Source organism: Giraffa tippelskirchi, chromosome 7 (assembly GCF_054371585.1).
Source record: "Giraffa tippelskirchi isolate mGirTip1 chromosome 7, T2T-mGirTip1v1.2.pri, whole genome shotgun sequence".
In the NCBI taxonomy this organism is placed as follows: Eukaryota; Metazoa; Chordata; class Mammalia; order Artiodactyla; family Giraffidae; genus Giraffa; species Giraffa tippelskirchi.
In genome coordinates, this window is record NC_137281.1 from 143,382,852 (window position 1) to 144,489,126 (window position 1,106,275).

At 43.7% G+C, this 1,106,275-nt stretch overlaps 2 protein-coding genes, 5 long non-coding RNA genes and 1 other non-coding gene across 24 annotated transcripts; 4 read left to right on the forward strand and 4 right to left on the reverse strand.

Annotated features, from left to right (window-relative positions):
* Nucleotides 1-145,100: 145,100 nt before the first annotated feature.
* RGS6 (regulator of G protein signaling 6) lies at nucleotides 145,101-733,774 on the forward strand. Of its 8 annotated transcripts, XM_081508920.1 has the most exons (19): nucleotides 146,089-146,793; nucleotides 171,177-171,280; nucleotides 546,849-546,948; nucleotides 631,110-631,160; nucleotides 634,834-634,940; nucleotides 636,240-636,291; nucleotides 644,778-644,842; nucleotides 649,209-649,285; nucleotides 651,888-651,969; nucleotides 653,533-653,607; nucleotides 655,539-655,637; nucleotides 657,393-657,454; nucleotides 669,041-669,151; nucleotides 681,353-681,478; nucleotides 689,822-690,008; nucleotides 706,941-707,030; nucleotides 711,142-711,195; nucleotides 723,772-723,838; nucleotides 732,984-733,774. In XM_081508920.1, the coding sequence occupies exons 2-19, from the start codon at nucleotides 171,197-171,199 to the stop codon at nucleotides 733,148-733,150; spliced, it is 1,656 nt and encodes a 551-aa protein (XP_081365046.1). In that variant the 5' UTR covers nucleotides 146,089-146,793; nucleotides 171,177-171,196; the 3' UTR covers nucleotides 733,151-733,774. The 8 variants fall into 8 exon arrangements, 7 of the variants coding, with proteins under 7 accessions (XP_081365051.1, XP_081365050.1, XP_081365046.1 ...); XR_014059230.1 differs by lacking the exons at nucleotides 711,142-711,195; nucleotides 723,772-723,838 and having other exon boundaries at nucleotides 145,839-146,096; nucleotides 732,984-733,176; nucleotides 733,269-733,774; XM_081508922.1 differs by lacking the exon at nucleotides 723,772-723,838.
* LOC145513243 (uncharacterized) lies at nucleotides 229,231-289,493 on the forward strand. The gene is made up of 5 exons (XR_014059232.1): nucleotides 229,231-232,431; nucleotides 257,757-257,910; nucleotides 283,225-283,542; nucleotides 284,412-285,168; nucleotides 289,247-289,493. It is a non-coding gene; the product is annotated as an uncharacterized LOC145513243 (long non-coding RNA).
* Nucleotides 252,096-273,709, reverse strand: LOC145513244 (uncharacterized). The gene is made up of 5 exons (XR_014059233.1): nucleotides 273,464-273,709; nucleotides 270,746-270,807; nucleotides 265,761-265,891; nucleotides 253,187-253,231; nucleotides 252,096-253,091 (listed from the first exon to the last, which is right to left on the reverse strand). It is a non-coding gene; the product is annotated as an uncharacterized LOC145513244 (long non-coding RNA).
* LOC145513242 (uncharacterized) lies at nucleotides 513,755-520,885 on the reverse strand. Its single transcript, XR_014059231.1, has 3 exons — nucleotides 519,817-520,885; nucleotides 514,389-514,606; nucleotides 513,755-514,201 (listed from the first exon to the last, which is right to left on the reverse strand). It is a non-coding gene; the product is annotated as an uncharacterized LOC145513242 (long non-coding RNA).
* On the reverse strand, nucleotides 549,629-554,790 carry LOC145513245 (uncharacterized). Its single transcript, XR_014059234.1, has 2 exons — nucleotides 552,409-554,790; nucleotides 549,629-552,092 (listed from the first exon to the last, which is right to left on the reverse strand). It is a non-coding gene; the product is annotated as an uncharacterized LOC145513245 (long non-coding RNA).
* Nucleotides 614,856-614,927, forward strand: TRNAE-UUC (transfer RNA glutamic acid (anticodon UUC)). The gene has a single exon. It is a non-coding gene; the product is annotated as a tRNA-Glu (tRNA).
* A 55,614-nt stretch (nucleotides 733,775-789,388) lies between the features above and the next one.
* DPF3 (double PHD fingers 3) lies at nucleotides 789,389-1,068,972 on the reverse strand. Of its 10 annotated transcripts, XM_081508942.1 has the most exons (13): nucleotides 1,016,917-1,017,326; nucleotides 995,963-996,093; nucleotides 948,559-948,719; nucleotides 928,874-928,981; nucleotides 909,801-909,928; nucleotides 902,664-902,759; nucleotides 893,125-893,203; nucleotides 892,761-892,802; nucleotides 867,672-867,809; nucleotides 847,641-847,769; nucleotides 799,733-799,845; nucleotides 792,670-792,751; nucleotides 789,389-792,129 (listed from the first exon to the last, which is right to left on the reverse strand). In XM_081508942.1, the coding sequence occupies exons 1-13, from the start codon at nucleotides 1,017,085-1,017,087 to the stop codon at nucleotides 792,059-792,061; spliced, it is 1,449 nt and encodes a 482-aa protein (XP_081365068.1). In that variant the 5' UTR covers nucleotides 1,017,088-1,017,326; the 3' UTR covers nucleotides 789,389-792,058. The 10 variants fall into 10 exon arrangements, 4 of the variants coding, with proteins under 4 accessions (XP_081365068.1, XP_081365072.1, XP_081365071.1 ...); XR_014059241.1 differs by lacking the exons at nucleotides 892,761-892,802; nucleotides 995,963-996,093; nucleotides 1,016,917-1,017,326 and adding exons at nucleotides 792,368-792,511; nucleotides 1,068,913-1,068,972 and having other exon boundaries at nucleotides 789,921-792,129; XM_081508945.1 differs by lacking the exons at nucleotides 892,761-892,802; nucleotides 995,963-996,093; nucleotides 1,016,917-1,017,326 and adding exons at nucleotides 792,419-792,511; nucleotides 1,068,913-1,068,972 and having other exon boundaries at nucleotides 790,942-792,129.
* Nucleotides 803,848-810,641, forward strand: LOC145513249 (uncharacterized). Its single transcript, XR_014059244.1, has 3 exons — nucleotides 803,848-804,084; nucleotides 804,351-804,459; nucleotides 810,378-810,641. It is a non-coding gene; the product is annotated as an uncharacterized LOC145513249 (long non-coding RNA).
* Nucleotides 1,068,973-1,106,275: the final 37,303 nt, after the last annotated feature.

Sequence of the window (1,106,275 nt, forward strand, 5' to 3'; positions counted from 1 at the left end):
TTGGGTATTGATTCAAAGGAATTGAAAACAACTCACTTGAAAAGATACACATCCACTGCAGCATTATTTACAATAGCCAAGATGCAGAAACAACCCAAGTGTCCATGGATGGATGAATGGACGAACAAAAAGCGGTATGTGTGCGTGCACACACATGGGGATATTACTAGGCCATAAAAAGGAAGGAAATCTTACCATTTGAGATGAAATGGATGGACTTCTGAAGATATTATGCTGAGTGAAATAAGTCACAAAGAGAAGGAAAAAGTAAGATCTACTGATATGTAGAACCTAAAAAGCAACAAAAAGCCCCCTCCCCCTAAACCTGAACATACAGATACAGAGAACGATTGATGGTTGTCAGATGTGGAGGCTTGTGGGTGGATGAAATGGGTGAAGGAGTCAACAGAAATTCCCACTTTCAGTTATATAATAAATAAGTCATGGGGATGTAGTGTACAGCATGACAACAGTTAATAATACTGCCTTACCTATCTGAAGGTTGCTATGAGTAGACCTTAAAAGTTCTCATCACGAGAAAAAAAATGTTTAACCCTGTGCAGTGATGCTTGTTAACTGGACTTATTGGTGGTGATCATTTTGTAATATACAAATATTGGATCATTATAGTGTATACCTGAAATTAATATAGTGTTATATGGTCACTTATTTCTCAACTTAAAAGACTAGAAGTTTCATTAGGAGCTGTAAAACAACAACAACAACAACAACAACAAAAACCCACGAATACGGATTTCACCTGTGGACAATTCCTTCCCTCCTGATGTGGTCACAGGGACAAAGGCAGGCCTTTTTCAGGGCCTTTGCTGGACAGAGAGGCCCCATTGCTCCTCACCGCTCTCTCACCACCCCCATCCACGTGTCTCAGGTTCACCAGTTGATAAACACTGCTTTTTATTTTTCATCCCCAGCTTGGTCCAAGTGCCATGGTGTGCCATCAGAAGAGACTGGCAGAAGACGAGGCTGTCAACCATCACCTCAGCCCCCTTCCCACTAAGTCCAAGAATCTTCACCCAAACACCCCAGCAAAGTTGGACACCTTGTTGCAGGTCCTGGACTCTGAAGGACCGAGAAAGAGCAGGCTTCCTCGGTCATCCTCACATTCCGAGAACGCAGGATTTGCTGTATATTGTGGCAGCCCGTCCTTCCAAAGGATTTCCCACGTGGCTCAGGGGTAAAGAATCCGCCTGCCAAGGCAGGAGAGGCAGGAGACTTGGGTTCGACCCCTGGGTCGGGAAGATCCCCTGCAGAAGGAAATGGCCACCCATTCCCGTATTCTTGCCTGGAAAATTCCAGGGACAGAGGAGCCTGCAGTCCATGGGGCTGCAAAGAGTCAGACACGACGGAGCATGCACGCACGCACAAGGATTCAACCTCGAAAAGGCCATCTGAGGGCTACCAGAAGGACAAGAATAAGCAGGGCAGTCAGGAGGTGGCTGGCAGGGAGGTAGTACAGTACGGTAACCCCCAGCCAGCAGGCAGCCTGTCTGCCGAGGCAGCGAGCCAGTGCCCAGGGCTCTAGGGGAAGTCCCCTAGCTGCCTCTGCAGCACCCGTGACAGCCTCCCTTCTGTTGCCAGGGAAGCAATGCGCCAGAATTCCAGTTTGCAGGGCTGCTACACCCTCTGCCTGCCGTCTAGAGGTATGGGAGGCAGCCTGGAGGCCCTGCCCCCTGCACTTCAAGCCCGGTGAATTTTGTGTGGGAGATTTGTCAGCTTAATCCCCTAAGTGGTTTCCTCCTGCAAGTCACACGGCCTGCCTGCTGGTCCCCAGTGCTTAACTTGCCAGAGAACTGCCCAGAAGCAGCAGCAGCAGGAAGTGGCATCGAGGAAAGTCCTCAGCTGGGGTGCAGTGAGCCCCCTACCCCAGCCACACACCCCCCAACACGTGACTCTTTATGAAAGAGGCCCTCAGAGGGCACATCCAGGGACATCCACCTCCCCCTGATACCTACAACCCTTTCAACTTCCCAGCCATGTCCACGGTCTCTACCTTCACGCCCTTTAAGCCTTCCTTAGTGGGGGTACCAGGAACCACTGCCCTAAGTTGGGGACAGCTTTCCAGGTCCAGCCGTGGGGACATCTCCAGCCATCCCCTGTGACTGGCTGTTCTGCAGCGCAGTGGCAGGAGGGACCAAGCACAGTTCTTCTCTCAAAGGCAGGGCTAAATTGTCGCTTGAGGCCAAGAGCGAGACTTGGCATCAGTCTCGCCGGGGCGGCAAAGTACCCAAGAGCATTCCATTCTCAGTACTATAAGCTGCCTGAATGTCCATAACCTGCCAAAACTGCACTCTGTAGAAGGGACGCTCCCAGGGCTAGAAGATTGTTTTGCACGAAACCCCAAATTGTCCCCCTCTAACTACTACCTAATAGTAAACAAGAAGTACACTCTTTGCAGCCCTTACCATGCTTCTGGGGCTCTGCTGAGCACTTTGTGGCTGTACTTCGATTCTGGGGGCAGTTCTGGAGCAGACAGACCAGCGTCCCTGCTGTACAGCTGAGGTTCAAGGTTCAGAGGGCTAAGGTGATTGCCGGGTCGCTCAGCTGGGTTTGCACACAGGTCTGTGGGATGCCCTGGACTGACGCTCCTGCCAGCCTGTTGGGCCTGGCTCTGTCCTCTGAAGCCCCAACGAAAAGCATCACCCCTCTTTCTCTAGGTCTCTCCACATCCCAGTCTTTTCTCCTGGACCAAGCATCTTTGGGCTTCTCACTGCCAGTTACCAACCTGGGCCTCAGTCCCCTCAACCATCCCCGTCTCTTGTTTGCCTGGGCTCCCTTCCAAGGGCAATAGGCAGAAATGGACACAGTGTTCCAGCGCTGGTAACCACTTCTTCACTTCTGGATCCCAAATGCCCTGTGATGCAACCTGTGCTATGTACTCAGACACTCAGTTGTGTCTGACTCTTTGGGGCGCCCTGGATTGTAGCCTGCCAGGCTCCTCTGTCCATGGGATTCTCCCAGGAAGAATACTGAAGTGGGGTACCATTTCCTCCTCCAAGGGGTCTTCCCGTCCCAAGGACTGAACCCGTTTCTCTTATGTCTCCTGCTTTGGCAGGCAGGTTCTTTACACTAGCTTCACCTGGGAAGCCCAATGATACAACCTAAGATTACTTTTTTTTTTTGGTCTCTCTCCCACGTGAGCACAGAGGCAACTCCAACATCTGATACTTATTCACAAGCAGTATTTTAGGGTATTCCTGCTTCATTCAAAATTTTACATTTATCTCAATCAAATTTCATCTTGTTAGATTTGATTGTTTCAGTCTGTTGAAAACTTTTACAATGCTGATTCTGTTACTTAGCACAAACGCTATCCCTCAAAGTGTTACCACTCAGTGTGGCCTCACGGAGGACAGTGACGACAATGCTGACTGGCTGAGGACAGAGCCTTGGCCACCACATACTGTATTCAGACTGGAATCCATTGCTTTTCAACAGGGTCCCTTGGGAAGCACCGTTTAGCCACATGAATCCATCATTCTATTCCAGCCGAGTACTCACCCCTCTCCTTCCAGGCTTCCTCCTGGTCCCCGCTGCCGGCTCTGGTTTCTTTGTTAAATATCATTGAGGTCTGCCCCACGTCATGAAGCTGTGTGTTTTTTTGTTTGTTTTTTTCCTGCCGAGTCTCCCAACAGGAGTTGAAAGTTGTGGAGCAAAGACCTCTGTAATGCCCTGGAGAAGATCAGGGTGCAGGTGACTGAGACCTTGAAAAACAGCCAAGTTTTTCATCCACCACAGTGGCTGAAGCAGAGGAAGGGGAGGGAGCTGTCTTGGAAGGTGAAAGCAGAGGCGCTTCTGAAACCCAGAGTCGAACTGCAAGTCCTGATCTCAAAAACTTACAGCACCCTCTGGGAGAGGTCTGTGGGGACCCTGAGTGGGAGATGCAAGAAATTCTCAGCGGAGGGAAGGAAGGGAGGCATCCTGGCCTGGCGGAGCCCACGGGCTTCTGGTGGAGAGGGGGGTGGACGGACACCGCCTCTGCTTCTTTTCTTTACATTTCCCTGCAGAGGCGTTTCACCTGGGCTTTGCCGATTGGGTTCAGCCCCTCTTTGAAATGATGTTACTGCATCACAAAGCACAGGGGTCTCACCTGAAGAGCATCTTATGTTGCTCAGTATTCTGTAACAGCCTAACTGGGAAAAGAATTTGAAAAAGAATAGATACACGTGGATGTGTAACTGAATCGCTTTGCTGTACCCCTGAAATGAATACAACATTGTTAATCCACTATACTCCAATGGAAAATAAAAGGTAAAAAAGTCAGATAGTTGGCTAAGGAGTTGATTGGCTTCATTACCACAAGGTGAGTCTTCTGGATGATTCAGGGTCCTTAGAGAGAGCAAGTTCCCCTGACGCTTTTCCAGGTATCCATACAGGTTAGCCATTCAAAGAGGACCAGGGGGAAAGAGCAAAATGTTTAAGTTCCAGGGGGAGGGAAGGGATTGCCTAATGCAAGAGAGTCATAAACGAAGGTAAGTTCCCTCTGTAAATCTGAGGGAAAACGAGCCTTAATAGACAAAAGCTGTATTTCTACCTGCTAATAACACAGCGACTGTGAAAAGATGGGTTGAGGTGGGAGAGTGACACAGGTGATGAATTTGGAAGGAAACCAGAGTGGGCCCGTGGGAGGCATTCACTTAAGTCAGCGTGTATTTTCCCGGTGCTCTGGTTCCCAGAGAAAGAGCCAACAAACCCTTGGAATAGTTAGCACTCTTCAGAAGCCAGGCCTGAATGCCAACAGCAGGCTGCTGACTCCCTCTGCTGGACAATTTGGAGTTTTGCTTCCAGGGAAGGAGAGAGGTGCCAGGAGAAAATCTGAAGGCATGGCGACTTGGCCTGGACCCTGGGGCTCTCCCAGGGCTGGTATAGCCCCCGTTCTGGATTTGAGCAGGACCCACAGTCCTGTCAGTGTCTGGACTCATGGGCAGGTCTGGGAGAGGACCACTCATTGACCAGGTGACCCCCAGAGCACAATTTCTTTCAAGGACTTTTCTGGGTACCTGGGGTGGCAGTGAAGAGGCCGTCTCTGAAAGCAAAGATATCCACAGAGCACTGAGCAAATGATAAAGACATCACTTCAACCTGAATAGACGTTTATTTTTATAAAGAAGACATCTGGATGGCTGACATGCAAGTGAAAAGATGCTCAACATCATTAATCATTGGAGAAATGCAAATTAAAACCACAATGAGAGGTCACATCATACCTCTCAGAACGGCCATCATCAAAAAGTCTACAACTAACACACGCTGGCAAGGATGTCAAGAAAAGGGAACCCTTGTACACTGTTGGTGGGAATATAAGCTGGTGCAGCCACTGTGGAGAACAGTAATGGAGGTTTCTCAAAAAACTGAAAATAAAACTACCATAGGACCTAGAAATACCACTCCTGGATATACCCCAAATGACCAAAAACACTAAGTAAAAAAGATACATGCTCCCCAATGTTCACAGCAGCATTATTTACAATTGCCAAGATATGGAAGAAACCTAAGTGTCCCTCAACAGATTAATAAAGAAGATATGGTACACACACACACACACACAGGAATACTACTCAGCCATAAAAAATAAAATTTTACCATTTGCAACAACATGGATAGACTTGGAAGGTATTATGCTAAGTGAAATAAGTCAGACAAAGACAAAGACTGTATTTGTATTGTATCATTTGTATGTGGTATCTAAATTTTTTTTAATGAACCTAACATACAACGAAAAAGAAGCTGACTCACAGGTGTAGAGAATAAACTAGTGGTTACTGGAGGGGAGAGGAGAGGTAAGACAGGGGTGGAGGATTAAGGCATACAGACTACTATGTATAAAATAAATAAGCTGCAAGGATATATTATACAACACAGGGAATATAGTCAATATTTTATAATAACTATAAACGGAGTATAAGCTTTAAAATTTTTGAATCACTATGTTGTATGCCTGAAACTTATTTAATATTGTACATCAACTGTACCTCAATTTAAAAGAAGACATTGCTGCAACCCAGAAAGTATTCAGAAGACAGAGGACTTCTGTTGATGGCTTCACATAGTTTCCTGCCCAGAGTCTCCATTTTCCTCCCTTTTCCCTAGTGGGAAAGCCTGCCTCTCTCCACCAACATCTGCAAGGTCGGGGGGAGCCAGAGCAACTCTGGGAAGAACAAGGGGACTCCTGTCCCCTGCATCTCTGGGGCAGGGATGAGTGGCCGTGGCACTGATTTCTCTGACCAGGAATTCTCCACAAAGTGGTCTGCTAAGTACCCAGACGCAAAAACACAGATTGCTTTCCCCCTAAAGTAAGTTCCAGAAACATCAAGGATAGTCCAGCAGCGAAGGCCCTGGAATCCACCCTTCCCCAGACTATGAGGTCCCCCAACTTCAAGAGAGAAAAGGATGTGAAGAGCGTCAGGATTCACCAAACTTATTCACGATTTTATTGAACAAAACGATGTGTAAGAAATGTCACATTTCTTTCCTTCCTTCCTGATCCAAATCTAGCCTCTCTGCTCTAATCTGGTTAGGTTGAAATGGAATTTCAGCTTGGTAATGATCAAGTGTCTCTCCTGCCCTCCCAGCGTCATATAAGGTCCTGGGGGCGTTCTACCAGGGAGGTCCCAGGTCTTCTGGTCACCATATCACATTTTTTTTAGTAATTTTATTTATGTATTTTTGGCTGTGCTATAAATAGCTTCTAGTCAAAGCTATGGTTTTTCCAGTAGTCATGAATGGATGTGAGAGTTGGAATATAAAGAAAGCTGAGCACTGAAGAATTAATGTTTTTAAACTGTGGTTTTGGAGAAGACTCTTGAGAGTCCCTTGGACTGCAAGGAGATCCAACCAGTCCATCCTAAAGGAGATCAGTCCTGGGTGTTCATTGGAAGGACTGATGTTGAGGCTGAAACTCCAATACTTCGGCCACCTCATGCGAACAGCTGACTCATTGGAAAAGACACTGATGCTGGGAAGGATTGGGGACAGGAGGAGAAGGGGACGACAGAGGATGAGATGGACGACAGAGGATGAGATGACAGAGGATGGTATCACCGACTTGATGGACATGAGTAGGCTCCGGGAGTTGGTGATGGACAGGGAGGCCTGGTGTGCTGCAGTCCATGGGGTTGCAGAGTCGGACACGACTGAGCAACTGAACTGAACTGATGGCTGTGCTGGGTCTTTGTTGTTGCATGGATTTCTTTCTGCAGTGAGCTGGGGCTACTCTTCGTTGCAGTGTGCAGGCTTCTCATCGCAGTGGCTTCTCTTGCTGCGGAGCATGGGCTCTAGGGTGCACGGCCTTCAGTAGTTGTGTCACGTGGGTTCGGTAGTTTCAGCTCCCAGGCTCTAGAGGACAAGCTCAGTAGTTGTGGTGCACGGGCTTAGTTGCTCTGCGACATGTGGGATCTTCCTGTATCAGGGATTGAACCCATGTCTCCTGCATTGGCAGGCGGATTCTTTACCACTGACCCATCAGGGAATCCCCATATCCTGGTTTGATATGCTCCCTGTTGTCACCTGCTGAGCCAGGGCCTGGAGTATCCCCAGCCAGCAGATACTTCCCCTCAAGGTCCTGCCACATCCCTAGGATGCTCTGCTCAGAGCCTGAGGACTCCTGTCCCACTCTGAGCATGGGGGAATTTCTCAGAATTTCATTCTAGTCTTCCTGTTTCTTCATGCTCAGCATAGCTTGAGGCAGGGGCACCCCCCAAATGGTCCCTCACTCTCAGCACCACCCTTTAAACCTGGGCAAGAAGGGCATCGTGCTATATAGGGCCCACAAATCTTGCATGTATGCATACTACACACACACTCACATACACACACTCACACACACATACTCTCGGTTCGCAATCCCCAATGCTGGCGCAGAGTCGCCTGTAAACCCTAAACACTCACCTTGCTAAAACCCATCAGGCCTCAAAGAAATGCCTGCCCTTGTCTTTTGCTCTATGGCTTCAAAACAAAAGGTGGTGGTGGCAGAATGCTTGAAGGGAGCTGGATGCGTCTGTGAAACGTCGGAAGGAGTTGAGCACTGGGAGTCTAGGGTGGAAAGACACATTGGACTTGCCAAATGTGTCCTCTATAGCGGCATCAAAGGAATAGCGTGCACAGCAAAGAGTTACTTCTTGATAGTGCAAAGTGTCCATCTTCTAGCTTCTCTTCATGATCCAGTTCATGGCTCCAATTCTGTGACATTCACAACAGGGTGTGTATGGCAGCTGAGGACCATTTTGCACTATTAAACAATTCATCTTACTCTTCAGTGTGTGTATATAAAGGTCTAGGGGTAACACGTTTGAAGTAATATACCAAATTCTTTTCATCTTTACATTCATGGTACTTTAAATTTTTGATAGATATTAAAATTGTGCACATTTGGGGTTTAATTCCTTTTAATTTTTCTAGATCCTTGAAAATAGGAGAATGAATCAGGATGATGAAAAAGTAGAAAATATGACAGAGGAACTCAGGAAAAAAAGGCTGAAAAGAGAAAGGAAATAGAAAATCTTTAGAGAAATGGACAGGTTAAATTTTAAAAAAAACTGGAAACATTGAAGATGAGTAGATTTGCAGGTCAAGATGTACTCAGGCCATTATGAAAACAGACAAAGACTGGATAAGCAGTCAATAGTCAAGATATTCAACAATGACAAGGAAACAGGTGTCAAGGCTTGAAATATAGTCCAATATTTAGGCAAATTGAATGATGCTTTTGATGGCAGCAACAGTGCAATATTTATAGAAAACAATGGGTAATTTTTAAGTTTAATAGAGATGATTTTGAAATGTGATGCTAGAATGGCCAATACATGTATGTTGAACAAAAATTAAAGAAAAAATCCCTCCCTAGGATCAAGAATTCAAAATGGGATTATTAATTTATGAGTAATAAAATGAAAAAGACACACGCATGCATGCTAAGTCACTTCAGTCGTGTCTGACTCTTTGCGACCCTATGGATGGTAGCTGGCCAGGCTCATCTGTCCATGGAATTCTCTAGGCAAGAATACTGGAGTGGGTTGCCATGCCCTCCTCCAGGGGAATTTTCCTGACCCAGGGATTGAACCCGCATCTCTTACGACTGCCTGAATTGGCAGGTGGGTTCTTTACCACTAGCACCACCTGGGAAGCCCAAAAAAGACCCATACATACATCCAGTTCAACTAGATTGAACTGGGGAGGGACAAAATCATGATGCATAACATTTTATACATATCATTGAACCACCAGAAGAGAGGGGCTTCCCAAGTGGCGCTAGTGGTAAAGAATCCACCTGCCAATGCTGGCAGATGTAAGAGATGTGGGTTTGATCCCTGGGTCAGGAAGATCCCCTTGAGGAGGGCATGGCAACCCACTCCAGTATTCATGCCTGGAGATTCCCATGGACAGAGGAGCCTGGTGGGCTACAGTTCATAGGGTCACAAAGAGTCGGACACAACCGAAGTGACTTAAGCATGCATCAGAAGAAAAAAAGGAAGCTGAAGTTAACACTTTTCATTGATTTTGCAAACATTGTAAAAGATAATACTCTTATTCTAAGAGAAGAGCTAAAAAAGTTTAAATTTTAGGCGCCCATTGAAAGCATAGTTCCACAAACTTTTGATGTAAAGGGCTAGATTGTAAATATTTTAGTCTCTCTAGGCTAGATTGTGCTTCCAATCCTTCCAACTCTTTCAAGCATAAAGCAAAGGTTCCAGTATAAAACTGGGGTCAGCCAGTCCCAGAGGAAAAGCTGTAGGAAATGCTGAAAGAGATCACAGAGTTGCTAACCCAGGATGCCTGGCACGGTTCCTGTTTACAAATGAGCCCTGCTAAGGGACTCCTGCAGACTCAGAGACCCCAATCTCAATTTCTCAACATCCTGTTTACCATCTGCCACTGGAAGGACAAAATTAGACATGTCTGTGGTACATAATATTTAATAATTTCTTACTAATGCTGCATATTTTCTTTGTGACTATTTTAGGACTTTTATCATTTAACTGGATTCACAGATCTTCTAAGGAATCCCAAGTTATTTGATCGATGAAGTTGTCTTTACATTGCAAATTCAATGTAGAAGAGTTTCCTAGTTCTTTTATATTTTTTAGGTTTCTTTAGGTGGTCCAACCCAGCACCTTCATATTTCTAGAAGAAGGAACATGAAAAAGAAAAAAGCTCGTACAACTTCATAGAGATTTCTAGCAGCACAGTATGCCTAAAGAAAGAAGATAGCAGAGTTTCAGGTAAAACTTTAAAAGTTTAGACCATATTTCACTCTATGTTAATAAACAATTTTGTTATTTCTCTAATAATATATGCAAAATCTCCTTTGAAGTTATGGAAGGGAGTGAGTGTGTGTGTGTGTGTGTGTTTGCCATTTTTATTTTTCTTGAAGTTCTGATAGGCTGGCCTGGGCTGGGATTGGATAGAGAACTTCAGAAAGAGTAGAAACCACTGTCTCTTGAAGTTTGCCTGCTGGCCTCCTAGCAGTTGCCTTCTTGTTTGAGGTGCAGTTGAGCTGTGTGGGGACTTGGAAGGCTGTGAAGGGGCTCAGGTTTGCTGTTCTACTGTATAATAACACTGTTTGCAATTAATACAAACATTCCATTTAAGAAGTCATGAAGGAAAGAGGGAGAGTTTTCAGAATGAGTCTTCTCTTTCTTTCTTTAAATTCTTTTCTATTATGGTTTATTACAAGATAGAGTTCCTTGCACTATACAATAGGTCCTTATATTTATTTTATACCCAGTAGTGTGTATGCTGCTGCTGCTGCTAAGTCGCTTCAGTCGTGTCCGACTCTGTGCGACCCCATAGACGGCAGCCCACCAGGCTCCGCCGTCCCTGGGATTCTCCAGGCAAGAACACTGGAGTGGGTTGCCATTTCCTTCTCCAGTGCATGAAAGGGAAAAGTGAAAGTGAAGTCGCTCAGTTGTGTCCGACTCTTAGCGACCCCATGGACTGCAGCCCACCAGGCTCCTCCGTCCATGGGATTTTCCAGGCAAGAGTACTGGAGTGGGGTGCCATTGCCTTCTCCGAGTAGTGTGTATATGATACTCCTAATTTATCCCTCCCCCTTTCCTCTTTGGTAACCATAAGTTTGTCTTCTATGTTTGTGTTTGTTTTGTAAATAAGTTCATTTGTTCCATATTTTAGATTCCACATACAAGTGATATCATATGGATATTTGTCTTTCTCTGACTTTTTTTCAAAAAGGCATATTTATTTACAAAGAAATATGAGTATACTAAGGAACAAAGGAAATAAAATGATAGGTGTATATATTTACATAGCAAATGGAGGCAAAACTTATCAAGAAGCTTCTTTAAATACTTCTACAATATAGCATTTAATGGTCAAAATCAGCTTCTAAAAATAATTCTTGATCACTTCAAGAAGCTTTATTAGGAGGTTCAGTTTATGATTCACAGTATTACTATCTTAGTGAAAAAAATGTAGTTTTATATTCTTCGGAAATCTCCAAGTTGCTGGAGACCAAGTAAACAAGATTAGTACCAGTTTTTAAGAGATTCAAAGGCTCTTAAATTCAGAAGTCATAATTGCTTTAAGAAATTGTTTTTTACAACCCAAATGTACTATCATCAGCTGAGCAGTATAATACAGACTTGGTATGATAAGGTCCATCCGTGCCCTCCCTCTGAAGTCTTTATGGAACTGAAGAGTCCAGTGAGGACAGACTGCAGAGGAAGGGCGTATTGAGGGTTTTCACTGGGAGGGGGAGGCGGGCAGAGTGAGCAGTGGTTTAGCCAAGGGCACAAGCAGACTTGTAAAGCTGAGTTCTGCTTCTGAGTGGGCTAGCGCAGGTGATGGTACACCAACTCACTTACTGACAAAGAGCAGAAAAAACGGGATGAATAACAAAAGTTCTACTTTTAATGGCCTCAGAGAGTTGAGGAAGCTACAAGGATAAATGGACTAAAATTTCAGAAAGGGGAGAACTGTCTGGAGGTGAGTGGATAACTGGCCGCCCTTTGTGTTCCTGGGTCATTTTCTGATTCTGGGCTGGGCTGAGCTCCATGCCAGGGAGGGAACAATGAAACTCAATGGCCCTGTGGGGCTGCACTGCTCAAAGCAGGGGTTTTAGGAGTCTCGAACTCACGGCTACCGAAAGCTTTTCTGAATCTGAGGTTGTGGAAGTGATAAATGAGTCAGGTGACATGTTTTAAAAGACAGAGTGAAGTATCCTATGGTCTGGAGGTCCTGAAGAAACTAAAATGGTCAGGTGGAAACGAACAGAAAACAAAAAGGCCACAGGTGAAAGCTATAGGGAGAGGGGTATGCTGACACTCCATAGGTCCTTTTAACCCGGGGTCACTGATGAATTCTGGAAGCTACTAGAGCCTGTGAGTCAAGACTTGTCCCTAAGTCTGCTGCTGGAGAGCAGAGAGTGTATGATATTCATGAGAAACTGGTGGGGGGTGGGGGTGGAGGTGATACAACTGAAGACCAGAGGAACCTCACAAAGATGGCTGGGCTCTCTCTCAGGAAATGTACTAAACTTTGAATTTGTACGATAAAAGATGCTACAAAGCTAAGCTGAAAACCTGTGAAGGGCAGAGTTGAATCTCCTGTGGTCTCTAGGCTTGATAGATGGGCTCCAGGCTGGGGATTTACAACTAGCCTCCCGTTTGCATTTGGAAATAGAAATAACAACAGAAACAGTAAATAGCCAGTCTTTGTCTCCTGAGGACACTTTAAGATAACAGTCATGGCAAAAACACAGAGGGGCTAAACCTTGTTTGAGTAAAAGATCAAGAGGTCATATATTTCCCATCCTTGGGGAAAGGGAGGCATTGCACATGTGCAGAAAGGCTCCTGGGGGGTCAAAAGTACCGGGCACCACCCCATAATATGTGATGCCAAGGCCAACCCATCGGCCTCTGGGCTGGAGTCCATCTTGGAAAACTTTGCACGCGTATATCCGGAAGGGTCCTAGGGTAGGTCAGGTATGGAAAAAGAAACAAGATAATTGGCCACAGGTAAATAAAGGCCTGGAAGAACTGTCCTCCATGAATTATTTAGCCACCTCTTTACCATGCTCAAAATTCTCCAAGCCAGGCTTCAGCAATATGTGGCCAGCTCATGCGAAGAGTTGACTCATTGGAAAAGACCCTAATGCTGGGAAGAACTGGGGGCAGGAGGAGAAGGGGACGACAGAGGATGAAATAATTGGATGCCATCACCGACTAGATGGACATGGGTTTGGGTGGACTCCGGGAGTTGGTGATGGACAGAGAGGCCTGGCGTGCTGCCGTTCATGGGGTTACAAAGAGTCGGACACAACTGAGCGACTGAACTGAACTTAACTGTGTTTCTAATAACAAACTTTGTACCTGTTTTTATAGTTTTTGCCTCCTTGGGAAATGCAGTTTTCATTGAGAGCAAAGATCCAGGGAAAATTTGCTTCTAGCCTTTAGGCCTTGTTGCTCTGGTGGTTAGGACTCTTGGTTTTCATCCAGGCTACCCAGGTTCAGTTCCTCAGGAGGAAACTAGGATCCTGGCTCATGCCACTGCTCACTGGTGGCTCTCCAAGAACACAGGCTCTAATTGAGAACTTTTCAGAGTTACACCCTTGGCACAGGGGAAAGCTAGAGGTAGACTGAGTCTAACCAAAACAGTTTCCAAAATCACATCCAAGCCCTGATTCAGCTCAATCTATGATAGACAATCTCCTGCCTGGTACCTAGCGGAGGAAAAGGGGAAGCTAACATCATCTGGTGTCTTTCATCAAAATGTCTGGCATAGGATAAAAAATTACCAAATATGTGAAAACCAAGATCGTATCTCAGGTAAGATATTAAAAACTTAGACAATAGAAATAAGCCCATAGATGGTTCAGATATTAACAAATAAGAATTTTAAAATACCTATGATGAACATATTCAAGAAAGTAGAAGAAAGAGATGACAATTTCACCAGATATTTGGAACACAATCTATAAAAAGAAGAATCAAATGGATATTCTATAACAGAAAAATACAATAGCTAAAAATAAGAACTCAATGAATCAGTTTAATGGCAGATTGTGAACATAATTTGCTAACTAGTTGGAAGACAGGCTGTTAAAAATGTTTAGTACAAATTATCAGAAGGAAAAATATGAAAAACATCAACCAGCGTGACATGTGGGGTCACTGGAGTCTCAGAAGGAGCAGAGAGAGGGAATGGAGAGAAGCAATAGTTAAAGGGGTTATGCTGGAAAATTTCCCAAACTGATGAAAGACAGATTCCCAGAGATTCAGAAAGCTTAGCAAACCCCAAGCAAGATAAATGCAAACTTGTGGAGCATTTCTGTGCTGTTTTTAGATCCCTGACTGAGTACAATAAGAAATAAGGACTTTGACTTAGAGAAAGAGATTTATTCCAGACCATAGACCATCTTTGGTTAGAAAACTGACATATTTCATAAACTTAAATGATTGCTCTCTATTTCCTGTGGCGCTTTGAACACTGAAATCTCCCTGCTTTGCTGTTGCTTTGGTCTCTACTTGGAATGGGCTTCCCTAATAGCTCAGTTGGTAAAGAATCGGCAGGAGATCCCGGTTTGATTCCTGGGTTGGGAAGATCTGCTCGGAGAAGGGAAAGGCTACACACTCCAGTATTCTGGCCTGGAGAACTCCATGGACTGTATAGTCCAGGGGGTCACACGGAGTCGGACACGACTGAGTGACTCTCACTTTTCTACTTGGAATGCTCCCTCTCACCCGCCTGTTGAACCTCTGACCTTCAAGCCCTGTGGCATGTGATGCTCATCCCTGCGGATCATTTTGGGTTCAGGGGAGGGCACTCCTGTGGCCTTTGCCAGAAGGAAACTGTGTTGCAGGAAGGCAGCTCGCCCTTCTCTTTCCCTCCTGCCTGTATCTCCTTATAGAAGGAGGCATGATCCATTTGACTGGAGAAATTGGACACCCTCCTCCACAGTTATATTTCTCTATTTGGTGAGGCAAACAGGTTAAAATGGTCCCCACCCATGGCCTTTCTCTTTCTTCTGCACTCAACTTGTTAGCCGCAGTTCACCAGCCAGCCTGCTGCTGGCTCGGTCTGCCCTGCTCACCTGGTTTTGTCGTGAACTCCCTGTGTACAGGTCCCAAAGTCTACACTATGAGAGAAATGTGAAGGTTTTTTTCACCCAAAGGCCCACACCTCATTCTCAAATCCAGTTTTACATGCAACATTTCACTCCCTATTCTATTTCTTAATTGGTTCAAACTCCAAGGGGATGAATAAGGTTTATTATCACCCTTAAACCCCCAATAAAACACATCTCAAAAGTTACACCTTATTTTAAGCCTTTCTCATCTTTTCTAAGCAGAACACACTGCTCCCTTTATGGCTCTGAGGCACTTATCTAGAGCACCATATTGCATGGTAATTACTTCTTAATCTAGGTGTCCTCCTCACTGGGCCCAGCCTCTGATTTCTGTATCTGATTTCCTCATATCACCTAACTCAGCATCTGGCACACCCCAGGTATTCCACATTTGTTTAAAGAATGCAAGTCTGCAACTTCACCAAAGATTCCTATGTGAGAATCGCTATCATTAGAACTTTGTTCTGCAGTTGTTTTCTGTATTAGGTTCATTTCATTAATTCAGAGTAACCAGTAATAGGCTGTTTTAAAAGGCTAACTCTTAAACACAATATTTTCTTCTCTAAATGCCAATGTTTAAATTTCTTTTTTACCTGTTTGAATGAAATTTTTTCATATATACATAAATATATAATTATTATATTATTTCTCTGCTCTTTGAAATAGAATATCCTAAGGATAGCATACTCTTTCCAAGTCTCAGGACCATGATTTGGAATAGGAATTCTGTTTCTGTAGAACAATAAACTCCCAAGTGCCTATTGAGATAGGTTTCTTTGCATCTGCATTTAGTGATAGCTATGATTTTCAAGTTTAGGTTTTCCCACCTTCTCCCTTTCTGTTACCAGATGCTTGTAATCTCTGATGGGAATTTACCTCCAACAATGAGTTAGCTACTTCTAGTATTGTGGTGGTGAGAAAACTACAGAACTCTGTGTTAAAAAAAGAGTAAAAGACTTTGATTGATTGAGAAGCTCTTTTAAAGAATCAAGAGTCTGCCTTTAGGGCACAGACATGATAGCCACGCACACACAGTGATCTTCTCTGCAGGGTGACTCCAGTCTCTGTTACCTGCCCTCCCCCCAAACCACCCCCCACCACTCGCTTGGAAGGTGAAACTCCTGGCTCTGGAGGAGGCTGATTTCTTAAAGAGATAACAAGTGTGGGGGAAGGGGAGCAGGGAGGGTGAAAAGACAGCTGTTGAAACCACTTCCAGGAGAAAAATTGGATTTGTTTTGCTTTTATTGACGAGCTCCCACTTAGCAGCGACTCTGAATTAATTTACCTTAAACATTTTAAATACAGCACGACAATATAGTTTAGCACCATGAACTGAGCAATCAGCCTTTCCAGACTGAGCTGGCTTGGGAATTAAGATAGAGTCCTCTAGGGCATTTAACACAGAAGAAATTTGTCTTATGTTGTAAAGCAACACAATTTTTAAATAGCACTTCTTACTAATTACTAGGGAAATGAAGTATCAGCTTTGGAATCACTTAGGTCGTTTGGGCCAACATCAAATATATACAGATGCTAACTCCATTCCCACTCTGGATTATATATGTTTTGGGAAAGATGTATACTGGCACTTCCTATCAACAGTGTTAATATACAAAGCAGGGAAATTCGGGAATGATATACAAGATTTATTTCACCTTTGTACTTATATCAAAAATGTTTTTTTTTGTTTGTTTCATATAAAACTCTTATAGTTTTCTTTGGATTTTTATTGACAGTGTATTGACAAGTGTAGCTTGGTATGTTTTCATTTGATTGAGAGAAATCATTCTCTTGTGAGTCCTTCTTTGTTATTAAATTATAAAGAAGGTTGGCCTCATGAATTTAGGTTTAAGGACAAGATTCCTGAGTTTTTTGAAAGTCCTAGAAAAAGCTACCTTATCCCATGTTATTCAGAATGGATTTCCAAGGAGAAAATGAACTGATGTAATCATCCTTGTGTTTACCTTCTTTCTTCTTTTTTGAAAAATCTATGTTGCGATAAAATCACATGCCATGTGTTAGTCTGCTTGGGATGTTATAACAAGATAGATGGGTGGCTTAAATAGCAGATATTTATTTCTCACAATTCTTGAAGCTAGGAAGAATAATATCAAGGTGCTGAAAGATTTAACTCTTGGTGAAGGCCTCCTCCTGGCTATTAGACAGCACCTTCTCACCATGTACGCACAAGTCCTCTCCTGAGTGAACGCGTTTGTAGAGAGGACCTCTCGGTCTTCCTTATAAGTGCACCAGTCCCATCACAAGGGTCCACTCTCATAACCCAACAGAAACCTAATTTTTTCCCAAAGGCCCCACCTCCAAACACCATTATGTTGGGGCTAGAAGAACTTCAACATATGAATTTGGGGGGGATATGAGCATTCAGCCCATAACACCATACAATTCACCCATCTAAAGTATACAACTGGAGAAAGAAATGGCAAGCCACTCTGGTATTCTTGCCTGGGAAATCCCATGGATGGAGGAGCCTGGTGGCCTATAGTCCATGGGGTCACAAAAGAGTCAGATATGCCTTAGCGACTAAACAACAACAAAGTATACTGTACAACTCAATGAATTCTCAAATGTGCACTGATACACACAACCTTCACTGCAGTCAACTTTGGAACATTTGCCTTATCTCAAAAAGAAACCCAAGGACTTACCTGGTGGTCCTGTGGGAAAGAATCACCTGCTGATGCAGGGGACACAGGTTCAATCCCTGGTCTGAGAAGATTCCACATGCCATGGGGGAAACTAAGCCCATGCACCACAACCATTGAGCCCACACTCTAGAGCCCAAGTGCCGCAACTACCGAAGCCCATGCACCCTAGAGCTCATGCCCCACAAGAGAAGCCCCCGCAATGAGAAGCCCATGTACCACAACTAGAGAGTAACCCCTGGTTGCTGCTACTAGAGAAAGCCTTCTAAAAGCAAAGAGCCAGCACAGCCAAAAACAAAATAAATACATTGTATACTATCAACAAAGGAAAGCTTCTTTTTAAAAAGATAAAATAGAGACCCCTTCTCTTTAGTTTTCACCTCATTCTCTTCCAATCCCCAATCCTAAGCAACTTTCTGCCTCCATGAAAAGTGAAAGTGAAAATTGCTCAGTCATGTTCAATTCTTTGGGACCCCATGGACCCACTGAATTCTCTAGGCCAGAAAACTGTAGTGGGTAGCCTTTCCCTTCTCCAGGGGATCTTCCCAGCCCAGGGATCCAACCCATGTCTCCCATACTGCAGGTGGATTCTTTACCAACTGAGCTATCAGGGAAGCCCATAAGTTTACCTTTTATATGAATGGACTCCTATAATACGTGATCACTGGTGACTTAGATAAATGATCTGGTTGAGGGTCTCTCATGAAAGTACAGTCAGGATATTGTTGGTCATAACTATTGTCATAACTATTGTCTATAGTTATGTGAAGACTTGTCTGTACCTGTCTTGTAGGACGGCTCACTCAAGTGACCACTGGCAGAGGGCCTCAGTTCCTCTTCATGCAGACCTCTCCAGAGCCTGCTGGAGTGTCCTCATGGTATGGTAAGTTGGGTCCTCCTACAGCAAATGACCTGAAAGAAAACAGAGGAAACTGAATTCCATTTTATGACTAAGTCTCAGAAGTCACAGGCCATCACTTTCACCACATTCTATTTGTTAAACATGGGTCATTAAATCTACACTCAAGGGGAGAGGAATAGGCTGTAATTCTTGAAAGAAGCAGGATTAAGGAGTGTGTGTCTGCTAGTCATTCAGTCGTCTCCGACTATTTGTGACCCCATGAACTGCAGCCCATCAGGCTCCTCTGTCCATGAGATTCTCCAGGCAAGAATACTGGAGTGGACTGCCATTTCCTCCTCCAGGAGGATCAAGAAATATGTAGACATATTTATAAATCACCACAGATATATTACTGTATTAAAAAAAACTACCATTTTTTATACCAGCAATTAACTAGAAAGAACAAAACACACTATTTAGCATATATGAAAAATAAAAAGCTTCTAAAAATTAATCAAGAATACCAAGTCTGCAATAAGAGTTATAGAGAAAGATCTGATAAATGGAGAGATATTCTATGTTCTAGGATGAAAGTGGTTAATGTAAGCTCCCCTGATGCCAAATGGATTGTCTGGAACCTGTCTAATTCCTGAATTAGTTGCCAGGGGACTCAGCTCCACAAACCTGCACAAAGGAGACTCTCTCTGAGACCTTCCATGTGATGTGGAATCCTACTGATGTAGCCTTGGCCATCTGAGATAGTTTGCAATCTGCCAGATGAGTTAACATAGAGGTTTCCAAGGAGAAGACATCCCTAACCTTGTTCCATGCCTGGATCGGGGTGGTGTGGGCAGGTATGATGAGAGGTAGGATAAGGATTTTAGCTGCTGATATACACCATATACCGTCTACCATGTCTCAAGGGAAAAGATGGAGCTAAGGGGCTATGTCTGGCAGCTATGGAAAGAAACAGGGTAGGAGAGAAATTAAATGGGTGTTAGTCAATCAGTGGTGTCCAATTCTTTGTGATCCCATGGATTGTAGCCGGTCAGCCTCCTCTGTCCATGGGATTCCCCATGCAAGAATAATGGAGTGTGTAGCCATTCCCTTCTCCAGGAGATATTCCTAACCCAGGTATTGAACCTGGGTCTCCTGCATTCCAGGTGGATTCTTTACTGTTTGAGCCATCAGGGAAGCCTGGGGTGGGAGAAGAGGTGAGCAAAAAGAAGAGAAAACCTAAAGGCCAAACTTCTGAAGAGAATATGGTTATTGACCAAATGGGTTGTTACTGGAGAAGCTGACTAACTGGCCACCTAATCCTAGCCCATGAAAAATGGAGATAGGCAGGTTTCAGAGGTTTGAGGTATGTGGCTCAGGAATTCCCCCTTCCTTCCTGGGTCAGGGGCCTAGGAGGTTCCTAAGGGACTGTGTGAGTCTCCAGGGTGACCCTGGAACAAGTGACCTCTGGCCCCAAGGCCTCTCTTGATTCTGGGCCCCACCTAGAGGAAGAGAGAAGATGGAGGCCACAGGCACAGTTGTAGGGTTTGGGGGAGGCAGCCAGAGAGACATCCTGTCCCAAACATGTTGCAAATAGGTTTTCTGAAGGATAAAGCCTTGGGTCTGGGGGTCGTCTAGGGGGTGCTGGTTTCTTGAGCTCCTGTATTACTTCTTTTTCTATCTTCATTCCCAGGATGCCTGTCATAGCTGGAGTGATCTTCATGATGGACAAGTTCTGATTTATACTGGGAAGGTGTTCCAGCATGGGCTTCGTTACGTTGGGAAATGACAACAGTGATAACGACAACAGTAATAGCTAAGCTTGACTGAGTACTCTCTAGACGTGAGGCCCTGTTCTAAGGACTAACTCATTAATCCCCCCAGTCCCTCCATGATTATCTCTGAATATCTCCGCTTTACACAGGAGGAAACAGACACAGAGAAGACAGTAACTAGTCCAGGGCAACACAGCTAGTGAGGAGCCTTGGGTTATGTGGATGGACAAACACCTGAAGGACACACAGACTTCAGATTACAGCACCTGTGCTGCTTCCACAGCAACCACCTCTGCTGGTTATTAGAAAGGCTGGGCCATTGAGCAGTGTAGTGTGGGGTAAATGAAAGTAAACCATGGAGTCAGATGGCCCGAGTTCCAGTCCTGGATCTACCACTTATGAGTTGGTCTACAACAAGTTATGTCCACAACAACTTAGGCTCTTTAAGCCTCAGCTTCTTTGTCCCTAAAAAGCAGCTGGTTATACTAGTACCTATCTCATAGGTTGTTATCAGTATTAAATGAGATAATGTGTTAGTTATGACTGGGCTGGATACTGGAGCTATAACTCACATGTTGTTTGACTATATTCTATCCATATATCCCTTTATATCCAGACAGCAGGAAGAAGGAAGGTGGGAAGGACTAAAGATGCCTTCTTTCTTTAAAGGAACCCTCCAGGAAGTCCTACACAACTTTCCTGCTTACATCTCCTAGGGCAGAACTTAGCCCCATGGCCACTCTAGGCGCAAAGATTGGGAAATACCTCGTGGCCCTGAATCCAGGTTCTGAGTCCCAGGAGGAGGGGATAATGGACGGTGAGTAGGCAGATAGCAATCTCTGCCACACTCTTCCAGACACGTGTAAGTTCTCAGACGAGAATTCATCATGGAAGTGGGTGATACATTTGATCTTACATTCATAGTAGAAACTTCTAGTTGCTTACTCAATGCTCATTCTCACTGTCTCCCTTTCTAGCAGAATCCCATTTTGGGGGGAGAGGGAGGCATTTGTGAATAAACAAGGTTATTTTCTTTACTTCCCTTGTATACAGTGGAGCCATATGACTCAATCTGATCTATGAGGCATAAGCCAACATCTTCTTGGTATTTCTGGGAAACACTTTGTTTCTTAGATAGAGATTCTGGAGCTTCCTTTCCTTCTTCCTGCTCAGAATATGGATTTGATGGCTAAAGGCAAAGCACAACCTTGAGACCGAAAGGGAAAGGTCCAGTGAAGAGAGGAGGCCCTAGTTCTAAAATTCTGAAGCCTCTCAACTAAGGTGGGTGACCATGCACCCAGACTCCGTGTGTAAGAAAAGAAACCTAAGCCACTGCTGGCTGGCTTTCCATTTCATGCAGGTCATAATACCCTCATAGACACACTTTGTCTAGGAAAGAACCAGCCATTGTCAGTTTCATCCATGGGACCAGAACCCTCTCCAATAGACACCAAGGCACAAATTCATTCCAACTGCTGCTGCCCTGCCAGTATTGGGTGGAGGGGTAAAAATAAGACTGAGGTGCAAATATTTGCAAGGCACAGAAAGGACTGATAAGATCAAAATGGATGATTTTGGTAGGGAGTCTTGATTTTTGGAAGAAAGAGGGAAAAGGTCAGGGAAGAAGACAACACAGGTAAAGCACTGTAGAGAGATTCATTCTCTGTCTCCTCCTTTCTTTCTACCTTTTTGTCGTCTCTGTTTTCCATACCTCCAACCTCTTTCTAGCTGCCATTCTCCTAGTACAGAATTCCTGTAACTTTCTCAAGCCGAGCGTTTTAAATTCTTCATCCCTTAGCCCATTTTTATAAATGGTTTACATTGCTGTAATATACAAAGGACCAAATAGTCCAGGTGATTAAGGCAAAGTGCGAAGGAATACATTTAAGAGGACATATATATATAAGACTTGAACAAATGGAAAAGACAAAATATTTCCATAGAAGAAAATTAAGGACATCAATTTTATCTAAAGTCATTTATACCACCATCCTTAGTTTCAAAAGAAATGTTAACTGGATATTATTGAGAAATAGGCAAGCTGGTGACAAAATTCATGTGGAAAAATAAAAGGGTTATGGAGTCGGACTATCTCCATCCCAATTCCCTGATGGAAATGGAAGAAATCAAACAAAGAGAAAAGTTCTGGTAAGACGTGGCCTGTGCTTGACTCATATCCACAGCACTTCATTCAGCTAGCAGGAATGAGTCACCTGGCCAGAGTTGGATGCTGAGGGGCTGGTACACTGTGACCTCCCAGTGGCACTGTGCTATGAAAGGGGAATTGCCTTCTTTACTTCTTATGGTAACTTACAGAATACTCAGGCAGTAAAGAATCTACCTAATGCAGAAGACATGGGTTTGTTCCCTGGGTTGAGAAGATCCCCTGGAGGAGAGCATGGCAACCCACTCCAGCATCCTTGCCTGGAGAATCTCATGCACAGAGGAGCCTGGTAGGCTACAGCCCATAGGGTCCCAAAGAGTTGGGCACGACTGAGCGTCTACGATTTTTTCATAGACTCCTCCCTGAGGTTTAAGCAGGTTAAGTAACTTTCCCCAATTCATATTAGTTACTGTCAGGGCTGGGAATCAAACTAGGCAGCAAGGCATCCCAAGCCTAAGCTCTTTTCTCCACAGCAAATTACATAATAGAGCTGGGAGGGAACTTAGACCTGACCTAGTTTTACCCTCGGCTGTGAAAGCCTTGCAGCTTCTCCTAGACCAGGCATTGGTCTCTACTCAATTACATGTATTGCCTCCCTGACAAGTGGACTGGCTGGTTGTCCTCCATATGAGCAAACTGAGGTCCCAGCCCTCTGAACGACATGCCCGAGCTCTTCTCCTAGTTAACTGCAGAAGTGGAAAGGGCCTGTGTCCATTTATCGCTGTCTCCTAGGCCACCCTGCCATGATCCTCTTCTCTCCTCGATGTGAACTCATACCAAGCCATGAAATCCTTCTTGTCAGAGGGTAAGTCCTTTACCCTTCACTGTGAGGGTTAAATATGACCCATGGGCAGGTTTTTTTTTTTTTTTTTTTTTTTTATAAATTTATTTATTTTAGTTGGGGGCTAATTACTTTACAATATTGTAATAGTTTTACAAGTAGTGATAACTTCACAGAAAAGTCTGGCTTCTTATCGGAAGTCGTCACTTCTGAAGCTACACTTTCTTCTTTGTCTCCCCCACACACACACAACATAGACACGTTTTGAAAAAAAAATTTATTTTTGGCCACAAGGCACGTGGGATCTTAGTTCCCCTACCAGGGGTCAAACCTGCACCCTCCCACCCCTGCCTTGGAAGCACAGAGTCTTAACCCCTGGACCACCAGGGACCTCCTATACTTCCTTCTTGATTACCCCCACTCTAGACAAGAACGAAGTTTTCTCTGGCTTTCCTTCCTCCTGGAATTCAGTTTGGAAACTGCCCTTTCCTCCCAACTCCTCACATCTGGAACTGGTTTTTCTCTCAGCTACTTCTCTCCAAATCTGCACCTTCTCACTTAAAAAAAATTTTTTTTAATTTATTTACTTATTTCTATTTTTGACTGCACTGGGTCTTCGTGGCTGCATGTGGGATGTCTCTGGTTGCAGTGAGCAGGGGCTACTCTTTGTTTCTGTGCATGGGCTTCTCATTGCAGTGGCTTCTCTTATTGTGGCTCCCAAGCTCTAGGTTTGTGGGCTCAGTAGCTGGGGCACAAGGGCTTAGTTGCCCCGTGGCATGTGGAATCTCCCAGACCGAGGATTGAACCCACATCCCCTTCATTGACAGGTGGATTCTTAATCACTGGACCACCAGGGAAGTCCTGGACCCTCTTAAATGGTCATTTCCTTGCACTTCTAATCTGAGGCCAGAACCACTTTTGGATTAATTCCAAATACCTTCTGCCTAGTCACTAGCCCTTGCCCTCCCTGGCAGTCATGGGGACAATCTGACATTGGGCCAACTGTATCCCCAGATGTCTGCCCTGGGTTGCTTCTGCTCCAGCCCACAGGGATGATACATGAGCTTTCCTGCAGGGCTTCGCCTCCTACGAGTAAACTCTCACCTATTGCTAATTTGCAGTTGCAGAACACCTGCAAACACACCTTACAGACCCTCTACCTCCTTCCTATTTACGTGGGTTTGTTCTTGCCTGTCCCTGAAGACAGATACTTTTATAACACCCCCAGAACCAGAGGGTTCTTCATCACAGCGAACTGGAGCTGGCTTCACTTCGCCTGTTGGGAATGATTCTCCTGAGGGACAGGACGGAATAGGCTGGTATCAATCATTTAGATACAAGAACCAAACCAAAACAACTCATAACCGGAGGCACTGGAAAGCTCTTATTAAAACCTCTTTAAAGAGAGTTTTGAGAGGTAATAATTATCTCGCTAAGTAACCCCTATTTAAGGTGGCCTCCAGAGTAGGAAAGTTTTTGTCTGAGTAAGCCAACAGCCTTTAAATTTTATATGGATGAAAAAAAGTTTTAAGATAGAAATGAATGAAAATGGTTTCTCCCACTCATATATTTGACTCTGAAAATAATATCTTTCATTGCAAGTAATATTTTGTGATGTCTTAAGCCTCTGGAGTTGGACATTTGGTAATATAATTATCGATGTGTATCGGCATTCACCTTTGTGCACTCAAATCTTATTTTTGAGAAAAATCATGTTAATCCAATTAATCACAATGTAATTAGGCCATAAAAAAATCTCAATAAACCAACAACCAACACCGTAACACTTACTACCCAGGATCACATCTTTAGTTAAGCCCTGAAAACAAATCGTGGGACTGAAAGGACTAACCCCTGCCAAAGACTGCAGCTCTCTTTCTACCAGAGGAATGATCAGGGGCCACATAGCAGCCTTGAAGCCAAATCGAGCATCTCTGAGTTTCTCCTCGTTCCCATCCCAAGCCCTCTGATTATTCCTCTTCCCAGGAAGGAAAGGAAAGTCAGATGTCCTCTTGACAGGAAGTTGGAATGTGAAATTCATCCAAGGTGAGCTGTCAGGGAGGAAGCTCTGTGGTGGGCAGAGGAGGTGGAGGAGGCAGAAATCAAAGGAGCTCACTGGACTTGTGAGCAGGGCAAGGTGGCCATGCCAACAACCTGTCGTCTGTCTGGAGGCCACTCTCCAGGTGTGAGGGACCAAGGAGAAGAGGTAGAAATGCAGGACATATGGAGGGTGTGTGGCACCTGGCTTGGGAACAGCAGTTGAGGGATAGATCACGGGTATGGGGCCAGCAAAATGAGGATACGCTCTACTGGAGAAAGAGGCAGGGGTAGAGGCCGAGCGAGTGCCGGCCGCAGGGAGAAACATCCTAGTTGCAATAAAACAGCAAGTGGAGAAGCCTTTTATAAAAAGGTAGTGTAGTCGTGTTTGCAGATTTCCAGAAGCTCCTTGGACAAACAAGCGCAGTGAGGTGATGGTTTTCATTTCCATAACTCCTCTTGGTCCTTAACCCTCCTGTTAGCATTGATCAGACTTTGTTCTCAGGATAGAGTTGTTAGAGTGATGGGCGAAGGAAAAACCCACATATTTCTTGGGTTTTGAATCCAAAGGGACATTTACATTTCCACTTGGGAGCGAACCCAGCTTTTGAGTACCAAAGCCAGTGTTGGTACCATACACCATAAGCCTGAGAATGTGGCCTGATGTTGTAACAACCAGTCCTCCTGTCCTAGGTCTGAGTTGGGGAGAAAGATGAGAGCCAAGGTGCTGGGGTATGGCCCTGTACCCTTGCCCCATCTCTGCCCTCCAGCGGTTGAGTCCAGGGGAAAGACCACTTGGAGATCAGGCATCTAGGAAGAGAGAGGATGTATGTCTTGCTATCCATCTGGTGTTCTACTCACCTCACAAATGTGTGTGGGGAGGCCACAGGAGGGCTGGATCCTGGCCAACCCTGACAACCCTTCAGACAGCTCAGAAGTGAGTTTCCTTGTGCGGAGACAAAGGGATGGACTCAGAGTGTTAGCAAGAGAAATGGCAATGGAAAGATGCCTAAGGATGTTCATCTATGCAGGAGTCTGAGTGTGGGTGACAAAAGATGAAATCCCTTTGGGGATTTACGGTTTTCATGTCTTCCTGGGACCAGGAATTCCACAAGTTCATCCATTCATTGGTGTGTTAGTTTGCCTGTTATTATTTCAATTCTTCACTTGTTCTCATAGGTTTTAGCATCTACTATATTTCTCGAATTTAAATCTTGTATTAACTCCCGAACCAGCTCTTTCCAGCTTTAAGGAATGTTCCCTTATCTCATCCTGGGAATGATCAGTTCTGAATGGCCCTGCCCAGACTCTTCATTGGGTTTGGATACTATGAGCAGACTGTCTTTCAGCCTGAAAGGTCAAGTTTCAGAAATCTTAAATGATGGAACAAGAACCTTTGCGTGGGCACACTGAAGAGAAGGAAAACACACATTCGCTCTCTTGAGAGTTTTCTACAGCTCTGGAGTGACTTCACTTACAAAAAATTGGAAGGAACATCTAATTTTCAGAAGTCAAAGACATTTAAACTCTTACCTATCAGGAAGGCAAACATTTAACGTCTTTGTGCATCTCAAGGTCATACAGGCTCAGAGAAAATCCAAACTTCCTTTTAACTCCAAGCCCCCTGACTTGCTATTAATCCCTTGGTCCTGAGATTTTGAAGCAAATAAGGTGATGGCTATGTTCCAAGCATATCTGAGGAATAAAGTTTCCGCAAATGTTGGCGATGCAGTCAGTAAGCTATAGAAATGTAAGTAATCTAGGGACAAAAGTGTAACCGTTCCCGGAGGCTGTCAAGAGCTGTTTTCTTCAAGTTCCCTTTATTCTTAGGATTCTCTGGGGGAAGAATGGGTGGCAAGTGTATTTATGGACCATACCTTGGGTGGATCCTCAACCTTGATATTTCCAGAAGAATCCATTAAAATGGCACTACACACTGCAAATATCCTGCCTCCTGTGTGTAGAATAGAAGGCTATTTTCTACACATTTCCAAAGGAGAGTTTGTAGTTTTCAATACCTATTTCCTTATTGTAAAGGGAAAGAAAAATAGGGACTTCCCCGGTGGTTCAGTGGTTAAGACTTTGCCTTCCAATGCAGGGGTGTGTGAATGTGATCCCTGGTTGGGGAGCTAAGATCTCACATGCCTCAGGGCCCTAAACCCCCCCCCCGCCCCAAAACCATAAGCATTATTGTAACAAATTCAATAAAGATTTAAAAAATGGTCCACGTAAAAAATATCTTAAAAAAAGAAAAAGAAGAGTGACTGAGGTTTTTTGTCTGTGAGAGTCCATGGATGTCCAGGCTAGTTACTGCAGTCATTGAAACAGCAGGAATGAAACCAGTGGTTTGGTCCATACTTAATCTGTTAGTTTGAACATCTGACCACAAATCATTCTCCTCACATGATCTGCAAATGCCTCATACTGGTCATGAGAACTGATTAAGAAGTACAGATGCCTCAGTGTGTATCCATCACCCCCAGTGGGAAAGTAATGCCAAGTGCATGCTGTTAGCTCATTCCAGGCAGCAACAAATGGCTTCCTTTCCGGTACTGAAAGCCAAAGGTTTTTCTTATTATAAAACAATGCTATTTAAATTATTGTTTGCTTTTGCTCTGATGTGATGAGAGAGAGAAAAAAAAGTGTGGGATTGCAAAGACCCTTTTCCTGCTGAGATGAAATGGAGAGGGATAGGCTGCAAGCTGAGAGGGCATATGTGGTCTCTGTTTGCCTCTAGATCCTGGGGTAGCAGAAAGACACCTTCATTCCATTGGAGGGGTGATGCAGATTCAGAAGGGAAGTGCAAAAACCTCCAAGGTCATGGGCTTTCTCTGAAAGGAAAGAAGAGCTAATGAAGGAAGCCACAAAGAGATGGCAAGGGAACTGAGAAGGAATGAATCTGTCAATAGTAATTTGCCATCTGCTTTTGTTATACACAATACAATTAGATGACATCTAAGGCTGAGTTCTTCAAGGGCAGTCATAAACAAACAGAGCTTCTTCAAGCATCTGTAGTAGGCACATAAATTAACTTGGGCAGTGATTTATTTGCCACTCAGCTGGTGATCGATGGTCTGGCAGCTGGCTCTCTGGGCTTTGAGGAATTCTTGAAGATATTTGGTAAGTTGAAGAATGATGTTCAGAGAATAGTTGGTGTCAGCTGAGGCAGGGCCCCTCGGCGGAATCTGAGTCTTACCCTGAGCAAATGCACACATTTGATTTTGGTGTGTATGTTCCAAAGTGAGCTGACCTAAGGGACTGACTTATATTAACCAAATGCATAAGAGGCAAATGCAAAAGCCAAGCTGATAATTCATTAATCTTTAGCAGAAACATAACAGTTGACATATTGTGCCAATTGGTCAGCATATTGGCTCTCTGGAGGGATGGGAAACTCCAATGCCCAGGGGACCAGGCAGGTAAAGAAATGAATTGACCAGGTGTGAGGTAAAAAGGGGGCACGGGAATTGTGCTGAACAGGGGACCCTATTCCTCTTCTAAACGATGCAGCCAGTATGATCTCCACCCAAAGGTTGCTGTTCAAGGGGTGGTGTGTACAGAACTTCTGATTTTTTTTAGAAGTTAAGATCCAGAGTTATATAAGAAATTTCCTGATTTATAAATATTAGTAATCAATTTTTAAAAGTTTTAAAACCCACTGTATAAGCCAAAAATGCCTACATGCTTCTCATTTGCAACTGCTCATCCAATTGTAACCAGAAGTCTGCTTTGAGAGCCAGTTCAGGTCAAGGGAGTTAGTTGGTTGAGCCCGGTGTTGAACATCATCAAACTGTAAAAGCCTGGTGTGTCTGTTTCTACTCAACACTCTTGCCAAGAAGGGTTTAAGTCTCCTCTGGTCCAGAAACACAGTCACATGTGTCTCAACTTCACAGGTTTCATTAAAACCATCAACGCCTATGCTAGCAACACTTGCTTTATTTACACTGTGGTGTTTGCCAAGTAAGACTCCACATTTCGGGACATCTTCTGGGAGTGCATTCTCACTCTCCAGTTAGAGTTTACCAAGCCCTGCTTTTACCTAAGGATTCAGGAGCACTTTTTCCAAGAGGATACACAATCCTATCCACTAGGAATTGATTTTTCCTGTTTAATTTTCCATAGGAAACAATAATAGTAATAATAGTATTGTTTCATTCAACAAGTGTTTACTGAACTCCTGCACTGAACCAAACACTGAGCTGGATACTAGGGAGGGTTGCATGAGCATACAAAAGAGAACTCAAGGAGCTTATATTCTAATCATTGCCAACATTTATCAAGACCTCTCAATGTACCAGGCTCTGTGGGAGACGCTTAATGTAATTATCTCATTCAATCTTCAGGTCAACTCAAAAACCTGTATTATAAACATTTCTGTTTTATGGTTAAGAAATTGTGGCTAATCAAGATCTAATGACCCCACCTCCACTATCCAGAGAGGTAATGTGGGTCCCCATTTGTCAACCTCAGTGTCTTCCTAGACACTCAACTTCCCCGCCATGCTGTCTTGGGACTAGCCTTGGTAGATGCGAAGTGGGCGAGGTTTTCTGATGAGAATTCCATGTTATGTGTTAAAGGTCTTTCCAATTCAGGAGTTCTTAATACTCTTTATTAGAAGAGATACCATTTTCTAGGTGCTTACTTTGTGCTAGGCTCCATGCTAAGTATTTTACATATATTCTTTAAATGCTCAAAGATATCCACAAAGTAGGTGTTATTGTACCTTTTTTACAGATGAAGAAATGGGAGCTCAGAGAAGTCAATAACCTGTCCAAGGTTACACGGAGGGTAGCTGCACATTGCTGGGCACTGACATTGTAGACTGTGGACTTAGGCAGTACATGACCTAGTCAGTTGTTCACAGAGCTCACAAATGATGGTGATGAGAACTGACCCAGAACAAACACAGTCAGACTGGAACACAGGTGAAGGGACAAGTGGAGAGGAAAGAGAATTCCAGGGGGGATTTGAGAGAAACCCCCAAAAGAAGTGGGAGATGCCACCCACATGTGAGAACAACTTCTCCAACTTCACAATTTTGCTCATGGTCAATCCAACCTATTAGAAAAATTGGCTTAGCTAATTGGCTAAAAAGACAAGCAACTGGTTTCTTCACTTATAAGACGGTCTTGTAAAACTGTTGGACTTGTTCGGTTTCTTTGATCTCACCAATCTGGGAATGGAATTGACTTCCTTGACAGATATTTTGGCATTATGTGAACAAGGTGGAATAAACAATCAACCTAAGATCCAAAATATCTACGTCAAGATACAGTTAAGAAGAGTCAGAATGTTTGTAGATCATGAAGCTTTCCCTGTTTATGGTTTGTCCTATTGTCCTAGCTGGGTTGAGGAAGGAAACATTTTCCTAAGGTTTAAAAATAAATAAGTAGGAGGCTATCAAGTCATAAACTAAAAGAATCCTTGGAGAACAGCCAAACAGGACTGTTATCAAACGGGGCAGCCTTCCTGAGCAACCTGTCAGATCCTTGGCATGTCAAAATGGATTGCAAATGGAACCAGTAGTCTTGGAATTCTAGAACATTAGATCTGGAAGAGGCTTTAGGGGTCAGCTAGGCCATCACTCTCATTTTCTAAATGAGGAAAAACTTAAGGACCACAGAGACAGAATGGCTTACTCAAGGTCACACAGCCAATGATGGAGGAGTATTAGGGTGAAGGCTTCCTGAAGCTCCAGGATATCCAGGTCAACAATTCTGCCTCTTTGAGGACTGTTTAGGGCTATTTAGGGAGGGGTCTTTAAATAAATAGATGATTTATTAATGTCACAAATTCAAAAGCCTCTCAATTTTATATTCAATTTATGTCATATATTTTTATTTATCAAATAGCCTTATTTAATCCAGTTAAAATTCTTTTAAATCTATTCAACATTAATGTAAAGGAAAGATTTTTCATTTTTAAAGGTTTTTAAGTGCCTGAACTATATATATATGTATATATATGTGTATATATATATGAAGATATATGTATATATATATGAATATATATGTATATATATGAACATATATATATGAACATATATATATATTTCATGCAAAGATGGGCTCGATAAGGACAGAAATGGTATGGACCTAACGGAAGCAGAAGATATTAAGAAGCGGTGGCAAGAATACACAGAAGAACTGTACAAAAAAGATCTTCATGACCCAGATAATCACGATGGTGTGATCACTTACCTAGAGCCAGACATCCTGGAATGTGAAGTCAAGTGGGCCTTAGAAAGCATCACTATGAACAAAGCTAGTGGAGGTGATGGAATTCCAGTTGAGCTATTTCAAATCCTCAAAGATGATGCTGTGAAAGTGCTGCACTCGATATGCCAGCAAATCTGGAAAACTCAGCAGTGGCCACAGGACTGGAACAGGTCAGTTTTCATTCCAATCCCAAAGAAAGGCAATGCCAAAGAGTGCTCAAACTACTGCACAATTGCACTCATCTCACATGCTAGTAAAGTAATGCTCAAAATTCTCCAAGCCAGGCTTCAGCAATACGTGAACCGTGAACTTCCAGATATTCAAGCTGGTTTTAGAAAAGGCAGAGGAACCAGAGATCAAATTGCCAACATCCGATGGATCATCGTAAAAGCAAGAGAGTTCCAGAAAAACATCTATTTCTGCTTTATTGACTATGCCAAAGCCTTTGACTGTATGGATCACAATAAACTGTGGAAAATTCTGAAAGAGATGGGAATACCAGACCACCTGACCTGCTTCCTGAGAAATTAGCATGCAGGTTAAGAAGCAACAGTTAGAACTGGACATGGAATAACAGACTGTTTCCAAATTGGGAAAAGAGTACATCAAGGCTGTATATTGTCACTGTGCTTATTTAACTTATGTGCAGAGTACACCATGTGAAATGCTGGGCTGGATTAAGCACAAGCCGGAACCAAGATTGCTGGGAGAAATATCAATAACCTCAGATATGCAGATTACACCACCCTAATGGCAGAAAATGAAGAAGAACCAAAGAGCCTTTTGGTGAAAGTGAAAGAGAGGAGTGAAAAAGTTGGCTTAAAGCTCAACATTCAGAAAACTAAGATCATGGCATCTGGTGCCATCTCTTTGTGGCAAATAGATGGGGAAACAATGAAAACAGTGACTTTATTTTCTTGAGCTCCAAAATCACTGCAGATGGTGATAGCGGCCATGAAATTAAAAGACGCTTACTCCTTGGAAGTAAAGCTATGACCAACCTAGACAGCATATTAAAAAGCAGAGACATTACTTTGTTGACAAAGGTCCATCTAGTCAAAGCTATGGTTTTTCCAGTAGTCATGTATTAATGTGAGTTGGACTATAAAGAAAGCTGAGCACTGGAGAATTGATGCTTTTCAGTTGTGGTGTTGGAGAAGACTCTTGAGAGTCCCTTGGACTACAAGGAGATCCAACCAGTCCATCCTAAAGGAAATCAGTCCTGAATGTTCATTGGAAGGACTGATGTTGAAGCTGAAACTCCAATTCTTTGGCCACCTGATACAAACAAGTGACTCATTGGAAAAGACCCTGATGCTGGGAAAGATTGAAGGTGGGAGAAGGGGACGACAGAGGATGGGATGGTTGGATGGATCACTGACTCGGTGGACATGAGTTGGAGTAAGCTCCGGGAGTTGGTGATGGACAGGGAGGCCTGGCATGCTGTAGTCCATGAGGTCGCAAAGAGTCGGACATGACTGAGTGACTGAACTTAACTGGAAAAATCTTATAAATCTAGTAGAATCATCAGTGATTATGAATCTTAAATGCTCCAGTAAACTTATAAAATTCTCTTAACAACTATGAACTTAAAAAATCACAACTAAAATTAACTACTCCATCATCATCTTATTATTATTTTTTGGCTGCACCATACGCCGTCCAGTGATCGAAACTGTGCTTCCTGCAGTGGAAGCTCAGAGTCCTATCCACTGGACCCCCAGGGAATTCCCATTCCACCTTACTTTTTAAACCAGAATCCCAATGCAGTGTCTTATTCCTTAATGTTCCAAATTCTCTTAAACATTTTAGATACTTTTATCATCAAATATACAAGTTTTTCCAATGTTCACAAAATCTACTCTTAAACTGAATAGAAAAGTATTGATTCTATGAAATGGATGGAGTTCACCACCTCCTTAAGACTAAATCTTTTCCAGGCTATGGTTAGCATTTCAATGAACTGAGGTTGATAACCGAGGGCCATGAAGGATTCGGCTGTGATGAGCAGTCTAGACCAGCCGGTATGCAGGGGAGTCATCCCTGGATATGCACTATGTTTTGAACCCTTTTAAAACTGTTGCACCAATAATGTGGTCTTGTAGCCCAAGGTTCTCTGATTTGAAATAATTCTTTCTTTTCACTTACATCTTCATTCCCTTTCTACCGCGCAAGCGCGCTTTGCAGCTTGATTGGATTCTGTTCATCTGTTTACTGCCTTATTGTGTTCTGAAGCTTGTTTCCCTTTGTTCCTGTTCCTCCTTGCCTAGGCCACAACTCTTAGAGATGCTTAATGACATCTGTTTGGATTCTGTACGGATTTCTCAAAGCTTTGTCAGGTTCTGTAGTCACTTAATCCAGCGACAACCCAGAGGTCTTTCCATCACTTGGCTTTCTCCGGTAACATGGAGGCCAGCCTCTAGGCAGGATGTGGGAGTGGCTTCAGTTTCTCCTTCCTCTCTTCCAGGAAAAATACCCCCACTATATGCTAAGTGCCATATAGACCTCTGAGGCAGCGCTTGATTCTCCCCAGGGAGCTGGTTCTCAGTTGGATACAGCCAAACTTATTACGGCAGTATTCTTCTGTGGGAGAGATTTCAATACAGAACTTTTTAAGATAATGAGATTTCAAGTGTCTCCTAATACTTCATTTGAATATAAAATTTAGTGGGTATGCTTGAGTGACTTTAAAATAAAATAAAAGGGGAATGGTGGGAGGGATGGATAAATTAGGAGTTTCGGATTAACACATATACACACTGCTGCTACTGCTGCTAAGTTGCTTTAGTTGTGGCCGACTCTGTGTGACCCCATAGATGGCAGCCCACCAGGCTCCCCCGTCCCTGGGATTCTCCAGGCAAGAACACTGGAGTGGGTTGCCATTTTCTTCTCCAATACGTGAAAGTGAAAAGTGAACGTGAAGTCACTCAGTCGTGTCCGACTCTTAGCGACCCCCTGGACTGCAGCCCACCAGGCCCCTCCATCCATGGGATTTTCCAGGCAAGAGTACTGGAGTGGGGTGCCATTGCCTTCTCTGTTATACACACTACTATATATAAAATAGATAATCACCAAAGGCCTACTGTAAAGCACAGAGAACTCTACTGAATATTCTGTAATAACCCATATGGGAAAGAATCTGAAAGAGAATGGGTATATGTATAACCCATTGCTGTATACCTGAAACACAACACTGTAAATCACCTATATTTCAATATAAGATAAAAATTAAATTTTAAAAATAAAAGTTATGTGATTTGTTCCAGTTTTACTTTGGAAGGTCTGGGGATGTCCAAAGTGAATGGAAATCAGACTTCAGAGAAGCAGAAACTCAGATATTACTGGAAGCCCAAATAGGTTTCTGGTCAGGAGTAATCTATGTATTAAGATTCTGTAAACAGAGAAAACAAGCAAGGATTTAAATATCAAAATTCATCTTGAATGACAGGTGTCAATTTGCAATGAGCTGCTTTTCTCCTGAGCATATGCCTGGGTACATGACAGCTGGAGAGAGGAAAGATTAAATATGGCTTTACTAATTCTCCAGCATGATACTGGGTTAGCCTGAATTTATTTTCTGTATATGTGATACATGTATATACACGTCACAGGTATATGTATATATCTTTCAAATTAAAGAAAAGAATTAAACAGAAGTTCCTTAAGTTTTTATTTATTTACAAAATATTTAGCTGAGTTTGACAAAACTTCTGAGTGTGTGCAACAGATGTTGTCAAATTGTTCTACTCTGGCAAAATCCAGCCTATAGATGAGATTCGTTCAGCCTATCAGCAAGAGCCCATGTGGTGTAAGAAAAAAATAATCAACATGTAGGAGTAGGAAGGCAGCAAATACATATCTGGATTTCTTGACAGTAGGAATGCCTGGATACACAGCCAGGCTTCCCACATGGTGACAGAGCTCTCCCCACTAGCTGGGGCGTGTAATTTCCTGGCCACGGTCGCCATCTACCCCTATGTCTACTTGACACTGAGTGTCAGTTGCTATTTATCCTCACACCTGCCTTGTTATTTTTCTAAGAGTAGCATTAAGAAGCAGCAGCACCCTTCCAGCAAAAATGGAAAAAGAAAAGACCAAGAGAGTAGCATGTTTGAAGAAAGAAAAGCAGGCCTATTTCTATGCAGAAATAAAGGCTTTTCCTATGTTTTTTAACATGCAGGATTTTCTTAGATCTGGACAGCATGAGACATTGACTTGGCCTCTGTGGTTCCTACTGGCTTGTGAATATGCAACCCCTGAGTCAACTGTGCTTGTGAGTCCCTGACAACAAGTGTCACCGTGCTGTAACCCACTGAAATACTCATGGCTGGGAGGGTGGGTGAACTTTACACACTTTAGCAGTTCTCTCTTTAGCTTCTTCCCTAAGGACCTCCTTTCTCACCAAACTTTCAAGCCCGTCACACTAACTCCACTTCACACAAACATAATTGTCTTCACTGGTACCTTTTCCCTTTTCAATCTCCCTTGAAATAATTGGGTTATAGCACTAGAAGTGTTTATGGCCACGAGAGACTTAAAAGCTAATAGAGATATGTAACACAGAAGACTCAGCTCTCCCTTAGGAAATTATTGTGAAGTATAGTTGAAAGGAGAAGATATTAAAATCAAGATTATGTTGAATAAGATTGAAAACGAAACACTGTAATTGGGGAGAGGGGAAAAGAGGGTAGTTGAAGGGATTTCTTGATTTTCAAATTCATTCTATTAAAAAGGTATTGTCAGTTTAGAATAGGCCCTACACTTAGCATTTGATTAAAAGGTCGGGAGCAGAAATGAATATTTCAAACTTTCATATGGACAGAAATAGCATTACGGATCACTCATCTCAAAGGGGAAAGAAGAATGAATGTTTTCTTGCAGTGGTCCAATGAACGCTAGAAAAGAGGCAAGCCTTTCAGATAACGAATCTGATCTTCTTAAATTCAGGGTCTAGAGAAGCGTGAAAACATAGAAGTCACTCTCATCATGCCCTCCTCTCTTTCCTATACAAGACTTCTATAGGGAATGACAACCTTCCATAACCAATGAGATGAATACAAAGGATTGACCTCTTAAGTTGCAGCCCCAAATAACTTTAGTGGTGCCCCCATCTCCAGGTCCTGGCTCAGATCTGCTCTGTGCAGCTTCTTTCCCTGACTTCAGGATGAGATCTAGGGTGGGCCAGACTGTCTTGGTCACCCAAAGATAAGGAAAAATCTTCTGGTCACCTGAAGTCACAAAATCAGGCTCATCTCAGTAATTAGGATATTCGATTCCACGAAGTAGTTAAAACTCCAAGTACATTTTGAGTTACAAGTTCTTTTCTCCTTGAAGTCAGGCCTGTGCTGTGCTATGTGTTGTGCTTAATTGCTCAGTCCTGTCCAATTCTCTGCGACCCCATGGACTGTAGCCCACCAGGCTCCTCTGTCCATGGGGATTCTCCAGGCAAGACTACTGGAGTGGGTTGCCATGCCCTTCTCCAGGAGATCTTCCTAACCCAGGGATCAAACCCAGGTCTTCCGCATTGCAGGCGCATTCTTTAACATCTGAGCCACCAGGGAAGTCAGGCCGGCCCCAGGAAAAGCAGACCTGATTGGATTCTTCAAGATTCCCCAGTCTAGCACCTGTACCATCCTCCTTTCTCAGTGTGCTGACCACAGAGTTTCTAATCATTCCAGGAAGTAGAGGAGAAGGGGAGAAGTGAGATGTCAGGAGAGGTCTTACCTGACATGTATAGACATGGCTGTCATGAGGGCTGGAATTAGGACATAAAATTAAATAGGCTCCCCAAATGAGAAATCGAGATAAATAACATTTTAATCCAACATGCCAAAGAACTAAATGCAAAAACCCCTCGTGAACAAAATGTCAATGTTTTAAATGCAGAATAAGATTAATTTTAAAATTATTTCAAATAGTCACACAAGAGAAATTGTCAAACACAGCAATTCTCTCAAGTGAAAATAAGTTTAAAAAAAAAAAGCTGATTTTGAGAATATTATTGATGAGTTTGTATCCATTAAAGCCAGGAAATTAAAATAATAGCAAATCTGTTGGGGGTATAAATAAAATATTTGAATTTAAAGTAATGTGGTTTCAAAACACTTTTCCATTTCTCAATATTTTTTTTCAACTATGCTAATGTTCTGGGAAAAAATTAACCATTAAAAAGATATATTAAAAATGTATGTATAGGACACACATCTTTCCTTTCACCTCTGGCTCTAATATGGCTTGCTGCAACACTGTTACCAATCCTGCCTTTATTTAAAATATTAATACTGTGTTCATCATGAATGTTTTACCATTAATTTTGATTTTAAAAAATATTATGTCATTGGGGAATGTAAATTAAATCAACAATGATGTACCACTACATCTTTTTACATGCTTATTTGCCATCTGTATTTCTTCTTTGATGACATATCTGTCAAGTATGACTTCTGGCCCACTTTTTAAGTGGATAGATTATTTTCCTATTGTTGAGTTTAAAAGTTTTTGGCATGGTTTGGGTAACAGTCCTTTATCAGACGTGTCTTCGAAAATATTTTCTCCCACTCTGTGATTTGCCTTCTTGTTCTCTTGACCTAATGTCCCTTTTCTGTTCTAGGATCCCATCTAGGTTACTACATTGTATTTGTCAGTTTTCCTTAAGCTCCTCTTGGCTATCACAGTTTCTCAGACTTTCCTTCTGGTGATCTTGACCGTTTTGAGGCATGCTGATCAGGCGTATTGTAGGATGTCCCACTACTGGAACTCGTGTTATGTTTTGGTCATGATCACACTGGGGCTATGAATTTTTAGGAGGAAAGTAAAAGAGGTAAAATGTCATTTTTATCACAGCATATTAAGGGTATAGACTACCAACATGATTTATGACTGTTGATTTTGAACTTGAACACCTGACTGAAGCAGTGTTTGGCAGGTTTCTCTACTGTAAAATTACTCTTGCCTATCTCCTTCCCATACTGTACTCTTTGGAATGCAGTTGTTACATGCAGCCCATACTTAAGGAACAGGGAGTTATGCTTTCCCCACCACTGCTCCACTTTAGAGTGAAGTATCTACATAATTTATTTTAAATTTTTCTACATAGAATATCTGTGATTCATTAATCTATTCAATAATTTAATTGTATCAGTAGGACTCATGTATATTTATTTATTGTTACCTTTTTTTTTAACTTTTTATTTTATATTGGAGTATAGCCGATTAACAATATTATAATAATTTCGGGTGCACAGCAGAGCGACTCAGCCATACATATACATGTACCCATTTTTCTCTAAAATCCCCTCCCATCCAGGCTGCCACATGACATTGAGCAGAGTTCCCTGTGCTATATAGCAGGTCCTTGTTAGTTATATGTTTTAAATATAGCAGTGTGTTCATGTATATAATATTTATTTTTCTTTTGTAATATAGACGTTTATAGCCATGGATTTCCTTTAAGCACTACTTAACTGCATTCCATAAGTGCAAAATTAGTTTTTAACCAACTCCTGAGCAAGTCCTTTAGAGTAACTATTTGCTAGCCATGTCTTGGGGCTAAGCTAAAACTGGACTGAGTGTCTTTTTAACATCCTGGTACACTATGACAAGGTTCTTTGGCACTTTACCAACAAACTCTCTCTTTTTGAAGTCCATAATAGATTTACATCTATTTTACATTTCTATGATATTGAGCAAAGTCCTAAGGCAAGAAGAATTGTGGGGGTGGGGATTGCCATAGCGGGAAGTTAGATTTCTAATATTCACAATGGTTTCCCTCAGGATGATTTGGGCATATCCTTAGACCAACTGCACAGCTGCAGTTGAAAGTTAAGCAGAGTAAACAGACATATTTCTTCTAGATTATCTAGTTAACTTAGACCAGCTTGTGTGTTTACATGTGGAGGAAATATGCATAGAGGGATGGGGAGGTGGAGAAACAGAGAAAGTAAATATTTGCAATCACTGAGGTCTGGCTCATAACTCAGAAAGGAGCCCAGACTACAACCAAGAGGCAAAACTCTCAGGCAGTCATAGTGACTTCAGGAGCATGATTGCTTGAAAACTCTTACTGGTACCAAACCAAAAGAGCAGCTTATTTGAAATAGGATTATCCTGGTCCACTTCCTTGTGCCTTGGCTCTGAAATAATCCAAGGTTACCTTTGGGTCTTAGAAGACTGACTTTCCAGGAGTAACTCCTGAGAAAGCTGGTATCCTATGGGGAGGGTGTTGCCTTTGAGGCTTCCCTGGGCTGTGATACTATCACGCCATCCCTGGCTGCTCTATAACTTGCTGTGTGACCTTGGGCAAGCCCCCTTAACATCTCTGAGCCTCACCTTCCTTACATAGAAAAATGAGACTGGAAAGATAGAGAAAATGATTATCTAGAGTTCCTTCCAGCTCTAACATTCTATGTCAGATTTCCTGGCTGGTGTTGGCCCATCTTCCATGATAAAAGGACCCCCAGAAAAACAGAGAGCTAGTCCATATCTTCTTCCCTCCCTTTTTTCTCTCCTCACCCTTGCCCATACTATTCTTCCCTGTATTTTTCCAAACGCCAAAATTTCCCTTGAACTTGAAACTGGGATGGAATTGACAAAGATGTGATGTTTCCCATATATGTTTAATAAGCTAGAATGACTGCTTCAGTTAGGGAGGTAAGACCTCGGCAAGCCCAGCACCAGAAACACAGTTCCTAAAGGGCACGCCCTTATTATGTTTTCATTCAGGGCTTTTTCAATGAACGAAAGATAGTTAACAATAAAACAGAAGCAAAGCAAATCCATTTGTGCCCATCTGCATTCTCTTCCCAGGACAATGTCTAATTCTGGAAGCAATGGTAAAAAACTACAACAAAGAATGCTGACTGTGATTCAACAGAAGAAACAGCACAAGTTCGTTTCTTTCAATATGCAAAAGGTTGAGGAAGGGGTCAAATATGATTAGGTTGCAAGAGGTTCGTTCTGCAAAAGCTCAGTGAACTTTCCATCCATGTTGTAGCTGGGGTCCTTGAAATTCCCTGAAGTATCTATTCTGCTAAAAAAACGTTTCAGAGAATGTTTTGGGGGGCACCGGGGAGGGGGAGAAGGCAAAAGAGCAAAAAGCGTCAGGGAGGTTCAACAACCTGGTTTATGCCAGAGAAGGCTCGAATTAGATGTTTCTCAAGGATGACAGTACAGTGTAGTGAGAAGCGCATTGGATCCGGAGTCCAAGTCAGAACCTGAGCCGCCTCACTCGCACAGAACTCCACCTAACACTTGCTCACGTGTCTGTTGTGAAGGTCAACAAGAGATCTGTTTAAGAGCTTGGAAAACAGTAGCTACTCACGTTGGCCATTGTCATGAAGAGGTCATGCTCTTTGGAAAGAGAAATGCATTTTTTAAACTAAGCAGGGATTGTTGTAAAGGAGGCTGTCTTGGGGGATGAAGAGGGCTTCAGGGATCTGTACCTGCTCTTTTCCACAGGTGTCTCTTCCTACAGGGACAGTTTGCTTGTGGCTGGTGAGGCAGGGCCCTGCGGGGAATTGTGCTGGGAGGGCAGGGGAAGCAGCCTTGGGGACTCAGGCTGGGGAGTTATCTGGGGACCTTGAGAGTGCTTGAGAGAAGGGCTAGTGCACCACAGGGAACGGCTGCAGCCCACCTGCTGAGGGCCAGCTCACCCCTCCTTCTAGCTACACCTGTTAGATGGATAATTATCATAATGTGATTTCTTTTGTGCTATGATTCCTACTCATCTTATGTGAAGCTTGCACGATTTCAACTATGTTAATATATGTTAAGTAGTTAAAAATGGAGTCCCAGTGGCCAATGTGAACTTCCATATTTGTTATTTTGAAACATTTGCTCTAGGACTGCACATTTCTTAGGGTGTAAATAAGAGAATTATTTTAAATAAAAAGTACGATGGGCAATGTACGTCCCTGGAACAGAAAGAGGGACTGATAGCCAAGACCCCTTCCCTAGAGTAATAGTTACTCCTTAAAAAGAAACCACTAAGCTGAGGCACTTGATGGCTCTTTGCTGGGGGACCTGACTCCACACTGCTGAGAGCTGTTGCGGGCAAAGTCACCCAGGGACCTGCTTAGAAGGCGACTTGCAACTCACACATCACAAGACCCACTGCCACAGCAGAGACTGATGGTCCTGTGGAGATGCCTCCTTCCAGACTCTCCTTGGGGTGGTTTGTTACCCTCTTTTCCCTACTTTAACTAACCTGTGTTGTGGGCTAATTGTCTACAATGAACCAAGTGATTCATGAGTGGAACAATGGCTACTGTTTCATCGATCTCCAATTCCGGTGATTCTTACCTGCTCTTGCTGGCAGGCCCTGCAACGAGCATTAAACCTTCCCTCTCTGAAGGGTTCAAGCAAACATCCCACGGAACTACAGACTCAGAGGTCTAGGGGTTGCTGTTCCTCTCAGTTAACTCATTTCCTTCCACCATCTGATGATCTTGTCTCTTAGCCTTCCAGTGTGCTTAACTCCTCCCAAATTCATTGCCCTCTGTCTCTTTCCTGTTTAGGTCCTTCCTGTAGTTTCTCTGTCTCTCATACACATATACACACACACACATACTGCCATTCCCTAGTCCTTCCTCTCGGGCAATCTTCCAACCCTTCTAGAGAGCTTCATTCCTTCCTACATAATAAAGAAATCCTGACCCCATATTCTTGTGTCCTGCAAACTTTGACCACTTGGATTTCAACAGGAGGCTAGTGGTTAAGTATCCACTACCTTGCCTGTGTTGACCCTACGTGTGTGTGTGGTAGGTGGGGCAGCAGAGGGGCCAACTGGATATGGAAAGAAAACATTACATGGTTATGGGATATGATGTGGTTTTCTAATCCAGTTCTGCTTAGATGCTACACCAAAGATGAACTAGTCCCCTCCTAAATCAACCCACAAGGAAACACATACCTTGGTATTTCCAGACAAGAGTATGGAAAATTGTGAGCATATGTGTTTGTGTGTGTGTGTAAGAGAGAGAGTGGGGGAGAGAGGGAGAAGGAGAGAGAGAAGGCGAGGGATTTTAATGACATTCTATTTTTAAGTGGAATACTTGTAAAATTTAATTTTCAAATTTTCAACTTGGAGCCTGGATAGATGGTTAAAAACCATTTAAGATCTTGTAAGCTTTAATGTCCACATGATAATGAAGGACAGTCAGAGCAAACTGAAGTAAATGATAATTACAGCAGATTTGATATGATCTTGAGGCTCCATAATGACTAGCAAAGACAGCACTACCAAGTATCTATAGCAAGTATTCCACATATCTCATTAAAAATTTCTTTAACTTGACCAAAAAGAGTTTGCAAAACAACACGTTTTTATCCACACATCATTTAAAATGGAGCAAAACAAGTACACTAAAATGTTAGATTCATTAATGGCTTTAGTTTAATAAGAAGTAAAAATGGTGTTGACTTTATTTTAGTCTTTCAGTCAGAGTTCAGGTACGTCTTTTGAACATATAAAAATGCATCATTTTAGCTTGGCCGTTTCTTCTTGAGCCTAAACCCAGATTCACAATCCACGTCTCTAACAAGTTTTCTCCTATTCAGTGATTCTGAAACTTTGAAAGAAGCTTCGAGCAATTTTATTTGTTCCCATCATCTTATTTTTAGCCCAGATGTGTTTTTTGTTAGCCACAAGAATTCTTGAGACTCATTCAAAATTGCATAATTGATTTTTCAATGTTACTACAACAATAGTTCTTTATTGATCAGTTTTATGTGTGATAAAAACTCCTGTGTAGGAGTTTTATTATATAAAAGTTTGTGGTCATTAGCATCTCTACAAGTATAAAGCCTAGGTTTAACATAAGCATCTAAGTACCTCCTACACTTTAAAAATTGTCCACAGCTTACTTGTTATGGTTTTGGAAGCACTATCTTCTTTTTTTATAAGATTGTACCTAGGAGGTAGTAAGCATGCATTCAACTAGCATATATGTCTACTCATGGCCACATGCAGGCAACACTCAGGAGAATCAGCCCATGCTGAAGCCACTACCATGCACCAACAGTTACACCGCAGTGGTTTAGATCATCTTTCCTCAAAGGATCTGTTAAAGAGTTCGCCAGATAAAAGACCAATAGGAAATACACAGATACGTAGAATGAGATTTATTGTTAGGAATTAGCTCAGGCAATTATGGAGGCTGAGAAGTTCATCTGCTGCCTGCAAGCTGAAGTCCTAGGAAAGCCCGTGGTATATAGTTCTAGACTGAACCTGAAGATCTGAGAACCAACAGAGCTGATGTAAGTCCCCATCAGAGTCCAAAAGCCTGAGAGTGAGGAATGCTGATGTCTAAGGGCAGATATCCTGGTCTAGGCAGAGAGCAAATTCACCTTTCCTCTGTCTTTTCCTTCTATTCAGACCCTCAACAGATTGGATGACACCCACCTGTGTGGGTGAGGATGCTCTTTCTTATTCAGTCTACTGATAAATACTGGATTCCGTCCAATGCTAATCTCTCCTGGAAACATCCTCACAGGCACACCCAGAAATAGTGTTTTACCAGACATCTGGGCATCCCTTACCCCAGTCAAGGTGACACAGAAAACTAATCATCTCAAGGTCTGAGTCTTGATCTTCTCAGTGGTGTCTGTGTTCCCAGTTTACTCACTGGTAAAAATAGTATGTAAACTCTGTAGAGATTGGTGGTTTGGATACTGACTTTTCCAGAGAAAGTTGAAAGCTAATACCTTCATATAGATATAGCACATATCTATATGTCATTTCAGCTGGGAGAAGGCACTCTTTAAAATTTTCAGGCAAAGAATTAAATGGTTGTTTGTATTTGTGGCGAAAACGTGACCTTGAGGCAAAGGTAACAGTGTGAACAGGTGAATGACTTTGTCTTTGACCTTGACAATGAAAAGTAACTCGCAAAGTTGCCTTTTTGGGGCAGATACTCTTTTTCATGGCTGACTGAGCATGCTCATTCAACACAAAGGCAAAAATAAATATTTTAAATTGCACTTGATTTGATCACAAGTAAAAATGTAGTTTGAGAGTTGGATAAAGGCAGTTGATCGTAAGGACTATGAATCATTTAAGACTGTTTACCCAGCATCAAAAATCACAGCCCTGTTGGTAAAATAGAGAACAACACTGGTAGTGATTCTTTTATAAAAAGCCACTTAATGATTATTTCCTGGGATTGTTAAGCCTGATAGAGGCTTCTTCAGAACAAAATGTGACATGAGCGACTTGACCGCTTAAAGATACATTTAAGTTTGCATCAGCTGAGTTTCAGTATCCTGAAAACATTGTCCTGTGTACCTCTCAGTACAATAACATCTTTCCTCAGCAGTTACTGTGATGTTTAAGTTGTAAAAAAAAAATTGTATCCATTCTGTTTATGTAAATCTGTATTTATAAATATTATGATACGAAGACAGAGAGGAGAAATTGCATTGATGGTGAATTTGCTATATGTCACCCTCTTGCACCCCAGCCCCCTGTCCTGCCCAGGCAGCCCGTGGTTTTCACTGCTAAGCTCCATTTCCCCTCTGTTTCCTCTTTCTTTCAAACCCCTGGGTAAGCAGGTCACGTGATGATCACTTCCTCTTTGTGCTGTACTCAAAGGAGTTCTTGACCCAGGAGATCTTTGCAAAGTGCCTGTTAAAATCTTTGGGCTCAATTACCAGTTTATCTGATAGGTACTGTTGAACATTTGCTGTTGAATGTTGTTCAGCTGTGTTTTGTGGGCTTTCCTGTTCGGGGTACTTGGCTCTCACACCAATGTTTCAAAGTGTTCTTTTCATTATGGCACCCTCTTTGACTTTGCTGGTTTTGAGTGCCTGGTACTTTTGGTCTTTGGCTCACTCTTTATCCTGCGTTTCTAATAAGCAGCTTTTTAAATAGTCTCTAGGCTTCCTGTGGGTTTGCTTGCCTGATTTTTTTTTTTTAATCTTGTCTTGTAATTTTTCCTTTACAGTTTTTTCCCTAACTAGCATCCACTACTGTCAAATTTCCCCTTTCTAACACTGGATATCTATGCAATGGATATGCTTTATTTTCTCTCTCCCTATGGATAGTAGGAGAGGGTTAGGGTTGGAAATGAAAAGAGAGGACATTTATTATATACACAGTATATGTAATTACATGTAATTTTATTTAATCCTCACAAATGCTTATGCCCAAGATTATTTATAATAACAGCCAATATTTACTGAGGATTTAGCACCTTACTAGACATCAAGTTTTTGTTAAATTGTGTGTATTATCTTACATGATTCTCATGACAACAATATGGGGTAGATTATATTATTCTCACCATTTTAAATGTAAGGAAGCTGAGGATCAGAAAGTACAAGTGACCTGCCCAAGGTTACACAGCTAGTAAGGGGCAGAAGTGGGCTTCACATTCAGTCCACAGCTTAGGCAGCTGTGCACCTGGGCATTCTGTTAACAGGTGTTGTAGCTGGGGTTCACCACCAGGGTTCACAACCAGGTAGGACTGGTCATGATGGCCTTGTTCCTTCCAGTACAGCACCCCTGCCTCCTTTGGTATTACACGCTATTAAATTTAACTCCAGAGTGTGTAATTTAATAGCCTCATGATTTCTAGCCCGTTGTGGAAGGTAATATCCCAACATTGCCTCTAAAGATGTTTAAAACTATGATAAGGCTAAAGCTATGACAAAACTAGAGAGCATATTAAAAAGCAGAGACATCACTTTGCCCACAAAGGTCCATCTAGTCAAAGCTATGGTTTTTCCAGTAGTCACATACAGATGTAAGAGTTGGACTCTAAAGAAGGCTGAGTGCTGAAGAATTGATGCTTTCGAACAGTGGTGTTAGAGAAAACTCTCGAGAGTCCCTTGTACTGCAAGGAGATCAAACCAGTCAATCCTAAAGGAAATCAGTCCTGAATATTCATTGCAAGGACTGATGCTGAAGCTGAAGCTCCAATACTTTGGCCACCTGATGCAAACAGGGGACCCACTGGAAAAGACCCTGATGCTGGGAAAGATTGAGGGCAGGAGGAAAAGGGGGCTATAGAGGATGAGATGGTTGGATGGCATCACCTATTCAATGTACATAAGTTTGAGCAAACTCCAGGAGACAGTGAAGGACGGGGAAGCCTGGCATGCTGCTGTCCATGGGGTCACAAAGAGTCAGACATGACTGAATGACTGAATAACAAAAATGTGCTATATTATTCTCCATGTCCTCCTGCCTATGTCTGTGGTGTGATAATAGTAATAGTCAATACTCCTCTTGAGTCAGGAGCTGGGAACACTTCTAAGCACTTTACTATCTCATCTCATCAACCCTTATAACAATCCCTCTGCACTGGGTCTTCAGTCACATCCTGGTCCAGGTAAGCTGAGGCCCACTTCTGTGCTGGACCTCTGAAGCACCCCAGGCAATCCTCTGTGAGTTTTCACTGAACAAGCTGTGAGAGGAAGTTCAAAATCATGACAGGAGAAAGCCTCCCACTTCCTTGAACCACTTAGATCATATCACCTGGGTACATCAGTGCCAAACACTTCCCCGTGGACCCTCCTGTTTCTGCTTTACTTGATCACGTCTCCTTTTGGGTATTTTAGTATCTTTATTTTATAACATTTTAAAAAATCGAAGTTAAGTTGATTTACAATGTGCTAATTTCTGCTGCACAGCAAAGTGACTCAGTTATGTACATATATACATTTTTTTTTTATATTCTTTTCCATTATGGTTTATCCCAGGATATTGACTCTAGCTCCCAGTGCTATACGGCAGGAACTTGTTTATCCATCCTATATGCAGTCTTTTAGTAACTTTTAAACATTTTCTTCATATGTCTTTGTATACTTTTGGACCAGAATATTGCTTGTACTATTTCTACTATTTGAAATTTATTGAGGTTTCCTTTGTGGATTTAATATATGATCAATTATTGTGAAAGTTCTATAGGTACTTGAAAAGAAGGTATATTTTAAATTATTTTTAGGATACACAGTTTGATATATATCAATTTAGACATATCTTATTAATTATTTAGGTACTTTATAGCTTATTTATTCTTTGCTTTACTTAGGGCTTTTTGGCTTAAATTTTTGCTTACCTTGTGTTTAAGACCACAGCCTCTGCTTTGTTTGGTTTGCTTGTGTTTGCCTAATGTGTCTTAGCGTAAACTTCCATTTCCTTGCTGCATAACTCTTTTTTCAGGTGTGTACTTTGTGTGCTGCATAGAGGTAGTTTTTGCTCTGTGATCCAATCTGAAAATCTGTTTATCTTAATAGATAAATTAAGTCATTTGTATTAATTGATGTGTCAAATATATTTGGTTTCGGTTCTATTATTTCAATTTATATTATGTTTCCTGAATTTGGAAAAGTTTTAAAAAACTTAAAGCCATTTTTCTTTGTGTGTGGTTCCCGGGTAGTACTTCTGATGTATAGAAAGGAATCTATTTTTTGTTTTTTTTTTAATAAATAACAACATATAATTTCCTTTAATGCCCATAGTTCTTTGTTTCTTTAGAAAATATCCATTAATTTCTTGATGAGAGAAGTGATAAAGTTAACACCCTTCCTTTTACTTCCTCTGTCCTTCTTTTCCTCCATTACCTGATTTTTGCCACTATTTCTCAGCTTCTGAATCATTATATGTACTTACACTTTGATTACTTCTTATTTTAAATGATATCTTTGGCTCTTGATTTTATAAATGAGACCATCTCTGAACTTATTCTATTCCCTAACAACTTTCCCCTTTTCTCTCCCATTTTTTATTGCATACTTTTTACACTATCGAGAATAAAATCAGAGTTTCCCTGACATACACTGTCTCATTTTTACATGCAGATTTAAGAAAGATCTATTTCTTGAATTTTATCTTTGAATGTTCTTCTCGTTCATTGTCTTGGTTTTCTTCCTTCTTTCAACTAAAGGTATATTGGTTTTTTTCAACCATTCTCCATGTTTATCACTGTTCTCTCTAATCCTTTTTAGCTATTCTTTTGTTGCTATTTCATTTCAGTCTTTGTTTTTATTTCTACCTTGTGTCTCTTATTATGTTTTTCTGAAATGTCTATGTTCTCTGTGCTCCTTCCAAATTTTGTTGCTTTTTTCTTTTATATTTTCTTGAGTTTTTCTTTTTTAAAAAATGGAAGTAAAATTGATTTACAATGTCGGGTTAGTTTTCCTGAGTTTTTATAGTTCATGGTGCTTTTTTTAATTGAAGTATGGTTGATGTACATTATTTTTTTTTTATGGAGGTATTCTAGTTCAAGTTTTATCCCCTCTTAAAGTTTGCTAGCTCTTCCTTGATTTCTTCCACCTGTGCTCTGTGGATTTTCCTTTGTAGAAGCAATTACCTCATTAAGTTGTTTTAATTGTTAGCAAATATTTGCTCACAATTTCCATCCATTCCATTGTAATAGTTTTTCTGGTAGCAATTATATCTGTTGATAGGTTTTACTGCTCTTTTCTACCATTTTTTTTTCTTATGGTATCTTTGTATCAATTTTGTGTCAGCTTCTTTAAGATTACTCACCTTGGAGTGAGAAGTATTTGGAGGAAGCTCTTTGCAGGAGGGAGAAGGCAATGGCACCCCACTCCAGTACTCTTGCCTGGAAAATCCCATGGATGGAGGAGCCTGGTAGGCTACAGCCCATGGGGTCGCTAAGAGTCGGACATGACTGAGCGACTTCACTTTCACTTTTCCCTTTCATGCACTGGAGAAGGAAATGGCAACCCACTCCAGTGTTCTTGCCTGGAGAATCCCAGGGACGGCGGAGCCTGGTGGGCTGCCATCTATGGGGTCGCACAGAGTCGGACACGACTGAAGCGACTCAGCAGCAGCAGCAGCAGCTTTGCAGGAGATTTCTTTCGGGGTAGGGCCAAAGTAACTTTTAAGGCTTCATAATTCAAAGGTTCTCTGCTATCACCTGCAGATTTCTGCAAATGTGGCTCATCTGGTGATTCTTTGAACAGTCCATCTCCACTGCTTCTCTGATGCAGCCAGACCAAGGAGGTCACCTGTCACCAGCGCTGCTCATCTAAGTTCCATACTTCTAAAGAAGACAGAGTTTTGCACCTTGGGTGAACCCACCACTTTCAGGAAGAGTATTTTATGACATTTTCAGAGATATGATACCACTGAACCCTCTTGCAATTCTCTATATTTCCTGTCTTCACCTTCTACTATTAGGTGCTTTGGGGGCATCTTTTAGCATATTTTGAAGGTTGTAAATTGTATTTGTCTCCTAGTATAACTGAAAATGAATTTCTGGGTTTTCTTTTTCATATTCTTTTTGCTTCTGTATATTTTTCAGGAGAAACAAAGATATACTGATTTGCATAACTTTGTTTATATCAGTTCTGAATAATTACTTTTTTTTTTTTAATTGAAGTATGTGTTAGTTCCTCAGTCATGTCTGACTCTTTGTGACCCCATGGATTGTAGCCCATCAGGCTCCTCTGTCGATGGAATTCTCCAGGCAAGAGTACTAGAGTGGGTAGCCATTCTTTTCTCCAGGGGGTCTTCCCAACCCAGGGTTTGTACCTGGGTCTCCTGCATTGCAGGAATATTCTTTACCAATCAAAAGTTGATTTATAATGTTGTGTTATTATCAGCTGTACTACAAAGTGATTCAATTATGTATATCTTCTTTAGATTCTTTTCCATTATAGGTTGTTACGTGATAGTGAATACAGTTGCCTGTTTTATAGAGTAGGTCCTTGTTGTTTATCTGTTTTATACACAATAGTGTTTAAGGAATGAACTTCTTAGAATAAAAACCAGAACCTGTCATTCCCAGCTTAAAAATTTTTGGTGGTTTCACATTTCACATAGAATAGAATCCAAATTCGTCTGTATTGATAAGTCTCGGGTGATGGTCTAGTCTCTGTTTATCTTTCCAGTCTCACCTGAAGTCTCTCTCCTGCACACCATGCTGTAGTCATGCTGATTTTTTTGGGCTCCTGAGAACATGCCAGGTTCTTGCTCACTAAGGGTTTTGTCCACTAAACACTCCCTTTGCCCTGCCCTCTCTGGCCTCAGCATTCTTTACTTTATTAACAACCTTCTCATTTCATAGGTCTGAACTTAAATAACACATTTTCAGAGATGCCTTGGTCAGCCATCCTATTCCAGCCCCTTGCTTGTGAAGGGGAGCAGAACACGCCATGCCAAAACAGACCACTTGGCTCTGTTGGTTATGTTGAGCTTTAAACTCCCGAAAAGCAGCCAATGCAGGGAGACGCTTTCTTAGAATTCCCCTTACTGTCAAATGACAGATCCTCCAAAAGGGACTCATTTGTCCTAGATCACCTCCCTGGGGTGGGAATGGGGCTTCATGAACTGGGGAAGAGTGACTCTTACCACAGAGGGGAGACTAGAGATGGACTGCACACCCAGACAGACTTTGTCACAAACGATCACACCCCACATCTACCCTGCTAAGGGCCCTTCACCTTTCCTGAAAACCATTCACTCTCCCCTAAGAGGCCTACCTACTCCCTCTCCATCTTAAGATGCTATTTAATCCTGAATTTGAAGTCATTTTGGGGAGTTACTCGGTTCTCCTGGGGTATCACCCTTGTCTACATAGAGGTATACCTGATAATAAACTTCTGATTGTTTCTCTTTTTTTTTAGTTTTTATTTCATTTTTTAAAAGTTTATTTGACTTCTCCAGGTCTTAGTTGCAGCATGCAGGTTCTTCAGGTGCAGCATGCAACCTCTTAGTTGCAGCATGTGGAATCTAGTTCCCTGACCAGGGAGCGAACCCAGGCCGCTTGCATTGGGAGCGTGGAATCTTAGCCATTGGAGCACCAGGGAAGTCCCTATTTTTCTCTTCTGAATCTATCTTTTACTACAGGAGTCTCAGCTAAGAACTCAGAAGAGTAGAGGGAAAATTATTTTTCCTTCCCTATACTTTTTCCTTTCATAGTACCTCATATATTTTGTATTTTGTCTCTTTCCTTTTGATGAAATAAAATTCATAATTTATGGCAAGACAAGAAAAATTTAAATGCACAGTGTTTCTCTGCTTGTTTGGGCCTCCTCCCTCCCCTTCAGTATGTATGATGCATCTGCATTAACCAGATCTCTTTAGGAGATACCTTCCTTCATAATCTTTGACATACAGACTCGATTATGAAAACTGTCAATACATCATCTGATGTATAACCCTTTGTCTCAAAGACGTATATAACTGTACTTTGCTGTCGAATGGGTGGAATAGCCTTCAGAGCTTTCCGAAAGACTGTCTCCCAGGTTACCATCCTCAGGTTGACTCGAATAAAATTTTCCAATTCTTTCTTAGATTGGCTATTGATCAATTTTTCATTGACACCTTTTTCCCTTCTCTCTCTCTTTCCTTTCTTCCTTCTTTCCCTTATTTCTTCCTCCTTCCTTTCCTTTATCCTTCTCTCTCTTACTATAAACTTTAGGAATACAGTAAAGAAGCTGTGATTATCTTATTCTTTATATTCACCACAGCGCCTGTCATTAACAGGCGCTCAACAAATATTTGTCAAGAGAGTAAATACATTAGTCAGTGAAGATTGTTTTCGCACATGCTGTCATATTTGAATAGGGAAATCAATAGGGTCCGTTGTTTGCCCTGGAGAACAAACGGCTTGGGTGGCGGTCTGGAGAATGATTCTTAGAAGGTTTGGTTATAGGAATAAAGGATATTTCATTTTGGAAAAGAGAAAATGAGACAGAAATTAACAGCCTTCAAATTTAGGCAGCTTAATCTTGTAGAAAAGTGTTTTTCATCAAAAGAATCACCCGAGGAGATTGTTGAGAACATGGAACCCCAGGCTCTTTTCTGACCTTTGATACCTGGGGTATGGAGTAACGCTAGAAAATCTGGTTTTGTTGTTGTTGTTTTGTTTTTCTTTCATTTTTAGGACAAGCACCTCAGGAAGTTCTTTATATCAGAAAATGTTGGGAAACGCTACTTTATAAGAGACAGCATTGTTACTGCGGGAAAAACTAGGACTTATGGGCTAAGTTATAGAAAAGCAGACTTTGACTCAACATATGGAAATTGTTTCAAGCTAGAAGGGCACCCAAATGGATGAGGCTGCCTCTCTGGATGAATCCAGTAGAGACTGTCAACCCTCCAGGGGCTAGCCTTGCCGTGGGTCTTGCAGGAGATGAGTTAGATACATGCTGAAGTGACTGAAATCTAGGGTTCAAGGAAATGCAAAGTGCTTTAAATACTCAGGGCTAGCAGTTATTCTAAAAGTGAGGAAGGAGGAAACAAAAATGACACACACACACACAAAACCATGGGAGATTTCAAAGAAGGAAAAAGGAAGCAAAAGAGTGGATATAATTAAAACCTCAAAGGTCTGAAGACCAGAGGAAATCTGACATGTTTATATATATTTAGACCCACAGTACAAACAATGAGAATGAAGTGAACTGTGTCTTGGTTATTAACTAGATTATCTCCAAGTGCAAGGCCCTCAGCAATGACCATGCTGAATCATCACACTTTTGCAAATGAAAAATTAGGAGGAAATGGACTGTGGAGCAGTGGGTTCCAGGCTGCAGAAAGATTAACTTGCTAGAAATTGTTAATCTGTGGTCAGTAATTCCCAGGTAGCCCTGGAGCAGGAGGAAGGTATGTGGCCACTGACTTCCAAGCAGTGACAAATCAGAAGCCAGAAGCCACCTGATATGTTTCTGGGTGGTGGTGGAGACTGTTATAGAAACAGGCACCAGTTCTAGAAACTCACTCTCAACTGGCCTGATGGAGACTCAGAAAGGCAGAGGTGAGCATCTTCACTGTTTTTTTAAAAAAAATATTTACTGTTTCTCATATATTGTTATTGTATATCATTTAATTCTCATAAAAATTGACAAACGTACTCATCTCCATTTTATGATGAGGAAGTGAAGGCTCTGAGAATTGTGTAACTTGCCCAAAGGAACATAGCTATTCCTTTAACAAAAGCTTGTTGAGTATTTTCTAGGGGTAAGTGGAGGAGATTCTAGATTTTTAACTCCTCTAACTCCAAAGCCTACACTTTCTGTCCTTTATAACAAAGGACCAGTTTTAATAACAAAGTGCTATTACAAACCTATAAGTAAAATCCCAATAATTCAAAAGAAAAATTGGCAAACCATCCAAAAAAATGAACTGTTCATGACCCATGAACTGTCAGGTCACCAAAAAATTAATACCAGTAAATTTAAAGGACATGAATGAGGTGTAAAATTTTAAGGACATCACAATGAAATGAATGCAGGGAAGAAGCATGGGCATATTTATTGGGCGGTGGGGTGTAAACTGGTGAAGCTTTTTAAGAGGACAGCTTGGCCATAACCATGAGGATTTTAAATGTACATTCCCTTTGGTCCAGCAGTTCCATTCTAGGATTTTATTGTATATATATGAATTTATATATGTATATAACATTATATATATATTTAAAATGTACATATATATAATTATCTATATATAAGTATATATATTTATACATATATGCATATACATATAAACACACACATGCACACATAAAGACATGTCTGAAGACACTTAGTGTTGTTTGTAAGACCAAAAGACCAGAAGCAACTCAAATAACCTTTAGTTGAGGATGTGTTAAATACATCATGATAAAACCTAAAATCAAGTTTACAAAGCCCACACTTAATTACTGGGTGATTCAGCTCCTTGATAATGACTGGGAGACTCAGAGATAGTCACCGCACCTTCTAGAGAGATGTTAAATTTTGTGATCCTTATAGATCACTTGCAAATAGACTTTATTTTGAGCCTTTCAGCAACCCCAAGAAGCACACACAGCAGGTACTATCCCATCCTGTAGATGGACAAGCAGACAGAGGCTCTGTGGGGTTAGTTGTTCAAAATACTGGTGAGAAATAGCAGAGGCCTGGAAGGCAGATTTTCAGACTCTTTGCTGGGTGCTCTTCACAACACCTAGTATGTAGACAGTAGGAACAGCCCTGTAGAGGAACAGCCACCATCCTCTAGAAGGGACAAGATGAGTTATGTTTTGAGGTGATGTGGAGAGGGCCCCCTTGGAATAGAGCATGTTTTGCTCTGCTAACAGAATAGTCTCTCCAGTTCCTGGTGAAGCATGCCCTCCTGTCCCAACCAGGGGCACGGAGAGCTCTGAACACTCTTACCTCTGGGCTGAATGTCCAAAATAGGGGCCCTTTTGGGACAGATACCCTCGAATGTGGAACTTGCCCCTCTGCATATCCATAGAGGCTTTTCTAGCTTAAAAGCAAACACAAGGAGGCAAGGGAAGTAAAGCTGAGTCAGCTCAGAGCAACAGAATCATGTCCCATTTTCCTCTATGTTAGGGCTTCCAACTCTGGCAGCGTATTGGACCCATGTGGGAGAGGTGATGCTTTGGAGATGCTGTATATTAGCTCACAAAAACCAATTCAGAAAATTTCAGAAATTTTGTGAGCCACTTGTTGAATACACCCGTTATTAAAAATTAATTATATGAGGAACTTCCCTGGTGGTCCAGTGGTTAATAATCTGTCTGCCAATGCAGAAGACACAAATTCAATCCTTGGTCTGGGAAGATCTCACATGTTCCGGAGCAACTAAGTCTGCACACTGCAACGACTGAGCCTGCACACTGCAACTACTGAAGCCCGCGTGCCTAGAACCTGGCTCAGCAACAAGAGAAGCCACCACAATGAGAAGCCCATGCACTGCAACTGGAGAGTAGCCCCTGCTTGCCACAACTAGAGAAAGCCCATGCGATGCGATAGACTCAGTGCAGCCAAAAATAAACCAATAAATTTGAAACATTAATTACATGAAAGCATAATTAATGAGATTATATTGAAAATAAAGCCCATCACTTCCTAATTATTTTACTCTTCTCTACGCTCTTATGGTTATTTGTATCTATTGTACCTATTGTATGGTACCTACTGAGCCTATCTGTAGGTTGGAAGTACTACATAAATTGTTTGCAACCACTCATTGCTTCCCAACTCCTGTGCTCAGTGACGTCACACTGTTACCTTAAAAGTGACCATGAAGGGAGTATTCACACCACGAAAATTGGCAAATACTATAATCAGTGCTTGATCTACTTTCGTGTTGATTGTCTAGACTTAAGGAAATGATAGAAAAAAGTGTCAATAATGCAGATTAAACGTATGTCCTGTTCATATCTGTTACATTCTGAATAATACAAAAAATTGTACATTCCTCCAACATTCCAAATTATTATCTGATTAAAGAAGTTATTCATATTATTGACAATTGAGGAAAATTGACCTATATCTACGTGTTTCATTTTCCTCATTAGCGTGAATGAAAATATCAATCAACATTCATGTCCGAATGACACTCACTTGTCAATTGTAGCAAACACAATTTGCTGAATACAAGAGTTCAATAAAAATAAATACAAGGGTTCAATAAAAATAAAGCATTTTGTGAGAACAGGCTAAGTAAAATGGAGTATTATGTTTTATTTTTATATGTAAGTTGTGTGCTAGACAGGTTTATGTCACTAAAATTTACAATAAGCTTTCCAGGCAGTGCAGTTAGTAAAGAATCTGCATGCCAATGCAGCAGACACAAGAGATGTAGGTTCTATCCCTGGGTTGGGAAGATCCTCTGGAGGTGGAAATGGTAACCCACTCCAGTATTCTTGCCTGGAAAATTCCATGGACAGAGGAACCTGGCAGGCTGTAGTCCATGGGGTCACAAAGAGTCAGACATGACTAAGCGCGCGCACACACATAGGTAACTTTTCTATTGGATAGTGACTTTTTTTCTATTGGAGAGCTGGTTGTTAAACATTACCACCATACCACTATTGCCTGGGAGCTTTAAAAAGTCACTATTACCTAGAAAGGTGTCATTAACAAGATGGTGGAGTAGAAGATATCAGCCTTCGGTCCTCCTATATAAAACCACAGTTAGACAGATATCCATGAACAAAAATAGCTCTGGGAGGGCTCAAGTGCAATTAAGAACATGCGGCAACACAATGGAACATCAGTAACATCACACCATCATCAACAACAACACAGGAAGAATAGCTGCACATAAAGGATTGTTGGGGAGATTTGCATAGTTGAGATGTCTGGAGATGGTCAAGAACGAAGAAGCAGCCTGGAGGCTATTAGTGCTACTCACTGACATGGTGGTTCCTAGTGGCCTGCTCCACTCTGTGATGGACCTCAGCATCCTTTGCTGCTAGAGGCTTCAACAGCCCCAGCAACAGCCACAGACTCCCTGTAGCTTTCACAGCAGAGGAAGGACCCTGCAGTGTCTGTTGGCACAGACCCCAGTGGCCTGTTCCACAGAGGACTCTTTACTGTAACCTCCACTTTTCTAGGTAACTGACAGTCATCGCAGGCATGGACCCCCCCCCCCCCCCGGAGAGGGAGTTGCTACTGTGCTCTTGTCACAAGAAGGAGCCACTGTTGTCCATCCTGGGATCAGGGCTGACACCCACCTTCCCAATCTCACACATGCCCTGAACTCAGGAGCCATGGCTGCTCTGTGTACACCTGTGCTCAGTCACCAGAGCTGCTGTCACTGTGGACTGGCCCGTGCCCTGCACTAGTTCTGGACCCCAACTCATGGCCCCTCTGTGAGCACTATGGAAACTATGGGCACCACTGCAACAGGTGTGTCTGCACCATGGCCCACAGAGCCGTGGTCACTCTGCTCACATCTGGATTCTGTCTTCATAGCCACTCTGTGGGTACCTGATGCCACCACCACTGGGAGTACATCCAAAAGCCAGGCTTCGTACCAAGATGCATTCCTTGGCCATAACTTCCTTCCCTTGTGGGAGAGAAGAGATTCAGAAAAGCCCAGAAGCCTTTGCCATGAAAGACCCCAACAGCCCTCACTACTGCTGTGACCACTTACCACATTGACTGCAGAGGATCCCTGTAATCTTTGCAAAGGCTGACCTCAGCTGATGGACAAGCACAGAGACTACAGCCCTGTGCCCTCCCTGGAGTAGCAGCTGCCACATCCCACCCCGCCAGTGCCCATGCCCATACCCATCAGCAAAGTCTTTCCCCATTGAAACTAGTCCACAGAGTCTAGTAGAAGTAAGTGCTACATTCAATGCATACATTAACACAACGATACAAGAAATCTGAAAAATCAATGTAATATGACACCACCAAAGAAACAATAATATTCCAGTAAATCACTCCAAAGAAATGAAGATATACATATTTCTAGACAAATAATTCAAAAGAATTATTTTCAGGAAACTCAGTGAACTATAAGACAACATAGACAACTCAATGAAATCAAGAAAACAATATAAGGACAAAATAAAAAGTTCAGCAGAGACAGAATCACGAAGAAGAAACAAACAGAAATTCTGGAGTTGAGGGATACAATGAATGAAATAAAAAGTACAAAAGAGAATCAGTAGCATATTTGATCAAGCAAAAGAAACAATCTGCCAAATAAATGGTCGGTCATTTGAAATTACCCAATTAAGAGGAACAAAAAGACCAAAAAAATGAAAAAGAGAGGGGAAAGCCCACGGAATGTGGGGTACCAGGAAACACCCAACAAAATGAAAAGGCAACTTATAGAATGGGAGGAAGTATTTGCAAACCATATATCTGATAAGGAATTAATATCCAAAACACGTGGTTTGCAAATACTTTCTCTCATTCTGTAAGTTGCCTCTGGTTTTAAATTATTCTTCCTTTACACTCTATTTTTTTCCCTATCAGTTCCTTTCTTTGATTTTATATGACATCTTACTCATTATTGTGGAAAAGAATCAGAGTAACAACATGTTCTTCCCAAGTCTCCTTTAGGGCCAGCAGAATGTCAACAAGCTGGCCAATTATCTCATGTTGAGGATCTTAGCCAGGTAGGAAACCAGAGCTATAAGTTTCAAGGAAACAGAAGGGAAAAAAAAGTGTTAAAGGGCCAGCCTATGCCAACATCTTCTTATAATCAAACTCAAGTGAAATCCAAAGAGATCTGCAGATTGACTAAAGCCTGTGGGAGATGGGTGGGAGGGGTATTGAAAAAAGACCTGTTCTTTGACTCACAAACCTCAGGGTACTGCAGAGAGCCTAGCAGAAAAATGCAGAGCAGCCTGGATTATTCAACAATAATCCTCCATCTTCTATAATTCAATTAGACTTGACTTCAGTTCTATGTATATTTTAGACATATTTAAGAGATGAGGATTAGAAGAGATAATTGGAAAGAGCTAAAACCAGTTGCTTCAGACAGAGACTGCTACTTATTCCCCAATTTATTAATTCTTAATTCCTTTTTAATACAGACACCATTTCTCATGTAAGCAAATGGCTACCTAAAACAAAACTCCTTCTGTAGTTTGTTGAGAACTTAATGGCAAAATTCTAAGGTTACCTGAGATTCTAGGGAGAGGGGAGGCGTTCTTTGTCTCTTCCTCCTTCACGCTGGCTGGACTGAAAACTGGAATGTTGGTAGCCATCTTGGACTTCTGAGGAAGGTGAGGAGGAAGAAGGAAGGGGCCGGAGTTCCAGTTCCTGGTAAGATGGAGGAGACACTGTATCTTGTCTCTCCCCCTGAATGCAGCTACACAACCTGGGAAGAATCCTTAGAACTGATATCTGAGGACTCTAAAAAGTAAATGATACCAGGAAGACAGGAAGAAGACAAGCATTCAAATAATCACCAAATCAGTGATGAACCCCTCCCCGCTTTTCCTGTATTATCCCCCAGCCTAGACTCAAGGCAGCCTGAAACCAGTAAGTAAGCACCGAGGCAGGAGGAGCCCTCTAGTTCTGCCTTGAAGAGTGGGAAAGGGGATTCCTAACATATTAAGAAATCCCCCATTTCTCTCTGTTTTCTCAGTTCTCTTGCGCCCTAGCCCCGACAGTCCTGTCAGGGTGGTGGCAATTGCAATGACAGTGGCAGCAGAGGGACCTGCAGGTCCCCCAAAACAGAGGGATGGGAGGGTTCCTCTTTGATCATAGGTGCTGTGATCCAAGAGGGTAAGATACATCTCTATGTTGGTTTGTTTCTCTTTCTGCCATTTGTGGCCTCTGTGATAGGTGCAGTTGTGGGAAATATACAACAGGGACCAATGAAAAAGTCCCAATTTTCTGGCCAAACGACCATAAAGGCCCTAGAGAATTAGAAAGTACCAGAAATATAACAGAGAGGAAGTCAGTGGAGGAAAAAACAATCTATAAGTCTACTGGGTTCACCTGCATTTTGTGTATACATAGACCTGACTCTATGGAGAAGGCAATGGCACCCCACTCCAGTACTCTTGCCTGGAAAATCCCACGGACGGAGGAGCCTGGTGGGCTGCCGTCTATGGGGTCGCACAGAGTCGGACACAACTGAAGCGACTTAGCAGACTCTGCAGCACACTATAAACTTGAAAAGGAAGTACTGGATAGACGACCACCTGAGTCTCAGACTGGCCACTGGGTGGCGCACGTGACAGACGATATGAATAGCATAGGAAAGGCTTTGAAAACAGAGCTGACACTGGAATTACATTCTACAGAAGACTGGTCAGAACTCAATGCCTGAACCCAAACAGGTCTCTATCCTGGCAAAACAGAAATGTCAACATTCTCTATAGGATTTAAGCAAGACTTGGAGTCTCATGACATCATATCCAGAATGTCCAGGACACAATCTAAAATAATTTGACATATTAACAACAAGAAAAATCTCAATTTGTTATAGAAAAAGACGATCAACAAATACCAACTGTTGAAATGACACAGATGTGGAGATTATCTGATTAGAATTTTAAAGTAGCTGTTACAAATTGCTTCAAGAAGTAAGGGTGAATATTCTTGGAAAGATAGAAAATTTCAGCAAAAACAAAAACCCAGAAGATATAAGGAAAATACAAATGGAAATTTTAGAACTAAAAAATAGAAAATGCGAAATAAAAATTTCAAGGGATGGATTCAACAGCTGAATGATAATGACAAAGGCAAGAGTCAGTAAACTTGCAGATAAAGTAATAGAAATTATCCAGCATAGACTAGAGAGAGAGAAAGATTGGGAGAAAAATTAACAGCACCTCAGGGACCTAGAGGACAATGCCAAAAGTCTAACATTTGTGGCATCAGAATCCTAGAACATGCAGAGAACAAATGTGGTACAGAAAAAAAAATAAGTGAAGAAATAGTGGCTAAAAATGTATCACATTTCTCAGAAGACATAAACCTACAGATTCAAGAAGCTCAGTGAACCTCAAAAAAGATATAGGAAAGAAATCTATGTCCAAAGAGGTCATAATTAAACTGCTGAAAAGCGAAGACAAGGAGAAAAGATCTTAAAAGCAGCCTGAAAAAAACAACACATACTTTAGTGGGAAACAAGTGGCTATGGATTTTTCAACAGAAATCATGGGCAGGAGTAAGAAGTGAAACTGCTTTTCAAAGTGCTGAAAGAAAATGTGTCAACCCAAAACTGTACTCCTGGAGTAAACCTGACTTGTTTATGAAGTGGTCTCGATTTTAGGCTTTGCTGGATTTGGTTTGGGAATATTGGATTTTTTTTCCATTTGTTCATGAGAAAGATTGGCTTGTAATTTTCCTTTCTTGTATTTTTCATGTCAGGTTTGGGTTTTAAGATTCTTTTTTCTATACTTGGCAACAGCTTGCATAAGATTGTTATTTTATTCATATTTAAATATCCTTAGTAGAACTAGCTAGGAAGCCATCTGGGACTCAAGTTTTTTTTTTTATGGGATTCAAAATTGATTAATTTTCAAAATGGTTTTAGAATATTCAGATTTTCTATTTCTTCTTGAGTCAATTTTGGTAAGTTATTTTTTTTCTAAATGTTTACTCATCTGAAGTTTCATATGTATTAACACAGTCGTTTATAATACCTTGCTATCTTTCAAATGACTGCATCATCTAGAGTTGATGTCTCCCTCTTTATTCCTAATATTGTTGATTTTGCCTTTTCTTTCTTTTCTCAGGAATCTTTCTAGAAAATTTTTTTCAATGAGTTTTCAAGAAATCAGCTTCTGATTTTGATCCTATTTGCTATTTCATCAATTTCTGTTTCTTTTTTTTTTTTTTGTCCTTCTTTTGGCCACACCACATGGCATGGGGAATCTTATTCACCCAACCAGGGACTGAGCTCACATCCCCTGAAGTGGAAGCTTGGTGTCTTAACCACAGGGCCACCAGGGAAGTACCAATTCTTGTTTTTTTTTATTTTTATTATTTTCTATGTTCCATTTCCTTTGAAATGCTAACCTTTTTCTAAATCTTTATCTCATTTTCTAACTTATATGCATGTAAAGTTAAATATCCCTGTAAGTTCTGTTCTTCCCTACACCTTAAGTTTTAATATGTAGTGTTATTTTTATGATTATCCAACTTTAAATAGCTCTAGTTTCTTTTATGATGAGAAACTATAGAATTTTGATTGTTGGTGGAATCTAGGGATTTCCTGATTGACTCCAGCACTCCTGGTTGTATGAACTTGGGTAAATCACTTCACTCCTTGGGAGTATTGATTTCTTTGTAGAAATGAGAGAAAAGAATGTCTACCTCAGGTGGATTTTTGTGCAGATTAAATAGAACCTGGCACACAGTAGGAGCAATGTATGTGTAAGCTGTTATGTGTTAGCTGTTATTATTTCTTTGAATCATTTGTTATCATTGCTTAATTTCCAAATGTTTTTCTTAGCTATCCTTTATAATTTATTTCCAGTTTTATTGCATTGTGATTAGAGAACATTTTCTGTATGATTTCAACTACTGTATGACCCAGTAAATGGTCAATGCCAGAAAAGCATGTGCTTGAAAATAAAATGCATTCTGCAGTGTTGAGTGCAATGTTTTTGTTTTGTCAGTTAGTATCCTCTCAAGGAGATGGAAACCATGTTAGGTATTTTAAACAAAGAAAATTTAATACAGTGAATTGGTCACAAATCAGTTAGAAGTGCTAGAAGAGCAAAAAATAAATAAAATAAAGGGGGTGGGGGTGGGAACAGGGAGCTTAGCAAATACAGAAAGCAATTAGCAAAGTTAGAATGACTTTGTCCACAGCCAGGATCCCTGCACAACTCAGGGTGCTAAAGCACCACTATTGCCATTAGAACCATTGCTGTTCTTTTGTGCAAACCACAGTGACAGATGTTGTAGGAACCCACCAGTCAGAAGTCACATGGATTGCTGCTGCTGTTGCTGATGGTGCCATCAGAAACAAAAGAAAAAGGGGCTTCTTTTCTTCTTCTGCCTTATCATCTCTGTCAAGTGCCTCTCACTGGAAGCATATAAATTGAAGCAACTGACCAAGCAGTATGAAGAGTGTACTTTGTAGGATTCAAGCCTGTTTTGAGACAAAGCAGTGCTTAGAGCAACTGGAATGAGGCAAGAACAGAACCTGAATGACTGACCAACTGAAGCGTGTTGTTCAAATCTTCTGTATCTTTAGGGATTTTTTTTTGGTACTGCTGTTTACTATCAATTATTGAGATAGTGGATCAGTATATGTCTCCTTACTGTCCATTTTTTCCTTAATTATTTTGAGGCAGTATTATTGGACGCATACAAATTTAATATTTTCAGAGCTTCCTGGTAAATTGGATCTTTTAAAAAATGATGAACTGACCCTCTTTATCTCAAGTAAGCATTTTTGTCTAAAAGTCCATTAATGTGATACTATTATAGTTTATCTTAGGTTGGGTTCTCTAAGAGCAGAGCAGAGCAGCGATAGGGATTCTGGTGCAAATTTTACCATTTGCATACAGTCCACTGGCATTAATATCCACATTGTTGTGTAACCATCATTGCTATAGATTTTTGTAGATGCCCACTGTAACACTAAGGAACTTCACATTTTTTCTTGGCTTGCTGAGAGTTGTTATCATAAATGGGTTTTCCTGATGGCTCAGCAGGTAAAGAATCTGCCTGCAAGGCAGGAGACACAGGAGATGTGAGTTTGATTCCTGGGCTGGGAAGGTTCCCCTGGAGAAGGAAAGGGCAACCCACTCCAGTATTCATGCCTGAAAAAAATCCCATGGACAGAGGAGCATGGTGGGCTACAGTCCAAAGGGTCACAAAGAGTCGGACACAACTGAATATGGTAAGTAACAGTAGGTTATCATAAATGCATGCAGAATTTTGTCAAATGTTATTTTTTCTGCATCTGTGAGATACTTATGTTATTCTGTTAGTCTATTAATTTGATAACTCATACTGCTTTGTTTTAAAATGTTCCATTAAACTATTTTGGTTAACACCCACTTGTTCATGGAGGATTACCATTTCATTCTATTAATGTTCATGAGTGGTATTGCTCTGTGGTTTCTCTTTCTTTTAACATCTTTGTTAGTTTTGCTGTAGCAATGTTGGTCTCAAAAAACAAGTTGGGGAATATTTCTTCTATTATTTGAGAACTTTTTGTAATTAAAAACCTTTTCATAAAAATATACTAGGCTTACATGGATTTACTGATGCACTCTTTCAAACATTTAAAGAAAAAATATTTCTAATCTTATTAAGAACCAACTTTCGACTTTAAAATTTTTCATTGCTGTTTTTTATTCTCCATTTTAAAATTATTGCTCTTTATCATATTCTTCCTGTTGCTTGATTTGGGCTTAACTTTTTCTTCTACATCTAACTGTTAATCTTAGATCATTATATTAAATCTTCCTTTTCTTTTAAAAATCTGCATTTATAAATTTTCCTCTAAGCAGTGCTTTAGCTGCATCTTACAAATTTTGTTGTATTTTCAGTATTCTTCCACTTAAAATATTTTCTGGTTTAAGACTCCTTCTTTGACTCACGGGTCATTAAGAAGTACATTGTATAATTTTTTTAAATGTGGAGCTTTTATAGTAGTTTATTGATTTCTAATTGAACTCCATGTGTTTAGAACACATACTCTGTATGATTTCAATATTATGAATATTTTGATTATTTTATGGCCCAGAAGGTAGTCTATTTGGGAGGATGTTTCATGCACACTTCAAAGCATATTCTACCACTTTTGATCATTGTGATCTATAAATATTAATTAGGTTGCACTGTTGATTGTATTTATGTTTTCTGTACTCTTACTGATTTTTAAAAATCTACTTGGCCTATCTCTGAAAGATAGTGCTAACATTTTCAGCCACGATTGCAAATTTGACTATTTCTACTTTTAGTTATGTCAAATTTTGCATCCTCTGTTTTGAAACTCTATTATGAGGTACAAAATAATTTAGGATTATTATGTCTTCCTGACAAACTAATCCGTTTGTCTTTACAAAGTGTCCCTGGTCATAGTCCTTGTGATCTTTCCCTGCTCCAAGACAGTTGATTTTCCTTATGGTCTCCTCATTGGGGCAGGATGGCTTAATCTTATGCTAACAATGTAGTTACCTGGGGTTCTGGCTCTACAAATGGTGTAATAGATGTCACTTCTTTTGAGAGGAAAAAAGTTAAAAGAGAAAAATAGCATTTTGGTGGGAGCAGGGAACAGAACTCAGACGTAGACATTTTGTGTTTGAATTTTCTAAGAGCTATACATATACAAGCAGAGATAATTTTTGAACCTTTTCTATATGACAAGCACAATCATAATCTTACTTTACATATATTAAGAGATTTAATATTTGTAGCAGCCCTGTGAGGAGGATAACATTGTTATTCTCTTTTTATAGATGGGAAAATGAGGCTCAGAGAATTTAAACTGCTTGCAGAGCTAATATAGAAGAAAGACATAGACCGTGAACTCAGGCAGCGACGTGCAGGAACCCACCTCTGAACCATGATGGCCATGGGTTCCTTTGTTGTTCAGTTGTTCAGTCATGTCCAACTCTTTGCAACCCCACGGACTGCAACACACCAGGCTTCTCTGTCCTTCACCATCTCCCAGAGCCTGATCAAATTCATGTCCATTGAGTCAGTGATGCCATCCAACCATCTCGCCCCGTCATCCCTTTCTCCTCCTGCCTTCAATCTTTCCCAACATCAGGGTCTTTTCTAAAGAGTCAACTCTTCGCATTAGGTGGCCAAAGTATTGGAGCTTCAGCATCAGTGGGTTCCTATTGCTCAACAAAAGGCTTTACACATAATGTGCTGGCGCTCACTCAGTTGTGTCTGACTCTTTGTGACCCCATGGACTGTAGCCCACTAGACTCCTCTGTCCATGAGATTTTCCAGGCAAGAATACTGGAGTGGGTTGCCATTTCCTTCTGCAGGAGATCTTCCTGACCCAGGGACTGAAACTGAGTCTCCTGCATCTCTTGCAATGGCAGGTAAATTCTTTACCACTGAGCCACCTGGGAAGCCCTTGACATATAATAGTCCTACAATAAATATTTTTCAACTATTTCAGTCCCAGAAGGAAAACCGGCATCTTAGAGACATAGTTCTCTCTCTAGGCACAGGGTCTCTGAGAATTTGGAATAGCTTATAAACACTTCAGGCACTGTGTAGGGCTCACATCCATTATTTAATTCACTGTCTGAAAGTTAGATTAGTGTTCTCCTGGGACCAAGCCTCTGAAGAGGAGATTTCTGGAACTTCTTGCTTTATGAAGTTAGGAAAGCATTTCTTGTGGTATTTTGACCTCATAGATTCCAGTAACATCTGGAAACAACAAATGCAAAGTCATGTATATTTATGAGAGAGAAAAATGGCCAAAGCTATGAAATAATCCTTTTTACAGATTCTAAATAAATTTGTTTTAACCAATGAGAAGAGGGCATAGGGAATATTATTTATACAGAGATTGACTTAAAGTATGAAACAGATGCCAGCAAATCCCTGGTACCCCAAAGTATCTCCTTGTTGCTGCCTCAAATTCCACTTACAGCGTTTTGTGTAAAGGCAATTGCCTCTTTTGAAATGCAGATATCATCAGGGGTTGAGGGAGGCAGAGCTAAAGGAGATAGCATGATGAGCTGCTTTTAATGTTCATTTGTTCAATTTTCTTTTCATCATTTTCTGTGAATTAGTAAATCATCTCCTTCCCAAACTGACAGATAAGTTGCGAATAGGCTCCAGGAGGAGTAAAAGAGAGAAAAAGACAAGAGAAGGAGTTACTGCAGTGCGATCCCTTTTGGGAGTGGGATGGAGAATCCTGAGTACCAAGCAAGCAGGGAATACCATAGAATGCCAGGGAAGGAGAAAGACAGCCCTGTAGAGGCAGGAAGGAAAGCTTCAAAGAAGTTGCATCTAGTTCACTATATTTCCAGGGACAAGTTTATCAATTTCATTCAGCTTTGTTTAATGACCTGCACATACCCCTATCTATCTTATGTGTATTAACTTGAAAAAAGGAATTTTTTTTTAAAGAGACAGGTTTATTGAAGTATAATTAGCATATGATCAACTGTACATGTGAACTTTAAATTTTATTAAAATAAAATTTGATATACAAATACACCTATGAAATTATCACCACAATCAAGATGCTGAACATAACCACCACCCACTAAAGTTACTTCACTCCTCTGCCTAAATCCTTCCTCTTGCCCCTTGCCCCTCTGCTGCTGCTGCTGCTAAGTCACTTCAGTCGTGTCCGACCATGTGCGAGCCCATAGACGGCAGCCCACCAGGTTCCTTTGTCCCTGGGATTCTCCAGGCAAGAATACTGGAGTGGGCTGCCATTGCCCCTCTAGAAAACTGATTTGTCTTCTTTTTGGAGGGTGTTTATCTTTTTTAAAAAATTTTTATATTGAAGTATAGTTGATTTGCCAACAAAGGTCCGTCTAGTCAAAGCAATGGCTTTTCCATTAGTCATGTATGGATGTGAGAGTTGGGCTATAAAAAGAACTGACTCCCGAAGAACTGATGCTTTTGAACTGTGGTGTTGGAGAAGACTCTAGAGACTCCCTTGGACTGCAAGGAGATCAAATCAGTCGGTCCTAAAGGAAATCAGTCCTGAATATTCATCGGAAGGACTGATGTTGAAGCTGAAACTCCAATACTTTGGCCACCTGATACGAAGAAATGACTCACTGGAAAAGACCCTGATGCTGGGAAAGATTGAGGGCAGGAGGAGCAGGGGACTACAGAGAATGTGATGGTTGGATGGTATCACCGACTTGATGGACATGAGTTTGAGCAAGCTCCAGGAGTTGGTGATGGACAGGGAGGCCTGGCATGGCTGCAGTCCATGGTGCCTCAAAGAGTTGGACATGACTGAGCCACTGGGCTGAACTGAACTGATAGTTGATTTACAATATTGTGTTTGATGATTTGCTTTCTATCACTATTTCTTGAATTTTTCTATAAATAGAATTATACTGTGTGTATTGCTTTCATTTGGCATAATTGAGAGTCATCCGTGTTGTCTATATTAATACTTTATTGCTTTTTTCATTTTATAGATGTGCTACAATTTGTTTATTCATTTACCTGTTGATGTACGTTTGTATTCCTTCCCATTTTGATCTATTACAAATAAAGCTGCTATGGACATTCATGGATAATTTTGTATAAGTCTCATGTGGATGTATGCTTTTAGTTCTTTTGGGTAAATACAAAGAACTAAAATGACTGAGTCATACAGTAGGTATATTTTAACTTTTTTAAAGAAACTGCCAAATTCTTTCCAAAGTGATTGTATGATTTTAATTTCCCATCAGGAGTGTAGGAGAGTTCCAGTTTCTCTGCATCCTTGTCACATTTGGTATGGTCACACTTTTTAATTTCAGCCATTCTAACAGTGAGCAGTAGTATTTCCTTGAGGTTTTAATTTGTATTTCCTTAAAGACTGATGATGTTGAGCATCTTTTCATGAGCTTACTTGCCATCTGTATATCTTCTCTGGTGATGTGTCTATTCGAATTCTTTTCTCATAAAAACTGGATTGTTTTCTTGAGTTTTGAGAGTCCTTTACGTATCCTGGGTATAAGCCTTTTATAAAATACACTCTCTGCAAATATTTTCTCAGTCTTTCAGTAGTCTTTCTGTTCTCTTAACAATGTCTTCCAGAGAACAGAAGTTTTAAACTCTGATGAAGGGCAATTTACACTTTTTGCTATTATGGACTATTCTTGGGGTATCATGTCTATGAAAGCTTTGTCTGAACCAAAGTCACAAAGGTTTTCTATGTTTTCTTCTAGAAATGTTATAATTTGTTTTTGTATTTGGGTCTGTAATCCATTTTGAGTTAATTTTTCTATATGGTAGAGGACTGGACAGGAGTTCTATATTTTCATTATGGATATCCAGTGGTTCCAGTACCGTTTGTTGAAAAGATTAGCCATTCTCCTCCATATTTTCTTAGCAATTTTGTCAAAACATAGCTGTCCATATATGTGTGGGCCTATTTCTGAACTCTATTCTCTGCCGTTCATTTATTTTCCCAGTATTTATGCTAACAGCTTATTGTCTTGATTACTGAAGCTTTATCATGTCTTGACATCAGGTAGTATTAGCCTTCCAAACTTGTCTTTTTCAGTTATTTTTGGCTAGTCTAGGACCTTTGTATTACCATGTCAAGTTTAAAATCAGCTTGTGAATTTCAACAACAAAAAAAACCCTGCCAGGATTTGAATAGGAATTGCATTGAATCTATAGAACAATCTGGGGAAGGCTGAAATCTTAACAATTTTGAGTCTTTCAACCTATGAACAAAGCATATTTCTTTATTCATTTATGACAAATTTTCCTCACCTGATTTTATAGCTTCCAATGTACATGCTTTTAACATCTTTTGTCAGATTTAGTCCCAGATATTTCACATGTTTGATACTATTATAAATGATAATTTTTAAAATTTCAGTTTTTGAATGTTCATTTCTAGGGAATAGAAACATTATTATTTTTAATATGGATCTTATATACTGCAATCTTGCTAAATTCACTTATTAATTCTAGTAGTTTTTAAAAATAGATTCCAACAGATTTTCTAAACAATTGTACCGAATGTTGTCTATAAATAAAGATAATTTTATTTCTCTTTTTTCAGCCTGGATGCCTTTTATTTCCTATTCCTCCCCTGCTGTACTGACTTGAATAAACTTACACAATAGTACAATATTGAATAGACTTTACAAGAGCAGATATCTTTGTTTGTTCTAGATCTTAGGAGAGAAACATTCAGTCTTTCATCATTAAGAATACTATTAGCAGTGAGTTCTACTGGATTACTAATATCTGGCTGAGAAATTTCCATTTTCAATTTGCTGAGGATTTTTTTTTATAATAGAAATGAATGTTTGACTTTGTCAACACTTTTTCTGCATCTATTAAAATGATCATGTAGTTTGTCTTTTTAAATAACTTTTAAAAGTTTGCTAATAGGCTGAATTACATCAATTAATTTTCCGATGTTAAGCCAATCTTTCATTCATGGAATGAATTCTATTTGGTCATGATGTATTGTACTTTTCCTGTATTGTTGGCTTCAGTTTGATAACATTCTTTTTAGAATATTTGCAAGCAAGTTCATGAGAGATTTTGATCTGTAGATTTTTCTTTTTTAAATTGTAATCTGAGTTTTGGTGTCAGAGTAATGCTGACCTTGTAGAGTGAGTTGGGATATATTCCTTCCTCTTCTTTTATGGAAGGAAGAGTTTGTGTAGAATTGATGTTATTTCTTCCTCAAATATTAAGTAGAACTTCCTTAAATATTCAGTGAAGCCACCTGGGCCTTGGAGTTTTCTTTGTGGGAAGGTATTTAATTACAAAGTCAAGTGGGTTGTTGTTTTTTTTTTAATAGATAAACAGCTCTTCAGTTTGTCTATGTCTTTTTGAGTAGGTTTCATGTTGGTCCATTTTATCTAAATTACCAAATTTATTATCACAAAGATGTTTATTTCCTTATTAGTTGTTTACTTTCTGTAGAATGTTTAATGAAGTAGCTACTCTCATTCTTGACATTGGTAATCTGTGTTTTCTTTTGCTGATCAGTCTTGCTAGAGGTTTATCAATTTTATTGATCATCTCATAGAATTAGCTTTTAGCTTTACAGATTTTCTCTGTTGTGTTTTTGTTATGTATTTCACTGATTTTGTTTTAATATTTTTTTCTAGTTTCTTAAGCTGAAAATAGGTCATTGGTATGATACCTTTATTCTTTTCTAACTTAGGCATTTAAAGCTATAAATTTCCCCTAAGTGACACCTTTGTGACAGTTCCCAAATTTAGATATGCTGTATTTTCATTTTTGTTCAGTCCAAACTACTTTTTAGGTTTTTTAAAATTTCTTCTCTGACTCATGGATTATTTAGAAGTATTAAACTTTCAAATAATTGAAGATTTTCCAGAGATCTTGGTAATTTATTCTACTGTTGTCAAAGAGCATCTTTATATGACTTGGATGCTTTTAAATTTATTGCGACATATTTTATGGCCAAGAATTTTGTCTAGCATGGTAAATTTTCCTTGTGCACTTGAAAAGGATGTGAATTCTGCTATTGTTGGGGGAGTGTCAATTAGGTCAATTTGGGGATTGTGTTATTCAAGTCTTTTCTATTTTTACTGATTTTTATCTGTATTTATTCTACTAGTTATTGACAAAGGGGCTCTAAGATCTCTGACTATAGTTATGGATTTGTCTATTTATCCTTGAAGTTCTAACAATTAAAAACATCATTTACTTATTTATTTAGGCTGAGCCACGCGGTTCATGGGATTTTAGTTTCCCAGTCAGGGATTGAATCTGGGCCCTTGGCAGTGCGAGTGCAGAGTCCTAACCACTGGAGTTCCAGGGAATTCCCTCTACAAATATTTCATGTATTTTGAAGCTCTGTTATTATATTATGATGCCCTTTTGATGAAATGATCCTTTCAGCACTATGAACTGACCTTCTTTACCACTGGTAATATGCTTTGCTCTGAATATTACTGATACTAATCTAGTCACTCAGCTTTCTTTTGATTAGTTCAGTTCAGTTCAGTCACTCAGTCATGTCCGACTCTTTGTGACCCCATGAACTGCAGCATGCCAGGCCTCCCTGTCCATCACCAACTCCCAAACCCATGTCCATCGAGTCAGTGATGCCATCCAACGATCGCATCCTCTGTCATCCCCTTCTCCTCCTGCCCTCAATCTTTCCCAGCATCAGGATCTTTTCAAATGAGGCAGCTCTTCGCATCAGGTGGCCAAAGTATTGGAGTTTCAGCTTCAGCATCAGTCCTTCCAATGAACTTTCAGGACTGATTTTCTTTAGGATGGACTGGTTGGATCTCCTTGTAGTCCAAGGGACTCTCGAGAGTCTTCCCCAACACCACAGTTCAAAAGCATCAATTCTTCAGCGCTCAGCTTTCTTTATAGTCCAGCTCTCACATCCATACATGACTAGTGGAAAAACCATAGCCTTGACTAGATGGACCTTTGTTGGCAAAGTAATGTCTCTGCTTTTCAATATGCTATCTAGGTTGGTCATAACCTTCCTTCCAAGGAGTAAGCGTCTTTTAATTTCATGGCTGCAATCACCATCAGCAGTGATTTTGGAGCCCAGAAAAATAAAGTCTGACACTGTTTCCACTGTTTCCGCATCTATTTCCCATGAAGTGATGGGACCGGATGCCATGATCTTAGTTTTCTGAATGGTGAGCTTTAAGCCAACTTTTTCACTCTCCTCTTTCACTTTCATCAAGAGGCTCTTTAGTTCTGCTTCACTTTCTGCCATAAGGGTGGTGTCATCTGCATATCTGAGGTTATTGATATTTCTCCCGGCAATCTTGATTCCAGGTTGTGCTTCCTCCAGCCCAGCGTTTCTCATGATGTACTCTGCATAGAAGTTAAATTAGCAGGGTGACAATATACAGCCTTGATGTACTCCTTTCCCAATTTGGAACCAGTCTGTTGTTCCATGTCCAGTTCTAACTGTTGCTTCCTGACCTGCATACAGGATTTTCAAGAGGCAGGTCAGGTGGTCTGGTATTCCCATCTCTTCCAGAATTTTCCACAGTTTATTGTGATCTATACAGTCAAAGGCTTTGGCATAGTCAATAAAGCAGAAATAGATGTTTTTCTGGAACTCTCTTGCTTTTTCAATGATCCAGCGGGTGTTGGCAATTTGATCTCTGGTTCCTCTGCCTTTTCTAAAACCAGCTTAAACATCTGGAAGTTCACGGTTCATGTATTACTGAAGCCTGGTTTTTGATTAGTACAACATGCTAAACATTTTCCATCTTTTTACTTTTAACTTTATAGTGAATATTTTTATAAGTAGCATATATGCACCTTACTTTTTCCAATCCATCTGACAATTTCTACCTTTGACTTGAGTTGCATGGTGGTTAGTTTACTCAAGGCTTTCTCACAGCTCATTTTTAAAAATTCACTTTTTCTATTTCATTGGTAGCTTCTACTGTTATGCTCAAGTTCAGTCTTTTCTTCTGAAATGTCTAATATGTCATCAATTTCATCCAGCTTTTTTTTCACCTTAGACATTACAGGTTTTTTTGTATAATAGTTCAGTTTGGGCCATTTTACTTCTTCCATAGGTCTACCAAACTCTTTGAACATATGAGATGTAATTATGGCTGTTTTAATATACTTATTGGCTAATTCTTACTTCTGTGTCAGTTTGGGGTCAGTTTTGATTAACTGATGATTCTTCTTATTATTGATCCTATTTCCTGCTTCTTTGTAAACCTGTTAATTTTTGACTGGATGTTAGACAGTGTGAATTTTACATTGAGTGTGGGATATTTTTGTCTTTCTAAAAATATCCTTGAACTTAGTTTTTAGATGCAGATTACTTGGAAACAGTTTGATCCTTCAAAGTTTAGCTTTTAAAATTCTTTAAGTGGTATCAGAGGGGCCCAAGATCCTTCTGAGTAATCAGTCTATTTCCTTATCAATGCTGAAGTTCTTCACTCTTTCATTTAAGCAGTTCTTTCCTTGACCTTCAATAATTTGCTCACATGAATATGCTGAGTTCTGAAGGCAGACCCTCTGAAAAGCTCCAGGGTTCTATCTCTCTATAGCTCTCTCCTTTTTGGTTTTGGTACTGTCCTGCCAGCTCTAATTGATTTGGTCTCATCAGATGATCAGCTCCATCTCCTCAATTCAGGAGTCTGCCAGGCTCTGTTTGGGTTCCCTCTCACTGAGCCACAGCTTGGAAACTCTTTTAGGACAATAATCTGGGGTGACTATAGGGCTCAGCATCTCTTGGGATGACTGTCATCTTCTGATGTACAGTGCCTTGAATATATATATTTTTTGTCCACTTTTCTGGTTGTTTTAGGTTGGAGGATTATTCTAGTCCCTGCTACTCTATCTTGTCTGGAAGTGAAAGTCCAAGGGAATTCCTTTTTTACCTATAACATTAGGTCTTCATACTTGCCTCCTCACTGCGATCCTAGAGAACAGACTCAAGAGAGTCAAATTTAATCATAAGGAGGTCCTTACATAGGATTGTTTCAAGACCTCAACTCCTTCATTGTCAAACCTTAGATTTCTGATGGAGATTAATATTTAGAGTCACAAAACAGATTTCTCTACAAGGGCAGGGAAATGCTTTATTTAAATAGGAGTTTTGACATGAGATGTCAGGGTTATTCCTCAGATTAAGAATAGGAATAATTTTTTTTTTTTTTACTGTTATCCATTTATTATAAAGGCTGTAACTCAGGAACAGCCAAATGGAAGAGATGTGTAAGGAAGGGGATAGGGATGGATGGGGTGTTAGGAGGGCTTCCTGCCCTCTCTGGACACATCACCCTCCTGTTCCTGGTGAAATTGAGGTTCTTGATGTCTCACTGCAGAAATAATTCAATGAGAGAGAAAGTGATAGTTAAGAAGTGGATTTATTTAGATCACAATTAAAGGTTTCTCTCAGTTCTTCTCTGCCAGGCTATTATCTATCTCATACATGTTTTTCTCCTTTCACTTGCCATTCCCTGTGTTTATCTCTAATTCTTTCTCTTTCTTATGACCTTTGGACACAAGACATGTACATTCTATTCCTAGAATTATTACTCTGTCCATGAAACATGGGCTAAGTCACTTCAACCCACTGGCTAATTTTTAAACATTCATTTATTTATTTGGCCATGTGGGATCCAGGGTCTTAGTTCTCTGACCAGAGATCCAACATGTGCCCCCTGCAGTGGAAGCACAGAGTCTTAACCACTGGATCGCCAGGGAAGTCCCTTAATCCATTGGCTGTTACAAAATAATAAAGGTTAAATTAGTTGCCACCCCTCTGTCTGTAGGAATCCTGGTGCTAGGTGATGCAGATAGAGTTTCTCAAGTTTAACAGATTTTATCTGTTTACTCCTTCCATGTAACTGTCTCTTATTAAAAATGCTGACAGAGGCTTAGGGCTGGGTAAGGTGCTACTGGGGTAGTTTTGGGTGGTTGAGGGGAAGAAAGAACTACCAAGGGAAAGGAACCTCGAGGTAGTTTTTGATCTTATAGTGTTATTCTCTTAAAGGCTGATTTTGCTTTGGGCTCTTAGAAGAGTTACCAGGGCCCGTTATAACTGAGTAGTATTTATTACAAAGAAGGCGCTTTTGTGTGTTTGTGTATATGTGCAACTGACCTAACATATTTGCATGTAAACACTGAGGAGGTTTTGAATTTTTAGCCAGTCCCTTTGTAGCCATTATACAGAGATGACCCAGGCTGTCCCAAATGGGCCCAGGATAAATATCTTTGACTGGCATTCTGCAGCCACCATTTTCAATTGTTTCTTTAAAATGTAGCAGTCAGATTACATTGGTTTGCCGGTACTTTACACTTGGGCAGGACAGGAACCCCTAAGCCTTTGTTTCTTCACCTGAAATGTGAGAACATTCTATCTCCTACATAGGGTTGTTATGGGAATTAAATGAGATGCTCCATGTAAAGCATTTAGGACAATGCCTGGCATATGGCAAGCTCTCAGCTACTGTCAGCTACTACTGTTATCTGTTATTCATGACTGAACAACTACCTGTTGAGTAACAAGTAAGTATGAAGCCCTGGACTGGGTTCTGAGATGTTCGAGTGAAAAAACCATCAGCCCTGCACTACAGTCTAGAGCAAGGTCAGGAAATTTTTCCATGAAGGGCCAGAAGGTAAGTATTTTAGGCTTTGTGGGACATACGGTCTCTTTCACAACTCCTCGAGTTTACTGTTATATCTTGAAAGCAGCCATATACAAGATATAAACAAAACGGCATGGTTGTATCCCAAAATCTCCAGTAGTTTGCCCACCCCCTGGTCTAGAGGGAACACAGATATTCAAAGAGGCCATTACTATACAGTGTGATAAGCGCTCTGACAGAGGAAGTGGGGAATAATGTAGTCTCTTACTACTCAAAGAACGGTCCTTAGACCAGCAACATTGCTATTAGAATAGCGGTTAGAAATGCAAAATCTCAGGACTTCCCCACTGGTCAAGTGGTTAGGACTCCACACTTCCACTGCAGCGGGCACAGGTTCAATTCCTGTTTGGGGAACTAAGATCCCACATACCGTATGGCACAGCCAAAAAGAAAAAAAACAAAGGAAAAAAAAAAGGAAATTCAGGATCTCGTACCCTGCCCCAGAAGTGTTAAATCAGAGTCTGCATTTAATAAGAGAAGCTCTGGTAGGGGCCCACTACATAGAAAGAAGAACATCTGAAAGCTGGACCAGTAGGAGACTATGAGGTGATGTATAGGGTTGGGGACATATTTTAGGCAGAAAGCATTGTAAATGCAAAAGCTTGGAAACGAGAGAGAACATGTTTGAGGAGCTAAAGAAGTTGAAGTCAAACCTTGCTGACGTTGTTTAGATGTTAACATTACTCTTGGTTAGAAGAGATTTAAGCAACATAACAGCCAAAAGCAGTGACTCAATTTTGTTTAGATCCTGTTTTGAAGAAACCAATGATTAAAAGATTTTTGAGACAATTGGAAATTTGAATATAGAGTGGGTGGTAATACCACTGCTTGTGAAAACGATTTTGTGTTTATCAAAGAAAATGCCTACTTATTAGGCATACATATAGAAAGATTTAGGGGCAAAATGACCTGATCAGGGGAATCGGTTAGAAAAATATTCACAAAAAAGGAAGACAGATAAAAAGAAATGGATGCAGCAAGTGGCACAAAAAGTGAATAACTGTTGAGTCAGAGGATGAGTACATGGATTCATTATATTATTCTCTCTTCTTTTGTGTACTTTTGACAACTTTTATAATAAAATGTTAAAAAAAAGAATTTTGGACTTTACCAAATCTCTTATCTTTGCTTTTATGTGCAGTTCATGACTAAACTACCCCAAGAGCTGTGCACAAAGCACTATTTTCTTTCTTTGAAGACAATTCAGAGGCCCTTGACAGAAGGTCACTTTGAGCCCCAGTAGATCTACATGCATTTTCTTTTATTGGAAAGATCAGAAAAACAATCACTTTATAGAGGTTTTGACTCCCTTTCATTAAGCAGATGCGCCTGGGCACAGGGGCCTTTGCCCAGAGGTAGCACAGACCTTGACCCAGAGGGTGCCTGTGGTGTTGACAGACCAGAAGCCTGGTATGCAACATTCTGCAATGGCCACAAGAATAATGTGCACTTGTATGTTCCTGGGTTTGGAATCATGTGTATATAATAGAGGTTTTCGATGGTAAGGATTATAGATTTTTCAATGAGGGACATTTATTGTATCTCAGAGCAGATCACTAATAAGGAAATGAGAGCAGCTAAAGGGGATGGCTTTGGAGCCACCATTTATCAGCTCTGTAGCCTTGAGACAGCTATTAGGCTTCTCAAGGTCTCATTTCATCATCTGTAAAATTATTTCACCAACTCAATTGGGTTGCTGTGAAGATTTAATGAGATAATTTGTATAAAGGCCTGGTCTCATTTGGAGCTGTAAGAAGTAATCAATAAAAGCATTTTTTTTTTTCGGAGTTGGACTTCTTGGTACTCTCCCTTGTTTCTTATGTGGTTTTGAAAGCCTATTTTTGGACGCCAAATTTTACTGTTCTCTGGTACCGTCTTCATCTCTAATGCTGAAAGTGGCCCATTAGCATGCATCCCTTTACCTGGATCTTCTTCCTGCCTGAATGTTGACATGATTCCTAGAGGTACGGCACCCATCTTGCCATCTGGAGGATTAGCTTACAACCTAGGGATGTCAGAGCAGAAGGATCGAAACCGGGGTCCTCAAGGGCAACGTGGGACTGTACCAGGGTGGGACTATCCACAGAATCTCACCTCTAGAGCACATGTCCTGGAATTTTAAACTCCAGTTGTCTCTAACATAAGAAAGAAAGAAAATAGGTGTAGGCAAGGAAGTGTGGCAGAATATTGATAAATGATGAATTCGGAGAATAGATACATGTGTTCAGCATGTTTTTCTCTTTACTTTCTGTGTGTGTGTGCATGCACAATTGTGAAAATCTTCATAATAAAAACGTTTTTTAAAAATTTGAACTTCAAGAAAATTGTCATCTTATTTTGTGAAGCTCCAGCTCATAGTTAAGCTCTTCCAAGAGCAGAGTGCAATGGTCTCCTGTTGGTAGTTTTCACTGGCCTCATCCTCTCCACGCCCACCTCCATATTCCTGCCACACTGCTGTCCTCTGCAGGCCCTTGCCATCATGTGTGACTGAGGTTAAGCTTTCCACCATGTCCCAGAGGGTCCTGGTTGTAAGCTCTCTCTGCTGAACGTTTTCAGGGAGCGATCAGTCTCTTGATTTCAGATGACACTTAATAAGTGAGTGTTCCTTCTATTCTAAAATTCTAAATGCCTGCTTTTTGCAAGGCAACATGAGTCCCCCAAAATGGCATGTAGGAAGATAGAAGAGACATAAAACCCTGCCTTTGAGGTTCATGTTATGGGGACGAGGATTCATAAGCTTCCCCCTGGAGCTGATGCTCTCCTTTTCATTCTCACTTCTCTGACTTCTTCAATTTTCTACTCATGGAGATGCTCTGGGATATATTTCTGAAATCCCACCCTTTTTATTTACTCTTAGATTACATGAATGTGATAGTGGTGAAATATTTGAGAACAAAATGGCTATTTAAGATGGACCAGGTCAAGAAGCAACAGTTAGAACTGGACATGGAACAACAGACTGGTTCTGAATTGGGAAAGGAGTACATCAAAGCTGTATATTATCACCCTGCTTATTTAACTTATATGCAGAGTACATCATGTGAAATGCTGGGCTAGATGAAGCACAGCTGGAATCAAAATTGCTGGGGAAAATATCAATAACCTCAGATACCCTTATGGCAGAAAGTGAAGAATTAAAGAGCCTCTTGATGAAAGTGAAAGAGGAGAGTGAAAAAGCTGTCTTAAAAATCAACATTCAGAAAACTAAGATCATGGCATCTGGTTCCATCACTTCATGGCAAATAGATGGGAAAACAATGGAAACAGTGAGAGACTTTATTTTTTTGGGCTCCAAAATCACTGCAGATGGTGACTGCAGCCATGAAATTAAAAGATGCTTGCTTCTTGGAAGAAAAGCTATGACAGACTTAGCGTATTAAAAAGCAAAGACATTACTTTACTGACAAAGATCCGTATAGTCATAGCTATGGTTTTTCCAGTAGTCATGTATGGATGCAAGTTGGACCATAAAGAAAGCTGAGTGCCAAAGAATTGATGCTTTTGAACTGTGGTGTTGGAGAAGACTCTTAAGAGTCCCTTGGATTGCAAAGAGATCCAACCAATCAATCCTAAAGGAAATCAGTCCTGAATATTCATTGGAAGGACTGATGCTGAAGCTCCAATACTTCGGCCACCTGAAGTGAAGAGACAACTCATTTGAAAAGACCCTGATGCTGGGAAAGATTGAAGGCAGGAGGACAAGGGGGTGACAGAGGATGAGATGGTTCGATGGTATCACCGACTCAATGGACATGAGTTTGAGCAAGCTCTGGGAGTTGGTGATGGACAGGGAAGCCTGGTGTGCTGCAGTCCTTGGGGTCACAGTATCGGCCATGACTGAGTGACTGAGCTGAACTGAAGATGGACCAGGAAGAGATAAATGGCTGGGTATAGGTTGCTTCACAAGGAGGTAATGGAATCATTTCTGTGATTTCAGAACAGAATAGAAATTGTACCACTAGGTTGACTGGCAAGAGACAGAGGAAGCTGCACTTTCTAGATGAAGAATAAATGGACAAATTCATATCCCCTTACCTAACGTTGTTAAGGTTGTGGAAATTGCCTTGTAGAAAGGAATTTTTGATATGCACTTCTTCGAATTTCCCATGGCTTCTGGGTAACTAAAGACAGGGCTTCATAAGCAGGCTGTATTTTCTATGTCCATTCATTCAGGAGCAGATAAAAATACAATTGTTCTGTTACTTATGGCAGATGGAAGCTGTCTAATTCCTGTTTACTTATGGAAGTAGGGAGGTACATATTAAAGATAGAGGGGAACTTTCAGAGATGATCTAATTTACTCTTCTCATTTTATAGACATGAAAACAGAGGGCCTTGTCAGAGGGGGAATTTATCAGATGGCCCATTGCTAATTCAGTGGTAGGCAGGCATTGGAGTTTAGCTATCTTTATAAGTACACTTGAAACATTTTCCAGGATAGACTATGTTCTGGATCATAAAAGATACCCTAAACAGATTAAAAGAACTGAAATCGTACAAGTACATTCTCTAATCACAATGGTTTTAAAATAGAAATCAATAACAACAACAACAAAAAATCCCCAAACATTTGAAAAATAAAACCCTTCTAAATAATCCAGATATCAAAGAATGTCTCAAAGTAGGAAATATTTTAAACTGAATAAAAATGAAAATATAATATATTGAGATTTCTTTCATGCCACTAAGGCAGGACTTAGAGGGAAATTTATAGCATTAAATGCTTGTACTAGAAAATAAGTGTTTCAGATGAATAATCTCAGGTCCAATCTTAAGGAACTAGAAGAACAAGAGCAAAATAAACCCAAAGCAAGCATAAGGAAAGAAAGAAAGATAAAAGTAGAAGTTACCTGAAAACAGGACAAAATGAAAAAAAAAAATCAATAAAATAAAAAACCTGGTGTTGATAAACATTCATAAACGTGTCGACAAAGAATGTCACCTGCCATATCAGTAAACAAAAGATGCCGAGGCCATCAAGCCATCAGCCACTGCAGCCACCCCTACTCGTGCAGCCTGAGGGTACTCAGGATGGAAGAACACAGGATACTGACCCCATATAAAGATGCATATCAAGGGAATAATTTCAATAATCCCAGACTCTTGCATCTTCCCATAAAAAGACATTGCGTTCACTAATGTGAAATTAATGTCTGATTTTCTTTAATTAATAGTAAATGTTTGGACTACTTGGTTTCTGTGCAAAAGCTTCTATATATCCTGGCACTTCCCTGCCCACTTTGGAACAACACCTCAGAGCTACCTGAGAGGCTGTCACCCTGATTTAAGGCCTCAGTAAGTCCATTGAGTAACATATGAATTTTCAAATTTCAGGCTGCATTTTTTTTTTCCCCAGTCGACAATCTTACAGCAAGACTGCCAAAAGTGACAGGGGAAAAAAAAAGGAAAGTAACTGCTGCCTTTCAGTTTTAGCACTGAAAGTCCTGCATCCCAGGAAATTCCCCATTCATGAGCAATTTGGGATGGTTGGTCACCCAAAACAAATCACCTAGGGATGAAAAAGGTATTACTACAGACCCCGCAAAGAATAAGGGAATACTAAAACAACTCTAGACATAGAAACTCAACCAATTCAGATGAAATGGACTTGTAATAGTTCTTTGAAAATCACAAATTATAAAAACTCACCCAAAATAAAACAACTTGAATAGCCTGATAAGTATTAAATAGATTGAATTTATAGATAATGAATGACCTTCTGTAAAAGAAATCTCCAGGCCTAAATAGTTTCACTGGCAAATTTTATCAATCAATTAAAGAAAAAATAGCACCAATTCCATACTCTCTCTTCCGAAAAAAAAACCATAGGAAGGAATATTTCCCATCTATTGTATGATAACTTAATTACTCTGATTCAAAAACCAGAAAAGCAATTAGAAGAAAGCCACAGACCAATATCCCTTATGAACATAGGTGCAAAATTTTCCAATGAGGTATTACAGAATTAAATCCAGCACATTCTATTTATCCACCACCCATCTACCTATTTATCTGTCTCATGACCAAGTGGATTTTATCCTGGTAATGCAAGAAGACTGATTCAATTTTCAAATAGCAATCAATGTAATCCACCATACTAGAAATATAAAGAAGAAAAATCATATGATCATACAGTCTTTTTTCTTATTGCACTAGCTGAATTTCAGAATCATGTTGACTAGGAATGAGGAGAGTAGATAACCCAGTCTTATTTCTAATCTTAGAAGAAAAACATTCATTTTTTTCACCAGTAAGTATGATGTTAGCAGTACATTTTTTGGTAGCTTTTTCTTATCAGATTGAAAATATTACCTTCTATTTCTAGTTGATCAAAAATTTGTATCATGATTGAATGCTGCATTTTGTTAAAGTTTTTTTCTTCACCAGTTGGTATGATTGTGACTCTTTGTGAGCTCATGGACTGTCGCCTGCCAGGCTCTTCTGTCCATGGAATTTTCCAGGCAAGCATATGGGAGTAGATTGCCATGAGTAGGTTGTCATTTCATACTCCAGGGGATCTTCCTGGTCTGGGGATCAAACCCAACATCTCTTGTGCCTCCTACACTGGTAGGCAGATTCTTTACCACTGTGCCATGATTCCCCCCAAAAAAGAGACAGAAAGAAGTATTGGTGTACAAATCTAACAAAACATGTAGAGATTTTGTACACTGAAAAACTACAAAACTCATGAAAGAAAAGACCTAAAAATACGCAGATATAAACCTTGTTTGCCTTGGAAGTCTCAACATAGTAAAAATGTTAAATCTCCACAAATTAATGTACAAATATAATTCTGACACAAATTTCATATGAACTTTTTGTAGATATGGACAGCTTATTCTAAAACTTATATAGAATGCAAAAAAACTAGTCTAACAAAACAATTTTGCAAAAGAAATAGTTCAACCCTAAAGACTTCACACAAGAACTACTAGAACTGATCAATGATTTCAGCAAGGTTGCAGGATACAAGATTTTTATAAATCTGTTACATTTCTTAACACTAACAATGAAGTATCAGAAAGGGAAAGTTAAAAAAAATCCCTTTAAAATCACAACCAAAAAAATATTTAGGAATAAGCCTAACCTAAGAGGTAACAGACTTATACAGGCATAACTATAAAACACTGATAAAGGAAACTGAAGATTATTCAAAGAGGGAAAGATATTTCATGCTTTTGGATTGGAAAAATATTGTTAAAATGGCCATACTACATACAGCTTTAATGCAATCCTCATCAAGTTATCCACGAAATTTTTCACAGAACTAGAACAAATAATCTTAAAATTTATATGGAACCACAAAAGACCCAGAATTGCCAAAGAAATGCTGAGGAAAATGAACAAACCTGGCGGCATACCCTCCCAGACTTCAGGCAATACCACAAAACTTCTGTAACCAAAAGAGCATAGTACCGGCACAATAACAGACATGAATCAATGGAAGAGAATAGAGAGTCTGGAAATAAACCCATACACCTACAGTCAGTTAGTCTTCAACATAAGAGGCAAGAATATACAATGAAGAAAGACAGTCTCTTCAGCAAATTTTGTTGGGAAAGCTGGACAGCTGCATGTAAATCATTGAAGTTAGAACACTCCCTCATACCATATACAAAAATAAACTCAAAATGACTTTAAAGACTTAAATATAAGACTTGCTACCATAAAACTCCTAGAAAAGAACTTAGGCAAAACATTCTCTGACATGAATCATAGTAATGTTTTCTTATGTCAGTCTCCCAAGGCAATAAAAAGAAAAGCAAAAATAAATGAATGGAACCTAAGCAAACTTATAAACAAAGGAAACCACAAATAAAAAAACAACCTACGGACTGAGAGAAAATACTTGCAAGTATATTTTCTGACAAGGGCTTAATTTCCAAAATATACAAACAGCTCATACGGCTCAATAACCAAAAATAAATAAATAAATAAAATAAACAATCAAAACATGGGCAGAAGAAATAGATATTTAGGTCTCCAAAGACATCCAGATGACCAAAAGTCACATGAAAAGATGTTCAACATCGCTAATTAGAGAAATGCAAATCAAAACTACAATAAGATACCACCTCAGATGGGTCAGAATGGTGATCATCAAAATGTCTATAAATAACAAATCCTAGAGAGGGTGTGGAGAAAAGGGAACCTTCCTACACTGTTGGTGGGAATGTAAATTGGTGCAGCCACTGGAAAACAGTATAGAGGTTACTCAAAAAAAAACTAAAAATAGAGTTATCATATGATCCAGCAGTCTCACTCCTGGGCATATATCCAGAGAAAACTCTAATTTGAAAATACATGCACCTCAGTGTTCACAGCTACACTATTTACAACAGCCGAGACATGGAGACAAACTAAGTGTCCACAAACAGATGATAAGGAAGATGTGGTATACATACGCAATGAACTATCACTCTCCCATAAAAAAAGAGTACCATAACGCCATTTGAAACAACATGAATGAACCTAGAGATTATCATGCTAAGTAAGTCAAACAGAGAAAAAAAAAATATGATTATCACTTACATGTGGAATCTAAAAGAATGTTACAAATGAACTTATATACAAAATAGAAACAGACTCACAGACATAGAAATAAATGTATGGTTACTGAAGGGGAAAGGTTAAGGGAAGGGATAAATTAGTAGTTTCAGATTAGCAGAAGCAAAATACTACATATAAAATGAGAAAAACAACAAGGTCCTACTATATAACATGGGGAACTAGTATATAATATTATAAACTATAGTGGAAAAGAATCTGAAAAATAATATATCTCTCTAACTGAATCAACTTTGTTCTACACCAGATACTACACAACATTGTAAATAAACTACAGTAAAAGTAAATAAAGTTTGAGGAATCACACTACATTATTCTAAGACTTACTATTCAGCTATAGAAATGAAGATAGTGTAGTACAGGTGAAGAGGCACATAACAGGGCAGAGAGACACCAGGAACAGATTTACGCAAATATGACCAATTGATGTTTGACAGAGGTTCAAAGGCAATACTAAGGAGAAAGCATCACCTTTTCAACAAATAGTGTTGGAACAACTGGATGTCTATGTGCCAAAAAAAAAAAAAATTTCAACCTAACCTTCACACTTGTGTGTGTGCGCTCAGTCGTTCGTCGTGTCCGACTCTTTGTGACCCCATGGATTGTAGCCCGTCAGGCTCCTCTCTCCATGGGATTTTTCCAGGCAAGAATACTGGAGTGGGTTGCCATTTCCTACTCCAGGGGGGTGTTCCTGACCCTGGGATCGAACCCAACTCTTACATCTCCTGCATTGGCAGATGGATTCTTTACCACCGCACCACATGGGAAGCCCCATAACCTTCACACCTACGCAACAACTAAGTCAAATTGATCATGGGTCTAAGTGTGAGACATAAAACCATAGAACTTTTATAGGAAAATATTGGAGAAAGTCTTCACCACCTGGGATAGGCAAAGAATCCTGGATATAACACCCAAAGCATGATACACAATAGAAAATAATGATAGATTAGACTTCAACCAAAATTAAAAAGTTTTGCTCTAATGTTAACAGAATGAAAATACACACCACACACTAGGGTAAAATATTTGTAAATCACATATAAAGGTCTTGTATGCACAGTGTATAAAAACAGTCACCCTCCTAGGTATTTTCCCTGGAGAAATAAAAACTTTTGTTCATGCAGCTCTATTGAAAGTTGACCAAAGCTGGAAATAACCCATTAGCAGATGAATCACTAACAAACTACGGTATGTCCACACAATTGAATTTTACTCAGCAACAAAAAAGAACTGAATCTACTGATACGTGTAACAACCTGCATATTCTTCAAGCCATCGTGTTAAACCAAAAAAAACACTATGAAAAGATTACCCACCGTATTATTCCATTATATGATATTCTTGAAAGGACTAAAGCATGGTGACAGAGAACAGATTACAGCTGGTGTGAAGGTGTGATTACAAACATAACAGAAGCCACTGTTTTGAGAGTGAGAGAACTATTCTGTACCTAGACTGTGGTAGCAGTTACTGAAATCAATATATATGTTAAAATCCATAGAACTGTACATACATCATGTTAATTTAAAAGAACAAACATTTGAACCTTTAATAATAATAGACATTATTTAATTGCTTCCAATATATAAATCTGGGTAAAACTCAATCTCAAATGCTGAGAAGATGATAGGATTATTAGAGAGGAAAGTGAAGATTATTATATTATTATTATAGGATTATTAGAGAGGATCATGGCATCCAGTCCCATCACTTCATGGCAAATAGATAGGGAAATAATGGAAACAGTGACAGACTTTATTTTTCTGGGCTCCAAAATCACTGCAGATGGTGACTGTAGCCATAAAATTAAAAGACGCTTGCTCCTTGGAAGGAAAGCTATGATCAACCTAGACAGCATATTAAAAAGCAGAGATATTACTTTGCCAACAAAGGGCCATCTAATCAAAGCTATGGTTTTTCCAGTAGTCATGTATGGATGTGAGAGTTGGACTATAAAGAAAGCCGAGCACCGATGAAATGATGCTTTTGACCTGTGAGGTGTTGAGGACTCTTGAGAGTCCCTTGGACTACAAGGACATCAATCCAGTCAATCCTAAAGGAAATCAGCCCTGAATATTCATTGGAAGGACTGATGCTGAAGCTGAAACTCTAATACTTTGCCCACCTGATGCGAAGAACTGACTCATTTGAAAAGTCCCTGATGCTAAGACTAAAGGCAGGAGAAGAAGGGGTGACAGAGGATGAGATGGTTGGATGGCATCACCAACTCCATGGACATGAGTTTGAGCAAGCTCTGGGAGTTGCTGATGGACAGAGAGGCCTGGCGTGCTGCAGTCCATGGGATCGCAAAGAGCTGGACACGACTGAGCGACTGAACTGAGAGAGGAAAGTAGGTGTTAATCACTGAAACAGCCATTTTCTTTAACACAGGACACAAGAAAAAGGTGGAAAAAGAGGAAAGCTCATTCTAACCTTATTAGAACTCATTTGCATTTCAGTCAGGAGCTGTTTTGACCACAGCCATTTAAACACAATAGGGACCTCAACCTTCTGTTTTTCTACTTCTTCATCCTTAGCATACAGTCTACATCCTCAGGGTCACCTCCAGGGTCTTAGCTGATGGACTTCCAGCCAGTCTGTTTACCTTCTGATGGAACAAGAAGGATAAGAGGAGGATTTGCAAAAACCTTTCAACTGGGTCAAGTCCTTTTAAGGAGCTTTCTTTGGGTGGGGGTGCATATATGCTTCTTCTCATTGGCCAGACCTTAGTCACATGGGGAGCCCAATCTGCAAGGAAAGTTGGGAAATGTAGTTTTTTTTATCTGGGCCCAATGCAGCCCAGGATAAGATCAGAGATGTCACTAGTGAAGGAGGGGAATGGATGTTGGGTGTTCAGCTAGTAGTCTCTGCCATGGTGTAGCAGTAGGTTCTCCCCACGGGAGTGAGGGTTAATTTGATCATGAGGAAGGGTGGGCAGAAAGGCAGTTTGCAATAGCCCAGAGAAGGATTTGTCTTTCAGGGCAATTATCTGTTTGAACATGCTGCAGAGAACAATGGTGCCTCAGTAAAAATCCCTTTACTGGGAGGCCTATCAATATGACCAAGAGAAGATCTGTCAGGATTGTAGAATAAGAACAGTCTTCTGTTTCTGGAAGCTTCCAGGAAGAATTACAAGTTGTAGCCCCATGTGACTAGGTCTTGCTTGAGTCGAGGACACATGTAGTCACCTCCTGCCTCACAAACGAGGTGGGACAACCTAGCAGTCGGGACTAAAGGCTGGGTGGTCACTCAGGATTCGCACACACCGGGGCGAGCATGGGCTTCCAGTAGCTCTTCACTGACCCACTTCTGTGGAATTTGGAACTTCTCTATCATTTCTTCTCCTCTGTGGCGACGTGGCTGGCCTTGGGGAGGGACACAGGCATTTTCAGTACTGAACTTTGTTGCTGCCTTTCAGAACTCCATTCTTGGGAGTCTGTTAATGCTGTTTCCTGGAAAAACTGTGTCTCCTGTTTGCACTCTCTTCTCTTCACCAACTCAGCCTCTCCTTTTCAGTTGTGTCTTTACTTCTCATCTTTTCCCTCCCACTATGTTGTTGTGATGGCAAGTAAAATATGGAAAAATACATGTGTATTAGGCAGGGTTGTCCAGAGAAACAGAACCAATAGGATATTTATAAATAAATACAATAAATACATATAAATAAATAAGTATATTTAACTGTATATAAAATTGGACTTCCCTGGTGGTCAGTGGTTAAGAATCCACCTACCAAGGCAGGGGACATGGGTTCAAGCCCTGGTCCGGAAGATTCCACATGCTTTGGGGCACTAAGCCGTGTGCTACAACTACTGAACCTGAGCTCCAGAGCCTGTGCTCCACAACAAGAGAAGCCACCGCGATGAGAAGCCCACACGCCGCAACTAGACAGTGGCCTCCGCTTGCCACAACTAGAGAAAGCCTGTGCACAGCAACAAAGACCCAGTGCAGCCAAAATAAACATTTAAAAAGCATATATATAAAATAGAAATTGACTCACGTGATTATGGAGGCAAGGAGTCCCATGGCTTGCCATCTGGAAGCTGGGGGACAAGGGAAGCCAGTGGCGGAGGTCAATCCAAGTCTGAAGGCCTGAGAACCAGGAACATTGACCTCCAAAAGCGGGAAGAAAGAACTATCTGGGCTTAGGTAGAGAGGGAACTCACCCCTCCTCCACCTTTTGGTCTTTTTCAGGTCCTTAAGAGAATTGATGATGCCCAGCTGCTCTGATGAGGCTACCAGTCTGCCAATTCAGATGCTAATCTCTTTCAGAAACATCCTTAAGGATGCACCTAGAAACAGTGTTTTCCCAGCACTCATGGTTATTGCTGTCCATAGAAGATGACAGCCATTAGTTTAGGACAAACAGCACTACACATTTCAGGTGGCCCCGGTGCATCAGTGTTTACAAAATTGTAGACGAACTGTTCTAACTTCTAGATCTTTCTTCTTGATCTGATCTGCTAATCCACTGCCCACCACTGTTGCCCAGGTGTAAACCCTTACTTCTTGCTTTTGGATCATCTGCAACCACTTATCAGGCCTCTTTAGCACCAGGTTTATTCTCCCTAGTTCGTCCCCACTGCTGTTGCCAGAGAGATTATTTTAACATGTGGCCAAATTACGCTTAAAATCGTTCAGTAGCAGTATTTCCCAACCAAGGAATGTTGCAAATGTCCTAGGGAGTTATGCCCTTAAAGATTTTTTATTTCCTGTTTCGGATTCTGTTTTTCTGAACTTGAAATATGAATGTTAGAATTACTGTATTATTCCCACCTGTGAAAGTAGAAGCATTTGCTTTCCTCTGAGTGGGCGTGCACTATGGTTAATGAGATGGGAAGAAGGAAAACTCCTTGAAGCAATTATTCTCCAGGATATCAGGGGACTACTGATAGCTACAGTGGGAGTTTTAGCTGGTACACTATTTTAAGTTGTTTGCATTTTTGGTTATATATTTTAAAATTTATACCCATTATGGATTAATGGCTAAAGATGGGACACATTTAGGATCTCAGGTCAAAATGCAACAAACGAATGAAAAGAAAAAAACATAAAAAGAGCATTCTCTAAATCTCAAGATGATTTCATCAGACTTAGAAGTTTCAGTAATATAACAACACTTGTTTGTTTGTTTGTTTTTTTTATAAATTTATTTATTTTAGTTGGGGACTAATTACTTTACAATATTGTAATAGTTTTTGCCATACATTGACATGAATCAGCCATGGGTTTACATGTGTTCCCCTTCCTGGACCCCCCACCCACCTCCCTCCCCATCCCATCCCTCTGGGTCATCCCATTGCCCCGGCCCTGAGCCCTTGTCTCATGCATCGAACATGGAATGGTGTTCTCTTTCACATATGATAATATACATGTTTCAATGCTATTCCCCCAGAACATCCCACCCTCACCTTCTCCCTCAGAGTCCATAAAATTGTTCTATGCATCTGTGTCTCTTATTCTGTCTCGCATATAGGGTTATCGTTACCATCTTTCAAATTCCATATATATGCATTAGTATACTGTATTGTTGTTTTTCTTTCTGGCTTACTTCACTCTGTATAATGGGCTCCAGTTTCATCCATCTCAGTAGAACCGATTCAAATGTATTTTTTTTAATGGCTGAGTAATATTCCATTGTGTATATGTACCACAGCTTCCTTATCCATTCGTCTGCTGATGGGCATCTAGGTTGCTTCCATGTCCTGGCTATTGTAAACAGTGCTGCGATGAACATTGGGGTACACGCGTCTCTTTCAATTCTGGTTTCCTCAGTGTATATGCCCAGCAGTGGGATTGCTGGGTCATATGGCAGTTCTATTCCCAGTTTTTTAAGGAATCTCCACACTGTTCTCCATAGTGGCTTACTGTACCCAGCAAGGATCTCATCATCAAGAAACAAAGGGAGAAGAATCAGATCAACAAAATTAGAAATGAAAATGGAGAGATCACAACAGACTCCACAGAAATACAAAGGATCATAAGAGACTACTACCAACAGCTATATGCCAATAAAATGGACAACTTGGAAGAAATGGACAAATTCTTAGAAAAGTGTAACTTTCCAAAACTGAACCAGGAAGAAATAGAAGATCTTAACAGACCCATCACAAGCACGGAAATCGAAACTGTAATCAGAAATCTTCCAGCAAACAAAAGCCCAGGACCAGAGGGCTTCACAGCGGAATTCTACCAAAAATTTAGAGAAGAGCTAACACCTATCCTACTCAAACTCTTCCAGAAAATTGCAGAAGATGGTAAACTTCCAAACTCATTCTATGAGGCCACCATCACCCTAATTCCAAAACCAGACGAAGATGTCACAAAAAAGGAAAACTACAGGCCAATATCACTGATGAACATAGATGCAAAAATCCTTAATAAAATTCTAGCAAACAGAATCCAACATCATATTAAAAAGATCATACATCATGACCAAGTGGGCTTTATCCCAGGAATGCAAGGTTTTTTTAACATCAACAACACTTGTTATATAGCATATCAAGGGATTTCTGATACTCGTGACTGTTACATGTAATCTCGTGTCTAGTTTACTTGGTATAAAGATCGTTAATACCTAAAAAGTGTTCTTGGTTAGAAGACCTGGGAAAGGGCAGCCTGAAGCCCTTTCCTAATTTCACCATTTAGAAACAAACATGAACATTTCAAAAATAAACCAGTTGATATTTTTTTTCATAGCAAAAGCAAGCATTCCAACATTAGGTCATGAAAGCAGTTTTAATCTATTTTTGCTACTGTAAAATGTAGTCAAATCTCTCTATATTAGGTGTACTCAATCTCAAAATACACCCACAATACAAGATGTTAATGGTAAATGTACTGGTCAAGAAATTGTGCTTTTACTTACATAATTAACAAGGTAAATTAAGAAGTACGTGTTGCCTATTAGTGGAACAAAGAAAAAATTTGTCTTCTTAAATATTATTAGACAGTTATTCAAAGTGAATATTGTAATACAGTCTGTAATCTACTGACCTAAAACTAACTCAAAAATATTTATTTATCTTATGCCACATGTAAAGGACATTAGATTTTTAAAATCCTCTAATAGAATTACAAGCTTATCTATTTTATCTCTTTGAGAGGCATTCAAGGGTCATAACTAGACCTTTTAGCACAACACACTAGCCTTCTGAGACTTGGTCGACGACATCCCTGTCACTCACCAGTGCATACTACCTCTTGGCTATCTCAAACCATTGGAAGTTCCCCCAAACATGTCCTCAAACTCTGGGTTTTTGCATGTGGTTCTTTCTGCCTGAAATGTTTTTCCATCATTGTTGAACCATTTTTGAACCAAAAGAAGCATTTCTTACTTAATCCTTGAGATCAATTTATCTCTAAACATTTCCCTTTCTGAAAGTCAGAAAGAGTTAGATGTCACTTTTTGTGTTTCCAAACCATCCTTTTCATAATCTATTTAATTATCAGGAAGTTTTGTAAGTAGTTGAGTAATTCTCTGTCTCTCCCACTAGACTATGAGTTCTTGGTGGTGGGGTTTTTGTCTTATTCATGTTTGCATCCCCTGGGCACAAAATTTGACTCCCAATAAGTGTTTAAAATGATGTTCCATAAGGGGACCCCCATCAAGCAAAGGCTTAATTATATTTTTTAAATTCTGTTTAGAAAACTGAAAAGTATAAACTGTATTTTGAAAAAAAAAATCTCGACTGAAACAGAAACAAAAATGTTGATATTTACAAAGGTGCCCTCTCACATCTTCAGGGCATGGAGCTTTTTACAGAACTCAGTCCCTAAGGGATCCTGGGTACACAGGCTGTGCTCAGAATCACTCCCCCTTTTTTTTCCGCATGAGCTCAGCTGTGTCTATCTGATGGATGTTTCCCAGATTGGTCCTTTTATCCCTCTCACTGGCTTTTACTTTCTTTTGGAGAGGTCCCTATTGCTGGGATGAATGAGGTAAAGGCAGAAAAGGACAAAGAAGCGGGCTGTTATTGTCATAAGATGTTATTTTAGTGTCTCGCAAGGAAAGAGGCCCTCAGAGGAGTGAATCCATGTATGTAAGCACGAGAGGAGGAGGAGGTTTAATCGCTAAGTTGTGTCTGTCTCTTGAGACCCCATGGACTGTAGCCTGCCAGGCTCCTCTGTCTATGGGATTCTCCAGGCAAGAATACTGGAGTGGGTTGCCATTTCCTTCTCCAGGGGATCTTCCTGACCCAGGAATTGAACCCAGGTCTCGTGCATTGCAGGCAGATTCTTTTACCAACTGAGCTACAAGGGAAGCCCCCAAAGCACGAGAGGTAACATTTCATTTCATTTCAGAAAAATCCTGAGAAAAACTGCAGGAAAGCAGTGGTGTATTCTCTCTTCCTCGGAGAAGGCAATGGCACCCCACTCCTGTACTCTTGCCTGGAAAATCCCATGGATGGAGGAGCCTGGTAGGCTGCAGTCCATGGGGTCGCTAAGAGTCGGACGTGACTGAGCGACTTCACTTTCACTTTTTACTTTCATGCATTGGAGAAGGAAATGGCACCCCACTCCAGTGTTCTTGCCTGGAGAATCCCAGGGACAGGAGAGGCTGGTGGGCTGCTGTCTATGGGGTTGCACAGAGTCGGACACGACTACAGCGACTTAGCAGCAGCAGCAGCATTCTCTCTTCCTAGCCCAAGAATCAAAAGGATGCACGTGAAAGCCTCCTCATGTCTCATAAATCAGGGCCAGGTGGGTCTGCTGGGTGTCCTCTCTTTATACCTGAAGACTGTCAGGACATCTCTAATTAATATTCTGAAGATGCTCTAATTCTTTTTTGGAATCTTGTTTGAGCAAAACCCGAAGGATGAGGAAATAGAAAAGTCTGAAAGGTCTACCTTCTCGTTTCTGTTTGAAACGGCACTAGTGCATTCTGCCAGCTTCACTCTAACACTTCCCTAAAGGAGTGCAAGTTAAGTGGGGTGCCCTTGTACCTTCCAAGAGAGTTCAATTATTTAACCAAGGTGCAGGTAATTTGGCTTTAGGCAGTTGGAACAAAAGCAATCTGATCGAATGTAATTTGGCCAGTAAGATAACTTTGGTAAAAAAAGAACGCTTCTTGACCATTGGTTTTTCATGTATTAATCATTTTGGCAGACTAGGAGGGAGGTCGTGTAACCCTTAATATATTGTTGGAGCATTTTTTTGGTCTCCTCTCCCTGTCTTTTTTAAGTGCAGTAAGTTTTTTTTTTATTCATTGGATATTTTAACTTTGGAATTAATTTTCAAAAATTTATCCTAGCTTTGCACTGTATATGACAATGAAAAATTAGAAACATTTTAAATGCCTAGTGAAAGAAAATTAGTTGAAATAAACTCCATGTCCAACAATAGGTGGATTGCTTAAACATGTTATAGTATATTTCAAAGAAGTATGAAAATCCCCAATGATCCCCCAAATTAGCTATTTTTCAGGACTCAGACCTAAGGGATGTAGATGTATAACCCATTCTTATAAAAAAGACATATGGACACACACAGGAAAAAATCTGGAAGTTGTATGCTTTGGTGATTGCTTTTAATAGGTGGATTTATATGGGACTACTTTACAGTTGCCTTTCTCTTTTTTATTTTTAATGAACAGCCGTTGCCTTTTTAATATGAAAAATAATTTGAGAAACTTTCTTAATAAAATAAACTATAAGGATGATCTGGAACTTTTGCGCTTTGGGGGTGTGGTGGAGACTTGCAGCTGCCTACATGGTCATCAGGTTATTTGAGGCAGCAGTGTGCTTGGCCAGCGGGCTGCCTCTCCCAGCCTCCCCTGTAGCTGCACGGGCCTTGGGACTGGGTTTTGACCTCAGCAGAAGGCCTATGTGATCCTTCCAGAACATCTCCTTAAAAGGGGTGGAGCGGGCCCTTGGCCTTCCCATTTTCTGTCCTCTGCCTGAACTTGAATATGATGGTTGACACTCCAACAGTTAAGGCCAGGGATAATGGACTGAAAAGGAACTAAACAACTAAGGAAAAAACAGCAAACTTCCCTCACCAAAACATGAAAATATTTAGAAAAACAGAAATTCACAGAGGCTACAAAATCACCCCCCCCCAAAAGCACTAGAATTGTTAATATTTTTTTTAAAAAATTTAGCAACTGGAGATACTTATGTAACAGGATGAAGATAGGTGCCAAGTGGGAGTGTTTTCTCATATTAGTTGGAACTGATAACTAACTTTACTGCTGAAAACAAAACCTCAAGTTTCCCCACAATATAAGAGCAGAGAATGGCCAGCCACTGGGGATGGCAACTTTCCCGAATGACTGGCTAAGAGGCAATACTTTCAGAAGGTCCCATACCACCACCAACTCCAACCTCCCAGCATCCCTCTGACCCCATCCTAGATGCCCACACCATCTCCTTGTATAGGACTTTAAGGGAAGGAGAAGGTGTTTTAAGTAGGAAAATATTATGAAGAACAGTGATGTCTCATTTTTCTTATGCCCCTCGTGGGGACTGGGAGTAAGCTCCAAGACAAGTGGAAGGGGCAGGAACTGGAGAGATTCATTTGTACAACTTGGGAGTGTCTTCAAGAAAGGCAGACTGACATCTCCTCTTCTGATTAGGAAGAAAGAGCTCTGGGAGAAATGATGAGAAGAGACAACAGGACCAAGTGGGAACAAGGGCCATCCCTTTAAATGTCCCACTCCTAGAAGTATAGAAAGTAGATTCTACTTGTGTCTGCAGATTCAAGGGTTATGAGTCTCCTTGAAATGATGAGGTGGGGATAGGGCTCACTGGGGAACATCAGAGCAAATAGCAAAAGCCTCGGCCTCACATGAGTATAGTTCAGGTTGCCCATGGGGGTCATCCTGAGGATGGGGTCACTCCTCTTTAGGGATCCTAGACACCCTGAGAAACTGTCGCACATTATTAAAGCCTATTGAGATGGTCACCCAATCACCCATCTGTACCCAGACCATAGAAAACTCCTTATAATAAACCAGGGCAGATGCATACGTCCACTAGGCCTTTCTGGAAATAGTGTCATTTTCCTATTCTCTCCTCCCACCCCAGAACTGGAAGGAAGAAAGGAGTGGGTGTGTCAGGGAGAATTGACCATACCCCCATTGTTTTTCAACTAGCCTGGGCTTGGTGGGGGATGGGGAGGATGGGGAGCTTTGAATTCAGTGTGAAATGGAATCGCTAAGTTGTGTCCAAATCTTTTGTGACCCCATGAATTGTAGCCCGCCAGGCGCCTCTGTCCATGAGACTTCAGGTAAGAATACTGGAGTGGGTTGTCATTTCCTTCTCCAGGGGATCTTCTCAACCCAGGGATTGAACCTGGGTCTCCTGCATTGCAGGCAGATTCTTTACCACTGAGCCACCAGGGAAGCCCCATGAAATGGAAAATTTCAAATAAACAAGACTGAACTTCAAGAATTAAAAGGAGATGACTTTGAGAATTGAAAGTGATTGAATAGCTAGAGGCTTTAAAGGCAATATCAGTAAGGAAGTTCACTCCTCCGGTGGGAAGGGGTGTTCCGTAGAGCCAGGTAGAGAGCAGGCATGGAAAAGTAGGCCTATTTCATGTTTCCACTCCAATGTGGGATTTCCCCTCATTAAACCAATTATACTCCTTTTCAAAAAAAAATGTCCGATTGACTATATTGTTTCATGCCAAATGGTATGCCGTCCTGAAGGCTAGACAGGATATTGTAATGAGGTGGTCACACAGCACAGGTATGGAAGAAAGTTCTGGAAAGCCACCATGTGGTATGATATGCTAGATACACTTTTTGAACCATTTTGGATCCTCTTGATCTCACCTGTCCCAGGGACCCTTGACCACTTGACTGTTCCAGGAAACATTTTCTCAGGGCCTCGGTCACCTTCTGGAGAGCCCAAGCCCATAACCTCGTGGCCTTTTGCTCTACTGGACTCCTAACTTCTGTCGTGGGGCATCCCTGCTGCTGGGGAGCCCAACTCTGCCCTGAGGTTTGCTGGGATGCCAAGGAATGACCCACGAGTGGTCACCTAACAGGAGATGGACACATTCTCCTTTCCTCTAGGGATAGGCTGCCTCGAGCTGCAGTTTACAGTACCCCTTGGAGGGGGAAACTTTGTGATTAAGCAGTCGAATCTGACACCAACAACTGCCCCCCCTTCCATGCCTCACCCCTCTTCTCCCCACTCCCACTTTCTTTGGATCATATTCTTTAATAAGGAGCAGTATATGAGCCTTTGCCTGAGGGCCTGCTTCTAGGTAACTCAGACAGGGATAGGTGTGCAAACCTGCCTGGATTTTCAAAGTATTACTCCTCTGGTTCCTGTGCCACATTTGCCTTGAGAATCGGCTTGAACATTGTATTAGCGCCAAAGATGCTGACAGCTAGAGGCAGGAGATGGACCAAGTGCCCACTGTCTGCCAGGAGAAAGTGGAATCAGACACTCTCAGATACCAACTCCAGTGTGCTGACCACAACTGGACTGCGGTTCCAGGGGAACTTCCCAAACCAAGGAAAAAAGCATCCTTCACTTTGCAAATGGAGTGAGATGAAGATGACAGCCATGGGGGAAACAAACGTGCCCTCTTAGACATTGTAGCTATCTATGGCCCCTGCAGAGACAAAAACTGAACCTGACAGGCTTTCCCAACAAAGGAAAATGACTTATCTTTCAACATGCTAAATTAAAAGCAAAGTATCCACTTTGAAAGACAGAACAGTGTTTCAGCTACAGAATGCCTCTCAAGGAAATGAGGTAAACCTTTGGCTAAAACCCCCCAAACTATTGGGTGGTCTATCAAAACTTGACACAGTGTGGTTTACCATAAGAATGAGCTGCTCAACTGCAGGCCAGGGTCTTCAGAGCATCACCCGGTCAGTTGCTTGTGCAAGCACACCAGACCACTCCTGTGTGACAAAAGGCAAAACTATCTCTACTGATTTTTAGCTTTTTTTTTTTTTCCTTCAACTATTTGCCCCTTTGCAAACCAAGCCAAAGAAAGCTGAGTAAGAATCAGGATAACGATGACACGAGTCTGATTCACCTCCAGTGTGGGAGGAAAATAGAATGGAGAGTCTTCAGTGTTAGTAAGGGGCAAGTTAACATCCTCCCTAGGAGATGGCCAAGGCTGCTGGGGAGCAGGGGTAGGGGGTGATGCTTGCTGATGACCCTTGAGCACTATCAGGGTAACCAAAGAAGTAGTTTAAGGGGTTGATGCTAGACATCAGGGGAGTCTGAGAATTCACCCAGAGTGGGGGGCTTCATGCCTTCCTCACTGAGTGAGGAGTCAGATATCTCTGTGCATGAGACTGGCATGGTGTTCAGAAAGGACCCCAAGGCTGCCGAGAGTCCCCAGAAAAATTCCAAGATGGGGGCTTGGCTGCCTGCAGTCCCCTGGGCCCTGGCACAGAACATCTGGAGGGAGGCCACTTGCAGGCAGCAATGCCACCCAGCAGCCCAGGGGAGTGGCAGCCAGGGTCCTGCCCCCTCCAGTATGATCCCAGGACACCAGGACTGTCCCTGCAGATTGCACAGCTAAGGGCTGCACAAAGGAAGAAGTGAGCCTCATTTAGTGGCCTCAGGCCTCCCACCTGGGTTACTGTGTAAGGTGGATGTAGTTTGATGCTTGTACCTCTGTGAGGTGGTACAGGTTGTTTACAAGTCCTCCTGGGAAGAGGGACAATGCCAGCAGTGAAGTGGGAGCATGGAAGAAGTCAAATCATCTGCCCACCGGTTCTGCTAGCTTTCCCATCCCCCAGGGCGCCTGCTGACCTCTGGATGGGAAAAGAACGGTGGAGGGAAAGCTTTCTCCACTGAGACCCGGTTCCTGAGAAACGTGCTTCCTCTGGGGTGAGGAGCTGGTTGGTGAGTGAGTCCGGGGTAACCTGAATGGTTGAACCAGACAACATGCTCTCAAAACATTGATGGGGAAAGGGAATGGAGGGAAAATCCCAAACCAAACCATTTCCCCCAGAATCGTCCACTCCTACAAGAGGAGGCCAACACAAGCTATAGGAGTGGCTGGTGGGATGCCTGCCTAAGGCTGCAAATTCCTTGTCTGTTAGTCCCTGATGACTCCATGTTCTTCCTCTTGTTTGCACCCAGTGACCACCCTCCTTCACACCACACGCTGTGTATACCCAAGGTTTACTCCTTAGCTCTTGGCTCTGATGTTTTTCTCTCTGAGAGCGAATTCTCAAGAAGCTCACTCCTCCAACATCACCTTTGTGGACTCCTCGAAACCATCTCTAACTCCTGACCACCTACGACCATTCCCCCTTGGATGCTCCTGAGACCAACAAACTCAGAACCTGGATGTGCTGCCCTCTGAACACCATCTCCTCCACCCACTACGTTCAGCTGGCCATCAAGGTCAGGTGACTTCCTTCTTCCCCTTTCTCTTTGCTCTTCCTACATCTATTGCCCTGACCCAGGTCTCCATCCTCTCACACCTGAGTTGCAGTCAGGGGACTTGGCCGGCAGCATTCTTTCCTCTCCAGCTCATTTCTCAGCTCGCCGTTGGATGAATCTTCTGGAGCATCTTTTCCCCTGTCCTCTCAGCCACTTAACAGCCAAACGTCCAACCACCACCATTTCCCCGGGCAGCAGATCAGGTCTGACCTGTTGGGAGCGGAGGGGGTGGGCAGATGAGCAGGGAGGTGAGGGAGCAAGAAGGCAAGCATTCTTCCTCGATAAGCTTTCCCTGGAGCTGCCTGGAGCTGCCCGTGGGCAGCTCCCAGTAGGGCTCTGGCTCTGGTTTCAGCTGAGGTTTATTCGGTTCTAATTACCAGCGAACACAATACCACCCCCATTCCTTAGCCGCTAGCTCCTGTACTCTCGCTCAGGGGAGCTGAAAAACGAGCAGTTTGATTCCCGCCCACAGGATCGGATAAAAGAAGAATCGATTCGGTGACTCAGGGCTTCCTTCTCCCACTGACAGCCCCACCCTCTTGCCCGGGATGCGCACAATTTTCCGGGATTAGGTTTCCGTGATCTGAGTGGCACGGCTGGATTCTCTGATCGGGAGGAGCGAGGAATGATCCCCTTTCTGTCCTGCGCTCTGAAATGCGTCCTTTTCTCCTGGAGTCTAATCTGGTTTAAGGTGTGCTCCCGTTAAGGGGTGCTCCGCGACAGGCTGTCACGGACCCCGGGGTCTCAAATCACTTCTTTTGTGTGCAAGTCCCAGGGCTTTCTTGGTTTTAAAGGGAGTTTTTAATCTCATGTGGTAGAACCTAGCAAAACCGAAGAGAAAGTATGTGTAAATGTAGATAATATATTCCAAAACCTAATAGAAATGAGTTAAAAAAAAAAAAATTCAGCAGCTTGTTTTATCCTAGCCACAGCTCCCTTCCTTGAGTGATGCTGATTCAGAATTCTATTTATTAGAGTCCTACTAAAACTTTGCTTCTGTCTGGGTTTTGTACCATTTAATCAGACATTTTGGGCACAGCTGTTCATTTTCTGTGAAGTGGATGTCGTCCACTTCACGGTTTATTCTCTTTTCTGCCCTCCAAAGATGCCTTGTCTGGGTTCTTAATTCTTCAATGAGCCCGAGGCTTAAGAAAAGGGAGCAAAAGCTCACTGAGAGCAGGGGGCTTCAAAGCTGTAGGAGCCACAGGGCAAAAATTCACTGTGGATTTATGGGAGAATGCTACTTTCATCCCCCCTTTTTGAAAGCACAAAATGAAAGAGCTTGGAGATGTAACAGGTAATTCTAAAAATTACTTCATCATTCACAAGTGAAAGATTTGTGGGGAAAGAAGAGGCAGTAGAGAGGAGTGGTTATGAGTATAGCCTTTGAATGGAGACAGAACTGGCTCTTTGTTACTTAAGGAAACCGATTTAACCTGTCTGAGTCACCATAGCTCATCTATAAAATAAGCAGATAACCCCTCACAGTGCTGTGAAGATTAAATGAGTTGCTTAACACAGAGCCTAGTACATAGTAGCAGAAAAAAAATCACAAACCCCCAAATTAAAGGTGAGTCCAATAATTAAATAGCACTTTTTTCCTTTCTTTTCTCCCTTCCTGCCTTTTTTATTATGGTAAAATAATACATACCATAAAATTGCCCATTTAACCATTTTTAAATGTACGTTTTAGTGGTATTAAGTACATTCACATTGTTGTGCAACTGTCACCACTATCCATCTCCAGAACTTTTCATCATCTCATACAAACTCTGTACCCATTATATTAGCTCCCCACTCCTTTCTCCCCCTAGCCTCTGGTAACCACTATTCCACTTTCTGTCTCCATGAATTTGATTATTCTAAGTACCTTATATAAGTGGAATCAGACAGTATTTGTCCTTTGTGTCTGGCTTGTTTCAGTTAGCATATTGTCCTCAAGTTTCATCATGTTGCAGCATGCATCAAAATTTCATTCCTTTTAATGGCTGAGTAATATTCCATCATATGGATATACCACATTTGTTTATTCATTCATCTATCAGTGAACATTTGGATCTACCTTTTGACTATTATGAGTAAAGCTTCTGTGAATATCAGTGTACAAATATCTGAGTCCCTGTTTTCTGGACAGCACTTTTAAAAGGTGTGGATTGTTATTAAAAATTATTCCAAACTTAGAAACAGGCAAAAGGGACTACTGGATGTCCTTTCAGTGCAGTACTGTGTGCTGTTTAATAGTCTAACCTCTGTGGGGATAATCTGATTTTCTAGGGATGTTTACCTGTGTTTGATTTCCTATTTATGATTGATTCAGGAGATCCAACCAGTCCATCCTAAAGGAGATCAGTCCTGGGTGTTCATTGGAAGGACTGATGTTGAAGCTGAAACTCCAATACTTTGGCCACCTCATGCGAAGAGCTGACTCATTGGAAAAGACCCTGATGCTGGGAAAGATTGAGGGCGGGAGGAGAAGGGGATGACAGAAGATGAGATGGCTGGATGGCATCATCAACTCGATGGACATGGATTTGGGTGGACTCAGGGAGTTGGTGAGGGACAGGGAGGCCTGGCGTGCTGCAGTTCATGGGGTTGCAAAGAGTCGAACATGACTGAGCGACTGAACTGAACTGAAGGGTAGAGGTTAGTATGTTGAGATCAGCAGAATTACAACTTTTGTTTTGTTTTGTTTTTTTGGTTCAATTGCAATGCAAATGATTTCTGCCCAGGAAGAAAGAAAGTGAACTCTAAGGTTACAGGTCATGCCTTGTGGAATATTTTAGCAGATTTAACAGGTAGTAAAAGAGATAGAAAATCTGTACAATTTTAATAAGGATGGTTTTGGCTTCTTGGTCTGTCTTGCTCAGCTTCCCAAAGAGTCTCCAACAGTGTTTGTTTTCTAGACTTGTTCAGCGCTTCATCTGCCTCCCTAGAAGTGTATTTGAGGTTAGGACTTTTTTCCAGCCTCTCACTACTTTTTTGGTCAAGAACTCTTATCCTTGATTGGAACCTTAATTTCTTATGGAGAATCCTGCTTTCTCTTTGAACAGTAGAGATGTATTTCCCTATTCTAGTTCATTTTATGACTTGTGCTTGTTTCTTACTTTAGTTTGGCAACAGGCAGGGTTGTGGGTCAAAATGACAGGTTGGGTATTTGTATCCAGCACTTTTTCTTGCTTTGGGGAAGTGTCCTTCTCTCTCTTCTAAGCCAAGACACACTTTATTCTTCTCAACCAGAGAATGAGGTCTCTACTTTTTTTTTTAATTTTAATTTTTCTTTCAGTTTTATTGAGGTATAACTGACGTATACCTCTCTCTCTCTCTCTCTGTGTACACACACACACACACACACACACACACACACATATCTATATATATAGCACTGAATAGTTTATGGTGTAGAGCATAATGATTAGACCTACCTACATCATGAATTACTATCACAATGAGTTTAGTAAATGTCCAGAACTGTACAGTTAAATATGGTTAAAATGTATGTTTTATATTTTGTGACTTTTCAGTTCAGTTCAGTCGCTCATCATGTCTGAATCTTTGCGACCCCAGGGACTGCAGGACGCCAGGCTTGCCTGTCCATCACCAACTCCCAGAGCTTACTCAAACTCATGTCCATTGAGTCAGTGATGCCATCCAACCATCTCACCCTCTGTCGTCCCCTTCTCCTGCCTTCAATCTTTCCCAGCATCAGGGTCTTTTCCAATGAGTCAGTTCTTCACATCAGGTGGCCAAAGTATTGGAGTATGTGACTTTTACCACAATAAAAATGTTTAAAATAATTTTTCAGTTGCAAAATAGAGTCACTGGTATGTGTGTGGGGAATAGTCAGTAACTGTGTAATATCTTTATAGTGACATATTATAACTAGATTTATCCTGGTGGTCATTTTCAAGTGTATGCGTGCTAAGTCACTTCAGTCATGTCTGACTCTTTGCAACCCGATGGACTGCAGCCCACCTGGCTCCTCTGTCTGTGGGATTCTCCAGGCAAGAATACTGGAGTGGGTTGCCATGTCCTCCTCCAGGGGATCTTCCTGACCCAGGGCTCAAACCCATGTCTCTTATATCTACCTGCATTGGCAGATGGATTCTTTACAAGCCCTTTTGCATTCCCATTTGTCAATTGAGGGAATTTATGTCTGGACCCCCTCACTTTCTTGTAGCCCTAACAGAGCTCGGTTCCCCAGGGTCAGAACTAGGAAGCAGATGCAGGGAGTAGGTACCTGGATGCAAAATGCAAGGAGGCCTCCCTCTCAGCATTGTCACCCAAGAGTGATGGCCTGGTCATAATTTGATCTGTAGATCTTACCTCACCTTAGCCATCCCCATCCTATGGAAGTGACAGCACTGCCAATCAAGAAGCTTCCTCTCTGATACCATCTTCCTCCCTCAATAGAACCTTCATCTGCTTGCAGATGGCTCTCCTCTTCCGTAGCCATTCTTCTAACTTCCTATTGAAAGAGACAATTGTATTCAAATTGTTAACCAATCATTTAACCAGCACGAAGGCAAGCAAGCATTTCTTTTTTAAAAATAATTTTATTTGCTTATTTTTGGCTGTGTTGGGTCTTCATCGCTATGTGCAGGCTTTCTCCAGTTAACGGCAAGTGGGGGTTACTTGCTAGTTGCAGCGTGAGTGCTTCTCATTGTGGCGGCTTCTCTTGTTGCAGAGCGCAGGTTCTAGGGCATGCAGGCTTCAGTAGTTGCAGCTCCTGGGCTCTAGAGCACAGGCTCAGCAGTTGCCTGAGACATGTGGGATCTTCCCAGATCAGGAATTGAACCGTGTCTCCTGCATTTACAGGCAGATTCTTAACCACTGAGCCACCAGGGAAGCCCAGGCATTTCTAACTAACATTACCAAGTTAATTTTATTTCCTTCATAAAGTTGCCAAACTAACTCAATATATAAAGACATGCGATATTAGTTTCCAGGATGCCTGAGCTAGGTAATATTATAGCCATCTCTGGATTTTAGAAATTAAAGGTATTCTTCACTTCATTTCTTACAAGGGTACATATTCTTTAAGAAGCAGCTTGCTCTGTTCTTGAAGCTCACACAGTGGAAAGAAGGCAGAGCCATGGGGAAAGTCTTAGTGGTTCTCCTAGGATTCAGGAGAGGTCACTTAGGGAGTCAGTAACCACATCAGAGAACCAGAGGGGATTTGAGGGGTAACAATGATTGAGGCTGTTGGAGGGTTTAAAACACACACATGTGCTGCAAAATTCATACAGTACATTCTTTGGAGCATAGGAGAGCTCAGAGGCTGTTCTCATGGGATATTAGCAGTTCTTTCCAGCACCGTCTACTTTCATAAAAGACCCTCCCACTTGGCCTTGTTTCTCTCCTGTGTAGCATCTCTGTTCGGCCAGGGAAGAGGAAGGCTATTTAACAGGGGGATAAAATTCCTTCTTCTTGCTCTCTCCCTCCCTCCCTTTCTTTGTCTGCCTTTATTTTCTTCAGAAATGCATGTAATCCTCAGACATAGAGAACAGACTTGTGGACACCACCAGGGAAGAAGAGGGTGGGACGAATTAAAAAATAGCTTTGACATATATACACTGCCATGTGTAAAATAGATAGCTAGTGGGAAGCTGCTATATAACACAGGTAGCCCAGCCTGGAGCCTAAAGGGGCAGGAATGGGGTGGGGAGAGAGGTTCAAGAGGGAGAGGGTATATATATATATGTGTGTGTGTATGTATATATAATATATATGTATACATATGTACATATATGTGTATGGGTGTGTGTGTGTTAGTCACTCAGTTGTGTCTGACTCTTTGTGACCCCATGGACTGTAGCCCACCAGGCTCCTCTGTCCGTGGAATTCTCCGGGTAAGAATACTGAAATGGGTTGCCATTTCCTTCTCCAGGGAATTTTTCCAACCCAGGGATCGAACCCGGGTCTCCTGCATTGCAGGCAGATTCTTTACCATCTGAGCCACCAGGGAAGTCCACATATGTGTATAGTTACAACTAATTCATGATGTTATAGGACAGAAACCAACACAACATTGTAAAGCAATTATCCTCCAATTAAAAATTAAGAAAAAAAATGCATGTAATCCTAAATTCAAAAAAGGAAATTGACCATCTCATTCTTGCTCGTCTTTAGAAAACAGTTAGTTCTCAGAATGTGGACTGTTTAGATTGATGTGATTATGTTGATATACTGTTGATATACTGATATACTGCTGATATACATGTTGATATACTGACAATAAACTATATTTATATATGGTCTTCCAGGCTTACCAGATGGCTCAGATGGTAAAGAATTTGCCTACAATTCAGGAAACCCAGGTTCGATACCTGGGTCAGGAAGATCCCCTGGAGAAGGGAATGTCAACCCACTCCAGTATTTTTGCCTGGAGAATTCCATGAACACAGGAGCCTGGTGGTCTACAGTCCATGGAATTGTAAAGAGCTGGACACAACTGAGTGACTAACACACAGACACATATGGTCTTCCAGGAATCCCCCAGGTGAAGAAGCTTCTTTGCCTATTATACTTAGCACTATCTGAATCTCTTATTTTTTGTTTAAGAGTTGATTGTTCCTCCCACTAGAAGTTAAGTTCACTGAGGGCAGTAACTGCCTTATGTGTGGAATAAAGATCCTCAGTTCCTATCACTATGCCTATTCCAGAGTAGGCCATTAATATTGGTTAAACGAATGAATAAAATAAGTGTATGAATGAGTTGCATACCAATAGTGAGTCATCTAAGTAAGTAGATAGTAATGTGTTTTCATTCTCTCATTTAGTCATCATTCTCTCCAGGATGCATTTGGAGACATAGGCCAGGCAGTGCTGGGCGCTGAGGTTAAGGCAGTGAGGAAGACCCCCATGGATCCTGCCTTCATGGAGTTTAGAGTCTAGCGGGAAACACAAGCAGTAAACATGGGCCTCCCTGGTGGCTCAGCTGGTAAAGAATCTGCCTGAAAATGTGGGACACCTGAGTTCAATCCCTGGCTTGGGAAGATGCCCTAGAGACGGGAACGGCTACCCACTCCAGTATTCTGGCCTGGAGAATTCCATGGATTGTATAGTCCATGGGGTCACAAAGAATCGGACACAACAGAGTGATTTTTCACTCACTCACTCACTCAAGTAAGTAATTTCGTTGTACTGCACTTTTTGTAAGGTAGAACTTTAGTTTTGTTTGTTTAGGAGAAAAACAATTGAAGTATGACTTGAAGGCTGTTGGGTACATTTTGACAAAATGCGTGAGAGAAACCCAGGGCTTCTGGTGGGGCATATCCATTAGAGATGGCTTTTGCCTGCACATGATAGAGTCCTGAGTATGGAAACTTAACCAAATTGGGGTCTATTTTTCTTCATATAGCAAACAAGTGGCTCCATGATGTGGTCAGTGTTTCAGGAGGTTTCTATCCTCCTGCTCTACTATCTCAAGCACCTCTCCTCCTCAAGGTTGCAGGATGGCTGTTCCACCTTCAGTCTGATGCTCGCTCTCCATTTACTAAGAAGGAGAAGGAAGCGACATGGTACCAAGGGAGGTGCCTATATTGGAAATGAAAATCTTCCTTGAAGTCACTTCTTTCAAGCCTGTGTCATGTGGGCAGCTTCAGACCCAAGGAATTGGGGAACTATAGCTTTTTATTGAACCTTGGGCAAAAGCTGTATTGGGTGGGAGGATGGCAAATGCTACTCCATTAAAAAAGCAGGTTTCCATTAGTAAGGAAATGAGGGAGAAAAATATTGGGAAACAATTGGCAATGAGCAATCTTGCATAGACGACTGATTTCCCCTTGAACTTGTTCAGGTAGACTGAGCTGGCCTCGCTATGGGTTCGTGACTGGAAACAAGAGCTTTGTTAGTCACACAGGAGAATACATCTTCAGAATGCTGACATTTCAGCAGGTGGTGACAACAGACTTCAGCACCAGCCGCAAAAGCAGTGACATGGTCCACAGAGACATCTCTCAGTATGGTGACAGCAGCATTTCAGAGCAGTCAGAGAAAACAAGGAACAGATTAGGTTATATAATAAAAGAGACTTTAAAACGCAGAGGCTTGAGCAAGGTGGAAAAATTACCCCTCATATGTAGGCCTTATTCCGGAGATAAGTTGTCCAGGACTATCTGAACAACTCTGTCATTTCCAACTTGTGGTTTCTATCTCAAGACGAGGAAGCTACCACAGTTTTCTTCAGCTCTTAGCCAGAATGAAGGAGAAAAGGACAAAAGATGCATAAACCAATCCTTTTAAATGCAAGACCTGGAAGTCTTCCAGCCTCCAAGAGCTATCCTGATTTCATTAGTGATTCAGGAATATGCAGATCTGGCTCTCTGTAAATTACTAAGCTTTGGAGTCGATGAGAGGAGAAAGAGTCCAGAAAGACTGGCAGACTTTCTATAAACTGGGAAATGGGAGTTCAAGTCTTGCACTTAGTGATACTCCTGGAAAGCTGTTATTTGTACTCCATTCTGTGAAATGGGACTCCAGGTCTCAATAAAATAGGATGATTATAAAGGGAACTATCTTAGCCTGAGCACTGCAGAGCCTGAGGCAAGGATTAAGATGCTAACCCCCTTTATAGGGAGACGCAAGCACAAAGCAGGGAGAGGAAAAGAAAAAGAGACTTGATTCAGGAAGAGAGGAAGTGATGTGATGCAAAGCATTACACATTGGTCACCATCTCACAATGAGCCACAAAGAGACAAGGGACACAGCAGTTGTGTTCACTCAGTACATGCAGCATTTTGCCCATGTGGATGACAAAGAAGGAACTCCACCTGGAGTAGCTAAAAAGTGAAAGAGGAGGAAGAATCGATCAGCTTTGTTCCTACCATTTCCTGTTTCTCATTGACGGAGGTTCACCCCCAGAAAGCAAATGCTCCCTCTCTTCCAGGATCACCAGCTAGCCCCTCAGCTGCTCAGACTAGCTCTTAAACAGCCAGATCCCTGGGCTTCCTTGTTGGTTCAGTGGTAAAGAATCTGCCTGCCAATGCAGGAGACGCAGGTTCGATCCCTAGTCCGGGAAGATCCTATATGCTGTGGAGCAACCAAGCCCGTGTACCACAACTACTGAACCTGTGCCCTAGAGCCCAGGAGCCACAGCTACTGGAGCCTGCACATCCTAAAGCCCATACTCTGCAACAAAGAAGCCACCACAATGAGAAGCCTGTGTATTGCAATGAAGAGTAGCTAAAGAAAAGCCCCTGCAGCAATGAAGACCCAGCACAGACCCTCCTCCCACAAAAAAAAGCAGATCACCTGCTCTACAACTGGATGTTTTAAGTCCTCAAGTAGAGGGGTGACTTGGCACAGGGAGGACACCCATCAGGACAAAAAAGGAAGGAGGTGGGCAAGGGAATTTGAGAGAGTGTGCAGGTGTCTAACCTAATTACAAGGGCATACAGGCTGTGATGGGAAAGCAAATGTTGAAGAAGATTTACTTTGGTGTAAAAGGTCAGCTGAGCTGCCTCGATATCTGCTCAATTTGGCTCCTGAGGAGCTATATATATATATATATATATATATACACACTTATATCTTTACATTTATCCCTGAGAGTTACTGCATTTTTGGAAGCAATGAAAGAAAAAAACCAACACCAAACTAAATACCTGATACAAACTATATACTACCTACTTGATAGTCTTCCCAAACCTCCCTGGGAAGAGTACCAAGTCACGAGTTTGTGCTGTAGATTTTCTCTTGACAGCATGTATGTTGTCTGATGTAAGTTGAGTGTAGAGCCAGGTGTATCAGAGGTACCAAAGAGACACAATGCTGTCACTGCCCCACATCGAGAAAGAGGAACATAAACAAATGAGTAGCATTGGGACACCTCATGTACTAAGGGCCAAGTGAGTGATAAAGAATTCAGAGGTGGACACTATCACCAGGGCTTGGGTTGGGGGAGAAGTCTTCATAGAGATGGTCCGATTTGATCTGAGTCTTAAAAGAAAGCTGGACTTGAGTATGTTTGGAGTGGGAGGAGGGCATTCTGGGTTGGAGGCAAGGAACAGACAAAAATATGGTATTTTGGGGAAAGTACGTGGTGAACAGCAACCAGAAGATAAAGAAGTGATTAATAATAACTACCTTTGTCTGGAGAAGAAAAGCATGAGAAACATAGCTATCAAGAGAGGTTGGATCTTATAAACTGTGGTTACTCTTAAATACCAAGATACGGAGTTTGAATTTTTTTCCCCAAAGACCTTGGAGGTGCCAGAGAGGGATTTTAGAATTCAGAGAATGGGAAATTGGAGGGACAACTTTTGGAGGGGGAAGGGGAGTTGGAAAAGTCCCAATGTGAAAATTTTCCCTTATCAAGGACAGTCAGTCAAATAGGTCAAATGTACTTGCTCAGAGAAGGGATAGAGAAGTGGATAGGTCAATGGGGTAGTGTGCTTCAGGGGGTGTAAAGTAAGAAAGGAAAAGCAGGAGGGTAATGAATGTAATTTTTCTATGTTGTGGTTTTGCCAAGTTTTGGCTGTGAGCTGACCAAGACATTTGGTCAGCCTGATTCATGTTGGGTCCTTTTAATGTTATGTGGGAGGCAAAATCAGTGCAGGAGGGTCTCCATGAAGAACTATAGTAAATAGAAGTCTGACTCTATGGCTCTAAGAGAATTTTCCAAGGGAAAATTGTGTGTGTGTGTGTGAATGAGAGAGAGATCTTATTTTGAGACTGAACTAGAGTCTTCATGCTTCCTTCCAATGCCTTATAATTTCAGGGCACCCATCTTCCTGTTGGGCCAATCATCAGATGTTTTTCAGTGAGCATATACCTTTGTTCGACCCTATTCTTTAAAATGTCATTTTCCAGATTATTCCATTTCTAACCATGTACCTGCTGCTAATCCTCCATGCAGTTAATTCTAGGGCTGCCTGCAGATCCTGCCATGGATGTTTTATAACTGTTACAATGTATTTTTCAAAAGCATTTGGGATGTTTTCCCTGGAGTAACTTACCCTTCCAGAAAGTCTTTAGCTGCTACCCACACACCACATGAGTCACAACAGTTCTTGATTCAGAGCTAGTGAAACCTTTAAGAATAAAGGTGTTATTAGTGAAAAAGGCTTAGTTCAGGAGCAACTAAGAAGGATTTGATTCAGTTGGATCTTAAAAACAACAAAATACTTCAAAATTTTTTGTTTTTGTATCTCAAAAATATATGTTTTGAGAAAATATTTTGGTACTCAGTGGGATTTCTGGTGAAATCACATATGAGAGAATGGCTTCTGGAGTGAAGGGTAATTTATTTGAGTTTTATTTAATATCTGGAGAAGAGGGGCACTTTTCTAGATCTGGAAAGAAAAGAAGGCGCTACAGTTATTTGGACAGTTTGCCAGAAAAGCCACTTTGACTTTTTTTTTTCGTTTGCCTAATGCAGTCCCAGAGTATTCTGTCTGTAAAATTTACACTCAGATCTCCTGTAGGTCAAGGAATCAGTCTTTGCTTTGGTTACCAATGCTATAAGTTAGGTTGCCCCAGGGCCAGAAATTCTGAAGGGCTTAGCTGGGAAGTTCTCACTTAGTTCCTGCATGTAATTGCCGTCAGATGTACACTGGGCTACAAACAACCAAAGGTTCGACTGGGCTGGACGTGCAAGATGGACCATCCCGTGGCTGGCAGCTGATACTCCCTGGTGGCTGATAAGGGTCCACATATGGTATCTCCATTAGTTTTAGAATCAGACTCTTACATGGTGGCTGGCTTGCAACATAGAAGACACATTGCAACAAAACCAGGGGTAAGTTATATGGCCATTTCCAACCCAGCCTCAAAAGTCACGTGGTGACTGTACCGGGTGATGCAGTCATAGGCCCACTACACTCATAGGAAAGAGGCAAAGACCCACTTTTAATGAGAGGAATATTGGATATTTTGCTGCCGTTTTAAAAAAGCAAAGTGTTACAGTCCTTTATACCCAGCATTAAAATGTCTCTGAGGATCTTTCTAGGGATTCTTACTAAGTTCATGTCTAATTCTGTTAGCATCCTGATATCCTGCAGACTGTCTTCTCCAGCTTTTCCCCAGCACCTCCTTGTCATACTTTTTTTCCTTTTCTGTCTGTCTACTTGGGCAAATCACTGTAGGTATCTCATCTTCAATTTTAAGGACTTTCTAACTGAATTGTTCTGATCAGTTAATGGATTCCTAACTTGCATGTAAAATGCCTGTCATAAAATTTATTTTTATATTAATAGCAAAGCAGAGATTTTAATATAATAGCTCATTTTTTGAACTATCTTTCACATGATTACAGTACACATGAATCATTGTAAGACACGTCATTTCAGTGAAGAGTGTTTTTCATCTTAACAGCATCTAATTGGCCTTCTATCTCAAACAACACAATGGAATTTCTTTATGATAAATTACTGTGGACAGTCCTTTGGAAATAATTATAATGAGTTGGACCCATGTTAGAAAAGGAAAGCTTCTGGGAGCTGGTTGAATGCCTGGGAAATTGTATTCTGTTGAATATTTTCAAGCAATTAGCCACCAATAAGCCTCATAAAAATAGATTCTTCCCTGCCTAAGAAAACTGGATAATTGCCAGTAATCTTCAGCCAGATGGGTACAGCCTTCCTACGATCACCTTAAATTTTCCTTTTCAGTCTTCCCAGGTCAGCCTCAGAATTATGCTCACATTAGCTGTTTAATAATGAATGAACTGAGATTGACAGGATGGAGCTCACCCACTTCTCCTACTTGAGTAAAGGAAGGATGAGTGGCTCCTTCTACTGTAGGAGGAAGTTCTGAAGAAGGATAGTGCCAGTGAAGAGGAAGTGTCACAGTGTAACCTGAGTATGTCACACTGAACCTGTCCAAGGGTGTGAACATGGATTTGCAAACTATTTAAACTGTTCCCAGAGCAAAAGGAAATGGTCAATTTAGAAGGAAGAACATGCCCCTCAGATGGCAGTTCAGTTCAGTTCAGTCGCTCAGTTGTGTCCAACTCTTTGCGACCCCATAGACTGCAGCATGCCAGGCCTCCCTGTCCATCACCAACTCCCGGAGTTTACCCAAACTCATGTCCATTGAGTTGGTGATGCCATCCAACAATTTCATCCTCTGTCATCCCCTTCTCCTCCTGCCTTCAATCTTTCCCAGCATCAGGGTCTTTTCCAAGGAGTCAGTTCTTTGCATTAGGTGGCCAAAGTATTGGAGTTTCAGCCTCAACATCAGCCCTTCTAGTGAATATTCAGGATTGATTTCCTTTAGGATGGGGTGGTTGGATCTCCTTGCAGTCCAAGGGACTCTCAAGAGTCTTCTCCAACACCATAGTTCAAAAGCAGTAGGGTTATTCAATAAACTATGAAGGCCTTCTTAGAAATTAAGAAGTTTATCTAAGACAGTGGATTATTAGGGATTTTAAAATATAATATGGTTTCTGCCATACAATGGCATTTTTATGGCTTTTCATGATGATTTTGTATCAATGTTGAATATGCAGGTTTATGTTATAGAAATAGTGTAACAAGACAGTAATAATGTGCTCTATGTACAGATGAATAAGTGACCTAAGCAAGCCTCATGGGATGGCAGTGTTCTGTCCAAGGGCGTTTATCTGTCATATTGTTTGTACTTTTAAAACATTTCTGTGTAGACACTGTAAAATCTCTATTAGTTGCTTTTTATCTACACTTCAGAGGCTGTTAGTTAATATTTGAAGTACTCTAATCAGAAATTATACACTAAAGGGATAGCTAGTTAGCATTTGCAAGTTCTAAAAAAGTCTATACTCCTGAGACAGATGATAATGGAGTAACTCAGCATTCCTTGTCTGTGATTCACACTAGAAGCTTTGATGAATATAGCAGATCTTAGAATTCTGTCACCAATGAAATGAGTAGTCTTCAAATGTGTGGATGTGCTAGAAATATTGTGTGGGTGCTCCTACCTTTATATAAACAGGGATCTAGCAAGGCCAATACATCTTGCTAGGATTTGATTACAAACTTGCCTTGGTCTCAGATGCTGATTAGAGAATTTTTGTCATCATGCTTTGACTTGGCAATTAAATATGCTGCTGCAATATTATGACACTGGCTTTAAGAAAAATTGTCATGGAAATTCCTTTCCCGGTACCCCAAAGGACAGAAAACTGAGGCTTCATCATTTATGAAATAGAATGTGTGACTCTTTGTGTGTTTATGTGTTAAAGTAACTTGTCAGGCAAACTAATTGCAAGTATATCTCAGAGGTATTTTTCAAACCCATTGCCCCAGAAGAGGCTTATGAGCACACTAACTTCAGTATTTCTTAATTGATTAGTATGTTTAGGGAAAAATAGTTTAGATAATCACTACTAGGCTGTATTTTTTTTAAATGTTTGTACATGTACCCCAATGTTGATTATAGCACTTTTTACAATAGCCAGGACATGGAAGTAACCTAAATGTTCATCGATGGAGGAATGGGTAAAGAAGATGTGGTATATGTTTACAATAGAATATCACTCAGCCATAAAAAGGAACAAAATAATGTCATTTGCAGCAACATGGACAGACCTAGAGATTGTCATACTGAGTGAAGTAAGTCAGACAGAAAAAGACAAATATCATATGATATCACTTATATGTGGAGTCTTAAATGAACTTATCTCCAAAACAGAAATACAGCCCTAGGTGTAGAAAACAAACTTACGATTACCAAGGGGGGGAAAAGGGCAAAGTGGGGAGATAAATTCGGAAATTGGAATTGATATATACACATTACTGTATATAAAATAGATAACTAATAAGGACGTATTGTATAGCACAGGGAACTCTACTCAATGCTCTCTGATGGCCTATATGGGAAAAGAATCTAAAACAGAGTAGATATATGATTTGTATAACTAATTCACTTTGCTGTACAGCAGAAACTAACACAGCTTTGTAAATCACCTGTGTTGTTGCTGTTGTTCATTTGCTAAGTCATGTCCTACTCTTTGTGACTCCATGAACTGTAGCCTGCCAGGCTCCTCCGTCCTCCGGTATCACCCGGAATTTGCTAAAATACATGTCCATTGAGTCGATGATGCTATCAACATCTCATCCTTTGTCACCCCATTCTCCTCGTGCCCTCAATCTTTCCTATCCTCAGAGCCTTTTCCGCTGAGCCAGATGGTCAAAATACTGAAGCTTCAGCTTTAGTAACAGTTGCTGTCTATGTTTGTCATAGCTTTTCTTCCAAGGAGCAAGTGTCTTTTAAGTTCATGGCTACAGTCACTGTCTGCGGCGATGCCAGTAAAAATTAATTTAAAAAATAAAAAGAATGTTTAAAGATCATTAGACACTCCAGGAGACTGGTCATAGGTTGCTAGACAACTCATGAAGTTGATAGTGGTTGTGTTAGTTTAGATCTTGGTAGAAAGCAAATGGCTCACTCAAAACAGGTGATGTGAAGACAGTTGGAGAGAGGTTGTTTGTTACAGTATGTGTGGGGTTTGGGGATAGTCACAAGGGGTATGCCCCTCAGGGCTGGCAACTGTGGGAGCCTTTGGTACTCATACTTGAAGGGACAAGGCAAGGGAGCTGGCACTAGAGCAGAAGAAGGGAGCTTTATAGAAGGTGCCATCTCCCAGAAGCAGAGGTCTTCATCAGAGGGGTCTAGCCAACCCATGGCATCTCTACAGGGAGAGAGAGCCAGAGTGTGGATATCCAGGCTCACTCTCCTTCTGCCCTTTGCCCTCCAGTCTCCTGCTGATGCTTCTCACTGGCCAAACCCATTCCAAGCTGGAAAGCCAGGGAGCCCAGGAGTGCAGTTCATACAGGCTAGCTTCTGGGCTCATGAGTGTGGTTAAAGGTGCAGAGTGGAGCTGGAGGGGCAAACAGAAGACGCTGTGCACAAAATTTTCTGGGCAGGACACTTGAGCTCACTGAAGTGCATCAGAAATAGCTTATGTGATTTATCAGAAATGGTAATTACCTCTCCAGAGGAGCTGCTAACTTACATCAGACTACAGAGTTCTGCCTCCTTCAGGAAGAATTTTTCTTTCTCAGTATGTGTAGCAAAAATTTGTTATCACTTCATCTACTTATAAGCAGGGGCAGCTATCAGGCAGAGATTAGCGTCTTGATACTGCATGCCTGTGAAGGGCTGGATTGCATTATGTAAACTCAGTTCAGTTCAGTCACTCAATCATGTCCAACTCTTTGTGACCCCGTGGACTGCAGTGCGCCAGGTTTCCCTGTCCATCACCAACTCCTGGAGCTTATTCAAACTCAGGTCCATCGAGTCGGTGATGCCATCCAACCATGTCATCCTCTGTTGTCCCCTTCTCCTCCTGCCTTCAGTCTTTCCCGGCATCAGGGTCTTTTCTAATGAGTCAGCTCTTTGCATCAGGTGGGCAAAGTATTGGAGCTTCAGCTTCAGCATCAGTCCTTCCAATGAATATTTAGGCAAATTCCCTACATCTCTATACTCTGCAGCCTGTTCTTTTCCCTTATTGTACTTGTTGCTATTCAGATTATACATTTATTAGTTTATTCATTTGTTTGTTGTCTCTCTGTTATCTCACTTCGATCTATGAAGGCCAACGAATATGTGTCTCTACACTGTCTATCATGATACCAGACACAGGGTAGGTCCTAAATAATTATGAATTGAACGAATGAATACTCTGGTGATCTGCTAGTAGGACAGCATTAGTGAAGAGGATGTGGGTCCTGGAATAAGGAAAAACTGACTTTGAATCTTGGTCTAGTTAAGAGTTGAGAGGTTTTAGCAAATTGCTTAATCTCTCAAAGCTCCAATTCCTTCCTCTATAATGTGGTGATTATAAAATTTACTCACCTGGTTAATATCTGAATCAGATACACTGTTAAGTGCCTGCAAGGACTGGGAACATGACGGAAATGGACAAATAGAGTGATACGTGCTTCTGGTCTCATCTAACTATTGTTGCTGCTGCTGCTGCTGCTAAGTCGCTTCAGTCGTGTCCGACTCTGTGCGACCCCATAGACGGCAGCTCATCAGGCTCCGCCGTCCCTACGATTCTCCAGGCAAGAATACTGGAGTGGGTTGCCATTTCCTTCTCCAGTGCATGAAAGGGAAAAGTGAAAGTGAAGTCGCTCAGTCGTGTTCGACTCTTAGCAACCCCATGGACTGTAGCCTACCAGGCTCCTCCATCCATGGGATTTTCCAGGCAAGAGTACTGGAGTGGGGTGCCATTGCCTTCTCCGCTACCTATTGTTAGGGTTTGTTAAAGAATGTTTACAGCAGGAGAGGACTCATTTCAAGTGAGTAATGCTCATTAAAACAATTTTTTTCTTGAAGGAAAAACCAGGGGCTTAGGATATAATATAAACGCTTTATCTTTTTGAGGGTTTTGGAAATTTCTTTTAAAATAGTGATAGGTCACTGGGGTTTAGTACAATTTAGTGGACATACTGGGGTTTCCCAGGTGGCGCTAGTGGTAAGGAATCTGCCTGCTAATGCAGGAGCCGCAGGAGAAACAGGTTCAATACCTGGATTGGGAAGATCCCCTGGAGGAGGTTCATGGCAGTCTAGTCTAATATTCTTGCCTGGAGAATCCCATGGACTGAGGAGACTGGCGGGCTATAGTCCATAGGGTGGCAAAGAGTCAGACACAATTGAAGCAACTTAGCATGCATGCACAGTGGATATATTGGGTTGGCCAAAAAGTTTGTTTGGGTTTTTCCATAACATCGTCCAAAAAAACCCAGATGAACTTTTTGGCCAATCCAATACTTTCAGCTGAGTCTGAAGCCGTTAGCATCTGTGAGACAGGGTGTCCTATGGAATTAGCATGGGATAAATGCAATAAAAATGTTCCCCAAAATATGTAAGCACACTTTTATGAATGATGTCATATTTAAATGCATTAGGAATATTTACCATGTGGAGAATTCTCTTCTAATTCTAAGAGTGGCTCTAATAGTCTTTTTAAAATCCAATTTTCTTGAAGTAATGCTGATGTGGGAAAACCCATATGCTGATGATGTCCTCTAGGCTGACTTTCCAAGTACTTCTCAATAAGGCCCCCTTTTTAAGGTGGTCTTTAAAAAAGTGATTGGTTCAAGCAACAGAGGCCTCAAACAATCAAACTGTGATATTCCCTTAGCCACAAAAGTTGACTTGTGGGGGAATCCAATCAGCTTGTATCTTGAGGCTTTTGCTGGGAATTCTGCAATATAAAGTTTTCTTTCCTGGATATGGAATGTGGGTGTATAATACATTCTAGCCAATGCAATATGAGGAAAGCCTTTTTTTTTTTTTTGCAGGGCTTCTGGAAAAGAAAACTTTTCTCTTAAAAGGCAAACAGGAACAGAACATTTTGCCCTCTAGCTTTGGGGTGTTCATATATGAACACAGGTGTCTCAGTGGTAAAGAATCCACCTGCCAGTGCAGGAGATGTGGGTTTAATCCCTGGGTCGGGAAGATCCCCTGGAGAAGGAAATGATAACCTACTACAGTATTCTTGCCTGGAAAATCCCATGGACAGAGGAGCCTGGCAGGCTATAGTCCATGAGGTTGCAAAAGAGTTGGACACAGCTTAGTGTCTAAACAACAACAATGCTTGAAGTTGCTGTACTCATTCTTCTATTGTAATGTGTCAAGTCCGAGATGAGAATCAGTGTTCTAAGGAGAAAAGCATCTGGTTTTTGATGGCATTATTGATCTACTGGAAACCAGCCTGCCTCAGATGGCTTGCTGTACAGTTAAGATTAAATCCCTTTATTTTTCAAGCCACTTAGAGTTGAGTGGTCTGTTGCTTACATCAATGATTCAACTATAGAATATGAATAACCTATTTTCTCTTTGTAGATGTTTTTCTTTTTGTTTGGAGAGAAGGAGGCTGTGGAAAAACATGAATAGCTCCACTCATTTTGTAGACAAAAAAATTACCAAAGGTTCTTTTGGCAACTATTTTCATATTTTTGAGTGACATCAAGTCTTATTAGGCCTAAAGAAAATGTAAAACCTTTGTTTCCTGTTAGATATGGAGATTTGGGTACCTCAAAGAGAACTTTGGGTATCTCTTGGGATGTTTTACTTTACTGGAGCAGTTGCAAAAAGTCTGAGTGCTCATGAACAATAGTTTTCTTTTGAGGTATGTTCCTCAGAGAGGAATAAAATTGTTTGGAAATACAAGATTCGGACAGAGAAAAATCCTCTTCTTAGGGACAGAAAGGAAAGTTCTTGAAACTACAACTTCTGGCAAAGTCAATATAGTCAGAGAAATAGAAATAATACGTGTTGTTTCTGGACCATATTATGACAAAGGAAATAAATCAAATATATAAACTTATTTGCCTTTTGAAAGGAAAGGATTGTGTGGTATTCAGTTAAAGGCAGATCAATCCCTCTCCCAGACTAAATGAGGAAGAGATTAATTGAAATCCTAATGAAACATAAAATTGGGCATTGGTGATATTGCCTGCAACCATTGTAGACTGATAAATAATGCAGCCAGTCTGTTTACCTTTTTGGAATGAGCCCTGGGGAGTCCATAGATCTGACTCCTAATCTAAGAATCAAATCTTTACTCCTTATTTTCTGTTGACAGGCTAATTTCCTTTCTCACTGGATAAATCAGGTACATTTCCAGCTTCCTTTGTTTCAGCCTAGGGAAGATTTAATGACATTTGTCTACACAAGGGGAGGTAAAGTCCAACACTATGTTAAAAAGAACTGGGGTGCAGGAAAACCTTGCCCTATTAACAGCAGTGCTTCCTTTAAAACAGCAGAAGGGGAATGATGCCTTTTGAATAAAGCCCATGTTATCACCATCCTCTGCTGTCTACACCAGTCATCTTACAGTTACATTGTTGAGCTCTATGAGGGTGAGACTCTTCCCTTGTGAAGCTCCTTATCTCCCTCTTCCTGTCATGGCGCTCTGGACATCGTAGATGTTTGATAAATCCTAGTTGGCTGATAACTGAGCCAACCTGTCCTCCAATCCACAATGTGAAGGGTTGGGTACATTACTACTGAGCCTCTAAATAAAGATGGCTAGGGGTTAACAGATTGTACTGATAGTGCCTGACATCTTGGGGTGAAAAAGAAAGTGGGTCTCCCACTTGGATGAGGGCAGTTCCTGAGTGAGAAGTCTTGTATCAGATAGTCATAGCCTCAGATAGTGAATCTAAAGAGTACTGAGTGGGAACAAGAGATGGAACAAAGAATAGGAGGCCAGGAGCCAGAGGAGCAAATGACCAAGTGGAGGTCACACTCTTCTCTTGAGACCCCTATTACCATTACCATGGAGGTCTGACTTCTGAACCTAGCGAGGATGTCATTGCCGATCTGAATATCAATACACAAAATGTTAATAAAGCTTCCTTTTATCCTAAAAAATTAGATAAGAAAAATAACTAAAAAATCTACTATTATCTTAATGCACCACACCTTTTTACACATCCCACTTTGGAGATGGCTTGTCCACATGGATAAATAAGATAAACATAGTCTCTGCCCTCATAGGGGTTATAATCCACTGGGGAATATTAATAACAAAACAAATCATTATAATAATAATATAATATCCATATTCAAATACACACTTCCATATTTTATACAGAGTAATAAGTAAGTGAATATTAGTTGATAGTAACATTTTTGTATAGTTAAACAGATGACAATATTTCTCAGCTGCTGTAGCAGACAACTGGCTTCTGCTCCCCAACCTCTATTCCCACTTTTTCTGGGAAGAACATCCTAGAGTTTTTTGTTAGGATAACATCTCCCCTTCCCCATGTACTTAGTCTACCAGCCCCTCCCCAGATCTAGGGGTGGGGAAATTATCCAGATCTTGGCAATATGATATTTTAATCCCTGACCAGAAAGCTTGTTTCAGAAGTAGTCGTGAGACCCATGTAGGCTAGTCCAATCAGAAAATGTTCTGGGATTTTTTTTTTTTTTTTTCGAGTAACTTAGAATGAGTAGTTCCTTTTTCTAGACTTGGAATCAAGTATGAAAGTTTGGGACTCCAGGCAGATATCTTCTCCACAAGAAGAGATATGGAAAGAGAATTAAGACAAAGGAAATGTAACATTCAAGAGGCAAAGGCAGAGAGACTGAGTTCTGATGACATTTGAGCCCTGAATCCCTGAAGCCCAGATCTATTTCTATACCTTCCATTGATGTGGACCAATAGATTCTTGATTTTCTTTTTGCTTAATCCAGTTTGAGTTGGGCCTTCTCTCTCTTAACCAAGATTTTACACCAAATTTACTAATGTGCAGCTACTTTCAATGACTGCTAAGCTAACCTTGGTCTTATTTGAACGGAGCTCACCTTTTTAACATCCTAATTTTTTCCTGGATTTATACTTTAGCTAATATTTGTCTTTTATCTCTGAGTTTTAACAATGATAATGGCTTCTGAATATCATTATCCTTCCTGGCACCCTCCACTGTGATTTTAGCTGCCTTAGCACAGTTTTTGTTCGGGCTGCTTTGGAATCATGAGATGCCCATTGAAAAGGCAGATACTGTGAAGGGTCTGACAGTCTGCATTCTTAAAATGCTCCAAGGTGGATCCATTATGCACTAGCCTTTGAAAACTGAGTTCTGTCTAATACTGGATCCTCATCTATAATTGCTTTCTGCTCTCCCTTCCAAACTCTAAGGTCACTCTTTCCCCTTGATCAGTTTCTTTCTCCATCCACAGATAGAAAGTGAACAAGAAGCAGAAGAGCTCCTTGGACTTCCCATGGGTTAGTGGGACCCTGCTCTTTCTCAGTTGTTCATGTAACTGGGAAAAATTTCCCAGATGAACCATCTCAAAACTCAGCTCTTTGTCCTTTGGAAATCTGAACTTATGTTTCCTAACAAGTGTACTGATGTCTTCTGTATTTTTTGCAGCTGTAATTTTTACAAGGGGCACAGAATTCCTAAAAGTCAACCCACATCAGAAATGGGAAAACATGTACATAAATAGAACCTAACAAGATATTTACATTTTTCCATTTTCTTCCCCCTTCTATGAGAGGCAAAAGAGATCTGAGGCTGAAACCGTCCTCTCTTCTGTAAAATGAGCCCACTTAACTTATGGACTTGTTCAGCAGTACCATAACAGGGTCTTTAAACAAAAATATCCAGTGATTTCCTCAAACTTGATGGGACTGTTGATTGTGAAACATGAGGCTGAAGGAAAAGTTATGGGACAGTCATAGAAACCAGCTTTGAACTGGAAGCCTTTCCCATGACCTGTGCCCCCAAAATAGTAGCTCCCTGCCGGTGACCATCTGCAGCCCTGATCTGACCCTGCCCCAAACTTCTGGCATGTGGAAGCTGGCCCAGCTGTCACAGAGCAGGCAGATACATTTCCCAGTGTTTACAGACTTCTCTTGGCCTTGTGCATATTCTCGCAGTAATTGCTGTTTAAAAACACCCAATAAAACTCAAGAATGTGCCAATAATAACTCTCTCATCACAGGCTGGGCTGAATTTGCAGTGCACCAGATGCTGAATGCTGCTCCTCCAGGAAAGGCCGGGCAGGGGGCTAGTGGTGATCTCACCCTGGCCGCCAGGTCCATCTTACTCTAAACCACAGGCCTGGTCCTCTTCAGGTCAGAGAGATGTGGGAGTGGGCAGAGTGGGTGAGGAAGGAAGTCTCACCTTGTAAACCAGCTTTTCTTACCCTACAGGTCCTGTTGCTCATCTCACCATCCCCGTCTCTCCACCTCTCACTTTCTACGACGGAAACAGATGCTTTAAAATCTTCATGTGAATCCCTTCTCCCAACCCCATAAAATCTCCCTTTCTGCCCTTCTTCCCTAAATCTCCTCTACAAGTGAGTGCCCAAGACTTTGTCTGCAGTGAGATGTTAAAAACATGTATTTTTTACTTATGGAGGAAAATGATATGTGAGCTCTACCATTTGAACTGAGAAATTGAGAGAGGCGATGTAAACCACGTTTAGGGACCCTTCCTTCAGAAGACCCAGGCAGAAGTCAGCACTGGCGGAAATTCAGGGACCACCTCCTTCCCCGTGTATTGTATACAGGAGGTTTCCTGTCAAAAGGACTAAGGTGAGGACAGCAAGGGATAGGAAACCAGGGAGTTCATGGGGGTGGGATTGAGGTAAAGGTATAGTTAGATGGGGTGATCCTTTTATTTCTCTTGGGAAGGACCTCTGCAAGAGAGGAAGGCTTGGACCTGCCAGGGTGGACATTTCTATCTTTCAACAGGTATTGATTGTCCCATACTGTGCCAGACAGGGTATTGCATGTGGAGGATACAAGGATGAGTAAAGAGATGTAGTTCCCGCCTTCACAGAGCTAATGTTGGGAGAGGTAATGCTAGTAATCAATTAATCATTAAATAAACTTGCACATGAAGCAGTGGTAAGTGCTGCTAAGGAGAGGTCTGTTGGGCTAGGAGAGGCAATTTGAGAGAGGATTTGGCCTCTTCTGAGGGGTCAGGGAAAGCTTTCCTAAGAAAGTGCTGACCTGATTGAGAGCTGAATGATGAATAAGAATAAGGTAGCTAAAGAAGGAAGGACAGGGCTATAGCTGGGGCCTCTTGGGGTCCTGACAGGCAGAAGGCACTGAAGTAAGGACAGTGGCTTGGAGTTAGGAGAGCAGACGAGGTCGGGCTGAGGCTGGAGAGGTTCTCAGGCACCAGTTAGGGAGTACCTCTATTGTAAACCATGTTGAAGATTCTTGCCTTTGTCATATAAGCAATGAAAAGCCATTGAACCATTTTTATTGGTCGTGGTGGTGGTGCTAGTCATGGTGTTCATGGTCTTGGCGGGGGATGTGTTCAGATTTTCTGTGGGAAAAGGTGGTTTTGGTTACAGTGTGGTGGGTTAGGGGAGAGGGGACAGATTCAAGGTAGAAAGAAGAGGCAGTAGCCGAGGCAAGAGATGACGGTAACTTGGGCTAAGTTGGTGACAGTGATGGGAAGAGAGATTAGAGGCAAGATCAACAGGACTTGGTATGTGTGTGCCCTTATCACCTTCAAGCTTCCTTGAGTGTAAGTTTGACAGGAGCCTGAAGGTAGCATGCCCGCTGGTGCACAAGAGAGCAGGTCACAGCTAAATTAGATTTATCTGAACAAACAGCTCCGGTGCTGGATCCCAAGGAGCACTTTTCAGCCCTCCTGCATCTTCAGCATGAGCAGGCACTGAAAATGAAGTGCTAGCAAAGGAAGCAGGCTCCCGGGTTATTTTTAGCAAGCTCTAGGAAATAGCCAACATTCTAATTTGAATCCTTCTCATTAAAATCCAGAGCCTCACCCCACACAGTTCTTGTTGCTAATGTCTGCAAACTTCTCTTTTTTCCAGATAATTGACAATAGGCCCCCATGGAAGTCTTCTCAGCATTTCTGAAAAAATTTAGGAAACATTACGTTTGACACCATCATCATGTTTGCCAAGACAGCAAAAATCCCAGCCTGCAAAACTCTAAGCGTGATGAAGCGGAAGTACAGGGACAGCACAGAATGACTGATCATCTCAGGATGTCTTCTAGCAAGCATTTCCAGTGTTGGCATTTTCCCTTGTCTTTGGAGCAGGAGGCAATGGTGGCTTTGGGGACATGCCGTGGTGATGTAGGTAGGGTTTACTCTTCTTCATTTTCTGCCTTTCCTCTCTGCCCTCAAGCAATTCCTGGATTTTAAGTTATTTTTTTTCCCCAGATCTGTTTTTTATTAATTGATTTATTTTTTATTTACTGGAGGATAATTGCTTTACAATATTTTGTTGGTTTCTGCCATACATCAACACCTCTTCACATCTCACTGACTTTTTCTATGCGATTTCAACAGCGCGCACGCAAAGTCACTTCAGTCATGTCCAATTCTTTGCAATCCTATGGACTGTAGCCCGTCAGACTCCTCTGTCCATGGGGATTCTCCAGGCAAGAATACTGGAGTGGGTTGCCATGCCCTTCTCCAGGGGATCTTCCCAAACCAGAGATCAAACCTTCCTCTCTTATGTCTCTTGCACTGACAGGCGGGATCTTTACCACTAGCGCCACCTGGGAAGCCCATATTGAATTTTAAAACTTTTACTGTAGTGAAATAAAACTACTAAAATAACCTTAAGTTATTTTAGAATACTTTATTTAAGTTTACTTTAGAATAGTCGGTGCCTGATTCTTATGTTTGCATTCCAGGCCCTCCATGGGCTTGACCTGTGTTATTTAGCTTCTGTGGGTCTTAATTCCCTTGCTGGAGATGTGAAGAGGTGCTGCTCCAGGTCGGCATTGCTCCACCTTCAGTCATTCAAGCATCATCCTCATCACATTTGCATGTTGACTTTTCACTTACATTGTTACTTCATTAACATTTTTCCTCTAAATTGACATTTTTTGTTTATGTCAATAACTTCTTTTTTTTTAAGTCTTGGCTATCATGTATGTAAACTGTATGAATGATCTGATAATGATTTTTTAAAAACACACATAAATAAGCACATAATTAAAATAAAAATGTTTATCTATCTGAAACAGCATTTCACCATGATGGTATTTAGACCCCACTCTGGGAAGTTCTGGGCAAGCTGACTTCTAAGCTCTCTTGCAGTACTAATGTATTATTGTTCACATCTGGCCTTACTTACCCAGCTTTATTTCCCATGGCTTCCTGAAAGAAAACATCGAGTTTGGCCAAATCAGTGTTCTTGGTGCTCCTTGTAGACAGTGTAAGCATGCTGTTCCCTTCATCTAGAATCAATAATTTACTAAGGAAAGAGAAACCTTCGCTTAAGAAGAAAGAACAAGTTAAGAAAGCTCATGGTTGCATGGACAAGCTACGCTTGACCAGTTGGTCAAGAAAATCCCTTGGGTTGGCTGTTTTTGATGAAGGTCAAGTATAAAGAGTTGAAGGATTTGTCATCTGTGGGTTATTTTTTTCCTTTTAAAAAGAGGGTTACCATTCACTGGGCAAATTTACTGGCATTCAAATTTTTGAATGCCCCCTAGGGTTCTTCAACTTCATGTTGGCATTTTCCAACCCTTCTCTAACAGAGAAGAGGAGATCTTATTTGACTATTAGTGTGAGCAATCATTATTTGCTATAGAAGTTAATTAGTTCACTTATTTACAATGCATGGTGTTTTATTCCATGCTAGTCACTGGATATACAAAGATCATTAAGACATTTATCTACCCCCAGGAGCTCCAGTTTAGGAGGAGACAGAAACTAAATAGGGGAACATGATAATGCATGTTCAGGCCCCAAAGCAGAAATGTGTCCAGGGGACAGCGTGGCCATAGGAGACAGAGTGTCAGCTTCATGGAGGCAAAACTTCCTAGAGGTTGTAAAATGATTTATAAGTTGGGTCTTGACTTATTAGCCACTGTTGGTTAGCTGAATGGGTAGTGTAGGACAGAATGCCCTCCCAGGGAGAATAAACACTGTTATAAGCTTATCTGGCATAGTCAGTAAAGCTGAAACGTGTATGCAATTTAATGGGGGTGGAATGTATATTAACCTCTATGTGTGTGTGTGTGTGAGTGAGTGAGAGAGAGAGAGAGAGAAAGAGAGAGAGAGAGAGAAGTTGAACTATAGTCTCTATTCAAGAAGGAGCTATTGAAGATTTTTTAGCAAGAGGGTGATGCGTTCAGAGCTATATACTGAAAGCTCACTCAGGCAGTTGGGTAGTGAATAATTGGGTTGGTGCTCTGCGACAATCCAGAGGGATGGGATGGGGTGGCAAGTGGGAGAGAAGTTCAGGAGGGAGGAAACATGTGTATACTTGTGGCTAATTCATGTTAATGTATGTACACAACATTATAAAGCGATTATCCTCCAATTAAAAACAAATTAATTTTAAAAACCTCTATTACCAGGTTCCAGGTAAGAGAGGATGACAGCAGTAACAGTGTGTAAAGAGGGAGGGAAGTGATGATGAGAGATCGGGTGATGTATATGAAGATGCCAAAATTTCCAGCTTGGGCGATTGGGTTGTGGTGCCACTCAAACCCAGGAGAAAAGATGCAATTTGTGGAAACATGAATTTCCTTTCTTTAAACTTTTAATTTTATACTGGAGTGTTTGCATGCGTGTGTGCTAAATCACTTCAGTCGCGTCTGACTCTTTGCAACGCAATGGACTGTAGCCTGCCAGGCTCCTCTGTCCACGGCATTCTCCAGGCAAGAATACTGGAGTGGGTTGCCATGTGCTCCCCCAGGGGATCTTCCCGACTCAGGGATCGAACCCACGTCTCCTGTGGCTGCTGCATTGCTGGTGGATTCTTTACCGCTGAGCCACCAGGGAAGCCCATACTGCCATATAGTTGATTAACAATATTGTGATAGTTTCAGATAGAAAGCAGAGGGACTTAGGCATATATACACATGTATCCATTCTCCCCCAAACTTCCCTCCCATCCAGGCTGCCGCATTAACTCTGTGCTATCTAGTAGGACCTTGTTGGTTTTCCACTTTAAATATGTTAATAGCAGTGTGTATGAGTCGATCTGAAAGTCGGTTCTCTAAGACAACATGAGTTTCTTTTGGAATTATATTCCCTGGAGCTTGCATGAACCAAGTGACAGAGTATGGACGAATTACACCTAAGTCCCCCCCCCCCCCCCCCCCCCCCCGTCTCTGTTGGTATGACTGTGTCTGACTTCCCAAGGTCTCTTTGTCCATAAAATGCACTACCTGCCCTGGCTTGATCTGAAGTCTCAAAGAAAAGACATATGCAAAAGTGCTCTGTAAATGGCTTCACAAATGTAAATATTTATGTCTTCAGGGAAGGGCAAGGTGTAAAAGGCAGAGTCACCAGCATATTTAACTTATAAATGGGCCCAGTGCAGGGCTGCTTTCCATTGTGATCCAGTATCCAGCAGAGATTTCTCTGTGAAATTGCCAATATCACTGCTTGTTCTCCTGACCACGATGGCTTAATTCCTATGAGACTAAAAAGTATTACTTTGCCCTGCAACAGTCCAATTCAAGGAACATCACGCATTTTTATTTTTCTAAACCTTATTAAATTGCTTTTCCATTCCTACTTGCTAGGGTGGCCTAAACATCTATCTTCAGTCAGAATTGAGAGTCATATTGGATTACATAAAATCCTATTTTTCATTAGTGAAATGAGTAGGGTTCAGGGTATGTAGGTAGACTAAGAAATATTGCGTAGGAAGCCCCCATCCCGTTCCTTGCATGAACAGGGTAAACTAGTTGTCATAGGTTTAGATAAACGCCTGACACCTGTTAATTCAGGCCCAGGTCTTTGAGATCCATTGCCTGTAGAGCTGAGAAGAAAAGCCTGAGGTACCCACATCCAAGACATACCCAAGACAGCTCAGCAGCTTTATCATCCAGACCCCAAACCCGAGCATTTATTTTTGGTTGCTTCTGTGTTCACAGTTTGGTTTGAAATAATCATACTTCTTATACATGAAGAGAGTTGTAATGTCAATGGGGTGAGGAGGGCCAAGCTGGTGGAGGAACCCCAAAAGTGAATCACTGAAGGTGGACACTGCTGAGGAGGGCTGAAGGTTGAGTGTATATGATAGAGCTGAGTTTATTAAAGACAAAGAGGTAGGAAATAACGACTTTATCTGAAAAGAGTCCAGAAAGGAAAAAAATAGGAATAAGAAAGCATTTTGTGTTCAGTTTGTGTTCATTGAAAATGTTTCTTATAATTCTTGCAAATTGTGAAACTATCAACCTAGGGACACTACCCTTAGAATAAACATTTTTGATCAGAGTATTTTAAATGCTAACTTAACTCCTGGGAAGAGAGAAACCGTCTCCCCACTCTTAGAACAGTGTTTCTAGAGTTGGATACATGGACCACTGGTCACCTATGAGATGATTGTTGGAATTACACATGGGAATATTCCCTGATAGCTCAGTTGGTAAAGAATCCACCTGCAATGCAGAAGACCCTGGTTCAATTCCTGAGTTGAGAAGATCCCCTGGAGAAGGGATAGGCTACCCACTACAGTATTCTTGGGCTTCCCTTGTGGCTCAGCTGGTAAAGAATCTGTCTGCAATGTGGGAGACCTGGGTTCAATCCCTGGGTTGGGAAGATCCCCTGGAAAAGGGAAAAGCTACCCACTCCAGTATTCTGGCCTGGAGAATTCCATGGACTGTACAATTCTCGGGGTCACAAAGAGTCAGACATGACTGAGTGACTTTCACTTTCACTTTCATTCTTCCGTATAATAGTTGTATATTTATTTTGATTGTCATATCTTTGATGACTCATGATAGTTTTTTATTTAAAGCAGTGACACTTTTTAAAAAGTTTTATTTTATATTGAAGGGAATGGCAACCCACTCCAGGATTCTTGCCTGGAGAATCCCATGAACAGAGGAGCCTGGCAGGCTACAGTCCATAGGGTCACAGAGAGTCCGACATAACTGAGCAACTAAGCACGCACGCGCACATAGCTGATTTACAATGTATTAGTTTCAAGTGTGTAGCAAAGTGATTTAGTTATACATATACATATATAGTCCATAGGGTCGCAAAGAGTCAGACATGACTGAGCGACTGCACTTCTTTCTTCTATACATATGGTGGTGCTAGCGGTAAAGAACCCACCTAGCAATGCAGGAGACATAAGAGAGGTGAGTTTGATACCTGGGTTGGGAAGATACCCTAGACGAGGGCATGGCAACCCACTCCAGTATTCCTGCCCTGAGAATCCTATGGAAGAGGAGCCTGGCAGGCTACAGTCCATAAGCAAAGAGTTGGACACGACTGAAATGACAGCAAGCAGGCATGCATGCATATATCCATTCTTTTTCAGATTCTTTCCCCATAGAGGTTATTATGGAATATTGAGTAGAGTTCCCTGTGCTAAATTATAGCTCCTTGTTGATTATTTTACATAGTGTGTATACATTAATTCTAAACTCATAATCTATCCCCCTCCCACCTTTTGACACTTTCTTTTCAAATAAATTTAAGGGAAAAAAGTGAACTGATTTACAGAAAAAAATATAAGTATTTATTAAAATAAACAGGTGATAGTATGGAAAAAAGAGAAAGTAGTACTAGAATGACCACAGTTTGGGAAATGTCAAAAGTTGTGCTACATTTGGGTGGGGAAGCAGGAAGGAAGTAGCTTACACTGTTTGTGATGACCACAGATAATTTCTCACCAGGTTACCTCATTGCATCAGCTTTTGTCTCCTGAAGATTGTTGTCTACAAATGCAAATACTCTGAGAGTGTCAGATTATAACATGTAATAAGCACATTCCTTATTTACTTATTTTTTGGATGCCTCGCTTGGATTGTGGGAAATCAGTTCCCTAACTAGGAATTGAACCCAGGCCAGCCATGGCAGTGAAAGCACTGAATCTTTACGACTGGACGACCAGGGAACTCTATAAGCGTATTTATTAATACTCCACTTTTACACTCTGGCTGGGACAAATCTGGAGGGAGAAAGGCTGGGCTGCAGCAGGGATGGTGTGGAGCGGACTCCAAGGCAGTTTACCAACCTCATGATTGTGTCCGCAACTTGAACAGAGGATGTTCAAGTTGGATGCCTTGGATACAGGCATTTACCTTGAGCAGTGGCTGACTAGTAGATTGAATTCAAATAACATGAAGTTTAATTTCAAAGTGATGATGAGCACCCCTTGAGGGTAGACTTGAGGCATTGTGACTTTTTTTTTTGTATATAGATCCTGCAGTCTCTAGAAGAGTGCTTGGCACATACTACATAGATGCTTAATAAATAATCGCTAAATGAAAGAGAATGGCAGTGAAAAATGCACAATAGTTTATATTCATACCTGCGAATGAGTAGAAAAATGAGTAGAAAGGTTTGCAATGATAAAGACCTGAGTTCACATCTCATTTCTGTCTTTTACTTGCTGTGTAACTGTGGGCCAGTTACTCTGAATCTCATCTATCAGATGGAACTAATCAGTGATACACTGGCAAATGTTTCACAACTGGCTCTCCAAGAAGAAGAAAAGCTCTGCTTTGTAGTGCTTGGTGATTTCTGGGACATAAATATTCCCATCAAGCTAACAACTGTTAAGCAGCTAGCTTGCAAAATCCCCACAAATCTAAAAATCAACTCTCATAAGTGACAGGATACAGTTCACCACTGGAGGTAAACTCATAGGGGTGTCAATCATTTTTGGAGCACATACTACCTGCTAGCCCATGCTTAGATTATTTAGTTCTCATAACAATGCTATGAGGTAGAAACTATTATCCCTATTTTAGGGATAGAGAATACTGTTGGAGTAATTAAGGGATCTTCTTGCCTGGAGAATCCCAGGGACGGGAGAGCCTGGTGGGCTGCTGTCTATGGGGTCGCACAGAGTTGGACACGACTGAAGTGACTTAGCAGCAGCAATTAAGGGATCTGTGTATGGACACACAGCCTGCATCCTCTCTACTAGACTGTCCCTCTGTTCAGTGAATTGAATCCAAAAAGGACAAGCACCACAAGTACCACAAGGCATATAATAGATGCTTAATTAATGTTACTTTCCCTTCCTTCTTTACCATTTCTATGAAAAATATATTGGTAGGAAATGTCCCAGACCAGATCCCAGACATCCCTGGGAAGGTCTGGTCATAGAACAACCGCAGAAATATTTTTTAAAAATTTATTTTCGAGAATATACACTAGATATTGGGGAAGAAAAAAAAAAACAACATAAAAAATTGTGACGATACAATAAAGTGCAGGTGTAGTTTCAAGTACTTCAAGCATCACATTGTTGTCTAATGACCCATTTAACATCCTTCCCCGATGGTTCAGCAGATAAAGAATCTGCCTGCAACGCAGGAGACACAGGAGATGTGGGTTCAATCCTTGGGTCAGGAAAATCCCCTGGAGAAGGGAAATGGCAACCCACTCCAGTGTTCTTGCCTGGAAAATCCCATAGACAGAGGAGCCTAGCACGCTACAGTCCACGGGGTCGCAAAGAGTTGGACACAACTGAGTGACTGAGCACGCGTGACCCATTTAACAAGACGAGGGTTTTAAACATGAATGCTTCCTCCCTAGGAGGCACAGGCTACCTTCACTAACTTCCTGCCCAGTAAGAGGGCTTTGTAATAATTTACCAGCTAAATGAGAGCCTCTTCCTTCCTGGCTGTTGGCGCATCAGGCAATGTGAAATTCACAGGTGTTTCTAAGAGTTTGATATACAACTATCATCAAATATTTGGATCTAAGCGGATGTATTATTATACGTTTCTGCCAAAAGAATATGAACATTTTTCATCCTATGGAAAACTATGAGCATAACTTGGGTTGGAGGAAACTTGGTTGGGAAGATTTAGCTAAGGGGATTGGGTCTCCAACCCACTGGTCACTCCCCTCCCACGTTCTGCTTGACAGAGTCATCTCCATGAGATGCTGGAAAGACCAGGAACTTGCTTGAAAGGAAGATGGCCATGTAACCTACTCAGTTCTGACCAATGAGACTTAAGGGGAAATGTGTGAAGCGCTTCTAGGAACAATTTTCTTTGGTGAGAAAGTTGGAAGCAAGCATGAGTCAATTCCATATCTCCTTAGTTGCTTGTTGACTTTGTCATCTGAGGGTGACAGATTTGGAGCCTAACTAGGTGGATAGCCTGGAAATATCTTCCTCCCTATTTCTTGTTAGGCAAGATAAAGAAATATCCTTATTGTTTAAAGCCTTTTGTCATGTATTTTCTACTTTGCAGCCCAAAGCATCCTATACCAATTAAATGGATTATCAAGTTTACCCACTAGAATTTTAGTGTTAGAACCCATGGTCACCAAAATCCTTTGTGTAAGAAAGCTTTCTGCTGCAAGTAGTTCAAAGTCCTGGCTCCAACAGCTTCATATAGGGAAGTTTATCACTTCATGTGGCAGGAAGCACAGAGTCAGGACAGGCTTTAGGCAGCAGCCATGCCCCGGTTTTACTTCTCTGAGACTCTTCTATTCTGCCCTCCCTGGTGGCTTTGGTCCTCAGACCAGCTGACTGCCAAGTTCCAGGCACCATATCCCAACAAGACAATTCCTGGTTGAAGAGGAAGACTTGTCCATTCCTGTGTCTTTTCAGAGCAGTCAGGACAGTTTCTCTGTCAATAATGGTTCATTTTCCATCCTTTCCTAAGTCATTCTCTGGCAATGGGAACATAAGATCTCCATGGGCTACATCTAGGGTGGCATGGATTTAGAGGAACCCACACCAAAGACCAAATGTCACTTCTCTTCCCTCTGCTTGGAGATCTTTCATGGACCCTGGGGAGCTTGTTTTCTACTTAGAATCTCTGCAAGTCCCAATTGATCTTTTTTTTTTCCCCTCTTCTAACTTAGTTTTGAGCTTTAGCTTACTCACATTGCTCCTAACTGACAAGTGGTTTCTCTTAAAAAAAAATTGGATCCTTTCTATTTCTGGGTCCTGAATCTATGCCTGCAAATGGTAAAATGGGTACAGTTTAAAAAACAAGTGGAAACCAATTTTTTCAAAGGAAAAAAACCTCGATATACAAACTACTGTTTCCATGGATAAAAATGTTTTACCTTGATTTGTTTTTCTGAAACTCACCAGGACCCTGTGGTCCTTGCCCCCCCAGGCCCATGTCCTCTGCCTGTCTTTTGTCTGTGGAAAAACTTTACCCAATGAGTAAATTTAATCAGAGGAGTGAGAGAATGCAGAAATAAAGGAAAACAGAGGAGACTGAATAATAACAATTTAGTCATTAAGCATAGTCAAGGACCTTTAGTTCCCTCTTAAGGGCTATAGATCATATTCTGAGCCATATCCTGTGAGCTGTCATATAGATACTGAAACCCTCACCAAGTGGAGACGTTAACTGCATGATGACCAGACTGTGACCATGACATAAGCTGCCGCAATTTCAAGAACTGGCTTCAAAGAAATGGAAACAAACTGACCCTGGAACTGAAGATTAACTGTACCTAAAACAACTAAGAAGACACTGGTCAGACGACCGACGACCAATCCAAAGATGTCAGAGCTAACTGTGCTGTTTCTGCATGGAGTGCCCTGCCTCTGTCTATAAAAGCTCTTATCCCTTCATTGTTGGGGTTGGGGTGAGTGGCAGTTGGCCCTTAGATAGACATTCCCCTCTCCCCCGGGCTGGTAGCCAGCATCCAAAATAAAGCAAACTTTCTTTTCCACCCACCTGGCCTCTGTATTGGCTTTCGAGCACCGAGCAGGCAGTCCATGCTTTCTGTAACACTTCTTGAGCATATTTTTATACTTACCAAGAAAATAGGCACTGTGCCTTTAAGAGGAGCTATCTGTCAGATTTCTTAAGTGATATAAAGTTACTTAAGGAATAAGAAGAATTGGATGTGAAGTGACTTTTATCCGGGGAAAACTTCAAGATTGAATTTGGAGGCAAGAGTGAGTAGAGGAGAGAAACTTGTGCGTCAGGTGAACCCTTTCCTCATTGGATGAAAGCCCTGCTGTTTCCATTACCCCTCACATCTCCACCTGTGTTCACATGTAGCTGATTAATCACCGAAGACTTATTTTGTGCCTGATTTCTACTGCTTTTAACCAGAGGATCCCCTGGGTGAATTTAGGGCCAGCACTAGCTGTTTCGGCTGTTGTAAGACTGCCCTGTACCCTGTTCCTCCCTCCCCCCATCCTAAAGGACCCAGGGTCCACCCCACCCCATACAGCCTATGTTATTGGGGGACCCCCATGCCCGTCACCCCAGCTTTGTGGTCAGGGTAAGTCAACTAGGAGTCTGCAGTCATTGGCTCAGAGGAAGCCTGTGATAAACATAGCCTCGTCAAGAGGAAGCCAGGATTATTTTACTTGGAATGTTACGGCAGACACAGTCTCTCTCCCTCTGTGATATGTGGATATGGAGTTGGGTGTTGCTTACACCCTGCAAGGCAAAGAGAGATGGAAAACAAAACAAAACAAAAACAGATGGAAAGAAACCAAATCAAGACAGGGTGAGGACTGCCCTGGCTCTGGACCTTGCAGTGACCCGGCTCAAGAAATCTCTTTATTGTTGATTGAATTTTCCATTAGCACCCACCCAAAGGGCCACACGGACAGAATGGCTGATGCCATGGGCTGAAGGAGAAGCTGCTTTCAAGACGTTCTAGTAAGTAGGACTATGTGTTTCATAAGTCTAGGTTCCTCAAGGCAAATAAGTTTATTGCCCAAGAAAGGGAGGAAAGTGAATCCTTTGTGTTTTCGAGGGCTGAAAAGAGAATTAGCCTGATTTCAAGCCTACCGCCATCGGTCTGGGAGATAAAAATGGTTTAGGAATTCTTCAGAGGCGGAGCCCACCCCCATTCAGAGGCATCCAAGGTGTGGGGGTCTCCGACGGGACCAGCTGAGCAGGCGCCTGAAAGGACCAGGCAGTTAGGGCATCCAGGGCTGGGGTGAGCCTTGCAGAGTGGCCATGGAGGGGCCTGTTGCCTAATTAGTAGGCTTGTCTGTGTCCTGATTCAGCATGCAGGGCAAAGGGTGGAGGATCAGTGATCCTCAATCACGCTGTTTGTTAAAATGCAGATTCCCAAGACACTCACTAAAGCCACTGAATCAGAACCCCTGGGAGCACAGCCTGGAAACAGGCATTTCAAAAGGTATCCCAGCTGATTTGGGGATGAGCACCATTTGAGAAAGGCTTCCCAGGTGGCTTGGTGGGTAAAGAATCTGCCTGCAGCACTGGAGATGCAGGAGATGCGGGTTCAATCCCTGGGTCTGGAAGATCCCCATGGAGGAGGGCATGGCGACCCACTCCAGCATTCTTGCCTGGGAAATCCCATGGACAGAGGAAACTGGTGGGCTACAGTCTGTGGGGTCACAAAGAGCCGGACACGTCTGAAGCAACTGAGCACATACCATTTGAGAACCTATCTTAGAGTGTGCAGAGGGTTAAGCTGAAGAAACTCAGCCCAGTTGTCACCAGCCAGCCAGGAGAATGGCTGAAAAGAGGTGCCAGGAAGCCCAGAGTCAGGGTTCTAGCTGACCAGGAATAGAATGCCATCAGTTACCATCTGGGTCAGATCCTGGGACGGGAGAGGTCTTAAAATCCCTTAGAGTTAATTATCTACACTTCTGTTATTAGGACTGCCTTTTGTGTCACCAGTGACCTTAGACGCTTGTCCTGACTGAATCACCCTCCCAGCTTTGAGTGTGGAGATGCGGGTGATGGGCATACTGGCTCTGAGCCTGTCAGAGCTCCCTGACTGGTGTCAGGGTCACATGGTCCCGGTGACAGACTTCATTGCAGACTGGCTACAGCGTTGACATCATGCAGCCTCTTCTGCTGCTATTTTAAAAGTATACATAGGGCAGTTTGACAGGGCAAAGATTTTTACCGCCACTGTTTACAAAGGAAGAGAGAAGCATGGAATTATTAGATTTGTCCAAGGTCAAGCAACAGGGAGTCTGGAGGAATTGGGAACCAGAGTGGTGTCTACCTGTGACCTGATGAGCCCTCGAGGTCAGAAGAGGTCACAGCCTAGGCAGCAGACCCCCATGTGGGCCAGCTGCTCCCTCTGTCATTCTTTGAGTTCTGAGTGTTCTTCAGTTAAACAAGCAACACAAATACAAACAACAGGGAAAACTTTTTAACAAGCACCATTAAGAAGAATGCAGGGCTGCAATCAGGAGAACGGAGTTCTGCTCCCAGCTGTAATCCTTCGGCATTTCATGATCCTTTCTGGGCCTCTTCTTTCATCGGCAGAGTAAGTAGCAGGAATTCATGGCAAAATTATCATCTAGGACTTCTAATGGTAGGTGTTTGCTTGTCAATTTAAGCCTATCTAATGGAGTAACTGACTTAGAAGAATGCTCTGTGTACATTTTATTCTGGTGGTTTTTAGATTTTTCAGCTTCAGTTAATCTCATTTGGACCATACTTCTCATATTCATCAACACAGTGAAATTAAATAAGGCTTCATTCACCATTCACAGGCTTGTTTCCACTTGCTACATGAAATCAGTTACTAAACACTTGATCCCATGAAGGGATTAGCTAATAGACCCCTTCTCTTAATGTTGCATAATTTTAGAGACCTCCCAAGGGAATGATGGAGAAGGCAATGGCAACCCACTCCAGCACTCTGGCCTAGAAAATCCCATGGACGGAGGAGCCTGGTAGGCTGCAGTCCAAGGGGTCGTGAAGAGTCGGACACGACTGAGCGACTTCATTTTCACTTTTCACTTTCATGCATTGGAGAAGGAAACGGCAACCCACTCCAGTGTTCTTGCCTGGAGAATCCCAGGGACAGTGGAGCCTGGTGGGCTGCCGTCTATGGGGTCGCACAGAGTCAGACACGAACGACTGAAGTGACTTAGCAGCAGCAGCAGCAGCCCAAGGGAATGAAAATGCACAGTTTATTAGGATTGGAATTTTATTGCTGAAATTCTTCATTAATTGAGAGGAAAGAGATACAAACAGAGATCTAGTTTACCACCAAATAATTTTGTGTTTCCTCTTGATTGGATTCAATAGTTTAAAAAAAAAGAAGCTTCCTACTTAAAAAAATTCCCTCAGTGTAAATATTTATGTGTGTGTATTTTCTTAAACCTCGATCTTTTTCCATTACATGAGATAGTTTTCATTCTTGGTATGTAATTCTGTTAACCTATCGTCCTCAAAACGAAGCACTCTAATAATTTCCTTGGGGATTGGTAGTTTTCCTTTGCAAGAAATATATAAATACTTATTGATTCAGAGTCACATCAAATTTACTTTCTTGACCAATGATTGTGCTATTTTTGGTATCAATCAGTGCCTAAAGACACTACCTCTACAATAAACTGATTTGTGAAGTTGTTGAATTCCTGTGTGAATAAATTCCATTTGGTCATGTTAAACTTATTAGTATCATTACTACTGATACATAATAATACTTGAAAAAATTTTATTGAAATACATTTGATGTATAATATTTTATGTTTCAGGTGTACAACATAGTGATTCACAATTTTTTAAAGTTATACTCTATATTTATTGTAAAATATTGGTTATCCTTCCTATGCTGTACAATGTATCCTTGGTAGTTTATTTATTTTATACACAGTAACTTTTTTGCCTCTAATCCCTTAGCCTATCTTGCCCCTCTTCTCTCCCCACCGGTAATCACTAATTCTCTGTATCTGTGAGTCTGCTTCTTTGTTATATTCACTAGTTTGTTTTATTTTTTAGATTCCACATGTAAGTGATATGTCTTTCTCTGACTCACTTCACTAAGCACAATACCTTCCAAGTCCATCCATGTTATTGCAAATGGTAAAATTTCATTCTTTTTATGACTGATTAGTCTGTGTGCATATATATATGCAAATATATATGTATATATATATAAAAATACATATGTACACCTTATCTTTTTTATCCATTCATCTGTTGTTGGATACTCTCTGGAGATTAGTTTTTAATCTTCATCTTAGTCAGTTGTTCTATTTTTTAGGAATAGTATAATTTTACTGTATTATAAGATTATATATTTAAAATATAAAATTTTAAATATATAATCTGAGGTATAGAATGGGCTTTCCAGTGGCACTAGTGGTAAAGAATCCACCTGCCAATGCAGAAGTCCTAAGACAAGCGGGTTCAATCCCTGAGTTGAGAAGATCCCCTGGAGAAGGGAATGGCAACCCACCCCACTATTCTTGCCTGGAGAATGGTCTATAGGGTCGCAAAAGAGTTGGACATGACTGAATCGATATAGCACGAGGTACAGTACAACCATGGTTTCTAGGCAGTTGCATTTAAAACATTTAATTCTTCTCCTCTTCTTGGTTGAAGAATACTTTTTCATTTTCCCAGAAAGAGATACTCCTGATCAAGTCCTATATGACCCGCCCTCAGGCTGATGTAAACAGGAAGGAGACCCAGGGCCCATTTCCTTTATGGTCACGTGCTTGGAGAATCCTGGGAAACTCTGGATAAGAAGTGGGTTGTGCCATCTGCAGCTCATACATCCTCCGGAGTTGTTCCGCTTCTCCATGGCTACTTGTATTAATGCAGTCTCAGTCTCTGAAGGGAGGAAGAAAGAGGGTGGGCTCCTCCCTTGGCTCAGTTTCCCAGAGCATGTGGAGGTGGGGGCCAGGGCAGCGCCCCCTCCCTTCTCTCTGCCGCAGGAATCCTCAAACTCTAGGGTGCATCAGAACCACTCCAGTTACCCACAGCGCTTGGTAAATGGCTGATTTTCAGTCCCCATTGCCGGAGTTTCTGATTCAACAGAACTCTGAGGATGCTGCTGCTGCTGCTGCTAAGTTGCTTCAGTCGTGTCCAACTCTGTGCGACCCCATAGATGGCAGCCCACCAGGCTCCTCTGTTCCTGGCATTCTCCAGGCAAGAATACTGGAGTGGGTTGCCATTGCCTTCTCCAGTGCATGAATGGGAAAAGTTAAAGTGAAGTCGCTCAGTCATGTCCGACTCTTAGCGACTCCATGGACTGCAGCCTACCAGGCTTCTCCGTCCATGGGATTTTCCAGGCAAGAGTACTGGAGTAGGGTGCCATTGCCTTCTCCGTCTGAGGATGAGGAACCTGCCTTTTAACCCACCCGACAGCAAGATTTTTATGTATTAGTTAGATGTATAGGTGGACAGAGAAGCAGACAGTTACTGTTTGAAATACCCTAGAGGAATGCCTATTCTGGGAGTAGTGAATTCTCAGAGACTGTCATTTAAAGCCCACGTGTGTATGTGTGTGTATGGGGGGGCAGTATTGTGTGGGCTTACTAAACACAGCTTCAATTATCTTTATCGCCCATCGCAGAGGGTTTGTAAATTAGCACAATGCACACTAGAAATATTTATTTCATTGTGTAATGAGAGGTGTTCAAAATATGTAGATAGGCTTAGAAACACAGAGCCTCCCCTTGCATGAACTGATTGTCATAGTTTTAGGCAAACCCGTGTGTGTATGTGCGTGCGTGCGTGCACATGTGTGTGCCCAGTCACCTCTGATTCTTTGCAACCCCATGGACTGAGGCCCACCAGAGTCCTATGTCCATGGAATACTGGAGGTGGTTGCCATTTCCTTCTCCAGGGGATCTTCCAGGGCTCAAACCTGTGTCTCTTGCATCTCCTGCCTTGGCAGTTAGTTTCTTTACCAGCTGGGCCACCAGGGACCCCAAACAAACCCATAACACCTATTAATTCAGACCCAGGTCTTTGCGATCCGTTGCCCATAGAGCTGAGAAGAAGACCAGCCTAAGCTACCCGTACCCAAGATAGTTCAGCAGCCTTATCATCTGGATCCCAAAATTGAGGATTTATTTTTGATTGCTGTTGGGTTCACAGTTGCTGTGGAATAATCATGTTTCTTATAAATGAGGAGAGTTATAATGTAACAGTGCAGGGAGGGTCAAGATGACAGAGGAGCCCCAAAAGTGATTCACTGAGGGTGGACACTGCTGAGGAGGGTGAGGGTTGTGTGTACATGATGGAGCTGAATTTACTAAAGAGAAAGAGGTAGGAAATAAAGACTTTATCTGAAAAAGAGACCAGAATGGAGAAAAATAGGAATAAGAAAGTATTTGGGGTTGATTAAAATGAACTCAAAAACTTTCTTATAACTCTTCCTTGCAAATTGTGAAAAGATCAACATGGGGCAATAAGCCTTAGAATAGCATTTCTGATTAGGGTGTTTTAAATGCTAATTGCCTGCTTTTGTGTATATTAAGCCTAATGGACACACTTATGTCTTGCTGAAATGCATGTTAAAATGCATTAGTTTCTGATGCCCCAGTTGGATGCCTCATAAGAGAGACAAAACAGTGATTTTTAGTGGGAAAGGAAGGCCCGTAGGCCTGTATATGTGTATGTGTGTGGGGGTAAGTGTAATTAACACAAATTATGAAGTGAAAGAGGAGAGTGAAAAAGTTGGCTTTAAAGCTCAACATTCAGAAAACAAAGATCATGGCATCCGGTCCCATCACTTCATGGCAAATAGATGGAGAAACAGTGGAAACAGTGAGAGACATTAATTTTTTGGGCTCCAAAATCACCGCAGATGGTGATTGCAGACATGAAATTAAAAGACGCTTACTCCTTGGAAGGAAAGTTATGACCAACCTAGATAGCATATTAAAAAGCAGAGACATTACTTTGCCAACAGAGGTCCATCTAGTCAAGGCTATGGTTTTTCCAGTGGTCATATATGGATGTGAGAGTTGGACTAAAAGAAAGCTGAGCGCTGAAGAATTGATGCTTCTGAACTGTGGTGTTGGAGAAGACTCTTGAAGAGTCTTGGACTGCAAGGAGATCCAACTAGTCCATCCTAAAGGAGATCAGTCCTGAGTGTTCATTGGAAGGACTGATGTTGAAGCTGAAACTCCAATACTTTGGCCACCTGATGCGAAGAGCTGACTCATTTGAAAAGACCCTGATGCTGGGAAAGATTGAGGGCAGGAGGAGAAGGGGACGACAGAGGATGAGATGGTTGGATGGCATTACTGACTCAATGGACACAGGCTTGGGGGGACTCTAGGAGTCGGTGATGGACAGGGAGGCCTGGTGTGCTGTGATTCATGGGGTCTCAAAGAGTCGGACACGACTGAGCGACTGAACTGAACTGAACTGAACTACAAGGTAAGTGCTATGAGGACAGGCTTTATGTCTGTTTTGTACATGATATATTCCTAGCACCTAAATTGTGCCTGATGTTTAGTAAGAACTCAATAAATATTTGTTGAATGAATTAATAAATTCTCAAAGCCATCCTAAACAAATTGAGGTGATACCTTTTAAGCCATAAACCACAAAAACCTTATAACTTTCAAAATATTCTATGGTCTTAAAATTTTTGGGGGGAATAATTTTAGCATTACAGAAAAGTTACAATAATGGCACAGAGTATTTCCATAAATGTTTCACCCTAATGTAATATTTCCATATACATCTTCCCCTAATGCTAACATCTTACATAACCATGGTACACTTATCAAAGCTAGGAAACTAACACAGGAGCAGAACTGTTAACGGAACTATTAACTTGATTCAAGTATCATAAGTTTTTCCACTGTTGTCCCTTCTGCGTTCCACATGCAATCCAGAATGGTACATTGCAGTTAGTCATCACGTGTCTCCTCTAATTTGTATCAGTTTCTCATTATTCCTTTGTTTATCATGATCGTGATAGTTTTGAACAGCACTGGTCAGGTATTTTGGAGAATGTACCATGTTCTTTTTGTTTGCCACAGAAGCTAATGTAATAGGAAGCCAACAAAGGGGAACCCCAACACCCATTGAAAATTTTGCTCTAGCTTACTTCTTGAGGGCTCCTGTGAGAGCAGGAACTCATTCACACATGTAGGAGATTGTGGGGGCTAGGGAGATCAGGGGAACAGGGAATAAAGGCGAAGAAGCTTTTTAATAGAAGCTCCCAGTAGATATTCCATCAGGTCCCTTTCGTCATGTGACATGGCCACAGAAATGGAATCACCATGACTAGCTTAGTTTAATGAAGATCCACTCTGGATCTAGATCATCCCTGACTCATGTTGCTAAAAGGGGGAGAAGCCAGCAAAGATGAAGGAGGAAGTTGAGGAGCCTCAGGGATTGGGACGGGGCAAGGAATGGGTTTGGTAGACAACAAACTTTCTGTTACAGAGTCAATTTATATATTCTGTGTACCCATAAGGCTCAGATAGGTTATGGCCTCCTAGGAAAAGAACATATCACAAGCGTCGTGCTTATCAACAGATGGCTTGGTGTGAACAAACAAACTAGGGTATAATCGTACAAGGAAACACTACTCAGCACTAAAACTGAATGGACTGCTCGTACGTGGAACATCATGGATGAATCGCAAAGGCATTATGCCAACCAAAAGAAGCCTGACAGACAAATGTGTACTGTATACTTTCAATGATATAACATTCCAGAAAAGGCAGAACCATAGGACAGAAAACATCAGTGGCTGCCCAGTCAAGGAGAAGGGAGGTGATTGGATGCAAAGGGGTATGAGGGAACTTTTGGAGGCTCATGAGAATGTTCTGCAGATTAAAGAGAAAACGGCTTTTGGGTCTTGAGTGATGGCATGAAAAGGGACAAAAGAACATTGCAGAAAAGTTCATTTTGAGCATAGGGTACAGTTCTGTTGTCTTGAGAAACAGTCTTCAACCTAGGCTTTGGTTTGGGCAAATGGTGCAAATTTCATTTCTGTGTTCTTTGGAACATCAATTAGGAGTTGGCAAACACAAGACTGCAGAGGGGTGAGGATATCCCATGAGCCGAGCTCTGGTTCTTAAATATTTGCAAAAGATCTTAAATTAATTAAAATACAGTTCTATTAAGGAGAAAACTTTGCCACGTCTTACAGGAGGGTTTCACAGAGGGTTTTACAGAGGATGTTATGTGTTCAGTTGAGGGGGGTGGGGCTAACTGCTTGTGTGTGTGCATGCATGCTAAGTCGCTTCAGTTGTGTCCAACTCTTTGCTACCCCATAGACTGTAGCCTGTCAGGCTCCTCTGTCCATGGGATTCTCCAGGCAAGAATACTGGAGTGGGTTTCCATGCCTTCCTCCAGGGGATCTTCCCAACCCAGGGATCGAACCCATTTCTCTTATGTCTCCTGCGTTGGCAGGTGGGTTCTTTATTGCTAGCACCACCTGGGAAGCCCAGCTGTTTGTAACTGATGGATTTTGCCTCAATAAAGGATCTTTCTAATTGAAGTACATCACTATTTACCAAGGCCCTAACCAGATATACCTGTAACTGGTTATCAAAAACTGTGGGAATCCTATAATCTAGCAGCAGGGGGACAGAGTTGAGGTTAGGGACAGATATTTTTGGCTGAGGTGACCAGTGCAATATTTCAGATCATATCACACAAACAGCTGCCTGTTCTGTGATGATTCTGGCCACAAGATCCCAGATGGTGGTGCCTGAAATCATGTCTAGGAGGTGATCTGATGAAGAAGCTTGGTCCAAACAACTGATGTGAAGAGAATCCCATGGTTTGTTTGGGGCTGGTGTAGGTTTTCAAAAACTTGTTATTGTTGATGTAAATTCTCTCCTCTGTGCATTGGTTGTATACATACATATCCTGACATCTTGATTATTAAGCACTGGGACTTTGTAAATATACATTCCAATCTGACATAACATTACTTCTGAGTTTCAGAACATTACCATTCCAGCCCCATGATATAAACACATTCCCAGACACACGACTTTCAAAGCCACAGATCAAGTACTAAACTGTGTAACTGTACTGGAAAGAGAAAAAAAAATCCCCTTCATATCATAATTAGCTTGCTTGCCAGAGACCCCTCCTGAGAAGGAGATTATGCTGTTAGTAGTAACAGGAATGCTGGGCATTCTATGAACGAAGCGACTCACAGGTTGTGGGTTGGTCACAAGTTGTTGGGGGAGGTCATGGTGAGGATGTGAACTTTGGTTGACTTGTGAGCTGAACCTGGGTGATCAGAGGCTCCTCACCATCTCCCCATCCTTGGAATGAACATCCTGCCCACATTATCACAGTGTTCCAAGAACTGTCACCTTGACAGAGTAAGGTATTGTTGAGGCCATTTGGATGGTATAGACTAAACCCAGGTAAGACTTCTAGGTAAGATTTCAAGATTCTGGCAGGGTGTAGAAATCTATTTGCCTTACAGACAAGCCTCTCATGTAAATTTCCTTGCTTGTGAAAACTGCCACCTGCCAATCTGGAATGGTCTGCCTCTTTCTTCAGTCTCTTCCTGTCCTCTAGGGTCAGTTTTCAAACCAACACAAATGTTTGTTCAGTGGCAGAACCGCAGGAACCCATCACTAGAAATTTCTATTTAGCAGGTGTGAGGAGGTACTCCAGAATCTTTACTGCTAAGCTGTAGTACCACAGGTGATACGGATACTGTAGTCTTCGAGAAAGACTCTTTTGAGAAAGACCTCTTTTTAAAATATCTAACCAGGAACTTTATTTTCTTTCAGGGTTTAACAGGGGGCAAAATTTAACTCAGAATCTTTTTTTCCTTTTATTGCCAAAGTGCAAAGAAAATATTCAAAGTGTTCAATATCTTACAATTTAAAGGAAAACAAATCCATTACATAAATTTCAGTAAGGCCCACAACTACCTATAAAAATTGTACAGGAAGATTATGATCCAAAAGAAAACAGCTCTTAATTCTCAGACAAGAAGACTACACTAAAGAGGTGGGAAAAAGATGAGCACGTGAGGAAAAGCAGCATCAGCTGTCAAGTGTCACAAAATCACAGCCCACGGAAATAGGCCACGTGGTACTGGACTCATTATCCTCCCAAGTCCATGCCATAAACACATGTGCCAAATGCACTGATCCCGTTATTTTCTACCTTCGCCTGCCAATGCAGAGACTAAACTGTCAACTCATTTTCATTCTTCTGTGCAATTTATCACCCCGTTTGAGGGCTATGCCACTGTCAATTCTATTACATACTTTCCAGCAACTCCTTACTTGTTAATAAAATAATCAAAGGATTCAGGATTTTACCTATACATGTATTTTACTTTATACTTGAGTTTGGGGAAAGACCATTATGTGCAGTATGCCCTTAAAAAAATAATTGCTGAGTGAGTGAATGAAATGTTGAGCTGAATCACATTATTGTATATATTCCCAAAGTAGTAAATCAAACTATATTTTCAGTACAGTGAACAGTGGGTTGATTCTTAAAACTCATTGTGAACATTTTTGAAGAGATGATTCTGGGTGGGGGGTGTATCTTTTTTGAAAATCTTTTGTTTTGCAATCATTTTAAATTACAAAAAGTTGCAAAAACAGTTCAAAGAGCTTCCTTATACCCTTTAAGTTGTAAACATTGCTGAACCATCTGAGGGTAAGTTGCAGTTGTGATGTCCCCTTTATTCCCTCATAATTCAGAGTGTGTTTTCTAAAAACAAGAAAACTCTCCTAAATAAATGCAGTACAATCTCAACATCAGTAAAATAACATTGACCCAATTTAATTCAACAGAATGTATTGAAGTTTCGCTGTTAATATCATTTACAGGTCTTGGATGCGATTCAAGATCATCTCTTGCATTTAGTTGTCCCTTTAGTGTCCTTCAATCTGAAACAATCTTTAAAGATTATACATTATATCAGGAGACAACGCAGGTTGATTTTTCCCATTACTGTTTTTTGTGTAAACTTTTGCCGGCTGATTAAGATGCTATCTCCCAAGTATTATAGCTATAATGTTAGTAAGTATTTCATGCTTGTTAATTAATAATGAATATATTTTAATGATAATTAATGAATTTTTTAGGAACATGCTTTGAGATTATAAATATCCTCTTACTTATCAAAAGTTTATCCACTATTTCTAGTATCCATTGATGATTCTGGCCTGCATCAATTATTATGATGATGATTGCAAAGTGGTGATTTTTTAATACTGTCTTTCCTGCTTCATCTATTAATTGTATTCTGCTGGTGGAACTTCCTTTCTCTCTTTCTATTGGCATGGACGCATTGATTCCTATTTTGCACAAAGGGTGCAACCTGTTCCTGTCATTATTTATTTTGATGCTTAAATGATCCTGGATCAGGCTAGCAGAAACCCCTTCAAACTGCTCCTATATTCTTTCATTAATTTTCTTTTTTTACAGTAGGATCTTGCTGGTTATCTATTTTAAATATAGCCGGGTGTACATGTCAATCTCAAACTCCCAATCTATCCCTCCCCCATACTTCCCCCCTATTCTTTTGACATATCTTCATAACTCTTTATGGAGAAAGAAATGGCAACCCACTCCAGTATTCTTGCGGGAAGAACCCCATGGACAGTGGAGTCTAGCTGGCTGCAGTCCATGGGGTCACAGAGAGTCAGACATGACTTAGAGACTGAACAGCATATCTCTTTAAGTAACTTATTTTATTGCTCAACAAAGTATTCCAGTTTCATTCCCTACACATGGAGCCATAGTTCCTCTTGGTGGAGCATGGCATTTAGAAAGGAAGTCTGAGTTCGAGGCGTGTTCACCGTAGTAGGGGTGCTATTGCTCTCTCAGTGGACAGAGCTAGGAAATATATATGTGCTCCGTTGATCTGTCATGTCCGACTCTTTGCGATCCCCTGCGAACCTGGCAAAAATACTAGAGTGGGTTACCACTTCCTACACCAGGGGATCTTCCTGACCCAGGGATTGAAGCCGCCCCCTCCCTCTTCTGGTGTCTCCTGCATTGCAGGCAGATTCTTTACCCACCGAGGAAGCTCCTGATAACATCGTTATTGCACACCAACACCATGGTTACCGTGCAGAACAAACAATCTTGTTTTATTTCCACCTGCAGCTTCCTGAATCCTTAACTTAGCATCAAATTTCAAAGCTCCCACATTAAAGAAGGCCCTCAGTTAACCTTTCACATTTTCTATCTCCAGCGTTTTCCTTCTTTCTCCAAGATATTTGCAGAGTTAAGTTTCCTTAAAAGTTCTTTCGTGGCGTACTCGAGAAGACTCATAAAACGCTCCAAATGCAGCCTGTGGTGTAAATGGTGAATCAATAAAAATGACGAGGTGAGTAAAACACTATTCCTGACGATCGCGGCGGCCCATTTTAATTTAGAGGGCGCCAGCTACACGTCAGCGAGGGATTCAAAAGCTACCGGGCAAGCCGCTCCGGACCAGGAGTCCCTAAGAGAATCCTGGCGCCACCAAAGTTTCCAGTGGTGGCCAGCTCTCGGAATGGCCGGAAGGAGCCTCCGCCTCTCTGAGCCGCTCCGCCAGTGTTCTCGCCGGCGCTCGTGTCAGAAATTTCCAGGGTTTTTTTGTTGTTGTTGTTCCCCTCCTTCCTCGGGCAAATCTCCGTCTGGACCTTCCGCAGCGCTGGGAACAGGTGAGCCGGGCGGCGGCGCGCTGGGGACACACCCAGGTGCCTCGGCCCCGCCCCGGCCGCCGCCGCGCCCCGCGCCTGTCGGGGCCCAGGTGCCGGCGCCCAGGTGCGCGCGGTGCGGGCTGCAGCTCCGCCCGACACCCGACAGCGGGCGCCGCTGCAGCAGCTCCTGAGCGGCGGAGCTGAGCGCCTTAGCGACTTGGGGCAGCTCCTGCGCTCGGCCCTCCTCGGCAGCGAGAGCTCCGCCCGGGCGCCGGGTTCCCGGAGCTGCGGGAGCGGGCGGGCGGGCGCCGAGGAGGCGGACCGAGCTCCGCGGACCTCGCCGGCCTGGAGCGAGAGAGGCGGGCGATCCGGGAGCGCCCGGGAGCGCGGAGAGCGGGACCAGCCCCCAGCGCGCTGGAGACACCCGAGCGCCCCGCGCCTTGGCACGATGCGACCCGCCGCGTTTCCGCGCCGGCCCCGGGCTTCGCTTTCTGCTCGCTAAGCCCCGGCGCTCGCCACCGCGGAAACTCGGAAAAACCGGGCGAGACGTGGGACAGCCGCGTGGAGACGCACCCAGACATCCCCTCTGCCCCCAAGAGGCTGCCGACCCCTCGATCCCTGGGCTTCTCTAGCTTTACCATGAACCTGGCGCACGCTTGGCGTTAGGAGAAATTTCTGAAGCCGGAGGGGGAGTCAAGGAAATTCTTTGGTTGCTAAGGTAATTGTAGTTGTGACAAAAAAGGGGCAAGACACAAACGGGGGGAAAAGATGTTTTCCAACGCGGTGCCCTCCACCCCTCCGGTTCCTGTGTGTGGATTTCATTTCATCTCCCGAGTGTGGATGCTTGTCCATTTCAGATACGTGACAGGTGCTGGTGTGTGTGTGTGCAGTTTGGGACTGTAGAGGCACGAGCTTACATAAGTGGTTAGGCAAGCTGGCGTGTGGAGTTGTGTGGGGTGGGTGCAGGTCTGCACAGAAATCATGTTCCTGGGTTTCTGGGTGTGAGGCACTCACCGACCGGGGCGAGCTTGCAGAAGGTACGTGCTTTTAGGGACCTCCAGTCTTCTGATTCCGGGATCTCAGGTGGGGCAGCTTTACCTCAAAAATAGTCGTTCATTAACTTTTTCTCTGGATAAGATCGCCCATTTGAGGGCTGGAAGAAAAGAAAGCGGGCGGCGAGGTGTGGAGGAGGGATGGGCGGTGAGGTTTGCTGGTTTGGGGACTGCGGCAGGAGGGGACGCCTGGATAATTTTCTCCGAGGATGGCAACTCGGGTTGCGTGACGAGACCGTGTTTACAGTCACTGTCAGGCTGCGTAAGAAGTGGCCCAGCCAGACAGGAAAGGAAAGTGACCCAGAACATTTAATTTTGTTCAGAATGGAAGCTGCTGAATTTTATTATTATTATTCTTTAATTTGATGGAATAGGGACGTTGTTTCTTTGTCTCTTGTTGAGAGGAGTGGCATTTCTGCGCTACAAACTGAAGGTATTTGGGGTCTTGTTCTTGGCCTGAAATTGTTCCCTCAGCATTTATCAATGCTCAGCAGCTGGATCTGCAGGTAGTTTCTCATCAATACCTTTTAGCAGTCCCAAAGTAAAACTGCAAAAATAAGCACTCCTAGGTAAAACTTAACATTGGACCTTTTTCTTAGCAGAGGGTGGTGAGAGATGGAAGAATAAGAACTGGGCTTGTAAGTGTCGGGATGGAGTTAGAGACTGAGCTACAAGTTTGTGTGTGTTGTCAAAAAAAAAAAAAAAAGCTAGCCTGAAAGGAAATGGTCAGATCTGACTTAATAGGTAAGGCTTTTCTAGATCACTTTTCACAGGCAGATAAGCAATTACATGGAGTTAGCACTGGGGAGGTTGGTGGGAAACTTTCTCTGAGTGGTACAGTCATTTTAGTCTTGCTTCTTCTTTATTAATTTGTTGTTTTTGCAATGGGTGGGACTACCCTGTGAGAGAAAGCAAGCTGAGGACTGAGGGAAACGGGAGATTCTTCAGAGGGTCCTTGTAAGCAAAGGCTCACATGCTGAACAGCGAAAACCGAGATGGTAAATTCGTTCTGAGTTCTCCGATGCTAAGCAGAACTGTTGTGTAGATGTGGTGATCTTATGTACTGTAAATGTTGGCATATTACTACATCTATGTATATATATAGCCTAAATAATTTGTCGTTTCCTGAAAGTGTAAGTTCCAGATATGTCAGCTGTGGTGAGGTATTTGGATGAACTAGGTAGCCACTGGTGTTTCCTTTTCCATGATAATTACATTTGTTCTTAACTTCACTTCCCTGTCTCCTTTAAGAAACTTTAATTAACATGCACTGAATTTATATTGCTGAGAGTTTCAGTGAAACAATGCTAGGTTTTCTTCCAGCAACAAATTTGTCTTATCAAGTGAAACTTTACAACAACGCTTTTGTGACAGAAATGCCTCTTTAAATGAGAGTCCTTATTTATTTGTTAATTTATGATTTATGGAATGAGATAGCCAACATAGTTTTTTTTTTTTTTTAACTGAGCAAACATTTCTTGAGAAAGAAAAAATTTAAAGGATATTTTGGGCAATGAAATTTGCCAGTAATTTTGAATGTCTTACTGTCCACAAGGACAGAATTTTATGTGACAGTAGGATCATTCTCTTTCTTATTTCTCTGATATTCTTCCATGCATTTTATCCCCTGAACTCCTAAGACTTTGCCAGGAATTGCCAGCCCTTCTGTTTTGTGCCAGGGGTTAAATATCAGGGAGATATGAATAAGGAGCTATGTGTCACATCAACATTTTTCAAAAGAGATGCTCTCAGAGATCTCAGTACTGGGATTAGTTTTTCCTTCAGCTGTACAGTTAGCTTGTCTTAATTCATAGTGCTTTGAACCTAGGGAAGCATTTAACCTCTTCATTTTCAGTGCCAGCTGGAAGGAATATATTTACAGAATTTCATCTTCATTGTAACATATGGCATGATATAAATAATTACTACACACACACTATCCTGCTGTATGGAAAGAAATAGAATTACAAAATAAACCTGCATGTTGAGTAATATGGATGTAACATTTCAAAAAAAAAAAAACACTTTTACTTTTTTCTTGAATACAAAAGAAATAACCATTGGGAAAAATTCAGGAAAATACACACCCAAAAAAGATCACTTGTAATTCTCCCACAGAAGGTGAACCACTGTTGAGATTTCTGCATACTGTTGTGTTCCTGTAGGCTATAGTCTGATCATATTCTGATCACATTATTCCTTGAATTTTTACCTTTCTTCCTATTCTCCCACCCGCATTTTTAAATTGTAAATGAAACTTGGATGTGGGTTAAAGGTTTGGGAAATGACTGCTAGTTTGATAGATGGCTTTGATAGATCAGGTTTTAATTTTTGTTACTGTCTTTATTTTAAAAAAGAGTAGTTTCTCTTTTTTCTATTGTCTTTGAAAACCAAGGTTTGCATTTTGGATTGGCAATACTTCCTATGAGATTTAGGGTTTGAAGTATCAGAAAAGAAATAGAGCATTGGCCATGCAGAGTGGGGTAGGGTTGGTGGTGGGAGACCTGAGTTCTGGTTTCAACTCCTCCACCAACTCCTTAAGTGACTTTTGGCCTCTGGGCCTGTTTCCTTAGAGGACAAATGACACTTTCAGATTTAGCTCAATAAGCTAACCATGTATTTGTCAGTTTGACATTTGATGAGGGTGATCTTTGTTTGAAGCAGGCTTTTTTTTTTTTTATATAAATTTATTTAGTTGGGGGCTAATTACTTTACAATATTGTAATAGTTTTTGCCATACATTGACATGAAGCAGGCTTTTTCAAATGCAGATGGCTAGGATCACCCCTGGAGTTTTGGACTTGGCTGGGCTGGGGTGAGGCCTGAGAATTTACATCTCTAACAGGATGATCTGCAGATGATGCTGATTCTGCTGGACCACCCTGAGAATCAGCTGGTAAGCTCCTTGGGGGCAGAAACACTGTTGCAGTTGTCTTTGCATCCATCTGCCCCATGCCTAGGAATGTACCTGCAGGTGGGTGCCTAGTAAACATTGTTGAATCTCTTATCAGTTTTCTCCTTGGGGAAACAACTCTCCGAAGCAGTCAAGATAAAAGAGCTCATCACCCATCATTTGGAACCATTAAATCTGTAATAAGAGTAATAATAAGTCATGAAACCCAGTTCTTCCAAGTGCAGGGAGAGCAAAAACTGCTCACAAGTAGGCAATTACAATGCACATTAAACCTAATGAGTTACATTAAGTAACAACTCAGAGTACCTGCTTGAGAAACCACAAAGCTCCCCCAGTGCTTCATGGCTGCCTCCCTGAGACCTGTAAAAGGCAATTCATTTTCTAGCACATACACATTCCAATAAGGGGAAGGAAATTCACTATTAATTATCCTAAGTACCAAAGCAGTGGCTAAAGCAAGCAGTGGTCCAGACTCCACCCCTCACCCCGCAAAAGGCAGACCTCTGCTCCTTAGCTCATCTTGACCAGTCTCCGACCAAGTAGTTGTCCCTCTTATGACCTTATGACCGAGGAAAGGAGAAAAGGGTGGTGAATGAGGGCCTTTGTTAGCTAGGCAGTTCCTGCTGGCTGAAACATCCTGGTCAGAACTTGTTGATCTTCCTTGTGTGGCTACTTTGTGGGTAAAAAAATGTATCCTTTTCTTCCACTTCATGTTAGAAACATAGGGTGCAGAGGACACTCATTTTTAAGGATGGAAATGGAAAAATGTGTCAATAGTTAAATCTGAACAGGGCAGGTGCTCCTGTGAGTGAGGCTTTTCAAGTGAGTTGTGGTGGAGACAGCTCTTGAAGCTTTTTGAAATACTTGGGTAAAACCATCAAAGGAAAAAAATCACTTTTGGCACATAGAACTCCCTTGTCCACTACTATCTGCCCTACCCTGGAGGCTATTTTCTTGCACAGGGGGACGCACACATCCAGGAGAGCACCCTGAGATGACAATGTCCTGTGTGAACCTGGACCGGCGGTGGCAGCCCTTAGAGGTGCCCAGGTGCCTGTGTTGCACTCGATATAGGCCAGCCCTGAGCTCACACAGAGCTACGATCCATAGCTCTTCAGGTAGCATGACACCCTGTTCATTGTGTCCTCATCTGTAAAATAAAGAATATACCCTTTGAATATGTGTGGTTGTGATGAGAAAATAGCATCCTGGGCAGAGGAGGCCCAGTAGCTGGAGAAGATGGGCCCTGTTACGTCATAGTTGTTGTTTTCTGATAATTTTGATAATGAGTTATTCACAACCCTGGTTGTTCCCTGGGCGAAATCTGAAACCAGCCCCCAGACGCAGAGGACACGGAGATGGAAGAGGGAAACGCAGCAGATTGGTAGGCGGCAAATGTAATAAGCAAGGGAACTTACATAAGAGGCTTGTCTTAGACACTGCAAGAGGGGTAGCTCCTTGCACCCACCCGCCAGTACCTTACAAAATTATGTTTTTTTCAGGCCTGTGTTTCTGTTTTGAGGCTCTAACTGGGATCAGTCACATCTTCAGTCCAGACGGTCTCAGCAACTTACCGTGTCAAGGCTACTGTCCTTGCAAATGGCTCCCTGGGGGAGGGTGGGCAGAGTGTACATTCCAACATTCCAGGCACGAGGGTCCATTCAGGAAGGTCAGCTGGAAGCCACGGCCTCTACATGACCTCCTCCAGCGTGAGTCTGGTGGGAAATTGGTATTTCAGGGCAATGGTTTCCAACTCTTTTCTGTTTCTGTGGACCTGCTCTATCAGCCGAGCATTGGAGGAACTTCTGAGTTCTTTGGAGCAGCGGTCCCCAACTTTTTTTGGCATCAGGGACCAGTTTCATGGAAGACAATTTTTCCACAGACTGGAGGTAGGGAGATGGTTCGGGGATGATTCAAGCTTGTTACATTTATTGTGCACTTTTTCTATTATTATTAAATCAGTTCCACTGCAGATCATCAGGCATTAGATCCTGGAGGTTCTGGAACCCTGCCTCGGAGAATGCTGCTCCGTGATGCTGACCCTGGAGGATGTGGCCCAAACATTTAGTGGAAATGGTAGAGTGGAGGATGACCTTCCTTTCTGGCAGCCAAAGATTTCCTTGAGCCTAAAGGTCACTGGTCACCAGCAGGAAGAGAAATGAAAAACAGGGGCTGCAGCTGCGTTGGTATCTTTTGTGCCAGATTGTGACCCACACCGGACTAGGCCCTGTGCTGTTTTCCTCTATTTCCTTGGTATCTCTCACAGTGCCTGTGCATGGTAGGGGTTTGGTAAATATTTGCTGAGTTGTTGACCTACAGAGTGACAGCTCTAGGGGCGGGGCAGTGAAAATGGAAGGCAGGATGGACTAATAGTAGTGCAATGTAGACTGGACTGGGTGTGGGTGCATACACCTTTTCAAAGGTGGATGGATGGACTGATTTGGGTGCAGGTTGCATGGGCAGTTACACAGAGGATGCAAGGTACACGTGGTTATAATCCTAATTCTTATTGCTTGCTTGATTCTGCCTGGCTAGATCCACCTGAGAGCCACAATGTAGTGAGGTCCTCCAACCTAGTTTGCAGTTGTACATCCATGTTTGTCTCTCCCACTGGGCCGTGTTCTGTTGTTTTTTTTTTTAACTGTGGTTTTATCTTGCCCCACTGCAAGGCAAGACACAGTGTATGCTTGAGAGAAATTGGATTCCTAAGCCCAAGCCCAAAGTTGCCCAGCCTACAAAGCTGTGGAACTGTCATATGGCAGGGGACTGACCTTATAACTATCAGTACATGTAAAGAAGGGGACAACAGAGGATGAGATGGTTGGATGGCATCATTGACTCAGTGGAGATGAGTTTGAGTAAACTCTGGGAGTTGGTGATGGACAGGGAGGCCTGGCGTGCTGTGGTCCATGGGGTCGCAAAGAGTTGGACACGACTGAGCAACTGAACTGAACATGTAAAGCTATTGGAGAACAAAGTTTTTAATAAGAATTAGGTGATATTCCCATTTTATAGATGAAGAAACTGAAGTTGAAGAAGCAGTTCAGCCACTTGCCCTTGGTCAGGTAGTTATTGAGTTATTAAAACCAAGATTTAAATCCAGATCTTTCTGACCAAAAATCCTGAGTCTCACCGATATATCACTAGGTCCAGGATAAACAGAAACCCTTCCCTTGAGATCAATTCAGTTTTTTTGGAGAGAAATAGAAATGAATAGAAAATAAACAATAAAGGATGTTAAGTGATGGTTTAGGAGCATAATGCATGGAATTTTATGTCAGATTATGTAGCAAGTAGATGATGAAGACAGTAAATACCGTCTAGTTCAGAGAAAGCATCATATAATCAGACCTGGAAGAGACGCTTCGGGAGTGAGGCAAAAATGTCATAGGTGAACAGAGGGGATAACAGCAAGCTTTTTAGATAAGACGTATTAATAATAATAAACCAATTGTTAAGCCAATTATTGTTTGCTTTCAGAGTAAGAGCTGATATTGTAAAATCTTCCTCATCATGTCCTCCCAGACCATCGTAGCTAAAATAAAACTCCTGCTTCTATGTGGTGCTCTTTATTGCCTTATCTGTTCTAGTTTTCTTCAGCTTTATCACTATGACGTTGCACTATATGTTTTTCATTTGTATATTGTCTGTCTCCATCTACTGTCTGTCCACTCCCTGAGAGCAAGAACTCTGTTTTATTCCCTCTTGTTGCTTCACCATTTGTCAGATTCTCGTTTATAGTAATTGCTTAAGAGCTGATTGTGGAATGAACGAAGGGAGGAAAAAGCCTTAGAAAATGGGTTGCAAACTCAAACACAGAACCAGTTAGGTAAAGCAGATGAATGAAACAAGTGGGGTTTCTTTCACAACATTAGCTTAAGTTGCATTTTTTTTTCCCCATCCAAATTGTGCTTTGTGTGCCAAACATGTAGAAAGTTTTTACTCCCAGGAAGAAATGTACGTATCCTCAGTTTTCTTGAAATTGGGGGCCCTCTGCTGCATTTTTGAAAGAGAGATGTGAGCCAAAAAACAATTTCCTTTTTTTAAAAAAGCCCAATAGCCATCCGTGTGTGATGATGAATGGCATCTGGTGCTAGACCTCAGGGTCGAGAAGCATTAGGGGTAGGTGAGGACTGTGTTAAAGCAAAGGGTATTTGCTGCTCAGAACACTGTTGTCATCCACTTTTTCCATCCATTTTTGGTCATTAGCAACTAATTCCAATTAGAAAAATATACGGATCTACACTGCCCAATCCAAACAGAACACTTGTTTGAGATGGCGTTTTTTTTTTTTCCTTCTGCATATTATGACCTCTGTAGAAGAAAGACAACAACTTAAATATCCTGTATATCTTTCCCTGAAGCCACTATGTAAGTGTTACAGTATTTAGATTCCAAACCGAGCAGGAAGCTGCCATTATATTATTTTGCTGACCATACATCCTAAAACAAAGACTGATTCAGCAGCTGGTCAAAATAGAAAAGATGCATTCACAAAGAATACATCTATTGATTATATTTGAGTTTTTTTTTTTAAGGGGAAGGTACTTTAACTTTCAGAATGGCAGGTAGTTCAGGGGCTTGACTGCTGGTGACGTTAGACAAAACCACTTAACGCTACTGATCTGTGTTCTCCCCAGGTGCAGAGCAGGGCTGAGAAATTATGATTGCTTTGAGGGCATTCCTGAAAGGGAGAGTATTCCTGGAAATCTGAGGTTTAGTCAATTCTTAGTTGGGGGGTGGGGGAGGATACAGGAATGGATACAGGTCCCCATCCCAAGTCACTGTTGGTCTGAGGTCTCCAGTGCTCTTCTCTGCTCCTTGTCCTGCTTGTTCATCATGTCAGCGGTCCCACTACTGAAGGCCCTTTTGTAGATGATGATTAATTAGATGTGGCTCTTGTGTTTAGGAAGTTTTAAATTCTGTTGAGGGAGAGAAAGATGGATTAACAGGATGTGGTAGGACAGGCATGCATACATGGAATGGGGAAGGGAGACTTCTCTGAAGAGGCTGAGTGGGTGAGTTGGGTGTTGGAGGACCAAGGGGTTGGGGGCCTGCAGGGATGGGGCAGGGGACACAGGTGGTCAAAATGTGCTTGAGGCACTTCAGTGTAAGTAAAAGGATAGAAGTGACAGAAGGTGCAAAGGATTTTTAATACCTCTCTATTGAGTCAGGTACTTTCATTCTGGGTAGATGAGCTTAGAACTTAAGGGGAAGCAGGGAAGGGTAATCTAGGTTGTAAGGAAAACTGTTGACTAAATATTTATGTTTACTGCAGGTAAAATGAGAAAACAAGGTAGACTGAGTGACATTTTGCTCACCTAATGTTGGTAATGGATTTCTAGTTACTTCTCAAGGAGTTTGCTCCCCTGCAGTGAAATGAGAGAAAGTGGATTTGCTTTATTACAGTCAATGCACAGTTCCCATGCAATTGGGCATTTCTACCCACTGTGTCAGGCTCACTGTCCAAATGTTCAATGCCCTTTTGACTTTCAGACTGAGAGAGTGACCACTGACTCCCGGATCATCCTTTGGCTCAAGGGGGAAGTGGATACATCTTGGGATAAACTTAATTTAACTTGCTTGGCATGACCAGTTAGGAAGTTCTCAGATGTCTCACCCTAACACATAGGGTATTTAACTTTATGCCAAAGCATATGCTGTCAATTCTAGGTTTTCCTTTCTTTGGCTTCCTTTAGCTTTCAAAAGCTTCTCTGCAAAAACCACTTACCCAGCCTGCCATCTGCCATACTCCCCCACTTAAAAAAATCCATTTCTAATCCCTAGTTTCTTATATTTTCTAATTATCCTTAACAGGAATGACCAGTTGACTATCAGAAGTGTATTTGGAAGTAGGTTTTTTTAAGTTTATCTTTGCTTATTGGGAATTCTTGGTTGAGGAAAGTTTCCTGTGATTGAAATTATTCATGTTGTTGGTTATACATGGATAAATAGTGACTGACAAGACTAGAAGTGAAAATTGGGGCCAGTCTATTGAAGGAATTGAATGCCACATATATGTAATAAAGGTAATAGTGATAATAGTGATTCAGAGTTCTCGCATGTAGACAAAAAACAACTCTCCTGAAACAAAATCCAAACCAACTGAAGCAAAAAGGAATTAGTCTGACTAGTAAATCTGGGAATTCAGGCATGGCTGGATCCAGGGACTTAAATGATATCATTAGTATTCTTACTGACACCTCATCATCTTGATATCCTCCTTCTGGGCCACTAGACAAAAAGAAGATAGTCATTAATCTCCTTCCCTTCGTAGGATTTCAGACCAATCCCTCATGGGGAAGGGGCCTTCTTTTTTCCAGTGTTCTCATCTCACCCCTCAGAGAAGGATCCTGATTGGTCCTGATTAGACTCACATGTCTGTCTTGGTCCAATCAGTGTGTCCTGTGGTATGGCATACTTTGCTGAAGACAGTTCACAAGCCCATCTTTCTCTGTCGGAAGTAAACTTAACATATATACATACATATATATATATTTATATATACACACATACATATATACTGGGCAAAAAGATACAGTAACTACCTCAAACTTCTAAACTAGCTGAAAGAGTTTGGATATATTTGCTGGGGAGTAGTGGGCTTCCCTGATAGCTCAGTTGGTAAAGGATCTGCCTGCAATGCAGGAGACCCCGGTTCGATTCCTGGGTCAGGAAGATCCACTGGGGAAGGGATAGGCTACCCACTCCAGTGTTCTTGGGCTTCCCTTGTGGCTCAGCTGGTAAAAAATCTGCCTGCAATGCAGGAGACCTGGGTTCGATCCCTGGGTTGGGAAGATCCCCTGGAGAAGGGAAAGGCTATACCCAACTCCAGTATTCTGGCCTGGGCAATTCCATGGACAGTATAGTCCATGGGGTCGCAAAGAGTAGGACATGACTGAGTGACTTTCACTTTCAGAAAGTTATTAAGAACCAATGCAGAGTATTTCAACCACTCTTTGGAAGTTCTGAGATATTTTGTAAGAGTTGAAAGACTTTCATTATCCAAAATAAAGTCTTCGGGTAATGTGAAGCATTCCTTAAGTAGTGTGTTTCCGATCTTGCTTCATTTCTGTACCAGCTCTCTAGTTCTGTGGTTATTGCTCCTGGTCTATGCCTACACACAAAGTAACTGAGTATGTATGTAGTGGTGACAGATACAACCTCTAGCTCCTCCAGCATCCCTACAACCATGTCTCTGGAATTTCATCACTTTTTGCGTTGCTTTAGATGATGTGAGTGCTACCTTGAGAATCAGAGATGCTAAATCCTTTTCCCAGAATATTTGCATTCTTCCTGGAAAAGCACACAACTCATTGCTCAGTGAGTTTTCAAAGAGGAAATACATCCATATTATCACTCCCAGATTAGGAGAGAGAATATTACCGTTGCCCCCCAAACTACCTCATGCACCCTCCCAGTAGAACGACATATCCTCTTTCCCCAGTGGTGACCGCTAACCTGATTTCTAACACCATCTCTTTCTCATATTTGAAATATGTGAAATATATATGGAATTATATGTATATACTCTTTTTTTGTTTCTTCTTAGGCACAATACTGTTTTGAGAGATTCATCCATGATGTGGTATGTAGCAATAGTTTATTTTTACTGCTGTATGGCAACCCACTCAGTAACATTTCACAGTTTATTCATCTGTTGATGTGTATTTGGGACATTTCCAGTTTAGGGTTACTGTGAATAATGCTGCTATAATGTTTTGTATGTGTTTTTTGGCACACATATGAATGGGTTTCTGTTTGTTACACACCTAAGACTGGATCTCTGGGACATATATTCAAATTTAGGAGTGCCTTGCAAAGAGATTTCCTAAGTATACCAGTTTATGCTGCCATCATCAGTTTATGAGTGTTTTGGTTTCTCCAAATACTTGTCAACACTTGAAACTGTCAAACTTTTTAATTGTAGCCATTATGGTGGGTGGTTAGTTGTATCTCATTGTGGTCTCAGTTTGCCTTTGTGACTAATGATGGGCCTTGTTAGTATTTTTCTTTTATCACTTTTGTTTAATCTTTTGTAGTCCCTCTTCAAGTTTATTGCCTATTTTTCAGCTGGATTATCTGTTTTATCAATTTTGGTTTTTAAAACAAATTCTGGTTTGTTTTAAATGGTATCTTTTAAAAACATCATTTTCTGATTATTTGTTGTGTGTATATAGAAATACAGTTGATTTTTACATATTGACCTTATATCCAGTGACTTTGTTAAATTCACCTGTAAATCCTAGTAAGTCTGATTGGTAGATTATTATGACTTTTCCATATACATGATTAAATTACATACAAAAAGTTTTTACTTTTTGTTTTGCAGTCATTGTTGGTGTCCCAGGTGGCTCAGTGGTAAAGAATCTGCCTGCAGTGCAGGAGACACAGATCTCTGGGTGGGGAAGATCCCCTGGAGAAGGAAATGGCATCCCACTCCAGTATTCTTGCTTGGGAAATCCCATGGACAGAGGAGCCTGGTGGACTACAGTTCATGGGATTGCAAAAGAGTTGGATATGACTGAGTGACTAAAGAAACAAAATTGCAGTCTTTGTGCCTTTTATTTCTTTTTCTTGCCTGTTGCATTGGCTGAGACCTCTAATATAATGGTGAATAGGAGTAATCATAGTGGGCATCCTTGTCTCATTCCTAATCTCAGTGGGAAATTTTTTGAAGAGTCACTATATGTGTTTTTAAAATATCCTTTATCAAATTAAGCAAATTTCCTTGCATTTAATTTTTGCTCCGAGTATTTTCATGAATGGATGTTGGACTTGACAAGATACATTATAGCACTGGTGCAGAAATGTCTGCTGCCTTCTAAACTTCCTTCTTCTCCATATGACCTCATTGCATTGGGAGCTCTCTTTTCAAAATTCTATCCAACTTTTCTAGTTGTTCTGAGGGTGTATGTGTGTTCTGCTATAAGACAGACCTCTAGTGTAGGATATGGTACATTCTAATTGTACTATTTTTGTCTTTCATCTACATAATATGAATAAAATCATACCCTTAGGAATCTATTTTCTTATTTCTTTGACCTATATTTCTTCTGCCTGATGAGCCTTATGAATAGATCTTTCTTTTGTCAAGTCTTGCTGTCTCCAGAAGGGAAAACGTCAGTACACTCCACGTGTGTGCACTGCAGAGTCATGAAAGAGATGGATCCCTTATTTTTCAAAAAAAAGGAATTTATTTTATTTATTTATTTTTGTCTGTGCTAGGTCTTTGTTACTATGCTTGGGCTTTCTCTAGTTGTGGTACACAAGCTTCTCGTTGTGGTGGCTTCCCTTGTTGTGGACCATGGACTCGATGGTGCTAGAGCTTCTGTAGTTGTGGCGCCTGGGCTTAGTTGCTCTGTGGCATAGGGAATCTTCCCAGACCAGGGATTGAACCCATGTCCCCTGCAATGGCAGGCGGACTCTTAACCACTGGACTATCAGCGAAGTCCTGGACTCCATATTTAACTGCCTAGTTTTAGAGTATAAAGATACTGATTTTTACCTGTTCTAAAAATTAAGAAAAGAAGAAAGGAAAAAACAAAATCCCAAGGAATAAAACTGACATTCTCTAAAAAGAGAAGCCAATTGGAGTGCTTTTCTTCTTGGTCCCCTAGGGACCTGTCATCCTCTTCATCTCTTAGTCATCCCCTTCTTGTGCATGGAAACTGGCAAAGCTTCTCTGTCACCCCTGTTTCTCCTCCAGCCGTCACACTATCTTTATTGTGAAATAAGAGAATAATAAAATGTTACTTTTGCAGTCCCCAGAGTCAGTAGTATTAGTCAGTAGTATTAGACACTACGATCTGAAAATCTGTACTTACAAAATGTAAGTCCTCTCGGGCACTTGGATGCGAAGACTTGCATTTTCACACTGGCTCTGTTACTGACCAGGAAAGTGACGTTCGAGTGTAATTCTGTCTCCCAGGCCTTGCTTTCAGCCTCTGAAAAATGAAGTGATCAGGCCTGTTCAGGGACAGAAAAGAATTTATGTGAAGGATCAAAGAGTAAATACTTTGGGCTCCGTGGGCCCCATCAACTCTGCTATAACTTCTCAGCCCTGCCCTTACAGTACAAAAGCAGCCAAGGCAATAAGTAAACAAATGGATGTTGGTAAAACTTTGTTTATGTCACAGAATATTGATTTTGTACAGTTTTTATGTGTCATAAAGTATTATTCTTCTTTTAATTTTTTTCTACCATCTGAAAAGGTAAAAACCATTCTTACTTAGCTCACAGACCATATGAAAACAGCCAGCAGGCTAGGTTTGTCCCAGGGGCCTTAGTTGGCTGACCCTTGAACTAGTTGATTGTCTAGAGAGGGGGCTATTCCTGAGCTCTGTGTCAGGCACTGATATGCTAATCTTTAAAATTATTTTTTCTGGCCAAACTGAATAAAAACCTCATGTGGAAGCCCAGGTTACCTCAGTTCCTATTACCTGATGCATTGTATTTGGCTTTCAACAAAAAATCACGAGCCATGCCAAGAGTCAATGAAAAACACAGTCTAGAAAGTCTTATTCTTTTCTTGTAGGTCAATTAAGAAAAATGAAATACAAGATTTTATTTCCCTTTATTTCTTCCCTGATGCTTGCTCTTTAATTTGGTAGACCCAAGTTTCCGATCAACAAAATTTTCCTCTGCCTGAAGAACTTTTAGCATTTTTTGCTGGCAAGTCTGCTGGAGATGAACTCACTCAATATTTATTGTCTGATAAAAGTTTATTTTTCCTTCACTTCTGAAGGATCATTTCACTAGATGTAGACTTCCAAGTTGGTGGGGTTTTTTTCCTCTCAATATTTTTAGTATTCAGTTGCACTCATGTTTGTGTGATTTCTGGTGAGAGGCCCCCTGTAATTCTTATCCTTGTTCTTCCATAGCTAAGGTTTTTCTTGTTTCTCTCAAGATTTTTCCTCTGTCTTTCATCTTCTGCAGTGTGAATATGGTATGTCTCAGGGTACTGTTCTATTTTAATGTACGCTGATTGGTCTCTTATCTTCCTGGATCTGTGTTTTGTGTATATCATTAACTTTGGAAAATTCTGTCACTATTCCTTTAAATATGTCTTCTTTCTCTCTTTTTTTTTTTTTCCTCCTGGTACTGCAATTATACTTATATCTTTTGATATGTACCATAGTTTTTGGATATTCTGTTGCATTAAAATTTTTTCTTCCCCCCTTTTTTTTTTCACTTTTGGAAGTTTCTATTGACCTCAAGCTCACTGAACCTTTCTCTGACATATAGATCCACCCATGAGCCCATTGCAGGCATTTTTCATTTGTTGCAGTGTTTTTGACTTTTAGCATTTCCTTTTTAAGGATTTTTTTGAAGCATTTCTACCTCTCTGCTTTCATTATCATCTGTTTTTCTATTAGAACCTTTAGCATATTTGATCATAGTGATTTTAAATTTCTTGTCTGATAATATCAACTTCTGTGTCATATCTGGTTTTCACAACTGCTTGTCTTTCTAGATTGTGTATTTTCATTGCCTCTTGGTGTGGATCATGATTTTTTTTTCTTGAAAGCCAAATGTGATGAATCAGGTAATAGAAACTGAGGTAACCAGGCCTTCCCCATGAGGTTTTATTTAATTTGGCCAGGAGTTGGGCTGTGCTTAATGTTTTTTGTAGTTGTAGCTGCTAGAAGCTTCAAATTCCCCTGGTCTTCTTTTTGCTTTCTCTCTTTGACTTAACATCTTCCTAGGTACTCCTTATCCACTTATGTAGCATCACTGACTCAATGGACATGAGTTTGAGCAAACTCCAGGAGATAGCGAAGGACAGGGAAGCCTAGCGTGCTGCAATTCGTGGGGTCGCAAAGAGTTGGACACAACTTAGCAACTGAATAACAACAGCAATGTTGTTGTCTTACACTTCAGAGAGGAAGTGTCTTGAAGGTCTTTGAGGTGTAATCCGCCTTTATCATACTGGAGCCTGTCGGTGTGGTGAGAGGGTGTAGTTGAGAAGCAATGTGCTATCTATCACCTTCCACTTCAGAGCAAAAGCAGAGAAACTTCCCTTTAGTAAATGCAGCAACACTTCCATTGCAATGAAAAGAAGACCAAGAACGTGGTGGTTTAGGTGAGGCTGTCTCAAGATGAGAGACTTGCCTTCTCATTGTTGTTTAGTCACTAAGTCATGTCCGACTCTTTGCGACCCCATGGACTGTGGGATACCAGACTTCCCTGTCCTTCACTGTCTCCCAGAGTTTGTTCAAACTCATGTCCGCTGAGTCAGTGATGTCATCCAACCATCTTATCACCTGTCATCCCCTTCTCCTCCGGTCTTCAATCTTTCCCAGCATCAGGGTCTTTTCATAGTGAATCGGCTCTTCCCATCAGGTGGCCAGAGTATTGGAACTTCAGCTTCAGTATCAGTGCTTCCAATGAATATTCAGGATTGATTTCCTTTAGGATTGACTGGTTTGATCTCCTTGTTGTCCAAGAGACTCTCAAGAGTCTTCTCCAGCAGCACAGTCTGAAAGCATCAATTCTTTGGCTCTCAGCCTTCTTGACAGTCCAAATCTCACATCCGTACGTGACTACTGGAGAAACCATAGCTTTGACTATATGGACCTTTGTTGGCAAAGTGCCTTGCCTTCTGCTGGCTTCCATTTCTTCAATGGATTTCAAAATGAGGCCTATCAACTGAGACCATGTGTGAAGCTTGAACAAGGAGAAGTTATAAGATGGCCGATTCAGAAAGCAAGTTTGGCAGGAAAAGCTTTTAGGTTTGGTGAGTAGAATTGACTAGCTTTCTTGTCCTTTTTTCTTTCCTTCTTTCTTCCTTCTTTCCTTTCTTCTCATTTAAATTTTGTGCTCTTGAATTTAAACTGCAGCTTGTCAGCCTGGTTGTGTGATTTCCTCCCCATCCTACAGTGTTCACCTGCTCAATGTGAGCTTGGATATTCGGATATTGTGTGGCGGAGAGTTGGGTTCCATCAGTGTTGGAGTTTTGTCAGCAAATATGACATAGAAAGGGGAAGGTGAGGAAGTGGAGGCCATTTGTATGAGAGTGATGGTGAGTGATTGAAATAATGGAGCCAGGGAGAGAAGAATGTGAAGGCAGAGTGAGGAGTAGTAAGGGATGGTACCAAAGCTGTGGTTGAAATGGATAGAATGTCTAAGGATGAGGGATGTTTGTTGGGAAGGTAGAGTAGGTGATCTGGAAAGAGGGGTAGTGGGAAGAGGGTGCCCTCTCAGTTAGTACTGGGACTTGAAGTGGTACAGTCACCAGAGCTGGCATGATTCAGCGTGTGGCCATGTGTGATGGTCGCTGAGGAGGAGGAAGGGAAAGAGTTCAGATGAGGGAAGAGAAGAGCAGACAAACCAGCTTTGGCTCTAACATTAAAGTTGCTGAGTTGACCAAGGGATGGAGAAAACCTCTGAGACCTGCAAGCTGGAATCTTCAGGAAATGAAAAGGCTTAACAGGAGAGGATGGGTACACAGTGGCGTGGCCGATGGTCTGAGTGTTGCAAGAGCAGTTTGGGTAGAGCGACGGGAGGGAGATCACTGAAGCAACAACGGAGAACCAGGAGGATGCTTGCCTTCCTTCCTGGTCTTGGGGTAGGTAGGGTGAGGACAACTACGTGCAGGGCAGGGGATGTCTTTGGGGGGAGCCAGGTTGCCATGAAGGTCGCAGAAGGTTCGAGTTCAGAAAGGAGGTGGAAGGACATAGAGGGTATGCTGCTAACGGAAGAAAAGTTCGAAAGGCAGGAGGAGTCAGCGAAGAGTTGGCAGGGTCTGTGCTGTCCAGAGCTGTGTGGGGTTCACGGCCCCTGGTAAGAGGCGACGCCCTGAACTTCAAGCACAGATTGTAGTAACAGAACCAGAGGCATTTCACATGGCCAAGCACTTGGAGGAACTTTCCACTTCTCCTTCCCAGCTTTTTAGGACTTGTGTTTAATATAAGGAATGCAAAAATATTTTTCTTTAGAAGCAGCTTTGGTTGATTAGTTTGTTTAGGCTGTCAGGCAGCTGAGCAACTTAGGGAGGATTGTATTTATTTATATGCCTTCAGGTAGGGTTGATAGGGGGACATCTGCTTCCCTGATGTCTTTAGGAAGGGAACCACTAATTAGGTGAGAACCTACTATGTGCCAGTTGTATTATGTACCAGAAGTACCTGCTACTGAGTATGCCATAATTAGTCTGTAGGTGTTAAATACTGGATATTTAAGTATATACTGAAATTTTGTATATTTACAAAATTTTGTTTTCATTATTTCGTATCAGTGATTTCACTGGAGACCAAGCTGACCTGTTGGAAAGTCGCTGGGCCCTGAAGTCTATGGGATTTGAATTCTAGATTCTTGACTGACAGGCTGTTTTACCTTTGGGCAAGTGGCCTATGTTCTTGAGCTTCACTGTTCTCATCTGTAGTGTGGGAGTGATAACATCCATGTGTTAGAGTTGCCGTGAGGCATCGCCCAGGTGATTCTAATGAGCAGGCAAAATGGAGACCCACTGGTACAGGTGATGAGTATTGTTCCATTTTATGGAAGAGGAAACCAAGGCTCAACGAAGCTAAATAAGCATAGAAATAAATGTTGTTCATGGTCACACGGCTCTTAAGTAGTGTGGCCAGGACTGAGAGCCAGTTCTTTGACTCCAGGACCCTGGTTTTATCCAACACAGTGAGTTTCTGGCAGAATTCAAGGGAAGTTAAAGAAGCCCCACCTTAGTCAGCATGACTGCCCAGTCAGTTGGCAATGTGGGGCAGGATGGGAGTGATCAGGTGAAGAGAAGGCAGACTCCATGGAATCTAAGTCACTAGTTCCCAAGCCTGACTGTACTTCCAAATCACCAGGGGGCTGTTCTCATTTATGTCTCCAGGGACATCCTTTGAGTTGTAGTGCTGGAGAAGACTCTCGAGAGTCCCTTGGACTGCAAGAAGCTCAAACCAGTCAATTCTAAAGGAAATCAACACTGAATATTCATTGGAAGGACTGAAACTGAAGCTCCAATGCTTTGGCCACCTGATTTGAAGAGCTGACTCATTGGAAAGGACCTTGATACTGGGGAACAATTGAAGGCTAAAGGAAAAGCAGGCAGCAGAGGATGAGATGGTTAGATAGCATCACTAACTCAATAAACTCTGGGAGACAGTGAAGAACAGGGAAGCCTGGTGTGCTGCAGTCCATGGGGTCAGAGAGAGGTGGACACAACTTAGTGACTGAACAATGACAAGGGGCAGGATTAGGCCTACAGGATTAGAATTTCTGGAGCATGGGAACCAGGAACATGTATCTTTATCACTGCCCACCCCGCCCCCACCCCCCCAGCCTGGTGATTCTGAGGCTGCTAGTCTTGTTCAGGTCCTTGAATCAGCTCTTGGGAATCCCTAAGTTCTAACTGAAGTCCTAAAATGACTTCCTTAAAATGAAGTCCCAAGTGACTACAGCCTAGTGAAATCCTGGGTACCTGGCATGCCAGCAACATTGACCTCTAAGGGCTGAACTATAGCCCCTTGTTTTCAGACCTTTGGTGCATTATTTGAAACAGACACTCGAGCCGTCATGGAGTATCTGAACTCTGAGTATATAGGAGACATCAAGTTGGCAGACTCTGCAGTATCAGAAAGCATTGTTTGTTCTTAAGAGCTGTTGCTCTTCCTTCTTCCCCCTTGAGGTTCCTGCCCACTCAGTCAGATTAGAGCTGTATAAACAAGATCGTACTACCGAGCTAGCATACATCTTGTAATTTCTTTTTTTTTAAGTGCTCAACATTGCTGATGTCAGAAAAGAAATCCATTGGATTTTAATGGGCCGAGGCAAACAATATGAATTGGATATAATATGGGGGAGAGGAAATAACATCAACAGAAGTTCTTATTTGGCAGCATAAATATTTAGACTATATCACAAGCAGGGTTTGATTACCTCTCCTACAAGGTATTTCCCTGAATAGGGCTTTGAGGGCTGGGCATTTATGGGTGGCGGGCACAATGTTTTGGGCTTCTTGCTGCTTGTGATGCTGGTTTTAGTGGTAATGTAGTATAACTGTAGTGATCTGCTGTTTAGTTGAGCATCAGGATCACCAGAGAAGCTTGGGAGACTGCTGGTGGCTCCATCTCAGATACTCCGAAGACCTGAGGTGGGGGAAGGCTTTCTCCAGTGATTCTGATGTCATTAGTCTGGCAGTTTCACTTGGCCAAGCACTGGTCAAAAGCAAGACTGCTGGTCAGTTGCTACGATTCATTCTTTGCCAGGGAAATTTGTGTGGCTTGTTTTATTCCTTCTTCAATAGCAACCCCTGCAAAGTAGAGGATTCTCTGCTTCCAGATGAAGAGCTGAAAGTATAGGGTGAAGGAATCAATTGCCAAAGGCCACACAACAGCCTTGATGTGGCCAGAGCTGAGATGCAATTCCTGGTGTGACTTTAAAGCCCCTCCCTTTCCCACATCATCGAGGTCCTTCCTACCTGCCTTGCTCAGCATCATTGTCTGCTGGACCTTAGGCCATGCTTGCTCTAGAGAGGCCAGCATACAATGGGAAACAGCTGGCACTGGTTGTAACTGAAGCTACAAATGCAATGTATGTTTGGAGTGAATTGCAGTCCTGACTTTCAGAAGATTTACTAACTAGAGTTTGAGTCACATATGTTCAGTTATTTTATTATTTATAGGGTCTCTCCTCATATACTTTCTACCCTCCCACATACTCCCTCTGATCTAAATTGCTCATGGATTCCAAAAGTGTATTCCTGAGTTAGGGTGGGCCCATATCAATAAACCTTGGGGAAAGTCTTCATGTGTGATTCCATCCATGGGTCTTTGTGGATAAAGAGCCTTCTTTGCTGAGCAGTTTTAATGGCTTGTTAACCAGATGAGTGTTCTAGATGGGATATACTGCATCTTAGTGAAATCTTACCAATTCTGTCATTCATTAAAAATATTCGAGTACCTTCTAGATGTCAACCTTCTAGATGTCTAGAGGGGTCAACTCCACTGACAAAGACTCTGCTCAGGCAGAACTGGCTTTCTAGCAGTGGAGATTCCTGATAGACAAGTGAGCAAAGTCATATGAATTCAGATAGTTGCAAATCCCTGTGATTTCAGTCTCCACGTTTGACCGACTCCCACTTAATCTCCTTGACATCAGATCACCGTTATGGTTTTTTTCCCTCTCGAGTGTCTGTCACTTCTGTGGCTTCAGATGTCCATACCTGTGTTGTGACCCAGGCTGGAAGGACCTCTTCTGCCTCCCCCACACTCCTGTTTATCCTTTTTCTGATTGTAGCTGTCACCTCTTCCTGGTCTGTGCTGTCATAACTGAGCACCCACACATTACAATTTCCTACATTTCTGGACATGTCACCCCTCCTGGACTCTGAACATTTTAAGGAGAGACCATTTGTGTCTGATTTATCTTTATGTCTCCAGCAGGAAGCATGAAGTTTTGTGCCATTGGATGCTCAGTGTTTGCGCCAAGATTGAATGTTGAGTCCTACGGCACCTAGTGGCGGATGCTGGTATTACAGGAATTGCTTCGTGGGGAGGGGTGCCGAGTTTGGGAGGCGACGCGCTAGCCTATCAGTTCGGTGATTTTTTGAGAAGTTCAGCATGAATATGGCCATAATTAGAGGCGACGAGCTAGTATATAGGCAGTGATGATGGAAGAGAGGCAGCATGGGACATTCTGTGAGTCTCTGAAGAAAAGTTAGAAATTTGAAGTTCTGAGGTTCTAAGGTGGAACTGGAATCCTAAGGATGTGTAGCTGATGTCCAGTTAGGGCTGTGGTTTGACCTGGTTCCAGCAGCTAGGTAGTTGCAGATCCGGTGAGGCGTCCAGGCTTCTCGGTTTAGAGGGCTTTCAACTAGGCCGGGACTGTGGTTTGTGACAGATAAGAAAACAAAGGCACAGAGAGGTAAAGTAACTTGCCCAGATCACTCAGCTAGGTGTGGAGCCTGGATTCAGACTTAGATCTGTCACCCAGTGACAGAGGCCAGCTGTCACCACTAAGCTATCATGTCTCTCCTTGGAGATGGTGAAATGCGTGGTGGTAACTCGTTTGCCCTTTTCCTCTTTTATTAGTTGAAAGTGAGGAGAAAAATATTATTATTGACATGTTTTGTTTCTATTGAATGTAGTTGGGTTTTTTCAGAAAAACATTCACGAATGTTACAAGTTCCTAAATTATTTGCTGTGTTTATATATGTGTGTATTTAAGTAACATAAAGAAGGTTTTGTTTTTCTCCACCACTAAATTTAAAAGACTCTTACTTCATTTTTATTGTAGTTCATTTGAAAGTAAAAATTTATGCTATATTATAATAAATGAGAACCTAATTCTTTAATTTTAGGAACTCCAGCTCTATAGTCAGTGATTTAATTAGAACATCCTTACCTACACCTTTCACATCTAGTACTCTCTAACATCTGTTGACATATAGACTAGAACGTGCTTGCATCACTATTTTAGAAATGATTCTTTTCTAGACATAGGAAAGTTAAATGACTTGTCTGAATTTTAAAATGAGTTGATAGGGAAACCGAAAATAGAAGCTTTTCTACTACATATTAGACTCACTAAAGTTCTAAACTAGAAGCTATTTGCATTCACTGAGCAGTCTGAAGTCCAGAGCCTGGTTCACCAGCCTGTTTTAATACATAGGAATGTTGCTGTTGAGTGTAAGGAATGGCCAGGGAAAGGCAGAAGGAGGGCTGACACCTTTGTTTCCAGGTCATTTCCAATCTTGCTATTATTGCACAGTTTTGGGGGGCAGAGAAGGAGGGAGGGAGATAATATGTTCATTAAAGTGAAAGTGTTCATTTTGAAGTAAAGCAATAGACACCCAAGATGGCTCTGTTACATGGGTAAATGAGATACATAAATAGACTCAGTTTTATTTTAAATGCTCAGTCATGTTCTGTGTTCAGGTAAAAGGTAAGTAAGTAGTTGTTTAAAAATGAAACCACGTGTTGTTCATTTAACTGTTAGAGCAACTGATTAGAATAATAATGGTGTTTCCATGTAGTACAATATTCATAGAAATACTGACATTATAGTGGGTAGAGATAATAGAATGATGTTCTTTATCTCTGCTTGTAATCTAGCTGTTAAAATGAAGCCTAATTCACAAATGATGAAGAAAACAAACATTATTCAAATGGGATACTTGGGCAATTAAATTCTTAGCATAAATTGCAAATTCCTGTCCCTTTCCCACCGTCTGCCAAAATTTGTTTTTATGGGATGACCTTTGGTACCAACTTATTTTTCTACTAAAATGTTTCCTGAGTTTATATTTTAAATTGAAATGGCCTTTTCTGTCAAGTATGGTATTTATAAAAGTTTTCTTTGATGAAAAGCCTATGAATTTTGTGCAAACAACCCAGGCAGTCTCTTAGATTAGTGATAACATTTGTATAGGACTTTTATGGCTTGATACGATACTTTACACTCATTTATTTGACCCTTACCTGTGAGTACTCAGTGAAATTCACATTTTACTGATGAGAGCAATGTAGGGAAAGGTGACTTGGCATGGTTCTGGGCACTAGTGGGCATTCAGCATGTTTGCTTTAAAAGGAAGTTAGCAAAGGAAACCAGCAGGTTATTTAACTTGTTCAAAGTCACCCAGTAAATAGTGCATCATACCGAGAACTGAATTTGCTTCTTTAACTAAAAAATTCCATATGCTCTCATTGTCTATTGCTGTCTTTTCAGGCTGTTTGTAAAAAAAAAGGTCAAATTAAAAATATTCATTTTTCTTAATTGAGATGAAATTTGCATAACTTAAAATTAATTTTAAGGTGTACATTTCAGTGGCATTTAGTGCATTCACAGTGTTCTGCAGCCTTTGCCTCCATCTAGTTCAAAAATGTTTCCATCATCCCCAAAGGAGACCCCATATCCATTAAGCATCCAGTCCATTCCCTCCTCCCCTCGAATGCTGGTAACTACGAATCTGCTGTCTTTGTGGATTTCCCTATGTTAGATATTTCATGTAAATGGAATATGGACTGTCTTAGTCCCTTCAGGCTGCTATAATAGAGTACCATAGACCCGGTGACCTATGAACAACAGAAATTTATTTTTCACAGTTCTAGAGACTGGGAAGTCCAAGATCAAGGCTTAAGTAGATTTGGTGTGTGATGAGAACTCAATTCCCTCTTCATGGATGACTTTCTTCTCACTGGGTCCTCACTTGGTGGAAAGGAGCACTCTGGGATCTCTTTCATCAGGACACAAATCCCATCACACCCTCTGCCTCTCAATTCTACCAGCTTTGGGGTTAGGATTTCAGCGTATAAATTTTAGAGGGACATAAATATTCAGTCCATCGCAATGACCTTTTGTGTCTGGTTTCTTTTACTTAGCATAATGTTTTCAAGGCTGATCTATGTTGTAGTGTGGATCAGTACTTTATTACTTTGGGTGGCTGAACTGTATTCCATTGTAGAGATAGACCATATTTTGTTTAGCCATTGGTCGGTTGAGGGACACTGAGTTGTTTCTATTTTTCAATGAATAGTGCTGTTCTGAACATATGTGTTCAAATATTGGTTTGAATGCCTGCTTTTAGTTCTTATAAGTAGAATTGCCAGGTTATATGGTAAATTCTATGTTTGACTTTTTGAGGAACTAACAAACTGTTTTCAATAGTGACCGAACTATTTTACATTCCTATCAACACTGTACAAGGGTTCTGATTTCCCTACATCCTTGCCAATGCTTGTTTGAGTTAAAAAATTATCATAACCATCCTGGTGTGTGTAAGTGGTATCTCCTAGTGGTGTTGATTTGCATTTTCTTTATAAAATATTCATATTTTAATACATAGAATTAATCATGAGATTTGATAAGACAAAATCAACATCAAAATGATTGACTTCATCTGTCTCCAGGAGATTTTTTTAAGATTGCCATCTGATCAGCCCTAGCGTGCATGATTCTGAGCTGAAAACAAAGCGAACAAACCACATTGCTTTGGAATGAGAAGCATGTATTTGGATAATCAGACTACAATTACCCCTGACTTAAAAAAAATACCACTTAAACTAATGAGGAACAAAAAGCAATGACATCATGTTTCATTTCCATGCCAGATACTTAGTTCTTTGCGTGGCAAAGCTTTCTTTATGTAATTCTTTCCTGTCTTAATGGTCTATTCATTTATTTTTGCAGTGTGAGTGAAGACACCCAGCATGGCTCAGGGATCCGGGGATCAGAGAGCAGTGGGGATCGCGGACCCAGAGGAGAGTTCTCCAAATATGATAGTCTACCGCAAAGTAAGGCATCTGGTTGAACGCTGGGGGCGCTGCTGCACGGCTGTAATCTGTAGGGGTTGATGGTTGATGGGTGGCTTGACAAATGTTTTCTGCCTAAATGCCCTTGACTGATAACTGAACATAATTTTTCTTCTCAGATCCTCTGATTCCTCAAGTTTAAAATTCAAGGAAGCTAGGCTGGTATCGAACATTTGAAAAACATTATGTGGCTTAGTTTTCTTTAAACCCAAGATTGCCTAAAAGTGCAGATGGACATGTATTGTCCTTCCATGTAAAGGCCTTTGTGTAACATTAATTAATCAAATGTTCTTCAAACCCATAGTACTCATAAGATCTGTTCTGGATGCTGTTGGAAGGACACAGAGGTATGTGCGTGTGTTAGATGCTTTATCAGCTGGTAGGAGACATAAGATGTATGCAGATTACTTTTATAGAGTCCAAGTGTTAATTTCTGAAAGAGAAGTGCAGGTAGAGTATTCCATAATCTCAGAGGAGGTGGGCAGTTACTTCCAGCCTCAGAGATCTGGCAGGGGCTGTGGAGGAGAGGCCTTTGAACTCAGTTTTAAAGGAGCCACAGGATTGCTTTACATGGAAAGCAGAAGGGTAGAGCAATATTCCAGGCAGTGAGATGCTTTCTGCAAAGGCAAAGAGCAGGAGTAAGTGAAGTGAAGGGCAACCAGAACCAGTTAGCTTGGGCAAAGGATGACTTAGAAGTAATTGGAGTAAATGGAGGTAAGATTTAGAGCAGAGTCTGGATGGAGCTAAAGTTTAGAATGTTGAGTCACAGGCAATTTGATCATAACAACTTTAGTGCCAGGAGTTGTAAAACAACATTTTTTTTTTTTTTGCATTATGAGCCTTGCCTCGGTGTGGCTTTTATCCTCAAGTGGACTATTATCAAGGGTGGATTGGAGGCTTTGACAGGGGTTGGGGGGGGGGTGTGCTTCTGTATCCCTCCTCGGAAATGAGCAGGACTGAGCAGAAGGTTTAAAGAGTCTGAATTAACAACAACTTGGAAACAGAATGAATATAAAATCAGAAGGTGAATGGAGAGTCAAAGATGACTGGGTTTTTGCCCTTGGGTGATAGAAGGACATTGGTGCTGTTAATTCAAATAGAAATATTTGGAAGCATATGTTTTAAAGGAAGGAAATGTGGCACAATGGTTTTACTTGTGCATTGCTGAATTTGAGAAAATAGTTGCTGTTTCTCATATACCTTTTTAATGTTTGCACGTTTGTGCAAATGGAGCCAAACTACGTCATATAGATTATTAAAAATAAGGAAAATAAGATCATACTCATTCGTTTCGCTAAATATTTGAGCTGTCTGCTGGGTTCTGTGTATTCTGCAAGACTCTGTGTTCTATCTATGTTAATCATATGAACAGTGTTGAACTAGATATTCCTGGATGATCAGTATGGTGAATTTTTCTCTTCTCTTTGTAAAAATAGAACTCTCAGAGTACTCTTGCTTTTAATACTAAATTCCTTAATCCTTTGCTTTACAAAAGAATGCTTAGATAACCCATCTCTAAGAGAGATGCTTATTAAGTTGTAGTAAAGAAAAAAGATTAGTGGGGCTAACCAAGTTGTGAGACATGTAAAATTACATAAAGACATTTATTCATTACCTTCTTAACCCACCTCAGATGAGGAGACCCTGTGCCAAACCTGTAGGAACGTGGGGTTTGCAGTCAGACCTGGGTTAAAATGGCAACTCCGCCACTTCCAAGCTGTGTGACCTGGATGGAGTCAGTTAAATAACTTCTGTGAGTCTCTGTTTTTTTATCTGTAAAAGCAGGGGGAAAGGTGGGAGGAAAGATGGTACCTCATGAAGTTATTGTGAAGATTCATTTGGATAAAGTCAATAAAGCATCTCACACCATGCTTGGCATAGAGGTGGTCCATGATGAAAGCTTCTTTTCCTTTTATCTTTTTTCTTCTAGAGACACTGACACTTGGAGAGGAAATAAATTATGAAATTGTATAAATGTTGGTGCTGTTAAAAAGGTGCATTCATACAGCGAGTTGCCTTTTAAGACACAGGAAAACAATGCAAATATTCTTATATTATTCAGGAGATTGCAAATCAATGGATTATAAAGGTTAATAGGAGATGTAAAGGTCATGCAATCCAAATACCTTTCCACAAGAACGTTTGGTATTATGTGGAAGGGGATAACTCCCTAAAGGTTTGTGGGAACTTGATTTTCACTTTTTGGGTGGTAACAGGGGCCTCTTAATTTTTTAGTGTAATTTAGCGATAAAGTTGTAAAATGCTGTAATTCTTCAGAGAAATGACTACTAGTTATTTGGTTTCTACACTGGAAATCTATCTTGCTTCCTCACAACAAATCTGTGGTGGGTATATATGTATTCATGTTATTTGCTATGGTAGTTAATTGATATAAAAGAGACATTGGATCTATTCAATCTATTAGAAAGAAAGCAGGGACTCTTATCGCCCAGTATGGGTCCAGGACCTGGAATCATTTAAATCTAGTTAATTGGACTAACTTAAGCCCTAGTTGTGCCTGAAACATGGGCTATCCACCTAGTTCTCTGCTGTAGACTGGCCATTGGCTGTGACCAAGACTTACCTAATGTAGGACACTATCCTCAAGGTGTAGGTAAAGACTGAATTGTGAAACCAAGGTCAATTAAAAATATTTTCTATGGAAGTCCTCTTATGTAATGATTTATTCAAGATGAGAGCTATAAAATCAAACCTTTTCTCAGAGGTCTATAACAGAAATTTACATTACAAATGTGCAAATAATGCTTTCATTTTAATTTTTGTTCTCTTGTTTGTTTCTTTCTCTTGTCAGATGTTTTCAGTGTGAAATTTTTGCTTGGACTGTGTTGTGTTGATTCAGATGCTGACATTTAAAAAGCTAAATCTAGAGAAATGGAGCTTTTGAGTAAACCTCCGATTAATAAGTGGGGTGATTATGTCCGTAGTGTTGTTGTGACTTTTAAATGCCATTTAGGAGGGTAACCTTCTGACATATGAGTAATGATGGGTGGGTTTCTTAAGCCTACACTTTTCAGAATACTCTTCATTTTCTTTTCATGTTTTCTATGTCATTAACTGTGAGAAGTTGTACTTTCCCAAGGCATGGTTTATTTATTGACTTGAGCAGGCTTTCTGATTTAGTTTTTTTATCCTTCGTATTCACATTTTGGATAGGAGGTGTTGCATGAAAAATGTATTGGTCACATTAAAAATCTATTTAAAAGAAAATATTAGTTATTTATTAAGTTGCCTAGACCTGTTAACTTTTTTTTTTTTAACTGTTCCTGGATCCAAAGATCCTGGGGGTCATTGAACCTGGCTGTATATCAGATCATTTAGGGGTACTTTATAAAAATGCTGGTCCTCAAAGGACCCTTGGGCTTCCCTAGTAGCTCAGCTGGTAAAGAATCTGCCTGCAGTGTGGGAGACCTGGGTTCGATCTCTGGGTTGGGAAGATCCCCTGGAGAAGGGAATGGCTACCTACTCCAGTATTCTGGCCTGAAGAATTCCATGGACTGTATAGTCCATGGGATCACAAAAAGTTGGACACAACTGAGTGACTTTCACTTTCACTTTCAAAGGACCCTGAAGTTGTTTTTGTTTAATAGGTCTGAGCTGGATCCTAGGAATCTGAGTTTTAAAGTGTTTTCAAGAGAATGTGATGCCTGGCTAAGTTTGAAACACATTTATTTAGTGTCTTTTAATATAGGCAGGTGGAGTATGCATTATAAAGTCATGGAGAAGTTGGTGTCTTGAAGGGGGTTTTTGATTTTGTAATTATTTGCAGATTTTACAAGATGTAGAAAAAGAAGCCTCTTACTGAGTTAGATTATACTGTGGAAGTGAGAAATAGATTTAAGGGACTAGATCTGATAGAGTGTCTGATGAACTATGGACAGAGGTTTGTGACATTGTACAGGAGACAGGGATCAAGACCATCCCCATGGAAAAGAAATGCAAAAAAGCAAAATGGCTGTCTGAGGAGGCCTTACGAATAGCTGTGAAAAGAAGAGAAGTGAAAAGCAAAGGAGAAAAGGAAAGATATTCCCATCTGAATGCAGAGTTCCAAAGAATAGCAAGGAGAGATAAGAAAGCCTTCCTCAGTGATCAATGCAAAGAAATAGAGGAAAACAACAGAATGGGAAAGACTAGAGACCTCTTCAAGAAAATTAGAGATACCAAGGGAACATTTCATGCAAAGATGGGCTCGATAAAGGACAGAAATGGTATGGACCTAACAGAAGCAGAAGATATTAAGAAGAGGTGGCAAGAATACACAGAAGAACTGTACAAAAAAGATCTTCATGACCCAGATAATCACAATGGTGTGATCACTCACCTAGAGCCAGACATCCTGGAATGTGAAGTCAAGTGGTCTTTAGGAAGCATCACTACAAACAAAGCTAGTGGAGGTGATGGAATTCCATTTGAGCTATTTCAAATCCTGAAAGATGATGCTGTGAAAGTGCTGCACTCGATATCCCAGCAAATTTGGAAAACTCAGCAGTGGCCACAGGACTGGGAAGGTCAGTTTTCATTCCAATCCCAAAGAAAGACAATGCCAAAGAGTGCTCAAACTACTGCACAATTGCACTCATCTCACACGCTAGTAAAGTAATGCTCAAAATTCTCCAAGCCAGGCTTCAACAGTACATGAAACGTGAACTTCCAGATGTTCAAGCTGGTTTTAGAAAAGGCAGAGGAATCAGAGATCAAATTGCCAACATCTGTTGGATCATCGAAAAAGCAAGAGAGTTCCAGAAAAACATCTATTTCTGCTTTATTGACTATGCCAAAGCCTTTGACTGTGTGGATCACTATAAACTGTGGAAAATTCTTAAAGAGATGGGAATACCAGACCACTTGACCTGTCTCTTGAGAAACCTCTATGCAGGTCAGGAAACAATAGTTAGAACTGGACATGGAACAACAGACTGGTTCCAAATAGGAAAAGGAATACGTCAAGGCTGTATATTGTCACCCTGCTTATTTAACTTATATGCAGAGTACATCATGAGAAACGCTGGGCTGGAGGAAGCACAATCTGGAATCAAGATTGCCGGGAGAAATATCAATAACCTCAGATATGCGGATGACACCACCCTTATGGCTGAAAGTGAAGAGGAACTAAAAAGAGTGGCTGACTTTATTTTTCTGGGCTCCAAAATCACTGCAGATGGTGATTGCAGCCATGAAATTAAAAGATGCTTACTCCTTGGAAGGAAAGTTGTGACCAACCTAGATAGCGTATTAAAAAGCAGAGATATTACTTTGCCAACAAAGGTCCGTCTAGCCAAGGCTATGGTTTTTCCAGTGGTAATGTATGGATGTGAGAGTTGGATGGTGAAGAAACTGAGCGCCGAAGAATTGATGCTTTTGAACTGTGGTGTTGGAGAAGACTCTTGAGAGTCCCTTGGACTGCAAGGAGATCCAACCAGTCCATCCTAAAGGAAACCATTCTGGTTGTTCATTGGAAGGACTGATGTTGAAGCTGAAACTCCAGTACTCTGGCCACCTGATGCGGAGTTGACTCGTTGGAATAGACCCTAATGCTGGGAAGGATTGGGGGCAGGAGGAGAAGGGGACGACAGAGGATGGGTGGCTGGATGGCATCACCGACTCGATGGACATGAGTTTGGGTAAACTCCGGCAGTTGGTGACGGACAGGGAGGCCTGGCGTGCTGCGGTTTGTGGGGTCACAAAGAGTTGGACATGACTGAGCTACTGAACTGAACTGATCAAGTTAGAATTAAGGAATTTTAGTGACTTCATCTTAAGAGATTTTCTAGTCAATATTCTCATTTTATAGATGGGAAAACTGAAATATAGGAAAGATATATAACTTGCTGAAGGTTACTTGGCAATTTCCCAGTGAACCCGTGATGGGGTCCTGGTGACTCTACAGGCCCAGTTGGTATCCTCTCTCCCATCGACTTATCAACCACAAACTACCATTTCTACATTGTTGAGGCTGAAAGCCATTAGATAAACTAATGAAAATATCATGTGGCAGATCTTTGATGTTCGAGGTTATTTCCATGGTGTGACTTGGGGTAGGTACCTTTGAACATCTGTAATGCTCAAGCTGCATTCTGCTTGCTAGTGCTCTTGTTTTTTGGGTGAAGATATTCTGAAATGTTTGCTTTCTTTTATAACTAGTAATTCTTTGAGTGAGAGTAGGTTGCTTTCTTGGAGAAGGCAATGGCACCCACTCCAGTAACCTTGCCTGGAAAATCCCATGGACGGAGGAGCCTGGTAGGCTGCAGTCCATGGGGTCGCTAAGAGTCGGACATGACTGAGCGACTTCACTTTCACTTTTTACTTTCATGCATTGGAGAAGGAACTGGAAACCCACCCCAGTGTTCTTGCCTGGAGAATCCCAGGGACAGGGGAGCCTGGTGGGCTGCCGTCTATGGGGTCACACAGAGTCGGACACGACTAAAGCGACTTAGCAGCAGCAGCAGCAGCAGGTTGCTTTCTGATTTTATTTGGTTCCGAGTGGTGTTGATAATGTCTCTTGACAAATTTCCATGTGGGTTGGTCATTTGATTTGGTAGAACTCTGGGAAATTAAATGGTAGGTGGTGGTTGTTTAGTTGCTAAGTTGTGTCTGACTCTTTTTGCAACCCCATGGACTGTAGCCCACCAGGCTCCCCTGTCCATGGGGTTTCCCAGGCAAGAATACTGGAGTGGGTTGCCATTTCCTTCTCCAAGGGAACTTCCCGACTCAGAGATTAAACCCACGTCTTCTGCCCTAGTGGGCAGATTCTTTATCGCTGAGCCAACCAGGGAAGCCCCCAGATGGTAGGTACACAGAGGAAATTGTAGCTTCCTGTGACCCAGGTTGGGAAGGTCAGGAGTTGGTAGATTATGTCAGAAGATGCCAAACAGGGAGCTGAGAGCTCTGGCTCACTTACTGCTTTGGTTCTCCTGATGAGGAACTTTATCTTCTTGGCTCTGTTTCTTATTTTGCCTTCCCCCTTCCCAACTAAGAAACACTTCTTATAAAAAAAAAAGAAAAAAAATTAGTCTACATAAAATAGAAAAAGCTTGATAAAATTAACCCTGTTTACCCACAGGGTAAACTTAATAAGTAAACTCAATAAATAAGATACGGTTTGGCTTCATTTCCGCTTATGCAGAGTGATGGGGTTGGACTAAATAATGTGCATAGAAAGTTTCAGCAGTGATTTCCAGAAAGCTAGCAACAGGACATTGCTTCAGAATTCACTGAAGGCAGTTGTAGAGGCTGTACAACTGCAAGTCAGAACCTGCAGACCCTGGTGACCAAGGTGTGATGAGGATTTTAAACTATTTAGTTCGCAAATATGTATTGAGTGTCATTTGTGTGCCAGACACAGATGCTAGGAAGGTAGGATGAATGCTGTTCCCTGAAAGAACCCATTGGCCAGTGGGGCAGCGGTGGGTAACTAGACAATTGCAGTGCACAGAGAGGTAAGCTGAGGGGTCCGGGAGGAGATAGAAGGGTCAGGAGGCCCATATCAGAAGAGGGGATGATGATGTCATAGAAGGCATCCAGAGGGTTGGGTTTCTGCCTTAATTCTTGAAAGATAAGTAAGAATTAACCTTGCAGACAATGGGAGAAGAAATGTGGAGGCAGAAGGGCTAACACATGCAAAGGGACAGAGTTGGGATCTTGTATACTGAGTTCTGGAAGCTACAAGTGCCTGTTTTCTTGGTGCTAGGTTTCTATAATGGAGAGTTGAGAAATAAAGCTGTCTAGTTAAATTAGGGCCAGATCATAAAAGAGCATATGCATCAGACAAGGAGTGTGGATGCTATGTAGGTATCTTCTCTTTGTGTCTCTACACCCATGCTCCACTCCTCTATGTGCTGCCCACTGTACCACTTGGACTACACCTACAGGGCTCCCAGAACCTCTGACTTTCAACTGAATTTGGTCAATAGGGGCCTGGGAAGACATGGGAGCTGGGAAGAAGAGGAAGGTCAAGGTATTTCTTCCCTTGACTGCCTCTTGGCAAAGTTTGTCATGGACTGTGTCCCATGACTGAAAGTCACTGCTTCCTTCTAGACAGACTGCTCTCCTCCTCTGGGTCCTGACACCTTTTTCTTCTGCTCATCCTTTCGGGCCTTGAGATCGTTCCAGTTTGTATTAGTAATCTACTGCTGTATAACAGGTTACCCCAAACTCGATGGCTTAAACAGAACATTTATTGCTACAGTTTCTATGGGTCCATAATCCCAGGTGCAGGTTAGGTGGGTCCTCTGGCTCAGGATATCTCACAAGCTACAGTCAAGATGTAGCAGGTTCATCTGAAGGCTCAACTGGAGAAAGACCCACATCCAAGCTCACTTATATGGTTTTGGTGGGATTCAGTTCCTCAAGGGCTATTGAATGATGGCCTCAGTTCCTCACTGTGTGTTGTCTGGAGGTGACTCTCAGTTCCTTGCCATCTGTGTCTCTTCATAGGATGAGTCACAACATGGAAGCCTTTTTCATCAGAGCAAGCAAACGAAAAGGTGGAAGGGGGTGGGTGGCAGTGGGAGTCACACTATTTTATAACCAAATCTTGGACGTGATGCTCCATCTCTTTCATTAGGAACAAGTCACGAGGTCTAGCCCTCAATCAAGGTGAGGGGTTTGGGCAGGGGCACAAATACCCAGAAGTGGAGATCCTCAGGGGTCACTTTCGAAGCCATTTACCACACGGTTCTACTTCCACAAGTCAGAGGTTTCTGAATGTGCCCTTATGGTTCCCCTATGCCCTGTCACTTGGTCCTTTTGGAAATAAACCTTGCATGAATTGCCTTATATTTTATGTGCCATCTGTTTACAGATAAGCCTCTGACTCATACAGGTCTAATCCCCAAAGTGAAAGAACCAACTGAGATCCTGTTTTTCTTCATAAGGAAATTCTCCATGAAGTTAAATCAGGGAAGTTGTATGTTCAGTGTGCAGAATGGGATTGTGGAGGGAGGCTGTAAGAGAAATGGTGGGATTAGTAGGCAGAGGAATAGTTTAGTGATTTTACAGGAGTTCATGGGAAGAAACAAAAAATGATGTCCAAATCAGTGGCAGTGATAATGCAGATGAAGGGAAATGCTTGAGAGCTGTTTAGGAGGTAGAATCTGCAGGACTTGGTGATGGATAAGATCCAGGGCGGATTTGAGGGTAATGAGGGGGAATGAGAGGGGTTTTTCATTAGGTTACACCTGAGAGTTGTCAGAAGATCTGGGACCAATAGAATTTTGAACCAAGTAACTGTGGTTCAAAAGCAACTGGTTTGCCTTCCCCTCTCCTTATATGTGAATAAATCAAGAGTGTCATAGAAAGAGATTGTAACTGGACCAGCTTATCTGGCTCTTTACTGTCACTGCCCCACTGGTTCACTTTTGTCCGTGCATAAGTTGCTTCTATGTTTTATTAAGTTCAGTTTTGTCATTTGTGAAGTGCAAGGTTAACTGGGCTGAGTGATCTCAAACGTACTTTCAGTTCTAACATTCCAGGGCTTTGATAATCCATATGACAGAAATCCACATTTTATTATGTTTATCCTTTCATAGCCCCCTTTGCTTTCTTTTTTAATTTTCTTTAAAAAGTTAACCCAAGTTAAATTTTAAAAACAAGGAAGTCAGTATGTTTAAAACAAATACTTTTGGGCCTCAAACATAGGGCTATCTTTTGTCTATTCTTTTTTTTTTTTTTTTTTAGCATTAAATTAAATTCCCAAGGGCGAACTACAGAGAGTGTTCTGGGTAACTAATTTAATTGTTCAATCTGCATTTTAAGATTCCTTTCATTAAATATTTTGAAGGGTCTTAATTGCCTTAGGAAAAAACTGTTCTGTTTTCCTTTTCCCCTAGGATTAAACTTGTGAGGGGAGAAGCTTCCCATCACATTATCTTGGTTGGCAGGAGACAGGAGTGCAGGCAAGTCCCAGACCAGTGGTATCAGTGTCCACAGATGAAAGGGATGGTATTTTTAGTCTGGAGAATAGCTCAGTGTGGTTTAATATGATGTATTTTCCTGAGTATAACTTTCTAATTTGAAAGCCTTTGGTGTATTTAAGACTTCATTTCATTTTTTCAAAAATTTCCCCTCATTTCAAAGAGCCTAAGATTTTACACTTTGGCAGACAGCTTATTACTCTATTGATATTTCTGTATCCTTAGACTATGGAGAACCTTAGTGGTCACAGAATAGATTCTCCATTTACAAGATTTTGAACAAGAAAAACTAAAAGCTAATAAATACCTGTGAAAGGAAAATGTATGTATGTGTTAGTTGCTCAGTTGTGTCCGACTCTGTGACCCCATGGACTGTAGCCCACTAGGCTCCTCTGTCCATGGGATTTTCCAAGCAAGAATACTGGAGTGGGTTGCTGTTTCCTTCTCCAGGGGATCTTCCTGACCCAGGGATCAAACTCGGGTTTCCCGCATTGTAGGCAGATTCTTTATTGTCTGATCCATCAGTGTGTTTAAATCACTGGGGTTAGGAAGGCTATTTTTTAAAAGTCTGTTAGCTTGCCATTACAAATCAAAACTGAAAATGGACAATGAAAGAATGGAAAAAACATACAAATCTATAAATATAGATATTGACATATAGTCACTCCAAAAGAATATCCATACCTCTTTGGTGAATAATAACTAAATTTGTAAATAAATCAAATGTCTCTTGAAAGGGGGTTTGTTAAATAATTATTCATATTTGGGATGACCCCACAGTTAGGTTACTGGACTGCTGTTCTGGTAGACCTAATAATTGCCTTGAAAGAGAGATGGTTACTGACATCCTGGGATATGGTCAGATTGACTGTTCTTTATTTTTAAAACCTTAAAAGACTTCACCATTTTTATTCTATTTGCTAAATATAATAGTTATGTAGATGTACTAAAATTATTGTTTCCAATGTTTTAATTATTTTCTGCATCTCTGTGCTTACATCTGAAGTCTGTTTTCTTTTGGCTGAAGAACTACCTTTAGTATTTTCTTTAGTACAGGTCTGCTGGACATAAATTCTAGGTTTCTGCTTGTCTAAAAATAACTTTCATCTTTTATTTTTGGAGGATGTTTTTCCTAGATATGGAGTTCTAGATTGTCAGTTATTTTCTTTCTACACTTTGATAATTTTCATTGATTCTTGACTTCTATAATTTTTGTTCAAAAGTTGGGTTTTGTTCATAAGTTATCTTGTCAGTTTTATTGTTACTTTGTTGTCTGTAATCTCTTTTGAAATCTTTGACTGCTTTCAAGATTTCTTTCACTTTGGTTTCTAGCAGTTTTACTATGAGGTATTATTTTCTTTTTATTATTCTTAAAGTTAATAGCAATTCATTATATTTGATCGGTGTTTGGAAAATTCCCAGCCATTAAATTGTCAAATATTGTTTATGTCTAGTTTCTCTTTTTACTCTTCTTGAGATTTTGTTCATATATTATGACTTTCTCTTTGTGTTTCATGTTCCTTATGCTCCTTTCTGTATTTTTTATTCCTCTTTATTTCAACATTGATATTTTCTAGTGACTTATTCTCCAGTTTTACAAATTCTTTCCTTAACTGTATCTAATCTGTGGTTAAATCCATTCAGTGGAATTTATAACTTTAACTATTGCTATTTAAATTCTAAAATTTCCATTGAATTACTGTTGATAGTTTCCAGTTTCCTGCTAAAATTCTCTGTTTTGTCATTTAATTCCATAAATGTATTAATCATAGTTATTGAGTATCTGATACTTCAAAATGTATATCACTTGCTGGATTGTTTATATTGTCTTTAAATGTTTTCTAGTTAATTTTTATTAAGTTCAAAACATGTACAACTGACATTGGAGAGATAATTTTTAAGGCTCTGGGGGAATATTATCTTATTTCCCCAGTCAGGGATTGAACTGGCACCCCCAACAGTGGAAACACAGAGTCTTAACCACTGGACTGCCAGGGAAGTCTTAGAGAGGACTTAGTTCTGTTTTTGTTTTTTTCCATTACTGTCAGTTAGGCAAGTGGCAGATTACCTTAATCTAACTCAATATAGAGATTGTATATAGCTGGATTTTAGTTCTTGTTAGAACTAGTATATTTCTAGATCACCTTTTCTCTTGTGAGTGAGCTCTTCTGGTCCCAATAAACACCCAGGATGTTTGCTCAATTCCTCATCCTTGACTCTGACCTTAATCGGTGTCCCTTAAGCTCCATGAGACTGCTGAAAGCACTGATCAGCTTCTTGGTCATGCCTTTTGCTTAAGAAATTGGCAGCGTCCTGAGAGGAAAAAGAAACTCTAATTGCCAGCCTCATCTTCTTGGCTCTCTTCTTGCAGATCTTGGTTTAAAGTTCTTATTGCCTTGGTAGTGCTCCAATACCTTCAAACAAATTTAACAAAACAGTTTTCAGTCTTTCTGGTTGCTCTCAGCAGGAGGGTTATTCCGAAACATTGGGCCATTGACAGAAGTAGAACCTCAGAACATTGACTTTGAACATTGTCTCTGATAGCCTTGGTTTGCTCTTAAAATGTTTTAGAAAAGACATTTCCTAAGTGGTTTATTGGTTGAGGGTGGCAGTGGTAGAGATGAGAAAAATTTTGGTATGTTTAGGAAGTAGAATTGACTTGGAGGGTGAGAGAGAAGATTGGAGGCGGATGACTCGGATATGGGCCTGGGTGTCTGGTGGCACCAGTCACTGGGGTAGGTAGGAGGAGGAAGAGGATTAGGCTAAAGTATAATACCACCACAGTACCCAAATGGCATTTATTCACCCCAACCCGATTCTGCAGAACTCTAGGAAGGGGGACTGTGCTAGGCAAGTAACTCTAATATGAAGTGGTCCTGAAAAGAACCTTTATCTCAAGGAAAGCTTGTTGTTGTTTAGTCACTAAATGATGTCCTACTTTTTTGCACTGTGAGCCCACCATGGGCCCGCCAGGCTCCTCTGCCCATGGGATTTGCCAGGCAAGAATACTGGAATGGCTTGCCATTTCCTTCTCCAGAGGATCTTCATGACCCAGAGATCAAATCTGTGTTTTTTGCTTGGCAGGCAGATTCTTTACCACTCAGCTACCAGGGAAACCAAAGGAAATCCTGCCTGGCTCCTAAGACCTTTTTGGTCTAGAAAACAGGACATAGCTTATATCTGTCAGTATGACACTTCTGAATATTTTTGTATTCATTTCCTAGGGCTGCTCTAACGAATTACCACAAACTGTGTGGCTTAAAGTAATAGAAACTTATGCTGTCGCAGTTCAGAAGGCTAGATGTATAAAGTCAAGTTGTCAGCAGAGTCACACCTCCTCTGAATGCTCTAAGGAAGAAGCCTTCCTTGCCTCTTCCTAGATTCTGGTGGCTGCCAGTAATCCTGGGTGTTCCTTGGATTGTAGCTGCATCAATCCAATTTTGTTTCCATCTTCACAAGGCCTTCTGCTTCTGTGTCTTCACATGGCCTACTTATGAGGACCCACCCTAATCCAGTCCAATTCAGATCTGATGTTCACTTGACTAATTACACCTGCAAAGGCCCCATTCCCAAATAAGGTCACATACACAGGCACCAGGGCTTAAGATTTCAACTTATCTTTTTTGGGGACACAATTCAACCCATAACAGTTTCTATTTTTTTCTCTCCCTGAAGCTTAGTGCTCCTTGCAAAAAGAAAAAAACCTGATCAACAAGTAGTATATATATTGAACATCTGCTTCTGGTAAGGCACTGTGCTTTATTCCCCCACACACTTTTGTAGGAGAACAAAAAGTAGGATACCACATGCTCCCTGTCCTAAACAATTGTACAGTCCATTTGGAGAGCCCAGGAGTGGTGCAAGATTAAGGAAGAAACTAAGCATTTACTGGCTCCCCACTGTATACAACATGCGATCCTGGGTGTGGTACATACACTGAATCATTTACTCATTAGAATAGCTGGTTAGGTAGGTGGTGGTTACCCTTTACTACAGATAAGGAAACCAAGTTTCAGAAAGTGAAGTCGTTCAGTCGTGTCTGGGTCTTTGCAACCCCATGGACTGTAACCTATCAGGCTCCAATGTCTATGGGATTTTCCAGGCAAGAGTACTGGAGTGGGTTGCCATTTCATTCTCCAGGGAATCTTCCCGACCCAGCAATCAAACCCGGGTCTCCCACATTGCAGGCAGATGCTTTACTCTCTGAGCCACTAGGGAAGTCACCCCTTCAGAAGGATTAAATAACTCATATGGGTATTTGTATCTGGGCTTGCTTTATTTTAAAGCTTTTTTTTCTTTTTTTACAAATAAACTGAATTATGTAGAAAAAGAAAAAAGGGAAATCTCAAGGCATTTGTAATTATTTACAGGACAGTTGGCATGCACAAGATGGGCATACAGAGGAAAAGACATTTGGAGAGGATGAGTTGACTTACATCTTTAAGAAAGGGAGGATTTGGTCTGGTAGAAAAAGAGCCAAGAAATGATTCTAGGTGATGGGTGCTGTGTGAGATGATAAGAAACCATAAGATGTATTTAGGAGATAGTATATTTTATAATACTAAATCCAGGAGTTGCACCTGATGTAATAATAGCCTCATTCTTCATATGGAGACCCTGAAGCAAGAAATCATAAAACATTTTTAGTTCTGAAACCCACATGGCAAGATATCGGTACAGCTGAGCTTTCCGCCAACTGATTTTCTTTCTCCTCTCCCTCTTAAAAAACAACTTGTTTTCCATTTTAAAAGTAATAACTCAATTTGAAAGAATCCAAGCACTAACTATAGAAAAACATCTACCATGCAAATATGACTACAGTTAATATTTTGGTCTGTTTCCTCCCAGCTTTTAAAATTTGTAACAGCAGCATATATATTATATGTTAACCTAATGGATAATCATAGCACATTAACTATTTTATGTTTCCCTACCATATCTTACGCATTAATCTGTGCTACAATATGTTATCATAATTTCAAAGGTTGCTTAATATTCCAAGCAGATAATGTCCCATAATTTAATTACTTAGTCTCTTGTAATTAATAGCAAAAGTTAGAATTGCGCGGTCAAAAGGCATAAACTGTATTATAACTCCTGATCCACAGATACACACACATATTTTTTTCTAGAAGAGCAATCTTGGTGTTTGCATGGATAGACTGGGTTTCCCTGGGCTGTTATCACAGGTCTGTTTCAGCAGACTACGGAAGAGAGTGGAGGGATGTCTAATAATCAGGGTCAGTGTTTTCTTCACTCTCAACCTCTAAGCCAGATTCTCCTAGTCCTGGTGCCCGACACGCTTTGCAGCCCCACCCTTGTCTTGAGAGCCCCAATGCTAGGGGATTCAGAAACTTTCAACCTGGAACCTTTCCAAACCATTTGCTATTTTGTCCTCTATTTGTTTTTCTTAAGCAACTAACTAAATAAGAATAACATCTCAGCCTCTTTCCACTCCCCACGGCATTTTCCCTGCCTGCGCCACCCCTGCCTACAGTTTAGCCATGGGGTTGCTTCTTATATTTTAAAGCTCAATACAAAAGCACAGTCCTGAGAAGCAGCCAAGTTCTGCAGCCAAGTTTGAAGAATAAAACTTTAAAACAGCTCTTCTGTCACACACTGGAGAGGGGAGGCAGGCTTTGCTATAAATAAGTCACATTCCATTTCTATCTCATCCTTTGCAGTCCTCTTGGGTAATGCTTTTCGTATATAACTACAGTGTTCTCAAACTGCCCACTCAGCCTTTCAACTTGCCATCTTATATCTCATTTTATTTAAATGTTCGGTAGTTCTGGAGTTTAAGGACCCTGCATAAGAGGGGATAGAACTTGTCATCCTCCAGGGTTAGGTGTCATGAGATGAATTGGCCAACTTGTTAGAAACTATAGTTTACCTGGAACATTTTTTAGCAGCTTCCCGTGCCAGCTTTCTACTGCTGCTATAACACATTATCACAAAACTAGCAGCTTGAAGGGGCTTCCCAGGTGGCTTGGTGGTAAAGAATCTGCCTGCAATGCAGGAGATGTGGGTTTGATCCCTGGTCAGGAAGATCCCCTGGAGAAGAAAATGGCAGTTTTCTAGGCTGGGAAACCCATGAACAGAGGAGTCTGAAGGACCACAGTCCGTGGGGTTGCAAAGAGCCAGACAGGACTTAGTGACTGAACAATAACAACAAAAGCCAAGCAGCTTGAAACAAAACAGATTTATTCTCTTCGAGTTCTGGAGGTCAGAAGGCAAAAATGATTTGGCCGGGCTTCATTCTCCCTGGAGGCTTTGGGGGAGAATCCATTTCTTTCCTTTCTCTGGAGGCTGCCCACATGCCTCTCCTCAGGACCCTTCATCACTCTGACCTCTGCTTCGGTCACTTCTCTGACTGACCCTCCTGCCTCCCTCTCATAGGAACCCCTGATTACATGAAACCCACTCAGATATCCCAAGTTGACCTCCCCATCTCAAACCCTTAACTTTGTCATATTTGCAAAGTCCCTTGTCCCATGGAAGGTAGTGTATTCACAGGTTTTGAGGATTAGGACGTGGATATCTTTGGAAGGGGCATTTATTCGGCTGGTCACACTGTCTATCTGAGGAAAGGGAAGGAAAAAAAATTTTGGAATTTTGTACTTTTTTCATAGGTAGGGAGCAGACGTGCTAGGAAGGAAGGATTGTTATCCCTTTCAGTGTTTAGTAGACATGTGGTGAGTTAATTAAGTCTGGGATATCCATTTTTATTGGGTCAGGTCCATCTGAGGGTGGATAAGCTAAGTCTTTCAGCAATTAGCAGTGAGGATGGGTGGGTGTTTCAGTCAAAGATCTTCCTTCCTCTTCACTGGGTATTCAGGACACCAACAAGCTCTTACTGGTGAAGGGATATGAATGGAACTTCCCTGGTGGTCCAGTGGTTAAGAATCCACCTTGTAATGCAGGAGACATGGATTTGATTCCTGGTCGGGGAACTAAGAGCCCGCATGCCATGGGGTAACTAAGACCTTGTGTCTAAGTTACTGAGCCTGTGCATTCTGGAGCTGGTGTGCCTCAATAAAAGATCCTGCGTGTGGCAACTAAGACCCAATGCAGCCAAATAAATAGAATTTTTTTTTAAAGGGAAATGACGAAGTAGGTGCATTCAAAATCAATGAGGGAAACCTCCTTTATTGTAGCCCCAGATGGCGTGACCTCCTTAGAGGACTGTTTGTCTCCAGGTATTTTCTACTTTAGAATCTATAAAAATTAGGGTACTGAGCAATATAATGAATAAACACTTTCTTCGTGGCTGACCAGCCAGGAAAGTCTGAAGACCATGACCTCACTTTAAAAAAAAAAAAAAAAAAAAAAGGAGTGCTGGCAAAATGCACTTGCCTTAGCCTGAGAGGAATGTCAGTCTGCTGGTGGACTTCCCTGAGGCCTCTCTTTCCACCTTTATCTTGTGCTGGCGAGGAGCTGTGACATGTCATGGCCAACAACAGGCGCACAAGTGCTCACGCTGGCAGTGAAACTGCGCACGGAGAGCATGACCCTGATGCTAGAAGGATTCATGGCAGATGAGCCCCTCCAAGGAGCTAGTCCAAGAAGGGGCTGATAGAACCTAACTGTCAGCAAGGGACTGGAGTGAGTGAACTTTTTCTTCCTGAAAGAAATAATGAATATCATTAACTTCACTGCCTTCCTGGGAAGGAGAGGTCAATAGCTGGGGGGGGGGGGGGAAGCTACTGCAACTGATAAGATGTTACAACTTTAGGACAGTGGTCAGCAAACTACTTGCCCTGGGGCCTAATCCAGGCCACTTTTAATTTTTTTTAAAGCTGTGTCAGGGTCTTAGTTGTGGCATGTGGGATCTAGTTCCCTGACCAGGGATCAAACCAAGGCCCCCTGCTTTGGGAGCATGGAGTCCCAACCACTGGACTACTAGGGGATGTCTTGCCAGGCCAGTTTTTGTGTAGCACTTGAGCTAAGGATGGTTTTTACATTTTGAAATGGGTGGGAGGAAACAAAACAGGAACAATACGTGATGTGTGAAAATTATGCAAAATTCCTATTTCAGTGTTCATAAATCGCATTTTATGGAAACCAAGCCCTGCCATTGCTCTGCCAATTGTCTGTGGCCATTTCTGTGCCACGGGGGAGGAGTTGAGTGGTTATGACAAGAGACTGACCATATGACTGGTGGAGCCTAAAATATTTACAAACTGGTCCTTTACGGAGCATTTGCAGCCTCTGTTTGGGGGATCTGGAAGAGACTGAAGAAGCATCTGCCAGCGTCCTTGTTGGGACAATATTTCCATAGGAACCAAGACCCAGCGACGCCGCAGAGTGTTGGCTCGTTGCCAGGAACCCACGGCGAGTCGAACTGCAGGATGGACACAGGCGAGAACTCGGGGACCAGGGTGCATTCATGTGTCTCAGGAACACACAGGTGCTGCCTTTTCCCCAAGAATTGTATCCTGCACTTTCCTGAGGGGTCACAGACTTTAAACCAGTAATTTATTAAAGAGATTTTGTTTGCCTGGTTGTTTGTTTTTTAAATGAAGAAGAGCATATTGAGCTGTTGGAAGTGTTGGGCGATGTGTTCTGAAGTGTCCTGGTAGGAAAAGCGTTAGCTCCCTACGTTTCAGATGCAGCATCCAAATGGCTCTCATTCCTCCAAGATGCACCGTGTCTGGGTGTCTGGCCAGGGCTTTGGCATGTGATTGCTCACAGTGATAGCACCTCAGAAAGTGCACTGTTGTTGTTCCCACTCTGCCTGTGAGGAGAGGGGCTTCAGGTAGGTAAGCTCATGCCCGGCGTTCCACTCAAGGTAGGAAGCCAGTTCTTCACAGGCCAGGCTCTTTTCACAAGACCTGGAAGAAACAGGCCAACCACCTAGGGAGCTGGGTAATTCTGGCCTTTTCTCGAGGATAGCAGAGCTACCACAGGTCATAAGCGAAATGTCCTAATCCCCGAGTTATAGTCTTCAGGGATAATAGTAACTTCCGTTAACAGTCACTTGGACTTCCCAGGTGGCTCACTGGGAAAGAATCTGCCTGCCAATGCAGGAGGTGTGGGTTCAGTCTCTGGGTTGAGAAGATCCCCTGGAGAAGGAAATGGCAACCCACTCCAGGATTCTCGCCCGGAGAAGCCAATGGACAGAGGAGCCTGGTGGGCTACAGTCCCTGGGGTTACAAGAGTCAGACACCACTCGGTGACTGAACAGCAACAGTATCAGCAGACACTTTGGTGGTGTCCGTGTTTTGGCTGTTGTGAAGAGTGCTGCTGAGATCTTGATTCTGTTTTGTTTGTATATATACCTAGAAGCGGGCTTGCTGGATCATATGGTAGTTCTATTTTTAATTTTTTGAGGAACCTCCATACTACTTTTTCAAATTAGCCGTATCTACTTATATTCACCAGCAACGAGCAATGGTTCCTTTTCTCCTCTTTCTCCCCATTTTTGCCAACACTTGTTGTCTCTTGTCTTTTTGATAATGGCCATCCTAACAGATGTGAGCTGACATTTCATCGTGTGTGTGTGTGTGTTTTTTTAGTAAGATGACTTGTACTTATTTATGGACAGAGGTCCATAATATTGTACAGGAGGTGGTGAACAAAACCATTCCAGAGAAAAACAAAAGCAAGATGGCAAAATGGTTATTTGAGAAGGGCTTTGTGAATAGTGGAAGAACAAAGAGAAGTGAAAAGCAAGGGAGAGAGGGAAAGGTACACCCAATTAAATGCAGAATTTCAAAGAATAGCTAGAAGAGACAAGGCCTTCTTCAATGAACAGTGTTTAATAATAGAAGAAAACAATAAAAGGGGAAAGACTAGAGATCTCTTCAGGAAAATTGGAAACATCAAGGGAGCTTTCTGCCCAAAGATGGGCACAATAAAAGATAAAAATGGTAGAGACCTAGTAGACGCTGAAGAGATCAGGAAGAGATGGAAAGAATACATGGAAGAACTGTATAAAAAAGATCTTAACGAACATTATGTTTCTGACACTCCTGAGGTATTATTTATCTCTACTTTATAAATGAGGAAACTGAGGCTCAGAGAAGTTAAGAGACTTCTCTAGTATCAACCAGCTTTTAGTTGGAAGAGCCAGACCTTCTGACCCAGGGTCTGGTGTCCTATACACTAATTCCCATGGCTTCTCTGTGAAGCAGGGCCTGGCCTGACCATGTCACTGAAACTGATCTTAGCCGAGGACCATGCTAACCATCTAGCTCAACCTCAATGGTGGTCACCAACCGACCTCCAAAGACAGATTTCATATCCTAGGTATTTTTGGACATTACTTTAAAATTGTGGCTCTGTGGAATACAGTGTGCTGCTGAATCCCATTTTTTTTCCCCTCATCACCAACATCTGTTGCTTGTGTTTTAGCCTAAACAAAACAGAATAAAACCGAAAATGGACTCCCATTCACGTGATCCTTACCACATGGCATAATATACACGTTCTGCTCAGAAGAAGGCTGAAAAATCAAAGGGGAATGCAGCTTCAAAGAAGATTTGTGTTCTTTAAGACACAAGGATATATCATTAATCAGAACTGCAACTTAACAGCAAAAACATCTCATCTGAAGCGAGTTATAAATACTGGCACACATGACAAGCACTCTGTCCTGGTTTTGCCCCAGTCTCGTGCATTCCTCTCAGTAACTTCCTCCACCCATCCCAGGACTCCTCAGTCCCCTTCTTTCCTGCATGTGGTCTGGGGGCAACCTCCTGTACTCGGTATACTGATCTGGGGATCCCCAAATTGCTGTCCCCTCTCCAACTCCAATAACCCTACCTCCAGCTACCAAAAGGACACCTCTGAATTTTCCTTGTTTACTGCAGACTCAACAGATAGAACATAAATATGTATTTGTTTGGCCTCCTGAAACTTCTCTCTCTTGGGTTTAGTGTAACGTCATTCATCAATTAATATCTGAGTAAAAACTCGAACCTGATTCTTTAACAAGACCCATCACTCACCCCTCTGTGCCATGTAAACATTTTAATTTTTGTGTGTGTTACATTGTGTCTTTCTCCCTTTGATAGTATAAAAGCTTGGCATCAAGTAGGCACTAAAAGGATTGGTGAACAGACCTGTTGGTTAAACTTTCCTCAATCATATCCCGTTATCTTTCCCAGATGAGACTGAAGGCCCCATGACTTCTTTTACTGGGTGGATCCTGTAACTCAATCTTTGGTTCTAAGATCAGTAGTATCTCTCCAAGCTTTGCAAACTTATTTCTTAGGAATTATGGGGTCTGGCTGCTCTCCATGTCATGTAACTATTCTGCTCTCACATTTCCCTCCTTGCTTGCTTTCTTCCCTCCCCCTGATCTTTTACATTCCAGTCTGTGAGAGAGAATAAGAAGAAATGAAGACGGAAATGCAAATCCATATTTTGCTAACCAGTTAAAAATATCTTTCCAGCTTGTTTTACCATTAAATATGTTGTCTTCTCTGTGTGTGATAAAACAGCTTAGTTTCTTCTTACTTTTAAAAAATGTTTTATTATTGCAGAAATAGTTGCAGTTTATTGTAAAAAAATAAAAAAATTATAGATAAAAACACAAGAAGAAAATAAAATGTGTAAACCCCCATCTCTTACTCAGAGAGCTATAGTTAACTTCTGAAGTACCTACTGCTATACCTTTTTTCTTTATGCATACTTGAACAAAAATGGAGACTTGCCATTCTTGCTTTTGAGAAACTTCTCACTCAATAGATTGAGAACATTTCCCCATGATTTAAATACTCTTCTAGATCAGGGTCAGCAAACTTTTTCTGTAAAGAGTGAATATTTTAGGCTTTGTGGGATATAGTGCTTCTGTTTAAACTACTCAACTCTGCTGTTGTAGTGCAAAAGCATAGATAATGTGTAAATAAGTAAGTACAACTATCACTAGTGGTAAAGAACCTGGCTGCCAGTTCAGGAGATGTAAGAGACACCAGTTTGATCCTGGGTGGGGAAGACCTGGAGGAGGGCATGGCAACCCACTCCTGTATTCTTGCCTGGGGAATCCCATGGACAGAGGAGCCTGGTGGGCTACAGTCTATAGGGTGGCGAAGAGTTGAACACAACTGAGCGCACACACACGTGTTCCAGTAAAACTTTATTTACAGACCAGGCGATGGGCCAAGTTTGGCGCATAGGTTGGACTGTAATTTGCCCATGTTAGGTCTAGAATATCACTTTGAATAGCTAAATAGTATTCTACTGTATCAATATGTCATGATTTATTTAACCAGTCAGAATAATAGCAACTGTTGTTTGAGGCCTTTTGCTGACCTTGGCACATTGCCGGGCTTGCTGTATGTACTTTCTAACTTTTCCTGCCTATAACCCTGTGAAGTGTAGGTATCATCCTTTTTATTTGACAGATGAGGAAACTTGGCCTCACCTTAGATGGCTAGTAGATTGAAAAGACAGAATTTAAATTCATTTGATTTTGAGAGGTCAAGCTCTTAGCCACTCACTATGTTTCTATGCATATTGGTGGTTATTTCCTTAGGATAAATTCCTAGAATGAAAATAGCAAGTGCATTTTAAGGCTTTTGATCTATGTTGCTGGGTTGATGTGTAGGCCATTTCCCAGGTTATGTATAACAGGGCTGTGTTCTTTACAACCCTTGCCTATAGTGGGGATTCTTAAACTTTTCTGCCAATAGGTAAATCAAACCTCATTGTTTTAAATCACATTAAAAATTATAAACAAAGATAAATACTAATCTTATGCTTATTCATCATCTATATATTTTTAATTGAAGTATAGTTGATTTACAATATTGTAAGAGTTTCAGGTGTACAGCAAAGTGATTTGGTTTTTTATATATATATATATATATATACACACAGAGTATTTCCCCTTATAAGTTATTATCAAATATTGAGTATAGTTCCCTGTGCTATATACTAGGTCCTTGTTGGTTATCTGTTTAATACATGAAGTGAAGTGAAAGTTCTGCAGTCATGTCCGACTCTTTGCGACCCCATGGTCTGTGCCGTCCATGGAATTCTCCAGGCCAGAATACTGGAGTGGGTAGCCTTTCCCTTCTCCAGGGGATCTTCCCAACCCAGGAATTGAACTCAGGTCTCCCTCATTGAAGGCGGATTCTTTACCAGCGGAGCCACAAGGGAAGCCCAAGAATATTGGAGTGGGTAGCCTATCCCTTCTCCAGTGGATCTTCATGACCCGGGAATCAAACCAGGGTCTCCTGCATTGCAGGCAGATTTTTTTTACTAACTGAACTATCAGGGAAGCCCGCGTTTTAGTGTGTATATGTTAATGTGTGTGTGTGTGTGTGTGTGTGTGTGTGCGTGTGCGTGTGCTCAGTCACTAAGTTGTGTCCAATTCTTTGCAACCTCATTGACCATAGCCCGCCAGGCTCTTCTCTCCTTGGGATTTCCCAGGCAAGAATACTGGAGTGAGTTGCCATTTCCTTCTTCAGGGCATCTTCCCAACCCAGAGATCAAACCCATGTCTCCTGCATTGGCAGGTGGATTTTTTACCACTGAGTCACCTGGGAAGTAGCATATGTTAACCCCAAACTCCTAATTTATCCCTCCCCTCTATATGTCTTTTCCTCATTATTTTTTATGATTGTTTGTCTCTTCTATTGATTTGTTGAAGCCTTTCAAATAAGGGACTCCTTTGGTGGTCAAGTTAATGTTACATTGCTTGGTATGAAAATAGCCTGTTTACTTTGAGGACATATTGCCTTTACAATTGAAAAGAATTAATGAGAAAAGAATCCTGTTTTTAACATGATAGCACCAGTCAGACTTCTGGAATTAAAAAACAAACAAACAAAAAATCTGTAAGTTAAGAGATAGCTTATTTTTTCTGGGGAATTTTTCTTTAGTTTCTAGCTCTTAAGTCAATAGGGTTTGTATTCTTTAATTGGAACTATTACTTTTCTGTGGCCATGGCAACACATCTTAGCTGCCATGAACAGCACACACCTTGACAAAATATTTTTTTAGAGAGTGGTTTTCATTATGCAGTGTATTCATGGAGAGTCTAGATGAATTAATGGGTGTAGACCCATCATTGTATAAAAATAACAGTCATAAAAATAGTAAAATTAACAGTTACTATCTACTGATCACTTACTGTATTCCAACCACAATGCTAAATGCTTTGTATTGCTTAATCTGATCTTCACAGTAATCCTAGGTTGTAGCTCTTGTTATTTTATACACGAAGAAATTAAGACACCAAAAAGTTAAGTGGTTTGTCCTGGGTTATACAGATGGTAAGTGCTGGAGCTTAACTTCGACTCCGATGCTATACTGTTCTGAGACTTTTAGGTTATTCCAAAAGGATGTTGTTGGGGTATATGTTTATTTAAACAGTGTGAGCATGCATGGCAAATATCTTGATTGTAAAAGCTGGAGTTAACACTACTAGCCTCTAAGACAACAGTAGGTAGGGTCACTGGTCACAGTGACTCTACCAGGATTTCAGAACCTATGCTCTTATAAAAATCCAGAGTTTTGATGCTTCATTAGATTTAAAGAGCTCAAAGGGTAGCTGCTCCAATATATTCTATCATCAATTTATAAGAGGGTCTCTGATGGGGAAAAAATAGACTTGTAAGGCATCCTAGGCAGTAGGACACAAGAACCACTTTTCTTCTTCCAGTTCTATTGAGGTATAATTGACGAAATTGTTTATGTGTATAAAAAACTCAACATGATCATTTGATTTGGGTGTACAGTGTGAAATACTTGCCACAACAAAATTAATTAAGCATCTGTCACCTAACATGGTTACTTTTCTGTGTGTGACGAGAATGCTTGAGATGTATTCTGTGAGCAAATCTTAGGCGTATAGTATAGTATTATTAACTATAGTCATTATGCCATATATAACTCTCCAGAACTTAGTTATTTTATAACAGAAAGTTTGTACCCTTTGACCAATATCTCTTCATGTTCCCCCTGGCAGCCACTGTTCTGTTTTTTGTTCTGAGTTCAGATTTCACATGTAAGTGATGTCATACAATATTTGTCTTTCAGTGTCGGGCTTATTTCACCTAGTGAAATGTCCTCTAGTTCATTTATGTTGTCACCAATGGCAGGATTTCCTTCTTTTAACGGCTGGATAATATTCTGTTTTCTATTTATTTATTTACATTCCTACTAATAATGAACAAAGGTTTCCTTTTCTCCACATCCTCTTCAGTGTTTGTTATCTCTTACTGTTTTTTGAAGAGGGCCATTCTGACAGGTGTTAATTGATACCTCATTGCGATTTTGATTTGCCTTTCCCTGATGATTCGTGATGTCCAGCATCTTTTCATGTATCCATTGCCCATGTGAATGTCTTCTTCTAAAAATGTCTATTTAGGCTCCTTGTCCATTTTTAAATTGGATTATTATTATTGCTATTAAGTTGTATGGGTTCCTTGTATATTTTAGATATTAATCCCTTGTAAGATACAGTTTGTAAATAATTTCTTTTGTTCTGTGGGTTACTTTTTCATTTTATTGACTCTTTCCCTGTTGTAGAGAGGATTTTTAGTTCGTGGTAGTCTCACTTATTTATTTTTGCTCCTATTGACTGTGTTTTTGGTGTCATATCCAAAAAAATAAAAATCATTGCCCAGAACAATGTCAAAGAGCATTTTCCCTATATTTTCTTCTGGGGTTTTTACGCTTTCAGGTTTTACATTTGTCTTTAACCCATTTCCGTTTACTGTTTGTGAGTGGTGTAAGAGAGGGACCCAGTTTCATTCTTCGGATGTAGATCCCGGTTTTCCCAATGCCAGTTATTGAAGAGATTGATTATTCTTTACCCACTGTGTGTTCCTGGTGCCCTTGTCAATGATCAGTTGACCATATATGTGTGGGTTTGTTTCTGGGCTCTCTGTTTTGTTCCATTAGTCTGTGTGTTTGTTTTTTGTGCCAGTACCTGTTCTGGTTACTATCGTTTTCTAATACAGGGTAAAATCAAGAATTGTGATGCCTGCAGCTTTTTCTTCTTTCTCAAGATTGCTTTGAGTCTCCTAGATCTTTTCTGCTTCCATATGAATTTTAGGATTGTTCTTTCCTAATTCTGTGAAAAATACCGTTGGTGTTTTGATAAGGATTGCATTGACTCTAAATCATTTTGGGTAGTTGTATATTTTCCAATCAATGAACTTGGAATCTTTTCTTTTCCATTTATTCATGTTTTCCTCCATTTCTTTCATTGATTTCTTATAGTCTTCAGTGTTCAGGTCTTTTACTTCTTTTGTTAAATTTATTCCTAGATATTTTATTATTGTTGATGCTATCATAAATGGGTTTGTTTTCTTATTTCTCTTTCAAATAACTTATTTTTAGTGTATGCAAATTGTAACTGATTTTTGTGTGTTGATTTTATATTCAGCAACTTTTCTGAATGTTTTTATTCTTAAGAGTTTTTTGGTGGAGTCTTTAGAGTCTTCTATATATAAGATTGTGTCAACTACAAACAGTGACAGTTTTACTTTTTCCTCCCCATTGTGAGTTCCTTTTTATTTATTTGTTTATTTTGCTAATCGTTCTGGTTAGGACCTCAAGTACTATGTTGAATAGACATTTTTTTTCCTTGACTTTGGAAGGAGTCTTTTCAGCTTTTCACTGGTGAGTATGATGTTAGTTGTGGGCTTGTCATATATGTCTTTTATTATGTTGAGATACATTCCTTTTATACCTACTTTGTTGAGTTTTTTTTTAAATCATGAATGAATGTTGAATTTTGTTGAATGCGTCTTCTGCATCTATTGAAATGACCCTATGATTTTATCCTTTATTCTGTTAATGTGTTGTATCATATTTGTTGATTTGCATGTGTTTAACCATCCTTGCATCCAGTGATAAATCCCACTTGATTGTGGTGTGTGAGTCTTTAAATGTGCTTTTGAATTCAGTTTGCTAGTATTATGTTGAGGATTTTTGCATCTATGTTTATGAGGAATATTGGCTTGCAATTTTCTTTCCTTGCAGTGTCCTTGTCTGCCTTTGATACCAGAGTAATGATGCCCTTGTAAAATAATTTTGGGAGGGTCCCCTCTTTAATTTTTTAGAAGAGTTTAAGAAGCATTGATATAAATTCTTCAAGTGTTTGGTAGAATTCACCAGTGAAACCATCTGATTGTGGGCTTTTCTTGTTGGGAGATTTTGGATTACTAACTCAATACCCTGACTCATTATTGGTCTGTTCAGATTTTCTGTTGTTTTCATGACTCAGTCTTAGAAGGTTGTATGTTTCTATGAATTTATCCTTTTTGGTTATTCAACTTGTTGGTATATAACTGTTCACAGTAGTCTCTTATGATCCTTTTGTTTTTGTAGTATCAGTTGTGATGTTTCCTCTTTCATTTCTGATTTTACTTGTTTGTGCCCTCTCCTTTTTTTTTCTTTCTTAGTCTAGCTATTTTGTTTATCTTTTCAAAACACCAGCGTTTCATTTTGTTTATCTTTTCTATTAATGCAGTCTCTGTTTCATTTACTTCCATTCTGATCATTGTTATTCCCTTTCTTCTTATTTTGGGCTTAGTTGTTCTTTTTCTGTTTTCTTGAGGTATAAAGTTAGGTTGTTTATTTTAAATCTTTCTTGTTTCTTAATACAGTGTTTGTTACTATAACCTTCTCTCTTAGAACTGCTTTTGCTACATCCCATAGGTTTTGGTATGTAGTATTTCCATTTTTGTTTGTTGCAAGATTTTTTTTTTTTGATTCCCCTTTTGATTTCTTCCATGACTCACTGGCAATTCAGAAATGTGTTAATTTCCACATATTCATGAATTTTCCAGCTTTACTCCTGTTATTGATTTCTAGTTTCATAGCATTGCTTTTGGAAGAGATACTAGGTATGATACTAATCTTCCTAAATTTCTTAAGGCCTGTTTGTTGCCTAAGATATGATTTGCCTTGGATAATGTCCTATGTGCACTTGAGAAGGTTGTGTATTCTGCTGCTGTTGGCTAGAATGTATATGTATTTTAGGTCTATTTTATTAGGTGTAGTTTAAGTTCAGTGTTTCCTTATTGATTTCCTGTCTGTATGATCTATCCGTTGTTGAAAGTGGAATATTGAAGTCCCCTACTGTTACTGTATTGTTGTCTATTACTCCCTTCATATTTCTTAGTGTTAGCTTAATATATTCATGCACTTTATGTTGGGTGCATATGTACTTACAGTTATTATATACCCTTGATGAATTGATCCCTTTGTTATTAGCTAATGACCTTCTTTGTCTCTGTTACAGTCTTAAAGTCCATTTTGTCTGTTAAGTGCAGCTTAACAAAACCTGCTCCCTTTTGGTTTCCATTTTTGTGGAATATCTTTTTCCTCCCTTCACTTTCAGCCTATGTGCATTCTTAAAGCTGACATGAGTCCCTGGTAGGCAGCATATAGTTGGGTGTTCTTTATTTTTTCTTTTTTTAACCCATTCAGCTACTCTATGTCTTTTGATTGGAGAATTTAATCTATTTACATATAAAGGAATCATTAATTCTTAAGACTTACTGGGCTTCCCCAGTGGCATTAGTGGTAAAGAACTCACCTGCCATTGCAGGAGACTTAAGAGATGTGAGTTTGATCCATGGGTCAGGAAGATTCTCTGGAGGAGGGCATGGCAACCCATGTCAGTATTCTTGCCTGGAGGATCCATGGACAGAGGAGCCTGGCAGAGGATCCACAGTCCATAGAATCACAAAGAGTTGGATACAACCGAAGTGACTTAGCAGGCAGGCACACATGCAAGGACTTACTATTGCCATCCTGTTACTGTTTTCTGAGCACTTAGTATTTCCTTTGTTCCTCTCTTGCTGTCTTCGCTTGTGATTTAATGATTTTTTTTAGTGGTGTGTTTAGATTTCTGTTTCTATTTTGTGTATCTATAATAGGAACCTGGAATGTTAGGCCCATGAATCAGGGTAAATTGGAAGTGGTCAAACAAGAGATGGCAAGAGTGAGCATCGACATTTTAGGAATCAGTGAACTAAAATGGACTGGAATGGGCAAATTTAACTCAGATGACCATTATATCTACTACTGTGGGCAAGAATCCCTTAGAAGAAATGCAGTAACCCTCATAGTCAGTAAAAGAGTCCAAAATGCAGTACTTGGGTGCAATCTCAAAAATGACAGAATGATCTCTGTTTGTTTCCAAGGCAAACCATTCAGTATAACAGTAATCCAAGTCTATGCCCCGACCTAATGTTGAAGAAGCTAAAGTTGAACAGTTCTATGAAGCTCTACAAGACCTTCTAGAACTAACACCCCAAAAAGATGTCCTTTTGGTCATAGGGGACTGGAATGCAAAAGTAGGAAGTCAAGAGATACCTGGAGTAACAGGCAAATTTGGCCTTGGAGTACAAAATGAAACAGGGCAAAGGCTAACAGAGTTTTGCCAAGAGAACACACTGGTCATAGCAGACACCCTCTTCCAACAACACAAGAGAAGACTCTACACATGGACATCACCAGATGGTAAATACCAAAATCAGATTGATTATATTCTTTGCAGCCAAAGATGAGGAAGCTCTATACAGTCAACAAAAACAAGACTAGGAGCTGACTTTGGCTCAGATCATGAATTCCTGACTGCCAAATTCAGACTTAAATTGAAGAAAGTAGGGAAAACCACTAGACCATTTTGGTATGACCTAAATCACATCCCTTACAATTATACAGTGGAAGTGACAAATGGATTCAAGGGGTTAGATCTGATAGACAGAGTGCCTGAAGAACTATGGATGGAGGTTCATGATATCATACAGGAAGCAGTGATCAAGATCATCCCCAAGAAAAAGAAATGCAAAAAGGCAAAATGGTTGTCTGAGGAGGCCTTACAAATAGCTGACAAAAGAAGAGAGGTGAAAGGCAAAGGAGAAAAGGAAAGATATACCCATTTGAATGCAGAGTTCCAAAGAATAGCAAGGAGAGATAAGAAAGCCTTCCTCAGTGACCAGTGCAAAGAAATAGAGGAAGACATTAGGATGGGAAAGACTAGCGATCTCTTCAAGAAAATTAGAGATACCAAGGGAACATTTCATGCAAAGATGGGCACAGTAAAGGACAGAGATCGTATGGACCTAACAGAAGCAGAAGATATTAAGAAGAGGTGGTAAGAATACACTGAAGAACTATACAAAAAACATCTTTGTGACCCAGATAACCATGATGGTGTGATCACTCATCTAGAGCCAGACATCCTGGAATGCAAAGTCAAGTGGGCCTTAGAAAGCATGACTACAAACAAAGCTAGTGGGGGTGATGGAATTCCAGTTGAGCTATTTCAAATCCTGAAAGATGATGCTGTGAAAGTGCTGCACTCAATATCCCAGAAAATTTGGATAACTCAGCCGTGGCCACAGGGCTAGGAAGGTCAGTTTTCATCCCAATCCCAAAGAAAGGCAATGCCAAAGCATCTCAAACTACCGAACAATTGCACTCATCTCACACGCTAGTAAAGTAATGCTCAAAATTCTCCAAGCCAGGCTTCAACAGTACATGAAACGTGAACTTCCAGATGTTCAAGCTGGATTTAGAAGAGGCAGAGGAACCAGAGATCAAATTACCAACATCTGTTGGATTATCAAAAAAGCAAGAGAGTTCCAGAAAAACATCTACTTCTGCTTTATTGACTATGGCAAAGCCTTTGACAACGTGGATCACAACAAACTGTAAAAAATTCTGAAAGTGATGGGAATACCAGACCACCTGACCGGCCTCCTGAGAAATCTGTATGCGGATAAAGAAGCAACAGTTAGAACTGGACATGGAACAGAAGGCTGGTTCCAAATCAGGAAAGGAGTACATCAAGGTTGTATATTGTCACTCTGCTTATTTAACTTACATGCAGAGTACATCATGTGAAATGCCAGGCTGGATGAAACACAAGCTGGAATCAAGATTGCCAGGAGAAACATCAATAACCTCAGATACACAGATGACACCACCCTTACGGCAGATAGCAAAGAAGAACTAAAGAGCCTCTTGATGAACGTGAAAGAGGAGTGTGAAAAAGTTGGCTTAAAACTCAACATTCATGAGACTAAGATCATGGCATCTGGTCCCATCACTTCATGGCAAATAGATGTAGAAAGAGTGAAAACAGTGACAGATTTTATTTTTTTGGGCTCCAAAATCACTGCAGCTGGTGACTGCAGCCATGAAATTAAAAGATGCTTACTCCTTGGAAGGAAAGCTATGACCAACCTAGATAGCATATTAAAAAGCAGAGACATTACTTTGCCAACAAAGGTCTGTCTAGTCAAAGCTATGGTTTTTCCATTAGCCATGTATGGATGTGAGAGCTGGACTATAAAGAAAGCTGAGTGCCGAGGAATTGATGCTTTTGAACTGTGGTGTTGGAGAAGACTCTTGAGAGTCCCTCGGACTGCAAGGAGATCCAACCAGCCCATCCTGAAGGAGATCAGTCCTGAATATTCATTGGATGGACTGATGCTGAAGCTGAAACTCCAATACTTTGGCCATCTGATGCGAAGAACGGACTCCTTGGAAAAGACCCTGATGCTTGGAAAGACTGAAGGCAGGAGGAGAAGGGGACGACGGAGGATGAGAAGGTTGGATGGCATCACCGACTGGATGCAAATCAGTTTGAGCAAACTCCAAGAGCTGGTGATAGAGAAGCCTGGCATGCTGCAGTCCGTGGGGTTGCAAAGAATCGGATATGACTGAGTGAAATGAACTGATCATGTTTTTTTTTTGCCTTGAGGTTACCATAAAACTTACATAAAACATTTTATAACAGGCTTTTTTTTAAATGATCACATACAAAATCTCTACCCTTTTACTACCCCCCCATTTTATGTTTTTGATGTCACAATTTACATCTTCTTACTTTACAGTGGATCCATGTGTATCCATTAAATCATTGTACCTATGGTTGTTTTAAATCATTTAAAACATTTTTATACTAGAATTAAGTAATTTACCTATCACCTTTACAGTATTAGAGTATTTTGAATTTTACTATATAATTTCTTGTACCAGGGAATTACATACTTTCATATGCTTTTATGCTATTAACTAACATCTTTTCGTTTCTGCTTGAGAACTCTCTTTAGCATTTATCTTAAGGTATTCCCAGTGGTGACCTTATTTGGAAATAGAGTCATTGGTAAATATAATCAGTTAAGAGGAGGTTAGTGGAGGAAAGTGGGCCCCTAATCCAATACCACTGGTGTTCTTATAAAAAGGAACACTTGGACATAGACACACACAGAGAGAGCACCATGTAAAGATTGGATTTATGCTGCCACAAACCAGGGAGCTAGGAGAAGTTAGGAGAATAGCCTGGAGCTGATGGTTCCCTAGAGCATTCAGAGGAAGCAGACGCCTGCTGACACCTTGATCTCAGAGTTCTAGTCTCTAGAACTGTCTGTCAGTTTGTGGCACTTTGTTACAGCAGCCTCAGGAAACTAACACCAACCTGGTGTTTTCTCCATCCTCAGAACAAACGACTTGGGGTGTTTAAAAGTGTTTTTCCTCCTTTTCTATGTGGAATTGAGGACTGGGGTGGGGGTGGCCAGATAACAAAGTAACCAGAGCTTTCTCTGTTATCTGCATCTCGGGTCCACAGCTCCAGCCTCAGAGATCTTACTGTCTCCTTGGCAGCTTGAACATCAGAAACTCGAAACTAGATATGCAGGGTTTCCCTTCCAAATCTCTTCCTCCGTCTTAAGCCCATCTCAGTTATCATTATTGTACTCTTCTCAGTTCCCTGGCTAAGGCATCCTGTGATCCCTCCCTTTTCTCATCCCCAATTAAAAAAAAAAAATCTAGATTTCCACCTTCTTTTGACAAATATGAAGATTTGGGAACACGTCATTACTGCCTGGTGATAATTGGCCAGACTGAGGGGCTTCCCCTTAACAGGGGGAGTGTGTTTTTGGTCCTGCCCCTAAACTCCCCTCTTTCTGGAGAAGTCAGGGCAGAGCTGCTCACCCTGGGCTCAGAGTCAGCACACACCTTTGCCTCTTGCTGTGTCCCTCACTGACTGGGAGTGGTGGTGGTGGGGGCTCCCAAGGGAGGCTTCTTACTCTCACTGGACCTTTGGACACTAATCTGGAGATGAGATAATGATCCTCACCTCCTAGAAACCTTGAGAAGGTTTAATGAATTTAAATGATTTAATGCATATCAAGAGGTTAGACCCGGGCCCCAAGCAGGCATTCCATAATTGTTCATTTGTATTTTATAAATTCAGGAAAATCTTATTGGCGCTTATCCAACCTGCTTTATTACTTTTCATGAAGGAGGGTTTGTTTTTTATTTGGTTTTTCTTTGGTTTTCTCCCCATCCTCCACCTGTTTCACACAGTAACATGGTTCCCAACATTTTTGGCACCAGGGACTGGTTTTGTGGAAGACAGCTTTTCCACGGGCGGGGGGTCGGGGGTAGAGGGGATGATTCAAGTGCATTGCATTTACTGGGCAATGTGTTTCTATTATGATGACATCAGCTCCACCTCAGATCATCAGGCATTAGATCCCAGAGGTTGGGGACCCCTGCAGTAAGAGAGGTGGGGGTCGTTATGCAGGAAGAAGCAGGGGACTTGGAGTAAAGCTCCCAGGCCTCTCCTGGCAGCTGAGTTCCCTGGTGCTTACCTGTCTTCTGTGTTGTTCAGCTTCCAGCGACCACAGGCACAGGTTGGTGACTGGCCTCCTGAGGCCCCCAGAGTCACAGGGATGGGGGGAGGTGCCTCTAATTAGGTTCACAGTTGAGCACACTGGTATTTACCCTGGAGGCAGGACAGACTGCTGGGAATAGCTGCTTAACACAAAATGCAGCCAGCAAGTCTGGTGTTAGTTAGAAGCCTGTTACTTATGAATTGAAGAGTTGGCAGAGCCCAGACAAGCAAAAGGTGAGGAATCTCTGCCCCCCCAACACACACTCCAGTTGTTTCCATTCTGTTCACCTTATAGGGCCCCTCCTAAGCAGAACTGACTTTTTCAGCTGATATTCATTGACTGAATCTTCATTAATCAATGGAGATTTACTATGGCAGTGGTCTCCAACCTTTTTGGCACCAGGAACTAGTTCCGTGGAAGACAATTTTTCCATCCATGGACTAGGGGTTGGGGAGGATGGTTTAGGGATGATTCAAGTGCATTATATGTATTCTGCATTTTGTTTCTACCTTGATTACATGAGCCCCACCTCAGATCATCAGGTGTTAGATCCTGGAGGTTGGGCACCCCGAAACAATTCCTGGATGCCAGATACAGTGCCAGCTGTCAATAATTAACAAAGACAGGTAAGACACAGTCCTGCCTATGAAGAATTTATAGGCAGAGACAGGGAAGACAGATGACACAAAGGCTGGGGGAGCACAGGTGTGGGTTTTGGGTCCCAGGGAGATCCTACAAGCCTGGGATTGGGACTGCAAGCAGTTGGGAGATCATCATGCTGGTCATTGTTGATCTAATGTCCCAATAAGATTAGCTTTGTCAGGACAAGAATAGTGGCTGTCTTTTTATTGCTCTGTCTCTAGGGCTAGCCCTGAGACATATAGTAGAGGCTCAGTAAACATTTGATGAATAAGGGAATTAAATGACATCTAAGCTGAGAATGGAAGGATGAGGGACTCACCAAGCTGGAGTGAGTGAGTGAGTGTGTGTGTGTGTGTGTGTGTGTGTGTGTGTGTGTGTAGAGGCAGGAAGAGATGGAGTAGAGGGAGTGGCAGTAGGAAATAAAAAGGTGAGGAAGGACATTATGAGGAGGGAGTAGCATGAACTCTTTGGAGGAGGGACAAAAACTGAAAATCTGGAAACTGTGGCTCATGTGGTGGGGTGGAATAGAGACCTTTCAGGGAGGCATGGGGCAGGCTGATGGTGAGGTTTTAAATTTTCTGTGCATGTCTTAATGGGTTGAAGAGGGCAGAGCAGAAGCAGAGAGGCCAATTCAATGCCTTCTGCAACAATCTTGATTAGAGATGGGGGTGGCTGGACAAATTGCTGATAACTGAGATGGGAATGCAGATAGATTCAAAAGCAATGAGGGATGTATTAGAATTGTCAGAACCTGGCATTTTTCTATGGAGAAGGAAGGAAAGGTGTCTGAATGATGCCCACACCTTTGGGAGATCTAACATCATTTACTTACATGTAAATAACAGAAAGAAGAGCAGCGGAGAGATAAAAGCACAAGGGGACTGGTTGAGTGTTGGTTGCCAGTAGGAAGTGCATACATTAGTCTTAACCTGACAAGAACGATCTGACTTGAGATACAGGTTTGGACATTCATTGGCATATGAGATCAAAACCTGGCAGTCCAGATATACAATTCAACAGGCCCATAAGTCTCAGAAATTTCTTTGAAAATTTAGTGCATGAACATTACTCTGGAGAGTTTGCTTTGTATCAACTTTCCAAAGGTCCATATCTCCTAATAAGTTATCCCTTGATCTGTATGGTTATTGATGCTGGAAGGGGAGATGAAGTTTCTCAAGCACAGTGGGAAGGGAAGAGAGATGACAGTGGTGCTGCAGGGCTGGAAGGCCCTGTGCTAGGTTGGAAGTGAGTGGGGGCAGAATATGGGGAAGGAGATGAAGACTCCCAGAAAACATTAGCTTGACTGTTTATAAAGCATGCTCACAGAAATGTTATTTCATGCCTCAGTAACTCAACTAGATATTTATCATTTAGCTCTGGGTCAGTTAGAGGGCAGTAGAAGACACAGAAACTTGGCCGTAAGTTTTAAACAAGAATTGATTTAATACAGAGTTAGGTGCTTAAAAAAAAAAACCACTGAGAAGGCCAGCCACTTGGAAAGATTTCCAGAACAGTATGGAACAATGCTCAGAGTGCACCCCTGCAGCTGCCATCCCAGCATGGGGAAACTGGGACCAGAAAGCCACTATGCTGCCACCACTTCTGCTTCTGGACCTTCAGAAAGCTGGAGAAGGGGTGCTGGGATGCTGCTGAGGATAAAAGGTCTCATGTTTCCATGACCTTCCTTGACAGCAGTGAGCAGTCAAGAAAGAGTCAGAAATGATCCCTGTCTTACTTTTACCTTCTAGAACATCTTCCATGAAAATATATAATTAGTGGAACCTAATTAACTCCCTCCCCTCTCCCCCATCCCATCAATTCAGGGAAATCTGGGAAACATTTCTAACTGTTGTTGTTCAGTTGCTAAGTTGTGTCTGACTCTTGGACCCCATGGACCAGAGGCACACCAGGCCTCCCTGTCTCTCACTGTCTCTATTCCACCTTAAGAAAGAGCTCAATGGAGGTAGAGGTGGGGGTCTTTGTTTCTAAGGCACTAGATTGTAAATAATTTGGTCTTAGCGGGCCATGTGATATCTGTTGTAGCTACTCATCTTTATCTTCCTAAGGCAAATCAGCTATTGAAAGTACATATTAATAAATAGGTGAACATGGTTCTGTTCCAATAAAACTTTATTTCTGAAAACAAGTGGTGGGTCGATTTTGGCCTGGGGGTCATAATTTGGCCACCCTTGAGGTAAGCAAGCCAATTCACAGTAATTATCAGAGCTTTTTTTTTTTTTTTTACAGATGATGGAACTAAAATTGGAGTGATTCAGGGTCATTTAGCCAGTGCAAGTGTACACACACCCCAGTTATTTTAGTTTCAAAGTTCATGCTCTTTTCAGCAAACCGTGATGCTGAGTCTCCCTTTGGGACACTCGTGATCTAAAATAGGAGAGAAAAGTGCACTTCATTGTTCCAGACCATGGTAAAAGCCCCAGGGATGGTGGAGAATATTTTTTGCATGTGAGACTTTTTTAACAACAAGAGGATTCAGGACACATTTCATTGTGAAGTAGTTTAAGCTAGGTGCTGGAGAAAGCTGTGACTTTGACAGATGGAGATGCTGTGAGGGTAGAGAGGTAGGGATCGGAGAGCAGCATTTTAGATGGAGGGAGAAACTTCAAGGCAAGTTTAGGAAAACAGGAATCCAAACTCATCTGAACACTGTGACTATAGAGGGTTTTAGCAGAGATAAGGCTAGATTATAGAGAAGCTTAGATGTTAGGGTTAGGAATCTAGGCGTGGAATGCAGAAGCAGTGGCAGTTTTTGAGCAAGGCTGTGATGACACACGTGGTGTTCAGTCGTCCAGTCGCGTCCAACCCTTTGTGCCCCATAGTTTGCAACACGCCAGGCCTCCCTGTCCTTCACCGTCTCCCGAAGTTTGCCCAAGTTCATGTCATTTGCATCGGTGATGCCATCCAGCCATCTCATCCTCTGACGCCTTCTTCTCCTTCTGCCCTCAGTCTTTTCCAGCATCAGGGACTTTTCCAATGAGTTGGCTGTTCTCATCAGATGACCAAAATACTGGAACTTTAGCTTCAGCATCAGTCCTTCCAATGAGTATTCAGGGTTGATTTCCCTTAGGATTGACTGGTTTGATCTCCTTGCTGTCCAGTGGACTTTTCAGGAGTCTTCTCCAGCACCACAGTTGGAAGGCATCAATTCTTTGGCTTTCTGTCTTCTTTAGGGTCCAGCTCTCACAACCGCCAAGGGGTCACGTAACACACATTACTTCAGGAAGAATTATCTGGTACTGTGATGCAGAATTTTTTGACAGTCAGAAGATCGTGGTAACAAGAATCCACATAAGTTACTGCAACATCTTTGCAAAAGTGTAGATACAAAGGAAGCAGTGGATATGAGGAACATCTTGAGCCATTTCTGGGACTTGGAAACCTTTAAGTGTGGTAGGAGTAAAAGGATGGCTTTTATGCAAATGAGAAGAATAATAATAACAATAATAATAATTCTAAGAAGAATAACTTAAAAATCTGGGGCCAGGAGTCTGTTTTTGTAGGAAAGGTGTTAGGTTCTACCTCGGATATAAAGGGTGGAAGAGATAAATGGGAATATAGAGCAGGCAACTGAAAATATGGGCTTGATCTTCACAAGAGAGGTGGTGGGGAATTGTCACATACAGCTGGACAGAGAGCCACAGAAGAGCTCAGATGTCTAAGGGCATGTGGATAGTGGATGATACACAAAGCAGAATTCAGGGGACTTGGGTCCTCGAGACCCAGAAGAGGGAGTGCTAAGTTGCTTCAGTCACGTCTGACTCTTTGCAACTCTATGGACTGTAGCCCGCCAGGCTCCTCTGTCCATGGGATTCTTCAGGCAGGAATACTGGAGTGGGTTGCCATGCCCTTCTCCAAGTGATCTTCCCTGTCTCCTACATTGGCAGACAGGTTCTTTACTACTAGTGCCGCCTGGGAAGCCCAGGAGAGGGATGAGGAGATGGAGTAGGAGGGTAGGTGGAATACCAGGATGCATGCTGCATCAGAGGAGTCGAGAGGAGGGGCTGTCTCCAGGGAAAGGACCAGCCAGCAGTGTGGCATGCCATAGTGGCTGGAGAAATCTTCACAAGGGGCCACTGGAGGTGGCCCCTGGGAGAGCTGGGTAGAGTAGGGTGAGTAAATGGAGACAGAAGGCTGGGGACTATTCTCATAAAGAATCTGATACAGAAGGAAAAGAGAAAAGCTGGTAGATTGAAATTTTCGTTTTAAAGTTGATTAATTCTTCACTGCCTATACACCACACATGATTTAGCGTGTCAGAATGTCTCCTGACTTCTCCACTCCCCCACCGAAGTGGGTGGAACGAGGAATATCATCTAGATCTGGATTCCAGGCTTCATTCTTGGGTCCTTGTTTGTGTCTGACTTTACTATGCCTTTGGCTCTGCTGGTGGTCTCCCTTGACAGCCTGTGAGGTCAGACACAAATGTGGGCAGTTGTTCGGCCTCTGCTCAGAGCCGTGAGACACGGCTAATACATTTGGAACACGTACTAGTTCCTTTCTCAGTCTCCACTCAGTGGGAAGAAATCAGTCCCTGACTTTGAAATTTCGGAGGTTATACATTTGCGGAATACTAAATCAGTGTGTTGATGATTTTTGCCTTACCTCACAGGATTCCTTTAAATTCCACTAGAGAATGGCTATGCCTGGCTATGAAAATTGAGTCTCCCCGGGGTTTTGTGTTTTTTTTCCCGAGAAAAATATAGGTATGCCCAAACCCCAAAAGGAACTAAATATTTTACATCAGTGCTTTCTGTGATAATAAACAAAAGCAACATACTCAACAAAAACAACAAGCCAGACAAACTCTGTAGAGTGTCACATGGAAATGATTTCATCAGTCTAAATCAAGGACATTTTCTCTTATTTCCTTTCACACCTCCGTCTTTGGCTTCTACAGCATAATCAGCTTGGTCTCAAATGAGTTATGAAATGGATGTAAGGAGAGGTGACTTGGATTAATATTTTTCCCTCAGTGGAATTCACTTCCTCGCTGTCATATTTAAACAGCTGTGTTATACTTAAATGGCCCTGAGCAATGTTTCTCCAGAGCTCTTTAGAGATTAGAAGTGTTATAGTACTCTTTCACATGTTTATAGAACTTCAGTTGTTGAAGTGTTTAGACAGCCATTAATCTCATTTGACCTGACAACAATTTATGAGATAGGCAGTGCAAGTATGACCATGAAGCCCATTATTGCAGATAAAGGAACTGAGATTCAGAGTGGTTAATTAACTAGCCCAGGGTCACACAGGTTGGGGGCAGCAGATTCAAGACTGAAGGTCAAGTTTCCCACCTCCCAATTCATTATTTTTTCCTTTATGCTTTGGGTGGCATTTTTCACATTAGCATTTTCTTTCATTCTTAAGCACTTCAGTATATAAGGTTTGTATAACATCAAGTTGGTTTCTGGTAGTACATTGATTGTGGAGGGCCAGGAGCAAGAAACTACAGACTTTAAATGACGGGTACTCTTATTGGAGATTTGGCCTTTATTGAATGGAGGGCTCTTGTTAAGGGAAGGTATGCATTGATATAAGACGCTTGCCAATCTTTCAAAAAATGGAAACTTCTGGGCTCCTTAGGGATGGCTAATGATGATTATGGAGGAATCTGCCAGTGTGAAGTACTTTATAAACCCTGGAGGAGTGGCAGAGGACTGTGTACTTCTGGGGAGATAGATTTTTACATCTCTTATTCTCTGGGCACTGCTGCCTTTGGCGTGCACTTGTTCTTATAAATAAGCCTGTTTTGCTTCTCTTTTAGAAATGATCTGTTATCTAGCTTCATGGTGGTTTTCTGTATATGTGAGCTTGTGCTTCAGTTAAATTGAACACTTGTGCTACCGCAAAACTGAATTCAGTGACATTACAAATATCTTAGCCCTCGAGTAGTCTTTAAATATTCTTAACCCTGGGAGCTGGCCCAAGCAACAGCTTATTTTTTTTTCCTGTACCACTCAGCATGAATTACTGCTGACCAAAGATAGGTAAAGTACAAATCAATGAGCATTTTGATGCTGTTTTTTAGGGAATAAGATAGTGAGTGAAAGAAAGCCCCTGGATGAGGGCTTAAAAATATTGTCATTGTTCTATGGACTCATGAAGCTGAGGCTGCTGTTTTACTCATTTGTTGACCACCTTGTCTTTACATTGCTCTGAAAAGATTTTTTTAACAGCTTTATTGAGATATAATTCACATATCAACAATTCACTCATTTTTTTTTTTTAATTTTTAAATTTTTAAAATTTTAAAAGAGATGGGGTCATGTGATATTGCCCAGGCTGGAATGCAGTGGCTATTGACAGGCACTATCCCACTACTGATCATCACGGGAGTTTTTCCTGCTCCATTTCTGACCTGGGCAATTTGCTCCTCCTTAGGCAACCTGGCGGTCCCCAGCTCCCAGGAGGTCATCATATAGAGGCCAAACTTAGTGCGAACACCCAATTGGCATAGTACACTACAGGTCAGAACTCCTAGGCTCAAGTGATCCTCCAGTCTCAGCTACCTGAGCAGCTAGGACTACAGACGCACATCACTGTTCCTAGCCATTCATTTATTTTTTAATTCTATTTTTTTGTGTGTGTGGAGAACAAGTAGTTTACCTTATTATTATTTTTTTATTGAAGTAAAATTGGTTTGCAATACAGTATTAGTTTCACATATACAACATAGTGATTTTGTATTTTTGTACATTATGAAATGATCACCATTATAGGCCTAGTTACTGTCACCATATGAGATTATTTTAATACTATTGACTGTAGTCCATTTGTTGTGCATTATGTCCCCATGAATTATTTATTTTATAACTGGAATTTTTGTATTTCTTAACCCCCTTCATATTTCACCCAGCTCTCCCCACCCCTTTCCCCCTCTGGCAAACTCCAGTTTTTTCTCTTAATCTATGAGTCTGATTCTGTCTTGATTTATTTGTTCATTTTTTAAAATTTCACATATAAGTGAAATCATATGTCTTTCTTTGACTTATTTCATTTAGCACAATACCTTCTAGGTCCCGCCATGGTGTCACAAATGGCAAGATTTCATTCTTTTTTAATGACTGAGTAATATTCCATTATATATTTACACGTGTACATACGTGTGTGTATCTGTGTCTGTGTGTGTGTATATGTGTGCTTAGGTTGCTTGCATATCTTGGCTGCTATAAATAATGCTGTAATGAATGTTGGGGTGCATGTATCTTTTTGAATTAGTGTTTTCATTTTCTTTGGATTAATACCCAGAAGTGGAATTACTGAATGATATGGCCTCCTAGGTGGCACAGTGGTTAGGAATCTGCCTGCCAGTGCAGAAGTTGCAAGTTTGATCCCTGGGTTGGGAAGACCCCCTGGAGGAGGAAATGGCAACCCACTCCAGTACTCTTGTCTGGAAAATTCCATGGACAGAGGAGCCTGTTGGGCTACAGTACCTAGGGTCGCAGAGTCGAACGTGACTGACCACACACCTTAGGAAGATTTCAACATGGCTCAATGTTTTATCAACTCTGAGTTCTTACTTATGTTCTGCTGGTAACATTTTGCTGCCAGGGTGTTAGAAATGTAAATGGGTGTGCATCTAGTTGGGAGGGCACTTATAAACCAATAGAAAAACAGTGAACACTTCCGTGAAAATTTGGCAAAAAGCGTGGATATGTAATCACAAAGAAGAAGTTCAAATGATCTTTAAACATTTTTAAGGGCATTATCTTAATGTATTGTTTGTTTGATGTTTGATGATATGAAAATTAAGACTGCATTTGCTTATGGTACTCAGAGATGGTGAACGTGATGACTGGAGACATTTGTACCCTCTTGGTTCCGGTGTTGGTATAACCCTCTGTTATTAGGGTATTGGTATTACATTTATGGTAGAACATGCAGCAATCTGCATAGAAGTTCTTCAAAAGTGAATTTCTTTTGATATAACACACATAATTCTATAGGTTTCTCTTGATGAAGTAACTGCTAAGTATGTAAAGATGTATGCATAAAGGTATCAACACTGAGGTTTGTTGACAATGATGGAAAATTGGGAGCAGCATAAATGCTCATTAGTAGGGATTGGTTACATAAGTTATGCTACATACCTATTCTGAAACCCTGTAGTCATTCAGAATATTGCAGGCGTACACGTGTTCACAGAGGAAGATAGCCACCATGTACTTTTAAATGAGAGAAGCAGTTAAACCAACGTGAGCCATTTTTGCATTAAAATCATATTTGCATTTAATATGCCTATAAGAAAGAGACTTTGTTGCTGGGAAAGAGTGAAGGCAGGAGGAGAAAGGGGCAGCAGATAGATGGTTGGATGGCATCACTGACCGAATGGACATGAGTTTGAGCAAACTCCAGGAGACAGTAAAGGACAGGGAAGCCTAGGCTGCTGTAGTTCATGAGGTCGCAAAGAGTCAGACATAACTTAGCGACTGATCAACAACAGTCAGCAGTGTATTTTTTTCCGACTGGGCTTCCCAGATGGCTCAGTGGTAAAGAATCTGCCTGCCAGTGCAGGAGATACAGGAGATGTGGGTTTTGATCCTGAGTTGGAAAGATCCCCTGGAGGAGGAAATGGCAACTCGCTCCAGTATTCTTGCTTGGAGAATCCCATGGACAGAGGAACCTGGTGGGCTGCAATCCATAAGATCACAAAGAGTCAGACATGACTTAGCTAACTGAGCATAAAAGAATTACGGGTGAATTCTGCTTTCTACCTCACACCTTTCTACCTCACACCTTTCTACCTCATACCTCTCTATAATATTTAGACTTTAAAATGTACTACCTGGACATAAATTTAATATTTGTGTGTTAATTTTATATTTATGAAAAACATAGAGCAATTTCCAAAATGACATATTTCCAAAATTACACACACACATATACATACATATATGCACATTTATACATACATATATGTGTGTGTGGTATATATATATGTCTTTCTACCTGTCTATCCAGCAGTCTAAAAGGTTACAATCTATAATCCAATTAGTGGTTATCACTAGAGCTTAGTTGGTAAAGAATCAGTTCCTGGGCTGGGAAGATCCACTGGAGAAGGGATAGGCTACCCACTCCAGTATTCTTGGGCTTCCCTTGTGGCTTAGCTGGTAAAAAATCTGCCTGCAATGCAGGAGACCTAGGTTCAATCCCTGGGTTGAGAACATCCCCTGGAGAAGGGAAAGGCTACCTACTCCAGTATTCTGGGTCTGGAGAATTCCAAGGACTGTGCAGTCCATGAGGTACCAAAGAATTGGACATGACTGAGCGACTTTCACTTTCACTAGACTTTAAGGTCATGTGTGACTTTCGTATGCTTATTTACAGATTTTTGTAATAAGAGTGTATCACTTATAATGATAAATGAAAAAGTAACTTTGCAAAGAGTTGGATACAACTGAGCGACTGAACTGAACTGAACTGATGCTTGCCTGACCTCGTTTTCCATCCACTGTTTAAACCATGCTTTGCATCTGTTTCATGTGTAGAGTCCTTTGGTTAGCATTTCTTTCTTCATCTCTGTATTTTTTCTTGCCTTCTTATTTAAATAATCACAATTAGGTGTTGAAAAGTCGTGTAGTTTACCAAACTAGGGGCATTTATTCCGGCTTTCACATTTGTTATCAAATGGTGTACTTTCCCTTTATTCACCATATTTCCTCCTTAAGTTTGACCTTTACAAGAGGCAGTTCCAAGCACAGCATTTGTCATCTACATCTACCATTATGCTTTTGATTGATCTGTTAAATGATAATGTGTCCTCCAAAAATATTGATATTAAAGTAAGTTGTTCTATAGCTGCTCTTAGGAAGAGCTTTGGGGTTATTGAATTTACCAAGCAGGTAGGATATGCAGAAAGAGAAACACATAGGAAGCTTCCAGCAGGCCGAGGCTCTTGTGTCTGGCAGATCTCAGTCATCCCTTTCAAGCCCTAAATTACATCCACATCACCTCCTCTCTGTCACATCAGCTTGACTCCTCAGGGTAAGCTGGTGGTAACTTCTCCCATGTGCTTTTTAAACGGCCCTTATTAAATTTTCTTTGTAAGTAGTTGTTGATGGCTGTCACCCCTTAGACTTCCAGAAGGGCAATGTGGTGGCCATCCACCAAGATGGCCCCATTGAGCCTCACCTCCTGGTATTCATGTATTTGAAAAATAGATTATGACAGAAGTGATGGTTTGTCATGTCCACTATTAGGTTATAAGTGACTGAGGTTTCCACCTTGGGCTTTTTCTTTTGGACCACTCACTCTATGGAAAGCCAGCTTCCGTGTTGAGAAGACAGGCAGGCAATGGATGGAGACAGACTCAGTCACGTGGCAGCAGCTAATAAGAAACAGGGGCTGCAACAACCACCTGAGTGAGTTTAGAAGCAGATCTTCTCCTTGTTGAGCCTTTAAATGTCACATACCCTGCCCATCAGCTTGACTGGAACTCACGAAGGACCCTGAGCTGAAACCATCTGTCTAAATTTAGGCTTCCAAGTTCTGACTCTCAGAAAGCATGTGAAACTATAGAGGCTTATTGTTTTAATCGAGGTGGCTTATTACACAGCTATAGGTAACTAGTAAGATTTTGGTAGTAAAAGTGGGGTGCTGCTGTAACAAAACACTAAAATGTGGTAGTGGCCTTGAATCTCGGCGGAGTGCAGTGTAAAAAGCTGTAAGGACTTTGAGGAACAGGTTAATAAAAGCTTAATGTGTCTTGAATACATTGTCTATAGAACTTTGGGCTTTGAAGAGGCTGCTGGTGAAGGCTTACAGGAAAATCATACCAGGAACAGGAAAAGGGAGAGCCTCTGTTATGTGATGGCAAAAAATTTAGCAGTACTGGTGCCTGCAGTAATGTGGAAAGTAGAAAATGTACCTAATGAACTAGGTGATACGGTTAAGGAGATTTCTAACCGAATGTTGAAAGTGCCTTCTTATTTCCTGTTGCTTATAGTAAAATTGCAAGAAGAGAGAAGCTGAAGGCAGAAGCAGTCAGCAAAAAAGAGCCAGGACTAGCTGTTTTTGAAGATTAACAGTAAGAATTGGCTTCTAAGCAAAGATGAAATTTGGGCCACTTTTAGGAAAAACAAGTTCCAAAAGTAAAGCCAAGGGTGTGACTGTAAAATCTTTTCTGAAGATCTGAGGAATCAAAGATGATGTCTCACAGTACTAAGCAGCCAGCCAAAAAGCCCTCCAAAGAGATTAAGGGTTTGCCCTCACAGATCCTCTAGATCAAACAACAGCGTTTCTTGTGGCCTCAAGGACATGGTACCCCAGCAAAATCCCAAGGTGAGGAAGGACCCAATGCGAAGTGATTGGTGGGTGGGGCTTCGGTCTAATGGAATAAAGCCTAAAAGGAATTACAAAAGACCTTCTAAGTTTTTGAGTCATACTTGGAGAGGTGCCATCAGATTGCAATGAAAGAAGCATAGAGGGAACAAAATGGAGAGGTCTTTGGACCCCCAGGGATCACCAAGTAGGAGTGAAGCTGAGCAAACTACCCAGCTGCAAACGTGTTTACCCTTCGTGAAAGCAGAAGGATGCCAGAGAGGCCAAAACCGAAAGTCCAGAGGGTGGAGTTAAGGGTCATAGAAAACTATTCTCAGACCTTAATTCTAGACCTAATCAAGGAACTCAAAACATTTGCTGAGGATTCAGAATTGCTACCCCTGCGTGTTCCCCATTCCCCACTTTGTGAGCAGAAGTGTTTATAGGGGATGCCTTCTGCTTGTCCCACCATTGCACGTTGAGTGTGTTCCTATCGTGACTCATGTCTGCAGATTGAGCAGAACCGTATGTTAGGGGCTACCGTGAAGGAGTCTCATCTGTACCTAGACCTGATTAATATGACAAGGGTCTGGACTTGGAACTGATGCTGTGATGGGATGAGTCTTTTAGGGACCATGGGAGGGATTAGTGTATTTTGCAGGCAAGAGGGATATGAATCATTGGGAGCCAGAAGCTGGGCTGCAGTAGGCAGCTTCCAATTCAGCCCAGCATGACCCCTGACTGTTGGCACCCCTCTTCCCACATTGTACTAGACTTGGTCTTTGTGACCAACAGTGGAAGTGATGCTATGTCACTTTGAGATAAGTTCATTGAGACTAGGGCTTCCATTTGGGTTAGATACTTGCTCTCTTGGATGACTCACCATGGGGAATGCCAGCTGCCATATTTTGAGGATGTGCAGGCAGCCTTGTGGATCCCACAGAGGGGAGAACTTCTAGCCTGTAGCCATATATGAGAACTTTCTTATGAGCATACCTCTAGCTCCAGTCAATACTTCAGATGAGGGTGCCCTAGCTGGCACCTTGACTGCAACCTCATGGGATACTGCGTATAAAAGAATTCACATGGCAGACCTGACACTGCTATCCTTAGAAAGCTCTGTCTGCAAGACTGGCTCTTGGCTGGCATCTGAGAGCTTGGATTTAGGGAGGGTTTCCGCCATTCTCTGGGGCTTCCCTGGTGGCTCAGCAGTAAAGTATCTGCCTGTAATGGAGGGGACATAGGTTCGATCCTTGGGTCGGGAAGATCCCCTGGAGAAGGAAATGGCAACACACTCCAGTATTCTTGGCAGAATGATCCCAAGGACAAAGGAGCCTGGTGGGCTCCAGACCATGGGGTTGCAACAGTGAGACATGACTTAGTGACTACACCACCACCACCAACCACCCACCATTTTCTAATTGACGGTGAGAATGGTTTATTGTGCCTAAACTGTGCAAGCACTATTTTTTGTTGTAGATACCTGCTTCTATTAATATCTGGGAGCTTGGAATTTTCTGTGCTAGACAGACGGTGGGTATGAGAATAGCCACCAATACAAACCTCAGGCACCAAGTCTCTAATGAGCTTGAGTGGTAGACAGTATTTCACAAATTGTAGTCACGTTACGATGCTGGGGAATTAAGCTCGTTGGTGGAGAGAAGACTCTCAGAAGCTTGTGCCTGGTTTCCTATGGACTTGACTCCAGACCTTTTTGCTGATTAGCTCTAATAAATCAGAGCTGAGAATAATACTTTATGAGTCCTGTGCATCCGGCTAGTGATCACTGACCTGGGGGCTGTTTTGGAGACCCCCAACACAGGGCCCTGAGCCAGAGCCACCTCCTCCGAAACTGTGAGATAACAGTTGTTATTTTTAAGCCACTGAGTTTGAGTAGTTTTAATCCACACAGCCACAGATAAACTAACACAGGAAGCCAGTCATTTCCCTCCCCCAGCATTTAGCTTAGTGTCTGGGACATAGGTGTTAAAGAAATATTTGTCGAGTGAATTGATATTTCTACCTTTGAAGAAATTTATAGCCCATCTGGCTGCTTTGTGGGAGAAATCGCAATCCTGGCATGGTATAAGGAAGCAGGCTTCCCTTCATTTTCCTTTGTCTGGAAGACCCAGTCTCAGGGGCAGTCATCCGCCTTACAGCTGTCACTTCTGACATCTTCCCTTTTGGAGAAGACCCATACGTATGAGAATTAGTGTGTGGTCATCAGTCCATGTTTCTTCTCAGTAACTTCTTAGATCCCCTGAATTTTTTCTCTCTCTCCTGTGCCTTGGTGATGGTAACTATCTTACCATTGAAATAAAACCTTCTTCCTTCTAAAAACTTAATCACCAACTGTCTCAGGGCCTTATAAGATATTAACATTTCTCTATTCAGTCTTGCCCCTTCATCATACTATTGCCTCGACAGATGTTGAGACATACGAACTTTTCTTGTTTTACATTGTTCCCTCCTCTGCACACTATTTCAAAATAGAGTTATATACGAAGAAGCAACCCTTTAGGCTAAGATAGGTTTAATGTGGGAGAGAAACCTAAAATATATACTAGAAGTAGACTTCCTTGAGTTATTTATGGTTTCTTAGAGAAGTATTTTAATCAGAGGGTGTGTGTGTGCTCATGTGTGGGTACATGCGGGTGCACACACACACACACATACACACACCGTGTATTGATTCCTGTGGTCATCATCAGAACCTTTTCCTCTCTTCAAATCTCCTGCAGTCTTGGCAGATGACCTTGATTCCTATTTCCCTGATAATCTCAAGGTGATCAAATAGGATCTCTCATTTGATCTCCTTCCTACCTAATTAAAAAATTCCCCCCTCTTTTATTAAAACATCATCTATCCTTCTTTTAAAGGGTCCCCTCTCTAGCCTTTCCTCTTTCTTCTAGAACATTATTTTCTGCTTTTCATACTTGCATTTCTTCCTCTCTCTACCAGTTTCTATAAGGATGTTCAGATTTCTCCAACACTAAATAGAAGAACTGTTGTTTTCCCTAGACTTGCTTTCTCTTGGAGCTGGAATTCTATGTGTTTCCTTTATTTTCCTGCTAAGCTTAAAGTTAGTCCCTTCTGCTGGCTACCTCTACTTCCTCATCACCCATCCACTGCTTCCCACAGAAAACCCGCTGCTACCCTTGCCACTCTGAAATTCCCCTCCAACGTATTTTAATGACCAAGTCTGTTAATCCTCCACCTACCCCCTCCCCCCGCCATCATCCCATGCAGATTGTTTACCTTCCTAAAGCATTCATTGCTTTCCAGTTGTCAGCTTCTGCCATCTCCCTTTCTGGATGAGGTTCATGTGTATAAGGATTTGAGTGTGGTCATCAGATTTTACATCTGTCTCTTTTGTCCCTAAGGCAGTTTTATATGTGATGAAGAGCTTGGACCAGAATTTGCTTGATTAATTTTTACTGGAGTATAGTTGCTTTATACTGCTGTGTTAGTTTCTGCTGTACAGCAAAGTACATCAGTTATATGTTTATATATATACCCTCTTTTTGGGATTTTCTTCCCATTTAGGTCGCCACAGAGTATTGAGTAGAGTTTTCTGTGCTATACCACAGGTTTTCATTATTTATTTTATGCATGCGTGCTAAGTCACTTCAGTCAAGTCTAACTCTTTGTGACCCTGTGAACTGTAGCCCCCTAGGCTCCTATGTCCATGGGATTCTCCAGGCAAGAGTACTGGAATGGGTTGCTAGGCCCTCCTCCAGGGGATCTTCCCAACCCAGGGATCAAACCTGTGTCTCTTATGTCTCCTGCCTGCATTGGCAGGCAGGTTCTTTACCACTAGTGCCATCTGGGAAGCTCCTTTTTATTTTGTATATAGTAGCAACATCAATAGTGTATATATTGTCAATCCCAACCTTTCAATTCATCCCACCTTCACTCCCCTCTTGGTATCCATATGTTTGTTCTCTATGTTGGACTAGAATTTGAATTGTGACTTAAATTCACAATTTAGCTGTGTAAGTTTGAGCAGGTTCAAAGCACAATTTATCGTCTGTAAACTGGGGATAAAATCAATACCCACATGGCTGTATCTTGTGAAACAAAATGAGTAATTATGTAGAAATACTTAATAGTGCTTGGCATAGAGCAAGTAAATAAGAAACTGTAGCATTCTTGTCAGCCTCTGTCCCTTGTGGAGTAAGACAAGTTAATCATCCAATAGCTCCTGTAAAATTAAGTGTGGTTACATTCTTCAGTAAGGTAAGTTATATATTAAAGACTCGGTTTCCCAGGTCTAATGCCCAGGAACCGTGAACATGGCAATCTCAACATGTGGTTGTTTATAGCAATATTGTGTAATCTTGCAGATTTAAAATGTTAGTTAGAGCCCTTGTGTAGGTAGGCCTCTATCATGACAAAGGAGGGGAGAATTAAAGCATTCTTAGAAGAAATTTGTCATTGGTTTTGTGAACAGCATAGTTAATTTACCCCTACACTTGATGAGGGTAGGGACTTGGCTGTTTCAGGTCACCATTAGTATATCAGCCTAGCACTCAGCATAGTAGGCAGTCAATAAATGTGGGACTTCCTTGGTTAGTCCAGTGGCTAAGAATCCACCTTGCAATGCGGGGGATGAGGGTTCCATCCCTGGTTGGGGAACTAAGATCCCACATGCTGGGGCAACTAAGCCTTTGTGCCCCAGAGCCCAGGCAACACCACTAGAAAGTCTGTGTGCCACACTGAAGGGTCCACATGATATAACAAGGATCCTGCGTGTGGCAACTAAGACCTGGCAGATCTAAGTATATTAAATATTGAAAAAAAATACTCGTAAGCTAAATATTTCATGAACAAACATATCTCTGCTTTGTTGAATGTACTGCAATGTATGTTTTCAACAGAATGCAAGGTTTATGCTGAACTAGTGATGGAGAAGGGAACTCTTGTCCGCAGAGTGGGATGGGGGCTTGCAGGCTTTTCTCTTGATTTTTACTGGACTTGAGAGTGAACAGCTTCAGAAATCATGCAGTTGCTCTTCATGCATGCCTCCCTCTAAGCCGATCAAGTTCTCTGATTCCTCTGACGTTCCCTCGTTTCCTCGTGGTGTCTTGTCCCTATTGCAGCTGCTGGATCTGATCTCACTGTGAAAATAGTGTTTCCTTTCTACTGACCCATGGGGTTCAGTGTTTGATTAACAACTTTTCCATTTTCTGTGCAAAATGCGTAAGTAAATCCCCCCTCTGGATGCTGCGAGGATCTGCAATAATTCACAACCACTGCGTGAGCTCTGTATTGAATGGCACACTCTTTGCAAGGATGCGGTGTCGTTTATAATGCTGGCTCCAACGTTGCTTCTAGCTGTGTGGTGTGTTGACTCCCATGTTAGGTGATATTGACAGTCAGGAGAGGAGTGACATTAGTTGCTGCTGCTGAGTTTTTAAAAAAATCAGATTTACAGTATAAATGGATTTTACTCTCTTCAAAGTAGTGACCTTGGGATAGATGTAATCCTTTGATGCTTCCATTGATGTGGCTATTGCCCCAAACATTTCCGGAATCCTTCTTTTTAAAGTTGTCGTCTGAGCCCGTGGCACATTCTTGGGAATATTTTCAAGCCTGACAAATAGTCATCCTTTGTAGGAGGCTTTGATTTTTGGAAAAATGACAGCGTCGTTGGCCTTGAGTCTAGCAGCTACAGTGGGTGATGGGGCCAAGGAGCACTGGTTCTGTCCAAAGCAACATAGGGTTTGAGATGTCTTTTCATCATGTCTTAAGACTGGTATGTTTTTGTTTCACACAGTGTTTCTTTTATTATTTCTATTGATAAACATATCAAGCCTGTAAAACAGGATGGGACTCTGTATGACAGACAGGTATGTTCCCAGCACTGATGTTGAATGAATGCTAACTATTTTTTTCCCCAAGCCAATTAGTAGTGTGAGCTTAAGCTTCAATGATGCAGGTTAACCATTAACCAGCTCAGACCACAAATCAGATGTGAAGATGATCCCAGTTGTGCCTGGGTCAGTGTTGCACTGGAAGAAAGGAATCCAAGTGGCTGAGTTTGCATTCTCTGGCTTGGCAGGGAGTTTTCTTAAAGACTTGTATGCCTCCCAAACAAGCTGGGCATGAATTTAATTCTTCATTAAAATAAGGGCAAAACATTTCAATTTTCCCCAATTATGTAGATATTCCTTTATGTGATCAGATGCTTATATTTTGCTCTAATTTTTGTGTTCTTTCTTATTTCTCTGAAAAAAAAATGTATTTTAGGCATTCTTAAAACCCTCCCCTGCCCCCCATGCCCATATGTCACCTACTCTCCCTCTGTGGTCACGCCCTGCCAAATGCAGGGTGTGTTTAGGTTTTGTGGAGGTAGTATTTTAAAATTGACATGAATTGTATTTATTATACTGTATGTGGTTTCCCTCTGACTTTTTTTCTTTTTTTGGAGGCTTATCCACGTTGATTGGTTTAACTGCTCTGTGGTATTCCACCTTCAGAATTGTTTTGTCATACCAGGTTCTTTCAAATATATTTGAAATATATTTCAGGAATGTGGAAGCCTTGTTTTGCTTTGTTGAAATTACTCAGATGTTTTACAGATACATTATGAAAATTTGTCCTGTTATGATAATGTCTTCTCACCTACAAACATGTTATAGCTGTGTTTATTTAGTTGTTTCTTAATGTCCTTCAGTAGAATTTTGTAATTTTTGGTGTGCTTTTCTTATATATCTTTATTAAATGAATTTTTAAGTATCCTATACTCTGTATTGCTATTGTTAATGGCATCTTTTTATTATGTTTTCCTGTTGTTGTTGGTGTATAGGAACATTATTTGTTTTTGTATATCTCACTAAACTCTCATTTATTTTCATGGTTTATCTGTAGATACTCTTGCATTTCCTATGCATTCAGATATGTTAACTTTTGATAAAGATATATATATTATATATATGTATTTTTATTACATATATAAGTATTTTATACGTTTATATGATATATATATATATATATATATATATATGAAGTTTCTGTGATGAAAGGAAAACTGTCTCTCTACTGACAACATGTGTGGATTTTCCACATATTTCAATTCTCTGATTTTCTGTGGCCCAACTGGATGTCCTACAATTTAGTTCAGTTCTGGCATTAACTACCTGGAGTTAGCACAGACCCCTCAGAACTGCCCCCTCTTCAGATGCCAATTACAAGTCTGGGCCTCCCATACTTTTGACCGGTAGTTTTCAGTGACCCCCTTCTGAGTTCGATAATTTGCTAGAATGGTGCTGTTTACTTAAAAAATAATGCACAATGTGAGAGTTGTGAGTTAAGTTTTATTTGGGGCACAATGAGGACTATAGCCTGGGAGACAGCTCCTCAGATACCTCTGAGAAACTGCTTCAAAGAGGCAGGGGAGAAGGTCAGTATGTATGTGATTTTGATGAAGGGTGAATACATGCAATCAAGCACATATTTTTTGCAGAAGATTTCTGCTAGTCATGAGGAGCAGTCATTGTCATAAAGGATTTCAGTGCTTTTCTAGATATGAGGATATATAAGAATTGGGCTCATAAAATTGGCTCCTGAAAATATCTAACTATCTGAAGACTGTTCTGCCAGTTTCTCCCAGAGCACAGAGTGCCTCATTTCTGCTTCCCTCCCTGAACTCCTTTCAGGGAAATATTGAAAATCAGAGTTATAGCAGCACATGATTTAATTCTTGTAGAGGTAGATGGCTAGTGACAATGATAAGTGTCAGTTTGTACTTGGCAAAATGCAAATCTCAGGAAAGCACTGTACTTACTATCACCGGTTTATCATAGAGATCCAACTTAGGAAGAGCCAAATGAAAGAGATATAAGGGCAAGGCATGGGGGGAGGGTGAACATGGGGCTTCCGGGCTCTCCTTAGGCATACCACCCTCCCAGCACGTCCACATGGTCACCTGCCCAGAATCTCTCCAAACCCCATTCTTTGTGGTTTGTGACTCCATGCCACCAGGCTCCTCTGTCCATGGGATTCTCCAGGCAAGAACACTGGAGTAGGTCACCATTCCCTTCTCCAGGGGATCTTTCCAACCCAGGGATCAAACCCAAGTCTCCCGCATTGCAGGCATTTTTTTTTTTTTTTTTAACTATCTGAGCCATCAGGGAAGCCCATGTTGAACATCAGGAGTGATATTAACCTTTATTGTCTCATTACTGACTTTACATGGAGAGCTTGTAATGCTGTGCCATTAAGAGTGATGTTATTGAGACTTCCTTGGTGCTCCAATGGTTAAGACTTCACCTTCCAATGCGTGGAGTGAAGGTTTGATCCTGGTCAAGGAGCTAGGATCCCACATGCCACTCGGCCAAAAAACCACAACATAAAACAGAAGCAATAGTGTAACAAATTCAGTGAAAGCCTTTAAAAATGGTCCACATTAAAAAAAAAATCTTAAAAGAATGATGCTATCCATAAGCTGGTTAGCATGTACCCTTTATTGGGTTAAGAAAATGTCCTTCTAGTCTTAGATTTGTGAGAAATATTTTCTTGCTTGCTAAATTCTGTTTTCTTTAAGAAATCATAAATGAATGTTGAATTTTATCAAACATGTGTTTGATGTCTGCAATGTTTTTTTTTTTTCCTCCTTTTAAACATACCTAATTATATTCTCTCAGATTTTTCTATTATTTCCCGTTCTTGGAGCCACAATCCTCCTATTCAGTGTGGTTTTATCACTGTGAGTCTCCTGAGTCTGACTTTTCTTTGGGAATAGTCTGCAGCATGGGTTGTGGGTGTTTTGCTCTCATTTTTCCCTTGCCCATCATTGGCCCAGGACCAATTTTTATGCCTGTTTCTTAGGTTGGGAACTTCCAAACTGTAGCCTAAATTTATACTCCAGATTTCCAGAGGAGAGATATAAGGTTCAAATTTTGCAGGAAGCTTTTAGTTTCCCTCTCCTGAAGCCAGAGTTAGACAAATGAGCTGAGCTGTTAGGGAAATTTTTTTCAGCCCCCTTTTCCTGTGATCGAAGTTCTTTGCAGGGCCTTATTTTAGGCAGAATCTCTTCTCTTGGGGCAGGACTCTTGGGCTTTGCCTCCTGTTCCCAGGTGTGACTTGACATCTACACCTTTACTTCCCCTGGTTCAATGCTTTTCTTTTCCTTCCTCTGCCTTGTGGTCCCCCTCAATCCCAGGAGTGGTTGCCCAGTTGATTGCTCTGCTTATTTCTGGTTTTCAGTTATTGTTTTATTTCTGGCACCTGGTTAATTACTCCTGTTTATTGCAGGCTCAAGTATGCATTAAAAATATCATATCTGATATTTCTAGGTGCTTATAGCAGGAATGTTGGAATGTGTACATCATCTTAGCTCAGCATCTTGGTGAAATGCTGCTGCTGCTGCTGCTGCTAAGTCGCTTTAGTCGTGTCTGACTCTGTGTGACCCCATAGACGGCAGCGCGCCAGGCTCCGCAGTCCCTGGGATTCTCCAGGCAAGAACACCGGAGTGGGTTGCCATTTCCTTCTCTAACGCATGAAAGTGAAAAGTTAAAGTGAAGTCGCTCAGTCGCATCTGACTCTTCGCAACCCCATGGACTGCAGCCTACCAGGCTCCTCCGTCCATGGGATTTTCCAGGCAAGAGTACTGGAGTGGGTCTCCATTGCCTTCTCCGTTGGTGAAATGAGAGATTGTCGAATGAGAGATTGCCATATAAATGCAGTTTCAGCATTCAACACCCAAAAGCAAAACAAAACCCAGTGAAACAAAAATCAAAACTCCCAAATCAGATTGCCATATAAATGCAGTTTCAGCATTCAACACCCAAAAGCAAAACAAAACCCAGTGAAACAAAAATCAAAACTCCCAAATCAGATCCCTAAAGGAAGTAATCATGAACTAGGCAGCCTGCAAAGTCTTCTGATCTTAGCTCATGTAATTCTTACAAAGACCCCGTAACTCTTTGCAAATGGAGAAGTTGAGTAACTGGCCTAGCAGCCTGTCAGGGGGCAGAGCCAGGTAAGGAACTTGGCTTTCCCTGACATTCCCTCCTCTTCAGTGGTCTGAACATCAGTAACACTAAATATGAATTGTGCCCCTTCTCAAGGTGACTAATGAGAAGATCAACACTCTTTCCCATCTCATATTCCTAATATATTTACACAATCATCTCACCTGGTTATTCTAGAATAGACTCATGATTGTGTTTGTCTATGAGAATTTGCAATTTAGGGTGCGTTTAAATTAAAGAAAAATCTGAAAATCAGTTGCATAAGGGCTTTTAACAGTTGCAAAGCGGAACATGTATACACTTCCTTCTGAGCACAGTAAAGCGCCAGGGAATTAACAGGGGCCCATTGTTTTCCATGTTGACTTTGGAGAAATGTACCTTACTCTCTAGCCTGTTAAAACATTTTTTAAGGATGTATTATCATGCCTGTGGTTTCTGGAAGGCCACATACAGGTGAATTTTTATATCCCTTTTTGGTTCATTTACTCATCCTCTGAAATCAAGGCCTCAGCAAAGATGGAGTCAGTGGTCATCATATTTTGTGATTAGGGGTTGTTGGTGGCTGACGTTTTAGTCTCGGTTAATGGCTGAGGACTCCAGGGCACTTCAGCCTGTTCACAATCTAATTTAACAGCATCTTAATTTGAGTTGAAAAATCACCTTAGGAATTTGTGCTTGGTGCTTGTATGAGCATTTTGGAACACTACATGTTACCTGATGCTGCCCGAGAGGAGGGACTTGGGCAATCATGGCTCATCTGAGCCTTGATCTCTTGGAGGAGGTTGAGAAGTGGTAGAAGTTCTATTCTACCAGCAGCATAGATCCATATCACTATGAAATTGTGTTAATGACTTTGCCAATAGTTTTCTCAATGCACAGTAGGCATATTTGCTGGAGGAGCTGATCTTGCAATCCCCGTATATCTGGAGCAGTCAATTATGAATCTGTTAATTAGCTTGATGTTTGGTCCCCCAGCTGAGTGAGCTCTTGTGAACTCTGCCAGAACCCGAATTTACAAATGATCTGACAAGAGAAAAGGGCAAGACTGGGCCAGAGAGGCCATTATAGGTTAACTTCCTATAATCAGAAGTTTACTCAGCACAAGTGCCAGCCTTTTCTTGTTGCCACAAGATACCCGTTCTTCTCCTTTCATAGCTGCTAACCTGTCCCTGGATGAACTGGTTTTGCCTCCCGTTTTTTTGGTTGTTGTTCTCAGTATCAACACTTAAAAAAACCTATGGCCACATGGTCCAAGGCCTCCCCAGGGGCACTTCTCTTCCCTGCCTTAAAAGGCGGCCCAAATTTCTAACCTTGGAGAGTCTGTTAATTCTGCCTCTTCTTGGTAAGAAAACTGGCAGGACTCTTCCAAGGTTCAACACTTTCCATCTGCCTTTCTCTTTACAACTTTTCAGATGTTCACCAATAAATGCTAGTATTTACTGAACATGTTTTATGTGCCAGACACTTTTGAAAGCACTTTAATAACAACGCTCATATTACTCAAAGAGTCGGACACGACTGAGCGACTTCACTTTCACATTACTGAGCATCTGTTGTGTGCCAGGCACTGCTCTAGGCACCAAGGATGTGGAACAAACAAAACAAAGGTCATCCCTCTGGGAGCTTGCATTTTATTGGGCAGACAGCCAGACAGTACAACTCATCAGTAAACAAACACATATTATATCAGACAGTTACACACAGGCCCTGAAGGAGAAACAGAGGCAAGTGACAGTGTGTGTAGGGCTGGCTAGGGAAAGCTTCTTGGGTGGGGAGAGAGCAGAGTCTCCGAGGAAATGAAAGACCAAGCCAGCTGGGCTTCAGGTCTCCTCCCTGAGTCTTGCTGACTCAGAGCCAGTGGGATTGGGAGTCCTTCCCTTCTCTCTCTGCTCACCGCATCACTTACTTTCCAGATCCTAGTCTCTAGGCTTGAGCCCCAGCCCTTCCCTCCTCTTTCCTTATTCAGTCACCAAACCTTTTTGACTTTCCTTGGAAGTCTTTGTGGCATCCTTTCCACTGCCTTTGTGGAAAGGAAACCACTGCCTGGCTGAGAGCCTTGCTGGTCCATTTTAGAATGACTGTGGAAGTAGAAGTTGCTCAGTCATATCCCACTCTTTGCGACCCCATGGACTGAAGCCCGCCAAGCTCCTCTGTCTATGGGATTCTCCAGGCAAGAATACTGGAGTGGGTTGCCATTTCCTTCTCTAGGGGATCTTCCCGACCCAGGGATTGAACCTGGGTCTTCTGCATTGCAGGCGGATTCTTTACTGTCTGAGCCACCAGGGAAGCCCTGAATGACTGTAACTGATTCTTAAGCATTCTCTCTGGGCTTCTAGGCTCTCTTCTCACCAATCTGTTATCACTCAAATGCTGGAATATACATGCCATTGTTTGTTTATTCAGGGCACTGGATCCCCACAGGAAATTATTATGATTATATTATTATCCCCATTTTACAGATAAGGAAACAGACTCCTTCAGAGTCACTCACTGATCCAGTAAACAGTTCAATCAGAATTGACCTCAGGTCCAGCTGAATCCACAGGAGTCTTCTAGCCAGGAGCCCAGGCTGCTTCTCTCCTACTCTGGTGTGTGATCAAGACCCTGCTTTGATCTCTCCTTTGCTTAGAATCTTTCGTGCTTCCCATCATCTGTGGGGGAAAGTTCAAACGTTTTGAAATAGTTTTCAAAGTCTTTCACCACCGGGCCAGGCTTCACCTGTCACCCAGTTTTATCTCTGAATTCTTTCCTATTGACAACTTCTGCCAGACACACACTAGTGTGTCCCATTGGCAAGCACAGCTACACCTGTGCTCACACAGTGGGCACATTTTCAATTTCTTTGTGTTAACTCACCCACCACGCACCAGCTCAGACTGCCTCCTCTCTTGCCTTCATCTGTGTCCGTCTTTATCTCCAGCCTCAGAAGGAGTGTCCTGTTTTAAGCCAATCCTAACATCCGAGCATGCTCTGGGCCATCCTTTGACCACTGGTAGTCTTAGTTCTGATCACCAACTGGCCATTCCCATTGATTTCCGTAGTACTTTTCTGTGTGTGATCCTAAAATATTGAGAAAACTTATATGTCCAAAATGAGCATAACTTTCTAAGGAAAGGTCTTGGGAGATACATACTTATTTCACTCAACATTTTCAGAGCTCAGAACACATTTGGAGGAGCCCCCTTTGCTAAATTGCCTTCTAGCTACCCAAGAAAGTCAATTTCCTTCTTTTAATAGCTGCAACTCATTTTTGGACCCATGATGACATGAATCCAGTTAACTCACCCATCTGAATCATCAGTAGGGACTCCATTTAAAATCTGACAATTTCCCTAAATCAGATCCTTCCTCCCGAGATTAAAAGTAGATATTCACTAGAATGTGCCCCAGGAAATTCTGAAATAAGGGTTCTGAAAATGTTGGTTTAAAATGCCAGGGGCTGAAACTAGGAGAAAGGCAGGACTGGAATCTTCCTCTCATTCCTTGATTCACTGTCCCTCACTTACCTGCCTCTTAGCAGAAGGCAGAAAAGGAAACATGGAGGGAAAAGGGGAGCTAAGCAAGAGACAGTTTGAATCATGGGGACCAGTTAAAACTCACAAAAAAGAAAATGAACAAAATTTTCTGCTGAATCCAAGCCTTCCTCAGGGGAGGAGGGAGCAGGAAATTTAATTTTGAAAATGGAATGAGGACCTGTCCATTGCAATTGGAAAGATGAATGATAGGGACAGGAGAAATGAGATGGAAAGGCCCTGGGACAGAGGAGTGCCATTTATTTGCAAATAATTTTCTACAGATGAACGAGAGGATTGCCCAAAGAGGGAGGCTAAGGAATAGAGAGCTTGGTCCAGTTTGGATCAAGAGCTTGGTCTCGTTTACTCTCCTGGTTATAAGCAACACCACTACTCCATACTTTTCTCTACAATGAACTCGCTGAGAGCTGCCACTGAATTTTATTCTACTGTATACATCCAGTACTTAGTGCTTGTCTGGGCCCTACTAAGGACTCAGTGCATATTTGCTGAGTGAATAAATACAAAATACTTGGTTACTGGAAGAGGTTGAGAGAATCCTTCTGCGTTATAGTTTCTGATAGTGGCCACCAGGCGGTGCCTTCCTAAGTAAAAGTGGCTCAGTTAAATCCGATTCCGCGACCCCTGGCCGACTCCGCGAGCCTGTAGTCTGCCGGGCTCCTCTGTCCGTGGAATTCTCCAGGCAAGAATACTGGAGTGGGTCACCGTTCCCTTCTGCACAGGATCTTCCCAACCCAGGGACTGAACCCAGGTCTCCTGCATTGCAGGTGGATTCTTTTTGTCTGAGCCACCAGGGAAGCCCTTCTAAGAGCAGGAGCAAATGAGACCTTGAATCTCAGGTGGAAATTTTGAGAGAAGTCTTAGGTCTCGCCTGGAACTTGTGTGGAGTGTGTGCCCTCTGGCAATTCATCACACTCTCTTACTCCTCTTGTCAGATGTGCCTGCAGAGTTCAGACAAATGGCTAGCCCTGACTTTCTTCACTTGGGTCCGTGTCACAGGAGGCCCGCAAGAATCCTTCAGGAAGGTTTCATTTATGGCTAACCTTTGGGATGTGAGACCCATCCCACCCCAGGCCACTGTGTCCCGTGGGTTCCTGTTGTTTCCTGTTACCCTCCCTGCTCACCCAGAGAACATGTACTCCCATGGAGGCTGTATTTTCTCTGACCTCTTCCCCCAAAGTCATTTATGGCCTTACACCCAGCTCTGACAGCCTGTGGGTTGAAGCACTAGGTACCTCTGCCTACTTTAAGCTGCTGCCTGGTGGATCTCTGCCCTGTGCCTGTGGTTTATATGTTTACAGTCTCAGAACAGTTCCACAAGACAGGCAGAGAGCAGAGTGGCAGCTCAGCAGGCTCGCAAAGTGACATGGCCAGTCCTTGGGAGAGGAGATTCAAGCCCAGGGCCAGCTGCCCATGGGCCTTGGTGCATTTCACATGGAGTGAATGCAGTTCATGTATGGGTATCTGCATGTATCAATCCATGCAGATCCAGGGCCAATAATGACGTAACAACATCCACATCCCGTGAAGCTAAGTCTTCTAGGAGAATAAGTGTATCAGCAGACACCCTCAGCTCTGGTCAGTGCCTCTCAAACAGTGCCAAAGGCGTAAATTCTCAGCCTCCTTTGTGCCCTTATACCTAACTAAAGGTCCTAGAGGTTTTGACTGACAAGAGCTGGGGATGGGATGCTGAGCGAGATTGTATGTGTTTTTGTGTGTGAGTATGTGTGTGTGTGTGTGAGAGAGAGAATGTTAAATTTTATGACCACCTAGAAAATGATAATTTTTGTCCAGATTTGATTTGGGCAAAGCCATAGAGTACATGGACTTTATCTTGAATCTCCAGCCCCACAGAGCCCTTTGCCTGCAAAGAGCCAATTTGGTGTCTGAGTGCCCCCATCAAAACTTAACCTGTCCTGTGTCTCATTGTCTCTGGTTTCTGCTACATAAATTGCAATAAATTGTACAAGGTTAATCAAAGAAATAGATCAACATATGTGTGCATGCACTCTCAGTCGTTTCAATTCTTTGTGACCCCAGGGACTGTAGCCCGCCAGGCTCCTCTGTCCATGCGATTTCCCAGACAAGAATACTGGAGTGGGTGGCCATTTCTTTCTCCAGGAGATCTTCCTGACCCAGGGATCGAACCTGGCTCTCCTACATTGGCAGGTGGGTTCTTTCCCAGCTGAGCTACGGTGGAAACCTGGATCAACATAAAGCACTTGCTAAATAGTGTTTCTTTTGGGAGAAAATGATTTAGCTTAAACTATCTCCAGGCAGAGGGGATGCCACTGTTGGGAATATCAGGAGTGATGGGTCTGTGAGGTGACGGGGCAGTGGGGTGAGGAGGAAGAAGAAAGGCAGAAACCCTAGGGTCATGATGGAGGCCGAGGTGAAGGGCAGACCGGAGGAAGGGGGATGGGAGGAGATGGGGTCAGGAGTGCCTCTTGGAGTCTTTTATTTCAGACCTTACTCTATGCCTTTTACTGGGCCCAGCATGATCCTTCTGGGCTTTTATGGGCTTCAGTATCTACTTTGAGCCTTTCAGGAACTCTCCACATAGTAATATATGTGATTTATGCCTTTGAACACTTAATGTGCTAGAAACTGGGCATTATTTCCACAATCCTCAGAGAAGCCTTGGGGGAGGTACTGTTATTCTTTCCTCCTACCCTTCTTTCAGTGAATGAAATGGAGATTCAGGAAGTCCATAAGCTAGTAGTAAATGTTAGAGCCAAAATTCAAAGCCAGGACTATGTGATTATAAAGCCATGCACTCAACAGCTATATTGTGCTGTGAGAAAAACGTGGCAAATCTTAAAATAGCAATCATTATGAGTAATCTTGCAACCCCCCACCCCAACTGATTTATTCATTCAATATGAATGTGCCAGGTGTAGTAGGTACAGGGGGTATAAGATGAATGAAACAGGCAAACCTAACTGCTTGGAGTTTATTCTCAGAGAATAATAAAAGTTCCCACAAACTTAGGAAAAGTCTGATTGTTCTGTGACCATGGTAACAAGTATCCAGCAGAACCAATTTTCAGTCTGTTCATTTGGTCAACAACAACACTTGTCTTTGTGAAAGCTGGTTTTAAAACCAACTGGTGTCAGTCCACCACTTCTGAAAGTCAGCTAATCAGAGACAGATGCTGTCCAGAAAACTTGCCAATCAACATGAACCTTACCTGAATACCCACCTGATGTCAACCCAGCCTCTGAGCATCTGTGAATCACACTGTTCCATGCTTTCCAAAGCCCTCTGTGACATTAGTCACCTGTTCTGCTTGAAGAGACCTTTTGGCCAGCACAGCTCTTGTTATCTGAGCAATAAATTCAGCCTTATGGTTCGATTTCAGATCCTGAGTAGTGTTCTCATTGTCCTGTGACAAAACAGATAGGTACACACATGTCAGGAGGTCTGACTGCAGAGAAAACAGCACTGGAAGAGGTTGGAGTATGACAGGACAGGAGGCTCTGGAGAGCCTATTTGGTGGTAGAAGATTTGCAGAGAGTCCAGAATGAATTAAGAAGGGTCCGTGCGTGCGTGTCTGGTCACTCAGTCGTGTCCGACTCCTTGCAACCCCATGGACTGCAGCTCACCAAGCTCCTCTGTCCATGGAGATTCTCCAGGCAAGAATACTGGAGTGGGTTGCCATGCTCTCCTCCAGGGGATCTTTCCAACCCAGAGATTGAACCCAGGTCTCCTACATTACAGGCAGATTCTTCACCAGCTGAGCTACCAGGGAAGCCCCAAGAAGGGTCCCAGCATGTGCAGATCTAGACCTAGAGCTTTTAGAGAGAGGCAAGGGCCCCAGAGGAAGAGAGGATGCCCTGGGCATTGGGAAGAAGGAGAAGAGGCTGGAGTGGAAATGGGTGGAGGCCGATTCTCCAGGGCTTTAGGAGTTTGGACTTTGCTCCAGATATAACGGGAAGGCAGGAAACTACCCGAGAATGGACTGTGCCCTCTGCTTTTAAAAGAATGTGCACATATTTGCGCATGTGTCACACACACACACGTTCGGAACTGGAAGATCCTTTAAGTCTGTCATAGTGGTTAAGCCCTGGCACGTGTGAGTCAGGAGGTCCTCTGCTGTGCTGCCTCTGCCCACACCCTCCCCTTCGAGTCCCAGAAATGGGGTGATTTCTCTACCACCGATGGGGTCCAGTGACAGCTGATCAGTGATATAAAAACTATGCGTCTGAGAGATGGTCGACTTCATTGTAAGGCTGCCGTGTTGTGTCAGCTAAGTGGTCGGAGGCCACAGTAAGGCCCCAAACTACTGAAGCCTGCTCAAGTCCCAAGCTGAGGTTGGTCTGCTGCTAAATACATTAGCCAGTTGTTTTTCTTAGTCATTACATGAAAAGCCTGATGTCTGTTTCTCAATCAGGATTTATCCAGATGACCATTGTTATGGAGGGTCCTTAGAAGACTGAAATAGGCTCTGTTTTTATTCCTGTTACATAGTTGTTCTTCAGAAGATTGTCACCTGACCATCCTTTGTGGGGCTTGTCTTTTGTTACTTCGTGAAGCCTCATGTCAGTTGCTGTAGCATGTGAGTGTCACATGCTCATTGTTTTCGTCTGGGGACTGCTGCTGCCCTGGAGGACTGCTTGCAGGTGCTGCGGCTTCTGCTGAGGTTGCCATTGGGTTTATGCTGCTGTGTGGTGACAAGGCCAACCTGGCAGTTCTGTGGGGATGATGGGTAGGCTACTCTTTCATTCCTGGCTGCTTTGCTCTTCCAAAAGCATTAACTCCAATTCAGCTGGAAATCATTCTCCTTTTCATCAGCCCCAACTTCTGAACCCATTCCTCCAGCCACGCCTCCAGACTGCTCTGGATACTTTGCGGGCGGGGGGTGGGGTGGTGGTGGTGGTGGTGTGTTGCTTATTCTTGCTTGAATTGCAGCCTGGTTTGTAGACACTCTCTCCCTAGATTGGCAGTTGTTGGCAGAATTCCCAAGTACCCGTTACATCATTGAGTGGAAGGAAATAAAAAGACAAGCAAGGAACTAGTAGAGCTGAGAGCAGAGCCCTTTATCATTCTTCCTTCTTAGCTAATACGTCTGTTATCTTGGAAAGGACAATTTATTTAAACATATTAAAGACTGTGGATAGTGACTTTTATGTTTGTCATAGTAATAGCACTGCTAATGCTACACTTCAAGGTACAGTGAATAAACCTTTGAAGAAATATCCTCATAATATGGTTTCAGAGGACATGCATCCTTCTGGAACACATTGCTAAAGTAGAGTTGTTGTTTTTAAAATTAGCACGGAGAGACCCTGTTCCAAGGCTGTATCTGTGCTCCACTGTAATTTGTCTGTAATGGGTATGAAGTCTTGTGTGATTCAGCATGGATAGCTGAAATAGCTAGAGAAAACTTAATGCTTGTTTGTTTTTGTGGTTCTGGTGAATTTCTCAGAAGATGAGTTGAAAAATCGACAAGGGTTGACTCTTCTCATTGTTGCTTCTGGTTGTATGATGAGTCAAAAAGCATGTACTCTTCTTGAAGTCTTTCTGCCAGTTCCTTATTTATAGATCATGTTATAATTGAAAAGAATCTGCCTGCAATGCAGGAGCCCCAGGTTTGATCCCTGGGTTGGGAAGATCTCCTGGAGAAGGAAATGGCAACCCACTCCAGTATTCTTCCCTGAAAAATCCAATGGACAGAGGAGCATGGTGGGCAACAGTCTGTGGGGTTGCAAAGAGTTGGACACAACTGAGCGACTAACACCACTTTCCACTAACACTCAAATAGTTGGTGTCATAAAAAGTAGAATTCCTATGACATATGAGCCAGTTTCTAGCATCATACTGATTCTTTAAAAAAAAAAAAATTTTATTTATTTGTTAATCAGGTCCCAGTGGGGCACTTAGGATCTTCCTTGCATCATGGGGGATCCTCTTTTGGGGTGCATAGACTCAGGTTGTGGTACAGGCTTAGTTGCTCCATGGCATGTGGGATCTTAGTTCCCTGACCAGGAACTGAACCCGTGTCCCTTGCACTGCAAGGTGAACTCTGAACCACTGGACCACCAGGAAAGTCCCATACTGGCTGTTGATGTTGGGATTCCATTGCTAAGTTGGGCAGAATTATATTTTGTTAAGAATCTCGTATCACTTGGGTGGATAATGTGTTGGATATAGATGTTGCTTAAAGTCACACAGCACTTGTAAACATTTTTGAGTGTTATATATAGCAGGAACCAATTTTTCATGCTCCCTCTTGCAGAGATTACTAGCTGGGTCTCCATCATGGAGGCCTACAGTATAGTTTCAAACAAAGCAGCACCTGCATAATCCTTGTCACCCAAAGCTGGCAAGTCTTGCCAGAAGCTGTATAATAGTGGTTTTGCTGATAACTGATACACATTCATCTGGTCATATGGCCATGTGAAAAAACTGAAGCCATCATTGTGTTTTGCTGTCTCAGACTCTTGTGTCTTCTGAATGTCATTCAACTCCTGGGTTTCTTGGTCGCAGAGGTCACCTGATGAAAGTTCCCAGGCTTATTCTGCTGGTTTCTCAAGTTTCATCCTTACAGAGATCCCTTCCTCTTGGGCAGTCTATGTACAGCATCCATAAGTGCTGTCTTTTGCTGCAGGCTCAGGGACTGAACCGAACTGCAATTGTGGTGGGGAATGGTGTCCTAATTCCTGCTAACTAGTGATATGATGTGATAAATAAGCTCCAATGCAATGCCTCGTGGAAGGTCCCCCAAACTCATGTGATGAAAAACATTTCTCTCTTTTTCTTTGGATAGAGAGAGGCGCTTTGGATAACAAAAGACCTGCAGTTCCTGGGACTGCAGATGGGAAGAAGAAGGTCAAGTGTTTTATTTTTTCTGTGATGAAAACTCATTACAAAAACTGAAAGTGAATGGTGGATATCAAATTTAAGCTAATGCTTGTGTTGAAGTTTAAGTAATGATGGAATTTTTTTTTCCTTGAAGAGGCCAGCAGTGTGATCGCAATGATAAAGCTACAGACAAAATATCTAGCCTTTTCTTGTCCTTTAATTCTTCATTTTGCCTGTTGTTCCCTCAGTCATTCTAGAGGGTTAAAAATAAGGAGTTTCAAGGTCCTTTGCATTATCTGGGAAGAAATAGAAATATCAATCAATATTAGTCTTTGATAAGCTAATGACACATGTTGTATTGTTAGAATAACTCAGAAAGAGTAGTAAGAGTGTATAATTTCCATGCCAATAGGTTGAAAACAAAATAATCAAAAATAAGCCAATGGGAATGAAGGAGAAAGAAAATTTGAACATTGGGACAAAAGCACTGCACACAATGGTAGATAAAATCCTAATATTTCAGTAATTATATTACATGTAGTGGACTGAATGTTGCAATTGAAAGACAATGACCATCAGAGTTTAAATTTAAGTTTTGAAAAATAAAAAGATGGCAAAATATATCATGCAAGGAGAGCAGGTATCCATGTTGATCATATCATGGACATGGTTGATGATGGTATGGATTTGTGCTTTATGTTGTATGAGTTTCTTGTAGGTAGAAAAAAGGATGAATTTTATGATTAACAGAAAACATTTCATAATTGTAGCTGATTTCTTTTTGTTTTTGATAAAGATATAGGTTTTGTTTTGTATCTGAAGAGGTCTTTCAACCATTATGTAAACTATGTACCATTATGTAAGATAAGTGGAACATAATATGTGTTTAAGCCATTGTAATTTAATTGGAAACATCTTGTGTTAACAATATCATTATCTTAATGGTGAAGGGGCAGGGAGAATGCAGTAGAAATCAGATTCCCTGGGGAATAGGCTCTACAGCCAAAGTAGAGTCATTTTTTTCCTGACCAGTGACTTAACTTATTTTTTAGTAAAACAAGTCAATGGTGTTTTCTAAATAAAGTAAGATTTAATTGGGTTTCTTTATAGCTGATGTGGATTTGGGTGCCTGAATAGGACTTGGGTATTGAGTTAGGAATCTTGAAAGGATAAGAAATAAGACCTTTAGCAACAAAAAATATCTAGGGTTTGAGATTAGTTAACATAGGGTACAAGATACACAGAGTTAGGTTGTAAATTTGTGGATAAGCATAAATAAATATATACTCCATAAATTAAAACATTGGCCCAATAGCTCCCACTTTTCATGGGGGCATGTTGATATGAAGTGATAATCTCTTCCTTCTGGAAGACTTTTAGTTCGCGAATTTTAAATGATAAGAGTTCCATTCTGAACTTTTTATGTCTGACTTCTATGCTTTTTAAGGAATGTTATTTTACCCATAGAGATAATCTATGAATGTATGCTATTTAAAAAACAAAGAGGTAGGAAAATTTCCTACCTATCCACCAAAAGATAATCATTATTAATATTTGGGGGTGTATGCTTTTAGTCTTTTCTCTAGGAATAAAATATAACAGAGATATACTCGTAGCATATATAATTTTATTGTATTCTTTTATACTAACCATTTAATGTAATTGGCATTTTTCTTATGGAGTGGAGATACTATATCAGTGTAGATACTATGGTGACACAACACCTGAAATCTTTGTTAACAAAGATTTCGTTTTTGCTCTTGTTACGTATCTAGTGTGGATCAGCAGGGAGACTTTGCTCACTCAAATTCAGGAATCTATGATGAGCTCAGGGATCCATGATGACTCTGATGGAGGCTCCGTTTGGACACAAGCATTCACAATCACCAAAGCAAAATAAGAGAATAGAGTCACTCTTGCACTGGATTTTAAAATCTTCCTAGAAAGGAAACACCACTTACATTCCATTGATCAAAGCAAGTAACATGGTCATATACTCATTTCTTATGAATTGAATAATAACATTTTAATGCTAACTTCAGAGAAAGTGAACTAGTGCAGTCCTGCTATGTGTCCAGGAGGAAGAGAACTGAAACATTTGGGAGCAGCTCTAATGAAAACCCCAAATGGCCATTGAAAACACTTTTTTAAAAGTGATTGGGATAATACTCCTGTGAACACTTGCGCTGTAGTTTACCGAGTTAACCCTTCTATTTACATTTCCATCTCATACTTTATTAATATTGCTGAAATGAACATATTGGTATGTCATCATACCTCCATCCTGCCCCCTTTTTGGGGTACTTGAATTAATCCTTATGGATTACAAACTAGATTAATTTCCATCTTACAGAGTTTAATGGCCAGTAGTATACCTACTTTGTAGCACTTAATTTCTGCCTCCACACTGTAAGTCTCATATAGGGATCATGACTCTTTTTTCTGTGCCATGTCCTCTCATTGGAACATAATAAATATAGATATTCATTGATGAAGGAAGAAATAAATTAGGAGAGAGGATGAAACTGTATCCTCAAAACATAAAATAGTAAAGCTATTTTAAAGGTTTTTTTCTGGGTATTAAGTTGCTTTCCAAAAAATTAAAGCAATGAATGTGTCAGTCAGCCAGGATTAGTCAACTCACTGCCTGTTGCTGTCATTGGTAATTTTTCTTTGCTAGATGGAAAGGCAAAAAAATAGTATTTAAGCATGTTTTTGACATTTTAATGGTCATGTCTTTGATTACCAATAAGACTATTTTTCATACTTTTTTCCTTTTGGTAAAAATCACATAACACAAAATTTACCATCTTAATGATATACAGTACAATAGTGTTAACTGTATGTACATTGTTGTGCAACAGATCTCTGGAACTTTTTCATCTTGCAGGATTAAAACTCTATATCCATTGAACACTTTCCCTCGCTCTTCCAAGCCCCAGACAACCACCATTTTGCTTTCTGTTTCTAAGAGTTTGACTACTTTAGATACCTCACAGAAAGAGAATCATTCAGTAATTGTCTTTTTATGACTGGCTTATTTCACTTAGCATAATGTCTTCAAGGTTCACCTATATGGTAGCATATGATAGTATTTTCTTCTCTCTTGAAGCTGAATAATATTCCATTGTATATATATATATATTTTTTTTTCTTTATCAATTCATCCATTGATAGACATTTACTTTGCTTTTACCTCTAGGCTATTGTGAATAATCTGTAATGAATACAAGTGTGCAGATATCTCTTTAAGATTCTGTTTTCAATTCATTTGAATATATAGGCAAAATATATAGATGTGTGATTGCTGACTCATATGGTAATTCTATTTTTAATTTTTTGAGGAATCTCCATAGCAGCTGTACCATTTTGCATTCCCACCAACAATGAACAAGAGTTCCAATGTCTCTACATCCTTGCCAACACTTGTAATTTTGTTGTTGTTTTTATAGTGATTAACCTAATGGATTGAGGGGTGGTAATATATCACTGTGGTTTTGATTCCCTGATGATTAGTAATAGTGAGCATCTTTTCATGTTTGTTGGCTATTTTAATATTTCTGGAAAAATGTATATTCAAGTCCTTTGCCCATTTTTATTTTTAATTTTTAAAAAATATTTATTTATTTGTCTGTGCCAGGTCTTAGCTGCGGGCATGTCGGATCTTTTAGTTGTGGTATGTGGGATCTATTATATTATAGTTCTCTGACCAGGAATCAAACCCAGGCCCCCTGCACTGGGAGTGCAGTCTTAGCCACTGGACTACCAGGGAAGACCCCTTTTGCTCATTTTAAAGATCAAGTTATTTGTTGTTGATTTTTAGGAATTATTTATATATTCTGGGTATTCTAGATAACCCCTTATCAGGTACATGGTTTGCAAATATTTTCTCCCATTTGGCAGGTTGCCTTTGATTCTGTTGTTCATTTCCTTTGCTGCACAGAGTTTTATAGTTTGATGTAGTCTTATTTGTCTATTTTAGCTTTGATGATCTGTGATTTTGGTGTCATATCCAAGAAATCATTGTCAAATCCAATGTCATATAGCTTTCCCTTATGTCTCCTAGGAATTTTATAGCTTCAGGTCTTACATTTAGGTCTTTAATTTACTTTGAATAAATTATTATATGGGCTTCCCTGATAGCTCAGTTGGTAAAGAATCCACCTGCAATGAAGGAGTCCCCGGTTTGATTCCTGGGTCGGGAAGATTCCCTGGAGAAGGGCTGGGCTACCCACGCCAGCATTCTTGGACTTCTCTTGTGGCTCAGCTGGTAAAGAATCCACCTGCAATATGAGAGAGCTGGGTTTGATTCCTGGGTTGGGAAGATCCCCTGGAGAAGGGAAAGGCTACCCACTCCAGTATTCTGGCCTGGAGAATTCCATGGACTGTATCATCCATGGGTTCGCAAAGAGTCGGACACAACTGAGCGAATTTCACTTTCAATTATTATATATGGTATAAGGTAATGGCTCAATTTTATTCTTTTGCACGTGGATATACAGTTTTCCTAGCACAATTTGTTGAAAACACTACTCTTTACCGTTTGTGTAGTCATGTAACCCATGCTGGAAATCATTTGAGCCTGTACCATAGGGTTTGTTTCTGGCTTGTCTGTTCTCCTACGTCACTCTATATGTCTGTGTTTATGTGAGTACCATATTGCTTTGATTACTGTAGCTATGTAAAATGGTTTTGAATTCAGGATGTATGAAGCCTCCAGCTTTGTTTTTCTTTCTCAAGAATGTTTTGGCTATATCAGTTCCTTTGAAAGTCCATATGAATTTTAGATTGTTTTTTCTACATCTGCAAAAATAGCCATTGGAATTTTGCTAGAGATTGCTTTGAATCCCTGTAGATCTCTTTGGGTCTTACAGGCATTTTAACAATACTTTTTTGTTGTTTAGTCACCAAGTCATGTCTGACTCTTTTGTGACCCCATGGGCTGTAGCTGCCCAGGCTCCTCTGTCTATGGTATTTCCCAGGCAAGAATACTGGAGTGGGTTGCCATTTCCTTCTCCAGGGGATCTTTCTGACCCAAAGATTGAACCCACATCTCCTGTACTGGCAGGCAGATTCTTTACCACTGAACCACTAGGGAATCCCTTTAACAATATTAAGTCTTCCAGTTCATGAATATGGAATGTCTTCCCATTATTTTCATTGTCTTTAATTTCTTTCAGCAATCTTCTTATAGCTTTCAGTGTATACATTTTTTTTTTTGCCCCCTTGGCAAAATATTTTATTCCTAAATAAAATGTTCCTAAGTATTTTATTGCTCTTAATGCTCTTGTAATTGGGATTTCTCTTTTAATTTCCTTTTTAAATTGTTTATTGTTAATGTATAGACTCACAACTGATTTTTTGTATATTGATTTTGGTATCCTGCAACTTTGCTTAATTTGTTTATTCTAATACATTACAGTATTATAGCATTCTGTATTTGTTAACATATTTAGAGAATTTTATATCTCAATAGACAACTTCATATTTTTATATGCTTTCATGTTGCTGTTTAGTGTCCTTTCATTTCAACTTGAATTAGCATTTTTTTGTATGGCAGGTCTAGCAGTAATAAATTTCCTCAGCTTTGTTTACCTGGGAAAGTTTTTGTTTCTTTTTTATTTTTGAACAACAGTTCTGCCAGATACAGTATTCTTGGTTGGCAGTTTATTTTAGCACTTTCAATATATCACCCCATTCTCTTCTGGCCTATAATGTTTCTGCTTAGTCACTGATAATCTTTTAGGAGCTTCCTGGTACATAATGAGTCACTTCTCATTTGCTGTCTTCATGTCTTCTCTGTTTGTTTGTTTGTTTTTTATTTTTGATAGTTTGATTATAATGTGTCTCAGTGTAGGCTCTTTAGGCTTATTCTTGTTGGAGTCCATTAAGCTTATTGAATTTGGATGTCTATTTTCTTCCTAATGTGGGAAGTTTTTGGCCATTATTTCTTCAAATAATCTCTCTGTCCCTTTCTATTAGCTTCTTCTGGGACTCTTATAATGTGTTTATTGGTACATCTGACATTATTCCATAAGTTCCTTAAATTCTCTTCCCTTTTCTTCTTTTTAAAAATTTTTATCATTTTGCTCCTCTGATTGGACACTTACAAATGACCTGTTTTCAAGTTCACTGATTCTTTCTTGTACTTGACTGAATCTGCTATTGAACTTACTCTAGTGAAGTTTTCAATTCAGTTACTGTATTTTCATCTTCAGAATTTCTGTTTACTTCTTTTTTTATGGTTTGCATTGTTAAAAATTTTAATTGGAACCTTATTACAGTATTGTGGTTTTTGCCATACATTGACATGAATCAGCCATGGGTGTACATGTGTTCCCCATCCTGAACCCCCCTCCCACCTCCCTCCCCATCCCACAACTCAGGGTCATCCCAGTGCACCAGCCCTGAGCATTTGTCTCATGCATCGAACCTGGACTGGTGATCTGTTTCACATATGATAATATACATGTTTCAATGCTATTCTCTCAAATCATCCCACCCTCGCCTTCTCCCACAGAGTCTAAAAGTCTGTTCTTTACATCTGTGTCTCTTTTGCTGTCTCGTGTATAGGGTCATTGTTATGATCTTTCTAAATAGTTTCTACGTCTTTGCTAGTATTCTCATTTTGTTCATTCATTATTTTCCTATTTCATTTGCTTGTCTATCTGTGTTCTCTTTTAGCTTATTGAACTTTTTTTTTTTTTACCATGCTAAGTTTTGAATTCCTTTTTTAGGTAGTCGATATATCTCTATTTCTTAAGATCAGTTCTGGAGATTTATTTTGCACCTTTGATTGAGCTATGTTTCCCTGCTTCTTCCTATGCTTTGTTGTTTTTGCTGGGATTTGGTCATTAAAAAATAAATACAAAAACAAACCCACCTATCCTAGTCTCTACAGACTGGCTCCATATAGGATATCTTCCCCCATCTCCCTGTCTAGAGAATCTGGAGACCCTTCCAACATTTTCTGGGATGCATCTTCTCTGGATTGGTGTATATAATTTCCCTATTAGAGCTGTTGTTTAGTTGTTCTGTCTGACTCTTTTGCGACCCTATGGACTGTAGCCCACCAGGCTCCTCTGTCCATGGGATTTCCCAGGCAAGAATACTGGGGACTTTCCAGGTGGTGCTGGTGGTAAAGAACCAGTCTGCCAGTGCAGGAGACATAAGAGATGTGGGTTCAGTCTCTGGGTTGGGAAGATCCCCTGGAGAAGGAAATGGCAACCCACTCCAGCATTCTTGCCTGGAGAATCCCATGGACAGAGGAGCCTGGTGAGGTAACAACCCATAGGGTTGCAAAGAGTTGGACACCACTGAAGTGATTTAGCAATAGCAAATACTAGAGTGGTTTGCCATGCCCTTCTCCAGGGGATCTTCCTGACCCAGGGACTGAACCCACCTCTCCTGCTTGGTAGACAGATTCTTTACCACTGAACCACCCAGGAAGCCCCCCAGTTAGAGAGATTTGCTTATTTATTTTTCTAAAGCTCATTATCTCTTGCTCTGTGTGGTGTTTCTTTGAAGTACTGCAGGTTCTTTGTTGCAGTGAGAAGCCACCAAGCTCTCCATTGTTCTTGGTAGCCCCCAGGCATCCTATTTATGCCAGTTCCCCATTAGTGCTCTGAGTTAGGCCCTCAGGTAGCCCCCTGAAAAGTCAGAATGTTGACTCTACATTTTACTTTCCTCTTTCCCTCTTGAACCACAAGTTGTGTATTTTCTCCTGACCACACTAAGCTATGCCAGGGAAAACCTGTTGAGGATGAAATACAACGGCTTTTTCTTACCCATTTTGATGAGACTGTTCCCAGTTTTGTGCTTTCTTGGAGTACTATGGCTTCTTAACTGGTTTCTGGAGATCTGATAAAGGTTCCTGAATCATTGATAAGTCATTATCTCATGGAGAAATAATACCTGGGGCTTCCTTTTCTGCCATCTTGCTGACATCATCTCTCAAGAAGATAAAATTTTATACCTATCAATGTAGGGCAGTGAAAAGGTTGTTTGTATTGAAAGTTTCCATGTTTCTTTCTGTAACTAATGGTAGAATTGCTGCTATCTTATAAGAATTTTAAATGGTGCTAGGATAGAATATCATTTTGTTGAAAGTAAAATCTGAAGGATTTTATGGCTTATTTTTGTCTATTCTCAAGAGTTTTAATAGGAAAAAAAATTCCTTTGATAATTTTAGTATTTGGGGGACCTCCTCAGTGATCCAGTCATCAAGACACAGCACTTCCACTGCAGGAGGCATGAGCTCAATCCCTGGTCAGTGAAATAAGGTGTGGCATATATATATATATATATAAATTTATATATACAAATTTTTTTAGCCATGCCCCATGGCATGTGAGATCTTATTATTTTATCTTATATTTTAAGTTGTGTTTATTCATGGTGTTTTTGCCTTCGTTTTCCACTAGGTTTTTATGTAACATAGTGGACCCAAGAGTATCTGTATTTGAGATAAGAAGTGAGGAAAATAAACATATACATTATCGTATGTAAAACAGATAGCCAGTGGGAATTTTCTGTATGACCCAGGGAGCTCAAATCTGGTGCTCTGTGACAATCTAGAGGGGTGGGATGGGATGGGAGGTGGGAGGGAGGTTCAAGGCAGGGGGACGTATGTATACCTATGGCTGACTCATGTTGATATATGGCAGAAATCAACACAACATTGTCAAACAATTACAATGCTTTACTTCCAATTAAAAATTAATAAATTAAAAAAAAAAAACAAAGCAAGAAGTGAGGAAGAGAAGTGAATCCGAGCAACTATATGAATAGTGCCCCACAGAGGTGTGCAACATGACAGCCTTGATTGGAATCCATAGTAATGAAAGAAGAAAAGAATCTCAATATACTTTAAGAGAAAGTCTAAGGGCTAAGATACAGAAGTCCAGGCAGATATGACCTGGTGAGTCCAGATTTTTTAGAATCAAAGCCTAGGATACACTGGCTTGGCCATGAGCACCAAATTCCATCCTGAAAAGTTTTCTACTTGACATTCCTGCACACTCCCCTGTGCCTGCCGCTTGAAGCTTCCTGTGGTGCGGGTAGGACACATATCTCTATATCTTGTGCAGACAGCACTCTCTACCTAGAATTCACTTCCTCATTGAGATCCTGGACTTCTTTCAATTCAGTCCATAAGTCTTCTCCTATAGAAAGACCTTTCTTATTTATTTCCTTCACCCATAGCAAACTAACTTGCCATTTTTGGGTCCCTGTGGTACACATTCCCACCATCTACTGCACATGCATGTATGACTGTGTAGAACTGTGGAAAATTCTTCAAGAGATGGGAATACCAGACCACTTTACTTGCCTCCTGAGAAATCTGTATGCAGGTCAAGAAGCAACAGTTAGAAGTGGACATGGAACAACAGACTGGTTCAAAATTGGGAAAGGAATATGTCAAGGCTGTATATTGTCACCTTGCTTATTTAACTTATATGCAGAGTACATCATGTGAAATGCCGGGCTGCATGAAGCACAAGCTGGAATCAAGATTGCTGGGAGAAATATCAATAACCTCAGATATGCAGATGACACCACCCTTATGGCAGAAAGTGAAGAAGAACTTAAGAGCCTCTTGATGAAAGTGAAAGACGAGAGTGAAAAAGCTGGCTTAAAACTCAACGTTCAAAAAACTAAGATCATGACATCTGGTCCCATCACTTCATGGCAAATAGATGGGGAAACAATGGAAACAGTCTCAGACTTTATTTTAGGGGACTCCAAAATCACTGCAGATGGTGACTGCAGTCATGAAATTAAAAGACACTTTCTCCTTGGAAGAGAAGTTATGACCAACCTAGACAGCATATTAAAAAGCAGAGACATTACTTTGCTGACGAAGTTCCATCTAGTCAAAGCTATGGTTTTTCCAGTAGTCAGGTATGGATGTGAAAATTGGACTATAAAGAAAGCTGAGTGCTGAAGAATTGATGCTTTTGAACTGTGGTGTTGGAGAAGACTCTTGAGAGTCCCTTGGACTGCAAGGAGATCCAACCAGCCCATCCTAAAGGAAATCAGTCCTGAATATTTTTGGAAGGACTGATGTTGAAGCTGAAACTCTAACACTTTGGCTACCTGATATGAAGAACTGACTCATTGGAAAAGATCCTGATGCTGGGATAGATTGAAGACAGGAGGAGAAGGGAACAACAGGATGAGATGGTTGGATGGTATCACTGACTCAATGGACATGAGTTTGAGCAAGCTCTGGGAGTTGGTGATGGACAGGGAAGCCTGGCGTGCTGCAGTCCATGGGGTTGCAAAGAGTCGGACACGACTGAGTGACTGAACTGAACTGAACTGCACATGTGTGTCTGTCTCTCTTTCCATACTAAATCATGAACTCTCTGATGGTCTAGCTCATTACTATGTTACATGAGCCCAATACAATGGACTTTCAAATAATCAGCATTTGACAATTTATTTATTGAGACCTACAGTGTTTTGACACTCTTTTAGCCTCTAGGGAGTCACTGTGAATCAGGCAAAGGTCTTGCCTCACGGGGCAATAACCACACACATAAAATAGCATCAGAGAGTAATAAGCACCTTGAGGAAAAATAAATCCAGATATGGAGATTGAAGGTGATGAGGGCAGGAGAGGGGGTAGTTAGTGGGGAGGAAGGAAGCTTTGGGGTAGGGTGGTCAGCAAAAGCCTCTCTTAGGACATGATGTTTGGATACTTGCTGGAGAAACATGGAAGGAAAGTTCAGAAAAAAATGAGGAGAAAAATGTTAACTATGAGATTTCTTCTTAGAGAGATTTAATCTATTTGTTTGGAAAAAAATGTGTTGGTCGGCCAGTTTGAAGTAGCAGATGGGGCCTCCATAGCGCTGACTCAGAAAGATGAAGAGGAGCTGGTTTGGCCTGGAAGCACAGTGGGAGGAGCAGACACAGGGGAAAGAGGGAGGCCTAGCAGGGGGCATATGGCCCTCTGTGTGGCCCCCACCCCTAGTCTTCAGTGAAGTCTCTGGACCTATGAACTGCTTGGTGGGCACTCAGAGAAACAGAAACAGCACGTGAAGTTGTAGGAGCCCAGAGTCAGACAGACCTTGGCTGAGACTCAGGCAGGCAGGTTGAGACATAGGCAACCCAGAAGCAGATCTAGAGAGTTAAATGGAAGACCAAAAAGTAGCAGTGGAAGCTGGGAGGAGGGTCCATGGAAAGTCAGCACTGCCCAGCAGCTCCTGTAAGGATAATTTCTAAATTTAAACCAAGCCACTCTATCTACTTAAAAGTCTGTAACATTAGTACTCAACCCCAATGTGAACTGCCAGCTTGCTTCTGTCTTGGCTTCTCCTTAACCACATAGCATCTTGACATGTTCTCAGAGATCTTGCTGCTCTAGGGAGTGAAAGCAAATGCTGCTGTCTTAATCTGTGGTGACCGTGGTTCTGGGCAAATCCTAGAATGTGTGCTGTGTGTGCCTTTGTGAGTGTGTGTCTGTGTGTCTGTGTGTTGGTGGGTGAGTACTGGGAAATTCAAACTGTCCTCCAAAGAGTCTGGTGGCAGTGAAGTGCTTGGACGTCTTAGGTCTCTCTCTCTTTTTTTAAATTAATTTATTTATTTTAGTTGGAGGCTAATTACTTTACAATATTGTGGTGGTTTTTGCCATACATTGACATGAAGCAGCCATAGGTTTACATGTGTTCCCCATCCTGAACCCCCCTCCCACCTCCCTCCCCATCCCATCCCTGTGGGTCATCGCATTGCACCAGCCCTGAGCATTTGTCTCATGCATTGAACCTGGACTGGCATTCTGTTTCACATATGATAATATACATGTTTCAATGCTATTCTCTAAGATCGTCCCACCCTCACCTTCTCCCACAGAGTCCATAAGACTGTTCTTTGCATCTGTGTCTCTTTTTCTGTCTCGCATATATGTGAGATAGGTCTCTCTTTTTATGCCTCAGAATCTCAATGACATCATCCATTCTTGGTAACACAGATCAAAATGTTAGTTGACGTTTTCTCTGCAGAGTATCTATTTTTTTTTTTTTCAAATTGCTACGCTAGTATGAGAGACAGATTTATCCCTTGAAAATTTTTTTTTCACATGATTATGGCTGTAATGATGAAATTTCAGCTTTTGACTTTTAGGTATGGACATATGCACATCTCTCATTTTCTTTAATTGCTTTTTTAAATTCCCATGTCCACTGCCTAGTTTTCATCTTATATTTGGTAACCTGAAACATTTTATTTCTAAAATTGCTCCTCTTAATTATATAGCATTTACATGGCTTATGATAAAGACATTAATTAGGAAGAGTCTAGGATCCAATTCCTAGTGTTTAAAGAGTAAGTGACTTATTTTGGCTGATGTGGGTAGAGGAGGTTGACAAGCTTCAGTATGCACCGCGTGAGTGTGTGTCTATGAACAGTTCCTCCATCCCCCTACATCTTTCTCCTCTTCCTACTTCTATTCCTTATACCCCCCTCCTCCTCCAAGGAGTTACACTGGCATTAGAAATACCCCTTAATGACTATACTTTTCAGATATTATCTCAGAACTTGCTACCTAATTGCAGAGAGATTCTAGGACAAATGTCATATGGAATCAGACCCTGAGCTCGGATGTGGAAGAAATATATTTCCCTCTATTGAAATCATACTAACTTTCAGCCATGCTGAGCAACTCATGACTCCTGATATTAACAAATAATAAAAATTGGCTGTACATAATAACATCTTTATTCACCTAGTCTCATGGCCATCTGATTTTGTTAGATGATCCAGTTGCTGAAAAATGCACCAGGATTAATGTTCAAGTAAGTAAATCCCTGTTTTCTTTACAGTAGATGCTTTCTATCCCAAATACCAGCTCTAGTAGTCATTTGGATAGGCACTTGTTCCTATGACCTTATGTTATAATGTAAAACTAGTGCTGTGGCTGCCCCAGATAATACTCTACTTTGGCAAACTCTGATATCTGGAATTTATTCGTAGCTGCTTTCGATTGTTAAGCCAGAGACGTCCATGATTAAACTGTGTTGTTTCTGGAAAGAGTGATGGAATCAACAGAAATGGCTGTTACTCAGTGAATACTTACCATGTGCAAGGTCCTGACCAAGAGCTTCATGTGCCTTTTTTTTTTTTAATCCTCACAACAGACTTGGGAGGTATTATCCCCCCTCTGCACATGAAGACACAAAGATCAAACAGCTTAATAAGTGGAGCTGGTAATAAGTCCTGTTATGGCACTAGCATTTATTAACTCCATCCTATAGACCCTTTTGTTTAAGTTGTTTAGCCAAGTCACATGACTACTGTTGGAATGAGGCAAAGGAGAGGTAAGTGATGACTGAGGACACAGAACAGAGAAAGAGTCTTTTTTTTAATTTATTAAAAAACTTTTTTTTAATAAGAGACACAGATGCATAGAACAGTCTTATGGACTCTGAGGGAGAAGGTGAGGGTGGGACATTCTGGGAGAATAGCATTGAAACATGTATATTATCATATGTGAAACAGAACACCATTCCATGTTCGATGCGTGAGACAAATGCTCAGGGCTGGGGCAATGGGATGACCCAGAGGGATGGGATGGGGAGGGAGGTGGGAGGGGGGTCCAGGAAGGGGAACACATGTAAACCCATGGATGATTCATGTCAATGTATGGCAAAAACTACTACAATATTTTAAAGTAATTAGCCCCCAACTAAAATAAATAAATTTATTTAAAAAAAAAACTTTTTTTTAATGTGGACCATTTTTAAAATCTTTTTTGAATTTGTTACAGTATTGCTTCTGTTTTATATTTTGGTTTTTTGGCCAAGAGGCATGTGGGATGGATCTTAGCTCCCTGACCAGGGATCGAGCCCACACCCCCTGCGTTGGAAAACAAAGTCTTAACCACTGTGCAGCCAGGGAATTCCCAGAGAAACACGCATTCCTATAGGAGTGTGAATCTGGAGCTAGTTGAGGTAATACCTAACAGATGTGGCAGCGGCAGTGGTTAAAAGGCTTGTTCCAAATGTAATATATGACCTTTGCCTTTCCATCATGGTCTGAGTCTGCAGGCTTCAGATGGGGAGGGTATCGCCTCGTATGTGTAAAGCCCACCATTGAATTAAGCTGACACACAGTACCTGGAAAAGAATCTCAAATGTTTCTGAACCAGGAGTTCTCCAGGCAAAGTGATTTGAACTGAGAAAATGTTGATTCAGATTTTTTCCTGTAGTCACACTTCCAAACAGGTCATCATGGCGTGTCCTAGGGTAAATGATAGCTAAATTATCCCCCAGCTTTAAATGTTTTCACTTTAATGGGGCTACCAGGTGGCACTTTAGCCCTGATTTTCCATCACGCTTCAGAACTAGACTTTTTTCTTAGTCTCTGTCTTAGGATTATCTAAGTTAGTGAGGCCCTCAAAACATTTCTTCAGTTATCACAACTCCTGTAGTCTTTTCTTGGCCATAAATGAGTCCATACTACCTTCTCCTCATACCTTTTTAGTGCCTTCAGTTGCTCAGTTGGTAAACAATCTGCCTGCAATGTAGGAGACCCGGGTTCAGTCCTTGGGTTGAGAAGATCCCCTGGAGAAGGAAATGGCAACCCACTCCAGTATTCTTGCCTGGGAAATCCCATGGACAGAGGAGCCTGGTGGGTTACAGTCCGTGGGGTTGCAAAGAGTTGGACACGACTTGGTGACTAGACGAGCACCACCCATTTTCCTGAGTTCCCTGCTGCCCGCTGTCGCCCCTGCAATGCTATAGAAAGAGAGGTAATCATATGGCAGTATGCACGGGGGACTTCTCTGGGCTAATTGTCCTTTTGAATCAAAATGGAGATTTATGATCATCCTACTTCCGATCAGGTATTTACAAGTTTTTAGGCAATTGGTGCTTGTATCACTGGTTCTCACAGGTAATATTCAGTTAGACTGATCTCCATATAGACTGTCCCTTGTTACAGGGACACTTCTTCTTTTCTTAAGCAGAAGAAATAGAGATGCAAAATAGTTTCCTCTGTCATTAAAATAATAGACCAAACCATTATCATTCCTATTTTATTTGCTTAAGTTTTTATTTAATTTCACCAACAATACAGGGAAATTATAGACATTTAAAAAATTAGAGAAGAGCTAAAAAAGAAATAAAACCCTCTATAATTCCACTACCCAGGGATAAGTACTGACCTTATTCATCTCATAAGTTCTGTGCAACTATTGTATTCTGTGTAGCCTACTCATTAAATATTGAGAGACTAATATTATTTTTATTATAATGGTGATTTGTAAATAATTGCCCAGAGTTAATTCACAGAGATTTGAAATTATGGCCACAATAGTAAGTTAGGATTTTGTTTTCTCAATTGAAAACTAGATAAGAAAAACATGTAACCATGAATTGTTTCCCAGCAAACCCCCAAGGGTTTGCATAAACCCCCAAGGAGAGTGCCACTGCGATAGCAGGAGGAATGGAAAATAGCAAGTTGAAGGATGTTAATTTGGAAACTGCCATCGTTTGGAACACAGAAGAACTGGCCATGGCATTGGACTCAGGTTTTACCTGTCTTTACCAAGGTCACTAGGTTCAAAATCAAGGAGGAGCTTCAAACCACAGGTTAGGATGTTGGGAAAGTTCAGCAAAATTGTGTCAAGTCCTTTATGATACCTAAGTATGATACCTACAACCTTCCTTTGGTAAAAGCATATCTAGTCTATTGCAAACCTCTTAAGTTTCCACCAGTAGAAAATGATGAAGTTGATGACTCAGGAGCAGTCAGCCAGAAGCAAACAAATGGGTTTGAATGTGACACTCCAACAGCTGACATAGAGTGGCCTGCTACTACACTTGCCCTTAGAATGTCCTTGGTGATTGCATTTAAATATAGTCAGAGCTTTGTCTTGCCTTCGTCTGCCTCATTTGCTGATGGGTTTCTCTTCTTGAAATTCTAAAAGGGAATTCTGTTGACCAATCCTTAGTTTTCAGACAGAAAAGGACTTGAAATTTTACGTACTATGCCTTGTTTCTGAAAATGTCTTTGAAGACTTCCTGTATCAAAAAAAAAAAAAAAAACAATTTAAGAAAGTGGAATATATAGCAAACAAAAAAGTGACACGAATTAAGAAAAAAAAAAGGAAACTCACACAGCTGAACTGTAGTCTTGTCTAAAACTGACCAGCTAGATGATCCTGGTGATGGAGTAAAGGCATGTTTAGCTTGTCAAAAAGAGAAAAGAAAGGCAACTAGAAATTCTTGGAAAAACAAAAATTTGCAAAGGAAATCCTGATTTAACTATGAAGTAAACTAAACTGTGACAGAATTCTGAGTAATTGATGATGTATAAAGAGAAAATAATACATTTGAACTTGATGCTTGGAACTGGTATAGAGACAAAGGATTGTGTCTCCATGTACCCCAATGTTCATCGCAGCACTGTTTACAGTAGCCAGGACATGGAAGCAACCTAGATGTCCATCAGCAGACGAATGGATAAGGAAGCTGTGGTACATATACACAATGGAATATTACTCAGCCATTAAAAAAAATACATTTGAATTGGTTCTATTGAGATGGATGAAACTGGAGCCCATAATACAGAGTGAAGTAAGCCAGAAAGAAAAACACCAATACAGTATACTAATGCATATATATGGAATTTGAAAAATGGTAACGATAACCCTATATGCGAGACAGAATAAGAGACACAGATGCATAGAACAATCTTATGGACTCTGAGGGAGAAGGTGAGGGTAGAACGTTCTGGGAAAATAGCACTGAAACATGTATATTATCATATGTGAAACAGAACACCATTCCATGTTCGATGCATGAGACAAATGCTCAGGGCTGGGGCAATGGGATGACCCAGAGGGATGGGATGGGGAGGGAGGTGGGAGGGGGGTCCAGGATGGGGAACACATGTAAACCCATGGCTGATTCATGTCAATGTATGGCAAAAACTACTACAATATTGTAAAGTAAAAAAAAATAAAAAAATAAAAAAAAAAAAGGATTGTGTCTCATTTAACTGGTCTAGTTTTGATATCTGCATCTGTACTGAATAAAAGTACTTACCTAATTGTAATATTAGAAACATTTTATTTTCAATTTTCACAATTAACCTATTTGTAGAACATGAAAAATAAATTATATTTTCTGAATAAAATGGAAATGCTGTAAAGCTTGACATTGTGAAATAATGATATAGGTGATAAAATATAAGAAATAGAAGGGGCTACAAGGTAGACTGAAGCATAAAAGCACACATTTTCTCCTACCTCATGATATATAATGGACTTATCTTTTCTCTTGATAAGCAGAGAAATAAAGATGTAGCTCTATGATTATATGATTAAAGAAAGAAAGAAAGTGAAGTCGCTCAGTCGTGTCCGACTCTTTGTGACCCCGTGGACTGTAGCCCACCAGGCTCCTCCATCTATGGGATTCTCCAGTGCAAGAATACTGGAGTGGGTTGCCATTTCTTTCTCCAGGGGATCTTCCCAACCCAGGGATTGAACCCCGGTCTCCCAAATTTGCAGGCAGACGCTTTAACCTCTGAGCCACCAGGGAAGCCCTATATGATTAAGGTAACCAATAAAAGATTATTTACATATGAAGGAGATAAAAGGGAAAGATGGTGTCTCCTACAATCTTTTGCTCTCATAGTAGGGAATCAGTATAAATTGCTTAAAGCTTATACAGGCTAAAGAGCAAGGAAAACTCATACTTTTCATTCTATGTCCTTGTTCAAATTAAAAAAAAAATAACCCATGTGCATCTTACAAAATTAAAAAACAAGGTGAATACATTACCTCTAAGAAACTGTGATAGGAAATAACACTAGCAAAACTTCACTAAATTTCCCTTTTAGAAGACACAGGGTCTCAGATACAATAAAATAGCACAGTCTGCCTCTGTGTTGTTTAGCTGGACAAAAGGGCACCAAGTTTGACCGTAAGTTGACAGGCACAGACTCTAGACAAGTGCCAAGCAAAAAGAAACCAGGGGCGATATCGAGACAAAAGGCATTAATAGACAAGAGGGGGTTATTTTTTTGATGGTAAGAGTTACTGGCCACCAAGAAATTGCTTTAGTCATGGATCTTTACATATGGAAAAACAGCACGAAAGCAAAAACTATTAGATAAAAGAATTAGTAAGATTGAGAGAATGTTAGCACACAGAAAATCAGAATAACAACTAAGTGGCTCGATTTCATATACAAAACCAGAATATGCTTAAAAAAAAAAAGTCTGCATCTACAAAGGAATCTTGAAGGCAAGCCTCTGGGGAGTGGGAGGTGTCAAAGTGTACAGGCAGTTTATCCTACTCATAGGTTGCAGTCACTTTCAAGAAGAAGGAATGAAAAGTTTTATTTTTGTGACATTTTCTCATGGTAAAATTCCATAAAGTTGAAAACTTTGAGATAAAGGTATTATCAGGAGATACTGTCCTGATATTTAGTGTGTGAGCTCTAAATTCTGTTCTTATCACCAGGTCACTGAGAAGCAAGACTGCTGATTTTCCCAACTCTGTAAAACAGAGTGACCCAACGAAGGAACTATTCTTTTGACCTTCATTCTTCTCCATCCAACCCCAGTGCCCTTCCTGCTTCTATAGATTCTAGCCAATATAGAAATTTTAGTGGCATGGCTTGCTTCCTCTAATAGAAGTGAAGACTGAAAGCAGAAGAAGGTCTGCTTGGTACCTGTGCAAATGTCAGCGGAAGTGGGAGGGGGAGGCAGGCAGGAGACTAAGAAAGATGTACTTTGAGTACCAGGAAAAGCTATTCTGGCACCAGAGACTTGGAAGACAAATTTCCATCTAAGCCCGAAGAGCACTTTTTTTTTTTTAAACCCTCCTGGCTTATACCTTTTAATCAAATAACACTGTGATCTTATTACAATCTGTGGACAATAGATATTTTTAGTACCTTTGGTACTAAACATAGAGTGTGTTAATGTGCCATTTTATCAAAAACCTTTAAAGGGATTTATTAGTGGACAACTATTAATAGATATTCATGATAGAAGTTCTTTACCATCACCTACCCTATACACACGTTTCATAATTTACTGATTTGAAACACTTGTGAAATCAATATGGACAAATTAACTTAATGAGTGCCTGCTCCCTGGTGTCTGGCTGCAATGATGAGAAGGCTCTCTGTGGATGGACTTGGTACCAGGTGGTATTCGTTGCTGTTGTTTAGTCACTAAGTCATGTCTGACTCTTTGCGACCCCGTGAACTGTAGCACTCCAGGCTCCTCTGTCCTCCACTGTCTCCTGGAATTTTCTCAGATTCGTGTCCATTGAGTCCATGACACTATGTAACCATCTTATCCTCCGCCACCCCCTTCTGCTATTGCCTTCAGTCTTTCCCAGCATCAAGGTTTTTTCCAGTGAGAAAGCTCTTCGCATCAGGTGGCTTATTTCAACACGTGGACTGAAACTAGGGCAGATCAGTGATCAAAATCTTACCTGTTTCGGTGTCTTAGTCTTTTAAGATGTCAAGGAACTAGATTCCCCAGCATGAGGAATTTTTCTTACTGGATTTTTAAATGCTCTTATTTGGCTGTGATTTATTTGAATTCAAACATCAGGAAAGCTAAGAAAATAGCCTTTTTAAGTGATTAAAACTGGCCTAGCTCTGTATTTTTTTTTCCTTTTTGTTTAGTCCCTTAAACATTGCTAGCAGGTTATATAGGTAAGAAAGAAAGCTGAGACATTTTTGCAAGGGCATTAACTCTCCAAGGCCGCAAGAGTATCTTTTAAAATGTAGTGATAAAATTGAATGGATGCCATATCAGACCCTCAAGGGTTCTTTCAATGTGTCTGATGTCCAGGACAAACCATGTGTTTGTTTAGATTCGTACGGTAAGTTGTAAGACGATGTTTTCTATGATGTATGTTCCCAGGTCTAGCTTCCTGGTCCCATGACCCAGATTCTGTCAGTAGGTCAGGTGATACTTTTAGGAATCTGCATTTTCGCATGGTCTCTGGGAAGTTTGTAGGCATCCCAAATTTGAGAATCACTGCTAAGGGCCATTATGTTTCCGCAGGCGAACCTATTTTTCTGTTTTCACTTTATGTCACACGTAAGTAGGAGTTTAACAATTTATTTTTGGTAAAACTGGAACACTGTCTTTAAATTAATAAGAGCCTTGTTGTGTAGGAGAAAGCATCACTTCAAAATTCCTCTATGAAATTGATCTTAAAAAGACCTGCTGACTCAAATGCTAGACAAATCCGTCCTCTCTCCAACTGCTGCCTGTCAGAATTGCTGACCTTAGTCTTATGTATTCAAATGCTTCCTGAAAGTCAAAACATATTTTCCAAAGTTTCTAATGGAAAAGAACTGAGCCTGTCACTCGGTTTTAAAAGAGAGAAATTGAGATAAGACAAAATGGTTCGGATAAATTTTACATCTCAGGAGTAGTGGGAAGGAAAGAATAAAACTTCCCATAACTGCTATCAGTTATCTCTTGATGGAGGGTGTCATGAGATAGGTAACTCCTCTCTCCCCAGGCCACAATAAATATTAGATGTAGCTGTCCTGCCTAATGATTCCTGCTGTGTCAGAGATTAAATTACATTAATTTCTTAGAGAATTATGAAGAAAATAGCTCTTAAAAACTGGGAATTGTTACATTAGAAATTGGATTCTTTTTTTTTTTTTTTGCTACTGTTTGGGAGATTTTTTTTTCCTTCCTAGTTATTCTCAATCAGCTACACCAGAGGCACCTTTGGGTGGCAAGGAGAAGGTGCCACTATGCTCCAAGATGACACTTCAATACCACGACCTGACAGCTTTGAGATTCTGGCTTCTAAAGGGAGATAGTACCTGCAAGACAGAGTGATTCTAGCTTGTAAGTATTTGATTTTAGAATCACTGAAAGTCCTCGAATTTCCTTCTTCCTGGATTGGATTCTATTGTCTTTACTGAGAATTTTGTTTTCCTCTGATTCTTTGGAACTCTAGTGCACAGAATTAGAACGACCTTAATTAGTTCATGGCATACCAACAACTGTCCTTGCATTGCCTTCTTTCATCTTACTTATTTTAAAAATGAAGACATTTTAAATGTGAGCACATTGCCTGATCTAAGAGTCAGAACATTGTTAATTTGTTATATTCATCTCTGCAATTCTTTTCTTATTTTTTTGCCTCTCCATCCTACCACCAGTTCAGTTGAGTTCAGTCTCTCAGTTGTGTCCGACTCTTCATGACCCCATGAATCGCAGCACGCCAGGCCTCCCTGTCCATCACCAACTCCCTGAGTCCACCCAAACTCATGTCCATCGAGTTGGTGATGCCATCCAGCCATCTCATCCTCTGTCGTCCCCTTCTCCTCCTGCCCCTAATCCTTCCCAGCATCAGGGTCTTTTCCAATGAGTCAACTCTTCGCATGAGGTGGCCAAAGTATTGGAATTTCAGCTTCAACATCAGTCCTTCCAATGAACACCCAGGACTGCTCTCCTTTAGGATGGACTGGTTGGATCTCCTTGCAATCCAAGGGACTCTCAAGAGTCTTCTCCAACACCACAGTTCAAAAGCATCAATTCTGCGGCACTCAGCTTTCTTCACCGTCCAACTCTCACATTCATACATGACTACTGGAAAAACCATAGCCTTGACTAGATGGACCTTTGTTGGCAAAGTAATGTCTCTGCTTTTTAATATGATATCTAGGTTGGTCATAACTTTCCTTCCAAGGAATAATCATCTTTTAATTTCATGGCTGCAATTACCATCTCCAGTGATTTTGCCTACCACCAGAGATAACCCCTATTCTGAGCATTATTGCAGTCTTGCTTTACCCCCTCTTTATCTACCTGTTTGCTTAAGTGATACATTGTTTCATTTTGCCTGGCTTTGAACTTTATGAAGAGCTGTCATCCCTGGCTTATCCAGTCTAGTGAGACTTGCTTTTTTTCACTGTACATCATGTTCCTGAGATTCATCCACACAGTCCTTGCTGTGTGATGTTTTATTATTACACTACAGTTCATCCATAAATTATAATGTAATTTATACCATGACTTATCTATATTCCTGTCATTGGATGTTTAGGGCATTTTCAGTTTTTGCTTCCATGACCAGGCTACTCTCTGGTACGAGGTTTCTCTTCTAAAGGTAGAACAGCAGCTGCTGCCAGGTGGCAAGATGTGAGATTGTTCAACTTTACATGATAACATAAAGGTGGTTTCCAAAGTCATCATACCAATTTACATTCCCATTAGTGGTACAGAAATGATTTTGTTGATCCAGATCTTTACCAACCCTTTACATTTTCAGACTTATTTGATTTAGCTAATTTTGTGGGTGTGAATCTACTGACATACTTTTAAAGTTGTGTTCAGTATTTTTTCTATCACTTAGAATAATGTATGGGATACAATTTGGTTCCCTTCATGTATACTGGCTAGAGAACATTATATGATCATGCCTGCTTAGTTTAATGGCACCCCAATTTTTCTCCCAATTATCTCACTGTATGTAGTTGACATTTTTTCCCTATATTTGCTAAACAATATTAAAACCTTGCCTGCACAATGGAATCGTTTGGGAACTTGTGGAAAGTACTAAAGCCTAGACCCCCACCTCCAGAGATTCTGATTTACTTGGGTTGCAGCCTTGAACATGGAGAGTTTTAAAAGCTTCCCAGCTGACCTGAATGTGCCATCAAGGTTAAGAATCACTGCTTTCAATGATATTAATAGAAATCTTGAAAAGTAAGTATAAGCTCAGGGTAGCCTGATGCTGTTATTTTTTCAGTTTTCTAAAGTATAAATTTTATGTTGCTTTGGAGTGTCCTCTTGCTTCTAATTTGAGAGGGGTGTGTATATGTGTGTGTGTGTGTGTGTGTGTGTGTGTGTGTGTGTGTGTGTGTTGCTAGTAGAAGTAAATAGTAGTTGACATTCAGTGAAAGTTATTATGGCTGTCAGTTGTGCTTCTCACTTATTTTATGCTTCCAACTATGGATCTCAAAGTTTACAGTGCTTAAGACTCTCCTAAGACATTATTTTGGTTGTTTTTTAGAATGCAGACTTTGATCCCCAAGGTCTGAGTTTGAGCCCAGGAATATACCTTCTGATAGTAGCGTGTCAGGTGATGATGACACAGGTAGGTGTGGGAGCACCCTTAGAGGAAAGCCACATTCTCACCACCCTGCAGTGTACACTGGATTCTCATTATAGATGAGAGAATGAATGGGAAGCTCAGAGGAACTGAGGAACCTGGACCAGGTCACACAGCTGCTGAGGGGTCAGCCTTTGCCGTGTTTGTTGTTAGCCTTGCTCCTAGCGCATCTCCAACAAGACTCCCAGCACATGGGGAAGTTTGCCTGAGTTTATTTTTAAATTTTAGTTGCTTTTATGGTTGAGATTTTTTTTTTAATTTTAATATTAAAAAATTTTTTTGGCTCTCCCAGAAGGCATATGGGATCTTACTGCCCCATCCAGGAATCAGACCCGTGTGCCCTGCAGTAGAAGCACTGAGTCCTAACTTCTGGACTGCCAGGGAGTACCAAGTTGGCTGGAGTTTAGAACATGTGTCTTCTTCTCTACATTTAATGTCCTTTTTTTTTTCATCTGGTCACAATTCTGCTACCTACCCCTCCAAATAACCTTTAATGTCCTAGGAAAATTCACCTCATTCCTGTGGACCATTAGTCAGCCACGCTCTGGACATGGCCCTGGGCTGCCTTGGGTGCCTCATTCTATAGGTTTGTGTGTGTGTGTGTGTGTGTGTGTGTGTGTGCGCTCTTTGTCACCCAGTTTGTAACCAAGAGCAGATGTTTCCTTTGAGACTTGTGCGTGTAAGTTTCACTTACCCTTGTGTTTTGATTCTTTAGGATAGGTTGGATTGCAAGCGAGAGGATATCAAGGCGAATAGGTAGAGGGGAATTTATGGGTTGTAACACAGAGCGAGGGCGGGGGGGCAGCTGGGGCTCAGGGACCTGTTGGCCCTGAGGACCCCACACCTCTCTCCATCTCTGCAAGACTGTATCCTTCTGTGACTGGCTCCTCCCACTTAGTGACAGATGCAGCTTTTGAGCGGAGTGCGGCCTGGTCCTGCACAGCTTCGTGGAAAGGGAGTCCCTCGCTTTCCCAGCTCCCGAGTGCTCACCCTGGAAAGGCTCTGGCCTGGTTTTGGCCCCATGTCTGCCCCAGGACCGGTTAACTCCGCAGAAGGTGGGGTGGTATGATTATTAACCTGACGGGGTGAACAGAGAGAGGAACAGTTTTCCTGTGAATGGGGTAAGGGTGGGGTGTCCCAATAAGGGGCTGGGGGCTGGTGGGCAGTCAGAGTGTCTGAGATCTAATTCAGGTGCCTGTGGCTAATTTTGGAGGGGTGGGGTCACCTCATGGCGTTATGGCCTGTGGCTTTTTGATTAGCAATGGTGTTGAGCATGACGTGTATATAAGTAACTCTCCTGTGTGCCTGTCCCCACAGGTAACCGATGATAAGGCTAAAAATGTTTACTTGCCTGCCATTGGCTCAGGACACTTGATTTTGATTTTGGATTATATTTTCTGAGGAAACTGCACATAGAGACTTTATTAAAAACTGAGGTCAAAAAAGCAAAAATCAGTGTGTTAAATTTTTGTTATTAGGCCCTCAGCAGTGGCTTTAGTTGATAGTGACTTCCCTGCAACTTTAAGAATTCTTCCCAAACTCATGTACAAGTGGGTGGAAAGATTTCTGTGCACATTTTAAAACCTTATATTCTGTGCATGCTCTCCTCCCCAAATTGGGACTTTACCATGAAATCTGGGCCTTTGGCCTATGTATTTTAAATTACATTCATATTGTACTACATCAACTGTCTATAATACAGCTGTGTATATCTACATGAAACACAATGTGCATTTAAGTTTCCATTCTGTTTGTGAGCAGATGGTAGCTTGTCAAGGAAACATCACGAGGATGTTTATGGCCATATTTTGTCATGAAAACCTTATAATCACTCTCAATAATTACATCTCCTTGGGTTACCTGTAATAAATGAAGTGCCATCATATATGTTGGCATTGTGATATAGATTCTTTGTATGCAAAGAATGTTTGCTATTGTAGGCACATTTGTGTCTGGACTGTGTGATGTATCAAGGGGGCTTTCTACCACTTCAAGAAGGATGTTGAAGGGTCTGTGGTTATGCTCTTGCATAAGCCCCTGACTCTGGCAACCACCAATCTGTTATTTGTTTCTACGACCTAATTTTTTTCTCCTTCTAAGATTCCACATGTAATATACAATGTTTGCTTTTCTCTCTCCATCTTATTTCACTTTGCATAAAGCCCATTAGGTCCATCCATGATGTTGCAAATGACAAGATTTCCTTCATTCTTTTTGGCTGAATTATATTATTTCGTATACATATACTATATCTTCTTTATCTGTTCATCTGTTGATGGACACTTAGATTGTTTCCATATCTTAGCCATTGTGAATAATTCTGCAGTGAACACGGGGTGTACATATCTTCTCAAGTTACTGTTTTTGTTTTCCTTACATAAATTCTCAGAGGTAGAATTGCTGGATCATAATGGCAATTTTAGTTTTTAACTTAGTGAGGAACCTCTGTACTGTTTTCCACAGTGACTGCACCAGTTTCCATTCCCACCAGCAGTGCACAAGCGTTCCCTTTTCTCCATATCCTCACTAGTACTTGTTTTTTGTTGTCTTTTTGATATCTATTCTAACAGGTGTGAGGTGATACCTCATTGTGGTTTTGATTTGGATTTCCTTGATGAGTAGTGATGTTGAGCCTCTTTTCACGTACCTGTTGGCCATCTGTATGTCTGAGGAAGAATGTCTATTCAGATCTCTTGCCCATTTTTAAATTGCATTGATTTTTTGTTTTTGCCGTTGAATTGCACGGGCAGTGAAATCTCTTCAAATGACTTTTAAAGGCTTCATTCATTCCAAGGCCCTTTTGAGGGTCATTTTGTACTTCTTCTTAATGCTCATGGGTGGTACAGTGTCAACTAGTTAAGAAATACTTCTGTCACCCATGATCTCTCAAAGTTCTCAGTATGTTCAAAAACTTAGAATTTCATTCTTTGTAGAATTTACATCTGGCTTGGCAATTAATGCTGGATTAGCTCCGTACAACTCTCTCCAAGTCTCTTGAAGGAGGTGCTAACCTTTTCACTGGCTTCTGCTTCAGGATTACAGAGACATCTAGGAGTAACTGCCCCTAGACCTGCTGTGATGATAATGTGTGCCTATCCTGGTAGATGATGCTGGTTATCATATTTTCAGTTCATGACTTTTTTTTTTTGCTTTTCATCTTCATGTATTTCCAGAGCACAGTCATTGATATTCAGAAGATATGGCTGTAATCAATCTAGTTTTCTGAGATGTGCTGAAGCTTCAGCTTGGGTCTTAAAAAGTTGTGTTAGAATACCCATCTTCAGAAAATGTTCTTTGAAGCTGATGCAGTGAAACAACTACCAACTGAACCTATGTTTTGGAGTGGTTTTCCTTTTGTGGGAGTGTATGCTCATCCTCACTCTCTTTCCGGTATTCCTGGCATGAAAATTTTCAGAACTGGTTAGAGTTGGTGGAGAGGTCCTTCTTTGGTCATGAAGTGATGATGACATATTCTAAAATCACGTGGCTATTCATCATTAAAAGCAATTTTTAAAATCTATTAACATATTTATCCTTTATAACAGGCTCTGTGAGGTAGATATAAAAATATTTTTTGTTTTTGTTGCCAAGTGTTATTTAAAAATAATCATAAAACTTAAGGAAGGAAAACCTAATTAGCAATCACTCAGTCTAATTCTCTTACTTTACAAATGAAGAAACTGAATCCCTTGGTGATGAAGTCACTTGCTTGTGACTCCATATCTATTTAGTGACCTAACAAATTATTTCCCACCCCAAATATGGTTTCATGGATGAAAGTACATTGACTGGGATCTGATTCTTGTATTTTTGACTGGATGATTTTTTTCCTCAGTTGTCTAACATTTCTGGGTCTCTGTTTTTTCATCTGTAAAATGGATTGTTGTGAATATTATATTAGGCTGCATCTGAAAAAGTAGTTAACCCGGTGCCTAGCAACAAGTAAGTAGTTAATTTATGTTAACAGTTCACAACTGGATTTGTATTTTCGATATTCTTCTCTCAGGGTCCTCGGGAGCTAGAGCGGGATAGTGAATTATCAACTTTTCCATCTTTGGAAGCCTTGTACTTATGCATCATTTAAAATTCTCCTCATGCATTTTAGAAGGTTTTCCCCTGAAAGAAGAGCAGGGACATTGTTTGGGAGAGTTTGATGAGACTTGTTATATGTTGGTTCATTCAAAAGCTGAGTGAGTTTCTTTCTTTTCACTTGTGTATCTTCATTTAACTGTGAAGTACCTTGGCACTTAAAACAGGGTACCTACCATATTATTTTAAACCTGGAAACCCAGTGACGTGTTTTGAACCCATGCTTCAGAGAAGAGTCTGTGTTTCATTATCACCCAGCCATGCCTTGTGTTATCACTTGTTACAGGCTAAATAAGTCATCCTCACCCCCACATTCCCCTTCCCCCTAACTCCAGTCACCAATTGATATGTTGAAACTTTAACCCTCAATGTGATGGTATTTGGAGGTGGGGACTTTGGGGGGTAAAATGCATTCATTCAGGTCATGAGGGTGGGGCCTTCATGATGGGACATGTGACTTCATAACGGGGTAACTGAGGTGTGGGGAGAGATGAAAAGGGAGACTGAGCTCTCCGTTTGAGCAGAGGATAGACTTCGTGAAGACTCAGTGAGAAGAAAGCCATCTGCCAGCCAGGAAAAGGGCTCTCACCAGAAACTGAACACTGCCAGACTTTGATCTGGACTTTCCAGTTTCCTGAGCTGTGAGAAGAGAAATTTCTGTTGTTTAAAGTATCAAACCTGCAGGATTTCGTTAGGGCAGCCAAAGCAGATTGAGACATTTCTGCAGAAGTGTGTGTTATTCAGCCATCTACTTCCTTGTTTACCTATATGTTTTGAACTGGTCTCCATGATGGAAGAAGTATGACTGTTCAGAGGCATTGAGAATTTTCTCTTTATCCACCAGTGTGAATATACGCCCAGAGGACACTGGGCCAGGCACTCAAAGGAGCATCAGTCATCAAATCCCTTTCCATTAGGTCTTTGATGATTTAAAATTTCCTGTTAGATAAACCAAGCGGTTGGATGTGAAACAAATCACCAGTCCAGGTTTGATGCATGATACAGGGTGCTCGGGGCTGGTGCACTGGGATGACCCAGAGGGATGCAATGGGGAGGGAGGTGGGAGGGGGGTTCTGGAAGGGGAACATGTGTACACCCGTGGCAGATTCATGTCAAGGTATGGCAAAACCAATACACTATTGTAAAAAAAAAAAAAAAAAGAACATGAAAGCTTTGTAATAAAATTATTTTATATATAAATGGTTTCCTACAAGTATTTACTCTTCATTTCCATAATTGTTTATAATCTTTTCTTTATATTTAACATTCTTGTACACCCCTCCCCACCATACACACACATACTTTTTTCTTTAAAACCGTGATCCATATGTTTTTATGTAACCTGAGCTATAAAGACTGGAATACTGGTTATTCATCCACTTTCATTTTACCTATTGCATCTGTCATGTTCTTATGAGGAGTACTTAGTCTGTCATGTACAAATCTCTGCATAGACACCAACACTTGTTTGACTATTCATTAATCTTACCTTGTTCCTTTTGCTTCTGTTTCATCTTTAGCTGAATTTGTAATCATCTGAGGTTAGTGCTTGTTTTTATTTAAATAGATAAGGTGCAGCTAAACCTGGATCATAGCCAAGAAAGAGCTTCCATAAAATACCTACAAGATGAGAAGCATTACCAGGGAAGCATCAGCAGAGTTCTGTTGACTTGTGTCTTATTCTTAAGTAAATTTTATGCACTGGTGATATAAGCTTTGGGTTGCTATTGTGAACCTCCTAGGAAGTATAGCATTGTTTAATTTCACTTTTAATTTTTGAAACATGAATTGTTTCCCTCCTTTGTTCTAGGGATTTTGACATGAGGGGCTGGGGCTATTCATTGCAGGCCATTTGTGAGTTGACACATGTCACTGGGTAGAATGTATGAAGTAAAACAGCAGTGTCTCTACCTGCTACTTTTTAAAAGTTATTATTCCTCTGAGGGAAATGTGGCAGTCATCAAGGCTGCAGATACTCTGACAGGATTGTAGAATTTCACCTTCCCTCTTCCTTTGAAGATAGGAAGGAGTCATGTGACTTTCTTTGGCTGGTGAAATGTTGACAATGAGCAAAATATTAGAGGCCTTAAGAAGTAGTGCATGGCAAGTAGATCATACTTGTAAAACAATAAATGAAAAACATAGAATAGATTCACAAGAACCAAAAAGAAAAAAGTACAAGCATAATACAAAGGGAAACAATCAAACCACAAAAGAAAAAACAAAAAGAAAGGAACAAAGAGATACAAAGTCAGTTGGAAAAATTAAGATTTAAAATGGTGATGAATACGTATCTATCTATGATTATCTTAAATGTCAATGAACTAAATGCTCCCAGCAAAGACACAGAATGGCAGGTTGGATTAAAAAAGAAAAAAAAAAAGAACCTGCCTACAAGAGACCCATTTTAGGGCAAAGGACACACATAGACTGAAAGTGAGATGGAAAAAGATATTTCAAGCAAATGACAAGGAAATGGGGATAGCAATAGTCGTATGAGACAAAATAGATTTTAAAACAAAGGTTGTAAAGAAAAATAAGGAAGGATACTATATATTGATAAAAGGATCAATACAGGAAGAAGTTATTATATTCTAACATATATGTACCCCATATAGGAATATCTAGGGCTTCCCTGGTGGCTTAGATGGTAAAGAATCCACTTGCAATGCAGGAGACCTGGGACATCCAGATACATAAAACACATACTAACAGACATGAAGGGAAAATTGACAAGAATACGTCAATGGTAGGAGGCATTAACACCCCGCTTACCTCAGTGTATAGATTTTTTCAGACAGAAAATCAATATGGCAACAGAATTCCTAAATGATACTATGAAACAGTCAGACCTAATTGATATTTTCAAGATATTAGCTCCCCCACAATAGAATGACATATTTTTTTTCCAAGTGCACATGGAACATTCTCTAGGACCGACCACATACTAGAATACAAAATAAGTCTCAAAAATTTTAAGAGGATAGAAATTATTTCAAACATCTTTTCTGACCACAACAACAGGAGACTAGAAATCAACCACAGAAAGAGAAATGAAAAAAAAATCGATTACATGGAGACCAAACAGCATGCTACTAAGAAACCAATACATCAGTGATGAAATCAAAGAGGGAATTCAAAAATATCTTGAGAAAAATGACAATGAAAACACAACCATACAATATCTATGGGAAGCAGCAAAAGCAGTTATTAAAGGGAAGTTCATAGCAATACAAGCCTTCCTCCAAAACAAGAAAAATCTCAAATAAACAACCTATCACCCAAAGGAATTAGTAAAAGAAGAACAACCAAAACCTGAAGTTAGCAGAACGAAGGAAATAATAAAGATCAGAGAGGAAATAAATAAGATAGAGATTAAAAAATAGAAAAAATCAGTAAAACCAAGAGCTAGTTCTTGGGATGAACAAAATCAACAAACCTCTGGCCAACCTCACCAAGAAGAAAAGAGAGAGGACCCGAATAAACAAAATAAGAAATGAAATAGATGTAACAACCAACATTGCAGAAATACAAAAAAAACCATAACATAGTACTATGAACAATTATATGCCAATAAATTGGACAACCTAGAAGAGATGGACTAGTTTCTAGAAACATTCAGCCCACCAAAACTGAATCAAGAAGTAATAAATAATTTAAATAGACTTATCACTAGAAGTAAAATAGAAAAACTCTCTGCAAACAAATGTCCAAGACTAGATTGCCTTACTGTAGAATTCTTTCACATATACAAAGAGGAATTTATACTGATCCATCTCAAACTCTTCCAAAAGATTGAAGAGGAGGGAACATTCCCAAAGTAATTATATGAAGCCATCATCACCCTGATACTAAAACCCAAGACAATGCCAAAAAAAGAAAATTACAGGCCAATATCTTTGATGACTATAGATGCAAGATTTCTCAATGAAATATTGGCAGATTGAATCCAGCAACACATATAAAAGATCATATACCATGATCAAGTTGGATTCATCTGAGGATCACAAAATACACAAAATTCAACATACACAGATCAATCAATGTGATACATTATATCAACAAAAGAAACGACAAAAACCACATGATCATTTCACTAGATGTAGAATAAAAGCATTTGGTAAAATTCAACATTCATTCATGATAACAAGTCTTACCAAAGTGAGTATAGAACATGTTTCAACATGATAAAAGCTATTTATGACAAATTCACAGCTGACACAATACTCAACAGTGAAAAACTGAAAGCCTTCTGGCTAAAGTCTGGAATAAGACAAGCACAGACTCTCTCACAAGCTCTATTCAAGATAGTATTGGTGGGACGTTCTGGGAGAATAGCATTGAAACATGTATATTATCATATGTGAAACAGAACACCATTCCATGTTCGATGCATGAGACAAATGCTCAGGGCTGGGGCAATGGGATGACCCAGAGGGATGGGATGGGGAGGAAGGTGGGAGGCGGGTCCAGGAAGGGGAACACATGTAAACCCATGGCTGATTCATGTCAATGTATGGCAAAAACTATTACAATATTGTAAAGTAATTAGCCCCCAACTAAAATAAATAAATTTATTAAAAAAAAATAGTATTGGAAGTCCTAGCCACAACAATTGGTCAAGGAAAAGAAATAAAAGATATCCAGCTTGGAAGAGAAGAGGTGAAATTGCCATTATATGCAGATGACATGATGTTAATACTATAGATAGAGAACCCTAAAGACTCCACAGAAAAACTACTCTAACTGATAAATGAATTCAGCAAGGTAGCAGGATACAAGATTGAGTTACAGAAATTTCTTGCATTTCTTTACACTAACCATGAGATATAAGAAAAGGAAAGAGAAAAATACCCCTTTTAAAATTGCATTAAAAAATAAACCTGATCAAGGAGGTGAAAGACTTTTATGCCGAGAACTATAAAACACTGATAAAGGAAACCAAAGATGGCTCAAAGAAATGGAAAGATATTCCATGCTCTTGGATGGAAGAATTAATATTTTTAAAATGGCCATGATATCCAAAGCAATCTACAGATTGAATGTGATCTCGGTTTCCCAGGTAGCACAATGGTAAGGAATCCACTGGCCACTTCAGGAGACGCAAGAGACATGAGTTTGATCCTTAGGTCAGAAAGATCTCTTGGAAAAGGAAATGGAATAGGAAATGGCACTCCAGTATTCTTGCCTTGAAAATGCCATGGACAGAGGAGCCTAGTGAGCTGCAGTCCATAGAGTCACAAAGAGCTGGACCCACATAAGCGACTGAGCACACCAAATTACCCATGACATTGCTCACAGAACTAGAGCAAATAATCCTAAAATTTATATGGAACCATAAAAGACCCCAAATTGCCAAAGAAATCCTGAGGAAAAACAACAAAGCTGGAGCTTTAACCCTTCCAGACTCCACAAACAATACTGCAAAGCTACAGTAATCAACATCCCATGGTAATGGCACAGAAATAGATTGATCAGGGAAATAGAAGTGAGAACCCAGAATAAACCCACACACCTATGGTCAGTCTTTGACAAAAGAGGTATGAATATACAATGGGAAAAAGACAGTCTCTTCAGCTAGCGGTGTTGGGAAAGCTGGACAGCTGCATGTTAATCAATGAATAAGAACACACCCTCACACCGTGCCTCCAAGAATAAACTCAGAATGGCTTAAAGACTTAAATATAAGTCATGACACCATAAAACCCTTAGAATGGAACATAGGCAAAACCTTCTCTGACATAAATGATAGCAGTGTTTTCTTTTCTCAGTCTTCAAGGCAATAGAAATAAAAGCAAAAATAAATGGTACCTAATCAAACTTATAAGGTTTTGCCCAGCAATGGAAACCATAAAAAATGAAAATATAACCTATGTACTGGGAAGAATATTTGCAAACAATGCAACTGACAAGGGCTTAATCTCCAAAATATATAAACATCTCATACAACTCAATAACAACAACAACAAAAACCCAAACAGCTCAATCATGAAATGGACAGAAGACTTGAAAAGGCATTTCTCCAAAGAAGACTTAAAATGGCCAACAGACACATTAAAAGCTGCACAACATCACTAGTTATTAGAGAAATGCAAATCAAAACTACAATGAGGTATCACCTCACAATGGTCAGAATGGCCATCAACAAAAAGTGTACAAACAACAAATGCTGGAGAGGATGTAGAGAAAAGGAAACCCTTCTACACTGTTGGTGGGAATGTAAATTGTTGCAGCCACTATGGAAAACCATATGGAGATTCCTCAAAAATCTAAATATAGAGTTGCCATGTGACGCAACAGTCCCACTGCTGGGGGTATACCTTGAGGAAACTCTAATTTGAAAAGATACATGTATCCTAGTGTTCACAGCAGCACTGTTTGCAATAGCCAAGACATGGAAGGAATCTAAATGTCTATTGACACACGAGTAGGTCAAGAACATTTGGTATATATGTGCAGTGGGATATTACTCACCCATAAAAAAGCATGAAGTCTTGTCATTTGCAGCAACATGGATGGCGCTAGAGATGATCACACTAAGGGAAGTCAGAAAGAGAAAGAAAAATATGACAAAAATGAACTTATTTATGAAACATAGACTCACGGACATAGACACAGAATCACTGCACTGTACACCAGAAACTAATACAACATTGTAAATCAACTATACTGTTAAAAAGAGAGAAGAAATATAAAAGAACTGGTACATGGTTCACCACATTCATTGCCCCAGTGATTATGAAAGCAAGTGTTGGGATGGAAACTGTATCTTTATAGGTCCTGAATTGACCATGATAAATTGAATTGTAGCTGACCTGTATTAGATATGTGTCTTAAGCAATATTATTTTGTTGACATTTTGTTCAGATAAGGGACTATGATTTAGCAAACCCATCATAGCCTAACCAATTCTGACTGTTACAGGAGGTCAAAGAAGAACCTTACATGCAGGGAGCCTGTGATCTAATTGGACAGAGACGATGCATTTCCACAATCAAGAAAGAGCTAGACACTTCACTATACCTTTTATTTAGCCACATTTATTACCGAACAAGAGGGAAGTTGACTGTAGCATGGATTGAGCTTTTTAGCATATTCCTGAGACCCTAATTTCAACTGGGAAAAATAACTTTCTAAAATGAGACTTTCAGGTCATAATTGATCAAAACACCTATCCAAGGGATTAAGATCTACTTTGATTAGCTAATGGATGGATGATATCTTTAATCTGAGACTAGGGATAAGAAGACCAATTATGAGTTATATCTCTATTGTTCTTTCTATCTTGATATTATCTACCTAGGGAATAGAATTAAAATCTTTAAACAACACAGATTTGCTTTGATGGCATCTATTAATCAAAATTGTACTTTAGCTTTTTGGTGTATGGGGGCAGCCTGCCTGACTGCACATACTAATTGCTAATATTGGTTAAATTGGTAATTTATTTATTGCTTAAATTGGTAATTCATTCAGCAAACAATTTCTGGGTATCTGGTGTGAACCAAGCCCAACACTAGATGCTATGTAAGGAACAAAACAGCCTCTAACTTCATGAATCTTACATTTTAGTGAGGAAGTTGGGGAATAAACAGGTAAACAAATAAACAACATATCAGTGAGTGAGTGCTGTGGATACAAATGAAGCAGGAGGATGGGGTCAGCAATGGCAAGGTGCTTGATTTCGGATGCAGTGGACAGAAAAGTCCTCTCTGAGAAGGGGACATTTGAGCAAGAAATTAAAGGAAGTGAGAGGAAAAACCATATGAATACCCCAGGGAAGAGTATTCCAGGTGACATAAATAGCAATTGTGAAGGCTCCAAGGTGGGGATGTAGTCGAATATTTGGAGAATAGAAAGGAGGACAGGATGGTTATGGAGGGGTGAGCAAGAGAGAGACGGGGAGGAGTTAAAGTCAAATCAGTCTATCAGCAGCTAGATAACCAGGGCCTCTGGACCTTTTCTACGTCTAATGGGAAGCCATAATGGTTTTGAACGTGGGCGAGCCATGATGTACTTTATGTTTTAAACAGATGACCTCAGAGTAGTAGTATGTAGAGAACAAGAAAACAAACAGGAAGATGGGTTAGGAGGCTTAAGTGTGAGTCCCGGTGGGAGACGATGGAGCTTGGATGCAACTGGTAAGTGGTGGTTGTAAGATGTAGTTGGATTCAGTATGTATTTTGAAAGTTTTGTTGTTAGGATTTGCTGACAAAATGTGGACTTTGGCTTGAGCATCTGGAAGCATGAGATCACAGTGATGTTGACAATATCAGTGTCAGCAGTTGGTTGAGGGAAAAAACCTGTTGGAATCGGTTCAGTTGAAGATGAGGATACGTGGTTCTTGAGAGATTTTTTTTCTACGGAGGGAGTAGGGCAGAATAGCTATACAGGATGTGAAGTCAGATGTATTTATCTTCTTTTTTTTTAAAGATGGGAACTACTATAACATGTTTGAAAATTGATGGGAGTTGTTTAGTATAGAGGAAAGAATTGACAGAGGGTCTCCTTTAATAGACAAGGGGGGATGAAGCTAAGGCATTGCATGTTCTAGATTTGTACAGATTCATATAGATGACTACACGTAGTTGTGAGAAGATGCAGTGTTATCTTTTGCGTGCTCCTGTTTTCCAAGAAAAGGTAAGAATCAGCATCTTCAGCTGAGTGTGAGGAAGAGGCAGAAAGTATTGCTATAAAATAGTTTTCTAACAGTAATAGGGGTAAGCTAGTCAGGGAAGTGTGGTAAGACCATTAAGGTGAACTGAAAACCTCTTGAGATTTGTGTCCAATCTTTAAAGCAAAGCCAGCCAGTATAGTTGTTTATTTTCTCTGGATTGGGTTAGTTTCTCTGGGATAGGGAGAGAATCCAAGGATAATTGTATTTAATCAAGGCTGTAGCTTTGCCAACTGAATAATATGAAAGCAGAAAGAGGCCAAGGTGGATTGGGGACAAATGCAGGGGAGCGATTATTGTGTAGTGTGATGGGTCAGGTGGGATGGCAAGGAAGGTGAAGCCACAGGGCTGTGACTGACCGTGAAGAGGTGGTTAGGTCAATGAATTGTGGGGCCACTGACATCAAATTGTTGAAATTGGGGCCTTAGAGGAAATGAGCTGGAAATGCATTTGAAATAAAAAATTGGCAACTTTTCTCAGGCCGAATCTCCAAAAGAAACATTAAAAAAATTACTTACATTTGCTGCATGGCTGGGGAAAACTGTATTTTTCAAATATGACTTCCAACTCATTTTGTATCAGGATATTCACCCTGATATTCTTGGGCAAGTTATGAAAATTAGGAAACTATTTCTGTGTCTTCACTCATAAAAGAAGATGAGTGAGAAAGCAGAACTGAATACTTAGTGATTGTTGGATTCTACTGAATTTCACTGCTTTGTTGCAGTTTAACTGACAGGCTAGAATTTCAGAGATGTCATTTCAGTTAAGCCATAGAGCCTCACATAAGAAGATAAAATTGGAATACAAGGTCGTGGTTGGCACAACAAAAGAAGCTTCAGTGTGTCACAAATGAGAGATCATTGGATAGATGTCATCTATTTGATTGTTAAATAAAGCACATAAAGAAATCTCCTTCCTGAAGATTTGTCATGTGTATTTATCTTGTGAAGCATCAGTGAATAGAAAACTTTCTTTGGAAATATAAAAATGTTCTCATCGAAGATATGGCAGTTGTAAAGTTTGTTATATATATGTAAATATATTTAATGTCACAGATGAATCTTGCTATTATTTTTTACAGTATCTTGGCATAGAACTATTACAATAGTCAGATTCATTTCCCATTTATTGAAAGCTACTGTAAGCATTCTCACATGCATTGTGTTTTTAGGGGAAATTTTAGATGATTAACATATGTTGCCTAGAAGTAGAGCTTTCTGAATTGAAACTGAAATAAGATAATTGCCACTTTTATTAAATATCCAGCTGGCACACTTTGAAAATGTTATCCCCCAAAGAGAGAAAATGTTATCTCAGCATCTAGCATTGGTTTTATTTTGGATTCCAACTTCCCTATTTATTTTATTCTGTTAGGATAGGGGAGTTAGGGTTACAGATTTTGTGTTTTCCCTGAATGACTGATCAAGATTCCTAGGTCTGTCTGGACTTTATCCCAGAAATACTGACAACAGCTATTTCTTGAGATAGTTTTAGATTGATTCCTACATTAATATATGTTTTGAGGTGAATGAGTAGTGCATAACACCTTTAGTCTTACTATGAACATTGGTTTAATTTGTTAGTGTTAGGATGAGGCTACTCATTGCTTAATTTACCCATCTTTGACTGCCGAATAGAATCTCTCCTGTTTAGAGTTATCTTTATATTGCCATATTCTTCTTGTCTTTAAAAAAGGATGGGTGAATTGAGAGAATGAGATTGACATACATACTAAGTATAAAGTAGGTAACTAATGAGAACCAACTGTATAGCGCTGGGAACTCTAACTCAGTGCTGTGTGGGGAAGTCCAAAGAGGGGATACGTGTATAGCTGATTCACTTTGCTGTATAGCAGAAACTAACACAACACTGTAAAGCAACTATACTGAAAAAAAAAAAAAATGACCTACAGCAGTAACAAACCCTCAAAAGTCACTGGGATCATCAGGGTGTTTCCTTCTTTTCAAACCTTTGGCACAGAGTCTCCTGACACTGAGGGTTTTGAAATTGACTGTTTGAAAAGGAGCAGGGAGTGGAAGGCACGTGTGTACCGTGTGGCTTTTGAAAGTGGCCCTCGTTATTAACTCATGTCTCTGCTTGTTGATTGGATGTTAACTTTTTACTGTATGGACTGAGGTTAGAGTTATCTGCTATAAATGTTTGGGGGTAGTCTTCCTTTTTGTGCAGGTTGAGGTTTAAAAGTCCTCCATAAAATGCACAGGAATCACAAAAGGAACAAATGTGGCCAAGCCTGATGCGACTGCTTTATTGGTGCCTTCCAGGGTGTACTTTTAATCTCGGAAGGTGTGTGGTTTGATTGTGGGGAAGGAACAGGTCACTGGAGACCTGACCTTTGCTGTCTCGTCTCTCCAGGTTCTGTGCTTTGAGAATACAAGGTAGATAATTTGGCAAAACCCTATATAGGGCCAAAGATTTTTCTACAGATTTTGAGGTCTATATTTAGTTCTGTATGTTACTACTTCAGGCTCAGCACCTGGCAGTTTTGGTTTCACTGAGGTTGTGTTTTCTTTCAATATACAAGATAATAGCACTTTCATACAAACTACATTATATACATTTATTTGATCTCATCAAGAGGTTTTTTTTTTTTAACTAGTTTTAAGCTGATTTTTAATCAGTTTTAAGCTGATTTCTTTAACTAGTTTTAAGCTCTTTTCAAAGGGTAGCATGTCCCAGGAAACAGCCCTGCTTAGAAGATGCTCAGTGGCTATCTACTTAAAAGTTGAAATAGGTCAGTGTTATTTTGTCTTCAGGTAACAAAAGTGAAACCTCAAGTGAGTAATGACTTGGGATTTTCCTTAAGTACTTAATTTCCTGAAGAAAAGATAGTTTGAGACTGAATAATTATTATGCTACTGAATAATTACATTTTCTTCTCTGCTCCCACTGTCCCTAGACTTTAGAGACAAATGTTTAAAAAAAAAAAGACCAGAAACACTTCTGGGACAGATGTATTCTGGAAATTGGGATTTCTTTGGATTTTAGGAGGGTCGGATGTGGCACTTTTTAATCAAACACCCTAGAATTTCTGCAGCGAACCATGAATACTCACACTAAGTGGGATAAAGCTGACAGTAACCTCACGTTTGTTCAGGGAAAGCTTTGCCTCCTATAGAGCCTTGGTGTGAAACTTAAAAATCAACCAACCAAAACAGTTTTTAAGCACTATGTGCCTGACACATTACCAACTCTGACCTTGAACATTAAATGTTCTGCTTCAGGGTTGTCTGGGACCCTGATGACTATATGAATTTGTGCTGCAAACTTGCATGGGCTTTGGTTTGCTATAATGAAATTTTAGGGTTGATTTATTTTCTTCTCCTTCCATCCACGGCCAAGGTTTGAAACAGGTAGGTTTCCTGGTGTCAGTTCTGTACTGTTTGTGGTGGTGGAGTTAGCCATGCTGGTGCTGGGAGGATCTCCTCTACACGTGGGCACACAGCTGGTAAAGGGTGCACAGGCTAGATTTCAGCTCGGCCCTGTTTGCTGTGGCCCTCCTGCTGGGTCTTAAGTCAAAGCTCAGGAAGCCTGGAATTAAACAAGTGACCTCATGGCAAAAGCCAGCTTTGGAGCTTAGCTTATTTCATAGAAACCATGTATTCATATACATATGCAGATATATGGGCTTCTCAGGTGGTGCTAGCGGTAAAGAACCCTCCTGCCAATGTAGGAGACGTAAGGGATGCGGGTTCGATCCCTGGATTGAGAAGATCCCTTGGAGGAGGGGATGGCAACCCACTTCAGTATTCTTGCCTGGAAAATCCCGTGTACAGAGGAGCCTGGGGGGCTACAGTCTACAGGTTTGCAAAGAGTCGGATAGGACTGAAGCGACTGAGCATGCACGCAGTGCCACTGTAACCCATCAGCTTGGATTCACACATTTATTTCTTTAATCTAATGCTCATCTCCCATCCCCTCCATTTTGGGGGAAGAAAGTAAATGTAGGTCTGGGAAGCTTGATGTGTTTTAAATTAGGGCGTAGGAGCTCTGTTCTGAGAAAGCAGTGGTTTACTTACAGTCCTTTCAGGTAATCACCTGTCCTCCACTCAATTAGCAACTTAATATATGATTTGCAGATTAAGTTAGCTTCAAATAGATGTTAATTTTCGTGTCAAAATATATTAAGCAGCTTCCCATCAGAGTGAAGGTGAGCCTAGTAATCAGAGCGATATGGCATCGTGCTGTGGTTCTCATATTTGGCTGCACGTCGGATCTACTGGGGAACTGTAAAAACCTGCAACCTGGGAGTCACTCCCAAAAACTGTGTTGTACCTGGTCTGGATGTGGCCTGGAGCATCAACAGTTTTAAAACTCTCCCAGTGCTTCTAATATGTGTTTAAATTTGGAGATTACTTGGCAGTAGTTAATTATATGGGTGCCACATTCAGACTAACTCAGTTCAAATCCTGGCTCTGTGACTCATGAGATGTGTGACCCTGGCAAGTTTCCCAATGTCATTGTGGCTCAGTTTCTTCATCTGTAAAATAGAGGTGATGATGACGATGAAGATGTCTCCCTCTCAAAGTGCTGTCATGAGGATAAAATGAGTAAATGCATGTAAAATGCTTAGAGTAGTGACTGGCACAAAGTAATCATTGATTGTTGTCATTTTAAATATACTGCTGATTCAAAATTGTTACTATTGTTGGATATTTTCTCTCTCAAAAGCATTTGGACGGGGGTAAGAAATTAAATCAAATAAAAATTTGCATAGTACCAACCTGAGTGCCCAAGAATTGATGCTTTTGAACTGTGGTGTTGGAGAAGACTCTTGAGAGTCCCTTGGACTGCAAGGAGATCCAACCAGTCCATCCTAAAGGAGATCAGTCCTGAATGTTCATTGGAAGGACTGATGCTGAAGCTGAAGCTCTAATATTTTGGCCACCGGATGTGAAGAACTGACTCATTGGGAAAGACCCTGATGCTAGGAAAGATTGAAGGCTGGAGGATAAAAGGGCATCAGAGGATGAGATGGTTGGATGGCATCACCAACTCAATGGACATGAGTTTGAGTAAACTGTGGGAGTGGGTGATGGACAGGGAGGCCTGGCATGCTGCAGTCCATGGGGTTGCAAAGAGTTGGACACGACTGAGCGACTGAACTGAACTGAACTGAACCTGACAGTCTGATATCTCCAGTTAGATGTCATTAAGAAAATTATCTATTTTCCAATAGTATTTAAAAGTAAATCAGGACTTGTGACATTATACTAATCAAAGCATTTATCAAATATTATTTAATTTCTTTGTTCTCATTGTAAAGAGTCAGTTGTATTAAGTTGTAAATTCATTTATTCATTATTATTTTTTCCTAGCTTTTATTAAAATGAGCATAAATGTATTAAAATATCTGTATTTTAGAATAGCTTTCTTTTTAATTAAATTAATTTTATTTAATTAATTAATTGAAGGATAAGTCTGCTTTACAGAATTGTGTAGGTTTCTGCCAAACATCAACATGAATCAGCCACAGGTATACATATGTCCCTTCCCTCTTGAACCTCCCTCTCACCTCCCTCCCCATCCCACCCCTCTAGGTTGTTACAGAGCCTCTGAGTTCCCATGGGAACTCAAATTCCCATGGGCTGTCTATTTTACGTATGGTAATGTAAGTTTCCATGTTACTCTCTCCGTGAAGTGAAGTGAAGTGAAAGTCACTCGGTCATGTCTGACTCTTTGCTACCCCATGGATTATACAGTCCATGGAATTCTCCAGGCCAGGGTACTGGAGTGGGTAGCCTTTCTCTTCCCCAGGGGCTCTTCCCAACCCAGGGATTGAACCCGGTCTCCCGCGTTGCAGACGGATTCTTTACCAGCTGAGCTACAAGGGAAGCCATACCTCCCAGTCTCCATACCTCCCACCTATACCCAACAAGATGATGTGATACACCCTTGTACTTAAGGATTTCATAGTCTAGGGAAAACACACAAACACATACACAGCACACACCATGTCTGAAGATATGAACAGACACAAGATGAAGATAAAATTCAAATCAGGCTTTTATATTTTGTCTTTCCCATAAACTAGTTTATTTTTTCTCTCTCACTTAAGTAAAATAGATTACTTTTTATTATGAACATAATACATGTTCACTGTAAAAGAGAGGTAATTTAGAAAGGTATATAAAAGAAAGAGAAAGTTACCTATGGTCCCACCACCTAGAAGTAAGAACTATTGTTAATGTTCTTGTTAATCATTCTTATAAATCTTTTTGTGTATTCACAGGCTGTCACTTTTTTTTTTTACAGACATATTCTCAGTGTATTCATAGGCTTCTATAATTGTTCCAATGCCATACCAGCCTATGCTGGTCATTAGCGTGAGTTCCTACCATTTCTCAGTCCTGGATACCTTGTTTATCCTCCAGACATTAGTACCAATTGGAACTGGTAGGCTGATGGGAATATGTGAAACCTAATTGATTATATTTATGCATCTGACGGAAATCAATGGGATGAACAAGTTGATGATCCCCAGGAGTTCTGTCCATGACAGGGCTCAAGGTCACTTGGATGCAGTCCTCAAATTCCTCCTTCGAAGACCTTTGGTTTCTTTGGAGGGCAACGTGCTCCCAAACTCCTACCTAGACCTTGTCTCCAAGAGGGCCTGGCTAGGGCCCATGGGAATTTACCTGTCTTTCTAGCCTTTTCATTTTGCTTCTTCTTTTTATAAAGCCCTTACTGGAAGGATAGCAGAGCACTGTCAGAGAAGCTGGGAAGTGATGCTTTGGTGTGCAGCCTCCACAGACACCTTGACCCTGCATGGTTAAATTCTAGTCTCTTCTTCACTCCATGGGGGAAAAAATAGGATAAAGCATGCTGGAGCCATACCCTTTTCTGTTCTTGCTTTGTCTTCCTCACTCTAACTTTATTGCTTATCTTACTAGGTTTTTAGTAATTAATTTTTATTTTTTATTAAAAACATTTTTAACTGATTTGCAATGTTGTGTTAGTTTTAGGCATACAGCAAAGTGATTCAGTTATACTTACATATATATCAGGTTTTTTTCAGATTCTTTTCTCTTATAGGTTATTACAAAATGTTGAATATAGTTTCCTGTGCTCTACAATAGGTCTATGTTGGTTATCAGTAGTGTGTACATGTTAATTCCAAACTCCTAATTCACCCCTTTCTCCCTTTACCTTTTTGGTACCCATAAGTTTGTTTTCTATGTCTGTGGGTCTATTTCTGTTTTGTATATAAGTTCATTTGTATTATTATTTGTTTAGATTCCACATATAAATGATATCATATGATATTTGTCTTTCTCTGGCTTATTCAAATTGACAAAAATTAAAGATAAAGAGAAAATATTAAAAGCAACAAATAAAATATAAGGGAATCTCCAAAACACTATCAGCTGATTTTTCAGCCAAAAGTCTTCAGGCAGGTGGCACGATATATTTAAAGTGATGAAAAGGAAAAATTAGTTTTTAATAGTTATGGACATACCCTTATATAATCAACTACTTGAATAACATTTTCATTATTTTTAGTTTTTCATTATTTTAGATTTATTCTATTTAACTCTACAATGAATATTCTTTTACCTGGGACTTGTTTCTAGATAGAGAATTACTGGATTTTAAAATGTGTCTTTTAATTTCATTGCTGCAATCACCATCTACAGTGATTTTGGAGCCCAGAAAAAGTCAGCCACTGTTTCCACTGTTTCCCCATCTATCTGCCATGAAGTGATGGGACCAGATGCCATGATCTTAGTTTTCTGAATGGTGAGCTTTAAGCCAACTTTTTCACTCTCCTCTTTCACTTTCATCAAGAGGCTCTTTAGGTCTTCTTCACTTTCTGCTATAAGGGTGGTGTCATCTGCATATCTGAGGTTATTGATATTTCTCCCAGCAGTCTTGATTCCAGCTTGTGCTTCCTCCAGCCCAGCGTTTCTCATGACGTACTCTGCATATAAGTTAAATAAGCAAGGTGACAATATACAGCCTTGACGTACTGCTTTTCCTATTTGGAACCAGTCTGTTGTTCCATGTCCGGTTCTAACTGTTGCTTCCTGACCTGCATACAGGTTTCTCAAGGGGCAGGTCAGGTGGTTTGGTATGCCCATCTCTTTCATAATTTTCCACAGTTTATTGTGATCCACACAGTCAAAGGCTTTGGCATAGTCAATAAAGCAGAAATAGATGTTTTTCTGGAACTCTCTTGCTTTTTCGATGATCCAGCAGATGTTGGCAATTTGATCTCTGGTTCCTCTGCCTTTTCTAAAACCAGCTTGAACATCTGGAAGTTCACGGTTCACGTATTGCTGAAGCCTGGCTTGGAGAATTTTAAGCAATACTTTACTAGCATGTGAGATGAGTGCAATTGTGCAGTAGTTGGAGCATTCTTTGGCATTGCCTTTACTACAGATGGTGATTGCAGCAATGAAATTAAAAGATGCTTACTCCTTGGAAGGAAAGTTATGACCAACCTAGACAGAATATTAAAAAGCAGAGACATTACTTTGTCAACAAAGGTCTGTATAGTCAAGGCTATGGTTTTTCCAGTGGTCATGTATGGATGTGAGAGTTGGACTATAAAGAAAACAGAGCACCAAAGAATTGATGCTTTTGAACTGTGGTGTTGGAGAAGACTCTTGAGAGTCCCTTGGATTGCAAGGAGATCCAACCAGTCCATCCTAAAGGAGATCAGTCCTGGGTGTTCTTTGGAAGGACTGATGATGAAGCTGAAACTCCAATACTTTGGCCACCTGATGCGAAGAGCTGACTCATTGGAAAAGACTCTGATGCTGGGAAAGATTGAAGGCAGGAGGAGAAGGGGATGACAGAGGATGAGATGGCTGGATGGCATCACCGACTCTATGGACATGGGTTTGGGTGGACTCCGTGAGTTGGTGATGGACAGGGGTCCTGGCGTGCTGCGGTTCATGCGGTCGCAAAGAGTCGGACACGTCTGAGCAACTGAACTGAAAATGTGTACATGTAACATATATATGTGTGTGTGTGTGTATATATATATATATCTTGCGATTATCCCACAGAAGAATTGTGCCAATTTATATTCCTACATACAGGGCATTATAATTTCCTTTTCCAAGAGCCTTGCAACCAGTGGTTATTTACAATCCTTTCAAGCTTTGTAATTCAAATAAATAAAAGTATATTGATATGTAATTGTTTAATGGTAGAGTTGAGAATCCTCCCACAGTTTTCTTAGACTTATTAATTTCCTCCTATTTTCCTCACTTTTTCACTGAGTTGTTTTTCCTTTGTGATTTATAATGGCTCTGTATATAATAAAAACATTAGTCTTTGCCTGTTTTACATAGTGCAAATATTCTCCCCAATTTTCCATCAGTCATTTAACCTAAGTTTAGTTTTATTCTTCCTTTTGGAATGCTAACTTTATGTAATCCTATTTTTCAGTTTTTTTTTTTAATTGTTACTAACTTTGACAGGATGCATAGAAAGCCCCTTCCCATCCCAAGGTTACAAAACTATTGGAAAGTGATGTTGAAATGCCACTTTTAATGTTTATTAAATGCTCTTGCAAAATCTGGTCTAATTCTTCCTTTAACTTGTCTTTTTCTATGTCTGTTCCTTACCATTGTGACTACAGCAGAATATCTATTTATATCTTCATATAAAGCCATATGAGTTCCGAAAATACACCTGTTACTGTTTAAATTTTTTTCAGTCTACTCTTGAATGTTTATTCTTTTAAATGAGTGTTAAACATTTTGTAAAGTTCCAAGAACTTTGGTAGCTGTATTTAGAATACATTAAATGGTTAGCTAGTTCATGGGAGAATCAGCATCTTTGTAGTATTAAGTCTTTCAGTCTAAGCTAGCCTACAAGCATTGCCTGTCTTTATCCCCTCGGGTGTTTTTTTTTCAAGTTCTCAATGAGGGTGTCAAAATTCTCAAATCCCCCTGCACCAGGATTCCTCTCCCCTAGAGCCCTGTGACAATTAGCCCGGTGAAACTTGCCCAGCCCCACAATGTCAGCCTGACACTACACTTAGACTACCCCCTTACTCTTCTGCAACCATATCTCAAACTTCATCCACCTGTTGCAGTTATAGCTCATGTCTTTAATTATTTTCTGCATCTTCTTTTGTATTTACGTTTTTCTATTTTTTTCCTTTTCTACTTTTACTGACTGTATTAGAATTTGTACCTTTACTTTACCCCTAGTGATTCTTAGCTCAATTAAAAATGTCTATTTTGCCAATGCTCATCTTCCTGTTTTTAACAGTCCTATATCAAACCATATTTCTCCACAGATACACCAAAATTAAAGAGCATCTTAGATGTTCTACACCAGCTAAGGTGTTTATTATTATGTTCTAAACCCACACGTATGCACACGTGTGCTCAGTCACATCCAACTCTTTGTGACCCTGTGGACTGTAGCCTACCAGGCTCCTCTTGGCCATGGGATTCTTCAGGCAAGAATATTGGAGTGGATTGCTGTGCCCTTCTCCAGGGAATCTTGCACCCATGAATTGAACCCGTGTCTCCTGCCTTGCTGGCAGATTCTTTACCCTCTGAAACACCTGGGATGCCATTTAACCCACATACTTTCTCTGAATTTAGGAAAGGTATGTACAGGCTTCTGTGTCATTATTTTATTCCCTGTACGCCTTACTTGAAAATTCTGGGGCTAGTTGAATTAATTTAGGATTGTAGTTTTAAGATACTGTTAACTTTTTCACTTTTTTGCAGCATGCTTCTATTGTTTAAAAGATCAAAGCTTTTTAAACATATCACTAGTCACATGTATATTATCTACTTTGACTTAGCTATATTATCATATATTTAACCTATTTTCCTAAAAAAGTACTTCCCAGCACTAATTCTTATATTCTTCATCTTCCCCTTGAGATCTTTGATTTTGTTTAATTTTTATTTGATTGGGATACTGCCTTAGAGCCCACTGCTTATACACTTTCTTGAGCTTGTTTCCAAAAATATCTTTTTTCCCCTCGAATATGTATTTTAGCTGTGCGGTTTTGGATTTCTTTCACATGGTGTATAAACTGTGTTTCATTGGTGTCTGTCATCAGTGTTGCAGATGAGAAGTCCAATGTTGAAATTATTTTTCCTTTTTAAATTACTTGCTCTGTCTCTATGAAAGAGTGCAGAATTTTCCCCCTTCCCCTTGACATTTCTCCAGAATATGTACAGATGACTTTTTTTTCATTAAGCCTGAGTAGGATTTGTGAGCCCTTTTATTCTCAAAATGCAAGTCTGTCTTCAACTTGGTAAAGCTTTCAATCTGAAAACTGAAGTTATGAAGTTGGTGAAGCGTTCTCTTTTTAAAAATTATTATTACCACACCTACTTTTTCTTCTTATATTTGTTGACCTTGAAAAAAAGAAAGAAAACAATTCCGTAAGTTCTCATTGAGCCCAAGCAAGAGTTAAGTATTAACCTCTTGTTATGTTTTTTTTAAATCTTTTTTTTAAAGTATAAGCTATGGTGCTGGAGAAGACAAGGAGATCAGACCAGTCAATCTTAAGGGAAATCAACCCTGAATACTCATTGGAAGGACTGATGCTGAAGCTGCAGCTCCAGTATTTTGGTCATCTGATTTGAACAGACGACTCATTGAAAAAGTCCCTGATGCTGGGAAAGATTGAGGGTAGAAGGAGAAGAGGGCATCAGAGGATGAGATGGCTGGATGGCATCACCAACGCAATGGACAAGAACTTGAGCAAATTTTGGGAGATGGTGAGGGACAGGGAGGCCTGTCATGCTGCAGTCCATGGAGTCCTAAAGAGTTGGACATGACAGGGTGACTGAACAACAACAAACATATTTAAAAATATTGTCTGGAAGACAGGAGTTATAGCCATTCAGTTATTTAGACAACTGTTTGTGATTTAGAGAATGATGACAGGAATGCTGCAAGCAGCAGAAAGAAGTTTTAGGGAGGAAAATAAGCATAATGATAGCGTCTTGGAACTTGAATCCTGCATGTCAATATGGTTTTATAAGTATTCGTAAAGGATAGTACAATAGGATATTTTATTAGGATGCCTTTGACTGAAAGTTACAAAACCCCCCAACTCAAATTGGCTTAAAGAAATGGTTTCATTCCAATAACAAGAGCTCCTCAGCTTCACCTCAGGCCAGGTCCTCATGCAGTCACCCTGTAGGTACAGGAGTCACAGGTGTACTGATACCTGGGTACACATCTCCAGATGTAACAGTGTCTTCAAGAGGTGAGAAACACTGTTTGCCTTTCGCATTTCTTTTTGTTGTTTTTTACTCTGTAAGTTGTGTCTGACTCTTTGCTACACCATGACCACTGTAGCACACCAGGCTTCCCTGTCCTTTACCATCTCCCAGAGTTTTCTCAGATTCATGTCCATTGAGTCTATCTAACCATATCTAACCATCTCATCCTCTGCTGCACTCTTTCCCTTTTTCCTTCAGTCTTTCCCAGCATCAGGGTCTTTTCCAGTGAGTCATCTTTTCACATCAGGTGGCCAAAGTATTGGAGCTTCAGCTTTAGCATCAGTCCCTCCGATGAATATGTACAGTTGATTTCCTTTAGGATTGACTGGTTTGATCTCCTTGCTGTCCAAGGGACAGTGAAGATACCTTTTCCAGAATCCCCCTAGAAAACTCATTGTAAAACTGGTCCAGTGCTTACTTGTACTGAAGGATGTTTAAAGCTTAATTTTACCTGCAAAGATGTGTTTTTATGAAATAACCTGTGACCCAACTTCCAACTTGTATTTCAAGGTGGCAGAATGAATGAATGACATTCATTTTTTTTTAGGGCATAGGGGATGGAGAAAGGAGCTTCCCTGGCAGTCCCGTGGTTAAGACACCACAGGGGGCATGGGTTTGATTCCTGGCCAGGCAACTAAGAACCTGCCTACTGCACAGTGCAGCCAAAAACCAAAAAATTGAATATACAAAAAAGCATCCAGAGAAAAATCAAGGCTCCATTCCATCCCTGTCTCCCAGCCACAACATAACCATATAAAAAAAAAAAAAAGCGTAGGGTCTCAGTGCTCAGAATTCACTCACATGCTTAAACCAACCTTAAGAAAGAATGGAATTTCCATGACTGACATAGAACCAGTGATTCTCAAGCACAGCCAATTTTATCCCCAGGTGACACTTGGCCAGCTGTGGAGACAGCTCTGGTTGTCACAGCTGAGGAGTGCTGTTGGCATCTAGTGGGTGGAGGCCAGGGATGCTACCAAACACCCTATGGTACACAGGACAGGCCCACAGCAAAGAGTTATCCAACTCAAACTGTCAACGGTGCTGAGAAACCCTGACAGATAAACCAGAATTTCACCCCTCAGAGCTGAGGAGAGGGCTACTTTCTGCTGAAGTACAAGGCTGAAGAGGGGAGGGTTGGGTGTTATAGAGACAACCAAGGGAGCCCACTGCAATCCCTGATGCTCCCTCTTAGGAGGCTGGTCTCCTGAGCTGTCAGAAAGGACAGCTCCAAGCTGTGAGTTTTAAACTATTACTAAAAATTAACTGATTGCATTGAATTTCATGCTATTCTCTAATTCATTCCCAGTCTTGTTGTTGGCCAGACTTTCTGCTAAAGATATTTCTAATGAATATAAGTAGGTTCTTATTAAAAAAAAAAAATCCAAGAGCCTATGTATTGCTTGAGCAGGAGTCAGAAGTGACACGTGGGGAAATGGCCTGAATTAGACAGGCTTGCCTGTCCATCTTATACTTGGGGACTGGGCAGTCTGGCAAACAGGCAGGGAGGTCATTCTAGCTTCACAGAGAAATTCATTAGCACCTGTACCTCAAAGCATCAGGGTTGAGAATTGCCAGCAGTAGCAATGGTCATGTGTTGAAATTCCACATTGCATAGATCTTTGCCTTTTTTTCCTGCTAAAAACACGGTGGTTTTGGAATGAGTAATAGACTAGAACTTTCTGGACTAAGCACTTACGGCCGCTCTGCAAGTCTGCAAGACTTGACTGATTGCAGCTTTGGTACTCATCTATAAAATAAAGAAATTGAATTATAAGATCGAACAGATCCTGTAATTCCCCTCGCCTCAGATGAAAAATAGGTCCCTTTCTCAGTTCAAGAGAATGCATGATTGTGATAGCAGCTACTGCAAGCATTTGCTTAGCACTTTTATTGTTTCTAGCAATCGGAGGGAGATTCATCAGGTGAAATCTCTCAGGCCTGCATATATTGGGTCAAAGCCCATTTATTGATTTTTTTCTGCTGAAACTTGTACATACATAAAAAACTGAAAAAACCAAAGTTAATTTCCAGCAGCTCCATGTCTGGGATTGTGGCTACTTGTCTCCCCAAAGCCTGAGTTGTTCTCAAATGGTAAGCTAAGCTGTAAAATCTTTAAAATATCTAACTAGGTGGAAAGCATTTCTGGAATGATCTTCAATCTGAAATCCCCTGGCCACACCCCTGATTTGTTTCCTGAAGAAATCTCCCACATAAGAAGCTCACTACCTTGGGCATCATTAGCTTCAGTGTTAACATGAATTATGCTAATTAGGTGGTTAATTACTGGGCTTTATTTGGACTCCATACATGTAGAATGACTGAGAGTCATTTTCTTTGCAAAATAAGACACGAGGGTAAGGAGCTAAGAACATAAAAGGGAAAGGAATTAACATTTATCGAATGCTTCCTTCATGACAGCCACTCAGATATCTTAATCATTTATTGCATGCTCAGTCATATCCGACTCTTTGCGACCCCATGGACTGTAGCCTGCCAGGCTCTCCTGGCCCATCATTTCTTAAAAAGATTAATTCCAAGAGCGCAGAAATTGGGGCTGTATGTGTCTTTTTCCCCTCCTCTTCTTGTAATGCCAAGCCAATTTGATGTATATTTCTGGTCTTTCCCCTTAGAGACATACCAAAGGCATTTTTTAAATTTTTTAAATCTCAGGAATAAAGTACACTGAATGATCACTGTCTTAGAAAAGGCTCAAATGAAGCTGCCTGTGCATCCAGAGAAGCAACAGGGGAACCAGCTTCTGCCTCCCGCTCCCTGCTGATAAGATGCTGTGGGAGATAAAACAGTTTCCCCCCTGTGTTCTGGATCACAACATCATCATATTTGCTGGAGAACACCTGTGCATTCCTTTGGACTAAAGGCATCAATTTTCTCCCACAATGTTTGGCTTTGTTATTTTAATTGTATGGGTTCTTCTCTTTGGTTTGTGCCTCACTCTTTACATCCAGAAGGAGCAGTATAGACATTTTACTCTAGGCTGGGCATTGTTGCTTTGTAACCTTGAAAATGTTCCCAGTGACATTTTGCATTTTCTTAAGGCCTTCTCTAGGCTTCGCCAGTGGCTCAGCGGTAAAGAATCTGCTCGCAGTGCAGGAGACACAGGAGATGTGGGTTCGCTCCCTGGGTTGGGAAGATCCTCTGGAGAAGGGAATGGCAACCCACTCCGGTATTCCTGCCTGGAGAATCCAATGGACAGAGGAGCCTGATAGGTTACAGTCTATGAGGTCACAAAGAGTCAGATGCATCTGAAGCACAAGGTCATCTCTCTTTCTTCTTTGCTCTAACATCTTCTCCTTTAATTTTATTATACTTTGTTAGAGCATATTTTTCTCCCTCTCATTTCTCCCCATCAAAGGAAACCCTCCTACACTGTTGGTGGGAATGTAGGTTGGTACAGCCACTATGGAAAATGGTATGGAGGTTACTCAGGAAACTAAAAATAGGATTACCATATGATCCAGCAATCCCACTCCTGGACATATATCCAGACAAAACTATAATCCAAAAAGATATATGCACCCTTATGTTCATAGTAGCACTTTTCACAATGGCTAAGACATAAAAACAACCTAACCAGCAACAGATGAATGGATTTGGAATACTACTCAGCCATAAAAAGAACAATGGCATTTTAGCAACATGAATGCAACTAGAAATTATCATACTAAGTGAAGTAAGTCAGAAAGAGAAAGACAAATGCTGTATGATATCCACTTATATGTGGAATTTAAAACATGACACAAAATGCACCAGTAGATGAAATAAAACTTGACTCATGGAGGACAGACTGGTGGTTGCCAAGGGGGAGGGAATTGGGGTTAGCAGAAGTAAACTAGTATATATAGAATGGATAAACATCAAGGTCCTACGGTATAGCACAAGGAACTGTTTTCAGTATCCTATGATAAACCATAACGGAAAAAAATATTAAAAAAAAGAATATATAGGTACAGCTGAGTCACTTTGTGATACAGCAAAAATAAACACAATACTGTAAGTCAACTATATGTCAATTAAAAAAATATTTTTTCTCCCCCTCAGAAAAACCTGGAGAAGGGAATGCAAACCACTTCACTATTCTTGCCTTGAGAACCCCATGAACAGTATGAAAAGGCAAAAAGATAGGACACTGAAAGATGAACTCCCCAGGTCAGTAGGTGTCCAGTATGCAACCGGAGAAGAGTGGAGAAATAGCTCAAGAAAGAATGAACAGATGGAGCCAAAGCGAAAACAATGCCCAGTTGTGGATGTGACTGGTGATGGAAATAAAGTCTGATGGTGTAAAGAATAATATTGCATTGTAACCTAGAATTTTAGGTCCATGAATCAAGGTAAATTGGAAGTGTGAAACAGGAGATGGCAAGAGTGAACATTGACATTTTAGGAATCAGTGAACTGAAATGGACTGAAAGGGGTGAATTTAATTCAGATGACCATTATATCTACTACTGTGGACAAGAATCCCTTAGAAGAAATGGAGTAGCCTTCATTATCAACAAATGAGTCCAAAATGCAGTACTTGGGTGCGATCTCAAAAATGACAGAATGATCTCTGTTTGTTTCCAAGGCAAACCATTCAATATCACAGTAATCCAAGCCTATACCCAACTAGTAATGCTGAAGACGCTGAAGTTGAATGGTTCTATGAAGACCTACAAGAACTTCTAGAACTAACACCAAGAAAAAGATGTCCTTTTGGTCATAGGGGACTGGAATGCAAAAGTAGGAAGTCAAGAGATACTTGGAATAACAGGCAAATTTGGCCTCGGAGTACAAAATGAAGCAGGGCAAAGGCTAACAGGCCTTTGCCAAGAAAATGCACTGGTCATAGCAGACACCCTCTTCCACCAACACAAGAGAAGACTCTACACACAGACATCACCAGATGGTCAATACTGAAATCAGATTGATTATATTCTTTGCAGCCAAGGGTGGAGATGCTCTATACAGTCAGCAAAAACAAGACCAGGAGCTGACTGTGGCTGAGATCATGAACTCCTTATTGCCACATTCAGACTTAAATTGAAGAAAGTAGGAAAAACCACTAGACCATTCAGATATGACCTAAAGCAAATCGCTTACAATTATACAATGAAAGTGACAAATAGATTCAAGGGATTAGATTTGATAGAGTGCGTGAAGAACTATGGATGGAGGTTCATGACATTGTACAGCAGGCAGTGATCAAGTCCATCCCCAAGAAAAAGAAATGCAAAAAGGCAAAATGGTTGTCTTAGGAGGCCTTACAAATAGCTGAGAAAAGAAGAGATGCTAAAAGCAAAGGAGAAAAGAAAAGATATATCCAATTGAATGTAGAAATCCAAAGAATAGCACAGAGAGATAAGAAAGCCTTCCTCAGTGATCAGTGCAAAGAAATAGAGGAAAACAATACAATGGGAAAGACTAGAGATCTCTCCAAGAAAATTAGAGATACCAAGGGAACATTTCATGCAAAGATGAGCACAATAAAGGACAGAAATGGTATGGACCTAACAGAAGCAGAAGATATTAAGAAAAGGTGGCACAAATACACAGAAGAACTGTACAAAAAAGATCTTCATGACCCAGATAACCATGATGGTGTGATCACTCACCTAGAGCCAGACATCCTGGAATGTGAAGTCAAGTGGGCCTTAGGAAGCATCATTACAAACAAAGCTAGTGGAGGGGATGGAATTCCAGTTGAGCTATTTCAAATACTACAAGATGATGCTGTGAAAGTGCTGCGCTCAATATGTCAGCAAATTTGGAAAACTCAGCAGTGGCCACAGGACTGGGAAGGTCAGTTTTCATTCCAATCCCAAAGAAAGGCAATGCCAAAGAGTGCTCAGACTCTCACACAATTGCTCTCATCTCACAAGCTAGCAAAGTAATGCTCAAAATCCTCCAAGCCAGGCTTCAACAGTACGTGAACAGTGAACTTCCAGATGTTCAAGCTGGTTTTAGAAAAGGCAGAGGAACCAGAGATCAAATTGCCAACATCTGCTGGATCATCAGAAAAGCAAGATAGTTCCAGAAAAACATCTATTTCTGCTTTATGGACTCACCAAAGCCTTTGACTGTGTGGATAACAATAAACTGTGGAAAATTCTTAAAGAGATGAGAATACCAGACTACCTTACCTGCCTCTTGAGAAATCTGTATGCAGGTAAAGGGGAAACAGTTAGAACCAGACATGGAACAACAGACTGGTTCCAAATTGGGAAAGGAGTACATCAAGGCTTAGATTGTTACTCTGCTTATTTAACTTCTATGCAGAGTACATCATGAGAAACGCTGGGCTGGAGGAAGCACAAGCTGGAATCAAGATTGCCAGGAGAAATATCAATAACCTCAGATACGCAGATGACACCACCCTTATGGCAGAAAGTGAAGAACTAAAGAGCCTCTTGATGAAAGTGAAAGAGCAGAGTGAAAAGCTGGCTTAAAACTCAACATTCAAAAAACTAAGGTCATGGCATCTGATCTCATCACTTCATGGCAAATAGATGGAGAAACAGTGGAAACAATGAGAGACTATTTTTTTTTTTTTGGCTCCAAAATCACTGCAGATGCTGACTGCAGCCATGAAATTAAAAGATGCCTGCTCCTTGGAAGAAAAGCTCTGACCAACATAGATAGCATATTAAAAACCAGAGACATTACTTTGTCAACAAAGGTCTTTCTAGTCAAAGCTATGGTTTTTCCAGTAGTATGTATGGATGTGAGAGTTGGACTATAAAGAAAGCTGAGCGCTGAAGAATTGATGCTTTTGAACTGTGGTGTTGGAGAAGACTCTTGAGAGTCCCTTGGACTGTAAGGAGATCCAACTTGTCCATCCTAAAGGAGATCAGTCCTGGGTGTTCATTGGAAGGACTGATGTTGAAGCTGAAACTCCAATACTTTGGCCACCTGATGCAACGAACTGACTCGCTGGAAAAGATCTAGATGCTGGTAAAGATTGAAGGCAAGAGGAGAGGGGAACAACAAAGGATGTGATGGTTGGATGACATCACCGACTCGATAGACATGAGTTTTGGCAAGCTCTGTGAGTTGGTGATGGACAGGGAGGCCTGGCGTGCTGCAGTCCATGGGGTTGCAAAGAGTCGGACACAACAGAGCAACTGAACTCACTGAAGATTTCTAACTGGAAGTTAAAAATAAGCATTTTCCTCTTGACTTTGTTTCTAATCAATCAGCTAAATAGTGTCTGAATATCTGCAGCTAATGAACAAGGCCCCAATTACTCTTGCCACTAAATACCTAAACCCCAGTTTCCCTGAAGTATTATTATTGTGTGTTTAGGGCCATAATTATAAAATATAAGTTAGATTATTTTTCTCTGAGTATTTTGCCTCCATCTGATAAGATGAAAAATGTTTTAAAAAATATGTAACTCAGTGGAGAATTATGAAGGAGTGAAACGTGAGTGAAGTGTAGATACTGTCAACATGAATAAATCTTAATAACGACTGGGAGTGAAAAAGGAATTCCAGAAGAATGTGATGAGTATAAAACTCTTTTCATCAAATTCAGAAGCATCCAACCTTAACAATACATTTTGTTTTTTAAGTAGGAAGCACAAAATTTGAGATAGTGGTTACGTTGGGGGGTGGGGTAACTATTAGTATGTTCTAATATTTTTTTTCAAACTCTTTATTTTATACTGGAGTATAGCCTGTTAACAATGTTGTGATAGTTTCAGGTGGACTGCAGAGGAACTCAGTCATACATATACATGTATCTATGCTAAGTCGCTTTAGTCGTGTTCAACTCTCTGTGACCATATGGACTGTAGCCCACCAGGCTCCTGTGTCCATGGGATTCCTCAGGCAAGAATACCAGAGTGGGTTGCCATGCCCTCCTCCAGGGTATCTTCCCACTCCAGGGATCGAACCTGTCTCTATGTCTCCTGCATTGGCAGGCAGGTTCTTTACCACCAGTGCCACCTGGATAGCCCATACATGTATCCATTCTCCCTCAAGCTCCCCTCTCATCCAGCCTGCCACTGTAATGTTCTAATTTTTTGAATTAAGTCCTAGGTTTATGACTCTCCACTGTATTATTATAACTGATTTTTTTAGGCATACATGTGAATTAATGATGATGGTTTCTCCTGATTATGAGCAATCGGTTCTCATCATGTAAGCTCTTTTGAAATAAGATGAGCCCCATGGGTGAGCTCATCCATTCCAATTCTGAGATTTTTCAAGTTTCTGCTGTTCTCTATTTTTCTGTATTTACAGCTATTATCTTCAGAGAACAGTGAAAGAAAAAATTATTGAAATACTAGTTAAAGGTAGTAAGCAGGACCTAATTTGGGGGGAGGGTGGGGCTACTGCAGTGGTCACATAGAGAGGTCATCAGGTCCAACTCTGAATACAGCGAGGTCAAGTGGGGATTTCTAGCCAAGGAGCAGAGTCAGGAGGTCGTGGATGGGAAATTATTAAGGACAGCAGTCCCGAATCTCTTTGGTACCAGAGGCTGGTTTCATGGAATACAGTTTTTCCATGGACGGGTTGGGAAGGGTGATGGTTTCAGAATGATTCAAGTGTCTTACATTTATTGTACACTTTATTTCTGTTTTTATTACATCAGCTCCACCTCAGGTCATCAGGCATTAGATCCTGAAGGTTGGGGACCTCTGATTAAGAGGAAATGACTTAAGGACTCGACTTAGTGACTGAACAACAACAATAGTTGATTTACAAAGTTGCATCGTTTCAGGTGTACAGCAAAGTGACTCAGTTATCCAAGTACAGATATCCATTCTTTTTCAGATTCTTTTCCTGTGTAAGTTATTACAGAATATTGGGAAAACTGGACAGCTACATGTAAAAGAATGAAACTAGAACATTCTCTATCACCAGCCACAAAAATAAACTCAAAATGGATTAAAGACCTAAATGTGAGACTGGATACTTTAAGGAAACATAGGCAGAACACTCTTTGACATAAATTGCAGCAAGATCCTTTTGGATTCCCTTCCTAGAGGAAGGAAAGTAAAAGGAGAGAGTCTTTGTTACAGCAAACCAGCCTGTAGCTACTAACACTAATGGCCGAGCTACAGATCAGAGAAATTTTGGAACCACGGGGGCAGGTGGGAATGGGCAAGCCGGTAGATAGAAACTTGTGAGGAGGTGTAGGAGCAAAGAGAAGACTGTGTCATTTTGAACTACCTAATTCTCTGTATTTAACAGGAAACTTCATTCTTAAAGGCACCAGTCCTCTGAGTTACCAGCAACTGAGCTTCCTTTGGTGGCAGAGTTTTGATTAAATAGCACGCTTTTGCTCATCGTTGACCCGTGGGGCACATTTTGTTCCTAAGAAATAAATGCGGGTGCCATTCATTTGAATCAAGGGTGAAACTGCCAGCTGTGATGCACTCCTGTTTCCGTGATCACATCAGTGGTTCTGAGTGACTGGCTCCTGGATTCTGCAGGTGCTCTCCCCTTCCAGCTGCCGGCTGAGAGAGAGGTTATCTCAGCCCAACGCTCACCACGTATCACTGCCTTTCTAGTAAGGCTTCTGCTCTCTTTGGCGAAACAGGAGTGGGACTTCATTTGAAATGATTCATTGAAATGCTACAAAGAGGGGAAGGGAACCATCTAATGTAACAGTTATTGACATCAAATTACCATCATCTTTTGTCTGAACAGTTGTGAGGCTTTCCTGCTCCCTTTATGTCCCCACTGCACAGCTTCCTAGTCTGTTTCTGTCCCCAGCCACTGTGATCTTTAGAAGGATTGAAATAGACCAGATCATTCTCTTGCTTAAAAACTCTCCAGTGATGGAATTATGGGAGGGACGGGATGAATTGGGAGATTGAGACGGATGTATGTGCACTGCCGGGTGTACAACAGCTAGTTGTAAAACAGCTAGTGAGACCTTAATGTATAGCACAGGGCATGTGAGTTTATTCAGTCATGTCTGACTCTTGGCAACCCCAGGGACTGTAGCCCGGCAGGTTCCTCTGTCCATGAAATTCTCCAGGCAAGAATACTGGAGTGGATTGCCAGTTCCTTCTCCAGGAGATCTTCCCAACCCAGGGATTGAACCTGCATCTCTTACATCTCTTGCATTGGCGGGTGGACTCTTTACCATCTGCACCACCTGGGAACCCCACATAGCTCAGGGAGCTCAGCTCAGTTCTCTGTGGAGGGGATGGGGTGTGGGGGGAGGGAGCTCCAAGAGGGAGGGATGTGTGTATGCATGTGGCTGGTTCGCTTCGTTGTGCAGCAGAAGCTAACACAGCATCGTGAAGTGGCTATAGTCCAATAAAAAAATTAAAAATGAAAACAAATTGGTGATAGGGACCAGGATCACAGTTCTGAGTATGTCAGCACTGAATAAATACTCATTTGATTGATGCAAATGAAAAATCCTTTCTAATGGTTTGCCATTGCCCTTAGAATAGCATCCATGATTTTACTACATGCTAGTGGGACTCACCACACTCTGGCCCCTGTCTGTGTCCCCTACCTCATCTTGTGCCATTTTGCCCTTTGGTCTCTAGGTTCCTGTTGTTCAGTCACTAAATCGTGTCCAACTCTGCTCCAGCTCCATGGACTGTAGCCCACCAGGCTCCTCTGTCCATGGGGTTCTCCAGGCAAGAATACTGGAATGGATTGCCATTTCCTTCTCCAGGGGATCTTCCTGACCCAAGAATTGAACTTGAATCTCCTGCTTGGCAGATGAATTCTTTTCTACTGAGCCACCTGGGAAGCTCAGGGTTTTGTTATCCTGGTCTTTTCTCTCTTCCTCAGTCACCCTGAGTTCATTCCCTCCTCAAGGCTTTTGCACATTCTGTTCCCTCCCTAGGATGTTCCTCCTCCAGATCTTTGTAACATTGTCGTCATTCACAGAAGGGAACCACTGTGTCTAGAGTAGCCCCCACCCCCGCACCCCGCTTCAGGGACTCTGTCTCACTGCACCTTCGTATTATCTTCATCGCCCTTACGGCTCTCTGAGATTATTCTGGTCACATGTATATGTATGGGTGCCCCAGTTAGGATTAATTTCCTTGAGAGGAATAGGAATCTTGAATGATTCCTCACTGAATTCCTGGCATCCAGGATACTGCCTGGCAAATAGAAAATGTTCAGGACATGGAAGCAGAACTGAAGATGGAAACTCGCTGTTACGTGTGTCTGTCTCACAGATCACTTCCAGTGAACGTGGGGGAAAACCTTCCCATTTTTCCAGAAGAATATCACAAAAGATAGAAAAGAAGAGCACACAGCTGAACAAGACTTAATAATGCTGTGACCCGCTCGTGTGCATTTGAATAAATATTGCCAAAAGAATTAGGCCAACATTGGATGATCTGAGTTTATATTCCTACACATTGTGTATTCGTTTCCTGATGATCAAAACTGGGTTAATTAGTCTATGCTGTGTCTTTTCTGTTAGGGATATGAAGATATCTGCTCTATCCAATTTGTTTTTTCTCAGCTGAGGAATCATTATTGAATTTTAAAAGCGACTTGCTTGGCCCTGTTTCCTGATCTTTTGATGGAAATGGTTTAGTGGGGAAAGAATGTTTACTAGGACCAGATAATTAAATCGTTTTATGTATTTTTCATATGCTAATACTTCCACATTCCTTTGAGGGACAGCGCTGTCTTTCTCATCCTTCTCCCAGCCTCCTCCCTGGGCCGGGTCTGGAACTTCCTCTCTGCCTCAGCTTACAGTTCAGCTTCTCAGGTTTCCACCAGACAGTTCTTCACCACTGACACCCCCTCACGCTTCACCAACTGCCATCCACACACTAGGGCTCCACTTCCCAAATGGGCTGATGGGAAAGGAGATTGGAAACAGCTGTATAGTTAATGCAATTTTATGAGGCACTTGCAAGATACTTAGCACATGCATGCTAAGTCACTTCAGTTGTGTCCGACCCTTTGTGACCCCATGGACTGTAGCCCTCCAGGCTCCTCTGTCCATGGAATTCTCCAGGCAAGAATACTGGAGTGAGTTGCCATGGCCTCCTCCAGGGAATCTTTCCCAACCCAGAGATCGAACTTGTGTCACTTATGTCCCTTGCATTGACAGGTGGGTTCTTTACCACTGGCGCTACCAGGGATTGCAAGATGTGTTGAATGATAATCAGTACCAAGGCTGCAAAGAACAAAGAGCTTTATTTGGGGTCTTAAGAATTGCAGTTTGGGAGACACAGAGTCTGGTCAAACCAAACAAGCATCCTGGGGAAGAAGAGGGGTCAGATGCTTCCAAAGGCAAAAGCCACATGGTTGCCCAAGAATTCTGATTGACCCTAATGCAAGAAAGGAAAGATTTGTCCTTAAGGAATAGGCTGTCATGAGTTGTTTTGGGGTGAAAGGGTCCAATAAATATCTTCAGTTTTTGGAACAATGGGCAAATGTTCTGGAAGCCTGCATTAAGACAGTCACTGGTCAGAAGGTCAGATTTCAGCTGAGCTGAGATGTGCATAAGTCACACTTCCTCAATGGCCTCCTGGCTCCATTTTATTTATCTAGTTTAGTTCAGTTTTGCTTTTGCTTTTGGCCATATCATGTAGTACCTTATTAGTTCCCCGAGCAGGGATTGAACCCTGCCTCCTGCAGTGGAAGCACAGAGTCCTAACCCCTGGCCCACCAGGGAGTTCCTCCTGGTTCCATTTTAGAGAGCTCTCTTTTAGCAAAACCAACTCCATTTTAAAAAATTTATTTTAAATTGGAGGATGATTGCTTGACAATGTTGCGTTGGTTTCTGCCATATGACAGTGTTTATCAGTCATAAGTATACATATATCCCCTCCATCTTGAACCTCCCTCCCACCTTAACTTCATTCCACCCCTCTTGGTTGTCACAGAGCACAAGGTTGAGCTCCCTGTGTTATACATCAACTTCTCACTAGCTAGCTATTTTACATATGGTAATGATTTTCCTTTCACAGATGATAGATAAATGTAACACATCAAATTTTATTAACAATAACAATAATTCTTTAAGGAACTTTTCTGGAGAGTAAATATCTTAGATTTTATTTAAACCAAAATTTAGGTAAATCTGAAAAGGAATAAATGAGTAAATGGCCATAGTGGCATCTGGTTGATAATTATCAACCTGGAGTCGGATAACTGGAATTTGAGTTCTAAGCAGAGAAGCAAGGAAAAGAGAGTTCATGGGTATTGACAGTGTTTGCCGGCATGCTGGGTGTTTGTATATATCCCAGGTCCTCCTCATGTCTCCATAAGGCAGGTATTACATGTTCCATTTAACAGTCATGCAGACAGAGGCCCAGTGGTTTGAGACAACTTGCTCTCAAGGCACAGTGCTAGCATAGGCCCCTGAATTTGCAAGCAAGGTCTATCCTCAGTCCATTCCAGTGTCCATTCTCCGACTCCATCGCTTAGTTGAACTTTTTGCATGTTAGTTTCCTCATGTGTGGAAGGAGTAACAATGCTGCATAACCCACTTTCCAAGGTATTCTGAGAATTGCATGGAATGTGAAACTTTAAACTCAGGTGCAACTCTGCAAACACAGGGATAAACAGAATGATCACTAGGTTTTATTAGCAGTAGAAGTCAGATCCACATCCCCCACAGTTCCTTCTCTGTTTCCTCTTTGCATTGTCTAACCCCTCTCCCCAGTTCATCTCTTCCCTCCTTCTTTCTGTCAATTTAAAATTGTCTGATAGGAGGACTGAGCTTAGACCCTAAATGTCCCCTCTTTCTCTCCTCTTGGTTGGTCTTCAAATCACTGCAGTAGGGCTTTGCCTCCTGCACCCCACTGAAACCACCAGTTTCTTCACCAGCACACTTGGTACCTTTGTCCCAATTAGGAAAAATGCCACCCTTCCTCAAAGGGGATGCTTTCATGAGCACAATGCAGGCTGCTGTCCTTTTTCAGTCAACAGCTTGTACAACTGTCTTTGGCCAATGAGCACTGCTTTGGCAAGGTCATCAATGATCTCCTGACTCCAACAGATGAACTTCATCTTACTGAAGTTCTCTTTATATTTGATGTTGTTGAGAATTCCCTTCCTCAGTGAAGCTGATACTGGTGTTGCCTGATACTCCCCCTGAAGATCTCATATTTTCTTAGTCTCCTTCAGAGGCTCTTCTTCCCGGAGAGTCTTCTGTCTTGAGCCCTCTTTTTTTCTCACTCTAGTTTCTCCTACCCCAATTTTTTGGAAAGACTTCAAGAGTGGCTAGACATAAAAGCTGAATCCCTTTAGACTTCTTGCAGTGCCTTCATTGTTCCTTTATACTCTGTGGGCTCCTGTTGGCTCTGGGTCCTTGTTCCTTGTTTTTTTTATAGGCAGCTCTCCTTTAAATGATCAAACTCATGCACAGACCAGTGAAAAAGAAGGTCTTAGAGAAGATTAAAGGGAAGGGAGGGCAGTTCCCACAAAGTTCCTTTTTTGGAGACCTTCAGGCCATGTCCTTGGTAGAACACCTTCTGCACATGTGTATACATTCTACCTTGGGATTTGAGGCAGGAGGATTTCTGGGTGTCAAGTCTTTGACAAAACAGTGCATTCATTTAATAAATATGGCTGCTGCTACTGCTGCTGCTGCTAAGTCGCTTGAGTCGTGTCCGACTCCGTGCGACCCCATGGACTGCAGCCTACAAGGCTCCTCCACCCATAGGATTCTCCAGGCAAGAGTACTGGAGTGGGTTGCCATTGCCTTCTCCGAATAAATATGGAGTGAGCACCTAAAATGGGGAAGAAACTGAACTCGGCTCTGGAGGTAAACAGAACAAGAATAATCCCTCCTTCCTCATGGGGTTTACAGTATTGTTTGGCAACAGAAACAAATTAAAGATTTAATTAAAGATAATATGAACTATATAAGTGTGTTATAAAAATATAGAACATCAATTAGTGTTGTGTGCCAGAAAAAAAGATAAAAGTTATTGAGAGATGGTGAACCTTAACATTTATCTGGATGTTGTAATTTACCATAAGGATTCCTGATAAGGAAGGCACTACTCTCTTGTTAATTTATGTACTTCCTTTTATCTAACAATGGAAGCACTGTAGCACTATAAAGTAAAGAGTTTCCTCTTTTGGCCTTAACTACTAGGAATCTCATCTAAATGTAGTACCCAGCTGCAGTGCCTGGCGCATCCCAGTACCTTCAGTGTGTTTACATTTTGGCTTTTTAATAAAGGGTTTTCTTTTATTTTTATATGCCTTGTTTTACATACCACATCATTTTGAAAGTAACCAAGGTATATATCTTAGAGCGAAGATAAGATGTTGTCATCCCCGTTTTATGCTTTTTGTAGAAGAAATAGCCTTCTTTTTCTGGGGGCTAGAGGTATTTTTGTAGGGGTCTCATGGTATTGGCATGCTTGCTTGATTCCAATGTGAATTCTCCAAATTAATTTATTATCCATCAAGAGGCCATTTGTTCCCTAAATACTTCACTTAGATGATTCTTCTTTTTAATCACCACCAACACACACACAAACAGAACTCCTTAGCAATTCCTCTTGGCTCTACTGCTATTTTTAGGAACGTTTGTCTTGTCTTAACTACTCTTCTTATAAAGACATCTAGTTTTCTGTGACATTGTTTACTTTCATTATGCCTTAATTATGGGATTCTGATAACCATGGAGGAGTAGAGAGACAATAAATGGGGTTTTGTGGGTGATTAAATGCTAAATCAAAGCTGAGGTGTTTGATAACCACAACAGTTGTTTCTGCAAGTATATTCCAAAAACAGGAATATTATGGCTATTACACAACAAGCAAGGAAAAAACCTCCCACAGATCACTCTGCTACTTTTCTCAACCACTGAGCTTTTGAAAGTCTAATGCTCTTTTGTCTGGGTTTTTTTTTTTTTTTTTTTTGATTGTCAGTCTGAGTAGTTGGCTCTTGGCGGCAAAATGCTATTTAAAGAACAAGTTCTCAGTGTGAATGTGTCACTTATCTAAGTGAGTGGTGGAAGTGGGCAAAAATGTACCTCATCATCAGCCACAGGGAGCATAGTATAGTCTGAAGAAACATTATATTTGAGGATCTGTAATTGAATGCAACCTTACAAGGGCTTACTAGGTTTTGATGAATAACTTAGCATTGTCACGAAGAAATGCATGTGACTGCAGGTAATGGAAAATGGAATCAGTGGCAGTTTTAACAAGTAAGGTTCATTTTTCTCACATGACAAATCTCAAGAGATAGGCAATTTCTAGGATTCGTTTAGTTGCTTGGCAGTTCCATCAGAGACCAAGGTTCTTTTTTGCTTTCTGTTCTTCTCTTTGTAATGCACTAGTATTCATCCTTATGCTTATTGCCTCATGATTGCAAAGTGGCTGCTGCAGGTGTCACATCCATAGTAAAGGAAGGAGATGTGAAGTGGTGATGCTGGCCCTAGTCATCCCCTTTTTATCAAGATAGCCAAGTTTCATCATAACTCCCCAGCAGACTTGCTCTTGATTCTAAATGGCAATAATGGATTCACATGGGTATTGGAAAGCTCAGAATGCTGGATATTTAGCTGAGACATTAAGGTTTCGAACAGAGTGGAAGGTATTGACAAGGAACACACAGGAAACGGATATTGACAGGGCAACTAGCTGACAGTCATCAGCCTATCTCATACTGCACACAAGAGTTTTGCTGTTAAGCATGTAATGTAAAAATGAATGCCGTCATCATGAAAATGGAAAACCAGTACATTTTTATGTCATGCCAGTTCCACAGTTAAAATGCAAAGATAGCAAATCTGTCACACTGCCTGTATCAATGTATTTACTTGTTGACTTTACAGCATAAAGGTTGCTGGTGGAGACAGCCAGATCTGGCTTTGTTTCAGAAGATTTTGCTTTTATTTTTCCTTTTTGTTTCTGACCTTGAAGATAATTAAGAAAGAAACACAGACATGAAATGCAACTTGTTAATTCCGTTTATATTCTTGGAAAATGCGTACTTTTATGCCTTGATTGTCTTCAGGTGATCGCTAGGGAAAGGAAGCAAGAGATAATTATTAACTACATTCAATTAAAAAAGCTAAATTGGGCCACAGATTTCAATCTCATTCACCATGTTGCCACAGGTTACAAAAAACCCACTTTTTAAATGTCAGGCTTCCCTTTGCTGCCCTTGGCATTCCTCTTCTGCTTATGTCTTGCTGCGTAGCCACAGCTTTGCGGGTTGATGGGGTCAGCTGAGACCTCTCATGCTCAGGCTCTCTAGTGGCAACTGGGGCTGGCATCATCGGAAAACTTGGGCTGAGCAGATGTCCAGGATGGCTCATCACATGGCCTCTTCATGTGGCATGGATTTTTCTCACAGTCTAGTGGCTGGATTCTGAAGCTAAGGGTTCCAAGAGATCAAGGCAGATGCTGCGAGCCTTCTGACCTTGAAAGTCAGGCGGCATCCATCTTCTGTCAGTTATGAAGGACAGCCCAGACAAAGGCAGAGTGTGAGGCATGGTCAACTGGAGACCATGTTTGGAGACAAGTTGTCACAGTATTCTTCTTTTCTTCCTCTTGGGGATCGAAAGAGCCATCAGAAGCTAGTCAGAAAAAGAGAAGGGTGAGGCTACTGCTGCATGTAGCAGGCAATGAAGCCAGGATGCTACGATTTGCCATCCTGGTACCCTATGGTATCCTTTTCATGCCATTTTGAAATATGACAATGGTAATTATGAGTGGAGTTAAAATCTTCAGCTTTTATCTTTTAAATTTTCCATCCCTTTCAGAGGCAAAAGAAGCAAATGTTAACCTTGAAAAAATATTTCTTTTAATACTAACAGTTGCAAATAAAACATAAAATTATGACAAACCTAAGCTCAAGTCAAAACCAACTCTGAACTTTGTTTTGATGTATGCTTTCTAGTCTTGATATGTGAATATTTCCTCTTATATTGGAGGCCTAGCAGAGAACATTCTTGTCCAAAATAAATGAGCTCAAAATTGATTTTATTAAGAGCATCATCTTTCTGTGTGTCAAGACCATAGGGATACAGTTAAATACATCTGCTTGTAACATAGGCACTTGAAATCATTGTCTTTATGTTGGCCTTTGGTGATTTTTTCATCTTTGCTGCCTTTTCATGTGAATGAATGGCAAAAGCAGAGCAAGTTTAAAGAATCCATAGGGATCCTCAGAGATTCCTGTCTTGCTGAGACACAGGAAGGCCATAATTAACAAACAGACCAAGAATGAAGAGGTGGAAAAGAGGGCGGGTATCTTTGCTGCTATAAACTACTAGCTTTCACCATTCTACGCCTTGCTTGTGTTGCTGCTGCCACCTGGAACAGCCTTGCTCCCCCTTCTTTGCCTGGCAGGCTCCCACTCACTCCCAGATGCAGCCCAGCTGGTGCTTTCCATATGAAGCCATCTCAGCTGCCTGGACAGGGTGCTCCACAGCTCCAATCCCCACGTCTGTCACCTTATTTCTAGGCTTATCCCTCTTTGGATCGTGGCTTCTTCTGGGCAGGGACCACCTCTTAGCTCAACACTATCAGTCAGGAAAGCAGAGTGTTCAGGGGCTCGGGAAAAGTTTGAAAGCAGACTACACAGTCAACTACACTGATATACAGGTCATTTTTATGGTGACTGGCAGTCATTGTGTTAGTTGGCTTATATCCTGCCCTGACCAAAACAAAATAAACAAGCACTAAAACAACAAACTGACCATGCACACTTTTCCAATGTCAAAGATGAGAGTGATGTTAGAATAAACTGAGACAGTTGTGCAGATGCTCATTTGGTCCCTGTTACTCAATGTCCGTATAGTTAAAGCTGTGGTTTTTCTAGTAGTCATGTAAGTATCTGAGAGTTGGACTGAAAAAAGGCTGAGCCCCGAAGAATTGATGCTTTCTAAATGTGGTGCTGGAGATGATTCTTGAGAGTTCCTTGGACTGCAAGGAGATCGAACCAGTCAATCCTAAAGGAAATCAACCCTGAATATTCATTGGAAGGACTGATGTGGACGCTGAAGCTCCAATACTCCTGCCACCTGATATGAAGAACTGACTCATTGGAAAAGACGCTGATGCTATAAAGATAGATGGCAGGAGGAAAAGGAGACGGCAGAGGATGAGATGGTTGGATGACATCACCGACCCAATGGACGTAAGTTTGAGCAAACTCCGGGAGATAGTGAAGGACAGGGAAGCCTGGCATGCTGCAGTCCATGGGGTCACAAAGAGTCAGACACAACTTAGCTACTGAACAATAACTAGAACATACTCCTCTCTCTCCTCCAAAGGCTCCCCATCCTACTCGTCGAGTTCAAGAGACACCTTCCTTGTGGTCCTCTTGGAGCCCCCAGAACCTTGACGTCTCCCTTCCCCGATCCTTCTGGAGTCTTGAATGGACACCACACAATTGAGCAGTTATAGATAGCCGAACGTTTGTTTCACTTGCATGTGTCTGGCTTCTTGGCTAAGATATAAAAGTATAAAAAATACTTTTTTCTGGTCCCTGAAGGCTAGGTAGGGAGGATATGCAGCAGGCACTCACTGGAGTTGCCCTTGACTGCCTGGAGCCCAAGCTATGCATGGATATGGCTGAGAACTGACACTTAACACCTTCATACCTCCTTTTAGTGGGAATTGATTCTTTGGAAGATGTGGCCTGGGAGACATTAGTTTGGGGATATGGTTTTTTATGAGGCAGGGGGGATATATTTTTCCTTTAAGCTTAAAGCACATAAACTGTAAGCGGGTTCAGCCAAATTTGTCTCATAGATATAATTTGATTGACCCGCACAGGGTATTTAAAAATAATTGAAGAGTTGCCAACATACCATCAGGAGATTGCACATAAGAATCCAGAATTCTAATTTCTCTTGAAAATTTGGAAGATTTGGCAGAATTGGACCTTGATTCCCAGTTAGCAATAATTGCTTCTAACCAAGCAGCAACTGTTCCCTTCAGACAGAAAATGAGCCTCCCTTCTCTCTTTTCCTCTAAAATTATACCCCATACTCTCTTTTCCTAGTTGTGTTACCTGCCTTGTTCTTGGATAAATTATTCTAGGAAGTGCCTATTATATGTACTGTTGTTGTTGTTGTTCAGTCACTAAATCGTGTTTGACTCTTTGTGACCTCATGGACTATAGCACACCAGGCTCCTCTGTCATCCACTGTCTCCCAGAGTTTGCCCAAATTCATATCCATTGAGTAGGTGATGCTATCTAACCATTTCATCCTCTGCTCTCTCTTCTTTTGCCTTCAATCTGTCTCAGCATCAGGGTCTTTTCCAATGAGTCAACTCTTCGAATTAGGTGGCCAGAGTTTTAGAGCTTCAGCATCAGCAATAGACCTTCCAATGAATATTCAGGGTTGACTTCTTTAGGATTAACTGGTTTGACTAAGTACAAAAAGCCCTAATATACACAAGACTGCCAAAAGATATGCAAACAGCCTACATGCAGACTGCTTTCTTATGTATTGTACATATTTTAAGAGGTGTCAAGGTTTCTGTGCATCCCTTAGAATTGTATAGTGTTTGCATCAATTGGCTTATTTAACAGTGATCATAATAACGGCCTTTTTTTGAGAACTTACTGTGTACTAGTTACTCTTCTAAGCGCATATTAACTCATTAATCTCCCAATGCCCCTGTGAGATAGGAGCTTTGATTACCCTCATTTTCTAGATGAGAAACCAATAACTTAAGCAGCCAGGAATTGACCTAGCCAGGCTTCAGACTCAGGCACAAGCGGAGAGAGTGATACATGTTTAAGATTGATTTCCAGGACAGTAAAAATTTCTTAGTGGCTGTTTCGTGGGCATTTGAATGTGCTCATGAAACAGAGCAGGACCCTTTGGTTCTTCCCTATCACCCCCTGCCCCGTGTCCTCCATCTGCCTTTTGTCTGTAGAAAAAACTTTAGCCGAAGAATACATTTAATCAGAGAAGTGAGAAAATGCAGAAACAAAGGAAAACTGTCAAATGAGACCAAGTAATAGTAGTTTAGTCATTGAATAAACTCAAGGACATTAAGTTCCTCCTCAAAGGCGGTAGATAATATTCTGAGCCATATCCTTTGAGCTATCTTGTAGATACTGAAACCCCCACCAGGCAGAAGAAGTTTACCAGGATGACCAGAGTGTAGCCATGATATAAGCTGCTACAGTTCTGAGAACTGGCCTCAAAGACATGAGAGCAAACCGACTCTAGAACTAAAGATTAATAGTACTCAAAACAGTCAAGGTGACACTGATCAGACCACCACATGACCAATTTCAAGATGACTTCCAGAGCTAACTATGCTGTTTCTGAGTGTAGCCCCTTCCTTCTACCTATACACCGCTGAAACTCCCCTTTCAAAGCTCTTGCCCACTGATTATTGGGGACTGGATGGGGAAGGGTGGTGGTTATCACACAAGTCTTTGGACACAAGTCCATCCTCTACCCACTAATTGCTGGCCTCCAAAATAAAGCAAACTTTTCTTTCCACCAACCTTCAATTCAGTTCAGTTCAGTAGCTCAGTCATGTCCGACTCTTTGTGACCCCATGGACTGCAGAACACCAGGCCTCCCTGTCCATCACCAACTCCCAGAGCTTGCTCAAACTCATGTCCATCAAGTCAGTGATGCCATCCAACCATCTCATCCTCTGTCATCCCCTTCTTCTCCTGCCTTCAATCTTCCCCAGCATCAGGGTCTTTACTAATGAGTCAGTTCTTCGCATCGGGTGGCCAAAGTTTTGGAGTTTCAGCTTCAGCATCGGTCCTTCTAATGAATATTCAGGACTGACTTCCTTTAGGACTGACTGGTTCGATCTCCTTTCAGTCCAAGGAACTCTCAACAGTCTTCTCCAACACCACAATTCAAAAGCATCAATTCTTCAGTGCTCAGTTTTCTTTATAGTCCAGCTCTCACATCCATACTTGACTCCTGGAAAAACCATAGCTTTGACTAGACGGGCCTTTGTTGGCCAAGTAACGTCTCTGCTTTTTAATGTGCTGTCTAGGTTGGTCATAACTTTTCTTCCAAGGAGCAAGTGTCTTTTAATTTCATGGCTGCAGTCACCATCTGCAGTGATTTTGGAGCCCAAAAATATAAAGTCTCTCACTGTCTTCCACCAACCTTACCTCTCTAGTATTAGCTTTAGAGTGGTGAGTGGTGAGCCAGACCCCACTTTCAGTAACAAAGTCAGATCTGTTTTTTTGTTGTTAAGCAGTCTGCTCTGAAGAAAGTACCACTGGGCAGGGAGAGGGTATCCTACTGTTCAAAGTATTCAGTAAAATTGACCCTCAGAAGCCATAATCTATTTTTGGCAAGAATATAAAAGAGAAATTATTAGTGAGATACTTATAGAATGAGGGGTTATCTCTTCTTTGAATCTTTTCTCTGAAGCCACTTACTTGTAGTGCAAACTCCCTACATGCTTGAGACTCTGGTTCTTGTTTTCCCTTCTCTCTCCTCCAGGATCTCCTTCTTCCTTTGTTGCTTTTTTTATTCTGCTCTTTTACCTTTCTTCTTTATCTCTGCCAAAATCTTTATTGAGTGCTAATGTGTCAGGGAAAAATATGATGTTTTCTGCTCTTGGAAGACTTAGTTTTGTGGAGGCAGGCAGACATATAAACCAGAAATCACTTTTTTTTGAAACTTTACATTGAAGTGCATCATTTTTCATCAGTCCTGTGCTCAAGAATGCAAACAGAAGAAAGTGATTACTAATGTTGGCAAAAACTAAAATAGAACGGGTCTTCTTGTACATTAACAGGATTAGGACATATTTGAGATTTTGAAAAGTATGTAATTATTTATATCATCCAAAGTATTATCAACCAAACTTTCAGAGACTTCAAATATACTTTCTAAAACACAGTTAAAAATACGTTAGTTCATTGAGGCATAGACATATAGCCCATCCTTGAGAAAGCTCCCTGAAGAGAAGGGGGACCCCAAGGTACACCTAAGGTACAACTTTTGTGGGGCATCTTGGACCAAGGTAAGATATTCTGGATGTCTTGAGAAAATTGTGTTTCTATAGAGTAGATTTTCCACAGGCAGTATATAGACAGCAAGGAAATCATAGTGAGTGAATTGAATGAATGCAGCGAGTAGACAGAATGACTTGCTTAGAAAATGACAGATGAAAAGGTATACTCACGCACAAGAAACATCTATGTAAGAATCCACCTGCCAGTGCAGGAGCCACAGGAGACACGGGTTCGATCTCTGGGTCAGCAAGATCCCCTGGAATAGGAAATGGCAACCCACTCCAGTATTCTTGCTTGGAAAATTTCATGAGCAGAGGAGCCTGGCAGGCTACAGTCCATGGGGTCACAAAGAGTCGGACACAGCTGAGCACCTAAGCACACGCATGATATTCTCATCAGAATAATCTGACAATCTCTCCAAAGCCATCAGTGCTCCTTCTTTCTGATCCAGTAATGCAACTTCTGGGAATCTAATTTTAGGAAATATTTCAAAATATGGAAAAATCCATATGCATGGAAATTATTCACTTTGGTTCTATTTATAATAACCAAAATGCTCTGCGTGTCCCTCAGTAGAGTCATGCTTATGTAAGTTAAAAACATTTTCTTCATGGAATGTTATGCAGCAATTAAATGATCTTAAAGACTGTGAAGTAATTTAAAAATAGGATAATAATTGTGTACCATGACTAAAACTATGTAAGTGGTCTTGGGGACAGGAAAAAGATAGGCAGGAAATAGAGCTAAATGTTTATAAGCATTGTGTTAATGCAGGATTATGGGTGTAAAATGATTAATTATTATACTGCCTGATTGTATCATGAATTTGTGATTAGTTTAACTGTGGAAATGGCCTATATTTAAACACTGAACAATAGAAGTAGATGTAGGTGCCTTTCTATGATATGTGAGCAGAGTCAGTGGAGGTTTTCCCTGGGACATATAGCTATACTCAAGTCAGGCTTAAGTATTTTGCCAGTCAATCCTAAAGGAAATCAACCCTGAATATTCATTGGAAGGGCTGATGCGGAAGCTGAGCCAGGTGAAAAGTATGGCTTAAGCCAGTGGTCTAGGAGCTGACACAGAAGGGCTGCAGAGGGAGGCCAAGGTCAGACAGTGGTCATGCTGATTTGAGAGTGTCAACTTTAACATGTTATTTGTATCCCAGACATCAGAACCCCATCCTTCCACAGCTGGTTTGCCCAGGGAAATAATGATTTTTCTCTGCCTTCTTTGGAGACCCTTTGCCTCACTTGATTAGTTCAGAAGTTCTGGTATTTGCTCTCTTCAGGAGCTACTGATGCCCTAGAAAAAGGTTGAGTCAGATGTATTGATGACTCCGCCACTGGGCTTGTGAGGAATTTGCCTCCTCTCTTCCCTGTGGCTTTGGTTAGGATTATTTGTCTTTGGACTCCTTCCTTTTTATGGAAGTGATAATGGCGTTCACCATGACAGCAGCCATGGCTAACTTTTAAGCACAAATAGTGTCAGATGTAGAAAGCACTCTCAACCCCCCCATCTTTAGAGGGACGCTTGGAGACTTAGATTGTTTAAGTAACTTACTACAGTTATACAACAAGTCAGTGGTAGAAATACAATTAACTTTTAAAGCTGTGTTCATTATCTTTTAAATATCTTTTTTGGCTAAAGGTTGGTAACTTAATGTCAGTCCCTCGATTATTAATTTTCTCCCCTGAAAGTCCACTTGTTCCTGAAATCACAGGGCCTGAGAAACCCTGGATTATTTTTTGAACCCCAAACTCGGCCTGTGATTTGACAGTGGAAGAGAGTATTTTAAATAGGAAAATGCCAGAAAACCCCAACTACAAGATTGCTGTTAGGTTCAGAAGAAGACCCAAAGACTCAGCTTGCTGTTCAGAGTTTAACACTGTGTACAAAACATCTCAAGAGGAATTTGAGAGCTCCATTATTTAAGACATAGGAAATAGACATTTCTCAGGCCTTGTGCAATCCTGCCTGTCTCTCCATAAGCAAGGCCCCTTCACCACTGCATTACAGCCAGCCCCGTGCCATCCTTTCCCATCAGGAATCATCTTTTAAAAGTATCCAAATTGCAAACATATGGCTCTCTTGAGTGTCAAGTGTGGCATGCACTGTATTTGAGTACCACTTAGGAAGAAATGCAAAAACCTCAGCACTTTTAAGTGATTTTTAAATTATTATTTAGGGGGGAATTTCTGTCTTATCTATGCAACTAAACACCTTTTATGTAATTTTATTCAAGTCCTTGAAAACACGGCATGAAATCCACTTTTCATTGTGTCTCCTCTTCCCTGATAGCAGCAGTCAGCAAGCTAACGTCTACTGTCTTCCGTTCCCGGGAACTTGTGTATCTCTGTACTTGCAACTTAGGGAAAACACGAGAAGAGAACTTTTCCCTAAAAAAAAATTACAGAAAATCTAAATTATATTGAGGGGGAAAGAAAATCAAATTTCAGTAAAATTTTTTTCCAGGTTGAAATGTATATGCCTGGGCTTGTTCCCATGGTAGAGACTTCTGGGAGTGTGCTATAAGCAGGCAAGGCCACTGGAAGCCTAGACTCAGAAATGACACATTCTACTTCCTCTGAGTTCTGTTGGTCAAAGCAATTCATTGAGACCTGCCCGACTCAAAGGGTGGAGAATCAGAATCCATCTATGAGTGAAGGAGTATGGCCATCTTTACAGTCCATCAAAGGAGTGGCTTTGTCAGAGGTTAATAGAGTTAAGTGAGTTAATTTAAGTAAAGGGCTTAAAAGAATGCCTGGCATGTAGTGTTACCCATCAGGGTTCTTGACCTCCTTAATCAATAGAAATTGACCAGAAGCCAGACTAGAAAATCAGGCAAGGCTTTATTGGGGCCCCTGCCGCAGAGGTAAGAGAGCAAACAACAGATTCCTTTGCTTGCCCCCTCCCCTGAGTCGGGCCAAGCTGGTTCCTTATATGGGATGAGGGTAGGGGTGTGTCCAGGGGTCTGGCAGGAGGGGTGGCTTAAGTATTTTGCTAGTCAATCCTGAAAGAAATCAACCCTCAGTATTCGTTGGAAGGACTGATGCTGAAGCTGAAGCTTCAATACTTTGGCCACCTGATGGGAAGAGCTGACTCACTGGAAAAGACTGATGCTGGTAAAGGTTGACGGCGGGAGAAGGGGACGACAGAGGATGAGATGGTTGGATGGCATCACCAACTGGCCATGAGTTTGAGCAAACTCTGGGAGATAGTGAAGGACAGTGAAGCCTGGCGTGCTGCATGCAGTCCACGGGGTCGATGAAAGTCGGACACGACTTAGCAATTAAACAACAGCTACAATAGGTGGTATTGAGTGCAGTGCTCGTGCTCAGTATCCTGCCTTTGTTCTGACACCCAGTTTTTGCTCCAGGCTCTTCAAATTGGCAGTTGGGTTTTTGGTCTCTTTGTATCTCCACAATTTGCCCCAGCTGAGCATGCACACAGTTATCTTTAGTCCTATACAGTTTGTGTATTAATATTTTGTTGCTCAAGGGCTTCCCTGGCGGCTCAGCTGGTCAAGAATCTACCTGCAATGCAGGAGACCCCAGTTTGATTCCTGGGTTGGAAAGACCCCCTGGAGAAGGGATAGGCTACCCACTCCAGTATTCTTGGGCTTCCCTGGTGGCTCAGACAGTAATGAATCCGCCTGCAATGCGGGAGACCTGGATTAGTCCCATAGAGTTTATTTGTATTAATATTTTGTTGCTCAAGGAGAAGTGTGTCCAGGTGCAAACACTGCAGCAAAGGATCCCAAGTCCCAGGACTGTCTCAATAGTAATTGCTGTTTTGCTACTTGTTATTCATATTTTACTCCTATTATCTCTAGACAGTTCCCTGAGAGCTTATTGAATATCCTTTAATTTTACTTTTGTTTTGTTGTTTAAAATGTGTGTGAGGAAGAACAGCGGTAACTCTTCACCTAGAAAATGTTAGTTAAGGACTGCTATCCTTTGTCGCTGGAAGCAAAGATGTGGGGTGGGAGAGATGTTTCTAAATGATGTGGTTCCCTGACATCCAGGCTTCCTGTCTCTTCCAGCTTTTTCCTTTCTTATGTGTCAAAATTAATTCCGATCCTTTATTTTAACCACTGTAGTATTTACCAAATCTGAATGATATTTCCCTTTTAAAGGAAAACAGTCTTGTGAAGTCAGGTGTGAATTTATATTTTTATTATAATGTTACTTAACTATGTATAAACATAAAGCTATATATAAGCTAATTATGTTTGAGTATAGCTTTTACAATGTGCAATGTGCTCAGTTGCCCAGTTGTGTCCGACTCTTTGCAACCCCATGGACTGTAGCCCGTTAGATTCCTCTGTTCATGGAATTGTCTAGGCAAGGATATTGGAGTGGGTTGCCATTCCCTACTCCAGGGGATCTTCCTGACCCAGGGATCGAACCTGTATCTGTTCCATCTCCTGCATTGACAGGCAGATTCTTTACCACTAGAGCCATCTGGGAAGTTCGTGTATAGCTTTTATGCATCCATAAAATGAAAGACACTTTGAAAATGATTTAAAAATTAAAGGCAAAGCGAGGAAGGGATACATTAGGAGTTTGGGATTAAATATACATACTAGTATGTATAAAATAAACAGCAAGGACCTACAGTATAGCAAGGGAACTATACTCAGTATTTTGTAATAACCTGTAGTGGAAGAGAATGTAAAAAAAGAATATATAGATATATATCTGTATAACTGAATCACTTTGCTGTACACCTAAAACTAATACAACTTTATAAATCAACTATATTTCAATAGATTAAAAAAAATTAAAGACAAGAAACACTTCAGAATTTCAAAGTAGTGGCATTAATCTAATATGACAATGTTGTTTTTATAAAACCATTCCTAACTTAAAACTGCCGTGGCCTTTGACGCCTCGGGTCTCCTTTAGTTTTCTCTGTTCAAATGACTGCAAACTCTTCTATTGCACAGTGTACTGTGACATCATTTGACCTTTGTTTGGCATGAGAGCATCATTTAGATATCAAGTCCATCTCTGTTCTTTCTCTTTAACCCATAAGGATTAGAATAGCACCACTTGGTATCAACTTGACTGTAAACACTGTAATGGGTGAAGTTACCTGGCAGTGCTTGGTTATCAGATGACTACCTAATTTAGTGCCTTTCAAATTTTAATGGCCAGATGAATCACCTGAGAATCTTGGTAAAATGCAGACTGGTTCAGCAGGACTGGGGTAGGGCCCAGGATTCTGTATTTCCAATAAGCTTTCAGGCGATGCTCATGCTGTGGTCCAGGGGCAATGCTTTGGGTACAAGCCTCTGATTATGCCTCTATCAATATCTTTTAGATTATTATTTAAACAAAACATGCAGACATTTAAAGGTTAGTAGAAAATTCACTTGTCTGTGGATATGTCCTGGGTCCCCAACCTGAGAATCAGTGTGCTGAAACACAAATGCAGTGAGATTATTAGACTATTATACTGGCCCCATAGGGATCAAATCCTAACATAAGTATGAAACTGCGTGTATTGAATACTAGGCATTAGCCAGTAATGTAGGAGGAAATGAGGCTTGAACAAAGCCTTCTCTGGATATTCCAGACATAACTCATAGATGATTCCTCTGCCAGTGGGACAGGCCAGCTGTGTTTTTGCCTCTAATAAATCAAATCTCTCTCTCTCTCTCTCTTTTTTCTTTTGTACCTCTATTATATGACCACTCACGTTTTGCCTGCTCTTAGAGTTTAAAATGTTGGTGGAGCTTTTTCAATTTTAATGTCCCTAGGGCAAGGATTATGTTCTATTCATTTTTGTACTTTCACATAGCAGGCATATAAACAATTGTAGAATTGAATTTATGAGCTAGATAAATCTAGTGAGTGCCCTTTGATATTGCATAACCAAGGCTTGATTTTCTTAAAATTCTAGGAGTTTTACTCTCGCTTTTGTATTTTAGGACACTTGTTATTTTATTTACTACTCTGTTTTTTTTTCTTCTTTCTAGGAAATATTCCTAAAACTTAAATGACTAAAGCTTAGTTTCTGATATTTGAACTTATATCACATTTTTATTCTTGGCTGTCAGGTACACTTTGCCTTTTGTTCTGGTCTGAGGTTGAACATTGAGAGGATAAGAAATGTTTTTAGGTATGTACTTGATAATAAGTGCTTTTAGATATGTACTTGATAATTTGTGAGACCAGGATTTATCTTTTCTAAATAGTTCCATAGAAGTCTTCTGGGGAAAAGTCCTGTCAGAAGTTGGAGTAGAATGATTTTTCTTTAACAGTGAAGTGTAAATTATAGAGAGATGTAGGCTTTGTATATACATCTTCTCTATGAGGAAAAAGAAAATAGTGTCTGACCTTATCAGTAAACCATTATAAGATGTCTTCTACATGGGCACCAAAAACAGTCCAATTCTTGTTTTGATTTGGAAAACTTTCAGATGATGATTGAGAGAAAACAGACCAGAAGTCACAGTGTGATACCTAGCAGAAATAAGCTATGTAGCACATTACTGAACAGGGAGCTGCTGCTGCTGCTGCTGCTAAGTCGCTTCATTCATGTCTGACTCTGTGCTACCCCATAGACGGCAGCCCACCAGGCCCCCCCGTCCCTGGGATTCTCCAGGCAAGAACACTTGAGTGGGTTGCCATTTCTTTCTCCAGTGCATGAAAGTGAAAAGTGAAAGTGAAGTCGCTCAATCATGTCCGACTCTTAGCGACCCCATGGACTGCTGCCCACCAGGCTCCTCCGTCCATGGGATTTTCCAGGCAAGAGGACTGGAGTGGAGTGCCATTGCCTTCTCTGGAACAGGGAGAGATCAGGCATATATGAATGGTAAGGCAATCTTCTCAAGATATTAATATGATTTTTCCTAGTTCTATTGATTTTATCTGTCTGTCTGTCTTTACATCCATCAAATCCATCCACATACCCAACCCACCCAACCAATTCAATCTGTTCATCCCATCCATCTATCCATCTATCCATCCATCCCGTCCTTCCATCTATATATCCCATACATCCCACCCAGCCTATCCATCCATCCATCTATCCATTATTCATCCCATCCATCCATCCATCCATCCTTCCCATACATCCCACCCAGCCTATCCATCCATCCATCTATCCATTATCCATCCATCCACCCATCCATCCTTCCCATACATCCCACCCAGCCTATCCATCCATCCATCTATCCATTATCCATCCATCCACCCATCCATCCTTCCCATACATCCCACCCAGCCTATCCATCCAGCCCATCCTTCCGTTCATTCACTTAACCTTTTCATTGAAAAATAAAACACAGACTGAAAAAAACACATAAAACAAATATATCTTAATGCAAAGATTCTTGTAGTATGGACTACAGAGCTGCAGCATTAGCTTCAGAAATGTACATGTTTGAATTTCTTTGGAGGCTTATTAAATCATAAACTATGGAGGTGGGGGAATCTCTTAAAACAGAGGTTTCCCATGAGTTTGAGAACCACTGGCTTAGTGGACTGTTATATGGTAGCCTGTTTTTGTAACTACCATCTAGGTCAAGAAATAGAACTTTATTCTAGTCACTTTGGAAGCCCCTCTATGTGCGCCTTCTCAACCACAGCTCCTTTCTCCTTCTGACAAAACTGCTGTCTTGAGTTTTATAGTAATATTTTCCTTGTCTCTTTATAGTTCTATCACTGAGTTGCATATCCCCAGATACTAAAGTCTAGTGTTTTCCCACTGATATTAACTTTTGGTCTTTCAATCTACAAATTCCCTTCATTGTCACTTTCTTTACCAGACAGTGTTTCTGTTGAAGAACCTAGATTGTTTGACCTGTTGGAACTTCCCATAATGTAGCTTTTGCTGATTGCATACTCAGTTCAGTTCAGTGTGTTCCTCTGCATTTCCTGCATATTGACAGCTGGGTATAGAGGCTTTAACAAACCCAAGACTGAGTCCTTTCAACAGGAGGCACATGATGTCTAGTTTTACTGTTGTTTGATGTTGACAACCATAGATGCTCAATATCTAGATCTATTGGGAGGTGTATGTTGGCATATTCTTCCATTTAATTATTTATTAGCTAGATTAATTTCTGTGGAATATATTTATATCACTAGATGGCTACTCAGTGACAGGTTTCATGCATGAAAGCAGATCAAATGTTCATCTTTCCTTTTATATACCTAGTTTCAAGATGGTGAATTGTTGTCCTTGACATGTCCATAAGATGACCAATTATTTTTTTAAAAAACATCATTATGAAATACTATGTTTAGATGTATTGGAAGGATATCAAATAATGGCAAGCATTATCTTTATTAAATCTCAAACTATTCCATTCATTGACCAGTGGAAGTCTCTTCAACCTGGTTCCTGATTCCTTTTGATGTGACTCTAGTACTCTGTTTCCTTATGTGTTCCAGGCTCAATTTGTACATTTCTTGCCTCAGACCATTTCTTCAAGAAACTCTGTCACTTTTAATGGGAAAATGATATATCAAAACCACAAATTAGGCATTCACAGCCATTGCCTTTGTCCTTTTTCTTGCATTATTTTCCATGATGGAGCTAGGAACTATTATTAGACTGACGTACCACCTACTGCACTAATAAGGCACCTGGCACTAGGAAATGTTTAAAAATAAATGAGTATCTTCTTCTATACCTATATATATGTTTTTGTAGTTAAATATATATTAACTATGTTTTTATAGTTATGTTTTTACAGTTTTTATAGTTAAATATATATGTTTCTATACTTAAATATATATGTTTCTATAGTTAAATATATATTCAGATGTATACAAAGTTAAAATACCTCATATGTTTATTCTGAAATTTACACTTTAGGACTGAGGGCTTTTATTAATTTATTTATTTTAGTTGGAGGCTAATTACTTTACAATATTGTAGTGGTTTTTGCCATACACTGACATGAATCAGCCATGGGTTTACATGTGTTCCCCATCCTGAACCCCCCTCCCACCTCCCTCTCCAGAGGGCTTTTATTTAACCTCTCTTGTATGGACTCTGTAGTCTCCTTTCCTCTACCTCAAGAATCTTGGTTCTCAAATTCATGGACAATACTAGATTAGAATATCTCATAATTACTCAGTTGCTCTATTCCACATTACACATACAATATTGTTGCTACTAACACCAATTGTGGTTACCAAAAAGAGTTTAAAATTTTGGGGCATATGCTAGTTCTATTTTCCCCTAATATTTTATGGTAATATCTAATCTATGTTATCAGATAATAATTTTATGTGCTATACTCGCTCCCATTCAACCTTAATTTAATGTTAGTTCTTAATTTTGTATATTTAATACCACTGTATTTATATCAATGACTCTCTAGGTTTTCTGAAGCTTATTTTCTGGTAGATTCCTTAGGAAGGGCTTATGGTTTCATTTTGCTAAATATAAAATCTTTGGCTTATATTTTTTTTTCTTGAGTAGCCTAAATATGTTACTCAGTTTTCTTCTGACATAAAACATTTCCTATAAAATTTTTACTATCATTCATTTTTCTTTCTCTTATTAAACATATTCTCTTTTTGGCCTAGAAGCCAAAAGTTTTTTTCTTGAAAGTCTTACAATTTCTAGTAGCATATGTCTTGGTACTTTTGGGTCATTATCTCACTTATGTGAACCTATACACACTTTCTTGTTTTATTTTCAAAGTGTTCTGGGCAGCAAATAATAGCCTTCTAACCTCTCTTCTTATCACTGTGGACACCATGGTCTGTGTGCCTCAATCCCCTCTGCTTTCTGCCTCCCTAGAGACGTTCATGTGTGTCCATGTGCACACACATGTACAGGAGAGAAGTATCCTGAATGATTGTCTTGGGAGGGAGTCTATTCTGTCAAATGGGTCTTGTAGGAGGGAGGCAGTCCATTTTGTTTTCTTGCCTTTTCTCTTTCTATTTCCCACCCTACTCAGCAGTTCATTCACTGAGCATCACAGCATAGATCCAGCGGGCATTCCTTACTCATGCCAACAGCATGTTCATTCTTGTGCCATGTCCTAATGTGAAACTTCTACTTGAACTCTTTACAACCCATTGCTTTGATATCTAGGGCTGTAGAATGAGCAATAACTAAAGCCAGAAATGCTTAAAGAAAGAACTTTTTGTCTGATCCTTTATGTCTGTTGGTCCAAGCCTCACAAGGACCACATGAAGCTGGGGGACAGGAGACATGGCCTGCACATTGTCAGGCCTCCGTCTTTTCCAGGGCTCATCACATCCACTAACTTCCTCACTTGTCTTCTTGTCTTGACCTTTATCTTTCTCAACTCCATCAAATACTTGAACCAACTAAGGCCCCCAAACTCTTCTTTCACTAGGTCATTTTCCTTTCCAGCACCCACTGATAACTTTCTCATTGTTCCCCAGAGCAAATGAAAACTGCTTGACTTTCAAGCCTCTCTCATCGTTCTTCACTGAGCTCTTTACTAGGAGGGCTGGAGGGCTAGAGTTATGATGATCTGTAATCCTTCTCTTCCTTCCAGACTGCCTCTCTCTGCCCCCTTTTGCTTGTAGTGAGTAGCATTTTCTTTTCCATAGTTACTGTAAAAAGAGATCGATTCTTTTCAGCTAAAGCAAATGACATCCAACTCCCCTTACATGGAAAAAAAAGGCACTAAAGTGCTGACAGATACAATCGGGGGAGTGGATGGATGTTTTTGCTGTTTTCCTTCCATGATGATCAGAAACAAAATTTTAACTGCTGAATGGCCATTTCATATGGAGGACAAGTGGTAACTCATGCTAAATTAGTATACCTCCCAGTAGAATACACAGTATTGCTGTATGATTTGCCACTTACACGTTACAAATATAATAGAATCTCAAATGGAAAGACAGGATGAGTCATATACTCTGTCTACATTTATCTCTTTGAAATACCTTTTGAATAACAGAGCCACAAAAATATGTTAAAAGGCCTGTTAAAATTTCTAGAACATAGAAGAACTTCAAAAATTCCCGTTACCATTATACATAATTCATGGCACCCCCAACAGGGTTTTGATAAAATGCCTTCTCCTGACAGAAGCCACTGCCAACACAAATCAGGAGACCTGGGGAAGGGCTACACTTGCATGTGTGTAGCCAGCAGCATCCCTGGGGTCGAGTGAGAGGGTACGTGACTCTGGACAGAGCTTCAAACAGCCATTCACCAATTGCTTCAATCTTTGTATGCCCATAAAAGGTGGCAGACGGCAGTTTCAACTAGTGACCTGGTAGTTAATCCATGTCTACAGTGTTTCTTAACTAAAAATGTTAAAGGAGCTGGGTGGACCATTCGCTACTGCCAATTCTGTTTTGCTCTTCTCCTTGACTACACTGCGGCTTGTGTCTTTGGTATAATCCCTCTGAGAGGTCAGAATCCACTGGCGGGGCGTTGGGTCTTAGCTGTCAAATGCATGAGTTTTATTCTGCTGGTACTTGTGACACCAGGCAGATGGTGGCATTTACCATATTGATCAGCAGGGAGTGTCTGCACTCCGAGCCAGATGGGCAGGAGGGCCTCCCGGCAAGATCACATCCACCCCCTCTGACATACCACGGCAGGTAGTTAGCTGCTGCCTCTTTTTGTTTCTTTAGCACTTGTGCTTGTGGTTTCTTTCATGTTTCCCATTGGTGGCGGTGATCCCAACCTGTCCTGATGGATACTCCTCTGAGGCTGTCAAGTCTTCAAGGGCAGGAACCTGGCTTCTACTCCAGGGGTTAAGAGGTTCTGCACTATGCTCAAGGTCACCAAGCAGCTGAGTGGCATCCGTGCAGGGTCTCAGCCTCATTTATCAATCTCCAAAGCCCAGGCTCTTAATTAGGCCTGTCATGTCATCGAAACAATAATGATCCTCTGAGGGCAGAATAATGGGTGTGAAATAGCCCATCGTCCAATAATAATTACAGTAGTGATTGTTTATTAGGTTCTTAGAAACTGCACTAATCATTTTACAGATAATCATTTCAGTTAATCCTCCCAACAGTCCTATGCCTAGATAGTATAAACACCATTTCCAGTCGGAGAAGAAGTTAAAAGACTTGCCAACCAGGTCACACAACTAGTAACTAGGTCCTACTTTAATCCGAATTGGTTGGATTCCAAAGTTCTTTTGTTGTCTGCTATGCAGTGCCTCTTGGCACAAACATGGGCCTTGGACAGCTGAGAAAAAACTCCAGCCTGGGAGCCCCTCATCTGTATGTGTCTCTCTTGCTTCACCGAAGTCCAGACTCTACGGATCATTTGTTGTTCCCTTGAGCATGAGAAAACAGACGAAGTGATAATAGGCAAATGTTTATAGATAGATAGATATAACTTGTCATGCACCTGAATCAAATTGTAGAAAATAACATTGTGTAATTTTCAGGTGTACAGCAAAGTGATTCAGTTATACATATTCATGTATCTGATTTTTTTTCAAATTCTTTTTCCATTTAGGTTGTTATATAATATTGAACAGAGTTCCCTAAATTATGACTTAGTATAAAATAAAAAATAAAATACACCTGTGTCCAATTTAAAAGGTTGGAGAAAATAATTTTTCTTCTCTGTCATCCCACGGTTCATTTGAAGTCAGTGGGGAGCTTGGAGGGACCATTGAAAACTCCCAGCTGCAGCCTCTCTTAAACTCCCGGACGCACCCTGCTCCTCGATTAGATGATGTGAAGGGAGTGACTCTGGCAATTCCACCCCACCATGCAGGCGATTATGGAGCGGGTGGTGGTGGAGGTGGCAGCAGTGATATCCTACTTCAGTGTGCCCTGTATGTTTACACGTATTCTTATATGGTCCGCCTCACAGGTTGGTTGACCAAGCATTACGCATTATTCTTTTTTTTCCTCACCTAGGAAGAAACTGGATCTCAAGGATGGCTAATTGATCTAGAGTTGGATTTGAACTCAGGACTCCTTTTTTCTGATCTAGTGCGGTTTCTGTTGGAGTCACTGTTCTCAAGCTGTGGTGCGTGGCGATGCTTCAGAAGCTATTGTGATAGGTGGGGATGGGGGGTGGGGCTCAAGGACCTACATCCTGCCTCAAATGGAACAGGTCCCCCTTCACTTGCATGATTTACAGGACTCTGCATGTGATTTTATTTTATAAAAGGGTTCTGGCATTCTCAGTTTGCTATTTGTGTAACAAAGCACTACCAAAATGTAGTTATAGGCAGATTGGCAGGGACTGCCATACCTCAGGCTGCAGCAGTGGGGCAGCTCTGCTTCTTGTTGCAGGCCTGTGGGTCAGCCAGGGTGGCTCTGTTCCTAGGCCTCTTTTCCCTCCTGGACCAGTGGGCCAGGCAGACTTAGGCTTGGAACTGGCCTGCCATCCCTTCCAAAGTAAATCACGTGGCCAAGCCCAAAGTCACAGGGTGGGGCAGTTCACGGCTCACAGTGTGGCTGTGACCAGGGCATGGATGCAGAGACGGTTGAAGAGCTGGGGCCGATAATGCAGTCAACCCCAACCACATTTACAAATTGTAGTATCGTTGCACTGTCTAAATTTGAAAATGATGAAAGTTCTTCAAGCCATATGTGCCTATAGGATCCATAGGAGGTGGCTATGTAGTAAAGGACGGGAGATTTGGACCCAGAGATTATCAAGCCTGCAGAATGTTGCCTGTGAGTGACTGCCAGTTTTGGTCCTCATCTTTTCATCACTTGCTCAGGTAGGATGACGTCTGAGTACATACGTGTGCATGTAAGAGACAAGAGACAGAGATGCAAGATACCTGTGTGCCTCGCCTACCAACCTTGTCCGCTTCCATCCTTATTTTACCTGAAAGCTTTATTCTGGGCTTCACCTTCCCTCCCACCCCTGCTCTCTCCCAACATTCACATGAAGGTAGTCTCCTCTGCCTCTCTCTACTTGGTTAGTGTCAGCCACACGTCTGCATTCTAAGCTTTACCTGCTGAAAGCCAGTCCTGGGTGATTTGTGCCTTCTGACCCTCGACTGGCTAATTTGCCTTCATAAACTGTCAGATTCTGTGAATTCATTTAATTCTGTCTTTTTTGTAATGTGGTTCAAGAAAAATGGCTAAGAGGTCACAAACAATGAGAAATCTGCCCTGAACACGACATCCCAGTGGTGTTCTAACTTATCATTGAAAAAAATGGTGCAGGAGTAACCAAGTAGTATATTTATAACGATGGACTCAAGGAGTTTCTAAGAACAGATGCAAAATATTTTAATCACAAAATAAAAATTAATTCTGAAGGATTAGGACAGACAGACTCTCTCCCATCTTCCTACTGCTGTTTTTTTTCCAGTATGTTTAATTACTTGGGTGACAGTCCTTGAATCACACATCGTGCATGCCAAGTGATTCAAAGGCTCTTCACCAAACATCTGAGTGGGTGGGTGATCACCTTGTGGGACAAGTGATTATGATAAAGGAAAACAAGTAAATCATCAGGCGATACAAAAAGACATGTATCCAGTCTGTTTAGTCAAAATCAATTTCAATGACACTGAAAAAGATGGAAAGAATCATAACCATAGGCACTGTAAGTACGACCACTTTATCTGAGCTGGCAAGTTATTTTCTAATTGCCTGGAGTCACACTGAGTGTATCTACATGCTAAAATTCATTTCCTTCTAATAAGATCTCATCCACCTGTGTATCAATAATGTGACAGTCTTGTCAGTGTGGAACATGTCTCTGATTACAGAAGGATGTGGGAAGGCCACCAAATTGCCAACCCCTGTGTCTCAGCCAGGATGTGATCAGAGAAGCAGAGTCACCAGACTTTCTGATCTGGATCTCGCTGATGCAGTTGGAGGATCTGGTTAAACAGTCAATAGCAGGTTGTTGTTTCTGTATCTGACCCTGGTGCCTAAGGTCAGCAGAGCAGGCACTGGGAAGGAAAGATGGACATGAAGTGGAGGAAACAAAAAAGCACTGGGATCCTTAAGGATAGACCGGACCTCCAGAGGATGGGCTGGAGCCCACGTTGGTCTCTTGTTGCCTTCGAGCAGCTTCCATGATGGGGATCACTTCCAGGAGCTTGCTGACCACCATGGGACTAGGCAAGCACTTGGCCAGGGATCAAAGAAGGCAAAGGGCAGGTTCCTGAAGGGTTGGACAGACCCGTTTGCTGTCTCTCAGTAGCCGGGTTGTCCGCAGACAAATGATAACCGTGAGAGCTGCAGTGGCCCCTGGCTGCCTGCACTGACTTCTCAAATGCAAAAGCGCCATAACTGCTGCTTCTCTTGCTTTTTTCATCTCTCACAGAAAGCTCACATTGTGGTCGATGTCAGCCTGGAACTGCGCAGGAGAGGGAGGTTTGGGAAACACAGTTCCAGTTTAGCTGGGCTACACGGTACAGATCTACCACAATTAGTCTCACAAGCCCATTGGTCACGTGTGGCCCACCTGGACTAGAATGATCCCTGTTGGTTCACTGTTTCGTAAGGGCCATTTTTCACCCAGTTTGCCTAGTTAGGGCGCTAGAGCATTGGATGCAAACATCAGTTCTGTATTGCCCGTGAAAGATCTACTTGTTTGTTGTTTAGTCGCTAAGTCATATCTGACTCTCTTGTGACCCCACGGATTGTAGTCTGCCAGGCCCTCTGTCTGTGGGATTTGCCAGGCAAGAATATTATTGGAGTAAGTTGTCAGTTCCTTCTCCGGGGGATCTTCCTGGCCTAGGGATCAAACCCATGTCTCCTGCATTGGCAGGTGGATTTTTTACTGCTGAGCCACCAGGGAAGCCCCAAAAGATCTGCTCTCCTGATGGGAATCTTTTTTTATTTTTAATTTGAGGTATAGTTGATTTACAATGTGTTAGTTTCAGGTATACAGCAAAGTGATTCAGTTATATATACATGTATATATACTACATATATATTATATAGGTTATTACACATTATATTAATATTATAGGTAATTATATATATTCTTTTTCAGATTCTTTTTCATTATAGGATATTATAAGATGTTGACTATAGTTCCCTGTGCTATACAATAGGTCCTTGTTTTTATCTGTATTATATATGGTAGTGCTCAGTTGCTCAGTTGTATCTGACTCTTTACAACCCCATGGACTGTAGCCAAGCAGGCTCCTTTGTCCATGGGATTTGCCAGGCAAGAATACTGCAGTGGGTTGCCATTTCCTTTTCCAAGGGATCTTCCTGGCCCAGGGATTGAACCTGTGTCTCCTGCATTGGCAGGTGGATTCTTTACCACTGGTGCCACCTGGGAAGCCCATATATAGTAGTGTGTATTTGTTAATCTCAAACTCCTAATATATTCCCTCCCCCCATGTGACTCTTTTAACTCTTGAATTTGGAATGACATCAAAACGGTTATTTGAGAAAAACTGGTAGCGCAGTGTCATACACTGCACTGATAGTCATATCTAATGTGGAGATACATAAGCATAAATGGATATGAATATTTATATACACATATATGCTACAAATAATATACTGCCACTGGTGTAACATGGTGTTGTGAAGATGCCTCATCAGCGAAATCCAGGAACAAGAGTAGCTTAGTCCTTAACAAATGTTGATTGAGCACCTACTGTGTGTCAGGTAGTGTTAAAGGCACAGGGGACACAGCAATTAATAGTGCAATATTGGATCCAAGGTGTTTCGGTTCTTTTTTTAAAAAAAAATTAATCTGACTGTGCCGGGTCTCAGTTGTGTCATGCGGGATCTTTACTTGCAGCACGTGAACTGTTAGTTGTGGCATGTGGGATCCAGTTCCCTGACCAAGGATCGAACCTGGGCCCCCTGCATTGAGAGCACAGAGTCTTAGCCACTGGACCACCAGAAAGTCTCAGAGTGCTTAGGTTCTCTCCCAGGGCATCACAGCCAAGGTGCTGTTGACTTTGTTGGCAGGGTAATTTGTTGTGGGAGATTGTTCCGTGCATTGCAGAACATCGAACAGCATCACGGGCCTCCACCTACCAGATGTCAGTACTCCGCTCACTCCTCTGCCAGTGGAGACAAGCAAAAATGTCTTTGGACACTGTCAAATGTCCCTAGGGGGAATCACCCCCAGTTGAGAACTGTTGTTTCAGGGAGAAAGGCAGATACCACTGACATACTTTCAGGCCCTACAAGGTACCACTGAGAGTACAAAGTAGCACAGCATGGTTCCTGACCACGTTCAGGGTGGTTGAAAAGGCCTTGCAGGGGCAAGTTGGCATTTGATTTGAGATGCAGGCAGCCCTTCAGAGATCTGGGAGCAAAATACTTCAGGCAGAAGACAGAGCCAGTGCCCGGACCCTAGGGAGAAACATGTTTGGGATGTTAGAGGGCAGAAATGCCAGGGGACATGCAACACCTGGGAAGGGGAGAGAGGAGTGCCTGGGATGGGGGGCTTGACATAAGGGCTTTGTTGTAGGGGTCATCGTACAGAGTCTGCATTTAACCTTGGATACTCTGGGAAGTCCTGGGAGAGATTTGATCAGGGGAATGAGGTAATGTAATTTATTCTTTAAAAGGACCACATCACCGCTGTGTGTGGGGTGAACAAACGCCTCATTGTACTGCAGTGTCCTGCCCCCTGCTTCCTATGTCGAGTGACCTACAGGGATCCGTTATAACCCCCTGCAGCTGGCTGTTCCATCTAATAAGCAAATGGTAGTTTTAAATCTCAGTGTCTGCCAGTGATCAAGATTGGACTTGAAAATCTGGCGCTTTCATCACTGACATTTCTTAAATCCGGGCTGCTTCAGTTTCTGGCCCATGTGTATACACATCAGCATTCTTGCTCAAGGGCTTGGCCTCACCCTCAGACCCTCTTTTAAGAACAGGCCTTCTGCAGCCTTTGGTGAGCATCAACTTTTCCCTATGGCTGTGACGGTAACGATGCACATAGATTTTGCATTTGGGTAAAATATGAAAATCTCCTATCTGACTACTGCCTATAATATTTTTTTCTTTTTGAGCAAAAACCTTCACGCTGGGTTGTTTCTCTCCATCTGTCTCCCTTCCTCTCTTCCCCAATACCCCCACACCTTCGCAAGATTTTACTGTTTTTTAAAATGATTAATCATTTTTGGCTGCGCTGAGTTCTTTGTTGCTGTGTGCAGGCTTTCTTTAGTTGCAGCGACTGGGGGCTACTCTCTAGTTGTAGTGTGCAGGCTTCTCATTGTGGGGACTTCTCTTGTTGCGGCACTCCAGCTCTAGAGCATGGGCTCAGTAGTTGCAGCACATGGGCTTAGCTGCCCCACTGTATGTGGTGTCTTAGTTTCTGGACCAGGGATCGAACCATGTCCCCTGCATTGCAAGGCAGATTATTGGTTATTTGAGAAAAACTGATAGTGCAGGGTGCACACTGGGTATGATAGTCATACCCAATGTGGAGATACATAAACATAAAAGAATATGAATATTATATACACATATATGCTACAAATAATATACTGCCATTGATATAACATGGTGTCCTGAAGATGCCCCATCAGGAAATCCAGGAACCACCAGGGAAGTCCCAATTTTACTGGTTTTACACCCATTTATATTTGAATTACATGGCATGAGATTTTATGCTCTTCATTCATAGGAGAGGCACTCTGTCCTGCAAAAATGCTTTACTTTGATTTTGGACCCTGTTTGAATACGTGATTGTCTGAGTAGAAGCAGAGGAGTAAATGGCAAGAAGAGTCGTGTTCCAGGCTGTGGTGAGATGTGGAATCTGATAGCCCGTGAGCAGGACAGTAGACACAGGATTCAAAGATGTCTTCCTGAGGTCAGTACACGGTCATTGGCCCTGACACCACCGTCACTAAGTCATCTTGAAGCCTCCTTTGTATGATAGTCCAGCATGGCAATGGATTTCCTAATGAAGATCATGAGACATCAAGATGAAATTAATGTCTTTTTAGCGTAGTCTATCTAGCAATGCAGGGAAATGTTACCCTTTTCAGTTACACTTTAATTTAAATTGATAAAAAAAAATAGTGGTTCTGATGCTTAAAGAGTTACTTGAGGAGAAAATTGGTCACCCAGAGTGCTTCTGTAAAGGTTACTCCTCAAAATTTTATTATTTGGCGAAGCTTTCAGTAGACTCTTCCAGAAGGCAGCAATCCATTCTCTCGCTTCAATGCATGTTTTCTTGATGGATATTGTCTATTTTCTGTTATGTTGTAAGGCTTCCAGGACACATAAAAGTTGGAGGATATATGGTTGATGCAAAATAACTCTGTAGAGTAATGAGATTGATTTGGGGAGGTAGTTTAAAGAATACAGATGCCTTTCTTTCAGTTTTCCTGAATAGATGTAAAATGAAAGGGAAGGAATAGCATCTGAAGCTAAGGAAGGAAACATTTGAGCTGAAGACTAAATAGGAACATATTCAGCTTTTTAACACAGTTCCAAATAGCAGTTGACTTAGACCAATGGCAAAAACGAGCACTGCAGGCACTTAGGAAACATTTTAAAAAATATTTTATTGGACTTGGACAGGAAATCAGACCTGGTTGTCCTAAAAGAAAATCAGCACTAGTTTTCCATGGGCCATTTGTGCCAGTGGTAGTTTTGTGGGAGGCATGATTTACAAAATTGACCATGTATTTGAAAGGTCATTGAGGGAGGTAGCCTTGTGAGTGAATGTTCCATGGATGTCCTTTATGATTTCCTCCTTCTGTGAACAGCCTGAATTTTTACTTGGTTTAAAGATTGAGGAAAATAATAGCTATACATACTCACAAATCACATTTGGCCAGTATTGATTTTAGCCTTGTAGGAGCAAGGACTATTTTTGGTGCTGTACATGAATCAAAGGAGAGTGAGAAAGGGAGAGGGGGAGACTGTCTCTGGCTCTTGGGATTTGAAAGTGATGATGCAGTTACAAGTGTAAGAGTACACACTCTCTGGTTCCATATATGTGACATCTAAGATCTTGTAAAACTAACCAGTGGGGTGATGAATTAGACGGTGGTGGCCTGCATGGCAGAAAGGAGGATGGACCCAAAATAGGCACAAAGGGACTTTCTGGAGTGTTGGAAATGTTCTGTATCTTGCTTTGTGTAATGGTTACATTTGTGTATTCACTTGTCAAAACTCATCAAACAAGATGCCAAAGATGTATGCATTTTACTCTATGTTTATTGTACCTCAATTAGTAAAAGTTGAGTTACCAAAGGGTCCTTTTTAGGGAAAGTTGCCCAGTTCCTATGTTACCAGAAAGACTAGTGGCTGGAGCTTAGGTTTCCTGGATTCCTGGTCAGCTTCTCACCATATCCCCTTCCCTCAGACTCACCCACCTCTTCACCAATATGTCACCACCGACTCAGCATCACCTGCAGCCCTCCTCCCCCCAGTTCACGGACCTCACTGTTGCTGAGATGTATTAACTTGACCTTACTGTAGAATTTCTGACTCAGCTTGTAAAATTTTTCTACAGAGAGACCAGAACTGGCAAACACAGCCACATTTTTCTTAAACCATGCTTCACTGGTATTGCCAACCCACTGACAAGCAGTGTTCTATCCCATAGCCTTGGGGGGCCTGTGTGACTTAGCCACTTTTTGCTAGATGGAAATGAGGCGGGGGAGAAGGCGCTGGTGGCTTCCACTGAAGACCTATCTACCTAGGGGAAGGTTACCTCTCAAGGCACACCTTGTTGTTGCGTATCCAGAGGCTCACCTACACAGACGTGCAGTTCAGCTGCATTAGTGATCACCAATCAAGGACCACCCACTACTGTGCTAATTGGCCTATGTGTGAAGAGCATTGTTCTAGGAGAAGACAGTGGGAGGTGGTGAGAGTTTGTTACTGCCTTCTTGCTCATGGAAGCATTGGATAGCCCCAGTGAGTTTTTGACTGCTTTTCAGGAGGGTCTACCTTCTTTTGCCCTCCTGAGCCTTTGTTCATAGTCTCTGCCTGGAGTGTGCCAGGCTGAATTTCCCATCCACAATATCACACACATTAACTCTACCAAGAACTTTCCAAAGGCTGGGACTGTGTCTTTATCATCTTTGTATTCCCAGGACCAACAACAGTGCCTTAGTCTGGAAAGATGGATCTTAACTAAGAGCCCTTTTGTGCCCATCACCGCAAGGGATATTTTGCAATGTCTAGAGGAGATGTTTTTGGTTGTCAAAAACTGGGGGCAGGGTGTTACTGGCATCTGCTGGGTAGAGACCAGAGATGTGGCAAATAATCCTATGGTGTACATGATAGCTCTCCACATATGGAGTAAAAAAAAAATTACTCAGCTCAGAATGTCAATAGTGCCAAGGTTGAGAAACCATGATTAAGAATATACTTTATTGTATAGAAGATAACAAATCAACAACATGGTGAAGTCATTGCTCGGAGCTGTGTCAGAGATTTCCATTATGATGAATGTCTCAGCTTCTGTTACCATTCTTGAGTCTCTTAGCATCATGGTCAAACTCTTGGAGATGAAGGAGTGTATGAGCAAGTCAGGAAGCTACTTTTCCAAGTTGGAATAACCAGCCCATCTCAGTCTATCTCTCAGTATTGCCTTGACTCTGGGTACTTCCCTGGTGGTCCAGTGGTTAAGACTCCATGTTCCTACTGCAGGGGGCACATCCCTGGTCAGGGAACTAAGATCCCTTATGCTGTGTGACATGGCCAAAAAAAAAAAAAAATCAATATTACCTTGATTCAGTTTGGGTATTTCATCCATGAATCTGTAGCCAGATAACAGGGATCTTGGCACAAATCTTGGAGATCTGCCTGCTCTGCTTAGATGGGGTCTGTGGGCTTAAAAATATGAACTCAGGTTAAATTTACTTGCCGAAGGCCACATAGCTAGTATGTTTTGCCTTCCAATGTCATCATTTGCTAATATATATGTTTACTTTTTTACTTTCTGGAATTTCACTAAATGTTCCCACCTCTCCTTGGTAACAGTGGTTTCCCCCATCCCAGACTCTCTAGGAATCTTGGTCTAGGGCTTAGTCTCTTAAATAAGTAGAGATGCCACCTTGTTTGTTAGAAGTTGTAGTTTCACCTGTTCAGTTCCCAGTCAGGCCAGCACTCAGGGTTCTAGTTTATCTTGTTCAGTCTCACATTTCATAAGAATCTTTTTAAATTTAAGGTAAAAATTAAAATGTGGGGAAAAATAGAATGAAAGGAAAAAACCAAACAATTTTAGTTAGGTTACTAATTTCATATTACTAGGGGCAAGTCATTTACAAATGTCTTACTTTTTAAATGACAAATAGGATTTCTTTTGAGATCTTAAAATTTATGATGATAAAGATAGTTTTTTATTATAACATATTTTCCTTTGTTTAAATTTTAAATAAAATCCACTTTTTAACAGATTGCATGCACACGTGCATGCTCAGTTGTGCCCGACTCTTTGCCGACCCTATGGACTGTAGCCTGCCAGGCTCCTCTGTCCATGGGATTTTCCAGGCAAGAATATTGGAATGGGTTGCCATTTCCCCCTCCAGGGTATCCTCCCGATCCAGGGATCGAACCCAACTCTCCTGCTGTTCCTTCTGTGTCGGCAGATTCTTTACCACTGAGCCACCTGGGAAACCCATTTAACAGATTTGTTGTTCACTTGCTCAGTCATGTCTGACTCTTTGTGACTTCATGGACTACAGCATGCCAGGCTTCTCTGTCCTTCACCATCTCCCGGAGCTTGCTCAAACTCATGTCCATTGAGTTGGTGATGCCATCCAACCATCTCATCCTCTTTCATCCCCTTCTCCTCCTCCTTCAATCTTTCCCAGCATCAGGGTCTTTTCTAATGAGTTGGCTCTTTGCATCAGGTGGCCAGAATATTGGAGCTTCAGTTTCAGCATCAATCCTTCCAATGAATATTCAGGACTGATTTCCTTTAGAATTGACTGGTTTGATCTCCTTGCTGTCCAAGGGACTTTCAAGAGTCTTCTCCAACACTACATTTCAAAAGCATCAATTGTTCAGTGCTCAGCCTTCTTTACAGTCAAACTCACATCCATACATGACTACTGGAAAAACCATAGCTTTGACTAGACGGACCTTTGTTGGCAAAGTAATGTCTCTGTTTTTTAATACACTGTCTAGGTTTGTCATAGGTTTTCTTCTAAGGGGCAAGCATCTTTTAATTTCATTGCTGCAGTCACCATCAGCAGTGAATTTGGAGCCCAAGAAAATAAAGTCTGTCACTGTTTTCATTGTTTCTCCATCTATTTTCCATGAAGTGATGGGACCAGGTGCCATGATCTTAGTTTTTTGAATGCTGAGTTTTAAGCCAGCTTTTTCACTTTCCTCTTTCACTTTCATCAAGAGGCTCTTTAGTTCCTCTTCTCATTCTGCCATAATGGTGGTGTCATCTGCATATCTGAGGTTATTGATATTTCTCCCAGCAATCTTGATTCCAGCTTGTGCTTCATCCAGTCCAGCATTTCTCATAATGTACTCTGCATATAAATTAAATAAGCAGGGTGACAATATACAGCCTTGACGTACTCCTTTCTCAATTTTGAACCAGTCAGTTTTTCCATGTCAGGTTCTAACTGTTGCTTCTTGACCTGCATACAGATTTCTCAAGAGGCAGGTCAGGTGGCTTGGTATTCCCATCTCCTTAAGAATTTTCCACGGTTGTTGTGATCCACACAGCCACAGGCTTTAGCATAGTCAGTGAAGCAGAAGTAGATGTTTTTTTCTGGAATTCACTTGCTTTTTTCAAAGATCCAACAGATATTGGCAATTTGGTCTTTGGTTCCTAAGCTGTAGGAATTAAGAAAGAAAAACTGTGCTAAAGCAGAAAAGGTAAGGTTTCATGCAACTGGTAGAAATCATGAAATTCAGTTTTAAATGTTGAGTGTGGATTAGGAAGGTATTTATTTCTCTAAGGATACTTCCCTTCTCAGATAATCTGCCTCGGTTTCTGCATGTTTTAGTGAGAGGACTAGACATGGAGTATAATCAAGTGTAATGTGCTTATAATGAATGTATGACCGGTACTTTGGAAACCTACTGTGGCAAAAATCACCTAGAGTCAGGTAAATTAGGAGTCATCTTTTATTCTTTTGATGAGAAAGTGTTTGCAATGGTGAAGAATTAATAAAAAACGTTCTTTAAGATGACAGACCCAAGTTTGAATTTTAAGCAATGCAATTTTCAAAAGTTTGACCTGTACCACACTTTTCATAAGCACCTTATGTAAAGCACGTGTTCTGTGTCTCTACTGGGAAAGAAATATTCCTCAAAACTTTGAAAAACATTCAGATGAAAAACATGGAAATGGAAATACTCTCTTCCTGACTCCATGACAGATGTCCTGTGGGCTTGATCTGCCCAAGGACTGACTTGATCCCAAGCTGGTCAGGGCTTGATTCCTTTGGATAATGATCACAATGACCCTACAATATCAGTAACAGAATATATGGGATCGCCATAGATAGCAGCCATTTAAAACTTTTCCCCTTAAACTGCTAGGTGAAGCACTAGTGAAAATCTGCAGTGGAAGCTGGGTGACATGTGCTTTGCGGTCTCCTGCAGCCAGAGCCCAGGACCAAGATTTTTTTTTCACTCACTGTCTAATAGTAATAGCAGGCACTTAATCTCTTTGCTGATCCAATCTCTTTTGCTTTCCAATGTTGTTTATTCCATGCGAGCTTTTGATATTAGTTATAAAAATGTCACTGTGTCTGCAGCTGCATTTTTCATCCTGTAAACTCCCAGGAAACTCATCAATTTAACCTGCTTTGTACAGTATGAGCAAACCACTGCAAGCAAGATAGGCTTAATCAAACATTTTTCTTTATAATGAACACATTACTCCGGAAAGCATAGCAACGAATGAGCCTGGACTTCTAGGTAAAAGACTTACTCTATGAAAATCTATATTTAAATTAATGGCTTTGCAATAGGATTCTTAACTAACTGTATGAGCAAAATCATCATAGGATGCCTCCAAATAGCAAGTGTGTCCTAAGCATTTGAAATAGAATTTAATCTATAAACAGTTTACCCTATGCTTTAAGCAATCCATTGCTGGTGAAAAAAAAATATGGATTCTTTAAAGTAGAAATATAAAAGCATTTGTAGTAACCGGCCATTGTTGCAGCTACAGAAATACAAAGGTAATTTTCTTTTGTATAATTTTTGAATTATACATTTCTTGTCTTTCTGTAATAACTTTCACTATTGAAAGGACTCTTTTTTCTTGCTCAGTTTACATAAAAGTGTTTGGAACAGTTCAGTGACACAGATGTTAGAAATTAAGGACTTTCCCTGATAGCTCAGTTGGTAAAGAATCTGCGTACAATGCAGGAGACCCTGGTTCGATTCCTGGGTCAGGAAGGTCCACTGGAGAAGGGCAAGTCTACCCACTCCAGTATTCTTGGGCTTCCCTTGTGGCTCTGCTGGTAAAGAATCCGCCTGCAATGCGGGAGACCTGGGTTCGATCCCTGGGTTGAGAAGAGCCCCTGGAGAAGGGCAAGGCTACCCACTCCAATATTCTGGCCTGGAGAATTCCATGGACTGTATAGTCCATGGGGTTGCAAGAGTCAGAAATGACTGCAAATTGCACTTTCACTTTCTTCAGACTGAAGCTTTTTCACCCTTCTCCTCCCCACCTCCCAGACCTTTATCCAATGCTAAGTAGTGTAAAGGCCAAAAACCAGATGAAATGATGTGAAAAGAGAAGGTGACTGCACCAGGGACAAGAGTGAGGCTTGTCTGATCTAATGGAGAGACACCAGTTGACATTTTCCAAAGATTTTTAATGATAATCATCTTCAAAGGTTCCCTTTCACTAGTCAACAAATATAAACTTTGGTCAACCCCCTCCAGACACCAAATGTTTGCAATAGAATTTACAGTGCTCCAACCTTTGCTTCCTGCCAGGGAGGTCCTTGTGGGCACCTCAGGCTGGGCCATCATAATTCTTGGGAGAGAGAGCATTGCCTGGTTTCCAGGGAGGTGTCCAAGGGGATTTACTCCCATCAGGTGCTGGACAGAACTTTTCCAGACTGCACTAACCTGGCCAGGTAACGAGGGTGCCTGGTCTGCTTCCTCAGCTGTGCTGTAGAAGTGCTAAAGCATCAGTGTTTCGGATTAGGTCTGGGTTTTTGGAATTGCCAGGTGTGCCCTGAGCGTGTGCAGATGGGCTGCCTCCTCACCTTCCCTAGCACCTCACCCATGCCGGCACCCTACTGTCATGTATCATAGGCTGACAAGGACAGTGAATAAATAGGACCCAACTATTTCTTGAATCCTTTTCTCCTCCTTTCCCTACCTGTTCATTAGTCTGCAGTTAGTAGAGAGTTTTAGCAGGTGTATCAGAGAAGGGCTGCCTGCTGGCGTTGGCTGACCTCCTAGCAGGAACCACTGTGCAGTAATGTAGCCATGCCCCCTGGCAGCTGTCAGGTGAGGGACCGAGCCCCTTTCTGGTGGCATGGACTGCTGTTCACAGGAACCACCAGCTCCAGAGCACAGGAAGACGTCCAGTTAGATTTGCTGTGTATGGTCCTGGTTGTCTCAAGCCTTCTCGAAGGCTTCTCCTGCTTACACAGGGTCTTTGGTAAAGGGGTGGTGCTCATTTTCCATAAAGGAGACCCGATGATGGCTTTATGTCCTGCTTATTAGTCTTTGGACATCATGAACTTTGGTGTTTCCTTGTATATTTGGTCAGCTGATGCCTTTGAATTTCTTCAACATTTTGGGGTAGGTGCTAGATAGGTAATTCTTACTAAGAACATAGAAAACACTTGAGTTCCCTATTTTGCATGTGGTTATCTTTAAATCAGGGCATTGAATTGACTGACTGACTGTAGCCAGTTCCATGAGGCTTTTTTTTTTTAGTTGAAGTATAGTTGGTCTACAATGTTGTGTTAGTTTCTGGTGTATAGCAAAGTGAGTCAGATCTTTTTCTGACCCTTTTCCATTATAGGTTATTTCAAGACATTGATTATAGTTCCATACGCTATACAGTAAATCCTTGTTGTTTATCTATTTTATATACAGTAGTTTATGTCTGTTAAATCCAAACTCCTCATTTATCCCTCCCCCAACCTCTGTCTCCTTTGGTAACCATAAGCTTGTTTCCTATGTCTGTGCAGCTGTTTCTGTTTTGTAAATAAATCTGTTTCTGTTTTATAAATAAATTTATTTGTATCATTTTTTTCTAGATTCCAGATGTAAATGATATCGTGATATTTGTCTTTGTCTGACTTTCTTAGCTTAGTACAATAATTTCTAGGTCCATCCCTGTTGCTACAAATCACATTATTTCATTCTTTTTATGGCTGAGTAATATTCCATTGTGTGTATGTGTATGTGTGTGTGTACATATTTTGTTGTTCACCCACTAAGTCATGTCTGACTCTTGTGACCCCATGGACTGCAGCACACCAGGCCTCCCTGTCTCTCACCATTTCCTGGAGCTTGGTCAAATTCGTGTCCATTGAGTCAGTGATGCCATCCAACTGTCTCATCTTCTGTTGTCCCCTTTTCCTCCTGCCTTCAATCTTTACCAGCATCAGGGTCTTTTCCAATGAGTCATCTCTTCACATCAGGTGGCCAAAATATTGCAGCTTCAGCATGTGTATTTCATCCTTTTTCTTTCTGAGTATTATTCCATAATGTGGATGTGCCACAGTTTGTTTCTTCAACCATTGAAAGATATCTGGGCTGTTTGCAGTTTTTGCCTACTAGACAAAAATAAGCAGGACTTTTGAAAAACAGAGGTATAGAGATACTTATGACTGTGTTTTATTAAAGAGTATTTTTTGGGCTGGGGAGAGTAAGATTAAAAGCTTAAAGTCATTTAGGACTAAGACATGCATTAAAAACTATGACAGTCTAGCTCAAAGTAGCTTGATTCCATAAATGCAGTTTGCAATGTTTAATCAAATTTATTACTGGCCAATGTCCATCAATACAATTTGTGCCCATATTTTCATTTCTGCTCTCAACTTAAATGATTACTCAATATACACTAGAAATATTTGCTTTTATTAAGCATTGCTCACACATTGCATTGTTTTTGTTCAACCTGACAATGTGAAAGCACGTGATTGTGTTGATTTTTTTGCTGCCAAGCCCAATTGTTAGATGTTTTAAAAGCATTACATACCCTTATGCACTTGGAGTCTCTGATGAAGGGGCTTAATTAAATAAACATTCCATTATGAAGAGAAGTGCCAGCCCAGGCTAAATCCATGAAATGCACTGTTTATTGATGGATGCTAGATAATCAGTCAAGGGACACTCAGGAACGTGGTTACAATGGTAGGAAGTAGAAGGAGCCTGTCTGCGCCCCATCAGATCCCACAAAGGATCTGTGTGCATTTGCTCATGTGCCACGGTAGCCTTGACAGGGACAGAAAATCAGATGACTGGCTTCTTGTCTGCCCAGCAGATGATCCTTCTCATGGTCATTTGCTGATGTTGCTTTTAATGTAATTCACAGAATTTCTAGGCAGACATACCTTTGAATGGCCAGTAAAATGTAATCTGCAAAGGGAATTTTTCCTACAAGGTATAAAGTTTTAAAAAAATATATCTGCTTTAACTTCATAACAATCTTGAAAATATTGTTAACTCCCTTTGGACCTTATTTAAAGTTGGAGAAATTGAACCATAGAAACCAGGTGGGTCTGCGAAAACTTCACAGACGAAAGACAACGAGTTGAGTCTTGCTTGCCTTAGAAATTGGGGAATCTGAAGAAGAAAATAGTTCCAGAGGATAAAAATTGACAGCTTTGTTGAAGAGGGAAAAAAAGTGAATGAGACGATTGGGTTGAAAACTCCCTGAAGGCAAGGATTGTCTTTCATCTGTGCACTTGTTACCTACTTAGAGCCCAGCTCCTGGAAAGAGTTCAGTAAATGTTTGTGTGATGCATAAATAAACAAAGTGATGAACAAACAGACTGAAATGATTTTTTATGTTGTTACTAAAAAAGCCTTTCTCAGACTATTCAGTATACCTTACCCTGATTGTCTTGTTTGTGTTGAGTAGCTATGGCTGCATAGCAAACTACTCCAAAACAGAGTGACTTATGCTAATGCAGTTCTGGAGGTTCACTGGGTTCAAATCCTGGTTATCCAGGGCATCTCTCTTGCAGTGGGAATGGAGTTTCTGGGGGCTCCACTTGGTTACAGACTATCAAGTATGTCTCTCCCGCCACATGGACTCGGGGATTCTCTTCTTCATGTGGCCTTTCCCACAGAGAAGCTCAACTTCTAAAGGGGAGGCTGAGGTCTCCTGAGCACAAAGGTGAAAGCTGCCAGGCCTTTCAAAGGCTTAGGCCTGGAGCTGTCTCTGTGCCCCTTCTTTAGCTTCATTTCGTTAATCCGTCGCGGGGTCCAGCTCAGCCTTAAAGGGAGTGAAGTAAACTCCACCTCTTCATGGCTCTCTACCTCTTCATGGGGCTCCACTGTGGTTCCCAACAATCTCTAGCACCAACAGGATGTCCTACAGTCCACATCAATTCTTATTCTATCTGGAATTAGCACAGACCCTACAGGCTAAGGGCTCTGTCCCATAAGACACCCCCCACCACACACCGCCCCCCCCACCCTCTGCCACCCACTCCAGTCACCAGCCACAACTGAGATAGTCCCAAGCTATCCACTCTTCCACCCAGCCCACTGTGAATTTGGGGTTCCCCCAACCCACTTCAGGTTTTGTAACTCACTAGAACGACTCGTAGAACTCAGCAAAGTACTATATTTAGGATTACAGTTGACTGTAAAGGATATAAATAAACAAGCAGACAAAGAGAGACATGGGTTGAGGGCCAGAGGATACTGAGCGCAGGGACCTCTGTCCTCTCAGAGTAGGGTGTGCTTCCCTCCTCATACATCACGTTCACCAACCAGGAAGCTTCCCAAACCTCATTGTTGGGGAGTATTTATCAAGGCTTCATTGCCTAGACATGATCGATGATGTCATCAGCGGTTGGTGGTTGAACTCAATCTCCAGCTCCTCCCTACTCCCTACTAAGCAGGGGATAGAGCTGAAAGTTCTCACCTGTAATCAGGTGTGGCCAAGCCCTTACCTTAAAACTACCTAAGGGCCCACTTTGAGTCACCTTGATAACATAAACTCAGGTATAATCCAAAGGAGTTTGTGATCAAAGACATCCCCATCACTCAGGAAATTCTTGACACTCTGTGCCAAGAAAGAACTGGGACAAAGACAAACTATATATTATACCACAGGGGTGATGACAAAGAGTTTGTGGCCACTTTTAGTCCACCACACAGTCCTCCACAAACTCAAGTTGGCCTGTTACCTGACCCAAAATGGACGGCATCTCAAAAGTGGCTGTGTTGCTCTCATTGCCTTGGAAAATGGCCCTACTGTGGATTTTCACTGTCACTAGAGGGGGCTCCCAGAAAGCTGGTGCTATGCCTCACGTGCACACATGTCAGATGCATACATGGATTTACCAGAACCAGCGTGTTGAGTTGATATGCGTGGAGGAGAGGATGGTGACGGGAAATCCTTGTGACAGGTCTCGGTGTTGGACCCTGGATCCTAGTCATGGCTCCTTGGCAGTGTCCTCCTTGAGCACCCCAGCTCTCTTGTCTGCTAGGCTCTGCCTGGAGGAGACAACGAATGATTCTGATTTCCCTGCACTTGCCTGTCTCCATCATTTCCCTCCTCACACTTGGCTTCTGATCACCCAAGCCTGAATCAGATGTCCTAGTTTTGACCTTGATTGTTCTGCTCACAGATTATTATTCTCTTGTACTGGATCTCTGGCCTTCCAACTCAGTCATCTTATTCTGGCTTCTCAAATATTTCTTTCTTTTTTAATCCGATCTTGCTAAAAACCTATTTTGGGGTTTGACTGCAGCTTTGGAGCATCATTACCTTACCAGGTCTAGCTTGGAGGCTTCCCTGGGGTTTTCTTGCTGGAATCTTGTCTTTTGAGGATTTCCTTGTCTGTGTTAGCTATAAATGTATAATCATTGTTTTGTCCTGAGAAGAACCTTATTATCTCCATTCATATATTTTAAAATCCTTAAATATCTACATCTCTCTGTATCTAGAGTTTTATTTTTTTAAGGGACATTTTCTGATAAGCTGCCAGTGTTAACCTGTGACATGGTCCATCTACCTTTTAAGTTTAATAGTAATCTTGGTGAGAAAATTTTATCTCCTTCTCTCTCACTTTGTAACTGAAATCCTCAAGAAACATTTGTATCTCTCCCACATCCCAGAGCTAGCTTGGAGTATGGCCTCAGGCAACAACCAACTAACAGTGCCTTGAAGATAATTCTCTGGGGAGTTAATTAGGATAGACTGAATAACTTAAGAAGCAGTTTTGGTGAATCAAATAGAGATGAGAATTTCAATGTCAAGGGTTAAAGCATCCCCTCCTCCATCATTTCAGGTTTTGCCTCTATTTCCTTAATAAACATTAAAGAACAGTAGCCCAGTTTTATACATTTGATTCTAGTAATTAGTTTGGGTGCTTACTGTGTGCTCACTGTTGGGCTAGGCTCCATGAAAGTTTGAGTTGTGATTATAAAGAAAAATTTTTAAAAATGTGTGGTAAGATTCCAGGCAATCTTTAAGACCCATCCTAGAAGCCACCATCTCTTAAAAGTCTGACTGGTATTCTCCAGAATTGGTCATTCTCTCATCCTTATTCCTTATAACTTTTTACACAGCCAGACTATAATTTTTCAGGCACCGTCTTTAATTATTTGCAATTATTTGTTTACCAGCCTGTCTTACCCATCAGACCCGCTTAACTCAGTGGTGGTAACTGTCAGTATCATTCTTTTATCCCATCACCTTAATTAAGTGCCTGAAATGTGTCGGGACTGAATTTGGTCCATGTTTAAAAGAAAGACGGCCGTGCTCATTTTGGTTATTTCTCTCTGTTTGTTTCATTTGTCAGTCATTTGGCAGCTGTGTAGCCATCTGACATGCTGCTTGTCTTATCCACAATTAAGAAATCTAAGCGTTTTGAAGAATTACTTGACTATGATTGTGGGTAAATGTTCTCTAAGCTTTGTTAACACATCTCCAGTCAAAGGTTTCAAAGCTAGATCTGCTATGTTTGTAGACTTGTCTCTGTCAGAAATATCCTGCACCAGTGGCTTCTGATGAACATTTTGGGGCCAGAGACATGACTTTGTTGATCTCAGTATCTTCAGCAATGTTTTGCTCATTGAGCACATTCAGTGAGACCTAAGTAGACATTTCTCCAAAGAAGACATACAGATGGCCAACAAACACATGAAAAGATGTTCAACATTGCTTATTATTCAGTTCAGTTCAGTTCAGTCGCTCAGTCGTGTCCGACTCTCTGCGACCCCATGAATCGCAGCACGCCAGGCCTCTCTGTCCATCACCAACTCCCGGAGTCTACCCAAACCCATGTTCATCGAGTCGGTGATGCCATCCAACCATCTCATCCTCTGTCGTCCCCTTCTCCTCCCGCCCCCAATCCTACCCAGCATTAGGGTCTTTTCCAATGAGTCAACCCTTCGCATGAGGTGCCCAAAGTATTGGAGCTTCAGCTTCAACATCAGACCTTCCAATGAACACCCAGGATTGATCTCTTTTAGGATGGATTGATTGGATCTCCTTGCAGTCCAAGAAACTCTCAAGAGTCTTCTCCAACACCACAGTTCAAAAGCATCAATTCTGCGGCGCTCAGCTTTCTTCACCATCCAACTCTCACATCCATACATGACCACTGGAAAAACCATAGCCTTGACTAGACGGACTTTTGTTGGCAAAGTAATGTCTCTGCTTTTAAACATGCTATCTAGGTTGGCCATAACCTTCCTTCCAAGTAGTAAGCGTCTTTTAATTTCATGGCTGCAGTCACCATCAGCAGTGATTCTGGAGCCCAAAAAAGTAAAGTCTGACACTGTTTCCACTGTATCCCCATCTATTTCCCATGGAGTGATGGGACCAGATGCCATGATCTTAGTTTTCTGAACGTTGAGCTTTAAGCCAACTTTTTCACTCTCCTCCTTCACCTTCATCAAGAGGCTCTTTAGTTCGTCTTCACTTTGTGCCATAAGGGTGGTGTCATCTGCATATCTGAGGTTATTGATATTTCTCCCGGCAATCTTGATTCCAGCTTGTGTTTCTTCCAGCCCAGCGTTTCTCATGATGTACTCTGCATATAAGTTAAATAAGCAGGGTGACAATATACAGCCTTGACGTACTCCTTTTCCTATTTGGAACCAGTCTGTTGTTCCATGTCCAGTTCTAACTGTTGCTTCCTGACCTGCATACAGGTTTCTCAAGAGGCAGGTCAGGTGGTCTGGTATTCCCATCTCTTTCAGAATTTTCCACAGTTTATTGTGATCCACACAGTCAAAGGCTTTGGCATAGTCAATAAAGCAGAAATAGATGTTTTTCTGGAACTCTCTTGCTTTTATTAGAGAAATGCAAATTAAAACTACAATGAGGTATCAGTTCACACCAGCCAGAATGGCCATCATTAAAAAACCTACAAACCATAAACGCTGGAGAGGGTATGGAGAAAAGGGAACCTTCTTGCACTGTTGGTGAGAACGTTAAGTTGATACATCCAGCGTGGAGAACAGTATGGAGATTCCTTGTTCTTGTTCAGTCGCTCATGTCTGACTCTTTGTGCCCCATGGAACCAGTACACCAGGCTTCCCTGTCCATCACCAACTCCCAGAGTTTGTTCAAACTCATGTCCATTGAGTCAGTGATTCCATCCAACCATCGCATCCTCTGTCGTCCCTGTCTCCTCCTGCCGTCAATCTTTCCCAGCATCAGGGTCTTTTTCTAATGAGTCAGCTCTTCGCATCAGGTGGCGAAGATTCCTTAAAAAACTAAAAATAGAACCACCATTTGACCCAGCAGTCCCACTACTGGGCATATACCCTGAGAAACCATAATTCAAAAAGACACATATATGCTAATGTTCATCTCCTTTCCAGAAGACCACACCTAGTTGTTCTAGGGTTGCCTGGCATGATGTTTTAATACTTCAAAAATGTTAAGGCTTCAGAGTTAATTCTATGGAGCCTTTTCCATTTTCCCTGGTTCTATGGGAACAAACATAATCATTAATTAAATCTCTTGACACAGAAATTAAAGTGGGAATGTGCCATTTAATATGCTTCCCACGTGCTTTTTAAAATAGCTTAATTTCTCATCTGTTTCTTGTATATATGCAGTGGTTGAGTTACAATCTTATCCTTTGAGTTTGCCAACCGGTAGGGTAGGATCAATGTCTTGCTCTGGATGGCATTTAACACAGTTTCACAAAAACCTTGGCCTTAAGCTTTTTTAAATGATAAACTTCACAGTGTCTTGGGATCTTGAACTTCCTGGCCTGTGGGACAAGAGATTCTCTTGGCACAGTGCTAACTGGCTGCTACTGTGGGCTTTACCCAAAGACATGGGCCTCCATTGTTTTAGCTGGAAAATGTGAGGATGGACTTGAATCATCACCAAGCTCCCTTTCAGCTCTAAACTTCTCAGAGTCCTCCTTTCTCCCGTCTGTGTCCTCCACATTCTGGCCTTTCATATCTAATATTATGAATTTGTCCCCACTTTAAAAGCTATTTATAGGATGAGAAAGAGGTGAGGAATAGTTAACAAAATGTATTCTGAGAAGCCTAATTCTTTTTTTTCCTGCCAAACTTCCCTTTCCTCCTCTTCCTCCAGCACTTTGAGCCCGGTGGGTGTGGGGGGTGGTTGGATAGGTGGGTGGCTGTGGGTGACTGTGGTGATACTGATAATTCAGAGAGGAGTAGGGAATACAGGATTGCAAGGGTTCATAACAAATGGGTATATGGTATCATTTTAGGAGGGTTATTAAAATAGCATCTATTTTCCTGACTAGTAGAATGTCTTAAGTATTTTGGCTTAAAACTACTGTGCAAATAGAAAAAGGAGGAGGAGTCAAGGAAACACATAACTAGAACATTTTTACATTATCTCAGTTTTCTAACCATTCCTGAGCAGTAGTGTTCATACCTACCATATAGGCCTGTAGAAAGGATTTTCCAAAAGAATACATGTAAGGCTCGCAGTGCCTAATTTAATTTTGACTGCAAGGAAATTTGTTGCACTGTTTTTCTGACAGTCATTATATTTCCCTCCTCTAAATCCTGCTTTGCTGGAGCTCCTTTCGCCCCTTGCCTGAGAGACTTTGTCTGCCCGTGTCACAAATGCAGTGGGTTGGCACAACCTGTCTCCTGAGGAATTATATCAGACTTGGGAGGGATCCAGTTCATGCTCCCGGTATCCCCCAAAGGAGACACTCTCTGTATTGATAGCTACAGAATAGGAACTGACCTCGTACCTCCAATGCAGAGTGAATATATGGCTTACGTTGGGTGTGCAATAGAATATTTTTAACTAAGAGAACTGAGGTGTGAGGAAGTGAAACTTATCAAGCTTGTTTAGGAAAGCTGTCTTTGAACTTTTTTTCTTCCCTATTCATTGGAATATGCATGCATGCATGCTAAGTCGCTTCAGTCGTGCCCAACTCTTTGCAACTGTGTGGACTGCAACCCACCAGGCTCCTCTGTCCATGAGATTCTCCAGGCAAGAATACTGGAGTGGGTTGCCGTGCCCTCCTCCAGGGGATCTTCCGGACCCAGGGATGGAATCTGCATCTCTTATGACTCCTGCATTGGCAGGCGGATTCTTTATCACTAGTGCCACCTGAGAAGCCCTCATTGGAATATGCTGCCCATCAAATTGTCACTTTGGTGGATTATCATGCAAACATTAAGTTACGTTGATCTGTTTTCCTTCCTTCCTTCCTTCCTTTTGTGTGTCTGTTTTCCTTACATGCTAACTTAAGGACCTACTCTCCTGAAAGATGTTATCCTGTGTAGTTTCTATGTGAAATGGACAGAGGATGTCTTAGACTATGATGTCTCTCATTTTTACATTGCAGCTCCTTTGTCTTTTTAACCCCACCCTGCATTCCTTCCAATGAAGGACAGTCATTGGATGGTACTAGCTCATGGCCCTTGGTGAGGGGCCTGCTGAAACTCCAGAGGATCCCCCAGTTCTCAGACACTACAAACTGAGGTGCAAATACTGGATGTCAAGCCAGATTTCCTCACTGGTTTCATTCACATTTGTCCTGGGGCCCAACATGTGCTCTTTTGTAAAATCCTTCCTACAGCCGTATATGGTAGGTATGAACACTATTGTAAAGCACCACTACAGGTAAAGTTTACGCTCTAAGAACAAGAGACATGATATAGAATCCTCAGATGCCAAGGGCCTGCTAGATACTCTGAATGAGAAGGTAACTTGTCACCTGTTACTGAAAACCAGAATACCAGTGTGAAACGGACCAAGACCTCTGCAGAGGTGGAGAAGGTTGACATCTTTCCAGCAGCCTCATGAAAATGGACATCATGAGTACACTAAGGGGGAGGGGTGGTGACTTCATCACTCTCCCTGCCGTCCAATTACATTTGCATCCTCGCTGGTGGAAACACACTTCATGGCGGTAGGTCTTTACCTGGGTTTTCTTCCTTGGAGGGAGAACCCTTCTGTCTCAGAAGCTCCATCTCCCTGTGTCCTGGTGGCTAGAGCAGGGGTCTGTTACCTAGGCTTGGCCCATCAGGGTTCTTATTCTGGACTTCGCCTCTAAGGAAGGTGTTGTAGAGGCCAAGGGACACTTGAGATGTTTTAAGGCAGCAGCATTGCTGGGCATTGAGAAGCCACCTGCAGGCCAGTGGGTCAGTGCCAGCTACCATGCTATAGACAGGTAGATCTTGGGGCATCCAGCCTTAGTTTCTGCCTGGTTCTCTAACCCTTCTGTCAATTCTGTTCTTCAGTTTTTCCCACACATCACTTTTCTGTTGAAGGTAGCCAGATAGAACTTCTGTTGCTCACAACCAGTGACCCTGTGTAATTCAGTCTCAATACTGTGTAGTTTGCGTAGTCGCCTGACATAAACTACCTTCTGCTCAGGCAGTTTAGCAATGTCTGTGGTCCACGTGCATCGCTATTAATTTAGCTTTTACATTGAAAACTAGTCCCTTGTGGGGAAGCAGGATTATTTTGGTTTGTGTTTAATAAATAGAAAACAGAGAAATACTATTGGCACTGAGCATTAAAATATAAAGCAATGAAGCTGCTGATAGGTAAAGTCTCAGCTAAGCTCCATAGATTTATTTGTTTATAGTTTCTTCCTATCCATTCAACAGTAAGAACTGGGGAAATCCATGAAAAAGAGAAAATAAAGCAACCAAGAGGATAAATGCTTAAATCTTTCACACTCATTATGAGAGTACTTCACATTTCTCAGGCAGATTTTTTTCCATCACTTGGTATTATCTGCCTACACTTGCATATTTAAATAATAATTTAAACACCCCAAAAATTGGTCAGGTTTTTTTCCCCAATTTGACTCTCTATTATTTCAATTCAGTGAGACTTGTTACGGAAACCATTTAGAGTTGTAAATGCTACTGCTGCTGCTGCTGCTAAGTTGCTTCAATCCTGTCCGACTCTGTGCGACCCCATAGACGGCAGCCCATCAGGCTCTCCCATCCCTGGGATTCTCCAGGCAAGAACACTGGAGTGGGTTGCCATTTCCTTCTCCAATGCATGAAAGGGAAAGTGAAAGTGAAGTCACTCAGTCGTGTCTGACTCGTAGCGACCCCATGGACTGCAGCCCACCAGGCTCCTCCGTCCATGGGATTTTCCAGGCAAGAGGACTGGAGTGGGCTGCCATTGCCTTCTCTGTGTAAATGCTACTAATTCATTCCAAAGTAAAGATGAGAAATTCTCTCACCAATTCCAGGTTAAAAGGTCCTGACATTTCTTGATAAAATTGGCCTTGCGTGATCATTTATTAGTAACTATCTCACTCTATACTAAGCTGCTCCCCCTGGAATGGCTTTATAACAAGGTAGAGAGAAGCTTCATGGGCACCAGTGGCCATAACCAGCTTATTGAAAAGCAAATCAAGTTCACGTTTAGCTTGAGCGCTGGGTAAGATCTTTGGTAGGTGAAAAAGGAACTAGAACCCTAATACTGTTTCAGCTATTAGACATCAATTCTTCAGAGTTGAAAAAAGCTTTATAATCATTTTCATTAGTGGTTTCTCTCCAAAGCCCTGGCTGTGACATGACAGGCACCTTTGTCTAAGAAAACTGTGGTTAGTGGGCTGGAATCGACACAGAATGCTAATTGGTGATGAGCTGGTGAGAGCATCGGAGTGAGGGCAGAAGTTTTACTCCATAGTCTGGTGAACCATGCTGTTTTCTGTATTTTTAGAGGCCTAGGTGGGATGGAGGAAAGGAGCTGATGAGTATTATCATTATAATTTAAATGGGTAGAAATGATTTTTAAAAACATGATAACAAATGTGGACAGAAGTTTAAAACAGAGTTAAGACTTCCCTGGTGGTTAAGATTCTGTGCTTTCAATGCAAAGCGCAAGGGTTCAATTCCTGGTTGAGGAACTAAGAGCCCAAGTGCCACACAGCATGACCAAAAATATATATAATAATAATAACAACAGCAACAGAATGAAAGCAGGGTTTCTCAAAACAGTCACCGACAGAAAAGCACCCCTGATGGCAGTCAACCTCTAGCCAGAGTCCGAGATCATATTTGGCTTTGCCCCTTTCCAGAATGGCTGTTTGTACTGGCTTCTTGTCTTGACCTGAGAGTTTGCAGCTGGGCTTCTGAGAAGACTGGACTTTGACACTGGGGATAGACATGACCCTCTTTGCAGTGGGCTCCTGGCAGGCCTATCTCCATCCTTCATTCGTAAGCATGGACTTCACCCCCGATGCCTTTGCTTTGACCTGAGAGAGGTTATTGGACCATTTTAACTCCTGTGTAACATGTACAGTGGTCCTTGTCAAGACATAGCAAACTATCAGAACGTGCTTTACTGATGACTGTTGTGTGCAGATGGGAAGCTTTGTGAGAGCAAAGACTCTGTTCTTCTCTGTTTATGTCGTAAGGCAGCGTCCAGAGATGTGGGCATATTCTGAGTCTGTACTGGTGATCAAAGCCTTCACCCGGAGTTTCTGGGGCCATTCTCCCACTTGTTGGGGACGTTGGCACAGGGCAGGGGCAACATTTAGTGAAAGAGCCTGAACATAGGTCTTTAGTGCCGTAGTCCTCATTTTGCTGACTCATTTGTGACACAGGAAGCGCAGTCATCATACACATCCCATCACCCTGAGGACTGATTTGAGGACTCTTACTCCCTGGGGGCTCTCTTTCTTCTCAGCCACAGCCCTGGAACGGTTGCATCCGTCTGCCTCTTCCTCTGCTTATGTTTCTCAGCCCTCTCTGGCCAGTGGCCGGTCACAGTGCCCCAGTGGGTCCATAGGAACAGCTCTGAGTTTCCACCACTCTTTGCAGGAGTTGATTTTCTAGGCACTCTCCTAACCTCTCTAGAGCTGCAGAGAGACAGAAAGCTCTGATAAGTCTCATAGTTGTCATCCTGGCGGTTTTCCTAGAGCTTGTCCTCCGCTGGACAGTGAGGAAGAGCACAGGCCACGTCCTTGACTCCAGGTGACTTCTCTTATTCCCAAAGATCTTCCTCCCTGGTGTTCCCTGATGAAGAGCCCATCACTTCTCATTGGCTGTGTCCCGTCTTGGGTTCCTCCACACGTGTTATCAATGCTGAACACATCTTTGAATATTCCTGCATAGGACCTGGGACTCAGAGTAAACTTTAGTGCTAGAAGTAAATGTCAGGCACCCATGTTCCATAGAGTTCCTTATGGACTCAGATTACATTCCTAGATTACAGATTTTATATTTAAAAAAAATTCCCAAAGGATCCAGGAGCATATTGGATCCTTAATAAATGCTTGTTAACAATGGAGAACCCATTAAATATATATCCAAGTATTTTTTTTTCCTCCCCCGATTGCCCTCTCTTGATCCTTACTATGAACTTCCCCACTTTGGGGAGTCACTCAGACAGCACTTTCTAAGAGAGAAGAATGGGTATATTTAGTAGTCATCAGATAGTTACTGTTATGCTGCTGAGTTTTTCAAAACCTGTTAATTGTACTCGCTTAAGGCTAAATTACATGTTCCTCTCTTCATACAGTGGCGATGATTTTATAAATGCTGGTTGGATAGCGCTGTAATTAGTGGGCACCAGCTTCTATTTTGGTGACAGTTTATTCTTATACCACATCGAAGAGACTTCTCTTTCCTGTGGTCACACAGAGGTAAAAAAAAATGGCATCCTTTTTAATAAGACATCCCAAGCAGTCTAAGTTCCTATGAATTATAAATGAAAACTTTTCAGTGATTAAAATAAAGATCCTGATGCACCCGTTCTCTGTGTCGTTGTTTCTCGAGGCCTACATGCAGATCACTCAGGGAAGTCCCCTGGGTCTCTGAGATCAGTTCCATCTGTTTCATGCTTTTAAAAATATATATATTTAATTGATTGATGATTGCTTAACAGTATTTGTTTGATATATATCATACATCAGCATGAATTAGGCATAAATGTACATATGCCCCTTCCCTCTGGAACTTCCCTCTCACCCTTTCTCACCCCTTTAGGTTGTTACAGAGCCCCAGTTATGGAATCTAGAAAGATGGTACTGATGAACCTATTCACAGGGCTGCAATGGAGATGCAGACACAGAGAACAGACTTATGGATAAGAGCAGGGGAGAGAAAGGAAAGGCTGAGATGAATGGAGAGAGTAGCATGGAAACATATATTCTAGCATATGTAAAATAGATAGCCAATGGAAATTTGCTGTATGTTCCATGAGTTTTTATGATGTGAAGCAACAGGAATCAAGGGCAGTGGAATTTCAGCTGCTTTGAGGAGAGGGGCTCACTCTTCCCAGGAGAGTCAGCAGCAATTACTGATGGTCAGACAGGGCCCCCGGGTCCAGCTCCTCAGTCTTAGTAGTCATGGTCCCCTAATAGAACCTGGTCCCTGTTTTCTTCCCCCAAGAATCAATTTACAACATATAGTTTTCAAGGATGATCCCATTCCTTATTTTTTCCCCCACAGATGAGGCTTCATTTAGTAGAGGCAATGGCAGGTAAGGGCAGGTGCTGGGGCAGATGGTTTGGGGCATCCTGATAGCTGCAGGAGAGGCTCATATACTGAGAAATCTTGAAGACGGTCACGCTGAAGTAAGAGCTGAGCACAGTATCAGATGGACACAAGTCAATATTAATTCATGTCATTTCTAGGAATTCTTCTTTCCCTTCTCTCAGACTTAGCGCAAAGCTCTCACTGTCGTCCGTGGTCATTGTGTTAAACATTGGCAGCAAAGAAATAGCCCTCAAAGACCGTAGGAGGTGCTGGAGAGAAGGGGGAGGCCTGGGTGAAGAGGGAGACTTTCCTAGTTCTACTTCTTCTCCCTTGCCCTCCATTTCCCTTTTATTTGATCAGTTTTTGATTAAATAACATTACTTTCTGTTGCAGAATTGTACATAAGAGATTATTGGCCTTTTGCTGTTCAAACTGGAAATGAAAAGTGATGAGCGTCGTAGGTCATTGGTTCTAAAATGGCCCATTTTGCCAACATGATTAACAGCTTTGGGGGAGCAATTAACGTCAAGGTGAAAGCAGTGAAGCCTTCAGCAAAGGGGAATGAGCCAAGAGAGTATTCACTCAGCATTCTGTAGATCTTTCTCTTGCCAGAATATGTCTTTTTTAAGGTCCAATGTCTAACATTTTTGACTTCTTAATCCGAATTTTTATGTGCTTAAAGTTCTTTAGGTAGTTTGTTTAGATGATTAAATCTTTTTAAACAATGTGTGTAACAGTAACGCAGGAAACATGGTGTTTAATAAAACCCTTAAGTCAATAATATTTATTGTCTCCAGATTAGGACCAAGGTAACATTAGATTAGCAAGCTGCGTATCAATCACAGACCTTTTAGGGATGTGAAGTAAAGAAGACCAAAAAAGTGGAAGAAACAAATGGATTCATCTTTGGAGAGTTTCAAAACCATCAGTGAGACATGGATGAAACTGGGGAAATTATTTCTGAATCTAGAACCAATGATATCCCATGATCAGACCATTTGGCTCTCATGTGTTTAGATAGCCATCATGTTTCTTTGCGTATTTAATCAAAAAACTTTTATCCTAAAAATTAGAGAAAAAGTACAACCACAATAAATTGGTCTCATTTGCATGGATTCATTATACCAGTTTCTTTCCGTTTCTTTCCATATAGTATTGTTTACAATACTGCCCACTTAACAAAATAAGAGTCTGTAAGGGACAACATAAGAGTCTGTAAGGGACAAAATACTAAAGCTATTAGGCCCTTAAGGAAAAGTGTGCAAGTTACATGTTCTGTTTTTAAACGCCTTTCCACCTTGCCATACTCCCTTGGAGTGTTTCCTTTCAAGAACTCATGGATTGACAGCTGGAAGATGGTTGTATTTTTGAACTCTGAAATTCAACTCTTTCTCTTCTAAGCTTTTTATGCTGCAGGAACTTTTTGGAGTGATTCAAAATAACCTCTCCACTCATTGATAATTTATTGAAAATCTACTTGGAGCAAGATATTGAGGTAGATTTAATGGTTCATTCACTCAGCATATATATATGTTGTGAACACATTATGTGGTTAAGAACTAGGAATAGAGTAGAGAGCAAAGAAGCCACCATTTCTGCCCTCTTGGATTTGAGTCTAGTAGAGGAGACACCCATGAATCAAAAAATCACACAGATCAATACTAGTGTAGCATTCAGCATGAGATGTAAAGTGGAGGAATCTCATGTCTGTGGCAAAGGGCTTCCTTGAAGAAGGGATATTTAAAAGAAGACCAAAAGCTGAAGAGAGATTAACTCAGGGAGGAGTGGGGTGCAGAATTGTACTCCAGGTAGAGGCAGGAGCTGGTGTTGATGTTCTGTGGTGAGAACAGCATGTCATTTAAAGAGGGTCCTGGCCATGGTGCTGGAGTCCAGAGAACAAGGGAGAACTCAGGGTGAGATGAATCCGGAGTAGAGGTGGAGGCCAGACCATGTAGGACCTTATAACCACTTTAAGGATTGGGGGTTTGATCTTAAGAGGTATTGAAAGTCACTGAAGGGTTTTAAGCAGGGAAGGTAAAGGGAACCCATTTGTGGTTTGCAGAAACCACTCTAGTGCCATTGAAATGGAGAGGTAGCAAGCTCAGTTAGAGCACTATTGCATCCAGGTGAAGGATGACAGTCTTAAGTGGACGTTGTAGAGAAGGGAGCCATGAATGGATTCTGGACACATGGAAGAGTCAGAAGCAATGGAACTTGGTACTGATTGACTGTGGTTGGAGGGAGCATGACCCTTATGTTTCTAGCTTGCTCATAGGGTGGTGAATGGTGGTCCCAGTCACTGAGACAGAAAACTGGGATAAAATAAGATTTAGGGGGAAAGCTGAATTTTACTTTGGATATGTTGAATTTGACCCGTTACATTGTGTTGTAAAGTAGACTTCTGGTATATAATCTAAAAAAATGGATTTTAGAAAGATTGAGATGGCTAGAGGTAGAGTGCTCCAGTTATTTAACGTGTAACAAACACCTAACAGTTACGGTTTACAACCACATTTATTTTGCTCATGAGTCTGGAACACTGGTAGGAATTTTGGAATTGCAGGTAGCTCATCTGTGCTCCACTTGGTGTCAGCTGGGATAACCTGAAGGCCGGGGGCTGGAATCATCAGAAAGTTTGCTCAGTCTATGGTGGTGGATACTTGCTGTTGGCTGGTACCTTGGCTGAGGGTGTGGCCAGCACCTACACCTGGCCTTTTCCTGTAATAGCTGGGTTTCTCAGCAGCTTGGTGGGCTGGGTTCCACTGAGTGTCAGAAGAGCAGAGAAAGAGACAGACATGCCCTTGGCTTGGAAGTCATCAGCATCACTTCTGCTTTCCATCGCATTCTCTTCAGTAGAAGTGAGTCTTTAGTCCAGGCTGCAAGGACACTAGTCAAAGGGAGAGGAATTACAGTCTACCTTTTATGGGAGGAGCACTGAAAAATTTGCCAGCATGTTCTAAAAGCACCACTTGGGGTGAGAGGTAAAGAGAGGAAAGCAAAGATCATTCCAGCTGGAGGGAACAGGTAGAAGCAGAAAAATAGAATCTGTATTCGATGGAAATGCTGTTGCCTGAATTAGAGAATACAGGTCATGAATGGTGAGGAATGTGAAGCGCAAGTGTTAGGCACTCAATTGCATCTCACTCTTTATGACCCCATGGTCTGTAGCCCACCAGGTTCCTCTGTCCATGGGATTCTCCAGGCAAGAATATTGGAGTGGGTCCCTACTCCAGGGAATCTTCCTGACCAAAAATCAAACTTGGGTCTCCCACATTGCAGGCAGATTCTTTACTGTCTGAGTCACCTGGGAAGCCCTAGATAATGGGGAAACAAAGGTTAAAAGAAAGTTTGGGGCCAAATTATGGCGGAACCCAAATTTCCTGAAATTCATTGTTTTGAGCCCTGAAACAAGTTGTCAGAGAAGAATACAAGTTCAGATTTATTAAATAAAGATCAAAAGTAGAGACAACAGGACTTCCCTGGAGATCCAGTGGTTAAGACTCTGTGCTCCTGATGCTGGGGCTGCAGGTTTGATCCCTGGTCAGAGAAGATCCCACATGCCCTGTGATGCAGCCCACTCCCAGCCCTCCACAAAAAAAGCAAAAAGTAGAGATAACAGTTCAATGAGTAACATGGGTTGGGAGGAAAAACTCTACCTGATGATGAAATGATTCATGTCAATTTTTTTCTCTGTTGCTAGTCTATGAACTTTGGATCATGTGTCTCCAAATTTAAACCACAGACATTTAATCTGGCCTCTTCATTTGGGCTTTGTGGTTTGCCTATGCCAGTTGGAAAGATGAGTCAAGAAAAAAAGCATGCCTGGGTGGTCCCATCAGGGGTTGGGTCTCCATTAGTGGATTAATTGCAGGAATCTTGGTCTTTCTGTTCTTGGTTATGACTTCAAATTCCTCATGTCTCACTCTCGGACTACCTACTACCTCGAAAGGACTGCCTCGGGACAAGTGTCGTGGGTGGAATAGTGCCCCCCTACCAAGTTCATGTCCACCTGGAACCCGAGAATGTCACCTTATTGGGAAATAGGATTTTTGTAGATGGAATTAGTTCAGGATCTTGAGATTACATCATCCAGAGTTTAGGGTGGATCTAAGTCCAGTGACTGATGTCCCTCTCTGAAAAGGAGAAAGGACCCAGGGACAGAGGGAAGAAGGCCATGCACAAATACAGAGGCAGAGATGGGAGTTATGCATCTACAAACCAAAGGTTGTCAGGAGCCACCAGAAGGTGGAAGAGGCCAGGATGGATGCTTCCCTAGAGCCTTCAGAGGGAACATAACCCCGTCAACACCCGATTTCAGACTTCCTGGTCACTAGAATTGACAGAATAAATTTCTGTTTTTTTTTTTTTTTTATTTTTTAAGCCGCTCAATGTGTGATGATTTGTTATGGCAACTCTAAGAACCTAATATCAGGAGTTGGAGCCAAGCATAGAAAACATTGATGTTAGTTTGCCAAATGCCAAACAATTTTGAATCTGCTCATAATCGGGTGTCATTTTATCACACTTAGCTTCAGGAAATCAGAGAGTCAAGCATATTTCTAAATGTGCTGCCTACGTATGGTAGCCTGGAAGTGGGGGTATGAAGTGTAAGCAATGGGCTTGACCAAAGCACCCTTGTAGACTCCCGCCCAGCCCTGTAACTGCCCTGGTAGATGGTCAGCACAAAGGGAAATGGTCCCAGGAAGACTCACAGGCGGAAGCTGATGCCCCGCAGTCCATTCAGTGCAGGAGTCGCGATTGTGTACAAGGAGGCAACCTGGTTCTTTGTCTCTGTTATGGTAAATAGAGAAGAAAGCAGGCCTTCCTATGGCAACAAGGGATTGTTAATGAAGTAAAGGAAACAGAAGAAATGTCCCAGTGGAGAAGGAAGTGTGTCAAAAGCAGATTGTGCACGTAATTACTTTCTCAGACCTTCCTGACATTATCAGCAGGAGTGGTGTTCTGATGAGAAAACTTAATTAAAACTTAATTTTTTTAAGTGGAAAATATTCAGCATGGTTACAGGAGGATTGAAATCAGGACACTGTGTAATTTTAATTGCCTTCAAGAGATGTGCTTCACACAGGGGCCACGTGAGGAGAAGGCAGCCAGAGGGACAGAGGTGAGTGGCCCTGTCACACCTCCAGCATCGGCAGGCGGTGGTGGCCGTGCATCAGGGTGGAGCTTTCCCTACTCTTCTGAGTGACTGGATGCAAACTCAGGTTCCATTGTTGGCACATCCGCCCAGAACAGGGGAAGTCTTGGGTCTATTTGGGAGTGTACTGGCAAGGCCCCACTTGGATTACACGTTGTAGGAAGAATGTTGATTTTTTTTTATAGTTTATGTATTTGGCTGCATCAGGTCTTAGTTGCATCATGTGGGATCTTCGTTACGTCATCATGGACTTCAGTAGTTGTGGCACACGGGCTTAGTCTCCCCAAGGCATGTGGGATCTTCCCGGACTAGGGATCAAACCCTTGTCCCCTGCGTTGGAAGGCAGATTCTTAACCACTGGGCCACCAGAGAAGTCCCAGAATGTTGATTTTTAAATTATAGAGTTTGTTCTCCCTAAAAAGGGAAACCGAAAGTTGAGGAGGTTAACGCTCAGCGTGAAGCAGCAGTTTTTACATGCTGATCTCTGAATCAGTCCTGTCAGAATCACCTGGTTCCGGTTCCCTAAATCTGCTTGAGAACCTATGTATTTCTAGTCTTAAAATAGACCTTCCCAGGGGATTCTGGGAGTCAGATGCGGGAACCGGTTTGTAATGAGAGGAGCGTGAACTTCGAAACAAGTAAAGGTGGACCGTGCCCTTTGCTTCTCCTGGAGATTCAAGCTGATTGCTCGGCTTCCTCCATCAAATGGGACTAATAAACTTACCTGATGGCATTTTGTGATAATCAAAGATCACACCAGTAAAGTGACTGCGACACAGTAAGTGATCTCAAGATGATAAAACTGTATAAGAAGAATTGAATCAGGCTCCTTGCTAAATTTGGGGAAATAAGGTGGCTTTCTTCAAATATTTAGAGGACAGCTGTGTGGAAGAGGTAACCAACTCATTTCTTATGCCCTTTAGAGGTCAGACTCAGGTCCAGCAGGTGAAAGTCAGAAGGAGATAAATTTCAATGCAATATAAAGTGGAACTTTCTAGCGAATGATCAAGGATGATCCGGGCTTACTTCAGAGTAGTACCTTCCTAATCCCTGGAGCAATCATGTTTTTTTGTTGTTTAGTTGCTAAGATGTGTCCAACTCTTTTGCATCCCCGTGGACTATAGCCCCCCAGGCTCCTCGTCCATGAGACTCCCCAGGCAAGAATACTAGAATGGGTTGCCATTTTCTTCTCCAGGGGATCTTCCCGATCCAGGAGCTGAACCTGAATCTCTGGCTTTGGTAGGCAGATTCTTTACCACTGAGTCCACCAGGGAAGCCCCAGAGCAGTTATTGCAGCTGCCATATTGGAGCTGTTGCTAGGTAAACCACCTGGATCAATTCTTGGTGGGATCTCTAATTTCATGGGGAGCAATGGCCAGCATTCCATTGTTTTATACACTAATATCACTTGTTTGAAGGCAGTTTTAGCAGAAACCATGCACAATAAGACACACACATGTAGAGAGGCTCTTTTAAGCATTCTCTCCCTGGGACATTATTGTCACCCTTACCCCGGGTCTTTCAGAAAAGGGGCATATTTAGGTTTCTCCAATGACTAGGATTGCAGCCATGAAATTAAAAGACACTTACTCCTTGGAAGGAAAGTTATGACCAACCTAGACAGAATATTAAAAAGCAGAGACATACATATTAAAAAGCAGAGACATTACTTTGTCAACAAAGGTCCCTCTAGTCAAGGCTATGGTTTTTCCAGTAGTCATGTATGGATGTGAGTGTTGGACTATAAAGAAAGCTGAGTGCCGAAGAATCGATGCTTTTGAACTGTGGTGTTGGAGAAGACTCTTGAGAGTCCCTTGGACTGCAAGGAGATCCAACCAGTCCATCCTAAAGGAGATCAGTCCTGGGTGTTCATTGGAAGGACTGATGCTGAAGCTGAAACTCCAATACTTTGGCCACCTGATGCAAAGGGCTGACTCATTTGAAAAGACCCTGATGCTAGCAAAGATTGAAGGCAGGAGGAGAAGGGGACAATAGAGGATGAAATGGTTGGATGGCATCACTGACTCAATGGACATGAGTTTGGGTGGACTCTGGGGGTTGGTGATGGACAGGGAGGCTTGGTGTGCTGCCGTTCATGGTGTTGCAAAGAGTCGGACCTGACTGAGCAACTGGACTGAACTGAATGACTAGGAACTCTAGTGGCATTAAAAAAAATTTTTTTTAAGTTTTTTTTAAAAAAGATTTCTTTTGACATGAACCATTTTAAAAGTCTCTGTTGAATTTGTTGCAACGTTGCTTCTGTTCCATATTTTGGCTTTTTGGCTGTGAGGCATGGGGGATCTTAGTTCCCCAACCAGGGGTCAAACCTGTACCCCCTGCATTGGAAATCTTAACTGTTGGACCACCAGGGAAGTCCCTCTGCTAGCATTTTAGGGGTAGGGACTAGAGCTATAAATGAGCTGAAAAGATTAAGACAGTCCCCCACAGTAAGACATTATCCCATCCCAAATGTCAACGTGGTCTATGGGAAAATGACACCTTATTGAAATCCAGTTGGTCCCCCTGAACCAGCCTCTGAGGATTGTTTTTGGAGTAGAGGGCTTCCCTGATGGCTCAGACAGTAAAGAATGCACCTGCAATGCAGGAGACCCAGATTTGATCCCTGGGTTGGGAAGATCCCCTGGAGAAGGAAATGGCTACCCACTCTAGTATTCTTGCCTGGAGGCTTCTAGGTACAGAAGAGCCTGGTGAGCAACAGTCCATGGGGTCGCAAAGAGTTGACATGATTGAGTGACTAACACTTTCACTTTGGAAGCCTCTGGTGTAGGATGGGCTGGGTTACAGGGTCTTGCCTCCTGGCATTTCCTGGGGCCACAAGTTTAAACCCTACTGACATAAAGAAGGTGGCCTGGGCCTGGCCTAATGCACAGTGTAAAAAGAATAATGGGATGTGAAGATGGCTTATCTCCTTTTCACTGGGGCCTTATTCACGTGGATGCTGACCTACTTTTGAGAAGCAGACTTAACTGTTTTCCCAGTCTATCCCTCTTGTTATCAACAAGACATTGGGGGGAACCATTTGATGGGGATGACGGGAGTAGTTTGTGTTCATGGAGTTTGATCTGCCTGCATGGTACTGTGTGGGGAATCTAATATCTGACTTTGGCCTTGGCATCAGACTCCAGCCAACTGACATGAGAGCCATTTGTAATCAATTTCATCCCGGCTAACTCAAGTTTCTGAATCTTTCCTTTCTAAATAGCTGTTCCTTCTGCCTGCCTTATTTTATTTACTTATTTATCTTTGCAAATGCCTGTCACCAACTGTTACGTTGTTTGCTGTGATGGCTATTTTCCCAGTAAGTGGGAGGACCTTGTATCCCTTCTCCGTTGGTGTTCCCTGATGAAGCTGGATTTGAAGTGAATTTGAGCCTCCCTAGGATGGTGATCAGAGGCAGGTAAACATCTCCACATGGCACGGTTCGCTCTGCAGCCTTCCTTGTTGGCTTTCTGGGAAGCCAGGAAACAAGGTAGAGAAACACATTATTCCCTTTGGAGCGCAGGGGGACTTCTCACCCACACAGTCTTGCTGGCTGTCACTTGGAGTCATGCCCCCAGCTTTCTGAAACCAGAATGATTGTCTCTGGTCAGCTCACATCTTGCAGCGATGCCAGATCCAACCTGTGACATTGTCTGGACAGCAGGGCATTCTGTTCCTCCTGGCTTCGCTCTGCAGAGCAGAGCAGTGGCCCAGGCAGACCACAGCTCATTCATTTCCTTTCTAGCATTCTCGAGAACCCTCAGGGCTTGTCACCTGAAATCAAAGACTTGCCAGCACTAAAGAGGATCTTAAAGGTCAGCTCATTCAACCTCCCACCCAGGATATGATCTTCCAGAACTAACCACCCACAAGGCACTTTAGTGATACTGTATGTGATTTCTCAATGCAATTGTGTCATTTCAGGAGAAGTGACTTGTCCCCAGGGTGTCGTCAAACCCAGTGTAATGAGCTGGGCTGTGATGGAGGTTGACTCTAGTTTCCAACCTTAATTATGAGTGGTTTGGATCCTCTAAGATTATGATGGGTTTTCTGATTACCAATTATGATGCACTACATGCCATTTTTTGAATATAACATGAGGCTCTGACCCACTTCCAACAGCACAGCAGCAAACACCCAGAAATTGGCAATTTCCTCTTCTAATATCAGCTGTCCGGATCATCCCATCTTCTACAATGGCTGGGGACCAATTTTCTTCATTCCCTGGCTTTGGTGTTATTTTCTGATGCTTGTCATTACCTACCTGGATGCAGCCGTGTGCCATGCTGAGACCTCAGCTCTGTACCAGTGAGGAAATGAGGTTCCACTAGGGAAATGGCCTAGAGCGATTGTTCTCAGACTTGACCGCAGCGTAGCATCACGTGGGGACCGATACAGAAATGCTAATGCTTGGGTTTCACTCCTGGAAATTCTCACATGATTGTCTGGGGTGCAGCCTGGGTTTCAGGACTTTTATCATCTCCACAGATAATTCCAGTGTGCAGGCAGCCTTGTGAACCTGTGACTGGAAGGACTGGCCATCAAGGAGAGCAGCACAATGGTGGTGGCTCAGGGGGGCTTAAAAATGGACTGGTGATGGGTAAGAGCCTTCTCTCCCTGGAGGTCTAATTAGGTGGTAGCGGGGGTGACAGGGAGAATGTCTACTCATTAGATTGAGTATACAGTGGACAGGGACAGGATGTGGCTGCTAAGGATTAGAGTGATGCAAGGATGGGGCAGATTGACAGTTCGCTAGTAAATAAGATGGGATCTGCAGTTCCTGCAGGAAAAGGTCAGATAAGGAGCTTGGACACAGGGAGGTAGTGTGGGCTGTGTCCCAAGCTGTGGTCAGAGGACAAGACTGCAGCCTGCTTGTCGTGCTCACATCAGGCTTGCTGCTCTGACAGACAGTGAGTCTGCCTTCCAGAGTCTGCCTTCTGGCTGGGTAATGGGGCTCTTCATTTATCTCCAGGCTCAAGGCTGAGCCTGTAGGACAACAAAAACTGGAGTTCTTACGTCATCCAATACAGAGACAGAGAAAAATGGACTTGGAACCAAGGGAGTTCAGGATAAAAAGGTTGTTGTGATGACCAGGGTAGTCATTGGGATTTTCAGGAAAGGTGATGTTCTTGTGAAAGTAATTTCCTCTCCCAAACCAGGCTGGTGAAACACCCTTCAGCTCTCATGTAGGACGTGTTGAATTAGGTAATATCTCTAAAGCTGTTTCCAGATTCCTTAGAAGAAAGATCATTTGAACACATGTCTAGACAGGAAAGAAAATGCATTTTACCTAAGTACTGCACCATATCAATCTTTACCTGTAAATGGACTCCTGGCAACTTGAAGCCAAGGATTTGATACAAGAAGGCTGGATATTTGTCCGAATAAAAACAGGGATGTAGCTCAGGATTTGAAAGCATTAGAAGTCTGAGAATCTTTTGTTTCTCAGGTGTGTATGTTACCCGCTTGAAACTAGGGAAGGTCTCTTGTGTAGAAAATCTTGCTCCTTGTCCCTTGGCAGCACAGGTGGTCTGTGAGGGCGTAGAACTTCCTCCTTGTTCTGGGAGATGACTGCCCAACTTTCCTTCATGATGATGCTGTGAATGTGTGCCCCTGCAGTAGGATGTTGCCTGTTCTATAGCTTAAAAATGACAAGGGATTTTTCAGGACCCCTGGGGAAGAATTTGGGCTTTTTCCTCAAAACAGTGGGGGAGCTACTGGAGGTGTCTGGCCAGGTGGGCAACATGCTGAAAGAAATATTTGAGGGATATGTACTTGGCAGTCATGTGTAGGTGGGGATAATACTACTTAAATGTTGGCTTGTTGTGAAGAGAAAATGAAATGATATGACTGAATGTGAAGATGTAGGACTACCATTCTTCTATCCATTCTATTGCTTCCTCTGAGGCCTGGTGCCCCCCAAGGACACAATAATCTCTTGACCGGTGTATTAGCTTGCCAGGGCTGCCACAGAAAAGTCCCACAGGTTGGGTGGCTTCAATGACAGAAATGGATTTTCTCGTACTTCTGGGGGCTGGTTATCTGAGATCAAGGTCGTGGCACAGTTGGTTCCTTCTGTGGGCCATGAGATAAGGATGTGTTCCAGATCGCTTCACGTGGCTTGTTGATGGCCATCTTCTCATTGTCTTCCCTCTGTGTGTGTGTGTCTGTGTCCAAATCTCCTCTTCTTATAAGGACGCTAGTCCTATTGCAGTAGAGTTCATCCTAATGACCTCATTTATATTGACTTACCCCTAGAAAGATCTTACCTCTCAATATGGTCACATTGTGGGGAACTGGGGCTTTAGGACTTTAACATATGAACTGGCAAAGGGAACACCATTCAGCCCATGACACCCACTCTTTTTGGAGACTCTCTTTTTCAGGACCTTATACTTAGATAATTACTTAGGTAATTACAGGCTATCTTAAGAGGTATTTCATGACCCAGGTGCCCCCTCCTCCAGCCACCATATGCCCCAAATTATGTTCATCATCTCTTGGTTCCTGTTATTCCATTACTAGAATTACTCAGTTAAATAAAATAGTGATTTAAGATAATTTCTGTAAGCATGCACTCCTTTGATGTTAGAGGGCTGAAAATAGCAGCCGATGAACAACTGGATGAATTTGTTTACCAAATGGCAAACAAGTACTAATATGTGAGAGCTAGTTCGGGAAGCTATGATGTGCTACATAGTACAGAACGTTTGGACTACCCCATGGAATGTTGTGCAAGCCTGAAGGCTCTGGAACCAGGCTGCTGGGATTTGAATCCCAGCTCTGCCCTGTTGTGTCTCTGTGACCTCAGGTGTATTAATCTCTCTGATTTTTATTTCATCTGAACAATGGGCACGATAATAGCATCTGCCTGGTTGATTAGAAGATAAATAAGCTAATATACATAAAGTGCCATGTCCAAAGTCAACTTTCAATAAATATTATCTGCTGTTGTTGTTATAATTTTATATGAATTACAAAGCACAACCCTTCTTGGATATTTGATGATAAAGGAAGTCTTCGAATGAGATGGTTTTCTATATCAGATACGTGGAATCCAGTTGCCTCGGATTTCCCCATCCTATGTTGGTTCTGCCAGGTAACCTACCCGTGTGGGTTTTATGATGTTTTCAGTCCTCAGCGTATAGCTTGTGATATTTCTAGGACCCCCGATGATAAACTCAGTGCACTGGAACAGAAAAAAGTTCCTCCCTGTTTGCCAAAGTGTGGTTCTCACCAGGGTACTTATTGCATCCTCAAGCATGCAGTGCTTGCTTGAAGACAACAAAGATAAATGGGGAGAAATCAGCACTCTCCTAGTAATGAGGCAAGGTTGAAGGATGACGTCATTAAAATGACCACGTATCGCCAACTTGGAACTTTGCGTATGTCTGCGAAGATGGCCAATCTTGCTAATTTCAAATTTTAAAATTCAATTTAAAGCACTCTGTAAAATTATTTTTTATCTTATGAAGTAGGTATAGTTCTTTATGCATATGTCTTTTACCCATTAAATTACGAACCAACTCGTGGGTAAGCACTAAGACTTACTTTGTATCAGAGCTCAACGATGTCTGGGAAATAGTAGGTGTTAATAAATGACAAATGTTCAGTAGAATCAAAAGCTTAGATATAATCTGTACCACCTCCCTGGGCAACTGGGAATGCCTATATTATGCCTCAGAGCACACTGAATTCAGGTACAAGAATAGAAGTGATTTTAACAAACCCAGGTGCTTTAATAAAGGCAAAATTATAGCTATTTCTTTTCCCTTTGATTATCAAGCAACCTATGAAATTGGAAGTGCATAAATATATAAAAGTCATCAAATGCCATACGAGAGGACTGCTGTTTGTTTTACAAATGATTCCTGTTGTTTCATTGTGTGTGGCAAAGATGGACGGAGGTGGTGTTGGGTAGAGAAAGACTTGTCAGTGAATTATTGACCTTGGCTACTGTTATAGCTGATTTGTGTTCCACCAAATTCATATGTTGAAGTCCTAACCCCCAGTACCTCAGCATGTGACTGCATTTGGAGGGCCGTGAAAGAGATGATTAAGTTAGGACAAGCCCTAATCCAATCTAATTGGTGTCCTTATAAGAGGAAAGGTCATTTGAGGACTCAGTGAGAAGGCAGCCGTAGCCAAGGAGAGAGGAGTGAGTTAGTGAAAGTCACTCAGTCATGTCCGACTCCCTGCAACCCCATGGACTATACAGTCCATGAAATTCTCCAGGCCAGAATACTGGAGTAGGTAGCCATTCCTTTCTCCAGGGGATCTTCTCAACCCAGGGATTGAACCTAGGTCTCCCACATTGCAGGTGGATTCTTTACCAGCTGAGCCACCAGGAAGGCCCAAGAATACTGGAGTGGGTAGCCTACCCCTTCTCCAGTGGCTCTTCCCGACCTAGGAATTGAACTGGGGTCTCTTGCATTGCATTGCAGGTGGATTTTTTACCAGCTGAGCTACCAGGGAAGCCCAAGGAGAGAGGAGACGCCTCCAAAGAAACCAAACCTGCTGACACCTTGATCTCAGATTTGCAGTCTCCAAAACTGTGAAAAATCCATTTTCATTGTTTAAGTTACTCCATCTGTGGTATTTTGTAATGGTGGCCTTAGAAAACAAATATGAACCACCTACTTTGCAGCCTTTGCAGGATCCAAGGATGAGAGCATGTGGAAAATAAAAGGGGAGGTGATGGTAATATATGTAGACCTTTGCTTGTTAATGGAAGTTTTGTAAGTATCACAGTGGACAATGAAAGAGTCTATGTGAATTTTGCTTGTTTCTTTCCATTCTGACCCCAAGGCATCTTGACGAAGGCCAAATGGGATCTTCTACCCAGATGCCATGGACTAGGGGCTCAAGAAAGACACTGTGATGAAGTCATTACTGAAATATTTTGTTTCCATGAGGTTTCTGCCTGTCATTCTGGGTCCTCTGCCTCCAACCTTAGCAGAACTACAGGATTGCTGTGCAGTGATGTCTTCCACCTAGAATTGTGTTTGTGGTCAGTTTTGAATTAAACTGTTTGACCATATCTAGCAACTGGAGTGCTGGATAATGAATGAGGAAAATGAAATATGAGTTATTTTTTCCACTGTACGATGGGGCTTATGTTTTGTTTTCCTCTTGTTCTTCAGTTCTGTGGGAAACCCATGGGAAGTAAGAGATTCTATCCAGGGTATTTGACTTCAAATCATTTCATCTCTTTTGTTCTTTCTCTCATCTATTCCACTGTGTTTCTATAATATACTCAAGGGAAAGATTAATGGCAGAGCAGAATTCCGCTATGAAATTTGAGTGACATGAATATTAAAATTTCAAAAATCAAAACTTTGACTACAATCGAGCCCATAACTGGCCCTTGTATACACTTGATGTTGTAAATAGACATTAATGGCATAAAATGCCTAATGAGTACAGTAAAAAGGGGAAAATGTTATGTGGGGAAGAGGTGATTGCCCTTCTGTTACTCATTGGAAGGAAGGACTGGATTTATTTCAACTTGTTATTTAGGTAAATATCAATGATGGACTTTCTGGAGTGTGAAAGGGGTAGACCCTGGCCTGCCTCCATTCCCTGCAGTGTTGTCTGGAAGGATGCTGCAGAACAGACATAAGGGTGAATTACTCTTCAAAATGAAGTTGAAGAATTTAATGAGTTCTTGGGAGTGGAGAGAAGAGGGATGACTTATGATGACAATGTGGGTCTGGGTGACATGATGTCTGGAGCAGGGGACAGAGAACTCAGCCAGGAGATGGTCCCTCAGGCGGGGTACAGGACAGCAGGGAACAGTAATGCCTAATATTATTAATTTAATACTAAGGTTTGCTATTCTGTAACCTCTGTTCACTATACTCCCCCAAACCTCCACAAAAGCCTAGTGTACATACCAGGGACTTGTTTCTTGGTAAGAGAAAAACTCCAGTGGTTTCTATGCTAGAGTTCGTTTGAGGTGGCAAAAGAGAATGATGACAAGAGATGAAATGCAAGGGAAATTTAATGGGACCCACAAATCAAAGTCAAGAGATGGCAGAGACTATAAACCCACCAGGAATCCACAGAATTTCCCTGAGGGCACTGGACCCCTGCAAGTATGTAAGATTGGTGAGGGTTTTATTTGAGCCATTAAAAATAAATGCTTGAATAGTAATGACCAGAAAGCTGGAGATCTTGGGGCAAACCCAGGCTAGAGATTTGGGTTTAAACAGAACTGCAGCTGTAGAAGCTTTGAAATCCCTCCTGTGAAACTAGGGGAAGAGATTGTTTCTGCTCAAGTACCATTTGAGACATGGGCGATTACTCTTTTCCGGGGGAGAAACAGGAGGAAGGAGCTTCCCTGGTGGCTCAGACAGTAAAGAATCTGCCTGCAGTGCGAGAGACCCAAGTTTGATCCCTGGGTCAGGAAGATCCACTAGATGAGGACATGGCTACCCACTCCAGTATTCTTGCCTGGGAAATCCCACTGGTAGGCTCCTCTGTCCATGGGATCGCAAAGAGACGGACACAACTGAACAACTAACACTACTACTACTAGTAGAAGGAGGAGATGCAAAGCAGAAGGTAAATAAAACGAAAATATTCCATGTGTTAGTAATTGGTCACCTAAGAAGGTTTTAGGAAAGAAAAAATAATGACCTGTTCTAACCAGCAAGCTGATTGATCACATCTGCCCTCCTCTATGCCCCCTTGCCTGCCTTTTCATTTGTAGCATTTTGTATTCTTTTATGCGAAGAGATTTTCTTGTGAAAGTAGAGGACAGCCTCAGAGAGGGAAAGCATTATCTGTCTCTGGGCACAGGGTTTTAGAACAGTACTGCTCTGGGGTCATAAAAAGAAAACTAAGTCTTTGATTTGTAGGTGGTTTGTTTTGCTCCTTGTGTCAAGTGAAACAGATGGAGTATTTCATCCTGCTTCTCTCTGGATGTTCCCTGCAGCCTCCGGTCTGAGCAGCCCCCCGGGGGGGAGGGTGCAGAAAGGAGAGGGGAAGGAGAAAACAGGGACCTGGAATTCATTGCTGGAGACCTTCTCTGTGTCAAGCACCTGGAGTGATCAGCTCCTCAAATCCTCAACACAACCGTTGGACAGAGGGATGATGTTCCATTTTATAGATGAGGAGACTGAACTTCAGTTCAGTTTGACTCAGCAAGCAGCTCACAGTTACCAAGTGGCATGCATGGTGCAGTTATGGGACTGAAACCGAGGGCTCTTTGATCAGCAGGGGGGCATTTCACGACTTAACCCTCCCTCCCTCCATTCCTTCCTCATCCCTTTTCCTCCTTTCCTTCCTCCCTTCCACCTTCCTTCTTTCCTTTTTTGTTGTCTTGAGATGAATAGTGATACCTCTTAAGCAGTAGAGGTACATTTTGGATAAGTAATGGCTTCAATCTGTAACCATCTTTTATTCCAGAGTTTTAACAAAGGCAGCATGTTTGAAGTTATTGTCCAAAAGCCCTGATGAGGTGGTGTATGGCTGTGTATTTTCTATTTTCTGTGTATGTGGTGTATTTTCTACTGGTAAAGACAACATAAGTACAAGGTATAGTTGCATATGTCTAAAGAAGACAGGCCTGGAGGAGGGCGTGGCAACCCACTCCAGTATTCTTATCTGGAGAACCCCATTGACAGAGGAGCCTGGCTGGCTATGGTCCACAGGGTCACAAAGAGTCAGACACGACTGAAGCAGCTTAGCACACAGCAAAGAGGACAGGGTGTGAGCAGCCAACTAGGGCTGGGGTGGAACCAGGAAGGTCAGATCTCATAGGTACACGTGTTCTCTTAAGGGGCACCTACTTCAGTGATAGCAGTAGCAGTGTTAGTCACTCAGTTGTGTCTGATTCTTTGCAACCCCATGGACTGTAGCCCACCAGGCTCCCATGTCCATGGGATTCTCCAGGCAAGAATACTGGAGTGGGTTGCCATTCCCTTCTCTAGGGGATCTTCCTGACCCAGAGACTGAATCCGGGTCTCCTGCACTGCAGGCAGATTCTTTACCATCTGAGCCACCAGGGAAGCCCAATTCATACTTTGTGAGTTCTGACAAGGAGCCAGAAACATGCTAGGGAGAAGCCAGGGCGCTCGCCTTGCACTACCCACTGAGCCAAGAACAGGAGTCAGACTCAGATGAGGAAGAATCACATTACACATATGTGCTCCGACCTGGAAACTAGAGGAGGCGTTTGAAGGACATCGACCTAATGGGTAGATTCGCTCATGGAGAACAGAGTGTGAGGAGGAGGAAAGCAGTTCGGGGGTTGCCTCACCACGAGGACTCGTGTAGTTTTTTTCAGTCTGGCTCACCTGTGATGAGCAGGATGGTCCTCTAGCACCTCAGCTGCAAGTAGTTCTGCTTTACAACCAATAGCCTTCCGGGCACATGATTTAAGAGTGTTGCCGGGTTTCCTTTGGGGCCCTGCTTTCATTTGTTGTGGTCTCGTGGTTTGTTCTGGCACAGCGTCCTGCATGGGTTTTTACAGCTTTCTTAGTGCATGGGCATCTTTCCACCCAGGCAGCATGTTTACAAATGCCAGCCCTCCGTTTTCTGAAAATACCGCCGAAAAGAACAACTGCACTGGGCTGAGCCGTGTGTTGGAGGCCAGGCTGCCAGCCACCAGCGACATGGGCTCTTCCTGGTGGCCAGTCTGCTCGGAATCACTCCTCATTTTGCTTCAGTCTCCGGGACTCTACAACGCCGAAATGGGCCTGTCGACTGTCGACGTGCTGTTATGTTGGAAGATAAAACCCTTTCTGGCAGTTTCTGCTATGCTAAGTGTAATAAGGCCCTGATGTAAAGTTGTCAAACGTTCTACAAAACTGCTTTGTATAAACTCCCTATATATTAGTGAATGTATCCAAACTCCTTAGCTTATTCGAAGAGATCCTAGGTTAATCAACAGTAACTAATCTGAATATTTTAAGATTTGTGTTTTCTGTGCAAGTCCCTTCAAACCGCTCCTCCATCTAGCCTCTTTTTTTGAAAGACAGGCAGGCAGACAGATAGACAGTCAGACACCACCATACCTTACTGGTTTTTAACTGATGGTCAGATAACTCCCTCCCATTATCTTCCTGCCGTCAAAATCTCCACTTCTACTGTAGTTTGCTCTTCCTCTTACACTATTTCTTACTTTCAGAGACATGTAGGTGAGTGGAATTCAAGGGCTGCCAGGCATTTGTTGTACTTGTAAGCTCTTTTCTCTGTGTGTGTATTTTCTCAATGTTACTCCTGAATACACATTAGTAAATGTATATGGAAGACAGAAAGCAGGGAATTCAGGCTTTTCACACACTCAGGAGTTGACCACTTCAGGGATTGTCCGAATGGGAAAGATTTCACTCTATGGCGACACTAACCAGCCAAGGGCGTTACGGAAGCCAGTCTGTGACAGACTTCAGAAACAGACCCAAGACGGAGGGAGGTTTGAGAACCTAAGGAAGCCTAGAAGCCATTCTTCAGGTTTGAGGTCAAAAATGATGGGTAGCTGTGGGTCCATCTCACAATTTAAAAATGCTGTCCGGGGAAAAAAATGCACTATTCTATAGACCTGTTAATTTTATTTTTGTTTTTATTTCCATTATTCTGGGAGATGGATCGAAAGAGATGTTGCTGTGGTTTATGTCAGAGAGTGTTCTGCCTATGTTTTCCCCTAGGAGTTTTAGTACCTATTCTCACATTTAGATCTTTAATCTGTTTTGAGCTTGCTTTTGTGTATGGAGTTAAAGAATGATCTAGTTTCATTTTTTTACATGTGGCTGTCCAGTTTCCCCAGCACCATTTGTTGAAGAGACTTAGACCTATGAATTTTAGCCGATATCACACCAAGGTGGGCGCAGAAGTCATCCCCCGGCCCCCACCATTCTGGTTTCTTCTTTGTCGTGTGTTTTCAGTTTATTGTGAATGCTTTTTCCTACCTGATTTTTGGTGGCAATTTTTGAGGACTGGTAGTTGGACTGATTTAATTCTTCTTCATTCGTTTGTTTATCAAATCATTTTGTATGCGTTTTTGCCAGGTGGCATTTCAAATATTGGGCACAGCTCTAGATACAGTAATTTAACTTCTTTCAATTCCTTACCAGCCCCCTGGCACATTTCAAATGAATAAGTCATTTTTGAAGGGAGAATTCTTTTTAAAGGGAGAATGTTTGTAGTTTCTATTACTTGTTCTTTGGGGGAAATTTTGGAGGTGCAAGGAGGGGTTAAAAGCATTGTCTGATAAAGCAAGAGGTGAATCCTAGCTCCTCCTCCCCAACTCAGTTTGAGTTTCTTAATACCGCACACCCAGCCCCTGCCCCACTGGAGTTCCTACCTGTGAGATGACAAGGCTAGACCCTTGAGGGCCCCTTTCTTGCAAAGTTAGTGCATCAGACCTAGTGGACTCGTGTTTTATTGCCTTAACAATCTGATCCTGGTTAGAAACACAGGATTAACGTTCTAAAAATCAGAGTATTTTCTTGGACACACTGTTGCTTGTAACAAAATGGTCTCAAATCTGTTGTACATTTAAGCTAGATTTTATTTTAAATTTATGAAAATAAAACATGAACACAGCAACAAAGCTAAAATAATACAAAAAGTTATACAAGCACAGTACACTTTTCCTTTTCTCCCTCTGAATCTTAGTCTCTTTCTCTCCAATACCTCTTAAGCTTTTCTTATTCTAAACATTTCCTATACATACACACACTTGTATGTGTACATATTAATATGTATATATACGTGCATTTTTATACATTTCAACCAAAATGTATTTGCTAACTTTGTTAGCTATGTATTGCTTTATAACAAAGTACCACAAACACAGATGCAGATCACACACGCTTGTGATCTGATAGTATCTTTTGGTCAGGAATCTGGGCATGGTTTAGCTGAGTCCTCTGCTTCAGGAGGGTCTCGTGAGGCCCTCATCAAGGTATTATCCAGGACCGGGGTCATGTCTAAAAGCTTGCCTGGGGATGAGCCACATTTAAACTCATTTACATAGTTGTTAGCCAGATGTAGCTCCCTTTGGGCTGTTGGACTGAAGTCCCTCAAGTCCTAGCTGGCTGTGGGCCAGAGACCATCCTGGTTTTTCACCAAATGGTCCTCCCCATCATGGCAACTTGGTTCATCAAAGGCAGCAGGAAAGGAGTCTACTAGCATGACAGGAGTTACAATGTGATGTAATGTAGTCACAGAAGTGATACCCCATCACCTTTATCACATTCTGTTGGTTAGCAGCAAGTCATAGGTCCTGTCTACACTTGGGGAGGGCATTAGATGAACGTATGAATTCCAAGAGGTGGGGATTATTGAAGGCCATCCTAGACTCTGTCTTCTGTGCTGTTGAACACTGAACAATAATTTTGTATTAATTATATCTGTTCTTCTATGTAAGAGTACTCTGCAGAGTAGGATTCATTGACTGTCAGATGACACCTGTGATTTTCTCTGTTTATTTTCCCTTCCATCCAAAACTTTAGGGCATATCAGCAGTAGAACAGAACCTTTATTCCAGAAATGTAATTAATAGTCAATAGAAATAAGGACCGTTTGTTTATTGTGGGTAAACTAAACATCATCAAAGGAAGAATGGGTCAGAATATGCAAAATACAGTTCAGTTCAGTTCAGTCACTCAGTCGTGTCCGACTCTTTGCAACCCCTTGAATCGCAGCATGTTGGGCCTCCCTGTCCATCACCAATTCCCTGAGTCCACCCAAACTCATGTCCATCGAGTCGGTGATGCCATCCAGCCATCTCATTCTGTCGTCCCCTTCTCCTCCTGCCCCCAGTCCTTCCCAGCATCAGGGTCTTTTCCAAGGAGACAGCTCTTCGCATGAGGTGGCCAAAGTATTGGAGTTTCAGCTTCAACATCAGTCCTTCCAATGAACACCCAGGACTGATCTCCTTTAGGATGGACTAGTTGGATCTCCTTGCAGTCCAAGGGACTCTCAAGAGTCTTCTCCAACACCACAGTTCAAAAGTATCAATTCTTCGGTGCTCAGCTTTCTTCACAGTTCAACTCTCACATCCATACATGACTACTGGAAAAACCATAGCCTTGACTAGACGGACCTTTGTGGCAAAGTAATGTCTCTGCTTTTTAATATGCTATTTAGGTCGGTCATAACTTTCCTTCCAAGGAGTAAGCATCTGTTAATTTCATGACTGCAATCACCATCTGCAGTGACTTTGGAGCCGCAAAAAATAAAGTCTGACACTGTTTCCACTGTTTCCCCATCTACTTCCCATGAAGTGATGGGACTGGATGCCACAATCTTAGTTTTCTGAATGTTGAGCTTTAAGCCAACTTTTTCACTCTCCTCTTTCACTTTCATCAAGAGGCTTTTTAGTTCCTCTTCACTTACTGCCATAAGGGTGGTGTCATTTGCATATCTGAGGTTATTGATATTTCTCCTGGCAATCTGGATTCCAGCTTGTGTTTCTTCCAGCCCAGCGTTTCTCATGATGTACTGTACACATAAGTTAAATAAGCAGGGTGACAATATACAGCCTTGACGTACTCCTTTTCCTATTTGGAACCAGTCTGTTGTTCCATGTCCAGTTCTAACTGTTGCTTCCTGACCTGCATACAGGTTTCTCAAGAGGCAGGTCAGGTGGTCTGGTATTCCCATCTCTTTTCAGAATTTTCCACAGTTTATTGTGATCCACACAGTCAAAGGCTTTGGCATAGTCAAGAAAGCAGGAATAGATGTTTTTCTGGAACTCGCTTGCTTTTTTGATGATCCAGCGGATGTTGACAATTTGATCTCTGGTTCCTCTGCCTTTTCTAAAACCAGCTTGAACATCTGGAAGTTCATGGTTCACGTATTGCTGAAGCCTGGCTTGGAGAATTTTGAGCATTATTTTACTAGCGTGTGAAATGAGTGCAATTGTGCAGTAGTTTGGGCATTCTTTGGCATTGCCTTTCTTTGGGATTTGAATGAAAACTGACCTTTTCCAGTCCTGTGGCCACTGCTGAGTTTTCCAAATTTGCTGACATATTGAGTGCAGCACTTTCACAGCATCATCTTTGAGAATTTGAAATAGCTCAACTGGAATTCCATCACCTCCACTAGCTTTGTTCATAGTGAGGCTTCCTAAGGCCCACTTGACTTCACACTCCAGGATGTCTGGTTCTAGGTGAGTGATCACACCATCGTGATTGTCTGGGTCGTGAAGATACAATAGCTAATGTTAAAGAGTTAGGGGTGATGGTTAGAATAATGAGCAGCCTATACAGCAGGGATTCCCAGGTGGCACTAGTGGTAAAGAATCCACTTGCCAATGCAGGAGATGCAAGAGACGAGGGTTTCATCCCTGGGTCGGGAAAATCACCTGGAATAGGAAGTGGCACCCCCTACCGTATTCTTGCCTGGAAAATTCCATAGACAGGAGTCTGGCGGGCTACAGTCCATGGGGTTGCAAAGAGTCAGACATGACTGAGCACAACACATACAGCGAGGGTGTTGATCAGCAGCTCTGGCCTCTAGGGCAGCTGCCTGGAAGATCCTGGCTGTGCCTAGTGTTAACCCATCAGTTGCTGAATAGTGGGGAGATTTTTAGTGGGGAGATTTTTAGGGGGGATTCTAGGGAAGGGGTCTGAGTGGCAGTAATAGCGGACTCTGAGAGAGCTCAGGACGCTTACTATTAATGACGTATTTTAATAACATAATAATCAGTATAGCAGAACCAGCACATAGAGCTTGAATATCACTTCTCTTGTTAATAGCCAATCCTTATTGAGCTCTTCCGGAGAAGGCAATGGTACCCCACTCCAGTACTCTTGCCTGGAAAATCCCACGGACGGAGGAGCCTGGTGGGCTGCAGTCCATGGGGTCACTAAGAGTCGGACACGACTGAGCGGCTTCACTTCCACTTTTCCCTTTCATGCACTGGAGAAGGAAATGGCAACCCACTCCAGTGTTCTTGCCTGGAGAATCCCGGGGACGGGGGAGCCTGGTGGGCTGCCGTCTATGGGATCACACAGAGTCGGACACGACTGAAGCGACTTAGCAGCAGCATTGAGCTCTTTAACCATATATAATATTGGTGATGTACAGAAAGGGAATGCAGCCAATATTGCCTGTGCCAGTGTCGAAGCCCTGTTAGAGGGTCTAGCAGTGATGTGATCTACAGTTTTCTGTACACAAAAAGCCAATAGTAGACAGGACAGTTTCTTCATTCAGCAGATGGCAGAGTTGGGGAGAACCAGCTCCAACCTGAATCCTTCTCCCCTTCTTTTTGCACCCCTGCCCTCCTTCATTGTGCAGTGCCCATCGCACATGCATGGCACCCAGGATACATGTCGAAGCTCCACCCACACCCTCTTCAAACAGCTATTCTGTGGTCCCCCTCAGACCTCTGATAATAAGGTCCAGAGAGGTGGCCCTGGGAGTGGACAAAGGATTCTATGAGGGATTCCAGGGCCTGTGACCCAGAGTCTGGTCTGGGGCTTGCTGCCACACGCAGTCCCTAACATGTGACCATGGAGTGCTGGCTGACACGTGCTATACATGGAAACACACACTGGACTTATCATGAAAAGTGAAGAATGTAAAATATCTCTTTAATATCATTATATTGGTTACAAGTTGAAATGATAGTTTGCATATATTGGGATAAAATATATTATTAATTAATAATTATAAATTATATCAAAAATTTAAAAATATTTTTTAATTTTTTTGTTTCTTTTTAATATACTAAGTATCTTTTAAAGATATTTTTAGTTTTATTTGTTTGGCTGTATTAGGTCTTAATTGTGGCATGTGGGATCTTCATTGCATCATGTGGATCTCTTTGTGGCTGGCCCACGGACTCTCTTAGTTGCAGCATAAGGACTCCAGACGGCGTGGGCTTCAGTAGTTTTTGCTGCACCAGCTTAGTTGCTCCACAGCATGTGGAATCTTATTTCCCTGACCGATGATCGAACCCACCTCCCCTGCATTGCAAGGTGGCTTCTTAACCACAGGAACACCAGGAAAGTTGCTTCCTGTTAATTTTTTATTTTCAAATGTGGCTACTTAACAATTTTAAAATTGTGTATGTAGCTCACATTGTGCCTCCCTTAAAATTTCTCTTGGGCAGTGCTGATCTAGAAGGAGGACACAGAAGTCTACTAGGACATGGCTTTTAGAACCTTGGGCTCCTTGCCCTGAGAGGAGAAAGAGCCAGAGCAGAGACCTGTAGAGCATGGGGCCCCATGCCGGGGCCCTTCTTGCTCAAAGATGGTTTGGTTTTGAGATCATGTTCATAGTTAATTTGCTTCTCTACCCTCTCAGGGCTAAATGATCTCCAAATCTTGCTCCCCTTTTCTCACAGGGGATTTTACTGTGAGATTTCACAGTAAATTTCTCACAGGAGATTTCACAGGCAACAAATAGACTTCCCATCCCCCACTGCTACATCACAGTTACTTTTGAATCGGTAGTAACACCTGCACAGAAGTAAAATTGGTGTATATTAACCATTATCTTTTGAGAAGCAGTTATTGTTTGCATAAAATGGAATTCAATCACTAAGCAATTTTTTTGTAGGTTCTGAGCCTCTTCCCTTCCTCTCCCTTTAGTTTGGAGAACACATTAATATTTCCGAATTGATTCTTCTAGTAGGGTGATGACATAAGGGTAAGGATACCTTTTTGGGATTCAAGGGGTAAACATTCTGCTGTATGTTTTAATATCATACAATACATATATTAGGAATTCCCTGGTGGCTCAGATGGTAAAGCATCTGCCTACAATGCGGGAGACCTGGGTTTGATCCCTGGGTCGCGGATCTCCTTCCTGGATAAGGAAATGGCAACCCACTCCAGTATTCTTGTCTGGAAAATCCCACGGATGGAGGAGCCTGGTAGCTAGTTGCAGTCCATGGGGTTGCAAAGAGTTGGACACAACTGAGCGACTTCACTTTCAATATATATATTTTCTAGGAAGAAAATCTACTTATCGAAGGAAACTTTGGACAGAGAAGGAAACTTTAGACAGTCCCTTATGACTTGCTTAAAAAAAAAATGATGGGCATGGTAAATTGCTTTATGACAGCTCTAAGAATTTACAGTGAATGTTTTAGATGTAAAATTTCAGTGTTTCAACAGAAACAATGACTTATTTAGGGGGCTTGTGCCTTTTGCTCCTGAAGAAATCTGATTTGAGCTTTCAAATAGAAAGGATGAATGATTTAGATGTTTGAAATCTCTCTAGTTTATTGCTTCTTTTCTTTCTGTGGCAGATAGTGGCTAACTGTTAATAACACGGTTTTTCCTCCTGGACACAGAGCTGATTTACATTACCCAAGCTCCCTTGCAGTTAGGTGTGGCCATGTGACTGAGACTGACCAATGAGGTGTTGATAGAAGGGATAAATTCCTGCCTGCACTATCATTTACTCTTTTTCTTGTTCTTCCTCTGTTTGCAGACACAGAGTATCCAGGTGAGAGATTGAGAATGTGCATTTTAATAAGGTCCCCAGGTGATACCTATGCACAGTAACATTTGAGAAACACTGTCCTAGGAGATGACAGAGCCACTAGCTGGAAGGAGCATGGGTTCCTGCCTTGTGGCTTAGAGGAGAGCCATGCAGGAGAGATGCCCCTGGGAAGAGACATCTTAGATTGGTATATGTACTAGAAACCACCTTTTGTTAGTATTAAACCACTGAGATTTGAGGGTTGTTTGTATTTGCAGAATTCTGTACACCTCTAATATATCCCCTTCTTACAAATAGCCTACCAGAATGATCTTATTATACCTCATTATCCAAATTATTTAGTATAAAAGATCAAGGTAGACCTTAAAAAGTGACATGAGTGAAACCCTTGTGGAGAACTTTTAGAAATCACCAGTTACAAGACACTGGAAATTTGCATTTTCCATATATATATGTAAAGCTTCCTCTCTTTCCCTTCTTTCCATCTTTTCTTTTTTTCAGCTGCCTCCTTCACTTCCCAGTAGCACCAAAGTTAATGGGTGAAGATTGCCTTTGCTTCCATGAATGGGTGAGGAAGCCACTCTTTTGCAAAATCCCCACAGAAGCTGAAAGATAAGAAGACGCAGGTGTACGAATATAAATTTTCATTTCTCTTCATTCCACTGTCTTATTTTCCCTTGATTATCTTTAATTTCTTTAGGCCAACTTTGATTTATTTAACTTAATTATAGAACTTAAAGTGATAAAATGTATCTTTCTTTAAAGGTACAATTATTTATATATTCATCTATTTATTCATTCATTCCTAGTACAGAGAATAGTCCAATCAAGAATAATCTCTTCTGCCTATGACAGGTAGACAAAGGCTCCCAAAGATCGGCCTCTAAAGTGTTCATTAGAGATTTACTGTTTTTTTTCCCTATAGATCTGGAGATGCAAAATATCCACGAGATGGATGAGTTTATTGGATGTACACGTGAATAGCTGTCATTGGATTATGCAGAGTCAATCTTTTAAAGCTTCATCAGAATTTTTTATATTTATACATTTTAAGAAATCCAGGCAATTTTTGCTTATTGGCTTACATTATTCCTAGAACTAAACTATTGAAATGCCAGCATGTCTAAGCCTCATTATTTTTCTTAGACACACATATATATGCACATACATGTGCATGAATATACATGCATGTGTGTGTATATATATGTATATATACACACACACACACACACACATTTCCATGCCTACCCATACACATGTGCTGAAGAAAAAGGAAGCTGAAAGAATTTGTGCACACACATGGACAGCCGGGCATTTGCACACATGCATAAACACACAAATTCCTTCAGCTTCTCTTCTTTCTTTTCAGCCAATTATTATAGAGAGGGATGACATATGTTGTAAAAATTCAAGCAGAAAAATGTAATATACAGGAACCACTGGCCTAGTGGTAGAGAAAAGAAGATTCTTTGAGGCTTTCTGTAGTTGATCTACACTAACAATAGATCGCGTTTCCCAACACTGGGGGATGGGGGGATGCGTCATGGTGTTAGGGAGATTAGGTACCGTTGTGATAGAGGTTTTATCACATATGAACTTTCCTTCACCTCTTACCTAAAATATCTTGGGGGTGATATATGTGGAGATTTTGTTTTTTACGGGTGAGATGTCTCTTTCAGAAACAAGAGAAGGAAACTCATGTCCTCTGGTTTTTATGATAAGGCTTCATAGCCTGATAGCACATCTTGGCTTCATCGCTTTTATGTTTAGTGGCAGAGAAGGGGAAACAGTAAATAGCACCCACATAATGTGAGTTTATGTAACCTGAGTTTTATAGTTCAAAATTGAATTATTAACAGTGCTATATGTGCATTTCTCATTTAATCCTTAAACAACAAGCTTATGGGATGCAAACCATCTTTATACCATTTTTCAGAGGAGGAAACTGAGGCACAGAGAAGTTAAATACTGCCCAACATCTCTTGGGATTCTAATTCAGGTCATCTGGCTCCAGGAGCCAGGGTCTTACTCACGTTCCTCTACTGTGGAGTTGAAGAGCTTACACGCCTCACGGCTGTTCTCTCAAAGATACAAAGATACTTTGATTCTGGGTCTGGGTAACTCACTTAAATGTGGAAGTTTTACAAAGATTCAGACTGCTCAGGGATACAAAAATGACTCATCAGCAGGGTGGAGCTTCCAATGAAGTCAGTTTCATTCCCTTCCTAATGGGCTGTGCGAGTTTGCAAAAATCAAGAACTGTGATGATTTAAAATGGGTCTGAACTCTTTTAGATTTCCATAGAACCTCACTCAGCAGTCCTTTTGCGATGATGTCATAGTTCTTCTCTGTAAGCTAGTAATGCTTCCAGGGGAGGAAGCCAACATATTTTACAAATGTTATCTTATCCTTACAACACCCTTGAGGCTTAGTGAATGGTATTTAGTTACCGTTTGGGGGACTATAAAAATTAGGTTGTGGTTTTTAAAGTTTATTTTTGTATCATGAAGAACTCCCACACTTACATGCATGTGCTGGCTATATAATACTCTAGGGACTTCCCTGGTGGTCCACTGGTTAAGACTTTGACTTCCAGTGCAGGGGGTGTGGGTTTGATCCCTGGTCAGGGAGCTAAGATCACACATGCTTCAGGGCCAAAAAAATCAAAACATAAAACAGAAGCAATATTGTAACAAACTCAACAAAGACTTTAAAAATGGTCCACATCAAAAAAATCTTACAAAATTCTATATGATGTGTTATATATTATATACATACATGCATGTACATATATGCAAATACTTCATGAAACACTCTTAGTATATGTGATATACTTTGGCGCATTGCATTCTATTCCATTCTATTCCCCTGAGAAGAATGCTGCTTGTGACCTACAAAGCTGATTTCATGACCTACAAATGGGAGGCAACCTACAGTTTGAAAACCATGGCACTGAGGGGACTCCCCAGCCTTTATGGACGTAACTCAGGAGGTGCCCTGCTGACTCCCTTCTGGTATTTTGCTGCTATTACCCCTTGTAACCTGAAAACATCAGCTTTTTAAGTAACTGAAGTTAGCAGTGTGGCATTAGCTCCCGTGCTGTGTCGTAGAATCCCTTTCAGATGCTTGGTGAATATTTACTGAGTGCCACCTGTGTGCCAGGCACCAGCATTACAGTAGTGACTCACTGAGTCACATCAATGGCGAACTTGACCGCCTAGTGGGCAGAGCCAAAGAGGAAGCAAACTCATCATTAGTTAGGTGATGGTGCCTGCGTCTCCGGAAAAATGAAGTAGGCTGAGCTATAATAACATTTCGGCAGAGGGCTGCTTCCCCACTCTCACCTTATCTGAGGTTTTTCTTGCTCTCAAGCAGCAGTTTTCAACCAGGGGTGATCCCGGCCTCCTAGTGTTACCAGGTCCAAGCTCTCTCTACTTGCCGCTAGATAGGCCAATAAATCCGAGACAAGGTGTTGGGATGATAAAGGGACTTTATTCTGGAGCCAGCTGACTGAGAAGATGGCAGGCTAGCGCCTCAAAAGACCCATCTTGTCAGGGCCCGGTTGCCAGGTTCTTTTATGGATCGGAGATGAGGAGGAGGTGAGGAAACAACGTGAAGTGAAGTGAAAGTCGCTCAGTCATGTCCCACTCTTTGCAGCCCCTGGCGTGGATAGCCGTTCCTTTCTCCAGGGGATCTTCCCAACCCAGGGATCGAACCTGAGTCTCCCGCATTGCGGGCAGATTCTTTACCATCTGAGCCACCAGGGAAGCCCAGGAAACAAAGGACAAAGAGTGTTCAATCCTTGCGAATGTCACCTAGAATGGCAAGCCTCAGGCAGGGGAATGTGTTCCTGTCACTTCTTTACAGTCCTTCACAGGTGGGTGGCTCAGCTTACTCCCCGAGGCAGGCCATTATGTACGCCTACAGGAACAGAAGCTGCAAGATGAAGGTTAAAGTCACAGAAGCAGATCCAGCATAAATTCAAAATTAACTTTCCTGGTTACCCTAAGGGACGTTTGGCAATATTTATTGTCACAACTAGGGGAACGGGCTGCTACTGGTGTCTGGTGGTAGCACTGGGCATGTGGCTAACATTCTACAATGTACAGGGCAGTCCCCCATAACAAAGAATTTTCGAGCTCAGAATGTCAGTAGTGCGGAAGTACTCAGGAGACATGCTCAGGGGTCCAGGAGACTTCCTGAAGGGAGCATGAGAGGGCAAAACTCCTTTCCCTCTGGAATTCCATTTTCCGGCCTAGGCAAACCTGTGCCATAGCCTGTCTCGGTGACAGATATGTTTTCTGTTGAGTCCCAGTGCTTTGGCATCATAATGCTGCCTTCACATTTAGACTTGCCAAGGAGCCTCTCGAATCAAAAGCATGTCCAAGGAGAGATACATTGTGACATGACATGTTTTTCCATTCTTCTCCATCACCTCATGCCTTGAACCAGTGATGGACATTTCAACAGGGGCTGGTCATCTGGGCTTTGGGTCTTGCATGAATTTTGTTTAAAAATACTCAAATTTAAAAAGAACCTGAGAGTCTTGGAATCAAAACCGATGGACAACCTCTTACCTACTCCTCTCAATATACTAGTTAAATAGAAGCATCTTTGTTAGGGATGTGGCTCTAAAAGAAAAGCAAAACTCATCTCTTCTTCAACAGTACTTTATCAGTTCAGTCACTCAGTCATGTCCGACTCTTTGCAACCCCATGGACTGCAGCACGCCAGGCTTCTCTGTCCATCACCAACTCCCAGAGCTTGCCCAAATTCACGTCCATCGAGTTGGTGATGCCATCCAACCATCTCATCCTCTGTCATCCCCTTCTCCTCCTGCCTTCAATCTTTCCCAGCATCAGGGTCTTTTCCAATGAGTCATTTCTTTGCATCAGGTGGCCAAAATATTGGAGTTGCAACTTCAGCATCCGTCCTTCCATTGTATATTCAGGACTGATTTCCTTTAGGACTGACCGGTTTGATTTCCTTGCTGTCCAAGGGACTCTCAAGAGTCTTCTCCAGCATCGCAGTTCAAAAGCATCAATTTTTCAGCTCTTAGCTTTATACATTTATACAGCACTTTATACCTCTCCCTTTTGTACCCTCAGCTGCTGGAATGTCCCATGCACAATGAGATTTGAGAAGATGCTCAGGCTACCTGGAAGAAAAAATATGCTTTTACCATCCTAGGACCCCAGTCTCTTAGGCTGTGCATAGAGTACACTGGCAAGCCCCTTACCTGCCCTGAGTATGCAGCAGGGACAGTCAGCGTGGTGGCTCCTCCTTGGAGTTGTGCCTCAGTCCCAAGTGCTCCGGATGGACAGAAGACCATGCAGGACTGTTAAGCAGCCCTGTACAGAACCAGATGCTCTGGTCTCCCATCATTCTTGGGAACAAGCTCTATGCCTCCCAGCCATAAGGCATGGAAGCTCAAGGATGGCTTCAGGCATAAACTTGAGAAGAGGGTCTCAGGAAAAAAAAAAATCAACCCTCAGAATATCCCATAGAATCTAACTGTTGGGGAAATACCTGTCTCCATCTCATTATCTAGCTAAGCCTGAAGTGGACCTGGTCAATGTGTAGGGACTGTTTGCTAAGGCTTCTATCCTAGTCCTCACCCCCTCCTGCAGCCCAGGAGCCTCCCTACCACCCGAAGATCGGGAGCAACTTGTCACATGGACACAACTTAGATGACCACTCACTCATTAGAGCCTGTCCACCAGGTGATGGCATGGCTGCGAGTCAGAGGGGCACAGTGACATCACGAGATGGCAGTTTTGTTGAAGGCCTTTACAGAGACCCTTGTGCATTAACTGGACCCTATCACATTTACTCACTGGATAGAAAATGGAAAGAAATACAGGACATCCCATGCTTCCCAGGAAGGAAAGGAGGCAGAAGGGCTCCCAGACAGGTTTTCTGTCTGGGGTACAGAGTGAGGAGTTGATCTACCCTGCCTGAAGCTGTTCAAGATGCGGTGGAGGGACTGGACTGTGTGTTGTGGAATGGCCATCCATAAAGCAGAGTTTTTTTTTTTTTTTAACCATTGCAATTTTTAAATGTTTTCCTGGCAATTTCTCTACTTTAACCAACAGTACCACCCCCCATCACCACCACCACACCATCCTCTCAAACCCCTGGATAATTCTTCCATCCTGTTTGCCATTTTCATACCATTTACCTACAACTCTTGGCTCCTGCTGAACTGTCCCAACACAGGAAGCACAAGAAGGCAATAGAGGATGTCTCTGAACACCCTATGCTTTTTAAAAATTTTCAGTCATTATATTTCATGGCCTCTATGTCAATAATCAACTTTTTAAAAAATTAGAGGCAAAGTGAGGATGGTTGTAACCTGCCATATGTACATGACTGGCTTCATTCATTTAGGCATACATGCAATTCATTCAACAAAACTTTACTGAGTGCATATTATGGTCTAGGCTTAGACTAAGCTGACTCTGTGGGAAACACAACGATGAAATAAGGCACATTCCTCTCAAGTTTGAGTGGAATGGAGATGATCTGATATTGGTTTAGGAAAGTATAAACTCTACTAGGAGGCAGTGGTCTAGGATGAAACAAAGAACTGTGCAAATGTTAAATGCATGCTCAGTCAGCAAGTCTGGGCCAGGGGTTCCTTGCGGTTGGGGACTGTGCTGAGGAGTTGCTGGGCTGCCTGGTGGCTAGCAAGTGACAAATGAACTCTGTAGTAGTGTAGAGGGGGGTGAAGTGAGGAAGTAGTTTTCTGGCATGATCCATGGAAGACAGGAGTTAATGAGACTGGCTAAGGAAGATGGGCAATGCTGGTCCCCACTCTTTTTAAATCTGATAATTAACAAACTTTCAACCCATGGGATTTGGCTGAATGTCTCTGTATCGTGAGGTCATGAAATATCACTAAGAAAAGTCCATCCTTGCTCCCCTAGGTTACTGCCAAGGCTCCTGTTCCTCCTCGTCCCCATCTTAGGACTAACTGGAAGGACATGGAATCCAACGGAGGGAACTCTCTGTTGAAAACAAAGACAATAAATTCCACGTGGTACATCTCATGTGGACCCCAAGTCACTGTGCAGATTCTTCTAATTTACACCTTAGTTAGAATGAAGTGGACTTGAATGATCTATAGCTGCCAGGTGAATCAGTTATTTCGAGCCGTGTGCTTGGGTGGTGGGGAAACATCCCTTTTGGAGACCCACATTTGAGGACCTCAGGAATGTGATGCCTCGTCCCTGCTTCCCACCCACCATGGGGAGAGATGACAGGCAAGCTTCCCCGCATGTTGGCAGTCTCTGCAAGAAGGGGAGAATGGTGTTCTGCTCCTTAACTTAGGTTGCTGAGGATGGACCTGCAGACCTGTTCTTATGTTACTTTCAGAGCGAGAGGGAAAGACCACAGAAACAGATGCCACCAAAAGGGTGCGGGATTCCAATCAGCACATGGAGCCGGTTGAGGACGTGACCATGAACCAACTGTTCTGTGTTCTGTTTCCACTAGCGTGCCTTTACCCACATACCAGACTTCTCTCTGTCTTTGCAGCCAAGAAAGTGCCAAGAGTAAGCCTGAAGTCTGCTGAGAATTCAGATGCGGAGAAGTAGGGGGGAGAAGGCTAGGAAAGAGCCAATTTAGGGCTGTGAACAGTGATGAGTTAATGAAACTGTTTGAATCTGCCTGAAAATTTACCGAGAGCATTTTAAGACAGAAGAGGCTGAAATATAAAGTGCGCTAATCTTATCTGTCATAGTGAACTTCTACACACATACGTACACAGACACACACAGACACGCATACCTCCCTATATAAGCTTCATTTGTGTCAAGGTATGGAGCTTCCCACCACCCTAGATGAAGTGCCTTGTGCTCCTTTTTCTGCCACTATCTCCCCAATGTAACCATTATTCTAACTTCCATCACCACTGATTAATTTGGCCTATTCTTATTCTTGACCGTCACTGAATGAACTCATGTAATATGTACTCTTTGGTGTCTGGCTTCTTCCCCTCAACAGAATATTTATGAGACTTTTCAATGTTGCTGTATTTATCAGTATTTTCTCTTTTAAAATTCTGTCTATAATCCATCGCATGAATAAAACACAATTTGCTTATTTATTCATCTGTCGATGGAAATTTGAATTGTTTCCAATTTTTGGTGCTTTGGAATAGAACTGCTATGAATATCCCTGAGCATATCTTTCAGTGGACAAAGGCACTCATTTCTCTTAGAAATATATATAAGACTGGGATTATGCATTGTAAGGTAGGTGTAGGTATAGCTTTCTACCTGGTCTGTTCTATTCTTCAGCCCAGGTCAAAGGTAATAAACAGAGTGTCTGAAAGCAAGGAGGTTGAAAGGGCTTGTGTGAGCAGAGTGAGTGGATGACTTGTGCAGGGGCAGAGGAGCAGGTGCTGTAAAGACCCTCAGAGGGGTCCTGATGCCAATCCAACCAGAGACTGGGGCAGACTCATTAGGAATCAGCTTTAACTTTGTCTAGGCTCAGGGAAAGCTGAGCCAAATGACAGAGGGATAGATTTTAAAAATTGCAAGATTTTTAGTCTGCCTTCTAATTTTGCCCATTAGCACAACATAAAATAGTTGACCTTGGGCATATAAGGATCCCTCAGATCCTGTTTTCTCATTTATAAATAAAAAGGTGATCCCAAATGACTCTTATGAGCTCATAATTGTTTGAATAGTGGCTTAGTTGTCAGCGTAAGAGAAAAATCACATGGAGATTACTAATAGAAGCCCACAGTTACTTCCTTCCATTGTCTTAGCATCTATCCCTGGGTATTAAAAGAATATGAAAATATATTCTCAGGGCTTTCATCATTCTACCAGGACAGCTATGTGCCATTAGGCCTTCATGGGAAGTGGCTAAGCCTCTCTCCTAGCCTCCCAGTCTTTGTATCCCATCAGGGAGCACTGGACCTCAGCAGCCATCCCTCACAGGTGCTAGTCCATTCCTCCCCAATCTCTCACTGATTCAGCCACTGCTTCTGGATGGTCTGCTGGTAATTCTGTCACACTCACTGAAAAACGCATCTCAGGATGGATGTAGGGAGGTGGACCATTTTCTTTCACTCATTCATCTGATCACAAAGTAACTCCAGGTATGTCCCTGCAGCCAGCACCTTACACACTGAACTATCTCTGATACCCAGTCCCTGCCTGCTCCGAGATATGAAACAGACCTCTCTCTCCGGTCTTGACATGAGCCAAATCACCAAAAAAAAAAAAAAAAAAAAAAATCAGTATCCCCCAGAGGACACTCCTGTATCTTAAGATTTCTCCCTCTGCCTTTCAGCTCAGGGACTGAAGAAAACAGATCAACCCTAGCTTTGCTGATGCTTATCAGGGGCTGTAAAATGACTCCCCTGCCAAGATGGGAGGGCGCTCTGGAGAAATAAGATGAGGCTCTTGCTGCTGCTGCTGCTGCTAAGTCGCTTCAGTCATGTCCGACTCTGTGCAACCCCATAGACGGCAGCCCACCAGGCTCCGCCGTCCCTGGGATTCTCCAGCCAAGAACACTGGAGTGGGTTGCCATTGCCTTCTCCAGTGCATGAAAGTGAAAAGTGAAAGTGAAGTCGCTCAGTCGTGTCCGACCCTTAGCGACCCCATGGACTGTAGCCTACCAGGCTCCTCCATCCATGGGATTTTCCAGGCAAGAGTACTGGAGTGGGGCGACATTGTTGCTAATTCACAGCCTCCTGGGTGGAGCTCACACTTGCGATACCTCAAGATGTTTTCTCCACCCCAACAGCCCAACCTCCTCCAGCAGGGAAGCCCTCTTTCTCCTCAGTCTGCCCTGGTCCTGGGAGTAGGGTATCCCCAGAGACCATTTGTTCCTGACTCCTCCTACCTGAGAAGTTGTAGATCTCACTAAGTTCTAGTTTGTTCTTTTAAGAGCTGCACTGAAATATTTTTACAACTTATGTTCATTGTTTGTTAAAATTTAGCTATTTATAATAAATAGTTATATTTGTGATAGTATAAGGGCTATATCCTCCTGCATGGATCACAGCCTTGTTGTGGTGAAGGGGCTTGTATATCTCAAATGAAGCTACAAGCCATGCCGTGCAGCGCCACCCAAGATGGACGGATGTGACCAAACGTGGTCTGCTGGAGAAGGAAATGGCAACCCACTCCACTATTCTTGCCGGGAGAATTCCATGGGCAGTATGAAAAGGTGAAAAGAAAAGACGCCAGATGTCCAGCTCAATGGACATTAATTTGAGCAAACTCTGGGAGACAGTGGAGGACAGAGGAGCCTGGCATGCTACAGTCTATGGGGTCACAAAGAGTCGGACACGACTTAGCAACTGAACAACGACAAAGGGCTCTATCAGTCCATCTTTCTGTTCTTGGTTCCTAGCTTGGTATCTAGTGTATACAAACTCTTCATACCGAATAAAGAGAAACTGAAAAGTAGTTTTGTCAAGAGCCCTACTCAAGGCTGAGATGCTAATATATCATCACCCCCTGGTGACAGATTACCTGAATTGCAGGAATATGCAACAAACAGGATATTCATAGTGAATATTTCAGGTAATAACACAGAATTTTTTTAAAACGAAAAAGTTTTATAATTTCTATAAATAATTCAGAGCTTGTGAGAGCACTTGTGGCCATGCTCTCATAGGTCAAGAAAAAAAATTGAAAGTCCCTTCCTTAAGTTTGTTACTATCAGTAACTATAATCTTGAAACATTTACATACCACATTTTTTTCATGTGGAATCCGGCACATAGGTCTGATCCAGTGAAAGCTAAGAGAAGCTCAGTCATAAAATTAATTAGAAAATTATAAAATAGAAATCTGGCCCAAGACTTTTCTTGGGAAAATAAGATGCTGTTCCAGAAATGAAAAATGAGACCTAGCACTGTAACAGATTATTCAAAAAACTGCAAGCAAAGATCTTTTTCCCTGTTCTGCAAGTTTGTATCCTTAGCTTCTTTTCTAGGGATAAAATATGTGCTTAATCTGCATGTGATTGCTAGTCCCAGGTTGGTGGGCCTGCTGAAATCCCTCAGATCCAGCTGGTGTGATTCACAAGGGCTATCAGGCTAGGTTTCATGTTTTCTCTGTTTTAGCCATCTTTGCCTAGCCACCTTGGGCTGGCAGGCTCTGCTCAGTTAACAGTGCCTGGCATATGGCAGGTCCAGTGTTGAATGAACTAGCAGATACTTCCAACTGATAGAGACAGCAACCCTGGCAGTTAGCAGTAACATAGCCCCACAGCAGGGACTGGAAAGGCAAGCCTTCTCTGAGCCCCTGCTGTACACAGAGCATGCCTCTGAGCACCCAGGAAGCCAGGGATGTTCAGCCAATTATCTGCATTGATATCTGGCAGCATTTCGTAGGACCTAGGCCCACACAACCCTGCCCCTTCCCCTGCCAGTGTGCTGTACTTTTAGGTTATTTGTGAGTTGAGTCCTCTTATAACAGTGATTCCTAAAGATTGGTCCCTGCACCAGTAGGATCAGGATCACCTGGGAACTTGTTAGAAACACAGGTACTCAGACCCCACCTCAGACCTACTGAATCAAACATTCTGGAGGTGGGGCCAGCTATCAGTGTTTAACACACCCACCAGATGATTCTAATGCACATTCAATTTCCTGAACTACGGCCATGTAAGCATCACTACCAATAATCCCACATTACTGTTGGAAGAACACAACAGGTTGAACCCATTTGTTCTGATGGATCAAGGGGCTCTCTGTAGCTGGTTCTTGGGCAGGTCTTCTCTGCTGAGAATTATTTGGGTTTTCAAAATTAGAAATGGGAAGCAAATGGGTGGTTAAGAAGGAAGTTTGGACTTTTACTGGGGAGAGAATTATAAGCTCTTGCTTCTCTGTTACTTCTGTGGTGATGAAAACTGCTGAGGACTGCAGCGATCTTTTGACACTTGGGTGTGTTACACTTCTGCTTACCTGTTAGTTGCCGTGTTGGATGTTAGCGCTTAAGCCACAGACACATCCCTCAGGAAATGAAATCTTAGCACCAGAAATCTCGAGTTGGACTAGGCAAAAGCACTTCACATAGCAGCCTTTGTTGGGACCTAATGTAAGAGACGCTCAGTCGATGTTCCTTTAATTGAGTAGAATGGATGTAGTCCTTGAGTGGCTCACTCTAAACTCTATGAAGGACAGATGATGGCAGCTTTGATCTCAGCCTTCATAATCCTTAGCCTTTCTTACTTTCCTTGAGAAAATCTTGGTCTCAGGTCATTACAGGCTCAGGCTGTCATAGGAGATTCAGCCTCAGAAATGCTCCAAAGTCTCTTCTGAGGCATATTTTGGTTCATCATCAGTTTTAAAAATGGAAAATTTGCCCCCCTATGCCTTGAAGGGAATGGCTACCCACTCCAGGATTCTTGCCTAGAGAATTCCATGGACAGAGGAGCCTGGTGGGCTATATATAGTGCATGGGCTCGAAGAGTTGGACACAACTGAGTGACTAACACTTTCACTTGTGGGCGTCCCAGGTGGCTCAGTAGGTAAAGAACCTGCCTGCAGTGCAGGAGACGAAGGAGCTGAGGGTTTGATTCTCAGGTTGGGAAGATCCCCTGGAGAAGGGAAAGGCTACCCACTCTAGTCTGGCCTGGAGAATCCCATGGACAAAGGAGCCTGGTGGACTACAGTCCATAGAGTTAACAAAAAGTCAGATACAGCTGAAGTGACTAGGCACGAGAATATGTCTTGAATAGCCAGGGTAGCCAGAAGGTAAGAAACCTCCTGTCTCATAACTCTCTACCTCTATTTGTATTCGAGTGCTGTCTTAATTCTGGAAAGTCTGGTCAGAGGATGGGAACTTGACATTGTAGCGCATCCCTTTGGTGTTGCTACAGAGTTGATTTAATTAAAAACACTGCTTTATTTGTCCCCGTTTGATAATAATTCACATCTTAGGAAGCCAGCCTTTGTTGGGATACTTTGGTCAGTGCAGTGTGGGCAATGGGCTTTCCCATCCTTGACCTTCGTGACTAGGTGAGTAGCAGGTACTCAGTGATTATTATGCCACTGGGATAACTAAGGCTTAGTTACCTGTTGTTTTGATCCAGGCCCTGGTAATTGCTCTGCAGTGTTCAAAGCCAGATCCTTCCTGACCATGAGGTGCTGACAGGACACTCATTTTCACCATCATTCAGAGGTCTGCAAGAGAGCCAATTGCTTGTTACTGAAATGTGTTTGCCTTTGATGATTAAAAAGCTGAATTGACACTGCTGGGATCTGAGCCTCCAGGTGTAGGGATTTGGGAAACCTGAGTATGCCGTAGGATGAGGCTTAGCAGGACTAAGCTGGTTCCTTCAGCATCATGTCCTGTATTATTAAACCCATCTGCACTGTGTGGAGTGAAGACCTTTCTTCAAGCAGATGGAATTTTCTTGACAATATCTGGATGATATGATAAAATAATCAGGTTCTCTCTAACCTTGAAACTTAACTAGCTCTTCCTTTCATAGCCCTACTGACAATACGAGGTTCTTTCTAACCAACATTCAGTGCCTTTTATGTGCCTAATATAGGGTGCAAGCATAGTTCACATTACAATTAATTTGAGTTACTAACAGCTTGTCTTTATTACACAAATACACAGTGGTGACAATAAGAGTGATTGTCAGTGCCGCATGTGTGTATACTCGCAGATTACTAAGTGACCAATTTACTATAAAAAAATGGAAGGAAAATTACTGAGATTTGTTGCTTTCTGCTCCTTGTTTTGCATTACAGTTCAGTTGGGATTTTCACAACAATTCAGAAATGAAAATTGTTTCTACATAATATCAGGTTTGAGGTTTTTTTCCTATTTTTTTTTTTCCTTTAGAAAATATACAGCTTATATTTTCTCTTAACTCCAAAAACCCTACGAATCTTAAAATGCTAGGTCAGTGCTGGGGGTACAACCTGGCAGGCAGACTGTGGCTTTTTAATTCACTGAGAGAGAGAGAGATGGTGGCTGGGGGTATTCTGGGAAACCGTCGACAGGACCATTCATCCACATCCAAAGTTGAGTGGAAACATGGTCCAGATGAGAACAAATTAAAATATGGATGATGTTTTCAAAGAAGCAAGGAATAAATCAGGGAAGAACACACACTATTTTAGATAAGATCCACAACAATTTTCTAGTGCATAAAAGGGAAAAATCCATTCTAGGGAACTCTGCCAATGACTGTTTTTGGTTAAAGGTTGGAATGAGCAAGATTTAGCAGAACTTTACAAAATGTATTTTGAAGCAGTTTAGAAGAACATCTGATGTTCTGGTCATTGATGATTTTTTTTTTTTTCATACTGTGTCTTGTTCAGGATATCTGTGAGTGAAAGAATAATGTTGTATCAGTTCACATCCCATGCCTACCTTAAGCTAGTACCTTTTTCAACCTTGTGGTAAATTCCCCATAACATTTGATGGAGACCATTCAGGTCAAAGGTAGAAGCTTCTCTGGCTGTGTTGTTGTAAATGCATTTTTCCTGGCCTTCAGATACGCTATTAATTACAGTTCAGCAATCCTCTTCTATTTGATCTGATAGGATAGCCTTGCTTTATGTCACCTTAAAATGAGGTCAAGCTAAGTGCTGCAAGATATCAAGTATTCAGTGGCAGTACTCCTTTCCTGCAGGGGACAAAGCAAGCCTGACTTCGGTAATTGCATTGTAATGCTCGAGCCAGGCTGAATTGCTTCTGCCCCTGCAAACCACTCTTCTGTCTTTTACATTTACAGGCTTACATCTCTTCTGCATGTAGATCTAAGACCCGGTGTAGCCTCTTGTATAATTTGTGTGATTAATGAACTCTGGGTCTGGCCTATTCCTTGCATTGTAGGTCTATAAATTACCATAATAATATAGGCATAATTGCAGGTACATTTTTATATCCGTCTGCTTCTGCAATGGTTTTATCATTCATTCACTGAGAACAATTATTAATCTTCAACCCCAAGGCAGGACACCCAGTTCCAATTTGGCCCATAAATAGTACATCAATTTACAATAGGATGGGGGGACGGACAGTGTAGTTTAAAGGGAATAAATAATATACTAAACCTGGGGGTAGGGAGGGGCATGCAGCAAGTGGGGCAAGAGATTGAAGAGAAGTTTAAAAACAAGGAAAAAGTCAAAATGTTACAGCGAAGGTGCTCACATTTCAAAGAAGATGTGAAGAATTATTTTTCCTTCTTCTGTGAATCTGAACTGCCTCTCCGTGACTATGTGGATCCCAGGGATCCAGAGGTTTGTAAGTGATAAAAAAGATTTTTCATTTTGGGAGGTGCATTTGCTTGTGTTGGCTCAACTACGGGTAAGTATTCTAGATGATCAATGGACCAAAGACTGATAACATGCCATTTTTAAGGGATTGTTTATTCGAAGATGACACATTTTTAAGTATTTCTTGCCAGTTTGCACCCTCTGTAATTTCTGTACCATTAGTAGTGTCAGAAATTTGCTTTGATAGGAGTTTTCTAATTAAATGCAAATTTGTTGTCCCTGTACCTTGTCCCTATTGGAGCCCAACTGAGACATTTGAGCCTTTGAGACCCTTCAGATGCCATTCCTCTTTCAAGGAGTTTCTTAATGAGCAGGAACTGGGCCTCATTCATATTTTTGTCTTATATGAGGCTTGCTGCAAATATTTATTGAATAAATGAGCAATACAATTTTCAAAGAGTCTCTGAGGCTTACAAACACTTTTTTTTTCTTTTTTTTTTTTGCTGTGACGCTTGTGGGATCTTGTTCCCAGACCAGGATTCAAACATGGGCCCTCCACAGTGAGAGTACAGAGTCAACCACTGAACCACCAGGGAATTCCCCAAAACACTTCTTCAAGGTAGTTAATAAAGCAATAAAAATACTAACATTTAGTGATTACTTGTTCATATAAAAAAAGTATGTTATACATACACAAAACCACTCAGTCTAGCAACCACTGAAGGGAAACCAATAAAATGATATCATTGTTGCTAGTTACTGAGTTTATAGTTGATTTATGCTTTCCTCTGAGTATATATTATATTCATTTTGTAAGAGCTACAAATAAAGGGTAACCATTTCTATGCCTGTCACATGTATTCTAGTTTAGAAATGCTCTGTTTGAGCCAATAGGCTGGAGAAGAGGACTTGGTTATATTCTTTTATATAGTTAAGCCTTGGCTTTCTTATTGAGTAGATGCAAAAATTACACATTTGCTTTTCTGTCTTTTGGCAAAGCTTATTATTTTCCTAAGCCCAAGAAGGTATATACTTTTCTCCCATTGACACAAAGTTTTTGTTTGTAACAAATATAGAATTCTGTGAAGCATATTTATATATATATTCCTGTCTGAGTGTTTCTGTAAAAAAACATGCTTCATTTTGAGACGAGTCCAATCCTATTAAAATACCCTCATAGAAAACTCTTGATAACTGTAATAATTATGTTCAAGTCCCCTCAATAGCGAATTTATTTCTGTCAGTATTTACTACCACAAAATGGCAACCCTACTATGAATGAAAGATAGGACGTGGTTATAATGTGGAATACGAATTACTTGGACTGGATTGTAAAGTAAACATAAACACCCTACATGAAAGAAGTTGCAGTAATTATAAGTCATAAAAATTAGCATTTGTAGATGATTTTCTGATGTATCAACCATTTTCCAAGCACTATGTCATTGATCTTCAAAATAGCCCTTGTGAGTATGGTTGTTATCTGTTCTATAAATGGAAGAAGTGAGTCTTGAATTCAGTGTTTTTGACTCCAAAACCTATGCCCAGTGATATCTGTCAAGGCTGCAACCCTCTTTTTCAGGTACCAAAGCAGGTGTCACCCCTTGATCCCATTTCTTTCTCTCTGAACCAGATGAAATGCAAATCTGTTTGCTCTCCTGCCCTGAGTTCTTCCTAGGTGTATCTTGCTGGGCATTAGTGGAGATAAAATGAAGCCAGAGTTTGCTTAAGAACCACATAGCACATCACCAAGCACCCAGCCTGATCCTACAAGCTGCCTTTGGTTGAAGGAGGTAGAATTCCTGTAAAAGGCTTTGGTATATTTTATCTCCTCCAGGAATTTTGGTCTGCATCCTTTGGGAGGGGAGAGGTCTTCTGCTCAACACTGACTCCCTTTATTTCTTCCTTCATAAAAACTTTACTCTAATTGGCCAACTTGGAGTGTGCTGAGGTGACCTATTTCTGCCTGGGATAACAAAAACATTCCAGATGACTGACGCCTTTTACTGGGGACAATTTGACCTGATTCTAACCCTCCTGCTCTGCTTGCCAAGGAAGATGATCACTGACAGGTCTTAGCGCCGACCTCTTTTTATTTCTCGTCTACAATGTTTTTTCTATTTTCTTGCAAAAATAGCCAACTTGTCCAAGTGCCTAGCTACTATGGCAGTAAGTGCTATTTAAATAGATGCTGAATACATGTGTCCCAGCTTCAGTGAGTCAGTGAAAATAGTCATGGAATCTGATTGCATAAATGCATGGGAATAGTGTTTGTCTCTGGGGAAACAGAAACTCCTTTTGAGACCTTGAGAGGACTGTATGTAGACGCAGAAAGGCTGAGGTAATGATCCTACACATTCAGGTAGAAGAAAGGGTCAAGTCCCTCCCTAAATGGAAAATGTCAAGAAATGGCTGTTTGGATTTTCTGCTTTGTAATCATAGCCAATGCCTTAAGAATAAGAGAATGAGCAAGGAAATGCCTCAGAAGCTCTAATGGGCTTGGAAAATGTGTAGCTGTTATAATTCGTTTATGGTATTTGGCTAAGCAAATGTCCTGGCTTATTCCAACATGTAGATTGATATTTTTTTTAAGTACACAATTGACATTAAGAAACTTGAACGTAAAAAAACGAACCTTGCCTTATAGAACACAGTCGAACATGTCTTGAATACTTTGGGAAACCACAGCACTCTGCACAGTTACAAAGGCAGAACTTTGTTGATGCAAAGATAACATTTTTTTGAAGAGGCCTTTGTCATGTGACTTTTAGTGTGTTATGCTAATTCTACCATCCTGAAATGTTCAGGGCACACAGGTGGTCTGTTAGTGCTAGTCAATTACTAATCCTGCCATAGAGATATGGCGTGGTTCCTAAGATTACATTCTTTCAAAGTTGGCAGTGGACTTGAGTGCACAGAGATTAGCAGTCTTTTTTTGGTCTTGGCAGTAGGCAGAGAAGTAAGGAACAGGCTTGAAATTTCAGTCAAACGAGTTCAACATTAGGAAGTCTTTCTGATTTTTAATATCCTCTAAACTTCCCTTTAAAAAAAAATGAGTCTTATAAACTTTCCCACTCCTCCCTCCTTTCTCCTCCTATTACCTTTTCCTTTTGTTTCTTCAGAGACTCATCATCTGTAAAATGGGGGAAATAATAATACATTTTATCTTCATTATTCACAGATTCCGTACTCATGAATTCACTACTCACTAACATTTTCATGTGATCCCAAAGTCAATACTTGCAGCACTTTTGTGATCATTTGCAGACACACAAAAAGCAGAGAAAAATTTGAATCACAAGGTAACACTCCATCAGCTTGTGGGTGTGTTCTTTTTGCACTATATTTGGTGCTACATTTTTCACATTTGTGTGCTTTTGGTTGATTTCACTGTTCAAAATGGCCTCGAAGGCGAGTGCTCAAGTGTTGTCTAGTGTTCCTAAGTGCAAGAAGGTTGGATGTGCCTTATGGAGAAAACGTGTGTGTTAGATAAGCTTTGTCTAGGCATGCGTTACAGTGCTGCTGGCTGTGAGTTCAGTGCTAGTGCATCAACAATATACATTACATAAACTCTCTCTAAACAGAAACACACATAAAACAAGGTTTAAGTGTTGATTGGCTGATGAAAATGTGACCAGAGGCTGGCAGGAACCTAACCTTGTATTTCTTGTAGGAGCAGTGGTGCAGTATTCACTGACTCAGTGTTCACAGCAACTTTATAGCTCACAGTTACCACAAATATGAGAATTGACCATACATGCCTCTTAGTATTGTTGTAAGGATCACCTGAGTGGATACCTATGAAATGCATGTTGCTTGGTATTGCACTCAGTAACCACGTGTACAACTATCACTGTTGTCACCATTATTACAAGTTAAAACCTGGGAAAAGAAAAAAAAGTATCTCCACTATTTTATCTGAACACCTGGCTTCATTTTGCATCTTCCTTTCAGCCTTTGTTCCTCCATATTCACATTTTGACAAAAGTGCATTTAGATGCATACAATTTCAAGTAATTGTTTTTCACCTACCATTCTGTCATGTGCTCTGTTCTGTGTTGTGACACAGCCTTCATTTCCCTGGTCTTGTTGACTGAAAGTGTTGAACATTTTCTTCCTGGGATGACTTAAGAGCGATCCTTTTCCAGTGTGAGGCTGATTAATCTCTCACGACCCTGACAAGCTTTAAAATTCTGTGATTAATGCTAAAAAAAAAAGAAAGAAAGAAAGAAAAGAACTTAGCAATAGAGAGAAGACTCTTTCTGAGCAGGAAAATTTATTATGCAATCTTTTTTTTTTTTTTTTATCTCCAGTGGAAAACTGCATGTTTTAAGCCAGAGGGTCTGGATCATTATTCAGTGGAACATGAATAAAGTGCTGAGGATGTACAAAGGAAGAGTAATTCCAATCTTAGTGAAAGTGCTGGTCTAGTACAGGGATGGTAAACCATTTTTATAAACGGCCAGATATTAACTGTGTTAGATGTTGCAGGCCACATGGTCTCTGTCACAACTACTCAAGTCTGCACTGAAGCTAAAAAGTAGGCACAGATAATATGTAAAACACATGGCTGTGACTGTGTTCCAGTAAAACCTTATTTACAGTTGAGGTTCAAATCCAAACACAGTGTGTGATCACCAAAGTAGGCAGTTCCTTCATTTCCTCTATTCCTTCCACAAGATCTGTAGTATGTGTCAGGTTTTATACTGGTTAGGAGTAACTTCAGGAAGGGTAGCAAAACAAGATTTTCTGTGTCTTATGAGGTGTACAGTGTGGAGGGGAAGAGAGAAGTCTTAATTGTATAAATTAATGTGCAGTTTACTCATGTTGATAAATGCCATGAAGGAAGAGATTAGCAGGCAATAAAACTATACAATATGAGAAATTCAGGCACTAAATTTAGAGAAGGATCTGTACCTTGAGGCTGCCATCACTGAAATCATAGAGCCTTGCTCACTGTGAACTAAATGATTTTTGTTAACAGGAAATTTAATGATGTACATAACTAGCAGGAAGTAGATGGTAGCTCTTAATAGATTTTCAACAGTCAATTGGTCCTTGAACCAGGGCAAAAAAAAAAAAAAAAGACAGAGGGTTTTCTACCTTGAACTAATAATCCCACAAATGACCCCTTAATTCATGTGTAGATATAACAACCATGCCATCTGGACTCTTATTATAAAACTCAGATTTTGGGGGTCCTTTGTATGTAACACCCTTTTTTTAAATAATGGTTTAACTTGCCAGCTCCTTATTTGCTGAGTTGGGAATGGATTTATTTATATCAGCCACTTGTTTAGTATTTTATTTTTTGTATTATTGGTCTTTCTAGGGAGAAATGTGCTAGGTTGAGAAATGTACAAGAATCAGGGCAACACCAGCTGCTCACCAACTCTGATAATTCAAGGGCAGTGGGGAGTCAGCAGACCCTAACTCTCCACAGGCAGCACTGGGGCAGAGCCTGGACAACCCCATGGGCTTCCTGGGATGAGATGTGTTTGTGAAGATATGTGGGAGAAGCCCAGAGACTTCTAGACGTATGTGGAGGAGAATCTAGGGGGTGCAGTGTAGGGGCTGAGAATTTGAGATGTGTAGTTTATCACCATTAATATGATCTCAACTTTTCAAAAAGATCCCCTGGTGGCTCAATGGTAAAGAATCTGTCTGCAAAGTAGGTTCCATCCTTGGGTTGAAGAGACCCCCTGGAGGAGGAAATGGCAACCCACTCCAGTATTCTTGCCTGGGAAATCCTATGGACAGAGGAGGCTGGTGGGCTGCAGGCCATCGGGTCGCAAAGAGTCAGACTTGACTTAGTGACTGAGCATGAAAGCACATTTACAACTTTTCAACAGGCTATGCAGACCATCAAAGCATGAGTTACCCTATTAACATGTGGGTATTGGGAATTAACATGTGGGAATTCCTGATTGTATCTCTTTTCTAGCTGTTCAGTCCTTATATTAGTCCTTTTGAAATCTCCATCAATCCTTGAGATTAGAAATGTAAGTTGTCCCATATATTGAATTTGCCAAAGTCCTACCGGGCATTAGTAGAAATAGATTCCTCCCTCCTCACTAGCAATATGTTTCCTTTACTTGGTGGGTTTTTTACCCTTTGCTAGTTTTCCATGTCAAGGCTTCCTTGTTACCACATTTAAAAAGTTGTCTCATCATTATTACTCCAAGTGAATTTTGCAGTATCCTTTAAAGGGGGGAAAGAAAGTGAAAGTGAAGTCACTCAGTCGTGTCCGACTCTGTGACCCTATGGACTGAAGCCCGCCAGGCTCTTCTATCCATAGGATTTTCCAGGCAAGAATACTGGAGTGGGTTGCCATTTCCTCCTGCAGGATATCTTCCCAACTCAGGGGTCGAACTCGGATCTCCCGCATTGCAGGCAGACTCTACCGTCTGAGCCACCAGAGAAGGGGAAGGGCAACTAATCATGTGATTCCCTTGCTTAAAACCCTTTGATTCCCCAGTGGTGTTAGGATTAACCAAGCTGGGGTGAGGGTGCCATGTAAGGGAGTGTTCTAAGTCAGTAATCAAGATAAAAAATACTTAATGCACTGTTTTCTAAAGATCTCACAGGCGTCAGTGGCTCACATCTGCATTTGTAAATGAGGTCTTGAGCCACGCTCTTGATGTCTCTGAGAGGCCGCCACTGTGGTCTTCATCACGTGTCCTGCCTCTCTCCATTCACACTGACCTTTGTAGCCACTTACTTTTCTGGAACTCAGCATGCTTCCTCTACCTCATCTGCTCCCCAGGCCCTTGCCCAGGTTGTTGCCTTTCCAACGCCTCCCAGGGCTGGCCCTCCTGCTCATCCTTCAGAACTGGCTCAAGTGTCCCTTCTCAGGGTCAGGCTCCTCTGCTGTGTGTCCTCATGCAAGCAAGTGCCCTTCCCTGAGAGCCTTTGCCTGGTAGACATGCCTGGGGCCATTTTGTTTATTGACGTCTAACTCCTCCAGTTGGTTCTAAGTCCCACAAGAGTAGCACAGAGTTCGTTTGTTTGTAACTCTCCTAGCACAGCGACTCACGCACTGATGATTCATGAACAGTTCATGGGTGTTGATCTCACGTCCTTCCGGGGTAACGCCGTGATACTGGATTGGAGACTTTAAGTGTAATAATTGTTTCCCTGGTGGTGCATGTCTCACTATCACCTTCTTCACGGTTGCCGTGTTGCTCCCTTTCACAGGAACTCTTGTGTTGTGACCTTTGTTGACAGCATTTGCAAACAACTGCTCTATTTAGAGGAGGGAGTAAAGTGGTTAAAAAAAGGAAACAAAACAATGAAAGCACCCCTCTACAGATGAGGCAAATGACAGTGCATTGACTTGCCCAGGAGCCTGTAGCACGGCAAGACCTCCCCCTTGGGTTTATGACTCTGAGCTTTGTCCTCATTCTGCTTCCCTAGGCTCCATCTGTCAGGGGAAAATACTGGAGAAGATTCCCCTTCCCCTTTGCAGCAGAAGGACAAAGGAGATTAGGAACCTTTTCTTAGCATTAACACCTTGCCAATTTCTAGACCTCCTTTACTCGCTAATCCCTTAAAACATCCAATTTGCACATCTCTGCTCTTAGAGGCTGAGCGTTTGGTATAAGTTCCACAGTGGATAAAAGGCAATGAAATAAATAAATATAAAGTAATAAAAGGTATCTCCTGGCAGAACAAAATATTCTTTCTCTTGTTCACTCTCTCAGGCTTACTTTATCCTCTTCACCATGAAGGGCTTAATTGGAACTGGCTCTCTTATTAGCCTTCCATTTAAATCACTGCCACAGAGGGACTTGTCTTCTATTAGACCTGTTTGCTTGACAGTCCTTTGCAGGAGTTCAGCAGAGACTGAAGTATTCATCAGAGTAGGGACCCAACCCAGAATCTGAGTGGTTCCATGTGGCCTTGGCTGAAGACTTTGGCTGCTATTTGTACTCCCGCCTGAACCTTGGGCTTCCCTGGTGGCTCAGCTGGTAAAGAATCTGCCTGCAATACGGGAGATCTGGGTTTGATCCCTGGGTTGGGAAGATCCTCTGGAGAAGGGAAAGGCTACCCACTCCAGTATTCTTGGGCTTCCCTGGTAACCTTAGTTGGTAAAGAATCTGCCTGCAATGCCAGAGACCCTGATTTGATTCCTGGGTCGGGAAGATCCTCCGGAGAAAGGAAAGGCTACCTGCTCCAGTATTCTTGGCTTCCCTTGTGGCTCAGCTGGTAAAGAATCTGCCTGCAGTGCGGGAGATCTGGGTTTGATCCCTGGGTTGGGAAGATCCTCTGGAGAAGGGAAAGGCTACCTGCTCCAATATTCTGGCCTAGAGAATTCCATGGACTACAGTCCATGGGGTCACAAAGAGTCGGACATGACTAAGTGACTTTCACTTCACTTCCTAAACCCTGCTGTAGTTCAAGGTCAGGCCTTAGAAATAGTCCTTTTGTAGCTGTTACTTTCTAAGGCGAGGTCACATCCTTTCCTCTACAGAGTGTGCAGGCCTCAGAGAGGATTAACTGCAACCTCAATGGGTGTTCAGGCAGTGAACAAATATACACTGGGCATCCACTCTGTGCTTGGCATTTCTGGACACCAGAGACACGAACAGCTGAGAGACCCCTGTCCTCTTGGAGTTTGCATCCTCATGAGGCAAACAGCCAATGAATAAGTAATCAGATAAGTTTTATTTTCAGTAATAAGTGCTGTGGACAAAAATGAATTAGAAGGAATAGGGATGATGTTTAATGCTGGTGGTAGGTGGCAGATGGGGTGGTCAAGAAAGGCCTCTCAGTGGGGTGACATTTGACCAGAGGCCTGAATCAGAGCCATACTAAAGTCTGGGGGAAAGTGTGCCAGACAAGGTATAGAGCTTGTGCAAAGCTCTGAGTCCAGAGTAGGGTGATTGTCCATCAATCAGGAAGAAGCCACTGTGACTGGAAAGCATGGAAAGAGTGAAAGGAAGTGAGACCAGAGATGTGGGCAGGGGATAGAGCAGGAGATGTTATGCAGAACATGATCCATTATGGAAGGGCACTGCAGAGATTTGAGCTGGGGAGGGTCATGGTCGTAATTTATTTGTACGTTAAAGAGACCATTCTGGCTATGGTGTACAGTGAAGAATGGATTTGAATGGAGCAAGACAGGAGTGGGACAAGGAGATCCGATGAGAGGCTGTGAGAATAATCCAAGTGAAAAGATGAAGGTGACTTGGAACAGGGTGTACTGTAACATACAGTGGAGGTGATAAGAGGTCACATCTTTGTGTGTGTTGAGGGTGGGCTTATTCACAGATGTTGCTGGGCCAGATGTGGGCTATGAAGGAAAGAAATGAGTCAAACTTCACTTATTAGTTCATTTACAAATGTGTACTGATTCCCCCTCAGGGACCAGCCTATGTTCTGTGTGCTTGAATATACTTGTGAACAAAATAGAGATTCCTGCCTTTGTAGAACTTACATTCTAGCAGGGAAAGGAAGGAACAGAGAATAAATGTAAAAGGCAGCACATTATATTGCATGTTTTGAAGATGATGTATGTTCAGTTCAGTAGTCGCTCAGCCGTGTCTGACTCTTTGCGACCCCATGAACCACCACAGCATGCCAGGCGTCCCTGTCCATCACCAACTCCCTGAGTCCACCCAAACCCATGTCCATCGAGTCGGTGATGCCATCTAGCCATCTCATCCTCTGTCGTCCCCTTCTCCTCCTGCCCTCAATCTTTCCCAGCATCAGGGACCTTTCCAATAAGTCACCTCTTTGCATGAGGTGGCCAAAGTATTGGAGTTTCAGCTTCAACATCAGTCCTTCCAATGAACACCCAGGACTGATCTCCTTTAGGAGGGACTGGTTGGATCTCCTTGCAGTCCAAGGGACTCTCAAAAGTCTTCTCCAACACCACAGTTCAAAAGCATCAATTCTTCGGCACTCAGCTTTCTTTATAGTCCAACTCTCACATCCATACATGACCACTGGAAAAACCATAGCCTTGACTAGACGGACCTTTGTTTGCAAAGTAATCTCTCTGCTTTTTAATATGCTGTCTAGGTTGGTCATAACTTTCCTTCCAAGGAGTAAGCATCTTTTAATTTCATGGCTGCAATCACCATCTGCAGTGATTTTGGAGCCCGGAAAAATAAAGTTAGCCACTGTTTCCACTGTTTTCCCATCTATCTGCCATGAAGTGATGGGACTGGATGCCATGATCTTAGTTTTCTGAATGTTGAGCTTTAAGCCAACTTTTTTACTCTCCTCTTTCACTTTCATCAAGAGGCTCTTTAGTTCTTCTTCACTTTCTGCCATAACCGTGGTGTCATCTGCATATCTGAGGTTATTGATATTTCTCCCAGCAATCTTGATTCCAGCTTGTGTTTCTTCCAGCCCAGCATTTCTCATGATGTACTCTGCATATAAGTTAAATAAGCAGGATGACAATATACAGCCTTGACATACTTCTTTCTCAATTTGGAACCAGTCTGTTGTTCCATGTCCAGTTCTAACTGTTGCTTCCTGACCTGCATACAGGTTTCTCAAGAGGCAGGTCAGGTGGTCTGGTGTTCCCATCTCTTTCAGAATTTTCCATAGTTTATTGTGATCCACACAGTCAAAGGCTTTGGCATAGTTAATAAAGCAGAAATAGATGTTTTTCTGGAACTCTCTTGCTTTTTCAATGATCCAGCGGATGTTGGCAGTTTGATCTCTGGTTCCTCTGCCTTTTCTAAAACCAGCTTGAAATCTGGAAGTTCACAGTTCACGTATTGCTGAAGCCTGGCTTGGAGAATGTTATGGTAAAAGGAAAAAATAGAGGAGGGATACTTGGGAAGGGGAAACAGTTGCAATTTTACTAGAGTGGTAAGAGCAGATCTGTTTAAGAAGTCACTGAAGTTTATGGCCTGAGTCGTTAAATGGAGGATGATGCTATTTAAAGAGATGTCTAAAAAGAATAAATAAATAAAACTAGAGGAAGAAGGAGATTGGAGGTTAGTGTGATGAAAATAAGTACAGTGGACTCTCAAACAACATAGGTTTGAATTGTGTGGGTCCACTTATACACAGATTTTTTTCCCAGTAAATACATATTACAATACTACATGATCCATGGTTGTATCTGTAGATGTGAAACCATGGATAGTGAGGGTGGACTGTAAGTCATATGGGACTTTTGGCTGCATGGAGAGTGGAAGACCCTAATCCCTGTGTTGTTCAAGGGTCAACTATAGCTGTTGTTTCTGACTATTGAGCTTGAGTTGCCTCTTAGTGAAGACATTAAGTTGGTGGATATTCAAATCTGAGCCTGAGGGAGAAGTCAGAGCTACAGGTGTAAATTTCAGAGTCACCATAGTCTGGAAGGTTTTTAAAGCCATGGGACCAATAGGACTCTCCTGGTTGTCCAGTGGTTAAAAATCTGCCTTCCAATGCAGGGGATGCAGGTTTGATCCCTGATCGGGGAACTAAGGTCCCACATGCTGAGGGGCAACTCATTAGAAAAGACCCTGATGCTGAAAAAGATTGAATGAAGGCAGGAGGAGAAGGGGACAACGAAGGATGAGATGGTTGGATGGCATCACCAACTTGATGGACATGAGTTAGAGCAATCTCCGGGAGTTGGTGATGGACCAGGAAGACTGGCATGCTGCAGTCCATGGGGTCACAAAGAGTCAGACACGACTGAGCAACTGAACTGAGGGGCAACTAAGCCCGTTTGCTGCAACTATTCAATCCGCGTGCCCCAGAGCCCATGTTCTGCAACAAGAGAAGCCTGTGCACTGCAACTAGAGAAAGCCCGAGTGCCACGAAAGACCTACTGCATCCAAATAAACAAATAAAAAACAAATAAATTAAAAAATAAATAAACACATGGGACCAGAGGAGCTCTCAAAGTGCATGTATGTAGAGACTGAAAAGAGAGTCAAGGGCTAGTGGGTCCTCCAAGGGGAGGAGTGAAAAGAGGAGTTAGCAAAGAAAAGCCTGAAGTAGCAGTTGGGAATGCAGGAGAAAAATGAGGAGTGTACGAAAGAAGAGTGTAAGGGGGAGAGAGCAATCAGCCGTGTTCAAAGCATCAAATAAGGCATGTGAATGGGTCAGAGGAAGGGAACGTGGAGATCTTTTTTATAGGCTACACCGCTTGAGCTGCAAGTGATCAAGTCACCAGCTGCCAGGTTGTTGCCATTGAACTACAGTGCCTAGAGTCACAGAAAGCTATCAGCCCACTGTGTGTCCACCAAAAGACCAGGACGAAGATCCCTCTGTGCTGCCCGGTGTTGATGTGATTGACTTAAGAATGAACACTTCCGCAAGGCAGAGCAGCTGGTGCAGATCATGGAGGCTCTGATTATCATATAGAATATTATGAACTTAATTTTATAGGTGGGGGGGTAATTGAGGTAAGATAGTTAAGCCGAAGACACATCGAAGCCCATTTCATATCGATATTTTGGGGAGCAGAAAGAAAGATGGGTTGACATGGGGAGAGTGACTGGAAAACCTGGTAGGGAGACCTGGTAAGGAAAACTGTTTCAGTTGTTGAGGCGTGAGATGGGGTGGGGATGGTGGCCAGCTGAATCAGAGGAGAAACAGGGAGAAGGCAAAGGGGAGGACATGTCAGAGAGACACTGAGAAGGTAGATTTAGTGGCATTTGGTAAACAATCAGGAGAGGACATGGAGGCAGGAAAGCTGGAAAACAACTCCAGAGTTTCTTTCTTGTGTGACTGGGGTGGGGCATAGATCACACTGTGGATTTTTGCTGGGAGATCAAGGGAAGGAGTTGACGGATTAACCAGTTTATGGATTAATTATTAAGACACAGCAGGGCCCTGGGAGCAACCTTCCTTGCTAATTAGTTAGCTGGTAATTAGGCAGTGGCTGATTAATGCTATTGCCTGCCCCCTGGGGGATGGGAGGAGAGGAGTTGGGCCCCCACCCTCTCCCAGAGTGCTGTGCTGCATGAAAGAAGGGGGACCCAGAGTCCCTGTCATTATAGGATGTCCCCACCTTCCTCCCAGAGACCCAGCTGTGAGGGGCTATGCTTGACACCAGATTTTCTCTTCCCGTAACTCTTCAGATGTTCTCCGCCTAATGGGGAAAAAGCAAGGAAAGAGGGAAATCTGTGTACCACGAAATTCTCATTCTCAGAAGTGATGTTTTGCAAAAACGCCATGGCAACCTTCCTCTTCCACTATTCGGGATTTGATTTTCATGCATCTGTCAAATGCACATCAGAGTTTAATTTTCTGCTTTGGAACTACAACGTGGGTTCTGCTTCCCCCATCCTGCGCTTCTGTCTTCCGGAAAAGTGCCTGCTGTGACACGAAATGGAAGTTTCCCAAGGCTGATGTAGCAGATGAATGCTGACGGTCCAAAAGTAACCCAAAACAGAATTTGGTAAATGCTTTTAAAAATCTATAAATTTCCTAGGGACCCAAGTGACTTTAATTCATGAGGCACAATCTGCCCTCCTGTTGGAACAGTGTGAGAACCAAAGGGGGGATTGTTTAGAATCCCCCCCTCCCCAGCCCCCTAAATTCCAAACATTCTCTGATGATTTAGTTCAAATACTCATGTCTGAGTGCTATTTCAGAGTTCATTAAAAATATCTGTCTCAGGCAGGAGTCCTGCATCTATAAGCTTCTCATCCTGTGATGGACACTTAGCCAGAACACTTTGCAGATGCAAGAAGAAGAGGTCCAGGGGACCAGGGGGCAAAGAGCAGAGAGTGCCAGGGGCAACGATGGGCTAGATGAAGGCTTTATTTATTTTAGTATTTTCAAACATTAAAATGAAGTGCTAAAATTTAGAAATCCATCATTTTTTATTTAAAAACTCCAATAAATCCTCCAAATCCCAAGAAATTGGGGGTGTGGGATTAACAAATGCACACTGTGGTTGTTCTTTAGTCATTGCTTAAAGTGTCTGACTCTGCAACCCCATGGACTGCAGACTGCTGGGCTCTTCTGTCCATGGGATTTCCCAGGCAAGAATACTGGAGTGGGTTGCTATTTCCTTCTCCAGGGGATCTTCCTGACCCAGGGATTGAACCTGCATCTCCTGCATTGGCAAGGGGATTCTTTACCACTGAGTCACTAGGGGAGCACACTATCATATATAAAATAAATAAACAACAATGTTTTACTGTATAGCATAAGGAATCAAATTCAATATCTTGTAATAAGCTGTAATGGAAAAGAAATACAGAAAGAATATAGATATATACATATATGTATAACCAAATCACTTTGCTGTATACCTGAAACTAACACAATATTATAAATCAAATATACTTCAATTAAAACATTTTTTAAAATTTCAAATGATCAGAAGTCATAGCGCATTGAGACCCCAATTTCCATTTGTCAGATGTCAACTAGAGATGAGTTGATATGCTTCAGTACTCAGGGCATGTGTGGTCCCCAAATGTCACACCTCCCACCACACCTTGCTGTCTCCGCAATGCTGAGGAGTCACAGGATTCACTGATGAGTGATGTTCCTCCAGAAGACTTTCTTTTTTAAAAAAATGTATTTATTTGTTTTAATTGGAGGCTAATTACTTTACAACATTGTAGCGATTTTTGCCATACATTGACAGTAACCGAAGAGCTGACTCATTTGAAAAGACCCTGATGCTGGGAAAGATTGAGGGCAGAAGGAGAAGGGGGCATCAGAGGATGAGATGGTTGGATGGCATCACCGACTCAATGGACATGAGTTTGGGTAAACTCCGGGAGTTGGTGATGGACAGGGAGGCCTGGCGTGCTGTGGTTCATGGGGTCACAAAGAGTCGGACATGACTGAGTGACTGAACTGAACTGAACTGACAGGAACCAGCCATGGGTGTACATGTGTCCCCCGTCCTGAAACCCACTACCCATTCCATTCCTCTGGGTTGTCCCAGTGCACCGGCTTTGAGTGGCCTGTTTCATGCATTAAAGTTGGACTGGTGATTTGTTTCACATATGGTAATATACATGTTTCAATACTGTTCTCTCAAATCATCCCACTCTCGCCTTCTCCCACACAGTCCAAAAGTCTGTTCTTTATATTTGTGTCTCTTTGCTGCAGAAGACTTTCTTGATCCTCCAGGTCAGGGTCAATTGCCTACCAGTACTCCTAACGTAGCCAGAGCAATTTCTGTTTGTATATATAATATCATATATATATCATCTATAGTAAAAATACTGTGTAGTAAAACTTACACATATAAAACCTATGTTTTAAAAATTTATAGTTTTTACATATATAAATTTTACTTTTTACTATATTTGTATATATATAATTTATTATTATTTTATTATAATTATTTGCTGATTTATCTCAGTCCCTCCTCACTGTAATTTAGGCTCTGTAAGAGCAAGTATTTTGTTCCATTTGCTATTATACCTGGGTTTTCCAGGTGGCATAGTGGTAAAGAATCTGCTTGCCAATGCAGGAGATGCAAGATTCGTGGGCTTAATCCCTCAATTGGAAAGATCCCTTGGAGTAGGAAATGGCAACCCACTCCAGTATTCTTGCCTGGAAAATTCCATGTACAGAGGGCCTGGAGGGCTACCATCCATGGGGTTGCAAAGAATCGGACGTGACTGAGTACGCAACACACACGCTCTCCAAGATATCTCCAACATCTTGTAAAAGGCCTAGCCTAGAGCAGTTACTCTAATATATAAATTTATAAAACAGGAACTGTAGCCTAAATGATCTCCAAGGTCCATTTTAGTTGTAATGTCCTGTTGCTCCCATGTTTCTCTTCAAATGACCAAGTATCCATGTCGTTCCAACTATGGGACACATTTTGCTTGCCTCTGTGAACACCTAGTTACCAATACTGTGCTTTGGTTCAGTTCCCTTTTTTATAGCTCATAGCAATAGCGACTGTAAGAGATGGAAATGCCTTTGGAGTTCAACCACCTAATTTGCAGGTGGGGAAATGGAGGCTCAGAGAAGAGAAGTGACTTTCTTGAAGTCATGGTTATAACTCAGCTTAGAAAAGAGCTGCTACACAACAGTCCACCTACCTTGTTCTCTAGTCTGGAGGAGCCACTGATCAATGCAGAAGGAAGGAATAAATGCCCAGTGTCACCTGAATGGTGAAAGTAACACATGCTAGAAAGGTTTCAGAATCATCACTAGGTTTAAGGAATTCGGTTTCCATAGCAATAGTTCTCAAACTGGGGTGCTAAAATCCATTCTCAGGGGACTCTGTGTCCTCTCTGCAAGCAGGGATTATGCATACATTCTGATCATCTGCTGCTGAATTTCAGAGTTTTCATTGATTTCCACTAGCAGGTATGAGGCTATCCTGGCCAGTGAGGTGGGGAAAGAAGGGGCATTGATTTGTAAATGACACGTACACACTAAGGGAAAGCCCAGGGGTGGCAGGTTGGTGTTTTGCAGCAGTCAGGGACTGTGGCAGTTAATGACTTTTTTACATCGCAGGTCATGATTTCACTGCAGCAGGACACCATGATCCATTGCATTATTTTATTTTGGTTTCTGAATTGCATAAGAGCCATAAACAAAAGCACTTGCTATTGAATTGTGTTAGTTTTATACATACTTAAGCAACATTGCAATAAAAGTAATCTAAAATGATGCTGAAGGTCCAGGAGATGTTATCTTTCTTTTAAAAGGCGCCTATGCATTATTCAAGGGTGTTGTACACTGACTTCCTTTCACATTTGTATTTAAGTTATGAGAATATATTGGCATGAGCAAGAATTTTTGTGGCATGAGCTCTTTGGCTGTCAGAGCGAATTACTTATAAGGAACTTGGTGTGGGACGTGTGATATGCTCTATCTGCAGTAAATTACTGTTCCTACAGGCAATTCTGCAATCTAGGAGATAATTCTGACTACTGTTTGCTAACTTTGGAACCCAATTCTTTGTAAGATGTCGTGATGTACATGGTCTGGGAAGTGAGAAGGGATCTTCTCTTTAATATGCTGTAAGCTAGAGGTCAGCAAGCTATATAGCCCGATGACCACATTTGACCTGCAGAATGTTTTTGTAAATAAAGTTTTATTGAAACTTAGCCACACCCATTTGCTTACAAATCGCCTGTGACTGCTTTTGCACTGTAATGGCAGAGTTGTGAAATAGAGACCCTGTGGTCTACAAAGCCTAAAATCTTTACTATCTGACAGAGCCCTAGCTTACACCTCCTACATACCGTCATTTCTACGCTGTGCTTTCAGCTCAGGTACATTTCAGTTGTTTGATTCTCCAAAGTGAATTAATTAATCTGTTCTGTTCAAGCAATTAGGAAATTCTAGATGGTTGTTGCTTTGTGTCCGATTCCTTAGTTTCTCTAATGAAGGCATCTTCTCTCCTCTCAGCATTGACTGCTACTTTCTTTAAATTGTTAGGAAACTGAAGGCTGGTGAGATGCTGCTTTAACCTTGGACACCTACCTGGTGGAGCTGGCCTGGGGCTGAGCTGTGGATTAAATGCTTGTGTTTCTGTCTGTCCACCCTCCCTTGCTGAGTCTCCCACCTTCACCCTGACTTTCTCTCACCATCTTTAGATGCAGTGCCCTCAATTCTTTCTTGCCTCTCAGCCATATCAAGGAAGCCTTGGATACCTAACTTTTATCTCCATTTAAATTCATTTAGTTTGTTCACTTCTTAGTTCCTCCAAGGGTATTCACACTTAAAGCTTTTTATTCCAACTAAGGAATAAGAAGCTTTCGCCTCTGTGGAAGATTTGACCAAGTTAGAGGTGTTGAGGAAGTTTGGGAGGACGAGGGCAGCACCAAGGAGAGTGGTGGGGACAGAGATTTTCCTGCAAATGGCCAAACCCCCCTTGGTGGCAATGGTTCGATGCATTGAAATTTGAATTTGCTGTGAGGATCAGAGTCTATGTCTCCCTCACCCCCAAATCTTCAGGGGGATCTCAGACTTTAAAAATAAATTCTTTCAATGTGGTTGACTTATTTGTGGAACCACCCAAGACTGACACAAAAAGCAAAAGATTCAAATGCTATTGGGGACATTTGACTGGAGATGACTTCCTTAGTAGTCATGCCTCGGGGCATCATCAAAGATTTAGTAGAGTATTATAGGATTTAGGGACATTTCCTAAAAGAAGCTATCTACTGCTGAATATACTTTGCTAGAGAAATTAAAAGAAATCATTGTTGTGAGTAACCAAAATAAAGGGACACTGGAGATTTCATAGCCAACTAAGGCCATTCCTGATCATGCCAACATGACCTATCCTCTGAAGATCAAGTCGGCCATGGTGAGCTTTAGCAGAGCAATGGTGCCTCAGGGAGCCAGCAACTGAAAAGCAAAGGCTGGTGGCCACTGAGGTGCTTATTTGATTCTGTGGTTTTTCAATATGTAGAGATAATAATCCTGTCATGTCTTTATGTCCACTTGGTGTTCTTACCATAGCAATTATCTCCAGACATGTCAGGGGTTGAACCCAAGTCTCCCGCAATGCAGGTAGATTCTTTATTGACTGAGCCACCAGGGAAGCCCAAACATGTCAGAATTGTTACCAGTTAATTGCTTATTCTGGAAACTAATAATTTGTCACATATGTCCCTGAGAGTTTCTTCAACTAACATTTACTGAGCACCTACTCTATACCAAAAGAACTGGCACAGTTGTGAATAAAGTTTTCCTGTCTTTGAGGAGCTCACGATCCAATAAAAGTGACAGATCTGTGAAAAATTGCAGTCTAGACTAGCAACATTAAGAAAATTCCCCTTAATGGTGTGTTCCTTTCATTTCTTTTACATGGAATTTGATTTTTTTTTTTTTTTGCCTTTCATTCTTCATTGGGGTTTTGGGGTAGTTTAGTTGATTTACAATGTTGTGTTAGTTTCAAGTGTACAGCAAAGCTATTCACACACATATACATGTTCTTTTTCAGATTCTTTTCCCTTATAGATTATTACAGAATAGTGAACATAGCTTCCAGTGCTATACAGTAGGTCCATGCTAGTTATCTATTTTATATATAGCAGTGTGTATATGTTCATTTCAAGCTCCTAATTTATCCCTCCTTATCACTTTCCCCCCTGGTAACCACAAGTTTGTTTTCTATGTCTATGGGTCTATTTCTGTTTCATATATAAGTTCATTTACATCATCCTTTTATTTTAGATTTCACATATAAGCAACATGATACTTGTTTTTGTCTGGCTTATTAAACTTTAGCATGATAATTTCTAGGTCCATCCATGTTGCTGCAAACAGCATTATTTTATTCTTTTCTATGGCTGAGCGGTATTCCATTGTATTTACATATACCACATCTTCTTTGTCCATTCTTCTGTTGGTGGACATTTAGGTTGTTTCCATGTCTCAACGATGGCAAATAGCGCTGCAGTGAACATTGGGATGCACGTATCTTTGTGAATTTGACTTTTTAAATTCAACTGCAGTCATCTGAAGCCTAAGCTGTTTAGCTTTCTAGAAAACATTCCGAGTGAATCTATAAGAATTTTAATTAAAGAAGTGAATTTGAATATGTTCAAATTGTGGCTCATAGAATAACAACTTTTCTGCTAGGTATCCTCACCATTCTCACATGCCAAATAAATTTGAGGAGGTAGAATAAAAGAGTCGAGACCAGAGGTTGGCAAACTACAGTCTGAGGGCCTTGTTCCTCCTGCTGCCTATTTTGATGAATAAAGTTCAGTTGAAACACAGACATGTCCATTCATTTAGGCAGTATCTGTTGTCTATAACTGCTTTCAAGCTACAACGACTGAGTGAAGAGTTTGAATTGATATAGTCTGTGGCCAGTAAAACCTAAAATAATTCCTATCTTGACCTTCACAGACAAAGTTTGTCAACCCCTGGTCTAGACTACACTAGACACCCATGTAAAGTACAGTGCAAAAATATTCTGCATTTCTGACGTAAAACAACTTCAGAACTAGTACACTTTTACATTTTAACATCGATTCGAAGTCTAGACAGATTTGGGTTTAAATTGAAATCAAATATCCACTTCTTCTATGATAAGTATTCACATGGGAAGTGTTTAGCACTCATGTACTCTAAGTTTCTCTTGTTTTGATGTGTCTATTTATACAAATTAAGGACTGCTAAATGCATTTAGGAAGCAAGTCATCTTCACAAACCAGAGAGTAATAGTAGTCAAATCATTGGTGCTGAGGAGAGAAGAAAAAAGACTGAGCATTACTCCTACTGCACAGTTAGAGGAAGGGCTGAAATAGTCAGCTGAGGGCGCAAAATCTCATTGGAAGAGATGGGTTCAGAGTAAGAGTACATGTACCATCTTCCAGTGAAGCTTCCCCTGTCTTCCAGACTCCCCGCTGGGCCTGCAAAAAGTTCGTCCCGTAAGAAGACCTCTCCCTGGATCTGAGAAGCTCAGCCATTCCACAGGCCTTTCTTTCAGGGACCTAGGGGAGAACTTATAAAATGGTCTGTGCCCTGTGTTTCACAGAACAGTTTTAAACAATCAGTTCTCCTAATTTTATAGCCAAACTCAGTATCAGCAAGGTCACTTCCTCTCCCAGGAGAAGCAGCAAGGCGAGTGCCCAGATGTCCCTGCACAGTGACTTTGCCTCTAGCTTTGCTAAAGGCTGGAAATGCATGTCTCCACAGGGACTGGAGATACAGTCCCCTGGGAGGAAGGAAAGAAGGGGAGAAGGAAAGTGTTAACCAGGGGAGTAGATGAAAGCATGTACAGTTGAGATTGCCCACCTCTGCTGTAATGGCAAGTTGGTCTCCTCATAGGAAGCCAGAGATTATGCAGAAGGGGTCCTGTTTGTTTAGGAAAAAATAGGCTATTGATACATCACTGTGTGTATTGCTCCTAGCATGGTGTATACCTGGTACATAGCACAAATATATATTTGAGTGAATGAATCAATTAATGAATGAATGAAGACCTTAGACTCTGAGGACAGGCAAAACAGGATCTAAATCGCAGTGTTGCCAGTTAGTAGCTATCAGTTATCAACTGCTGTGTAACAAATTACCCCCAAATTTACCAATATAAGTTCTTATCTCACAGCCTACACTGGACAATGCTTATTAGCTCATATGTTTCCATCATATCACCTCTGGGAATTGGTCCATCCCTTCCCTAAGTTGCTCATGTTTCTGTGCATAAGCAGTTGGGGCAGGAGTCCACAGAGTACCTCCAGTGCAGGGTCTTCCCCAGGCCACGGCCATCTCATGGCTCAGCTGGAGGAGGACCCATTCCCAACCTTACCCGTGTGACTGTTGGCAGGCCTCATATCCTCGATGGCTGCGGCCAGCAACATCAATCCCTTGCCACCTGGCCTTTCCAAAGGGCTGCTTACAACATGGCAGCTGACTTTCCCCAGAGAGTGGAATCACAGAGAGAGTCCCAAGATGAAGCTACCGTGTTTCTTTTGTTTTTTGAACTTCTAAAAATTGTGGATATGTATATTTATAACTGTAAGTGTATGATTCAGTGGCATTAAGTACATTCACAGCCACTACCATTATCCATATTCAAAACTTTATCAGCCTAGTAAAAGCTCAAAGCTCTAAGGTCTTTACCACCTCATCTCAAAAGTGACACACCATCACATCTAATCTGCTCCTGGGAAACGAGTCACTAAATCCAGCCCACACTCATGGGAAGAAGATTACACAGAGTGAGAACACCCAGAAAGTGGGTGTCCTTGATGACCATCCTAGAGGCTTTGTGATCCTAGACTTAACCTCACTAAGCCTCAGTTCCATCCTTTGTAAATCAAGCATGATATCTGTATCGTAGAACTATGCTCATATCAATAACCTCAGATATGCAGATGACACCACCCTTATGGCAGAAAGTGAAGAAGAACTAAAGAGCCTCTTGGTGAAAGTGAAAGAGGAGAGTGAAAAAGTTGGCTTAAAACTCAACATTCAGAAAACTAAGATCATGGCATCTGGTCCCATCACTTCATGGCATATACATGGGGAAACAGTGTCAGACTATTTTTCTGGGGTCCAAAATCACTGCAGATGGTGATTGCAGCCATGAAATTAAAAGACGCTTACTCCTTGGAAGGAAAGTTATGACCAACCTAGACAGCATATTAAAAAGCAGAGACATTACTTTGCCAACAAAGATCCATCTAGTCAAGGCTATGGTTTTTCCAGTGGTCATGTATGGATGTGAGATTTGGACTATAAAGAAAGCTGAGTGCTGAAGAATTGATGCTTTTGAACTGTGGTGTTGGAGAAGACTTTTGAGAGTCCCTTGGACTGCAAGGAGATCCAACTAGTCCATCCTAAAGGAGATCAGTCCTGGGTGTTCATTGGAAGGACTGATGTTGAAGCTGAAACTCCAATACTTTGGCCACCTCATGCGAAGAGCTGACTCATTTGAAAAGACCCTGATGCTGGGAAAGATTGAGGGCAGGAAGAGAAGGGGACGACAGAGGATGAGATGGCTGGATGGCATCACTGACTCAATGGACATGGGTTTGGGTGGACTCAGGGAGTTGGTGATGGACAGGGAGGCCTGGCGTGCTGTGATTCATGGGGTCACAAAGAGTCGGACATGACTGAGTTACTGAACTGAACTGAATGCTCATATCCAAGGGAAAAACCACCACACTTTCTGCATGTTAGCATGAGATAAAATGCATGTCCTTCAACCATGATATTTGACCACCTTGAACTGTGTCTTTCTGCACAGCCTTTTATGTTCTCTATGATGATTCAGTAACTGTCACATCTTCAGACCCTTAACAGCATGAGAAGAACCCTGGCAATACAGGCAGCAGTCTCTAAATATTCATAGTATAATCTTTAGGCAAAGCCAAGCTTCCTCTGAAGAAGCCTATGCTGGACAATACTGAGTTTATATGTTCCCATTGTATTACCTCTGGGAATTGGTTCACCCCATCCCTCAGTTGCTCATGTTCACCACCACGATGGTCTCCTTGTTCCATTATGGTTTACTCTCTTTCTTCCATGCAAATTCCCAAATATCCCTTTAATGCATCTCCTCTCTTTCCTGATGAGCTGTCCTGTGCAGTGAATAAGAAGCAGTCAGTACCTCTTCAACTCTATATGTGGGATTATGCAGTGAGCAAGCAGGCTGCTTTTAAAACTATCCTTTAAATTTTTCCAGAATGGCATCATATATTTCCATTTTTGCCCCCTCTCAAGGTTGACCCTAAACAGGTCAGGGGTTCATTTCAAACACCAGTTTACAGGTGAGTTCTGGGTTTACCATGCATTCAGCTGTGTCTTTATGCATCTTCTGTAGTTCTTTAAGGGACTATCAATTTCAATCCAAAGTTAATCAGCTGTGTATCAATTCCATTGTACTTTTAAGCCAAAGAAGTAAATTAATATTCTGTACCAAGTTCTCCAATGATAAGTATTTTGGGAAGACTATTCAAAACATTTGAAATTAAAATAGTTGACTGGCTAATGCTCAAAACCCAAAAATAATTACTGAGCAGTGTTTTCCAAAGTGTGGGCTATGGAATGAAATGTTATTTGTTTGCCCACTGACCAAAATTAAATTGATAATCTCTAAAGTGGATGAGAATATAGTGAAACAGTCATAAATGGTTTGCTGCTGGGAGTATAAATTGGACTTGTCCGTAGGGAGACAAGTTGGCAGCTTCTATCGGAATTGAAAATGTATGTGTCCTTTGACCCAGAAGTTCAACTTTTGGAAATTAATCTTAAATCATCCTTGGCTTAGTCCCTCAGTCATGTCTGGGAGAAGGCAATGGCACCCCATTCCAGTACTCTTGCCTGGAAAATCCCATGGACGGAGGAGTCTGGTAGGCTGCAGTCCATGGGGTCGCTAAGAGTTGGACATGACTGAGCGACTTCACTTTCACTTTTCACTTTCAGGCATTGGAGAAGGAAATGGCAACCCACTCCAGTGTTCTTGTCTGGAGAATCCCAGGGACGGGGGAGCCTGGTGGACTGCCGTCTGTGGGGTCACACAGAGTCAGACATGACTGAATCGACTTAGCAGCAGCAACAGCAGCATGTCTAACTTTTTGTGACCCCATGGACTGTAGCCCACCAGGCTCCTCTGTCCATGGGATTCTCCAGGCAAGAATACTGGGGGGGGTTGCCATGCCCTCCTCCAGGGGATCTTCCCAACCCAGGGATCGACCCAGGTCTCCCACATTGCAGGCAGATTCTTTACCATCTGAGCCACCAGGAAACCCCGTATGTTTCCAAACTGGGGTCTCCTGCATTGCAGATTCTTTATCAACTGAACTATGAGGGAAGACCTTGAATCATCCTTGCATATATACAAAAGGGCACATAGTCAAGGAGTTTCACTGCTCTATTGTTTGCAGTAGTAAAAAATCAGAAACAACTCAAATGTTCATCAGTAATAGACCAGGTAAATCCATTACAGTGTGCCTCTATTTTGGAGTACCATGGAGCTGTCAAAATAATGAAGCAGATTTATGTTCCTGCACTATGAAACATAGACATAATAGTCTGTTACCTGGATGAAGTAAGTCATAGAGAAGTATCTCAGTATGATCCCTTCTGTAGGAAATTTTATGTATATATGAATGTGATATATGAAATCACACATGATATGTACATATATGTATACACACACACACACAAATACCCATCTAGATTTGTATGAAAGGATACACAGCAAAATGTTAATAGTAATTATTCTTCTCTTGGGAAAGGAATAGAATTTTCTAGAGGATGGGAATGTTGCTTCCCACTCTACTGTATATACTTGCATATAGTTTAAATTTTTTCCGATTAGCATAAATTGCTTTTGTAATGTTCATTTTATTGTTAGTTGCTCAGTTGTGTCTGACTTTTTGTGACCGCATGGACTGCAGCATGCCAGACTTCCCTCTCCTTCACTATCTCCTGACGTTTTCTCAAACTCATATCCATTGAGTCAATGATGCCATCCAACCATCTCATCCTCTGTTGCTCCCTTTTCCTCCTCCCTCAATCTTTCCCAGCATCAGGGTCTTTTCTTTCATAACACAATTTTAAAATTACCTTTCAAACTTAATTATAGAAGTAACATATATTTATTTTTAAACAAAGAAGAATTATAGTTACCATTAATCTTCCATATCTTTTTCTGCACATGTACTTACTGTTTCTTAAAAATGTAATTATTTTACATAGACTGTTTTGTAATCTACTTATTTGAATTTAAAATATGAAATAAACATGACTGTTCCCTAAAATATTATATAATCAACATATTTATGTGTCAGTAGATATTAAATTATAGTATGTCTAATGGTTATAATATTATGATTTTTAGGTACATGAGATTGTTGGCAACTAGGAATTCAAAATGCTGCAAGATAAACTTTTAATGCAGAGCCTTTTACCTGGTTCCTTGCATTCAGGCTTGTCTGTCCCTATGTCCATATTGCCCATCAGTCAGTTCAGTTCAGTCACTCAGTCATGTCCCACTCTTTGCAACCCCATGAATCACAGCACGCCAGGCCTCCCTGTCCATCACCAACTCTTGGAGTCCACCCAAACTCATGTCCATCGAGTCAGTGATGCCATCCAGCCATCTCATCCTCTGTCGTCCCCTTCTCCTCCTGCACCCAATCCTTCCCAGCATTAGGGTCTTTTCCAATAAGTCAACTCCTCACATGAGATGGCCAAAGTATTGGAGTTTCAGCTTCAACATCAGTCCTTCCAATGAACACCCAGGACTGATCTCCTTTAGGATGGACTAGTTGGATCTCCTTGCAGTCCAAGGGACTCTCAAAAGTCTTCTCCAACACCACAGTTCAAAAGCATCAATTCTCCAACGCTCAGCTTTCTTCACAGTCCAACTCTCACATCCATACATGACTACTGGAAAAACCATAGCCTTGACTAGACGGATCTTTGTTGGCAAAGTAATGTCTCTGCTTTTTAATACACTGTCTAGGTTGGTCATAACTTTCCTTCCAAGGAGTAAGCGTCTTTTAATTTCATGGCTGCAATCACCATCTGCAGTGATTTGGGAGCCCCCCCAAAATAAAGTCAGACACTGTTTCCACTGTTTCCCCATGTATATGCCATGAAGTGATGGGACCAGATGCCATGATCTTAGTTTTCTGAATGTTGAGTTTTAAGCCAACTTTTTCACTCTCCTCTTTCACTTTCATCAAGAGGCTTTTTAGTTCCTCTTTACTTTCTGCCATAAGGGTGGTGTCATCTGCATATCTGAGGTTATTGATATTTCTCCCGGCAGTCTTGATTCTGGCTTGTGTTTCTTCCAGCCCAGCGTTTCTCATGATGTACTCTGCATATAAGTTAAATAAGCAGGGTGACAATATACAGCCTTGACGTACTCCTCTTCCTATTTGGAACCAGTCTGTTGTTCCATGTCGGGTTCTAACTGTTGCTTCCTGACCTGCATACAGGTTTCTCAAGAGGCAGGTAAAGGGGCCTGGTATTCCCATCTCTTTCAGAATTTTCCACAGTTTATTATGATACACACAGTCAAAGGCTTTGGCTTAGTCAATAAAGCAGAAATAGATGTTTTTCTGGAACTCTCTTGCTTTTTCGATGATCCAGTAGATGTTGGCAATTTGATCTCTGGTTCCTCTGCCTTTTCTAAAACCAGCTTGAACATCTGGAAGTTCACGGCTCACGTATTGCTGAAGTCTGGCTTGGAGAATTTTGAGCATTACTTTACTAGAGTGTGAGATGAGTGCAATTGTACAGTAGTTTGAGCATTCTTTGGCATTGCCTTTCTTTGGGATTGGGATGAAAACTGACCTTTTCCAGTCCTGTGGCCACTGCTGAGTTTTCCAAATTTGCTGGCTCTGTCAGTGTCTTGAATAAAATCTTCCATGGCCACCCATTGCCCTCAAGATGCAATGTATGGACTACGTACATAGACCCTGTATGGACCTCAGGGTCTCTCATTTTAAGGCTCATGTTTATCCTCCAGCCCATCTTCGGTCAATACCTTTACCTCCAAGTCCTGTCAGCCTCCTGCCTCACCCTGATTTAACTCTCATGCCTCCATTGTTGATTCAGCCACTTCTCTGATTCCCTCAGCATCCTGGACTTTCCGTTGGTCCTGGACATCTCTTTTGCTTTTGCCTCCCAACACTTCCTCTGCCTTTTCCTGACAAAACAGTTCATCATGTGTGGAGACCTGGAGTTATTAAGGTTATTAACCAATCTGTGCTTCAAGCTCATCATCTATTGATGGGATAAAAACAGTGTCAGCCTCCTTGGGTCATTAATTAGAGGAAGCAGATGAATACCTCTCAGCAGCTCGGATGTGCCAGACACATGGTAAAGTCTCACTGTGTGTGGCTGCAGGTGTTGGTATTGGAATCACCCCTCTTGTACTCGGTCAGTCTGGTTTGGTTGTAAATGGTTCCACCTTCTGCCCTAGAGGTAGATTCCTGATTAGCTGAAGAGATCAAGTAATCTCTTCCTCCTAGATTGTGTAATTGATACGAAGAGGACACAAAACCCAAGTTGAGCCATTAGGAGTCATTATGAAAACTTTTAAGTTTTGAAGGAGAGAACCTCTTTTTTTTTCTCTCTCTCTAGGCTTGAGCATATTGTAATGAAAGTGAAAGTCAGTTATCTTTGTGACCCCATGGACTATACAGTCCATGGAATTCTCCAGGCCAGAATACTAGAGTAGGTAGTCTTTCCCTTCTCCAGGGGATCTTCCCAACCCAGGGATTGAACCCAGGTCTCCCGCATTGCAGGTGGATTCTTTACCAGCCGAGCCACAAGGGAAGCCCTTATGCATGTTGTATGCCAAGCTTATTGCTGCTGCATGGAACCAGCACAGAAGTAAGCAGAGCAGAGCTAAGAGAAAGCACTAGTACACTGTGTGGGGCCCTTGCATGAAACCATTGCTGACCAGCTCTTCCCTCAACTCTCCAGTCATCTGAGCCAAAATATTCCTTGTTTGCTTAAACCACTTAGGGCTGGATTTTCTGTCCCTTGTGACCTAGAGTTCCAGGACATGTATCCCATGTCTAACCAATGTCATATCTCAGTATAATACTCTGTCTACTGGTCTTTCTTTCTTGCTAGATTTTAAGCTCTGTGAGGAAAGAGCCTGAGTCATGTTCAACTTTGTGTCTCCAGCCCCGAGTGCAGTGCTTGAGAATATTAGAGGTTAAGCATTTGTTAAGTGAATAAAATACCCCAGAGTCTACCTTGAGTGTTTCAACAGAAACTTTTCAGTGCTGCTGGCTTATCCAGGCTTAAAATTCTGCTGATTGACATAATAGGATGGGAGGAGAGAATTAACACTATTGAATGCCTAATTAGGAGCCAGGTAACATATACAATGGGCTTCCCAGATGGCACAGTGCTGAAGAATCCATCTGCCCTCCTGCAAGAGATGTGGATTCAGTCTCTGGGGTGCAAGAGATGTTGGTTCAGTCCCTGGGTCAGGAAGATTCTCCTGGGATAGAAAATGGCAACTCACTCCAGTATTCTTGTTTGGGAAATCCCGAGGACATAGAAGCCTGGCAGGTGTCAGTCCATGGGGTTGCAAAGAGTCAGACTTGACTGACTAGGTACACACACACAACATACATAATACATTCCATTGTGTCATTTAATCAAGAAGACTAATTTCTCTTTCTCCTTATCTACTTTCCCATTATAGGGGAGTGATTTTGTCTATCAGTGAAATAATGTGAAATAATGAAGTAATCATTTGCAAATCAGTGATTTTATCTGTTAATGAAATAACAAAATATGAGCTATCTTCAGGCATCTAATAAAAATGAAAAGCAAATTAAAAGCACACAAGTTCTATTATTTAAAAGGAAGCGATCATTTGAGTCTTTGGAGTTCAAGATGCTAGATTTTATAAACTATTACTATTGTTTTTGAAAGGAATGATTTCATTAACATATGCCATTTTAATTGCAAAGCATTTATTTCAAAATCCCCTAAGAAACAGAAGGTGAAGTGCTTGTACTTAATTAAGGGAAGTGATGTGGTTGTCTATGTTTAGACCAATTAGAAGGTCATAGGAACCCTCTGACCTCTCCATGTTGCCAGTTTATTGTCCCTTAATTGGTGACATTCAGTTTGGGGACAGTTGACCAAGACAGAAACACTGAAGAGCCTCAGTCCAAAAGGTTTTCTGTGCTGACTTTGTCCCTGGTTTCTCTTGCTCAGAGAGCATTACAGTAAGAATTGTAATGCTTGTCTTCTATCTGTGTGCAGTTTATAGTTTTTCAGAGAATAAGAATGAAGATTTCGGTACAGCCCATCTCTTTTTTGTGTAATTACTCTTTATAAGGCAATCTATAGAAATATATTGACTGAGTAAAAACAGTTATTAATCATGGAGTTATCTGCATAATGGTACTTAAGAATTATTGAAATCGATTACTGCTATGTTTATTCAGTAAATATTTAAAGAGCATCCCTCTATGGACCAAACTTTGTTGAATACAGAGATACCTGGATATGGTAGATTGCTTGCCTGCAAGGAGTGATAATCGAGTTGAGTTGTTCTTGAATTGCCTTTTTCCTTTATAGTGGGAACTTTGATGGATGGACAAATTCATCCAAAAAGAATGTTGAAGTAGTTCGTCTGCACATATCAGTGGATTAAGGATTAATATTTAGTGAGAGCCACAGGCAGCCTGAGGGCTTCCCAGGTGGTTCAGTGGTAAAGAATCCACCTACCAAGCAGGAGACTGGGGTTCAATCACTGGGTTGGGAAGATCCCTTGGAGAAGGAAATGGCAACCCACTCCAGTATTCTTGCCTGGGAAATCCCATGGACTGAGGAGCCCTGCAGGCTACAGTCCATGGGGTTGCGAAGAGTCGGACACAACTGGGCAACTGAACAACAACAGGGAAGGACTTGGTAGCATATTATGAGTATTTTTAGGTGGAGAATCTTCAAGGGAAAAATAAGTTTTACATCAATTGAAAGACAGAAGAGTTTTCATTTTGAGTCACTTCAGTTCTTATAAACTGAAGTTATTTTGTCATTTCTGGTCTTTGTCATGATAACAGATTCAATCTTATTTAAACTATGTCAGTGAGGATATTCCTGGGTGGGGTGGGAAGCACTTTCGCATCATTGCATCCTATAATCTGGAAAATGAGATGCACGTTAGTGGTAGAATGCCCTTTTAGGACTGATCTACTTGATCTTCTGATTTTTCCTTTCTCTATCCTTTTCATCATAAATTCCCAGGTGCTCCATTTCAGAACTCTTCTAACACTACTGATGGTCCTTCTCTTCTGTCCATTCCTCGTTTATCTTTTAATTTTTCCCCATCTTACAAAGTGATAGCTCCCAAACACTTGTTAAGTGAGCAATAAAGTATAACAAGCCTTTATTTGTACGTACTGATGTTTTCAATCAACATACTTAATAACAAAGTAGCAATAGAAAATGAAAAGTGTCAGATTTTGTTGAAAATCCAAACCCTGTCTTTTACCCTTTGCTTCCAAATATGGGAGAGCCTGAATTCCTAAGAAAATTATAAACATATCAAAGAAATGGAGGCAAATATATGTGAACAGAGAAGGACACTGTCACTAATCTTGGCTGCAGCCTGGAGTTACTTGAAAGTATATCAGGAAACAAACCTTGAGGATTTCCAAAGTCCTGAAAGAAAAACCTGGGTATTAAGGTGTCATAGACGCCAAGGATAGTGTTTCAAGGAGGAGGAAGCAGTCTAAATGTCAAAAGGCTACTAAAATATCAAGTGTATAGAGAACTGAAAAGTACAGTTTGGATTTAGAGACTTGGAGTTATTAGTGACCTCTACAGAGTTGTTTTGGGGAAGTTGTGAGGCTTGAAGTCAAATTGGTAACCCAAGGAGTAAGTGGAAGATAAGGAAGCTGATGTATAGATATGGGTGCTTCCTTCAAATTAGCTGTAAAGAGGGTAATAGGATGGTAGCTGGAGGAATGTAGGGACTTGAGGACCAGTAAATGCTTTATTTTATCTGGGAGATGCTTGAACAGGTTAAAAGCTGATGGGAAGGATTCAGTCGGAAGGCGGAGATTGAACTGAAAGCCCTGAAGAGACGATATAATAGACGATGTTAAGTTCCTGAGATCCACAATGACCCCAAACCCAAGCATCATCTTAGAATAGACCTGAGGTTCAAGGTTCACCTGGGAAAGAGTCTACTTTCAGATGGCCTCTGAGTTTAGGACTGAGGTTCACCAGCCTGTCCTGAAGTGTGGAAGGAAGAAGAGAGCCAAGTTACCATTGGCTTCTCCTCTGACTCTAAGGAATGCAGTTCATGTTCAGTATTACGTCAAGCTTTGGAAACTAAGGAAAGGAGTGGGTAGTGAGGATGCATAAAGATTAAAATAAAAAAACTAGACATGGCCAATAAATTCATCACAGGTCAGTCTAGCTTTGCCATAACCTGAGAAAGTTTGGTTAAACAGCTCAGTTTTATCTCGCTTTGGACTTGCGAATATTGAAAACTGTCACTGAAGAAACCAGTGTGGAATCAACACATTAGTTGGGGAAGAATGGCTAGAGCCACAGCCCTATTGCCTGGGAAAGTGAAAGTCGCTCAGTCGCGTCCGACTTTCTGCGATCCCATGGACTATACAGTCCATGGAATTCTCCAGGCCAGAATAATGGAGTGAGTAGCCTTTCCCTTCTCCAGGGAATCTTCCCAACCCAGGGATCAAACCCAGGTTTCCCATGTTGCAGGCAGATTCTTTACCAGCTGAGCCACAAGGGAAGCCTGGGAAAGGCCAGAAATAAAACCATTGAAGTAGCTGTGACCAAAGAGCAGTGTCTTCCTAACACCTGCATTGTACATCACTCCTTTGCTGTCCATTCTGAGGGCTCACCATCCAGAGTTCTAAGCCTGAATCACCCGGCAGTGCTTCGGGGATGTGGCAATGCTAATTATGCTAAACACACATGATTAGCTGTCTAATCTTATATTGATAGCTTAACCTAATCAAAGACTCACTTCAGCCAAGCTGACCTTGCTGATTGCCCGTGTTGGCGGCCAACAATTTCATCAGAGAGGAGGGTAATACGGAAACGGGAGGCAGATTGTATTATGATTTATGTGGGGCCATGAGGGTAGTGTTTGTATCAGCAGGAGCTGTGAATAGGTGCTGTGGGTAGCTGGATATGGCAGAGATTTTTCAAAAATTGGCAGGCATGTTGCTTTTGGAAATTTTCCAGTGAAACAGAGATTTAATAGTTTTTTTCTTTCTTTTTTTTTTTTTCTTACAGTTTGCTTTCTGTGACATCTCTCTCCTTTACGCTTAATCCATGTTTGTTTCCCAGGATGTGTTTGTCACTGTTCTGAGTTTGGGAAGATGAAAGAAAAAACCCAAATTAGTACGTGCCATCCAGAAGTGATTCTCTAGTTTTTTTTTTTTTTTTCTGTTGGACACAAACCCACAAAATAGTCCCTTTTGTAGACGAATACAAGAGTAAAAGAATTCAAGTTCCCTGATGGGGGGGGACAGGTTAAATTCCAGTGGATATCTGTTGGTACCCTGTAGATCAAGAGAGAGACGAGAGCATCTTCCCTGCCCATTTACATCATTTTCTGAACAGAGAGAAAACATCCAAAGGCAGGACCATACTCAGATCCTTGACTATTTATCCCCTTTGAAAGCCCCTCCTGTCAGGTCTGTAAACTGATTGGATTCCATTGTCTAGGTAAAGGAGTATAGAGGGAAGGGTGGGGAGGAACCAAAGCTGGTAAGACCAGCATTCCCCTGGGTTATTTTATAGTTGCTAACCCAGGGAGCTTAACTCTTAGGAGTTAGGCCTGTGGTTATGTGGTTTCTTCTTGGGGGAAAATAGTCTTACCAGCATCTTTGGGCTGCTTTCCCAATTGTTATCACTACTCCAGTGTATTACCCTTCAGAAGCTCCAGGCTTTCTATGACGGCCTCTTTGATGTCCTGCAGTGGGTCAAGTTAAGTTCAGTTCAGTCGCTCAGTCATGTCCAACTCTTTGCGACCCCATGAATCACAGCACGCCAGGCTTCCCTGTCCATCACTGACTCCCAGGTCTACCCAAACCCATGCCCATCGAGTCGGTGATGCCATCCAACCATCTCATCCTCTATCGTCCCCTTCTCCTTCTGCCCTCAATCTTTCCCAGCACTGGGGTCTTTTCCAGTGAGTCAGCTCTTCACATCCAGTGGCCAAAGTATTGTACAAACCAGAGTTTCAGCTTCAGCATCAGTCCTTCCAGTGAACACCCAGGACTGATCTCCTTTAGGATGGACTGGTTGGATCTCCTTGCTGTCCAAGGGACTCTCCAGAGTCTTCTCCAACACCACAGTGCAAAAGCATCAATTCTTCGGCGTTCAGCTTTCTTCACCATCCAACTCTCACATCCATACGTGACCACTGGAAAAACCATAGCCTTGACTAGACGGACCTTTGTTGGCAAAGTAATGTCTCTGCTTTTAAATATGCTGTCTAGGTTGGTCATAACAAGAGAGAGGCCCTGAAGTCAGATTGGACAGGAGGGAGAGTCACCTATTCCCGCCGGTCTCAGGTTGCACTCTGTTGTGTTGTCCGCCCATGCTGGCCAGAGGGTACCGTGAAGCACCTGGGGTACCAGCACCATCTGGTGGGAAAGTGAGCCCTTCTTCCCAAAGACTTTTGCATCATCACCACATCCTTATGGACAACGTCCGGAGAGACAGTGGGTGAGGGTGGACCTTTAGATTAGTGCCCAAACTAATACATTGGCAGCTGCAGTTCCCTAAAGTCTAGATATCAAACAATTCCAGGTAGGTGATGATTTAAATCACAAACAAGAGTGGTTTTGGGTTTAAATGAAAAATTTTTTTCTCTGAACTACTGACGGTGTTGAACTTCACCTGTGATTCTGGAAAACAGTGGCAACTAAGAAACATTATTCCACCCTCTTGTTTTCTAGGACAGTTTCCTGCAGAGTCACCTCCCCCACATGACTCACATAAGACTCATGGATGACCCCCTCGTTTACTTGCGACAAGGCCAGACACAGACCCTCCCAAGTCCGATTCTTCACCTCCTCCCTGATTAAGTGAATGTGCCCCACTGTGTGCATGCCCACTGACCTCTGGACAAAATGCCTGCTTATTGGACATGAGACCAAACTTTAGTTAAGCCCGGAGGTTGAGCAGACCTTGAAACACAAAGTGGTCCCTCCTAGTTGGGCCCTTCCTAAGCGTCTGCCAGCTGCAGGTCATGCCCCGTGCTCACCCGCAGCCTGCTCCTCCCAGCCTTGTTGATTCCTCTCTTTTGCAGAGAGGCCCTTTCTGCCTGTACTATGATCAGACAGAGGCTTCTAGGTCTTGGGCTCTGAGCCTTGTCCCCACTACACTAGTTCCTCTCCCCCTTTGAAACAGTCTTTTTAAATAGTCTTTTCTTATCTAAGTCTGGAATGGTTTTTCTCTGACACTGTTTTATTTTTTAATACTGTGTCTATTGAACAGATTTTTTCTTAATGATTTGGCTTCCTCCTTGAGACTGTGAGTCCTGGCATTGTGCCCAAGAGGTAGTTATTGGTAATAAAGCTGATGCTGAGATGTTGGCTCATCTGGAAGTAACACTGGAGCTGATGTATTTAAGGGTTGAGCAGCTACTTTTCTGTCATGTATCTCTGAGTTACATTGAGCTTACTTGGGTCAAGTAGCATGGGGACCTTTTACTTGGTCAGGAAAAAAAAAAACTAACACTGTCTGCAGAGTTTACACTTTCCACTAACCCCTATGTATGTACACATGCATATGCACACAGGCTTCCCAGGCTGCACTCGTGGTAAAGAACCTGCCTGCAAATACATGAGACATAAGAGACAGGGTTTGATCCCTGGGTCAGGAAGATCCCCTGGAGGAGGAAATGGCAACCTACTCCAGTATTCTTGCCTGGAGAATCCCATTGCCAGAGGAGCCTGGCAGGCTACAGTCCATAGGGTCGCAAAGAGTCAGACATGACTGAAGCAACTTAGCATGCACATGTGCACATTCATATACATATACATATACATATATATATATATATCTTGGAGAAGGAAATGGCAACCCACTCCAGTATTCTTGCCTGGAGAATTCCATGGACAGAGGAGCCTGCAGTTCATGGGATCAGAGAGAGTCGGACACGACTGAGTCACTAACACACACACATATATATACGTATACACACACATACATATATAGAACTCTTGTGGCTAATTTCTATATATGAGTCTGTATTTTATGTAGACATTTATACATATAGGTGTGTATGTATATATACATATATATTATGAACTCTTATATTTAGAAATTAGCTATAATAATCAGATAATGTGAGCTAACTTTCTGAAAGGCTGTTGAGATATAACACGGGCATCTGGCTGCCATCTTATTTTTACGCCCCCAACACATGAAATGTTAGCAAAAAAAAAAAAATTAAGTAGCAATTGATAGCATAATTACTTATTATACCTATAATATCTGGAAGAACATGTAAGTACAGCCCTTTATCAGAAAGGAGGTAAGGAAAGAAGCAGGTAAAATTAGAAAAAAAAAACCACCTTGCCGTGAGGCTTTAAGAGCAATGTGATATCAGAATTATTCCCATTTTACACATAAGAAAGATGAGACTTGAGAAATTGTGATTTGCATGAAATCACCTGAGGCAGAGCCAGGATTGAACTAGGTTATCCTATTTTCTAGCTTAGGGCTCTCACCAGCCTGCCAGCTGGCTGCTATCCACTTCTTTTCCAGTCAGTGTTCTTATTCAAGCAAGTTGGAGCTCATTGACTTCCAGCCAATCAGAGGCATGAGATCTATTCTATCCTTTATCTCTTTGGGGCTGTGTCTATTTCTGAGTACTTGGGGGGGGCTGCCGCTTCGCTGACAGAGGTGGGAATAGATAAGAGAGGAAATTCTGTGTTCCTTTCTCAACTTCCCAGATCTTCTGAAAAATCTTCCTGAGGTTCTAGAAGACAGAAAGTATCCTAGGTATAGAAATAGTACTGTATTCCACTCAGTATCCATCCTATCATCACAAGATCTCATGACAAACAGTACACACGAGCATACAGTCTACCTTATGCAGTGGAGCCAGATTCTCTTTTGAGAATTACATGGCCTTCAAATCTAGTTTGTTCCATGGAAATAGCATTTTCATTTGAAAGAGATTGAATGATATCCTCAAAGCCTCACTTGTAAGGTGCAATGCCTCACCCAGAGCAAGGTACTGCCTTTAGTCTAGCCAGCCTCACTGGATGCTGCCCAGTATTTTAGCTGTCAGATCAAGCTCTCTGTAAAGGCCAAGATGTCATGTATATTATGAAGGGACCACAGATGGATTTAGAGCATGCAGGCTTTTCCGTTTATCCAAACTTCTTCTAATGGTTACTGTGGAGACAGCAAAATAAGAGCAAGATGCAGTCCTGATACAGGAGTTAATGAATCTTGTTACTGAAGGGAGAGCAGAATCCTTCCATATAGAGTAAATCTCGTTCCCAGCTCTCTAAACGATTTAAAGATCAATTCACTAACATGTAAAGGAAAATACAAACACGTGCACATTAAATTGCAGGTCTCACAATTTTGGTACTAAGGAAACAGTAATTAAAGTACATTCAAAATGTTACTTGCTAACTGGGAACAGATCAATTGAAATAAGGGTAGAAATAACATGGAAGAGCTAATCAAGTTTAATACCCCTCCCCACCTCCCCCCTTTCTCCCTGGCTGTTGCTCATCTCTTACTTTTACCTTCCACTTCCCTGTTTTCTGTATCTTTCATGAGACACACGGTTTTTACATTGGGCAACAAGTTTACCATTCTCTTTAATAATTACATAGACTGAGAATATATTTGCTTTTGGAGGGAAGAAACATTTACTTTACAAATGTAGAAAAGAAAGCAAGAACTCAGACTTTGTGATAAAGTAGCTAAGTCCTTTCTTCAGCATTGGAAAAGGCTGTACCTTGTACAGGGAACGAGGAGGGTTGTGTCTCATTTTATAGTGATGGCTTCTCCTCATCTTCTTAGGGTTCTCCTAAGCTTCGGGCTTCCGTTGTAGCTCCATTGGTAAAGAATCCACCTGCAGTGCAGGAGACTCAGGTTTGATTCCTGGGTTGGGAAGATCCTCTGGAAAAGGAAATGGCAACCCACTCCAGTATTCTTGCCTGGAGAATCCCGTGGACAGAGGAGCCTGGCAGGCTACAGTCCATGGGGTCGCAAGAGTCGGACACAACTTAGCGATTAACCCATCTCCTAATACAGATCTCAAGAGGAAAATGACAAAGCTACTGTTTCACAGGGCCGGCAGCAGTCACCTCCCCCAAGAGCTTGAAGAGAAAGAAAATCAAGGTGTCCCCCAAGGGTAAATGAGGTAAACCCACACACAGTGGATGCCGTTAGCCATCTGTGGTGGGAAAGGAGCAGATCCTCAATCAATGCCTTGTTAAGAGTTGGAAAAATACCCAGAACCCCAGTCAAGGTGATACAGGAACCATCTTATCAAAGTAGAATTGAGTGGTGGTTGCATTTAACTCTGACAGCCTCATTGGTTGTATTCCCATAGGAAGAGTGTGTGGATTAAACGGTGATGTCAGCCCAGAGCTGGGTTCTCACAGTATGGTGGGAAGACCACCAGCCTAAGAATCTACTGAGGTGCCTCTGAAAATGCAGATTCTGGAGCTTCATTGCACAAACACTGAACATTTGATTGGGACAAAATAATCTGCATTTTGTTTATCTATATTCAATTGAATTTTCTTTTTGATATTTTCTCTTTAATTAAAAAATGTGTTTATTGTAACAAAGGTTGAAACTATGATAAAAGAAATCTTACATGTTCAGTTCAGTTCGGTCACTCAGTCATGTCCGACTCTTTGTGACCCCATGCACTGCAGCACGCTAGGCCTCCCTGTCCATCACCAACTCCCGGAGCTTACTCAAACTCACATCTATCGAGTCAGGGATGCCATCCAGTCATCTCATCCTCTGTCGTCCCCTTCTCCTTCTGCCTTCAATCTTTCCCAGCTGCAGGATCTTTTCCAATGAGTCGGTTCTTTGCATCAGGTGGCCAAAGTACTGGAGTTCAGCTTCAGCATCAGTCCTTCCAATGAATATTCAGGAATGATTTCCCTTAGGACTGACCGATTTGAACTCCTGGCAGTCCAAGGGACTCTCAAGAGTCTTCTCAAACACCACAGTTCAAAAGTATCAGTTCTCCAGCACTCAGCTTTCTTTATAGTCCAACTCTCACATCTATACATGACTATTGGAAAAACCATAGCTTTGACTAGACGAGACTTACGTCTGGCATCTCAATGATGTTTCAAAGAAGCAAATTCTTTCCACTTGTGCTTAATCTTCCTTAAGGTCAGCTTTAACCTAGGATTGGCTTTCCTTGTGTTCACAAGATGTTCACCAACAGCAAAAATGAGGGTGACATTCTTTCTTGTTCAGGCAGAGTGGCTGTGGTTGACATGGTTCTTCTGGGGTGGTTACAAGGTTCCTAGGATCTAAAATCAAGTAGCGCTGATGTTTTATAAGGAGGATCAATGTCAGTGTATGATGTGGTGGAGTGTTTTTTCCTGTCTGAATTGTTCTGTATCTGCAGCATCCAAGTCTGGTTCCCAGGCCCTCCCAGAGAACTTACGTGCTACCTTTATTCATCTCTTTCTACTTAGCCTGGTTAAAGTTGATTCTAGTTTTTGCAACTAAATTTTGCAGTGAAGAATAGTAAGTGGTGCTGAAAATGTTTTCACATAATATGTTATTAAGGAAATGGGAATCTGAGATTAGTTATTTTATCTAGTTCGGTTTAAAGGCATGTGGAATGAAGCATTTTCTTAAACATTGGCTGTGGTTAATTGGAGTGAAGTGCCCTTGAAAGATAGGCTTCTGTGGGCTCAAGTGGCTGCTTTCATATACTATTCTAAAGAAATCTGGTTGTACTAGTTACATATAATTGGGCTAGAGAGCTTAGAAAAAGAAAACAGGTTTTCAATTCTTGCCTCATTGTTGGCTCAGAAAACAAGGCAGTTTCTAGGTCTGGCTTAAAAGAAATCATCTCTTATAGTCACTGAATTGAAAAAGCTGAGTATCAAATATATGCTCTGATCCTATTGTTGTTCAGTTGCTAAGTCATGTCTGACTCTTTGAGACCCTGTGGATTGCATCACGCCAGGATAGTGAAGGCTGACCTTCACTATCTCCCAGAGTTTACTCAAACTCATGTCCATTGAGTTGGTGATGCCATCCAACTGTCTCATCCTTTGCCACTCCCTTCTCCTCCTGCCCTCAATCTTTCCCAGTATCAGGGTCTTTTCCAGTGAATCAGCTCTTCACATCAGGTGACCAGAGTATTAGAGCTTCAGCATCAGTCCCTCCAATGAATATTCAGGGTTGATTTCCTTTAGGATTGACTGGTTTGATCTCCTTGCAGTCCAGAGGACTCTTAAGAGTCTTCTCCAGCACCACCATAATTCAAAAACATCAATTCTTTGGCACTCAGCCTTCTTTAAGGTCTAACTCTTATATACATACCTGTGAAAATGTGAAAGTGTTAGTCACTCAGTCAAGTCTGACTCTTTGTGACCCCTGTAGCCTGCCACTCTCCTCTGTCCATGGAATTCTTGAGGCAAGAATGCTGGAGTGGGTAGCCATTCCCTTCTCCAGGGGATCTTCCTGACCCAGGGATTGAACCCGAATCTCCTGCATTGTAGGCAGATTCTTTACCATCTAAGCCACCAAGGAATGACTACTGGAAAAAGCATAGCTTTAACTATATGGATCTTTGTTGGCAAGGTCTCTACTTTTTAATATGCTGTCTAGGTTGTCATAGCTTTCCCTCCAAGGAGCAAGCATCTTTGAATTTCATGGCTGCAGTCACCATCCACACTGATTTTGGAGCCCAAGGAAAGAAAACCTGTCACTGCTTCCACTTTTTCCGCTTCTATTTGCCATGAAGTGATGGGACTGGATGCCATGGTCTTGTTTTTTGAATGTTGAGTTTTAAGCCAGCCTTTTCACTCTCCTCTTTCATCCTCATTAAGAGGCTCTTTGGTTCCTCTTGTGGTTTGTTGTATTACAACATGGGCTGAATTCACAGACTTGTTGATTCTTCAAGTGAAAGTTAAAGCATTGGGATGAAGAGAATGTGACCTTGTAAAGTGAAATAGAGACTTTTGGGAGGATTCAGATAACTCATAGCTCACCCACACCAGAAGACTCTGTAAGAAGATTTTCCTTTTTTTTTTTTTTTTTTTGGCTATGCTACACAGCCTGTGGGATCTTAGTTCCGCAACCACAAATCAAACTCAGGCCCATAGCAGTGAAAGCAGCAAGATTTAACTGCTAGACCACCAGGGAATTTCCTGTAAGAGAATATTGATTCCTCCTTACCCACTCCTATGATCCCCTTCATTTGCTTCGATTTGTCTAACTGAAATCCGACATAAAAGTGTCACAGAGAGTTAATTGTAAACTCATAACTTGGAAGAAAAACATTTCTTCTGTCATTGCTACTCTTATAATTTTTACATGCCAAAAATTAGAAGATTTTTCATTTCATATCTGCAAAAATCTTTATAGTGTTATCCATCACACACTTTAATTTCCTTTGTAACTAACTGGAACACCTGTTTTTTAACAACTCAGCTGTAATACTACATTTCCCAAACTTCTTAGCATCTAGAGATGATTAGGTGACATAGCGAAAGAGACACAAGTGTAAGTCTGCTGATTATTTCTTTAAAAGTTTTGCTTCCTAAAGTGCTGCCCTTTCTTCTTGTACATTTCTGTTTATTCTCTGGAGATGGTCATAATGTCTGAAGCTGTAGAAGTCATCTTATCCTCATGAGGGGAAGGCCAGGAGAATGGCTAAGACTTTAGAACTGACCTTTTTAAGCCCCTGAACAACTCACAGTGGTTACTTTCAACTTTTCTTCTTGATTACTTAGTAAAATGGAAAAAGAAACCTAATTTGTTTAAATCATTTAGTTGTCTTTACTTTTACATCTAGCCAAACATAATCATGAATAGCTAGTGCACCAGAGAGAAAGCATCTATTTCCCCCTTAAAAAAGTAAAAACCCCTTAGCTTCACTGATTGGGTCAACTTCAGTCGCATATCAACCCTATATCCAATTACTTTGGCAAGAAAAATGCTGTGTGCTAGTTAGTTTAGTTCATTAAGGACTCACCTTTGGAGGTGGGGTCAATCCCTTTAAACCTACTTGTTTGCAGCTCCACGGGGGTAAGTATAGGAGAGAGAAAGGGAAGTTTGGGTGTGAAGTAGGCAGGGAGCATGTCCACTCCATTTCTATTGTAGATAAGCCTTAAAATTTATTACTAACTATCTTTAACCTACTGATCTGCTGGTTAGATTTGGCGCCTGCGTAATTTATAACAGAGTGATTGGCTCTGCTGATCTGAGCCATGTGATCTGATTGGGTTAATACATTCAAATACAAGATTTCATCAATTAGCATCTCTGAGCTTTGTTAAAGTGAGTCCTCCATTCCAATCCAGATATGGATCTAGTCTACCTATAATAAATCCAGATCCCAGATCCAAGACCAGGGAATTCTCCAGTTAAATGGCATGTTCTGAGCCATGTGGGCATCCAGCTCACTTGCCTCCAGGGACCCCCCTCTGCTATACTCCTTGGCATCTACTTGAACTCTTAAAACTGTCATGAGTGCCATGCGTGTTCCATTTTCTTTATGAAAGATTTCAGCAGCAACATTTGCTCTGTCTCCAAGAGAACTCAATATACAGTGCAGGGTGGGCCAGATCCAATTTCTGTCTTCATAGAGTCAGGATGAGTCCAGAATCTTCACCACTGTAAAATGGAATCACTTTGATCAGCTGCAATTCAGTTTAAGGGTTCTTGGAAGATATAACCAGGTTTAAAGAAATCACAGAAATGTAAAGTGAGTTTGAAAAGAAAAAAAAAAGATTGATTCTGTGACCATAACCCAGCAAAAAAAAATCTGGGCTATAGGTAACTGGCTAATATTTATTGAGTATAAAAGATACAAATCTGACTAATAGAGATCTTAGCAATAGTAATCAATAGGATGAAGGGAGTTCTGGACTGGAAGAGAAGAGCCTTAAGTGCTAATTGATTTAATATGCACTGTGAACCTGTGAATGAATCACCTCAATAAAATGATCTTCAAGTTTTCTTTCAGTTCCAAAACTGTGTACTCATTAAGGTTAAATATTTCCTGAGCAGTTTTATTTATCTCATTAATTTTCTCAAAACAGCTTTCCACAAAAGTTTAAATTTATTGTAATTTTTTAAAACCTATTATAACAAATTCTGTGTTTGTGGAATCCAAATTAATGAAGTCTTACTGCCTGCTAATTAAAGCTGCTTAGAATTCTATGAAGACATTCCCTTTAAGAGTTCAGATTTGTTGATGAAAATTTCTCATTAGTCTTCATGATGAGCTTGGGAAACAAATGCTCAATCTGTGAACACTAAAAAGGAAAACTCTGGGATTTTCTTCCCAGTTTTTACTATGGAAGGCAGTAAGAGAACAGCAAAGAAACTTAGCCTTCTGGTTTTAACATCTTGCAGATATCTCTCTCTCTTAAAGAGATTCTTGTAATGATTTAAAACCAAACTGTAATGTAGTTGCAAAGCTCAATTAGCAGATTCATTAGTTGGGTCTTGATCACAGTTCTGGTTGTCACCCCTAATAGATTAAATTAAAGTGTTCATTCACTATGGTCATTAGTCCCTGTCAGTGATAAGAAGAAATCTGTTTGTGTTCAACTTCTAGTGAGTGTGTTAAGTGGTGTCTCTGCTTAGAACACGTATCAGTTGTGGTTCAGGGTGATGTGACCCATTTGAAAGCCATATTCCTGCAGGTAGAGTCTGGGAGGTTTAACTGGGACAGCTGAGAAAAGGTGGCATTACCCAATCTACTAGTAATAGAAGGGGATAATTGGGAAAGCCAGATCTTTCAGAGTCAGGAAAGAAGGTAATTTACACCAGAGGGAGAGGGTAATTGCTTCATCCCACTCAGAAGGGAGTTTTGCAATGGAACAAAGGCTTACGTTAGGCCAGGTTTTCCCTAGATATAGTAGGAAGACCATTTGCATCAGGATCATTTGGGAAGTTTGTACAAAAAAAAAAACAAACACTGCCAGCCCTTGGGCCACAGTCCAGGCCACTGGGGGTAGGGTCCAGGAATCTGTGTGGTTAATAAGCACATCTTATTATTTCTGGGCTGACTAAAGATTGAGATGATGCCTGCAAGAAGAGACAGAGAGGCAAATCGGATGCGACAAAAACATTAGAACATTTTGTAAGAAAGTATTGAGGAAGCTTCTCCCTACTCCAGTATTCTTGCCTGGAAAATCCCATGGACAAGAGGAGCCTGGCTGGCTACACAAAGAGTCGGACACCATTTAGCAACTAAACAACAACAACAAGGCCTAACCCAGACCTTCAAGTCTTTGGAATTGCCACAAAAAATATTTGTTATGCCAGAAGGCTAGTAGGAACTTAACCCATCTTGGGTGGCATGGTCCAGATCTTTCCCCTATTAGCTAATCAGGGCCTGGTGGAAACCACTTTTAAAGGCAGGTTTGATGCATTTTGTCCTCCCCACTGAGGACCTTGGGCTCTTTATCAGTTTTAACCTCTGTATTTATATTTTATTACCATAAATGAAGATGGTGTTTTCTAGCATCTGGGTTTTTCAATCTCAGAGTTTAGTCTAGGCATATGTGAAAATGGCCCATAGCTTAGTCTGGGCCCATTATAAATTAAATTTTTTAAAGACTATTCACTTCAGAAAAAAAGAAAAATCAAGTCTCCTATAATACCACTGCCAAAACCACCAAATATTATTTGGAGTGTGTTACTCTAGCATACATTCTATACCTTTTTTTTTTTTTCAAAAATAGGATCATACTATATTTAGTGTGATCAAATCTGATTTCTTCCCTTATTATATCTTATCTATCTATATAAATAGATACATCTATTTTATTATGTTTACTGACTGCTAGTATTCTGTAATGTTTATGCATATACTTTATTTAATGAAGTGCCCGTTAGTGAACACTTAGGCTCATTCTGTAAATTGGATTTTCTAGTATCTTTCGGAGCTTATACCATTAAAATTTAGGATTCTTACTGCTGTTATGGCTCATCTTGAAGTCTCTGAAGAAACAAGTGCTTTGTAGAATAGAATCCAATTTTCTTGCTTAAAAAAAGAATTCATCAGAGTCAATGGTTGTTTAGATGTAATTTTCACTTTATTCTGCAAAACTAAGAATAAATAAAAGTTCAAATCTATAACCAATGCCCACCCCTCTTATGAAAGTAATCAGCCTCTGTCTCTGAAATTTCAAAGGAAAAAAAAAAAGCTGAAAATGTCACTGAAATCATTTTTAATTAGGCATTTAGCAGTTTCTAAAGCAAGTTATAAATTGGCCTTCAAATGTGGTATTTTTTAAAGAAAGGAGCATTTTAATTGGTATGTTCTTCTTTAGCATTTCATGTCAGATGGTAAAGTTTTAAACTTTAGATGTCGTATCTAAGTGTACCAGAGCAAGAATATGATTTCGTCTGTCTTCTAATGAGCTAAACCATGGCACCTAAGTGGATGTGTCTACATGGTCTATGGGAGGAAAGGGAAACTTTTCTGTTAGCTTTGGCTTGATGTCATGTTTGGGGAGCCTGGAACTACCACTTTTATCACATAAGCACTGTAGAGCCTCTTAAAATGTGGTCCATGGACCATGGCATCAGCATCACCTAAGAGCTTGTTAGAAGGGGTCCCACCCCACCCCTCCTGAATCAGAGTCTTCATTTTAGTAAGAGCCTCAGGTGACTCCCTTATACTTTAAAGTCTGAGAAGCACTACTAAAGAGGACGCCCAATAAATCAGACCAAGCAGATACATACACAACCTCCATCTGCTGCTCTCCACTAGATATGTAGCATTTCTTTCAAAGGGATTGATTTTTGCAATTGTGTTTGTCAAGCGACTTAAACTATGAAGCTGTTGTTTGACATTAATGTTGGAATGCATGTGTTCAAGTGAATTGACATAAAGAAAAACTTCTGTAGAGTTAATCTTATTTCTCACTTTATTTTTATAGTAATATTAGATGCTTCCAGTTTGAAAAATACCCTGGTTTATAATATTATAATGAAAAAAAAGAGTGAATTAAGGTGCTCACCAAACCCCTGGCCCTTTGGGTGTCAGTGACCTTAAAATCCTTGAGTCCCTTCCCAATACCAACCGTTCTTCAAACTATTCATAAGCACAAGAGTGTTCCAGGTACTTCACTGGAGAGGAAGGAAAAACAGTTCATGCACCAATAATTATAAAGACAGAGGTGTCCTGGGATTAGAGAGGACATCTAACTTTGTATGAGGGGGCCAGGAAAGCCAAATGGTGGAAGAGATGTTTGAACTGAATCTTGCTACATAAGGAAGAGTCCCTAGGGGAGCCAGGAGGACAGAACACATCAAGTAACTGTTAGGATGAATATAAACATACAAAGATAGGTTGCTGTGTTAATAATGTGTTCTTCCTCCTATTGTTCGTAGGGAGCCACTGGCAGATTTTAATCAGAGAAGTGACATAAGAGAAAGATAATTCTTGTATTCAGCAGAAGTAGAGCAAGGTGAGGTTGGAGGGACAACAAGGAAGTTGTAGCAATAGCAGTAGTGGAACTGAGTTTAGAGAGATGCTAGAAGCAGAATCAACAGGATTAGAGGCAGAGCAAAGAGATAGGATAGGAAAGGAAAAAAGACAAAGACTTCCAAGATTCCAGCTGGGCTAACTTGATTGATGTTGGTGCCATTAAAATGAGATGGAAATTTAAGGTGTTTTCCTACTCTTTCTACTCTTCTTCTATGGTTGCTCCTGTTGTATCTTCCTTCCTTGTGAGACCAAAGACATAAAGAAAACATTTGTAGATACATTTGTAGGAAATAATACAGAGAGACCCTTGTATCCTTAACTCATTTTCTGTGAATGATAATATTAACACCTTGAAGAATCACAGTAAAATAAGCCCTTCTAAAAATGTTACTATCTTTGGGCAATTTTGAGTCAAAACACCCATATACTTTCATATTTATTTAGTTATTATCTTAAAAAAAGTTTTTTTGGCCACACCATGCAGCATGTGGGATCTTAGTTTCTCCACCAGGGATCGAACCTACATCCCCTGCACTGAAAGTGTGGAGTCTTAACCACTGGGCCACTAGGGAAGTCCCATATACTTTCATTTTTATATAAAAATTAAAATAGTCACTTCACTAATCTCCCCACACCCTCCCTGTCCAGTGCTTCCTATCCCCATGCTCTCTTGGTGGAGTAGATCTTATCCCTGGTGTGGAAAAGCACATCATTTTGTGGTCATTAGTGTCCCTCTGTCCCCAAAGATTGGGACTGGCCATTGTGTGCTGGTGACTCCCAGAGTCACCCTCAGGTATGTGCTTGTAAGGACAGCACTCACAGCATAGCTCTTTACCATGCTGTCAAACATGTGGTATGTCAGGGCATTGATGCTGGCTCTGGCTCTCCCAGATGACAGACAGAATCTCTTAGGTCCTGTTCCACATTTCCGAAAAACCTGTTCCTATGGTAGTTAGGACTTTGGTATGCCAGTGACAGACCCATGGGTCAGGTTAACTTAAAACATGAAGTGTACTGTATTAGCTTAATGTTCTGGGAAGTTTGGGAATAAGGCTCCTTTCTGAGACTTCTGGGACGCAAACAATATGATCAGGGCTGTTTCCCTCTCCCCCTTTCCCTGTGTGTTGACCTCATGCTCTTTATATGGCCACTGGTGGATCCCGATTTATATCCTTACAGCTCAGAGGTTTGTGTGAGGGCTGATTTGCACCTCCACCATCAGTATAAAACCCTACTGGGGAAGAGTTCTGTTTGACCTAAGTTACATCCTATGCCAATCCCATGGACCAATCACTTGTTCAGGGGCATGGAGTATATTATGAAGTACTCAACTCTTTATCATCTACTCATGATAAGATGAACTTCTTGTTTTATACCTATGATAAAATGAGCTACTCATTATCTGATGGTCATGGGATTGGGGTATCATGTTGGCAGCTGACAACCAAATGGAAAAGGGGAAATGATTCTTCCAAAGGAAGGGATAATGCTGGACTGGGCAGAACAATGTTCCGCTTGCATTGGGCAGCTTCTCTCTAGGTGAGGAGAGAGGGGATATCAGCTGGTACTGATAGCTGGTACATAATTCCTTCCAGGAATTATGGTCAGTGTTGGGAAAAAAAGACAATGATGACTCCAAGCGGAGAGATGCTCATATGTGTGAAGCTGGAGTTGTAAGGAGTTCAAATCTAATAGCTGTAATTGTCTTTGTGAAATAGAAAACAACGTCTGCTGAAAGAGAGTAGGGCAGAGTGGGGAGCGTGAAGAGCTAGTTGCAGATTTGAGGGATGTGAAGAGATGTAATGGATCGGGGACAATGAAAAGAATTGCTGAGAGACATGGAAGACCCAACTGAGATTGGAGGTAGAGGTGAGTCAGGTTCTCTGGAAAAACAGAACAAATAGGATAGATGTACCATATATGTCTGTGTAATCACAAACACATGTATATACATACACATCTATAGAAAGAGAATTATTTCAAAGAATTGGGTTACTCAGTTGTGGAAACTGGTAAGTCGGTTATCTGTAGAGCAGACTTCCAGGGTGGAAACTCTTAGACCCAGGCAGATGCTACAATCTACTAACATTATTTAAGTCAATCTGCTTGACTTAAGTCAGCTAGTTGTTGCTGACAGACACATCTACAAAATGCCTGACAGCAAAAGCTAGGTTATTGTTTGACTGAATAACTGGGTACCATAGCCTAGTCATACTGGCATATAAAACCACATCTCACAGAAACCATAAGCTCTGTGAACCAACCTGCATGGTATTCAATTATTTTTTTTCCTCTTCAGTTCAGCAGAGCTAATTGTCCAACATGTAGGAGTAGAGGTGAACTGTTAAGTACAAGATGAGGGAACTGTCAGGATAAGAATACTGGAGGCTAAAGGGCAGATGATGGGGAAAATGCTATTGAAGAACGATGGAGCTGTGTCCCTCGGGGCCAAGGCTACACTGAAAAGTTAGTTCCCAGCTGTAAAGTGTCAATAATAAGAATATCAACCACATGCTGCTGCTGCTAAGTCGCTTCAGTCGTGTCCGACTCTGTGCGACCCCATAGACGGCAGCCCACCAGGCTCCGCCGTCCCTGGGATTCTCCAGGCAAGAATACTGGAGTGGGTTGCCGTTTCCTTCTCCAGTGCATGAAAGGGAAAAGTGAAAAGGAAAGGGAAAAGGGAAAGGGAAAAGTGATGTAAATTGTAGCAATGTATTTTTTTGATCCATCTCCTTCAATTGTTCCCTGCGTGTCTCCAAAAAAGGGAGCAGGGGGAGCAGAAGGGCTCCTTGGACACTCCTGCCCCCACACTCAGATCTTTCGAGGGCAACTCCAAGTCCTTAAATCCTGCACCGGAGGTTTTATGGAATCCAATTCCAATGGCTGAAAAGTTTCATCATTCTTGCTGCCGCCGCCGCCGCAAGGCTTGGGTTAAAATAAATAATGCATGAGAAACGCTTACGTTGGTCACTGAACTAAGTACCAGATTAATTTTGAATTGTTAGCATTGTTGTGGTTTCATTTAACTATCAAGGAATTGACAGTTTCTACTTGAGAGTCCCTTGGACTGCAAGGAGATCCAACCAGTCCATCCTAAAGGAGATCAGTCCTGGGTGTTCATTGGTAGGACTGATGTTGAAGCTGAAACTCCAATTCTTTGGCCACCTGATGCAAAGAGCTGACTCATTTGAAAAGACCCTGATGCTGGGAAAGATTGAAGGCGAGAGGAGAAGGGGACAACAGAGGATGAGATGGTTGGATGGCATCACCGACACAATGGACATGGGTTTGGGTGGACTCCAGGAGTTGGTGATGGACAGGGAGGCCTGGCGTGCTGCGGTTCATGGGGTCACAAAGAGTCAGACACGACTGAGTGACTGAACTGATAAAGTCAAAAAGCAAATTTATTGGAGGTAAGAGAGTGAGTGTGATACAATAGAGTTTCTTTCTTTATTCTTCCAACAGTGATTTAATAACCATGATTTATGAGCACTGTTTTAGGTGCTAGAGATACAGAAGTGAACAGGCAAAGTCTCTCTGCCCTCATGGGGCTTATGTTCCATTGGTGGGAAGAGGCGTTAGGTAATAAATAATTTTAACAAATAAAATAGCTGCTGGTCCAGTGGTACAAGTACTATGAAGTAAAATAAAGTGATTAGACGAGATAGAACAATGTGGCCAGGCAAGGCAAGAATTGGGATGATATCATAAGGAAAGCTTTCTAATAAAGTGACATTTAAATAGGAACCTGAAGAACTGAAAGGAGGGAGTGTTCAGGGAAAGAAGACCTGAGGCAGGAGCCTGTTCCTCCCTGTAAGGAGGAGAGAATGGTGGAAGATGATCTAGGAGGAGAAGGTGCTCCCACTATGCTGACCCAGAAACAGTGGGCAACTTTAGCTGTTGTTGTCTAAAGGCAAAAACCCTATGTTTTTGACTATAGCAGAGGCCTGCTATAGTCAGAGTGACTGACCACCCCGGGTCAATTTGTACTAAAAATAACCTATTTCAACTTTATTATTTTCTATTTTAACTCTTATTTTCATAAGCTATAAAGATCAAATCCCAAAACCTTTTGAAATTACAAACCAATTTCCTTCTTAAAAAAAAAAAAAAAAAGATAGGTGGCACCAGGATAGGTCAAGTTGGATGTGGTAGGTCATCATAAATTCTCTGGTGCTCACTCTAAGTGAGGTAAGCAGCCAGTGGAGAGTTTTGAGCAGAGAAGTGGTTTGACTTACCTCTTACGGGGGTCATTTTGGAGACATCTTGAGGAATGGACAATAAAGGGACAAAGGTAGAAGGAAACCAGTTAGGAAGCTGTTACCATAATCTAGGCAAGATGAATTTATGATCTGAAAGCAGTACCAGGTGTGAACAAGGCTGGGTTGTGACCAAAGGGATGTATTACTGAAGTGCTTGCTGGCAAAGATCAAGGTGGCCCAGGACCTTACAAAGGCATTTATTGGGGGGATGGGAGCGGTCTTCAACAATGATACAGACCTTGGGGGCAGAACAGGTAGGGGTGGGGAGAAGGACTGTGATCCAAGTTCCGAAGTCCTCCCTGAGTCAGGGAGTATAACTAAGAGGGCAGACAGCCGCAGAGGGGCATAAAGATTAGGTTTAGCTGAATGTTAGGTAGGCTCTTGACTGAGGACCTTTGCATACATTGCTTTCTTTCCCTGGAACATTTGGTTCCTAATATCCACATGATTCATTCTCTTCCTTTCTTCCTTCAGGTTTCTATTTAAAGAGCTTTCAAGGCTGTTGATCAGGAAATGGTACATATAAGAACCAAGAGAATGCCTGCTCCTCTGGGCCTTCATCACCTAGAATGTGAGAGAATGGGCACCTTACGCCTGAGAGGTCTGACACAGAAGTAGTGTCCTCAGGGAAGGCTTGGCAGATCTGGGTTGAAGCCAGAAGGTGGAAGGAGTGTCCTCTGAAAGATGGAAGAAGGCCAGGGACTTTACTGACCACAGGTCAAGGGTTTCAGCAGATATGATGGGGATATCAGAGGGAGATGAGTGGAGGGGGAAAGATTCAATCAGGGAGGAAGTGATGAGGGGCCTGGAGGAGCCAGTGATGGAATGGGAGCTGAGGCTACAGACGGTGGAGCAACTGCACTTAGAGGTCCTGGCAAGATGGAGGCTGACAGTGTGTGCAGCCTCCACATTTCCTGGGACACCAAACAGAACATGGGTGCCCATGAGGGGTAAGTAGGTGGTCCGAGGGGTTGTGAGGAGTGATGAGATAGCTCCTGGGATGCATAACTCTTGAATGAGCTGTAGCCTGGGATGGTATGAAGGCCTGAATCCATCCTGGATGGAATTGGCAGAGAGGAACTTGACCAAAAGAGGTCTTTATCCACAGTAGGCAAACCCTTCATACCATCACGCTTCAGGTGCCAACCTTTCCATTTTCAATGCCAACATTTTTGCCCTTGTGTTTGTAGAGAAGTGAGTTCCTTCTCATTGAAGGTATGTAAACCATAAAATAGACAACTTCTGGGAAGGAATATAGAAGATGGAAGCTCAAGTATTTCTTGGGGGCTCAGTTCAGTTCAGTTCAGTCACTCAGTCATGTCCAACTCTTTGCGACCCAATGGACTGCAGCATGCCAGGCCTCCCTGTCCATCACCAACACCTAGAGTTTACCCAAACTAACGTCCATTGAGTCTGTGATGCCATCCAACCATCTCATCCTCTGTCATCCCCTTCTCCGCCTGCCCTCAATCTTTCTCAGCACCAGGGTCTTTTCCAATGAGTCAGCTCTTCCCATCAGGTGGCCAAAGTATTGCAGTTTCAGCTTCAACATCAATCCTTCCAATGAACACTCAGGACTGATTTCCTTTAGGATGGACTGGTTGAATCTCCTTGCAGTCCAAGGGACTCTCAAGAGTCTTCTCCAACACCACAGTTCAAACACATCAATTCTTTGGCACTCAGCTTTCTTTATAGTCCCAACTCTCACATCCATACATGACTACTGGAAAAACCATAGCCTTGACTAGATGGACCTTTGTTGACAAAGTAATGTCTCTGCTTTTAAATATGAAGGTCTAGGTTGTTCATAACTTTTCTTCCAAGGAGTAAGCGTCTTTTAATTTCATGGCTGCAATCACCATCTGCATTTTGGAGCCCCCACAAATAAAGTCAGCCACTGTTTCCACTGTTTCCCCATCTGTTTGCCTTGAAGTGATGGGACCGGATGCCATGATCTTAGTTTTCTGCATGTTGAGCTTTAAGCCAACTTTTTCACTCTCCTCTTTCACTTTCATCAAGAGGCTCTTTAGTTCTTCTTCACTTTGTGCCTTAAGGGTGGTGTCATCAGCATATCTGAGGTTATTGATATTTCTCCCAGCAATCTTGATTCCAGCTTGTGCTTCATCCAGCCCAGCGTTTCTCATGATGTACTCTGCATATAAGTTAAATAAGCAGAGTGACAATATACAGCCTTGACGTACTCCTTTTCCTATTTGGAACCAGTCTGTTGTTCCATGTCCGGTTGTAACTGTTGCTTCCTGACCTGCATACAGGTTTCTCAAGAGGCAGGTAAAGGGGCCTGATATTCCCATCTCTTTCAGAATTTTCCACAGTTTATTGTGATCCACACAGTCAAAGGCTTTGGCATAGTCAATAAAGCAGAAATAGATGTTTTTCTGGAACTCTCTTGCTTTTTTGATGATCCAGCGGATGTTGGCAATTTGATCTCTAGTTCCTCTGCCTTTTCTAAAACCAGCTTGAATATCTGGAAGCTCACAGTTCACATATTGCTGAAGCCTGGCTTGGAGAATTTTGAGCATTACTTTACTAGCGTGTGAGATGAGAGCAATTGTGCAGTAGTTTGAGCATTCTTTGGCATTGCCTTTCTTTGGGATTGTAATGAAAACTGACCTTTTCCAGTCCTGTGGCCACTGCTGAGTTTTCCAAATTTGTTGACATATTGAGCACAGCACTTTCACAGCATCATCTTTTAGGATTTGAAATAGCTCAACTGGAATTCCATCACCTCCACTAGCTTTGTTCGTAGTGATGCTTCCTAAGGCCCACTTGACTTCGCATTCCAGGCTGTCTGGCTCTAGGTGAGTGATCACACCATCATGGTTATCTGGGTCACAAAGATTTTTTTGTATAGTTATTCTGTGTATTCTTGCCACCTCTTCTTAATATCTTCTGCTTCTATTAGGTCTATATGATTTCTGTCCTTTACTGTGCCCATCTTTGCATGAAATATTCCCTTGGTATCTCTAATTTTCTTGAAGAGATCTTTAGTCTTTCCCATCCTATTGTTTTCCTCTATTTCTTTGCACTGATCGCTGAGCAACACTTTCTTATCTCTCCTTGCTATTCTTTGGAACTCTGCATTCAAATGGGAATATCTTTCCTTTTCTCCTTTGCTTTTTGCTTCTCTTATTTTCACAACTATCTGTAAGGCCTCCTCAGACAGCCATTTTGCTTTTTTGCATTTCTTTTTCTTGGGGATGGTCTTGATTCCTGTCTCCTGTACACTGTCACAAACCTCCATCCATAGTTCATCAGGCACTCTGTCTATCAGATCTAGTCCCTTAAATCTATTTCTCACTTCTACTACATAATCATAAGGGATTTGATTTAGGTTATACCTGAATGGTCTAGTGGTTTTCCCTACCTTCTTCAATTTAAGTCTGAATGTGATGATATGGAGTTCATGATCTGAGCCACAGTCAGCTTCTGGTCTTGTTTTTGCTGACTGTATAGAGCTTTTCCATCTTTGGCTGCAAAGAATATAATCAATCTGATTTCGGTGTTGGCCATCTGGTGATGTCCATGTGTAGAGTCTTCTCTTGTGTTGTTGGAAGAAGGTGTTTGCTCTGACCAGTGCGTTCTCTTGGCAAAACTCTATTAGTCTTTGCCCTGCTTCATTCTGTACTCCAAGTCCAAATGTGTCTGTTACTCCAGGTGTTTCTTGACTTTTTGCTTTTGCGTTCCAGTCCCCTATAATGAAAAGGACATCTTTTTTGGGTGTTTGTTCTAAAAGGTCTTGTAGGTCTTCAAAGAACCATTCAACTTCAGCTTCTTTAGTGTTACTGGTCAGGGCATAGACTTGGATTACCATGATATTGAATGGTTTGTCTTGGAAACGAACAGAGATCATTCTGTTGTTTTTGAGATTGCATCCAAGTACTGCATTTCGGACTCTTTTGTTGACTATGATGGCTACTCCATTTCTTCTAAGGGATTCCTGCCCACAGTAGTAGATATAATGGTCATCTGAGTTAAATTCACCCATTCCAGTCCATTTTAGTTCGCTGATTCCTAGAATGACGATGTTCACTCTTGCCATCGCCTGTTTGACCACTTCCAATTTGCCTTGATTCATGGACCTAACATTCCAGGTTCCTATTCCGTATTGCTCTTTACAGCATCAGACCTTGCTTCCATCACCAGTCACATCCACAACTGGGTGTTGTTTTTGCTTTGGCTCTATCTCTTCATTCTTTCTAGAATTACTTCTCCACTGATCTCCAGTAGCATATTGGGCACCTACCAACCTGGGGAGTTCATCTTTCAGTGTCCTATCATTGTGCCTTTTCATACTGTTCATGGGGTTCTCAAGGCAAGAATACTGAATACTGGAGAAGGGAATGGCAAACCACTTCAGTATTCTTGGGGGCTAAGCCAGATAAATTTGATTTGCCACTTGACCTTTTGCATTGGAGACTCTCTGGCTATCAAATGCTGTCTCAGGATTTATCTCTGTGAGGATAGAGCACAGGCAGTTCTTAGGTGGGTCAATTATTTATGGAGTGCAAGGACTGTGGAGCTTTGAAAACTGTATATAAATGTGGAAACCATATTAAAAATGAATTGAGATCAGCAGCTCCCACCATCTCTGCCTATGAATCGTCACTTCAGTTTAAATACACATCAAAGGATCTGGGTTGATCCTCCTTTGTGTCCTTGAAACGAACACAGTTCTTATAATACTGTTTTCAGTAACTGGTTAGTAGCTCAACAGTAGAGAATCCGCCTACCAATGCAGGAGACACAGGTTTGATCCCTGGGTTGGGAAGATCCCTTGAAGAAGGAAAGGGTAACCCACTCCAGTGTCTTGCCTGGGAAATCCCTTGGACAGGGGAGCCTGGCAGGATATAGTCCATGGGGTCGCACAGAGTCAGACACAACTGAGCAACTAAACAACGTTTCTTAGTGCATGTTAGGCAGGGCTGTTTCTGTATGAACCCTTAGAGTGAGAGAAAGGACAGCATGGTGCCTACCTCCGGTTTCACAGTGAGCTGGAAGGGAGAGGGTCACGGGGTTGTGAGAGACAGACCAGAGGCTAAAGTTGGGGGGAGTACCATGAGTCTCTCTGCCTGTGATAAGAGCATCAGTTAATCTGGGCTCTGTGGGAGACAAGCACATCTCCAGGGCCATGGCTTTTTGTACTGATGGTGTGAGACACATGGCAGCTAGACATCGTTCCTGAGTATCCATAGACAGGAGGATTTCAACCGCAGCATTCACAGGTGGTGGCTGTGCTTAGCGTTGGTTAAGGGGATGGAGAGGCATGATTGTGGTTTGCTTGACAGCAAAGTTCTCTGTCCAGAAAGTGTGCGGGCTGAATCCTGATAGTGTTATGTGGCTTATGTATTTTATTGAGCACCTATTATACTCCCATGTTGATAAGCACTTAGCATACACTGCTCTTAATTTTCCCACTCAATTTTGCACTTTGAGTTAGACAAGCGGTTCAGGCAGGCTGGCCCCCTGACAGGACCCCACACAATGACCTCTAAAGGGTTGTCATTTTCTGAGATCTGGATCTCTACTGGGTAGATTCAAAATTCTGGTTTGTAACTAGAGGTGAATGGATGTTTAGGAGACTGACACACTATCTTGACTCATAAAGAACTCATGTATGAAAACAGGACTTCCCTGGTGGTATGGTGGATAAGAATCCACCTGCCAGTGCAAGGGAGATGGATTTGATCCCCGGTCTGGGAAGCTTCCACGTGCCTCAGAGCCACTAAGCCTGTGCACCATACTACTGAGCCCACACTCTAGAGCCCATAAGCTGCAACTACCAAAGCCCATGCCCCTAGAGCCTGTGCTGTACAACAAGAGAAGCCACTGCAATGAGAAGCCCATGTGCTGCAACTAGAGAGTAGCCTTTGCTCACCACAACTAGAGAAAGCCCATGCACAGTGATGAAGACCCAGCACAACCAGAAATAAATTTAAAACAAAAACAGGACTGTTAGCCACCTATCTTACAGTGATAAAGAAGATAACCCTGAGAACAAGACACATGTGTTCTCTGATCAGAGCATTTTCTCCAAAGGCAAAGTTATATGAGAACACAACTTAAGATCAGAAGGTTAACTTTTGAGCATGAAGCAGCCCAGGTTGCATGAGGTAGGAGATCTTACAGGCTGGGCCATAGATGAGAGTCTGAGGCTGAATGTTACAGCTACTCCCATGGTGAGGGGATGTCCAGCCTCTCTCAGTCTCTGCTTTCAGTACCTCCAACACTGGTTGTCATCTAATTGAGCTGATTGAGGCTTTCTTTAGATATTTTAGTACTGGCTCTTAAATCAAGTTGTCTTCTTACTTTAAGAGTATGTTTTCTCTTTGTGATGTCTTTGCATATCACTGTTTTGGTCCTTTTTTTTTTTTTTTACGGCTGTAAGATGTTGTTGTTCCATTTCCAGATTTGTGGGGAAGGATAAGAAAAGTGGAAAAGCATCATACTGTCACCCTTACCTGCCACTGGAAAGGAGGTATTATATTCCCCATCTTAGAGCTGAGTAAACTAGGTCATGCTGAGCTATATTGCCATCCATGTAGTAGCCATTTAGTTGCTTGTTTATTGTCAGTTTCTCCCATTTGAATGTAAGCTTTGCCACAGTGGGGTCTCTGTTTTATTCACTACCATGTTCCCAGGACCTGTAACAGTGCAGGGCACCATGGAGGTACAGGCAAAATAAATATACTTTGGGTGGATGAATGATCAGACACTCAATTCCAGGTCTCTCTGGCTCTGAAGACATGGTGCATGTGTGTGCACTAAGTCACTTCAGTTAGTTGTGTCCAATTCCTTGTGACACCATGGGGCACAGCCCACCTGGTCCTCTGTCCGTGGGATTCTCCAGACAAGAATGCTAGAGTAGGTTGCCATGCCCTCCTCTAGGGAACCTTCCCGACCCAGGTATCAAACCTCTGTCATTCATGTCTCCTGCATTGGCAGCTGGGTTCTTAACCACTGGCACCACCTGGGAAGCCCTGAAGACGTGAAACTACACCCCAACCTCAGTTTGGTGAGGCAGTGGAAGGGAGGGAAATCGAAGAGTACCCGAGTCAAATGAAAGTCAAGTGAAGACTCAGGGCATTTTCTAGGGGAGTTGGTGTTCCTGTGCTGTGAGCTCATTCGCTTCAGTTGTGTCCAACTCTTTGGGACCCTGTGGACTGATGCCTGCCAGGTTCCTCTGTCCATGGGATTCTCCAGGCAAGAATACTGGAGTGAGCAGCCATGCCCTCCTCCAGAAGATCTTCCCAACCCATGGATTGAACCCACCTCTCCTGCGTCTTCTGTATTGCAGGTGGATGCTTTACCACTGAGCCACCGGGAAAGTCCATTGTGTTCCTACCTCTTATTAAAGTACCTCTTAGTATCTCTTATTAAAGTACCAGGCTAGCCTGGGGGGGCTAGAGCTGGTGACACACAGTGACAAGAATGTTTAAATCCTTTCCTGAGCATGACTGAAATAAACTTTGATGCTAAAGAAGGAAACAATTTGTTCTGCTTTTAGTATTTTTTTAGATGATAGCTGGAACCATGTATCATTCACAATGTCTACTTCCTTTTTCATTTTTGTTTCAAGTATTTCCATCTGTAGTGTCACATCCAAAGGTGACATTGTTTACCTGGTAGAAATCTGCATTTCAGATACTAATATCTAAGGAAAATAAATTGTCCAAGAGTTGCCTTTTTGTAACCCCAAATCCAGGATGGATTGTATGACTCTAATATACTCTACTAATTTGCTACTTGTTAATAGCCTTAGGGCAGAAAGTGAAGAAGAACTAGAGTCTTTTGATGAAAGTGAAAGAGGAGAGTGAAAAAGTTGGCTTAAAGCTCAACATTCAGAAAACTAAGATCATGGCGTCTGGTCCCATCACTTCATGGCAAATAGATGGGAAAACAGTGGAAACAGTGGCTGACTTTATTTTTCTGGCCTCCAAAATCACTGCAGATGGTGATTGCAGCCATGAAATTAAAAGACACTTACTCCTTGGAAGGAAAGTTATGACCAACCTAGACAGCATATTAAAAAGCAGAGACATTACTTTGCAAACAAAGGTCTATCTAGTCAAGGCTATGGTTTTTCCAGTTGTCATGTATGGATGTAGGAGTTGGACTATAAAGAAAGCTGAATGCTTAAGAATTGATGCTTTTGAACTGTGATGTTGGAGAAGACTCTTGAGAGTCCCTTGGACTGCAAGGAGATCCAACCAGTCCATCCTAAAGGAGATCAGTCCTGAGTGTTCATTGGAAGGACTGATATTGAAGCTGAAGCTCTAATACTTTGGCCACCTTATGCAAAGACCTGAGTCATTTGAAAAGACCCTAATGCTGGGAAAGATTGAGAGCAGGAGGAGAAGGGGACGACAGAGGATGAGATGGCTGGATGGCATCACTGACACAATGGACGTGGGTTTAGGTGGACTCCGGGAGTTGGTGATATACAGGGAAGCCTGGCGTGCTGCGGTTCATGGGGTCACAAAGAGTTGGACACAACTGAGCGACTGCACTGAACTAAACTGAACTGAATAGCTGGTTAATGGATGTAGGTGTATACTCTGTATATTTTATTCTATGGATAACCCACAGAACTTTAATTCATATCCAGTATTGCATACCAGATGAATCTTTGATATAGAGATGCTAAATTAGCCTGCATTTATTATATTAGAGAGTAGGATAATTTTCTCTAAAGATTCTTAAAAGCCATTAAAATAATATCTTATTCCAAATCAAATGGAGCTACTTATTGCCAGAGTTTTGTACCTTTTTCAATAATTAAAGAAAGCAAGCAATATTTATAGACAATGCAATTTTCATGACACATCAAAAATGTGTTCTTATAGCAGCTGTGTATCACACTGTCATTTTATTAATATCTTAAAATTGCTTGGCAAAATGAGAGGGAGGTGAGGGTGGTGATGAACCCTCCCAACATTTTATTAGGATACTTTTCAAACAAACAGAAAATCTGAAGAAATTGTACAGTGAGTACTCATGTACCTGCCACCTATATTTTACAAGTAACATTTTGCTATATTAGTCACTGTCTATCCATCTGTCCATTTCTCTCTCCATCTTATTTTTGATACATTTTAAAGTAAGTTGCAAAAATCAGTATAGTCAGCCCTAAACATGTCAGCCTGTCTGTAATCAACTGGAATTTAATATTGATTTATGGTTTTTATTTAGTTAAAATTTATGTGCAATGACATAACACGAATTTAAATTTTATGTGCAGTGAGTTTTGACAAATGCATACACCTGTGTAATGCCTCACAAAGAGGTAACCAGTGTTCTGATTTTTCTCAATAGGCATTAGTTTTGCCTCTTCTTGAGTATATACTATTTGGGATAATTACATAGAGTACACACTATTTTGTGTAAGCCTTTTGTTCTGCATATTTTTGAGATTCATGATTTTTTTTTGCATATATCAGTAATTGGTGTCCTTTTCAGTCCTGAGTAGTATCCCATTGTTTGGAGAGACCACAATTTGTTTATGCATTCATCTGTTGATGGTTACCTGGCCTGTTTCTGGTTTGAGGTAATTTTGATAAAGATGTTATGGACTTTCTTATATAAATCTGCTTTGTAGACATACGCTTTTTGCTTACTTTGGAAACCCCTGGAATATGTAGCCTAACAGTGTCTATAGCCCCCATCTCCAGTGTCTCTGTAAAACTTCCATTTCCGCAGGAATCTTGAGTTTTTGGATTGAGGGAATTCTTCCTATTAGTATGATTTTCTGCCTCTACACTTAATGCTGTTAGAGCTCCAGCCCTGATTCTTATCACCTTTTATTCTCATTGACAGCAAACCAGTGAGCAGGCAAATCAACTGTGAGTTAACCAGTGGAAAGATTTACCGAAATTCATTCCTTGGGGATTTTTAAATGCAAGTCTAATGTTTAAATGCTGCTCTGATATGGTTCTTGGCTCTCCGAAGTGACTTCATTTGGACAGAGAGCTTTTTTTACTCAGGGCGAACAGCACAGAATCTGAGCAGCAGCATAATGCTTTCAAGTGATTCTTCAGCCTATTTAAGTGCCACTCACTTTGTAACTATTGCTCTTAATTAAGTTTACAGCTTCATTACTAGTTCCTGGCTCTGCTACTGTTATTAATTATGTTGATAAAAATTTATGATGGTAGGCAGTTCCTCAGGGAATCTTTTTAAGTTGTATATTAAAATTAGAAATAATAAATATTTAAGTTTCCTTACCAGGATACTAAGAGTCTGGGGATTTTATTGCCAGCACTTTCTACATTAGAAAGATGGTGTGATGATTGGAGAGTTGAGTTTTTGATTGTATTTCCTCTCCTTACTAAAAAAAAAAGTTATCTTTATGGTGTGCAGCAGAAATTTCTATAACATGTCCCTGTGTGGTTTAGCATTTTAACGTTTAACCCATTCTGTGATAACTTGTAGTTTATTTCAAGAATGAAAATTATGTTTTCACAAGAGAAGGAAAAATAAAAGACATTGATGGGATTTTGTATACAAGGGGAACTCAAATTGTGTTGGACAAATATGAATGTAAACTAGTTTGTTTGTATATTGATAATATTGGGGAGAATTTCCCTCTATTCTTCAAAGATTATTTCAGCTGGTCTAATAATCAGATCGACCTGAGGACAAAAACAAATTTAATTTCATACATAGGGGGAACCCACCTAATGAGAGGTTCAAAGACAGAAGGGTAAAATGAAGTATGTATTACCATCCTGAGCTAAGGAATGGGAAAGGGGCTTGGGGCTTCAAAGGATGGTAGAGGGCAATTCACAGAACAACAAGAACAGATGTTTGGTAATTAGATGTTTGCTCTGCTATATCGGTGGGTCACTCAGATAAAATTATATCTGTGGTAATAATTCTCAATCTGAGAAAGACTGACAATTGAAATTATTCTCAGTAGTTAAGGGAGAGGCATTTTAGCTTCTCTTGAGCCTGCAGGTCTCAATTGTTTTTAGCTCAAAATAACCCACATGCCAAAGTGGTGCATTTGGGGGAGGCTTGTTCTGAACCCCCTTCAAATACAACAGCCCCTTTAGTTAACTGTACTGTGTCCCTTATTTTTAGTTTTTATTTTTGAAAAAGCTTTAAGTCCCTCCAGTTCTTGATTCAACTTTCCAGAGAGTGTTTGCTAACTGGGTCCATAAGTAACTATGGTATGTGAAATGAAATATTTCCTGCCATATCAGTGGGCAAGAAATGCCACAGCTGTCACTGATTTTGGGTTGTGACAAATTTTTTATTTGACAGATATATTTTGGTTGGTTCTTTTACCAAAGCTTGGCCTTTTATTTTTTTATCTTCTATTAAGAAGAAACAAATCACTCATAATTCTCCATGTTAGAGAAAACAACTATTAGAATTTTTATTATGTATTTCCTTCTAAATACCTTCCCAAGCCTATATATCAAAATTATCTTTATACTAACAATGGGAGTCTGAGGGGGTCCCCACAATTTTTATGTTTCTAATATTACAAATGTGCTCGATGATATATTCTCTATCATGAATTTTACTGAGAATTAGTATTAACAGTGTTTTATGCCATTTTAAACAGGTAAAAATTGCCTGCAAAGGATGATTTTGAAGGATAAAAGGGGAAAAGAACGGAAGGTTTTGTTGCAGGAAGAGGGACCCTTTCCAGGGTATGAGAGTGGGCTCTTGTCTAACACTCAGAAATGAATTGTCCAAGGAGGCGCATGTACTGGTAAAGCAAGAGACTTTATTGGGAAGGGGTGCCCAATCAAAGAGCAGCAGCGCACGGGAACCCAGCACAGCTGCTCTGCCATGTGGCTTGTGGTCTTGGATTTTATGGTGATGGGCTTAGTTTCTGGGTTTTCTCTAGCCAATCACTCTGACTTAGGGTCCTTCCTGGGGGCATGCACGTCACTCAGCCAAGATGGAGTCCAGTGAGAAGGATTCTGGGAGAACATATGGATTGGAACAGCCTCTCTTCCTTTTGACCATTCCCAAATTCTTCCAGTTGGTGATAGCTTGTTAGTTCCATGTTCTTTATCAGGACCTCCTGTTCTAAGAAAACTTGAAGATATTCTAAGACATTTTAAGATAGCTGCTGCTGCTGCTAAGTCGCGTCAGTCATGTCCGACTCTGTGCGACCCCATAGACAGCAGCCCACCAGGCTCCTCCATCCATGGGATTGTCCAGGCAAGAGTACTGGAGTGAGGTGCCATTGCCTTCTCCATAATCGTGCAAGTGGCTGCTGTCTTGCCTGGCCAGGGCAAGTGGTTTCAGTTAGTGTTCTTTCTAACAGTTTTGAGGATCATTTTTATCACAAATATGAATATTTGCTTGGAACTGACAACTACTTTCAGAAGAAAATTAGGCAAACACTGACTCTAGTGTATGGAGCTAGGGAGGGATAGTAGTTGTAGGTTTCAAAGAATGTTTGGCATACCCCTTGATACAGCATTACCTGGAGTTCATTTATTTCAGTTTTCAGTCATGGGATATGTTTAAAACTTCTCTGAGTGACACTGTTTGGAATAAACAGTCATAAATACCAGAGTTGGACAGTTAAATCAGTTCCTCCTCATTCTAATGCTCACCTAGAAAGCAATTTGTTCTATAAATATTTTTCAAACAAATCTGAATACCTGAATCTTGACTTCTGTCACCCTGGATCTGATGAACATCCATCACATAGCGGAGGAGCCTGGCAGGCTACAGTCCATGGGTGGCAGAATTGGACACAACTGAACTACTGAGGATATATACACGCATCATCACATAGCAGCTCTATAGTATGAGAGACATAATCAGAAGGCTAAACAAGTAATAAAAGGGGTTCATACCTCAAAACAAAGCTAGTTATTCATAACATAGAAGGGATGTAAAAATGTTCCCTTCTTCACTTCAAGGTTCTTTGGCTGGTCTAATAATTATACTGATATAGATAGATTAACCAGAGAAAAACAGCTATTTGGATGCCTAAGAGCCCCATGAAAATACAAGACCCAAAGGGCAGACAGGTAGTTGAGGCCTAAATAACATCCTGAGCTAAGGAAAGCGGTAGGAGTCTGGGGTACAAAGGGAGGGAAGACAGTTCACAGGATGGCAGAGGCAAAGTTTGGAAAACAAAGGCTGCCCTGTTACAGAAATTTCTTAGGTTAGAAAGGTATCTCTGGTTATAGCTCTTTTCCTGGTACAGGCCCCTATCCAATATGAATATAGGCAGTTGAGGGGAGGTAAAGAGCTTCCCCTGAATCTGCTAGAATTTGATTGCCTTTAGCTCAAAATAATCTTCATGCCAAAGTGGCATATTTTGGGGTGACAAATTGTGCTCCCCTTCAATGTTATACATTATACATGTGGATCATTTTGGGCTCTTCACTGCATACTTGCCACATAGATTCATTGCCTTCCAACTCTTCCCAAATCCTTTTGCAAGTCCTAAAGGCATAAATCACTTGTGTTGGAGGCAGATAAACTCCTTCCTCTTCTTTTAGATTTAATATGAAAGCTAAATATATTGTTTACAATGAACCACCTTGTTTCTTTTTATGTTACTGAAGGGAAGGGGTGGTATTTAAGTATTTCCTCTAAGGAAAACACCTTTTTGTCTCTACCTTCATAACCCTGGTATCTAGTGTCACTAATTCAGCTATTCAGTCTAGGACAAAGGGACTTTTAAGTTTCTAGAGCGATGAGGAAGCTATAAAAGGAATGCCATTTACTCTGCTAGAGAAATAACAGCCTGGGAGCTCAGGGACCAGAAATGTTGCTCTCCAAAGATTTGTTAGAGCTCTACTTTGAATTTTATTCAATATTTTTGTTGGTCTGAACCAGTGACTCTAATTATATATAGAAGATAGAAACAGCAGATATATTTAGCAAGTTAATAGAAAAATCCCCACAGTCTATCCTAGGAACAGTTAAACATGGGGAGCCAACCTGAGACTCTGAAGACCCTATTAATTCCCTAAGAGATATTGATGACTTCATAGCCCAGGGAACACAACAGAGCTGAAACACCAGACAAGAAAGGTCATCAAGGGATGACACTAAGAAATCACGTCTGACTGTAACCAAACTGAATGAACCTGGGTCCATTCACCTGCAGCATAGAAAAGCCAATCTAATTTACTGACATCATATTGTGGTAAAAGGAAATATGGTATCTATTTGCAAGACTCCAAGCAAAGAAAATGGGCAGCTCATGCTCAAAAGACCAAAACTCCCTGATGGCTTTCAAGGAACATGTTTTATTGACTTAATAAGTAGTCAAAACCTAAAAGTTTAGAGTGCAAATTTTTAGGACTTCAAGCCTGGGAGATAGTATCTCAAGTCACCCTGAGAGAGCTGTTCTGAGAGGGCAAGGGGAGGAGCCAGGTTATATAGAAGTTTTGTAGCCTGAACATCAAAAGACTATTGTTAAATGAAGGAAGCCAGATATCCCAAGTTAAGGAATTTAGTGCTTTTCTGTGTATGAGAAAATGCAAGAGCCTGGGCTCACTGAAATCATCTCTTTCATAAGCATCTCAGCTATCTGGGGCCAGTATCCTGTGTTGTTCATATCCTGAGCTCCACTGGGGCTCACCATAGGGAGTGGCTGCAGGCTGATGGCTGCCAGATGGCAGGTGTTCTTTTCCTTCCTGTGTGCCCTTAGGGCTCACCAGCTCTTATTGAGGGTTTGATCGCTGATGACTGTGACGTCCTTGTTTACTGATATGGCATAAAACACTCCATTTCTCAGTTTTTAAAGGCAACCTTGGGGTAAGGTTTGCAGCTCGTGGTCTTTCTTCTGATTGGTTGGTGGTGAGGCAACATGGTGATGTTTCTGGAATCTTAGTCATCACCCTTCTCGTTCCAACTAGTCTGGGCTGTATATGCTTGTGGTGAGCATGTAGTCACCATCATCTGTCTGATTGTGGGGGTCTTAGTTTCTGCAGAACAACTCAAGGATATGCATCAGATTGTTATATCTATCCCTTGAGTAAGAACTGGGACTCTGTTTTATCACTGAACTATAGTTTAACCTATCATTAATTTTCTTGCCTGATTGTTTTTCCTTTATTTCTGAATTCCCTCACTTCCCTAACCAGTATCTGTTCGAGTCTGCTCTTTGGAACTCAGGGAAGACCTGGGAGAAAATCCTTTTTCTGCAAACAATAAATGAGGGACATGGAGAGGCTTTTGTACCCAGAAGGGTCCTGCTTGGTTTCACAGCGAGTCCCCTTCTCCTTGAGGGAAAACTGGGAAGCACAGGATAAGGAATAGACAGGACCATAAAGCATGGGAGCTCTTATCCCCTTTGTAGCAGTTTGCTCAGGAAGTAAGCATGGGTTGTTTGCTTGGAGAGAGGTAGGTAGGGTTGACACTTGAGGAAAGTAATACAAGGCTGATACGGAAACTATCCAAAATTTAAAAATCTAGACAAATAATAAAAGCATGGGGTCGCGGCTGGGAATTCTCCTGGAGGGCTTATTAATGACTTTTGTCCCAGACTGAATAGTTGTCATCTGTTGAGCCTCCACTGGGAAGTTGCCCCAAGAACAATCAGTCCCCACACCACAGCCACTGGTTCCTTCCCTCCCACCAGGAAGCCAGTTACAGTCATGAAAGAACTGAAGGGAAAAAAGATGGGGAGAGCTATTGTGGGGCCTAGAGCAGGACTTTCCCATCCTGGTACCCCACATTCCTATTCGTCCGTTCCATGTTCAAGCCTCTGGTGGTAAACCTGGGTGAGGCCATGGGTGCACCTGGCTTCAGATGCGGCAAACAAGGAGTGCATTGTCTGTGGAAGTTTTAAAAACATTAATGGAACTGACTAAAAGTTGATCTGTATTTTATTTTCTCTATATTCCAACAATTTTATTTTCTTCATGTTCTAAAATTTTAAATGATGAATATAATATTCCTCCCTAGAAAATTGTTTTTATAATTAAAAATTCTTTGTATTGAAGTATGGTTGATTTACAATACTATATTGTTTTCAGGAGTACAACATAGTGATTTGTTATTTATATTCATTATACTTTATAATAACTTTCAAAGGAATATAATCTCTAGAAATTCTTTTGTTATCTAAGTTCTAAACAATGGCTGCAATAATTGTTGAGTCTTAATAAAATAGCATATTTATGACTTAGTCTTTCAGAAATATTGTATTATACTTGGAATTTAATTTGTGGCACTCCCAGTTTTGTCATATGACTCCCTACACATGCAGACCCAGCTATACACAATCAAGTGTGTGTTGGTTAATTTTATGTGTCAGCTTGACTGGCCATGAAGTGCCCAAATTAAATATTATTTCTGGGTATGTCTGTGTGAGGGTGTTTCTGGGTGATATTAGTATTTAAATCAGTGGACAAAGTAAAGTAGATCACCCTCTTCAGTGTAGGCAGGCATCATCTGATCCAATGAAGGCCTGAGTAGAGCAAAAGGCAGAGAACGAGGAATTCAGCCCTTTTCTCTACCTCAAAGCTTGAGCTGGGACATCCCATCTCATTGTCTACTCCCCTTGGATTAGGATGTATGTCATCAGCTCTCCTGGTTCTCATGCCTTTGGACTTGGTCTAAATTAGCCACTGGCCCTTCTGAGTCTCCAGCTTGCAGATGGCAGATCATGGGACTTCCCAGCCTCCATAATTACAATCGGGCTTCCCTAGTAGCTCAGCTGGTAAAGAATCCACCTGCAATGCAGGAGACCCTGGTTTGATTCTTGGGTCAGGAAGAGCCACTGGAGAGGGGATAGACTTCCCACTCCAGTATTCTTGGGCTTCTCTGGTGGCTCAGCTGGTAAAGAATCCTCCTGCAAAGTGGGAGGCTTGGGTTTGATCCCTGGGTTGGGAAGATCCCCTGGAGAAGGGAACGGCTCCCCACTCCAGTATTCTGGCCTGGAGAATTCCATGGACTGTGTAGTCCACGGGACTACAAAGAGTTGGACACAACTGAAAGACTTTCACTTTCAATAATCTCCTATTGGTTCTGTTTCTCTGGAGAATCCTGACTAATACAAAGTGTAAGTTTATAAGGATTGGAATCAAATGAGTTTGCTTCCAGCACAGTCTGTGTCTCTAAGCTCTGTAACACAACATACTTCTGTGTTTCAAGAGTACTGTAAATTCAAAATGAGGAAGGCTAACACAAGCACTGTGAGGGCACAGAAACAAGGTTGGACTTATTGCAACTTTATGTGCCAATGTTTCTCTAAACTTCGTGGAGTTTACTCCTTTCAAAGTGCTTCTTTTCTGTGCCTTTTGAAGAAATACTTTAATATAATTAAAATATTAATCCATGACCTTTCCTTCTTTTTTGTCTTGTAATAATTATGGGCCTCATTATATATACAAAGGGCTGCTGTCTATGGGTCGCACAGAGTCGGACACGACTGAAGCGACTTAGCAGCAGCAGCAGCATATATACAAAACTTAATAGAAGACAGTTTTTTATGTTTGCATTTCTTTTTTGGTCTTTATTAGTACTCATTTTATTGTAAGATCATTTCTGAAGGTAATTGTGTTCTGTCGAGGAAGGAGGTCTTCGGACCCACCCTGGAGATGGCCATGCCCCTGTCCCCGCGACCCCATACCCTCCTCTTCCCGATTTTCATGCCTCTGTAAATATCTAGAAAAACTTTATTTCTTCTGTGAAGACTTGCCCAGTTATTCTTCCTCCTTTCTTTCTTCTCTGAATTCTTCTAACATGACATAGTTTCCCACAAGATGTAACATGTAGTTGTTTGCCAACTTAGACTTGTTTCTAAGATTTTTTTTTTCTGAAATAAATTGTCAGTGCCCTGAAAGCCTGGGTTAGGCCTCCTGTTTCCTCTCTTATGTTCCATTTAACACACCCAAAGAGGCGGCCATGACAGAGTATGCACACACACACACACACACACACACACACACACACACACCACACCTAGTGGAAATATCTGATTGATTAAGATATCTGCTCTGTAGCACTAACTCAAATCCTTCCAAAAAAAATTCCTCCACTCTTGGAGACTTCACTGTCTCTCATGACTTTATATGATCATTTTTTTTTATCACATTTTTCTGAAACCTTGATCTGGGTGACCAAATGCAACCACTTATCTTTGAGGAAGCATAGCTTGCTTCAGGTATTCATTCTAAAGGCACATGAGGGGACAGAAGGAAAATCAATAGTAACAGTTAATTTCTGGCTTTACCTCCAAGATAGGTACTTTTATAACACTGTAGAGGTACTCAGTGAACTGAGATGCTAGGAGACTCTAAGCTATGTCAGTGAAAGCCATCTTTAATTGTGTCCCTATCTTAGGCCAGCAGTTCTCAAAGTATGATCTAGGGACCTCCAGGAGTCCCAGAGACCTTTCCAGGGATTCCATGAGGTCAAATGATTTTCATAACATTGTCCTGACATTGTTTGCCTTTTTCATCCCCCTCTCACAATCTGAGCAATTGAATTAGAATCCGGTATGGACCAGGCACCTCTCCTGTATTTTCAAAGTTTTGATGAGGTGATTTTGATGCATAGTGAGGATTAGGAATAGATGATGACACAGTTAAATATCTGATCAGACACAAAACAAAGCACATAGTTTTTAAGTGTATAGATTCAAGCATTTATTCATTTAGATTTTATCCAGAACAGGGACCCACCTGGACATTTGAACTCAAGTCTTGTTTACACGTATTTTGTGACCTTATAGATTGATTGCTAACCTCAGTGAGAAACTTGTTGAAGGTGGGGATAATTTTTTTAAATTCCTCAATTATAGCTTACTCCCTGTGTGAGCAATACTGTTGGAATAAAGACTGAACTAAATTAGAAGGAATGTGTTAGATTAGTTTTTGCATTATAGGACTGATTTCCCTGTTTCTTTGGTGCAGTGATCCTGACTCATGGCCAGAGATCCCTGAGGCCTGTGAGTTGTAAGTAATGAAAATCCATCCAAAGATCAATAAATCAATCATATAATGTGATTCACTTACACATACATTAGCCATTCTTTTTTCAAACATATGCATGGACTTAATTGTCAGAAAAGATAAAATTTATTTTAAAACATTATGGAACACATGATTTCTTTTATTAATTAGTCCAGAAATATTTAATGAGCATCAACTATGTACTAAGTTCCTAGAATACAGTGTTGAACAAGACAGCCTCAAGCCACAGAGACACACAGATTAATGGATGATTGCCATCTAGTGAGCTTAGTGCCAGTCCCTTTATATCTATCTGTGGTACAAATTTAGGTGTCTGTAATTCTAGAAAAACTGCCTTTAAAGCCAGCATGTCTGCTCCCATCTCCCTGTTAGCCTGTACAAATCTGCTCAAGTGTTAATTAGCAATCCCAGAGGAGAAGTACTGTCATTTTTATTTGCCTCAAGATTACCTTTAGATATAGTAAACAGTGGCTTGCAATTGATGAACGTTATGGTTTTAGCCAAAGACATTTTCTCAGTCTATAGTGACTCAAAGCAATTTCCATGGTGAGGGAAGGAACTGATGTTCAAAATGTGTTGATATGAAAAGGTTGAAAATAGTGATGCAATTTGATTACCTCTTTTTATAGAGAAGGACTCTAAGGTTCTGAGAGAGACTTATACTAGATCCATGGTCTTTTAAGGCTTTTTTCATAGTGCTGAGCTGACACTTGCATACCATTTCTTGAGATCCTTGAGATCCATTGGTTCTGTTCCCCCTAAAACCACTCAGCTGGTCAGTTGTATTATTGCTCCCACTTAACTGTTCTTTCTCTGTATGAGTATTACACATCCCTGCACATAATCAAGTAACTCACAGTGTCTCCTGTGGTGGAGAGTTCAGTTCTCTATCCAGTGGTGTCAGGCTGGGCCGTGTGACTTTCAATGGCCAATAAAACGTGGGCAGAAGTGGTGTAACTATATACATCCACGGTTAAGAGCCATTGTGAGATTTAGCCATGCTCTTTTCTCTCTTCCACAAGAATGGTATATTCTAATAGGGAATACTTCATCAGTCTGTGCAGAACACCCAAATCAGAGTCACGGCCTTCCCACAACTGACATGCAATGAGAATGAGAAATAAGCCTTTGTTTTTGTAAGCACCTGTGATTGGAAGATAGTTTGTTATTGCAGCATAACCCAGTGAAAGCCAACTAGCACAGTAAGTCAGAGATCTGCAAACTTTTTCTTAAAGGCCCAGATAGTAAATACTTTAGGCTGGTGGGTCACATACAGTCTGTGTCACAGCTACTCAGCACTGTGGCCAATATAGCTACAGACTGTATGTAAACAAATGGATGTGGCTATGTTCTAATAAAAGTTTATTGTGGCACAGTCAGTAAAGAATCTCCCTGCAATGCGGGAGACCCTGGTTCAATCCCTGGGTCAGGAAAATCCCCTGAGGAAGGAAATGGCAATCCACTCCAGTATTATTGCCTGGAGAAGTCCATGGACAGAGGAGCCTGATAGGCTACAGTCTATGGGGTCACAAAGAGTTACGCATGACTGAATGACTAACACACACACATCAGCATAGTTGGCTGGCCAGTGAGCTATTGTTCACAAACCCCTACTGTATTTTTCTATTTTCTTATCTCTTCAAAGTTATATGTGGCCAATGAAGTTGGGTGTATACTAGCTGTGGCTGGTGGAATGCAAGTCATTTGAAGATCTGGTGCATGTGATGGGTGCTCTGTCAGCCTGCATCTTGGTAGAGAATATCAGAAAGCTGACTGAGCACTGGCCAACCCTGATGGATATGTAGTATAACTAAAAATAAACCTCATTGTTTTAAATCACTATGATTTGTGGGATGTTTGTTACCACAGCATAACTGCTTATCTTCCCTGCTGTAGGTCTGTCTGGCCTGACATTTTAGAGAACTTCTATTCCCTTCCCTTCCATTCCCTTCTCTTACCATCCCAGCAGACCCCATGTGATGTTCTAAGTTATTGCTTCTTTCCAATGCTTGGGTTGTAGATGATAATGATGGGCTTCCCTTGTGGCTCAGCTGGTAAAGAATCTGCCTGCAATGCAGGAGACCTGGGTTCGATTCCTGGGTTGGGAAGATCCCCTGGAGAAAGGAACAGCTACCCACTCCAGTATTCTGGCCTGGAGAATTCCATGGACTCTTCCATGGGGTCGCAAAAAGTTGGACACAACTGGGCAGCTTTTACTTTCACTTTTTTCATAATGGTAGAATTTACTTAGATGATATTTTGATTATGATAGCAATGTGTAAGATAGATTATTCTAATCAATACAACTTCAAACCTTTATAAATAGATAAATTAACTGAATGAGCTCTTAAATATTTTCAAAAGTGTGAAATCATCTGAAATAACTTTTAAATTTGTGGTAGATGAAATCTGATAGCAGTTTGGTTCCCTAGGGTGGGGTCTTTGACAAAACTCAAATCAGACTGTCACAATATCCATATTTCCTTGGTGTGTAATTGTTAATTATCAAACTCATGCTTGGCAATGAAAATGTGAGTTCGTTGAAGTTATCACATGACATGACTAGGAGCAGCCCTTGTTCCCTACTGTCTGATCCAGGTCCACTATGTAAGGGTCTGCTTAGACCTGCGGCCTCCTTTGTCTTATCCTCTTTCCATGTCGAGCCCTATCTGCTTCTCAGCTGGGCATAAACAGAGCTCTCCTTTTCACAGCTCCCGTTCCTCTCCGAGGTCTGCCTAATTGCTTCTCTGTGTAATATGTTGTCCAGCTTAAGCTTGCCAGAAACCCCTCTGCACTTAACTCTGTGATATCAACTGTTATTTCTGGAAAATTCCCAATTCACAAAGGGATCTCTGTCTCCCTTCTTTATGCCCAAGGGAAAACAAATCAGAGAGAAGCAGCAATCCCTCTGTGTCTCAAACTACACCTCCAGGATGGAGCCACAAAACAAAAGGCAGAATCCCTTTGTTGCCCAGAGAACATCGGGTCCTGGTGGGTTGGGTGCAATTGGGCCATGATAATGGCTTATGCTTTCCAGACATTCCCTATAGCATCTCCCACAATTCGTCTTAGAGTTTTTGTTTAAAATGAAAGGTAATAGGCTAGGGTTATGATCATATTGCCTTGGATGAGTTATGGTGAGGCCAGATGCGGCTCAAGAAGGAGAAACCAAAAAGAGCTTTATAGTCTTGTCACTCACAGTCCCCTGTGAGCGCAGACACATCAGGTAGGGCCACTCTGGGGAAGCAGCAGGACGGGTCACCAGGCAGGAGGGTGGGACAGGCAGTGGTCAAGTCCATGGCGAGGCAGAGCTGCAGGTTTAGGAGTGGCTAATTTGAATAATTTTGGCAGACTGTAGAGCAAAGGGACTGACCCTGGTTGTCTGGGTCCTGGGCCCAGGGTGGTTAGGATGGGTGCACAGTGGCCTGGCACATGAAATATGTTATGCGAAGGGGTTGGGAGTGTGGACTTAATTAACTGCAAAGGAAGTAAAATTGACCAGCCTTTGGCCAAGGCCTCAAAACTGGGTTAAAACAGCACCGAGAAACTATGATATACCTCGGACAGATACTAAAATGCTGGGGGCCTTGTGCCTGCCTCAATTATTCTATCCACTGAAGTATTATTATGTCTAATAATAATGAGACTAGTGAGGTATTAGACTGAAGTTTATGTTTGTTTAGATGGAGATTCTGACTTTGTTTCCTCATTGGTTCCCAGAGAGGGACAGAGACATGTAACTTCCAGGAAAGCTATGAATGGGTAACTAACATTCTTTATTCACTTGATACTTTTTAATGAAGGCATCAAAGAAGCTGATTTTCTATTACTAAAAATGTCATACTTCTTTCTGTATGTTCACAGTAAGATTTTAGTATATACACTATGTGTGTGGGCTTAGTTGCTCAGACATGTCTGACTCTTTGTGACCCCATGGAAGGTAGCCTGCCAGGCCCCTCTAGCTGTGGGATTTTTTACACAAGAATATTGGAGAGGGTTGTCATTTTCTCTTCCAGGGCATCTTCATGACCTAGGAATCGAACCCATGTCTCTTGTGTCTCTTGCATTGCAGGTGGATTCTTTACCCATTGAGTCATTGGAAAAGCATACACTATCTATAAAAGAACATTTACTTATTTGGGAGACTTTTATTTCCATTTCACATTTTACTGCCACTCCTTACAAACTAGAATGAGTTGTTCACGTTCAGTAGGGATAGAACTAATAACCTACAAAGAAAACTTTATTCAAATATGTATATTTTTACCTGGCTTATAAGTTAGTAAAATATTTCCCCTTTTCTTACAGCTTTCCTTTGCAATTTCTTTTGTGATTTCAGAAATATACATTTTTTTGACACTTACTAAATGTTTTAAAATTTAAATGGTCAAATAAACTGCTTGTTTCCCCCCTTACAGTGTTATCCTATGCTTTATTCAGTTTCAGAATTTTGTTTGAACATAACTGATGACTACATGTAGCTGTCAACTTACTGATGGTGAGGTTGGGGCAAGGTCTCTAGTAATACTACCCTGTAATAATACATGTGTACCCCCAAAACATACTGTATTAGATGCATTGACTCCAGCAAGAGGAGTGCTTTTTTTAAAAAAGTCAAAAGAAGATGCTTTATACTTCAGTGGGAGTTTTGCCAGTGATGTTAGAAGTTGCTGTGGAAACCAGAATTAGCTGGTACTATATTTTTGGTTTGTAAATATATTTGGTTTGTACTATATTTTAGTGATGTTGTAATGTCCCTCATAGATTATCACCCAGCATGAACCTTATTCGATGGAACCCTAAGATTCTCCTAAAGTACTTTAGATGTTTATGCCACACTAAATCAGGCTCAGTAATAAGATAATAGCTGAGGAGCCTTGAGGGCTGGCCACCCTAGCGGAGAGAGGGGAAGGGTCAGGCTGTCTTTAAAACAGCTCTGACCCAAGAAGGGCAACCCACCAAGCCCAGCCCACAAGCCCCCTCCTAATAGTCACCCAGCCACAGAACACTGGAGTTGCAAGAAGTGCTTAGAGTAAACAGTTCTACTGCTTAAAAGGTTTAACCACCACTGTTATAACATTCCTTATGAGAAAAGAAACCAAGAATAAGAACAATACTGAATCTGAACAACTAATTTTCTTAAGACCTAGGAATGTCCTGTGCTCATATAGTTATAATTTAATCCAAATACTTTGGAATCATGCTGTGATCCAATTCCAGGCAGAGAAGAGAGTTTTGTACATGGCAGATTCATTTTGGAGCACTCTCTGGGGATTTGGTTATAGAAAAATCCGCAGGCCTTCTTTGTGTTCTCTCACCCGTGAATCTGCCCCATGGCCTGGATTTGAGAGGCAGCATTGCAGCGAGGGCCTCTCTATGACATGCCATGGGAAATACCTCTGTTATCTTCACAAGACATGCTTAAATTGTATCCTTTATCTAGTGTGTACACTTGTTATACTTAGCCAGAGTCTATAGCCTAGTTCTCAAACTGGGGTTCCATTTCAGCCCATTAATTCGTTGTTAGCACAGCAGGTTTTAATGCCTTCAGAAACAGTGTACTGTATACACTGCACACAGCTCTAGGGGGTACCGTTTATATTGTGATCACACTATGTTCTAGGGAATTGTGCCCCTTCATGGTATAGTGGCTTTGGGCGAGGGCCTCTCCAGCTCCTGCAGTAGAGTAAGCCTCCTACATGTGAATGAATTCTGTTCTGAGAGTGCGTTCATAAGTCCAGTTTGTTCATAAGTCCAAAAAGTTAGCCTAGCTTCTCAACTAATACAATCAGCTGTGTAGTACTGTAGTACTGTAGTAGGTTTATAATACTTTTCACAGAAATAGAATATAAACAACACAAAAAAGAAAGATTTTTTAATCTTACAGTACAATAACTTGAAAAGTACAGTAGTACATACAACAGCTGGCATACAGGGGCTAGCCCTGAGGGAACAGGCAAGAAGAGTTACCAACTGGAGGAGGGAGAGGAGGTGGCAGATGGTAGAGCTGAAGGATCGTCAGCAGTGGGAGGTGGAAGGCAAGTTGCCGTGTCACTCACACTTGATGGAATGCACATTCACAGTTTTGAAAATTTGCAACTTGAAGGTTCATATGTAGGGAACTTACTGTATCCAAGTCTGGGTTGCATCTAAGTTTGAGATCCTTGTTATGTGTCTACTTTGTTCCTGATAGTCAACAGAGTACTTGGAGGACGTAGGTTAGGTCTTTGCATTTCCTGATTCAGGTGTTAATTATCAAGTCAGTTGACTTATCAATGAAACCTGTAATATCTATTTCACAGGGGTTGTTGAGAACATCATTTATACCCTGCTTTCCAAAGAGGATTTAGAGTAGACCCATATGGTTTCATAAAATACACCATGATAACATAAATTAGAAGTAACTGAGAAAGAAAAAGGGGAGAAAAAGTATAAAACAGGCCCAAGAGGTTGCCTGGTGGCTCAGACGGTAAAGAATCTGCCTGCAATGCAGGAGACCAGGATTCAATCCCAGGGTTGGGAAGACGCCCCCGGTGGAAGGCATGGTAACCCACTTCAGTGTTCTTGCCTGGAGAATTCTATAGATAGAGGAGCCTGGTGGGCTACATACAGTCCATGGGGTGGGAAAGAGTTGGACACAACTGAGTGACTAACACTTTTTTAAAACAAGAGGTTGTACCTTCTGTCTAGATCTACGTGCTTGCTAGGAGTGGGCCATGAATTTGCTTCTGGGAGTCCTGGCAGCCAAGGAGAAAATAGCAGCTTGATCATTTTCTTCCATCACCGTGTCCACAAGATCAACAACACACTAGAAATTTAGGAGAAATATTCCTCTTGCAAATACCTTAACCAAAGGAGACTGCTCTTAAGTATCTGCGTAGAAGGGACACTGCATATAGCAGCCAACAATATCTGCTACAGAGAGAGGTTGCAAACTGACCGCCCAAAGATGTCAGCATTTGTAGTGGTTTAGTTTGGGTTTGTTTTGGCTTGCTGTCTAAAAAACTTGACCCCATATTTTAAAAAATCAGTCAGTTTCACAATATATGAATTTTTAGATTTTCTTGTTTTAAAAAGTCATATGATCAGATAATATCATAGCTGCATGTCAAAGATAGTTGGCACTGAGTAGAAGGTGCTTTTTATTTTGATGTGGTTTGTGATTTCAGGAGCACCACAGTCCCAACTACTCCCTACTGCCTCATCTCCTGTAAAACCTGCTTGGTTACTTAGAAATCTGCTTTACTGACTCTTATCCTGTAACATCCTTCTTGCAGGTTCAGTAGTGTTTTCTCCTGAGAGGACTGACTGAGGAAATGAATGGGAAGATGCTGGCACATGATAAACCAGCGCACTACAATGGCAGTGGAAAATATTATTATTAAAATCACACCACTAAAGGTTAAAGTCCTTAAATCAATGAGTGAGAAATAGCTAATTAATGGAATTTCAACAAATTTATGACTCTCCCAGAGTATTCTGCTGTTAGAAAATAGTGTACCCCGAGTATCTATTCCATGCTTTTTAATAAAAATATTTTTAAAGAATTTTTATATAAAAAAATGGGCTTCCCCTGTGGCTCAGTGGTAAAGAATCTGCCTGTCAATGCAAGGAGCTATAGGAGATGAGGCTTTGATCCCTGGGTTGGGAAGATTCCCTGGAGGAGGAAATGACAAATATTCTTGCCTGGAGAATCCCATGTACAGGGGAGTCTGGCCGGCTGCAATCCATAGGGTAAAAAAGAGCCAAACATGAGTGAGTGATTGAGCATGCACACATGCATATAAATAAATAAACAGAGCTATATATTTTAATCAGAAAATAGTATTATAGCAAAGCCATGTTTTAATATGCTTTTCCATTTATAAAGTATGATTGTTAGACTCTATTATATGATTATAAGAGTCATTACTTTTACAGTTGAATCCTGGTAAGGTTGGTATTTTAAGTCAAGATTCACTTCTGGCTTGTAGACTCATTGAGTTAGGTAATGCTCTTAGCACTGAGTTGCTAATTTTCCAGAAACACGATTTGAAGTCAGGATGTTGATGGGACTTTTCCAATTATCAGAAAGAATTAATACTCCAAAGTAGAAAATGAGTGATAATTGTCTCATGTTTCTGAAACCTAGTCTTAGACATGGCTATGGAGTGTTTAATAAAAGATATCAACATTGGTCTAGTGACTACCAGCCCCCAAGTTCTAGCCAATGTTAGAGACAACTCGTAACCCAGAAGGAGACTGAAGACAGTCATCTCAGTAAAGAGTCACAGGCCTCATCAAGAGTGCTGGGACGTTCTACCTCTTAGTGCAATGGAGAGAGGAGAGGAGGACTAGGACTCTCCCTGCACCCCAAGTCAAAGGAGAGGACCTCCAATCTAGAGGTTGGGACCATGGCAGCAATGAGAGGTTGACCTTTCATTTCTCTCTCCAGGCAGATGACCACTGAGCTGCCTCTGGTTCATCAGGGTAGAACATGGTCAAGACTTTGGGGATGTGTGAATAAGAGACAGGGGCCTACTTCCCACATGGAGGACTTGGTAGCTGGGAAGTGATTAAAGCAGCCCATGAAAGTGAGACCAGCCTAGGGTTGTCAACACTGACAAGCTCAAATCCCACCATTTGGTTGGGAAAGATGTGTATATTCTTCTTGAGTCAAGCAACGCTAGGAAAGGTTGAAAGTTTGAGCAATTATTGCAGGACCTTGCCTAGTAGGTGGACTTTGGAGTGAACTGACCCAGGCAGTGGACACAGACTATGAAGTCTATGAGGAGGCTGGAGGTGTATGTGTGTATTTGTGGTGGGAGGGTTCACAAAAGGCCAGTCAAGTGGTTTTTCAACCACATTAGGGAACTGGGCAGGGGGAGTCCCATGTGGCGCCTCCAAAGAACCTACAAATGCACCTGTTGAGTGTATCAATATGTGACTGTCACCTCACACAGACAACTTTGTAGACAGAGGAGAATTGCAAACAGCACAGACTGGTGTCAGAAGTTGTGCAGCCCCCTCTGCACTGATGTCACTTCCCCTTGTGTTGACCCTAGAGGAGCTACAAGCAGCAAGTTGGTGCAGAAAGCAGTGAACGAAATAGGGGAGATTAAAAGGGAAGGCCATGTGTCCCGCCTGACTCCAAGCCATGGAGATGGGGCAGGAGGAGAGAAGCTTTGGATTGGCTGAGTTTGGATATGAGATCACTAGACCTTCAAAAAATGAGCGAGTCTTGGTATCCACAGATAAGGCTGTTCTTATAAGTGAAAGTGACTGAAAACCTACAGGATCTCTCTGAAATGCTCTCCAGCCTCAGGGAAGGGAGCTCCAGCACGACATACAACACAGTATGCAAAGACAGTGAGGAGAGAAAAGTGAAACCATATCCTCAAGTTCCTACCATTCCATAAGCCAGAAACCAGCTCTATGGAACTCATCATTTGATGGGATTCTAATACGAACCTTCCCATGTCTCTTTCCTTACCAACTTACGCATTTTATAACTGGTTTTGTGGCAGTGTTTCTTATTCAAAATTAAATTCTTGTAACCAAGAAGTCAGAATCATAATCTTCTAGGCTTTTTTGGAAAATATTTTCTCTTACAGTTGAATTGGTTGAGTTGCTTAATTAGTGTCAAAGGTGACTCTATTCTAGAGATCATTTCTGAGTCATGATGTATAATAGTTAGCAACTATTTTGATTTTGATCTTCAGTCATGGTGATTTCAAATGGGATAATTAAATCATTGTAGTTTCATGTTTTGTAGAAACTGTGAAGAAATTAATATAAACTGTCTTGGATTGCTTCCTTTTTTTGTGTTATTCATGAGTACCTTCCAGCAGTTCCAGTTTAAAGGGAGGTAAACTCTGGTTTCTTGTTTATCTGCCTCATGGTTTTTCCTTTTGGTAGTAGAGAATTCAGAGCTAAGGGTAACCCTTATAGTGTGACAAACTGTTGAGTTGACCCCCTTCTGAAACTTCGTAGGGCATTTATTAGCTGGCTTAAGTTGCCATAATAAAATACCACAGGCCAAGTGGCTTAAATAACAGAAATTAATTTTCATGTGATTCTGGAGGTCAGAGGTCCAAGATGGAGGTGTCATCAAGGTTGGTTTCTGATGAGACATCCCTTCCTGGCTTGTACATCGTCACTTTCTTGCTGTGTCCTCACATGGCCTCTTGTCTGTGCAGCCAGAGAGGGAGAGGGAAAGAGAGAGACAGAGACAGATACGGAGAACAAGCCAGAAGCTCAGGTCTCTCATCCTCTTATTGTAAAAATGCCAGTCCTGTTGGATTAGGGCTCCACCCTGTGACCTCATTTCACCTTAATTACCTCCCTAAAGCCAAAGTCAAAGTGTTAGTCACTCATTCATGTCTGACTCTGTGATCCCATGGACTGTAGCCCCCCAGGCTCATCTATCCATGGAATTCTCCAAGCAAGAATACTGGAGTGGGTTACCACTTCTCCAGGGGATCATCCCGACCCAGGGATCGAACCTGGATCTCCTGCACCTCAGGCATATTCTTTACCATCTGAGCCACCTGGGAAACTAGTGACTTTGACCTTCCTAAAGACCATAACTCCAAATATAGTCACGCTGGGGCTCAGGGTTTCAGCGTAGGAATTTGAGGAGAATATAATTCAGTTCATAACAGGGAAGGAGGGAGAGATTCTTTTAAAGTTTTCTCTTCTTAAAGTTAATGTTTCTAAAAAAGCAAATGCTTTAATTTCAAATTTAGGAGACTTCTAGAAAATTCTGTGGAGTTTTCTTTTACAAGTGTCTGAAACTCTGCTCGAACTCGTCAAATAAAAACTGGACATTTTTGGCATATGGCCAGAGGTCAAATATGTCAGCCACAGCTGGACCCAGGGTTCCATTGTCATATGTCTGTTCTCTGCCCTAGTCCTATTTTTCCACTGGGTTGGCTTTCTTCTCAGGTAGGTGCTCTCTCTGTAGTGGCATCAGTGACCTGGGGCAGCTTCAGGCTGACCCAGTCCTTGATGTTTTTAACTTTAAAAGGAAGGATGCTCTCTCCCAAGGATCAGTTCTAATTGCCCCTGCATGGGGTAGGGATACTTGCTGATGGCCTGGACCCTTGCAGGTGGGAGAGGCCCAGCTCTCAAACAGAGAAGATTCAAGGTAGATTAAACTGTAAGACATGCCATCGTCTTGCCCTTCTAAGTTTCTGAGATAAGACAATTTACTCGTCCTTTTCTAACTTGTATAATTTTGTAATTGCCAGTTCAAGGAAGTTTCCAATTAGTTCATCTTTATCATATTCGAAGAGATTCTATTTTAAGGTTGTTAGAATCTTTTGGAAAGCCAACTGGCATCATGTTGACCTTTGCAAGTGTCTCTCTACAGATCCTTCAGCAGATTTGGCTCCTGTGTCTTTGCTACCTGCAGGCTGTCTGCAGGGATGGCCTGCATCTCTGTTCTCTTCCCTCAGCCTCTCTGCTCCCTTCTTCTCACCTGGTATAGTCCCTCTCATGTGGGTGCACATGCCTCATCCCTCGTCTGAACTTCTTGGGGTCAGATAGAGCTCTCATTTTAGAAAAGTCACATGGTACATATACTGTAGATATATAGATACTCCCAGCAGGATCTGGAGTAGTACCCAGATTCTATCTCATTAACATTTCTGCAGGGCAACATGTGAATGTTGACACTAAGTGGGAATAATGAAAGTCTACAGTAGCCTTGAGACAGGCTGGGACCTGTGGGCTGGGACCCTTTGCTGCAGTGCTTGCACCCAGACAAATGAAAATGCAAAGAACTTATGAGAGACTAAAAATAACTGTGTGTATGCACAGTTGGGGCAAATTATCAACAAGAAACAAAAAGGACCAAAAACCTAACTGCCACTTCTGAAGAGCTGGGAGTAAAAAACAGTGTGTCAGGAGCAAAAGTAGGGTACTGTGCGTGTCCCCTGCACTCAGCACCACCAAAGGAGTGGGCAAACCACCTAAACCACCCTCTGGCCCAACCCCTGGACCTGCCCCTACCCTCACCCCATGTAAGAACCAACTCACTGGAGCAGACAGAGGTCTGTTACTTGTTCTCACTCCTCTGTGCTGCAGCAGGGGCCCTGATAAAACCTTGCCTGAATTTATTGTCTGGTCTCTTATCAATTTCTATTGATTAAGGAGGCCAAGAAACCTGATCAGTAACAGCCTGATATCAGTTCAGGACAGATTTGGCCACTAAATAAATTATGAGAGATTTGTTTTCAGGGCACTTTGTATTTCAGATTTGTAAGCAAGGATTCCGGACCTATGTTTGCGTGTATGTAGCAAGTGCTTGTGAATACCTCTGCTGGAATCTCAGTATCTCTGACTGGTCTCCATGAAATTTAAAACTTAAGAAACATTTTAATTTAAAGAACTTAAAGTAGTACTTTCTAGTGTCTTGAGTATATACGTGTATCTGTTGGGGGTAGATAGCTATAAAGAAAAAACAATTTTGTGCTGATGTCTTTACTTTGAGAGGTTCCTGGTGGGTAAATAGTTAGAAAGCCACGATACTTGAAATTAAAAGTTTTTTGTTTATTCGTTTTTTTTTTAAAGTAGTACTTACCATCCAGGGGAAGGAAAGCATTCTCACCAAAAGTGGTTATTACCAAGTGAATTGAGATCAACGTGAAACTTGTTCATAACTTTCTATTTCAACCTAGTGGGGTTTTCACAAGAGGATTTTCCACATATTTTGTCTTTGAGCACAGAAATTGGAGAACACTCTTACCAGGAGTGAAAGCAATTCAAGCAACCAAAAATAAATGTTTACCATTTGGAACCAAGAAGTTCAAGAGAATTTTTTAAGTTTACAGCTCTTGGGCTCTCCCAGGGAGAGGCAGAGGGCAAAATTGATTCTACTGTTTGCTAATGTTCCTGCCAGCTTGTATCAACCATTTACCATCATGATGCCTCCGTTATCCCATCTGTCAGCACCAAGAGTCTTTGCTGTATTTCAACATGTCATGTTTTCAAGAACTTCCCAATGCTACATTCTGGTGCCTGGCAAATGTTGTGGGTGAATTTGCTGCACCTCTCTCTGATGCCTGCCGGGAGGGAGCTGGAGGAAGGATTTAGAGCATCTTCTCGTAAATCCAGATGATCACATATACGTTGCCATTGAGGTGGAGAATGGAGTTAGGGGCAGCTGTCTCATTAGAATGGTAAAAACTGACTTTTTAAATACTCTGTATGACGAGTATGGGGTTGGCTATGTGCATAGGAAATATCCTGATCTGGAAAATACTCTAGGATTGATAAAACTAGTAGGTTTTTCAAAATGTGGTTGGCTAGAATGGTGCCACAGGATTCAACATCTTTGCATTGTAAATGAGGCATCAGAAAACTGGCATGCCAAGGAACTTTGGCAGCAACATGACATTTCGGGTCTGCACCCATTGGCACTTGTGTTTCTCTCCACTTCATGGGGAATCTGCCACACCTGGTTCAGCCACAGGCCTGGGGGTTCAAATGGAGAATTTCCTGCCAGGTACTGGTCTGGGTACTAGAGGGCAGAGAAGACTTCTTGGGAGCCACCTGCCTGTACAAAGCTTTCTTTTCAGATTCAACCCAGTTTCTTCCCTTTCTATAGCTTTCCCTAAATACTCCAATCCATATTGATCTTTTCGCACTCTGAATTTCAGTTATGCCACTTTTTGCAAGAGAAGGGAGAGGGGAGTGCATCTGTTCATATTTGCTGTTCTGCTTATCTATGCTATGTAACTACCCCAAAGTTTAGTAGCTTAAAACAGTAAATGTTTTCTCATGTCTCCTGGGTTTGTAGATCAGGAATTCTAGCAGATCTCAGGTAGGAGTTTCTTTGCTCCTTGTGGACAGACCCCAGTCGAGGTCACTCAGTGGTTTGTTGGCAGATGGCTGATCTGGAGGAGGCTAAATAGCTTCACTTACATGCCCAGTGCCTTGGTGGAGCAGCTGGAAGGTATACTCAGCTAGAATGTCCCCGGACCAGTTACACCTACGCTTGGTGGTCTCAGACTGATTGTATGGCAGCTGATTCCACCCGTGGGGATCACTTCAAGAATAAGGAAGAAGAAAAAGGAAGTGGAAGCTAAAGTATTCTAAGCCTGGGCCCAGAGTCACTTCTGCTATATTCTAGTAGCCGAGCAGTTGCAACTCCCAACTTTAAGGGAAGAGACCCTAGTCCCCACCTCCTAATGAGTGGTATAGCACAGTTGGCCACCATCTTTAATCTTCACACTTATGTTTTTTGTTATCCAATTTTCTTCAGTATTGTGCTGCTTTCTCCAAATTAGAGTGTCTCATAAATCTTTGGTACTTAGGGCAGGATTCAAGAAATACTGGTTGAAATGAAAAGAGTTGAAACTTTTCCTCTCTAATCACTTTCTCAAAGAGATGTCCAAGCTTTGGGAAACAATTTAGGGATATCTCTTCTAATCTCATTGCTTAGGGCTCAAAACAAAGCTCATAGGCATTTCCAGATTTCTTCCCAGGCAGAGGAATATGTTCTTTCTACCTGGGGCTCAACGGTATCAAGGCTGAGCTAGGCTCCATGAAGGCTTCTTTTTCCTGATAGTTCCTTAGTTCAGGGGCCAGCAAACTGTGGCCTGCAGGCCAAATACAGTCCACCTTCTGCCTTTATATAACCTGTGACCTGGTTGGGTACTGATATGACAAGGAAGAAAGATGTAAACCATCATGGGCATTAACAACAAGTTTATTTTGTCATTCCAACTCCATGGAACCAGTGACTAACTAAACGCACTCATTACTTGTACTGCAAGGAGAATGAAAGACTTCTGTTGTTATAATATTCCTAACACTTGAATCTCTTCTTTCAGCCCACTGTAGATTAGAAATTCTTAAGATAAGCAAAAAAAAAAAAAGCATTTTTGTCACCATAGCCTATTAATTTCTACCCTGAAGCATAGAATATGGTTATTTCTATAATGATCTTAGTTTCCGGACAGTGATGGCTCAGTGACATACATAAGCACACACTCCACGTGAACATTTATCAGAAGAATCTGACTTAGCTTTCAAGAGTGATCATTTCCCCCTAATTATTCTATACATGGTATTTAGAGAATTTGTAGTTTATATAGAATCAGACATGACTTGGCGACTGAACAACAACAAATGTTGAGATTTGCTGACATTTAGGCTTGTCTTGTAGATTGTTATTCTAGAGTCCAGGATATCATAGGAGAAACTCATCATTAAGAATAGCTGCTCTAGTTCCTGGAAAGCCCACCTTTGGGAATATTTCTGTCCCCATCCCACCAAGCCTTGAGTGGCCCTCTCTTGTTAACATAAGAATAACAAGCTGATGCCCAAAGGTGAGTTTTTTCCTAAGGTATCATAATTGGAATCTTTCTGTCTCCTCTTTGCCTCTTCTATACTATTTTTTTGTTCTTTTAAATTCCATAGCAATTTTTTAAAAACCTCCCCGCACAGTTTGATAGGCAATGAACTTTCTCTTCTGGGTGGTTTCTACCTGAGGGAAATGGAATAGCACACCCGTGATATTTCTCTGACTTCCTCCCACTCTGCCTCACAAATCAACGAAAAAGAGGCTGCTTCGGGGCTCTGAGCACCAGCTCTGTGGCATGTGAGTTTTCAGTCACTCTTCCCCAAAATAGGATTTCATTCACCAGTTGCTGTAAGTTACTTGTGACTTCTAATAGACTTTGCAGCAGTGATTCATTTAGCCTTGGCTCAGAGAGAGAGAGATTTTAGGTGAGGAAGGATGGCTGGGAGAGGGGAGGTGGGTAGGCAGGACAGGTGTGGCAGAATCCCTCCCCCAGGGTGATGACAACCTTCAGCGTTATGCTTTATACCAGGCATGATGCCACCTTACCAGTTATCCTGGTTGAATCTCTCAACAGTTCTGTAGAGTAAAAAGGCATTACTAAATACAGAGGGAAATTGAGGTTCAGAGAGGTTAAGCGACTTGCCCAATGATACATAGCTGGTAATTAGACCCAAGCTTCCTGTCAAAACATATTCCTTCAGGCTTCTCCACTTCACTAGACGGTACGGCAATGCTCATATTAAATGCCTAGGTGCGATTCTGCTTTCTCCCTTATTTCTCTCACATGCTGCTTTTAGTCTAGCAGTGAATCCCTGCCAGCTTCACTTTTTGTTTTCTTTTTAATTGGTTTATGACATCATATAAGTTTGATATGTACAATACTGTATTTTGACTTCTGTATACACTCCATCATGTCCATCACCAAAAGCTTAGTTTCCATCCATCACCAAACTGTTGGGTAAAGACCCATTTTGCCCTCTCTCACCCCCTTCCCCTGAGGTAACCACTATTCTGCTTAAGTACATCCAGAATCTATCTCCTCTGTCACTCCTACCCTGTTCCTAGCCAGCATCATCTCTCTGCCTGACCGCTGTGATAGCCTTGTCCCTGGTCTCCTTGCATCTGCCCTTGTTCCCCTAAAGTCAGTTCCCAGCACCCAGGCAGGGAAGTCTGTACTATGGCTACAATCTGCCTTCTACCCCCATTATTTCTCTGGCCTGCCTTGCCCATCATTACTAACACTTGTTCACTTTACTTCAGTCATATTTCTATCCTTGCTGTCTCTTCAAAAACCATGGCCTTTTCATTTGCTCTTCCATCTGCCTGGAATCCTCTTGTCCCAGGGAACTACATGATTTACTCTCTAAGTTTAATGTCTTTGCTGGAATGATGCCTTTTTAATGATGATCCTGTGTAAAAACCTTTCCCATTCCCTCCCCCCACAGCTAGAATTCCTCCTTTTTCCATAGCACTGTATTTTTTCCCATAGTACTATCATAATCTGGCTTACTGAATATTTTACTCATGTATTTGTTTACTGTCTGTCTCCTACTAGAATGTAAGCTCCATGAGGACATGACTTCTGTCTGTTTTATTCAGTGCTGGATTCCTAGTAGCTCTCATAATGCCTGGCACATAGTAGATGCTCAAAAAACTTAAGTGGTAAATGAATGGGTTATTTAATCTTAGGACTTTAAATCCCACCATCTCTGCTCTTTCCAGATGCTCGCCATGCTGCTGGTTAATTTTTATATGATTACATTGATAGAAAACAGCTCATTTCAGGAAATAGCTGAAGAATGAATGCGTGTACAAGAGAGGAAACCGGCCCCTAATTTCTGACATCCATTTGGACTTTGATGTTCTGTGATTACAAAGGCTGATTTTGAGATGCAAAATTGTTTCTGTGTCCCAGAGGACAGGGTGTCCTTGGGCTGTGGATGTCATCTCTCTGGTCCTTAGCTTTCTTGTCTATAATATATGCAAATTGGTAGATAATCATTACCCTTTTCCCACATTGACTATGATCATTTGGCCCACTGAGTTAAATAAAAGGCCCTACTGCTTAGTTTGTGTTGCCTCCTTCTGAATGTGTTGTTGTTAAGTCACTAAGCCATGTCTGACTTTTTTGCATGTGTATCAAAGGCTTAAGCTCTCTGAGAACCAGAGCTAAGTTTTCCTTTAGTTGGTTTATTTCATCACAATCCCAGATGTGATGTTCTATACTCAGCTGCATGTCAATATGCTTTGTTGACACAACTAAGGACAAAATCACACTGAGCGCTGAGCTTTCCCGTAATCTGAAGTTCATTGTTTGATAAATTCAGAGGCCACTACATTTCTGCATACATGTGATGGGATCCACAGTCACCCTAATCAATGGATACTTCTATTCAGCAAAGTTAACTTCATATGGAGATCAACAAGCAGGCTATCAAGAAATATTAGAACTGTATGCATTGAAGATCTTCATGTGGAACTCTTAGGATTCTGTGGATTGGTATAAGCTTCCAAGTTCAAAATCTACCTTGAATGAAGGGATGAATGTTGAGTTACCAACTTGGCTTGATCAACACTGACAAGTGATTGCTTGTTGTGTAAGATTGGAAGAGAGTGTGTATGAGAGGAAATACATTTCAGTGTCCTAAATCCACAGCCTCAAAGAGGTAAAGGTATTGGAGATGTTGAAAAGAGTGTTAAAGCTTGATGGACCTCTAATGGCTGTGATCCTGTCCTTAAGATTTTTAAGAAACTCAGGACAGATCTGTTTTAATGTCACCAATCACCACATTTTAGTAAGAACTGGTTGCCCTTTTAGTATGAGATTTTGAATAATGTGTGTTATTTCAATATATGATTTTATAGATGGACAGGATGTTTTCTCTCTCCAGAGGAGTACTTCCTTAAGTTTATAGAGAAAATGCGTATTAAAAAGGACTCATGTTCAAGTACTGTTTCTCTCTCTTCCTCTTTCTTTCCCTCTCTGACTCCATATACACACATTTTGTCTCAATTAAGTGCTGTGTACTTTTAATTTAATGCATCAAATATGGACTTAGTCCCTACTGTGTAAACTATTCTGTTGGAATATTAGAGGATAGAACCGGTGAAATGGTGCATATATCCTACCCTCAGAAGTTTACATTTTGGAAAGGGGAGAAAATCAAAAGCTAGCATTCATTGCACATACCAAAAAAAAAAAAGTTGCAAGTGAAATGCTTTGCAGGGAGAATCTTTTGGCAGAAATCCCAAGAGATTTCCTGGAGGAGGGACTCGCAGAGGAGACCAAGGTGACAGGATAATTTAGATCAGGTCCCCCTCTGCCACGTGCTGCTCTTTGCATTCAAAACGTTCTAGTTTGCAAGATGTCAGCTCCTGTGCAACTTTTCTGGGACTCAGCCATCATCTAAAACCAGGTTCATGCTCACAGCATTGGTCTGGGGAAAAGAATGAGACTGGGTACAGCCAGAACAAATGGAATCCTCCAAGGCAGGGAGAAATATAGAGAAAGGAAAGGAAATGACCTGATCCTAGGAACTGCCACGGGGAAAGGGTGGGAGAGAGGAGAGCGGGCAAAGACTGTTCATTGTCAATCGTCCAGCCTTTCAAATGTCACCCGAGGACATGGCCACAATTAGCATGCAACCAGACAGTGCACAATGAATGCACATTTTGGCTTGGTTGGCGGCAATAGTTGAGACTCAGACAAAAGCAGTTTCAGTTGCAGAGCTGGTGCCAGGCTTTCAGAGAGAGAATAAATTAGGCTGCTGTGACAAGCTGTTCCACTGCAGCAACAATAGTTTGGACTTGCAATGCGGCCTGTCAACCAGGCCTCAAAATACATCTTCATTTGTTGTTGGGCAGTTGGGAAAGACGAGTCGTTAAAGAATTCTATAATACATCAAAGGCCATGAATTCCAGCTTTCATACAGTCACACCTTAGCCTAGCCCTCATTCTGCTAAAAGAAACTCTTTAGTATACGAAAAATTATGTGGAGTCTCTCTCCTTTATTTAGTGCTATTTATAATATGCTGTGTGCCTATTTCTTTGAGAACTGTTGAGAGACAAAAAGCAATCAGCCATTCTCTTTAGGACTGAATTTCAGTTCTGCAAACATTCATTGAACACCTACTGTTTCCAAGCATTATGCTGGTTGGTGGATTGATGGATGAAAAAGTTGTGGTTGGAAAGCCCAGGCCTATTAGTCAGGCTGTTAACAGCACAAGAGAGGTAGCACCAGCAGTGTGTTGGTCGGTTAGGGGAAGGAGGGGTTGTGTTTTGAGAGAGTTTGAGAATCCATTGAATTGTGGATCTTACCAGGTTCACACCTGGTCAAGAGTCAAAAGGAGCTGGTTGGTGAATGGAGCATTTTAACATGTGATAATTTGTGTGGAGTCATTCCAACTTTGCATTGCTTTTCTGCAGCTACTATAACAAATTATCACAACACAAATGATTACTTTACAGTTCTGGAGATGAGAAGTCTGGCAAGGGTCTCAGTGAATTAAGATCAAGGTGTTGACAGGGTATGTTCATTCTGGAGGTTCTGTGGGGAATCTTGCCTCTTCCATCTTCGAGAGGATGCCCACATTTCTTGGCTCGTGGTCCCCTTCCCTCTTCAAACCCAGCAACAGTGAGTTGAGTTCTTCTCCCACGGCATTATTCTTTTTTTTGCCTCCTGTGTGTAAGGACTCTTGTGTTTACCTTGGGCTCACTTGGATAGTGTGGGATAATCTTCCTATTTTAAGGACAGCTATTAACAACCTTAAAAATTACATTTACAGCCTTAATTCCCTTTGCCATATGACCTAACATAGTCACTGGTTCTAGGGCTTAGGATGTGGACATATTTGGTGGGTGGAAGATGAGCATTATTCTGCCTACCACATTCTCTTCCAGCCTCCAAAATCAGATTGTGATCAATTGGATAAGGACTCAGGACATGTACTCTGGGCCCAGGAGAGAGGAGGGTTACCTGACCTTTGCCAAGAGTAATCTTCATTTCACTATAGCCAGTGCAACTGGGGCTACGGATCCAAAGGAAGAAGAAAGGGCAACATGTTATGTGGGAACAGCACTTGCCTGGTAATCAGAAGACTTAGAGTTTGGTTTCTCTTCTGCAAACTAACTGCTAGCTGACTGTGGCAAGTCACTGGACAAGTCTGGATTTCCGCTTCATCCTCTATAAAATGAAGGTGGTGGATTGTGCTAGTGTTAAGTCACTTCAGTCATGTCCAACTCTTTGTGACCCTATGGACTGTAGCCCGCCAGGCTCCTCTGTCCATGGGACTCTCCAGGCAAGAATACTGGAGTGAGTTGCCATTTCCTATTCCAGAAGGTGGTGGATTAAATGTTGTCAAATCAGTGTTTTCAAATGCCCTTTCAGTTTCTAGCTCTCCATGACTCTACCGACAAATGTACTGAAAACACAGACAGATTGGCCTGTTGAAAATGTCCTGCCATCACTACAGCATCAAAATGCTAGACTAGTGTACAAAATACTGTCTATCCACAACTCAGACTCTGTACCCCTTTTACTCCATCCTGGGTGCAGCCCAGCCCCATCATCTTTCCCCTATTGACTGTAATGCACTGTGTCCATCCCCATTCTTTTTTCTTAAATTGGAAATTCTGCCAAAAGAGTCATGCCAGCAAATTAGGTGAATTAGAGATAAAACTGGTTCTGCCTGCAATGCGGGGGACCTTTGATCCAGGGACCTTTGATCCCTGGGTTGGGAAGATCCCCTAGAGAAGTGAAAGGCTACCCACTCCAGTATTCTGGCCTGGATAACTCCATGGACTGTGTGGTCCATGGGTCACAGAGTTGGATACAACTGAGTGACTTTCACTTTTACAGTTGAAACATGGCTTTAAGGAAATTAAATTGGAGATGTATGAGGTCAGGCTTCCCTGCTGGCTCAGTGGTAAAGAATCTGTCTACCAGTGCAGTTTGGAAAGATCCCCTGGAGAAGTAAACGGAACCCATTTCAGTATTCTTGCCTGGGAAATCCCATGAACAGAGGAACCTGGCAGGCTACAGTCCATGGGGTTGCAAACACGACTTAGCGACTAAACAAGAACATGTATTCATATGAGGTTGTACATAATTGAAATTGAGCATTCTAGAGAGACTTGAGAAGGTTGGTTCTGCCTTTCAGAGTTTGCATTGTGGGCAAGAAACCTGAGCCTAAGAAGAAATAATATATATGTGGGTCGTTAGACAACTTCTTCCTTCATTACCTTTTTTCCTTTCATCAAAGAACTATACATATACAAGTAACTAGATCACCTCTTCTCTTCCTTTTTCCCTTTAATCACAACTGAGAGGGAAGTTTCCAGCTGGGCATTAAATTGGGTCAACAGCTAACACAGCAGGAGTATAGGTGGCAGGGATAGCAAGAGGTATATACACAGGAAATAAAGGACACTGTGCAGCCAGCATGGGTAAGCTGCGGAATAGTGCAGGGGCCCCATTAAGATTTAAAGTAATAAGAGATGAGAGGAAATACAGTTACCAGCCGTTGATAAATACTCCTGCCTTATGAAGGTGTTAATTTCACTCACTAGCTCTTGATGCCTCAAGTATAATCTCTTGTGGTGACCTTTATCCCCCAGGGCAGGCCTAAAGGACACCTAGGAAATGTCACCTTTGTAGTTGCTCGAAGAATAACCTTGGGTAACTGTGGGGAGACCTGAATACATTAAGTATGGCAAGTGTATAGAGTTGCATCCATTTACAAAATTGTTGATTCAGCTTAAGAAGGTATGAAAAAGATGTCCTTGACCCTGGTATGTGCAGATGGAAGTGGCATTTCATCAGGAGTGTATATGGAAACGTGCCTAGCTGCAAAACAGAAGCTATTTTCTGCTCAAGTATGTAATAATTTGGAACCATTTATTACTACTGAACAGCAATGTTTCCTCCCCATGAAACTGCTAATATTGGACTAGGACAGTCCATATAGCTGGGAGCACTGTCCAGATTGTTCCTGGAGGTCTGAGGGAGGGGGCCATTCCTTCCCATGCCATACCCAGTTAGGAGTGTCCCAGAGAGTCATTTACCCCTGGCAAACCTGAAGTGGCAAAGACAATGGATTAGGGGCAGTTCTAGCGTCAGTCCACATTGGGTGCAGAAGCATCTTGCCCCTCTGACTTAAGAAGTACAGTCATGCTGTCTTTGAGTCTTATCAGGTCAGTCCCAGTTCACCTCATCTCCCCCCCCAGTGCAACTGGAACTCGGGTGCATGTTCACGAGCTCTCAAACCAGAGACCCATCAGTGTTGCATCCAGAGCCTGGGGTTCTACTCCCTGCCATCCAATCACTGCACGATTAGTGCAGCTCAGCCTTCACCACCGGTATCACCCCAGACCTTCCATTGTGTCCAAGAGTGAAACCAAAAGCCACAGGAATTTGTTTTCATTGGGCCCATGGCTCACACAGTAGACAGAATAATGACCGTCATGGATGTCCACCTCCGAATGCCCAGAGCCTTTGTATTTACTACCTTGCATGGCAGAAGGGACTTTACACATGTAAGTTCAGAATCTTTAGGTAAGGAGATTATCCCACATTATCTACATGGTCCAAGTATAATCAATAAAGGCATAATGACAGGAGGCTCCAAGTCAGAGAAGTGTTGTAGTGATAGAAGCAGAGGTCAGGTTGATGCTACTACTGGCTTTGGAGAAGGGAGAGGCCACACACCAAAGAATGCAGGCAAACTCAAGAGCTTTTAAAAAAGGCAAGGAAATGAATTTTTCCTCTAAAACCTTCAGAACAAACACAGCCCTGCCACCCAGTTTAGACTTTGGACATCCAGAACTGTAAGAGAATTAATTTGTGTTACTTTAAGACCCTGAGTCAGTGATAATTTGTTAATGTAGCAGTAGGAAACAAATGCAGTTTACCTGGTTCCCTGACTCAGGAGTAACTGCTTTCTGGGTTAATTAACAAGAACACATTTGTTTCCTTTAACAGAAAATTTATCCTCACCCACCAGAGTGAAAGTTTGCTACCTGGATTCCATCACCAAAAGCACTGCAGCATCAACTATGAACAAGTCAACAATTAACAAAATGTTTGTCTTGTGTGGTGATTACAGTTGGATATAGTGAGATCACTACTTCCACTGTTCTGATTTTCTGTATGTGTTTAATGAGCATGTGTTATTATTTTGCAATTAAATGACATAATAAGTGAAAATTTTAAAGGAAAAGAGAAATTTCTCATTTCTGTAGTGCTATAATCTGTTACCTAATTATTCATGAGAACATGAATGTTGTTTGCCCATCAAGAAAGTAGAAAAACAGTAGAAGAGCATCCCAATGAGTGAAAGCAGTTACTTATATACCAGGAACAGTGCATAAGAGTGAGTCTTACCTGTAGATTTCTAGACCATCATGAATTTAATAAGGGCACTATAGTAAGCAGAGTTCTGAGAGCCTCCAAGGGTGTACCTGCTTTGCATAATATCTGGATCTTTGAATGTGGGTCTATCTCTTTATTTCTAGGATCAGATATGTTATATGGCACAGATTTTTATAACAGGGGGATCATTTGACTAGGCTTCACCTCCCATGAATCCTTCAAAAGCAGAGTTTTCCCTGGCTACTAGCAAAAATAGAACTCAGCCTTCAAGCAGCAGCAGGATTTTTCCAGCTGTCAATGAATATGTAGGGTATATTGGTAAAGCTGCTCTTTCACTTCTGCTCTCTGAAGTTCACACATGAAGGTCTCTTATGGCCCATTCTAGTCAGAACATACAGAGCAGAAAATTCTGGGAAAGGTAGTTGAGCCTACCCAAGGTGACACATTACGAAACCAGCAGAGTCTCGAAAGAGAAATTGTGTCGTGGGTCAGGGGGAGATGGGAGCCATTAGCAGACTTAGATGAATGATTGATGGCCCAGAAACAGACCTACAAAGGGCCAGAGATATTCCTTAGAAGAAATTGGCTTGTGCAGTTGTGGAGGCTGACAAGTCCCAAGATCTGCAGGGTGAGTCAGCCAGCAGGAGGCCCAAGAGACCTGATGTGTAGTTCCAGTCCAGTGACCCACAGGCTCCAGGCCCAGGAAGAGCCAGTGTTGCCACTCAAGACTGGATGGCAGGGGAAAAAATGTTCTACCTCCAAGGGCAATCTGGCAGGGGGAATTCCCACTTAATCAAGGGGTGGTTGGCCTTTTGTTCTAGTCAAGCCTTCACCTGATCGGATGAGGTCCACCCACACCCTGCTTTATTCAGTCTATTGACCTAAATGCCCAACTCATCTAAGAGCACCCTCTTAGAAACACCCAGAAGTGCTTGACAAACCATCTGAATACCTTGTAGCCCTGTCAAGTTGGCTCATCAAATCAACGGTACAAAGAATGTGAGTGTTACAGTTAAGTGTCAGTTTTGTCATCCTGACCAGCCTTTTGTAACCTCCGGCTCTTCACATGTGAAGTGAAGCAAGGCAAGGGTGATGTATTTATCTCTCAGAACAACTGTGAGGACCAACTGCTACTATAATTACTCAACAAATGTAGTGAGCACCAACTCTATACTAGATGCTGTTCCCCATACTGTAGACACAGTTATGAAGAGAGAGCCTGTGTCCTTGTTCTCATGGAGCTTATGGTGGAGAGAGAAGAGACGGATCAAAGCAAATCAGTCAATAATTATTATTTAATCTCCAAGTGCTCAATGTAATAGAAGTTCTATGTTCACTTGCATCCTGGGAAATAGCTATGATTTTCCTTTTCTAAATGCTGAAACAGAGGTTGCTTGCCTGAAATCTCTGCTACCAAGGGTTAGTTGAAGTCTTCTGACTCCATTCCAGCACTCTTTATACAAAGCCCTCTTCCAGCGGAAAATATAAGCCTCAAGTTCTCACATCATTACTAAACTTAAGTGGAGAATCTTATCTCATGTGGACAGATGGCTATGACTTTACACACTAAGAAAACCTACTTAGGCAGATGTTTAGGCTATAACAAGAAGTGGAAACATGACCCTAATCCTAATTTAATGGGTTTGCTGAAAATTATTGGTTGCTACTAATACAGAGATAGTTATTGATGTATTAATGCAGAGAGAGTAAGACATATGTAGTAAGCTAAAAAGTGAGGAATATAATAAGATTCTTGGGGCAAGAGAGACCATTGGGAACTAGACACATTTATTTCATGAACTTAAATAACACTGAGTTTCTACTACTAGAGTGATAAATGCAATGAAGAAAATAAAAGTAGGTGATGGGATCAAGTGGCTAGGGGAGGGGCCCTCTTGATACAGGTTGGTCAGGCAAGGCTTCTGTGAGCAGGTGACTTCTGAGACAGGACTTAGGAGGCAGATCTGCAAAAACCTAGAGGAAACTCATTGTAGGAGAGGGATTGCAAGTGCAAAGGCTCTGAGGCAGAGCAAGTGTGATGTGCTTAAGGAATAGGGTGAAGAGCGGCTGGAGGTTGCTGAGCAACTGGGATGTGGTAACCTGTGCATCTGGAAGGATAGAGAAGAGCCAGATCCTACAGGGCAGCATAGCCCACTGTGAGGGATTTGAATTTTATACAATTCAAATTCCAGTGAATTTTATACAATGCAGTTACAGTTACAATGGAAGCCATTGAAAGATTTTAAGCAGAATTAAAATGATCCTCTTTGTGTTAAAAAAAAAAAATCACTGTAGCTGACATAAAGGTCTCATCAGTTATATGGTACTTCTAGACATTTTAGCACTTTTTAGAGATTATTGTGTTCTGGATCATTCATGTATTCCAAACTTGAAATGGACAAGATGAGGAAAAATGAAAAGCTTGTCAAACATCAGTAAAGACCACTAGGATCCTGGGTGTGATGCAGACCTTTGAGTGGTGGCATCTATGAGAAATGGACACGGGAGCAGGAAGGTCACGTTTGTCCCTTCTTTCCATCAAACATACCTGACCTTCCTGTGACCCTTTTTACTGATTGGTGACTGGGTACCAGTAGATTAGCATCGATTGGTTTTCAGGAATCTGTATCAGATAGTTAATGTGTTACCCTGTTCAGGTAATGGGGTTCCTTAAACCATTTGAAATGCCCAAATTGCCCCAAAGTCCTTAATATGTGACTGTCTCAGAATTGGGATTTCCAAACCTGCAATGTGCCATTACGGGGAGGGGGTTGAAAGACAGATAGAACACAGAGGCAGCCATAGCCACCTGCTCTGCCTACGTCTCTGCTTCCCGGGGTGTAAGACATGAGCCAACTCTCTCTTTAGCTGATGTGGGTAGCTATTCCCTTCTCCAGGGGATCTTCCTAACCCAGGAATTGAACACAGATCTCCTGCCTTGACAGGCAGATTGTTTGACATCTGAGCCACCAGAGAAGCCCCTTTAGCTGACAGGATAACATAAATGTTATATTTTTTGTTGTTCAGTCACTCAGTCATGTCTGACTCTTTGCGACTGCATGGACTGCAGCACGCCAGACTTCCCTGTCCTTCATCTCCCAGAGCTTGCTCAAACTCTTGTCCATTGAGTTAGTGATGCCATTCAACTGTCTCGCCCTCTGTCATCCCCTTCTCCTCCTGCTTTCTGTCTTCCCCAGCATCAGGGTCTTTTCCAATGAGTCAGCTCTTCATATCAGGTAACCAAAGTATTGAAGCTTCAGCATCAGTCCTTCCAATGAACATTCAGGACTGATTTCCTTTAGGGTTGACTGGTTTGCTTTCCTTGCAGTCCAATGGACTCCCAAGAGTCTTCTCCAACACCACATTTCGAAAGCATCAATTCTTTGGTTCTCAGCCTTCTTTATGGTCCAACTCTCACATCCATACATGACTACTGGAAAAACCATAGCTAGTTGTTCTTCAAAAGATACTGGAAAACTCAGTTCTTTCTTTCAAGACTCTTCCATTAGTCTGGTGTCTTGGCTTCTTAAGTAACACCATAATACTGAATTCATTTCATGATGCTGTTGAATGAAAGGGATCTGTGGCTGGAAATAGACTTGATATTTGACCAGGTAGGTTAAATACTTGGATAAATTAGCTAGGGGGCTGCTTTCAAGGGTAATAAGCAGAGAAGAAGGTCATATTGGTCTGGTTGGGATGGAAAAGACCCCAGTGGTCTGTCAGAGTCTCCAAGTCACAGTGGAAAGATGGAGCTGCAGGCTGGAGGGAGATCAGAGTCACCATCTAGGGAGAGAGGATTTGTGTTGAGCAGACACCACCGTGTCTGCAGTGGTGTATATAGTCAGGTTTTCTAGACAAGGAGACATAGAGAATGAAGTTTGGAAGGAGGCTTGGGGGGAAAAGAAAGGTCAGATACTTTAGAAGGCTGAGAGTTCTAGAAGCATGGACAAGAGTGTTTGGCAGAAGGCCAGCACCTTGAAAGTGGTACATCAGCGTGCTTTTGTCATGGATGGATCACCCTGCTGGAAATGTCTTGCTAAGATGGAATATTTAAAGGGAGTTAGTTTCCCTGGCTTTGCTCTCTTTGGGTACTTGAATCCTAATTCTAAGCCTTAGATTAGTTTCCCTTGTCCTATATATTTACATATGCCAATAACAAGGGGAATCCTTGAAAATAGTAATATCACGAAGATGACAAAGGGCCCTGTTAAGCCACTAAACCGACACTTTGAAATGAGGATTATAACCAATGTCTATACAATAAACTAGAAAGGATTATATGGTATTTTCTGATATCAGTCTTTAAATTTTCCCTACCAAGGAATTTGTGTGAATCCTTAATCAGCTGCTCTGGGAAGCATGTCTAGCCCAGTGTGGATCTTCATTTCTCTGTCTCCTCTACTGTCTGATGATTGCTTTCTACCCACTTGATCTGGAAAGTGATGGCTGATTCCAGGTCGTGTAACCTACATGCCCTCCCTCTCTGTTTCCTTTGGCTCCCATGTTCTCCCTATGAGATTAGCATTTTCTCTTTTTCTGCTGTGAAAGCTTGTTGTTAGAACGAGCCCCCATTACTTAGAATACAGCCTATTGATGAATTGCCCTCCTGAATGCCATATGCTGCTTCCTGGCAATACAGTTAAATTGCAATCCCCACCCCTACTCTTTTTTTTTTTAATAAATTTATTTATTTTAGTTGGGGGCTAATTACTTTACAGTATTGTAGTGGTTTTTGCCATACATTGACATGAATCAGCCATGGGTTTACATGTGTTCCCCATTCTGAACCCCCCTCCCCTCTCCCTCCCCATCCCATCCCTCTGGGTCATCCCATTGCCCCAGCCCTGAGCATTTGTCTCATGCATCAAACATGGAATGGTGTTCTGTTTCACATATGATAATATACATGTTTCAATGCTATTGTCCCAGAACGTCCCACCCTCACCTTCTCCCTCAGAGTCCTTAAGACTGTTCTATGCATCTGTGTCTCTTATTCTGTCTCACATATAGGGTTATCATTACCATCTTTCAAATTCTATATATATGCATTAGTATACTGTATCGGAGAAGGCAATGGCACCCCACTCCAGTACTCTTGCCTAGAAAATCCCATGGATGGAGGAGCCTGGTAGGCTGCAGTCCATGGGGTGGCTAAGAGTCGGACACGACTGAGCGACTTCACTTTCACTTTTCCCTTTCATGCACTGGAGAAGGAAATGGCAACCCACTCCAGTATTCTTGCCTGGAGAATCCCAGGGATGGCGGAGCCTGGTGGGCTGCCGTCTATGGGGTCGCACAGAGTCGGACACGACTGAAGCGACTTAGCATAGCATAGCATACTGTGTTAGTGTTTTTCTTTCTGGCTTACTTCACTCTGTATAATGGGCTCCAGTTTCATCCATCTCAATAGAACCGATTCAAATATATTTTTTTTAATGGCCCACCCCTACTCTTATCAAATGTTCCTTCGGGCATTGTTGTTTAATCAGGCAATGCCCAATGTCACAGAAGTTATACAGTCCACTTGCATCCTAGGAAATAGTTATTACAAATGCTGAAACAAAGGTCCCTGGCTGGAGACCTCTTTGCTACCAAGTGTCAAAAGTGAGACTCAACCCACGTTTTCTGACTCCATGTTCAACACTGTTAATGCAGTCAAAGCCCTTTTCTGACAAAAAAAATATAAGCCTGCCGTTCTCACATCCTTATAAAACTTAAGCAGTGTATTATCTCATGTGGACAGATGGGTATGACTTTATACACCAAGAAAACCTACTTAGGCAGATGTTCCGTTGACGACAAGAAGTGTAAACATGACCCTAATTAATGGATTTGCTGAAAGTTATTGGTTGCTCCTTGTCAGAACTGTTGTTTTTCCTGTCACTCCTCAGATTGGATACATAGAGAAAAATTAAGCATGAAGAAAATTGGCATTTAAAATGTGTTTATTCTTTGCCATCAAGCCAAATAGAACTTTTCACTCAACAAAAGGAATGAAGAGTTCATTGTGCTATGGAAAATCACGTGTGAGAAGAAGATAGAAAAATTTGAGGAACATTAATATTGCTTTTGACAAAATGAGGAAATAGGAGGAAGTCTCCTTGCAAAGAATTCTGCAGGTGCATAAAGGCTAAGATTGGACCGATCTCCAAGTTCATGGGTGATCCCCAATCTGTGCACCCTTTGGATTCATTCTCAAGAAGGCGAAATCAACCCCTTGTCTCCTGCCTAGTCCACCAGCGATGCAAGCCATTCTTATTCAGCCCTCGCCACTCCCAAGCGACTCCCTAATGCCTGCATTAACTTCAAACCTAGTAAGTGGTGAAGTTTCCTTCAGATCGTCAGCAGGCCCTCTGACCCCCAGCTCTATCTCTTTCTACAACTTCAGCAGAAGGTATTTGCAAGCTCTTTAAACTGATCCTTGCTGAGAAAAGCCGTTTTATGAGTCTCAGGCTTTTAAAAGGTCTTGGAACTCACAGGACCCCTTCTTTGAGGGCTGACTTGCTGATACATCATTGTTGCTTACCCCACTGCAGAAGTAGGTGGGTGGCTAGGCTTGCAGTGGGAGAATCTGTTAATTAGAAATGCGTCCTCATAGAGGGTCGTAGGGAAACGTTCAATTTGCACCTCTCTTAGCGGATCCTCCCTAGAGTTAATTAAAAGCCATTGCTCCCACCAGTGAAACCTTCATGGCTGTGCTGAATTCTCTGCAGCTGCCAAACACGTACAAAGGGGAGAAAGGTTTCAAGCTGGATTCCTTCCTAGGAGGAAGGTTGTTTCATTGTGCAGATTCCAGGGAGGTGGCATCTCAGGGGAGAAGACAGAGAGGAGTATTTGGGGTGAATTTCTCCTGTGTCTGCTCTCCCATCCCTTCCTCCTGTGCTGTAGTTTGTGCTCCCTATCCCCAGCTGTGCTGGCCAGCTCCTCAATGATCTTCTAAGAGCCAGTGTTTTCAACTTCTCCTTCCCTACTTTGTCGTGTTCAAGCCCTGAGCATGGCATTCTTCTGAGATGTCCCGTCTCCATCTCCGCCCCCCTGTCCTTCCATGAGGTTAGGAGGCCAGCCACAGTGGGCAGTGCTTATGTACCCTCTTCCGAGGCCACTGCTCCAGCCAAATTGCCCTTTCTCTCTTCCCCGCTTCAGGAAGCTCTGTTAATTCACCATGGCTGTGTTCAAATCCACTTCCTCCTCTCCCCCTAAGAGCTCATTGTTCTTCTTGTCATGCTCCTAAAATACGCCTCTTATTTGTAATGCATTGTAGCACGCATTTGTGCCCATCTGGGTTACAGGAATTTGGCTTTTCTCCCCATTGAATGTAAAGTTTTCAAGGGTTTGGTCCTCATCTTATTCATCTCTGTAACCTCACAGTACCTAAGAGAGTTCTTTGTACAAACCAAGTGTGCAAAAGTGTTTGTTGGATTGAGAACAGCAGGACAACCTTTCTGATGAACCAGAAAGAAGCAGAAGGAGCAGATTAGCTTTTCTAAAGTTGTGAAGGGCAAGGCTGATGAAAGACTTGTTCTCAGAAAGATTTTCCTTTAGGACCCTCATCACTTCACCATAGCGGGTTTGAAAAGAAAGTCAGGGCTGAGCACATCAGCACTGCCTATTGAGTGCGCGTCTGTACAGGGCCAAACGCGGACGACAATAGAAAGTCACAAAGAGAAAGGGCACGTGCTTTTTGTACCTTAGGAGCTAAGCATTTTCCAATGATTTTCATCTCAGGCCCCAAAGTGCATTTTGTTGTTAACTCTGGAATAGCTGTACATGAATGCCCAGGCAAACACACACACAAGTGTGTGTGTGTGTGTATACATGGATGTATATGTGTGTCTACCATAACTGTGTGTTCAGTTCAGTTCAGTTCAGTCTCTCAGATGTGTCCGACTCTTTGCGACCCCATGGACTGCAGCACACCAGGCCTCCCTGTCCATTGCAAACTCCTGGAGTTTACTCAAACTCATATCCATTGAGTCAGACATGTGTATATAAGTATGTGTATATATGGGTATTTGTATATGTATGTGTGTGTGTATATTTGTGTCTACTGTGTATGTATTAATATATTTGTGTGTGTGTATATACGTGTGTGTTACATGTGCATATTGTGGGTCAATGTATGTGTACATATGTGTTTATATTGGGTTGGCCAGAAGTTCATTTGGGTTTTTTCATACAATATGATGGTATGACAGAAAAACCCAAATGAACTGTTTGGTACTCAATACATGTATAGGTGATGTATGTGTGTATCTATATATTCCTGTGTATATGTGTGTATATATGGGTTTCCCTGGTAAGCTCAGCTGGTAAAGAATCTGCCTGCGTTGCAGGGGACCCCAGTTTGATTCCTGAGTCACGAAGATCCAGTGGAGAAGGGATAGGCTACCCACTCCAGTATTCTTGGGCTTCCCTGGTTGCTCAGCTGGTAAAGAATCCACCTGTAATGCGGGAGACCTGGGTTCGATCCCTGTGTTGGGAAGATCCCCTGGAGAAGGGAAAGGCTACCCACTCCAATATTCTTGCCTGGAGAATTCCATGGACTGTACAGTTTATGGGGTCGCAAAGAATCGGACACAACTGAGCAACTTTCACTTTCATGTATATATACATGTACGTATGTGTTATATGTATGTATATTGTGTATATATGTATTAAGTTTATACATATGTAAGTGTGTGTGTTATGTGTATGTATATCATGTGTGCTGTGATTATACATATGTATGTGTGTATGTATAAATGTGTGTCTATGTGGAGATGCACATATGCATCTGTATGAATGTGTGTGTGTATATATGCCAATCCGCTTTTAAAAAGCTGATGTTAGGTAGCACATTCCAGATGAACCCAAAGCTAAGAGACTCAAGCCTGGGAACTCGACTGGACCCACTGCTACGGAACAGCCCGGTTCAGAGCATCCTGAGCAAACAGTAGTGGAGATCCTCACCCCAGGAGATGTGGAGACTGCCTTCCCCAGGTTACTGGTTTTCTCTGACAGCGTGGCATCAAGTTAATCCCTGCCGGGCTTCAAGCCTTATATTTAGTAAATTTGTATTCCAGTCACCAGCGCGGATTTGACACTTCGGAGTGGTCAGCTCTGCCTGCCATCTGCCCTGCTCTTCTCTCTTCCGGCGCAGTGGCTGGGAAGGGTGTCTCAATGTCACCACACTTCACTTTCCCTGACCACAGGCACAAAGGAGGGCAGCCACATCTCACACTGCCAGAGAAGCAGACAAGTTGAGATTCCAGGCCAACGGGGTGAAGGCTGAGCTGCGGCGAGGAGGCCAGTGGAATGAAAAATCGCCAAGGGAGTTCCCTACACTTAGAATTATCCCTGTCTGCAGACTGGGGGAAAAGAAGTTGGTCCTGATAATAAAATAAACCTTTAGTTCCCCTACCCATGTATGTTCAGTTTACTGCAATTTTCCCCATCACACTGTTTTAACAGTGCCCTCTACAGGCTGTTTCTAAAACTTCAGTGGTCTGCAGGCCTTACTTGTCTCCCTCCACTCATTCAGGAATGCCTTCTGCCAGATGGGCTGAACTCAGAGCTTTCTTATTTTATTTATTTATTTTTTCCAAATTAACTTACTTATTTTAATTGGAGGCTAATTGCTTTACAATATTGTAGTGGTTTTTTCCATACATTCACATGAATCAGCCATGGATTCTTGATGTAAGAAATATATTACTAACTTGTAGGTTCTTAAGAGCATAAAAGTGAGCCATCCCATCTAGCTGGAAGGAAGGAAGGGCTCTCATAAGGGATTTCTTTGTGAACATCCACAAGGATTTCAGTCTCACCTCCTCCTGAACTGGAGAGAGAAGCCTGGAGGGGTTCTGAAGACGTGACACGGGAACCTTGACGTGGGGTGATGGATTGAGAACACGGTCGCATTTTCTGAACACGTCGCTTTGCTGACAGCTCTTAGTCTCCTGTGAAATGCTCTTTCTCACCTTTGAAGCATGCTAGTTTTTCTCTGGTGATGTTTTCATTGTGGTTATTCTGCATCTGTCAACATTTCATCCTCTTTTAACTCATCCCTTGCACAAAAAAAAAAAAAATTACTCTGGGCTTGTTAGTTTCTTCTACTCCCTCTTAAAGAAACTCTAAATAAAACCCTACTTATAGTTACAGCCAACAGGTGTTTTCTTACTAGATATTCCCACCAGAACACCGCACGTATATCTACTTTAGTTCATTCTAAGACACTATCATGTAACAAATTCAAGAAAATTGTGTTTTCTTTCCCAGTTATTATTCACGATCTCTCTGCCTATTGAAGATCATTGAAGCAGCACAGAAAAATAGTAAAGCAACAGATGAGGCCTGCTTTCAAAAAACCCGTGAAACTGGTATACAGCATTCCTCAAATTATGATTGGGGTGAGACTTTGAAAGTTTCTTCTGATGGGTTAGAGTTTTGCTTTTCTTCTCTCTCTCCACAAACCTAAAATAGAAACAGAATCACACGTTTTCTTGTAATCAATAAACCTGATTTATCCTGCCAGAGAATACACTGCTCAACCTTTTATAGGGGGGAAGTGAACTTCTATAGGGTTCTAGCATTACATTGTGTTTTTAAGCAAATGTTGACCAAGTGACCCAAGTACCCATTCAGTTCCAGGACTTGAGATGTATTTCCTGTATTCAGTAGTAGATTCATTTCATTATTTAGAGTGTGGATCTTTAGAAAATGAATATCAGATATGGGCTAAGCCAAGGGTCAGTGAACTTTTTCTGTAATACATATTTTCAGCTCGTGGGCCTTATGATCTCTGTTGCAACTTCTCAAGTTTGCAGAAGCAGCCCACAAATGGATATGGTTGTGTTCCAGTAAACTTACTCACAGAATTAGGTAGCAGGCTGGATTTGGCCCACAAGCTCTTGTTTGCTGACTCCTGGGCTCTGCTACTGGAAGGCCACTACTGATAGGTGTGGAGGCTGGGCTTTGTCTGATGGAGCCCAGCTAAGGGAGCAAGTGAGACCCAACATCCCATCCATGCTCTGCTTCTCCCCAACTCTGATCACAAGGGGCACTTGTTCTAATTTACACAAAGGTAGCATCTGCTCAAAGGCCATGTCCACTCAGAAGGAGCATCCTTCCTAATGTATTAGTCAAGGTTCTCCAGAGAAACACAGCCAATACGATGTATGTAAACAGAAAAGATTTATTATAAGAAATTGGCTCACACAGTGTTAGAGGCTGGCTAGTATCAAGAGCTGCAGGGTGAGTCAGCAAGCAGGAGACAAGAGACAAGAGAGCTGATGGATCATTCCCATCAGAATGTGAAGTCCTGAGAACTAGAAGAGCTTATGTTTTACTTCCTGTCTGAAGGCCAGTGGGCTCAAGACCCAGGAAGAGGTAATGTTTTGTTTTGAGTCTGAAGGCAAGAAAAATTCACCCTTACTCATAGGAGTTGCTGTAATTGTTCAGTAGCTAAGTCGTGTCCAATTCTTTGTAATTCCATGGACTGCAGCACACCAGGCTCCTCTGTCCTCCACTAACTCCCAGAGTTTGCTCAAATTCATGTCCATTGAGTTGGTGATGCTATCTAACCATCTCATCCTCTGTCGCCCCTTTCTCCTTTTGCCTTCAATCTTTCCCAATATCAGGGTCTTTTCCAATGAGTTGGCTCTTTGCATCAGGTGGCCACAGTATTAGAGTTTCAGCAACAGTCCTTCCAGTGAATATTCAGAACTGATTTCCTTTAGGATTGACTGGTTTGATCTCCTTGCAGTCCAAGGGACTCTCAAGAGTCTTCTCCAGCACCACAATCAGCCTTTTTGTTCTATTCAGGCCTTCAACTTACTGGATGAGGCCCACTCACATTAGGGAGGGAATTCTGCCTTATTCAATCTACTGATTCAAATGTTAATCTCATCCAGAAATATCCTCAAAGACTCCAAGAATAATGTTTGACCGAATATCTGGGCACCTCGTGACTCAGTCAAATTGACACATCAAATTAACTATCACACCTAATTTGCAAAATGATGCCAGATATTCTAACAGTAGTGCTAAGTACTTTGCTTTCTTTGCTGGGCTTTATTTTCAAAAGTAGGACCTCACTACATCTATTTTAGTATCCACATCACTTGTTATAGACAAAATTATTGTGCAGACAGTACATGAGTGGATGCCATCATCAGGACCGTGGGACTGCAAGGATTGGAATGTCATTCAAGCCCCCAAGTCAATGGTGGGTCTGAAAAGAATGAGGACAGACACTAAAGCACAGCAAGCTATGTGGTGTAGGAGGTGGGAAAACTGTTTCCTTTCATAGAACCGAACGTGGTCCTCACATCCTTTCCTCTCTTTATTTCTTCATTTTCTCACCCTCTTCTGCTTGCACATGATCTGCCCCAGCCCTAGCTCAGTGGGTCCTTTCATTTCAGGCATTTTTCTCTCTTACCTCCAACCATCCAACTGATCTACTACTTGTTTTCACAACCCTAGATCGATGCGAGAGGGACATAATTCTCCTGGATTAAGATTAAGTCACCCTTGGGTCTGATCAACTGTTACTAAAATGAATAAGGTCAAATGATTCAAGCATGACTTCCTTGACCCTCACCGAGGGACTCGGAGTGGGCAGCAAGAGCAATTTCAAAGGAGAAATAGACTGGACAAGTACCCTAGATAAGGGGAACCCTGAAGAATGTGAGTTTATTTGGTTAGGGGTAGCTGTGATCTGAATGTTTGTGTCCTTCCAAACTTCATATGTTGAAAGCTACCCCCGCAAGGTCATGGTATCAGGAGAGTGGGTATCAGGAGAGGCCTTTGAGAGATAATGAGGTCATGAGGGTGGAACCCTCATGAATGAGACTTAAAAACCTTAAGAAAGCTCCCTATCCCTTCTGCCATGTGAGGCCACAGTAGAAAGACAGCCATCAGTGAACAAGGAAGCAGGCCTTCACCAGACACCAAATCTGCCAACACCTTGTTCTTGGACTTTTCCAGCCTCCAGAACTGTGAGAAGTGAATTTCTGTTATTTATAAGGCACCCAGTTTATGGTATTTTGTTATAGCAGCCTGAATGAACTAAAATAGGAATTTTGTTAGTGGTGACAATTTTGTAGTGAATTGACAAAACCAGAATCCCTTTAAAAAGTTTGTCCTTGTCCAAAAATTGTGATTTAGGCCACCAAGTTCTATCTTAGAATGGTAGAAAATTGAAAGTAGGTGGAAACAAAGCATGCTTTTTTCAAATTTCAACATCACAATCCTTTTCTCAAATAAGATCTTATATGGTACTCAAGTATTTATAACTGAGAAAGGGGCAGTTGTCTGGCACAACTGGACAAGAAAGATGAAGAGTGGTCCTCATTGTTCATTTCCTTTCTTGGCCTCCTGCCTGGCCCAGAGGTGGCTGCTAAAACAGCTCTAAGGAACCAATTTGAAAACCTTGGCTATCACTCTGAGATGAAATAACTGGGGGTAATAACATCTTCTACCAGCTTTTGTGGGCAGAAAACACCTTTTCCTTTCAAATTCTTCCACTCTCAATTTTTTTGTTGTATATATATTTAGAATATTTTATAGAGATTAATATAGAATTGTAAGGCTGAATATAATGTTCATATTTGACATTCTGTTGGATCTAAGTAGCCGGGGAAAGAGGTAAATAAAAATAACTGCACAAAGGAAATGGCTATTAGTTTCTGTTTACATGTGTATGAAATAGCACATCAGCTGGGCTTATAAACATCCTGATAGATGTTTTTTCAGTTATTTGTTTGAGACATGTTTACATAAAGTGAAATGCATAGCTTTTAAGTGCAGTTTAATCTTGTGTTAACAAATTCATATAGTGTGTAATCCACCACATTATAAAATATAATTTTTGTTGGCTAGGGTATGGAGAAAAGAGAACCCTTGTACACTGTTGGTGGAAATGTAAATTGGTACAGCCGCTGTGGAAAAGTATAGAGGTTTCTCAAAACACTGAAAATAGAACTACCACATGATCCACCAATTCTACTCCTAGGTGTGTGTTCAAAAAAACAAATATACTAATTCAAAAAGATACATACACCCCAATGTTCCTAGTAGCATTGTTTATAATAGTCAAGACATGGAAACAATCTAAGTATCCATCAAGAAATGAATGGATAAAGGAGTGGTAAATATATGCAATGGAATACTACTCAGCCATAAAAAAGAATTAAATTTTGCCATTTGTGGCAACATGGATGGACTTGGAGGACATTATGCTAAGTGAAATAAGCCAGACAAAGACAAGTACTGAATTATATTACTTATATGTGGAATCTAAAAATATACAACAAACTAGTGAATATAACAACAAAGAAGCAGACTTACAGATATAGAGAGCAAACTCTTGGTTACCAGTGGGGAGAGGGAAGGGAGGAGGGGAAATTAAGGGTAGGGGATTAAGAGGTACAAACTATTATGTATAAAATAAACTACTAACCTGCAAGGATGTATTGTACAACGTGGGGAATATAGCAAAAATTTTATAATGACTATAAATGGAGTATAACCTTTAAAGCTTGTGGATCAGTATGTTGTATACCTATAACTTATATAAGATTGTACATCAATTATACTTCAATTAAAATTTTAATGGAATTAAATATTATATATATATAATATTTTTTTCATCCCAGAAAGTTCTCTCTTTCCCCTTCCCCCAAATTGAACTCTCCCCCTAAATACAACCACAGATGTGATTTCTATCATAATGATCAGTTATTCTTTCTTTCTTTTGAATTTAAATGCATTTATTTAGGAAATGTGCTATGATACATAAACTAAATAGAGAGGTTAGAATGCCATAGTTTGATAGTATAAGAGCAATTGCTTAAATGTTGACTCTCTGAAAATGTTGCTAACTCTGCCCCAGAGGCTAAAGAGTAAACTGCAAAGTCATCCTATTGCACACTCTCCAAAAGAGTTGAAGATAAATGTAAGGAAAATCAACATGGGCTTCTTGATTTGTTTTTCTATTCTAGAACATCATATAAATGGAACCATACCATATACACTCTTCTGTGTCTGGCTTCTTTAACTTAGCATATTATTTTGAAGATTCATCCATGTTGTAGAATAACAGTTCAACAGTACAAATACAAACTAATTTATTTGTCTTGTTCACGATTGGTAGATATTTAGTTTCACTCTTTGGTCTTACACACATTGCTGTAGTGAATTTTCTTGAACAAAAGTTATCTGGTATCTGAAGGAGTGGATATTTAGAAGTCGAAGTGTGGGTCAAAGACTATGCATATTTAAAGTTTGGATAAACATTGCCAACTTGCTCTCCATAAAATATATACCAACATAGACTGTCAGAAGCCACATCTGAGAACCTGTCCCCCACATCCTTGTCAACTAGGATGTCATCAAACTGTCTAATCTTGGCCAAGGTGATAAGTGAAAAATGTCAGGTTGCTGTGCTTTTAATTTGCATTCTTCTTATTAGAAGTGAGTATAAGTGTCTTTTCATATTCTTAAGATTAGTTTATATTTCTGGTCTTTTTCTTACTGACTTTAGGAAGCTTATTCTATATTAAGTAAATAGCCCTTTTTTCTATAATATGGAGTTTAAAACTTGTATTGTATTATTTGACTTTGTAGATTTTGCTGTCCGGCCTTTTTTTAAATTTTATTTTATGTTTTTACATTTATTTTCTTATATGGATTCTGTTTTTTAGGATTACACACAGAAAGGGCTTCTCCACTCTATAGTTATATAAAGAAATTCTCCTGATGTTTTTATGTGGATTGTAATGATTTAGTGGTTACATTTAAATCTTTGGTTCATCTATGCTTTTGTGAAGTATAAGATAAAGATCTGAAACTTTTCTTTTTTCAGTTTAATAGCTTGTTGTTGTTCAGTCACTAAGTTATGTCCGACTCTTTGCGACTCTATAAATTGAAGCATGCCAGGCTTCCCTGGCCACGAGGCATATGGGATCTTAGTTCCCTGACCAGGGATCAAAGTTGCACCCCCTGCATTGGAAGGCAAAGTCCTAACCCCTGGACCATCAGGGAAGTCCCTCTATAAGAACTCTTAATGAACTTCCTTGGTAGCTCAGCAGTAAAGAATCTGCCTGCCAATGCAAGAGACCTGGGTTCAGTCCCTAGGTGGAGAAGATCACTTAGTGAAGGAAATGGCAACCCACTCCAATATTCTTGCCTGTGAAATTCCATGGACAGAGGAACCTGGCGGGCTACAGTCCATGGGTTCACAAAGAGTCAGACACGACTTAGAGGCTGAACAACAACAATGAACTCTTAAATCATCTTGTCTACAATGCCATGGAAAAATTCTATTGCTATTTTTGTTGAGATTAGTATAAACATATATTAAATTGAGAGCAATTAAATCTTTAAGATGCTGAGTTTTCCCATCAAAAGATGTGATACATATTTTATTTCTTTAAAGGTCTTTATGTCCCAAACAATGTTTTAAAGTTTGGTTTATACAGGTCTTGTACACTTCTCACTACATTTATTCCCAGATATTTATAGTCTTTTCTTTCTTTGAGATTTTTTAAACTAGTTATAATTTGCAAATATTAAGGCTACTGATTTCCAGATATGAATTTCCCATAGTCATCTAATTCAATTTCATGTTACATATAATAGGTTTCCAGGTATACAATCACATCATCTCTAAATAATGATGATTTTACTTCCTTGCTTTTAGTTTTTATAGTCCTTATTTATTTTCCCTTGTCTGTTTTGGGCTGGCCTTCACAACAATATTGAGTAAAGGATAAAGGATGCCTTTATCTTATTCTTGACATCAGCTTCTGTGCTTCACTACACCACACATGAACAGAGTAGCCACTGTGTTCTGGGCATCAGGATAGAGCAAATCCAGCCATCATTCAAGACTCAACCCAAACTCACCTTCTTCCAAAGCCCCCTTTGATCATGTAAGCAGAAGCTGTCTTTGTCTCTTCTGAGCTTATTCCTCCTCTGTCTCCCGTCCTACTGTTTATCCTGTTTCAGAGTTATTTGTGCCCTTTTGTTGTATAGTTCCCTATAGTTTCTTATATCGTTCCTTTTCTTATATAGTTTTTCTATAAGCTAGAGAAGGCAGGGTCTTTGACTGACCATCCAGTTGTGCCCAGAATTTGGCCTTGCACATAGCAAATGCCCAACCCTGTGCTGCTTAATTGATTAATGAATGTCAAGGTCTGCTCGAATAAACTCTAAACCTCTGCTGAAATAAAATGTGGGGTCTTCATACAGAACACTTAACCAGAAGTAATAAACATAAATCTAGCTGACAAAATATACATGTACTTATGTTCATATTCATCACTAGCCAAAAAGGGGTTCAAAGTTTACCTTTCAGTTGTTATGGAGGGAATAAAATAGAAAGGAAGAAGCCATTTGCACCTAGAGAGCTGGGAAGCTTTGAACCTTGATCAGTTCTGTAAATCTAGACAAATACTATAAATCGTCAAGTCACTTCACGCCTTTTAGGTTTAACCTCAGAATCTTTTTCACTAAAATGCCTCTCTCACTGGGGATAGTAGAGTGAATGACCTCCATATCAGTGTTTGCTCTCTTTGTAGTATGCAATGGGTTTTATCTGGTGTTGATTTTAAATTCCTATTTTTAGCTTCTCCATATTTTGTATTATGTGTTCACTCACTCTCCACCCCCTCATACCAGAGATTTACCCACACACCCTCTGTAAGTCTCTATAAAAAGGCTTCATGCAGACTTGGAGCTGTCTGGGGTGACCTGTCATCAGCCTGCTGACACCTGGCTCCCCACAGCCTCAGGACCTATGTGAGGATGGGCATGTGGATGTGGATGTGTGAGCTTGGGTTTCCTGACTCCTCTGGTTATAATTCATAATAGGAAGAAAGTGTCTCAAAACCAGGAACCATGATATAGCTGCCAGAACCTAGCACACTGGCTGGCACACATTTGACTCTTAATAAATGTGTGTTCAATGAATGAACGTGAAAGTCGCGCAGTCGTGTCCGACTCTTTGCGACCCCATGGACTATACAGTCCATGGAATTCTCCAGCCCAGAATACTGGGGTGGGTAGCCTTTCCTTTCTCCAGGGGATCTTCCCAACCCAAGGATCTAATCCAGGTCTCCTTCCACATCGCAAGCAGATTCTTTACCAGCTGAGCCGCAAGGGGTTCAACGAATGAACAACTAAACGGACAGTGAATGAGTGAACACACTTGAGTCTCAATAGGAGATGGATGACAACCTGACGTTTTCTATAGACTCTACTCATTTTCAAAATATGATTGAAATTGGCAGCTTGTACATTTACACTTGGTTTAGAAAAGCTCCATTAACCTGGTCCTCATGCAATGTCATGAACTTTAGGTTGCTTACTTGACAAATATGGCTCCATTATTAATTCATGCATCTGAAAGAACACACACGTTGGAAGCAACAGCAAATCCTTTTAAGTTCTGTACTCTGGTGAACAGCTTCTTTCTTTCACACTCAGGAGAAAAAAAATCACTGGTGGTGATGGCAGCAGACTGGTGCCTTGAATCTCTGCTCATAGCCTGTGGAAGAGAGAGCCCACAGGGACAGGTTACCTGTATGGTCATTTCTGTAATTGGCCAAAATCGTATGCTCAGTATTCAGCTCAGATTGGAGACATATTCTGGGTATTGCAATTGTTAGTTGTCCCAACCTTTGTTTTCCAGCAAATCATTCCTTCCTGTCTTCCTTCCCCCAGCATTGGTGTAAACTGAGTTTTGTGGGTGCACAGCTAGGTGCTTATGTCGGTTCCATAAGAGGACAGCTCCTCCCCTCCCTGCGTCCCCCTCCGCAAGCTCTTCATGCCCTATGGGCCATACATTATTGATGATGCTTCAGCACCTTGTCCCCGCCAGGGTGCCCAAAGCCCTTGTGCACTACTGAGCAGAGTCCAGTACAGGAGGGGGAGTCTGGGGAGGGGGCCAGCACTGCTGCTCTGAGGCCACTGGGACACCTTTCTCTTCCTGCTGCCAGAGAGGACACCTGGCACCGGAGATGTGACAGCAGTGGCGGCGGCAGCCAGTGCCCAGGAGGGTTTGTTTCTCTCGTCTCTTCTCTGGGAAGCAAAAGGTTAAGCTGTTCATTTTCAGAGACCTCCTGGGGGCATAAAATCCTGAGCATCGTCTTCCTGGAGTGCACCGATTCCTAGGCTCTTGACCTTAACTCTAGCACGTCTGCAGCCCATCCCTTAGAAAGTGGGTTTCTCTCCTCTCTATTTGGTCAGGACAAAGGAGGCTAAGGTATGCTGTCAGCTTAGTTACTGGGGACAAGTATTAGCAGCAAAGAAACTGATTCTCTGCCTTCCCCCTTCTTATACAGTCAACTTTTAACAAGATACATTGGGGGGATAATTTCCACAGCAGATTGTCTGCTCAGGGATTCTTCAGAGAAGGCTGGAGCCCCACTGGTCCTGTCCACCTTTTCCCATTTGTATGCATGATTTACACACACCGAGCTTCATCCACATGTCCACAGGCAGCCTCCCCAGGGCTTTGCAAGACACAGGCTGCTGTTTCAGAGAATGTTAGAACCAGACCCTCTCAGGGACTCATCTGACTGATTTCTCCCATCATGATTAGATTTCATATTTGAGAATTCAGAATTCTAGGGACCAGGGTCATTTTAGGAAAAGGCAACCAGACCTCTGCTTCTCAGTTCCCAGGAGGTAAGCGGAAGTGTTAGTTACTCCATCATATCTAACTTGCCAGGCTCCTTTGTCCGTGGGATTCTCCAGGCAAGAATACTGGAGTGGGTAGCCATTCCCTTCTCCAGGGGATCTTCCCAACCCAGGGATCAATCCCGGGTCTTCTGCATTGCAGGCAGATTCTTTACCATCTGAGCCACCAGGGAAGCCTTCCCAGAGAGTAAAATAGGTGTTACTCTTGACAGAATAAGGAAAGCAGGACCCTGCTGTGTCCCAGGCGGTGCTAGTGGTAAAGGACCCACCTGTCAATGCAGGAGACATAAGAGATGCAGGTTCTATCCCTGGGTCAGGGAGATACCCTGGAGAAGGAAATAGCAACCTACTCCAGTATTCTTGTCTGGAAAATCCCATGGACGAAAGAGCCTGGCAGGCTACAGTCTATGGAGTCGCAAAGAGTGGAACACAATATAGCATTCAGACACCCAGCAAACTTGACTTAGAATTATTCCAGAAAGTAAGGGAGTGATTTGTGTGCTCACCTTAGCTAAGAAGTGTGTGGAGAGAGGGAGGACCATCTTTTTAGTCCTAACCTCCTACCAGGGACTGTGCACTTCCAGGCTTGCTCAGGGTTATATCAAGAAAGGAGCAGTTCTTTACCCCACAAAGTATTTTAATGAAAGTAAAACAGGGACTAACAGCCTCATGTAATACTGGTCCTGCCTATTTCACACCTTCAAAGGCCTTTAATGATGTCCATTATGTGGTTATGTGATTTTTGTCACACAACCTCAGACTCTTTACATTTTTAAAATAATTTACCAGCAAGTACCAATGTCAGAACTAAATGCTAATAAGATTTGGTCTGGGAGACTAACATGGTAAGATTGTTAATGTTTAATGCACTCACATCAAAGTGGGATAATCCTGCTGCCGAAGGTCAAGAGAGCTTTGGAAAAAAAAAATAGAAGAGAAACACAATTGTAGCTGTTCTATTTTTCTCACTCAAATAAATCTAGTATAAATGTATTATAGCCAGGCCCAGGAGAGACATTTCCTGGCAATCTGGCAATTTTGCTTGTATTGTTCATGTGGTTCATCTGTTTATTCTTCCTCTTTGTTTCTAATGATGATGATGAAAAGCATCCCTGGAATATGCTATGCCTTCCAAGTGCTTCTCTCATTGTCACTCAGAAGGACCACTGTTGGGTTTTATTACAGTCATTGATAGACACAGTTCATTTGCATACAAAATTGTGGTTTGGTTTCAGAACTCTGGTGATGGAAGTTACCACTGCTGATGAGAAAAGGAAGAATGACCTTCAGCCATGCAGTAGGAAATTGCAAAGAGTTCCGCTCCTGGTTCCCTTGCTGGAGCAAAAGATTACAAGGGTCAAGATCGATTTCTTCATTTTCTTTAGGCAGCATTCTGAAGAGGCCCCAGCAGAAAACTCCAGCTGTAGGATTTCTAGTAATTGAAGAAAGAAGCAAGTGTTCTTGGGGACCATGTGATGCCCATAAAAGGGCACCGGCTCCTGGGGGCAGCCTGGAGTCACTGGGTTCAGTTTATGAATGCAAACAGATGGCCCCTGCAGAGTTTCTGTAGAGCAGGGCACCCTGGTGCTCTGTATTAAGCTTCCACACAAGCTTATAGAGTTGCTTTATTTGGTTGGTAAATATTTTCTTGGTACTCAGATCTAATTGTCTCTGGCAAATGTTGTTCCCATAGCTTTTACTAAAATTTATTTTTAATTTTAGGAAAATTACTTTACAACATTGTGTTGGTTTCTGCCATACAACAACGAGAATCAGCCAAAAATTATATATATATCCCCTCTCTCGTGAGCCTCCCTCCCATCCCGGCATCTCACCCCTCTAGGTCAGCACAGAGTGCCAGGCTGAGCTCTCTGTGTTATATACCAACTTCCTATAGCTTTGAGATAAATGCACCCACTGAAAGCTCTGGGATAAATCCTCATGTAGTTCTGTTATCACTCATCATTTTGCCAAGTAACATTGGTGAAGAAAGCTATAAAGTGGTCAATTAAATTTTTGTGTTTTTTGTTTGTTTCGCCTTTTAATCTTTTTGTGTTTTAGTAGGGGAAGTATCTGTCTCAGATGAAAAATCCAGATTCTGATTTCAGCTCTGCCCACTAACTTAATGTGCTTCTTTATGCAAAGGTTTGAATCTTTCTGGGAATTAATTTCTTTGTTTGTCAAATGACCTAATAATAACTGCCACAGTTGACCTACAGCATGGTAGTATGGATGAAGGAAAAGCACAAATGTGAAAGTGTTTGCAAAATTCTAAAATATTTAGAATAGTGTTTCCTGGTGTGTCAGAGGGGTAATGAGTTACAGTCCTACAGCAAAAAGGCGACTAGGAGGATTGAATGGCAAAAGGCTTAGAGGAGACTCTGACACGTGAATTATACCTTGTAGATGGCAACTGTAGAGGCGACCAAGCAGAGGGGGTGTCAGCCCCCCAGAGCCCTTCTGTAACTTCCTCCGGGCTTCCCAGATGGCTCAGTGGTAAAGAATTTGCCTGCAGTGCAGGAAACGCAAGAGATGCAAGTTCAATCCCTGGGTCGGAAGATCCCCTGGAAAAGGAAATAGCAATCCACTCCAGTATTTTTGCTTGGAGAATTCCATGGGCAGAGGAGCCTGGTGGGCTACAGCCCATGGGGTCCCATAGAGTCAGACACGACAGAGCGACCAGACAATGACAATAACAATGCAAAGCCACGGAACCTAATTGGCCTCACTTCAATGCTAATATCCATCACTATAATGCCAATATTCTTCAGCTTTATAGATTTTTGTTTTTGGATCCTCACATTTCTGCTTTCCAGACATTGGCCAGAGTTTAGCTATCCTCCAGAAGAGAATCCAGCATCAGCAAAGAACGACCTTGGAGCTGGAATGAGCTTGGTGCTGTTTGAAATGTAGCTCATCCATTTACTTTCTGGCTGTGACCTTAGACAACCTTCCTCAAGAAACTAGGCCTCAGTTTCTTCAACTGGGGATAGTATTATACTGTCTCGTTCACAGGTAAGGTAAAGTGTTAGTCACTCAGTTGTGTCTGGCTCTTTGTGACCCCATGAACTGTAATCTGCCAGGTTCCTCGGTCCATGGGATTTTCCAGACAAGAATGCTGGAGTGGGTTGCCATTTCCTTCTCCAGGGGATCTTCCCAACCCAGGGATTGAACCCCGGTCTCCCGCATTGCAGGCAGACTTTTTACCATCTGAGCCACCAGGGAGCCCACAGGAGATGACACAAATGCCACAGTCAAAGAGGCTACCTAATTGGCAGGGCCCAGTGCAAAATGAACATGCAAGGTCCCTTGTACCAACATTATTAAGAATTTCAAGATGGCAACAGCAGAGCATTAAACCAAGCATGGGGCCCTTCTAAGCCCAGGGTCCTGGGCAGCCTTGCAGGTCACACCATGAAGCTGGCTCTGGCCAGAGTTCCTGGCACAGTGGCAGCCTGCCACATAATAGGCACTCAGTGAAGATTACTGCTTACTTTCTTTTCCTCTCTCCTTCTCTCTCTTCTTTCCCTTATAGTTACATATCCCCAGGGAGAGTTGATTTTACTCTTAAACCTCCTACTGCAATTTTACTCACAAGTTTCTTAGGATAACTCCTTCTGATGATCAGACTACTTCTTCCTTTCTGCCTCTGAAGTTAGGGTGCCAGGTGGTAGGATTGAGAAAGGATAGCTTATCTATACAATTATCCCATCTCTGTGCCTATTTTCCCAAGCTCTTTCAAAGGTAGCCCAAGAAAATAAAGAACTAACAGCATCATGATGCATAAGAGGCTAATATATGTATATAGTTGTTGTTGTTGTTTGGACTTCTCAGTGGTAAAGAGTCCACTTGCCAATACAGCGCAGGTTTTATTCCTGGGTTGAGAAGGTCTCCTGGAGAAGGAAATGGCAACACACTCCAGTATTCTTGTCTGGAAAATTCCATGGACAGAGGAGCCGGGTGGGCTACAGTCCATGGGGTCACAAGAGAGTCGGACAAGCCTGAGCAACTGAGCATGATGTTGTTTAGTCACTACTAAGTCATGTCCAACTCTTCTGCGACACCATAGACTGGAGTGGGTTGCCATTTCCTTCTCCAGGTGATCTTCCTGACCAAGGGATCAAACCTATATCTCCTGCATTGGCAGGTGGGTTCTTTAGCATTGAGTCACCAGGGAAGCCTATATATATATACCTATATAGCCTATATATATATATATATATATATATATATATATATAAAAGGAGGAAGAGGCAATGATGGGGAAGGTAAACTGAGGTGATCAAAAAAGAACAAAGGAAAATAATGGTATTAGAAGAAAATACCTATACTTCATATAGGATATCATTTTGCTACCATGGGTCTAAGCACAATTGATACAGATTAGTTGTAAAATCACTTCTAATACTTCTTTCCCAAACTTTCGTCCATATCTCTGAAACAAAACAACCAAACATTTTCTGAAGGTCTGATTCCCTTGTCTATGAACTTTCTAATTAACAAAGGATTTTGTTATGCATTGTTTTATTCAGAATTCACAATATCTGTGTGTTTGGGTATGTTATGTCTTCATTTTGTAGAGGAGAAGACAAAGTAACCTTCCAGAGTTACTGGGTCAGTGGGAATATTTTGGTTCCACGTAGTAGAAAACAGGAACTACTCTGTCTGTATCTGGTGGGGAGAGGTCCTCATAATAAGAGTCTTAGAAGCAGACCACTGCCTCAGAGGCTGGACAGCATCACAGACATCATGGTTCTTTCCTGCTATTCTCTTGGTCTTTCCTTTAAAGTCACAAGATGGCTATTTTCGCTCCAGGCATCACAAACATGGTCAAGAGAAGAAAAAATGTAAGAAGGAGCAGTATCAGCCATCTTATTTTCTTTTCTCATGAAAGTTAAACGTCCTCAGGCATCCTCTGGTTTGCCTTCTGACATAAGACGTAAGACTTCTGCTTATGTCTCATTGGCTTGAACAATGTCTCATGGAAGTTCTCAGCTACATAAAAGGCTGTTGTTGTTGTTGTTCACTCGCTAAGTTGTGTCCAATTCTTTGCAACCCCATGGACTTCAGCATGCCAAGCTTCCCTGTCCTTCACTGTCTCCCGGAATTTACTCATACTCATGTCCATTGAGTCAGGGATGCCACCCAAGCATCTCATCCTCTGTCACCCCCTTTTCCTCCTGCCCTCAATCTTCCCCAGCATCAGAATCTTTTCCAATGACTCAGCTCTTTGCATCAGGTGGTCAAAGTATTGGAGCTTTAGTTTCAACATCAGCCCTTCCAATGAATATTTAGGAGTGATTTCCTTTAGAATTGACTGGTTTGATTTCCTTGCTGTCCAAGGAACTCTCCAGAGTCTTCTCCAACACCACAATTTGAAAGCTTCAATTCTTCAGCACTCAGCCTTCCTTATGGTCCAACTCTCACATCCATACATGACTACTAGAAAAATCATAGCTTTGACTATACAGACCTTTGTCAGCAAAGTGATGTCTCTGCTTCTTAATATACTTTCTAGGTTTGTCATAGCTTTTCTTCCAAGGAGCAAGTATCTTTTAATTTCATGGCTGCATAAAAGACTGAGAGAGTGTTTACTTTTCTAGCCTTTATACTGGTGGTAAGAGAGAAGGGTGTTTAGACACTTCTTGGGTGAAGCATATAACAGCATAGGCTCTGTGACACAGATAGCAAGTGGGAGGGCCAGAGACTGAACCTGAGTCCTCTGAACCTGAGTTTAGTGATTTTATCACTATGCCACATTGTACTTCTTTAAAAAATCTTTCAGCACCATCTCACTTGGACACTTTCTGCTAAGATGAGCAGACAGAAGTCACTCCACATTATGGAAATTTTAAAACAGGGAATATATTTACTATGTCTTGCCTTAAGTTTCCTCGGAGAGAAATTCTTCCAAGTTATGTAAAACTGAGAGATAGGTGGCATACAGACAGTTTATTCCTCCCCTGAGAAATCCTGTGTGTTTGAAGTTTCGAGGAATGAGTTGTTGTATATTTGCAAACACGTAACAGAAACTGTGTAAGATTTCACTTCAGGCTCTGTACCCTTTGAGCCTTAAGCTGCCCCTCCACCCACCCTGCTTCAAACCACAACCGACTTGTTTTTTGGTAGAAACTATTTACGTATGAAGATCAGATTTGGATGTCCTTAGGAATTTATTAAACTCAGTTTTCGAAAGCAAGACCAGAGTTAAAAACATACGTAAATATCAATTGGAGAGATTAGAAACAAAAACCAAGACTGAATTTCTCCACTGTAATCACCACATGCATTTACCACAGCAGGGAAGCTAAGTTAATTCAGTCCAAGGTAGAGAAAGAACAGAATCTGGAAACGTAAATATGTTTCTGTTGGAGATACTTGAAATCATATTATTGCCAGTTTCTTTTTTCTTTTAGATGGAGAACGTTGTGTGAGGAATTTTTGTTGTATTTTCTTTAAATGCTCCTGGCAGTAAATTGGAAATATAGCACCTGCTAAATGTTTAGTCAGTAGTTGAAACATTGAATAAATCATGAAATCTGTAGGTGAACTGAATAATAGTTGCCCTGGAGAGAATTGTAATTCACTGTTGACAAAATAAATCTCTTTGCATTCTTGTAGGGAATCTTTTATTTTTAGCAAGGGTTTTTGATACTCCTAAGTCAATTAAGAGTTTTGACAGATTGGAATGTTATTGAACCTTGTGGTAGTGTTTAAGAACTGCCATTTATGTGCTAGGTATCAGGTTAGGCAATTGTGTAAGCACTGAATTATTAAATTCTCTTCCATCACTGTATAGTTCTCAACTCTGTCTCTCTCAGTGATAACCAAGACCCTGAAAGGTTGTGTAAGTAGTCCAAGACCAAGGCTAGGAAGGACAGAATTTTCTGCCACTTCTTCATAAAAGTAAGTCCTTCCCAGGATGATTGGCTTATTTAACCCTTGTTACAGCTCATTCTACTTTGCCTGCTCCATCCACAGAGGCCAGAAACCTCACATTCTCAGGCTTCCTTGTGGCTTGGCTTGGGGTAGCTGATAGACACAGTTCTGTCCAATGACGTGTGGGCAGAATTCCCTAGGGAAACTTCCTTCTTCCCCCATCCCCCAGTAAGTATTGTCTCTTTGCCTTTTGCTGTTTGTTCAGGAAAAGAAGATTCACTCTCTAGGCATTCAGTGGTTACTCTTGACAATGAGAAGGGACGTTGCACTGTTAAGGTTGGGGTAGCAGGAAGTCCAGTTCCTTGATGTCATTCTTGACCACTTATACTAGCCCTAGACTACCTGATGTTAGAATCCTTGTCACACAAGAAAAGTAATAATATCTTATTGTGTTCAGTAGGCCATTGATTGGTGTTCTGTTTCCCCGCCCATTCCCCACCCACCTACAGCCAAATCAGTGCATCAAGATTTCTCAAAGTGTAGCTCCTAGTGTATAAGTTGTTTCTGAGGTAAGTAATTGAGAAATGTGATTGTGTATGTATGTAGTTAATGTTGCTCTTAGAATGCAGTTCCATTAAAATTATAGTATAAATTAGATAACCAATGACTAATAGTAGTTAAAGTAAACTGTAGTAGTCAGGTAGACTTGACTACTTGGGTGGGTTCTAGTGCTGGATGTAGCACTTATCGGTTATATGACCTTGAACTAGATAGTTCAACTTTCTAAGTCTCAGTTTCTCATGTATATTTGGAAATATTCAATAATAGTAGCCCCACGTTGTAGGGATTTGGGGGGCATTTGTCACTGGCTTGGGCACATAATATCCACACAATTGGTGGTATTATAATTGGTGATAATAATAATAGATTTATTCAAGGCAACAGACTGAGGGAAAAGTTATGAAATATATAACAACCAAGGTAAAAGTATTCTAATTTTCTCTCTGGATTCATCTGTTATGGTCCTCTTTAAAATTCAATCTAACATTAGTATCCTTCCAGAATTAAATCAATCTTTCTTAAATGTCAATGATTTCTCATCCTAGAGAAGCTTCTTTGGGCCTCTGGGGAATGGGGAAAATGTCTGTGTTTGCCCCTTCTCTTTATTTTCATTGTCAAAGGTCTGAACTACTTTGCCTAATTATTGTAGCCAGCTGCTTCCTGACACATTTATGGCCTCAAGGTTTAATACTTGATTTGGTTTCTTTTGACACTTAGTCTCCTGTGTTGTGTTGATCTGTAAAACTGAGATTCTAAATCCTAAACCAGAAAGAAGAGCCACATGTTTTTTATACACTTTGGAGTAGTAAACGCAGCATGGTGTCCTTTAAATTTTAATATTTTATCAGAAAGAAAGCGCTTTCCATTTTCCTCTTGAAAGTTATAAAATAAACAAAAAAAGAGTAAAAAGTATAAATTCCATTTTCAATAAAGCTAGGAGATTCTGTGTCTGTGAACCACAGTCTGTGACAGAGAACTGGCCAAACACAAGATTTCAGGAAGAGCTGAGACAAAATGACTGTGACCAGGCTATCAAGTTCGATGAAGCAAACAGAAAATATAGCTCCAAAATTGACACTACAGAGTAAGCATATCCTAAAGGACGAAACCAACAACCCTTTGAAAAATGGCAATTGTGTTACAAAGCTGGAAACAAAAGCATCCTTAGACTCTACCTACATAGTAGCAGATGAAGCCAAAAAGGAAATGCACAGGTATGCTATGTAGATTGGTAAGGCATTGCTGTAGCCTGTTGGCTGAGAAGAAGCACAGCTAAAATAACTCATAAATACATAAATCTTTGTAATGAGATTCACTGGTGAATCAGGGCAAATTTTTACCAACACACAGTAATGTCCTGCCTCCTACCCCATATGAACTTTTTTCAAGTATCTGGATTAAGAAGAATTCTCCACATTCAAAGAACAGTGACAATAAAAAAAAAAGAACCAGCCCAGAACACCATAACATACTATTTGCTACCACAAAACTATTGCAATAGAGAGGGAGAAAAAGAACTGGAAAAACAAATGGTAAATGGAGGACACTGACAACTAGTGATTCTAACAGACACTGAAAAATATAATGTTTGACCGTGAACACAAGCAAATTAAAGAAGTCACAGACGAGTTCAAAACAGATGAAGAGGTCATGGATGGTGTGGTGAAAGGAGAGGAGAAAAGGAATAATTGATGTAGCTGACCAAAGAGGTGAAGTAGGAAAATCAGCACGGATATGAAGGTGATTTTGAAGCAACACCAAGGAAAATGCACACTGCTAAAAACAGAAAAGGAAACCTTAAGGGCAGGATTCCCACAGCAAATAAAGTAAAAAGGAACTAAGAGTTTGAAAGGAGGAGAGAGGAAACAGTAGACTTGACTGGCAAAGAAGACCCCACAGATACCTAATAAAATATCGCTGAAGAGAACTAAAAAAATGAAACACAAAGAAGTAATCAAAGATATAATTCCACACAACTTGGAAAAAAGACGATTAGGATTTGTAGATTGAAAGGATCAACCGTGTTCCAGGAACATTTGCCAAAAAGCCGTCAACACTACTCTGTATTTTAGGGGTATTAATAAACTTTAGAGGTAAGCAGTCATTTGTCCAACCTAGCAGGAATACCAAGTAACCTATATAAAACCAGAAGTTTTTAAAAAGAATGAAATAGTAAAGTAATTAGCCTCCATCTAAAATAAATAAATTTTTAAAAATTAAAAAAAAAATAAAAAGAATGAAATAATGCCATTTGCAGGAACATGGATGAACCTAGAGATTGTCATACTGAATGAAGTCAAACAGAGAAGGTGAAATATCACATGACATCCCTTACATGTGGAATCTAAAAAGAAACCATACAAATAAACCTACTTAGAAAACAGAGACTCACAGGCTTTGAAAACGAACTTATGGTTGTGCGATACGGAAGGGTGGGAGGAGAGGGGAAGTGATAGGGAATTTGGGATGGACATGTACGCACTATGGAATGGGGAAAATGTCTATGTTTGCCCCTTCTCTTTATTTTCATCGTCAAAGGTCTTAGCTACTTTCCCTAATTATTGTAGCCATCTGCTTTTATTTAGAATGGATAACCAACAAGGACATACTATATAGCACATGGAGCTCTGCTTAATGTTATGTGACAGCCTGGATGGGAGAGGAGTTTGGGGGGGGAGCAGGAAATGGGTCCATGTATATGTATGGCTGTGTCCCTTCACTATTCACTTGAAACTATCATAATATTGTTGATTGGCTATACCCCCAATAGAAAATTAAAAAAAGAACAACAACAACAAAAAAGTCATACTAACCTAAGGCTTCCTTACAGAAGCATTCAAAAATAGTGGAGATAATGCCTATGAATACCTCAGTGAAAGGAAAAAAAAGTGGGTGGCCTAAAGACTTTACACAAGCCACTGTCAATCAAAATAAATATAGCAGATAAAACTTGTCCAACATTTAAGAACCCAGAGAAGTTGAAGTTGGTTCTCATGAGTCATTCTTTTAAAAAACTATTAAAGGAGAGACTGTAGCTGGCTAAGAGATGAATGGAGAAAATCTGGCAAAAGAACTTTCAAGTAAACACTGAATACATTTAGCTTTTGGATTAAGTCTAAAATAAATGTGGAAATTTTGGTTGCAGAAAAGCAAGTATAAGTCCTGACTATATGTAGATATTATGATTAATATAATAACAAGAATAGAGAAGTGAGAAGGTGGTGTGCATTGATTTTTTTCATCATTTATAGACGAAAATCAAAGGATCTCATTTAAGCATGATAAATCAAGAAAATGATCTATAAGGATATTAAATATACAAAGATGAAAATTATAACATTATATATGTGTGTGTGTGTGTGTGTGTGTGTTTGCTGTGTGTGCTATGCTCAGTCATGTCCAACTCTTTGTGACCCCATGGACTATACCCTACCAGGCTCCTCTGTCTATGGAATTTTCCAGGCAAGAATTTGGAGTGGGTTGACATTTCCTACTCCAGGGAATCTTTCTGACCCAGGGATTGAACCCATGTCTCTTGTGTCTCCTCCACTGGAAGGTAGATTCTTTACCACTGAGCCACCTGGGAAGCCCATACACGTGCTTAGTTATATATATATATATACACACACACACACACACATACACACACACACACACACACACAAACTCTTACATATGGTATCCTCCCTGATGGCTTAAACAGTAAAGAACTTGCCTCTAGTTCAAGTCACCTGGGTTCAATCCCTGGATCTGTAAGATCCCCTGGAGAAGGGAATGGCTTCTTACCTGGAGAATTCCATGAACAGAGGAGCCTAACAGGCTACAACAGTCCATAGAGTCACAAAGAGTCAGACACAACTGAGCAACTAACACTCACTTTCACATACATACATATATTAACATATATATAGTTATATATACATTATATACCTTTACCTATATCTATAGCTGCATATATGTTAAATGAAATTTATTTGATGGAAGGAAGAGAAAACAGAGAACAATTTTTTAATTGAGATTTAATTGATATACAATATTATATAAGTTACAAGTATACAACAGTTTTTATTGTTCAGAGTGGGAAGTTAAACATCAGTGTTTCAAGAAATAGAACATTTATATAATTATAAAGTTTAGTTATAAAGGTGATAACTGGAAAAATTAATCATAACACAAACCTGCCCAGATAGTACAAGGAACACTCACAAAAGCAAAACAAATATAGACTTAAGAGTATAAGATTTTAACAAATAAAGCAATAGAAACATAAAAAGGACACAAAATGTTGTGAATTAAGAATAAACACATCTGTCATACCAATAAATGTGTCGGCTAAACTCACAATTGAGTAATTAAATAAAACTTAGCCATATGTTATATACCAGACACACACCTAAAGCAAAGTGGCTCAGAAACTTGAAAGCAGAAGGCTGAACAAAGCAATATCATCAAGTGCCAACAAAAAGGAAAGAAAAGGCCATGAACTCAGTATAAAACAAGGTGTATTTTAGATCAAAAAGCATTGGTATTGTTGTTCAGTCGCTAAGTCATGTCCAACTCTTTGCAGAATGCCAGGCTTCCCTGTCCTTCACTATCTCCCAGAGTTTGCTCAAACTCATGTCCATTGAGTCAGTGATGCCATCCAACCATCTCTTCATCTGTTGCCCACTTCTCCTCTTGCCGTCAATCTTTCCCCAGCATCAGGGTCTTTTCTAATGAATCGGCTCTTCCCATCAGGTGGCCAAAGTATTGGAGCTTCATCATCAGTCCTTCCAATGAATATTCAGGACTGATTTCCTTTAGGATTGACTGGTTTGATCTCCTTGCTGTCCAAGGGACTCTCAAGAGTCTTCTCCAACACCGCAGTTCAAAAGCATCACTTCTTCGGCACTCAGCCTTCTTTATGGTTCAGCTCTCACATCCATACGTGACTACTGGAAAAAACATAGTTTTGAGTGTATGGATCTTTGTCAGCAAAGTGATGTCTCTGCTTTTTAATATGCTGTCTAGGTTTGTCATTAGTCAGTTCAGTTCAGTCACTCAGTCGTGTCCAACTCTTTGCGACCCCATGGATCGCAGCATGCCAGGCCTCCCTGTCCATCACCAACTCCCGGAGTTTACCCAAACTCATGTCCATCGAGTCGGTGATGCCATCCAGCCATCTCATCCTCTGTCGTCCCCTTCTCCTCCTGCCCCCAATCCTTCCCAGCATCAGGGTCTTTTCCAATGAGTCAACTCTTCACATGAAGTGGCCAAAGTATTGGAGTTTCAGCTTCAACATCAGTCCTTCCAATGAACACCCAGGACTGATCTCCTTTAGGATGGATTGGTTGGATCTCCTTGCATAGCATTAAGCAAAAAGCATTAAACAAGAAAGATAAAGATACCTTGTACGATAAGGTATATGTTCCAACAAGGAAGGTCATAAGTATTTCTGCACCAACTAAAGTAGGATGAAAAGTTATTAATCAAAGCTGTAGAAAGTACGAGGAAAGCTAGAAATAGTTTAGCTATAGAAAGTTTAACAAATAAAATGGACCAAAAATACTAATGATATAAATGCCCTAAATAACATAACAAAGCTCCGTGTGTGTGTGTGTGTGTGTGGTTCAGCTGGTAAAGAATCTGCTGGCAATGCAGGAGACCTGGGTTCCCTGGTGGTTCAGGTGGTAAAGAATCTGCCAGCAATGTGGGAAACCTGGGTTTGTTTCCTGGGTTGGGAAGATCACTTGCAGAAGAGAACCGCTACCCACTCCAGTATTCTGGCCTGGAGAATTCCATGAACTGCATAGTCCATGGGGTCACAGAGTTGGAAAGAATTGAGTGACTTCACCCATTCACTCACTCATATATGTGTGTGTGTGTGTGTGTGTGTGTGTGTGTGTTAAATGATTTCTAAAAACAGAATACTTCATCCTTTTTTGCATGTCCGTAAAACATTACCCCAAACTGACTGTACTTTAGACCACACTGAAGTAGAATTACTTTTTAATGTGACCCTTCTCTATCTGTTAAATTTCATATCCTGTATATGTGTCACCTATTCAGAACTTTAATCAACTTAATTTAAATCCCAATTCAAATCCTATGGTCTCCTATTTTCAGGTTTGTGGTCTTGTGCAAACCATACCCCATTTTCCCTCTCCGTGGAGCAGGAATGATCATAATCCCCCCTCCCAGCTCTTGATCAGAGTATGTGAGATTATAATGAGAATATAGCCAGCACAGAACCTGCCAGTTACATGTAATTTCTTAGTAAATACCCTCCACCTTTTTTCCCTGAGAATTCAAGTAATTTGCTGTAATCTATTATAGCTTAATAAACTACATAATTGGGCTTTACTGTAGTTTTAAATAACTTAAACATCTGCTTTCCTTAGGCACAATTAAGTAAGAGGGAAAGCAGTGAATATCATCAGTCAGGCATTCTTTCCTGTTCTAAAAGTAACACTTTTAACTTAAGAGCCAAGTCTAGGTGTTAACCAGTCCTTGAAACAACTAGAATAAGGTTAAAAGACTAGAGCTCCCAAAGCATAATTATGTGCTGGCCTTGGATTTCAGAAATCTGGGTTCAAACTCTGCCTCCATCACTCCTGACTGCCCCTTAGTGGCTGTTTATCACTGGAGATATTTTATTACTTCTCTGCCTTTCTGTAACATCACTTTAAAATGAGAACAACCACCTCACAGAGGTGCTGTCGGGATTAAACTCAGTCTGTCTAGAAAATCACCTGATACATACCAGGCACTTCACAGATATTTTTGGAAGAACATTAAACAGCGACTATGTGCAAGGATGAAGAAATGATTCCTACCTTCAGAATCCTTACGCATGAATATGGGGGAGGAAACCATGACTCAGATGTTTACAGGACCAAGCTGTTTAGTGGTAGAAAATGAATTGAGAGGATAAGCACGACTAATAGAGTCATCACCAGTGAACCATTGGCCACGTGGACTAGCTGTAGCCAGAATACCAAGGATGAGGAAAACCAGCTTCTGAGGCCAATATATCAAACTTGCAAGCAGAGGAGAGACTCCTTCCTACGTGGTGAAGTATAAACTCCTTGATGGTATCACATACACTTGTGTTCTCCACAGCACCAGACACAGCAGGTGTGCAGTAAACATGTATAGGACTGACATTGTACGTGCAAATGTTTCGCCAGCATCAGGAGCCTTGCCAGAATCTGCCATCAGGCTCCAGATTCCAGATGATGGTTTTAAACATTCCAGTCCACTTCCTCAAGTTACCACTCCTTGTTCAGGACTGGTATTAATGCGCTAACCAGTCCTTGAAGAAGAAGAAGAAGGAGAAAAGTCGCTCAGTCGTGTCCGACTCTTTGCTATGCCATGGACTGTAGCCCACCAGGCTCCTCGGTCCATGGGATTTTCCAGGCATGAATACTGGAGTGGGGTGCCATTGCCTTCTCCGGGGGATCAGGCCTTGACAATGCTTTAAATGACTACCACAGGCATGTAACACACAGCCAGTGGATGTTAGGGTGACCCTGCAAAAGGCACCACACTCTGTATCAGTGTGCCTGTAATTTCAGCATACTTTGCTATGCTCTCCTCTGTAAGAGCTCAGCGTAGATAAGGAATGTTTGAGAGCCCGTGTGAGTCCCTCACACAGCTACACCACGTCCAAGGTAAGGAGCAGCGGCTGCACTTTGCTGGAGCAGCCGTGAAGAGATACCCCACGTCCAAGGTAAGAGAAACCCAAGTAAGACAGTAGGCGCTGAGAGAGGGCATCAGAGGGCAGACAGACTGAAACCACAATCACAGACAACTAGCCAATCTGATCACATGGACCACAGCCTTGTCCAACTCAATGAAATGAAGCCATGCCGTGTGGGGCCACCCAAGATGGATGGGTCATGATGGAGAGGTGTGACAGAATGTGGAGAAGGGAATGCAAACCACTTCAGTATTCTTGCCTTGAGAATCCCATGAACAGTATGAAAAAGCAAAATGATAGGACACTGAAAGATGAACTCCCCAGATCAGTAGATGTCCAATATGCTACTGGAGATCAGTGGAGAAATAACTCCAGAAAGAATGAAGGGATGGAGCCAAAGACAAAACAACACCCAGTTGTGGATGGGACTGGTGTAACAGGCAAATTTGGCCTTGGAGTACAGAATGAAGCAGGGCAAAAGCTGATAGAGTTTTGCCAAGAGAACGCACTGGTCATAGCAAACACCCTCTTCCAACAACACAAGAGAAGACTGTACACATGGAAATCATCAGATGGTCAACACCAAAATCAGATTGATTATATTCTTTGCAGCCAAAGATGGAGAAGCTCTATACAGTCAGCAAAAACAAGACCGGGAGCAGACTGTGGCTCAGATCATGAACTGCTTATTGCCAAATTCAGACTTAAATTGATTAAAGTAGGGGAAACCACTAGACCATTCAGGTATGACCTAAATCACATCCCTTATGACTATACAGTGGAAGTGAAAAATAGATTTAAGGGGCTAGATCTGATAGACAGAGTGCCTGATGAACTATGGATGGAGGTTCATGACATTGTACAGGAGACAGGAATCAAGACCATCCCCAAGAAAAAGAAATGCAAAAAAGCAAAATGGCTGTCTGAGGAGGCCTTACAATAGCTGTGAAAAGAAGAGAAGCAAAAAGCAAAGGAGAAAAGGAAAGATATACCCATTTGAATGCAGACTTTCAAAGAATAACAAGGAGAGATAAGAAAGCCTTCCTCAGCAATCAATGCAAAGAAATAGAGGAAAACAATAGAATGGGAAAGACTAGAGATCTCTTCAAGAAAATTGGAGATACCATACCTAACAGAAGCAGAAGATAGTAAGAAGAGGTGGCAAAAATACACAGAAGAACTATATAAAAAAGATCTTCACGATCCAGATAATTATGATGGTGTGATCACTCACACTTACCTAGAGCCACACATCCTGGAATGTGAAGTCAAGTGGGTCTTAGGAAGCATCACTACAAACAAAGCTTGTGGAGGTGATGGAATTCCATTTGAGCTATTTCAAACCCTGAAAGATGATGCCGTGAAAGTGCTGCACTCAATATGTCAGCAAATTTGGAAAACTCAGCAGTGGCCACAGGACTGGAAAAAGTCAGTTTTCATTCCAATCCCAAAGAAAGGCAATGCCAAAGAATGCTCAGACTACTGCACACTTGCACTCATCTCACACGCTAGTCAAGTAATGCTCAAAATTCTCCAAGCCAGGCTTCAGCAATACGTGAACTGTGAACTTCCAGATGTTCAAGCTGGTTTTAGAAAAGGCAGAGGAACCAGAGATCAAATTGCCAACATCCGCTGGATCATCAAAAAAGCAAGAGAGTTCCAGAAAAACATCTATTTCCGCTTTATTGACTACACCAAAGCCTTTGACTGTGTGAATCACAATGAACTGTGGAAAATTCTGAAGGAGATGGGAATACCAGACCACTGACCTGCCTCTTGAGAAACCTGTATGCAGGTCAGGAAGCAACAGTTAGAACTGGACATGGAACAACAGACTGGTTCCAAATAGGTAAAGGAGTACGTCAAGGCTGTATATTGTCACCCTGCTTATTTAACTTATATGCAGAGTACGTCATGAGAAATGTTGGACTGGAGGAAGCACAAGCTGGAATCCAGATTGCAGGGAGACCTATCAATAACCTCAGATATGCAGATGACACCACTCTTATGGCAGAAAGTGAAGAAGAACTAAAGAGCCTCTTGATGAAAGTGAAAGAGGAGAGTGAAAAAGTTGGCTTAAAGCTCAACATTCAGAAAACTAAGATCATGGCATCTGGTCCCATCACTTCATGGGAAATAGATGGGGAAACAGTGGAAACAGTGGCTGACTTTATTTTTGGGGGCTCCAAAATCACTGCAGATGGTGATTGCAGCCATGAAATTAAAAGACGCTTACTCCTTGGAAGGAAAGTTATGACCAACCTAGACAGCATATTGAAAAGCAGAGACATTACTTTGCCAACAAAGGTCCGTCTAGTCAAGGCTATGGTTTTTCCAGTGGTCGTGTATGGATGTGAGAGTTGGACTATAAAGAAAGCTGAGTGCCGAAGAATTGCTGCTTTTGAACTGTGGTGTTGGAGAAGACTCTTGAGAGTCCCTTGAACTGCAAGGAGATCCAACCAGTCCACCCTAAAGGAGATCAGTCCTGGGTGTTCATTGAAAGGACTGATATTGAAGCTGAAGCTCTAATATTTTGGCCTCCTGATGGCCAAAAGAGCTGACTCATTTGAAAAGACTCTGATGCTGGGAAGGATTGAGGGCAGGTGGAGAAGGGGACGACAGAGGATGAGATGGTTGGATGGCATCACTGACACAATGGACATGGGTTTGGGAGGACTCCGGGAGTTGGTGATGGACAGGGAGGCCTGGCGTGCTGCAGTTCATGGGGTCACAAAGAGTTGGACAGGACTGAGCGACTGAACTGAACTGTGAGTCCCTCAGGCCATGCACTCTTGACATCATGAACCGAGGAAACTGGGCATCCAAGGAGAATGAATACCCTCTTAGCATATTTTTCCCAGCTCTTACCAGGGAGGTTGTTGACAGGTTGAAAAATCAAGGCTTCTGCCATATTTTTCTGAGTTTGATTCATCTGCAAGGGCATCAAATTTTCATATGCCTCAGCTACATAGGATTTTTAAAACCCATGGTCATGACAGGATATTTAATTTCAGATTCACAGGACCCGCATCTCAACTTAATGTTGCATGCTTGTCAGAACAAATTCCAAACCCTCTCTCAGACGTGGTCTATGGAACCTAGATACCCCTGACCAGATGAAGGTGACAGGGGTTCCATCTCAGCTTTCAACTGAACATCTGCAAGGTGAGATGACCTGTCAAAGTTTTTGGTGTGTCCTGTCTACCCAGATGGCCTTCATGATTCCATCAGTTTTCATGCTTTCCAGGGCCCCAGGTCTGTCATGGAGTGGAGCCTCCCCTGCCCTTGATTAATCAGTTTCTCATAGATGATGCAGACTGGCTGCTGGCCCAGGACACCAAGAGCTTTCAGCTGAGACCATCTGGAGGGTGAATCTGGAGAAGGCAGCCAACAGGCCAAGGACTCTCTAGACATAGAGAGGAGACGGCTCAGCCAAAGGCAAAGATCAGGAAGACTCAAGGAGAGGTTAAGGATCCACCCATTACGTGCACCTGCACCGGCAGACTGTGGGAAACCAATACAGGTTGACGGCCACCCTGTTGTTCAAGAAGATTGAGCTGTTTGTCCATGGACTTTGATGACCTTCCTCTGTGAGGGTAGCAGGTTGTCAGAGAAGTGACCAGGCATTCCTATTTCATTTACAATTGAGGAATATGCACGATGCCAACGGACTGTATTTTCCTGAGGGGTCTCTTAATGTCCTCTGCTTGGTGAGATGGGTCTGCCTAGCTAAATTGTGACTGGAGAGGGTTGAACAGGATGAAGTGATCCTTGGCAGACAGGCTACAGAACTGTATTTTCCCTTGGTGTCCACCGGGGGCTGCCTGACCTGGGGCTCCAAGTCTCCTTTCAGACCAAGAGTCCAAGGTCAGAGGTGGTCTGCCCTTTTGTGTTCATCCTTGCTGTTTCCTTTCTACTCACTCTTTCTCCATCCCTTTCTTTCATCGCCTCCGGCACTCCCTTTGAAGCAGATCACAGCTGGTACCTCCCACCGGCCTTGAGGACTTCTCTGTAAGGCTACTCACCTCCCCTCCAGCCCTAGCAAAGGAGAGCAAAGGGAAGTGTGTCCAATGTATCATTGTAACAAAAGCCCAATTTTGTTTTTTTCCATGGGTTGTCCAGATGAATGCTTCCTTCAAGTTTGAATTTGCCATATTTTCGTGAAATTATTTACAAACGTGAGATTATTCTGATTATCTAATCTCTGTTGCATTCCTTGGCAATGCAAAGAGTTAAATGATGCATGAAATCACCTGTCAGCCCCCACTGGATGGGACTGTGTTTACATATCCAGAGGTGTCCTGTGAATTATTTAAGTGAAGGTGCACTTGGCTCTGGGACCGACTAGACATGGTTCAGCCCGAATTACTTTGGAGGTGCTGTTTGGGGCCCCAGCTTCCACTTGGCCTAGGAAACTGTCTGACAGACACTGCAGGCTGCTGCCAGCACCGGGTCTCCTTGAGAACAACTTGAACTAAGCTCCTACAGGCTCCAGATGGCTTGCAAACTACAGCGGAGCTTTGCAGAGTCCCCCAAATCTTCACCGAAAAAGAAAGCTGGCGATATTTCACTTCTTACAGTAGGTTCACCCTCATACGGTGTACTCGAGGATTATTGTTGGGGTTTCAGAGACTGTTTACTAACACCCTTGACCCCCATCTGCATCTGGAAACAATGAGAGAGGGAAAGAGAGGAGTAGAGGCAAGTAAAAGTCCAAGTATCATCTGTAATTAATGTATGACTCTACCGATGTGAAATGTCCAGGATAGGGATATTTATATCTGTGTGCTGTGCTTCGTCTCTCAGTCATGTCCGACTCTTTGCAACCCCATGGACTGTAGCCCGCCAGGCTCCTCTGTCCATGGAATTCTCCAGGCAAGAGTACTGGAGTGGGTTGCTATGCCCTCCTCCAGGGGATCTTCCCAACGCAGGGATCAAACCCAGCTCTCCTGCATTGCAGGCAGATTCTTTATCATCTGAGCCATCAGGGAAGCCCTTATATAACTATAGAGAAAGTTAATTAATGGTTGCTTAGGGCTGGCAGAAGTGGTCGGGTGGGGGAATGACAGGCAGGAACTAGAAGGACTGCTAATGGGTATGGTATTTCTGATTGGGATGATAAAAATGCCAAAATTAATTGTGGCAAGGTGGCTCAGATGGTAAAGAGTCTGCGTGCAATGCAGGAGACCCAGGTTTGATCCCTGGGTTGGGAAGATTCCTATGGAGAAGGAAATGGCAACCCACTCCGGTATTCTTGACTGGAAAATCCCATGGATGGAGGAGCCTGGCAGGCTACAGTCCATGGGGTTGCAAAGAGTCAGACATGACTGAGTGGCTTCACTTTCACTTTCATTGAATTTTATGCTTTAAACAGATGAAGTGTATAGCAGGTGAACTAAAGTTGTTATTTTAAAAGATATCACCTATATTACTGATTGACCTATCAGAAAGCATGGGGACAATGACATTAGACATCCTGTGAACCGCAGAATGGACATATACTTCCTCACCTGGGGCAGGAACCACAAGCTTTACCCTGTTGGGGTGGGGGTGGTCCTGGTTCCTTTTACTGCAGAGCAAGGAGCAAAAATGAGCCATGTTTTCTGTAAGCTCCAGGCTCCAAAGAAGCTGCAGCCAGGGACCATTTCTGTGGCCCATAAGCTGACCCTCCATATCAGCAGATTTCTATCATAGGTTAGTTGAACCCACGGATACAGAGAATTGACTGCACTACATACACCTTTTTAAGTCCAAGTAAAGGACTTGAGAATCCTCAGATTCTGGTATCCATGGGGGTCCCAGAGCCAATCCCTTTGGATACTGAGGAATTACAGTACTCATTTTTCAGGTAAGCTTCTCTCCTCTCCTGTTGGGAAGAGGGAGGGTAGAGGCTGTGGCAAGAGACACATCTGGAGGGGAGCCTTCCCCTGGGAACACAGCATTCCTTGTATGTCCTAAGGGGACATGTCAAGCTGAAGATTTGCAGCAAGAAGATTATGAGAGCTGGAGAGGATTTTGGAAGCCATGGAATGCTTTTATTTGCAGAAGGAAAAACTAAGGAATAGACTCACCCATGATTATTAGCTGAGAGCAAGGCTGAGTTCTGAGTGGTCCCCTCCTGGAGGTGTACAGAACACCTGCTGGATGGCACAGCAGAGGGCTCTTCACCCCAGAATGAAAAGGATAGGAAGAAGAGGGCACCGTGGAGGCCCAGTACACATTAGGGCTCTACACATTGTGGGTCTCAGGCCACAGACCTACCCCTACCACATCTGCGCCACCTCCTCAGAATGGGATATGCTTACAGGATATACAGTATAATCTCCCTGCTATTTGTAGCAAATTAAAATGTAGGAAAAAAAGTTTAATATCATGAACTTGAGTCAAATAAAGGTCTTTGCCAATGCTTTGTCCTTGAGCTTTTTCAACTCTGAACAAACAGTTGGGAATGTAATCAGCCCCTGCCTGAGCCATAGGGCATCTTCAGGGGAGGTAGAGGAGGGGAGGGGACCTAATTGGTATGTCACTGGGAAGATGCTGTTGCCTCCCAGTCAGACAGGGATGGTTGTCACGCCTGTTTGTGCAAATGCTCAAACCTCCAGGCAGCTCTGCGGCTCCTTTCTGTCTTCTGGACACAGTCCCCGCTGCTGTGTTTACCTCATCGATAGTTCCCACTGTCAAAAATCACATTTCTCCTGGCCGCTCACTGTGTTGCTTGATTTGTGCCTTGTGATTTGCTGGTGTCCGGGGCTCAAACCCTGAGCTGCTTTGGCTTGGCCTCTGTGGAGCAGCCATGCCATGTGCTGGAGACACAGGAAAGGGCTTTGTGACCATGGGGAGGTGACACCTTTGTCATCACACTCCCCAAGAGCTCTCATGCTCTTCCTGCCAGAGGAGCCACTGGAATCCAAACACCTACAGGCTGAGTTTTATTTCTAGCCCTGTAAGAGATCACAAGTTTACACACACACACACACACACACACACACACACACACACCCCAGATTTCTGACCTACGTGTGGACAAAGGCTTTTTATCTGTCAGAATTCATATCAGATGGAAGTTTCCTCTCTCTGCTGCACACACATTATCACAAGTGCATGTGGTATAATTTTCTCTCCATCTCATTCATTCCCCTCCCCTAAACCTTCTGCCTGCCCACCCCACCCCCAGGTTCTTGAATGTCAGAGGAGAATGTCTGAGGACAGCACGTAATTGCTGTCCAAAAAGAGGTCTCTGGGGGACAAAAAGGACATATTTTAGGGCACTCATCCATATTTTTAAAATATCTTTTTTAAGTTGACATGCAGTTGACTTACAATGTTGTGTTAGTATCAGGTATAGAGCAAACTGATTCAAATTCTTTTTTCAGGTTCTTTTTCATTATAGGTTATTATAAGATACTGAATACAGTTCTCTGTGCTATAGAGTAGGTCCTTGTAGCTTATCTCTTTTATATGTAGTAGTGTGTACATATTAATGCAAAACTCCTAATTTATCCCCCGCCACCTTTCCCCTTTGGTATCTATAAGTGTGTGTTCTATGTCTGTGAGTCAGTTTCTGTTTCGTAAATTCATAAGTTCATTTGTATCCATTTTTTTAGATTCCACATATAAGTGATATCATATGATATTTGTCTTTCTCTGTCTGACTTAAATATGACACTCTCTAGGTCCCTCCATATTGCTGCAAATGGCATTATTTCATTCTTTTTTATAGCCGCTCACTCATACTTTCAATGGTGCTATCCTTCCCTATAAGGCCCAGTGTGGGATAGCCCTCCAACCATGCCAGGCTCACCCACCCTGAGGCTCAGGCTGGACCTCTCTTCTCTCCAGGTCAGTGGGGCGTAGGAGCTGGGCCAACAGCATCCTCTCCCAGCTTTTGAAAGAGCATCCGTGTACGTCTCATCTGAACCCTGTACCAACCTAGGGAAGCAGGTGGGCACAGAGGTGAAGGCCACATGGTGAGCAAGCCAGGGGGTGCTTCTCCTTCCTACTTCCCTCCCCTGGGAACCATCATTCATCTTGAAGACAGGAGGAAGGACTGCTGGTCTGGACTGGCCTGGAAACATCCAGAAATTCCAGCAGACCCACGGAGACACTTGGATATCAGGGAAATGAGGGATGTCTGTCTTAAACATTTTCTGCAAAAATGGATTCCATGGTGGAACTCATCCAGTCATTTATGAAAGTAAAAGTCACTCAGTCGTGTCCAACTCTTTGCGACCCCACAGGCTGTAGCCTGCTAGGCTCCTCTGTCCATGGGGATTATCCAGGCAAGAGTGCTGGAGTGGGTTGCCATGCCTTCCTCCAGAGGATCTTCCCAATCCAGGGATCGAACCCAGGTCTCCTGCATTGCAAGCAGATTCTTTACTAACTGAGCCACAAGGGAAGCCCAAGAATATTGGAGTGGGTAGCCTATCCCTTCTCCAGGGGATCTTCCTGACCCAGAAATCGAACCTGGGTCTCCTACATTGCAGGTGGACTCTTTAACAGCTGAGCTACCAGGGAAGCCCAGTCATTTATAAGGAGATTGATACCCTCAGAAGGGGCGTGATTTCCTTGTGACAAAGCAAAGTAAGAACCACATGCAGCTACTGTGAAAGGCTTTTTGAGATGAGAACTTCACCCCTCCCCCTACTCAAGTCAGCATCTCGCCTCCCTCCTGGACACTCTTCCCCCCGAGGGGCCTGGCAATCTCAGGCTTCCCCTGGCTCTGCAGGGGCCCTTCCATGCCACCCTCACCCATCCCCTTCCACACAGCCCACTTTAGAATTCAACCTCAGACTCCACCCCTCCTCCTGCCCCTCATCTCCCACTGTCCCTAGCCCTTTAGGGTGGCCCTGCTCTCTGGCTGTTTCTGGTGATAACTAGCTCCTCTGATGGACTAACTCATCCCGGGGAGAATGCGAGTAATAGGTTAACAGGTTTCCCTTCCAGGCTGACTTAGTTGCATTTTAAGGAATGGAAGTGACTCCTAAGGACCAGGGCCTTGGCTCAAGAAGTGATTCTGGAGGTTGGCAGTGATAAATCAAAATCTCTATTTGGAAGGGCCAGGGCTGCAGGCCTTGTTTGGAAGCTGTGTTTACAGAGCAAACACACTGTTTTTTTAAAATATAGTTGATGTACAATATTATATGCTACAGGTTACAATATACTGATTCATAATTTTTAAAGTTTATACTTCATTTGCAGTTATTATAAAATATTGGCTTTAATCCCTATGTTATACATCCTTATAGCTTATTTTATACCTTATAGTTTGTACCTCTTATGCCCTTACCCTATCTTGCCCCTCCTTCCTTCCCCCTCCCCATTAGTAACCATTAGTTTGTTCTCTAGATCCATGAATCTGTTTTTGCTGTATTCACTAGTTTGTTGTATTGTTTAGATTCCACATATGTGATATCAAATAGTATTTGTCCTTCTGTAACTTATTTCACTTAGCATAATGCCCTCCCAGTCCATCTGTATTGCTGCAAATGACAAAATTTCTTTTTATGGCTGAATAGTATTCAATTATATATATAGACCTCATTTTCTTCATTAATTTATCTGTTGATTGACACTTCGGTTGCTTCCACACCTTGGCAATTGGAAATAATGTTACTGCTAACATTGGAGTGCATGTATCTTTTTGAATTAGTGCTTTTGTATTTTTCGAATATGTTCCCAGGAGTGGAATTGCTGAGTCATGTGGTATTTCTATTTTTATTTTTTTGAGAAACCTCCATATTACTTTCCACAGTGGCTGCACCAATTTATATTCAGTGTAGGGGTCTTCCCTGGTGGCTCACACAGGAAAGAATCTGCCAGCAATGCGGGAGACCCAGGTTCAATTCCTAAGTCGGGAAGATCCCCTGGAGAAAAGAATGGCTACCCACTCTAGTATTCTTGCCTGGAGAATTCCATGGACAGAGGAGCCTTGGCAGGCTACAGTCCATAGGATTACAAAGAGCCAGCCATGTCTGAAGTGACTTAGCATGCACGCACGCACAGATAGTTTTAGAACAAACAAAAACCAGTTCTGGTAATACTCCTCACTCCTGATTCTAGGAAATAATGTTTTCGCGCACCTCTGGTTCTGAATCTAGTCTCAGAATCTGGTATTTACTCTCAGCTCTAACATTAGACAAGGCCTTGGCTTTTTAAAAACGCAAAGTTTTGAAGTAGTATGCTCTGTGGCTTCCTGGGAATTAGACAATATGCAAGATGTCAAATAAGTCAGTCTGGCACATGGCACTTTATCTAATCTGGAAATAATTAGTCATCTTCTCTTGAAAGAGAATGTATGTGTGTGTGTGTGTGCATGTGTGTGTGTATGTCTGTAGGGAGAGAGCAGCGGAGAGGAAGGGACCATGAGAGGAAATTGTTTTCATTGCATGCTGAATGGAAGGAGTTGGAAAAATTAATTCCTCTGGCCTGTAAAGTCATGGAGGAGTGTTAAGTTTGCTAGGGCTTTACAGACGGAGTGGCCTAAACAACATAAACTTACTGGTGTGGGGTCTGGATGTCCACAGGGCTGGTTCCTTCCGAGAGCCATGAGGGAAGGATGTGTTCCAGGCCAGTCTCCTGAGCTTGCAGATGACTGTCATCTCCCTGAATCTCCACATGGACTTCCTGTTACCTGTCTCTGTGTCCAGTATCCCTTTTTTGTACCAACACGGTCGTTCGGATTAGGACCCACCCTAATGACCTCATTATAACATGATGGCCTCTGTAAAGGCCCTATCTTTACATCAGCCCACACTCTGGGTTACTAGGGTGTAAGGAGGTGAATATAGGACTTTGGGGAGAAGAGAATTCAGCCCACAACAAGCGGATTCATGACAGGCTGTAATAAGAATATCGCAGCCGGAAACTCCTGTGAAGCCCGTTAGAGCTACTTGTGGAAGTCTCGCTGGAGACATGGCCTTTCTGATGTGATCGTGCTCTGGAACTGGTCCAGTTCCCACCAACCATGTACCTATTCCACACTCCTGCCAATCATTTGAGGCCCTATAACAGCCTTTCTTCCTAGAGGGCAGTGGGCGTTGGGGGGAGAAACCCTCTCCCTTCCAAACTGCTGTAATCACTGATTCAAATCCAGCAGTTTCTCCCATTTGTGTCCCTCCTCTGCACCTCCTTGCTATTCTTTGGAACTCTCCATTCAGATGGGAATATCTTTGCTTTTCTCCTTTGCTTTTCACTTCTCTTCTTTTCCCAGCTATTTGTAAGGCCTCATCAGACAGCCATTTTGCTTTTTTGCATTTCTTTTCCATGGGGATGGTCTTCATCCCTGTCTCCTGTACAGTGTCACGAACCTCTGTCCATAGTTCATCAGGCACTCTGTCTATCAGATCTAGTCCCTTAAATCTATTTGTCAATTCCACTGTATAATCATAAGGGATTTGATTTAGGTCATACCTGAATGGTCTAGTGGTTTTCCCTACTTTCTTCAATTTAAATCTCAATTTGGCAATAAGGAGTTGATGATCTGAGCCACAGTCTGCTCCCGGTCTTGTTTTTGCTGACTGTATAGAGCTTCTCCATCTTTGGCTACAAAGAATATAATCAATCTGATTTTGATGTTGACCATCTGATGATGTCCATGTGTAGAGTCATCTCTTGTGTTGTTGGAAGAGGGTGTTTGCTATGACCAGTGCGTTCTCTTGGCAAAACTCTATTAGCCTTTGTGCTGCTTCATTCTGTACTCCAAGGCCAAATTTGCCTGTTACGCCAGGTGTTTCCTGACTTCCTACTTTTGCATTCCAGTCCCCTTTAATGAAAAGGACATCTTTTGGGTGTTAGTTCTAAAAGGCCTTGTAGGTCTTCATAGAACCATTCAAGTTCAGCTTCCTCAACGTTACTGGTCAGGGCATAGACTTGCATTACCGTGATATTAGCAAGGAGAGATAAGAAAGCCTTCCTCAGCGATCAGTGCAAAGAAATAGAGAAAAACAACAGATTGGGAAAGACTAGAGATCTCTTCAAGAAAATTAGAGATACCAAGGGAACATTTCATGCAAAGATGGGCTTGATAAAGGACAGAAATGGTATGGACCTAACAGAAGCAGAAGATATTAAGAAGAGGTGGCAAGAATACACAGAAGAACTGTACAAAAAAGATCTTCACGACCCAGATAATCACGATGGTGTGATCACTCACCTAAAGCCAGACATTCTGGAATGTGAAGTCAAGTGGGCCTTAGAAAGCATCACTATGAACAAAGCTAGTGGAGGGATGGAATTCCAGTTGAGCTATTTCAAATCCTGAAAGATGATGCTGTGAAAGTGCTGCACTTGATATGCCAGCAAATCTGGAAAACTCAGCAGTGGCCACAGGACTGGAAAAGGTCAGTTTTCATTCCAATCCCAAAGAAAGGCAATGCCAAAGAATGCTCAAACTACCGCACAATTGGACTCATCTCACACGCTAGTAAAGTAATGCTCAAAATTCTCCAAGCCAGACTTCAGCAATATGTGAACTGTGAACTTCCAGATATTCAAGCTGGTTTTAGAAAAGGCAGAGGAACCAGAGATCAAATTGCCAACATTCGCTGGATCATCAAAAAAGCAAGAGAGTTCCAGAAAAACATCTATTTCTGCTTTATTAACTATGCCAAAGCCTTTGACTGTGTGGATCACAATAAACTGTGGAAAATTCTGAAAGAGATGGGACTAACAGACCATCTGATCTGTCTCTTGAGAAACCTGTATGCAGGTCAGGAAGCAACAGTTAGAACTGGACATGGAACAACAGACTGGTTCCAAATAGGTAAAGGAGTACATAAAGGCTGTATATTGTCACCCTGCTTATTTAACTTATATGCAGAGTACATCATGAGAAACGCTGGGCTGGAAGAAGCACAAGCTGGAATCCAGATTGCCAGGAGAAATATCAATAACCTCAGATATGCAGATGACACCACACTTATGGCAGAGAGTGAAGAAGAACTAAAGAGCCTCTTGATGAAAGTGAAAGGAGAGTAAAAAAGTTTGCTTAAAGCTCAACATTCAGAAAACTAAGATCATGGCATCTGGTCCCTTCACTTCATGGGAAATAGATGGGGAAACAGTGGAAACAGTGGTTGACTTTATTTTGGGGGGCTCCAAAATCACTGCTGATGGTGATTGCAGCCATGAAATTAAAAGACGCTTACTCCTTGGAAGGAAGGTTATGACCAACCTAGACAGCATATTAAAAAGCAGAGACATTACTTTGCCAACAAAGGTCCATCTAGTCAAGGCTATGGTTTTTCCAGTGGTCGTGTATGGATGTGAGAGTTGGACGATGAAGAAAGCTGAGCACCGCAGAATTGATGCTTTTGCACTGTGGTGTTGGAGAAGACTCTTGAGAGTCCCTTGGACTGCAAGGAGATCCAACCAGTCCATCCTAAAGGAGATCAGTCCTGAGTGTTCATTGGAAGGACTGATGTTGAAGCTGAAACTCCAATACTTTGGCCATCTCATGTGAAGAGTTGACTCATTGGAAAAGACCCTAATGCTGGGAAGGATTAGGGGCAGGAGGAGAAGGGGATGACAGAGGATGAGATGGTTGGATGGCATCACTGACTCGATGGACATGGGTTTGGGTAAACTCTGAGCATTGGTGATGGACAGGGAGGCCTGGCGTGCTGCGATTCATGGGGCTGCAAAGAGTCGGACACGACTGAGCGACTGAACTGAACTGAACTGAACTGAACTCTGCACCTCTAGTTCCCTGCAAATCCTCCCCCCACAAGGAGAGGAGGGAAAGGGTCATTTTCGTTTAGACAGCAGGGGCCGGGTGCCCTACTTATAACTTCTCTCAAGTTCCTCCCAAAGGCTGAGTGAGATAGACCACAGCATCTCTATTTAAACTTGAAAAGCTAGGGGACGTGGGCAGCTGAATGACTGTCAAGTTCCAGGATGACTCTCCAATCCCCTGTCTCTTCTGGAGATGGGGGCTGGGTACCCAGTAGGTGCTCCTAGGTCTTGCCTGACAGGCCTGCAGACTCCGTCTGACCCTCACTTGCCCTCCTGTTGCAGAAGAGCTGAAGAGAGATTGCAAAAAATAGTGACTACAAAAGTCACTTAAACTTGTGTGGTTAACAGAGTGAGTGAAAGTCGCTCAGTCATGTCCGACTCTTTGCGATCCATGGACTGTATAGTGCATGGAATTCTTCAGGCCAGAATACTGGAATGGGTAGCTTTTCTCTTCTCCAGGGGATCTTCCCAACCCAGGGATCAAACCCAGGTCTCCTGCATTGCAGACGGATTCTTTACCAGCTGAGCCATAAGGGAAGTCCAAGAATACTGGAGTGGGTAGTCTTTCCCTTCTCCAGTGGATCTTCCCAACTCAGGAATCAAACCAGGGTCTCCCGCACTGCAGGTGGATTCTTTACCAACTGAGCTATCAGGGAAGCCCTAGTCACTTCTTGCCCTTTTGGCTAAGATCAAGTGTAGTGTGGTTAACACAAGTCATTGGCAAATGACCCTACTGCCCTCCCAAGGGATGTTCAGGGTTTATTTTCAGGCATGGGTGGTGGCTCAGATGGTAAAGAATCTGCCTACAATGGGAGAGACCCGGGTTTGATCCCTGAGTTGGGAAAATCCCCTGGAGAAGGGAATGGCTACCCACTCCAGCGCTTTTGCCCGGAGAATTCATGGACAGAGGAGCCTGGTAGGCCGCAGATAATGGGCTCACAAAGTCAGACACGACTGAGCAACTAACACTTCACTTCCTTTCATGGGTGTTTATCCCACAGATTTTCAGTGTGTGGTCAGCAGAGCATCACAAGCTTCCCAGAGTTTCTCCACTCCTTCTTAGATTAAAATTGGAATTACCCCAGGTGGATACATACTGTATTATATCTCATTTTCTTGGGAATGAACAACAAATTAATCTTTCAGGTCATGATTTTAGGAGCAGGAGGCAAAGGACATAGAAATAAAAAACACCTATTCCTGGGCCTGCAAATCTTGTCCTTACTCCAAGCACATGTGGACCTCCCTTGGCAAGGTGCTACCGGTGGCCAGGAAAGTCCTGCTGCTTATCCTGCCATGTAGTGGGACTTGGGATGGAAGGTGGTAAAAGTAAGGTTGCTCATGGAGCCCAGGGGTGATTCAGAGTTGGTTCACGGGCTGACCTCTTCCATGGAGCTGGAAACCCACACGAAGTGGGCTCATTAGGTAGGAAATGACTTCAGTGACAGCTCTTTGGAAAGCATGGCTCTTCATCCCCAGCTGCTATCTGCTGAGGCTTCTGCAGGGGACTGAAAACAAAGGGTCAGTCACGTGCATCTGAAGGGAGTGGTAGAATCTTCTGTCGTTATTCATTTCCTTCAGATAGAAGAAGAGATTAAATCTGTTTTTAAGGAGGGGAAATGAACATTTATTGGGAGCAACTATCTATGTGCCAGGGACTGTGCTATCAGCTTTTGCCTACATCGTCACTTAAATTTTAGAAATAAACTATAATTCCTTAAAATTAATAAAAAGCCGTTCATGAATATTTTTAAAAGTTGGGAAAATATTATAAAGCCTAAAAAGGTGAGTAAAAGTACTCATCGTGCCTTAGTCCCTTCTGTTTAATCTTTTTATGGCTGGATTGAATGAAAGGGAGAGACCAGCCATTGCAGAAAGACCAGGGGGACCTCGTGCTTCTTTCTTATGTAAGGTGAGAAGGGACAGGGACACTTACGGTGCAGGAATGCAGTGAGGGGAAGGATGCAGACTCTACAGGGGAGACAGCAGCCTCTGGGCATCAGTTACAAAGCAGGGCGGGGTGGGGGTACTCTGGCATGACTCAGAAGAGTGTTCCAGAAAGCAGTCTACTGGGGTGTTCCAAGCAGCATTAATTATCAGCAAGGAGACGCATCAGAGGGTTTCCCGGGTGACTCAGATGGTAAAGAATCTGCCTGCAATGCAGGAACCTGGGTTCCATCCCTGGGTCAGGAAGATCCCCTGGAGAAGGGAATGGCAACCCATTCCAGTATTCTTGCCTGGAAAATCTCACAGAGGAGCCTGGCAGGCTACAGTCCATGGGGTCACAAAGACACGACTGAGCGGCTAACACTTTCACTTTTCAGATGCATGAGACTCAAAACCCAACAGTGAAAAGACAGGGTCCCCTTGGGACAGGTAGGGCCAGGCCAGGTGAACCACAGGCCCAGAATCAGAGTCAGAAGGGCTGAGGGGAGTCCTACAGCATCTCCCTCCCCTCGGAGGGAAGGGTGCTGTCGTCATCACCAACTGCAGTGAGATGTTTAGCACAAGTGGGGCTGCCATCCTGGGTTCTTCTGAGTGCGGACGGCAGTGGTTCTGAGCAAAGCATACAGGGGCTTCAGGGGACAGGCAGCTGGAGAGTCTTCAGGCAGCCCTGTCGGAAGGGGTATGGACAGAAGTGAGAGGGGAGCTTGGGGATGCCTGGGCCTCAGGTGCAGCCCTGCTTTTTCTTTTTTAATTCTCTAAAGCGTCTCTAGGCATTCCGGGGTTTGCAGTTGCTGAGGAAATTTCGTTCTAGCCCTTCTTGATCCATCTGGAAATTCTCTTCTCTCTGACACTCTGGGAGACTGAAGGGCTGGCTCTCTCATTATCCTGAGATTAAGGGATGAGTCCTTCCTGTTTGAAGGGCTGACTGTTACCCTCTGTTTTCTTTTTCCATTTGATGGGGCCCAGGTACGGAAGACCAGGTCTCATCTTCAAAGGTGAGAACTGTCTCTCCCCTTCAGAAAATTATGATCCAGAGGGAAAGAAGCAAAATTTCAGTAGCAGAAAAGAAGTCCTAAGTGGAGGCATATGGTACTTACCGTTGAAGCAAGGGAAAACATTATGTTTTGTATCTTATCTCACATCCTTTGAATGGAAAAAAGGAATAAAAATATAGACATTGATTTTGTTTATCCATTCTATATATAATAGCTTACATTTGTTAATCCCAACCTCCCACTCCATCCCTCCCCAGTCCTCTTCCCCTTGGCAACCAAAAGTCTGTTCTATATGTCTGGGGGTCTGTTTCTGTTTCATGGAAAGGTTCTATATGAGCTATTATATAGAGAATGGATTAAACAACAAGGTCCCACTATATAGCACAGAGAACTATATTCAATATCTTATGATAAACTGTAATGGAAAAGAATATTTTTTTAAAAGAATATATATATATATATATGTATATGTATAACTGGATCACTTTTCTGTACGGAAGAAATCAACACATTATAAGTAAAATGTGTGTGTATGTGTGTGTGAAAGTCGCTCAGTTGTGTCCAACTCTTTGCAACCCCATGGACTGTAGCCTGCCAGGCTTCTCTGTCCATGGAATTCTCCAGGCCAGAATACTGGAGTGGGTAGCCATTTCCTTCTCCAGGGGATCTTCCCAACCCAGGGATTGAACCCAGCTCTCTTGCATTGCAAGCGGATTCTTTACTGTCTGAGACACAAGGGAAGCCAAGTAAAACATACTTCAATAAAAATATAGACATTCTTAATGTGTATGTGTGCATATGCTGGAAAAAATCAAGTGACATTTCCTAGAGGAAGAGATTTGGACAGGGCCTGGGAGCGTGATGAGGATCTGGTGGGTTCACAGCGGTAGACGAATTACTACTGCATGGGAATGCAGAGACTTGTTTGCAGATAGGTGTATCCAGGAACCAAAAGAGTTTGGAGAGCTGATGCTAGAAAGGTAATTTGATGCTGAATCATGGAGGACCTTGAATCCTAACAGGAAACTTAGCATTCATTTTGTAGCAGTAGGGAGCCACAGCAGGTGTTTGAGGAGATGATTTACATGAACGATTCTAATTCGCTCCAGTGGCCAGCTCAGTTGTTCAGCTTGGAGTCCAGGAAGGTGTTAAAGAAGAGTCATAAAGGGTGAGTGGTTCCAGAGTCCAGGATGTCCTTGTGGGGGGTGGAGAGGTGCAGAGGGGGGACAGGTTTTATGTTCCTTGTCCCCCTTCCAGGAAGAAGAATATACAGTGAGATTCCAAAATACTGGAGGGACCAGTTTTCTTTGGAAACAAAGATATTGACTTCTCCTTACTGAGGGAAGTAAGGGAAAGGTGATGTACATGTTGAACTAGAATCTTTCTGTAGAAGGCTTCATGTTCAGAGTTGGAGTATTTTATGATGCTGACCTAATTATCTGCATTGTGTCGCCACTTGATGTTTTTTGTCTAATTCTCCTTGGTAGGCTAGACTGAAGAATGTGGCAAGGGAAGATTGGAGATGGGAAATAAGAAAGGGTATTTGTTTTTCCATGTGTAGATTGTGGTGTTGAAGTTAATTAGTGGGCTGCTGTGACCCATTTAAGAAGCTCCTGGAAATAACCTCTGAGCCATTCATCTAATTGGTCCCAATAGACCAAAAACTGAAGCATTTAAAATGTCATGGAAGCAATTACTTTGGGTTGGAGACAGACATCTTCCCTGTCCTCATCCCTGACATCTTCCCCAAGTAGACAGCCACAGTTCCTGGTTGACCATTGGTTTGGCAGTTAAACTGAGCAGAAAAAGCAAAGAGCAGTGGAATGTGGGAAATCTACCCACTTCCTCCCTGGGAGGAGAAAATATTAATCTGTTTTGCAGTACAGAATACTGTTTTTTCCAAACATTTATTCTTGAGTAGGGGTCACTGTTGCTGCTGTAACAAATTACACCACAATTTTAATGGCTTAACCCAACATACGGAGAAGGCAATGGCAACCCACTCCAGTACTCTTGCCTGGAAAATCCCACGGACGGAGGAGCCTGGTAGGCTGCAGTCCATGGGGTCGCTAAGAGTCGGTCACGACTGAGTGACTTCCCTTTCACTTTTCCCTTTCATGCAGTGGAGAAGGAAATGGCAACCCACTCCAGTGTTCTTGCCTGGAGAATCCCAGGGATGGGGGAGCCTGCTGGGCTGCCGTCTATGGAGTTGCACAGAGTCGGACACGACTGAAGCGACTTAGCAGCAGCAGCAGCAATCCAACATACATTTGTTGTTCTATAGTTCTGGGGCTCAGAAGTCTGAAATGGGTCTTTCTGCACTAAAATCAAGGTGTTGGCAGGATTGCATACCTTTCTGCAGGCTCCATGGGACAGTCTGTTTCCTTGCTTCTTGTAGTTTTCAGAGTCCTCTCACATCTCTTGGACTGTGGCTCCTCCCTCCATCTCCAAAGCCAGAGAAGTCCGATTTCTCTGACCTGTTTTCTATAGTCATCTCTCTCTCTCTGTCTCTCTGACTGCAGCTGGGAAAAGGCCTCATCTTTCAAGAACTCATGTGATTAGACTGACCCCACCTGGATAACTCAGGATAACCACTCCATCTCAGAGCCCTAAACCCATTACATCTGCAAAGTGTCTTTTGCCATGTAAGGTAATAGTCACAGGTTCCAGTGATTAGGATGAGGACATCTTTTGAAGGGAACATTTTTCTGCCTTCCTCACTGTGTATTAAACTTTTAAGCACAAGATGTGGCCCCATTGTTTGCATCTCCTTGCACTTAGCTAAAGCCTTAGGTTAAGCGAAACCTCCCTGGGAGCTGCCCTGGCATTGGTGTAGTGACCCAGGGAGCCAGCTCTGGATCAAGGCTGCCAGGGTTTCTTATCAATAATCTCACTATTCAAGTCTCATTTGGCTTTGGACAGTTTACCTTCCCTAGGTATCAGTGTGCTTATCTGTGAAAGGGGGATGGTTCCCAATAAGAAGCAGATGGCACACTCAAATTACAGTAATTTGAGATTATAATAAAAAGAGTTTAGGTCCTCTGACGTCTCTAGAATGTGTCATTGGTCGGTGTCCATTTTCCTCATTTACATTGTATCTGACCTTCCTCAATCAGAGATTCTTTATTCTGTGGCTTGCCCAAAGGACCAGCTCTGCTCATATTTCCAAACAAACAATAGATTCTTCTACAAGAGAGATGATGCCTTCTAAGACTTGACTATTCCAGCCAAGCTCAAGGGAAAGTCATTTCCTCTAAAGTATCATCAATAAGGTATTTGTTCACTGACCTAGAACATCATTCTTGCCTACTTTTTCTCTTCAGTTAAATGAAGAACAATGTTTTCCATAAAAGTAATTTATGAAGCACTACATATGGTAATATTAAAACCATAAAAATAAACTTCCAGGAGACAAAACAATGCTGTTTCATCCTTCCAGCCTAGCACTGCCCCTGGGTGATGTTAGACTCAGTATACTGGGGAATTGGTTCCTGGCTCAACTAGTACCTAAGTGCCTATTTAGTAATTCCTTGAATGTTGTTGCTAAGGTTCAAGAAATCTTGAAATTTCTACTTATTTAACATATTTTCAAAGCAGAATTATCTTAAAAATGTAAATGCCAAATTTACTTTAAATTCTAGATATCACTACCCCTGAGACCCTAAAATATTAAGTATCCTGTTCAATGCTGGATTCTAAGATAAAGTTGTTTAAAAATATAGCACTCATGTCATTTACTCATTCATTTACTGATAAATACACTTGATTATAGGACTTACCTGGTGGTTCAGTGGTGAAGAATCTGCCTGCAATGCAGGAGACGCACGTTTGATCCATGGGTCGGGAAGATCCCCTGGAGAAGGAAATGACAACCCACTCCAGTATTCTTGCCTGGGAAATCCCATGGATAGAGGAGATCTCACAGGCTATAGTCCATGAGGTTGCAAGAGTCAGACACGACTTAGCAACTAAACCACCACTGCCACATTCAATTATACATTAATATATATTTACTGAGCACCCACAATTAGGGTTAAGTGGTGAGTGAAAAACAACCTAATAGGAAATGCAAGTACAAATTATGGTGATACTTGATAGAAAAGATAGAGGGTTCTAGAAGAGCTTATAACAGAACAGTGAAAAATCATAGATTTTAAGCTGAGAAGTTAAAGGATCAAATATTTCCTTTAAGAGCATTGCACAGGCAGCATGTGGAGAACAGATGAGAGATGAATCAAGATCTGCCCAACCATCCTTCACGAATGTTCCTTAATACAAGGTCTTAGGGGTAAACAGTGTTACTTAGTGAACCCCACCCCGTTTCCATCCCCTCTTCTCATACTTCCATGTGGTGAAGAGGCTGGAAAAGCTAACTACACTCTTCCCAGCTTTCTTTGCAACCACATGCAGCCATATGACCCTGTTCTGGTCAAGTGAGACTCAAGCAGAGATCTTTGGGATCTTCTGGGAAGGAATGTTCTTTTCCGGATAAAAGGAACAAATATGGCTGAACCAACAGTCCCTGGTTCTTCCCATGTTTCTACTTCTTCTCTAATGTAGAAGTGATGTCTAGAGCTGGGGTATCCTTCTGGATACCATGAAGGAATGGCCAAGATGGTGATTCAGGTAGAATTGGATAATTGCAGTAATGCCGCAACCACCCACATGCAGATTGCTTGTTATATGGGGAAAATAGAGTAAGTCCTCTACATAGGAATGAATACCAAGCTAAGAGTGCATTCCTAAGTCCAATTTGTTCATACGTCCAACAAATTTAGCCTAGGTGTCCAACCAGCACAATCAGATATATAGTACAGTACTCTAACAGGTTTATAATACTTTTCACACAAATAACGTACAAAAAGATCTTCACGACGCAGATAATCATGATGGTGTGATCAATCACACTCACCTAGAGCCAGACATCATGGAATGTGAAGTCAAGTGGGCCTTAGGAATCATCACTACGAACAAAGCTAGTGGATGTGATGGAATTCCAGTTGAGCTATTTCAAATCCTCAAAGATGATGCTGTGAAAGTGCTGCACTCAATATGTCAGCAAATTTGAAAACTCAGCAGTGGCCACGGGACTGGAAAAGGTCAGTTTTCATTCCAATCCCAAAGAAAGGCAATGCCAAAGAATGCTCAAACTACCACACAATTGCACTCATCTCACATGCTAGTAAAGTAATGCTCAAAATTCTCCAAGCCAGGCTTCAGCAATACGTGAACCATGAACTTCCAGATGTTCAAGCTGGTTTTAGAAAAGGCAGAGGAACCAGAGATCAAATTGCCAACATCTGTTGGATCATCAAAAAAGCAAGAGAGTTTCAGAAAAACATCTATTTCTGCTTTATTGACTATGCCAAAGCCTTTGACTGTGTGAATCACAATAAACTGTGGAAAATTCTGAAAGAGATGGGAATACCAGACCACTGACCTGCCTCTTGAGAAACCTGTATGCAGGTCAGGAAGCAACAGTTAGAACTGGACATGGAACAACAGACTGATTCCAAATAGGTAAAGGAGTACATCAAGGCTGTATATTATCACTCTTCTTGTTTAACTTATATGCAGAGTACATCATGAGAAACACTGGGCTGGATGAAGCACAAGCTGGAATCAAGATTGCTGGGAGAAATATCAATAACCTCAGATATGCAGATGACACCACCCTTATGGCAGAAAGTGAAGAAGACCTAAAGAGCCTCTTGATGAAAGTGAAAGAGGAGAGTGAAAAAGTTAGCTTAAAGCTCAACATTCAGAAAACTAAGATCATGCCATCCGGTCCCATCACGTCATGGCAGATAATGGGGAAACAGTGTCAGAGTTTATTTTTGGGGGCTCCAAAATCACTGCTGATGGTGATTGCAGCCATGAAATTAAAAGACACTTACTCCTTGGAAGGAAAGTTATGACCAACCTAGACAGCATCTTAAAAAGCAGAGACATCACTTTGCCAACAAAGGTCCGTCTAGTCAAGGCTATGGTTTTTCTAATGATCATGTATGGATGTGAGAGTTGGACTATAAAGAAAGCTGAATGCTGAAGAATTGATGCTTTTGAACTGTGGTGTTGGAGAAGACTCTTGAGAGTCCCTTGGACTGCAAGGCGATCCAACCAGGCCATCCTAAAGGAGATCAGCCCTGGGTGTTCATTGGAAGGACTGATGTTGAAGTTGAAACTCCAATACTTCGGCCACCTGATGCGAAGAGCTGACTCATTTGAAAAGACCTTGATGCTGGGAAAGATTGAAGGCAGGAGGAGAAGGGGATGACAGACGATGAGATGTTTGGATGGCATTACCAACTCAATGGACAAGGGTTTGTGTGTACTCCGGCAGTTGGTGATGGACAGGGAGGCCTGGCATGCTGAGGTTCATGGGGCCACAAAGAGTCAGACATGACTGAGCGACTGAACTAACTAACTAACACATAAAAAAAAACCCACAAAAAATAGAGAAAACATTTTTAACCTTGAAGTACAGTAACTTTTAAAGTACAGTACAGTAGTTTCTTAGCAGTACCAGCAACATCTCTGCTGCTTTTATGCTTGCTTCTAGACAGCCTAGGCTAAAGGTACTGGTCTATTGTTTTCCATACAGTACTGTACAGTAAAGTACACAAAAGCACAGGCACTTGTAGAAGATGCACACACGTGACAATGTGTGCCAGACATGTGAACTAACTTACATGGCTGGACAAGCGAATACATGTTTGCATCTTTGAAAGTTCACAACTTGAAAGTTTGTGTTAGGGGACCTTCTGTATCCCCTGTGTTAGGATTAAAAAAAAAAAATTTATTGAATATATTCCTTTTCAGATTCTTTTCCATTAAAGATTATTATAAGATATTGAATATGGTTCCCTGTGCTATACAATAAGACATCTTTGTTTATCTGTTTTACATGTAGTAGTGAAGAAAGAAAGTGAAGTCGCTCAGTCATGTCCAACTCTTTGCGACCCCGTGGACTGTAGCCTACCAGACTCCTCCATGCATGGAATTTTCCTAGCAAGAGTACTGGAGTGGGTTGCCATTTGTGTGTTAATCCCAAACTCATGACTTATCCTCCCTGTCTTTCCCCTTTAGTCACCATAAGTTTGTTTTTTATGTCTGTGAGTCAGTTTCTGTTTTGTATGCAAGTTCATTTGTGTCATATTTTAGATTCCACATATAAGCGATACCATATGATATTTGTCTATGTCTGACTTATATCACTTAGTATGATAATCTCTGCAAATAGCATTGTTTCATTCTTTCTTATGGCTGAGAAATATTCCACATACATTTGTATGTACACACCACATCTTCTTTATCCATTCTTCTATAGGTGGACAGTTAGTTTGCTTCCATGTCTTGGCTATTGAAAATGGTGCTGCTGTGAACATTGCAATGCATGTATCTTTTTTAATTATAGTTTTCTCTGGATATATGCCTAGGCATGGGATTGCAAGATCATATGGTAACTCTATTTTTAGTTTTTTGGGGAACCTCCATACTGTTCTGAATTTGGATTTTTAAAATCTTGTTGTCAAAAGCATTCTAGGCTGCCGCAGAGATTCAAAAGTAACTGTAGCTGAACACAAATTAGGAGGCACTGCAATCACTGTCATAACTAGCACAGGGAATCTCAAATTCTGCTCCTGCCATCGAATCGGATGGAGAAAAAGGGAGGAAACCTTTATGGTTCCCCTTCTAAGGGCCTCTGAAAGTGATATTCCTTAGTGTTTCCAGCTTTTTTTGGAACTCATGCTTGGCTCTGCTATCCCCAACACAGCCTAGATCCCTGAATCTTTCTGAAATTTATTAGTCCATGATGAAGAGGAACAGATTCTGTCTTTTACCTGCTTTTTGTAACCATAGTAACTAGATCAGTGCCTGGCACTCTGTAGATGCTCAATAAATGTTCACTGAACTAGTAGGTGAAGCTGAGAACATTTACAAGTTAAGAACATCAGTGTTCTGTGTTTTTAAAAATAAGAGTGAGAAATGGCCTGATCTTATGGAACACATATGGGACAGAGCATGCTCAGTGAAGCATGCCCATTTTGGATTAAGAAATATGATTATCATTTGCCAGCTCTGATTCCTGCCTCTGGGCTGATAAGATGTGTCCAAAGAGTCATTTTCACTCATTCACAGACACCAAAAGAGAAGGGGTTTTTAATGAATGCAGGAGCTGAAGTGACAGTCATTAGTAGCTAGAAATAAACAACTGATTGCAAAGTCAAGATGAAATGCTTCAATAAAAAAGACCCTCGTGCCTGAGGCATACTCTGCCTTCTTTGCTGAAGTTGGGGTGGACTTTTTTTTTTTTAATAATAGCAGCATAGTTTGCCTATTCTTGAAGTTTTCTAATCTTCCACTGAGGAAAAATTGGAGGAGCTAAATAAATTAGTTTTCGGGTAATTAATTTACACAAACAAAACTAATATTGGCCGTTAGTCATTTCTGTTAGGCATGCCATCTATCCGAGTAGAGATGGAGCCGGCCAAGAAGGGCAGTGTCAGGGCCTCTTTCGATCATGTCTCTGTCTGGCTTCTGATGTCATCTGTCCAAAATGATTTCTCAAAACATCAAAACTCCCTGGCCCTGCCCGGCACCTTTCCCTCACCTTGCACTGCTCAGCACAGGGAACGTCCTGCATGGATCCACATGACAGATGGGCAGAAAGGAACCCAAGAGCCTGATTGCTGCCCCTAGTCTTTCCTCACAGACACAGTTTTGTATCTGTCAGGTCAGAGAAGCCGCTCATGTTTTAGAATTAGAAATGTTAGTTTAGCAGCCAGGGCTATCACTGTAGAGATGAGGGATGTAAAGTCCAGAGAGGTTAAATAACTTGCCCAAGGCCAACACAGCAAGTCACTGAAACTGAGGTTGGCATTTCTCTTGGGCCTCAGACCAGTGTTCTTCCTACCATCTTGCTGTGGCTTCAGTTTGTAAACAGAGGATTGCTTCTCTTCACTCCTCTCTTACACCCCATGGCTATTTCAGTCCTCATAATAGTCCTCATTTCAGAGAAAACCACTATGGTACAGTGAGCGGTTTCCATTTTTCCTGCTATTTGGAAGGATGTTTTACATGCTTGTCAGTGCTGAGCTTTGAGCTCCTCTGAGAAGGGTGTCTGGTTGTCGTGAGCCATCCAGGCAGAACTGGTCAAGCTGGCCACGTGGTTTCTCCGCATGGCTTGGCTGTCAGATAAGGGCCACCTGCTTATTGATTGGCTCAGTGTCACTTAGGTCCAGCATGCTCCCTGGTGACACAGAACTTCATATTAAAGGATGACAGGGGATTGATGTTGCTCTTCTTCAGGAACAAAAGGTACCAGAAGTTAGATGGAACTCAACAGTCAAGAAAACAAAAGTGTATACCTCCCCTCTCCCCACCCCCAACCCGGAAGCTGTGATCTACCAATAGAAGGTAAATCCAGTCAAGCCCCTGGGACCAAGAGGGAAAACGCTGAGCAACAAGACACCAGCAGTCGTTGGACCAGAATAAACCCTGAGAGGGTTGAGAATCTGATTATCTGGATCAATTCTTTTTTCTCCTATACCCTCTTAGGCCTGAACTGAACTTTGCCTTCAATGCAACAGTATTAAGTGCTTTCTATCTATAAAGCATGTTGTCAGGCACTGGTTGAGGATATAAGATGAATCTTAGATTTGATGGAAAGAGCTTGGGCATTGGAGATAAGAAGAATTGGGTAAGAAATCCTGGCTTTGCCACTTACTAGCTATGTGTCCTTGGATAAATCACTTAACCTTTCTGAGTTTTAATTTCAATACCTTTGTTAAATAAATTTTAAGACCAAGAATATTGATAATTGATTTTAAATACCTAGGATTGATCATGACATTGATGTTCTGAAAATGTTTGCCATTATAATTTATATAAGCTCCTGGGAACCCATTTTTGAATTTTTGGTAGGTCTGTACTTTCACCATTTCTCTGTACACCATGAAAAAAAATTTCAGAGACAGTATTATTAGCTCATGTCACAGTGGACCATGCTATGGAATCAAACTCAGCGATCACAAATTTACCTGACATAATGCTGGTAGAATTGACCTTAAGAATTTTAAAGCACATAATGAATAGTGTAGGTGGAATTTCTACATTCTTTAAAAGATTTGGATTCTAGGATACTCCACCTCTAAAATTTATTGATTCTTGTTACCAGGTATTTGTGTGGCTTCATCAATTTTGAAAATGCATTTTTTCCCCAGAGCTCTATGTATCTGTCAGCAATAGCCACAACTTTTCTACATAGTAAATCACTCCAAACTCAGTGTCACACAATAAGCATGTATTTTTCACTAACAAGTCTACAGGTCAGCTGACTTTTAACCACAGTGAAGTTGGACCACTGTCTTACACGATCTTTGATCTAGCTATGCATTGCATCCCTTCTGCTCTGGATGTCTCTCACCTTCCTTGGAACAACAACTATCTGATGCAGGAGGGTAAAGGAGGAGGGTGAGCATCACCACCCAGATATATTGAAAGTCTCTGCTCATATCACATTCAGTAACATTATATTAGCCATGCAAGTCACATGGCTAAGCCCCAAAGTAAAGAAGCAGACTTTTAGCCCATCATGAAGCCAGGGTAAGGATCTGGGTATATATTAATACTGGGAAGGAATTAAGAACTAGGGACCAATGAAACATTATTCTACACCTCTGATGTTATAAACTATTACTGGAACATTATCCCCTTTCTGGTCACTTAAGGGGATTGTCCTGTCATCTCTGATGAGTGATCTAACCCTTGGTACATGGTGGGCCAACATAACAAGACAGATCTTCTTTAGTAAATAAGTCCTTTTAAGATTCAATGGTGTGATAAAGCAACTAAACAGAGCAGCAGAAAAAAGAATCATGGAGATATCCTCTCCCAGTCTTTAAATCCAGTCCACATCAGTAAACTGGAACTTTTACCAACTAGTGTCAAGTCAGGGGTCTAATTGAATTGAAATATTGGCTTTCCTCTAATTCCCAGTACTTTTCAAGCCATTTCATAAAAAGCAGCAATGTAACTGATACTTCTGGTTTCACATAGCACGCTAAACCAAAAGCATAGATTATTTTGAAAATATGATCGCTTTTCTAGGAATAACTCTCCTGGACTATCAATAAGTAAATACTCAAACTACTTTGAATCACTGGGTTGAGTTTAGAGGACAGAAGGTGGGGCCCTACTGAGACTATTAATAAGAATATAGATGAAAATCCTACTGATACTGTTTTCTAACAGAATACAGGTCTTCAGAGAAGGACCCTTTTTCCTGGTGTTATATATTCAACCACTGCCTAAGGGACCAGGAGCTTAAGTTCTTTCTCAATGTCAGTCCTTCTCAGGGAAATCAAGGAATATCCAGGGGAGAATGGTCTCCTTATTTGGCTTGTTCTCTGAGACTCTTATTGGGTGACAGAGCATCCCAGGGGTCAGAAGCCTGATCTCTGGGGTGTGTGGCTGGATTCAAGTTCAGGTCTACCACTGGGTAGCTGTGTGACCTTGGGAAGGTGGTTTAACCTCTAAGATGGTCACTGATGCTGCTCACAGGTGGTCAGCTCCCCTCTCTTCCTGGCACCCAAAAGACTGGACCCCCTGGCTCCTTTGTGGTTGGGTGGTGACTCATTTTGTCCAAAGAGTTGTGACATTATTTTACTACATCTGGGCTATAACATGTAATAACTCATGCAAGAGTCTTCAGAATTCTCTCTTGTCCCTCTAACACAATGGCAAGCAACATTCAAGATTGTGGCCGCTCCATCAGCCTGGGTCCCAAAGAAACTACAAGAGCACAGTCCCCCTGGTGATCTCTGATAGACTTGTAGCACGAGAGAGAAAAAATTGGTTATGTTAAACCATTGTGATTTTGAGAGTTATTTGTAGCCACAACTTAACCTAGTCTAGCCTGATTTTTACACCTCACCTAATCTCAATTTCTTTATCTGAGAATGAAGCTAATAGTGGAATTGAGGTTGTGGAGTACTCAGGGGAATGAAATCGGATAATATGTGTCTAGTACTTAGAAGAGTACTACATAATAAAGTCTAAATATATATTTGGCTGTTGTATGTTATTATTACATTATGTCTTAATCCTAACTTTGTCTCTAATAAGTTATCTATTTCTTACAAATAAGTTGTTAGTCATGTGACTTTGAGAAACTCACCCACGAATTGCTATGCTAGTACATTAGACTAGCTGAATTACAGTTTAAATTTCTAGACTTAAAATTATGTGACTTATATGGAAGTACTCAGAGAATCCATCCTGGTGTTTCAACTCCATTCTGTTGCTTAGGGGAACAAAATATGTGATAAAGCTAAACACTGTCTTCTCCTCTTTTCCAGTTGGCCTCCCCCACCGCTGGACAAACAAAAAGATCTATGTCCTTGTTACAGGTTGCTCTGTATCCTATTCTGAAGATTTCTGCCCAGGGAATTACATCTGCCTTGTAAATTCTCAGCTACAGATTGGTTTTCCAAGTTAGACACCTGTGTTCTTGGTAGTCCATCTCCTCTCTCTGTTCTTTTTTCAGTATGTGTACACAGTATCTGGTTTCATCAATACAATTTCACCTGGCTCCAGACCATAGCCCACCATGCCCTTTCTCCTGATAGCGTGGTCTTCCCTAGTCCAAAAGGAGAGGATCCTATTCTTGGCTCAAGGCAACCCCCTTCACACCACCACTCACAACCTTGAGACTTGTCCTGCAACTTCTCCAGATCAGCACTTTCCATGTCTTGATTTGTATTCTTTTTCTCCTGTGCCAGTCTGGCTGGATTCTTCTCTGGTCCCAAAGTCAGCCCTGCCTATACTTCTAAACAGCCGTGTGTTAATATATTAGAGGAAATTTCCTTTTCTTTAGGTTGAATATGGCAATTTCATGTGATTCAAATTATATATAAATCCAGTCTGGGAAAGGGGAGGAACTTCATCACATACATACTGAATTACATGTTGGATCCCATCAAGAATTTTTTTCTCCCTACCTTACTGATCAGCTTTTTGCTCTTTATATATAACCTCCTGGCCTCTGCATCCCCAGCACAAGGCCCATAGCAGATCCTGCTACTATGTTTATTGACACAGCAGAGGCCTTTCCTGATATCTCTTGTTGGCATCCATGTTCCCACATTTTGGCTGTTTATAAAGGTACCATTTGCTATTACTTTGTGAGATGCAATAACATTTCCTTTTTTTAATCTCTTTCAGATTGAAGACATCATTACAAAGATGCAAGATGACAAGACAGGGGGTGTGCCCGTCAGAACAGTGAAGAGCTTTCTCTCCAAAATCCCCAGTGTTGTCACAGGTAAATGTTCTCCTTACAAGGTATTGATGGCAACAAGGAAAGATTGCTGAAGTGTTGTGTAGCCTTGACTGTGACCTGGGAGGTGTCTAATAATTTGTGAATGACAAACATAATATGTCCAATGTGCTTCTTACATAAAGTCAAGTTCTTGTCCTGGTTTCTAGGAAGAAGCTACTCTTTGTCAGTCATTAATGTCATCAGTAAGTAATAATATTGAAAAAGAATGGTCTGACCAGCCTATGGTTGAGGCTTCTGGAAAGAAATAAGCTCATTAATAAACTAGCCATTTGCCTTATGGGGTGTGCACAAACACATAGTATTAAAGAAATTATTTTACATTTAAATAAGCTTCAAGAAAGTCTTATATTCTACAAACTACCTTTAAGTGTTTTAATTGATTGTGCTTGAACTTCCAAAAGAAGTGGTTGTAAGTTTTTCTGCATTACTTTGGGGTTTGTGTGTTTTGTGTGCTCAAATATCTCTTTAAAAATTGTTAATTGTAAAAATCTATCAAACACATGAGTATAGTTTCAAGAATAGAACCGTCACATGTACCACCTATAGCACCATGCCACTTCATAAATAATGCATAATAAGTGTCTTAGAGCCTCTGGGGAGCATGGTGGATGGCATCTACCTCCCTTTCCATTAGAGAAACCACTATCTACTCCTATACTAAACAAATTGTTGCTCTTCTTCACAATCTTTTCACATATAGGTGTATCCTTTACTATCCAAACAAGTAACCAAATAAAATTTTAGATGACTCCCTAACTATTAAAATCTGGCCATTTGCTTTCCAATTTGGGGGAACCAAAAGGACTAAGTATCTACTGCATACCTATAGAATGGCTAAAATAAAAATCCTGACAATACCAAGTGGTGGTGAGTTTATGGAGCAACTGGAACTCTCATGTACTGTTGGTGGGAAGATAAAATGATGCAGCTATTCTGAAAGTTTCTTATAAAGTTAAATATATGCTTACCATATGACCCAGCAATCCCTAGGCACTTATCCAAGAAAAATTAAAGCTTGCGTTCAGACAAAAACTTGTCAGTATTCATAACGGCTTTATTGATGATCTCCAGACTGGGAACAACCCAAATGTCTTTCAGTGAGTGAATGAATAAACAGACTGTGGTACATCCAAATCCAGCAATGATAAGGAGTGGGCTATTGAGATATGAACCAACTTGGATGAATCTTGAAGTTATTTGTCTGAATGAAAAAAATCAATCTCAAAAGATTACATACTGTGGTATCCCACGTATAGGACATTCTAAAACATAAAGCAAAAAAGCACAAAACCTATAGTGATGGAGAATGGATCTCTAGTTGATAAGGACTGGGAGTATGACGGAATTCCATGAGGTGATAGAACAGTTCTGTATTCTGATTGGGTCCGTGGTGATGACATAAATCTATACATAGGTCAAGGTTCATAAAACAGCACACCAAAAAATTCTACATACTATACATTACTTTAAAAAATAAATACACTCAGTTGAAGTACCCATAAATATGCCAACTGATTATTTAGACTGTCACTGTCTGAACTCAAGTACCAAGTGGATTTGGATAATGAACAATGGTTGTATTCTTAGTTTCTCTAATTTTGAAATTTATATAAATGGAATTATACCCTAATATTGGCCATGATATATTTTTCATACTTTTGTGGATTTTGCTTGATAAAGTCTTGTTTAGGATGTCTGTATCTATTTTCATGGGCAAGATTGGTCTGTTGTTTTTCTTACTTACCCTCCTTGCTGGTTTTGGTACCAAATTTATGGTAGCTTCATAAGATGAACCATGGCATACATCTCTTTTGTTGACATTCTATTGTCCTTTGAAAAATTATTTTACCCTTAATCTAGTTTTTAGATGTTTAATTTCAATTATTTTATTTTTATTTGTAGGTGACGTTGCATCTGGTTCTTTCAATATGTGTTCTTATTCATTCAACAAATATTTACTGAGTACTTACTATTTTCTAAGCATTATTAGCACTGGGAATTTAGAAGTACATTAAATAGATGAAAATTTCTGCTCTTGTGGAATTTATATTCTAGTAGAGGAGACAGCAAAATAATAAGGAAAGTTTATAGAAATTCAGTAGTGATAAAGACCAAGGAGAAAAATTAAGTATGAAGAAGGGACAGGAATGTTAAAAATTTGGAACCAGTGGTCAAGCAAGAACTTCCTGAGTAGGTGACATTTGAGTAAAGATGGAAGGAGATGACGGGTTGAATTATGTGGATGTTGAGGGAAGTAGCATTCCCAAAAGCCAGTGCTAAAACTCCAAGGCAAGTATATTCATGGAGTCTTGAGAAACTAAGGAAAGGGAGCTACAGCAGAGTGAAGAATGAAATGTCCCTGGTGGTCCACTGATTAGGACTCCAAGCTTCCATTGCAGGGGGCATGGGTTCATGTTCTGGTCAGGGAGCTAAGATTCCATAAGCCACATGGCACAGCCAAAAAGAAAAAACGCAGTAGAGTGAAGGAAAGAAAGGATGATAGAGATGAAGTCAGAGTGATAATAGTGAGCTAAATCATGTAGCCTCTATGTCACAGGGCGCCTGGAGGGCTTTGAGCATGGGTGACATACTCTGACTTATATTTCAGTAGGATCACTCTATTTCTTTCTGCTTACTCTGAGGAGTTTGATTGTTGATTGGATTTTCTTTTTTTTTTTGTATTGAGCTCTTTGTATATTTTGAAAATTAACCCCTTGTTAGTCGCACCATTGGCAAATATTTTCTCCCATTCAGTAAGTTGTCTTTTAGTTTTGTTATTCCTTTGCTGTGCAAAAACTTTTAAGTTTAACTAGGTCCCATTTATTTATTTTCATTTTTATTTCCATTACTCTAGAAGATAGATCCAAAAAGATATTGTGGTGATTTATGTCAAAGAGTGCCCTGCCTATGTTTTCCTCTAGGAGTTTTATAGTATTTGATCTTACCTTTAGGTCTTTAATCCATTTTGAATTTATGATGTTAGAGAATGTTCTAATTTCATTCTTTTATATGTAGATGTCTAGTTTCTCCAGCATCACATATTGAAGAGACTGTCTTTTCTTCATTGTATATTTTTGCCTCCTTTGAGATTAATTGTAGGTTTATTTCTGGACTTTCTAACCGTTCCATTGATCTACATGTCTGATTTTGCAAAAACTTCATTTTTAGACATGCTAAATTTTGGGGACCTATTATACATTCAACTGGAAATAACAAGTAGGCACTTGGGTTTGTGGATGTAGCTTTTTAAGGGAGAGTCTGAGCTGAGACATAAGTCATTGGCATATGGATGGTATTTAAAGCCATGGGATTAATGAGCTCACCAAGGGAGTGAGCATAGATAGAAAACATAGTTTGAGTCCTAAAACTTGGTATACACTAGTATAGAGTCTAGTCATGCAGAAAAGAAGAAATCAAAAGAAACTGCAAAAGAATAGTTGGAGGTGAGGAATATTAGGAGAATATGGTTTCTTGGAAGCCAAATTTTCTAGAAAGTATTTCAAGCAAGAGTAGATTTGATCTACTATATGAAATGTAGCTGATAGTCAAATAAAAACTGAGAATCAACCACTGAATTTAGCAGCATTGGCTCCACTGCTGACCTTGGTAGGTTCATGTTCTGTGAAGCATTGAGAGCAAAAAGTCTTACTGGAGTTAGTTCAAGTCAGAATGGGAAGAGAGTAAATTGAGGTGGTGGGTTTATTAACCTTTGTAGGAGTTTTTCTTAACAGGGAAAAGTGCAAGTAATATCTAAATGGGTAAATGAGATTAGGATATGTAGGTTTTTAAATTAATATGAAAGTTGCAGTATGTTTGTATGATGATGGGAATGATTCAATAAAGAGGAAAAATAGTGCAGGAGAAACATGGAAAATTCCAGGAGTGATTTCCACAAGAAGGTAAGGGATCGAATGTGATGCCCCAATACGTGGGTTGCTTTAGCTAGAAACATATACAGTGTATTCATAGGAAGAGGAGGGGAGGCATAGCAAGTACACAGGGTTGCAAATAATTGTTTAAATTTTGTTAGTAATAATGGAAGCAAAAAAGGTAGAGATGTTAAAGGATTGGGGAGAAATGAGAAGTTATGAAATAGTCATTTAGGGGAGTAAAGGGATTAGACTAGGGAAACAGAATTTTGACTCCTAGGTAGCATTAGGGACCCTCTTGATTATTATTAATATTTATGAATTTAAAGAGAGACAAATCTTTCTCCAGCCACATTCAACTCCCTTGAGTTTGGGCATGTATCAAGTAGAAAATTAGACTTCATTAGAAGTCCTTAAAAGACTATAACAAGCATCAGAGTGTGATAAATCAAAGAGAGGCAAGAGAATAACTAAAATGATTGACCATTAAAATTTAACTGAGTAAGGGGAAAAGTGAGAATACGAGATGGTAAAGAACAGTGAAGAGTAATGATTACAATAAATTTGTAGGTTCCAGTGGCAAAGGAGTTTTGGAGCTGGAGGTGTGAGAAAGAGAGCCAGAAATATAAGAGATGGTGATTGGATAGTAGAGTATCTGAAACTGAGTTTGTAGAGGTTGCAGTCAATTGGTGATGACAAGATGGAAGGTATGACCGTGGGAATAAGTGACTGAGATAGGGTGGGGGTCAAGGAACGAGGAGGTTGTGATTTTGGAAGATTGAGCTCTCCAAATGTTGAAATCACTTCTGAGGAGTGTTAGAGAGGGTACTTGTGAGTCTTTATAAAATACAGAGACACAGGGACCCACAAATCAGTATGTGACTATCATAGCAAGGGCTACAGGTGGTTTAATCTGATGTCAAGAGAGTAGAAGCTAAGTGTTCTTTTGAGAAGAGGGAGGAATTGAAGACTGTCTGAATGAAGCCATGAGAAACAGAGATTGCTTACCTACCTTCAAACCCTATAGAATAAAAGGCATGGGGCAGGGAAGATAGCCACCACCTAAGCAGGCTACAGGGAAGCAGGGCTACTGGGTAAGAGCAAGATATAGGAAATATTAACTGAAAAGGCTGAGGATATAAAAAAAATCTTACTGTGTTTTTGACCTTATGTTCCAGAGAGCAGATGAAAGCATTTCAGGAAATGGTGAGTCTGTGATCTGGGTGATAAATGCACATGGTTCCTCTGTACTATGCACTAGGGTAGGCATGGGAGAGATGACGGTGAATAAAAACCTGACCTCTGCTTTTGAAAATCTTTTAATCTACTGAGAGAAACAGATACAGGTAGACCAATAGTTATATGAGCTATGTGCTGTAATAGAAGATTACCCACAAAGCCTAGAGGAGAGAATCATGAGTTTTCCTTGAGTATATCTAGGACATTTCTCTGAGGATGTATATCAGTTATCTATTGCTGTATAACCAACTACCACAAACCATAAAGATTTTTCATTTTTCACAACTATGATTCTGTGACTTAGCAATCCAGGCAGTTCTTCTGCTGGTCTTACCCATGTGGTCCTAGTCATCCACGGGTTCATTTGAGGCTAGAGGGTCTATGATGGTCTCAACTCACTTGCTTGGCAGTGATGCCTTCTCTTTGCTGAGGCTTCTGATCATCTTCACGTTGCCTCATATCCTGTGGTACGCTACACTGGGCTGCTTCACAGCCTGATGGTGTCAGAGTTCCAAGAGAGAGAGGATGAAAACAGAAAGGCTTCTTCAGACCCAGGCTCCAGAACTCATACAGTGTCAAGTTCACCACTGTCTGTTCTTCAGAGCAAGTCACAAGACCAGCCTAGATTGAAGAGGATGGAGAAATCAACTCCATCTCCTGTTGTAGGAGTAGCAATGTCACATTGACATAGGGAGACATGATTCATTGGAGGCCGTTATCCTAATGATCTACCACAGGAAATAATTTTAGAACTAAGCCTTACTCAAGAGGAAAAAAATGACCTGGGGAAGGTCATTTTAATTAGAGGAAATAAAATTTTCATAGGTTCAAATACAGGAAAAAGTATGCCAGGTTTCAGCAGGGATGAGCTTGTTTATGTGTTCAGAGTTTAAGATGCAGTTATGTATATTTGAGGAGAGGAATGTGCTGGCAGGACAGCCACAGGAATTAAAAGGATATTAGATTTAACCTTAATAACAGATTAAAAAGAAACTTTGACATGTGGATTTTATCCTAAGGGTAATGGACTGCCATCAGGGGTTTTAAAATAGGAGGATAAATCACAGTCATATGTTAGAAGTGTATGAAAGATGGAGCAGGAAGAGATAGGGAATCTGAGACTACTTAGGGAATCTTTAGAAGTGGGAGTCTAAGCAAAAAATAAGGAACCGCCACCACAGCATCAGCTGAAACCACAACTTTAGAGCCACACCTGATTTAATCTTCACAGAAATCCTATAAGAGAATAACTGGTATCTCCATCTTATAATTGAGGAACTGCAAATTCAAAGGCAGAGATTACTTTTCCAAGGTCACACAGCTAGTTAGTGGCAGGACCTGTGCTTTGAGGGCCCACTGTGAAAGAAAGTAAGATTCAAGACATCTGAGGAAAAGGTTGAATATAAGATCAATAGGACTTGGTGACTAGATGTGGGGCATAAGATAACTCATTTAAAATTGGATCCAAGTTAACATGATGGATTGAATACATACATCTTTTCTCTTCTGAAACGCCACAAAAGTCATGATAAAGGATTTTTTTAAAAGACGTGATCCCAAAGTTGGAGGCCGTAATAATAATGATCGAACATGGAAAGTAAACATCATCCTTGGATTAAACAGCCTTGAAAAGATAGTCCAATTTTTTTTAAAAAAAAAAGAGCAAATAATGCTTCACTCTCTAGATGTACCACTATGGCAGAGATCCATGGAGAGTTGCTTCCAAACATAGGAGACAATGACCACAAAATTCAGGAATCTGGAAAGCTTATAGATGAATTGTAACTGACAACAATGCTGAGACAACCTAAACCATCACTAGTCAATGAAGAAAAATAAGAAACAGCTCTGTTTGAATAATGGAGTCCTCAGATGGACAGAGGAGCCTGGTAGGCTGCAGTCCATCGGGTCGCTAAGAGTCAGACACGACCTAACGATTTCACTTTTCACTTTCATGCATTGGAGAAGGAAATGGCAACCCACTCCAGTGTTCTTGCCTGGAGAATCCCAGGGACAGTGGAGCCTGGTAGGCTGCCGTCTGTGGGGTCACACAGAGTAGGACACGACTGAAGTGACTTAGCAGCAGCAGCAGCAGAAGACTCAGACACTAGTAGCATCAGTAGACCATTCTATCGAGTTAGAATGCATTTTACCAACATACTCACCTTTGGATTAATCACAACCACTTAACCAGACACTAACTTAGTGTCTACTGTCAAGTAAGAACTGGTCCCTTACAGCCCAGGCTGGGATTGAGGTGGCCAGTCAAACCCCAGGATAGAAGGTAAATCTCATGCTCGACCTGTACAAAGTATCAAACATCATTCAGCCAGTACCTGTCATGGCATGGGAAACAATTACCCATTAGAATACAGGAAATTCATTCGACAACTCCAACCAATACCCAAGAACTTCAGCCTACACCAATGAAGGATTCCATTGCAATTCTCTTGATGGAGCCACAGTTGCAGTCAATCCCATGAGTGTTACATTCAGACCCACAGCCCAAGCTAGTACCATCACAACAGCTCCAAGCTCTTCACCCCTACCAACCACCTCTAGAGAAAACCCTGGGATGGTATTTCAGGAAATCATTCCTCTTCACTCTCCTAACGTTGCTTGTAGTAGAGTGGAGAGCCACATACAGAGAAAATCTACATCACTGAGACCAGATGCCAAACCCAACGGAGGCTGTATCTACAGAACAGTCATCATCTTTTTCTCCTGCTCAGCAGGCTCCCCCAGCCTTTTGACCCTTTGTGAAGTAACCAGTCTCCCATCACAAACCAGCATACACACTTTTGAACATTTTAGGAGTTTTGTCACCTCCAGGAGGCAACAGCTGGGAGTACCCTTATCTTGTCTGTAATGGGAATCCCTTTCCTTAGTAAAGATTGGAAGGTAAAGATTAAGAATAGATCTACGTATATGTATTCACATAACTAAATCACTTTGCTATACAACAGAAATTAACAACTTTGTAAATCAACTACACCTCAGTAAAAATTTAAAAATAAGAAAAAAATAAAATGACAACAACAACAGAAAAGAATGATGGTCATAATGAAGCTAATTTAACCCACATAGTGTTCCTCTCTTCCACTGCCAGACAACAAACTGTCCACACCTACATGTGACATTGTCCAGGAGACAGCTGGAAGTGACGGACTGAAGCTCTGCAGAACATTTTCTGTAAGACATGTGGGTTTGGAAGTCATCAGAGCCTAAGTGGCAGAGGTTTTCAGAGACATGTTGTTGAGTCGCTAAGTTGTGTCTGACTCTTTGCAGCCTGATAGACTATAGCCCGCCATGCTCCTCATCCATGGGATTTCCTAGGCAAGAATACTGGAGTGGGTTGCTCGTTCTTTCTCCAGGGGATCTTCCTGATCAGAGATCTTCTGGTCTCCTGAGTCTCCTGCATTGGCAGGTGGATTCTTTACCACTGAGCCACCTGGGAATCCCTTCCAGGGATATGACTGGCTACTAACATTTGTATCTTCATCTGTAAGCTATGTACCAGTCTGTTCCTTATTTAGCCTGAGATAATTGCTAACCCACCCCCATCTCCTATGATTTTGATTTAAAATTTCCCTGCTGATGTCAAGAAATCGCCTTCACCTCTCAGGAACTTATAGGTGAATTCACAGATCTTGGTAAAATGGAGAGAGTAAAGGGATGCCCATTGGTTCACCTGGGGACCAGATATCTTGGAGTTAGGAAGGCCATCCCAGGGAGTAAATACACCGAGGTAAGGAATTAAGTATATTTTTAGAAGATCAAACATAAGAGCCATTAGAATACAATTTCTTTCTCAAAAGTGAAAAATTAAGAGCTCTAAGGGATGAGGCTTAGCAAATTTTCAGAGAACATAGCTGGAAAATTAGAGAAAGAAAAATAAGGAAGAAAGAGAATCCAATATTAGATTAAAAGCCAAGGCTCATTGGCTTTTGAGAGGGAAGGCTCATTCATAAGAAACAAAATTGCCAACCCATCTCACCTTCCAGAGGCTTGGTATTTCCAGGCAAGGTGCCCACAGAAAGGGCACTTACTGATCACCTTATCACTCCCTTTTCAGGACAGTAGATCGGCTTCCTTGGGCCCTCCTTTCTGAACATTAACTAGGTTTCAGAGATTGTGGTTGGAGCCAAGATGGGGAGGTTTCTGAGTTTCCAGCTTCCAGCCTGCCAGCCCTCTCCACTCCCCACCTGCCCTGCGTGTGATAGACATATCCTGGGCCAAATGCCTGCCAACTCCAGGAAACCAGCCAGCTTGCACGGCCTTGCCCAGCTGTCTTAGACAGTCATTCCAGGATAATTCTCCGTCATCTGAATGTCATAAGGAATTTTCCAGGGATTGAAGATTAGTTTCTTCCAGGGCATCATCAGAAAAACAAATTCCTACCTTGTAAGTGCCATAAGATAAGTAGTACTTAATTTTGCAGACAGGAAAATTGAGTCTCAGAGACATGATGTCATGTGCTTAGAAATCACACAGCTTGTCAGGGTCCAAACCAAGATAGAATTTGGATTCCTTGTTACTGTTACAGTGCTGTTTCCATTACCTTACAGAGAAAATTATAGACTCTTGAATTGGAACAGTTCCTTACAGGTGTCTGATGCATTCCCTGTGAACACAAGAATCTCTTAGGTAGCTAATCAGGGATACACATCCAAGGACATCTCTATGTTCCTGGGCTCAGAAACCTTTGCTTTCAGCATCTACCCAGATTATCTAATTCAGCCTGTTTGAATTTGGGAATCAGTACAACTGCCACATTCCTGCCAAGTACTCCCCAGCCTCAGCTTTAATAACCTCCAATGATGAATGTTATCATCCCTCATTCCCACTTTGGATAACTTTGACTTTTAGAAACTTCTTTTTTGTAGTGAATTGAAACTTATCCATAGCCAGCTTCAACCCATTAGTCCCAATTCCACTTCTCTCTCACAATCAAGAAACAGAGAAATGAATTCAATTAAAAGTATATCTATATAGCTTTCCTTGTGAATTTTTACTATACAGTAATTTTCAGATTGTAATGCTAGGTATATACATGATTTTTATTTTGTTGATCTGTATATTTCTCACTTCATAGTCCACAAAGTTCTTTTGAATGACTTTATGGTCACATAAACATTTAAATTATTTAATGATGCTATAACAACTTTTATTTATTGAGGTCCTAATATAGTATAATATACCTTTTGGATATTGTAAGTAACCCTATTATTCCTATATTTGTGATGAATTAAATTTAACCAATTAGTAGTATATAAATATAACTTATTTTTTAATTAGCATGTCAAAATTTATACATATATAGATGTTATTCCCTCCAAATAGTTTCCTTGAAAAGTTGCGTATTTACTTCAAGAATACTGTCATTGATTTGATTATTTCCAGGATTTCTCTCTGACAGAAACTTTTAAAGCTTCTAGAGTTTATTAAAATATCTTCAGGAGAAGCACAGTCATAAATCCATATATGTATGTACACACACACACACACGCACACACACATACACACCCCTACATATACTCTGCTTTGGGGACTAAAGGTTTGCATAGGACCATCCTATGCAAACCAACAATCTAGCTGAGAGCAACCAGAAAAGTTGGGGGTGGGGAGGAAGGAAGTTGATGCTACTGGAGAGCTAATAAGAGAGTGAAGAATTACTGGGCCAAGGTTTATAATTATATGAAAATCCATAGATTTAATCCTGGCTTTAGGAACGGTTTTTACCCTGGGGACATTTGACAAGCCAAGCAGGCAATTGCGAAGCTGAAGAGTACCTTTGATAACATCACGGGATGAGAGTAAGTAACTAAAACTGGAGTCTGAAGACCACTGAACATGAAGACCCTGAGAAATTCCTCATGCTTTCAGACAAGGCTCTGAAAGACTTAAAAGTAAAATGAAAATATTCAATCTTCATACAGACTGAAGACCAACTTCCAGTAATCAGTGTAGGCCAGAAAAATCTAAATTCTTGATTTTGGTGAAAAGTGATTCCAGATCATTAGTACCCTTGGGCACTTAGGTGAAGCAGATACAAATACTTTCTAGAAGAAGTTAACTTTATTCTAGTCCTCAAATTATTTCCACCAATGACTTCCCGAATATAAAGTTAATACACAGTCTAAGATAACAGGCACATAAGGAGATAAGTTAGCAGGAATGAGAACTAGTAGAAACAATAGATGATTGAAACAAACTCAAAAGAGCTCCAGATAGGGAAATTATCAACTGTAAAATAACTTTAAAATAACTGTCATTACTGTGTTTATGACATAGATAGAAAGCAAAAGAGGAAATTTTCAGCAGAGAACTACAAAACCAGTAAAAAAAAAAATACTCATATAACATTTTAATAGAAATTATAGAATCAGAAAATTTTAATAACCAAGATTAAGAACTCTGGTGCATGGTTTTAATGGCATACTAAATGTGGCTGAAAAGAGAATTGCTATACTGGAAGATAATTCAGAAAATAATCAGAATTAAGACAAAATGAATAGGATGAGCAATTGAGAATAGAGGGTAAAAGACATGGAAGTATGAGAAAGTTAAATGTTTAATGGAGTCTTATATATGTAGAAGAGAGAAAGAATGAGTCAGAACCAATATTTGAAGAGAAATTAAGAATCTTTTCAAAATTAATAGATGACACCAGCCCACAAAATTAGGAAGCCAAACAATCTTCAAGCAGAAAAAAATAATTTACACTTATACATCATAGAAAAATTATAGAAAGCCAAAGGTAAAGATAAAATTTGTAAAGACAGCAAGAAAAGGAAGGATAGATCTAACTTCAAAAAGGCAACAATTAGACTGACATTTAATTTTCTTGAGAAACAATGGAAGCTGAAAGATAATAAGCTGATAGCAAATAACTGTCAATCTAAAATTCTATACAAAGCAAAAATATCCTTATACCAACAAATTTAACATCATATAAGAAATGTAAAAGTTCCTTGAAACACGAATTACCAAAACTGACTTGTGAATAATTTTAAAAGTAAATAGAACTACCTGTTTAAAGGAATTGAATTTATAGTTAAAATTCTCCCCACAAACAAAACTAGGGTCTCATTTGGTTTCCCATAGAAAGATTTAAAGGAAGAAGTAATATCCACTCTACATTGAGAAAGTGAGAGTAGTTCCCAACTCATTTGATGAAGCTAAGATTATCATGATACCAAAAATAGAGCATGGCATTACAAAAAAAGAAAAGTGCAATACAATGTATTTCATGAGAATAGATGCAAAATTTTGAAACAAAATATTAGCAAATTGCATCAAGTCATATATGAAAGTCAGGAATCGGCGACCTTTTTCTCTAAAGGCTGTGTTGGCAAGTAATATAGACTTTGTGAGCCACAAAGTCTCTGTTGCAGTTATTGAGCTCTGCAAAAACAGCCGCAGATAACATGTCAATGAGTGTGTCTGTGTTAATCGCTCAATTGTGTCCAGCTCTTTGCAACCCCATGGACTGCAGCACACCAGGCTCCCCTGTCCATGGAATTCTCCAGGCAAAAATACTGGAGTAGATTGCCATTCCCTTTTCCAGGGAATCTTCCTGACTCAGAGACCAAACCTGGGTCTCCTGCATTGCAGGCAGATTCATTACCACCTGAGCTACCAGGGAAGTCATGTCAACAAGTGAGCGTGGCTATATTCCAAAAATAGACAACAAGGCCATAGTTTGCCTTCCCTTGCTTTAGATGCATCTAATAAACAAGACATTGGGTAAAGAAGGCATATGCCGAAGGATATATACTCTATGATTTCATTTATGTAACATTTAAAAACCAAACTATGGAATGATAGCATTGAGGATTATATAGCAGATGATAAAAATGATGGAAAAAGGATGAAAGTGACTACTGTTTACCTACAGGCAGGTATTGTGATTGAGATAATACATGCAAGGAACTCCTGGAGTGTTGGGGAAATTTCTTTAACCTCTGTTACAGTAACATGAGTATTTTCTTTAAAGAATTTAAATAGTACATATTGTATGTAATATTTCATGGTTAAAATCAAATTTTCTTTTCTTTTTCTTCATTAAAAGGTAGTTTGAGTTCAGTTTGGTGAGTAAGGTCTGTTGTGCTTAGTTACTCAGTCGTGTCTGACTCATTGTGACCCCGTGGACTGTAGCCTGCCAGGCTCCTCTGTCCACAGAGATTTTCCAGGCAAGAATACTGGATGGCTTCTCCTCCAGGGGATCTTCCCAACCCAGGGATCCAACCCAGGTCTCTGGCATTGCAGGTAGATTCTTTAGTGTCTGAGCCACTAGGAAAGCAAAGAAGGTCTGGGTAAGGCTAGTTGCTAGGGAAGAATGCCAATTTTGGTTTAAATAAGGAATGATTGAATAAATGAAGCTGGTTTCCTTGTTGTCCTTAGAAACTGGTGCATAAGTTTATTTCTGAAGAGGATTTCCAAAAATATTTGTAGCACAGCCAGTGCTGCTTGAAATAAGGAAGTAGCCTCCAAGGGGCCAACTCTGAAAAAGACAATGCTTAATTAAATATTGACTATGCTGTATTTCCCTTAACAAATATAACTCTTCCGTAACACATTTTCCTTCAGTGTGTGCATTTTCACTTTCTTCTTCTGAAGTTCACTTCAGCGACAACATCCTGAGATCTTGTCAAGTTATAATTGTGAAAGCAAAAGGCATAACTCTGATATTCTTGGCCTTGGTGCCATTAAAATCTTACTCTAAATGTCACATTAATTCATCTTTTCATATTTTTCCTTGTTTGATTTTTTTCCTTCAAGAAGAAATGGTAAGTGAAATGAAAAAGGTAAAGACAGCTCATTTATTAAAAGTGAAAATACACCACCTGATCCTCTAATTTGGACTCTAACATTTCTTTTTAAACACTTCTATTAAAAAGTCTGTTTCAAAGTGGAATAAAATTTAAAGAGAGAATGAAGTCCAAATTTATTTTGGATTAACCCAGAGACACTGAGTCTTTTTAAAAGAAAGAATCAGAAACTATCATGGACACTGTGCTTATAATAAGGGGTGGTAGGTTAGCATCAATGACTATTGATTTCATGAATCAACTATTATAGCACAGAATTCTTTACTCAAAGTTGGCTGACTGTGTTGCTGGTAGGTAGACTCTAGCAAAATCATACTGCTGGCAGGAAGTCTATGTAAAGATTGTGAACATGTAGACCGTTAACTTTCAGCCTAATTCCTTTTTGCAGTTTATTTTGTCATTCTATTCTACAATGGTGCCAGGACAATGGTACCAGATAGAACTTTAATTTATGGAAGCATAAGACATTTTACTGGCATATTTAAGTAATTATGGTACGTGTTATAAATTTTAAAATTTTAAGCCAAATTTAGAAGTTGTTATTGTATCATCCATAAAGGCTTTTTTTCCCTTAAACACATTGACATTAATAAGGCATGGTCTACACAGATAAAGCCTAATTCTACCCTCCGCTGCTGCCAGAGGAAAATTGAAATTGTTTTAGTATGAAACTTGGATTATGACACTTACGGAGAAGGCAATGGCACCCCACTCCAGTACTCTTGCCTGGAAAATCCCATGGACGGAGGAGCCTGGTAGGCTGCAGCCCATGGGGTCGCTAAGAGTCGGACATGACTGAGCGACTTCACTTTCACTTTTCCCTTTCATGCACTGGAGAAGGAAATGGCAACCCACTCCAGTATTCTTGCCTGGAGAACCCCAGGGACGGCGGATCCTGGTGGGCTGCCGTCTATGGGGTCGCACAGAGTCGGACACGACTGAAGCGACTTAGCAGCAGCAGCAGCATGACACTTAACCTAGTCTTGGGTTCTAAGGCATCATTTTTTAGGTCCAAGAACTGTATCATTGGCTCAGGAACTTCTACAGAATCCAGCTCTACCCTGTATGCTGCTGAGTCGCTTCAGTTGTGTCCGACTCTGTGCGACCCCATAGACAGCAGCCCACCAGGCTCCGCCGTCCCTGGGATTCTCCAGGCAAGAATACTGGAGTGGGTTGCCGTTTCCTTCTCCAGTGCATGAAAGGGAAAAGTGAAAGTGAAGTCACTCTGTCATGTCCGACTCTTAGCGACCCCATGGACTGTAGCCTACCAGGCTCCTCCGTCCATGGACTTTTCCAGGCAAGAGTACTGGAGTGGGTTGCCATGCCCTCCTACCCTGTATATTCTTTAGGTAATATGCCCTTAGGGTATTATTTTCATGAGAATTAACGATAGCAATATTTGTAGAGCTTATCATAGCTAGCACCTGTTGACTATCTCTAGTGTCTGAAACACTCTCACCTTTATCCTGATGTATATAAGTGAACTGCTGGGATGGAGGGTGGACTGGTAAGTCTAAAGAGTGCCCTCTTCAGAGTCACTGTTGTAGGTTTTTCTAAACAACACTTCCTATATCCAAGTAGTTCCCACTCTAAACCAAGTGAAGCGGGCTCCAAGAAGGTCACTGGTGATGATTAGGACTGCCACAAGAAGTGGCACACTGAATCCTCTCTAACTAGATTCTTACTGAGCTCTTGAACCCATGCATGCATGGTAAGTCGCTTCAGTCGTGTCCAACTCTGTGACCTTGTGGACTGTAACCCACCAGGCTCCACTATCCATGGGCTTCTCCAGGCAAGAATACTAGACTGGGTTGCCATGCCCTCCTCCTGGGGATCTTCCTGACCCCAGGGTTCGAACCCAGGACTCCCACATTACAGGCGAATTCTTTACCATCTGGGCCACCAGGGAAGCCAGTTCTTTCTTATTTCTGCCATCAGGAATAAAAATATGGAAAAATTCATGGGAAGCTTGGCAAGTATCTCTTTGACTTTGTGGATATACGTAAAGTAAGAGTGATAACTGCTTCTTGAAGCTAAGAGACTGGATGGAGCAGCTCACACCAAGAGGCAAATAGGGACCATGGTGTGGTATGATATCCAAGGAGAAAGATATGAACTGAAAATCGTTTCATGTTTGTACCTCAGTGAGTTCAGATTGTGCGATAAACTGGATATAATGTTTAGTGATAAAAGGAATTGGGGACTTCTGTTTCTGGTCACACAGCTAACTAGATGTCAGAAGAACACCCTTTGATCAGAACACTGAACCAATAAGAAAGGAAGATAAATCTTTCAAGGCTATAAGCTAGAAAGTGTGAATCCAGAAAAGTCAGCTATGAGAGGATTAGCCATTTCTCAGGGGACATCTATCAATCCCAGGTAGTCCAGGGCCTGGCTTTTAAGAGCCTATGCATGTGGGTGTTAAGAAATAAAATTGAGTAGGGAGACAGTCACTTCAGAGACCCCTGAGAGGCAATTCCATTTTGGGGTGCTCCAAAATCACTGCTGATGGTGATTGCAACCATGAAATTAAAAGACGCTTACTCCTTGGAAGGAAGGTTATGACCAACCTAGATAGCGTATTTAAAAGAAGAGACATTACTTTGCCAACAAAGGTCCATCTAGTCAAGGCTATGGTTTTTCCAGTGGTCATGTATGGATGTGAGAGTTGGACAGTGAAGAAAGCTGAGTGCCGCAGAATTCATGCTTTTGAACTGTGGTGTTGGAGAAGACTCTTGAGAGTCCCTTGGACAGCAAGGAGATCCAGTCAATCCATCCTAAAGGAGATCAATCCTGGGTGTTCATTGGAAGGACTGATGTTGAAGCTGAAACTCCAGTACTTTGGCCACCTCATGCGAAGAGTTGACTCCTTGGAAAAGACCCTGATGCTGGGAAGGATTGGGGGCAGGAGGAGAAGGGGACAACAGAGGATGAGATGATTGGATGGCATCACTGACTCGATGGACATGGGTTTGGGTAGACTCCGGGAGCTGGTGATGGACAGAAAGGCCTGGCGTGCTGCGATTCATGGGGTCGCAAAGAGTCGGACACAACTGAGCGACTGAACTGAACTGAACTGAAGTCTCAAAAAGGACTAAGAGCTTTGATAAGCAGCCAGATGAAAATTCTAGAAATGAAAAATATAATAATTGAAATTAGAAACTTAATAGAAATGTTCAACAACAGATTTGGCTTAGTTAAAATGAGAAATAATGAACTAGAAGATAAAGCAGATGAAAGTTCACAGGATATAGTACAGAAAGGCAAACACAGAAGTAATATGAAAGAAAGGTTGTAGAAAAAAGTGAGAAATCCCAATACCTAATCAAATTTTGAGAAGGAAATAATAGAAAAATGTGAAGGGTCATTCATTCCCATTTGTTCTATTCCTTCTTGACTTAAAGATATTTTGTTGACAATTTTGCAGAGTTGATTAAAAACTTCAGTCCTCAGCTTCTAAAACTCAAGCAAATTCCAAGCAGGATAAAAGAAAATAAATTTATATATCTAGCTACATTCACTTCACATTGGAGAAGCACAAAAAGAAAACCTTGAAAACAACTAGAGAGAAAGGACAGACTGTTTATTCAAAAAAATGACTGAGAGGTGACCTTTCATATAAAAATGGAAGCTGTAGGGCAGTGGAAGAAAATCTTCCAGGTGTTTAGGGAAAATAACAACCACTTAAAGATCTACATGTAATGAAGCTATCTTTCAACAAGAGCACAATTATCATATAAAAATGAAGGGAATATATTATTAGCATATGTTTACCAAAGGAATTTCTATAGAATATACTTCAGAAAGAAGGGTGCAAAAGAAAAGAGAAAGTCTAAGATGCAAAGGAAATAGCAAGTAAGGAACAGAGTGATTAATCTGAAAAACATGAACTCAGTTCAGTTCAGTTCAGTCGATCAGTCGTGTCCGACTCTTTGCGACCCCATGAATTGCAGCACGCCAGGCCTCTCTGTCCATCACCTACTCCCGGAGTCTACCCAAACCCATGTCCATCGAGTCAGTGATGCCATCCAACCATCACATCCTCTGTCATCCCCTTCTCCTCCTGCCCCCAATCCTACCCAGCATCAGGGTCTTTTCCAATGAATCAACTCTTCGCATGAGGTGGCCAAAGTATTGGAGTTTCAGCTTCAACATCAGTCCTTCCAGTGAACACCCAGGATTGATCTCCTTTAGGATGGATTGATTGGATCTCCTTGCTGTCCTAGGGACTATCAAGAGTCTTCTCCAACACCACAGTTCAAAAGCATGAATTCTGCGGCACTCAGCTTTCTTCACTGTCCAACTCTCACATCCATACATGACCACTGGAAAAACCATAGCCTTGACTAGACGGACTTTTGTTGGCAAAGTAATGTCTCTGCTTTTAAATATGCTATCTAGGTTGGCCATAACCTTCTTTCCAAGGAGTCAGCGTCTTTTAATTTCATGGCTGCAATCACCATCAGCAGTGATTTTGGAGCCCAAAAAAATAGTCTGACACTGTTTCCACTGTTTCCCCATCTATTTCCCATGAAGTGATGGGACCAGATGCCATGATCTTAGTTTTCTGAACTTTGAGCTTTAAGCCAACTTTTTCATTCTCTTCTTTCACTTTCATCAAGAGGCTCTTTATTTCTTCTTCACTTTCTGCCATAAGGGTGGTGTCATCCGCATATCTGAGGTTATTGATATTTCTCCTGGCAGTCTTGATTCCAGCTTGTGTTTCTTCCAGCCCAACGTTTCTCATGATGTACTCTGCATATAAGTTAAATAAGCAGAGTGATAATATACAGCCTTGACATACTCCTTTTCCTATTTGGAACCAGTCTGTTGTTCCATGTCCAGTTCTAACTGTTGCTTCCTGACCTGCATACGGGTTTCTCAAGAGACAGATCAAATGGTCTGGTATTCCCCATCTCTTTCAGAATTTTCCACAGTTTATTGTGATCCACACAGTCAAAGGCTTTGGTGTAGTCAATAAAGCAGAAATAGATGTTTTTCTGGAACTCTCTTGCTTTTTTGATGATCCCCGCAGATATTGGCAATTTGATCTCTGGTTCCTCTGCCTTTTCTAAAACCAGCTTGAACATCTGGAAGTTCACAGTTCACATATTGCTGAAGCCTGGCTTGGAGAATTTTGAGCATTACTTTACCAGCATGTGAGATGAATGCAATTGTGCAGTAGTTTGAGCATTCTTTGGCATTGCCTTTCTTTGGGACTGGAATGAAAACTGACCTTTTCCAGTCCTGTGGCCACTGCTGAGTTTTCCAGATTTGCTGGCATATCGAGTGCAGCACTTTCACAGCATCATCTTTCAGGATTTGAAATAGCTCAACTGGAATTCCATCACATCCACTAGCTTTGTTCGTAGTGATGCTTTCTAAGGCCCACTTGACTTCACATTCCAGGATGTCTGGCTCTAGGTGAGTGATCACACCGTCATGATTATCTGGGTCGTGAAGATCTTTTGTGTACAGTTCTTCTGTGTATTCTTGCCACCTCTTCTTAATATCTTCTGCTTCTGTTAGGTCCCTACCATTTCTGTCCTTTATCAAGCCTATCTTTGCATGAAAGGTTCCTTTGGTATCTCTAATTTTCTTGAAGAGATCTCTAGTCTTTCCCACTACATAAAGCAAAACCAATTATCTTCATTCTAAGTACTCAATAGCCACTTGTGGTCAGGACAGAAATACAACATTCCCATAATTGCAGAAATGTATTATTGGATAGTACTGCTATGGATTTTAACATTTATATCTGTATTAGTTTGCCATTGCTACTGGAACAAATTAAATTTAATAACAAAATCATTGAATCAACACGTACTTATTATCTTACAGTGCTGGGGTCAGAAGTTCAAAATGAGTCTTATGAGGCTAAAATTAAGGTATTTGGTAGGGCTGTGTTCCTTCTGGAGACTCTCTGAAAAAAATGTGTTTTTTGACTTTTCCAGCTCCTGGAGGATACTCACAGTCCTTGACTTATGACCCCCTTCTCCATTTTCAAATCCAGGAACACCTAGCCAAATCTTTCGTAGGTTGTATGACTCAACCGCTGAGTTTTCTCTCTCCCTCTTCCATGTTAAAGAGCCCTTGTAATACATTGGGCCCTCCCATCCCCCCAGATAATCCAGGATAATCTCCACCTCAAGATTCCCAATTACATATGCCAAATCTCTTTCGTCATATAAAGTAATATATTCGTAGATTCCAGGAAGAGAATGTGGATATCTTTAGTGGGGAGGGAACCATTATTTTACTGGCTAATGTATTGTGTCTTAAATTTTCTAGGGAACTTCCAGGAGTACAGAAATAAGATATAAATATCTTCTCCTCAGAGAGAGAAGAAAAACCTCAATCCAACAGGCATGAAAAAGGAAAGTGTGTGTGTGTGTGTGTGTGTTTATATACATATATACAAACAGAAAAGGCAAATCAAGAAAATACATAATATATGCTAGTGAGAAATTGGTCTAAATACATGAATAATTACAATATACATCAATAGTAAGCTCTGCATTTAAAAGGGAGAAGGCAATGGCACCCCACTCCAGTACTCTTGCCTGGAAACTCCCATGGACAGAGGAGCCTGGTAGGCTTCAGTCCATGGGGTCTCGAAGAGTTTGACATGAGTGAGCGACTTCACTTTCACTTTTCACTTTCATGCATTGGAGAAGGAAATGGCAACCCACTCCAGTGTTCTTGCCTGGAGAATCCCAGGGACAGTGGAGCCTGGTGGGCTGCCGTCTATGGGGTCGCACAGAGTTGGACACGACTGAAGCGACTTAGCAGCAGCAGCAGCAACATTTAAAAGAGCAGGATTGTGAGACTGTATTTTTTTTTATAAAGCAAACTATGTGCTATTTATAAGAGATTTTCCTAAAATACAGGAAAAGGAGAAAAATAGACAAAGTACTAACTAAAAGAAAGACTATATGCATGACTATAGTAATATCAGAAAAAAAGTAGAATTTAAGACAAAATAACATAACTAGGAAAAACAAAGGTGAGTGAATACAAATTAAAAGTTTTGTTTACCAAAAACATAACGCTTCACAACCCCATGGGCTGCAGAACACCAGGCTTCCCTGTCCGTTACCAACTCCTGGAGCTTGCTCACACTCATGTCCTTTGAGTCAGATGCCACCTAACCATCTTGCCCTCTGTCGTCCCCTTCTCTTCCTGCTTTCAGTCTTTCCCAGCATCAGGGTCTTTTTTAATGAGTCAGCCCTTCTCATCAGGTGGCCAAAGTATTGGAGTTTTAGCTTCAGCATCAGTTCTTCCAATGAATATTCAGAGTTAATTTCCTTTAGGATTGACTGATCTCCTTGCCATCTAAGGGACTCCCAAGAGTCTTCTCCAACACCACAGCTCAAAAGCATCAATTCTTCAGCATTCAGCTTTCTTTATGGTCCAACTCTCACATCTATACATGACTACTGGAAAAACCATAGCTTTAACTAGATGAACCTATGTTGGCAAAGTAATGTCTCTGCTTTTTAATATGCTGTCTAGGTTGGTCATAACTTTCCTTCCAAGAAGCAAGTGTCTTTTAATTTCATGGCTACAGTCACCATCTGCAGTGATTTTGGAGCCCAAGAAAATGACGTCTCTCACTGTTTCCATTGTTTCCCCATCTATTTGCCATGAAGTGATGGGACCGAATGCCATGATCTTCTTTTTGTGAATGTTGAGTTTTAAGCTAAATTGTTCACTCTCCCCTTTCACTTTCATCAAGATGCTCTTTAGTTCTTCTTCACTTTCTGCCATAAGAGTAGTATCATCTGCATATCTGAGATTATTGATATTTCTCCTGGCAATCTTGATTCCAGCTTGTGCTTCATCCAGCCCAGCATTTTGCATGATGTACTCTGCATATAAGTAAAATAAGCAGGGTGACAATATACAACCTTGACATATTCCTTTCCCAATTTTGAACCAGTCCATTGTCCCATGTCCGGTTCTAACTGTTGCTTCTTGACTTGCATCAGGTTACTCAGGAAGCAGATAAGGTGGTCTGTTATAAGACCACCTCTATAAGAATTTTCCAAAGTCTCAATGTCTATCAAAAATGATAGACCTGCAAAGAGAAATGAACATATCCCTAATTATGATGGAAAATTCTAATACACCTGTTTCTAAGTATAACTGATGGATAAGCAAAGAGTAAATGAGAAAGTATCTTATAGAAGATTTGAACAGCAAAATGAGCAGGCTTGATCAAATGAATATCTATTTAAAACATAGCCAACAACTCAGAATTCACACAGAAAATTTATTATAAACTAACCCCATGGCTCAACAGTAAAGAATCTGCCTGCCTATGCAAGAGACATAAGAAGCATGGATTCAGTCCCTGGGTTGGGAAAATCTCCTGGAGAAGGAAATGGTAACCCACTCTAGTATTCTTGCCTGAAAATTCCCATAGACAGAGGAGCCTGGCAGGCTACAGTCCAATGGGTCACAAAGAGTTGGACACAACTGAGCAACTAAGCTCGCATGCAAGCTAATAATAGACCATAAAATAAGTCTCAACAAATTTCAAAGATTTGGTGTTAACACAGGCCACATTTGTCACCACATATAGTTGCAAACATTTTTTTCTCATGATGAGAACCTTTATGATCTACTCTTTTAGCAGTTTTCAAATATCCAATACCAATATTATTAAGCATAGTTGCCATGCGATCAATACATTACATCTTCAGGATTTATCTTGTAATTGGAATTTTGTACCTTTTGACCCTCTTCACCCATTTCACCCATCCATCTGGCAACCACCAATCTCTTCTCTGTATCTAAGTGTTCATTTCTTTGTTTCTTGTTTTTTTTTTTTCAGATTCCATGTGAGATCATAGGATATTTGTCTTTCTCTACTTCTTGTGTAATGCCCTCAAGGTCCGTCCATATTGTCCTAAATGATAGGATTTTCACCTTTTTTTATAGCTGAATGTTATGGCATTGTATATATATGCAAATATACATATAGACACTATATATATATATATATATATATATAAAACATTTTCTTTATTCATTTATTGACCAATGGGCATTCCTTTTATGCATATTTTGATGATGTGTTTTACAGTGAACTTTTTTCAGTTCAGTTCAGTTCATTCACTCAGTCATGCCTGACTCTTTGCCACCCCATGAACTGCAGCACGCCAGGCCTCCCTGTGCATCACCAACTCCCGGAGTCCACCCAAATCCATGTCCATCGAGTCGGTGATGCCATCTAGCCATTTCATCCTCTGTCGTCCTCTTCTCCTCCTGCCCTCAATCTTTCCCAGCATCAGGGTCTTTTCCAATGAGTCAGCTCTTTGCATCAGGTGGCCAAAGTATTGGAGTTTCAACTTCAACATCACTCCTTCCAATGAACACCCAGGACTGATCTCCTTTAGGTTGGACTGGTTGGATCTCCTTGCAGTCCAAGGGACTCTCAAGAGTCTTCTCCAACACCACAGTGCAAAAACATCAATTCTGCGGCGCTCAGCTTTCTTCATCATCCAACTCTCACATCCATACATGACCACTGGGAAAACCATAGCCTTGACTAGACGGACCTTTGTTGGCAAAGTGATGTCTCTGCTTTTAAATATGCTGTCTAGGTTGGTCACAACTTTCCTTCCAAGGAGTAAGCATCTTTTAATTTCATTGATGCAGTCACCATCTGCAGTGATTTTGGAGCCCAGAAAAATAAAGTCAGCCACTGTTTCTACTGTTTCCCCATTATCTGCCATGACGTGATGGGACCAGATGCCATGATCTTAGTTTTCTGAATGTTGAGCTTTAAGCCAACTTTTTTACTCTCCTCTTTCACTTTCATCAAGAGGCTCTTTAGTTCTTCTTCACTTTCTGCCATAAGGGTGGTGTCATCCACATATCTGAGGTTATTGATATTTCTCCCGGCAATCTTGATTCCAGCTTGTACTTCATCCAGCCCAGCATTTCTCATGATGTATTCTGCATATAAGTTAAATAAGCAGAGTGATAATATACAGCCGTGACGTACTCCTTTTCCTATTTGGAACCAGTCTGTTGTTCCATGTCCAGTTCTAACTGTTGCTTCCTGACCTGCATACAGGTTTCTCAAGAGGCAGGTCAGGTGGTCTGGTATTCCCATCTCTTCCAGAATTTTCCACAGTTTATTGTGATCCACACAGTCAAAGGCTTTGGCATAGTCAATAAAGCAGAAATAGATGTTTTTCTGGAACTCTCTTGCTTTTTCAATGATCCAGTGGATGTTGGCAATTTGATCTCTGGTTCCTCTGCCTTTTCTAAAGCCAGCTTGAACATCTGGAAGTTCACAGTTCACGTATTGCTGAAGCCTGGCTTGGGGAATTTTGGAGAATTTTGAGCATTACTTTCCTAGCGTGTGAGATGAGTGCAATTGTGCGGTAGTTTGAGCATTCTTTGGCATTGCCTTTCTTTGGGATTGGAATGAAAACTGACCTTTTCCAGTCCTGTGGCCACTGCTGAGTTTTCCAGATTTGCTGGCATATTGAGTGCAGCACTTTCACGGCATCATCTTTGAGGATTTGAAATAGCTCAACTGGAATTCCATCCCTCCACTAGCTTTGTTCGTAGTGATGCTTTCTAAGGCCCAGTTGACTTCACATTCCAGGATGTCTGGCTCTAGGTGAGTGATCACACCATCGTGATTATCTGGGTTGTGTTTGCAAAATACCTTATTTATTATAGTTACAGCAATATAAAAATTATGTATATATGCACGTGAGCGTGTGTAGGTTTATGTGTCTAGGAGAGGAGAGAGAGATAGGGATATTTTAAAGGAACATAAAATAAAAGTATGTCATGAGATAAAGGTAAATGAGCACATTTACTTTTAGAAGATGAATTGGACTTTGCTGTGCTTTGGGATTATACCCTGTCTCATCCATCTAACTTTAGGCTTTTAGAAGGCAGGAGACCATTGACAACCATTCAAGCTTATATATTTCCAAACTGGCCGTTCTACTTTAGGTGCTATGTGTTTCATCCACAGTGTCAAGCTTCTATAAATAAACCTGGAACATGATCCATCTAACTGACTGCTACCTAGTCATTATCCAGTTATCACCTATTCCACTTACTAATAGCTTTCAACAGGAGATATTCCTGCCTGTAACTAACACCCTCCTTTGATGGGTCCCATGTCCAGCTCTAACCATGACTGTGAAGAAAGTAAGCAGAGTTCATTTTCAAAACTGAGCTCTCACCTATTCCTTCTGTTTTAATGCTCCCCAAGGAAGGTCATGAACCCCTCCAGTGGAGAGCCACGGGCTGATCTGGCTGTAGGAGCTCTCCACTCCAAAGGCAGCCACAGAGGATATGGGTGTGGGGAAGGGGGGCACTGTCTGTTATTATTTTAAAATAATAGTAAAACTATTAGTAAAATAGTAAAATAATAGTAAAACTGACAATTGTTCTACTTTATATTTTATCACCTGCAATTCTAAATAGTGAAAGTCGCTCAGTCTGTGCCCAGTATCTGCAACTCCAGCAATTGTAGCAATTGTAGTCTGCCAGACTCCTCTATCCATGGGATTTTTCAGGCAAGAATACTGGAGTGGGTTGCTATTTCTTTCTCCAGGGGATCTTCCCAACCCAGGGATCGAACTTAAGTCTCCCGCATTGCAGGCAGATTCTTTACCATCTGAGCCATCAGGGAAGCCCCACAAGTCTAAATAGTATTGGTGTTATTATATGCCTTTCCACAAAAGTATTTTTTTGATCTAAGAGTTCTTAATTGTAACACTTGCTAATGAATAAAATTACATATATATATAAGCTTCAAGTTAGCACATTTTAATACCTCTTCTTAATAACTTCATATTCCATACAGATGTTAATTTAGAGAGCCAGCAGGTATAAGGGCCTCCTTTTATACTTAGCAGCAAGCATTCATTGTGAGAGTAAATGTATGACAATTTGGTATTAGGTACAGTCCATGTCTTAAACCTCATTTGGCACTATTTAAATGACTGGTGAAAATAAACATGGATAAAACAGAGACTGTAAAATGAAGAAGCAGAACTTAAGTTATTTCTGTCATTCATTGTGACCACTAGGAATTTATATTTGCATTTAATACTTTTGTATCTGAAATTGAAAACAGTGAGAACCATGAAAATGGTGAAGTGTTATATTTTTCTTTGGTAAATATGTTTCAGTTCATGTATGAAATATACACTGAATTTTAGAAAGAGGTTTAATTATAAAATGTATTCTCTTTTTGTTGTCTTTTTGGTGTTAAAAGTAAAAACACACACAAATCAAGAAATTAGACTTTATGTGACAGAGTGGTACGCTCTAACCTAAATTGTGCCTTTTGTGGATGTTTCTGTTTTATTAAAGTTCATTTACTGGTCATTGTCAGTAAGCAAAGGGTGTTAGAAATTATCTGTTTTGGGTATTAGATACATAGATGTTGCCTGGATCCTCTTTTCCTTTCAGCTCCCAAGGAGGTCAGTGGGAAATCTAGAGCTTAGGGCAAAAGGAAGAGGGATGCATTAACTGGAGGGGACTTGGTTGGATGCTTTTAGGGGAATATTCAACTTGCACATTTTTTCCCAGAACTTGGCCCACCTGAAAGCATACCTTGCTCGCCATTTCACTTATATAGTTTTCCTTTTCTGTAAACTGAATGATTCAGATCTCCAAGATGTTGTCAAAAATGTACATCAAGCCTGGATGTCATATCCCTCACACCTGTAATTACACTCTCACAGCCATTTCAATTCTAAACATTTAGATGTTACGTTAAAAATACATAAGGGGGTACCTCACTTTGCCAAATTCTTTCAGTGATGACTTGAGGGAGAAAATCTGAAGACTGCTGTTATAAAATAGTTCTAGCAGACAGGGCGCACATTTATGAAATTTCAGCAGCCAGTAGCCAAGTCTCCTCAAGTGTTTCTCATGAAAGAATTCTTGAGAAAGAAATTTTAGGCAATTGACATGTATCCCTTAAATCACGCAGTAGAGGGTCTTGTTGTTGGGACTTTGTTCTTGGTGAACCGGCCCTTGATAGATGTCTTCTTATTTAATACTCCAAACAACAAAGGAACACATTGCTGTGGGGCCCTTTTGATGAAGGTGAGGGTGGGGGTCAAGGTTCACTCCTGACTCACTCTGCTGGGGGACCCCAGACAGGTTGGTGATGGGCTGAGATTTTCACCCAGTCACCCATTGGCGTCCTCCTCCATTATACTTTTTATTTACAAGGAGGTGAAAATAAAACGTAAAAGGAAGCATGAGTTAGGGATCTGACGAATGTCTACTGGAATCCTGGTGCTGTCCTTGTGACCCACTGGGTACAGACCCTTCATCTGTAAGATGTCCTGTGTTTAGACCTGGTTGGGACCTTCAACATGATGCTGGACAAAGGATTTCAATGGGAGAAGTGGGGAAGAGAGTACTGAGCTGCCCTTTAATTGGTAAATGTGGCCCAAATCTCTTTTCAACCTATCCTCTTTCAGTCATGAGTGATGGTGGAGAAAGCTTCTGTTACATATTAACCTTTCGTTCTGCTGTGGAGAAGCTCCTTGTGAATGTGCTGCAGGAGAACTCGTTTGTGCCGGGGGGCTTGGCAAAACTGGAGAACTTGGTGCTGTCAGATAAGCATTTTCCCTCTTATGAGAGTAGTCACGGGGTTTTCCTACTAGGGTCATGCATGTGCAGGCAGCAGTGAAAGGAAGCTGACCGGCATCTTAGGCAGCAAGGGTTGCCTGCCTTCCGTTTCCAGTCCTGGCACTGACGGACGCCCTCATGTTTCCGTCTGACTTCCTCCTATCTGAAAATCTTTGCGGAGGCCTATCTGATGGCCACCAACTTTTTAAAATACATTTTTATTTTGTACTGGGATGTAAACAATTAACTGGTGGCTCAGCTATACAGAATCTGCCTGCAATTCAGGAGACAGAGAGACATGGGTTTGATCCCAGGGTCAGGAAGATCCCCCGGAGAAGGAAATGGCAGCCCACTCCAGTATTCACGTAAGATTAAAAAAGAAAGGAACTTAATTGTTGGCTCAAAATTGGCCTAAAACTATAAATATATGTATGTATATATTCCCAAACTATATAGCCTAAATATAGGGTGAGGCTTCATTTTTGGCACAGGTTTTGAATTCCAAAAAGTCCTGGTCCTCTTGAGGCAATGTCTTTGCGAACAGCAAATACAGGGAACTTGCCCTATTTCTGACCACTGAAAAATTTAGAGGAAGGGAACTGGTTTTAATCTGGGGCACATTGTGACTGTAAAGAGAACAGACCCACCACTTTCTGAGCAGGTTGTGGATACACATCGAAACAACATCTCACAATCCTGCCCGAGAGGGAGGTAGTGGCAGCAACATCTTACAGACTAGGGGTCTGTGCCCAGCGGGTCACAAGGGCAGCACCAGGATTCCAGCAGAGGTTTTTCAGATCCCTAACTCATGTTTCCTTTTGCACTTTATTTTTACCTCCCCATAAATAAAAAGTGTAATTGAATAAAGTGCAACATTGCCTTTTTACTTAATAATCTCAAACATAAAGCTAATATTCCAATTATCTGAAATTCTATTAATAAAAAAGACAAAACTATCATGAAAGACAGCAGATCATTGGCTGTCTAGAGCTACAAATGAAATTGGAAAGAGAATCCACGATGAAGGGGCACCAGAAAACTCTGTTAAATTTTGAGAACTTCTTTAGCTTGATTGTGATGGTGGTTATACAATTGTACACAGTTACTGATGTTCATCAAACAGTATGTTCAAAATAGTGAATTTATGATACAATTATACATACAATTTTTATGCATAAAAATTTTATAAATTTTTTTAAATGTATACATTTTAATAGTTATTTTAAATATAAATATTTTAATATATACATCTCTTTCTACCCTCCCTCCCCCAAATGTGGGAATGAAGAAAGAATTCTGGTTCTTAGAAACTCATAGAGAGTAAGAATATGCCAGTTAAATATGGCATGTTCGTTTGCTCATGCTGCCGTAACCGAGTACCGTACACTGGGTGCTTAAACAATAGAAATGTATTTCCTCACAGTTTGGAGGTCGACGTCCCAGCTCAGGAGGCCTCTCTCTTGACCTTGTGGATGGCCATCTTTTCCCTGTGTCTTCACGTTGTCTCCTTCTATGTGTGTCTGCGTCTAAATCTCTTCTCATAAGGGCATTATCATATTGGATTACAGCCTACCCTAATGACCTCATTTTAATTTAACTATCTTTATTAAGATCCTGTCTCCAAATGCAGTCACATTCTGACATTCTGGGGGTGGGATGTCAACATACGAATTTGGCAGGAAGTGGACACAGTTCAGCCCACAATAGACAAGGAATGGTGACTGAGGTCCTTTATTTACTCAACTTGGTCATCTTTGAATTCTTTTTACCAGGAGCATATGTTTATAGCTTAAAGAATATATGTGGGAGAAACATTTTACGTATGTATTTTTTTTCAAACAAAGCAGAGAAACATACATATGTATTTTCTTTCAAACAAAGTTGATAGACTGTGCTTCTTATTGGTCTCCATGATTTATACCTCATAAACTGTTAACCTTCCACACTGATCCCATAACTCGTACAGTCCTTACACACAGCTGTGCAGGAAATATAGCTTTACCCTTCTATAACTGAACTTTATTTCTGTATGAGACGCTTTTTCTCAGAGTGGCATCTGCGTTTGTGGGGGCAGGGGCGTGGTGAGGTCTCCAATAGGGAAGGTGGGCAGCTCTTCTGGACCTTGGCCAGAGTCTGTGGTCATCTCTCCAGGATGGCATCTGTTAGCTAGCCTCCTGCCTTCCTGTCCTCCAAGTCTACATGTGTCATTGCTACATCTTCTTTGTCCTAACTCTAAGGCCTCTTCAGTTTTGCCTCTGGAGCTGGACTCCTTAGATTTGCATCCTTGCTCTACTTATTACTGGCTGTGTGTCCTGACCTCTTTACTTAGTCTCTCTGTGTTTCAGTTTCTCATTTATAAATTAGAGCTATTTATAGTAAAGGTACCCACTTCATAAGATTGTAGGGATGATTAAAGGAGTTAATATGTATCAATATTTAAAATAGTATCTGCTACATAGTAGGAGCTATATTCCATAAAACGTTTCCAATTGTTTGTACCAGCAATAGTGATGTTTCTTTCTTGTTATTTCATCGCTTTATTGGTCCTTTATTTGGAAGCACACAAAATACCGGATTTACCAGTTAGCTATGAAATCTCTACTGGGAGTCTCGGGCCCATCTGCCAGATACCTTCATTCTGCTCCTGCATCGTGCTGGGAGTACAGATTGTGAGGGCAGAGGTGCAAAGAGGTGTGGGACCTCACAGACTCACTGTATTTCCCTTGGGAGATCAAGGGATATGAATTATTTATGCCCCAGATGCCCAAATCTTTGTTCTATCAGCTGTGCAGCTGGGTACCCCTGCCGCTCACGGGAGGTCGACCTCTCTGCCTCTTTTCCTTCTCTCCTGGGCCACCAGTCCACACACAGACTGCTTTTCCTGGGGAGGCCCCAAAGAATGAATGTGCTGTTGAGACTCAGACTCAGAGATGTTACTCTTGGTCTGCCGGTTCTGCTGAGTCACTCCCTCCCAAGGCAATAAGTGAGATTTCCCTGACTGTTCCCTGGGGTTAAGGGCAGGCACTGGGTGATAAAAGTGTGGTAAGGGAAAATCACTTAAATTGATGTACAGAAATACTCCCCTCAAAAAACACCAGGGAGACTTTGTAAAGGTCCTTCCAACATCTGAATGTAAGACTATCACCTGTATCCCACCACCGGATCCCCAGAGCCTGATGCATGGTCCAGAGGATATTAGACAACTAAGTGTCATGAGTTGTAATTTCCTCGGTGGTATAATTGTTTACTTCTCAAGATCCACCAATAATTATGGCTGCTTTGTTTTTTCTGTCATTTAGACACAAACTGTTTTTTGAGACTCAGGGGAAAAAAATCCCACAACAGAACTCTTTGGATGGCTTGTATTCAAGTTTGAATGCTCTGTGCAAATTATCGAAGTTGAAGCCTATCTCATGCGAATAAAAATCTTGGAGTCACATTAATTAAATGAGTCTATTGAATTAATTTTCATAAATTCTTCTGAGTCAATTGCACATTCTCAAATTAACAATAAAAGTCAAAGTAGAATTTAAAGTTTGGGTCCAGGGAGAGCACATGCTGAATAAACATACTTATGTAGTTAAAGACTCAATAGCAGATGGTAGGAACAGCAAAGCACAGGAAAACTACAAAAAGTTTTTTAAAAACATTAAATGGGTCCTTAAAATAGATGAATGCTAAACCTCTATTGCCAAATAAAACAGAAGATTTTAAAGGGCCGTGATTCTTAATCTAGAGTGAATCCTCTAACATCAGCTATGGCAGTGTCTGGAAAAGTCCCAAGTATGGATGTGAGGAAAAGCTTTAGTGGGGAAAAGAAAGAGAATGTTGGGACAATGGCGAAAAATTTTAATTATAAGCGCCATTGTCATGGGGAAAATAGAGATAAGTACTAATTTCATAAGTTTCCACCAGTCTTCCTCAAAGTCATTGTATTTGTCTAATAAAAGTCATTTACCATGATAGCTGCCAGAAAGGGTACATGTAGAATCATAATATGCTAGAGTTTAAGGGTCCTTTGTGATCTTCTGCCCAGCTGACTCATTTTGCAGGCAAGACAATGGAGACTCCGAGAAGCTGGCTAAGTGGACTCTGCTGAGTCCCATGATGAGTTAGGAGTGGAATCAAGGACTAAACCCAGACGTCTGGCTCTCAGTCCAGTTCTGAGATGTACACCTGATCCTCCAGGTTGCTGGAGGCTTCCTTGTAGGGCCACAGATAAGCACTTGTCTTCTAGAACCTTCCAATCAGACTTCATGTGCCAGGGTTGTGTCCAGAGCTGAGGAGGGTGCTGTCCTGGCAGGAGGCAGAGACTAAAATTCAAACATGCTTTGGCATATACAAGCACGTGGGAAAAATCAGCTGAAATCAAGGCAGAGAGCTTTTCTTCTTTAAATTATCGTTGGAAAGAAAGGTGAACACTCAACCATAATTCATGAATGTGTTCATTGTTTTTTTTTCTTCCATAGACACTAATTTATTCTGAAAAGGATGATATGTTTCATTTCCAAATTCTACTTTTACTTTCAAGAAATTCAGACTTCAAGAGAAAAAAAAGATTCAGCACTTTATTGTGATTGCTTTGATAGTGAAGGGTATCAGTGCCCATGACTTTGAAAAATCATTAGCAAAAATTGGCCATGAAAAAGGGAAATCTGTTTTAGTGCATAACAACCATCCATCTTACACGAGTTGATAACTATCTCTTGATGGAGAAAAACACAGCAACTAACTGTGGGCCGTCAGGATTGGCTTCCGCACAGTGGCTGACCCCGAAGGACCCCCAGGGCTGGCCACGCTCCAAGCCTTGCCTTCCTGTACATCTCATCCCCTTGGTTATTTCCTGCTGCTTCTCTGCCATCTTCTTCATCTGCTGAGCATCTTTTATTTATGCCTTTATTTCACTGAGATTTCTTGTGCCAGGAAGAGAAGTTAACTGCATGCCAAGCAAGGTATTAGGTGTAAGGAACATACAATGGAAAGGAAAATAGCCCACGCTGTCTTCCTGGGGCTTATAATTTAGTGGAGGGGATATTGGGCAAGAAGTCCCACAGATAAATGAACTGTTGTGCATGTGGCAATGCTCAGAGAAGAGGGATGCAGTGATGTAAAGGATCACCATGGGAGAATTTCACTAGTCTGACATTTGAGCTGAGATGTGAAAGATTAAAGCCAGGTAGAGATGGCTAGAAAGAGAGAGCCAGGCAGAGGGGATTACGTGTGCAAGATACCACAGCAAGTAGATGGGACTAAAAGATCATGGAGGTGGGAGCAGAATAAGCAGGGGAGCCTGGCCTGATGGGAGGCTGGAGACATGCCTAGGGACATTGGTCTTGAGAGCAGTGGGAAAAAAACATTGGAGGTTTTAAATAGGCATGATGTGATCAGATACGAATTTTGAGAAGGTCACTCAGGGTTCAGTCAGAGAAGCAGAAGCTCTAGGACATAGGACTCTGTGTATGACTATCACTAAAGTATAAATATGAATATATGTGGGGTTTTTTTTTCTTGGCCACACCACATGGCTGGTGGGATGTTAGTTCTTCAACCAGGGATTGAACCTGTGCCCTCAGCAGTGAAAGCTCAGAGTCCTACCCATTGGACCACCAGGGAATTCCCTGAATATATGTATTTGTTACAGGGATTTGACGGGACCCAATTGTGGTTGCTAGTTAAGCAGTCTCTGTAAGACTATCGCCTTCCCATCTAGTCACCTGATGTTGGATCTCAGAGTCCACAGGATGGGCAGTCAACGGGGGAAGATGGATGTAAGATAGAGAGAGAGGAATCGTTGCCCCCCCCACACACACTGGAACCCATAAGACCGGAAACGTTGGTTCTCACCGCCTCCCTTGATGATGCACTGGTCCTGCTGGCCAATGCGCTCATCATCAGAGAGAGAAACACACACTTGGAAAAGGAGTCAGAGGAGCCAAAGGAAAATCTAGGGGGATGTGGGAGTAGCCAGCCCAGCTGCTGTCCCCCTCTCCTCGATGATGTGCACCCCAGATCGGGGCCAACGTGTGTGTTCTCCTGCTTCTCTTCCACTCTCAGCACAGCAATGCCCCTAGAGTCCCCGCCCGACCTGGAAACAATGGGGGAAGGCCGCCTAGAAGGTGGTTCAGCCTCGCTACGCTGACAGAGCTGCCCAGGCAGCCTGGCTGCAGGGTGGAGACTGTGTGCAAACCTTCCACCTTCCCCTCTGGCAGCTCCCACCCTGTCTCCTGGGTCAAATGTGCACTTTGAGGGGACATAGCTTCATCTGCACGCCAGTTGGGTGGGGGGAAATTCAGAATTCCCAGGTGAGCTGCCAACAGACAGAGATTGGAAAGAAGCAGCTAATAACATTACAAGTCCATTTGGCAGCAATGCACACCCCCTCCATCACAACGAGAGCAAGTGGAGGGGAAGAGACTCTCTTAATGGCCAAATCAAATAAGGAGTGGCAGCTTCTCAGAAACAGAGACACAGACTAGAGGAAAAAATGCATGGACACCAAACGGGAAAGGGGGGTGACATGAACCAAGAATCATACTCTGTATATATACTATGTATACATAGTCATGCTATGTATGACTATATATGCTATATATGACATACTATATATGACATATGTTATATACCATATGACATACTATATATGACATACATACATACTATGTATATATAGTCATACTATATGCTATGTATATGTATATATATGTATATGTATATATGCATATGCTACTATATATAAAATACATAACTAATGAGAACCTGCTGTAACACAGGGAACCCTACTCATTGCTCTGCGGTGACCTAAATGGGAAGGAAATCGAAAAAAGAGGGGATATATGTATACATATGGCTGATTCACTTTGCTGTACAGTAGAAACTCACACACCAGTGTAAATCAACTATACTCCAATTAAAAAAACAAAAAAAAAGAGGGGTGACTTCTGAAGATAATACCAAACCCTACATGATGTGTCCTTAAAACGAAGAGTCTGATGTCATTCCCCCTTTGGCTTTTCTGCTCAGATAGTTATGGTGTTTTTTACCTTCTGCCCGAGGATCTCCAGGCCACACACCATGGGAGGATCTGATATAGTCTGGCCACCTGTGTTTCTCAGAGTGTTGGGGAGCCAGGACAGAACCTGCAGCAGGATATTCTGTGATGTAAGATGGGTATTTTTGATTATCAAGTAACTCAGTGGTCCTTGAATCTGATTATGTCTTAGAATCACCTGTATAGCTTTGTAGACTTTACAGTGTCTGAGCTCCCCAGAGCTTAGGATGGGGACATCACTAATTGGTAAATCTTCCCAGGTGATTCGAACATACAACCAGGGTCAAGAAATTCCAGTCCTCTTGTTTCCAGATAAGGAAACTGAGTCATAGAGAAGTCATGTGTGTTGACTAACAGGGCTACAAGGAATAGAACCCAAGTCTGCTAAATCCAAAACTCACCACTTTCCACTTGGTATCCTGCCATATCTCCTGTCTAAGATAAATTAAAACGGCATTCTCTAATGTGACCTAAGAATGTGGTGATTTTGAAAATATGTTATTTATGAAGATAGGTGGTGAGAGTAATACTCACTCATTGATTCAATTGGGACTTCCCAGGTGGCTCAGTGGTGAAGAATCTGCCTGCCAATGCAGGAGACGTGAGTTCCATCCCTGGGTCAAGAAGATCCCCTGGAGAAGTGACAACCCACTCCAATATTCTTGCCTGCAGAATTCCATGGACAGAGGAGCCTGGTGGGCTACAGTCCATGGGGTTGTAAAGGATTGGACATAACTGAGCGACTAAGTATATATTCATTCAAACTCCTGAAACATGTAGACAAACACGTGTGACCCAGTGATCCTAATACTTCCAGGCAGACCCAGGCTATTCATTTACCTTGTCCATAGCATGAGAAGAGAAAGGAAAAGAGACAGGTCTAGGAACATATTGTTCAGTGGAATGCATTCTGCAATGATTCTATAAATTACAGGAGAGCCTTAATAGCCAATAATTAGGTCTCCTAAAAATGCAACCATCGTAACTAGTTTATGGCCTTATGTTCAGTCTAAGACAGACGGCAGAGCCTGTGTGCCAGCCTGCTTCAAAAAGGACAGTAGGAATGGTGAATCAATTAAGACAACTTTTGTGAACTAGCTGCTGCTGCTGCTAAGTCACCTCAGTCATGTCCGACTCTGTGTGACACCATAGACAGCAGCCCACCAGGCTCCGCCGTCCCTGGGATTCTCCAGGCAAGAACACTGGAGTGGGTTGCCATTTCCTTCTCCAATGCGTGAAAGTGAAAAGTGAAAGTGCATTCTTTCTTCATAATTGTCATTAATTATTTCTTTTAGGAGACACAAAACCAAATTTTTGGACATTTTCAATCTGTGGCAATAACATTATATACCAATATCTGCTTTTACTATCATCTTATTTTTTTAAATAAAAATTGCAGTATTGTTTGTATAAAAACCGTACATACTCCTTCTAAAGATTTCAGCAGTTTCTGAAAAGTACAAAGAAGTAATCTTCCAAATCTCACGACCCAAGAGCAGCAGTATTGAACATTAGGTAAACATCAGTTTAGAATCTTTCAAAGAGAGGGAGAGAGAGTATACATACACATATACACAAAGAAACTGGCTGGATACCTAGACAAACTATAAAATTGGGATCATATGCTCAGGCCTTTTAAAAATTTAAATATTATATATATATAAATATATTAAAAATGTGTATATATATATATTCAGATCGATTTTACTTATGTACAGAAATAAAGGAAAATGAAGTAACACTGGAAAGATTCTGAAACTCATTTAAGTGTTTCTTTACTACCTAACATAGTATTTCCCTAAAGATGCCCTAACAAAAATTATAAAAGTCATTGTGGTTAGAAAATTTTTCTTAACTACATGGTTCAGTTTTATATAGTATCAATTAATCCCATGCTATGGAAGGATATTAACTTCTTCCCACTTCTCTAACCTCCTCCTCCCAATTTTTGTAGTAGTTTACTCTCATTTTTTTTCATTCAACATGTGTTCACTGAGGGTCTGCTTTGTGCAAGTCCCTCTCAAGGTTCTGGGCCAATAACTACAAGCTGTAGACAAAACAGACAAAATTCTCATCCTTCACGATCCTTGCATTTTCATCAAGAGGAAAAAAATAAATTGCAACTTTGACATTGTACAGATTCTGTTTGCTAGCCTTAAGTCCCATGATTGCTCAGTACTGTTTCTATATTCAAGTTCATTTGATGCTTGTATATAGGTGGACGTCTGGCAGACTAAACAGATAGCCAACAACACGTTTTTGAAAGTAGGATGATGCTATAAATTCACTGTCATCCTGGAAAGTCAGCCCCATCCTTTGTGTGCCTTCTTAGATTCATTCCTCACCACATACCTCTCCACTTCTGCCTCTTTGGAAAGGAAAGTCCTCTCCTCTCCAGATTCACGGGGAACATTTCCCCATCGTGCTAACTCCCAGATTTGATTTTAAGGCGCAAGACTGGGCTGGCGGTGGCAGTTGTGGGCTGGGTCTTTCTCCACTGCTTCTCTGCAGAACCACCCTGATTGCCAGTTTGGAAGCAGGCGGCCTTGTATTAAGTCCCTTTCCATTTTTGGTTGCTGCTGATAAAAATTTTGACTGGTTTTCACTATTTTTGATGCTGTTATTGTTCAGTTTATTAAGTATCATTAAATTAGAGAAACATTATGATCAGCTTTGGCTGCCTTGTTTTTACCCAAAGTCTAACTCTTTAAAATACCATTATGAGTACAAACCCCTGATATAAAATCTAACCATCCTATGCTTCCTGGAGTAGGAATAGAAAGATATTTAACTAAATTTTCCTTGTCTGATTCTTGTTGGATCAGCTCCTAAAGAATAATTTATATTCCATCTCTTGTGAGCTTTCCCAGCCCTGGCTTGTTCTCCTGAAGAGTTCCAAAGCAGATGGGAGAATCTTTGATAACTGGCAAGGTTCACAAGACTCATTATTGCAACCCACTCCATCATTTGCGAGGGTATCACAGCTATGTTGTTACTAGAAATAAAGAACAAAAATCACAAATGGGTTTATATGTGTGAGATGTTGCTACATCAGAGGATGTAGAATGAGAAGAGATTGACTAGGTGACCTCCAAGGACCTTTCCCACCTGGAGATTCTGTGACAGTTTGGAATTTCCAAATGATTTGAATGAGAAAAAAGAGGGAAAATATCTAAATAAATCACACAGCTTTATAGGAAACCCTCTGAAGAGTCCAAATATTAGAAGAATGCATTCAACAAAGCAAGGAAGGTAAAGAAATAAACATGTCCAACGCTGAAAGAGTGATATTCAGATAGGCTAAATGCTAAAAAAGGTTGGAGTCTTGTGAACTATCCCAAGGTCAAAAAATGACAGCAGGAAGAGACATTATTTGGAGTGACAGGAAGGATGAATGAGGGTCTCAGAGGAAGCAATGGCTCACTGACGATATTCAAGGATATTTTAAAGAAGAGATTTTTTAGAAGTATGAAAAGAGTTTAGAAAAAATAACCTTATCATATAAGGAGTGAGTTGGAACCTGTTGAGAGTAATTGTTTGAGAAGGGACTCAAGACAGAAGCAGTGGCTGTCAGTGGTAGACCCCAGCCAAACCATGGAATCAGGCAGGGAGTGTGCTGACCCCACCATCTTTGCATTCCCCACCTCCCTCTGGTGCTACCTCCTTTGGCTGAAGCCACCCAGAAACCAGAGGGCAAGGGGACCCATTAATACTCCCCATTCAGGATTAGCTCTCTAGACTCAGAGGAGGGTGGAGAAAGGAGGTGATTCTGAGAGACAAGTTGAAGATACCCAGCAAAAAGGACAAACATGGGACAGGGTTACTTACTACCTAAAGAGATTGAGTTGTTGCAGTACCTGATAATAAGAAAGCAGACGAATTCAGTGTCTACTTCATGTTTATCTTTTCTATCAGAGACCATGATCTAACTAGAAAGAAAGGAACAAGATTGAAGGCAAAGCGAAACCAAAATGATCAGGACAGTAAACCAACACTTACCTATTTCAAACCTGCTCAGTTGGTGGGCCCCTGTGAATTTTTATCTGAGTGCTGAAAAAAGGCATGTTCAATTTTTAGAGTAGTGTACTATTGAATTCATAACAAAGTTATTGAAATTAAAAGGAATAGCTCAAATATCTTAGCTTCAGGAAAATATTTGATGGCTGCTCTCACAGTCATTTGAAAACATTGCTCGAGAAATGCTGGTGGACAGTAAAGCAGAGCTTACCCCTGGATAAAAGTAATACACAATGAATATTTGTTAGTAGTGATGCGTTCATAGCATAGAGGAGAGAGGGCACAGGATCCTCTCTCTGACTCACACCCGGTTCACATTTTTGTAAAGGACGTATATACACATATCAAAGTTATAACTGATTCAAAGCAAGAAATGAAAAACAATTCTGAGCAACTCCCTTAAGATGACTCAGGGTATAGGAGGGGTGGAAGTCCTGGGTGGATGGAAAAATACTGCCTGAAGCTTGAGAGGAGGTGTTTGATGAAGTTAGTCTGATATGCATTGAATGGAATCAGAGCCAGAATGACCCTTCTTGGTTGGACTAGCACTGCCTCTGAGCTCCAAATTCTAGCTCCTATGAATGACTCCACCCTTTGGGGAAATCCCTGTTGCCCCTCTCTTTGCTGCCAACCAGAATGCTGTGTGAACAATCACCGCGAATGCAGAGATGCTTCTAGCAGCCTTACCTGCCTCAGGACTCTCTCTTTCTGTGGTCCCATAGGGCAAGCATGACAAATAGGCCAAATGACAAAATTTTAAAAGATCTCAACTGATAGATCACATTAATGAAATGTTATGTAATGGAATTTTATGGTTTATAGAGCTACTTTATCTAGCATATGCTGAAGATGAGCGAGACTGAAGGCTGAAAGAGTGACAAGGCTGCCACTGCTATTACTGCCACAGGTGGAAAAATAGTGTCTAAATTAAGCAAAGTGACAGTCCTCTTGTATTCTGACAAAGCAAGAGTGCATCAGAGGTGCTGTCTAAATGGCAATGAATTCATTTTCAGAGAACAGTGACAAAACTCAGTGTCTCACTGGGAGAGTGACCAGCAGGGTGATGAGGCTAGAAAATCTGTCAACGTGAAGACCAGTGAAGGGAGCTGGGGACCCCAGAGTAGAGAAAAGCTGAAAGGGATTCACAAGAAGTTGAACCTGCATGAGATGAGGTTGCAGGGAAATAGATTTTAAGATCAGTGAAAGGAAAATCCTTGACAATGAGAGATGTTTCAAAATGGAATCAGCAGCTCTTTGAGATGGCGTCACTACAGTGAGTATGGAGAGAGGGCCGGGTGACCCCCACCAGAAGGGCTGGAATTTATCCCTGCAAGGTCTTGGCTGCCTTACAGTCCACTTGTACATGAGCCTCTGAGTCATGAGGGGGCGTGGAAGACAGCATGGAAAAGAGAGGAAAGAGAATCTTCTTGTGTTATTTTCACCCTTCCTTTTCCCCAAAAAATGACTAGTCAGTCTACTCTTAGAAGGATAGATGGCAAACTGACCCAAAATAATACTGACTGACTACTAAATAATAATAATCCCTTATGTTTGTTTAGCTATTTAAACTCCTGAAAGGACTTTAACAAGACAAAGACAAAAGAACTCACTTTTAGGAGAACTCGGTTCAGGATCTGGCTCCACCAAAGACTGTTTCACCTTGGACAGACACCCAGGTCTTAACTTCCCTCTTGGAAAACCAGTGCCATCCACCTAGGTTGTCTGTTGAGAGCTCACATGCAATGACATAGACTATATTTATGTATGTATTTATACAGACGTGAATATGTAGAAATGGTTGTTGTTATTCAATAGCTAAGTCTTGTCCACCTCTTTGTGACTCCATGAACTGTAGCACCCCAGGCTTCCCTGTCCTTTACTATCTTCTGGAATTTGCTCAAGCTCATGTCCATTGAGTTGGTGATACCATCCAACCATCTCATCCTCTGATGCCCTCTTCTCCTCCTGTCCTCAATCCTTCCCAACATCAGGGTCTTTTCTAATGAGTCAGCTCTTTGCATCAGGTGGTCAAAGTATTGGAGCTTTAGCTTCAACATCAGTTCTTCCAGTGACTATTCAGGGTTGATTTCCTTTCAGGATTGACTGGTTTGATCTCCTTGCTGTTCAAGGGACTTTCAAGAGTCTTCTCCAGCACTTCAATTCGAAAGCATCAATTCTTCCATGCTCAGTCTTCTTTATGGTCCATACATGACTACTGGAAAAACCATAGCTCTGACTATATGGACCTTTATTGGCAAAGTAATGTCTCTGCTTTTTAATATGCTGTCTAGGTTTGTCACAGCTTTTCTTCCAAAGAACAAGCGTCTTTTAATTTCATGGCTGCAATCACCATCCACAGTGATTTCTCAAAAATAAAATAAAATCTGTCACTGTTTCCACTTTTTTTCCATCTATTTGCCATAAAGTTGATGGGACTGGATACCATGAGCTTAGTTTTTAGACTGTTGAGTTTCAAGCCAGCTTTTTCATTCTCCTCTTTCACCCTCATCAAGAGGTTCTTTAGTTCCTCTTTGCTTTCTGCCATCAAAGTGGCCACCTCTGATCCCTGCAACCTCATGTCAGCCCAGGTGAATTCACTGAAGCTCCCAGTGACTAGGGTTTGGGGGAAGCACAACCTTACCACTGACATTGGGTCTCCTTGCCTGCCTGCAACCCTCAGCTGAAGGAATCACTGCCAGGGACATCCTTCAGTGATGGGGTTTAATTTTCTATTAATTCTTCCTAAAATGTAATCAGCTTTCACTTCCGGCTGTGGTCCCTGCCTTCTAACCTTCTTTCCAAAATCAGAATGTCATTCAGTTTTTCAGGGCTGCTGTCTTTTTCTACATCATGGCCCTCTCTTTTCCATGTGTCCTTGGGTTGCTGAGGATATATAAGTCCAGGATCAATAAATAGGAGAGGGAATGGGTTAGGGGTAGAGTTTAAATGTATCTGGTGCTGGAAATCTCAGTCCTGTCCAACTCTTTGTCACCCCATGGATTGTAGCCCACCAGGCTCCTCTGTCCTTGGGATTTCCCAGACAAGAATAGGGGAGTGGGTTGCCATTTCCTTCTCCAGGGGATCTTCCCAACCCAGGGATAGAACCTGTGTCTCCTGCATCCCCTGCATTGGCAGGCGGATTCTTTACTGCTGAGCCACCTGGGAAGCCATAAATAAAGGTATCCAAGGTGTAGGGAAAAGGCTCTTGACTGCAAAAGAGATGCTACTTAGCAGCGCATCAGCCAAGCACTTTATTGTGCCCATCTGAGTTTTTCTTGTTGTGAAAACTGAGATAGTGGAGGTGGTGTGAGGGTGTAGGTGACCAGGGACTGGAACAACACAGACACTGGTGATTGTTTGTGAGCGGCATATAGGCTGGGGGCTTCCCTGATAGCTCAGTTGGTAAAGAATCCACGATCCCTGGGTTGGAAAGATCCCCTAGAGAAGAGAAAGGCTACCCATTCTAGTATTCTGGCCTGGAGAATTCCATGGACTGTATAGTCGCGAAGAATCGGACACGACTGAGCAACTTTCACCGTATAGGCTGGGGCTATCTGCTATCACTGGCTATCAGATTTATCCCAAAGATAGAAGGAGCCCCATCTGTAGTGACAGGTTCTAGTTTGTGTTCTCTTTGTGTCTGACATGTCTGATCTTTCCTTGTAGTTGAGGTGCAACTATATGAGTATCTTTACCTGAGTATTTTGGGGCCAAGACTACAGCCAACTACACAAGAAGGTATCTCTTGGTTACAAGTGGACTGGCAGCAACCACCACCTGGGATTTGCCCAACATGGGCCTCCAGTCTTGATTTCATAGTTGGGTTTGTCCACGTTGTTCAGATATCTACAGGCATCATGAACTCGGACTTTATAAAAATAACTCATGAGAATGACTGAGGTCACTTTTGAGAATGAAAATTGTATGGAGGTTTCTTCTGTTACCCTGACATTGTTATGTACTGTTAATAATCAACTAAAATTGATTTGTAAGGTATCATGTCATATTGTATTGTAGGTTCTAATACCAAGTCTCAAGGTCTTCCTGTCTTCAAGACCGCTGACCACCTTTAACTCACTGGCACAGCATTGATAGTTGTGGAATGATCTGGGTCCTCTCCTGTATGTCCCATGCAGCACTAGCCCATGCCACCTGTGCTAGGTTGCCTCTGTGTGTGTGTGTGTGTGTGTATGAGAGAGAGAGAGATACACTCTCTTAGTCTTTGCTTATGCATGTGTGCAGGGAACCATCTTTCAGCAATGAATCTGTACTGGTTACTGTCTATGGAAAACCTCCAGGACATCTGGCATGCTGCTTTCTGCCCCTGCACCAACTGCTGTATTGCTCAGCAGTCACTTTCACCCCAGCACACTCAGTGTTCTTCCAGGCAGTGACCTGGAATAGCCTCCTTTTAAAGTCTCCTATGTCAAGAAACACCGCTTCCCTTTAGAAGCTGACTTTGTGTGGAAACACAGATGAGATGCCGTGACCTTTCCAATGCAATGACATTAAAATTCCCTCAGCAGTTGAAGCTCAAGAGAATGGACCATCTCACAACCTCTCAAGAGATCAAGAACACCACTGCCCTTGTCATTTTCTTAACTTCTGCTCCTCTCTTATGTAGTATTTGTTGCAGTCTATGTTCACTAGAGGTGACCAGTGTAGGAAAGGGGGGCCCAGACTTGAAACAGTAGAGCCAACTAATTAAACCACAGGGTTTGCTCTGCTTACTGAAATCAGCCAGTCTTCCTCTCTACATCTTTGGAGAGAAGCAGCTTTAAATGCAAAAGATATGCTCCCCAAAATGTGGTACTTAAATCAAGTTTTAATAAACCAATTCATACAGTTAATCCACTAATAATCTTTTAAAGGAGATGTTGAGAGTTCTTTTTTTGCCATTCCATCATGAAGACAGACTTGCACTAAGCATTTTTAGATTGAATCCAGGCTATTTATGCTAAGATCTACAGACGACCACCACCACCACCACCACCCCGCCGCCCCCCACACCCGCTGGCTCTCAGATGACTTCAGGATTTGCAGACTTTACTATTTTTTTTTTAATATTGTGGCTTTATTTTTTTTGTAACAATTGCTTTCAATTCTTTTGATGATATTTTCATTTTTTATGATAAGTATATGTGTGTGTGTTAGTCAGTTGGTCGTGTCCAACTCTTTGTGACCCCATGGACTGTAGCCCACCAGGCTCCTCTGTCCATGGAATTCTCCAGAGAAGAATACTGGAGTGGTTGCCATTCCCTTCTCTAGAGGATCTTCCTGACCAAGGGATCAAACCTGGGTCACCTGCGCTGCAGGCATTCTTTACCATCTGAGCCACCATGATAAGTATCAGTTCAGTTCAGTTCAGTCGCTCAGTCGTGTCCGACTCTTTGCGACCCCATGAATCGCAGCGCGCCAGGCCTCTCTGTCCATCACCAACTCCCGGAGTCTACCCAAACCCATGTCCATCGAGTTGGTGATGCCATCCAACCATCTCATCCTCTGTCATCCCCTTCTCCTCCTGCCCCCAATCCTACCCAGCATTAGGGTCTTTTCCAATGAGTCAACTCTTCACATGAGGTGGCCAAAGTATTGGAGTTTCAGCTTCAACATCAGACCTTCCAATGAACACCCAGGATTGATCTCCTTTAGCATGGATTGATTGGATCTCCTTGCAGTCCAAGAGACTCTCAAGAGTCTTCTCCAACACCACAGTTCAAAAGCATCAATTCTGCGGCACTAAGCTGTCTTTACCGTCCAACTCTCACATCCATACATGACCACTGGAAAAACCATAGCCTTGACTAGACAGACTTTTGTGGCAAAGTAATGTCTCTGCTTTTAAATATGCTATCTAGGTTGGCCATAACCTTCCTTCCAAGGAGTAAGCGTCTTTTAATTTCATGGCTGCAATCACCATCAGCAGTGATTTTGGAGCCCAAAAAAATAAAGTCTGACACTGTTTCCACTGTTTCCCCATCTATTTCCCATGAAGTGATGGGACAAGATGCCATGATCTTAGTTTTCTGAACGCTGACTTTAAAGCCAACTTTTTCACTCTCCTCTTTCACTTTCATCAAGAGGCTCTTTAGTTCTTCTTCACTTTCTGTCATAAGGGTGGTGTCATCCGCATATCTGAGGTTATTGATATTTCTCCCGGCAATCTTGATTCCAGATTGTGTTTCTTCCAGCCCAGCGTTTCTCATGATGTACTCTGCATATAAGTTAAATAAGCAGGGTGACAATATACAGCCTTGACGTACTCCTTTTCCTATTTGGAACCAGTCTGTTGTTCCATGTCCAGTTCTAACTGTTGCTTCCTGACCTGCATACAGGTTTCTCAAGAGACAGGTCAGATGGTCTGGTATTCCCATCTCTTTCAGAATTTTCCACAGTTGATTGTGACTCACACAGTCAAAGGCTTTGGCATAGTCAATAAAGCAGAAATAGATGTTTTTCTGGAACTCTCTTGCTTGTTTGATGATCCAGCAGATATTGGCAATTGGATCTCTGGTTCCTCTGCCTTTTCTAAAACCAGCTTGAACATCTGGAAGTTCACGGCTCATGTATTGCTGAAGCCTGGCTTGGAGAATTTTGAGCATTACTTTACTAGCATGGGAGATGAGTGCAATTGTGCGGTAGTTTGAGCATTCTTTGGCATTGCCTTTCTTTGGGATTGGAATGAAAACTGACCTTTTCCAGTCCTGTGGCCACTGCTGAGTTTTCCAAACTTGCTGGCGTATCGAGTGCAGCACTTTCACAGCATCACCTTTGAGGATTTGAAATAGCTCAACTGGAATTCCATCACCTCCACTAGCTTTGTTCATAGTGATGCTTTCTAAGGCCCACTTGACTTCACATTCCAGGATGTCTGGCTCTAGGTGAGTGATCACACCATTGTGATTATCTGGATCATGAAGATCTTTTTTGTACAGTTCTTCTGTGTATTCTTGCCACCTCTTCTTAATATCTTCTGCTTCTGTTAGGTCCATACCATTTCTGTCCTTTATCGAGCCTATCTTTGCATGAAATGTTCCTTTGGTATCTCTAATTTTCTTGAAGAGATCTCTAGTCTTTCCCAATCTGTTGTTTTCCTCTATTTCTTTGCACTGATCGCTGAGGAAGGCTTTCTTATCTCTCCTTGCTATTCTTTGGAACTCTGCATTCAGATGGGAATATCTTTCCTTTTCTCTTTTGCTTTTCACTTCTCTTCTCTTCCCAGCTATCTGTAAGGCCTCCTCAGACAGCCATTTTGCTGTGATAAGTATATTTGTATACATATATATGTGCTTAGTTGCTCAGTTGTGTCCAACTCTTTATGACCCCAGGGACTGCAGCCCACCAGGCTCCTCTGTCCATGGGATTCTCCAGGCAAGAATACTGGAATGGGTTGACTGAAATACTGAATGGAGTGACTCCTCCAGTGTATCTTCCCAACCCAGGGATAGAACCCAGGTGTCCTGCATTGCAGGTGGATTCTTTACCAGCTGAGCCACCAGGGAAGCCCAAGAATGCTAGAATTGGTACCTATCCTTTCTTCAGGGGATCTTACCAACCCAGGAATCAAACTGGGGTCTTCTGCATTGCAGATGAATTCTTTACCAGCTGAGCTACCAGGGAAGTTGTATATACATATATAGAAGGAAATAGCAACCCACTCCAGTATTCCTGCCTGAAGAATCCCTGTGGACAGAAGAGTGTGGTGGGCTACAGTCCATGGGCTCACAAAGAATCAGACACAACTGAGCAACTAACACTATATATATATAGTATACATACATGTCTATATATAACATATATATAACACATATATATTACCTATATATATATGTGTGTGTGTATATATATATATATTATACATATTAGCTAATACCACCTAAACAACTAAGTACTGCTGAGGGATTTCAGCATCTGTATTCTCAGTCCTACAAGTAACTTACACATCATCTAAAATGACATCATTTAACTTTAAATATTTGCAAGGCATATCTGGCTGTCATTTGGTTGACAGCATCCATCTTGTACTCACTTTATACTGTATTGGAATCTATCACCAGGTGCAGAAGTGAAACTTCTGTTTTGCCATGATGTGTACAGTTGAATGACATTTTTATAGACTGGGAGTTTAGTTTCTTAGAGCAGTTAATAGATTGATTTGGCATCATGGAAATGACATAGCACATCACAGTCATATACAACTTGAAGTGTCACAGTCTAATGATAAAGGACAGAAAAGGGCAGATTAGGTAATTGGTACATTTCTGCTAAATGAAGTCATGGCAAACAGAAGTTTCACAGTAATTTGGAAGGATAAAAATGATGCAGAAATTGAGTCGTCACAGGGAGTGTGTCCTGTGGCATCGTCCCTGGTTTACCTTGCTAGCAGGTATCTTTTCTGGGTTCCATCTGGGTATGTACCATCTTAGCAACAAATACAAAATGACTCTTACTTTGGTTAAACAAAGTTTGTGTTTTTTTTCGGTTGAAGTATAGTTAAGTTACAGTGTAGTATCAGTTTCAAGTATACAGGAAAGTGATTCAGATATATATACATAGATATATAGAGATATATATCACTGTGGACAGGACTGCAACCATGAAATTAAGAGATGCTTGCCCCTTGGAAGGAAAACTTTGACAAACCTAGACAACATATTAAAAAGCAGAGACATCTCTTTGCTGACAAACATCCATATAGTCAAAGCTATGATTTTTCCAGTAGTCATGTACAGATGTGAGAGTTGGGCCATAAAGAAGGCTGAGTGCATGCCAAAGAATTGATGCTTTCGAACTGTGGTGCTGGAGAAGACTCTTGAGAGTTCCTTGGACAGCAAAGAGTCAAACCAGTCAATCCTAAAGGAAATCAACCCAGAATATCCATTGGAAGGACTGATGCTGAAGCTGAAGCTCCAATATTTGGCCACCTGATGTGAAGAGCCAACTCATTGGAAAAGACCCTGATGCTGGGAAAGATTGAGGGCAGGAGGAGAAGGGAGCAATAGAGGATGAGATGGTTGTATACCACCACTGACTCAATGGACATGAATTTGAGCAAACTCCAGGAGATAGTGGAAGACAGAGGAGCCTGGTGTGCTTTAGTCCATGAGGTTACCAAGAGTCGGCTACGACTCAGTGACTGAACGATGACAACATAATATATATATAAATATGCTCTTTCAGATTCCTTTCCATTACAGGTTATTATAAGATATTGTGTATAGTGTAGTTTCCTGTGCTATACAGTAGGTCTTTGTTGTTTATCTATTTTATAAATAGTAGTGTGTATCTGTTAATCCCCCTTGGTAACCACAAATTTGTGAAACGAAGTTTTTAAATATGTATTTCAGGGTACACTTGGATGGGTTCCATAAAAAAAAAAACTAGTACATTATTTTAAAATAATAACAGGAATAATAATACAGACTCCAGTGAGGGGGTCCTTCTTGTTCAAAGTCCAGGAATGGAAGTTAACAAAAATGAAATGCATAAATTCTTTTTGCCACTGTCATTTATGTTCTACAAAGATGGCAGCTGGACGTAGTTAGACCTTTGAAGCACAATGGTGGCAATTTAGTGTTAGAAACACGGGATCCCTCATGAGAATAAATTCTTAATTTGAACTTTACCCATTTAGGGCTTCCCTGGTAGCTCAGATGGTAAAGAATCTGCCTGTAGTGCGGAAGACCCAGGTTCGATCCCTGGGTCAGAAAGATCCCCTGGAGAAGGGGATGGCAACCACACTCCAGTATTCTTGCCTGGAGAATTTCATGGACAGAGGAGCCTGGCAGGCTACTGTCTATGAGATCGCAAAGAGTTGGACACAACTGAGCAACTAACACTTTCACTTTCTTTACATCTCCATCTCTGTATTTAGTTGTACATTTATTTGTTGTACATTTGTATAAGAGCTAAAAACATAAAAAGTTTAATCCTAGTATAGTGTTTGTAACATTGAAATAAAAATCATGTAAATCAGTGCCAGAGCATTGTAAATTAACTATACTCCAATAAAAATAAAATAATCAGCCCTTTCTTTTGACCCCATGGACTTTACAGTCCACGGAATTCTCCAGGCCAGAATACTGGAATGGGTAGCCTTTCCCTCTCCAGGGATCTTCTCAACCCAAGGATCGAACCCAGGTCTCCCGCATTGCAGACGGATTCTTTACCAACTGAGCTATTAGGGAAGCCCCAAATCATGGAGAAAGGGCTGATTAGTATTCTGGCCTGGAGAATTCCATGGACTGTAAAGTCCATGGGGTCGCACAGAGTCGGACATGACTGAGCGACTTTCACTTCCCCTTTTCCACTTTCTCCATGATTTATGTTATACATATACATGTGTTCTCCCAGTTGGTCAGTTCCTTTTTTTACTTTGCCTAATTTTTTTACTATCCAATAATTTTAAAATATTTATGTAGATGAAAAGTGTCAATTTATCAATATTTTATTTTATTGAATATAAATTAAGGAGAAATTTAAAAATCAGTGCTGGAGCACCAGGAGAATTCTAGATACATGACTTGGTTTTGAGAAACCTTGAGTGGAATCTGATTTCGGTGTTGACCATCTGGTGATGTCCATGTGTAGAGTTTTCGCTTGTGTCATTGGAAGAGGGTGTTTGCTATGACCAGTGAATTCTCTTGGCAAAACTCTGTTAGCCTTTGCCCTGCTTCGTTCTGTATTCCAGGACCAAATTTGCCTGTTACTCCAGGAATCTCTTGACTTCCTACTTTTGCATTCCAGTCCCCTATAATGAGAAGGACATCTTTTTTTGGGTGTTAGTTCTAGAAGGTCTTGTAGGTCTTCATAGAACCATTCAACTTCAGCTTCTTCAGCGTTACTGGTTGGGGCATAGACTTGGATTACTGTGATAATGAATGGTTTGCCTTGGAAACAAACAGAGATCATTCTGTTGTTTTTGAGATTGCATCCAAGTACTGCATTTCGGACTCTTTTGTTGACTATGATGGCTACTCCATTTCTTCTAAGGGATTCTTGCCCTCATTAGTAAATATAATGGTTATCTAAGTTAAATTCACCCATTTCAGTCCATTTTAGTTCACTGATTCCTAAAATGTCGATGTTGACTCTTGCCATCTCCTGTTTGACCACTTCCAATTTGCCTTGATTCATGGACCTAACATTCCAGGTTCCTATGCAATATTGTTCTTTATAGCATCGGACTTTACTTCCATCACCAGTCACATTCACAACTGGGTGTTGATTTTGCTTTGGCTCCATCTCTTCATTCTCTCTGGAGTTACTTCTCCACTGTTCTCCAGTAGCATATTGGGCACCTACCGACCTGGGGAATTCATCTTTCAGTGTTATATCTTTTTGCCTTTTCACACTGTTCAAGGGCTTCTCAAGGCAAGAATACTGAAGTGGTTTGCCATTCCCTTCTTCAGTGGACCACGTTTTGTCAGAACTCTCCACCATGACCCGTCCGTCTTGGGTGGCCCTACACGGCATGGCTCATAGTTTCACTGAGTTAGCTGAGGCTGTTTGATTAGTTTTCTGTGATCGTGGTTTTCATTCTGTCTGCCCTTCTGATGGATAAGGACAAGAGGTTTGTGGAAGCTTCCTGATAGGAAAGACTGTCTGAGGGGGAAACCAAGTCTTGTTCTGATGGGCAGGGCCATGCTCCCAGTTCAGTCAGTTCAGTTGCTCAATCGTGTCCGACTCTTTGTGACCCCATGGACTGCAGCACACCAGTCCTCCCTGTCCATCACCAACTCCCGGAGTTTACTCAAACTCATGTCCATTGAGTCGGTGATGCCATCCAACCGTCTCATCCTCTGCCATCCCCTTCTCCTCCCACCTTCAATCTTTCCCAGCAAATGAGTCAGTTCTTCAAATGAGTCAGTTCTTCGCATCAGGTGGCCAAAGTATTTGAGCTTCAGCTTCAGCATCAGATCTTCTAATGAATATTCAGGACTGATTTCCTTTAGGATGGACTGGTTGGATATTCTTGTAGTCCAAGGGACTCTCAAGAGTCTCCTCCAACACCACAGTTCAAAAGCATCAATTCTTTTATTGATACTTTATAAAGGATCAGCTTCCTTTATAGTCCAACTCTCACATCCATACATGACTACTGGAGAAATCATAGCTTTAACTAGATGGACCTTCGTTGGCAAAGTAATGTCTCTGCTTTTTAATATGCTGTCAAGGTTGGTCATAGCTTTTCTTCCAAGAAGCAAGCATCTTTTAATTTCATGGCTGCAATCACCATCTGCAGTGATTTTGGAGCCCAAAAAGTAAAGTCTGTCACTGTTTCCATTGTTTCCCCATCTATTTGCCATGAAGTGATGGAACCGGATGCCATGATCTTAGTTTTCTGAATGTTGAGCTTTAAGCCAACTTTTTCACTCTCCTCTTTCACTTTCATCAAGAGGCTCTTTAATTCTTAACTTTCTGCCATAAGGGTGGTGTCATCTGCATATCTAAGGTTTTTGATATTTCTCCTGGTAATCTTGATTCCAGCTTGTGCTTCATCCAGCCCGACATTTCATATGATGTACTCTGAATATAAGTTAAATAAGCAGGGGGACAATATACAGCTTTGATGTACTCCTTTCCAGATTTGGAACCAGTCTGTTGTTCCATGTCCAGTTCTAACTGTTGCTTCTTGACCTGCATACAGATTTCTCAGGAGGCAGGTCAGGTGGTCTGGTATTCCAATCTCTTTAAGAATTGTCCACAGTTTGTTGTGATCCACACAGTCAAAGGCTTTGGCTTAGTTAATAAAGCAGAAGTAGATGTTTTTCTGGAACTCTCTTGCTTTTTCGATGATCCAATGGATGTCGGCAATTTGATCTCTGGTTCCTCTGCCTTTTCTAAATCCAGGTTGAACATCTGGAATTTCTTGGTTCACGTACTGTTGAAGCCTGGCTTGGATGATTTTTAGCGTTACTTTGCTAGCATGTGAGATGACTGCAATTGTGTGATAGTTTGAACATTCTTTGGCATTGCCTTTCTTTGGGATTGGAATGAAAACTGACCTTTTCCAGTCTTGTGGCCACTGCTGAGTTTTCCAAATTTGCTGGCATGTTGAGTGCAGCACTTTCACAGATCATCTTTTACGATTTGAAATAGCTCAACAGGAATTCCATCCCTCCACTAGCTTTGTTCATAGTGATGCTTCTTAAGGCCCACTTGACTTCACATTCCAGGATGTCTGGCTCTAGGTGAGTGATCACATCATCGTGGTTATCTGGGTCATGAAGATCTTTTTCGTATAGTTCTTCTGTGTATTCTTGCCACCTCTTCTTAGTATATTCTGCTCCTGTTAGGCCCATACCATTTCTGTCCTTTCTTGTGCCCATCTTTGTATCTTTACTGCTGCTTATGAACAGGCAAAAGAACTTAAGCCTTCAGGCATGGATCAGCATTGCATGCTGATTGTGACATCCACATAAAGGGAAGAAATGGATTGCAGCAGCCAGTGTTCTGATTTCAGGAATGCTCCCTGCCAGCTGAATTGTGTGATAAGCACCAGGCTCTGAAGAAACTGCAAAGATTTATTGAGATATTGATTATGACATTATTAAACAATTTTTTTCCGATTCATGGAAAGACATCCCAGCCGGTAAGCCTGGGAAGGTTCAGTCCTTCAGTTCCTCTATTTATTTATTCATATCCACTCCCTCCTTCAGCCAACAGCTGACCAAGCTTCAGTGCCTCTGGGAAAAGGCAGGAGTCCAGCCTGGAAGGACGGTTTGGCATTAGGCTAGGAAGGGGCAGAAAGTCAGGCTACAGATCTTAGGTTTATTTGCTTTTTTCAATCTGTAGGGAGTCTGAATTTGGAGACTTCTAGATGCTCTGGCACTCTATTTATTAACACTGCTACTGCAAATAAATCACTCCTGGGGAGACAGGATCACTCAGTGGAACGTATGAACTGTGGAGCTGGTTCTGGGTTCAAATCCTAGTGCTGCCACTCATTAGCCAGATGAACTTGGACAAATGGCTTCGCAAATCTGTACTGCAGTTTCCTCGCCCATGAAATGTACATGATATACACATATGATAGTACCTCACAGGGGTTGTTATGAAGCTTAAATGAGTTATCTGTGTCAAGCATGTGGAATGGTGCCTGGCACATCAGTGGAGCTGCACTGGTGCTGTTACTAATCCTCACCTCTTTGGACCTCAATCTCCAGTAATAAGAAGCAAATGGACTGCATTCTTTTATGTCCTGTTTTACTTGGGTTTTTGATCAGCAGATCTAAGGCTGTGCTTTCAATTGAACGTGGTGGTGGTTCTAGGGTAGCCAGGAGGAGGTACAAGAGCTTGCAGGCTGCCCCTGCTTCACTGATCTCCCTCCTTCCCTCCATGCCCCCCACCCCCCCCACCCCAACGTCTCTGCAGAAGCCCTTTTCCTGGAATCCAGGCAGTGTGGGAGTCATCCAGGGGACAGACATCCCCTAGCCTACAGAACTCCACTGTTTAGTGCCAGTGTCTAAACTGAAAAGAAACTTCTCTGTCTGGAAATTGAATTTGGAAGAAAGGGAGAAGGAAATTAGAGAAGGGTCAGAAAGATATCTTTTGAAAGAAAAGCTATGGCAAACCTAGAGAGCATATTAAAAAGCAGAGACATCACTTTGCCGACAAAGGTCCATCTAGTCAAAGCTGTGGTTTTTCCAGTAGTCATGTACAAATGTGAGAGTTGGACCTTAAAAAGGTTGAGTGCTGAAGAATTGATGCTTTTGAACTGTGGTGCTAGAGAAGATTCTTGAGAGTTCCTTGGACAGCAAAGAGATCAAACCAGTCAATCCTGAAGGGCAATCAACCCTGAATATCCACTGGAAGGACTGATGCTGCAGCTGAAGCTCCAATACTTTGGCTACCTGATGCAAAGAGCCAACTCATTAGAAAAGACCCTGATGCTGGGAAAGATTGAGGGCAGGAGGAGAAGGGGATGACAGAGGATGAGATGGTTGGATGGCATCACTGACTCAATGGATATGAGTTTGAGCAGACGGAGATAGTGCAGGACGGGGAAATCTGGCTCACTGCAGTTCATGGGGTTGCAAAGGGTCGGACATGACTTGGCAACTGAACAACAACAACAGAAAGATAAGAAAATGGTTTTTAGTTTTATTTTTGTCTATAATAATAGTGCAGCCAGGATGCAGACTGAGCAGGCTCAAGGACAGGGAGGCATACCCACAGCTGAGAGAACCTGCAGACCTCCCTTCTCAGAAGACAACTCGAAGCACACTTATTCTGCTGGGTTGCTGTTCTTCCTCACCCCTCTTCATCCCTGTCACTGTCTTCTTTTGTCCTTGAACCTCAGCAGATAAAAGCACAAATCTGCTGAGAGGATGCCTGTCACAAGCGGTCGGATGAATGGCAGCCACAACTCTACATAGATAAGCACCCAGGTTGGCGCCTCAGCTTGGCCTGGGAGGGGTAGGCAGTGGCGGCAGGGGGGACCCTCGCTATTATCAAATTGTGCAATTTAGCAAATGGGTGGTGACAGGCTGGAATGATGGTGAGTTAATCTGTTTTCCATGCACTCAAGGCTTTTGCCAAACAGAGGTTCTCTCTGAAGACGTGAAGCTGGAGCCCACCCAGGGAGCGAGTTGCTGGGGTTACACTTCCCAGCCCACTGCAGTGGATGCCATTGGAGCTGGCTGGAGAGATGAGCCAGCATAGGGATAAACACAAGCATTCTTTTCCTTACCATGAAAGAGAGATACTGCTAATTGGCAAGAAGTCCTAGGGTGTCTGTATTTGTAATTAGTAATAATAAGGATACTATTCAAAGCTAGCATTTATTGACAGCTTGCTTTACATGGGGCACTTTTTCAAGTACATTACAAGTACTTGCTGGTTTTATCCTCACAGCATCCATGGAAAGTCACTGCTGTCATTATCTTCAACACAAGGGTGAGGCCAGGTGGGAGGAGGAGGAGTACTGGTCAGAATCAGAATAGATGCAGAAGTCAGCCAAATGCCTCAGTATACGGACGATGGACCCAAGACTTGGCCAAGTGCCTGGAACAATGCAGTAATTACTTACTGGCAGAACTCAAGTCTCCAATCTTGAGCTTGCCCCAGATTTTCTTTGTATTCTTCACCCAGTGCAAACATGTGGGTAACCAGGACCTCACAAGGCCAGAGAAGCTTCACTTTCTAATAATCTGTTTTCTCTGACGGTCTCCAGTTACATGGCCTGTGTTTGGAGTTAGTCTTAGCCAAACACTGCCCAGTGCCGCAGACGAGGATCAGCACCACATATACTGCGAGAAACTGAAGATCTGAGGACTCGAGGTTTGCTGCAGACCCTTTGAAGAAGCTGGGCCTCCAAGCCACTGAAACCACTGGCTTAATTACCCTTCTTTAATAACCAGTCATCACTGATGCATAATTTACGAGGCCCGGTGTACCATTTAGTTCCTGTGTGCTTCAGTTCATTTGGCTTCCCCCTCCCACTGTCCCTTAATAAATCTACAATTTTTCCTTCCGGCCCACTCATTTTTTTCCCCTTTTATCTTTTGAACCGGCACAATTAGCATGTTAATTTAATCCACACAACCAGCAAGTCCAGGAACACTTTTAAACTGATGAAAAACCTTCACAAGCGACTTTTCACTGTAACCAAGGTTTCCCTTGGCCTTCATTATTTGCCTCTGGAAAATACTATAAATGACATCAAACAGATTTCAGATCTTTACCTCTGAAAGTAAGAAATTAAGAAGTTATTCAGAACACCAATGATTATTAATTTAAAAGAAAGAAAATCAATTTTACAATCCCAGATCCTAGCATTTTTTTCCTAACTGAAGACAGCCTGCTGGTGTTGCGGCTTTCAAGAGCAACATTGCCCCTGTGTGGTCATAATAAACATTGCGCCTCAGGAGTAATGGAGAACTCAGTGCTCAAAATCCTCCCAGCTAGGCTTCAACAGCACCTGAACAGAGAACTTCCAGAAGTTCAAGCTGGATTTAGAAAAGGCAGAGGAACCAGAGATCAAATAGCCAACATCTGTTGGATCATAGAAAAAGCAAGAGAATTCCAGAAAAACATCTACTTATGCTCCATTGATTACACTAAAACCTTTGACTGTGTGGATCACAACAAATTGTGGAAAAATCTTAAAGAGATGAGAATACCAGACCATCTTATCTGCCTCCTGAGAAACCTGTATGCAGGTCAAGAAGCAACAGTTAGAACTGGACATGGAACAATGGACTGATTCAAAATTGTGAAAGGAGTACGTCAAGGCTGTATATTGTCACTCTGCTTATATAACTTACATGCAGAGTACATCATACGGAATGCCGAGCTGGATGAATCACAAGCTGGAATCAAGATTACTGAGAGAAATATCAATAACCTCAGATATGCGGATGACACCACCCTTATGGCAGAAAGTGAAGAGGACCTAAAGAGCCTCTTGATGAAAGTGAAAGAGGAGAGTGAAAAATCTGGTTTAAAACTCAACATTCAAAAAACTAACATCATGGCATCCAGTCCCATCACTTCATGGCAATTAGATGGGGAAACAGTGAGAGACTTTATTTTCTTGGGCTCCAAAATTACTGCAGATGGTGACTGCAGCCATGAAATTAACAGACGCTTGCTTCTTGGAAGAAAAGCTATGAGCAACCTAGACAGCATATTAAAAAGCAGAGACATTACTTTGCTGACAAAGGTCCGTCTAGTCAAAGCTATGGTTTTTCCAGTAGTCATGTATGGATGTGAGATTTGGACCATAAAGAAGACTAAGTGCCGAAGAATTGATGGTTTTGAACTGTGGTGTTGGAGAAGACTCTTGGGAGTCCCTTGGACTGCAAGGAGACCAAACCTGTCATTCCTAAAGGAAATCAGTCCTGAATATTCATCGGAAGGACTGATGCTGAAGCTCCAATATTTTGGCAACCTGATGCAAAGAGTTGACTCATTAGAAAAGACCCTGATGCTGGGCAAAACTGAAGATAGGAGGAGAAGGGGATGACAGAGGGCTAGATGATTGGATGACATCTCTGACTCAATGGGCGTGAGTTTGAGCAAGCTCCAGGAGATGGTGAAGGACAGGGAAGCCTAGCGTTCTCATGGGGTTGGAAAGAGTCAGACACAACTGAGTGACTGAACAACAACAAGGTGGGAAGAAATGCTGACCTCAAGCAGGGACCCCAGTTTAGCCCCAAATAACTTCTGCTTTGAATCAACAGGCAGTTTGTATAAAAAATATGAGTGCAGGTAGATTTTATTGTGCTGATATTCTGTCTTAAAATTTGGAGATTTCTTTTTTTTTCCCCTGTCAAACCAGGAACAAAAACAGAGAGCCACGTGGATTGATTGGAATAATTCCCATGATTTGAAAGTGCGGGGTGAGTGGAAGGGATGGGATTGGAGAGAGGGATGAATTGGTTGGATGGAGGGAAGATCAGTGCAGAGATGAGGCGTGGCAGGATGGCGTGGGAGACATCCTGGGGTGGGGATGGGGTGAGGTTTACCTGGTAAGAAGAAGTATGGAACACGTAATCTTTGTATTTTAAACTAAAACAAAGGCTGCACAGAAATGTCTTGCAGCCAGAATGGAGAAGTACTGTCACCAAAATTCAGAATTCCCAGTTATAGTATGATGCCTTCTGACCCCAAGCTGACCCTCCGGCTTTTTTTTTTAATCTATAGATTTCATCCCCTTAAACTCACCAATAACTAAACTGTAAGGGCTACAAACCTGATAGAAGCACATACTTTGAGCAGTAAAAGAGGAGACAGCAAATTGCAGCATGTGCTGGTGGCAAGGGCCAGGAGGGTGAGACCACAGCTGCCTTTTTCGGATCAGCAGCCCTTCAGGAATAATCAGGGACCTGTAACGTGGGAGCTTGTCTTTTGGCTATGATGCCTGTCCCAACCCTCACTCCCAGTTATCTCATTTTAGAAAAGCCTCTGACTCAGGTCCTTCTTGGCCTCTGTGAAGGGGTGGTAGGAAGGCCACCCCTCCAGAGGTGGGGTGAGAAAGGATTTATAGTTTCTCCTGACTGTGACCTGAATGTGTGGGATGCGCCCCTCCAGATGCATCTAAAAACGCCTTGCCCTGACCTCTGAGGGGCCACGGTGGAGAAAGAAAAGCACTGGAGCTGAAACTCCAAGGCTGGGTTCTATTCCCACATCAGAGGGGTCCCAAGGGGAGAGGGTATTCATCACTGATATTCTTCACTGTTCTTACATTCTCTGTGGACAGTACACCCCGATTGCCTGTCCCCTACCTACAACTCCCACTGCCTCCTACCTTAGAGGCCATGGCACTACCTGAAAGCTGGGGCTCCAGTTTCCTCATCTGGAAATTTGAGAATAACGCTCCCTGTGGACCTTGCAGTCATGTCAAGGGTTAAATTAGAATGAAATTCTTATGTCACTGTAATGGTAATATGCAACATTGTATCTGATTTGTCAAGTAAATAAATACGTAATATAAAAGACACATATCTTTATTATATATTATAATAAAGGAGTAAAATAACTCAATGGATGTGAGTTTGAGCAAACTCTGGGCTATAGTGGAGGACAGAGGAGCCTGGCATGCTGCAGTCCATGGGGTCGCAAAGAGTCGGACACGACTGAGTGACTGAACAACAGCAGCAAAGTGCAGGAGGTCAGATGCAGTGGAGTCACTTATGCAGACTATGAAGCGGATTGGGAGAAAGGCCGATGTGGGGACAGACGCAGGTAAGAGTTGGAGGGGTGCAGCTACAAGCCAAGGAACACCAAAGGTTGCCAGAAACCGCCAGAAGCCAGGAGGGAGGCATGGAACAGATTTTTCCCTCCCAGCCTCTAGAAAGAACCAACTCTGCCAAAACTCTGATTTCAAACGTCTGGCCTCCAGAAGGTGATCCTTCAGCCATGTTTTAAGTGAGAAAGACAACTTTGGAAGGATTCTTTAAGCAACCATTAGTGTCAGGGCTGGTATAGACCAGATTGTAAAAGAGGCAGGAATCAGTCTCATTTACAGGGCCTTTGCTTTTCCACCCATGTTGCATCCATGTAATATTTGCCTGTGTCTCATGCATATGCTGAATGGCCTCAGGCTGACTTTCTCCTCTCAAGAGTGAATGGCTGGCCCCTAATTCTAAGACATAATATGAGATAGAAATAACAGCAGTTTTTTCATGGCAAAATCCATGATCTCACACAAGTCAGGAGTAGGGCACTGCTTCTCTCTCCTAGGAATCCATAGACCAGTGGAAAGCTTCATTCCTATCCACTCATTCACTCGGTGCTGGGCTGGTCTTATGATGAGCAAAAGTAGAACCTGTCCCTGACTTCAAGTGGCTTCCAGTCTCCTGGGGACATTTATTCAGGCGATGAGGCCATACAGATGGCATTTCAGGCATGAGTTGGTTCCTGTAGATAAAGGTGGGAGGTCTTCTTGGGTTGCTGTCTGCTTGGGGCTTTTCCTGGTAGGGCCTGGCACTTTGTCTATACCTAGACAAGCCTGTTTATCCCCCACGAAGTCAGATTGAGAGGTCTGTCCTATACCGTCTTTGCTAGAATGTCCCAAGTACTATGGGCTCAAGCCCTTCCACATTTCCTCCAGGGCACTAATTTGGGGGTGAGTTTTCTGAGGATTTATGATGTTTTGCTTCCAAAAAAAAATTATGAGATAGAAAGAAGTAAAGCGTAACAAATAAATAGTCTGAGTCTTGCTCAGTTTTGAGATGGCAAACTGAGGACCTTGTGACTTTTCTTGAGTTGACGAGGTCCAGCCAATGGGCAGTAATCCTGAGATGCTATTTATAGGACTTTTGCAGTAAAAACCTTCAAAGGAAAGGTAGTTCTTGCCTTGTTGAGATTCTGTGATTCAGAGGGCTTTGACAACGAGTCCTAGGGCGTAGATAATATCTGCCTTAACAACTTACTAGTGAAATGAAAAATTATATCATAGGTAATTATTCCTTGATGTGGAACAAATGTTTTCTTTGGTGTCATTTCAAGCCTCTCATTCGCAGATGTTCACATACCTATCTCTCTAGCATCATCTTGCTTACATAGATGTTGTTGTTTAGTCACTAAGTCATATCTGACTCTTGCAAGTCCATGAGAAGTGGCCAGCTGGGCTCCTCTGTCCATGGGTTTTCCCAGGCAAGTGTACTAGAGTGGATTGCCATTTCCTTCACCAGGAGATCTTCCAGACCCAGAAATTGAACCTGTGTCTCCTGCATTGCAAGTGGATTCTTTACCACTGAGCCACCAGGGATGCCTATATAGAGGTTACTCATCACAAAATGCCCTGAGAGCCAGGAACCGGAGTTCTGGGAAGCATCACTATAATCTCTGCTCAGAGTCAATACATTCTGTGCAGTTGGTCTTTGAACAGAGTCGGGTGTGTTGGGGGTTTTATTTCAGTTCATAAACCCTTCTCTGACAGATGTTTTCATTCTGAGTTCAGTCCTATGCTTTAGATGATGCTTCAGTGCTTAGAACAATGCCTGGCATGAGGAAGCATCTAGTAAGTATTTGTTGAGTGCGTGAGTTAATGAATTCAACAAAAACTTATAAAAGTTCTTTGTCAAAAAGTCTTGACAATATCACAAGCACATCAACAAATGCAGAAACCATCAAAGAAAGAGTTGATATATTTGAACATAAAATATTTAAAAGCTGTACCTCTAGAGGCACCTTAAATGTAAATGACAAATTGTAGGAAGGAAAAGTGTGTAGCACAAAATGTTCAGATAAAATGTTATATCCTTAATACTTAATGAGTTCCTATTAATAGATATAAAAAGATAGGTATCCCAACAGAAGAAATACATATGGTCAATAAATGTATTAGAAACATTGAAATTTCACTTTTAAAAAAGGAGTAATTGTCTGAAATGGGCTATCATTTCTCCCAATCAGGTTGGCAGTGATAAACAAGAATGCTGGCTAGGGTTAGGGAAATGGGCACGAGTGTGCACTTCCAGAGAGAGGAGAATTGTGTTCAGTGTCTCCTGAAGGCCAGTTGTGTCGTAGAGTCTGAAGCCTTGAAAGTAATCCAGAAATTTCACTTGTAGAGATTTGTCTTAAGGAAATCATAGGCGGTATGAAAAGTTGCTACTGTTTACTGCTTTATTGCTTATAGTTGCCCGCCCCCCAAAAGTGGACAACTATTTCTTTGAAGGGAGCTAGATATAATATAAAACTAGATATGGACTCTGAGGGAGAAGGTGAGGGTGGGACGTTCTGGGAGAATAGCATTGAAACATGTATATTATCATATTTGAAACAGAACACCATTCCATGTTCGATGCATGAGACAAGGGCTCAGGGCCGGGGCAATGGGATGATCCAGAAGGATGGGATGGGGAGGGAGGTGGGTGGGGGGTCCAGGAGGGGGAACACATGTAAACCCATGGCTGATTCATGTCAATGTATGGCAAAAACTATTGCAATGTTGTGAAGTGATTGGCCCCCAACTAAAATAAATAAATTTATTAAAAAAAAAAAAAAAAACTAGAAAAATTTATTTTTAGAAAGAGATAACAGAGGGAGAATCTAAGAGGGAAATTTTATGCATGATTTTTATTTTCTTCCTTATGCTTAGCTGGATTTTCTAAGGTTTTTATTGAAATAAAATATTTCACTTTTGTATTTGCAAGACTTCCCCAGTGGCCCAGACGGTAAAGCATCTGCCTACAATGCAGGAGACCCGGGTTTGATCCCTGGGTCAGGAAGATCCTCTTTAGAAGGAAGTGGCAACCCACTCCAGTACTTGCCTTGAAAATCCCATGGATGGAGGAGCCTGGTGGGCTACAGTCCATAGGGTTGCAAAGAGTCAGACACGACTGAGCGACTTCACTTTCACTTTACCTAAAATAAAAAATTAAGGCTGCTTAGATAACAATATAATTATTACCAAGTGATATAACCTGTACTACTGAGCCCTTACCATAAGCCTTTGAGTTAAGCTATATCAAGTCCTCACCATAATTCTCAGGGTTAAGCAAGGCAATTAGCCTTATCCCTAAGTGAGTGAGTGAGTGAAAGTTACTCAGTCATGTCTGACTCTTTGTGACCCCTTGGACTGTAGCCCACCAGGCTCCTCTGTCCATGGGATTCTCCAGGCAAGAATACTGGGGTGGGTAGCCATTCCCTTCTCCAGGGAATCTTCCCGACCCAGGCATAGAACCCAGGTCTCCTGCATTGCAGGCAGATTCTTTACCATCTGTGCCGCCAGGGAAGCCCAGCCTTATCCCTCCACATGACAGAACTGAGACTCTGAAAACTTAGATGGCTATTTAATATCACACAGTCGATGAATGAAGTCCAGGGTGCTGCACCCACAGCTCAGTAAGTGCTTCCTCCTGTATGGTCTGTTGATTGCTCCAGAACAAAAATTCAAATGATCACTAGACTGCTGTTGGCCTCCAAAGGTATAGAGTGAAGTATTTTGTAGTTTTGGGAACACTTACTCAAGTGTATGCCTATTATATCATTAGTGTCAAGCAGACTAGAAAAATTTAATATTCCCATTTTACAGATGGGGAAGTTGAGGCTCAGGGATGTTCCATGACTTTCTCAAGGTTTTAAACAGTAATGGTGAAACTTGGATTTAAACATGCTTTTAGTCCAAATCCCTTGCTCTGTCTACTTGAATTTGGCATAATAAGCTTTCTCAACATCTCTCAGTCTATCCAGTTGTGTTTCTAAAGGCTTGTGATTGGCTTAAGTCATGCTTAACTGTCCTTTCTATATGCTTGTCATGAGCCAGCAAGGCTTTGGGCCTATCTTTGTGTGCCAGGTTGTATTTCTAAAGATGTCTGGAGTAATATCTTTGATCCCATATGATCTTCTAGAACTTTGGTACCACTCCATCCCCAAAGATGGAGCCAACAGAGTTTAACATGGTGCTCATGTTAGCCAAGGCTAAGTCATAAAAATGGCATGCACCTCTGCCTCGTTGTCATGGGGTGTTTGCTCTTGGAGTGCAGTCACCATGCCGTAAGGAAGCCCACACAGCCCATGGAGAGGCCCACATGGAAAGGAACTGAAGCCCTCAGCTTACACCCTTGGTTGAACCCCCAGCCATCAGAAACAGCTAGCTTGCAGCCATTATTCAGTTTCCACTTGAAACGTGCCCCTAGTAAAGCCACCTCAGCTGAGGCTGCAATGTGCAAAGTAAGTTGAACTCATCAAACTCTGCCCACATTGCAGATTTTTGAGCAAAATAAATAATTATTTTAAGCCATTCACTTTGAGAGCATTTTGTTAGACAGCAATAAAAGGCAGATATGTCGAGAACTGAATCACTTTTAAAGTTAATTCTGTGTGAAAAACATATTCATATTTATTAAGTGCCTATGATGTGCATGGACAGAAGAGCCTGGTAGGCTGCAGTCCATGGGGTTGCGAAGAGTCGGACATGACTGAGCGACTTCACTTTCACTTTTCACTTTCATGCACTGGAGAAGGAAATGGCAACCCACTCCAGTGTTCTTGCCTGGAGAATCCCAGGGACGGGAGAGCCTGGTGGGCTGCCGTCTCTGGGGTCGCACAGAGTCAGACACGACTGAAGCGACTTAGCAGCAGCATGATGTGCCAGATATTCTTTTCCAGGTGCTTGGGAGTATCAGCAAATGAAAGTGATGAAGATCCTTGCCCCTATGAGGCTTATATTTCAGTGCGGGTGGGGGGGGGACAAACTAGATAATAAGCATAATAAATAAGTAGCATTTAGTATGTGAAAAGGGATAAATGCTTCTGAAAGTTTAAAAGGTAAAACAGAGAAAAAGAATCAGGAGAGCAGATTTGGAGCAGTTTGCTGTATTTACATTGTGATCATTAGTTATCTATTAGAACCTACTGTATAGTGCAGGGGGAGAAAAGATATAATCTGTTTGTAGGACATATATTAAGTTAGCCTTAAAAATGCATTCCAGTATACATTAGGGACTTCCCAGGTGGCACTAGTGGTGAAGAACCTGCCTGCCAATGCAAAAGATGTAAGAGAAACAGGTCAATCCTTGGGTCAGGAAGATCCCCCGGAGGAGGGCATGGCAACCCATTCCAGTGTTCTTGCCTGGAGAATCCCATGGACAGAGAAGCCTGGTTGTCTGCAGTCCATGGGGTCACAAAGAGTTGGATACAACTGAAGCAATTTAGCATGTACACATACATTAGATGGAGACATATACTGTTTGATTTTACTTACACGAGATTCCTAGAATAGTCAAAATCATAGAGTCAGAAAGTACATTAGTAGATGCCAGGGGCCAGGAGGTGGAGGCACTGGGGAGGGGGATTGGGGACTTAATGTTTAATGGGGACAGGGTTTCAGTTTAGGAAGGGGAAAAATTCAGGAGACAGATGATGGTTAGCATTGCACAACAATGTGGATACACTTAGTGCACTGAACTGTACACTTAAATGTGGTTAAAACTGTTTGTTTTATATTATGTGACTTTCATCACAGTATTAAAAAAAAAAAAAAATGTGGTCGAAGAATCTGCCAGGATAAGGTGCCGTCTGAACAAAGATGTGAGTTCGCCTTGTTGATACCCAGGCAAGACTCTGAGTAGGGATGTCAGATGATGTAGTCTTGTTGGCTATTGTGAGGACTTTGGCCATTTCAGGGTTTTGAGCAGATCTGTCCCAAACAACATTTTTAAAGCTTCATTCTTTCACTACATGGGGCTCCACCATCAGAAATCAAGGGTGGAAGCAGGGAGACCACCAAGGAATCAGACAGGAGAGAGAGAGGCTCAGTCTTCGGTGGGAGCAGTGGAGGTGGTGAGAAAAGCTAGATTTCAGACCATATTCTGTGTTTGAAAAGTAGGGCTGAATGGATTTCCTGTCTGATCGTCTGATTGGATGTGAAATGTGACAGGAAGCAAGAATTCAGGGCTCACTCTGAGTTTTGGGGCCTGAGCAACTCCTAGGATGGGCAGCCCTCAGCTAAGTCACCAAAGACTAGGAGTGAGAGATGGAGTGAGAGGTGATGAAGGTCAGGAGTCCACCCTACTTGTTGTCTAGCTTTGGACTTTGTTCCACAAATGTTTATTGAGTGACTGCAGTGTTGGGCACTGAGCTTGGCACAGGAATTTAGAGATGAATAAGACAGGGCATTTCTGCAGGTGGCTTGTGGATAGTGTGAGGAACAGATACCTGGACAGGCAGCAGCAGTGCAGCGTGACAAGCAGTGTGATGGAGATAAATGTGTATGGGCTGTGGGACCACATGCAGTGGGGGTGGGAGTAACATCTGGGCTGGGCCCTGAAGGCGGTCTTGATGGACCAGCATGTGCAAAGGCGCAGGGGTGGGCAGGGAGAGGCTGGAGATGTAGGCTTGGCCTTCTGTATGGCCTGTTAAGAGTCCTGAACCTTACCTGTTAGAGATAGGACTTCTCCTACTTGACAGGAGGTTGGAAAGTGTTTGGAGAAGATGCTATTTCCTAAGAGAAAAAAGGTGTTTAAGTATTTGCACAACCTTTAACAATCATTATAATGTATTTTCTAAATTCTGAGGCCCTGGAGCAGAACCCTAGCCTCCCTATTCAACTCCGACCCCACCTGGAATCTCTGTGCAATTTACAAACAGAAGGAGTAAAATGATTTGAATGTGAAGGTCATTGGAGTAGAGGACAGGGAATTGAGAAGCCAACATATTTCAGTAGGTTTCCCACATGGATAATGATGTCATCAAGGATAATAGCAGGATTTCAGGTAGAGAACGGGATGGTGACCCAGGCACCAAAGTCTTCCACAAATGAGAAGAAGCTAACAAAAATAGAGAGATGATAGACCAGAACAGTAAACTGGGAGTATATATAAGCCTCAGATAATCAGAAATTTTTACATAGAAAAAGGAGAAATATCATGACAGGCAAGATGATGCCTACTTTCCCTCTGAACCCCAAATTAGGTGGTGGAGGGAGGTGGCACTAGGAGGAAGGGCACTGGAAACGGGATGATCCGTGTAGACCAGAAGATAGAGGGTCCCTTCTGTGCTTCTATGAAGGTTATGAAGGAACTTTTTTCACCAATGGAGCCAAAGAACAAAAGTTCCAGATATGGGCATGGGGAATGGGTCAGGGACCAATTAAGGGAAGAGGAAACTCAGATCAACATGGAGATGAACTGAAAAATTAATGGGACCCCAACGCACTTGGGTTTTACCCACTGAGTAAGGATGAGGGGAAAGTAGCTGGTGTCAACTTTTCTAATAGCTCAAGTTACAGCTAATCTAACACATATTTGCTAGTTGGATGGATGGATGGATGGATGGATGGATAGATGAGGGGACTTATTTATCTCTGGAAGGCTCTATCTCACTCTGAAATGATGATGTTTCTAAGAGAGCTCTGGCAGGATTTGTTCTCTCCCAGGTCCTCATGGCATGATGGAAACAGTGGATGGTCAAGGGGAGGCCCCCACTGAACATTCTTAGCTCTTCCTGGGGACTGGTTTGTTCTTGAACTTGGCCTTACCAATCCTGGGGCTCTCTTCTGATTTTATATCCTAGGGGCTTTCATGGAAGAAAGCCATTTCTCCAATGGTCATTGGAGAAATCCCCCTTGATGTCTTCTCTCATAGGTGGACACTGGGCATTTCAAGTGGAGGGAACCACGGAAAGGCCTGAAGGCAGGAAACCCAGCTGTGTTAAGCAGTGTGTCCAGTCATAGGCTGAAGTGGACCAAACTGCCGAGGTAGCTGAGGTCATGTTGTGAGGGACTTGCTTAGCTGTTGGCACCCGTAGCCTTGGAAATTCATTTGTCTCTCAAGAGAGTCAAGCTGCTTGGATTACGATATCTGACCCTACTTATTAAGACTCTCTCCCCAATAGATTGCAAATTCTTCGTGGGGCCAAAAGTTTACTTCTCTTTGGCCCAAATTAATCTCTCTGCAATCTAGTGACATTTCTCACGGTACTGTAGAGAACTTTGTATCTATCTTTCTCCCTACCGGATGTTAGCACTTTGAATCCCATCCAACTGCCTTCAAAGTTTCCTGCCACCACTTCTAGGTCCTTCAGTGATTCACACGGGGCAGGGGGAGGGGGGCTCTGCAGGCAAATGTCTGCCTTGTTCTCCAGTGTTGATCCCAGTTGGGCTACCTTTCCTCCTTTTATGCTGGTGGTGGTCCAGGAAATCTTTCTGCTTTCTTTCCGTTAAGACCTCACCCTGATCTTGGCCTTAGGTTTTCCCATTCATGGAAAGAGGAGGAAGCATAAAGGATGTTTGTCATTTATCTTGGCTATCCAGCATCAAAATATCTTGCTTTGGTTATGAAACTCCAAATAATGAATGTCATGGGGGGGCGAAGACCACTCCCAACTATAGACAAAGGAAGCATTGGACATTCTCTTGTCCTGTGCTGGGTGCGGCCAGGACATATGATGTGTTCCAGGCTCTGCCAGTCGGACGTGCCTCCCTGCCCTTGACTTTTACTTAGGAGCCAGAGATATAAGGGACAGAGTAATTTCCTCCCCAGAGCCTGTTCTGGGCCATATTGATGGGCATTTTCCAGTTGCCTCGTCTCAGTCTAGTTTTCTAGTCTTCATCAACGGCAGGCTCTGTAGAACTCTACATGGTCCAAGGACGTGAGGGATGTCATTTAAGGAGAAAGAGACAGCTTTGCCCCTGGCCTCTCACCTTCCTGGGGGAAGACATGTCTCAAGAAATGGGCAGCTCTGAGCTGGGGTCATGGCTACAGTACATAAGAGAAAACCTAATGGAGAAGATAAGGCATCCAAGAGTAGGGGTAATGGAAGAAAGGTCTCACATCGTTGCCTTACCTAGATCTATTGATCATTTTTATTCTGTGTCAGGAAATATGGACTAAAAAGTCTTTCCTTTGTACAGTAACTTCATCATGCATCTCTGAGGACCCCACACTGTCCTTGTTTCTCTCCACCCCCACCTTCTCCAGGTGGGCAAAACAGGAGAAATGTCTCCGTCTCACTTTGGTTAAAGCATCTCTGCCTCCAGGGAGGGCGAGTGAGTGAGAGTCATAATACTGGGAAATAATCTGTGTGCTCCCTTTACTGGATTTTGGATTGTTGCTTACTTTAATGAAATTTATGTGACCCCAGAACCAGGCTTCTAGGAGTAGCCACTTGAAGCAGAGGAAATATTTAGTCACATTCTAAAACTGCAACCCAAATATAATGGGAGCCAGTTGGTTACTCGGAAAAGGGAGTGTCACTTACCAATCCAATCAGGATGATTGATCATCATTCCACCCTGGCTTATCTGCATCTGGGGAATAGAAGTATTAGGATATAAGTGACTGTCTCAGGAATTCCCTGGTGGTCCAGTGGTTAGGACTCAGTGCTTTCACTGCTGGGGCTCAGGTTCAAACCCTGATTGGGGAACTGAGATCCCACAAGCTGTCCAGGATCTAAATAAATAAATAAAAATCTCATTCTGTTCTTTAGCTTTGCACCTGCCAATTCACCACACATAGCTTGACTGCAAAAGAGGTGTTTACAAGACTAGAGGGTGTTTACAAGGTTAGAGGGTGTTTGCAAGGTGTTTACAAGGTTGAGTCAGATATGATAAAGTGGTTTTCTGTAATGCAAATACTTTGCCACCCTCTGCCTGTTTTCTCTGTTACCTAATTGCCTCTGAACAGATCATAAGTTGAAACTGGAAATTAATTCCTTCTTCCAGGCAGCTTGGGAACTAGCCGCTCTATTTCTTATAGTTTGGTATAAGATAGTCCAGGAAGCCAAGCAAAGCCCAACTATAGAAGTCTTTGGAGACAAGAGAGCATCTTAAGTAGGATTTAGAGAAAGGGAAAGTATTAGTTGCTCAGTTGTGTCCAACTCTTTGCGACCTGATGGACTGTAGCCCACCAGGCTCCTCTGTCCATGGGATTCTCCAGGCAGGAATACTGGAGTGGGTAGCCATCCCTTCTCTAGGGAATCTTCCCAACCCAGGGATTGAACCCAGGTCTCCTGGATTCCAGGCAGATTCTGGCTCTGCCTGTCTCCTTAATTACGCCCTCCCCTCCTCCCCAGCCCTCCTACTGAGCCACGCAAAATGACTGACTCTGAGCAATGACTGGAGTCAAAGTGCCTTGGTTCAAATCCTAACTTCACAGACCATGTGACCTCAGCAAGTACCTACCCGCTCTTTGCCTCACTATCTTCATCTGTAAAATGGGATAATGACAGTAACTGCTTCATCAGGTTGCTGTGCATATAAATGAGTTAATATCTGTGAAGTGCTTGGAACCATGCCTGGCATATAGTAAACAGTATATAAATGTTGATTTCAAGCTATAGTGGCTTACTCTCTGACTTTACCAAGAGAAATTTTAGAGACCAAAGGTCTTACTGATAACCGTGCAAGTTACTTCTCTCAAATTCAAAGCTCTGCTTTACACTACGGCCTTCACAGCCAGGCTCAGACACACCTGGGTAGTAACTTTCAGCATAACAGAGAATGTTCTGCCTAAAACATTACTTGAATCAGTTGCCACAAATCTTTTAAAGCTATTTATGCTGCCTTCTAAGGTATGTTTCCTCAATGTAGATTCAGTTCTGTTTTGAGAAGAATACTTTTCTGTTCTGCAAGATGTAGAGACCCTTGTATTTGTGTAACAGTCCTGCCTGGCAGTCTGCTGTTCCTGACCCCAACATCTATTTTTCCTTTCTGACTCAGTAGTATGGTTCCTCTTTTGGCTGAGCATCCTGTAACTCAGAATAAAACTATTTCCCAGGTTGTCAGATCACTGAATTCTGCTGTCTGAATCATGTGTGTATTCATTTCCCATCACAGCTACAACAAATAGAAATTTGGTGGCTTAAAACAATACAGTGGAAATGTATTATAGTGCTGGAGGTCAGGAACCTGAAGTGGGTCTTACAAAAGTAAAGGTATGAGCAGAACTATGTTCCTTCTGAAACTCTAGGGGAGAATCGGTGTCTGTACTCTTTCCAGCTTCTAGCGATTGCCTGCATTCCTTGGCTCATGGTCACTTCCTCTATTTTCAAAGCCAGCAGCTAACAAGCACTCTCTCCACCCCAATCCCTCTCTCTTCCGTCTACCCTTCCCCAAGCACTCCTTTGAATACATACTCATGTGCGAGCCCACCCATACCTCTGCTTCTGACAGTGCATCACCTTCTCTCCCTGATACTCCTCTCTCTCTCTTATAAAGAGCCTTATGACTACATTGGTCCCGCCCGGATAATCTAGGATAATTTCTCCATCTTGAGGACCTTAATTTCATCTGCAAAGTCCTTTTTGCCATGTAAGGTAGATATTCACAGTTCTGAAGATTAGGACATGGACATCTTTGGGGAGCCATTATTCTGTGTATCACAATATGTGAACAGAAAAAGGGGCTTCCAGGAAATGTGCTTAATGGGAGGCGTCTCACCTAGGAAAGGCACTCTTTCGCTTTTCTGCTTTTCCTTCTACCTGCTGCTTGATGCTGAGATGTGATGGCTGGTACTTCAGTACACATTCTGAAGCATAAGTTGATCTTGGGGGTGAAAACCAAGCACTTGGAGGATGGAAGAGAAATGTTAAAGTGGAGATTCCTGAGGATCCTATGGAGCCACCTCTAGACTTCTTCTACCAAATATACTTCTATCTTGTTTAAGCCACTATTATTTTGCTTGTTTGTTTTCTGGAATGTAGAGCTGAACATAGTCCCAATTCCTCAAAATTATACACGACTCTCTCCTTAATGAACTCCAAGTCTAGGTCTCTCAATCTACTACCCTCCCAACAGCATGGCTATGACCACTGCTGAGAAAATATTTTAATAAAACAGTGTCTTTTATCATGTTATTTGATCGGACACCAGCCTTTAGTTCAGTCTGTATGCTGAGCCATACAACCTCAATAGTTGCCAACCAAGCAACTGACAAGGGATTAATCTCCAAAATAAACAAATAGCTCAAGCAGCTCAGTATTTAAAAAAAAAAATGACACAATCAAAAAATAGGGGGAAGATCTAAATACACATTCTTCCAAAGAAGACACACAGATGGCCAACAAACATGAAAAGATGCTCAACATCACGAACTGTTAGAGAAATGCAAATCAAAACTATAGTGAGGTATCACCTCACACCAGTCAGAATGGCCATCATCAAAAAAATCTACAAACAATAAATGCTGGAAAGGGTGTGGAGAGAAGGGAACCTTCCTACACTGTTGGTGGGAATGTAAATGGTTCACTGTGGAGAACAGTATACTCAAAAACAGAATACTCAAAAACTAAAAATAGAACCGCCATATGACCCAGCAGTCCCACTCCTGGGCACATACCCAGAGAAAACCATAATTCAAAAAGATAGCACTCATCCCAGTGTTCACTGCAGCACTCTTTACAATAGCCAGGACATGGAAGCAACCTAAGTATCCCTCAACAGAGGAATGGATAAAGAAGATGTGGTACATATATACAATGGACCATTGCTCAGTCAAAAAAAAAAGAACAAAATTGTGCCATTTGCAGAGATATGGATGGACCTAGAGACTGTCATATAGAGTGAAAGAAGTCAGAAAGAGAAAAACAGACATTGTAGAATTTGGCTTATATGTGGAATCTAGAAAAATGGTACAGATGAACTTATTTGCAGAGCAGAAATAGAGATGCAGATGTACAGAACTGAAAGATTGGGATTGATATATACACTACTACGTATAAAATAGATAAATGATGAGAACACACTGTACAGGGAACTGCTCTGTGGTGACCTAAATGGGAAGGAAATGGAAAAAAGGGGGGATACATGTATACATATAACTGATTCACTTTGCTGTAACCCAGAAACTAAGACAACATTGTAAAGCAACCATACACTTGTAAAAATTAATTTGAAAATGTTTTCTTTATTTTTTGTGTTTGTTTTTTATGTATTATTTGTGTGAAAAGTATTATAAGCCTATCACAGTACAGTTGGGTATCTAGGCTAACTTTGTTGGACTTAGGAACAAACCGGACTTATGAATGCACTCTTGGAAGGGAACTCATTTGTATGTCAAGAACTTACTGCACAAGGTTTCTCAGTTTGAAACATTCCTAACTGTTCTCTGAACAAAAGCCAGCTTCTCTTGGTCTGGAGCTGATGGAAATGAAATGAGGCTTGTCCATTAGAAAGACGGCATTCCTCCCCAGAGTCTGTAACCCCGGGCAGGATGTGAAGCTTGACGTCACTCCCAGGCTGTGTTCACAGGCCAGCTCCAGAGCCCCCAAAAGATGCTTTCAGGGAATTTAGTGACCAAAAAGCCAGAAAGCAAGCTTTTAAACTTAGTTATAAATCAGAAGAGAACACAGAAACCCTTAGCTGTCTCTTTGGCTTGGGCGCTGGGCAGAGCTGTCAGGTGCTGGACATAGTGGGGAGTGTCGATTTTTCCCTGAATCATGACTTGAGCAGGAAAGGGAGGTGGCTGGAAGGGCGGATTCCAGGAGGAGCTGGCGAAGGGTCCAGAGTTGGAGCTCATTTATCCTGCCGTCTCCCAAGGAAGAGGATGCATCACTGGATAAGTCACATAAGAGAGAAGCCCAGGCGCTCAGGGTAACAGAAGGCATTCCAGAGCGAGGATGGGCAGGCTTGGGTCCTCAGCCAGCTATGCCACTGCCAGGCCCAGCGTTTGGTTCCAAAGCCCTCTCTTCTCTGTCTGCATGTTCTCCTCCAGTGATCTCACCCAGCCTCCCTCCTGGTGTACACTCCTGGGTACATTCTACCCACCAGTGACACCCAAATACAATCCCGGGCTTGCTCTGTCCCTGAAAACTCAGCCTCCTATGTCCACTGGCAGATTCAACATTGCCACTTGGATGGCTGCCGCATACATCTGATTCAGACAAAACATGGCCAATAATGAACCCAGGTTTCCTCCCCAACCTGCTTTCCCCGTCTTCACAGCACCCAGGCCCCTCATTATCGCACTGTTTTTTCTTACCTAAATGCCCAAAGCAGAAAAGGAGTTAGGGATTTCAGAAGGGAAGACTGGGGCAGGGAAGGTGGGCAGTGTGGCTTGACTGCCACCAGCTTCCCCATGGACTTGTTCCCCTGTTTCTTGCTGACGACTTGTTATCCAGGGCCCTCGCCAGCCCTCAGCAGGGTCAGGACACACAGGCCTCTGACCAGCTCCTACTCCTGCCACTGCTTCTGTTTTTATGGTCATCAACACCCACCGCCCCCTGCCCCAGACAGCCCCGCTCTCAGCCCTGAGGATTCAAGGCTGTCCTTCAGGGGAAAGTCAAGGGGGAGTAGTCCTTGGAGGCAAGATGGCAGCGGATCCCAGAGAAGCCCAAGGCTACACCCTTCCCTAAAAGATGACGGGGAGCGGAAACAATGGTGGTGTCCCCCACATGAGTCCCTCTGGGTTTGGGGCACCTTGCTGAAGGCCCCTGAGCAGCGATCAGGGATGGTGACCAGCAGCAGAGGTGTGGGGGATGCAGGCTGACCCAACAGCACATCACTTCCTGAGGTCAACTGCAGGAAGGGATCAGGGCACCGCTGGCAGTGGCCAGGAGGCCCAGGTTGAAGGACGGATCGGGGGGGAAAGGCCAGCATCCTGATGCCAGGAAAGCATGAGCTCATTCCCCGGCAGGTCTGACATCATCTCCCTGCAGCTCTTTAAGCCTGGTTCTTTTGTGATTCACGTGTGACTCTCAGGCCCTGGTGACTGGCTCAGTGCTTTGCATATAAGTGATGCCTGAGCACGCTGTGACTTTTGCCCTCCAAGACTCTGTTCCCTTTCACAGAGACTTGCTGTTCAAGCCTGCATATAAATGCTAGCTGTCACATGGTACTGTTGGTGTGATTGCTTTGGATGGCTTTGTTCTTGGCTCTACATCCAATACTCTCCTCCTTAATCTTTTCTATTTCTCACTGATGCTAAGCACTTCCTTCTCTGTAAACTGTCTCCTGAAACTGGGTGGGCTGGAATTACATACGTACTCTGTCTGTGGCCCATGAACGCTCCCCACCAACACTCTAGTCCAGCTCTTGTAGCCCACGTGTGCACTTTTTTGTTTAAGAACACAGTCATCTTATTAATCACTGCAGGTAAAGGAAGGAGAATGGTCCAATCGGTAGGAATAGCAATAATGATGATGATGATGATGATGAAGTCAGCCCATGCTGACCATTTCCTCTGTGCCGAAGGACACAAGGCTGAAGCTTTTACAGGAAGTATCCCATACCACCCTCTCAGATGGTGCTTTTATCATATCCTAGAGAGACTGAAGCTTCGCAAGAGTACGGCACATCCCCAAGGTCGCAGAGCTGCTGGAAGGGGGAACCCAGACTCAGACACAGGATTCGGATTCATGGCCCCCCTTGCTGGTAGACGCCAGGATACGGGCTTGGCTGTAGCTGGGATAGAGGAGAGATGTTGGGGTTCCTTGGGGTTCTGTTTTGCCTCAGAAACTGGAAATTGAACTGGGAGTAGATCTTCTACTGATGGAGAAGGTCCCAGACCAGTTTTTAAAAGGATGGACTCATTTATCTGAATGAAACAGAGAAGCTTGAAAGATGGAGGCTAGAGCCAGCTCTGAACTGTCTAGACCTGCAACACAGGCTGGGGGAAGAGCCAGGAGAAAGGCTTGATTCCACCTAAGGCTCGCTGCCCAGGAGATGAGCTCCAGGCCAGACTCCACTCTGGGCAGATGGAGGTGTGCATCAGCTGTAAGCGGAAAGGAACCAGAACTACCCATGGATCGGGGCGCCCACCTCCATTTAAATACTCATAACACAGTCTGGGGTAGATTCTGTGATGGACCCATTTTGCAAGTGGGTAAACTTGGTGTCAAGGTGGTTGAATAACTCATCCAAGGTGATCAGCTAGCAAGGGGCAGAGTCAGGATGATGACAAAAACCAACAGTGTTCCAGGAAGCCAGAGCTCCAGGGCCCCAGAGCTAAAATGAGTGCAACACGGATTCAGTCTTTGCCCAGGTACCTGTGTATCCCAGACTCTTGCTTGAAACCTGGTCTGCTCACACTCCCTGCTGGGCACACCTTGCCCTTCCCAAGGTGGTGGCAGGTGTCCAGCAACACTTTGCAGACCTAAGCCTTAGAATGTGCTGTGGAAGCACGTCAGCATTATTCCCAAACAGTGCGGTTAGACGGATCAGATTCCAGGAAAAGTGATTGCAGCCTGCACACCTGGGCGTCACAAAGACTGCCTCTTCTGCTCCCTTCGAGAAAGCCTTAGCCTCTCAGATTAATTTCAATTTTCTCGAATGATATTTCAGGTTCAGAGGCGCACAGATGAGGTGATCAGTAGACAGCACCGGCCCTGACACCCTCCAGCCCTGGACCCCCCCAGCCCTCCTGGGAAGGAGCCGCAGTCCTCAGAACGTTTGTCACGTTCTTTCCAATGCGGCTAGTGGACACCTGGCATTAGCTCACTTCTCCCCCAAAGCTGCAAATCTGCTTGACTGTTTTTCATTTCTGCCTTCGGATGGGGCGGAAGGCGGGCCTGGGAGGCAGCCACCCTCAGGGAGCAGGGGCTACCCCCTACAGAGGCCAAGATCCTCCGTCTCCCTGTGCGAAGTGCATCTGTGTAGCATAGCCAGTTCCCCTTTAATAAGCTGATAGTTGAGCTAAATCCCGGGTGTGCACCTCCTTGCCCTGGACGCTTTTGATTGACAAAACTAATCTCTCCTCCACCCCCACGTCTGCCGCCGCCCGCATCCTCTTGCAAATCATGTGCTCGGCGGGTGACAATTAGATAGAAGACTTGGGATTTGGACGCGGAGGGTTATGAGGTTATGAATCAATGGTGGGGGCCCTGGGTGAGATAACAAACCGGGGGGAGCCCGGCTCAGACACCTCACCACAACCCTCAGAGCTTCCCAGTTGATTTATGAGTTGGTAATAACCTCGCCCGGTCTCCTGCCCCCTATTATTTTTCATAATGCATGGGAAGCAAGCGGGGAAGCGCGGTCTGAGGTGGGGGGGCGGAGGGGCAGGCAGGAGAAGGCCCACCAGGGGGTTCCCCGTGGCTGGCTGTCTTTCCCGCTGTGGGTCGCTGTGGGGCGCAGTTGCCACGTGCCCATGGAGGTGGGCAGGCCTATGTGCCTGGCCTGGAAAGAAGACCCCAGGGAGGTGGGCCCGGCCCGCTCTGGTTTAGGGCTGAATGAGGCAGTGATGCTTGGGTATCGCCGGTTCAAAATCATCGGTCTGTGAGTCTGGATTTAATTGCTCCAAACTGTTCAAGTCAGAATGACACAAAAGCCTCCTGTTAAGAAGGGAGAATCAGCGCCGTTTCGAAGCCATTCGCAAGCAGTTTGAACTCCGCAGCCAGAGAGCTGGGGAGCCAGCGCAGGGACAGGAGAGAGGAGGGAGGGAGGGGGTCTTTCGACCTGAGAGGCACGTTGACGACCACCTTTCCTTCTACTGGTTGTCCTCTTTAAGTGACAGCCAGAGTTGAATGAGGAGAAGGGGGCAGTTCAGATTACTGCCTAATGTTTTGGGTTTTTTTTATTGAAGTATAGCTGATTTACAATGTTGTGTTAATTTCAGGTATACAGCAAAGTGATACGGTTATACATATATGTATCTGAATAGGTCTCTATGTTCTGTTTTTTGTCCTTTTCCGACTCATTGGAAAAGACCTTGATGAGAGATTGAGGGCAGAAGGAGAAGGGGATCACAGAGGATGAAATGGTTGGATGGCGTCACAGACTCGATGGACATGAGTTTGAGCAAACTCTGGGAAAAAGTGAAGGACAGGGAAGCCTGGTGTGCTGCAGTCTGTGGGGTTGCAAAGAGTGGGACAGGATCTAATGACTGAACAACAATTATAATTTATTCCAAGATACTGAATATAGGTCCCTGTGCTAGGCAGCCAATCCTGGTTGTTTATCTATTTACCTAATGCTTTTTAAAGTGTTCCCTGAGACTTCTTCTTACAAGGAGAAAGGTGGTTTTTGAAAGCAAATGTCAATGGATGAAAAACCTTGAACTTTCTTCTAAAGCAGTAGTTGCAAAATGCCCAATACTACGATTGGTGCTAGCCTGTGATGAAGTTTTCATATGTCACAAAAAACTGATAAAAAAATTTTTTTAATGTAATGAATATGTGCAATATGAATGGCTATGTATATTATATGATGCCCATTTCAATGTAATTGTTGATTAATAAGCATTAATTAAACCCCAGCTTCATGACAGGTGGTCTTCGCTTGGTGCCGGAGATGAAAAATTACAACAGAGTCCTGCTTGCTCGGAGCAATTGTTATGGGTTGAGTTGTGTCACCCCCAAAATTTATATGTTGTGGTCTTAACCTCCAGGCCCTTAGAATGTGACCTGATTTGGACACAAGGTTGTTGATGTGTAATTAATTAGGGTGAACTAGTTTAGGTGGGCCCTCATCCACTATGTCCTTAGAACGAGGAGAAAGTAGACACAGGGACACACACACAGGAAGGTGCCATGTGAAGATGAAGGCAGAGGTGGGGGTGATGCTTCCACAAGACAAACACACCAGAGACTGTCAGCAAACCTGCAGGAGTGAGGGGAGAGACGGAAACAGCTTCTCCGCACAGCCCTCGGATGAACCAGCTCTGCCCACACTTGCATCCTGGACTTCCCGACTCCAGAACTGGGAGACGATACATTTCTGTGGTTGAAGCTGCTCCGTTTGCGGTGCTTTGTTAGGCGGTCCCAGGAAATGGATACAGGGGGGAAGCAGACACTGACCAAATCATCACATCGTGGATGTCTAGTTCCAAACCGAGATGAATGCTCCTACAGAAGGTCCTCCCTACCCGGAAAATGTCCTCTGAGGAGCAAGGCTACAAAAGCTGCCAGAGGGGGTGGATCCCCCACCCGCTGGCTCCATGAGGCCCCGCCAGCCTTGTAAAGCTTGCCTGCTGCAACTTCCTCCCCTTCTGTCCATCAAGAAAACCCTTCCTGAAAAGCATCAGAGGACCTTTGAGATTTTCTGAGGCCTGAAATGAAAAAGCAGGCAGATAACAAGAAGTTCCAGTTGTTGCTGCTTCTCTGAGCCATGCCGATGACTTGGTAAGACACTTGGCTCCAATGTGAATATAAAACACAGACTGCCTCCGTAGCTCACGTGTGTTATGCTTATTACATTCCAGGCACTGTGCTGGCATTGCACATACAGCGTCTCCTTTAACCCCAGAGCCTAAGCATCAGGTCCTTTTTATTATCGTCCTCATTTTCATATGAAGAAAAATGAGGGCACGAAGCAGGTAGGTGACCTAATAAGAAATTTCAGCAAAATCACAGGCCAGGCTTTTGGTGAGGGTTTCTCTTGTTTTATCCTGGAAGCAGGCAGAATTTCCCCCGGTTAACCAATGAGTATGGAGATTGGAGTGGGTGGTGGTTAAGGCACCTGCCCAGCCAGGGTCATACAATTTGGAAATGATGTACCATGAGTGACACTCAAGTCTGCCCAACTTTATAAGCAATGTGCTTTATTGCTTCATATGCTTGGGAAGCAAGTATATACCTGTTAAATGTGTCACCATTTTCCTTGGAAAAATCAAATCCATTGATCAAACAATACTTCTCAAAAATGCCACTACCTGTATTTCCTTCTCTCTTATTGCCAGCTATTCACTGTGTCCACCCAGCAAAGCCCAGTTAAATGTTTCCTCTTAAGCTTTTTCTGATAGCTATCTGTTATATTTTATTGTTTTTTTAACTAACTCATAAAAGAATGGCCTAAAACTGTAAAAACTTCTCTACTTATAGAGTGTCCTTCAAATCATCTGCAAAATGGAGATAATAATCTATTTACATCATGAAATTATTATGGCACTAGTAGTAAAAGAACCTGTCTGCCAATGCAGGAGACATAAGAGAGGCAGGTTCAATCCCTGGGTCAAGAAGATCCCCTGGAGGAGGGCATGACAACCCACTCCAGTATTCTTGCCTTGAGAATCCCATGGAGAGAGGAGCCTGGTGGGCTTACAGTCCAAAGAGTTGGACACAACTAAAGCAACTTAGCATGCGTGCAGTATTATAGTAGAATCATTCCAAAACTTCAAATGGAGAAATTACTCAATAAGTTATTAGCTTAATAGCTAAAGCAGTAATTATTATTATGACTAAACTAGTGTCTCTGCTTCAGGAAGGAAGTTGAGTACAGAAGATAACTTTTCCAGTTATTCTGTGTACTACTTGGAAAGTTATTCAGAGATAAGAGGGGCAGAACAGTGTAGTGGAAATAATATTAGACATGAGATATTCTGAATCCCAAACTGGGCTGCATTAGGTACTAGCATGTGACCTGGGGCCTCTCTGGGTCTAATCTTTAAAATGGATGTGAGTTACTATATTTTACATATTGTCAAGGTGACATATGACAACAGGGTTAAGTGTCTAGCGCTGACCTAGTACACAGTGGGCACTGGGGATTGTCATCCTTCTGGGTTGATGCTGGCCTGCACATGGCACCTGCATGCATGATAAGATGGCATAGAGCTGTGTTCTTCACTCAAAGGAGCAGCTGAGACCTTGGCAGCTTCATGATACTCCAACGGAGGGTGGAGTCATATCCTTGCCTAAGGTGTACACCATCTTATCCTTGGTTGGGCTTCAGAAAAAAATAGTTTACTCAAATGGAAGTGTCTTTCCCCAATGAGCAGGACTGATGAGTAAGTTGTTAATTGCTTCAGGTACCAGAACCATGATATACAAACTACCAAGTTGCAGGTAACTTGAAATTTGCAGGAGACTTTTGTCAAGTCTTTTGTCAAGTTTGCATAGTCTAATTTGGGTTCAGTTCAGTTCAGTTCAGTCGCTCAGTCATGTCCGACTCTTTGCAACCCCATGAATCGCAGCACACCAGGCCTCCCTGTCCACCACCAGCACCTGGAGTTTAGCCAAACCCATGCCCATCGAGTCGGTGATGCCATCCAACCATCTCATCCTCTGTCGTCCCCTTCTCCTCCTGCCCCCAATCCTTCCCAGCATCAGGATCTTTTTCAATGAGTCAACTCTTCACATGAGGTGGCCAAAGTATTGGAGTTTCAACTTCAACATCAGTCCTTCCAGTGAACAACCGGGACTGATCTCCTTTAGGATGGACTGGTTGGATCTTCTTGCAGTCAAAGGGACTCTCAAGAGTCTTCTCCAGCACCACAGTTCAAAAGCATCAATCCTTCGGCGCTCAGCTTTCTTCACCGTCCAACTCTCACATCCATACATGACCACTGTAAAGACCATAGATTGATACAAAACTTTGAGGGAAATGAAAGAAGTGTGTCATAGTAGGATCTTCTTGGGTTCTGACTTATTTCAAAAGAAGTTCCAGGTATCCCTCATTCTTTCCGAGAGCTTAAAACACCTGAGGCTGAGCCCAGAATAGAATGCTTTTATAATAAGGGTCTCCCCCACACCAGAAAGAGAACTCTCTCAAGTCTTGGAAGGTCTTTCTAGCTTACTCAAATCCAGTTTATATTGATCTAGACTTAATATGACTTGGGAAGAGGTCACTGAGTCTCACTCTACCCCAGTAAGTAACTAAACAAACAACAGGGAGAAGGTGGTCACCCTTAGTCCGGCCCCGTTAGAGTTTACAGAAGGCCACTCGGAGACTCAGGCCCAGCCAGATGGCCAGGGAGCCACTGATCAGAGGTCCATGACAAGCCTCCTGCTCTCTACTCCTCAGGAAGCAGACAAATTTGCAAGTCCTGTCTTCATTCCTCTGCCCTTTCCTTGTGTGCGTGCTTGGTTGCTCAGTCATGTCCCACTCTTTGTGACCCCGTGGACTGTAGCCCACCAGGCTCCTCTGTCCATGGGATCTTCCAGGCAAGAATACTGGAGTGGGTTACCATTTCCTCCTCCAGGGGATCTTTCTGACCCAGGGATTGAACCTGCGTCTCCTGCATCTCCTGCATTGGCAGGTGGGTTCTTTACCAGTGAGCCACCTGGGAAGTCCTGGAGAGCAGCAAAAGTGCCGGGCCTGGGGCAGCAGGAGGCTGTGCTCCAGACCTGCTCCCCTTGGGACTGCAGCTTGACAAAGATAAGAAGCAGAATCCAGTAGTAGTAACAGAAGGCAATCATCAATTTTGGATAGAACAGAAAAATAATCTGTTTTGATTTCTTACTAGAATAAGAAGGGAAGAATGATTGGGAGGAGGGGGCAAGAAGGAAGAAAGAGAGAGAAAAGAGAAGAATAAAAATGCTTTCTCCTGATAATGATTTGGACTATTTTCGCCTGATTCTACAGTGTAATAATTATAGCCATCTTAAAGGACATAATATTATGACAGGTTTCCCTTCCTTGTTCCTGAGGCTGAATCTGCCACAGGGCTGAGGCTGGCCCTTCCTGGATTAGCCTAGCGAAGCAATAACCCATGCCCACGAGAATGAGACTGTCCACAGCCCCGGGCATTATTGTGTGTGCTCAGGTCCACCAAGCAGGGCCCACGTGTGTTGAGGATGGCAGTGGGGTGTGTGCTGCTGCAGACTGAGGGTGGTGGCCTCGACAGCCAGGGGCAGCAGCTCGGCCCCATGGGGGCCTGAGAATGGTCACCTGGCTCCCCGAATGAGACAGTGATGGTCGTGGTGGCTACACCAGAGACAGGAAACCCAGGTCTGTGGTCCCTCTGCAATGCCAAGGGAGAAGGCCAGGGGCTTTTGTGACTTTCCTTTCTTTACCAAAATTGTGCATACATGTGATTCTTGAGCTCTGTGAATGCAAACCGGAGCCTGGTGGACAATTAGACCGGACATGAGTGCAGAAAGCCAAAGGGGCGCAGAAACCCAGACAATAGTGCCGAAGGCCCGGGTGGGGTGGGGGTGGGGGGAGCGGATATGATAGCAAGGAAGGAGTTTCAATGTGAATGAATACTAATTAGTGACATGGATATTAATGATGACAGTAATTAACAGGGGAAAGGAAGGGCTGTCATTGTCCCAGGGTGAGTAATCAATCTTGGCAGGTGATAAATAATGGTTCAGCAAGCTCAGCAGAAAGATAATCCTCCTGCCCGGGGGAGAGCTGTTGCTGATGCTGGAAACTTCTCCGTTTCTAGGCAACCCACAAAAAAAAAAGGACTATTTTTCTTTTGAGGAAAAAACAGGTTAGAGTCTCCTCCCACCCCACCCCCAACTTGGGATTACAGTTCTTATTTGATTTCTGCTTTGTTCTTCATTTCCGAGGACAAATGTTGAACTTGTATAATTTGGAGGAAGTGGACACACAGACACATATACTCACCCTTTCTGTCAAAGAACATGACTGAATGAGAGTGTTTTCAGTCCAAAGTTTAGCTCATAGATGCCATCCAGGAGCAAGAGTGGGGCAATGCTTAGAAGTCCTGCTTTTGAGGTTGAAATGTGGGGGACTTGCAGGGCTGTGTCATTGGAGGTTGGACCTGGGTGGGTAGGGTGCTACACAAAGTACCAGACAGTCTACTCTGCAAGATCCTTCTTCCAGAGAGCAACAAAATGTCTAGCACTCAGGCCTGTACTGGTCTCACTTCTCACCCTGAGTCAAATTTCTGAGCAACTTTACTCTTGCAAAGAGGGAACTATTTGTTCAACCCCTCTGCTGGTTCTCCGGTGTTTCAGCTGGGAGTCAATCCGAGGAGAGCTGATGGCAGGCCCTCTCCCCCACCGCACAACTCAGAACCCATGACAAGACTCAGGTCTCTAGAAACACTGCCCCTTTCAGACTGTTTTCCATCTAACATTCCATCCTGAGGTGATAAAGTGGAGACCTTTGAAGATCTTCACTGGTTTAAAGTGAGATATGGGAATGACAATGGTAGATTGTCCAGAAGTTCAGAACCTCCCAGAAAATTGGACTCCTCTACCCCCACATGAGGGCTTCCCTTGTGGCTCAGAAGGTGAAGAAACTGCCTGCAATGTGAGAGACCCAGGTTCAATCCCTGGGTTGGGAAGATCCCCTGGAGGAGGAAATGGCAACCCACTCCAGTATTCTTGCCTAGAGAATTCCATAGACAGAGGAGCCTAGTGGTCTACTCTCCATGGGGTCACAAAGAGTGGGGCACAACTGAGAGACTGCACTTTCACCCCCACATGAACTGTGCTTGCCTGAGAACACTGGTCCACATTTAAAGGGAGGCAAACAAAAGCAATTATATTCAGAGAATAGTGACCACAATGGTGAGAAACCCCAAATCGTATCATGGGAAGAAACAGCTGAGGAATCCAGGCATGTTTCACCTGGAGCAGGGGAAACTGTAGGATAGCATTGCTGATACACTGAGTGTACTGTCCATATAATTGAAGGACTGTCTCACAGAGTGAGAGGTCTGAGTTCTTCTCTCTATCATCAGAGGGCAAAACTAAGACCGAAGAGAGGAATTCAGAGAAGGGCCAATTTCAGTTCAGAGAAGTTGAAGATGATTTAACTGAGACAGGCTTGCCAGGAAGGAATTTGTGAGTTTCCAGGCACTCGGGGTTTGTTTTTTTTTAATGAAAATTAGAACACCTCTTATCCAGGATATTGTGGATGATGCTTGGCTAGGGTTAGAGTTAGAAAGAAAGAAAGTGAAGTCGCTCAGTCGTGTCCAACTCTTTGCGACCCCATGGACTGTAGCCTACAAGGTTCCTCCATCCATGGGATTTTCCAGGCAAGAATACTGGAGTGGGTTGCCATTTCCTTCTCCAGGAGATCTTCCCGACCCAGGGATTGAACCCGGGTCTCCCACATTGTAGGCAGATGCTTTACCATCTGAGCCACCAGGGTTGGAGTAAATAAGTTTTGAAAGTCCCTTCTGATTCTTAAGATTTACATTAGTTAAGGTAATACTAGATATTAAAACAGATAACTCTCAAATGCCTGGGTTTCAATATCACAAGTTTATTTTCCAATCAGGTCAGAGCCCCAGATGGGCATCAATCTTCATGTCTGTTCAGGATCCCAGGCTCCTTCTACATTGTGGCTCTGCCCTCTCTCCATTTATTCAGCAGATGGGGATGAAAGATTGTGGGGTGTGGAGGGACAGGCATGAGTTTTTATGGTCCAAGTCTGAAAATGGCATATGGCATTTCCACCCACATTCTCTTGGCAGAACTCAATCCACACTCAACTGCAGGAAGGTCTAGAAGTGTAATCTAGTTGTTGCCCAGGGGATGAAGGACGGAGGTTTGGATGAACACATAGAAGTTTCTCCCACAGACACAGGGGCTTATTCATTCAGGATAAGCCCAGGCCAGAAGAAGTTAGAGGTTTAGAGATTTTTTTTCAGGAACCTGTGTGGTCATCTGTGTTGGGCAGGCTTTCTCAGTTGGGGATAGGGAGCTAAAAGAAGTCTCCTCCCTCAGGAAATGTTCTGGGGACCAGGAGAGATAAAAACGTCTTCTAGCCTGTCATCAAAATATGTATTCCCAGGAAGTCCGCTCCTGAAGCTCCCTAGAAATGTGGATACAAGATCATCTGAGTCATCAACGTGGATTTTTTTGAGGAAAAGAATGGGATTGTGACTATGGAAGCATACTAATGGGTGGAAAGAGCTGGCTAGGATGGAAAAGTATCAATATTACCTAGCTCTCCAGGTAACCATGTTTCCTCTGGCACAGAGTTAAACATCCATGAGGTCTTTAATTGAAATTGCTTTGCCGTTGCAGGTACGGACATTGTACAGTGGCTTATGAAGAACCTTTCCATCGAGGACCCAGGTACTTGACCCTCAACCCTGACTTGACCCGCATGATATTAGTGAACAAGCCATACCCAATTTCCAAACCAGTTTCTCCTTACCCTCCTGAGAACTGGGCTTATACAAGTGAATTCCAAGATGTGGAATCACTCCCTTTACAAACAAAATTAATTTATTTCCTCCACTGAGTTTCTGTCTTTAAATTTAAATTACCCTTGGAGGAAATGAGCAACCATTTAGAATGCCAAAGAGCCCGATACAATAACATGGACTCTGGTTAGCCACCGCAATTAAAGATAAGTTGTAGCACTGTCACGAAACAGCCTTCTATAGCCAGCTTTTAAAATTAGATTGCCTGATCCACAATTAAAAGGTTTAATTATTTGCTAAGACTCCTTCTGTTCTCTGCTTCTGCAAGAAGTGAAGCAGTGATTTTTTTCAACTTTAATTGTGCAATGCAATTAGGAAAACCTCACCAGAAAAACACCAGCAAACTCTAGCCAATAAAGCAGTATTCAAACCTGTGCTCCCACCAGCAAGAAAGCAATAAAATTTATTTTTACAGCATAATTAGAAAATGGAAAAAAAAAAAAAAAAGAAAATGGAGGTGGGGGGTTCCAGGAAAAAATAAAAATTCTAGGTAAGTAAACTTTTCCGAAGTTATTATACACTCCCCATCTTAACTAAGTATTCTTGATGCCTGAAAGTCATATTTACAAACATCCACTAATGTATTCTGATGTTCTTGGGGATTAGATCTACTAGCCTCAAATTAAATGGCCTTCAATTGCTCTCTTTTTAAAGATTTTTTTTCTAGGTGTCTGACCTTCAACTGTGATTCCTTGCTGGGGTCACTGACAGCTCAAGCATTTCTATATTTTAATCTGATGCTCTTGATATTAATAGACTTTTTTTAGTAATTTTTATTTAGTTAGTTTTTGGGCGGTGGAGAGCTGTGTTCAGTCTTTGTTGCTAAGAGGGCTTTTTTTCTCTAGTTGTGGTGTGCAGGCTTCTCATTGTGGTGGCTTCTCTTGTTGCAGCTTCCAGGCTCTAGAGCACAGGCTCAATAGTTGTGGCATATAGGCTTAGTTGCTCCTTGTCACATGGAATCTTCCTGGGCCAAGAGTCAAACTCATGTGTCCTGCAATGCCAGGCAGACTCTTTGCCACTGAGCCATAAGGCTCAGGGAAGCCCTTAATAGACCATTGACAATGGAAGTGGAAGTGTTAGTCACTCAGTTGTGTCCAACTCTTTGCGACACCATGAACTGTAGCCCACCAGGCTCCTCTGTCCATGGAATTCTCCAGGCATTAATCCTGAAGTGGGTTGCCATTCCCTTCTCCAGGGGATCTTCCTGACCCAGGGATCAAACTCAGGTCTCCTGCATTGCAGGAGCCACCAGGGAAGCCCAATTTATAATTTACATAGAATTCAATTAAACATAGTTGCTAGAAATCTGAGTGCCAGAAAAGGAGGTCGTGAACAGAAGGGACACTAGCCTTTCTCTCCATCATGACTAGTGACCACTCTCATGTCGAGTGGAAATTCTTAATTCTAGTCAAGTTCTTAAACCACAGGAGAAAACTATAAATGCTAATCCTTTTAAGGGAAAAACCCATATTGACTACCTTAAGTGTTTGCCTTACACAGCCTGGACTTCTGATTATCTGCTTCTGAAAACCGGACTGCATCCTTACAAGTTTAGTTACATGATATAGAGTCACCTTTCTTCATGGTGGAGTTTTTTCTCTTCCAAGAGTACTGTTTTCTTTGCCCTTCTGAAATAATCATCATATTCCTGACAGATGTTTTATCATTATCTTCAGTGGTAGTAGTAGCAGCGGCAATGGTATATTCTGAGAACCCTGAACCACCTCATGGTAGAACATGCTGCAGGAATCCTCTGGTCCTGATAAGAGAAGCTTCTGTGAGAGGTCCTGAATGATACAGGTCTTATCTCTCATGGTCTATTATACTTTGATGCCCTTGGGAGGATATCAAGGTCAGGAACCCATCTGGGCTTCTGAGAAGTAGTTGAGCAGGAGTTAAGGACAATTCACCAGCAGAAATGAGGCCAACCAAGACCCTGGGAAATCAGGTAGCCAAAGTCCGCCCTCCCTCCCTTCTTCCTTCCCATCTGCAGCATCTCTAAGCACAAGCCTTTTGAAGAATGAAGTGAGACTTCTAGCTCCAGACTGGTGACATGAAAGTCTCCTTCTTACCGGGTTTTGTTCTTCCTTCTTTGGAGAAAGAGCAGGTGATGAAATTTCCCTTTTCTGCTGGACTCCTTGTTCTTGAAGCATGAAGATTTCAGAACCAAACTGGTTATCACTAAGCAAGTAAAGTACAATTCCATTCATCCCAATTCTACCAGTGATAAATGTATGCACTCCTTCCAAAGAAGAATAGCAGATTCTCATTATGCAAAATGACTGGATTATATACAACCTCTTGAAAGTTGTAGCACTGTCACTAAACAGCCTTCTAGAGCCAGCTCTTAAAGTTGCATTGCCTGAATCACAATGAAGAGGTTTAATTACTTGCTAAAACTCCCAAAAAGTTTGCAAATAAAGTCAATACAAGTCACTTTAAAAGCTTCAGAACTTATGAAATTAATAATTCCTAGAGACTCCCTGAGTATGTCAATAATTTCTACAGTCAAAAATTAATTTTTATTGGTAAGAATACTTTTATACTTGTGAAAGATTATCGTGTGGGCTTGCCAGGTGGCACTAGTGGTAGAGAACCCACCTGCCAATGCAGAAGACATAAGAGATACAGGTTCAATCCCTGGGTTGGGAAGATCCCCTGGAGGAGGGCATGGCAACCCACTCCAGTATTCTTGCTTGGAGAATCCCATGGACAGTGGAGCCTGATGGGCTACAGTCCATAGGGTTGCAAAGAGTTGGACATGACTGGAGTGACTTAGCATGCACACATCATGTCTGATAGAACTATCTAAATTTCTTTTTTCTTAGCTCTACTCAGAGTAAATATAAATTCTTAACTATTTATGGGAATCTACTTATGGCTGGTGCTAAAGTAACAGAACAACAAGTTGTAGCAAAAATATCAACGTTTGTATTAGGTTGGCCTCCCTATGCTACTGCCTTCTCTTCCTCTAATTCCTCTTTATCCATAAGAGAACAGTAATACCCTCTTCACTGCTGGTGGGATTCTCATGTCAGGAAATGCGATGTGAGTCTGAAGACTCTGTGGGCTACATACTCATTGCTGGTGGTGATTAAAAAAAATAAAAAGAATGAAACTAAAAATATGAATCAGGGCTGCCAGCACTTACTGAGCACTTACCATGCGCCAGACCCTGCTAAGCACTTTACATGAAGCATCTCACTTATTTACAGACTTCCACACCAGAGCCCATGATCTTAACTGGAACATAGACTTTTTTTCTGGAAGTCTTGGGGGATTAAACAATATTAGATGCTCAGAGCTGGGATCCAGAGGAGTCTCAGACACATGTGACCTTCCCAACCATTGATATCTCTGCCCAGCCCACTGAGTCATTTCAGAAATTATCAGCCAATCATGTTGTGATCTGGGGGTGATGACAGTTGACTTCCAGTTGCCTTTCTGCTCACCCTACCCCATCCCACTTACACTTCATCTAAGTAGCCCTGCATTCTGACAGTTTTGCTATAACTTCTGTTTCTTCTGCCCTGTCCCTGCAGTTGAAGCAATACACTTGGGAAGCCTTATAGCTGCCCAGGGCTACGTCTTTCCCATCTCAGATCATGTTCTTACCATGAAGGATGATGGCACCTTTTATCGTTTCCAGGTAGGCCTGCAGCCTCTCCTTTTCTTCTCATCATCCGACCTCAGATTAGAACTACCTAAAAAACTGATGGTATTTAAGGAAGCAATTCCTACCTCCCACCAGCTCTGGGAAAGCAAAACTGGTCTGTGCTATTTTTTGCCCCCCCCCCATAATAGTAAAACGCCCTCATGGAGAACTTACCATTCATTGGTTGCTTTACACATATCTCATTTATTCTGAAGAGCAAACTTTGGGGGGATAAATATCACCCATTTTACAGTTGCAAAAACTGAGGTACCTGGAGAATTAATGGGACATTTAGTCAATCCAGGGGACAGCCTTGATTGGAACCTAGATCAGCCAGATAGCAAAGTCCTTAATCCTTCTGCTATATCATGTTACCTTCTCGGTGTGAAATTTCTATTCACTACCGAGCAACACTTCGCAAACATTCTCCTCTCCTTTTCTCAGATCCTGTCCTACAGTGAATTTGAGCAGAGTTGTGTCAAGGTCTAAACCAAAAGGCTTTGGAATGGAGTTCTTCAGACAGGGTCAAAGAATGTCTGAGTTTGCTCAGCTGCCATAAGAAAATATCAATACCATAGACAGGGTGGCTTAAACAGCAGAAATGTATTTCTCATAGCTCTTGAGGCCAGAAGTCTAAGATTAAGCCTCAGGTGGGGTTCAGTTTGTGAGAAGAGCTTTCATCCTGACTTTCAGATGGTAGTTCTCACTGTGTCCTAACGTGGTAGAGAGAGAGAGAGAGACACATAGTGATAGAGATTTTTAGCCTTCTGGTGTTTCCTTTTATAGGGACACTAATCCTGTGTGATCGGGGCCCCACCCCTGTGATCTCATTTAACCTTAATCACTTCCTTACTCCACATACAGTCACACTGGGGTGGGGGGCAGGGAGGTTAGAGTTTCATCATAGAAATTCAAGGGGGCACCATTCAGTCCATGGCAAAGTGATAAAGGAACTTGGAGCCTGTGCCCCAGTAAACGGTGCCTGTCTGACTCCTGCATTAGACTTATTGTTTCAGGATATGAAGTTTTTGCCCTGTAAACTAAGTTTCTCATCGTTGCATTTATTTGGCTGACCTGAGATTTTATTTCTCAACACTTAGATTAAAATGTTGACTGGCCTCCGCTATGCTAAGAACAGGAAAGAGTCAGGGTGCAGTGTCAACACAAAGGACGTGCAGACAGAACCTGTCAGGGAGGGATCCTCCCTGGGTCAGGGGAGGGCTGCCCATGGGCCCCCGGCAGGGGAGGGCATGAGCTGGCATCCTCAGTCCTGATGCCTGTACTCTTTTGCAGGCCCCATACTTCTGGCCTTCAAATTGCTGGGAACCTGAAAACACGGACTATGGTGAGCACTAAAGCTGTGGCCCACACTTACTGGGAATGCAGAAGACACATCTTTGCTGTGTGGGTGACTGTGGTGCATGGGGAGGAGGGTCTTTGCCCTGCTTAGCCCTTTCTCATATTGTTGACAGGTACTGTTCCACATACTGATGAAAGGCAGAGCCCACTGAAAGATGCAGCCATTGGAAGGGAAGGTGGGAGGGGAAGAAAAGTTTTATCAAGTGTGGCCAAAGTGCTCATTCTGTGGGGCCATGGAGAACTGGGCCAGTGGCCATTGACCACTACTTCCTGGGACAGGGTTTCAGGCAGGGCTGGATCAAGGCGGCATGTCCCCCTGGCCATTTCCTTTCTCACAGACTTGTTAAGACTTTTTAATAATTCATTGGTGTTTCTGATGGTTGGAAGTTAGAGGGAAAGACTAACAGGCCGTGGACCGGTATACAAAAGTTACCCTACCTAAGAAAACAAAGAGTCGGTGAAGCTGGGCACTGGGTAAGCAGGGAATTACCTCTGTCTAAACAGGGATTTATTAGACTCTTGCCCTGTATTCTCCATGAAGACTGTTTAATATATCTGTGTGTCAGTCTTCTAAAGTTATATTATCCCTGTACTTCAGATACAGCTGAGGCCCAGAGAGGCCACTTCCTTACATATATCACACTGTACTCTGATTGGATGCCCCGTCAATTGTCAGCTCCATGAGGGCAGGGCTGGTCCACCTCATTCACTTTTATTATCCAGTGCATAGTGCATGCCTAAGCCACAGTGGGCACTCAGTAAATATTTGATGATGGTTCTGGTTCTTTGACTGTGTGGATCACAACAAACTGTGGAAAATTCTTCAAGAGATGGGAATACTGGACCACCTTACCTGTCTACTGAGAAACCTATATGCAAGTCAAGAAGCAACAGTCAGAACCGGACATGGAACAACAGACTGGTTCCAAATTGGGAAAGGAGTACATCAAGGCTGCACATTGTCGCCCTTCTTATTTAACTTATGTGCAGAGTACAGGGCTTCCCTGGTAGCTCAGTCAGTAAAGAAACTGCCTGCACTGCAGGAAACCTGGGTTCAATCCCTGGTTCAGGAAGATCCCCTGGAGAAGGAAATGGTAACCCACTCCATTATTCTTGCCTGGAAAATCCCATGGACAGAGGAGCCTGGCAGGCTACATACAGTCCATAGGATCATATGAGTTGGACACAACTTAGTGACTAAACCACCACCATGAGGAATGCCAGGCCGGATAAAGCACAAGCTGGAATCAAGATTGCTGGGAGAAATATTAATAACCTCAGATATGCAGACGACACCAGCCTAATGGCAGAAAGCTAAGAGAAACCCGAGTCTCTTGATGAGTGTGAAAGAGGAAAGTAAAAAAGCTGGCTTAAAACTCAACATTCAAAAAAATTAAGATCGTGGCATCCAGTCCCATCACTTCTTGGCAAATAGAGGGGGAAACAATGGAAACAGTGACAGACTTTATTTTCTTGGGCTCCAGCATCACTGCAGATGGTGACTGCAGCCATGAAGTTAGAAGTTGCTTACTCCTTGGAAGGAAAGCTATGACAAACCTAGACAGTGTATTAAAAAGCAGAGACATCACCTTGCTGACAAAGGCCTGTCTAGTCAAAGCTATGGTTTTTCCAGTAGTCATGTATGGATATGAGAGTTGTACCGTAAAGAAGGCTGAGCACCAAAGAATTGATGCTTTCGAATTGAGGTGTTGGAGAAGACTCCAGAGAGTTCCTTGGACTGAAAAGAGATCCAACCAGTCAATCCTAAAGGAAATCAACCCTGAATGTTCATTAGGAAGGACTGATGCTGAAGCTGAAGCTCCAATACTTTTCCCCCCTGATGTGAAGAGCAGACTCATTGGAAAAGACCCGGATGCTGGAAAAGGTTGATGGCAAGAGGAGAAGGGGGAGACAGAGGATGAGGTGGTTGGATGACATCATCAACTCAATGGACATGAGTTTGAACAAACTTCAAGAGATAGGGAAGGATAGGGAAGCCTGGCATGCTGCAGTCCATTGGGTTGCAAAGAATTGAACACGACTGAGAGACTGAACAATGACAACAACTGGTTCTTTATCAAAGGTGATTAACAGACACTCAGTAGAGAATTTGAACTCAGATGCTCCTTTCATGGTCGGCCCCTCCACATAGCACCCTCATCACTGACTCAGCTGCTGGGGCAGCCCACAGCTGCTCTCCTTGGGACTGGGGCACGCAATGAGACCTGTAAGTTCTTCTTGGATTCTTTGCAGGATGGTTTTCATAGGAAGGTAGAGCCAGCTGCAGCTGGGTGGTACTCCAAGGAGCCTGTCCTGAGACCTTGTGATAAGCTACACGCTCTGGATCACATTTCTGAGGGAGGGGAAACCAGCAACTGGAAATAGTCCTGAGGATAGAATCCTAGCAAGCCTCTGCCCTACAACACTACAGTGGTTCTGTTTCCAAGTCTGGAGCATGGCCCTGATGCAGGGGGCAGGGCCCCGTGACTGTCTCATCAGCTATCTGCAGGCATCACCACAGGTCCCTCTGGAACTGTGCTGTGCCCTAAATGATGTGATAAGTGGGTCCAGCCAGGTTTCCAGCTCGAAACGGGAGCAGCACTTGGCTGCTCATAAAATAAGTGCTTCTGGGGCTGAAATACTGCTCACAAAAGCCCAACTCGGAATTTGAATAATTGTAGCTCAGTTCCATGCAGCAGCCGTGTATCCTTGTGAATGTGAAAACCAATATTTTTCCAGGCAATGGAGAGGGTTGGGAGGATGGTGGGACCAGAAAACCTGGGCCCAAGTAAAATTCAAATATTTACCTGAATATAAACCCACAACCATCAGCCGTCTTACCCTGCATACAGCAGGGCACCATTTCCCTTTCTCTATAGATTTTTGTAACTTTAGCTGTGCAGTAAGAACAGGGATAAAAATAAAAATTTATATCAGGCTGTCACTTGAAGCAAAATTATTTTGAATTCCTGTACCTCCATTTTGGGAAATCAAATGGAGAAGTTAAAGTTCAGGACACAAAATACTCATTGCCTTTTCCTGGTTAATCAGAAAATCAGTATTTACCCAGAGAGAAGTCAGCACAAAGGGCCCACTGTCGACTGGCTCCACTAGCTGTGTGATCTTGGCAAGTTACTTAACCTCTCTGTGCCTCTGAAATCGCATTTGAAGGGCAGAATAGTAATAGTACTTCTCGTGTTGTTGGTTAGGATTAAATTGTTTTGTTAATTAGAAATGTGTGCAGGTTTTGGTGTATGGCACGTAGTAAGGAGTCAATAAAAACCATAGTGGAGTTGGTATTAGTACTCCCAGGATGATGTTTGATCTTATTTGTTCTGTGGTAGCCCTCTTGCCAGAAAGTATGTGCCACTGGAGCTAAGAATTCAGAATAGGTGTGGCTTGGATTGACGAAGAACCAGAAGAAACTTCCCTTGTTTCAACATGTACTTTGTGTCAATTGCTTTGTCACAGATTTGAGTGAGTGACAGGCTTGCCCTCCAAGCATCCCAGGCTGAGAGAGAGACCATGATGTGCAAGCAAGAAGAGGATGCTGAGGAATTTGATCCAACTACTCAAAGATTTTATGTTGATGAAGCATGATTACAAAGGTGGAATAATTGGGGATGGACAAGTTTATGAAAAGGTCCTCGTAGTCGAGGAGAGACATTTAGAATAGGTTCAGCAGCTTCCCAGAGCCACTGTGGGTCTCCAAAAATGGGGAATAACCTGAAAAATTCCCTTGTCTATGAAAGGAGGCTAATAACAGAACTTACCTCATAGGTTATTATGAGGATTAAGTAAGTGGACATTTGGAAAGTCCCTAGACCACTGCCTGACATTCAACAGCTCCATATACATTGTAGCTGCTAGTGTGGTGATTTCCCTAGTACCTAAAATACTGCTTGGCACATAAGTGCAAGTGTTAGTCACTCAGTCGTGTCTGACTGTTTGCAACCCTATGGACTGTAGCCTGCCAGGCTCAGTCCATGGAATTCTCCAGGCAAGCATACTGGAGTGGGTTGCCATTTCCTTCTCCAGGGGATCTTCCCAACCCAGGGATGGAACCCGTGTTTCCTGCATTGCAGGCGGATTCTTTACTGTCTGAGCTACCAGAGAAGAGGCACTCAAATTTATTTTAATTGGAGTGTAATTGCTTTGCAATATTGTGTTAGTTTCTGCTGTACAGTGGAGTGAATCAGCTACGTGTATACACCTATCCTTTCCTTCTTGGGCCTCCCTCTCACCTCACCACCATCCTACCGCTCTGGGTCATCACAGAGCACCAGGTTAAGCTCCCTGTGCTGTATAGCAGCTTCCCAGTAGCTATCACTTTTACACATGGTAGTATATACAAGTCAGTGCTACTCTCTCAATTCATCCCATCCTCCCCTTCCTCCCTATTTTTCCGCATGCCCCTTCTATGCATCTGTGTCTCTTTACCCACCCTGAAAATAGGTCCATCCATACCATTTTTCTAGATTCCACATATATATGTTGAGGCACTCAAATTTTTAAATGGGAGAATGAATGAGTCAGTGAGTGAGTATATGGAGCAGTGAATGTCATAGTGGAAAACAAGACCTCAATTCTAATTCCACCTCTACCACTAACTAGTCCATGAGTAAAGCACTTCAGCTCTCTGAGCCTTTATTTTTCCATCTATTAGTGAGGGGTCTGTACTTGATGGTTGCCAAGGTTACTTCCAATGCTAAAATTCCATTGTTCTAAAAAGTAATTAGAAGGTATGGGGAAAATAGAGAAATATGTGATTTGTATGTACCCTAGTTTAGGAGATTGAGGTATATTATGATGTCACTAGCAGAGAGACTAGTAGAGACCAACCCAGACAGCATATTAAAAAGCAGAGATATTACTTTGCTAACAAAAGTCTGTCTAGTCAAAGCTAGAAAGAAACTGAGTACTGCAGAATTGATGCTTTTGAACTGTGGTGTTGGAAGACTTGTGAGTCCCTTGGACTGCAAGGAGATCAAACCAGTCAATCCTAAAGGAAATCAGTCCTAAATATTTGTTGGCAGGACTGATGCTAAAGCTGAAACTCCACTAAGTCTGGCCACCTGATGCAAAGAACTGACTCATTGCAAAAGACCCTGATGCTGGGAAAGATTGAAGGCCAGAGGAGAAGGGGATGACAGAGAATGAGATGGTTGGATGGCATCATGGACTTGATGGACATGAGTTTGAGCAAGCTCTGGGAGTTGGTGATGGACAGGGAAGCCTGGCGTGCTGCAGTCCATGGGGTTGCAAATTGTCAGACACGACTGAGTGACTGAACTGAACTGAGTAGAGACAGAAAGTTTGGAAAGGGAGTCAATTTTTAAGGACATTGAAATATGGTAGATTCAATGTTTTTTAAATGTTTAATTTCACATGTAGTACGTGAATCTATTGACTTTAAAATTTTTTTATTGCATTCTGTTTTTGTCTTGGTGGGATGCCGGTGAGTTTGAGATGGCAGTGGGTGTCCAAGTGAGATGCTGGCATGAGGGCAAAAAAGACAAGTATTTTTCCAATGAGAAATTACATATCCAAAAAAAAAAAGCCAGCATCTGAGCTTAAAGCAAGTCCCCAGATGCCCTGTTAGAGGACTTGGCTGTTGTTGCCAGTGGTCACTTGATGGGTTAGGTGTCAGAGGGAACACTGCTGAGACACTGAGGAAGTGCACACAAGCCCCAGGGAAGGTCCCCTCAACTGCTACTTGCTGCCTCCCCGGTGGTGGTGGACAGAGTGCCCAATGTGTGACATTAGCTGCACAGGAAGGGGCCCACCAGCCCGCCACCATATAACTCATGGTCATCAGGAGAGGTACCTTTGCCTTCTGCGCATGGTACTTTACTTCTCAACTTAGCTGATCCATTTTAACCCAGATGGGCTGGAAATTTCTTGAGATGATCCTGCTTAAATAAAGGCCAGATCTGGGTTGGCCTTTTCAGAGTTTCGAATTTGGCCAATACGAAATACTGTCTGAGGGACTTCCCTGGTGGTACAGTGGATAAGAATCTGCCTGCCAATACAGGGGACACAGATTTGATCCCTGGGCTTGGAAGATCCCACAGGCCTTGGGGCACCAAAGCCCATGCGCCACAACTACCGAGCCTACGTGCTGTAGAGCCCGTGCTCCACAACAAGAGAAGCTACTGCAGTGAGAGGCCCACACGTTACAACTAGAGAGTAGCCCCCACTTGCCTCAACTAGAGAAAGCCCGCATGCTGCAACAAAGACCCAATGCAGACAAAAATAAATTTTAAAAAATAACACCGTCCAAGGCAGTGTTGTCAAAGAAGCTCCAATAGCTATACTGCTTAAGGATCACTGAGATCAGGGGCAGGTGACATGCCAGGCTTCCTGCTATAAGTTGGCTCCGGTTCCACAGGCCGCCTAATTGATGGCCCAAGAGACCCAAGGAGGTAGCTTGTAACAGAGAAGACACCCCTTATCTGACACAGTGCAGAGCTGTAGCTGTTTGTTTCACTGGAAAAGTTGGTAAGGAGAGAATCATGAAAAAGTGATACATGCATACCTTAACTACTTCAAATGAATGGAGACTATACCAAGGAATATTCATTCAAGAGCCTTTTGAGGTAGAACCAAAGATTCTCTTTGATTTTAGGTCCCCATAATTTGAGTTTCTTTCTTAAATAAACCACACTTGAAATAAACTACCCAGTTTTGACCTCCTTAAAGTACATAAAGAATTTAAAAAATACTTCTAAAGCAACTGTATGTTGACCTCTCTCATATTTTTACTCTTTTTTTCATGGTTTTTTTTTTTTTTTTCAGTTCTCTTACCCATACCAAATTTATCAGCAATTGTCTCAGCTGACTCTCCTTTATCAAATTGTTCCAAACCATTCAGCTAGCTCTTCACAGAAACAACTGTGCTCTCTCTTTTCATATTAATTTCATCAGTGCATGTAATAGTTAGTGAATGCATGTTATTAAAATAACAGGTATGCCTGACATAAGCAGATTCGAGAACAAATACAACTGACTATCACCCACAAACTCGAATGATGTGAGAAATGTGGGCATACAGAGGAGGCTGCTGCCAGAAGTCTCCATCATATTGTAGTCTGCATCAGGAAAATGTTCAGACCACGTGAGGAGGTTGGTTAACCCAGCAAGGAGTTGACTAGAGTTCCTGGTACAATTAGGTTGTCAAACAGCAGATCGGTCCTGGTCCTCTCTGACCTTCCCTCCTAGTCATCCTATTACTCATTCATACCATTTGTCTCTTGTTTCCCCTGGGTCATTCTACTTGGCACTGGAGAAGGAAGGAGATACTGAAGAAGCAGAGGCAGGAGAGGAAGTGATGAAAGCCATGTTGGAGGAAGAATATCCTGACAATTGTGGGCCAATAGCCCTTCCTGAGCTTGGGAAGAGACACCTAAATTGTTCTTGCTTTCCATTGTCCACACACTCGACCTGGCAGGCCCCAGAGCTTGGTGCAGGGGTTCATGCTGAGTAGGACACAGCCTACTAGAAGAGCCTTCAGCCTGGAGCAGGGACAGCTGGTAAACTCACGAGTACTGCACAGCGGAATTAGGGCCAATGGTTAAGGATGGATAGATGCTATCAGGAACACCAAGCTGGGTCTTCAAAGATTGGGAGGTGGTTTCTAGATGGAGGGAAATAAAACAGAAGAGGAAGAGGCCTCCAGGTAGTGGACACATACACACAGAAGTAGAACCAAAAGGATTTGGTAGCCTCACATGCCTGAATATCCATTGGAAGGACTGATGCTGCAGCTGAAGCTCTAATACTTTAGTACCTAATGCAAAGAGCCGACTCATTGGAAAAGACCCTGATGCCAGGAAGGATTGAATGCAGGAGGAGAAGAGGCAACAGAGGATGAGATGGTTGGATGACATCACTGACGCAATGGACATGAGTTTGAGCAAACTCCAGGAGATAGTGAAGGACAGGGAAGCCCGGTGTGCTGCAGCCCATGGAGTTGCAAAGAGTCAGACACGACTGAGCGATTGAGCAACAGAGCAACAACATGCCTGAATGAGGGAGGGAAGAGGTTGACAAGACAAGCAGAGACTAGATCTTGAAGAAACGAACATGCTGCCTTTAGAAGCCTGACCTTTCTTCTGAGGTCTCTGAGGAGTCAATGCAGGAAGTTTAGGCAGGAAGGTAACATGGTCATATTTATGAAAGGTCACACTGATGGAGGATGTTTGGGATGAAGCAGAGTGAGGAGGATGGAGGGAGGTTGTCAGGATTGGATGATGGGGGTCCTCATCCGACCCTGACCTGTAGAAAGATTCCTAGAGGTCTGATGGCATGGCATCCACAGAAAAACATATTTTTCACTGCACAGTGCTGGGCGTATAGTGAGGGCTGGCTGGCTGGCTGGCTGGCTGAATGAGTGGATGAACAAATGAGTGGGTGGATTATGATTCCACCATACTGCTAGTCTTACATGTGTCGTAATTTTTCTTCCTTCAGCCATCTACCTCTGTAAGAGGACAATGCAGAATAAAGCAAGGCTGGAACTGGCAGATTATGAAGCAGTGAGTATGATTATTTTCCAGGTATGGTGTAGGAGGAGAGTATAAATTACCTGCAGCTCTGACTCAGCTTGCAGTTTTCCCTTTTTCTTCCCCCAACTCCTTCAGACAGTGGAAAGGAAGTCTCTTCTATTTCCCTTTTTTTGTTCTCAGCTCTTCTTACTATCACAATATAATCATATCTTTATATAAAGGACTCTCAAATCTCAGCAATAAAAAAACAACTCAACTTAAAAATTGGCAAAGGACTAGAACAGACACTTCACCAGAGAGGACTTAAGTATGACAAAGAAGCATATGGAAAGATGTTCAACAGCCATTAGAGAAGTACATACTAAATTTGTGATGAGATACCACTACACATTAGAATGGCTAAAATTAAAAGTGCTGATAGTTCAGATGCTGATAAGGATGTGGTGAGCAACTGGAATTCTCCTATATTGCTGGTGGGAATGCAAAAGGGTGTGGCCACTCTGAAAAATGGTTTGGCAGTTTCTCATCAAGTTCAACACACACGTACCATATACAACCAAGTAATCCCACTTTGGAGAAGGCAATGGCACCCCACTCCAGTTCTCTTGCCTGGAAAATCCCGTGGACGGAGGAGCCTGGTAGGCTACAGTCCATGAGGTCGCGAAGAGTCGGACACGACTGAGCGACTTCACTTCCACTTTTCCCTTTCATGCACTGGAGAAGGAAATGGCAACCCACTCCAGTATTCTTACCTGGAGAATCCCAGGGACGAGGGAGCCTGGTGGGCTGCCGTCTATGGGGTCGCACAGAGTCGGACACGACTGAAGCGACTTAGCAGCAGCAGCAGCAGCAATCCCACTTTAACATAACTACATGCATACCCCCAAAGAAATCAGAACTTACAGCCACACAAAAACCTGTACACTAATGTCCATAGTAGCTTTATGTGTGATACCTCAGAGATAAAAACAATCCAAATGACTTTAACAGATGAATGGTTAAATAAACTACTCTACAGCCTTGGAACAGAATACTATTCTGCCGTAAAAAGGAATGAATTATTAATCCAACCACTTGGATGAGTATCAGAGACATTATGTTGAGTGAAAGAAGTCAGTCTCAAAAGATTGCAAACTGTGAGATTCCATTTATGTGAAAAAGCTGTCATGAGGGAAAACAGATCAGTGGCTGCCAGGATGCAGCTATAAAGAGATGGCATGAGGGAGTTTGTGGGGCAGGGGGCGGTGATGGAACCATTCTGTATCCTGATTGTGGTGGTGGTTACACAAGCATATACATGTGTTAAAATTTATATTACTATATACCAAAAGAAGAAAAACAAATTTACCATATGATCATTTTTTTAGCTTAATATATGATAATTTTTAAAAATTGCATCTTCATACCCAATTCACCAGTACTTGGCAGTAGATGCAAAATCTTAGGACCAAATCCAATCCAGAAGACAAGATGGATGTCAGATGGAGACATACACTCCCAACTTTCCTCCTCCTCCTTCTTCTTTCACAAAGTGTGATTGCTTGCAGAAACTGGAGACCCCACTACGCTCATATACACTCCCATTTAATAGAGCCAAGGCACAGAGAACTTGAAGAGTCACAGATAATGTTTTAAATATTTAATATTTGGGATTGAAAACTCTTTCCCCCCAAACCAGAATTTGTACAGGTCACAGAAAACCTAGGATATTGGCCAGCTTTTCACAGGCCCTCCAGAGGAGATGTTGTGGAGCCATGAAATGACTGAAGGGCTGACAGCCAGGAGAGGGGGCAACATCAGGGGCAGTGAAGACTCCTCACCCCTCGATACTCCAGCATGAACAGCACCTTCAGATTCACCCACCTCCCCATGTCCCTCCCACTCTCATGGCCTCAGTCTTCCAAAACAAGAGTGAGGCCCTGCTCACCAGACCTTATTATTCATGGGTACCTGCCCCCAAGTCCACCCACCCAGGAAGCCACCACTCCGTTCTCTGCAGCCCCAGGGGAACATGCCTGCCCTCAGAAAACAAGATGGGTACATGGCCCTCCACTCTTTGGTCCCACTGGCATCACAGGACCTGTGGACTGGCGGGGAGACAGTAGTGCAGGATGCAGCGCAGAAGTTCACTGGGAGCCTTGGGCCCTGGCTAAAGTTGGCTTATCCGTGGGAGCCATGAAACATAAATGTGTTGGGACTTTATGATCTCCCCAAGCATCCCCAGCCTGGCAGTTCTACGCCTCTGAGCATCCTAGGCACCCAGTCCCACCCCGCTATCTGCCCTCGTGTGCCAGCAACCACCCCTCTTCCAGAAGACCACTGGCTGGCTCTTTGGGCACCCAGCACCAAGTGCTTTAAGTTGGACATGACTACATCCCTTCCCGAACATGGCCTTCGGGAACAACCCAGAGTGCAGAAGCACGTGGCCCCTCCATCCTGTGTCTCCCCTCCCAGTAGTTCCCATGTTTTTAAAAGAGCTCTTAAATAGGGGAACTTGATGGCACCAACTCCTAACATATTTTATTCTGTTTTCTGTTCTCTTGCCCTACAACATTCTACTTTGGTATTGGTAAAGAATATGGCATTAAGATGTTCTTTCACATTGAAGTTCTGTCTAAAAGTGGTTAGAAACTAAAAAAACTTTTGTTTTCACAATTCAGTAATTTTATTATTTTATTATGTATATTATATAATTTCATTATTTTTTTCCTGATGGCTTAGTATCTTTGTAAAAACAAAAATTCAAACAACAAAGAAAGCAGAGAAAGAAGCCTACATTCCTTTTATCTGTACATACATTTTTTTTTTTCATAACAAACTTGGATCACACCGTAAGCATTATTGTGTAAGCTGCTTCTTTCTCCAGTCATATACTGTAAGGGTGTTGAGACTCTTCCTATAGCAGTAATAATAATCTACAGTCTCATTTTTAATGGCTGTCTAGTATTCCATGGTATGACTGTATCATGATTTAGGTAACTGCTTCCTAGTTGACTGACATTTAGGCTTTACCAGCTTTGCTTCCTGTAAACAGTGAAAAAAACAAAAGTGGAAAAAAAAAAGTGAAAATTGCTCAGTCGTGTCTGACTCTTTGTGACCCCATGGCTATACAGTCAGTCCATGGAATTCTCCAGGCTACAAAACTGGAGTGGGTAGCCTTTCCCTTCTCCAGGGAATCTTCCCAACCCAGGGATCAAACCCAGGTCTCCCACATTGCAGGCAGATTCTTTACCAGCTGAGCCACAAGGGAAGCCCAAGAATACTGGGGTGGGTAGCCTATCCCTTCTCCAGGGGATCTTCCCAACCCAGGGTTCCTGCATTGTAGGCAGATTCTTTACCAGCTGAGCCACGAGGGAAGCCCAAGAATACTGGAGTGGGTAGCTATCCCTTCTCTAGTGGATCTTCCTAACCCAGGGAATGAACCAGGGTCTCCAGCATTGCAGGCGGATTCTTTACCAACTGAGCTATCAGGGAAGCCCCCTGTGAACAGTGGGAGAATCAAATGATTGGTTTTTTGAAATGTTTACACAGCAAGCCTTGGTAATAACTGAGTTTACATGTGTTGGTCTTCAACCAAAGCTCCTTTTATATTAATAATCCACTAATGAGGGTAATCAATTAGTTTTGGCATCAGCTCTATGTAAACACACAGCATAATGTGGGCTCTTGCCTTGCATTCCATCAGAATTAGGCGAGTCATTAGGGGACCTGTCAAACACCCCGCCCCACTGTCCTATTGTGCCACTAGGTTGCTCAACAGACTTTGAGAAAGGGCTTCTTCCTTCTCCCTCTAAAGGTGACCCAGAATGCCTTTTCTTTCCTATGGTTTTTGGGTTTACCTTTCATGAACATCACAAACCTGGTCACTCCCTTCTTTCCCACTTTTGAATCTGGACTTTCAAAGTCATTAATGCCAGGTCCTCTGGGTTCTCCTTTTCTGCCACCTTCCCAGCCTTCTGATTGCTAGAAGACAAATCTTGAGAAATCCATTCTTGGTCAAATCTTGAGAAATCCATTCTTGGTCTTGCAGTCAGTTGCAAAGACCCCTCTCATTCCTTCCCTAAAGCCTGCGTGAACAATCACAATCCAGACTCCCTGTCTTCAGTGGCCTTTATAAATGCTGTGTGAGTCATGTTCCTGTAAAACACACAAGAAAAGAAGAATTGGGGAACCACACAGACTTCAGACTTAATGGATGTGTAAATGAATATTAATAGTTCTGCTCTGTACAGCAGGGTCTGGTGCAATGTCAAACTGGGTTCGTGTCCGGTGGATTTAAAGTAGGGCCCTGCTGTTGTTTTGCAAGTAACCAAAATAGATGGCTGCCTTGTAATAAGTATCGATGTGCAAACTCACGATGATTAATGCCTTCTTGTTGATTTTCATTTCTCTTTAGGAAAACTTAGCAAGACTCCAAAGGGCCTTTGCAAGGAAGTGGGAATTCATCTTTATGCAAGCAGAAGCACAAGTCAAGTAGGTGAACTTCACAGGGCCCCTTGCAAAGAGAAAAAGACCTCTCTGGAATTTAGAGGTGGTATGAGAGTGGGGTTTCCTTCCATGGCCAGCTATGGTTAGTCACTGTCTCTCTCATGACAGCAACTGAGGAGAAATCAAGGTCAGGATGAATAAGTTGCATTTCTGTCACCCATGACACCCTGAAATAATCTCCACAGTATGTGTTCCAGCAGGTAATGAGGTTCCTCCCAAATGTATAACTCTGGTTCTAAGAAGCTGTACCTAATTCCCAAGGAGATTTCCAAATCTTCTGTGCTCAGAAGCTAAAAAACACTAGACCCACTTTACTTGTTGCTTTGGAAATTTCATCTTTCTAGGAAAACATACTGGAGCTTTAGGAAAGCCAGCAAGTGGCCCCTCCTCCATCTCTCCCAAGGGGAAGGGTTCAGAACCAATCAAAAACAAGGCACAGAAGTCAGACATTTGGAGTCCAAGATGTCAGATTGCTGCTGATAAAACTAGTTATGGGACATGATTTTGGATCTATGACCACAAATCATTGCCCTAGAATTAAAGTTTCCCATCCAGGGCAGAACTGGGTATCTGTAGTACCACCTCCCCCCGCAATCTGAGGGCAGAATCAAGCCTTGTAAGTTTACTGCCTGCAGAGAACAGGTGTCCTGAGAACAGACTGACCCAGACAGGGCCCAGATGGACCAACCTCAGCTTTCTCTATTTCTTGTTTCAAATGTGCCAATAAGTTAAATCAAGAAGAGATGAAAAGAGGAGAAAGTCGGAGTGTTTTTTTCCATATTCTTCCCTCCCAGGGAGTGTAGTGGAAATTCCTTTCTCTGTAAGGAAACAGAAGTGAGCAGTGAATGTCCCCCAGCCCAGAAACATGGTCATCAACCAGATCCTTTTGATTCTGGGAAATGGGTTTGCTCAGGTAGGGTTCTCTCTTGTCCTTTTCGGCAGCGGGCTCTGATTTAGCTGCAAGCGATGATGGAAGAAATGGGACAGAGAAGGGGGTGGGGCATGGACGCTGAACTGGGAGGAGGCGAGTATCTTTTCTCTGGGCACCACTTGCATGTGAGCAGCCCCTGGGGGTCTTCAGAGGGCCCCTCCCCATGCTCTGGGCAGTGTTGCAGCCCATCCCTCAGGGCTGTGCTCAGGCTGTGTGGGTGATGCTGATGAGCGGTCTGGTCACAGCTGGAAATGATGTGAGGTCCTTGGGTCCAGGGAACTGTTCCCCTCTTCCCCTCCCCCTGCAGCCTCTGCTCCCCACCCATGATTCCACATGCCCGCCCCCCCCCCCACCTCACTGCTCCCTGCAGCCCCTGAGGAAGGAGAAAGCAGGAGGGTGGGTGAGGGGTGAGAAGGAGGAAGAATTGAGCCAGTGCACTCAGGAGCCACTGGGAAGTGAAGAGAAGGTCTGATTTACACTTTCAGGATCACACAGCATCATCACACGTTATAAAAGGAGGGGAAAATACCCCTTTGTATATATACGGTATTTCTCGATTCCCTATTTTGATTAACTCTGTGATTACATTATAATTCTGGGCCGTTTAAGTACACAGCAATTATCACAAAAATCACAGGGTTATTATGACTTTATTTTAGTCTAGTAAACTAAAGTACTCCCAAGAGAGCCAAGAACCAGGAGTTACACAGCAATTAATCGAAGTTACTTTCTACTTAGATAACATGGAGTAATGCAGGCTGTTTTTTAAGGCTCTTACCTATGCTCCTGATCACGACATAAAGAATCTGTCAGTCTTGCAATTAGTGCCTCCCCCAGCTGAGGCCAGTGATATTTGCCTTCTGGATCTTGTCATACACCGGGGCTATTACTTTGCTTTTAGGGAATCAAATGGTTTAAGTAACTTTTAAAACACATGAAAAGTGAAAAATGTGTTCGTCACTCAGTCATGTCTGACTCTTTGCGACCCCATGGACTGTAGCCCATGCCAGGCTCCTCTGTCCACAGAATTCTCCAGGCAAGAGTACTGGGATGGGTTGCCATTTCCTTCTCCAGGGGATCTTCCCAACCCAGGGATTAAACCCAGGTCTCCTGCATTGCAGGCAGATTCTTTACTGTCTGAGCCACCAGAGAAGTCCTGTTTTAAAACACATAACTACAGCATTTTGAAGACATTTCTACTGATTCTGAAGCTAAAGCAAACTTTCAGATTTGAGGATGAAAGATTACAAGCCTATGGTTATATTCCTTCTCATAACTTGAACACATGGTGTCCTTTGATAAGGCGGGGGAGGGTGGAGCATGACAACAACTAATGCAATTCTTAATAATGCAAATCTTAATAATTCAAATGGACGGCTGCATTCCTGAACACTGAATAGGCTCGCCCTATTCATTACACCTAATCAGTAATTTGCAGTCTAGCTGAAAACAAGCTCTCTTACCATGTGTGGGCTTCTTGAGGTTTCCTTGCGGGAATTATGCACCCATATCGTACAGCTCTGCAGAGAGCAGGAGCCACACAGGTGCCAAGGGCCCTATGTACACTAATTTAAAAATGGGGCCTAGAGCTGGCACATGGACCAGGAAGGAAAACAGAATAAAAAGCCTCTGATTTCCCTTTTCTCACTCTTTCAGGATTGATCGGAAAAAGGATAAGACAGAGAGGAAAATTTTGGATAGCCAAGAACGAGCCTTTTGGGATGTCCACAGGCCAGTGGTGAGAAAGCTCTGCTTGGTTCTCTATTTTCCAATTTTCTCTCTTCCTTCACTTAAAAGACTGTCTTTAGCCACGAGGCGTCTCACTCTTAAGAAAATTGCTAAGCTTTGTGAAATTGGTTTTGCCATTCACTCAGATCATCTCAGGAGATCTTCTGGAAGGTATATCAGTTCCACCTTTTAAAAATGATTCATTCACGAAATATGCAATTGGAAATGGGGGAGCTGTGGGAATTCCACCCAGGGAACTTTGGGCCCCAAAGTTTACAGTCCTAAAATAAGCAGTTTCCATTTCTAATGTTATTCAGTTCCAACTTCTAGAGTATTCTCTTTCAAATGCAACTGATTGATGGTACTCACAGTCACAGGTCATCGAAAACACTGAATTAGTGGATCCTGAGTCATTATCCTGGGAGAAATACAGGGTTAGTTTCTTGCAAGCCTCCAGTCACATTTTCATCAACCAATCAATACAGAACCTTGTTAAAAGTGTGTTTCAGTTTAAAGCCACCTTATTTAATGTGTGTTGTTGATCACTGACTTTGAACTCACAGCCAAGAGCACTGCAACGCACGCCTGGATGGCCCTTATCTAATACACCTCTTTTCTCCGTAAAGCAAACCCCAGCCTTCCTGCACTTAGGAACACGAGACAGCACATCAGCAATGGGCTTCGGGGCCATGTTAAACAGCCAAATCACCAACAAAAAACGCAAAAATGTGTAAAATACGGTGCTAAATAGACCGTGAAAAGGATGCTTGTTTACAGCAGGAAGGGAAACAAGAAGGCACCTCACAGGGAGCATGCAGGTCGGGCGGCTCGACGTTTTTGCTGCTCTGCACACATGCGCCAGTGACCATGAAGTCACCACGAGCATCAGTGGGGGAATTATAAGTGGATTTCAGCAAGTAGGCAGCTTCACAAATACAAAATCCATGAATAATGAGATCTGATGCATTTCCAATTTCGTATTATTAAAACAAATTTTGCATTTTCCTCATGAAATGAAACTAAAATGAATAAATTATGTCAGCCTTCCTCAAGTCTGATTAGAAGTAAAACCGTAGCCCACCAGGCTCCTCTGCCCATGGAATTTTCCAGGCAAGAATACTGGAATGGGTTGTCATTTCTACTCCAGGGGATCTTCCCAATCCAGGGATCAAACCTGTGTCTCCTACATTTCCTGAATTGGCAGGTGGATTCTTTACCACTAGTGCCACCTGGGAAGCCCTTAGGTGGTTAGTTGTGTGAAATAACAAAGGCTCTAATTGAAGCCATCCACTGCTTTGAATAATGAGTTTACTCTTATAAACTGTACACTGTACCATCTACATATCATCCTTAGATAATATGAGGTACGCTATTTATTTCACATGAGTGCTCTGTGGAGGAACACATATTACAGATGGAAACACCTTTGTAAAAACAAAGTGTCAATGGCAAAATGGAGGTAATCATGTATTATGTGTAACAGGAAAGACAAAGACTGGTTCTGAGGGTGTCACTTGAGCCAACTTGGAAGATATGATTGTCACTTATTAATTTACATGATTTTTTTTCTCAGCCAGGCTGTGTGAACACAACAGAAATGGATATCAGAAAATGTCGACGTTTGAAGAACCCACAAAAGGTTAAAAAGGTTTGCTAGTTTAGCTGAATTAAAATTCTTGATGGGAATTGCCCTTCCATTTTGAATAATGTTCAAATAACAATTTGCTATTTGTAATTCTCCCTGTTTCATCCTTGGAAACCATTTCATTCATTCTACAAATGTTTATGGAGTGGCAGGTGTGGACTTGGCTGCAGAAATACAGTGGCAAGTCCTACAAGTGAAAGTGAAAGTCGCTCAGTTGTGTCTGACTCTTTGGGACCCCATGGACTATACAGTCCATGGAATTCTCCAGGCCAGAATACTGGAGTGGGTAACATTTCCCTTCTCCAGGGGATCTTCCCAACCCAGGGATCAAACCCAGGTCTCCTGCATTGCAGGCGGATCTTTAGCAGCTGAGCCACAAGGGAAGCCCAAGAATACTGGAGTGGGTAGCCTGCCCCTTCTCCAGCGGATCTTCCTGACCCAGGAATTGAGCCGGGGTCTCTTGCATTGCAGGTGGATTCTTTACCAACTGAGCTATCAGGGAAATCCCTACCCCACAGCCTGGTAGGCATGAAGCAAGCCAGCAGGCGATGGTGGGAAGTTCAGGATGGTTCAGGAACACCAGCAGTGGGCACCAGACCAGGGGCTTCCCAAGGATTTCCATGGCAAGCTCAAGGGTACAGAGGTCCAAAGTGTAAATAGCTCTTGACTCTGGGGAGGCAGTGGAGAGGAAAGGGCACATAAGGAACCGTAAGTAAGGAAATCCCACAGGGGCCGGCTTGATGCTTTGACACAAGTGAAATCTTGTGTTAGTTAGATCTCCCCCAAGTCAAACCACCATCTCATCCAGCCATAAATGATCCTGTGATCATTTGTGTTTCACTGTACTGGAAGGGACAGTGATTCTCTCTCATCTGTATACGTGACATGACGTATGTATCAACTCCTTCATTTTACTTATAGATTTTGTTCTTCATTGAGTTACTGATACCCACTGTATTATCCTTTTATAAAATCTTACATAAAACAATCTTTGTCATAATCATTGCAATCAGGAAAGTATGCGAGTGTGTTGCTGTCATTTCACAATACCAGGGTAATGGAAGGCCAGAAGAAATATATGACAAATTCAACATCTTCATATTTTTTTACATTAGTCTTAAAATGTCCTCATTTCATCTTTAAAGGCCTCCTAATTCTAATATTCAAGAATTTCATGGAGCCCATGTGCACCCTATCTGAGCCTTCCATGATATTATAGATTTCAGCTATAAACTGTACCCTTCAGGGTTATATTTCTTTCCCAGAACAAAGAGTGTCTTTAATCAGGGTTATATTTCTTTCCCAGAACAAAGAGTGTCTTTAATGTGTTTCTAACAAAAGGAACAGATTACAAGTAGCCATTCCTGTGGTTACGTGGGAAAACTGAGTCCAGAAAACTGGTCAGATGAAAAGGAAAAAATCTGAAACACTCCCATTTCAAGTCTGTACCAGAGAGGCATAACCAATGGAAAATCTAGAGGGGGTCTCTTTGTGCATAATCTTTAGCTGTTCTTGAACCTTCCTGTATCTCAGAATCACCTGGAGCATTTGATAAAAGTGCAGGCTCCCCAACTCCACCCAAAGATTCTGGTTCAGTGACTTTGGGGTAGAGTTCGGCAGTGTGCATCTTTACCAAGTACCCAAGATAATTTTTTGCAGATAGTCTATAGACCATATTTGGAGAAGCACCGTTATGCAAGGAGACCATCAATGAAAGGAAGGATTTTCTAGGAGTGATAACCCAAAGATGGGACCAGTTGTTTCAAGAGCCAGAGTTCCCATCATTGGAGAAATTCAAGCAGAGGCCGATGACTTATTGTCAGGATGTCATAGGGGAGGGCAGAAGCATCAGATGAGTGCTCGAAATAGCTGACCCTTTGGGCCTCCTCCAGCTGTTGAGGGTGCTTGATTCAATGTTCTCGCTTCTTCTCTAGTCTGTGTATGGTGTAACTGAAGAATCCCAGTCACAAAGCCCGGTGCACATCCCCAGTCAGCCAATCAGGAAAACTACAAAAGAAGACATCCGGAAACAAGTGAGTGAATTGGTTGCTGCACTCTCAAAGGGAGACATGGCCAGTTTGAAAATCTTTTGATTGTTCACAGGGAGCTTTAAGTTCCCGGAAAGCACAGTGGAAGCAGCTGTGGGTGACTTGAACCTTCGAGCACTGTGTGTGAATAATTCATGGAGGCTCAAGAGGAGAACTTCTCCACTGAGTTACTCCAGCAGTTAGTAGAAAAGGACATAATGAGTTACCACAACACCATGGGCTGACTGCCATAGTAGGGTTTTCTACAAGATGCTGTAGGAGCTGGGGGTGGGGGTGGGGGGCGGGGGCAAGGGTAGGGAGGACCCATGTCACAGGGTCCTTAAAATTGTAGTGCACTTCCAGAGTAAACCAGCTCAGAACCCCCAACTTCACTGCTCTGATTCAGAAGGAAAGCTGACAAATAGAACAAGCCCTACTCCCAACTACTCCCAATGCCATTTCACCATTACGTGGTTCCATATTATCATCCTCCATGATGAGGAGTTAACTGGTCAACCCAAGTCAACAGACAGTGGCTGGCTAATTACATTACTCCTTTCCGGGAGTTCACTGGTAATAAAGTGACTTGAGGGACTACTCTTTACATTATGCTTTACTGGCTTCTAGGGGGCACCCAAAGGCATAAACTGTGAGGTGCCTGACCTCGACAAGTTTATTACTGTGTTCAGTTCAGTTCAGTCACTCACTCGTGTCCGACTCTTCACGACCCCATGAACTGCAGCACGCCAGGCCTCCCTGTCCATCACCAACTCCCGGAGTTTACCCAAACTCATGCCCATCGAGTCGGTGATGCCATCCAGCCATCTCATCCTCTGTCGTCCCCTTCTCCTCCTGCCCCCAATCCTTCCCAGCATCAGGGTCTTTTCCAATCAGTCAACTCTTCGCATGAGGTGGTCAAACTATTGGAGTTTCAGCTTCAACATCAGTCCTTCCAATGAACATCCAGGACTGATCTCCTTTAGGATAGACTGGTTGGATCTCCTTGCAGTCCAAGGGACTCTCAAGAGTCTTCTCCAACACCACAGTTCAAAAGCATCAATTCTTCGGTGCTCAGCTTTCTTTATAGTCCAACTCTCACATCCATACATGACCACTGGAAAAACCATAGCCTTGACTAGACAGACCTTTGTTGGCAAAGTAATGTCTCTGTTTTTTAATATGCTGTCTAGGTTGGTCATAACTTTCCTTCCAAGGAGTAAGCGTCTTTTAATTTCATGGCTGCAATCACCATCTGCAGTGATTTTGGAGCCCAGAAAAATAAAGGCAATAAATATTATTGTCTGAGGGAAGGGAAATAGATTATGGAAAATAGCTACTCAGTGATTCCAGGTAAGTATACCAAGCACATAGGTGTGATGTAGGTGTGAAGGTTGGGTAGGAGATCACTGGAGAATAGTCAAACCAAATAGTTAGGGTGTGTGGGTTACCTCCATGCTGCTGCTAAGCTTTGTAGAATATATACTATCTTTAAGTTAGCAATCACTTCTGGGAATCAAGCCTTAAGCTGTAACACAGTACAGGGGAATATGTGAGTAGGCTAAACTGTAGAATGTATTTCTTAAGTGTGGTAAGAATTTCCAAAAGAGGAAAATAGTTGCTGGAGTGAAACTTAGAGGGCTGGAGAAGTCTGTCCAGAGGAGGTGTTTGGCTGTTGGTAGAAATACAGGATTTGGGTTCCTAGGGTGAAAGGGTGAAAATATCCCTGTTTAGTCTTAACGCTTCTGTTCTGTCTTTCCTCAGATAACATTTTTGAATGCACAGATTGACAGACATTGTTTAAAAATGTCCAAAGTGGCTGAAAGGTACGTTTCCCCTTAATGTTATTATTTTTTTCTAATTCAACAAAGAAGAAATGTTCCAGGATTATACCTGATGAGTGTGTATCAGGAGACAGACCACAGTCATTTCTTAAACTGATGGGTGAAAAAACCACAGGCCTGTTTGAGTACAGCTAAGATAACAGACCTCCCTTGAGTGATGTCAAGAAATGTTCAGTTGCTAAAGCTTTTCAGAAGGGTGGATGAGAGACCTTGTCAATCAAGGAAGAATGACCTTAAAAGCTACATAATGCACATTTACCTTCAGCCTCTTGATTAATTCAAATGGAATTGCTCCCTTTTCAGCTGTAAAACGCCCAGATTCACTTCATAGGGGGAAAGAATTATGTGTGCCCTTTGAGGTGCTGGCTGCACAAACAGGGGGGACTGGACCATCAGGAGGCGTTCCATCTCCACACACCATCAACCTCCCAACTGCATCGAATCAGCTGTAAAGAAAATATTTGGCACCTGCAGCCCGGCTTCCACAGGAGCCTTAGTGCTACAGTCTGCACGAGGAGTCAGTTCCACTCTGTTAACTCATGGGAGACTTGATTTTGTCAACGAAACAGTCTGTTTTTGAACTTTATTAAAAGAGGGGAGACCACCTGGAGAGTCTATATGGAATAAATCTGAGCAGGTAACCCCAAACCAGAGGTTTATTCATCCAAATGCTACTGTTAAAGCGGCGACCAGTATCTGAAGGTTCAAGGGCTTAAGTTGGGTCTTAGTATTTATTGGTCATCACAGTAAAGTGGGTCCTTTAAGCCCACCTGACACGGAGGGCTGGCTGTGTGTTCAACCTGTAAGCCTTTCCCTGCTGGCCCCTGGGTTCATCCACATCTCCTTTCTAGATAAATAACAGCAAATCGAGCCAAAGAAATCTCCACACACAAACGCCAAACTGGGATTCACGCTTTGCCCTTAGGTGGCCAAGGACATCCTTGGATATGGGCTCATCTCTTTGATGGCATCTCGTATCTATTCCGGGACTTCTCAGTAGTGTCACAATTGACATTATGGGCCAAATACTTGTTGGTGGCAGGAGGCTGTCCTGTACATGATGTTTTGCAGCATCCTTGACCTCTGCCCATGTATGCATGCTCAGTGACTCAGTCATTTCCTACTCTTTGCAACCCCGTGGACTGTAACCCGCCAGGCTTCTCTGTCCATGGGATTTCCCAGGCAAGAATACTGGAGTGGGTTGCCATTTCCTTCTCCAGGGGGATCTTCCAGAGCCAGGGATTGAACCCACGTCTCCTGCATTGGCAGGCAGATTCTTTATCACTGCACCACCTAGGAAGCCCCTGACCTCTACCTGCTAGATGCCAAAACCCCACCTCATAGTTTATGACAACAAAAATGTTTTCACACACCATCAAATGTCCCAGGAGGGGGCAAAATCAACCCCACTGAGAATTCCTGATATTCCTATTTTCCCTAATGCATGTGCTTGAGAAGGTTGCCATGGCTGGAGCTCACCTCACATTAGACAAGTGTTCTAGGGGTCACAGTTTTAGCCTGGGTGGCGGGGGAGCCTCCTCACCCCACTATCATAATGTGGGGCTTTCAGAGTACCAGGCTCTGAGGTTGCTTTTCAAACCTCACTGTGGTTGTCTTCAGCCCAGCAGAGTGCTTGTGAGTGAAACAGCTGGGAGGACCTCAACCCCCCTGGTGTCGTAGCCTGTGAGGAACTGAAAGCTTCTTTGTCTGTGAATGGGGGACAGTAATGGCTGTCCTGGCTGTCCTAGGATCAGAGCCAGCCGTGGAAGGACACTTGAAAGTTTGCAGTCCTAGGAGAGCATGTATGTGGGTGTGTCTTTCTCTTGGTCTGCTTGCTAGAGTCACAGTGGTTTTGTGCCTGATCATCCAGGTCGGGCAGGGGGTTAAGACTGGAGAGTCTTAAGCCATCGTTCTAGGAATTGGACTCAGTGATTCAGAGTAGACCGGAGAAACTGCATTTTGAATACCCTGTGGTGGACCGACCAGGTCTCTAAGGATTTGGGGAAGCCAATGCCCACCACGCACAGCGACCTGAGAGCTCACATCAAAAGGGACACCCAGCCTGGTCTCATCTTTGGGGTGAAGGGAAAGATCCCAAACCCGTCAGCACAAGGGTGGCCAGCTGTGTGGGTGTGCATGGCAGGAAAGGAGACAGCCCTGGTGGGGGAGGGAGCCTGGGCGCGCCCATTGTTTGTTTACATGCCTCACCTGGTACCATCTAATTATGCTTGAGAGCCTGCTCACACCCGAAGAGATTATTCATTCCAGCCCTGCCCTCCTCACTCCCCAGCCTGAAGCTTTCACGAGTCTCCACCCAGCAGAGACTACATTTTATTCCCAGCAGGAGTAACTGGCAACTTTTCAATGTGACACAAGGGTTTTTCATTAGAGCCACAGGAAACCCCCAGATAGAGAGGAGGAGGGAGAGGAGACGGGTGTTAGCAGGAGATAAAGCAGCCTGGAGCCTTGGTCTGTCAGCGGCTCAGTGGGGGTGAGAACAGGGAGGTGGCGCTGGCAGCTGGCCTTGGGTGCCACTGCTCTGCTCGCCAGAGGTGACAGCTGAGCTAGCTCAGGTGGGCGGGCCTAGGTTCCCTGGACCCGCTCCAGGTGATCGTGGTAATTAGCCAGAAGCCATCAGGCAAAGGACCGCAGCCCACTGAGAACAGGTGCATATGGTTTTCCACTTAGTTCTCTGAGAACTGAAACTGGGGAGAGGGCGGGAGGGCTGGTGATCATAAAAGCTCAGTTCTAAAAAAGGCAGGAGTCAAGATTGGGTCAAAGGATGCAGCCAGATGCAGCTGGGAAGAGAAAAAGGAAAGTTTGCAAAGTAAAGGAGCAGAACCACACAATGTAGGGGATGGATGTGGAGCCAGCCATCTAGGTTTGAATTCTGCCTCTGCCATTTTCTAACTGTGTGATCTGGGGCAGGTTGCTTCACCTCTCTGTGCCTCGGTTCACCTCTTGAAAGGGGAGACAGCAGTGGTGCTTAACCAACAGGGTTCATGAGTTAATCCTCTCTGAGAGCTTGATCTAGTCCTTGGCACTTACAACACTTGCAGTGAATGTGAACAATTATTATTTTCCAGTGTGATGCTTTGGGAAGGAGCAGAATTCAAGTGCAAAAAATGGCATGAACCTGGTGTATAGTGTCCAGAGGGACAGAGGGCAGGCCAAGGAAAGAGGCTGGCCCTGAAGATGGCAGTTCTTCCCACCTCTCTCTTTTCAGTCTCCAGCACAGAGCCTCCTGCAGGCTGCCAAAGGCTGGCCCTGCAGCCTACAGTCCATGAGCTGCCTCCTCTGGTACCATGAACCCGGAACCTTTGAGGAAGGAGGTTGGCTCTTCTGTGAAGATTTTCCTGGGCCATCTTGATTTCACCTCTTCTGTCTCACTGTCCCCGTGAGTGGTCAAATGTCCCAAAATGTCTACATCATGGCCACCAAACTATATCTCCTGGAAGCGGCACCAAAGTCCATCTGAAGTGTCACCTAGTTTTGGCTTCAGAAAGTATGGCCCCTGCACATACAAGTGAATTTTCCAGACAAATAATGCTTAACACCTTGAGCTTTCCATTTTAACTATTTTGAATGAGAATATTGCTTTAACATACCCTTGCCTTCTTAAAGAAAGGACATTGCCTTCCAGTTAAGTTTTCTGGATAACTCAGGGTCAGTGTTCATACATTGTGCTTTAAAATTCTGTCAGTGATCAAGGTCTTATCAAATGTTTCCCTTTCCCCTAATAAAGCAAAAGTGCTGGTCGCTCAGTCATGTCTGACTCTGTGACCCCATGAACTGTAGCCCACCAGGCTCAGCTGTCCATGGAATTCTCCAAGCAAGAATACTGGAGTGGCTCACCATTCCCTTCTCCAGGGGATCTTCCTGACCTAGGGATCAAACTGGGGTCTCCTGCATTGCAGGCAGATTCTTTACTGTCTGAGGCATCAGGTCCCCAGACCAGTATGTTCTTTGAGTCTCTGTTTTTTCTTTTTAGTTGCTTCCTTGCTTTCTTATTTCTGTCAGCATGGCTTGTCTCCAGTAGCCCTTCTTCCTCTCTAAATTATTCCCATTTCCAATATGAAGCAGGCCAGGTGTATCAGTTAGCTATTGCTGAGTAACAAACCACCTAAAAACATAGTGTCTTCAAACAAGTGACATTTACTATTGCTCACATGACTAACTGCCAGTCTGTGTGCTCACATGTCTGTGTATATATGTCTATGTACACACATCTGTGTCTGCTGGACCACCCTTGTGTCTGTGTGCCTCTGTGGATTGGGTTGGCTGCTCTATTGATCTTGCCTGGGATCTCTCACATGTTTGGTTCAGCTGGTTTAGGATGACCTCGGCTGAGACCATTGCGCAGAGCTTTGCATGGTCTCCCATCCTCCAGCAGGCCGGTTTGACCTTGTTCACCTGGGGAAAGAAGGATTGCAAGCAAGACAGCAGAAACATGCAGAGCTCCTTGAGGCTTGAAACTGGCATTCTGACACTTCTGCTGCATTTTATTAACAAAAGCAAGTCACAGGCCCAGATCAGATTCAAGGACTAGGGAAATAGACTCCATTTTTAAAACAGATCTGCTGCTGCTGCTGCTGCTAAGTCGCTTCAGTCGTGTCCAACTCTGTGCGACCCCATAGACGGCAGCCCACCAGGTTCCGTGGTCCCTGGAATTCTCCAGGCAAGAACACTGGAGTGGGTTGCCATTTCCTTCTCCAGTGCATGAAAGGGAAAAGTGAAAGTGAAGTCGCTCAGTTGTATCTGACTCTTAGCGACCCCACGGACTACAGCCTACCAGGCTCCTCCGTCCATGGGATTTTCCAGGCAAGAGTACTGGAGTGGGGTGCCACTGCCTTCTCCGTTAAAACAGATCTACCACACCAGAAAATCAAATAATTAAGTTCTTTTAGTCTCCATCCAAAAGCAAGAGGAAAAGAATCTTCATGAGGTGTGCTCTTCTTAATAACAGGCAGTGAGCCTTGGGGCATATGTATTTCATTGTAGACTCTGCTCTGAGGCCCTTTTGGTCATTTCCTCAATAGGTGAAATTGCCAAATAGATGAGGTCTTGCTCTTCTTTGCAAGAGTGCTCAAGGCGATCCACTTTTTATTCAGCCCAGCTTTATAGCACTAGGCAAACCAACTCTGAGAACACAAAAATCTATACATTTTAGTTCCAAATTGTCTGGAAAGTCTCTATATTTTGCTATGTTTCTCCACCTTTAGTGGCACTGAGCTCTGGCCAGTCACCACTCAGATCATGCCAAGCTGCCCCACATAGAGAAATAGTGTTGTGTGATTTTTTATCTGCTCCTGCACTTGGCTTATCCTTACCTGATCCTTGGGAACCATATGTGCATCACAGCCAACTGCTGAATTGATTTTTTACCATCACCTTGCCTGCCTATGTCTGAGATCACCGCTGCCCCCTGAAATTATAGCTGGTTCCTCCTCAGCTTCCTGACCCCTCTGTGATCATGAAATGTAATTCATGAAATGAGATAATGAGCAAGGGACTGCATACCCTAAGGGTCTATTAAAAACCTGCTAGGGTGATAGAAGTCTGTGAACTTAATGTCTAATGATAGTTTCAGGGAGGAAAAAAAAGGAGGCCGAAGAGGTCATTACAACATTGCTTTTATGTGATTCCAGATACCGCAGAGTCCTTGCTTCTCTCTCCCAGCTCATGTTAGGTGCTAGAAAACACCAGAGGTAACACTGTAGACAGGGTGCCTATCTCCAGACCAAGACCTAGAAAGGCTGGCCTGGCATATGCTCTTCTGTCTAACGGGCCACATTCACCTCCACGGCCCTTCCCTCAACCCGAGTTTCTCTGTTGCATATCTTTTCTCTGGGTGGCCCATAATTGAGGAATTCTTTCTTTATATCGTCTTTCCTCCCCTTTTCCTCCAACGTGAAGAAAGAGATGAATGAATTAACAAGAAGCAACCTTTTCTGTGTCTGCAGTGCTGCTCTGCTTTTCATTCCTTTCCCATTCAGATCCTCTTCCTGCCCGGTCCCCCTTTGTGCATCATCACTTAGAAAGTACACGTACCAAAGGGGATGCAAACACACTCGCCTGTTCACCCTTCGCACATTCCGTCTCCAGGTTTCCTTCCCACGAGAAGCCCTGATTTCCTAAGGAACGCAGCAGCACATCTGTGTTCTTTTTCTAAAATCAGAATGATGGTCGCTCTCCCAGAATGCTTTGTATTCCATGCCCTTGCTCCCCTTGAGTAATCACTTCCCAGAGCTGCAAGCTAGCCCTTACTGCCCATTTTCCCTGGAGCCTGACAGCATCTCTCATTCTTCCCCCTCCGATACTATGTACAAATGCCATATGTATACTTCATTCTTGGGATGCTGTGTAGGGAAAAAATACAGTCTTCCTTTCCCTGTGTTTTTCCTTTACTCTCACGCCACCATGGGCTTCCCCGGTGGCTCAGATGGTAAAGAGTCCACCTGCAGTGCAGGAGACCTGAGTTCATTCCCTGGGTTGGGAAGATCCCCTGGAGAAGGAAATGGCAACCCACTCCAGTATTCTTGCCTGGAGAATTCCATGGACAGAGGAGCCTGGCGGGCTACAGTCTGTGGGCTCGCAAAGATTCGGACATGACTGAGCGACTAACACTTTCACTTTCTCACGCCACCATACTCACGGCTCTGTTGACACTAGATACATGGGGATGTTTCCCCCACACCAGGCGATTCTCTGACACCAGCTAGGTGTCCCACAATTTAACTCTGTCTGACACTCTACCTGGAGATAGTGTCAGAGCTCAGTGCCAATGCAGGAGACCCTGGTTCAATTCCTGGGTCGGGAAGATCCACTGGGGAAGGGAAAGGCTACCCACTCCAGTGTTCTTGGGCTTCCCTTGTGGCTCAGCTGGTAAAGAATCCGCCTGCAATGCAGGAGACCTGGGTTCGATCCCTGGGTTGGGAAGACCCCCTGGAGAAGGGAAAGGCTACCCGCTCCAGTGTTCTGGCCTGGAGAATTCCGTGGACTGTAGAGTCCAAGGGGTCGCAAAGAGTCAGACATCACTAAGCGACTTTCACTCACCCCACTTCAGATGCCAGTCATAACGGGCTTGGGTTCCCCATAACTGCTGTCTGACTTGGCTATAAACAGAGGTTCCCATGACCCCTCTCTTGGATTTGGTTAATTTACAGAGTGTCTCACAGAACTCAGGGAAACACTTTACTTACCGGTTTATTAAAGGATACAGATGAACAGCTGGACAAAGAGGTGCATAGGGCCAGGTCGGGGAGGGTCCCAAGCCCAGGAGCTCCTGTCCCTGTGGGGTTGGAGTGCATCACTCTCTCTGTCTGGATGTGTTCACCTCAGGAAGCATGAATGTGGCCCACGTGGCAAAGGGATGCCTGCCTGTGGAGCTGTCACAGCGCCGACTTCTCTCTTGATCCTTGCTGTCGCAGTGCTCACTTAGAGCTCCCGTGCCTGTCCATTCTCACCTGAGATGCTGGACGGCTTGAATGGATGAAGCCTTGCCCACACCAAATGTACCACTGGCAAGAGATTTACAGGACAGTGGGCGTGCACTGCCCGGGGTGGTTGCAGGCATCTATCTTATAGTTGTGGGGTAATTGGAGGACTCTTGAAATACTTTCCTATTTTCTTATCAAAAGGTCCTGAGGGCTCATCAAGGCCATTAGGTAATATATGGCAAACTTGCCTTATAGCACGCCAGGCTCCTCTCTCCATGGAATTCGCCAGACGAGAATACCGGAGTGGGTTGCCATTCCCTTCTCCAGGGGATCTTCCTCGCCCAGGGATCAAAGCTGCGTCTCCTTCATCACAGGCAGATTCTTTACCATCTGAGCCACCAGGGAATCCCCGAACCCGACAAAGAGTAGTTCAATGGCTCACCGAAGAACCAGAAACCAAAGCTTTTCAATTTGGTCCACTGCTCCTCCCACCCCATGGGGTTACAGTCCATGCATGAGACGATGTGTTTAAAACTAAGACTATCACAGGCTCCTTCATCTTCTTTTGATGAATAAAATATCCTGAGCCTCTCAGAAAACTGAAGAACAGAATGTGCTGCTTCTCAAACTTTAACTTGCATATCGTTCACCTGGTGATCTTATTACCAATGCAGATTCTGACTCAGTAGGTCTGGGTGGGGCCTGAGCTGCATTTCTTACAAGCTCCCAGGTGATGCCTGTGCTGCACTTCATGGACCACGTTTTGAGTAGCAATGAGATGGAGCTGCCAACGAATTTCTTCACATTCTCAGAAGTAAGCTACTTGGCCACGCCTGCTCTTGGCAATTCAGTAGCAGGAATTGTGACTCTGAATCTGCCATTACAGGGAAAGCTGGTGACACTCAAGATAGCAATGCTTACGGGAAAGTTTTATTGTGGATCGATAACCATAAAAAGATTTATACCTGCTGGCCCAATAATTCCACTTATGGATATTAATTCTAAATAAATAACCTAAAATACGAAAAAACTTACCTGAACAATGGTGTTTTACTATAGCCAGAACTATGTATACTAAGAAAAGGAAAAGTCTATGTCTAATATAAAGGAAATGATTACATAAATTATAATAAATTCATTTAAGATACTAATAATATTGTGGACAAATATTTGTCTTCTCCCCAAAAGTAACATGTCAGTAAAGGAATAAAAATAGTATAAACTCACAGGTTCAACAAATGAATGAATGAATGATTTCCACACATTTTTCCAAGATCGCAATTGTGTGGAATTAAGGAGCATGACCACAGGCTTCTGTCTCTGTTTGTAATGTTGTGTTTCTTTTTATTGGGTGGTGAGTTCAAGGGTGGTGCTCTTAGAATTTTTATGCCAGAAATGTTTCAAAATTTAATAAAAAAGAAATTGAATGGGGACAGAATGAAGAACATTACCACCTCCTTGTTAGGGGTGGGAGAATTATAACAAAACCAGTTTGCCCAGAAAAATCTGGCTTTGGCTCTTGAAGGCACCCAGGACCATGGGAGGCAAGAAGGAGGCATGGGGGTAACCCCAGAGGAATAGGTAGTCAGTCTCTGGAGCTTCTGCATCCATGATTCCCAGCCCACAAAGAGACCCTCTCTCCCCACTAATGACAAACACAGGAGGTGGGCACTTTATTCTCTGGAGAAATTGAGTCCCATTAGCTCAGAACTCAGACACATCACATCTCAAAGGGCAAGCTGAAAGCAAGAGAATTACTGAGTGAGTTGCATACGAGCTGTGGGACCCCTGACTCCTCCCATGCCCTGCTCTCAGGAGCCAGATGTAGATGCCCATAGGCAAGAGACTGCTAACTATAACACACAGGCTGAATCCATTCCACTCCACTCCCCGTGTTTACAAATAAAGTTTTATTGGAACACAGTCACACACATTTATTCACGAATTATCTGTGGCTGCTTTTGTGCCATAATAGAAGAGCTAAGTAGTTGCAACAGACACCATCTGGTCTGCCAAGCCTAAAATATTTACTATTTCGGTCTTGCAGAACAAGTTTGCCTACCACTACTTTGGGTTTCTCTGGTGGCTCAGAGGTAAAAAATCTGCCTGCCAGTGCAAGAGAATCAGGTTTGATCCCTGGGTTGTGAAGATGCCTTGGAATAGGAAATGGCAGCCTGCTCCAATACTCTTGCCTGGAAAATTCCATGGACAGAGGAGCCTAGTGGGCTACAGTCCAGGGGGATGCAGAGAGTCAGACACGACTGAGTGACTGAGCACACAATATCCCCAGAAACCTAAGAAGATATTTCATTCATAAAACAAGAACTAGATACTATGATAAACAAGAGTGAACTCTGGAAGTGTAAGAAAGTGATAGTCCATATGGAAAAAATAAAGAAAATTTTAGAAGAACCATTAGACAAGAAGACAAGAGAACAAAAAAATAGAGAAAATTTAGGAATATTGGGTTATCAATTCCAACATTTAACTTAAAAGAATTATAAAAAGAGAAAACCAAGGAGATGAAGGTTGTGAAATTACCAAAGAAATACCATGAGATTTCTGGGAAATATATATATGTATATATATATTTTTTTACCTACTGATTGCCCATTGTGCACAGTGAATAAAAACTACCAGCAAGGGTCATGGGGAAATTTGAAAACACTATAGCAATAAAGAGACGGCTCTAAGCTTCCAGAGAGAAAAGAAACCAACCAAAAGAAAAAATATTAAAATGGATTCAGACTTCTCTAGTACCATACCAAACTGGATATCAAAAGAAATGGAGCAATGCCTTCAAAATTCTGAAAGAAAAATGATTTTTAACTCAGGGTTCTATATCCAGCACTGTGAGTGAAGTATAAAGTAAAAGCATTTTTAGGCCTGCAAAGGCTCAAAATATTTAGCTCGTGTGTATCCTTTCTTAGGAAACTGCTAAAGGATGTGCTTCAGCACAACCAGGGAGTAAAACCAATAGGCAGGCATGGAATCCAGGAAACCAGGGCTCCAACAGAAGTGAAGGAAGGCCCGAGATGATGGTTTTGCATCAAGCCTGTAGAACAAATGGTTCAGACAACAGTAAGAGGACTCAAGACTTTGGGGAGAGGGCCTCCAGGAGACAGAGATAGAACTGATTGATTATCTGATGTGCTTAAAGTGTGGGAAAGTATTGCTAGGTGTTTTTACAGATTTGTTAGAACACTTAAAAAATGTAATACACTACTGAGCCCAGCAGCAAACACTTATTATATTGTTTAATAACATGAACACTGACTCCTGATATAACAAAAGTGTTATATTTGGAAGATCATGGGAGGAAATGGTGGAGGGAGTTGGGGTCTGGTGAGTAGAAAGTTAATCTTTGTTTAAAATTGATAATCAAAAACAGCTATGAAAACATACAATTTAGGAATATCCAGGTAAATGCTAAAAAAAAAAGTAAATGAAAGTAAAGACAGAAAGTAAGTACCTGTGTGAGAAGGGATAGGAGAAAAAACATCGCTATTGCTTTTTGTACAGGAAATTGTTTAGCGCTATTTTATCATTTTAATTACATGAAGTTTAAAAAAATGAAATTTTATTTTAAAAGATTATGACTTTTTAAATTCTAACTATAAAAACTGAGTTACTTTTTGACAAAAATGCTTTGGATAGATTAACTCCTTTTGGTCTACCAGGACTTTAAAGGCTTGAAGTAAAGAAATCCTTCAACTGGGAATGCTGGGCTAGCAGCCTTGAAAAACTGTAGCATCTGCTGTGTGCCCCAGATGGCCTGAGATCTGCAGTCCCCGTGGGAGGGTGATACCCAGGCAGGTTTGGACCAGTGTATCAGTAAAGCCAGCATAACCAGGGAGGGATGCACCAAGATTCAGGGAAAGAGTTAGGTGGGGAAAGATATAAAATGCATGTGTGTACTGTGACTGCAATAAGGCAGAAACAATATGTCCATCATGGGGAGGGAACAAGGACAAATGAAAGCAGTTTGAGTTGTCAGAAGTGGGGGTGGAGGTAATTTTTTTTCCTTTAACATGGAATTATATGAAGACTGATATGATGTTTGTGTTAAACAGAATACCTGTTGTTATAGGAAATCAGTGGTATTCTTTGCTCTGCTTTCCTCCTGCAGCTTAATTGCTTACACGGAACAGTACGTGGAATATGACCCTTTGATCACACCAGCTGAGCCGTCCAATCCCTGGATCAGTGATGATATCACTTTATGGGACATAGAGATGAGGTAAAAAAAAAATGTTTTAATGTTTGGAAGTGGGAGAAGGAGCACAATGCATGAGATCATGAGATTATTATTATACCCTATCTTAATTTGACTCTTTTTATCAATAGAACAGAAACTCCTCATGTAACCACCCAGATGATTTCCTTGCCCATGGCTTCTACCTCTTTATAGCTTTGTATGTGGATCCTTTATGGCTTCCCTCTGACCTCTCTCTGATCCTATGGATGTTACGATAACTGGGACAGTCCCTCACAGTTGCTGGTTCTGACTGCTGGAGGGCAAGAATCTGTGGATCATTTGCTTTTCATACATTAGCAACAACAACAATAGTAGCTAGCATTTACTCTGTCCTTGGCCTCTACTAAGTATCTTCCAATGAGTCACCACAATAGGTAGACATTATTATTCTCAGAATTGAACAGATGGAAAACGGGAGTTAATGGACTTGCTCGAGGTCACACAACAAGAAGGTGGTAGAATTAGGATTAGAACCCAGGCAGAGGGCCGCAGAGCCATGGTCTTCATCTCTCTGCTCTTCTGGAGTAGCAGGCACAATGGTTCCATTCAGAAGTTCCTTATGGACGAGAGAAAAGTGAAAGTGTTGGTTGCTCAGTCTGACTCTTTGTGACCCCATGGACTGTAGCCCACCAGGCTCCTCTGTACATGGAATTCTCCAGGCAAGAATACTGGAGTGGGTTGCCTTTTCCTTCTCCAGGGGATCTTCCTGACCCAGGGATCAAACCTAGGCTCCTGCACTGCAGGAGAATTGTTTACTGTCTGAGCCACCAGGGAAGCCCATACAGATGAGAGAAGCTAGTGTGTTTACTTAATAGCTGAGGAACTAAGGCCCGGGGGTCTTAGACCACATTGGAGATTACAGAAGGAACCCAGTATGCTGTGCCTTTGCACCCTCTGCCCCTTGGCTAGACAATTCTTTATTTTGTTCTTCTTTTCTTTGTATCTCTCTCATTCACTTTCACACTTGTCTTTTTTTTTTTCTGACTTCTTTTCTTAAAATGGAAACCTTGTAATAAGGAATAGAAGTTATAGATGCTCATTATAAAAAGTTCAAACTATTTGTGTGCATGCATGTGTGATCAGTTGCTTCAGTCATGTCTGACTCTTTGCAACCCTGTGGAGTGTAGCCCACCAGGCTCCTCTGTCCATGGGATTCTCTAGGCAAGAATACTGGAGTGGGTTGCCATGTCCTCCTCCAGGGGATCTTCCCAACCTAGGGATTGAACCTGCATCTCATGTCTCCTGCATTAGCAGGTGGGTTCTTTACCACTAAGCACCACCTGGGAAGCCCTTCAAACTGTTTAAACGTATATAAGAAAGAAAACTCTCTCTCGCTCCACCCCGATTTCACTTTCCAGAAAGAGCCTTTGTTGATAGTTTAATGCCATGGTTCCCAAACTGCACCCAAGCACTCTGGGCTGCTGCAGGGAACTCACAGGATTCCTGGGAGACATTCTAAATCGTTAAGGGAAATGCTGATGTCAACAACCCAGGCATTATCAATCTTTTTCATCTTTGCAAATCTGATAGATTAAAATAAACATCTCATTTTACTTATATTTTTTGTTAAAATACTTGAGAATCTATTCTTATGATTACTAGATACTCATTTTCCTTTGGTGGCTTGCCTGTTTTTTTGTGTTCTTTGCCATTTTTCTAGTGATGTGTTTTACCTTGGACATTGGGATAAAAAGCAGTCATGTTTAGTCAGATCACATAGTTAACATTTTTCCCAGCTATTTATGTTTTCTGAATCTAATTTTTCTTCTTGTTTCTTTTTCTCTTCCTTGAGTTTTACTTTATTAGTCAAGTTTTGTGTTAGCTTTGTTACCCTAGTTCTGGTCTAGTCGTGTGTGTGTGTATGTTAAGTCACGTCAGTTGTGTCCGACTCTTTGCAACCCTATGAACTGTAGCCTGCCAGGCTCCTCTGTCCATGGAATTTCCTAGGCAAGAATACTGGCGTGGGTTGCCATTTCCTCCTCCAGTGGATCTTCCTGACCCAGAGACTGAACCTGTGTCTCTTATGTCTCCTGCATTAGTTAGGCAGGTTCTTTACCAGTAGCACCACCTGGGAAGCCCCATGTAAGAAAGGTAACTTCTTTTTAATTATTTCTGACATGCCCTTGGTAGTCCCTTTGATCTGATTGAAGAACTTAAATCTTTCTTTAACTTGCTTCTCGTCTCTCTCTCTCTCCCTTTCCTTTATTGCAACTCTTTTCTCCATTCTACCCTCTCTTTTCAGGAAATCCTTTTGTAGGAACTCTGGTCGTCTGGGGTGTAGTAGCACTATCTCTTATCTTTTCTCTATTAAAAATTCCATCTCTTAGTCTTTTTATTCTATATTCAAGGATAGAATCTCTTGAGTTACTCTTCAGACTCAGCAGTCTCAATGGTATCCATTCTGTGATTTTATACTTTAACGAGTTTTCTTTTCCTACTGAGTGCTGGGAGGGGTAGCTGACACTTGTGCTTTTAATTTCCAAGAATTTCTAATATTCTTGGATGGCTTTTTCTTCACAGCCTGCTCTGTTCTAGTGATGTTTATCCTCTTGAATTGCCCTGAGGATGGAATTCAGATTTTTTTCATATCTCCCCTCTATTTCTGCCACTTAGTTGATTTCACGGGGCATCATTGATCAGAGAATCATTGTTTCTGTTCATTGTTTCATTATTCCAATCACTGTTCAGAGCAGATCAGTCCTTTCAGACAGTTTGGGGTACTACTGGTTTTCATAAGTGAAGGTCTTGGCTTTCAACTTTCACTATATATTAGAACCACTTGGAGAGCTTATTTTAAAAAATAACAGTGCCTAGTCCCCTCTCCAGGTCAGTTAAGAAATAATTTGTGGCAGTAGTGCACTGTTGGTTTGTTTTTTTAATTTTATGCTAATATACAGCCCTGATCTGGAAGGACTATACCAGCAGCTGATGAGGGTTCCCTCAGGAATTGTTTGGATGCTCATTAAAATACAGATGGCCCAGTGTGCTTTGGGGTACCTATATTTTTAGCAAATGTTCTAAGCAATTCTGAGGCACAGCACAGGTTGAGAAGTCCTGGTGTGGCTCCTGATTTCCCCCTACTTGGGGCAGGCTCTCCTCTGAGCAAGTCACCTGGCTGTATGGCCTCATCTGCGTGTATTAATGGGAGGAGGGCCTGGGTAAATCTGTGGGGTTCCTCTCTGGGTCCTAGACATGTGGGCCAAGAACAGACCAAAAGTCAGGGTACTCCCTTGAAGTAGAGTGGTTGGCTGTGGGATTCAAGGGTGGTTCAAGCCCACCCTTTCCTTAGCCTGATGTTCCTGCAGCCAGCTGTGCCACTCTGTTTCAGGCCCTGAGGGGGTTTAAGTTATTCAGTTTCCTTTCCACGGTGCACCCCAAGAAGGCTACTCTTCTCCCATCTGCTGAGGGATCTTAGGGGAACACAAAGAGATCTGCAGAAGCCAGTGAGCAGCAGGAGGAAACCTCAGCATCTTGAGAAGTCTCCCTGCCTTGCTGAGATGTTTTCTCATCCATATCAGCTCTACCACCCCTGGGTTATACAGGCACCACCCTCTGGCTTTACTTCCCATGTGAGAAGCTGGCCGGAAAACGTCCCCCTTTTATTTGGAGACCCTCTTGGCCCAGGGAACCCGTGTCTCATATTTCTGAGTTTCTCCCCGATGTTTCCCCCGTTCGATACCTACCAATTGCCTCTACGTCCAGTCTTGCTGCTCAGGGCTTGGGATTTTCCCAGGCTTCTGCTGGCGACACCCAGTCACCTTATTCCCAGATGGCCCTACTGGAAGCCTAGGTGGCCCACGATCAGTTTTGTCACCCATCCACCTGCTTCACAAGTTCCCAAGGTTCCTCCACACTTATCCTCTGATAGTAGGAAATTTCTTTGCCTCTTACACGCTATGTTTTGTTTCATTTTTAATATTTCGCTGAACTCCAGATTCTTGCCTGTCCCCTCCTCCCGGACCACTCTCACCGACCCTCACGTGGCTGGCTTCCCTTCTCGTTCAAGCCTCACTCAGCATTGATGTCTCTTCCTCGGAAAGGTCTTCAGCGACCACTCACTCCATAGTGGCCACTCCACATCCATCCAGTCTTTCTAGATCACATCCTCCCCCTGGATCGCTTTCTAAATAAGGCTTACAGTTATTTCAGCGCCTAGACCTGTGTCTGGCATGTAGTAGGTACTCAGGAAGTATAGGTTGGATGGAGGGTGAATGGAGAAGTGACCATTTTGTTGGCAATTCTGTTGGCATTTGGGAAAGGAGGAGAGGTTAAGTACATGAGTTTAATTCACCTTGAGGATGTTGGGATTTCCTCCTTCTTTCTTGAAAGTCAGCAAAAAAAAAAAAAAAGAAAGGCAAAAAGCATGATAGTTTGGGAAGATGGTGGCCACCTGGCCTGTTGGTTTTTCCCAACGTATCAGCACTTTGTCTCCAAGGGACTCACTGCCCCCATAACTAGGTTCTGGCTCTGTTTTTACAGCTCAGGCTTCTACTGTAATCATAAACATCTGACCTAACACCTACAGTGTTCTGTTCATCTTCAACCAAGTTACTCAGATACAAGTGAGAATGAAGAGAAGCTATGAGGCCTTCTTTCTTCTCCCAGCAAGACATTCCCACCCAGTCAGACTCTGGCAGTGATTGGGAACCTGCCTCTGGTGATACAGAGTCAGGAATCAGTGCCAACATTGCTTGTTCAGTCTAGAGATCAAACAGCCTTTGTGCATGAAACAAAGGCTGAACGTGACCAGTAAAATAATCAAAGGTCATCTTTTTCTCAGTTTCAGTTTAATTTAGTTTAATTAATAAATAGTATTGAGAACCTACTATGTGCCCTCTTCTAAGTAAGGAAGTCTCTCAAGATACCCATGTAGTGAGGTGAATAACATGCTATCTTACCTCCCGGCTCCAGGATTCCTCCTCGTTGGCAAAGGACATTAATGTCACTTGGTGCACAGGGTCAGGCCCTAAGGGCAGGAGTGTTGGCAGAGACTCAACAACAAGTGGAGAGGTTGTGCCCCATAAGAAAATGAGATGAATGTACTTTTTGTCCCCAAGAGGGGAGACCTCAGGGCAGTGAAAAGTGAGGGTGAAGAGAGGAGCAGAGAGACAAGAGAGAGAAAGCTTCCGTTCAGAGCCGTGAAAACCCCTAGTGCTGAGGCGTCCGAGGACTTTTCAAAGTGGGAATACTGAATATGTGACTTCTAAATTGCCTGCTGCTGGATAGTGCAATATGTACCCGCTTCTCAAGACCCTCCAATTTCAGTAAAGGATTCTACCCTCTCAAACACTTCATGTGAAGTTGGGTTTTGGTGAAGATGGGTGAAGTTGTGTGGAAGAATCAAGGCAGCATGGGAGACAGTAGGGGTCGCTTGGCACTTCATGTTCATCTAAGGTGGGCATGTGGGCATTTACTCCTGGGCGTGAGTAAATGGGTACAGACTCTTTACAATGCCCAGGGCAGAGGGCATCACAGATAATGTCTGGATTCGACAGAGATGAACATACTGTCTCAGCCATGTAGGGTTTATAGACAAACCAGCCAAGGACAACAGTGGGGATTAATAGAATAACTGGCAGGATGATGCAGGATATAGCATAGACAGTAAGAAATTGTGCTTTAATCCCTCTCTCCTTCTCAGACAAACTATTAGATCTAGAAATCCAAGAATGAGAAAGGGAATGTTCAGAGGGCAATACAGGACTGCCTTTTTAAAGGATATACATACAGTCTATTCAGTGAAAATTCTGAGAAGTCAAATTTAGATAAAGAAAATAGTGATTGCCAGGGCTCATCACTGAGGAAGAATCAGCCCCAAATTGCCAGATCTCAGTTGGAGAGAGCGCTGTCATCTGAGGGCTTCCCTGATAGCTCAGTTGGTAAAGAATCCACCTGCAATGCAGAAGACCTGGGTTTGATCCCTGAGTTGGGAAGATCCCCTGGAGAAGGGAAAGGCTACCCACACCAGTATTCTGGCCTAGAAAATTGCATGGACTGTATAGTCCGTGGAGTCGCAAGAGTCGGACACAATTGAGTAACTTTCACTTCACTTCACTTCACTGTCATCTGAATACCACCAGGAAAGTGTCCCGGGAAGATGCCATCAGCCAGATAGTGACTCTAACAAGAACTTGGCATTGCCTGCAGGATTGGGGTTCATGATTTGCCCTCACCACATGGTATAGGTTTGACTTTCTCTCTTTGCTGGGCAACAGGCACATGAGCAAAGAGCTACAAGGAACCCGGCTCATCCTACTTGGTCAAAGGCATCCACTCCCAACCAGCCTGATCTGCTGCGAGGCAGAGACCATCCCTGAGCTGCTCAGCAGTTTGACAGAACTGTACATCCATGATATTAGTCAGTCTCCCTCCCTATGGTAGTCAGTCTCCATATATGGCCTCATCAGTGCTTTCTTCATGGTATGCAGGGACTGCTTCCTCCATGGAAAGGGGACACCTCCCTCCCTGGCCTTGATGCTTTATTTAACCAACAGAGTATGGCAGGAGTAACGTTCTGAGAACAGGTCATAAAACAGCTCTTGATCATTTGAGACATTTACTCCTAAGACATTCTTTTTAAAACCTTTTGGCTATGAGAAACCCAAGCAATCAAGGAGATCTTGGAGGTTGACAGCCTTGGCTGAGCTTCTGGCCAAAACCAGCATCATCTGCCATGTGATGAGCCATCTTGGATGTCCAACCCAGCCCACCCTTCAGATGACACCACCCCCAGCTGCCATCCATCTACAATTCTTGAGAAACCCCAAGTGAGAACCTTCCAGCTGAGCCCAGTCAACCCATGGGATGTTGAGAGAGAAGAATAAATTGTTGTTTTAAGCCACTGAGTTTGAAGATGGTTTGTTACACAGTAACAAACAACAGGACCACTCCTTGCTGAAGTATTAGGACCCTCAGGTTTTCTTGGAGCATTGAGTAATATTGTGATTGTTCCTTCAATAGCCTTGGTCTTGAGATGGACTCATTGGTTATTTACTCTTTAAGGAACAATCCCTCATTTCATAATTTTTCCAGTAACTCAAAACCTTTTGAAGCTAGCTGGATGTTTTTATAGATAGATGCTTATGCTGAATCTGGCTTTATTGTTCTTGATTTGGGAGAACAGCTGGAATGAAAGACAGACTCCCTGGGAGAGCCACCTGTCTTGGCTGTGTTAATTTGGGCTGCTCAGTGGGAGGCAGGAATTTGGTGAGAAGCAATGGGCATGGAAGAGAAATTAGAGTTGGAAAAAGGCATCCAGCTAGCTATTAGAAATATAAGAATACATCAATGTCAGTATAAGGACACATCATCCACATTACTGTACACATTTTCTCACAGATTTCCCTTTAGCGTTAAACATTTGCTGTGTGAAAAGCACTGTGGTAAATACAAAGATGTGGTCTCTGCCCTCAGAGAGCTCACAAGATAACTGCAAAGACAATGACATAAACCCTTTAAAAGTTAAGTGATGGTACAAAACCATAATTAGAGATATGTCATGAGAAAGCCTTTCTATACAATGGATGAAAATAGAGGGGCTGTGAGTTCCATGGATTATCTGAGTGAGACCAAGGGAAAGTTATTGTACTAGTCACTTGGAGATGAACGTCCAGAGATAAATTTGCAGAATTATTTTATAACCACCGAGACCATTTCATGGCAGCAACATGTTCACATTCTGATCTTGAACCTTCAAAGGGATGATGCTTGGAAATAACCAAGAGGTGCAAGAAAGACATATATTGAAAAGTTGTATCCAAGAAGCTTTTAATAGAATAGATCCCAATGATCAGATTATTAGAAGAAAAAGAGCAGATGTAGGGTGTCTACAGACACAGACACAGACACAGAAATAGGATTGTGAATAACGAATAATTGAAGGAACCCAGATGTACTACGTTGAATAGTGTCACCTACAAATTCAAGTCCTTCCCAGAATCTCAGAATGTGACTTTATTTGGAAATAGGACTATTAAAGATGCAATTAGTTAAGATGAGGTCATCCTGGGATTGAGTAAGCTCTTAATCCAATATGTTGCTGCTGTTGTTTAGTTGCTAAGAGTTGTGTCCAACTCTTTTTCAACCCCATGGACTATAGATCTGTCCATGGGATTCCCCAGGCAAGAATATTGGAGTGAGTTGCCATTTTCTTCTACAGGGGATCTTCCTGACCCAGGGATTGAACCCGCATTGACTGCATTGGCAGGCGGATTCTTTACCACTGAGCCACCAGGGAAGTCCAATCCAATATGACTGATGTCTTTATAAGGAGAGAAAACAGAAACACTGGCACATACAGAGTAAATGCCATGTGAAAAACCAGATACAGAGGCAGAATACCATGTGATGACAGAGGCAGGGATTGGAGTCCTGCATGAGCAGGCCATGGATGCCAAGGATTTCTGGCAGCATCAGAAGCTAAGAGGAAGGCATGGAACAGGTTTTCCTCTAGAGCCTTCAGAGAGTGTGGCCCAGTTAACACCTTGATTTCAGATTTCTACCCTCCAGAACTGTGAGAGAATAAATTTCTATTTTAAACTGTCCAGATCTATAGTCCATGGGGTTGAAAAAGAGTTGGACACAACTCTTAGCAACTAAACAACAGCAGCAACATACTGGATTAAGAGCTAACTCAATCCCAGGATGACCTCTTCTTAACTAATTGCATCTTTAATGGTCCTATTTCCAAATAAAGTATGTTGGCCAACTAGGAAACCACCACACCAGGGTAGCCTGTCTCCCCAGAACTCCTTGTTTCTGCTGAAGGCTGAGCTTGCAGCTTTCTGTATGTTCAAACATCTGTCCTAGGCCTCCGATTCTGCATCCAGCGACACCCCTGGCTCTCTGGCTTACCCCTCAAAAGGCCCTTATCCTCCACCACCCTTCCCCCTGCCACCACCAAGGAACCTGGTGGGATGAATACGGACTCACTGCTTGCAAACCAGAAAGTGGTGATGCTGGTGGTGGACGTGTGTCCATAACGCAGTCACTACAGAGACTGAGCAACTTTCCACACCTGGCTGTCTGGACACAGCCACTGATTGGGGTACAGCTGTCATCAACACCATCCTCAAAGAGCCCTGCAACCTTGGTGGCCATCCCAGGTCACACCATGACCCTGGCAGAAGCAGATGTGTTCCTGCAGCTCAGTGGGGCTTCCATTTGCTGCTCACTTCAACCCAGGGTGGGGATAGTAACAGCGCTTTTTGTCCTCTGGAAAGCAGTTGAGTTTGATTCTGTGGCTTGAGTTTGAGAGAATCTAGGTTCTGTCTTCTTGGCTCATTACAGAAAGCCCAGCCTGGAACTTTGGGGAAAAAAATCTTTCTTGGCATTCCTCATTGTTGGTGGCTCAAATGGTAAAGAATCTGCCTGCAATGTGGGAGACCTGGGTTTGATCCCTGGGTTGGGAAGATCCCCTAGAGGAGGACATGGTAACACACTCCAGTATTCTTGCCTGAGAGATTCCATGGAAGACATCATAAAAAAGTTTGTCTATTTTTAAAAAGAAGGGAAATATGTGGATGTGGTCGCTGTACACTGTGCTACAGTGCAGGGCTCACAGCTTCGTGCTTGAAGATAAAATGCACCTTCTTTACATCATTTGCTGAGGCTACAGTGTAGTGGTTCTGAACCCGGTGGGCAAGAGCCTTTTAATGTGGCTAGCATTCATTTCACACCAACACACTTTCTGTTTCCACCTTCCATCATTGGCAACAGAGCTGCATGGGGAGAATATGTTTGGACTTGGGGAGTGAAGAGACGGCTACTGTTGAGCTCCTGAAAATGAATGGAATATTTCCTCCACCAGGTTTTAAGGTTTTCTCGTGTCAAGCCAAGTGACAATGAAGCTGTTCTGTGCTGTGCTTAGTCGCTCAGTTGTGCCCGATTCTTTGCAACCCCATGGACTATAGCCCGCCGGGTTCCTCTGTCCATGAGGATTCTCCAGGCAAGAATACTGGAGTGGGTTGCCATGCCCTCCATGACAATGAAGCTACATACTTCATTATTTGGCTCTCCAGAGATATACCTTCACCACCTTAGAATTTAACATTATGCTTTTGACTTTTGTTGAAAGTATTTAGTTCACAGACACATGCTGTTATCTCCCACTCAAGTGGTGGATGAGCAGTGGAATCTTAGCCCCACCTCAGACACATAGAATTGGAATTCCCAGTTTAACAAGATCTCTGAGTGATTTAAGTGCACATTAAACTCTGAGAATGATGCATGTTATTGGAAAACCCAAACAAACTTTTTGGCAATCCAATAGCTATATGTAAAAGTTTCCTGCACTTTTTGCTTTTTGTTTTTGTTTTTTAAATAAAGGTATCAGAGGTATCATTCATTGTGTTTCAATGCTTCTTATGTAAAGATTTATAATTCAATACTAGAGCAAAAGTTGTCTTTACTGACAAACTTATATGTTACCTCTTTCAAATGTTGAGAGTGGTGTAATCCATTCAAATCTTTTTGTCTTGGCTCCAAGGAAGCTCTAAAAAAATTTTTTTTGTTCACTGGCAGTTGTTCCCCTAGCCTAGGCTTTCTGGTATAATAACCATCCCCTACTAAGACTTATCATCACTTGTTTTTATTACTATTCTTTCCTATATTTGGGCTTCCCTGGTGACTCAGTGGTAAAGAATCCACCTGCCAATACAGGAGACATGGGTTCGATCTCTGGGTTCAGAGATCTCTGGATTCAGACACGGGTTCAGGTCCCCTGAAGGAGGAAATGACAACCCACTCCAGTAGCCTTGCCTGAGAAATCCCATGGACAGTGGACCTGGTGGGCTATAGTCCATGGGGTCACAAAAGAGTTGGACATGATGTAGTGACTAAATAACAGCAACCAAGAGTTACCATCACTTGTTCTTATTATTATACTTGTCTATGTTTAAGAGTTTGGGGATTTTGTTATTGTTGCTTTGGTTTTGTAATTGTATTCTTATTATTTTGGACCTAAATTGTAATTGTTCTCTTATCCTTTTTGGACCTAAATTAAACATCAATAAATCAATGGATATCAAAAAAAAAAGGGGGGGAAATAAATATTGCTAAATAAATGCTTCTCAGAGTTTAATGTGCACTTAAATCACCCAGGGATCTTGCTAAGCTGTGGATTCCAATTCCACGGGTCTGAGGTGGGGCCTGAGATTCCACTGCTGGTCCATAGATCACCACTTGAGTGAGAGATAGCAGCATGTGGCTCATGAACTAGAAACCTATTGCTGCTTGAAGAAGTCAGAGGAATAAATACAGCAAAGGAACTGTAAATGGAAAGACAGAAGCTGAAGGAAATATTTTCATCTTCCAACACCAAATGAATAAGACCAACTCTCTGTCCCCACTCCCTACACTTTGGTTTGGGGAGAGTCCCATGGATGTGAGGCAGCACAGCAGAGCTGAGAGCTGTGTTCTGGAAGCACACTGTCTGGACTTGAGCCTCAACTCCATCCCTTCCTAGTGCGTCTTTGGGTAAATTGTCACCAGGCTTCAGTTTCCCTATCTGCAAAATGGGGACAGCATTAGTACATTTTTCAGACTAATTTCAAGGACTCAGTGAGTTAACAGGTGCGAAGGCTGGGAACAATGCTTAGACCATCATAGACACTGTGCAGGTGGTGGTTAAATCAATGAATGGATGCAACATTCTGCTTCTAGGCACCTGTATTGGGTTTATCCTGGATGAGTTGACGTATTTCTGATCAGTTGAACATCACTTGGTTCTAAATTGGACTCTGTTTTTCCCCTGGGAATTGAGGAAGGGGCAGGAGGTGGGGGCAGTATCTTTGATGAAAGATCAGATTCACAAATCATCCTCAGTTTTTAAGTGAAAAAAAATAACAGGATGGAGTCAAGAGTTGGACCTATGACTGACCAAAATGGCCCAGGGAAGCCAAATCAGTGGAGCTGTTATATGTCCTGTAAGCAGCACTTGGCCAGCATCCCCTAAATGTGGCCCCTTTCAACCACCTTCTTTAAAGAAACTTTTACCCTTGGCTGATGTTAGTGTACAAAAGTCTGCATTCGGGATTTGTGCAGATTTGATGGAATCTGTCACTTAAATGAGACATTTTCCTTTGGCCTGTGACAGCTAAATAAATTTGAGTTGTTGAAGAAACTGTGACACAGGTTTCTGCCTGGTATTGATCACCTTTTAAACCTTTATTCCCTCTCCCAAAGCAAAGAGCCCAGCCAGCAGCGAGTGAAGAGATGGGGCTTCTCTTTCGATGAGATCTTGAAGGACCAGGTGGGGCGGGACCAGTTTCTACGATTCCTGGAGTCGGAATTCAGTTCAGAAAACCTCAGGTACATCTCTCCAAGGTTTGAGTTGTGTGCAGAGAGTATATGAAGAAATTTGCATCATCAGTTTCTCTCTTCACCTCCCTTTCTCAGTCAAACGTTACAGCTCAAATTCCAATTCCAATTAATGTGTTCAAGGTTGACATGGAGGACAAACTTTATGTTCAAGCTTTATTATGACTGGATGAGCACCCACCAACACCAGAATTTTTGGTTCTTTAAATCCAGATGACACGTGTTCAAGCTATTGGAAACGTGTCTTCAATAATAAGTCAACGGTCGAATGGATTTAATGACACCATCCTTTCACTAAAGCCATAAAACCATGGAACTCCATGGCAGAAAGGGAGCTCAGAGACCTTCCCCTTTAAAACTTTCCAGTCTCTGGGGTCCTCAATACTTGACAGGCTAACCAGAAGAAAGAGGGGTCAGTGGGTTCACTTCAGAATTTCAAAAAGTCACAGTAAATACTGTTCAAGAACTGGAGACATAATTGTAAAAGCTAATTAAAATATACTTTTCCTTTTGGGGGGAATTCTAGCAACTCCATGTAGTGGTTACTCTGGTCACTTGACACCAGTGAAAACATTGATTGTTCCATTGGTCTATGAGTAATCAAATGGGGGATATGTACTAATGTGTTGATAGTTACTGTTTAGTAGAAAAAAAAACTTTCAAAACATGGGGTTCATTGTAAGAGAAAGGAAAAGGAGCTTGTAAAAAGGGGTAGGGATCATGGTCATGCAAAACTGAGTAACCTGGGATTTATTCAGGCTTTCATTGTATTAGATGTAGAAATAAAGACATACAGAAGATGTGACTTATCTGAGACCCTGACTCATCTCAGCCAAGTGATGGCTGCTCAGTGGGTGAGATGGAAATCTCAGTGTTTTCCTGGCACCAGCCTCTCTTTTATATACAAGGTTAATTCCCATCTTCCAATGGCATTTTTCCAAAGAGTGACTTTATTAATTTTTTTTCACTTTAAAAAGACCATATGCTGTGGACAAAAGACTGTGTCCTCTAGTGTTGATGTGCAAAATCCATGTTATATATTTGGAGTTGGAGACTATATCAGTCCCATACATCAATCAAATGATATTTATCACACACCTATGCTGTCTCCAGCCCCCAAGAATCTGCTGAGGGGATGTAAGAAAGACAAGATGCATGATCTTTGCCTGCAGCAATGTTGTCAGTCCTTGAGGAAAACACACAAGAAATCCTTAAATCATTAAATGAATATCAATGAGTGTAAACTCTGAGAACCATTTTGGTAATGTTTTCAAAACATCCTATCAGAGTAGGCACATCATAAACTGGGCTTTGAAGAGTGTACAAGATACTGACGTAGAAAAGAAAGAGGGAGGGGGGCTGCTCTCAGCTGGAAGACCCTGAGAGCGGACCTGTGGTGGGGGGACCCTCCCATACCTCGCAGTCCTGGGAGGAGGGGTAGATGCTGATTAACTGAAATAGCGAGGCCGTTCCAGGCAGCCGCGTACCTATTGTAAACCAGATAAGGTTGAATATCTGATTTCGGGTTATGACACAGAAGAGCTCGTTTCTTGTGCTGAGGCATTATTCTACTCTTTGCTTCAATTCCTAATTGAGTATTTGTAATAGAAGGCTTGACTCTAGACCTCTTTATCAGGATGGTGCTCAGACCAGCCTCCTAGGCTGTTGCCTACAGGTGTCCTGGGTGGGAAACCACCCCCTCTGTGGCCAGCATGCTGTGCCCAGGCAGACTCTGTACGACTAGTTCAGCCTCAAACCCTGCCTTCAGCTTGGTCCCCATGAGCCAGCCTTGGGGGTTCTCCCCATGTTCCCTGCTCATCCCTGTCTACTGGGTCCCCGAGATGGAGTGGTGTGTGGTTTGTGGTTTAGTCATGAAGTCATGTCCGACTCTGGGCAACCCCATGGATTGTAGCCAGGCTCCTCTGCCCATGGGATTCTCTAGGCAAGAATACTGGAGTGGGTTGCCATTTCCTTCTCCAGGGGATCTTCCCCACCCAGGGGTTGAACCTGGGTCTCCTGTATTGCAGGCAGATTCTTGACCAACTGAGCTACTCTGAAAGCCCATGGAGCAGTATAGAGGCTCCCTTAACCTGGCTGTTCCCCAGCCACCTGCACCATTGTGGAGATTTGGAAGGATGACCACAGCATCCTGGTCCTTGTGAGGGGCACTGGGGCGGGAACAGCGACTGGCTCAACACTGCCTGTCCCAGTCTGAGAGCAGCCAGGGCCATGAAATCTGCACACATTTCAGGCCGGGAGCGCACGGAGGAGAGTGTCAATGGCAGGTGTCAGCGCCTCCTCCTGCCTTACCGCCTGTACTCTGCCAGCGCCTCGCTCCAGGAGGGCTGCAGTCAGTCCTGGGTGAGAGAATGCATTGTGAGCGGGTGTGAGTGCGCAGTAACTAATCTCCTCCCCCAGCGTGAATGCATAAATCCAGACTTAAAGAGGGTCCCTTCTGATCCGTGACAGGGAAGTGGATAAAGTAAATAGAACAGCCTGAGATAAAACGGATAGCCCAAGAGCTTCTAAAATCCTCTCTGCAAGCCCAAATTCTACTTTTATGATATTCAGCATAATTGGATGTATGGGGGAAGCTTTGGTTTTAAATCACACAACTTTAGGACTCTTGGGTCACCCAGAACCAGATCCTTTCCTCCCCCTCCATTTGCAGTCATTCCTGTGGCCACAGATATCAGCTTGGCATCCGCTGTGACCCAGGTCTTGAGGGCACAGAGTTGAATGCATCTCATCCCTCATCCCTCACCCAGGGCATCCTCAAGGGGCCCTGTGGCCGCACCTTCTCTGTGGTCCCTGTGAAGGGTGGACACCAGGGCCATGCCATGTGGCACAGCTCAAGGACACTGCCCATCTGTGGTGCTGGCCACGCCAGGATGGTCCTTCCTCCCCCTGGACTGGTCAAGCCCAGGAGCAGGGGAGGGAAAGAGAGAGGAGAGAGATTGACCGGGACCCAGCTGGATACACTGCGAAGGCCTCTCCACATCTGTCTCCCCGAGCTCCTTTGCATCTCTCCAGTGAAAGGGGTACATAGAGCGTGACATTTTTGCATGACACCTAGAAAAATCTTGCCAGCTAACCAGCCAAGTGGTTCAATCTCTGCCAGCGCTTCAGAATACAGAGCAGAGGAGCCCCAAAGAGACATAGGTGTTGCTCTCACCACAACAAAAGTTCACCCTGGATCCTTTAAGAAAAGAGGTCTGTGATCATACAAGTTGACATCTGTTTTCATCATTTTTTGGGGGGGGTGAGCCTGTGAGATGAGGGAGGGGCAACACCTTCAAGCACTGGAGGCCACGTAGCCAGGGCATTTGCAGCAGGGCTCATGGTTGTAGGCTGTTTGCAGCACCCTGGGCTGAGCCCCGGGCTCCATTTGGATAGGGTGGGCACCCCCCACGGGAGACAGCTGTTTGCTCAGAGCCTCTAGAATGCATGCAAGGTGGGGCCTCCTGGTTCTGAAGCAGAGGGTCCCAGGGAGTGGTCTTGCTTGGTCCCTCTCTTTTCTCTGTGTGTTTTCCTAGAAGGGTGACAGGAACCCCATGCCCCTTGCCACCTCTCCCCACTCTCTTGCACAACAAATTTTTTTTTTTTTGGTTGTGTCGAGAGGCACACAGGATCTTAGTTCATGCAGGATCTTAGTTCCTGGACCAGGGATCAAACCCACGCCCCCTGCCATGGAAGCGCAACCACCGGGCCACCAGGGAAGTCCTACCACCTGCACAAGTCTTCATCCTCCCTGACTTGACCACCACTGCCGCTCAGCAGGGCACGAGTTAAAAATCAAAACCTGCAGCCAAGAGCGTCCCCCGTACATTTTTTATGAGCTGTAACGTCTCCTGAGAGAACGTGGTTGTTCTTCTAACATGCAGATTGATTATCCTGGTTCCACACAGTGTCAGCTGAAGGGAGAAGCAATTAAAGAGAGCGCAGGAGTGTTAGCAGTTTGTCCTGCAGCGCTCCAGCCTCCCAGTTGTCCCGGGTCCTAGGAAGGCCCCGGGAGGTGGGCCAGGCCCGGTGGGCTTCCCCGAGAACCAAACACATGGTTCATGGGGACAGAGGTGCTCACATGGCACTCAGACAACCTGTGGCATTTCGGCCACTGCCCTGCGAATGTCGCTGAGCTCGGGTGGTGCTGCTGGTGGTGAGATTCCAGCCCAAGTAGAGAGAGACTAAGTGACAACGGTTGTTCCTGAGTCTCTGTTGACCAGCAGAGGGCACAGAAACCCTTCCTTCTGTGTGGAGTTGGCTTTTCCCGGGAACAAACAAAAAGCTGGGTCTTTCTAACACATGACAGTCCCAGTTGATGAGGAGATAGGTGAGCAAGGAACCAGGGCCTGGCCAGACCTCCTGGAAGGACGGAGCGCCACCAGCTGCTTCAAGGTTCCCCTTGTTGCAGCCAGCCTTGAGGAGGAGACCCCATTCCATGTCAGCACCCCGGCGCCGCGGGAGGCAGAAGGCCACCTGGGGCAGCCCTGGACAGCCCTCAAGTCCCATCCACAGCTGCTCGGTCCAGGGGCGGGGGGTCTGCCCCCAGGTTGCCTCCCCGAGAAGGCCAGTTGCCCCCCCACCGGCATTCCTAAGCCAATGACATGGATTGGATGTCGGCCTTGGGCTGCCTCTCCAGACTCTGCCGACTCCAGCAAAGCAGGACAGGTGGTCTCCCTGGTACCCGTGCATCCTCCTGGCCTGCCAGTCCTGACAGCCCTTCTGCCGCCAGAAGCCATGGAGGCTTATGCAGCGTGGGCAGATCCAGGGCCACTGACTGTCTCTCCTCCCCGCTGGCATCCTGGAGGAGCAGCGGTACCTGCGGGCTTGTGATAAGAGCGGGAGCCGCACAGGCATCAGTGGGCCTCCCATCCATCTGCAAGAGCTGGGCGAGGGGCACTTCTAGGGCTCTTTCGAGGGGAGGGTGGCCGGTCAGCCGGGGCTCCAAGCCCCCAGCTCAGGCCCGTGGGCTCACAGATGACCAATACAAACCAAGCCTGTGAAAGTGAAAGTTGCTCAGTCATGTCCGACTCTTCGCGACCCCATGGACTATACAGTCCATGGAATTCTCCAGGCTGAAATACTGGAGTGGGTGGGTAGCCTTTCCCTTCTCCAGGGGATCTTCCCAACCCAGGGATCAAACCCAGGTCTCCTGCATTGCAGGCGGATTCTTTACCAGCTGAGCCACCAGGGAAACCAAGCCAGTACTGAATTTCAAGCTGGCACAAAGGTTCTTCGAAGCCAGTGATGGGAAACACATATGGGATGTCAGGATGGGGTTGTGACAGCATTGTTACTGTCACCTGAGAGAGATGAGGCAGGTCATCTCCAAGGCAGACAGAAGGCCGGAGAGGGTCCCCATGCGCGCAGGGAGAGAAGACTGCTGTCTGCCTCTTCCTCCCCATCCTCCCCCTCCCCTTTCTCCCCCTCCAGCTCCTCCATCTATTTCTCCTCCTCCAACATGCCTGTTGTTACTTTTTATACTTTTTTATTTAATTCTTGGTTTTGTCTGATAAAGGGAACCTTTTGATTTTTTTGTGTAAAAGTTGATTAAATTTGATTCAGAAATTTCCTTTCCCACCCGCCCCAGACTTCTCTCTACCCAGCTGAGTAATGTGCGTTAATGTGGCTCCCAACTCATTCTGCCAAAACCCGCTGAGGCCTCGGGAACCGTGGGGAGCCTGCGGCTTTCAGCCTCGGGGCCTCTCCAGAGCTCCATCTCAGAGCAGACTCAGACAAGGGACAGAAGGTGACGCCCACATGACACCGACTGAGGCGTCAGGAAATTGCCCGGGTGTCCTAATTTGTGTGAGAAATTGCAGAGTCCGGTAGGCTTGGGATGGACGCTGGCCCAAAGGAGTTGCTTCCAGCCCAGGACTCAGCCAGAGGTGACTCCCTAGGGCTGCCAGGGACTCATCAAGCTGCACGTCAGCCCTCCTTCCAGGCCTTTGAAAAACCAACACTAGCTCCTCTCTTTAGAGCCGGTTTCCTAAATTTTACCTGCCCATCAAACATGGTCCTCTTGGAGAAGAAAGCCTTTGTAGGTACTGTCATCCCCAGCTGACCATTTTCACTTGAAAGCACTTGGCCACCTCCTTCATTTCATGGCAGACCTCGGTGGGAGTGGGGGTGCAGAGAGACCGAGGGAACCTTAGAGAATGGCCAAGGGGGTGGAGAAGACCCCCCCTCCCAGCTGAGCTTCAAGGACCCTTCTGAACAACTGAACAGTTAACAGCCCCCTTTGAACTCTGCCCACCCCTCCTCCCCCACCAACCCCACCAATCTGGACTCTGGTTGAAGACTGGCTACTGTTTCCCTCTCCCTGGGTAGCCAGAGGACGTGATTAGAAAGACCTGACGTGAACAGAAAGATAGAGGGCTGGTGTTAAAGGGCGAGTGAGGCCAATGTCGGTGGCAGGAGCCCCAGGCCTTACCTCCCAGGCCCCTCCTGACCTGTGGTCCCCATGCGGCTCCCTCCACAGCACCCACCCGCGGGGCTCGAGAGCATTTCAGAGTAACACCGGGATGGGACGTGCTGGGACCCGTCCACACACCCCTCCCCTGCTCTGTACCCACTGCGCCAGGAGGGGAGAGAGGCCCAGAAAGATACAGAGGTGCCAAGAGGGCAGCACAGCTGGGAGCAGGACTTCCTCACCTTCCGGTCCGGTCGAGTGAAGCCATCAAGGCTCCTCCCTGCCTCTTAGTCTTGGCAAGGGAACCATGAGGGTTTTCTTTAGCGAGATCATCAGAATCCCAAATGGTAAATCAGGGGGAGAGTTGGAGCTCATAGAGCTCGTGTCTCACAAACACGGACCCACACACAGAGACCACGCCCCCGGCCCCGCCCCCCAGTCTTCTTTCCTGGGGAAAATGAAGCTGCGTTACCCGAGTTGGCCACTGGGTGGCATCTTTAGGCCATGCACATGGCTCCACACACTTCTCTGAACAGCAACAGAAAAACATGCTTAACCTTCAAAAAAAAAAAAAAAAAAGAGTGCCTCTTACTTTGGGTGAAATTCGATGACAGATTGAACGCACCTTCCTCCATGTCATGGTTCAGCTTCTCTTGTTCCTGCCCTTTTGTTGTCTTGAGTACGTGTGATTCCCGTGGCTGCAGGAGCCACACAGCCAGGGACCTGTCCTCTCCTCTCGTTGACGGGGAAGCTGGCCTGTTTTGTTCACAGGCCACAAAATGTGCCACCCAGACCTGAATCGTGCTGAAATCCCTCTCCAGGGTTGCCTTGGGAACCATCGTCACGACCCAGGGAGCTGTTGTCCAAGCTTTGGCCCTGGCTGCTGCTGTTCTCAGCAGAAAAGAGCTCCCAGCGCACGCCCAGCCCTCCAGCACCATGCAGATGCTGAGGGATTGATGAGAGGCAGATACAGTCCTGAGCAGGAGGCTTCTCTCTCCAGCAATCCCTGGAGAATCTTTTGTAGAGGGATCCCCGATATATGTCCCTTCAGCTTTGTTCCAGATGAGCCCACCTGCAATCCAACAGACTATTGAGCACCTGTGCTGTGCTTAGTCGCTCAGTTGTGCCCAACTCTTTGCAACCCCATGGACAGAGAAGCCTGGCGGGCTACAGTACAAGCCCAGTCCTTGCCTGGATTCTCCAGGCAAGAATACCGGAGCAGGTTGCCATGCCCTCCTCCAGGGAACATGCCAAACACCATGCCCGCATCGATGCTGCAAACAGACTCAGTTTCTCCATCAACAGCATGTATGGCTGGCTCCTTCCAGCTCAAATATTCTTAATGGCTCCAAGATACTATTGCTTCTGGGATCTTTCTGTCATTTAAATACCTCCAACTGATCCCCACCAGATATAGAAAAGGGACTCACATTGTCTGGGTCGTGGCTTCTATGTCAAACAGTGGTTCTCTCCCAAGGGTGAATTTACCTCCCAGAAGACATTCAGTAACAGCCTGAAACTTGCTCGTTGTCATAAGTGCGGAGGGGATGCCCCTGGCGTCTGATGGGTCAAACCCAAGGTTGCTGCTACATATCTTTCTATGTACCGGGCGACTCTTATAACAAAGAATTATCCAGCCCAAAATGGCAACAGTACCGAGGCTGAAAAACCTTGATGTAGAGAGAGAAAATTCTCTTTTTGGTAACCAGAAGCAAGGCGATCTTCTAACATGCATTTAGTGCAATGATGGAGCATCTTTGCATTCTCACAGTCCCTGCAGCCTTCATGACCTGGGACATGGCTGCTGGGACAGCTGGGTGATGCAGAATGAGTGCCGTGGGATGTCAGCTCTGGGACCATGTCCAACAGACCAGCTACTGACGGAGCCCCTGGAACGAACTGTCCTTGTGCTTCTGTTTCAGGTTCTGGTTGGCAGTCCAAGATCTCAAGAAACAGCCCCTCCAGGATGTGGCCAGGAGGGTAGAAGAAATCTGGCAAGAGTTTCTGGCTCCCGGGGCCCCAAGTGCAATCAACCTGGATTCTCACAGCTATGAGATAACCAGTCAGAACGTCAAGGATGGAGGGAGATACACATTCGAAGATGCCCAGGTTTGCTCAACTCATCAAATAGTTCTGTCCCAAGATGTTCATGTGTCAACTCCACCACCCCACTCCTTGAACACACATCCAAGGTGTGGCATGTAGTTATGTCTTTTCCAGGAAAATCTCAAAAGTGTTTTACAAAACCTGAAGTCCTATAGTAAGTCATAGCAGAATCTGCAAAGTGGAGCACAGCATCAGCAAGGTGGGGAGAGTGGGCTTGGAGAGCCAGGGGTCAAGACCACGCTCATAACCACCGCCCTGCACTGGGACCTCCAATCCTGCAGTGATGTTTGGGGAGCATGTCTGTATTCCATGCCTTGTGCCATGTGATGAGATACCATCGGGAACAGACCAAAGCCCCTGCCCTCAAGGAAGTTAAAGGCTAGTGGGAGAGAAAGGCAGGGCAACAGGCAATGTCACCAATAAGTGAATGAGCTCTGGGGTGTAAGGAACCCATGGGTTGGTGGGCAGGGGAGTGACAGGGAGGGACACATGACCCTGCACAGTACCGTTAGCACACAGATGCTGGTGAAGCTGGTGGTAGAAACACAAGCCGCTCTAAACAGCGAGCTTAACTTGAGGGCTGGGAGACGCCATCTCTGGAGACTCCGGAGATAAACATCAGATCTGTTTCTCACTTCCTGGCCCCTAGCTTTTGTTTCCTTCCACCATCCCACACCGGTTACAGGGATTAAGGTTCTGCTGTGTCTGCTCAGCCCTCTTCATTTCTCTCACCTGTGGGGTCCCCAGGTGAGAACTGCCCTCCCACAGACATTATCACCTAATTTAGGAAAGTCAGTCACCGGTGCAGATAATGGCATGAGAAGAGAAACGGTGTGTCCTCGTCATCCCAATTTGCTTGTTATTTGCTCAGAACTTCAGAATGGAAACACTTAGCAGCCTCCACACCACAACTGTCTTTTCACGGGACCCCCTGGTCATGAGTTCCACTGAATGCCTGGGCCTGGTAGATTTGGTTTTATAGAGTTCAGTGACTTAGCTTTATGAAGTCCCTCACACCCTTTGCAGCTTCAAAGTGAAATATTTAAGTCATGAGAAATCTTTTCTTTTCTGATAGATTTTTGCATGTGTGTGTGTATGTGTTCCAAGCATATAGTGACATTATCCTGGTGAGGAGAATGATGAAGAAGCTTCATAAGTGATGGAGAAGCCCTGTGGGCGATAGAGAAACTCCATGGGTGACGGAGAAACTCCATGGGTGACGGAGAAGTCCCCAGATGAACAATCTGAAGCACAATACTCAACTCTCCATCATTCATGAAACACAAGAGAAGGGGTATTTGTCAGAGCCATCATACACCCTGCCCAGTATTATCACTCTGAGCAAGATGTCAGAAAGGATTTATTTTAATGTTTTATTATTGAAACTTGTGGGCATTTTTTTATGGAAAAGTAGAAACTTTGGGAACCCTCATCCAGCCTCAGCAATCATCAATATAAGACCAATCTCATTTTATCTGTGTCCCCACCTACTTTTTCACCATTAGTTTTAAAACAAATCCAAGACTTTACCATTCCATTTGTAAATACTTAGGTATGTATCTCTAACAGAAATTGACCCTTTGGTCCTGCAATTCCTTAAGAAATTAGCAATTATCTCTTAATATCATCAAATGTCATGCAGGTGTTCAAGTTCATAGTATTTCCTAAATGCCATTTTTAAATTCTTATTCAAAATCAGAATCCAAATAAGGCCCACACATGTAGATTGTCTTTTCTTTTAAGTATATTGTAATCTACAGGCTCCTTTTATGTTCTCCTCACCCTGCAGTTTATTTAGGGAAGAAGTTGGGTCTTTTGTGCCAGAGAGATTCCACAGTCTGGTTTTTTCTGTTTGCAACCTTGTGTTGCTATTTAATGTGTCCTTCTACCATCTGCATTTCCTATAAATTGCTAGTTTGACTTAGATATTTAATCAGATTTTAGCTTTATTTTTCTGGGCAAAACTACTTCTAGACTGTGCTGTGCTCTCTTGTCAGAAGGCATATGATGTCTAGCTGTCTCCCTTTGTGGTTTTTGCAGCCATTGATGTTCATAGTTTAAAACCATCAGTTAATTAGGGGCTACAAAATGATGTCTAATCCTATCATTCTTATTTCATTTATTAAGTGAAATACAAATAGTCTAATACATCTACCATTTGATTATCTAGTAATACAATTCACACAGGAAAGATGGAATATATGTTTGAATCATTTCCTCTATTTGCCAATTTTAAAAATAATGAATAGTTTACTGTCATCTTCCAATGATGACCAATTAGGGTGTTTTTGTGTGTTTTTTAGTATCCTTGTAAACCCATTGGTTTAAGCATATTTGATATGTTTTAATCCATTTTCTTTATTATTGTTATTGCTGCTTACATTGTGCCATCTCTGGCCAGTTGGCTCCTTCTGACATGACCCTGGTAGTCTTTGATGTCATCCAAATATCAGGGAAGCTAAGATGATCCAAGCCCTTCCCCAGACCTGGAATCAGCTAGTTCTTCAAGAATCCAAGAATCCCTTGTTCTTCTTAGTGGGAAATATTTTTAGAGACGATAATCTGGGCACTTGGAGGCCCTCGTTGTTCCTGGGTTGGTCATCATTTTTAGACTTTTCCAGTGGCCAAAACTGGAAAATAGGTGCTTGTTGTTTCTGATGAAAATACGTCATGAATCCATACTGACACTTTGCGTTCAAATTCAAAACCACAGGGGATTTTACTTAACCTCTTCTTTCTTAGGTCTGTGCCTCCTTTTTCTAGAAACCTGGTTCTCAAAGGCACTATCGATGACAGCGTTAGTTCTTCATGTCATTTGCTTTATCCTACATCACCACAGAGCAGCCTCAAACTCACAATGCCAACTAGCAGCAGCAATATAATCATGTCAGTACTACTCAGTCATTGCCTGGTTGGTGGCACTCGTGGTAAAGAACCTCCCTGCCAAGGCAGGAGACATAAGAGATGTAGGTTCGATCCCTGGGTCGGGAAGATCCCCTGGAGGAAGGCATGGCAACCCACTCCAGTATTCTGCCTGGAGAATCCCCATGGACAGAGGAGCCCGATGGGCTACAGACCATAGGGTCACAAAGAGTCGCACACGACTGAAGCAATTTAACACATGCATTCTATGTGTGGAAGCACCATAGTTTAGTCAACTGACTGTTGAAATTCAGTCAATATTCCTATCAAATATTTCTTGACATTTATATTGTTACTAAGTCAAGAAATACGTGATGGGAAAGCTTGGGAAGTCAGCACATTGTGCCTTGATGTCCTTCTGGATATACACCCTCCATTAGCATGGTTCTCTGCTGTTTTTCAGGTACATACTCACAAATATTGGGTTGGCCAAAAAAGTTCCTTTGGTTTTCGTTAACACTGTATAGAAAATCTCCAATGAACTTTTTGGCCAACCCAATGTATTGTATCTCCTTACTGAAGTAGACTAGACATGTGGATACCCAAAGAAAGCATTTGTAACCTCCTCATTGTCTGTAAGGCCTGGGATTCTGTGACTTCTAGTAAAGTACTCTTCCTAAACCAGTTTCTCTTTTCAGCACATTCTGTTTCTCAAGTGTGTTTTCATCGTAAGTAAACCAAGTGCTTCTCACTAGTACTGTGACCTTGGGCAAGCTCCTTAAACTCCCTGAGTCTTCTTCCCTCATCTGTACAGAGATACAATGGTACCTATACTGTGGAAAGGGAATTCGGTGAAATAAAACATATCAACAAGTAACAATGTCTGGCCCACAGTAAGACACTGCAATTTTATTTTATTAATGTCATTAATATTCTTTTCCTATACTTTTGTGTTTAACAAATTTGGTTTAAAAAAATTCAAATAATTGTATGTAACCTTAGTACCTAGAGATAACCCCATTCTAGTATTTTTTTCTCTCTCTGTTTATGTGTATAGAGTGTCTATGCAAATAGGTTGATTCTGTAGCCTGCCTTTTACACTAAACTAGGAGTTGGTTAAAAAGGCTGAATTTCTTCTGTGAATGGCCGGACAGTTTAAATTTTGAGCTTTGTAGGTCATATAGTCTATATTACTACCACTCAGTTCTACCATACCAAAACAGCTACACTGTCACAGTGTACAGTGGAAAATACATAAATAAGTGGGCGTGGCTATGTTGAAAACCTTTATTTTTGGACTCTGAAAGCTCATGAAACATTATTCTTCTTTTGATTTTTCTCAGCCACTTAAAAATATAAAAACCATTCTTAGGGCATAAAGTTTGAAGGACATAAAGAAGTAGGCAGGGGGGCCAGAGTTTGAGACCACTGTGCTGAATAATATATCATGAAAATCATTGAATCATTTCAAGAAGTCCAGAAAGATAGAAGATAATGGGTTGGGAGCCATTAATCTTTCATTTATATGGGAGGGAAGGTTAGAGGAGATCTTGGTATAGTAACAGTAACCCACCAATCTCCATGAATGTTTCTGTGTCGGGGTTGAGTATTATAAAGCCCACGACCAAGGGGAAGTCAGTCAGTAAGTACCATGATCCTCACCCTGCCTGGCCAGCACTGCTGCCTACACCAGCGGCACAGGTGTGACTTCAAGGTTTCCAGGTAAGGGGGAGAGGGCTAAAATCCAGCCAGAACTTGCTCTCAGATCTCCCAACTTGCCGGTCAGGTCTACTGCTCAGTTAGCACTGCCCCTGGGTTATCAGAGCTGAGAGTCTGGTCATCGTGCAGAGACCTGGAGAAACTGGTCCCCAGAGAAAATCCCCAAACTGGGGAACAGGCTTTGATCCTAGCCACATGCTCTGTCTAGGCCTGTAGGACTGTTCCTGTAAGCCCTTTATGCTTGCTTGCGGTCACTCAGTTTGCCCATCTGAGAGGTTGGAATGATGACACCTAAGCCCTTTGGAACACCTCTCTCCCTTCCCCCACTGGGATCAGAAGCCACCCAACAGCAGTCAAAGAACCGATAAACATGTGAGTATCTGGGGTCAGTAGCTGGAGTGAAGGCTGAGCCACATTTATGGATTCATTTGAAATGGGCCCCAGGGGATGGGGTGTAAGCTCTCTCTGAGGGTTCTGTTTTTTCATGTGACCACAGGCATTGTTACAGCAAAGTTAATTGCCTGTGTTTACTTCCTGTGGAAATATCCCACAAGATGCTCTGTCAGCATGGGCCCAGCATTTGCAGTTGTGTTTTGCCTATCCATTTGGCTTCTTTGAAAATTTGGGCCAAGATCAAATCTTCCATAAAGGTCTGTGGGCTGTGACCATAGCCCTCAGCTGTTTGCTGTGTTGTTCCAATTTCACAGATTTAGCTTCATGAGGGGGAGAAAAAGAAGAAAAATGAGCCATGATTTTTTTTATGGACTCAGTTCTTTATGCTAGGGATTGAGTTCTGTTCTCAATATTGGGGCATCAGCAGAGCTACATTGCCACCCCCTTGCCTTGTGGTCTCAGGCAAGGATCTTGACGTTTTGTGCCTTAGTATTCTCATCTGTAAAATGGGGTTGATGTCTTCTCTAAGCCCTCTAAGGGTTTTTGGGAAATCAAATGAGCCAATAGCCCTGAAAACTCTTTGAATAAGTATAAGTGCTATATCCTTATATGTGTGAACTCACAAAATTTAATGGCTTTAGTATTTCCTGAGGTCTCATAATTCCAAGCTAGATCTAAAAAGAACTCTCCCAAGAAAGTGTCTGCTCTTGGAAGGAGTTCCTTGTGGAGAAATGCAAAAATAAAAAGTATGTAGGAGCCAGATCTGGGGGACCTTGGGTGTCTTCCTAAGGAATTTGTACTTTCTACCCCTGAAGACAGTAGGAAAGCATTGAAGGCTTAGAGCTGAAAGAGGAGGAGTCAGATGGTGATAGGCAGAGCAATAGGAGCCTAGAGAGACCTGAATCTTGGGGCTTGTAGTCTGAAGCACTGCCGGTGGGTTTCGAGGAGACAGTGAAACCACAGGAAGTATCGTGAGCCTACAGCTTCCTCTTAGGGCATTCACCTCTTCCCAGAGCCTCCGCAGGCAGCAGGAGGGAGGCGGGAGTCAGCTGGCTGGCACAGGGCTGCCTGGCTTCAATTTTAAATCTCAGGGTATCTGAGGATGTTGAAGCCTGGCTTGGAGAATTTTGAGCATTACTTTACTAGCGTGTGAGATGACTGCAATTGTGCGGAACTTTGAACACTCTTTGGCATTTCCTTTCTTTGGGATTAGAATGAAAACTGACCTTTTCCAGTCCTGTGGCCACTGCTGAGTGTTCCAAATTTGCTGGCTTATTGAGTGCAGCACTTTCACAGCATCATCTCTTAAGATTTGAAATAGCTCAACTGGAATTCCATCACTCCACTAGCTTTGTTCATAGTGATGCTTTCTAAGGCCCACTTGACTTTGCATTCCAGGATGTCTGGCTCTAGGTGTGTGATCACACCATCGTGATTATCTGGGTCGTGAAGATCTTTTTTGTACAGTTCTTCTGTGTATTCTTGCCACCTCTTCTTAGTATCTTCTGCTTTTGTTAGGTCCATACCATTTCTGTCCTTTATTGTGCACATCTTTGCATGAAATGTTCCCTTGGTATCTCTAATTTTCTTGAAGAGATCTCTAGTCTTTCCCATTCTATTGTTTTCCTCTATTTCTTTGCATTGATCACTGAGGAAGGCTTTCTTATCTCTCCTTGTTATTTTTTGGAACTCTGCATTCAAATGGGTCTATCTTTCCTTTTCTCCTTTGCTTTTCGCTTCTCTTCTTTTCCCAGCTATTTGTAAGGCCTCCTCAAACAACCATTTTGCCTTTTTGCATTTCTTTTTCTTGGAGATGGTCTTGATCCCTGCCTCCTGTACAATGTCATGAACTTCTTCTATCCATAGTTCTTCAGGGACTCTGTCTATCAGATCTTGGTGAACTTCCAGATGTTCAAGCTGGATTTATAAGAGGCAGAGGAACCTGAGATCAAATTGCCAACATTTGTCAAATCATCGAAAAAGCAAGAGAGTTCCAGAAAAACATCTACTTCTGCTTTATTGACTACACCAAAGCCTTTGACCATGTGGATCACCACAAACTGTGGAAAATCCTTCAAGAGATGGAAATACCAGACCACCTGACCTGCATCTTGAGAAATCTGTATGCAGATCAGAAAGCAACAGTTAGAATAGGACATGGAACAACAGACTGATTCCAAATCAGGAAAGGAGTACGTCAAGGCTGTATATTATCACCCTGCTTATTTAACTGATATGCAGAGTACATCATTAGAAACGCTGAGCTGGATGAAGCACAAGCTGGGATCAAGCCGGGAGAAATATCAATAACCTCAGATATGCAAATGACACCACCCTTATTGCAAAAATCAAAGAAGAACTAAAGAGCCTCTTGATGAAAGTGAAAGAGGAGAGTGAAAAAGTTGGCTTAAAGCTCAACATTCAGAAAACTAAGATCATGGCATCTGGTCCCATCACTTCACGGCAGATAGATGGGGAAACAGTGGAAACAGTGACAGACTTTATTTTTTGGGGCTCCAAGATCACTGCAGATGGTGACTGCAACCATGAAATTAAAAGACTCTTGCTCCTTGGAAGAAAAGTTATGACCAACCTAGGCAGCATATTAAAAACCAGAGACATTACTTTGCCAACAAAGGTCTGTCTAGTCAAAGCTATGGTTTTTCCAGAAGTCATGTATGGATGTGAGAGTTGGACTATAAAGAAAGCTGAGCACTGAAGAATTGATGCTTTTGAACTGGGGTGTTGGAGAAGACTCTTGAGAGTCTTGGACAGCAAGGAGATCCAACCAGTCCATCCTCAAAGAAACCAGTCCTGAATATTCACTGGAAGGACTGATGCTCAAGCTGAAACTCCAATACTTCGGCCACCTGATGCGAAGAACTGATTCATTAGAGAACACCCTGATGCTGGGAAAGATTGAAGGCAGAAGGAGAAGGGGACAACAGAGGATGAAATGGTTGGATGGCATCACTGACTCAATGGACATGAGTTTGAGTAAACCCTGGGAGCTGGCGATGGACAGGGAGGCCTGGTGTGCTACAGTCCATGGGGTTGCAGAGTTGGACATGACTGAGTGACTGAACTGATCTGAGAATGTTCCAAGAACTGTGTCCCTGGATCCATTGAGTCACTTTTTCATCTCCCCATCCATCCATTTCATGAACATTCATTCTACCATTTGAGTTGGGAGACCTTGACCTGTGGGCTGTGAAGTTCTACCCCGAGGGAAACAGCAAAGGATGTAAGGGGCCTGGATGGCTTTTCGCCACTGGGCACAGCTTGTCCAAGAGCACATCATTCTTTACAAACCAAACGAAACAAGCCTAAGAAAATGCTACATTGAGATTGGATTGGATTGGAAATCTGTCCGTCAGATGGATTGGCAACTGAATCTGATGGACCAATCCAGCCTATGACTTTAGTCCCTACAGGCTCCCATGGAGGTTTCCTAAGTCTTCAAGCCCCTCTGCTTCCCTGACCTGCAGTAGCTACTGAGACACCCCATCTAGACCTGCAGTGTCTAGGCTTCCAGCACCTCTGGATTTGAAGTTCTTTGCTGGGAGCAGTCAGTTGGTCTTCCTTACCTTCTATAAATCCCTGTGACACTAAAATAATGCTCTGCACACAGTTGTGGTTTAGAAAAACTTTTTTCTTGACAACTTGGTCCAGGATGATAACAAACTCAGCTGTACCTATCATCCAAAAAAAAAAAAAAGGCAATTTGTTCCTTTGCTTTCTATTTGGAAAAATCTTGCCACACAACCTTGGAGAGCACATATAGGAGGTGATCAATAAATATCAATTGAATTCAATTTCTCCAATATGCCAATTCTGCAAAACTTGGAATATCTACTAAGGGTCAGATGTTCTGGACTCTGGGAATATACAGATAAGTAGGCTTTTCTCTTAAGCAGACCCCAATCTAAGTTATCGAAACTTTGCTTGACCATCACCCATGCATGTAAAGATCAAAGAGCAACCTCAAGGTCAAAATGAGGTCAGGGTGATATAAGAGCTGAGAAATATACCATCAAGTTACACCCCCCGGTGAGCAGACAAGAAGCCTAGAGTCTAGAGTCTCTATTCTTACCTAAACGTAGATGTTTAGAAGCAACATGATTAAGGATTGAAAGTCTTCTAACGTTTGTTTTGTTCAAATGTCGGAGCCCAGGGAGCCCACGTTTACATTTGCCCCAGATGACTCAGAAGCAGACGTCTTCCTAGCTTGGTGAAGGCTGTTAATCTTTGCCCCAGTAGTGGAGGTGGTGGCATTGTGTGCCAGTATCACAAGACTGCCCCAAGTTTCCTGATATTAATCCTCATTTGGAGGACACTTCCTGGTAGACTTCCCATGCCAGACATATTTTAACAAAATATGCTATGGAACTGCTTACTCCAGGAATTACTCATTTTATTCTGTGGGTGGTTTTATTTTAGGGAGATGAACAGCAGAGGGAGGCATGCGTTTTGAAAAGAACAAATCAGTTGTTTGTGAGAGGATTCTGTTTATTACCACACAGAAGAGTAGTTCCTGAAGAGAAGGCGTCAGAGAACCAAATTCCAAAATTTCTTTGTTGATGCTTCAGAGCAGAGATCTCCTGCACCAAACTCCATGCCCTTGAAGAGGAGAAGGAAACATTTGTCTAAGTTAATACCCATGGTATTTGGGTAGGTGAAAGAAAATATGCAAAGCTGCCTTTGAAGCTACTCTTATCTAAGAACAGGGATTGAACAGCATCAAAATACTGTGCCCTTTGGCCAGTTAAATTGAACATGTTTATAAGGATGCTTTGCAGGGTAAAGGCAAAAGATAATTCACTCTTACACTCTCTTAGGGCTTGAATGTTGCATTCTGTGTAAACAGTGGCTCACACATCCTGCTTAGAAGGATAAAGAAATCCAAATGGGGGCTTCTCATTTAAGATCCACAGGACCCTAGAATATTTTTTTAAAAAAGAATTTATATATATTGGTACATATATATGTATACATGTATGGGGCTTCCCAGGGCACTAGTGGTAAAGAATCCACCTACCAAAGCAGGAGACGTAATGAGCCGCAGGTTCCATCCCTGGACTGGGAAAATCCCTTGGAGGAGGGCTTGGCAATTCACTCCAGTATTCTTGCCTGGAGAATCCTATGGACAGAGGAGCCTGGTGGGCTACAGTCCATAGGGTTGCAAAGCGCCAAATAGGACTGAAGCGACTTAGCACACACATGTATATATGTATAACTGAATCACTTTGCTGTGCATCAAAAATTAACGCAACACTGAAAATCAACTCCATTTCAGTTTAAAAAGAGAAGGAAAAAACATGGGGAAAAAAAGACTCACAGGATCCTGGGATGATTGTCCAAAGTCGCATCCTGAGGACAACAGGCTACTATCTTTCACTGAAGTGGTTGTTCACATGGCCATGGAGTCTTTTCTATGTTTATTAAGCAGATAATAACTTAAGATCCCTGTCAATTCCCTACCCTGGTGCAGTCCCACCCTCTGGCCTCCTGCAGGACCCATGATGAGAAAAGTGTTCATTTTCCCTAGACTTCAGCTAGCCAACTTACTTCAGGTGTAAGTTCTAAAGGCCTGTGGCTTAAGATATCCTCTTGAAAGATGAGACTTGGGGATCTCTTGGGTGCCTTTCTGTGACACAGACTTGCTGCCTATGACTTCCCAGGGGTCTGATCAGCACTCAGTGCTTTGCCAGATTGGCCCTTCCTGCTGGTGCAGAAGGCAAGTTGGACACGATCTGTGAGGTGAGAAACCAGAGCCTGTGTCACCCTGGGTGACTCAGCCATTGTTGTCACTGACAAGTGGGGCTGGTGAACAGTTCCCAAAAGAGAATGGTGAGCAGAGGCTGCATCCACCCCTGGGGTGACTCAGATGAAAGCTTGAGAGGAGGCCCCCAACATTCCTGCTGACCACACATTGAGGACTTTGTCTCAGCCACACAACCTGCCTCCCTCGAAACCCCAGCTCCAGGACCAGGAACAGCAGCAAGTGCCAAAGGAAGAGTGTGAGCTTTGGGGGGATCACAGAACACTGGGCTCAAAGTCTCCTCGGGCAAGGCACTCAAATTTGTAGGGCTTCGTTGTCCTCAACTGTAAAATGGAGTTGTTTAAACCTAAACACCGAATCCGAGGAAATAACAACAGCAATGAAAATAAGACAACTTTCCTCCTCCCCCAGGAATCTTACGGTCTTTGGTCTTCTCCCCCGGGTCATCTCTGACAAGGACAGTCCCATCATAAAAGCCAGTTATCATTCCTTTGCTTGTGTACAGTTTTTGTAATGGGTTCCTCTCTATTTCCTTGGTTAACTGTGTGCTTGGTGGGGTTGGAAAAAGCCGAGTGGGGACCTGAATCCAAGCCTTTGACCACTGGCCTGGTCCCCCTTCCAGCATCTCACGCAGCAACATCACATCTTGCACCACAATCGTATCTTCCTTCAAGGGGCCACAAGGGACTCAACAGTGCCCAAAGTCTGGATGTTGTTTCAGGAAGTGTGGATGTGGAAGACAGAGATGAAGAAAGAAAAATAGGACACTTGAAAATCCCAACAAGGGCTCTTGGCAGCTGTGCAGTGCTCTAGCTGAGTGGCCTCCCACTCCAGAAGGATGCTCTAAAGCTGGGGAATGAGATTGTAACTGTCTCAGGAACCCACAGCCAAGAAGAGGACAGAAGGGTGTTCTTAAGTCATCCAGCTGCTCCGGCGTGCTTGGGGCTCAAGGCCTGGGCATTTGTCTGATTACCTTCCCCAGCACTTGTGAGGCCCACTGTGTTTTGTCTAAAAACAAAGGAGCTTTCCAGCTGAGGACTCTCCCTGCAAAACATTGATTTGTAGCAGGTGTGGTTCTGAGACATTGAGACACTGCTCACTCCCTCCATCTCCTGCATGTGTCTTGGACTCCACTGATTCTGGTCATCTTGAGTTTTGGGGGGTTTTCTGTTTTCTTTCTCTCTGTTGCTTTCTTTCCTGAAAGAATCTTTCTTATTGAGTAACCTTGCTTTACAAGATTATATTAGTTTCAGGTGTACAGCATAGCAATTCAATGTTTTTATAGATTATACTCCCTTTAAAGGTTTTATAAAATGTTGCCCATAGTTCCAGTTGGTTTTGCTTCTGCCTTAGCATCTCAGGTATGCAAAGCTCCTGTCCCGGGGCCGAGCCCAAGAAGGGAAATGAGGCTGGAGAATTTCATGAGAGTGACATCCCTGTACCATCACTGTCACCCACCTCAGGGGTGTGATCCCCTGACCCCACTGAGAATTGTGGCTAAGATGTTCCGTGTGACTTAGGGCCTTAGAATGTCAGTTTCTCTACCAGTGAAGCTGAGCCTCTCCCTGTCTGGAGCAGGTGCCTCCCCACATGGCAGGAAGGTGGATGTGGACCCTGGTAGTTCTGCTTATTCATAGTTAACTCAATCATCTCTTTTTTTAGAGAGAGAGGGAACAAGGGAGGGGTCTAGGGAGGGAAGAAGGAATGAAGGAAGGAGAAATAAAGGGACAGAGAGGAAGGGGAGGAGGAAGGGAGGAAAATAAGGCAAGAAAAAGCAAAGAAGAGAAATGCACATTTCTCTCTCTCTGGCCCCTTGGGAATTCTCTGGGTGGGGGCTCACTGGTTTTGCCAGCAGCTCCCCTGCTCTTAGCAGATCCTGGATATACATTTTCCTTAAGACTGGTTGTCTGCAAAGCAGGGGAAACAAACCAGAACCCCTCATAAATCAGTTGGGGTCACTGCCAAGAGCTTTGTACACTTGCTGTCCCTGGCAGTGATAAACTCATTGCATCTGGGAACCGGCCAAAGACCCTGAGTCCTATCTCAGTTCTCATTCCCAGAAAAAAACCCTCAGCGCTCTGTTCCCCCACCCCCTGTTTACTGTCTTTGTGTTTCTTAGAACAAGCTGGCGAGGAGGAAGGAACAGAATTCCATAAGTGGGTACAGCAAAGGCTCCGCTTCTTCACTTGGGGGAGGAGAGGAGGGCAGAGGAGAGTCCTGGATCCACAGACTGTGGGGAAGGAAGCCCCAGCCAGAGGGGCCTGAAGCCACAGTAGGGGGCATGAGGGACCTGCTTCTTCCATTCCATTTTTCTCAGACCATGACTTCCACCTGCTGCGGTTGTTTTGTGGTTGTTCCCTCACAGGGTAATTTGAGATGGTCATCATGATGGCCAAGAGCTAGCAACAGGGTTGGCAGAGTGAGACCACCTGTGCAGCCCACCTCCAACAGGCCACGTTCTCTTTACTGTCTCCCCACACGGTCCCTGCCTTGGCTCTGGCCTTGGCAACAAATTGTCAAGATGCCATGTGACATTAGAACAAGAGCAGAGCCCAAACTGTTCTTCTGACCTACGTTGACCCCCACCCTTGAAGAAGGGACCACTGTCTGCTGCACTTTCCTCCTCACCCTGGATCATCCTTCTTTCTCTGGTTGACCAGACCAGGAACTGGGAGACACCTCCGGTCTCCTTAGCTCTTCCTGCTGTGATGGGGCTCTTTCTGATTGTTGGACCAGCATTTCCCACCTCTGGCAGGGGAGTTCATCTTCAATTATACCCATTCACAGCACCTTGAACCTGAACTTCTTCCTGTAGCCCTTAGCTCAATTAGTCATGCACACCCTTGTGCAATGAAATCCAAGTTTTATGACAGCAAGGACCTCTTTTGTCTCAGTCATGCTGTGATCTCAATGCCTCGCACCTAGGAAATGCTCAACAAATATTTTAGGGAACAAATACTGAGTCATCTGCTTTATCCTGTTCTTTCTCAATTGAAAAATTCTTTCTTTCAATGGCTTTTCTTGCTTATGATGAGTTGGAGGAATTAGCTGGATTGGGGGTGAAATTTGTTCTCAAGGCCAGAAGGGTTGGGCTAGGAGAGGTTTCCTTACTCCTCTTGGGGCAGAAGGGAGTATTTTGTGATATATTCCTGGGTATTTAGATTCTTCTGACAAGTCAGAACAACAAGCAGGGGGCTGTGGCCTTGGAGAGGGGTTTGGAGAAGGTCCAGGCCTGAGGGACAGGCCTCTCCAGATGACTCAGGAGCCACCTGGCTCTGCTGGCCAGACAGAAGCCATGCCTGAGACAAGAAGGAGACAGTGAGCCATTTTTGCTCTGGGTTAGCATTTGTACTCTGTTGTTGTTCAGTTGCTTACTCATGTCCCACTCTGGGAGCCCATGGACTGCAGCACACCAGACTTCCCTGTCCTTCATCATCTCCCGGAGTTTGCTCTAACTGATGTCTATTGAGTCAATGATGCCATCCAGCCATCTCATCCTCTGTCACCCCCTTCTCCTCCTGCCCTCAATCTTTCCTAGCATCAGGGTCTTTTCTAATGAATCAGCTCTTCCCATCAGGTGGCCAAAGTATTGGAGCTTCAGCATCAGTCCTTCCAATGAATATTCAGGGTTGATTTCCTTTAGGATTGACTGGTTTGATCTCATTGCAGTCCAAGGGACTCTCCAGAGTCTTCTCCATGCGTACCTTAGATGTAAATGTTAGGCCACTTTAAAGAGACAACAAATGCAAAGACCCTGATGTCTGTCAGTCTGGGCTCTGAGACAATTAGGGCGAGCCATGATGCCCACAAAGAGACTTCCTCTGAGTTGAATGTGACCCCCCCTTCCATACAGAGAGCAGAAATTGATCATAAACCAAAACAAGTATGGAGCCTGTAAACTTGCTCGGTATTTGTAAGCTCAGACCAGCATTTCAGTTCCACTAACATTTTACCCCACACTGGACGCTATGCACACATAAGAGATTAAAAGCACATTGTTCCCACAAGGAACTTAAACTAGAGTGGGCTGGATTTTTGTCTGAAATTTGCAGAAAAACACTCAGCAACATGTGTTCTCACGAAGCTTATTAACTGAGAACACATCTGGATCATCAAAGTAGATTCAGATCGAAGCCAGTGCTTCCTTTCTCTTGGCTCCTTGCAGTGGTCCCATTCCCATGAGGAGTGCTGCACCCTGCTTTTGTAAATATGGGATCATCTGTGCAAGAATGAAGCTGGTGCCCAAACAGGTCCGCGTGTGGTCCCTCTTAAGATGGCCAGAGAGGGACCCACATGGCACTAAGCTGATGGTTGCTTTCTGCCTTCACTTTCTTTCTTTTTTTCTTTTTTTTGCCTGTTCTGGGTCTTATTTGCTGCACGTGGGCTTTCCCTAATTGTGAGCGGGGAGTACTCTCTAGTTGAGATAGGCTGGCTTCTCTTGGGGTGGCTTCGCTCATTGCAGAGCACAGTAAACTCTGTTGTGTGGGCTTCAGTAGTTGTGGTGCACAGTCTTACTTGCCCTGCAGCATGTGGAATCTTCCCAGAACAGGGATCAAACCAGTGTCCCCTGTATTGGCAGGTGGATTCTTAACCCCTGGACCATCAGGGAAGTCCATGCCTTCACTTTCTTTTGAGATGGGTAGGGAGAGGGTCTTAGCAAGCCCTTGATGTGACTCAAGGGCTTCCTCTGGGATGTACCAGCATCTCTAAAATGGCCAGGTACCTCTACAGGGTGCCCCCAACTGAGGAAAGGCCTCTACCTTACCCACCCCCTGGGAAGAATACCGGAGGAAGAGGTCCTTAACGACCAGTCCAGCCTCTCCACTGAGCATCCTCTTCACTGGCCAGCTCTCCATTCCTCCAAGCCCTGGGGCCTTTATCCAGATTCACGAGATGGACAAGGAGTGTACATCAGAGAAGATGCTTCCCCGCCTAACAATCCCACCCTCCCTAGGTAAAGCCCACCCTCCTTTTAATAGGTCCTCTCTTGGGACAATCAGGCTTTCCCATGTAGCTGTGCTGCCTTACATTTCAACTGATAAATAACCCTTTTTCAATCGATAAGCTCCCTCTTGTAATGAACCTGGCTTTCCCTGTCCTTAATGAGGACAGATCTTAGAAAGGGATCATGAGGCTACAGGAATTAGCTGAAAGTCAAGGGTAAAATCCATTGCCGTGGCCAGAATGTAATGGCTCTAGGAGCCCACGAGGGCACCATTCCCCAGCCTCTGGCATATTTGCCCACAAGACCCCATGATCTGGCTCTGAGAGCACTCTTCCAGGATGGGATGGTGGCCCTGATGTGCCTTAACTGACCCAATTGCATCATTGCCTGTGGACTACTTTTTTTAGGTAATCTTTTTGAGATACTTTTAGATTCACAAGCACTTATAAGAAATACTATAGAGACATACATTTACCCAGCTTCTCCTAACAGTAACATCTGCAAAAACTATAGTACAGTATCATGGCCATGATGTTGACATTGATACATCCCCTGAGCTTATCAGATTTCCCAATTTTGCTTGTACTCATATGTACGTGTGTGTGTGTGTGTGTGTGTGTGTGGTTCTATACAACTCTATCACATGTGTAAGATGTATCAAGATACAGAACTAGCCTTTCACCAAAGAACCCTTCCTGTTGTCTGTTACAATCACAACTCCCTCCCCTCCTTGCCCCTTTCCCGTCCCTGAAATCTGGCAACCACTTATCTGTTGTCTGTTTCTACAATTTGTCATTTCGGGACTGTCGTATCAATGGGATCATATAGTACGTAAACCTTCTGGGGCTTTTTTTTTTTTTTCATTCATGATAATTCCTTTGGGATTCATCCAAGTGGTTGGGACCATCAGTAGTTTCTTCCTTCTTATCGCTGTGCCTGTGGTTTTAATCATTAAGCAACAGTGCATCTCAATGTGGCACCAAGGCCCAATTACAAAGCTTCCGGGACATGATCTTCAAGGATCTTTTTACGCTGAGAGAGAAAATAGGTTTTAGTTGATGTTTTCTGAGTTGGGGGGGGGGGCAACAAAGCAAACATGTTACCTATTTTTCCAGGTTCATACCAGCATAGTTTGGCTTGTTTCTTTCCTAACACAGTGGCCAGCTGGGTTGCAATTCCCTTTAGTGTTGGGTGACAGTTCTTTCTTGTGTTTTCCCATCTCCCACCTCCCCAGGAGCACATCTACAAGCTGATGAAGAGTGACAGCTACGCCCGCTTCCTCCGGTCCAGTGCTTACCAGGACTTGCTGCTGGCCAAGAAGAAGGTATCCCTGGGAAGGGCGGCCTTGCCTTTCTTAGCACTATTGACCTTTGCCTGCTGCTTGCTGCTGGTGTGACGTGAGAATACCATCCCTTGGGTTTTCTTTCTTTTCTCTCTTCTTCTTTCCCTTCTGTCCCTGCTTCCACTCCAGTAGAAGACAATTAGGATTGTTACCACCCCGGCGCACACCCCTGAGGTCCAGGGTGTGGCCTCCTGTCTCCCTGTACCCAGCATCTCCATCTGCCTGTCTGCCCACAGTGGAGGGAGTGACCACCTAAGAGGCCCCTGGGGCTCAGCCCAGGAGCAGAGAGCTGGCTGTGACATTAGCGAACCCCTGAGGAAACCACTGCCGGGTCCAGCCCCCTCCCACAGACTTTCCTGCCCCAATCAGCGTGCAGAGATGAGTGTGAGGCAAGGATTGCAGCAGCCCCCTCTGCATAGAAAGGCTTAGAGTTCTTCCGGGGCCATGGGGCACCGGAAATCCTGCCTGGGGTTGTTGCCCTTTCCTCTCTCCCATCTGCCACCTGCCCCAGAGCATTTGCCTTTTCTTTTAACCAAGAAGCAACAGCATCCTACTCCTCCCTGCCCCCCGCCTCCACTCTGAATGAAGGCTTTGTTCCTTGCAGCCCTCGGGGTCTAGATTTGGGGGTGCAGGGACCCCCCCCCCAGCATGCAGGCGGTGAGGGGTGACTGGAACAGGAATGAACGTGGCTGGATTTCTGGGAGGAGGGAAGGCAGAGCTGGAAGGACAGGGGGTGACGGACGGGAAGGCAGGGGGTTGGCTCATCGTTCCAGTGTGCCAGCGAACATTCTGCGCTTTGCGGGTCTGATCTGAGGTCCACAAGGGGTTCAATGCGGCTCTCCTTGCGCCAGATTCCAGGACTCGCGTGCCTCGCTGCTTAAGACCACGCGCATCCCTTTCTTCTCCCTCTCAGCCCCCCGGTGGCAGTGCCCTAGCCTGCGGTTGTCCAGCGACACACTGTCTGGCTGCCTCTCTCGGTCGTGCAGCCCCTCTTTCTGTGTGCTGTGACTTCATGGGCTGGGAGCCTGTCTGTGTACCTGGCTGGTAACCACATCACTCCCTAGACTAGGAGAGCATTTCTCTCCTGCCCACCTGCCCTTGGGTAGCCCTGAGGACATCCCTGAGAGTCTTAGAAAGAGAAGTAGACTTGGGGGGCACCCAGAGTATCCAAGACCCAGCTTTCTTTGCTTGCACCCTTTCCGTCATGCGTCATTCCTACAATGGACAACGTGAAGCCCAGCTCCCTGGCAGGAGGGTGGAGGTGGAGGGGTCTTGATGGAGCAGGCTGACATCCCCCCAAATAATGGTTCTGATACCCAGTTTTTCAAGAAAGGTGAAGACTTTTAGTATTGGCAGCCCAGATCTCAGGGAGAAGGTCAAAGTAAGCACTCCTTATTTCCTGCAGCTCAAGACCCTGAACCGATCCCAGTGTGGGGAAATCGTGGACTCCCGCAGTTGGGGTCACCTGGGCCTGTCCACATACGTGTCCACACACACAGAAGAAGCCAGGGGCCATTCAGTCTCCTTGTGAGTCTGAGTGCAAAGGGAAAACGCACCCCTGCACAAGGAGTGGGACTGAGGGTCCTGTGTCTGCAAGTCCTCCCGTACGAGAAAAGCTTCACGAAGGAGGTCACTCAAGTGAGGCAGTAACAGATGGCCTGCCTGTGACATGTCACCAATGAAATTTATTAGCATTTTCATCTCAGCCCTCTCAAGGGGTGTCCTTGGGGGTTGGAAGCTCTTGCCGGAGCCAATGCCCTTTCGATACTCAGGGGCTAGTTGTTTCTGAAAACAGTGACAAGCCTACCTTTCCTTCTGTTCCCCCTGAGCTCCAGGCATGGACTGGAGTTGTAACTCGGCACTTCCAGGTAGACTCAGAGTGTCTTTTGTTGCCAGAGGTGGGCTCACCATGAGATCTACATGTCCAGGTCATGATGGGATGTGAGCCAGAGTCCCAGCTAAGAGGTGGGCTGTAAAGCGGCCTCACTTTTCTGGTCACAAAGTCCCCTGATGCACTGTGGGGACACAGCCTTCCAATCCTTCCTCCCCAGTCCATCCTCTATTCAAGTATCTTAGTCATTCTGATGAGCCAGGTCCTCAGGGGCAGGTGAGCTGGGCTTGGAGGACCCCTCCAGGACACTTTAAGGACCCCTCCAGGACAATTTGAGGACCCCTCTAGGACCCCTCCAGCTTCTCTGGTGGCTCTCAGATGGTAAAGAATCCACCTGCAGCATGGGAGACCTGGGTTCGATCCCTGGGGTGGGAAGATCCTCTGGAGAAGAAATGGCATCCCACTCCAGTATTCTTGCCTGGAGAATCCCATGGACAGAGGAGCGGGTAGGCTATAGTCCAGGGGGTCTCAAAGAGTCAGACATGACTGAGGGAATAAGCATAGCCAGGACACTTAAGTATGATTTTCTGGGGCAGCTCCAAGGGCCTGTGCAAGGCAGAGGAAGCCAAATGAGTCAGGCTGATGGTCCCTCTCTGTGAGTAGCCACTCAATAGCCAGGGGATGAGAATGACAGGCACAGAATTCCAGCTGCGGGACCTAGGACTGGTCTGACTTGAGCCACATGGATGGCCCCCAGGTTGCCCACTGGATTGAAGCCAAGTGCTGCCATCCCCAAGTGCAGACTGGGTATGGTGCCAAGCCCAGCACATATCCTTCAGTGCTGTGTCTGAAGGACAAAGACCAGCCTGGCTCTGAGGCCGTGAGTCGTTCATGTTGCATTTTCCTCCTGCAGTATCCTCTCTGTCTTCAGCAGCCAGCCTAGGGGAAAGGACATGACAGCCAAGGAAGCTGTCTGACCTTGCCCCCAGTGACACACAGTGACTGCCTTTTGCCCGCTCGGCTTCCAGCACGTCCTGCAGACCCACAGACCCCTGGCTGCTTCTTCAGCTCTCTAACTTCCATTATTTGCTCTGTGTGTGTCTGTGAGTGTGTGTGTGCATATGAGTGTGTGTGTCTGTGAGTATGTGTGTCTATGTGAGTGTATGTGTCTGTGAGTGTGTGTTTTGTGTGTCTGAGTATGTGTGTCCATGTAAGAGTGTGTGTACTCTCCAGATTTCCCAGGCATGGATTCAGGACCCTGGAACTGGGCTCTAGGATAAACTAGCAGGTATTTGGGATGTAATTCTTACCCCCTTGGTAAAGCAGGAAACTTGGGAAGAGGATCAGGTACACACCACACCCCCTCCTCCATAGAGGAGAGCTGCCTGGCCTGGGGAGTACACAAGGGCTTTGCCCCCTCTTCCTTCTGTGTGTATTGTGGGGGGATGGGGGGTGGCAGGGAGGGGGTGCCCTCAGCTAAGATTCCACAGGAGGCTCCTGAGCTGCCTGTTGCCTGCCACCTGTTATGAGTAAACCTTGGAAGGGGTCACCTGCCCAGGTACCAGGAGGATTTTCTGTCCAGAACACTCCTTCTGAGACCCAAGGCCTCTGTGGTTGCAAAAGACATGGGCAGAGAGAGCCTCCTTGATCTCAGGATACACAAAGAGCATCCTTAGAGGGCCACAGGGATGTCCTGGAAGTTAGCAAACTTTCTGGCTGGAAGATCTCAGAGAAAGTCCTAACCTAGACTCACAGAGGACGTGATCACCTCGCCTAGCCCACAGCCATTTCCTGACATCTCAGTAGCATCCCCCTGACACCCTGCTAGCCCTGGGAGCTGGTCTGGACTGTGTCCCCAGTTGAGGCCCCCAGTTGTTCCCTGCACAGGGGCTTGGCTGGTTGAAAGCAGTGATCAGGCAGCGCCCAACTGTTCCCAAGGGCCCGGCTCCCAGCCCGGTGGCTCCCACTCCAGCCGGGAAGCAAGATGAGTGACTCTTCTAGAAGCAAACACCCCTCTCTCCTCACTGCTCTGAGGAGGCAGCCCCGTCTCTCCTGGGCTTCTGTTTCCTGTCTCTCCCGCTGACTCCCGCATACAGCGCTGGCTGCTTCTCTCTTCCTGTTTTTTTTTTTTTTTTCTTCCCCCACCCTGTTTTGCTGTTGTTTTGGTTCATTAGCTGCCGCTGCCGCTGTTTAAGAACCGTGTGTTATCTGAAGAATTTTTTTTTTTCTGTATTTTTCTCCCTATCTTTTTTTTCCCTAAAGCCAGAAAGTGAGCAAGGTCGTAGAACTTCCTTAGAAAAGTTCACTCGCAGTGTGGTAAGTTCAGCTGGTTTTCTTTGGTTTTTTGGCTTTCCTTCCGTTTTTCTCGGTGGTGGTTGTCATTTCCTTCGGGAGGGGAGGGAGCCCAGTGCTCTTCCCTCAGCACACCCACCCGTGGTCTTCTGCGAGTGTCGGTGGCTTCTCTCCTAGGGACCGGTTTGCAAAAGACAAAAGGCCCAGCAGCTCCCCCTGCAGATGGGTGCACGGCCCCTGCACCCAGCCCCTGGCCCGACATTTGCTCTCCTGTGCAAGGGGGCTTCAAGAAGGAAGGACCACCCCTGCTCCTTCCCTTGGGGCTGCTCGGTGGGTGCACCTTCTGCAGCAGCCCAGGGAGAAGGCCGTCTAGCTGGACCATGAAATAAATTGGCTCAGAACCGTAGCTCATCAAAAGAAAAAAAAAAATCCAAATTTCCCTCTGGGACTCTGGCAGCCACGCGGGTGCGGGAGGCAAGCTGCTGCTGCTGCGCCGGTGGCTTTTGCGTGTGCAGGAGGCGGCCGTGCTGCATGGATTCTGGCGGTGAGGTCCGGCTGGCGTGTGTGTGCGTGCGTGTGCGTGTGTGTGTGTGCGTGTGTGTGTTGGTGGCCTCTGCATGAGTTCCCATGACCCTGACAGCCCCTTGTTAGCCTCCTTTGCATAGTGTGACAGGGCAGTAGCCACAGGGTGGCGTGGCCGTGGTGGGGAGGTCATCCCTGTGGTGCCCGGTGGAATTCTGAACTGTAGTCTGTAGACAAGCACAGACCCATCTCCTTTTTCCATAATGTTCTCTGTAAGATTGGGCTTCCCAGGTGGCGCTAGTGGTCAAGAACCCGCCTACCAATGCAGGAGGCATTGGTAGGTTCAATCCCTGGGTCGGAAAGATCCCCTGGAGGAGGGCATGGCAACCCACTCCAGTATTCTTGCCTGGAGAATCCCATGGACAGAGGAGCCTGGAGAGCTACAGTCCATAGGGTCGCAAGAGTCAGACACGACTGAAGCGACTTAGCACGCACACATACTCTGTAAGACTGAGGCATAGGGCTTGATACACGGGAAGTAGCCAGTCCCCTTCTTTCCTGAAACCAGATACTGAGTTCCTGCAGCCCAACTTGCACTGTTCACATGGAACCAGAGAGCAGCCAGGGAGCTGAGATCTCATGCGTAGAATTTGTCAAATTTCCCTTCCCAAAGGGTAGAAACCCACTGATGCTAACTTGCCTTTTTCCTCCCTCTGTTGCAGGGGGAGAGTCCTTGTAAACCTGACTGCTGTATGATTAGTATCTTTATTTTATCCTTTTAACATAAATTCTAAGAATTCTGGGTGGACAGAAACCTGGTCATTTACCTGTCAAAGCTAGATGCATCTTAACCGAATTTAAACAGAGTTTTGAATTTGCTAGATGTCAGCCTCACAGCAACTCAAGTAGGTGGCAGTTAAAATATGGGTGCTCATCCCATCTCTTCTTTGGTCTTCTCTCTGTATGGTCTTTCCTCATGAGAAATCAGAGCTTGCAGAATGTCAGCCTGTGATCACCTGTCTGTCTTCATGGCTGGTTTGCCGCAGCCACATAGCTTCATACATCAAGAAACTGCCGTGGGCTGTTGCAGGCAAGGCTGTGGGAGTCCCTCTACCCCTGATGGCTGATAGAGAGTGGTGGGAACTCATTCCTCCCTCTCTTCTGAGGCCTGGAGGCTGTAAGTGGAGAATGTTCAGGGATTTTGTTGACAAGCCCAGAGTATATTATGGAGAAAGCAAAACTCCTGCAACCCTGGGCAGGCCCTTTGGGTTGACCATGTGGGCTGAGGCTGTGAGAAGAAGCCTGGTCCTCAGATGAGGCATCGAGATCTCTCTAGGCTGCTTTTCATGAGAAGTGGGTGTTGGGAGAGCAAACATGATCTTGATGAAGCTCTGCGAGGAGCATTTATTGACGTCCCTTCTTCCCAGAAGTAGTGTTGGTTCAGTGGTTCTCTGAGGTCTGTTAACAAAGTGTTTGGAATGAGAAAGCACCAGACACCTTCCAAGCATTTGAAGTGTGCACCTGGGAGAACTTAGAGAGATGTTTTCAGGGCCAGCTGAAGGAGAAAAATCTCGCAAGCTCCTGAGATTTTTAGAATCTATATGAAAGAAAGCCCAACCTTCCAAACCAAAACATTCCTAAATTGCCTGCTATTTTTCTATAAAGACTCTAAAGGGTCGTGCATCCTGATTTTTTTGTTTCCAGTAGTAGAAATAGAGATGGACTTGTTGTGATCCATCCATGTTCCTTGTGATCTTGGGATAACACCACCTGGGGTAACCAGACGAGGCTGAGTTTGAGGAAACGACCCACAGGTCTAGAGCGGTAGCAACTCTCAGAATACTTGAGGCTGGAACTCAAAAATGTGGTTTTCACAGCCCAGTATTCTAATCAAACAAAATTAACCAGTCAGCCAATATGTCTTGCAATTTGATAGCCATTTTCTGGATCTAATATACATAAAGTGCTTGATTTCTTTGAAAGAAGGTCTACATGAATATTTCATTTTCTGTATACTGTAAACTATAAAACCCAGTGAAAGGCTAGTACAATAGCATTCTCATGGTCCTGGGAAATACATGAAGAAAGACCATCCACGTCATGGGAAAATAAGGGAGTGAAGCTGGGCAGTCCTTGGACCAGGGATGTGAGGCCAGCTGCCATTCAGGACTCACCGGTGACAGCAAATATTGATCCAGATCGTTCATTATCTCAGTCAGCTAACTTCTTATCAAGACAGAATCTGGGTCCAACATTTCTCCCATGCAGTGCTGTTTCTTTTCTTGGTAAAGGAGGAACATTTGGAAAAAGCAAATTGTTCTTTCTAAGACTCCTTTATCATGATATGGAGGGATTATCTGTGGAAGGCCACAGAAGCCCCCTTTGACATGGGATCCTAGAAAGGAGTTCAGTATGGTTCATAGAAGCTTCTGGAGCCATGCTAGTTTGAGTGAAGAAGGAGCTTTATGATCCCCAGCAGAGGCATTGTTTTTCACACGGCTCCTTTTAATGGAAGCGTCATTCTGAGTCATGCAGAACTTGAGTAGCAAGTAGCAAATAGGGATTATGCTGTGCCAAGGCACTGTGTACTTTGGCCACCCGGAGCCACAGAGCTTGCATAAAGGCCTGCTTTTTGATAGGGCCAGTCCAAGTTCAGAAGCAAATATCACTCAAACTCCATGGCGTGGTGCAGCCAGCCCATAGTGCATCTTTATCCAGAGCAGAAAACAGGACCCTTCTGATGGGCCCAACCCCACAGATGCCCAGCTGGCCAAGCAAAGTGCAGCTGGATTTCAGCCCCTCCTTAACCCTCAGCTGCCCTTGTACAGTGGATGACTCACACCATCATACAGGGTGGCCCTGGTCACAAGAGCCCTGGGCCCAGGAAGAGCTGTGACATATAGCAGGTTCTTAAAGCGAGGGGGTAAGGGGGTTGCTCAGACATGGCCTCAGATCAGATGAATGGAGCCTCTTTCCCCCAGCTCTGTGCATTGGGAAGCGTCTTATCACAGTGGCTATAAAATATGAAAGCCACAGTAGGAAGCTTCTGTAGATTGTGTTTGCATTGCCTTCCATCTCCTCTTCAGACTCTCTGGTTGGAGGTCCCAGGCATTGCTGCCTGGGGGGAGGAGGGTCTTCTCTAACTGAAGACCACTTCCCACTGCTCAGGACCAACCAGCTTGCCATTCTCTGCCATCTCCCTGGTTTTGCAGTTGACAGATGACCTCGAGGGTGTGAAGGGGGCCAGAGAGGAAAGACTGTCCATCCCCCTGCTCTCTCTTGGGCATGCTCGTTCCTTCGGGGTCTACTGCAAAGCAAGGGCCAACTCTGACACAGAGGACAGAAGGATGTGTGGGAGGAAGGCAAGAAGTAGCAAAGGGTCATCAGCCAAGACTCAACAGCAGCAGCTGGATTGTCCTTTTTCGGGTGGCAGCTGAAGCCATCTGGTAAGAACTCCAGAGGAGAAACTCTGAGGAGGAGAAGATAGAAAAAGACCTCTGCATCTTTGTGCAAGGGACAGCACTTAACTTAGGAGAACTGGCAGCTCCAAGGGACAGTGGCATCAGCCTCCCTGGACACCTTTGCCTGGGTGCTCAGCTGAAGCCCCAGCTGTCCTCTTGAGAGCCTCATCGGCTGTAGCCTCAGGCTCCCGAGATGGACAAAGGAGCGGCTGGTGCTTGAGGCCTCGGAGGAGAGCAGAGATGAGAACCAAGTGTTCATCCCTCTCCTAAGAAAACATCACAGTTGGGTTGTGTCAAGGTGCTCCTAGGAATTGAAACAGCAAGGGCCAGGAGCTGAGGGAGCCTTGGCATGCACCAAGCGGCATCTCCATGACAAGCATTTCAGTCCTGCCTGCCGAGGAATGCAGCGGGGAAGTCAGATGGAGACCAGGAAGCCCTAGGAGCCAGCTGTCACCCACCCTCCTTCTCCCTTTCCCCCCACCCGGCCCAGAAGCCAAGGAAAAGATCTTGAGAGTAACTTCCCCCCACCTTCCCAGCAACTCTGCACACAGAAACCCCCAGCCCCAGGCCCAGGTGTTGAACCGCAAGTGGAAGGCTGAGGCCCTCCAGGCAAGGCAGAGGGCAGGCGGACAGGGTGATCAGCCCACCCCCCTCCACCCACACACAGAGCGGCTCCTTCTCCCCGCCTGGAGGCTGTTTCCCCTCCCCCTCAGCATGTCAGAGCAGAGCCTTGGGCTCCGCTGAAATGAGCTTTCAAACACCTAGACAGCAGAGCCCCTAGAGAGCCTTGACCTCAGTCAAACAGACCCTTTCAGCAAAGAACGGTCAGCTAAAAATCTTTAGAGTTGATTTTGATTGCACACAGTCCTTGGGCCGCATTGGGATGTCAGGGTCACAGGCTGTATAGTGCCAGCCTGCTCCCATCGAATCTTAGAGCCCTGAGATCGAGCAGCAGTGAGACCCGGGTCTGCCTAGAGATGGAGGTGGATTTCATAGCTGTGCTTGGGAGGAAAAGCATGAACTGGTCTCTCCTGGGAAGTGAGGACTTCCCCTTGGACTCTGGGAAACTCCTCAGAGCCCTGCCCAGGTTGACTCCTGCTTCCAGCCTCAGCCTGCTAGCAATGTGACGTCAGGCCCATCACTAGCCCTTTCTGAGCCCTGATTTTGTCCTGTGTACAATGGCACGGACTGAATCATCTCTAGGGCCCTTTGCAGCTGGGACGTTCTACGGGTCTGTGCTTCTCTCTGTCCTGAGATTTTCGAGTTGTGCTAATCATCCCTCAGAATGAAAGGAGCCTGCCCGAAAAGTGGCTGCCCACCCTGGAGGCTGGGAATTAAACCAAGGAGAGAACTGAGTTGGGTGTCCATTTAAAATCCTTTGACAAAGATTTGAGGATCAACATTGGCAGAACTGAGTGCCGCAGCCCCCTGACCCCACAGGCCCCATCCCTCCATCGTTCGGGGCTCATTCCGCACCGTGACCCCTGGAGGGCAGGGAGAGAGAGGTCACAAAGAGCAAGTTAAGCACCGCACACCCTGTCAACCATGCCAGTGCTACAGTGCCCACCCTTCTGGGACGGATGGCCAGCTGGGTGTGTGTTGGGAGGTGGGATGAGGTCAGTTGGGCAGAAAGGTGGGCCCCATGTGGGTACTGCCACGTCACCCTGGGCATGGGGCGGGGGCGTGGGAAAAAAATAAAGTGTGAGCATCTGGGGACCTCAGCATCACGCTGCCACCCTCCTGCTACCACCTTTTCCGGGCCCCTGGCGACCTCTGGGCTGGCTCACCACAGTCCTCTCGGAGATGCCCAAAAAGAGGTCACGAGAGGGCGTGTTATCCTGGTCACAGTCAGCGGTAGGTTAAGTCTCCTCTGGTCTCTATTCCTCTCTCTCCATCTTGGGTCCAAGTGAAGTTTGAAAAAGCACGTTTACTCTTTTAGTTTTGTAGCTAGAAAGGGAAAATGTAAAAGTCTGATTTTTGCAAACCAACGATAAAATGTTAAGATGGCCGAATCAGCTTGGCTGGCAGGATACAGAGAAGACAAAGAGATAAAATAGTTCTCCTCTCCATGAAGGCCCTGGAGAAGGTCTCTCTCAAACTCTGGGGAAGGGGAAGATTTTTACTTATCAAAAGGGTCAGAGGTGGTCATTTTTTGAGAAACCCAGCCTTAGACCCTGCCATTCCTCTGGGAAGGAGGAGCCCCCCCAGCTATTGTAGCTGATGGTTCATCTGTCAACCAAAAGCAGCCAAAAACACTCTCCCCGCAGAGTGCCCACTCGAGCAAAAATGCACCAGTGACTCAGCCCCCGGACACAGGGGAGAGCTCGGCACTGCAAAACCGCTCCCACCTCCTTCCTCTCCCCACCCGGCCAGCTCCTGCTTTCCCCGGACCCCAATGTGCCGAGCAGTCAAGTGAAAGACTCCTGTGAGGCAGAAAGGCACAGCTGTGTGTTTACAGCCACTGATTCCGATCCAAATAGCAGCCCTGCCAGTCTCCCGCAAGGCAGGCTGGGGGCACGCCGAGGATGGATGCGCCAGGCGGGAAGCTATTTCAGGAGCTGACCTGCAGCCCTTTGCCGTAACAGAGCCTTCCTCCCACCCCCCACCCAGGAAAGACGTCCTTCTAGAAGGAGCTCCCACTTGAGAAGCGGCTGATGGGGTTGTGGGATTTCAGCCTGTTCCTTGTCACTTGTGCAGTCAGATTTCTGGCACCTGTCCCCAGGCAGCCACGCAAGGACGGCCCGAGGCTCCCATCTGTCCAGTGAGAAGGCAGAGGGTGAAGGTGACCGACGGCAGGGCGCTTGGCAGGATGAGCAGCAGGGAATGCAGGCCTGAGTGGGGGATGGGATGCCCGCTTCTGCAGAGGACAGAATCCACCTCAGACCTGCCAGGGGAGACGTGGCACCACACAGGGGCAGGAGAGAAACCTCCAGGTGCTAGCCAGGCTTTGGAATAGCAGGAACCTAGGAAGTGGACCAGACTGCCAACGTCAAGGTCAGGGAGAAGAGACCCAGCTCTGCCTGTGTCCAAACCAGAGGGTTGGAAGTCAGAGTGCTCAAGGGCTAAGGACTTCGAAGGCTGAGAAGTAAGATGGCCGTGGCATTCCTCCAAAATGAGCTCCTGATGAAAACAACGTGGGAGTCTTCCCTGTTTGTAAGCAGCAAATGAGTACTTTGGTTCAAACTGAGTTTGGGAAGCACGGTATTCTGGAAGAAAGGCAGGAAGGAACAATCTGTAAAACGTTGCTATGAAGCAGAATGCCAACTGGGACACCACAGGGGAGCTGAAAAGAGCTTGCAACAGTGGGATCTTCAGTTCAGTGATATTAGCCGAAGGCCTAGGAGAGAAAGACCCTGGAGTGTTTGTTTTGGGGCTCCCCGATAGATGGGATGGTAGGATGAGGTGGGCAGTGCCAGTATCCAAATGGCTGGTGAATTCGTAGATCTGTGTCCACGGGACATGCAATTTCTGATTGTGGCCGCAAGGGTCCAGCCACAGCCCTGTCTAGTCCAACATCCTTTTTGATGACTCAGATGAAGGGACAAACATGCCAGTCATGTTCAAAGACGCACACCTAGAAGGCATTGCTCATTTGACAGGTAGTATGGTCTGCCATGTTAAGACCGTCTCCTTCAGGTGGAATGATGGATCCAAACAACCAGGTATAATTTAACCAGATAAAATTTATGTTAAAAAAAAAAATTCAGTCTCATCACTACAGGATGACATTCCTAGCCTTCACTGTAAAAGTTTTAAAACCTTTGGGGGTTCTAGTTGATTGCAAGCTTGATAGAAGTAAAAGTGGGAGACAGTCACTTTTTTTTAAAGTATCTTTAGGTTGTAATAACAAAGTGGAACTCCATTGCCGCTCCATTGCTCTCTGTGTTGCTCTAAACTGTGTTGAATCCAAGCTCTTGTGTTGTTTCCAAGCTCTCTCATTTTATCAGAAACTTCAACAAACTAGAGAAAATTTAGAAAAGAATAGCTGGGGACTCTGGAAGCCCAGTCAGGTGAAACTGAAGTAGATAAACATGCCCTGCCCTGGTGATAGTGGTAAAGAACCTGCCTGCCAATGCAGGAGATATAAGAGATGCAGATTCGATCCCTGGGTAGGGAAGATCCCCTGGAGGAGGGCATGACAACTCCCTCTAGTACGCTTGCCTGGGAAATCCTGTGGACAGAGGAGCCTGGTAGGCTACAATCCATGGGGTCACAAAGAGTCGGATGCAACTGAAGCAACTTAGCACGCATGCAAGGAGATTTAGAAACCACCAGGAACTGTATGTGTATTTGTCTCCCAGAGTGAGTGGACAGTTCTGGATTGTTCCAGACAAAGCTAGAACAAATGGATAGAAGACATGGACAAGGTCACTCTACTAAGAATATTCTAACAGTATCAACTTCCCAGGGATGGAATATGTCACCTCAAGGAACAGGGAGCTCCCTGGAAACATTCATATGTTGAATGGCCAGGGATATCATACAGCAGGTTTCTATACTGGATTCCACCCACCTCCTCCAAGGAGTGAGTTTGCTGAGACTGAAGAAGAAAGATCCAGAGGAGTCAGGTTTGACTCTACCTTGAAGGGAAAAAAAAAAAGCTAGATTATGATAAAGTCAGAGCAAGACCACTGTCAAGAAGTAGAATTGCTGCCCTTCAAGCAATTGCAACTCAAGCAAGGCAACATCATCCTCGCCTTTTGTTTTTGGTGTTTTAAGCCAATCACTGCTTCTGCAACTGAGCCCTGGGCAACAGGGCTCTCTCCCCGAATGACTGGGAGGAGATTAGTGAGCGGAGGACACTTGTACCCATGGGCTCGGGGAGGCTGAGCACAGCCGGTGGCTCCCCTGGCTCTGCGCTGGAGAAAGCTTGGCCTGACATCATTCCCATCCAGAAAGGGTGTTTTGTTGAGAGCAGAAAAGATCGAGCCAGTCGCTTTTACCTGACGGGACTTCTGATTCCAGGTGGACAAGTTGGCACCCAACTTTCTCAGCCGGGCCAAGAGTAGAACACGCCCCCTGAGGCCTTAGACCAAGGAGGAATCGCGCTCGTGGACCCCCTCCTCCTGGGCCCTGCCATAAGGACTCATTTTCAGCCCAACTCAGGGGAAGGGACGCGCTTTCCTGTCGCATTCTTTCCGGCTGTCCTGAGGACCAACCTGATTGCAAATGATACTCCCTCCTCTCCCAGGCTCTGCCAGAGCTGCCTTCACCTCATCATGGAATTGTATAATTATGGTGATTACAGCTTATGGCTTTTTCCTCTCCTCATCTTTTGCTTTCAAATTCTTCGAGGCCTCTCATTAAATATGGCGATCCCGATAAAGTCAGCAAAGTTTTAATAAGATGCATTTTGAAGCTAAAGAAAGCCCAGTCAGAGTTGATTGTTACTGTGTCCCTTCATCCTGCTGCTGCTTCTGAGTCGCTTCAGTAATGTCCAACTCTGTGCGACCCTATGGACAGCAGCCCTCCAGGCTCCTCTGTCCACAGGATTCTCCAGGCAAGAATACGGGAGTGGATTGCCATTTCCTTCTCCTGTGTCCCCTCATAACAGGCCTTTAAAACTCTGTTGTGGGTGATTAATGCCTGGATATCAGAGGTAGGGGAGAGAGAGATATGGAGGTCCGGGGTGGAGGGGGGTGACTATACTTTTTCACGGAGTTGGAGAATGGTTTTACTCCCTGCCCCTTGGCCTTTCTCATTTACACCAAGAGCATGGTGCATCTGAATCCCAACCCCTAATGGAAAAAGATGGACTGTCAAGTAAGGATAGAGGGCCTGGTGTTTACATCATAGCAGGTGAAGTTGGGAAATAGACATGGAACAGTTGACACAAAACTCAGTCAAACCTTAGGAGCTGCAGCAAAAGTAAAGGGGAACTGCTGGTGGGTTCTCTGTCCTCAACAATGCTGGAAGGTTCTAAATATGTAAAGGATCCAACCATTAGCATTTGAGAGTGGTCACCATCCTGTGGTCATATCCTCAAAGATGGTTTCCTTGGTAATGACAGCTTCAGGCCCATCATTTGATGGCCCTCAATCACAGCGTCGCTGAACTGTTTCTAGATGTGCAGGATGTTAGGAGAAGGATCACCAGGAAGGCGTGTGGCGGGGGTAGGGGAGGAACAGGGTGGCCACCAGAGTCCCCAGCTTGCCCTTCAACAGCTTTGTGCAGGTGTGATGTCGGAGTCCCCTTTATCTCCATCCTTCCCAGGACTGTGTGGAGATCTACTCAGCAAGGTGGATCTTGCCCTGGCAGGAGTCTCTTTTGAGAGGCTCCAACTGTCCCCTGGGAGCTGACTGCCCTGAACCATCGCACAGCTCTTTAGCCAGCTGGTAGTTGGCTACCTGGGATATGACTGAGTAGCACCAACCATCTGGGGTTAAATGCTGTTGAAAACCTGGCAGTGATATTTCCGCCAACTGCATTCTCATCCCCTACTGAAGATGACCTGCTAGCTCTGCCCCCGAGAACAACGTCCCTTTAGTGCCCACCAGAATGTAGAGAGTGGGCTCGAGGTGGGGGTTGGGCAGCCCCAGTTGAATTCTATTTCTCCACCTGAAGTTGGGATAAGACCCCAGGCAAGTTGCTCACTTGCCCGAGGGGTACAGGGACACCTACTGCCTGGGGTGGATGTTGTCACTAAACGAGGGCATGGCAAAAACAGCTGCCGTGTCACACTGTTGGCATCCATGTCGTGCGGATCGTGGCCTGAGAGGGACTTAGGATCTCCTCCAGCTCCAGCACTTAACTCTGTGTGTGACTCAGGCAGCGCCTCCAAGCCTAGGTTTCCTCATCTGTAAAAGGGAGATAAGAGGAAATGATTCAGGACTTCCCCGGTGGTTCGGTGGTTAAGGCTCAGCCTTCCAATGCAGCAGGTGTGGATTTGATCCCTGGTTGGAGAACTAAGGTCCCACATGCTATATAGGCAGTGGCCAAATTAAAAAAAAAAAAAGAGTAAGTGATTGCTGCTGCTGCTGCTAAGTCGCTTCAGTCGTGTCCGACTCTGTGCGACCCCATAGACGGCAGCCCACCAGGCTCCACCGTCCCTGGGATTCTCCAGGCAAGAATACTAGAGTGGGTTGCCATTTCCTTCTCCAGTGCATGAAAGGGAAAAGTGAAAGTGAAGTCACTCAGTCGTGTCCGACTCTTAGCGACCCCATGGACTGTAGCCCACCAGGCTTCTCCGTCCATGGGATTTTCCAGGCAAGAGTACTGGAGTGAGGTGCCATTGCCTTCTCCGGAGTAAGTGATTAGGAGGGAAAAAATACGTAAGATGCTTAGCATAGTGTTTGCAGTATATAAGCTCAAGCATAACTCTTTGTATTATTATTGTTTTCTATTATGATGATGTTACCTGCAGCCCACGCTTAGCTCTTATTCTTTATCTGATTTCCAACAGTGTTCTGCGAAGTAGGTATTACTATATTTATTTAGCAGTTGAGGATGTGGACACAGATATCTCAAATACGACAGTGTGTGCAAAGCACATTCATTTATTGGAGTAACCAGGTCATGACCCTACTCAATAAATGGTAACTATTATTACTGTCTAATTTTTAAAGTCAACTCAGAGAGCTGGTTTCTCTGCTTTCCCTCAGAATGCAGGGACTGTGGTACCAAGCAGACTGGCTCCTGCCCTGTGGTCTATTTCTCAGGGCCCCTATGCACGTCCCAGGAAGCTGTAGGAACTGCGGACTTGTAGCAGCATGGTACCAGGACATGGGGAGGGCCACCAGGGAAGGACTGCCTATGTTGCCAGGAACTGGCATTTGCTCCCGTCCCCTGAGGTGCAGGACCCTAAGAAGCCTCCCGTTTCCAGACCCAGATCAAAGCTAGTTGTCCCCTAGCAGAGCGTGAACTCCAGTTCTCCAGAGGTAGCGCCCTACATGGCAGAGCCTCATTCCCAGAAACCCTTACCTCACCGCTGTCTGCCTGCCTGGAGCCGCCCTGAGCAGTCCAGCCTTCCCAAGTCTGGTTGCTTCCTCTGCCAGATAAACAGAGGCTTCTCTTTTTTAAGCGCTGTACCACGAAGAGGGGTTGTCTGAGGAGTCAGGATCAAGTGGCTTTGAGATCCAGGGATGCTTTCAAATCCCTCATAAACCAGCCCCCTGGGGTGCACGCTCCCCCTGCTTGTAGTATCGACAGAAACAGAAGCACAGAAGCCATTTCCTCTGACACGAATGGCTTTGTCCTGGGGAAAATCGGGTTTATAGATGTCTCTTAAGATAAATGCTTTAGATGGGCATCTTAGGAGTCTGAGGCAAAGCTCTACAGCCAAACACGTGGTTGCTTATGAACCATGCACGAGACGCTCTTGTAAGTGCCTATGGTGTAAACACGCACATGGGCGTGTGCACGGCTGTGTACACTGGTGCATGTGCTGCCTGCCCGCTGCACGCTTCCATGTCCAGTGTGTGGTGCGTGCGGCACATACGCGGCACACCTGCATGTGCCTCCGCGCGTGGACCGCCTGCCCGCTGCTGCTGCTGCTGCCGCTGCTGCTGCTGCTGCCGGGTGCACGTCTGGGCAGGGGCTCCCCTAAAGCCACTGGTCTTCACAGTTTCAGCTGGATAAGTTGTTCTTCACTTCCCTTCCTAAAAACACAATTGCCTAGTGCTGCTGGCGCAGAGTCAGAATGGCCGCTGCATTTCACCCCCGAGGCGGCTTCCTTCCAGCAGTGGGTGAGTGATCCCGGCGTCCGCTCGCTCTATCCTTCCTTGGGGGCCTTCAGCAACAGAAGGTGCTCCCCAAACCGGAAGAGATGATCTGTGTGTCCATAGCCTCACCTCCACCCATCCCTCCTGTTCTCACGCCCTAGTTCCCTGGAGAGTCAGCAGCATCCTTTTTTTGGTGTTCCCATTTTTTTTTACACCCATAGTTTTTTTTTTTTCTTCCTGAGAAGCAAGAAGCCAAGGGATCCAGAAGTGGCAGGGAGATGAGCCCTTTGTCCCAGAGGCAATGTTCAAATAATGTCTTTGGGTACTGATCCTGTCACTCATTCCTGGGCCCCTAGCAGAAATGCTCACTACCTTTGAAGATGCTTTTAAATCCAACAGCAGCATCCTTAAGCTTAGTCCCCCCTTACAGCTCCCATTACTCTTCATCTGTGGCCCAGGGCCAAGTCCTGTGGGAAACGGGAAAATCTCACCTTTCTACCTGCTAGACCACCAGGGGAGAAGAGGGCTAAGGAACCAACCCATCCCCTGTCCAGCATTGCAGGGACATGTGAAAAGGGTTCAGAGGGAAGTAAGAAGGTTCGCGGTGGCTAGGAATTCCATCAACCCAGAGATGTCTTGAAAAATGCTGCTTGACCTGTCCCTTCCTGCACTTTTTCAGATTAGGAATACCTGTCTGATAAATGCCCACCTAACTGCATTCCTGATAGTAGGGAGGAGAGAGAAATGAGTCAACCCTCTTTGCATAGGCTTCTAAATGAACCAGGACATCCCCGGAAAGATGATGCTTTGGGGCAGTGGGAGACAGTCAGCGTGTTGATCAACTCTGCCTTCAAAACCCTGCCTTGGCAGCTGGCTTAACCAAGGACCCCAACCCACGGATGTGTTCTGGGTGAATGTGTTCACAGGAAATGAGACGTGCCCCTAGGAGGGTGGGGTTAGTGTTCTTGTGGGTCCTAAGAAGAATCACACATGCTGCCCAGCCAGTGACCCCACCTGCTGTCTCGTCCACTAAACTTCAGCAGCCCTCTCCCCTGTGGCCATAGTCGAGGGTCACTTGAACTTCCTAGTTGGGAAAAAAGTAGAATCAAGTTGTTGCCAATAGCAACTGAGCCATGTCCCTGTTTCCTTGAGTCTTTTGGCTCTGGCCTAATTTGGAGTGAACCAACGCAGAGATGCCAAAGTACATTTAAGGAGGAGGAGAGGAGGAGGCAAGCACAGAACCAGCTACAGGAAGGCATGCTACTGAGGAGCCTTGTGAACAGAATACCCGCCTCTGCTCCACCCCTGTGTCCACCAAGAACTTGGGGCAGGCTGATTATAGAAAGAGCACCGGGGTTATTCAATCAGAGCAGAGGAAGGAGATAAGCGATCCAGTAATAAAAGAAGGGATTTCTCCTACCTGCAGAGAAAAATGCAGCAGGGAAAGTGGAATGCACAACTTGGACAGGAGGCTGGGGAGTCTGTGCTTGGGCATCGTGCCACCTATGTCGGGCACAGCTACTGAGCCCTTGTCACTCTCGGCATCCCTCGTGCCTGTCCGGTGGCTGATTTGTCCCCGCACAGATGGGGACTGTGGAGGAAGTTCTCCCATCACCCACTAAAACTAACAGGCAGAGGTCGAACTTTGCGTAAGAGCCCCATATGTGATGAGCGTGATGAGGGGACAGGAGTCAGGAGTGGCAGGAACAGCAGCCAGGAAGGGCTTCCCCAGCCAGCTTGCTGGGTATTGGTTCTAACTGGAGTAAAGTATCTGCCTGCCCCTTCTTAGGAAAGGTGAACATCACACCTGACTTTCTCCTCCCAGGACTGTTGCTATGGAGATCCCAGGGGCATCAGCACCTATAACAGAAGGTCACAAACAGAAGTGGCAGCTTCACTGGCCTGTCCACCATGCAGTAGTGAGCTGTGCTTCAGCTTAGCTCAGCAGCCAAAGTAAAAGGGAAGCCCATCAGGCAGAGCAGAAATGCCCTGGATGCTCTCAAGCATACCCAAGAGCTGAAGCATCTTTCTCAGTGAGGTTGAGAAAATCACCTCGGCCTGCCCAGGGACGTTGCCTGGTATGGGTGGGCATGGAGGAGCCCTTAGTCCTGAGCATTCCCACCTGCCCCTTTCCTTGAGAGTGATGGTCATGTACCAAGGAGACGGTAGATGAGCCATGAAGCCCACTGACCAGCTGTATGTGCTCAGGCTAGTAGCTCAACCTCATGTGTCCAGAGGGTGTTAAAGGAAGACCTAACTGGCAAGGATGCTGTAGATATGGCGCAGGTGTCTGTCAAAGGCAGAGCGTGCTTGACACACAACAGCTGCTCAATGTTTGATCAATAGATGTCCGTAGGTAACTGTCCATGACAGCGAACCTGTGTCTCTTGTAAGGGGACCGTCCCCATGCTGCTACCATCAAGGTCTGGGCAAGTAGAATAGGAGGGCACTTGAAAAAGGAGGGAGCAATGCCACTCCGTGCAAGAATAAAAAATTCAAACAGAAAGTCCCTGGGAGGTAGGGCATAGAGGTTGGTCCTCTCACATTTAGTTCAGATAGGAGGGCTAGCAACTCAGAGTTGCTAAATTTAAAAAAAATAAGTTAAAAAATAAAGCACTTCTAGTTGTCAATACAGAGTGGAGTAAGGTGTCTGAACCTGCTAATTGTTCCAGGAACATTTTGTGGGAATTACTCTCAGCATACGTGACGGCTGGCAGAGTCCACAGACCCACCGTTGACATGAGAAAATGTGACTACTTATTTATATTACCATACATAAGACGGTGGGCTGTTACAGAAGAATCCATTGTTTTTATTTTGACCATATTCCTTACTTTTTAAATAGGTTTAATGTGTGGTGCTAGTGGTAAAGAACTTGTCTGCCAAAGCAGGAGACGTAAGAGATGAGGTTCGATCCCTGAGTCAGGAAGATCCCCTGGAGGAGGGCATGGTCACCCACTCCAGTATACTTGCTGGAGAAAACCATGGACAGAGGAGCCTGGTGGGCTATAGTCCATAGGTTCACAAAGAGTCGGACATGACTGAAGCGACTTAGCATGCATGCACGATGTGTATTAATTCTTTATCCCCTGAGTTTTTTTTTAAATTCATTCCGTTTCAACCTGTCTCTTGATATGGGTACTTGTTGTTTTATGTTTGTGGTATCTGATTTTTAAACAGTCGAATGAAGAGAATATTTTAAAACCAAATAAAATGCCCTTCAGCTCCTCAGAGAGACCAGAAAGCTTAGCGAGGACCCAGGAGTAACACAGACCCCAAGAGAGGATCTTGTCACAGGGGGCCTGCCCCTCCCCACCCTATCCCCATCCCCACCCCACTCCCACCCCCTCGAAGAGTGAGAAAGCCAGAAGCAACCTCTCTTCCCATGAGGAAGAGATGCTGCTCCAGCCATCTCTGCCATGGATCAGCCGTGGGTAACTGTTGGCTAGTTCCCACTTCATCTGCCATCTTGCTGATGATGGAAGAGGAGAGTCAAAGTGTCTTCAAAGGATTCTCTATCACGTGTGGGTTTTCCTACAATCCCCCGACAGAGCTTCTCAGCCCTAAACTATCCTGAGCAAATGGCACTCTCGCCCTGATTTTAACCATCTCTGAGAAAGGAGATGCCACAGAATTCCTTACACTTCTTTTTGAAATCATCCCTTTTGCTTTGCTCAATGGAGAAAGGGCACCAGGGTGACCAACTTCCAGGGAAGTCACCTGAGGAAGTCAGGCAGGTCCTTGGCCTCCACCTCCTGACAAACGCAAGCCGGGACCACTCCTTCCTACCCAGCTCTTAGTCAGGGACTGACCGCTCTCCCCAGTGAGTCCCCTACAGACCTGTGACTCCACACACACTCATTGTTGATGGACTTGAGCATCAACTACTCAGAGGTAACTTTCAGTCTCCTTGAAAGGACAGCTTGTCTCTGGGGCCTCCCACGTCTTGCCTGCTGAGGTCACCTCGTGAGCCCTATTCAGCAAAACACCATTTTTCATTAGCAGGGATGAAAAATGTCTGTGTGTCACCACAAGGTGATCGGCTTGGATCGATGGAGACTAGAAATCATGTTCCAAATTAGTTCTATTGCAAGTTCTAGTTCCTCAAGCAGAGGAATCTGGGTTTCCCCCATACTGGAGGGGGAAGCTTTGAAGCCAAAAGGCAAGGTTGCTGGGACAGCAACTGAAAAAGAGTAAGGGGTGGGGAGTTTCAAATCAGAGATATGATAGATGGATTATTTTTAATCTTTTTCTTTTCTTTTGAGGCATAATTACACATGGCAAAATCAATAGATCTGAAATGTATGGTTCAATGAATTTGACAAATGTATGTACCAGTGTAACCTACATCCCATCACCCTAGAAAGTTCCCTCAGAAAGTTCCCTCATGCCCCTTTTCAGTCAGTTACATCCCTCTGCCCTAGAGACAACTGTGGTTGATTTCCATCCCCCTTGTAGCCTGGTTTTGAACTTAGTGGACTTGTGATCTGTAACTGCAGTCTTAGGTCATCTGGACAAATCAGCAAGAAAATCTCATCAGCAGCTCAGATGTCTCCACTTTCTTAGTGCTGCAAAAGGTCCTGCCCCTGAGCGGCCAGTGCTTGGCTTCTCTGCCCCCAGTGTGCCATCTGACCCCCTAGGGCTACCCTCTGAACCACCGCCCTTCTCCCAGTCAAAGAGGTTAGCACCTGTCTCCCAGGTAAGTGAGTGGCAAAGCTCTTGGTAATGGTGACCGTGCATGCTTTGTTGATTAATACCGGGACGTGCAATGCACAGAGCCATGGCATGTCAAGCCGCATGTTGATTTTTCCCAAAGCACCATACAAAAGGGAGCTCTTCCTTTTGTGCATTTCCTTTTAGAAACAAAGGATTCCGTGACCACCTTCTTCCAGGCTTCTAGCCATCAAGATGGCTGCAGAGCTGAAATGATTAGTCAGCCTGGAGGCTGGGAATTGAATGTGTGGGTGTTTGTGATCCCAGCCCTGAGCCCGTGGCCCATGAAATTGAAGGATCCCAAATTCTATTGGATTAAACTTAGCCAAGTGTCTCAAAGGTGAAAAGCGCTTTGTCTGAATGCAAAGCTTAGGTGTCTCTGGAATGTACCTTCTGCAGCTCAGTTCTTAATCACCGTATATTTTTTCACTTGGACAAAGGCTACCGGCTAATAGCATTTTCAACCACCTTCAGGTGTTTCGCTCAACTACGCCAAGGCCTCAGGCTGAGCTGGTAGCAGTTTCCTGGCACCATGATCCATTCCCAACTGACCAGCATTGAGGAACAGCACACAGTCACACCCAGAAAAAATGCCTTCCCCCTGTAACTATGCAAGGGCCAGGCAGAGGCAGAATTACCACTCCCCTCCCTAAGTGTCTCCTGCAGAACCATCCAAACTGGAGGATGGGGGTGAAGAGGAGGGAGGAAAGAGCCCTAGATGGTGCAGGACGGGAACTCTCCTCTCTCTCTGGGCAGAGCAGGTAGCTAGGAGCTCCCAGCAAGCCCATAGCAGCACAGACCTTGAAGCAGCTCATCTCGGAACACCTCTGCTGTCAGATTTCACTTTGATCCCTGAAAATTACAAGAACCTCAGCTCTTCAGAAGAGAGGCAGCTGCTGAGCTAGTGTGATTGCAGGATTTCTTTCCCCCAGGCCGGAGGGCAGGCATCTAGCCTTGCCTGCGTCCTGCATGAGTAACCACCTTCCAGCCTCACCAGCGAGGTCACTGCCTAGTGAACAGATTGCGGCTGGGCTGGGCTGTCCCTGGGCCGACCTGAACGCTCACGACTTCCTTTAGCAGCAGAAGTGGCATTTGGTAAATGCACGAGTGCAGGAGCGGGCAAGGGAGGCAAGAAAATGCCAAGGAGCACCACCTGGATGGCTAGAGGTTGGGAACATTCTCCAGGCTGGTTAGCTGCACCCCACCCCCGACCCATGAAGCCCCGAGCCATGGAACCAGCTGGGGGAGGAGAGGGGAAGGATGGATGGGCTGGCCACAGGTCTTTGGAGTCAGAGCTGTGAGGCTGAGCTCCAGGACTTAGGCAGGAAGAGATTAATTACTGCCTCCCAGCCCAGCCAGCTCTATAGAACAGGGAGGTGTGGAGGGTAGGGATCCTTAGGGCTAAATTCACCCCAAACAGACAGACACACAGTCAGCCAGAAATAGAATCTCTAACCTCTCTCAGCCACAGCCCCCTTTCCAGCCAAAATGACCTCACTAATGAGAATGAAGCTGTAATGAGGGTTCGGATGCCCGGTAAACCTCACCTTCTTTGTCTCTGGGCTTTTACCATACCCACTGGCAACAGGCTGTTATAATTCAGAAGCTTTAGCGATTCCTTTTGTTCACAGCCACCAGCTAAATCAGAACCGCGAAGGCCATTGTATGGCAGACCTGCAACATATATATTTGGGTACTCGATATGTAATGTGTGGCCCTGGTGGGGGAGGGATGGAAAGAGAGGGGAGGAGCTGGTATTTGGTGTGTGGATTCCACAGCAGTAAGCAGTACCCAAGAGGAAAGTGACCTTCTTTGGTGCGTTTCCTGTGAGCAAGGATGGACAAGGGTGAAAGGCACTGGGAGAGTTTTGGTAGAGCCCCCCAGACTGGAGACCTCTGGACTCATCAGTCCCTATTTCCCTGTGCTTCCTGTCTTCAGGAGAGCTTCCCTGATGGCTCAGCAGTTAAGAATCCACCTGCAATGCAGGAGACACAGGAGACACGGTTTCGATCCCTGGGTCAGGAAGATCCCCTGGAGGAGAAAATAGCAATCTGCTCCAGTATTCTTGCCTGGAAAATCCCATGAACAGGGGAGCCTGACGGGCTACAGCCCATGGGGTCGCACAGAGTCAGACATGACTGAGCGACTGAGCAGGCACACACACACACCTGCCTTCGGGCCTGCACGGAGAAGGCACAGTCCCAGGTGACCACCTGGCTGACAAATGCCTCCAGCTCCGTGTAAGAAAGGGCAGTCAAAAAAGTCCCCGCTACATGTGTGCTTAGAACCAGGCTAGAGGGAGTCCTTGCAGGTCAGCCTCTGCCACCTATAAGCTATTGTTGTACCTAACCCACTCCATACAGAGGAGTAGCCATCCTGCTTTTAGTGATTTGCAAGAACTGGCACTTGAAACCCTCTAGGATTAAAAAAAAAAACAAGTCTGACGTAAAAAATCCTTTAGCCCAGTATAAATGTATCCGGCTGCAGGCTGAGTTTAATGTATCTGAAGATTCAGATAAGGTTGCTGATGGGGAGATTGTGTGTGTGTGTGTGTGTGTGTGTGTGTGAAGACAGAGGAGGTAAAGAAGAAAAGAAAAGTGCTGTCCAGTGAGCAAAAATGAGGAGTGAAAGAGGGGAAAGCAGAGCAAAGGGGAGGTAGATGCAGACTGTCCAACTGTGCCTGAAGGTGTTTCCATTTCTGGACAAGCTCCCATCCGTGCCATCGGAATTCTCAAAGTCAAGCTGGCACGTCCTCCCGTAGAGAGCTTAGCCAGATGACACATTGTCTTGTGTCCGGCAAACTCACAGCCTGTATTGTTCGTTTGTTGGAAATGCCCATTATCGGTCAATTCATCAATCAGCAGGTTTATTGAGTACCCTACCAGGCTTCACAAACCTGATCAATTTTTTTTAATTACATCCAGCGGACATATAGCCAAGCCCAGTAAACAAGACGAGCCCTTACATCCCACTTGGAAATGAACGTGAGGAATTGCCGGCCCCTGCAACCTCACACTGCCAAACGCTGCAGCACATGCTGACGAGCAAGCGAGTGCTAACCTCGCAGACCCTCGCAGACCCTCGCTACCCTCGCTGGTGTCGCTGACCCACTGTCAATAATAAGATAGGTTCTGAGTGTTTTCTCAGACACAGCAATCCATCTGCTTGGGTCCAGCCATACTCTTGTCTAGACCCCTGTCTAATGCTATGGATTTCAGTGGAGGGTGAGCAGGGGATGGGTTCAGACTATGGCCAAGAAACAAGCAGGGGACTGAGTCTTGCTCATCGTCCTCCTGGTGTCCAGCCCCACATCAGAGGCTCCTCAGCTGCCTCCTTCTGGGCATGTGAACAACTGGCCTCTCTCAGGGGACCTCTGTGCCCCATGTACCAAGACTCATGGTAGAGTGAGTCTTTTTTTTTTTCTTCCCAAAAGAACAAGAACAGCTGTTCTTGTAAGTGAAGGGCTGATAAGACTTCCTGAAGTGGAATCATCAAGGTCAGCCTGGAGACCAACATAGGTGCTCATTGTCCTGTGTCCTGTAGCCCAGGTCCCAAGCCTTGACAGATACCCGCAGACCTTCCCAGTCCCAGAACTGGTCATCAAGAGGACCCAAGGAGAGGGAATTCCGTGGGGATCCAGGGGTTAGGACTCCATGCTTCCACTGTGGGGGGGCCTAGATTCAATCCCTGGTCAGGGAACTAAGATCCTACAAACTGCATAACGCAGCCAAAATAAGTAAAAAATAAAGTTTCAATTAAAAAAAAAAAAAAGGATCAGGGACTTTCCTAGAGGTCTGGTAGCTAAGAGTCCATGCTCCCAATGCAGGGGGCCCAGGTTCAATCCCTGGTCAGGGAACTATTAATGGATTCCACATACTGCAACCAAGCCCAGCACAGCCAAATAAAAATAAATTAAAAAAAAAATTTTTTTTAAAAAGGGATCCAAGGAGAGCTCAACCCTGCGTTTCAAATAGAATTCCTTCTGTCTTCTTCAGACTAGTTAACTCATTAGTTCCAAGTCACCCAGATCTGTAGCCATCGTCTGCTTGGGTCAACCCAACCCCTCAGTCTTACTAGTTCCCCGGCCAAGCTTTCCTTCCACACTTGGATTAAATCAAGTTCAGAGGCAGCCCACAGGCATTAAGAGATACTCCAAGGGTTGAAATCCCTGGCTGGGGTAAGTAAAATCCCCACACACTCAAAAGAGGACCAACAGCACATCCTCACCCTCTAACCTGGTCCCCCAGCGCTAGTTGTTCAACTGTCTGCGGTTAAGGCTCCCAAACCCGGAGGTCAGAGGGGTCGGTGATCTAAGTGGTTTGGCCTCTGTGGCTCATGAAACAATTAACCCACCTGTCTGGCTCTCTGTGTCTGTCCTGTGCGTGTGTGTGTGTGTGTGTGTGTGCGCGCGCGCGTGCGTGCATGCCTGTGGTGCCCTCTGTCGCTGTCTCTGCAGGGAAAGTCACTGGCGGGCAAGCGCCTCACCGGCCTGATGCAGTCCTCCTGACGGTCCCCGCCGCAGGGCCCGGGCCCGAGGACCACGTGGGCAGCCGGCGGCGCTCCACGTCCGCGGACAGAGCGTCCCTGCGGGGAGATTTGGTCACTGTGAAGGAGAAGGAGTGAAGGCCGGGCCACGGTGGGGCGACGCGGTGTGTGAACCAGAGGGAGGCCAGAGAGAGCCCTCGGAGGCTGGGGTCGGCCGGGCAGAGGCCCCTGTTTACAACCCCCTCTCCTTGTACAGTCGTGTGCCAACGCCTCGCTCTGTAGGAGGTCCCAGTCCCTCACGTGTTCTGGGGAGAGCGCCGGGCGGGGCTCCTGCTGTGACTGTCCCCTGAGGTTCCATTCTGACTATCATCACTCCTCCCCGCTGTCTGGGGGATCACGCCTTCCAGCAAACTCAAGAGGACCCGCCACCCCCAAGCACATTCAGTATTACAACCCACCGCCTGTGGTGCACCGCGGCGCCCGCCCCAATCACACCACTGTGTCCCAACCGCCTCCCGCCTGCCCCATCGCTGCGGCCACCGCGTGTAAGGAGCCAGACCGGGCTGCCCTCACACCACGCCCCCCCAGCACTGAGCCGCCTCGTGGACCGCAGCACCTCACGTTCTTCAAACCCCCTTTGAGGCCACGTTTCAAAGGGGTCGCCACGAGGCACTGGCGGGTGCCCCTTGCTCCCATCAACCGCCTCGAGGGTCCAACACCAGAGGAGGCACTGATGTTAATGAAAGAGCTTGTGGTTTAACAGCCCTGAAGGTCCTGACCGTCTTTTAAAATTTTTGATTATTTCGTAATTTATTCTGTTGCGGCCCCTCACTCCTTGGTGTGTCCCCGCGTGTCTTCCTTAAAATAAATGTGGTGGTGAACTTGGGGGCCCTTGGGATCCTCCCCTCCAACAGCCCTGTGTGGAGCTGGGGGATTCAGGCTGGCAGCCCCGGGCCTGGCCGGGCCCCCGAGGCCAGATCTCAGTTGTGTCTGAAGCCAGGGCAGAATCTGTGCCCGGGGGGAGGCCAGGGCCCACTGGTCCTCTGACAGCCTAGCAAAGGCACTGTCCTCCACAATGTCCGTGATCATGGAGAAACCCAAGTGCAGAGCTCAACTTACAAACACCTACATAAGATCCGCTTGTGTGTGTCAGAATGCCCATCTGCCAACTTGGCGGTGAGGGAGTCATGCAGAGCATGGAGTTAGGTGCCTGGCACATAGTAGGTGCTTGGCAAATGGTAGTTATTACTCTCATTGTCGTCACTGTCATTATTGTGACTCCCATGAGCCCTCTGACAGAGCAGTGTAAGCCACGTGCATTTGATTTCAGACACTCACCCACCCCACCCCCATACCCCCCACTGCTATGACCATCTTCCTTTGATCTATTTTGGCCAGAAGTAGAAAATATCCTTCGGGAGTGTATAAACACACAAACACATAAGCAAAACAATGATCACTGGTATTTCTTTACTCATGTGGGCAGATTCACCAGCTGGTGGGTCTCATAGGCTTCTTTGCAGATGCTGCCTCCCGGGTGCTCCCCTAGGACCACCTTTCCAAGCCCACCTTTGTGCTCTGTCCCCAGGGCACCAGCTTCCATCCCTCACAGTAGGACCACCGAGGGCATGAGGGTACCCCAGCAGGTTCTTGAGCCCCGCGCCTCAGTTTCCCCCATGGCAGTAGTTGCTCTCTTTTAGAGGTACAGTGGAAGTTAGAGACATTCTGTTTCATCCTCAGAGTGTCTCCAAGGAGGTGCTATACACCCAGGTTCCCTGCAGACACTCCCCGCAACCCTTGCTCATTCCAGGAGACCTGGACACAAAACCTAGCACCTGGCAGACACCAGGCAACTGCTTAATGAGGAAATGTGTTCCCTGAAGCCTTTTCCCATGTTGTAGGGTCGGCTGACCCCCTCCTCTTCTCATCACACGCTTTTGAATCCCCCTGCTTTTCACACCGGTGATCTGTTTCAGAGCAGAACTGCTGCTCAGGCTCCCTTGCACCCAACATTGCCCCAAGGAAGCAGCTCCTGCCAAGACGCCCCCTCCGTGCTGACACTGACGCACAGGGTCTGTGGACACCGGCATGTCTAGAACAGCAGCTCCCTCTGTGCCCTTAGTTATCCCGGGCAAGATCCCAGCTGCCTCCTGTCCTTCCTCATGGCTGCAGTCAGGGCCCGGGTGGACTCCCTGGCCGGGACGTCGGTGCCACCCAGCTGAGGTTCCTGAGGCTTCGCCTACCCTGGAACTGCCCAGAAGGGTCAGAGGCAGGTGGACTGCAGCCCTGAGAGGAAGCGGGCTGAGGGCATCCTGACACCTCCGGGGACATCCCACAAGCTCAATAGATGTGAAGGCACTTTCAGATGGATTCAAATCCAGAGCAATAACCCCCTCATCCTGCCTCCCAACCAAGGCACACTCTGTGTTGTGACCACCATCGAGTGCCACCCCCTCCAGCAGGCCACACCCAGAAATGGGAGAGAGAACAGAATTGTGCCACCCAAGTTGTCTAGTCCAAGGGCAGCCTATTCAGCCTAGCTCACCTAGGCTGGGCACTTAGTCCAAGGGCAGTCTACCGTGCAGACCTTAGAATGCAAGTACACTTAGAAACAGTTTCCCAGGTGGTGCTAGGTAAAGAACCCAGGCAGGTAAAGAACCTGCCTGCCAGTGCAGGAGACATAAGAGACACGAGTTCAATCCCTGGGGTGGGAAGATCCCCTGGAGGAGGGCCTGGCAACCACTCCAGTATTCTTGCGTGGAGAATCCCGTGAACAGAGAAGCCTGGAAGGCCACAGTCCATGGGGTCATACAGAGTCAGACACGACTGAAGCAACGTAGTACACACACTTGGAAAATCTAGTCGTGGCCAGTTCCCCATTGGTTTGGTTGACAGAACCAAAAATTCACACCCAGATTAAACTTTCGAAAGAGTTCAGTTCAGTCATTCAGTCATGTCCGACTCTTGGTGACGCCGTGGACTGCAGCACGCCAGGCTTCCCTGTCTATCACCAACTCCCGGAGATTCTGTAGCAAAACAAACTTAGCTTTTTTTTTTTTTTGCCCTGTCTTGCCTTAGTTGCCCTGACTGGGCATGGTCTCTGGGTCTGGAACTCTTCCTGATTTGGGCTCACAGGGCAGATACCATATCATCAGCCCCACAGCCAAAGCATCAGGGCTGTCTTAGAAGTGACCACCCACCCGTCGGGGCAGACACATTGGTGCCAGGCACTGGGCATCTGACTCACATAGACTTTGGCTGTATGGGAAGAGTCAAGCTTGTAGATTGGCATGGGTAAATGCCCAGCAGCAGCCAGAGGGCCTGAGCAGAGCAGCAGGAGCTGTCTGGTCAGAGGAGAGGGCTTCTGCTTTTCCAGGAAGGGATGCTCTGTCCTGCTGGGAAGGGGTTGCTATGCCCCAGGAATTTAGCAAAGCTGAGCCCACCAGGGCCATCAGAGGCACTGTGCTCCAGGGCCACCCCTTCCACGGGTACAGGCCAGCACCTGGGAGGGACCTCTTAGCACTCCAAGTTGCTTCTCTGAGCAGTGAATCACATAGGGATGTGCTCTGGGGGCCTTCCCTGTAGCGAGGTCCTGGTGTGTTCAAACTACCTCACCAACAGGGTGTGACCCAGGAGCCTGCCACCCATCTGGCTCCTCGGTTGGTTGTAGAAGTTGATGTTTTTCCTAAAACGCACCCCTCTCATGATGCTTCAAGTGCATGGGCTTCAAAAGTCACCACTAGGAAGTTGTCCCAAAAGCCCAGAAAAGACTGAGCGCTGCTGGTCTTTGAGTCTTGCAGAATGTTTGATGGGAGGTCTTTCAGCAAAGTCCAGGAGCTGAAAAGTCCCAGGGGGGCAAGTAACATGTCACCAGCCCCTGAAGGGCTGGCTGAGCTGAGTATGTAGCAAGGACCGTGTGTGGCACAGTCCAATAGTGGCCAAATGAATCCCTGAGAACTCACCACGGGACCCTCTGAAGAGAGGGCTGTGTTCATGTAACCATGGCAACAGCAGATGCCAGCAGTCTACTCCTTAGTACCACCCACTGATAAGGCAGCCCCCCTGGGCACAACCCAGGGGCCATAACGTAGCAAAGTAGCAAATGTAGCAATAAGGGGCCCAGGCCGTAAAGGGACAGGGTCCACAAGACCCGGCCTCGGCCCTCCCCCAAGTCCCTCGTGAGGGCTCAGAGCCAGCTGCTGTCAGCTGTCCGAGGAAGGAGGCCCCACGCCCCGCCGAGCGTGCCCGGTCTATATTCTCTGCCCACTCACCGCATGATCACGGACACGTCGGAATGGCCTTCTCATAGTGCATGCGGTTCTCATTAGTTTATTTTTCTGGAATTTGGGGATTGGACCCCAGAACCAAACATGCTGGTACCGTCTACAAATAAATGACTTGAACCCACTATAACCCAGCTAACTCTGTGTGACTCCTTGGTTTGGGGGTTTGTCAGGCAGGATTTACCGCTAGAAAAATTTCTACCTCCCTAACCCACTCCCCCCTGCCAGCACCCCCCTGCCCCATTACACACACACACAGGGCCTGTTTCCCCCTTGCTCCCAAGCAGGATGCTGAGAAGCTCCGGGGTGGGGAATACCTCCTGGTAGGTTAGGACAACTGTGTCACAGGAAGGCTAAAATGCCCCTGACTCTGCCGGGGAGTCCTTGGCTGCATGGACTCTATGCCCCATTGTCTGTGCCCGACCATAAATCCCAGTGGCCTGGTGAGCATCAGCAGTGGCCAGACACCAATCTGACTTTCTTAAATGAAGTCCCAAGATGGAGTCTGTTACACGCAGATGGGGATCTTTACAGGGAGTCCTGGTTTCCTGAGCGACCGACAATCTCATCTTCCACTCACACCAAAGCAGCAGGACTCTGAGAACCTGAAGTCAGGCTGACAAGGGGAGGAAGAGAAGGAGGTATAAAAGGAACCACGGTACTGCGATTCTTTAATGATGAGGCTGGCACCTGCCAGTTTGCTTCATGGCAGAAACTCTGCTCCTGAAAGTAGAAATGATCTCGGAAGTGTGGGAATGGGTCTCCCGTGCAAATGGCATGGGGAGTGAACTTGTCTCCCAACCCCTGGGTCATCTCCCAGAGCAAGACTTCCTGCTCCACAAGGTCAAGACCAAGGTCACACCTGCAACAGCCCCTAAAGTGTCAGGTCTGTAGCATACCCCACTGTCAGGTCCTGGCCCCACCACAAAACAACCATGCTTTCCTGTCCTCCCGGATCATGGCCACCTGCTCCAGAGAACCCAGAACTCCTCCTTCCCAGCCCAGTCATCTGGCTTATTTCCAGATCTTTGTTCAGCAAGCTGTCACTGTGTACATAATCCCACTGACCACTAAGGACAGAGATCTGCTTGAGGTCCAAGGTGGAAGTGGGCATTTGGGGCTGCCCGTTATAACACTAAGAGCTGTGCCCACCCACAAATGTCTGATGTCCCCCCTGAGTGCTTCCTCCCTCCCCACATCCTTTAGGGGACTTTTGGCAGAAAGGACATGAGGCTGTCCTTCCCTTGGTTATTGTTGTTCAGTCACTAAGTCATGTCCGACTGTTTGTGACCGCATGGACTGTAGCACGCCAGGCTTCCCAGTCCTTCAGATCACCCTGAGTTTGCTCAGACTCATGTCTGGACTCCTGGTCCCCTTCCCCAGGCTTCTTTTCCGCATACACAGTGCGGGGTTATAGGATCTTTCCCCGACCCTGCACAGCGCAGGGCAGGCCACCCAGGCCAACGAGAGGCTGCTGCCTCTGACTTGTTTTCAAGAGGCTTAGAGTAGGGTGTGTGCCCCAGTGAGAGCTCCCTCTGGCCTGGAGCTCTCTGTGAGGCTCCTAACCTTTAAGGCAGGTCTCCTCGCTCTTGGAGCCTTGGGCGGGCCCAGCCCCATCTGGCTTATTTCAGCAAAGTGAGTAACATCTTCTGATGGCAACAGCTGGGACACACCTCAGTCTGAACACTGGTTTCCTTAATTGTAAAACAGGGATAAGCATTTCAGAACCTTATGGTGGTCATGAATTAATGTAGAGGACTTCACCTATGCCTAGAACATAGTAAGTACTCATGAAACGAGTGCTGATATGAGCTGTGGCTGCATCTGAGAGATGCCCTGGGAGGCAGAGGTGTTGAAGGTGGAGGGCCTTTGCAAACCCCTGCTGGGCAGCTTCCCAGCCCTTCTTGCCAGAGCGGGGTGTGGGTTTTGTATGCAGGTAGTGATATCTCTCTGCCTATGACAGACCCCTCTCTCTTCTTCCCAGAGAGGGCCTTGTTCCCTCACCGTGTGTAACCTGAAGGGCCTCAATCAATAATCCCACATTAGGCCTCAGTAAATAGCAGGGCAGAGACGTGGGGGTGGAGGGGAGAGGGTTTGGGGAACGTTGGGGTGGGGAGGCTTCCTTCTGCAGGCCCTGGAGGAAAACGGAAGCAGAAGTGTGAGTTCGCCAACTGCACTCCTGTTTGTCTGACAAGCCTCATGGCTGCTTCACTGGGATTTGGATTCTGGGCTCTTGTTCAGAAATATTCCATTCTGTGGTGCTTACTCAGATTTCAGGGGCTTCCCAGCTGGCTCAGTGGTAAAGAGTCCTCCTGCCAATGCAGGAGATGCAGGTTCGATCCCTGGGTTGGGAAGATCCCCTGGAGAAGGAAATGGCAACCCACTCCAATATTCTCATCTGGGAAATCCCATGATCAGAGGAGCCTGGCAGGCTACAGTCCATGGGGTTGCAAAGAGTAGAACATAATTTAGTGACTAAACAGCAACAACGACAACTCAGACCTCGGACCCAGGATAAGTGACTGGCCAATGCCTCCATCCTCAGAGAACATCCATCAGCCGCATGGACACACCTACCTCCTAGAGGAAGGGCTTTATTCCTAAAACGGCCCATCACACCAGTGTAGCCTGTTTTCCCTTTCTCCCATTAAGGCAATGAAGTCTCTTTTGAGTTGGAGAAGAGGAGGTGGGATCTGGGAAACGTTTAAAAACTAGAGGAGGCTCTGGGTATCTCTTGCTGCCACCATTCCCATGACCACAGCCATAGTAGAGAATCAGTGAGTATCAGCCCTGAGAGTTCCTTAGAGATTTTCTAGTCCAATTGTGAGTGTGTGTATGTGCGTATGAGTGTGTGCATGTGTGTTTTACATTTTGCTTGTTTATTGAGGTATGCTGCTGCTGCTGCTGCTAAGTTGCTTCAGTTGTGTCCAACTCTGTGCAACACCATAGATGGCAGCCCACCAGGCTCGCCTGTCCCTGGGATTCTCCAGGCAAGAACACTGGAATGGGTTGCCATTTCCTTCTCCAATGCATGAAAGTGAAAAGTGAAAGTGAAGTCACTCAATCGTGTCCGACTCTTCTCGACCCCATGGACTGCCGCCTACCAGGCTCCTCTGTCCATGGGATTTTCCAGGCAAGAGTACTGGAGTGGGGTATTGAGGTATAATTACATACAATAAAATTCACCTTTTTTTAGATATAGTTACAAGTTTTGAACAATTTATACAATGATGTAACTAACCACTAGCCAAAAATCCAGAGAGTGATTCTATCATCCCCCCAAATTCCTTCATGGTTAATCCCCTATCCCCACCCCCATCCCTGGCAGCTATTGATCTGTTTTCTGATCCTGTAGTTCTGCCTTTTGCAGAGAGACCCATGAAGAGAATCAGACAGTACTGGCCTCTTGAGTCTGGCTTCTGTCACTTTGCACAATTCACGTTATCACCTAGATCAGTAGTACTTTCCTCAATGTTCTGTTTTTATACATGAAGAAACTGAGGCCCAGGGAACTTCCCTGGTGATCCAGTGGCTCAGACTCTGCTCTCCCAATGCAGGAGGCCCGGGTTCACTCCCTGATCAGGGAACTAGATCCCACACGCTGCTGCTAAGAGCGCGAATGCCACAACTAAAGATCACACGAAGATGGGAGACCCCACGTGCCACAACTATGACCTGGTGTGGCCAAATAAATAAATACATACATATTGAAAATAAAAAAGAAAGAAACTGAGGCCCAGAGAGGCAAGGCCGAGAGAAGGTGGATGATCCAGGCCTGGTGTCCAGGTCCTCACTGCCATCCACCCCTCAGGCCCCTTGGCCACAAATTCTTCAGTAAAAAGTTATCTCTTTAATCCCCCAAAGTCCATGAGCCCCTATATGAGGAAGCACATGATCACAGAACCTGCACAATGATGACAATGCATGATTCCTCACCTAACAGAAGCAACTTAGTGCGAAGTCCCTTCAGTCGTGTCCAACTCTTTGTGACCCCATGGACTGTAGCCTGCTAGGCTTCTCTGTCCATGGAATTCTCCAGGCAAGAATACTGGAATGGGTTGCCATTTCCTCCTCCAAAAGAAGCAGCTTCAGTTCAGTTCAGTTCAGTTCAGTCGCTCAGTCGTGTCCGACTCTTTGTGACCCCATGGACAGCAGCACGCCAGGCCTCCCTGTCCATCACCAACTTGGAAACAAAGGGAAGCAATAGTACATATTGGAGCCATGCATCATTGATTCACTGAGCAGGAAGGGCTTCATAGACCTTCTGCCTGCCTGCATACTTAGTCACTCAGCTCAGTTGGGTCCGACTCTTTGCAACCCTTTGGACCATAGCCTGCCAGACTCCTCTGCCCATGGTATTCTCTAGGCAAGAATGCTGGAATGAGTTTCCATACTCTCCTCCAAAAATCTTCCTGACCCAGGGATCGACTTGAATCTCCTGTGTCTGCTGCATTGCAGGAGGAGTCTTTATCTGCGGAGCCATCAGGGAAGCCCCTCATAGATCCCCTACGAACAGGCAAAAGATCTCTATAGACATTCCTCTGAAGAAGATATACAAATGGTCAACCAGTATCATGAAAAGAAAAACTCAGCCTCATTAGCCATCAGAGAAATGGAAATCAAAAACACAATGAGATGCCACTTGGCACCCACTAAGATGGCTATAACTAAAGAGATAGATAATAACAAATGTTGGTGAGGGTGTGGAGAAATTGGAGTTCTCATAGACTGCTGGTGGGAACGTAAAATGCTGCAGCCACTTTAGAAAAGTCTGACAATTCCTCAAAAAGATAAACCTGGAGTTGCCATGTGACCCAGCAGTTCCACTCCTAAGTATGTACCTAGGAGAAAAAGCTATAGCTATACAAAAATTTGAAGACTAATGTTCATAGCAGCATTATTTACCATGACCAAAAAAGTAGAAATAGTATAAATTGATAAATGTCAACTGATAAATGCATAAACAAAATGTGACACATCCATACAAGGGAGTATTATTTGGCTATAAAAAGGAACGCAGTACTGATACATAATACAGTGTGAATGATCCTTGAAAAATATGCTAAGTGAAAAAGCCAGTCACCAAAGACAATTTCATTTAGATGGAATGTGCGGAATAGACCAATCTATAGATACAGGAAGTAGATTTGTGATTGCCTAGGTTTGGGGGGCGAGTGGTGGTCACTGCTAATGGGTATGGGGTTTCTATTAGGGGTAATGAAATGTTCTAGAATTGATTGTGGTGAGGTTTGCACAACTCCAGCTCTGTGAATATACTAAAGACGATTGACTTACACACTTAATTGAGTGAATTGTATGGTATGTGAATCATATTCCAGTAAAGCTACTAGGGGAGGAGGGGTGGGGTGGAGAGGAAGGGAAGAAGGAACGAAGGGAGGTGAAATAGCTGTAGACCAGGAAGAGATCCAAGCCTGCTTTTCTAAGTCGGCAAGAGGACAGAGCTGCTCCCTAGAGAGAGCAGGGGAAGGTAGCCACAGACTTTGAAATCCTGCCTAGTGTCAAAGGCAAGGTGAGCAGATGCCGGGTCGTCCCAGAGAACGTGGTCCATTTCAGCCAACTCTGCCTGCACTGAGAATTCAAGCCCCCATGTAGGGAACTAATTAAATTAGGTGGATTAGCAGTCTGCAGGATAAGCCATCCACTCAACACTCTCCTGCATCCAATATGAGCCTTGTTTCCAAAGCTTTAAGCCCCAGGGACATTCGGGTACATTCTGGGCAATGTCCTGGATGGAGTCAGAAGACTCTGGTGCTAATCTTGCATTTGCCACCATTTGCTGTGTGGCCTTAGGCAGCTCATGGGAGCCGAGCCCCACCCCACCTGGGGAAAAGTTAAAGAGTCAGGCCCCACCTCTGGAGGTTCCTAATGAAAAGTTCTGAGAAGAACCCCAGGAATGTCTGTTTTTCATAAATAATCCTATCTGCACAGCAAAGGAAGCTCTGAACAAAATGAAAAGGCAACCTATGGAATGAGAGGACACATTTGCACAGCATATATATGATAAGGAGTTCATATCCAAAATATGTAAAGAACTCATGCAACTCAATAACAAAAAAGACAAATGACCCAATTAAAAAATGGGCAGAGGAGCTAAACAGACACTCCTCCAAAGAAGAAATACAATTGGCCAAAAGGTACGTGAAAAGATTCTCAACATCACTAATCATCAGGGAAATTCAAATGAAAATAGCTATTCTAACAGTGAGATACCACCTCATACCTGTTAGAGTGGCTATTGTCAAAAAGATAAGAGATAACAAGTGCTACCGAGGATGTGGAGAAAAGGGAACCCTTGTTCACTGTTAGTGGGAAGATAAATTAGTGCAGCCACTATACAAAACAGTATGGAATTCCTCAAAAATTTAATAGAACTACCACAAGACCCAGCAATTCCACTACAGGGTATAGATCCAGAGGATATGAAAGCACTGTGTTGAAGAGGTACTTGGACTCCATGTGCTTTGTTGTTGTTTACTTGGTAAGTCATGTCCAAATCTTGCGACCCAATGGACTGGAGCCCACCAGGCTCCTCTGTCCATGGGATTTCCCAAGCAAGAACACTGGAGTGGGTTGCCATTTCCTACTCCAGGGGATCTAAACCCCGTCTCCTGCATTGGCAGGCAGGTTCTGTACCACTGAACCATCATGGAAGCCCACTCCCATGTTCATTGCAGATTTATTTACAGTAGTAAAGATGTGGAAACAACCTAAGCTCCTGTCAGTGAGCAAACGGATAAAGAAAACATGGTGTATATACACGATGGAATATTATTCGGCCATAAAAAAGAAGGAAATCCTACTATTTTAGACAACATGGTTGGAACTTGAGAACGTTATGCTAAATGAAATGTTAGGCAAAAATACTGCATAATCTCACTTGTATGTAAAATCTGAAAGAAAAAAACCCCCAAACTCGTAGAAACAGAGAACAGATTGGTGGCTGCCAGATGCAGGGGTAAGGAATGGGGGACATTGGTGAAGGTGGTCAAAAGTTATGAGATAAATAAGTTCTGAGGATCTACCTACAGCATGGAGACTATGGTTAACAATACTGTGTTATATATTTGAAAGTTCTAAGAGAGTAAATCTTACAAGTTCTCATCATAAGAAAAAAATTGTAAGTATTCGAGGTGATGGATATTAACTAAACTTATTGTGGTGACCTTTTCACAGTATATACATGAATAAGATCATTCTGCTGTACACCTTAAACTAATATAATGTTATGTGTCAATTAAATCTCAATAAAACTGGAAAAAATCCCTGGTGATTCTGATACACAGGCAGATAAGAACCACTGGACTAGATGATTTCTATGTTTTCTTTCAGCCTGAGAGCTGTACAGGAAGAGGGCTTGATTGAAGTCCAGAAAAGACATATAACTCTTCTCCACTTCTTTTCCAACCAAAGACACCTCCCTCCATCTTCCCCAGGATGAAGATCTTTGCACTGCTGTTTGGCTGCACCCAGAATTTTCCTAAACCAACTCCAACCCCCTCTGCTGGCTCTCTGCTTTCCACCCTCATAAACCCATCCTGGATTCCCCTCCTGGAAAGCAAGTCCATCATTTGGGGGTTAAAGGTGCTCCACGTATACACAAAAAGAGAGAGAGACAGGTACACGCACATGCACACATATATACGCCTGTGACTATGAGCTAATCTATTGAGTAAATGCTTCTATTCATGCAAGACTTTGCCAAAGTGAACTCACTGAGCCTGCAGAAAAATGCATCACATCAGAAACAAAGGGGGAAACGCTGGGATCAAACCAAAAGATAAGTTACAAATTGGAACAGAGGCTCTTCCTCTCGCTGTGCTGTGGAGGCATGTTATTAGCCGCCTGGACATGCCAAGTGACTGGCAACACCCACACACACCGACACACACAGCATCCACAAGTCCCCTCCCCCGCTCTGGCACAAAAGCAGAGGTGACCTTGACACTTCTCACTCCTAAGCCTTGAGCACTGAGACTCGTGACTGCACTCAGGATGCCAAGCTTTGGGCAGGAAAAAAACGAACTTTCCTTTTGGCTCTCTCCCACACGGTACCAGCTGGCGAGCCCACAGAACTTCTGCCAGTTCACTCACACAGCGTTCTGTGCCATCCCCGGTCCCTACTGCCCCCTCCCGCCCCCTCCACATCCCAGCCTCAGGCTTGGCAGAAGAGGAATGGCCAGCCAGTTGGCCCCACAGAGGAAGGAGGAACTGGCAGAAGGCAGGCATGCATCTGCCCCAAAGAATGTAGGTGAGAATGAGGCAGGATTTGGTGGCTGACCTGATCAACGACCCAGGGAGCCAGTTCTGATGGAAGGCACGTCCTGGGAAATTTACATCTATAAATATTTATTGCGATTGGCCGTGTGGCAGGTGTGGGGCTGGCTGCCAACCTTACAGAGTTGAGTAGAAGTGGTTCTGTCCTCGAAGACCACACCTTCTGGTGGGAGGTACAGACATGGAACTAACCAAGTGGCACCCAAAGCCAAGGGCACAGTTGCAAAAAGCACACACATTGCAAGGAGCAACTAATTCTATCTGAGAAGAGATGAAGAAGGGGGTAGCTGGCCTGTTCAGGGAGCAGGGAGTGGACCCCCATGACTGGAGCGGGCAGAGTGTGGACAACTAGAGCTGGTGTGAAGGAAAAAGGAAGGTCAGAGCTAGACACCCAAGAACGATGTCGTGACGCCTCAGACCAGGGTCGGGCCTGGCTGTGAGGAGGGAGGGAGCCGGCAGACTCACAGGACGCTGCGGTAGAATACAAAGCCCCTTGGTGACTCAGTGAATATGGGGATTGGAAATCGAGAAATGAGTATTGAATATTTCAGAGGATTTAAATCAGAGCAGAAGAGCAGGGTGGGGTCAGTAGACCTACTGCTACTGCTGCTGCTAAGTCGCTTCAGTCGTGTCCGACTCTGTGCGACCCCATAGACGGCAGCCCACCAGGCTCTGCCATCCCTGGGATTCTCCAGGCAAGAATACTGGAGTGGGTTGCCATTTCCTTCTCCAGTGCATGAAAGGGAAAAGTGAAAGTGAAGTCGCTCAGTCGTGTCCGACTCTTAGCGACCCCATGGACTGTAGCCTACCAGGCTCCTCCATCCATGGGATTTTCCAGGCAAGAGGACTGGAGTGGGGTGCCATTGCCTTCTCCGCAGTAGACCTAAGGCTGATCCAAAAGGGGACTTCCTGGTGGTCCAGTGGTTGGATCCCATGCTTCTACTGCACGGGGCGAGAGTTTGATCCCTAGGCAGGGAACTAAGATCCCACATGCCTCACAGCTAAAAAATAAATAAATAAATACATACTTTTAAAAGACTGATTCAAAAGGGGGAAGCTAGGAGCAGGTTTCCTGGGCATAAAAGCCATGAAGGAAGTGAAATGGTTAAGAGGTGGTGTTCAGAAATTTCGGAGTTTATTGTATCAGAGGAGGGAGCCGTTTTGAGGCAGCCAGGGTATGGCTATAGCTGAAGTGGAGAGGAGCAGGAAGGACATGTGCAGGAGGTAGGGGTCGTGCCAGGGGATGCTGAGGTCACTTAGAAGGACAGCAGGAGGTGCAGTGGAGGACGAACCTAGGAGCTTGGGAGCCCTTGCCCCAGGGGAATACAGAGATGTGACCTGGAGGTCCACGGATGCTGTTCCTTCTGCAGGAGAAGGCTCTGGGACAGAGATCACAGGTGGGTAGCCGGACAGCAGCTGTGAGGGGGTATGGGCACGCCTGCCTCCAGCTTCACCCAATTGCCCACAGAAGTGCACCCAGGATGAGCCCTTCTCCACACCTCCATCACTTCCGGCAGTAAGCCAGTCCCCTCGGGAAGCCCTGTGGTGTGCGGTGCTCTGCCTAGAGCAGTCCTCGGGCTGGGTGACTTCTGCTCTGGACCTCGTTCCCATCTGCCCAGCTCCTCTCTGGAAAGTCATCCTATTGTCGCTCACGGCTCCCCATCCAGGTCTTCAAGGGCCATCTGTGGGATGGCCTCTTGCAGAAACAGTCTGATGACGATAGCCCATTGACTTCTCAGTCATTAGACCCCTCAATAGGGTTCAAGGTGACCTGCCTCATATCCAGTTTGTCTCATGAACACAGCTGAGGAAAGAGTCTCAGCTCTTTCCTCAGAGCTGAGGTTCTCCTGTCACCTTTTGCTTTCTCTTCCACACAATCAGCACATGTTTTATTCTCCCAGTTTTTCTATGTAAGGCATTTCCTCCAGTCTCTAGCCATGTAAAGGCGGGCATCTATGCACATAGCCCACCGCATGTGGGGTTTCCAGCAACGAACAAGATGGTGGTGTTCTCCTCCCCAGAGAGTGCACACAGAATCTTCACGGGATAACATCACCCTGTAATCTGTAACAGAAAGAAAAGAAGTGATGATAGTTCATAGCAAATGGACCCTGATCTCCAACACAATAATGCCATTCCTTGCAGAAAGCAGCTGACAGATCAGGGCACATTGGTAATCTCATACAATGCTTACTGCACCTTGAAGCATAAACCCTTTTGCCTGTTTGTTTCAACCATTTGTACCAGAAATTTCACTTCATTTGCAGACATGTCATCAGAGTGAGTATCTGTAACCACACAGTTTGATGCTACAGGGCTGTCCTTAGACCATGCTGTGATCTCAACCTTGCAAGCAGCCTGGGAGAGTGGGAACCTACCTCCCCTCTTTCTCACTATCAATCGGGGCTTCTCAACAGCCCTGTTCCAGGCCCTCAGTTCCGCCCCCCCGCCCAACTTGCTGTCCCCTCTGCCTTGGAAAGAATAAATGATTTTCAGAGGAGATCTGAAATCAAGCAAGTATCATTCATGATAATAATTCCACTGAATTCTAAACCAGGGCCCTGGTTTGAGAGCCTAAGACTCTGAGATACCTTGTGTCTTTCAGGTGAAATAAACACACAGGCTTTGTGACAGCATTGAACTTGGTTTAAAGAACACCTCGCTTCTAGAATGACTGGCATGATCTTAAGAGTGAGGCTGCTGGTAGAGGGCCCCCAGGGTCGTAAGGCTGCCCTTCTTTTGTCTATTAAGGTCACCTTCATGCATATCTGTACTGAACTTCCCAACACGGGGCTGTAACAGGCAGAGATATTATTGACACTAACAATAGAGCCCTAAACTACCCTAACTCAAGAGCAATTCCTCTTGCCCAGAATTCTATATTCATATTCATATGAAATGCATATCGCTATGAAAATTTTCTGAGCAAATACATTGAAAGTTTGAAAGAGTGCTCTACTGTGACTAAGTCCCAGATATTTGAACAAAACCTCTTAAAGAAGAAACCTAGTTCTCTACATTTAAATGCAGCCAGGAGACTTCCCCAGTGGTCCAGTGGTTCGGAATTTGCCTTCCGATGCAGAGGATGCAGGTTCAATCCCCGGTCCAGGAGCTCAGATCCCGCATGCCTCATGACCAAAAATAAACAACAACAACAAAAAAACATAAAACAGAAACAATATTGCAACAAATTCAGTAAAGAGTTTTAAAATCGTCCACATCAAAAACAAACACAGAAAAAAACACTGCCAGGGTTCTATATCCTTGTAGCTTTCGCCAGCTCTTAGCACCTACCTCTTCCCTCTGTCTCCCCACCCCTCCTCCCTCCACAGGTGGCCTGTTCTGGCCCCACCTCTGTAGAGCACATGCATTTAGTGCAGCTCTGTTTCCCAACATGACAGGGCAATAGCTGAAATGTCACCAGGAAACATCTAGGTGAGGACGATTTGAAGAAAGCTGCATTAGGTTGCCCATGTCTGTAATAAAAACTCGCCCAGGGAGGAGTGTTTTCACACCATGCACCCCTCTAAACCATGACCCTGGAGCTCCAGGCACACATGACATCCGAAGCCCCACCTACCACCCAAGGTTGAAAGGTGACTTATGTGTCCCTGTGTCCTTGAAAGAAGCCCAGTGCAGCCCCCACAGGAGAAAGCATTTCCTCATGTCACTGAGCTGCTACTGCCAGGTCTGAAGGAGACAAGAATAGCTCAGATTAGTGGCGATCTAACTCCAGGCCATCAGCCCCAGTCACAGGGAGACGTTGCTTTCAAACCCCCCAATCATATCTTGGTTGAAATAGAAGTTGGAGTGGGTCACCTTCAAGCCAAGCACAGGGGCTCAGTGAGTGGTCTGGGAATCGGCACAGGGTAAAAGCCACTCCTCTACCTTCAGGGGCCAGTAGTCTTGACCTTCAACCGCCCGGCCCTTATAGCAAGTGGCTAAAATTAGCTAACTCCCTTCACACCTGGGTTCTGACTTATAGCTGGTCTACTCCTTTCTCATAGCCAATCTACTGCTCTGACCATTAGAACTTAATTTCCCTCATTCAAAAGACACTCATTTACTACTTTGGAAAGAAAAGAGCTCTTTCAATTTTTCTTTGGTTTGGGAGGGCCTTTGCTATCTTCTGGGACACACCCACGTCCTCCTGTTCCCATATGAAATGCCTTGATGACACCCACAGACCCCATTTGCTAGCACCTGGGAGTCAGCCTCTGGTGCCCCCTCTCCTTCAGCCTTCACACCCCATCTGACATCCAATCCTGGGAATTCTGCTTCATTCTTTTCTTCCCTGAGGTCCAGAATGAGGCTAGTTGCAGTCATATTTCTGTCTCAGACAGAAGACTTCCAGCACTATCCAAATATATTCATTTCCTGCTTCAAACACCTCAGTGGCTCCCAGTGGGCATCAGAATTCACTCAGTTCAATTCCACAAATGTGTATCTTGCACTCACAACATGTCAGCCTAGTGCTGAGGATATAAAGGTACACTAAGCAGGTCTGTGCTGTGAAAGGATTTGTGGGAGTCTGCCAGTGGGCTGGGCACTTACACGAATGTGGCTTCATGTGTAAAGCACTCAAGTGAAAGGAATCATAAAACATTTTGGAATTTGGGGAGTCGGGGATTAGGAGAAACTATAGGAGACTGGTGACATTTGAGCTGAGGCTCAGGGGGTAAATAGGCATTTTTCGAGTGAACATTGATGAAAGGCATGCTGAGGGATCTTCCAAGAAAAAGAAATGACTTGGGCAAAGGCATCGAATTATGGAAGGCCGAATGGTTCAGGACCTCTGAATGAGCAGTCATTGTCCCTGGCCATCACTGTCACATGTCACATGTACCATCTTTAGTAGAAAACCATCAAGATTAGGACAGAGTACAGCACTCTCCCAGCTGCCACACCAAGTGGGAAACCAGTCATTCAAACAACAAACCCAGTGCAGAACGCCAAGGGGTTCCTACAGACCATCTAAGGGGCTGTGGAAGGGCAGAAACAGGAATAAACATCCGGCTCTGATGGCCAGTGACACTGAAGAGAAACCCATGGACCAGTCTCCAATGACATCTCTTTTGGAATGAGGCATTCCCACAGCCCTCGGAGAGTGATATCCAGTGACAATGACCGCTGATGCCCTGGAGACTCTTCCCTTAGAATGCTCTGCTCAGCATCAAGCAAGTGCCACAGGAGACCTGCGACAGACAGTATCGGGCCTTGTCCCGAGCACAGGGTGCTCACAATCTCAGTGCAAAGATGAGGCCCGTACAGAACACCGAGCGGGAAGGCAGCATATCAGGATGAAGTGAGTATATGACAACTGCAGGTCACTGCAGTAACTGACTCTTCGTATAGTCACCGGTGCGGGCTGGAGTCATCGGGGTGGGCCCAAGGAGCAGTTGAGTGGGGGTACAGACTGAACCAGGGAGGCTGAGTGGGAGTGGGACAGTAAGAAAGAAAGATAAAGAGCAACCTGAGAGAACAGCATCGGCTAATGCATGGACCCGGACACGAAGCCCCTCAGAACAGGAAGACATCCTGATGCTCAGCCATCCGAATTCTTGGCCATCACAAAACCCCCCTGCAGAACGCCAACCATTCAGGCTGCTGTCAGGGCCCAACAAAGAGAAACTGAACGGAGAGACCAGGCAGCCAACCCCTATCTCCCTGTGTTGCCTCTCCTGATAGAGACAGTTTCCTCCAAGGGGCCAGCATCCTAAATCTCAAAACATCTTGCTTTGGGACTCAAGGGACAACCTTTCCCCCCAACCCTCTATCTTAGCAAAAATGCCATCCCCACCCCCAACCAGGGTGACAGCTTTGCCCTGCAGGACAGAAGCAATCAGCCTCCACCCGCGGCATCCATATTCATGGGAATCGCTCAGGCTCTGACCTGTAAAAACCCTGCGTGGGCTGTCAGCCTGGGAGCTGGGGCTGATGGTCCCCAGAAGTGCACTTCAGGAATGAGCCCACAGCCATCTGCCTTTCCTCCAAGTAACCCGGCCCTCGGAGGAATAAACAGCTGTTGTCACTGCCATCCCAGAGAAACAGGAAATAGGGCAAGGAGGCAGGGGGCGGCACCTTTCAGAGCCTGCACAGCTCCTGAGAGTGTTGGAAGGTTATTAGTGTGGCTATAATCAGGCCGTTAGCCAAATGCAGGTGGAGAATGAAGTGGCTCTGAAATTGCTTTCCAGAGAAAGCGGAGCCTGTGTTGGTATTAATATAATCTATGCATACGATCTCTTTCAAGTAGTTCTTCAGCATCCTACACAACCAGAAGCTAGGAGTCGAGCTCCCAGCTAAACTAGGGTAAGAACTGTGCACTTCTCTGAACTTCAGAAGGGATCAGGGCTTGCCAGCCTCCCTACTGAGGACAGTATGCTGATGAGAAGGGGGGGGGGGTTCTTAGCATCCCCTCTAGACAAAGCCTCCTGGAGCCCAGGGCCTCTTCTTCTGAGCTTACAGAAAGAGGACAGGGTGTCTCCACCTGCTCCTCCTTGAGGGTCCTTGTCTTCACTCATGGCACCCCCAGCCTTCCATGTCCCCAGGTCTTAAGGTTGAGTCTCATTCTCTCCATCCTCCTCCTCCACAGCCAATCGGATACAAATTCTGTCCATGTATCAGTTCTGCCCAACCACTCTCCTCCTCCCCGCTTGCCCTCCAGTTGCTTCTGGCTCCCACCACACAGCCTACCTGGGCCCTCTGCATGCAGTTCTGTCTCTCTCCAAGCCATTTTTCACACTGCAGCCATGATCATCTCCCAGACATTTCAGGGCTGATCCTCCAATACCGCTGATCAATCTTCCATAGCTCTTGTCCTTAGGACGTTGTCCAAATGCTTTATGTGACTCTTTCTCTCTCCACGAGCCTGTGCTGAGGCCGCCTTGAAAGTGTTCATGGTGCCCCGAAAGGTCTGCTTTTGCTCACCAGCAGGCTGTGCACATGGCTCCACCTCTGCCCGGAATGCTTTCCTTTCTCCTCCCTTCTCGACTAAATCCTATTCTTCCTTCAGAGCTTGGCTCAGGTGTCCCTTCCCCCAACTCCAAAGCCTTCTCTGATCCCTCTTCCCCCCAAGTTTGGGATAAAGGCCCCTTTTTAAGGACTTACTGCAGGGATGACAGGTACACCTCTCTCCCCTGCCTGTCTATGGCTCCTTCAGGGCAAGGATGCTCTTGTAGTCAATTTTGTATCCCTTATGGCTATTATAGCACACAGCACTTAAGAAGCGTTTCAAAAGCATCAAATGGTGGAATTCATAAAATAAAATAATGAAAGAGACTGAAAAATTATTCAGGGACCCAAAGGGCCAATCGCTTGGAATGAGCGTAGTTGGAGATTAAGATGGGAGAATTGGGGACTTCCCGATTCTGATGGACTGATGGTCCAGTGACTAAGACTCCACACTCCCAGTACAGGGGGCCCAGGTTTGATCCCTGGTCAGGGAACTAGATCCCACATGCCGCAACTAAGAGTTCACATGCTGCAACTAAATATCCTGCATGGTGCAATGAAGACCCAAGAGCCCACAGCTAAGACCCAGCTGCTGCTGCTGCTGCTGCTGCTAAGTCGCTTCAGTCGTGTCCAACTCTGTGCGACCCCGTAGACGGCAGCCCACCAGGCTTCACCATCCCTGGGGTTCTCCAGGCAAGAATACTGGAGTGGGTTGCCATTTCCTTCTCCAGTGCATGAATGGGAAAAGTGAAAGTGAAGTCGCTCAGTCGTGTCCGACTCTTAGCGACCCCATGGACCGTAGCCTACCAGCCTCCTCCGTCCATGGGATTTTCCAGGCAAGAGTACTGGAGTGGGGTGCCATTGCCTTCTCCTAAGACCCAGCACACCTAAATAAATAAACAAATATTTTTTTGAAAGATGAGAGAATCACACATGCAAACCACAAGTGCAGAACTAAGAAATGTTTTCAGATGGGCAACCTTCAGCTTAAACTCAAAATTTCCCCTATACTTTTGATGGATGTATTCCCCCTGGTGTGTGTGCTCAGTTGCCCAGTTGCTCCAACTCTGCAACCCTTTGGACTGTGGCCCTCTAGGCTCCTCTGTCCACAGGATTTTTCAGGCAAGAATACTGGAGTGGGTTGCCACTTCCTCCTCCAGGGGATCTTCCTGACCCAGGAACTGAACTTGCATCTCCTGCATCGCAGGCAGATTCTTTACCGCTGAGCCATCAGGGAAGCCCCCTAGTCCCGTTCAGTCTCATGTGCTGACTCTCAGTTCCATGAGTCTTATCACTGACCAAAGAAGAAGCTTTGGTAATTAGCACATAGGTGTAGCCTGACTAGTGTTGGATGAATAACTTGGCCATGATGCCAGGACTAGGAGCATAACCATAGCCTCCACCATACATAGTCCCCTTATCACATCATACTTGATGTGCTGGAATGTGCATTTCAACCCTGGGTTGGGTAAAATAACCTTTGACGCAGTCACTGTATTCCAAGTAGTCTGATGGAAGTGAAGTAAGAAGACCGTCTTCTGAGCCTGTATTTTCTGGTTTCAAGAACAAGTGGAGGCAATTGAATTATACCCCGATTCACAAAAGTAGAAACTGCTCTGTCTAGCTCAGCCTTTATCTTGGGCCAGTTTTTCTGTCAATCCGCCTTAGTGCCCCCAGGTCTCCCCAGGTCTCTTTCACAAGCTGGCAGGTGTTTTCAATACAATGCTGGCAAAATGACATACAGATGGTCACCCATATGGTGCCAGTTTGGATCTGACTCCTGGAGAAAATTCTGGAAGCCCACTCAGCTATGAAAGACTTCCACCAGCTTCCTGCACTGCGTCCAAAGCTGACTGCTCACGGGGACACAGGTGGGAAGCAGGTGTTTCACATGAATGGACCACCCTCTGCTAATCACCACCAATCAAGCTAGTGGTGCAGGAGAGAACAAAATGGGACAGAATCATCATCCAAGAGATGAAATGAACTGGTGGCCAAAGCATGGGGGGTCTGAAGTCCCATAACATAAATGGTCATATTTCAGGCAGGTTTTGCTTCAGAGACTTCAGGTTTTGCCAGAAACTTGGAGACAGAGTGTGAGGGTCTTCAGATTTAATTCCAGTTGATGCAACTTCTAGAGGTGTTCAATCAATTACATTCCATCTAGCCAGCATCTGCAACTGCCAAAAACAGACTCAGTGAGCCAATCGTTCAATGTTTACTGAACTTCCAATATGTGGCAGGCACTTACTGAACAACTCTCATGTGCTAGGCACTATTCTGGGTCTGGGGACAGAATGGTAAACAATTACCATGAAGGTCATCCTTTTTAGAGACTTACATTCCATCAGGGGAAGACAGAAAGACAAAGAAACAAATGAGAAAGTGTTAGATAAGTAATAAGGATGATGTGATAGAGGATAACTGGTGGCTACTTTAGACTGGGTGACTAAGGGGGTCCTCTGTGAAAAGCTGACACTTGAGACTCTAATCTGAATGACAAAGAGGAACAAACTAGGCACACAAGCATCAAAGGAATAGCCAGTGCAAAGGCCCAAGGTGAGACAGGTCAATGCCCAAAGATAGATGGAATAGCAGTATCCTGACAATGAGTGGGGCTACAGAGTAAAACTCTGCTCAACAGTGGGAAGGTCCAGAAAATGACACAGACATGGAGTGAAAGCATCACCATGTTCAGCCAAGAGAGTCTAGAAGGCAGGGATTGACAGTAACTAGCTCAACAATATTTACCATTGAGACACTCAGAATTCTAAGAGGGATTCACATCAGGAGTAGTCTGGGCATTGGATCATGGAGACAGGGAGAAAAGCCAGGTCTTGGGCACTGGGTCAAGGCTACAGTGAAGTGGACAAGTATAGGAGAGACTGGAGCTGAGGTCTGAAGGATGCGGTTGAACCAAGCCCAGGGTCAGAATCTAAGAGAGCAAGGCTGACAACCAGAATAACTCAATGGATCATGAATTCAGGACGCAGTCAGGAGCCAGACATGAAGCCAAATGGGAAGGAACCCAAAGTTCATGGGACTTCCATTTCCAGGAAATGTGGTACATGCCCCCTGTTGGGAAAGGTGTCAATTCAAGACTTTAACTAATCTCAGAACACTACTGATTCCCAAATCTATACTTGCCATGTACACATTTCTTTTGAAATGTAGTCCCAACTTCCTGAAACTCTCAGGAAGTTCAAGCTCAACTTTTCCAAGTTTAAACTCCCTCCTACCCCCTTCAAATCACCTCCTCTTTCTGAATTCCACTCTGCTCACAACCAGGGTGCAAGACATCATCCACTACAGATTTGCATTTTCCATGAAGCAGCCTCTTAGATGAAGACTGTCATAAGGAGATGTACCAGAAAGTGCTCTTGGGATCTCCACCTGTGGAAGGGAAGGTTGGAAAGCAGGATTGAGAAAAGAAGATGTTGAACTTCAGTGAAGCCTCAACCATGGTTTCAGAGCCCACCTTTCAGAGGGCTCTGATGCTGAGAAGGCCCTCAGAGTTGTCTCAAGGTGGGTCTGAGATGTTGCTTCTATACCCTAATGTTGTCTTTGGATGCAAGCTACCTAGGAAAGAGATGTGAACTTGGACAAGGTAACTATTTTCAGCTGAGGGCAATTCTCCCAGCAGTTGGAGGAATAAGTCCTTCAGCCCTAGAATTCCAGGTGGTACATCAAAGCATCTACTTCTTTTAGCCTCACTCCTACCAACCCCCGAGGGATGAGATGTGTCCAGGGGTTCTACCTTCCATACATGTCTCCCACCCATCCTCTTCTCTCCTTCCACCTTGCCACTAGTTCAAGACTCACAGTTTCTCAGCTGGGCTGGGTCTTTATCCTGCTCTCCCTGGCCCTCTCTCATCTATACTCCACACGGCTGCCACATGGCTGTCGAATGTTTCCAAGACAACTCTAAGCCCCATTACTCTACAATGTAAAACTCTTCGGCAGTTATCCTCAGAATACAATCCGAGTTCTCTATAGGATTAAATCTGAATTTCAGATCACAGAATTGCAGATCCTTCATGACCTGGCCCTGATGACACCTGTGTCCTCCTCTCTCCACACCCCTACCCCTGGACTCTATCTTCAGTCTTCCTTCATGACTCAGAGTTCCCTAAATGTTCCTTTGGACATTTGGCTCTTTTGGCCAGAAAGGCCTTTCCAGTCTCCACCTCTCTGACTTGTAGGGCTCACTGCAGGGCTCACTCTGTCCTGAAATGATACAGCCATCACGATCCATCCACAGCTGCCCCTGATCCCCAGGTCACCTTGGACTTCTCTCTACCCCGATATTCACCGCTCTCTGATAATGACTCTATGCCTTGTGCTGCTTGCCTGTGACACACTGAGATTCTTAAGAACAAAGACTGTATCATATTCTTCATTCCATCCCCTAACCCTGTCACAGTACATGGCACATAACAGGCACTTAATACATATCTGATAAATGAATCAGGTGGTCAACCAAGGAGAATAAGAGAATAAATTAGTAATGTTATCTATTCAATATCAAAACAAGATGCTTTAAGGACACAGTATAGGGACACAAGAGCCACAAGGAAGGGACAGAGTGAATCGTCATTCCAGGGCAACAGCTCCCAGAGGGTGTTAGGACCGTATGCAGCTATGAAGACCTGTCATCCCTGAGCATGAATTTAACCTAAACAGAGTGTCAGCAGTGTCTATGTGTTTCTGGGAAGCTGGGTCTATGTCTGTGAGAGGCCTACTGCGAACCACCTAACACTCATATGCCAAACCCTTTCTTGCGCTTCCTGCACTGCAGAGACTGAAAACCACATCCATTTCTAGACCCCACGTGACCTACTTTCCACCAGATAATCAGAAAATGGAAGTGAGTAATGTGAGGCAGCAGCCATGGGCTGGGAGGTCAGAATGGGTGGCAGAGATGCTGGGTATTTGGGAAAAACTGTAGTGGAAGTTCTACTGTCCGGTCCCTACCTCAGAGAGAGAGAAAAAAAAAAAGTGGGTGTAGGTGGACCCAGCATGAGTTTTGCTCCAACAGTCATTGGGTGTTTTTCCTGGGTAGTTTCCTTACTCTTCAGTAAAACTGATAACCACATCTTGTAATAAACCCCTTAACTGAACAACACAGCCAGTTATGAGCAAGCCTGCAGATTCTCCTCGGGAAGGGATTCATCCTGGGTCGGGGCGGGGGGCGGGGTCGGGGGTCGGGGGGCGGGGTCGGGGGGCGGGGGGCGGGGAGCGGGGTGGAGAGGCAGTGATGTGATAAACTTAGCCCAGCGAGAAAACCTCTGTCATCAGGAGGCTAATTCTGTCCTTTGGATGTGTCTCTGGCCCAGCCCACCAAGACTCCTATCTGAATCCCAGTAAGAACAGAACTGTCAGTAAAAATAGAAAGAGCTGTTGACAAACACCATATAACCCACTGAGGCATAGCCAGCCCAGCTTGGCTACCCTCCAACAGAGGAGAAAAATGGATGCTACCCCGCTTAGCTTCAAATTGTTCTGCAGCTCTGCCATCCCAAAGGCTCCAAAGGCTTCCACTAGAGGGAGGAGTCATCCCCCACCAAGGGATGGCAGTGTCCCCTTTCGAGGTCCAGTGGGAGGCGCTAGAGCTCAGGGAGGCCAGATTAGGAGCAGCGGCCATATTGGAGAGGGGAGGTCTTGTTTGTAAACTCAGGAGTAACTCTCCCGGGGTGGAGGGGCTCCCAGGAATGCCTGGGCAGGGGAACTTGCTAGGGTGCAGAGGTGAGACACCAGCTGGGGACCGCCATAATACTGGGGGCACTCTTATCTGCAAGACGCTGTGGGAACTTCCCCCGGGAGTTCCCAGAGATACTTGGGGAAGATTTGTTTGTGAACTGATATACGGGGTTCCCCAGGGGCTCTCATAAACTTTGTCAGGGGGTCTCTCATCTGTAAGCACACGCAGGGTGCCCCAGGGATTCCCAGAAAGACCTGTCAGTCATGAGCTCATGGGACCCATCCCTGGGGACTCCCACACCTACATGAGAAACTATTGTGAGAATTCTGTGAGCCACTCCTGGGCTCCAAACATTCAGAGGGCCCTTCGCAGGGCTTAAGACATCCTGCATGATCAATTTGAGGCAGGATCCAGTGAAATCTGAGGATCACAACCCATGAGACCTTTTTACCCACAGGCCCAGGTGCATTTTGACATCCATTTTGATACTGAGAACAGCACCCCTCCCCCTACTCTAGGGGGACAAACTTTATTGAGGTCTGGCAATTCTTTTGTTGGGTTACTATCAAAACTTGCTGGCCTGGGAGCCATTTTAACCCTGTCTGGTGACCTTGCATATCACAGTTGTGCTCCATTAGGCAAAAAGTTACAATTTAAAGCTCAGAAGGCAAGCTTTTGTCCCTCTTTTTGGGGACTATGTTACCCTCTTACTATTTACAGAAATAAAGGCAAGCTTTCACAAAGTTGTTGGCCTGTGTGAAGGAAAGAGTGTGCAGGGTTCCCCAGCGTCCCGGGTGCCCCACGGAGCCAGCACCCCGCTTTCTGGTCAGCTGCTGGCACGTCTCTCTCCTCCCCTGACTCCAACACTGAACACTCGTCTGCTGCAAGATCTCTGCAGAGTTGGGAAACGTCACTCAGAAACCCATTTGAGAACAAAAGAGATGAATAAACAATTCACAGAAGAGGAAAAACAAATGACTAACAAACACTTGGAAAGGTATCCAACCACACTAAAAATTTAAGAAATGCAGCTTAAAATCAGCCACCATCACCACCTATTAAGTTAGTAACAAAATATTTAAAAAATTGTTTTCAAGTAAGGATATTCAGAGCTGGCAGCAGTGGCATAAAGTGTGATTTTCACCTGCCACTGGTGGCCCTTTAAATTGGTTCAAACTTTTGGGAAGAAGTTTGGCAGTAGATAACAAAAGCCCTTAATATACACTAACTTTTGAACTTGTTGCTCTGCTTCCAGGAATCTATCCTATGGAGAAACCAGCTTTCTGTAAGAGGATACATATTAGAATAATCACAAAACAAAAGTTGAAACAGAAATGCCCAATAAAAAGAGAATGATTTAATAAATAATGACACATTTGTATGGCAGAATATTAACAAATAATATATTTATTATTTAACATAAACATGTTATATAAACATATTTGTTTTCAAACAAAGTAGTTGCATGAAAAATTGCTTACAATACAATATTAAGTTGGGAAAACATAAGGTTCAAAAACACACGGGACTATCTCACAAAAGGCTTGACTTCCAAAAAAAAAAAAATTAGAACTAAATAAGACGATAACCCAATTAAAATGTGGGCAAAAGATTTGATGACACTTCACAAAGGAAGTTATGCAAATGGCCAATAAGCAATAAGCACATGAAAAAATGCTCAACATCAGTAATCATCAGAGAAATGCAAATTGAAACAGTGAGATACCACTACACACCTACCAGAATGTCTAACATTGAAAAGATATCTTGCAAAGACATGGAGCAACTGGAAACCTCATTTATGAATGATAGGAATTAAACGTATTCCAGCTTTGGAGAGCAGTTTGTCAGATTCTCATAAAATTAAGCATACTCTTACCACAAAACCTAGCAAGTCCACTCCTCAGTATTTAACCGAGAGAAATAAAAATATATGTCCACAAAAAAATACTTGACTATGAACACTCATTATCATTTCATCAAAGCCGACAACAACCCAAATGCTTACCAATAGATGAACGGATGAACAAATTGTGGCATTTACTTATAATGGAATCATCGTTTAGTCGCTAAGTCGTGTCCAACTCTTGAGACCCCATGGACTGTGGCCTGCCAAGTTCCTCTCTCCATGGGATTCTCCAGGCAAGAATACTGGAGATTCCTTTGCCATTTCCTTCTCCAGGGGAATCTTCCCAACCCAGGAATGGAACCCAGGTCTCCTGCAATTGCAGGCAGATTCTTCACTGACTGAGCTATGAGGGAAGCCCCATAATGGAATATTACTTGGCCATAAAAATAACACAGTATTGATATGTACAACAATCTGCAAGAATCTCATAAACATGACACCATGAAAACGAAGGCAGACACCAAAGTTTGAGTACAATATGCAAATTACCCTGAACCTAGAATTCTATACCTGACACAATAATCAATCTAGTGCTTTGGTAGAAGAGCCAAGGACTCAGAAAAAGTACTTGCCTTCACACCAAGTTTTTGTAAGTTCTACTTTTCCAGATGAATTTATAGGAAATATGGAAAATGTCATTGTTGTGGACCACCATGCACATAGGTGGTATGGATGGTTTAGTTGCTGAGTCGTCTCCAACTCTTGCGACCCCATGGACTTGTAGCCCGCCAGGCTCCTCTGTCCATGGGATTTCCCAGTCAAGAATACTGGAGTGGGTTGCCATTTCCTTCTCCAGCAGATCTTCCCAACCCAGGGATCGAACCCACATCTCCAGCATTGTAGGTCTCCTGCATTGCAGGTGGATTCTTTACCAACTGAGCACCACCATGTACATATTGACATGGAAAAGCCAAAGTACTGTAGACAGAAGTTAATCTATGGAATATAGAGAAGAGAGCTGAAAAAGAGTGTGTGTGTGTGTGTTTGTTTGGGGGGAGGGGTGTTAATATCCTCCCTGTAGAAAATGAAGGGTCAAAATAACTGTATACAGTTAATAAAACGAGATTAAAAAGATGTAAGTTTGATGCTTACAGTAAAAAGTAACCAATAGAATTCCCACCATGGAGGAGACGAGGCCAGAGAAGCCACACTGTGAGAGCAGGAAGTCTAACAGATAAAGTCTAACACTGATAAGCAGGAAATAGCGGTAGACCCTTGTCAACTGGAGATATGCGCTGACATAACCACCAGAAGAAAATACCAGGACTAAAGGCAGCTGCCTCTGCGGATCATAACCGGGGACAGACTTTTCCTCCCAAGCAATTCTATACTGGCCATTTTTATTTAACCATGTGAACATATTTGTTGACTGAAAAAGAAGTATTTAAATAAACTACACATAGCATAGGCTTCCCTGGTGGCTCAGTGGTAAAGAATGGGCCTGCAATGCAAGAGACGCAGGTTCGCTCTCTGGGTTGGGAAGATCTTCTGGAGAAGGAAATGGCAACCCACGCCAGTATTCTTGTCTGAAAAATCCCTTGGGCAAAGGAGCCTGGCGGGCTACAGCCCATGGAGTCAAAAGAGTCGGACACAACTCAGCAACTGAAAACCAACAACAACACACAGCATACGATTGCCAATATTGTCAATACATATAAATAAATTCATAGAAAAAAGACTTGAAGGAAATATAGTAGCTAAGTCTGGGTAGAAGTTTTATGATATTATTTTGCCTCTTCTTAAAACTTTTCCATTTTTCCATATTTTCTATAACCATCCATTATTTTTGTAAACATAAGAAACGTTATATAAAGAATCAAAATGACTTTAGGGACAACTTTTAAATGATATTGGAAATGAAGTAAATGAAACAAATTTATACATAAAAATGAGTATGATTATTTAACAATATACATAAAAGTAGAAATATTTAAGAAAATATTACAGTAATTATCTCAGTGGTAGAATATGGGTGATTTTTTTTCATCTTATCTTTCCTTTTTTCCCCACCCAATATGTTTTCTTCATAATAAGCATATTAAACCAGGTTTGACTGGAGAACTAAATTTGATCTCTCCATTGGCTTCAGACCAAAATAACTATGTAATACCTCTGGGGTGGTGCTGACACTTTGAAAGCCCTCACATTTGTGGCATTAATGGAACTAAATGCAAATGGGGTTCTCTGGTGACTGCTTCTAATTGAGCCTATTGGCTTCGGTCACCCACTCAACATTCATCCAGTGCCTACTGTGTCCTTTGGCTTGCAGGAGGGGCTGCGTGGTTGTTGCAAATGGGAGGTGCTGGCAGACTCTGGTCTTATGTGGCAGACCAGTTCGCAGAAGAGAATAAACACCCAGAGATGAAAACAGATGGAAAATGTGCCCAGAGCTTCAACAAAGAATCTAGCCTGATTGATGGGTATCCTGTCCAGACCACTGCCACCCTGGAATCCTTGGAGGAATCCTACATGGCAGGGTTCCTCTTCCTCCAACAGAGACTCTGGGAATTCTTTACCAGCTGAGCCACAAGGGAAGCCCAAGAATACTGGAGTGGGTAGCCTATCCCTTCGCCAGCGGATCTTCCCGACCCAGGAATCAAACCAGGGTCTCCTGCATTGCAGGTGGATTCTTTACCAACTGAGCTATGAAAGAAGCAAAGTAAATATAAAAAGATGTTAAATTGAAAGTTTTGCCAGAGGCACCATGATACAATAGACATGACATCCCAATTTGGTGCCAAAAGAAGAAGCACATTTTTAAGAGAAGATCTAAAAATTTGTTGTGGAACTCAAACTTCTCACCTACACCCACACTGAGGGCATAAAATACTCTGGCTTTTAGAGATTGAAGGAGAGGGTTTGTAGAGAAGTTTAATTTAGAAAAAAAAAAGCATTGATGTACTGTGAACTTCACCCCTTCCAGGAGGAATGGTGAGAAGTTTCCATGTCTCTTCTCAACTAGAGTGAAGGGGGCTTCAGGGGAACCATTCAGAAAGCTTGGTAAGCATCCTTTATGATTCAGGGGACAGAGTGGACCTGCACTGGATTCCTGCCTGGAAAGTTAAAAGGCAGGGAGAGATGGGCTGGCTGGCTGTGCCCACTATGGCTGGAAGGAGATATTTCTGCAGCTTTGGGACTCACCCACAAACTCCCAGAGTGGTTCTGGGCAGGGACACCCGGGTGTCTCTCTTGGACCACATGTGAGCCACTGGTGCAAGAGAGAGTGGGTGTGGTCACCTTGGACCAATCCGAGAGAAGCCTTTTCAAGAGGTGAACAGTCCGCAGCAGGGAGAAGCTGAAATGATCTCCAGGTCCTGTGAGCTATGGGAAGAGTGCTGTGATGAGCTAGAGGAGACTGACTGCCCTGGGCAAGAGAGCTGCAGCAGACAGTCCTGGTGATGGAGAGCCTCCTATGGACCAATCATGAAGGAACATCAGTCTTCCCTACAGCCAGTCAAGCAAGAGCCTCCCTGCCCATCTCCTCTCTTCTCCCCTGCCTGCTCCATTTCAGGACCTTAATTCCACCTGGGGGGCTAGAGGAGGAGGAACCAAGAAAGGAAGAAGAAACCCTCTGTTCCCACACTTTCATCACCCACAGGCTTCCCACCTGTAGTAGCCCTGGCTATTGAGTTGTGGGGGTTGGGTAATTGCATGGGTCTCGGCATTCTAATTTCTGGGTTGAGACACTGTCGGGTGACTTAGCATGACCGCAGGGCTTTTTGTTATCGAAGAAGGTGCAGGAAAGTCATGGAACTGCATAAGTTACTGTCTAGGGTAAGGAAAGAATTTCCCTCCATGAGTACATTTGAAAAGGACAATAGAAATAAAAATAATGTTGCTTTATACTTACATCTCAAGATTCTTGCTCTTTCAAAGTCTGTATCACCCGCTCTGCCATGAAATCTATGACTTTTCCCAATCCAAAGAGTGCCCTGCCTTACAGCTGAATTCAGTTAGAGTCCTTTATATAGAGCTATAGGCTAACTACTAAAAATGTTCCAAGGGACAGAAGAGGAGAATGTGAGGAGGATTGTGAATGTGAGAAATACTACAAAGGAAGATATGATGCAGTTCAAGCAACCATTACTGTTCTCTGGATCTGGATATTCTGCAGTATCGAGACAGGAGTTCAAGAAAGTTCTACCAGCTCTACCAGCAGCACCAAAAAGAAACAACCATAGATAGAATTACAATACCAGGGTGGGGGGCGGGGAGGGGCAGGAATAAGGAAAGAATGAATCTAGGGTTTTGGTGAGCACTTTACACATACCAGTAACTTTTACAGTCATCTCATTTAATTTTTGGCACTGTCACAAAAAGTAATACATTTATCCCCATTTTGCAGAGGAGATGCTGGGACTCCAGAAGTTAAGTGACTTGCTCTTGGTCATTGTCTGTCGGTAGAGCCTATCTCCCTTCTACCATTCCAGGGTACCTCTTATATTGTTATGTATTTAGATAGTGACTCTAATGGGCAACGTGATGCAAGGGGCTATGGGTTGCTTGGCTAATGGCTCTATGAGTGATGCCAGAAAACCAATACAGGAAGATAGCCCCTGCTAAAGGACTTCTTCCCACAGTATTTTGCTGAGAGTAGCAGATCCTGGACTCCCTGACCTTCATCCCCAGCTACTGTGTGGACTGGCCTAAGGGTCAGAGGCCTAGGAAGAATTTTTGTATTAGTCAGGGTTCTCCAGAGAGATAGAACAAATAGGAGATTAGACACAGCTATATGCATTGCAGGCAGATTCTTTACCAACTGAGCTCTCAGGAATGCCCGAATGGAGAGAGAGAGAGATTTATTATAAGAAATTGCCTCATGTGATTATGGAGGCCTAGAAACCCCAAGATCTGCAGTCATTAAGCTGGAGACCCAGGAGACCTGCAGTGGGATTAATTCAGTCCATTCATTACCAGAATTTTACAGGAAAGGGAACAAAGACTTTGAAAGTTTGTTGCTGTTGTTCAGTTGCTAAGTCATGTCCAACTCTTTGTGACCCCATGGACTGAAGCATGCTGGGCTTCCCTGTCCATCACCAACTCCCAGAACTTGCTCAAACTCACGTCCATCGAGTCACTGATGCCAATCCAACCATTTCATCCTCTGTCGTCCACTTCTCCTCCAGGGTTTACTTCCTTTAGGACTGACAGATTTGATCTCCTTGCTGTCCAGGGGACTCTCAAGAGTCTTCTTCAACACCACAGTTCAAAAGCATCAGTTCTTCTGTGCTCAGACTTCTTCATGGTCCAACTCTCACATCCACACATGACTACTGGAAAAACCATAGCTTTGACTAGATGGACCTGTGTTGGCAAAGTAATGTCTCTGCTTTTTAATATGCTGTCTAGGTTGGTCATAGCTTTACTTCCAAGGAGCAAATGTCTTTTAATTTCATGGCTGTAGTCACCATCTGCAGTGATTTTGGAGCCCAAGAAAATAAAATATGTCACTGTTTCCACTTTTTCCCCATCTATTTGCCATGAAGTAATGGAACCAGATGCCATGATCTCAATTTTTGAATGTTGAGTTTTAAGCCAGATTTTTCACTCTCTTCTATCACCTTCATCAAGAGGTTCTTTAGTTCCTCTTCTCTTTCTGCAATTAAAGTGGTATCATCTGCATTTATGAAGGTGTTGATATTTCTTCCGGCAATCTTGATTCCAGCTTGTGCTTCATCCAGCCTGGTATTTTGCGAGATGTACTCTGCATATAAGTTAAATAAGCAGGGTGACAATATTCAGCCTCGATGTGCTTCTTGTCCTGCATACAGGTTTCTCAGGAGACAGGTAAGGTAGTCTAGTATTCTCATCTCTTTAAGAATTTTCCACAGTTTGTTGTGATCCACACAGTCAAAGGCTTTAGCATAGTCAACAAAGCAGAAGTAGACTTTTTTTTTTATTATTCTGTTGCTTTTTCTATGATCCAACAGATGTTGGCAATTTGATCTCTGGTTCCTCTGCCTCTTCTAAATCCAGTTTATACATCTGAAGTTCTCGGTTCACACTGTTGAAGCCTAGCTTGAAGGATTTTTGAGCATTACCTTGCTAGCAAGTGAAATGAGTGCAATTGTATGGTAATTTGAACATTCTTTGGCATTGCCCTTCTTTGGGATTGGAATAAAAACTAACCTTTTCCAGTCCTGTGGCAACTGCTGAGTTTTCCAAATTTGCTGGCATATTGAGTGCAGCCCTTTAACAGTATCATCTTTTAGGATTTGAAATAGATCAGCTGGAATTCCATCACCTCCACTAGTTTTTTCGTAGTAATGCTTCCTAAGGCCCACTTTACTTCACACTCCAGGTTGTCGGCTCTAGGTGAGTGACCACACCATTGTGGTTATCCAAGTCATTAGGACCTTTTTTGTACAGTTCTTCTGGATATTCTTGTCACCTCTTCTTAATCCCTTCTGCTTCTGTTAGGTCCTTGCTGTTTCTGTCCTTTATGGTGCCCATCTTTGCATGAAATGTTCCCTTGGTATCTCCAATTTTCTTGAAGATATCTCTAGTCTTTCCCATTCTGTTGTTTTCCTCTATTTCTTTACATTTACATTGTTCACTTAAGAAGATTTCTTATCTCTCCTTGCTATTCTCTGGAATTCTTCATTCAGCTGGGTATATCTTTCCCTTTCTCCTTTGCCTTTCACTTCTCTTCTTTTCTCAGCTATTTGTAAGGCCTCTTCAGACAACCACTTTGATTTCTTGCATTTCTTTTTCTTGGGGATGTTCATTAAGTTCAATTTGTTCCTCAGTTCAACAAAGTTAGCCTAGGTACCCAACTAACACGATCGGCTCTAAGGTACTGTACTATAATAGGTTTATATACTCCTCCCACAAATAATACATGAAAACAAACACAGAAAATAAAGAAAACATTTCTAATCTTACATTACAGTACCTTGAAAAGTACAGTGGCACAGTACAACAGCTTGCATACAGGGGCTGACATTGAGTGAAAAAAGAAGAAGAGTTACTGACTAGAGGAGGGAGAGGAGGGGAGAGATGGTAGAATTGAAGGATCATCAGCGATAGGAGAGGAAGGGCAAGTTGCCATTTCACTCATGCCTGACGCTGATGAAACACATGTTCTAATCTTTGAAAATTTGCAACTTGAAGGTTCATATGTAGGAGATTTACTGTGGAGCAAAGATTCAAAGCGGGGTCATCCTGCCCCCAAGTGCAGCCCTCCTCTTCCTCACCCTCTTCCTTTTCCTCCACACTACTTCCCCAACAGGAGGTCCGCTGTGATTCAAACACACCTGGAAAAAGTAAATACGTTTCCCCTTAGTTATCGACCATGAAGGAAACAAAAAGCCTAGGTCCAACTGTGCCCTTGGGCAAACTCCTGACAGTTCTTCAGTTAGCTGATTGCTTTTCCCAGCCTTCTAGAAAGATCTTAACAAGTTCTATTTATAGCTGACCCAGAGAGCACGGATTCTCTCCTTCTTTGGGCTCCTGAGGCCCCTATCGTTAAGCTATCGCAGCTCTGATAGTCTGAGTGTGGGCAGAGTGAGGATTAAAAAACTTTCTGCTGGTTACCCAAAAGCCTTGATAACATTACACCATCTTTCACCGGGTGTGCTAAGAGGAAACCACTTCCTCCCTCTCTGGAGCTGCTTGCATATTTACAAATTAATTGTCCAAACCTCAGTTATGTTGAATTAACTGCTTTTTCAGCTGGCCTCTCCTCCTCTGGCCTAGAGTGGGAATATGGAAGAAAGCAAGGCAAAGGACCCCTTCTTATGTGAGGGACCCTCACAGGGAGGGTACCACAAAAGGGTGACTCCTGAAAGCCAGCCCCCTTGGGCTCATTCTCCACCCACACATTTTCCCTTCCACACTAAATCCTTCCAGTGCATCCAGGCCCATTTCTGTGGTCAGTAGTCATGCTTGAAAGCTATCCAGAAATAGTGACTGAGTTGCCCTTACCAGTCATATTTTCATCGGCTTTGCTAAGCATGGTGTCTTCCATAAATGATTCATGGGGGAACTCTAAGTGCATTTTATTTTCTAATAACCATCTCTCTCTGCCAGTCCATTATAGATGAACTAAGATACGGAAGAGTAGTGAACCCTTATGAAAGATTGTGAAAGATTACACCCTGCGTGCCCAAAATGACCAGGCTGACCTTAGCAATATTAATCCCTGGCCCACTTTTGCTGAATATGTCATACACATCATCAGGTCACTGGAACTATGGTTCAGCGTGTACTAAGCATCTGTACTAAGCAACCTGTGTATAAGGTTTAATCATGAGTGTGAATGTGCAGGCTGAAATCACAACATTTGATCCTAGAATTAAGAGGTGACATATACTATCCAAGGAGGAGGACATGGCAACTCTAGTATTCTTGCCTGGAGAATCCCAAGGACAGAGGAGCCTGGTGGGCTATGGTCCATAATGTCACAGAGTCAGACATGACTAAAGTGACTTAGCACACACACACACATACTGTCCATGCATGCATTCTATCCAAAGATCATCTGATCCATCCCTTGCATCTCCAAACATATTGCATAAATCATTCCAAAGTCCTACGCAACCTCTTGTTTAAATAAAAAATTTAACCGCAGGAAAAAGATGTCCAACCTTTTCCTGTAATCTGTTTTGTTGCTTATTGGGTCTCATGAAGGTCCTTACACCATTGTGATGGATTTCTTCCTTTGTCTTTAGTCAGATGGAGAACGGCCCACTGAATGAATAGGCTGATTTACCATCAGTAAATTATGAGATGGTGCCTATGTTTACTCTTCTATTCTCCATCAAGGCATCTGTTTATTTAACTGATGGCCTCCTGCCTTCTTTAAAGGTTACTCTGATATTTAGCAGGGTGCTGGGAGAGGCTGAGGAGTGATAAATAACACCTGCATTTACTTTTCTCCATCATTGTCGCCATCATACAATCACCAACCTTTGCAGTCTAGACTCCATCCATCCATCTGTGCTGCTTAGGTAACTTGAAAAGTGAAAGTGAAAGTCATTCAGTCATGTCTGACTCTTTGGCACCCCATGGACTATACAGTCCATGGAATTCTCCAGGCTCTGGAGAGTAGTGAAGTGGGTAGCTCTTCCCTTCTCCAGGGGATTTTCCCAACCCAGGGATGGAACCCAGGTCTCCCACATTGCAGGAGGATTCTTGACCAACTGAGCCATGAGGGAAGCCCTTAGGTAGCTTACCTCTATGGAGTCACCACTGAACCAATAATTGCTAAACTTAACAGTCTCTTTTTGGTTCTGATATGTCTTGAACTCTAAAATATTCACATGAGGAGCATTTAAAGGAACCAGGGTCATACAGCCTAGAGGAGAAGACAGAGGAAGAAAATGCTGGATTCAAAGATCTGATTTCCTTGGAACGCCCCTGTATTAGCTTTTCTATTCACTATTTCTACTTTCTGTTCTATTTCTATTAGTTTTTCTATAGCTATGAAAAACACAGTGCCTTATATACAAAATCTAGAAAAACGGTACTGAAGAATTTATTTACAGGGCAGCAATGGAGAAATAGACATAGAGAATAGACTTATGGACATGGGGAGAGGCGAGGAGAGGGTGAGGTATATGGAAAGAGTAACATGGAAACTTGCATTACCATATGTAAAACAGATAGCCAACGGGAATTTGCTGTATGGCTCAGGAAACTCAAACAGGGGCTCTGTATCAATCTAGAGGGGTGGGATGGAGTGGGAGATGGGAGAGAGGTTCAAAAGGGAGGGAATATATGTATACCTATGGCTGATTCATGTTGAGGCTTGACAGAAAACAACAAAATTCTGTAAAGCAATTATCCTTCAATAAAAAATTTTTTTAAAACACACAGATGTAATATCTTTCGGTTCTGAGGGTCAGAGGTTCTAAAATCAAGGTCTCAAGGGCTGCATTCCTTTCCAGGGGTTTAACAGAATCCACTGTCTTGCCTTTTCCAATTTCTAGAGGTTGCCCACAGTCCTTGACTCACAGCCCCTTCTTCTGTCTTCAAAGCCAAGAATGGCCGATTGAGTCTTTCTGACATTATGTCACTTTGAAACTGACTCTTCTGCCTCCTTCTTCTATCTTATAAGGACCTGTGTGATTATATTAAACCCATCTCTCTTTTGAGGTCAACTGATTCCTTCTTCAATTCCCCTTAGTCATGTAACATAACAGATTCTGAGACTAGGACGTGGACATCTTTGAGTTATGATTCTGCCTACTGTAACCCCTAACTGATAGAGCTAGGGTCAGTAGCTAGAAGTTACTGTGAGTCCAACTTCATTCTAGTCCAAAAGTTTAGGAAATAAAGAATTTTTTAATAGTCAGGACTGCCTAAAGGTAGAATTACCTGTTATTGAAGTTACTGAATCCCCAGTCCCTACAGGACTTCAAGCACGGGCCAAAGAGCCACTTCACCCTAAATAAGTGGTTACTACATGCCAAGCACGCCACCAACCACTGGTCACACCTTACATCACTAATCTTCACAATAGTCCTACTGAATAGAAGTTGCTGTTTTAAAGAAGATAAATCTGACGCTCAGAGAGACTCAGGTGAGAATCTCAGCTGTATAAGCTGCATGACCTTAGGCAAATTATTTAACCTCACCAATCCTCAGGCTCCCCATCTGTGAAATGGGTTGTTGTTGTTGTTCAGTCACTAAATTGTGTCTGACTCTTTGAGACCCCATGGGCTGCAGCACACCAGGCTCTCTGTCCTCCACTACCTCCCAGAGTTTGCTCAAATTCATGTCCGTTGGGTAGGTGATCCTATCCAACCATCTCATCCTCTGCCCTCCCTTCTCCTTTTGCCTCAATCTTTCCCAGCATCAGGGTCTTTTCCAATGAGTCAGCTCTTAACATCAGGTGGCCAAAGTATTGAAGCTTCAGCTTCAGCATCAGTCCTTCCAATGAATATTCAGGGTTGATTTCCTTTAGAATTGACTGGTTTGACCTCTATACAGTCCAAGGGACTCTCAAGAGTCTTCTCTAGCACCACAATTTGACAGCATCAGTTCTTCAGTGCTCAGCCTTCTTTATGGTCCAACTCTCACATCCGTACCTGACTACTGGAAAAACCATAACTTTGACTATATGGACCTTTGTTGGCAAAGTGATGTCTCTGCTTTTTAATACGTTGTCTAGTTTTGTCATAGCTTTTCTCCCAAGGAGTAAGTAAAATGGGTAGAATAATGGAACCCACTTGGAAGGATAGCTATAAGGATTAAATGTGATAATAACATCTAACTCATGGTTTGTTGAACCTTGTAGGAAATATGTTTAGCCCAGTGTCTGTCCCACTGTAAAGACTCAGTAGCTCTCACCTTAATTCAGCACCTTATACTTAGTAGGATGTAGTGGACTTCTTTTGTGTCTGCCCAGCACCTGGAAACCTTCCCTCAGAGTCAGACTATGGGCCTCAGGCAGCCATGTCCCTGACCTCCTATGGGCCTCATTTCCTCCATGTCCCTGACCTCCTGGCCATGGCTAATGGGACCAGTGGGATCACCTGACTTAAGCCAGACCATTAGTTGCTCTCTTCTAGGAACCTGGAATCAGATGCCTGATAGACATTTGACTCAGTCTGTGTGAGTTACTCTCCCTGGACTTGGTGTTGAGGGATATTCATTTTCATTGAGGAACAGAGAATAATCAGTCTCAAGAAACACGATTAAAGCCGCTGCCCAGAAAGGAGCTAAAAGAAGAGATGGGGGGAACAGAAACAGTTCTCCCTACCCTACTTCCCCTCCCCTTCTGAACCCGTCATTGCCAGTCCTGTGTTCTTGAGACACCTGTGTGTCCTCCTAATATGTTACTCTATTTCAATTCAGTGGCCTTTTGTTGCTATGTGTGTTATTTACAACCAGAGAGCCTTAATGCACAGATGTTCACAAACATTTACAGACTGTTGGAGCCGAAAAGGGCCTTCAGCCCCTCTCTTTGTTTACCCATCGGTGCACTTTGGTACAGAGAGGTTAGAAGGCTGACCTCAGATAACCCTGAACCAGCAGAAGAATGGGGATCGGCACCCAGAACCTCCAGGCTGCCCAAGTTGAACTCTACTCTAATCTTGGTTATCTCCAAATCCGTTTCTTCAGCTCTGATTCCTAGGCTTTGAGAAGCTAACATGACTGGAATGGGATAGAGCTGGGGCCTGGGCACTGAGAAAGGTACCAGGGTTTTAGGAGTTCAAAGGAAATTTCATGTTGGAAGACCAAAAAAAACCCTATTCAAGAGGCTTATTTTGATGCGGAATCTGAGACTCTTCCAACAGCACCTGGGTCTGCCTGGATGATGCTGGAAAAGAGAGGAGCCAGGCATCATTTGCATATATGCAAATGAGGTCTTCAGCAGCTGCCCAGAAGCCACCTCTGCTTGGAGCACTGGCTCAGCGGCTGGGGCTGCTTTCATCTGCCTACTCAGCCTTGGAAGACAGAGAGACAGGCTTGTCAGAGCGTCCCACCGGGCTGACAAGGACACAGAGTCATGCCAACACCCCTGGGTTGGAGGAGCAAAGAGTCTAAACCTCCAGAAGTTGAAACTGAGGGCCTCCCTCCCGCCCCTGCCCCTTGTCCCCAGACCCCGTTTCCCTGCTGGGCAGGAGCAAAAGGACCCAGGATTCTAGCAGTGGGGCAATGGAGAGAATTTCCCCAGGCTTTGCTGGCAGGAGAGCTGCACTCCTTCTGGAGCTCCGACATCATCCTTTCCCTGGCTTCAAAAATCACCCAGGTTCATCACTTCTCCTCTGCAATGCCTTTCCTTCCTTCAGAAGCCAGGGAGAAGGAAGAGATCAGATAATTGGTCTGAGGTTGGGAGGCCTGACCTGAGAACCAGCCCAGATTCCTTGTCAGCTGCAGCAAGTCTCAACCTTAGTTTCCCTTTTCTATAAGGTGTGGGGGAGGTGGAGAAGAAGCTTAGAATTCGTGTTTTTTTAGCCAAGGAGCTCCTTCCCCCACAAAAATGCAGATGAGAGGCCAATCAGGCACAAGTGTGCTTGCTCCGGCTGCACACCTGTTCATCTCACAGAGCCCCCAGAGGTCTGTCAGAGCCACATTTTGAAAACCACTGGGCTGGCTGGTCCCTCAGGTCCCTCCCTGCTGCCAGAGTCTGCGATTTCAAAGCCAGCAAGGGCTGCCCAGCCAGTGTGGGAAAGAAGAGGTGGTGGGAATGAGGGGAGTGAAGAGAATCCAAACTAACTAACGGCAATACCCCGGTTCCAGCCAGCAAGCCCTCGAGTTCATGTTTGTGAAGAATCCTGGTGGTGGAGGCCCTCAGCCTCGCTTCACATCCGTCTGGCCCCAAGGCCCTGGGAGGCAGCAGAGGAGGGCCGCCCACTTTCTGTGCCCCTGGGGCACCTGTCTTTTCCTCCTCCACCCCTCACACTCTCCCCTTGTTGCTGCCTTCGATCTCTCTTCCTTCCCTTCCCACTCTCTCCCACCCCCACCCACCCAACTGGGTCCATCCCTGGGAAAAACCTGAACAATATCTGGAGGAGGGGATCAGGTGTCCTGGGGGGACAGGCCCCCACGAAACACACAGATGGTTAATCCCTGGGCAGTTCTGGGCTTTCCTTTCTTCCCTCTCCCCTCCCTCTCTCCTCTCTGTTCCCACTCCTGGGTCAGCTCCCAGCCCCACGGCTTTCCCGACACATACACTTTGCAGAAGAAATGGCAAGTGGCCCTGGCTGGCAGTTAACCAGCTGCGGGACCCAGCAAGTCAGGCTCGCTCTCCAGGCCGAAGTTTCCTCATCTGCTTTTATAAGGGGTGCCTCCGTTCTGGGGGGTGCCTCAGATCCCATTTAGAACCTGAGGAAACCAGGCAGCCAGACACACACACGACTTTACAGCCAAGTTTTGGAAGCCCATCCATGGACTAGAGAGGGATTATCCAAGGGTCAGACGCGGGGCCCAGTTCCCTGACACCCTGAGAGCTACGCCTCTCGTGACCTGGGCTACAGACCCCAAAGGACTCACAGGAGGGCGAGGCCAGGCCAACAGGCCACCCACCCCGGCCATTCCAGCTCCCTAGCCTCTCCTATTCCCTTCCCAATCCCAGCAGGGTCTCTGCTCCTGTGTTCCTGTCACTGTTTCCAGCCCTCCCCCAGTTTGCAGCAGCTCCAAGAAAGAGAAAGAGAAGAAAGGAAGGGAGGAAGAGGAGTAGACAGGGCAGAGAGCAGAGGGGCTGCAGCCTCTGGCCCCTCCTTCTCAACCCAAACCCCCTGGCTTGGGCACTCCCGCCCACACACCCTTGGCATCTGGTCTTCGCCCGGGAAGTCTATCCTCCTGTGGCCACTGGCAGGCTCTGACTGACAGGGCCCTGGTCAGAGAGCCAGGGGTCACCCTCATCCCCACTTCAAATCCAGAGCAGTTCACAAATCACAGGGGCAGTTCACACTAATGCCTCCTACCCAGGGACCTTGAACAGCTCTCCATCAAAGCTCCCCACTCCATCCCCTCACTGAAGGCTTTCCAGGTCAGACTCCAGCCCCAGGCCTCCCTGCCTCAGGTCCTAAAACTCCTTACATACTGGTCAGCCTGGACTGCCAGCCACATTTTCTTGTCTCCTCACACGTGCCTGGAATGATCTCCCTCTTCTTCCTTTTCCCATCACCTAATGTCTCAATGAGTTGAAATGCCACCTCCTCTCTGAAGCCTTCATGGCTTTCTCTCCAATTGGAAATCCTCTCCCCCTGAACACTCGTGGCACATCATCTGCCAGCTCTGTGACATTTGCCACATTCCCCTCATTTCAATCAGTAATCTTGACCATTTGGAACCATACAACTATTCCGTGGGCACCTATCCAGTGCCCAGTACAGACCTAAGAGCTCTACCTGAGTCGTCTCAGTTAATCTTCTACAAATGCAAGATACAAGGTGGAGGTAATTATCTCCATTGAGAGACAAAGGCAAAGCCACCTGTCTCAGACTCCCCAGCCACATATTTTCCTTGGCCTTCTTATGCCTCCTAAATTTCTTAAGGGACAAGATCTTATTCACCTTTTCTCCTGGATAGAAGTGATTGTCACATTTGTCATTAAAGTGTGAGAGAGTGGGTGGCAAGAGAAGAGAGAAAAAGGGCCCTGTGCACCAGGCACTATACACACGTCATTGTCTTCAACCTTCATAGCAACTCAAAAAGTGGGTGTCATTATACCCATTTTACAGGTAATGCAACTGAGGCTCTCAGAGCTAACGTAACATTCCTGCCAACAGTTACTACAAGTGGCGATGCTAGCCTTCCTTGCAAGCATTCACAGGCCCCAAATCCCCTCTACCAGCAGTTTTGAGTTTCATAGTGTCCACTGAGGCAGCCATGAACTTTCCTGGTGTCTCCTTCCAGTCCACAAATGGGCCTCCAAGTGTTAGAGTCCAGTGACTTTTGTAACTGAAATGTATTTTCTTACTGACTTCAATTAGGTAATTGGGACTGTATCCCCAGGGATAATAGTTTTGGCCTCAAGACATAATTAAAAGCATACAGTTCTGAGAACAGTGTATATTTTAAATGGCATAGCTAGAGGAAAGTTAATGATTTTATGACACAACAAAAGCACAAGGAAAAGATCACCCCAGAAGTTGCATAAACCCCCTCTCCAATTTAAGTTCTGGTTGGAGGAAGATCGAGTCCTTTAAAATCAAAGGGTAATTATAAACCACCAGTTTTAAACCTTGTACATTTAGGTGTTCTTTATCAATGACTTGAGTTTGTGCTTAGATTAGAGGGACTAATCTAACAATCTATTTTTTTTCAGGGTCCTTTATGAGCTCTTTAAAGAGAAAGCTGGTCTTTTTTACCCCAGAGAAGCATGGAGATCGTTTTCATAATTTATTATTTCTTTAAGTGGAAGTGGATATCCTTTAAGAGGAACACAGGGTGGCCCACTTAATATAGATCCTGTTAATAATGCAGTGGGACTCGAAGGATTCAGATTTTAAGTGGGCTACAGGTACCCAGCAGAGAGAGATGAGTAAACGCTCAGTCACCCAGTCCTTCCCACCCAGTAGAGCCGCCTTCTCCTGAGAAGGGTGAGTGCCCGTGGCAGACCTGCAGCTAATTTTGCCAAGGCCTTTTCCCAGAAGGAAAAATACCTATATCTGTGAAGCCAGCTATGCTCCACATCCCTCTACACACATACTTTATTTCCTCTGGTTTGTTCATTCACTCACTCATGTATCCATCCATCTAACCATCCATGTATCCATTCATACATTCATTGAATATGGACCAGGGCAGTTGGGATTAAACCATGAATAAGGCACAGCCTTTGCCTTTAAAAAGATCAGCCGGATGGGGGAGTCCAGCAAGAAACCTCACAAACAGGGCAGGGAGTGCCAGGCACTGTAAGAGTGGTGTGTACCAATTATAGTTGGGACTCTAAGAAAGGCATGGCTGCTCCCTGGGCAAGTCAGAAAAGGTTCCGTGAGGACAGAAGGCTGAGTGGAGTCTTAAAAGTGTCTGTAGGTGGACGGAGTATGAGCACAAAAGGGCGGGGTGCAGGAAAACCTGGGGAATGGCATTCTACATAGAACCAATTCAGACACATTGACCAAAGACAGCGGAAGGGTGGCAAAGCTCTGAGTAGCTGTGGGAAACGAATATTGGAAGGAACCACCTAGAAAGGATGCACACTAAGGTTTGAAGAGCTGGGCACAGTGTAAGGAGCTGTTCTTAGGGCGGATGCCTAGACGGAGAGGAGAGGGCATAACGGTTACAGGATCCCAGGATCCCAGCCCACATGTCAGATGAAATGACAGGAGAGTTGCTGGAAGACCTCAGACTTATCTCTCACAGGTTAAGGACTCAGAGCCTCCAACACCAGCTCCCAGCCTCTGTGCAGTCTTGATGGCAACTAGGGCTCCATGGAAGAGTGTGCCCTAGATCCAAGAGTCAGCCTGCGTCCCAGGACCTATGATACAGGTCCCAGGCCAACCTAAAGTTCCTAAAATAAAGCAGTGGGGGTGGGAGAGGGGGGTCTTTGTTACGATCATCCTCTCCACTTGGAAAGCCCACTGCTGAATTCCAGATCACCGCCATCGTAGTCCTGAGCATCCCTCCCGGTTCTGCTCCAATGCCCCCTGTTCTCCCCGACTGCGTATGCTCAGGACCATCATCCCTCGTTCCATCCTGAATTAGAGCCATTTGTGTACACACTGTCCCCTCAGCTGGCGGGCAGTTCCCATGGGGAACCTCTACTGTTGACACCGAGCTCTAGATGACCACCCCCTCCAACCAGGCTGCAGCCCACAGTAGACATTGACGTTACGTTAATCAAATTGGCTGAGATGACCCTCTCTGAGCATCTCCATGGACACAGAGCACCCAGAGGTGTGAGGGGAACAGAAAGGGGAATGACCGAAGGGTCTGGGACCCTTGCCAGGCCCTCCTCAGCTCCCCCAACCCCCCAGGGAGACTCTCCCGGAATTGTGTTTTCCCTCTGTTTGGGGCTGAGCCTCTGTTTAGTCCCTGGAGGGGGCTGGCATTATTTTCCTCAAGGTTTCAAGGGGGTTGAGGAACGTTTCATGTTTCTCTGTTTGGCAAACAGTCCGTCCCCTGCCTCCACTTCCAGCAATCAGGAATCCCAGACACAGAAGCCAGAGGGACTCGGGTTTCTTCCTGAGGAGGGGCCACCCCAGCAGATGCCAGTTGAGCAAGCCGGGAACTCCCGCCAGGAGGTAGGGGGGTGCGCACAGGGCCTTGGCTTTTCTCTGTGGGGGGTGGGAAGGGAAGAAAGGAACCGCTCTGGATAAAAAGCTCCAGGACGCACGCAGAAGGCAAGCTCAGGCGTCCTTCTCCCATGAAGACCCCTTTCTTTCCGAGCTGGTCTGGGGGCCACAAGGGCCAGTGGCAGCCATTCCGCTCCCTCCTGAGGGCACGTTTCGCTTTGGGTGGAAGGGACTCTGAGCTTGCTGAGCTGGAGATGGGGGGCAGGAGGGACGAGTCCCAGCTGAGAGCGGCAAGCTGGCCCAGATGCCAGCAGACGGAGCGGGCTGGGCCCGGCTTCTGAGCAGAGGCTGGGAGCTGGCGGGCAGGCGCGGGTATGAGGAGCAGCGCTGACACCTGAATCTCTGCTCGCCTCCCCCTGGAGAGCGCTTTAATGAGGCTCACAGCTGTAATACCACAGAACGAGCATTAACAATGCTAATTACCTCAAGTTTAGCCCAAACTGGTTCTCAACCCACCTGTCTTGGGAACGCACTGTTGTTCTGGCCCCGCTGGAGCATGGCAGGGGCTGCGGCTTGTGACAGGAGGTGACAGGGGAGCGGCCTTCTGAGCCAAGGTGGGGAGGGGCGCGCTGCAGGGACCCCCAGAAGAGGAGGAAGTGAAAGCCCTGGTAGTGAAGGATGTTGCTTCTGTTTAAGAGAAACTCAGGGGAGGAGCGCCCGGGCGGCAAGCCTCCTTTGGAGAAAGCTGGGACCAGAGGTGTTTTCCACTCATGTCTGGGCAGAGGGTGGTAGGCCCACAGTGGCCTCTTGAAGCCTCAAAGGCCCCTCCTATCATGAAAACGCAAAGATGTTTTTACATGGGTGTGTGTGTGTGTGTATGTTTAAAGCAGCAAACAACAGTATATGAAACGGATTAAATCAGAACTGTGTGCTAGTGACAGCATATTAACAAGCGGAAACATTACTTTGCCAACAAAGGTCCATCTAGTCAAGGCTATGGTTTTTCCAGTGGTCGTGTATGGATGTGAGAGTCAGACTATAAAGAAAGCTGAGCACAGAAGAATTGATGCTTTTGAACTGTGGTGTTGGAGAAGACTCTTGAGAGTCCCTTGGACTGCAAGAAGATCCAACCAGTCCATCCTAAGGGAGATCAGTACTGGGTGTTCATTGGTAGGTAGGACTGATGTTGAAGCTGAAACTCCAATACTTTGGCCACCTGATGTGAAGAGCTGACTCATTTGAAAAGACCCTGATGCTGGGAAAGATTGAAGGCGGGAGGAGAAGTGGACGACAGAGGATGAGATGGTTGGATGGCATCACCGACTCGATGGACATGAGTTTGAGTAAACTCTGGGAGCTGGTGATGGACAGGGAGGCCTGTGTGCTGCAGTCCATGGGGTCACAAAGAGTCGGACACGACTGAGCGACTGAACTGAACTGTCATCATTTGCTTCAAGTTTGGGGTTTAGGAACCTTTTCTTCACCCCTGCCCCACGAGGCCTCTGGACATCTCCGAAGTCCCTTCTAGAAGCCTAGGCCCCTGTACTTGTAAAACCAGTGTTGTAGAATGACCCAGCCTTCCAGCTTCCCGGTGTCTGGCATGAAGTCATGTCCTTCCAAGGGCTGCTTGGAGTCAGGCATTGCAGGACATCCCAGGGCCTCTGACCCAAGCCAGGAGAAAGACAGGCGCTAGTTCTCCGCACGGGTACCGTCCTGATCTGTTGGCTCCTTCCCCAAGCCTGCCTAAGTTTGGGGCTGGCTTTGTAGACAGTCTTGCCTATATCTACTAAAGTCTAAGGTCACCCAGCAAGATAACATGAGACTGAGACCTTCTGACTCCTTTCTGCTCCACCAAGAAAGAGAAATCACACCATCTCTGTCACCAGCCCACCCCCTTCAACTCTCCAACACAAAGGGTTATCCATTGGTCCCTTCTCCTTAGTCCCTCCTCCCCGTGCTTTCTCCTCTGCCAAGGACAGAACAAAGGAAACCTGTTCTGCTCTGAGTTTGCTTGAGCATAACATTGTGGGTCTCTCCAGTTTTCCCCTCCCTCCTTTATCCCTGCCACTCTCTGGAGCAACATCAGTGTCTGGTTTGTACTAGGTCACTTTCCTGGGCCCCAAGACCCATTGCCTCCCCGGAAGCCCTCTCTCAGGAAATGGTGGGTTGATTCTGGGATGCAAAGCTGGTTCCCGAGGCTCAGAACAGAAACATCACACTTCCCTACGTGCAGATGAAAGCCCTGTGGTAGGTGTTTATGCCATCTTTTCCTGCCTGAACTTGGTTATGAACCTGAATCCCCCAGTGCTGGAATGAGCAGCTCAGCACCACCTGCCCAGCTCCCACCTGAGACCATCCTGGGTGAAGGCCTGGCCTTTCCACTCGACAGCCTGTGTCTGCAACCATTATCAACTGCCCCTCTGCTAGAAAGAACTGCCCGACACTCCACTTCTGAGAGAAAAGGCTGAAGGCGTGTGATGACATTGAAGGACAGTGGAACATTTAATCAGCAGAGGGACTGAAAGAGACCCCCTCTTTCCCCGCTGCATGTCCTCCTGTGTCTTCAAAAAAACACAAGTCAACTCCAACTAGAAGCACGCTGACTGAGACCAGAAGTCCCTGCTTGTGGTCTGGCTCCCCAGATGTCTCCTGGACTGTGTCCCTCTTATGTCATATTATTACCTATGTGGTTTGTAAGCTCCATGGGTGTGGGGTCTTGTTTCTCTGCTGTATCCTGAGTGCCTAGCACATAGTAGAAGTTTTATTTACTTATTTACCTTGAATGTGTTTAGACTGACACCCAAGCTGCAGCCTCCGGAAACCACTCTCACATGGTTCAGACCCTGCACCCAGAGGCTGTGCCTTTAAGGAGGTTGCCAAGCAGACTGGGGACTCGGGGCAGACTTGTCTCCTGCGAATTTCCTGCCCCTCACTCAGGGCAGCCATCTCACTGCCTTACAGGCAATGACCTGACAGGGGAGGAGCAGTGACTCAGCTGATTTCTAGATGGGTCTTGAGCCTGAGGTCTCTCTTTCCCCCACTGCTGCCACCACCTCAGCTGTGAGTCATCTCTGAATCATTGGCCCCACCTCCCCCGGAAGCTCCAGGGGCTTCTCTTCGGGATGCCCCGCCATCTTCTCAGAGGGCTCATGGGATGGCACTCGTGGTGGAGCTGCCTGCTGTGCCCATGAAAGCTACAATGACCATGGCTTCGCTGGAGCTTGTGTGTGACGGGGTCAGAATTCCAACCGCAAGAGCCACTGGGACCTGGAAGACTCCTTGCTTTTGAAGTCTCCTTCAAACCTGGAAGCTCCAGCGTTTCTCTGCAGCCTGGCATACATGAATACGCGCACTCACACGTGTAGTCCCACTGGACATCCCAGAATGGAACGGGTCTACTCACACAGGCTCTATACATTTTTAAAGATTGGAGGTTGCAGGGGGTTGGGAAGTTGGGTGGGGAGAGAAGAACCAAAAACTGCCAAGAGTTTTTAAACCTTTTATTTGTTTACACATTCTCTAAATTGCAGACAAAATGATTCACTACATAGATCGTCAACACTGCTAACCAACCACAGAACGAGATACAACCACAGCAAGTAAGGGACAGGGCCTGTGACTCAGTCTTTCTGGATGTGCAAGGGCTCCATGGAAGGGCTCGGATGTCCAGGGGTCCCCAAGATAAAGGCTGCTCGATGTCCACTTTGGCTACAGGACTTGATCTCTCCTTGGCGCCCCTCCCAGAAGCCAGGTCAGGACAGGAGGAAGGCAAGGGGAGAGGGCAGCGTCCTGGTTCACAGGTAGCCCTCCCATCAGCCCTCTTCTGAAAGAAGCAGTGGATCCGGCTTCTGGACAAGTCCTCGCTGGTGGATCCAATTCCAGGTGTGGGGTGCTTCCCACCTGGAGATCCTCCCAGACGCTCACAGTACACCCGCTCTCTGGGAAGTCACAGAACCCGCGTGTCCTCTTAGGACGCTGGGAGATGTGGCACGGCCTCATCTCCAATACTGAAACACTGAGAGACCTCGAAATATCCCTCAGACAGGGCAGAAACGTCACAGCACTTTTCACAGCAGGAGCCACGAGAGTGGGAACTTAACACACAGGAGAAAGGAGCACCCCCGGAAGACAGAGGAGCAGAGTAGAGCACACACACCTACGGCTGAGACGACAATCACATCACACCTGAAAGAGGCTGTGGGGTGGGAGAACGGGGGCTTCTGTCTGTCTGTTGCTGTGGTGGATTTTTAGAGGAGCCAGCGGAGATCTCCTCAGGCCATTGCAACTTCCTAAGTCTGGAGCCCTTCTCTCTAACCTCCTGAAAGTCGTGTCTGCCTCAGTCCTGGACATTGTCTGAGGTACTCGAGTGGCTCAGGGCTGGACAACTCCAAGTTCTCCCATCAGCAGGAGGTAATGGGTGTTGGATCCCAAGGTCCAGTGAGGAGGGAGTTCAAGGGAGCATAAAAGGAAGACCTTCATTAGCAGGCATTTCTGTTGCTGGAGGTCAACTCTCTTGGCCATTCATTTATGACTAAGAGTTTTGCAAAGAGTTGAGGCAGGGTGAGTAGAAGAGAAAAGCTTCCCAGATGGCTCTAGTGGTAAAGAACCCACCTACCAACTCAGAAGATGTAAGAGATGTGGGTAGAAGAGACTAGAAGGCATTTTGGAGTGATGGGCATACACTGTGAAAATGGCCTCCTCTCTCGTGCCCACACCTGAAGAAGGGACACCCAGTTTGCCTCTTATCTGTGGGTCTAGAGGTACAAATGGACCCTCGGCAATTGGAGATCATTGGAACATCTCCAGGGGCCACCTTTCCAACCACAGCCCAAAGCAATCCGAGGATGGTAAATTCCCAAAGCTATGAGGCACCAGGGTCTCTTCACCAGCTGGGACAGGCAGTGTGAAAGCTCAAGGAACCCCTTCCCAGGCTCCTCACGCTCTCTCCTCAACCAGAGCCTGCAGAGGCCTGAGCCTCCTCCCACGACACTGGGGCCAACGTCCCCTCCTGTGGGACCCCCTTCAGCTTTCCTATCCCAGAGGCCACAGCTCACCCAGAGGAACCCCAGGAAGACATCAAAGCTGCCACAATCAGCCTCTCTCTGAGGAGGAACACAGTGGGACTTCAGGCAGCTAGGAGAAGAAAATCAATTTATCTTGGTTTCCTGGCAGAGATGTTCCGTTTCTTGGCTCTCAAAGGGGAATGTCATCAAAACTGGGCTTTAAAACTGCCCTCAGTCTAAACACATTTGGGAAGGGAGATGCAGACCTAATTGAGGACTTGTTGTGACTCTTGATCCAGTGGACTGTGTGATGTGGACAGTCCCTCCCCCAGACCTCTACTTCCTAATTGGTCCAATGGGTCACCCTCAGGCTGGGAAGGGGTCTGAGCAGAATGTATTCTCAGCCTGAGAGTAGACTTCAGTAGAAGAGGAGGAAAGACCATCTCGGGGCTCAGCCCACTGGGCTAGCAGCGTCCACTCCTCTTGGAGCCGGGGGTGGGGGAGAGGGTGGGTTGTGGGCTCAGGGTCCGAGGCTGGCTGCCTGGGGGAGGTGCTTCCAGTCTGGCCTGGATGGGATCCAAGTCAGATGGCCTTCCTCTCTCTCCTCCTGCCGGCAGAAGAGACTGCTGAAACTGGGTCAGTCAGAAGAGCCTTGCCCAAAGGCTTTCAAATGGATGAGTAGATCAAGCCCCAGAATGCATTTTGGGTTCTTAAGCACTTTAAAAGCAGACCCCCCAGCCAAGAATCATGAAAGCCTCATGTCCCTGCCTCTCCACAGAGATCACCAAAACCGCCTTCTGGGAGCCAGTGCTGTCCAGGGAAGAGCGTTCCCCAGAACCTGCCCCACGGAGGAAGTGAAGGCTGCTTTAGGCCAACGCTGAGCTGACACCAACCCAGGGGTGGACATGAGCCTTCCCCTTAGCCCAGGTGCTCAGCCTGAAAGCCAGTTTGGGGTGGCTTCTTCAGGGAATAGCTAGAACCTGGAATCTGGCTGTGACGTGTGTAGAGGAAGGGCGAGCTGGAGCAAATAGCCAATTTCTGATGCTGTCAGACAGTGGGAGTCTAGTGGAGCATGAAGCTCAGATCTGACGAGCACCTGGCCAAAGGAAGACAGAGAAGGTTTACCGAAAATACTTTTGACATGCCCTCCCTCCCGCCACCTCCAAGCCAGAAACGCTGTGCAGCTGGGACAGCCTGGCTGGGGTCTCCGTGGGAGTCCACCCAACCCATGCATGAGGCCTGCGTTCCAACACTCTTCACCTCTGCTTCCTCCAGTGGGGACTGGACAAGGGCAATGTGTGGGTCCCTTTCGACCTCTGATCAGGCCCTGCCAGTTGCACCTGCCTGCCCATCACCCTGTGGCCCAAAGGCAGCTTCTGGAGGCCCAGGCTCTGAGTCCCTCCAGCTGGTGACACACTCCAGCCCGGGTGCCTTCATCATCTCACTCCCGTGCCTGTTAAGGATGCCCATCTTCCCAGGGCAGCCAGTGCTTCGGAGACTTAAAAGCCACCTAGCTGAGGTCCACTGCGCTCCTCTCCCCCAGCCCCAGAGGGTGAGAATAAAGGGATGCCTAGGCCTGCTCATCTTCTACTGATGAACATGTGTCCTAAAGAGAGAGACCCAAACACACACATACCTTCCCTGATGGCACGCCACCTGACATGCAATCAGGGTGCCTGGGGGAGTGGAATTTTAAGGCTGAAAAGCAATTGGAAGGTTGGGCCGGGATGTACTTTATTCCTCCAGCCCCTGTGATAATCTAGCACATTGTCCGGCCTGTAGTCCATATCCCACCAAGTGTTTTGGCCAGTACCAGCCTGCCCAGCAGTCCCTCATGGCAGGCAGGAAATGTGTTCATGCTCCTCTGGAGGAAAGATGCCCAGAGTGGGAAAATGGAGCATATGAGTGGTGGGCACAAGGATGGACACACTCCCTTTCCTGGTCCAAGGCACGAATGCCCCCTAAGCATCTGAGCATCTCTTGCCAAAGTGTGACTCTCTGCCTTCCCAAATGCCACATGGGCCAGATGCATCGATGAGCCAGGACCCTGCCTCCCTACCCCGCCTCTCTTCAGCCAGCTGCCCCCACCACCTCTGCTCAGGGATAACTGTTCTATGTTTTCATGCTCTTACTCACATATTTGTGTTTTCCTTTTTTTTTTTCCTAGTACCTAATTTAGGCCTTCAACTACATGATGAAAATGTGCAGGGGGAAAGTGTTTTCTTTTTCTTTTGTGCTACTGTTTCTTTCCACTACCACCCCATCCTGCAGCATCCAGCCTGGCAGGAGGGAAGGGAGGGAAGGTGCGGGAAGGGAGAAGGCTGGGTAAGGAAGAGAAGAACCCAGGTCTCGGTGGGGAATGACCATAAAAGGGCAAAGTCAACAAAACCACAACCCCAGTGCTACCCAGAAAATCTTTGCATCCCTTCAACAGAAGGCAGAATCAAGACTTTTTTCCAGGTCTCCAACTATTGCCAAACATCTCCCCCAAGGAAGCAGAAGTGAAGGGGAGAGGTGAGAGAGTCCTCACGGCCAACGACTTTCCAAGCACAAGGCTTCCTTTCCAACTCCCTGTGGTTGTGCAGGGGCTGGAAGTTGGAGGAGCTGGCCTGGCAGGACCTCAGGGAAAGAAAGCATCTTGTCTGGTGGCTTCTGGTTACCAGCAGGTTCTCCTTCTCATTCTGGAGCAACACAGAGGTTTGCTTTGGTTCCCTAAGCCACGGGTGTGTGTGTATGTGTGTGTGTGTACATGTCTCTGTTCTCATCATCCATACTAATAACATTGATAGGAATTATAGAGATGCAGAGAGGCAAGCAAACAGGATGCAGTCCATATGAATACAACATGGAGACTTGAGGGGTGGTGTTGAGAGAGAACAGAGGTCTTGGGGGCTCACACCTCCCCCTCCCATTTCCTACAGTGACTGTTTACCCTCTATCTTCCCCACCACAGCAGCATTTTTTTTTTTTTTTTTTTTTTTTGCCGTACTGGGTTGGTGCCGTCCTGAATGGCCACTTTGCTCACTGCCTGGGCTAGAGGTCATGATTAGTCATTATATCTCTGTCGAAGAGGGTTCTGGCTGCCCGCCAGTCCCAGTCTCTGCCTTCCTCTGGCCTGCCTGGGAAATGTCACCATCAGCACAAATACTTCCTTCTCTTGGTGGGGCCAAAGAGGGGGAAGGCCTGCAATGCCTCTCTTTCAAAGCACTGGAGCAAAGAGAGGGAGGGGGTTGGGAACAGAGACTGTGACCAAGGGTGTTCCTGGGCCCTCTGACCCCCTTTCTGTGCGCCCCCCCCAGAGCCTCCCACCCAGGACCCCGGGGAGTTACCTCAGGTCTCAGTCATCTGAGGGGACACGGGCAGGCCCCCCTGAGAGCCCGGAGAGCACCTCCTCTGGGAACCTGCCCCCTTCCGAAGCTTTTCCCCTCACACAGGGGGCCCCTGTTCCTTCTGGGAAACCACGACCCTCCCCCTGACGGTTTCCTGGAGGTGCTTCCTGTGGCCTCTCCTCCCAGTAGCCTGGGGAGGGTGCCCTGCAGCCACGTCCTCCCCCAAGCAGCTGCTGAGATGCTCAAAGGCCGGCCAGCCCTGCTCCCGCAGCCAGGGCACCCGGGTGGGCGGCACCCGCGGACAGCTTCCGGTCCCTTTGGCCTCCCTCCCAGAACAATTACCTCAGCTGTCCCGCCTCCCTAGAAAGAGGACCCAGCTCCCCATAGTCAAAGCCCCTCGAGTACCCTGGAAGGCCCTGAACTAACAACCCACCGGATCTGCTCTTTCTACACCCGGGGCTGGTGGCGGTGGAGAATTGAGAGCAGATCCCCAAGCCCTGGGAATGTTCAGGAACTGGGAGAGGAGGGAAGAGGGGAGTCCTAACCCCCCTGATAGCTGCAGAGCCCCGCCTCTGACTACTGACCAGTTAGACCCAAGGAAACCGGCTGGGCCGTGGGGCTGGGTGGGGAGACCTGAAGGCCTGAGGCAACCAAAAGCATCCGTGCTTCCACCCTCTTCCCGACTCACCTGGTGTCCAGGGGAAACGGGGCTAACTGGGAACCAAAAAGCCTCCTTTGGGGGATGGGAGTAAGATCCTCAAAAGGGGAGGCAGACAACAGGAGGAAGAGGAACCCCTTCCAGCTTGCTGGTTGGTGGGGAGGACTGGCCAGGGCCCCCTGTCCTGGGGTCCCAGCTGCTGGCTGGCTGGGCTTGGGGACCAGGTCAGGGAGGGCCTCCCGGGCCTGACCCCTCTGGAGGCAGCGCCTGGCAGTCCTCCACTCACAGGGCGGCAGGCGGTGATCCAGCCTGGCCTTTGCCACCATCGCTTTCTCCATCACGCCCCCATCTTCCATCCAGACCAGGAGGACCACAGCAGCTCATCTCACTAACGTCAAAGGACGCTTTTTCTGTAGGGTTGGGAAAATTCACCGCGATCAACCAGGAGACCCTCTGTACCTCCCACCTCCAGCTGGGTGAAGGGCATCACTCCTGCCTGCTTTGGTCTCTGAAGTGCCCCACCCCCAACCCAGAGGGCCAGAGGCCAGGGGGGTCTTGAAAAAGGTAGAGCCGGCTTGGTGTCCAGAACTGACAAAGGTTGGGCCTATGGGGAAATAACCAAACAGAAAAACACGTTACCAGGATCTTAGGCCTTTAGGGAGAAAAAAATGAGTTATATCATCTCTTTCTTCTCATGCCTTCTAGTTATTTAGGTGTAGGATTTCTTCCTAAGAGGAACCCAGGTTTCTGACTCCCACCTCAAGGGTCCTCCCCCAGCCCCAATTCTCTTCATTTTACTTTGCCTAAAGTGAAAATCTTTGACCCTTTCCACTCCTTTCTCAGGGCCGCCTCTTCCTCCCTTTTCAGGGATGTGAGCCTACTCTAGGTGACACCAATGTCTAGCTCAGAAAAGGAGGCAAGTAGGGCACCTTTACCGGGAGTGTGAGCTCAGCTCTGGCCCGGGAAGCCATGTCTCCCTAGGGCTGGGACACAGGCACGCCCTGAGCAGGGGCCCACAGTGGGTGGCAGGGGAGAGCCTGGGGGTTCAGGGAATGAGAGGAAGGGGGGCTGCAGGTGTTCTCAGCACCTGCATTCGGGCTGAGAACCTCCTAGGGGGCAGAGAAGGGCGTCCTCAGGGCTCCCCACTCACCCCCTACACAAGGACTCAGAGAGGATACCAGAGGCCCCTCTTCTCTGAGTCTGGAAGCCTAAGGGTGCCCATAATTTTTCTTCTAGAGCATAGATCTGTCTCTTAAGTTTGCCCCTATAGGAAGAGTAATAATAATCATCTCATTTTTCTTCCTTAAAATATCTGAACTTTTAAAGGGAAGGGCATAAAGGAATCATGCTGTGTTCAAAGCACAAAGACTAAAATGCACCATGAGGGTAAACTCTCCAGGGTATCATGAAACCATCACTGTGAAAGCCAAACCCTCCCCCAACCTTAAACCTGCTCTCCTCCCCAGCTCTGAAGGAATCTGGCCTCCCTCCCACGGGCTTGCTATCCTGGTTGCAGACAGACTGAGCTGAGTCCAGGGAAGCAGCTGCCCCCGAGGCCTGCGCAGGCCTCCTCCCTGGCTCCGGGGCAATGACAGGAGCAGGGGCGCCTTTGGACCAGCTGGCTCCTGCCTCAGGGACTCTGAGTCAGTGCAGGGTTGAGAAGGAAAGTCAGAAGGTGAACATCCCACCAGGGGCCTTGTCTCTCTATTTCGTCACTCTGGTGCCTGCACTGGATTTGCTGCAGGCCCCAAAGGCAGCGTTTCGAAAATACCTACAGGAAACAGAGGGTTTCAACTTCCGCTTGGACCCTGCAGCTGCACCTCCTCTCTGGCTGGTGAGAGCCACAGCATCAGGGTGAAGCTGAACCAGGGCACCTTGGCTGTGCCCGGGCTTTGAGCTGGGAGGCAGCAGCATCCTTACCTCCACATGGTGGCCTCTGTGCACAGTGACAGGAGCTACCATGGTGTGGGGGGCCCCCTCCCCCCAACCCAAGGAACCCAAGCCCCATGCCAGGATCTTCAGCGACATTGCCTCTAGTCCCTGAAAGAACCCTGCTGGATAGGCCAGATCCGCCCCCCCTCAGATGTGGAACATGAGGCCCAGAGAGGTTAAGTCATCTCCCCAAGTCATTTCTGCTATAAAGTAGCAGAGCTGGGCTTTAAAAACCAAAGTTTTCAAGTGACTGTTACACTGAACTGAATGATAGCCCTCCCCAGAAGTCAGAGACCCATTCCTAGGCTGCACTGACTTTATAGAAGGGAGTATCTTCATTCGGAAATCCCCAGCCCCAGTGTACATCCTCACCTTCCACCACAGATCCATTCTCAATCACAATATTCTTGTCACAGCTTGACCTAGTGACCCTGACCACAGGCAGACTGTTCCTTAAAACATAAACCCCCTTTTGTCAAAATGACGATTCCAAGAAGGCATCTAACCTTGGTGAACTCACATGAGAAAGTGGGTATGAAAATCATTTTGGGGTCCCTACCTGACAAGCCCAGCTCTCCAATGATGACTTATATAACATTATGCCTTTTAAGACTCCTGATATCACTGTGGAACAGTCAGGACACATATTATCTCCATTTCACAGATGAGGAAACTGAGGTTGAGACAATTAAGTGCTTTACCCAAGGTCACACAGCTACTCAGTGGCAGGGGTAAAACAAAAACCCTGAGCATCCATGTGTACCCCACGATTCCAGCTCATTTTCTGGGGCTCAAAGAAAGAGCAGCTGTTGACCAATACCTTCCTTTTTTCAATACAGAAGGTGATCAGTGTGACCATGATTTTTGCGTGCAGTACCCTGTAAGTGCCATCTCACCAGCCGGCTTTGCTGTCCCCATTTTCCAGATGTGAAAACTGAGTCTCCAAAGAAGAGATTGGGCCCATCCTGCAGGGAGTGAAACTGAAAAGGGAATCCTGGGCCTTCCTGATGTTCAGTGCAGAGTCCTGGCCACCCTCACCCTGTGGAAGGTTCCAGCACCCTCTTTGGTCTACGAGACTCAATCACACCTCACAGCTTCTGTGGCAGCCAGTGTGCCTGGAGAAAGAACATAGTGCCATCCCCCCCCACCCATCAAGTGTGTTGAGGTGGGGAACACTCTCCAAAGAGGGTCTGTCACATGCAGGGTCACTGTTTTGGTTTCAGATTTGCTTTTTTAAGCTTTTAAGCCGTTTGCTGCTTTTGCGAACAGCTTGACGACTTTTTTCCTAAAATTAAATCAAAGTGATTTTTCAAAACCAATAACCAGCCTTTGAGGATGCCCACTTTGGGTTTTGTGGGAGGACAGAGAGCCAGGGCCGTTAGGGGAGGAAATCTGGCCCTCCAATGTGAGCCTCTCGGGTAAACGGATGATGGTGTGACCACACGGCAGCTTCCCAAACCCTCCCTGGGCCTCCAGAATCCAAAACGGGTGCACCAACCAACAGGGGGAAGGAAATCCCTCCAGAGGAAGATGGAAATCCCATCTGGTCGGCCCTTTAAACGAGATCATTATGTCCCTGTGTAACTCCCTCTGAGGCCACAGGCCCCTGCAAGAGACTGACCTCCACCTCTGGCCACAGGTCACCCTGCAGAGGACCCAAGAGAGACCCACACAGCTTGGCTCCTCGCCAGGCTGCCCCGGGTCCACTGGCCAAGAGCAGTTAGCTGGGAAGGAGGGCTCTTGCCAAGTCCTGGCGTGAAGGCCGCAGTCGGGCAGAGGTAGCCCAAGTGGCTGGAGCCTCCAGGCCTCCGGAGGGCTTTTTTCAGGAGCTGAAGGTCTAAAAATAACCTGGGCCTTTGTTGTAAGCAGCCGGAACCACAGAGATGGAGCTGATTTCAAGGAAGCTGAGCACGTGTGAGGGTCCAGCTCACCGAGACCTGCCCTTTGGGCAAATGATTTTTCCAGAAATGAGTCAGTTATTGTGTGCTGCTACCGTCGCCACTGCTGCGGAGATTCAAAGGTAGCCCGGCCTGCTCCAGCCCACAGGGCTGACTTCCAACACAGACTTCTCGGAATCTGAGCGCCTCCCCACCTCTTTCTTCTCGACACATTTTTTTTTTTCAAAGGGAGACTCCAGCATGGACTGGGGACTTCAGAGACAAGAGCAGCCCTCGAGCTGAAGGTTCTGCGTGATGGTCGCCCTGGTCATAAATAATCACACCATCCCAGTTATTTGTTTAGGGAATCATCATTTCTCCCCCATCCTGAAATTCCCAGAGTCGGGTCTCAGCAGACAATGGCAAACGTACACGATGCAGAAGGAAGGAATTACTCAGGAAAAGGGATCCGTGGTGTCACGTCAATACTGAAGGGTTTCTCAGAGCTGCAGTCCTCGGGACCAACATTCAGATTCTTGACCCGGCAGCCTTCACTCACCTTCCCGGTTCTTGGTCCACCAGGGAAAGCTCCAGACCCAGACCGAGTGGAAGGCAGAGTCTTGACCTCTTCAGAGCTCTGCCCACACTGTGGCCTGTCTCTCCTGAAGTATGCCCCAGCTCTGACAATCTGGTCCCTTGCAAAGCCATTCCTGACAGCAAATACTGACTGGCTGTGACAGGGGCTTAGAATTACCTTCACAGCGTTTCCGCCCACCTCTCATGGCCTCCCCCTCCCTCCCCAGCCCCGTCTAGAGACCCACCCCTGGCTGTGGACATCACTGGATATCTGCTGGGGGTGCAGAAAGCAGCAAAAAGTTCCTCTTCAAAGAGACGGAGGTACCAGGAGGGATTTCAGGGCTTCACCATCTAGATGGCCTCCAGGTCCCAAGTCTAGAAGTTTCCAGGGAGGTTTGTAATAAATAAAAACTTCTCCACAGACTTTTGTTCCTCTGCTGACTTCGGGATGAAAAGACAAAGCTGAGGGCAGGGAGGCTGTGTGAAGGTTTCTTGGAACACCATAGATAATACGAAACACCGAACCACACAGGAGTGACTGATGGGTCAAAATGGGACCTTAAAACAGGGAACCAGTGAGAGGGCCGTGGTGCTAGGATAAATGTGAGGGAGGGTCCACAGGGCTGTGGCTGGGGTCATTCTTCAAAAGTTTACCATCTTTCTGGCAGAAACAAGGGGTGGGGGGCTGGCTGAAGAATGGAAACCTGCATGTAGGAGGTAAGCAGACACCTCGCCCCTTGATGCCCTGTGTCCACGTGCTCTGTGGTTACTGACTGACGTTCCTCCTTACAGTTGGTCTGTCTGGATATACGGGAGTAGGGGCTTGATCGGGTTTGAACTGGGCTCTGCTTCAGCCTCTCCAGTGACAAGTCACCTTCTATGTGTGACCAGGGACCCTAGGCCTGGCAGCCGAAGGCTGAGGCTTTTTCTTTGAGCAGTTCCCAGCATAAGTGGCAGCTCCAGCTCCCTACAAGAAACAAGATGACATTACAAGCAGCCCCTTCCCAAGCCTCAAGCCCCACCCCTCGGCCCTAAACTTTTTATCAGCCCCATTTTATTTTGACTTTCATGATCCAGAGACCGAGTCCCAGTTCCGAAAACATGCTGAAGTCTGTTGCTCAGCAGAATAACGCTGCTCAGAAAATATTAAGTGCACAGAGATGATTGGCTGAGCAGCAGTGAAGACCCTGCTTCCTTGGTTGTACCTCTTAACCAGCATCACCGGCTCTGGACAAGTTTCCCCTAGAAACTCACACCTCTCCCATCATCTCAGTCATAGGCCTGGGAAACATCTCCTTGGCCTTCAAGCTGGAATTTCAACCGGTTGAACTGGGCCTTAGTTGCATGATCTGTAAAACGAGAGTGGTCATACCTACCTTGAAAGGTTATGACAATTAAATGAGACAAGATATGTGAAGCTCTTAGCACAAGGCCTGCACTTTTAAGTGAGGGCTCAGGAAGTGGTAGAAGTAGCTGCTGTTGTTATTGGTGACCTCATCATTATTACCTTCTGGGGGCTCAGCCACGGGGGGATTTAAACAGTACATGTGGTAGCCACGGTCACAGTCATCGCAAAAGAGTAGCTGGTCCTGGTGGAACACAGCATAGAAGAAGAAGAAGAAATATGGAATTATTTAGGTTAATTATTTTTTCTGGCCCCCACTGACCTATGCCACCAGCTTATTTCCATCAATCAACCTCCCTGGATACCTGTTTCCCAGTCCCATTTGGAGTCCTCACTTCCCTCTGAACATGCCATGTGCTTTGTCCACACCTGGAATTCCCCCATCTGTCTTCTGAACTATGCAAACCCTACTCCCACGTAAATGTTCTGCTCAAATCATTCTTCCTCCAAGAAGCCCCCCTAGCCCACCATCTCACATCCAAGCCTAAAGGGATTCTTCATGCTTCTGAACTCATATCACCAACAATTCTGCCTCCACAAGGGTAGAAAATTAATTTAATGCATTTCTGTATTCCTCAGGATAATTGCCTAGTGAATAGAAAGTACTCTAAATGTTTGCAAATCTTAACTGAATTGCTCTGGACCTCACTCTTTCCATTTATGAAATGGGCAGCATGCTTGCTTGTAACATCCATGACACCTCAGAACCTTTTCAGGGTTTCATTACTACAGAAATGCAAGTGATATTATGCCACCTGTCAGCTCCTAAAAGCCTCCTTGGAGGCTGGAGGTTGGAGCCCAGATGAGAATAGGCCTTTCTGGCACTGTGGTTAACTTCCAAGGACACAGTTGACACCTTTGCTCCTGTAGTTCTCTCTGTTTGGAGGCTCTCCCAGTCCCTGGCCCCTTCTCTTCTGGACTATTCCCTAACCACTCTTCAAGTCTTCAAACACTTCAGTGCTACAAAAACTTCACTAATCTACTCAAATGGAAGTTCTCTGACCCCTCTTGCATTCTCATGTACTTTCTCTTTCTTATGACATTCAATTGCACTTTACTTTATGCTGCCAAGCCTGGCATGTGGTAGACATCTGCACACAGTCCATTTGGAACACGGCTCTTTTGTCCACGCCTGCAGAGGTTGCACAGCCTTTGGGGCAGACCTTGTCTTACTCATCTCCACATCTCCTTCAGAACTTCCTTGTGCATAGGAGCTACTCAGTAAGTGTTTGTGACCTGGTCTGCATTCTCCAGGTTCAGCCCTGTTCTATTCAGTTATCTTTGGGTCTGCTTTGATGGCTTATAAGACGTCTGCAGAGTTTTGTATCAAATCTCACCTTGGCTTTCACCAGTTTAGAAATCCTGGAAAAAGTATAGAAGTTGGAAACCCCTGTGAGCAAGCAGTGAGGCAGGAGAGACCATGAAAGATCTCTTTTTTTATCATGCTAAGACCTGTCAATAGGACACAATGGGAAGCTTTCAAAGGGTTAGCAACAGAGGAGTGACATGGTTAGACTTGCAATTTAGAAAGTTCTCACTAGCTACTGTATCAGAATAGATGCCCAGGTGGAGAGAGATTGGTTCTTGAGGCCGGAAGACCACTTAGGAGGCTACTGTAGTCATCCAGGTAAGAGATAACTTACGATGATGGTTTGAACTAGGGTTATGGGCTGGGGGAGAGAAAAGAGGTCTGCTTCCATTTGAGAGTCATTGATTAGCTGTAGAGAGTGAAAAGGAAGAAATCAAGGGTGTCTCCTAGGTTGTGGTCTTGGTCAGCAAGCCAGATGATGTAGCCATCCATTAAGCCATGAGCAGAGGAGCAGGCCTGTGGGAAGCAGAAGGCAACCTCAGCTATAAACATGTCCTGTAGATCTACAGATCACCTGGTGAGGACGCCCTGAAGGCAGCTGGAGATCAGGAGAGAGGCCTGAGCATGAGATATGGGTTAGGGAGTCTTTGGTGATGAGATGGCAATGAAGGTCCTGGGAGAAGAAGCCCAGAGTATGTGAAAGCAGATGTTCTTGAACTTGTGCTCATGGAGGGGTGTCCATGAACTCCTTGAAATTAAATGAACAATTTTGCATACAAGTCCAAATGTACATTTTTCTAAGGAAAAAGTAAATCCATAGCTTTCTTTGAATTTTCTGAAAAACCAAGAACTCAAAAAAGTTACTGAGGAGAAGATCAAGAATAGAGGCTTGGGGAACACCAAAGTTAAGGACAGGCAGACAAAACAGAGGCTAAGAAGCAGCAGTCAGAAATGCAGGATGAAAATGAAAATGGTATGGTCTATTTCAAGGGTTACACCATTATTGTCAGAACTCAAGTAAGCTAAATTACAATATGATTTAGGGATGATATGAGGAGAAACAAGTTAGAAGAGGGACAGGAAACAGGGAGAGATGTGAGAAACAATATTACTAATATCTGGAATACATTGACAACTCCTACTTAAATAAGAAGACAGGAGATCCTGGTTTAGACTTTCTCAGAGGGAAACCAAGGTATCTGTGGGTTTAAATGTATCATTCATGGGTTGATAATTGTCTAGCACCATGATCTCTTCTTTTCCATTTGCTTCTCAGATAACTGCCTGCCAGTATTACCAAAAAAAGAGAAAAAAAACCAAAAAACAGCGCATCCTATCCCCCACGAGAAGCACAATTTAAGGGTTTCTTACTCCTAAGTATTTAAGAACCAGAATTCACCTATGGCTACAGTTCCAGTAGAACGGGAATCCTTTTCTGGGATGTACATTCCCACTCACTCTGACAATAACCAATCTTTCTAGTTTCTTATTTATCCTTCTTCTATTTCTCTTACACAATTAAAAAAGATATATTTTCTTATCCTTTCTTACAAAAATGGCCACGTACTACAGATATTTTTACTTTGCTTTTTTATTTAACAACATATCCTGGAAATCACTCCATATTGATTCATAAAGATGATCTTGTGTTGTTGCTGTTGTTGTTTGTGCCATCCTTTATTCACCCATACTGTGTATGAGCATTTAGGTCATTTCTAATATTTTGCAGTTATAAACAATGTGATCATGAAGAACCTTATGCGTATGTATTTCCACAGTGTTATGGGTGTATCTTTAGGATAGGATAGGTGAGACAGCTGAGTCTAAAGGTAAGTGCACAGTGGTTGTGTTAGGTATTGGTACAACAAAGGGTTGTACCACTTTGTTTTCCTGCTGACAATGCATAAGGGTGCCAGCTTTCCCGCAACTTCATCAACAGAATACACTGTCATACTTTTTTCCCCTAATTTTATGGGTAAGAAAGGATATCTCAATTCTGTTTATAGTTAAATTTCTTTAATTATGCATGTGTTCAAACCATTTTTTCCCACATGTGTAAGGGCCATTTTTATATCTTTTGTGAACTATCTTTCACATTTTTCATTTTCTATCAAGTTTATGATCCTTTGTCCTTCAAACTTTGAGGGTTCTTTATTATATTATACACTGCCACCTTTATCTGCAGTATATGCTGCAAATATTTTCTCCCAGTTTGTCAGTTGTCTTTTTAGTTTATTGTGTTCTTTACTATGCAGATGTTTATGTGGTCAGATTTGTCAACATTTTCTTTTATTCCTACCGAATTCTGAATCACAGAAAATCTTACCTTATATTTAGATTAGAGAAGAATTTACCCATGTTTTCTTCTGGTACTAATGTGGTTTTACTTTTTTGTTTGTTTGTTTGTTTTTTTATAAATTTATTTATTTTAGTTGGGGGCTAATTACTTTACAACATTGTAATAGTTTTTGCCATACATGACATGAATCAGCCATGGGTTTACATGTGTTCCCCCTCCTGGACCCCCCACCCACCTCCCTCCCCATCCCATCCCTCTGGGTCATCCCATTGCCCCAGCCCTGAGCCCTTGTCTCATGCATCGAACATGGAATGGTGTTCTGTTTCACATATGATAATATACATGTTTCAATGCTATTCTCCCAGAACGTCCCACCCTCACCTTCTCCCTCAGAGTCCATAAAATTGTTCTTTGCATCTGTGTCTCTTATTCTGTCTCGCATATAGGGTTATCGTTACCATCTTTCAAATTCCATATATATGCATTAGTATACTGTATTGTTGTTTTTCTTTCTGGCTTACTTCACTCTGTATAATGGGCTCCAGTTTCATCCATCTCAGTAGAAACAATTCAAATGTATTTTTTTTAATGGCTGAGTAATATTCCATTGTGTATATGTACCACAGCTTCCTTATCCATTCGTCTGCTGATGGACATCTAGGTTGCTTCCATGTCTTGGCTATTGTAAACAGTGTTGCGATGAACATTGGGGTACATGTGTCTCTTTCAATTCTGGTTTCCTCGGTGTATATGCCCAGCAGTGGGATTGCTGGGTCATATGGCAGTTCTATTCCCAGTTTTTTAAGGAATCTCCACACTGTTCTCCATAGTGGCTGTACTAGTTTGCATTCCCACCAACAGTGTAAGAGGGTTCCCTTTTCTCCACACCCTCTCCAGCATTATATCCCCAGTTCACATGAAGACCGTTCTCCTGTATTACATGAGATATGGACCTAAGTTTATCTTTTCCCAAATGGTTACCCTATGGTCCCAGTACCATTCATGAAAATGTCTATCTTTGATCCAATAATTTTAGATACAACCTTTGTGGGTGTGTGTTAGTGTTAACCGCTCAGTTGTGTCTGGCTCTTTGCAACCCCATGGACTGTAGCTCGCCAGGCTCCTCTGTCCATGGGATTCTCCAGGCAAGAATACTGGAGTGGGTTGCCATGCCCTTCTCTAGTAGGTATTCCCAACCCAGGGATCAAACCTGGATCTTCCACACTGCAAGCAGATTCTTTACCGTCTGAGGTACGGGGAAGATTAACCTTTTGCTTACACTAAATGTCCATAGGTAATTGGGTTGATCTGTGGATTTTCTATTCCATTCCATTGGTCTTTTTGTCTATACTGTTTTAATTTCAGAGGCATTATACTATGTTTTAATGTCTGGTAGGGCTAGACTCCCTTCATAGTCTGTTGTCTTTCAGTCTTTCATTGGCTAATCTTGCATTTTTTCCATATGAATTTTAGTATCAACTTGTCTAGTTCCATTAAAAAGCATGTCAGTTAATTTATTGGGTTTCAATCAAATTTATAAATTAACTTAGGAAGAACTGAAGTCTTTACAATTTGAGTCATTCTATCCAAGATCATTCTATGTCTTCATTTGTTCAAATATATTTCTATGTCTTTTCAAGAGCATTTAAAATTTTTCCTTATTTAGGTCTTATGTACTCACAGCTAAGTTTATTTCTAAATATTTCTCCTTTTTTTGCTATTGTAAGTGGAGCTTCTCTACCATAATGTCTTCTAACTGGTTATTATTTGTGCATATGAGGGCTATTAATTTCTGTATGATAATTTTATATATTGCTACTTTTAATGTTTGAGTTAGCTTTATTGTTGATTCTCTAGACCTTCCCAGATACACTATCATAGTTTATGAAATAGAGAAAAACTTTCTCATTTGTTACAATTCTTATACTTGTTATCTCTTACCTAGTTGCATTAGCTAATACCTCCAGAGTAATGAGTAGTAATAGCATTAGTGGGCATCCTTACCTGGTTCCTAATCTTAGAAATGCCTCTAGCATTTCTCTATTAAACAAGATAAAGGCTTTAATTCTAAGATATAAAAAATTTATCATGTTAAGAAAGTATCCCACAATTTCTATTTTCTTGAGTGTTTTGATCATGAATAGGTGTTGAATACACTCCCTTATTTTGAAAACTGATGAAGGAAAAGAATCAAGTATTTATCCTGCTTTTTCTAAATAACCTATAGCTGAGGGTAACCAAATACAAGGCTTGGAAAGTTTCTCTTTGTAGAATTACTCCAGCTATTAAACAAAGAAGAAGAAATCATAGATTAAGAATATCACTATTTACAATCCCTAATAAAATAGTCAATGTCTGAAGATCACCAACAGTTGCTACCTTCACAAAAAGAGAGATACCAGGTATTACGTACCTCCTGATGAAAGTATACACCACTGTTTATTAAGTAATCTTATTATTTTTATATACTAAAGAGGCAGAGAAAAAGAGAGAGAGCCTGGATCTGATCAAGCTTCTAGCTCTAAGCACCATCATACAAGAAATACAAGAGACAGAAGAAAATGTCAAACGCGACCATAGGGATGCAGTCAGTAAAATAAAATCACGGGAAACTCTATTGAACAAATAAACTGATTTCTTTAACAAAAAATCAAGGGGGGAAAAAAGAGCAAAATGAAGGGAAACCCTATGTATTAAAAGAAACTTTAAAGACATACCAATTAATTGGCAATGCATGGCCTTATTTGAATCCCAATTCAAATAAACCATAATAAAAACATTTAGAAACAATTTAAGATAATTAAGGCAATATTTAAGACAATCAAGGCAATAGAAATATTGACTGGATGTTTGATTATATTAAGTAATTGTTGATTTCTTAAATCTATGTTAATATTTTGGTTATTTTTGTTAAAAAGTAAATCCTTATGTTTTCAACTTGTTAAAATACATTCACAATCTTTTAAAAAGTAGTCTTTATCTTTTTAAGATATGTATGGAATATTGTCAGGTACAATGATATTATGACTAGGAGTATAATTTCATGCAAAAGAGGTGGCAACATTTACAATACAAGAGTGGACATGTACTGATCATTGTTGAAGCTGGTGATGGGGTACACAAGTCTCATTATTTTCTCTATCTTTGTATATGTTTGAAATTGTCCATAAAAGTGTTTTTTTTTAATTCTGCATTTATTATACTTAATATTTAAACCAAATGAGATGACACATTCCAGAATGTAGTGTAAAAAGCCAAGCACATCCCAACAGTAAGCGATGGGCACCATTGTCTACCACTGACCCCTTGAGGGCTGAAAGCCAGCAAGGCAATCTCCAGCCATCACCTCCTGCACCTGTCTCTAGCGGCACAAAGAGTAGCCAAGGTCATTGTAGCACAAGGGTCCCAAGGGTCCTCAAGGCAAAAGTCAAGGGGGGAAGGGTCCTGATGGATATTTTCCCCAGGAGTCCAATGATGAGAATCCCACTTTCCTCTCCATCCTCAAAGGACTCCCAGCTCCTTGGATTTCCCCTCCCACGTGGGAAACCCACACTCACATCATTCTCCGAGGTCCCACAGAGGATGCAGGACTTGCATTCTATGCACTGCCACTTGTAGGTCTTGACAGCCTCGGTCATGTTCAGAGTGAACTGCAGGCAGGTGGGGTGACCTGGAGGAAGCAGAAACGGCAGCATTAAGGCCAGAGGACCTAACCTGTCACCCCTCAACATCACAACATTATGCCCGACTTGGAGGGAGGGAAGGGTAGCAGGGGTTGAGAAGCAAACTGGGGTCCTGGATGGGGCCCTACCTTCCCTCTTCACCACCACCCACAGTTACAGCAGATCAATGCCCAAAGAGAGGAGTGGGTATTAACCCTTTGCTGGGGAGAGATGTCATCCAAGTCCTCCTGCCCTAAGAGCCATATTCCCCCAGAGGTGTAACCAGTTGATGAGGACAGAAAGTGGTGATCAGAGAGAATGAGAAAGGAAATCACACAGCACAAGGCAACGCTATGAGAGTCAGCAACATCATCTCCCCAGCATCAGTTGTGGTGGGAGCAACATAAGAGCTATTTGGAGTTGATCCTTCTGACCTGCAGAGTTGTTCATGCTTCCCCTGTTCATGCAGGGGAAGAGACCAGAGAGAGCATGTGAGGCTCCCGTGGACAGAGCCCAGGGGCACTGGAAGGCTCTGCACTGCCACCTAAAGTGTCCCTCCATGCCCACGACCAGGGGACCAGCAGAAGTCAACACCCTGCACAGGAACAGGAGGGAGGCTGGAGAAGTAGGGCATCATTGCAAGGATGTCCAGTTCTGTCCTGAACTCTTCTCTCCATCCCAAATATCACGTTGGCCAAGCCAATAGCAAGAACAGGGAGGGACATTAATGTGACCTTAGAGCACCCAGCCCCAGTGGTCCAACACCAGAGGCTTGGCCTGCAGCGCTGGGCTATACCTTCAGCTACAGCTCACCCAAAAGGCAGAGGCCAGCAGCGAGAGAACAACTATGAGCCACAGAATGTGAAACCTTTGACCTTCTGTTTGACAGGGACAGGAAACTTGGACAAGGTCCCCAGGTCACTCAGGGCTGTGAATCAGAAGGCAGAGCACTCAGGGTGAAGCCTGTTACTGACACTGTCTCAAAGAATGGACAGTTTTGCCTGTTGCTGGGGGTTCACCCTTCTCCAGAGCTCCCAACTCTGCCAAATCCACCATACCGTGCATTGCTTGGCCTCTATCACATGAGGGATTGTGAGCTTCCAAAGAAGAGTATAGATGGGCCTCCAGTTAGAGGCAGTTCTACCAACCCAGTGTCCCGCACAGAGAGTCAAGATCCACATGGTACCACCACTCCTTGGCAAAGTCACAACTCAGCAGGAGACCCCCATTTCCTCTTTTCCATATCCTCACAAAGCTGGTTCCATCATGGTCCTTTGGGGGAAATTCTGTCCATTCAGTCAACAGATAAACCCTTCAGATCTGGGGCTCCAGCAACGCACACCACACCAAGCTATCTCTGAGAGTGAGAGTGGGGACTCATGCTGAGGGAGCTGGGGACACTTCACCAACAGAAGGTGGGAGCACTGAGGAAAGGAGGGGCCTAAAAGCTTTTCTAGGACTTCTCAGAAGCCATCCAAGGTAGAAACCCATTGCTCTGAACTGATAACTTTCTCAAAGTGACACCATACCAGTGACCCAGGGGAGAGAGAAGCCTTACATTAAAAGCTTGGATGAACATCCAGCTGATGTTCCTGACAGCATCTCAAATATCTAAGAACACTAGCCGGGGTTGTTCCCTATCCCGATCTCTCACACAGAGTACCGAGATGGGAATAGGAGAGAAAACACCAGCTTGAGATTCTGAACGGTCTGCACCATAGATGCCTACATTCTTAGACAGGACACCCAGGAAGTTTGACGATTAATTCATGGAGCAGATACCTAGATTAGCAGGTTGGCATTGCCCAGTTCTACAGCCTCAGTGTACACCCAGCCACACACAGCCAGCTTATAGTAACTGTTCATGAGCAAGGATTTATTGGACATCTGCTAGAACAGTCATGGTCCCAGACAAAAGAGAGACACTGGTGAGCAAGACCACACACCGCCCCCCACCCACCTCCAGATGCTTCTAGTCTGGTCAGAGAAAACTCAAATTAATAAACTACACACATGCCTATTTACCTACAGCTGTGTGATAAATGCCATGAAGGAAAACCATAATTGGCAATGAAAAACCACAGGCGGATCGTATCTAGCCTGAGATGTCAAGGAAACGTTCTCTGAGAAAGATCTTGCAGTTGATACCTGGCAGATGAGGAGGTTAGCTGGATGGGTGAGGGAGAGGCTTCCATGTGTGGAGGATGGTGCATGGAGGGGCAGGGCACTGAGCAGTGGAGGAACTTGGCCAATTCAAAGGAAGGGAAAAGCCAGTAGGCAGAGGCTCAGCAAGCAAAGGAGGAGGGGAGGTGGGTGAGAAGCACCCAGAGAGGAGCTAGAGCCAGGTTACCCGGGCACGTTATATCCCTCATTAAGGATTTGGGGCTTTAAAATCATTAAAGCCTTTTGGGCAAGGCAGTGACTAGATTACTCTGTGTGTTTTTCTAAGATTATTAGCTTTTTCATTTTTTAAAAATTGTATTGGAGCACCGTTGTTTTACAGTGTTGTGTTAGTTTCTGCTGTACAGTAAAGTGAATCAGCTATATGTTTACATATATCCCCTGTTTTGGATTTAAAAGAGCATTCTTTCAGCAAGAGGGAAACTTTGGATGGTGTAGCAATTGTGAATCTTGATTGCAGTGGTAGTTATGTATGTGATAAGATTGCCTAGAACAATACACATACATGCATAAACACATGTGTGTGAATATAAAACCAGCAACACAGATATGCAGGTCTGTGATTGCTTGGCTGTCAGTCACCTAGTTCATAGTGTACTGTGGAGCATAGTGTACTACTGGTTCACAGTGTACTTACATACCTATAGAAGGTCTATGGGTATGTAAAATGTTATCATTGGGGGAAACTGAGTGAAGGGTGCATGGGACCTCTCAGTAATCTATTTTATAACTTTCTATGTAGTTATAATTATTTCAAAGTAAAAAGTCAAAAAGATCTTTTTAAATAAGGAAAACACACCAAAAAATTGTCATCAAAAAGGAGGGAAGGAAAGGGAGGGAGAAAGGAAAGAGCTGCTGTCAAAGGAAAAAATTGGGGGTGGAGGCAACGGGAATATAAAGATGTAAGACTTGTTGCCAGGAAACTAGTTTGAAGACAGATGCTGCTGGCAGGAGAAAGGCAAGCATGATGAAGGTGAAGATTTGAGAAGTATTAAAGAAATCATTGGCAGGACCTGACCATGATTTGAAGTTTCAGAGTGGGGGAAAGAGAGATGATGAGAAGTAGTCTCAAGATTCCGACCTAAGAAAGGAGGTGGGCTGCAGTGAAACTTACACAGATGAGGAAGACTATGGAAAGCATAGAAGGACCAAATGGAGGAGAGAAGCACTCTGTTTTGAGCAGGTTGAATTTGGAAAGTCTGTGAGATTTGGGGTGGAAACATCAAGTGGATGAGGTCAAATATAGGGGTTTAGAGCTCAAAAGAGAAGTACAGACTAAACATACAAATTTAGGAGTTTTTGCTAAATGGGTGTGTTAATCGCTCGGTTGTGTCCAACTCTTTGAGACCCCATGGACTGTAACCCACCAGGCTCCTCTGTCCATAGGATTCTGCAGGCAAGAATACTGGAGTGGGTAGCCATTCCCTTCTCCAGGGGATCTTCCCAACTCAGGGATTGAACCCAGGTCCCCTGCATTGCAGGCAGATTCTTTATCATCTGAGCCACCAGGGAAGTTTTGCTAAATAGGCAGTCATTGAAACCATGAGCATAGATGAAATTATCTCAGAAAAGAGAAAAGAAGAGGAAAGAAGAGAGAAAAAGGTCTAGGACTGAGTTTTACAGAACTGTTTGAAGATCAAAAGAAAGAACCAACAGAGGAAATTGGAAGGAGGCCAGAGAGAGGTAAGACCACAGTGCCCCAGAGGAGGAGAGCATGGTCGGTCGGCTGTGTTGACTGCCAAGGTTCGTGGGTTTGTCGTTGTTCAGTAAGGACCCTGAGTGAAGGCATGTTGCCAGAGCAGAGCAGAAGCCGTGCTACTAATAATAACACCCTGAGCAGTGCCGCCTTCCCTGGGAAGGAAGGTCAGCACATTCCAGAGCGTGACCTGGAGCCCCACAGTCTGCTGGACGCCCCCAAGGCTGGGCAGTGGGGTGGGGGGTGCAAGCTTCAGGCAGCCGACCCCACTCCACAAGTATCTACTAAATGCCAACTCTGTTCAAGACCTCTGCAACCGCTGTGCTGAGCTCTGAAGACATTTTCTAGAAGAGCTTTGGACCAGTGAACAGTAAGTAGCAAGTGGGCTTGAGAAACTCCTGTTGGAGGTCCACCCTCCTCCCCCCCCCCGAAAAAAATCCCATGGGCTTTCTCTGTGTTCCTGTTTTGAGACAGTCACTAGCCTCCTTGCAAAGACTTTAAACTCAAAGAAAGGGAACAAAGCTCACACAGCCTCCACCCCAAGTAAAATTCGAGGCTCAGAGTCTGGTGGGCTACAGTCCGTGGGGTTGCAGAGAGTCGGACATGACTGAGTGACTAACACCTTTTCACTTTCAGAATTGCTTCAGCTCTGCCTGCAGAGCTCCTTCACTCAGAACTCAGACTCGAGTGGGAGAGGAAAGGCAATGATGCAACTTCTCAGCCCGGGAGGGTGAGACACAAAGAGGTAAGTCACCCAAGCTGCCGTTAGCAGGAGCAAACGCTACACCCAGAACTAGGTTCTGCTTTCTGTGCCACCAGAACAGTTGCCTGTCTGTGCCTGTCTCTACAAACTGGAGAAGGCATCTCCTTGATAAAACTACAAGGATAAGACTTCTCAACTACCATGGAAATGACTGGAATAATGCACACTGTTGGACAAAACAAAAATTTTTGAGGAAAACTACCAGAAGCCCATACCTAAGTTTGACTACTAGAATTCCTTATTTAGGTGAGGACAAATTTCTAAAATCTTTAGAAGTAAGTGGGTAATAGTCTTTCCAATCCAAAGTGATAGTCGCTCAGTCGTGTCTGACTCTTTGTGAACCCATGGACCATCGAATTCTCCAGGCCAGAATAATGGAGTGGGTAGCCTTTCCCTTCTCCAGGGGATCTTCCCAATCCAGGGATCGAACGCAGGTCTCCCACATTGCAGGCGGATTCTTTACCAGCTGAGCCACAAGGGAAGCCCTCAGTCATGTCCAACTCCTTACAACCTGATGGCCTGTAGCCTGCCAGGCTCCTCTGTCCTTGGAATTCTCCAGGCCAGAATACTGGAGTGGGTAGCCTTTCCCTTCTCCAGGGGATCTTCCCAACCCAGGGATCGAACCTGGGTCTCCTGCATTGCAGACGGATTCTTTACCAGTTGAGCCACCAGGGAAGCCCTTCCAATTCAAAGGTGGCACAAAATAGAGGCACACTGGCAATAAAGCAATTTATGGTCACTCACTACTTAAAGATTTCTGTCCTTATCTCTTTCGTAAAGTTAACAATCACTCTTTAATGTGCTTGGTTGGAGATCTGAGTTTTCCATATTTCCAGTTTTCTTAAAGCAAGGAATATCTGCATTGCTATTTAAATATCCTAGTGGAGTGAAGTCGCAGAGTCAGACATGACTGAACATGCATGTGCGTCCTAGTGGAGTGAAGGGGTAACATCCCTTCCCAGGTCCCCTGGGTGAGATGATTCAACGGGACATTTATAAAATTCCAATTACCAAAATGGATTTAGAAAGTGGGGTGGTATGCATAAATCATCTTAGCCAGATCATTAAAAACAAGGCCCTTCCTAAGTGTTCCTCCAAACTGGTTCTATCAGGAGGGTTCAATAAATCTGCCCGCTTGTTTACTTGGTCCAGCAGTGAACTTGGCATGAAGAGACATTCTAAATCCAGCCCTGTGCTGTGCAAGTCACTTCAGTCATGTCTAACTCTTTGCGACCTCATAGGCTGTAGCCGGTCAGGCTCCTCTGTCCATGGGATTCTCCAGGCAAGAATACTGGAGTGGGTTGCCATGCCCTCCTCTAGAGGATCTTCCTGACCCAAGGATCAAAGCTGCATTTCTTATATCTCCTGCATTGGCAGGTGGCTTCTTTACCACTAGTGCCGCCTGGGAAACCCTACCACCTTCCAAAACGGACCTCAATCTTCCCTACAAGCTAAAACAGAAAATGTAACCCCTGGCCACCATATCCAGAGACCTAGCTTCTGGACAGGGGTTTTAGACAACGGAGATTTGGCTTCAGGGTGCTATTTCAGCAGCTGGGAAGAAAACAGAAACCAGTGGGGTGTGAGAAGTTTCTCAGAAAGAAGACTGTTCATGAGGTTGGTATGTACGAAATTACAATCTCCCTAACTCAGGGGAAAAAAGAAGGCAGGCGAGACTGTCATGCAGAGTGAAGTAAGTCAGAAAGAGAAAAACAAATACTGTATACTAATGCTATGTGTGGAATCTAAGAAAAAAGGTATAGATTATCTTATTTGCGAAACAGAAATAGACACACAGACATAGAGAACAAATTTATGGATACAAAGAGGGGAAAGAAGAAGTGGGATGAATGGGAGATTGGGATTGACTTACATACACTATTGATACTATGTATAAAGCAGATAATTAATGAGAACCAACAGCGTGGCTCAGGGAACTCGACTGTGTTCTGCGGTGACCTAAATGGGAAGGAAGTCCAAAACGGAGGGGATGTATGTATATGTATAGGTGAGTCACTTTGCTGTAGAAACTAATACAACATTGTAAAGCAACTGTACTCCAATAAAAAGTAATTTTTTAAAAGAGAGAGAGAAGGCAGGCATCTGAAAGCAAGAAATGCCCCCTTGCCCCCTGAAGGACACGTCTCATTTCTTTCCAGAGTCCATGTGCATAGACGCGGAGAACGTTCCAGGGACAGTGAACAGGAGTTGTGGTATTTGAGTGAGAAGGCACACAGACAAATAACCAGGCAAAAGCAGTTTTAGTTTTATATTCACAGCTGCCTACTTCCACACATGCTCATAGACAGCTACCCACACAAATGGATATTTGCAACATTTTAGGGGTAAAAATATCTAAATATACCTTGTTGATTGAGTTCATATTACAATTGTGACTTAGACACTAAGAGAAGTTACCAGTCAGTGTCACTCTATAGGTGCTCAGCACAGTGAGAAACACAGTTCATTTTCAACAAACCCTGGGCAAAAAGAAATCTACAAATTACTATGACATGTGTCTCTTATATTATGATCCTTATTAAAAGAGTTTTTTTATTCATTATTGCCAATATTTAATTTGGACTAGGCTAAGCCACATCACTGATTAAATTAGAGTTCCAGGAAAAAAAATTATCTCGCCAGGTATTTGCTGAAAACATAAATAAAACAGATACAAATAACTGTGGAAGTAGCGTGGTCTATTATTTATTCATTGTGAAATTATAAACATCCAATTATATTTTATTACCTTATTTATCAATGTTGAACTCTTAAAAACTAATTTCTCAGGAAAGGAAAACCTAAATATCCCTGGTTCTTAGGCAAGTAACTGCAAAATTCAAATTTGTGCTCCTCTGTCTCAATACCTGGTTTATAGAAATCGTATTATGTAAAATATGTAGGATCAATTCCAATCTGAAATAGCACCAAAAACAAGTCTCCATAAGCATTCATTAGAAAATAATTTGGCTCAAATTTCTAGCAGTTCTCTATACGCACACACACATACAAGTTCTAATATTTACATATTGCAAAAATACATAAGAAGCTTCAGCTATAAAGAATTCATGCACAGTGCAGTCACATCTGAATCATCCATGCTAAAGAGTAATTTGAGGAGAAAAAAACATTACTAGCTCACCTTGGGAAACCATCTCACTCCATCAGACCCATTCATTTTCCCTTATTCTCGCTCTCTTTCTCTCCTTCCCTGTCTCTCTGTCTCTGTCTCTCCTTTTCTCTCTTTCTCTCCTTCTCTTTCAATCCCCCTCCACTTTGAGACCCAGTTTGTCAAGAGGAGGGAATGAGGCTCTGAGTCTTTATACTTAGTCTGTAAAGGGGGATGGAGACCAATTCTGAGCCATCAAGAATTCAAACTTTGTGCACCTGTATTGTGACAAGTTTTACCCAGGCACTGCTTCCCCATATAGATTATTTCTCCAGCCCTTCTTTGTAAACCTTCTGCAATGGTCTCAGGCTCGCCTCTCATCTACCCCAGATATTACTTCTAACACTAGGACATCTACAAATCGATGACCACAATAGCATTCCAGAGATATCTGCATGGCTCCCTTTTTCTCATCATTTTGATGTCCTTCACAAGGATGAAGAGGAGAAAGAGAGTAGAAAGGATAAGACCGAAGTAACAAAAACACACTCAAAATAAATGATGGTGTATGCCATGGCTACCTTTTGCTGGGCTAAAACACTACCATCAGCAAGTTCAACCCATCTTAGAGGTCTGCTTATCCTCTCTCAAAGCTGTCAAACTCAAGGCACACAGGTGCCACACAGGAGGCAAGCCATAGGGATTGTAACTTCAATCATTGTCATCAATAATCATAGAAAACATATTCATGCAAGAACATTAGGAGCACTTTTAATGGGCTAAACCACTAAGGGCTTCATGGTGTCATTCTCAAATGGCCCTAGAAATTCCCCCAAGTTTTCATGGTCAAGTGTGGTCCGAGTAGTCTCATCTATAAACCTGCAGTTGGTCTTTGTAAAGCAAAATCAGGGGGTGGGTCAGCCTTGACCTGGCTTTATATAACTTACCTGACTGGCCCAGGTTAGGATCAAGGCACCAGAAAGATGTCAAGAACCACAGTAATGATCCAAATGCCTCTAATTAGTCACTGCAGCTGAGGACCAAGGATAATTTATTCATTTGCTCATTCTTTCAACAGTATTTGTTGACTAAATAAATGTGGCAGACACTCTTCTAGGCACTGAAGATACAGCAGTGGGAAAATCAAAACCTGCCCTCATGGAGCAAGTACCACAATTTGAGATATGATGCAGCATCTGAGTCCCTGAGACAAGTCACTTTGCCTCTAGCACATTAGTTTTCCAACATATTAATGAAAGGATAGGACTCTACTATCCACGAAGCTGTGACTCTGCCTATGCCACCCATCAACACTATTTTTAGAGATACTCTTGATCCAAATTTTGTCCATCTGGTTGGACAAAACAAGCCTTCTAAAGTTTGCCAGCTGATACGCAGAGTGAAAGAAACTAAGAAGGAAATTTAAATAATCAGTTAGTTCTGCTAGAATTTCTGGCAATTCTTCCACTGAAATAGCCCACTCCTAGACCAATACCATGACAAAACACACAAGAAATCTAGACACTGAAAATGGTCAACTTTTCATTAATTATACCACCCAACCGATGCAATAAGTTGGGCCTGTACAAATGAACTGCCAGTGAATCTGCAGGCAGCAGAGGCCTTGGAAAAGGTCTCATCCATGAGCAATACTAGATCTTGGTTGAGCTGGTTGTGTAACAGTGGGCAGATATTTCCAGGCAGGGAATGGAAGAAGAGAGTAACCAACATGAGGAATTCAGGTTGACTCTCCTTCTAAATCTTTAGCTGGAACTGTAGATTGTAGGTAATTATCTGCCAAAGTGATGCTTGTCCCACAGCAGTGTGCGGAGGCCAGCCTGGATCATCCTCCAGAGCCCAACATCAATTTCCGCTGTGAATCTCTGACATTGGCTGTGCAGTTCAGACCTCTCTGGACATCATGTGCATCCAGCCATGGGCCCTGGCTAAAGATTCTGAACTTTCTTTGGAAAAGTAAACCTGAAGAAGAAATTGTTGTACAGAGTGGAGATCCTAAAATCTTCCTGGAGGATTTTATGGCATCACTGATGGTAGTAGCAGAAAAGAGCAGTGATTAATCAACATCTTGATTGTCTGTGATCCTCCAACTGCTGATCTTCCATGAATCAGAAGATGGATTCATGGGTGGTCTAAGTTTTTGAGTTATCTAAGGAAATTTGAGATGGTATTCCATTTTTTTCTTTCAAAAATATTTCAGATCTGTTCCAAGTCAAAAGAAAAATGATGCTTTCTTGCTTTTCCAGCCTTTTCTATGTGAGATCGGCAAGCAAGACCGGCAAGCAAACGTAGACATACCTAGAAATAGAAGACTTAGAGTGTGTCCATGACACTTAAACACTTTGTCTTACATTTTATTTTTTGAACCATTTTTCAGTCTAATTTTGAGGGTTCTTCTGATTTAGCAGTTCACTTCATTGTGATGAGATTTGTATAGAAAAATAGTTCTACTAAATCTGACCAAATTCACTGAGTACTGACACCTTCCAGGAACTGTACTAGGTGCTGAAGTTTCAAAAATGAATGAGGCATGGAGCCTGCCTTGAGGAGCTCAGGTTAGGGAGATATGACAGGCAGTCTCTGAGATGACTATCAGCAATCTCACTTTCCTGGTCTTCATAAGCATATGTAATTCTCTCTCCTTGAGTGTGGGTTGGACTTACTGATTCACCTCTAGCAAGTATAATATGACCAAAGTGATAGGATATCACTCCTAATATTAAGTTTCATCTTTAACACTCTATCTTGTGCTTTCTCACTCATTTGCTCTTAGGGAAGTCAGCTGCTGTGTTGTGAGACATCCTTGAAGAGGTTTCAGTAAAATAACCTTGGAGGAAATGAATCCTGCCAAAAACCATGTGAGTGAGCTTAGAGCTGGATCCTCTCCCAGTTAAGCCTTCAGATGAGACTATAGCCCTGGATGACAATTTGACTGCAGCTTCACAAGAGACCTTTATCCAAAGGCACTCAGCTTAAACTACACCTAGATTTCTAACCCAGACTATGAGATAATAAATGTTTATGTTTTCAGCTGTTACATTTCAGAGTAATTTGTTATACAGCACCAGATAACTATTATAAGTTTTATATATATATGGCTATGTGCTATGCTGGGCTAAGTTGCTTCAGCTGTGTCCAACTCTTTGCGACCCTATGGACCATAGCCTGCCAGGCTCCTCTGTCCATGGGATTCTCTAGGCAAGTATACTGGAGTGGGTTTCCATGCCCTCCTCCAATCTTCCCGACCCAGGGATCAAACTTGTGTCTCTTAAGTCTCCTGCATTGGCAGACGGGTTCTTTACTGTTAGTGCCACTTGCTGCTGCTGCTGCTAAGTCGTTTCAGTCATGTCCGACTCTGTGTGACACCATAGCGGGCAGCCCACCAGGCTCCCCCGTCCCTGGGATTCTCCAGGCAAGAACACTGGAGTGGGTTGCCATTTCCTTCTCCAATGCACGAAAGTGAAAAGTGAAAGTGAAGTCACTCAGTTGTGTCCGACTCCTAGCGACCCCATGGACTGCAGCCTACCGGGCTCCTCTGTCCATGGGATTTTCCAGGCAAGAGTACTGGAGTGGGTCACCTGGGAAGCCCATTAATGACTATAATACAATTCAATAAGTACTATAATAGGGGAAGAAATAAAGTGCTTACAGAAGGAGTAGCAGTAAATAATGGGGCGCTTGGGGAATGTCACTGAGAGGAGGTAGCATTTAAGCTGGGCCTTGAAGGATGAATAGGAGTTTTCTAAGAAAAAGAATAAAGAGAATTACAAGGAGAGGAAATTGCAAGAAATTTAAACTGCATGGCTCATCCATGCAAAACAGAGTAGCTCAAGAGGAGCAGGGGAAAAGGGAAATGGCAAAAGATGATGCTAGCGAGATAACAGGAAAGATTGTGAAGGGTCCCTTATACAGATATACAAATCTGAATGTGACCCTGTAAGCAGTGAGAAATCCTCAGAGTTTTTTAAGCAGGGACCTGATTTGCTTGTACCCATGCTTTAGAGAAACCATGGGCTTCCCAGGTGGCATTAGTGGTAAAGAACAAGCCTGCCAATTCAGGAAACATAAGTGACACAGGTTCAATATCTGGGTTGGGAGGATCCCCTGGAGAAGGAAATGGCAACCTACTTCAGTTTTCTTGCCTGGAGAATCCCATGGACTGAAGCAACTTAGCACACATGGTTTAGAGAGATGATTCTGGTGGTAGGACAGAGGGTAGATATAGGGGAGACAGCTCCAGTCAAATATCCATTTATTCAAAAAGTTTTTATTGAACACTTACAATGTGCCAGGCACTATGGGAGGTGCCAAGCAGTGAGTAACACAAACAAAAGCTCCTACTCCTAGGCCGCTTATGTTCTAGTGGGGACACTAGCCCAGGAACAGCCTAGAAACAGTGCTGATAAATGTAGGAAACATTTGAGAGGTAGGATTAGTCAATAGGACATGATACCTGCCTAGATATGGGTGTGAACAAAAGGGAGAAGTAAAAAGTGACACTGAGATTCTTAGATTGGGACACAGAGTAAATGATAACCCTGTTAGCTGAGAAGGAGGCAGCAGGCTTGCAGAGAGTAACAATAGATTCAATGTTGGCATATTGTATTTGTTGTAACGAGATATTCAGTGGAGTTGTCCATGGGTGGGTGAGAAAATGCAGGGCTATACTCGGGAGAGAGGACCAGGCTGGAGGTATAGATTTAGGAATCATCAGACGTGGGTGGTAGACGAAGCCTTGGAACTTAGTGAGATACTCAGGGAGAGATTGTGCTGTGCTCAGTCACTTAGTCAGGTCCGACTCTGCGACCCCATGGACTGTAGCCCGCCAGGCTCCTCTGTCCATGGGGATTCTCCAGACAATAATACTGGAGTGGGTTGCCACGCCCTCTCCAGGGGATCTTCCCAACCCAGGGATCAAACCCAGGTCTCCTGCATTGCAGGTGGATTTGTTACCACCTGAGCTACCAGGGAAGCCCAAGAATACTGGAGTGGATAGCCTATCCCTTCTCCAAGGGATCTTCCCAACCCAGGAGTTGAACCAGGGTCTCCTGCATTGCAGGAGGATTCTTTACCAGCTAAGCTACCAGGGAAGCCACAGGGAGAGACTACAGAGTGAAAAATAAAAAGTTGGGAATAGTGGAGAGGGTAACCACTGGAACTGAAGGCATGAAAGGGCACCAGGAAGAGAACTCAGTGAGAAAGACGGAGACAATGGAGTCACAAAATGAGGAGAACCTGGAGAAAGACCTTCATGGCATCCAAGGAAGAGGATGGGATGGCCACCGACATCAAGGGAGAGGAAGAAAAGAACTGAGTATTACCCTGTGAGTCAGTGCTGAATAGAACTGGGTAAAGTGATCCCCAGGAGTAGTGGACCCTCATCCCTCTCTGGATGACTGGGTGGTTTCAGCATTGCAGAGAGAATAATCTCACAACATGCTTCTCCTTCCACAGGCTTTGTACATCAAGCTAAGTTCATGGTGTTTATACGCAAACACCGTATAAAACTGTCTTAGGAGTATTGCCTTTATCTGATTCCATTCGTTGACAGCAGGGGTCATTTTTTTAAGTAGATTCCATGGCCAAAGTGAGGCCCTGCCAGAATCACTTTCCATCTGTGCCCTAGGAGATGCATCCAGTCTCTGGAAGCCAGTTCATTCCTCCTGATCTTGGATTGAAGCTCTTCAGTCCCAGGTGTCACAGCCCCATCTGCAAGGCTGGGGCAGGTCCTGGCGGTGGCTCCAGAATCTGGTCAAGTGGCCGTGCGTGTTCTCTAAGAATGGTCAGATCCAGGAGGGGTGTTGGCACCACAGGCAGGAGAGCAACTCTGCAAGTCAGGCTGAGCAGTGGGGAGGATGGAAATGATCGCCAGGCAGTAATGTTGGTGACTACGGTGCTTTTAAAAAATACCCTCAAGTTCTTCAATCCTCCTCTTTTCAAGAGATGAAGGCTATTCCCCAACTTCTGGACATGGGCTGACTTGTTTGAACAGATACAGTAAAAAGGAAGTGACAATATGTGACTTTGGAGGCTAAATAATAAAAAGGCACTCAGGTTTCCATTTTGATCTCTTTCTCATTCTCTCTCTCTCTCCATCCCTCCCACCCCCCTCCTCCTTCCCTCTGTCCCTCTCTCCCTCTCCCTCCTTGGGAAAAAAGTCAGCCGCTACGTTATGAGCAGCCCTATGGAAAGGTCCACATGACAAGGAATTGAGAGCAGCCTCTGGCCATCAGCTAGTAAGGAACTGAGGCCCCCAGTCCAGCAGCCTGAGATGAGCTCAGCCCTACCAACATCATATGAGCAGGCCTGGAGCAACATCTTCAACCCCAGTCAAGCCTGGAGACGACCACAGCCCCATCCAACATCATGACCGTCACCTCTTGAGAGAACACGTACCCATACCACCTAGCTGAGCCATCCCCAAATTCCTGGCCCTCACAAGCTGTGACATAATAAATGTTTGTTGTTCTAAGCTACTGCATTGGGCGATTACACAGGTCACAGATAACTAAAGCAGTGACAAAGGAGAAACAGTAAGAGATCTGGGGAAGGCTCTAGAAAACCAGGTACTTGACAGGACTCCCACCTGGTCAAGCCCCTGCCACAGAAGGGCCAGCGCTGGCCTGAACAAGGAAGGGCAGAAGTAGGGTCTGGGGTCTTATCTCACTTCTCCTCCATGTAGGGCTGTTACTTTTTAAATGAATCGTCTTCAAAAGAGCCGATACTAAAAATTAAGACAGTTTATGCAACAATGTGAGGGTGACTAAAAAAAGAAGTGAATAGGTGTGAAACCTCACTGTGCAACAAGAGCACATCTGCAGCTTCCTGAGCCCAACGTGTCTGCTCGGTGTGGGCCACAGGGGGACTCTCCACCAGAGAGGCTGCCATCTTGGCCTCTGGGCTTGACCTCTAGTCCCGTCTCACCCTCACCCTGCTCCACCCTCCTTCCACCTTCCTGAGCCCCTCTCTCACCTCCAACAAGCTTTCCATGTAGGTTCCCTGGAACAAGGACCCTCCTGCCCTCACTCCCCACCCTATTAGAAAGCCAGAGACTCCCCGGAAGTTCCACAAACTGATACGAACAGAACAGCCACCTATAGGCAGTGTGTCGGCTAAAGAAAGCAATGCTTAGACATCTTAATGATAATTCTCATAACGTTTTCAAGTAAACACCTTTCTACTCACTGGTCTCCTTGGATTCCCCACAATGATCGTGTGAGGCAGGCAGGACAGATACAAATATGCCTGATTTACAGGTGAGGAAACCGAGGCTCAGAATGGCTCAGGCAGACCGCAAGTCATGGAGCCAGGGCTAGAAGCCATGTCCTCACACACTTGTCCTTTGGACTCTTTCCTTCCCTCCTCCGTCCTGTGCCATGGTCACCCGACAGTCAACACAAGTGTGGTGGCCCAGCTTGAGTTCAGCTCCATACTTGAAGCTGTTAAATCTGACAGCAATCCCCTTTTTACTCACAGGAAGTTCCCTAAGGCACCATCATGTAGGTCACTGAGCTCCTCTTTGCCTCAGTCTCCTCAGTTGTTACCACACAAAGGTGACTATTTGCTCCTGAAGACCTTTCCGAGCCTGAGTGTTCCATGCCTCATGCGAAATCCTTCAGGAAGCCAGGCTTGCTCACACAAGGCCAGGCATCGAGTCCTCACCATCTGGCAGTGACTAATCCTGGAAAACCCTGGGGAAGACTCACCGTGGAGTGAGCCAGTCCAGCCCACGCCAAGAGGGCCTGGAGTCTGCAGGAAGCCTGTGGACATTATTGGTCTTCAGCACCCGAGAATCTCAACAGAGGTCCCCTGACCTCATTGGCCACAGCTCCTCAGCCAGAGGCTGGGGTGAGGAGGTGTCCTTCCCCTCTCCCCAGTGCACCATCCCACGCAGCCGTGCTGGGCCAGTTACCCCACAGGGAGCTACCTGTATGGACAGCCCATCACCACCTCCCCAGGTGGAGCCTGGCAAAGACATCTGGCATCCAAAGCCAATTTCACATCAGCCCCAGACACCTCTGTTTCACTGTCAGTCAAGAAAGGATAGGAATGCTCCTTACTCACCTTATTTAGAAGAACAAAAGAGCAGAAAAGGCCACCCTTTTGCATTTACCAGACTGCATCACAGTCAGGACGCCTACAACCCTACCTCCCCACTCTGAAGCCCCAACAAGTGTTCACCAACTCCTTTTCATCATTTTCTCTCTTCACCCCCCGTTTCCTCCACATCACTAGTCTGCTCTCCAAGTTGTGATGGCAGAAGAATGAAAAATGAGGGGTGATGGTGGTGAGAACCGGGTTCCCTGAAGCCTCTCACTCAGGCTCCTTGAAAGCCCCTGAGGTCCCTGATATCCTTCAATGTCCTCAACAAGAAGGAAACAAAAATCACGCAGAACCAACCCTATTCAACGGAGAAGCATCCTTGGGTTCCATGGGAGTACAGCAAAACCCAGCACCATCCGCCTGGCGTTGCATTAACTCGGCATTTGCTTCCAACCCCCAACACAAAGGCAGCACCAGCTCTGTACTCATCCTGCATCTTTGGGGGGCACTCAGTCCAACTCATAGATCATTTTCCAGCAGCCAAATTCTCATCTTAAGATTAATCTGACTTTCCCTTACAATCAAATAACTATTTATCCAACAAATTCACGAATGAGAATTGATCTCGCTGTTTATTTAGAAAGCTAGAGGGGTTGGTTTTACATGGGATTTATTTTTTTCCTCTGGATAAATTAAGGAGTTGAGCTAGAACAAGAGGAAGCAAATCAATGGCTATTTCCAGTGACCAGCATCTGTCTTCAGATTTAATAGAAATGATGCCCTAAGACACACAGTTTATTCAGTATGAAAATACCCATCGATATTAGAGTAATGCAAAAGGAGAGCCCTTCCTGGTACTTTGATATGTAGACAAGAGCCTCACAAGCATTTGAAGATTCACAAAGCTCTTCTGGTTAGATGGCAATCAACACCGTTCCACGACCAGGGGAATTAAGGACTGAGTATCTCTAAAATGGCTCTGGTTCACCTGAGGAATAGGTATGAGGGAATATTCATCACCAGAAATCTGACCTCCCTTCTGAGAGAGCTAAATAAGTGGCACCATTCCATCCCATGCTGACAGTAGACATCATTAATCAATGCAACATTCTCTTCACCACACTGACAGCAGACATCATTAATCAATGCAACATTCTCTTCACTCTTCATGCTGAGACCCTGGTTCCTTCTCCAGTACACCATGACCGGCCTGTGAGTTCTCACGCAAGAATAAACCTAGCTGCTACCTCTGAGCAGGAAGCTATTAAGCGTAATAGGTTAAAAGTCTCATGTGAGAATTAATAATTTGAACCTTCAGGAAGTCACCAGCTATTTAACTCCTGTTTCCCTTTCTGTGAGTCAGAGACCCTAATCAAAACCACTAACACCACAAACCAGATGGTGGCCTTGTTCTGTGGTTGGACTAACAGACAGTATTCCTACTGTCGCATATTTCTGTGTGCACAGAAAATCATCTGAAAGACCCTTTCTAAACAGAAAAACTTTTAAGAGTGGTTCTTATTTTTTTTTCTACTTCATCAGTTATAAGGTACCAACCCCCACCTCCTTAAATAATTCCAGCCTCTCTCATTGCTCACAGTGGGAAGTAAGCTCCTTAGTGTCACAAGCCTCTTTGCTGCCTGGTCACAAATGCCTTTTTTAGATTGGTCTTCTTTCTTGACCACTAGCCAGACCACATCTACACCCTCTGCGTCTACACCCTCTGCGACAGTCTCACGGAAAAGAACTTGCTGTCATCCTGCCTCTCCCCACCCCCACCCCCCAAACCCCCTTCTCTCTTTGCATTTCACACTTGTGTGCACAAAGTTCTCTCTGACCCACCTCTCAACTCCCATTCACAGCCAAACCTGTCAAGCAAGTAGTCTATACTCTGGTTACATGAAGTGTGGTCCCATGGACCAGGGGCATGAGAATCACCTGGGGGCTTGTTAGAAACACCCACCCCAGAACTATGAACCTAAAAGCTGCATTTTCACAAGATGCTAATAAGATGCACTGTCCTAAACTCACTCCCTCCTTTCCTGTGAAACCCCACCCAATCTTCTTTCTCTCTACTCTGACTTCCCTCCCTACCTCTCCATCAACAAGACTCTCACTGAATGAGTGACTCCATCCATTCACATATGAATAAAATGATCCATGAAATATGACTTCCCCTTGTGCCCACCCTAGGAACTTCTATTCAGCCTTCAAGTCCAGCCCAAATAGTCCACTTCTGGGAAGACATTTCTGCTCTCCAATGCAGACGAGGAAACCAAACGGCTGAGAGGAGGCTGGGCAAACTGCCCAATCATACCCAGCACACCTGCTTTGTGCCATCTTTAAGAATGACAGCAGAAAGACTGCTCACGACCTCCCCAGAAGCACCCTGTGGCCACTGTCAAGGGCAGAACTCCGTGGCTGAGATGGGTATGGCATGTCACAACTTGCTTTGTGGATGAGGCCCCAAGTGGGCTGATCTAAACCAGGTTACCTTGGTCAGGTTCTTAACCACCGGGGCACCCTCTACCCAGTCTCTCAATCTTCTTGAAGATCATAGTCTGCTCCCTTTCTTCAACACACATCCCGAGAACCCACCTCTTCCACTCTCCTGTCCTCCAGGGGAATCTTTCCTTTTTCTTTGGAGAACAAAGAACTCAGAGACGACATATTAGCTGCTGGCCCGCCCAATTCCTCAGGCCACCGGAAGGCCATTCCGCTGACCCAGTGGCTCTCCATCTTCAGAGTACCCTGGAGAGGGCTTAAACATGCAGACCCTGATGCTGGGTCCTTGGGCTGCACTAGATGACCCTCTGCTTCCTAGATTCCCCTTGAGGCTCCCACACACAGCAAGCTATGCCATGATGCAGGTGTGCAGGACCACGGACAAGTTTACTGGCTACTCTGACCTTGAGTCCATCTTGGTCAAATGAGGGCTCCAAAATCTTTCCTGCCCACCTCATCCTTCTATTGTGAGGATCACAGTGATAGGCTTTGTGCTCCTGCTTTGCTAAAATGGAAAACAGTCTTTCCCAAGGCAAGGTTTTCCCACTCTTTGGCTTCGTCTTGGCACTAACAAATAAACCTCTATTCCCATTCCCAGAAACTCTGTATTTCTCTCAACCTCAGAGCCTACTGTCAACATACTCATAAGTGTTTCAGGCAGTCCTGTGATTGTTGGATACAAAGGACATCAATTCATACTGGCCAGTGTCCAGACATAAGCTGTCTTCCCGAGAGCAGTTCTGTTTGCCACTGACCTGGGGGTCTTGTGCATAAACAGGAGGCCTTAGCCTCCTCCCAGCAGCCAGAGAGAGACAACACACACTCCGTCTCCAAGATAAGGCCTTTCAGACAGCAAAGCACTTAGAATATCTCCTTTGTGCCAATGAGAACAAACACAAGTGCCCATCCCAGTGTTTGCAGGACTGATCTGACTGGGGTAGAAAAGACATAAGATATCATTTCCACTGTCATCATGAATCATTGAGGATCTTTGCAGCCTAATTAAACTGCACTTATTGAAAGATGAGTGAATCCATCAGCCCCAGAACAAGCATTGCTTTTCACCACTTACTATTTTAGTGTCTATTCAATTATTTTTAAGAGGATATACCTGAGCTAAAATCAAAAGTGCACAGCTAGTAATAACCAGCTTGGTTCTAACTTACTGAGGATGCCATCAATTCATGGGTCAAGGGTGCCAACACACTGACTTCACACTTCATACCACTTATCATCCTCTCGGTCACCAACTCTCATAAGCCCATAGCCATCGACTCCATATCCATCCCTGAAATCACACCCTTGCATCTATCTGCTCACCCCTTTCTCCCTCTTTCCTACTCACCCTAACTCCAGATAAGCCCAACCCTCCACAGGCTCCATGCTGAGCCCAGGTATAGAAAATCACACCACTGAGCTAACCAGTCTACACTGAGTGGTGACCACAAAATTTGGCAAACCATTCTCCCACGTTGTTCCAGCTTCTCAAATCTCCCAGACCTCATGGCCCTTCCTCACACTCTTCTTGTTGACTTATATATAGAAAAAAATACGTAAGTAATAAGAATAAAACTTTCTCATCTTCTCCACGTGCTTCTACCCACCTCCTTGCCCCTGTGCCCCTTCACTTGTCTCCCTCTTGATACCAGGAACAAGTCTCCCAGCTCCTGCTTGTACGTGGAGCCCGACCTCTCACACCTTCTTGGGAACTTTGTTCCTTCTGTAATTCCCTCTTGAATCATCAATTTATTTCTTTCTAGTCAACTGTTCTGCCAGCATACAAATATGCTGGAAGAACAGAGGGGAAAAAACAAAACAAAAAGAAAGTACAGTCTGTTTGTAGGACATATAGTAAGTTAACCATAAAAATGCATCCCAATATACATTGCGTACATGCCTGCTCAGTCACTTCAGTCGTGTCCAACTCTTTGCGATCCCATGGACTGTAGCCTGCCAGACTCCTCTGTCCATGGGGTACTCCAGGCAAGAATACTGGAGTAGGTTGCCATGCCCTGCTCCAAGGGATCTTCCCAACCCAGGAATTGAACCCAGGTCTCCCGCATTGCAAGCAGATTCGTTACCATCTGAGTCACCAGGGAAGCACCAATATCCATGAGGTGCAGACAAATACTGTTCGACACCACTTATACCAGATACCTAGACTAGTCAAACTCCTAGAGTCAGAAAGTACACTGGTAGATGCCAGGGGCCAGAGGGTGGAGGCACTGGGGTGGGGAGGGGTTGGGGACTTAGTGTTTAATGGGGGCAGAGTTTCATTTAGGAAGGGGAAAAATTCAGGAGATAGATGATGGTGAGAGTTGCACAACAATGTGGATACACTTAGTGCCACTGAACCGTACACTTAAATATGGCCAAAATAGTATGTTTTATATTATGTGACTTTTACTACAATAAAAAAAAAATCTAAAAAATCCAAATATGCTAGAAGAGCACCCATCTCCCAAGGAGACCCTGACCGAGCATCTCCCTCCATCCAGGGCCCAGGTCCTGCTCCTCTTTTTAGCACAGCTCCTTGGCAGGGCCTGTGCTTCTACCTTCCTGGACACTCTCTCCTCAGCACACTCACCTGCCCTCCTCCTGTCTCCCCACTGCTCTTTCTCAGTCTCCTTTGCTGGATCCTCCTCTTTACTCCAGACTCTTCTCTTTATCTAGTTTGACTCAATTCCCTCAAATATCATCTCACACTTGCCATTTCCAAATTGATATCTGCAGCACAGATCTTTCCGCTGAGTTCCAGACTCATATGTCCACTGCCCTGGTGGTGGGGAACCCGAAGAATAGAAAGTAAAAAAGAGCCAAGATGGCAAAGGACCACTGTGGGAAAATTCTCATCCCCAGGGGTGGCGCAGACCCTGCAGCCAGGATGGGAGCCCACAGCCAGTGGGCTGCATTGTCTTCCTAGGGGTGGGAGGTGGAACTCACAGCCAGCAGAAAGGCTGATGGGACCAGCTTTCAGAACTGCCAGGATGCATTTCAGCTCATGAATAAGAAAAGAAGTCATCACAGGTTCCAGCATCATGAGAACAGAGAGGAGAAATAGAGACTGAGAAGTGGAAGAATTAGTTGATGCTGGGGGAAGGAAGAAAGGAGACACAGAAAGAGGTGGGAGACAACGAAGAAGGAAGCTAGAAGGAACGAGTAAGAGAATGAAAATAAGAACCTAGAAAAGAGATTTGGGTCCTTGCTTATTCAGGAGACACAACTAGAATTCTAGCTGAATTTTTAACAAGATGCAGAAACTCAATTCTCTGAGTCTTCCCTAGAGGAATATTAGTATGATTACTACTAATAGCTACCATTTATCAATGTGCTTCCTGGGTGCTAGGCACTCTGAACACAGGTCCTCATTTAATTCTTAAAACGACATGCGACTCGGGTGTCACTGTCCCCATTTGATGGAAACTAAAGCTCAGAGCAGTGAGGTCATTTATTCAGGACCACTAAAGGTGAGCTGCCGACCACATCTTACCCCAACCTCCCCTCGGGTAACCACCAGGCCACAGGAAACAGGCAGTGGGGAGAGACCTTCTCCTGACACACGGAGGCGGGTGTGGGGGTGAGATGAGCAGCCCTCCAGGGTGCACTGACCATCCAGCAGCTCCCCAGGTCAGAGGCTGCCCACCTGAGCCGAGGTCCTGCTTCCCTCTCCACCATGGGCTGTCCCCTGTCCACTCTGCAGGCTGCCCGGCGAGGGCGGGGGTGGGGGGATAACCTGAGGGCTCGTCAGGGTGGGGTGAGGATTTGAGGGGATGGCTTGTCCCAGCCTGGCAGCTAATCTAGGATGTGGGATTAAAAGCAGTCCCGAATTATCCTAGGGCAAAACCAGGTCAGGCCCCCTCCAAACCCCACCTTCACAGAGTTAAAGGTGAGGAACTGGAAGGACTTAAAAGGCAAAGGAGTTAATTAACTCCCTGAAACCAAAAGGGGGAGAAACAGAGCCTCAAGAAAGGGGCAGCTGGAGGCGAGGGAGAGAGTGTGCAACTAGGAGCACTGGGAGTCTGGAGCCTCACGCCCGCCGGGCCCCGGGACCTCTGAGGTCTCCACCACGTGTCTCCGTTTCCTCCTCTTTTGGATCAGGTCTGAGGCCTCTGCACCCGACAGCCTAGGACAGGGCAACATGGGGGACCAACACAACCTCATCTGAAACGGGCCCGGTGGGACAGCGGGGCCTGACTCTGGAAGTCCGAGAGGGGAAAACAGCAACGATTCTCAAATCTCGGCAGGTGTGCATTCCGCAGGCGTCCAGACCCACCCAGAAGATGCTTGTCTACCTCTGACCCAGCCAGGTCTCCATCTGCCTCTTCAGCCAGGGATGAGGTGGACAGAGTGGAGGGGCTGGGGGAGTCACGGGGCGAGTGGACAGAGAGGATGGAGGAGGCATCTACACCTCCATGATTAGCGGTCATGCTGGGGAGTGGTCGAGGGGAGGGCAGGGATATAAACTGCCACCTCCCCTCCACCAACCCCTGTAACAGTGCCAGAAACTTCCACCACCTAAGCGACCCCAGGGGCTTAAAAACCTGACCTCCAAAAGGCTGCAGTTAAAATGCAAACCAGTCTCTCAGACAGGAGAGGCTGATATCACATTTCTGACTTGCTCCACCTGAGCCTCTGACTGTCAGCGCCAGAGTGAACCTTGGACCACCTGGTCCAACCCCTTCTTTAGAAAATACAAGGAAACTGAGCCCCAAATGGTGAAATGATGGGCCCCGGGTCACAGGGCATGGCGGCAGCAAGGCTGGGACCCTAACCCAGGCCTACTAAGCCTTTTCATAGCGTGGATGGACCCCTGGGAGCATCCCCCTGAGGGGGGCTTGCGTCCTGCTTCTTGCTACCCTTCTCTCATTCATTCACCACTGCAAACAAGAGCTCCTGGGGCCTCACCAGCTGACTCCTCCCAGACTCTGCCTTCTGGAAGAATGAATGCACATCGGAACCCCGCAGCCAAAATATTCCTGGGTACCTTCCACTCTGCGTCCAGCTCCCTTTTCAACAGACTCCTGGGAGGTAGAAGTGTCCAGAAGGGACAGCTCTAAGGCTTTCACAGACCGGGTACTCTCCTTAGAAACATTCCTTTGTTGGACAATGGGAATAAGGCAGGAAGACAGGGGGATGGAGGAAAAATGTAATTTTTTTTTACGGTTACATTCTCACTAAAATGGCATGCTGGAATTTTCAAGATCCTCTGACCAATACCAGGTTGGATTCCTTAGTGACAAAGATGGAGATTGAGTTTCTTTGCAAGCAGGTCAACCAAATGAGGCCCAGGGGTCTTAAAAAGAAGTAATGAAAGGGAAAGAAGTCCCAGGAAAGGAGAAGTTCCCTGCCTAGAAGAGAGAGGGAACTCTCTGCTCCCCTCCCGACAGGCTCACAGCCACCTAAAATGGTCCTACGGAGCTGCCCAGCATGAGAAGCCTGCCCAGGGCAGCTGGCTCTTTCCAACTGCCAGTCTGCCCTTTCCCGGGAAACCTGCATGCATTAGCATATGCCTAAACCCGCAGGGCTGGCCAGCCAATGCGTAACAGGACTCCCAGCGAGGATAGATTCGCCCTGGAGCCAATGCGACTCTGGTTTCTACAGAAAAATGTCAGGTTCCTGGAGGAGGCTGGAGGAGAGGAAACAAGAATGAACAGAAGCCAAAAGAGGGAGGGGGAGGATACGAGAGGGTGTCTCTCCCTGGACAATGGTTAAAAAGGAAAGAAAGGAAAAGAAAAATGGCAAGAAAGAGCACAGCCTTTGAAGTCAAATAGACAAATGCCTTTGCTGAGTTTGGAGCAAATTAGTATTTAACTTTTCTCCACTTCAGTTCCCTCAGCTTGTAAAATGGGCCCAATGTCACAGGTCATTAAAGGAGGTAAGGAGATTAGAGAACGCGGTGGCTCTAGTGGTAAAGACTCATCCTGCCAATGCAGGAGACGCGAATTCAATCCTCAGGTCAGGTAGATCCCCTGGAGAAGGAAATGGGCAACCCACTCCCGTATACTTGCCTGGAGGATCCCATGGACAGAGGAGCCTGGTGGGCTACAGTCCATGGGGTTGCAAAGGGTTGGACATGACTGAGCACACACACACAATGACGTGTAGTTGGTGCTCAGTGAGCCTGGTCTCCCTTCTCTCCTTAGCATCCAAAGCCAGCCCCACCTGGTCCCAGGAAAAGCCCAAGGGGACACTCGCCCAGTGAGCCCTGAACAAGGCACAAGGGCCTTCCAGAGAGGAGGGTGACAGTCCCAGCAGCGATGGGCTGACCCATTTGGCCAACCGTCCTTCGCTTTCCTCTCTTCACATTCTGGGAGCCCTGGAGCGCTCTTCCCCCAAATGAGGCATGCAGCAGAAATGAGCTGTGATTAGCACAGCGGAGAGACCAGGACAGTGGAGAAGCAGTGGGTAGCAGCTGCAGACTTTCCTGGAATTAATGGAGAGGGAGCAGGGAGGGCAAGTTGCTGTCTCTGATGCTCTGTCTCCCTGCGTCAATCACCAGGCAGAGAGACTTCTCCAGAAGCCAACCTTCTCAGCCTCTGCGGGGCCAAACCCGCTCTCGGGCCTGCCTGAGATAGACCTCACTCACCATTAGAGGCAGGCCTGGGGTGTTCTCTGTGAGGCACACAGCAAAATTTCAAGCCAGTTTGTAGGTGCTATAGGTGGATGCATGAAACTCCCGGAACATCGCACTAGAGGCAGTTAAAACTCAGACCCAGAACACTGGCTACAACAGATTCCTGGCAATGTTACAATCTGAAGGCAGATGAAGGGGAGAGCAATTTTGAAAGAGTTTGGTGAGACGGTGCTGTACGAGGCCCAGGTGCTACATCAACGTTGGGGGATGGGATGGGAAGGGGTAGATTCAGAGGCTGCCATCCAATCATTTTTCCAGGGAAGGTGTATATTCTTTTATTATGGGTTTCAATTCTGTGCTGTCAGATAATTTTTTTTCCTTCCCCCCCCCACCACTGTGTGGCATACGGGCTCTTAGTTCCCCAACCAGGGATCAAACCTGAGGCCTCTGCAGTGGAAGCACAGAGTCTTAACCACTGCACCACCAGAGAAGTCCCAAAATTACACACTTTTTTTTTTTTTGGCCACACTGCACAACTTGTGGGACTTTAGTTCCCCAACCAGAGATCAAACCTGGACCTTTGGCAGTGAGAGAGCAGAGCCCTAACCACTGGACTGCCAGAGAATTCCCCAAACAAACTTTTCAGTCCAGGGCTCTTCCACCTTTAGGTGTGCCTAAAGCCGAGGCAATTGTCACTGAACATTACAGGCGGGTGACAAGCAATGCAAATAATGCACTCATGGAAATATCAGAAAGAAGACCTGGAAGCTCAATCTGGGCCCTCCCACTTCTGTGTAGATTTGGCCAAGTCATTTAACCCTTCTAAGTTTTGGTCTCTCATCTGCTAAGTGGTCCAGGGCTAACCTTGTCCAGGTTGATAGGAAGATTCCATAGAGATGTGATGGCTGTGGCTTAGGAAGAGCCAGCCATCCTTGGCCACTGTGGCCCATGGCCTTTGGACTCATAATTCATATTCCTCACACCTGGCTACAACACTTCCAGCCTTGGGGGCCAGTGAGGACCCCATCAACAAGATGAAGTGTGGAGTACGAGCCTGGGATAGAGACACGAAAGTGGGGACAGGAGATTGCAGCCTCACAACTTCTTGATCCTCCAGCATGTAAATCAGCTAAGGGTGTCCAGACAGTGGTACCAAAAGGAGCTTCTACACCCAAACAAAGCCCATGGCCAGAATCTAAGCCTGGGTTCCTTGATTTTCCTCACTGACCTTTCAGTCTAAAGGGTACCTATGCAAATAAACCCTTTCTCTCACTTGACTAGCAAGACAATTATAGATTTTGATCCCAAATTTCAGTTGGTCTCTAGATACAAAGCTCTCTTGGGCCAACCAGCCTCTCGGGATATCCCATACTCCTCTCCAAAGGCATTGCAAAGCAGTCAGTAGTATAACAGCAGGTTCTCTGGTTTCAGGATATGCTTAGTGGAAAATGCCCACAGAACCATTTGATGCCAAGCAAGATGAACCTTTCATCAGCTGGACAAGTGTCACACAGAAGACAAGATATACTGGGGTTCTGTTACAAGTCATTTAGAAGAAATTCTGATCACCTCTTTTGTCCATAAACATTAGGATCCTACAATCAGGACAGGGTCAGAGGCAGTCTGGTGGGAAGTGTGTACAAACCCAAACTTCTTGACATGCACAGGGGGACTCTGCTCACATAACCATCTTAAACATCACATTCTGCTGCTCAAGAACTCACGACACCCCTGACTTCCTCCCATTCCTGATTTTCATTTGCTGTGGATCAGGCCCCACCACAATGCAGATGCTATTTACATTCCTAAATCTTCTCACTACAGCCCAGGGCCTGCCCCATGCCCTTCAGGCTCATCTTTATGCTGGCTTCAAACCTAGTGTCACTGGCAACTCTGAACTTTTGTTCTGGCATTCCCCACTGTTGCCATCAGCTGCCCGCCTTCTCTTTGCCCGCTTGACTCTACTCATCTTTCCATGAAGACCTACTTCAGCCTGCACTCTGCTAATACTTAGATTTTGCACCAACTTGGCACAAAATTAGGTGGTCTTGTCTTAAATAATATACTAACCACCAGTCTCTCCTCCTCATGAGCAGATGTCTTATACAGTGAAGAGAGTCTCAGGGCCAGAAAATCCTCCATTAGAAATAGCAAACGCTACCAGTTGTGACTACTATATCAGTTCCATCTCCCTGAGCTCCAATTTCCATTTCTGTGAAATAGGAATAATAATCTTAAGTTGAAAGGACTAAACATGGCCTTCACAAGCTAACATCTATAAGAAGCCCACTGGTCACTAGCACATACTGTTAGTCACTCAGGTGTGTCCGACTCTATGTGACCCCATGGACTATATAGCCCACCAGGCTCCTCTGTCCATAGAATTCTCTAGGCAAGAATGCTGGAGTGTGTTGCCATTCCCTTCTCCAGGGGATCTTCCCAACCCAGGGATTGAACCCAGGTCTGCAGGCAGGTTCTTTACCATCTGAGCCACCAGGGAAGCCCTTACAGCACATAGAAAGTATCCCCCAAAGTTCGTTTCAATTCCCCTTTGCTCCTATGTCCTGCAAAACCTAGCACAGTATTGCCACACAGAAGGCATTCGATAAATGTTTGATTAATTGATCAGTAGCATGAAACAAGCCAATAACTAAAGGGTCATTATGCAAAGTTAACAGTATGTGGTAAAATGCATTGATCTATTTTTCAATTATAGATGAAAGGTTGATGTCTATGGAGGGAAAACTATCTATTTTAACTAAAGAAGTTTTCAAGATTTCAAACCACCAGCCAAGTAGAAGTTTCAGCATAAGTGTTAATGCTAGCAATTCATCACATCCCTCCTCCACCCCTTCTTACACAAGTCACCTCCATTTCCAACCTCTTTTATACTTCTAGACCACAGAAAGTTGACTTCACGCACTAAATGCAGTACAACACTTGCTACTTCTTTAAATCAAATACCAAACACAAATAATCTATAGGAGTTCTTGTCTAAGTTTAGAAAGCATCCGGATCACCCCCTCTCCCAAACAGAATTTTTATATAATACATACAAATATAAAATTAACCTTGTCTTCTAATAAGACCTTCCTTTCCCCACCAGCTGGGGAGAAGAAAGTACAAAACCAGGAATGTCAGTGAGGTCATTCAACCAAAATCCAGCTGAGAATAATTTCCAGGCCCTATGAGCAACTTAGAAGTCCATGCACCAAGGGTGACACTGGTCATGGTGGGGTCCAACCACGTGAGAAATGGGAATTCAGATGGAGTTTCAGCAGAACCGTTTTCACTTAGTCGCCTTTTGGCCTTACTGTCCTTTTCTGCTGCTTTTCACTTTCTTTTTCCCATACTGGGTGTTTCTCTGAAGGAAACTGTCTCTTGCCACCACATTCACTCTCTAGCTGGTGTCTCACACTATCAAAACAAGAGTCCCCATACTGGCTTGGGACATTGCTCCAGGGTGCATAGGAGCAAGCTTAGAAGTGTATTTTAGTTAGTAATCATACCATGCATTCATGAGACTAATTTTTCCCTTGTCTCCCACTCCCTGATGGTGAGTCAGGCACTCACTCTTTCAGGTTGCCCAGCTGTAATTCAAAGCATTGCAGAGCCAGGTGGGCCCCCAAGAGGTAATCTGGTCCATGCCCCTAACTCTGCCCAGAAGAAATGCTTGACTAGCAGAGAGTTCTATTTCAGCCTCAGTTGTCAAAAATCCTTGATGGCAAAAGAAGTTTGTCAATTTGTTCGAAGGCCCAAGGTGTTCCTCTTGTCCTCTCTAGAGACCAGAAGCAACTGGTCAGTCTCTTTTTTCTCAATGATACAAGTAATGATGGTTATTAAATGACCCATTAATCTCTTCCTCAAGTTAAATAAGCCCAAATCCTTTAACCTTTTCTTAAAGGATTTATTGTCCACTCCTTTAAACTTGTTAATAATCTATTTTGTACCTTTTGGTTTTTCCACAGTTATTTTCGGCTAATTTGAAAATGGTGGTATCAAATATTAAACAGGGGTGGAAAAGGACTTCCTGGCCCTTGCACATTATTCCCAATATAACACATCCTGGTATCACACTTACTTAAAAATAAACAACACAACACTCCTTCAACTAATGTTCCACTAGGACTTCCAGATTCATCTCAGCTGTGATTATGCCTTGCCAGGTGATCACTAATAGCACAGTCAACATAACTGTTATGAGTCAGATTGGTGCTAAACCATTGATGAACACTGTTATCACCTGTCATCAAGTATTTTCTACTCTGGTATAAGGAAATATCTGGTGTAAGCACAAAAGGGAGGGTGCTGCTCACACCATGTTTATGTAAAATATAAACAGGATTTTCTTTTATTTATTTATTTATTTTTAATTGGAGGATAATTGCTTTACAATATTGTGTTGGTTTCTGCCATACATTAACATGAGTCATAATAGGATTTTCTAACTTTTGGTCTGAAACTCTTTCTCCTTCCAGTCTATGCCTAAAAACTGACAAGTGGGTGAACTCAGATATATGATCACAGGGCAGAGCTTACAGCAAATGGAGCAAATATACAACCTGCCCAACTCAACCCCTGTCTCTTTTAAGGAAACTTGCAAATAAGGAGGGGAATAAGCACCACTGAAAGGTATCCTGAGATCTGAAAGTTATGTATGTTTCCAAACAACTGAGCTGCTTCTAGTAAGGGCTAAAGAGGACATCATGGATAAATTTGACATGGATGCTGCCACTTCGCATGATTAGCTCGTAGGCTACCCTTCAGGATAATCTCCTATTCAATTTGTAAGGTTTTAATTCAATAGGATGTCTAGCATCAGGAATCTTCTCCACCATCCAAGGAGGGAAACGATTTCTTATCAGTTTTTTGGGGTTGTGAAGAAGGTGGGGGAAGTCTCCTGATTCTGAATATGACCACACAAGAGTCTGAGTTCTTAGGAAGAAAGGTATCACACTAACATCCTCAATACCCCACAATTAACAATTTCAGAGAGCCACACAATCATGGAAGAATCAGTAGTCACCAGAGAGAGACCATTTCTCTAACTACAGCAACTCCACGCCTTCCGTGGCAGGTTCCACTAAATGCCCTTTATCATTTATCTCATACAGATGACACACTACTGCCTATGTTCATGAGGCCCGTAGGCACCATCTGCACAAGTCTCACTATTTTAAAGTTGGCCTTTTTTCCTACTTAAGTTACCAGAGATGAACCGTATTAGTCATCATGTCCCCAGAGTCACGATTATATATGACTAGTACATAGGCTGGTTGGATTATTGACAGATTCTTTAGGTAAGCTCTGCTCTGTTGCAGTTTGTATTCAGCACTCAAACTGGAAATTCTGGTAGACAGCTCTCTAAAATCTTGTGATGGAATTTTTGGCTCTGAAACATTTCTTCACATAGATCTCAATACAGCAGACATTGCTGACCCTGGAATACACTCCTAGCCCTTCACCTGATGATTTGAAATTCTTCTTTTCCTCAGTCCTGAGACCTGGAAAATACCTTAAAATTATCACCACCCAATTTAACAGTATAATAGTTGCTTTCTAAATCAGGATCAGCAAACAATGGCCCCTGAGCCAAATCTGGTCAGCTGCCTATTATTGTAAATAAAGTTTTATTGGAACACAACCATGTCCATTCATTTACATACTAACTCAGGCAGCTTTCATGCTACAACTCCATGGCTGAGTAGTTGCAACAGACATCTGAACTACAAAGTCTGAAATATTCACTGTCTGGGTCTTTATAGAAAAAGTTTTCAAACCCTCCATTATAAACCACAAGGAAAACAAATTGCTTATTCGGAATAACCTTCTCTCCACCCTGACAAAACAAAACCAAAAAACAACTAATGACCCAAGTGACTAGTTTTTGCATACTGCTTTGCATAAAACGGGCTTCCCTGTGCCTCAGACGGTAGTAAAGAATCTGCCTGCAATGCGGGAGACCTGGGTTTGATCCTTGGGTCAAGAAAATGCCCTAGAAAAGGGATTGGCAACCCACTCTAGTGTTCTTGCCTGGAGAATACCATGGACAGGGAAGCCTGGTGGGCTACGGTCCATGGGGTTGCAAAGAGTCGGACACAACTGAGCAACTAACACGGTTTCTTCACTTTCACTTTGCATAAAATCTGGTTTGACTCTCTTACAAAGTGTCCTCTGAAGTAAGATACATAAAAGATATAAAATACTTACAAGAGAAATCTAAATAAAAATTCTAGAATGATAATAATAATATATAAAATACACTTAATATGTTGTTTTTCAGTCTCTAAGTTGGGTGCAACTCTTTGTGACCCCATGGACTGCAGCACGCCAGGCTCCTCTGTCCTCTATCATCTCCTGGAATTTGCTCAAATTCATGTCCATTGAGTCGGTGATGCTATCTAACCATCTCATCCTCTGCTTCCCCCCTTAATATAACTATAATATAGTGTCAATATACATTATATAATATAATATAAATATATATCCCTCCAGAATTTTTGTTATTTAAATTTATAAGTATTTTACATCTCATGATATATGATATGAACTCACTTCAGTTGTGTCCGACTCTTTGTGACCCCATGGACTGTAGCCTGCCAGGCTCCTCCATCCATGGGATTTTCCCGGCAAGAATACTGGAGTGGGCTGCCATTTCCTTCTCCAGGGGATCTTCCCAACCTAGGGATCAAACTTGGGTCTCCCGCATTGCAGGCAGACTCTTTAATGTCTGCGCCACCAGGGAATCTTAATATGTAACTTATTTCAGAAGACACTTTGTAAGATAGCATATACGTATAAATATGTTTTTATTTAAATCAAAAGAAGTGAATTTGCTGGTTTGGGGATACAATAAAATGAATTCAGCTCTAATTATATGGAATAATTTGAAGTTCTTAGAAAAAAAAAGGATAAAAAAATGTGATATAACAGATAACTCATCATCAATAATAATGTGAAATAAAAAACATATCTTTAAACTTACAGCTGTGCCTAGAGTTTAAAGGGGAGATCTTTCAGAGGGTTGGATGGGGGAATATTTTTTCGTGGAACCACATCCTGAATCCCTAACACATAATGAATAATGACCTAGCTCCATCCAGAGGGCTACCAAAGGACCACTCCCAGCATGTAACAGGTCTAAGTCAGGAGACCACCAGACGCACTCCCAGGCTAAGTCAAGGATCTGCTGTCGTGATGGAGTTTGGTCCAGGCCACCTAACCTCGGCTTCTTCCACTTTCACTACCTGGCAGCCCTTGGTGAGCTGCCCCAAAGCCTTCAAAGGATATCTGCTACATGCTCACATTTGATTTCATCCAGGCAAAGTGTATCTTCAGTGTTTTTAATTTACAACCAACATTTTAAAATGGGGAGATCTCCCAAATATTTTAAAATGTTGGCCCCTCTTGAAAAACCAGAGGACCTGGGCACCCTGGGACCAGGTTCTTGCAGGAAGCACTCCCTTGAGCTGTGGGAGCTGCCTCATTCAGAGCACAGGTGCGCTCAGGTCCTCTTTGGCTCTCCATGCCCTCCGCCAACCCTCCCTGTTCTCCCCACTGTGCCCAAAGCTGAGCATAAAGGCTGCTCCCTGTCTCCCTGGCCCTGTTCATTTTCTCATCCCTGGCCTGTTTTACTCATTAAAGATACCTGCCCTGTAGGCATATGAATTCAAACTCAGAGCTAACTCTTCGTACAAATTAATATATTGGGTTGGCAAAAATGCTTGTTCAACTTTTTCCAAAACATCTTACAGAAAAACCCCAGCAAATTTTTAGGTCAACTCAATATTTCCAAATGGATGAGGAAAAATGACTTCTTTTTCTCATTCTCTGGCTCACATGTACACGTTTCCCCACCCTCCTGGTCAGTGACCACCTTTAGACAGAAAGCATACCCGTCCTTTGCCAATAACAAACTGTCAGACATTTAGAAAAGGCAATCCCTGCCCCATGACCTGCCATTAGAGACATTAGATTCTGTGGGGTCTCCTCTGTCCTTATTTACACTGATACTACAGCTCCACGCTAGACATCTTGTCCCTACAAACATCCCAAAGACAGTCTCTACAGAGAAAACCTTAGTCATGAAGTAAAACACATTTTATATGGGCTTCCCAGGTGGGGCTAGCAGTAAAGAACCTGCCTGCCCATGCAGGAGACAAGAGAGACATGGGTTCGATCCCTGGGTTAGGAAGATTCCCTGGAGAAGGAAATGGCAACCCACTCCAGTAATCTTGCCTGGAGAATCCCATGGACAGAGAAACCTGGCAGGCTGCAGTCTGAGGGGTCACAAAGAGTCGGACATGACTGAAACGATTTAGCACTAGCACAAAACACACTTTAGGTAGAAAGTATTTGCCCTTCGGAGTCAAAGTACCCTCTTCCAGGGTACAAAGTAGAAGGATTTCAGGTGCAATCACTTCCCTCCTAGGAAGATATTTAAATCCCTAGGTAACCTCTAAATTCAGGCATCTCAAATCTGAGTCACTGTACGAAGTGGGTGGGCTTCCCAGGAGCACTAATGGGAAAGAACCCGCCTGCCAATGCAGGAGACATAAGAGATGCAGGTTCGCATGGGGTCTCAAAGAGTGGAACACAACTGAAGGGATTTAGCATACACACACAGGAAGTGGGTAGTGTGTAATAAATGTTCAAAACTTCCTTTCTACTCCAAGTATCTATAAATAGATGAACAGATAAAGAAAATGTAATATATACATGCAATGGAATGGTATTCAATCTTAAAAAAGGAATGAATTCTGACATGTTACAACATGAATGAACTTTGAAGATATGCTAAGAGAAACAAGTCTGACACAAAAGGACAAATACTGTATGATTGTACTTAGATGAGGTACCTCGAATGATCAAATTCATAGAGACAGAAAGTAGAATGGTGATTGACAGGAGCTAGGGAGAGGGGGAAACGGACAATGTTTAATGGGTATAGAGCTTCAGTTGAAAAAGATGAAAATGTTCTGGAGATGGATGGTGGGGTGGTTGCACAACAATGTGAATGTAATTAATGTTACTGCCCACACACTTCAAAAAGTTAAAATGGTAAATTCAATATCATGTATATTTTACCCACAGTAAAAAGAAGAAAACCCTAAGGAGGCTATATTAGGGAGAAAATCCTTTTTACTGCTAGAGAAATGTACAAAATCCATAAAGTCTAAAGAAAGATGGAACATAATAGCAGCAGCAGCATACTGTCCTGTTCCATCTCCACCTGGCCTGTGTGTGGGCTGGCAACGCTCCAGGGGAAAACCTGGCCTGAGGCTGGCCTGGTTCACTCTGACCTAGAGGACCCATCAGAGAAGTGTCCACCTCCACACTCAAGGAGATACTTATCTTGGGTTGGGGGGCAGGTTTACAGCTGCACCAACTGGCAGCTTGGGGAGCCTACACCACTACCTTCCAGGAAGTGGAAGAATTAACCTCGCAGCTTTTCCCAAGCACACACTACATCGTGCATTATTGTGCAAAACTATCTTAGCACAGGGTGTGACAGCAACATTGGATGGGTATATTAAGTCAGTACACATAAGTGAGCTCTCCACAGCTCCATGCTGGCCATGGAGAGGGTGACGGTGGCTGTGGTGATGGTGGGTGGGTAACAGCAACTCTGGACTCAAAGCTCGGATGCTGGTACCAACCCTGGACCTCGTTCACTTTCCAAGTCACCACCTGTCAGCCAAGCCAGTGGCAGCCTCTGCTCAGGAATGTGCTTCTAAACAAAACAATAGGGCTCAACAGATCCTGGGCATGTGAATGGGCAGAATCCTTTCAGGAGCCCCTACTATAGGACAGTGTGAAAGTTGAACTCATGGAGGATGAGGATGGAAAAGCAACATTTACAGAGATGCTATAGGAGCATTGGAAACAGGCTTTTATTTTAACCGACACTTACACAAACTTGATACAAACCCTACATTATGCAAAACTTTATCACAATTCTACGCATGTTATAACTTGTGGGAGTTGGTTGGAGAGTGGATTATTATTATAATTATCATCTTGATAAAGGACATTTTCTATCAGAAAATGTCACAGAAAGGACAACAAAATGATAAAAAAAAAAAAAAAAGACACTCTTGGTGATCTCCCCCAGGGACTGGCCTTGAACAGACTGGCAAGAATTCTGTGCCCCTCCAATCTCCCCTCACTAAGGTAAAAGAGAGATTCTGGGCTCAGAACCATTCCACTAACACTGTCACCCAAGACTTCCTGAGAGGAATATCCAGCGTTAGATGGTACATTGATTATTATGACTCTGCTTAGCAGTGAGGGAAACTCAAGAGCCTGAATGTATAAGACCGGGAGCAAAACCCAGTGGCCCAGCCAGTCGCCCCAGCTCCTTCACTAGGCTGCAGACACAATGTTGAATGTGTTTCATAGGCCACACTCACTTCCACTAACATGGCCATAAAAGGACAGTTCACCCGCCTTTCTCCCCATCAGCAACTGAATGTGAGCTTTCCATCCATCAGGTTGGCCTTCCTCGCCCTTGGGGACATCTAGAAGCCAGATCAGCAGAAGGCCCCTTTGCAAGTCTCCTCTAGCAGTTGTTAGGGAATGGACTTAATATCATCCCAGCAAATGCTTATTTTTTGTTTTCTTTTTTTCCCCTCTCTTTCTCTTTCTTCACTGGGTTATTTTAAACAAAGCTGTCCGTGTTTAAATCTGTTGAACTTGCAGAGATATATTTAATCACTAGATGGAATTCCTTTCAGAACTAGGCCTCATCAGACACCATAACCAGGAGGCAGGCTGCTTCTTGACATCAGATAAATGGGGCTTGCCTAGGGTGAGGGGAGAGTTTGTTTGACTGTTTTAGGGGGGGAGTGGAGAGACTGCTGATAGCCCTTGTGGCTAATTTATTTCAGTCAAGTCTTAACACATAATCAAACACTTTCAATAGACTTTTGAAGAAGGAGAAAAAAAAACAAAACTGATCACTCCTCACTTACCACATCCAACTTGCAGAAATAAAAATACCTAAAGAACATACATGAATGGCTTTTTAAAAAGCCTGAGAGAGCAGAGTTGATCTTTATTCTCTTATTAAAAATGTGGGGTATTTTTCCTTAGAGTTAATATGCAGTCTTTATTTTACAGTAAGTCCTCTATTGATTTTCATGTCTTCACAAAAATTGCTTTTAACTTTTGAAGTTGAAGGTACTTTAAACAAAAATACTGTGCCACATCAGCACTTTCTCTTTTAAATATTGAAATAAATAAAATAGTTAACTCTTTTTTTTTTTTTTTTCCTGTAAGTCTGTTTGTGTTCAGTTATTTCTACGGTAGAGCGATTCCAGTCTGATCTGGATATTTTCTCACAGACACTTAAAAAAAAAAAAAGTAATGGAGAATTAAAAAAAAAAAAAAGTCTTCTTATTGCACAAAGTGAGGCCATTCCCGAGACTTCTCTGAGCCGAGCTGAGTTGCGCTGGAGGCTTGTCCACAATCCAGGCTCCTGTGTTGGCGGAAACACATGCGCAGGAGGGGGCCAGGCAAGGGAAGAGGAGAAGGAGGAGGAGGAAGAGGAAGAGGAGGTGCTGATTCTCGCGGCTTCTCTCCACCTTCTTCAGATACGGCTTGCTTGAAGGATGCCGGAGTCTCCAGGTCAGAGCGTTGACTGCAGAGGGAAAGGCAATGAAAGATAAAACAAAAAACAACAGCACAGGACAACTGCCTAAAAAAGAAAGATTTCAATTTAAGGAAGTGGTGGAAATGAAATGAATTGGGGGGGGGGGAACGGAAACAACTAACAATTTGCCACATGAATGAGGCCACGGCTCTGCACAACAAGCACCAGACTAGTTGTCTCTCGGGCCTTCATTCAACACCAGCAGCTCAACATCAGCCAGGAATAGGAGAGATCAGCTGCTCCTGGGCAACAGAATGACATGAGAAACAGAGGGCATGGCTGGATTTTTAATTCCTAGGTGGTGTAGCAGGCAAAACTGGGTATTAGCAAAATCTTTACTTTTTCCTCCTCTACTTAGAAATGAAACAATCTTTTCCCTGTTGAAATACTCCAGAAGGACCATTATGATGGAATCTGTCACCTGTCACTTAAATGGAAATGAGGAGTATCTATGGTACAGGACCAGTAGTAGTCACAGCAAAGCCCAACGGGTGCCCCATTCGGTCTAAGGCCAAAAGAACACTGCTTCATGCAAACGCTCTCATCCCCAATCCTGCCCCAGGGTGTCAGAATTACTCAGAGAGAGAATCAAGCCAAGATATCTGTTCCAGTCCTCAACTATCCCAGTGATGCCTGGAGTCAGCCTTGGAACGTGGTGGCAATTCAAACCAAGTGGGTCCCTTTAGCCTGGATGGGAACCAGCCGGGCAAGGATTTTGCTTCTAGCTGAAATGAAGTCTGCCAGGTTATTTTGGTCTTTGGAATGGAGTAGTCGGCACAAAAGAGTAAGCAATAAAACCAAGGACTATCACATTTCACCCCAAGAAGCAGTTCCTGAGGGCAGAGATGGGTGTCCCCATGGTGTCCAGCTCACTCTAAGTGGTGAGTGCAGGGGCGGGGAGGGTTCAACTGTAAAGTGGCCAAGCCAGCAGGGAACAAAGTTCAAAATCAAATGAACTAAGAAAAAAAAAAATTTAATGAGCTGCTCAGCTTCTTCCAAGTTGCACCTCCCCTTCCCATCCACCATCACTTCTGGTACCCAAGGCTTCACTGGTCAGGCGTACAGGACTGGATTTGATGCACTTCCAAAGCCAGGACTCTATCCATCCACTGATGCTTTCAAAGGGAGACTGAGAAGGACCTCATTTCCACCCGCCACCAAGCCCTCCCTACACCCCTGTTCCTGAATCTTTCCTCTGTATCCCATCCCATCCCACTGTCCCCTTCTTGGATCTGCTTCTCTGCTGTCCCTTCCTGGGCTCCCCCACTCCTCCTCCCCTGTGCTCATCTCTTCACTGTTCCATCTCCTCCAGCCCCTTCACTCCAGCAACAGAACCAGCTGGCCTTTCTCCAGAGCCCCCAGAGAGTACTTGCCAAGTTGGGCATCTATCAGACTTTCACCCTCTGCCAGGCGTCTTCCAGTCTCCCCACCCCAGCAGTGACCCAGATCCCCACCCACCCAGCCTTGTTTCACTGCTTGTCTGGTGAGTCTGTCTCATAACCATACCCCACATCCTTTCTGTTTCCTCAAATTTCTACCTCTGACCCCCCAACACCCACACCCACACACACAGATTCATCTTCTGCCCTAATTAAGCCACCTAGAAAGTAGTTGGTTGGTTCCCAATCTTATGCTCCTACATCCATTTTCTCTTTCTGGGCCAACTGCGGGCCACTGGGAATGTCCTGCTACATCTCAGTCTTCTGCTCTCAGCCGCCTTCAGGAGGCTTACTTTCCATCACTCCACAGATCTCCTACTTGCCCCTCACCCCATCCTCATGTCCTCATTCTCTTCCCTCCCCCACTCCCCACCACCATGTCACTGCCTTCTGGCTCTCATTTACCTTCTTCACTTGACCAGTGGATGCTGTGTCCAGCTATGGCTTCAATTTTTCTGCCAAGAAAATTTCTTGAGCAACCACTGTGCATAGAAGGAGATGCTAAATCCTTCCACTAATTAGCTCAGAAATGATGCTCAGTTCTGTTTATCTCAACAAATAATTAAGGCACAATGGTGTCGGGTACTGTCCGAGGGACACGCATGACATCATTTTGCCCAGCACTAATGCAAGGACATGGACAAAATGCTACAGAACAATACTTAAGCACTTTTTAAAAATACTGTGATTTTTGCCATTTTACATTTCAGGCTGTGATTCCCAGTTTTGCTTTTTGTTCAGCACTGTTTTCATTCTCTCTCACAATAGACACCCTTGCCTACAGATTAAATAGCAACAGTCAAGCTACAGCTCTTTGTTGATCTGGACGACTTCCTCCAAGAAAATCTCCCTGACTGCTGTGATTCACAGCAAAAATACTCACATACCATCCCATGACACTCTTATATGTTTTTAACTACTTACTAATATCTAGTTTGCCCAGCTAGATTCCAAATAAATCCACTGACCCTATGTTTAATTTCATCCTATCCCTCACAAGGCTGAGCTGCTATTACTCAGTCCCTAGCCACTAAATGAATGAAAATATTATACTCTACAAACATACTAGCCTAAACCTCAGCTTAAAGGCAAAATGTCTGAGTCACTCATAATGGAGTAAATCAATCATGAATAGAGTCCGTAGACTGTAGTACTGCATCAATGTGAATTCCTTGGTTGTGATCATTGTACTGCAGTTAATTGAAGAATCTGGGTGCAGTGTATATGGAAAATCTTTGTATTATTTGTGCAAGTTTGTAAGTATGAAACTATTTCAAAACTTCAAAAAAAATTAAATCTTAGTTATTGGCCAAGGGCCAGTGTTAAAACACTTTGAAAACCTAATTGCCAATGCTTTCTAGCCAATAATTTAGTTATGACAAGGATCTTCTGTCATTCTCAGCTGTTTTATAAATCAATCAAGTTGAATGATTTTCCCTATACAGTTTTTCCTATTTTGAGCAAATGGTCAGAAATCACTTTTATTAAGCACAACAGAATCATATAAATCAGTGTTTCAGTGTTAGAAGTACTTGGGTATGTGATCAAAACAGAGTCTGAGGTCTTCACTCCCTGCCACCTCACCCCTCCACCCACCCCACTCCGATGTCACCACCAGCACACTGACCACCAGTCAACCTCAGTTCTTCGGGGAAGTTCATGAAAACTTAGACACTGCCACCTCTCAACAAGATTCTAAGGGGATAATAGGCTGGGATTTAGGAGTTCAGTTCGGGTTGGGTTGGGTTGATTTGGTTTGGTTTTTACAGCATCAGATACCTCCTTTCAATCCAGTGAGGTCTTGAGTGAAAGACCTCAAAGCCCTTGACTGATCATACTCAAGAGAGACCCAGACACCACCTACTGACCCTGGAACTTCAGACCAGTCATTTAACCTGATCAAACCTTAGTTTCCTCATCAGCAAAATGGGTATAAAGAAAATCTATTTTACCTCACGGGGTTGTCTGAAGAATCATGGTTAGGTAATGTTGGTTATATATTATGAAAGGGTAAGGAATGTCCAGGGCTTCCCTGGTGGCTCAGATGGTAAAGAATCTGTCTGCAATGTGGGAGACTTGGATTCGATCCCTGGGTTGGGAAGATCCCCTGGAGAAGGGAATGGCTACCCACTCTAGTATTCCTGCATGGAGAATACTCCAATATTCATTCCTGGCTAATTCCATGGACAGAGGAGCCTGGCAGGCTACAGTTCATGGGATTGCAAAGAGTCAGACACGACTGAGCAACTAACACACACAAGGAATGTCCATATCCTAGGGATAGAGAAACCATGGCAGAGATTCATGGAAACAAGCTCACAAAGGGATTGAGTTCACACTTTTCTACTCTAGGCTTCTACTCAAAAAATGCCTCATTCAGAAAATACATGGCACAAGTAACTTCACTTCCAGAAGTCAATACAATCCCCATGGAAAAATTCCTAACACATGAGTCTGCTCAAACTTTAAGTACAAGTTCAAGATGATATTCATCAGATGTAACAGGAGGCATATTGGGATAATATTAATTAATTTTATTCCACCATGAAGTGAGAACCTCCAAACAGCCTTTAGTTCTCTCCCTGAGTAATGATCTTGTGTTCCCTCAAGTGCTATATAAAGGCAATACCAGGCTGCAGCCCATTAGGTGCAAAGAGAGATGCAAGGTAAGCAAGAAGACTTAAAGGGATACTATTGATGTGAACATCATGTTTTTATTAAATCTTTCTCTCTAAAATACCCATAGCAAATTGCATTTGTGACTTTAAAGTACCTTTAAAAAAATTAAATGCAAATTTCTCATTCCCAGTGTTAATCGTGATTAGAGGGTCTGCCCTCTACATAGTCTCAGTAACAGATGTAAAGGTTTAGACTGTCCTAGGTAGGAAAAAACAACAGGTAGACAACAACGATAATCACCTTTACCGAAAGAGTTCCCCCCAGGGGTTTTATATGTTGCAACAAATTTAGAAGGTTCTACTATCTTTGATACTCCTATCTTTGGGCTAGGATTCAAAAAATTAAGTGACATTTCTTAAGGATTTGGGGTGGTGCTTTACTGAGCTGAGGACAGAGAAAACTAATCAGACCATTTTCATCCTGTTGACTCTAATTTATTTTGTACTAATACTTGAATATTGATACTTAACAAAAGCAGCAACAGAACAATAGATGTGCTGACTACTCACACAACTCTTGCAATTTCTGAGGTTGCAAGAAAGTAGATCTTTGTCCCTAATAGGCATCAGGAGGGACTGTCTAGAAACGGTGGTTTAGAAGATGAGCTCTCTATAAAATTGTGCACAGAATTTTAATTGGAATTATCTTTGGGGGATCTAACTGCTTACTCTTCACTTTTGAAATTGCTTTTAATAAGACTGATTACCTTTTAAAGTTCTCAGGTGGACCTGAGAAAAAGGAAGAGAGATATATCTATATATACCTGTATTCCATATATGGTACATGCAAGGGGCAACGCAGAACAATATTAAAAGTAAATAGTATAAGTCCTGGAGTCAGGTCGCCAAGGATCAAAATCTGGCTCCTTATTAGCTCTGGGACTTCAAGTACATTCCTTAATTACTAACTCTCAGTTTCCTCATCCGTAAACTGTGGGTAATACAAACACCTACCTTACAGGTAGTCAAGAGAATTGCATGAACTGTTCCAGGGAAAACTGAACAAGGTCTGGCATATAAATGGCTTGCCATTGCTATATAAAGAAAGGAGGAAAACTATAACATTGACCATCAAAGCACTTGGAAAGCCAGCTTCCTCCTCCTAAGCTTCCTTTTAGAGTTTTTTTCATTCCCCTTAAGACATCTGCCTCCAAGCAATGTCCATTTCCTTCTCTTGAATGTAACTCAGTCTCTCTGGGTTGATCTTTCCCAATCAAAAGTGAAGGACTTGAACTTGATCATCTTCAAAGTACCTTCCAGTTCTTTTCCTGTTTTTGTTTTTTAAGATTGTAAATTCTGATTGTAAATTCTATAAGAAAGATGAGATAAGGTACTCAAGTATTGCTAAGATGCATGATTACATTCACCTTTGCTACACCAACTAAGAAAGATGAGGACATCTACCACCCTAAACAAGAGACACTGAAGATCAAGTTATGCAGTAAAACTAAAACAGATGAGCAATAGCCATCCTCAGATAAATCTTTGCATGGGAGTTTGTTTAGACAGTTCATTCATGGTTCCCCTTCAGAACCTCAAGCTAGACTCTGAAATTAGATGAATTTTCATAATTTGCTTTGATTATGTGAGGTTTTTTTTTTTTTAATTTTAAGTTCAAAGTCAAGCTGTCACTGAGAATTTCAGGACTACAAGCAACTACAAGATTTCAAATGACCATATAGATTGGTTGGATACATTTTTATAGTGGAGAAGCTCATATTTTACCAGTGGGAGCAAGTTATAAGGCTATGAATCCCGAGTCAAAGTAACAGAACAGATGAAATAAAGGGGTGAAGGATGACAGCAAGAGCAGGTTGTAAGCCCCTCAGCAGAAACCAACTGGAACCAGCTATGTTGGCTTTTTCCCACACATGAGCATGCAGGAATATTACAACATTGGAGGTTTATGCCATATTTTCTAAAAACAGGGCCACATACAGATCAGGCAGACTCTCTCCCAAGTGGGTGAGGTAGTTACTCTCATTCTCTCACAACTGAGCATAAACGCCCTGGAAAGCACTTACATATTTAAAGCAGGAGAAAAGTGGAAGCCCTTTCTGCTTCAGGCTACCAGAAAGGGAAGCATAAAGAGTCCATTTGTGGGTTTCTTTTCTTGGTCCTTGCTTCTGTTGGGTTGGAGTATTAGTTTAATGAGAGGTCTAATTCATGAGGCTCTGCAAAGGCTGGATTGTCAGAGCAGATCCTTCCAAACACTTACAGCCTATTGCCTGGGTGGCCTCTTAGGTCTCCCAAACCAAGTCAAGGGGTAGCGCCTACGTCTCTGCACCTACACTCTCATGAAGGCTGGAGACCCTGACCACGCTTAGGGGGGAATTCAGAATCTTCACATCAACTGGGTTAAATGTTGTACCTAATCAGAGATCTTCTTTTAATTGGTACCTAGAGCAAAGAATTCCACCCTAGACATGCAGTCCCTTCACTCCTACCCCAGGACAGCAGCCAACTCCAATCTCAGTTCCCTGAGTTCTGCTTCCAGGCGTAGCCAAAGAAGGCAGTTAGCCAAGCACTCCCCCAGCCATTTCTCTTGCAGTTGAAATCCCCCATTCTCCACACAGAGCCCCCCCGAGTCCAAGCAAGACTCAGATCCCACACCTAGGCCCAGGCCCACATAAGTATGCATGCACACAGAGACAGTAGATGGCTGGGTAGAAAGATGCTCCAGGGGCCACTCCCACATGAGTAAGGGGGTCCAAACCCAGAAAAACAAAAGACAAGTTAGAAGAGGGGAAAGGGAAAAAGAAAGAAGGAAAAAACATAAAGAAAACAAAACAACTAGGATGGTATTCCCTCATTATAAGACAACTCAGCCAGGACATACCTTTGGACAAGGACCGCACAGCTGTTCATCCTTGGGACTGGCAACGAGGTGGATGGTCTTCATCACCCCAGGGGCCTTGAGCAAGTGTTGCTTTGGTTTATTTCAGGAGGTGCTATTGGAAACACAAAACAAAGTGCCTGGAGGGCACTATAAAAAATAGAAGAAATATGGGAGATTCGATCATCCAATGGGTATTTATATGTTTTTAGACTGGGGCGAGGGGAGAGGGAACTCTACGGTGAGGTAACGTTCTGTCTTCCATGAGCGCAGCCTTGGGTGGTTTTGTCACTGCTGAGTCCATAACTTTCTGCTCAGAGTCCATTCCTGAGTTTGGAAATCGCTCTTCGCCAGGAGGAAGGCGAGGAAAAAACCAGCAACAACAAAACGGCAGCTCTGCTGATGGAGGAAGAGGATCCAACAGGCGCTGCTGGTTGGGGCCCAGGCACTGGACGGAGGCCACACATGGGCGGCCCGGCTTCCCAGGAGCTGCTGACACGTTCTTGCAAGCAGGGAGGAAGATGGGAGGGTCGAGGAGGAGAAGTGGGGAGGGGTCTGCTGTGGGGAGCCGCCGGCTCCGTGGGGTACAGATGGCGCCACCCTCTCTGATCGAGGACATCCTCCTGACGGGGTCGCCTTGGATCAATCCTCCCCCACAGAGGCTTTCTTCTACATGGAATATTACTTTCATTTATTTGATTTCCCTTCTCTCTCCCTCTCTGTCTCAAAAAAAGGAGGTCTACTAATAATAGCTAGAATATATAAATAATCATTTTTTAACATTATTGGTTCTTTGTTTCCAAACCCAATGTTCCTCCTCTCTTCGTTTTGCCAATAAATAGGGAAATGAGGAAATCAACTCTGCTCATGTCAAAAAGATCCCCCCCAAAAAAGAGCTAATCCACCTAACTTCCCATATCTATGGAAAATAAATAGTACATCACAATGCCGTCTCTCTGAAGGACTGTTAATTCTGCTCTTTTGTTCTGCTTCTTTTCAGTAGTTTGTGCTTCTGCTGTATGTACCCTAAATAGAGGGAAAGGAGGGGAGGAACGTGTGGAAGGTGAGAGGACAAAGCCAGGATGAAGGGAAAATCTAAACTGTCTTTCACTTAAAAAAAAAAAAAAATATCAGAACCAGAACAATGACCAAAGTCACAGGGTGATGGCTAATTGCCCAGAGAGTCTGTCCCGTGCGTTTAGCAACTGCCCTTTTTATCAGCTGTGGGCGAACCCCGGCCACTGCGACGTCCTCGGCAGGAGCGAGGCTCTTCCAAATCGTCCTCGTCAAAGCCGTGGAAAGTTGAGGTGTCACTTTCTGACGTGGAACCGAATAAGTCCTCCGTGGTGCGTGCTGCGGCCGCTGCCTCCTTCTCCTTCCTGCCTTCTCCTCCCAAATGAGCTGACATGTATGATGAATATATCAGCACATGGGTTAAGCAACAGACAGCATTATTAATATTCTTATTACATTATTACAGTGTTATTCTTAATAGCAAGATCATACATCATTCCACACCAAAGGGATTAACTGTGTGCGTCACCTGGTGACAGGGGTTTGGGGTAAGAGGACAAAGCCAACATTTCCAAGGAAAAGGGTTCTCCCTTCCCCAGAAAGCCATCATCTCTACCACAATATATTTGTCCGCAGCTCTGACAGCGCAAGATTCAACCACGATCTTTCTTTCTTTCTTCTCTTCGGAAGGCACACATTCACATGCACGCTCGCTCCACCCGCCCCAGACAATGAGTTTTCTTGGTGGTTTTTAAGCCTGGTTGGCATTTCTTTGGTGTTTTCAGTTGGCGTTTCTTTGCACAATGTTTGTCCTTCATTTTGACAGTCAGCTTTACAAAGGTATTACTGTCAGATAACCCGGTCAAGGTGGTTAAGCCTCTATCCGCTTGATTTTTATTTTTACCCGTTTCTAATCCCATTCTTCCCAAACCCTTTCAATTCTGCCCTTACAACATGTAGTTCATTTGCACTGAAAGCGAAAAGAAGTTGGAAAGTCTGATAAGTGGTAGGTATTCAAAGAGCCTCTCGTTTTGTTTACCCCTGGAGGACATGTCTGTGTCCTGCACCCACACACATGAGCATTAACAAAGACGCATGTGTGCACACAGGCATTCAGGCACGTGAACACACACTCCAGGTCTTAAACACGCCCAGGTTTAAGTTACTCCAGAAAGTCTGGGGTTGTTCAGTCTAACTCAGAGCACTCAGAAAGTGGGAACTAAGGGTGGCAAAGCTGAATAAAAGACAGTATCCTGAAATCTACAAAACTTGGGTACAAACTCTTTCACATTCTAAATGGGCCCCAGGACTGTCCCCTGTTGAGGTCACAAGGCTCCACTTACAGTGTCAGTTTCAGGAATCTCATTTTTTCTCCCAGGAAAAGTAGGTAGTGGAGTAGATGGGAAGGAAAAGACAGCTTTCCTGAGCTCCATACTCTTCCTTGGAAGGACTCCAGGGAAGTCCTAGAGAAGTATTCACCCATCTGGCTCAACGAAGCATATCCCATGGGCTAATGCCACCTGTTTATTCCCGAGATGTCAACTATTTCAGGAACATCAGAGTCAGACCTAGACTAAATTATCCAACAAAACTAATCCTTGGCGAATGCAATGAGAACACCTAGGCTGGTACAAAACGGCCCCCTGGGTCACATAGCAGACAGATCCTGGGAAGAATAAGCTGAGTTAAGGCTGTGGGAGGGAGAGGCTTTGGATAGGGAAAACCAGCTCCCCACTTCTGGTCCCCCATGGATCACATTCAAGTACCCCATCTTTTGTAGGAAAGGAAGAGGGGACATCTCAGCAATTTTCACTGAGAATTCTGAAGCTGCCCTCTCTAACCCATCCTCAACCCACAGCAGTCCATACAATTCTGACTAGAATATCATGCCACCAAGTAACTCTGCTTCTGGTGGTAGAGATTTTGTCTGATAGTTTGCTCTTTAAAAATGCTGAACTGAATTTCGTTTGCTTTGTTTTGTTTCTGAGTTTGCTTCGTTTTCTTTTTGAGTATCTAAATCCCAGAGTCCACTATCACATGGGCCCCCTTGTCTAAGCTGGCACCAGTAGAATAAAAAGTTCAACATCAGGTATCACGTTTGGCAAGTAAAGGAACTGACAGAATTGCACAGATGGGCCACCCTGTCAGGGTCCTTAAGCGTTAAATGTGGGGGGTTGTGTGCAGTGGAAACCACAATGCTTTTCCAATTACTGACTTGCCGATCAAGTCAGTCTTAAACCTTAAACAATCCAAAACCAAATATTAAAGGACTAAAAGCTAAAGTCTGTGGACAGAGCCAGGGAAGAACTGAGCTGCTATAGTAAAGCCAGGTGTGGTCATCTCAGGTCCTCTCTCGGGACTAGGAGTTGAACAGATGCTGGGTAGAAAGGTGGGAAGGAGCCATGACTCCCGGCTGCTGGAACAAACCATCCAGCAGAACTGAGTTTCATCTACCAGTCAGCAGTTGATGAGACTAAAGATGAGTCTGAAACTTTCCTCCCTGCCTTGCATTACAACATAAATGGGCCTCATTACAACACAAAACAATATGAAAAGCCAACCATGATCCAGCACAAAAAAATCAAAACAAAAGCCTGAAGACTGAACTCATTTTAAGAACGAAAGAACAAAACCAGATTTAGTCTTTGAATAGATTAAAGATGAAAATTCAAAACATCCCAAGTCTACTCCAGAAGAGTCCTAAGAACACCTGCCCTTTTGCCTCCTTGATCTACCAGGCTCTCTTTGGTTTTCCACATGAGAAAATGGGATGAGTGGCCAATGGAGGTGGTATTTATGCTGCTACCCAGAAGCCTAGGGGTCTCTGACTCCCCCACAACTCCAGGTGTGGCAGCTCTCTCAACATTCATGTCTCCACATTCTTCCAGTTTGCCCCGGGCACTTCCGCAGAACAAACACGTCTTTTTGTGAGGTGCACATCACCCGATACGAGGAAGCACACCACCTCTGTCTCCAGCTGTTTCCACGCTATCTCACTGTCGTCCATAACAACACACACCAAGAGATATCCACCTCGTGAAAAGGCCGGACAGACACAAGCCCGTACCTTCTTCTTTCCCTTTTCCCTGGATCCCACAACATAGATTTTAGTTCTTAAGACTCAAGAAGAAAAAAAAAGTCAAAATAACCTGAAAATCCCCCCTGCACTCGAAAAATCACCACCATCACTTCTGAACCCACCCTTCAGTCCCTGCCCCCAACAAGATGGCAGAGGAATGGAGTGGAAGAGCTCCTGGCCTACGGGCACACGATGAGAGAAGGGGCCACACTCACCAGAGCGTCCACAGTCTGCACAGGATACCAGCTCCTCCGGCCTCCCACTCTTCTTGTTCATGTTGGAGCCACCCAAGCAGAAGTCACAGTAGTTATTGGGAATGACTGTCCCATCCGGTCCTTTCTGGGCTGTGGAAACATTTTTTTAAAAATCCAGTGTTAGGCTGAAGTGAGTCTCCACTGGCCCCTCTTCTCCTGCTGGTGTGGCTGAATCTGCTCCAGAAAGAATATGAAGTTTAGAATCTGAGTTTTGGTTACAACCAGGTTGTTTTCTTTGGCAAAGTTTTATGATTCTCCTCTGTTCAATGGTACTAATGTCTTGTGAGCCATTCAGAGCCGAGTTTGGTTTTTGCAATATCTGTCAGTTCTATGTTTGTAGAGAAACAACCTTGCTCCTCTGATTGCATCCCTGATCACTGAAGCATCCATACACCCTACTAGTCAAGTGAACTTCTCTCATTCCTGAACAACTGGCCCTCAGGGTCCAAACATCAGATGACAACCATCAGGAAAGAGAAAAGTCACTACCTAGGCCTTGCCCTACCTAGGGAAAGAGGCTCCTGTTTAGGAAATATTCCTTCTGTCTCTGAAAAGGAAAGCAAAGAAGCAAGGATGAGGGAATCATTCCAGGAAGGACCCTGAAGATGGTCTCAGGGATTCTGATACACATGTTGGCAGATACCTAGGTGTCCACTCTTGTTCAGCCCCATCCATCTCCCTAAAGTCCAGGCTCATTGGTTATGGAAAGCACCCAGGACTAGTTAATCAGCAGATCCCTAGAATAAGAACTGGACACTTAGCTCAGTCTCATACTGGACATCAACCCTGAATAGTCATTAGTAGGACTGTTGCTGAAGTTGAAGCTCCAGTACTTTGGCCACCTGATACAAAGAGTCAACACAGTGGAAAAGACTCTGATGGTTGGAAAGACTGAAGGCAAAAGGAGAAGAGGGCATCAGAGGATGAGATGTTTGGACAGCGTCACCAACTCAATGGACGCGAACTGGAGCAAACTCCAGGAGATAGTGGAGGACGGGGAAACCTGGCGAGCTGCAATCCACAGGGTCGCTAAGAGTCAGACAAGACTTAGCAACTGAAAAACAACATACTGGACATGGATTGAATGGTGAGTTAATGAGCATATCTTGAGGCTTAAGATTTTCACAAGGCACCCTTGCTGAAAGGCCTTACACAAAAGCAAAGGAATATCTTGGGACATGATTTTTCAAAACAAAGCCTTGTGAAAACAGCACATGTCCTCAAGCACTGAAATCTCAGTTTCTAAGGGCTGGTTAGAAAGCTTTGGACAGGTTCTTTGTATGAGGAGAAATGCTTTCATTTTCCTTGTTTTTCGATCCCTATTGTGGACACTTCTTTATCATATTAACACTCTCAGTCTGTGACAAAGAAGAAAAGTCACTCTGTTTATGGGATCAGCCTAAACCACAAGGGTACCTTCCTCCTCCCCAATTCCAACGTCTGCTGCTATCTTTCATTATTCACTGGCTAACATTAATCAGGGTCCCGTAGGGTACAAATCTGTAAAAGGAAGCAGATATGTGAGCAGAAATACCATCCAGACAGTAAGTGATAAACGGATTCACCCACTTTAATATGATTCCCCCTGGCCTCTGCTTCCTCCAAGCCTCTTCTTTGCCTCCAGGAATAGAAAAACTTACCTGGGGAAGGCGGAAGACAAAAGCTCACAGAATTACATTATAGAGGGTTAATCCATTTATCAGTTGCTATTTGGATTGCTTAATCAGTTTCTAAGTCATTGATTTTCATCTTCAGGGAAGCAGACAATTCTCTGCAAGAAAAGTGGGGGCTGATTGGGGTAAACAGAGAAGGGGGCCACACCTTGTGGCCTCCGGGAATGTGGGTTTTTCTTCATCAGTCATTGCATCTCAAAGATAGATGTGCATCATACAGAATGGTTTTGCAAATAATCTCCAAAAAGCAGGGCGTCCGCAAAAAGTTTTCTCTGCCTGTAAAATTCATTGCCCAAATCCAGAAGGAAGTCTCTTTCTTCTTCTTCACTCAATTGCCATCTTAACCATTTTTAGAACTCTCTCAAGGAAATCCAAGTATGTTTATGAAGCAAATAAACTCAGGGTTTCTTCATTAAGCAACTATTATGGAAATCAATCAAAAGATGGACAGAAAGAAGTGGGTTATTTCAAATGGAGGGGTTGAGTGTCCAAAGCTAAGTTTCATGCCTGGTATGAACTAGATATAAAATGTGGAAATGCCAATCACAACTTAGGTAGCTTCCTGCATGACGAGAGATCAAAGAATCCCATATATATCATCACACTGATCCTCTCATGAGGCCCAGTCTCATCACCTTTTTCTTTCCTGCTCTCTTAGGGACTCCCTTTTATATCAGACTTCTCCCCTTTCACAAAATCTGTAAGCAACCAAAGGATCTAGTTTTTCTCCAACATACTGTATCCCTTGTGATTTATGAAAATGAAGACATAGAATATAGAGTATAAGAATGCCCTGAAAGGGACTTCCCTGGTGGTCCAGTGAAAAAGAATCTGTCTTCCAATGCAGCAGATGTGGGTTCAATCCTTGGTTGGGAAGCTAAGATCCCACATGCCACAGGGCAACTAAGCCCATACACCTCAACTAGACAGCCCATGTACCACAAACTACAGAGCCCACATGCTCCAGAGCCCATGAACCACAATTAGAGAGAAGCCCCTGAGCACAATAACTAAGACCCTACACAGCAAAAAACGAAAAAGAAAGCCCAGATAATTCTTTACAGTTTTTACCACCAACAGACCATTGGTAGAAAACCGTATTAAACTAGGGACTTGAAGCTGGCAAGAAATGAAAAATTCAGAAACAATCTAGTAGAACATAGCAGACAGTAGTGGAGAAATCGAATCTATGGGGAAAGACCAAAGAAGAGAATTGAATTCATCTGATGAAGCGAAGCTTCCGAGGAAACTGAAGCAGAGCTGGGTCTTCACACATATTTATTTGTGTTAGTTGCTGGTTATACAAAGTTCCAGGCCAAAAGGATGAAGAAGGTGATCACCTTCTAACTGCAGGCCCTGGTGTGTACAGCTGTGACAGCCCAGGTGGGTGGGTACAATTTTAGCCCAGCGAGGGCCCAGTGTAGAAAGTGATAGTGAGCAGTTAGACTTCATTTTCCAGTGAAATCATTTCTGCTGCAATTCCTACTCTCCTCTCATGACAGTGATCTCAAGCTTCCATCCATCTTGGTAAAACAGCATGGGATGACTAACCAACAGCTTTCTCATCTGGTTCTCTTTCTTACCCCTTGGGGATCTTTAAGATTAGTTTCAGGGTGAGGGTTCTCCCATGGAGGTCTCCCATTTCTCCAGCCAGAAATGACCAGTCAGGCCTTGTGGATAGCATGCTGTTGACATCACTTCTAGGACCTTTTCCCTGTCTATACATGTGTATACTTGCTTCATTCCCCCATAGTCAATGGTTTACTCCCTCAGATTGGGGATTATCCATATCCAACTCATTGTTGGAAAACCAACATGTCCTTCACATGGGAAATGGTTAACAATGATGTGTGAGATGAACAGCTTAAGAAAGTATGGCAGAGAGGTAGGTAAGCAGCCCAGGGATACCTAGGGAGCTCCTCCTAGGGGGACAGAGGCAGTTACCAGTCACTCTGAATAGCCGTCTCTGACTGGGTTATTTCCTTAGTTCCTAGAGAGAAGAGCTGGTCCATGTCCAAATGGATTGATCGGTCATCTGGTCTGGGTCATGTCTAGCTACTCCCCGAGTACATAAGAGGGGGTAGCCAAGGGCCCTGGGTTGCTGGAAGAATAACATTAGACTATACCCCTATTACAGTAGGTACGACATTGTCCTATACACAGACATACAAGGAAAGTATAAGAGTAGGAGTCATTGTCTCCTGAGAAGGGAACAACAGGTTGTGCCTACCCACTTAGCCCCCTGTTCAACCACTTTTTGAGAAGATAAAAAAGTAGACATACATGACACTACAATATGGTAACAGATCTTACCCTGATGCTTTGCACATACTATTTCATTGAGTCTCACAACATTTTTGTGAAGTAGGGAGCATCTGACAGATGAGGTAACGGAAGCCCAAAGAGATGAAGCGGCTGGCTTTGGGGCCTAGTTAAGAAGTAGAGGAAGTGGGATTTGCCCCTTGGGTTGTCAATGTTCCCAGAGACCCTGTCTCTAATCACACTTCTCTGCCTCCAGGAAGTCCAGAGCCAATTCTGCATATAAAATATTTCATAAATCTCTTTAAAGTCAACGTGATTCACCCATTACTTTACTTGGGAAGCCCAAAGCGATAAAAAGTATTGAGATTGGCCTGATAAAAGCGGAAATTCCCTTTGAACTTACATTTAATGTCTCTACCACAGTAATCCATCCCAGTGGCCCTGTTTATTGTCATAGACTCCATGAAAACACTTCTCCAGAGGATTCCAGAGGTTCATGAAGGAATTTTTTAAAGTAAAGTTCACACCGTGGCTTTATTGGCCTTTGGCCTGACCCATCCGTGAGCAATTTCCTGGCACCATCTATGAGATCATTATAAAAAGGATTTTACTATAAATAGGAAGCTTGCCCAGACCTTGCCAGTAGGATTTAAATAGAGATTCCGCTTCTGCTTATGGGAAATTGAGTCCCGCTTCATAGAACAGGATGACAGGGAGGCCTAAGACCCGAGTGGTATGTCGATGGCAGCGTCTGCGATGATGGATTTGGTTTTCTGTTGATTAATGTTCATGGGCTGAGATCATATAAGCGAAACAAAGAAGCTGCTGAGAAAATAAAGTGAGCCTTGAGAGAGTTTCCCTCATGGCTCAGATGGTAAAGAATTCACCTGCAATGTAGGAGACCCAGGTTCGATCCCTGGGTTGGGAAGATTCCCTAGAGGAGGGCATGGCTACCCACTCCAGTATGCCTGCCTGGAGCATTCCATAGACAGAGGAACCTGGTGGGCTACAGTCCATGGGGTGGCAAAAAGTCAGACGTGACAGTGACTAACATTTTCTAACACTTTTGAGAGTTCAGGGGTTCAGCTGGGGGGTGAGGGGGGTAACTTTAAAAAGTTCAAAGGAAAAAAACGGAAATCAGGAACAAAGTTCATGAAAAAATGCAAAACAATAATAATAACAGAAGGTGGGAGGGGGTATTCAGATAAAACAAATCAAGAGAAAGGAAACCAGGTCCCAAATAATCCCACCAGCACACTGGGGAAAGGGTGAGCCATCCTTCAGGAAAGGTGTTAGAGCACAGGAGCACATCACAGGACTTCCGACTTCAGCCAGGACACATGGCAAGGGCGAGCAAGGCCCCAAACCTTCCACTGAACTCCCACCAAGACAGGGCTGTCTGGCCCCTCTTTCGGTCTGATTTCTGCAGTGACGCGCTTGCCACTCAGGAGAAGAATGAGTGGAGGCCACAGGCTGGCCACCAGCAACAGCCCTTCACCTGCTTCCGCCAAGACCAGAGCCTCCTCCCTAGGGTCCTAGGGAAAGAGGAAGCCAGCCGGAAGTTCAGGCTCTTCCATGGCACATCCACAAAAGCATGACTTCACATCCCGAGCAGATGCTCCGACCGCCTGCCAGGGTTCACAGCCTCGGGGCCTTGTTCCATGCCCACCACCCAGCCCCACCCCAGTCCAGGCCTGCAGCTGTCCAGCCAGGGCCAGCTAGCAGGACGGTGCAGCTGCTCAAGGAACCCAGGGCGGGCAGGGAGAAGAGCCCTCCAGGAGGCGCTGTGCCTCTCTGCACCCCCCTACCCCTCCCTCGTTCCCCCACCACCCTCCACGGCTGACAGTTCCCATCCCTCCACAGGTCTGACATGTTGCCATGGCAACCGGAATCCTGGGCTCCGGCAGCCTCTGGTCTTGCCACCTGTTATTACTTCATCTCTCAAGTGTAAAGCATCCTAGCCTGGTGCCATGTGGCTGCTCAGAGCGCATCTTCAGAGGACGGAGTTAAAGAGAAGCATGAGGCAAAGAGGGAGAAGGTGGAAGGCGGCCCCCGGCTGGCCATACAGGGCACACTGAACAGGCCAGGCTAGTGGAGGAAGCTGCAAAGACAGGGCGGGAGGTGTAGGGGGGAGCCAACGTGCCTTCCCTTCAGAATCAGTGAGCAGGCCTCAGCTGGAGGCCACCGCGGCAGCCTGCTCCCTTCCACCCAGCCTTTAATGAGGTACCCGGGAGGGGAGGGGGAGGCGGCGGAAGGCTGGGGCTGGGAAGAGATCCGTGCCGGGCCCAAGTGGAGCAGAGCCAGGAGAGGGTTAAAGTGATGAGATAAAGACTGCGGGGAAGGCTGGACCAGAGGGCACACAGAGCCTCCAAGCCTGGATAAATGGCCTTAATTCTCATGCTCCTGCTCACCCTACTCCTTACGTGTTTACTCATATAAATTATCCCCAAGGTCTGACACCTTTTTTTCATTGCTTCCCTAGAACTGATGAAAAAATAAATCCCACAGATCCCAGGAATAAAAATGTTGGGATTCCATTCAGGCTGGTTCTTCTTGGCCACCTAATAGCAACTCCGTCCCCACCCCGCGGCTCCAGAGGGAAGATGAAGGATGCCCTCCTCCATGAATGTCGAAGACGGGGCAGCCAGGGAGCCCAGCGGAAAACAGACACCCGGATCCACTCATCACATGGCCGCCAGTCCTCACGCGCCATCTTGCCACCTGGCATTGAACGCAGCGTGAGTGTGTGGCAGGGACTTGGGAGAGGTGCTGCTAAGGCAGAATGACTCCAGGCCCCCAGATTAGTCCTTCTGGAGACGAGAAGGCCAAGGGCTGATTTAATAAGTCTTCGGGTTTATGGATAGACCTAAGTCGCCAGACTCCATATTGTTAAGGACAACGGGAAATAGGAGGAGCTGAAACGGCAGCACACTGCTGTCAGAAAGCTGGACACGAGTGCGGCTCAACAGGTGGAGGTCTGGTTGGAGGAGCAGGCTTCTCCAGAGAGGCCTCTGCATGTGGGAAGATGTCGCTGGCCCAGGTTTGTTTGAATGTGTGCCCATCTACAGGCAAGAGAATATACGAGATGTCGTCTTAAGGCCCCCTTTAGGCCTATTATCTGAGGATTATAATAGGGTGAAAGAAGAGACAGAAAAACGAAATTTTCCAAACCCCGAGGAACTCAGCCTTTCATTCCTGCTTCATATTTGTGTACGCGTCTCTCTCCATGTTAGCCGTGAGCTCCCTGAGGGCAGGAGCAGTGTCTTTAATCTCTGAATCCCCAGCACCTAACACGGTGATTGACACAGAGCTGACAATAAATACTTAATGAAAGGATGGGCAAATCTTCACAGAGGCTTTTGGGAGAGGAAAAAAAACAACTGTCAGGAAAAGGGAAGTCAAAGATCAGGAATTCAGGGGATGCAAAGTGTCTCCTGAGCACTGACTGACCATCCTAAGGCACTGCCAGAATCAGTCCTGGCTGTAACTGGGGACATAAAAGACTCGGGGTGGGGCATCAGAGAGAATAAAGCAGTGGTGGAGAAAGTCAACAGGTCTGCCATCCTGCGGGAAGCCTCTCCCTTAGACATTTCTTGGAAAGCCAGGAAGGAAGGAGTTAAGAACTCCCAGTCTAAGCTGGCCCCCAGGGCCCCTTGAACCCCATGTTTGCTGTCTTGCCAGGAGCCCTGAAGTAGCCATTGAGAATATTAGGCCCTAACTTACTATGTGCTCTGGTGGCTGCAGAATCTTCCTGAAAATGTTAAGTGTATGCCAGTCATCCCAACCTTCTTCATATCCGTCTTCTTCCCTCTGTCTTTATAGAAAACAAGATTCAAACCGTCAGACACAGACCTCGAAAATATTTACTCCAAGACACTGTGCCGTAGAATCAGAAAGCATGTGTCTGTTCACACTGACGTCTCCATCTTAATGGATGTGTTTACTAGAGTTGCCATTTGCCGTGAGTTTGGACCCCACGTCCCCAGTTCTGACTGGACGGTCACGTGACCCGACAGTACTGTCCTTTGTGCTCCAGCCTTAGGCCAGCAACCCAGGGTCTGTCACCGAGGCTTCGGGAGAGTGAGAAAAAGACAAAGCAAAACGGATTACTTTTCTCGGTGCTGATTAAGGAAAAGCACAAGGAGACATTTCCATTTTCCAGCAGCAGGTCATGTGGTCAGTTCGTGCCCTGGTGTAGCAACTTGTTATTGCCACCAAACGAGTCAGCTGAGGGGGAGAATGTTTCACTTGAGAGGAACGATGTCAGAAGGGCTGTGAATGAAGTGGCATCGTTCCCCTGAGAGAACGGCAGCCCATCCCAGTGCTGTCGAGCAGGAGAAGCCTGGTCCGCTTCACTCATCAGGATATTATTATCGTGATGGCAGAACTCAGCAAGCCCCCTTCCTCTCTTCCTCTCTGCCTTGCCCCTCTCCACCCCTCCTCACCAGCACCTCCATGGGACTCAGGCCTGTCAACCCCATCGGTCTGCCAAGGACCAGCATTTTCTGTGTCCTTCAGACTGAAAAACAGTACTCAGGGAAAAGAAAAAGATGAGCTCCAAGCATCAGACCTGAGCAGGAGGAGAGAGTCAAGGACCACAGAGCTGACGGGCAGGCCAGCCCAGGGATAAGGGCCCAGACAAGGACCACACCCAGAAAGCAAGCCGGGAAGCGGGTGCTGGGAGCCACACAGACATTGCCTGTGGTAGGACAGAGTCCTAGGAAAAGGATGAAAACCAAGTTTCCCCGAGATTTAACAGTGCCTCATTATGCCTGGTTACGTGATTCAGTCCTTCCAAAAGAAAAAAGAATTAAAGGGAAACACTGATTGCTTAGCGGTTTTCGAAAGCTCTACCTCCCTAAGGCAGTGGTTCGCACAGGGACTTCTTAAAAATGCAAATTCTAGGCCTCCACCCCAGACCTACCTAATCCAAAATTCTGGGGTGGGATCCAGCAGTGTGTGTGTGTTTAAGGAACAGGTGTTTCTGATGTGCTCAAGCTGGAGGACCACAGCTCTAATGAGACACGTGACAGACATATCACATTGCGTCATACACATCTTGCTGTACTGTATATGAATTCACTTATTTCACCATTGCATAACCCTGTGGTATAGATGCATTAGGGTTTCCCTGGTGGCTCAGTGGTAAAGAATCTGCCTGCAATGCAGGAGATGAAGGAGACTCAGGTTCAATCCCTGGATTGGGAAGATCCTCTGGAGGAGGGCATAGCAACCCACTCCGGTATTCTTGCCTGGAGAATCCCATGGACAGAGGAACCTGGTGGGCTACAGTCCACGGGGTCGAAAGAGTCAGACAGGACTGAAGCAACTGAGCACAAACAGATGCATAAATGTCCTCATTTCACACAGGTGATAAGGCACAAGAAAGTGTGTGTAAGGTCAAGCTACATGGGCCTTGAACCCAGGCAGTGGGGCTCTTAGCTGGCCCACCTGATACTACCTTGCCACAGGCACGTATAACCACACACCCAAGGGAAGTCAAGTCAGAGTGGTTGGCAGTCCCTGGAGGCCAACGCTTCTCAAATTTGAGTATGGTGCAAACAAATCAATTAGGGATCGCATTAAAATTCAGATTAGCATTCATAGGCCCAGGGAGGGCCTGAGAATCCACATTTCTTATAAGTTCCCCCACAGGGTAGCCGACTCTCCAGGGTGCCTGCCACTGAGGTGTTTTCAGGGCACAGAACTTTCAGTCTAAAACTAGAAATGTCCTCGGCCAACCTGGACAAGTTGGTCACCTGCGTCCCAGGCAGTGCTGAAACTGCTGACCACACTTTGAGAGGCAAAAATGTGGGCCCTCAAGGTGAAGAGTTTGGATTGTATTCAAGTATGATGAAAGTTTTGAGAGCATGGCATGGCATAATCTACATTATACTTTTAAAAGACCGCTTTGGCTACTCCATGGAGAAGAGACTATGAGAGGTAAGAATAAAGGCAGAGAGACTAATAAAGAAGTTGCAGTGATCCAAGCAGGAGCTGAAGCTGGTGGTGTTGGAGATAGAGAAAGGGAGACGGATTTGTGGTATATTTTGGAAGGGGAGCCAATACGGGTGGTGAAGGAAAACAGAGCCAAGGATGAGTCCTATGGTTTTCACTTTAGGTACAGCATTACCTTTTTAAAGAACAAGGCCAGAAAGACATAAAAAGAACTTTGAAAGACTGAGACATAGAATGAGAGAGAAAGATGCAGGAAAATGGTTGAACTGAGAGATGCGTGATCTTTTTCTTCCAGAGCAAAATTCATTTACAAGTCTCAAGCAGAATTTGTAAACGAGGTTCCACATAACGTCATAAATAGCTGAAGTTTGTTTTGAAGATTAAATATGCCTGCTATGGCCTGAATTGTCTCTTCCCTAAAATGCACATGTTAAAGTCTTCACCCTTAGTGTGATGGCATTGAGAGATGAGGCCCTCGTGGTAGAGATTAGTGTCCTTATAAGAAGAGACACCAGAGAGTTTGCTTCTCTCTACCAACTTGTGGGGCTTCCCAGGTGGTGCCAGTGGTAAAGAACCCACCTGCCAAAGGCAGGAGATATAAGAGACACAGGTTCAATCCCTGGGTCAGGAAGATCCCCTGGAGGAGGGCATGGTAACCCACTCCAGTATTCTTGCCTGGAGGATCCCATGGACAGAGGAGCCTGGTGGGCTACAGTCCGCTGGGTCACAAAGACTCAGACAAAACTGATGGGACTTAGCTCACCTGGCCCTGCAGCAACATGTACCAAGAAAAGGCCATGTGAGGATATAGCAAAGAGACAGCCATCTCCAACCCAAGGAGATAGTCCCCACAGACACTGACCCATCTAAAAGACACTTTTAGAACTGTGAGAAATAAATTCCTATTGTTTAAGCTACCCAGTCTATAGTGTTTTGTTATATAGCCCAGGCTGACTTCAATATTGCCCATTAATACATTCATTTCTTTTGAAAAGCCACTATGCAATATGATGCACTTGATAATTGACCTATAGGGGAAAATTAAGGGTCATCAGTAGGACCACAACAAACATCCCAGGTTAAGACTAGGATCCATCACTTGGGGTTCCAGTGTCCTGACATAATTGAATGGTGTCCAAATTAAGCACATTCACATCTCAACTTCTCATCTTGCTCTGTGACCTGGGGCAAGTTCCTAAACCTTTCTGAGCCTCCATTTCCTTATCCATAAAATCAGAGGGAAGCATGTGCCTCATGGACTTGCAGACGTCACATGAGATGATGCGTATAAAGTGCCTGGCACCATTAGGTATTCCACCATGTATTTCTCACTTTCTTTTCCTCTGTAAAACAATTTTATTTCTGAAAAGGCAGGAAAAATAGATCACAGTAATAAATAAGCTTTCCCAAGAAGCGACACATGACTGGAGAATTCACATTCATGCTCCGTGTCCAAAGGCACATCCCTTGGTCTCTAGGTGCCTTGGTGTCCTCTAGGGGACACGGCACCTACCTTACAAGGTTACTGTGAGGAATGAATGAGATAAACACGGCATGCCTAGCACAGTGTCTGACACATTCAAGGAATGTCAGCAAGTATTATTGTCCTTGTCACTGATCAGGACGTGGAACTCTTCAATCCTAAACATTCTAGGTAATTAGGCCAAAGATATGAGAGAAACAAGAGGCTCACAGAAAGTGAGCTGGGGAAACAGGATGGGAAATTCAGGGCCAGACACTGGCTAGATTCCACCCCACAGCTTCCTCCTACCTGGTGTCTCAAATCCATCTCATTTCCTGGGGCCAAGACTACATGTTCTGTCTTTTGGGAGCCCCAGTTACACTTGGCCCCGTGAGGGCGTATGCCCAGCAAGTGCTCAATAAACACTCATGTTTAGCTTGTGTGGAAGGATTGGTGTCCCATATCTAAGAGTTAGCAAAGGCTGTGCCAGGACCAGGTCAGACTCTGATAGTTTCACCTGAGGCCAGTGAGACCCCCATAAGCAGTCAGTTTCTCAGCATTGCATGGCCACAGACAGACCCTGACTCAGATCATCCATCTATGGTCTGGACAAGTTCTGTTGGCCTGAAGGGCACTGAGGCAGGATGTAGGCACTCTTGGCAAGAGGGCCAGGTGCCAGACACCCACATCGCCTGGAGACTCACAACAACCCCACAGGAGCAGAAAGATGGTTCTCTCTGTTTCACAGATGAGGCAACAAAGGATCAGAGAAGTGTAAGTAACTGACCCACATCCACACACACAGAAGATGGCAAGGTGGCCAGGTCATGATTCACACACAGGCTGAGCCAGTGCCAATGCCATTTTCTCAGCCACAGGGTCCAAGAGTATGGATGATCCACAGGTTTGGAGAGCTGACTACAAGTATATCTTCAAGGCCAGAGCAATCCCTCAGATTCTTCTTTGCTTTGGAATCTATAAACTGTTCAGTGAAATAATAATTCACCTAAGGAACACCCGTGTTCCAAATTTGCTCTTTAGGGAGCTAGAAGCAGCTCACTTTTTCAGACAGAGCCCTGGATCAAAGCCTGAATTTCCTGCATCAAGGTTGGGTAAGTGGTAGGGTGGGTTGTGTGGGTTATAAAGCTTCTCAGGCACCTTTCAGAGTGATCCAAAATTCTTAAGCTCATGCAAAATGTAACTTTCACTCTCTCTCTCTTGAAGCTGTATCCGCTGCCCCTGGGCCATATGCTAGAGGACAGAGATGTCAGAAGACCAACATCTGTTCCATCTTCCCCATCAGTGTGGCAATGACATCATATGCTTCTTTTAGATAATTTGCACATTATCAGGCTAATTTTCAGATTATCTAATCAGCCGACATTACCCTTAATCAACTCGGCTCTCCTCTTTCAGTTCTGCAGAGTACAGCATGCCCTCCACAGGCACACTGGGGTGGGAACTTTTCTTCTCTTGGCAGATATTGAGAGCCTAGCTATATGCCAGGCCACCACTACTAAACAGAAGACTGAGCCCTCTTGGGACTGAGGGCAACCCAACTTCCATGCCAGGAACCTGAGACATAGGCTTGGAATAAATTCTATAGCTCCATGCTTTAAAACATATTTCCTTCATAGAAGCTCCAAGTATGTTGTAGAGAACATTTTACAATCATTTATGCTATTAAATAAGAAAGAGATGCCATACCACCATTAATAATGTGTGTGTGTGTGTGTGTGTGTGTGTGTGTGTGTATGTGTGTGCACGTGTGCGCAGCACAGGCGCACCCACATGCATGCATACTCAGTTTTGTCCAACTCTTTGCAGCCCCATGGACTATAGCCTGCTAGGCTCCTCTGTCCATGAAATTTTCTAGGCAAGACTGCTGGAGTGGGTTGCCATTTCCTTCTCCAGGAGATCTTTCTGACCCAGGGATTAAACCCTCATCTCTTGTGTCTCCTACATTGGCAGGCAGGTTCTTTACCAGCTGAGCCACCAGGGAAGCCCAACAATTAATAATGTGCCACATGTATTTCTTTATAAATCATTTATTCTTACTTCTAGTCATGGTTCTCCTTTTCTTTGTTGTTGTTCAGTCCCTAAGTCATGTCCAACTCTTTGTGACCCCGTGGACTGCAGCAGGCCAGGCTCCTCTGTCCTTCACTGTCTCCTGGAGTTTGCTCAGATTCATGTCCATTGAGTCAGTATGCTATCTAACCACCTCATCCTCTGCCCCACCCTTCTCCTTTTGCCTTCAATCCTTCCCAGCATCAGAGTCTTTTCCAATGAGTCAGCTCTTCACATCAGGTGGCCGAAGTACTGGAGCTTCAGCATCAGTCCTTCCAATGAATATTCAGGGCTGATTCCCTTTAGGATTAATTGGTTGTATCTCCTTACAGTCCAAGGGACTCTCAAGAGTCTTCTCCAGCACCACAATTCAAAAGCATCAATTCTTCAGCCTCAGCCTTCTTTATGGTCCAATTCTCACACCCATACATGACTACTGGAAAAACCATAGATTTGACTATACAGACCTTTGCTGGCAAAGTGATGTCTCTGCTTTTTAATATGATGTCTAGGTTTTTTATAGCTTTCCTTCCAAGAAGCAAGTGTCTTTTAATTTCATGGCTGCAGTCACCATGCACAGTGATTTTGGAGCCCAAGAAAATAAAGTCTCCTTTTCCTATAGGATGACAACTACCCAACCTGGCAGAGAAGATACTTAAAGCTGTGGCCCTTGCACATGTTTCCACCATTTCTCCAACACCACTGTCAAACCCAACTACTACTAATTGTCTGAACGCAACATGCTGTTTCACACCTCTGCCCTTGTGCACACAGTTCCCTGTGCCTGGGGAGCTTTCTCCCACCCAGTCAATTTCTCCTCATTCTTCAAGGGCTACCTTGAAGGTCACCTCCTCAGGGAAGCCTTTGCAAATCCCCTCATGCTTTTTAAATGTTCTAATGTTCCGAAGCTTTCATGCCCTGCAGGACTTTTTAAAAACCAAATTGCTGGGGCTTCACTGGTGGCTCAGTGGTAAAGAATCTGCTTGTCAATGCAGGAGACATGGGTTCAATCCCTGATCCGGGAAGATCTCACGTGCTGTGGAGCAACTAAGGCCGCATGTGCCACAACTATTGAACCAGTGCTCCAGAGCCCAGAAGCTACAACTACTGAGCCCACATACCCTAGAGGCTGTGTTCTGCAGCAAGGGAAGCCACCAGCAACGAGAAGCCTGCGGCCCCCAACTAGCAAATAGCCCCTGCTCATCACAACTAAAGAAAGCCCGCGTGCAGCAACAAAGACCTAGCACAGCCAAAAAATAAATTAAATAAATAAATAAAATTATTAAAAAAAAAAAACCACAGATTGCTGACCAGCACCCTCAGAGTCTGTTTCTGAAGGTCTGGTGGAGCCAAAAAACTGCATTCCCAGCAAGTTCCCAGGTGATGCTGAAGTCACACTTGGAGCACTGCTGCCGTTGGAGTAGAAAGTGTGCAGTGCTCTTGAGCCCTTGGCTTCCTTCACCAGATTGTATACAAACCCTATTACACAGTCCTGCTCACGACTGTGTGCTCTTCAAGGACAGGGACCAAGACAGTATTTGATACATGGTCATTAAACCAACAGATGGATGGGTGGATGGATGGATAGATGGATGGATGGACCGATTAATATACTAGACTGAATTTATTCACACAGCTTTTTCATACAGGTCCACGACCTCAGAAATGCCCATACCCACACCACCCCCAAAGAAAGGCACCTTGAAAACATCATCTGTAATAGATTACCACTGTGCAAAGAAGATAGAGCTTTGACATTGTGAGCCTGTGTCAAAGGAGTTTTGAATTGTAACCCAGTGCTCTTGCTGCTACCCTGTTTACCAAGGTGGCACTGACAGAGTCACGACAGGACGCCTCTGAGTGGCAGCTCTCAGAGTCCTAACCTGCCCAAACCCTCCCTCCATCTATTCACATAAATACCGTCTGTGTGTGTGTGTGTGTGTGTGTGTGTGTGTATCTGTATGTATGCATATAGGCACACGTGGTGATTGGCATTCATAGAAAGTAGATGAAAGGGTCTAGTGGTGGTCTAGTGGCTAAGATGACTTGCTCCCAATGCAGGAGACACAAGTTCGATTCCTGGTCAGGGAACTAGATCCCACATCAACTAAAGATCATGCCACAATGAAGATCGAAGATCCCACGTGCCAAAACTAAGACTCAGCACAGCCAGATAAATAAATAAAATATTTTTAAAAAAGAAGAAGAAAGTAGATGAAGGTGGTCAGAGAAATATTAATAGAAGAAGTAAGAAGAATCCAGCTTCCTACAAGGAGGAGAAGGATGGCAGCTCAGGCAGGGAGGACCCCATCAGAAAAGTCCTGTCTCCCAAGGAAGGGTATCTGAGCTCCACACAGTCCTGCGCTGCCTGGAGTTGAGGCAGAGAGGGAAGGGCACATGGCAAAGGGGACAGATGTACCGGGGAGGCACGCAGCATATATTCAGGAGAAAATGCAAGCCTAGGAGAGGAACAAAGGCAGCAGAGCTGGGAGGGGGCGGGAGGACGGAGGAGTGGCAGCAGAGGGCAGCATGGGGCAGGGGGCAGGGGGCAATCAGAGCCGGTTCCAGCACTCCACTCTGCCCTTTCAGCAACGGCATGGACGAGCAATGGGCTTTGCTGGAGACGCAGCTGGGGGAATGAGCAAGGGACAGCAGGAGGACCAAAGTCAAAAGGTCTCTGCGGCTGCAGGTGGTGCAAAGGCAGATGCCCGTGACATCTCCAGCGTCTGTAAGGGCAGCTTTTCCCACAGCCCTGTGCTCACAAGCAGCTGGGGTCCCCCTGCAGCTCTGCTCAAAGAGGGAAAAGTCAGCATTCCCACCTAGCTGGCATCCCTAACCTTTCCTGGGGGAACTGGGGATGAGCCCCTCCTGCCTCCCGCCCCCACTCCAAAAGCCTTGCCAAGGGAGGATCACAGGCTGAGACCTCGGGATGCTGCCGAGCTGTCACCTTCGATTCCCCGCACAGCCCCTGTTACATTTAGGGGCAGGATGGATGGGCGCCCACCCCCACCCCAAACAGTGGGAGCAGCTAATGACTGGGTATTAATGATGCTGGCAATTAGAGCGCATGAGAAAATGGTGAGGGGGCCGCTCACCAGGGCCATTGTGGGAGGGAACAGAGCACACGTTCGGAGCAGCAAACAGGCCGTGTGTTTGTGTGCAGGGAGCCCGGGAAGAGAGCCGCTGTCTCTTGGATTCATCCAGAGAAATTGGGGAAGAGGGGAGGGAGGGCTCTGTGGACACTGAGGGTATCTCTGCCACAGCCCATCTCCCCCATCCCCGCTAGTAAAATAAGAGTTAATCATAGACTTCTCAGAGGCCTTGGGAGGAGATGTCATCAAAATGGTGCTTGTGAGGGTTCTAGAAACTTCCTCCTGTGAGAAGGCCCTGGATGAGCCCAGCAACAGCTGTTGGTTTTCTATGCAGTTTAAACCCCTCCAGTAGTTGTATGATCCTTTATGAAGAACCCAATTTCTCATGAGCAGGATGAGAGGAGGGGGATGGAACGGGGCTGGAACAAGAGTGCTCGCTGGCAAACCCCCCAAGAGAGGAGAACACATGGCCGGATATTCAGGGATGTGTCTCCATCCAGGAGAAAAGATGCAGCTTCCTCCCTAAGCAAGGCTGCCCAGCCTCATGGTGAGGACATAAGGACAACGACCCACAAGACAGCGTGAGGAGATCCCAGTGGATAGAGAATAACAGGCGCCAATGCCCACCTTGGAACTGAACAGACAGCTGGGAGGGGCCCACAGGAATGGCTAAGGAGGAGAACCCCAGGGTCCACTTGGGGCCCACAGTATACCTGGAGGTCACAAGGAACCCTCCTCTGTGGCTGCCATCACTATGCACACACACACAAAAGATCCAGACCAAAGAGAGGCACGCCAAACCCTGCGGCATGAGGAACAAAACGGCCTGACATTTGAGAAGAGATTTAAAGGATATACCCACGTGGCTCAGTCCGTAAAGAATTTGCCTGCAATGCAGGAGACCTTGGTTGGATCCCTGGATCAGGGAGATCCCCTAGAGAAGGAAATGGCAACCCACTCCAGTATTCTTGCCTGGGAAATCCCATGAACAGAGGAGCCTGGAGGGCTACAGGCCATGGGATTGCAGAGTCAGATACAACTGAGTGACTAAACCACCACTACCATAAAGGAGATAAAGTGTCAGTCACTCAGTTGTGTTCAACTCTTTGTGACCCCATGGACTGTAGCCCACCAGGCTCCTCTATCCTCGGAATTCTCCAGGCAAGAATACTGGAGTGGGTTGCCATTTCTTTCTGCAGGGGATCTTCCCGACCCAGGGATTGAACCCAGGTCTCCCACATTGCAGGCAGACTCTTTACCAACTGAGCCACCAGGGAAGTCCTTAAAGGAGAGATAAGCCAGCACCAGTTGTGGTTTAGTCACTAAGTCGTGTCTGACTCTTTGTGACCCCGTGGACTGTAGCCTGCCAGGCTCCTCTGCCCATGGGATTCTCCAGGCAAGAATACTAGAGTGGGTTGTCATTTCCTTCTCCAGGGGGTCTTCCCGACCCAGGGATTAAACTGGTGTCTCCTGCCTTGGCAGGTGGACTCTTTACCACTGAGTCACCAGGCCAGCCCACAAGCCAGCACTGGGGGGAGTGGGAAATAACACCAAGCTGATAAATAGTTTAGAGAGAGCAAACTTTGTTAATCAACACCTTCCAGATAGCAACCCAAATCAAAGGAGAGCACTCATGGCCTCCTAGAGGCAGGAGACAATAGCTATGTCTTGGCCACTTAGATCAGAGACAGGAGGAGAGGAGAGATGGCAGAATGCAAAACCCAACTGATTGGTACAGGTCAATATATGTTCCTTTCTGGAAGATAAGGGTGACAGGACCAAGGGAACCTCTCCCCAGGGAGCAGGCAGAGACCTCAGCATCGTGGATACTCAGAAGCTGACATGCAGAGGAGGGCACCTCCTGCCTGCTTTCAGGTTCTGTCCGGATAACAACAGTTGGTGAGAAAATAAAAGGTCTAGCTTGCACCAGAAGAGAGGTTCACGAAGGGCTTGAATTCTGAAAGAGAGTGAGAATTAAAGAAGATGCTATGGTCTGAATCATGTCCCCCCCAAACTCATGTGTTGAAGGCCTAACCCCTAGCACCCCAAGATACGACTATATTTGGATCTAGGGCCTTTAAAGAGATGATGAAAAAGCAAAAGTTAGAATGAGACTGTTAAGACGGGCCCTAATCCAATCTGACTGGTGTCCTTATAAGAAGAGGAAACTTGGACACACACAGAGACCTCAGAAGCACATGTGCCCAACAGGATAACCGTATGAGAGGCAGCAGGAGGGCGGGCACCTGCAAACCAAGGAGGGAGGCCTCCAAGGAGACCCACCCCGATGACACCTTGATGTGGGACTTCCAGCTCCAGAAATGTGAGAAAACGAATCACTGGTAAGCCAGCCAGTCTTTGGTACTTTGTTTGGGGAATCTGAAGAAACTAAGACAGAAGGCAATGCTACAAGGGGAAAGTGGGTTGGGGGTTAGGGGAGAACCCAGACTAATCCAAAGAAAGGTTTTGGCCAATGTGTGTTCATTGTTTCAAATACTGGATGAAGGCAGTCAATTGACATCAGTTGACTGAGTTGATTGACATGCACAGGAGTCACCCGCAAACTCTAGAATCTGAATATTTTTAAAGGTCTGATCCCTTGTATTACATTGACTTGTTCGCTATAGGAACCCCTACCACAAAATCTTCTGAACAAAATAAAAAACACATGGCATGTCCACAATTATTCCTCACCCCATGATCCTAGAATGACTCACATTTTGAAGCAAGCCCTAAAGATCCCATCATCCCATCCTATCCTGAGTTTGGGGTGGGTCCAGAAGCCATAAAGAATGTCATAGAGGGAAGTCACGTGGTGAATGCTAAGCCCTTTGCGACTCTCTAATTCATAACTGGAAGCTGAAGAAGGAAAGAAAGAATAGAAATGGAAACGCAAATTTCAGGGTCATTTTGTCTCTCCAGAGCCCAACATCCCAAATGACAAGCACACCCAGGTCATGTTTGCTGATTGAGGGCTCAAGAGAAGAGTGTGGAAATTCTAGGGCAGTAGTTTTTTACCCAAATTGTGACCCTATAAGAGCCAAGATGATGGATCAAGAATATCCTGTGTCTCTTGGTGGCCAAGGAGACATTTGGAAGGTCTGTCTGAACTGACACACCCCAGGGCTTTGGCCAACTCAGAACAGCAGCTGTGAATGGATCTTCTGGAGCTGCAGAAAAAGACTGCCAGGTGTGGCATTTGACGATGGCCAGGTAAGGAGGTTTCCCTTGGCCTTAACACCTACCTTCTGTCCTCTGGGAGCAGAGCTCAGTGTGCCACCCCTGCTCAGCCCACTCTAAGCCTGGGGCTCCGCTGACCCACAGGGGTAGCTGGGGAGCTGAAATGGCCAGCTCACCACAGGTCATTGAGACCAACCAACAGGTGCCAGCAGACGATCCCACAGGTGAACAGAAATGAAAGCTTGTAGCCCTGCCTATCCACCTTACCGCTCACCCAACCCAACACCCGGGAACTCACGTCTGTGGTTCTCGTTTCTGTGGTTGGGTGGGGACCGGGTCTCCTGGTCTTGAGCCTCATCTCCCTCCTCGCTGGCCAGGTGAGTGTGAGCGTAGTGGTAGCTGAGTCCCGGCCGGTTCTTGTAGCGCTTGCCGCAGACTAGAGAGGAAAAGAAGAAAGGAAAACAAAAATGTCAGCAATGTCTGCAGCCGCTGCCATCAATCTCCCAGGCAGTGGCTCATCCATCCACCCCAGAGCTGGGTTTCCTTGAAAAAATGTCTTCCGCTCCCAACCCCCCTCACCCCAATGGACAGACCAACAGCGCTATAATAGCACGGACCCAGGTAAAAAAACCACAGTAGTTGAACTGAGTAAGAGCACCATCATTGCCTAGCTATGAGACCCTGGGAAAGTCACTGTCCCTCTCCGTGCCTCAGGTTTCTTCAGGGGGAAAATGAGAACCATAACAGTACTTCACTCTTGAGTCGTTAGGATGAGTTAATCTCTGTGCAAAGCACTTTAGAACAGAGCTGGGCACATGGGAAGGGTGATCATTAGTATAACTTTGAAGTTAAAAGGCATTAGGAGTCTGTTTTGGCTTCCAAGGTGGCACTAGTGGTAAAGAACCCACCTGCTGATGCAAGAGACATAGGAGGCGCAAGTTCAATCCCTGGGTCAGGAAGATCCACTAGAGGAGGGCATAGAAACCCACTTCATTATTCTTTCCTGGAGAATTCCATGGACAGAGGAGCCTAGCAGGCTACAGTCCATGGGGTCATAAAGTGAGATCTGACTGAAGCGACTTAGCATGCACAGACCGGAGTCTATTTCATTTCATCCAATATACCGTGATATAGATGAGGCAAGTAAGGTCCAGCATGGTTAAGTGATGTGTCTGGGAACACGCAGCTAGCTATGGCTGAGCCAGCCACTGGAACCCAGGTCTCCTGGACTCCTGTGCAGTACTCCTTCTGCCACCCTGTGGTTGACTCTGTATGAAGTACAAAAGCTTTATGTGGATTATATTTTTGATGTATCACTCAGTGATTTTTGTGACAGAAAAACACATTCCACTTCCACCATGAAAACCATAAATCCGAGGCATCCTTGGTAGATGTGCTAGCCAAGAGCTTGTGTCCTAGATGGCCTAAGGAGTCTCTGATACCCCAAATCTCTAAAAATGTGTCCCAGCAGGCCCCACCACTCAAGTGGACAGTAGGAGACAAGGGCAACAAGCAACACAAATATGGTTTCTTGGGGCCAAAAAGATGAAAGGGACAGCTCCCTTGGTTGGCTGCTCAGCACCTAAACGGCTAAGACTAGACCACTGTCACCCCCCTCCCCACCACAAAGCCCAATATCCCAGCCCCTGGAGGGACAGCACTGCTGGTAGCAGAAGTCTTGAGGGTCTTCCAGTAAAAATCCTGCGCCAACCTTCTCATCTTGCCCCCACCTCTCCCCAGCAGAGCAAACACCACCCAATCTGCTGGACCAGCTGAAATTGGCAGCTTTAAGAGACTCTCCCTTCACAAGCCTGGGTTATAGCTGTGAGAGTAAACACTTCACAAGGTGGAAAGAGCACAGGCTTCATCATCAAACATGGTTTCAAATCCCACTTCCAGATGCCAAGGTTGACCAGCTGCATGACCTCCACAGTATAGAGAAGAGCTTTGACTCAACACTCTTACCAGCCTCTCATTATTTCTGGTGGGATTTCCTTTCTTCCCTGGTCCTTAGATGGTAAAGAATCTGCCTGCAATTCAGGAGACCTGGGTTCGATCCCTGAGTCGGGAAGATCCCCTGGAGAAGGGAATGGCTACTCACTCCAGTGTTCTTGCCTGGAGAATTCCACGGACAGAGGAGCTTCACAGAGTACAGTCCATGGGATCTCAGAGTTGGACACAACCGAGCAACTTTTTTTTTCCTTTCTTACTATAGATTCTCTTGGGTTTTTCAAGTATTATAACCTTCTGCAAAAATAGATAATGTCATCTCTTCTTTCTCATATTTATACAAACTATTTTATCTTCTCAGCTTAATTCATTTGTTAGAATCACCAAGACCATATTCTAAGACAACAAAAGTAAGTTTTTCCTATTGTAGTGAAATTGCATTTAGTGATTCACTGTTTAGAATTCACTGTAAGTGACTAGGTTTTATTCTCTATCAAGTTTAAGTAGTTCGTCTTATTCCTGAGTTAGTTTTATTACAGGAGAATTTTACCAGCTGGCCTTTCAGCATCTACTAACATATGATGCTACTTCAGTTTGTTGATATGGTGAATTACATTGATTTCCTAATGCTTCCTACTATTGAGCCATTCTTGTATTCCTAAAATGTACCCTCTTTGATCAGAGTGTATTACCTTTTTGATATACTGCTGCATTCTATTTTCTAATTTTACATCTACACTCAGACTTGAGATAGGTCTATAATTTTTCACCTATCTTTTATCTTGCTTTTCAATCACATAGTTATGTTGACTTCCAAAAACGAATTGAGTTTTCTGTGAAATTGAACAAGACACATATCCCTATGTGACTTTTTTTTAAATCTGAAAAAGACAATAGTACTACTTACCTTGAAGGATTATAAATAACATTTGTAAAGTATCTCACTCAGTACCCATCACCTAATAGATGCTCAAGAAACAGTAGTGAGGGGTGAGGGGCTTCAATGTGGTCTACCACAGGAGACCACAGGAGGCGCTGGGCCCTCCTGAAAGAGAGACTTTGACCTTTACCTCTACTACGGAATCTGGCAATTGTCTGGACTATCTTAACAAGGTGAGAGTCTGAAATTCAAGTTGGTGATCAAGTTGTTGACCTAGTAACTATAAATTCAAGTGCTGCAATTGGCTTCCCTCTCTCTCTCTTCCCTTCACGGGCACACATAAATATTGCAAAAAAAATAATAACATGGCACTACACATCTCAATTCCATTTGACTCAGGAAATGGGCCCTAAAGAGACCTCTGGGGCACACTGTGGGCCTGCTTGTGGCTTTTTCTATTTAACCTTTTAAATGATCTAAGGGCAATAAACAGCAAATTACGGGGTCACTGGACATAAATTCATTTTATTACCAAGCATATTACTAGTGAGGAGCAAATGTGTTTATTAAAATAAGGACAATAACATCAGTACTGATACGGGGATGCCTCAACCACCTCTGCAGCTCTCCCACCACACGCTCCACTGCATTTTATTTGTGTCGTTTGTTGTGATTACACATTGTTGTTGTTGTTTTAGTCACTAAGTCGTGTCTGACTCTTTTGTGACCCACAGACTGTAGCCCACCAGGGCCCTCTGTCCATGGGATTTCCCAGGCAAGAATACTGGAGTGGGTTGCCATTTCCTTCTCCAGGGGATCTTCCCAACCCAGGGACCAAACCTGGGTCTCCTGCATTGGCAGGCAGATTTTTTTTTTAATTAATGTATTTATTTTAATTGGAGGCTAATTACTTTACAATATTATGGTGGTTTTTGCCTTACATCGACATGAATCAGCCACAGGTGTACATGTGTCCGCCCATCGTGACCCCGCCACCTCCCTCCCCACCCTATCCCTCTGGGTTTTCCCAGAGCACCAGTTTTGAGTGCCCAGGCAGGTGGATTCTTTACCACTGAGCCACCACACCATCTCCCTTAATCACAGAATCCCAGGATCTTAAGAGTCATGTGGTCTAACTAGCTATCCAATTGTTTTATTCCCACAAACACTCTAGATGCCTTTCTGGAACAACTCCACTGATGAGGAACTCACTACCCACCTGAATGGACATTTCTTCTTTGATTTCCTTAAATTATGGCTAGGACTGCACTGGAGGGCCTCTCCTAGGACCGTTTCATATCAATTTCCTCTTGATGTCAACGACTCTACCTCTCATGCTGCCGAACACATTTTACACCTTCAAAACATACCCACTGAATAGCTGATGAGTGAACCCAGCAACACTTTGTAGAAAACCAGGAGATGGGGGAGGAGGTAGGTGTGTAGAACCAGCTCCATCTATCCACATTAATCTCACATTAATAGTTCTTAAAACCTACAAAACCAAATCCAAGCAAAAAGCTTCCTTTATCTCCTTCCCCAACACTACAGAGAGTAACTGTTTTTAGAGCAGATCCTTTTGCTAGAAGACAGATTCTCGAAGAGTACTCCCCATACCACCACCTTCAGCAGCACCTGGGAAGCTGTTAGAGATGCAGATTCTTGGGTTCTGCCCCAGGCCTACCAGATCAGAACGTCTGGGGGTAGAGCCTGGCAATCTGTGTGTTAACAGGCCCTGTAGGTAACTTTGATACACACTACAGTTTGAGAACCACTGTTAGAAGATTGAACATTTTGAGGCTTGACTCTGCCTGCCCTACGTCTGCCTGCCCTTCCGGATGTATGGTGGTGGCAGGCAGGCGTAGCAGGAGGCAGCCCTGAGATCTGTGTTCCATTATTAGAAGAAACAGAACCAGACGCGGCACATGGAGGTCCTGGAAGCCAGAACCCTTAACAAGGATCCCTACATGCAGAGCTTTCCAGGTGGTGCTTCATTTTTTACCACCTGCTTATACAATGTCATTCCTTCATCACCAGGTCTTCAAGAAAACATTTATTAAACACCTAATGTGTGCCCAGTCTTGAGGCACCAGAGGACAAAGATAAATGAGCCCCAGTCCCCTCTCTCCAGGAGTCCGAAGTCTAGCAGAGAAGATACACACATCCACTAGCAAGGAGGGAGGTGGGACCCATGCACCAACGTGAGCTTATGCATGGCAAAGTGGAGGGGCCCGTGCATGGGTTTGAGGCAGGGATGGGGGGACAGCTTCCCGGAGGAGGTGGGTGAGCTATGGCACGTGAGATAGCAGGACATCACCAGGCAGACACAGGAGGAGGGCCTGTGGGCACCAAAGCACATTCCACCAGCACCTCTGGGACCTGCAGGGTGTTTAGTAAAGCCAGTGGGAAGCGGGTTTTGGGGTGGGTATGAGGAGACTAAGGAGAGGAAGGTGGCCAGGACTTTATTCTGACAGTGGGAGGCCAGGGGAGGACTGTGTGCATCCGGAGGACCAACTTAATCAGATTTATATTTTAGAAATACCGCTTAAGACTCTAGTGTGAAAGATGGATTTGGAGGTGGCAGGAGGCTATTTTAGGGCTTCCCTGATGTCTCAGATAGTAAAGAATCTGCCTGCAATCCAGGAGACCCAGGTTCGATCCCTGGATGGGAAGATCTTGTGGAGAAGGGAATGGCAACCCATTCCGGTATCTGATGTAACTATAAAGACAACCTGAAATCATCTAAATCTAATGTCAAATTGAATCGGACACAACTGAGTGACTGAACAACAACAGAGGCTACTTTAATTTTTAATGTGTGAACAATGAGGACTTTAGGATAGGAAGGAGGTTAAAGAGAGAGAATCTGGTAGAAGTGGGAGCAGGTGGGAGGAAGCAGCAAGGAGGAGCCTAAAAAGACTTCGGCCAACTCGGCTTCCTGGCCATGCGCCATCCAGCACCCGTCCACCTCCCAAGCCTCGCCTGGAGCCACATTCCACCTCCTTCTTGGCCTTCCTGCCCACTGACCTTTCATTTCTTAAACAGTTTTCTTTCTACCACAGAGCCTTTGCACAAGCCTCTGCCCAGAATGTCCCCCAGCCCCAGTTTGCCTGATTAACTTCAGTTAATGATCCTTCATGATCCTTCAGTTCTCCAGTCTTTCCAGTCACAATTAGGACCCTGGTATGTTATCGTCCCAGGATGAGTCGTGTATCAGTATGTGTCTCTCCCACCAGCAGGAAGCATGGCAGGCCCTGAGTGTCAGGACACTGATGCAGCCCCAGTGGCTCAGCTCAGGGCCTACACTCGATGTCAGCTAAGGGAAGCAATAAAAACACCCAGGCTTCTGATTTGGGCCCTGGGGTGGTGGCATGTAGCAGGAAAATCAGATTTAGAGAAGGAAGGGAATGAATCCAGTCTGGGGTGGAGATCTTGGATTAAGTTATTCCAAACCACCACCCTCACCGTGGAAGAGCTGCCACAGTGAAGGCAGGATTCCACAGTCTGCAGCTGGCTTATACACCTGGAGTTTAGGAAGGACATGTGGATGTTGGAGATGCCTGGGTGGCAGTGTGGAACTTATGGATCGGGAGAGAAGTGCTGGGAGAGAATGAGGAGAGGAAGAAGAAAGGTGTGGACACAGGACAGAACTCAGAAAACACCAGTATCTTAAGAGTCTGGTGGAGAAAGAGAAACCAACATAAAATTTCTGTTAAGAAAAACTTACACATATCAGACTTCCCTGGTGATCCAGTGGCTAAGACCCCACCTTTAAATGCAGGCAGAGAGGTTTGATTCCTGGGTGGGGAACTAAGATCCCACATGCCAAAACTAAGAGTTCGCATGCCGAAACTAAAGATCCACATGCTGCAACAAGGATGGAAGAGCCCGCGTGCCACAACTAAGACCGGGCACAGCCAAATAAATAAAAATATATAAACATTTTTCAAAAAAGAAGAAAGAAAGAAAGACAGACTCACACAGGAGTGAGCAACCGAGGCCAGAGGAGAAGGGTTTCCAGGTGACATTAGAGATGACACCAGCAGTCTCGGCTCCTGCTAACAGCTACTGATTGTGTACCATGTGCCAGGCCTGATCTAGGGCTTCGAGGACATTTGCTCACCGCCACACGCATCCTCCTTTTCTAGAGGCAGAGCCCGGATAAGGTCAGATGCCCCAGAGGGCCAAGAAGGATAGGGCCTGAGAAGAGACCAGTGCGCTCGGCAAGTAGGAGGTCACCTAGTGAGCACGGAATCCACAAACTCCCGGAGGACAAGGCCACAAACTCCCGGAGGACAAGGCAAGGCTTCAGGGAGCTAGGATGCTTCTGGAAATGAGGAAGTGGCAATGGGGCCGACACACCATTCCTTCCAGCATGGCTGTGGAGGGGGGAAGAGTCATCTGGTGGGTGGATGGGACTGCAGAGTCCACGGAGATTTGAGCGGGGCTTGTCCTTTAACAGAATAGATCTGAGCAGGCTCGGAGGCTAATGGGAAAGAGGCAGGAGGGAGAGAGGAGTTTGAAAGGCAGGGTTAGGAGAGACTGGAGTTCATGGAGCAAGATGTGCTGTGTGTGCTTAATCACTCAATCATTTCCAACTCTTTGCAACCCCCTGGACTGTAGGCCACCAGGCTCCTCTGTCTTTGGGGATTCTCCAGGCCAGAATACTGGAGTGGGTTGCCATTTCCTCCTCCAGGGGATCTTCCCTACCCAGGGATGGAACCCAGGTCTCCCACATTGCAAGCGGAGTCTTTACCATCTGAGCCACCAGGGAAGCCCATGGAACAAGATGCCTGACCCCAAAACAAAGCTGTTGACCCAAGTCCCAGTCCTTCAGATGACTTCACCCTAGGGCCAAGAGATTCCTAAGATTTATTTTGGTTGAAGTGCATTCTGGATCAGACTGCTGCATTGAGATGAAAAGAAATTCCTTGGAAATCCTGCTTTGACTGGTTTGGAAGAGAAGGAACATCCAGCACCATCTCACCTTCTATATGGATTTCATCACATCTTCCTGCTGCTCTGAACACTTGTGAACCAGTTTTGTAAACGTGAGACCAGTGCTTTCAGACAGGGTCCCAGGGTCAGGAGGGCCCCACACTTAGTGCAATGTTTTGCTGTCGCCACCTTGAAATTTTTAATACTATGAAACAAAGGGCCCCTCATTTGCCTTTTGTACTGGGCCCTGCAAATTATGCATCTGGGGGACTTCCCCAGTGGTCCAGTGGTTAAGATGCCACCTTTCAATGCAGGGAGCATGGGTTCAATCCCTCCCTAGTCAGGTAATTAAGATCCTATATGTTTCATGGTGTGACCAAAAAAAACAAAAAAAGCATCTGGTCCTGGAAACCTATGGAAGCAGGGGGTGGAGATCTGGGACTAACTTATTCCAAACAGCCACCCTGGTCGTGTGTAAGAGCTGCCACAGTGAGTTCAGGACCCAGCCAGCTCTAGTCAGGAGTAAAGTTTCCCTCTGAGGTAACTATTAGTAGGAAACCTGGCCAGAACGGTGAGTCACTCAGCAGTGGTCATTTTAGTGCCAGCGACAGCTCTGGACCTGCTTCTAGGTCAACCCTGCCTTCAGAGAGACAGGATCTGTCTTGGAATGTGGGTAAGCTGATCTGAACTGCCTGGGTTCAAATCCCAGTTCTGCTGCTGACTGACTGTGTGATCTTGGAGAAATGGCTAAATCTCTCTGTGCCTTAGCACCCTCTTGGGAAAACAGGACAATCACGACAGCACACCTACCGCACAGCTGGGAGGCTATGTGAGAGAATACACTGAAAACAGTGCGGGGCTCACAGTAAGCCTCAGCCATTGTCAGCCATCCACACTGTGGCTCCACAAAGGGAATAAACCCTAAAGGCATGGTAGGGGGGTGGGAGGAGCTAGTAGTTTCTCCTCTGAAGTCTGGGGTGATGGAGTTGTAAGAAAATAGAATGTTGGGAAAGATACATTCTGAAAATAAAGTATTAGAACCATCTGCTATCCTTTTATCACGTCAGCAATCTCACTCTGGAATTATCTGTCGTGCAGAATCGGACTGAGCCCCAAGACGGCAGAAGCATTCAGAGAGGGCTTCGCCCCCTCCTCCGGCTCCCATCTCCCTCCCCAAGGCAGGCTCCTTGGCCAGGCGCCTCTGAAGCCAGCACCCCGGGACCACTCAACCTTGCCTGTGCACAACCTAAGGTCACCTTGGCAGCTCGCACCTGGATCGTTCGTTGTGTTCCTGGCGCGGCGCACATGGAGAGAGCTGGCTGTGACAACAAGGAAGGTCCGACTTGCCTCCCTCTCTCTCCTTTCCCTGGGGCAAATCCATCTGTCAAGCTGCAAAATGAGCGCTTGCCCACTTCCCTACCAGAGCTGGAGTCTCCAGGCAGGACCTCCTGTCTGGAGTTATGAATACCTTTAGGGCTGCCCCAGAATATTTACAGCACGATGCCATCCCTCGTCCCACCCTGCACTTCAACCCTACATCCCTCACTCCTTCTGAGGATGGGGGAGGATGGGGAGGCAGGGGAGGAGGGAGGAAGAGGAGGAGGAGGAGGAACAATCAGGGGCAGTGTGCATGAACAAAGCCGGCTGCAGAGACAGCAGAATCCTTCCTGCCGGGGAGAAGCGGCCGCCTTCCCCACTGATAACTTAATGACTCTGGCACATTTTCATCAGCCCAACTTGGAGCACGCAGTGGGTATCTGAGCCAGTGGTTTCCGAGAGCCTGAAAGCAGCGACTCAAAGCAATTACGGGATGAGTGTCCAAGAGACAAAGCCTGGGCCTTGGGAGTCACCGGGCCGCATCTCTCTCCCAGCTCTGCCCCCTGGCACTTCCATACAGCCCTGAGGATGCCAGTGCCCTTGCTCTGCAGCTCGACTTCCCCTTCTGTAAAAACCAACCCAGCGGTGCCTGTCACCTGCCAATGCCTCCAAGGCAGCCTGCTGACAGACTATCAGGCAGGCACACATTCTTACATGGAGTCTCACAACAGCTCAGGAGGTAGGGGTTGTCATCCCGTTTCACGCAAGAGGAAACTGAGTCTGGGGGCACTGAGACAACTCACTAAATGGCAGAGGTGGGATTTTAACTCAGGCCTGTGGTTGAAGCACACGGACTCAAAGATGCACTACTCATTCTCCATGTACCACCCCTCCCAGTGCCCGGAGCCGACCTCTACGGCCTCTTGCCCTCTGCTTCCAGTGGAGTTTGGCCATTGGGAGGGATGGAGGGTGAGGAGAGAGGCATTGGGGATCTTCTCCACGCCCGTCCCTGCTCAGGCAGCACCCCTGGAGCAGGGTGACCCTCCCCCTAGATCCAGTCTCTCCTGTGACCCAATGTCCTCCCTGCTCCTTGGGACTCAGGATGAGGAGGGCTCCCCCTCCCTGTTGGTACCTTTATCCTGCCCACACCTCCACAATCATGCCATCATCAAATTCTCTGCCATTCAGCCCTTCTAAGGTTGAACTCTATGTCAGGCTGGGGCCAAGACAGAAAAAACAGGGGCCATCTAGGCAGGGGACTCATACCCTTCCAGACCGGTCCAGATGTTTGGGGACCCCCACACCTTCCTGACTTCCCCAGTGGCTCAGATGGTAAAGAATCTGCCTGCAATACAGGAAACCTGGGTTTGATCCCTGGGTTGGGAAGATCCCCTGGAGAAGGGAATGGCAACCCATTCCAGTATTCTTTCCTGGAGAATTCCATGGACAGAGAAGCCTGGTGGGCTACAATCCATGGGGTCACAAAGAATCGGACACAACTGAGCAACTAACACTGACACCTTCCTGACAACCTTCAGTGTTCTCTCTGGAGAACCATCAAGGAGTGGTGGGGGAATGTCTACACCAATCCCCCAAGTGAGGAGAAGCACCAAGTGAGAAAAGCCCTGCTGTGAATGAGCTTGGGACAAAACCCAGGGGACTGCAGAAAGCCATTAGTTCAGATTTGTGTATGCAGGGTGGAGTGTTAATCCCTACAACTAAGATAAACACCCAGTCTTTTCTCAAGAGTCAATAATGGCTCTATGGAACTCAAGCAATGAAAATGGTGGCTTCACCAATGAATGGCCCAGGTCCTGCAACATGCAGGCACCAAGAAGGTCCTCTTGGGCAAGCCCTGGTGGGCTTCCCTCCCTCATCCTCTCGAGCCAGAGGCTGGCAGGGCAGGTGGCCCTCTGCACACCTGGGGTCTGGCCTTGGCAATGACACTAACCCATCATGCACCCTTACACAAATCCCACACCTTTCTGGGCTTGGTTTCCCTATTTGTAAAACATGGCAGTTGCCTCAGATCATCTCTGAGTCTTCCCATTTAACACTTCACATCTCTTTGTTTCTCTGGGTCCTCCAGGTCCTCCTGCAGCAATGACTCCCTCAACTGTGACAGAAAAACGATGTAGGTTCCCAGCCACAGGATCCACCCAGAGGCTGCCTCTGCCCCTCCCATCCCATCAAGCCAGGTTCAGTTCAGTTCAGTCACTTAGTCGTGTCCGAATCTTTGCGAACCCATGAACCACAGCACGCCAGGCCTCCCTGTCCATCACCAATTCCCAGAGTCCACCCAAACCCATGTCCATTGAGTCAGTGATGCCATCCAACCATCTCATCCTCTGTCGTCCCCTTCTCCTCCTGCCCTCAATCTTTCCCAGCATCAGGGTCTTTTCAAATGAGTCAGCTCTTCACATCAGGTGGCCAAAGTATTGGTGTTTCGGCTTCAACATCAGTCCTTCCAATGAACACCCAGGACTGATCTCCTTTAGGATGGACTGGTTGGATCTCCTTGCAGTCCAAGGGACTCTCAAGAGTCTTCTCCAACACCACAGTTCAAAAGCATCAATTCTTCGGTGCTCAGCTTTCTTTATAGTCCAGCTCTCACATCCATACATGACCACTGGAAAAACCATAGCCTTGACTAGACGGACCTTTGTTGACAAAGTAATGTCTCTGCTTTTTAATATGCTGTCTAGGTTGGTCATAACTTTCCTTCCAAGGAGTAAACGTTGGCAGAGGCCTTTATGTGGCCTCATGTTTTCTTTCAGGCCACCCTTGGTGCTTACTTTAAGCTGAATTCTTCTGGACAGAAACACAAGGGTTTGGAGGAAGGGTGGGGTGTAACATCTGGATTTTTCAGAGCCATATTCCCCAGGGCCTGCACTGACCCATGTATTAGGAGAGAGCCCAGAGCCAGGATCTACCAAATGCCAGTGATCCACAAGTCCTGTGTCTGCATCAAGGGAGAACGTTCTGCATATTTGAGGAATTTACTGTAAGTGAATGTGGCTACAGGTTTAACAAAATAAAACACAAGAAGAATGGAGATAAGCAACAAGTCTTCCATTTCAAAATACTCTATAACCTGATTCTGTATCCCCAGCAGAGAAATGCAGAAACTCCCCACAGCAAAGCATTAAATGTGTTGGTGAACTCTTTATTATACTGTTGAGAAGCAGGGTAACATAATTCTGGTGAACTCTGAGGTCAGTCGTCCTATGCCAGTTAACTGGCTGTATGATCTTGGCAAGTTACTTAATCTCTCCAAACCTCAGTTTGTTTGACTGTAAAATAGGGATAATAATAGTTTTATACCTCGTATGGATATTGTCAGAACTGAATGAAAGTGAAAGAAAGTGAAAGTCGCTCAGTCATGTCTGACCCTTTGCGACCCCATGGACTATACAGTCCATGGAATTCTCCAGGCCAGAATACTGGAGTGGGTAGCCGTTCCCTCCTCCAGGGGATCTTCCCAACCCAGGGATTGAACCCAGGTCTCCCACATTGCAGGTGGATCCTTTACCAGAACTGAATGAGTCCATCCTTATAAAGTACTTAGCACACTGCCTGGCACGCGGCAAATGTTCACTAAACACTAGCTATTTCTGATCATTAATTTAGCTCTATCAGAACGTTTCCCTGGCCCCTCACAACTCCAGCAGCCAGAGCACAGGACACAATTGGGGACTCAGCCTAAGCGTGAAATAAGTATCTTTTCTTGACTTAGTACAAAAAATAAATATTTATTGAGAATATTTATGAACCAGGCAGTGAACTAACAGTTTTCACACATAACAGTCTCATTTTACCCTCTTGAAAACACTCTAAAGTCAATCTTATTGTCCTCACTTGACAGAAAAAGAAACTCAGGCACAGAGAGGTTTTCATGATTTGCCCAAGGTCATGGCTAGATTATGTCATAGTAAAGACACAAATCCTGGGCTTCTGATTGAAGAGCCATCTTCTTTGGACCTTATAGAGATTCTGCCTTTGATTCCTTATTTTAGTGAATCATACCTTAGCCCATCCTTAGCTTCCCTGGTGGCTCAGTGGTAAAGAATCTGCCTGCCAATGCAGGAGACACGATTTCATTCCCTGGGTTGGGAAGGTCCCCTGGAGAAGGGCATGGCTACCCACTTCAGTATTCTTGCCTGGAGAATCCCATGGACAGAGGAGCTTGGGGGGCCACAGTTTGTAGGGTCGCAAAAGAGTGGAACACAAGTTAGCAACTAAACAGCAACAACAATTAACGTAAAGAGTAAAATATCATTCTTTTTTTAAATCTTCATTGAAAATAATTTCAATAATAAATATAACTGCCCACAGTTCTGAGGAAGATAAACATAGAAAGGTAAAAAAAGAATCAGAAGCAATATCATAAAGTGTGGCAGCCCCCAAACATTTGGGAATCTGGCTAGTGCGCTTTCTTACAGGATATCTGGGTGAATATCTGACAAAAACGCTCCCTCAGACGCTTTATTTGTGAGACCCAACCTACCGAGTATGTCTCAACGACCCTCACCTGAAGCAGGCCCCCATCCACCAATGACATCAGTGTAAGTCCCTCACTAACTTAGGGGAAACAAATGTACATTAGCATCTGTGAGACAGCTCTGCCTGGATATCCTGCCGTGTCCACAAACCCATATGTCAAAGTGTCACTGCTCTCCCAAATTACCTCCTCCTCCTCTAGAACATTCCACTTAAGCCTCCATCATGTCTCCACCTCTCAGGCTCAAGACTTCAAGAGTTATTGTTGCCACTTCCCTGTCTCTTGCACCCTACATCCTGTCTGTCCTCTGCCAGGTTCTGTGAATTTCTTTTTCATAAAAGTCTTGCTTGTTTGCCCCATCCATTTTGTTCCTGTTGTCACCACCATCCAGACTTCACGTCTTCTCCTTCCCAGAAAAGGCTCCTGTTAGCCCACAGGCTTCGGACTCTCTTCCCTGAACACCTAACCCTAGAGATTAACCATTTCAGAGATGTCTCCAGGACCATCCACGATTCACCATGGACTATACAGGCCAAACTCCAAGCACCTCAGCCTGGTGTTTCGAGCATCCTTATCTAACTCTACCTCCCAATCTCCCTCCCCAAACACTCTGCGTCAGCCATGCTGGTCTATCTTTTATCCTGGTGTGTGCAACCCACATTCATCAACATTTTGGGAGCAACCACTGGGCTGGGTCTGGGATGCAAGCTGAATATGACACAGCCCCTGCTCTCAGAGGCTCACCGTCCAGCTAGAAGAATGGACAAATAGAAAAACTGTTATCAAACAATGTGAGAGGTAGCCTATGCAGAGGTATATATAAGGCAAGGCAGACTCTGGGAGGAGGTGAATGACCAGTGGAGGATAGCAAGATTGCAGAGGGGAGAGAGACTGCTCACTGGGATCAAATCTTGGCTCTGCCAGTTACTCACTGTGTAACCTCAGGAAAGTTAAATAACCCCTCTTCTCCTCAGAATCCTTAACTGTAGGATGGAGATGATCACATCATCTATCTCCTCGTTGGTGATAGGAGATAGGAGAAAGGATCCTTGATCCTTTCTCAAGGATTAAAGAATTAATATAGATGGGACTTCCCTGGGGGTCCAGTGGTTAAGAATCCACCTGCCAATGCAGGTGACGCGGGTTCGATTCCTGATTCGGGAACTAAGATCCCACATGCTGCAGAGCAGCTAAGCCCATGCACCACAACTACTGAACCCACCCTCTAGAACCTGTGAGCCGAAACTACTGAAGCTGTGCCATCTAGAGCCTGTGCTCCACAGCAAGAGAAGCCACCGCAATGAGAAGCCCGTGCACCACAACTAGTAGTCCTGGCTTGCTGCAATTAGAGGAAGGTCTCGCATAGCAACAAAAAGTAAATAAACATTTTAAAAATAATTTAAATATGAAAAAAAAGGATTAGTATAAATGAAACCGATGGAACATTCCAGGCCCATAATATAAATTAGCAGACTTTTGCCATTACTATTACTACCTCCCTGCTGACTCCCACATACCGCTCCATCCCTGGAGACCTCAGTCAATTCGGCACACCCTCACCTAGGACCGTGTGGCATCCTAGGGAAGCACTCTCTGCCACCTCAGTCCCTGGCCCTGGCCATGCCCTCCCCTGGATTCCTACAGCACTCACTATCTATCTACTCAAAGAAAACTGCCTGTGTTCTCTCCTCCTGTGACAGCAGCCTTCTCTTGCTAACAACACTGGAGACAGAGGAAATGAGGAAAAGGCAAAGGTGGAACAAACAGTCATTAAGCACATACCATGCATGTGCAAGCATTTTTATAGACATTATCACAGGCAGCTTTCTCAACCACATCCTTCCCCGGTTCACACCTCGGGACATTGGACACTCCCAGCAGCAAGATGATTTTCTCGAAAAATTCTGGATAACAAGCTAACAAGCGGCAGGGCCACAGTCTGACCTCAGGCTTCTCACACCAAAGTCAGCACACCTCCTTCTTCGTGCAGCTCTTGCTAACCCACTTCCCTGAGCCCCAGCCAGGACTTGAAATAAGAGAAATCAGAAGGCTGTGCACTAGATCCTTTGACCCCACAGTTCTGCTTCTGGGAAATAATAAAAGTGTTATGCAAAGATAGAGCTGCAAGACCGTTTTTAATCACGGACAAGTTTTGGTCCAAACATCCAACAAGTGAAACAATGATTGGGCAAACTGGGACATGGCCATATCATGGAACACCACATAGCCCTGAAATGTTGTCATAAAAGTGTCCCTATTGACATGGAAGGATGGTCCTTGTGTGTTGTTGAGTGGGGGATGGGTTAACATGGTACGTATTATTTATTGTGGGGAGAGAGGGTATAGTAGATGGAGATCATAAAGAGAACCCTAAAACAGGATACAACAAAATAAAATTCAAGGTATGTCTGAAGAGTAAGATTATGGGTGATTTTTAGTTTTCCCTTTACACTTATCTGTAACTTCTGATTTTTCCACAATAAACGTATACTATTTCTAACTGGATGACAAAGTAATTCAAGAGGGTTTGCATATAGGTATAAAACAAACTTAAGGTTACCAAAGGGGAAGAGGGGAGAGATAAATCAGGAGTGTAGGATTAACAGATGTATGGTACCATATATAAAATAGATAAACAGCAGGATTCACTATTTAGCACAGGGAAATATTGGGCTTCCCAGGAGGCGCTAGTGGTAAAGAACCCACTTGCCAATGTAGGAGACGTAAGAGACTGGGGTTCAATCCCTGAGTCAGGAAGATCTACTAGAGGAGGGCGTGGCAACCCATTCCAGTATTCTTGCCTGGAGAATCCCATGGACAGAGGAGCCTGGCGGGATACAGCCCATAGGGTCCCAAAGAGTAGGACACGACTGAAGTAACTTAGCATGCATGCACAGGGAACTATATTCAATATCTTGTAATAACCTGTAATGAAAACAACTGAAAAGAGAATATATATAATACATAAATATATAAAATATATGTATATATAATCGGGTCACTTTGCTGTACATTTGAAACTAACACAATACTGTAAATCAACTATACTTCAATAAAATAAATAAAAGAAGGTGGGCTACAGGCAAGGGAACCCTAGGTTTGGTGGTCAAGGACACAGTTCTTGAGAGAGCGAGAAGGTCTGAGGGCATGAATGAGAAACTTTGACTGCTCCCCAGCCCTGTCTCTGACCAGTCCTGCTGTGACAACCTGCAACCTGCATCCATGATGCGAGGACACTTAAATATTTAAACAGTCCCAGCTTTGCAGGAACAAATGCACTGGGTCTCTAGGGGTCAAACCCATGCCACAGGCCCTGCTCCACAAATCAAGTTTCTGGGGCATGGAGCCTGTCCCATCCCTCCCCCACTGCACCCCACTCAAGGACCTGCGAGATAATATCCGCAACAACTGAGTGATGAGCCCGGCTTCCCTCCAGCGACAAGGGCAGCCAGCCTGAAGCCCACATTATTGGCTTTTCTGCTGCAGCTCGAAGCTAGAAGCATGTGAGCCTTAGAGAATGTGGGGCCTTAATGCCCTCAGAAAATTTTTAATAAGACTGCAGTGGTCATCTGATTCTTCCTGTGCACTCAGGTACGAGGGGAAACGGCAGTGATTTTAAGGAGGCTGAGGTCAAGCAGCCCTGGAGGAGCACATGGCAACCAATTCCAGTATTCTTGCCTAGAGAATCCCATGGACAGAGGAGCCTGGCTGGCTACGGTCCATAGGGTCACAAAGAGGTGGACACAGCTGAAGCGACTGAGCACGCACACACACATGTACAAAGTCAAGCAGAGTTTCTGAAACACTGTGGGAGCAGCTGGGGCTGCTCTAGGCCCCGCATGGCAGTCTCCTAATGCCCTATACACCAACATGCTATGTCTCAGGGAAAGAGCCTCACTGTTAAGCCTGGGAAGAAAGGAGCCCATGATGGGGGGAAGGCGACTGACTAAGGAGGTCTAGAGACTCAACAAAGGAGCTGGGACTTCTGTGGTCATTCAGTGGTTACGATTCCACACTTCCAATGCAGGGGGCCCAGGTTTGATCCCTGGTCAGGGAACTAGATCATGTATGCCACAACTAAGATCCAGCACAGACAAATAATTTTTAAAAAAAAATTTTTTTAAAAAGGAGCTCCTGAGGCTTCCCTGGTAGCTCATCATCCTGCCAACTCAGGAGATACAGGTTCAATCCCTGATCCAGGAAGATCCCACATGCCACAGAGCAACAAAACCTGTACGCCACAACTATTAAGCCTGTGCTCTGGAGCCCAGGAGCCACAACTACTAAAGCCTGAGCACCCTGGAGCCTGTGCTCCACGACAAGAGAAGCCACTGCAATGAGAAGCCTGGGCACCATGACTGGAGAACAGCCCCTGCTCGCTGCAGCTAGAGAAAGCCCATGCACAGTAATGAAGACCCAGTACAGCAAAATTAAATAAGTAGTATTTTTAAAAGGTTAAAATAAACAGGAGCTCTCCCCATCATTGACAAATGAGAAAAGTGGTGTCATAGCCACTTGAGGGGTGGAATCAAGGTAGATCAAGGGGGTTTACTCTCAGACCCTGCTTTTTGTCCCAAACATTCTCCCTGGGGTCTTACCACCCAGAAGAACAGGGAGGGACCCAGACCCTATTCTGACACTGGCCCAACTGGTCAGAGTTACAAGCCCACCAGGTTTCTAGAAGAGAGGCAACACAGTGAAGTCATGGGCCACACAATCAAACTACACATCAGTGAGGTGAGGGCAGTAGGGGACAAAGTTCTTGCTCATATGGAGACTGAGTTGAGACTGACAAGACTCAGAGGTGAGTCAAGTTCCCAGGAGGGCTTCCATCACATCTGTGTGCCTTCTGTCACTAATCTATCCTAATAACCCAGTTAGGGGTGGGAGGTAGAATGATTTTAATAGATTTTAATTTAAAAGGCTCAAAATTATGTAAACTATTCCATTCCACTTCAGCTATAATTACTATCTGATTTCAGCTTGCCAACCTGACACCAGGAAGCCGTCTGTCAACAGTGGACAGGGCCTCACCTCATAAATAAAGCGTGCTTGCTCATTGATTTATTGTTAAAGCACGTTGTTTCCTCAGCTTTCAGGAGAACCAAAGTCTCTTTCGGTGTGGAGCAGGACATATTTGCTATTGCTGTTGTGTAGTCATTAAGTCATGTCCAAATCTTTGCCACCCCATGAACTGCAGCACGCCAAGTTTCCCCTGTCCTTCACCATCTCCTGGAGCTTGCTCAAATTCATGTCCATTGAGTTGTCCAAGGTCACACAGCTAGTTCATGCTAAACCTGGGGTGTGAATCCTGTTTCTCCAGCTCCAGAACGGACACACCCCAAGACATCTCCGCACAGACTGCTGGCTCATATGCCCTCCTCTATACTGATAGAGAATTTGGTTCTGTGTGGATCATGGCCAACTGTGGAAAATTCTTAAAGAGGTGGGAATACCAGACCACTGCACCTGTCTAACCATCTCATCCTCTGCTTCCCCCGTCTTCTTTTGCCTTCAATTTTCCCCAGCTTCAGGGTCTTTTCCAATGAGTCGGCTCTTCGCATCAGGTGGCCAAAGTATTGGAGCTTCAGCATCAGTTCTTCCTATGAATATTCAGGGTTGGTTTCCTTTAGGATTGACTGGTTTGATCTCTTGCACTTCAAGCAACTCTTAAGAATCTTCTCCAGCACCACAATTTGAAAGCATCAATTCTCCAGCGTTCAGCCTTCTTTATGGTTCAACTCTCACATCCATACCTGACTACTGGAAAAATCATAGCTTTGACTATACAAACTTTAGTTGGCAAAGTGATGTTTCTGCTTTTTAATACACTGTCTAGCTTTGTCGTAGCTCTCCTTCCAAGGAGCAAGCGCCTTTTAATTTCATAACTGCAGTCACCGTCTGCAGTGATTCTGGAGCCTAGGAAAATAAAGTCTGTCACTTTTTCCATTTTTTCCCCATCTATTTGCCATGAAGTGCTGGGACCGGATGCCATGATCTTCATTTTTTGAATGTTGAGTTTCAAGCCAGCTTTTTCACTCTCATCAAGAGGCTCTTTAGTTCCTCTTTGCTGTCTGCCCATAGAGTAGTATCATCTGCATATCTGAGGTTGTTGATATTTCTCCTGGCAATCTTGATTCCAGCTTGTGTTTCATCCAGCCTGGCATTTTGCATGATGTACTCTGCATATAAGTTAAATAAGCAGGGTGACACTATACAGCCTTGACATACTCCTTTCCCAATTTGGAATCAATCCGTTGTTCCATGTCTGTTGTAACTGTTGCTTCTTGTCCTACATACAGGTTTCTCAGGAGATAGGTGCAGTGGTCTGGTATTCCCACCTCTTTAAGAATTTTCCACAGTTTGCCATGATCCACACAGAACCGAATTCTCTATCAGGAGGGCATATGAGCCAGCAGTCTATGCGGAGATGTCTTGGGGTGTGTCCTTTCTGGAGCTGGAGAAACAGGATTCACACCCCAGGTTTAGCATGAACTAGCTGTGTGACCTTGGACAAGTCCCCTCACCTCTCTGAGCCTGTTTCTTCTCAGTAAAGTGAGCTCAATTGTCCCTGCCTCTCAAGGTTGGCACTGGGATTTATAGAAGCAATGTATATAAAATGCTTAGCACCGTGCTCTGCACACATAAGCACCCATTAGCAGATGCTATCACCATAATCAGACAAGGCTGGGAGCAAAAGACAAGCACTAGCGAGAATGTGGGGGAGTCAGAGCCCTTGTGCACTGTTGGTGGGAACGCCAAATGGTGCAGCTGCTGCGGAAAACAGTACAGAGTTTCCTTAAAAGATTAAAAGTAGAATTACCATATGATCCAGCTGTCCCACATCTGGGTATTTATCCAAAAGAGTTGAAATCAATATCTCAAAGAGATATTAGCGCTCCTATGTTTGCAACAGTTTTCTCAATAGCCAATATGTGGAAACAACCTAAATGTCCATCAATGAATGCATGGATATAGAAAGGTAGTACATACATACAATGGAATACTAGTCTTCCTTTAAAAGGAATATTGCATTATTCAATATACAATAACATAGATGAACCTTAAGAACATTGTACTAAACAAAACAAGCCAGTCCTAGAGAGACAAATGGGCTTCCCTGATGGCTCAGATGGTAAAGAATCTGCCCACAGTGTGGGAGACCAGGGTTTGATCCCTGGGTTGGGAAGATCCCCTGGAGAAGGGATAGGCTACCCACTCCAGTATTCTTGGGCTTCCTTGATGGCTTAGGTGGTAAAGAATCCGCCTGCAATGTGTGAGACCTGGGTTTCATCCCTGGGTTTGGAAGATCCCCTGGAGGAGGGCCTGGCAATGCACTCCAGTATTCTTGCCTGGAGAATCCCCATGGACAGAGGAGCCTGGCAGGCTACAGTCCATTGGGTCACAAAGAGTCGGACATGACTGAGCGATTAAGCACAGCACCACACAGAAAGACAGATATGGCATGATTCTATCTATATGAGTTATCTAAAGTAGTCAAATCCATAGCATCAAAGACTGGAATGGTAGTGCCAGGGGCTGGTGGGGAATGGATGATAGGAAATCGCTAATTAACGAGCATAAAGTTTCCATCAAGCAAGACAAGCAAGCTCTAAAGACCTGCTGTACAACGATGTGCCCCTATTCAACAGCATATAATGTTCACTTAAAAATTTAAGAGGGTAGGTCTCAGGCTAACTGTTTTTCCTACAATGAAATTAAATTTAAATTAACTTTTTTTTAATTTCTTTAAAAATAGAGAAAGAAAATAATAACTTCACAAATCACTTCTATTGTGCCCCGCAGAAGGGCAAATGGGTGCATTGTTCCTCTCTAAATGACTGAAACTTAGAGACAAATATTCTCCCTTTCCTAAAAATCATCCCATCACCACCATCCTCTTTCCCATAATGATCCTTGAACAAGTGAAAGTGAAAGTCACTCAATCGTGTTCGACTCTTTGTGACCCATGGACTATACAGACCATGGAATTCTCCAGGCCAGAATACTGGAGTGGGTACCTTTCCCTTCAGGGGCTCTTCCCAACCCAGGGATTGAACCCAGGTCTTGCGCATTGCAGGCAGATTCTTTTCCAGCTGAGCCATGAAGAAACCCCAAGAATACTGGAATGGGTAGCCTATCCCTTCTCCAGGGGATCTTCCCAACCCAGGAATTGCACCAGGGTCTCCTGCATTGCAGGCAGATTCTTTACAAACTGAGCTATCAGAGAAGCCCCAAGAAAATGGAAAAGTGAGTCTCTCAGCAGGATTCTGCCATAGTGATGCAAAGAGAAAATCCAGGGCTGGGAACAGTTAGGAAGCAAAGTGGCAAATGCCTGAAATGACTTTAAAATACTCTAGTGGCTCAAACCCAAGGATTTCTCGCACAGATCTATCCTATGTCATCATCCCACCTATAAAAGGGAGTAAATTATATTACTGGGATTTAAAGTTATTGAGTAAATTAAAGTCAACTGCTGGGTTGTTGAATTTTATATTAGACTACTGAGTTTTATAACAATGTTGAAAGAATAGGAAAGATTCTAAAGAGAACAACTAAAACAGAAATGCAAGCCAGTGACTCTCTGCCTGGAGAATTCCTGGAGCCTCCAGAACGTTCAGATGTAAAAAGCAGGGAATAATAAAAGGGCTGATCAGTCACAGGCCAGAAGCCTTCGGATCCAAATGAAGTAGAAGAATCATTCCCAGTATTCCTAAGTATCCCCTGAGAAACTCTCAAAAGATGCAGGTTTAATAACATCTCAGTTATCTCTGCACAGGTCGCCCAGGCCCACACTCTGACCAACACCGACAACCTTTTCTACAAAGTCTCGTGCAGATACTTTACTTGAAGGGATTGAACACTCTCTCCCCTTCGGCAAGAGATTAAAAGGGAAGAAAGAGAGCTTTAATCCTGAAGCTGGGTAGACTTTCAGGATAATTAATAGAGATTGGTTACTTGCTGGAAAATGAAGGATTGAGTAAAAAATAAATTATGTTTAGATGATTGAATATTTCCCTGAGATGGAATAAATTCAAGGACTGAGTGAAAAGTAACAAGTAAACTATCCATCACCTGAAGTTAGCAAGTAAGATAATATTTCAACCATTCATCTTGAAAGAGAACCTTGGACCAAGAACAGAGCAGGACGACTGTATGAGAATAGATACCAAGAAGGGTTAAGTACAATCACACCTGAAAAACTAGCTACAACTACTCCACAGAAACCTGAGAAGAGGTGGTGGGGTCCAAGGTGGCCTAATATTTTCATAAATAACTCAAAATATGGAGTGGGGATTATGCAAATCAAACCACACACAATACAAAAATGGCAGGGATTGCAAATTTGTGAAGAATGAAATTTAACTACTGGGCACTGTCTTTAAATTTGCCTTTATTGAATCTTGTATATTGAAGTCACATATTATTGTATCTCTTTATGGAAACTCAATAGGGCCGAATGCAGAGTGATTTATGGAAGAAGGAATAATCAAATGCATAAGCAGAAAAGAGCACACACCTGGAGAGGCATTAGCCCGGGGGTCAGGACAGGCACCGAGTAGGAAGTGGCTGAGACGGTGCACAGTGCAATGGAGTGGCCAATTACTTCTGCTCTCTACAGATGCAGGTGGTGGTAAGAGCCGATGTGTAAAATAAACAAGGAAATGTGTCTGTTACTCTTTGAACCACTGGGCCTTGGTACTACTTTCAATGAGAGTGCTGAGTTTAAATTAAACCTGGAAGGGGATTCAGAACAGGCCAGCACAGAAATTATGCGATGTGTTCCTAGGTAAACCAAGAATACAAGGAGATGTTACGAGGGCCTCCAGCACAGACAGAATGCTGAACGTGCCTATTGGTTGAGAAACGATGCGCAAAGCTAAGCAGGCCTGTAGAAAAGAAAAAATTCAGCTCCTATTAAGGAAAAAAAACAATCATTCAAAGCACAGTTGGAATCATGGAATAAAGGGCAGCTTATGGTAACACCATCCCCGGGGACATTCGAGGAGTTGACCAGACACCTCTCTACTTAGGATGCATTAGAGATTATTAAAAGCATTCCCTGCTCAGATCGGGGGTGGGAGGTGGGCCTTGCGACCTCTCCAAAGGTCATTCCCATCCCAAAGGATCACATGTCTGAAGGGCACCAGATAAAAATAAAGTCTATTAATCACTGAGCTGCCACACAGTTTCCTAAGAGAGCCAGACTAGAGAAGGGCATTCCACGGTGGACCTTGTTCCACTGAGGGAGGAAAAGGGAGGCCTGTGTAGGCAGAACCAACTGCAGAGGCTTCCAGAAAGCCTGCAATCAGGCCTCCCAAGCACCACAGGAAACACAGGAGGAGGAAGAGACCCCATGGGGAGGGGAAGAGGAAACAGCAAATGGCATTGAGAGCCCCTAAACAAAGCCGCAGGAGCTGGGGGAGAGGGTGTGAGCCAGGCCAGGTGGGGACACCCACAAACGGCACGTCCTGGATTTAAGGCTAAGGAGGCAGACCTCGGAGACAAAGGACCGAAGACAGGAACCGAGGGGAGGATGGAAAGGAGTGCACGGATGTGTCTGGGATTCTTGTGGGCTGGGAACCTGATGAGAGCTGGAGAGACAGAGCAAAAGGTAATCCCACTGTCGGTGGGGACAGAAAATCACCTAAGAAAATGCAGGCTTTTAAAAGAGGAATGGAGCTGCCATGCCCCAGTTCCTAAACAGCTATTGGCATTCTTGATAGCTGGGCTGCTCCGGCCAGACACAGCAGGAAAGCCTGTTCCCAGGGCATCTAAAGCACCCTTCCCAGCCCTAAACCAGTCTCCCGAGGGGCTGGCATGCTTGGGCTTTTATGCGTCAGAATGAAACTGAATGCCTTCCAGGAACCAAAACCCAGAAGGAAGCAGGCACCTCCTGGTACTACCAAGAGACATCAGACCCCATGCCCTGCTCCCTCCTCATCCTGAACCTGGATCACCTGGGGATGGAGACGATGTTACCTGCAGGACTCGTCTCAGGACTGTCATCTGCACGGTGTACTAAACAGCCAAATGGGGGTCGTGGAGTTTGAGTTCTTCTAGCAAAGTGTTCTCCAACCAGCTGTCACCCCACCAGGCACAGAACAACTTGTGGAAATCAAAAGAGGCCAGCGAAGAGGGAGGAAACGTGCAGGACCCCCAATGTGCTGCCTGTGCCTCCCATCTCCCCCAGGGGTTTCCTGCTTTCATAGCGATCGCAGACACCGGCAGGGTGGGTGGGCGACTGAGGGACCACCATGCCCAGCCCGGCCTCAGTGGTCCCACAGCAGCCCCTTCTCACCCGTGGCAGAGCTCTGCATCCTCAGAGAGAAGGCAGGAAGGGAAGATGATCAGGGAGCACGGTTTCGAGGGCCGCCCCTGCCATGGAGCAAGCAGATGGCGCCCAATCTGGTGAGGAGATAACTAGGGCAAGGATCTAAACCCACCGCCCAGTGCTCTGGTGGGTGAGAAAGACCAAAGCTCTCTCAGGCTGACGGTAGTCCCTCCGAAAGCTGTAGGTCTCCGAGGTCCACCTGCGGCCACTGTTCCCGCGGTTCTGCCCCCGGCAGTCCCTCCCCAGCTCTGTCTGCAGACCCTAAAACCCGGAGCCAGAGAGTCACTTGTCCAAAGATGCTTCTGAAGACAGTGAGAAAGGCTGGAGACGGATCACGGGCCATTTATTAAACTAAGTCATCGTCAGAGAAAGATTCATAACCTGCCTTACCTAGGACAGGAGAGAGAGAGAAAGAAGAGAGAGGAAATTAAAGGGAAACAAATGAAAAGCCGCCGGAGCCAAGCACCTCTGTTGGAGGATTTTGAGTTATGTTTTTGTTTGTAATTCTCTGAAACAGAAAAAGAAATAGAGGATGAGCCTTACAGAGACAGAGAGAGTGAAAGAGAGGGAGCCAGAGGAAAGCCACGAAGGAGGCCACTTCAGGGAAAGGAACACATGGCAGGGAGGCCTCCCAGGCTGGCTTCTCCCTCCTGCAGCAACACCAGGCCTGGGGGAGCAGCCAGAGGAGGCCAGATGTGACTGCAGTGAGGTGGCAGCCAGCTGGCAAGCTGAGGTCCGGGCCCGAGAGGAGGAGCCAGCAAGCTCCGGGCTGGAGCAGCTCAGGGAAGGGTGGGGGCCCATGTCAGGAAGGTGGCATCTGCTGTACTTACTGTCACAGACGTAAGGTTTGTCATGGTCTTCCTGCGAAGCAGCATCGTGCCTCCTCCTGCCACCTGCGGAGCCACGGGCCTGGGGAGACATGGGAATATCGGGGTGATTGTTATGCTGACAGTCACTATGGTTCCCCAGCATGTGTTCTATGAGGCCCTGAGCACTTCACCTGGATCTCCTCATTCAACCTTATACCCCACTCGTACCTATACCAACCCCACTTTATGGGCCAGGAAACTGAGGCCCAGAGAGGCTAGGCAACTTGCCCAGATGACTCAGCAACTCACTTGTACCACTTCATTAAATCCTCACAACTCCAAGAAGCAGGTGCGACTATCTCCATTTTACAGATGAGAAGACTGAGGCAACATAGAGGTGAAGTAGCTCATCACCCAAGGTCACTTGGTCACTAAGTGCTGAGCCAGGATGGAAACTCAAGACAGTCTGACTCCAGAGCCTTGGGCAGTCAGAATGCCCATCCTCTACTGTGGCCCCCAGGACCTCTTCCTCCAACTCCTTAGCCCCCAGGTCTGCTGACACTGCATGTGGATGCCAAACCCACTCCCCCCAGCAGCCAAGATGGTGGGAAAATGAGAGTAAGTAGCAAGAGCATGCAGCTATCGCCCCAGACTCCTGTGTTCACATCCCCCTCCAGCTAAAGTGTCTCGAAAGCGAGCCAGGTCCAGAACTGGGGAAGGAGCCCAGGCCCGTGGGGAGCTCCCCTCCTCACTTTCTCAGCCTACTCCACGGGGTGGGCATCTGCTGAGGCCTCCCTGTGTGGTCTGCCTCTGGTCTCCAGCCAGTGGCCAAGACCTTGACACCTCAAAGTCTCCTGGGGCTGGACTCTTGACACCCACGCCATGTGTGCATCTCCAGAAAGGGCCAGCATCATCTGGGGGGGGGGGGCGGGCTCCACCTCCAAGGATTGACAAGAGCAGCCAGAGAGGGAGCTGGCAGCTTGGCAGCCCTGGGACAGTGGTTACCAGAACATGGCAGGGTTTATTTTTAGACCTTTGTGAGTCCTACAGGGGTCACGTGGGTAGCACCCTAGCCTCCTCCAGGTCATTCTCTGGTAATGAGTAGCACTGAACTCCCAAGCAGGGAAAGGGCCTACTGGGGTCTTTGGGGACAGAGACAGGAAGGTGCAGTGGATGAGAAATAAAACATGGCAGCACCTGGTGTGCAGGGCAAACGGGACCTGGCCTGGAAAAGTGGTCCCAGGGGGGCTTCACAGTCAAAAGGCCTGAGGTGCTCTCTCTCTCTCTCTCTCTCTCTCACACACACACACACACACACACACACACTCTTTCCCTGGGGACATCATAGCAGAAAGGCCTGTACCCCAGTCGCATGATGTACACACTCTCCCCAAACACACACAGTTCACAATCAACAACCACCTGCCAAGCTCCTGCGGCCACCACCTCCTCTGTTGTCTCTCTCCAAAACAAATTACAAAATTCCCCCTCCCTCTCCCCTCCCCTCCAGGGTGCTTTCCCGCCTGGCCTCCCAACCCCCCACCCACCATCCCTGCACACCCCGCCAGCCAGCAGCCCCCTCCCCTCGCCCTCATTACGCAGAGTTGACCCCAAGAGGGAGCTGTGCAGCCCTGGCAGCCACCCCCCGCCCCAGGCACTGACAGGCCTCCCTCCCTGCCCACGTTGAGGGTGGTCACCCTCAGCTGCCCGCGCCCCCCCCAATGTCCCCTCGGAGAAGCTGGGGACAGCTTGACGTGTGCAGCCCGTAGCCCTGTCACAGCCGCCTCGGAGCAGGTGAAAGCAAGTCAAGCAGAATGACAGAGGCAAAGGCCGACTCGAGGAGGGGGCTCGGGAGACTAAAAATACTTCCCGCCCGCCAGGGAGGAGAGGAGGAGGAGAGCCGGAACTGGGAACAGCTTGTGAATGGGGGGGGGGGCCCGTTGAGAGCCAGGGCTTGATAATGCTCCCACTCTCTCCCTGCACCTCAGTTTCCTCAACTGCAAACAGGGATCATGGCTCCAGGGCATCAGGGACACAGGCCAGGGATGCCTCCAGTGGCTGGTGTGTATGTATGTGAAAGTCCCTCAGTCGTGTCCAACTCTTTGCCACCCCATAGACTATACAGTCCATGGAATTCTCCAGGCCAGAATACTGGAGCAGGTAGCCTTTCCCTTCTCCAGGGGACCTTCCCAACCCAGGGATCAAACCCAGGTCTCCCACATTGCAGGCGGATTCTTTACCAGCTGAGCCACAAGGGAAGCCCAGGAATACTGAAGTGGGTAGCCTATCCCTTCTCCAGCGATCTTCCCAACCTGGGAACTGAACCAGGGTCTCTTGCATTGTAGGCAGATTCTCTACCAACTGAGCTATCAGGAAAGCACTCTTCCAGTTTCCTGCAACATATCAAGCCTGGAAACTCGGAATCCTACTTGTCTTGCTCACATGTCACCTCCTCAGAGAAGCCCTCCTGACCAATGTATATTCACTCATGCCTTTCATCTTGCTTCATGTCACAGCACTTGGCATTATCTGGCATTATACTGGGCTTCCCTGGTGGCTCAGATGGTAAAGAATCCACCTGCAATGCAGGAGAGCCAGGTTCGATCCCTGGGCCGAGAAATTCCCCTGGATGAAGGGAATGACTACCAGTATTCTTGGGCTTCCCTGGCGGCTCAGCTGATAATAAATCCGCCTGCAATATGGGAGACATGGGTTCTCCCCTGGAGAAGGGAAAGGCTACCCACTCCAGTATTCTGGCCTGGAGAATTCCATGGACTCTATAGTCCATGGGGTCACAAAGAGTCAGACATGACTGAGCGACTTTCACCTTCACTTCACTTTTCACCACTATTCTTGCCTGGAGAATCCCATGGACAGAGAAGCCTGGCAGGTTACAGTCCAAGGGATCACAAAGAGTCAGACATGACTGAGCAACTAAGCACGAACGCACTATGTTATACTATATATTTGTTGGTGTACTTGCTGGTTTTCCGTTTCCCCCACGTAAGGGTGGAAAATGGAACTATTTGGGCCACCATTATTCTTGGAACTTGGCACAGGGCCAGCCACCTAAATAGCACTTAATAAATGTGTGCTGAATAAATGACAGCCAGTCAGTAAGTTAATTGTCTTTGGTTCTTCTCCTTCATTCTCTGTATCCAACTGGTATTGTGTTTTCCTTCAAAGGACATCTTAGACTTTGCATTTCCCTTTTACTCCATATCTTAATCCAGGGGCATCAATTAACCCTTGGGCTGCTCAAAGAACTCACCAGCTAGGGTTCTACCTCTGCATTGCCCTACCCAGTGCATCCTGCATGATACTCAGACTCATGAGACAAAAGGAGTGAAGGACAGGAGCCCATGGTCGTCCATTCAATCATATACTCAGTCACAGCCATCTGAAGCCTACTGATTTATCCAGCGATATCCTAATACCAACCCTACCACGATCACCTCATGCTCACGCTACATCCAAGTCTTTGTTTTGATTGATCCTTGTCATGGATCAGCCTCTACTCTGCCCAGCCATATGTGGTCCATGCGTTAGCCTTGTTAACATGCCACTACTCCAAGAATCTTCCTCTTGCCACACTAAGGAGTAAAGCATCAGTTTTAAAGTCAGACAGACATATCTTTAAACACTAGCATGTGTTTTTGGACAAGTTACTTGTCTAATGTTAGTTTTCTCAGCTGTAAAATGGGCAGAGCAACATCTTTATTGCAGAGTTGTTGTAGAGCTAATAAGGGGGTGTGAAACCACAGGGGACAGTGCTAGGTCTACAGGAAATACTCAATGAATTATTTCCCGTCCTTGCCTAGTTGATTTCTCTTTCCTCTGAATTCTTATTGCATTTGGTAAGTGCACAGTCATAAGCCTGCTGCCTTCTAATTGCATCATGACTATTAGCATTTTCTCCTCAATTTAATTCAAAGGTCCTGGAGAGCAAAGATGACACTCCACACTTTATTATAACCCCTGACACTTAGTACTATGCGGGGCACACAGCAACCAAAGTTCTTTCTTATAGATTACCTCAGTTAATTCCTACAACACCATCTGAGTTTAACCAACTAATATCATTCCCATTTGGTACTTGAAGAAACAGGTTCAGAAAAGGCTCATGACTGGCCCATAGTCACAGAGCCAGTGGAAGACAGAGGCCCAGGTTTCCAGAATCTGTTACAGAAAACTTTGAGACTGATGTCCAGAGAAACCACCCTCCCCCTCTGAGAACTGCCCATCTCACTCCACTCCTCTCCACTCCACCTCCCATTCACACACTGGTGGGCCATGGCAGCCATGATTGCACCACAAGGGCCCTGCCCCACTGGCCACTGTTGATTGGCTGACTCAGAAGTAGACACATGACCCAAGCTGGGCCAATCAGATTCTACCCCCAACGGACTTTAAATTGGAAAACAGTGACTCTAGTTTGTACAAGTCACTTGAGCTAGGGACCCGTAAACTCAGGAACTATGGGGCCACATGCACAGAGAAGCAGAAGAGGCAATCTTGGGAGAGAAGAATAAAGGAGGAAGGAGTAGACACCAGAAACTGCCTGGGTTCCTTACTTTTTCCCTGTCCCAAATCCCTGCCACTTTCTGGTCCTTCCTGACCCTTCAAAAATTGCTCAAATCTGGGGCCATAGCTCAGCAGCTTTTCAACTACTTCCCATTTTTGCTTAACCCATTGAGTTTTCTACAACTAAAAGATTCTCAACTAGGACAGACTCAGTCCCAAGCAGAGAGTTGGTTGCTTTGTACCAGTTGTTCTCAAATAGTGATCCAGGGATCCTTGGGAGTTGCTGAGACCCTTTCAGGGAGTCTCTGATGTCAAAACGATTTTTGTAATAGTACTAACGTGTTATCTGAAAGTTTTCACTCTCACCCTCCCACGTGTGCACCGTGGGGTTTTCCAGGGGCTACACCACACAAGATATCATCAGTCTACGTGCTTGTGTACTCTTAAGTTTAACATTTTTCTGTTTCTGTTGTTTCTAATGGGGGAAGTATCACTGGTTATAAGCCATCAGAAGAATGGCTTTGGGGGCTCTCAGTAATTTTTGAGTAAAGAATCCCTGAGACCAAATAAATATTGAGAACTACTGTTCTACACTCTTGCTATTTAAAGTGCAGTGCTCAGACCAGAAAGCATTGACATCATCTGGGATACTGCTAATCGAGCAAGATCTCAGTCGCCACCCACCAGACCTACTGCATCAGAATTTACGCTTGAACAATATCACCAGGTGCTTTATATGCACATTAAAGTTTGAGAAGCACTGGACTACACCATACTGCATCATAAACACTTACTGATTGATCAACTGATTGATAACACTCACGTGGATGACTCACAGGAATTTCATGAATTTTAAAGAGCTTTGATTGTTGGGCTAAAGTTACCATAGACTTACAATAGGGCTTATTGTTGCATTAAAGCTACCAAAGACTAGGGCCAATTATTTATTGTTGGGCCTAAATTTCTCTCAAATCTCAGGGAATCTCCACTGTCAAAGTCAGAGAGCTGTTCCCTTTGCCTGCACTCTCCTAATAATATTTCACCTTTATTAAGCACTCAAAATCGGTTGTGAACTACTAACTCAATTTTAATGATGAAGAAACTGAGACCCACAGTACTTAGATTATTTGGTCAAGGTCACAGGGGTTACATAATTGACCCAAACTCTAGTAAGTGGTAGAGCTGCAATTTGCACTCAGGGTTCTGACAAGGTAGAGACTGTTCTTGCCATCACTACCTTAGCCCTGACTTCTATGAACCCACAGAGCATCTGGGAGTCTTGTTAGAGTGCAGACTCCAGTTCAGCCCAACTGGGGTGAAGTCTGGCATCTGCATTTCTAGTGAGCTCCCAGGTGACACTGATGCTGAAGCCCAGGGACCACACACTGAGACAGCCTTAGACTGCGTCTCAGTCCTGACAACAGAAACGGGAGTGACTGTCTTCCAGGTATCAGCAGCAGCTTGAATACACATTAAAGGGTAGCTTCATTGAGGTTGTGCATGAAGCAGTCTCTACTCCTTATTCCAGCACAGGCAGGCTCACCTGTAACTTTTAGGTCCTTCCATGGCTCCCACCATGGGTGACATGTCCACCATGTCACTGCACAACATAGAGGCATTTGACTGCCCCTCAGCCAGCATGGATGGGTCCAGAACTAGCCTAGGCCCCATCTAGCTCCCTTGCTGTGTTTGGGCCTTTTTTCAGCTCCCATAAAGTTCAAATAAGACTTTTTGTTCTTTTCCTATCATTAAACCATTCATTCAACAAACTAGCCAATGGCCACGTGGTGAGCGCTGGGCCATGCGTGACCCAGTGGAAAAGTACAGACCTGTGTTCAAATCCTCACTTCTTCTTTACTGGGTTGGACGACCTTGAACAAGTTCTTAACCTCTCCAGAAGTAATAATACCAACTTATAGGAAAGAATATACAGTCCATGGGGTTGCAAAGAGTCAGACACGACTGAGCGACTTCACTTTCATAGGAAAGAAAGAAGCAGTGCTGACCAAGAGAAATACAATGGGGGTACATGCCATTTTAAATTTTCCAATGGCCACATTTTTTAAAAGAGTGAAAAGAGAAAAAGATGAAATTAATTTTAGTAATATATTTTATTTAGCCCAATCTATCCAAAATATCTTTATTTCAGTATGTAATCAATATAAAATCATTAATGAAATGGTCACCATTCTTTTTATACTATGTCTTCAAAATCTATGGCTTCCCTGGTAGCTCAGTTGGTGAAGTATCTACCTGCAGTGCAGGAGACTTGGGTGCAATCACTGGTCGGGCAGATACCTTGGAGAAGGGAATGGCAACCCACTCCAATATTCTTACCTGGGAAATCCCATGGACAGAGGAGCCTGGTGGGCTACAGTCCATGGAGTCACAAGAGTTGGACACAATTGAGCGACTAAACCACCACCTTAGAAATCTGGTGAATATTTTACACCTACAGCATATTTCAACTTGCATGAGCAACATGTCAAGTGTTTGGTAGCCACAGGTGGCCAGTGGACAGTGAAGAAATACAGAATGCAGCATAAAGGACCTACCATCACCCTCAGTAACATAGCTCTTATTGTGAAGAGCCTCATCATTGCCTGATGTATAGAAAGTATACATTCAGTACAGATGGCTGTTGCTGCTGCTTCTAATGGTGTTCTTATAGAGAAGACACCCAATTCATATTTGCTGACTGCAGGTTCAATGCCTAGATTTCAGGGAGTAGAGATATAAAAACAACCATTGTCTAGCATCTACTAGAGTAAGTTTGGTTTGGGCTAAGAGAAGGCATGGAAACCAGCCTGCAGGCATAGAGCAACTGGAGTTCACAAAAGGCCCAGAAAGCCCACATTCTAAAGTCTTGTTTAACAATAGAACTAGACCATTCATTACTTTGTAACTCCCAATGAAGGCATGGGTCCAGGCAAATTCATCAGTGGCCATTAAGATGACTAGGTGAAAACACGATGGGGCACTTTTCTAAGGAGAGCTCTGGCTGACAACACCCAAATTCACTGATCAGTTTTACCACCACTGAAGTCAGAACCAGTGGACAGCATACGCCTGCAGATATGAAGCATAAGAAACACACATCACACCTAGGAAAGAGTCTAGCCCCACCAAAAAGGTATTTACATACACATACATGAATATCCAGAATCTAATTGTCTCTCATCAAAACACTAGTTTTCAGGAAATAAAGAGGATCCAGGGACATATTAGACACCACCAGTCTGCCAAATCTAGAATATGAAAAATTCTACAAGACCAACCACCCAAATTCTTCAACAAATAAATGGCATGGAGAAAAAAAAAGTATGTGTGTGACAGGAAATAGCAAGGAAGAAGTATGTTATAGAATGCAAAAGATAAGTTTCAAACTGCCAAAGCCAGTTTTGAGAAAATCAGGGGGAAATGATCAGGGACTGGATACCAGAATGGTGGTGGTGGAACCCCATGGTCTGTAGCCCACCAGACTCCTCTGTCCATGGGATCCTTCAGGCAAGAATACTGGAGTGGGTAGCCATTCCCTTCTCCAGGGGATCTTCCTGACCCAGGGGTCAAACTTAGGTCTCTTGCATTGCAGGAAGATTCTTTACCAACCGAGCCACACGAGAAGGTAGAGGATATTAGAATAGTTATTTTTATTAGGTATGATAATCATGCCTGTTAGAGACATACATTAAGATATGGCACAGGTTAAATGAAAAAAAAATGTCTAGGACTTACATTGAAATATCCCACATACAAAAAAAAAAAAAAACTACACACAAAAAAACAAACATACAAACCAACCGAAAGTGGGAGTAAAGAAAAGATTAAACAAGAATGTCAAAGCATTGATCGTGGAGGAAGCTGAGTTGTGACTCTATACGATGTTTGGCATCAGCAGGCGGCCCTGTCCAGACTGAGAAATTCCAGCTGCTGTCCAGGTCAGAGCACCGTAGCTCAGAGTGGGCACTGCTGGGCTGCCTGCACCAGTCACCTAGGAACCTGCTTACAATACAGCCTTCCGGGCCTGACCCCGGACCTCCTAAATCACAACTTCTTAGAATGGGTCCTGCAAATTTGCATTTCGATAGGCTCTCATGGTGATTCTGATGTGTGCCCAGACTCAAGAGCCACGGGAATAGAGAGACTTGCCATAATCACCACTTGACCCAAGCCCAGAGGGCATCCAGGACTAGCCTCTTATCCAGGACTAGCCTCTCGTCCAGGGAAGGGGTAAGCATCCGTCCAGAGCCTGAAGGAGCCAGACTGGCCTCACAGCGTGAATTCTCCAGACGGAAAGTGGTATCTCATCCCCGCAGGGCCCATTCCACCGGGTTATTTTCAGATACTCCTGCAGACCCCTGAAGGTGACCACAGAAACAACCCCTTTGGCCTTGAGCGTGAGGACTCTGGAGGACCACCCCAAACGCCTGAGAGCACCTCTCAGGTTTGGCTCCCTCCCCTCAAGGGTCACCCTCATATTTTTATTCCTTCTACCATAGATTTCCCATCTGCCATTCCCCAGGCTTCTGGCCTTTTCTTGCCGCATTCCAGGCCCACACACCTCCAAAACTCTTGCCACTCCTGCCTGGGAACCATCAGCTACGGCCCCCCATGCTTCCACAGGATGCTTCTGCTCTCTGCCTAGTGAAAGGTAAGCCAAAGCAGGTGTCCTGACCCTGTGAGGCTGGGGCAGCCCCGGGGGCAGGACACTTTCAGCCTTCTTCTACGACCAAGGAATGGGGCCGGCAGTCACATTGTCCTCACCCTCTACCCTCACCCTGACCTGACCCTCACCCTCCCCATCCCCTCGCTGCGCCCTCCGCCACTTCTCTCCCTCTAGCCAGCTCTAAACGCTGGCAGGTTACCACCCAGGATCAGAGCTCTTCTGGCGGTTTCCTCTCTGGGTGTTCTGCGAGGAAGACAATGGATACACTCTCGATCCAGCTGCAGTGGGATTCTGAATCTGGGGTCCAGGTGTCTGGCAGGCCGCCCCACCTCCCCGATCTCTTCCCTCCCTCCTGGCATCCCCAGCTTACCCGTCCTCTGGTCCGATTCTTCCGCTTGGGAATATCCTCTTCTAAATCCTCTTCTTCATTTCCTTCTTCTACATTTTCATCATTTTCTAAAACCCTCTGAAATGAGAAGAAAATAGAAGCACTGAGCAATAGAGCACCAAGGAGAAAAATCCTCAGAGGGCGATGTGGAGGGTGTTGTGTTTTATTGTCGTTATTTTTTAACACAGTGAAGATGCTGCCGTGGCTCGGCCTCCAAAATGCTGGCCAACTCTCTCTCCCAAGACCGTTCCAGCCAAGTCCTCCCAGAACACCAAACTTTTCAACACTTTTTGCCCACAAAATGTTTTCTAAAAAGAGAATATTCTAGTAAGGGTACTCTTCTATGTAGGCCCAAGATGTCTGGTCAAAACTTCAGTTCAGTTCAATCACTTAGTCATGTCCGACTCTTTGCGACCCCATGGACTGTAGCACACCAGGCTGCCCTGTCTATCACCAACTCTTGGAGCTTGCTCAGACTCATGTCCATCAAGTTGGTGATGCCATCCAACCATCTTATCCTCTGTCCTCCCCTTCTCCTCCTGCCTTCAATCTTTCCCAGCATCAGGGTCTTTTCCAAAGCTTACTTTAACATAATTTTCCTTTTGTTCCTCAAGGCCCACCTCAAAGATAGGAAAATTTGTCTCTCCTTTCCCTGGCATTCTGGAATCCTGCCTAGTTTGATGAAAACAAATAACTTCCTATCCATCTGACCAGAATTGACATGAATGTGTTATTCCTCGTCTCCCATCGTTATGTTCTTTTAAGAGAAATGGATTGTCATTACAGCACTTGTAGTTCAGTTCAGTTCAGTTCAGTCGCTCAGTCGTGTCTGACTATTTGCGACCTCGTGAACTGCAGCACGCCAGGTCTCCCTGTCCATCACCAACTCCCAGAGTCCACCCAAACCCATGTCCATTGTGTTGGTGATGCCATCCAACCATCTCATCCTCCATCATCCCCTTCTCCACCTGCCCTCAATCTTTCCCAGCGTCAGGGTCTTTTCAAATGAGTCAGCTCTTCACATCAGGTGGCCAAAGTATTGGAGTTTCAGCTTCAACATCAGTCCTTCCAATGAACTTGTAGTAGAGCTTCAATTTAATTCTCTCTCTCCAACAGCCCTGCAAGTCATACTGTAGCAGAGAAGCCAATTCCCACTTTACAGGTAAACAAACTGAGGCTGAAAACAGTTTCAACTGCTCAAGATTATACAGCAGAATCCACAACTAAAGCAAGATCAGGTTCATCAACTCAGAGTTTCCATTTCTCTCCCAGTCCTTGTGTCTGAGAATTCCAAGGCATATTATACTTCCTAGAGGACCTGAGCACCTCGCTCACTTGATGGGAGGTAAGAAAAGGAAAAGTGAGATATGTAGCCCCAGGTTCAAGGGAGGGATAAGAGACTATGGCAAAGGACCAGCCTCCCCTCCCCCAGGGTAGAAGTGGGATAAGGGGAAGGGGAGCCTATGGATTCCATGTCAGGGGTCCTAGGAGCTTCTTTGTAAGTTGATTGCGTGACCCTGGGAGAGTCATCATTGCTTCATGCCTCAGTTTCCCCAGTTACAAAATAGGAACTCATTCATTCAATCAACAAACATTTATCTAGGGCTGACTACATGGCAGGTGCTGTCCTAGATCAGCCTCAGTGTGGCTACAGACCTGGCCCCAGTGGACTCTCCAGCCTAATGCAGGGAAAACAGACTCAAACAGCATACATAACCATGTAATTACAAATGCTATGAAAACAGCGACAAACCAGTTCAAGGCGCTGTGAGAGGTTGTTAGAAAGAAACTTTACCTTATCTGAGGTCAGGTAGGGCTCACCTGGGGAAGTGAACAAAGGGTGTTGAGATGTAAAGGATGAACAGGGACTAACTTTGGGAACAGGGACCAACCTTGGGAACAGGGACCGAGGGGAGAAGGGGAGGGAAAGTATTTTAGGCAGAGGGAACAGCATGAGCAGACACCCAGAAGCAGGGAGGTGAACGAGGAGGCCAGTGTGACCAGTGCTCAGTGGCTCAGGGAGAGACTGGCATAAGATGACGCTGGAAAGGTGGGCGGGCACCAAGTTATATAGGACACTAGCATCCAGCCATCCTGTGGTGATGGTGTGACAATCACACAAGCTATGAAAAGGCTTAGAAGGCAGCATGCATGGTACTGATTTCTAGTATCACCATCACTGTTCAAGTGGCCTCCTGGACCATGCCCTTGGCTTGCCCTCAAAGCAGGAAGCCCAGGGGTGAGTTTCCAGCGATCTTCTCCCACTGCCTTCTTGTCAGAGAGTTCCATTCCTATCACTGTGGTCAGGATATTGCTAATTAACCAAATTCTCCCAAAGAACTCAAAACAGGTATAGTAAATCCTTCTCTGGCTTCTCTACCAGGTTTAAATGGGATGCCATCAGCTGACAGCACTGAGGCTCTCTGGGCCAACCTTAGACACCTCACAGAGAAGCAGCAGCAGCAGCTGGACACAACCTCTGGCTCGCAGCTAGGGAACGCTGGTCACGGCCGAGCACGAGCAGCTCAGCCTCCCTGCACCTTGGCTTCCTGAACCATCAGGGGGAACACCAGCGGGACAGTGACAAGTCAGGGCTCTGCAGCCTTCGGTGAAAAGATGTGGCATAAATACAAGGTGTGCTGTTGCTGTTTGTAGAGCCACCTTGCAAACTTTCTGGGTGTTGAAGTCATTTAATCATGGCAAGTTCCGAGTGTCTTGACTTTAAAGGTCATTGCCTCTGGCATTTCAGTGCAATTCTGACTCCATTCGCTTTTTTTTTCATTATGAAGGTGTTTATTACCCACCGTATAGACTCTGGGTTAGAAGGCAAACCTGGGGTTGCACTTGTCCCCAGACGCACTGCCCAGCCTCAACGTCTAGGAGGAAACTGACTTCTCCCTCCCTCTTCCCATCGGCCTCCCTGCATCTCTAGAACCTCTGGTCTGGGCTTCGGGCCTCACATGCAACAGCAGCGTTTCCCATGTTTCTGCGTTTCCTGCAGCGTGGCCCTGACACCAGAAGCCTCCCTACACAGCACAGGAGGAGGCAGGAGCTCCTCACAAACAGAACTCGTATTCAGAGCTCAGGAAGCAGAGGGGGCATCCTTTACCAGGAGAGCAGCACACTTGTGTCCAGCTAGAGATGCAGCTCACCCCCCATAATATACCTGCATTCTCTGGCCAAGGGTATTACCTGGAAAACAAACACGTTTTCAAATAACTTTTCTCCCTGAGACTCTAAACAGTCTTTACAGTGATGATAATGATCATTTGTGATTGTGCTTTTTGGCTTTTTTTTTAAAGGAGGAATTTTTTTTTTTTTTCATTTCAGAGGAATTCTTCTTTAAAGATTCCAGTATCACTGGTTGGAACAGTGCAAAATTCTCCTAGCTGATTTCCCTCCTTCCACTGCAGGCCCTGCATCCAGTCTCCTTTCCACACAGCAGCCAGACGGGTCTTCAGGAAACACAAATTCACTGCCCTGGTGAAAACCACTTGAATGGCTTGCTTTTTCATGTCCCATGGAATCAGGGGTCTCTTCCCTCCCTGGCACCCTGCTCCAGCCACACCAGCCTGTCTGTTCTTTCAATGCAATGAGCTCAGATCTATCAAGAGAACTTCAAGAGCACCTTTCCTCCACCCAGAAAGCCCTTCCCCAGGTCCCTCGCTTTGCTGACACCTTCTCCTCCCATAGGACTGGGGGATAGCCCTTGTCTCCCTTAGGACACCACCTAGAATCTGTTCCTCCTCTTAGACTGAGCCTTTGCACTCTGTTCTTTTCATGGCATTTATCCTGAAAGGCAGCTATTTGACTTGCTTACTTGCTTTCCATCTATATGTCACACTAGAATACAAGCATGAGAGGTGGGGACAGGTCTCTCCTTGGTTTCCCTGTTTCCCCAGAACCCAGCACAACGCCTGCTCAGAGGAGCCCTGAATAAATTTTGGTGGAATGAATGAATGAAAGGAAAATGAACAAAACAGTTCATTTGCTACGTGCATACTTTATTTTAATAATAAAAGTCAATAAAAACATGTACACTCATCTGGCTTTTGGTCCTGGTCTTGGCTTCTAGCACAGTGGATGGCAGCCCCATACTCTGCACACGGTAGGCTTTCAGTTTACATCAGGGATGAGGGCGATGATGATGATTCAACAGTGACAACCTGCACACTGGCCTGATGCTGCCTGAGAAGGACTCGAACTCATCTCCAGCTCGAAAAGGAAAGGGCTGCCTATCACTGGAGCATCAAGACTTCTGGGCAATGGTTCTGTCCCCCTGACTGACTTGGTCAAATTACACTAACTGCGCAAAAATACTCTCAACCGGATTACAGATGGGACAGACGATGACTTCAAAGACCTAAAAGTCAAAAACATGGGGTATAATACATGAAGAGTAAAAAAAGAAGAAGAAAAAGAAAATACTAGGTGTTCTAAATGCCAGGGGTAAAAAGAGAACTAGGGGGTGGGTGTGATCAAGACAGGCTTCATGGGGAAGGTGCTATCGGGGCCGAGCCTAATAGATGGGAGGAATTTGTACACGTGGCGATGGAAGAAAAGGCTCTCCAGATAAAGGGCACAGCATGACCAGAGGCACGGAGGGAAGAAGGCTGGAGAACAGAGGGAGTAAAGGAATCGTGGGAAATAAGCCTGAAAACTAGGTTAGGAGCCAAGAGAGGAGGCCCAAGAAGATCCCACTCATCATTTTGCATTTATTCAGCAGATAACAAAAGCATGTTAGGCCAAGCTTTTTCAACAAGGGTGTGGTATAAGCAGAGTTATGTTTGGGGATGAAAGGTCAGCTATCAAAGCAGGGCATGGAGAGGGGATGGCAACTCACAGGAATCTGTTCACTCATGCATCCACGCAGTGAATATTTATTGTGCGTCTACTGCAGTCCATGCAGTCGCAAAGAGTCAGACACGACTGAGCAACTGAAATGAACCGAACTGAATTGAACTACTATGTGCCAGACACTTTGAGATACAAAAGAGGTGCAAACAAGATAGACAAGAGATTTCTGCCCTCGAAGAGTTTACATTCTGTTGGAAACAAAAACAGAAAACAAACAGTAGGATAATAAATTAGTAAATTATAAGTTATGGTAGATGATAAAACCTATGGGGAAAAAGAAAAGGAAAGCAGAGTAAGAGAATGGGGACTGCTGCGGGGTGGGGAGGACACAGGATGTGGTATTACATTCAGCGGTCAGGGGAAGCTTCACAGAGCAGAAGAGACAGGAGCTAAATTTGAAGGTGAGGGTGAGAGCCGAGCAGATGTCTGGGGAGAGGACTTTGCAGGCAAAGGAGGAAGCCAGAGCGCGGCCAGAGGTGGAGCGAGCCCGATGTGAGTAGCAAAAGACTGGGGTGCCTGGAGCAGAGTGAGCCTGGAAAAGGAAGCAGCAAGACAGAGGGAGGGGAGAGGACATGACTTTTACTTGGGAGAACAGGGACCAGTGCAGGGCTCTGCACACAGGGAAGATCCCCCATCAGTCATCAGCAGGGGCTACTCAGAAACCAACAGCAACAGTTCAGACGGGAGATGCAAGAGCATGGACCAGGGTAGCAGCAGGACATATGTGGAGAAGAGCTACACTCTGGATTTGCGTTAGGGAGCAGTGAACAGGATACATGATGAACGGGTACTGGGTGAGGGAGAAAGACAGGGGTTGAAGGCAACTCCAAGGTGTGTCAGACAAATAAAGGTTTGCATCAGTGAGGATCTTTAGTAGGGCTGTAACTCTGAGAAGCCATGCTGTGACAACCAAATAGAAGAGACTCGACCATCCACTATTCTTGCCTGGAGAATTCCATGGACAGAGGAGCCTGGTGATTAATTGCTCAGGCTGTAGATAAAACAGAGCATGTTCTCTTCTGGGGCTTCCCAGGTGGCGCTAGTGGTCAAGAACCTGTCTGCCAATGCAGGAGACTTAAAAGACACGGATTTGATCTCTGAGGCTGGAAGGTCCCCTGGAGAAGGAAATGGCAATCCACTCCAGTATTCTTGCCTGGAGAATCCCTTGGACAGAGGAGCCTGGCGGGCCACAGTCCATGGGGTCTGAAAAGAGTCGGACACAACTGAAGCAACTTAGCACCTATTTATCTGAAGGCAGGAATGGCAGAGGAGGCCACCTTCACGGATTCATTCAATACCTTTATTGCAACCTGACTCTGCTGGGCATGTGAAAGGCCCCAAGGGTACAATGGTGAACACGAAGGCCCCACCCCCAACTGGACAGAATCCGCATGCTGGAGGTACTTACGAAGCAAACCAAACATGTAACTGGTAGTCATTTCATTACCATGCTAATAAATTAATACATAAATATTAAATTGAATGCAAAATTAATAATAAAGATGTAATTTTATAGCCATATACATGTACAACATAAAATATAAAATTTTAATGTTAAGTATAAACATGATTTAATTTTAATAATCTCATTGTGCTTAATTATTAAAAACTTATTTCATATTTGTATTAATATTATTACAATTTGCTGTGCCAACAACGGAGACTCAAGAAATATAAAGAAGAAACAGTCAGAGTGCACCATTATAATGCTGCATGGTGACCCTGCCTGGTGACAGCCTTAGCCGTGCTGTGCACAGAGGGTGGTGGACACGCGGGGACAGGAGCCACCAACCCTGCCTGGCAGGGGGCGGGGTGACTTCTAAACCGGCCTTGAAGGAAGAGTGGTGGGGCTGGGGAAGGACAAGGCGGCCAGACAACTGGAGCGGAGGAGGATGGGGCGTGAGGCAGGGGTTGGGGGGGATCTCCCTGGGAGGCTGCCTGCCGCACAACCAAGCTTTCAAGCCTGGGCCGTGGCTGCTGGCGCCCCGCCAGGGTGAGGACTCGGTCAGACTTGCTCAGTACCGTGTCTCCAGGGCCTAGCACAGTGCCTGGAACACACAGGCTCCCAAACTCCATTTTGAGTGGATGAACAGGGAGACAGAGGCCAGCTTCCCAGCAATGGTGCCTCGGGGCAGTGGGGACGCAGTCCTGGCCCTGGAGAGGAGGCCCCAACTTGGGACTGCAGTTCTGGAGGCAGGGTGGTAATGCTCGGGGTCACCGCCTCCCCCCTCTCCCCCCACTACCCCACAAGCACAGAAATACCTGTATTTCCTGGATGTTCTCCTCCTCCCTGGCATCCACCTTCTTCTCCACCCCTTCACCACGGAGCAAGGCTTCCAGGGTGGTGCTTTCTGAGGTGAACCCATCCTTCTTCAGGGGCAGCTCTACTTCTGAAAAACAGAAAAGCAGCGTCAGCCCACTCAGGACAGGAGGGACAGGAGGGGGGCGCCCTTGAGGGCAAGCAGGAACCGCAGCATCTGAGAAGGACTTGAGATGGCCTGCGTGCTCTCCTCCTGGTCGAACGCAAACTCTGGAGTTGGGTCTGGCTTTTCTGTCTCCAGTTCCCAGTCTCCAAGCCAGAGCCCAGCTCTGCCTGCTCTGTCAGAGACAGCAGAGGCTGGGTAGGAGGGGCACCTGATGGACACAGGGTCAGACGGCCAGGGTCTCTGTCCTGTTTCCTGCCACTCTCCGACCCTGTGACTTTGGGCAAGGCACTCAAGGACCAACCCCCCAGCCCTTTTTCCACATCTACAAAGTGAGGGTGACAATGCCCAGCCCCCCCACCAGGCCATTTTGTGGAGCATAAATGTGTTCCTTCACATTGAAGCACTTTGAAAACTCTAAAGCGGTGCACCAGTGTCAGCCTCAAGTCTTATTATCCTCTCCCTCCATGCCAACTCTCATCTGTCAACTCCATGACCTCCCCGCGGCCATGCTGGCTGCCCAGCTCCAGTCTGCTCCACGAAAAGCTATTTCAACCTCAGAGAGGCTGTTCTAATCAACTCACCGGGGAAGTAAAGGCCTCTGAAGCTCAGGGAAGAAACAGAATGAAAGAGCGGATGCCTAACGGGCCCCCAATCAGCAGCCAGGAGCTGCAGTGCCCGCACGTGGGGCCGTGTGTTCTAAAGACATCAGAGTTTGATTGGCTTCCTGGGGCTGGAGGTCATGGGGCCACCTGAGCAGTGGCAACCAGAGCCGGCCCTGCCCATGAGAGAAACCAGAGAGAGACCCTGAACCCCTTTCTCGAGAAGTCCTCCCATCCCCTACCCAGAGGATGGGTGGAGGTCTTTTGGTCAGTTTTGTTGTTGTTGTTGTTTCATTAAAAACAGAAGCCTCAGGAACAGTGTACTGTTCCTATCACACTCAGACTGACTACAAAATATCCCTCCAACCCTCTCTTTGGACCCTGTACCTCATACCCCCGGGCCCTGCAATTAGATGCATGGTCCCAACCCTCTATCAGGAAAGATGGTGCAAGACCACAAGGGTGAGGTGCCCCAGCAAATAATCAGGAGAACGAATGGCCCATCTGTATGGAGTCCAGTGTGGGGACTATTCACAGAAGAGCGGACAGGAATGAGGGGACAAGGAATGGGGAAGCACCCAGGGGAGTTAACAGTAGGGAGTTATGAGCATTGCTGTTTCTGGAGGGACAGAGAGAGCGTGTTTGTAAGACCTGGAGAGAGCCTGGGTGAGCTCTTGTGTAGTTCTGTGAGCCCATGGGCCAGAGAACCTAGACACACACACCCAACCTCTCTCTCCTTCCCTTGTCTTCCTGCTCTGCCCTCCCATTGGCCAACCTAAACCGGAAGCCAGAGGGCAAGGGAACCTCACTGATTAAGCCACTGAGGTCAACTTCCGGGGGCACGGGGCAGTGCAAAGAAGGACAAAAAGCAGATCTGGGGGAGCAAATGGAAATAACCAGCACAACCAAGCCATGTTCCATTGGATTTTGTATGGGTGTGCTTAGTCACTCAGCCATGTCCAACTCTTTGTGACCCCCATGGACTGTAGCCCGCCAGGCTCCTCTGTCCATGGGAACTCTCCAGGCAAGAATACTGGAGTGGGTTGCCATGCCCTCCTCCAGGGGATCTTCCCAACCCAGGGACTGAACCCAGGCCTCCTGCATTGCAGGCAGATTCTTTACCATCTGAGCCACTAGGGAAGCCCTTGGGCTTTATTCTCCCTCAAACGAAACCTCACCTACCCCTTCTGTCTCATCCACTAGAACCAGAGGCAGGCTGACCAGCCCACAAGGAAGGGCGCTTGGACAGCCCATCAAAACTGAAGAAACTCACACGTACGTATGATCAGACCCCAGGAGATGATGATGGCAAGGAGAAACAGTATCTAACATTCTTGAAAGGTAAGGTCTTTGGGATTTTTCTTACCAAAAAAGGCAAGCAGAGTGTTCACTTCTATCAAGAAGCACTACCACCAAGCCAACCACCCCTGAAACTCATTCACCCATCTATTCATTCTGCAAATATTTACTGAGCACCTGCTATGTGACAACCACTGTGCTAGAACCAGATACACAGGAGATGGTGTGTATACTGTGTATTGCAAACTACTACTAATACAATGAGTGGGGCTCTTGTCACCATCTTTACTGTGTCTAGGAAAGATCCTGGAGAAGGCACTGGCGACTCAGTACTCTTGCCTGGAAAATCCCATGGACAGAGGAGCCTGGTAGGCTGCAGTCAGTCCATGGGGTTGCTGAGTCGGACACGACTGATCAACTTCACTTTCACTTTCATGCATTGGAGAAGGAAATGGCAACCCACTCCAGTGTTCTTGCCTGGAGAATCCCAGAGACGGAGGAGCCTGGTGGGCTGCCGTCTCTGGGGTTGCACTGAACCCCAGAGATGGCATTATTTGGTCACACCAAATAATGACCAATCTAGCTTCTACGTGGTTTACAATCTAAAAGGACTGACATTAAGCACTAAGTACAAAATAAATATGCAAAGTGTCATGAGTGCTATGGAGGAAAACAACAGGGTGAAATGTGTAGGAAGAATATGGTGCTGGAGGCGTGTGTGTGGGGGGGTGTATCTATTTAAGATCAAGGTTTCAGGGAAGGCCTGTGTGATGAAGTTTCATCTTAGTGTCAGAAAAATAGCCAACCGTCTGCCTTGATGAGTTCAAAGTGTGCAGCTCTAGAGCCTGCTCCAATGACACATTAGTCCTTCTCCCAAGTCAGGAAAGGCTTCCAAATGTCTAATCTCAAACAATCAAAATGTGTTGCCTCATGCCCTGTCCTCAGCCAAGAGAGAATAGCTGTTCACCATCCTTCAAACTTATAAGAATCATATATATATTTATATATATATATATGAAGTTCATATTTTAATATCCCCCTCAGCCTTCTCAACACTAAATAAATTCTCTTTCCAGAACTGCACAGTAATTTACAGTTGAGAAGTCCTTACAGATCATCTGCTTTAATTATCTCATTTTATAAACAAGTCACCCAAGGCTCAGAGAAGTTAAGTAACTTCACCAGAAGCCACTCAGCAGGACAAGAATGCAGCCAAAGGATCCTTCCTGCTGCTGCTGCTGCTAAGTCGCGTCAGTTGTATCCGACTCTGTGCGACCCCATAGACGGCAGCCCACCAGGCTCCTCTGTCTCTGGGATTCTCCAGGCAAGAATACTGGAGTGGGTTGCCATTTCCTTCTCCAGGGGATCTTCCTGACCCAGGGATTGAATACGGGGCTCCTGCATTGCATGCAGACTCTTTACCAACTGAACTACAAGGGAAGATAAAAACACAATCTACATGTGGCAGAATGCCTGGTAGGTAGTAAACACTCAAACTGTGTCAGCTGTTACTGCCATGTATCACTTAATCCCCACCACCACCCAAGAGGTGAGTTGTACAGTTATCATCCCATTTCAAGATAAGGATGCTGCAGCTTAGGGAGACTTAGAACTTGCTCAGTATCAGAAAGCTGGTAAGGGACAAAATCCCGCCTTAACCCCAATCTGCCTCAGAACCCATTCACCTAATTGCTAGTCTGTATGAACTTCACCTTGCCTCGATTTGGTCCTTCCATGAAAAGTCTTTTTCCAAACCTTTGTGCATGTTCACTGCATTCCTAGACCCTCTCCACAGTTTTCATATTTCAAGATAAAAGGCAGACCTTTGCTGAGGCCAAGGGCAGGTCTGTGTCAAGGTCTTAGACTGTGTTCTATGTGAACATCTCTATGGGGTGTTCCCTCAGCACAACAGTACTGAACTCACAGAGCATTTTCCATCACTGGTAAACTTTCTCTTCCTCCTCCCCCTGCTCCTTCTTCCTCCCTGCTAACTATTCCTCCATCCTGCTTTCTGATCATTCAATCCAGCCTCTTGGTCCTCTGGTCCTGGCCCTCTGAGATGGGCACAAGGTCAGAAGCAAGAGGGAGAAGAGAAGCAAAATGGGAAGAGTTGAATGGGCTCTCCTACATTTGAAGAGCTAGAAGAGCCCCTCAACAGCATCCAGAGTCCAATCACTTCACGAGAAATGTGGGGCCCAGAAAGACACAGAGACCTTCCCAGGGTCACAGAGAAATTTTCCCAAGTATTTAATCGGCTCATAGATGTTCTGCTTTCAGAAACCCCTGAAAAGTCAATCCCTGGCCTTGCCATGTTTTAGCCAAAGGACCACAAGCTGGTTATTTCAACCTCTAAGTCTCTGTTTCCTTATATGTTAAATGGGAATTATCATAGTATCTATCTCATAGTGTTAGCATGAGAATTAAATGTGGTACTATACCCCATAAAGAAACTCTGAAAAGATCCCCACAAAAACTAGTGTGGGAAACAGTGGGGAAAAGAGGCTATCAATTTTTTCTTCACCCTTTTCCTATTTAAAACTTAAGATTCAAAATTAGATCATATATGTAGAGAGCCCAGGATGTTCTAAGTGTCTTACAAATGCTATATGTTATTATCATTGACGTTTGAATGATTCTGACTTAATGGCACAACAACACTGTCAAACAGAAATATAATGCAAGCCATTCATGTAATTTTAAATTTTCTAGCAGCCACATTTATAAAAGCAAAGATCAACAGGTACAATTAGTCTTAACATATATTTTATCTAACCCAACATATCCAAAACATTATCACTTCAACATGTAATCCATATTTTTAAATTACCGTGATATTTTACATCATTTCATTCACATTAAATCTTGGAAATCTACTGTGCATTTTACACTTTCAGCACAACTCAATACAGATTAGCCACATTTCAAGTGTCCCATGGCCACATGTGACTGGTGGTTACCCTATGAAACACTAAAGGTTTATAGCATTAAAAGCAACATTTGCTAAAATTTTGCTTCTCAAAACTGGGAGGACGTTTTAAATACAGTTCTTAGCATTGTCTACTTGATACCCGTCTGAGAGCCATTCCCGAACAGCATTCTAGCTGACCCCTGGCAAACCCTGGTTTCAAAGCACTATGGGTAAAGCCCACAAGGTCAGAGTGACAGGCTAAACAGTGCCCTCCCCATAAGGCTGCAGAAGGTACATTCCCTGCCTCTGGACCACAGGAGGTCCCAGCGTGAAGGCAAAATAAGGTAATAGGTCCAAGCTCTTGCACAATGCACATCCTAGACACGCTCCCTACGGAGCCCGTAGGGATGTCATTGATTCAGTTTTATTCTAATACGGATCATCTGGATATAGGGTTTAATAATTTTTTAAAAGTGTATTCATTTTGATCCTCACACAAATTTGGGGACCACATAACCTGACAGGAGCCATCAAACACTTAACATTAAAAGAAAATGGGCTAAAACACACACACATAATTCATCTTTAAATTAGCCTGATTTTATACACATGGATATAAACCCACGGATCGTTACTCTCTCCAGAGCGGCAGCAGCTGTCACCCAAGCCAGCCGCCTCCCCGGGCCCCCATACGCAGCTTTGCCTCCACTTCTAATTGGGAACAGAGATACTCCTTGGGTGACTTCCAGCACGATCCATCACACCAGAGACAGCTTCTGTGCAAACCGAAGCAAATCGGTTTCCAAATAAGAAAAAACCTCTTAGACAAACAAGGATTGAAGCATAGAAGTCTTTTTAAAAAAGAAAAAGAAAGAAAAGCACAAATAAAAGCAAAACAAAACAAAAAAATCACCAGTGAAGAACAGTGACTTCTCTCCAGGGCTGTGGATGGGGCAGCCATCCTCTCGGGTAAAGATCAAAGCCACAGACTTTTGACACAGGTGCCCCAAGCCTGCCACCCAACGCACCAAATGTAAGGCTTCCACTGGGTTGTTGGAGCCACTGAGCTCATTAACAGGAGGCAGGCAAGACGAACCCGAAAGTGCAACATGGGAGCGTGGTGAGTAATTAAATCCCAGGTCATTTAAAAATGCAAATGCTTGGATGTCACGGACTCATGGAACCTCTGACTCCTCGTGCATTTTTTTTGGCTCAGGATGGAGGACTGGGAACCTGCAAGTCATATATGGATTATAATAAAATATGCCATATAAAAAACAGATTAAGACAGTTCTTCTTTGGGGAAATATACAAAGAGGGGAGCTGTCTGTTAGCTGTCGAGTTTGCAAGAGATACCATCTTTGGGGAGGCTGTGCTCTGCTGACAGACAGGCTGCCCCAAGGGAAATCGTGGTGAAACACCCCGACAAGCCACATCCATCCATCCATCCATCACGGGCTCTCTGTAACGCAGGAGCCTGGAGGTAGAGCCATGGTGCAAAGGAGGGAGAAATCCCACAGACAATGGCAGACAGTCCTGCTACATCATGAGTGCTCAGATTTTTTTTTCCCCCACCTGACTCTAGTTTTCTTTAAAAAATACAAATGTGCAGTCTTCTATTCTGGTTGCTCATTATTTTGAGGAGTTAAGCTCATCTCATTTCCTTGGATTTATACAAGGAGCAAAATGCTTAAGAATCATTATTTCATTTATGCCCACCAGACCCTCAGGCTCACGGGGAAGGAGGAGGAGGGGATTGCGATCACTCACCCCACGGGGGAGGAGACTGGAGGGGACTGAAGCCCTGATTTCCTGAGATGGTGGCAGGCCCCCGGAATCCATCTGCTCATTCCTCAGGGGTGCCATTTTCTTGGCTGCGTTTGACTCCCTGCTTTGTGATTCATAAAGCTCAAAATAGATGAGGTTCACAATGAGGACCCATCACCCAGGCTGCACCCTGCAGGTCCTTGTTACCACTTGTTTTAGAAGCCCAGGATATCCACACCACAGGAGGACTGATCATGCCCCCCACAAGGCCTCTGGTCCCCACCCTCTGCTCTACCAACCCCCTCACCCCTTGCCAACATGAAAGGACGAGCCCCTGGAAGCAGCACCCAGAGGTTGGCACCACAGATGAGCAATCTCCCACCTCTGAGAGAAAGAAAAACACCCACACGGTTGAAGGGAGCTCACACTGTTGAAAGTTGGCTGGTTAGCAGATCAACCAAATTGATACAACTTAGCAGGGAGGTGAGAGAGGAGAAGGATAGCAGGAATGTACAGTGGTGAAATGGTTCAAGGGAATACAGATCACTGGAAAGTGCAAGAAGCTGGGGTGAAATCTCAGGTCTCATACCCTGCACCGCACCCTTGGCCTTGCTCTCCTCATCTGCAGAACAAAGTCCACTTCCCAGTGTTGTTATGGGGCCAGATGAGATCATGGACATAGGAGTGTCTGCACAGGAAGATGCTCGATTCATGGAAGCCCCTCTTTTTCACCTCCTAAAGTCTCCCTCTCCTTGCACTTCTAAGCAAAACTCCTCCCCTTCTAACACACTCAGACCATCAGACATGGTGAGACACAGCTCCCCCCACCTGGACATGGGCCCAGGGGGAATGGAAGCGAAGAAGCCAAGTATAGAGCAGAGGACAGAGGAGGCTGAGGGTGGGACTCGGCTCGGAGCTGATATGTTGCTCCGATTTGGGGGGTGGGGGTGTGAAAGGGAGATGCGTCCGGAAGATTTGGAGATCACAGCAGAACCACATGGACGAGCCTGCGCTCTACTCATTCATTTGACAAGTAATTATTGAGCACTTACTGTGTACCAGGCTCTGTTCTAGGTACTGAGGACACAGCTATGAACAAGAGACAGAAATTCTTGCCCTCGTAGAAGTTATATTCTAGTGGCATAGAAACAAGACAGAAAATAAACAAGCAAGACCCATAGAATGGCAGATGGTAATCATCGTTTTGGAGATAAACAAAGAGGGGGTGGGGGGACAGCGATAGGGGAATCTGGAACATCAGGAGTGATGGGAGGATGGGTCCACGTTTAGATGTGGTCTGGAAAGCACTAACCTGAAGGAGCAGGGAGGGGGCCACACTGCTCATCAGGAAAGGATGTTCTACGCAAAGGAGTCAGCACAAAAAGGCTCTGAAGCTGGGGTCTGTCTGCCCAGGGCACAGTGAGCCAGGGGGAGAGCAGGAGCCCAGTTCAGAGAGTCCTGGGGCCTTGAAGGGCTGTGTAGGCCTCTGCAAGAATGCTTACTCCCTTGGACTGCAAGGAGATCAAACCAGTCAATCCTAAAGGAAATCAACCCTGAATATTCATTGAAAGGACTGACGCTGAAGCGCCAGTACTTTGGCCACCTGATGTGAAGAGCCAACTCACTGGAAGTGACTCTGATGCTGGGAAAGATTGAGGGCAGGAAGAGAAGGAGATGACAGAGGATGAGATGGTTGGATGGCATCACTGACTCAATGGACATGAGTTTGAGCAAACTCCAGAAGAGAGTGAAAGACAGGGAAGCCTGGCATGCTGCAGTCCATGGCATCACAAAGAGTCAGACATGACTGAGCAACTGAACAACAGCTTCTGAAGACACTGGCAGTTTCGAGCAAAGGGTGACAATATGATGTCTATATTTCAATAAGATCATTCTGAAATTAACTGAAGGAAGGTAGAAGTGAGGGGACCACCAATGAGCCAGTGCTTAGGAAACGGCCCGGTCCACATGGTGCCTACGTCCTGGTGGCTAGATACATCTAGAGGGCAGTCCCCTGGCCCCTGAGCAGGGAACATCCCCACACAGTGAATCAGGATAGAGGCCAGGTGTGGAGAATGGGTGCCCAGTGCTAAGGGGCAAAGGAATGAAGCCACACCAGGGTGAATCCACAAAGGAATGGTTCTCAGAGAAGGCAGATCGGCCTAGGCCAAGGGCAGGAGAAAAGACCCAGCCAGGCAGGCCCAGCCTAGCACCATGGGATGACAGGTGTTTGTAAAACAGAGAGGAAGCCTTCCAAGTTTATCTCTGTGCTTCCCGCAGCGGATGCCAGAGGACCAAGTCCTGGGACACAGGGGTGAGCTTGGGCAAGCTATGGTTCTGGGAAAGGCATATCCCATAGCCAGATGCCAGGTCTTCTTAGGACAGAAGGTGCTAGCCTTGGGCTTTTAAAGACTGTAAGGCAGAACGTGTTCCCATTCTGGTCACACGGCACACACTCTGCCAGCTGGGCAGTGAGCTGCCTGCAGTGAGCACACGCTGGGTACAGAAACAGCATCAGCTGAGGCCCCCTCGGCCCACCCAGCAGCGCTATGTGGGGGTGGCATCAGCGGTGTCTCTTCACATCTGCCAAGCCCTCCAGCCCCACCTTCCAGCAGGACTCTCGGAAAAATCCCAGCAAACAAGCAGAGCAGCTGCCACAATACACATTTCACAGATAGAGAATCAAGGCCAAAGTGGTTAGGTGACAGCTCAAAATCACACAGCCGGGGTGGAGGGGTCGGGACTTGAACCCAGGTCTTGTGATACCTGTTGGAGGCCTTTTCTCCTGCAGAGCACAGCTGTTCAACATACTGAAGGCCCTGTGAGCTCAAACCAAAAACAGGCAAGATGGTAAAGCCGGGACAGGCCCCCCCACCCCACCTAGGCCAGGCTGGGCAGTGGACAGGAAGGCCAGGTCAGCTCCAAAGGCTCCCCTTTGCCCGCTCGAGCTCCCTCCTCTGTGCAAGGGGCATGATGAGAGCTAAGCCACATTCTTCAAGCTCAAGATCAGAGACCAGGAGGCCCTTTTCTTTCCTTCATCCTTTTAATAAATCTTTGCTATCCACCTACGATGTGCCAAGTCGGGTGCTGGGTGTTGGGGATACAGATGAAGTATCGAATGGGCCTCTGAACTCAAACTGTGAACCTTCCAGGAGAGGGAGATACAAGTGCACAGGAGCTGGTGTAACAGGGAGACAGTCTCACAAGCCAGGTTCTAAACGTGACTCTGCCAGGTCCAGCTGCAAAATCCAGTCGTGCAATCCCTGCAGCCACTATGCACACAGCCCGGATGACTCCCAGCGGCCGCCCAATTCCTGGGCCAGCCCCGGCTCCCAGAGCCCTGCAGGACAGTGACAGAGGCCCAGGCCCCTTCCCCCAGACCCGGCGCCTGTCCCCAGGCTGCCAGGAGGGCATGAAGCAGGGGCTGGAGGGGCCTGCCCACCTCTCTCCAGCTCACGAGGCCAACAAGAGCTGAAGAAGCTGCTATTGCCGGCCTCCAGAATGGATGGCTGCAGCTCTTGACACTGCAGGAAAGAGATAAATGACTGGTCATTTCCCCCGATGCACTTGAAGGCATCCATTCTCCCGGCCGTACCACGCTCAGGCAACCCCCCGTGCAGGGACAGATAAGCACTGACAGATGAGGTGGGGAGCCCAGCGTCCTTCCCCCCTCAGAAGGACACAGCCAGACTCCTCTGCAGACCGGGAGAAGGTCACGTTGTCAGTTGGCTCACACCTGGCTGGGGGCTCTACGGGTCCCTTCCCCTGCGTCCCCACATCTCGCCCACCGCCCCCCACCCACTGGCTCATCCCTGTGAGGAGGAGAGGGGGAGGCGGGGGTGGGGTGGGGGGCAGAGGGAGCCAGCTGACAGGCTCATCAATCTCAGGCTACATGCTTGGCACATCAGCGTTCCGTAAGTTGTTCCCAGGCTGGGAGGGTGCTGGAGAAGTTGGAGGGACCGTCTTGAGGAGAAGAGAAATTGAGCCGAACATCAGAGAGCAAATGGTGGAAGAAGCCCGGAGACTATTAAAATGTGGGCCATGTACAAAAGCAGTAGGGAACTAATTAAGATGCAGGATTTTCAAAAGCTGGGGAAGTTGGCCGCGGCCCGCTCCCATCTGTAGAGTTCTGGCAGTTCGGTGCGGCAGGGACAGCACCCTAGGCGGGCGAAGCAGGCCGTTCCATCGCTGCCCCCGCAGGCAGGACTCGGGCCTGGACTGCCCCCTTAGGAGGCACCCCTCTGAGGGTCCCTGGGACTTGCTTGGTGGCCAGCTATGGCACACTCTGCTTTGGGCTGTACCTTCAACTACCATCCCCCAAGGGTTTCTGCCCAACCATTCATGTTCCCTCAATAACATGTGGGGGAGGTGGTGATTATCCTGGTCAATCACGCCCAGTCATTGAACAGCAGCTAAAAAAAAAACCCCAAGAGAAAGAACCAGAACCTTATTCCTGGCTGTCTTCCTTCCCATCACCCTTGGAATCTGAAAGAGATATGCTGGTCCCCAAGGGCATTAGAGCAGAAGGAGGCTGGCAAGGCCTCAGGTACATTCCAGGAGCCCTACTGAGACCCCAGGATGGATGTGCGTGTTGGGTCCTGGAGCAACACGGCGCCAGTTCCAACAGGTTCCCCCACAGTGTCCCTTCCTTGGCTTCACCACAGACGCCCCCTGGGAAATTCATTCCCTAATTCCGTGCCACAGTGTCCCAACCTCTAAAACAACGTCTGTCCTAGACCACAGGGACCTAAAGGTCTGGAACAAGAAGATGCTCAACTGATCTAAGCAAACTATCTGAGCATTTAACCCAGAAGGACACAAGTTTGCTCCCAGCCCTTTTTCCTTATTCAAAAATAAAGTGAAGTTAAAGGCTCTTTCTTAATCAGCTGGTTTTTGCCCAACATCTGCCCCACTCTTCAGGGCCTTCTGATGGATATTTACTATCCACCTTTCTCTCTTGCTAGCTCGGCTTCCCCTTCACAAGGACAGAGCTCCATTCTTGGGGGCAATGGTCCAGGGAAGGCCCCTCCCCGGCACTAGGCCCCTGCCCATCTTCACATTGCCTGAACTGTGATGGCTGCGCCATGGAACACCTTGCATTTGCCCCTGCAGCCAAATGCAAGATGCAGAGAACAGTGAACTCCATTGTCAGTCAGTGGAGAGAAATAATGCTGTGTGTGTTGTCCTTCAGACGCCCACGCAAGTAGGAGGTTGCAAGATGTTTATTCAAGACTGACTGGAGGGATGATGCTAGGCGTGAGAAACACATAGGTCCAGGGATGCTGAGAATGCTTTCAAATTCCAAAGAGTTCGCCCCAGTTCGCAGCCTCATCCCACCCCCACACAGACACATTTTTATTTTCAGCAAGTAGTAAAGAAACATGGGCAGGATGGCATATTCACAGTGAGGAAGATGGGATGAGGACAGCAGGCCTGGGGAATACTCCATCAGTGTATAATTTAGCCCAAGAACAAATGACTTCACAGCAGCCACCATCGGCTCCCCACTCCCCACCCTGCAATGTCACAGATGAGCTTAGGGCTGTGTAGGGCTGAATCAGAGTGGATGGTTCTGCAGCCCTGGCTGAGATCTGCTCCGAAGTCCCTCAAATTTCCTGAGTGGATCCCCTGCCCCTTACCCTGACCTGATTTCCTGACAAAACTCTCAGCTCTGAAGACCTGGGGTCAAGGACAACTCTAAGCCATGTTCCACCCTGGCATTTTTTTTGCTGAACGCTGCCCACCACTGGCTAGACTCAAGCAGGATCACAAAGGAAGATAGGAGGGACAAACTGGGTGCTGGCATGACAAATTGCTTGTGGCAGCTCCTTAACATGCATGGAAAGGTATGAGATGGAAGGAAACTCATGCTTTGAGACAATTCTGCTCCAGGCCAATGCCCCATCTCTCACAAATCAGGGGAACTCTTTGTCTCTCTCTCCCCAGAGGACTCGATGGGCTGATGGTGGAGCCCAAGGGAGGCTCCAAGAATCGTAGACATAACTGCATCCCTAGAGCCTGTCAGGCAGAGCTCAGGAGAACCCACACCAGGAGGGTGGGAGGGAAGACAGAGGAAAGGATGGGCAGCCATGGGGACTGGGTGGTGGAGGGGTGCCAAGGGTGGTTGGGTCGCTCATTTGTTTTTTTCCAACATAAACTCAGTCTTCCAGGTTCCATAAATTTAAAGAGATTCAGCTCAGGACGGACAAACTGATTATCAATTTTCAGCAAGGTTTGCCCAAAGAGGACTATACATAATGTTGGGCAGTTTGCTTTTTTCTTTCCACCAAACAATATAGCTTGGATATCTTTCCTTTTTTTTTTTTTTTTTCCTACTCATTCCTTTAAAAGACAAAATACTATTCTATTTTACGGACGTATTCTATGTTTAACTAGTCCCCTGCCAAAAGACCTACCGGTTGTTCCTATTCTCTATTTGCTGCTGTTGTTACAAACAATGCCACAATGGACAACCTTACCCGTTGGGAGTCCATATTTATTTATAGAATAAAATTCTCTAGCCACAGAATTTGTAGGTCAAAGGGCAGGTGATTTTTAAATACTGACAGGCACTGTGCATGAACCTTCAAACAGGTTAGACCCAGCTCTACTTCCCTGTGTAAAGACAGCAGATCCCTAGCTTCTCATCTCTGTTCCCTTCAACTGCCCCCCATTCCCAGGAAGGCCTGCCTCCATCCACCCAGTTGACTGCCTCCACCTACTAGAAGTTTGCAGCAAATTCCCCAGGAACTCTGTTCAGTGGTTCTACCCTGAGTCACACTCGAAAGTATGGACCAAAAAAAAAAAAAAAAACCCAGCTCTCTTTGAGACCAAATCAAATGGAATAAAAATAAGAAACAGTCATTTTGAAATATTGTCCAAGTCGATTCTGTGCTTTGGGAGGACATTCCCCCCATAAAAGGGAAGAGGTGCTCTCAGCTGAGAATTGTGTAATTTATAAATGATGATGGCAGAGCCTCTCAGAGGTGGCATGTGTTACCTACACAGGGACACCTGCCAAGGGGACAGAAGGGAGCTGAGATCCAGAACGTACCTCGTAACCCACCAGAAGGGGCATCATTTATAAATGTCTGCCCAGCCAGTGGATCTTTTTCTACTTTTGCACAAAGGTGCCATTCGGGCGAGCTGAGGCTCTGGGTGAAGGACCTTTTCTGAAATGTTGGCTTGTGTGAAAAATTCAAAGGCAAACGTGTGAAGCCTCCAGGAAGAGAGTGGTACATTTTTTTTGGTCATGCTGCTTCATGTTCTCTGGATGGGCCCTGATGCTTTGAGGTTCAAGCCTGAGGCTCCTTATCACTGACTCTCAGATGCTTTCCTGGCATCTTTGCTCACAACCTACAGCTGCAGGCTGGTGAGGTGGTACACATCCTGAGAGCCAGGCCTGGCCCGATGGTACACACTCAGAACAGGATACAAAAATGACTGACATTTGGCCCAAGGTATTGGGGGTTTTGTTTTTGTTTTTAGTACGTGTAAGAGTAGGTCTGATTACCCAGAGAGGGAACAAATTCACCTGAGATGGATCTCTTGTCATTTGCAAAGTTGTCGATTCCAGCCCTGGATTGTTTATAGTTTTTCAACACCTAGGTGCAGGTGTGGAATAGCCATTCTGCCTTGGGCAGGCCTGACTTGCCTGGGGTCTTCTGCCACCTGGGGATATGACTACACCTCGGAGGGCCCACCCTCAAGCAGACTGGTACTCATCCTTGCAGAGAGGGTCCTCCCACGGGACCCTGACTGTCTCTGAGGCTGAGCCTTCACTGGAGGAGCAGCCACTTTAGTGTCTGCTCCAAGCGTGAGGACTGAGCCCAAGGAAACCTCTCTAAGATCACAGATCCAGACATGGTGCTGCTGGGCACATGACTACAGGACACCGCCAGCCCCAGGGGCATTCCCCTTGGGGGAAGGAAGGGCCCCATCCTTCCCCCGGACCCAAGGATGGGGCAAGTCCAAAGTCAGTCGTGACCCCAGCTGCTCTACGTTCAGCTTCCTGGAGACCCACATGCCCGAGTACATGTCTGTAGCCAGAAGGACCAGACACTTAACGTAGCTCCTTGCCTCAGTCCCATCAACAATGAGGCTCTAAGTCCTCAGATACATTAGCAGCACAGTAGATGCTCCTTGGCTTTGCCAGCAATCTGACTTCTCTCAACTATAAAATGGGCTTATGACACTTTTACCTCTCCTTTCCCTCTCTAGCTCCCAGGGCTATGGTTAAAGACCAAAGTGACAAGTGATAAATGAAAATGCTTTGTGGGGGTGGGGGTGGGGGCAATGCTAGTCACCCAGTTGTGTCCGACTCTTTGCAATCCCATGAACTGTAGCCCACCAGGCTTCTCTGTCCATGGAATCCTCCAGGCAAGAATACTCGAGTGGGTTGCCATTTCCTTCTCCAGGGGATCTTCCCGACCCAGGGATCAAACCCAGGTCTCCTGTATTGGCAGGCAGATTCTTTACCATCTGAGCCACCAGTGTGTAGTTCAGATACTGGCTATAATGATTCAGCCAGAATGCTCCATCCACATGTGGCTCTGATGGGTGGGGTGAACATAAACCCAGTCAGCTAATCAGTCCTTCCAGGGATTTCTCCAACACAGATATTAAAGGAGACTGCCTTTCTGCCAGCTGTGGTGAGTGCTGAGTCCGGGTTGCTGGTGGCCACCTTGCGATCCCCATGAGGAGAAGACAGTGTTAGAGGTGGAAAGAGACACACAGAGCCCTCACTACAACATCTGAGCCCCTGGATGCAGCTGTGCCTGAAGCCCAAATCCACTCTGGGATTCACTGTTATATCAACCAACTTCCCTTTGAATTGCTTAAGCAAATTCAACTTGAATGTCTGGTATTTATGACTGAAGGAATTTCAACTATCTCTTGGATGCATTTTAATAATTGATATATTGGCTTTCTAATCATAAAATAGAAGTTTTTATGGGAAAAATTTTGATAAACTTAAGTTAGCACACCTATCAGCAACATGAGGAAGCAGAAGAAGCACTGAACAGAGAAATCAAGCAACCTGGATTCTCTGCCAGTTCCCATGGGAATTGCTGTGTAAATTTGAGCAAATCTCCCAACTTGTCTGAAAATGAAAGTCACTCAGTTGTGTCCAGCTCTTTGCAGCCGCATGGACTATACAGTCCATGGAACTCTCCAGGCCAGAATACTGGAGTGAGTAGCCTTTCCCTTCTCCAGGGGATCTTCCCAACCCAGGGGTCAAACCCAGGTCTTCTGTATTGCAGGCGGATTCTTTACCAGCTGAGCCACAAGGGAAGCCCAAGAATACTGGAGTGTCTGGACCTCAAGAAAATAAAGAACTGCAGTTAATGATGTCTGAGATGTTTACAGTGCTAAACATTTTTGATTCTATAAAAGATAATCCAATTAGTCTGATATAAAGTATTCTTAATAAAGGTTTTTAAAATAAATGTTAAGAATAAAGACAACAATTTAAAATTGAGGTCAATTTATAATAAAATCCTTTAACAAGCTGCTGCTGCTGCTGCTAAGTCGCTTCAGTCGTGTCCGACTCTGTGCGACCCCATAGACTGCAGCCCACCAGGATCCCCTGTCCCTGAGATTCTCCAGGCAAGAACACTGGAGTAGGTTGCCATTTCCTTCTCCAATGCATGATATGTCCTTATACAGTCCATGGGGTCGCAAAGAGTCAGACAACTGAGTGACTAATACTTTCACTTTCACTATATACATGTAAAATATTCATTGCATCATTGCTTAAATTGGAAAAAAAATCCCTGGTGGTTCAGATGGTAAAGAATCCGCCTGCAGTGTAGGAGACCTGGGTTTGATCCCTGGGTTGGGAAGAGTCCCTGGACGAAAGCATGGCAACCCACTCCAGTATTCTTGCCTGGAGAATCCTCATGGACAGAGGAGCCTGGCAAGCTACAGCCCATGGGGTCACAAAGAGTTGGACAAAACTGAACGACTCAGCACCTGAGAAACAAAAATTGGGAACAGCTTGGTTAAATAAGTTGTAGTATATTCATCTAATGGAATTTTATGTAATTGTGGAAAAGAAATGAAGAAATTCTTTACATATTGACATGGCCAGTGCCTGAGGCACATTTTTAAGGGAAAGGGCAAAATGCTAGGTGGTTGTGTTGCATGAAAAGAGGAAGGGAAAGTCATACAGATGTAATTCCTGTGTGCGCATAACCTGTCTCTTGAAGAATCCCTGAAGACTGGTACGATTGATGCCTCTTTGGAGCCTGGGTCTTATTTTTCACTATAAAATATATCCTTTTATATCTTTGGAATGTGACTGCATTACCTACTCAATTTTTTTAAATTTTTAATTGAAAGGGTAAGAAATGGCAAATACTATTACATATTGCTTGTTTGATCCTCACGAGGAAGCTGCAAGGCTGGCTAGGAATCCCAAGTACTACTGTGCTATTTACAGATCCAGAAATACACCCAGAGGGTTCACGTACTACAACACAGAGATACATCCAACCAGCGACAGACACTCGAATAGTCCCCTCTCTCAAGTCCACACAGCCAACGGGCGTGGGCTCACCCTCTCACTATAGCACCTACTGCAAAGCTCTGATTAGGGTGGAATTAAAATGGGTCAAGGTAAAGCTCAAGTCAGGGATTATCTCATCAGTCATCAGACCACTTCCAGATCTGGAACAAGAGAGGAGGGAGCCAGCACCTCCAAAATAAATTGTTCATATTGATAATTGTTTAATAAAGGCATGTCGATGGTGTGGAGTCATCCCATCCTGACTTGTGGTCCAACCACCCGAAAATCTTCAAACCTCAACATGTGTTCTGAGGATGCAGTCCTTGGGATTGGATAAAATGCAAATTCTAACTCAGCAGGTCTGGGGTGAGGACCAAAAGCTCCCAAGTGATGCCTATCCTGATGATCAAGACCACACTTGGAGTGTAATTCTAGAACCATACTAGCTAACATGGGTACCACTAGCCACATGTGGCAGTTGAGCACTGAATGCAGCTAGCTTACAATGAAATGTGTTAAAAGTTTAAGGTACACACTGGAATTAAAAAAACTATACCAAAAAAAGAAAAATATCTCATTCATAATTTTTATACTGATGACATGCTGAAATGATATTATTAAGTTAAACAGAATCTATTGTTAAAAATTACTGTCACCAGTTTTCTTTTTCTTTTTTTTAATGTGGCCACTAGAAAATGTAAAAAGATGCATGTGGCTCACAATCCTGCTCCAGGAGACTTGGTTCTCCTATAACCTGCATTTCAGGGAGTTTGGGACCACCTCAGTCATCACCCTGGAGTGTCTCCAAGAGTCTGTAAATGGGGCAAGGCCATATGAGAATTTGAGTGGAGCACCTACCCCTAACAAATAAAATTTTTGCACAAGTGAAATCTGGGTTAGAGTGAGCATGCTTACCAATGGAACTGTGAGAAAGCATCCAAACAACTGGTTTAGTAGAGATTTTGCAGAAAAAAATGCAGCCTAGGGAGCCAGTGTGGAAAGGCAGGAGTGAGATAACATTGTTGGACAACCACCCTTGCCAGGTCTGTGTTGTTTGGTGACAGTGGAAGGGGGCAAGTGAGCTCTGCCTTTACTCCACTTAACAGTACTGTTGCCACCATTCTTGAGTCACAGCCCAGCTCCGGCATCCCCCAAAGCAGAGGTTCCCTTAATGCTACAGACCCAGGACCATCACTTGGGCTTGCAGCCCACAAGGTCTGAAGACAGCCATCTGCTCAGAAGTGTAATAACAGATCAGTAAAGAAACTAACCAGCTCTTTCTTCAGGGCCACAAAGCAATCAGTGTCACCTAGAAGCAAATCCTGAACTCAAACTCTTTCATCTGTCCAAGATGGGCTCTATTTTTAGTGACTGGCCCTTCTCGTGTAAGATGCTGCATTAGTTCATTCCCAGTAAGGTAGGAGAAGGTACACAGGGCACTATTCTCCTTAGATCACAGTCTGGGACTAGGTTTCTTTACTTGAAACCCTGGGAAGGTATCACCCAGCCCCAAATAGCTGCAACTCCTTCAGCTCTGTCGGAAAGTCGTTCATCCTGGGCCTGTTCCCGCCCTGCACCTGCTTGCTTTCCTCTCCTGGGGTAGCAAGAGAAAGACAAAAGGAAGGGGAAGGCCTGAGCCCCACCCCACAGAGGGCGAGAAGTTTGGGGGTGCTGGGTGGGGGGCAGGTGAATGTGTTTATTCCTGAAAGCGCCATGTGGGCACATGCACTCTCTCGGAAAACTCCACAGAGCAACCTAGTCCTTGGCCAGCCCAGCACTCCCCACCTCTCCTGTCTCAGCCCAGCCAAGCTCCACCGGGCACTCACCAGGTTTTATTTCCAGCAGCCGCAGTTTCGGATCCTCAGGCGGGTGCAATCGTCTCTTCTTACGCCAACAGCGGGCAGGGTATGTGTATAGCTGGCCCGGGGCAAGGCCTGTAGACAGAGATGGTATAAAGGTTAAAGGCTCCAGGCTGGATGGGGCCCTGGAAACCACCCTGTCTGACCTTCTCAATCACAGTGAGAATGAGGCCCAGAGAAGTGAAGAGGCATGTCAAGGTCACACACCTGGTAGATGGTGGAGCCCAGGCAAAATCTAGGCTCCCTGACCCCAGGACCCTGGCTCTGACTGCTCTACATTGCTGTCTCAGTAGGCACATGCCAAAAGTGAGCCATCATTGTTGCCAAAATCAGTTCTGCTCTCTTAGCCTAGGGAGAAGATCAGCGAGACCTCAAACCACAGGAGGGACTTTTCCAGATTTATCCCCATCACAGTATTTTCAAGGCAGTGTATGTCCAGCTGCTGCCCATCAACTGCCCCTCCGCCCAGGCCAAGGAGGTGCCCTTGAAGGTGGAGCAGCAGGAGTCATTCTGTCTACCTGCTGACAGCCTGGATGGGGAAACATCTCAAGGAAACAGAGTCAAGCTGCCAGATCTCCTATCCACCGGCTTCTTCCACCCACTGACAGCTGCTGGCAGCTCACTGAAGCCGAAGGGAGTCCCTGGCAACCTCCTTCAGAATATAAGCCTCTCCTGGGAGCAAGCTCCATGCCTGCACAGCCGGCACATCTGTACATCCCTGCCTGAAGTGAAGTGAAAGTTGCTCAGTCGTGTCCGACTTTTTGAGACCCCCTGGACTATACAGTCCATGGAATTCTCCAGGTCAGAATACTGGAGCCTTTCCCTTCTCCAGGGGATCTTCCCAATCCCCTGGGATCGAACCCAGGTCTCCCGCATTGCAGGAGGATTCTTTACCAGCTGAGCCACAAGGGAAGCCCACATCCCTGCCTGGGCTTTACCAAAAAGAAACATGTCAGAGTCCAGTGCTGGGCTTATGGATCACACGGTCTCCCAACAAGAACCTCCGCTTGGATTTGGCCTTTGACACGAAAGCACCACAACAGCATTGTGTGTCAGGTCAAGCACCCTACGAGAAACCTTCCTGCTCACCAGCCAACACTCTTGGGGCTCATGTAGCTCACAGTGTAGCATCCAGAGGCCTTGGAAGAACATGGACTTCCCACACTAGACCCTGGTCTGTTCCCAGAGAAGAAGGCAACGGGTGGAGGCTGAGGGCAGAGGAAGAGGGCTGAAGACTGGTTAGGTGATCTGCAGATTAGAAAGCCTGCCCGATGCACCCCCAAATAAACCAGCAAGTCAACTGACCTGCCCCCACCATTAGAGAGAAAAGCTTGGTGAGGACAGGGACTTGGTCTTGTTCACATCACAATCCCCAGAACTGGAACTGTGGCTGACACAGAGAAGAATCGAACGAAACATTTGCCGAAGTGAGTGAGGGAAAGAATATGTTTCAGTTCACTTTCATGGAAGTCACAACTCTGTAGATAAACGTGGCACTTGACAACTGTTAGAGACAGGCCACTGCCCCATAAAAGGGGCCCTTCCTAGACCTCGGACCATGGGTACAAAACATCAGGACCTTTTCCCCATCTTCTGTCTTCCATTTTGGGGCTTTTAAAGTTAAGAGAGGGCCTTCCCTGGAGGTCCAGTGGTTAAGATTTCACCTTCCAGTGGCAGGGCTTGTGGGTTCAATCCCTGGTCAGGGAGCTAAGATTTCACACACCTCAAAGTCAAAAAACCAAACCATGAACCAGAAATAATATTGCAACAAATTCAATGAAGATTTTAAAAATGGTCCACATCAAAAAGTCTTTTAAAAATTAAAAATAATAAAAGCTAAGAGAAAAACTCTTCGTTTTTGCATTTTTCAGAGAAAAATCTCTAAAAGCTTCTCTACTATACCTCCACTCATTCATTTTTCATTTGTGTTGTCATCTCTACCCATACACTGGTTTGGGTCCAGAGCAGAGGCAACTACTCCAGCATTAAAGGAAACAAAATTTTGTTTTGTTTGAAAAGTGAATGAATTTATGATTCCTATAAATGGGTACATTGAGTTGGAGTCCCTTCCAGATGTTTTGGCCACTGCTGGGGCCGGTGTTCCCCAGGATCCCAGAGAAGGCCAAGTATAAGGGCTGGCCCGCTGCTCCATATCCCAGAACTGGTCCTGTAATCCCCCCTTATCTTGGATGAGCAATTCTTAATCCAGGCTGAAGCCAAAAATCATCTGGAGAACTAACACCAATGCCCCAAACCATGCCAGAGCTACCCTGTCCACATGGAGGTGTGGGGGTAACTGAACACCTCTTTATTTTAAAGAACTTTATAGACTGTCATAATATCTGACAAAGAAACTCTGGATGTCTAAGCACCATCGAGTTACTACTTGGATGTTCCCTCTGATGTACCAAGACCAGTCTAATCATTTTTCCAGTAGGTTCCCAAGGTTCCTTGTAATTTTCCCAAGCCATTGTCATTAACTGCTTGCTTACTAGACTGTCATCCCCACTGGTTTAATAAGATGCAAGGTGGCAGGAGCCATGTCCATCTCAAGTATCCCCAAAGCTTAGCACAGTGCCTGGCAGACACATCTAGAAACACTTATCAAATATTAATAAACTCATCCAGAATGGTTGAGTTTCAGAAACACAGGAAGTGGATGACCCTTGGCTCCTGCTCTTCCTGACTCCAGGAGACTCCTCCACCTGCCTCCAAACCATCCAAGAGGGACCCGTTGCACTGAACACAGAACTCACCCCACCCACCCCAAGAAGGGAGTCTGTGCTGTAGGCTCCTTCTTGCCCCACAGGCTGCTTCCATAGTATTTCCACTCTGACCAAAAACAGGTCCGTGAGAAGGAACTGGTCCTGACCAGCACACTCAAAAAGGTCTAAGTGACCGGAGGTCGAAACCATTAGCCCTTGTCCAAGTCCTCCACCCTCTCTGAGGCTGCCATCACCACACTGCCTGTTCAGCTGCCTCGGGCCACTCAGCTGCAGGTCCATTCTCCCGGGAGAGTCCATTTTAGGAAGTAGTTTGAATGCCCAGAAGAAGGGACTGTCTTTATTTCCTTCTGTAACTTTCTCTGGTGCATGGAGGAGTCCCACAGTGCAGAGGACGAGCACGAGTCCTCATACCCCGACTCGGGTCACCTTGGGGATCTCATCATACCTCTCTGAGCCTGTCTCCTCGCCTTAAGATAAAGGCGATAATGATAGCTGCCTTACAAGGACGGTAGGGGGATTAGCTTATATTCAAGAAGAAGCTCTTGATAACCATGAAGTCTTGCACAGACATCAGTTCTTAATTATCAGGAGTTAGCTGACTTAGACAAGCCTGGACTCTCTGCCCACGTGGCCCCCATCTGGCATGACACGACTGCTCTTTGCTCCTCTAGCCACAAGGGGGGCAACAGGCTCCCCTTTGATGCCTGCTTCAACTCATATCAACAAGCAAATGCCCCCAAGAACTCTCTCAGGGCTCCCGCCCCTTCCTTGCCCTCCTCCCTGGGCCGACAAGCACCAGGGTGCCTTTATAGAGCCAACACGTTCAGCCCTGGAGTTCCACTTACAAAGGGATGAGCAGAGCCCCATGAGAGTTATGTTGTTTATCTCATTAGAACAGGAGGCACATAACTCAAAGCCCATGTGTCTGTGTGGTAGACGGAGGAGGGGTTGGGGAGGAGGGTGGCGGCACAGCTGCAGCTGGGGAAATTAACCTGAAGGAGGAAGTCTGGGGCTGGGGCAAATGAAATATACAGAGAGGAGGGGAAGGCAGGAGGCAAGAGGGGTGACCAGCCTTCCCAGTAACCAAGACCACAGCAACCCCTCCATTCACACACCCCACAGAGCTAACTGCTCTGCTCTTACTTTGAGCTGCAACTCCAGGTACACTTATATACAAGTGCAGGCATGGCGCACACACACACACACACACACACACACACACACATACACACACACACACATACACACACACACACATATACACACACACCCACTCAGGAACGCATACACTGGCTGCAGGAAGAACTGGCTCCATAGGAAAATTCAGCAGGAAGAGCTGGGTGCCTGCACATGTAAATTGCTTGTCACATGCATGGCCCACGTTCAGCAGGTGGATCCTGAGTGTTATGAGCCTCTCTGACAGACACAGCATGAGCCATTAAGAATTCAGAAGATGAAATGGGATGGGAACGGATTTGAAAAGAAGAATCAGAATATCTTCCTCTTCCCCAGACCAGAGCTGAGCAGTGGCAGTTCAAGCCCACCCAGAGAAGGGGTCTGCCCACAGCAGCTCAGAGAGTGGCCCGAGGTTCCCTCCTCATTACTTCACAGGACACACTGCCCCACTGTTGGTCACTGTTGATGTGACAGAGTTTCACCTTGCCCTTATTTGAAATCAAAATCTACCTTCCTGTTGTTTACCTATGCCAGTTTGTCGACCCTTGATCCCAAGAGTGGACAGGCGTCATCTGCATCCCAAATGCCCATCCCACCCACCTGCTTGGGTTCAGAGGAGATCCAGCTGAGAGAATGAAGAACTAGAGGGCAATAAGAGTTGGAGGAAAGAGGCGGTGACTACACCTGCCCGAGAGCCTAGGACTCTTCACCAAGACAGGGCATCAGAACTACAGAAGTAGGTATTGAAAAGGGTTCCAGTCTTGGTTCCAGTCCAATCCTTCCAAACCAGAATAGCAGAGATTCACCAAGGCAGCTGTAGTTTGTAAACCTCCCACATAAGGAACTTGGCACTAGATCAAATCTTATTCGTATTTATTTCCCTAGGGCCCACAGATGATAAGTGCACCGTTACTGTTTGTGGCTGAAGATGACAATGTGGACCAAGTCTGCAGAGCTAGAAGGATGAGTAATAAGCCCCAGATAGGGCTTGAGGGGCAGGGAAGATGTATTTCCCAAGCACTTACAGCCGTGTCAGTTCTTGGTGCTCTGTCTTCCTCTCTTCTCTTGGCTTATTTAAGAGCTGCCCTGATCTCATGGACCATCTCTTCAGTAAAGCATTCCTGAACCATCCCAGGCCACAGTGCCTCTTCTCTTCCCTGAAAATCTGGAGTCCTGGGTACCTGGCACCTCATGCCAGCACCCAGCATGGCTCTCTATCTGGCTAGCCAACCATCCCCTTCCAGCCTCCCCTCCTATTCTTCTTGGGAGCTTCTCTCTAACATTCAAGTTCAGTGTCCCATGTGACAGGACTGCCCTGGCAAGGTAGACCTCAAATCCAGAATGTTGCCTGCTTCTTCTGGCCCAGAGGTCTCCCCAAGTCCCTCACTGGTCCCATTACACTCAAAAACTGACACAGTGGAACTTCCCTTGTGCTCCAGTGGTTACAGCTTTGCCTTCCAGTGCAGGGGGTACAGGGTCACTCCCTGGTTAGGGAGCTAAAATCCCACACGCCTTGTGGCCAAAAAGCCAAAACATAAAATAGAAGCAATATTGTAACAAAATCAATGAAGCCTTTAAAAATGGTCCAGGTCAAAAAAAAAAAAAACAAACAAACCTGACACAGGACAATAGCTAACACTCACTGAGCTCTCAGTCTGTTCCAGGCTAGCACCTCACAGTCACTGCTATCTCATTGCGACAACAAACCTATGAGACATTTAAAGGATGAGGACAGCGGGGTTAACAGTGGTTAACTGGTACAGGGTCATACAGCTCGTAATGGCAGCCTAGTTCTCAGCCTGCACTCAGAACCTCTCCACTATTCCACAGAACTCTCCATTGAGCCATTGCATTGCTGGTCCATATGCAGCAGGCTTGAAACACATCGCTCCCCTTGCCAAAATACTCAGGAAAAGAACTCTGGCCAACCTACCCACCCTCATCAAGCCACTTCTTGTGGAATTTATTTCTCCTTTCCTACCACATCACCAACTAAAATTGCTCATGGGGAAATGCATCTTGGTAATACAAAAACATTATAGTAGAGTATATAAAATGTATGGAAAACCAGATATTGACTAGGACATTCTTTCTAAATTTGTCAGAAATTTTTACAGTATCAACATTATTATGTGTAGCAGGAGCTTAGACATTATTGGATCTGATTCTTACCTGACACAAGAATTGCCTCTACACTATCCCTGACTTGAGTCTCCACTCTGGCCTCTGTTTTGACAATTCTAGTCCTTACCCTTCCATGAAGCAGTCTCCTATGCTGGTGAAATATTTTATTGTTAGAAAGGTGTCTACCAATCTCATCCACCACTGGTGAGAATGCAAAAGGGCTCAACCCTCTGAGTATCTGGTGGCTCAGACAGTAAAGAATCCACCTGCAGCACAGGAGGCCCACACTCAATCCCTGAGTCAGGAAGATCCCCTGGAGAAAGAAATGGCTACCCACTCAAGTATTCTTGCCTGGAGACTTCCATGGACACAAGATCCTGGCAGGCTACAGCTCATGGAGTCGCAAAGAGTAGGACATGACTGCGCAACTAACACTATGAAAGAGAATTTGGCCTATCTAACAAAACTGCATACATATTGCCCTTTGACCCAGCAATTTCACTTCTAGGAATCTCTATCACAGACTCACATGCAAAAATACAAAAATATGCATCCATCGTGGTATATTCAATACTAGAAAAAAGATGGAAACAAGCCAATGTCCATTACAGGGACCTGGTTGAATAAACAATAGTATATCCTCACAATGGACTATAATGAAGTTATGGAAAGAAGTGGGGGGAGGAGATAGTGGGGGCAGGGGAGTATACACTGCAATGGAATATATCATTAAGTGAAAAATGTAAGGTAGAGAATAGTGTGCATATTATATTATCATTTCTTTAACAAATGGCGATATATACACACATAGATACATGTATTCTGTGTTTTTACATGGGTTTTTTTTAATGGAAAGAGAAACCAAAAACTATTTTTTTAAGTTACTTACAGATAGAACAATAATAATAATAATAGTAACAAGAAGAAAAGAAAGTTGTCTATAGAAAGAGGAAAGGAACAGAGTAAAAGAACAGAGGTAGAAAAGGGCTAAACTCTCTGAATATACCATGCTTTATAGATTTGACTTTAAAACCAGTAAATATTTGATATTATTATAAAGGAAAATTAAAATATAAAAGCAAACTAAGATCATGGCACCTAGTCACATCACTTTGTGGCAAATAGATAGGGGAAATATGGAAACAGTGGTAGATTTTATTTTCTTGGGCTCCAAAATCACTGAAGACAGTAACTACAGTTATGAAATTAAAAGACTCTTGCTTCCTGGAAGAAAAGCTATGACAAACCTAGACAGTGTATTAAAAAGCAGAGACATCATTTGGCTGACAAAGGTTCATATAATCAAAGCTATGATTTTTCTAGTAGTCACATACAGATGTTAGAGTTGGACCATAAGAAGGCTGAGCACCAAAGAACTGATGCTTTTGAACTGTGGTGTTGGAGAAGACTCTTGAGAGTCCCTTGGACTGCAAGGAGATCAAACCAGTCAATCCTAAAGGAAATCAACCCTGAATATTCATTGGAAGGACTGATGCTGAAGCTGAAGCTCCAATCCTTTGGCCACCTGATGCGAAGAGCCTGCTCATTGGAAAAGACCCTGATGCTGGGAAAGATTGAGGGCAGGAGGAGAAGTGGGTGACAGAGGATGAAATGGTTGGATGGCATCACCAACTCAATAGACATGAATTTGAGCAAACTGTGGGAGATAGTGAAGGACAAGGAAGCCTGGTGTGCTGCAGTCCATGGGGTCACAAAGAGCAGGACACAACTTAGTGATTGAACAAGAAAAGCAAACATCTGCTTTGAGCTAAGATGGCATATTAAGGGCCATTCTTACCTTCCCACCTGAAGCTAAGACAGAAAAAAAAAATGAAACAAAAGTTTTCAAGACACTGGACATCAGGCAGTAAAGGACAGTGATCCCTCAGATACTGGAAATGGGCAAGGTGAGCCCTGTGATTGCCCCAGCTTACTTGCTTGAGAGAGTTTCCAGAGTGCAGCACAGGGAGGAGGAACATGGGTAGAATTCAGACGACTTCTTGAGTTGAAGAGAAAGAGCTGAGAGTCTGGGAAGACCCAGGTAACTAGAATTCAAGGAAAAGAATAGTAAACAGGGATTTCCCTGGTGGTCCAGTGGTTAAGAACTTGCCTTCCAATACAGAGATGCGAATTCAATCCCTGGTTGGGGAACTCAGATTGCACATGCCGAAGAGCAACTAAGTCTGTGTGCCACATCAAGAGAAAGCCCATGTGCCACAATGCAGAGTCCATGTGCTGCAACAAAGACCCAGTGCAGCCAAAATTTAAATAAATAAATAACCACTTTAAAAATAAATTTAAAAAAAAGAACAGCAAACACAAGAAAGCTGCTCAGAGAAAGAACTGTGGAGATACACAAAGGGTCTCCTTCAAGTATTCACCTCAGTATTGATTACAGCGTGCTTGTGAGGAAACTACTAAATGCCAAGAGAAGAACCACCTGAAAGAACATAGGTGTGCCTAGTGAGCACTAGGGGCTGGGAATAGTCTGTTCCCACCAGCACACTGGAAAAGCCTCATGATTCATGGAGCACTGGGTAGGGTACAGAGAATGGTCTTGCCTTGCTAAAGGGGAATTAGCCCTAGATTAAAAACTGTTCAAGTTCCACCCAACAAATCTTAAAAGTAAGATGAGAAAAGATCAAACTGTTTCCAAGTAACTTGACAGTGACCCAAAACAAAGTTTCAGAATATCTATAGGAATAAAAAATATATACAGTACTCAGCAAGGTAAAATTCACAATGTTGGGCATCCAATTCAAAATTACAAGACATGTAAAGAAGCTACAAAATGGCCTACAATGAAAGGGGGAAAAAATCAATTAAAACCAACCCAGAATTGACACTGATGTTAGAATTAGCAGAAAGACACTAAAACAGTTATTATTTATATTCCACATGTTTAAAAGCTTAAAACAGTCTGTTTTAAAAGACTCAAATTTAACTTATAAAAATGAAAACTACAATGTGTGAGATTAAAAACATACTAGATGGAATTAAGGTCAGACTAGACATTGGAGAAGAAAAGATTAGAACACTTAAAAACATAGCAATAGAAACTATCTAAAATAAAAATCTATGAGAAAATGAGAATTTTAAAAAAAAGGAGAACAGCATAGTGGGACAACTTCAAACAACCTAATATGTGTCTAATTAGCGTCCTTAAAGAGAAGAGAGGGAAGAAAAAGTATTTGTAGAAACAGGGCTGGATATTTTCACAGTCTGATGAAAACTATAAACCTGAAGCTACAACAGAACTAAGTATAACAAGCATGAAAAAAACTGTAGCAATGTACATCATAGTCAAAATTGCTCAAAAACAGTGATAAAGAGAAAATATTAAAAGCAGCCAGAGAAAAGAGCTATATTACAAATAAAGGAACAAAAATAAGGATGATTTCTCATCAGAAACTCTGCAAGCAAGAAAATAGTAGTTCAATTATTATAATACTGAAAGGGAAAAAAGAAACTTGTCAATTTAGAGACTATACCCAGCAAAAATAACTTTTAAAAAACTAAGGCAAGCTAAAGATATTTTCAGATACACAAAAGTTGAAAGAATTAATCATCAACAGACCTAGACTACAAGAAATGTTAAAAGAAAAGCTTTAGGCAGAAGGAAATTGATACTAGATCTAATTAAGGATCTACACAAAGAAATAAAGAACATTAGAAATGACTTTTAGTATATCAGTAATCATATAAGAAGCTTTTCTCATCATTCAAAATTCTTTAAAAGATGTGGACTAAACAAAATAATGACAATGTAATATGAGGTTTACACCATATATAAAAATAAAATGTATGACAGCAATTGCACAAAGGTCAATAGTCAATACTTTTATGTTAAAGTACACTTGTATTAGTTTCCAAATGCTGCTGCTGTAAAGAATCACCACAGAGAGTCTTAAAACAATATGAATTTATTATTTTACAATTCCAGAGGTCAGAACTCCAAAATTAGTCTTACTGAATGAGCTAACATCATGGTATCGGAGAATCTACTTCCTTGCCTTTTCAGACTAGATGCCACCTACATTCTTTGGATGGTAGCCCCTACCTCTGTTGCATTGTTTCGACCTCTGCTTCTGCTGTCCCATCTCCTGCTCTGACTCTGACCATCCTGCCCCCTCTTTTAAAGACCCTTATGATTACATTGGGCCCATTTGAATAATCTAGGATAAGCTCCCTATATCAAGTTCATTAACTTAATTAATCACATTAACAAAATCCTTTTTGCCATGTAAAATAACATGTTCACAGGTTCCAGGGATTAAGCTATGTGCATCTTTGGGGTAGGATATCATTATTCTGTTTACCACCATACTATTGTAGAGTGCTTACACTATTCACCAAGCAGTATAATATCACTTGAAGGTAAAGTGATAGGTATAGGTATAATTAGTTAAACATGCATACTATAAACTTCAAGCAAACATTAAAATAACAAAAGAAAGAGTTTTAGTTAATAAGCCAAAAAATGAGAGAAAATGGAGTCAAAAAATTTAATTAACCCCTGAAAGAAAATGAGAAAAAAGGAAACAAACAGATGGATAAATAGGAAACAAATAGCAAAATGATTTTTTTTATAGTTAGGATTTAAACCTAACTATAAAAATAATCACTTAATAAATTAAAAAAAATAAAAAACATAAAAAAATAATAATCGCATTAAATTTAAATGGTCTAAATACTCAAATTAACAAAACAAAAATCATCAGATTACATTTAAAAAGCAAGACATAGCCAAATACTACCTATTAAAAAATCTACTTTTAACATAAAGTCTCAAATAGGTTAAAAGTAAAAGAATGAAAAAAATACACCATATTAATGCTAATCAAAGTACAACTGGAATGGCTATATTAATATTAGAGAAAGCAAATTTCAGAATAAAGAATATTAACAGATTTCAAGGGTCATTACAAAATGACAAAGCAATCAGTTTATCAAGAGAACATAATAACCCTAAATGTTTATGTATCTAACAATAGAGCTTCAAAATATATGGAGCAAAAACTAAAAGAATTACCAGAGGAAATAGTAAAACTCACAATTACAGTCAGAAATTTCAATTTACTCTCTTGATAATTTACAGAACAAATATAAAAATTGGTAAGAATATAGAAAATTTGAGCAGTACTATCAATAACTTGATTTAATTGATATTTATAGGACATTCCAACTAATGACAGGAAAATACACATTCTTTTCCAGATTAAAGAGAACATTTATCCAAGACAGGCCATATTCTGGGCCATAAAACAAGTCTCAGTAAATTTAAAAGGATCCAAGTCATACAGAGCATTCTCTGACCATATGGTATTAAAGTAGAAATAAATAAAAGGCATATCTCTGGAAAATCTCCCAACTGTTTGGAAACTAAATATCATACTTCTAAATAATTTATGGACAAAATAAGAAATAAAATGAGAAATTAGAAAACATTTCAGTTGAATAAAATGAAAACAATACCAAAATTTATGAAATGAGGCTAAAGAATGAGCTAAACCCTCATTCTTAGGGAGAAAATATATTACAAAAGAAGAAAGACTGCAAATCATTGACTTCAGTTTCTACTTTGAGAAATAAGCAGAAGAGCAAATTAAATCCAAAGTAAAATAGAAGAAAGGAAAACTAAAGATCAGAACAGAAACTATAAAATATAAAACAGAAAAATTTGAGAAAATCACTTGCACCAAAAGCTATTTCTTTCAAGAAATCAGTAAAATTGATAAACTTCTAATCAGACTGACCAGGTGAAAGAAAAAACTCAAGTTTACCAATGTAAGGAATAACAGAGGATATACCACAACAGATTCTACACATAATAAAAAGATAATACAACAACAGTATGAACAATCTTATGCAACTCATTTTGTATAACTTAGATGAGATGGACATGTCCCTTTAAGTCACAAACTACCAAGGCTCACTGAAGATGAAATAGCCTGAATAGCCCTATATACCTATTAAAGAAATTAAATTTAGGACTTCCCTAGTGGCGCAGTGGGTAAGAATCCACCTGCCAGTGCAGGGGAGACAGGTTCTATCCCTGGTCCGGGAAAATTCCACAGGCTGCCAAGCAACTAAGCCCATGTGCTACAACTACGAAGCCCAAGTGCCACAACTATTAAGGGCCGTGTACTCTGGGGCCTGCAAGCCACAACTACTGAGCCTGCATGCTGTAGCTACTAATATCAATTCTACATAACTAATATCAATTCTACATATAAACTCTTTCAGAAAATTGAAAAGGAGAGAATATTTCCCAACTCATTAAATGAAGCCAACACCATCCAAATACCTAAACCAGACAGAGACACAGCAAGGAGAAGAAAAAAAAGACTATAGACCAATATCTATCATAAAGATAGATGCAAAAGTTCTAATTAAACTTTAGCAAAGTGAATCTGACAATATATAAAAAGGATAACATGTCATGACAAAGTAGTGTTTATCCTAGGAATGCAATGTTAGTTTAACATGCAAAAACCAATCAATATAACTCATCATATTAACAATTAACAAAAGCAAAATCACATGATCATCTCAATAGACTCAGCAAAATCAATTGACAAAACCAATACCAAATACTGATTTAAATAACTGTCAAATTAGAGATTGGAGCATCCTCAATTTGATAAAGAGCGACTATAAAGAACCTACAGCTGGGACTTTCCTGGCAGTCCAGTGGTTAAGACTCCATGCTTTCACTGCAAGGGGCCAGAGTTAGATCCATGGTTGGGGAACTAAGATCCTGAATGCCGTGTGATGCAGCAAAAACAAAACAAACAAAAAAACTACAGCTAGCGTCATTCTTAAAAATGAAAGAATGAATGCTCTCACCCTAGGATCAGGAACAACAAAAGGATGTTCACTCTTACCACGTTTACTTAATATTGTCCTGGACATTCCAGTACAATACTTGTTATTTTACATAAATAGTACTTGTCATTTTACATAGTCAATACAGTACTTGTTACTTTGCATAGATAAGTAAAATAAATAAAACACATCTATATTGAAAAGCTTTGTTCATTCACTAGCATAATCAACTATAGAGAAAATGCTATGCAATCTATAGAAAGCTACTAGAACTAATACATGAGTATAGCAAAATTGTAGGACAAGTGAATACACAAAAATAATTGCATTTCTGTACACTAGCAAAGAAAAATCTGAAAATTTAAATTTTAAAAATCTATTTATAATATTATCAAAAATATTAAGTATATAGAGATAAACCTGACAAAATGTGAAAGACCTGTACACTGAAAACTAAAAGTGATTGATCAGAAAAATTAAAAAAATAATAATAAATGGGGAGATACATTATATCCATGGGTTGGAAGATTCAACATTAAGAAATGTCAGTTTTCCCCAAGTTGATCTATAGATTCCACACAATCTCAATCAAAATTCCCCCATGTTTTTTGTAGAAACTGACAAATTGATTATAAAATTCATATGGAAGTGCAAAGAACCTAGAGTAACCAAAACAACTTCAAAAAAGAAGGAAAAATTTGGAGAGGTCTTGAATCTAATATTTATAAAGATCTATTTTCATTAGTAAGAAAACCAACAAACAACCCAATTTTAAAATGGTCCAAGGATTTGAACATTTTACCAAAGGATGGTAAAATAAGCACATATAAAGATATTCAACATTATTAATTAGGGAAATACAAGTAAAACTACAAGGAGATACCACTGTATAAAAATAAGAATAGCTAAAACTTGAAACAGTTGACCATACCAAGTGTTAGTGAGAATATACAGGAACTGGAACTCTTGTACATTGTCGGGGTGGATATAAAATGATAAAACCACTTTGAAAAACAGCCTGACAGTTTCTTAAAATGTAAAATACAGACCTTCCTTATGACATAGCCATTACACTCCTAGGTACTTTACCAAGGAGAAATGAAAGTATATGTCCATGTGAAGACTTACACACAAATGTTCACAGCAGCTCTATTTATAACAGCCAAAAACTAAAAACAAATCAAAATGTCCATCAACTGATGAATAAACTGTGATGTAGCCATATAATAGAATATTACTCAGCATAAAAAACAAATAAATCATTGATACATGCTACAGCATGGATGATTTCAAAATAATTATGCTGAGTGAAAGAAGTCAGGACCTTATCCACCAGTCACTGAGAAAAGAAGTACATACTGTATGATTAGAGTATAGAAAGCATGGCTGGGGGTTGGGAGAGATGAAAGGTAGAGGGAGGAGGAAGAAAGGGGGGGATGGATCACAAGTGACAGAAGGAAACTTGGGGGAGTCATGGATATGTTCATTATATTGATTGTGCTGATGGTTTCACAGGTATACACATGTCAAAACTTATCAAATTGCACATGTTAAATATGTGCAGATTGCTGTATGTCAGTTATAATTCAATAAAGCTGTTAACTTTTTTTTTTTTTACTAAAAAAAGTCACCCAGGGTCTTCTGCTTCTGGAAAGATAGAGTAGATATACTCTCCCATATTCCTCCCACTAACCCCAACTAAAACTCCTAGACATTGTGTATACAACAAAAATAAGGTACTGAAAGGTAAAGAGACTGACCAGCTAGGAACTTTCATACCCAAGAAACAACAGGGTGGCAAGTTTCTGGGCGTTTCTTTTTGTTTTATATACCCCAGACTGAGTTGTAGAAAAACTGATTATTCAGAAACACCAACAAATGTAGACCCAAAAAAGATCAAAGAAAATCCTGCTCTCTCTAGCTGAAGGACCAGGGAAGCGGCATCCTAATATCCTTGCTGGTTTAGTGTCAGAGGAGGTCAAGTGACACCCCATGGCATTAGTGGAGGCTGCATAGGGACCAGTAATAAGGCGTACTCCCTCTTCCCAACTAGGGTGGCATTGGTGAAGGCTTAGTGGGGGGTCTGAACCCACCTCCACCCAGCAATAATGAGGTACTCCTCCCCCTCTGGGGTGTCAACAGAGACTGAATGGGGAGCCTGGACTTCCTCATCCATCCGACAGCAACAAGGGGCACCACTCTTCCCCTGTCGGCACAGTGTCAGAGAAGGTCTGTGAAAATAGAACACTTAAATAACATCTGGAGCCTCATAACATTATAGCCAAAATGGTCAGGATCCCATCAAAATCACTCCTATGAAGAACCAGGAAAATCTCAGCTTGAGTGAGAAAAGACAACAGACACCAACAACACGTGTTAGAATTTGTCTGACACGAGTTTTAAAGTTACCATCATGAGAATGTTTCAAACAAATAATTGTTAGCACCTGAGACAAATGAAAAACTACAAAGTCCCGCAAAGAAATAGAAGACATAAAGAAGAACCAAATGGAAATTTTAGAACTGAAAAACATGATAATGAAAACAAAACAAACCCTCAGTGAAAGGGCTCTACAGCAGAATGAAGAAAATAGATAAAAGAAGTAACGAACCTGAAGAGAATATAATAGAGGTCATACAGCAGACTCGAAAAAAGGAAGGAAGGAGGAGAGGGAGGGGAAGGAGGAAGGAGAGAGAAGAAGGGAGCCTGGGGGACTTCTGGGTCTATAACAAAAGATTTAACATTTTAAAGTCCCAGAATTTTCTTTCCCAGTGGAATCCCAGAAGAAGAAGGGAAAAGAATGAGGCTAAAAACTATAATCAAAGAAATAATGGTTGAAAAATTTCCAAATTTGGCACACACACACACACACACACACAAAAATATATATATATATATATAAAATCTACAGATTCAAGAAGCAGAGCAAATTCTGAAAAGGATAAACTCAAAGAAATCTACACCAAAACATATCAAAATCAAATTTCTGAAAACTAAAAACAAAAACTTTCAAAATCAGTGAGAGAAAAATGACACCTCACTTTCAAGAGAAAATAATTTGAACGACGGCAGATTTCTCATCACAAACTACTGAGGCTGAAAGGAAGAAGCAAGACATTTTTTAAGTGTTAAAATAAAAATACTATCATCCCAGAATTTTATATCCGACAACAAAACAAATATCCTTCAGGAATGAAGGGTGAAATCCCCTGGTGGCCCAGTGGTTAGGACTCTGTGCTTCACTGCAGGGGGCACAGGTTTGATTCCTGGTCAGGGAACTAAGATCTCATATGTTGTGTGGGCATGGCCAAAAATAAAGATGAAAAAAAAAAGGAATAACAGGAAAATCAAGACACTGTCAGAAGAAGGAAAACTAAGAGTTGTTACTACCAGACCTACTTTAAAAGAATGGTTAAAGAAAATACTTAGTCAGAAAGGAATTATAAAATTAGGCATCTTGGAACATCAGAAAGGAAGAACAAAACAACAAAAGAGCAAAGATATGAGTAAATACAATAGACACTTCTCTTAAGTTTTCTAAATTATGTTTGACAGTTGAAGCAAAAATTATAAGTCTGTCTGATGTGGTTTTCAATGTTATGTAGAGGAAATGTTTAAGATACTATATTACAAATGCAAGAGTGTAAAGGGACTTAAATGAAGAGAGAAGAGGTGGGTGTGACTATAAAGGGCAGGACAAGGAAGATCTTTGTGGTGATGGAATAGTTTTGTATCTCAATTGTGGTGGTGGTTCCATAAATCTATACATGCGATAAAATGGCGTAGAACTACACACATACATTCCACCAGTGTCACTTTTCTGGTTTTGATATTATGCTATAATTACAGAAGATATAAAGTTAATTTAAAAAAGACAAAGTAATACATAAAATTAAAAAAAAAAACAGTAAAACCTAATAAGTAAAAGCAAAAATGAAACAAATAAATCCAACTGTGTATTGAGTTAGTACTACAAACACACTGAGGAACTATTTCAAGCGACCTTAAAACACAATAATTTGACTCTACATCCTTAATAGGAAATATGCTAAAGACAACACAAAATTGCAAAGAAAGAAATACAAACTTAAACCATTTTAGTCACCGTATTGCTGGTAGTCTCATTTTATTCTGATATTGTTGTGTGTCTATTGCAGAATAAAGCAAAAAAACTATGCATAAAGAGCCAGTATTCTTTTCAGTGTGGGAGAGAGGAGATAGAGAATGAAGATAGTTAAGTTAAAACTGGGTAAGACTGAATTGAATGGGCAATATCAGTAAATTTAACAATGTGTTTTCTCTTAAAAAGAGAAACAAGAAAAAAGAAACAAGAAATCATATTTCTTAGTTCTGCTCACTGAAAAGTCCTAGAATCAACAACCAGCCTAGGAGCAACAGGCACCACCAGATTGTAGTCTCCAAATAATAGTCTTACAAAGAAGAAATGGGGTTTCTTAAAGAAATAGGTGATTCAGGGTGTGGGGCAGGATGTGTACAAGATGAGCCTGAAACATCTGTCCCAATATTAGGATAGCAAGGATGCTACAGAAACTAGTAGGCTGTTTCAACACACTAGCACCGGACATAAACCCTACTGTCCAAAGTGAAAGTCGCTCAGTCATGTCTGACTCTTTGCGACCCCATGGACTATACGGTCCATGGAATTCTCCAGGCCAGAATACTGGAGTGGGTACCTATTCCCTTCTCCAGGGGATCTTCCCAACCCAGGGATCGAACCCAGGCCTCCCACATTGCAGGCAGATTCTTTACCAGCTGAGTCACAAGGGAAGCCCAAGAATACTGGAGTGGGTAGCCTATCCCTTCTCCAGGGGATCTTCCCCACCCAGGAATCGAACTGGGGTCTCCTGCATTGCAGGCGGATTCTTTACCAACTGAGCTGTCCAAAGATGAGGGCAATTTAAGCATTGATAAGAATAATAGCTGCAGTGGATTAAAATTATCCACTATGTTTATGTCTGTGAATTCATGATGGTACTCAAGATAATCATAATAACTTTATTGATCATCTTTGGAGAATACAAGAGAACCAGCTCATTATTTTGAAAATTGATAACTAAAGGGGCAAAATCATTTATCCATACTTTCATATGTGTACTATACCCCACAATAACCAAAATTTTAATAAGGAGATGGTTCCTTTATAAATGATGTAGACCTAATAAATGAAGAAATAATGATAGCCTCAAACTGAATGTCACCATTTCTGAACCCTTAATAAAATAAAGCATCTAGACAATTTTCATCAAGGGCTGCTAACATCAATAAAAGAGAAATACCCAGAATCCACGAGGCTCCTGATGAAAGCACACATCACCACTTAGGAACTGTTCTTGCCCCAAAATTGAACCTGAATCTGTTTTTACCAATTCACAGGAATAACACCATGGGGATGCAATCAGAAAATCCAGACTCTGGGAAACCCTACAGTGCAAACAACCCAGTTTCTTCCACAAGTAACAAGTGAGAGAGAGAGAAAGAAACCTACAGATTTAAAGAGACTTAAGAGACACATCAGCCAAGTTTAACGTAGAAGTGCTATTTGGATCCTGATTTCAATTACACAGAGAAACAAATGTTGAACAAATATTTGATGCTATTAATGTCTCATTTTTAACTTTGAGTTTTGATAGGTATGGCTGGTATGTTTGTTTATGTTCTTACCATTTAGAGATACAGACTGAAAAATTTACAGATGAAATAATATTGCTGTCTTGATTTGCTTCAAAATAACCTGGGTTCAAGGAGGAAAGTGGAAGGTGAGTATAAGTGAAATGATTGGCTATGAGTTGATCACTGTTGAGGCTGGGTGAACGATACACAGAAATTCATTTTTCTCTTCTTTCCACTTTTGCATGGCTTTGAAACCTTCTATAATAAATTTTTTCAAAATATACCAATATAGAGCCAGAAAACTATGTTAAATTACCTCCCTGATCTCCACCCAGTGGTCTTTATTCTGTTCTCTGAAGCCTAGAAGACTAGTATCACAGTAATAATAATAATAATAACATCAACAATAACGGGTAGCATTTTTGGAAAACATACTTTGTTGTTTTGGTTGCTTAATCACTAAGTTGTATCCAACTCTTTTGCAACCCCTGGACTGTGGCTCACCAGACTCCTCTGTCCATGAGATTTCCCAGGCAAGAATATTGGAGTAGGTATCCATTTTTTTCTTCAAGGGATCTTCCCAACCCAGGGATCGAACCTGCATCTCCTGCATTAGCAGGCAAATTCTTTACCACTGAGCCACCAGGGAAGCCTTAGTACATACTATGTGCTCTACACAGGTTATGGGTTTTTTATGAAGATTTTCATTTAATCCTGACAAAGTCCTAAAGTGGGTACTATTAGTATCCCCATTTTACAGATGAGGAACCTGAGGGCAAGAGGTTTGATGACAAAGCTCAGCCTCAAACCAAAATCTGACTTCAGATTTCCAGCTTATAACCACTAAGCTACACCAACACACAGAGTAGAAGGTGAAGCAGTTGTCATGGCTTTAGTCTTCCCTTTTAGGGACTAAACATCCTGAATTCTTTCACTCTGCCCCTTCCCGCCAGTGTGGCTTCAATGTTCCGCATCTTCCTTGGGGCACGTGCTAAGAGTGCACGTGCAGAAGCAGTTGAGTTTCTTGAAAGTATTCCAGGCTCCCCGTACAGCCTGTCCCACCTCCACGCCCACCCAAGCTGCAGGGATTCCTGGACAATCTCTGATCAGCCTGCATCCAGGCTGGGAGCCCGAACGTGAGCACATCCCACGGGTGGCATGGCTCACCTGGGCCTCGATGCCTCTTCTCCATCCAGATGTAGCAGTTGTTCTGGGCCACCCCGGTCTGCGAGTCCAGGAACGGGAGGCGCACGCTGCGCTCTGCGCACAAGCGGGAGTTGTAACTCCGGCAGTGTTCAATGGCTTCCTTGTAGAACTGGTCCCCGAGCCTGCAGGGAGACCGAGAGAGGGGGAATGAGGCCAGGGAAAACCAGAACACACCCAGAAGGAAACTGAAGTCACCCACCCACCTGCCAGGGAAGATTTTGCAGTTATGAAGACCAAGACAATGGGGATCAAGAGCTTTGGCAAGCAGCAGAATCCAGCTCAGCTTCAGGTCTCCAACAGGTTCAATTTCCTGTACCAAATCCTCCAGGGAACTTAGAGACCCCATTAACAGAGGAATTAGGACCCCGAGAATAAACCACCAGTAAAAGTAACATGGGGCTTGCCAGGTGGTACCAGTGTTAAAGAACCTGTCTGCCAACGCAGGAGACATAAGAGACTCAGGTTTGATCCCTGGGTCAGGAAGATCCCCTGCAGGACGGCAACCCACTCCAGTATTCTTGCCTGGAGAATCTCATGGACAGAGGAGCCTGATGGGCTACAGTCCATGGGGCTGCAAAGAGTCGAACATGACTAAAGTAACTTAGCACACACACGACACAAGAGTAACATGTCCCTGTCCCAGGAAGCATGAGGTCCCTACTCCAGAATGGAGGTAGCTCTGGTACAACCTTCTGCATGGGGTCTGCTAGGACATCCAGCTTCCAGAGCCCCCTGCCCCTTAACATGCCCCATTAGCCACACTTATTCCTCAGTGGTAACCAGCAAAGACACTCCAGATTGGACTGAAACCACCAGCAAAGATACAAAGACTTCCATTACAGTAGAAGAGAAACACCCCCATAGAAAAGACTAGAGGGTCAGAGGAAACACCCTGTAAACATACAGCTATTATAGGGGTGAGGAGATGAAGAAGGGCACGCACCAACCTTTTAAAACCACACACTTGAAGAAAAATAACTTTCTGATTGAAAACAAATGAAAGAAGCATTTAAAGCAATAACAGCTGAATTTTGGGACTCAAAATAATTCAATTCCCCAAGTTTAATCCACAAATAGAAAGATCTTTCGGGTTTACTGGAGTGGTGATCTGATTAAGCACAGTAAATTTTAGGTTCCTGAATCTTTGGTATCCTTTGGTGATGCTACTAATTTTAAGATACTGTCCTTTTCAAAGACCAAAAATATAACATTGATATAATTGATCAAATGTAATAAAACACAAACATAATCAATAAGATCAAATACCTAACAAATAAACGATAGGCATATGACAGAGGTGAATAAATGGTTCCAGGAATTGCAACTGTAATAACATAATGTCTACCAGGTAAAGTAGAGATTTTTAGAGAAGAGGAGGAGGAAAAGACAGAAGGAGAAGAGCCACAGGACTTGCAGAGCCAAAAGGGAGAATCAAATAGCTCATTTTGAAGGGACATTATGAATGCCCCTTTGTTTTGGTCTCTGGAGACACAGTGACATTAAAATGGGCAGGGGGATCTAAGTTTAAAATATTTCTTAACTAAAATATTTAGAGGAGCAAAAAAAAAAAAAGGAAAAATTTAAATGGATTCTTCTGTCCTCTTTATTTTTTTACTGAAGTGTCATTGATGTACAATATTTTACGTTAGAGGTGTGCAATATAGTGATTCACAATTTTTAAATGTTATATTCCACTTATAAAATATTGGCTACATTCCCTGTATTGTACAATATAACTTTGCAATTTATTTTATATATAAAAGTTTATACTTCTTAATTCCCTACTTCTGTCTTGCCCCTCTCTCTTTCCCTCTCCCCACTGGTAATCACTAGCTTGTTCTCTTTTTGTGTGAGTCTGCTTCTTTTTTGTTATATTCACTAGCTTGTTGTATTTTTTAGATTCCACATATAGGTAATTATCATATAGTATTTGTCCTCTTACTCTTTTTTAAAAGTCAAAGTGTCAGATTCCACCAAAATATTTAAATCAAATTCCTTATTCTGGGAGGATACAATCACTGAAGCTTCTGAGGCATCTTTCAGAAACTACTTGTGGACAAACCTCCTTTTCTACCTCTGGGCATCTTCCCTCTCACAAGAACGGCATAACAGCTCAGAAAGCATCTAGCAGTTGCAAAACCTAACTGTAATCAAATTAAGATAGTCACCCAGCTGAAAATGAATTGGGAGGGGGAATGAAAGCCCATCAGAATGCTATAAAACAGAACTGCGCATAAGCTGATGTAATCAAAGTTAGTAACAAGGGTCATGAGATTGATCAAAAATGAAGAACCACTTTCTGGGAAGCATTTGCGACTGTGTCCCACCAGCTTAAGTGTCTCCCTCTGCGCGATGCAGCTCTATGTAGCAGAACTGTCGAGGGCAGCTCAGACACACAGCCTGTCTGGGGTGTCCTGGAGGCTCCAGCTTCCCTCCATGGAACAGAGACCAGCCGCATCACACAGATGAGAACTGACAAGAACACACAACCGAGAGGTGTCCTAAGCAAGGAGCCGTTATCTGGTTTCCCACGATCTTCTGACAGACTGCCAAAAAAGATGTTAACTATTCCAACTCCAGAAATTGTGCTGAAAGAGAACCCGTGGAAGGAAGGAAGGAAAGAAGGGAAGGAAGGAAGAGAAAGAAAGGGAGAAAGAAAAAAACCATACACTAAAACTCATCAGCTGGAGAGAAGAGGGTTTCCACTTAGAAAAACAAACTTCTGGAAGCCAACACAAAAGAAATGTACAATACGATCACAGATGAGACTTCTCTCAATGTGCCCGAAACTCATTTCTAGCAGCTTCAATCCCAAAAAAGAGAAACAAGGAGGTGAACTTGCTGACAATGAGAAGTGCATTTGGCCAAGTCCATGCCCCACACCGAATGGAACGAAAAAGTCAAACAAAGTGGCTCGCTGGGTGAAAATTAATTTCATCTTAAATACTTTCCACTTTCATAACATGCAATGTTATTAGTAACAGGCATGCTGAGGGGGAATGTGTATTTTTAAATGTAATCTTTGTGTGAATGATACCTCTCTTATGTAAACAGAAGAGATTTTCTGAGGACTGGAACAACTGTATTGAAGACTGAAGTTACAAAAATATGACAACCATCACCCTTTGCCACCATCTCCAGGGAAGTCATTTTTAAACAGGCCAGGCGTTGGCAGAGATTCGGAAACAAAAGTTTAAAGCCTTTTTTAAGACATTGGAGGGGAAAAGAGACTTCACCCTCTGATAAATTCAAGCGGCACTTCTCCAAAAGTTAATTAGCCAAAATCTGCACAGGGCTTGCTCTGTTCTCTAGAAGAAAATCAATGGCCAGTTCTCCCTAACCTGTGAAAAGCAAGTTAAACAGAAGGGGAAAATGTCCTTTTCAACATGGTATTTCTTTTTTTATTGAAGTCCCAGGGGGTACTACTGGTAAAGAACCCACCTGCAAATGCAGGAGACCTAAAGGATGCAGGTTCAGTCCCTGGGTTGCAAAGATCCCCTGCAGGAGGGCATGGCAACCTACTCCAGTATCTTTGCCTGGAGAATTGCATGACAGAGGAGCTTGGTGGGTTACAGTCCATGAGGTCGCATAAGAGTCGGATACGACTGAAGCGACTTAGCACGCACAGTCAACTTACAATGTTGTTTACAATGTTGTGTTAGTTTCAAGTGTACAGCAAAGTGATTCAGTTATACAGATATATATATATATTATAAATATACATTATATATTTATATATATTCTTTTTCAGATTCTTTTCCATTATAGGTTATTATAAGATAATTAGTATAGTTTCCTGTGCTATACAGTAGGTCCTTGTTGTTTACCTCTTTTAAATGTAGTTGTACGTATATGTTAATCTCAGACCCCTAATTTATCTCTCCCCCCCACCCATATGGCATTTCTTTTTAGAAAAAAAATCCTACTTGATAGGATCCCAGGAGTGACATTTGCATGAAAGCCACAAGGGGCAGAGGGAGCGGGGAAAGGCTGACAGTGAATGATTCACTTTGTGGAGTGGTGACCAGCGCACCCCGGGGTGGGTCAGGCACGGCCTAGCCTCAGCCATCACCTGTCTGCCCCAGACCGGGGGGCTAGACTCTCCCCGGGATGATAGATGTCTTGGGCTCGAAGAAGCTGGCACAGGGCACAGGAGAAGGATATTCTCATCAACACTGACTTCGGGCCACTCAAGGCTGCAATCAGAAGCAGGGAAGGCAGAGGGTACAAACTGCCGGGCTCCCCGCCAGAGCAGGAACTCCCCCGGCCTGAGGCTTGGAGCAGAGCTGGCTGCGGTTCCAGGGCCTTCATGAGGGGCTCTGTGGGATCCTTAGCCATCCCTTCTGGAGGGGAAAAGCCATCCTACCTCTGAGAGCTTTCCAGGCGCCCTCCTTGAGCATATCTGTGGAGAAATGGATTCCAGGAGCCAAAGAGGATTCAGAGTGGAAAAAATAAGCCTTCTCCAAAATAACTGCCGCCGAGGCTCCACATGTGATTTGCAGAGCCCGCCAGACCCCTTCTAAGACAGCCAGCTCCTCATCCTCACGGTTCCACCTCCCTCTCTCAAAAACCACGCCTGTTCTCTCTCTTTTTTTTTTTTGGCCATGTCCACAGCAGATGGGATCTTAGTCCTCCACCACCCCCTCTCCCCCCAACCCCGCACCAGGGGTTGAACATGCAGCTGCTGCACTGAAAGCACGAAGTCTCGGCCACCGGACCTCCAGGGAAGTCCCCACGCGTGCTCTTAGATTCCACGTCCGCTGTCCTGAATGGACTCCCAGCTCCGACCTTCCAACCCAGACCCCTGGGGCCCCCTCCCTCTTCAGGGTCCTCCTGTTCCCATTCCCGTGTACTGACCCGGGGACGGGTGTCCTGCCCTACCTCACACCTGTGTCCAAAAGCGAAGTCTTCACGTCAGGCCGGAGCCTTGCTCCCTCCCCGGTCTCCAGGCTTCTAGGGGTGGCGGCAGGGACCTGAGGGAACCTAGCCCTGCTTCTCCCGGGCCCCTTGTCCTTGACTCTCCCCTGCCCTTCCTCGCGGTCGGCCCCGAATTCTTTCATGTCTCTAAGAGCTCCCCTACTCTCTCTCCTTCCCTGCTCCATGACCACAGGTCCCTTCTGGCTGTAAAAATCAGGACCTTGGCCCATCACAGCTATTTGTGCTCAGAAACAGAGATAAGCAGAGATAAGGAGGAGCCTGGGCCTGTGGCAGGATCGCCGGCACCTAGCTTTTTCCTGCGGGCTCACTCAGCGGCCCACACGTCCACAGCCGCCCCCCGCACACACACACAGTAAAACTCAGCTATGCCAATTTGCTGCCTTCCTCCTGTTTGCATTGAAACATGTTTCACTCTGATGGTGTCGCAGAAAGCCGTCTCCCGTTTGTGTCGTGTTTTGCAAGAACTAGCGAGCAGGGGGCAATCTTTGGCAAGGTGTTGGGGGGAGCCTTTTCATTTTCCTCACAGTTAACTGTTCCTAAAGCTGCCCTTGAAAGAAAACCAAGTTTAGTGCTTGCTGTGGACTGAACCACGTCCCCCGTCTCTGAAATTCAGGTGTTGACGCCACAATGGATGGGATTTGGAGATGGGACTTTGGGGAGGTAATTAGGTCATGAGAGTAGAGCACCCACGATGGGATTCATGCCCTTATAAGAAGAGACACGAGAGAGCTCACTTCCTCTCTCTCTCCTCTCTCACCTCTCTCTCCCCTCTCTCTCCTCTCCTCTCTCTACTTTCTCTCTCTCATCTCTCTGTCTCTCTCTCTCCCCCCACCCTCTCTCTTCTCTCTTTCTCTCCCCGCCCCGTCTCTCTCTCTCTCCTCTCCCCCTCTCTGTATCTCTCTCTCTCCTCTCCCACCTCTCTCCTCCCTCTCCCCTCTCCCTCTCTCCTCTCTCCTCCCTCTCTCTCTCTCCCCTCTCCCCCCTCCTCATTCTCTCTCTCCTCTCTCCCTCTGTGTCTCTCTCTCTGTCTGTCTCTCTCTCCCCTCTCTCTCTCCCCTCTCTCCCCTCTTGCTCTCTCTCTCTCCTCTCTCTCTCTCCCCTCTCGCTCTCTCTCCCTTCTCTCTCTCTCTCCTCTCACTCTCCCCCCTCCCCTCTAGCTCTCTCTCCCTCCCCCTCTCTCTCCTCTCCTCTCTCTACTTTCTCTCTCTCATCTCTCTGACTCTCTCTCTCCCCCCACCCTCTCTCTTCTCTCTCTCTCCCCGCCTCATCTCTCTCTCTCTCCTCTCCCACCTCTCTCCTCCCTCTCCCCTCTCCCTCTCTCCTCTCTCCTCCCTCTCTCTCCCCTCTCCCCCCCCTCATTCTCTCTCTCCTCTCTCCCTCTGTGTCTCTCTCTCTGTCTGTCTCTCTCTCCCCTCTCTCTCTCCCTTCTCTCCCCTCTTGCTCTCTCTCTCTCCTCTCTCTCTCTCCCCTCTCGCTCTCTCTCTCCTCTCACTCTCCCCCCCCAGCTCTCTCTCCCCCCCTTCTCTCTCCTCTCTCTCTCTCTCCTCTCTCTCTCCTCTCTCTCTCCTCTCTTTCTCTCTCCCTCCCTCTGTGTGTGTGTCTCTCTCTCTCTGTCTCTGCCATGTGAAGACACAGCAAGAAGGCAATTATCTGCAGCCCGAGAAGAGGGCTGCCACCCTGATCTCCTACTTTCCTGCTACCAGAACTGTGAGAGATAAATGTCTGTTATTTAAGCCACCTACTTCATGGTCATTTTGTTATAGCAGCTCCAGTTAAAAAACAGTTTCTCAAAAAAATAAGGACTCGGGACTTCCCTGGTGGTGCAGTGGTTAAGAATACACATTGCAATGGAGGCTCTGGGAATGTGCTAGAAGATAAAGAGCCTGCCTGCAGGACAGGAGACCCGGGTTCGATTCCTGGGTTGACAGGATCCCCTGGAGAAGGGAATGGCAACCCACTCCAGTATTCTTGCCTGGGAAATCCCATGTACCCAGGAGCTTGGCAGGCTCCATGGGAGTCACAAACAGTCGACATGACTGAGTGACTTTTACTTTCACTTCGCAATGGAGGGGACAAGGGTTCCATCCTCGGTCAGGGAACTAAGATCCCACATGCCACAGGGCAACTAAGCCAGTGCTCTGCAACCACCGAGCCCTTGAGCTAAAACTACTGAGCCTGAGTGCCACAACTAGAGAGAATCCCACAAAGCACAACAAAGATCCCACATGCTGCAACTAAGACCCAATGCAGCCAAATGAAATAAATATTTTAGAATAAATAAATAAAATAGGAAGGGCTATAGAGTTGAATACAACTGAGCACACACTCACAGAGAGAATGAGTAAGAGAAAGAATCAGTCCCCTTCCTCCTCATTCTGTCTTCTTCCAACAAAAATAATAATACTATTAATAATGTCATTTTCAACTCAATTCAATGTTTAATATTTGTCTCCCCTACTAGACTATAAACTCCATGAGGGCAGGGCCACTACACACAGCCACTTAGTTTTTGCACTAAACCACACAAGGGGGTGCCTTTCATATTAAACTTCAGTGTGAATGGTACTCCCTGGAGGCCTGCATAGCTGGCCTTTTCACTGATTCACTTCCAACATCTGGCACAGAGCCCAGCACACAGTAGGTGCCCAAAACTTCTTTGCTGAATTGCTTTCAACAACTCATATATCACTCACTTATGGTAGATGTTTCCATCAGAACAGTAAAGCATATGCTTCATGCATGGTCTTCTGAGTTTGTTGCACATATAGGTTGGTGATTGAGATTATACAACAGTCTACTGGCAACTTAAAAAAAAAAAAATTAAAACAATGTCTGCAGGCACTTTCCCTTAGTCCTCAGCATGACCCCCTGGTTATTTCAGCAGTCTACTGAATGCAGCTACTCCAACAGTTCTCCTAGCCAGCTGACAAAAAGTAATCTCCCTCATTCTCAGTTTTCAGTTTTGTACTCAGTACAGAAGCCACGTTGGTACCCAAAGGTCCTAAGCTGCTCTACTGAGCTATCAAGGCCCTTGGAGAGTCTTGATATTGGGGTAGATCAGAGACTTGGAATCAGGCAGGGCTGAGTTCAGCTCCACTGCCCACTGGCTTCACAGCCCTGGGGCAAGTTACTTACCCTCCCTGAGCCTAAATTCTCTTTCCCACAATAAGCTCCTACTTCAGGTCTGAAATGATTATTAATAGATGAGATAGAACCTCTAACTCAGAGGTAAATGCCTATAACCAAAGGTGATTCCTTTATCCTTGCATCAAAGAGCAGTGTTTCCTGCCACGTTGTTTCCCTCTGCCTGAGCAGGCTGACTGCCCTCCATGTGACACACACACACACACACAACAGTCACCACCGCAATGTCTCTAAGGCTGGCAGGTGCCCACCCAAACCTCCATCCCTGGACATTTGGCAGCAGGGTGGAGAGGCCAGCCTCCAGCATCAAGGAGAGCAGAGTAGACCTGCACAAGGATCTCAGGGATCAAAGCCTGCCCCCAGGGCAGAGACCACACCTGGCTCTATCCCCAAGCCCAGGAGAGAGCTTGCTGTGTTGGGTTGATGATGGAGGAATGAGTAAATGGGTGAATGAATACATCCTTCTCTGACCTTCCCGTGTATAAGAAGCAGACAGGCCTTCCCTCAGTTCAGTTCAGTTCAGTCACTCAGTCATGTCCGACTCTTTGCGACCCCATGGACTGCAGCACGCCAGGTCTCCCTGTCCATCATCAATTCCTGGAATTTACTCAAACTTATGTCCATTGAGTAGGTGATGCCATCCAACCATCTCATCCTCTGTCGTCCCCTTCTCCCCTCGCCTTCAATCTTTCCCAGTATCAGGGTCTTTTCCAACAAGTCAGTTCTTCGCATTAGGTGGCCAAAGTATTGGAGTTTCAGGTTCAGCATCAGTCCTTTCAATGAACACCCAGGACTGATCTCCTTTAGGATGGACTGGTTGGATCTGCTTGCATCCAAGGGTCTCTCAAGAGTCTTCTCCAACACCACAGTTCAAAAGCATCAATTCTTTGGCACTCAGCTTTCTTCATAGTCCAACTCTCACATCCATACATGACCGCTGGAAATACCATAGCCTTGACTAGACGGAGCTTTGTTGACAAAGTAATGTCTCTGCTTTTTAATATGCTGTCTAGGTTGGTCATAACTTTCCTTCCAAGGAGTAAGCGTCTTTTTATTTCATGGCTGCAGTTACCATCTGCAGTGATTTTGGATCCCCAAAAAATAAAGTCTGACACTGTTTCCACTGTTTCCCCATATATTTCCCATAAAGTGATGGGACCAGATGCCATGATTTTAGTTTTCTGAATGTTGAGCTTTAAGCCAACTTTTTCACTCTCCTCTCTCACTTTCATCAAGAGGCTCTTTATTTATTTATTTTTTTTAATAAATTTATTTATTTTAGTTGGGGGCTAATTACTTTACAATATTGTAATAGTTTTTGCCATACATTGACATGAATCAGCCATGGGTTTACATGTGTTCCCCTTCCTGGACCCCCCACCCACCTCCCTCCCCATCCCATCCCTCTGGGTCATCCCATTGCCCCGGCCCTGAGCCCTTGTCTCATGCATCGAACATGGAATGGTGTTCTGTTTCACATACGATAATATACATGTTTCAATGCTATTCTCCCAGAACGTCCCACCCTCACCTTCTCCCTCAGAGTCCATAAAATTGTTCCATGCATCTGTGTCTCTTATTCTGACTCGCATATAGGGTTATCGTTACCATCTTTCAAATTCCATATATATGCATTAGTATACTGTATTGTTGTTTTTCTTTCTGGCTTACTTCACTCTGTATAATGGGCTCCAGTTTCATCCATCTCAGTAGAACCAATTCAAATGTATTTTTTTTTAATGGCTGAGTAATATTCCATTGTGTATATGTACCACAGCTTCCTTATCCATTCGTCTGCTGATGGACATCTAGGTTGCTTCCATGTCCTGGCTCTTGTAAACAGTGCTGCGATGAACATTGGGGTACACGTGTCTCTTTCAATTCTGGTTTCCTCGGTGTATATGCCCAGCAGTGGGATTGCTGGGTCATATGGCAGTTCTATTCCCAGTTTTTTAAGGAATCTCCACACTGTTCTCCATAGTGGCTGTACTAGTTTGCTATAAGTACTAGTTTGCTATAGTACTAGTCTGCTATAAGGGTGGTGTCATCTGCATATCTGAGGTTATTGATATTTCTCCCGGCAATCTTGATTCCAGCTTGTGCTTCCTCCAGCCCAGCATTTGTGATGATATACTCTGCATATAAGTTAAATAAGCAGGGTGACAATATACAGCCTTGATGTATTCCTTTTCCTATTTGGAACCAGTCTGTTGTTCCATGTCCAGTTCTAACTGCTGCTTCCTGACCTGTATACAGATTTCTCAAGAGGCAGATCAGGTGGTCAGGTCAGGCCTTCCCTGGACTCCAACAAAAGACTTTACTCAGAACCCTCCCTCCCTACCTATCTGGAATTTTCTTGCCTCCTATCCTTGGCCTGACTAATCTTACCCTGTTCAAGGGCTCGCTAAAGCCCTGCCTCTTCCAGGAAGCTTCCCCAGTTATTCCAGCCAGTGGTTCTTGCTCTCTGTCTCTCTGAGCTCCTTAATTGTCTCACTCATGTTTGGCCAATCTCTACCACCGTCCTTCTTTCTCCCCACCCATCTTGAAGACAGGGACTAAGAGGTCTATACTTCTGTGCTACCCCCCCAAGCACTGTGCTGAGAATGGAAACATCACATCATCTTCAGCAAGCTCATGGAAGTGTCACAGCTGAGGGATGCGAGGGGACTCTCTTTCTCCAGATGAAAATGAGGTGAGCCTGAAGTTATGTGGCTTCTCCAGGGCACAGGATTGGGCATCTGAAAACAGAGATCCTGTAAATTCAAATCCTACTGAATTCTCTTCATCCTCTTTAAAAAGGTCACTTCAGCTCTTGAGATTGTATTTCTCCATCTACAGCCTTCACGCCAAGATGAAGAACTAACCCTCCTCTTCTCTGAACTTTCTGAGAAGCTCACTGAATGCCGCGCTGTGCTACCATCAGACCACCCCCAGGAAGACTTGCTCTGGTGATACGGGAAACACCCCTTCTGTGCTTATCAAGAATGCCATCACCCCGCCTTCCAGAAGAATGATCTAGGGCAGTGGTTCTCAAACTTTGGTTTTGTGTCAGAATCAATGCAGGCGGGAGGGTGGGTGGCAGTGTGAAATGTTGATGCCAGAGCGTGCACATAATCCAGACATCTGGATATTTGACAGATCCCCCAATGATTCGGAGAACAGTGAGAATCGGATTTTACTTATTTTTTTTAATTAGGTACATTCACAATGTTTCTGTTTGTTTGTTATTTAATTATTTATTTATTTGGCTGCATTGGGTCTTAGCGCATCATGCAGGATTTCTGTTGGGGGCGCACGGACTCTCCAGTTGCAATGCACAAGCTTAGCTCCTCCACAGCATGTAGGATCTTAGTTCCCTGACCAGAGGTCAAACTTGAGTCCCCTGCCTTGCAAGGCAGATTCTTAACCACTGGACCACCAGGGGAGGTCCCAAGACTCGCAGCTTCCCTAATCTGCAAAGCAAGGGCACGAACAAGGGAACCCTGTGATACTCTTCAGCCACGTTTTAATAGCAGCGTGGGAAACCTTGGTTAACTGACTTTAACTCAGCTTCTTTAGTTCCTGTGGGAAATGCTTTCAGGCAATGGGCATGGATTAACCTGGCAGCACTCAACTGCAGCAGACGAGTCCCACAGAAGTCCTCGTCTCTCACAAAGCACCCATGAGGCCTGGTCGAGGCAATTGTATAGAGATCCTGACTTCCTTAGAGTGGTCCCTCTGGAGGTGACCCTGACCTTCCTAACATCACAGGAAAGGCGTCTGGGGGCCAAGGGTATCATCTTACAAAAGCCAAGTCAGACGAAGAATCTGAACCCTAAAACTCCCATCGTGGCCTGAAACGCCACTCAGTCTGACGTTCAGGCCTGCTAGACCCAATAAATCGCTTTTCCGGTATCTACTCTGGTGAAGACTTTTCAGGGACTTATTATGCAAAGCTGCCTAAGCAAGACGGAATTTATATTGAACCTGGCCATGATTTCTGAGCTGCCACTGGGTGTTCTGATGACATACACAACTCAGGGTGGAAGTCAAGGGGCTGCCAAGGACAGGAGACTGGAGGCAGGAGGAAAACAGAGTGATTCCTTCCAGTAAATAATGGGAGGGTGGGGGCGGGGAGTCAGAAAAGGAGGATGCTCTGGGGAGGAAGAATACGGCCGCTTTCCTGGTGTCCAAGGTTTGCCTTTCAAATGGCATCCAGACGTGACAAAATAAATCTCTCCTCTGGAGCCTAAAGAATGTGTAGAATGCAACCAACTTTCAAAAGTAGGGGAGGGGGGATGCTTTATCGAGGGTGAAGCATACTTAGAAAACACACGCCCATCACAGAAACTTCATTGATTGAAAAAGTATCTTTAGTTTCCCTGGTTCATAGACTGAGTCCTCTCTGAAACCCCAGCTGTGTGCTGGGCACCAGCATGCTGTCTCCCAAGTGTGATTGCCAGGAGAAGCCGACCATGGATTAGAGTCAAGTCTTGGGCAAATACATCCTCAGACCCCATCTTTCCCGCTGTAGTAGAAGAGCCTCAGCGCTGCCCTCCCCAGTAAAAGGGAATATTCGTCTGGCATTTAAAATACAGCCATGAAGAACACGTGCTCCGCAGTCAATTCTCAGTGCAGCAGACCAAGTGATCTTTTTAAAATGAAATCTGATCGTGACATTCTCCTCCTTAAATCCCTCCAATGGCCTTCAGTGCACTTAGAATATAATGTGAACAACTTCTTGTGGCTACGTGGCTGTGCCCAATTTTCCTACTTCATCTTGTCTCCTGCCCCCTTTTCCCTGCTGGACTCTTCACTGCACTTCTTCTGTCCCTCTAATAAACCAAAATCACCTCACCTCAGGACCTTTGCACATGCTTTTTCCTGTTTCTGGTATACGTTTCTCCCAGATCTTCTCATGGCTGGCTTCTCTCTCATTTAATCCAGGGTAGCCCAATCTAGGGTAGCCCAACATACTCCCCTCTTTGCTAACCCTTACTATCATTTTTTTTTTTCAAACTATCTACCACTCTCAAAAAAAGTCTCTCTGTTTTCTCTTGGCCTGCTGACCATTACCACATAACAAAACTGTGAACCCTGGATGAGCAAGATCATTATCTCCCTGCCTACAACTGGATCCCCTATACATAACACAGGATTGGGTACATAGGAAATGCTTGTCAGATCACACTGAACAAATACAGAAAGATACAGGCCAACCTGCAGCAGAGAGTTTGCAGGGTGTGGAAGCCCAGCCTTCCAGGGGACAAGAAGGTCAGTGCTAGGGACAGGCTCCCAGCAATGCAAGAATCATACCACCATCTTCTCACTTGTGATCTTCCAACACACTCAGCGGATTAGACAGTGGGGGAGTCTACTGTCCATGCCCAAATCCTGCTTATGAGCCCACAATGCCACCTACACAACCCAAAGCCTGAAGAGAAGTGGGGCCAAGTGGATAAATGCTGCCATTCATGACATCAGCCACTCCTTTCTATGCCCGAAAAAGGACATTCCAGGACTGATATTGGCACTGTAAAGTAGCGGTGGCCAGAACGTGGTCTCCAGAGTAATTTACTTCAGTTGCCTGAAAGGGCCTCTCTCTGAATTAACCTCCTCTGCATGTTCTTTCTTAGAGAGCGGATCCATGTCCTCGTCCAGAGCCTAGAGCCCACGGGTGGTGGCTGGGGCAGGATCAGCATGGGGGTGGGGAAGCACCACTGGACGGGAAATCAATGGGAACCTGAAGGTCATCTGGAGGGCGCTGTCTCCCCATCATGCACCTGCTGGGACGGGATTTGTGGTCCTGACCCTGCTTGGGGGCCTCTGCCCTCCTGTCAGAGTTTGTTAAAATCAGCCTCCAGAAGCAAACGCCCTGCAGACCCGAGTGATCTCTGGGCTGTCCTTCTAAGGGACATCAAGCTGAACAAAGGAGAACGAGTCTCATTTAACCTGCTGCAAGGTTGAGAGTCACCCCAATTTCTCTTGGCAGCCCCCTGGGAAAACTGTCTCAGGTCTGCTGTTTTTGGAGGCACAGAGCTGTAAACGTTTTAATAAGGACAGAACAAAGCCAGGCCAATATGACCAGCCTGTCCTGAAATTTAAATTCTCTGGTGGAAGAGGTAGAAATATCTTGAAAACTCAAAACCAAACTGAAAGGTAAGTGCACTCTAGAAATACCTAAGCATACCCTCATGACCTCTACATCCCAGGATAATGACAAAGGACATCAAAACCTCCATCCTGCTTGAAAGAGGTCTGTTTTTCTTCCCATCCCTACAAGTATTAGGAAACATGACTGCATTTAGAACCTGATTCTCCTTTCCTCATAGAGCTATTTTTCCAAGTCTTCTCCCTTCCTCCCTCCCTCCTTTCTCCCCTCCTCCCTCCCTCCTCCCTCCCTCCCTTCCTTCACTCCTTTTTCCCTCCCTTCCTCTCCTCCCATGCCTTTCCCCATCTTCTTCCCTCAGTTTTTCTACCTCATCAAGAGTCACTTAACACATAGGACAGGAGAAAAGCATTCAGGCCACATCCGCAACCCAAAAGTTGAAGATGAGTCTGGTATAAAAATGAGGATGAGGGGCTTCCCTGGCAGTCCAGTGGTTAAGAATCCAAGCTTCCACTGCAGAGGGCAATTGGTTTGGTTCCTAGTTAGAGGACTAAGATCCTGCATGCCACACACAGTATGGCCAAAAAATAAATAAAAATAAAAATAACTCTGAGCTTCTAAGATATCCTTCAAAATATAAAATACATTTTTTAAATGGAAAAAATAAAAATGAGGAAGAGACACCCTCTACAAATTTACAGAGGAATGACAACATGATAATGATCATGAAAATAATAGTGGCAAGGCTTCCATTTATTGGGCACTTACTATGTATGCCAGGCACTGTTCTAAGCACTTCATACGCATAATCTCATTTCATCCTCACAACAACCCCATCTTAATAAGAGGAAATATAATAAGAGGAAATATTTTCCTCTTATTCCACAGGTTAGAAAACTGAGGCACAGAGAGTTTTAAGTGATGTGCCTAGGGTTTTAAGTGGCGCTGTGAAGACAGAAGCCCAGGCAATTTCAGTGCAAAAACCTCACTCTTGGCCACTACACTATCGGCCCCCACGGGGACACTGCTACCGCTTCACAGAGAGTAGGGCCTCCAGAACTAGAATGACTTGAGCAGCACTTCCTTTTTTGGAGGCATCTGGTTTCTCTAACATCATCACCAATTTGCTGGTTAATCTTAGTTATTTCTCTCTTGGGAGCCTCTGCCAAATTGTCCAGAGACAAACTTTTCTGTCACAGACTCACCCTCAGTAACTCAAGAAGTAAGTTGGGGGGCTTTCCTGGTAGTCAGTGGTGAAGAATCTGCAGGAGACATAAGTTTGAGCCATCTTCCTGAGCCAGGAAGATCCCACATGCCACAGAGCAACTAAGCCCACATGCCACAATTACTGGAGCCCAAGCCCCCGAGAGAACCATGCTCCACAACCAGAGAAGCCACCGCAGAGAGAACCCCGATCACAACAACCAGAGAAAAGCCCTCGCAGCAACAAAGACCCAGAACAGCCAAAAATAAATGATTTTTTTTTAAAGAAGTAGGTTTGTGATGGGGCTGCCTGAGAAGATACCATCAGAGAAATACAAAATATTATGTATGGGGTCTTCTCAAGTGGTGCAGTAGTAAAGAATCCGCCTGCAATGCAGGAGACTCAGGTTCAGTCCCTAGGTCAGGAAGATCCCCTGGAAAAGGAAATAGCAACCCACTCCAGTAGTCTTGCCTGGAAAATCCCACGGACAGAGGAGCCTGACGAGCTACACAAGAGTGTAGCCCGCCCCCTCCCGATGGGGTCACAAGAGTCGGACATGACTTAGCGACTAAACCACCATCACCACCACTGTGTGGTTTAGAAACCAAATCCATCCCAAAGGTGGACAAGTGGTGATGGCCTCTGAGAGGCCCTGTGGTTCTGAACATCTACTGCAGGGAGGAAAAGAAAGATGCCAGATTATCATAAACTAGAGTCAGATTTAATACTCAGAGTGTTAGAGATCATCTGGTCTGATACCTTGGTTCTATTGCAAGGAAAATCAACCACCAGAGAAGTGAGGTGACTTCCTCCAGTCACACATCAGCAGGGCTGAGATTCAATCCTCAGTCTTCAGGCTCCTAGTTTAGGAATTTATCCTCTGTTTACAGCGGGGACCTGAAAACTACAGTCCCTGGGCCAAATTTGGCCCACCATGTATTTCTATAAATAAAGTTTTATTGGAAGACAGTCACACCCATTCGGCCATGCATTGTCTGTGGCCACTTTCATACCATAGTGGTAGAACTAAGGGGTTCCAATGGAGACCACACAGCCTGCAAAGCCTGAAATAATTACCTTCTGGATCTTTACAGAAGAAGTGTGCCGACTCCTAGTTTATAGCATAAGCCTTGAATAACGAAAAGACTCCACCTTTGAAATCAAAGAAAATAGAATGGGAACCCTAAGAGTCTTAAGCAGATAGTTTTACAATTATCTCAGCTGGGCACAACTTAATAAAAACCCACAAATACAGTTAATAATAAGGAAAACAAGCACCAGCTCACCCTACCTATTTAATAATTATCGTTAACCACAGTGAGCAAAACTCATCGCGGAAAACTTTTTTTTCCAAGCCTCCCTGGAAAGCCCTTTTTCACTTATGAAACACTTTGAGTTGAAGGGCAAAACAATGCTTCATACTGTTGCACAGACCTCATTTCCTCCTGGTGAGCTAAAGACTGTTGCTGAGACAGCAGAGGGATTGGGAGCAGTGCCCCTACCTTGGGTGCTCTCTGTCAAGGAGGAGGCGTCAAAACTCACTTGTCCCCCCTCACTCTAAATTAAATCGCAGGAAAAGCCAGGCACAGCAGAGACACTCTCCCCCCTCACTCATGCCTCTTCTGGTGCCCCCCTGCCTCACTCATCCATCTCTCTCTTCTCCAGAAAGTGATCAGGATCAGCATAAGGCTGCCAGAAGCATCCCAGCTCTTGGCTGTTTTGATGAGGATGGTCCATCGCATGCAACAGAGAGGGATGGGGCTTGGCCCCTGATAGCCTGAGGTGGGAATCAAGGCTTGACCTCAGTTCCAGGTCAGAGATGGAACTTAGTCACTGTGGGTAGGCAAGTCTCTCAGCCTGGCTGGGCCCCCAGGTCCCACCAAAAAATGGAGAGACTCACCCTTGCGTGTTATAAAGGATGGACTACGGGCAGAACCAAATTACGGATAAAGCAGGCCAGCCAGGCAGCACTACCAACTCCCCCCCATCACCCTGGTCCAATCTCTGAAGTAAAGTGAAGTCGCTCAGTTGTGTCCGACTCTTTGCGACCCCGTGGACTGTAGCCTACCAGACTCCTCGGTCCATGGGATTTTCCAGGCAAGAGTACTGGAGTGGGTTGCCATTTCCTTCTCCAGGTCCAGTCTCTAAGTCATACTAAAACACCACCAGGACTGTAGAAAGTTGGGGAGGCTTTTATTTACCAGCATCATCTTAGGCAAAGAACTTCAAGAAGTAGGACCCAATTTGTATGGAACAGTTCCAGTTCACCTTGACGTCCTTGCGTAACTGTTAATACCTGCTTTCCCTCTCAAAAGTGCCTTTGCTTGGCTGACAAAGGATTGGGTCACCCTATTGATAAGCTGTGTAGAGTTAGAGAACAATAAGGTCCCCCCATTTAGAACTTGTCTGTGATGGCAGTAAGTGGGCTTCTAAGCCAGACAGGTCTAGTTTGGTCAAGAGTTGGGGTGCAGGTCTGGGGCCGGAACAGAACTGTTTGGAACAAGAAAGGAGAGACTCCTCCAGCAACCCTGTTTCTCTGGTGGCCCCTTACCCAGCCCTTTGCCTCTTCTTATATGTGTTACATAAATGTTTACAGAATATCAGCCAAAGCCTGGGAGGCCCTGGAGAGAAGAGAGGGCTTCAGAAGTTACTGTACAAGCAGAGATGTGCCAACAGGTACCTACCACCTGCCTACACTGCTAAGACCTGAGCTGCAATCCCCAGGATCAGGCCCAGTCCCGGCCCTTCAAAGAGCCCAACCCTGACTCGTTCTGGGGACCCCAGCCCCACTGAACCTAGAGCCTCCTTCCCGTCTTAGAAACTCCTCCCCACGGGGCTGCCCCTGCTGGAGCCACAAGGATGCACGTGGCCGCGCAGTCTTCCGGGAATTCCGCCATTAAGAGAGCTGCGAGTCAGGCAAAAAGAAAGGTCCACAAGAGCCAATGTGGACCAGAGGCTGAGGTCTGAGGGGGGAAGGGACGGGCAGGGCAGCTGATGAGAGGAAAGGCAACAAAGGAGGAGGTCCTGAATATTCATTGGAAGGACTGATGCTGAAGCTGAAACTCCAATACTCTGGCCACTTGATTCGAAGAACTAACTCATTTGAAAAGACCCTGATGCTGGGAAAGATTGAAGGCGGGAGGAGAAGGGGATGACAGAGGATGAGAAGGTTGGATGGCATCACCGACTCGATGGACATGAGTTTGAGTAAACTCCGGGAGCTGGTGATGGACAGGGAGGCCTGGCGTGCTGCAGTCCATGGGGTCGCAAAGAGTCAGACGTGACTGAGCGACTGAACTGAACTGAACTGAACGAAGGAGGAAGAGGATAGGGAGGAGGAGGCGGGACAGGAGTCAATATCGCAGAGAGGGAGCAGCCTGCAGCACTGGTCTGCCCCAGGGCCATCAATATCTCTTCTGAGGACAGGTTATATGGGGAATTTATGCTCTCTAATAATTACCTTGCAGAGGGTTCCACTTATCTTACCAGAAGAATCTGCCAGTTGCCAGACAACACAGAGGTCTGGCTAATTCCACCCACACTGCCCTCCACCTCCACCCTGGCCCTCCCAGCTTCCCAGCTCCTGTCCTCTGACTTCTAACCTTTCCTTCTCTCTCTGGCCTGAGGGAAGTTGAGAGTAGAAGAGTCTCACAATATCCAGCAGGTTGAAGGAGGTTGTGGGGAGGGTGGGGGGGTGAGCTGTCCCCTGTTGATAGACACAAGAGGTAGGTTGAGGCAGGGCCTGGGGAAGCTGGCAAAGGGCTGCACAGGAAAAGCAAGAGCAGTGCTCTGGGGCAGATCGATTGGACTATTTTTGTCTTTACCTGACTGATGCCATCAGATCTGGATAGCATTTTTAAAAAAAAAAATTTTTTTTTTGGTTATCTTTCCGTCTCTCCTCAAAGCCTTCTTGTCCACACCCCCCGCCCCACCCACCAGCCCTCTGATGATGCCTCCTCCAGTAATGGTCTGGCCATACATGCAGTAACCATCATACACTGCCTTGAGGGGCTGGGGTCTCTTTTTCTCCCTTTGGCCTCAGCTTGTGGGATCCTAGTTCCCCAACTAGGGATTGAACCCCTGGCCACAGAGTGAGAGTGTGATGTTCTAACCACTGGACTGCCTGGGAATTCTCCAGAGTTTCTGTAAACATACATCCCAGCCCCAGCTGTGAGCTCCTTGACAACAGGCCATGGTTCATGCCCCCTCCTACCAGCATCAGCTCCTGAGCCTCAGCAGTACTGCTGACCAGGCCAGGCGTGATTCTAAGTGCTTTAGAAATAGTGACGCGTCTCACATGCATGATGGTCCCATGAGAGAGATGCTCCTCTGATCCCTCATCATGCAATGAGGACACCGAGGCTCAGACAGCTTATGCCAGGAGCCAAAGGTCGCCAAGGCCAGTCTGTCTCGGAACTGTGCTCTTCAACCACTCCACTCATGTTGCCTTGACGGTAAACGTTTGCTGATCCATGGGAATGCTTTACACTGTACCCACTGGACTGCAAGGAAATCCAACCAGTCAATCCTAAAGGAAATCAGTCCCAAATATTCACTGGGACTGATGCTGAAGCTGAAGCTCCAATACTTTGGCCACCTGATGCGAAGAGCTGACTCAATGGAAAAGACCCTGATGCTGGGAAAGACTGAAGGCAGGAGGAGAAGGGGATGACAGAGGATGAGATGGTTGGATGGCATCACCGACTCAATGGACATGAGTTTGAGCAAACTCCGGGAGATGGTGATGGACAGGGAAGCCTGGTGTGCTGCAGTCCATGGGGTTGCAAAGAGTCGGACATGACTGAGCAACTGAACTGAACAGAACTGATTTACACCACCCTTTTCTCAAATAATAATCTGTATTAAATAATAAGAAAAACAGCTAATGGTCTGTGTAGATGCCAGTCCTCCCACTTACCCTAGATGGAGACGCCATGATCCAACAGGTGCCCAGCTCCCCGCGGCCTGTCTGCCCCGAGACGCCATCCTCCTCCTGGCTGGGGGCCTGCAGCCCCCTCTACAGGCACCCTCTGCTCATTACAGGGCTGGCTGCTTCTGCTCCTACGGCTCTGCTCATCCCACCTCCTCAGAGAGCACCCATTCTTCACCCATCACTCTGGTTTATGGCCTTTTCAGCACCTTTCCAACTATTGAAACTTATTTTATTTATATTTACTTACTACCTGCCTTCGCCCCACTTAGATACGTCAGCTCCTTGAAGGAAAGACTGGTCTGGCTTGTTCATCCCTGTGTTCCCAGTGCCTAAGGCTGGGTACCTGGCATAGAGGAGGCACTCAGTAAGTATCATGTGGGCACTGGATAAATGATACCCCACTAGGCCTTACACAATACATGGCAGCTTCTCAGCTGGACACTTTCATGTGAACCCAGCTGATCTGTTTGATCTTCATTTACATTACACAAGGAACCTTGCTGAGTACTTGGTATTTCATTGTACCCCAATGTGACAGAGACTGTTTTTACCATTCCCATTTTACAGATGAGGAAACTGAGGCTTGGAGAGCTGACACACTCCCCCAAGACCACACAGAAGTACACTGAGTTCAGCCCCCACTCTGTCTGCCTCCCCGAATCTCTTCCATTGGCCCTTCCCGGTTCTCTCTCTGCCATGCTTCTCCCTGCCAAATCCTCCCAGGAGTCCTGCATGGTCAGCCACTTGCTCCCTCCCCTCTGCCTCTGGTGGCCTGGGCCAGCCACAGGTGCCAGGGGCAGATCAGAGAGAAGGAAAAAAGTGAGATGGGGTCTGAATTCCCTCAGCCACCTCCTCGCTGGGTCACTGTGGGATGGCTGCAGCTTCTATTAAAGGTCACAGCTCCTGCCCAGCAGCCTTCTCCATACACAGCTACCCTCTGCCATCCCAGGGACTGTCCCCTCTCCCCTTGACCTCATCCTGGGGCACTGCCATCTCCTTGTACCTTCCCCTGTCCACACTTTCATAAATAGCCATCTCTGGGTGAAGCGGCTGCTTTCGGCTGGAACCCTGAGTCTCCAACATGCAAACTCCGCCCAGCCTCTGCACCTCCTCCAGACCCTCCACCACAGTCACTGCCCCCTCGGCTGCCCCCGCTCCCTGCAGCTGCCTCCGCCAGGCCCTTCCCCACAGCCTGGGGGCTGTCTCCCTCCAAGACCTATAAATAAATGATGACTTGCTGGCTGAAGGTTTTCCTGGCAGACTCTGCCCTTTGCCAACCACGGAGGGGGAGAGGGGCACTCCAGGGTGGCCCTGCAGGGACTGCAGCCTCTGCCCAGGACTGGAATGGGAAAGCACAGGTGATCGCGTCCAGGGCAGGGGTGTCCTTTGCTGGACTCAGGCTCCTTGGGGGCAGCCTGCTGGGGACCGCTTGGATGGTGCGAGGGGTAACTCACACAAAGCCAGCCCCTCAGCCTCAGCGATCACCCTTGTCAGGCCACCGCAGTGTGTCAGGTACGGGACTCAGCTGCCATGTGCGAACATCCTCCCTGAAACCAACAGATGAGGAGGCTGCAGCTCAAAGAGGACAGGGAACTTAACCAAAGCCACAAAGCTACTAAGTGGCCGAGGAGGGGGATCAAAGTACACATCAGTCCAAGTCCTCAGACTTTAATTTACCAGTCCAGGCAACCTCCACAGGCCAGCCCTTCACTCAGCAAGAAGGTCACAGACTCAAATCCAGTCCAGGCAGGCAGTCCAGAGTCACTGGCCACCCAGGGTCAGAAGGGAGTCGAGTGGAATGGAGGTATGGGCTAGGGAAGGGCGTGGAGGGCTCCAGGCTGCCTGGAATCACATTGCCCAAGGGGCATGGCATCACTTGGCCACAGCGAGCGCGACCAGCCTGGGCATGGGAGCATGCCCCCACCGCTCCTTCCTGCGGAGCTGGCAGGGAGCCGTGTGCTCATCCTGGGGCACATACCAGCATTTCAACAAACCCACCCGCAGGCTCGGACCCTTCATGTCCGTGCTCTAGACAGTCACGAGGAAACGCAAGAGGAGGGCGGAGGGACCAGGTGGCAACAAAAAGGAAGAAAGCCTTTCTGCTGTGGGACCTAATATTCCCCACTAATACAATTCAAGGACTAAAGACCTGTTTTTTTTCTTTTTTGGAAAGCAATGGCAAAAAAAAAACAACACACATTTTTAGTCTTAGGAGTGAATTTTGGAGGATACAGACTCATAAGGATGCACACACACACACACACACCCCAGCTCTGCCACCACACAGCCCAAAATAGTCAGACTTTAGTCCTGGCTTCTGGGCTCCTGGAGAACCCAGCTCAGCACAGTCTCCTGACCTTGGTCCACATGACTGCTGGCCGGCTTGTTCCCCAGAGTAACAAAGCACTCCCAGGACCCACAAGCATTGACACCTGCACATCCAGACCATCCCTCCCCCACCACGCCCCGTCTGACGTGTTCTGACAGGATGAGGTCTAATCAGCAGAGGCCGTTTCCGGTGACCCAGCATGAGATGGGCCCCAAATCTCCAGAGCCTTCCTGAACCTCCTCTCCCCTAGTCCCTCTAAACCTTAAATCACTAATGTGACGTCTCTAGGTGAATGACTCCCACAGCATTTTATAGACTGTTTGGAAAACATCCAGAACATCTTACAAAAAAAAAAAAAAAGACCATGTTGAAACACACAGAACTCAGTTTTAAATCTGTGCACTACTGGAATTTGAACCTTCTCACTCTAATCAAAAACATTCTCTGCCTAGGACTTCCCTGGCAGTCCAGTGATTAAAACTCTGAGCTCTCAATGCAGAGGGCACAGGTTTGATCCCTGGCCAGGGAACTAAGATCCTGCACGCCACACGGTGCTGCCAAAACAAAAAGACTCCCTCCTCTTCCCTTTAAATACCAACAATTTAATCTTCCCTAAAGATAGGAGAGGGCTTCCTGGTGGCTCAGTGGTAAAGAATCCACCTACCAATGCAGGAGATGTGGGTTCAATCTCTGGGTCAGGAAGATCCTCTGGAGGAGGAAATGGCAACCCATTCCAATATTCTTCCCTGGGAAATCCCATTGACAGAGTAGCTGGGTGGGCTACAGTCCATGGGGTGGCAAAGAGTCAGACACAACTTAGCAACTAAACAACAACAACAACAAAAAAGCAAAGAGTCAGACGTGACTTAGAGACTAAACAACAACACAAAAGACAGGAGAATGGCAAACATGAGTAGATGCAATTAATATTCAGAGAAACTGAGAACAAAAGAAGGAAGATCAACATCTTTGCCTTGCTCTGCTCAATGTTGCAAATAAAGTAATAAGTTGAGGGAGACCTGGAGAGGAAGGAAATCAAAACTGTCAGACAGCAGTCATGAGGCAATTTAATGAAGCAGCAGCATCCCATACAAACTGGCTGGGCAAAGAAGACCACTAGGGCTGACAAGACATTCCTGGGGATGGCATAGGGCAGAGACAGCTGGGGTCACTTGCCTTCTATTCATTATCTGGCATGAGGCTCATCAGTGGTAAATTCTCTCTCACAAAAGCAAGACATAAAAGAAAGCAAAAGGGAGGAAGCAGCCACACAATCTGCCAATTTATTAGGGACGTGGGTAATTTCTAAGCAAGGGAAGGCACATGGGCTCCCCTCCAAACTGCAGCTTCACACTCAGTTTAACTCCATCCTCACTCTTTCCTCCCATCTCTCTTCCATATTTGAGAAGGAACAAAGGAAATTAAGAAGCCCACACTCAACGCCCACCCTACCTGGGCCATTTGGCCATTTGGAGCATCCAAAGACGGAGTGAGGGAAGCCCTGGGAAAATAGAGACCTTGAGGGATTGCCACCCCCACTTCCTGCTTGGCGCCTGACATCAGCAAACTCAAGAAGAATTTAGTCAGGTCCGCCCACGAGCCCAGGTACACGATGCTAAGCGAGATAGCCAGCTCCATGTTGTCTGTGCACCTGCAGGAGTAAATTCCTCGCTGTCCAGCTGGGCTTCCTGGCAGCCCCTCAGTCTACTCTGTCACCCCAAATGGGGATTCACAAAGCTGTCCCTGGTTTGTCTGAGTGACAGCGATTCATTCATTGAGCTAGTAGGCAGGAGTGCCTGCTCCGGGCATCCAACCCCACGTGAGAGACAGCAAAGCATTTCAGTAAAGGGCTGGGCGCTGGCATTAGGAGGCCAGGTTTGAGTCCTGGCTTCTCATTTATTTGCTCTGTGACCTGTTGACCAGTCTGAGCTTCACTTTCCTCATCTATAAAATGGGATAATATGACCGTCATCATAGGCAGCTGAGAACAGATGAAATAGCTTCACTGTGAGTGATCAATCCATATTAGTTGTTATTACTATGATGTGGAGTCCCACCTCCACTTGCTTCTACCACCAGTGGCAGAAAAGACAGCTGGGGGTCATTCCCAGACAGCACTGTCTGTTCCACAGGACTCTCCGTCCACAAGGATGAAGAGCAGCAGAATATATTAAAAAATAAAATAGCTCAATGGCTCAGCTAGCACCCCTACCACCAGCCAGCTGTCTAGCCAGTAGGATCCATGCTCAGAAGCACAACCATATGTGAATAATTCCATGCAAACTAGCCACACCAGCAGGAACATAACTCACAGCACAATCCTCCCCTAGGGGTGGGTCAAGGGCTTCTATCCCCTTTCTGAAAGGGCACTTGGTCACAAAGGAGGGAAAGCCTTGGCGGGCTGGAACTTCGGAATGTTCAACAGAACACATGGAAAGGTGGTGTAGTGGTTTCCCACTTTTGCTCTAACAGGTGACCACAAACTTAGTGCCATAAGACAACACAGAATCTGACAGTTTTGGAGGTCAGAAGTCCGAAATGAGTCCCGGAGGGTTAAAATCAAGGCGTCAGCCAGGTCACATTCTCTCTGGAGGCCCTAAGGGAGAACTTGTTTCTTTGCTTTCTTCACCTTCTAGGGCAGCCCACATTCCTTGGCTTGTGACCCCTTCCCCCACTGCATCACTCCGATTTCTGCTTCCACTGTCACTTCCCTGTGAGACTCTGAGCCTCCTGCCTCCCTCTGCAAGGACCCCCGTGATTACATCGGGCCCAACCACATAATCCAGGATAACCTCCCCTTCTCAAAGTCTTAATTTAATCACATCCGCCAACTCCCTTTCTCCATATTCAAGGTTCCAGGGGTTAGGGTGTGGACAATTTCAGGGGCCCCTTATTCTGTCTGCCAAAGGTGGGTTCTGCAGCAAAGAGCACTGGAGAACTCTTACAGTGATGGTGAAATTCTGAAGAGTAAGTTTCTGCCCTAAACTAGAAAATACTGAAGGTGTACATCGAACCTTACATACTATTATACAGCAACTCTACTTCAATTTTTAAATAAATTTAATAAATAATAAAAATAAAAAGTTTTGAAGATGTCCTACTTTGAAGGAAAACTCTAACCAAGGTGGAGGGTGTACAGTGCCTTCGTGCACAGGACATCCACCTCCCACTCCATGACCTAGTGTCCATGTCAGCTTCTATTTTCCCAACTAGAAGTACACACTAACTTTCCACTTACATCATAAGGAATAGAAAATGAAACACACCCTTCTCTCTATGCTGGGTTCACAATAAATGCTTAGTCAATGGCAACCAGTGAGCTGCCCACTAGTCCATTGGTCACTCTGCTCTTATCAGGTCCAATCACTAAATAAACCAGTTTGATATGAACTACTTGACTGTCTGCAAACACCAGTAGGCCTGGTCAGGCCCCAGGAAGCAGAAGGGCCATTCATCCCAATGCAGACTGATGCTATGAGACCAGAGGGACCCAGCAGAGCCACCTGAAGACTTAAGATTCGTGCTCAGAATTTCCTAGTTGGGATATAGTCCAGAAACAGGAAGCTCAGTTTACTTTCTGAAGAAAGAATACATGCACAAAGTCCAAGCACTCTTCTCCTCCACAAACTCATACTCCATTTCCCTGTGTGTGTTTCTCTTACAGATAATTGAGTATTATTTTAATTTGCATTGTGATTAATCTGGGCTGCAGGTTATAGTCCACAGTTCCCATCAGGAATCTTTCTACCTTCCCATTTTGTGGATGAGCAAACTGAGGCAGGGACCAAAGGAAAAAGGATTTTATCCTACAGCCTCATCTGGGTTATTTGATTCCATCACTGAAGTATCTCAAGTGAGGTTAAAAGAGGTTTAGAATTTGAATTTCAGAACTCCTGATAAATTAGCTATGTGATTTCTGGGAAATCAAATAACTTATCTGAGCATCATTTTCCTCATCTGTAAAGAAGACAGGAAAACTTGCCTCTCACATGGTTTACTGGTTAAATATTATGTAAAACCCTTGGCATGTTGGATTCATGGAGACCTTACCATGTTTTAGACACTATGCAAGGCATCGTACATATTAATTCATTTAATCCTTACAACAACTCTATGAGGTAGGTTTTATTATTTCAGTTTTCCTAGAAAGTAGACCTCTTTGTGCGTGCGTGCTAAGTCACTTCATTTGTGTCCAACTCTTTGCGACCCTATGGACCACAGCCTGCCAGGCTCCTCTGTCCATGGGATTCTCCAAGCATGAATAGTAGAGTGGGTTGCCATGCCCTCCTCCAGGGGATCTTCCTGACCCAGGGATCAAACCTGTGTCTCTTATGTCTCCAGCATTGGCAGCAGGCAGGTTCTTTACCACTAGTGCCACCTGGGAAGGGTGGGGATATTTTTAACATTTTCAGCCCTTAATTCAAATACCCTGTGAGTGGTAAATGCAGTAAGTATTGCTGCTGATAAAAAGAACTGAGAAGTCAGTTGACTCTAGAATCACTTCCAGAAGGTTTTATGAAGGTAGAATCTGAAAGGTAGGTAGAATTAGAGAAAAGGAAAAAGGAGAGAGGGTGGGTCTTCCCAATGGGGCAGGATGAGGTGTGGAGAAGTAACAAGAGAAGCAAGATAAGAGGACTAAGTATAGCACCTAGATAGGAGACTGAGTATTGTGTTGGCCCCAAAGTTCATCCCTGGTGACTCAAACAGAAAAGAACCTGCCAGGAGTGCAGGAGACACAGGTTCAATCCCTGGGTCGGGAAGATCTTCTAGAGAAGGGAATGATTATCCACTCCAGTATGCTTGCCAGGAGAATTCCACGGACAGAGAAGCCTGGTGGGCTACAGTCCATGGGGTCGCAAAGAGTCAGACATGACTGAGCAACTAACAAAACTTCATCCAGTTTCTTCCATGAGATGGTACAGAAAAACCCAAATGAGCTTTTTGACCAACCCAATATAATAAAACTGCAGTTGAAGAGTCTGCTAGGATAAACCCATTGACTTGCTTTGACCAGTAGACTACAGTGGAAGCTAGGTTGTGCCGGTTCCAAGCTCAGGCTGCAAGAGGCCTTGACAGCTTCCACTCTGCTCTCCTGAAAACCTGCCTAGTTGCTTGGCATGTGAACAAGCCTGCTGGGTGAATATAGAGGAGGAGCAGAGATAAGCTGTCCTGGCTGAGGCTATTCTAGTCCAACCAGCCCATAACCTACCCATCAGCTGACCAGAGACACATAAGTGAGCCCAGCCAAGATCAGAAGAACCACCCAGCTGAGCCCAGATCAAACTGATAACCCACAGAACAGTAAGCAAGATAAATGGTTGCTCTTTGAAGCCACTAAGCCTTGGGGCATTTTGTTAACAAGCAAAACTAATAGGAACCAGCATCTCTTTCATCCTCACATCCTCAACAGCCAATAAAAGGCCTGGTGTATAATAGTTACACAGTAACTGCTTCATGAATAAAGTACTGAATCAATGCATCAGTAAAGCTGGGAATTAATGAATGACATGCTGGAAAGTTGAAACTATGTTGGATTGCATAATTCTATTGAGATGCTATGGTTTAAGGAATATTCTCAGATTTGGTTATGTGATAACCTAATAAAAGACTCACTTTCTTTATTCTTCTCAGTCAGCATTCTTTTTTTGGAAAGTTTAGTCAAGTGAAAAAGGAAGTTTCACATGAACTCATAATGTGGTGGTGATGGTTTAGTCACTAAGTCGTGTCCAACTCTTGTTACCCTATGGACTGTAGCCCACCAGGCTCCCCTGTCCCTGAGATTCTCCAGACAAGAATACGGAAGCGGGTTGTCATTTCCTCCTCCAGGGGATCTTCCCAACCCAGGAATTGAACCCCTGTCTCCTGCACTGGCAGGCGAATTCTTTACAGACCAGAGAAGGGTATGGTGATTTAAAAAATAGTTGTTTAGAGATTTAAGTTCTAGACTCAACTCTTCATACCTGCAAGACTTTGCTAATTTTCTTAATCACCATTTCTACCTCTGTAAAGTGATATTAAAAAGAAAATGACCTTTCCCTGTCATTCCCTCACTCGGTTGTTGTAGCAAACAAGATAGAGTGTCAAGTCTCTTGAGTGCTTTCCACCATCAATAATTCTACTTCTTAACAGAGTTTTACTTATTGACAGTTTCAAGTGCTTTTATAAATATATCCTTCTATGAGGTCCGTTTATCCTTTATCTATCTGCCTTCTCACATGCCACTGTCTGGTCACCATATTTTCAACAACAACAAAAACAAGGTAGGAAACAGTTAAAATTATTCTTGAGGGCAAGGAGAAAACGGTTGCTCAATCCGAGAGGTGGTATTTCTGGCACTGAGGATTCCATGTGACTAAGGTCAGGCCCAACATCTGCCTGACTTACTCTCTGGGACCAAAGTCCCAATGGAGAACTCTGGGTCCCCTCTAGGCTGCACTAGGGGCTGCCAACTGCTGAGGATACAGCCTGGTCCTGCTTCTCTTCCAGCAGCTTCTGCCCAGGGTGGAACCAAAGTCTTCATATTCCTAAGAATGACTCTTCCAACAGCCTGAGTTCCTGCCTTGGGCCAAGTCATGGGAACAGCGTACCCAAGTTCTGAGCCCAAGTCAGGCACTTCTGAAAACAGTCTCAGCAACTCCTCCTACAACAGCAGGACCAGGTTGGAAGATTACAGTGCTATGAGCACTTTTGGACCCTCTTGGGTTACTGCCCTCTTCCAAACTCCAAAATCTTTGGAAGTCATAATTCTGGGGTGAGTACCAGGTTTCCTTGGGCTTCCCAGGTGGCTCAGTGGTAAAGAAGAACCCACCTGCCAATGCAGGATATGTGGGTTGGATCCCTGGTCCGGGAAGATCCCCTGGAGAAGGAAATGGCAATCCACTCCAGTGTTCTTGCCTGGGAAATCCAATAGACAGAGGAGCCTGGCGGGCTACAGTCCATGGTGTCACAAAGAGTTGGACACAACTGAGCACACATGCGCACACACACACACACACACACATGCACACACACACATACATATCAGGTTTCCTTAGAGCCAAGAGTCTCAGAGCAGAGGGGAGGCAGAATAGGAGAGTCTCTGTCCACGAAGTCCAGTGCTACCCTCATCCTGTGGCTAATGAGGGCAGGACAGAGGTGAGGGGTAGCTGCTACTGAAACCAGAGGGCTAGGGCTGAAAGGGTGAGCAGCTCTGGTCCTGCTCAGTGTCCTGAGTCTTGCTCACAGTAAGGGCCAATCTGTGCATCAGCCCATCCTCCCTGCCTCTGGTGGGCATGGGTTATCTCTCTGTCAAGCTGCCATGTCACCTCCTTCCAGTAACAACACCTCTGTTTTCCCACCTCTGTTTTCCTCCAGTGAACCAGCTCTCCCCACCATCAATTGAGTAAAATCAACTCATTTCCATCCCTCAACTTTAGAGAGAGGCTTATGACCCAGCCCTGGCAGATGAGAAAACCACCTCCCCAGGCCTTAGTGGTTGCATCAAAGGTAAATGAACATGCGGTCCAAGGCAGGTAAATTAGAATAGGTCTTAGAATTTCAGAGGGAAAGAGGCACTTTCTCTTGGTATGAAAAAGCTAATAAAAATGTATATGCTGCTGGGAGACTCCATGAAGCAAGCCTCTCTGGAAAGGAAGTCAGTGTAGAAGAAAGCAGAATTAAGAGAGAAAAGAGAGGTGGAGGGAATCCAGATGACCTTGTTGAGCCCCTAGATTCAGTCCCAAATGAAGCAGATGTACTCCTGAAAGTTAGCTACATGAGCCCATACATTCCTTCTTATGCTTAAGCAGTTTGAGTTGAGTTTTTTGCCATCTGCAACATTTAAAAGCCCTGACTAGTGCACATTCCAGGGTTTGGTTTTACCAAAAGACCCTGCACAAGCCTGAGGAAGAAGCCTGGGGCCCCTCCAAACAGATCTAGGCTGGCAACCCAAATGCTTGTGAGATGAAGATGGTTCACTGTAGCCATCAGTTGCCATACATCAAACCTGAGAGGAGGTTAGAGTCAGGGAATGTTGCATGCGGCAGCTCAGTAAACTGCACTCTCCAGCTTACAACAGTCCCCACCACTTCCTTCTGTATCTAACAAGCCCATTTTCCTCATTTTACTTTACCTTTCTGGTCCAATAAGTTTACCACTCATCACTGGATGGGCGGGCAGGTGGATGCATGCACAGATAGATGGATGGATGGATCAGATAATCAACCAATGGATCAATTAGTGGATGGATGAGTGGATGGGGCTGACAGGCAAGTGGTTGCATGTGTAAGTCGCTTCAGTCACGTCCACCTCTGTGCAAGCCTATGGACCGCAGCTTGCCATGTTTCTCTGTCCATGGAATTCTCCAGGCATGAATACTGGAGTAGGTTGCCATGCCCTCCTCCAGGGTATCTTCCTGACCCAGGGATCAAACCCACGTCTTTTACATCTTCTGCATTAGCAGGCAAGTTCTTTACCACTAGCACCACCTGGGAAGCCCTGGCAAGTGGTTATGTGTTTGCAAATTGAGCCTACCTACAAACAGGCATGAGACAAATAATACCCTCACGCCACTGCAGTCAGGGATCACTTGATAACACAGGAAAGGAAATAGCCATGGACTTACTTCCATGTGGCTTTGGTCTTTGGAACACTGGGGGACAAAACTTTCTGGGTAGCACTCACCCCATAGTTATTCTCCTCTCTGCCCCGCAAGCCAGAGTAGTTAACATAATCCCACCAATACTGCTGTACAAGAAGAAACCATTCCTAGCATTCACAGGCACTATATCACATGAAAAACTAGCCCAAGGCAGTAGCTTCTTTCTATTCTCAGCATCCACTGAGATCTGGGCAGCAGCCACAGAAAGAGTTACTGAGGATGCAGGCACTGTGCTTTCATGTCTGGATCTGGAGTCATTGCAGGCAGATGTCCACAAATGTATCTATGAGGCTCTGGCCTTGAAACAAGGATATGAGGAGTCCAGATGGCCATGGAGGGACACTAAGTGGCTCGAAGAATGAGAAACAGAAACAAAGAGATAGCAGCAAGGGAGATGATGCTCAGAGCAAGGACAAGGCCTGTTCCTCTGCCACCTGGCTGATGGCATCACCATGACCTCGGGGAGGTAACTGGTGATTCACACAGAACCACACCATGAACTATTCATTGTGTTGTGCAGGCTCACACTTCAGGCAATCATTTTAGGAAACCATATACCATTCACCCCGCTACAAATCATGGTCCCCCTTTCACAGTCTTTGTGAAGTCATCACAAAGTTCTGAGCAGAAGGACCTTTTCTGGGGTTACTGAAGGGTGATCCCATAACCAGGCAGGTTCAGCTGTCTCTTTGCTCGCGATGCAGGTGCTCAGTGGGGATGACCAGGAAACCAGCACCCAAACTCAGCACACCTGGACAAGACTAGTTTGGCTGCCACAAAAGCGAGGCACTGACCCAAAATGTGAGCTCTACATCTCATCTCTCCTTACAGCTGGGAAATGACTGCTTACAAGAGAGAGAAAAAATAGAGCTGCACACAGAACCACTCCAAGAACGGAAAAGAGGGGTAACTATTGAGGGTAAGAAGTACCAGCTTCCTCAGGAATAACCCCTGATGGTAGACACCATCCCTGCCCAGCTTCCACCCTCGGGATGACTCAGATGCCAGAGCCTGGAAACCACAAACATCGGATGAGCCATGGAAAAGAAACTCACGCAGAGGAGCAAAGGGAATGGCACCCACAAATGGTGGTGTGTGGGTACCAGCCAGCAAATGTGCTCTTCTCAGTTCAGTTCAGTCTCTCAGTCATGTCTGACTCTTTGTGACCCCATGGACTGCAGCACACTAGGCTTCCCTGTCCATCACCAACTCCCAGAGCCTACTCAAACTCATGTCCATTGAGTCGGTGATGCCATCCAACCATCTCATCCTCTGTCGTCCCCTTCTCCTCTCGCCTTCAGTCTTTCCGAGCATCAGGGTCTTTTCCAGTGAGTCAGTTCTTTGCATCAGGTGGCCAAAGTATTGGAGTTTCAGCTTCAGCATTAGTCCTTCCAGTGAATATTCAGAACTGATTTCCTTTAGGATGGACTGGTTGGATCTCCATGCAGTCCAAGGGACTCTCAAGAGTCTTCTCCAACACCACAATTCAAAAGCATCAGTTCTTCGGCGCTCAGCTTTCTTTATGGTCCAACTCTCACATCCATACATGCCTACTGTAAAAACCATAGCTTTGACTAGATGGACCTTTGTCGGCAAAGTAATGTCTCTGGTTTTTAATATGCTGTCTAGGTTGCCTGTGGCAAACAGGAATAGCTGGTGTTCAGGGTCATTGCCGGCTCCCGGGACAGCATGAAACAGACCAGGGACATGGTCCCTGCCTTCAACATGTGTGTATTCGAGAGGCAACAAGACCGGTGAGCACACAGTCACAGTAAACCACAGACAACCTGGGAGTCAGGAGACCTGGGTTCTCACCCTGCTCAGCCGCTTTGGGCAGGAAGCTCATCACTAAGTTTTCTAGGCTTCAGGTTCCTCATCTGTGAAGTGAGACGCCTCACAGCTGGTCAGCTCTGAGAGTTCCTGGTTTTCAGATTGGCTCATCTCCAAGGACCTGCTCAGTGGTCATACACTATGCTTTTTAGAATCACATAGAAATCCGAGTTCAGAGTTAACTCCTGGGAATGGGCACAAAGATGCTGAGCCCTCAGCCCCTAGTATCTGTCAGCACCCACTTCAAGGCACACACACCCCACCCCAAGCAGCCTGGGGCCTGAGACACACTTTTGAGCACACAGACTTTCAGCCCAGGGTGTTTGTTTTAACTCACCAGAAGGAAAGAATTTGGGTTCTTTTTAAAATATACACAAAGGGAATACATCTGTTTATTTTACGAAATGTATCTTCCGACACAGTTGGGTAAGAAGAAAGGCTAAAGACCCCTCTTTTTCTCCTGGCTTGTGCAAGTTTGACTCTTCCATGGTGACTTCTCCAAAGGCCACAAACAGCAGAGACATTCAGTCTTTCATCTTTTGATAGATTTTGTTTGATACCCTGCTGTCACATCACCCTTCAGAACCTCGGGGCGCCAATAACCCCATCCTGCCATCATCAGCCCCGTGGGGAAGCAGAGTCTCTGCCCAACTGCCCACCTTTCCACCCACCCTGCCCTGTAATGTTGCCAGATAAAATAAGCACTCCCAGTTAAAGCTGAATGTTAGATAAAGAGCATAAGTTTTTAGTATAACATTCACCTTTCCAGGTGGCAAAACTGAGACAAGTTCCTTCCGAGGATAGAAAAGTTCTTCTCTTTTCAGCTTGTTTACAGAACCTCAGCTCAGTGGCCCTCCTTGTGTCCCCTGGCTTCAGTGAAACCTGTCCTTTGCATCTTTAAGGGTGAACTGAGAAGGCCATGGCCTCTGAGGTTCATGGTAACATAGGTAGTCCTCCCATTCAGAGTGCTTGTGGGTGGAGTCCAAAACATTTCTACATGTAACTACCAGCCCCAGTGCAGAGGAGTCTGGTGAGAGATGGAGGTGGGAGAGAGGGAGAAATGAGAGGCAGGTATTAACATAAAAATCTCCAAGGGAGATCTCAGTCTGAGAGATCTCACTACCATTTAAAAAGAAAAGAAAAGAAAAAAAACAGTGTTGCCTGGCCTTGGCTGGCACATGGGCCATGAAAATCTGGTTCTAATTTCTAGCTTTAAGAGTCAAGGCCAGCATGTTGCCCAGCCCTGGATTCCGCAGGGGTCAAGTGGGACTAATGACACCTGCAGACCTTTCCCCTGCCTACATGGGCACCTGGGGTGGATGATCCATGAGGGCAGGATTGGTGCCCTTTTCTTCTCATCACTATATACCCACCGCCTAGCCCAGGCCCTAGCCTCACAGCAAACGCTTGGCAAGCCTATGCTGAGTGAGTGAATGAATGAGTGGATAGATATCCAATATGTCCCAGAAGTAACACGAGCTTTGCAGTGCAAGGGCTCTGAACAACTCAGATGTCCAGTGAAAGGGGTGGGCCTGGATGACCCATGAGGTCATCTGTAACACCACAAGCCCTTGAGCCATCAGACTCGGGCGAATCACTTCACTGAAACAATTTTAAACATGTCCTTCAAACATCCTAGTTTGGCATCTTTGGCTGAAGTCCTCAAACTAGGCCCAGGGATAACCCTAGGAGGGAAGACTATAGAGCAGCCTAAAAGAGGAACTTGGTGAGGAAAAGCAGGGTTGAATAACTGGGGAAAAGAAGGCACAGGTGGCTAGGGACTCAAAGAACGGAAGAAGAAAAATAATTCAAGATCCAGCACGGCTGTCCAGGACACACACACTCACACCAGCACAAAGACCCGCCTTCCAGATCCACACTGCCCGCCCGCGCCCCCCAGCCCCATCCCATTATCCTATGACAGTGCTTCCTTGTGGAAGACAACAATAGCTACATTATGCCATTCTGTAATGATCCTAGGAGAAGCGGTCGTGAAGTCAAGGCATTGCGTGAACACTGGGCTACTGCACACCAGCCCACAAGAACAGCAACAAAACAACGGCAATCCGCAGAATCCCTAATTTAAATAAAGGCTGAACACTGCCCAAGCCACTACCCTCTCACATTTATCTGAGGGCAGGACTTTTTTTTTTCCATGTAATTATTTATGTACAAGGCCTTTTTCACTGGAATTGATAAGGTGTCAGGAGGTTGATTTTTTGTCGTTTGTTAGTTTTTCTATAAGGAGGCAGAAAGAAGAGGAAGTAGCAGGAAGGGGGGCATGAGGAAGTGCCAAGGCTGGGGGGTGACACGCAGGAAACCCTCAAAGGGACCTGAATCTGCTTCTTCTCAGTGAATCCACCGTATTAATAAAGAGATGTCATTTCACTACTCCAACGAAAATGTTGGTATAAAATACACAGAACCCTGGATGGTGTCATGGAAAAGACAGTGACCAAAAAAGGAAAAAAAAAAAAAAAATCAGAATATCTGAATTCTCGTCACTCTGCTGTAACTAGCTGTTTCCTTGTTTTTTTTTTCAAGAAACTTAGGTTCTGCGAGACATCGAGCTAGCAGCTGAGGGAAACAAAGAAGCAGTCACTTTCCTCCCCGAGCTGTTTCCTCCTACTGCACATGAGAGTCCCTGACCAGTCCTGGAGACACACATACCTCTGAGTTCACGGTGCAGCCCCCAGCCCCGGCCGGGACCTGTTTCCACAGGCCGTCACTGAGGAAGGAGAATGCCTGCTGCCTCCAAAGCTGAGATGAAGCCTGAACTTGGAGGAAACGAGCAGGAGCCACATGATAACGGGCACACGGGGTCATCTTGGTGGGTCCTGGTAACAGCAAGGGTGTGGAAAAGACAACTGTCTCTAGTGCCTAAGGAAAAAGTGTCTCTTGTCGCCAAAGAAGCCGGTCCCCCTGAACCACGGCCCCTGTGTTCTGCCTCTCCTGGACTCTGGGCAGGGCTTCCTCCCCACTCAGGCCTCCACACTTCCCAGCCTCCTTTCCTCTCACCTGCCCCACACACTAACACAGGGACTGCACGATCATGCTTTGAAATCCTCAAAGGCCCTTCTAGTGATGACCCCTCCTCGTTCCTTACATTTCCTGAGAAGCCCCTTAAATACACAGTATTCTCATCTGTCCATTCTGTGGAGCTCCTACCCTTCCCCAGAACTACTTTTTCACAGTCATTAATTCCTCCCTTTTTTGCCACCTCCTGGTCATGATGCTGCCTGACCAACATTTGATAAGTATTAACCGTGTTCTCCTTGAAACCCGCAGAACCTTGATTTTAATCTTTCAGTTAGTTCCCTCAATGAAAGTTCCCTCAGCAAGGGCCAGGTTGAGGGGCTCAGGCCATTGTAAGACCCAATCCTTACCCCTCTACCCATCTCTCCACATCCACCTCCTTGGGTCCAACCCTCACCTCACATCACCTCCACGTTCATCACCTTTAGCAACAACAAAGTTCAGCCCTGCAAACTCTGAGAAAAACATTTTGCATTATAACGATTTCTTTCACTGAGAAAGAGGAGGGGTTGCTCTTGCCAGGAACGCCATTTTGGAAGTGCCGAAAACCTGTAGTGGACGTGCAACTGTCACGGGAAGGGGGACCCCTTCCAGGGTCCAAGAGTAGGCTCTTGTCAAAACATTAAGACACTTGCTGACAAAGCAAGAGACTTTATTAAGAAGGGGTGCCCGGGGGGAGAGCAGCAGGATAAGGGAAATCAGGAGGACGGCTCTGCCACATGGCTTGCAGTCTTGGGTTCTATGGTGATGGGGTTAGTTTCTGGGTTATCTCTGGCCAGTCATTTGACTCAGGGTCCTTCCTGATGGTGTACACATCACTCATCCAAGATGGATTCCAGCAAGAAGGATTCTGGGAGGACGTATGGACTGGTGTCTCCGCTCTCCAATTTGACCTTTCCCAATTTCTTCCCACTGGTGGTAGCTTGTTAGTTCCATGTCTCTTACCAAGACCTCTTGTTGTAAGATAACTCATGGAAGTGGCTACTATGGTACCTGGTCAGGGCAGGCAGTTTCAGTCAGTGGTTCCCCTAGCACAACCAAGTGACTCCTGAAATGTGACATGATTTTGTGTTACTCTCTCCCCAAATTCTCCACTCTCTGAGACATTGTCCCTTAGCGCGCTGCCCTGTGCCTTATTGCAGAGTTAATTGCATCAGTCTCCTCTACATTGTGAGCTCCTGGAGGGCAGGCTGGTCTCTTTTTTGTCCCCATACCGCCCAGTTCAGCTCAGTTCAGTTTAGTCACTCAGTCGTGTCCGACTCTTCGCGACCCCATGGACTGCAGCACACCTGGCCTCCCTGTCCATCACTAGCTCCCGTAGTTTACTCAAACTCATGTCCATTGAGTCGGTGATGCCATCCAACAATCTCATCTTCTGTTGTCCCTACCATACTGCCCAGTGCTTAAATATTAATTAAAATGAAGCAAGATGAGGGAGAAATTCAATACCAAATCCCATCTCTATACCATTTGTCTCTTTGGAGAACTGTTCCCAGGTTTATTTCTAGCATGGCCCAAGGGAGTGCTTATGTACCTACCTACAGGGTTAAGGAGGAGAGTTTTCCCTGATCTTGGGCATTTTGGAGGCTACCATCACACACTGCACCAAGATATCCAAGCAGGCCCACCAGCTGGACATCCACAAGGGGGACCTTGAAGGAAACACTCCACTTATTCAGGACACAAGTGTCCATAATTCTGTAATTGCCTTTCCTACTCACCGTATGCCCTTGAGCAAATGCCTTAAAATGTTTGTTCCTGTTTTACCCTCAATGAAACAAGGATTAAAATATCTGACTCCTAGAGTTGCTGTGAGAATTTGACAAATAAATACTAGAGAAAGTGCCTAATGCCATGCTTAATACGTAACAAAGGCTCCATAAATGCTTTATTATTATTATTATTGACAGGTTAGAAAGGGGGCATGATACTGACTCCTGCATAACCTTCATACTGCCCTTTGACTTGACTAGTTTTGACAGAAGGGCCTTTTGACATTGCCTAAAAAACAAACCACTAAACTTTCAACTTTCAAAAAATACCAGGTTAACGTAAGACAAGGAAAATCCCACTCCCTCCCTGAGGTCACCCCTCTCTGACCTCACAGATGTGAAAAGATAAGCTCAGAAATGGGGTGAGGGGTGTAGTGAGGGTTAGAACCAGGGGAAAGGTCTGGGATAAACTGAGAATTGGGAAAAGGAGTGGGTCAAAGACGGATGGAAGGTCTGGAAGGGAGGAGATCAGAAATGGAGTAAGGGTCAGTCTAGGAGGGCAACTGATCAAGGTGAAATTAGGACTATCTGACTGGTGCTTACGTTAATAATTTTACCTTTTCACCACCACCCACTAGAAAGTGTCCTGCTTTGTAAAGGAGGAGTATGTGTGTTGGGGTAGGGGGGTGAGGGGCAGTGGGGAGAACCCTGAACTGAGTGAACATTTTCAAACAAACAAGACATTCTGAACTCAAACAGTAAATGTCACTGAGCTAGTCAAATCCCACTGGTCCTTCCCCACAAGTGGAACTGGCAAGAGAGTTCTAGAAACTAGCTCTGCCCACAGTATGTAAAAGTCTGGTGAATTTTGCATTCCAAGGACAAGAGGTTTCCAAATTAAAATTTTAAGAGTGTGTGAAAATAGTTCACCATTTACTTTTAGGATGAGGTAGTGTTTAGAATGTCAGCCTCGAAATCCAAGTACCGTTTTCAGAGATGCTGTCTATGCTGAGAGGGGGAAAACCCTTCCCAAAAGCTTTTTGCTTCCATCCAAACTTCTGAGATCTTGGGCCCAGAGAGAAGGGTCTGAACAGCTTCTTCCACCAAGGAATCAGCCAGAGGTCTCTGGGCTTATAGAATGTAGTTCAGAAGCCATGGCTTGGATTTTGATAGTCTGGGGAGCTCAGGAATGGTCCTGTTGATTTGAGTTCCACCCCCCGGGCCAGACCACCTACTTGCTATGCAAACTCAGGTGAATGATTTCACCTCTCTGAGCCTCTGTTTGCTCATCTGGCCCTTCTGGACAAACTGAACTTGGCAGTGCCTTTCAGCTCTGATATTCATTCAGTTGAAAAGAAAAAAAAAGTTCACTGAGCACCTCCTACGTGTCAGACACCTTCTAGACTCTGGGGTACAGTGTGTTCCTGCCATTATGGGGCTTACATTCTAGCTCCAATGTGCTGTGAGCTCCTAAGAGCCTATGAAGAATACACCCTATTTTTTTGTGCTTGTATATCTCAGAAAAAGAGATGGGGCAGGGGCTCCACAGGATAGAATGTAAAGCTTATGGGTGATTAATTGCCACCCAGTTAGTAAGTAGGACAACAGTACTTCCCCCTTCTCAAATTTTTTAAGTTGCTAGAATGTACTGAGTTTTTGTGGGTTTTGTTTTGGTGGGTTTTTTGTTTGCTTGTTTGTTTGTTTTGATGGGGGGATATTTTTTGGTAGTGGTGTGTTTTTTCTGATAAGGGGTTGCAAAATGGAACTGTGGGTATGGGAGAGAACGAAGAGCCTTGAAGAAGGTCTAATGTGTGCAGAGGAAGACAGCGCAGAGGATAGATGTGTGACAAACCAGAGGTGCTCAAAGAACCCCACGCCTCTACCAAGGTCAAAGATTTCACTCCAGAATATTCACTCTCTTTCAGTCACCGGAAACTTTAATACCATCTCCAAAGAGGGTTCAGGGCTGCCCAGCCCTGCCGAGATACTGCCTGATGACCCAAGACCTGGTCTCTCCCCATGAGGCCTTGGGGCAGAGTGGAGCAGGGGAAAGATTCAAGGACATGGGGAAAGGGTCAGACACCAGCAGGTGAGCACAGGTCACCAGCCACCCTCTTTTCCAACCCATATGCAAGCCCATGTCTGGGAGGAAAATCAGTTCTAGGTCCTTCTGGCTGGTCTAAGAATTACCTTGACATGAGACAAATTAATAGGAGAAAACCAAACAAAAATTTAATAACATGTACACTTGGGGGAAACCCAGGAAAACTAAGTAACTCCCCAAAATGGCCAAAGTCCTCACCTTAATTACCATTCTCTAAAGACCAAAGAGAATGCTGGGGGAAGGTGGGGGTTGGGGAGGTTCGGAGAGTAAACTGTGGGAGGTGAGCAGGAAAGTACAGTAAAAAAGGATAAGGTTGTCGCACAGCTTGAAGTCATTGCCTTCCTCGTGGGTAGTGTTTCTGGAGATCTGGTCAGCTTCTTTTTGGTACCGTGAGGGAGAAACCCTTATGAATGGAGATTTCCCTTATAAATGTAAATATTTCTTACAAAACAGTAACTCCTACTCAGTGTTCAGTTTGTTTTTCTTTTCCCTGTTGGCTGTTTCTCCGAAAATAACCAGCCTAAAATAACTAATACGCCAAAGAGACATATTTGGGGGTGGCAAATTCTGTTCCCCTACACCTGACTGCCCTCCGTCCACCAGAACTTCCAGATGCTCAACCCCAGGGAAGGAGGGAGGGCGTGGGGCTGCAGAGCACAGGTGCCCTGCATTTCAGACCCTAGCTGTGGGGAAGGGCAGGGTCTGGACAGCCAGGGCGGAACCAGAAGCAAAGAAGGCTCTGGAGAGGAAGTAGAACCCTGGGAGGGGTTCTCAGCCCAGGTGTGTACAAGAGTCCCTGGGGAGCAACTATGAAAGGTAGATCCCTGGTCCTCCCCTCCCCCGCCACCCTCTCCTGATTCAGTGGATTTGGGTGGAGACCAGGAGCCTGACTTTTCACTGTGCTCTCCAAAATAACTCTGATACAAGCAGGCCATTGCCGACCCTTTGAGGACCCCTGTGAATAAAAGAGTAAAACTTGAGTTTCTACTTGAGAACTGTATACATCTCTCTTTAGCTGAGTGGTTTGGAAAGTTTGTTGTTCAGCTGCTCAGTCGTGTCCGACTTTTTGCGACCCCATGGACTGCAGTACACCAGGCTTCCCTGTCCATGGCCAACTCCCTGAGCTTGCTCAAACACATGTCCATCCAGTCGGTGGTGCCATCCAACCATCACATCCTCTGTCACCCTCTTCTCCTCCTGCTTTCAATCTTTCCCAGCATCAGGGTCTTTTCAAATGAGTCAGTTCTTCCCATCAGGTGGCCAAAGTATTGGAGTTTCAGCTTCAGCATCAGTCTCTCCAATGAATATTCAGGACTGATTTCCTTTAGGATTGACTGGTTGGATCTCCTTGCAGTCCAAGGGACTCTCAAGAGTCTTCTCCAACACACAGTTCTAAAGCATCAATTCTTCGGCGCTCAGTTTTCTTTATAGTCCAACTCTCACATCCATACACAACTACTGGAAAAACCACAGCTTTGACTAGATGGACCTTTGTCAGCAAAGTGATGTCTGGGCTTTTTGATGTATTGTCTATGTTGGTCATAGCTTTTCTTTCAAGGAGCAAGCGTCTTTTAATTTCATGCCTGCAGTCACCACCTGCGGTGATTTTGGAGTCCAAGAAAATAAAGTCTGTCACTGTTTCCATTATTTCCCCATCTATTTGCCATGGACTGGATGCCATGATCTTAGTTTTTTGGGGTTTTTTTTTAATTTATTTATTTTAATTGGAGGCTAATTACTTTACAACATTGTAGTGGTTTTTGCCATACATTGACATGAATCAGCCATGGGTGTACATGTGTTCCCCATCCTGAACCCCCCTCCCACCTCCCTCCCCATCCCATCCCTCAGGGTCATCCCAGTGCACCAGCCCTGAGCTCCTTGTCTTATGCATCGAACCTGGGCTGGCAATCTGTTTCGCATATGATAATATACATGTTTCAATGCTATTCTCTCAAATCATCCCACTCTCACCTTCTCCCACAGAGTCCAAAAGACTATTACATCTGTGTCTCTTTTGATGTCTTGCATATAGGGTCATCATTACCATCTTTCTAAATTCCATATATATGCGTTAGTATACTGTATTGGTGTTTTTCTTTCTGACTTACTTCACTCTGTATAATAGGCTCCAGTTTCATCCACCTCATTAGAACTGATTCAAATGCATTCTTTTTAATGGCTGAGTAATATTCCATTGTGTATACGTACCACAGCTTTCTTATCCATTCATCTGCCGATGGACATCTAGGTTGCTTCCATGTCCTGGATATTGTAAACAGTGCTGTGATGAACATTGGGGTATATGTGTCTCTTTCAATTCTGGTTTCCTCGGTGTGTATGCCCAGCAGTGGGATTGCTGGGTCATATGGCAGTTCTATTTCCAGTTTTTTAAGGGATCTTAGTTTTTTGAATGTTGAGTTTTAAACCAGCTTTTTCATTCTCCTCTTTCACTTTCATCAAGAGGCTCTTTAGTTCCTCTTCACTTTCTGCTATAAGGGTGGTGTCATCTTCATATCTGAAATTATTGATATTTCTCCCAGCAATCTTGATTCTAGCTTATGCTTCATCCAGCCTGGCATTTCGCATGATGCACTCTGCATATAAGTTAATAAGCAGGGTGACAAAATACAGCTTTGATGTACTCCTTTCCCAATTTGGAACCAGTCTGTTGTTCCATGTCCGGTTCAAACTGTTGCTTCTTGACCTGCATACAGATTTCTCAAGAGGCAGGTCAGGTGGTCTGGTATTCCCATCTCTTTCAGAATTTTCCAGTTTGTTGTGATCCACACAGTCAAAGCTTTGGCGTAGTCAATAAAGCAGAAATAGATGTTTTTCTGGAACTCTCTTGCTTTTTCAATGATCCAATGGATGTTGGCAATTTGATCACTGGTTCCTCTGCCTTTTTTAAAACCAGCTTGAACAGCTGGAAGTTCTTGGTTCATGTACTATTGCAGCCTGGCTTGGAGAATTTTGAGCATTACTTTGCTAGGGTAGGAAACTGTGGTGGGGGACAAAAAAGGATGACAAAGGGAAACAGGAGGGAAGGGGGCAGGGCACAATCCTTAAAGAATAAATTGTGAATATGACATAAACTGGTTAGAACCAACTAGACCCCAAACAACCACAGATTCAACTTCCAGAGGACTTTGAGCCTCAGTATTTGCTCATTGTACACAATAGCATGTGTAAAATGACACGCCCACAGGTGCTAGGACAGTTCTGAGGCCAACCGTAAATAACCAAAAAGTGAGCAGCAGCCCATAGTTGGAACAATCCACCTACGAAATTGTTATTGTTTAGTAACTAACTCATGTCTGACTCTCTGCAGCCCCATAGACTATAGCGACCAGGCTCCTTTGTCCATGAGATTTTCCAGGCAAGAATTCTGAAGTGGGTTGCCATTTCCTTCTCCAGGGGATCTTCCCAACTCAGGGACTGAACATGCATCTCCTGCACTGGTAGAAGGATTCCTTACCACTGAGTCACCAGGGAACCCCAGCCTATGGAATTACCCAGCCCATAAAAGCTAACCAACCCACATTTCAGGCTGCTCTTGCCTTTTGCAGTGAACCTCATCCAGTCTGTGGAATGTATGTCTCTCAAAACAAATTCACTTCTTACATATCACTTTGCCTCTTGCTGAATTCCTTCCGCACTGAGACATAAAGAATCTGAGCTTCATTAAGTCCTCAAAGAAAGCAAAAGTGTTAGTCACTCAATTCTGTCCGACTCTTTGTGACCCCATGGATTATAGCCCACCAGGCTCCTCTGTCCATGAAACTTTTCAGGCAAGAATACTGAAGCGTGTTCTCCAGGAAATCTTCCCAACCCAAGGACTGAACCCAGGTCTCCTGCACTGCAGGCACATTCTTTACCATCTGAGCCACCAAGTAACTTAATTAAAAGTTAATGGGTCCGAGTTGCAGTCCACGTTTTGGCTGAGTAAAAGTCTCATCCATGGATTCAAGTCCCGATCTGAAAGTTTGGGGCTGGTTTGAATTCCGCTGGATCATCGAAAAAGCAAGAGAGTTCCAGAAAAACATCTATTTCTGCTTTATTGACTATGCCAAAGCCTTTGACTCCGTGGATCACAATAAACTGTGGAAAATTCTGAAAGAGATGGGAATACCAGACCATTTGACCTGTCTCTTGAGAAACCTCTATGCAGGTCAGGAAGCAACAGTTAGAAATGGACATGGAACAACAGACTGGTTCCAAATAGGAAAAGGAGTATGTCAAGGCTGTATATTGTCACCATGCTTATTTAACTTATATGCAGAGTACATCATGGGAAACGCTGGGCTGGAAGAAACACAAGCTGGAATCAAGATTGCCAGGAGAAATATCAATAACCTCAGATATGCGGATGACACCACTCTTATGGCAGAAAGTAAAGAGGAACTAAAGAGCCTCTTGATGAAGTGAAAGAGGAGAGTGAAAAAGTTGGCTTAAAGCTCAACGTTCAGAAAACTAAGATCATGGCATCTGGTCCTATCACTTTATGGCAAATAGATGGGGAAACAGTGGAAAAAGTGGCTGACTTTATTTTTGGGGGCTCCAAAATCACTGCTGATGGTGATTGCAGCCATGAAATTAAAAGACGCTTACTCCTTGGAAGGAAGGTTATGGCCAACCTAGATAGCATATTTAAAAGCAGAGACATTACTTTGCCAACAAAGGTCCATCTAGTCAAGGCTATGGTTTTTCCAGTGGTCATGTATGGATGTGAGAGTTGGACAGTGAAGAAAGCTGAGCGCCGCAGAATTGATGCTTTTGAACTGTGGTGTTGGAGAAGACTCTTGAGAGTCCCTTGGACTGCAAGGAGATCCAATCAATCCATCCTAAAAGAGATCAATCCTGAGTGTTCATTGGAAGGACTGATGTTGAAGCTGAAACTCCAATACTTTGGCCACCTCATGCAAAGAGTTGACTCATTGGAAAAGACCCTAATGCTGGGTAGGATTGGGGGCAGGAGGAGAAGGAGACGACAGAGGGTGAGATGGTTGGATGGCATCACCAACTCGATGGACATGGGTTTGGGTAGACTTCAGGAGTTGGTGATGGACAGAGAGGCCTGGCATGCTGCAATTCATGGGGTCACAAAGAGTCGGACACGACTGAGCAACTGAACTGAACTGAACTGAATCCCATCTGAGTTGTGCAGTTTCAGAAGGCGAAGGGAAGGGCAGAGAATGGGAACCACATTTACTCAGCAGTGTCCTGCATTGACACCTGAGCATCCACGCTTCCGAGTTGGAAGAAAGATGAGTCTTGCTTGTATGGAGAACAATCCACTTCCCCAAATCTGAGAATGGCAGTATAAAATGGGGTCCCTCACCCAATAAGGCCCTGCCTCTGCATCAGAACTCTTTTCCCAGTCAGCCCTGGCACACTGCCTTGGTCTTCCCTATGCTCCGTTGACCCCTGGTCTCAGAAGACCCCTTGCCTTCCATGTCAGGAAATAGGGCTATTAAAGTTGTAATTAGCTAGAATGAGGTTATAAGGGTGGACCCTAATCCAACATGTCTAGTATCCTTACATAAAAGGGGGGAATTTGGACACAGAGACATGTGAAGATGAAGGTAGAGATCAGGGCAATGCCTCTACAAACCAAGGAAAACCGAAAGTTGCCAGCAAACCTCCAGAAGCTAAAAGAAACCTAGAAAAGAGTCTCCCTCACAAGGAACTAGCCTTGGCACCATGATCTCAGACTTCTGGCCTCCAGAACTATGAAGCAATAAATGTCACTTCAGGCCCCTAGTCTGTGGTATCTTGTTACAAAAGCCCTAACAAACTAATACACCCATAGCCTTACTTCTCTTGACCACACTGACCATCAATGGGCAAGTGAGAAACTTCCAGAAAGTCATCATATTTACTTTGCTATCCAACAAACCAACATGGTGGAAGAAATTCAAAGATTAAACAGAGTCCCTGCCCTCCAGGAGCTCACAGAAATGCAAATGTTTGCCACTATCCAAAACACTTCCATGTGCACCCTTCTCTCATAGACCCCAGATCTTATCCTGAGGTGCGGGAAGGTAGAGGGGTAGGGGAGAGGCATCAGGTCACATGATCTACAGATGGGAACAGTGGTGTTCCGGAGAGCTGGTGACTGGCTCCAGAGCCCTCAGCTATTAAGTGGCCGGAAGGCCACTGCAGCAAGGTCTTCCGAGTCCAAGAAGATGTCTGGTGGGGCTGTTTCCTTTCACTCTGCCTTGCGGCCTCTTGCCTCTCCCTCAAACAGAAGCCGCAGCACAGTGACAACGGGAAATATGCTGCTGGTATCCGAGATCGGTTCCAAGCGAGCTCCAGAAGGCAAGGAGGCAGACCAGCCAAGGAGAAAAGACTGCTGTGCCTACCACCCCAGCCCCCAGGCCCCCCGCCACTTCCAGCTCACAGGCCCTGCAGGTTCCTGGTAACGGTGCCACCCAGTGTTGTCAAAATAGCGAGCAGCTGGAAAGAATTCCAGAATGAAATCTATGCGCCTCTGCAGCTTCCTAAATGGCTGCAACTGTGGCGGCTAAACCCGCTAATGTGCTAAGCATTTTCTGGCAGGGCTGGCAGGCAGGACTGGTATTTTGGGAGCTGGGAGGGGCTTGGAGGCGTCATCCTTGGCAAGTCCTGGAAGGAGGTGGAGGCAAGGAGAACCAACCCAGAATGCTTCCAGTGAAGTCACCGGGAGCCACCGGGAATTCCTGGAGCGCTGGGCACTGGGCCTGGTGGGCAGCGCCGGAGGGCACAGAGGCCTCCTAGGGCGGTGGGGGAGGGGCTCCAGGATGCAGGTGACGGTGGATGCTCTTTCTGCTGACGCAGCACGGTGTGATGCTGTCCTCGAGGCCAGCAGCCTAGTGAGGCCCTATCTCTGTTTGCCTCTGAGGTGACAGGGGCAGGGCCTGTGGTGACCAGGCAAAGGACAAGAAGCCAATGCCCAGGGCAAGCCAGCAAGACTCACTGAGAGCAGTCTGAGGATAAGATCATTCCACATGGTCGGGATATCAGAACAGGGTCGGGGACAAGGGCAGCTTCCACACATGGTGACCTCGGATTTCACCCGAGCCCCTCAAGCGGTAACTTCTCAGGGCGCCCTGGTGTTTGAGAGCTCCTTTAAAAATATGAGCCCCAGGACTTCTCCGATGATCCAGTGGTTAAGACTCTGCCTTCCAATGTCAGGGGTATAGTTTCAATCCCTGGTTGGGGAATTAAGATCTCATATAGTACAGGGTATGCCCCCCCCCAAAAAAATGTTTTTAAATAGGTATAAAAAACTTGTAAAATTTTTTTAAAAAAATATGATCCAGGAAAAGAAGCAAATCCCCAAATCTGGATCAAAAGTAGGTCCTGGCGTTCCTTTGTCCCTGATGTGCTCAACTCCATGTTTCTTGGAGAAACCAGAGAATTCTTACAGAGTGACGAGGCGGATGTCGGGGACCAGAAGACGGAGCTGGTGAAGAAGGCTTTCCCGAGGAGACACCGGGAACAGGAAGTGGCGGGAGGACAGAGCCGCGCAGCTCAGATGACAGAGACACAGGTCAATCTGGGAACACAGAAGCCAGTAAAACCCTGACGGGATCCAGTCTGGAGGGAAAAAAATCCCAACTGATAGAAACTGCTGAGAGCTTGCAGCTTTTAAAGCCCCTCTAGCAAAAGGATCTTTGGAAGCTTTGCAAACCCTGACCACACAGCCAGTCAGCTGCAGCCCGGCCCACAGCGCTGAGTGTTTTTGCTAAATCAGAACAAACCCACTCACAAATATCTCATCCTGACCGCCCCCTGGCACCCATTCCTTTCCTGTCTGTGTGCCTGCCTTCCTTGGAAATGAAGTCGTCTCCGAGCCGAGGGGGAGAGTGCCGGAGAAGCCGAGGGGAGCTGGGGTCCTGACGGCAATCTCAGCTCCACTACTCAGTAGCCACTGACCCTGCGCAAGGCACTGTTATCTTTATTAGACTCATTTTTTAATCTTCAAAAGTGGAGATAAAGAAGCTATGACTGGGGACTTCCCTGGTAGGCCAGTGATTGGGACTCCTCACTCCCAGAGCAGGGGACATGGGTTTGATCCCTGGTCAGGGAAATATTAATACGATCGGGCATGCTGCATGGTGTAGCCAATTTTTCTTTTTTTATTTTAAAACTGTGACTGTAGGGTTGGTGGGAGGACTGAGATTGAGCACAGAGCCAGGGGTGCTCCAGGAGGGCTGGTCCCCCACCTCCCCACCTTCCTCTCCAAGGCCTCCAGCACCATATTCAATGTGGAGAGGATGCAGATCAGTGAAAGTTAATTTAGAAGTTGGGGAAACAAAAGGATAAGTATACAAAACAACCAGTCATGAATTTAACTGAATCCCCTCTAACAGCACCCTTGCCCACCTTCCCACCTTCCCTCATAGTCTCTCAGCTGGTAGACCTATTTTAGCAGGGCCTCTATGTTTACAATTCTCAGTGGACACCATTCACGTTCTACTCTGTGAGCCCAGAAGGGAGCATCATTCAATAGACAGTACCCCCAGGGCTGAGAAAAGTAGCCCTACTAAAGCACTTTTTTAGTGTTACCATCTTCAGGAAGGCTTTTCTGAGGCTTCCCATGGCTTCCCTCTTTCTTCTTACAGTGCCAGAAGCATTTCTTTATGGAGCTCATTAAACTCAGCCTTTATAATACTTGAAGTATGTTTATGTGTATGATTGCAGCAAGGTTGGATCTGACCTTTATATTCCCTGCAGCACCTAGTACATTACTAATTCATTTCACGAGGCCAGTATTAACCTGGTACCCTAACTAGTCAAAGGCATAACTAATTGTTTTTTGCATTTTAAAAACCTCAATCCTTACCTCACACCATATATAAACATTAACTCAATACAGATCATACAGCTAAATGTAAGAACTAAAACTATGACTTCTAGAAGAAAATGAGGGAGAAAATCATTGTGCCTTTGGATCAAGCAAGGAGGAGAAACTGGCAACCCACTCCAGTATCCTTGCCTAGAAAATCCCACGGACAGAGGAGCCTGCCAAGCAACAGTCCATGGGGTCACACAGAGTCAAACACGACTAAAGCAACATAACACAGCACTCAGCAGCACCGAGATTTCTTAGATAGGACACAAAAGTGCATAATCCATAGAAGAAAAAAAATTGATATACTGGACTTGATCAAAATTTAAAACATCTGCTCTTTGAAAGGCACTAATAATTAAATAAAAACACAAGCCACAGTTTGAAGCAAATATTTGCAAAATGTATATCTGATAAAGTCTATGTAGTCAGAATAAATAAAGAACTCTTAAAACTCAATAATAAGTCAAATGACTCAATTTTTTTAATGGCCAAAAGAACTGAATAGACATTTCACAAAAGAAGTAATACAGATAGCCAAAAAGCCTGTGGAAAAAAATGTTCAACATCATTAGTCATCAGGAAAATGCAATTAAAATCACAATGAGATGTCACTGAACATCTATTATACTGGCTAAAATTAAAAACACTGGCAATGCCACACATTGGCAAGCATATAGAATAACTGGAACTCTCATGCACTGCTGGTGGGAATGCACCACTTTGGAAAGCACTTTATCAGTTTTTATAAAATTAAATATACACTTCTGACCCAGCAATGCCACTCTTAGGCATTTGCTGAAGAGAAATGAAAACATATGTCTGCACAAAGACCTACATATATAAATGTTCATAGCAGCTTTATTTATAATGCCCCAGACTTGGAAACAGCCCAAGTGTTCATCAATTGATAAATGAATACGCAAGTGGGAAAATATCCATACAATGGAATGCATCCATACATGCAATAACTTGGATGAATCTTAAGTGCATTGTATTAGTTTCCTATTCCTGCTGTAATGAATTATCACAGGCTTAGTGGCTTAAAACACTACACATTTACTCTCTTATAGTTCTAGAGGTTGTAAGTCCAAAATCAGTCTCCCGGGGCTAATGTCAAGGTGTCAGCAGAACTAGATCCTTCTAGAGGCTCTAAGGAGAAATTCCCTTTATGTTTTCCAGTCTCTAGAGATGACCTGCACCCCTTGGCTCATGTCCCTTCCTCAAGGCCACCAGTAGAGGATCTCTCTCCCCCGCCTCCCACCTCTGCTTTGAAGGAGCAGGAGTTTCATCAAAGGCACAGAGGCATAGCAAGTTACAGGAATTTCAGTACTTCCAGAGTATATGATGTTACATTTCAAAGATAAGGAAACTAATTTTCAGAGAAATCAAGTATCTCACCCCGGGTCCAGGACATGGTGAAAAACAGGGATCAAGACCATTCCCAAGAAAAAGAAATAAAAAAAAGCAAAATGGCTGTCTGAGGAGGCCTTACAAACAGCTATGAAAAGAAGAGAAGTGAAAAGCAAAGGAGAAAAGGAAAGATATTCCCATTTGAATGCAGAGTTCCAAAGAATAGCAAGGAGAGATAAGGAAGCCTTCCTTATCAATCAATGCAAAGAAATAGAGGAAAACAACAGAATGGGAAAGACTAGAGATCTTGTCAAGAAAATTAGAGATACCAAGGGAGCATTTCATGCAAAGATGGGCTCAGTAAAGGACAGAAATGGTAGGGACCTAACAGAAGCAGAAGATATTAAGAAGAGGTGGCAAGAATACACAGAAGAACTGTACAAAAAAGATCTTCACGACCCAGACAATCACGATGGTGTGATCACTCACCTAGAGCCAGACATCCTGGAATGTGAAGTCAAGTGGGCCTTAGGAAGCATCACTAAGAGCAAAGCTAGAGGGGGGGATGGAATTCCAGTTGAACTATTTCAAATCCTGAAAGATGATGCTGTGAAAGTGCTGCACTCAATATGTCAGCAAATTTGGAAAACTCAGCAGTGGCCACAGGACTGGAAAATGTCAGTTTTCATTCCAATCCCAAAGAAAGGCAATGCCAAAGAATGCTCGAACTACCACACAATTGCACTCATCTCACACGCTAGTAAAGTAATGCTCAAAATTCTCCAAGCCAAGCTTTAGCAATACGTGAACCATGAATTTTCAGACGTTCAAGCTGGTTTTAGAAAAGGCAGAGGAACCAGAGATCAAGCTGCCAACATCCACTGGATCATCGAAAAAGCAAGAGAGTTCCAGAAAAACATCTATTTCTGCTTTATTGACTATGCCAAAGCCTTTGACTCTGTGGATCACAATAAACTGTGGAAAATTCTGAAAGAGCTGGGTATACCAGACCACCTGACCTGCCTCTTGAGAAACTTGTATGCAGGTCAGGAAGCAACAGTTAGAACTGGACATGGAAAAACAGACTGGTTCCAAATAGAAAAAGGAGTACGACAAGGCTGTATATTGTCACCCTGCTTATTTAACTTATATGCAGAGTACATAATGAGAAACGCTAGGCTGGGAGAAGCACAAGCTGGAATTGAGATTGCCACGAGAAATACCGATAACCTCAGATATGCGGATGACACCACTCTTATGGCAGAAAGTGAAGAGGAACTAAAGAGCCTCTTGATGAAAGTGAGAGAGGAGAGTGAAAAAGTTGGCTTAAGGCTCAACATTCAGAAAACTAAGATCATGGCATCCGGTCCCATCACTTCATGGCAGATAGATGGGGAAACAGTGGAAACAGTGGCTGACTTTATTTTTGGGGGCTCCAAAATCACTGCAGATGGTGATGCAGCCATGAAATTAAAAGACGCTTACTCCTTGGAAGGGAAGTTATAACCAAGCTAGACAGCATATTAAAAAGCAGAGACATTACTTTGTCAACAAAGGTCTGTCTAGTCAAGGCTATGGTATTTCCAGTGGTCATGTATGGATGTGAGAGTTGGACTATAAAGAAAACTGCTGCTGCTGCTGCTGCTACTAAGTCGCTTCAGTCATGTCCGACTCTGTGCGACCCCGCAGATGGCAGCCCACCAGGCTCTGCTGTCCCTGGGATTCTCCAGGCAAGAACACTGGAGTCGGTTGCCATTTCCTTCTCCAATGCATGAAAGTGAAAAGTGAAAGTGAAGTCACTCAGTCGTGTCCGACTCGTAGCGACCCCATGGACTGCAGCCTACCAGGCTCCTCCGTCCATGGGATTTTCCAGGCAAGAGTACTGGAGTAGGTTGCCATTGCCTTCTCCAAAAGAAAACTGAGCACTGAAGAATTGATGCTATTGAACTGTGGTGATGGAGAAGACTCTTGAGAGTCCCTTGGACTGCAAGGATATCCAACCAGTCCATCCTAAAGGAGATCAGTCCTGGGTGTGCATTGGAAGGATTGATATTGAAGATGAAACTCCAATACTTTGGCCACCTGATGCGAAGAGCTGACTCATTGGAAAAGACCCTGATGCTGGGAAAGATTGAAGGCAGGAGGAGAAGGGGATGACAGAGGATGAGATGGCTGGATGGCATCACCGACTCGATGGACATGGGTTTGGGTGGACTCAGGGAGTTGGTGATGGACAGGGAGGCCTGGCGTGCTGCAATTCATGGGGTCTCAAAGAGTTGGACACGACAGAGTGACTGAACTGAACTGAACCCCCATCCCATCCTCTCTTTAAAGCTAGAAATTGCCAGGTCTCACTTTCTGTTCTCATTCCCTCTTGTCTCTCCGCAATGAGAACCAACTTATGCATTGCTAAAGCAACACTCCCATCATATCTCTCCAGTGGCTTGTGCCCCCTACCCCAGGGGACTGAGTCTGGGGGTCCTCTACAGGCTGCTGCTGCCCCTGCCAGCCTCTCTGATTATCTCCCACAACTACTTCTTGCCACTACTTCGAGGCCAAGTGGCACCCATTTCACAAAAGCTCTACCTTCTGCTTACCTTATGTTCCCACTGTGTGTATCTGTGTGTGCTTAGTTGCTCAGTCATGTTTGACTCTTCACGACGCTATGGACTGTAGCCCAGCAGGCTCCTCTGTCCATGGGATTTTTCAGGCAAGAATACTAGAGTAGGTAGCCATTTCTTTCTCCAGGAGATCTTCCTGACCCCAGGGATCAAACTTGCGCTTCCTGTGTCTCCTGCATTGGCAGGAGGATTCTTTACCTGGTGAGCCAGCAGGGAAGATATATCTCCTCTAGGAACTCCCCTTCCCACTATTCACTCAACTGTTGAGGGAGAATCAAATGAGTCCTTCAACTCTTCACATAAACCTCAACACATTCCAAGTGAATCAAAGAATTGAGGTTAAAAAAAATTTTTTTTAAGAAAGAATTATATAGGTGATTATCTACCTGATAGCTGAATGGGAGTGTGGAATTTCTAAGATAAATAGCAGTGAAATAAATCAGTGGCTCACAAAAGAAAAATAGTAACATCTACTAAGTTCTACTTGTTTTAAGTGGATATCAGTACCAAAAATAAGTAAGTAAAATCAAACTTGACCTCATGTAAATACAGAAAGTAACTCCAAATTGACCATAGAATTAAATTAAGCATTAAGATTATAAAATTTTGAAAAGAAAACATAAAGGGAAAATCAAAATTTTCTCAGGACACAAAATCAAGAAACACAAAAGGAAAAGAATAAGTTGAATTTTATCAAAATTAAAAGTTTCTATTCTTCAAAAGACTCTTAAAGATAGGAATAGCAGTTACTCAACTGTGTTAGTGAAACTGATGCCACTGAATTGTATACTTAACGTGATTAAAACGGCATCTTTTATGTTACATATATTTTACTACAATGGGAAAAAAGACTCTGTTAAGAAGATGAACAGGCAAAACACAATCTGAGAGAAATTATTCATCATATATATATGTGATAAAGGACCTGTATCTAAATACATAAAGAACCCTAGCATTTCAGTACTGAGAAGACAAACCAATTTTTTTTAAATGGGCAAATATTTGAATAGCCTCTTCACAAAAGAACACAGGCAGTCAATAAGCACATGAAAATATGCTTAATATCATTAGTCATCAGGAAAATGCAAATTGAAACTATAAGACACCACACCCACTAAAATAATTAAAATTTTAGAAATTGATAATATTAAGTGCTGGTGAAGATGCATAGCAACCAAAATGCTCATACATTTTGGGAATATAAAATGGCTCAGCCACTTCAGAAGAGTGTGGCAGTCACTTATATAGAAACATGTGCTTGCTATATGACTGAGCAGTTTCATGTCTACGAATTTACCCAAAAAGGGAGGAAAAAATATGTCTACAAAAAGACTTGTACACAGCTGCTCACAGCAGCTTCATTCATAATAGCCAAAAACTGAAAACAACCCAAATGTCCATCAATTGGTGAATGGATAAAAAATTGTTGTATATTCATAGAGTGGAATAAAAAGGAACAAACTACTACCATACACAATAACATGGGTAAATCTTTAAAAAAAAAAAAAAAAAAGGCTGAGTAAAATAAGCTAGATTCTAAAAAATACATACAGTATGATTCTATTTACATGAAATTTTAGAACCAACAAAACTAATCTAGAGTGTCAGAAAGCAGATCAATGGTTGCCTGGGGCAAGAGATGGGGTGGACTGCAAAGAGGCCCAAGGGAATTTGGGGGGAATGATAGAAACAGCCTGTCCTGGTTGTGGTTACATGGGAATATATACTTGTCAAAATCCAGAGAATGATATACTTCAATGAGTACATTTTATTGTGTGTAAATAATATCATAATAAAGTTGGTTTAAAATAATATAAAAGTCAAAGCACAAAATACTAAAAATATTTGCCACATATATGTCATATATGACAAATAAATATCAGTAAGTGCCCACACAAGTTGATACAAAAAGCATTGACACCTTAACAGATAAAAGGCCAAAGGACACAGACAAGCCACAAAAGAGGAAATAAGAATAGCTAATAAACAAGTAAAAAATTAAAATAATGAAATGCCATATTTCACATACCAAATTAGCAATGCTTTTTGTTTGTTTTAATGATAAAGCTAGTGCTATAGGGCAAGATAAGCACTTTGCCGGCAAAAACATAAATTGGTATATCTCTGGAAAACAGTCTGGCAATAAGGATCCAGAGACAACAATTTCTTGATTATTTGACTTAGGCCTAGGAACCTATGCTAAAAATAATCAAAACTAGAGATCAATATGCAAGAATTTTCATTACTGACTTAGGACAAGTCACTGTGCTGAGTAAATATGAATATCAGTATGATAAAATATCAAATGCTTGTCCAGAGTAGGAACTTAACAAATATTTCTTAAATGTACTTTCTTTATATACTATATGTGAAATTTAAGAAGGAGCTATATAGGTGACTTACACTAGTGGGTAAAGAAATGTATATATAATTTTTCTCATTATAGCAAAGATTAGAAATCACCTAAATACCTATCGAGAGAGGTGAAGTTAAATAAATCATGGTATATCCACACAATGAAATACAGTACATCTGTTAAAAATAGGATAGACATATATCTATTGATATGGATCTCTGAAATATATTGTTAAATTGAAAAAGCAAGGTGCAGAACAGAGCATTTAGAATGCAGCTATTTTAAGGGGGAAAAAAAGGATAGATACACATTTATACTCATAGAACAACTCCAGAAAGAATAGGGAAGAAACAAAATGAGTGACAGCGGTTGGCTCTGTGTTAAAGAATGAGGGGAATTCCCTGGCGGTCCTTGGAGTGGTTGGGACGCCAAGCTTTCACTGCCATGCATGTGCCCTCAGTTGGGTGCAACTCTTTGAGGCTCCTCTGTCCATGGAATTTCCCAGGCAAGAATACTGCAGTGGGTTACCATTTCCTCCTCCAGGGGATCTTCCCGACCCAGGGATCGAACCTGCATCTCCTGCATTGACAGGCAGATTCTTTACCACTGAGCCACCTGGGAAGCCCTTCATTGCCATGGCCAGCGTTCAATCCTTGGTCTGGGAACTAAGATCCTGCAAGCTGAGAAGTGCAGCTAAAAAAAAAAAAGGGTAAACTGAAGAACTAAGGCCTGAGGATGGGAGGAGACTTATCTTCCTCTCCTGTTTACTCTCTGTAGCGTTTCAATTTTTTACCACTTTAGAGGTCTTTCTTTTTCAAAAAGTGAAGTCCTCTTAAAAAAAAAAACACACACCATTTTTTAGGAGAAGAAAGGAAAGTATTACGAGTTGAATCATGTCTTCTCAAAAGGCATATATTAAAGTCCTGACCCCCCAGTATCTCAGAATCTGATCCTACTTGGAAACAGGGTCATTGCAGACCTAACTAGTTAAAATGAGGTAGTTAGGATGGGCCCTAATCCAGTATGAGCTTCCCAGGTGGCTCAGGGGTAAAGAATCTGCCTGCCAAAGTAGGAGACAAGGGTTTGATCCCTGGGTTGGGAAGCTCCCTGGAGAAGGGAATGGCTACCCACTCCAGTATCCTTGCCTGGGAAATCCCATGGACAGAGGAGCCTGGCAGCTTACCGTCCATGGTATCGAAAAAAGAGTTGGGCACGGCTTAACTGACCACACAACAACAACTAATCCAGTATGACTAATATCCTTATAAAAAGGGGAAATTTGCACACAGAGACATGCATACAGGGAAAACGCCATATGAGGATGAAGTCAGAGATGGGAGGATGCTTCTACAAGCCGAGCAACACCAAAGACTGCCAGCAAACCTCCAGAAGCTAAGAAAGACCCAAAGAGCTCTCCCTCGAAACTCTCAGAAGGATCCTAGACCGCCGACACCTTGGTCTTGGCTTTCTGGCCTCCAGAACTGTGAAGCAGTAAATTTCTGTTATTTAAGCCTCTCAGTTTGTGGTACTTCATTACAACAGACACACAGGGAGGAATATTAACATGAAATCAAACAAACAACAAAAAAAAATAAGGTTCACAATGATCAAACCTACCATTCTAGAAACAAACATCCCAGCACCTCGTCCCATAACCAATCAATCCACCCATCACCTCACCCCACTCCCATGTCTGTAGCAATGGGGTAAATGCTTCACATTCTCTCTCCCTCCCTGCCCCACCCCCTCACACACAGACACACACACACAGACATGCACACACACGCATGCACACAAACACACACAACATTTAATTTTTAAAGGTAAAACAACAAACAAAGGCATGTGGCTTTATTACAATCTCGTGCATGTGTCAGAGGCGTCCCACGCACCTAAAGAGCACTGAGCCATTGTCCAGAATCCTATGATGTTGCATTAAAGACACTGGAAGGGAAGAACACACTAGAACACCCCTGGTAACTCCAGCTAGTGACTCGGCTCCTGTCTGTGGCATGGAAACTATCCACTCTAACAGTGCCCAAGACCATCTTCAACAAGGATGTTGTAGCTTCCACAACTGTACCGTAGTTCTGCCAGCCATTGCACCCACTGTACCACCTGAACAGAGCTGCTCCCGGGGCAAGAGCACTAATAGCATAGTCCCACGCCATCTGTCTCCCCAAACGCCTCCAGTGCAGGCTCCAGACCACCCCCAACCCCGCCCCCAACAAGACCTCATCAAATTTCCCAGCAGCCCTTGCTCCCATCTTCTAGACTGGAAGGCTAGAATCTTCTTTCTAGGGGCCTTTTGTTTTGTCATCCCTATTTCTGGCCAAGGCAAAAAAGCAAAAAACAGAAAATCACTAAAGCAAAACCAAACTCTTGGTCATAAAAAGCAAGTGAGCTGGGGGAGATTTTATAGACAGAGCTCAGAAGTTCAAAAGACCCTTTAGCTGAGATTTCAAAATGGCAGCTAGCTAAATGCCATTTGGTCTAAATCTGCTTACCCAAACATCCCTCCCAATCTCCAAGGGGTGTCCATAATTACTAGCACAGCCACCTGCAAACGTGGAATCTGAATCTGCCTTCTTTCAAAGATTAGAGAGGTGGGACCACGAAGCTTAGCTCCCAATGCCGGAGAAGAGGTTGGAAGGGAAGAGAGAAGGGGAGACGGGAGACCTTCACAGCAGCATGCAAGGACGTGGCAAGCTCACCCCATCCCATATCTCAGCTATTATGCATTCCCAACTGGCTTGGACAAAATCCAGGGAGACTCCAGGCTGGTGAGTCTGTGAATGTGAAGCAGAGATAAGCGACACTGAGAGGGAGCCCTCACCCACGGTTACAAATGGGCTGTAGCGCTGCTGGAGCAAGGAGCCAAGGGAATCTTCCATTTCCAAGGCATTTCTGCACTCCGTCCTGCTCCTGGAGATTAAGAATTCCCTTTATTGGCTTTCTCCCACTCTCTGGAAGGTAACTAAGCAGTTACCCTGAGAACACGAAAAATCAGGGGGATTTGGAAGGTTTTTTTAATGTGTTAAAACATGTTGACCTTAGATACTTGTTCGGAATAAAAGTGGGACAGTAGGAAGTTACATTCTTTCCTTCATCTCTGGGGCAGTCATCCTGTGCCATGCCTCTGATAGACAGGGAGGAGACCCATCACCAACCTCAGCAGGGGATCTGCTTTGGGTGCTCAGAAAAAAAGATGCATATCCTTCCAGAAGGAGGCTGGGCCTCTGGAAGGGTGGATGAAATCAGACAAACAGAAATGAGAGGAAGGCTTTCCTGGAGAGGGAAGAGCATCAGCAAACTTCAGAAGAGGGTGATACTCGGCCTAGCAATGAGACCGGCTAGGGGAGGGGCAAAGAGACTTAATGGAAACTGAGGAATCTAGTGCTGGAAGTTTATCCACCCCCTTTACCAACTCTAGGGCATCCCTGAGTGTGTCCTCTGCACCCTCCAAAGAGCAAACTCATTGGGGCCCCTGTGAAGTCTGAAGGACAGGAATGTCTGCCCCAAGCCTTGCCCAGGGGTCAGACGCCTGGAAAAAATTCCTGGAATTATTTGGTGTTGTCTGAGATGGATCTGGAGCCTCGCTGGCTGAAGACAGAAGTGGCTTTTGGTGGGGCTGCCAGGCCTGGTCTGTGGCAAGCTCAAGGCACTGTCATGTATCAAAACGTTGGCACTTGCTGTTTACCAGTCTGGATCTGCTTTCCTTTCTCTTCTTTTATTCACTGTAATCCTTACAAATCATCTCCTCCCCGAAGCTCTCCTGATCCCTTCATTTGTGATTAACCCACCGCCCTTTACACTCCTTCAACAAGTCAAGGTCTCTCTATTTCCATGTGTGCTTGCCTGCCTCGTCTTATAAGAGTCTCACTTCCCTCTAGATATAAATGCTTGAATAAGAACCAGGTCTTACACATCTTTTGACCCCCAGCACCTACTCTTCCTGCAGCTGGAGCTCTAATACTTTGGCCACCTGATGTAAAGAGCCGACTCACTGGGAAAGACCCTGATGCTGAGAAAGACTGAAGGCAAGAGAGGAAGGGGGCGGCAGAGGGTGAGATGGTTAGATAGCATCAGTGACTCAATGGACACGAGTTTGAGCAAACTCAAGGAGATAGTGGAGGACAGAGGAGCCTGGCGTGCTGAGGTCCATGGGGGTCACAAAGAGTCGGACACGATTGAGTGACTGAACAACGACCACAACCAACTCTTCCATGGCAGACACTCAGGAAATACTTAATGTGTTGAATACGCAGCCCCACACGGAGTGACCTGGTCCTGGCTGACATCCCTTATTCCTGTATCCATCCATTCCATTCATTTGTCCAAAAAGCACGTGAGTGCCCAGGATCGGGCAAGCTGGCTCATCTCTTACAGAGCACACAAGAACTCTTCAACCAATCAGCTGAAAAGTGACATTCAGTATTTAGGATTCAGTATGAGGGACTTTTTTTCAGGTCTAGGACATAGAACATTCCACAGGATCACAGGACAAAATCCTGGCCACAACAAGGTGGATGTGGCCTACATCTTGATGCCCATATCTGTCCAGATGAAATGTCACACCCTCAAGAACCACCCCTGGAGCAGACAGATTGTCTGGGAGATGGGTGAGGGCCCTCAAGGGCTCTGCCCAGCCCACCCAGGAGAAGGCTAGATATGCCTATCACAGAAGAGGGCAGAGTGAAGATAACCCTGCCACCTAAGTGCACAGTACTCCGGGAGTGCTGGGTAAGAGGCTGGCAATGTGGGGTGTGGGAAGAGCTCTAGGAGCCTTCCCAGCAGAGGAGACATGATCCTGGAGACAGGAAGATTTGCTGAAAGTCAGAAGAAAAATCCACCCTGCTCAGAGCTCAACAGGCGCAAATTCTTTGAGAAGGAGATGTGTCCAGGAACTGCTCTGCTCTGGGGGGAAAAATAGGGGTGACGGTGACCGAGGAAGGTGGTAGGTGATGGACAATCATTTATCTCAGGTCTCTTCCAGTTCCAGAGTTATAGGATCCTAATCTGAACCTCCCCCAGCAACAATTCAAAAAAGTTGCCTGAGTCCAGGGACTTCTGGAGAGAAAGTTGACTAGTTGCGCCAAACAATAAACCAAGAAGAAATTTCTGAAGGGATAAATTTTCCTTATCGCTCCAGGACATGCATCAAAGCAGCTAGCTGCTGTCTGCCCAGCCTGGGAAGATGATAATGGTTTCTAATGGCCTGTAAACAATAGAAGCGGTCTTTGTAATGAAGATTAACAAATTAATTCCTTAGGCTCCCCTCCCTGCACACCTTGCAGGGCCTTGCTCCCCCTGTGCTGGGACACAGCAACCTTCAGGGATCGGAGAAGAGGAGGGATCCAAGCCCAAGACTTGATGCCTCTGAGGAAATCAGACCTGTGGGCCGCAGTGGGGGTATATCCAGAGGGAGGGTCACAAATCACCTTGTACTCCATCTGGGTAAAAGGAAAAAATCCCTCATCTCGGAAAATATCAGAAACCAGAGAGAGAGAGACGACACCCCAGGACGCTGGCACAAGAGGTAAACTCTATTCTGACCCGGTGAGCTCACTCATTCATTCAGCAAACACTTGTGTACACCGACTAGGGTGCCAGGCACCCACAGAGGGTACAAGAGAATACAAAGAAAACACTTCCCCTGCGTGGGGTGACAGTCTGGGGGCTGGTGCTAGGAATAAGGGACCTGTGCAGAGAAGGATAATACAGGCTAATGCAATAGTATTTGCAAAGTGTTACCCATGTCCAGACGTCTATCTCCACTTCTTTGCTGCTTCTTTCTTCGATGTACCATGTTCAATGTGGGTGACTGGGGTAGAAAGAAAGGGGGACACAAAAGAAAAAGGAAGCCAAGCCCCTCCTCCCTCCTGCCACTGTCCTCTCTATGCTCAGTCCCTGTTCTGGGAAAGAAGAGGACCTATTGTCACTAGAGGCCCCAAGCAGGTCCATGCCACCAAGTCACAATCCATGCCACATCTGTTTCTGCACCAACAAGACATGTTTTTGCTGAACTGTGCAAAATTCTGACCATCTGGACTTTTCTATTTGATACACCAACTTCCAGCACCCGACAACCTTCATTCTTAGACCTGCAGTGTGTGTGTGTGTGTGTGTGTGTGTGTGTGTGTGTGTGCATAAGCACATGCGCATACACATTAATGGTGATACGATGGAGGGAATTCTAAGGTTTTTTCACCCATGGTTCCAAAGTTAACAATGTCACCTTTTGAAACTAATGATGAATACATTCTTTTGCATCTGCTTAGCCTCTCATTTTTCAGTCCTTCAATAAATATTATCTCATGTTCATGCCACAAGTAACCTTGGGTGGTAACAAAGAATAAACACTGTTATCTCCACTTTAAATTTCTCCTCCTCTCTCCATTTGTTTTCTACTCAGCAAAGGTTGAGCACCTACCATGTGCTAGTACCATGCAGCATATGAAGTTTACAAGACAGAGCAAAGCTAACATGGGACCCCCTCCTTCATCAGCTTCACAGTCCAGTGGGGGAGAGAGATGGACACGCACTCTGTTCTCCAGGATTTGGGGCAGCTTCCGGAGGAGATGACTGACCTGAAAAGATTTTGCCAAGTGGAAAACAGAAGAAAAGAGATTCCAGGGAGGTGGACCTGCTGTTTGTGTTCAGAGAAGAGTAAGCCGTCTGCTGTCTCCAGACTATGGCATGAGTCAGGGTGAAGGACACAGCCTGACAAATGAGACTAAAGAGGTGGGCTGGGCCCAGACCATAGAGCCAAGGAGCTTGGACTTTGTCCCGAGGGCAACGAGGAAACCACCGAGGGTTTTAAGCAGAGGCAGGTGATGTGATCGGACTTATATTTTAGCAAGATTATTCTGACTGCTGAGTAGAGAATGCACTGAAATAGGAAGAGACTCAGCAGGCTCTGGAGACATTGCCAGAATAGAATCGACAGGGCTGCGTATCCCATTGGAGGCAGGAGGAAAAGGAGGCTTTCTCATGTGGGTTCAGCCAAAACAGGAAACCAATAAGAAAGCAAGAGGCAGAGAAATTCAGTGCTTTGCCTAAGGTCACATAGACTACTTGATGACAGACCCAGGCCAGGAACCTAAAATTCTTCCCAGTAGAAACCCCTTGGTTTGCCATGTTAGCATCAACCCGTGACTTAGCCGTCATTATCTGCCTGGCTATTTCTTTGTTCCTTGCTTTTTTCACGTAGGTTCGCTTTTCACCCTACAGAGATGACAAGCCCATGAATGAAAAATTCCTTTGACCTCCCAAAGGGCCTGGCACAGTCCTCAGCACCAAGAGGTCAATGACCATTAGTGAGTCAATCAAATCCAGGAGCCCCAAGGGGGCCTTAGGCATTGCCTTCAATGCAATGTGAGACTGTTTTCTTCTTTAATCCTTAACAAACAGTATTTTTTTAAATCACACCTAGATTGAGCAGTTCTTAGATGCTTGGATTTCAAAGTTCAGGAAACTTATAACAACAACAGAAAAAAAAAAATTACAGGGATCACCATAGTCTTGTCATCTTTTTTCACTTTGCCAGCTAAGGACATTATAAAACCCAACTGCCATCTAGTACTCAGGTTCTTAAAAGAAAGAACATTTAATACATATTGCACAGGTCAGAATAATATAGTTTTAAGATTAGGGATAAGCCTTCAAATAAAATCAGAGTTCCTTGACTAAGCACAATTGACACTCGGGGCCAGATAAGGCTTTGCTGGGGGGGGGGGGGCAGGGATGCAGGGGGGTGTTGTTGGGGAGTCATCCTGTACTCTGTGAGATGGTCTGCAACATCTCTGGCAACTGCTCTGGAGATGCCTGTAGCACTCCCAAGTTGTGACAACTAAACAATGTCTCCAGGCATTGCCAAACACCCCCGGGAGGCAAGATCATCTCAGCTGAGAACCAGTGAATTAAATAAAGGAAGCCGTATTAACAAACTAGTTATTAATTTATTACCCTTATATTTTAGAGCGGTGAAAACCTCCTCACAAACTGGCACCAGTCCCTAAACCAGTTTTGAGGAAGGAGAGATTAAGAAGATGGGATTTGACATCAGACTTGACCTCATATCTCAATTTTGCTTCTTACTCACTGCCTGACCTTGAGCAAGTGCCTGCTCTAAACCTCCCTTTCCTCTCCTGCAGGACCTCCCATCAGAGGTGGGAGGATTAAGCGGAATTGATGTAACCCACTTAGCAACATGCTTGGCATGTGATTGTCAGGAGAGAGGGGGTATGACAATGACTAATATTATTTCTATACCTTTAATGTTATTTCCATATCTCTCCTATAGCACATAGCAAAGCATCTGGCACATACGGATGGCGACCCAGATTTAGGATGTTCTGGGTAAAGGGATCTTGCATATAATGTAGAATGTCTTCAATAAACATTTATTGAAGAAATAGATGAACCCCGAATCACACCCTGCTCTCACCAGTTCCTTTCCCCAATCCCACCACACCTAAGTTCCTCCCTCTGTTACGAGAACTTTCTCAAAATCTCCCCATGGGGATTAAACCCATAAATAAAGTCTGGCCACTCCAGAACGCCTGCTCTATGAATAAGAACTCTGGGGAAATCCTCTAACAATTAGTATCGCTATCCCTCTGCTACCTGGACTTTGACTAACTCTCGCCCCCTGAGTATGAGAGTGCAGCCTTGCTCAGGTCCACCATTAAAGTCACCCATTTCACAAGGATCTATCTGAAACTGAACAGACCCCACACTGCTCACAACAGCTCCAGAGAAAGTCCGGGATATATATTTTTACTATTATCATTTTTTTTCTTTCTTTTTTCTTTAAGTCCTCTATTACACCTTTAACTTTCATTTTCATAACCCACTATTACCTTGCAAAAAAAAAAATAAAGTCACCCATTTCATCCACATGGTCAGGTTGCTGCCATCCTCCTTGAGATATTTAAACTGGAGGCAGGCCAGGGACCGAAAAAGGAGGTGGCAATATCCTTGAACAAAAGTAGCCATAAAAGGGTGTGGGAAACAAGGGAGCGACAAATTAAACAAGCAGGCAACCTCAAAGGAAGGGGAAGTGGAGAGACTCTGACACAGGGGTCAGAGTTCACGCTGCTTCCTCCAGCCCCGCCAATCCCACCTCCTGCCTCAGCAGACAGAGCACTGGTAGCTCTTGCAAGGGGGAAAACAGACATGGTCCTGGCCAAAGCCCAGCCATCATAAATTTCTGGGGCTCACCTCACACATACATAAAATATCTATCTTCTGACAATTTCCCGAAGGATGAAGGTTTTCTCACCATCACAGGGTCAGGGGACATAATCACAAGGAGGGGACTTAAAGAGCAGTTGACCCAAGCTCTCATTTTACAGACGGGGAGACTGAGGTTCAGAGACAGAAAGGAATCTGCTCAGGACCATCCCAGCATGCTCCAGGTGGTGCTGAGCTGAGAGCTTGAAGCCACATGGCTTCTCTAGGGGCTCCAAAACATACCCAGAGAAGAGGAAGGTGTATTATGAACTAAACCTCACCCGTCCTGAAAACATGGTCGATCACATCTGCAGCCTCAGATGAGGAAAGGCTTAACAAGTTCTCAGAAGGGGCTACTGATCTAGTCTCATGGCTTCTCCATCCGTTTGGAAACCGTTAAGAGAATAAATCACCTTCTGCGAGAGAATCTAGCAACTCCCTTCTTTGCTCCATCATGAATCATCTGTCTTCTCCAGACCATTTGATACTATGACCAAAACACAAAGAGAACTATAAAGACCATTTGGGAGATGGAGGGTGTTGGAGGGAGGCACACGTGTGCATATAATGGGAAGAGAGACAGGAAACCAACGCGGCCAAATGCTAGTAAATGGTGCCTCTAAGAAAACAACAAAGATGTTCATTTTACCATTCTTGTAACTTTTCAGAAGGTGTGAAATTTTTCCAAGTAAAAATTTCAGGGAGAGAAAGCACTAGTTCATAATCTAAATTAATTTGTTTTAATCATTTGGAAGGAATCAGGACTCACTTCTTCAGTTTCACAGAGTTTCTCTAAGGACTAACATCCTTAGAAAAAGTTGTAAGACCTCCCAGAGATTAGAGGTGTAGGGCTCCAAAAAATATGTGATGCTGGTGCTCAGCAGCCTTGGGATCCGTAACTGATTTCAAATATTTTGTCCCATCAGCTCCCCAAATACACATATGCTTGTCACATTATGTATCACGGTGGTTTTGTTTCAGAAAATAACTAGCTACAACAAGTTATGGATGGAGCAAAGTCAGAATCCAAAAGAGGTTCATCCTCTTTTCAATATATGAGGTTCATTAATACAACAGAATGCAGTTTAATTTCTACTCAGCATGGAAATTCTTTCATATGAATTCTTGAATCAAAATTCACATCTGACCCACAGTCACCATGTTCTCTATTCAAAGTAGTTTTTAATTTGGATCATATGGGATCCCTAAAACTCTACCCTTGACCACACATATGAAACCCATGCCAATAGTGTGGCATTCAAGGCATGAAGGTTTGAGAGAATGCAACCCATTCAAGAAACTTGAAAGAATTCCTTACAATCAAAGGAAGAGTTGAAGGGAGAAGGAGCAGAAGAACATGAGATTTGAAAGGTAGGTAGAGATCAGATCCAGGAGGGCCTATATGCTGGACAAAGAAACAAGATGTTTATTTCGGGGGTGGTGGGGTGGCAACAAGGCAGCACTGGGTTTTAAGATGGGAGGGATATAATTGGATCATTCCAGCAGAGGACGGATGGCAGTAATTCAAAACTAGGGAGTCTAATTGGAATGACAAAGATCTGAACAGTTAGAGTGGGAGTGAAGAACTGAGGACAAATTAGAGAGGGCTATTAAAGAAAGCAAAGGGACAGTCCTTGAGAGGAAGAGGGCAGACGTGCCTGACCGACAGGAGTCCAAGGTGACTTCCAGCTCTGCTGACTTGGGAGATGCTGCTGCTGCTGCTCATCCAGGTGGGGAGTCCAGGAGAAGGTTTGGCAGAGGAAGGCAGCAAGTTCTGAACATGCTGAGGTCTCACGGGGATATGTAAATGTGGAGCCCCAGAGAGAAGTCTGCGTTAGACATTTGCATTTGAGAGTAATCAGCATATATATAGTCATGATGTCATGGGTGTGGATGTGGTCAGCTAGAGAGAAACTGATTGCAAAACAAGAATTGAATTAAGAAACTCTGGGGAACCCAAGTGTTTTAAGGGTGGGCAAGGAAGAGGAGCGCTCCCCCACCCCCAAGAACATTGACTGGGCTAAGAAGCAGAGACCTCAGTCTGCTTTTAAGTGACCCACTAAACTCCTTTATCTTCCACAGGCTGGTCACACCATGCTAGAGTCGAGGAAGGAGCAACGATGTATTAAAAGAAACTCACTTCTTAACAACAAGAAGACAAACAACCCAATTACAACATGGGCAAAGAATTTGAATGGCTATTTCTCCAAAGAACATATACAAATGGTCAATAAGCACATGAAAGTACCTAGCATCATTAATCATTAGAAAAATGCAACTCAAAACCACAATGAGATATCGCTTTTTATCTACTAGGACGGGCTATAATCATAAAGATAATCACAAGTGTCAGCAAGGATGTGGAGAAATTGAACCCTCATATACCACTGGTAGGAATGTAAAATGGTGCAGCCACTCTAAAAGCAGTTTGGCAGGACTTCCCTGGTGGCCCAGTGGTTAAGATTCCAGGCTCCTTCTGTAGCAGGTGTGAGTTCAATCCCCGGTTGGAGAACTAAGATCCCACGTCCCACATGGTATGGCCAAAAAAAATTTCAACAAATTAAAACAATTTTTTAAAATAAATAAAAATAATTTTTAAATGAAAATAGTTTGGCAGTTTCTCAAAAAATTAAGTATAGAATTATCATACAAACCATCAATTCCACTCCTAGGCATATACCCAAGAGAACTGAAAACATATGCCCACATGAAAACTTATACTTGAATGCTCACATTAGCATTATTCATAATAGCCAAAAAGTGGAAACAGACCAAATGTCTATCGACTGATGAATGGATAAATACAATATTCACACATTGGAATATTATTCTACCATAAAAAGGAAAAACACACTACAATATGGTTAGACATTGAAAACATGTTAAGTTAAAGATCCCAGACACAAAAGGCCACGTATATTGTCTGATTTCATTTATATGACATATTTAAACCAAAGAAATCCATAGATACAGAAAGCAGATTCATGGTTGCCAGGGCCTGAGGAAGGGGAGAATGAGAAGTGATGACTGCTTTTGGGTAAGAGATTTCTTTCTAGGGTAATGAAATGTTCTGAAATTAGATAGTGGTAATGTTTGTACAACACTGAATATACGGAGACCACTCAACTGCACACTTTAAAATACGAAAAATCAATATTTGAACATCGGCTGGATATAAATGTAAGAAATTACTTTGTTTTCAGGTAGAAGAATAACATAGTTCTGCTTTTATTCTCTTTTAATCCTTACTGTTTAAATAAATAATTTATAAAATAAAATGCCAAAAGAACCCAATAAACTGTACATGGTTAAAATGGTGAACATTATATTACAGGAATTTTATCTCAATAAAAGAAATTTTAGACAATAAATTCACTTTACAAAGTTCCCATAGGCAAGAGGAGCTGGGTAAGCAATTTCTCCAGCTTGCCCAGATATTCTGACTAAAGAAGCCAAAACTCCATTCTAACTAAAGAAGCAAAAAAGCATGCTTCTCAAGACTCTTAAATGTCTTCAGATGTCCACAGGCTAGGGGCGGGGGCTCTGCTGATGAGTAGAGAAGGAACAAGTGCCTCCTGATAGCTACTCCCGCCTTGGTGAGGCTGCCTCACTTCTAAGACCCTAAAATGCCAAACAAGCAGACCAGACCTACAGAGAGACAGCAGCTAGGCATGACCTGGGACATAGTTACTCCACGAAGGCAGAAGAGAGAAATGATTTCTGGGCCCAGGGTACCCAGAAGTCCCAGAATGGCAACCTTTTGGTTCCTGCCCCTTATTCAACACCCAACACCCCTGCACTGTGTTTCCAGACGACCTTGTGGGCCAGCATTCCAAGCTGTCCAGAGCGGCACCATTCACCGCGTACACAGCAGCTCTCTGTTCACACAGTGCCCGGGGCAGTGGCTCTAAATCTCTTTGGGCTTTGGACACAAGTGATTTTGAAATTAGCACAACTTACATGGTCGACAGCCAGCTCAACACCGTCGGCTGCAGAAGTCAAGGCCCCGAGAAGCCAAGAGTGGGACAGGAGACGGACTGTGAGTTTATCAGAGGAGCTCAGAGCCTCCGAGCAGCAGAGCCTGAGGTTGGAGCTCCAGGGTTCCACAGAACTTCCTGACGATAATTTCATCGCGACTTCCCTCTCCAGTGATACGCTTCTCTCTCTCTTTTTGCTCCCCCTCTCCCGCCAAACTCCCAGGGTAACACTGGATAATAAAGTGAGAGAAGGAAAATGCTTCTAGGTGGCACCTGACCACCCCAGAGAGACCGTCAGAGCAGGGAGGCAGTGCTGGAGTGAAAAGCAAAACCTCTGGCCTCTTCCAGCCCTTGGGTAAGCAACCCCTCCCCCAGGCCTCCCTGTCCCTGTCCGCCCAGCGAGAAGCAGAGCACAAAGAAACCAGGTCTTCCCTTGGGGTTCTGACCACCTCGTGGGGAGATTATGATACCCTGCAGTTGCCATGCCTACTGTGATGTCATTCCTTTTATCATTCCATCGAGGTGGATTTTTTTTTCCCCTTTTCTCTAAAGGACATCCTCCGATCCAATGCCTGGGAGCCCACTGGGAGCTCCAGCCCTTGTCTTAATCTAGACCTGGGTAAACTATAGCGTCCGGGACCTCAGAAGACTCTACAGACCTAATGGAAGTAGGGAAGAGTTAGGAGTGGCTCCCAGGACACAGAGAAGCTCTCCTCCCAAGCTGGTCAATCTCTCCCTACTTTTATCCAGAGCACAGATTTCACCAACTCTCAGAAATGCAAACAGGACAGGGATGTGTGACAAGGTCCTGTCAGCTCTACTCAACAGGGCAGAAGGCAATCACTTTTTAAGTAAAACGAAGGCAAAGAAGAAAGATGGAGGAAAAGAAGAAAACCCCCCACTTATCATGCACTGAAGAATGCAAAAGACCAAAGAAAAATATTTCCTAAATGATTACTTTCCACACTGTCTAGCCATGGAGCTCCGGGGGTTCCATACCAATGAAAAGCATTTCTTTGGGTCCCTACTGTGTGCCAAGCACTGCACCAAGTACTGGAGTCCCAGTCTCCAAGGAGCTAATAACAGGATGACTGTTCACAGTCATGACAGTTACACAGGCTCGTCTTAACGCCTTTGCTCCACTACAAAGAGAGAAACCAAGGCTCTGAGAGATCAGGCAGTTTGTCCCTGGCCATGAGGCTCAGTCTTCAACCTGTGGGCAGAGAGCAAAAACTCAGGCATGGGCGAGCCTTGCCTGAAACCCTCAAGTGAACACAACAGCTGGCTGTTCGCCTTCTCCTCTTTTCGTCCTCCACTATGGGATCCAAGGGGCTTCTGCCAGCAGTGAAGGAAGGCGACAGGCGGCTCGAGCTCCAGCTGCTGCAGCCCCACCAGGGAAATGGCGGCCATCTGCCACGCTGAATGGCAGCAGGGCCCAGGAAGGCCGTTCCTGCAGCCGACTCACCCTCTGCGGTCAACTTAACCTTTAGGCAACAGGACTGCTCCTGGAAGTCATCAATGACATTGCTAAGACACAGCACCTGGTACAAAACAGGGGTCCTATAGCACTGGAAACATCCAGACTTATTACATAAAAAATGGCGATTGCTGTTGGCCTCAGCAGCACCGTTACTTTCAGCCAAAAACTAACACAGAGAACTGACTTTATCTTACTGGATCTATAACATGTTTTTTGTGTTTAAAAAAAAAAACTATACATCACAAATATATTCTTTCTATCTTAAGCAGGAAAAAAAATCCAATGCCCAGTTTATGAATGGGGAAACCAAGGTAAAGGATAGAGAAAGGTCATCCCAGGTGACATGGATATGCAGAACCAAGATTTTTATCTTATGTATTCACTTTTGGGGACCCTTGGTGACAGCACAAGCGCTCAGGGATTTAGATGGCAGCCACATTACCAAGCCACCAAACAAGCCACCACTGTTAGTTCTTTTGTGTTTAGTGGGGCTGGGGCGGGGTGTGGGGGGAGGAAGGCAGGCAGTGAGAAGAGGTAGGAGACAGATCCCCATGAAAGCCCAAGCATTTATTCCCAAAAACGTTGGGATGTGGTTCGGGGGCCAGATGTCAGACTTGCTAACACTGTCGTCCTTTCAAACGAGCCAGCCTGCCTTTCACCTGTCCTCAGGTAGGTGTCCAGGTGCCCTACTTTTTCCATGGAGCCCTTATCCCCTGGGAACAGAAGCCTGAACAGACTGCTTTGCACTCACACAGGTAAGAAACTCTGCCATCCAAAACCAGGCCAGCGAGGACACACAGAATACATTCACTAGATGGTGGCTCGGCTGGCTTCAATTGCAAAACCCATCCTTTAGGACACACATCTGTGAGACAGGCCCCGCAGAAATCTCAGTGCAGATCAAAGCAGGCCGGCCCTGATCATCTCATTAAAAGCGGCGGGATGTGAACTCCAAGTTGTGATGAGGCCTAAAAACCAGGAGTCCTAGACTCTGACCTGGACTTGAATCTCAGCACCACTCATTCACTATGTGACTGAGAGTGTTTGCTCTCAGTTTTCCTCATCCATAAAATGGGGATAAAGATAGCTGTGAGAAGTTATGAAAATGCCAATATGTAACAGACTCTTCAAAGATTGTACCTGTAAGCATCGGTTTGTCAGACACAGCAGGATGTCTGTGCTCAGCCACCCACGTATTTTCCCTGACCCCTTCTGACCCATGGCCTTCAATTGCAACAGAACTGAGCTAGAGGGTAAAGCCTTTGGCCGCAGAACTGAGCTCTCATTCTTGCCAAGCTAACTGACCCACATAGGCTTCACAGCCTTGTTCTTATTGGAACCACTCTTTTGTTTGTTTGAATTTTTTATTTATGCATATACTTTTTATGAGTTTCTTTATGCATATGTGTGTATATACATATATAATTTATTCAAATGCATTTTATCACTTACGCTCTTTTCCTATACTCTGTCTTCCCACATCAGCACCCCAACTCTGACCCTGCTTTCCCCATGTGGCCCATGTTAACATTTCAGTCTGTGTCCTTCCATGTTTTTCCTCATACCCATATAAATAATTTTACATACACGAACATACATAAATAGGGATTTGGGGAGGGGTATATACTCTTCTCCCTCTTATTTATTATTATTCATTCTGCCATACATTGCTCAAATCCTTTTAATGGTTCTGTAATGACCCACAGGATGAAGGAACCATTGCTATTGGACCATTTCCCTACTGACAGGTATTCACTGAGTTTTAATTCTTGGCCATTACATACAAAATAGCAATAAACTCCTTGTACATATGTCCTGACCAAACATCATTTTCTAACCAGACAAAGTGCCCAAGAGCAGGATGTGAAAGTCATCCATCAAAAGACATGATCATGAGCTCCAATAGGGTCACATCATCCTTAAAAGTCCCCTTAGAATAGGACCCCTCTGCTCTTGGAATTGCAAACCCCAGGCGTGGATCTGACCTCCAACTCCTAGTTCCTGCAGGGTCTTACTGTGTCAATTCCCTAGGTCTTCATTTTCCCATCTGTAAAGTAAAATAATAACTGCCTGGTGGTGCAGAATTCAGGAGTGCTTTTGTGAGAGGTTGTTATGAGGGAGCCATGTGTGAAGTGCTATTTTTGCTGTTATTCTATATGATGTTGCTTCTAGCTTGTTGTTCGGGGGGGTCAAGGAAGGGAAGGCAAGCCAAAACTAACTGTTTCAATTCAATTCCCTCTAAGACTTGGAGGTCCTTCTTTAGAAAGTTGCTGGGACTGGATGGGAAGGCCTCTGTCTCTCTGCCTTCCGGAAGCACCTTGCACTGCGATTGTTTACAACCCAAAGTCAGGACTAGATGGAAGGACTTTTGACTCTCCACCCGCCAGGCTTTGTCGCATTCCAAAGAGGAGCAGCTGTAACTGAAGTTATAAGAGGAATCTTCCAGTGAGCAGATTGTGAAAAATCGGAAATCTCACTGATGTCTGATTTTCACTCAAAAGCTCCCTAAGCTCTAAATTGCATTCAATAAAAAGTGTAAGGTGGTGGGAGGGGTGTACTCCTTTTGCAGGGGATGTGGTAATTAGGATTTTCTGTTCCTGAAAAAAGGAGATGCTTTGGGGAGGGGGAATCCCTAAAACTTCCGTTTCAGCTAGCAGTTCTAAGCCTTTCAAGAACCTTCCTGAAAAGAAGCAGTTTCAGCAACTCGAGTGAATTTGCCGGGTTACCATATGGCTCATAACGCATGAGTTGTTCAGTCGCTCAGTCGTGTCCGACTCTGCAACCCCATGGACTACAGCGCACCAGGCTTCCCTGTCCTTCACTGTCTCCTGGAGTTTGCTCAAACTCACGTCCATTGAGTTGGTGATGCCATCCAACCATAACGCATCAGAGGCGAGCAATAGGAATGATAAAATCTGCAGAATTAGTATAATGTTATTCTGCTCTGAAACTCAAATCAAATCTGAATGTGGAATACTTTTCTTCATAAAATCAAGCAGATGAGGGACTTCCCTGGTGGTTCAATGGTTAAGAGACAGAACTTCCACTGCAGCCTGGGTGGGGGGGTTGGCGCAGGTTCGACCCCTAAACAGGGAACTAAGATCCTGCATGCCGGGTGGCTCAGCTTAAAAAAAAATTGAGCAGATGATGGGCACCCCCTGCTCTGGACGAGCTCTTGGCAGCATCTACTGAACACAGTCTACCTGGGACCTAGCCATCCCACTGGCAGGTAGGCACACTTCAGGTCTCCTCATAGCACAACTCAGAGAAATCACAAACCAGAAATTGCCATATGCCCAGCAAGAATAGAACCAGCAAAGAAATCATGGTATATTCACATGACAGTATACTACCCAGTACCCGGAATGCAAGACCTACAACTACAGCCCATACTATGAATGACTCTCACTATGTTGATGGGGAAATCCAGACACTAAAGTGAACATGCCAGAAGATTCCACTCCATGGGGAGTTAGAATCAGAATGGTCACCCTTGGGGATGGGGTAGCAGGTGTGGTAGTAACTGGAAGGGGCACAGGTGGACTTCTGTCCTCTTGTTTCTTAACATGGACAGTGATGACACAAGTAAATTTAATTTTTTAGAATTTATTGAGCTGAAAAAATGTGTACTTTTCTGTATGTATCCCTGGAGAAGGGCATGGCAACCCACTCCAATATGCTTGTCTGGAGAATCCCCATGGACAGAGGAGCCTGGCGGGCTATAGTCCATAGGGTTGCAAAGAGCACATATGAAGCGACTTAGCATATACATACTGTATGTATGATGTACTTTGAGCTTTAAAACTTAAAAAACTTAAAAAAAAAGACATGGAACAAAAATGAAGGTGAAAGTAAAAGTGAAGTCCCTCAGTCGTGTCCGACTCTTTGCGACCCCATGGACTGTAGCCTACCAGGCTCCTCCGTCCATAGGATTTTCCAGGCAAGAATACTGGAGTGGGTTGCCATTTCCTTCTCCAGGAGACCTTCCCACATTGTAGGCAGACACTTTACTGTCTGAGCCACCAGGGAAATCCGTAAGAGTAAAGCAGTCAGGTGGACGGGGCTCTTGGAGCCAGATTTCGTCTGGCATGCATCATTCCTGGGAGCTCTCCTGTCCATGCAAAGACTGCTTAGCTGAATGTGGCAGAAGAGGCTTTTGTGAGAAAAGATGAAAGACGCCACAGAGAAACTGGCTCTTTCTTTGGAAAGGAAAGGTTTTACAAAATCTATATGTGCAAACTCCACCCAGGTAATTAATCCACTGCACTATCCATTTCAGCTGGACCCAGGTTTGCTTCAGAAACATTTGGGGGCTTTGTTTTTTGTTTTTCTTCTCTTTAAAAAAATGTTTGGAATGAAGGGGAAAGACATCATTATTTTATATGGAAATCAAATCCATGTTTACAGATAGAGAATGGCAAATTAGAAGCCAGAGATGGAAAGAGATTCACTATAAAGGCTCTAATACCACAGGCAAATGGGGTTTCCATTCAGTTCAATAACAATATTTATAGTAACAGCTAACACGTATGCAGGGTTTACACACGCTAGGCACGGCTCTGAGTGCTCACATACATTAACTTATTCAATCTCCATCTATAAAGTAAATGGAGTAGATTGCCATTTCCTTCTCCAGGTGATCTTCCCAACCCAGGAGTTGAACCCATGTCTCCATTTACCAAGCCCTTATTATGTGCTGGGCACTATACTGGGCAAGAGAGGTACTAATATATACAAAACACCAACTCATAGGTTACAGGATTAGTCTGTGCAGTGATAAAGCTCACACAGGCATCCAGAGGTCTAACTCAAGAATGGAAAGTTAGAAAACACTCTCCAAATGGTGGATGTAAGTTTTCAATAACTAAAAAGCACCATCTGTTTTCTCAGTACATTCTAAGAAAAAAATTCCTTGATATTCTCTTCTCAGTAGAGTAAATTATAAAGATCAGTATTCCTTGATGCCCCACCCTCTCCTGGGTCATGAAACTCAATAAAACTCTCTTCATTTTGATTGGAGGGAAAAAAAAAAAAAAGAACCTGTAAATATGTTTGTTTACTTTTCCTGAATTGCCCTCTTGTGTAAAATGGATCGCTCGCCACTAATCTAGCAGGCTCTAATACAGGGACTCTCAGAAGGTGCCCAGGTTATTAAAAAATCAAAAAATGCAAAGCAGGATTGCTATACATACAGCACATTTTTAATGTTTACACAACAGATTCACGCTCTTCACATATATACACACACAAACTTAAATACAATGTGAAATAATTATGATCTCAAGAGAATTACAGGATCTGTTTCTTTTGAAATATTAATTCAGAGAGTGCCCCATGGATGGTGTGGTCCAGCCACAGACTGTACAGTGGATGTATTATGATGAACACCTTGGGAACTACACATAAAACCTCACGCAGAGATAACCCCAAAGTTTCGTTTGAGTCCTCCAAGAATGGGAGACCCAAGTTTAATCAGGTCCCACTACTGCTCTATCCACTTGATAAGCCTCTCTTAAGGGAAGAAGAATAAAAGATTGATCCCAGTGGTAAGGAACAAATGAAATCCTAGCTAGGAACCAGTAATAGGGAAGAAAGGAGGTTCACAGAGCTGAAGAATATATGGGTGAAAACTCTAGGACATGGCCAATAAAGTCGCAGGCCAGCCAGATGTAGGATCTTCATAATACCTAGAGGTCAAATCCAGAAGTTCAACTAAGGTTACGAGCAACAGGCAGGAACACAACCACCTGCCTACGTGCCCTTGAACTAGCTCTGACCCAGGCCTCCAGATGCTATACTCATGCACCTGGCCCATCTTTGCTGGCCTCTCTACAGAGACAGGGGTTCCTAAACACATGTGAAACTTTCAATATGTGCTCCCTTCTCCCATGTCCATCCCATTTCCTGGAAGTCAATTAGATGTTTTTAGAGAATCAAAAATGGTGCCCATTGTGACATGGCATCCTGTGCTCCTTTCCAGAAGAGTGTGAGGTCCAATTCTAAACAGATCCTGTCTTAGAAAAAGACCTGAGAAAGGTATGAAAGCTCCTCAGACCCAAAGATGAGACAGTACAGAAAGCTGGTTGAAAACCATTTTCCAATGTCTGTTTATTTTTCTGCTAAAATCTATTCACTGTGTGAGTTGCCAAGGGAAGTTAAGGCTCTTGTTCTAAAGCAAGAGTAGTTCTCTTTCCACATGACACCTGTATAAGATGGAAAATGTGATACCCTCTGCGTATCACAGAACACCAGTTCCCAGTAAGAAGACACCCCAATTTCTGCCAGTGAAGCACCCAGTGGGGGCAGCTTTTCCACTTTTCTCCTCTTGTTGAAAGGGCCTTCCCCAAGGGCAAAGTCCTCCCTGGCCCCCAGTGAGGACTCACTGTTCACTATCCCTTTTATTTAGCTAAGCAGCAGAGTTTTAAAATAATTTCTAGAACTCTTTACTCAAAGACACACTCAGGAAGAGGTCTGTGGACCATGTACTAAATGCACTGGATCCTACTCAAGCTATCAAAGGCTAAGTGTGACCTTGAAACATCCTCTCTAAATTCTTCCCTTACATCCAGTCCAGACTAACACAAATTGATTCTATTTTCTCAAAACATCAGCCTGTTCAGATAGCTTTGCTTATCTTCATTAGCATTTCTCAATGATGAGGGGGGCAAGGGTTCAATGCCCAATGTTGCATCCAGAGAGACAAGGCCTATGGGAAGATATAAACCTGAAAGAAGTGATGAACCCATGGGCAATTCTCCAGACATCCTTGAGTCAAGAGACTTTCTCAAACACATTCCACCCTCACTCCCCAATGGGAATAGTTTATACTTCCTGAGCCCTGGCTTTGATTCAGACCATCTCCTAAGAGCTTCATGTAGGTTAATATCTAATCCTCACACCAGCCCTCTGGGGTAGGTGTCAGAGGTGAAAGAGATAGCTGGAATTTGAACCTAGAAGTCTGATTCTCAAGCCTAGGCTCCCATGATGACCACAAGATATTTCCATACTCAAGGATTATAGCTGGTCCTCTTATGACCTGGATAACTACAATGGTGTGGTCACTCACCTAAAGCTGGACATCCTGGAGTGTGAAGTCAAGTAAGCTTTACTTATATTACTATGAACAAAGCTAGTGGAGGTGATGGAATTTCAGCTGAACTATTTAAAACGCTAACAAATGATGCTGTTAAAGTGTGGCACTCAATATGTCAACAAATTTGGAAAACTCAGCAGTGGCCACAGGACTGGAAAAAGTCAGTTTTCATTCCAATCTCGAAGAAGGGCAATGCCAAGAATGTTCAAACTACCAGACAATTGCACTCATTTCACATGCTAGCAAGGTTATGCTCAAAATCCTTCAAACTAGGCTTCAGCAGTATGTGAACTGAGAACTTCCAGATGTACAAGCTGAGCTTAGAAAAGGCAGAATAATCAGACATCAAATTGTTAACATTCATTGGATCATACAGAAAGCAAGGAAATCCTAGAAAAGCATCTACTTCTGCTTCATTGACTATGCTAAAGCTTTTGACTATGTGGATCACAACAAACTATGGAAAATTCTTAAAGAGATGGGAGTACCAGACTACTTTACCTGTCTCCTGAGAAACCTGTATGCAGGTCAAGAAGCAACAGTTACAGCTGGACGTGGGACAACTGATTGGTTCAAAATTGAGAAAGGAATATGACAGGCTGTATATTGTCACCCTGCTTATTTAACTTATATGCAGAATACATTATGTGAAATGCTGGGCTGGATGAAACTCAAGCTGGAATCAAGGTTTCCAGAAGAAATATCAACAACCTCAGATATGCAGATATTACCAATCTAATGGCAGAAAGTGAAGAGGAATTAAAGAGCCTCCTGTTGAGGGTGAAAGAAGAGTGTGAAGGAGCTGGCTTGAAACTCAACATTCAAAAAACTAAGATCATGGCAAATTGTCCCATCACCTCATGGTGAATAGAAGGGGAAAAGTGGAAGCAATGACAGATTTTATTTTCTTGGGCTCCCAAATCACTGTTGATGGTGACTGCAGCCATGAAATTAAAAGATACTTGCTCCTTGGAAGGAAAACTATGACAAACCTAGACAGTATAATGAAAAGCAGAGACATCACTTTGCCAACAAAGATCCATATAATCAAAGCTATGGCTTTTCCAATAGTCATGTACAGATGTGAGAGCTGGACCATAAAGAAGGCTGAGTACAGAAGAATTGATGGTTTCAAACTGTGGTGCTGAAGAAGACTCTTGAGAGTCCTTTGACTGCAAGGAGATCAAATCAGTCAATCCTAAAGGAAATCAACCCTGCCTATTCATTGGAGGGACAGATGCTGAAGCTGAAAATCCAATACTTTGGCCACCTGACAGGAAGAGCTGACTCTCTGGAAAAGACCCTGATGCTGGGAAAGATTAAGGCAAAAGGAGAAGGTGGTGACAGAGGATGAGATGATTGGATAGCAACACCAACTCAATGGACATGAATTTGAACAAACTCCAAGAGACAATGGAGGAGCCAGAGGAGCCTGGCTTGCTGCAATCTATGGGGTTGCAAAGAGATGGGCACAGCTTAGGGACTGAACAACAATGCTCTTATGAGGTGCATTTATCTAAATGTGTTATGAGAGTTCATTCACTTCTCTGTCTCCTTGACTCGTAAACTGCTAACTCTGTCTCACTATTGATTCTCCCTTCTCCCTTTTTATAATAACCTCCACCCCCAAGGTTTACCTAACTACATGATCATCTGCTCCAGACTACATTTCCCAACATCCCTTGCAGCTGGACATGGCCATGTGACTAAGTTTAAGCCATGGGATGTGAATCAGTTCAGTTCAGTAGCTCAGTCGTGTCCGGCTCTTTGCGACCCCATGAACCACAGCACACCAGGCCTCCCTCTCCATCACTAACTCCCGGAGTCCACCCAAACCCATGTCCATTGAGTTGGTGATGCCATCCAACCATCTCATCCTCTGTCGTCCCCTTCTCTTCCTGCCCTCAATCTTTCCCAGCATCAGGGTCTTTTCCAATGAGTCAGCTCTTCGCATCAGGTGGCCAAAGTATTGGAGTTTCAGCTTCAACATCAGTCCTTCCAATGAACACCCAGGACTGATCTCCTTTAGGATGGACTGGTTGGATCTCTTTGTAGTCCAAGGGACTCTCAAGAGTCTTCTCCAACACCACAGTTCAAAAGCATCAATTCTTCGGCACTCAGCTTTCTTTATAGTCCTACTCTCACATCCATACATGACCACTGGAAAAACCATAGCCTTGACTAGACGGACCTTTGTTGACAAAGTAATGTCTCTGCTTTTTAATATGCTGTCTAGCTTGGTCATAACTTTTCTTCCAAGGAGTAAGCATCTTTTAATTTCATGGCTGTAATCACCATCTGCAGTGATTTTGGAGCCCAAAAAAATAAAGTCAGCCACTGTTTCCACTGTTTCCCTATCTATTTGCCATGAAGTGATGGGACCAGATGCCATGATCTCAGTTTTCTGAATGTTGAGTTTTAAGCCAACTTTTTCACTCTCCTCTTTCACTTTCTTTAGTTCTTCTTTGCTTTCTGCCATAAGGGTGATGTCATCTGCATATCTGAGGTTATTGATATTTCTCCTGGCAATCTTGATTCCAGCTTGTGCTTCCTCCAGCCCAGCGTTTCTCATGATGTACTCTGCATACAAGTTAAATAAGCAGGGTGACAATATACAGCCTTGACGTACTCCTTTTTCTATTTGGAACCAGTCTGTTGTTCCATGTCCAGTTCTAACTGTTGCTTCCTGACCTGCATACAGGTTTCTCAAGAGGCAGGTCAGGTGGTCTGGTATTCCCAGCTGTTTCAGAATTTTCCACAGTTTATAGTGATCCACACAGTCAAAGGCTTTGGCATGGTCAATAAAGCAGAAATAGACGTTTTTCTGGAACTCTCTTGCTTTTTCGATGATCCAGCGGATGTTGGCAATTTGATCTCTGGTTCCTCTGCCTTTTCTAAAACCGCTTGAACATCTGGAAGTTCACAGTTCACGTATTGCTAAAGCCTGGCTTGGAGAATTTTGAGCATTACTTTACTAGCATGTGAGATGAGTGCAATTATGTGATAGTCTGAACATTCTTTGGCATTGCCTTTCTTTGGGATTGGAATGAAAACTGACATTTTCCAGTCCTGTGGCCACTGCTGAGTTTTCCAAATTTGCTCACATATTGAGTGCAGCACTTTCACAGCATTATCTTTCAGGATTTGAAATAGTTCAACTAGAATTCCATCCCCTCCACTAGCTTTGTTCGTAGTGATGCTTCCTAAGGCCCACTTGACTTCACATTCCAGGATGTCTGGCTCTAGCTGAGTGTGAGTGATCACACCATCATGATTATCTGGGTCGTGAAGATCTTTTTTGTACAGTTCTTCTGTGTATTCTTGCCACGTCTTCTTAATATCTTCTGCTTCTGTTAGGTCCCTACAATTTCTGTCCTTTATTGAGTCCATCTTTGCATGAAATGTTCCCTTGGTATCTCTAATTTTCTTGAAGAGATCTCTAGTCTTTCCCATTCTATTGTTTTCCTCTATTTCTTTGCATTGATTGCTGAGGAAGGCTTTCTTATCTGTCTTTGCTATTGGAAGCCCCTTAATAATAAGCTGCTTTCCAGATTTTGAAAAACCAGGATGAAAAAAAGCGATGAAAAATTGTAAAAAAAAAAAAAAAAAAAAAAAAAACCAAAAAACTGGGTCCAAAAATGACTTTATGGACTTACCCTGCCAGTCTGGTGTGATTCCCCCTAGGACTTATATGAAGTAAGAACCTGTCTTATTTAGCCAATCTGTTTGGAGATATTACAGCAGCTTAAGGGCTTCCCAGGTGGGTTAGTGGTAAAGAACTCACCTGCCAATGTAGGAGACGCCGGAAGCAATTTAGTATGCATGCACACACATGGCAGCTTACCTTATATGCTAGGTTAAGCACTTTAAAGACCAAAACTTGTCTTACTCCACACAGCATCCCCAAAACCCTCTCTTAGTGCTTGAAACATAATAATTGCTCATCAAATATTTGTAAGATGAATGAAAACACCATTATGTAAACCAGGTGATACTGGGGCCAAACAGACTTATCCAGGTTCAGTGAATGCTTAGTCACTCGGTCATTTCCGATTCTTTGCAACCCCATGGACTGTAGCCCACCAGGCTCCACTGTCCATGGAATTCTCCAGGCAAGAATACTGGAGTGGGTTGCCATTCCCTTCTCCAGGGGGTCTTCCTGACCCAGGGATCAAACCCAGGTCTCCTGCATTGCAGGCAGATTCTCTACCATCTGAGCCATCAGGGAAGCCCTACCCAATCTCAGTAGAAGATCCTTATCCAGGTGGGTTCAGTGTCTCGCACATTCCTAGGAAACAGGAGCTCAGGCCAGAGAATCTACGTTTAGGAAAACATTTGCACCAGAGGAGGCGTAAACCTGTACAGTGTCTGTGTTGGCTCTCTGCTGAGACGATGGATTTTGTGCTTAACCACAAGTTAGCTGAGGTTACTGCTTTATCTCACAATAATGAAGAGCTCAATTTGAGCACTTACTACAGACCAGGTACTATACTAGGCACGTCACATACATTACAGCATTTGTTTTCATTTAATCCTCACAACAACCCTAAAAGGTAGGAACTTTTATTATCCCCAGATGAGTAAACCAGGCTCAGAAAGAAGTAACTTGCCCCAGCCTCATGGCCATAAGTGACAAAGGTCAGATTCAAATCCAAGTTGTTTGAACCCTAAACTTGTTCTCTTCTTACCCACAAGGCTACTCTGCCTCTCTCCATGTGTGACAGGCTTTTGTTCCCTACTATGATGACACGTTGGGAGGGCTGGGCCAGGTCTGAATAGGTGCCTAATGCCCTGAGCTTACAGTGTGGGCGTGACACTTTTCCTCTGAGCATAGTTGGTGACCGGCTGCACACACCCTCCGGGCTACAGCAGGGCAGAGGGCAAACAGCCTCGGCCTGGGGCCCGCCTCGCTCCCTCTTGCTTCCTCTGGCTCCCTGGACTGCCCTTGCCGCCCCCTGACCCACCCACCACCCATGCCACTGCCACCCACAGCCTGTGTTTTTGCCCCTCGGCTGCCTGCCCTGGGTGTGCTTCCCTGCCCGCTTCCATGCAGAGAGGCCTTAAAACACTCCTCCTCAAAGCTGCACCATCCAGACCTGCCCATCGAGCTTGGTAACGGTATGGTCCAGGTTTCACCTCCACCAGCTCCTTCCTCCTCCCACCCTAGACTCGGCAAAATGGAGACAGCACCCAGGGAGGGAGGCAGCAAGCAGGCTTTCTCCTAAGAGGTTGCAAACCTAATGACTATAGGTCAAATGTGGCCCCCAAGTACGTTTTGTTTGGTTGTACTACGCTTTCTGAAAATTGAATTACTTACGTCAAGTTGTTAGAGTTAATACACACATTCAGATTTCAAGTGTCTCTGGAAAAATCAGGAGTCCTGGACTTCCCGGGTGGTCCAGTGGTTAAGAATTCACCTGCCAATGCAGGAGACCTAGGTTTGATCCCAGGTCCGGGAAGATTCCACATGCTGCAGGGCCACTAAGCCCATGTGCCACAACTATCGAGCCTGTGCTCTACAGCCTGTGATCTGGAACAAGAGAAGCCAGTGCAATGAGAAGCCCGCACAGTGCAACTGGAGAAAGCCCGCCAGCAGCAGCAAAGACACAGCCAATCAAAAATAAATGCACAATTTTTTTAATTTGAAAAGAAAGAAAAATCAGGAGTCCTGGCAACAACGGGCCCTGTTTTCCCATGTGGCAAATGGCTAGAGTTGAATTCAGACATCCTGATGCGTGAGCGTAAATTTCCAGTTTACCACAGTCCACGCCAGTCCCTGCTCTACTTTTCCCATCCAGACATCCCTTCACTCATTTCCACAGCCTGCCGGGCTCCTGTGGGCGCTTGTGTCTGCAATGCCTGCTGTAGTGTCTTCATTTCACTGATGAGGAAACTGAGAAAGTGGGGAGAGAGTGCATTCTTCCAGATCTCCAAGTTGAGTTCATCGGCCAAGCCAGGGCTGGAAATCATTAGACATTGTTTATTATCAAGCTCCTGGGTGTCCCAGGCACTGTCCAGAGCATCACAGAGGCTTCAATACAGGTCTGTTGCTGCTGCCTCTCTAGTCACTACCCACCCCCACTGCTGCTCCAAACGCATGAACAGGCCAAAGAAAGGCACTGTACTTTTCAACGCACAGATCACAAACACCTCTTTTACCATGTGCCATGGTAATCTGATTCTCCCCATCTTACCTCCCTGCCCCGATTAACTTTTCTCAAATCTCTTATTCAGGTTATACACTCTGAACCTGCTGAGATGTAACCTTTCTGTAAGGTAATCCCCTCTGGCCTGGATCTGGGATGGTGTGTGTATGTGTGTGTGTTTGTACATGCATGTGTGCTCACACATGTATTTCTGGACAAACACACTATCTTCTCATGAACTTCCCACATGGCTGAGAAACCAACATGTGCCCCAGGTGGGGAGCCAGTGTCCCACTGCCCCATGATAAGGGGTGGCAGCTGCTGATGGCACCGTGACGGAATGAAAGTTCAAGGTGGCCCTGTCTTCGATTTTTCAAGAATCTGGGAACATAATTTAGAAAAGGGAAACAATGCCTTCTATTAAGAAGACATGTACTGGGACTTCCCTGTTGGTCCAGCGGCTAAGACTCCGCGCTCCCGATGCAGGAGGCCCCGGGTTCAATCCCTGGTCGGGAAACTAGATCCCACTTGCAACAACTTAAGATTCCACATGTTACAAAGAAGATTGAAGATCCCACGGGCCACAACTAAGATCTGGCGCAGCCAAATAAATAAATAAATAAATATTTTTTTAAAAAGAAAAAGACCTGTGCTGAGAAACAAACCACTCACCCCCACCTCCAACCCCACCCCTGGGGCTTAAGAGACTTTACAAGGTTCGGGTGCTGCAGGACTGATAGGCAAGGCTGGCTCCCCTTGAAACGCCCCACTGGAACAGTCAGCAGCAGGTCCCCAATCTCTTGTTCCATGCTGACGTCTGTCCTAGGACCTGGAAGAGGACCCCAGCAGCTTAGCTGGCTTTGCCCTCCACACCCACAAGACAACTAAGATGTTTTTGACTGGTTTGTTTTCCTAACTCCTTGTTTGAGGTGTCTTAAAAACAAACTTTTTTTTTTTTTTTTTGCTTTTTCTTATCCATCTTCTCCTTGGAACCCTCAGGTTCTTAACTCACACGACATAATGTGGATCTTTCCAATAAGGAGGTTGCAGCTTCCATTTCTTCGATTAAACAGTTCCAACAAAGAATTCATTGAGATGAATGTGCTTATCATGAACCAGGTAGCATCCTTTTCCTCCCTAAACCACACGCAATTAACATATAAATGGCCTGGCAAAGGGACTTCTTTGAGAAGTGGCGGATTATAACTCCACTTTCTCCTTCACTTCTTAAGCTTTTTATTTTTTTTAAGGAGAGAGAAAAGAACAATTTCCAAATGAGAAAATGTCACAGATGGGCACAAACTGGCTTCCCGAGGGATGATCATTTTGAGGCAAATACTCTTTCTCCAAGTGAAAAAACGTACAATGTACAAAGTGTCCACTTGAGGATCTGCGCCTCCTATTTGGGTAATCGCCTTCGACGGTGGGTACTGAGCAGGCAAACGATATGCCCAGAAAGGCAGCCAATGAGAGAGGTGTGCCCGCCCCGCGTCCCCATTGGCCAGGCCGGGCACCAGCTGGAACCAGGGCCAGCTTTGAGGACAGCAGCGCGACTTGATAGGATTCTCTCTTCAAAGCATAGAGCAAACATCAATTAATCCTCAAAAGACGCTTTCAAGGAGAACATTATCCCTTTTGAGGATGTGGAAGCTAAGAGGGGCCGCAGGTAGTTGAAGGGACGGCGGAGGGAAAAACAGAGCCCTGGGCTCCGAGATCAGTTCTCCGGAGAGAGTCAAGTTGCAGGAGATGGATGAACCTACAGAATTGGGGCAACGGAGGAGGCCGCCAAGGAGCCACTGCTTCTGAGTGTGTCCCCCAAGGCTCCTATTCCAGAGGAGGCTGCAAAGTGAAACAGGGTGAGAGCCCTGATCATTGCTCTGTGTGCTCTAAGCCGGGAACCAGAGTTCACATGATTGGACTTGGGCTCAAAACCCCTTCGTGAGAGCCTAGGTAGAACATGGAGGGGGGAAAACTGAAATCTGGATCCAATTTGCCACACTAAGCCTGGTTAGGCACCCCCACCCTGTTTCTTGAAAGGGGGAGGGGTTGGATTTGTGTATGCACACTGAGGCCATTGCCCACCTGGCTGGTCTCTCCATCTCAAGAGGACCAGTCCAGAAGTTCCCACAGCTCACACTCATAAGGATCACAGCCTGTCACTGTGTTTGGCAATAAACATCACACATTCTCACATTACACGTTTATTCAACCTTTAATATTTTGCTGTGGAAAAGTTGTATGCCACTGATAAAAAAAAATACTGTAAAAACACCCTACAATCTCTTCTCCACACACAGGCAATAACCTTACACATGGATTTCTACAGTGAATGTTTTTAGTCTGTGTTTTGTTAAAAACTTCAATCGCTTTTGTTGCTGTACACTGTGTACTGTTTGCATCACTAAACAGAACCCATGGCATGTGCAAAAATAGCCTTGTTGGAGATGCTTAAGTTTTTATAAAAAGGATTTTCCTAAAGAGTCTGAATGAGTTTGGGCTTCCCTGGTGGCTCAGTGGTAAAGAATTCACCCGCCAATGCAGGAGATGTGGGTTCGATCCCTGGGTCCAGAAGATTCCCTGGAGAAGGAAATGGCAACCCACTCCAGTATTCTTGCCTGGAAAATCCCATGGACAGAACCTGGTGGGCTATAGTCCATGGAGTTGGGTCACAAAAATGTCAGACACAACTAAGCAACTAAACAACAACAAACTGAATGAGTTTGCTCTCAGTTTACCATACAGTCAAAGAAATACAGGAAATCACCCTATGACTGACTTCTTTTTAACTCAAATACCAACAACTATTCTGACATAGCCTTCTGTATACATGTGTATGCTTTCAGAGCCATAGAAAATATCTGGAAGGAGATACAAAAAGTGTCCTTAACTGTGGGAAGCAGAATGGGTAAGAGGGGAAGAAGTCTTTTTTTCTTCCCCGTTCTTTTTTTTTCTTCTCATTTCATGTCCTGTACTGTGCATTTTTTACAGTCAGTATGTCACTTCTTAAATGTCTAAAATTATGAAATGAAAAGTCACTCCAAGATCATTTTTCACCATGGGTTGCATTTTGTCTCCATACCCCTGCAGAGTAAGCAAGTAAGTCTTGGAAATAGCTTGCTGTCTTTTACACAAAAAATATTACACCTTCGTCACGATATTTTCAACATGTGGGCTACTTCATCTAAAATGCATCAAGCTAAGAAAGGACAGTATCTTGAAACCTACTTCACAGAGGAGGGTGAAGCTGTATCAGAAAGAGGCAGAAATGTAGCTCCAACACCTAGGAAACAACTGAGGCTTCTAGACTTGACTTCCTTAGGGATTATCTGAGAAACAGCTGAAAAGCCATCTTTCTACACAAATCAGACATAGCTCCTGCTCCCATTTCTTAGTCCCTATGAATGGCCAGAATACACAAACTCACAAAACCAACCAATAGGCTGGAATCCCTCCAATTATTAAAATCATTTTTTTTCTTCTCTTAAAAAATGGACTTTTCAAATGACACCAACCTCTTCCATCATTTAAGTGTTTATTTACAGAATATTGCTGTTGGAAGCTTGAGAAATGGAGATCAATCTCAAAGGGCCCTCATCATTTGCAAAGTAATTAGAAATGAAGTTTAAAAAAAAAACACCCTGGGGTTGAAGTGATGAGGCCAACAGGAAAATCCAATTCATTTACAAAATTTTCACTTCCATCTGTTTTCCTCACGAATACTGCTAGATACAGTTATTATCAGCAAATCAGTGACGGGGAGGCTGAAATGAGGGAAAATATACACTCTGGGTCTCTTGAACTCCTGGCATTTGGCAGAGCTGTGCAGCAGGATCAAATTGTCGATTTCAGCCTGACCCTGAAATCAAGACTCTAATAGTCACAGAAGTTCTGCAGCTAATCAGTTACTGTTCACACTTCACTCATCAGAATCCTTAAAGTCACCGGAGGGAGCCTGCATTTGCAACACACCAGAAAGCATTCCTTGGGGGGCTTAGCCGTCCTTCCAGTTCTACTTTTGCCCTCTCCTTCCAGAGACTGATTTAGAAACGAGGGGAAGAAGGCTAAGAAAACGCTCACCTTTAATATTAATAAGAATTGCGCAGTCCCCGGATGATCAGAGCCCAGACTACACAGGACTTGAAAGAACGATTGAGACTTTGATATGAAATATGAAAAAGTAACAGGCAGAAGGGGTGCGGAGACCAAATTGGGAGGCCCAGGGCCCAGCTCCTGAGCTCCAGTCCTGACTCGCCAGCGACGATCACTCTAATTTATTAAGCAAGGATGATGTACGCTTACCTCGCCACCTTTTTATCTGTGAGATGAATGAAATGATCTCTCAAATGGCTTATTTGTCATAACAGGAAGAAAAAATACAACACAGTACAACACAAATAAGGGAACTAGGAATTGAGCCCACCCTTTGCCTTCTTTTCAAAGAGATTTCCCAAATGCCATCTCGTCACTATCCCTGGTGAGATGTGTTATGTGCTTAGTTGCTTCAGGCATGTCGGACTCATTGTCACCCCATGGACTATAGCCCACCAGGCTCCTCTGTTCATGGGATTCTTCAGGTAAGAATCCTGGAGTGAGTTACTATGCCCCACTCCAGAGGATCTTCCCAACCCAGGGATCAAATCCAGTTCTCCCACACTGCACACAGATTCTTTACCATCTAAGCCACCAGGGAAGCCTCCCCTGGTGAGATAGTAGCCTGTTATTATTAGCACTGTTTTATAGAAAAAGCAACTGAGGTACAGGGTGGGGAACTGACTAGGGCAAGCGTGGTTTGTAGAAGCAGTATTGGTCGAGTCAGAACATTGAAATGAATTTCAGCGATATGGGTCTTGGGTTGAATCTGGAAGGCTCAGCCACCTGAGGATATAGAACTCAGACCTCCTCTGTACCACCCTGCAGCTCTCTCCTTGAGCTCGCCCTACTTCTGCACAGAATCTTTTAACTAAGACAGTCTCAGAGTCCCACTGGCCAAGGGCAAGGGGATAGTAGGGAAAGCAAAGGCCTTCTACTGACTCTCTTTAAAAAAATAAAATTTTATTTATTTGGTTGTGCCTGGTCTTAGTTGCACGCTTCCCTCATCGCTTAGTTGGTAAAGAATCTGCCTGCAATGCAGGCGACCCAGTTCAATTTCTGGGTTGGGAAGATCTGCTGGAGAAGGGATAGGCTACCCACTCCAGTATTCTTGGGCTTCCCTTGTGGCTCAGCTGGTAAAGAATCTGCCTGCAATTTGGGAGACCTGGGTTTGATCCCTGGGTTGGGAAGATCCCCTGGAGAAGGGAACAGGTACCCACTCCAGTATTCTGGCCTGGAGAATTCCATGGACTGTTGCAGCACATGAGTTCTTTAGTTGTGGCATTCAAACTCTTAGCTGTGGCATGTGGGATCCCTGACCAGGGATCAAACATGACCAGGGATCAAACACCGGTCCCCAGCATTGAGAGCATGAAGTTTTAACCATTGGACCACCAGGGAAGTCCCCTCTACTGACACTTTAACCCATGTGTCAGTTTGGCCCAAAACAAACATGGACATCCCTCGGTGATGAGGCCAGGAGAGAAGATTGCGAGGCCAGGAGTGAACATGTGGGAGGTGTCAAACCTCTGGGTCGGGGGGTGGTTAACGGCTCGAGGCATGAGTGGTCAACAGCAGCCCCAGGTAACGATTCCTGCACTCAGGGGTAAATTCTATTCTTACGAAATGTCAGACATTTGAGAATCTAAGGTCAACCACTGCTGTCGAAGATCTGGGTGAGTTGGAAGGAAAGACAGAAACAAGTGTTCAATGAGCATGTTCTAAGGCCGGGACTGTTCTTCGGGTCCTCACAGAGCTCATCTCACGCAACGGCTCCAGGCAGGCACAACATGGACTTTCTCCCTTGACAGAGCAAGGAAGGGGACGTCTCTGGTTCCTTCCAGCCCAGGCACGTTATCGGTCGCTGTCCTGTCCCCACTTCATCACTCAAATTCTCTTCTACCACAGGATGCTGCTGGGGCTTCTCTGATGCCACAAAATCCTGTCCCCCACACCCCGGACCCCTCTCTCTGGGGCAGGAAGAGAGCATCATTCCCTCTTCTCTTACCACCCCAACGGTAGCCAGGAGGACCCCTCACCAGAACACCCTCAATTTACTCAGGGACCCATGAGGCAACACTGGGGGAGGCGAGAGGGGTGAGGAGAGAGAGGAAGAAGGATGGCATAGTGGCAGCCCGCCACTTCCAGAAGGCTGTGAGCATTTTCCAGCTTGCTTCATGAGAGCCCCCCAAACCCAACTCGGCTCCAGGAAACTACATTCCAGGAATTGCAGGGGACTGAACAGACTCAGGTGGAGCACGGCTTCCACCCCACCTGAGACAATATTTTGAAAAGAACATGTGTGATCAGGGAAGAAGGAAAGACCACGTTTAAGACCTGCGCCCCCCCCCCCATACACATACGCCTTTTCCTAGCCTCCACGTGGAGCAAACAGTGAAGCCAACCCAAACCCAGAAGTGTGAATAACGCATGGAGCCAGCTCAGGCCTCCCACAAAGGAAGGCGTGTCAGGCGGCACAGATGGCCGCCTCACGCACAGAGGCCACAGGTCTGCTGTGGGGGCTGAGATGCCAGCACCGCCCCAGTGCTCCTCAGTAACCAGGCAAGAAAATGTGGGGCTCCCCCAGAGAGCTATGAAATGTGAGGCGAGGTCTTATGAGTGAATGGGGAAGTGCCAGCCATCCTGGGGCAGACACCAGGAGCTGGAGTGATTTGTGAGCCCTTTTCTCATGAGTTAATTTGCTTCCAGCAGATTCCATTAGTGACCTGACAGACCCTGGGCCTGGAGGAGGGCCTTGGAAGAGCTACTGAGTCAGCAAACTGAAGGGGCGACAGGGAAGGCCAGATGTCTTGCACCCAGCCCTTTGCCCGGTGTTTCTATTTGAAGAGCTTAGAATAATTATTTGCGAAGCTCTTGTTAAGGCAGCAGCACTAAGCTACCTACAGAGAGAAGACGCACGAACCTTGACCACCAAATGGCCAACCAGAAGCTGACGCAACACAGGAAAAGGATCCCCACATGAAAGACTCTTCACTTCCCAGTGGCAGGAAGAAAGCAAAAGTCACAGTTATAGTTGAACCGTGAACACGGTTGCACTGTGTTCAGTCTGCACCCAGGAACCTGAGGGGAGTGGAGGCAGGGAGAGGGTTGAACTTTCTGAGTCCCAGTTGACAATTCTAGTAAAATAAGAAAATGATGGAACTATCAATACCGCTGCTGCTCTTACTACAAATAATAATAATTACAGTTAACATTTATTTGGCACCTGGTATGTGCTAAGAGGTCTTCCCTGGTGGCTCAGACAGTAAAGAATTTGCCTACAATGCAGGAGACCCAGGTTCAATCCCTGGGTTGGGAAGATCCCCTGGAGTAGGAAGTGGCAACTCACTCCAGTATTCTTGCCTGGGAAATCCCATGGGCAGAGGAGCCTGGTGGGCTACAGTCCACGGGGTCGCAAAGAGTCAGACACAACTGAATCGACTTAGCACCATGCATGTGCTAAGAACCATGCTACAAGCTTTTTAAGCAATATCTCCTTTACTCTTTGCAACAGCCCTTTGAGGTAGGCAAACTCTGTAGGTAAGAGATGTCTCGCAGCCACGAAGTCACGAGAAAGATTCAGAGAAGAATCAAGCCCCAGGTGTATCTGACTCCAAGCTTGTGCACTGGACCACTTTGCTACCACTCAGTCTCATGGACCAGAGAGAGGGCATTGAAACTGGACTCTGGAGCATGGGCTCCAGCCCCACACGCATCCCAAGTAGCTGTGGGATCTTGGCGAGTGATTTCAACTCATGGGCCATTCTACCCCATAAGATGACTGAGTAATTTCTTAAGGGTCCCCTCAATTAAAACTACAGTCCCTGACCACTGGAATGCCACCTGAGTTGATGGGGGAGGGGATATATAAACATAACTCAGGCACAGCCCTGCCCTCAAGGACTCTGCAATCTAGCCCTGCCTTATGCAAAAGCTCAAGAACCTTGGGTGCCCTATTCAGTGTTTCTTTTTTAATATATCACTAAAAAAAGTTTTTCTGACAGTCCATCTTCTATTTGCTCTTCTTTGTAAACACAGGCATGGAGAGATGTCTAAAAAGACATTCATCTAACGGATCTGGAGTGATTATTTTTGCTCTCATCTTTTTACATTTTTGCATTGTTTGAATTTTTAGTAACAAATATACATCATTTTTGTAAAGATAATAAATTCATTTTGAAACACCACTAAAACAGTAGTATATATGCATGTTTATATGCACATACATACATATATACACCAACCTAGACAGGATATTAAAAAGCAGAGACATTACTTTGCCAACAAAGGTCCATCTAGTCAGAGCCATGGTTTTTCCAGTAGTCATGTATGGATGTGAGAGTTGGACTATAAAGAAGCTAAGAGCCGAAGAACTAATGCTTTTGAACTGTGGTGTTGGAGAAAACTCTTGAGAGTCCCTTGGACTGCAAGGAGATCCAGCCAGTCTACCCTAAAAGAAATCAGTACTGAATATTCATTGGAAGGATTGATGCTGAAGCTGAAACTCCAACACTTTGGCCACCTGATGCGAAGAATCAACTCATTGGAAAAGACCCTGATGCTGGGAAAGATTGAAGGTGGGAGGAGAAGGAGACAACAGAGGATGAGATGGTTGGATGACATCACTGATGTGATGGACATGCATTTGAGTAGGCACCGGGAGTTGGTGATGGACAGGGAAGCCTGGCGTGCTGCAGTCCATGGGGTCGCAAAGAGTCAGACATGACTGAGTGATCGAACTGACTGACATATATTCACAGACATATATATTTCAACATTAACTGGATATTTCATAATAATTAGGAAATTATTAACTCCAATGAGATTGTAACTATGATTTTATAAAGAATCCTTGTGTTTTGTAGAGACCTACTGAAATATTTACAGATAAAATGACATCTGGGATTTATTTCAAAATATCCCTGGTGTGGGAGGGTTGGGGTAGGCTGTTGGTGAGACTGGCTCTGAGTTGCTAATTGTTGATGCTGAGTTATGAATATATGAGGTTCACTATACCAGTGATCCCCAACCTTTTTGGCACCAGGGACTGGTTTCGTGGAAGACAATTTTTCCATGGACAGGGTGGGGTGGATGGTTCAGGTGATAATGTAAGCAATGGAGGTGCCGGGGTTTAGGGACCCCTGCACTATACTATGTTTGAAAGTTTTCATAATATACAGCAAAAGAGGAACCTCTTTCAAGGACAACAGGGAAGCAATATTTCCCAAAAGCTAGCTAGGTCCCCAGCCAGCAAACTTTCTACCTGAGCTTTTCATCACCCTAGGCTAACTCTTCTCTTTCACTATTACAGTTTAACTTCATTTTTCCTGTGGCTCTCTTCCACTCCCACACCATTCCCCCAAACTTTCTAAAATCATCCATCAGGTCTGTTGGCATACTCTGGTACCTAAGCCACTGTGTCTGATCTTACCCCTGCTCAGGGGACAGAAGGATGTGCCTGAGCAATGCTCCCACACACTCCTGTTCAAAGTCAGCTACTATCAGGTTCTGTTTATTTAGAGGCAGAACAGCTTGACTGGTGGAGGATGGGTTTCACTCATCCATTCAACAAATACTTGCCAAGCTCCTACCTTGTGCCAGGCACTGAGTCAGGGGCTGGGGATCGGTGGTAAACGAGACAAGAGTGCCACCCACACAAAGGCCGAGCTACTGTAGATGTAGCTCCAAGATTTAGGGTCAGGGGTCTATTCTCTAAGACACCCTTGAATCACGTGGAATCTTGTCCAAAGTAAAGAAAGACATGATCTGATGTCAAGAGATAGAATTTCACCCAACCAAATGTCCTTGATGGCAGCGGTCAGTGCCAGTCTCAGGCATCAGATGACCTTTACCTCGGACTCTATTTATGCTGAGGTTGGAATGTTATATAAAAAGTCCCATAATTGTTCTTCTTCCATGTATCTCACAAAGACATTTCCAAATATTTGTGGAGAGAAAGTGCAACAATACTTGAAAGATAGGTTCTGTCAATCTGGATCCTTGGTTCAGATTTTTTCTGTATTAGAACCTTGTTCTTGAAAGGTATGTTATGTCTGAAGCAAGGTCCTGGATCCACCTCATTGCGTGTAGCAGGCTGTGGGAAGGACACCCACCCCAACCCAGTTCCCCATTTCATGGGACACAAAGACCAGACCAAGTAATCACTGGATCAGTAACTGATGGCCAAGGAAAGGGCAGTCAGGCCTCACTGCATGCCACATGCATATCAGATTTTTTATAACCTTTGCTGCCACTTGGTCAAAGTTTTCACATCCATGTTTGATGTTGAACTAGGTAAAGTTTTACTAGCATGCATGACTGTAGCAGTTTTTAAAAGCAAAACTTCCCTTCCAGGAATGACTTATATGACCTCAACAACAGAACCAGAGGCCTCCTATGTGAATGCTTGGTCATGGGAAAATGTTTAGCAGTGTTCAGTGAATCACTTATGCCTGCACTCAGGGCACAAAGACTTGCAAATAAAATGTTTTGGCAAGAAAAGCTCAATCTGGAAAAACCACAAACATTTTCAAATTTCCTTTTTTTATCACAATAATAGCAATAGAGTGTTACGAGTAAAGGTTTTAATTTATTCATCAAGACAAAGGGTCTATTCTCATATTAACTGTGGATTTACCATTCACTGTTCTAATAAAAATGCATGCTTTGCACACTTTCCCCCATTGACTATAAACTCCAAGAGGAAAAAAACATTTCAATCCTACTTTTATGTTTATCCTCAGCACCTAACACAATGTCTGGCAAATAATTAATGCTGGTAAATATTTCTTGAATTGAGTCCAAGTATGATTTAAAGAAATAATTTTTAAAAAAATAAAGGGCAATGGTACAGACCCTGAGCAACCAATTTGCATCCAGGTCCCAACAAGACTCCCTGGACCACATCCAACCCTCTTCCCCAGGTGGAGGTCAACAAGGGCAGGTGCTGGGACTTCCCTGGTGATCCCTGGTCTGCCCTTCCTCTGCAGGGGGCTTGGGTTCCATCCTCAGTCAGGGAAGTTCCACATGCTGCACAGTGCAGTCAGAAAAAAAAAAACAAAAAACAGATGCATTCACATCCTTGCCTATTGGACTTTTGCACCTGGATGTTGACTGAGCATCTCAGGCCTAACAAGGGCAAAGCTGGGTCCACACATGCCCACTACCCCTCGATCCTCACCATCTCAGCAATTCCATTTTTCTACTTGCTTAGGTCTAAAACCTCGAAGTCATCCATAATGCCTCTCTTGTTGCCATACCCCACTTCCAATTTTTCTGCAAAAACTGCCTTCCCTATCTATAATATGTATTCCAAATCCAGCTACTTTTTACAGCCTTTACAATTACCACCCTGGTCCCAGCTGCTGCCTCCTTACTCATTTCCCTGCTCAGCCCCTGATTCATCTGTTTACCCTCAACTGGACAGCCAGGTTGATGCTGTAAAAACCCTCCAGTAGGTTCCCAACTCTAAAAATAAGCCAAAGTTTTCCTACTACTCTCCCCGTCTCTAACTTTACTCCAGCCATACTGGCCTTCTTGCTGTTCTGCAAAACATCAGGCAAATTAAGTAAGGACCCTCTCAGGACCTTGCACTTGCTGCTCTCTCTTCCTTGAATCTTCTTCCCCAAGATAACCCTCAAATGTCACTTTTCAGTGAAATCTCCCTGGCCACCTTAACTGTCCCCCCTAAACCCCCTATCCCATCTCCCTCATATACTTAATCACCATTCCAGCCATTTACTTACTTAGATCACCATTATCTGCCTCCACTAGAATGTAAGCTAGAAGAACACCAGGATTTTGCTCCTGTTTTTCATTGCTGATGTCCGACACTCAGAATAGTGCTAAGTACTTAGTAAATGGGCCTTCCTGCTGGCTCAGGGAGGAGCCAGCAATGCAGGAGCCACAGGTTCGATCCCTGGGACAGGAAGATCCTCTGGAGAAGGAAATGGCAACCCACTCCAGTATTCTTGCCTAGGAAATCCCATGGACAGAGGAGCCTGGCGGGCTACAGTCCATGGGGTCGCAGAAGAGTCGGACACGACTTAGCAACTAAACAACAACAACCCAGTAACTATTTGCTGACTTAATAAATTAATCCCAGAACACCTGGAAATATTCTTAACTCCACATGACAGAGGGAAAAATCTTAGACTCCCCTTAAAGACATATGATCCAGTTCATAGCAAAACATATGTATATTAGGCCTTTCTCAAGCAAATAAATAAGCTCTAATGAATTTCAAGAGGGGAGGAAACCTCATTGCATTTCTCCTCCCTCTTACTCTTCCTAAATCAGAGACCACCTCCCCTCTTCTCAGGCCCAAAGCTGGAAAACATCTGTGCAAAGGATTCAAAAGAAGGTGCAGATACCACCAGACCCGAAGGCAGCTCCTGCCCGCAAGTCTGAGGGGAAGATGACTGAGAGAGGGAAGAGAAATTAGCACAGAGATTAGAAACACATGTTTAAAAACCCCTTCCCAGGCCACAAGTCAGCTGAGTGAAGCTGGCATCAGGGTGACAAATTAATTTCATGACCTTCTGGCTTTCATTAGGAACTGCGGAACTTTTTAAGCAACTGATGTGTAGAAAGGGGGCATGTATGTCTGCCCGTATGTCGATAGAGAGAGGTCTGGTAACAAAACAAGATACTTTCCAATACAACACGCATCAAACCACCTACTGTGTGCCCACACAGTGCAAGGTGCTGGGGACCCAGGAAGGTCTAAGATACAGTTCCTTTGTGCAAGGAGCTTTAACAGGCGGAGGTGACCGGCCCAGACTCAGCTCATCAGATGTCACTGTGCTAAGTGCTCCACTGGCATGAACAAAGTGCTATGGGACCCACAGAGGGGCAACTGATTCTGGCTGGAGGTGGCTGAATTGTTGAAGGGTGAGTGGGAACCAGATGTTCACCAGGGAGAAGCATAGGAGGCAGAGGAGACAGAGACGATCAGAGAAGCAAAGGCCCGGAGGTGGAAAGTCCATGGTCTGGCATGATTCAAGCTCAGAGTTCATGGATAGGTGGTGGAATGTGAGGCTGAATGGTCAAGCTAGGGAGTGTGGCCACCTCCTCTGAGGAGTGCCCCCTGGCCCCTCCAATAGGGCAATTCCTCCCCTCCTTTGTATCTCACCATGCCCTGTACACACTCCCCAAAGCACACTCCCAGCCCAGCAGGGCCTCAGCAAAGGGCATCAGCAGTTCCCTCTGCTCAGAATACTTTTCCCCCAGCTGTCTGCACATGCCACTCCCTCTCATCCTGCAGGTCTCTGCTCAAACATCACCCTCTCTATGAAGCCATCTCTGAATACCCTCTCCAGAGGGCAACACATACACATGCGCCCCTCACCCTCGCTTTATTTTCCCATAGCATTTATACCTGCATTTCTGTCCACTGCTGGTCTCCTCCACTAGCATGTGGCTTCTATGAAGGCTGGGACCTTGCTTTATGGACTGGCTCTATCGCCAGCACCTGCAGTGTGTGGCATGTGGTGGAAACTCAATAAATATTTGATGAATGAATAAAAGGCACCTATAACACTTGAAGGTCAAGGTTGTTTATATCTGTCTCCACCTACGAGGTTGAAAATTGATATGAAAGGAAAGACTGTGCTCTCGGTTCTCTACCCAGCACCTCCCATAGTGCACACAATTGGCACTCAGTAAACAGGTAATAGATGGGTGGATGGAAAGGATAGATGGATGGATGGATGAGTAGATATATGGATAGGCGGATGAATGGATGGATGGATGGAATGGATTGATGGATGGGTAGATGCAGGCATGGATGGATAGATGGTTGGGTAGATGGGCAGATGGATGGATCTACAATCAGTAGGTGCTGGTGAAAGTAAAAAGAAACCAAACAGTGGTTATCCTATCCCTGTGGGTAGGGATAACTTGACATGGGGAGAGATTACAGGTTGGGAAGTCAATTAGGAAGCTCCTACCAGTGTCCCTGTGAGCACTTCTGTTGCCTGAATGAGAGGCGAATGGATGAGAGGACGGAGTCCAGAGGTATTGCCAAGGTTAAGTCAACAGGACTTGGGGACTAAGTGTATATAGGAGTGAGGAGAGAGAAGAGCCAAAGATGACCCTGAGGTTTTTTGTTTAAATGATAGTGAACCCCAAGAGGAACAAGCAGCTTAAGGGGAAGAAGAAAATTTTATTTAGAACATAAGTGAGGAGGGACAACCTGATGGAGTCAAATAGGCAGTAGGACAGTCAGGAGGAGAGAAGAAGGTCAAATCATGGGGAAGTCATGGGAATCCGCTTATTTGTTTCCACATCTGAGCACCTTCCATTGCTCCAGGCATTTACTATGTGCTGGGACCATGATGCTGCAGTGTCTAAGACAGGCACAGTCTGTGCTCTCATGGAACATAAATTCCAAGAGGAAAGGCAGACATAAGACAGGAGAACAAATGCGTAAAGATAATTTCTGAGGGTTGTATGCACTGTGAAAAAAATATACCAAGGTAATGGGAGAGTTATGCAGGAAGAGGGATGGGCGGGGGCGGGGGCGGGGCTCAGAAGAGGTGGCTTTCATCATGATGAGGCCGAGGGCAAGGATGACAAGGAAGTTCCTTGCCTCATGGCTTCGATTTTCTTGAACAAGTCTGGGGGAAATCATTCGCTGAGAGTGAGAGGATGGAGAGGGATTTCAGGTAAACGGCAAAATACTGAAATAACTGCTGTCAGGAAGAAACGGGAAGGGGTGAGAAAAGAGATGGGGTGCCAAAGACCAAGCTGACACCACGACCGTGTAAGGGAGCCTGTCAATGCAAAGCACAGGCATACTTCACAAGTATTACATAAGGACGAAGCTCTATGTCCCTGCAGCTCGCCTGACACCCTACTTGGTATGAGATGGGTTTGTCGGAGTGTTTATTTGATTTTAATTAAGTTTGATGGGCTGTGAGGATTTTCATTACTCAGTTTGACCAGGCGCATTCCCACTGCCACCCCCTCGTAGACCCCAGTCACTTCCTGCCACAGCTTCCCCACTCACACCATCCTGCAAATTAACCACCCTCAAATGTCCATCCTGCCATATCCTAAATAATGCCCCAACACCTACAGGATCCGCGCCACACTTTTCACACAGGTGTCTAGAATAGGTCCTTTGTTACCTGTCCAGCCCTCTCCCTCCCAACTACTCAGCCTGGCTGCTTTTCACACTTCCTTTTTGAACCCAGGTTCATTTGGACGGACAGACCCAGGTCCATGCCTCAGGTCTTGGGCAAGTTGCTTAAACTCTTCAGAGTTTTCTCACCTGTAAAACAGTTAATACTGCCTGCTTCCTAAGAGGATTAAATGAGTTCATGTGTGCAAGCACACAGCACAGGGCTGCCGAGCAGACACAGGTGTTCAAGAGATGGTAGCTGGAATGATCATGACACTTTAAAAGCTGCCGTGTAACGATGCAGTTATCGCCACATCTGGACCACAGCCGCACATGCAGAAGACCCCGGGTCCACGGCCATTGATATTATTACTATGTGTGGCTTTGTGATTCACCTCCTGGTTTCCAGTACACTCTTCTTTAAGCTTATCTTGAAAGTCAACTTGCATCTTAGCGTCTTAGAGTGTCCCACTTATATTAATATTCAACATATGTCTTGTCCCTCAACTAGACAGAAAGTTCCCGGAGAACAGAAAGCATATCTCCTGTGTCTCGGTAGCCCCCTCACTGTGAAGTACAGAGCCTTCCACTTTAGGGGGTGCTAAAGAAATCCTGGTCTACGTGCAGTGCTGAGAGATTAGTTCCCCTCTTAAAGGAATGGCGTCTTTATCCTCAGCTCCCTGACTTCTGCCCATCCGTCAATACCCGCCACCACTCCCACCTCCTCCAGGAAGCTGGCCAGTGAAACCATTTCTTCCTTTCTTGAAAGCCTGTGACACCTGCTAATTTGTCATGTTTTGCTTCAGGGCTTCTAGCATTTTAGGGCAGGCAGAGCTAAGGGAAACTGAGCACATAGCCCACTTGGCTTTCACCCCCAGGCTCCACCAAGGGTTTCTTCCCACAAAGAGGGAGCAAAAGCTGAGATGGTCAAATACTGGTATTTCATCCCCCAGGGCTCTGAGTAGGGGGGTGGGGGGTTCTGTTCCATAACTTCATGCTGGAAAACACTAGAGCAAAGATGTCGAGAGACCCTCAATGCTATACAAGGAAGGCAGGGCTGGAGGATCTGCCTCTTATTAACTGTGCAGAGCCTGAGGACTGTCCACAGAGCCTGTTTGGCCTCTTATGTCACGTCAGACTTGTGAGGGAGACTACCAATGGTCTCCAAGGTATTTCTTAGATCTACAGATCCAAGCACAAGCTCTGTCTACAAGCTGTTCTGTTGACAAACAAATTGAATCAAAAAAGTGTTGTCCCTCTCCAGTCATTAGCTGGTGGGGTGCTTTGATAGCTTCTCTGTTCCTGCTGCCCGCTGTCCTATCAGGTATTTCGTCCCATGGACACAGAAATGAGAGCATCACAAACCTACTGTATAGCATAGGAAACTCTACTCAGTGCTCTGTGGTGACCTAAATCAGAAAGAAACACAAAAGAGAGGAGATACATGTGTACATACAGAGGAGCCTAGTGGGCCACAGTCCATGGGGTCGCAAAGAGTTGGACACGACTGAGCGACTAACGTTACTACTACTACTATAGCTGGTTCACTTTGCTATTCAGCAGAAACTAATACAACATTGTAAAGCAACTATAATCCCATACAAAATTTTTAAATAAACAAGTAAATAAATGAAAAAAGAAATGAGAGTACCACAGAGCAAAGTCTGAACAACTGAAAAAATGCCCACCCTTCTTATGACTGTTAAAGCTAGGTTGGATGATGGGCACATGGAGATTCTTTATGCTATTCTGTGTATTTTTGTACAGGTTTGACATCTTCTATACTAAAAGGTTATAATAATTATATATATTAATATATGTACATATTAATATATATAAATAATTATTATAATAAACTTATCTAATTTCACCCTTTCACATACTAATTGGATATTCACTTTTTAGGTGGATCCCCTGAGCCCCAAAAAACATATTGGGTATTTTTTTAAAAAAAGGAACTACACCTGGAAGTTATAAGTCAGTCCTTTTTAACCTTGCCCACCCAGAGATGGGAAGAGAGGAGAGCAAAGAAAAACACTTGGAGTCAGACATCAGTTGGAGCTCCATCCTCCCAGCAACTCCATCTGTTAACTGAAGTTACCGGAGCCTTATCTCCTCGAGCACATTACTGTGAGGGCCAAAGAAGACCTTCTGTGCCTTGAAAGCACTTGGTACCCGTCTACCCTCCCGCACCCACCCCCAGCACACACACATTTAAAAGCACCATTGCAGTAACTGATGTAACGTTAGTGTGCAGGGCTGGAAGAACAGCAGTTCTCAAACTTTAAAAAAAACAAGAACCAGACTACACGGCCTCACCCCTGAGATTCTGACTCTCAAGGTCCAGGAGGCAGCCCAGGAATCCACCTTTCACCACTCACACCCAGGTCCCTTGTGTACAGGGTCCTCAGGCCACATGTTGAGTTGCTCAAAGGACAGTTGGAGGGAGCAGCAGGGAGAGCAGAGGGAAGCAGACAGCTCCAGACTCTGCCTGGGAGGAAAACAGACCTGTCCACAGGATCAGAAACCTCCGAGGATGGGGACGGGCTGTCAGCTTCCGTAAACTACCAAATGGGACTGAGAATGAGCAGAAGCTGGGAAGGCAGTCCAAGGGGACGTTCTACGGTCACGCGCTTGTCCAGCTCACGCCTTGTCCTTTGTGAACACGCACACATCACGTTTTTATTTCCTAAATTTTACCCAGAAAAGCCCTCTTAGAAGCTCCCTCATCCCTCCCTTCCCAGGCTCTGTTGCTAAATCTCCCCATAGCCAGGGGGCAATTTTTAGACTATGAATGGAACTAAGTCACTTCCTGACTTCAACCCTGCCGTGGCTGCTCACTGCTCTTAGGAGAAAGGACACACTCTTAAAATATCCATCAAGGCCCTGCGTGTTCTGGTCCCTCCTGACCTCTCTTACCCTATCATTAAGCTGCAGTTTCCCTTTCTCTCTTGTGCTCCAGCCACAGCAGCCTTCCCTGGTTCTTCCAATGTGCCATGGGACCTTTGTACATGCTGGTCCCCTCTGCGTGCAATGAAGCAGTGCCTCTTCAAGGAAACCTTCCCTCAACATACCAGACCAGAACAGTTCCCTGTATCACATTCTTCTATCTTCCTGGACCTTCCAACATAACACAGATTCAGCTTTTATTTACATACGTATGTGATCAACGTCTATCTACCCAACTGGACCACAAGCTCCACAAAGATGGGATCTACATTGCTTTTGCTTATCACTGTATACCCAGTGCCACAGTAACTGATATCTCGTGCACTCTTGATTAACGTAAGTGCCAAGTGTACCACAGCCTGGAGAGACGTGTGGACGAAAAAGAGAAATGACACACGAAGCTGAAGAAATTCACGATGCAAATGGCAGGCGAGTGTGAGATGGCGCACTTTGTCCTGGGTGTGCAGAGCTGAGAATCTTCTCCAGTGATATAAGGATGGTGGTCCCTCGATGTCACAAGATGTCGGGCACTCTGAAATAACAGCATCTGTTCAGGACTGTCCCCAGAGGACGAGGAGAATGTGACTTACCCCTCGGGGAATGTGGGGGCTGAAAAAGAAGGCCAGAAGAGATTGCACGCCCAACTCCTCAATGCCCTTCCTGTTATCTCTCTGAAAACGTAGCTTTGTCCCTCACTATCGGGACTCTGAGAGAGAGAGCAGGGAGGAGAAGGTCACAGACAGAAGGGATCTGCCTCTCTCCTATCTGGAGCCACAGAAACAGGCGAGCTCAGGTTATCTTGGTGTTCACTTCTGTTCCCTAAAGAGAAGTGGGGGATGGGACGGGTGGGAAGATTTAGACCAGTCAGTTTCGAAAGTGTTTTTTTGCTTGGTCATCGGGCACAGGCCCATTCAAGGGAGACAAAACAAGCTGAAGTTTAGATTCTCTGACCAAGCTATTGAGTCTCATCAATTACACCTCGTGGAAAAAACTTTGGACAGTTAAAAATAACATAGGGGTCTGGTGTTTGGAAGATCTGGAGTTTGGAATGCCAGCTTGTCAAGCACAGATCGCTGCCTACAAAAAGCGTGTGCTGGGAACATGTATACACACACCCACCGGGGACAGGAGGGCCACAATCAGCAAGGTGTCTGACAAAGGGGCAGCGGGCCACAGGGGCGACAAGCACACAGACCAGCTCCCACCCTCACCCACCTTGGTCTGAAGGCTGTTCGAGCCCTTTTCTAGGGCAGAGCCCATTCAGGCAGGAAGCACTTGCCTCCCCCTTGCAGGAGGCGGCAGTGACTGGAAGAAGGAGCCTGGAGTTCGGTCACAGCACAGCTCACCTCAGCGTTTCTGCATCTGTGCAATTCTGTTCCTTCTCAGAAGGACCCAAGATCAGCACCCGTCCAGCAGCATGCAATAACCTGAGCTCCTGGACAAAGCATCCCAGAGATAAATCCCTCTCAAAGTCTCTCCTGGCACATTAGTTCTAAGAGTTACTGACAGTAACGCCATTGAATTCTAGAACTTCTTTCTGCTAAGCAAATCAGAGCTTCTCCTACTTATTATCTCATTTTCCTTAAGATGCCAGTATGGGAAAAAATCAGCTAGTGTGTCTGCATTTTGCAGATAGAAAAGCAGAGTCACTGCCAACATCTATTAATATTAAGAGGGGAAGATGGGCCAACTCTTCTAACCCTGAATGTATATTAATTTGTTTGATTCTTCCAACAACCCTCCAAAGGCAGGCACCATCTCTCCCACTTGACAGATGAGGACTTTGAGGCACAGAGGGGTGAGAGATCCTGCCCACAGTCACAGGGCTTGGATGTGACTCAGACTCTCCAGCCACATGGCCACTGCTCGCCACCCTCTCGCTCCCTAGGACGGGGCATCTGAGCTTTCAGAGAGTTCAAGGTGCTAAGGAACCTGAGGACTGGGGTGACACCAGCCTATCCTGCAAGCTCCCTGGGGCGCAGGCCTTTCAGCAGGAGGGAGTGGACACTGGGTGGGCAGTTTGAATGCATATCGGGGGGCCTGGGTAGGAGTGGAAAAGAACTACCTTCAAAATAAACTACATCCATTTCCCGAGGGAAGAAACACAGTCTTAGAGACTTGCAGCCTCACTGCCCCCACCCCCACCCCACTCCCATTTGAACCGTGAGACTAATCCTCGGAGCACTAGACTGTGATTGCACTATGAGGGTCAGCGTTTATGTTTTCCTCCCTAGAATGGACTTGTATGTTTTACTTATAACCTTTTATGGGCAGTTGTCTTTGTTTTTGAAAAGAAAGGGGGTGGTGATAAAGCATAGAAAAGGAGAAAGACTTCTAGATCCAGCACTTGGATGGGCTTTATCCCATCATCCTGCCCCACTTGGCATATCTGCCTGAATGGCAGACCAAGGCTGTCCTGTACCTGCTGAGGTGGAGGGGCTCATACCAGTCCAGGCCCCCTAGAATCCTCCTCTGCCTTACCTCCTCTGGGGGTGCCCTGGGAAAAACCCAGAACACATAACCAAGGAACCAAGGGATCAGTGAGACGAGTCTCTGCAGATGACAATCCTCCCTGCTGAGGATTGTCAATGGTTGACAATGACAACCCACTACTTCCCCTTGAAGCTTCTCTTTCAACCTCTGAAGTGTTCAAGTACTTCCTGGAAACTGACTGCCAAACTGCGGCTCCGCTCAGACAAACCAGGCCCCAGGCTATTTCCCATTTTTACCTTCTATTCATGGACTCCTACTTTCCTGGTAGCTCAAATGGTAAAGAATCCACTTGCAATGCCAGAGAGCCAGGTTCAATCCCTGGGCCAGGAAGATCCCCTGGAGAAGAGAATGGCTACCCACTCCAGTATTCTTGCCTGGGAAATCCCACGGACAGAGGAGCCCAGTGGGTTATAATCCATGGGTCGCAAAGAGTCGGAGAGGACTGAGTCACTAACACTTTCACTTTCACAGACCCCCAGCCAAATGGACCCATTTGCTGTCCTCCACACATTCCTCCTCAACTGGCCCTTCCCCTCCAACTCACACCAGCACAAAGGAAGAAGATTCTCTAAAGAGTCACTCAGATGCTTCCCGAATCTTTGTTCACATCCCTTTCGTGCCCATCCTTCCCCATCCTCACCCTCCACCACTCCTAAGCCTCACCAGATCCCTCTGTCCTTCCAAACTCAGCTCAAAGCCACCTCTTCCCTGAAACCTTCTGTGACACATCCCCTCTGTGGGGCCGCTTGCTCTCCTCCAATTTCACAGACCCCTCGGGAGCTGGACTGCCCACAGATCACAGTTCTTCCCACCGGGTAACCTCATGGTTTCCTCTCTCCCGCTTCTTCTCACCATTTGCTCTGTGCAAGTTTTGCCTTTTCCTCCTCCCTGCTCCCTGCTCCCCTGTGGATGAGAATGAGTGTGCCCTCCTGGGGACTAGACAGAATACTCTTTCCTTCCTTTTGTGCCTCTTCAATGTTTTTTGATCAAGGCGCGATGCACAGGGAAAAGGAGAAAGATGTCAGAGGGGCACAGATGAGGAGGACAAGAGGTCAGAAGGAAACGGAGTCCAGAGGTGCAGACCTTGGTATGAAGCATCACATGGGTTATTCCTCGATCTAGGGCTCCCAGAGCACTGGGGAGCCTTAGGTCTGAGTCAAGAAATGAAATAAGAAGCAGAAAGCAAAAGGAAAAAGAGTAACCAGTGGGCTTTTCCTTCCTGGGGGCTTCCTTTGTGGCTCAGCTGGTAAAGAACCTGCCTGCAATGCGGGAGACCTGGGTTTGATCCCTGGGTTGGGAGCTACCCACTCCAGTATTCTGGCCTGGAGAATTCCATGGACTGTATAGTTTATGGGGTCACAAAGAGTCGGACACGACTGAGTGACTTTCACTTTCACTTCCTTCCTGGGGATTTGAAAAGCTACCATAAAGCCTGGAGGAGAGATGCCAGGAAGCTGGACTGCCCAAGGCTGCCAGCTCTGTGTTGTGGAGAAAGGTGTGGACCTTTCGGAGCTATCGTATTGTCCAGACCAGTTCATCTGGGTCGCAAAGGAGACAGGAATTCTTGGAAACACTAGGCAATGTTAGAGACTGTTGCATTGATCAGAGCTTCTTTTGTTCTGTATTTCTCAGGAAACTGAACACATGCTAGGCAGATAATGAGTGAACACAAATGATCACCAGAAGAGGGACCTATAGAATTGGGTCCTCACAGTTAACATGCGTGCGTGCTAGGTCGCTTAAGTTGTGTCCGACTCTTTGAGACCCTATGGACTGTAGCCCACCAGGCTCCTCTGTCCATGGGATTCTCCAGGCAAGAATGCTGGAGTACATTGCCATTCCCTCCTCCAGGGGACCTTCCTGACCCAGGGATCAAACCCATGTCTCCTGCATGGCAGGCAGATTCTTTACCACTGAGCTACTGGGGAAGCCCCCTCTCAGTTAGGCCGATCATCAAATAATAAAGGAATCCTGTTGCTCCAAGGATAGCAAGAGCGAGCTCAGTCTCAGAAGGGTTCCTACATTCAGACTAACGAACCAGCCAGGTTCCATCCCTCCCCTGCTCTGACGGGGATCTCCAGCCCCTGAGATGGCAAACAATGCCCCCTGGTGTGCTGCGGACCAGGGAACTCTGGGAGCTTCCCGAATTTCATCGAACTCCATAGATCAGTGCTCATCTCAGCTACCCTGTGCATAACTGACCTAAAAGCGAATGATCCAAACCTGTTTCCCATCCCCCAGAGATGTGTGTAATTAGATAAAATGAGGACAGAATATGTATAAGTGTCTGTTACACTGGGATGGCTGCCCAGAAAGGAAACGAGCACGAGGAACTGGACAGCCCCACGTGCAACCTCTGTACCAAAGGGCTCCACCCAGGATGGAAGGAGAGTTCAAGTCCAGAGTAGGTGCTGGTGCGGTGTGACTCCTCTGAGTTCACAAACTCTTTGGTATGGTTCTGCTCCTCCAGCCTATACTTTGTGCACCATCAGCATTTTCTTTCTAGCTCTCCACATTGAAGGATGTCTAGTGGACGAAGATCTGATTAAAACTTGACTTCAATAGCCTGTCTCCACCTCTGGCCTTCACCTTCCTCCTGACTCAGAACCAGGCCTCTCCAGGGCCCCAACACTGAATGATCTGGAGGGTGGAAAAGCAGCAAGAGTTATGAGGACAGAGATTTTTCTCTCTCTCATTATGAAGCATAAAGGCCCTCTCATGATCCCCAAGGAGATCAAACCAGTCAATCCTAAAGGAAATCAACTCTGAATATTCATTGGAAGGACTGATGCTAAAGCTGAAGCTCCAATACTTTGGCCACCTGATGCGAAGAGCCAGCTCATTAGAAAAGACTCTGATGATGGGAAAGATTGAAGGCAGGAGGAGAAGGGGACGACAGAGAATGAGATGGTTGGATGGCATCACTGACTCAACAGATATGAGTTTGAGCAAACTCCAGAAGATGGTGAAGGACAGGGAAGCCTGGCGTGTTGCAGTCCATGGGGTCACAAAGAGTCAGACATGCCTGAGCGACTGAACAACAGCAACAACAACGTGATCCCCAGGCCATTACTTTTTGTTTCATTGTCAAATAAATCTACCTGCATTAAATATGTTTGGGATAGAGTCATAGGGAAAGTTGTATCTACATAGGCATGATAAAAGTACAGGAAAATTTCTTGAAGAATATATACCTGAAAACAGTGACTGGGCCACAGTTACCTTCAAAGCTCAATAAGACAGGCAATAGACTCTCACAGGACCTCAACTTTGGGTTAAACCATTGTAGTACTAGCACCTCCTGATCTCTTCCATCTTAAAAACCCATAAAAATCCTCAGGTATAAATAAGGCTAAAGGAAATCCCATACACAGCTGAGCACAAAGTAGGCACTTAATAAAAGTATGGTTGATTTATCAGTGGCTACTCGCAAGCCCCGGGTTAGTTAATCCCTGAAAGAAGGCAGAGTAAAAAGACTTGCTTTTAATTCCTAAGACCAAAGGGAAGGAAAGCCAAGTTTTTTAGATCCACAAGGATGAAGTGGTGAAGAAACAAGGGTCTAGAATAAATGATGCTGACAGTCATCACAGCCTCACATGCCACATACAAGCAAGGTAAGCTTGTGCCTATCTTCCAATTCCTGAAGTTGAAGAATTTGGGGAAAGTAATTCTGCTGCCTCTTCCAAATTCCTGCCAGGGAGAGAATGAGAAACAAGTTGATTTCAAAGAGCTGGAAGCAAATTAGGCGGGAAGAGCCTGCTGGTTTCATTTGCTCGGTCATTCCACACACATTTATCAGACATCCGCTCTGCTAGATCCTGGGCTTCCCTGGTGGCCCAGTGGTAAAGAACACACCTGCCAATGCAGGAGACACAGGAGATGCAAGTTTGATCCCTGAGTTGGGAACATTCCCTGGAATAGGAAATGGCAACCCACTCCAGTATTCTTGCCTGGAGAATCCCATGGACAGAGGAACCTGGTGGGCTACAGACCATGGGGTCATAAAAGAGTCAGACACGATTTAGTGACTAAAGAACAACAAGGACAATGCTAGATCCTAGAAACAGAAAGGCCCAGGCAGCCACCCTTCAACCTTCTAGGGCCTTCCATTTTAACTAACCAGCGTTAAGTGTTTCAGTGGCCAAGAGGGAAGTATCCTTGGGACTATGGGGCCAAGGGCAGGGATGGCCAATTCTACCTGAGGGTAGCAAGGGCTTTGCTGGAGAGGAGGGGACTTGGAAGTGTCTGGAAGATGAGCAGGTAGGTGTTCATCACATGCAACTGGGGCAGGGTGGGGCTGAGGAGGCACGAGCCACTTGGTGAGACTACAGGAGAGGTGGGAGGGGTTAGGGACCTCTCTGAGCAGGGACACGGAAGCAGCCTTTCAGGGTAACAAGCTCACCCACATCTCTCAATCTAAGGTTCTTAACCTGGAGCCAATGGACTCGAGGGCATCCACTGATGGGCTCCTCAACATCTGTGAACTCATAAAATCAGATGCAGATACGCATTTTTTTCTGGGGAGATGATCCAGAACTTTCACAGGATTCTCAAAAGGGCCTGTGATTGCCAAGGAAAAGTGAAGAAGAAACACTCAATAGGACATTGAGTAGCCTGAATACCAAACTGTGATATAGAAGCCATGGTTTCTGTCTCTGCATCCTGCAGATAGCTTAGTACCTGACACATCATAGGTTTTCAAAGCTAGCATACCTCAAGGGATAAATACAAGGAGATGGGAAGAAATCACCATTTTCATCATCAGAACAAACACTGTTGGTACAGACATTTGTGTGCCAGTTGGTGGGCTAGGTTTTACAAACCAATACCTCTTTCCAGAAAGGCACATCGAAAAATATCTTCTCAACTTCCTATTTGAAGGATTGTAAAGCCAAGTCCCTAAATGTGGATACAAGTCACCCAGGGCAATTCACTGCAATTCCCCAGATCAGATTCAAACTTTAGCTGGCAGTTGCCTAGCAACGAATAATCCCAAAGACACATCACCATACCGAGATGTCAAAAGGGTGTTCTGTGGACAAGCTGGTTCTGAAAACTAGCCCCCGTGCAAGTTTGTCTGCCAGGGCCTCTCTGGGACTGTTGGGGGAAGGGGCAGACTTTGTAGCCAAAAGGAAGCTGGAAGTCGGGGGTGGGAAGGTGTTCAGATGGTGGTGTGTAAGAAGCGTGTGCAGAAACGGAGAGCCAAGGGTTGAGGGAGCAGGCACTCTCAGAGAAGGCAAATGGTGCCTCTGCAGGCCCTCTTTCAGACCGTACCAGCAAGTACTTTTCTTTGCAGTTGCAGAGCAAATTCCAGCCCCATCTAAAGACATGGAAAGTGGCCTGAAGACTTGACTGCAACCTCGTCAGTACTCTTACCTTGAGAACCCCATGCACAGTATGAAAAGGCACCTACCTCCAGCCCCGTCCTGAGGTCATCATCCTCCAGGGAGTTCCATTAAACTATGTCAGGTTGGAATGGGCAAGATGACAGACCTCCAGGCCCAGGAAGCAGTTTTTATCCAACTCTCCAGGGCGCTCACTCCCTCACAGAGGCAGCAAGCATGAAAGAGGCAAAGAGATTAGAAAATTTTCACTTTCTAAAATTCAGGTTTTTTTTTTTTCCTTTAATGAGAAGCTCAAAAACTCCTTCAGCTAAGTCAGGTGAGACTGGGATTCCTAAGACAAAAGTTCTCATCCAAACCATGGCAGAGACCAACACTAGGCACCTCTTCCTGTGCCGTGGTAGACAGCTTGGGAAGAGAGGGTGGGTCTTCTTCAGCACCCTTTCTCCTGGAAGGCCTTGGGGGACAGGGGAAAGGGGTACACAAATAGATCAGTCTGGAAGTGATTCAGGAAGAACAAATGCGGAAGTCAAACAACAACAAATAAGGCGGATATAAATCCAGATAAAATATTAAAATCATTAAAGGGCTGCTGCTCCCTGAAGATTGGGAAAAATGAAGAGAGTTAATTAAAAGCAATCTCCATGCACTGCTGAGCCAGCCGGCCCTGATAAATCAACAGCTGGGGCTGCTGTGGAGGGCAGTCAAGGGGCTTCAGGAATGGGAGGGTGGGGGCTGCTGCCCAGAAGAGGGGCACCACTGCCAAGATGGCAGTGACGTGGAATTGAACACAGTGACTTAAGTTTCATGTCTTATTAAATATTTTATAACCCCTGAATAAAACTGTTCTTCTGAGGGGAAGAACTTGATCATGTGGATGAATAAAAAGTGAGGAAAAGAGGGGTGAAGAGGTATTGTTTGTTTAAGGCATACTTGGGACCATGATGTTAGCATCTCTGATCTTGCCCCCAGAACAGAGGCTTTTGCTTTTTTCTCTCTACCTCTCTGCACAGGTAGATGCATCTTCTAAAATCTCTCTGAAAAATTCTGGGCTATGTTTCTTTGTGGGGCTGAGGGAAGTAGTGCCAAGTCAGAGAAAGGAATGAAGAGGAAGAGGAGATAGAAAAGACCTTCAAAATTCTCATTGCTGATCCAAGCCAGACTTTTAGCACAAAACTAAAAGGTCAGTGGAAACTGTGGGAACTTTTTTTTTTCTCTCTTGCTTTCTCTCTCTCTTTCTTCCCCCCTTTCTTTCTCTACTTCCTTCCTTCTTCTTTTTCTCTGCAGTCAGATAAAGTTTTTGTTCTTCATTTTAAACAAAAAAGAGCTCAGAATTTTGGGGGCCAATCTAAGCATAAAAAAAACCCCAGCAATTTTAGAGTGTTACAAAAATGGCCCTTCACTATTCTAAAGGAACCCTCCAGTTCTCTCTTGATGGAAGTATAATCAAGAGAAATGATTGGGAGAAAGTAGGGTTTTTTTCCTCCATAGAATTGGGATTGGAAGGGGAGTGTGTGCATGGGGAAACATAAGGAATTATGCATTTGGATATGCATTTTAATTAGGTGGACAGAAGCAGCCGCCTGTTAATTTTTCTTGCTTGTTTCCACTTAGCATTCATCACAGGCAGAACCACCATAGAGCGCTCCCACGATAATAGATGGTTCTGCATTGGCTAAGTCCTCAGGGAAAATAATTAGCAGGAGAGAATATATTCTCTCTACTTCGACTACCCCATCCACCCTGCCCTCCCCCACCTCCAGCACCACATTGCCTCCCCTCCTCCCCCACCCCCACAAACAAGAGTGGTTTCCCTAGACCCCTAGGGGAACAGTCCGCCTCCTGGTTTACAAGCATTTACTTTGTCCTGTCAAAGATCAAGGATCTGGAAGGAGGAACAGACAGACTGGAGGCCTTCCTTGGAGTGGAAGGTCCTAGCTGCCGAGAGGGAGGCTACCATGCTGCTTAGTACCGAGGGGCAGACTGGCAAGCAGGACTGGCCAGGACAGGATGAAGAAAGTTCCAAAGAGGGTGAAACAGTTCTCACTGAGCTCAACTAGCAGCCAAACAAAGACATGTAAACAGTCCTTAGTTAAGGAGAATGGAGCAAGGATGACATTTCTCACTTAATTTGCTTTTATAAAGTACAGGAATGCTGTGTTTCTGCAGCAAGCTTAAATCTGAAGCATTTCCAAGGCTGGCAAATAACTCTGTTATTCTGAGATCTGACCCTCACCACCATCCTGCCCACGGTCTACTCATGTACAAAGAATTAATTCTTGCCACTGACCCCTTACGCCAACATCGCAACCTCCTTGCTCACTAGCAGATTTAAACCCCAGCCCCACCTTCTCCCCTTCTCTCTCCCTGGAGTCTTCTTGGTAGAAGGAGCCAGAGACTAACAGATGATCAGAGCCCAAGTTCCAGGAGAATGCTCCCTCTGCCCGCCAGCTTTGGATGGATTCAGTTTGGGGTTGACAATGGAAAATGAAACGAAGGCTTCCCTTGAGCTCCTATTCTCACCTATTTCAAACCCGGAATATGGGAAAACCTCACTGAGATCCCAGGGCTATTTACACACAGCTGGATGAGTGAGGCTTTGCATTTCCTGAGAAACAATGATTAGATAGGATGTGTAATGCCAGGATCTTTTCATTTATTTTAGTTTTAATATAGGAAAATGATGTTTGATACATGCGATATTGTTGACTCTCTGAGAAGGCCTCCGTTAGCTACGGGAAACTTTGCAGTTCTAGTAACACCTCCCATTTGTACTTTACACTTTCTGAAGTGTTTTCACATCCATTGTTTCATTTGGGCCCTTCAGGGGGAGGTAAGCAGGGCTGAGTGCAGGGAAGGGAGGCCAAAGGAGATACAAGCCCTTCTCACCTTATTAAAAGATAGGTCAGATTTGCTACCTCCTGACCTTCAAGCTGTCCTGTCATCCCAGGCGCTCCCTCCGCCAGAACACCTGCTGCCAGATGAGACCTCCACTCTGCCTGGAGGTCTTCGCTCCAGCTCCACCACGTGACCACTACTGCCGCAGCCTCTGGGGCCTCCCCAGACCCAGACCCTGACCCCCACGGGGAGTCCCTGCCCTCAACGGGTTGGGGGTGGGGGGGTGACAAGATGAAGGCAATCCTCATGGCTGAGGATAAAAGAAGGGAGTCTCTGAGTTCCCAGGGCATTTATCCCCCACCCGCAAAATAGTGGTAGTCCTAAAGGGAGAGGGGGGAAAGAGGTTGAATTCTATGACGCCATGAGTATTTTTTTTAAGTTTAGAAGGAAGGAGTTGCCTGTACTATCTAGAAATGTACTCCATGAATTTTAACAAGTCTAAAAATGAAGGGGGGGGGTCTAGGCATATACCCCAAAGAACTGAGAGCAGGGATTCAAACAGCTGCTTACACACCCATGTTCATAGCAGTATTATTCACAATAATCACAGGTGGAAACAACCCAAGTACCCATCCCTGGATGCATGGATAAGCAAAATAAGGCATATATGCACAATGGAATGTTACTCAGCCATAAAAAGGAAGGAAACTCTGACACATGCTGTAACACAGATGAGCATTAAGAACACTATACTAAGTGAAATAAGCCAGTCACGAAAGGACAGATATGGTATGATTCCACACATATGAGGTGCTTAGAATAGGCAAATTTATACAGACAGAAAGCACAATGGTGGTTACCAGGAACTGGGATGGGGTGGGAGGAGGATGTCTTCATTAAGACAGAGGATGTTACTGTTTAATGGATATAGAGTGTGTTTAGGAAGATCTTTTAAACTCTGGAAATGAATACAATGGATAGTTATACAACACTACGAATGTACTTAATGCGGGTGAACTAAATACTTAAAAAAGGCTAAAATGGTACATCTACATGTCATACATGCTAAATATACATGTTCTGTATTGATATATGTTACCACAAGTATAAAAAAATTTAAGGGACTGCCCCTGTAGGCTGGAGGTCAGGGTGACCATTTTGTTTTTTCTTTCATTTTGTCTAACTCTCACGATTCAGGCTTCTGTGAATTCTCTGATGGCTTTAACAACACCCTCTTCCTCCTTTAGACGTGTAGAAAATTGCCAAGGGAGCTGTCGACCAAAGGAAAGCCTGATAATAACTCCTCCAGAGGAATCTGGGATGTTCTGGAGGCACATCACTGAATGAGAGGCAGTGAATTTCACTTTAGACACTGCTAATACCCACCTGCTTAAGGCCGGACTCGGACTCAGCGTGTCTACTGAACACCTCCATTTCCTCAGCAGCATCACGGGGTACAACAGAGAAAGCTCACTGAGACATCAGTACAGGCCCACCTACTGCAGTTCACTGAATGATCGGGTATTTGCAACTGCCCACAGGAAATGAAATAAGCATTTATTTCCATGTTAACTGGGACGGGTGCCATGTTAGAGGAAGAGCAGATGGAAGGAGACTGTAGATAAATGAAATCCAGAGAAGAAAGTCTTTTGCTTGGTTCCCTTTCTTCCACCATACATTTACACAAAACAGGAAGAAAAAGATAGATGTTCTCAATAATTCTAGTCTTTTGCACAACCAAAAACTTAATCTGAGTGCTTGTAAACAGAAAAAATAGGCCAATTAATCTTCTCATTTCTCTTTCCCGTCTTCATCCTCTGGCTGGAGTGTTAATGAGGAGAAAAGTGTTCAAAAGGGAGAATCAGAAGAAAAGACCATGTTCTAAATGGGCCACCACCCGGTCCTCAGCCTTGGGCCCTGAGAAGAGAGAGATCAGAACCCTAAGTGGTAACAGAGTGTGGCAAGACTGGACCAGGGAAGATGAAACTACAGGAGAGTCTACCAGTCTTAACTCCCTTTTAGAGCCACACTTAAAAAATGAGGAAGAATTCAAACACTGGTCCCTAACTATCCTCCCCATCCTTCCTAATCAACCATAGTCAAACAGCCACCAGTTTTTTACTGGAAAGGAATTTTGGCAATCAAGGTGCATCACTCTCATCTTAAAGACAAGGAATATGCGGCTCAGAGAAGTTCTGGGTCTAAGGTCTCCTAGCTAGTAAGCGGCAGGGCTAAAAACCGAGCTCAAATCTCTGGGATCCTCTCCCTGAAGCTCTTACTTCTGAAGCTACAAAAGCATAGCCACTGGTGAGAAACAAATGTTTAAGAGGGACAGAGTTTGAGATAAGGCCATACGGATGACTGGTGGAAAGTCTGAGGACTGAAAAACCTGTTCTGGGGGAGCTTCCAGTTGAAGTTAATACAAACAGCAGATTTTCGAAGTGAATAACAATAAGAAAAACTCACTCATTTCATAGCAACCTGAGATGACGGCATGCTCTGGACTCAGGGAGGGCGGAGAGGGTGCAAAGGGGGGTTGACGTGCCATCATTGTTCTTGGACTCAGAACTAAGGCCTGGGGGTGGAAGTCTCAACGTGGGCTATTTGAGCCCCATTATTAGGAGCTCTGAGTTTAACCCCCTTCCCCTCCCTGCTTCCAAACACAGCTCCCTAAATCTTAGCCTGCTCAAGGCTGCTTGCTTCCCTTGCAACCCCCCCACCCACCACTACTATTCACAAACACACAACCTAGACATTCCCAGCACAGGTTGCTCCTCTTCTCCCCTCCCCCCACCCAAACACCTCCTAACCACTGCTTTTAAAACTCTGATGCAAATCACAGGCTTCAATAACCTTCCGTCAGTGACAGTTTTACGATGTTAGCTCCATTCATCCATATGGGTTGACAAACTGTGAAACACTAGTAACCGGACCAATAAGAAAAACAGATTACAAAAACACCACAACACCTCATCTCTCCCCAGTTGCTCACACAACTAAAGAAAACTTTGGAACTTGCAATAGATCATAACATCAGTTTCTCTTGCTGTTAAACAATCATCTTCTCAGAGTTTCAGACCACACAGTGGTTTTACCAACTTACCTATCCCCTCCCCATCCCCCTCCCCAGGCCACTTTTTAATCTTGTCTTGTTAAATACCTACATGTTGAAAGATTATTTAAAGCTAGGGTCATGCTTACATAGGCCCCTGCTGGAAAACCATGGCTGGGCAAAAAACTGTTTCAGTGGTTGTGGCATTTCTTTGGTCAGGGGCTTGCCACATTGGGCTACATTTGTCTTCTAGTGACTTTCAGAACACTCAGAAACCACAAAAGTTACTTTGCAGAGGTTGGGATAATAAACAGGCCTGAATTCTGATGCTTTCAAGACCCACACCCAGCACCACTACAATCAGGATGGCTGCACTTTCAAAACTGAAACATCAGCCTCAGTTTCCTTTCTTTTTCTGGCGCAAGCTCAAAACAAAGCTTGTTGACCATGGCATTTTATTTTCTGCACTGATCTGAGCAGATGGCTCTGGAACAGCTCTAGACATTATGGTGTTTCTCAGATGTACCTAAATTTCAGCCACCTGCACGGTTCCAAAAAGACAAAGGAGGATGAGAAGTCTCCAATTAAATTGCCTCTGAATTCCAGGCCACTTTCTAGAACTGAGCAACTCCCATTCAACCGGAGACCTCTGAATGTCTCCCAGGTGGTCTGCAAGCCCAGCAGTTTTCTGTGACGATGCCTTCATTTGGGTTCTGGCAGAAATTAATAACCTTTATGGGTATCTCATCAAAACCAGACATTCTTCCCACTGAAAAATAATGTGTGCTAATGAAGTTTGGAGAATTTAAGGCTTCCCCCCGCCCTCATCCCAGTGGCAACCAGAAGCAGATGGAGAAGGTGGTTCTTAGGCATCTGTTGGATTAAAATGTCCGAGGGTCCTTTTTCATAAGGGGCTAAAATAATGTCCGTAAAAAGCTGAAAGCTCACAAATCTCAACCCCAGTGTTCCCCATTTAGTACCTACCCATATCCCCCCACCCCAACAGAAAGAGCCAGAAGCGGATTAGAACCAGGAACGTGTCCCCTTCTGCACCATCCTCTCTGATAATCTAAACTGAAGGCCACAGCAAGAGTGAGGTCTGGCTTCTAAGTGGCAGCAATTTCGCAACTTTCACAGGCACAAAACCACTTGAGATTAGAATACACAGGTCTCCAGATCAGAGAACGAATCAAAAGACGAAGATCTGAGGTCCATCTATACACATGACCAGCTGTTTGACCTTGGCTGAGTAAGTATATTTGCTTCTCCCAGAGTTGTGTCCTTAATTACAAAACAGAGATTTAAAAAAAAAAAAAAAAAGCCTCCAACCAAGGGAAACTCCTTACAAAAAAAGTTTCAATACAACTACATATCTGGATGTTCACATGTTATAGGTATGACCAGTCTACTGGTCTCATCATTTATAAACAAATAGTTACTTGGCATAAATCCCTGTTGGTTTATATGGAATAATTAAATAATAATAACAGTTACTCTTTCCTAAGCAGGCAGTTAGTATAATAGATATATATGTGCATAATCCAGTCTGGCAGAAGGTGGCAGACATTCCCAGTTAAGTGCATACAAACCAGAGTTTTGATAACTTAATAAGAGTAAGTTGTTTAAAGTGTTGATAGCAGATTTGGGGGAGGGTGGTTAACGTGAAGTAGAATATCAAATAAGATTAGAATTTATATTAAAATCATTATGTTTGTCAATCAACTATGCCCCAATATAAAATTTAAAAAAAAATTTTTTTTAAGAATATAGCAGGGGAAAAAAAAAAAAGGCATTATGTTCCCTAGGTATGTAGCAATCAACCAGAATATGATAGGTAATGTGGCAGACTCACACATAGACAAATGGATTATCAAATCCATATTTATGTTACCCACATGTATTTACTTCCCTACATGGCCCTTATCTTGCTTGTCCATGTAAGAAATAAGAGTGACTCACACATCTAGGCTCAGACAATGTAGCTGCTAAATTAAATAATGTGCAATACCTATTTACACATCATACATGTCCATCGATGCTTTCATATTCTATCTGCCCAGATGTGACTGCTTGGTTGTGGGGCCACCTGCTGAGTTCCCTTTGTGATCTGATCAGTCCAGGCGGCTCCTGTTTCTGCCTCTAACACCCTGTTGGGCAGTAATAAGATGTTAAAGGCGACAACAGACAGAGAAGCCAGGCTGTCAGCTTCAGAGAGGAAGGGGCTGAAGGGTACAAGGAGGAGGAATAAGAAAGGGAGTTGAAGGGAGATCAAAGACAGGCAGGAAGAAAGCTGAACTGCTGAGAGAGGAGATGTGGCTCCAGGAGCTTGGGACCCAACAGAAGACCCCAAAGCAATGAGATTCAAACTGTGCCGTCCAGTTATTCAAGCTATTGAATTACCGAACGTTCCACGTGGAAAAAGCTGATATAATGAAAAATGTTCCCTACGCAGCTTAGGCAGAGCCCTAAAGAGGTGTCGCTTGTTTCTTCCCAGAACATTACCTACTGCCGCTTTATCCCCCAGTCCTAGAGGAAACCTTTGTGTGACCAGTTTCTATAGGGGGCGTCCTTGGTGCTGGCTTTTTTTTTTTTTTTTTTTTTAGGGAAGGAAGAAAAAGACTCCGCACACAGAGAAAATGCTAATGCTGTTCAGCTCCGTTTCATTGTCAGGAGGGACACAGGAGGATAAAAACATAGCTCTCCAAACCTTTCTCCCTGCTCCCCTCCTCCCAGCACCATCATCCATCCCTTCCGCTTGATGTGTCTCTGCGCTTTGTTCTAATTTATCCCATACATAATTTATTCACGTGTGTATTGTTTCCTGATCAGCAACTTTTAAAAACAAATGAAACATATAAGATGTTCTATTAAACAAGTTGTTTTTCAAAATAAAGGCAGATGATGTAGGTCTCCCTGTAACGTCGTGCATGCTCTGCGTTAGGAGTTTAAAAACCGTCTAGCGCGCAGGAGGCTCGGCTGGTTCGTGGTATTGTTTACACCCACTTACCCCCAGGGAAAGGGGTCGGGATGCAAAAAATGAGCGGCTAATTATAAATGACCATTCAACTGCCACCTAGAAAAAACGACTGGAGTGTCGTGTGTATGCTAGTGTGTGTGTGTGTGTCGACACGGAATTACAAATACATCACATTGTAACTGTTTCTAATTATACAAAGTACAAGTGTAATAATTCAGAACTAATTCCAATAACCAGCCCGCGACTCTGTCCCTTTCTGCACTTCTAACCCCACCCCACACATTCACCCTCCTGACAAAACGCACCGTTCAGCGGTCCAAAAAAAAAAAAAAAACCGAAACAAAAAACTGGAGCGGGCAGAAATGGTATAGAGATATCGCGCCCGCCCGCGCGTAAGCGGGTTCCACGGTAACGAGGGTACCGCTTTCCCAATAGGAAACAAACCTGGCGCACAGGCGAAATGGATTTCTCTAACTTGAGTTTACCAGGAGGCATCCGCCCCGCTATGCGTTTTCGGCTGGTAATGTGAAAACAGCAAATCAGCTGTGGGCTCGGTTAAAAACTCACAGCATCAGCGATGTGGCTAGCGAGAGCGACGAGGAGAGGGGATGCCGCGAAGTTACGCCCATTTATTCTGCCATAAAACATTTGCTTTCTTGGGTGAAACGCTGTGGCGTTCAAGTGCAGTGTATCGGAGCTTCCGAGCGAGAACTGAAGCCGGGAGCTGCTCTCTAGTCAGCCTCAGCGTCCAATGTCCTCTTAGCAGCGTTAGTATGTGTGTGTGTGTATATATATAATATACACATGTAAAACTCCGAGATCTGGGACATTCCTACCCTTTTCCCCTATTACCGATAGGAGATAGCTGGTGCAAACACTTCCCATTCTCTCGGCGCTTTCCTTCGCGTTAAGACGCCCCCGCCCGCTGCCCCCCTCCCACCCCCCGCGCGAACCTGGCTTTCAACTCCTAGGGGAGCCGCGGAGGCGCTGAGTTGAAAGAACCAGAGTGGGCATCCGCCACGCACTGTAGAGAATTCGGCACGAAACGCCCCCCCTCCCCCCCACACCCGCACCTCCCTCCTCTCGCCCGCGGCTTCCAGCCCAGCTGCGAAGTCCTAATCCCAGGCGCGCAAACCGCCCCCACCCACCCACCCACCCACGTCGCGCCGCGATCCGGAGGGAGCGCCCCTCTGCCAGCATCACTGCCAGTAGCACCCCTTTTAGAGCGACACTAGTTTTCCGAAGCCACCCCCGGCTCCGCGATCGCGAGCGGACTTGGCGGCTTAACAGTTCCACCGACTGGAAGGAAGGAAGGAAGGAAGCCAGGATAAAAAGGAGTGGGGGAGGACGGCGGGCAGGAATTGGCTGTGGGACCCGCGGCTGGCCCCCGCGTGTCCTCGCCCAGCCCGCCCCCCTCCGTCCCGGATCTGGGCGTCCGCTCAAAGTCTCCCAGCGGCGGCCAGAGGCACCTGCCCCTCGCTCTGGTCGGGAGCAGACGCTGCCGGCTCGGGCGGCGAGCTCCCCAATAAGCTGCCTCTCGCTCGCCTCGGCAATTCACCCGCAGGAGCCGAGAACACCATTCATGAGACCTGCAGCTCTTCCCTGTCTCCAAATCAACCCCAAGTTAACCAGAGTCGTTCATTTACTACAGCCCGTTCCCGGACAAACACACCCGGAGACACACCGGCGACCGCCCGAAGCGCCGTCACGTTCCCGGGGGCTGCCCCGGCAGGAAAGCCCCGGGCAACCACCTGGGCCCCAGGGCACCCGGGGCCCGCTGCTCCCCCCTGCGGTCCTCCCAACTCCGGAAGGTTTGCACAAACTCCCCGCAAGCGATCGGAAGGCAGAGAGCGCCCTGCAAACTCCGGAGCTGCCGCGGTCCGGTCGCCCCGGAGGACCTAGCAGCCGGGCGGGGGGACGCGGGCTCCGGAGGCGCGGGGCTCTGCTAAGTGCCCCCAAGGCGGCCCCAGAGTCCAGCGCTCGCCCCCAGCAGGGCCGGCCCCGCCACCCCCGCGCCGCGCGCCGCGCTCCCCGCCCCGCGAAGCCGGAGAGACTCAGGGGACCGTGCTATCCCCGAGCTGCCCACGATCCCCTAGCTGTAGAGCTCTTGAGCGCCTGGCTCCCCTGCCGACAACCCCTCTCTTCTCGGTCCGCCAATTTAAAAGAACACAAATGTAACAATTTTCTCCTTGTTAATTGCATCTCCTGACATTTCTGCGCGTTGGGGTTTAAAAAAAAAAGATGAAGAAGTAAGAGCTGAAAGAAAAGAGAGAAGCCCCGCCGCGGCTGTAGGTGCCTGTAGGCGCTGTGCATTGGCAGCGCTCCGCACGCAGAAGGCGCCTTTTTTTTCATATTGAAACCACGCGGAATATGTACATTTTTTAGTCTTACTTACGCTTTCAGGGGGTTGTGAATGACAGTCGCCATTTTGCTACAATGTAACAGAATATTGTCTGTCTCAGAGTTCTAAAGGTTCGCTCAGGGGAAGCGGAGAGCCAATCAGAGTACGGGATACCGGCCCGCCGGCCAATCGGTGCGGCTGGTCGCCAGGTGGGCGGAGCCTGCTCGGTGGTAGTTATTAGGGGAGCTGTCAAAGCCCAGAGGTCACTCCCTTTTGTAGAGCCCGAGAGCAAGCAGGTCTTAAAGGGGCAGTACCGCGCGAGCAGCTCCTTTTCGGATTGGGGAAAGTGGAGACGCACGGAGAGTATCTTAGTTTGGTTTGAATCCCTACTTTCTAAATAACTGCAGAGAGTTGCGCTCCTGGACAAAAATATTTAAGTACTGGATAGAAATATTTAAGTATTGCCAACAAACCGCTGAACTCCATTCATTAGCTTTTGGCTTTGCTCTTACGTTCCTAAATCCCCCAAAGGGCAAATCCCCTTGTTCCCTTGCAAAAGTTGAAAGGCTGCTGTTTCGTCTAACAAATGACTACATGTGTCCTGTCGTTTGCTAATACTCTGGGTCCTGTGGCTTTTTTATATTCTCCTTCCCGAAGTGTTGTCTTTACCTCGGGCACCTTCCTTCTTGGCTTCTTGAACTGCCGCCGCCGTTCCTGGCGACTCCAGGACAGCAGCTCCCCTCCCCCTGGAATGTCTCGATGTCAAGCTCGCTCCCTGGGCTTTCGTTACGTAACGCGCGGTGGTCACTCTGAAGGTTCCCGACTACCCCCTCTTCTCTTCTCACACACACCAGAAACTTCTGAAATGGTCAGATTCCGGCTGACTTGGGAGCTAACTGGGCCCTGGCACCCTGACCTTTAAGCTTAGGGAAGAGGAGATTTAAAGGAACTTTGCAAACTTTCTGCTCCCAGGAAAGCGAGTAACCAGCCAGAAGTTGTGGAACCTAGGCTGGGTGTTGCCAGGGTCTCTTTCGGGGAGTAGCACACACGATTCTGGAGTCACCTTAAGCTGATTAGATAGAAGGTGAAAAGACTGCTAATGAATAATCCGATGTGACCCGAGGCGTTCAGAGAGTCTCTGTCTGCTTCAAGCCAGTGAGAACTACTCACTGGTGAACCCCTGACAAAATCAGAAGACTTCTGCAAAGCCTAGCTTCCACTGGGCACCCTGGAAGCTCTGGGGGGATGAAATCTCACTAAATCATGAATAGCGGCCTCGTTAGCATACAGAAATCTGGCTCCCGTCCCAAAGTTGTTTAATCAGGTCAAATAGCTGAGATAGTGGGGGAGGGGTTAAAAAAGGGGAGAGGAGATGCCAAATTGCCAGTTTTTCAAAACTGTGCCCTCTCACTTCCTTTCTCAGTGCTGCTCTCAAAGCAATGGATACAATAAATAAAAATTGTTTTATGTTCCAGAACTTTCAGAGTTCAACTCCATACACTATTAGAGTTACAGATAAACAGAAGAGGACTGGATCAGTATGTTTGTAAGACTTGACATTTTTAACCCCTTCTTTCTGCCAAGTTAATAGCAGAGTCAACTTTGTAACTTTTTTTTTTGAAGTATAGTTGATTTACAGTGTTGTGTTAATTGCTGCTGCACAGCAAAGTGGTTCAATTAGACATATGCATTCTTTTTTAAATATCCTTTTTCCATTATGGTTTATCATAGGATATTGAATATAGTTGTCTATGCTATACAGTAGGACCTTGTTGTTTATCCATTCTATGTATAATAGTTTACATCTGCATCGTACATCTGCTAACCCCAAACTCCCTGTGTAACTTCTTGCACAGCATCTTACAATTTGAAAAGTGATTCCCCTTTTCTAAAATTAAAATTTGGAAAGTCTGGTCCTTTATTAATTTGTCAAGGGATTGGTTCAAAAGCTAATACTTTGCCTGTGATGGGCCTTGACAACATTAAAAAGCCCAAGAAGTATGAGTTTGAACTATCAGTCAGAACTCCCAAAGCCTCTTTGAGATATCAAAAGCACAGCACAGGGAGTTCAGTTCAGTGCTCTGGGATGATCTAGAGGGGTGGGCTGTGGGGGGTGGGAGGGAGGCTCAAGAAGGAGGGGATATAGGTATACTTATAGCTGATTCATGTTGTTGTACAGCAGAAACCAACACATTGTAAAGCAATTATCCTCTGATTAAAAATTTTTTTAAAAAAGCATGGCAAATCAGATTGGAAGGCAAAGCATGTTTTATATGCACTGAATAAATATATATTCACTTGATAAATAATCAGAAAAGGTAGTGCCTACCCTGATCAAGGCTTATGATAGGAGAGGGAAAATAAATTTATATTACATATTACATACTCTAAGTGTGTATAGTCATTTATTAAGACCAAGATGCAGAAACAAGCATAATTCCTAAATATCCAGTACATCTGAAAATGGCAGACTAGCTGTCCCCACTGTGAGGAACTAATCCAGAATTTAAGCATTTATGTTATATTTTATAATAATTGAATTGAAAAAATTATGAATTAAAGACAGGATTTTGGTTTCTTAAGTAGCACAGCCTTGCCTTTTATAATTTAATGGAATGCCATTTTAACTCTTCAACATAGGTATGACTTTTAAGTAAGCAGAATTGTTGTGAATTCACCTTTTATCAATTATAAGACATATAAGAGTTATTATTAATTTAACTTTGGTTTTTATGTCATAGATCAAGATTTTTTTCTACAGTAAGGCAAGTTCTGTCAATTTGCAGATAGTCTGACCCATTTGCAATGAGGCTAAATTGTTTAAACAGGACTTAAAATGTACTGCTCTCACCCCACAAAAAAACACATATTTTTTGCCAAAATGCTCAAAAGCAAAAGAACTTAGAGTAGACAGGTTCAAACAAGACCAGAACCCTAAAAATTTGGGAAGAATGTTAAATTTTACTTTAATTTTGCAAGGAAGTGCTGTATGTGATTTAGAAGCTTGGGCCCTGGAATTCACCTGCTTGAGGTCACCATTTGCCAGCTGGGTCATCTTGAGCAAATTTATTTAGGAACTTGAATGTCTCAGTCTCCTCATCTGATGCTGCTGCTGCTGCTTAGTCGCGTCAGTCGTGTCCGACTCTGTGCGACCCCATAGACGGCAGCCCTCCAGGCTCCCCCGTCCCTGGGATTCTCCAGGCAAGAATACTGGAGTGGGTTGCCATTTCCTCCTCCAGTGCATGACAATGAAAAGTGAAAGTGAAGTCGCTCAGTCGTGTCCGACTCTCCGCGACCCCATGGGCTGCAGCCTACCAGGCTCCTCTGTCCATGGGGTTTCCCAGGCAAGAGTACTGGAGTGGGGTGCCATTGCCTTCTCCGCCTCATCTGATAAATGGCAGTAATAATAGAACCTACTTGAATGAAGTAATGCATGTTAAGTGTCTGGCACATAGCAAGCTCTCAATTAAGGCTGATTATTATTTTTTATGTAGGTATTTAATTCTTTCCTGATGGCATAGGAATGAAGGGGATCCAAATAAAAAGACATATCAGAAAGTGAATGTCCATCAAGTTTAGATTTTTAAACTCATTAATCCAAGAAAAATAAGCAAAGAACAACTTTGATGAGAATGAAATAATAAATAGGACTAATTGAGTTAAGGGTTATATAATTACTTGAATCCCCTAAATGCCCTCTTCCTGACTGTAATATCAAGACACTTTTAAAATCACATGTCTAAGGCTCTATAGATAGTCATATATTTGACTATACTCCACCACTTCCCAAAGCTTTCAGCTTGATTTAGTTGGTTAGGTGACTTCATTTGAAGGACAGAGTAACCCCAAAGTAACCACTTCCCCACCCCACCTGGAGAGTCTAGAGCTGTGCTGTCCAATATGGGAGCCGTGAGTCACACGTGGCTCCTAAGCATTTGAAACATGGCTAGTCTGGGTCCAGATGTGCTACAAGTGTGTATACACACCAGATGTCATAGACTTAGGACCAAAAAACAATGTGAGATATCTCATTGATAATTTTCATATTGATTACATGTTGAAATAAAAATATTTTGAATTTACTGGGTTAAATTAAAAATGTTATTAAAACTAATTTTACCTCTTTCCATTGTTTTAATGTAGCTACTAAGAAATTTTAAAATACTCATGTTGTGTTTCTGTGGTACAGCATTGCTCTAGACAGTGTATGTGACCAGGGAAAGAAGGGTGAGGCCTTTCTCGGTCATGATAATCCATCCCAGGTAGTCCTCTCAGATTCAGCTTTGACATCAGTTAGCAAATCTCCCTGGTCCAGCTTAAGCATGTGTTCCATGCCACTCATCCAAAGTACCATTTGGGGTGCAACCAAGGACCCAGGTACCTGAACCACTAGGGGCAGTGGAATCTGTTTTCTCTTTAAAAGTTTGAAGACCGTCTCAGCAGACAGTGAATCAAAGCTGTGAGGAGATGCTCATCCAGAAACAGGGGAAGAATGGCATTTCTGTAGCAAGTGTCAGCCTTTCCACCTGACTTCTGTAAGAGAGAGAAGTAAGACAAGGAGATACAGGCCTCACAAACAGCCAGAGAGTTCAATGAAAGAGGAAGCTCCCCACAAAAGCCATCCAAAATAAAGGCAGTTCCCAGCAGGCTCTGCAAGCTGACAGAGTCTGAAGTCCTGTGGGTGTTTAAAAAACAAGAACAAGCTCACCCCCAATCCCTCCTTTCATCCCCAGAACAATCAGTCATGGCCTTGGCAGCTGGTTGGCCATGCTGGTTCCCCTGAGATCCAGAACCAGCTCTGGTATATTATAGGCACTGAGCTGAAGAGGTGCGGGCCCCAAAACTGTAATCTGATGGCTTCCCTGGTAGTCCAGTGGTTAGGACTCCATGCTGCCAATGCAGAGGGTACAGGTCGCAGGTTCGATCCCTAGGAAATTAAGAAAGATCCCACATGCCACATGGCACAGCAAAAGACTTTAAAAAAAAACAAAAAACTGTAATCTGGTTTTCTCTTTTATTGGGGATATAGGTGGTGGTGGGATTCTTAATCCATTCACAAAATCTCAAAGCATAGAAAAAACAAATCAAAGTCTGGATATGGGAGATGCTCCTAGGGCCAAACCTCTGAAACCTCCTATTTCAGGACAAGTTGAATTGAAACCAGTGCACGCTCCTTCCACTCACTCAGTTCATTCATTCACTCATCTATCAGAGGCTTTCCATGCGAGAGGCTTTGTGCTAGGCACAGGTGGTGAAATAAAAATAAACCAGACATGGAAACAACCCTCAAAAAGCAATTCCCATCCATCTGGAGAGAGAATAAAAATAGTAGGCCCAACCCTATAAGCAAGTAGTGTAATTACTTGATGTGACTTAAAAGGGAAAAGTGACCTGCCCAGCCAGTCTCGCCTTTTCCTGGCATAGAGCCCATAATCCTATCTTTGAGTGTTTACTGAATGCAATCACTCCTTTGGGTTTTCGAGACTTCATGATATCAAGATTTTCAGAAATTAGTATAAAACAAGGGAGAAGTGATACATGCCAAAGAACCTCTGTGGAGGGAGCAAAGTACCTCTAACATTGATGAAGGGAAAGGCTTCATGGAGAAAGTTTGGACCCTGATTAGGTAGATTTCAGAAATAGTCAAGGAGTAAAAGACTTTCCAGATGCAAAACAGACTAAACACAGCTAATGCATTCATCACATATTTGTAGATTCCCTCCTCTATTCCACGATGCTCCTTTCTGCTGGGCCTCGGGCTGCAGTGAGACCTGAGACAGTCCCCACCTTCAAAGGACTCATATTTGAAAGATATGGGAAGGGGGGAGAAGGCAGTGAAAATGTATGAGGTGGAAGAACAGGGGACACTGTGGGGCTGGATGAGGCACCAACCAGGCAGGAAGGTCAGGGCTGTCCTCTTAGAAGAGATGATCCCTGAGCTGAGTCTCAAATGACCTGTGGGAGGAGAAATGTCCTTGCAGAAGTGGCAGCTCACATAAAAGCTTCAGAGGTGCGAGAGGGCATCATGATTTCAGAGGATCCCATCATAGGAAGGTAGTTGCAGGGGGACAAATGAGACAGGAAAATCTAGAGAGGTGAGGATGCGGATGTTGCCAGGGCTAAGATTTGTCTGGAAGGCAGTCAGGCAACACTAAAAGATTTTAAGCTGGGGTGAAAATGAAGCTGGTGCCTTTTTAGAAAGCTCATTTCAGCAGCGATGCGACCACAGATTGGAAAGAGACTAAGCTGGCGGGCTGGGAACCTGCTAGGAGGCGTTGGCACTGGGATGAAGATAAAGGATAGGATGCGTGATTTCTAAGGAAGTAGAACCCTCAGGACGTGGTTTCATGCTTGCCGTGGGCTGGAGGGAGATGAGAATGGCCAGGGATAATGCCAGGTTTCTGGCTCCTGGAAATGCCAACAGCCAGCTCCCCTTGACTAGAGAAACATGAAGTCAAGGCCAAGTCCTAAAGACTGGAGACCAATGAAGTCCTAGGACTTTCAACTGTGGAAGAGGGGCTTGTCTTAATAAAAATCGTAACCCCTCATTCTCCAATCTCCCCCATAATGCTCATATGAATTCCTTGGGGGAATGGCGACCTAGGCTGGGGTACTCTTATACCCTCTTCCTCTGGCTTTTCTTTCCTCAATGGACTCTACCCTCCATCAAGCTGTTGTTGTTCAGTCACTAAGTCGTGTCTGACTCTTTGCAGCCCCGTGGACTGTAGCCCCCCAGGCTCCTCTGTCCACAGGATTCTCCAGGCAAGAATACAGGTGTGGGTTGCCATGCCCTCCTCCAGGGAATCTTCCCAAACCAGGGATGGAACCCGCATCTCCTGCATTGACAGGCAGGTTCTTCTTTACCTTCTGAACCACCAGAGAAGCACCTTCCATCAAGGGCCTCTTTCAAATCCCTTCCTGCTAATCCCCACCCTTCCCCTCAGGCCATGCTCCGAAATGGCTTACAGAAGTCTGCCTCCTGAGTAGTTGCAGGGGATTCTAGCACACCCCAAAACCTTCACAAGAAAGGGATCAAGACTTCATGAAATACACAATACACACACACACACACACACACACACACACACAAGCAGTGACTTGATTAGAATCTCAGGTGTAACCAGGAAAGGCAGCAAATTTTTACACAGGATCTTCCTCCACTCAAATCACAGGGCATAATCACAGTCTACTCTGAGGACTGGCTCACTAAGGTCAGACAATCACATACGGGCCTCAGTTTTCCCTGATAGAGACACTGGTTGTAGAGCTCTCACGCAGTCCATTTTTTTAAGAGAGCTAACTCCTCTCTCTACCTGCCAAGACCAAAATTTTCCAAGTCCTCCCTTGGCTCATCTGCGTGGATGCCATATCTGAAACTCTGGCAGCTTTTGCCTCCTAAATCAAAGCCCCTGGCAAGGTCCTCCTGCAGAGAAGACCAGAATGAAGCAGGAAGTGGGGACCTTCCTTCCACAATTACCCCTGCGGGGAGTGACAAGAACCATGCCTGGACCAAGACACAAAGGAACCGACTTCCCTTCAGATTGTATCCACACATAAAAAAATTAAATCCACCCCCTGAGCCATTTCCTGGGTAAAGAGAAACTGCCTTTCATCTGCAAAATGGCTGCCCCAAGAACCCCCAAAGAGGGCTTTCTGCTGGGTATGGCTTTAAGTGTGGAAACGCCCCGAGGCACCTGTCTCCCTCACTCACAACCACTGACATGACCTCGGCTTCTCCTCTGTCGCTGGGCAGGACGCATCCAGGAGAAGTGGGAGAGCCAAGCGCAGGAAAGCGCACCAAGTCTGGGTGTTCTGCAGATATTTACACCACCATATAAAAATAGGTGTCCACGAGCAGGAGAGGTGGACAGACGCCACAGGACCTAAAATGTCGCACATCCTGGCGAAGACGGGCACAGAGGCCTGCTGAATCGCAGATGTTTTCTACTCTGACGCTCTAGGCGATGAACTCTGGCCTACATAGCTGCGAAAGGACTTCAACTCCACGTTTACTCAAGGGGAAAAAAAAAATAAAAGGTGAGGAAACGTTCCTGAAGTCCACAGAGGACTCAGTGCATTTTAAATGCATCTCAGCCAACAGGGGCAGCCAGCCTGGGGACAGCTCCTCCCACAGAGTCCAGAACCACCCCCGCCCCCCGACCCTGCAAGAAAATAGTGATAGAGGATGAATGAGACAGGACTGCAGGAAGAGGAGACGAAATGGAAGCAATTGGTTCTGGTAAAGAAGAGAAGCAAAAATCCAATGAAAGGGGATCATTAAGGTCCAGGCAAGAAATGAGATTTGTTTTGGTTACCTGGATTCCCAAAGTCACCATATGTTCTCTGTTCTCACCAACCAACTTATTTTATCCCTGCACAATAGACAAAACTTTGTATAACTGCCATACTGTAATAGTTGGAACTCACTGACAATTCTGGAAAAAAGGGCTATCTTCTAAACACAAGAGGGCTCACTCATGATAACTCCGAAAACTATCATGTTTCTTTAAAAAAAGGCTTTTAATAAAGCTGATACTAAATATTTTACTCGTACCCATTTGGTAGGGTATAGGATGTAAACCTATATAGATTAAATGGATCTCAAATTAATCACTTGCTACATTTGGTTTTCACAGTTTTATCCATAGCTACATTAAAATATATTGGGGGGAGTTACCTGGTGGCCAAGTGGTTAGGATTCTGGGCTTTCAGTGCTAGAACCCAGGTTCAATTTCTGGTTGGGGAACTGAAATCCCACAAGCTGTGTGGCACAGCCCCCCCCAAAAAAGAAAATATATTTGTATTTTAAGTGTCTCATTTTCTGTCTCTCTACCCCATAAAATGTGGATGGAAGGTATGGCACTTTTAAATCTCTGGAGCCTGGCCCTAGACCAAGCAGACAGTTAATAATTAAAAGAATACATAAAAGTGTAAATAACTATATCTACTAATATACATCCCACCCTATTAAACAACTCTACTTCACATCCATGAAGATGACTAGAATCAAATACTCAAATGACAAGTGTTGAGGAGGATATGAATAAAACAGAACTCTCATACACTGCTGGTGGGATTGTAAAATAGTGCAGCTGCTTTGGAAAACTGTCTGGCAGTTCTGCAAACAATAAACATAGATTATCATATGACCCAGCAATTCCTCTCTTGGGTACAGATCCCCAAGAAGTGAAAACATATGTCCATGTACATACTGTTATATTTAAAATGGATAACAAACAAGGACCTACTGTATAGCACATAGAACTCTGCTCAATGTTATATGGCAGCTTGGATGGGAGGGGACTTTGAGGGAAAATGGATACATGTATATATATATGGCTGAGTCCCTTTGCTGTTCACCTGAAACTATCACAACATTGTTAATCAGCTATATCCCAATACAAAATAAAAAGTTTAAATAAAGAAAAAAAATACATCTACACAACAACTTGTACATGAATGTTCATAACAATATTATTCTTAGTAGTCAAAAGGTGGAAACATTCAAATGTCTATCAATAGATGAATAGATAAACACCAGATAGTATATACACACAATAGAATATGATTCATCCATAAGAAAGAATGAAGTATGGATACATGCAACAACATGGATGAATGTTGAAAACATCATCCTAAGTGAAAGAGAACAGTCACAAAAGACTACATTCTATATGGTTCCTTTCATATGAAAGTTCAAAATAGGGAAACCCATAGACTAAGACTGTATTAGTGGTTACTTAGGACTGGATGGGCAGGTGCGAGGAACAGGAGAGTAACAGCTAAAAGGATTTCCTTTTTTTTTTTGGCAACACTGAATGGCTTGCGGGATCTTAAATCCTGACAAGACATTGAACCTGGACCCCCGCAGTGAAAGCACCAAGTCCTAATCACTGGACCACCAGGGAATTCCCCAAGATTTCTTCTTCAGGTGATGAAAAATTTCTAAAGTTGACAACGGTGATAGTTGCACTTACCTGTGAATACAACAAATCTCATTCAACTGTACACTTTAAAGGGTGAACTGTACAATAGATGAATTTATATCTCAAAGTGTTTTTTTTTAATCTCTACTCATAATAATGCCAGAAGCCCACTAACCCAGAAATTTCTATGGCCAGTTCTCCCTTATAACTGTACTAGACAGTAGAAAGCATGTCTGCTGGAGGAAATTCAACTTTCTACTTGATAATTCTATATTCATATTAGCCTCTTACCGCATACCAAGTAACACAGAGGGAAATTCCTTGCCATGAAAAGCTTCAAATATTGAAGCTATAACTATGCCAAACAAATGAGCTCATTAACAGAGATTCTGAAGGCCTTTGGATTTCTGGTCTTTCTGTAAAGTCAAATATAAGTGTTGTAATGTCACATATTAGCCACTCTGGGATGCTTTCTAAGGTGAAATTTCATAATGAGGAGGCTGAACCAAGAATGCATTTTTACTTAATGACCAAAGCTACTCCTATCCCAAGTTTGATTTCTTTTTAATCTTCAGTTATAAGGGGGGGGTGTGTGTGCATGCGTGTCTGCTCTCAGTCATGTCCAATTCTTTTCAACCCTATGGACCATAGCCTGCCAGGCTCCTCTGTTCATGGAACTTTCCAGGCAAGAATATTGGAGTGGGTTGCCATTTCCTACTCCAGGGAATCTTCCCAACCCAGGGATCCCACATCTCTTGAGTCTCCTGCATTGGCAGGTGAATTCTTTACCACTGAGCTGGGAAATCCATATAAGGAGGGGATAGGAGGGCAGATTTCATCAGAATTGAGGTTCATTTTCATTTGTGTACTGTTTTTCTTAAGCTAGTGTTTACCCTACATTGTGAATTTTGGTAAACTTTCATGTGGTTAACACTGATGACAATACTGAAGAGTAAGGAGGGAGGTACAGAGGAAAGCATTATCAGAAAACTTCGGGACTAAATCCTGGCTCATCTACTTACAAGGTATACAAATTCTGGCCTATGATTTAATCCTGAACCTCAGTTTCTTCATCTGTAAAATGGAGATATCAGATACCAGCTCTTAAGGGTTTCTGGGAAGACGTTCATGTCATAGTGTAAGTGACATAAGGAAAAGCAACTGATGATGTTAGCACCTGAGAAATATTTCTCCCTTCTCCTTAGGAAAAGGATGAAAGGTTGAGTCCTGGTTGGTGCTTAAGAGGTACAAAGAAGGGCAAGAACAGAAGATAAGGGATGGTGGGCTTAAGGGGAGTCAGAGGCAAACAGTGTGTGGTCCACTAGATCCAATGAAGCCAGACAGTGTTAGTCGCTCAGTCACGTCCGACTCTGCCACCCATGGACTGTGGCCCGCCAGGCTTCTTTGTCCATAGGACCCTCCAGGCAAGAATACTGGAGTGGGTTGCCATTTGCTCCTCCATGAAGCCAGATAATCCCCAGCCAAAATGGGAGGCAAGACGTGCCTGTGTACAAGGAAAAGGACATTAACTCAAACCAGAGTGAGAGCCAAATTAGTCTGTCGGTCAAGTCTTTGAGTTTATAATGGATGGAGTCCGTCTTTTCAAGAATTTCCTTTTGGGATATCTAAAGATTAGATGTGGATGTGGTGGACAACAAGAGGATGTAATTAAATGTTAATACCCAGGATGTGTGTACTAGCAAGTTACTTACTGTTAACAGGGATATTTCAAAAGCCTGGATTTTCAGGGAGAAAGCCAGAATGGAAACCAACATCTAGTCCACCTTAGAGTGTCTTCTCTTTTGACACCCCACTAGGAGGAGATGGAGTTGTGCAACTGTTCTTTACTGAAAAGAATAAAACTAAAGTCTTGAAATACTGCGCGAAGTCCACCCGCCCAAATTTGTTACCGGCAATTGAGCGCCCTCTAGTGTCATTTTATAGGGAAGACAGACTTTGAAAGCGACAAAGTTTGGAATCTTGCAGGGTTCCAGCCCTGGAAGAAACTGCCAAACCAGCAATGTTTACATAGATACCTTCCAAGGCAGAAGAGGGTTGAAAAAGCATCAAGATGACACAAGTGAGTCCTACTGTCATGAGGTTTGGGAACATCGTTGGTATTCATAAGATGTTTGTTGAATGATTTAATGGCAGTAGGTCCATGGCAAACAGTCCTGAATTAATGCCACATCAGGATATCGACATGTAATGAATATGCCACCTGTCAAATGGATACAGCAACGGAAAACTTGATTGTTCACATTTTAGGATGTTTTCTGAGTGATGCAGTTGAGTAAGAACCATGGCAGGATCACCTGTTTGAAATTAAGGAACTGCTCCATTGGGTCAACCAAATGGGCATGCTGTCATAAAAGCAAGTCACCTTTTCCTCTCTGAGCTTTGGTGAGTCCATCTGCAAAGCTGGGGGAGATGGGGAACATGGCTTTCTTCTGAGAAAAAGTTACCCATGATCCCCCATACTGTTAGAGCAGTAAAACATGGTTGATCTATTTATCATCCATCCTGCATCAGATAGGGGGAAAAATGCCCAGTTCCAAAGCTGTTCTGGCATCAGATCTATGATTCACTGTGAGGTGAAGAAAAAATAACCACATGGACTTACCTCAAATTGCTTGCCAGTCCAGTTTCTTTTGTTGCCAGAAACTTATATTCAGTGGAGTTGACAATATATGGACCAAATATTCCCTGGCTATACCAGTTTTGTGCAGGAAGATTGCAACGATTTTTCCTTCAGGAAAAAGAAAAAAAAACAGCCCCAGCAGGCAATGAACTACTTTGATCAGAGTGTGACAATTGCTGAGACAGTCAGCAATCCACTGGAACCTGCAGTCTGCCTGCTTTGAGAAATGAGAGAGATAATCCCTACTAACAACTTCACTGTGAATATATGACACACACCATGTTAGTTTCTTCACTCACGAAATCTGCAACACCTTCTACTTCTTTCTGTGAGAATGCAAGTTGTATCTATAGCCTGTATTTATGTCCTCTGAACGAATGGTCAATTGCCTGAAATTGAATATCTAGCAGAATGGCCTGAGATGCCCTGCCCTGCCTTTTGGAAAAGCCCCACGGGCCACGTCTCCTGATGATTGATACATCCAATGACTATTCATTTGGCCTAGAAGTCACAGACATTTATGCCTCAGACAGTCTGGAGAGAGGTTCCCAGAGCACAGACTAAGAACTCACAAGATTGTTCCCAATCTTCTTTCCAGGACCAAGAGACTAAAGGGTGACCAGATGTCTTAAATGCATCAAGGGCACATGGTGCTGCTAGGTGTGTTCAGTTGTATCGGACTCTTTACAAGCCATGGACTATAGCCCGCCCAGCTCCTCTGTCCATGGAGTTTCCCAGGCAAGAATAATACTGGAGCAGGTTGCTACTTCCTACTCCAAGGGATCTTCCGGATCCAGGGATTGAATTCACATCTCTTGACTCTCCTGTATTGGCAGGTGGATTCTTTACCACTAGCGCTGCCTGGGAAGTCAGTGCTGCTAGGAAAGGGTTACAAATCTGTGCCCAGACAGAGCCCTTTAGGAGAGATGCCAAACACAAACTGGAACTTACTCAACATTGCCAAAAGTGAGGCAGGCAGTTGAGCCCTAGGAGTAAAAATTCAGGATACCACTGGTCAGGACATTTGACTAGTTTCTATTTTCACAGAAATGGAATGAAGAATAAGGCTAGAGAGGGGCAGAGTCCTCCTGCATTTGCTCTGCACTCACACAATTGTCATTAAGCACCAGGGTGCTTTTAAAATCTGGAAGCCCTGCAGGGGGTTTCTTTTGCCGACTCACAGCTAATGCGGGAGGAATGAGGCTTTCTCATCTCCTGCCTTCTTTTCAGGGCTCCTGACCTTCCAATGCCAGGAGTGCTCTCCCAGTGGGTGGGTCAAAATAGCTCATCCAGAACTCCAGGGAGGGTGAAGGAGGTACAAAGTGTTAGTAATGGCCTTCTAAGACTCTGCTTTCGGAACTATAGAGGTCACATAGGTGACGGGACATTATAGCTGGATGAAACAGAACACCAAACCCAACAGCAAAACCCCTCATCCTCAGTGTGTGATATTGTAAGATTCTTTTTTTTTCAAATGGCAAGAAAGACTTTATTTAAGACTTGAAAGATGACGCTGTGAAAGTGCTGCACTCAATATGCCAACAAATATGGAAAACTCAGCAGTGGCCACAGGACTGGAAAAGGTCAATTTTCATTCCCATCCCAAAGAAAGGCAATGCCAAAGAATGCTCAAACAACAGCACAATTGCACTCATCTCACACGCTAGTAAAGTAATGCTCAAAATTCTCCAAGCCAGGCTTCAGCAATACATGAACCATGAACTTCCAGATGTTCAAGCTGGTTTTAGAAAAGGCAAAGGAACCAGAGATTAAATTGCCAACATCCAATGGATCATCAAAAAAGCAAGAGAGTTCCAGAAAAACATCTATTTCTGCTTTATTGACTATGCCAAAGCCTTTGACTGTGTGGATCACAATAAACTGTGGAAAATTCTGAAACAGCTGGGAATACCAGGCCACCTGACCTGCCTCTTGAGAAACCTGTATGCAGGTCAGGAAGCAACAATTAGAAATGGACATGGAAAAAAAAAAAAAAAAAAAAAAAAAAAAAAAAAAAAGAAATGGACATGGAACAACAGACTGGTTCCAAATAGGAAAAGGAGTACGTCAAGGCTGTATATTGTCACCGTGCTTGTTTAACTTATATGCAGAGTACATCATGAGAAATGCTGGGCTGGAAGAAACACAAGCTGGAATCAAGATTGCTGGGAGAAATATCAATAACCTCAGATATGCAGATGACACCACCCTTATGGCAGAAAGTGAAGAAGAACTAAAGAGCCTCTTGATGAAAGTGAGAGAGGAGAGTGAAAAAGTTGGCTTAAAGCTCAACGTTCAGAAAACTAAGATCATGGCATCTGGTCCCATCACTTCATGGCAGATAGATGGGGAAACAGTGGAAACTGTGGCTGACTTTATTTTTCTGAGCTCCAAAATCACTGCAGATGGTGACTGCAGCCATGAAATTAAAAGACGCTTACTCCTTGGAAAGAAAGTTATGACCAACCTAGACAGCATATTAAAAAGCAGAGACATTACTTTGCTAACAAAGGTCTGTCTAGTCAAGGCTATGGTTTTTCCAGTGGTCATGTATGGATGTGAGAGTTGGACTATAAAGAAAGCTGAGCGCTGAAGAATTAATGCTTTTGAACTGTGGCGCTGGAGAAGACTCTTGACAGTCCCTTGGACTGCAAGGAGATCCAACCAGTCCATCCTAAAGGAGATCAGTCCTGGGTGTTCATTGGAAGGACTGATGTTGAAGCTGAAACTCCAATAATTTGGCCACCTAATGGGAAGAGCTGACTCATTGGAAAAGACCCTAATGCTGGGAAAGATTGAGGGCGGGAGGAGAAAGGGACGACAGGGGATGAGATGGCTGGATGGCATCACCGACTCAATGGACATGAGTTTGGGTGGACTCTGGGAGTTGGAGATGGACAGGGAGGCCTGGCGTGCTGCGATTCATGGGGTCGCAAAAAGTCGGACACGGCTGAGCGACTGAACTGAACTGAACTGAATCAGGAACAGAGCTCAAAGGGGTCTGACAAGGAGAGATCCTCTGTCACTACTCATCAGAAAATTCTTTTTCTAATTATTAGAAAAAGACATCCTTGACAAAAACTGCTAGGTACCCCCACATAGGAGGGCATGGTAACCCACTCCAGTATTCTTGCCTGGAGAATCCCATGGACAGAGGAGCCTGGGGCGGGCTACAGTCCATGGGGTCACAAAGAGTCTAACACGACTGTGCGACTGAGCACAACACACCCCCACAGACCTGTACTTTCCATGTGTCTTATCCCAAGTCAAGCATCAGTAACACATGATTTTATTGAAAATCCCATTTATTTAAGGAAATCAGAAGTATTTTTTATATCTTATTAAATCCCTAAGTGTCATTGTGTGGTGACTGTAAGTAACCATTGATTTAATTTTGCCACCAAATAGAATTTAGTGCCCTCAAGTTCACAGTGTTGGATGAAGTATTATACAGAAAGTAATTCACATAGCATCTCGAGCTTAAATTACATCAATGACATGTATTATTAGCCATTTCCAAAAAAAAAAATAAAATATGCACCGTGCAAGCAGACAGTCAAGCCCACCCTATAAGAAAAGATTGATAGTAATACTAGTAAAAACAATAAGAGCAATACTTACTGTGTGCTTCCCAGGTACAGGCCCTATTCTAAATCACTTTATCCGTAAATGAGCCCATTTAAATCTTTCAACAGCTCTTAGACATACTCTTAGGACAGCTCATTTTATGGGCAGGAAAGATTTCTGTTGTTTTTCTCAGTTGTGAAAGAATAACTGAGTAAAAGTAAACCCAGGCTAACTACAACACCAACTTAAATCTAGGTCAACAAGTTTCCCAATCTCTAATCCCCAGTCCAAATAACTCTTCTCTCAAGTCCAAAACACAGAAGTGAATCTCACTCTCAGCCTAAAATGTGCAATTCTGGGTTTGTAACATCACATAATGTCATTTTCATTAGCCATCTGCAAAGCAGGGAGGAAAACTCTTAAACGGATAAAACTATACTCCTTCGGGGACTTGCCTTGTAGTCCAGTAGTTATCACTCGGTGCGTCCCCTACAGGGAACGCAGTTCGATCCCTGGTTGGGGAACTAAGATCTCACACGTTGCACCATGTGGCCAAAAAAATAAAAATTGGACGGCTTCAAAGCAGCAACTTTGAAGAGAGGTGACCCCAACTGCTAGAGAGGCCTCCCAGTCTCTTCCTTACACAGTCCTTTCCCCTCTCATGACCCTCCACTCTGCGTGTTCGCCCATAAAGAAAAAAACAAATACCAAAATATCAAACTTCCACTGAAGGTTTCTAGGTTTACCAAAAGCAGCAAATGATTCTGCTGACACAGGGAAACCATCAAAAAGAGATGCTGTAACAAATACATGTGTGACTTTAAACATTTTCCCAGCTGCCCCATAATTTGCAATAGAGGCAATACTTCAGAGTGATAGACCTTTGCTTTGTTCGTTCTCTTCCATCCCCTTTTCAGGCTGAGTCCCCTCCAGCCAACTATAAATAAGAATGTGTGTGTTACTGGGTCATATTAGTATTTCTGGTTTGGGGTTTATTTGAGTTTTGTTGTTATTTTTATTTTCAAAGTGAAAATAACTTCATCTTCTTCCTGGATATAAAAATAATACACGTCCATTATAAAGAATTGGAACAATATATAAAGAAACCATCATGAAAATAAAAATCCACTGAAATCTCACCATCCTAACCAGTAACACTGAGGTGAACTTCCTTTGTTGTATTTACATACACACATATGTACACACCTAGGAACAGATATTCCCACAATTTTACATGAATGGGATTGTATCAAACTTGCTGTTTTTATCGTGGACAACTTTTTCCCTCTTTTCCTCTCTTCCTTCAACATTAACAACCTAGAGTCCATTTAGGTTCCCTTTTGTTATCATACACACTCATATATTCCCACATATGCAGGGAGGGTTTTTTGGTTGTTTTTTACCATAACGGCATCAGTTCAGTTCAGTCGCTCAGTCGTGTCCGACTCTTTGCCACCCCATGGACTGCAGCACGCCAGGCCTCCCTATCCGTCACTAACTCCCTAAGTCCACCCAAACCCATGTCCATCGAGTCGGCGATGCCATCCAGCCATCTCATCCCCTGTTGTCCCTTTCTCCTCCCGCCCTCAATCTTTCCCAGCATCAGGGTCTTTTCCAATGAGTCAGCTCTTCGCATCAGGTGGCCAAAGTATTGGAGTTTCAGCTTCAACATCAGTCCTTCCAATGAACACCCAGGACTGATCACGTCACATTCATTTTGCATCTTTGTTTGCTCACTAACCAGTATCTCATGGAAATCTCTGTCAGACATCTGGCAAGGCTATAATTCATTCCATTTAATGGCCATGTAATATTCTATGGAGTAATATATTTTAATTTTTCAGCCATTCTGTGATTAATGGCCATTCACCATGTTTCCAGTTCTTGGCAGCTACAAACAATCCTGCAATAAACATTCTTGCACACATGTCCTTACAAATTAGCACTTTTATTTTTATGGAATAGATTCCTAGGAGTAGGATTCTGGGGTCAAGGGGAATATGTATTTTTAATTTTAATAGATATTTCCAGATTGCCTTCCAAAAGGGCTGGAACACTTTACAACTCCGATGTATGAGAGCATACTTCCCCCACATCCCTGCTGGCAACAGGTACCATAGCTCAAGTTTTGCCAGTTTAATGGATATAGAGCAATATTCCACTATTAATTTGCATTTCTTAGTCCAGACCACTGCATGCATTATACAGCTTGTACACAGTTTGTCATGGCTGAAATCCAGTCCACAAATGGCTTGCAAAAGCAAGTATCCTTGCTGTGTTCAGTGTGGAGGAAGGGCCCTGACCTTTCCCAGTTTAGGGGAAGGTACTACCAATGGCCTTGTAGACCATCAAGAAATTTGAGCATATTTTTATATGGCAGAGAATATTTGGACTTTTTGAGTGAATTTTCTCTTCATATCTGTTGCTCACTTTTCTATTGCATTACTTAGTATTTTTCTTGTCAATTTATATGAGCTGAAATTTGTTAAGATTATAGAAATTAATTCTACCATCACATTACAGATATTATCATTTGCCCATTAACTTAGTTTATGATACCATTTATAATATAAATAGTTTTAAAATATTTTAGTCCAATATATTTATCTTTTCTTTATAACTTCTGGATTCCTAGTCTTAGTAAAAGAGATCTCCTTGATCTTTAGAAAATACATGTAGCCTCCTAAATTATCTCATAAAATATTTTACTTTTTTATATTTATCTTTTTTTCCATCTGGAATTTATTTGTGGACATGAAGTAAGATAGAGGTTCAAATTTACTTTCTTCTGGCAGAATAACCAGGTGAACCAACATCATTTAAAAATGTTCTTCCTTTATCTACTAAATTCAAATGTCCTTTAGTATGTATTAACCTCTTATGTGCACCAATTCTGAATTCTCAGTTGTGGTCCACTGCGCTAACAATTCCTATACCAACATCAATTCTTACATCAATAAGTTCCAATATCTGATATTTTTTCCCATCAGTTCAGTTCAGTCACTCAGTCGTGTCCGACTCTTTGCGACCCCATGAATTGCAGCACGCCAGGCCTCTCTGTCCATCACCAACTCCCAGAGACTACCCAAACTCATGTCCATTGAGTCGGTGATGCCATCCAACCATCTCATCCTCTGTCATCCCCTTCTCCTCCTGCCCCCAATCCTACCCAGCATTAGGGTCTTTTCCAATGAGTCAACCCTTCGCATGAGGTGGCCAAAGTATTGGAGTTTCAGCTTCAACATCAGACCTTCCAATGAACACCCAGGACTGATCTCTTTTAGGATGGATTGATTGGATCTCCTTGCAGTCCAAGGGACTCTCAAGAGTCTTCTCCAACACCACAGTTCAAAAGCATCAATTCTTCGGTGCTCAGCTTTCTTCACTGTCCAACTCTCACATCCATACATGACACTGGAAAAACCATAGCCTTGACTAGACGGACTTTTGTTGGCAAAGTAATGTCTCTGCTTTTAAATATGCTATCTAGGTTGGCCATAACCTTCCTTCCAAGGAGTAAGCGTCTTTTAATTTCATGGCTGCAGTCACCATCAGCAGTGATTCTGGAGCCCAAAAAAATAAAGTCTGACACTGTTTCCACTGTTTCCCCATCTATTTCCCATGAAGTGATGGGACCAGACACCATGATCTTAGTTTTCTGAACGTTGAGCTTTAAGCCAACTTTTTCACTCTCCTCTTTCACCTTCATCAAGAGGCTCTTTAGTTCTTCTTCACTTTCTGCCATAAGGGTGGTGTCATCCGCATATCTGAGGTTATTGATATTTCTCCCAGCAATCTTGATTCCAGCTTGTGTTTCTTCCAGCCCAGCGTTTCTCATGATGTACTCCGCATATAAGTTAAATAAGCAGGGTGACAATATACAGCCTTGACGTACTCCTTTTCCTATTTGGAACCAGTCTGTTGTTTCATGTCCATTTCTAACTGTTGCTTCCTGACCTGCATACAGGTTTCTCAAGAGGCAGGTCAGATGGTCTGGTATTCCCATCTCTTTCAGAATTTTCCACAGTTTTTCCCATAGTATCTCAGTTAACCTTTGTGTAAAGTTTAAGATTATTTTATCTAATTAAGAAAAAAACCTATGAGCATTATAAGTGGGATTGCATTAAGTGTACATACTATTTTGTGGAGAACTGACATCTAAATATTGTCTTTATATCCAAGAACATGATATGGCTTTGCACTTATTCAGACTTTAGTGGTTTTATACTAGTGACAATAATATTTTATACTTTTCTTTATCCAAGTCCTATGTCTTGTTAGATTTTTATCAAAGTATTTCATTATTTTTGTTGCTATTATAAATGCAATACTTTTTCCCATTTACACATTTAGTAAAGTTCTTGATCTTTATTTAAAATCTATCCCCAATACCAAATTATCTTTTTTTAACCAGAGTCTCTCAGTTTCTCTAAGTATGTAATCATATCATCAGGAACAAAAAGATAACTTTTCTCTTGTTATTCGATTTGCCAGTCAAATCATAATGGTGATTTTAACAGAAATTATTTTCATGTTTCACCATGAATGACAGTATTTACTGTTAGTTTTAGGTAAATTTGTTGTTGTTTAATTGCTAAGTCATATCCGACTCTTTGTGACCCCATAGACTGTAGCCTGCCAGGCTCCTCTGTCCATGCGATTTCCCAGGCAAGAATACTGGAGTGGGTTGCCGTTTCCTTCTCCAGGGGATCTTCTCAACCCAGGGATTAAACCTGCATCTCCTGCATTGACAGGTACTACTGAGCCACCAGGAAAGCCCTTTTGGTAGGTAGCTTTCAACATATTTGTTTCACGCTATTACTATTAGAATTTTATTAGGAATGAGATAAACTTTATCAAATGCATTTTTGAAGCTACTGATATGATCATAAGGTTTTTCTCCATTATTTAAATCATGGAATTTATTGAGAAGTGTCCTGATAGTGAATCGCTTTAATAAAGCCCTCCCAGTCCTGTAACCAGGGGGGGTTATAGGAGGGTTTTAGTGTTTTTGTTGTTTGTACTTACTGGTGTATGTGTGTGTGTGTGTGTGTGTGAGAGAGAGAGAGAGAGAGAGAGAGAGAGAGAAATTTCTAGCTTCTGTTTGCCTGATTCTACTCGCTGATACTTTATTTAAAATTTCTGCAAACACATATTCATTAGTGAGATCAGTCTATAATTCTACTTTTGCACTACTTTCATTAGGTTTTGGTTGTAAAATTATACTGGCTTTGTGAAACAAATTGGAGGATTTTACCTTTTTTCTATAGACAGGGATATTTTAAATAACTTCAGAATCATCCATTCTTTAAAGGTTAGGTAATACATTCAGCTTGGAATCTACCTGGCCCCCATTTTTAAAAGGTAGATTTTTATTAATTTATTTTTGGCTGCGCTAAGTCTTCCTTGCTGTGTCCAGGCTTTCTCTAGTTGTGGCAAGTGGGGGCTGCTCCCTAGTTGCAGTGCACCGGCTTCTCGTTGCAGTGGCTTCTCTTGTGCAGCATGGGCTCTAGGCACACAGGCTTCAGTGTTTTCAGCACCAGGGCTCAGTAGTTGCGGCCCACGGGCTTAGCTGTTCCATGATATGTGGAATCCTGGACAGAGGATCCCCCAAACTGGCAGGTGGACTCAGTTTCTCTAAGTGGACTCATCAGGGAAGTCCTAAAAAGTAGATTTTTTAAATAGTAGATTTTGAATCATCTTTCTGATTTCTCCTATGATAAGTAATCTATTTTGGTTTTTCATTTCTTCTTGTGTCAAATTTGACTGTATGTTGATAGGAAATAATCCTTTCCTCTAAGGCTTCAAGTTTGTGGCCATAGAGTTGTATGTCACAGTCTCTCAAAATTCTTCTGATCTTTCTGTTTTGGATGATGGTTACTTCTCCCTTCTTATTCTTAAACTGGTTTCTTTTTGTTCTTTTTCTTTTTCCTTTCAAGCCCGTCAAGCTAAATGTATATAAGGAATGGGTGCATTATAAGCCATATTCAATACTGTGTTTTCCTAAAAAAAATTGTAAGTGCATATGATGTGAAATTTAAAACATAAAAAGGATATACAGTGAAAAATAATTCTACTCCTGTCCCCCAGCCACTCAGTATCCTCCTAAGACACAACTACTGTGGAGTATTCTTTTTCTCACTTCCTGAGGTGAAGTGAGATGCCTATCCCATTGACTTTCAGTCTTTCTTCATTTTTAGCATATGCATTTAAGTATATACTTTCCTCTACAAATTGCTTTAGTTGCATTCCAGGGTTTTAACATGCTGGGTTTTTTAATTATCAATTCAATTTTTTACCTAATGCCCACTGTGGTTTCTTCTTTGAATTGTGGGTTACATAGATATGGATTTCTTAAATTAAGATGTAGACATATTATTTTTCTCAATTAGTCATTCCCTCCTAAACTGTAATAGGATAATACATACCCATTCACGTTGGATTTGACCAGGTGGCTTTTTTGGGCCCAAGGACTGTTACATGTATGCTATATTGGAGCAGAGCTTTTACACTAAATTGTGTGGTTTGGCTAGGGGTTTTGCACTCCAGTGCCTTCTGCCACAGAAAGGTATGTCCCACTTAGAGATGCCTCCTTCAGCCTGGATCCCAGAATAAAAAGATATGGAAAGCAGACCTGAGGCTAACCCATAGCTTGGGTAGAGCAGAGCTGCAACATCGAAAACACGAATTAACATGAATGGAAAAGAAATGTGTTAGTAAGTCAAAGAGAGTCTGAGGCTGTTTACTTGCAGGATAACCTAACTAAAGACACCTTATACAATTTGCATGCACAAGGGGATTTATTTTCTAGTTATCTTTTTGCTACTGATTTCTGGTATAATTGCATTGTGGTCACAAAACACACAGTATTATTTCAGTCATTTTAAGTCTGTCAAAGATTACTATGATATCTCCAAGTTTGGTAAATACTACTTGGTCTTGAAAAGAATATGTATCCTGTGGTTATTGGATGCAATGTTGTGTATACTGATACGTTCATTAAATTAAGTTTGCTCATTGTGTCATTCAAAATCTTTCAGGCGCTTCTTGATTTTCATCCTCTTGTCCTGTCAATTATTGAGAGACATGCATTAAATAGGAAAAGGTTCCAAACAGGGAAAGGAGTACGTCAAGGCTGTATATTGTCACCCTGCTTATTTAACTTATATGCAGAGTACATCATTAGAAACGCTGGGCTGGATGAAGCACAAGCAGGAATCAAGATTGCCAGGAGAAATATCAGTAACCTCAGATATGCAGACGACACCACTCTTATGGCAGAAAGCAAAAAGAACTAAAGAAAGTGAAAGAGGAGAGTGAAAAAGTTGGCTTAAAACTCAACATTCAGAAAACTAAGATCATGGCGTCTGGTCCCATCACTTCATGGCAAATAGATAGGGGAAGAGTGGAAACAGTGACAGACTTTATTTTGGGGGGGCTCCAAAATCACTGCAGATGGTGACTGCAGCCATGAAATTAACAGACGCTTGCTTCTTGGAAGAAAAGTTATGACCAACCTAGATAGCATATTAAAAAGCAGAGACATTACTTTGACAACAAAGGTCCGTCTAGTCAAAGCTATGGTTTTTCCAGTAGTCATGTATGGATGTGAGAGTTGGACTATAAAGAAAGCTGAGTGCCAAAGAGTTCATGCTTTTGAAATGTGGTGTTGGAGAAGACTCTTGAGAGTTCCTTGGACTGCAACGAGATCCAACCAGTCCATCCTAAAGGAAATCAACCCTGAATATTCATTGGAAGGACTGATGCTGAAGCTGAAACTCCAATACTTTGGCCACCTTATGTGAAGAACTGACTCATTTGAAAAGACCCTGATGCTGGGAAAGATTGAAGATGGGAGAAGGGGACAACAGAGGATGAGATGGCTGGATGGCATCACTGACTCAATGGACATGGGTTTGGGTGGCCTCCAGGAGTTGGAGATGGACAGGGAGGCCTGGCGTGCTGCAGTCCATGGGGTCGCAAAGGGTTGGTTGGATGTGACTGAGCGACTGAACTGAACTGATACATTAAAATAGCCTGTTATTATGGATTTGCTAGTTTCTCCTTATTAGTTTTTTAACATATTTTAATATATTCAAGGTAGATTTATCGTATCACCCTAGTAAATTGAACCAGTGATCATCACGAAGTGACCATTTTATTTCTAGTTATGCTTTTTGCCTTAAAATAAATCTGTGTTGTTCAATACACAGCCACACAGCTGTCTCTTCTATTTAACACAGTAGAATTTTCCTCTCCTTTGATTCTCAGATTTTTTTGTACCCTTAGGTTTTTTTAAGTGTCTCTTGTAAATATTGGATAGTTAGGTTTTGTTTGTTTTGTTTTTTATCCAGTCTGATAATCCTTGTCTTTTAACTGAGGCATTTGCAATTAATATAATTGTAAATTATACATATACAATTAATATTATACAAATATATTATTGTAATATGTATACAATAATATAATACATATATAATTAATGTAAATGCTGATATATTTGGATTAAATATTATGTGCTTGCTTCTTGTTTCATATGTTTTATGTTCCTTTTTCTCTCCTTTGGTTTTTTGGGTTTTTTTTGGGTTTTTTTTGCCTTCTTCTTGGATTGACTGAGCATTTTATTTATTTATATATTTATTATGGCTGTGCTGGATCTTTGTTGCTGTGTGGGCTTTTCTCTAGCTGCAGCAAGCAAGGGCCACTCTAGCTGTGGTACACAGGCTTCTCTTTTTGTGGTGGTTTCTCTAGCTGCAGGGCATGAGCTCTAGGGCATGCAGGCTCAGAAGCTGTGACTTCCAGGCTCAAGAGCACAGGCTCAATAACTGTGGCACACAGGCCTAGTTGCTCTGGGCATGTGGGATCTTCCCGGATCAGGGATTGAACCCACTTCTCCTGCGTTGACAGGCGGATTCTTTACCACTGACCCATCAGGGAAGCCAGACTGAGCATTTTTTATCATTTTATTTTCTTAACATACTTTGAAGTTCTATATTATTTTTCTGTTCTTTTACATTTAGTGTGTACATTAAAAATTATAATTCATGACTTACCAAAATCTAATATAACCAGTTTAATCTCCAAGAAAATTCAGTAAATTTTTAGAACATTTAACTCCACATGTCTTCCTCCAATTTATCTGTTATTATTGTCATGTGTTTTACTTTGAAATTCTACAGTTGATATTCTCCTAGATTACCCATTTACTTATCCCTTTGTTTGTGTTTTATTCGTTAATGTATTTCTAACCTTTCACCTGAGATCTTTTTCGTCTTACCTGGAAAAAAAAAAGTTCTGGAGAATTCTAAAATTTTAGTGGGCTTTGCTGATAGTGAACTCTCAGTTTTTGTTTGGCCAATAAAATTTCTTTATTTTCCCTTCAGTTTTTGTCCAGATAATTTTGTAACTTAGAAATAATTTTAAATGCAAAGAAATTTGTAAAACTAGGACAAAGAACCTTTTGTTTTCCTGACCATTTCCAAATAAGTTGTCAATGGGATGCCCCAACATACTTGAACACTTCATGGTATAACACTTAGAAACAAGGACATTCCCCGTACTTAGCCAAAATACAATCAGAAAATTAACATTACACATTATCACCATCTAATATAGAGATCCATTCCAAGTTTTGCAAATTGTTTTAATAATATCCTTTAGAAAACTAGAAGATCCAGTTCAGGTGACATGTTGCATAAAACTGTCATCTCTTTAGTCTCCTTCAACCTGGAATAGTTCCTCAGACTTTCCTTGTGTTTTATAACCTTGAAACTTTTGAAGATTACAGGATATTTTGTAGAATGTCCCTCAACATGGATTTATCTGGTGTTTTCTCATGAATAGTTTCAAGTGATGTGTTTTGGTCAGGAATACTACAAAAGTGATGCTGTGTTCTTCTCGCTGCATATTATCAGATGGTACCCAATCTAAATTTGTGTCATGACAGGTGATACTAACTTTGGCCACTTGACTAAGATGATATCTGCCAGGTTTCTCCACTGTATAAATCACCCTTCCCCACTTTGTAATTAATAAGTATTTCTACGCAATATCTCGAAATTACATACATATCCTTACTTCATCAAACTTTTACCCTCTAAAATACAAATCAAAAATACAATGAGGTATCACCTCACTCTGGTCAGAATTACCATCATCAAAAAGTCTACAAATAATAAATGCTGGAGAAAGTGTGAAGGGAAAGGAACCCTCCTACACTGTTAGCAGGAATGTAAATTAGTATAGCCACTATGGAAAACAGTATGGAGGCTCCTTAAAATGCTAAACATAGAGCTACCATATGATCCAGCAATCCCATTCCTGGGCATATATCCAGAGAAAGCTGTAATTTGAACAGATACATGCACCCCAGTGTTGATAGCAGCACTATTTACAATAGCCAAGACATAAAAGAAACCTAAATGTCCATCCACAGATGAATGGATAAAGATATGGTTTATATACACAATAGAATATTGCTTACCCATAAAAAAGAATGAAATAATGCCACTGCAGCAACATGGATGAACTTAGAGATTATCATATCAAATTAAGCAAGCCAAAGACAAATAGCATATCATATGTTATCACTTACATTCTATTGCAATATGTGGAATCTAAAAAAAGAAGATACTTAAAGCAACTATCCTTCAGTTAAAAAATAAATTTAAAATCTTTTAAAAATTTAAAAAGAAGATACAAAGCAGAAATAGACCCGCAGACATAGAAAACAAACTTTTGGTTACCAAAGGGGCAAGGGAAGGATAAATTAGAAGTCTGGGATTAACATATATACACTACAATATATAAACTAACCAATAAGGACCTACTGTACAGCATAGGGAACTACACTCAGTATTTGTTGGGTCTTAGTTGTAGCACATAGGATCTTTAGTTGCACACACAGAATCTAGTTCCCTGACCAGGGATGAAACTCTGTCTTTCATAACCTGCATTAAAAGTGTGGCGTCTTAGTCACTGGATCACCACTGAAGAAACCTTCATTTTTGTAGAGCATTTTTCACCTTTTCCAGGCCAGCTTTCTCTAGTAGCAATGCCAACTATAAAACCAGGTGAAGCTGCAAGGATATGTCCAATTTATTACCCATATTGCCTAGACCTGAGTCAGCAGGATAGTCAAAAAATTCTCAAACACATAGACCTGATTTCAGCATTTATACAATATAAGTCTCTCTTCCTTCAGCTCCCTCTTGACTCCACCAGGTTCCTGCCTGGTACCTCACTCAGAGTGGTTTGACAGTCCTGGCTCCCTCCACTCTCACGGTATTATCGCTGGGGGAACCTGGACGTTTCTTCCCTCCTAGTGATGCCAATTAATGCCAAGGAAATCTGAATCTTTCTTCATTTTTCTTGAACTCTGGGTTCTACCTTTTTTTTCTTTTTTTTTTTGTCAGAGGCCTCTTTTCCTTAGATTTGTTTAGTTATATCTCCTCATTTCTAAAACATTATTAGACCTTTTATATTTAACTTTATTGCTTATCAGGGTAGGTGCAAGGCTGCAGAGATTTATGTCAAGGACAACAATCAGATGTGCAGAGAGAAGCAGAGATGAGAGTTCACGTAGCTTTCAAAAGGCAAAGATAAAAATCACCTGGGTTCCTGATACTCCAGTTCCTAATTCCAGTGCCACCTCCTCTTAGACACCTTAGTAATGGTTTAGTTGCTAAGTCATGTCCAGCTCTTGCAACCCCACGAACTGTTACCCGCCAGGCTCCCCTGTCCATGAGATTTTCCAGGCAAGAATACTTGAGTGGGTTGACATTTCCTTCTCCAGGGGATCTTCGCGACCCTGGGATGCAAGCTGGTCTCCTGAATTACAGGCAGATTCTTTTTTTTTTTTTTTTTACAGGCAGATTCTTTACTGACTGAGCTACCAGAGAAGGAAGGTTGGTTTAGACACCATGACATACCCCAAAATCCTTCTGCTAAATTCTGCCCTGGCTTGTGCTAGCCTGACTGGCTCTCTGGTGCTTTGCATGAAGAGCAGTGACTAGGACATCCATCTATCTGCAAATCTCGGTCTATCTAGCCAAAAATATCCTCATCTTAAATCAGCACCTACAAACACTTTGCGTTGGATAGTCCAGCCTACCTTAAGCAAATTCTGAGAATCACCTATCCCTTTAACAATCTCATGTTGGTATCAGTTCAGCATTCTCTGCCAACCAGCTGGCCACGCACAAGCTCAGAGTATATGCAGAGGGTGCTTCAGTCTTATAGTCCAGGGACCAGTGGATTTTGTCACATTTATGCTATGCATATTGCACTGCCACGAGCCCTATTCATTCTGAAGACTTCCCCCACGGCTCAGCACTTAAAACACATATTTACTGAGCATGGAGAGTGTAGGCTTCGGCCAGAAAGTGCAAATTCTGACAAGGAAACCAACTCAGAGATGGTTCTTTAATACAGAGCTTCTCAAGCTGTTACTCTCTTACGAAGTGTCCTTTCAACTGCATTGTCATATTACCTTAACTTATTCAACATCTCAGAAACCTGAAAAAATGACTCTAAATCGCAGACCTCAAAGCCTTTACCTCACCCATTTTTATTCCCCTTAGAATTTACGTCCTGACTTCACTAGTCTAAGAATGATTGCTCTGGCTGCTTTCACGACACGATCTGCTGGGGGCGGAAAGCCCCAGCTGTGCTTTCTCTGCCTCTGACACCCACCCCTGGCAATCAGCACAACGCTACCAGGGCGTCCCTAATGGCATCGGCAGCAGTGGGCAACGCTCCCACTCATTACTAGCGGCACTAGCACCGTGAAGCTAGTGGGAACGAATGTTTATTTAGCTCCAGAAAATGAGCCGATCCCACCATAAGACCCCGTCCACAAAGGTGCAGTGAGAGGAAGCCATTTATAGAACGAGAAGCTTGTTCTGCTGAAGCTTCCACTGTAAAATGAAGCGGTTAAAGCTTCTGCCACAAAACCTACCATGGCTGACACTTAACCTCGTTTGAAGGAGCTATCACTTCAGACGTGAGGGAGGAAAATCACACCTACCCCTCAGAGTAGGAAAAAGGAAGCCTGGAAACCACCCTCTGTGATTCTCCCTGCTCTCTTAAGAGAGTACAGCTGAGCTTCTGGGATGCCCACTGTGTGGAAGACGATTACAGTGCAACTTTGGGGGTTCTGTTTCGCTGAGTCCTCAGGTGCTCACGGTGGGTGAGGCACTTTGCAAAATCCACATGTATTTAATCCTCACGCGGAGGTGGACAGCCTTAGTATCATCACTTTTCACTTGGGGAAACAGGCTCAGAGAGGTTAAGAAACATGCCCAAGATCCTACAGCTAAGTAGGAAAGGAATAGGAATTTGAACACAGGCTGACTTATGCCACAGTCTTATACTCTAGACCGCATTTGAGATGATTATTAACAATAATAAGCAACATTATTTATAAGTGTCAACTTCCCTGGTGTTCCTGAAGGAGGAAACAGAACAGGCTCTATCTTGAAAGCAGGACTCCATCTTGGGCCAGGCTATGGACTTTGAGCTATAAGTCCAGTATCTATGAAAAATGACATACCAACTGGAAAACCAGGCCCCCGGAAGGAAGAGCCCTAGGGCTCTCCATTACCTAAAAGAATACCCTAATTATCTGTGTGACCGAATAGAATCATACATTCTATTATGCTTATTGAGGAATGACCACAAGCGTATTGATAATCACCACTGTTAACTACCTAGGCTTAAGGTATATGAATCATGGGTTGACTTTGATTGTATCTTTCTTTCTCCTTTGTTCAGACTAGTTTCAGGAAATTTGGAGAGGTGGGTTTGGGCATGTATGCTTAGGGTATAAGGTTTTCATAAAAACTGGTTGGGGTCCTCCGCTAAGAGGAGACTCTGTTTTGGGCCCGCCGGTGTAATAAACTAAACTTCACTATCTTCACTGTCCTTCTGAGTGAGTTTGTTTCCCGAAACGCGTGGCTACAACAGTCCAATGGTTAAGACACTGAGCTTCCACTACAGGGGGCCTGGGTTTGATCCCTGAACAGGGAAGTTCTGCATGCCACGAGGTGAGGCCAAAAAAAGTGTCTCCCTTCCAGTATATAAAACACCTTCAAATGTTTTCTACTTTATCCAGAGTGTAGTATTTCTCTAATCTGGAAAAGTGGGATCACAGTACCTCAAATTGCCTCTTTTAATGGTTAACAGAGGACTAGATAGTTAAATTTGGGACAAAACAAGGAAGAAATTAATTTTGTGAGAGCATGTAGCTTTCAGTGTTGATTCATCTGAGAGATAGGAAGAGGACACTATTTGTAGTTGAAGAGGCTCCATACTGGAGAAGGTGATGGCACCCCACTCCAGTACTCTTGCCTGGGAAACCCCATGGACGGAGGAGCCTGGAAGGCTGCAGCCCATGGGGTCGCGAAGAGTCGGACACGAATGAGCAACTTCACTTTCACTTTTCATTTTCATGCACTGGAGGAGGAAATGGCAACCCACTCCAGTGTTCTTGCCTGGAGAATCCCAGGAACAGAGGAGCCTGGTGGGCTGCCGTCTATGGGGTCGCACAGAGTCAGACACAACTGAAGCGACTTAGCAACAGCAGCAGCAGCAGCTGCTCCATACTTGAGGCTTCTTGCTTTACTTGACTGTCTATATATATGATTCTAGAAAAAACAACAGAAACACCAGCGATTCCTCTCCTGGGATCAGGAGCAACATTCCCACCAGATTTGTAAAAAGCCTCCCCAGGTGCTAGTACATGTGGGTTTTTTGATGAATTCAGTTCTGCTTCAAGTCCACTGTAGTTTCTTAAATCTAAACAGAAGCGTAACTCTTCCCTACTCCCTTCCTCCTGTTCCGTAAAGGCAGTCCTCCTATCAGTGCTAAACAGAAACTCAAATGCAGAAGATACCAGGGAGGCATTAAATTTGGAGCAATTACATGCATAAATCTTCTTTTTCCTGCTCTTATTCTGCAGGATATTTTTTTCCTTCTCTCAATCTATAGCTTCCTATTTCTATAAAGCTGTTGACACTTATAAAGCCAATCACGGGAAACAATGCACATTCTTTAATGTTCTTCAATCTTGCTGAGGAACTATTTGAATCATGCTCACAGAAGCTCTGGGCTTCCCTGGTGGCTCAGATGGTAAAGAATCCACCTGCAATGCAGGAGACCTGGGTTTGATCCTTAGGTTGGAAAGATCCCCTGGAGGAGGGCATGGCAACCCACTCCAGTATTCTTGCCTGGAGAATCCCATGGACAGAGCAGCCTGATGGGCTCCGGTCCATGGGGTTGCAAAGAGTCAGATACGATTGAGCGACTAACCACATGGAAGCTCTAGCAAGGTACTCTTCCTGCAAGCCCTTTCTCACTTGCATTGTAGACCATCCTGGGAAGACCTCCAGGCTTGCAAATGTTTAGTGAGGGATGGGAGTGGTGTTTAAATTTTTTGCGGAATCCTCCGAATGGAACCACAATCCTTGGCACTAAGTGAAAGAAAGTGAAAGTGCTAGTCTCTCAGTCATGTCTGACTCTTTGCCATTCCATGGACTGATGCCCATCTGGCTCCTCTGCCCATGGAATTTTTCAGGCAAGAATATTGCAGTGGGTTACCATTTCCTTCTTCAGGGATCTTCCCGACCCAGAGATTGAACCCAGGTCTCCCGCATTTCAGGCAGATTCTTTACCATCTGACCCACCAGGGAAGCCCAGCACTAAGAAGACAGAGTAATAAAAGAAGAAGTAGGCTCAACGATCTGCATAACCCAGAAAGGGCTCTGTTGATGCCTAATGGCTGAGAACCCTCTTTAGGTGGGCAGGGACTGAACACATGCACAACTGAGGATGAATCCTGATGAAGAAAATACTCTCTGTATCCTAAAGAGGCAAAAAATGGCATTTCTGGGCTAATCTGGATGCCATGAGGGTGTAGAGTCACAACATCCTGCATACTGAGCAGGAAAACACACGGGCCCCAGGCTAGGTATTTACAACTGGCCTCCTGTTTACAGATGGGCTCCAGGTGGACACTTAAAACTAGCATCCTGTTTGCATTTCCTGAAACAGAGATAGGTGGCTCCAGGTGAGGCATTTACAATCAGCCTCCTGTTTGCCCGCCTAAATGGAAGTAACAACAGAAACCGGGTAAATAGACAGGCTTTGTCTCTTTGTGGACACCTTAAGATTATGAAAAAAGAAAGTGAAGTCACTTACTTGTGTCCGACTCTTTGCGTCCCCATGGACTGTAACCTATCAGGCTCCTCCGACCATGGGATTTTCCAGGCAAGAATTCTGGAGTGGGTTGCCATTTCCTTCTCCAGGGGATCTTCTTGACCCAGGGATCGAACCCGGGACTCCTGCATCGCAGGCAGACACTTTACCATCTGAGCCACCAGGGCAGCCCCCTTAAGATAGTAGTCATGGCAGAAACAGAGAGGGGTTAAACCTTGTTTGAGTAAAGGATCAAGAGATTACATATTCCCCCTCCTTGGGGCAAGGGAGACACTACACATGCGCAGAAAGACTCCTCAGGGGTCAAAAAGTCAGGGGCCAATGCCAGGCCACAGTCAGTCTTGCTTCTCCCAGATTCCTTTGCATGGAGATCCATATTGGCTGAGATATGTGTGCACGTCTATGGGGAAGGTCCTGAAACAAATTAGCCAAGGGGGACAAAACAAGGTGATTGGCCAGAAGGAAGACAAAGACCTGGAAGAACTGCCCTATATAAATGATTTAACCACCTCTTTTCTGTGCTCCTCCTCTTTAAGGAGGATGCCCATGTCTTTCTCTCCAGGTGTGTATCTCTGCCTTGCTTCTAGTTTAATGGTTTCTCTGTGTGGTCTCCCACTTGCTGTGCTATGTCTCTAATAACAAAGTATGTACCTGCTTTTATAGTTTTTGTCTCCATGAGAAATGCATTTTTCACTAGGGGCAAGAACAAAGGGAAAATAGCTTCTAACCTCTAGCCTCTAATCCTTTCTGGTCTGGTGACTAGGATTCCTGTTTTCATCCGGGATACTCAGGTTCAATACCTGGTCAGGGAATTAACAGCTCGCTCATGCCACCAATCACTGCTGCCTCTCCAAGATCAATGCTGCTGCCTTGAAAACACAACTCAAGCTTCTTAGGCCTCAGGTTAGGTGCAGGACAAGGAGGGATTTCACTTAGCACACAATTCCAGAAGGACAAGCCTGGCTAATGTTTTCCTTTTTTATCTGATCAAATTGAGTTTTTGAAAATCATATTGTATAAGAATATGTATTGACCTGAAAAATGATTCACCATATTGTTTAAACAAAAAGAGTCATTTCCTGAAAGAGCCTTTTCCTGAAATAGACTCCAACTCAATGATCCAAGGGACTTTAATGAAGATATCATTAACAAAGGTGTAAGCAGGATAAAAAGAGACAAGACAAGACCATTGGGGCACCCACGAGCTAGTAACAGAGAGAAGCTATTACCACCTGGGGCCTTGAAGGGAAACGGGGGAAAAAATGGAATTTTGGGAGCCTGATGAGCACTGGAGCCAGGGGAGGGGCTCCTGACAGAAAAGACATCCCAAAGCAGGCAAGGGATTCTCCCTCCTCCCAGTGCCCCGATCTCCTACTGGTTGAATTCTATCAGAAAGTGGGCTATAGAACTTCCCTGGTGGTCCAGTGGTTAAGACTTTTGTGTTCCCACTGCAGGGAACCAGGCTTGATCCCGGTCAGGGAAGTTCCATACACCGCACAGAGTGACCAAAGAGAAGGGGAAAAAAAGGAAGGAAGTCACAGAGGAGCCGACATAATACATTTTGTAGACGTGCAGAGCCGGAAAAGGATTGGGGGAGTGCATGAAGAGAATAATCAGCATCACCAACCCACAATAGCACCTCAAGAACTTATCACATTATCCTGCTGTTTTTTTTTTTATTGCATTCATCATTACCTCACATTTTACTTTTATTTCTTCGTTCCCCTTCTCTCACCAATAGAATGTAAACTCCTTGAAAGAAAGGAAGGCTTTTTGTCTCTCCAAAACTCCATTTTCACATGGAGTGCTGGAGCCCAGGAGGATGAGGAAGGCATCTTCTTTGTGGGGGGTGGAGAGTATGACGCAGCACAGATTCTCAGAACCCATGTGGGGTTAGGAGGACATCTGAAGTGGGGAGATAATAAATACTAAATAATGGTAATTTTACTGTTGGGGAAGGGAGGTACAAATACAGAAAACGAAAAAACTTGAATGAGCCCCATGGAGACGGATTGGAATTGGAGGTACTAGTTTTCAAGATAGGGTTAATATAGATGTAAATGTGTACATGTGTTTGTGTTGTATGTGACAGTGTGTGGGTCTATATTTCCAACTTTAACCCTAAGTTGCAGTATACTTGGGACATGGATACTCTAACAGCAACGAGTACACTTAGCACTCAGATCTTGGCTTCTAAATACCAATTTCCACTAAATGAGACCAGCACACCTTAGATAAATGACTCATTTCAGGCTTCGGCAGAAAAAGAACAAGATGAGCCCGGAACATCTTTTTCCAGAAGAAAATGATCACAGAATGATGAGGACAAGTCAAAAGGAAACAGAAGTAGTTAGGAAGAGCAAATCTAGCAAATCTGGGACTATTTGAGCATCAAAATAAATAATGATAAGGATGGATTTAGCCCCCTGAAAAACATAGGAAACTATAAGCCCATAAATAATCAATTAAATGTTTGATAAAGAATAGGATATTTACATAAACTCATAAATACTAACCAAATTACAAAAAAAAGAGTGATTTTGTACTATATATATTACCACAGGGGAAGTTATATGAAAGGTACAGGGACTCTCTGGAATATTTTTGCAACTTCCTATGAGTCTCTATGACAGGGATTTTTTTTTTATTTTATTTTTTAAATTTAAAAAAGAGTAACTTTACATAGGAGAAGTCTGCCTGCCATCACCTTAATCAAGAAGTGAAAATTAACATATATGTTTGTTTTATATATATATATATGTGTGTGTGTGTATATATATAAATGTATATATATAATGGTTCCAAAATATATAATGGGACCAACCAAAATCATATGCCTTCTGATAGGATGCAATAAGAAGAATGCTGTCACTTCTCTGACTTTCCTATTGAAGATACAGTCTGAAGCCAATCATGGAAAACATCAGACAAACCCAAACTGAGGACCCAAACTAAAGGACATTCTACAAATTAACTGGACTATAATATTCAAAAGTATCACGGCTATTAAAATTAAAGAAAGACTGAAGAAGACTTAACAGATGTAACTAAATACATATGATTCTGAACTGCTATTTTTGCCATAAAGGAAAGTATTGGAACAATAGGTGATAACTGAGTGAAACCAAGGATTAGACGGTAGTGGTATAAAAATGTTAATTTCCTAAATTTGATGGTTGTCTTGAGAATATGTAGAACATCCTTGTTTGAAAAAATACAACTAAGAGTATTCTAGTGTGAAAGGTCTCTATACTACTTGGAATTTTCTTTTAGTTTGTTGTTCAGTCTCTGAGTCCTGTCCAGCTCTTTGTGGCCCCAGAGACTGCAGCACGCCAGGCCTCCCTGTCCTTCAGTATCTCCCAGAGCTTGCTTAAACTCATGTTCATTGAGTCAGTGATGCCATCCAACCATCTCATCCTCTGTCACCCCTTTCTCCTCCTGCCTTCAATCTTTCCCAGCATCAGAGTCTTTTCCAATGACTCGACTCTTCACATCAGGTGGCCTAAGTATTGGAGCTTCAGCTTCAGCATCAATACTTCCAATGAATATTCAGGGTTGATTTCCTTTAGGATTGACTGATTGGATCCTTAGTTTGTAATTATTTCAATTTTTTTTTTAATTATTAAAATAACACAACTATACCCCTAGCACCAAGCACAGGCATGGCATTCCCAGGGCCCAATAAATATTTGTTGAAGAATTAATGAACTATATAAACAACTACAACAAATACATGCTTAGAAACAGACATCCAAATATTAACAGTGGTTTTTGGGGAGGTATGAGTTTATTATAGGTTATTTGGGTGTATTTTTTATTTTGTGTTTCTCTGTTTTCTTTAATTTTCTGAATCAAGCATGTTTCATTAACTGTCAAATTGGTCAGGCTGATGCTACTAGCTAAGAATAATATTTTCAGTTCAGTTCAGTTCAGTAGCTCAGTCGTGTCCCACTCTTTGCAACCCCATGGACTGCATTACACCAGGCCTCCCTGTCCATCACCAGCTCCCAGAACTTACTCAAACTCATGTCCATTGAGTTGGTGATGCCATCCAACCATCTCATCCTCTGTCATCCCCTTCTCCTCCCACCTTCAGTCTTTCCCAGCATCAGGGTCTTTTCAAATGAGTCAGTTCTTCACATCAGCTGGCCAAAGAATTAGAGCTTCAGCTTCAGCATCAGTCCTTCCAATGAATATTCAGGACTGATTTCCTTTAGGATGGACTGGTTGGATCTCCTTGCTGTCCAAGGAACTCTCAAGAGTCTTCTCCAACACCACAGTTCAAATGTATCAATTCTTCAGCACTCGGCTTTCTTTACAGCCCAACTCTCATATCCATACATGACTACTGGAAAAACCATAGCTTTGACTAGACGGACCTTTGTTGGCAAAGTAATGTCCCTGCTTTTTAATATGCTGTCTAGGTTGGTCATAGCTTTTCTTCCAAGAAGCAAGCGTCTGTTAATTTCATGGCTGCAGTCACCATCTGCAGGGATTTTGGAGTCCCTCAAAATAAAGTCTCTCACTGTTTCCATTGTTTGCCCATCTATTTGCCATGAAGTGATGGGACCAGATGCCATGATCTTAGTTTTCTGAATGTTGAGTTTTAAGCCAACATTTTCACTCTCCTCTTTCACTTTCATCAAGAGGCTCTTCAGTTCTTCTTCGCTTTCTGCCATAAGGGTGGTGTCATCTATCTGAGGTTATTGATATTTCTCCCGGCAATCTTGATTCCAGCTTGTGCTTCATCCAGTCCAGCATTTCTCATGATGTACTCTGCATATAGATTAAATAAGCAGGGTGACAATATACAGCCTTGACACACTGCTTTCCCAATTTGGAACCAGTCTGTTGTTCTATGCCCAGTTTGAACTGTTGCTTCTCGACCTGCATACAGATTTCTCAGGAAGCAGGTCAGGTGGTCTGGCATTCTCATCTCTTTAAGAATTTTCCAGAGTTTATGGTGATCTACACAGTCAAAGGCTTTGGCATAGTCAATAAAGCAGAAATAGACGTTTTTCTGGAACTCTCTTGCTTTTTTGATGATCCAACGGATATTGGCAATTTG

Excerpts from the sequence above, each read along its gene's own strand:
- RGS6 (XM_081508920.1), top strand. The coding sequence starts at position 171,197 with ATGGCTCAGGGATCCGGGGATCAGAGAGCAGTGGGGATCGCGGACCCA. Across the intron at positions 636,292-644,777 it reads ACCTGAAAACACGGACTATG|CCATCTACCTCTGTAAGAGG; the intron begins GTGAGCACTAAA and ends TTCTTCCTTCAG. Across the intron at positions 649,286-651,887 it reads CAAGCAGAAGCACAAGTCAA|GATTGATCGGAAAAAGGATA; the intron begins GTAGGTGAACTT and ends TCACTCTTTCAG.
- DPF3 (XM_081508942.1), bottom strand. The coding sequence starts at position 1,017,087 with ATGAAATTATCGTCAGGAAGTTCTGTGGAACCCTGGAGCTCCAACCTC. Across the intron at positions 893,204-902,663 it reads AGAATCGGACCAGAGGACGG|GCCCGTGGCTCCGCAGGTGG; the intron begins GTAAGCTGGGGA and ends ATGTCTCCCCAG. Across the intron at positions 867,810-892,760 it reads CTCAAAATCCTCCAACAGAG|TCTGCGGCAAGCGCTACAAG; the intron begins GTGCTTGGCTCC and ends TTTCCTCTCTAG.